General features: G+C 42.4%; 43 protein-coding genes, 1 long non-coding RNA gene and 5 pseudogenes across 51 annotated transcripts; 16 read left to right on the top strand and 33 right to left on the bottom strand.

The window, feature by feature from the left end:
- Window positions 1-28,259: 28,259 nt before the first annotated feature.
- On the bottom strand, window positions 28,260-30,963 carry LOC142216523 (gamma-crystallin-3-like). Its single transcript, XM_075284396.1, has 3 exons — window positions 30,944-30,963; window positions 29,509-29,751; window positions 28,260-28,535 (listed from the first exon to the last, which is right to left on the bottom strand). Exons 1-3 carry the CDS (start codon window positions 30,950-30,952, stop codon window positions 28,260-28,262), a joined length of 528 nt encoding a protein of 175 aa, XP_075140497.1. The 5' UTR covers window positions 30,953-30,963.
- A 6,036-nt stretch (window positions 30,964-36,999) lies between these two features.
- Window positions 37,000-39,532, bottom strand: LOC142216524 (gamma-crystallin-3-like). Its single transcript, XM_075284397.1, has 3 exons — window positions 39,505-39,532; window positions 38,182-38,424; window positions 37,000-37,275 (listed from the first exon to the last, which is right to left on the bottom strand). Exons 1-3 carry the CDS (start codon window positions 39,511-39,513, stop codon window positions 37,000-37,002), a joined length of 528 nt encoding a protein of 175 aa, XP_075140498.1. The 5' UTR covers window positions 39,514-39,532.
- A 9,974-nt stretch (window positions 39,533-49,506) lies between these two features.
- On the bottom strand, window positions 49,507-50,982 carry LOC142217234 (gamma-crystallin 1-like; annotated as a pseudogene).
- A 7,981-nt stretch (window positions 50,983-58,963) lies between these two features.
- Window positions 58,964-61,743, bottom strand: LOC142216521 (gamma-crystallin-3-like). The gene is made up of 3 exons (XM_075284393.1): window positions 61,724-61,743; window positions 60,397-60,639; window positions 58,964-59,239 (listed from the first exon to the last, which is right to left on the bottom strand). The coding sequence occupies exons 1-3, from the start codon at window positions 61,730-61,732 to the stop codon at window positions 58,964-58,966; spliced, it is 528 nt and encodes a 175-aa protein (XP_075140494.1). The 5' UTR covers window positions 61,733-61,743.
- Window positions 61,744-81,619: 19,876 nt separating this feature from the next.
- LOC142216822 (gamma-crystallin-3-like) lies at window positions 81,620-84,018 on the bottom strand. Its single transcript, XM_075284859.1, has 3 exons — window positions 83,934-84,018; window positions 82,554-82,796; window positions 81,620-81,895 (listed from the first exon to the last, which is right to left on the bottom strand). Exons 1-3 carry the CDS (start codon window positions 83,940-83,942, stop codon window positions 81,620-81,622), a joined length of 528 nt encoding a protein of 175 aa, XP_075140960.1. The 5' UTR covers window positions 83,943-84,018.
- Window positions 84,019-126,207: 42,189 nt separating this feature from the next.
- Window positions 126,208-138,713, bottom strand: LOC142216823 (uncharacterized). The gene is made up of 3 exons (XR_012717365.1): window positions 138,583-138,713; window positions 130,158-130,180; window positions 126,208-126,504 (listed from the first exon to the last, which is right to left on the bottom strand). It is a non-coding gene; the product is annotated as an uncharacterized LOC142216823 (long non-coding RNA).
- A 14,248-nt stretch (window positions 138,714-152,961) lies between these two features.
- PIKFYVE (phosphoinositide kinase, FYVE-type zinc finger containing) lies at window positions 152,962-276,557 on the bottom strand. The gene is made up of 42 exons (XM_075284849.1): window positions 276,494-276,557; window positions 268,878-269,059; window positions 264,725-264,895; window positions 262,659-262,774; window positions 262,360-262,531; window positions 260,923-261,130; window positions 259,183-259,272; window positions 257,817-257,955; window positions 257,045-257,202; window positions 256,147-256,258; window positions 255,542-255,689; window positions 254,724-254,891; window positions 247,888-247,950; window positions 246,974-247,103; window positions 246,713-246,890; window positions 246,235-246,309; window positions 246,053-246,160; window positions 245,033-245,173; window positions 243,640-243,766; window positions 239,286-240,454; window positions 237,234-237,334; window positions 235,211-235,282; window positions 234,336-234,507; window positions 232,236-232,414; window positions 231,745-231,858; window positions 227,440-227,548; window positions 224,795-224,949; window positions 219,277-219,367; window positions 216,787-216,844; window positions 211,758-211,895; window positions 208,235-208,355; window positions 207,777-207,872; window positions 205,195-205,278; window positions 203,513-203,613; window positions 185,701-185,868; window positions 179,466-179,525; window positions 171,267-171,443; window positions 164,998-165,101; window positions 162,998-163,126; window positions 162,653-162,914; window positions 158,283-158,357; window positions 152,962-154,020 (listed from the first exon to the last, which is right to left on the bottom strand). Exons 2-42 carry the CDS (start codon window positions 269,047-269,049, stop codon window positions 153,905-153,907), a joined length of 6,327 nt encoding a protein of 2,108 aa, XP_075140950.1. The 5' UTR covers window positions 269,050-269,059; window positions 276,494-276,557; the 3' UTR covers window positions 152,962-153,904.
- A 26,153-nt stretch (window positions 276,558-302,710) lies between these two features.
- On the top strand, window positions 302,711-317,845 carry IDH1 (isocitrate dehydrogenase (NADP(+)) 1). The gene is made up of 9 exons (XM_075284255.1): window positions 302,711-302,823; window positions 306,906-307,028; window positions 308,579-308,870; window positions 310,947-311,052; window positions 311,649-311,826; window positions 312,656-312,807; window positions 313,373-313,513; window positions 315,291-315,453; window positions 315,535-317,845. Exons 2-9 carry the CDS (start codon window positions 306,907-306,909, stop codon window positions 315,626-315,628), a joined length of 1,248 nt encoding a protein of 415 aa, XP_075140356.1. The 5' UTR covers window positions 302,711-302,823; window position 306,906; the 3' UTR covers window positions 315,629-317,845.
- A 3,402-nt stretch (window positions 317,846-321,247) lies between these two features.
- SGO2 (shugoshin 2) lies at window positions 321,248-336,962 on the bottom strand. Its single transcript, XM_075285427.1, has 8 exons — window positions 336,827-336,962; window positions 333,061-333,236; window positions 330,734-330,811; window positions 330,064-330,152; window positions 329,305-329,492; window positions 326,420-328,423; window positions 322,659-322,800; window positions 321,248-321,385 (listed from the first exon to the last, which is right to left on the bottom strand). Exons 1-8 carry the CDS (start codon window positions 336,960-336,962, stop codon window positions 321,292-321,294), a joined length of 2,907 nt encoding a protein of 968 aa, XP_075141528.1. The 3' UTR covers window positions 321,248-321,291.
- A 6,871-nt stretch (window positions 336,963-343,833) lies between these two features.
- C8H2orf80 (chromosome 8 C2orf80 homolog) lies at window positions 343,834-368,246 on the top strand. The gene is made up of 9 exons (XM_075284358.1): window positions 343,834-343,981; window positions 348,584-348,682; window positions 349,582-349,663; window positions 351,126-351,208; window positions 354,144-354,228; window positions 355,171-355,245; window positions 359,808-359,895; window positions 363,006-363,082; window positions 368,135-368,246. Exons 2-9 carry the CDS (start codon window positions 348,597-348,599, stop codon window positions 368,210-368,212), a joined length of 654 nt encoding a protein of 217 aa, XP_075140459.1. The 5' UTR covers window positions 343,834-343,981; window positions 348,584-348,596; the 3' UTR covers window positions 368,213-368,246.
- Window positions 356,156-703,697, bottom strand: LOC142216492 (gamma-crystallin-1-like). Of its 2 annotated transcripts, none has more exons than XM_075284363.1 (3): window positions 703,690-703,697; window positions 356,937-357,179; window positions 356,156-356,481 (listed from the first exon to the last, which is right to left on the bottom strand). In XM_075284363.1, the coding sequence occupies exons 1-3, from the start codon at window positions 703,690-703,692 to the stop codon at window positions 356,206-356,208; spliced, it is 522 nt and encodes a 173-aa protein (XP_075140464.1). In that variant the 5' UTR covers window positions 703,693-703,697; the 3' UTR covers window positions 356,156-356,205. The 2 variants fall into 2 exon arrangements, with proteins under 2 accessions (XP_075140464.1, XP_075140463.1); XM_075284362.1 differs by lacking the exon at window positions 703,690-703,697 and adding an exon at window positions 357,534-357,609.
- LOC142217656 (gamma-crystallin-1-like) lies at window positions 375,283-378,657 on the top strand. Its single transcript, XM_075285988.1, has 3 exons — window positions 375,283-375,409; window positions 375,831-376,073; window positions 378,304-378,657. Exons 1-3 carry the CDS (start codon window positions 375,401-375,403, stop codon window positions 378,574-378,576), a joined length of 525 nt encoding a protein of 174 aa, XP_075142089.1. The 5' UTR covers window positions 375,283-375,400; the 3' UTR covers window positions 378,577-378,657.
- Window positions 386,407-419,775, bottom strand: LOC142216203 (carboxypeptidase O-like). Its single transcript, XM_075283852.1, has 11 exons — window positions 419,696-419,775; window positions 414,685-414,760; window positions 411,922-412,046; window positions 410,033-410,147; window positions 408,035-408,136; window positions 406,569-406,673; window positions 406,059-406,169; window positions 397,001-397,091; window positions 394,610-394,812; window positions 392,579-392,663; window positions 386,407-386,711 (listed from the first exon to the last, which is right to left on the bottom strand). Exons 1-11 carry the CDS (start codon window positions 419,773-419,775, stop codon window positions 386,407-386,409), a joined length of 1,398 nt encoding a protein of 465 aa, XP_075139953.1.
- Window positions 445,790-492,289, bottom strand: LOC142216786 (carboxypeptidase O-like). Its single transcript, XM_075284817.1, has 11 exons — window positions 492,195-492,289; window positions 487,122-487,197; window positions 486,036-486,160; window positions 481,149-481,254; window positions 462,089-462,190; window positions 460,514-460,618; window positions 458,787-458,897; window positions 455,091-455,181; window positions 451,354-451,556; window positions 448,228-448,312; window positions 445,790-446,061 (listed from the first exon to the last, which is right to left on the bottom strand). Exons 1-11 carry the CDS (start codon window positions 492,287-492,289, stop codon window positions 445,790-445,792), a joined length of 1,371 nt encoding a protein of 456 aa, XP_075140918.1.
- LOC142217406 (carboxypeptidase O-like) lies at window positions 498,457-536,455 on the bottom strand. The gene is made up of 11 exons (XM_075285634.1): window positions 536,308-536,455; window positions 533,901-533,976; window positions 529,737-529,861; window positions 526,432-526,543; window positions 523,925-524,026; window positions 521,084-521,188; window positions 518,994-519,104; window positions 515,583-515,673; window positions 513,849-514,051; window positions 511,167-511,251; window positions 498,457-498,768 (listed from the first exon to the last, which is right to left on the bottom strand). The coding sequence occupies exons 1-11, from the start codon at window positions 536,400-536,402 to the stop codon at window positions 498,497-498,499; spliced, it is 1,377 nt and encodes a 458-aa protein (XP_075141735.1). The 5' UTR covers window positions 536,403-536,455; the 3' UTR covers window positions 498,457-498,496.
- On the top strand, window positions 569,654-573,006 carry LOC142217426 (gamma-crystallin B-like). Its single transcript, XM_075285666.1, has 3 exons — window positions 569,654-569,803; window positions 569,907-570,149; window positions 572,681-573,006. The coding sequence occupies exons 1-3, from the start codon at window positions 569,792-569,794 to the stop codon at window positions 572,954-572,956; spliced, it is 531 nt and encodes a 176-aa protein (XP_075141767.1). The 5' UTR covers window positions 569,654-569,791; the 3' UTR covers window positions 572,957-573,006.
- On the top strand, window positions 595,594-601,272 carry LOC142216260 (gamma-crystallin 2-like). The gene is made up of 3 exons (XM_075283954.1): window positions 595,594-595,713; window positions 596,373-596,621; window positions 600,972-601,272. Exons 2-3 carry the CDS (start codon window positions 596,373-596,375, stop codon window positions 601,245-601,247), a joined length of 525 nt encoding a protein of 174 aa, XP_075140055.1. The 5' UTR covers window positions 595,594-595,713; the 3' UTR covers window positions 601,248-601,272.
- Window positions 607,124-608,086, top strand: LOC142216785 (gamma-crystallin 2-like; the record flags this gene model as incomplete). Its single annotated transcript, XM_075284816.1, is given in 2 exon segments — window positions 607,124-607,384; window positions 607,734-608,086. Coding segments are annotated over 2 exon segments (537 nt in total), but the record flags the coding sequence as incomplete, so codon positions are not given.
- LOC142216784 (gamma-crystallin-3-like) lies at window positions 613,951-622,416 on the top strand. Its single transcript, XM_075284815.1, has 3 exons — window positions 613,951-613,959; window positions 616,832-617,074; window positions 622,090-622,416. Exons 1-3 carry the CDS (start codon window positions 613,951-613,953, stop codon window positions 622,363-622,365), a joined length of 528 nt encoding a protein of 175 aa, XP_075140916.1. The 3' UTR covers window positions 622,366-622,416.
- On the top strand, window positions 631,257-1,032,673 carry LOC142216490 (gamma-crystallin-3-like). Of its 2 annotated transcripts, none has more exons than XM_075284360.1 (3): window positions 631,257-631,315; window positions 632,711-632,953; window positions 1,032,375-1,032,673. In XM_075284360.1, exons 1-3 carry the CDS (start codon window positions 631,307-631,309, stop codon window positions 1,032,648-1,032,650), a joined length of 528 nt encoding a protein of 175 aa, XP_075140461.1. In that variant the 5' UTR covers window positions 631,257-631,306; the 3' UTR covers window positions 1,032,651-1,032,673. The 2 variants fall into 2 exon arrangements, with proteins under 2 accessions (XP_075140461.1, XP_075140460.1); XM_075284359.1 differs by lacking the exon at window positions 1,032,375-1,032,673 and adding an exon at window positions 633,122-633,464.
- On the bottom strand, window positions 638,697-640,115 carry LOC142216406 (gamma-crystallin-3-like; the record flags this gene model as incomplete). The annotated part of the gene is made up of 2 exons (XM_075284207.1): window positions 638,697-639,000; window positions 639,867-640,115. Coding segments are annotated over 2 exons (525 nt in total), but the record flags the coding sequence as incomplete, so codon positions are not given.
- On the bottom strand, window positions 648,134-651,333 carry LOC142216684 (gamma-crystallin 1-like). Its single transcript, XM_075284701.1, has 3 exons — window positions 651,301-651,333; window positions 650,928-651,170; window positions 648,134-648,444 (listed from the first exon to the last, which is right to left on the bottom strand). The coding sequence occupies exons 1-3, from the start codon at window positions 651,322-651,324 to the stop codon at window positions 648,175-648,177; spliced, it is 537 nt and encodes a 178-aa protein (XP_075140802.1). The 5' UTR covers window positions 651,325-651,333; the 3' UTR covers window positions 648,134-648,174.
- Window positions 654,494-657,952, bottom strand: LOC142216783 (gamma-crystallin 1-like; annotated as a pseudogene).
- On the bottom strand, window positions 662,112-664,777 carry LOC142216405 (gamma-crystallin-3-like). The gene is made up of 3 exons (XM_075284206.1): window positions 664,709-664,777; window positions 664,218-664,460; window positions 662,112-662,399 (listed from the first exon to the last, which is right to left on the bottom strand). Exons 1-3 carry the CDS (start codon window positions 664,715-664,717, stop codon window positions 662,124-662,126), a joined length of 528 nt encoding a protein of 175 aa, XP_075140307.1. The 5' UTR covers window positions 664,718-664,777; the 3' UTR covers window positions 662,112-662,123.
- On the bottom strand, window positions 676,433-727,308 carry LOC142216494 (gamma-crystallin-3-like). 3 transcript variants are annotated; one of them, XM_075284365.1, is made up of 3 exons: window positions 727,276-727,288; window positions 679,893-680,135; window positions 676,433-676,778 (listed from the first exon to the last, which is right to left on the bottom strand). In XM_075284365.1, the coding sequence occupies exons 1-3, from the start codon at window positions 727,282-727,284 to the stop codon at window positions 676,503-676,505; spliced, it is 528 nt and encodes a 175-aa protein (XP_075140466.1). In that variant the 5' UTR covers window positions 727,285-727,288; the 3' UTR covers window positions 676,433-676,502. The 3 variants fall into 3 exon arrangements, with proteins under 3 accessions (XP_075140466.1, XP_075140465.1, XP_075140467.1); XM_075284364.1 differs by lacking the exon at window positions 727,276-727,288 and adding an exon at window positions 680,351-680,392; XM_075284366.1 differs by lacking the exons at window positions 676,433-676,778; window positions 679,893-680,135 and adding exons at window positions 719,020-719,331; window positions 720,216-720,458 and having other exon boundaries at window positions 727,276-727,308.
- LOC142216491 (gamma-crystallin-3-like) lies at window positions 690,522-694,511 on the bottom strand. The gene is made up of 3 exons (XM_075284361.1): window positions 694,424-694,511; window positions 691,917-692,159; window positions 690,522-690,855 (listed from the first exon to the last, which is right to left on the bottom strand). The coding sequence occupies exons 1-3, from the start codon at window positions 694,430-694,432 to the stop codon at window positions 690,580-690,582; spliced, it is 528 nt and encodes a 175-aa protein (XP_075140462.1). The 5' UTR covers window positions 694,433-694,511; the 3' UTR covers window positions 690,522-690,579.
- On the bottom strand, window positions 735,492-741,062 carry LOC142216782 (gamma-crystallin-3-like). Its single transcript, XM_075284813.1, has 4 exons — window positions 740,955-741,062; window positions 739,933-739,965; window positions 736,468-736,785; window positions 735,492-735,812 (listed from the first exon to the last, which is right to left on the bottom strand). Exons 1-4 carry the CDS (start codon window positions 741,060-741,062, stop codon window positions 735,537-735,539), a joined length of 735 nt encoding a protein of 244 aa, XP_075140914.1. The 3' UTR covers window positions 735,492-735,536.
- Window positions 751,209-755,222, bottom strand: LOC142216496 (gamma-crystallin-3-like). The gene is made up of 3 exons (XM_075284370.1): window positions 755,177-755,222; window positions 751,906-752,148; window positions 751,209-751,521 (listed from the first exon to the last, which is right to left on the bottom strand). The coding sequence occupies exons 1-3, from the start codon at window positions 755,183-755,185 to the stop codon at window positions 751,246-751,248; spliced, it is 528 nt and encodes a 175-aa protein (XP_075140471.1). The 5' UTR covers window positions 755,186-755,222; the 3' UTR covers window positions 751,209-751,245.
- Window positions 765,375-770,329, bottom strand: LOC142216781 (gamma-crystallin-3-like). Its single transcript, XM_075284812.1, has 2 exons — window positions 770,066-770,329; window positions 765,375-765,702 (listed from the first exon to the last, which is right to left on the bottom strand). The coding sequence occupies exons 1-2, from the start codon at window positions 770,327-770,329 to the stop codon at window positions 765,427-765,429; spliced, it is 540 nt and encodes a 179-aa protein (XP_075140913.1). The 3' UTR covers window positions 765,375-765,426.
- On the bottom strand, window positions 782,261-794,295 carry LOC142216780 (gamma-crystallin-3-like). The gene is made up of 5 exons (XM_075284811.1): window positions 794,260-794,295; window positions 791,756-791,894; window positions 786,097-786,188; window positions 783,804-784,052; window positions 782,261-782,613 (listed from the first exon to the last, which is right to left on the bottom strand). Exons 1-5 carry the CDS (start codon window positions 794,293-794,295, stop codon window positions 782,338-782,340), a joined length of 792 nt encoding a protein of 263 aa, XP_075140912.1. The 3' UTR covers window positions 782,261-782,337.
- LOC142216779 (gamma-crystallin-3-like) lies at window positions 795,646-797,935 on the bottom strand. The gene is made up of 3 exons (XM_075284810.1): window positions 797,927-797,935; window positions 797,488-797,736; window positions 795,646-795,929 (listed from the first exon to the last, which is right to left on the bottom strand). The coding sequence occupies exons 1-3, from the start codon at window positions 797,933-797,935 to the stop codon at window positions 795,654-795,656; spliced, it is 534 nt and encodes a 177-aa protein (XP_075140911.1). The 3' UTR covers window positions 795,646-795,653.
- LOC142216778 (gamma-crystallin-3-like) lies at window positions 814,656-816,562 on the bottom strand (annotated as a pseudogene).
- LOC142216497 (gamma-crystallin-3-like) lies at window positions 835,746-838,017 on the bottom strand. Its single transcript, XM_075284371.1, has 3 exons — window positions 837,986-838,017; window positions 837,439-837,681; window positions 835,746-836,021 (listed from the first exon to the last, which is right to left on the bottom strand). Exons 1-3 carry the CDS (start codon window positions 837,992-837,994, stop codon window positions 835,746-835,748), a joined length of 528 nt encoding a protein of 175 aa, XP_075140472.1. The 5' UTR covers window positions 837,995-838,017.
- LOC142216498 (gamma-crystallin-3-like) lies at window positions 845,075-848,794 on the bottom strand. The gene is made up of 3 exons (XM_075284372.1): window positions 848,763-848,794; window positions 848,032-848,274; window positions 845,075-845,366 (listed from the first exon to the last, which is right to left on the bottom strand). Exons 1-3 carry the CDS (start codon window positions 848,769-848,771, stop codon window positions 845,091-845,093), a joined length of 528 nt encoding a protein of 175 aa, XP_075140473.1. The 5' UTR covers window positions 848,772-848,794; the 3' UTR covers window positions 845,075-845,090.
- Window positions 873,554-875,326, bottom strand: LOC142216499 (gamma-crystallin-3-like; annotated as a pseudogene).
- LOC142216495 (gamma-crystallin-3-like) lies at window positions 882,271-896,031 on the bottom strand. Of its 2 annotated transcripts, none has more exons than XM_075284369.1 (3): window positions 895,975-896,031; window positions 895,469-895,711; window positions 882,271-882,577 (listed from the first exon to the last, which is right to left on the bottom strand). In XM_075284369.1, exons 1-3 carry the CDS (start codon window positions 895,981-895,983, stop codon window positions 882,302-882,304), a joined length of 528 nt encoding a protein of 175 aa, XP_075140470.1. In that variant the 5' UTR covers window positions 895,984-896,031; the 3' UTR covers window positions 882,271-882,301. The 2 variants fall into 2 exon arrangements, with proteins under 2 accessions (XP_075140470.1, XP_075140468.1); XM_075284367.1 differs by lacking the exon at window positions 882,271-882,577 and adding an exon at window positions 893,758-894,055.
- On the bottom strand, window positions 885,244-886,520 carry LOC142216777 (gamma-crystallin-3-like). The gene is made up of 3 exons (XM_075284809.1): window positions 886,512-886,520; window positions 885,988-886,230; window positions 885,244-885,549 (listed from the first exon to the last, which is right to left on the bottom strand). The coding sequence occupies exons 1-3, from the start codon at window positions 886,518-886,520 to the stop codon at window positions 885,274-885,276; spliced, it is 528 nt and encodes a 175-aa protein (XP_075140910.1). The 3' UTR covers window positions 885,244-885,273.
- On the bottom strand, window positions 905,733-909,540 carry LOC142216776 (gamma-crystallin-3-like; annotated as a pseudogene).
- LOC142216774 (gamma-crystallin-3-like) lies at window positions 921,032-923,009 on the bottom strand. The gene is made up of 3 exons (XM_075284806.1): window positions 923,001-923,009; window positions 922,588-922,872; window positions 921,032-921,524 (listed from the first exon to the last, which is right to left on the bottom strand). The coding sequence occupies exons 1-3, from the start codon at window positions 923,007-923,009 to the stop codon at window positions 921,249-921,251; spliced, it is 570 nt and encodes a 189-aa protein (XP_075140907.1). The 3' UTR covers window positions 921,032-921,248.
- On the bottom strand, window positions 946,451-949,638 carry LOC142216377 (gamma-crystallin-4-like). Its single transcript, XM_075284161.1, has 3 exons — window positions 949,507-949,638; window positions 947,668-947,910; window positions 946,451-946,779 (listed from the first exon to the last, which is right to left on the bottom strand). The coding sequence occupies exons 1-3, from the start codon at window positions 949,513-949,515 to the stop codon at window positions 946,504-946,506; spliced, it is 528 nt and encodes a 175-aa protein (XP_075140262.1). The 5' UTR covers window positions 949,516-949,638; the 3' UTR covers window positions 946,451-946,503.
- On the bottom strand, window positions 993,838-997,142 carry LOC142216374 (gamma-crystallin-3-like). Its single transcript, XM_075284159.1, has 3 exons — window positions 997,027-997,142; window positions 995,851-996,093; window positions 993,838-994,217 (listed from the first exon to the last, which is right to left on the bottom strand). The coding sequence occupies exons 1-3, from the start codon at window positions 997,033-997,035 to the stop codon at window positions 993,942-993,944; spliced, it is 528 nt and encodes a 175-aa protein (XP_075140260.1). The 5' UTR covers window positions 997,036-997,142; the 3' UTR covers window positions 993,838-993,941.
- A 7,920-nt stretch (window positions 1,032,674-1,040,593) lies between the features above and the next one.
- LOC142217232 (gamma-crystallin-3-like) lies at window positions 1,040,594-1,043,834 on the top strand. The gene is made up of 3 exons (XM_075285426.1): window positions 1,040,594-1,040,602; window positions 1,041,338-1,041,634; window positions 1,043,536-1,043,834. Exons 1-3 carry the CDS (start codon window positions 1,040,594-1,040,596, stop codon window positions 1,043,809-1,043,811), a joined length of 582 nt encoding a protein of 193 aa, XP_075141527.1. The 3' UTR covers window positions 1,043,812-1,043,834.
- A 12,473-nt stretch (window positions 1,043,835-1,056,307) lies between these two features.
- LOC142216508 (gamma-crystallin 2-like) lies at window positions 1,056,308-1,061,386 on the top strand. Its single transcript, XM_075284380.1, has 3 exons — window positions 1,056,308-1,056,426; window positions 1,059,764-1,060,006; window positions 1,061,050-1,061,386. The coding sequence occupies exons 1-3, from the start codon at window positions 1,056,418-1,056,420 to the stop codon at window positions 1,061,323-1,061,325; spliced, it is 528 nt and encodes a 175-aa protein (XP_075140481.1). The 5' UTR covers window positions 1,056,308-1,056,417; the 3' UTR covers window positions 1,061,326-1,061,386.
- A 4,728-nt stretch (window positions 1,061,387-1,066,114) lies between these two features.
- LOC142216265 (gamma-crystallin 1-like) lies at window positions 1,066,115-1,068,181 on the top strand. The gene is made up of 3 exons (XM_075283959.1): window positions 1,066,115-1,066,151; window positions 1,066,224-1,066,466; window positions 1,067,816-1,068,181. Exons 1-3 carry the CDS (start codon window positions 1,066,149-1,066,151, stop codon window positions 1,068,113-1,068,115), a joined length of 546 nt encoding a protein of 181 aa, XP_075140060.1. The 5' UTR covers window positions 1,066,115-1,066,148; the 3' UTR covers window positions 1,068,116-1,068,181.
- Window positions 1,068,182-1,074,295: 6,114 nt separating this feature from the next.
- On the top strand, window positions 1,074,296-1,076,472 carry LOC142216315 (gamma-crystallin 1). Of its 2 annotated transcripts, none has more exons than XM_075284061.1 (3): window positions 1,074,296-1,074,382; window positions 1,074,820-1,075,062; window positions 1,076,118-1,076,472. In XM_075284061.1, the coding sequence occupies exons 1-3, from the start codon at window positions 1,074,374-1,074,376 to the stop codon at window positions 1,076,391-1,076,393; spliced, it is 528 nt and encodes a 175-aa protein (XP_075140162.1). In that variant the 5' UTR covers window positions 1,074,296-1,074,373; the 3' UTR covers window positions 1,076,394-1,076,472. The 2 variants fall into 2 exon arrangements, with proteins under 2 accessions (XP_075140162.1, XP_075140161.1); XM_075284060.1 differs by having other exon boundaries at window positions 1,074,820-1,075,065.
- Window positions 1,076,473-1,083,948: 7,476 nt separating this feature from the next.
- Window positions 1,083,949-1,088,096, top strand: LOC142216313 (gamma-crystallin M1-1). Its single transcript, XM_075284059.1, has 3 exons — window positions 1,083,949-1,084,094; window positions 1,084,299-1,084,541; window positions 1,087,770-1,088,096. Exons 1-3 carry the CDS (start codon window positions 1,084,086-1,084,088, stop codon window positions 1,088,049-1,088,051), a joined length of 534 nt encoding a protein of 177 aa, XP_075140160.1. The 5' UTR covers window positions 1,083,949-1,084,085; the 3' UTR covers window positions 1,088,052-1,088,096.
- Window positions 1,088,097-1,100,165: 12,069 nt separating this feature from the next.
- LOC142216311 (gamma-crystallin B-like) lies at window positions 1,100,166-1,103,557 on the top strand. Its single transcript, XM_075284057.1, has 3 exons — window positions 1,100,166-1,100,299; window positions 1,101,098-1,101,340; window positions 1,103,228-1,103,557. Exons 1-3 carry the CDS (start codon window positions 1,100,291-1,100,293, stop codon window positions 1,103,501-1,103,503), a joined length of 528 nt encoding a protein of 175 aa, XP_075140158.1. The 5' UTR covers window positions 1,100,166-1,100,290; the 3' UTR covers window positions 1,103,504-1,103,557.
- Window positions 1,103,558-1,110,158: 6,601 nt separating this feature from the next.
- LOC142216309 (gamma-crystallin 1-like) lies at window positions 1,110,159-1,114,893 on the top strand. Of its 2 annotated transcripts, XM_075284053.1 has the most exons (3): window positions 1,110,159-1,110,254; window positions 1,113,630-1,113,872; window positions 1,114,531-1,114,893. In XM_075284053.1, the coding sequence occupies exons 1-3, from the start codon at window positions 1,110,246-1,110,248 to the stop codon at window positions 1,114,804-1,114,806; spliced, it is 528 nt and encodes a 175-aa protein (XP_075140154.1). In that variant the 5' UTR covers window positions 1,110,159-1,110,245; the 3' UTR covers window positions 1,114,807-1,114,893. The 2 variants fall into 2 exon arrangements, with proteins under 2 accessions (XP_075140154.1, XP_075140153.1); XM_075284052.1 differs by lacking the exon at window positions 1,110,159-1,110,254 and having other exon boundaries at window positions 1,113,618-1,113,872.
- A 7,706-nt stretch (window positions 1,114,894-1,122,599) lies between these two features.
- Window positions 1,122,600-1,135,633, top strand: LOC142216520 (gamma-crystallin M2-like). The gene is made up of 3 exons (XM_075284391.1): window positions 1,122,600-1,122,718; window positions 1,134,384-1,134,626; window positions 1,135,317-1,135,633. Exons 1-3 carry the CDS (start codon window positions 1,122,710-1,122,712, stop codon window positions 1,135,590-1,135,592), a joined length of 528 nt encoding a protein of 175 aa, XP_075140492.1. The 5' UTR covers window positions 1,122,600-1,122,709; the 3' UTR covers window positions 1,135,593-1,135,633.
- Window positions 1,135,634-1,153,433: the final 17,800 nt, after the last annotated feature.

Here is a 1,153,433-nt window from a genome sequence, read left to right as displayed (position 1 = left end):
AGTTTTTCGGGGCTGGGTACGAACTGGAACATCTTGGGAGATTCCGGGTGTGGCCTGGCTTCGCCTAAGCTGCTGGCCTCTGCCTCTAGCTACCCTTTTTGGTGCTGCACCTGCCTCAACATCCACACTACTTTCCTCGCTTGACATCCCCCCTGTCCAGGTCGGGTCAGTTTCCTCATCATCCACCACTTCCTCTTCCAACTCCTGTCTCATCTCCTCCTCCCGCACAATGCGCCAGTCAACTGGATGCCCTGACGGCAACTGCGTCACATCATCGTCGATGGAGGAGACTCTAGTGTTTGAGCATCTGGACACAGATGCTCCTCTGTTAGGTTCGTGGAATCGTGACGTGGAGAGGCAGGTTGAGGGACAATGAAAGGAGCGGAGAACAGCTCTGGGGAGCAGGGACAGTTGGGGTTATTGTTCTGTGAAGCTTGGGAATTTTGGGAGGAAGGAGGACAAGACTGTTGGGTAATAGGAGGAGAGGAGGCAGAGTCTGACTGGCTGCTGGACAATGTGCTGTAAGCATTCTCTGACAGCCATTGCAAGACCTGTTCCTGGTTCTCGGGCCTACTAAGGTTTGTACCCTGCAGTTTAGTTAATGTGGCAAGCAACCCTGGCACTGTGGAGTGGCGCAATGCTTGCTGCCCCACAGGAGTAGGCACGGGACGCCCTGTGGCTTCACTGCTACCTTGCTCCCCAGAACCATTCCCCCGACCTCGCCCACGGCCTCGTCCACGTCCCTTTCCGGGAGCCTTGCGCATTTTGAATTCCCAGTTAGAAATTGGCACTATATACCAGTAGCAAAATTGTGGGTGCACGTAACCCCAATATATTCTTTGAATTCCCAGTCAGACAATGGCACTATATACCAGTAGCAAAAATTGTGGGTGCACGTAACCCCAATATATTCTTTGAATTCCCAGTCAGACAATGGCACTATATACCAGTAGCAAGAAATGAGGGTATTTATAACCCCAATATATTCTTTGAATTACCAGTCAGAAACTGGCACTATATGGCAGTAGCAAGAAATGAGGGTATTTGTAACCCCAATATATTCTTTGAATTCCCAGTCAGACAATGGCACTATATACCAGTAGCAAGAAAGGAGGGTATTTGTAACCCCAATATATTCTTTGAATTCCCAGTCAGACAATGGCACTATATACCAGTAGCAAAAATTGTGGGTGCACGTAACCCCAATATATTCTTTGAATTCCCAGTGAGACAATGGCACTATATACCAGTAGCAAGAAATGAGGGTATTTATAACCCCAATATATTCTTTGAATTCCCAGTCAGACAATGGCACTATATACCAGTAGCAAGAAATGAGGGTATTTATAACCCCAATATATTCTTTGAATTACCAGTCAGAAACTGGCACTATATGGCAGTAGCAAGAAATGAGGGTATTTGTAACCCCAATATATTCTTTGAATTCCCAGTCAGACAATGGCACTATATACCAGTAGCAAGAAAGGAGGGTATTTGTAACCCCAATATATTCTTTGAATTCCCAGTCAGACAATGGCACTATATACCAGTAGCAAAAATTGTGGGTGCACGTAACCCCAATATATTCTTTGAATTACCAGTCAGAAACTGGCACTATATGGCAGTAGCAAGAAATGAGGGTATTTGTAACCCCAATATATTCTTTGAATTCCCAGTCAGACAATGGCACTATATACCAGTAGCAAGAAATGAGGGTATTTGTAACCCCAATATATTCTTTGAATTCCCAGTCAGACAATGGCACTATATACCAGTAGCAAGAAATGAGGGTATTTGTAACCCCAATATATTCTTTGAATTCCCAGTCAGAAACTGGCACTATATGGCAGTAGCAAGAAATGAGGGTATTTGTAACCCCAATATATTCTTTGAATTCCCAGTCAGACAATGGCACTATATACCAGTAGCAAGAAAGGAGGGTATTTGTAACCCCAATATATTCTTTGAATTCCCAGTCAGACAATGGCACTATATACCAGTAGCAAAAATTGTGGGTGCACGTAACCCCAATATATTCTTTGAATTCCCAGTGAGACAATGGCACTATATACCAGTAGCAAAAATTGTGGGTGCACGTAACCCCAATATATTCTTTGAATTCCCAGTCAGACAATGGCACTATATACTAGTAGCAAGAAATGAGGGTATTTATAACCCCAATATATTCTTTGAATTCCCAGTGAGACAATGGCACTATATACCAGTAGCAAAAATTGTGGATGCACGTAACCCCAATATATTCTTTGAATTCCCAGTCAGACAATGGCACTATATACCAGTAGCAAGAAATGAGGGTATTTATAACCCCAATATATTCTTTGAATTCCCAGTCAGACAATGGCACTATATACCAGTAGCAAAAATTGTGGGTGCACGTAACCCCAATATATTATTTGAATTACCAGTCAGAAACTGGCACTATATGGCAGTAGCAAGAAATGAGGGTATTTGTAACCCCAATATATTCTTTGAATTCCCAGTCAGACAATGGCACTATATACCAGTAGCAAAAATTGTGGGTGCACGTAACCCCAATATATTCTTTGAATTCCCAGTGAGACAATGGCACTATATACCAGTAGCAAGAAATGAGGGTATTTATAACCCCAATATATTCTTTGAATTCCCAGTCAGACAATGGCACTATATACCAGTAGCAAAAATTGTGGGTGCACGTAACCCCAATATATTCTTTGAATTCCCAGTCAGACAATGGCACTATATACCAGTAGCAAAAATTGTGGGTGCACGTAACCCCAATATATTCTTTGAATTCCCAGTCAGACAATGGCACTATATACCAGTAGCAAGAAATGAGGGTATTTATAACCCCAATATATTCTTTGAATTCCCAGTCAGACAATGGCACTATATACCAGTAGCAAGAAATGAGGGTATTTGTAACCCCAATATATTCTTTGAATTCCCAGTCAGACAATGGCACTATATACCAGTAGCAAGAAATGAGGGTATTTGTAACCCCAATATATTCTTTGAATTCCCAGTCAGACAATGGCACTATATACCAGTAGCAAGAAATGAGGGTATTTGTAACCCCAATATATTCTTTGAATTCCCAGTCAGACAATGGCACTATATACCAGTAGCAAAAATTGTGGGTGCACGTAACCCCAATATATTCTTTGAATTCCCAGTGAGACAATGGCACTATATACCAGTAGCAAAAATTGTGGGTGCACGTAACCCCAATATATTCTTTGAATTCCCAGTCAGACAATGGCACTATATACCAGTAGGAAGAAATGAGGGTATTTATAACCCCAATATATTCTTTGAATTCCCAGTCAGACAATGGCACTATATACCGGTAGCAAAAATTGTGGGTGCACGTAACCCCAATATATTATTTGAATTACCAGTCAGAAACTGGCACTATATGGCAGTAGCAAGAAATGAGGGTATTTGTAACCCCAATATATTCTTTGAATTCCCAGTCAGACAATGGCACTATATACCAGTAGCAAAAATTGTGGGTGCACGTAACCCCAATATATTCTTTGAATTCCCAGTGAGACAATGGCACTATATACCAGTAGCAAGAAATGAGGGTATTTATAACCCCAATATATTCTTTGAATTCCCAGTCAGACAATGGCACTATATACCAGTAGCAAGAAATGAGGGTATTTGTAACCCCAATATATTCTTTGAATTCCCAGTCAGACAATGGCACTATATACGAGTAGCAAAAATTGTGGGTGCACGTAACCCCAATATATTCTTTGAATTCCCAATCAGACAATGGCACTATATACCAGTAGCAAAAATTGTGGGTGCACGTAACCCCAATATATTCTTTGAATTCCCAGTCAGACAATGGCACTATATACCAGTAGCAAGAAATGAGGGTATTTATAACCCCAATATATTCTTTGAATTCCCAGTCAGACAATGGCACTATATACCAGTAGCAAGAAATGAGGGTATTTGTAACCCCAATATATTCTTTGAATTCCCAGTCAGACAATGGCACTATATACCAGTAGCAAGAAATGAGGGTATTTGTAACCCCAATATATTCTTTGAATTCCCAGTCAGACAATGGAACTATATACTAGTAGCAAAAATTGTGGGTGCACGTAACCCCAATATATTCTTTGAATTCCCAGTGAGACAATGGCACTATATACCAGTAGCAAAAATTGTGGGTGCACGTAACCCCAATATATTTTTGAATTCCCAGTCAGACAATGGCACTATATACCAGTAGCAAGAAATGAGGGTATTTGTAACCCCAATATATTCTTTGAATTCCCAGTCAGACAATGGCACTATATACCAGTAGCAAAAATTGTGGGTGCACGTAACCCCAATATATTCTTTGAATTCCCAGTGAGACAATGGCACTATATACCAGTAGCAAAAATTGTGGATGCACGTAACCCCAATATATTCTTTGAATTACCAGTCAGAAACTGGCACTATATGGCAGTAGCAAGAAATGAGGCTATTTGTAACCCCAATATATTCTTTGAATTCCCAGTCAGACAATGGCACTATATACCAGTAGCAAAAATTGTGGGTGCACGTAACCCCAATATATTCTTTGAATTCCCAGTGAGACAATGGCACTATATACCAGTAGCAAAAATTGTGGGTGCACGTAACCCCAATATATTCTTTGAATTCCCAGTCAGACAATGGCACTATATACTAGTAGCAAGAAATGAGGGTATTTATAACCCCAATATATTCTTTGAATTCCCAGTGAGACAATGGCACTATATACCAGTAGCAAAAATTGTGGATGCACGTAACCCCAATATATTCTTTGAATTCCCAGTCAGACAATGGCACTATATACCAGTAGCAAGAAATGAGGGTATTTATAACCCCAATATATTCTTTGAATTCCCAGTCAGACAATGGCACTATATACCAGTAGCAAGAAATGAGGGTATTTGTAACCCCAATATATTCTTTGAATTCCCAGTCAGACAATGGCACTATATACGAGTAGCAAAAATTGTGGGTGCACGTAACCCCAATATATTCTTTGAATTCCCAATCAGACAATGGCACTATATACCAGTAGCAAAAATTGTGGGTGCACGTAACCCCAATATATTCTTTGAATTCCCAGTCAGACAATGGCACTATATACCAGTAGCAAGAAATGAGGGTATTTATAACCCCAATATATTCTTTGAATTCCCAGTCAGACAATGGCACTATATACCAGTAGCAAGAAATGAGGGTATTTGTAACCCCAATATATTCTTTGAATTCCCAGTCAGACAATGGCACTATATACCAGTAGCAAGAAATGAGGGTATTTGTAACCCCAATATATTCTTTGAATTCCCAGTCAGACAATGGAACTATATACTAATAGCAAAAATTGTGGGTGCACGTAACCCCAATATATTCTTTGAATTCCCAGTCAGACAATGGCACTATATACCAGTAGCAAGAAATGAGGGTATTTGTAACCCCAATATATTCTTTGAATTCCCAGTCAGACAATGGCACTATATACCAGTAGCAAAAATTGTGGGTGCACGTAACCCCAATATATTCTTTGAATTCCCAGTGAGACAATGGCACTATATACCAGTAGCAAAAATTGTGGATGCACGTAACCCCAATATATTCTTTGAATTACCAGTCAGAAACTGGCACTATATGGCAGTAGCAAGAAATGAGGGTATTTGTAACCCCAATATATTCTTTGAATTCCCAGTCAGACAATGGCACTATATACCAGTAGCAAAAATTGTGGGTGCACGTAACCCCAATATATTCTTTGAATTCCCAGTCAGACAATGGCACTATATACCAGTAGCAAAAATTGTGGGTGCACGTAACCCCAATATATTCTTTGAATTCCCAGTCAGACAATGGCACTATATAGTAGTAGCAAGAAATGAGGGTATTTATAACCCCAATATATTCTTTGAATTCCCAGTGAGACAATGGCACTATATACCAGTAGCAAAAATTGTGGATGCACGTAACCCCAATATATTCTTTGAATTCCCAGTCAGAAAATGGCACTATATACCAGTAGCAAGAAATGAGGGTATTTATAACCCCAATATATTCTTTGAATTCCCAGTCAGACAATGGCACTATATACCAGTAGCAAAAATTGTGGGTGCACGTAACCCCAATATATTATTTGAATTACCAGTCAGAAACTGGCATTATATGGCAGTAGCAAGAAATGAGGGTATTTGTAACCCCAATATATTCTTTGAATTCCCAGTCAGACAATGGCACTATATACCAGTAGCAAAAATTGTGGGTGCACGTAACCCCAATATATTCTTTGAATTCCCAGTGAGACAATGGCACTATATACCAGTAGCAAGAAATGAGGGTATTTATAACCCCAATATATTCTTTGAATTCCCAGTCAGACAATGGCACTATATACCAGTAGCAAAAATTGTGGGTGCACGTAACCCCAATATATTCTTTGAATTCCCAGTGAGACAATGGCACTATATACCAGTAGCAAAAATTGTGGGTGCACGTAACCCCAATATATTCTTTGAATTCCCAGTCAGACAATGGCACTATATACCAGTAGCAAGAAATGAGGGTATTTATAACCCCAATATATTCTTTGAATTCCCAGTCAGACAATGGCACTATATACCAGTAGCAAGAAATGAGGGTATTTGTAACCCCAATATATTCTTTGAATTCCCAGTCAGACAATGGCACTATATACCAGTAGCAAGAAATGAGGGTATTTGTAACCCCAATATATTCTTTGAATTCCCAGTCAGACAATGGCACTATATACCAGTAGCAAAAATTGTGGGTGCACCTAACCCCAATATATTCTTTGAATTCCCAGTGAGACAATGGCACTATAAACCAGTAGCAAAAATTGTGGGTGCACGTAACCCCAATATATTCTTTGAATTCCCAGTCAGACAATGGCACTATATACCAGTAGCAAGAAATGAGGGTATTTATAACCCCAATATATTCTTTGAATTCCCAGTCAGACAATGGCACTATATACCGGTAGCAAAAATTGTGGGTGCACGTAACCCCAATATATTATTTGAATTACCAGTCAGAAACTGGCACTATATGGCAGTAGCAAGAAATGAGGGTATTTGTAACCCCAATATATTCTTTGAATTCCCAGTCAGACAATGGCACTATATACCAGTAGCAAAAATTGTGGGTGCACGTAACCCCAATATATTCTTTCAATTCCCAGTGAGACAATGGCACTATATACCAGTAGCAAGAAATGAGGGTATTTATAACCCCAATATATTCTTTGAATTCCCAGTCAGACAATGGCACTATATACCAGTAGCAAGAAATGAGGGTATTTGTAACCCCAATATATTCTTTGAATTCCCAGTCAGACAATGGCACTATATACCAGTAGCAAAAATTGTGGGTGCACGTAACCCCAATATATTCTTTGAATTCCCAGTGAGACAATGGCACTATATACCAGTAGCAAAAATTGTGGGTGCACGTAACCCCAATATATTCTTTGAATTCCCAGTCAGACAATGGCACTATATACCAGTAGCAAGAAATGAGGGTATTTATAACCCCAATATATTCTTTGAATTCCCAGTCAGACAATGGCACTATATACCGGTAGCAAAAATTGTGGGTGCACGTAACCCCAATATATTATTTGAATTACCAGTCAGAAACTGGCACTATATGGCAGTTACAAGAAATGAGGGTGTTTGTAACCCCAATATATTCTTTGAATTCCCAGTCAGACAATGGCACTATATACCAGTAGCAAAAATTGTGGGTGCACGTAACCCCAATATATTCTTTGAATTCCCAGTGAGACAATGGCACTATATACCAGTAGCAAGAAATGAGGGTATTTATAACCCCAATATATTCTTTGAATTCCCAGTCAGACAATGGCACTATATACCAGTAGCAAGAAATGAGGGTATTTGTAACCCCAATATATTCTTTGAATTCCCAGTCAGACAATGGCACTATATACGAGTAGCAAAAATTGTGGGTGCACGTAACCCCAATATATTCTTTGAATTCCCAGTCAGACAATGGCACTATATACCAGTAGCAAAAATTGTGGGTGCACGTAACCCCAATATATTCTTTGAATTCCCAGTCAGACAATGGCACTATATACCAGTAGCAAGAAATGAGGGTATTTATAACCCCAATATATTCTTTGAATTCCCAGTCAGACAATGGCACTATATACCAGTAGCAAGAAATGAGGGTATTTGTAACCCCAATATATTCTTTGAATTCCCAGTCAGACAATGGCACTATATACCAGTAGCAAAAAATGAGGGTATTTGTAACCCCAATATATTCTTTGAATTCCCAGTCAGACAATGGCACTATATACCAGTAGCAAAAATTGTGGGTGCACGTAACCCCAATATATTCTTTGAATTCCCAGTGAGACAATGGCACTATATACCAGTAGCAAAAATTGTGGGTGCACGTAACCCCAATATATTCTTTGAATTACCAGTCAGACAATGGCACTATATACCAGTAGCAAGAAATGAGGGTATTTGTAACCCCAATATATTCTTTGAATTCCCAGTCAGACAATGGCACTATATACCAGTAGCAAAAATTGTGGGTGCACGTAACCCCAATATATTCTTTGAATTCCCAGTGAGACAATGGCACTATATACCAGTAGCAAAATTTGTGGGTGCACGTAACCCCAATATATTCTTTGAATTACCAGTCAGAAACTGGCACTATATGGCAGTAGCAAGAAATGAGGGTATTTGTAACCCCAATATATTCTTTGAATTCCCAGTCAGACAATGGCACTATATACCAGTAGCAAAAATTGTGGGTGCACGTAACCCCAATATATTCTTTGAATTCCCAGTGAGACAATGGCACTATATACCAGTAGCAAAAATTGTGGGTGCACGTAACCCCAATATATTCTTTGAATTCCCAGTCAGACAATGGCACTATATACTAGTAGCAAGAAATGAGGGTATTTATAACCCCAATATATTCTTTGAATTCCCAGTGAGACAATGGCACTATATACCAGTAGCAAAAATTGTGGATGCACGTAACCCCAATATATTCTTTGAATTCCCAGTCAGACAATGGCACTATATACCAGTAGCAAGAAATGAGGGTATTTATAACCCCAATATATTCTTTGAATTCCCAGTCAGACAATGGCACTATATACCAGTAGCAAAAATTGTGGGTGCACGTAACCCCAATATATTATTTGAATTACCAGTCAGAAACTGGCACTATATGGCAGTAGCAAGAAATGAGGGTATTTGTAACCCCAATATATTCTTTGAATTCCCAGTCAGACAATGGCACTATATACCAGTAGCAAAAATTGTGGGTGCACGTAACCCCAATATATTCTTTGAATTCCCAGTGAGACAATGGCACTATATACCAGTAGCAAGAAATGAGGGTATTTATAACCCCAATATATTCTTTGAATTCCCAGTCAGACAATGGCACTATATACCAGTAGCAAAAATTGCGGGTGCACGTAACCCCAATATATTCTTTGAATTCCCAGTCAGACAATGGCACTATATACCAGTAGCAAAAATTGTGGGTGCACGTAACCCCAATATATTCTTTGAATTCCCAGTCAGACAATGGCACTATATACCAGTAGCAAGAAATGAGGGTATTTATAACCCCAATATATTCTTTGAATTCCCAGTCAGACAATGGCACTATATACCAGTAGCAAGAAATGAGGGTATTTGTAACCCCAATATATTCTTTGAATTCCCAGTCAGACAATGGCACTATATACCAGTAGCAAGAAATGAGGGTATTTGTAACCCCAATATATTCTTTGAATTCCCAGTCAGACAATGGCACTATATACCAGTAGCAAAAATTGTGGGTGCACGTAACCCCAATATATTCTTTGAATTCCCAGTGAGACAATGGCACTATATACCAGTAGCAAAAATTGTGGGTGCACGTAACCCCAATATATTCTTTGAATTCCCAGAAAGACAATGGCACTATATACCAGTAGCAAGAAATGAGGGTATTTATAACCCCAATATATTCTTTGAATTCCCAGTCAGACAATGGCACTATATACCGGTAGCAAAAATTGTGGGTGCACGTAACCCCAATATATTATTTGAATTACCAGTCAGAAACTGGCACTATATGGCAGTAGCAAGAAATGAGGGTATTTGTAACCCCAATATATTCTTTGAATTCCCAGTCAGACAATGGCACTATATACCAGTAGCAAAAATTGTGGGTGCACGTAACCCCAATATATTCTTTGAATTCCCAGTGAGACAATGGCGCTATATACCAGTAGCAAGAAATGAGGGTATTTATAACCCCAATATATTCTTTGAATTCCCAGTCAGACAATGGCACTATATACCAGTAGCAAGAAATGAGGGTATTTGTAACCCCAATATATTCTTTGAATTCCCAGTCAGACAATGGCACTATATACCAGTAGCAAGAAATGAGGGTATTTGTAACCCCAATATATTCTTTGAATTCCCAGTCAGACAATGGCACTATATACCAGTAGCAAAAATTGTGGGTGCACGTAACCCCAATATATTCTTTGAATTCCCAGTGAGACAATGGCACTATATACCAGTAGCAAAAATTGTGGGTGCACGTAACCCCAATATATTCTTTGAATTCCCAGTCAGACAATGGCACTATATACCAGTAGCAAGAAATGAGGGTATTTATAACCCCAATATATTCTTTGAATTCCCAGTCAGACAATGGCACTATATACCGGTAGCAAAAATTGTGGGTGCACGTAACCCCAATATATTATTTGAATTACCAGTCAGAAACTGGCACTATATGGCAGTAGCAAGAAATGAGGGTGTTTGTAACCCCAATATATTCTTTGAATTCCCAGTCAGACAATGGCACTATATACCAGTAGCAAAAATTGTGGGTGCACGTAACCCCAATATATTCTTTGAATTCCCAGTGAGACAATGGCACTATATACCAGTAGCAAGAAATGAGGGTATTTATAACCCCAATATATTCTTTGAATTCCCAGTCAGACAATGGCACTATATACCAGTAGCAAGAAATGAGGGTATTTGTAACCCCAATATATTCTTTGAATTCCCAGTCAGACAATGGCACTATATACGATTAGCAAAAATTGTGGGTGCACGTAACCCCAATATATTCTTTGAATTCCCAGTCAGACAATGGCACTATATACGAGTAGCAAAAATTGTGGGTGCACGTAACCCCAATATATTCTTTGAATTCCCAGTCAGACAATGGCACTATATACCAGTAGCAAGAAATGAGGGTATTTATAACCCCAATATATTCTTTGAATTCCCAGTCAGACAATGGCACTATATACCAGTAGCAAGAAATGAGGGTATTTGTAACCCCAATATATTCTTTGAATTCCCAGTCAGACAATGGCACTATATACCAGTAGCAAAAAATGAGGGTATTTGTAACCCCAATATATTCTTTGAATTCCCAGTCAGACAATGGCACTATATACCGGTAGCAAAAATTGTGGGTGCACGTAATCCCAATATATTATTTGAATTACCAGTCAGAAACTGGCACTATATGGCAGTAGCAAGAAATGAGGGTATTTGTAACCCCAATATATTCTTTGAATTCCCAGTCAGACAATGGCACTATATACCAGTAGCAAAAATTGTGGGTGCACGTAACCCCAATATATTCTTTGAATTCCCAGTGAGACAATGGCACTATATACCAGTAGCAAGAAATGAGGGTATTTATAACCCCAATATATTCTTTGAATTCCCAGTCAGACAATGGCACTATATACCAGTAGCAAGAAATGAGGGTATTTGTAACCCCAATATATTCTTTGAATTCCCAGTCAGACAATGGCACTATATACCAGTAGCAAGAAATGAGGGTATTTGTAACCCCAATATATTCTTTGAATTCCCAGTCAGACAATGGCTCTATATACCAGTAGCAAAAATTGTGGGTGCACGTAACCCCAATATATTCTTTGAATTCCCAGTGAGACAATGGCACTATATACCAGTAGCAAAAATTGTGGGTGCACGTAACCCCAATATATTCTTTGAATTCCCAGTCAGACAATGGCACTATATACCAGTAGCAAAAATTGTGGATGCACGTAACCCCAATATATTCTTTGAATTCCCAGTCAGACAATGGCACTATATACCAGTAGCAAGAAATGAGGGTATTTATAACCCCAATATATTCTTTGAATTCCCAGTCAGACAATGGCACTATATACCAGTAGCAAAAATTGTGGGTGCACGTAACCCCAATATATTATTTGAATTACCAGTCAGAAACTGGCACTATATGGCAGTAGCAAGAAATGAGGGTATTTGTAACCCCAATATATTCTTTGAATTCCCAGTCAGACAATGGCACTATATACCAGTAGCAAAAATTGTGGGTGCACGTAACCCCAATATATTCTTTGAATTCCCAGTGAGACAATGGCACTATATACCAGTAGCAAGAAATGAGGGTATTTATAACCCCAATATATTCTTTGAATTCCCAGTCAGACAATGGCACTATATACCAGTAGCAAAAATTGCGGGTGCACGTAACCCCAATATATTCTTTGAATTCCCAGTCAGACAATGGCACTATATACCAGTAGCAAAAATTGTGGGTGCACGTAACCCCAATATATTCTTTGAATTCCCAGTCAGACAATGGCACTATATACCAGTAGCAAGAAATGAGGGTATTTATAACCCCAATATATTCTTTGAATTCCCAGTCAGACAATGGCACTATATACCAGTAGCAAGAAATGAGGGTATTTGTAACCCCAATATATTCTTTGAATTCCCAGTCAGACAATGGCACTATATACCAGTAGCAAGAAATGAGGGTATTTGTAACCCCAATATATTCTTTGAATTCCCAGTCAGACAATGGCACTATATACCAGTAGCAAAAATTGTGGGTGCACGTAACCCCAATATATTCTTTGAATTCCCAGTGAGACAATGGCACTATATACCAGTAGCAAAAATTGTGGGTGCACGTAACCCCAATATATTCTTTGAATTCCCAGAAAGACAATGGCACTATATACCAGTAGCAAGAAATGAGGGTATTTATAACCCCAATATATTCTTTGAATTCCCAGTCAGACAATGGCACTATATACCAGTAGCAAGAAATGAGGGTATTTGTAACCCCAATATATTCTTTGAATTCCCAGTCAGACAATGGCACTATATACGAGTAGCAAAAATTGTGGGTGCACGTAACCCCAATATATTCTTTGAATTCCCAATCAGACAATGGCACTATATACCAGTAGCAAAAATTGTGGGTGCACGTAACCCCAATATATTCTTTGAATTCCCAGTCAGACAATGGCACTATATACCAGTAGCAAGAAATGAGGGTATTTATAACCCCAATATATTCTTTGAATTCCCAGTCAGACAATGGCACTATATACCAGTAGCAAGAAATGAGGGTATTTGTAACCCCAATATATTCTTTGAATTCCCAGTCAGACAATGGCACTATATACCAGTAGCAAGAAATGAGGGTATTTGTAACCCCAATATATTCTTTGAATTCCCAGTCAGACAATGGAACTATATACTAATAGCAAAAATTGTGGGTGCACGTAACCCCAATATATTCTTTGAATTCCCAGTCAGACAATGGCACTATATACCAGTAGCAAGAAATGAGGGTATTTGTAACCCCAATATATTCTTTGAATTCCCAGTCAGACAATGGCACTATATACCAGTAGCAAAAATTGTGGGTGCACGTAACCCCAATATATTCTTTGAATTCCCAGTGAGACAATGGCACTATATACCAGTAGCAAAAATTGTGGATGCACGTAACCCCAATATATTCTTTGAATTACCAGTCAGAAACTGGCACTATATGGCAGTAGCAAGAAATGAGGGTATTTGTAACCCCAATATATTCTTTGAATTCCCAGTCAGACAATGGCACTATATACCAGTAGCAAAAATTGTGGGTGCACGTAACCCCAATATATTCTTTGAATTCCCAGTCAGACAATGGCACTATATACCAGTAGCAAAAATTGTGGGTGCACGTAACCCCAATATATTCTTTGAATTCCCAGTCAGACAATGGCACTATATACTAGTAGCAAGAAATGAGGGTATTTATAACCCCAATATATTCTTTGAATTCCCAGTGAGACAATGGCACTATATACCAGTAGCAAAAATTGTGGATGCACGTAACCCCAATATATTCTTTGAATTCCCAGTCAGAAAATGGCACTATATACCAGTAGCAAGAAATGAGGGTATTTATAACCCCAATATATTCTTTGAATTCCCAGTCAGACAATGGCACTATATACCAGTAGCAAAAATTGTGGGTGCACGTAACCCCAATATATTATTTGAATTACCAGTCAGAAACTGGCATTATATGGCAGTAGCAAGAAATGAGGGTATTTGTAACCCCAATATATTCTTTGAATTCCCAGTCAGACAATGGCACTATATACCAGTAGCAAAAATTGTGGGTGCACGTAACCCCAATATATTCTTTGAATTCCCAGTCAGACAATGGCACTATATACCAGTAGCAAGAAATGAGGGTATTTATAACCCCAATATATTCTTTGAATTCCCAGTCAGACAATGGCACTATATACCAGTAGCAAAAATTGTGGGTGCACGTAACCCCAATATATTCTTTGAATTCCCAGTGAGACAATGGCACTATATACCAGTAGCAAAAATTGTGGGTGCACGTAACCCCAATATATTCTTTGAATTCCCAGTCAGACAATGGCACTATATACCAGTAGCAAGAAATGAGGGTATTTATAACCCCAATATATTCTTTGAATTCCCAGTCAGACAATGGCACTATATACCAGTAGCAAGAAATGAGGGTATTTGTAACCCCAATATATTCTTTGAATTCCCAGTCAGACAATGGCACTATATACCAGTAGCAAGAAATGAGGGTATTTGTAACCCCAATATATTCTTTGAATTCCCAGTCAGACAATGGCACTATATACCAGTAGCAAAAATTGTGGGTGCACCTAACCCCAATATATTCTTTGAATTCCCAGTGAGACAATGGCACTATAAACCAGTAGCAAAAATTGTGGGTGCACGTAACCCCAATATATTCTTTGAATTCCCAGTCAGACAATGGCACTATATACCAGTAGCAAGAAATGAGGGTATTTATAACCCCAATATATTCTTTGAATTCCCAGTCAGACAATGGCACTATATACCGGTAGCAAAAATTGTGGGTGCACGTAACCCCAATATATTATTTGAATTACCAGTCAGAAACTGGCACTATATGGCAGTAGCAAGAAATGAGGGTATTTGTAACCCCAATATATTCTTTGAATTCCCAGTCAGACAATGGCACTATATACCAGTAGCAAAAATTGTGGGTGCACGTAACCCCAATATATTCTTTCAATTCCCAGTGAGACAATGGCACTATATACCAGTAGCAAGAAATGAGGGTATTTATAACCCCAATATATTCTTTGAATTCCCAGTCAGACAATGGCACTATATACCAGTAGCAAGAAATGAGGGTATTTGTAACCCCAATATATTCTTTGAATTCCCAGTCAGACAATGGCACTATATACCAGTAGCAAAAATTGTGGGTGCACGTAACCCCAATATATTCTTTGAATTCCCAGTGAGACAATGGCACTATATACCAGTAGCAAAAATTGTGGGTGCACGTAACCCCAATATATTCTTTGAATTCCCAGTCAGACAATGGCACTATATACCAGTAGCAAGAAATGAGGGTATTTATAACCCCAATATATTCTTTGAATTCCCAGTCAGACAATGGCACTATATACCGGTAGCAAAAATTGTGGGTGCACGTAACCCCAATATATTATTTGAATTACCAGTCAGAAACTGGCACTATATGGCAGTTACAAGAAATGAGGGTGTTTGTAACCCCAATATATTCTTTGAATTCCCAGTCAGACAATGGCACTATATACCAGTAGCAAAAATTGTGGGTGCACGTAACCCCAATATATTCTTTGAATTCCCAGTGAGACAATGGCACTATATACCAGTAGCAAGAAATGAGGGTATTTATAACCCCAATATATTCTTTGAATTCCCAGTCAGACAATGGCACTATATACCAGTAGCAAGAAATGAGGGTATTTGTAACCCCAATATATTCTTTGAATTCCCAGTCAGACAATGGCACTATATACGAGTAGCAAAAATTGTGGGTGCACGTAACCCCAATATATTCTTTGAATTCCCAGTCAGACAATGGCACTATATACCAGTAGCAAAAATTGTGGGTGCACGTAACCCCAATATATTCTTTGAATTCCCAGTCAGACAATGGCACTATATACCAGTAGCAAGAAATGAGGGTATTTATAACCCCAATATATTCTTTGAATTCCCAGTCAGACAATGGCACTATATACCAGTAGCAAGAAATGAGGGTATTTGTAACCCCAATATATTCTTTGAATTCCCAGTCAGACAATGGCACTATATACCAGTAGCAAAAAATGAGGGTATTTGTAACCCCAATATATTCTTTGAATTCCCAGTCAGACAATGGCACTATATACCAGTAGCAAAAATTGTGGGTGCACGTAACCCCAATATATTCTTTGAATTCCCAGTGAGACAATGGCACTATATACCAGTAGCAAAAATTGTGGGTGCACGTAACCCCAATATATTCTTTGAATTACCAGTCAGACAATGGCACTATATACCAGTAGCAAGAAATGAGGGTATTTGTAACCCCAATATATTCTTTGAATTCCCAGTCAGACAATGGCACTATATACCAGTAGCAAAAATTGTGGGTGCACGTAACCCCAATATATTCTTTGAATTCCCAGTGAGACAATGGCACTATATACCAGTAGCAAAATTTGTGGGTGCACGTAACCCCAATATATTCTTTGAATTACCAGTCAGAAACTGGCACTATATGGCAGTAGCAAGAAATGAGGGTATTTGTAACCCCAATATATTCTTTGAATTCCCAGTCAGACAATGGCACTATATACCAGTAGCAAAAATTGTGGGTGCACGTAACCCCAATATATTCTTTGAATTCCCAGTGAGACAATGGCACTATATACCAGTAGCAAAAATTGTGGGTGCACGTAACCCCAATATATTCTTTGAATTCCCAGTCAGACAATGGCACTATATACTAGTAGCAAGAAATGAGGGTATTTATAACCCCAATATATTCTTTGAATTCCCAGTGAGACAATGGCACTATATACCAGTAGCAAAAATTGTGGATGCACGTAACCCCAATATATTCTTTGAATTCCCAGTCAGACAATGGCACTATATACCAGTAGCAAGAAATGAGGGTATTTATAACCCCAATATATTCTTTGAATTCCCAGTCAGACAATGGCACTATATACCAGTAGCAAAAATTGTGGGTGCACGTAACCCCAATATATTATTTGAATTACCAGTCAGAAACTGGCACTATATGGCAGTAGCAAGAAATGAGGGTATTTGTAACCCCAATATATTCTTTGAATTCCCAGTCAGACAATGGCACTATATACCAGTAGCAAAAATTGTGGGTGCACGTAACCCCAATATATTCTTTGAATTCCCAGTGAGACAATGGCACTATATACCAGTAGCAAGAAATGAGGGTATTTATAACCCCAATATATTCTTTGAATTCCCAGTCAGACAATGGCACTATATACCAGTAGCAAAAATTGCGGGTGCACGTAACCCCAATATATTCTTTGAATTCCCAGTCAGACAATGGCACTATATACCAGTAGCAAAAATTGTGGGTGCACGTAACCCCAATATATTCTTTGAATTCCCAGTCAGACAATGGCACTATATACCAGTAGCAAGAAATGAGGGTATTTATAACCCCAATATATTCTTTGAATTCCCAGTCAGACAATGGCACTATATACCAGTAGCAAGAAATGAGGGTATTTGTAACCCCAATATATTCTTTGAATTCCCAGTCAGACAATGGCACTATATACCAGTAGCAAGAAATGAGGGTATTTGTAACCCCAATATATTCTTTGAATTCCCAGTCAGACAATGGCACTATATACCAGTAGCAAAAATTGTGGGTGCACGTAACCCCAATATATTCTTTGAATTCCCAGTGAGACAATGGCACTATATACCAGTAGCAAAAATTGTGGGTGCACGTAACCCCAATATATTCTTTGAATTCCCAGAAAGACAATGGCACTATATACCAGTAGCAAGAAATGAGGGTATTTATAACCCCAATATATTCTTTGAATTCCCAGTCAGACAATGGCACTATATACCGGTAGCAAAAATTGTGGGTGCACGTAACCCCAATATATTATTTGAATTACCAGTCAGAAACTGGCACTATATGGCAGTAGCAAGAAATGAGGGTATTTGTAACCCCAATATATTCTTTGAATTCCCAGTCAGACAATGGCACTATATACCAGTAGCAAAAATTGTGGGTGCACGTAACCCCAATATATTCTTTGAATTCCCAGTGAGACAATGGCGCTATATACCAGTAGCAAGAAATGAGGGTATTTATAACCCCAATATATTCTTTGAATTCCCAGTCAGACAATGGCACTATATACCAGTAGCAAGAAATGAGGGTATTTGTAACCCCAATATATTCTTTGAATTCCCAGTCAGACAATGGCACTATATACCAGTAGCAAGAAATGAGGGTATTTGTAACCCCAATATATTCTTTGAATTCCCAGTCAGACAATGGCACTATATACCAGTAGCAAAAATTGTGGGTGCACGTAACCCCAATATATTCTTTGAATTCCCAGTGAGACAATGGCACTATATACCAGTAGCAAAAATTGTGGGTGCACGTAACCCCAATATATTCTTTGAATTCCCAGTCAGACAATGGCACTATATACCAGTAGCAAGAAATGAGGGTATTTATAACCCCAATATATTCTTTGAATTCCCAGTCAGACAATGGCACTATATACCGGTAGCAAAAATTGTGGGTGCACGTAACCCCAATATATTATTTGAATTACCAGTCAGAAACTGGCACTATATGGCAGTAGCAAGAAATGAGGGTGTTTGTAACCCCAATATATTCTTTGAATTCCCAGTCAGACAATGGCACTATATACCAGTAGCAAAAATTGTGGGTGCACGTAACCCCAATATATTCTTTGAATTCCCAGTGAGACAATGGCACTATATACCAGTAGCAAGAAATGAGGGTATTTATAACCCCAATATATTCTTTGAATTCCCAGTCAGACAATGGCACTATATACCAGTAGCAAGAAATGAGGGTATTTGTAACCCCAATATATTCTTTGAATTCCCAGTCAGACAATGGCACTATATACGATTAGCAAAAATTGTGGGTGCACGTAACCCCAATATATTCTTTGAATTCCCAGTCAGACAATGGCACTATATACGAGTAGCAAAAATTGTGGGTGCACGTAACCCCAATATATTCTTTGAATTCCCAGTCAGACAATGGCACTATATACCAGTAGCAAGAAATGAGGGTATTTATAACCCCAATATATTCTTTGAATTCCCAGTCAGACAATGGCACTATATACCAGTAGCAAGAAATGAGGGTATTTGTAACCCCAATATATTCTTTGAATTCCCAGTCAGACAATGGCACTATATACCAGTAGCAAAAAATGAGGGTATTTGTAACCCCAATATATTCTTTGAATTCCCAGTCAGACAATGGCACTATATACCGGTAGCAAAAATTGTGGGTGCACGTAACCCCAATATATTATTTGAATTACCAGTCAGAAACTGGCACTATATGGCAGTAGCAAGAAATGAGGGTATTTGTAACCCCAATATATTCTTTGAATTCCCAGTCAGACAATGGCACTATATACCAGTAGCAAAAATTGTGGGTGCACGTAACCCCAATATATTCTTTGAATTCCCAGTGAGACAATGGCACTATATACCAGTAGCAAGAAATGAGGGTATTTATAACCCCAATATATTCTTTGAATTCCCAGTCAGACAATGGCACTATATACCAGTAGCAAGAAATGAGGGTATTTGTAACCCCAATATATTCTTTGAATTCCCAGTCAGACAATGGCACTATATACCAGTAGCAAGAAATGAGGGTATTTGTAACCCCAATATATTCTTTGAATTCCCAGTCAGACAATGGCTCTATATACCAGTAGCAAAAATTGTGGGTGCACGTAACCCCAATATATTCTTTGAATTCCCAGTGAGACAATGGCACTATATACCAGTAGCAAAAATTGTGGGTGCACGTAACCCCAATATATTCTTTGAATTCCCAGTCAGACAATGGCACTATATACCAGTAGCAAAAATTGTGGATGCACGTAACCCCAATATATTCTTTGAATTCCCAGTCAGACAATGGCACTATATACCAGTAGCAAGAAATGAGGGTATTTATAACCCCAATATATTCTTTGAATTCCCAGTCAGACAATGGCACTATATACCAGTAGCAAAAATTGTGGGTGCACGTAACCCCAATATATTATTTGAATTACCAGTCAGAAACTGGCACTATATGGCAGTAGCAAGAAATGAGGGTATTTGTAACCCCAATATATTCTTTGAATTCCCAGTCAGACAATGGCACTATATACCAGTAGCAAAAATTGTGGGTGCACGTAACCCCAATATATTCTTTGAATTCCCAGTGAGACAATGGCACTATATACCAGTAGCAAGAAATGAGGGTATTTATAACCCCAATATATTCTTTGAATTCCCAGTCAGACAATGGCACTATATACCAGTAGCAAAAATTGCGGGTGCACGTAACCCCAATATATTCTTTGAATTCCCAGTCAGACAATGGCACTATATACCAGTAGCAAAAATTGTGGGTGCACGTAACCCCAATATATTCTTTGAATTCCCAGTCAGACAATGGCACTATATACCAGTAGCAAGAAATGAGGGTATTTATAACCCCAATATATTCTTTGAATTCCCAGTCAGACAATGGCACTATATACCAGTAGCAAGAAATGAGGGTATTTGTAACCCCAATATATTCTTTGAATTCCCAGTCAGACAATGGCACTATATACCAGTAGCAAGAAATGAGGGTATTTGTAACCCCAATATATTCTTTGAATTCCCAGTCAGACAATGGCACTATATACCAGTAGCAAAAATTGTGGGTGCACGTAACCCCAATATATTCTTTGAATTCCCAGTGAGACAATGGCACTATATACCAGTAGCAAAAATTGTGGGTGCACGTAACCCCAATATATTCTTTGAATTCCCAGAAAGACAATGGCACTATATACCAGTAGCAAGAAATGAGGGTATTTATAACCCCAATATATTCTTTGAATTCCCAGTCAGACAATGGCACTATATACCGGTAGCAAAAATTGTGGGTGCACGTAACCCCAATATATTATTTGAATTACCAGTCAGAAACTGGCACTATATGGCAGTAGCAAGAAATGAGGGTATTTGTAACCCCAATATATTCTTTGAATTCCCAGTCAGACAATGGCACTATATACCAGTAGCAAAAATTGTGGGTGCACGTAACCCCAATATATTCTTTGAATTCCCAGTGAGACAATGGCGCTATATACCAGTAGCAAGAAATGAGGGTATTTATAACCCCAATATATTCTTTGAATTCCCAGTCAGACAATGGCACTATATACCAGTAGCAAGAAATGAGGGTATTTGTAACCCCAATATATTCTTTGAATTCCCAGTCAGACAATGGCACTATATACCAGTAGCAAGAAATGAGGGTATTTGTAACCCCAATATATTCTTTGAATTCCCAGTCAGACAATGGCACTATATACCAGTAGCAAAAATTGTGGGTGCACGTAACCCCAATATATTCTTTGAATTCCCAGTGAGACAATGGCACTATATACCAGTAGCAAAAATTGTGGGTGCACGTAACCCCAATATATTCTTTGAATTCCCAGTCAGACAATGGCACTATATACCAGTAGCAAGAAATGAGGGTATTTATAACCCCAATATATTCTTTGAATTCCCAGTCAGACAATGGCACTATATACCGGTAGCAAAAATTGTGGGTGCACGTAACCCCAATATATTATTTGAATTACCAGTCAGAAACTGGCACTATATGGCAGTAGCAAGAAATGAGGGTGTTTGTAACCCCAATATATTCTTTGAATTCCCAGTCAGACAATGGCACTATATACCAGTAGCAAAAATTGTGGGTGCACGTAACCCCAATATATTCTTTGAATTCCCAGTGAGACAATGGCACTATATACCAGTAGCAAGAAATGAGGGTATTTATAACCCCAATATATTCTTTGAATTCCCAGTCAGACAATGGCACTATATACCAGTAGCAAGAAATGAGGGTATTTGTAACCCCAATATATTCTTTGAATTCCCAGTCAGACAATGGCACTATATACGATTAGCAAAAATTGTGGGTGCACGTAACCCCAATATATTCTTTGAATTCCCAGTCAGACAATGGCACTATATACGAGTAGCAAAAATTGTGGGTGCACGTAACCCCAATATATTCTTTGAATTCCCAGTCAGACAATGGCACTATATACCAGTAGCAAGAAATGAGGGTATTTATAACCCCAATATATTCTTTGAATTCCCAGTCAGACAATGGCACTATATACCAGTAGCAAGAAATGAGGGTATTTGTAACCCCAATATATTCTTTGAATTCCCAGTCAGACAATGGCACTATATACCAGTAGCAAAAAATGAGGGTATTTGTAACCCCAATATATTCTTTGAATTCCCAGTCAGACAATGGCACTATATACCGGTAGCAAAAATTGTGGGTGCACGTAACCCCAATATATTATTTGAATTACCAGTCAGAAACTGGCACTATATGGCAGTAGCAAGAAATGAGGGTATTTGTAACCCCAATATATTCTTTGAATTCCCAGTCAGACAATGGCACTATATACCAGTAGCAAAAATTGTGGGTGCACGTAACCCCAATATATTCTTTGAATTCCCAGTGAGACAATGGCACTATATACCAGTAGCAAGAAATGAGGGTATTTATAACCCCAATATATTCTTTGAATTCCCAGTCAGACAATGGCACTATATACCAGTAGCAAGAAATGAGGGTATTTGTAACCCCAATATATTCTTTGAATTCCCAGTCAGACAATGGCACTATATACCAGTAGCAAGAAATGAGGGTGTTTGTAACCCCAATATATTCTTTGAATTCCCAGTCAGACAATGGCTCTATATACCAGTAGCAAAAATTGTGGGTGCACGTAACCCCAATATATTCTTTGAATTCCCAGTGAGACAATGGCACTATATACCAGTAGCAAAAATTGTGGGTGCACGTAACCCCAATATATTCTTTGAATTCCCAGTCAGACAATGGCACTATATACCAGTAGCAAGAAATGAGGGTATTTATAACCCCAATATATTCTTTGAATTCCCAGTCAGACAATGGCACTATATACCGGTAGCAAAAATTGTGGGTGCACGTAACCCCAATATATTATTTGAATTACCAGTCAGAAACTGGCACTATATGGCAGTAGCAAGAAATGAGGGTGTTTGTAACCCCAATATATTCTTTGAATTCCCATTCAGACAATGGCACTATATACCAGTAGCAAAAATTGTGGGTGCACGTAACCCCAATATATTCTTTGAATTCCCAGTGAGACAATGGCACTATATACCAGTAGCAAGAAATGAGGGTATTTATAACCCCAATATATTCTTTGAATTCCCAGTCAGACAATGGCACTATATACCAGTAGCAAGAAATGAGGGTATTTGTAACCCCAATATATTCTTTGAATTCCCAGTCAGACAATGGCACTATATACGATTAGCAAAAATTGTGGGTGCACGTAACCCCAATATATTCTTTGAATTCCCAGTCAGACAATGGCACTATATACGAGTAGCAAAAATTGTGGGTGCACGTAACCCCAATATATTCTTTGAATTCCCAGTCAGACAATGGCACTATATACCAGTAGCAAGAAATGAGGGTATTTATAACCCCAATATATTCTTTGAATTCCCAGTCAGACAATGGCACTATATACCAGTAGCAAGAAATGAGGGTATTTGTAACCCCAATATATTCTTTGAATTCCCAGTCAGACAATGGCACTATATACCAGTAGCAAAAAATGAGGGTATTTGTAACCCCAATATATTCTTTGAATTCCCAGTCAGACAATGGCACTATATACCAGTAGCAAAAATTGTGGGTGCACGTAACCCCAATATATTCTTTGAATTCCCAGTGAGACAATGGCACTATATACCAGTAGCAAAAATTGTGGGTGCACGTAACCCCAATATATTCTTTGAATTCCCAGTCAGACAATGGCACTATATACCAGTAGCAAGAAATGAGGGTGTTTGTAACCCCAATATATTCTTTGAATTCCCAGTCAGACAATGGCACTATATACCAGTAGCAAAAATTGTGGGTGCACGTAACCCCAATATATTCTTTGAATTCCCAGTGAGACAATGGCACTATATACCAGTAGCAAAAATTGTGGGTGCACGTAACCCCAATATATTCTTTGAATTACCAGTCAGAAACTGGCACTATATGGCAGTAGCAAGAAATGAGGGTATTTGTAACCCCAATATATTCTTTGAATTCCCAGTCAGACAATGGCACTATATACCAGTAGCAAAAATTGTGGGTGCACGTAACCCCAATATATTCTTTGAATTCCCAGTGAGACAATGGCACTATATACCAGTAGCAAAAATTGTGGGTGCACGTAACCCCAATATATTCTTTGAATTCCCAGTCAGACAATGGCACTATATACCAGTAGCAAGAAATGAGGTTATTTATAACCCCAATATATTCTTTGAATTCCCAGTCAGACAATGGCACTATATACCAGTAGCAAGAAATGAGGGTATTTGTAACCCCAATATATTCTTTGAATTCCCAGTCAGACAATGGCACTATATACCAGTAGCAAGAAATGAGGGTATTTGTAACCCCAATATATTCTTTGAATTCCCAGTCAGACAATGGCACTATATACGAGTAGCAAAAATTGTGGGTGCACGTAACCCCAATATATTCTTTGAATTCCCAGTGAGACAATGGCACTATATACCAGTAGCAAAAATTGTGGGTGCACGTAACCCCAATATATTCTTTGAATTCCCAGTCAGACAATGGCACTATATACCAGTAGCAAAAATAGTGGGTGTATATAGCCCCAATTCTATTGCTAGGGGACTTGCAGGGTATTTCTGACGTGAAGGTGGGGGGGCACACCGTTGGAACGGGGATTTGGGGTGTATATATGGGGTATACGGGAATACACTGTCAGTGTGTTCCATTCAGGATCCTGGGAAAGCTGGGTTGCGGCGATTGAGCCCGTCAGTGCCACGTTACACTGACAAGCTTCTCCCTGGAATTGAAGTTATATGTAAGCCCAATATATTCTTTGAATTCCCAGTGAGACAATGGCACTATATGGCAGTAGCAAAAATAGTGGGTGTATATAGCCCCAATTCTATTGCTAGGGGACTTGCAGGGTATTTCTGGGGTGAAGGTGGGGGGGGCACACCGTTGGAACGGGTATCGGGGGTATATATAGGGTATACGGGAATACACTGACAGTGTATTCCATTCAGGATCCTGGGAAAGCTGGGTTGCGGCGATTGAGCCCGTCAGTGCCACGTTACACTGACAAGCTTCTCCCTGGAATTTAGCTCTTACAAGAGCTGTTGTGGTTGTCTTCTCCTTCCTATCCTAGCCTGTCCCTGCCTACCCAGAATCTAAGCCCTAGCTAGCTGGACGGAAACCTCCGTCCTCGGTGAATTGCAAGCTCAGAATGACGCGAACCTGGGCGTCGCTGTTCTTTTAAATTAGAGGTCACATGTTTTCGGCAGCCAATGGGTTTTGCCTACTTTTTTCAACGTCACCGGTGTCGTAGTTCCTGTCCCACCTACCCTGCGCTGTTATTGGAGCAAAAAAGGCGCCAGGGAAGGTGGGAGGGGAATCGAGTAATGGCGCACTTTACCACGCGGTGTTCGATTCGATTCGAACATGCCGAACAGCCTAATATCCAATCGAACATGAGTTCGATAGAACACTGTTCGCTCATCTCTAATCTCTACAACAACTGATAAGAGGAGACTTTGTGCAGCAGACCTTCATGGTAAAATAGCTGCTAGAAAACCACTGCTAAGGACAGGCAGCAAGCAAAAGAGACTTATTTGGGCTAAAGAACACAAGGAATGGACATTAGATCAGTGGAAAATTGTGCTTTGATCTGATGAGTCCAAATTTGAGATTTTTGGTTCCAAGCACCGTGTCTTTGTGCAACGCAGAAAAGGTGAACGGATGGACGCTACATGCCTGGTTCCCACCATGAAGCATGGAGGAGGAGGTGTGATGGTGTGGGGGTGCTTTGCTGGTAACACTGTTGGGGATTTATTCAAAATTGAAGGCATACTGAACCAACATGGCTACCACAGCATATTGCAGCGGCATGCTACTCCATCCAGTTTACATTTAGTTGGACCATCATTTATTTTTCAACAGGACAATGACCCCAAATACACCTCCAGGCTGTGTAAGGGCTATTTGACCAAGAAGGAGAGTGATGGGGTGCTACACCAGATGACCTGGCCTCCACAGTCACCAGAACTGAACCCAATCAAGATGGTTTGGGCGGAGCTGAAAAAAAAACAAGTGCTAAGCATCTCTGGGAACTCCTTCAAGACTGTTGGAAGACCATTTCCGGTGACTACTTCTTGATGCTCATCAAGAGAATGCGAAGAGTGTGCAAAGCAGTAATCAAAGCAAAAGGTGGCTACTTTGAAGAACCTAGAATATAAGACAGATTTTCAGTTGTTTCACACTTTTTTGTTAAGTATATAATTCCACATGTGTTACTTCATAGTTTTGATGCCTTCAGTGTGAATCTACAATTTTCATATTCATGAAAATACAGAAAACTCTTTAATGAGAAGGTGTGTCCAAACTTTTGGTCTGTACTGTATATTTCTGGAGTAGTAACTATAGGGAAAAAGATTAACTGCAGTCAACCAGCTCCTATTAAACTTAATTGGAATAATTTATCACATGAAGTGTTTTTTAGGTTAAGGCCCCACGTAGCGACGCCATTCAATATGTGAATGGGATCAGCCAGTAGGGACTGTAAGATGCCAGTTTTTGCTGCGGCATTTCCACCACGGCAGAATCACGGCATTTACTTTAATTGGGCCCTGGCCTGAAAATCAGTTTTGCTGGAGGCAACGTTGCTGTACTTTGTGAAAAGACAAATATTATTTAGTATTAAATTTTATTAAAACTTGATAACAATTGAGGATGATTGTTCAGTCTTTATGCCTACTATCTACTGGAGTAAGACCATGCAAATATTTAGAGACCGTTTAAGGCTCCACGCAAATGAACATGTGCTTTAAAAAAACACAGAAACACATATTCTAATGGTCTTAATCACATAATCCAGGGGCTGTACACCATAGAGCACAACTATGGACAGGTCTTATCCCTGTCCTCTTTGCAGCCTGGGCCCAACAATGAAGGGGGGGGGTTCGCTATCAGTATGTCTTTGTAGTGTGGGAGGAAACCTACGCAAAATGGGGAGAACATACAAACTCCTTGCAAATGTTGCCCTTGGCAAGATTTGAAACCAGGACTCCAACACTGCTAGGCTGCAGTGCTAACCACTGAGCCCCCGTGCTAGCCAGCAATGAAATCTATAAGACAGCACACGGATATGATTCATATGCCACCCATACATTTTATCCAACAATATTTGTGTGCATGCAGCCTTGAAGTTGTAATCCATAAATGTGTGTCCTTCAGCTACTCACACTCACTTTTAGCTTTTACAAACTGATGTGCTTACCAAAAATAACTGTAATTTCTGGCACGAATTGTGAAGAACGTGTCACACAGTAGATTAGATACTATTTAGGAGTAAAATGCCCCAGGACAAGGCAGCAATGCTTTGATAAATGTGGGTCACTGCCTTGGACAGAGGTACGTATAGAGACTTACTGCTTCTTATCTGCCATTTCTTTCTAAACATAACTTTCCCCTTTAGATGCTATAATAGATTTCACATTTCTTTACTCTTAAAAGCAGATAATCACACAAAATGTCAATTCTCAATTAATAATTTAATTAGAATGTAATCATAAAGGTAATATTTCTTTTATTTAATACATATGTTGAACTCTTCTGAAAGAACCAATTCGGGCACTGGAAGCTCCCCAGTCGCTGTATCTCCTGTACTCTCCAGGTCTCAGGTAATACTGACGTCCTCTGTAGTTGGGCTCCTCATAGAACATCCAGTATCCATCTTGCACATGACAAGAGTTGATGTCGTTGTAGCGGAATTGCTCAAAGACATGAGGACAATCTTCAGTGAACTCCATCATCTGACCTCTGAAATCTTCTCTCTCATACACCCTCATCCTGAATGGTCCACGATGCTGTAAAAGAGAGTATTCATTAAAATGGAAAATGTACAAAATATTCAAGACAAGGATGTAAAGCTGAAGGAAACCACCTCAAAATCTGCCTCAAAAAACACCTCCCCACTCTCTCATTCATTTCAATAGGAGTCAGTAGCAGATTTCTTTTTACTCTAGCTGATGTTTCTTTAGTATTAGAAGTATATTGCACTAGTGATTGTTAAAGAGGACCTTTCCCCACCGCCACCCATTCAAGTTCTTAGAATCTCTGATGATTCCAGGATAGCTGGAATTTGTTTTCTAGCCTCTTTAGTACCCAAGCACCAAGCACACATACTTATGACCTCTGATGTGCTAAGTAAGCTCTGTAATGTCAGAAGGGCAGTGTCAGGCAGGGGGTGTAATTCAGAGCTCCGATCAGAGGCAGCCAGTGTCAGAGCTCAGCATCACATCCCTTGTCTGCTCCTTTCTGTCACCGCCCTCTTGACAGTACAGAGTCTAAATAGCATCAGGCACCAAAACTAACAGCATTATTTCTCATGAATAGTGAGGGCTACCTTTAAGCCTTAGAATAGGATCTTATGCTTCATCAGCTCCATTTTTATCTTGACTGTGCTTTGGAGATGAGTTTCCCCCCTTCTCTCTCTTCCCTCCCTTGTGGTCCCTGTCTTGTCTCCCCCTCCCCCCATTTCTCACTATTGTCTTTTTTCTTTGTGTTTTATCATTCATGTTTTGTGGCTCCCTTTTAGTGGTCCTGCTCAAAGAGCAGAACTCCATATAATATAAAATAGCATTAAAAATAGACCTGCATACGAGCGCTGCTAATATTTACCACTAATAGCAGTGTTCGCATGTAAGTCCATTTCTCATTGCTATTTTACACAGAACATGGATCGGACACGGATGGCACATTTATATAAACTAGGATTAACAACGTCCATTGTTTGCTAGTACAGTCATTTCTGGTTTCAGCCTCGGTCACAACATTTACCTGTGGGGTTAAACGGCAAGATCTGATGGAGTCATTGTAGCCCATCCATTGCTGGAAGTCAGGATACTCTCCTCTTCTCAGGAAGTACTGGTGTCCTCTGTAGTTGGAATGCTCATACAGGATCCAGTTTCCGTTCTCCACTCGAATGGAATTACAACGGTTAAAGTAGGAGGACAGGTCAGAAGAATCAGAGTCGCACTCATAGGAGCGACCTTGGAAGTTTTTGTCCTCGTAGAAGATAATCTAGGAATGCATGGATATTATTTTGTTTGGTTATTTAGAAAAACCTATCACATAAATGTAAATTTCATGACCCCTTCCAATGTACCCATTTTTCAATCAAACTAATGTATTGCATTATATTGTAAAAATCCATTGACTTCTTCTAAAAGCTACCTATGGCAGTATGTAATAAAAGCTCAGTTAATGACAGGTCTATGAGCCTTCAATGCAACCCACCATCTATCATAATAATGGATCACACGCTAAGGAACTACAAGGAGAACTACTTGTGCGGAGTCTGAACCCAGCCAGCCTGCTGCCTGAGACATATATCCCCCCCCCCCCCTCAAAAAAAAAAAATCTAATCCAGTGATCTTTGTTTCTGTGATGGGATCTCCTAAAAAACTTGTAGGCAATGCACCCCCCCCCCCCCCAAAAAAAAAAAAAAAAAAAAAATCCCCTTATTTGGCCCTCACACAGTATAACAACCCCTTTTCTGGTCCTCACAGTACATTATTCCTTTTACTGCCCCCACCAAGTATATTGTCTCCTTTACTGGTCCCCACACTGTATATTACCCCTTTATTTGCTTCCATACAGTATATTGCCTCATTTTAGACTCTCACACATAATAATATTGCCCTCTACATTTTGGCCCCAAAAACTATACAGACCCTTTTGAGGCTCCCACACATAATAGTGCCCTCATCTTTTTAGCCCCCATACAGTATACTGACCCTTTTTTGGGCACATTGAGATTTCCAAAACCACGCTACATGGGGCCTTAGCCTAAGTCAGTTCTATTGACAACCTCTGTGTACTAATATAAGGGCTCTATCGAGCCCCATGTTACAGAGATACAGCTTCCATAAATACAGCATGTCCATATTTTCTCTATACCTATACACTCTGTATAAAAAAATCTAAATCAAATACGACGCATGTGGAATGACAGAAAATGTATAATATATCTCTATAGCAGCCGCCATATTATGGCTCTATTCAAAATAATGTTATAATATGGCAGGATTGACAACGCAACTACTAACTTAGTTACTACAAACTAAGGGTAACTAAAGACATGTAAGTTTTCATCATAAAGGAAAATTAAGTATTAAATAAAGATTCTTCTTGTCCTCTATTTTGAATCCACTGCTGCATTAAAAATCTGACCATAACCTGAGCATGTACAGGCGGCTTAAAGGCACCTTACCTTAACCATGTTGTCTGGAGGTCGGTTGCAGCAGGTATATACTGTCCCATGCTGTGCACTGCTGCCTTTTATACATCTGGCACTGCTGATGTCTGCATACAGTACAATGCATGCTGACCGCTTTTCTGTCAACTATAGAAAACGTATAGACCTTTTGTTCTCTTTTGTGTATGTTACCAAGTTATTTAACTCTTTCTTTTGTACTAATGACTCTAAGCCATTGCATCCAATTTCTTTGGGCCATATGACCTTTGATCTCCCTCCATTCCTGAGCCCAAGCACTTGTGGCTGCTTCCGGTCACCAGGGAAGCCAACCACTACACTTGTATGCAGTGGAACGCTGCTGCAATGGCAAGGGGCCTGACAGTGACACACCATTGACAGGAGTGACAAAGATCTGTTTATGTGAACCCATCCAACATTGGCACTTGAGAACACTAACTGTTTTGGGTCTAAGAGGATCTGGTGAGTGAATTGTTGTTCATGGAGAAAAATAAGACATCCCCTGAAAATAAGCCCTAACCTATCTTTTAGAACAAATATTAATATAAGGCCCTGCCTTATTTTTGGTAAAACACGGTACATGCCAAATATGTACTAATATGGTTATTACTGTTATTGTACATACCCATGCAAAAAGTAATGTGACCAAAACATCCAACTTCTGTTGTACTAATTCAGTCATCTATGGCACTGTACTGACCTACAAGCCTGATTCTTTAGAATAGGAATAAGACACTTGAGATTTTGCAGCATATGAGAGCGCTGGGAATCACTTGTTTGAAGTGATTAATACAATATGTGTTTCACTAACACTTCTACATTCAATAGGATTACTGGAGATATTACTATTATGTAATTGTAGTTATACCATACTTACTAATATTTACGTTAATAACAGGAACACTTAAGACCGGCGTCCAGACTGCCCATAAAACTTCCCCCTAGTCACCGAAAACCAAGAGGACTCCCTGATTTTAAGGCACAGAAACTATATTGTACTAATTCAGAGGAAAACTATTTTAAAATTCTATGTAGGGGCATAAAGTGTCACAAGACACACATCCCATCCTCAGAATCAGTGGGGGGGGGGGGTCTTAGTGGACTGACAACCCCCGATCAGCAATCTTTTTTGTGACATAACTATTTTAGCATTGCTCTTTGTTTTTGTTTTTTGAGTTTATGATAAAGAAACACATTTTTAAAAAGTACATAAAGGTAAAAGTCTGTAATGTGCCAGTATGTAGCTATAACATATACATGCTTATCCAAGGGCTGAAAATACAAAAGGGAATGAAGGAGTAGAACAGGAATACGAAAGAAAAAGAAGTGACCATAGAGTTCAGTTTCCAGGGTCTATGAGGAAACAATAAAGCTAACAGCAAAACAGAATAGCAGAAGATGGTTGTAACTATCTATAACATTAAAATGTGCAGTATGTAATGAAAAAGCATAATATAGTGCAAGAGCAGTAATAGCACTCTGCAGCTCTGTGCCAAGAACAGATGAATTGGACAGTTCTGGAGCTGCTGCACCTTGTCCATCATGTGGAATTAAAGGAGTATTCCGATCTCAAGGATACTATCTATATTGGTAGCTTTTGAAAATTGAAGATTTTTCCTAAATATGTTGCTTTAGAAACACTACTTTGTTTTCCTGCCATGTGAACTTATTCCTCCCATTGTTTACACTTCGACCTGTGAGATAGGACAAGTGACGTCACTCACTGCTCTGATGGCAGGACAATCAGGTCAGATAATAGCAGTTTGCTGATAAAGCTGAGTCTGTTATTTCTCTATATAAACACACAGATAACACTGAGTCCTTCTCTAGAAGATGTGCATATTATCTGATCTGCATAAGTATTGTGATACTTCATAGTGTCCTATTCAACAAACTGGGAGGAGAGGGGAGAAATACAGAAAGAGACAGCAGGCAAACTACTGAAACAGGGAGATGGGAAAACCCCTTTAAGCTGAGCGGGCTTTTACAGTAACATTTACCTACTGTATTCCTCTACTAATACATATTCACTGGGCTTTGTTGACAACTTAGGTAAATACAACACAGGAAACACTTCTGCACAGGTGACATCTCTGTCTGTAAGGGCTAGTTCAGACTGTGCAAAATGGTCAGGATTTTGACGCGGAATCTGCGTCAAAATTCTGCCGCCACCCACTGAAATCAATGGGAGCTAGACATTTCTTTTTTCCGCGAGCAATTTGTTCCCGCTCATGGAAAAAAGAAGCAACATGCACTTTCTTCAGACGGATTCCGCAGCTGATTCCACCGTGGCGTCCGCCTCGCGACACCACCCTCTGCACTAGGCTCATTCATTTGGGCCTAATCCGGAGCGGAAATCTGTGACGGAATGTGTTTACGCGCAACCCCAAGTGAAATAGCCCTAACCATTCCCATTCTGTCTCTGAATGCCATGACCGCCATGGACCGCCAGGACTTCTTAGAGTTGCGACTTGTCTCTGTAAAGTTTGCAGCACAAACATCTTTGTTTCCTTTTCCAATTAAAAAAAAAATCACTGGGTTTATGACACCTGAGACTCCCGCTGCTCAGCTGTTTGAAGGGAACCAGAGCGCTTATGCAAACACCAAGAGCACATGCAATGTAACTACAGCCTCGCCTTTACCTTTCTATACATCCCGCGGTCACTATAAAACAGTACAATTGTGCAATATAAACAGAGAAGGGGTCATGGTGCCTGCCCATGCGATATGGCCACTTCATACAGCTGATCAATGGAGTCCAAAGTGTCATAACCCCTGATCTCTTAATGATGATCTATCCTGAGGACTAATCATCAATAAAAATTAATACTGCCCAATTGCCCCCTAGAATAAATACTGCTCCCCTAGTGCCTACTTATATTAATGCCCCAGTTATATTCCTAATACCCTATACTGACTCTTTATATTCTTAATGTCCCTAACAACTCCTTTTATAAAGAATCCACATAGAGCTCACAATGTACATTTTTCCCTATCAGTATGTCTTTGGAATATGGGATGGAAATCCATGCAAACACAGGGAGAACATACAAACTCCATGCAGATGGTTTTATGCCCTTGGCAGGATTTGAACACCAGGACTCCAGCACTGCAAGGCTGCAGTGCTAACCACTGAGCCATCGTGTGAGCCCTTCCAATTTATGTTAGAGGCCCATAAGCTGAGCTACCAGCAGAGATTGTGGCCTTTTAGGTGACTTCAGCCTCTTACCAGCAGAGTTTTTAACCCTTTAACTTAGTTCAGCCTTGCACCAGCAGTGTTTTTGGCCCTTGGAGTGAGTTGAGCCTCTAACCAGCAGAGTTTGGTGAAATCAGGGTGGAGAGGCAGGCATCGCTCTAGTCCTAAACTAATGAGCTATCTCTGGTGTAACAAGTATATAAAATACTTATATTTCTGCAGCACAAGGCAGTAACTATAGTGAAAAAGATGAACTGCAGTCAACCAACTCCTATTTAACTTAATTGGATAAATTTATCACAAGGTGAATTTTTTAAGCTAAGGCCCCAAGTAGCGAGCATTAACCAAAAAAAACCTTAGGGATAAACAGTAGCGGAAACGCATAACGGTTTTTCCATCAGCGCTTATCACAGAAAGTCTACAGAATTTTTTCCACGGTTTTCAAAACTGCAGCATGTCCGTTGTGGATATTCTACTGCAATATGTGAATGGAATTAGCCAGAATCTCGTCCACTTTTGCAGGGTTTGTAAAAAAAAACAGTTTTTGTTGCGGCGTTTCCACCATGGCAAAATTACAGCATTTAAGTTAAGCGGGCCCTGGCTTTAAAGTCAGTTTTACTAGAGGCAACGTTGCTGTACTTTGTGAAAAAAATATATTAAATTTATCAAAACTGTTAAGCTGCTGATAACAATTGAAGATGATTGTTCAGTTTTCATGTCACCTATCTACTGGAGTAAGACCGTGCAAATATTTAGAGACTGTTTAAGGCTCCACGCAAAGGAACATGTGCTTTAAAAAAACACAGCCAGCACACGGACACACATTCTGATGGTCTTAATTAGAGATGAGCGAATAGTATTCAAAACTCTAGTTTCAAATACCTCGCTCCATAGGAATGAATGGAAGCGGCTGAAGCCAGCGCTTAACCCCTTGGTATTCGGCCACTTACATTCATTCCTATGGGAGCGAGGTATTCAAAACTAGAGTTTTGAATACTATTCGCTCATCTCTAATCTTAATCATAAGGCCATGTATTTTCATAGTCCAGGGGCTGTAAACCATAGAGCGCAACTATGGAAAGGTCCGACTCCTGTCCTCTTTGCAGCCTGGGCCCAGGAATGATATATTTTTTTCTCCCCTATCAGTATGTCTTTAGAGTGCGCCAGGAAACCTACACAAACACAGGAAGAACATACAAACTCCTTGCAGATGTTTTGTCCTTGGCAGGATTTGCACCCAGGACTCCAGCACTGCAAGGTTACAGTGCTAACCACTGAGCTACCGTGTTGCCCAGCAATCCTACTAATATTATAAAGGTGAAAGTTTGTGTGTTTGGATGTTTGTGGGTTTGTGGATGTTTGTTCCTCAATCACATAAAAACCGCTCAACCAATTTGCGTGAAATTTTCCACAAACATAGTTCATAGGCAGGATTGAAAGATAGGCTACTTTTCGTCACAATCACGGACATACATTCTTGCCAGGAGCTGCAGAAATCCAGAACTCATAGCAGCAGCTCTGTAACCCCACACACTTCTTAGCATAGCAAGCCACAGTCTCCCTATTGCCGCCTCCGAGCTAGCCCCTAACCCCAGGCAATAACATTTACATATACTTTCACACTTGCCTGATCACGTTAAGGCTACTCCAGCGGCCTACATCTTCCACGCTCCGGACCCGGCATCTTCGCCGAACACCAATGCAATTGGGATCCACTACACCGCCCGGCCAGCCACAGAAACTACACTGTATTTGCAGGCGCATGCTCACATTACCGACGTACACAACATCTTCCAGGACGCCACCAATTTGCGGCTGTAGCCTAGGCGTCAGAAGTCCTCGGCAGCTTGCGACAGTCCCTGACACCGCACTCAAGTTATTGGTCTTGCGCCTTCCCGACCCTCCAGCTTAGCTCTGCTGAGTACACCGTGTCATTCGGCAGTGGGACACTGCATGTGTCGGCAGGGGAGTTAGGGGATTTTGCAGAGGGGGCCCTGCTAAAGGGAGGGGTGGGGGCCATGGGGGGTCTGCAGGAAAAGGGGGGTTGAGGCTGACCCGGGAGGGAGAGGGGGTCAGGGGCGATGCGGGGTGTGTGTGTGTGTGGGGGGGGGGGCGCGAAGAGGGGGGGCGCAGGGGGTGTGGCCAGGGCCATGGGAGAGAGAGGGGGACGCCGGGATGGGAAGGAGCATGAGCAAGGGGGACGAGGGTGGCTGTGGGGAGCCAGGAACAGTCGGTTGGTAAAGGGACAGGCGAGGAGCAAATGGGACAGGGGCGCGTAGGAGTGGATGTGGCGGCACACAGCGGATCATAACCAACAGCGAATGCCTATATATCAGCGGCTCATCGCCAACTCCAACCCGCAGACGAAGTCACGGGCAGATGCTAGTAAAGTCTATAAGTCACAGACAGCACATGGATATCATTCATATGCCACCCATACATTTTATCCAACATTTGTGTGCATGTAGCCTTGAAGTTGTAATCCATAAATGTGTGTCCTTCAGCTACCCACACTCACTTTTAGATCCCCTTTTACCAAAAATAACTGTAATTTCTGGCACAAATTGTGAAGAACGTGTCACACAGTATATTAGATACTATTTAGGAGTAAAATGCCCCAGGACAAGGCAGCAATGCTTTGATAAATGTGGGTCACTGCCTTGGACAGAGGTACGTATAGAGACTTACTGCTTCTTATCTGCCATTTCTTTCTAAACATCATTTTCCCCTTTAGATGCTATAATAGATTTCACATTTCTTTACTCTTAAAAGCAATAATCACACAAAATGTAAATTTTCAATTCATAATTTAATTAGAATGTAATCATAAAGGTAATATAAGTAATATTTTGTTTATTTAATACATATGTTGAACTCTTCTGAAAGAACCAATTCGGGCACTGGAAGCTCCCCAGTCAGTGTATCTCCTGTACTCTCCAGGTCTCAGGTAATACTGACGTCCTCTGTAGTTGGGCTCCTCATAGAACATCCAGTATCCATCTTGCACATGACAAGAGTGGATGTCGTTGTAGCGGAATTGCTCAAAGACATGTGGACAATCTTCAGTGAACTCCATCATCTGACCTCTGAAATCTTCTCTCTCATACACCTTCATCCTGAATGGTCCACGATGCTGTAAAAGAGATTATTCAGTAGAATGGAAAATTTACAAAATAATCAAGACAAGGATGTAAAGCTGAAGGAAACCTCCTCAAAAACGTCTCCCTACTCTCCCATTCATTTCAGAAGCAGACTTTTTACCTCCAGCTGATGTTTCCTTATTATCACAGGTATATTGCACTAGTGACCACTGAAGAGGACCTTTCCCAACCACCACCCATTCAAGTTCTTAGAATCTCTGATGATTCCAGGATAGCTGGAATTATTTTTCTCGCCTCTCTAGTTCCCAAGAACCAAGCACACATACTTGTGACCTCTGATGTGCTATGTAAGCTCTGTAATGTCAGAAGGGCAGTGTCAGGTAGGGGGTGTAATTCAGAGCTCCGATCAGAGGCAGCCAGTGTCAGAGCTCAGAATCACATCCATTGTCTGCTCCTTTCTGTCACCGCCCTGCTGACAGTACAAGTCAGGAGTCTAAACAGAATATCAGGCCCCAAAACTAACAGCATTATTTCTCAGGAATAGTGAGGGCTACCTTTAAGCCTTAGAATAGGGTCCTATGCTTCGTCAGCTCCATTTTTATCTTGACTGTGATTTGGAAACGAGTTTCCCCCCCTCCTCTCCCTTTCCTCCCTTGTGGTCCCTGTCTTGTCTCCCCCCTCCCCATTTCTCATTACTGTCTTTTTGTGGCTCCCCTTTAGTGGTCCTGCTCAAAGAGCAGAACTCCGTATAATATAAAATAGCATTAAAAAATGGACCTGCATGCGAGCGCTGCTAATATTTACCCCTAATGGCAGTGTTCGCATGTAGGTCCATTTTTTGTTGCTATTTTACACAGATGGCACAGGGATTAGATAAGGATGACAAATTGTTTTCTGGTACAGCCATTTTTGGTTTCAGCCTTGGCCACAATATTTACCTGTGGGGTTAAACGGCAAGATCTGATGGAGTCATTGTAACCCATCCATTGCTGGAAGTCAGGATACTCTCCTCTTCTCAGGAAGTACTGGTGTCCTCTGTAGTTGGAATGCTCATACAGGATCCAGTTTCCGTTCTCCACACGGATGGAATTACAACGGTTAAAGTAGGAGGACAGGTCAGAAGAATCAGAGTTGCACTCATAGGAGCGGCCTTGGAAGTTTTTGTCCTCGTAGAAGATAATCTAGGAATGGATGAATATTATTTAGTTTGGTTATTTAGAAAAACCTATCACATAAATGTAAATTTCATGACCCCTTCCAATGTACCCATTTTTCAATCAAACTAATGTATTGCAGTATATTGTAAAATCCATTGACTTCTTTTAAAAGCTACCTATGACTGCATGTAATAAAAGCTCAGTTAATGACAGGTCTGGGAGCCTTCAATGCAACCCACCATCTATCATAATAATGGATCACATGCTAAGGATCCACAAGGGGAACTACTTGTGCACAGTCTGAACTGAACCAGCCTGCTGCCTGAGACATATATCCCCCCACCCCCCACCCCCCCCACCCCCAAAAAAAAAAAATCTAATCCAGTGATCTTTGTTTCTGTGATGGGATCTCCTAAAAAAACTTGTAGGCAATGCACCCCAAAAAATATCCCCTTATTTGGTCCTCACACAGTATAACGACCCCTTTTCTGGTCCTCACAGAACATTATTCCCTTTACTGCCCCCAACCAAGTATAGTGTCTTCTTTACAGTATATTGCCTCTTTTTAGACTCTCACACATAATAACATTGCCCTCATCTTTTTAGCCCCCATACAGTATACTGACCCTTTTTTGGGCACATTGAGATTTCCAAAACCATGCTACATGAGGCCCTAGCCTAAGTCAGTTCTATTGACAACCACTGTATACTACCATAAGGGCTCTATCGAGCCCCATGTTACAGAGATACAGCTTACATAGGTACAGCATGCCCATATTTTCTCCATACCTACACTCTGTATAAAAAAATCTAAATGAATATGAAGCATGTGGAATGACAGAAAATGTATAATATATCTCTATAGCAGCCGCCATATTATGGCTCTGTACAAAATAATGTTATACAGTAATATGGCAAGATTGACAAAGCAACTACTAACTTAGTTACTACAAACAAAGGGTAACTAAAGACATGTAAGTTTTCATCATAAAGGAAAATTAAGTATAAAATAAAGATTCTTCTTGTCCTCTATTTAGAATCTACTGCTGCATTAAAAATCTGACCATAACCTGAGCATGTACAGGCAGCTTAAAGGCACCTTACCTTAACCATGTTGTCTGGAGGTCGGTTGCAGCAGGTATATACTGTCCCATGCTGTGCACTGCTGCCTTTTATACATCTGGCACTGCTGAGGTCTGCATACAGTACAATGCATGCTGACCACTCTTCTGTCAACTATAGAAAACGTATAGACCTTTTGTTATTTTTTGTGTATGTTACCAAGTTTTTTAACTTTCTTTTGTACTAATGACTTTAAGCCATTGCATCCAATTTCTTTGGGCCATATGACCTTTTCCGGTCACCAGGGGAGCCAACCACTACACTTGGCTGCAGTGGAATGCTGCTGCAATGGCAAGGGGCCTGACAGTGATTATCTGATCTGCATAAGTATTGTGCTACTTCATAGTGTCCTATTCAACAAACTGGGAGGAGAAGGGAGAAACTGGGAGATGGGAAAACCCCTTTAAGCTGAGCGGGCATTTACAGTAACATTTACCTACTGTATTCCTCTACTAATACATATTCACAGGGCTCTGTTGACAACTTAGGTAAATACAACACAGGAAACACTTCCGCACAGGTGACATCTCTGTCTGTAAGGGCTAGTTCCCACGGGGCAAAATGGTCAGGATTTTGACGTGGAATCTGCTTCAAAATTCTGCCGCCACCCACTGAAATCAATGGGAGCTGGTCATTTCTTTTATCCACGAGCAATTTGCTCCCGCTCGTGGAAAAAAGAAGCAACATGCCCTTTCTTCAGACGGATTCTGTAGCTGATTCCACCGTGGCGTCCACCTCGCGACATCACCAGAGCACTAGGCTCATTCATTTGGGCCAAATCCGGAGCAGAAAGCTGCAACAGAATGTGTTCACGCACAACCCCATTTTGTCTCTGTCTAGACTGAATTGCCATGATCACCAGGGACTGCCAGGACTTCTTACAGTTTCGACTTGTCTCTGTAAAGTTTGCAGCACAAACATCTTTGTTTCCTTTTCCAATTAAAAAAAAAAAAAATCACTGACTTTATGACACCTGAGACTCCCGCTGCTCAGCTGTTTGAAGGGGACCAGAGCACTTGTGCAAGCACCAAGAGCCCATGCAATGTAACTACAGCCTCGCCTATACCTTTCTATACATCCCGCGGTCACTATAAAACAGTACAATTGTGCAATATAAACAGAGAAGGGGTCATGGTGCCTGCCCATGCGATATGGCCACTTCATACAGCTGATCAACGGAGTCCAAAGTGTCACAACCCCTGATCTCTTATTGATGATATATCCTGAGGACTAATCATCAATGAAAATTAATACTGCCCAATTGCCCCCTTGTATTATGCCCCCTAGAATAAATTCTGCTCCCCTAGTGCCTACTTACATTAATGCCCCAGTTATATTCCTAATACCCTCTGCTGACCCTTTATATTCTTAATGTCCCTAACAACTCCTTTTATAAATAATGTCCCTTATATTCTTTAAGCCCCCTTATGTAAATAATCTCCCCAGTAGTAATAATGCCCCCTATAAGAGTTTATAAAAGGGGTCTTAAAAAATATAACAGTTTCAATATATATATAGTAGTGGATGCATTGATATGTCACTGGATTTATATATGAAGGTGTTATCTTCTACTGTAATCCTGTATGTCATGTAAATGAGGTGACCACTGAGGTGACATACAGATTTAGTGTTGGTCTATTATTAGGTTTAGTGGTTAGAGAAAAAATTGCAGAATATATTACTATTTTTTTAAATGTGGATAGTGACATAGAAAATGTAAAAAAAAAAAAATATTAAAAAGGTGTTTGTGGGTGTGGTTGTACCAGCTATTATATCTTTAGTGGTCCTAAATAGAGATGAGCGAACAGTGAAATGTTCGAAGTTCGATTCGAGTAGCCGCTCAATACTCAACTGTTCGATCGAACCTCATTATAGTCTATGGGGAAAAAATACTCATTTAGGGGGAAACCAATATTCGACTCAGGAGGGTCACCAAGTCCACTATGACACCTCAGCAAATGATGCCAATGTTGCACAGTATAGTCGCAGAAGAAAGCTTGAGAGTAGATTATATGGGTTAATCTTCAGTTTACTTCACAGAACATGAGGTTACATCATCAGCATGTCAATACAGCAATACACAAGGAACACACTGGAAAAGACCTAACCATGGATAGATGTAGCATGGTGAGATACAGACAAGTCTCTATAGCATACAATTATACTGTGTTCAGCATATAACAATAAGAACATCGCCATCTAATGTCCAGAAGCTGTAAGTTCCTCCAACACAGTATAACACAATAAATCTATATCTGTTGCATATATGTATATACCAACAGACAACACCTCTGGAATGCAACTGGGACAGCAGGGGAAGCATGCCTGGGGGCATCTAACAAGTCCAAGTCACAGTTTTACACCATCACAGTCTATCAACTACACACTTTCCACACTCAAAAAAAACCTCTATCAAAGTGGGAAAATACCTGGAAACCTTCTTTCTTCCCCAAATGAATGGACACAAACCCCAATTAAAGCTCAACAAACATTAACAAGCACCCCTTTAAATCACGTTGCCCATGACAACCACAGATGGAATAGGCAATGGGAAATCCAACAGTACCCACCCTTAACTGCCATTGTGCATGTGTGTGTGTGTGTGTGTGTGTGTGTGTGTGTGTGTGTGTGATGTGGTAAGACCTTCCAAAATTCACTTTTCTGGCCCTTAACATGAGCCCTTCCAAATTAAGTTTGAGGCCCTTAAGCTGAGCTACCAGCAGAGATTGAGGCCCTTTAGGTGACTTCAGCCTCTTACCAGCAGAGTTTTAGGCCCTTTAACTTAGTTCAGCCTTGCACCTGCAGTGTTTTTGGCCCTTGGGGTTAGTTGAGCCTTGCACCAGAAGTGTTTTTGGCCCTTGGAGTGAGTTGAGTCTCTAACCAGCAGAGTTTGGTGAAATCGGGGTGGATTCAGCCTCTAACCAGCAGAGTTTGGTGAAATCAGGGTGGATTCAGCCTCTAACCAGCAGAGTTTGGGGAAATCAGGGTGGATTCGGCCTCTAACCAGCAGAGTTTGGGGAAATCATGGTGGATTCGGCCTCTAACCAGCAGAGTTTGGGGAAATCAGGGTGGATTCAGCCTCTAACCAGCAGAGTTTGGGGAATTCAGGGTGGATTCAGCCTCTAACCAGCAGAGTTTGGGGAATTCAGGGTAGATTCCGCCTCTAACCAGCAGAGTTTGGGGAAATCAGGGTGGATTCAGCCTCTAACCAGCAGAGTTTGGGGAAATCAGGGTGGATTCAGCCTCTAACTAGCAGAGTTTGGGGAAATCAGGGTGGATTCAGCCTCTAACCAGCAGAGTTTGGGGAAATCAGGGTGGATTCAGCCTCTAACCAGCAGAGTTTGGGGAAATCAGGGTGGATTCAGCCTCTAACCAGCAGAGTTTGTGGAAATCAGGGTGGATTCAGCCTAGAAGGATCAGAATTGTGCAACGCAGATGGTGGAGGAATATGAGGAGGAATTGCAGAGGTTGAGCGCAGACATGACAATTCATGTTGGGGTGCTTGACACTGTTGGGCACGAAAATGATGGGTCTATCCAGTGGCTGTTCATTTTGATGAAAGTCAGCCGGTCAGCACTCTCAGCTGACAGGCGGCTGCGCTTATCCATGATGATACCACCGGCTGCACTGAAAACCCTTTTAGATAGTACGCTGGCAGCAGGACAGGACAGCACCTCCAAGGCGTATAGAGCAAGTTCAAGCCACAGGTCCAACTTCGACACCCAATAGTTGTAGGGCGCAGAGGGATCGGAAAGGACAGGGCTATGATCGGATAGATATTCCCGCAACATGCGCCTATACTTTTCGTGCCTGGTGACACTAGACCCCTCAGTGGCTGGAGTTTGGTGAGGGGGTGCCATTAACGTGTGCTAGAGCTTAGACAGTGTACCCCTTTTGGGTGTGGACCGGACGGCACTTGTTTGCCTCATGGAGGAACTGTCCTCTCTGCCGCCAACGACACTTGATGGAAACATCTCCATCATGTTCTGCACCAATTGTTTGTGGCAGTCATTAATGCGATTGGCCCTCCCCTCTACCGGAATAAAAGACGAGATGTTATTTTTATACCTGGGGTCAAGGATTGCAAATATCCAGTATTGGTTGCTCTCCATTATTTTGACTACGCGCTTGTCACTTGAAAAGCACCCCAACATGAATTCAGCCATATGTGCCAGAGTGTTACTTGGCATGACTTCATTGCCCCCACCGGAAAGGTCACTCTCCATTTCCTCCTCTTCCTCCTCCTCCCTTTCGCCCCATCCGCGCTGCAAGAATGGGACGCATTGAACTTCCCCGGTAGCCTCCTGTGTCACAATCATATCATCACCACGTCTTCATCCTTCTCCTCCTCCTCCGTCATTAAACACTGTGGAGCAGACAGGTGTGTGGAACTACTCTCCTGCTGTGACGGTTCTGCTGCTATCCCTGACTTCTCAGTGTGATCTGCGTTATCCCTGATGGCAATGAGGGATTCTCGCATCACACAGAAGAGCGGGATTGTTACACTCACTAGTGCGTCATCACAGCTGACCCTCTTGGTGGACTCCTCAAACACCCATAGGATTTCACATAGGTCTCCCATCCATGGCCACTCATGGTTGAGAAACTGATGGAGATTACTTTGTGGCACTCTAGGGTTTTGGAGATGGTACTCCATAAAAGGTCTCTGCTGCTCAACCACTCTGTTCAACATATGATATGTTGAGTTCCAGCGTGAGGGGACATCACACAACAGCCGGTGTTCGGGCAGATGTAGGCTTTGCTGGAGTTTTTTGAGGCTAGCAGCGGCTACTGTAGACTTGTGAAAGTGGGCGCTCAAGCGCCGCACTTTCACCCGTAGCTTGTGCACATTTGGGTATGTCTTTACAAAACATTGCACCACTAGGTTAAAGACGTGGGCCAGGCATGGAACATGTTGAGGGCTGCCAAGCTCCAGAGCTGCTACTAGGTTCCTGCCGTTATCAGACACGACCATGCCTGGGCCCAGGTGCAGTGGTTCAAACCATATTGCTGTCTCATCGAGGAGGGCATCCCTCACCTCGGAGGCAGTGTGCTGTCTGTCCCCCAAGCTGATGAGCTTCAGCACGGCCTACTGACGTCTACCCACGCCAGTGCTGCAATGTTTCCAGCTCGTAGCTGGAGTAAATTTAATGATGGTGGAGGAGGAGGATGTTGTTTCAGAGCCCCTGCCAGGAATGATAGGTGGGGAGACGAGGTACACCGGCCCAGTTTGTGACCCAGTCCCAGCCTCAACTACATTCACCTAGTGTGCCGTGAGTGAAATGTAACGTCCCTGTCCACATGCACCTGTTTGTGCAAAGCGTGGAACTTAGGGCCCGCCTGATGTTGAGTGACACGTGCTGGTGCAAGGTGGGGACGGCACACCGGGAGAAGTAGGGACGGCATAGTGAGGTGCCGCACTTGCCATCAGGTCCCAGAAGGCTGGAGTTTCCACAAGCCGGAACGGCAACATCTCCTGGGCCAGGAGTTTGGAGATGTGTGGGTTCAAGGCTTGTGCATGTGGGTGGTTAGTGCTGTATTTTTGTCTGCGCTGAAATGTCTGAGAGATGGTGGGTTGCTGGGAGGAGGTGCATGATGGTGCAGGAGAAGGGGCTTAGATAGGAACAGGGGAGGATGAGGGAGAAGTCCCCAAAGTGGCGGAGCCAGATGTTGCAGTGTCCTGGCTGGTGCTCTGGACTGCAGCGCCAGCACTGGCAACAGTGGGAGAGGCAGTGGCGGCAACGCCAGATGATGATTGTCCTGTGTTTGCTCTCTCCCACTGAGCCCAGTGCTTGGATTCCAAATGACAGCGCATGGAAGTGGTCGAAACATTGCTCTTTTCAGAGACCCTACTCAGTTTCGAGTGGCAAATTGTGCAAACCACACTATATTTGTCCTCTGTGCATTCCTTGAAAAATCTCCACACCATCGAGGAACGTGCCTTTTTCTGAGCTGGCTATGATAGAGAACATCTTAGGCCATTCTGGGTGTGGCCTGGCTTCGGCGAAGCAGCTGGCCTCTGCCTCTGGACATGCCTCTGCCTCTAACTACCCTCTTTGGTGCTGCACCTCCCTCAACATAGACACTGCTTTCCCCGCTTGACATCCCCCTGTCCAGGTCGGGTCAGTGTCCTCGTCATCCACTACCTCCTCTGCCAATTACTCTCTCGCCTCCTCCTCCTGCACACTGCACATGGCAACAGGCTGCCCTGATGGCAACTGTGTCTCGTCATCGTCACTGAGGGTGGGTCAACCACCACAAAATCAACAGGAGATGGAGGAGACTCCAGTGTTTATGCATCTGAACACAGAAAGTCGTCTGGTAGCTCCGTGGAATCGGGAAATGGAGGGACAGGGAGAGGGACAGTTAAAGGACCAGAAAATAGCTCCTGGGAGCAGGGAAAGTTGGGATTACTCTGCTGGGAAGATTGGGCACTTTGGGAGGAAGGCTAACCAGAATGTTGTGTAGGAGGAGGAGCTGAGGTAGAGGCTGACTAGCTGATGGATAATGTGATGGAAGCATTATCCGCCAGCCATTGTAACACATGTTCCTGGTGCTCTGGCCTACTTAGGTTTGTGCACCCTACTTAATGTAGCCAGCAAGCCGGGGACTGTGGAGAAGCGAAATGCTTGCTGCCCCTGATGAGTAGGCATGGAATGTACTGTGGCTTCACCATTACCTTGCTCCCCAGCAGCATTCCCACATCCCTGGCCTTGCCCACGGCCTCGTCCACGTCCCCTACCGGTTGCTTTGCACAGTTTTAGATGGTGTTGATGGTTTGGTGGGTATACACCGTGACAACCTGGATGAAGCGTATATAGCCTGAGAATTAGACTGTATATCCCACTGATTTTTTGGGAGTACACACCGTGTCAACCTGGATGAAGTTTATATAGCCTGAGAATTAGAATTTATATCCCACTGATTTTTTTTGGGTACACACCGTGACAACCTGGATGAAGCGTTTATAGCCTTAGAATTAGAATGTATATCCCACTGATTTTTTGGGAGTACACACCGTGACAACCTGGATGAAGCATCTATAGCCTGAGAATTAGAATGTTTATCCCACTGATTTTTGGGGGGTACACACCGTGACAACCTGGATGAAGCGTATATAGTCTGAGAATTAGAATGTATATCCCACTGATTTTTTGTGGGTACACACCGTTACAACCTGGATGAAGCGTATATAGCCTGAGAATTAGAATGTATATCCCACTGATTTATTGTGGGTACACACCGTGACAACCTGGATGAAGCGTATATAGTGTATATGGGCTGAGAATTTCAGTGTATACCCCTTAGTTTTGGTGGGGGGCACTGTTGAACCCTGGATTAAGTGTATATAGGTTATATGGGCATACAATTTCAGTGTATCCCACTTAGCTTAATCCCCGCCGCGGAAAGCTGGGTTGCGCAGATACAGCCTGGCTTAATTGCTGTGAGTCCCACTTTAGCGTTTGTGGGTAGACACTGTGCCAAGCTTGTTTCAGCTTCTCCCTTTAGTGTAGAGCTGTTGTGGTTCTTCTTCTTTGCTATTCCTGCCTAGCAAAATCTAAAACCTAACTAGCCCTCAGCAGATGTCTCTCTCTAACTAAGTGCAAGCCGCAAATGAATCGGAGATAATGCCACCTGTTCGTTTGAATCAGAGGTCACATGTCCTTGGCAGCCAATGGCTTTTTCCTAGTGTTTTCATGGCCTCCGTTGTCATAGTTCCTGTCGAACTATGACAGGAACTATTAAATCGAACTTTAATTGCATTTGCAACGTGGTGTTTGTATCGAATCGAATATTGCGAACAGCGTGATGTCTGATCGAACATGTACTCAATCCAACGCTGTTCGCTCATCTCTAGTCCTAAACTAATGAGCTATCTCTGGTGTAACAAGTATATAAAATACTTATATTTCTGCAGCACAAGGCAGTAACTATAGTGAAAAAGATGAACTGCAGTCAACCAACTCCTATTAAACTTAATTGGACAAATTTATCACAAGGTGAATTTTTTAAGCTAAGGCCCCAAGTAGCGAGCATTAGCCAAAAAAAGCTTTGGGATAAACAGTAGCGGAAACGCATAACGGTTTTTCCATCAGCGCTTATCACAGAAAGTCTACAGAATTTTTTCCACGGTTTTCAAAACTGCAGCATGTCCGTTGTGGATATTCTACTGCAATATGTGAATGGGATTAACCAGAATCTCGTTCACTTTTGCAGGGTTTGTAAAAAAACTATTTTTGTTGCGGCGTTTCCACCATGGCAAAATCACAGCATTTAAGTTAAGCGGGCCCTGGCTTTAAAGTCAGTTTTACTAGAGGCAACGTTGCTGTACTTTGTGAAAAAAATATATTAAATTTATCAAAACTGTTAAGCTGCTGATAACAATTGAAGATGATTGTCCAGTTTTCATGTCACCTATCTACTGGAGTAAGACCGTGCAAATATTTAGAGACTGTTTAAGGCTCCACACAAAGGAACATGTGCTTTAAAAAAACACAGCCAGCACACGAACACACATTCTGATGGTCTTAATTAGAGATGAGCGAATAGTATTCAAAACTCTAGTTTCAAATACCTCGCTCCATAGGAATGAATGGAAGCGGCTGAAGCCAGCGCTTAACCCCTTGGTATTCGGCCACTTCCATTCATTCCTTTGGGAGCGAGGTATTCAAAACTAGAGTTTTGAATACTATTCGCTCATCTATAGTCTTAATCATAAGGCCATGTATTTTCATAGTCCAGGGGCTGTAAACCATAGAGCGCAACTATGGAAAGGTCCGACTCCTGTCCTATTTGCAGCCTGGGCCCAGGAATGATTTTTTTTCCCCTATCAGTATGTCTTTAGAGTGCGGCAGGAAACCTACACAAACACAGGAAGAACATACAAACTCCTTGCAGATGTTTTGTCCTTGGCAGGATTTGCACCCAGGACTCCAGCACTGCAAGGTTACAGTGCTAACTACTGAACCACCGTGTTGCCCAGCAATCCTAATATTTGTTCCTCAATCACATAAAAACCGCTCAACCGATTTGCATGAAATTTTCCACAAACATAGTTCATAGGCAGGATTGAAAGATAAGCTACTTTTCGTCACAATGACAGACATACATTCTTGCCAGGAGCTGCAGAAAACCAGAACTCATAGCAGCAGCTCTGTAACCCCACAATCTCCCTATTGCCTGCCTAGTCCCTAACCCCAGGCAATAACATTTACATATACTTTCACACTTGCCCGCTCACGTTAAGGTTACTCCAGCGGCCTACATCTTCCACGGGAGAGAGAGGGAGACGCCAGGGCGGGAAGGGGCATTAGCAAGGGGGACGAGGGTGGCTGTGGGGAGCCAGGAGCAGCCGGTTGGTAAGGAGCCCACGGGGACAGGCGAGGAGCAAATGGGACAGGTGCTCCCAGGAGTGGACGTGGCGGCACACAGCGGATCATAACCAACGGCTGAATGCCTAAATATCAGCGGCTCAGCGCCAACTCCAACCCGCAGACGAAGTCACGGGAAGATGCTAGTAAAGTCTATAAGTCACAGACAACACATGGATATGATTCATATGCCACCCATACATTTTATCCAACAACATTTGTGTGCATGTAGCCTTGAAGTTGTAATCCATAAATGTGTGTCATTCAGCTACCGACACTCACATTTAGATCCACTTTTACAAAAAATAACTCTAATTTCTGGCACAAATTGTGAAGAGCGTGTCACACAGTATATTAGATACTATTTAGGAGTAAAATGCCCCAGGACAAGGCAGCAATGCTTTGATAAATGTGCGTCACTGCCTTGGACAGAGGTACGTATAGAGACTTACTGCTTCTTATCTGCCATTTCTTTCTAAACATCATTTTCCCCATTAGATACTATAATAGATTTCACATTTCTTTACTCTTAAAAGCAGATAATCACACAAAATGTCAATTTGCAATTAATAATTTAATTAGAATGTAATCATATAAGTAATATTTCTTTTATTTAATACATATGTTGAACTCTTCTGAAAGAACCAATTCGGGCACTGGAAGCTCCCCAGTCAGTGTATCTCCTGTACTCTCCAGGTCTCAGGTAATACTGACGTCCTCTGTAGTTGGGCTCCTCATAGAACATCCAGTATCCATCTTGCACATGACAAGAGTGGATGTCGTTGTAGCGGAATTGCTCAAAGACATGAGGACAATCTTCAGTGAACTCCATCATCTGACCTCTGAAATCTTCTCTCTCATACACCTTCATCCTGAATGGTCCACGATGCTGTAAAAGAGATTATTCAGTACAATGGAAAATTTACAGAATAATCAAGACAAGGATGTAAAGCTGAAGGAAACCACCTCAAAAACATCTCCCTACTCTCCCATTCATTTCAGTAGCAGAATTTTTACCTCTAGCTGATGTTTCCTTATTATCACAGGTATATTGCACTAGTGATCACTAAAGAGGACCTTTCCCCACCGCCACCCATTCAAGTTCTTAGAATCTCTGATGGTTCCAGGACAGCTGGAATTATTTCTCTCGCCTCTCTAGTTCCCAAGAACCCAGCACACATACTTGTGACCTCTGATGTGCTATGTAAGCTCTGTAATGTCAGAAGGGGGTGTTATTCAGGGCTCCGATTAGAGGCAGCCAGTGTCAGAGCTCAGCATCACATCCCTTGTCTGCTCCTTTCTGTCAGAGTCTAAACAGAATATCAGGCACCAAAACTAACAGCATTATTTCTCAGGAATAGTGAGGGCTACCTTTAAGCCTTAGAATAGGGTCCTATGCTTCGTCAGCTCCATTTTTATCTTGACTGTGATTTGGAGACGAGTTTCCCCCCTCCTCTCCCTTTCCTCCCTTGTGGTCCCTGTCTTGTGTCCCCCCTCACCATTTCTCATTACTGTCTTTTTGTGGTTCCCTTTTAGTGGTCCTGCTCAAAGAGCAGAACTCCGTATAATATAAAATAGCATTAAAAAATGGACCTGCATGCGAGCGCTGCTAATATTTACCCCTAATGGCAGTGTTCGCATGTAGGTCCATTTTTTGTTGCTATTTTACACAGATGGCACAGGGATTGGACAAGGATGACACTTTGTTTTCTGGTACAGCCATTTTTGGTTTCAGCCTTGGTCACAATATTTACCTGTGGGGTTAAACGGCAAGATCTGATGGAGTCATTGTAACCCATCCATTGCTGGAAGTCAGGATACTCTCCTCTTCTCAGGAAGTACTGGTGTCCTCTGTAGTTGGAATGCTCATACAGGATCCAGTTTCCATTTTCAACTCGAATGGAATTACAACGGTTAAAGTAGGAGGACAGGTCAGAAGAATCAGAGTTGCACTCATAGGAGTGGCCTTGGAAGTTTTTGTCCTCATAGAAGATAATCTAGGAATGGATGAATATTATTTTGTTTGGATATTTAGAAAAATCTAAATATACATAAATGTAAATTTCATAACCCCTTCCAACGCACCCATTTTTCATTCAAACTAATGTATTGCAGTATATTGTAAAATCCATTGATTTCTTTTAACCCCTTCCCGCCGATGGCACTTTTTGACTTCCTGACCAAGCTCGATTTTTCAAAACTGACATGTGTCACTTTATGTGGCAATAACTTTGGAACGCTTTAACTTATCAAAGTGATTTTAAGATTGTTTTTTCGTAACACATTGTACTTCATGTTAGTGGTAAATTTTGATTGATATGTTTTGTGTTTAATTATGAAAAAATTGAAATTTGGTGGAAATTTTGAAAAATATGCATTTTATAAAGTTTGAAATGATGTGCATTACATACAGATAGTCAGACCGCCAAAATTATATCATAAATCTCATGTCCCAGATCTCTGCTTTGTGTCTGCATCAAACTTTAGTCACCCTTTTAATTTTCACAGACATTATAAGATTTACAAGTGAAACAACAATATTCAAAATTTTCAAGAAATTTCCAAAACCCATTTTTTAAGGGCCTAATCCAGTTATGAAGGGGTTTTGAAAGACCGTTGTATTAAAGCCCCCCATAAATCACCCCATTTTCAAAACTGCACCCCTTAAATAAGCCAAAACAACATATACCTAGTAATTTAACCCTATAAGTGCTTAACAGGAATTAATACAAAATGGAGGTGAAATTTTCAAATTTGAATTTATTTTACTAATATTTTAGTTTAGCCCTAGAATTTGCACATTCACAAGGGGTTAAAGGAGAAAACGCATCCCACAATTTGTTAGGCAAGTTCTCCCAACTACCATAGTACCCCACTTGTGGGTGTAAACTAATATATGGACGCACAGCGAGACGCAGGAGGGAAGGCGCGCCAAAGAGCTTTTAGAGGGCAGATCTGGCTGTGATCAGTTTCAGGAACCATGTCGCATTTACAAAGCCCTTGAGGAGTCAAAACAGTGGAAACCTCTAGAAAGTGACCCCATTTTTAAAACCGCACCCCTCAAAGAATTTATCAAGTGATGTAGTGAGCATTAGTAACCCCGAAGTGAATGTGTAAGCTGTGCGGAGTAAATTGGGTACACCAAATCCCATTCTATTTTCCCACCAGCTCCTATGACGCGGACGGGGAAGAGGGGCATTCTGGGGGATCAGCGCTGGTGTATTCTCTCTCATAAGCTCTAAATATGGGGTGTCCCCTGAAAACGCTCGCACCGCTTACACATTTCCTTCTAGTCGCAGCCACTTATGTCCTAATGATATGGCGACTTTTGGGGTTTTTGTGTTCACATTGTACAAGGTAGATTTTCATTTTCTGGCAATGTGGCAATATGAGGGCTTGGTGTTTGCGGTATTAGATGTGCTTCTCAATGCCACCATTTCGGGGCCTGTAACTTATTGACTACATTTTATTAACTCTTTCTGGGTGGGATGTAAAAGGACACATCAATTCTGGCATTGCTTTTTAGCATTTTTTTTTTTTCCCATGCAGCGTACAGCATAATTAACATGCTACCTTTATTCTGCGGGTCGGTACGGTTATGGCGATACCTCATTTATATGATTTTTTAATGCGTTGCTATTTGTGCAGAATAGAATTCAATTCAGGGAAAAAAATCAATTATTTTTGCATCGCCATCTTCTGAAAGGCATAACGTTTTTATTTTCCGCTAGACAGAGCTGGTTGAGGGCTTATTTTTTGCGGGAAGACCTCTTCTTTTTATTGGTACCATTTTGGTTTTCATCTGACCATTTGATTACTTTTTATTGAACATTTTGTAAGGGAAAGGTGGTGAATAATCATTATTTTGTGCGGTTTTCTACGTTTTTTTTTTACGACATTCGCCGTTCGGGTTAAATAATGTTTTAATTTTATTGTTCAGGTTATTACGGACACGGCGATACCAAATATGTAATGTTTTTTTCTATTTTTCTTTATTTTGCATAATAAAACATTTTATATGGGGAAAATGGGATTTTTGGGGCTTTATTTATTTCTATTTTATTTTAAACTTATTTAAACTTTTTTATTTTTACTTTTTTCTAACTTTTTTTTTCTGTCCCCATGGGGGATTGAAGCAGTGATCGGCTGATCACTGCTTCAATAGAGATACGCTGCAATACACGTGTTAGGGTGCATGCACACTACGTAACGCTGGCGTGTATCAGAGCCGTACACGCCGGCGTTACAGCAGGGCTGTCGGACACTTCCCATTCATTTCGATGGGAGCCGGCATGCGAGCGCTCCCCATAGAAATGAATGGACTGCTTTTTCCATTCATTTCTATGGGGAGCGCTCGCATGCCGGCTCCCATAGAAATGAATGGGAAGTGTCCGACAGCCCTGCTGTAACGCCGGCGTGTACGGCTCTGATACACGCCGGCGTTATGTAGTGTGCATGCACCCTTACACGTGTATTGCATTGTATAGGAAGCTGTTAGCCTGTGTAGACGCACAGGCTGACAGCTTCATTTACGGCAGGATCAGCCAGGTGCGAGGACGGGGTAAGTGATGGGGCAGACCCGGGGTCACTGATCAGACCCCGGGCTGCCCCCTACGAACACCAGCACCCCCCGAAACCGGCGCGGGGGGTGCCGATTGGCACCATTTGTTAACCAAACCCCGGAGGTGCCGGCGGTCATGTTGATCGCCGGCATATCAGGGGTTAACACCCGCGATCGGACCCGGTTCCGACCGCAGGTGTTACGGGGCATTGTCAGCCGTGTATTACGGCTGACATCCACTGTGCATGGTGCGCACACAGTTTCTGTGTGCGCACCATGCATCCGCAGTAATAGTACGGCGGTTTGCGGGAAGCCCTTCCCAGCAGCGCCGTACTATTACGGCGAATGTCGGGAAGGGCTTAAAAGCTACCTATGGCTGTATGTAATAGATGCTACAGCTAACTGGTATTTCTTTCTATTACTGTGGACACGTGGGACACTGTTACAACCTGGGAACCTACCATCACCTACCTACCCCAGGAGTTATGGAAGCTTGGCAAGAGAGCAGCACCATGTATACCTGGATGGTCTCTGACTTCCTTGGGGCAGTAGAACACTGTGGTAAGGAGGAGGAGGAGGGCTTGTGATGAAGGACATTTGGGGCATTTTTTGTGGTTAAAAGGACAATAGTGCTGATGCAAGATACCGAATTATCAGCTGTGAGCAGGAGATCTCACCACCTACCAAAGGAACTACCACATGTTATCATGATAGCTGCATATGTCCCCCACCTCTGCAAAAATTTCTGCTTGTTATATCTACATGCTGTGACCCCCCTCCTCGTGTCCTACAATCAAGTCGGCTGTATTATTATTATTATTAACATCAATCTGCACAGAGAACTAAATGATCCTGCAGTGTGTCTGTGTTTCTTTCTTTTTTAGTTGCTATGATTCCTAGGATTTCTCTATCTGCCATGAGCTTGTATGTGTTTCTCTCTTGTTATATACTACTGTACCATCTATGAAACTGTATCACTGAAATTTCCCCATTGTGGGACTATTAAAGGAATATCTTATCTTATCTTATCTTATCTTAATATAAGCTCAGTTAATGACGGGTCTGGGAGCCTTCAATGCAACCCACCATCTATCATAATAATGGATCACACACTAAGGAACCACAAGGAGAACTACTTGTGCGCGGCCTGAACCGAGCCAGCCTGCTGCCTGAGACAACCTATCGAAAGGAGCCCCCCCCCCAAAAAAAAAAAAAAAAAATCTAATCCAGCGATCTTTGGTTCTGTGATGGGTTTCCTTAAAAAACTTTTAGGCAATGCACCCCCAATTGCAGATAAAAAAAATCCCCTTATTTGCCCCTCACACAGTATAACGCCCCCTTTTCTGGTCCTCACAGAGTATTATTCCCTTTACTGCCCCCCACCCAGTATATTGTCTCCTTTAATGGTCCCCACACTGTATATTACCCCTTTATTTGCTTCCATACAGTATATTGCCTCTTTTTAGACTCTCACTCATAATAATATTGCCCTCGACTTTTGGGCCCCAAAATAGTATACGGACCCTTTTGAGGCTCCCACATATAATAGTGCCCTCATCTTTTTAGCCCCTATACAGTACACTGACCCTTTTTTGGGCACATTGAGATTTCCAAAACCACGCTACGTGGGGCCTTATCCTAATTCAGTCCTATTGACAACCACTGTGTACTAATATAAGGGCTCTATCGAGCCCCATGTTACAGAGATACAGCTTCCTTAGATACAGCATGTCCATATTTTCACTATACCTACACACTCTGTATAAAAAAATCTAAATGAAATACGAAGCATATGGAATGACAGAAAATGTATAATATATCTCTATAGCAGCCGCCATATTATGGCTCTGTACAAAATAATGTTATAATATGGCAGGACTGAAAAAGCAACTACTAACTTAATTACTACAAACTAAGGGTAACTAAAGACATGTAAGTTTTCATCATAAAGGAAAATTAAGTATAAAATAAAGATTATTCTTGTCCTCTATTTAGAATCTACTGCTGCATTAAAAATCTGACCATAACCTGAGCATGTACAGGCGGCTTAAAGGCACCTTACCTTAACCATGTTGTCTGGAGGTCGGTTGCAGCAGGTATACACTGTCCCATGCTGTGCACTGCTGCCTTTTATACATCTGGCACTGCTGATGTCTGCATACAGTACAATGCATGCTGACCGCTTTTCTGTCAACTATAGAAAACGTATAGACCTTTTGTTATCTTTTGTGTATGTTACCAAGTTATTTAACTCTTTCTTTTGTACTAATGACTCTAAGCCATTGCTTTGGGAGGAAGGTGGACCAGACTCTTGACAAGGAAGAGGACTTGAGGTAGTGGCTGACTGGCTGGTGGATAAGGAGCTGTAAGCATTATCCGCTAGCCATTGTAACACCTGTTCCTGGTGCTCAGGCCTGGTTAGTGTGGTACGCTGCTTAACGTAGCTATCAAGTCAGGGATTGTGATGAGCACATGCTGATGTTTCTTTAGCTTAAAATTTGGGTGTCTGTCCATACTATTGGGGAGGAAAGAAAGTTTCCAGGTATTTTTGAACTTTCCATAGAGGTTGTATTGAGTGTATAAAGGGTGTAGTTGTTAGGCTGTGATAGTGGGGTAATACAGGGACTTTGGCGTGTTAGATGCCCCCAGACATGCTTCCCCTGCTGTCCCAGTTGCATTCCAGAGGTGTTGGCATCATTTCCTGAGGTGTCATAGTGGACTTGGTGACCCATCTGAGTCGAATAATGGTTTCCCCCTAAATGAGTATTTTTTCCCCATAGACTATAATGGGGTTCGATATTCATTCGAACTGTCGAGTTTTGAGGGGCTACTCGAATCGAATATCGAACTTCGAACATTTCACATTATCCTATGGGATGATTCTGGGACCTTTATTAGGAGGAGGGCTGGCTTCACTAGTTGCCGGTTTTTGTTGTTACCCACTGGAATTTGTGGCTCTGGGAGGAGGATTGTTCTGTGGAATTACAACTGACTAGGAAGTGGTGTGAGTGTTGCCTTGTGTGTGAGTCTGGCTTGTCCCTCCACACTTCTGCTCTACCCTGTCCTTCAGCTCTGTTTGCCTGGCATTATCTTGCTATTTGTGAGGTTTGGGTTCCAGTTTGTTTTGCACCAGTCCTGTGTTAACCCTTTCCTCACCTCTCCACTGTCCCTCTCCTCATTCTCTTGTTGCGTATTGTGTTGTGCTGCGTGTCTGTTGTCCAGCACATCCCATCCAGTTTGTTTTGTCTGCAGCTGCACCTTCATTTCTGTAGGGGTGACCACCTTAGTATCCCCAGTCCCTAACTCTCTTGTACCTCTCACCCTATCTGTCAGCTAGGCCTTCGTGTTAGAGAGCCAGGAGTTGTCGAGGCCAAGGCTAGCTTTGGAACAGCTGACCACCACCCGCAGGCAGGGCCTAGCTAGCTGCCGTAGCGTCAGGGATAGTCTCCTTCCCCTGTTTCCTTAGCGGTGCAGTCTGCAGTCCAGATTCTGGGTCTGGGCATAGACACGAACGTAACATACAAGCCTCAACTCACCCCAAAGGCCTAAGACTCTGCTGGTGCAAGGCTCAACTCTCACGGCACACTGGGTGAATGTAGTGGAGGCTGGGACCAGGTCAAGAGTGAACTGACTTAAAGGGCCTATTACTCTGCCGGTGTAAGGCTGAACGGACTTAAAGGGCCTGAAACTCTGCTGGTGTAAGGCTGAACTCACTTAAAGGGCCTGAAACTCTGCTGATGTAAGGCTGAACTCACTTAAAGGGCCTAATACTCTGCTAGTCCAAGGCTCAACTCACCCCAAGGGTCTGAAGCTAAGTTTGGGAGGGCTCACCCCAAGGGCCTGAAAAGTACATTTTTGTATGGGTCAGCTTAAGGGCCTCTAACTTAATTTTGAAGGGCTCACCTCAAGGTCCACAAAAGTAATTTTTGAAGGTCTCACCACATCACACACACATACACAATGACAGTTAAGGGTGGGGGCTGTTGGATTTCCCATTGCCTATGCCATTTGTGGTTGTCATGGGCAACATGATTTGAAGGGGTGCATGGTAATGTTTCTTTAGCTTAAAATTTGTGTTTCTGTCCATACTAATGTAGAGGAAAGAAGGTTTCCAAGTATTTTTCATAGAGGTTCTATTGAGTGTGGAAAGTGTCTAGTTGATAGGCTGTGATAGTGGGGTAATACTGGGACGGGTGTGTTAGATGCCCCCAGACATGCTTCCGCTGCTGTCCCAGTTGCATTCCAGAGGTGTTGGCATCATTTCCTGAGGTGTCATAGTGGACTTGGTGACTCCAATTGGTCGAATTTTGATTTCCCTGAAACGAGCATTTTTTCCCCATAGACTATAATGGGATTCAATACTCAGTCGAATAGTCGAATATTGAGGGTCTACTCTAAACGAATATCGAATATTTGACTATTCACTCATCTCTAGTGAATAGAATTAGCCAGAATCTCATCCACTTTGCAGGGATTGTAAAACCCCACAGTTTTTGCGCGTTGTTTCCACCATGGCAAAATCACAGCATTTACGTTAATTGGGCTCTGGCCTTAAAGTCAGTTTTGCTGGAGGCAATGTTGTTATACTTTGTGAAAATAAAAAATATTAAATTTATCAAAACTGTAATCTGCTGATAACAATTGAAGATGATTGTTCAGTTTTCATGTCACCTATCTACTGGAGTAAGACCGTGCAAATATTTAGAGACTGTTTAAGACTCCATGCAAAGGAACATGTGCTTTAAAAAAAATACAGCCAGCACACTGACACGTATTCTGATCATCTTAATCATAAGGCCATGTATTTTCATAGTTCTTGGGCTATAAACCATTCAGCACAACTATGGACAGGTCCTATCCCTGTTCTCTTTACAGCCTGGGCTGAGGAAGGATTTTTTTTCTCCCCTATCAGTATTTCTTTAGAGTGTTGCAGGAAACATAAAAACTCCTTGGAGATGTTTCCTTGGCAGGATTTGAACCCAAGACTCCAGCACTGCAAGGTTATAGTGCTAACCACTGAGTCATCTTGATGCCCAGCAATGAAATCACAGACAGCACACGGATATGATTCATATGCTACTAATACATTTTATCCAACAATATTTGTGTGCATGCAGCCTTGAAGTTGTAATCCATAAATGTGTGTCCTTCAGCTACTCACACTCACTTTTAGCTTTTACAAACTGATGTGCTTACCAAAAATAACTCTAATTTCTGGCACGAATTGTGAAGAACGTGTCACACAGTATATTAGATACTATTTAGGAGTAAAATGCCCCAGGACAAGGCAGCAATGCTTTGATAAATGTGGGTCACTGCCTTGGACAGAGGTACGTATAGAGACTTACTGCTTCTTATCTGCCATTTCTTTCTAAACATCATTTTCCCCTTTAGATGCTATAATAAATTTCACATTTCTTTACTCTTAAAAGCAGATAATCACACAAAATGTCAATTTGCAATTAATAATTTAATTAGAATGTAATCATAAAGGTAATATTTCTTTTATTTAATACATATGTTGAACTCTTCTGAAAGAACCAATTCGGGCACTGGAAGCTCCCCAGTCACTGTATCTCCTGTACTCTCCAGGTCTCAGGTAATACTGACGTCCTCTGTAGTTGGGCTCCTCATAGAACATCCAGTATCCATCTTGCACATGACAAGAGTGGATGTCGTTGTAGCGGAATTGCTCAAAGACATGAGGACAATCTTCAGTGAACTCCATCATCTGACCTCTGAAATCTTCTCTCTCATACACCCTTATCCTGAATGGTCCACGATGCTGTAAAAGAGATTATTCATTAAAATGGAAAATTTACAAGGATGTAAAGTTGAAGGAAACCACCTCAAAATCTGCCTCAAAAACACCTCCCTACTCTCCCATTAATTTCAATAGGAGTCAGTAGCAGATAGTTTACTCTAGCTGATGTTTCTTTAGTATCAGAGGTATATTGCACTAGTGAATGTTAAAGAGGACCTTTCCCCACCGCCACCCATTCAAATTCTTAGAATCTCTGATGATTCCAGGATAGCTGGAATTTCTTTTCTAGCCTCTTTAGTTCCCGAGCACCAAGCACACATACTTCTGACCTCTGATGTGCCATGTAAGCTCTGTAATGTCAGAAGAGCAGTGTCAGGCGGGGGGGGGGGGGGAGGCTCAGCATCACATCCCTTGTCTGCTCCTTTCTGTCACTGCCCTCTTGTCAGTACAGAGTCTAAATAGCATATCAGGCACCAAAGCTAACAGCATTATTTCTCAGGATTAGTGAGGCTACCTTTAAGCCTTAGAATAAGGTCGTATGCTTCCTCAACTCCATTTATATCTCGACTGTGATTTGGAGATGAGTCCCCCCTTCCATCCCTTATGGTCCCTGTCTTGTGTCTCCCCCCTCCCCATTTCTCATTATTGTCTTTTTCTTTGGCAGAGTAGAGATAAGGACATTTATTATATCTCCTTATTTCTACACTGTTTGCAATTGCTACTTTTAATTCCCTTATCTGTCCTGTAGGGGACCAACAGCTTTTGCTATCAGGTGTCAGTATACAATCAGTACGTGCATCAGTCTGTTTTTAGTCTCAAACTGAATTCAAACGGATGGATGGCATACTGGTGTGAACCAAGCATAACCTTGGTTAACACCTCCTGGGAAGCCCAGCTGTGTTTCTGTATTGGAATTGCAGCTCCTGGTCCACAGACAAGTGCAAAAAGCAGAACTCCGCATAATATAAAATAGCATTAAAAAATGGGCCTGCATGCGAGCGCTGCTAATATTTACCCCTAATGGCAGTGCTCACATGTTTGTCCATTTTTTATTGCTATTTTACACAGGTGGCACATGGATCGGACACGGGTGACACACGTATATAAACTAGGATTAACACCATCCATTGTTTTCTGGTACAGCCATTTTTGCTTTCAGCCTTGGTCGCAATATTTACCTGTGGGGTTAAACGGCAAGATCTGATGGAGTCATTGTAGCCCATCCATTTCTGGAAGTCAGGATACTCTCCTCTTCTCAGGAAGTACTGGTGTCCTCTGTAGTTGGCATGCTCATACAGGATCCAGTTTCCATTCTCCACACGGATGGAATTACAACGGTTAAAGTAGGAGGACAGGTCAGAAGTATCAGAGTCGCACTCATAGGAGCGACCTTGGAAGTTTTTGTCCTCGTAGAAGATAATCTAGAAATGCATGGATATTATTTTGTTTGGTTATTTAGAAAAACCTATCACATAAATGTAAATTTCATAACCCCTTCCAATGTACCCATTTTTCAATCAAACTAATGTATTGCAGTATATTGTAAAATACATTGACTTCTTTTAAAAGCTACCTATGGCTGTATGTAATAAAAGCTCAGTTATTGACAGGTCTGGGAACCTTCAATGCAACCCACCATCTATCAGCCTGCTGCCTGAGACAACCTATTGAAAGGAGCCCCCCTAAAAAATCTAATCCAGCAATCTTTGGTTCTGTGATGGGATCCCCTAAAAAACTTGCAGCCAATGCACCCCCCATTTGGCCATGTCACAGTATAACGCCCCCTTTTCTATCTTATATATATACAGTATATTAGCCACTTTACTGCCCCCCACCCAGTATATTGTCTTCTTTACTGGTCCCCACACAGTATATTAGACCCTTTATTGACTTCCATATAGTATATTGCCTATTTTTAGACTCTCACACATAATAATATTGCCTTCTACTTTTTGGCCCCCAAATAGTATCCGGACCCTTTTGAAGCCCCCCCCCCCATCGTTTTAGCCCACATACAGTACACTGACCCTTTTTTGGGCATGCTGAAATTTCCAAAACCATGCTACTTGGGGTCTTAGCCTAAGTCAGTTCTATAGACAACCACTGTGTACTACCGTAAGGGGGGGTCTATTGAACCCCATGTTACAGAGATACAGCTTACATAAATACAGCATGTCCATATTTTCTCTATACCTACACACTCTGTATAAGAAAATTTAAATGAAATACAAAGCATATGGAATGACAGAAAATGTATAATATATCTCTATAGCAGCCGCCATATTATGGCTCTGTACATAATAATGTTATAATATGGCAGGATTGACAACGCAACTACTAACTTAGTTACTACAAACTAAGGGTAACTAAAGACATGTAAGTTTTCATCACAAAGGAAAATTAAGTATAAATAAAGATTCTTCTTGTCCTCTATTTAGAATCTACTGCTGCATTAAAAATCTGACCATAACCTGAGCATGTACAGGCGGCTTAAAGGCACCTTACCTTAACCATGTTGTCTGGAGGTCGGTTGCAGCAGGTATATACTGTCCCATGCTGTGCACTGCTGCCTTTTATACATCTGGCACTGCTGATGTCTGCATACAGTACAATGTATGCTGACCGCTTTTCTGTCAACTATAGAAAACGTATAGACCTTTTGTTATCTTTTGTGTATGTTACCAAGTTATTTAACTATTTCTTTTGTACTAATGACTCTAAGCCATTGCATCCAATTTCTTTGGGCCATATGATCTTTGATCTCACTCCATTCCTGAGCCCAAGCACTATGGCTGCTTCCAGTCACCAGGGGAGCCAACCACTACACTTGTCTGCAGTGGAACGCTGCTGCAATGGCAAGGGGCCTGACAGTGACACACCATTGACAGGAGTGACAAAGATCTGTTTATGTGAACCCATCCAACACTGGCACTTGTCAACAGCATATGAGAATGCTGGGAATCACTTGTTTGAAATGATAAATACAATATGTGTTTCTACATTCTTTTACATTCTTCTACATTCAACAGGATTGCTGGAGATATTACTATTATGTAATTGTAGTTATACCATACTTACTAACATTTACATTAATAATAGAGATGAGCGAACACTAAAATGTTCGAGGTTCGAAATTCGATTCGAACAGCCGCTCACTGTTCGAGTGTTCGAACGGGTTTCGAACCCCATTATAGTCTATGGGGAACATATACTCGTTAAGGGGGAAACCCAAATCCGTGTCTGGAGGATCACCAAGTCCACTATGACACCCCAGGAAATGATACCAACACTCTGGAATGACACTGGGACAGCAGGGGAAGCATATCTGGGGGCATAAAAGTCACTTTATTTCATGGAAATCCCTGTCAGCTTGCGATTTTCGCAAGCTAACTTTTCCCCATAGGAATGCATTGGACAGCGCTGATTGGCCAGAGTACGGTATTCGACCAATCAGCGCTGGCTCTGCTGGAGGAGGCGGAGTCTAAGATCGCTCCACACCAGTCTCCATTCAGGTCCGACCTTAGACTCCGCCTCCTCCGGCAGAGCCAGCGCTGATTGTACTCTGGCCAATCAGCGCTGTCCAATGCATTCCTATTGGAAAAAGTTTATGTCACAAAAATCACAATTACACACCCGATAGAGCCCCAAAAAGTTATTTTTAATAACATTCCCACATAAATAAAGGTTATCCCTAGCTATCCCTGCCTGTACAGCTATCCCTGTCTCATAGTCACAAAGTTCACATTCTCATATGACCCGGATTTGAAATCCACTATTCGTCTAAAATGGAGGTCACCTGATTTCGGCAGCCAATGACTTTTTCCGATTTTTTTCGATGCCTCCGGTGTCGTAGTTCCTGTCCCACCTCCCCTGCGCTGTTATTGGTGCAAAAAAAGCGCCAGGGAAGGTGGGAGGGGAATCAAATTTTTTGGGAGTTTGCCACGTGATGTTCGATTCGAATCGAACACATCGAACAGCCTGATATCCGATCGAACATGTGTTCGATAGAACACTGTTCGCTCATCTCTAATTAATAACATAGGAACATTTAAGACCGGCGTCCAGACTGACCATAAAACTGCCCCCTAGTCACCCAAAACCAAGAGAGCTTCCTGTTTTGAGAGCACAAAAACTATATTGTACTAATTCAGAGGAAAACTATTTTAAAATTCTATGTAGGGGCATAAAGTGTCACATCCTCAGAATCGGGTGGGGGGTCTTAGTGGTCTGACAACCCCCGATCAGCAATATTTTTTGTGACATAACTATTTTAGCATTGCTCTTTGTTCTCTTGAACTTATGATAAAGCCAGAAAGAAACACATTTTTTAAAAAAAGTACATAAAGGCAAAAGTGTGTAATGTGACAATATGTAGCTATAACATATACATGCTTATCCAAGGGGATGTCATCGGCTGTCCCCATCCAATAGGCAGCTCTGTCCTCAAACTATATTCAACTTTGAAAAAAACGTACTGTATATCTACGTTTTTTCTAAAAAACAGAGAGGCTGTTCCCGTCAAAAAGGGGAACTTTCCAGTTACTCAACTAAATAAAATCTGCTTTTTAACTTAAAAGTTACTATTTTATTAAAAACCATGCCCCCCAAAACTAAAAAAGTAAGCTGCTTACCTCCAGCATTTCAAAACTACTGGCCTTGGAAATAGTCCCTTTCTGCTTTGTGGAATCAAAGGCTTTTTGCTCCCTCATGGCCCATGCTGTGCCCCAATATGTTGTACCCCGCCGCCATTACTTTTCACGAAAGGCGGTTCCTGACTTGCAGGAACATGTCAAGCAACAGATCAAGCGTGCCCTAAAGCAATCTGTTAGTGCATGTGTACATTTGACAACGGCAGTTTTTCATCTGTTCTTCCAACACGAAGGAGGGTCATTCAGAAGTCAATGGGGGTTCCAACTTCCCCTTCAACAAATTCGGAAACTTCATTTCCTGAGAGTTCTGGGGACGGAATGAGTTCCACACCAGAAGCTCCACTACTGAGTTATGGTTTCGTCAGCTAGACCTCAAAATAGGCAACGTGGTCTGCAACAATGGTAGAAATTTGGTGGCGGACCCGCATTTGTTCCCATTGTTGCATATACCTTGCCTTGCTCATGTATTCAATTTGGTGGTGCAAGCGTTCTTGAAACACTATCCCAATCTTGCACCCCTGATTGACAAAGTGCGAACATTGTGTGCCCATATATAATGGTCCAAGGTAGCTTCATCTCTCATGGCTCAGTTTCAGTGCAAACAACGCTTGCCCATTCACAGGTTCATATGTGATGTCCCCACCAGGTGGAATTTGACATTGCATATGTTGTAGAGGTTTGTCGAACAGAAGCTAGCAGTAATCGATCTTTTGATGACGAGAGGGGCCCGACGTACAAATATTGCCCCAGTAAACCTCCATCTTATGGCTATGGAGTGGGCACAGGTGCATGACGTCTGTTTACTTCTTCAGTGTCTGGAATACTCCACAAAAGTGGTCAGCGCAAACAACACCAGTGTCAGCATGACTATGCCACTTTTGTGCACATTGAAGGACAGTCTCATAACTTTGAGGGATCAGGTATGTGCAACAGAGGAGGAAGAGGAGACTGGGTCATAGACTTGAATAGCCTATGTCGGTACTTTATTCAGAGGAGGAGGATGAGGACGATTTGGATCAGGAGATTGATGTCACTGAGAAGGAGTCATTCCAGCAGTCCCAGTCAACAGGCATTGTACGTGGATGGGGGGATGCAGAAGAGACTATAGTCCGCTTAGATGAGTTGGACAGTCATGAATCGACACCAGGTACATTGGCACACGTGTCATTTCATGCTAAATTGTGTTCTGGAAGATAAACGCGTGAAAAATATGCTGTTATGTTTGCGTCTATGACCAGACACAGAATACGGACTGCAGAATGCACCGCTAAGGGAACAGGGGTGGGAGACTTTCCCTGACGCTACGGCGGCTGGCTAGGCCCTGCCTGCGGGTAGTGGTCAGCTGTTCCCAAGCTAGCCTTGGCCCCGACAACTCCTGGCTCTCTAACACAAAGACCTAGCCAAAAGATAGGGGGAAGAGCTAAAGATAGCTATGGCCTTGGGATGCTAAGGTGGTCACCCCTACAGAAACCAAGCTGCAGACAAAACAAACGGGATGGGATATGCTGGACAACAGACACACAGCACAACAGAATACGCAACAAGAGAATGAGGAGAGAGATAGTGGAAGGGTGAGGAAAGGGTTAACACAGGACTGGGGCAGAACTAACTGGAACCCAAACTTCCTCACAAACACCAAGATAGTGACAGGCAACCAGAACTGAAGGACAGGGTAGAGTATTATTATTATTATTATTTATTTATTTATATAGCACCATTAATTCCATGGTGCTTTACATTTGGGGGTTACATACAATTTGGGGGTTACATACAATACACAGAATATACAGGTAGATATAATACTAACAATGACCGACTGGCACAGTCACTGACAAGGCAGAGTAGAAGTGTGGAGGGGAAAACCAGACTCACACACAAGGCAACACTCACACCACTTCCAAGTAAGCTATAGTTTCCACAAACAATCCTCCTCCCAGAGCCACGAATTCTTGTTGGTTACAATGAAAACCGGCAACTAGAGAAGCCAGCCCTCCTCTTTATACAGGTCCCAGAAGCGTCCGATAGAACAATGGTAACGACCAACACCTAAGGCTCAATCCAAAGAACCTCAAGTATACTCCGAAGGCTGACACCAAACGCACAAACAGATGGCCTACTGGCAAGAAAACCACCAGAAGACCAAAGAACACTGGATCAAATCCCCACCAGAAACACACACAAATTTTATACAAGTATTCGGGTCATGACACATGCTTGCAGATCTTGAATACTGGGTGGCAACGCTACTTGATCCTCGCTTCAGGGATAAAGTTCTGGGCTTCATTTCCATCACACCACAAGCTTATAGGGCAGCCCAGGCGATTTTTTATTTTTCATTTTTTTCTTTGAACCAGTACAGGAGAGCTGCCACTCTCCTTGCACTAGTTCAGAGGTCTATGTATCAGCGTAGGTGGCGTGATACACAGATGTCTGCCAGGAGAAGAGGATGCGGGAGCAGCGCTCATGTCGGTAAGTATAATAACTTTTCTTTTGTTCTATAATAGACCGCTACCTGCTGGAGTAACAGGTAGTGGCCTATTTACCAACCTCCCCGGGCCTGCTCACTGCCGCCCCCGCTCTCTCTTCTACTATAGTCTGCGGAGGCCGGCAGTGAGTAGGCCCGGGCCAAGCTACGATCACACTACCACTATTATTATACTTAGGGCTCTGTTCAGACCCTGGAGTATAATAATCGGAGCCCCAGGGGAGGTGAGAGGACTTAATAAACACTGTTACTCACTTCTCCAGAATCCGATGTTACTGCTCAGAGGCTTCGGGCCTATGTGGTAATGCCGAGACGTCACATGGTCTGGGATATTACCATATAGGCCCAAAGCCTATGCTAGCAGTACCATATAGGCCTGAAGCCTGTGATAGTAGTAATAGGCTAGCCTGTTACTGCTGGGACAGGTTTTGGGCCTGTATGGTACTGCTAGCACAGGCTTTGGGCCTATATGATCATATCCCAGACCACGTGTCGTCTGGGCATTACCATATAGACCGAAGCCTGCTAAGATTAACATCGGATCTCGGACCTGTAACCTCTATTATTCCCCACAGCGGCCCCCTGCAAACTCTATTATGCCCCACAGTCTATTGTGCCACTGTGGGCCATAATATAGGCTGCAGGGGACGCTGTGGGATATACATATATCTCTTCTCTCTATCTTATAAAAATGAATTCTTGTCTGCCCGTCTGTCCGTCTGTCCGTCTGTCTGTCTGTTCTCTAATGCGAACCAAACGACTGGATCGATCTTCACCAAATTTGGTACAGAGATACTTCAGATATCTGGGAAGGTTTAAGACGAGACTCCAACTTGCTCGGACGTACCGTTGCTGAGATACAGCATTCCAAACACAGTGCCCCCCCCCCCCCCTTAGCCAATACAAACCTGCAAGATTTTCACTCATATTCCTACTGCAATACACACGGTCACTCCACATGCACAATACAACACTGATATCCAAACTGAGGTACACGCATCAGAGGATTAGATACACAGATCAGCACATAGTATCACACGCCACCGGATTAGATACACAGGTCTGCACACAGTCCCACACACCAGAGGATTAAATACGCACTTCTGCACACAGTTCCTCACACTGAAGGATTTGATACACGTGTCTGCACACGGTTCCACATGCCGAAGGATTAGATACAGGCGTCTACACACAGTTCCACACTCCAGAGGATTAGATACGCGCGTCTGCACACATTTATACACGCCATAGGATTAGATACACGCGTCTGCACACAGTACCACATGCAGTAGGATTAGATACGCGTGTCTACACATAGTTCCACACGCCGAAGGATTAGATATGCGCCTCTTCACACAATGCCACACAGGGGAGGATTAGATACGTGTGTGTGCACACAGTACCACACTTTGGAGGATTAGATACATGCCTCTGCTCACAGTACCTCAAGCCAGAGAGTTAGATACGCATCTCAGCACACAGTATCACACAGGAGAGGATTAGATATGCGCGTCTGCACACAGTACCACACGGGAGGATTAGATACGCACGTCTACACACAGAACCACATGCCATAGGATTAGATACGCGCGTCTGCACAAAGTACCACATGCCGTTGGATTGGATACGCGCGTCTACACACAGTTCTACACGCCGTAGGATTAGATACGCGTCTCTTCACAGAATACCACACAGGGGAGGATTAGATACACGTGTCTTCACACAGTTGTACATGCCATAGGATTAGATACACGCATCTGCACACAGTACCACATGCCGTAGGATTAGATACGCGCGTCTACACACAGTACCACATGCTGTAGAATTAGATACACGGGTCTGCACACAGTCCCACACACCAGAGGATTAAATACGCACTTCTGCACACAGTTCTACACACTGAAGGATTTGATACGTGCGTCTGCACATGGTTCCACATGCCGAAGGATTAGATACAGGCGTCTACACACAGTTGCACACATTTGTACACGCCATAGGATTAGATACACACGTCTGCACAGAGTACCACATGCCGTAGGATTAGATACGCGCGTCTACACACAGTACCACATGCCATAGGATTAGATACGCGTGTCTGCACACAGTTGTACACACCATAGGATTAGATACACGTGTCTGCACACAGTACCACATGCAGTAGGATTAGATACGCGCGTCTACACATAGTTCCACACGCCGAAGGATTAGATACACGCCTCTTCACACAATACCACACAGGGGAGGATTAGATATGTGTGTGTGCACAGAGTACCCCACTTTGGAGGATTAGATACATGCCTCTGCACACAGTACCACAAGCCAGAGAATTAGATACGCGTCTCCGCACACAGTATCACACGGGGGAGGATTAGATACGCGTGTCTGCACACAGTACCACATCCCGGGGGATTGGATACGCGCGTCTACACACAGTTCCACACGCCATAGGATTAGATACGCGCCTCTTCACACAATACCACACAGGGGAGGATTAGATACACGTGTCTTCATACAGTTGTACACGCCATAGGATTAGATACGCGCGTCTGCACACAGTACCACATGCCGTAGGATTAGATACGCGTGTCTACACACAGTATCACATGCCGTAGGATTAGATATGCGTGTCTGCATACAGTACCACTTGCCGTAGGATTAGATACACGTGTATACATACAGTTCCACACTCCAGAGGATTAGATACGTGCGTCTGCACACAGTTGTACAGCCATAGGATTAGATACACGTGTCTGCACACAGTACCACATGCAGTAGGATTAGATATGCGCGTCTACACATAGTTCCACACGCCGAAGGATTAGATACGCGCGTCTACACATAGTTCCACACGCCGAAGGATGAGATACGCGCCTCTTCACACAATACCACACAGGGGAGGATTAGATACGTGTGTGTGTGCACAGTACCACACTTTGGAGGATTAGATACATGCCTCTGCACACAGTACCACAAGCCAGAGAATTAGATACGCGCCTCTGCACACAGTATCACACAGGGGAGGATTAGATACGCGTGTCTGCACACAGTACCACTCGGGGGAGGATTAGATACATGCCTCTGCACACAGTACCTCACACCAGGGATTAGATACACCTGTCTGCACACAGTACCACACACCAGAGGATTAGATACACGCGTCTGCACATAGTACCACATGCCGTAAGATTAGATATGCACGTCTGCACACAGTTTCATTTACCGGAGGATTAGATACGTGCCTCTTCACACAATGCCACACGGGGGAGGATTAGATACACACATCTGCACACAGTACCACACCAACAAGGATTAGATATTTGCGTCTAAACACAGTACTACACGGGGAAGGATTAGATACAGCTTTACTCCAGGTATCCATAGCAACTGATCACAGGTTTTTCACTGATATCCAAAATGAGATACACATAATCACATGACACTTATGGGCATACACAGAAACCACATACAAAATACATCAGTGCAAAATTGGTCAATTCTTATGGGGCCACTACACAAACATAACATGTAATATACCTGTGCGAAGCCGGGTCCTCCCTCTAGTATATATATATTTAGGAGTTGGGTGTGTGGAGAAGTGAGGAGTCAAAGATGTCTGTGTTTCAAACTTTACAGAGTCAAGTCACAACTGGAAGAAGTGGTCATGGCAGTCCAAAGGGAAGAGACGGGAAATGTGGGAAGATGTCTCCTGTGAGTATTACTGCACAAAATATTACTGCATTGTATTTATTGTAATGTTACCAATAGTACCCCCAGCATTCCCCCCCTCCCCCCCCGCTGTCTGAGGTGGACGATCAAGAGATGAACAACACCCCCCCCCCCCCCGGACTGAATACATGTGGGGGGGTCTTTTGATCGTCCGCCTCAGACAGCAGAGGTGCTAGGTTCACCACTGCTATAGGGATATCGATATGTACCATCAAAAACTGTTAGACAACTTGATGGACACATTTCCTACAGAAAGCAGTGAGTCAAGATCATCTCCAACTCCTGCACAACTTTCACAACGCCATGGTGGTCCCAGAGACAGAAGCACAGCCTGTTGCAAAGGAAGTGTGGGCATAATGGCTAGTGCTTGGCTGTCTTTGTTGAGGCCTACTACACCAACACTAAATGTAGAGGTATCAGACCGGAGACAGCATTTTTTGTTGCAGGTGCAAGACTATATGAAAACGCACATAGACATCTTACCACAAGAGTCTTTCCTGCTGGACTACTGGGTGTTGCAGATGGAAATATGGCCTGAACTTGCCCAGTATGCCCTGGGGTTACATTACTGTCCAGCAGCTAGTGTCTTCTCAGAACAACTGTTCAGCACTGCTGGTGGTGTTGTCACAGAGTTTCGGACAAGACTCTCTTCTGACAATGTCGATCGCCTGAGTTTCATAAAGATGAATGAGGCCTGGATTGAGAAGGTCTATAACACACCATTGGCATTATAAAGAAATCGATATTGTTACAAAATGTCTCATCAATTTTCTGTAGCTCCTCCTGCACATATTTTTTATTTTTTTTGTAGGTTACAATTTTTCAGAGGCTCATGTGCTTCAATTTTTGGACTCCACGCTACTGAGAAAACTATATTTTACCGGCTATGCTTCCTTGGGGAGAGATCACTCATATGACTGAGGCTCATGTGCTTCAATTTTTGGACTCCATGCTATGTAGTGATTAAAAAATAATGTTTTATGGCCATTTAAGTGCTCCCTTGCTCTTTCTATGCATTCTAAGAACTTGTATGTATTTTTTGGTAACTTTTTATAGCTTTTAAAAAACGATCTTAGAAAAAAAAAATCCTATTGACTTGCATTAGGATCGGAATTGGGATCGAAATAGGGTTCGAATGGAAAATGATCGGAAATCGGATGTCAAAATCGATCCTGAAATCTCAAGATCGGCTCAACCCTAATAACAAGTAATATTTTTCATGTACTGTATGTATTATGTTGTGTAATACCATGAATCAGTATCAATTAGTGTTAAATTAATAAAATGGAAATCCCACGTGTTGTGTATATGGCTCCTTTATTTCCCTCAAACAGCACTTCCTTCTCTCTGCACTAATGATGCCTTATTGTGTTGAAAGAAACTAGGTGCATTCAACATTAAGGCGAAAGCCCAATGGAGCGAGCCGCATGAAAAAAAAGCTGCGGAAAAGGCTGCGGAGGTAACAGGATGCAAGTTTTTCTCTGCAGACTTTCTGCCTCTATTATACCTTTATGGAAAATATCAGCGGTTTCGAACACGGCTTCTCTGCCTTTTTCTCCCAGCCTACATGCTACATTTTCGCAACGTCGGGTCCTGGCCTGTAGGTTTTTTAACTACATTTTTTCTGACGACATATCTTTAGGATAATAGATCAGAAGGGGTTTGACACCCAGGATCCTCACTGATCAGCTGTTTGTAGGGGCCATGGTGCTTGTATGATCTCCAGGACCTCTTTATCGTTTACATTTCACAGTGTCTGTTGCATAGAGGACATGCAATGTTATTAGAGCTCTAATGACTTCTATGTATAAGGACCCTTTAAACAGCTGACGAGGGGGTCCTGAGTGTAGGAGTTGTTACCCCATCCTCAACACAGAACTGGTAGTGTCAGACCAGACCCCAAAATAAATAAAAAGGACACCACAGACTTCCAAACAAGGTACATACTCTGTATCTCAAAATACAGAAAATGTAGGAAAAGAGAAGTGATTCTGTGCCAAAGGCTTGTTTCACACCTGCACTTGCATTCCGTACGGGGATTCCGTTCCTTTCTCCACATGAAAAATGCAAGCAGCCACTTTTCTCTTCACATTTTTCGCCCTTTTCAGGCGGAAACAGAACGGAAGCCACGCGGACCTCATTATAGTCTATGGGGTCCGTGGATTTCCTAAGGTAACTGCTTTTTTATGCAGATTAGGCCTCCATTTTAGGGGTTCTGTTTGGGGACCCATGCACAGATGTGAACCTAGCCTCAGCCATACAGTGTTGGCCAAAAGTATTGGCACCCCTGCAATTCTGTCAGATAATACTCAGTTTCTTCCAGAAAATGATTGCAATCACAAACTCTTTTGTATTAATATCTTCATTTATTTTGCTTGCAATGAAAAAACAAAAAAGAGAATGAAGAAAAAGTCAAATCATTGATAATTTTACACAAAACAACCGCTTCCGGTAACCATCAATGAGTTTCTTACAATGCTCTGCTGGAATTTTAGACCATTCTTCTTTGGCAAACTGCTCCAGGTCCCTGAGATGTGAAAGGTGCCTTCTCCATTTTGAGATCTCTCCACTGGTGTTCTATGGGATTCAGGTCTGGACTCATTGCTGGCCACTTTACAAGTCTCCAGTGCTTTCTCTCAAACCATTTTCTAGTGCTTTTTGAAGTGTGTTTTGGGTCATTGTCCTGCTGGAAAACCCATGACTTCTGAGGAAGACCCAGCTTTCTCATACTGGGCCCTACATTATGCTGCAAAATTTGTTGGTAGCCTTCAGACTTCATAATGCCATGCACACGGTCAAACATTTCAGTGCCAGAGGCAGCAAAGCAACCCCAAAACATCAGGGAACCTCCGCCATGTTTGACTGTAGGGACCGTGTTCTTTTCTTTGAAGGCCTCTTTTTTTTCCTGTAAACTCTATGTTGATGTCTTTTCCCAAAAAGCTCTACTCTTGTCTCATCTGACCAGAGAACATTCTTCCAAAACGTTTTTGACTTTCTCAGGTAAGTTTTGGCAAACTCCAGCCTGGCTTTTTTTATGTCTCTGGGTAAGAAGTGGGGTCTTCCTGGGTCTCCTACCATACAGTCCCTTTTCATTCAGACGCCGACGGATAGTACAGGTTGACACTGTTGTACCCTCGGACTGCCGGGCAGCTTGAACTTGTTTGGATATTAGTCGAGGTTCTTTATCCACCATCCGCACAATCTTGCGTTGAAATCTCTCGTCAATTTTTCTTTTTCGTCCACATCTAGGGAGGTTAGCCACAGTGCCATGGGCTTTAAATTTCTTGATGACACTGCGCACGGTAGACACAGGAACATTCAGGTCTTTGGAGATGGTCTTGTAGCCTTGAGATTGCTCATGCTTCCTCACAATTTTGCTTCTCAAGTCCTCAGACAGTTCTTTGGTCTTCTTTCTTTTCTCCACGCTCAATGTGGTACACACAAGGACATAGAACAGAGGTTAAGTCAACTTTAATCCATTTCAACTGGCTGTAAGTGTGATTTAGTTATTGCCACCACCTGTTAGGTGCCTCAGGTAAGTAACAGGTGCTGTTAATTACACAAATTAGAGAAGCATCACATGATTTTTCACAGTGCCAATACTTTTGTCCACCCTCTTTTTTATGTTTGCTGTGGAATTATATCCAATTTGGCTTTTTGACAATTCTTTTTGTGGTTTTCCATTGAAGACAAATTAAATGAAGATAATAATACCAAAGAATTTGTGATTGCAATCATTTTCTGGAAGAAAATGAGTATTATCTGACAGAATTGCAGGGGTGCCAATACTTTTGGCCAACACTGTATACACCGAATAAAAGCAAATATTAGGTATTACAACTGCAACAGCTATTAATGTGTACACACTGTGTGCAGAATTATTACGCAAATGAGTATTTTGATCACATCATCCTTTTTATACAAGTCCTACTCCAAGCTGTATAGGCTTGAAAGCCAACTACCAATTATGTAAATCAGGTGATTTGCATCTCTGTAATGAGGAGGGGTGTGGTCTAATGACATCAACACCCTATATAAGGTGTGCTTAATTATTAGGCAACTTCCTTTCCTTTGGCAAAATGGGTCAGAAGAGAGATTTTATGGACTCTAAAAAGTCAAAAATTGTGAGATGTCTTGCAAAGGGATGCAAAATAGCCAACAAGGTAGCAAGAGGCATGTTGATAAAATAACTGCCCATGAATTGAGGAAAATCAAGCGTGAAGCTGCCACCAGTTTTGCCATATTTCAGAGCTGCAGCTGGAGCTGTTACTGGAGTATCAAAAAGCACAAGGTGTGCGATACTCAGGGACATGGCCAAGGTAAGAAAGGCTGAAAAACGACTACCTTTGAACAAGAAACCTAAGATAAAACGTCAAGACTGGGCCAAGAAATATCTTAAGCCTGATCTCCCTAAAGTTTTATGGACTGATGAAATGAGAGTGACTCTTGATGGGCCAGATGGATGGGCCCGAGGCTGGATCAGTAAAGGGCAGAGAGCTCCACTCCGACTCAGATGCCAGCAAGGTGGAGGTGAAGTACTGGTATGGGCTGGTATAATCAAAGATGAACTTGAGGGACCTTTTCAGGATGAGGATGGAAAGAAGCTCAACTCCCAGACCTACTGCCAGATTCTGGAAGACACCATGTTTAACCCTTTCCCGACATCCGCCGTACAAGTACGGCGCATGTCGAGTGTTTAACCCCCCTCCCCTCACACACCAAGACCCAACCCCCACCAAACTGTGGTCAACTGCAATCTGAATATCTGATCCTGCAGAAGTCTCTAGTGTGTAAGGAAATGAAGAAGATTAGAGAAGACAAAGCGGGAGGACCTGATGGTATAAGCGCAAGAGTTCTTAAAATGTGCAGTGACCAGCTGTGTGGCATTATTACGCACATGTACAATATGAGTCTAAAGCTGGGAGTGGTACCTCAACTGTGGAAAACATCTTGCGTGGTACCAGTCCCAAAGAAACCCAACCCGATGGGCTACAATGACTACCGACCAGTAGCACTGACATCCCACCTGATGAAGGTCCTAGAGAGACTGGTCCTGACACACCTACGCCCCCTAGTGAGCTCCGCTCTGGACCCCCTCCAGTTTTCCTATTGGCCGGGCATTGGGGTAGATGACGCCATCATTCACCTTCTTCATAGAGCTCTGTCTCAACTGGAGAAACCCGGGAACACTGTGAGAATAATGTTCTTTGATTTCTCCAGTGCGTTAAACACCATTCAGCCAGGGCTATTGAGGGAGAAGCTGAACCTTGGTGGTGTGGACCACCACCTGTCCTACTGGATCCTAGACTACCTGACAACCCGCACTCAGTATGTGAGAGCCCAGGACTGTGTGTCTGACACTGTGATCTGTAGTACGGGGGCACCACAAGGTACAGTTCTTGCCCCATTTCTCCTCACACTGTACACTGCTGACTTTAGGCACAACTCATCCAGCTGTTACTTACAGAAGTACTCCGATGACTCTGCTATAGTAGGCCTCATCACTGATGGCGACGATAGGGAATACAGAGACTTAAACCGGGATTTTGTTGAATGGTGCCAACAGAACCAGCTCAGGATTAATGCTGGGAAGACCAAGGAGATGGTGGTGGACTTTAGTAAACGGAGAGGTGCTCCGACCCCGGTGGAGATCCAAGGAACATGTATTGAGATAGTCAGGACCTATAAGTATCTGGGCGTGATCCTCAACAATAAACTAGACTGGGCTGATCACCTGGAGGCGCTGCACAGAAAGGGCCACAGCAGACTCTACCTGCTCAGGAGGCTGAGGGCCTTCGGAGTCCAGGGGACAGTTCTTAGGGCCTTCTTCAACTCTGTGGTTGCCTCAGCCATCTTTTTCGGTGTGGCCTGCTGGGGGAGCAGTATATCAACCAGGGACAGACATAGACTTGACAGGCTGATCAGGAGGGCCAGCTCTGTCCTGGGGAGCCCCCTGGACCCAGTACAGGTGGTGGGTGAAGGATACTGTCCGTGGTGACCTCCATGCGGGAGAACAAATCCCACCCCATGTATGGGACCCTGATGGGACTTGACAGCACTGTAAGTGACCGTCTGCTTCACCCCAAGTGTGAGAAGGAGAGCTATCGCAGGTCCTTCCTTCCAACTGCGACCAGGCTGTATAATCTACATCAGACCAAACGAAGATCACTCCACACAGAGAACTAATGATTATGAGGTCTTCCTCTTTCTCTTCCGTTTTTCCTTAGCTACTATGGACTCCTAGTATATCTTCTCCTCTCAGCTTATGTGTGTCTACGTCTGTAATATTACTGTGTATTATCCTGTATCTGTATTACTATGCTGCTGTAACATGCTGAAATTTCCCCAATGTGGGACTATTAAAGGATTATCTTATCTTATCTTATCTTTAACTATGGCGGCTGCCCGGGAGTCGGGCAGCCGCCATAGCCACCAGGTGTCTACTGTTTTACACAGTAGACACCCAACGCTAATGCCTCCGATCGATCCCCGGACCGATCGGAGGCATTAACCCCTCCGGCGCCTTGGATAAAGGCGCCGGAGGCACCATTTTCCCGGCGGCACATGGGTGCCGCCATTTGGCCGGTGATGAACGGCACCTGGAGCATGCTGCAGGGCCGACGTCACGTTTCCATGACAGCCAGGAGCCTTGTAAAGGCTCTCTGGCCAGTCTGCAGTCTCTTTCTTTTGCAGGCTGGCCTATGCAGCCTGCAAAAGAAATGATTTTTTTTGCAATGCATTAGCATTGCATTAGTGATCAGACCCCTAGGGGGTCTAATAAATGCAAAAAAAAAAAATGTTTTAAAAAGTTAAAAAAATTTAAATTTTTTAAAAAAAGTATTAAAAATTCAAATCACCCCCCTTTCCCGAGAAGACATATAAAAGTAGTTAAATACTGTGAAACACATGCATGTTAGGTATCCCCGTGTCCGAAATCGCCCGCTCTACAAATCTATAAAAATATTTTTCCTGTACGGTAAACACTGTAGCAGGAAAGATAGTCAAAAGTACCAAACCACCGTTTTTTCACTGTTTTGATTCTGATAAAATTTGAATAAAAAGTGATCAAAGCAATAGCATTTCCCGAAAATGGTAGAATTAAAAAGTACACCCGGCCCTGCAAAAAAAGACGCCCTATGCATCCCGTACACGCACGTATAAAAAAGTTACAGCTGTCAGAATATGGCGACTTTTAGAGAAAAAATTTTTTAAACACAGTTTTGGATTTTTTAAGGGGTTAAAATTAGAGATGAGCGAACACTAAAATGTTCGAGGTTCGAAATTCGATTCGAACAGCCGCTCACTGTTCGAGTGTTCGAATGGGTTTCGAACCCCATTATAGTCTATGGGGAACATAAACTCGTTAAGGGGGAAACCCAAATTCGTGTCTGGAGGGTCACCAAGTCCACTATGACACCCCAGGAAATGATACCAACACCCTGGAATGACACTGGGACAGCAGCGGAAGCATGTCTGGGGGCATAAAAGTCACTTTATTTCATGGAAATCCCTGTCAGTTTGCGATTTTCGCAAGCTAACTTTTCCCCATAGAAATGCATTGGCCAGTGCTGATTGGCCAGAGTACGGAACTCGACCAATCAGCGCTGGCTCTGCTGGAGGAGGCGGAGTCTAAGATAGCTCCACACCAGTCTCCATTCAGGTCCGACCTTAGACTCCGCCTCCTCCGGCAGAGCCAGCGCTGATTGGCCGAAGGCTGGCCAATGCATTCCTATGCGAATGCAGACTTAGCAGTGCTGAGTCAGTTTTGCTCAACTACACATCTGATGCACACTCGGCACTGCTACATCAGATGTAGCAATCTGATGTAGCAGAGCCGAGGGTGCACTAGAACCCCTGTGCAAACTCAGTTCACGCTAATAGAATGCATTGGCCAGCGCTGATTGGCCAATGCATTCTATTAGCCCGATGAAGTAGAGCTGAATGTGTGTGCTAAGCACACACATTCAGCACTGCTTCATCAAGCCAATACAATGCATTAGCCAGTGCTGATTGGCCAGAGTACGGAATTCGGCCAATCAGCGCTGGCCAATGCATTCTATTAGCCCGATGAAGTAGAGCTGAATGTGTGTGCTAAGCACACACATTCAGCACTGCTTCATCAAGCCAATACAATGCATTAGCCAGTGCTGATTGGCTAGAGTACGGAATTCGGCCAATCAGCGCTGGCCAATGCATTCTATTAGCCCGATGAAGTAGAGCTGAATGTGTGTGCTAAGCACACACATTCAGCACTGCTTCATCAAGCCAATACAATGCATTAGCCAGTGCTGATTGGCCAGAGTACGGAATTCGGCCAATCAGCGCTGGCTCTGCCGGAGGAGGCGGAGTCTAAGGTCGGACCTGAATGGAGACTGGTGTGGAGCGATCTTAGACTCCGCCTCCTCCAGCAGAGCCAGCGCTGATTGGTCGAGTTCCGTACTCTGGCCAATCAGCGCTGGCCAATGCATTCTATTAGCCCGATGAAGTAGAGCTGAATGTGTGTGCTTAGCACACACATTCAGCTCTACTTCATCAGGCTAATAGAATACATTGGCCAATCAGCGCTGGCCAATGCATTCTATTAGCTTGATGAAGCAGAGTGTGCACAAGGGTTCAAGCGCACCCTCGGCTCTGATGTAGCAGAGCTGAGGGTGCACAAGGGTTCAAGTGCACCCTCGGCTCTCCTACATCAGAGCCGAGGGTGCGCTTGAACCCTTGTGCAGCCTCGGCTCTGCTACATCAGAGCCGAGGGTGCGCTTGAACCCTTGTGCACACTCTGCTTCATCAAGCTAATAGAATGCATTGGCCAGCACTGATTGGCCAGAGTACGGAATTCGGCCAATCAGCGCTGGCCAATGCATCCCTATGGGAAAAAGTTTATCTCACAAAAATCACAATTACACACCCGATAGAGCCCCAAAAAGTTATTTTTAATAACATTCCCCCCTAAATAAAGGTTATCCCTAGCTATCCCTGCCTGTACAGCTATCCCTGTCTCATAGTCACAAAGTTCACATTCTCATATGACCCGGATTTGAAATCCACTATTCGTCTAAAATGGAGGTCACCTGATTTCGGCAGCCAATGACTTTTTCCAATTTTTTTCAATGCCCCCAGTGTCGTAGTTCCTGTCCCACCTCCCCTGCGCTGTTATTGGTGCAAAAAAGGCGCCAGGGAAGGTGGGAGGGGAATCGAATTTTGGCGCACTTTACCACGTGGTGTTCGATTCGATTCGAACATGGCGAACACCCTGATATCCGATCGAACATGTGTTCGATAGAACACTGTTCGCTCATCTCTAGTTAAAATGTAAATAAAACCATATAAATTTGGTATCCCCGGAATTGTACCGAAACACAGAATATAGGGGACATGTCATTTTGGCTGCACAGTGAACGCCATAAAACCGAAGCCCGTAAGAAGTCGCAGAAATGCATTTTTTTTTTCAAATCCACCCCATTCTGAATTTTTTTCCAGCTTCCTGGTACATTATACAGAATAATTAATGGTGAAATCATGAAGAAAAATTTGTCCCACAAAGATTAAGACCTCATATGGCTCTGGGAGCAGAGAAATAAAAATGTTATGGGGTTTAGAAGGAGGGGAGTGAAAAACGAAAAACGAAAATCAAAAAATGCCATTGGCGGGAAGGGGTTAAGCAGTGGTACAGGAAGAAGTCGGTATGGTTCAAGAAAAACATGATTTTCATGCAGGACAATGCTCCATCACATGCATCCAAATACTCCACAGCATGGCTGGTCAGTAAAGGGCTAAAAGAAGAAAAAATGACATGGCCTCCTTGTTCAACGAGCCTTCACCATAAATAGCTTCCTATTAAAATATTAAAGTATGACCGATTTGTGTTTATCAAATAGTGAAATATATCACTTTTTTCTAATCTGTACCTATTTTCTGATTGTAGATTTCGTTTATCCTGTTTCCCATACATGATTATGGGGGCTGCCATCTTGCCTGAGTTTCTTCCCCCTGCTCTGTTAACAGCATTTAGTGATATGCTTTACATCAGTCGCATAGGCAGCAATAGACTCATTGTGATCTTTGGGAGATTTTTCTATACGTGCCCTGTGCAGGGAGGAGAGTGGATAAGATTTGATACCACCTATTATCAGTAGTGGATGCATTGATATGTCGCTGGGTTTATCTATAGAGGTGTTATCTTCTATTGTAATCCTGTTTGTCATGAAAATGAGGTGACAGCTGAGGTAACCTACAGGTTTAATGTTGGTGTATTATTAGGTTTAGTGGTCAGAGGAAAAAATGCACGATATATTACTTTTTAAATATAGATAGTGACATGGAAAATGTAAAAAAAAAAAATTGTCAAAAATTCTTTAAAAATGTGTTTGTGGGTTGTGTTATACCAGCTATTATATCTTTAGTGGTTCTAAACTACTGTGCTATGTCTGGTGTAACATGTATATAAAATACTTATATATTTCTGGAGCAGTAACTATAGGGAAAAAGATGAACTGAAGTCAACCAGCTCCTATTAAACTTAATTGGACAAATTTATCACATGAAGTGTTTTTTAGGTTAAGGTCCCACGTAGCAAGGCCATTCAATATGTGAATGGGATTAGCCAGAATCACATCCACTTTGCAGGGACTGTAAGATGCCACAGTTTTTGCTGTGGCATTTCCACCACGGCAAAATCACAGCATTTACTTTAAGTGAGCCCTGGCCTTAAAATCAGTTTTGCTGGAGGAAACGTTGCTGCACTTTGTGAAAAAAAATATTTAGTATTAAATTTATTAAAACTTGATAACAATTGAAGATGATTGTTCAGTTTTCCTACCACCTATCTACTGGAGTAAGACTGTGCAAATATTTAGAGACTGATTAAGACTCCATGCAAATGAACATGTGCATAAAAAATACACAGCCAGCACAATGACACATATTCTGATGGTCTTAATCACATAATCCAGGGGCTGTGCACCATAGAGCACAACTATGGACAGGTTTTATCCCTGTCCTCTTTACAGCCTGGATCCAACAACCAGGTTTTTTTTCCCTATCAGTATGTCTTTGTAGTGTGAGAGGAAACCTACACAAACACGGGAAGAATATACAAACTCCTTGCAAATGTTGCCCTTGGCAAGATTTGAATCCAGGTAGGCTGAGCCCCCGTGCTGGCCAGCAATGAAATCTATAAGTCACAGACAGCACACGGATATGATTCATATGCTACCAATACATTACATCCAACAATATTTGTCTGCATGCAGCCTTGAAGTTGTAATCCATAAATGTGTGTCCTTCAGCTACCCACACTCACTTTTAGCTCCACTTTTACAACTGATGTGCTTACAAAAAATAACTCTAATTTCTGGCACAAATTGTGAAGAACGTGTCACACAGTAGATTAGATACTATTTAGGAGAAAAATGCTCCAGGACAAGGCAGCAATGCTTTGATAAATGTGGGTCACTGCCTTGGACAGAGGCACGTATAGAGACTTACTGCTTCTCAATTAATAATTTAATTAGAATGTAATCATAAAGGTAATATTTCTTTTATTTAATACATATGTTGAACTCTTCTGAAAGAACCAATTCGGGCACTGGAAGCTCCCCAGTCAGTGTATCTCCTGTACTCTCCAGGTCTCAGGTAATACTGACGTCCTCTGTAGTTGGGCTCCTCATAGAACATCCAGTATCCATCTTGCACATGACAAGAGTGGATGTCGTTGTAGCGGAATTGCTCAAAGACATGAGGACAATCTTCAGTGAACTCCATCATCTGACCTCTGAAATCTTCTTTCTCATAAACCCTCAATCTGAATGGTCCACGATGCTGTAAAAGAGATTATTCAGTAAAATTGAAAATTTACTAAATAATTAAGACAAAAATGTAAAGTTGAAGGAAACCACTTCAAAATCTGCCTCAAAAAACGTCTCCCTACTCTCTCATTCAATTTAAATTCCCTATTTCAATAGGGGTCAGTAGCAGATTTTTTCCCTCTAGCTGATGTTTGCTTAGCATTACATGCAGATGCCACTAGTGATCACTAAAGAGGACCTTTAAGCCTTAGAATAGGGACTATACTTCGTCAGCTCCATTTTTATCTTGACTGTGATTTGGAGATAAGTTTCCCCCCTCATCTTGCTTCCCTCCCTTGTGGTCCCTGTCTTGTCTCCCCCTCCCCATTTCTCATTATTGTATTTTTTCTTTATGTTTTATCATTCATGTTTTGTGGTTCCCTTTTAGTGGTCCTGGTCAAAGAGCAGAACTCCGTATAATATAAAATAGCATTAAAAAATGGACCTGCATGCGAGCGCTGCTAATATTTGCTAATGGCAGCGCTCGCATGTAGGTCCATTTTTTATTGCTATTTTACACAGATGGTATATGGATTGGACACGGATGGCACATGTATATACACTAGGATTAACACCGTCCATTGTTTTCTGGTACAGCCATTTTTGCTTTCAGCCTTGGTCACAATATTTACCTGTGGGGTTAAATGGCAAGATCTGATGGAGTCATTGTAGCCCATCCATTGCTGGAAGTCAGGATACTCTCCTCTTCTCAGGAAGTACTGGTGTCCTCTGTAGTTGGAATGCTCATACAGGATCCAGTTTCCGTTCTCCACACGGATGGAATTACAACGGTTAAAGTAGGAGGACAGGTCAGAAGAATCAGAGTTGCACTCATAGGAGCGACCTTGGAAGTTTTTGTCCTCGTAGAAGATAATCTAGGAATGGATGAATATTATTTTGTTTGGTTATTTAGAAAAACCTATCACATAAATGTAAATTTCATAACTCCTTCCAACGCACCCATTTTTCAATCATACTAATGTATTGCATTATATTGTAAAATCCATTGACTTCTTTTAAAAGCTACCTATGGCTGTATGTAATAAAAGCTCAGTTAATGACAGGTCTGGGAACCTTCAATGCAACCCACCATCTATCAGCCTGCTGCCTGAGACAACCTATTGAAAGGAGCCCCCCAAAAAAATGTAATCCAGCAATCTCTGGTTCTGTGATGGGATCCCCTAAAAGACTTGCAACCTATGGCTGTATGTAATAGAAGCACAGTTAATGACAGGTCTAGGATCCTTCAATGCAACCCATCTATTATGATAATGTCCCTGTCACAGTATAACGCCCCCTTTTCTATCTCTATCCCTTTACTGCCCCCCACCCAGTATATTGTCTCCTTTACTGGTCCCCACACAGTATATTACCCCTTTATTTGCTTCCATACAGTATATTGCCTCATTTTAGACTCTCACACATAATAATATTGCCCTCTACATTTTGGCCCCCAAATAGTATACAGACCCTTTTGAGGCTCCCACACATAATAGTGCCCTCAACTTTTTAGCCCCCATACAGTATACTGACCCTTTTTTGGGCACGCTGAGATTTCTAAAACCACGCTACATGGGGCCTTAGCCTAAGTCAATCCTATTGACAACCTCTGTGTACTAATATAAGGGCTCTATCGAACCCCATGTTACAGAGATACAGCTTCCTTAGATACAGCATGTCCATATTTTCACTATACCTACACACTCTGTATAAAAAAATCTAAATGAAATACGAAGCATATGGAATGACAGAAAATGTATAATATATCTCTATAGCAGCCGCCATATTATGGCTCTGTACAAAATAATGTTATAATATGGCAGGATTGACAACGCAACTACTAACTTAATTACTACAAACTAAGGGTAACTAGTAAAGACATGTAAGTTTTCATCGTAAAGGAAAATTAAGTATTAAATAAAGATTATTCTTGTCCTCTATTTTGAATCCACTGCTGCATTAAAAATCTGACCATAACCTGAGCATGTACAGGCGGCTTAAAGGCACCTTACCTTAACCATGTTGTCTGGAGGTCGGTTGCAGCAGGTATATACTGTCCCATGCTGTGCACTGCTGCCTTTTATACATCTGGCACTGCTGATGTCTGCATATAGTACAATGCATGCTGACCGCTTTTCTGTCAACTATAGAAAACGTATAGACCTTTTGTTCTCTTTTGTGTATGTTACCAAGTTATTTAACTCTTTCTTTTGTACTAATGACTGTAGCCATTGCATCTAATTTCTTTGGGAACATGACCTTTGATCTCTAGAAAACACAGCCCATGGATAAGAGTAATGCTGTTTCTAGTTTAAAAAAAAAACAAAAAAAACTGCATGTCCCTTTTTTCTGGTCTCGGTCAATCCCTTCAGCCTGTGACCAGTTCTATACAACTTTTGGAATCTGCTTGGCTAACAAAAGCATAACACGCTTGTACAATCAAGAACAATACCAATAAGCAGGGGTCACAAAGGCTCATTCACACAAGGATATTGCATTTTAATACAATGTTTACACAATCAATATTGCAAATGCTTTGTACCTGTAGAAATTAAGTGGATTTTAAAATATATATATATATGTGTGGTATGTTTTAATTCTGCTATGTTCCATATCACATTCTAATGTGCTCTAAATCTTTTTTTTTTTTTTTTTTTTTTTTTTTTTAGAAAACTGAATTTTTATTAAATTTATGCATAGAAACAAGACAAGTAGTTATTAGAGATGAGCAAACGCCGTTCAATCGAATTGGTATTCAATCGAATATCAGGCTGTTCGAGGTATTCGATTCCAATAGAATACCACGCGGAAAACGCAGTAAAAATTTGTATCCCCTCTCACCTTCCCTGGCGCATTGTTTGCACCAATAACTGTTCAGGGGAGGTAGGACAGGAACTACGACAACGTAGGCATTGAAAAAAAATTAAAAAAAACCATTAGCTGCTAAAAACATGTGACCTCGGATTTATAAGAATAGGGGCCGCCATCTTCGTTTCATTTTGTGGCTTGTAGACATAGGGACAGTCGTGTTGCTGAGGGCTAGATAGGGATTAGCTTCAGCTAGGCAGGGAAAAACTGAAGAACAACAACAGCTCTTCTCAGAGCTATATACTGCAGGGAGAGGAGTCGATGTATGCTCAATCCAGCTTTGCACGGTGTCTGTCCCCAAACACCAAAGTGGGATACACAGCAAGTCAGTCAGGCTATATACGCTCAATCCAGTTTTTTAAGGGTCTACCTCCCAAAACCTAAGTGGTATACAGAAAATCTGTGTGCAGTATATATACACTGAATCCAGCTTTCCTGGTTGTATTCCACTCCCAAATAAAAATATATATATTATATATATATATATATATATATATATATATATATATATATATATATATATATAATCGCATCTCTGTTTATGGGCTGAAGCTGAATGGTGGGCCTGACACTGTATACGCTACTGGGGCAAGTGACAACTACAAAAGAGGGGTAAAAGAATTAATCCTGGGGGTGGCACAGCTGAATTGGCACTAATGGGCACAAAATAACATCTCTGTTTATGGGGTGAAGCTGAAATGGGGCATAAACTTAAAATGCAGGAGCCCCAATCTTTCTCTAACTCAAGAGAGCATAGACACGCAGGTTCTATCATGCAGTTACAAGTAGAAGAGTGTCTCAGTAAGTTTTCAGCCTAGCAGAGGCTACTTTTCACTTACGAAAATGGCCGCACTTTCACCAGTATATCAGGCACAATGGTGTAGGTTTCAAAGAACTTCTACACCAACAATTTAAAAACGTGGGCCGTGTGTGGACCATGTTTGAGTCTGGCAAGCTCCAGATCTGCTACCAGGTTCTGGCCATTATCACATACGCAATCATGCCTGGGCCCAGGTACAGCGGGGAAAACCACATTGCCATCTCATCGACGATGGCATCCCTAACCTCGGGGGAAGTGTTTTTTCTTTCAGCCAAGCTGATGAGCTTCAGCATGACCTGCTGACGTCTCCACACCCCAGTGCTGAAGCACTTACAGGTCGCAGGTGTGGTCGAGGTTGCAGCGCAGGAGTAGGCTTTCAGAGAGGCTTTCCCCAAAAGTGTCAGAGACAGATGTGGAGGTGTCCAGGCTGGTGGTCTGGACTGCAGCACCAGCACTGTAAACAGTGGAAGAGGCAGTGTCGGCAACACCGGGCGACGATTGTCCTGCATTTGCTCTCTGCCACTGAGCCCAGGGCTTGCCTTCCAAATGACAGCGCACGCAAGAGGTGGTAAGGTTGCTCTTTTCAGAGCCCCTACACAGTTTAGATTTGCAAAGTGTGCAAACCGCACTAAATATGTCCTCCGTGTATACATTGAAAAATCTCAACACCATTAGGAACGTGACCTCGATGGGGATTTTCTCTTGGGTGGCTAGAAGAGGGAACATCTTGGGCCTTGCTGCCTCAGGCCTGGCTTCTGTGAAGCAGAAGTCCTGTGCCTCTGGACATGCCTCTGCCTCTAGCCAACTTTTTTTCTGCTTAGCTTTCGTCCATATCTACATATCATTTTTGCTATTTTTTCCTCTCCCCTACCAGAACAAAGGACAAGATTTTTTACTTATACCACCGGGGGTCGAGGATTGCAAAAATCCATTATAGTTTGCTCTCCATGATGTGAACTATGCCTTTATCTCTTGAAAAGCAACCCAACATGAAGTCAACCATGTGTGCCAGTGTATTACTTGGCATGACTTCTAATGAGCTTCTAACCAGCAGAGTTGCCTCCACATCTACACTGCTTTCCCCCCTAGACATCACCCCTGTCCATGTCGGGTCGGTGACCTCGTCATCCACCAACTCCTCTTCCAATTGCTCACTCTCCTCGTACTGCAAACTACACATAACCACAGATTGCCTTGATGGCAACAGTGTCTCGTCATCATCACTGAGGCCGAGAAACGCCGGTTGCGGGTCCACAACCACAAAATTGGTAGGAAATGGCGGATACTCCAGTATTTTGGCATCAGGACACACAAAGTCGTCTGGTAGCTCCTGCGTTTCGGGAAGTGGTTCAACAGAGTGAGAGACAGTAAAAGGACCAGAAAATAGATCCTGGGAGGGGGCAAAGGTGGGATGACTCTGTTGGGAAGATTGGGCATGTTGGGAGGGAGGAGGGGCAGACTCTTGGGTATGAACACGACTGCAGGTAATGGCTGACTGGCTGGTGGAAAAGGAGCTGGAAGTATTATCCGCTAGCCATTGTAACACCTGTTCCTGGTGCTCGGGCCTGGACTGCGTTGTACCCTGCACCCTGCTTAACGCAGCTGTCATATCAGGAATTGTGAAGAGCGCATGCTAATGTTTCTTTCGGTTTAAAGTTATGTTTCTGTCCATATTAATGTAGAGGAAAGAAGTTTTCAAATTATTTATCCACTTTCATAGAGGTTCTAGTGAGTTTGTAAAGTGTCCAGTGGAAAGGATGGGATAGGATTTCACATAAATCTGCCACCCATTGGCACTCATGGTACAGAAACTGAGGGAGCTGACTTTGATGAACCCTTGGGTTTTGGAGATGGAACTCCATCAAAGGTCTCTGCTGCTCACACACTCTGCTCAACATATAGTATCTAGTGTTTCATCGTGTGGTAACCTCGCACAACAGCTGGTGTTTCAGGCAGATGTAGGCATTGCTGGAGTGTATTGAGGCTAGCAGCAGCTACTGTAGACTTGCCAAAGTGGGTGCACAAACGCCGCACTTTATCCAGCAGTTCGTGTAAATTGGGGCACATTTTAAAAAAACGTTGCACCAATAAGTTGGAGTTATCAGTATCTAAGTGAGCATAAAATTGTAATTTTTATTAATTGTGTACATAATTCTGTTTTCAATTGTGTTTGTGTAAAAATAAAAAAGAATTTCCGGCACTCAAATGATATGATTCCAGTGTGCAAAATTTATTCCGACAAAAATACAACAGACGTTACAAGATACATAAATATAGTGAGATTCAGTACATAACAACTCATGCAAAGTGCAACATAACATTAAGTATATACACTAAATTGGTGTGCGACGCAGCACAGAAAATACTACACAAATGAAACAAATTACACAATGAATGAATAGTATTACTAGGTATAATAAGATAAGATAATCCTTTAATAGTCCCACAGTGGGGAAATTTCAGTATGTTACAGCAGCCTAGTAATACAGATATAGGATAATTCACAGTAATATATTACAGATGTAGACACACATATGCTGAGAAGAGAAGATATACTAGGAGTCCATAGCAGCTAAGGAACAGAAGAAGAAAGAAGGAAGACTTCATAATCATTAGTTTTCTGTACGAAGTGATCTTCGCTTGGTCTGATGTAGATTATACAGCCTGGTCGCGGTTGGAAAAAAATGGCTGAAGCAACCACAGAGTTGAAAAAGGCCCTAAGAAGGCCCTGGACTCCAAAGGCCCTCAGCCTCCTGAGCAGTTAGAGCCTGCTGTGACCCTTTCTGCGCAGTGCCTCCAGGTGATCAGCCCAGTCTAGTTTATTATTGAGGAGCAGACCCAGATACTTATAGGTCCTGACTATCTCAATGCATGTCCCTTGGATCTCCACCGGGGTTGGAGCACTTCTCCATTTACTAAAGTCCACCAACATCTCCTTGGTCTTCCCAGCATTAATCCTGAGGAGGTTCTGCTGGCACCATTCCACAAAGTCCTGGTTTAAGTCTCTGTATTTCCTATCGTCGCCATCAATGATAAGGCCTACTATAGCAGAGTCATCGGAGTACTTCTGTAAGTAATGGCTGGATGAGTTGTGCCTAAAGTCAGCACTGTACAGTGTGAAGAGAAATGGGGCAAGAACAGTACCTTGTGGTGCCCCCGTACTACAGATCACAGTGTCAAACACACAGTCCTGGGCTCTCACATACTGAGGGTGGTTTGTCAGGTAGTCTAGTATGCAGTTGGACAGGTGCTGGTCCACACCACCAAGGTTCAGCTTCTCCCTCAATAGCGCTGTCTGAATGGTGTTGAACGCACTGGAGAAATCAAAGAACATTATTCACGCAGTGTTTCCGGGTTTCTCCAGGTGAGAGAGAGCTCTGTGAAGAAGGTGGATGATGACGTCATCTACCCCAATGCCCGGTCGATAGGAAAACTGGAGGGGGTCCACAGCAGGGCACACTAGAGGGTGTAGGTGTGTCAGGACCAGTCTCTCTAGGACCTTCATCTGGTGGGATATCAGTGCTACAGGTCAGTAGTCATTGTAGTTCATCAGGTTGGGTTTCTTTAGGACTGGTACCACACAAGATGTTTTCCACAGTTGAGGTACCACTCCCAGCTTTAGATTCATATTGTACATGTGCGTAATAACACCGCACAGCTGGTCTCCGCACATTTTAAGAACTCTTGCGCTTATCCCATCAGGTCCTCTGGCCTTGTCTGCTTTAATCCTCTTGATTTCCCTACACACTTGAGACTCCTTGAGGATCAGATAGTCAGATTGCAGTTGACTGTAGGTCAGTGGGGGTTGGGTCTTGGTGTGTGAGGGGAGGGAGGTTGACTAACATGCTGGTGAAGGGAGAGATGACTTGGAATCAAATCTATTGAAGAATAGATTAAGCTCATTAAGCCACTTCCTGTCACCTTCTATCTGGTGACCAGCCTTTTGTTTATGTCCAGATATCACCTTCAGACTATCCCACACCTTCGAGACTCTACCTTCCCCCATCTGTAGTTCCATCTTCCGCCTGTAGTTGGCTTTCCCCTCTCTGATCAGTTGTCTCAACTGTTTTTGCACTTCCCCCAGGCCATTTTTTTCACCAGACCTAAAGATTCTCTTTTTCTGCTTAAGAAGAGCTTTAATCTCAGAGTTGATCCATGGTTTGTTATTGGAAAAACACCTCACCTTTCTAGTTGATACCGTGCTGTCTACACAGAAATTAGTGCAGTGTGTAAGTCCCTCAATTTCACCTGGAAATGAGTCTTGAAACACTTCCCATAATGTTATATTAAAACACTCCCTCAGAGTCTCGACACTTTCCTCTGACCAAATTTTCATTGTACGGGTAACAGCTGGGGGTCAGTAGCGCTCCGGGAGTCCGTAGGAGCTGAAAGGAGCTCACTTCCTGTTTCGGAGCGAGAAAACAGAAGTAGGTGCATTCCACTGTGGAACACATAGCGTTAGCAGTGTGCCGCTGCGTAGAGCTGACAGCCGGCACACAGGAAAAAAGGAGTGAAAAAAAAAACAGGCATAAAGAAAAAATAATACAGAATAAAGAGGGAAAAAAGAAATAATGAGGGTTGCGTTCCACCATGGAACGCAAACCGGAAGTGCCACAGAAGAAGATGAAGATGGGAAAATACATATAGAACAAGGAAAGATTGCATAGAAGGAGCTATAATAGAAAAGAAAAAAGGAGGTATGCGGCAAAGGTATAGAGAAGGAAAAGGAGAAAAAACAAAAGTAGTGAAAGAATAAAGCAAAATAAAAAATAAAATGCAACTAAAAATAAAAAATAATTATGATAAATGATAATGATAAGGAAAGGGAGAATATAACTAACGAGAGAAATAAGGGGTGGGGGGGGGAGAAAAAAGGGGGAGGAAAGAGAACCGGTCGAGAGATTGCCCGGGCACCACTATATTCCTCCTAGTTGATTATCAGTTCTGAAAAGAAAGAGGAAAATACATGAGTATAAACATGGTTACACTGTCGTCAACAAAAACTTTTAATGTCATAATCGCAGATTAACCCCCGAGGTTCTAAGGTCTGGAACCTGTGGATCCAGAAAGCTTCCCTATACTTTAAGGTCTTTATTCTGTCACCCCCTCTCCTTGCCCTAGGGATATGTTCAATTACCTGAAACCTTAACTGAGATACTGTATGTTTAGCATGATGAAAGTGATATGGTATGGGTAATAGAGATGAGCGAACAGTGTTCTATCGAACACATGTTCGATCGGATATCAGGGTGTTCGCCATGTTCGAATCGAATCGAACACCACGTGGTAAAGTGCGCCAAAATTCGATTCCCCTCCCACCTTCCCTGGCGCCTTTTTTGCACCAATAACAGCGCAGGGGAGGTGGGACAGGAACTACGACACTGGGGGCATTGAAAAAAATTGGAAAAAGTCATTGGCTGCCGAAATCAGGTGACCTCCATTTTAGACGAATAGTGGATTTCAAATCCGGGTCATATGAGAATGTGAACTTTGTGACTATGAGACAGGGATAGCTGTACAGGCAGGGATAGCTAGGGATAACCTTTATTTAGGGGGGAATGTTATTAAAAATAACTTTTTGGGGCTCTATCGGGTGTGTAATTGTGATTTTTGTGAGATAAACTTTTTCCCATAGGGATGCATTGGCCAGCGCTGATTGGCCGAATTCCGTACTCTGGCCAATCAGTGCTGGCCAATGCATTCTATTAGCTTGATGAAGCAGAGTGTGCACAAGGGTTCAAGCGCACCCTCGGCTCTGATGTAGCAGAGCCGAGGCTGCACAAGGGTTCAAGCGCACCCTCGGCTCTGATGTAGGAGAGCCGAGGGTGCACTTGAACCCTTGTGCACCCTCAGCTCTGCTACATCAGAGCCGAGGGTGCGCTTGAACCCTTGTGCACACTCTGCTTCATCAAGCTAATAGAATGCATTGGCCAGCGCTGATTGGCCAATGTATTCTATTAGCCTGATGAAGTAGAGCTGAATGTGTGTGCTAAGCACACACATTCAGCTCTACTTCATCGGGCTAATAGAATGCATTGGCCAGCGCTGATTGGCCAGAGTACGGAACTCGACCAATCAGCGCTGGCTCTGCTGGAGGAGGCGGAGTCTAAGATCGCTCCACACCAGTCTCCATTCAGGTCCGACCTTAGACTCCGCCTCCTCCGGCAGAGCCAGCGCTGATTGGCCGAAGGCTGGCCAATGCATTCCTATGCGAATGCAGAGACTTAGCAGTGCTGAGTCAGTTTTGCTCAACTACACATCTGATGCACACTCGGCACTGCTACATCAGATGTAGCAATCTGATGTAGCAGAGCCGAGGGTGCACTAGAACCCCTGTGCAAACTCAGTTCACGCTAATAGAATGCATTGGCCAGCGCTGATTGGCCAATGCATTCTATTAGCCCGATGAAGTAGAGCTGAATGTGTGTGCTAAGCACACACATTCAGCACTGCTTCATCAAGCCAATACAATGCATTAGCCAGTGCTGATTGGCCAGAGTACGGAATTCGGCCAATCAGCGCTGGCTCTGCTGGAGGAGGCGGAGTCTAAGGTCGCTCCACACCAGTCTCCATTCAGGTCCGACCTTAGACTCCGCCTCCTCCGGCAGAGCCAGCGCTGATTGGCCGAAGGCTGGCCAATGCATTCCTATGCGAATGCATACTTAGCAGTGCTGAGTCAGTTTTGCTCAACTACACATCTGATGCACACTCGGCACTGCTACATCAGATGTAGCAATCTGATGTAGCAGAGCCGAGGGTGCACTAGAACCCCTGTGCAAACTCAGTTCACGCTAATAGAATGCATTGGCCAGCGCTGATTGGCCAATGCATTCTATTAGCCCGATGAAGTAGAGCTGAATGTGTGTGCTAAGCACACACATTCAGCACTGCTTCATCAAGCCAATACAATGCATTAGCCAGTGCTGATTGGCCAGAGTACGGAATTCGGCCAATCAGCGCTGGCTCTGCTGGAGGAGGCGGAGTCTAAGGTCGGACCTGAATGGAGACTGGTGTGGAGCGATCTTAGACTCCGCCTCCTCCAGCAGAGCCAGCGCTGATTGGTCGAGTTCCGTACTCTGGCCAATCAGCGCTGGCCAATGCATTCTATTAGCCCGATGAAGTAGAGCTGAATGTGTGTGCTTAGCACACACATTCAGCTCTACTTCATCAGGCTAATAGAATACATTGGCCAATCAGCGCTGGCCAATGCATTCTATTAGCTTGATGAAGCAGAGTGTGCACAAGGGTTCAAGCGCACCCTCGGCTCTGATGTAGCAGAGCTGAGGGTGCACAAGGGTTCAAGTGCACCCTCGGCTCTCCTACATCAGAGCCGAGGGTGCGCTTGAACCCTTGTGCACACTCTGCTTCATCAAGCTAATAGAATGCATTGGCCAGCACTGATTGGCCAGAGTACGGAATTCGGCCAATCAGCGCTGGCCAATGCATTCTATTAGCCCGATGAAGTAGAGCTGAATGTGTGTGCTAAGCACACACATTCAGCACTGCTTCATCACGCCAATACAATGCATTAGCCAGTGCTGATTGGCCAGAGTACGGAATTCGGCCAATCAGCGCTGGCTCTGCTGGAGGAGGCGGAGTCTAAGATCGCTCCACACCAGTCTCCATTCAGGTCCGACCTTAGACTCCGCCTCCTCCAGCAGAGCCAGCGCTGATTGGTCGAGTTCCGTACTCTGGCCAATCAGCGCTGGCCAATGCATTCTATTAGCCCGATGAAGTAGAGCTGAATGTGTGTGCTTAGCACACACATTCAGCTCTACTTCATCGGGCTAATAGAATGCATTGGCCAGCGCTGATTGGCCGAATTCCGTACTCTGGCCAATCAGCACTGGCTAATGCATTGTATTGGCTTGATGAAGCAGTGCTGAATGTGTGTGCTTAGCACACACATTCAGCTCTACTTCATCGGGCTAATAGAATGCATTGGCCAATCAGCGCTGGCCAATGCATTCTATTAGCGTGAACTGAGTTTGCACAGGGGTTCTAGTGCACCCTCGGCTCTGCTACATCAGATTGCTACATCTGATGTAGCAGTGCCGAGTGTGCATCAGATGTGTAGTTGAGCAAAACTGACTCAGCACTGCTAAGTCTGCATTCGCATAGGAATGCATTGGCCAGCCTTCGGCCAATCAGCGCTGGCTCTGCCGGAGGAGGCGGAGTCTAAGGTCGGACCTGAATGGAGACTGGTGTGGAGCGACCTTAGACTCCGCCTCCTCCAGCAGAGCCAGCGCTGATTGGCCGAATTCCGTACTCTGGCCAATCAGCACTGGCTAATGCATTGTATTGGCTTGATGAAGCAGTGCTGAATGTGTGTGCTTAGCACACACATTCAGCTCTACTTCATCGGGCTAATAGAATGCATTGGCCAGCGCTGATTGGCCGAATTCCGTACTCTGGCCAATCAGCACTGGCTAATGCATTGTATTGGCTTGATGAAGCAGTGCTGAATGTGTGTGCTTAGCACACACATTCAGCTCTACTTCATCGGGCTAATAGAATGCATTGGCCAATCAGCGCTGGCCAATGCATTCTATTAGCGTGAACTGAGTTTGCACAGGGGTTCTAGTGCACCCTCGGCTCTGCTACATCAGATTGCTACATCTGATGTAGCAGTGCCGAGTGTGCATCAGATGTGTAGTTGAGCAAAACTGACTCAGCACTGCTAAGTCTGCATTCGCATAGGAATGCATTGGCCAGCCTTCGGCCAATCAGCGCTGGCTCTGCCGGAGGAGGCGGAGTCTAAGGTCGGACCTGAATGGAGACTGGTGTGGAGCTATCTTAGACTCCGCCTCCTCCAGCAGAGCCAGCGCTGATTGGTCGAGTTCCGTACTCTGGCCAATCAGCACTGGCCAATGCATTTCTATGGGGAAAAGTTAGCTTGCGAAAATCGCAAACTGACAGGGATTTCCATGAAATAAAGTGACTTTTATGCCCCCAGACATGCTTCCCCTGCTGTCCCAGTGTCATTCCAGGGTGTTGGTATCATTTCCTGGGGTGTCATAGTGGACTTGGTGACCCTCCAGACACGAATTTGGGTTTCCCCCTTAACGAGTTTATGTTCCCCATAGACTATAATGGGGTTCGAAACCCATTCGAACACTCGAACAGTGAGCGGCTGTTCGAATCGAATTTCGAACCTCGAACATTTTAGTGTTCGCTCATCTCTAATGGGTAATAATAAGTTCTTGGTTCGTATGGTGCTTTTATGTTGGGATATTCGATCACAGATGGCTTATGTCATCTCTCCAATATATGCCAGCCCACAAGGGCACTTGATCATATAAATTACAAAGTTGGTGTCACAGGTGAAGTATTCTTTGAGGGGGAATTTTTTGCCAGTATGTGGATGTATTAAATTGTCACCTTTTTGGATATTGTTGCATTGGGGACAGTGAAGACATGGAAACTTACCATATTTATGTGTATTAAGAAATTTTGTCTGGGTATTCTGCTATTAGAGCCTAAATCGGCTTTCACCAGTTTACTATGGAGGTTGTCAACCCTTCTAAAACAAGGGAGAAATGGCTGTGTGAATGATGGTATATCTGGATGTCCTTGTTGGATAGCCAGTGTTTCCTGATGATCCTGTGGATTTTATATGAAAAGAAATGGAAAGTATGGATGAGCGGGATACGGTAGGAATTGTCACGTGGTGGTCTGTGGAGATCTGTTCTATTTAGTGTAGTGACATTAGAAGGGTAACCTCTCTCTGTGAATTTGGTTTGTGTTTCCTGTAGTCTGAGACACCTACGGGAATCATCGGAGACAATCCGGTTGACCCTTTGGTATTGTGACCAGGGTAAGGCTCGTTTGGTAGAGGAGGGGTGGTAGCGCGAGTAATGTAGCAAACTATTGTGATCTGTTTTTTTTAATGAGAAGGTCTGTCTGGAGGGAGCCATCTTGTTGTTTAATGACGCTGGTGACCCTCACGGAGTATCTCAAGACACAAAGGATCACAAGGGGCCTAAGGTCTCACCTTTGCCCCACAATTTTCCGGGAGAACACAGAATATTGCACCTTATTTGAACAAATCCTGAATAAATGTTCACTAGATTTGATGACTCTAACAGTAGATTATCTACAGAAATCAATATCTGAACATCAGGAGAAGATTAAGAGAATCGAATCACAACTGCAGTCAACTGTTACTGAACCAGAATTTTCCACACTCAAAAATAAAGTGGACTCTTCCCTATCGAGCTTGGTTATTGCTACTCTTGTCAGATTCAAGTTATTTCTGTGACCATTGTGGGTTTTTCTTTCATTAAACGAGGGGTACCAACAATTTTGTCCGTGTGTGTATATGTATATATATATATATATATATATATATATATAATTTTTTTTTTTTTTTTACACATCTTATAGATAATAAACCGTCACTCGGCCATCAATAGCCAAACTACATGTTGACAAGCCACAAAGCTTCTATGAGAATGTCCTATGGACATCAGCTCCATCAAATCCCAGTCCTCCACAGGTTTTTCCCCATTTGAGTTGGTGTATGGTAGACACCCACATGGTCTCCTGGAGGTTGTCAACCCTTCTAAAACAAGGGAGAAATGGCTGTGTGAATGATGGTATATCTGGATGTCCTTGTTGTAATAATAGCCAGTGTTTCCGGATGATCCTTTGGATTTTATATGAAAAGGGATGGAAAGTATGGATGAATGGGATACGGTAGGAATTGTCACGTTGTGGTCTGTGGAGATCTGTTCTATTTAGTGTAGTGACATTAGAAGGGTAACCTCTCTCGGTGAATTTGGCTTGTGTTTCCTGTAGTCTGAGACACCTGAGACAACATAGTGTATGATACTGGCAGGACTCCTAGGACTATATATCTATAATACATAGTGTATGACACTGTCAGAACTCCTAGGACTATATATCTATACAACATAGTCCTAGGAACCTTGACAGTGTCATACACTATGTTTTATAGATATACAGTCCTAGGAGCCCTGACAGTATCATACACTATGTTTTATAGATATATAGTCCTAAGAGTCCTGACAGTGTCATACACTATGTATTATAGAAACTTGGGAAACTTGGGAACAAGAGTAAACTCCTTACCGGAGTGTAATTGAACACATCACCCTGATGCAGGACAGAATGGCAGCAGTAATGCCTATTGTAAAGGAATATATGGAGCAGGCCCAAATGGCTCAAAGCTGTGTCTTTAACAGAACAGCTAAACTTAGAACCTTTAATCCAGGTGATTGAGTGTTGGTATTGGTTCCTATGGTAGAAAGTAGAAAATTTCTGGCCAAGCAGCAAGGGCTATATGAAATTATTGAAAGAGCTGAGGAAGTAAACAATAAGGTGTACCAGCCGGGCAAGAGAAATCCCCAACAAATATACCATATAAATTTACTAAAACTCTAGAAAGACAAGGAAACATTGGCACCAGTAGACACCGCTAGCAAGGTTACTACTGAAGGGGTAAATACTCCTGGTAAGGCTTCACTTAAGGTGCAAATAGCAGAGTCTCTGTCTAAGACACAGAAACAGAAGACAAAAGAGTTGTCACAGTGAAATATTGATGTGTTTTCTGAATTACCTGGACATCCCCATTTGGTAGAACATGACATTGTCACCGAGCTGCAGGTACTTGTTAATCTAAAACCGTACCGGATACCCAAAGCTTGCAGAAAAGCCATATCTGAGGAGGTCAAAAATATGTTGGCACTTGGGGTAACTAAGGAGTCTAAGAGTGACTGGTCCAATCCCATTGTTTTGATTCCTAAGCCAGATGGTACCATAAGGTTCTGCAATGATTTCAAAAGTTTAAAAGTTTGATGCCTACCCAGTGCCCAGAGTTGAAGAGTTAATCGAGAAGTTGGGACATGCCAGGTATTTCTCATTCTTCGACTTAACCAAAGAGTACTGGCAGATACCACTAACTAAAGAGGCCTGAGAAAAAACTGCATTTGTCACCCCAGATGGTTTATTTCAGTATGTGACTATGCCATTTGGGTTACATGGGGCTCCAGCAACCTTCCAGAGATTGATGGACAGAGTCCTTAAGCCATCAAGGGTATGCATCAGCTTATCTAGATGACATTGTCATCTTTAGTATGGACTTGGAAAGTCACTTACCAAAAGCTGAAGTCATACCAAATTCCCTCCGGACAGCCGGTCTTGAAGAAGCCCGATACTTGGGGTATATAATAGGAAGAGGGGTAATAAAACTCCAGGTTAACAAAGTGGAGGCTATTCAAAATTGGCCCCGACCCTTAAATAAAAAGCAAGTAATAGCTTTCTTAGGAATTGTTGGCTATTATTGCAGGTTCATCCCAAATTTTGCAACTATTGACGCCCCACTGACAGACCTGAGTAAGGGAACGAGTTTCGTAATGGTCAAGTGGAATGAAGAGGCTGAGGGGGCATCCAGATGTTGAAGTCAATTCTCTGTAAACTGCTAGTTTTGGTCACACCTAACTTTAAGAAAGAATTTTTAGTTCAGACTGACGCCTCTGATGTAGGGCACAGTGCAGTCCCAAATGGTGGGTGGGGAAGAACACCCAGTCAACTACCTGAGTAGGACTTACACCACCTGAGAAAAATTACAGCACTGTGGAGAGGGAGTGCTTAGCCATTAAGTGGGGCCTAGAGTCCCTAAGGTATTACCTATTCGTCCGACACTTTAAGCTGATCACTGCCCTCTGACATGGATGTGCCACGTCAAAGGAGGTTCCTGACTCTGCAAAATTTTAAATTTACCGAGGAACACAGGGCAGGCAACAAGATGCAGGGGAATGCTGATGCCCTATCCAGGACCCATTGTATGATGGCTAAAAGTGTCCGCCTCTACAGGGGGAGGGGGTATGTGAGAAGGTGACAGGTAGAGTGCTGGAGTCCTGCTATATCAACCCCAGGTTTCTGATCTATGTTTGGAGTAGGCTTCAGCCCAGGTGTGGGCCAGGCTAAAGAGCCTGCACTTCAGGGTAGATCCATGGAGTGAGAGGAGGTGTCTGGTCTGTCCTGATACTCTGAGTATAGTGAGACTGCATCGTGCTAATGTGTTTGTTCGTGTGGCTGGTAGTAAGCCACACGTATAATTAGTTTATTGTTACTGTTTAGATAGCGTCAGCATGTATCTGTGTATTGTATGTAAATCATGCAAATTAAAGAAAGAGAAAAAAGTAATGTTAAGAAGAAAGTTATATGCAAGTGTTCAGCAAAAAGGGAAGGACACTTTAATACATTATTTAGCAGTCTTCTGCTGCAGCAAGGAAAGTTATGCTGGATTAATAACAATAACAAATAATGGCAGCCTGCCAACACAACCTAAGAATAAATCCAGACAAACATAAGCGGTATGTAGCTGAGAACTAGCGGAGACACATACTGTAGATGTAGAAAAGGTAACTTGACATAGCAAATGTTAACTTGACATTAAAAGGTGTTAAATACCATTTATTTAGTGAGTAAATAATGCAATAATGTCAAGGTAATGTTAGATACATCTGTGCACACACATTTTGTACACATACACTCAATGTTTGAATAAAATGAGAAATATGTATTTGAAGTAATATAAAAAGAATAAGATGTTTCCATATGAGTGTGTAGTGAATACTTACTGTCTTAGCGGTGTTTAAGGACCATTGGGCATGTATATTGCCAGCAAAATTCCCAGTGGGCCAACTGGGATATAGGCCATTGGGCTGGCAAGCTTCCTGTCCTATGAGTCCTTATCCTGGATATCGCTGCAGAGTACAGCCCGGTGGCCTGCGCTCTATACCTTCAGAGCCAAGACCACCGGGTGGCATTAAGATTATGTGTTGGACAAATCGTTTTTCCAGCGATTTCGTTTGGACCACAAAGGTTCCAACCGAAACTGCTATTATACTCTGCGGTCTCTGCACCTCCCTTGGTCCTCTGCTTATTATACTTTGGAGTCTGAAAGCTACCCCCCCCCCCCCTTGCAAGCAGGGCATTCACTGTTTCTGTTGTTCCTTCTAAATTAAAATATATACAGTACAGACCAAAAGTTTGGACACACCTTCTCATTCAGAGAGTTTTCTGTATTGTCATGACTATGAAAATTGTAGATTCACACTGAAGGCATCAAAACTATGAATTAACATATGTGGAATTATATACTTAACAAAAAAGTGTGAAACTACTGAAAATCTGTCTTATATTCTAGGTTCTTCAAAGTTGCCATCTTTTGCTTTGATTCCTGCTTTGCACACTCTTGGCATTCTCTTGATGAGCTTCAAGAGGTAGTCACCGGAAATTGTTTTCACTTCACAGGTGTGACCTGTCAGATTTAATAAGTGGGATTTCTTGCCTTGGGACCATCAAGTGGTGGGTGAACGGGCCCTTTTGGAAATGCCGACAAAGGGAGCCTTCACATGGTGTTACGCTCTGCGCATTCTGAACGTAAAACTCGTTCAGAATGAGCACGTAAAAACCAGATCCCATTGATTTCTATGGGTGCTGGCATACGCGCACTCCCTATTTAAATCAATGGGAGGCTTTTTTACCTAAAGCAATAGGTAAAAAAGCCTCCCATTGATTTCAATGGGGAGTGCGCATATGCCGGCACCCATAGAAATCAATGGGATCTGGTTTTACGCGCTTATTCTGAACGAGTTTTACGTTCAGAATGCGCGGAGCGTAACACCATGTGAAGGCTCCCAAATGGTGTTTTTTTCCAGGACTCTACAGATTCACAGCTGAAATTATCAGTCCTATACTCTTAAAATGTAACTACATGAGCTATTTTGTTATATGTTCTTTGAAATACATGGCAATGTTGCAGTTACAGTTGACAAAACTATACAAGTTGCAGCTAAAGAAGTCAATGAAACCTAGTTATGTATACCTGATACAGGCTATTAATTATAAGAGCAATGCATCTCCATGGTAATGGGTAGCCGTTCACTTTAGGTCTTATTCACGAGTCAGTGTTTTGGCCAATGTTTTGCATCAACATTTGTAAACCTAAAGCTGGAGTGGAGGCTGCACCCATATAATGGAAATATTTGCACCAATAGAGCATAGACTTCATGGCAGACTCAACCTGTGTGATATATTTCAGAATCAATCTGCAAGCCCTAAACCATTCAGCGTCACTAAAAGACTGAATCATTTCCATCTCCCATATACAAAAGAGGAAGAATTTAGCAATTGTGTGACACAAGAAAGTGTTTGATCTGCAAATATTGGAAATATTCAGTCTCAGATAAAGAAAATCATTTTTGCAGTAGTTTAAAGGGAATCTCATGAGCAAAAAGCTATTACGTGAGTAATATCCATCTGGTTCCAAATATCCATGTGCAGATTAGATATTGTCAATAGAGATGAGCGAACAGTGTTCTATCGAACTCATGTTCGATCGGATATTAGGCTGTTCGGCATGTTCGAATCGAATCGAACACCGCGTGGTAAAGTGCGCCATTACTCGATTCCCCTCCCACCTTCCCTGGCGCCTTTTTTGCTCCAATAACAGCGCTGGGTAGGTGGGACAGGAACTACGACACCGGTGACGTTGAAAAAAGTAGGCAAAACCCATTGGCTGCCGAAAACATGTGACCTCTAATTTAAAAGAACAGCGACGCCCAGCTTCGCGTCATTCTGAGCTTGCAATTCACCGAGGACGGAGGTTTCCGTCCAGCTAGCTAGGGCTTAGATTCTGGGTAGGCAGGGACAGGCTAGGATAGGAAGGAGAAGACAACCAACAGCTCTTGTAAGAGCTAAATTCCAGGGAGAAGCTTGTCAGTGTAACGTGGCACTGACGGGCTCAATCGCCGCAACCCAGCTTTCCCAGGATCCTGAATGGAATACACTGTCAGTGTATTCCCGTATACCCGATATATACCCCGATACCCGTTCCAACGGTGTGCCCCCCCACCTTCACCCCAGAAATACCCTGCAAGTCCCCTAGCAATAGAATTGGGGCTATATACACCCACAATTTTTACTACTGGTATACAGTGCCATTGTCTGACTGGGAATTCAAAGAATATATTGGGAATACAAATACCCTCATTTCTTGCTACTGCCATATAGTGCCAGTGTCTGACTGGGAATTCAAAGAATATATTGGGGTTACGTGCACCCACAATTTTTACTACTGGTATACAGTGCCATTGTCTGACTGGGAATTCAAAGAGTATATTGGGAATACAAATACCCTCATTTCTTGCTACTGCCATATAGTGCCAGTTTCTGACTGGGAATTCAAAGAATATATTGGGGTTACGTGCACCCACAATTTTTACTACTGGTATACAGTGCCATTGTCTGACTGGGAATTCAAAGAGTATATTGGGAATACAAATACCCTCATTTCTTGCTACTGCCATATAGTGCCAGTGTCTGACTGGGAATTCAAAGAATATATTGGGGTTACGTGCACCCACAATTTTTACTACTGGTATACAGTGCCATTGTCTGACTGGGAATTCAAAGAGTATATTGGGAATACAAATACCCTCATTTCTTGCTACTGCCATATAGTGCCAGTTTCTGACTGGGAATTCAAAGAATATATTGGGGTTACGTGCACCCACAATTTTTACTACTGGTATACAGTGCCATTGTCTGACTGGGAATTCAAAGAATATATTGGGGTTATAAATACCCTCATTTCTTGCTACTGCCATATAGTGCCAGTTTCTGACTGGGAATTCAAAGAATATATTGGGGTTACGTGCACCCACAATTTTTACTACTGGTATACAGTGCCATTGTCTGACTGGGAATTCAAAGAATATATTGGGGTTATAAATACCCTCATTTCTTGCTACTGCCATATAGTGCCAGTTTCTGACTGGTAATTCAAAGAATATATTGGGGTTACGTGCACCCACAATTTTTACTACTGGTATACAGTGCCATTGTCTGACTGGGAATTCAAAGAGTATATTGGGAATACAAATACCCTCATTTCTTGCTACTGCCATATAGTGCCAGTGTCTGACTGGGAATTCAAAGAATATATTGGGGTTACGTGCACCCACAATTTTTACTACTGGTATACAGTGCCATTGTCTGACTGGGAATTCAAAGAGTATATTGGGAATACAAATACCCTCATTTCTTGCTACTGCCATATAGTGCCAGTTTCTGACTGGGAATTCAAAGAATATATTGGGGTTACGTGCACCCACAATTTTTACTACTGGTATACAGTGCCATTGTCTGACTGGGAATTCAAAGAATATATTGGGGTTATAAATACCCTCATTTCTTGCTACTGCCATATAGTGCCAGTTTCTGACTGGTAATTCAAAGAATATATTGGGGTTACGTGCACCCACAATTTTTACTACTGGTATACAGTGCCATTGTCTGACTGGGAATTCAAAGAATATATTGGGGTTATAAATACCCTCATTTCTTGCTACTGCCATATAGTGCCAGTTTCTGACTGGTAATTCAAAGAATATATTGGGGTTACGTGCACCCACAATTTTTACTACTGGTATACAGTGCCATTGTCTGACTGGGAATTCAAAGAGTATATTGGGAATACAAATACCCTCATTTCTTGCTACTGCCATATAGTGCCAGTGTCTGACTGGGAATTCAAAGAATATATTGGGGTTACGTGCACCCACAATTTTTACTACTGGTATACAGTGCCATTGTCTGACTGGGAATTCAAAGAGTATATTGGGAATACAAATACCCTCATTTCTTGCTACTGCCATATAGTGCCAGTTTCTGACTGGGAATTCAAAGAATATATTGGGGTTACGTGCACCCACAATTTTTACTACTGGTATACAGTGCCATTGTCTGACTGGGAATTCAAAGAATATATTGGGGTTATAAATACCCTCATTTCTTGCTACTGCCATATAGTGCCAGTTTCTGACTGGGAATTCAAAGAATATATTGGGGTTACGTGCACCCACAATTTTTACTACTGGTATACAGTGCCATTGTCTGACTGGGAATTCAAAGAATATATTGGGGTTATAAATACCCTCATTTCTTGCTACTGCCATATAGTGCCAGTTTCTGACTGGGAATTCAAAGAATATATTGGGGTTACGTGCACCCACAATTTTTACTACTGGTATACAGTGCCATTGTCTGACTGGGAATTCAAAGAGTATATTGGGAATACAAATACCCTCATTTCTTGCTACTGCCATATAGTGCCAGTGTCTGACTGGGAATTCAAAGAATATATTGGGGTTACGTGCACCCACAATTTTTACTACTGGTATACAGTGCCATTGTCTGACTGGGAATTCAAAGAGTATATTGGGAATACAAATACCCTCATTTCTTGCTACTGCCATATAGTGCCAGTTTCTGACTGGGAATTCAAAGAATATATTGGGGTTACGTGCACCCACAATTTTTACTACTGGTATACAGTGCCATTGTCTGACTGGGAATTCAAAGAATATATTGGGGTTATAAATACCCTCATTTCTTGCTACTGCCATATAGTGCCAGTTTCTGACTGGGAATTCAAAGAATATATTGGGGTTACGTGCACCCACAATTTTTACTACTGGTATACAGTGCCATTGTCTGACTGGGAATTCAAAGAATATATTGGGGTTATAAATACCCTCATTTCTTGCTACTGCCATATAGTGCCAGTTTCTGACTGGTAATTCAAAGAATATATTGGGGTTACGTGCACCCACAATTTTTACTACTGGTATACAGTGCCATTGTCTGACTGGGAATTCAAATTGTATATTGGGAATACAAATACCCTCATTTCTTGCTACTGCCATATAGTGCCAGTGTCTGACTGGGAATTCAAAGAATATATTGGGGTTACGTGCACCCACAATTTTTACTACTGGTATACAGTGCCATTGTCTGACTGGGAATTCAAAGAGTATATTGGGAATACAAATACCCTCATTTCTTGCTACTGCCATATAGTGCCAGTGTCTGACTGGGAATTCAAAGAATATATTGGGGTTACGTGCACCCACAATTTTTACTACTGGTATACAGTGCCATTGTCTGACTGGGAATTCAAAGAGTATATTGGGAATACAAATACCCTCATTTCTTGCTACTGCCATATAGTGCCAGTTTCTGACTGGGAATTCAAAGAATATATTGGGGTTACGTGCACCCACAATTTTTACTACTGGTATACAGTGCCATTGTCTGACTGGGAATTCAAAGAGTATATTGGGAATACAAATACCCTCATTTCTTGCTACTGCCATATAGTGCCAGTGTCTGACTGGGAATTCAAAGAATATATTGGGGTTACGTGCACCCACAATTTTTACTACTGGTATACAGTGCCAATTTCTAACTAGGAATTCAAAATGCGCAAGGCTCCCGGAAAGGGACGTGGACGAGGCCGTGGGCGAGGTCGGGGGAATGGTTCTGGGGAGCAAGGTAGCAGTGAAGCCACAGGGCGTCCCGTGCCTACTCCTGTGGGGCAGCAAGCATTGCGCCACTCCACAGTGCCAGGGTTGCTTGCCACATTAACTAAACTGCAGGGTACAAACCTTAGTAGGCCCGAGAACCAGGAACAGGTCTTGCAATGGCTGTCAGAGAACGCTTACAGCACATTGTCCAGCAGCCAGTCAGACTCTGCCTCCTCTCCTCCTATTACCCAACAGTCTTGTCTTCCTTCCTCCCAAAATTCCGAAGCTTTACAGAACAATAACCCAAACTGTCCCTGCTCCCCAGAGCTGTTCTCCGCTCCTTTCATTGTCCCTCAACCTGCCTCTCCACGTCACGATTCCACGAACCTAACAGAGGAGCATCTGTATCCAGATGCTCAAACACTAGAGTCTCCTCCATCTCCGTTCGATTTGGTGGTGGATGACCAGCAACCCACCCTCATCGACGATGATGTGACGCAGTTGCCGTCAGGGCATCCAGTTGACCGGCGCATTGTGCGGGAGGAGGAGATGAGACAGGAGTTGGAAGAGGAAGTGGTGGATGATGAGGACACTGACCCGACCTGGACAGGGGGGATGTCAAGCGGGGAAAGTAGTGTGGATGTTGAGGCAGGTGCAGCACCAAAAAGGGTAGCTAGAGGCAGAGGCAGAGGTCAGCAGCTTAGGCGAAGCCAGGCCACACCTGGAATCTCCCAAGATGTTCCAGTTCGTACCCAGCCCCGAAAAACTCCCACCTCGAGGGCACGTTTCTCGAAGGTGTGGAGTTTTTTCAAGGAATGCGCCGAGGACAGATATAGTGTTGTCTGCACAATTTGCCTCTCGAAATTGATTAGGGGCTCTGAGAAGAGCAACCTGTCCACCACTTCAATGCGCCGTCATTTGGAATCCAAGCACTGGAATCAGTGGCAGGCAGCAACGGCAGGACAAAGGCCGACTGCCGTTCACGCCACTGCCACTGCCTCTGCCTCTGCCTCTGCCACTGCCACTGCTGACTGTGCTGGCGATGCACTCCAGAGGACGAGCCAGGACACCACTTCATCTGCCTCCGCCACTTTGTTGACTTCTACCTCATCCTCCCCTGGTCCTGTCTTATCTCCTTCTCCTGCACCATCAAAGGCACCATCAGGCGTTTCTTTACAACAACCCACCATCTCTCAGACATTGGAGCGGCGGCAGAAATACACTGCTAACCACCCACACGCGCAAGCCTTGAACGCCAACATCGCTAAACTGCTGGCCCAGGAGATGTTGGCGTTCCGGCTTGTTGAAACTCCCGCCTTCCTGGACCTGATGGCAACTGCGGCACCTCGCTATGCCGTCCCTAGCCGTCACTACTTCTCCCGGTGTGCCGTCCCCGCCTTGCACCAGCACGTGTCACTCAACATCAGGCGGGCCCTTAGTTCCGCGCTTTGCACAAAGGTCCACTTGACCACCGACGCGTGGACAAGTGCATGCGGACAGGGACGCTACATTTCACTGACGGCACACTGGGTGAATGTAGTTGAGGCTGGGACTGCTTCCCAAACTGGCCCGGTGTACCTCGTCTCCCCGCCTAACATTCCTGGCAGGGACACGAGAAGAACACCCCCCTCCTCCTCCTCCTCCTCTACCGCCTCCTCCTCCGCCACCCGCCTCCTCCTCCGCCACCGCCTCCTCCTCCGCTGTTAGATTGACCCCAGCTACGAGTTGGAAACGTTGCAGCACTGGCGTTGGTAGACGTCAGCAGGCTGTGCTGAAGCTGATCAGCTTGGGGGACAGACAGCACACTGCCTCCGAGGTGAGGGATGCCCTCCTCGATGAGACGGCAATATGGTTTGAGCCGCTGCACCTGGGCCCAGGCATGGTCGTTTGTGATAACGGCCGGAACCTGGTAGCAGCTCTGGAGCTTGCCGGACTCCAACATGTTCCATGCCTGGCCCACGTCTTCAACCTAGTGGTGCAACGTTTCCTAAAGAGCTACCCCAATGTTCCAGAGCTACTGGTGAAAGTGCGGCGCATGTGCGCCCACTTTCGCAAGTCGACAGTAGCCGCTGCTAGCTTAAAATCTCTCCAGCAACGCCTGCATGTGCCACAACACCGGCTTTTGTGCGACGTCCCCACACGCTGGAACTCAACGTTTCAGATGTTGAATAGAGTGGTTGAGCAGCAGAGACCTTTGATGGAATACCAGCTACAAAACCCTAGGGTGCCACAAAGTCAGCTGCCTCAGTTTCACATCCATGAGTGGCCATGGATGAGAGACCTTTGTGACATCCTACGGGTCTTTGAGGAGTCCACAAGGAGGGTGAGCTCTGAGGATGCGATGGTGAGCCTTACAATCCCGCTCTTGTGTGTTCTGAGAGAATCCCTGATTGACATCAGGGATAACTCAGATCACACAGAGGAGTTAGGGATAGCATCCGATCCGTCACAGCTGGAGAGTAGGTCCACACATCTGTCCGCTTCACTGCGTTTAATGGAGGAGGAGGAGGAGGAGGAGGAGGAAGAAGAGTTGTCCGATGATGTGATGGTGATACAGGAGGCTTCCGGGCAACTTCGAATCGTCCCATTGTTGCAGCGCGGATGGGTAGACATGGAGGATGAGGAGGAAATGGAGATTGAACTTTCCGGTGGGGCCAGAGGAGTCATGCCAACTAACACTGTGGCAGACATGGCTGAGTTCATGTTGGGGTGCTTTACAACCGACAAGCGTATTGTCAAAATCATGGAGGACAACCAGTACTGGATCTTTGCTATCCTTGACCCCCGGTATAAAAACAACATCTCGTCTTTTATTCCGGTAGAGGGGAGGGCCAATCGCATCAATGCTTGCCACAGGCAATTGGTGCAGAATATGATGGAGATGTTTCCAGCATGTGACGTTGGCGGCAGGGAGGGCAGTTCCTCCAGTAGGCAACCAAGTTCTCACCGGTCCACACAAACGAGGGGCACACTGTCTAAGGTCTGGGACACCTTGATGGCACCCCCTCGCCAAAGTGCCGCCACGGAGGGTCCTAGTGTCACCAGGCGTGAGAAGTATAGGCGCATGTTGCGGGAATACCTTTCCGACCACAGCCCTGTCCTCTCCGACCCCTCTGCGCCCTACACGTATTGGGTGTCGAAGTTGGACCTGTGGCTTGAACTTGCCCTATATGCCTTGGAGGTGCTGTCCTGTCCTGCCGCCAGCGTCCTATCTGAGAGGGTGTTCAGTGCAGCCGGTGGCATCATCACTGACAAGCGCACCCGTCTGTCAGCTGAGAGTGCCGACCGGCTCACTTTGATAAAAATGAACCACCACTGGGTAGAGCCGTCATTTTTGTGCCCACCTGTGTAAAGCACCCCAACATGAAACTCCATGTCTGTACTCAACCTCTCCAATTCCTCCGCATCCTCATACTCATCCACCATAAGCGTTGCACAATTCTGCTAATACTAGGCTCCCTCCACCCTGATTTCCCCCAACTCTGCTGGTTAGAGGCTCCCTCCACCATGAATTTGCCCAAACTGGGCTGTTTAGAGGCTCCCTCCACCATGAATTGGTCCAAACTGGGTTTTTTAGAGGCTCCCTCCACCATGAATTTGCCCAAACTGGGCTGTTTAGAGGCTCCCTCCACCATGAATTGGTCCAAACTGGGCTGGTTAGAGGCTCCCTCCACCATGAATTTCCCAAAACTTGGCTGTTTAGAGGCTCCCTCCACCATGAATTTGCCCAAACTGGGCTGTTTAGAGGCTCCCTCCACCATTAATTGGTCCAAACTGGGCTGGTTAGAGGCTCCCTCCACCATGAATTTGCCCAAACTGGGGTGGTTAGAGGCTCCCTCCACCATTAATTGGTCCAAACTGGGCTGGTTAGAGGCTCCCTCCACCATGAATTTCCCAAAACTTGGCTGTTTAGAGGCTCCCTCCACCATTAATTGGTCCAAACTGGGCTGGTTAGAGGCTCCCTCCACCATGAATTTGCCCAAACTGGGCTGTTTAGAGGCTCCCTCCACCATTAATTGGTCCAAACTGGGCTGGTTAGAGGCTCCCTCCACCATGAATTTGCCCAAACTGGGCTGTTTAGAGGCTCCCTCCACCATGAATTGGTCCAAACTGGGGTGGTTAGAGGCTCCCTCCACCATGAATTGGTCCAAACTGGGGTGGTTAGAGGCTCCCTCCACCATTAATTGGTCCAAACTGGGCTGGTTAGAGGCTCCCTCCACCATGAATTTGCCCAAACTGGGCTGTTTAGAGGCTCCCTCCACCATTAATTGGTCCAAACTGGGCTGGTTAGAGGCTCCCTCCACCATGAATTTGCCCAAACTGGGCTGTTTAGAGGCTCCCTCCACCATGAATTGGTCCAAACTGGGGTGGTTAGAGGCTCCCTCCACCATGAATTGGTCCAAACTGGGGTGGTTAGAGGCTCCCTCCACCATTAATTGGTCCAAACTGGGCTGGTTAGAGGCTCCCTCCACCATTAATTGGTCCAAACTGGGCTGGTTAGAGGCTCCCTCCACCATGAATTTGCCCAAACTGGGGTGGTTAGAGGCTCCCTCCACCATTAATTGGTCCAAACTGGGCTGGTTAGAGGCTCCCTCCACCATGAATTTCCCAAAACTTGGCTGTTTAGAGGCTCCCTCCACCATTAATTGGTCCAAACTGGGCTGGTTAGAGGCTCCCTCCACCATGAATTTGCCCAAACTGGGCTGTTTAGAGGCTCCCTCCACCATTAATTGGTCCAAACTGGGCTGGTTAGAGGCTCCCTCCACCATGAATTTGCCCAAACTGGGCTGTTTAGAGGCTCCCTCCACCATGAATTGGTCCAAACTGGGGTGGTTAGAGGCTCCCTCCACCATGAATTGGTCCAAACTGGGGTGGTTAGAGGCTCCCTCCACCATTAATTGGTCCAAACTGGGCTGGTTAGAGGCTCCCTCCACCATGAATTTGCCCAAACTGGGCTGTTTAGAGGCTCCCTCCACCATTAATTGGTCCAAACTGGGCTGGTTAGAGGCTCCCTCCACCATGAATTTGCCCAAACTGGGCTGTTTAGAGGCTCCCTCCACCATGAATTGGTCCAAACTGGGGTGGTTAGAGGCTCCCTCCACCATGAATTGGTCCAAACTGGGGTGGTTAGAGGCTCCCTCCACCATTAATTGGTCCAAACTGGGCTGGTTAGAGGCTCCCTCCACCATTAATTGGTCCAAACTGGGCTGGTTAGAGGCTCCCTCCACCATGAATTTGCCCAAACTGGGGTGGTTAGAGGCTCCCTCCACCATTAATTGGTCCAAACTGGGCTGGTTAGAGGCTCCCTCCACAATTAATTGGTCCAAACTGGGCTAATTAGAGGCTCCCTCCACCATGAATTGGTCCAAACTGGGTTTTTTAGAGGCTCCCTCCACCATGAATTTGCCCAAACTGGGCTGTTTAGAGGCTCCCTCCACCATGAATTGGTCCAAACTGGGCTGGTTAGAGGCTCCCTCCACCATGAATTGGTCCAAACTGGGGTGGTTAGAGGCTCCCTCCACCATTAATTGGTCCAAACTGGGCTGGTTAGAGGCTCCCTCCACCATTAATTGGTCCAAACTGGGCTGGTTAGAGGCTCCCTCCACCATGAATTTGCCCAAACTGGGGTGGTTAGAGGCTCCCTCCACCATTAATTGGTCCAAACTGGGCTGGTTAGAGGCTCCCTCCACAATTAATTGGTCCAAACTGGGCTAATTAGAGGCTCCCTCCACCATGAATTGGTCCAAACTGGGTTTTTTAGAGGCTCCCTCCACCATTAATTGGTCCAAACTGGGCTGGTTAGAGGCTCCCTCCACAATTAATTGGTCCAAACTGGGCTAATTAGAGGCTCCCTCCACCATGAATTGGTCCAAACTGGGTTTTTTAGAGGCTCCCTCCACCATGAATTTGCCCAAACTGGGCTGTTTAGAGGCTCCCTCCACCATTAATTGGTCCAAACTTGGCTGTTTAGAGGCTCCCTCCACCATGAATTTGCCCAAACTGGGCTGTTTAGAGGCTCCCTCCACCATTAATTGGTCCAAACTGGGCTGGTTAGAGGCTCCCTCCACCATGAATTTGCCCAAACTGGGGTGGTTAGAGGCTCCCTCCACCATTAATTGGTCCAAACTGGGCTGGTTAGAGGCTCCCTCCACCATTAATTGGTCCAAACTGGGCTGGTTAGAGGCTCCCTCCACCATGAATTTGCCCAAACTGGGCTGTTTAGAGGCTCCCTCCACCATGAATTGGTCCAAACTGGGCTGGTTAGAGGCTCCCTCCACCATGAATTTCCCAAAACTTGGCTGTTTAGAGGCTCCCTCCACCATTAATTGGTCCAAAGTGGGCTGGTTAGAGGCTCCCTCCACCATGAATTGGTCCAAACTGGGGTTTTTAGAGGCTCCCTCCACCATGAATTGGTCCAAACTGGGGTTTTTAGAGTCTCCCTCCACCATGAATTGGTCCAAACTGGGGTTTTTAGAGTCTCCCTCCACCATGAATTGGTCCAAACTGGGGTTTTTAGAGGCTCCCTCCACCATGAATTTGCCCAAACTCTGCTGGTTAGAGGCTCAATCCACCCTGATTTTCAAAACAAATGTTGGTGCCAACCTCAACTTACTACAAGGGCCAAATTCACTGCTGGTGACAAGCTCTCCTCACTGCAAGTGCCAAATACACATGTTTCAAGGTGTTTTCCTACTGTCAGAGAGGTGGTATTGAGTATGTAAAGTGTGTAGTTGTTAGGCTGTGATGTTGGGGTAATAGAGGGTCTTTGGTGTGTTAGATGCCCCCAGACATGCTTCCCCTGCTGTCCCAGTGTCATTCCAGAGGTGTTGGCATCATTTCCTGGGGTGTCATAGTGGACTTGGTGACCCTCCAGACACGGATTTGGGTTTCCCCCTTAACGAGTATCTGTTCCCCATAGACTATAATGGGGTTCGAAACCCGTTCGAACACACGAACATTGAGCGGCTGTTCGAATCGAATTTCGAACCTCGAACATTTTAGTGTTCGCTCATCTCTAATTGTCAACCCTAAGGCACCCAAATTCTTCTCTTGGTGCAATATTCTAGTGGACACTACTATAATTTTTATGTTGTTTTATATTGCTTGTGCCAATATCGGTATATACTGTATATAGTTTTGCAGTTTCCCAATCTGTTTTTGCCAAGTTTTGAGACATTCCACTGTGGTAATGGTACACCCTTCTTTTTTTAGTAGAACTTGGTACAGCTCAGTCTACAGTTGGCTGGTGTAATGGCAAGAGACACTGAGCTCACAGTTCTATGAGCAGGTGAACAGAGTAGACATCGCTGAGAGAGAGCGATTGCAGTCTCAGTTGAGGGTAGTATGGTGCAGCCTTAGCCCAGAAACATCTCTATTGTTACAGCCCTGAGACAGGGAAGAATGTGCAGTCAGTCTCCTAAGAGGATAGAAAGGTGAGGTTGGCCAGAGCCTAACAGACTGGACTCTGCAGTAAGCAAATGATCTTGCTGCAATAAATGCGCCGACCCAATATTAAGGGCAAAGGTGGATATGATGGTATACATAATATTGTTAATGGAGCATATAATAAGCACACTGCTTCTATCTGCATCAGCAAGCAAACCTCACTGGTTGAAAAGCAATGGTATTCTTAAAGGCAGCCAATTCACCTCTGCTTGTGGATTTGAATGGTGATTGATGTACATTTAGATATAAAAAGGTGTTTATTTTATAAAAGCATTCCTTTCTACGATGTGTTACCTGTGCACAAATACATCACAACAGAGACATTTAGCGTCCTTACAGTGTTGGCCAAAAGTTTTGGCACCCCTGCGATTCTGACAGATAATACTCATGTTCTTCCAGAAAATGATTGCAAGCACAAATTCTTTGGTATTAATATCTTCATTTATTTTGCTTGCAATGAAAAAACACAAAAGAGAATGAAAAAAGTCAAATCATTGATCATTTTACACAAAACTCCAAAAATGGGCCGGACAAAAGTATTGGCACCCTCAGCCTAATACTTGGTAGCACAACCTTTAGACAAAATAACTGCGAACAGCCGCTTTCGGTAACCATCAATGAGTTTCTTACAATGCTCTGCTAGAAATTTAGACCATTCTTCTTTGGCAAACTGCTCCAGGTCCCTGAGATTTAAAGGGGGCCTTCTCCAAACTGCCATTTTGAGATCTCTCCACAGGTGTTCTATGGGATTCAGGTCTGGACTCATTGCTGGCCACTTTAGAAGTCTCCAGTGCTTTCTCTCAAACCATTTTCTAGTGCTTGTTGAAGTGTGTTTTGGGTCATTGTCCTGCTGGAAGACCCATGACCTCTGAGGGAGACCCAGCTTTCTCACACTGGGCCCTACATTATGCTGCACAATGTGTTGGTAGTCTTCAGACTTCATAATGCCATGCACACGGTCAAGCAGTCCAGTGCCAGAGGCAGCAAAGCAACCCCAAAACATCAGGGAACCTCCGCCATGTTTGACTGTAGGGACCGTGTTCTTTTCTTTGAAGGCCTCTTTTTTTTCCCTGTAAACTTTATGTTGATGCCTTTTCCCAAAAAGCTCTACTTTTGTCTTATCTGACCAGAGAACATTTTTCCAAAATGTTTTTGGCTTTCTCAGGTAAGTTTTGGCAAACTCCAGCCTGGCTTTTTTATGTCTCTGGGTAAGAAGTGGGGTCTTCCTGGGTATCCTACCATACAGTCCCTTTTCATTCAGACGCTGACGGATAGTACGGGTTGACACTGTTGTACTGGTTATTATCGATGCCAGGATGTCAAGTTATAGACTGCCACATCTACAGTATATGTCAGCATTCCTGCTGCTGTGCGGAATTAAGGGGGTTTAATAAGTGTTACCAATTCAATAAGTTGTACAACCAGATCGACATCAGCGCTTCATTTCCCTCCACATTTGGAATACTTTTGGAGCTTCTTCACTTGTCAGTCACTGTCTATCCATTGACGGTATTTTGATCTCTCTCCAATGCTAGGATGCTAAGAAAAATAGAACTCCAGCAGCAATTTTTCCTCCTGGCTTTATCAGCGAGATTGGTCAACCTTGAAAGGATCTGCAGGGAAAACTTGCTACGTATGTATCTCCTCAAAGGCTTCTACATAGGAGAATGGGGACGTTTCCATTCTGGAGACACCTATGGATACAGAAAAAAAAAAAAAAAAACCTCCACCACTTATATCCACCAACGCCTCCAAACCTCCATATATACTACTCACGATATGTTCCAAAATATAACCTTGTCGTATACAAAGTTTATATTTCATTTTGTTTGCTTCTCTTAGGGCTCGCTCACATCAGCGTTGTGAACTCCGTTATGCAGGTTTCCGTTTCCTGCCTAAAACAGAGGCAAGAGACGGAAACCTGCAGGACTCTTTCTCACCCATTCATTTGAATGGGTGAGAGCGATGTCCGGCCGTGAGCGGCGGTGAGCGTTTTATGCTCTTCGCCGCGAAACCGGGTTTTATAATCCGGACACAGAGTCGGACATGCAGTACTCTGTGTCCGGATAAAAAAAATCCGGTTTTCGCGGCGGAGAGCATAAAACGCTCACCGCCGCTCACGGCCGGACCCGGTCTGTGCTTTCCATCTTCTGGCATGCAGAAGACGGAAAGCACAGAACGGAAAGAAGAACGCAGGTGTGAACCTAGCGTTACCTGTATATCTCCTCCATCTGGTCCATTTATGTTTGTTTACTCCTTTCTTTGGTCCTACCTTGCTTCATATCCCCTTCTTGCCATACAGTCCTTTTCCATACCCTATATATTCGATCGCTTTTTACTAATGGGGCTCATTTCATATATCTGATTAGTCCATGTTATATATCATTATATCATTCCCTGCTAGTACCATGTCTTCCTTGTGTCTCCTCTATATTGTTCTTTCAACACCGTGTCTTCCTTGGTTTTCATTTTTATATCATTTCTAATTTCACTATTAACCCTTTCCATTTATACCCATTTTCCCTTTATACCAAATCGACATCTTCATCCATGCGCCTCTATCTATACTGATTGCATTATTATATTTGACTTGGGTATTTTGCCCATATGCAGTATTATCCTTGACATATACATCAATCTGACCAGAATGTTGTATATTGATCTGCATTTCTAATGTTGTGCTGCTATTCATCATATGGCAAAGTGATGTGAAACCTTGAACGCTATTTATATATTGGAAGTCCCTGTTTGCTCCCATAACTTTTAAGATAACCTTAGCATTGCATAGGTTCAAAACAACTAGTAAAACTTGAAGCAATAGTTGATATTGTGGGTTGAAGATTTGGAGAAATTGCATTCACTATCCAGATATGTACTTGGCAGCTGCAAAAATTCCTTGACTAAAGTCTAGCATATAAAAGTCATCCCAAAATACTTGTAAAAAATGCATACAAGTCTCAATAAAGGTTGTGAGGGAGGCCTTAACAAGTATCATGTATCAAGGAAATAACTGTTTAAGTACAGGGAGACTCTAAGTTTACAATATAGACCATAAATCAGCTCATGTATATTTTGCGCATCATAGAAGATACTAATAAATACTAAATATGTTCATCTATAAATAATAAATATTAATCATTTATAAATATAAAACACAACATCAAAGCACTAACTTTGTAAATGTTAACTAAGCATTAAAAGAAAGTCCCATGAAAATTTAAGACCAATCCAAGGATTTGTAAGCAAATTCATTTGAAGCATACTATTTTATAAACACTGGAGAGAAAAGGATACGGGAAAGTCTAGAACGAATACAACCACAGCTATAGTTAGGAAGAAAGGAAATATTAATACGTTAAAGGGGCTCTATCAGCAAAATCATGCTGCTAGAGCCCCACATATGCGTGCATAGCCTTTAAAAAGGCTATTCAGGCACTGTAAAAGTTAAATTAAACTACCCCCCCCCCCCCCCGTTTTAAAATAATAACTTAAAAAAGAATGTTCTCTACTTACGGAACGTGCACCCTGGGAGGGCATTCAGGGTGTGCCATCTTCTTCTTCCCCGCCTCTTCTTCCTCTGACGTCTTCGGGTCCCGTCCTCCTCCGGCGCTTGCTCGCTGACACTGATAAAAAAAAATAGCCCGGGCGCATGCGCAGTAGCCGTAGTAGAAGCCGCGTGCTACTGCGCATGCGCCCGGGCTATTTTTTTTTTATCAAAGTCCGTTCGCGAGCGCCGGAGGAGGACGGGACCGGAGGACATCGGAGGAAGAAGAGGCGTGGATGAAGATGAAGACACACCCTGAATGCCCGTCCAGCGTGCACGTTTGGTAAGTAGATCACATTCTTTTTTAGGTTATTATTTTAAAACGGGGGGGTAGTTTAATATAACTTTTACGGTGCCTGAATAGCCTTTTTAAAGGCTATTCACGCATATGTGGGGCTCTATCAGCATGATTTTGCTGATAGAGCCCATTTAATAGAAATCTCAGGTTTCATCTCTTATTTTAATGGAATGTATGGAATAATAAACTTACAGGGCAACAAGAATTTTCTCTTCCATTGCTCTTTCAGAAGAATAGATGCCATTGAATGTATATCTCAGGCTTCAGTGGACAGAGGTGGTGTTAGGAACCTGATGCAACAAATAACTCAGTAAGTCCTGGGCAACTAGAATCCCCAAGCGCTGAGGCAAAAACAGTCTTGGGTGTGCTATGCTCTCCTAACCGGAGTGGAACCAGACCCCGAAGTTCTTCACCAGAGCTCCTGATGGTGGAGTTGGACTTGGTAAATGTTTGAGACTTGGATCCACAACTGCCCAGAGAGCGACACACACCCAGCGAACCCCAAGTAGGAGGACCCAGAAGAACCCAGGAGAAGTCCAGGAGAGAAGAATGGTCTGGAGTAGCAGATGAGCAGGAGGATAATCCAGGGAATACACGCAGATACCCGAGGAACTAATTTGTGGTCAGACATGCTGAGTCGATAACTGGAGGTCACGTGGTAGCAGAAGGCAGAGGCAGAAGCATAGTCAGGGAAGCTGGGTAAACGGAGTAGCCAAAACAGGATCCAAAAGGGAGGTCAGGTGGAAGCCAAAGGTCACAGGAGGTCAGGAGGGTGCCAAATCAGGATCACAGAGGAGAGGTAGAAAAGCAAAGTCGGGTCATACACATGCAGAGAATCCAGGGACAGGGTAAGGAGGCAGGAAAATACAGGCAGGGAACAGAGACAGGAGGCTCGTTGCTGGGGGAGCGGATACCGCAGGTACGCAAATAACCAACGACGGCCAGAAACCAAATTGAGGCCTAAATAGCCTCAGGCCCACCGCTGACCCCCCTGACCCTGGATGTGCCGGTCCCGGCACTAGAGGGAAACCTGAACCGCTGCACACTGTAGCGCAGGCCTTCGGCCTTCCCCAGAGCTGGAACAAGCCGGCATCCCGGCACTGGACAGAGATTGGGTCGAGCGCCTCCGTGCAGCACAGCAGAGGCCCCGACCCGACCTAACAGGTGGTGTTTAAGTCGGTCATTCATCAAAGTGACCAGTCATGGCCCTTATATTAAATACAAACAAGGCTATATAAAATATACTCCCTATGAGCCAAAACTAGAGAAAGTATTCGTATCAGAATGTTGACAGTTGTGTGGGTATCTGTGGCTTCAGCTCATGTAGATCAATTTAGCAGGTGATATTGAACTGCAAATCTATTTTGTGTGTTATTAATTTAAGAAGGTACCCTTCCAGTAGCCTAATTATGAAAATGGGCACCTATATGTAAAGAACAGAGCAGACTTGCAGTGGATATTCAAGGGATGACTAGAAGCACTGCCTTCTTCTAAAAACCATTTGGTTATCAGACTGAGCAGTGTGGGAAAGCTTGATAGACGCAGTGGTGCAGACCCAAACAGTCAAGACAGGGACACAAAATGTGCAACAAACTGGTTTATTTAGAAGAAAAACAGGAAATAAATGAACCTTAACTTCAGGCACAGAATGAGCAAAACAAAATACAGCCTTAACTTCAGGCAAAAAATAAAATAAAAACCTGTCCCAGTTGCATCTCCAGTGTAGCAGAGCTGTCCGCTCAACACTGCTATATCTGAGATCGGACCAGAATGGAGACTGCTGTGGACCGATCTTAGACTCCGCCTCCTCCGGCAGAACCAGTGTTGATTCGCCGAATGCTGTACTCTGTATGGCATTTGGCCAATCACTGCTGGTCAATGCATTCCTATAGGAAAAAGTCAGCTCCCGCATATCGCAAGCTGACAGGGATCCCGACGAGATAGTGGCCTAATACAGGTACTTGGGCATGTTAGATGCCCCCAGGCATGCTTCCCCTGCTGTCCCAGTTGCATTCCAGGGTGTTGGCATCATTTCCTGGGGTGTCATAGTGGACTTGGTGACCCTCCTGAGTCAAATGGTGGGATCCCCTGAAACGAAGCATTTTTCCCCATAGACTATAGTGGGGTTCGATATTCGTTCGAATAGTCGAATATTGAGGGGCTATTCAAAATGAATATCGAATATTTCACTGTTCGCTCATCGCTAATAATTACCCCTATCCCTGTAGCAGTTATGTGACTACCCCAGGGACACTTTCTGATAATCCAGTGATGTTCCATTTCACCAATTCCAAAACGAAACAACACTAGTACATTACTACTCAAGGTATATGGGTGTATTTTTAACTAGAGACGAGCAAGTACTATTCGAAACTCCCGTTTCGAATAGCACGCACCCATAGGAATGAATGGAAGCGGCTGACACACAGACTTTGCTGGCGGCCGGCCGCTTAACCCCCTGCGTGCCAGCTGCATCCATTCAGTCCTATGGGTGCGTGCTACTCGCTCATCTCTACTTTTAACCCATTAATAGCACTAACAGACCTTTAAACCCCTTTAATTTGAGCATAATAAGGGTGAACTACACTCTCCTATTCATTCATAGGCCACAGGTTCAAAGAGAGGAGGCTCTTTGTGGTCTATGGAAGAAATGATATGGCTGCAAAATACATTTACCCTTAATGCATAAGAGAGCAAGGCCCTAAGAGGGGTGAGTGATTTTAATAGAGGGACTCATCTAACAGAGGTCACCTTGTAATGACAGGTGGGCTTACTAATACAGTTTCATCAAAGTGTAAAATACAAGAACCTCTTCTTTATGTATTCTTATATATAGTAGGTATTTGCTAGCAGAGTACTATTGCAACTTTTTGACAGATTAAGAAGGGAATAGCCCAGGCAGCCCATTTATTTTTGTGTGTATGTGATAGCATAAAGCAAAGACTTCATGAGAGCAAACAAAGAGGGTTCACCACAAGGGGCAAACCATTAATCAGCCTCAAAAATAGAAAGGCCAGATTTAAGAAGCCAGCCCCGTTCTGGAGCAGAATTCTATGGACAGATGAATCGAAGATCAACCTGAACCAGAATGATGGCAAGAAGAGAGTATGGAGAAGGCTTAGATTGGCTCATGATACAAAGCACACCACATCCTCTACAAACATGGTGGAGGTGGTGTGATGGCATGACCATGCATGGCTTCCAATAGCACTGCGTCACCGGTGTTTATGTGACAGAACACAGAATCATCTGGATGAATTGTGAAGTGTAAAGGGATATTCTAAGGGCTCATTCACATCTGCGCTCGGTCTCCGTTTATACAGGTTTCCGTTTCCTGCCCGAAACTGGGCAGGAGACGGAAACTTGCCGTCATTTTTCAAACCCATTCAAATAAATGGGTTTAAAAAGTGTCCGGCCGTGAGCGCCGGTGAGCGTTTTATGCTCTTCACGGCAAAACCGTTTTTATTTAACCGGACACAGAGTCGGACATGCAGGACTTTGTGTCCGGGTTTAATAAAAAAGTTTTGCTGCAGAGCGCTCAAAACGCTCACCGGCGCTCACTGCCAGATCTGGTCTGACAGATTTCCGGATGCTGACCACTAGCGTCAGATTCAAGCAAGTGCAGCAATGATGATTGGATGGAGTTCACCGTACATATGGGCAATGACCCAAAACATACTGTGAAAGCAACCCAGGAGTTTAAGGCAAAGAAGTGGAATATTCTGCAGTGGCCGAGTCAATCACCAGATCTCAAGATCAAACATGACTTTCCTTTGCTTATGGCAAAACTTATGGCAGAAAGACCCACAATCAAGAAACAACTGAAGTTTTTTTTAATAAAAACTGTGGCAAAATACATGTTATGGGTTTCTTTTGCCTCTCATTCATTTCAATGGACTGTGCAATTTGCCTGAATATAGATCATGATTTCTATTTTCTAGTTGAAAAAAACAATTAGAGGAAAAAATCTGACTAACTCCCACTGAAATGAATGGGAGATTTGGGAGGCGTTTTTTGAGCAATCCATGTATGGTGTGGGGAAGTTAGCTCAGTAGAAGCAGTGGTGCGGACCCAAACAGTCAAGAGAGGGACACAAAATGTGCAGCAAACTGGTTTATTTAGAAAAAAAACAGGAGAATAAATAAAACTTGACTTCAGGCACAAAATGAGCAAAACAAAATACAGCCTTAACTTCAAGCAAAAACTAAATAAAAACCTGCTCGTCTGAGCAACTAAATAAACAGAACTGATAACCTAACTATACGTGTGGCTTACTTCCAGCAACACGAACAAAACAGGAGCAATATAGTCTCACCGGACTCAGGATTACAGGACAGAACCACACACCTCCTTTCACCTCATGGAACTGCCATGAATTGCAGGCTCTGCAGCCTTTTCTAGCCCAAGATCTACATTTGGGCTGAGGCCTACTCCAGATCCACCCTGGACTACACATATGTCAGAAACCTGGGGCTGATATATCTAGACTCCAGCACTCTGCCTGTCATCTTGTCATCACACAGGGTAGATTCCAATTCAAATTATAGGAAGACAGACTTCACTGTAAAATCCACATGAGGTTCCGTTGTGTGATCACAGGCTAATCTGAGAACTGCAGAGTGGCCGTCCATTGGCCTTCTTACAAGGCAGCCTAACATTGCTAAATAAAGGTAATAGAAAGAACAATCCACTAGTCGCTGCCCTGAGAACAACTGGCAGCTTCACATATTCCAGGCTATAAATATATTACAAAAAAAAAAGACATCTTATACGACGCGCACACCACCGAGCATATGAGTCATTTTACTAACTCCAGAGAATAATCTTCCTACACATAATATCAAGAATGCAGATGTAGGAAGCTCAGCAGTCAACCTTTGCCTAGATGTGTGTAAGCAAATATCCAACTGGCAGTGCACGCAGCTCATTACCAGCGAGATTATACTCCTTGTGGACCGCATCATGCTGACCTAAGGTCTCCATGCTCATTCTAATAAGCTACCTGCAGCACAGGCACATGTGAATTCTGCTCTGTCCTTTCCTATACCTGGACGTCAGACACAGATGACAAATGATCAGCACATAGTGTAGTAAAGGTAGTAGTGGTCTCCACTAGGATCACAATGAGCCAGATAGAATTATCTACCAGTAATTGTAATGCTTGGATGGCAATATTAATATAATTGAAAGGGCTCTGTTATTAAAGCCGTATCATTTATCACACGGAGAAACTGCTACACTATTATACATATTCAAGAGATAAAATGATATCTGTTGTGAGGTAGAACATGTATCACATACGTAGATTTATAGTCAGAAAGTAAATAACATGTACATGGCAGGTTACCTGCTGTACTGTAATAGTGAGACATATAGATTAGCAGCTCCATCTGCTGGTCACTGATGGTCAATGCAGTTATTTAGAATGAAGATAAATGTAAATCTCTCTCCAGGATCCCCAGTAAGGAGGGTCACTAATACTTCTGGCCATCTACCTGATCAGGTTTTACACGCCAGGGATTTAGCTTAGAAACACCCCTGAGAACATCTGAGCATGCATGTTTATTGCACAGGTAGAGGATACCATCAGCCATATGTCACTGCCTGTTTCCCAGGAGACATGGTATAGGGTGGTTTGGAAAAGGGAGCAGTCAGACTTTTCTTATATGTGTATATTTCTAGAATGACTAACATTCGTTACTTTCCTTTCAGATATGGACATCATTCATTTCTTATTATACTTGAGGCGAGCTGCAAGAGGATTGAAACTTAATGGAGTGTCTGCAATTCTCTCCAATCTGAGCTATGAACGGTTATGTTTTGCCCACCTTGGGTTAATATATGTAATATTATGCAATTATATGAATGTAAGGGTTGCTGAACATCTGCGTTGGTATTGCGTTCGGGGGAGTCCGCATGGAGACCCCCCCGAACGGAATACCAAACGCAAATGCAAGCGCTGTGCAGTAAAAGCACATGGATCCCCATAGACCAGGGGTGCCCAATAAGTCGATCGCGATCTACCGGTCGATCGCGGGATGCAGCCAGGGATCCCCGGTGTCTGCTTGTTCATAGTGCAGGCTGAGAGTCGACTCTCAGCCTGCGCTGTGAACAAGCACTCCGGACACTTGTAGGCCGGGCAGCAGCAGCTCCGGGGAATAACGCGCTCCCCACTCTTACGGATGGAGGGAGCCGGGGTGCTGCTTAACAGTGCAGGCTGAGAGTCATCTACGGACACTGGCAGGCGGGGCTGCCGCAGCCCCAGCCTGCCAGTGTCCAAAGATAACTCTCAGCCTGCGCTGTGAACAAGCAGGCACCGGGGATCCCTGGGCGGCCACAGAACACCGCTGTCTCCTGCTCTCACGCTCCGCCCAACCCCGCCTACATGTCCGGCCCCACCCAGACACACCCCACCCCCAGGCCCACCCTGACTCCGCCCACAAGAAGTGGCTACATGCTGAAAAGGTGTGAGCACCTCTGCCATAGACTATAATGGGGTCCGTGTGCTTCCTGCCAGATCTCCGCACAGAACATGCGGAGAGGAAAGTAGTTCACAATCTACTTTCCCATCCGCATGATTCGTGCGGGCAGTGCGCGACAAGCACAACGACCCCATTATAGTCTATGGATCCATGTGCTTTTACTGCACAGCGCTTGCAATTGAATTTGGTATTCTGTTCGGGGTGGCTCCATGCAGACTCCCCCCGAACGCAATACCAACATAGATGTGAACGAGGGGTAATATACACAAGTATTACTTACATTTCACTTGGGCCTGCTGGGTCACATAGGCTGCACACTAACAGAGCTCCTATAGTAAGCTGACATGGAGCTGTATGGCTATAAATAATAGAGCATTAGTGTGCCATGTGGCAGTAGTCAGAAAAAAGTGGGAATGAATGGTGCTCCACAATTAGAGCTTCTTCCATAGGTACAAGTAGTCACACTGCCCGACTTAAACAAGGTGGTGTTGTTCCCTCCTTTTATATTTTCTGCTCCGCATCACCTGAAGACTCTCCAGTGACGACTCCATCTTCTACAGCCGCGCCTCTCCGCTGCGTCCTTCATGTAGTCTTCTTCTGGCGAGCCTGCATCTGCATATGCAGTTGGCTCTGCCATCGGGCATGGCCAACTATGCATTTCTGTTCGGCCATTTTACTGTGGCCGTTTACACGAGCGTACTGTGCCTGTAAGTGGCCACAGTAAAATGGGCTAACAGACATACGCAGTCGGCTCTGCCCGAAGCCCAATGGCACAGCCAACTGAGCATGTGTCGAATTTAGATTTCCAATGCAGGCTCGCTGGAAGACTGCACAAAGGACGCGGTGGAGAGGTGCGGCTGTAGAAGACGGAGGCTTCGCTGATGTCTTCAGGCAGCACAGGGAACTATTCCAATGTTATATTACCTGAAAAAGGATTGTAAGGATAGAATCCCTAAAGATTGTATCATTAAAAACACTTATCCCATAGCCACAGGATAGAGAAAAAGTGCCACTCCGCTGGGGTCCCGACCACTATAAGGAGAATGGGGGGACTGAAATTGATATTGTAGAATTAGTCAGTTGCGCAGTTTGTTGTATATTTACCTTATAGATTACAGGAGTTTTCCAGCTTCAGCCTGACCAAGGCTGTCAGCCATTTATGATGCTGTCAGATGGTGAAAAATAGGAGTCGCAGTCCATGCTGTGGATTACTGACGCCACAGCCCCCGATAAAATCACAATAAAAACAAATCTATAGACAATTACGGTTTATGATCGCATTGAGACAGCTGGAATGCGCTCATATTATAGTTTATTGCAGGTGACTGCAGGTCTAATAACCTGGGGCTTCCAGCATTGTAGGTCCCTGTGATGCTGCTAGTCCAGGACGGAGCACAAACATTTCACTATAGAAAGTCTCTTATCAAGGCTTTGAGATTTACCTCAGAGAATCTGTCCCCAGTGATGTTTTACACCGTCATCTCTCATAGAGCAGATTATATATTCGCCATTTTCTTCTTTTCACGTATTAACGCCACAGCGCTCATTATTTTTATTTCCTCAGGACTTTCTTTTATAATCATTTTTATTTGATTTCTGATTATATTTTAAAAAGTAATTCTTTTCCAATTCTCAACTAAATGAAAGTGGATATTACATTTCCTGGAGTCTACATACATTGCAAAAACAAAACTGATGGGTTCAAAGGTTATGAAAAAACCTCAATACCCCTTGTGGACTGTCAGAAAGACTGAGTGTCCACAATGTAGTGACTTAGCCTGTCTGAGGTTTCTTTAGGACTTGTTTGGAAATCTATGGCCCATGTTATTATGACTGTAACGGGTCAGCAGTTCTCAGGCCATGGCAATAAATTTTACTTAAAATTCATCCAGCGTCTGTAGCTTGCGGGTATATTCTGGCTGCATTTCATTAGGTCAATGTTTATAAAGGGTCACAATACATTTCCATGATACCAGAATGGAGGGAAAAAAAAAGAAATCCGCCTAGATTGCCATTTTAGATGCATTAGACTCCTGCTGAGAGCATTACAATTCTCAAGCCTAGATCTCCATCAGGTTTTGTTGTAGTTTAATCGATTTACAAAAAAAAAAGTAAAGAGCAAATGCTGTAGGTGGAATAACCATCTAGCCAGCAAGAATCATGTGTTACATTAGTTCAGATGAAATGGCATTGTATAATTCCATCATTGGACCTCTGCTCCTTCAGCATGTGTTAAAGACGACCTTTCACCGTTTCCTCCAACTCTCATCTGTTTACATCCTTCAATAGGTGGCCCTTCTACTGGTTCGAGAACAATTGGCGCTGTTACTTTCAGCACAACTATGTTCCGTCAGGAGGGCAGGTCCTATCTGTATACTATCAGGTAGGAGTAGAAAGGGTCCGCCCACCTGACAGTAGACAGCAGAATTGTGCAGAAACTGACAAATGAATGCTTGCGAGCATTAGGGGATAGAGAAAAAAAAAATCGAAATTCAGAATCAGGGGAACACCACCTATCAAAGAATGCAAAGAGTTGGAGTAGGTAAAGACAATGATAGGTCCTCTTTAAGGCCGAGACCCCACGTTGTGGAAACACAGCTTTTTTGTGTTAGAAACTGTGCAGCTTTTTTTGAGCCAAAGCCGCCAAGAATGGCTACAAAAGGAATGGGAAACATATATGGAGAACTTACGCCAGGTTCACACTTGTGTTTGGGTGTCCTACACATTTAATGAAAACCTAATCCACACACACACAAAAAAAAGGCAGTTTCCAACCAAAAGGGCGAAAAACGAGGAGAGAAAAGCGCTCCTTGCAGCACTTCTCTCTCCTCATTTTCAAGCGGAAGGGGGAATGGAATCCACCAGCGGTGAGCAGACGCAGGTGTGAACCTAGCCTTATACCTCTACCTTCTGCTCAATTCGCTGCTGGCTTTGGCTCAAAACCCAAATGCAAAATCTGCAACAAAAAAAGCTGGTCAAAGGCTACAAGGTAAACCTGACATCAACAGAGATTTATATGCTGAAGTTCAGGTGTAAGTTCATGACATGTATTGTTCAGCATACAGTTACAAACAAATGTGACAATCACAACCTAAAATCCACAGATTTTTTTTTTGTTTTAACCCATTCAGAGAAGACAGAACAGCAAGCACAAATACATAGTAGAACATTGCACCCATTAAATTTGCGTTGGAGTCTCCATCTGGAAACTACATCACACTGTGCATCCAAAATTGACAGTTGAAAACGTCCTGCAAGTTTGACTTTTTTGTCTGGCAGTTTTAGTAATAAAGTAATGGACACCCATCTGACCCCATTATAGTTTATAGGGTCTATCAGGGTAATTATGGGACTCCTATTGTAGCCGTTCACCTATCCATTATTCTGGTATTTGAACAGATCAGAACAACAGACAGGCCAACGCTGATGTGACTCTAGCATCAAGCATTCCTCAAACTCTTTCTTGCATAACAAAATATACAAAAAAGTTTGAAGCTAAACAATGAAAAATAAGCTTTATTTATAAAAAGGGAATCTCTACAAGTCATAAGAAAAGCCCAACACGTGCCATGTACAACGTAATTAGCACAAGAGAGCAGAAAGCATATGATGGAAGCAGCTTGTGGAGGAATAGTCTGAGACCGTCGTAGAAGGTAGTGGGATGACAATTAGCTTCTATCCGTACAGGCGGCCTGACTGCAGCTCATTACTGGAACGGCCAACAGCAGCTGCTCCGTGCACTTTACTTGGACCGCTGCCTCATCTTTCTCCTTTTACGCTTAAGCCTGAGGAAATAATGTGATAAATTACATTCAAAGCAGAGCAAAAGCAAAACATACGGTCTCCCAAGACACACCGTACAATGTGCTAAAATCTACATTAGACAGGGAATCATCATTTACTGCAAATTCTAAAATGGTGGTACTGGGGACTGGATTACAAGGCTTAATGAGGTTAGATTATAAATTCAGCACATAACCAGGAATCTGTGTTGGGATTCACCTTATTCCCATGGCTCTGAACATAGCTGCTAACTATCCAGCATGGGTAATGTCTAGCAGATCGATTAATGGGCCTTGAAAAGATTATACAACTGTGAATGCAGGAACTGTCTATTGTCTGGCGTTAGTCAGAAACTCTGCTACGATTTCCTTATTATATCAGGGTTATCAAACTGAGACATTACATGCGAGAGAATAGAACCTGACCACGAGAAAGAAATCATCATTGGGTTTCTGAGAAAGGACCAGACCACAGAAAGTTCCGTCATTCATCATTATATCCATTTGCAACCAATGAAAACAGACTGCCATTAAAGAGCGCCTGTCACCCCGTGCACAATGCTATATTACATACATCATTGATCCTCGCTGTGCTTCGGCACAATTAAAATTGGTTGTTTTAAAATCTGCCACCAAATCAAGAAGTATGGCACCTGGAAAGTCATATGTGAATTAGCTCCAAGGAGGCAAAATCCTTTTGTATTTCTCTGAGACAATAAAAGGAGAATCAAAGCAAATTCACATAACTTTCCAGGGGCCGTATCTTTTAAACAGGTAGACAGATTTTAAAACAAAAATTTTTTAATTGTCGACAAGCACAGCAAGGATTAAATGATGTATGTAATTTAGCATTGTGCACTTAGTGAGAGGTCCTCATTATGATTGGAAAAAAAATAAATAAATAAACACTTTAAAACTCAATTTGAAGTTATTTATGTCTGCAAAAATGTTTCACTTTCAATAGTCTACAAATTTAGATATAATTAAGTTCCCCTTTACACTTAGGACCCATGTAGTAGGCCGCAACAAAAAAGCGTTCCGGGAAAAACACAGCTACAACAAACCTCTTTTTCTCCTGCAATGCTTTTATCTGTTATATCTATAGGGAAACCGCTGGCGTTTCCGTAGGTATAAGCAACATGCTGTGATCACCGCATGCCGCTGCAAATATTTTCCCACAATGTGTGGGTGGAATTGACTAGAATTCTATCCACTTTGCACGGACTGCATTTTTTTTCCCCATCAAGTGGGGCCCGTCCTCAAAGGAAATGTGTCACCAGAAATTACCTATTTTTTAAGAATATTTCATGATTTTATTTTTAATTCTTCATGTCACTATCTATAAGTATAATATCCTGTTATTTTCACTCTGTCCAAAGCCTGGATAGACTTTCACTTGCAGAACGAAAAAAATCTACAATCAAATATTAAAAACATTAGAAAAAATGATATATGTCATCATCTGCTTTTAATAAATACATTTTTAAAAGACTGGTGACTACAGATGAGCGAACACTGTTCAGATCAGCCGATCCAAACAGCACGCTCCCATAGAAATGAATGGAAGCACCTGTGATGCCGGCCGGGTCACAGGTGCTTCCATTCATTTCTATGGGAGCGTGCTGTTCGGATCGGCTGATCCGAACAGTGTTTGCTCATCTCTACTGGTGACCCTTTCCTTTTAAGTAAAGTGTCTTCACTAGAGCCAAGTAGCAATTATTTTGCGCAGTTTTATATTTTATGCAATATGTCCCCAATGCACACATAGCGTGTCACCGAAGTGGGGGCTCTCATAATTTGAACCCCCGGCAGGAATGAATGAAGCAAGAAAGGCACTAGGCCATCTGAATGAGCTCAGAGTGCTTTCGGTTACCAAAAAAAAAAAAATTGTCCCCTTCTTGGCTAGTACACTCAGTCATCTGCATAAGGTGTTACTGGGAATATACAGTAAAGACCAAAAGTTTGGACACACCTTCTCATTCAAAGAGTTTTCTGTATTTTCATGACTATTAAAATCATAGATTCACACTGAAGGTATCAAAATTATGAATTAACACATTAACACAGGTGGAATTATGTACTTAAATTGTGAAACAACTGAAAATCTGTCTTATATTCTCGGTTCTTCAAAGTAGCCATCTTTTGCTTTGATTCCTGCTTTGCACACTCTTGGCATTCTCTTGATGAGCTTTAAGAGGTAGTCACCGGAAATGGTTCTCACTTCACAGGTGTGCCCTGTCAGGTTTAATAAGTGGGATTTCTTGCCTTATAAATGAGGTTGAGACCATCAGTTGTGTTGTGCAGAAGTCAGGTGGATACACAGCTGATAGTCCTACTGAATAGACTGTTAGAATTTGTATTATGGCAAGAAAAAGGCAGCTAAGTAAAGAACAACGAGTGGCCATCATTATTTTAAGAAATGAAGGTCAGTCAGTCCGAAAATTGGGAAAACTTTGAAAGTGTCTCCAAGTGCAGTTGCAAAAACCATCAAGCGCTACAAAGAAACTGGCTTACATGAGGACCACCCCAGGAAAGGAAGACCAAGAGTCACCTCTGCTGCAGAGGATAAGTTCATCTGAGTCACCAGCCTCAGAAATCGCAGGTTAACAGCAGCTCAGATTAGAGACCAGGTCAATGCCACACAGAGTTCTAGCAGCAGACACATCTCTACAACAACTGTTAAGAGGAAACTTTGTGCAGCAGGCCTTCATGGTAAAATAGCTGCTAGAAAACCACTGCTAAGGACAGGCAGCAAGCAGAAGAGACTTATTTGGGCTAAAGAACACAAGGAATGGACATTAGGCCAGTGGAAATCTGTGCTTTGGTCTGATGAGTCCAAATTTGAGATCTTTGGTTCCAACCACCGTGTCTTTGTGCGACGCAGAAAAGGTGAACGGATGGACGCTACATGCCTGGTTCCCACCGTGAAGCATGGAGTAGGAGGTGTGATGGTGTGGGGGTGCTTTGCTGGTGACATTGTTGGGGATGTATTCAAAATTGAAGGCATACTGGTAGCATGGCTACCACAGCATCTTGCAGTGGCATGTTATTCCATCCGGTTTGCGTTTAGTTGGACCATCGTTTATTTTTTAACATGACAATGACTCCAAATACACCTCCAGGCTGTGTAAGGGCTATTTGACCAAGAAGGAGAGTGATGGAGTGCTATACCAAATGACCTGGCCTCCACAGTCACCAGACCTGAGCCCAATCGAGATGGTTTGGGGTGAAGTGGACCGCAGAGTGAAGGCAAAAGGGCCAACAAGTGCTAAGCATCTCTGGGAACTCCTTCAAGACTGTTAGAAGACCATTTCAGGTGGCTAACTCTAGAAGCTCATAAAGAGTGTGCAAAGCAGTAATCAAAGCAAAAGGTGGCTACTTTGAAGAACCTAGAATATAAGACAGATTTTCAGTAGTTTCTCACTTTTTTGTTACATATATAATTGCACATGTGTTACTTCATAGTTTTGATGCCTTCAGTGTGAATCTACAATTGTCATAGTCATGAAAATACAGAAAACTCTTTGAATGAGAAGGTGTGTCCAAACTTTTGGTCTGTACTGTATAACATACTGTGTAAAGGTGGCCACAGCATATGAACAAAGTTGAGCATTGGCTGAAACATTAAAATCATAACTATTCACATAAGTGCTCACCTGCGCATTCTCTTCTTTCTCCACTGCAAAATAAAAAATACAAATTAAATTCAACACAATTAAGACTTTCAAAAGACATCAGTGTCTAAATAATCAGCAAAAAAATAAAATAAATGTAAAACAATATCTGCACAAAGTTGTTAGAGCAGTTAGACCCTCAAGTGTCCAGGCAGCTATACATGTAAAAATGTAAATAGAATATAGCAGGATAGATACAATAAACTCTTCATCATGGAAAGCAGACAACCCCAAAAAGACATGCGAGAGCCCATCCATCATTGGCACTTGCCAACTAAAATTTTTTAGGATGTGTGTAGTGTTGTCCATGGATATATATATATATATATATATATATATATATATATATATATATATATATATATATATATATATATATATATATATATCCCCTAACATCTTTCGAAGCAAAAAAAAAAAATATAAGACCCCATATAAGACCCCTGAAAATAATTCAGGAAATCACGGGTGTCTACTTCCCTGCACATGGGATGTTAACTGTAGACTTTCACTGCTCCTTTAAAGTAGGGAAGGTGATCAAACATAAAGACAGTGTTGCAAACTTCTCCGGGGCTCCGGCACAACTCCCTGTTCTCTTCTGCATTGTTGGCTGTTGTCAGGGAACATTGGTCACTGGTCTAACCACAGTCCTCAGCTGCCCCTGACGTCAGTCAGAAGTGCTGATGAAAGCAGGGAACCCCGCTGGAGCCCAGGAGAGGTGAGAAACACTTTTTTTTTTAATGTTTGATCACCCAGCTTATTATACTCCAGCATCTGAAAAGACCCCAGAATATAAAAGCAGTTCCGGTTTGGCCATGTTCGCCCTATACTTGGTCATTCTGTAAAAGGGGTGTGACCTTAATCACCATTAATCGGAATATAGGTAAAACGCCAAATTAATTTTGATTTGGGTCATAATCACCCAGCCCTGTCCATGACACATATACAGCCTAACAGTTTTTCACAGCGTTTGCTAATGCCTAGTGAATGGCAGCAAACTAAGTATCTAGCCTAAAGATAGGTCATATATTTTTTTGTCTCTGATAACACCTTTAACAGGAGACTTGTTTGTCATTGCACTTTCACAATGCTAGCGCCACTTAAACTCTGTTCACATTTGCATTAAAGGTTTATTAACATGGTGGCTAATCATACTCACAGAAAGTAGAACAGCTAGAGGAAACAAATCTGCCTGATTCTCATGGAAATGAATAGGAGTGCTGGGAGACTTTGGAAGAAGATTCCACCTCAAAAATCCAACAGCAAAAAGCTCTGTTTGAACTCAGCCTAATACTGTTTCCATAGCTCAGATGTTACAGAAACATAGCTAAACTTACAACCATGTCTACATAACTAACTTTTACTTCCAATAGAGTTACAGGAAAAGAGCAGCATTGCTAGACTATTTCTTTAAAGGGGTTGGCCACTTTCAGACCAATATTGACAAACAAATGTACAATAAAAAGATATACAATTTCCCAATATACTTTCTGAATCAATTCCTCACGGTTTTCTAGATTTCGGCTTGCTGTCATTCATTCTGTTACTTCTAGAGGATAAAACTCTGACCATGGTCATGTGATTTATGGTCCATGGTCATGTGATGAGGACACAGGTGCTGCTCCTTACAGTCACAGCACAGTAATCAGACATCTGCCTGGTAATCAGCTGTGCACCTGTGCGCTCATCACATGACCATGGACCGTAAATCACATGACCATGGTCAGAGTTTTATCCTCTAGAAGTAACAGAATGAATGACAGCAAGCAGAGATCTAGAAAACCAGGAGGAATTGATACAGAAAGTATATTGGAAAATTGTAGATCTTTTTATTGTACATTTGTTTGTCAATTTTGGTCTGAAAGTGGCCAACCCTTTTGAGTTCCAGTACAGTGGTTGAGACTTGAATCCAGCTATTCTCATCTTGGCGATGACTGGATAAGATGGGAATAAATTCTGTCGCAGATTCTGTAACATTTAACAGTAAGAATAGCACTTCACACACAGGACTACTCCTCCTACCAAAACAGATAACACGTCAGAGCCCAATTTAAAGGAGCTGTGCCACTAACCCTAGGTCTAGGTTCATACTAGCGTTCGGGTAAATACGCCCAAGATTCTGCGTAAAAAAGTGTAGAGAAAATGCTGCAGTTTTAGTATAAAATTACCAGGTTTCCACCCTTCAGGTCTGGAAACAGTTTGAACCTAACCTAATGTATTCTTTATTCTCAGGACACAGAATAAGTGTCTAACATAACTATAGACTTCTAGTGATCAGGAGAGCAAGAGCCTGAAAATTTGCATGAATGCTCCATGTGAATGGCGCCCTGATACACAAATGGAACTTCGATGGGGCTACTGGGATGGTGATCTCTTCCTCCCCACTTACTTCCTCCAGGGTTTTTTAGATGTTGCACATGAGTCCTAGTTCTAACCCCAGGTCACTTGATCGCAAAACCAACCCCCAGTCACTCCGCCTCCTTCCTCCACAGTATCTATGTTATGGGGGATGGAGTTACTACAATCTGCAGGCCACCATAGCACAGATAACTTACCTGTAGAAATGGGAGAGGAAGGAGGAAGCGGATTGACCTAGGGTGCTGGCTCCAATCACATGACCCAGGGTTATAACTTGTACCCCTAAATAAACCCTCGGAGGAAGTCAGTAAAAAAAAAACTCCCTGGAGAACCTCTTCAGACTAAGGTCTCATGTAGAAAGCCTCAGCCAAAAATGCTGTGGAGAAGACTGTGGCGGAAACATGTCCCAGTTTTCCTGCAGCTTTTTCATGAGAAGTCGACAGGGTTTTCCTCTGCAGACGTTCCGCCCCTAGTAGACCTATACCAGTAACGTCAGCGTGTCCACAGGTATAATTGACATGCTGCCATTACAAAATCGCTTGCCTTTTCTGCTATAGATTTTTTTTCTGCAATGTGTGAATGGGATTAGCCAGAATCCCATCCAGTTTACAGGCAATGTAAAACGCATCTTTTTTTGCAAAGGAGTTATCGAGTTTCTAATATGACCTGTCCTTAGTAGAGAGCCCCACACACATCGGCTGATCAGGGGCAGCGCAGCTCCCTATAATATTTACAGCCAGGAATCGCTCTGCGCACTCGCACCAGGATCTGTAGAAGAGAGCAGCGCTGTCCAACTGAAGTCTATGTAACATGGGCCGTGGTGTCCCAGAACAGCTGATCTGTAGGGGTGCAGTGTGTTGGATCTCACAGATATAATATTAACCACATGAGGACCGCCGTACGTAAATTTACGGCCTCATGTGCTGGTACCTAAAGACCGGACTATTGTCAAAATACGTCCGGCCTTTAGGTACCTTTCTGGCGGGGGGAGGGGTGCGGGGGGGACAGGGGTTAGGTGTTACTAACACCTAACCCCTTCCTCCATAACGTCCAGTCGGAACTCAGTCCGACTGGACGTGTTAACCCTTTCGATCGCGCCGTGAAACATCACGGCGCGATCGAAAGGGATCCGCCGATAATTTAAAGTGATCGGCACCCCCCGCGGCGAGATCGAGGGGTGCCGATGTCAGTAACAGGTAGTCTGGGGTCTGGCCAGTGACCCCAGACTACCGGAGCCCCCACATACCTGGTGATCCTGCCAGGCGGTGGAGGAAGTGAGCGATGTGTCTCACTTCCTCTGCAGCTTACAGGACACGAGCAGGTTCATGTCCTGCTCGTGTCCTGTCTGCTACTGTGTAGAATCAGTTGATGCTTTCATCAAAGCATCAACTGATTCAAGTGTCCTAAAGGGACACATGAAAAAGTAAAAAAAAAGTTAAAAAAAAAATAATAAAGTGTATGAAAAAAGTAATAAAGTTCTAAAGTCCAAAAATCCCTTTTTTTCTATACAAAATGAATTATATAAAAAAAAGCACTAAAAATTAAAAAAAGCAATGCATATTTGGTATCGCCGCGTCCGTAACAACCTGTACAATAAAACTGAAATAATATTTAATGTACACGGTGAACGTCGGAAAAAAAAACGGAAAAAACTCGCCGGAAATAATGATTTTTTGCCATCTCATCCTACAAAATATGCTATAAAAAGTGATCAAAAAGTCATATTCACCCCACAACAGTGCCAATAAAAAGCGCACATTTTCCCGCAAAAAATAAGCCCTCAACCAACACTGTCAACCGAAAAATAAAAATGTTACGTCTCAGAAGATGGCGATGCAAAAATCACTGATTTATGTCCCCAAATGTGTTTTTGTTCTGCAGACTTAGTATCGCATAAAAAAATAACATAAATGAGGTATCGCCGTAACCGTACCGACCCGCAGAATAAAGGACACATGTTACTTATGCTGTACGCTGCATGGCGAAAAATTTAAAATGTAAAACTCAATGCAGGATTGATTTTTTTTTTTTTTAATCCAGCAAGAAAGAGTTAATAAAATGTAATCAGTAAGTTGTAGGCACCCAAAGATGGTGTCATTACAAAATGCATCTCATCCTGCAAACAACAAGCCCTTATATGGCCACGTCACCAGAAAAATAAAGAAAATATAGCATCTAGCAATGTCAAGGCAAAACCCCCCAAAAATCGCCAAATTATTAGAACACAACTGGCTGCGGCAGATAGGGAATATATAAGCTGTGCGAGCGAATATAAGGGGACACCCCAGATTTACAGCTTATGAGCGAAAAAACACCAGAAGTGACCCCCAAAGTGACTCCCCCAATCATAGGAGCTACTGGGACATAGTAGGGAATTTGGTGTCTGCAATGTTCTCCGCACAGCTTATATATTCCCTCTTCGCCATCCGCTGTGCAGTCACGTCTGGGATACTAATACTCACTACACCCCCTGATAAATTCTTTGAGGGGTGCAGTTTTCAAAATGGGGTCACTCCTTTGGGGAATCCACTTTTCTGGTACCTTACAGGCTCTACAAACATGACATGGCGTCCAGATACCAAACATCAAAATCTGTACTCCAAAAGCCGCATCGCGCTCCATCGCTTCTGCCCTGCTGTGCGCCCAAACTGCAGTTTATGACACATGTATGACACTGGTGTACCCAGGATAACGGACGTAATGTCATATGTGGGTATAAACTGATATTAGGGCACAGCTGGACGCAAAAGGGAAGAAGGGTTATTGGGTTTTTGGAGCGCAGACGGTTTGGTTTTTGGATGCCATGACACTTTTGTAGATCTGAAACGCCAGTAAAGTGGAATCCCCTGATATGTGACCTTATTTTGGAAACTACACCCCTGAAGGATTTCTCCAGGGGTACAGAGAGCATTTTTAACCCCCAAGTGTTGCTATAACTTATTATCCATAAATGAATACGAAGCTGATTGTGAGAGGTGAAAATGACAATTTTTCCAGGAATACGTCATTTCAGTGCGTAATATGTTGTGCCCGCCTTGTATCAGAGATGAACGCTCTAAAAGCTGTTGTGCCCGGGATACCCGCTTACCAGTTTTTGGAGTGTCTCTGCTGACATAAGTTGGGCACAACATATCGGGCACTAAAATGGCGAATCTCTGGAAATTTTTCATTTTTAACTTCTCATTATCAGCTGTGATTTCATTTCTGGAAACTAAATAAATGCAACACTCAAGGGTTAAAAACGCTCGTTACAACACTTCATAAATCCCATCAGTGGGCTAGTGTCCAAAATGGGGTGACATGTCTGCGGATTCCACTTTATTGGCAATTCAGGGGCTTTGCAAAAGTGGCATGGTGTCCTAAAACCAAACTGTGCTCCAAAAACCAAAATAGCGCTCCTTCCCTTCTGTGCCCAAACAGCCATTTATACCCACATATGGCATTAAGTCCGTTATCCGGGGTACACCAGTGTCATACATGTGGGCATACACCGCTATTTGGGTACCCAGCAGGGCGCAGATGTGAAGGAGCGATATGTGCTTTTGGAGTGCAGATTTAGATTCTTTGTTTTTGGACACCACGTCACATTTGCAGAGGCCCTAAAATTGTCCCTACAAAATGGGGTCACTTCTTGGTGAATTCCAGTTTACTGTCACCTGTGTAGTTTCTAAAATGGGGTCACAATGGGGGGTTTCCATTGTATTGATACTTTAGGGGCTCAGCTAATGCGACATGACACCTGAGAACTATTCCAGCCACTTCTGCTTTCTAAAAGCCAAATAGCGCTCTTTCCATTCTGAGCCCCACCGTATACCCATACAGCAGATTATGGCCACATATGGGGTATTGCCGTGTTAAGAAGAAATTGTGTAACAAACTCTGGGGGGCTTTTAATTCTTCAGCTACTTGCAAAATTAAAAATATGGCGCTAAATGGACGATTAATTGGAAAAAAAAAGTAATTTTTCATTTTTACGTCCCATTGTTAATAAAATCTGTGAATCAGCTGTGAGGCCAAAATGCTCACCAAACCCCTAGATAAATTCTATGAGGGGTGTAGTTTCCAAAATGGGGTCACTTTTAGGGGGTTTCCACTTTATTGGTACACTAGGGGCTCTGCAAATTCGACATGGCACCTGAAAAATATTCCAGCAAAATCTGCCCTTCAAAAGCCAAATAGCGCTCTTTCCATTCTGAGTCCCACCATGTTCCCATACAGTAGATTATGACCACATATGGGGCATTTCTGTGTTCAGGAGAAATTGTGTAACGAACTTTAGGGAGCTTTTTTTCCTTTATCCTCTTGTGAAAATGAAAAATTTGGGGCTAAATTGACAGTTTGTTGGAAAAAAAGTAAATTTTCATTTTCATGTCCCAATGTTAATAAAATCTGTGAAACAGCTGTAGGGTCAAAATGCTCACTCTACCCTTTGATATGTTTTGTGGGGGGTGTAGTTTCCAAAATGGGGTCACTTTTAGGGGGTTTCCACTGTATTGGTTCTCTAGGGGCTCTGCAAATCAGACATGGCACCTAAAATTATTCCAGCAAAATCTGCCATCCAAAAGCCAAATAGCGCTCCTTCCATTCTGAGCCCCGCCATGTTCCCATACAGCAGAATATGGCCACATATGGGGTATTGCCGTGTTCAGGATAAATTGTTTAACAAACTTTGGGGGGCTTTTACTCCTTTAACCCCTTGTGAAAATGAAAACTTTGGGGATAAAGTGACATTTTAGTAATTTTTCTTTTACACATTCCAATGTTAGTAAAATCTGTGGAACAACTGTAGGGTCAAAATGCTGACTATACCCCTTGATGAATTCTGTGAGGGGTGTAGATTCTAAAATGGGGTCACTTTTGGGGGGTTTCCATTGTTTTGGTACGCTAAGGGCTCTGCAAATGTGACATGGTGCCTGAAAATTATTCCAGCAAAATATGCTGTTCAAACACCCAGTGTCACTCCTTCCCTTTCGTGCACTGCCGTGTGCCCAAAAATCAGTTTACACCCACATGTGGGGTATTTCTGTGCACGGGAGAAATTGTATAACAAAATGTGAGATGCATTTTCTCCTTTAACCCTTTGTGAATGTGTTAATTTTAGGTCTAAATGAATGTATTAGTGAAAAAAAATGAAATGTCTAAATTTGACCTCCATATTATTTTTATTCTTATGAAATGCTTAAAGGGTTAACAAACATCCCAAATGCTGTTTTGAATAATTTGAGGGGTGTAGTTTTGAAAATGGGGTGATTTATGGGGGTTTCTATTATATAGGCCTTTATAATTCCTTTCAGAACTGAAGTGTTCCCTAAAAAATTAGTTTGAGGAATTTTCTTGTAAATCTGGAAAATCGCTGTTACACTTGTAAGCCTTGTAACGTCCAAAATGAATTAAAAGACGATCAAAAGATGATGCCGATATAAAGCAGAGATATGGGAGATAATATTTATTCATGTATTTGGATGGTATGACTATCTGCCTGAAAAGCAGAGAATTTCACATTTTGAAAATTGCAATTTTTTCCAAATTTCCATCAAATTTGCTAGTTTTTTTTATAAATAAATACAAAAATATTGATTAGTGTTTACCACTAACATGAAGTATAATGTGTTACGAAAAAACAATTTCAAAATCACTTGTGTAAGTTAAAGCGTCTCAAAGTTATTGCCATTTAAAGTGACACATGTCAGTTTTGAAAAAAGAGGCCCGGTCCTTAATGTACTTCTGGGCCTGGTCCTTAACCGGTTAATGACATGTCCAAAGGCTATCAAGATTAGAAACTGGATAACCCCTTTAAATGATATATGAGAAGGCACAAATGTCGCAAACGAAAAAAAAAAAAATCTGAAAAAAATATACTGTATACAAAGTGACGCTCATCTGTCAAGGCAGAACAAACAATTGGCAAAAGCTTCAGCAGCGAATTTACAGACAACCATAACCACATGGGCCAGGGCTCGGGGAGAGCAGAGATTGTGGTGTTGTTTTCTTCCTCCGCTCCTGCAGCCTGCCTCATACACAATAGAGCGGGCGGGCGGGCGCCTCTTACCTTAGCTCTCATGGCGACGGGACCTCCTGAAAAGAAAACAACACGTGAGTTACAGCAATGTACAGACAAGCCGCCCACGTGTAACCAACTCCCGCACAGCCGCCCCTCACCTGCAGCTCACACTCCGGAACTACCGACACTGACGTGCAGCCCTCTGGAGGCGGAAGCAGGGACGCGGCCGTGACGTCATAGCGTCATGGCCGTAGTGCGCAGGAGAGAGCCCTGATCGTAGTGATCGGATGTCACGTGATGGACTTCTTCCCTATAGGGATAACTGTGCTTTAGGTGGTCAGTGACTGGCACCAGAGCAGCTCTCACTTCTGTCTATTCCTACGGCTTGCTATACAATAACTTCCCCACTGTAAGCAATCCTTCTATGAACAGCTATATGCAGCTTTCTCTACACAGGGACTTTATGGATGCAGCATGTCAGGCTAGGTGACAGGACCCAGATCAGCTTTGTAGTTATGGGCAAAAGGGTGTATTCCTCCTGCAAATGTAGCTAAATGTGCCAGCCCCAGTTACAGGGGAAATCAGCCTCCCCCACCAAAAAAAAAAAAAAAGTTGTGGTCAGATGTCCCTAAAGGTCCATTATAACCTTATGGGACACAATGTAATAAATGAATAAATGAAATGAATAGAAAAGTAAAAAAAACATGCGTCAATAACACGCCCTTATCGCAGGTCCTAGTCCCATCCCCAACGACACTATACAAAATAAAAATTACCGTACCAAGGGGAAAAACTAGTTTAAAAAGTTTTTAGTGTCACTTTGTGCTATTAAATAAAAAAAAAAGAAAAACTTGGTTTTCCCTCCTCTTTTGTTTACATTTTCCTGGATATTTAAAAAAAAAAAAAAAAAAAAATTGTAAAAATAAAGCACTTTGGGTCACCAACCTCCCCCTTCCCCCACAGAAATTAGTTGAATAACGCAAATGATAAAAATTTTACACACCTCAAAACCGCTCATACAAAAATCCCAAAAACGTGACTGGACCTGGACCAGAAATTGGCCCGGTACTGAGATGGAATTAATATTGTAACAAAGTGAAAAAGAATCCTGTCCTAACAGATCATTAAAGTAACTTTTAATAGATAACTACAAAATAATATTTATATTAAATGTATAATAAAGTACTCTATACAATGAAGTGGATTATAATCTTAAATACCTGTCCTGTGGTATAAGGCATAGAAGTCACTGTATTGTGTTATGGAACTCAACAGCATAGACATTTATTTTTGCCACAGTGATAAATGCCTGCAGGGAGAAAACCTGGACTGATCTCTACTTAAGTCCTTGAGGAGTATTTTTTTTTTTTTTTTTTTAAACCCGGAATTGTAACTGTGGCGGTAACTCATTGATTCTTATTTGTTCTCATATATGGAAAGTCTTTTTGGATCAACAAACTTCACACTAACACCGCTTGGGTTGAATGAAATAGTAGACTACAAAGCAAAGATTTATTTATTTTTTTACACTAAATATATATACACTGTGTATATATATATATATATATATATATATATATATATATATATATGTATATATATATTTTTTTTAATTTTATTTTATTTTTGCTCTCCCTTGGACTGTTGCTCAGTGGTCAAAGGTGTTTTCAGATAAAAGTAAATTTTGCATTTCATTTGGAAATCGCGGTCCCAGAGTCTGGAGGAAAAGTGGAGAGGCCGCTCTACACAATCCAAACAGCTTGGTGTGAAGTTTCCACAATCAGTGATGGTTTGGGGAGCCATGTCATCTGCTGGTGTAGTGTAGTGTATGTCCACTGTGTTTTATCAAGACCAAAGTCAGCGCAGCCACCTACCAGGAAATTCTAGAGCACTTCAGGCTTCCCTCTACCCACAAAATTATTGGAGATGAAAATTTCATTTTCCAACAGGACTTGCCAAAATAGCTAGTTTGGTATGTTAATGCCAGAAGTGTTTATTTACAGCTGACCGATAGCAGACATTAGTTTCCCATAAGCAGATCAGTCATGCTAGATATTTTCGACCGGCTGTTAGCCAAAACTATTAATATTTAGCATGATAAACCAATTTTGGAACCTTATGGAAACTCACCTTTTCTACAATTTCATAGGGACCCCACCACTTTGTCAGAAACTTACTTTCAACAGTGGGAACTAGAACCAGGACCCTGTCCCCAGGACTGAAGGTCCTCACCCTGGCAGATTTGTTACAAATACTGCTCTTTCATGATGTTTGACATAAAGGGGGTACACTGGTCAGTAAGGTCAGTAGTACTGGTCAGTATTTCTTTGGGAATCCCTGTGCAAGAGAACATGTAAAATAATTCCCGAGCAATATTTTTGGAAGCCATGTTTCTTAAGGTGCCTCTGGGTACCGGGTGGCATTGTCCAACACAACAAGAATGTATTGATATCCCCTAGCGAATTTGACTAGGGGCCCCACCAGATCCATTGCGATTCTTTCAAATGGCACCTCAATGATGGGAAGTGGCACCAAGGGGCTACGGTAGTGAGGTGTTAGGGCACTTAACTGACATGTGGGGCATGACTCACAGTACCTCCTCACTTCTTCATATACCCCAGGCCAGAAAAACCTTTGGAGAACCCTCTCTTGCGTTTTGCTATTCTCCAAATGACCACCTAACACATGGTTATGGGCTAAATCTAGCACCATTCGGCGGTAAGGTTTTGGCACCAGAAGCTGTTCCACAATTTCATTCTTACCCTTGGTGACCCGGTACACAAGGTCACCATTCATGGCAAAGTGTGGAAATTTATGGTCAGCTTCAGGTTCTTGTGGTACATCATTTATTACTGTAACATTGGCCCGAGCAGTACTCAGAGTGGGGTCTCTCACTTGCTCAGTCCCAAAGTTACCCCGAGACACTTCTAAATCTAATACCTGTTGACCAGGTAGGGAAGTTTCTTCTTCTTCCCCGGCTAACACCTGCAAAGGGAAGACGTCATCAACATGTATGTTAGGCAGACTCACTGGTCCATCGTTTTCAACAAACTCCTCATTTGACCCTTTATTTATAGGGGAAGGTACAGATTCAGCTGAAGTTACTTCATTGGCAACAGAAGTTTTACCCCTTCTTCACAATTCACAGAACAACGGGAAATCGCAGCCTATTATAACTTCATACATAAGCCTTTTTACAACCCCAACTTCGTAGATTACAGTTCCAGATGGAGTCACCAATTTAACAGAGGCCACGGGGTAAGCTACGACATCCCCGTGGATGCATATCACTCTTATATGTTTGTCTGGCACATAGTCCTTAGCCACAAGGCTGGCCCGAACCAAAGACACCAGGCTACCAGAGTCCAAAAGGGCCTTCACAGAGCGGCCATTGACTTTTAACATGCAAACATGCGGTTTAGTCCCTGGTCCTGGAAGGAAGGCACAAACAGGCTCTGCAAACAGGAACTGTCGCTGACTAGCATCACACTCCATGGGCTCCGAGGTGAGTGAGCAATGGGCAAGCACGTGTCCACATTCATTGCACCTCCAGCAATGGAGGGCCCCTGGTCTCCTTGACAGGGAGTCCTTTCTAGGAGTAGAGGACCAGTCTTTTGCCTTCGCTCGAGCTCCAGGACCCCGCTACCTCTCAAAATTTTTGACACACCTCCCGCTGGAACCCTCTTACCTACAGATGTAACGGGTCTGGTACTCCTGGGAGGTGTTGGTGCTGCAGGGACATCATGGAGGTAGTCCTTGGTCGCAATATACCTCTCCACCAGGTTGACCAGCTGCTCAGCAGTTTTGAGGTCTCAGTGTCCAACCCAGCGTTGTAGCTCTGCTGGAAGCGCCCTGAAGAAATTATCTATGACCACCTTTTCCACGATCTGGGCTGGTGTACAGGTCTCTGGTTCCAGCCATTTTCGTACAAGATGGATGAGGTCATACATCTGAGACCTGGCAGGTTTGTCAAAGGTGTAGTTCCAACTTTGGACTCTTCTGGCACAGACAGCTAGTGTAACCTCCAAGCGAGCAAGGATCTCCATTTTCAGTTTAGCATAGTCCCAGACATACTGCTCCCTGAGGTCATAATAAGCCTTTTGCGGTTCACCTGACAGAAAGGGCGCAAATCACTTCTGCCCACTCTGCACCTGGCAGTCTCTCTCTTTCAGCCACTCTCTCAAATACTGTGAGGTAGGCTTCAATATCATCTGGTGTCATCTTTTGTAGGACACGCTGAACAGTCCTTTTCACATCAACAGTCTCAGGTGGGCTTGCCTTCACTTGATGGGGCTGAGCCACACCAGTCTCTCTAAGCGCAGCAATCTGCTCTTTTAACAGGCGGTTTGTCTCTTGTTGTTGTCCCATAGCTTGCTGTTGCTGTATATTGGCCTGTTGCTGGGCTTGCAGAGCCTCTGCATAAAACTTTTGCTGCTGTTCCATGGCCTACTCATGCCTCAGGTTAGCCTGTATCAGCTGCTTTATTATCTGTTCCATTGTGCTGGATCGGCTTTGCAAAGCAGTGGCAGCTTTCACCCAGGACATATGCTTCAGACTCTTTTAATGTCTGTAAAATGCAATTCTCCATCCTTCTCTCATGCCGTTCTGCCCGCATCCTCCACCACTTGTAGGGGATCCAGCTCACACGGCTTACTAACCTAGTGCGGGTCAAGACACACATCAGCAACTGTAGCAACAAAAAGTCACAAGCTGTCCCAGGAATGTTTTCCTCTCACACTCACTGCCAAACGGTCAGCCCTCCCTTTATCTAGTCTTCCTTCTCCAGTAACATATCAGGAAGCCTCGCCTGTGAGCACCTGGGACCAGGGAACAAACCCGTAGTGGACCAGGGGTGTGGACCGGAAGACTCCCACTACCAACCTGCCCTCCAGTCCAAAAAATCCAGCCCATGTAATCTTACAAAAAAGAGCCTTAGCAGACTATGTTCTGCTAAAGCAGTACACAACTTTCTGGATTTATTTTATCTCACCTGGCTGAGGAAACCAGGTGAGATTTACACCCCATCCAGTACTTTACCGAACACTTTACCACATTAACCACAAAATTACTTGCTAATTCTAAAGAGACGAATAATTCTGCCACACTCAGACATTGTCTTCTGTAAATAAATGAGCAATTGTAATATTTTTGAATCATTTGTTTAATTTGGTTTTTATTTTTATCTGCCTTGAAGACTGGTGAAAGTCTGATGTTTTAGGTCAGATTTATGCAGAAATATAGAAAATTCTAAAAGGATCACAAACTTTCAAGCACCACTTTTGAGGTAGCTTCTTGTATGAAGCTGTCTGACAGCTCGTTCTTTGACTCATCTTTGATCTCCTAACCGCTGATACTTATTGAAGCTGAAATTATATCATCTGCTACCTAGAGACAATGTTTGATGTGCTCATAGGTGGTTCCCCACATCACCTCCTCAAATGTGGATTTAAAAAAAAAAAAATAGGTTTGCTTATTGCAATTAGACTGAGGAAATATGTATTATAAATGTAAGTGTGATGCTCAGGGAAGGTTTATAATAAAGTGAGAACTGAATAATATCCCATATACTTGGAGAGTAAGCCTGTATACCCCAAATCAGAGCCAAAAGCATGTTTAAGAAATCTGATTTAAAAAGTGGGAAAGATACAAGGAAATATTTTAAAGGGATTCTACCATTAAAAAACTATTTTTTCTAGGTAACACGTCGGAATAGCCTTTAGAAAGGCTATTCGTCTCCTACCTTTGGAAGTACTCTCCGCCGCGCCGTTCGTTCGAAATACCGGTTTGTACCGGTATGCTAATTAGTTCTCTCGCAGCGATGGGGGCGTCCCCCAGCGCAGGAGATGCGATGGGGGCGTCCCCATTGCTGCTCGAAAACAGACTGCAGCGCCGCCTCTATGTTCTTCTGTATCCTCCCCATCCTTCTTCGGCTTGATGTCGGACGCCTGCGTAGTACGCTCTGTTTGGCGAAGACTTCGAGGAACGTACTGCGCATGCGCGAAATTGCGGTGCCGGCACTATGGCCGCGGGCATACGCAGTACGTTCGGCAAAGTTCGCCGAACAGAGCGTACTGCACAGGCGTCCGACATCAAGTTGAAGAAGGAAGGGGAGGATACAGAAGAACAGAGGCGGCGCTGCAGTCGGTTTTCAAGCAGCAATGGGGACACCCCCATCGCATCTCCTGCACTGGGGGACGCCCCCATCGCTGCGAGAGAACTAATTAGCATACCGGTACAAACCGGTATTTCAATCAAACGGCGCGGCGGAGAGCACTTCCAAAGGTAGGAGACTAATAGCCTTTCTAAAGGCTATTCCGACGTGTTACCTATAAAAAAAAATAAATTGTTTTTTAATGGTAGAATCCCTTTAAGGGTAGGAGACTATAATATTCCCATACAAGAACTTTGGACTTCGGGGGTGGGGTCTCCATGTACAGGCAAAATATTAGACATTTAATAAGGTATTATGAGTTACATGATATCACAATATGACTACCCCAATTAGATTTTTCTTACTTATACAGCACCAACATATTCTGCATCGCCTTTTATGCACTTTGTCATCACTCATTGTCCTGACGAGGACTCACAGTCTAAGTTCTCCTTTGCACGGTCACTGTGCTGCCTTTCCGTTTTTGCACAAATCTTATTCCAAGGTAGAATTTTTGTTGTTTATTTGCTGTATGAATATTATTCATTCATCAATATTAGACCACTATGGTGTCTATGGTGATAAAGGAGGCAAGAGTGAAGAGTGCTCCAAACCCTGCTTTACTTTATGTAGACTTAAGTGGATCCTGAATAAAAAAAGATTATTTAATTGAAAGACTGCATTTAAATTATGAGGCTGCATCAGGCAGCGTGGTGTTCACAAAAAGCCTTCACAAAAGGATTTTTTTTTTTTTTTTTTTTTTTTTTTAGAGAGAAATCGATTAGAGAAAGAGCTAAAAGAAAAACAAAACAATTAGAAGGAATTAGAAAATAAGCATGAGAAGAAATATTTGCCTACAAATTAAAACCCTTTTACTCAATGAAGATCGTTAGAATAGGAGACTCTTGAAGTTAAAGGAATATTCGATGGGAGACAGAATTAGTTCACAAGCAATGGACAGAAGAAAAAAAAAAAAAAGCGGGAAATTTCTTATATGATTAATGAGGAGGAGGAAATCTGTAAACCACAGAAAATAGACAACGTTGCTTCATGTTATCAGAAACATTACACTCTCAAAGCCTCCTAAATCTAACACAACCAACAACGGACAATATTGTGAGCTTTATGAGCGCTCTACACCTTCTGACCCTGGATGCGGAGCAGTTGGAGGCTCTTAATAGACCTATTACAGGAGGAGAAATATTGATTGCAATCAAAACGTGAGCGATGGTAAAGCTCCAGGGTCAAACAGATTTGTGGCTGAATATAAGCAATTTGGAGTTGATCTCTTACTTATTTTATTTGGACATACAATGCAGCTCTTCAGTGTGATCAATGGCTTTCTGAGATTTTACAATCAAGTATTGTCATGATACCCGAATCCAAGAATCAGGAGAATAAAACTATAAATCAAATTCACTGTTCAGTAATGGTTTGAAGTGTTTCCCTAAAGTTATTTTGCTGATGTTAGAACCATATTCCTAAAGCTTATTTGGAGTGGTACGGTAGGTTTTGTTTGATGTCTCTAAACTAGGAAGACAAGATACCTCCTTATCCTACAATATCAGCTGGAGGGAGAGCGAGTCCCCAGGGTGTTCTTGTCATTGGATTGCAGAAGTATTTTTTGACAGAACACAATATGAATTCCAGAAGGATTCTTTGGCTTGCCTTGGCTGTGTTGGGCCAACCTTTAGCACTATTTTATCCTTTTATAAAAGACCCAACAGGAAGTTCTAAATGTAAACTTGTTCTATGCTAATAGTTGTACAAGGCAGGCATACCCATATTTCCTCTAATCTTTAATTTAGTCATGGAGCCCCTGGTATCTAAATATCCTCCATGAACAACTTTTCCACGAGCGATTTGGGGATGAACAATGCTTTCTACAACATGATAGAGCACCAGGTCACAAAGCAAAAGTGATAACTAAGACACCTCCTGCCGCCTCCAACTCAAGAACATCCATCGAATCAGCTCCTTCCTCACTCCTGAAACTACAAAGATGCTAGTCCATGCCCTCATAAATCACCTCTTAGATTACTGTAACACCCTTCTCCATGGCCTCTCAGCAAACACTCTCGCTTACCCCTCCCCCTCCAGTCCAACCTAAACTGTGCTGCTCATTTAATGCACCTCCCCCATTCTTCATCAGTTGCTCCCCTCTGCCAAATCCTTCATTGGAAACTCATTGCCCAGCAAATAGAATTCAAAATGTGAATACTGACATACAAAGCCATCCACAACCTGTCCCATTAATGGTGCTATATAAATAAATAACTACTACTATGTGGCTTGGCGAACAAAGCATTGAAATTTCATTTACATGGTACAGACATTCCCCATACCTCAATCCCACTGAAAATCCCCAAAAAGTGGGTAGACAAACAAAAATACAGAAATTGTGATAAACTGATGAACAGATTTGCATATGTTTCCCCATAATTCCCCCAGTGGAGCGAAAAAGGCTTTTGTAAGTCTCCATACGCCTTGTGAAGGTGATCTCTCCTTAAGGGGTGATATTATCCCCAGAACCTGGTATAGAAGAGTCTCATCCCTGCCAAATTAGTTTTCCCTACGCTATGCTGAGGAGATCCAAACAGATCGAACTAGCGCTGTCCACAACTGGGATATTGATTTGGCTAAATCCCACATCATAGCATTAAGGCTTGTTGAAAAAGTCAGGCATGATTAAGGAAGCTGCCCCTAGAGGGCAGCAAGCAAGAGGCACTATTTTCCTATTTATATCTTGGGAAACCACAGATTTGCATATTTTCCCCATAATTCCCCCAGTGGAGCGAAAACGGCTTTTATAAGTCTCCTAGGTCCTGGGGATATTATCACTCCTTAAGGAGAGATAACCTTCACAGGCGTATGAAGTAGTGAAGGGGTTTTGAAGACAAAATGAAGTTACACCAAATATCGATGAGATTTAGATTTCACTTTTGTTCATTCATTTTATTTCTGTCAATTACCAAAATGCAAACTATTAAAGACACACAGATTCTTTGCTCCTGGGTAAGAAAAACCTAGCTATGGTGCTGGCTTATGGGGGCTGTATAGTCTTACAATAATCAATGATTTTGAAGTCTGTCAGTTGCCAGGTCCAGTGCTTACAATGGCCATGTGAGCATCAGAAGGAGGCGACCTTGTCTGATGAATCAGGTTTTCTTTAACATCATGTGGGTCATCTGGAACATGTATGTGTCCATTTAGTGGGGTAGAGATGGCCCCATGATGCACTTTAAGCAGATGTAAAAGGCAATGTTCTGGAAATGTGTATTTATATGTATGCTCCTTTGGCATAAACCACCTACAGTATCTAAATAGTGTGGCAGACTAAGTGCAATAATCCTTTATGCCCGTAGTATTTCCCCAACACAAGTGACCCCTTTCAGCAGAATAATGCAGCCTGCCAAAATTTGTTCATGAATGATGAGAGTGAGAGAGTGAGAGAGTGAGAGAGTGTGAGAGAGAGTGAGTGAGAGTGAGAGTGAGTGAGTGAGAGTGAGTGAGAGTGAGTGAGAGTGAGTGAGAGTGAGTGAGAGTGAGTGAGAGTGAGTGAGAGTGAGTGAGTGAGAGTGAGTGAGAGTGAGTGAGAGAGTGAGAGAGAGTGAGAGAGAGAGAGTGAGAGAGAGTGAGCGAGAGTGAGAGAGAGTGAGAGAGAGAGTGAGTGAGTGAGAGAGTGAGTGAGAGAGTGAGTGAGAGAGTGAGTGAGAGAGTGAGTGAGAGAGTGAGAGTGAGTGTGAGAGTGAGAGTGAGAGAGTGAGAGAAGACTCAAACCATCAAGGTTCAAACTCCATTTGGCTTGTCCTGGTTGGCTATCGTCGCGGTACGTTAAGGCGTATCATTTCACCATATATAACCAGATATGTGAAATAAAGTAAATCTGACCACCACAAACAGTTCATTCGCTAGTTTATTAATACTCCTAATAGAAACAGTACAGTCCTGTTAAATAGTAAGCAAGTCATATAAAACAGAATTAGAACAGCTTTGAACCAAATATATACATTAATAAACTGTACAAATGAGAAATTCACCTGTCTGACCACACAGTTTAAAATGGCTGGGCTAGAATTAAACAGAAAAATAATACATTTATTTTACATAAAACCGCTAAACTACATACATATTCAATGACCTTGCAAGCCCTGGCAGTACAACCCTCATAAATAAAATGTACTGCGGACAGGTTCGAATAAAGAGTCACACAATATCGCTAAATTAGGTCTTTCTATAGAAAAACAATGCTAATTTCTATTATATACAAGATAGCCAGGATAAAACCGCCTGGCTTTACTGGATTTGTTAAAAAGTGAGGGGAAACTTCTGTATACTGTAAGTTTGTGTGCTGTTATACAGTGTGAAACTTGATAGGAATACGCAAGATGGAATTGCCAGAGGAAAATGATGTCAAGATAAGCAGATACATTTGCATACAAGCGATCACCTAACAGTTTACGTAACACTTTCTAGTTGGAAGACATTAGAATCTCCAGACAGAACGGAGCCCTGCGTCAGTGAGCTGAAATAAACCCCCCGGGAAATACCTTGGCTCATACTTATTCAGCATGAACGCATCGCTAATTGCATCTCTCTTAATTAGATGGGAAACCATACTGCACATTCTAGCAAAGTACAAATCCACCACCTCCCAAATGTATAGTGAGGACAGAAATGACACCACACGGAGCACAGAGACATATGAGCAAGGATAAATTGTCTGACTCCATTGCTACAATGCCTTGAAACATTGCGTGAAAGTACGATAAGGGGGAAGAGAAGAAAAAAAAAAAAAAAAAAAAAAAAATTGTATACCTGACAAAATTCACATGGAACCACCGAAAATCATGTTATTGGTGCATTTATTACCATGAATTGTGCTAAATCCAAAAATGTGAAAGAAACCCTGAAAACTGAAATGTACCATAGATCTCTACCATGTGTCAAGTATTAGATTTGGGGTAGTCTTACGTGGGTAATCTGCTTGGAATTTGGTGAACATTTAAAAACTGAAGATACTACTAAAGTCTGGAATGTTAATGATAAAACGGCAAGTGCATAAAACACATATAACTGCATTTGTTCACCAAGACCAGATTCTGGAGTCCTTAGGTAAGGGAAGAAGGGAGCAGCACACAATCTATAAATAACCACAAAGCTGATCTGTATATGATAACAATTGTATCACACACCCGATGGACACAATAGCAGGGATCAGAGTATTGGCTATACTATATTTAAGTTATCAGTGCAATGTACAGCTACTCTACAAGGTGTGTCTATAGCCCTACTATACACTGCAATATACATAGCAAAGACAAGCATAAAGCTGATCTGTTACTAGTGGTTAACCCATTTCATCACCTTCAGTGCAAATATTACATATGCAAACTGCTGTCCCAAATGTATTCCAAGGGCTTGTTGTTCTGCTCCATATGACGGACACCAATTGCATCTGACACACTCCATCCATTCAATTACATTTTTGACAGAACCTGTGATGGAGGCTTCAATGGAGATGTGAATGACAGTTTCTGGATAAACGCTTTTACGTATGGAGTACATATGCCAGAATGGAGCTAAAAATAAAGCTTGGTTTAGCATTCTGTGACACTGATCGTGTATAGTACATAAGGATATCACTTTACTAGCTTTTCATTGTGTACAACCACTAAGATGAATACTTTATACCAGTTTAATGCCTAAGAACTTTAAGATCATGCGGATGCCATAAGGTTGGCAGAGCTCACTCGTGCCAGCGGCATGACCAAGGATATTCTCCGGGCTTCTGGCCGGGCTGTTTATTACCCAGCAAGAGAACAGACCAGATCTTTCAGGCATGTCACCTATCACATGAAGTACAGCAAATGTTCCAGGGTAACTGTGCGCAAATGTAATTTGATCCAATGCAATGAGGCTGAGAAATTCAGCTTTTTATTTTTTAATATGGAAATGAGTCCCCAAGTGCTACTTGGGTTGTTCCTTCAAATTCAATAGCACTTGGGGGACACATTTGCATAATTCTAAAAACCTGAATTTCTCCTTTCTCTCCAAATGCCCTGGAACATTCAGCGTTCCTTAAATGTCTGCTTTAAGAAATATTTTCCAATACAGTCATCTGCCTTTATTTATGAGCACATCAATGCCTTTCATTAAGGAACTGCTGTGAAAAAAAATTAAAAGGCCCGTCACCATAAAACACTAAACACCTATACATCATGTGACCGGCGCGGTGCCGCTGATCGATTTGCCAATTAGTCTTAAACCAACTACTCTTTCCCAAGATATTGTCCCTGAGGTTATATGTAAGTTAGAGTGAAAAGTTGGCGGTAACTTTTTTTTTTTTTTCCTTCAAATAAAAGTTACCACCCTTTTGGAGAATAAAAACTAACTTAAATATAACCTTCCAGGGATGATATATATTTCACAGGTGGACGCATAAAAAAAAAAAAAAAAATTCAAGGGTGCATAGTGCCAATCACATGATGTATGTCAGTTAGCATTTCTTATATTGTGGCAGGTCCTCTCTTGGCCATAATCAATAATGAGCCCTTCACTCATTACAACATAAAGTGCTACTATAATCCTACCGATCTTCTCTAGAAATCCATACATTTTACAATTATCTCATTTTTCATATAGATCATTGCCTGGGAGTGTATCATAGGCTAAAACTAGTAGATAGGCTAAAATATAAAAAAAACAAAAAACAAGGTCATCTAACAAGTGTGCATCAAATACTTTACATTTTAATAATGCACATTCATGAACATGTAAAAAGGTCAGTCATTTGTTTCTATACATTGCAACTGTGCAAATACCGCCCACTAGGTTTTGTTCTTGAGCTTTTCAAAATAAATTGTATGCCAAAAATAAAATACATTTTCTGCAAAAAAATATAAAACTTAAAAAAAAAAAAAAAAAATCCACAACCTATAGTTGCATTTCTGATGAATCTGCTGCATTTCTGATGAATCTGGCCAGAAATCCTGCAGTACATTAGCCAATGGATAGGGGTCGCTACTTCTAATTAAGACACGGCTACAAACACTTATAATCTTTTCTACTTAAACAGGTCCAACTAAACAAGGCGGTGGCTCAGTCTACAATAAACTAATAGCAAACCACTCCAAAATGCAAACATACAACCCTGTACCTTGTGCAAATCTGGAAAATTCAAGTATTATTTCTGGAGGTAAAATAAATCAAGGATTGGTCACAATTTGTATACTTTAGGCCATGCCCATACTGTTAAAATACTGTACGGTATTTCCAACCACTAGCAGCAATCTCGCTGCGACAGTTCTGAGGGTGCAGATTTACTGTCCAGAATCAAGTATTTAAACTAATCCTGGTTTACAGATGCAAAGGTGAATATTTGTGTCAAAAGAGTGCAACAATTGTCAAACTTGGGCTATATGTAGAATGCAGGGAAATCTCCGCTGCTGGTGAACTACTGTCCCCAACAATGGCACCAATTTTGCACTGTAATACTCTAAAGCATCATGCATACAGAAGAGTGTGCAACCCAAGGATCTTCTAACGCTCAGTACTGTTCCAATATTTTATAGAACACGCCTGGCGTGCATGAGGCCTAAGCCTGATGAAGGTAATTTCTCTGATAGGTTGCATGTTGTTAACTTTAACTAAGTATTCCCTTTGGGATCTGAAAATGCTGTTTTTACAATCTAGTATGTTGACCAAAACCACCACCATTTAAATACTTATGACCCATCTCTAAGGGATAATTAGAAAATCCTGACCCTAGCTGCAATGGTGACAAGGCATTTGTTACAAAGGTAACAAAGGACTACTCCTGTCCTCTAACATTGTAAGCTTTGTAGTGTTATATAACAGTCACAATGTGCCGAAATCAGGGCACTGTCAGTTTAGCTGGTATCTGCCCCGGATGCAGAGATATTTGTGCAGTGATTTTCAGTACCAATATCATTGCATGGTCAGAAGGGTTGGACTCCCAGCTCATTGTCATCGTTGTGAGTTGCGGACTTCCCCCACCACCACACAGTACAGGACTATAGAAGTGTTCAATCAGGGGACAGTCCCTAATTATCCTAGCAATGGCATTGAGTTGCGAGACCCTCCTCTCTGACAGTGCAGCAGTATTGGTACTGTAATAGTGCGGATTTCTCTGTTAGCTTTGCAGCAATATATAACCCTCACAGTCTTAGAGGATATGAAAAGTCCTCTTTAAACTCCATTATGATTTGGGCTAGATTCAATTGGGTTGTCCTATAGAAAGCATTTATCACCTATTCAACCCCACTCCCCCAGCAATCATGAGAAGCTGTACTAGAGTTACCTGTTGGAATAAAGTAGTAATCTGTATGCAGGACCACCACTCATTTCTAGGGGACGGACTGAGATGGCACATGGCTCTCTCCCTGGAGGAATCTGCAATGAGACGCTATCTCCCTGGAAGACCATGCAATCAGACTCCCTCCGATCCGATGAATGGGTGAGAAGTGCTTCTCATGGGATACCCCTTTAACCCAATAACAGACTTTGCTCTGCTATGTATTTGCAGGTGGCCTAGATTATCAATCATTACCCCCAAAGTTATGACCTGTACAGTTATCTCTATTATATGAGATTTATACTCCTAACAGGAGCACAAAACACAATGCCCTCAAGTTTTAATAGTGGTTCTTGCGTAAAGCCTTCAGAACGATGAGCTTAATGAGCATTATAGTGGTGTAGTGAGCTGTGTCTGCAATGTGCAAGCAATAAAAATATGTCTGATAGGACCCTTGAGCAGTGTTAAACGCAAGGCACACATGAGAATAGCGTCTGCTTTCAAAAAAAGAACATTGTAGAATATATTTTCCAAGTGGTTGAATTATGCAGCTTTGACACGCAAATAAAAGAAAGTCAAGAAGGCAGCTGAACACCTATCATGAGAAGGTTTCACGAAAACGACTCAAAAGTATGATTTATGAGGAGATCAATTTTTATCTGTACAAATAAGTCTGACGGTTCCAACTGCACAGCAGTCATCATACTACAAATTATCTGTTATGCCAAAGAACTCGCCTGTGAAAACAGATAACGGAAGCCATAGTAACACATTGTCCTCACATCTAATGGAGCTCATTTATAGAGCCCTACAAAAACACTCAAGACTCAAAAATTGTGTTATTAGTCAAGTCTTTTGTGCTGGAAGGACACACATTAATACACAAAGCTTTGTTGGTGAAGTCAGCAGTTGCCACCAAGACCTGTCCAGTGGTCAGGCACCATAAGGAAGTATTTATCCATTGCTTCGCAGAATCGAGTTCGATACAGTTCCGGAGATACTACGGTCGGCATTTTACCTAGGTAAGAAAAGAAAAGTGTATAAAGATTGAGTGTGAAAAAACAGAACTTTATTCACATAACATTAAAAGGAACACTAAACTCAGAATTGATATATAAAAAAAAAAAAAAAAAAAAATACATAAATCCTGTATAGTCGCCCTCACTGTAGTAATAGAAATACTGTAAAGAAGAATAAAAACATGCCACTGGGGGTCCTCTAGGAACTGGCCAAAAAAACCAAACAAAAAAAACATTGTATTGTCAGGAGGGATGTGTCAGGTAGGAGTAGACAAGGGGTGCGATTCTGAGCTCTGACACTGGCTGAATTTGAGATTCATCACTGAATAAGACTTTCATCCACAGTACACAATGGCCTTTCCTTAGCCCATTGTAACCTTGTTTTTTTTCTGTTTAGGTGTTAGTGATGGCTTTCTTTTAGCTTTTCTGTATGCAAATCCAATCTTTGAAGAGTCCTGTTTATCACTCGAAGTCAATGCCTCAGAAGCTGCAAGCAGTTATTAAAGCCAGGGGTGGTGCAACAAAGTACTAGTGATTAGAGATGAGCGAACACTGTTCGGATCAGCCATCCGAACAGCACGCTCCCATAGAAATGAATGGAAGCACCTGGCACGCAGACTTTGCCGGCGGCCGGCCGCTTCCATTAATTTCTATGGGAGCGTGCTGTTCGGAACAGTATTCCGAACAGTATTCGCTCATCTCTACTGATGTGTTAGTGTGCTATTTGGTTTGTTTTTCATGATTCCATAATTTTTTTCCTCAGAATTGGGCGATTCCATAGTTTAGTCCCTGTGCTTGTTCTAAAAGCCCAAGGATAAAACACACAGTCCTATGTGAATAAGGCCGGGTTCACATCTGCGTCCCGGCCTCCGTTATGCAGGTTTCCGTATCCTGCCCGGAACTGCCCTGAAAAAGTGTCCGGCCGTGAGCGTTTTGTGTGCTCCGCGGCGCAATTTTATTATTTTTTTAACCGGATACAAAGTCCGACTTTGTGTCCAGTTCAAAAAACAAAACAAAAAAAACAGTTTCGCCGTGGAGAGCACAAAATGCTCACTGGTGCTCATGGCCGGAGACTGCCTGTCAGGTTTTTGTCTTCTGTCTGTAGAAGACGGAAAACTGACAGACTGAGACCGGGCGCAGATGTGAACGAGTCGTTAGCTAGAATTTTCTTCATATTCTTACACTCAGTTTTTTCCCCCCACCCTCAGAGGTTAAAAGGTATTCTCTAAAGAACCCTTAATATTCTGTTGAGCCATGTCTGTAGTGATGAGACTGCACAGACTACACATTAGGTATGATAATACAAACAATACAACATGTCCTCATTTTGCTATTGTGTTGTGATCTGTTCTTTTCATTACTTTTTTTTTTTTTTTCCCATACAGCATTACTGTTTCTCTGACTGAACTCTGCAGGATATGCTGGAAACATGAATATAGAATAATATTTAAGGAGGTGAATTGCTCCTTCTCATGCAGTCAGTCCCCTATAGACATTCATGCATGCAGGTTTTACTATATCTATATTATGGTAATGAAATTAGCATTAGAAAATAATGGATGTAGTAATGGAGAAATTGGTTGCCGGGCTCATGTAATTTCCACGGTATTCTAATGTTTTCATAAATTAGTTTTTTGATGGCTTTCAAGGGCACAAACAATACATAATTCTTCTTTACCTATATTAAGCTTAACATGACATATCTAGATGGCAGAGCAAAAATCTGAATTCACTTTATCTTTGGCAAATATAGAAGACATTTCCAGCTTAACACAGAACATTTATGTTGCTCTCAAAGTTCAGCGGAAGTTTAATACAATGTTGCTGTGAAAGACATTTGTTCACTCTTGCCATCTTGCAGCTACATTATACACTATACCAAAAGTAGGTTTATTTTACTTCTATAGCACCAACATATTCTGAAGCAACGTACAGCTATTGTCACCACTCACTGTCCCACATAGGGCTTACACTATAAACTCCCTCAACCATTTGTCAACCACTGACATATCAAAAACCATGAATATTTATATGGAGTTGAGCTCCCTTTTGTGACTATATTAATCGCTACAATTTTAGAAAGACTTTTCAAATGACTTTGTAATGTGATTAAGCGTTTGTACTCATTCAACCAAAAGAGCCTTCGTAAGATCAGACCCTGATGTTGGATGGGGAGGTTTGGCTTGCAGTCAGTGTTTCATTTCATCCCAAAGGTGTTTATTGGATGAAAAGTTATGGAACTGCACAGGTTAGTCGAGTTCTTCCTCACAAACTTGATAAACCATGAATCTCTCTTTGTACACTGGGGCACACAATCTGGAGCATGAAAAAAAAATTAATACATCTTTCCATCCCCGCTTTTACTAAGCTGGAAGCATACAACTGTCAAATATATACTTGTATACTGTAGAATTAAAGATGTTGCCCAAGGCTCATCAAAGTTGGATACTGATGAGCTATTCAAGTGAATGGAAGCAACATTGCATATTCTAGCACCACTGCTACAGCGTATGGAGCTCTGTATACTGTATACAGCTTCCCGTCTGTACACTGTAGCAGTGGCACCTGGCTCTGGCAGTGGCTCTGCTTTCGTTCACTTGAATAGGAGCATAACTGCTTTCCAGCATATACCTTGTATGTAGCTGACGGTAGCTGGACCCCAACAGATTAGAAAACAAAACAAGATGAGGAATTTTACAAGCCACGCAGGGCAGTACTTGGCAGTTCCACTCCAAGATTCTGCATTATCCACAACTTCAAGGCTGAGCTGTTGTTGTTACTAGACAATGTCATGTACAATAACAGCACTTCTAGCTGATCAGCGTAGATTCAGATTAGAAATCGATTTGTGGCTAGCTAATATTTGCTACATCAGTCATAGGTTTGAACAGTAAATCTCTGTTTCTAACAACAGGACAGTTCGGTCCTCAGCAACGCACAAAGAGTTACCAGAAAGGATGGCTGTCACCTGTGGAACAATTCATTACCATCGATTGGAACAACTCATTATCATTTATCAGGGATTATGTAGGACGACATCTTCAGCCTATAAAAGTTATTAGACTAGGACGTACTTACTAAATAAAGGGTCTTCTTCAAGCCTGACATATTCAGACCAAAGCACTCTGATCTGATAGGAAGTCTGCCATCTCTTGACAGCTTGACCTTTAAATTTAGCGTAAAGTATAATGGACAAGAGCCTTGTATTCATACTTTACTTTTCAGAATTATAACTGAAGACTAGGAGTCAAGCTAAATGCATGCTCACCTACAGCTTGTGCGCTGCTACAACCTCATGAATTATTTACCTACAGCTGCATTTCACTGCTTGTATCTCAGAAACCATCTGTCACTGTGAAAGGCCTAAAGATTCTCGACATGCAAAGCATTCTAATACATTATAACAAGGAAGACCAAATTATATGTTCAGCAATTAAAGGGTACCTGGTCTTCCACCAAAAACATGGAGACATGAATATAAAGGTACCATAGAAACCCAAAAAACACCAAAAAGTAATGGCCCTGGGTCGTTTCTTAATAACCATATCTAGAAAAGTGCCGGCTTGCTGCTGGATTCTGCCAGGATCTTTATATTTGCTGACATGTCTACTCCTCAGTAGATACTACTGTACCCGCTGATGTCAGCTACATGAAGATTTTTTTTTTTCCAGGCACAAGGGTAGCTGGTTGTAAAGAGGGGAGAGACTGACAGTTACAAGATGCTTGTAGACGTATCTCCCGACCACATACTTCTGAAATATACACAAATTTAGTAGAAAGAGCCAACAGCAGAAAGCCTGGAAATAACGCTGGTTTGTAACTGGATTCTGCCAAAATCTCTATTTGCTAAAATGTTTACTCAGGTCTGATCTCTAAGGAGCAAACGTCCATATAATATACATTTGAATATTTTCTCACTTAAAAAAAAAATAAATAAATAAATTGTGGCATCAATACCCCCCATTTGTAGAAATACAAGCAGAGTCAGATAACAGGCTTAGAATTCTTATTGTAGATTTCGGTCTTTTCTACAAAACAATTTCTCCCTGTTTGACAAGTATTTAGGGATAGACCCGTACAGCACATGTAAAATAGTATCAAAGTCTGAAAAATTTGGTCATACTTCAGTAGGAACAAAACTTTTCCAGAATATTGTATTCGTACAAGTGAAAATTCTAGTGACTAATTCTGAGAAATTCCTTGGGAGGAAGTGCTGCAGATATAGCCTGTATATAATAATATTTAGATATATGCAACTTACCTTGGCCACCCAAAATGCCAGTAGATTTGACCACCATCTCAAGCTTTTTGTCCCATGTAAATGTTCGAATGTAATCTGTTTGAACATTAAAAAATAATAAATCATGAAACTATAACTATAGCAGAAATAACTATAGGAAAGCAAATTAAACATGAAATGCTGTAGTGCTGACCCATAACTGGTGGCCTGTTCAGATTAAGCCATTACTGGCCTGATCTGAAGAGCTGCTTTCACCACCTTCCTTCAATAACTGCTGCCCTGTCTGACATGGTTACATAGGGCAGTGAGAAGATTGGTAAGGAAAGTGGTGTGGGACTGGAGTCAGGCTGGAGGGGAGCCGATCTACAGTCACAACAGCTTCCAGTAGTGCCAGTCTGCTCAGTTGACTGATGTAAATGTTCCCACATCAATTATTTCAATGGCTTTGCATCCATGCCATTGGCTAAACGATCTGTCACTAACTGTACATGATCCAATCAGGATTGCTGGTATGTGAATAACCCAAACCAAAATTCAGTCATATGGCCTGGTATATAAATAGGAAATGTGGCATGTAGAAAGGAGAGTGTCCTAAAATTATTGATTCATTAGTTGCAATTGCAATGTTCAATTATTCAGGATTGCGATATGGGTCACCCAGCTCTACCACAGACACACAGCAATGACAGCAGGGTTATATCTGTAAATATATTGAGTATTTGTCTTTGAGGGTGATGGGTGGTTTGGGAGGTCATGGGCCCCTAGGAGCCTCGGACGACTACCATATAATAGTTTGCCAATACAGGCATCAGGACTGTAATGAAAGGCCCTAATTGTCTATACTTGTCAGTGAAATTGTATTGTTGATCTGTGGGTATATGTGGCGATTATGACATATCCAAGAGGAATATATTAATGTACAAAAAAAAAAAAATAATCTTGATTGTAATCATTTCCTGCGGGTGAAGATTTGTCCTGGTTGCCTGCCCAGCAACGAATTCAAAACCCATCTAGGTTAGGTTTCTGGTTTATTTCCTTGCATTCATTTTAAAGTATATCATTGAGGGGTGGATTAAGGGTACCATGGGCCTCAAGGACTGTTCAGAAAGCCTTGTCCTTTCCCTTGCTGAACATCCCTGTGACAGAATAATGTCCCATATCAGCCCAGCTCACAGTGTAATGTCCCATAATAGCATCTCCACACAGTATAATATCCCACAGTATCCTAAGAGTTCTTGTTACAAATTTTCCAAAACTTTCAGTTTTGGCGTTTTGCCACCCATGAACTACCATTATATCCTGGGCTCTCTTCATACCCCAGAATATAATAAGCAGAGACTTGGAGAAGATAAGCAAACATAAACAGTGTTACTCACCCTATCCCCTTGGCTCTGGCCATTCATTATACCAGTGTAACCTTGGGGTCAATTCAGGAGCCCTGCCACAGCAGTCAACTGTTTCGACAGATGACTACAGAGTTGATTAAAAGGTTGGATTTTAGTGTGACAAATGAGTTATTACTTGCTGCTGGTCTCCCCTACAGCTTCGGGCCCCAGGCATCCACCTACTCCACAAATATCAGCTCCTGATATAATTTGGTATCCTTTTTGTATGTTTAACCCCTTCCCGACATGTGCCGTAATAGTACGGCGCGTGTCGGGTCTGTAACTATGGCGACCGCCCGGGAGCCGGGCGGCCGCCATAGCCGCCGGGCGTCTACTGTTTTAAGCAGTAGACAACCGGCTCTCATGCCTCCGATCGGTCCCCGGACCGATCGGAGGCATTAACCCCTCCGGCGCTGCTGTCAAAGGCGCCGGAGGCGCCATTTTCCCGGCGGCGCATGGGCGCCGCAATTTTGCCCAGGATCGCCGGCTCCTGGAGCATGCTCCAGGGCCGACCCCCCGTTGCCATGACAGCCGGGAGCCTTGTTAAAGGCTCCCAGCCGGTCTGCAAATTCTCTCTTTTGCAGGCTGGTCTATGCAGCCTGCAAAAGAGATGATGATTTTTTGCAATGCATTAGCATTGTAATGCATTGCATTAGTGATCAGACCCCCTGGGGTTCAACACCCCTAGGGGGTCTAATAAATGCAAAAAAAAAATTAAAAAAAAAAAAAAAAAAAAGTAAAAAAAATATAAAAAGTATTAAAAGTTCAAATCACCCCCCTATCCCTAGAACACATATAAAAGTAGTTAAAAAACTGTGAAACATATACATGTTAGGTATCCCCACGTCCGAAATCGCCCGCTCTACAAATCTATAAAAATATTTTTCCTGTTCGGTAAACGCAGTAGCAGGAAAAATAGTCAAAAGTGCCAAACCGCCGTTTTTTCACTGTTTTGATTCTGATAAAAATTTGAATAAAAAGTGATCAAAGCAATAACATTTCCCGAAAATGGTAGAACTAAAAAGTACACCCGGTCCCGCAAAAAAAGACGCCCTATGCATCCCCGTACACCTATGTATAAAAAAGTTACGGCCGTCGGAATATGGCAACTTTTAGAAAAAAATTTTTTTTAACACCGTTTTGGAAATTTTTTTTAGGGGTCAAAATGTAAATAAAACCATATAAATTTGGTATCCCTGGAACCGTACCGAAACACAGAATATAGGGGACATGTCATTTTGGCTGCACAGTGAACGCCGTAAAACCAAAGCCCGTAAGAATGTCGCAGAAATGCATTTTTTCTTCAAATCCACCCCATTCTGAATTTTTTTCCTGCTTCCCAGTACATTATATAGAATAATTAATGGTAGCATCATGAAGAAAAATTTGTCCCGCAAAAATTAAGACCTCATATAGCTCTGGGAGCGGAGAAATAAAAAAGTTATGGGGTTTAGAAGGAGGGGAGTCAAAAACGAAAAACGAAAATCAAAAAATGCCATCGGCGGGAAGGGGTTAAGCACTGTGACCTTTTCATTATATTAAACTCCCTTTAATAAGTTTTGTCGTTTTGAAGAATTTCAAGTGATAAACTTGGTGCACATAATGCTACCTGTTCAATATATAGTTTGGGGAACAAAGTAGAAGTTAAATAACAGAATTTGGATTTATATGGAGATAGAAGGGAGTAACTGAATGCTTCCTGCAAGAGGCAAGCTCCATGATAACAAATCTTAGTGGTGGCAGTTGTAGGTTGTAAAAATTTATCTGGATATTATAGATTTTCTTTATGGATTATAATAGACACATAGTATGACTTATTTTGAGCTTTATGACACAATCCTCCGCATTACAGAGCTTATGCATTATAGTGCATTTCTTAGTAGACTAAGAATGTGGCGTATTGAAAGGACAAAGCACGCGGTATATCTTTCAATGTCATCCGTCTCTTTTCTTCTAATTAGAAGAGAACAGAGTACGTCGTCAGCTCTACTAAACAAAAAACATACTGAAAGGCGAGCCAACAAGTTTCTCAAAGTAAACTAATTTTCAAGCTCATCAATAAGAATTGTCAGTGACGCAGCTGAAGCGGTTTAGGCTTCCCAGGTGAGAGATAAGCTAGTGCTACATCTGTGAGCTCACACTTGACATCTGGCTCTATTGGACAGTTCTCAGCACTCACAACAGTCTCTTGGGATTCTGGTCAGGTATATGGCTCTTGTTCTCATTATTAATGTGAAGTGGAACATTATAAGCCAGACAAGTTTTTCATCAGAGCAGTCACGCAAACACTATTAGCTTCTGAATAATTCGGCATAATTAAACTCATTGTACGCCGCAAGGATTGCCAACCTTCACCACATACATATTTATCATTTTCATGACCAAGTTAGTTATTAAAATTTGCTGTTTATGCCATAAGTTGTTTTCTCCAGGAAATTCAATACATTTTGAAACCAAAAAAGACAAATGGCTTATTAAAATAGTTTATACAGTGACGTCACTAGACCGCAACAAGGCGATACCTGGGATTCACCAGTAGACATTCTTGAGATTAAAAAGCTAAAAGCTTTCATTTCTTCTATAAACCCATATAAATATATATAGAAATATAGATATAAAACAAAGATACAGGACTGTAGTCACATCGGGGCCCATGAGCGTGGGGGGCCCATAAATCACTGGCACCAGTATTGAGATTGCAGGTTCCATCTGGCCCAAAAGCCAAGGAGACCCACAGATTACCCCTAGCCACACTAAGGTGGATTAAACTCCTTAGCACCTGTAACCATCACCATCACGAATTTGCTGTAGGGATGAGGTAGGGAGCCCCAGACAAAAAATTGCATTGGGCTCAGAAGACTTTAGTTACGCCACTGCAAAGATATATTATATATCTAAGACTTTAAACCATACTACTATAATTTTAGATTATAAACACATATCAGACACTACTGTGCAAAGCTAGATATAATAGACATATATGGATATATGTAAGAACATGCTTACCAATTATTCCCACAACAAGCTCATCTGTGGTGTCATCACGTCCCACCAGTAGGGAATAGTCAATGATGAGATGACTGGAAAGAAAGTGTGAGTCGCTATGTATTGAGGCACGAAGGACAGATTTACAGTGAGATCGGATGTAGAGAGGGTTGTCCCGAACCATCTTTAACAAGTTTTCATCCAATAAGACAAGATCACAACTCTCCTTCCCTATGTCAGTTTTCACATTGCGATTTCTCAAAGACCCTTTCAGATCGAATACCTATTTACAAGCAGAGACATCAGTAAATATTTGGAATTTTCTCCCCCCCACCACTAATTCCACTTTCACATTCCATTTCTTACCTGCGCCATCTTTCGGCCATAAAACAGATTTTCCATGACTAAAAGATCCAATTTCTTCTCAGTGTTGTTTTGAGAATTTTTATATCCGATTCTATAGACTCCTAGTATTTTAGCCAATGCTGTTGGTCGCTGCAGGCAAAAGAAAGGAATCAGGATTGATCACAGAAAAAGAAAATCAATATTAACAAGTGGCAATAAACAGGGCCGTGCGGCAGGACCACAGACATTTATAGCCCTATGTGCGGTTAAAGAAAATACGCTGCTAAGAAAAAGATATTGACTTCCTTCAAAAGGGAAAAGGATTCACAACTACCATGTCTGAGAGGGAATGTACACATTTTATTGTATTCATATAGAGCCAATATCACAATAGTTTATGGACACTGTAGATCTAAAGACTTCGGCAGCTAGAATTTTGTGTGGTACCCCCTTCTAACATACTTGGCCTCATTAGAAAAACATGCTAGTAAAATTAAAATATCCATCCAATCTTTCCTTAGCCAATTAGACACCATCTTAGCTTTCATTTCATTACTCTTTCTTCTGCTAGAACTCTCATGATGCATAAGCCCACTATCACATGGGCAGCTAGAGACTGTACTATATTTACCTGCTGTTGGGCTGTGCAATGATCTCCTTTCTATATTCTCCTAGATAAAGTAAGGCTATGTTCACAGTGTATACATGAAAATCAGCAAAGGAAAAAGTCCTGCGTGGGGGTTTTGGTTTTAAAATGGTGTTTGACTTAATGTGTAATCATTTATTCATGTTCCACCTGTCTGTTTTGGCCTTCTGATGGACCAGAACAATGGTTAGGCAACAAGTGCGAACCTAGCATCAAAGACTATAGGTATATTAGTTAAGAAGGATAAGCCATGAGCTGCTTCACCATAGCGGTGCAGCAGGAACTGTCTGTTCATCAGTAGTCAGAGGTTTCTGTCTTCCACTGAGGAGAGCCTATGTGGTCCATCATACATGGACCTGTTCATTTTATCTGGTCTTAGTGGGATCACATTAAATTAATGTAGAGAAGGATTCAGATAGAAGCAATACCTAGATAACGCAATACTGGCTGAATATATACTGAAGGAACAGGTACATAATATGTGACAAATGGCTTCTTTAATGGAACCAATTCATATGTATTCACAGGTCCCTGATTTGGAAGTAATCTCAAGTTCACTTTTTGGAGATCATCATTATCCCTCTAGGTTACCTCTAGGCAAATTGAAAAAACAATTCTATATTTTAAGATGTAGTGTCCATGTCTATTAGGCAGTACCTACCCCGCTCAATACCTGATGCTCAGTACATAGTTATCGAGGCTGTTCTAGAGTTTGCAAAGGTCTGTACAGTTTGTTGAACATAAATTTACTATACACAAAAGAAACCAGTCCAACATAAAACCATGTGGCCTTTTGAAGGAAATCTAAATACTATTAGAATATAGCTGAGGAAAATATAGTCTTATCCTCTGAGACCTGTCTTTGCAAGAACATGGGTAGGGGGGAGCAGTCTGATTTTATGCTACAAAGATCAATGGTTCCTATGGGATCATTGCCCTTGGTCACCCTGTCAAAGAAGGGGATGGGAGGGGGGGGTGAAAATTTTAAGTGGCTACAAACCTGTGGATACATGTGGTTAATCAGGCAGGAGAGAATATCTTGACACCAAGTAGTATTACATTATATTATTTTCTCTCAGAACGGTAGTAAAGAGCTTTGGGGAACAAGTCGTGTACTGGAGTAGGCACCTCTTCTATATTCTGCCACCTAGGTTACACAGTTCATTGATTTCACTGCCTTTTCCTTACTATCTACAGGTACTAGAGACTGAAGACTCCGGGGTACAATTAGCTGAAGAGCCAGAAGCATGTACTAGTACTTTGCATACACTCCACGCGTTTCACACTAGACATCCATTATATGGAGATGACCTTGGACTTTCTTTGATCACTTTGAAAATGAAATTGTAACCTCTTAAAACTTTATTGGTTTTACCTTCATTTGCACTGCATTAGTAATATATGTGAAGTAGTGTGGAGCAAAGTCAAGGAAGGACTGAACTTCGAGGCGAGGCATCTGCTTCAGTATAAATCTGTCATCTGTGGGGAAACATTATTATTATTATTATTATTATTATTTATATAGTACCATTAATTCCATGGTGCTTTACATTTGGGGGTTACATACAATACACAGAATATACAGGTAGATACAATACTAACAGTGACCGACTGGCACAGTGGGGTAGAGACCCGCAAGGGCTTACAATCTATGAGGGAAGGGGGGTAGAGACAGAAGGAGAGGGGGGAGACTGTACAGATGGTGGTGTGTTGGTAGTGTTATTGGAGGTTGTAGGCCTTCCTGAATAGGCAAGTCTTCAGGGCCTTCTAGAATCCTGTGTTTGTGGGGGGTCAGTCTTATGTGTCTTGGTAAGGCGTTCCAGAGCATGGGGGAAGCACGGGAGAAATCTTGGAGATGGTTGTGTGAGGAATGGATGAGAGCAGAGCGGAGTAGGAGGTCATTGGAGGATCTGAGGTTACGTGTAGGCCGGTAGCAGGAGATTAGTTCGGAGCTATATGGAGGGGACAGGTTGTGGATCGATTTGTATGTTAACGTTAGTAGCTTGAACTCAATTTGCTGGGCTATGGGTAGCCAGTGGAGGGACTGGCAGAGGGGATCAGCCGACGAAGATTGGTTGCTGAGGTGAATTAAACGAGCAGCACAGTTTAAGGTGGACTGGAGGGGGGTGAGGGTGTTTGCTGGGAGTCCATGAAAAAGGGTGTTGCAGTAACTTAGGCTGGAGATCATGAGGGCCTGGACGAGCATCTTAGTAGTTTCAGGGTTGAGGAAGGAGTGGATTCGATGGATGTTCTTGAGTTGGAGGCGGCAGGAAGTGTTGAGGGTTTGAATGTGTGACTTGAAGGATAGGTCGGGGTCCAGTGTTATCCCAAGGCATTGGGCCCGTAGGACAGGGGTAAGTGTGGTTCCGTTAACTTTGATAGATGGGTCAGGTGGAGGGGCCATACAGGATGGGGCGAAGATGATGAACTCAGTTTTCTCCATGTTGAGTTTGAGAAAGCGGGAGGAGAGGAAGGAGGCTACGGCCGCTAAACATTCTGGAACTCTGTCCAACAGAGAGGTAATGTCTGGTCCAGAGATGTATATTTGGGTGTCATCGGCATAGCAATAGTATTGAAAACCATGAGTTGGCCCAGGCCAAGGGTGTAGATGGAGAACAGGAGGGGTCCTAGGACGGAGTCTTGGGGGGCACCTACAGAGAGGGCGTGATGAGGAGGTGGTGTGCGAGTGGGAGACACTGAATGTAGGGTTGGTGAAGTATGAGGAGATCCAGGAAAGGGCCAGGTTTGAGATACCAAGGGATGAGAGAATTTCTAACAATAGGGAGTGGTCGACTGTGTCAAAGGCAGAGGAGGACAGAGTAATGGTGCTTGGCTTTGGCGGTTAGGTGTAATCAATTTTTATTAAAGGTTTTAAATACAACAAAGTAATAAACATAAGCAGGAAGAACAAACAGATAAAGGGGACAACACATCCCAAACAACAACAAGCGGGCTGCAACGCAAAATGAGAAGAAAGGGATACAACCGAAACCTGAAAATCAAGGCCGCACAAGAGGCCGCAAAACAGAAAAACCAAGAGGTGAGGACAAAGGCAGGGCCAGAAGCGAGGGGAAGACGAAAGGAAAGGACAAGACAACAGACAAGTTAGAGGGGAAAGGAAGGGGGGGGGGGGGGGAGTACGAAAAGCAGGAAGTGGACACACCAAGGGAGTCAAGAGAACAGGGCTGAAAACTCTGAAGATTCTTGAAACACCACCCACGGCCGCCAGAGGGTCTTGAACTTAGAGGAGTCAGGCAAATCCGTTGCCACGAGGTACTCCATTCTACGTATAAGCAGGAATTCTTGTAGCCATTCCAGCAGAGACGAGGGAAATAGAGCTGCGCCAGTGGCGGGGGAAAACCGTTCTGGCGGCCGTGAGGAAGTGGCGCAAGAGATCGCCCTTAACACTGGAAAGCTTACCAAGGAGGAGGGAGAGGAGAGCAATCTGTGGGGTAGGGGTAAGGATGCGACCAGACACTTTCCCATACAGGGAGAACACAGAAGACCAGAAAGGCTGTATCTCCCTAGAGTCCCACCAAAGCCTTTTTCCATGGATTTTCCTACTGCGGAGTCAGCAGGCTAAGCCACTAAGACTCAATTTTTCCACAGACTGACCGATGACCGCCTGAGAAATTGACAGCCATGGTCAGTCAGAAACCTTAAAGATACTTTAATAGTTCCCAAACTGTGTAGCCCCCCCCCCCCCCCCCCCCAAGCCAATTACAGTACAATAATTCACAAAGACAAACCTGTGGAAAGCTGATCACAAAAAATATGTGGTCTGGGTAAAGGGTGTTTTTTGGAGGTTTGACTATATCGGTTTTACAATGTTACCATGGAAAGGCATATAGCTTTTAATGTTTACCTGTTAGCATTAGTTTTGGTTTTTATTTAAAAGACCCCCCCCCCCCCTCCCAAACTATGTGAAGTGTTTGTAGAGTTCGCGGGCTCTCCTGATCACAGCTGCCTCCGCAGAAGGGGAAGCACTGGCGGTCGTGAGCAGGAGCGAGGATCTAAAGTAAGTAAGGCCCGTTACCTGCTGGAGTTTCTATCTTAGAGGCCCGCCAGGCCCCTTAATGTTCCAGGCCCTGTGGCAGCTGCTACCCCGGTAGTTACACCCCAAGATACATGCACTGTGAATGCATCCTCAAAAGCTAGAACCATCCTATACTTCCCAATGAACACATACCAAGGACATGTCAAACTAATTTTTCACCATTTATGACCACATTAAATTTATCATCACAGTTCCCCACACAGTATGATGGCTCCTAGTTTCCCTCGGACAGTATCAAGCTCCCTAAATAGCCCACACACAGTTTAATGATCATTTAATGGCCCACACATAGTATAATTCCACCTAACAGGTGGTATACTGTGTAGAGGCAACTTAGTACCCTGGAGATGAGCTGAATGCAAGATGGGTATGTTTAGTGATGATGCCACAGTGCTCAGTAATAGAAGAAAACTCCCCCTGTGCTCCAAGATCCTCATTTCAATAAAGAAAAAAAAAGTGTGTTTTTTCTACGCATCCCTGAGGCTCTGAAACTAAGGTATTCCGCTATCATCATCTACAGCTCTATGGGAGTGGCATAAAGTAGCTTGGGGCAGTGATAGACTTGAAGATAGACTTCTAGCAGACTGATCTAATTGTCATGTGCCCTAACATTACATTGATCCTTTTGACTAATAGTTGTAATATATATAAAGGGATTCTACCATTAAAAATCTTTTTTCTGTGGCTAACACGTCGGAATAGCCTTTAGAAAGGCTATGCTTCTCTTACCTTTAGATGGGATCTCCGCCACACCGTTCCTTAGTAATACCAATTTTTACCGGTATGTAAATTAGTTCTCTGGCAGCGATGGGGGCGGGCCCCAGCACTGAAAATGCGATGAGGGCGTCCCCATTGCTGCCCGAGAACAGGATCCTGCGCCGCCTCTGTCTTCTGCTGGATCCTCCCCTTCTTTCTTAGTCTTTCTTCGTCGGCTTCACCTCTGTCGGCTCTGACACTAGTAGAGCCGAATGCGCATGCGCGGCCATAGTTCCGAGGCCACAATTGCGCGCATGCGCATTCGGCTCTACTAGTGTCAGAGCCGACAGAGGTGAAGCCGCCGAAGAAAGAAGGGGAGGATCTGGGAGGCCCGCCCCCATCGCTGCCAGAGAACTAATTTACATACCGGTAAAAACCCGGTATTATAAGGAACGGTGCAGCAGAGATCACATCTAAAGGTAAAAGACGAATAGCCTTTCTAAAGGCTATTGCGACGTGTTAGCCACAGAAAAAAAGATTTTTAATGGTAGAATCCCTTTAATATAAATATCATTGGTTAAACAAATTTATAGCATGTCACAGGGTGATCCAAACTTTTATAACAAATAAAAACCTAAAAAATCATGAACTATAGAGGCTTCAATGTATATAACGGTGTTCATTCCTATAACACAATGAGCAATTGCTAACCATAACCTTTTGTCTGTGGGATTCAAGTTTAAGTCCACCAAGGTTTTGGAATTACCCCACATTCTGCAGTAGATATGAAATACATAGAGTTTCCTATGCTCCCCAATGTTCAGTAAAGTCCAGGATTTAAACCAACAGGAAACCCATCGGCACTCAGGACTCGTTTGTACAAGGTCAAGCAGCACAGTTTTTCTTCTCCCGTTTGCAATGAGGAATTAATGCTCAACACACAGATTAGTTTGATATGGAGGCCTGGGTGCTATAGCCATAAATATAAATACTTGACTCTAGATTTCTATGTATAGCACAAATGACCATCACCCGAGATAAATGTACTGTATTATTCATCTTATTACCTTGATATTTATACTGCACTAGCATCTATTAAGAACGAAGTGTAACCTCTGTCTGTCCTTGAACCCCTGATAAAGTCACAGGTAATGACAATGAATTGTACAAACCCTAAGGGTACAGTCAAAATAGAAATGTTGAAGATGAACCTTATATTACACAAAGCAATGGGTTTCTTTTTAATAGAAAATAGTCTCATAATGAAACTGGGGTAATGGGGACTGATCTCAAGTTACTCATAAAACTTGTCATTGTTATCTCTACAGACAGCATCTTCTGAATCCTATTGTAAGCCAAGATAAAGCAGAACAAACATGTCGCGTTCTTCCACAGCCAATTCCTGTCCTGATCCCACCTTTTATACAGCTAAGCACACTAAGCGAATCTATCTAGAAACATAATAAAAGTTTAATCTAATAAAAATTCCATGTCAGGTACCACATACTGAATCTCACTTTATAATTTGGTTGCTTGCAGAATAAATCATTTTGGAAATAACACTGCCAGGATATGCATAAATTATATCAATACCAAGCATAAAACCATCAAGGGTCGGGTAGGAAGAATTAACCCCATGATGCCATGTCGTTCAGTAAAGCAATCCATACATAAGGTGGCTTGATAATCTTCTAGGTGAGCTATTTTATTTTTTAAAGATCTGGTTCCTAAAAGGTCCTGAGGCCAAGGATCTTTATCACCTTTACCTTCATATATAGATTTGTGTGCAAGCAACCTTGAGCAGTTGTATTTACAACATATCAATGATGAATATGATTGATTGATAGATAGAGAGGTATCAATGTATTTATTTAGCTACATCCTTGCCATTTGGGCCCCATGGTAGTGGGGGCCACTTTTGGACAGTGTGACAGTCCTGCATTAGCTGTCCTGCTTTCCAGGGCAGTGGGTCCTTGCTGCACCAACTCATCAGTGTCCAGAGGATGCCAATGAGTTGAAGCCAGTGATGAAGTGGGGAGCTGTCCATTCCCTGCTTCACCATCCGGGCAGTGTCTTTCCTCCAAGTGACCTGGGAGCAGGAGGAGTGATTTAGCAACCTTTGGAAATGGTGGAGGTATCCTGGAGGTAGGTGTGTGTGTGTGTGTGTGTGTGTGTGTGTGTGTGTGTGTGTGTGTGTGTGTGTGTGTGTGTGTGTGTGTGTGTGTGTGTGTGTGGTGGGGGGGGCGGGCTTTGCATGAAAATGTGGCAACCTGAAAGGGGACGTTATGAGGGGCATTATATTATATGGGCCACCAGGGAGGCATTATCCTGTGTGAGAGCCAGTAGGGGGCATTACAGTTAAAGCAGGTCAAGTATTTCTAAGTGGTGGTGATTGGGGGGGCCTCGCTTATGAAACCTTTTCACAGGGTCCACCAATGTGTTAACACGGTCCTAGTCCTAGAGGACCCAGATCAGCTCTGCAGTAATGGGCAGCAGGCTGTATTCCTCCTGTATCCGGGATTTTCAGTAGCAGCATGTGCAAAAAAACCCCAAAAAACACATTTTGCTTCTTATATTTTACCAGATAAGAAAAAAAATAAATAAATAAATAAAAACATGCAAACAAAAATAAAGCTCTGTGTGTCACCAAAAAAAAATAAAAAAATTGAATAATCCAAATGATAGAAATGTTATAGCCCTCATAACCACATACATGAAAAAAAGACCAAGTGTGTCTGGTCATGAACCAGAAAAATTTAGCCCAGTACTGAAGTACGGTAGTTAAAGAGAAGCCTATTACTTTCTTTTTATGGAACAACAGACATTAAATATAATATGATTTTTAAATTCCATTACATTCAGAAAGAATCATTATCTATTAAGATCCTCACCTTCAGTCGCATAAAATGCAGCACCAGACTTCCCACCTCGAGCTTGCCATGGTACACAGTGTGCTAGGGAGCGGATAAAATCTTCTTCGCTGCTCCCCAATATTACTTTCCGCATTCTGTGAAACTCTCCCGCATAATAAATCCGGCAGTAAAACTTTGCATTGGCATCTGAAAACTCTACATAAGTGAAGCAAACAGGGAACAATTGTAGTTACAGTCTCACATTTAGAAGTTTTCCGTGGAAACGCAAAGTATATTTTTCAAAGCCCCCATGACAGAAATCACAGGTCGCCAATGTCTCAGATACAAATGTAGACATGGCTAGAAAGGTTATAACAAAATGACATAGGAAAAAATAAGTAATATACAAACACATACAGCTCTACCATGTGACAACATGAAGGGGAGCACAATGGCAAAATCATTAAAAACGCAAAAAACCTCACTACTGTAAATTCAGAAATGAATGTACATTTTTATTAATTTTATAATACGAAGCCACATAATTTGTGTATTAATGCACAATGACTAATATATATATATATATATATATATATATATATATATATATATATATATAGGAAAAAAATAAAAATTAACAGGCGGTACAAAAGCATGTATTACGGCCATCACCGGGAGATGTATATGCCCCTATATAAGCTCCGCTACTTCTCATAACTAGGAGAACTTGGATTGTATTTGTATCTGGTACAAGACATTTCATTGCTAGAGAAGCACTGTAAATAACGGGGACCCAAAAGCCCCACTGGATACTATTGAGAACATCAAGACTAAATATTTGTAGTGTTAATGTACATGGATATAAGAAGGCAGTCTCCCAATACCAATCAGAATAAAGGATTAGATTAAATGCAAGGTAAAATGGCGCTGTGCTGTAGTTAAAACTTCTTAGAATTAATCAGTCATTTAATTGAAACCACAGTTGAAATGCACAGCAAAGACCGCTAGGCCAAACACTGCCCCATACATAAGGTTCAAGTCCACCATGATGCTGGCATTCAATACGTTTTGGTAAGATTGGGGGGTTCATTGCGACCGTTATGGGATTTATAGTAAAGGTCAGCAATTGCTTTGGGAAAGAAAGCTATGTGCTATTCATAACCAACTAAAGACTGCACAGTTCTTAAAGGGGAAGCTAAACTTTGATTTTCTGGCAGCCTTTGTTCCATTAATACATTTTGTAATAAACTTTATTAGAGACTTTGGTTCCTTTCTGTGAAATTCTGTGTTGAAACTCAATTTTGTTCCCCAGTTTCTTTACTGGCATTAGAAAACCTCCCTTCTCAATAAGGGGGGGGGGGGGGGGGGGGGGGGAGTCACACAGAGATATACATTATCATCATATCTATCGCTTTATCAAAGACAGGATATAGGAGCTGTATATATGTACTGTATATATAGCTGTTATTACTCAATTGTGGTTAAGCAGGTGATTTTCCCAGCAATAATACAGGTAGAACTGGCATAATCATTGCATATGAAAGCTGAGTATCTGCCCACACTCCATGGTTCTAAGTTTTAGAATGCCTGAGATGTAAGTGCTTGAAGTGACCCCCTTCTTAAAAGGGTTGTGCCTTTATGGACATGTATTCCCTATACACAGGACCAAAAGTCCCCCTAAAGCCTCCAGTATAACTGGCGCTCCATGCACTTTTATGGGGCTGTGGACACTGACTGCTACGGCGCTGCCAAGACTGTAATATTTGGCAATGAAATGCAGTCATACAAGTGCAATAGCATTTAATTCACAAAGTGGCTTTTAGGGGGACTTTAGATGACCTCTCCTCTTGATCACTGGGGGACTCAGGGATTGACACTTACTCCCTATCCACAAGACACAACACCTTTAAAACCTCAGCTTCTCTGTATTAAAGCAAGTTTGTATCAAAACTAACAACAGTTTCTACACTTTCCAAAGAGGACTCTCTTCAATCATTAAAATAAATAAAACCAATCAATCAGTATTTTATTTGCAAATTAGCTGACAAAGGCTTTAGGGGCCCTGCCAGGGATTTTCTCTCTCTCCAGATAGTTATTCCCCCTCCCCCCCCCCCCCCCCCCAACTACAAAGTGGGAGATGTAAATTAATGGCTGGGGACGGACCAGCTTGACAGTTTATCTAGAGAACGGCTGAAGTGAAATTCACTGGTGTTGCACTTATGGCTCAGGGACTGAACGCTACTATAGCCGCATCAAGTACATTGTGTAGCATCACCCTAAAAATAGTAGCCTTAGATGAATGACATCTGGCAATAGGCGTTTCCAGTTCAAGCAACAAATGGTTTGGAAACAGGTTAAATCATATTCAACAAGGTTTTTTTTTCCCTCAAAAGTTATTACTAACAAACAGCAACACCATTAAGTCGACTGCATCGCAGACACTGCACCATGTGGCTGTGCCCTTAGAGCAACTTAAAAAGGAGCATGCAGTTCTTCATTTGGCTGTGTTTACACAGTGCTTTTTGTAAATTATGGAGACCTTGCAGATTCTCAAGGATGATGGAATCAGATGGGGTCTGGAATGAACAGATGAGACAGGGTCAAACCTATTTCAAGTGTGAAATGAAAGGACATGAGGGAAAGGTTAGATAAGGAAGTATAATCTAGGAAATTAGTAATAAATCTGATGAAAACCATCTTAAAAGCAGTAAAGTACAATATAAGTCATACAAACCCCGAATGCATTTAGGCTGATAAAGGTTATATTTGGGAATTACTCACTTATGGAAGCTGTAATGGCCATAGATGTTACAGATTTCTAATGCAGTCTTAGATCATTTATGGCTACAGTAGATTTATTTCTCTTGTTTGTATTTGCTAACACATTCAGTAATGCTTTACACGGTCACTGACCCATATGGTCCAAATACCCAAAATATTCCATAAATGCCCAAATATGGACTTACTAGAAATACTTTTATAGGGTTCAAATAGATCAACCCTGCTATACTTTCTATTGTCTGTCCTTACAGGTCCACCAGGTTAGGGGCTGGGGCAGGAGGGGAATTTCGGTCCTACGGGCTGATGGCTGGTGAGGTAGGTGGCACACTCCCCACGGCCATGTCCTGGAGGCCGGTGTTGAGGTCTTATAGGGCAATATTTACCAATTTGACATATGTTCACTTATTGAAGGTTGAGGGCTTCACCCCTCACACTCCTTTGTAGTGTAACCCCCGACTAGTCAGTGATCTTCTGTTTATAGGGATTGACTCCATCATGCAACTTCATACTGCATGTTTAAGATATATCATCTTAGATATGATTGTTCTAACCAAAGAGAAGGTTTCTTTTAATATTTACAACTGGGAAACTCCTTTGACCATCTGGACATATACACTTACGGATCATATTGCAAAGCAGATTGTACCAGGAAAAGTTGGTATAATCGCTGGGAAGAGGGGATATAACCTCTATAGAGTCAAAGGGTTTATAATACTCTAAACATGTTATTTAACACAGGGGTAAGGATGGATTCTTGTTGCCCTAGTTTTGGAATGGAAGAGGCCTGACTTCGCATATGTAGTGAAAATGTCATTAAATTGAGCATTGCAGGAAGACGTTTCCACAGTTCCCATGCTATCAACTGGGACATCAGCATGGCCTTTACCAGGCCAGAAAAGAGATTACCTCTCACTGGATCCAAGACAGTCCCCTCTACTTTGAAGGAATATACTACTGAAATAAATGTCATGCGCCTGGAGTATATCAAACAAAACAGACCACGTTTTAGGCGATGTGGGATGAATACACCAGGACTGCTTTTCTTAGGCACTGCTTGATTTACACCTGAGTCTAGTATACATCTTAGCTGTGGGTATAGCAAGGTAAACAAAAGCATGGGAATATTTCTTATTGTGAATTTCATGATCTGAGGCTGCAGACTCTGCTAATACACAAAAAACCCACCCCCCTCCCCCAATAAATAAATTAAAAAAAATACAGAGTTGCGCATGCCTCCAAGTGCCATTGTACAGCCTTCTGCCCTTAGCTCTCCACAGTCCTTATACATGGATTTCAGGAACATAACTGTTTATTAAATGGCTTTTCTACGGCCTCTCAATCATAGGTCATACACTAGCTGGGAATCAAAACTTCTTAACAACCCACCATTGGCAACAACACTGGGTTTAAGAGGAGCATGAAGAATTTTCTCCATAAAGATTAATGGGATGGTTGAAAACAGATGAGAGTTTTTATTTGCCAAATCAATAGTTCTGATTCATCTCCACCTCTCTTGTTTCTTTTCATTTCCTGCTTTGCTTGCTTTTTCCTTCCTCTAACCTGACCTTTGACTATTGAGCAGTGCAATAAATTCAGCTTCCTATTTAGCACCATAACACTTCTAGTGATCTCTTTTCTTCCATGGCTTATAAAGCAGCTGTTATTTTCTGTAATGTACACCATTTTAATCCAGCATCATTGTAGTTTCCCCGTTTTCTAATATCGGTCATGGGATCTGACTTTGCTATCTGTGTCTAACATCAATGATTGATACTCCTGCACGGAAATATATAAGGGTCCAGGCCCAGTATACAGGATGGCCCTTAGGACTCAGTCTGCACTTTTGGAAACACATACGTGGTTCCTACAGTCCTCCATAACAAATAGTTTAGTGGGTGAAAGGCTGTGATGTGGAGCTGGGCCACCGAGGCAAACATTTACAGAGCTACGAAGTCCGCTATTGAGCAGACACTTCTAGTAAAGAGACAATGCCGAGGAAAGAGGATGACACTACTACATAGTTTCATAGTCTGCAATGAATCAGGTGAAATATACCGTATTTTTCGGACTATAAGACGCACTGGACTATAAGACTTTTTAGAAGGTTTTAGAGGAGGAAAATAGGGGAAAAAAATTTTGAAGCAAAAACTGGTAAAATATTTAATATATGGGAGTTGTAGTTTTGCAACAGCTGCAAGGCCACATTGACAGGTGACCCTGCAGCTGTACGGGGATGCATAGAGTGGTTTTTTTTGCGGGTCCAGAAGTACTTTTTAGTTATACCATTTTGGGGGATATCTATTGCTTAGATCACCTTGTATTGAAAAAAAAACAGGAGGTGATTTAGAACTTTTATTTATTTCATATTTTTAAAGCTTTTTTTTTTTACTATTTTATTCCCCCCCGGGGCTTGAACCTGCGGTCACTTGATCGCAAGTCCCATAGACGGCAATACAACTGTATTGCCGTCTATGGGACATTCTGTATATTAGTATTACGGCGGCTGGTCATAGAGACCAGCCGCAATACTAATACAGCAGTGACAGGCCGGGGAGCCTCATTAGGCTCCCGGCTGTCACCCGGACAGGTCGGCTCCTGCGAAATCGCCGCGCAGGAGCCGGCCTGCAACTTTACAGGTACGGGGCCGGTGGGGACCGGCCCCGGGGGAGAAGAGGCCACCGATACTGACCCGGCATCCGCTGTACTAGAGAGGCGGATGCCGGGGAGGGATAGACGCTGGGGCCTGAGACATCGCTACGATCCTCTGCCCTTCATGAAGCCAGCAGCGGGGGGACGGAGGAGCTGCTGCTGGCTTCATGCAGGGCAGAGGAGCGTAGCAATGTCTCAGGCCCCGGCACCTGTAATGGCGTCTATCACTTGCCGGCTTCCGCCTCTCTATTACAGCGGATGCCAGGCGCCACCTTCAGACTATAAGACGCACCCTTCTTTTCCCCAAAAATTTTGGGGAAAAAAAGTGCGTCTTATAGTCCGAAAAATAGGGTAGTTTGTGATGCTTGGGTATTAAAAAGGTTGTCTGTCACCAGGGTAAAGCATATGAAACTAGCAACACCATTAAACAGGACAGGCTCTCCCCATTGCTATTGTTGGTTAATATCAAGTAGCACCCCCTTTTGGCAAGTATTACAGCTTGTAAGTGCTTTTTGTAGTCAGCCAAGTGACTTATTCTTGTTTGAGGAATTTTCATCTAGTCTTTCTTGGAAAAGTCTTCCAGTTCTGTGAGATTCCTGGGTCGTCTTGCATGCACTGCTCTTTAGAGGTCTACCCAGAAATTTTCAATGATGTTCAGCTGCGCCTTTTTAAGTAGTCTATGGTGTATTTTGAGGTGTTTAGGATCATCCATTTGTAGAAGTCATCCTCTTTTCAATTTCAGTTTTTTTTTTTTTTTTTTTTTTTTTTTACAGATGGTGTGTTTGTTTCAAGAATTGCTGAGATTTCATTCAATCCATTCTTCCTTCTATCTGTGAAAAGTTTCCCATGCCATAGACTGCAACACAACTCCAAAGAGTGATTGATCCACCCCCATGCTTAATGGTTGAAGGGCTGTTTTTCTAAAATTCTGTGCCCTTTTTTCTCCAAACATACCTTTGATCATCGTGCCCAAAGTTCTATCTTAACCTCATCGGTCCGCAGAACTTGTTTCCAAAATGCATCAGGCCATTAAGGCCATATTGATGCAGATATTGCTGAACAGTATGTCAATGTACCACAACCTCAGAGTCTGCAGACTCCCCGAACAGATTACCAAACGCAGATGTGAACGAGGGGTAACTGGCTAATTTATCCTAACTTATCTGAGCACACAAATCCCCCTTTCACTCTAAAATTGTACTCAAACAAAATACACTGATATTGCTCTAGACTGCATATTTGCATTTAAATAAATTAATATCTTGGCAATGGAGGCACAAATTTTCATGGGGGGGGGGGGGGAGGGAGGCACTACAAATCAGGCGAGCCTAACCCATTTGTGTTGCTGCTGCTATATATTTCACCTGGTGATAGAATCCCTCTAATTAATGGTCACCTCTATCTAATTATATTACATTAATAAAATTATATATACAATACAGACCAAAAGTTTGGACACACCTTCTCATTCAAAGAGTTTTCTGTATTTTCATGACTATGAAAATTGTAGATTCATACTGAAGGCATCAAAACTATGAAGCAACATGTGGAATTATATACTTAAAAAAAGTGTGAAAACTGAGAATGTGTCTTATAGTCTAGGTTCTTCAAAGTAGCCACCTTTCGCTTTGATTCCTGCTTTGCACACTCTTGATTCATATATATATATATATATATATATATATATATATATATATATATATATACACACACACACACACGCACTATAACAAATACATAAATCACTATATATGAGACAACTACATTTATGGCACATAGCAAATAAACCAACTTTTGTTGAGTCTTCAATTACAGCGTCCACTAAGTGTCATAGTAGTAATTAATGGAGGCTGGCGATCCTTGCAGGCTGAAAACTCTTCAAAGCTGAAGTTGCTTACCTTCTCTTCCCCTGTATCATATATAATTGGTCACAAGCCTCCAGCGCTGCAGAATGTGTTTGCACATTATAAATAATTGACAAATATGTCCTAACTGCAAGAACATACCTGAAGAAAAGTCTCTTATCTAAAATGCTTCAGATCAATTTCGTATACTAAGCACCCTTCTTTAAATCTCATGAATGACAGAAAAAGTCACAGTGTGAATCTGGAATTGTCAAATGCCTGACTGTCTTAAGAATGAAAAATTGTCGGCAACACAGCAAAATCCTACACAGATCATGCCTTAGCCTGAATACAGCTGCAATTTGAGCTATGCATAAAAGCATCCAACTTTACTATATTACAATACAGAAATAAGAAAAAACATAATTTTATGACAAAGCTATAATGTTACCACATACGTACGAACACTCGCCACAACTTTCCTAGCAATTAAAAACATTTAGTTTTACATTTCCTGAATCTATTCTAAGTAGCTGAGTGTTCCTATTAAATAATGTAGCCAATATAGAAGAGCTGTCACAGTCAACATAATACAGGCATCGTGCATGGCACCTTAACATTTGGATATAGTGACAGGCTTCTCCTTTCTTCATCGATAAAATACAGATTCTGGTAAAGCTATCTGCTTCTTGCAAGAAATTCCCCTCTAATAAGAGTACTTTTAGTAATGTAAAAAAAGTAACATCCAATATGCATATCAATAAAATTCCGCATATTATATACATTTGGGTAATTTTTTGGACATTCACTTTTGCTCCAAGATCACAAAAAAAAAAATCATAATTAGAAAAACATAAAATAAATATATATATATTAATATATATTAGTACCCTCAGCATTAACAGTAATAAGATTGAAAAGGCATGGCTCGGTTCATATAACACACAGGTAATTTCAGACTTACGCAGCTCAACATGGGGATTCCCAGACTGTTTTTTCTGCTTATCTCCGCCATCAGTATCATCTGGAAGAAAAGTTATAAGGATACAGTGAAACTAAGGCAAGAAAACAGGCATCGGTCTTTAATCTCCAGTTATTTTATCAAACTAGTTCCACTGTGAGCTAAATGGACCGAACAGAGCTGAGTAATAAAGTAGGTGGCTAGTGCTGGCATATTGGACTTACCTGGCAACTAGAACTATTAACATCTGGGATGAGGACAACACTGTACAGTATGCAGTGAACCCATATTGTAGCATCAACTATTCAAGTGTGTATGATATTTTCCCTTTAAGCAGACGCATCTTTTATATGTATGCATGTATGGGTAATGCCTCTTGTCCATTTATCAATCACTCTCCCCTACATTTCTCCCCGTATATCTGGTTATTACACCGTATATTACACTCAGGATCTCTGTACTCACTGAAACCCAACTAGAAGACATGGGAATTCTAACTGGGAAACCACATTACACAGAGCAGTACAACCACCACTTCTGGAGCGGAGCTCGGGAAAACAAAGAGATGGAGTCTGAAGAAAGCAAAAAACATCTAAAAATAACTGCAGTCCATATTTTTATTACTCAATACCATACAAATAATGGCTTATGCTAACAATTCATCTGGAATAACAGGTATACGTTAGCCCTGCATTACAGTACAGTAGTAGAGAACGCCTTCATGAGTAACCTACATAAGATTAATGTGTAGCTACAGTTATAAGACACCTTTTAATAGATTAATAGTACAAGTGAACTCAAGAAACTCTGACAACTTATGAAATAGGTTTCTGTCTCCACTAATAAGGCAGAGTAACTTTTTTACATATCAGTCTATGGAGAGGGGAGTGGGTTGGAGGAGGTTGATGGCAACCACAAAATTACTGCTTCCTCTCCTTTTTTCACACTGCTGAATCTTAACAGCTTGATCACTCCACAGAATATGGCAATAAATCATTTAGAGCTCTGTGTGTGAGGTGAATAAGCAGGCTTTCAATTTGGTCTGAAAGATGCCAACCCCTTTAACTCCTCAAACAAATGTACAATAGGAAGATATACAATTTTCCAATCTATTTTCTGTATCAATTCCTCATGGTTTTCTAGATTTCAGCTTAATCTCATTCATTGTTAGTTCTAGACCAGTGGTTCTTAACCTTGTTTGAGGTACCGAGCCCACCAGTTTCATATGCACATTCACCGAATCCTTCTGTAGTGATAAATCAAATATGATTTTTTTTCCCAAATTCAAGACATAGGTATATGTTTTTTACTGGTACACAAAATGAACTGTGCATAGGACCTAGGGTTCGATCGAATCCCAGTTAAGAACCAGTGCTCTAGAGCAGGGGTCCTCAAACTTTTTAAACAGTGGGCCGGAGGCAGAGCAGGTCGCACAGACATCGGGAGCGGTGCCCTCCAATAGGTAAAGTGAAGTGCGCTCCATGGCCTGGCCCGAGCTCCCAAGGAGCTTCATTATAAATGCACGCCTGCCGGCGTTGTCAACGGGGCCAGACAGAAGTGCTTGGCGGGCCGCATGTGGCCCGCAGTTTGAGGACCCCTGCTCTAGAGGAGAAGACTGACCATGGTCATGTGATGAGCACACAGGTGTCGCTCGTTACAGTCACAGCACAGTAATCAGACAGCAGCCTGGTAATCAGCTGTGCACCTGTGCGCTCATCACATGACCATGGTCAGAGTTTTATCCACTAGAAGTAACAGAATGAATGACAGCAAGCAGAGATCTAGAAAACTGAGGAATTGATACAGAAAGTGTATTGGAAAATTGGATATCTTTCTATTGTACATTTGTTTGTCAATGTTGGTCTGAAAGTGGCCAACCCCTTTAAAGGATGAAGAGGAGAGAAGAATAAAAAAAAAAAAAATGAAGGGGGAAAAAAAAAAAAAGTTTTGTATTCACCTGTACTAATTTATAGAACGTGGTATTAACTCAAGAGATGCTTTAAGTAATTGGTTTCTAATATTCATGTGTCGTCTTTTATGTGTAAACTGTATTTTATTGAAAATTTTACAACAAAATAAAGGAACAAACATGCAAAACCACAAGGTATAGCAATAACGCAAAATGAGGACCAACCATGGGCAGGTCTAATAGCACAAAAACAACCACACAACGCCCAAAATGGGCCAAAAAAGACAAACATGCACCATGAGCATACAACACCAAACCACACAGAAGGCGCTACCACAAGCACAACACGGCCCCAAGGGCAGGACCAACAAAACACACAACCAAAGAGGGACAAAACACCACAAGGATGGAAACACAGGGGGAGAAAGAAAACAGCAAATGACATAGAAGCAAGAAGAGCAAGAAGACACCAAGAGAGACCCCAAGAAGGAACAAACCAGAAAAGTTAGGGGAAAAGAGAAGAAAACTCCGAAGAATCCTGAAATATGATCCACGGCCGCCAGAGGGACTCAAATTTAGAGGAGTCCACTAGGTCCTCCGCAACTATAGCCTCCATCCTCCTAATGAGGAGAAATTCGTGAAGCCACTCTGATAAGGAGGGAACTACTGCGCTGCGCCAGTGGCGTGGAATGACCGTTCTGGCAGCTGTAAGAAAGTGGCGCAGCAAGTCACCCTTTACCCTGGAAATCTTTCCAGGAATAAGAGAGCGGAGGGCCAATTGGGGGGAGGGGGACACACTGCGACCACTAACCTGAGAATACAGGGAGAAGATAGACGACCAAAACTCCTGAATCTTTCCGCAGTCCCACCAAATATGAAGGAGGGATCCCACCGCGGATCCACAGCGCCAACACTCCTCCGGCACAGAAGGAAAAATGCGGTGCAAAAGGGTTGGACAACGGTACCAGCGAGACAAGATCTTATAATTCTTCTCTTGCGCACTACAGGGCATAGGAAGTTTGTGGGTCAAGATAAAGGAGCGTTCCCAATCAGCAGCAGATAAACGGGAGCACAGGTCGGAGTCCCATGCCCTGGTAAATGGAGGGAGACCCGGGGCAGAGGCCGTTAGGAGAATATCATATAAGATGGAGAGAGCCCGAGTCAGTACCACGGGGCGAAGAAACTTTCTCCAGGGCGGTCGTGGGCAGTGGAGAGAATGGGCTGCAAAGAAAACCGGTGAAGGAACGCGACGAGCTGATTATACTCAAGCCATGAGAGAGAGAGGTCCGGATAAGAAGCCTGTAGTAGACTCAGAGGGGGTAGAGAAGAGGAGCTAACAATAGACCCCAGCCGGACATCATCGCCAACAGACCCATGTGTCGTCTTTTGTGCTAGTAGACTTGGACATCAGCATGCTCAACTTGTTAGGAGAACTTATTGTGGTCAAGTGCCCATGCATCGAATATCAAGAAATGATAGTCACAGCATTGTAGGATTCTCTTTCTGAAACCTGCAATTTATTAAGGAAGAAACATCCACAGAAACGTAGATTGAAACTTTTTGTTGCATGTCACCACTGTTTTTATGCAATGAAAAAGGTAACGAAATGCACTGACATGTTCCACTCTACACTGGATTTTTTAGTCTTAATAAATTGCAACGTTTACTAAAGAGAATCCATCGATGCTGTGATCTATTTTTGCCAAAGTTCTAAGCTGTACAGCGCAATCTTATTCTGGACTGCTTCCCAGCAGACTATATTATGTAACTATGATTTTCCAACGTGGTTACAAAATAAAAATAAAAGAAAAAAAAATATTGGGGCAGAAACCTATGCTATAATGTACACATATTATAACACAGGATGATAGAAATAAATAACATCAGACATCGCAAAAGCTGCGGAGAGCCAAGCTAGTAAGTGTAAGGATTAGATAGGGAAGCAAGAAAAAGACGAGAGGTTTCCATTTCCTAAGCCACAGTAATAAGACATTCTGTCTCAGTAAACTGTGAGATAAAATAGAACATTGTCAGGCAGACTGCAGTATCCAAATGTGAAATGTGTCTACAGGAAGCTTGGAAAGTGCCTCGCATTAGATTCATGAATATGCGCGAGATGACAATCTCTAACCATTTCCTTCTATTCGCCCACTGATAAAACCTTGCCCTGAGTGCTTGGTTTCATCCAGTTAATAAGCATTACAAGCACCAGCACCACAAGTAGAGATGTGAAATGAGCACAAAAATATATTTAAATACAGAACGCCATTAAAAAGGTTGGTATTTGTACAATATACAAATAACTAGCTTTACATTACTGTAAATCATGAACTCATGGATGGGTGCAGAGTAATGAGGAGCTAGGATACAGATTCTTATATTCTCCCTTACGAGAGAGCCTCTGTATAATTACAGATGACAAACTTTAAATGTTTTGGGACTATAGGTTTAAAATTATATAACATTCAAGACTTGAGAACATGGAAAAAATGGTCCCAAATTATTCTTTTCAGAATCTTTAGATATCAAAAAGTAACAAAAAGAAACAGACCATTCTGGCACAAACTTTTTTTCCGAGCTATGGGAGAGATTCATTGGAGAGTTTATTGAACTCTTTTCTGTCCTTATTTTTCGCATGTGTTAATGCTTTACATGGAGTGTGTAGACTTTCTTTTTTGCAACTGTTGCCATAACATATATAATGTTCATCACTTGGCTTGACTGGGAACGTGTGCGAGATTTATCTGGATTAAAATGCTAAAATTCATTCAAAAAGTGGTTTCTGCACTCCATTAAAGAGAAAACATTGAAAAATCCAAAAGGTTTGATTGCAGCAGAATCAAAATTTCATCGAGGTCAATTTTTACAAGAATTATTACACAGGGATTTATTTTTTAATAAATGAAGTGCAGAGAAAAACTTCAAAAAAAAAGTTGCAAATAATAAAACTTCCCAAATTCACTGCTTACATATAACAGATTTATGTTTTTAGTAGCCATATTAAGCCTGTGGATTTTACAGCATAGCGTACTTTAACAAATAAGCATACAAACATATTAAAGCACAGTTAATGGTCAACAGAAATTACCCAATTTCTGGTATTGGGGCAGATTGATTATTGCCCAAAGTGGCCCCACAGTCTATCAATTCAAGTGAATTTTCAGAACAAGCCATCATGTGCATATGAATGAGATCAGTATTACCAACCTTAAGGTCACCTGTATTAGTCACCAGTCAGTTTTACAGGAGCTCATCTCTTGAAGTGGAAGAAATTACATGCTATTTTTCCATGTTCCTCTAACTCTGTATCTTGTATAGTGCAGATTGAAGGATCTGAAGATGGTCATAGGTGGGCATCAGGGGTGATCCTTCCCCTTTCGCCGCCCGAGGCGAACTACAGAAAGCCCCCCCCCCCCCGCTAGGGGAGGGGCCTGAGCGGGGGCATGGCTTAGCAGAGGGGGCATGGTGAATCGAAGGGGCGGGGCTTAGCGCTGTTTGCTGGCAGAGAGCAGGCCCGGAGACTGCCTGCGCTCTGCCTGAGCGTGAGGGGAGGCTGCTGGAGCAGCGCTGCTCCAGTGGCCTCCCCAAACCACCGCTCGGTGCTAAGCCAGTCCAGGACAGCTTGTCCTGGACTGGCTTAGGTTAGCAAAAATGGCGCCCTCCCTGAGGCCCTGGCATAGCGCCGCCTGAAGCGCTCGCTTCAGGTCGCCTCATGGGAGGTGCGGCGCTAGTGGGCATCAAATGTTTTATCAGCTTCCATACTGTGATCAATCACCTGTTCCCCATGAGAGAAGAATTGACCAGACCCTTCAACCCATCCCACATACTCTGCAGAAGATCGTTGGAAATAAGATTTACGCTAAAAATAAGGAGCTGCTATGCTAGTTCATAGAAAAAAATATACATTAAGTGTTAAGTGATGCTCAGAAGCACCTAAAGTCAAGAGTTATTTCCAAATTGCTGCTGTGAGGGGAATAACTTCTCCAAAAGTTCTGACCCTGAGGGTGGAACTTACAGGAACAATTGAGCACTGCTGCTCCACCCATAGAGGAGAATGGGGGCTACAGAAACAGGAGAACAGCTGCACTATGCGGTTTCCATATGAGAACAGTGTACAGCTGCAATGGACAGCTAAGAGCTTCCCACCTAAAGGTTTGATGCTTAGCAAATTACTGTTGAGATGGGAATAACTTCTAACTTGGAGGAAACTCTTAAAGCTATAGGGATTGTAAAGGATTCCTGACAGTTTTCATCCAGGAACCCAAATCACTCCAAGCCTGTGCCTGCCTGATGCTCATTTACAGATATAAGAAAGATTGAAAGGTTTACCTTGACTTTCAGGTCCTTGGTTTTCTGCAGCTTCTTTGCCGCCCATCTGACCAACTTGATAATAGGCACTATCAGCACCTCGTAAGGTTTCCTTTCTCTGGGCTGACAAGTCTGGACTCTTTCCACCTGTTCCCCGAAAAAATGACAAGACCCCAGAAGGCTTTTTGCCTGAAACAGAAGTGAAACATTTCCATAAGAGACATAGATATTGTAAAATATACAGACATATTGTATTCTTTAATAGGTGCCCCTCCAATGATTCTGAGGCAGTTGGAATTGTTCTACAAACCCCCATGGGAAAAATCAGTACAGTTAGTTTTTGTGCCTTGCATGGAAAGTAAGGCTCTCCTCTTTCAAGTGGGTGGTCTTGGACCCAAGCGGACAAGGGAGAGTAATTCAGAATTCTGACAGTCCATCTCCGATTAAGTCAATGTCAATCAGTTCTGAAAAAAAAAAGCTTCCTTGCCTGCTTCTTGATGTGACCACCAACTTGACAGTAGAGAAACTAATCAGACTACAAAAACTGCCTGCATTGGTTGCTCAGGAATGGTGGCGGCTAGAGAAAACTTAAACACACACATACACACACACAAATCACCAGCTCCTATTAAAGAGGACCTTTCACCATTTTGCCCACAGGCAGTTCTATATACTGCCGGAAAGCTGACAGTGCGCTGAGTTCAGCGCACTGTCAGCTTTCCCGATGTGGGCCCGGTGTGAAGAGCCTACAGTCTCGGTACCGTAGCTCTTCTATGGTCAGAAGGGAGTTTCTGACTGTTAGCCAGAGACGTCCTTCTTCACAGCACAGCCCCCTCCATCTGCTCGCAGTACTCGTCCATAGACTAGCATTATCAGGGAGGGAGGGGAGAGTTCCTCCCGGCTCTCACAGCACCGCGCGATTGGCTGTGCTGTGAACGTCTCTGGCTAACTGTCAAACGCCCTTCTGACCATAGAAGAGCTACGGTACTGGACCGTAAGCTCTTCACACCGGGCCCAGATCGGGAAAGCCGACATTGCGCTGAATTCAGTGCACTGTCGGCTTTCAGGCAGTATATAGAACTGCCTATGGGCAAAATGGTGAAAGGTCCTCTTTAAAAGATGCAAAAAAAAAAAAAAAAAAAACTTGAGCCAGCGGAAATGGTGCAAGGTCACCCAATTAGTTTACACTTTGTCACTATACATAAATCATGAACAGTAAATGATGGAATCAGTCCAGTCCCCTTTATTCCCCAAATACTGCTTTCTGCATAACCGTAACCAAGACATTCTGAAACTTGCTTTAGGAAGACCTTTCACCATTTCCAACAAGTTCTTTGCATCATTTAATAGATACAGCCACTGAGTCTGGCACTGTTGGATTTTTTTTTTCATCTCAAGCACCACATCTAAAAGCATTGAGGGCCAAATATGCTATTTAAGGTCTGGCAGGAGGGCGGTGTCAAACAGGGGCAGACAAGGGATGAGATTCTGAGCTCTGACACAGGCTGCCTCTGATTGGAGCATGCAGACACGCCCCCTGCCTGACACCACCCTCCTGACATTACAGAGCTTAAATAGCACCTCTACTCCAAAACTAACTGGGCTTGTGGCTCAGGAATAGCGGGGGTTAGAGAGAAAATTGTAACTGTGCTGGAATCAGTGGAACAGCGACTATTAACAGATGCCAAGAACTAGAATTGATGGAGGTTACGAAAGGTCCACTTCAATATCTGCTATAAAGCAAACCTTCTAGCTGAAGATTGTTATCCCTAATCATGTATTTTTTTTATTGGAATTGGCACTGATAGAACAAGTGTTTAGTTCAGAAAGGAGGCGCTAAGGAGCTATGTGTGAACAAAGCCCAGGGAAAAAGCTTGAGAAGATACCAATGCTCATAGTCAGAGGCATTTAAACATGAATTATTTGGCCATGCAATCTTTATGACAATTAGTCAAGGAACGGAGATCGGGATGTACATCACTCCCCTGAAGATATGGTAGCCGAGTGACGTTCTGACCCCGTAAATCTTCATATAAACTCAGTACTCATATGCATATTGTGGATATGAAAGATTCATTAATAGAGAAATAGCAATCCAAACACAATAGACGTGTAACATTTTGGTCAAATATAACAGACTTTCATCACATCCAGATTGCACACAAAGTAATGCGGAGTAGGAGGGAGAGGACGCTAGTGAACGGCTTGTGGCGAGTGTATATGACCATCAAGATATCTCAGCAATGCCTTACCAGTCCACTACAGATATTGCATCAGAAGTTTTGATTACATAATGTAATTTAGTAATTAGGACAATAACTTTCCTTTAGCCTTTATATCCGTATTAGATTTAGTACCATATTATACACGGTTACTGTAGAAAATGAAGAGAACTTCTTTCTTGTTCACCAGGTTTGAGTCTACAACTTCAATATAATTTACTTAAAGGGAGTGTCGCCAGAAAACGAGAAGTAAACTCATTCACAATGCCTTGTATGAGCATAGAGTCAAGGAGATGCACAATTTTCTTGATAAAACCGATTTTAAAAATATGCAAATTAAGCTGAAGTGCAATGGGACACATCAGAGCTTCCAAGGGTTCCAATTGGGAAACACCAGTTGGATTTGCAGACTAGGAAGCTGCTGTCAGTCACGTGTATATGGCGTGGTTCAAAGACCTAGCCCCATAGCATTTGACTCATCTGCAATTTTATAAAATTGGATTTTTCAATAAAATAGAGTATATATTGGACTATAGAAAAGTATGATGTTGCTCAACATAATGTCCCTCACAGTAGACTGTCGCTGGGTTAGTATCAAGTTTCCAGGTGACAGACTCTCCTAGATGGAAGGAGAAAAAAAAAAAAAAAAAAAAAAAAAAAAAAACACACCACCACTCTGAACAATGGAAACTTCAGCTTACTAGCAGAGACATTTAAAGAGTTAATCTAAAGCCTTAAAAAAAAAACTGAGTCCATTTTAAAAAGCAAAGAGGTCAAGCCGAAAGCCTATGAAGTTATACTTCTCGTGTTCAAGAAAGATCTCTTTTACAGATATATCAATCAAAAAATGGTTACAGAAGTACAGAACAAGATCTTGCCAGTAACAAGCTACATTAAAGAACCATGAGAGAGAACAGGGGAACCTTCTTATGGTGTTCTGCACAGAGCAGGGTTAGTAAAAATGGATAAAGCGAATTCTTTATCACAAACAAAGCAGGCTTTTGGGTACTATGGAAGGAAAGGAGTCGGAAAGTCATCACTTTATAGTTCTTTCCATTTCCCTTCTTTTGTGGATCTCTAAGGAGTTAGAATTTATTATATCCTTTTGACTCCAGTGGCTTATCTTGCATCCACAGACAATGGTAATAAGATTATTTAACTTCTTTTTTAAATTTAAAAAAAAAAAAATAAAAAAAAAAAAATAAAAAATATTAAATACAGACCAGATCACTCATAATTCACGAACTTATAATGGCTGGCAACAGACAAAACATGAATGCAGGAATTTTCTGGATTTTTGGCACATGCCAGCTACAATCCTACTAATATTATAAATGTGAAAGTCTGGATGTTTGTTAGTCAATCATTAGAGATGAGCGAACAGTGTTCTATCGAACTCATGTTCGATCGGATATTAGGCTGTTCGGCATGTTCGAATCGAATCGAACACCGCGTGGTAAAGTGCGCCATTACTCGATTCCCCTCCCACCTTCCCTGGCGCCTTTTTTGCTCCAATAACAGCGCTGGGTAGGTGGGACAGGAACTACGACACCGGTGACGTTGAAAAAAGTAGGCAAAACCCATTGGCTGCCGAAAACATGTGACCTCTAATTTAAAAGAACAGCGACGCCCAGCTTCGCGTCATTCTGAGCTTGCAATTCACCGAGGACGGAGGTTTCCGTCCAGCTAGCTAGGGCTTAGATTCTGGGTAGGCAGGGACAGGCTAGGATAGGAAGGAGAAGACAACCAACAGCTCTTGTAAGAGCTAAATTCCAGGGAGAAGCTTGTCAGTGTAACGTGGCACTGACGGGCTCAATCGCCGCAACCCAGCTTTCCCAGGATCCTGAATGGAATACACTGTCAGTGTATTCCCGTATACCCGATATATACCCCGATACCCGTTCCAACGGTGTGCCCCCCCACCTTCACCCCAGAAATACCCTGCAAGTCCCCTAGCAATAGAATTGGGGCTATATACACCCACAATTTTTACTACTGGTATACAGTGCCATTGTCTGACTGGGAATTCAAAGAATATATTGGGAATACAAATACCCTCATTTCTTGCTACTGCCATATAGTGCCAGTGTCTGACTGGTAATTCAAAGAATATATTGGGGTTACGTGCACCCACAATTTTTACTACTGGTATACAGTGCCATTGTCTGACTGGGAATTCAAAGAATATATTGGGGTTATAAATACCCTCATTTCTTGCTACTGCCATATAGTGCCAGTTTCTGACTGGTAATTCAAAGAATATATTGGGGTTACGTGCACCCACAATTTTTACTACTGGTATACAGTGCCATTGTCTGACTGGGAATTCAAAGAGTATATTGGGAATACAAATACCCTCATTTCTTGCTACTGCCATATAGTGCCAGTTTCTGACTGGGAATTCAAAGAATATATTGGGGTTACGTGCACCCACAATTTTTACTACTGGTATACAGTGCCATTGTCTGACTGGGAATTCAAAGAGTATATTGGGAATACAAATACCCTCATTTCTTGCTACTGCCATATAGTGCCAGTTTCTGACTGGGAATTCAAAGAATATATTGGGGTTACGTGCACCCACAATTTTTACTACTGGTATACAGTGCCATTGTCTGACTGGGAATTCAAAGAATATATTGGGGTTATAAATACCCTCATTTCTTGCTACTGCCATATAGTGCCAGTTTCTGACTGGTAATTCAAAGAATATATTGGGGTTACGTGCACCCACAATTTTTACTACTGGTATACAGTGCCATTGTCTGACTGGGAATTCAAAGAGTATATTGGGAATACAAATACCCTCATTTCTTGCTACTGCCATATAGTGCCAGTTTCTGACTGGGAATTCAAAGAATATATTGGGGTTACGTGCACCCACAATTTTTACTACTGGTATACAGTGCCATTGTCTGACTGGGAATTCAAAGAATATATTGGGGTTATAAATACCCTCATTTCTTGCTACTGCCATATAGTGCCAGTTTCTGACTGGTAATTCAAAGAATATATTGGGGTTACGTGCACCCACAATTTTTACTACTGGTATACAGTGCCATTGTCTGACTGGGAATTCAAAGAATATATTGGGGTTATAAATACCCTCATTTCTTGCTACTGCCATATAGTGCCAGTTTCTGACTGGTAATTCAAAGAATATATTGGGGTTACGTGCACCCACAATTTTTACTACTGGTATACAGTGCCATTGTCTGACTGGGAATTCAAAGAGTATATTGGGAATACAAATACCCTCATTTCTTGCTACTGCCATATAGTGCCAGTTTCTGACTGGGAATTCAAAGAATATATTGGGGTTACGTGCACCCACAATTTTTACTACTGGTATACAGTGCCATTGTCTGACTGGGAATTCAAAGAGTATATTGGGAATACAAATACCCTCATTTCTTGCTACTGCCATATAGTGCCAGTTTCTGACTGGGAATTCAAAGAATATATTGGGGTTACGTGCACCCACAATTTTTACTACTGGTATACAGTGCCATTGTCTGACTGGGAATTCAAAGAATATATTGGGGTTATAAATACCCTCATTTCTTGCTACTGCCATATAGTGCCAGTTTCTGACTGGTAATTCAAAGAATATATTGGGGTTACGTGCACCCACAATTTTTACTACTGGTATACAGTGCCATTGTCTGACTGGGAATTCAAAGAGTATATTGGGAATACAAATACCCTCATTTCTTGCTACTGCCATATAGTGCCAGTTTCTGACTGGGAATTCAAAGAATATATTGGGGTTACGTGCACCCACAATTTTTACTACTGGTATACAGTGCAATTGTCTGACTGGGAATTCAAAGAATATATTGGGGTTATAAATACCCTCATTTCTTGCTACTGCCATATAGTGCCAGTTTCTGACTGGGAATTCAAAGAATATATTGGGGTTACGTGCACCCACAATTTTTACTACTGGTATACAGTGCCATTGTCTGACTGGGAATTCAAAGAGTATATTGGGAATACAAATACCCTCATTTCTTGCTACTGCCATATAGTGCCAGTTTCTGACTGGGAATTCAAAGAATATATTGGGGTTACGTGCACCCACAATTTTTACTACTGGTATACAGTGCCATTGTCTGACTGGGAATTCAAAGAATATATTGGGGTTATAAATACCCTCATTTCTTGCTACTGCCATATAGTGCCAGTTTCTGACTGGTAATTCAAAGAATATATTGGGGTTACGTGCACCCACAATTTTTACTACTGGTATACAGTGCCATTGTCTGACTGGGAATTCAAAGAGTATATTGGGAATACAAATACCCTCATTTCTTGCTACTGCCATATAGTGCCAGTTTCTGACTGGGAATTCAAAGAATATATTGGGGTTACGTGCACCCACAATTTTTACTACTGGTATACAGTGCCATTGTCTGACTGGGAATTCAAAGAATATATTGGGGTTATAAATACCCTCATTTCTTGCTACTGCCATATAGTGCCAGTTTCTGACTGGTAATTCAAAGAATATATTGGGGTTACGTGCACCCACAATTTTTACTACTGGTATACAGTGCCATTGTCTGACTGGGAATTCAAAGAGTATATTGGGAATACAAATACCCTCATTTCTTGCTACTGCCATATAGTGCCAGTTTCTGACTGGGAATTCAAAGAATATATTGGGGTTACGTGCACCCACAATTTTTACTACTGGTATACAGTGCCATTGTCTGACTGGGAATTCAAAGAGTATATTGGGAATACAAATACCCTCATTTCTTGCTACTGCCATATAGTGCCAGTTTCTGACTGGGAATTCAAAGAATATATTGGGGTTACGTGCACCCACAATTTTTACTACTGGTATACAGTGCCAATTTCTAACTAGGAATTCAAAATGCGCAAGGCTCCCGGAAAGGGACGTGGACGAGGCCGTGGGCGAGGTCGGGGGAATGGTTCTGGGGAGCAAGGTAGCAGTGAAGCCACAGGGCGTCCCGTGCCTACTCCTGTGGGGCAGCAAGCATTGCGCCACTCCACAGTGCCAGGGTTGCTTGCCACATTAACTAAACTGCAGGGTACAAACCTTAGTAGGCCCGAGAACCAGGAACAGGTCTTGCAATGGCTGTCAGAGAACGCTTACAGCACATTGTCCAGCAGCCAGTCAGACTCTGCCTCCTCTCCTCCTATTACCCAACAGTCTTGTCTTCCTTCCTCCCAAAATTCCGAAGCTTTACAGAACAATAACCCAAACTGTCCCTGCTCCCCAGAGCTGTTCTCCGCTCCTTTCATTGTCCCTCAACCTGCCTCTCCACGTCACGATTCCACGAACCTAACAGAGGAGCATCTGTATCCAGATGCTCAAACACTAGAGTCTCCTCCATCTCCGTTCGATTTGGTGGTGGATGACCAGCAACCCACCCTCATCGACGATGATGTGACGCAGTTGCCGTCAGGGCATCCAGTTGACCGGCGCATTGTGCGGGAGGAGGAGATGAGACAGGAGTTGGAAGAGGAAGTGGTGGATGATGAGGACACTGACCCGACCTGGACAGGGGGGATGTCAAGCGGGGAAAGTAGTGTGGATGTTGAGGCAGGTGCAGCACCAAAAAGGGTAGCTAGAGGCAGAGGCAGAGGTCAGCAGCTTAGGCGAAGCCAGGCCACACCCGGAATCTCCCAAGATGTTCCAGTTCGTACCCAGCCCCGAAAAACTCCCACCTCGAGGGCACGTTTCTCGAAGGTGTGGAGTTTTTTCAAGGAATGCGCCGAGGACAGATATAGTGTTGTCTGCACAATTTGCCTCTCGAAATTGATTAGGGGCTCTGAGAAGAGCAACCTGTCCACCACTTCAATGCGCCGTCATTTGGAATCCAAGCACTGGAATCAGTGGCAGGCAGCAACGGCAGGACAAAGGCCGACTGCCGTTCACGCCACTGCCACTGCCTCTGCCTCTGCCTCTGCCACTGCCACTGCTGACGATGCACTCCAGAGGACGAGCCAGGACACCACTTCATCTGCCTCCGCCACTTTGTTGACTTCTACCTCATCCTCCCCTGGTCCTGTCTTATCTCCTTCTCCTGCACCATCAAAGGCACCATCAGGCGTTTCTTTACAACAACCCACCATCTCTCAGACATTGGAGCGGCGGCAGAAATACACTGCTAACCACCCACACGCGCAAGCCTTGAACGCCAACATCGCTAAACTGCTGGCCCAGGAGATGTTGGCGTTCCGGCTTGTTGAAACTCCCGCCTTCCTGGACCTGATGGCAACTGCGGCACCTCGCTATGCCGTCCCTAGCCGTCACTACTTCTCCCGGTGTGCCGTCCCCGCCTTGCACCAGCACGTGTCACTCAACATCAGGCGGGCCCTTAGTTCCGCGCTTTGCACAAAGGTCCACTTGACCACCGACGCGTGGACAAGTGCATGCGGACAGGGACGCTACATTTCACTGACGGCACACTGGGTGAATGTAGTTGAGGCTGGGACTGCTTCCCAAACTGGCCCGGTGTACCTCGTCTCCCCGCCTAACATTCCTGGCAGGGACACGAGAAGAACACCCCCCTCCTCCTCCTCCTCTACCGCCTCCTCCTCCGCCACCGCCTCCTCCTCCGCCACCGCCTCCTCCTCCGCTGTTAGATTGACCCCAGCTACGAGTTGGAAACGTTGCAGCACTGGCGTTGGTAGACGTCAGCAGGCTGTGCTGAAGCTGATCAGCTTGGGGGACAGACAGCACACTGCCTCCGAGGTGAGGGATGCCCTCCTCGATGAGACGGCAATATGGTTTGAGCCGCTGCACCTGGGCCCAGGCATGGTCGTTTGTGATAACGGCCGGAACCTGGTAGCAGCTCTGGAGCTTGCCGGACTCCAACATGTTCCATGCCTGGCCCACGTCTTCAACCTAGTGGTGCAACGTTTCCTAAAGAGCTACCCCAATGTTCCAGAGCTACTGGTGAAAGTGCGGCGCATGTGCGCCCACTTTCGCAAGTCGACAGTAGCCGCTGCTAGCTTAAAATCTCTCCAGCAACGCCTGCATGTGCCACAACACCGGCTTTTGTGCGACGTCCCCACACGCTGGAACTCAACGTTTCAGATGTTGAATAGAGTGGTTGAGCAGCAGAGACCTTTGATGGAATACCAGCTACAAAACCCTAGGGTGCCACAAAGTCAGCTGCCTCAGTTTCACATCCATGAGTGGCCATGGATGAGAGACCTTTGTGACATCCTACGGGTCTTTGAGGAGTCCACAAGGAGGGTGAGCTCTGAGGATGCGATGGTGAGCCTTACAATCCCGCTCTTGTGTGTTCTGAGAGAATCCCTGATTGACATCAGGGATAACTCAGATCACACAGAGGAGTTAGGGATAGCATCCGATCCGTCACAGCTGGAGAGTAGGTCCACACATCTGTCCGCTTCACTGCGTTTAATGGAGGAGGAGGAGGAGGAGGAGGAGGAGGAGGAGGAGGAGGAGGAGGAGGAGGAGGAAGAAGAGTTGTCCGATGATGTGATGGTGATACAGGAGGCTTCCGGGCAACTTCGAATCGTCCCATTGTTGCAGCGCGGATGGGTAGACATGGAGGATGAGGAGGAAATGGAGATTGAACTTTCCGGTGGGGCCAGAGGAGTCATGCCAACTAACACTGTGGCAGACATGGCTGAGTTCATGTTGGGGTGCTTTACAACCGACAAGCGTATTGTCAAAATCATGGAGGACAACCAGTACTGGATCTTTGCTATCCTTGACCCCCGGTATAAAAACAACATCTCGTCTTTTATTCCGGTAGAGGGGAGGGCCAATCGCATCAATGCTTGCCACAGGCAATTGGTGCAGAATATGATGGAGATGTTTCCAGCATGTGACGTTGGCGGCAGGGAGGGCAGTTCCTCCAGTAGGCAACCAAGTTCTCACCGGTCCACACAAACGAGGGGCACACTGTCTAAGGTCTGGGACACCTTGATGGCACCCCCTCGCCAAAGTGCCGCCACGGAGGGTCCTAGTGTCACCAGGCGTGAGAAGTATAGGCGCATGTTGCGGGAATACCTTTCCGACCACAGCCCTGTCCTCTCCGACCCCTCTGCGCCCTACACGTATTGGGTGTCGAAGTTGGACCTGTGGCTTGAACTTGCCCTATATGCCTTGGAGGTGCTGTCCTGTCCTGCCGCCAGCGTCCTATCTGAGAGGGTGTTCAGTGCAGCCGGTGGCATCATCACTGACAAGCGCACCCGTCTGTCAGCTGAGAGTGCCGACCGGCTCACTTTGATAAAAATGAACCACCACTGGGTAGAGCCGTCATTTTTGTGCCCACCTGTGTAAAGCACCCCAACATGAAACTCCATGTCTGTACTCAACCTCTCCAATTCCTCCGCATCCTCATACTCATCCACCATAAGCGTTGCACAATTCTGCTAATACTAGGCTCCCTCCACCCTGATTTCCCCCAACTCTGCTGGTTAGAGGCTCCCTCCACCCTGATTTCCACCAACTCTGCTGGTTAGAGGCTCCCTCCACCATGAATTTGCCCAAACTGGGCTGTTTAGAGGCTCCCTCCACCATGAATTGGTCCAAACTGGGGTGGTTAGAGGCTCCCTCCACCATGAATTGGTCCAAACTGGGGTGGTTAGAGGCTCCCTCCACAATTAATTGGTCCAAACTGGGCTAATTAGAGGCTCCCTCCACCATGAATTGGTCCAAACTGGGTTTTTTAGAGGCTCCCTCCACCATTAATTGGTCCAAACTGGGCTGGTTAGAGGCTCCCTCCACAATTAATTGGTCCAAACTGGGCTAATTAGAGGCTCCCTCCACCATGAATTGGTCCAAACTGGGTTTTTTTAGAGGCTCCCTCCACCATGAATTTGCCCAAACTGGGCTGGTTAGAGGCTCCCTCCACCATGAATTTCACAAAACTTGGCTGTTTAGAGGCTCCCTCCACCATTAATTGGTCCAAACTGGGCTGGTTAGAGGCTCCCTCCACCATGAATTTGCCCAAACTGGGGTGGTTAGAGGCTCCCTCCACCATTAATTGGTCCAAACTGGGCTGGTTAGAGGCTCCCTCCACCATGAATTTGCCCAAACTGGGCTGTTTAGAGGCTCCCTCCACCATTAATTGGTCCAAACTGGGCTGGTTAGAGGCTCCCTCCACCATGAATTGGTCCAAACTGGGGTGGTTAGAGGCTCCCTCCACCATGAATTGGTCCAAACTGGGGTGGTTAGAGGCTCCCTCCACCATTAATTGGTCCAAACTGGGCTGGTTAGAGGCTCCCTCCACAATTAATTGGTCCAAACTGGGCTAATTAGAGGCTCCCTCCACCATGAATTGGTCCAAACTGGGTTTTTTAGAGGCTCCCTCCACCATTAATTGGTCCAAACTGGGCTGGTTAGAGTCTCCCTCCACAATTAATTGGTCCAAACTGGGCTAATTAGAGGCTCCCTCCACCATGAATTGGTCCAAACTGGGTTTTTTAGAGGCTCCCTCCACCATGAATTTGCCCAAACTGGGCTGTTTAGAGGCTCCCTCCACCATGAATTGGTCCAAACTGGGCTGGTTAGAGGCTCCCTCCACCATGAATTTCCCAAAACTTGGCTGTTTAGAGGCTCCCTCCACCATTAATTGGTCCAAACTGGGCTGGTTAGAGGCTCCCTCCACCATTAATTGGTCCAAACTGGGCTGGTTAGAGGCTCCCTCCACCATTAATTGGTCCAAACTGGGCTGGTTAGAGGCTCCCTCCACCATGAATTTCCCAAAACTTGGCTGTTTAGAGGCTCCCTCCACCATTAATTGGTCCAAACTGGGCTGGTTAGAGGCTCCCTCCACCATGAATTTGCCCAAACTGGGCTGTTTAGAGGCTCCCTCCACCATGAATTTGCCCAAACTGGGCTGTTTAGAGGCTCCCTCCACCATGAATTGGTCCAAACTGGGCTGGTTAGAGGCTCCCTCCACCATGAATTTCCCAAAACTTGGCTGTTTAGAGGCTCCCTCCACCATTAATTGGTCCAAACTGGGCTGGTTAGAGGCTCCCTCCACCATGAATTTGCCCAAACTGGGGTGGTTAGAGGCTCCCTCCACCATTAATTGGTCCAAACTGGGCTGGTTAGAGGCTCCCTCCACAATTAATTGGTCCAAACTGGGCTAATTAGAGGCTCCCTCCACCATGAATTGGTCCAAACTGGGTTTTTTAGAGGCTCCCTCCACCATGAATTTCCCAAAACTTGGCTGTTTAGAGGCTCCCTCCACCATGAATTGGTCCAAACTGGGCTGGTTAGAGGCTCCCTCCACCATGAATTTCCCAAAACTTGGCTGTTTAGAGGCTCCCTCCACCATTAATTGGTCCAAACTGGGCTGGTTAGAGGCTCCCTCCACCATGAATTTGCCCAAACTGGGCTGTTTAGAGGCTCCCTCCACCATGAATTGGTCCAAACTGGGCTGGTTAGAGGCTCCCTCCACCATGAATTTGCCCAAACTGGGCTGTTTAGAGGCTCCCTCCACCATGAATTGGTCCAAACTGGGCTGGTTAGAGGCTCCCTCCACCATGAATTTCCCAAAACTTGGCTGTTTAGAGGCTCCCTCCACCATTAATTGGTCCAAACTGGGCTGGTTAGAGGCTCCCTCCACCATTAATTGGTCCAAACTGGGCTGGTTAGAGGCTCCCTCCACCATGAATTTGCCCAAACTGGGCTGGTTAGAGGCTCCCTCCACCATGAATTTCCCAAAACTTGGCTGTTTAGAGGCTCCCTCCACCATTAATTGGTCCAAACTGGGCTGGTTAGAGGCTCCCTCCACCATGAATTTGCCCAAACTGGGGTGGTTAGAGGCTCCCTCCACCATTAATTGGTCCAAACTGGGCTGGTTAGAGGCTCCCTCCACAATTAATTGGTCCAAACTGGGCTAATTAGAGGCTCCCTCCACCATGAATTGGTCCAAACTGGGTTTTTTAGAGGCTCCCTCCACCATGAATTTGCCCAAACTGGGCTGTTTAGAGGCTCCCTCCACCATGAATTGGTCCAAACTGGGCTGGTTAGAGGCTCCCTCCACCATGAATTTCCCAAAACTTGGCTGTTTAGAGGCTCCCTCCACCATTAATTGGTCCAAACTGGGCTGGTTAGAGGCTCCCTCCACCATTAATTGGTCCAAACTGGGCTGGTTAGAGGCTCCCTCCACCATTAATTGGTCCAAACTTGGCTGTTTAGAGGCTCCCTCCACCATTAATTGGTCCAAACTGGGCTGTTTAGAGGCTCCCTCCACCATTAATTGGTCCAAACTGGGCTGGTTAGAGGCTCCCTCCACCATGAATTTGCCCAAACTGGGCTGTTTAGAGGCTCCCTCCACCATGAATTGGTCCAAACTGGGCTGGTTAGAGGCTCCCTCCACCATGAATTTCCCAAAACTTGGCTGTTTAGAGGCTCCCTCCACCATTAATTGGTCCAAACTGGGCTGGTTAGAGGCTCCCTCCACCATGAATTGGTCCAAACTGGGGTTTTTAGAGGCTCCCTCCACCATGAATTGGTCCAAACTGGGGTTTTTAGAGTCTCCCTCCACCATGAATTGGTCCAAACTGGGGTTTTTAGAGTCTCCCTCCACCATGAATTGGTCCAAACTGGGGTTTTTAGAGGCTCCCTCCACCATGAATTTGCCCAAACTCTGCTGGTTAGAGGCTCAATCCACCCTGATTTTCAAAACAAATGTTGGTGCCAACCTCAACTTACTACAAGGGCCAAATTCACTGCTGGTGACAAGCTCTCCTCACTGCAAGTGCCAAATACACATGTTTCAAGGTGTTTTCCTACTGTCAGAGAGGTGGTATTGAGTGTGTAAAGTGTGTAGTTGTTAGGCTGTGATGTTGGGGTAATAGAGGGTCTTTGGTGTGTTAGATGCCCCCAGACATGCTTCCCCTGCTGTCCCAGTGTCATTCCAGAGGTATTGGCATCATTTCCTGGGGTGTCATAGTGGACTTGGTGACCCTCCAGACACGGATTTGGGTTTCCCCCTTAACGAGTATCTGTTCCCCATAGACTATAATGGGGTTCGAAACCCGTTCGAACACACGAACATTGAGCGGCTGTTCGAATCGAATTTCGAACCTCGAACATTTTAGTGTTCGCTCATCTCTATCAATCATGCAAAAACGGCTGAACGGATTTGAATGAAGTTTGGCACAGATAGATTGTAACCTCGATTAACACAATGGCTAATTTGTATCCCGGTAAATGACATGGCTTCGCAACTGTTATGAATTTATTTTCACATAAAGACATAAACCCTCCTGGTCTTTGTTACCTATATGAATCAAAGCAGAGCTTTCATTTGTATTTTGTCTTTGAAAAATGAAAGCGATGTGGCGATTTATTATAATGTAATAATTAATAATAATTGACTATGACTAAAAGCACTACTCAGCTAAGCAATATATTGAGAGGCAATTTATTAAGTCTGGTGATATAGCACTTAAAACCGTAAGACCTCAGAAGTAGAAATAGCACTTATGACTCATGCAAAGAGTTGCCAGAAGTGAACCAGAAGTGAACAGAGGCTGACCTTACAAATATTTGTTGAATCGAATCTCGGAAGATTTGTCCATCCCTTGATATATTGATATCTACCACACTCCTGCTTCCACCAACCTCCCCCTTCACCCTCTCCTCCAGTTTCTCTGATCAGTTTGTCCTGGCCATTCCCCCTTCCCTTCATTGTTCATTGTAGAATATTACAGGGGGATCTAAGGAAGCTGGAAGCATGGGCGGAGACTGGCAAATGAAGTTTAATGTTGACAAATGTAAAGTAATGCACTTTGGGCGACGTAATAAAATGTATGACTATGTACTAAATAGTAAATTACTGGGTAAGACTGTCAATGAAAAAGACTTCGGGATTTTGGTGGACAGCAAGCTTACCTTTAATGACCAGTGTCAGGCAGCTGCTGCCAAGGAAAATAAAATTTTGGGATGCATCAAAAGAGGTCTAGATTCTCATGACAAGGACATAGTTATGCCTCTATACAAATCACTGGTACGGCCACACTTAGAATATTGTGCGCAATTTTGGGCCCCGATATACAAGAGACATAAGTGAACTTGAAAAAGTGCAAAGACGGGCAACCAAAATGATTAAGGGAATGGGTGGACTGGAGTACAACGATAGATTAACAAACTTGGAGTTATTCAGTTTAGAGAAAAGGCGTCTACGGGGAGATCTAATAACAATGTACAAATACATGAAGGGACAATACAAAGAACTTTCTAATGATCTTTTTACTCCTAGGCTAGTGACAGTGACAAGAGGACATCCTCTACGTCTGGAGGAGAGAAGGTTTCACCAGAAACATAGAAGGGGATTCTTCACAGTAAGAACAGCGAGGCTCTGGAACTCTCTGCCCCAGGAAGTGGTGATGGCGGATTCATTAAACAAGTTCAAAGAGGGCCTGGATGCCTTTCTTGAAGAGAAAAATATAACGGGTTATGGTCTCTAGATTTTAAGGACACGTTGATCCAGGGTTTTATACTGACTGCCAGATTTGGAGTCTGGAAGGAATTTTTTCCCCTGAAATAGGGCAATTGGCATGAGCCTCATGGGGTTTTTTGCCTTCCCCTGGATCAACACTGTAGGGGATTGTAGGGTTATAGGTTGGACTTGATGGACTAATGTCTTTATCCAACCTCATCTACTATGTAACTGTGGGATACGATGACAGGGTACATAGTTACAAACAGAACCTGGATTCATCACTATAGACAATATGGTTCCAGTCCATAGAAATCCAGGTTTCTCATTCATGATGAGGCAGTATGTCAATGGTAGGACATGTAATGTGCGCCATGACACCAAATTTACTTTAGTTAAGTGCCCGGCTCGGGTGGAGACTGGTGGGTATGAATGTGAACAAGTGCCTGGATGGTAGACAAGGAAACTGTGCTTCCTGGCTTCTACTGGTATAATGCTCTGCTTATTGGCCCCCCAAATGGTAGTACATTTGCTTTAGTGAATCCCCACATGATATAACACTCACTTTACTGATTCCCCACACAGTATGTTGCTCTCTTTACTGACACCCCACATGGTAAATTGCACCCACACAGAAGCACACAGAAGATACTGCCAACCCCTTTCTTTATGATGTCCTGTACCCAGATGAGCCTAGTCTCCAATTTCTACAACATCATCTGATACAGAGAAATTACAAATAGCAAGGACTAGAATATAGAACTAAGAGCAGGAACGACTTGGGTATAATTTGCCAATTACAAACTAACATGGGGGTGGATGGTAGAAAAATAAAGCTGTATGATTGTTGGACCACTGTATAAGCAATACCGCCTGCTACCTCTAGAGGAGTCACCCCTCTACCTCAGATTATATGCTCTTGTGAGCAGGGCCCACAGTCCCATTGTGTGAATTGACTAATACTTTAATGTCTAATTTGTAAAAAGCTGCGGAATATGTTGGTGCTCTATAAAAAATATGTATTTTTATAATTGAGAAACTAAGTCCTGGACAAGCTCGAGTCATACCCGATTGATCAAGAAGCTGGTGTCTCTTAGCAGGTGGCATGAGTTATATTAAGTATGTCACCCTAAGGAGTCACTACCCCGGGCCTGCATCAGTCATGATTATAGAAACTGGCAACAGAATTGCAGAACAGGGAACAAGTCACATGTTTAATGTAGGAAAGGGCCTTGCAACCAAGATTTGTCACATCACCACACGTACGCTAAAAAAAAGGTTGATAAATACCCATTGAATACAGTATTTCCGGTCCATCCCAATGCAAATGAAGCATTATCTCTGTGAACCTCGAGTGTCAAGAATAAAGCAAATGCCCCAATAACCTCAATAAGCCTCATTTAGTGAGTCCCTGGTATCTCCCATAAATAGGAGCCCCAATGAATGGACAGCTGCAGACAATGCATGAGGCAGAGGAAAGAAATGTCTGATAAGTGGTGAAGTACAACCAGTAAGCTTATGGTGCGGTGCATAAAATCAACCAAAACCATCTCCACTCAAAGAGTAAACCCTAAAACTGCTAATCCTTATTTTAGGAAAGTTGGTCATGCAAATAAATTATTTGGATCCAAGTGACAAACCATACAGTGAATGTGCATTTCCACCTGGAATACCATGCACAAAACAGTCATATATAATGCAACCGGAGCTCTCGGGTGCAGAGAGAATATTCTCTTTACATAATTATTTCTAGATTTTTCGTATAATTTTTCATGATTGCTCTTCTGGAACTGGTTCTTGTATACATTTAGATGGTAACAGGGATGATGCTATGATACACAGGTGAAAAGTGCTGGGAGTGAAAAACACACAAACACAGGATAAGTGTATGTTCATATGCATCAGATTTGTTGAATTTTCTAAGGCTGAAAAATCCATATCATGCATATCAATGGGGTTGTTCCTCCAAGACTCTCTTGGATGAATAGGCCAGTAACAGACACTCCTGCCACAAATCTGCATGTGAATACAACATAAAGCTTCTAGTGAATGGAACGTTTGACTGTTGGGTAAATAACGAATCAACATTATGGTAATCTGGTTCTTCACTATATGATGGTAGGAAAAAAAATAAGAACCCTTCAATAAGAAAGGATAAATGACAAAGCGGATCATCATTACCCTCTACTCACATACCTGCACTCGGAGGTTCTGCTTCTGATGTGCGGTTAGACTGAGTCAGGCTATTGTCTTGCACTCTGGATGGACTGCTGGTTTTCGGCCTGTTGTCCATCATACTACAAAGAAGAAAACCAAGTCTACAGTAAATACATGTATGCATTGTGTGCACATATACATATATTATTGCATGAACAAAAGAGAAATCTAAAATCAATGTTTGGTGTGAGCACCTTTAATTAAAACCACCAATTCTAGGTATCGATCTAGATAAATTACATACAGTTTCTGAAGGAATTTGTGGTTAGTTATCCAAGATGCGTCAAGCAACCTAAAGACAATGGATATAAACAAACATCTTCAACAAATTCAAGTCTAAATGGGATTGAAATCAGAGCTCTGCGGAGACCACCTCATCACTGCCAGGTCTCCTTCAAGAGGCAATAATAAATATTGATTTAATTGAGTTTTCTCTTTAGTTCATTCACGTAACACAAGAGTGGAGCGAACAAATAGATTGTACTATGTACCATATCTTGCAGACAGCTTGTATTTGGTGCCTTTACTGACATTAAAGCCTTATCACTGGGTTGCATTTTGATGCAGACTTGCATGCAAGCCATACATTCTTTCCAGACAACAAAAATCATTTCAGGAGTCAGAACCATTGTTAAAGGGGTGAATGGGTGTTATAAAAATAGTGTTCATGGTGCCATTTATTTTACTGCAATCATGGAAGTGTAGTATTGTAATTGCATAGATAAATGTATCTGACAGGGCAATACTGGCACTTTACTTTCCCACCATCTCCATCAACTCCGGTTCTCAGCATCTGTTAATAGAGGCAGACTCACTCTTTCCAAAAGTGGATGTTATCAGAGCTCTGAATCACAACTCCTTGCCTGCTTATACTAGAGAGCACCCACTTTACATTTGATAGCACATAATGCACCAAAACTAACTGCGATAATTGTTTGGGAACAGTAGGAGCTACAGAAGAGATACCAACTGCGCTGCAGTGAAGCAACCTACCGACCAGTGCAAAGGACTGGAGCTGATGGAGATGGTCAAAGTCTTCTACAACTTCTGCATTAGTACATCTTTCTAAAGGTGCAACTTTGTGTCTTGTATTCTACAGTCATTCAAGACAGTGTTGGAAACGGGAGAATACAAGTGTTGTAAAAATACAGATAAATTATTAGTTGACTTATCCCATTTAGTCAGCATAAAGTGCAATAATTAAAGTTGTCTAAGGTTTTTGTCTTTGTAAAATGCTTGTATACATAAGTGGATATGCTTGGCCACGTATAAATGGATTTTCCGGTGTACATTGTACTGCTCATATCTCTATTACACAGATGAAATATATTTACAAGCAATCTTCGTAAAAAGGAACAGAAGCAGGCCACAATTACAACAAACACTGATTTCGTCAATAGAATCCATCTTTCTATAGTTTCCATGCTTGTCCCTGTAATGGCATTTCGTAAGTGATATGTCAAATAAAAAGTGAGCAGCTCAGTTTATTTCACTAATGATAAGTCATAATTGGCTCCATTGGGAATGAAGATGTGACTATGTGCTGGTTCAGCAGTGACTGCACAGTTGTACAGCTCATCACATCCCCCTTTGATTTCTCTATTGCACTGAAGCATAGGACAGAATAATGTAGTATACAGTACCGTAGATGCTGAACATACTTGCTAGGCAGAGCGCCTTCTTCTGGGCAGATCTTCGGAGAAGCCTTAGACAAATCATCCAAGGCATTTCTATATTCTTTACAGCTATAAAGTGAGCAGAGATGGAGAAATATGTCACCAATTAATATCCCATTATATACAAATTGTTCTCATTCAGCAATGTATTATTCATTCATTTCCTTAAAGCCTCAAGTGCGCACACTTCAAAGTACAAATCTTTGTTCGAGAGATCATCATGATAAACGTAGGACAGACTCTCTCAGTTTACTATGAATAATTAAAAGAAGAACTTCTGAGTAGAAGCGGAACATTCCCTACATATTCTCATCAATACCACAATGCACTTCATTTGTTTTTCTACTGTCAGAAAGTTTTCAGTCTCAAGATAGAGAAAGGTTTATACAGGAATTTCCATTCATGCCTCTGACAATGGCTCCGACCCCAGGAACGCTACTTACAATGGGCCTGCTGCCCAGGATGTAGAGGAGAGGGATTGGACCTCAAACATTTTTTTTTTTGGATGCAGGGACTAAGGGAGGTTTTGGGGTGACACCCAGGAACTTTTAAGGGCCTATGGAATTCAGATGCCAGAGAAGCCAAATATGGGCGTTTTGTGTGGCTTTGGAGACGGAGAAGCAAATGAAGCATTTGTTGGCGACGAAACATTATATAGCATGTGCCAAAAGTTAAAGCGAGACACTGGCCAGAGGAAAAAAAAAACAAACACACACACACACACACCTCAAACTGGGAGAAGCCGCCATCTCTGATGCACCCAGTGAAGTGAATGGGAGCACTGCCCACCACTGCTCATACCCACACCCAGCCTCTCCACTCCTGCTGAATGTGCATTTGCGACATTAATATAGTAATATACAGTATATATCATTTGATTTTGGTTACTTTCCATGAAATCCTGTGCACTACTACTTCTACTTTTGTCCCCTTTGAATTTTTTGCCTTGTTTCTCTTACTGGTTTCTTAATGGAGCGAGTGTACAGTATCTAATAAATCAGTTATCTCCCCACCATTAGAAAACATAGAACAGTGCTTATATAAGAGATTCCATCATTAAAATCTCATTTTTCTCGATCACACGTAGGAATAACCTTAAAGGGGTTGGCCACTTTGAGACCAATATTGACAAACAAATGTACAATAAAAAGAGATACAATTTTCCAATATACTTTCTGTATCAATTCCTCCTGGTTTTCTAGATCTCTGCTTGCTGTCATTCATTCTGTTACTTGTAGTGGATAAAACTCTGACCATGGTCATGTGATTTACGGTCCATGGTCATGTGATGAGCACACAGGTGCACAGCTGATTACCAGGCAGAGGTCTGATTACTGTGCTGTGACTAACGAGCGACACCTGTGTGCTCATCACATGACCATGGACCGTAAATCACATGACCATGGTCAGAGTTTTATCCTCTAGATGTATCAGAACGAATGACAGCAAGCAGAGATCTAGAAAACTGAGGAATTGATACAGAAAGTATATTGGAAAAATGTATAACTTTTTATTGTACATTTGTTTGTCAATATTGGTCTGAAGGTGGCCAACCCCTTTAAGAAAGGCTAATCTTCTACCTTTAGATGTCTTCTCTGCGCCACCATTCGGTAGAAATCCAGGTTTTTGTCTGTATGCAAATGAGTTCTCTTGCAGCACTGGGGACGTCCCCATTGCTGCGAGAGACATCTCCTTCTGCAGGAACGGCCTCTCTGCAGGTCTTCTTCCAGAGCTGGGCTCAAACTTCTCTGCATGTGCAGTTGGCTCTGCCATCAGGACATGGGCAGAGCCGACTGTAAATGCCTGCGGCCATTTTTTTTTTTTGTGGAAGCTTAAACTCTGTACTACATTGAACTACAGGAGGGTACTGCGCGTGTGCAGTATGCTCATGTTAGCAGCCACAAAAAAAATGGTCGCGCACATGTGCAGTCAGCTCTGCCCAAGTCCCAATGGCAGAGCCGACTGCGCATGCGTAGAAGTTTAAACCCAGCTCCGAAAGAAGACGCGCAGAGAGGCCGTTCCTGAATAAAATGGAGGCAGCAATGGAGATTTCTCTCGCAGCACTGGGGACACTCCCAGTGCTACAAGATTACTCATTTGCATACAGACGAAAACCGGGATTGCTACCGAACGGCAGCGTGGAGAAGACATCTAAAGGTAGGAAAAGAAAAGCCTTTCTTAAGGCTATTCCTACGTGTGATCAAGAAAAAAAAAAAAAAAAAAAAAAAAAAAAAAAAAAGTGATTTTAATGATAGAATCCCTTTAAACACATGGATCTCATCAAGACAGCTGTTTCGGCATCTTTATAAGCAGCTTCACATAAAAGCGACAATCCCTAATGGTTTAAACAGCTTGCCAATACCCATCAGTTTACTATTACAACATTTACTAATGGCACCAATGCTGCCAGAGCCGTGTAGTTACATTTTAAAAGATGCCTAAAATAGAGCAATGTATTGCTAAAAATACATGGAACACAAAAAAATACAATACAATAAATGTGCAGTATTCAAACAGTTGTAAGAAATATAATTCATATGAATATGATAAAATTCAGCATATAATACCTTAGAGCAAATGCAATGATTGAACTCGGCTCCTTCTCACACACGGCTATAGGCACACGCTCGTGCTCATACATAAGGTAGTGCTTGTCTGGATCACTGCAGTAAGACAAGAAGTCAGGCATTTTAATGATTGTTAATTGGCAATAATTTACCAAAAAAGTAAAATTGCTACGTAAATCTATTTTATACAGTACTACAGCGACAGCAAACCTGGAACTATACACTAAAATATTCGATATTCTGATAAAATAAAAGGACTTGGATAATTTTTTCTTAACATGACTTTGGGAGTAACCATTTCTCCAGTACTGCCGTTATTTGACATTACCTTTACAACAGTTACCGGAGCATAATAACCGTATTAAGAGCAATATGGGAGGGTTGTTGGTACAATAAATACAGTCTCACCAATCTCACTAATTTTGTGGTGTTCTGATTTACCAAGTCTAGATACTTACAAAGGCAGCAGAATAGGGTTATAGCTGTTTCCAGGAAGCAGGTTTGCAAATATTGCTTTCATGGTGGATTTCTCCTTCACCTGACTGTCAGTGGAGCCCAACAAATGACCATCAAAAACATCTAAAATATGAAGAGGTTACAAATAAGTGTGCGACAAGGTCATCAATGTAAAATGCCAGTCATATACATACAGATCTCCTAAATCCCAGAAATTCATTGCTCATATCATCCACAACCATAAAAATGACAGCATTGGTGGCTTCCACACTCCTTGTCTCAACACTTAAGGGGTATCCAAACAAAGATATGTTATACACTAGTCCCAGGGTGTTATATCCACCAGCAGATATTTGATAAGTGTCCTTTTCTCTGCCATTACATCAAAATTCAAGATATACACTTCTATGCTCATCGATTCATTGATTTTTGACTGCACTGGAATTCATGAAACAGTGGGTGGGAATGTCTGTGTCTGACAGCTAGTGTCCGATGCTAAAATCTTCCGTGGAAATTAGCATTATACACTAGATGTGTCAGTTACAATTTGCATGATTTTAAATGGGACACCATGTAGTGTCCGTGGGTGTCCTTAAGTGTCCATTTACAAAGATGTCTGATTTTTCAAGCAGACAGTTAAATTCTACTCGTAGGACACTACATGTAGGATTTAGCTGTCCGCTTGAAAAATCGGACACTTAAGGACACTACATTATGTCCCATTTAAAATCATGCAAATTGTAATGTAAACAGCTATTGTCCGATGCTAAAATCTTCCGCGGACATTAGCATTAGACACTAGCTGTCGGAGACAGACGCTAGTGTGAATCCTGCTTAAAGGGGTATTCCCACCTCACATACTCATCAGTCTTTACTGCTGTAAAATCTTCTTTCTTCCTGGTTTCTTGCATCATTTGGTGGGCGGGGTTTCACATGCAACCTGCCATTTAGCTCCGCCCACCCATATGGACTATGAAGTACAGGCAGCAGCAACTCCATTCTGTGTTACATACAGAGACTGCCTGTCTCTGCCATAATGAACACAATTGAATTAGCTAGTCTGATAACTGGGAGAACAGAAGAAATGAAAGCAGCTCCTCTCCCCTATCTGAGTGCAGGACCTAGGTCACGTGGTGTAGACACAGGAATAGCTAGATACACAGGCTCGCTCCCGTGCACTTAGCCCCTCTTCCCTCCCCCCTGAGAGCAGCAGATACATCACTTGACTCATGAGCAGCTAAGTCAGGGCTGTGGCCACAAAGAATTGAATAAAGTAGATAGTGGACAAACAAAGCAGTTTTGCTGAAGCAGTGTATTTAGGAAAAGTCTTACATTCACATTAAGCAGCAGTATAGATAGGATCCTTGTGATGGGACAACCCCTTTAAGTGGGTGAGATCATGTGTCCACTAGCATTTTAGAAATGGGTAATTAGATATAGGTATATCTATCTACAAGGCTCAAAAAAATAAAGGGAACATTCAAATAACACATCCTAGATCTGAATTAATGAAATATTCTCATTGAATACTTTATGTTGTACAAAGTTGAATGTGATAACAAAAATCATACAAAAATCATCAATGGACATCATGGAAGTCCTGGAGAGCGATCTGCTGCCTGGAACATCCTTCATCATGACCGGTTTGGCAGTGGGTTAGTAATGGTTTGGGGAAGCATTTCTTTGGAGGGCCGCACAGCCCTCCATGTGCTCGCCAGAGGTAGCCTGACCGCTATTAGGTACAGAGATGAGATCCTCAGACCCCTTGTGAGACCATATGCTGGTGTGGTTGGCCCTGGCATGTAAATTTTTTGCCCAGTACAAGTGTGACGCTGGATTCACACCAGCACTCGTTCTACATTCGGAGATTCCATGGCCCTTCTCCGCATTTTACACCCTTTTCGGGAGGAAACCGAGCAGCAGCCACACGGACGCCATTATAGTCTATGGGGTCAGCGGGTTTCCTTAGGTCACCACTTTTTTATATGAATTAGGTTTCTGTTTGGGGGGGGGGGGGGGGTCCGCTTGGGACCTGAATACACATCAACCTAGCTTTATAGGGATTACCGGAAATACTACATACACACACATATGTTACAGGTTATGCTGAAATACCAGAAAGTCTATATGGGTTGAGTTCTTGACCGAATACAGTTCGGAAAACTCACATAGGATATTGAGAATTTAAAAAAAAAAAAAAAAAAAAAAAAAAAACTTTTTTTTTTTAACCTTCTGCTAATCGTGGCTGATCACACCATCTACGCTGTTCCACTCCTACTGCTATAAACATCTGTGTTGAATGGGATTTATTGTGGCTTTGTAGAGTGTTATTGGAAGTGCAAGTCCCCTGCTGTGAACTTACGGCTAAAATCTGGTTGAGTGCAGAGATATTTATCTTGGACATAGGAGAGAAGACCCAGCAAGAACCAGGAGATGCAGGAAATCTTCTATTTTTTAATTCACCCTTTCAAAAATGTTATCCCCCCCCCCGGGCAGCCTCTGTATTTAGAATTTCCCTAAAAACACATAAATCCTGCTGTTATCCAAGTACCAGCTACTGACAGAACCACAGAGGAATAATTTCTCTGACAACCAGAAGTATTTACGGGTAAGGCTGCAAGTCAAATAACAGCTCTGTTAGTATGGATAGGTCATGGCAGGAGATATATACTCATTACTTATTTACACGCTACCATTACCCCATAGCGCAAGTTATATCAAAGGCTAAAAAAAAATAAGCCCTGCAAGGCATTTTCATGCAAAGCGCTACCTATTACAGCAGATCTCAACGATTCCTCCAGCACAAGAAACTAAAACAAAAAAAAGTAGCTTTTTCTTGTATGTTATTTAGTATTCAGTAAGACATTTTAGTAGCGGATGGGTTTAGAGTCTGCCCCAAAAAGCGCTACTGACAAGAATGTGAATGTAAACTGAATGCAGAATAGATACATAAATGTCAATGTAGACTAGATATTTTTATATTCTTTTCTATGCCCAAACTATATTACTGCTACAGCAGTCAATAAATGTTCAGGAAATGTCTTATCTAGCAAATTGTATGAAGTGAGCATACCTCGGAGATTCAATCAGACTTTCTTCCCAAGGAGGAAATGTACAGGGCACTGGTTGATCATGTATAATAAAGAGAGGTACCCGAATTCAGATCAGAGCACATTTTTATACTAAAAGAGGAATGTAATATAAAATTTCCTTTAAAGAGTAAATACAATAGACAGAGACTACTGTACGGAGCCGGCAATAAACAGCTTCATACTGCAGGCTGGCTTGGTGACAGGCCACAGATGTATGTGTGACATCATTCCTATACTGCCGACCAAGTATTTCTCAAAAATAGATCAGACTAATAATAGGATTCCTCATAAGTCCCGCTATCCAGAATCCCATGTACATCCAGATGGTATAACAGTGCCACCAACACCAAAGGAGTAACCAATCACTTGTAACAAAGTACAACCCAAATACCAGGCCAGTACAGTAAAGCAAGGCAAATGACAATACATATACCTTCACAACTGCTGGCAGTATCCATTTCCGTAGTGACACTAGTAAAGACTTGATCGGAAACCAGCTCCGGAGGACTTGGGATCTGCAGGTGTGTGGAGCCAGTGGAACTCTGAGATAAAGTGGTCATGAATCGATCCTCTGCAAAAAGTGAATAAAGAATGATTTAAAGAATAGTTATTTAATGGGAGATGTAATTATTTAGTAAAACAGACATTATATAAAATTCAGCCAGTATTACCATATGTAGGTTTTTTTTTTTTTTTTTTTTTCACATATTGATTTCCATCTGAATCTTTCCATTTGCTACATCAACCAGATAAAATGTACAGGAGTTAAATAGGACCTGTCTCCATCTCCACCAACACCATTTATGTACACTCACCGGCCACTTTATTAGGTACACCTGTCCAACTGCTCGTTAACACTTAATTTCTAATCAGCCAATCACATGGCGGCAACTCAGTGCATTTAGGCATGTAGACATGGTCAAGACAATCTCCTGCAGTTCAAACCGAGCATCAGTATGGGGAAGAAAGGTGATTTGAGTGCCTTTGAACGTGGCATGGTTGTTGGTGCCAGAAGGGCTGGTCTGAGTATTTCAGAAACTGCTGATCTACTGGGATTTTCACACACAACCATCTCTAGGGTTTACAGAGAATGGTCCGAAAAAAGAAAAAACATCCAGTGAGCGGCAGTTCTGTGGGCGGAAATGCGTTGTTGATGCCAGAGGTCAGAGGAGAATGGCCAGACTGGTTCGAGCTGATAGAAAGGCAACAGTGACTCAAATAGCCACCCGTTACAACCAAGGTAGCCAGAAGAGCATCTCTGAACGCTCAGTACGTCGAACTTTGAGGCAGATGGGCTACAGCAGCAGAAGACCACACCGAGTGCCACTCCTTTCAGCTAAGAACAGGAAACTGAGGCTACAATTTGCACAAGCTCATCGAAATTGGACAATTGAAGATTGGAAAAACGTTGCCTGGTCTGATGAGTCTCGATTTCTGCTGCGACATTCGGATGGTAGGGTCAGAATTTGGCGTCAACAACATGAAAGCATGGATCCATCCTGCCTTGTATCAACGGTTCAGGCTGGTGGTGGTGGTGTCATGGTGTGGGGAATATTTTCTTGGCACTCTTTGGGCCCCTTGGTACCAATTGAGCATCGTTGCAACGCCAAAGCCTACCTGAGTATTGTTGCTGACCATGTCCATCCCTTTATGACCACAATGTACCCAACATCTGATGGCTACTTTCAGCAGGATAATGCGCCATGTCATAAAGCTGGAATCATCTCAGACTGGTTTCTTGAACATGACAATGAGTTCACTGTACTCCAATGGCCTCCACAGTCACCAGATCTCAATCCAATAGAGCATCTTTGGGATGTGGTGGAACGGGAGATTCGCATCATGGATGTGCAGCCGACAAATCTGTGGCAACTGTGTGATGCCATCATGTCAATATGGACCAAAATCTCTGAGGAATGCTTCCAGCACCTTGTTGAATCTATGCCACGAAGAATTGAGGCAGTTCTGAAGGCAAAAGGGGGTCCAACCCATTACTAGCATGGTGTACCTAATAATGTGGCCGGTGAGTGTACATCCTTATACAGATGCTGCCCTAGGGATTCTGACACAGTTAGAATTTTATTCTCCAGTCCTCATTCCTGCACTTGGTTTTGATGCCTAACAGGCAAATTAGACCCTCTAATGTGAAGTGGGTGGCCTTGGGCCAGTGCAAGAGACAAATTGGTATAATTCAGAGCTCTAAAGCTAAATGCACATGGTCAGTATCCAGATTCACACCCCTTGCCTTCTCATATCTGGGACCACCTTCTTGAGAGACTAAATAGTACTTCTGGCTCAAAAAGTAACTGTACCGATTGCTACAAAAATGCTGCAACTGTGCCGGAAACAGTAGAGGTGGTGAAAAGTCCTCAGAGTCAGTTTATGACTTCCTGAATAATGAACAGGTGAAGACAAGCGTCTGGCACTAGCTACTGATAAACACTTATATCACGTAGCAGGCCCAGCTCACACGACACCTAGTGCATCATTGAACATGGTCAAAATCATCGGGGAGGGCAACGGAGCCCAGGAGAGGTAAGTAACATTGTTTATGTTTGTTTCCTCCCCTGTGTCTCCGATCATTATACTTTGGGGTCTGAAAAGACCATAGAGTATAATAATTGTTTATGGGCAGGGGCCACTATGGGGCAGAATACTGTGGAGAGGGACCACTATAGGGCAGAATAGTGTATGCAAGGGCTCACTATGGAGCATAACAGTGTGTGCAGGAATGTGGTTTTTGTGCATGCAGGTGGGGGAGGGCCGGCATGTCAAATGTTCACCTTGGGGCCCATTCATTCGTAGTTACGCCACCCATAGCTCAGTCTCCCTAACTATATACTTAAGCTATTTAGGAGAATATAGACAGAAGGATAACTGTACTGAACATAGAGACAAGATATCTGATCAGCAGGGCAGTATACATGAAAGCAGCCTGGAAAGTGACAATCAAATGCAGAGTGTGGGGATGAGAAAATTAGTTTTTTTTCTGGATGACTTCTTTAAAGTTTACATTTTCCTTTATTATTATACTGGAAGCCAAAGACAAAGCCACTTGCCTTTCTTGTGAACTTAGCCTAAGGCAGGAATCAGACACTCAGATGCACTGGGAACATTTTGATAATGTCAATTGTTCATTATTGTATTTGCAGGTCTTTGCAGTTCAGGTTCAAGCATTCACAATGGCTTTAATGTGCAACCACTTCACTGGGAAAAAGAGACAGCTAACCAAGAAAATGTCAAGTGAGTGCAGTCTATAATCTACAGGACATAACTGACTCTTCAACAGAACAAGAATAGAAAATGGCCTTCAAGACAGAGGCGTCTATATGAACAAAACCCTGCTGAGTCAGACACAGATCCAGGCAGCGTTCTGACAAGATAAGCATCATTATAATCCTCTTACTTTAGGTTTATCAATACACCCCAGGATATTATTCTGATTTAAGATTTTATTCCAGTAACTAGAAGTGTCAGGATTATAGCACAAGGCAGATCAATAGTGACAGTCTCATAACACTAAATAAATTAAGAGTGCAGGCATTAATTCCTTCCCTGCCCAGGGCATGTGACACATAGCATGTATAGTCAATCCTCCTCCTTCAGGCTCAGAATTAGACTGCATTGAGATCCTAAGAACTAGAACGTTATCAAGTAGAACTAAATGCAAATGCTTTAATAAATATATTCAACAACCCTAAACAAAAACCAGATAAAAAAAACCCACACAGTATAACAACCTTCTATTTAGCGGTTCCATATTTTTCAGCTGCTTGTGGACAAAGATTCACAGCAATATAGTCCCCGTCCATTCCCAGAATCCTCTATAGAAGACAGTGGCACAGGGCGATGGTTATATTAGGGAGTGTTCACACTACCGTCGGTGTCCGACATGTAGTGTCCGCTCCTAGTGTCCGCTCAAAATCTGTCACGGACATTAGGAGCGGACACTAGATGTGTCCGTGACACCTGTTATTCACTTGAATGGCTTCTGTCCGCTTGAGAAGTCGGACATCTTCTCTTGCGGACAGGGAAGGATGGGCACGGAGTGCAAAAGAACGCCCATTCAAGTGAATGACAGGTGTCACGGACACAGCTAGTGTCCGCGACAGATTTTGAGCAGACACTACATGTCGGACACCGACGGTAGTGTGAACGCCCCCTTACAGAGTAGTTTGGCAGATGGCCATTATGATTATTACAGTTTCCAGAAGGCCCTATCAAAATTCTCTTTACTAACAATTAGGTCTAAAATATAGAACAATGTGAAGGGAAACAACCATGGCACATGGAAACAAAAGACTGAGCCCATACACTAACATGTCTCCAGCGTGTTCACACAATACCCACTACAAAGTGAATGGGATGATGGTTGACCAGGAAACCAACCATATATAAAAGGTCTCCCTTCACTTTAACCACTTAACTGTTTTTTTTTTCCATTCACAGCTATAGGAGGGTTTAAAATTGGCGGTACTTTGTAATGGTACCATTTATTATTCTGTATGATGTACTAGGAAACTGGAAAAAATTCAGAGCAGGGGTGGAAGAGGTGAAAAACTGCATTTGTGTGGCTTTCCAACAAGCTTTGTATCTACGGTGTTCAGTGTGCGGCTGAAATGACAAGTCACCTGCATTCTATGGTTTAGTATGATTCCAGGGATATCAAATTTTCAGATTTTTTTTTTAAGTTTTAACTCATTAAAAAAAGAAAAAATCCATAACTTTGGAAAATAAAATAAGATTCTTGGATTTGCCATATTGTGACATCCATCATTTTTTGTTAGCTTTCCACAGGGATGCTTTTTTTTTGTTTTTTTGAGGAGTCAAATGTACTTTTTAGTTATGCCATTTTGTATTTTGAGGAATGTCAAGTTTTAATTGCTCTTTATTCAAATTTTCACAGGAGGCGAAACTGGGGGGGGGGGGGGGAGGGAGAGTGGTTTGGCCCTTTTGATTTTCTTTAGCCCCCACTATGGGGGCTTTGAACCTGCAATCATTTAATTGTATGTCCCGTAGACTGTCCCACAGGCCTGGGGGCCTTCATAAGTAACAAGACAACTCCCGCAATCTTGCCACGTGGGAGCCATCCCGCACCGATAAAGGTATAAACCTGCTGATGACCGGCCCCAAGGTTTTTAACTTGGGGAAGGGGTTGGGAGGCACCGTGTAGTGAAATGCACAATACTGCAGACAGCAAGCAGCTATGGCAGCCACTCTGATGTTGCCATCTTTAAAGACCCGATATCCGCCGTTATACTTCTTTTGCCTGGTAGTTAGTTTAGATGAGATGGCAAAAGCACCACCAAAATCAACCAGTACCCTGCTCTGCCAGAACAAATAGCTGTCGGCAGGTAGAGAAAAGATTCGGCTTTGGCTAGTATAAGCAATTTCATCTTTCTTCTGAAGGATTGTGAATTTGTATAAATGCCACAGTAAATCTTTAAAAACAATTGACAAACCTCTGTCTCCATTCTGTGCAGGAGATGAGTTACGTGGCGAAGCATCCATACCACTTGCCTAGAAATCAAACACAGCAATGTTAGCGGCCTGCAGTCAACATTTAATAAAGGTAATAGTTTAACAGAGGATTTTTTACGATAAATGACCTGCACATCCTCGAAAATGTCGTCTGCTTTCACAAAACTTCAATCTGTGTGGAGCTAGAGAAAGAATAATTGGATTCTCGCAGTGTGTTACTCAATGTGTCTATGCCCCTTTTCTAAGCGCCAGTAAAGTGTGAATGTAAAACACAATGACACGATTGTTAGGACAGAATCACTAGAAAGATATATCCTCTGCTCTCCATTATAGAACATGCCATGCACAAGTATTACCACCATCTTTATTTTCTACACAAGCCTCTTTAAGCTCACATCAGATTAGAGCAATTATTTTCCTAGAATATTTCTGAATCTGAATTATTCACAATCCGGATTAAATCTGGTAAAGGCCATATGTCCATCAAGTTCAACCAACAGGAAAGGGCATGAGTGGAGGAAATAAGTATTCTATATATTTCTATAAGCATCAATGTTATTTAGCTGTAACAAGGTACCCAAGTTGTTTTTTAAGCTATCAGCAGCTCCTGGAGTAGGCTATTCAACAGATTCACAGTCTTTACAGTGAAGCAGCCTTGTCGCCTATAAACACCTCTTCTCAAAATTATAAAAACTTACCCTCATACCTAAGGTCCTCTATGCCCCCTACCAGTTTTGAGGCCCTGTGTTGAACATCCTTTCTATGAACTGCATATTCCAGATGGGGCCACACCAATGATTACGGAAGTGGTAACATCACATCCTTGTCCCATGAGTCTCGACCATTTTCAATACGTGACCATATTTTGCCGGCCTTAGAAGCAGCCACCAATTGACAATACATGTTATTAAAAGTGGCTGTCCCCTTATAGACACTTATCCGTTGTTCTACGGATAGGGGATGAGTGTCCAATTACTGGAGGCCTGATTGCTAAATTCCCCAGTGAGAAGGAGGACAAGGGACTGAAGTCCCCCCTCCCCCAAGGCCTTTTTGTAAATGGAGTAAGAGTGTGCTTGCGTAACCAGTGCTCCATTCCCTTCTATGACAATCAGACATTGACAAACGCATCAATAATTCAGAGGAGTAAGGGCCTTGTTCACAATAGACAACAGTCTATTTCTACACACATTTGAGAAATCCTAAATTTGTGTGCTTGGGCTCATCAAAAGGATAGTCAGAGGATAAGCCAGCCTGTCTCAGCAGTCCATCACTTGTCACATCTACCCATCACAAAGCTGATGACAAAGCCTAGCGGCAGGCACCAATCTGAGACTAGTGGCTGAACCGATAACCGGTCATTGTGGCATATCGCCTACCTGGGGACCCATTAAAATATATTTATCTCCCCAAATATGGGACTACAATGTAACTACACTCTCCCCATGAATTAACAGAAGATACAATCCAATACATCTCTTCATCCAATTGATGGCAGGGAATACAGCAACAACCAAAGGGCAGCAATGAGCACAATGGACACAAAGGAATAAAAAACGACTCCATCCTCTTCTGCACGGCGGGGAGCAGAAGTTTCAGGACATACTATTGGATTCTCCAGTCCAACGTTATAATATGCAGCATAAGAAGATGAGGATATAAATCTTCTCACATACACATACATAACTCATACATGGCTCATTTTATTGCCCAAGTGGTTGATAGAGCTCAAAAATGGAAAAACAATTATTAAACTACATATATTAAGGATATTATTATTATTTCCCATTAGGGTATGGGAACGTGCAATAACATTTATGAATGCTCCAAGAAGCGCTTACATAGCAGATCATCATCTATGGGTAATTATGCCCAGCCTGAATCCAAGTGTTCCTATTATTTTACTTTATTGCACCGCTGGCTCTGTGACATTGTAGCATGTTTTCTCAGAATAATGTGTTATTTTTGTTTGTAAGTGGTAGTCAGTAAAGAAGCATGACAGATACAGTTCTGCCAAGAAGCATCTGCAAAAATATAATGGGAAGGAGAAGCCGTGTTCAGGTTTTAATGGTTGAAGATGGAATTCATTACAGGCACTGGCCAATGCATAATATATCAAGTAAAAGATAATGATTTACAAGAGAAGACATCTCTGCATTGTGCAGAAGATACGGGAATTCGGGTTATGCAATGCCTACATGGCACAGCAGCCTGGTGGCGTCAACCGTCAATCAAGTAGAAAATACAACTGTCAAACCAATTCTACAAAGCAAGACAGATGAGAAACAATTGAGAAAGGGAACAAAATCACAAGGAGTGATGGGTCTCTGCTCCTCCAATAAGTGGGGCAGTCACTGGCAATGTTATGATGCTGGCACACCGCTCAAGATTCAACTCTATTCCCTGGACTGAAACAAGTCAGGCTCTGATCCGAATCCGATCAAAATATAAGCAAGCCACAGGCCTCGCCTTACCTTCGCCTCTTCTCCTTGTCTCATTCTCCCAGGACTTGCAGGCACAGACGGTCGCTTACGGCCCTTTTCTTGCTGAAATAGGTCTTGCAACCTTTCAATGAAAAACAATGGAAGCAATAAATTGTTAGAATCAAAGTTAATGGGGAAGAAAGAACACAAGTACGTTCTTCAGAATGATGAGATACAGGAGCCTAATGGTTTATGGTTTTATCTTTACTAAAACATATAGGTCATTTAAGCATAAACCTCTGAAGCAGCCTTCGGCGACACCCATGGTCCCCATCTTCCTCCCATGATGCACGGTATAAACATTGCTTGAAGATGCGCCATTTTGCTATTATGCAATGCATGGTCATAAATTGTTATGGCGGCTTTTAGCTACATGTACTATTTTGTTATCGTTGAGGTATCATATGTCTAATATGTGTTACATAGGTGCAGACAGAGTAAGCCTGTATCATGGTGGCAGTCTGAGTTCTCATTGTATGCACTTTAATGCTTTTAAATAGCTTTTAACAATTATGTGTCATTTCTCCCCCCCCCCCCCCCCATTTATGTGAACCCATTCACATATGTCAAGAAAACTGCTAAGCTCTTATTGTATGTGTACAGTAAATTGCAAAGTGAAAAAAGTATTCTGCCTACTTTTCCTCTTTCTAGGATTAGGAGGTCAGCCCATAAAAGACATGGACATGGTACAATTACATTATTCCATTGCTGGAAGCACAACTGCAGAGGCCGATAGATTTATCAGTCTGCTCCATTTCTGACAAACCGTATCAAAAGAAAAAAAACAAAAAAAAAACCTTCAGATAGCATAGGGGGTTAATCTCTTGCTGATCAGCTCCATCTTTAGCCAGAGGCCATCTTAAAGGGGTTGCCCAGAAATTGGAGTAATCCATGTGGAGGGATTGTTGTAAATAAAATAAATACAGTTTCCGATGCGTGGGGCCATAGCTTTATTCATATTCAAATAAGTGGAAAAGCTCTTTGCCGAATAAATATGGGTCTGAGATCAAGGTTCAGAACAGCATCCCTCCATTACATATGAATAGAATGGCTCCAGAGCCGAAACAGAGGTACATTCAGAAACCGTAGCATCGCCTCTACAAGGTGGTTAGGTATAGGCTTTACTGTTGACAGACTCCCTTTAGCCCCTAACAGTCACATTTAAATTGGAAAAACCTCTCTTTTCTTACCATAAATGTTTAGTTTATGCATCATACTTGGCACATCATTCAGGTGCCTTAGGTGCATTTTAACCCCTTAATGATATACCCAATTTTAGTTATTAGAATAAAAAGTGTTCCCCTCTGAGTTACAGCAGTTATAACTTTTTTATTGGTTTATCAGTGTAGCTGTATGCAGGACAAGTTGTATTTGTATTGGAACCTGTTATATGTCCATTTTGCACTTTTTTTTTTTAAACATTTTGTAAAGGGGATTTTTTTTTCACTTTTTAAAATATTATTTCTTTACACTATGACTTTTCCAATAATTTGACTTTTGAACATAACTCCTCAGATGCCATGGTCAATGTTGGCAATGGCAATTGCGTGGCTTTAAGGATCTTCCTAACTTCTTTTTGAGGATTCCTGATAACATGTATACTGTTCAAAGAGGAGGAAGGAAGAGGATGAAGACAGGTAAAAAAAAAAAAAAAAAAGTTAAAAATTTATTGCAGTTCATGAGGTGACAGAATGAGGAGGCTCAGAAATGCATGTGTGATTTAACCCTTACCCAAAGATCAGAAAACAGTGAAAAATACACACAATCCCCATGGACTTGGGCATAAGGAGGGTTAATCCTATTATACATGGTGAAGCGGCACAGGACCAACCCAGACTGAACATTTTATTACTCAGCAGAATGAGGTTTGTAGCAGCACTTTGAGCATGAGTGCAATGGCGGTCAAAGGACACTTCACTTTTGGACAAGGTATTACTGAGGAGAATTTGCTTTTTCCTTATGTATCTCCCATCCGCCTAGGCTACCCTGAGTTTCAGGGAAACATCTAATAATTAGCAGCTCTCCCTGTAATCTGATGGATGAGCTGGAGACATCCAATATTGTAATGACCTTTTCCAATAGAACGAACCCTGTAGGGGGTTAAATTAATAAAATTCAATTTCTACTTAATCCTGCTCTATAAACAAACTGTTCGTAAATTGGGTTACACTTCAATGTGACAGGCTCCCTTTAAAGGACTGGCAACAAGTTCCCTCACACTGCCCACCACCTGGCTGAAGTCTTCATCTATACAACAGTGTTTCCCCGAAAATAAGACAGTGTCATTAAATTGTCATCCTAAATATAGGACCCATCTTATTTTTTGGGGATGTCTTATGACAACCGGCAGTCATGCTGACACTTCCTTAGCGGAATCCCAGCATGACTGCCGGTTGTAGGTAGTGTAGGTGGGGGGAGGGGGAGGTATCCCACTTACCTTTCCCATCTTCGTAGCAGCGCTGGTGCTGCAGTTCGTCCCGGCACCGGAAGTGATGGGCGGGGCTTATCGAGGCTTCCGCAGGGCGCCAACAACACACTCATATGGTGTCTCAGCAAGCTGCTGCGATACCGGAATAATCACAGGATCACAGGCACAGCTCAAGGAATTAGTTCAGCGGCAGGCCAGCTGCCGAAATGCCGATGCAGGCGAATCAACGCCAACAACACGCTCATTATATGGCGTCCCAACGAGCAGCTGAGATGCCAGAACAATCTCAGGCATGGCGTGAGGAACAAGGTCAGCAGCAGGACATCTTGAGAGCTGCTGTAACGCCGGAGCAGGCAAACCATCGATGGCAGAAATTTGCTAAATACAGGTGGATCTTCAACGCAAACAACCCGCAGACGAAGTCGCGGGCAGAGGCTATGCTTGTAAAATGAATAGCTGCACAATTTTCCAATATACTTTCTGTATCAATTAGTTACAGTTTGGGGGGGGGGGGGTTTAGATCTCTGATTGCTGTCATACATTCTGCTTACTGTCAGTATATAAAAATCAGTCCATGGTCATGTGATGAACACAGGTGCACCGCTCGTTATAGACACAGTATACAGTCATCTGTCTGGTAATGAGCTGTGCACATGCGTGTCCATCACATGACTACAGACTACCGTATATCACATGACCACGGACTGATTCTTATCCACTGGAAGCAAACAGAATGAGCAAAAGCAGAGATCCAGGAAACGATAGAGTACATTGGAAAATTTTACAACTACAGAAACATTTACCCCTCAATATTCATCTGAAACTGGACAAGCCCTTTATCTATTTTGTGCAGTAAAATACCGTACATTATCACTGCCTATAACCAATGTGAATTCCTTTTTGCTCAGTAATACAGCAGCTTTCTTCCTTTATACATTTGACAATACTGTAGTGACCTGTATGCTCCTGCTCTACCAGGTTATCCCCCTACAAACAGATTTGAAACGCTATAACAATAGAAGGTGGGGAATGCCATCTTGCTAAGTAAGCGAAAGTTCATCTGGTCATGGCTATTTCTTTTTCATGTGAATAGCAACCAAGCATGAATGCTATTAAGAGCATAGATAAAAGGGGCAAATGCAAGAACTATAGAAGGTCGGTGACATCTGTTCTGCTAGACTCATTTATAAATGATGAAATGTGAAGAAATGGTCCTTAACCAGCTGCAGAAAGACAACAAAAGGAAGCAGCGCAAGCACCTGCTCTACGGTACCCTGCTGAAACAACATTACTTACAGGGAGCACGGAGGAGGTGCCATTGTTACTACTAACAGCAACAAGAAAACCTGGACTCTAACATCTGAAATCATCTAGATTTTATGCCTCCATCTCGCTCACTCTCAAATCAAATGTTCGCAAGCAATTTACAGCAAAAAAAAAACATCCAAAGCAATGTACTAGATGTAATGATACATAATAAAACTAACAACCTGCACTAGTGAGAGGCTACAAGAAATGGCCATCAGCACTAAATACAGGCATCACCGCCTTCTTCAGGAGTGAGGGCACTTAAGAAGAGACCACACTACTTATTTCTCTCTACAATCCTGAGACATATTCCTTTAACAGAAGCAACCGTATCTAGTGGCCAGAAGAAGTACATTTTTATGGAAGTAGTAAATTTCCCATATATTTTTTTTTTTTTTTTTTTTTTTTGGGGGGGGTCCCTGCTCTGGCTGCAAAGTATTTTCTTCATTGCAATATCCAAGATACACTGAAGTGCATATTAGGTTACACCATGGCACCATCTAGTGGTCAAGACTAAATCACCACAGAGAAATTTACAAAAATCTTTGCACCACAATAGCCTCCATTTCTTACGTAATCTAAAAATACCCTAGAAACACAAGCTAGAATATTCCCCCTTACTAAAGGCTTTGGTTAAGATATATATGGCTTGCCACAGAAAAAAGTTCAGATACACAGAAATGCATTGTCTTTAGGACCACTGCACTTACACACAACATGTCCACATCCACTATTATGCTGCATTCTGCCATCTCTGAACACAGGACATGTCAAAGGGAGATACAAGGTTATTTGTAAAGCAGCCATAAGAAAAAAGTTCTACGGACATGTGATTGGCTTAAAAGTAGCTAAAAATTGGGCTGTTTTCTGCTCCTGGACCTTTATGAATCGGTTGGAATAAAGGCCCATTATTGTGTTGGATTCTGCGTCTATCGAAAGACCATCCGGCACCAAGGGTGGCCCTGTACAGAAATCACAGATATCATAAAAGGGCAGATCACTGGCAGATTGGTGAACCCTAAAATCAGCTCTTGCTCTAGCAAACACAGACCCTTGAAGTATTACATTGCTAGTTGTTCTTCTAAATAGCTGGTCGGCATGTGATACCAAATCTTCAGAAACCGTAGGGCATCACAGATCCACCAGTGACAATATCTGGGCCTAAGTTTAGGAATGGGGCTATGCTCATGAGACAACTCTATGTCCGCATTATACCTCTAAAACCAGGACTATAAGGAGACAAATCTGGCGATCCTGTAAAGATACAACATTGAGCAGGTCGGACGCTAACTACAAAGGAAACACAGCAACACATCCACATCCAAGTTTAAAGTATCTGCAAGGCCAAAGGTGAATACAAGTCTTCCCTCACTACGACTGGACTTGTACAGGGACTGCTTCTCCTACATTTCTTGAAAGCATCAATGCAAAGTCAGAGAAACCAAAACAAGAAATAAAAATAAAGTCCACATTAAGGAGGTAAACAATTATTCCCTATTCAGAAAGCAGACAGGCCCAAAGCTTTATATTAATGGCCTGGATAGAGATGTGACTGACCTCTGTCTGTGCCTCTGATATCACACGCACATTACTACATTTTCCCTGAGGAAACACTATGGATTCAGGCTTTAGCTACCCTTCAGCAATAGAGAGAGATCACATATGTATTGATCAGCATATAAAGAGATTTAACCTCCATCTGCAGCGATACCAGCAGCAAGGGACCCTTAAGTGAAGGAAAGCCGACTGTTAGCGCAATCTGGTTGTATTAACCTGTTGTTCCAGGCTTGCAGCATCTCGCATAAGGATTGCTTCTTCACGATAATTGACTCAAACACAGACTGCAGCTGCTGTGGAGTGTCCATATTGGAGCTCAGCATCCTGGCCTGAAGCTTCTCGATCCAATTCCGAAACTCAACCTCCTCCATCTGCGGATAAAGAGGGGTAGAAAACACACTACTGATAAAAATTGTACAAGAGATCACAAAATCAACACAATAAGAATAGCTTAGGTGCATTTAGTAGCATTTATTATATTAACTTCTCAAAGGGGTTGTCAGGAAATTTCACCAAGAGCAGGGAATAGTATGGGATGAAAAATAACCATTACACACCCATTAAATGCCCCACCATCCAGCACTGTCATTCTAAATGGTACCCGCACGATCTGCAGCAGTAAATTCACAGATATCACTCATGTGACCAATGCAGCCAATCACTGGCCTCAGCCTTGACAATTGGAGGCACAGTAGGAGACTATGGAGGCAAATGATGTATGTGACACCATCACTACGAGACTGTAACAGCACAGGATTGAATAAGGAATAAGAATTTTCTCAAGTCATTTCCTACTTCACTCCTGAAAATCCCAGACAACCCCTTTAAGAGGGAACCCACATTAGGATGGATTGTTTTGTACACTGCCGTTTATTAAGAAAGTACATGGACACAATAAATAGATTTTCCTTCCCTGGGTCTCCAATCATTATACTATAGGTTCTGAAAAGACCCCAGAGTAAAATAATTGTTTATGGGTGGTCCAAAATGGGGCCTAATACTGTGTGCAGGGGCCACTATGGGGGGTATAAAACTGTGTGCAGGGGCACTGTGGCATAATACCTACTGCAGGGGCCACTATGTGGGTATAATACTGTGTGCAGGGGCCAAAATGGGGGCATAGTACTGTGTGCAGGGGCCACTATGTGGCATAATACCTACTGCAGGGGTCACTATGTGGGTATAATACTGTGTGCAGGGGCCACTATGGGGATATAATACTGTGTGCAGGGGCCATTATGGGGGCATAGTACTGTGTGCAGGGGCCATTATGGGGGCATAGTACTGTGTGCAGGGGCCAAAATGGGGGCATAGTACTGTGTGCAGGGGCCAAAATGGGGGCATAGTACTGTGTGCAGGGGCCACTATGTGGCATAATACCTACTGCAGGGGTCATTATGTGGGTATAATACTGTGTGCAGGGGCCACTATGGGGATATAATACTGTGTGCAGGGGCCATTATGGGGGCATAGTACTGTGTGCAGGGACCACTATGCAGCATATACCTACTGCAGGAGCCACTATGGGGGGTATAATATTGTGCGCAGGGGCCACTAAGTGGCATAATATAGTGGGTACAGATGTAGTTTATACAGGGGGTGGGTTGGTGGGGGTTGCCTTGGGGTCCTGCCATTCCTAGTTACGCCATTTATTGTACAGTATGTGGCGTTATTGTTGAATTTTAACATTCACAAAGACCCCAACTAAAAAGTGCAAATACTTATTTGGTGACGGGGAAAATTGACAGGCTCCAATTTGTAAGGGGGCGTTCACACTACCGTCGGTGTCCGACAGGTAGTGTCCGCTCAAAATCTGGCAGGGACGTTAGGAGCAGACACTAGCTGTGTCCGTGACACCTGTCATTCACCGACATGCAGGGTTCTTCTGTCCGCTTGAGAAGTCGGACATCTTCACTTGCGGAAAGGGAAGGACAGGCACGGAGTGGAAAAGAACGCACCCGATGCCCATTTAAGTGAATGACAGGTGTCACGGACACAGCTAGTGTCCGCTCCTAATGTCCTTGCCAGATTTTAAGCGGATACTAGGAGCGGACACTACTTGTCGGACACCGACGGTAGTGTGAACGCTCCCTATAAATCTGGGTCTGTCATCATTTCTAAAAGAAATGGTAACATTTACAATATAATGTAAGTTAGCCAAATGTGATTATAGGGCCATTTTCTATATATTTTATGTAGCATTACCTTTTCAAGCTTTAATACTTTTTGCACATATGGCAAGAAATGAGATTTTAGACACATTCAATAGAAATAATTACAATTGCATTAGGATAAGTTTGGACCTACAACTAAATCAGATAATGCAAAATGAATAATAAGCTCTTTTAAACTACTATGCATAAAGCATAATGGGTACATGCATTATGTATAACATGCACATGCATTATGCATAATATGTATACCATAATTTGAGTAAATGCTGCAAGTTATTCAATTCACAAGGAAAAGAAGTGGCGTCTTTTCTAGTTAATAAAAACGTATTTGAAGGGAGATGGAGCATTGTACGTGCCGCAGCACCACAGTATCACCGCACATGAGCAGTAAATATAATCCATTATCCTTAGCACTTGCCCAGTGACTGTATGGCCTCCTGCGTACCATACTCGTAGTGAGGTGACGGCTGCATACATCAGTACAAATGAAGAACTATTTCAGTCTGATCAAAGGACAGTTTCTATATTATGATCACTCAAAACTGCAGCAATACCGAAATAGGAAGGAAATTACAATCCTATTACAACAAAGTAAAAAAAAAAAAAAAAAAAAATGAAAAACTTTTTTTTTTTTTTTTTAAAAAAAAGCACCATCATATGAAGTCATCCTTCCGAGGTTATTATTACCTCTTTCTTTGCAAATAAATCCTCCATCTTTTCCTCTCTGGTTTTATTAAAGGTGTCTGTCTTTAGGGAGGTGAGACGTTCATCCACTGCAGAATATACCTGAGTCACTCTGGAAGGAATCGGAGAGAGGAAGCACAACATGAAGTACTCGAACATGAAGGAGCACATTAATGGCACAGATTTTAAAAGCCTTTCAAGGCTAGCAGTGTTTTAAAGGACATGCTGCATAATATGACCTTCTGCATCCTGATGATTTTTAGTAGTCATATTCTGGTTTAGGATTTTATTCTGGGATGCATGATATTTTTTTACATTTATTTATTTATTACTACTGGAGCTCAGGTTCACAGCACCTATGGCAATGTAAGCAAGTAAAGGGCGTACAGCAAATGCATAACGCAAGGCCATTTTTCTTCAAATGATTTAAAAAAAAAAAAAAAAAAAAAAAAGGATTAGAAATAAAATACAAACACCACACACATGAGAATTGCAGCAAGAGTGCCAAGCCTTCACGTCCCAAGCCCCTAGCAGTCCCAATTTGATTTCTGCTATGGCAGATCCTCCATAACAATGTGGTTAATGCAAAAAAGTTTGTAAAGTTAATGTTCGTCTCATCTTGATGCCCTACTAGGGGACAAGGACATCACAGAGGGGTGCCCTCAACTCCGAATCTCCCACTGAGACTCTAACAAGTCTTCATTTATAGCCATTCATTCTGGGGAGCTGGAAGCGCTCATACTAAAAAGAAATGTCGAAAGACATACAATCTGTAAAAAGGAGCAGTTTACGGAGGGTTACAAAAATAAATCTTGAAACAGGAGGTGTTGCTTAAAGCTCCTGGGTCCCGATATAGAATCTCTAAGGGGGCGCCTACTTACCTTGCTCCATTTAGCATAGTGGTACATTTTATGCGGCAGAAGGACCTTTGGGGTCCCCCTCAATCTGGGGCCTGGTACCTGTGCACTCCCAGTTGATCTGAATGATAAGCTTCCTGGGTCCTCTGCCACTGTCTACTTCTTGGTCTCCCTCGACACATATGAGAGATTCCACTAGGCCACTGTGGTGACCAGTCTCAGCCAGTGACAATTTATTGGCAGAGCGGCCATTTCTTGTGTGTCATGAGGGACCAGGTAGTAGAGACAGGCAGAGGCGCCAGCAAGAGTCAGACGCAAGTGCGACAGGAGACAAGTATGGCAAATATTACTTTTATATCTGTATGCCTTTTGACCCTCTGAACAAACCATTTAATACTATTTTATATGTTTGAGGTATACCCAGGAAAACAGGAGGAAAGTATAAAGTATTAAAATCCCCAGCTTAACCATTTAATGGAATGCAAAGAGCAAATTCCATGTATTACATTTAACTTGCACACACAAAAGAAAAAAGGTACTGCAACGCTGCTGGCACCACATGCAAACAATGAAGTGGCTGCAGTACTCGCTTGAGAACCACAGCCTCCTCAAACAGCCAATGACAGGGCACCAATTAAAAAATAAATATTGGATAATCCCTTTAAATGTTCTCATTACCATTGTAATGCTAGCGCTATACTGTTGGGATTATTTTCATTAGAGCAGTCAATCCATGTTATACACGGCCCTTATGTTTCTCCCTGGGGATTTCACATTGCCATAAGCAGTTGCTTGTACTGTGGAGTAATGGCTTCTATTGAACAAAATTAATGAAACAAGTTCACATGTCAGTATTTATAGATGGGATCAATGCGCTCCTGGAAAAGCCCGTCTCTTCTAGAGTTCGACAGCACTCCCGCAATGAATTACAAGCCAATAAAACAGCTGGATTTTTTTTCTGTTCCATGTAATGTTCCATTTTTCACTTTTTGGATAGTAATTAAAATGGGATACAATTTTTGAAATGCCCATATTTATATCTTCTCACCATATTTTTTGTACTATAAGACGCACTTTATTTCCCCCATAATTTTGGGGGAAAATTAGGGTGCGTCTTATAGTCCGAATGTGGGAGGGTGGGGGAGCAGAATTGCAGCATCACCACGCTGCTGGCTTCCTGCAGGACAGGAATGTAGCAATGCCGCAGGCCCCGGCACCTGTGTTGGCGTCTCAAACTCTCCCCGGCATCCATCATTCTATTATGGCGGCCGTTCTGCTGCAAAAACAGCACCTATATTAGGAATATGCATGGTGTCAGTCAACTCCTCCAGATGACCTAACAGACAAACCTTAGGGATGCATGGGAAGGGAATCATGAGGATCCTAAGACAGCATGGACGTGAAAACACAGTCGTGCAGGTGAAGGCCCTTATATACAGTACATTTTGAGATTGGGTATGCGGTGTCCAGAGCCTAGCTGTGTAGTGCATGGTGCAAATACAATTATCTATAGAATGAGGTGCATAGTAGGTGAATTTTTTATTTTTTTTTGCAATTGCATGAAGGATTTAAGGACGTTACCAGCATGAACGTTACCTAATACCACCACAATATGAGATTTAAAAGATAACTTCCTCCAGCTTACATTATGCTATAAGGGACCATATGGGTAAGTGCGCAGTACTGTGCCATACTCTTTACTCCATAGGTTGGTGATTAAGGTGTGGTGTTAAGGCATACAACATGGAGAAAGGTATCTCCAATAGGAATATGTTAACTTCCAGTTGAAAAGCCAGGGGACTTGATCTAGCAGTCATTAGATTGGTTATACTATATAGACTACAATACTACAGTATTGCATTCTAAGGTAAAATCCCACATTTGTCCATAGCATTATTTTGATCTACCATATATACTCGAGTATAAGCAGATCCGAATATAAGCCGAGGCACCTAATTTTACCACAAAAAAAAAAAAAACACTGGGAAAACTTATTGACTCGAGTATAAGCCGAGGGGGGGAAATGCAGCAGCTACTGGAAAATTTCAAAAATTAAAGTGGACGGAGTTTTTGGGTGCAGTAGTTGCTGGGTGCTAGGGAAGGGGAGGGGGTGTTTTGGTTGTCTGTCTGCCCCTTCCCTGAGCTTGAGGACTGCGTTTTGTTTTCCCCCACTTGGAATTCAGCCTGGCTGTATATAGGGTATCTGCAGTGCTCCTATTAACCCCTTCCTGACAGAACAGGAGCACTGCAGATCCCCTATATTCAGTAGACCGGGCACTTTTAGACACAGGGATACCTAATGTGTATGTTTCACAGTAATTTTCTACTTTTATATGTATTCTAGGGAAAGGAGGGATTTAGAGCTTTTTAAGAAAACCACAATGATCTACTTTTATGCTCATAGAGGAAGTCTAAGACTTGAAAATGCAAAAAATCTTCACTATCTGGAGTGTGCCTCTGTGGATAAGCCAGTAGGACCTGATTATCTCCGATTTTGTAAATAGTCTACGATCTTGCCCAAGGTAGTATTAATATGTAAAATTTTGCAACTGACTTCCTGTTTCCTATTGAAGGACTGTATGCTATAAACACAATGGTCCCTATTCATTTGGGATTCAGAGCAGACCCTATTCATTTGGGATTCACTCTGGGACAGTTTTCTAGGCATGTTCTGTGACCTAGGCAGAGGTCATTGTGTAGAGAGGGGAGTAGATAAGCTTAAAGGGGTTGTCCCATAGCAAGGATCCTATCTATACTGCTAGTTTATGTGGATTTAAGACTTTTTCTAAATACATTGTTTTATCAAAACTGCTTTGTTTGGCCGCTATCTTAATTTATTCACTTGTTTGTTAATTGTAACTTACATGTGTTTCTATGACCACGGGCTTATCTGCTCAGTCCCCTGGTGACGTAGCTGCTCCGGGGGCTGAGTACTGGGAGCAGCTCTGAGCTGTGTATGTCCCTGCCACAGACAAGCAACAGAGCTCCTCAGATTGGGGAAGGGGGAGGAAGAGAAGAGAGAAGGAAGAAGAAAAAAAAAAAAAAAAAAAAAAAAAAAAAAAAAAGGCCTTCTATTGGTTCTACTAGTGCTATTTTCTGGTCAGCTCCTACCCCTCCCAAACAACAGGGGAATAAAGAGGTTTTTTTTTTTTTTTTTTTAAAGTGGTTTATAATATAGTATTGAAGCAAAAAAAAAAAATATTAATACGTATACACACTTTTTTTTTTTAATTCATGATAAACCTTTCACGGCTTCATACAATGAAGCAAAAGTTATGGGAGTTGGAATATAGTAATACAAAGCAATAGGTTTGCAAACTATGCACCAAATAAAAAACTTGAGGAAAAACGAAAAATGAATAATGTAAACTCTATTCTCAAGCATATACAATTCACAATACTTTAAGATCCAACACAGTGAGATTAAATAAGGAACTGCAGATCAACTTACTTCTGAGAGAAATCTTTTAAATCTTGTAGGATTGACACTTTTGCTGGCGTGTGCTGCTTGATGTATATTTTTGGCATTGGGACGCACACTTCAAGCAGTCGAATGGAGGAATAACTAAAATAGAAAAGAATGGGTTAATATACAAGTTACCGTATATCTTCACATAGAAATCACAGAAATAAATCAACCTTTTAAACATCTCATTCTGCAAAAATGCACTTCTTTTGCAACATCAACAGAAAAAAAATAAATTAAGCTTGTACACAGAACACTTCAGGTGCTCTATATTCACTGCCATAAAATCTATATTCTAGATGCACTTCATATTGTTTTCTACAAGGTGGTCAATTCTGCGTTCTTCTTTTGTAAGAATAACAAAAGGAAAGGCTACATTAAGACACACACACTTGAGAAATCCATAGCTAGACCCAAAATAGACAATTCTGGACATTTCACCTGACTTTGTAAAGAAGATAGTCATTTTTTATTACCTGAACGATGCTACCATCTGGTTGTATGAGAAATACTGGTGGTAGTTGTGGTGAATGCTATGGCCACAGGGCTCAGCGTTGGCTCTTCGAGTATACTGACTGCCATAAAACCGAAGCTCTAAATATTTTGCAAAAGACATGGACCAGGATTCATTGGAGAGTGGTACAACAGGGGTTACCTGTAGGAAGAAAAGTTGTAGGTCAAGCTGGACTGCTAAAACCATCCCTGGGTAGAACAGACAAATTTAGGGAGGAGATAGGAAAAGGACGAGGGGCAACAAAGCATTCAGGTTTTCTTATGGTATTTCCTTTAACTGGTTAGTAACTTTTCAACAAACACTGCATGGACCAAATACAAACATTAAAAATAAGGAACCTTGTAATATACACTATCAGACAAAAATGTCTTTCTTCCCCCTCCCTCATAAACGGATACTCACTCTGAAATTACAATTGAATAAATCTTGGTCCCCAAGACAGATTGTCAATTCAATAAAGTAATCTACATATGACCATAGATATATATTTTTGGAGAGCAGAGAAGTAGTAATGAGGAGATGAAGGAGTGGTAAACAGAGACAGGCACAAACACCTTCCAGAAAGAGTTAAAGAGGACCTTTCACCATATGCGGGCACAGGCAGTGTTATATACTGCCAGAAAGCTGACAGTGCGCTGAATTCAGTGCACTGTCGGCTTTCCCGATCTGTGCCCGGTGTGAAGAGCTTACGGTCCGGTACCGTAGCTCTTCTATGGTCAGAAGGGCGTTTCTGACCATTAGCCAGAGACGTCCTTCTGCCTCGCGGCGCCTATCGCGCTGTGCTGTGGAGCGGAGAGGAACGCCCCCTCCCTCTCCTGATAATGCTAGTCTATGGACGAGCGCTGTGAGCAGAGGGAGGGGGCGTTCCTCCCCGCTCCACAGTACAGCGCGATAGGCGCCGCGAGGCAGAAGGACGTCTCTGGCTAATGGTCAGAAACGCCCTTCTGACCATAGAAGAGCTACGGTACCAGACCGTAAGCTCTTCACACCGGGCACAGATCGGGAAAGCCGATAGTGTGCTGAACTCAGCGCACTGTCAGCTTTCCAGCAGTATATAACACTGCATGTGCCCAGATATGGTGAAAGGTCCTCTTTAATAAAATTTAGTCAATATTTATAGGCACCCAAGATGGAGTCAACGAAACGATTCAGCACATACTTTAAAGAGATTCTATCATTGGGAAAACTAATTTTTAACTAAACATATTTGCATAGCCTTTAGAAAGGCTATTCCACACAACTTGTTAATCCTCTCGGCCGTTTTTGAATTAGCCTGCTTTTATTGATATGCTAATTAGCCAGCACAGAGCACCGGAAGTTCACTGAGCACTGTGTGTAAAGAGGGGGAGTTGAGAGCAGGGAGGCGGCTGCTGCTGCTGCTGCTGCCTCTGCCTTCCCTGCTCTCACCTCCCCCGGTTTACACAAATCAGGGGAACGCCCCCAGTGCTGTGAGAAAACTCATTTGCATAGCAAAGAAAACCAGGAATATCTACTGAATGGCGGTGCGGAGAAGGCTATTCCTACGTGTTAGTAGTAATCTTATGGGGTTCTAATGATAAAATCCCTATAATGTAGCCCTTAGTTGGCATGATATGTTACAAAGGGTGACATCTATTCACTGCAGCATGTAGTGTTAGGGTTAGAGTTGTCACCCACTGCTGATGGCACGGCTCAGGACCTAGCCCATGGCATCATTGTGCTGTAGAAGTACGCTGGTTCATGGAACCTATGTTTAAAGGTATTAAAGAGGCCGATTTTTATCACAACTAAGTAGATTAACTCCTTCCAGCACCGCTCATCTCTAGTGCTGGTGGTATAAAATTACTGGACATTGCCCAAATGTATGGTGATCCTATCCCATAGTAACATACAACTCAGATCTCAGCCAGTAACACCTCAGATTCTAAGTGTTTATACAGAGAGCTAGGTATGGGGGGCGATGCACCGACACCCCATCAGCACATATGCTGGAGCTTCAGTTGATTGTGGTCTGAACAATTAGAAGCCTATATGATGGAGTGCAGCCCATTGGATCCCACATGTAAGATCTGGCTATAGATACCTGTTGGCAAATCCTACACCAGGAATATGTAAGGATAGTGTGCTGGTAACCAGGAACAGGAGAGTCCAGCTCTTTTAGTATAATCTGAACACAGCCATTACCATGCACAAAACGTCGTATATGGTGCACCATTGGTGTGTCACAGAATACACTGGGGCACTGATATGAAGGCCTGTAAAAGAGCACAAATTTAATGATATTAAAGAAGATATACGTAACAGTACTCAGCAACCATTTACACAAAATCCAATGCAAATGAATTCTACGTATTTTTAATTCCAATATTTTCACACACAGGGAAACTATTAGAATATAGCTTTGTGTACATAAAGGAAATGAGAATCTGATCTAGCAATATACATGGAGCTGCACATGCTTGCAGATTATTGCTGGTCCATACAATAGGGCTTTCACCCACTGAATTATTAGTATAAAAAATAAAACGTTAAAAAAGGGTAGGTGAGAAAAGATAACAGTACAGTTGAAAGGTCACCAAAAAGCTACGAGTCAGGAGACAAAATACGTATCCTGTACCCTGATAAGTAATGACCGTGTAAAAACAATAGGTTTCATGGTGTCTGAGGTGAGACTATATCCCATGACTAGAACTTTTTATTTTATTTGCCCTTATATTCCTAGTGGCAGCCCATTTGTAGCCAGACCCATACCCATGGTGCTGTGACCCCCACCCCCCACAATGACACACACCGAGAAGTCCAGTGAATCTACACTTTAATGTGGAAAGAGTCTTCAGAAAATTACTTTGTATTAATAGTTTTATTTTATCCATTTTTCCCCCCTAAGAATTTTTACAATTTTCGTTCAAGTAACATCATTATCCATATACTAAGAATAATTGATAGTCAAGAGCTCACCTGAAGCAGTATCTTTCCAGAAAAACACCCAGAGTCAGGTCATTTTTACCATAAAACTCCATTGTAACAATCCTGTATAGAATGTGAGGCAGAGATCAGTAAATTCAAATAAATATTCGTATTATGCACCAACGTATTCCACAGTGCTTTACAGATAGTCAGTCACTGTCCCATCTATCTATCTATCTATCTATCTAAATTTCCCTATTAGTAGGTCTTTGGCACGTGGGAGAAAACCCAAGCAAAAACTTAAATGTGGGCCAGTGAGAGGTGTACTGGTTACACAGCGCAACTCTCGACATTTGGGAGGAACGCATTGGTTCACATGACGTTTAGCACTCAAATCGTTCATGCAACTGCTACACTTTTCTCCTGCCCTAACTTTTACCAGCCATTCAGGTTACAAAGAACCTTTGGTAAAGAGCTGAAAAACCTGTGATTTTTTTTTTTTTTTTTCAGCTCAAGAGTAGATTCAAAAGTAATGGGAAATATATGGCAAGAACTTTACATCTCCCTCCTACCAAATACAATCCTAGCTTTGGCTCAAATCAAAGCCGCAAAATCTGCAACAAAGGCAGTTTTCCTGCAATGCATGGCTTCTGGATTTCTGCAACATGTGACTTTAGCCTTATGCAGAGTTTCTGGTCACTCTAGAAACACAAGCAAAGACAATACATTTTACAGCCCTGCAAACTGTTGATCGACGGGGTGTCTCAGGTGTCAGACCCCCATGGATATTGAACTGATGACCTATTCTAAGAATAGTTCAATTAAAAAACCCAGGAAAATCACTTTAACATAAGTAAAAACAGCATGTGTAATAGCCCCCTATGTGACCAGAGACAGATTAAAGTAATGCAGATCTAGGCTGCTTTTAGAACATATACATAAATATGCAGACACTGAGTGGACTATTACTACAGGGACCTAGCTGATCCTCCAGCTCACTATAGAAATGTGAACACACACAATACAGAGTTAAAAATACAAGTTGCTCTTTATTTTTCTGATTTAGAACTCCATCACATCTATAAAATGCCCACCAGCTTCTCAGACTACATTACACACAGTGTGGACACTCCCCTAGACTTCTTGTTGGGCTAACCTCTGCCCATATCACAAGTTGTAATAATACCGCATGTGGAAACGCTAAAGGGCGACATCACACTACTGTTATTTAATGTCCGGTGCTCTAATCCATCACAGGGTCAGAGCAATAGACATTAAATGGCCAATGCAGACTGAACTCCCTGTCAGAGGGAAACTTTCCTCCATCATGTTTTTTACTTTTCTGACAGAAGAGAAGGTCTTGCATGCAGGGCGACTACTTAAAGAGGACCTTTCACCATTTTTCCCAAAGGCAGTGTTATATACTGCCGGAAAGCTGACAGTGCGCTGAATTCAGCACACTGTCGGCTTTCCCGATCTGTGCCCGGTGTGAAGAGCTTACGGTCTGGTACCGTAGCTCTTCTATGTTCAGTAGGGCGTTTCTGACAGTTAGCCAGGAACGTCCTTCTGCCTCGCGGCGCCAATCGCGCTGTACTGTGGAGCGGGGAGGAACGCCCCCTCCCGCTCCTGATAATACTCGTCTATGGACGACATAGACATTGTCTTCTAATATACCCCAGTAGCTTTTGTGGTCACCTACTGATATGTCCCAGGGATCTGTATACAACAGCTGTCTAATAAACCATATGTATAAAATGAACCGGTCATAACCTGCTTTTATAGAATTATTTAGTACTGAAGATACTGTCTTATTATGGATTATGTATCAAACTGAATTGGTTGTAACCATTAAGTTATACCTACATTTAACATTTAATTGTTTTTAATCGAGGGGTGTTTGGTGTCACACACATACCGAAAAGTCTGTCCAATAGAATCTCTCTGGCAACATGAATTGTCCTAAAGTGTTGCACGATTTTCTAGCACTGACTTTCATGGACATGTAGATACCAAATAATTAGGAGGTAGACCAACAGTATAACCCAAAAACAACAGCCAATAAGAACCAGCTTACCAGGGACTAACACAGGGACTAGGAGCGTTGCTGGATTGTGCACTAGAGCTGCTGAACAGCACACACAGCCTTTGGTGGTTCAATACGCTGAGACAGTCAATCTGGAAATAAGAAATACAATCATCAGATGGATCTTTGACCTTCTACATACAAATGTGTAGAATTCAGGACTCCTTTAGTACCTATAGCTGCACTCAGTTCTCTGGGTTTCTAAAGAGTCTGGATTTACTATTGTGAATGCAACCAGACACTGGAGTAATCCATGTGCAGCTTTGGTAGTGTGTGTTGCATCTCTGGCACATTTAGATTGGGCTATAATATTTCAACATTTGGCACAAATTAACCCAAATAAAGTGAGGTATAGATGCATGCTTGCTAGTCTAAAGATACAGAAAAAATTATCATCCAGCATCAGTCACTGATAAAATGAAGCGTATTTTCAGACTGTTTGCGCTAACAGTAAATGTCGGCATATGAGAAGAAAATACAGGCCAAGACTTCTCATTAAGTTTTCCATTGATATTAATCAAGGTAATAAATGAGGGAAGGCAAATAACAAGGGAAATGAGGACTCACAAACAGGACAGTCTCTCCTTTGGAACCCTGTTAATAAAATCTAAAATTTTTCAGAAACAGTTTTCAGGGAGCTTTTTCATTAAGAACTGCATGCTTTTTTGAATTGCAGTAAATCATAGCAAATTTTACTGTGGTTTTCAGCTTCGCTGCATCTTAGACTAAGGTCCCACAGGGTGGAAATGCAGCGATAAAGCGCTGCGGAAAGAGTCGAGGCATGAACGCATTGCAGTTCTTCCCGCAGCACTCTCAACAGAAAGTTCACTGAGTTTTCCTCTGTGGACTTTGTTATCTATAGGAAAGCCGCCATAATTTCCATAGATATAATCGACATGCTGAGATTTTCAAAACCGCAACGGTTTTGGAAATTGCAGCGTCCGCACTGATTTTTCCCACAAAGTGGGCATGGGATTCGCATGAATCCCATCCACTTTGCAAGTACTGTAAAACGCTGCGATTTTCACAAAATCATGGCGTTTCCGGCCAGTGGGGCCGCGGCCTTATAGTTTGTTATTTTCAGTGAATGGCAAATAGTTTACCGCTGAATTGCAGAGTAAAGTGTGCTGCTTATTACTACCCAAAACAAAACACATCTTAAAACACAGCCTTACAATATCCATGTACTGATTAGAACAAAGACCCATCAATGAAAAATGCTTTGATAATTTGCAATGGCCAGTTCAAAGTACACTGGAGAGGAACCATCACTGCTACAAATGCTCCCCCCCATTAAGTTGTATTGAATGTCGACAACACACCCAGTTTTACACAGGGTAATAAGCCGCCGATAATTTTGCATGTTTTATGCTGAATAAAAGATACCAGTTACCTGCCCATTGGCTGATAAGGAGCATTACAAGACAGGGCAATTAATGGGAATAAATATCCCTAAAAAAAAACTTCTTAATAACTGGTCTGATTACTGGCCCACCTAATATATCTTTAGCCACATGCCCATTGTCTGAATACATCTGGGTGGTGGGCTATTGACTCTGCAAGGACATATACACTCCCCCTTGCAGAGTTAGGCTGGGTTCACACGATGTATTATGGCACGTAATGTGGTACGTAGACCGCGCGGGAGCTTTTGCGGGCCATATACGCTCCCATTGTTTTCAATGGGAGCCGGTACCATATACGCGGCGCTATTTTGCGGCCGCCACAAAATCACGACCGCAAAATAGCGCCACGTATACGGTACCGGCTCCCAATGAAAACAATGGGAACGTATACGGCCCGCAAAAGCTCCCGCGCCGTCTACGTACCACATTACGTGCCACAATACATCGTGTGAACCCGGCCTTAAGCAACTACATGAGTGTGCAGCCAGAGAAGCTATAAAGCACTATGGTTAGGTTTGCTATTTAATAGATATGGTCAGACACAAAGTTTATACCGAAACGTCTGAATTTCAGAGTTCCTCTTTAAATACAATTTGAAATAATGGAAAATGTTAAAATGCTTGGGCATAAACCTCACCTTGGAGTTCCAGGACATCTCATTTTGACTCAGACCTTTGTCTTCATCGGAGTCATACTTCATGTCATGTTTACTTAGGACACCATTTGGAGTCTCCTTGGTTTGTACAAATGGATCAACATCTTTCTGTCGTATTCTGCCTCCTCTAGCCCGATAGTCTGCTAGAATGGTCGCCAAATTCTGGCTGTCTCCTAAGTGCTCTGCAATTTTGGTGCTCAAAAGCTCATGAGATGGAAGAACCTCAATAGTTTTCCCCTGATCACTGCCATGGTTTCCTTGCAAATTGGATAGTTCACGTAAAAGCTGTTTCTTCCTCCGGCTCTCCATTTCTTTCATTTCTTTGTTGAGTAATGGCGATATGTACACTTGTTCTGGAAAATAGTCCCTTGTGGGACACCGCATACCTTTTTCAATCAACAGAAAAGGTTCCTTGAAAGAAATGATAGGGGAAATACATAAAATGACATCTTTCAGCTCCTGTTTAAAAGCTATGGAGTGTACTTTAAGTCTGTCATCGGTGGATGTGACTTCTTCAGTTATATATAAACCAGTATCATCTTGCAGGGGATCACGAAAGAGCCGAAGTTCATTTTTGGGTTCCTCTTCCTCCTCAAATTTATGTGACATTTCATCATCTTTGGAAATACCAGGTATCAGACACATTTGAGTAAAAAGCTCAGGTTCTATGGAGACTGATGACAAAATAGAGGAATTTGATAATTTAGGAAGGTCCTGTTGTGCTGAAGATGATGCTTCTGACATTTTACTGTCCAATTCTCCGGTCTCCTCAAAGCAGGACCTTTGCTCTATGAACTCTAGGTCCTCAGAAGACTGGGACTCGGAAATAACATGCAAGCGATCTGAAGAGCGGTCAGATTCCCAGTTTATAACACGGCATTCCTCGCCATTAAACAGATCTTTCTGACTACCATCTCCTTCGTAGCCTTCAATAAGTGACCTAAAAGAGCTGCTTTTTGGTAGTGTTGGTGGCATAGCAAACTCATCCATAAGAAATGAGATTTCCAGCTGAGAATGATAGGCTGCATAGATCATGAAGATTATAATGTCTTTCACACGGGCCAGCTCATACTCTGATGCTCCACTTAGTTTTATGGTGCAACCCAAGTTCTGTGGACATCCTTCAAAGAACATCAAGGTTTTAGATTCATCTATTGCAAACACAAAAAAAAGATGTATTAAACATATGAAACAATTACTAAAAAGGTTTACTTTTACCAAACAATATTTAATATGGACACAAAATGCAATTTATTACAATATAAAAAAGGGAATAGCAATAGGAGCAGTTTCCATATTAATACATACCTATTACTATATACCTATTACTAATAATACACCCAGGCCACCCCCATTTAGAATCTCCCCCATCTTTCATCAAACAGACCTGGCAAAGAAACCATAGAAATAGGCAATGGAGCTGCCGCAGAGGCTTATTTGCAGATTCTTGATCAGCTGATTTTGTAGACTTGAGGGGAGTCCCTGCCTAATTTTATGGCTCAAACATGCTTTGTACTTACAGTAAAACCATCTGGATGCACAAAAAAAGGGTCTGTAAAAAGCTTATCTTGAGGTACAATCACAAGAGATTTTTTGTCCCTTAAGGCTAAGGCCCCATGTTGCGGAAATGTAGCTTTTTGTTGCAGATTCTGCAGTTTTTTTTTTAGCATAAGCCAGGAGTGGATTGAGCAGAAGGGAGAAGTATAACAACTTCTCATATAGACCCCATTCCTTTTGTAGACATTCTTGGCTTTGGCTCAAAAAAAAAAAAAAAAAAACCTGCAAAAAAAAAAAAAAAAGCTGCGTTTCCACAACATGAGGCCTTGGCCATAATCGCAGTGATAAAGCGCTGTGGGAAGAAGCGCTGTGTGATCGCATTGCGGTCCTTTCCGCAGCACTTTCAACAGAAAGGTCGCAGAGTTTTCCTCCGCAAACTCTGTTACACTTATATCTATGGGAAAGCCACCGGTGTTTCTATAGATATAATTGACATGCTGAGATTCACCGCGCTGTCCGCGACGCTTTTTTTTTTCCCCACAAAGTAGGCATGGGATTCGGCGTTCACGTCCCGTGGGGCCCTGGCCTAAAGCAGTTTTCTGGGAGTCAAGTTACGGTAAATATCCAGTGCCAGAACTGATGCCTCTTGTGCAAGACTGTATACCATTGAAAACTATGGGATCCATCAGTTTCCCTACAGCTTGTGTGCATCCTGCCAGGGGGAAACTGATTGTAAGAACATATACTGTATATGTGAATGCAACCTTAAAAAGTTGTGTGTTTTAATCCATTTTGAATTTAGAGTTCACCACCGCCTTCTCCAGCTCTCTATATCCTTTAATAAGTGCTGCTTCACTGGCCCCAATACAGCTGGTATTTTCTCCCACCATTCCTGAGAAATTGATACTGTTAGCCTAGCTTAGCATATTGAGAGCTCAGTTCAGCAGTCCCAGGCTGCTCCAGCCCTAGAATATAATGGGTTTTTGCTGCAGTGAGTGCATGCTGGATGTTGTAGTTTCACAAATGGACAACTATAGGTTGGAAACCACTGGTTTAGAGCACTTATTCTCTGTGGTATTTTGACAGTCCCTTTGCAGCCAGTAAAATTCCTAGCATACTCATGATGCCATTTCCTAATATATTTTGCAGCTAGAGCATTTTGGATATTTTGCACCTGGCAGTCAGGACAATTTTCACATTAAGAAAGCGCCTAAATTACGAAGAGAAAAAAAAGAAAAAAAACAAAACAAAAACGAACAACCCCCACACAAAAAAAAACAAAACAAACCTACACAAGACAGCTCAAGGATCTACTATAGTGAATGTAGCCTTCCCAAATTCTTTTTATCATTGTGTGTGTGTGTGGGGGGGGGGGGGGGAGAATATGATTACATGTATATCTTCTCTTTCCTCTACTTGTTGAGCCATGCAAGTCTATAAGTCCCTGAAGATAAAAGCAGATGTCATCTGTGTGCCATCCAGGTTTCAGTTTCACTCATTGCCAGACGATGCATAAGAGTTATCAAAAAACGGAAATATAGTACGATAAACATCCATTCTTTGTTTACTTGTATAAAAAATAAAAACAAATAAAATCTACTTGTAGTCTGGAAAGAAATATTAAAAAGCCTATAAACTAAAGGGATTACACAACTTCAAAAAATAAGCACACCCCACACCCTGTGTGTTTCCTGAACAGAAAAAAAAAAAAAAAAAAAAAATCTGATTATAGCAGCTGGAATGACAAGCTCAGGGGGTCGTTCACACTACCGTTGCTGACAGTCAATTGCCATTTTCCATTACAAGATTTTAGCAATGTACACTAGCAGAACAGTCACAAATCCGTTTTCCATTGATTTCAATGGGATTTTATCTTGTGACAGTTAGTGACCGTGTCGATTTACACCAAATCCATCATATGTCCGTTATTTTTTGAGGACAAAAAAAATTCTGCATGTAGGACTGTGGTTTAATGACGGACATCAAGCATCTGTTATTTTTTTTAATGTTAAAGGCTATGAGTAACGGATGGGTGTCAGTTATGCTGTCATTTGTCTGCATGCTCAGAAAGTGGCCACACCCCCCCCTTCCCCCCAAAAAAACCAACAGTATAAAATGGACCCTGACCAACCCCTTAACATCAGTTGGTGTCAGGCTGGGTTCACAGCAGGGCTTAAACTTCATTCAGGGGGTTCTTTCCCCAGTTTCAAAAAAATGTGGAGAGAAAAGCTTTTCTCTCCGTATTTTTTGCCTTTTTAAATTGGAAAACAGAACCCCATTTTAGTCTATGGGGTCCACTGGTAAAGGCTTTTTTAAGAGGATTAGGTTACCAAGCGGAGTGTCCATTATGATAATGTCTGTTTAATAAAAATTAAAAAAAAAAAAGCTACATCTTATACGAACGTATTACACATACATGTACAATATACATTAGTAAACTATTAGTATTAAAAGAGGCACTTTGGGGGGGGGGGGGGGGGGCTTAAAGTAACACACAATGCATACTCACCTGTCCGTTCAGCAACTGGAATACAAGCAAGGATTCTGCATTCAGGTGTCAGGTCTTTGGATACTTTCTGCCTATGCACGAGTGCCAGCCAATCGGTGGCTTTGCACTAATGCCCTGTTTGAACACAGCCTCACTGCTCAGCCTCTGATTGGCTGATGCAAAACCATTCAGACCAAAGGTTAGGGAGACCAGGGACCTGAGCAGAGACTCTCACTGTTTATTAGTTTAGTTTAATCTTTCCCAGGGTTTAAAAAATGAACCACAACATTAAACAGTTTACACGTTGCAAAATCCATTTGTGTATTATGAAGACTAAAGACATGGACCTACTATTAGGCAGTGGAAACACTTGCATATAGAACTTGTTACATGTTCCAAGACGAGGTTTTGTCAACAGCTGGTCCATAGACATTACCAGGTCTCCTTGTGTCATTCGACTCACTCGATCCAAAACTTGCTAGAGAAAAGAAAGGAAACATTAATTCCATACCAGACAGCGCTCTAGACAATCTCTGTATATTTAGACATTATTGAACGATCATTCATGACTGCTGACGACAGACTTTAGTCCAAAGATGAACATTGTTCAGTCTGCCTAAAATGTCATCATTTGGCAAGATAAGCCACAGATTTTGGTTTATATTTTGTGTTAAACAACTCAAAGTGGTTGCCTTTTTTTTTTTTTTTTTTTTTTTTAAATTATGGACTATATATTCAGGATAGGCCATAACTATCATCGATAGGGGTGCCCCAACACTCAGACTGATCATTTCCACAAAACTGCATTAAGGCACCAGTCTGCTAGCCAACGGATGGAGCCTTCTGCCCTGTATTGTGTGCTGGATGGGTGCCAGAAGCAGCTCCATAGAGATGACTAGCTTGAGTGCTGGCCCCTTAAACATATTTTTATCACCTAAGGGCCATAAAATATTAAGCCTGGACAACTTCTTTAACTGCCCCCCCCTCCCTTCCTCAACTCCCGATTCAGCGGTTAATGCTGGTGGTGGATTTTTTTTCTCCCCCTCATGATCCTTTGTTAAGCCTCACCCTAGTTGCAGACAAAACCGGAGGAGATCAGAAGGAAATTAATTCCTGTGTTCTCCATAAAATCTTCATCTTATCTTTCATTTCTGGGTTTGTGTTCCTTTAAGCAAGAGAACACCAACTAGAGAATCTATTATATGACTGTAAAGTCAGTGACGGCATAACAGTCTAAAGCATCAGCAATTTTATGTACAGATTGCAAAGACTTATGAGTCACAGCACGTAATATCACAAGTAGCCCAACAGACATGCTGTGACTTATTTCAGTTTCTGCTTTCTGTTACATGTACTTTGTGTATTAAAAATAATGGGAAGGATTTAGGTTAGTTGCGGAAGCAGGAAAATTTTTAAACTGCTTTTTAACCAGGATGTAAGATTTTTTTGGAAAACAAAGTAAAAAAAAATAAAAAAAAGTGGTCAATGATTTATAGAGGTAACTCTGCTGGAGGAGTCTCAATTCTCCCACAATGAATTTATCACTCCATATTGAAGACAGCAGGAAGGCTTCTATTACTCATAAATGAAATGCACATTTCATAAGTAGCTTTCCATTTTTAAATCCAATAGAATAAAGTCATATGTTATTTTCAGCAGCTGAGGCTGGTAACCAAATACATCACCTGCTATTGTCACAATCAGATCTTTATCAATCATTTTGGTTTATGTGTATATTACATACCGGTTTAACATTGATAACCAAAGTTATTCCGTGTTCTAACAGCATATCTTGTGCTATCCTGGACACGGTCTTTTCCACTAGAACTAAGGTTGGTCGAACATCAACTATCCTCTGAACATAGTTCTTCAAAAATTCCCTTTCCTAAGAGAGAAAAATCATGACAGCATCAAGACAGGAACTTATGAAATGTTATTTAAACATATACAGATAGAACGCCCCTTGATCATGTGAGAGGATTCCTACGTCCCTCATTTGAATGGAGCAGCAGTCAGGAAAGCTCAGTCCCACGCCATTCAAAGTCTCTAGCACTAGAAAAGAGCTGAGCACTGTACTTGGTCATCTCCAGCAGCCCCATAGACTAAAGATGGAGTGGCTGTGTGCTCTCTTCAAACACTGGAACGTCAGACTCCATTCTCATGATCAGACACAAAGCATATTTGAACTATTTAAGAGCATTTTCCTGTCAGCATTTGTGACATTACCAAGTGTTGTAATATACTTTACTAATTGATTTTGGGTCGTTTCCATCTGGGCTATGGAGTCAGAAGGCCAAACCACCAACTCCGACTCCTCTGCTTTTTCCACAACCCAACTCCTGCTCTGATGCAGACTCCTTCATAAAATGGCCAACAACCGTGGTAAAACTGAAGCAGAAAGGCTCTAATTCACGAAAAAAAAAAAAAGCTAGCGAATAAATTCCTATGAAAGAAAATATGCTACAAACCTCTGCATAAAATTATACACTATAATAATCACTTTGATGCTGGAGTCTAAGTTGGTAATTTTTTTCTGACCGACTCCACATCCTTGTTTTCCCGTAACATCCCAAGCTCTCAGAAGCTGAATACACAGTCCGGTTGGACCTATGTATATGTGACTGTATCGTCAGAAACACCCTAGCTGGCATTAACATCACATATCACTGTGACTAGAATTTGCACAACCAATGTTGTAGTTTAGCCTCAGCTTAGGTCCAAGGAAGGAAATTTGCAGATCTGGTTTTGACTTTCTATAACTAACCTGAAGGACGATTGGATCAATGCATGTAAACTTGGTCTCTTCTCGATACAAATATTCAATGGAGCATTTTAATAGCAGAATTTTGGGGCCTTTAATGCTGGCATTCATCTGCAACAAAGCAAACGGCGGTGAGAACAAGATAGATGACAACCGCACAGAGAGCAGCACAATAGTGGCATTACCTTTTTGTGGGCGATATTTTTAGTGCAGACAAAGCCATTAACCACCATGGAGTCAGCTTTCTTTCCACCTGGGATCTACAAAAGAAATAATGTGCTGCCCATAAGTAGAGTCAAATTTACACTGTAAAATACATTGTTAGTAATTATGTGCAAGGAACGTGTGAAGATATCTTGCAGGGGGGAGGGGGAGAAACGAAACAATATACTGTAGGGGGTTGAAAAGAAATTTGGGTGGGGGTAGCCTCCCTTTAGGAATATGTGCAGGCTTCGCTAAACAATATATTGGGAGGATTGATCAAATCATAGACACACAGAGTTCATTGGCTGACTGATAAGTCCGTAACAGCTTTAGCTAAAATGTATTGAGGAGTCCAACATATTCCTACTAAACATTTAGACAAACATCATTTCAAGCACAGAAACAGTGCGAACAGTTTAAGACTTTCAGACAATTTTGGAAATCTGCAAGTGTACATACTTTTTTGATGTGGACATACTGGCGAATGTCCATATCATCATCATTTTTGACATCAGGTCGGACAGTCTGCACCACCTGACACACGACTGGCACAATAACATCACGCCAAGAAAGAGATAGAGACTCATTATAGAGAAGCTGCTGTAAAAGGGACATCATGTGACTGTGGTTGGCCGATCTGAAGATAAAAGAAATAAAGCTAAAATAACTGAATGTTCTGTGATTTCAATCTACTGAAATGTAAACCACAGTATTCCGTACAAGAGTCTTTCCATTGCTTGCTTTTCTCCATTTTCCTCTCGCAGTTGATCCAGGGTGTTATGATGCCAGCCCAATGGAGTAAAAGGAAGGTCTTTCGATTTCTCCTCCACACGTCTATTAAACAGAGACTCTAGAAATAAAAGCAGAGTACGTAAAGTCACTTCTGCGAAAGGATGCCGATTCAACCAGCCAGCAGAAAGGAGTTCTTCTGCACTTGAGAAACACATTGTGTGTAAACCTTAATAAATCCGTTTGAATCTAATCTTGACGGGTAAAGCACAGCCCTGTGTTTTTGGTCCTTGACATTTAACAGACATTAAGGATGGCATACTAGATAACTTGTATGGGTTAGCTGTGCAGGCTTATCAGAAGGTAACATTGAGATACAATGCTACCAACCTAAGCAGCTTTGCCAGTATCTATACACATTAGATTATTGGTAGATCCTAGCAGTTTGTACCGCACAGCCAAGTAATGCATGGCAAAAAAAGCTAAAGTTTTCAAAAATCCTTCTCTGAAGTGGATAAACATCATTACTCATACAAGCAAGGGTCCCCACAGCACCCGATTATTAGATTTGTAGACCGCAGCAGGATGTCAGTTACAGCCACAACTTTGTTCTACTCCTGTTGCTTTTACATAAAGTAGAGCGGGGTCCACAGTGATGAAGAGTCAAACCCTCAAAATGCAGGGAGAGAAACAAGTCTTCTCTCCCCATCACATCCTGCTCATCACAGCCAATAATCGGGGTGCTGGGGGAGCCTCACCAACATGCGCAAAGATGGAATCTCATATTCTTGTCACTGTGCAATGCATTTACATATAGCATTGGTCTTCTCACATTGTAAGCCACCAATAAGGAATACACTTTAAACAAGACGGAAAGAAAAAAAAAAATCTTAACTTAGCTTTACCTTTAATGAAGGCGTCACTTATGGATATCATCTGCTGCGAACCATCTTCAGACAGAAGAAACTCTGTAAAAGTAAAATGAGAGCAGAGAAGACAGATGGCATTACTCAAGAATTCCAACTATATAAAGTACAGAGCACACCCTGTATGACTCAAACCACATAGAAACCCTTGCATTAATGCTTCCCTACAGAGCTGGTGTCATTGTACAGTACAGAGAACGAGAACCACAGCAGAAAGCTGAGATCTTCACAAATAACAGACAGCCCACAAAACAGAGCAATGGCTCATAGCAAAGTCTAAATCTAACCAGGGCCACGGAGTTTATCTACTCCCCGGAGTTGGCTCCTGGTGACCCGGCTTCCACCCACAGTGAAAATATTGTATGATTATTCAATTTGGCGATTGGTGAAATTAACCATGTGCAAGCACAAGACAAACATGAAAATTGTGTACGTGATATAGAAAGCATGCAAGATAGACAATACTATAATAAAAATCTGAACTATATACGTCATTGTGAGAAGATTTTACTAAATAAAACGACAGCACATACCTGTTATACGACCTATTAAATGCCTATCATCTGAGTGTATACATCCATATCATTACCTCTACATATTATAATAAATCTTGGTTTATCACCAGCCCAGCAAGCAGAAGTTCTATTACACACGTAGGACTTTTTAAAGGGATTGCACCATCACAAGGATCCTATCTATACTGCTAGTTTATGTGGATTTAAGGCTTTTCCTAAATACATTGCTTTATCAAAACAGCTTTGTTTGGCCATTTATTCACTTCATTGTTTACACTCAGTTTCTATGGCCACTGGGCTTATCTGCTCATTTCCCAAGTGACTAACTGCCTGCTCTCAGGGGGGAAAGGGAGGGGCCGAGTGCTGCTTATGTCTGACAAGTAATGGAGCTCCTCAGATAGGGGAGGGGGAGGTGAGAGCTCCGGGATTTCTGAACTCTATCTTCAGCTCTTTCACTTATCAGCCAGTTTAATTGAATTTGGCTGATAAGGGCTGAGATAAGGAGTTCGATACCTCTGTATGGAATGCAAGCTGACTCAAATCCAGCTGTTACATCAGATTCCACATCAGCTTCATACTGTGCTAATGCATTCACAACCAATCCCTCATTACTAACTGCAAACATAGCAGAAAGCAGAGCAAGGGAAATCCCGCCCACCAATATGCCCAGAAAACCAGGAAGTGAACAGAGCACACAGCCTGCAGGTTGGTGAACAAGAGTTATGGGAATACCCTTTTAATGTGTAGAAACACCGAATCACATAGAAAAAGACTAATGTGAAAGTGGAAAGAAAATTACTATAAAGAGGTTTCCATTCAACAAAATAACTGCTTGGAGAACATTTCTGCCTTGGTAATGGTAGGAACACACAGTCTGGATACTGCAGGCGGCAGCCAATTATGAAGCCATTACGTTGGCATTATCCACAAAGTCATGCGGTTATAGGCCATCGCAGCTGGGCAGGGTTTTATCCAAATGTCAGCTGGACCGCGTGGCCTTACCTCAGAGACAAGCCAAAACAGTGAGGGGACGACCTCTGCAAACTGCATGGGGGTGAGGGTGGGTTTTGGCTGTATGGCACACGCTCACCATGCCCTAACAGGCCTAAATCATCAGAGGGACAGACAATTTAGTAATAAAGTTTATCAAATGGGTATATTGTGTACATCAACTTCTGATTTATTTATTTATTTTCATTATACCAATTTTCAGAATACAAACCAATGAATTTTTACTGCATTTACAGTGCGGTATTTGACAGAGTACATGTATATCAAATACTGTAGTATCCGATCGAATACCTATACTCGCTCATCTCTGAGCATAAAAATAAATTTAAAAATACATTTTTAAAAAAAAGCACACATACACACCTCCTTGACAACATTATTGGAAAGTACCATATGTTTATATTATTTTGGTCACTTAGAAAGTCATCATATTTCACAGCACTTTACAAATATTGTCAATCTCTGTTCCATATGGAGGTCACAAGCTAAATTCCCTACCAGTATGTCTTTCACGTGTGTGAGGAAAGAGTACCAGGAGAAAACCCACACAAACTCCTTGCAGAGGTTGTCCCGAATTTGTACCTACGACTCCAGTACAAACTATAGTAGCAGTAAGTGTGTGGCTAGATCTATGGCATAGCTACTATGACATCTCAGAAACACGTCAAGTTGATCGGTACCATTTAACTATACAAGGGAAGGTTTAATATTTTGTGTTAGATTTTTAGGGTTTGTGAACTTTTAAACAGTTGCAGCTGCCATTTTTGCGCCGCCCACACCACTTTACCAAAAAGGGGGTGTAGCAGAGTGTCAGATAATGTAATTGGCTTATCGTGAAATTGAGCCATATGCCAGTGTCTAGAATAAGATTGTGAGTTATATCTGTAGAATATGCTGAACTATATGAACAACTGAAATAAGTAAAAATGCCACAAGACTTCTATCTGGAACCATCACAGATTCTGTTTTAGAGGAGCCATCAGGGATATGGCACATTTGTTTTAATCTATTCCATAACAGAATTTATAAGGAGTCCATCAGGTTTGCACATTTTTCACTGGGCAGAGTAGTGAAGCAGATTTTGATATCCCGTCCATCAATAAGCCGCATAAACTTGGTGTGAACCCAGCTAACATGGCTTATTACAGGTAATTTGATTTTAGATAACATAATTTGGAAGAAGAGGAGACGAAAGAGCTTCAAGACATAAAATGGTCTGTATTATGAGACTGTCACGCCATCTTGTGGTCAAAGCATAACATTTCCTCAATCCCTGATTCATTTGTATTGCTACTTACAAGAATAACTGCAGACCTGCAACAATGTTTAGGTATGGACACAAGGACTCAGCTTCTCAGAAGAGGATTGCTTAGAGAATGAAACTTTATGTAATAAGCGGTCATGCTCTTAGCACCTTTCTATACACCTTACATAGAGCTGTACTGAGCCAGAAGTTGGGGTTTTCCTTCTCATCACAAGAGCATATATGAACCTATAAATAGCAAGGCCTGGTCTGTACTTGCGCAAGGTCTGATATCTCAGTATTTAGGCAGCAACCAGGAAGGGACTAATTTTGTTCTGCATGTGTCAATGACAGGAAAAAAGCTATAGTGCCATATAAAACCTGTCACAGTTCAATCGAAGTTCCATATCTGTGTAGGAATCTATTTTCCCACCTCCTCACTTTGTTTCCCATGACCAGTATCACAGTACATAAGTTTTATGCTGTGGAACAGGAATCTGCAACCTTTAGCGCTCCAGCCATAATGAAACTCCCAGCAAGCAACCTTGCTCAGCTGTCTTCAGAACTGAATGAAGCATACTGGGGATTGTTGCTAGAGGCTTCAGAAGACTTTTGGCGGCGAGATTTTACACTTGGTACAGTGGTTGATTAAATCTGGAGAATATTGAAAAGCTATATGTACCGGATTTATATAAAGAACACTCTGTATAACTTCTTATGAAACCCAGTAGAAGAAACTGGTATTAAGTAAAGGGAATCTGTCAGTAGATTTGTTAGGAAATCCTGACAGGCTCCCTAGTTGCTAAGGGTTAGTTCACATCTGCATTTGGTTATCCGTTCAGGGAGACTGCATGAGGACTTCCCCGAACGGACTACCAAAGGCATTGGAAAGTGGTGTGCGGTGAAAGCACACGGACCCCATAGACTATAATGGGGTCCGTGTGCTCTCCGTGCTGTGTCCGTACGGAAAATGAGGACAGAAAAGTAGATCGTGATCTACTTTCATGTCCACATGATTCGTGCGGGCAGTGAGCAGAAAGCACATTAACAAACACAGATGTGAACCAGGCATTATAAATAAGTCTTACTGACGGGATTGTGCTCATCTGTGTGAAGGGAGGGGGCTGTCATTTAAGCCAAATGAGGGAAAGTTGGTGTGGATTAGAAATGGGACAGATCTCCCCTTTCCGGCCAAGTTTTCAAACTATGTTTTCTGTGCAGTCCAATGGCATTTCAGAATAACATATACAGTTCATATTATTTATTCAAAGAGAATCTGTCAGGAGTTCCTTAGCACCCAAACCACATGAAATCCTAACAGACTAAGTTACAATAACGTTCTACAGTCATGGCCAAAATTTGAGAATGATACAAATATTAATTTTTACAAAGTCTACTGCTTCAGTTTTTCTAATGGCAAATTGCATATACTCCAGATTGCAAGTAATTGCTGTTAAGCTGATCACTCTTTATAAACAAAGTCAATATTTGCCTCGAAAATGAACTTTATCTCCCAAAACACATTTCAACATCATTGCAGCCCTGCCTTAAAAGGACCAGCTAACAGTTTCAGTGATTGCTCCATTAACACAGGTGTGGGTGTTGATGAGGACAGGGCTGGAGAACAATCTGTCATGATTAAGTAAGAATGACACCACTGGACACTTTAAAAGGAGGCTGGTGCTTGGCATCATTGTTTCTCTTCTGTTAACCATGGTTATCTCTAAAGAAACACGTGCAGTCATCATTGCACTGCACAAAAATGGCCTAACAGGGAAGAGTATCGCAGCTAGAAAGATTGCACCTCAGTCAACAATCTATCGCATCATCAAGAACTTCAAAGAGAGAGGTTCCATTGTTGGCAAAAAGGCTCCAGGGCGCACAAGAAAGACCAGCAAGCGCCAGGACCGTCTCTTAAAAGTGTTTCAGCTGCGGGATCGGGCTACCAGCAGTGCAGAGCTTGCTCAGGAAAGGCAGCAGGCAGGTGTGAGTGCATCTGCACGCACTGTGAGGCGGAGACTCTTGGAGCAAGGCCTGGTCTCAAGGAGGGCAGCAAAGAAGCCACTTCTCTCCAGAAAAAACATCAGGGACAGACTGATATTCTGCAAAAGGTACAGGGAGTGGACTGCTGAGGACTGGGGTAAAGTCATTTTCTCTGATGAATCCCCTTTTCGATTGTTTGGGACATCTGGAAAACCGCTTATTCGGAGAAGACGAGATGAGCGCTACCACCAGTCTTGTCTCATGCCAACTGTAAAGCATCCTGAAACCATTCATGTGTGGGGTTGATTCTCAGCCAAGGGAATCGGCTCTCTCACATTCTTGCCTAAAAACACAGCCATGAATAAAGAATGGTACCAGAATGTCCTCCAAGATCAACTTCTCCCAACCGTCCAAGAGCAGTTTGGCGATCAACAATGCCTTTTCCAGCATGATGGAGCACCTTGCCATAGAGCAAAGGTGATAACTAAATGGCTCAGGGAACAAAACAGAGATTTTGGGTCCATGGCCTGGAAACTCCCCAAATCTTAATCCCATTGAGAACTTGTGGTCAATCATCAAGAGACGGGTGGACAAACAAAAACCTACAAATTCTGACAAAATGCAAGCATTGATTGTGCAAGAATGGACTGCTATCAGTCAGGATTTGGTCCAGAAGTTGATTGAGAGCATGCCAGGGAGAGTTGCAGAGGTCCTGAAGAAGAAGGGTCAAAACTGCAAACATTGACTTGCTGCATCAACTCATTCTGTCAATATAAGCTTGTTACTCATAATATGATTGCAATTATATTTCTGTATGTGATAAAAACATCTGACAAACACACAAAAACCAGAGGGCAGCAGATCATGTGAAAATATAAGATTGTGTCATTCTCAAAACTTTTGGCCATGACTGTAGAGGTAACCTAATATTCCTTCTATAAGTCTATAAAGTAAAGCTCCTGAAGAAATCTGTTTGTAACAATTTTCAATGTTGTTCTATAGTCATTAGTACAAGAAAAACTAAAAACCATCATGCACACAAAAAAAAAAACAAAAACAAAAAAAAAATAACGCATTCGTTAAAAGAAAACAAAATACTGCATGCAACCACAAGAGAAATCAATTCATAAGTGTGTGCTCATGCAGAAAAGAACACACTTACAGCAGCATAAATAGAAGCTACACACAAAGCAAGTATAAATAGAATACGTGCAGTTAAAACCAATTAAGTACTACGGTACATAAGCATAATTATTACAAATGTACTTAAAGGGGTTATCCAGATTCCAAAAAGTTTCTGCAAATACATCCAGAGCAGTGCTAAATTGTAACTGTTCCCTTGTGCTCCCTTTGCTTTGCTTTATTTTACTTGCTGCTCCTTGTTTCACTGTTTTTACATGCCATGAATCTGTGGATAAACTAAATTTCCCATGATTAATCTGCCTTCTCTCACTCTCTATGTACCCCTCCCTTCTAAACTCTCCCTTACAATGAAATCACAGGTAATAAATCACTCCCACACGAGGTCATGTGGTGCAGTGAGGGTTTTTTTTGCTGGCACAAGGAGGGATAGTGAGTTTGCAAACAAAACATCACTCTGAGGTCAACGACCTGAAAAGAAATCAGATAAATGGTGCTGAACTTAAAATAGGATATAGATTAGGAAGGGTTTTGCATTGAAGTGTCCAGTTATTTGGCTTTAAAAAGAATTGGATAACCCCTTTAAAATAATGTCTCCAGTTAAAAATGTTAAGAGAAAAACATAAAAGCTAATGTTCTGCTTGCACATACAATGCCTAGTATAACAAGAGTGAGACAGATGGGCCATATCCATATATACTGCCATTTTATATCACTTACCTATTTTATGAAGGAAAAAACCCATATGGGAATATATCAATTAGAAAATTGGCATAATTATGTTCTAATGAGACAGAATTGTGGATGGAGGTTTGGCTTTAAGAAACGATCAATTTACCAATAATTAGAAAGCAGAATTCGACGTATAAATAAAAGATTATGGCAGTCATCATGGTGGAGGCCATCAATGACCAATTGAATACCTTTCTGGTCAGCAGGGTGAGGGGGCACATGGGGATACTTGGAGTGCTTCTTGATGTGGAAGTTGACGTTGTCCATCTCTACATTGAGGCTGATAGAAGCCGCCGAATCACTGTCCATAGCAGACTGGAAGCTGCTGACTGATGTACGTTTGCTAGGACTTGCAGAATCTTTGCATGATACAGCAAGGGAAGAAAAGCAAGGGGAGGAAAGGAGGAGGGAAAACAAAGGGTAAATCAGGGCGGGGGGAGGGGGGGGGAAGCTACATTTAGTAAATGGAGGTCCCCAAGATCAGTCCTTAAAAACACAACCAACAACGCTGGTTCATACATGGGGACATGAGGAAAATGAAGTGAAACGCTGAATACATTTAGTTGAACCTCAGGACAGATTCTTGGGGACTTGGTATTAAAGAACCAATATTTCAGAAAATGTATATTCTACTACTAGAGAATGGTGAGCAAACAGAGGAACAGCTATTCAATGAGAGCCAGAACTAGCAGAAGAAGCAGGCCTACAGTTATCGAGCAGGACGCACCACAACATACGTATAGGTCATTGGAAAAACAAGATGTTAAAAAGGTACAAAACAATCATAAACCTCTAGCTGTAAATTGGATTAGTTTCACTCCAAAGTTCCTGCATTCAGATATAATATTTGCATGCTTTCATGCAGCCCTGAGTAAAACATGTTATAGTGATGTGTGAACTGGAGTCAATACTGTAAAATATCTGACCATTTAGATCTACAGACAATTGGGTGTGTGGTAACCGTCAATAAGGCCTCTAGTGGAGGTTTAATATATTGTCTTTAACTTACTGGTTAAGTTGTCTTCACCTTCGTCTGCAATTTGTTCTGTATCGCTGTCATCAAATTTGATGTCTTTAAACCAGGATGGCTCGGAATGTCCTTCTACAGAATTCACTGAATCGCTGTCAGGTGATGGGGTCTCCGAAAACTCAGTGCTCTAAAATGGCAGTACATGTACTTTATATAATGCTAATCCACTCCAGAACTACTAAAAGGCCAAACTCTCAATTTATTCAAAAAAAAAAAAAAAAAAAAAAAAAGGTGTTTTATTCAACCAGTGTGCTCAATACACTATATGGTCATGCTGGATGAATAAAACGTCACCAGTAGAGATGAGCGAACACTGTTTGGATCAGCCGATCCGAACAGCACGCACCCATAGAAAAGAATGGAAGCACCTGTGACGCTGACTTTGCCGGCGTCCGACTGGCGTCACAGGTGCTTGCATTCATTTCTATGGGTGCGTGCTGTTCGGATCGGCTGATCCAAACAGTGTTCGCTCATCTCTAGTCACCAGGAAATCGTGTATGTGTGTATCTATCTATCTCTATGTGTATTACATACACTATTGTATATAATTGCCATTAGATAAAGCAGAGATTTTAGGACGCTACCTGTAGAGGTCGGTACAATGCATATTCATCACGGAAAAGCTGGTCGTGGTGGGTGACACAGTCAAGCCATCTGCCATCCACAAGGGCTTGCCCAATAGCTATGGCTTGAGCTCTGAAAATAGAAGGAAACAAAAAGTACAACATCAATAGGAGGCATTTATAAAAATACAGGAGCAGACCCTGGTGCCAAAATACAGAACTAGTGGATTGCAGATATTGATCATCGCACCTCAACATTTTAAAACTAAAAGACTCAGTAAACCAGTTACTTTGCCTGTGTTCAGTGTGAAAATGGAACTAAATCTCTGAGAGAAACAGTTATCGATTAGCTATTTATTTTTCAATACGTTATAAAATAAGTTTTTTGGCTTTCTATTCTGTCTCATTTGTAAAATCAATATCTCCCATACATTTATGTGAATAGAGCAGAATGAAGTTTAAAGAGGACATTTCACTACCTCCAGTTTTATCATCTATTAATATGTACGATTCCACTAATTCCAACACAGTTGAAATATTTTCTCTAGCCCCAACCATCCCTGAGAAATCAATGCTGTTAGTTTTGGTGCCTGATATGCTATTTAGGTTCTCCATTGTTAGGAGAGCGGTGTCCGGCAGGAACAGACAAGGGATGAGATTCTGAGCTCTGAATCACACACCCCCTGCCTGATACTGCCTTTATGATGTTACAGAGCTTAAGTAACACACCAAGCAGCAAAAATAACTGAACTTGTTGCTCAGGAACCGCGAGGACTAGAGAGAAAATTTAAAATGACCTGGAATCGGTGGAGCGGTGCCTATTTACAGATGCTAATAACTTGAATTGCTGAAAGTGGTAAGAGGTTCTCTTTAATGTGATTTTAATTATAAAACCATAGCACAGCACACAGAACGTTACCGAGTGGTGACATGTCCATTTCGTATTAGCCAGTTAACCAGTTCCTTCCCCACAATGCAGTTAGGGTATGTGCGCAGCCAGTAGCGATGATCCTGAAATTCCATGCCACTATTGTGGTGACAGATCTTCTTCCACAACTCTTTCAGCTGCACAGAATCCTTAATGAATAAAATAAAGGCAGCTTTGTAAACAATTGTTACTTCAACCACCAGATCCCACAGACTAGAATATTAAAAAAAGGAAAGGATTCAGTTTGGAAGCAGAAAAGTTGCATTATTGGAGAGTGCTGCCTATTTTTAGGATATATATTTTACACACAAAAATCTATTATATTGTCATATAAGCACAAGCAAATGCAAAAGGTCTGATTTATCAAGGCTGGTGTTTTATAAACAAGTCTTCATAAAGGGCCCGAGAGACACAAGGCTTCAGTTTCTCAAAAAATGCTCACAAGTATAGATCTCCAATATAACTCATACCAGAATACTGGCTTGAAATACAAGCATGTCAGGGTGAAGTGTTCCTGGCCCATCCTGTTCCCTGCCTCAGAAAGTGGTGATCAGGGGGCAGAACAAGGAACGTGTCAGACATCTAATGCAAGAAAGGGACAAGTGCCAAATGTGCGCCAAAATATCACCCTTCTATGTCTGGCATAAATGGGATAATAAGTTTCCAGCAATAGGTGCACAATGCACAGGAAGAAATACAAGACAGAAGAAAAAAAAAAAAAAAAAAAGTAAATGCATGAATAATGTTAAGCTGAATTTTATACCAAAAGTATCTTCCTCTCCTCTTCATTAGTGTCGTTCTTCAGATAAGTGCGAGAGGCTTGAGGGCTGACAGAGGATTCATAGGATGGGACCATAGGAGAGCCAGAACGGTCTAGAGACAGGTTAGTAATACTGGCAGACCTGGACATAAAGAGAAAAAAAAAAAAAAAAAAAATTAAAGTACATGATCTTAGAAATTATACAGGAAATTTGGGTGCACTTCATTTTGCATGAAAAAGTTAGGTTTTTTTTTTTTGTTTTGTTTTTTTTTTTTTTTATTTCCAACATCATTTCATAGAAAACTGGACAGAACAGAACGGGGAGTGGGTGGAGCGGGGCCAGTTTATTTTCATTTACACCAAAGGCCTGTTGTACACTACAGCTGAAGTCTACATTAGCTCTTATGTGGCTTAGATTTCAGTTCTGGCACATGGTATGAACCAATTATTAAGAGCCATCAGCCTTAAAAACTATAATTCATCTGTTGCCTGGGTGGCATAAAAGACACTGGCATTCCAGTCCCAAGCAGTGGGGGGGGGGGGGGGGGACGGGACACATGGCAACAGAAAAACAGTTCAACAATTAATAGTTGCTCCAAAAAAAATAGATGCTGCAAACCCCCCCCCCCCCCCAAAAAAAAAAAAAAAAAAAAAAACCAAGCCATAGGTCACATCTGAAGCCAATATATTGATTAGTATAGAACAGATACAAGCTCAACATTAAAACTATGGTTTATAAGGTTAATATACTGGGACATTATTAACATAAGATTTTATGAGAGTCTTGGATGAAGTTCTGTTACTGTTTTTATCACAGTGAATCTATAGTTTATGCTTGACCTCTAATTTTGAAGCGAAGGCTACTTTATCACAAGCAGCATAAACCCCATTGTACACATAGTGACAATCATTCATGCCTTTAGTCTTAGGAGACAAAAGGTCCAAGTCTGAAGTACATGGTTCACTTTAAATAACATGAATTTCTAAGTGGGCAAATAGAAGGTTAAAGGTTTGGTAGTACACATCTGCTGAGAGTGGCCCACAGCTAGCCAGAGGTGACTAACTGGATATGGAGATTTAAAAATCCAATACCAAATTCAAAGATGGGGAGCATTTACATGCTGCAGATTTCTGCACCTGAAAATCAACTCCATTCATCTGAATGGCATGGTTTAGCTAGCAAGCACATGAATTGCATGGAAATCTGCAATATGTAGGCACCCTAAAGCAGTAAGCAAACAGTTTTTCAGCAAAAAGGGGGGGGGGGGGGGGGGGGGAGAAGGCATGCAATTGAAAATGAATCAATCGCGCTATTACTGATAGACTTTAGTGCACTATCTAGTAGAATTCTTTTCAGACATGGGTTTACCTGTTTCTAGCAGGAGACTTCCCCGCGTCTTCTTGCACAGAGGCTAGACGTGTTGACAGTGACGGCTTTGAGGATTCCTGATGAACAAGGCTGAAATACAGGAATAAATGAAACAAACAGTCTTTAAAAACATAAGATTTTTATAAGAGCTTTAAATCCTATTACCGTATATACTCGAGTATAAGGAGACCCGAATATAAGCGGAGACCCCTAATTTTACCTCAAAAAAACTGGGAAAACTTATTGACTCGAGTATAAGCCGAAGAGGGGGGAAATGCAGCAGCTACTGGAAAATTTAAAAAATTAAACTGGTCAGGAGTTTTTTGGGTGCAGTAGATGTTGGGTGCTGGGAAAGGGGAGGGGGTGTTTTGGTTGTCTGTCTGCCCCTTCCCTGAGCTTGAGAACTGTTTTTTTTTTTTTTTTTTCCTCCACTTGGAATTCAGCCTGGCTGAATATAGGGTATCTGCAGTGCTCCTATTAACCCCTTCCCAACAGAACAGGAGCACTGCAGATCCCCTATATTCAGTAGACCGGGCACTCTCAGACACAAGATACCTAATGTGTATGTATTTCAGAGTCATTTTCTACTTTTATATGTATTCTAGGGAAAGGAGGGATTTAGAACTTATTCATTTAATTTTCTTATTCTATTTTTCTAAAGCTTTTTTTTTCCCCCGCTACTTTATCCCATTCCCTGTTAACAGGAAAATGAGGGAGAAGGAGGGGGTAAAAAAAAATTAAAAAAAAAAATAAAATTACAACAGTCACGTGGTTAATATTGATAGATTGCCAGAACTCTGAAATATATAGTGGGAAGGAGGGGGGCCCAGGGGCAACAGGAGGGGAAGTGGGCCGACGGGGCACAAGGTCGGGGTCCATGGGCACACTGGTGTTGAACGGGCCCGCTTCGCCCACAAGGCAAAGGCGGGGGGGCTGGGGTGGCACACAAGGGGTGAGGGGGCCGTGGACGAAGTCACAGGTATAGCTAGTATAATCTATAGCAGGGGTCACCAACTTTTGGCACTCTAGCTGCTGTGGAACTCCAACTCCCAACATACTCCATTCAATTCCATGGGAGTTCCAAGAACAGCAGTTAGTATGCATGCTGGGAGTTGTAGTTTTACAACAGCAGTTTTACAACTGGAGTGCCGATGGTTACCTACCTTTGATCTATACAGTGTATTCTAAATGCCTAATAGATGCAGAACCCAGGGGAGGGCCCCACATCTATATGAAGTACAGGGTCCTGTTTTACGTTGAACTAGCCAGCTGCTATAAATTCCAAGATGACAATACCCCTTTCATACTGGGAGCTCTGCTCCCTTTCAGTTACTTTTTTTCCCAGCTTTCTGAATTCAGGAGTCAGCCGCTAAATGAGAAAGCGGCATCCAAAGTATTGTGGGCCCATGGGGGCAGGCAGAGCAGCGAGTCCGTGCAGTGTGCAGAACACCTTAGAAACTTAAAAACTGATATCCAGAGTGAATGAACTATTGGTTCTGGTTTGTTACATAACCCCAGAACATCCATTTTATTCGCAGTGAAATTAGTAGCAACAAAGTACTGTGTGTAGTTACAGCTTAGACAGTAAAAGTAATGCCTAGGCAAGAATTCCACCATAGGAAGCAAAACTGATAAGATGATATGCTAGTGACTCAAGAACAACAAGTAGAACAAGTGACACATTATTTCATATCTACCCTCTTATAATCACACCCAGACCAGGGTTGCAAATGACAATACCTTTGCCAAGCAAGATCTTCCTCTAAAAAAATGTTGCGACTAGACTTCCTTCCACCCACTGGAGTACGAGGTTCCCCAGGGTCCAAAAGAGACACTGAGCAAGAAGAGTCTGAGAGAGTATTCAAGTCTTCTCCAAATGTAGGGCCTTCAGTGGAATGTGCATAGTTTATAGCAATCTTGCAGCAATAGGTACAAGCCCGTAAATCACCTGGACACAAAGAAAAGCAGTATTTTACTTAAAAGGTTCACACTATTTTTTTGAGGTTTTGTATGACCTTTTCTGGATAGAACAACAAGGGAGTCCTGCTGATAAGCAAGCGCTGTGACCCCTTAACTGTTCACACAGCAGAGTCTTTCATGACAGTCGCACAATAGAATTACAGCCCGTCCTGCTCCATTTCTGAAATGAGGCTGGAATTACATGACTACTATGAATGCATGCAACGTAAACAGCGACGTGGCCCCCTGATATTAGACTCCCAATAACCCTACTGATAATCTATCCTGCTAATAGGTCTTCAACAAAAAGTGAACTGAAAAATCCTTTAAAGAGTAACTATCATGTCTATAAATGTATAATATAATACATATTAACAGAGGAAAATTCTCTCTTCTACCTGCTTACTGTTCAAGTCACTGGTCAGAACAGTCTATGAAGACAGGTTAGAGCGCGCGCACGCACACACACAGACCAGGTTACATAAAAATGTATGGAGAGCGGAGAGAAACCTATACAGATACATGCTACTGCAGACAATACCAGGTGTCTTGCAGTTTTAGGGTGCATTCACACTACGTAATCGCCAGCTTATTCTGAACGTAAAACACGTTCAGAATAAGCGGCGTATAAAGCAGTTCCATTCATTTCTATGGGAGCCGGCATACGAGCGCTCCCCATAGGAATGAATGGGCTGCTTTTTTCACTACGAGCACTCCCATTGAAGTGAATGGGATTTGCTGGCGTGTACGGCTAGCTCTGCTCATGCCGAGCCGTACACACAGCGCTTCCCATTCACTTCAATGGGAGTGCTCGTAGTGAAAAAAGCAGCCCATTCATTCCTATGGGGAGCGCTCGTATGCCGGCTCCCATAGAAATGAATGGAACTGCTTTATACGCCGCTTATTCTGAACGTGTTTTACGTTCAGAATAAGCAGGCGATAACGTAGTGTGAATGCACCCTTATAGCAGTTTTCCACCAGGATTTAGCTAAATTGAGTAGTAAAGGTGTGGCTCGCAGCAGGATACCAGGTTCTCTCAATACCTCAGCATCTCTTCCTCCTGACATTTATACCTATTCTGAGGAAAGGACAACCCATTTATTTTCTAACGCATACATTATTTAACACAATCATGTACTGGTAAATTAACCCCCTCAGTAGATATACCTGCCTACTCTATACAGTCTACCAGACATTTCTGCGGTGACTTATGCAAACCTGTATATCCCATGAATTTCCCAGGGATTTCTTGGTTGCAACAACGGCTGCAGAAAATCTGGCCACAAAGTCGACAATGATGCCTCCGTCGGAAAGTGGTGAATTTTTCATTGCAGTCATAGCACTCTTTACATTGGCTGTCAGGCATCCAATACTGCTTCAAGTCACTGTCCTGGTGAAGAAAGCAAGTAAGACACTTTGGTCATTTACCACGACTATTCAGCATAGTATTTTACTTGTGGAGTATCCATAGAGAGAGTCTATTATACCCCTTTAGTGGAGAATAAGCAGAAGGTTACCTGACTCTTTCCTTCCATAATCTCCCTTAGGCGCCTGACCACTGTGCTGAGACTGCGCAGCTGCACAGCCGTGCGAGGATCGTGACCCAGAGGTGGCTCTGGCTTTCTTCTGGTTTCTAAGACAAAGTCATGATTAAAAATAAGACTATTTGTTAATCATTTATTTTCTGCAATAAAGCTGGGTTTTCAGACAACTTCATCGATCCACTGTAATTACAAACAGTAGCAACCAAATTTAGAGATTTTCAGTGGGTACAAATATAGCGCAGTCTCAGACCCCAAGCCATACAACCTGAAGAAGAACCTTGAATGACAAGACTCCTTTCCATCACCCGTTTTGAAGAGTTGTATGATAAGTTATACATATTCTACAACATTTACAGCTAAGGGTGAATTCACAATGAGTAAACGCTAGCTTATTCTGAACGTAAAACACGTTCAGAATAAGCGGCGTCTAAAGCAGCTCCATTCATTTCTATGGGAGCGGGGATACAAGCGCTCCCCATAGAAATGAATGGTCTGCTTCTTTCACTCCGTGCAGTCCCATTGAAGTGAATGGGGAGTGCCGGCGTATACGGCAAGCTCTGCTCATGCCGGAGCGTACACGCCGGCACTCCCCATTCACTTCAATGGGACTGCACGGAGTGAAAGAAGCAGCCCATTCATTTCTATGGGGAGCGCTCGTATCCCCGCTCCCATAGAAATGAATGGAGCTGCTTTAGACGCCGCTTATTCTGAACGTGTTTTACGTTCAGAATAAGCTAGCGTTTACTCAGTGTGAATGCACCCTTCTCAAGGACTTGTACACACTATCATGGCATGTGAATGTCCCCAATGTAGTGGTCCAAAGCAAGGGGCCTAGCAATTGCTACCAAGACCCCAAGAAGGCCTCAAAGGTCCCTCTGCCACATAAAATATACTAAATGGCAAAAAGTAGGTAGGGGCTCAGTTAAAAAAAAATTTCATTAGGGTCCAGCAGCTTCAAGTTACACCATTGATCAAAAGATTAATACAGCAGACCTTGCAGAAAGCTCAGTTTGTGTGTCCCCTGAAGGTCTCATTTTTCATCATTAGAAGAACTTACGTTGTATCCCTCTCAGTCTCTAAATATGGTCAGAATAAGTTTTGGGGTCTCCATCTCCAATCTAGTAACCATAACTTGTAATAGGACTATCAACAAAGGCATACATTAATGAATATCTTCCTCTGGCAGAAAGAGCCATAGGTTCCCACACTAAACAAGCTCATCTATTAAGTTGTTTCCAGGAATATATTAACAATACATAAGGACGGCAAATTATAGCTATAGGTCAATAACAATAGCAGTTTGGCAACTAAGAGCTTTGAAAAGAATAGGTCACAGATACAGTTTATAAGTTTGGAGTGTTCATGGCTCACTCACCTCTTCATTACCCCTGCCCATTCTGACTATAGGTACTACAAAAACCTTTGCATACAATGCTGCCTGAAATCACTATCCTGAAGACTGAGGATATGCCCAGTAGCAATTTCTGTACCATAATGACTACTAGGAGTATGGTCGCTCTAGTATGCAACCTTTATGCACATTAAACTGACCTATGATTTAACCCCTTAATGGACTTGTGAACTACTAGGATTTAGGAAGGCAAAAAAAAAAAAATCTAAACCGCAAAATCACCATCTCATTAAGAGGTTACAGACTGCATATATCAACGAGCAAATGATACATTTGCCAAACTCATGGAGGCCAAAATTATCTTGGGATAAAGGTTGATCAGCTATGGTACTTTCCCCCCAGACAATCACTTACTAGTTGCATAGATATTACACACACTCATATCTGTAAGCAGCTCTCTATGGAAAAATGTGCTAAATGGAAAACTCAGCAGTCAGGGCCTTCCCCTTTAAGTCTGCTGGCTAGCTAAATAAACTTAGACCATTTCAGTTTTTAGCATACCTACTAGAAATGTGACTATGATAACAGTTTATCCATAAAGCATTCCTATGTGGTTTAATACTAATTAATATTAAACATATGAGAACTGGGAGGACATACTGGAGAGTCAATATGTATAGTTACCTACCTGAGCTAGTTGAGGACCTTCTTTCTCCAAGTAACTGCTTCTTGTATTGCACTGGAAACTTAACAGACTGTGATGTTGGGGAGTGATGTGGACTGGACCAGGTATTTCTTACAGCCTGGTCAACATGCCCAGGCTCTGACCTGTCGGCAGCAGATACCGTTCTGACCTCATCTGAAAAAATAGCAATAAAAAGTTATGGCACAACTATCATCCAAGTTAAAGAGAATCTCAGATAATGGCGGTCACCAATGGACTTGCTGAACTCCTAAGAGAAGAAGGACAGCGGGGAAACAGAGCTGTGGCAGAACTCTTCACAATTAATAGGGCAACTATACTTTATCAATACATGAAAGAGACCACAAGATTATCAAAAATGTTAACACCCAAAAAGAAGGAAAGGCAGCAAATAGCCTCCTCCTTTCCAAAAATATAAGGTGCAATACACACATTAATACCATGTCACACAAGGGGTGGAAAACAAATCAAAAGCCTAACATCAGTGACACCAAACACATAGTCTATGGGCACGATAACAGTTACCAGCCCTGACTCGCTCCACTCGTCTACATTTTTGGATTGCAAATTCTTATCATGGTGTCTATAGACTTTTTAATGTTTGACTTTCGGATGCCCGTTATCTCCCCACCCTTATGTGAAGTGGGATTACAGTGTGTGTATATGTTCAGATTGGAGGCTAGCTGCAACCTCATCCTTTCTTGTAAGGTTTTAGAACTGTGTGCTCCATTTCACAGGTTAATAAAGTTTACTTGCTAATCATGTCTTTTTGAGCTTTTGGTGCCCTTTAGTCGGTGCATAAACAAAAAAAACAAACAAAAAAAAATACTGTTGGGCAACAGGAAAAATGATCTCCCTATAGATAGTAAAATATTAGGAAGGTATTAAATGCCATGTCCCCCTTCACGACTACTTGTTATTGTCTTTATGTTCCAAGATCAGACTTTGCATTTCTGATAGTGTACTGGTATAAATCAGAAAATACAGAAAAAAAAAAAAAAAAAGTTTTAAAGAATTTATCCAAGGATACCAACAAAATGTATCTAAATGTATTTAATATCCTGACAAACTTTTTTTAAAACTTTTTTCCCCACACTCAAACTTGGCCGTTCTGAGTTCCAGTGATCAGGATTAATAGAATTACAGGTGTTTTTTTTTTTTTTTTCTTTATTATTAATTAAGAGGTAACCTTTCTGGTTTTATACTCTGTGAAAATCCTCCACCAATAGGTTTTTGTTTTTTTTTCCATTTAACCTTGATTGGAAACCTTATGGTTCATATGCATAATGAGTTGTTAGTGTACACACTACAAAATGAGTATTAAGCTAAAGGGGTATTTTATTTATTTATTTTTATGACAGTCCCCAGAATTAAAAATAAATAAATTTTATACTGCAGAGTTTAAAACTAGAGATTAGCAAGTAGTGAAATATTCGAGATTCGTTTCGAGTAGAGCCTCAATATTTGACTACTCAATCAAATATCAAATCCCATTATAGTCTACGGGGAAAAAATGCTCGTGTTTAGGAGGAGCACTGTGCAGTTAAAGTGCACGGACCCCATAGACGATAACGGGTCCGTATGCTTGCAGCGCACTGCCCAAATGAATTATTCGTGTGGGCAGTGCGCTGCAAGCACACAGACCCCATTATAGTCTATGGGGTCCGTGCATTTTAACTGCACAGAGCTTGCAGTTGCGCTGATATTTCCATTCCTGCGGACTCCTTCCGGATGTGAGGCAAGCGCTAATGTGAACCAGCCCCTACTCGTCCTACAGAACCAGCATTGATTGGCCGAATGCTATACACTGTAAAGGCTCGTCCTTGCTACTCGGGAGAGCTGGCAGTTATGTGGGAGCTGACTTTTTCTCATAGGAATGCATTGACCAGCGCTGATTGGCAGAATACTATACAGTGTACAGCCAATCAACACTGGTTCTGCCGGAGGTTCGTCTGTGACAAGGCGGAGTCTAAGATCGGACCATAATGGAGACTGCTGTGGTCCGATCTTAGACTCCACCTCCTCACAGATAAGCCTCCGGCAGAACCAGTGTTGATTAGCCAAATGTGGTACACTGTAAAGTATTCTGCCAATCAATGTTGGTCAATGCATTCCTATGAGAAAAGTCAGCTCCCGCATAACCGAAAGCTGCCAGCTCTCCTGACTAGCAAGGACAAACCTGCTGCAGAAACAGCGTTGACTTGCCGAATGCTATACACTGTATAGCATTCAACCAATCAACGCTGGTTCTGAATCAAATCTTTACTGCGAATAGCGAGTAGTATTTGAATGAGTACGAGTATTTCGAATACCATAGTATTCTATCGAATAACTACTCGCTCATCTCTATTTAAGACGCTTCCTGGTGAGGTTTTTGGAGCTGGTTAAGAATATTGGTCACATTTATAAAATAGGGAATTGAAACTTCTAGGAGGTTTTATAACAGAAATATAGATAGATTCATAGCAACGTAACACACGCCACCCAATGGCGTAATAACTCAGGGTTATAGGAAACACGCTAAGTAAACAAATATCACCTACCTAGAAACCAGTGCTAGATTCAATTATATTGTACAAAGAAAAAAACAAAAAGAAACCACTAGGAAAGGATATAAAGCGCACAAGAACACAACAGATGGGTGTGATGTTATGTAATTTTGTCCAAGAGAGAACATATACATGCAAACAGAACTGTGCATCAATACAATTGATGGGAGCCAGAGGACAAAGAGCCCATTGGGATTGGTGGGTGTGTTGGTAGCAAGCCCTGGGTGGTGTGTTCTACTGCATGTTAACATGTAACATACATGTTTAAAGTTTTCTTTGTATGGATACATGAATAAAATAAAAATAAAGCATAAGTGTTCAACATCTCATAATGAAATCTGCAAATTGGCACAGAGATCAGCAATATCAATTTGGATTAAGAAGCTCATTCATGCCCATTTCATGTCCTTCTGCATCGAATGTTAACTTGGTTAAACCAGTAAAACTTTTAATACCTTTATACAGTATAGCATGATGTATTCTTTCAGAGAAAAGGTTAGCAATGAAATCAACCACTGTGTACTGACATGTGAAGCTACAAAAGTGGACAATCTGTAGACACTGAAAGCCAGCAGCACTGCAGGATGCAACCAGGGAGGCAAATTGCAACTTCACCGCCAACTTGAGAGTTTTTGGACCCATGGTAGTCACTGGGTCCAGTGTTTACAGGTGACTCACGGGCAGCAGGGGAATTCAGTTTGTGACCCATGGTAAGGAGTATCCACATGCCAGTACATAGAAGTTAAAATCATTTCTAAAAGGTTATCACAATGAGGCCAACCCCTTGAAATAATAATTCAGGAGCTGAGGTTTCTCATACTTCACACTATTACTTTTTCCTAGTTTTTTTTTTTTGTTTGTTTGTTTTTAATTAATGCAGTAGACTTTCTTATTATCTCTTGATATAAGCAGCTTGGACAGTCTGCTGTGTTCTCTCATGACCAAAGTGGACACCTTTGTATGGTACATAATCTTCAGTGCACGTTACACCATTCATTTCACTTTGGCCATTTTTTTAACCCAAGAATTCTGCTATGAAGGAAATAAAAACGTATTACTTTCTTTATTAAAGAAATCATCCAGGATTGGGGGAATTTTATGACCTATCCAAATGATAGGTCTAAATACCGGACCAAATTGGGGAGGGGGGGGGGTCAACAGGTGGCTCTTGTACCAATAAGCTGAATGGGGCCACTTCCTCCACCTGTACTTTACGCAACATGGGGCAAAAAGCAGTTGGCTCTGTGCCCTATATAGTGGCCGGGCATAATTACCGCAATCCTTTGAAGTGGCCCATGCAGATGAGCAGTATGGGGTCCCCAACGATCAGATATTTATAGCCTATACCGAGAATAGACCATAAAAACCAAAATCCTAGACAAAACCTTCAAACAAAATCTGTCATGCTGAATCATGAGCTTAGTTTATGCATGCATAAACTATTTGCTTATATTCATGCTCATTGCAAGCTTTAGCAGTGTTCATCATAAGACAAAAATTACACTTTACAGTGTGGATGCAGTTTTTTCTGTCTTTTTTTAAAATCCCAAACATTTCACATACAGAGATAGGTATTAACCCCAAAATACCTTTGTTAAAACGAAAAAGATTCACAAATGAACTGTAGGCAGACTTAAAAGGCGGATCATCTTGATCTGGGGTCAAAGGTTTAAAATGAGTAAGATGGGACGGACTACTTGGAGACCTGGGCAGCTCGCTGGCAGATTCCAGTGTAGGAGAGGACTTGTCATCTGTGGCCATCTCATGAGACCTTAGAGGAAACAAGAAGAATCCAATAAATAGACATGCTATTGTTGCTGTAAATATATTTAACATGAGAGCATGGATTATTATTATTATTCACTTTCCCCAGCCTTCAGAGAAAACAGTTTTTCCTAGACAACCACTTTAGCCAGCCATATACATTGAGGCTATGGCAACTGGCATACCAATCGGCATTGTAATACAGAGAACTGATAGACATTGTCACCAGGAACCTGCCACAGCTAGAAAGGTGATGCGGTTTTTGGAGGGGGGGGGGGGGGGAACAAAACAACCACATTTTTCTATTTCTGGACATCACATTAAAGGGGCTCTATCACTGGGAAAAGTCATTTTTAACTAATCACATCCTTGCATAGCCTTTAGAAAGTCTATTCCACACTTACCTTTATTATGTAAATTGCCTCAGTGGTTTCTGAATAACTCAGTTTTTATTGATATGCTAATGAGCTTCCAGCCAGCACAGGAAGTTCCCAGAAGCACTCGTCTCTGCTATTATCTCCTATGTGTGTGCACAAACAGGAAGCCGAGTCAGCAGCAGCCTGTGCCGAGTGCACTCATAGGAAACAATAGCAAAGAGGGTGCACGATGCATCGTGCACCAGTCTAATTAGCATATGAATAAAAATGGACTTATTTAGAAGCCACTGAGGCAATCTACATACTAACGGTAGGTGTGGAATAGTATTTGTAAAGGCTATGCAAGGATGTGAGTAGTTAAAAATGAATTTTCCCAATGATAGAGCCCCTTTTGGAACCAGCTACCTTATAACTACATCTAGGAAAAAAAAACCACAATCATACTTTCCCTGTTCCAAAACGTCTCAGATGCCAAACAGAAAACCTTGTGCATAACGTTATGAATTATTCCTGTCCAAGAATGAACACTGGACATACTTTATCCTGCTTGTGTCCCACATGACAGTTACAAAACAAAAGGGAAACAGCAGAGCCCATACAAGGCCTCTAAGCTGTATCCCATGGAAGGGAAGCACGGCAGGAAGTTTGCTGTAAGGCAGTAAAGCATGTGATCAACTGATCTGATCAACTCCAACACATAACAGCTGACCATGAACTGGGCAGTCCCGACAGAGATAGACTGACTTGGCTATAAATCACGACAATGTAGTTGAATTGCCACAAAAACCTACAAACTTTAAAACTTAATATTAAATATTATTCATGCTTGTATAGTGTTAACATATTCTGTAGCACTTTACAGATGTTTTTATCACTCACAATCCCAGGTAGGGATTACAATGTAGATTCCCTATTAGTATTCTCTACTCCCCTTCACAGATGGTTCTAGCCATGTAAATGGATACGTCATCAGTAGAGATGAGCGAACAGTGTTCTATCGAACACATGTTCGATCGGATATCAGGGTGTTTGCCATGTTCGAATCGAACACCGCGTGGTAAAGTGCGCCAAAATTCGATTCCCCTCCCACCTTCCCTGGCGCCTTTTTTGCACCAATAACAGCGCAGGGGAGGTGGGACAGGAACTACGACACCGGGGGCATTGAAAAAAATTGGAAAAAGTCATTGGCTGCCGAAATCAGGTGACCTCCATTTTAGACGAATAGTGGATTTCAAATCCAGGTCATATGAGAATGTGAACTTTGTGACTATGAGACAGGGATAGCTGTACAGGCAGGGATAGCTAGGGATAACCTTTATTTAGGGGGGAATATTATTAAAAATAACTTTTTGGGGCTCTATCGGGTGTGTAATTGTGATTTTTGTGAGATACTTTTTCCCATAGGGATGCATTGGCCAGCGCTGATTGGCCGAATTCCGTACTCTGGCCAATCAGTGCTGGCCAATGCATTCTATTAGCTTGATGAAGCAGAGTGTGCACAAGGGTTCAAGCGCACCCTCGGCTCTGATGTAGCAGAGCCGAGGCTGCACAAGGGTTCAAGCGCACCCTCGGCTCTGATGTAGGAGAGCCGAGGGTGCACTTGAACCCTTGTGCAGCCTCGGCTCTGCTACATCAGAGCCGAGGGTGCGCTTGAACCCTTGTGCACACTCTGCTTCATCAAGCTAATAGAATGCATTGGCCAGCGCTGATTGGCCAATGCATTCTATTAGCCCGATGAAGTAGAGCTGAATGTGTGTGCTAAGCACACACATTCAGCTCTACTTCATCGGGCTAATAGAATGCATTGGCCAGCGCTGATTGGCCAGAGTACGGAATTCGGCCAATCAGCGCTGGCTCTGCTGGAGGAGGCGGAGTCTAAGATCGCTCCACACCAGTCTCCATTCAGGTCCGACCTTAGACTCCGCCTCCTCCAGCAGAGCCAGCGCTGATTGGCCGAATTCCGTACTCTGGCCAATCAGCACTGGCTAATGCATTGTATTGGCGTGATGAAGCAGTGCTGAATGTGTGTGCTTAGCACACACATTCAGCTCTACTTCATCGGGCTAATAGAATGCATTGGCCAATCAGCGCTGGCCAATGCATTCTATTAGCGTGAACGGAGTTTGCACAGGGGTTCTAGTGCACCCTCGGCTCTGCTACATCAGATTGCTACATCTGATGTAGCAGTGCCGAGTGTGCATCAGATGTGTAGTTGAGCAAAACTGACTCAGCACTGCTAAGTCTCTGCATTCGCATAGGAATGCATTGGCCAGCCTTCGGCCAATCAGCGCTGGCTCTGCCGGAGGAGGCGGAGTCTAAGGTCGGACCTGAATGGAGACTGGTGTGGAGCGATAGACTCCGCCTCCTCCAGCAGAGCCAGCGCTGATTGGTCGAGTTCCGTACTCTGGCCAATCAGCACTGGCCAATGCATTTCTATGGGGAAAGTTAGCTTGCGAAAATCGCAAACTGACAGGGATTTCCATGAAATAAAGTGACTTTTATGCCCCCAGACATGCTTCCCCTGCTGTCCCAGTGTCATTCCAGGGTGTTGGTATCATTTCCTGGGGTGTCATAGTGGACTTGGTGACCCTCCAGACACGAATTTGGGTTTCCCCCTTAACGAGTTTATGTTCCCCATAGACTATAATGGGGTTCGAAACCCATTCGAACACTCGAACAGTGAGCGGCTGTTCGAAACGAATTTCGAACCTCGAACATTTTAGTGTTCGCTCATCTCTAGTCATCAGTATTCAAATCTGCTGGGTCCTGGACAACCTCTGGATGTTTTCTAGCATAAATGCATCCAAGAACATGGTGGTCAAACTGAAATTCATAGATGTTTTCTATCACATGCTTGTGTGATCTAAAAAGCTGGCGTGGCTGCAGAGACTTTTTCCACTAACTTGATAATCCCCTCTAGATAATTTATTTTTTTTAATATAATCTATGTAGCCCACAAGGGAATTAAGCAACCTATTGAATAACTGACTTCAGTACTCTAGACCACCATGGATGATGGCATTAACCACTTCTCTACATTACACCAATAGACATATTGTAATCAAAGGGGACCCGAGTTTTCATGAAAAGTTGAACTATTGCTGAGCAGTCTGTTCTAGGACTGTAAAAGCCTTTACACATGGCTTCCTAGTAGTTTTCCTACTGCTAATAAAATTACTGCTAAGAATCAAACCAACACTAGGGTCACACCAGCGTTTAGGTTTCGGTCCTTTGGGCCTGCCTGAGAGAAGTTCAGCTTGTAGGACTTCTATCCTTGTAATTTGAATGGAATGGTGGATGGACATTTTGCATTTGTGTCTCAAGTATGGGGCATGTACAGTAAAGAGCAGTCTTACCCCCCCTCCCCAATCCATTGCTGATAATGTTCAAACAAATATAGCCCAAGTGACCATAATATAGGAGATCTAAGAACATTGGACTATAAATACAACCCTTATAACCTAAATAGACCATCTGACGCCTCCATGTAGAAGACTATTGGTGATATTTTTAAAGGGAGTCTGCCACCAGGAAACCAGCCACAGTGCATTGTAGTGAACACTATGTTGAGTACTATACTAGATAGTCAACTACAGGGTGGCCATAAAATAACCTCAGTGATTTCTGGTTGTGGAGACACTTGAAGGAGCGTGTTTATCGGGGGAATGTTGAAACCCTGCCTGACCTCAAAGACCGAATCACGTTGGAAGTGCGCAGCATCTCACCAGAGATGTTACACCCAAGCGTCGAGCACGTTCTGCATAGGATGACCATGCTTACCATGCATGATGGCGGCCACATTGAACAGTCATGCTAGTCGATGGTCCAAATGGGACATCCCCAAGTATCGACAGACGGGTTTTACGCCGCATTATCCCCTGGTGGGAAATTTTGGTATTAATTTTTTTTCTTTCCGTTTCCCCATGCCTTGATTAACACACACAAATTTTCAGGCAATTCTGTCCAGTGGGTCAGCCTGCACACAACTCCAAAGACCTGAGGTTATATTATGGCCACCCTGTAGTTCATCATTTACTTGAAAAATACATATGCAAATAAGTCTCCAAGAGCTCTGTATTCAAGTCTGAAAACATGAGTCTCCAACACACCCCATTGCAGCCTTATTTGGACATGTATAAAAAAAAAAAAAAACAATTTTCAAGGAAACGATGCATCTATTTACTAAACTGGCTATGCAGGAAGTTATATTTGGTTTGTAAAATACAGAATTGCTTAAAAGGTGTTGCCCAGATAGGATTTTATGGCCCATCTTTGAGCACTAAAAACTGGGACACGAAAGCTGAAAAACAGATGTATATTTGTAATCTATACAATCACCTCTACAAGGTATTAGATTTATAACCACCTTACACGTGACAGGCTCCCTTCAAAAGGGAGTGTGTCAGTGGACCGGAGGTTTAGTGTCCCAAACAGTCCAGTTGTAAAGTTTTCCATGCCAGTACTGGGTAAAAAAAAACAAAAAACAAAAAAAAAAAAAAAAACAACAACACATGTATGCTTACCCAGTGTCTTTACTCCTGCCAACTGTTCAATGAAGCTAGGGAAAGTATACATTGACTACACTGCACATGCGCTAGAATTCAGAACAACTGTGCAGGAACCAGAAGCACCAGAGAAGAGACAGATGAAACTAATCTGGCTTATGTCTAGGGAAGTATAAAGGGTTTTCTGTTTGTTGTTTTTTTTCCTATAAGGATCTGTGGTTGATTTACAGTCCCAAATCTCCTCGACAAGTTCCCTTTAAGTAGATTTTTGCATTGTTGATGTTAGACCACACTATACATTCAGTTTCTGTCTACACCATTGCATTAAAGGTTCCAGATTCAACCTCTCAGTCTATTATTGAAGCAAATACCTGAACTCCAGAATATTTGATCATAGTAGCAGACCTCAGCAGAGTAACCTCCGTAGCCACAGCAGTCTGGGGTTGATGTAAAGGCATGAGCTTGGACTTGGTTATGGTTAATCTAGAGAATGTTCCATAGTCCTGAATACTAGATATTCGAGTATCAGCCAAAAATGAAAATGTGTCATCCATACGGAGGGCATTCATTACTTCCAGTTCCCTTTAGGCCATAAATATCAGAGTGGTGGATGGCCGACAGCCGGGCCCCACACAGCGGCTTCCGATGCTTGTACTGTACACAGAAAGAAGTCAGAAACAGGCTCCTTCTTTCTGCATCACAGCTAATGAAAGTGATGGTGGTTGTATTGTGACCCACAAGTTACAGTGGCAAACACAAATTTCTGGTGACTGCGATGTCACAACTTGCTGGGGCTCAGAAGAGGTGATCGAATACAACAAACAGTGTTACTCACCTTCCCTGGACTCCAGTGCTGGTCCCCATTCAGTTTTGTTCTTATGCCTGACGTCACATGGGTTATATTGGTGTCATGACGCTGACGTGACCACTGATGCCCAATCAGACGTCTCCAAGACTGGCATTGGAGCCCAGGAGATGAGAGTTATGCTTATGTTGTTTGCTTACTTAACCTGGGGGTCTAAAGAGATCCCAGAGTGTAATAATATCTCATGAATGGCAAACCACTAAAACTTTGGGTTTGGCTGAACCAGAAACTTTGGGCAGATTCATAGGGACCACTATATATATCTCAAAACACACAACACAGTCAACTGTCACTGTCACTCTGATATCTGCCTCCACAGCACATGCAGTTGCACACCTTCCCCCTGAAGCCCTGCACCTCACATGACCACTTCAATCAGCATCCTCAACGTTTGATAGAGAGGGATCAGCTGTCACCAACCAAGAGGAAGATGAGACCCCACAGACTGTTATACCCCAAATCACCCACCCCACCACTCTCCCCCCCCCCAACCCCCACTTTACTAGCTTTGACAATGCCAAATATCTATTCAGACGTGCCAATAAAGCTTGTTTGATTCTTGATTGGTAATGTCACCAGTCCCAGTCCAGCAATCAATGGAATTGGATTCAGTGGTCACGTGAGGTGCAGGGCTTCCGGGGGACTGATGAATGGGGAGTGCCTGAATGGGCATTGGTGGCAGATGGTGGAGTGCTGGGGATAGGAGAGTAAGTTTTCTTTTGTTTTGTTCTTTTTTGTTACACCTGCCCAGGACCTCCCTCCCCATTGGAATCTGTTCAATTCCTGGACAACCCCTTTAAGTAGAGCACTGAGGCTGGATGTAGGTCTCTGGCTTATTTCAATCACTGTTGACTCGGCTGGGGACTCAGTGACAGATCTCATTCAGAAGACTTCAGTGCTACATGGTAGCAGAAAAGCTAGAATCAATATTGGCTACACTGTCAAGTGATGTACATGCCCCTGCCAATCATACCTCTCCATCTATACCCATACCATCAAGTGATGTTCATGCTCCTACCCGTCACCCCTCTCCATCTATACCCATAGTACCACATGATATTCATGCTCCTGCCAGTCACCCCTCTCCATCTATACCTATAGTATCACATGATATTCATGCCCCTGCCAGTCACCCCTCTCCATCTATACCTATAGTACCACATGATATTCATGCCCCTGCCAGTCACCCCTCTCCATCTATACCCATAGTACCACATGATGTTCATGCCCCTGCCAATCATACCTCTCCATCTATACCCATACCATCAAGTGATGTTCATGCTCCTACCCGTCACCCCTCTCCATCTATACCCATAGTACCACATGATATTCATACCCGTCACCCCTCTCCATCTATACCCATAGTATCACATGATGTTCATGCCCCTGCCAGTTACCCATCTCCATCTATACCCATAGTACCACATGATGCTCGTGCCCCTGTAAGCCACACTATAGCAGTATTAATGTATTACCAACAAGACCGTGCAGTATTACAGAGGGACAGTCACCAGACGTCAAATGTCTGGAAAAAGTTCACTTCCCCAGGCAAAACCTTCCATAACTGGCCTCATTCCACAAAACACAAGGCTCATGACCCTGCTAGAGCCGGTACCGAGCAGCCAAGTCTACTCGGCAACATGTCACTGTGTGTTTACAAGGGTAGAGTATGCGGGAGGCCCCAGCAAGGTTACCTGGTCTGTATAGTGAGAGGGCGCTTCGTGCTACATGCAGGTGCCCGGCACTACTAGTCAGCGGCGGGTGCTGAGGCTGCCCACTGCTCCTCCTGTATGGGCTGTGGAGAATGTGAAGGCAGCGGCTCTGCTACTCCTCGTTGCTTCCTGTTCCCTGCGAGCAGATCAGCTGAGCTCTGTCCCAGCCAGGCAGTAGTAATAGAAGCCGCAGCAGGAAATGCAATCTATGGCCGAACAATGGATCGGAGCGCTCTAAAAGACTTGCTTGAGGAGACGCGGCACATAAGAAGTGATGTGTCAGTCATTCCAGGATTTAGCTTGTAGCGGTGAGGTCAGCTGACACAGCTCACATGGACGAAATCACTTCTCTGGAAATTCAGCATTACCATATACAATGGCACTTCACATTACAAGCAGAGCAGTCTCTAGGGAATATTAGTGGTTGGCCAAACAGTACAATAGAAAGTATAAGACTCTATATACAGGTGAGCGGGAAAACCTACCAGGGGGTGAGGTAAAAGGAACAAAACTTATCAGCAAAAAGCAGTGTGTGAACCCAGCCCAAAAACTGCACTTGGCTTAGGTTGCAGTAATGAGTGACACATTAGTACTATGCCAATAAAGCAGAGATGTTCAATGAATAGCCGATACCCTGCAGGGGAAATGCATAGTAACCTATACTGTATTATTATTATTGTTTATATAGCACTATTAATTCCATGGTACTTCTCGGTACTATAATATGCACACAGGTCTTCAGTAAGACTGGCTTCACATGGTGCATTTTTGAAAAACGCCAGTTTTTCAGCAAAAACACTCTGTATGAATACAGTTTAAAAAGCTTTGTGTAAATTCTGCCTTATTAGCTGCACAGTTTTGCAAATCTACCTGTAGAAACTGTGTAGTTAGTAACAAGCTGAGCTGTCAGCCCAGATGGGTGTGTGGCCAGTGCTGATTCATGTCACAGCACCCACAGTGCTTTTTTACTCAGAGACAAATGTATACAATCACTACGCTATATAACCAGTCACAGCAACATTGACCTCACTCTATATACTGGTCAGATACCGGTTCTACACACACAGTCTGCACAGTATTATTTAAGTACCCCAAAGCAGACCCCCAAAGTTATTTAGACACCAGACCCATGCAGAGGTTTTCCCTGTAACATAACCATATTTAAATTTTGTTTAAATTTTGTAAAGATTTTCTCTAACCTTCTTAGGCCCAATTCACATTTGCATTCGGTATTCTGTTTGGGGAGTCCATTTGGGGATCCTCCGAACGGATGCTGAACGCTTTAAGGTTAAGGCCCCATGGGAAAGAACCGCTGTGTGATCGCATTGCGGTTCTTTCTGCAGCGCTTTGAAGAGAAAGTTCACGGAGTTTTCCTCTGCAGACTTTCTTTTCCCATTATATCTACAGTAAAGCCGCCGGCGTTTCCGTAGATATAATTGACATGCTGCGATTTGCAAAGCCGTAACGGCTTTGCAAATCGCAGCGTGTCTGCACTGCTTTTTTTTTCTCAATGTGGGCATGGGATTCGCATGAATCCCATCCCCTTTGCTTGCACTGTAAAACGCCGCGATTTTTCCCGCAGCATTCCTGCTGCGGGCAAATCATGCCGTTTACGTCCCGTGGGGCCCAGCCTAAAAAGCGGTTAGCTAAGAAACCACACAAACCCCATACACTATAATGGGGTCCGTGTGTTTTCCACACGGTGTCCGTACAAATCATACGGAGAGCTAAGTGTTGCTTGCAGATTTGCAGCATCCCAGAGTGCTCCTGCTTCATGTGTTTGTCTATTGTGCCCCTGGGTTCTGTTGGTCTGTCCCATCCTTTATGTTATATGTCATTGTGTGCATCTATTGCTCTTTGTTATTCCCCCCTTCACTGTTCAAACTCTTGGCTTGGTGCAGCCCTGGCCAATCACCGGCCGCTGGGCGGGGCTGTAGGAGACCTGTCCGACCCTTGTACCAGAGTTCCGTTAGTTCCAGTCTAGACTTTATACAGTTCAGAGTGCAGAGTATTCCTGTACCCCAGCAACTGGACTCTGGGCCAACAATCAGCTAGTACAGCCTTTCTGCCACAGGCTCGTCTAGAGACAGCCCTGTGTCAAGGGAACAGTTTTCCTGGACTTTTGCCATCCATGCAGGAGGAACAACGGAAGACTCTGACTAGTGGAACCTATTCGGGTCTAGTATACAGGTACGCAGATCCCTGTCAGAACTCCCTGTTCCATCACTGGCCTTAACATCCCTGGTTGGGAGTGGCATGAGAGGAGGAGGAGTTGCGGACTTATTTGTGGAGCCTATTGGGCCCAGTTCACATCTGCGTTGGGTAATCCATTTGGGTATTCTGCATGGGAACCCCCTAAACAGAATACCAAACGCATTGGCAAGCGGTGAGCAGTGAAAGCATATGGACCCCATAGGCTATAATGGGGTCCATGTGTTTTCCGCACAGTGTCTGCACAAGTCATGCAGACAGGAAAGTAGATCATGAAGTACTTCTCTCTCCGCATGTTCCATGGAGATACCGCACGGAAAGCACATGGACCCCATTATAGTCTATGGGTTTCGTGTGCTGTCATAAGTACACCACTTGCCAATGTGTTCGGGAATCCATTCGGGTGGACCCCATGCGGACACCCCGAACGGATTACGGAATACAGATGTGAACTAGTGTACTACTACCCCTACTACTGCTATCTTTCAACTGCTGTTGTGCTAGTTCCCGGCAAGTAAATAAACTGTTACCTGTTTTCACTGCATCACCATCAGGCCCCTTCTGAACACCACCACACTGGCTCAGAGAGGAGAGGTCCCCTCTCCAACTAGAAGTGCCCTGGGGGAATACTACTACAACCATCACCATCCAGTAGGGCTGCAGGACCCCCGACTGTGTCCGGCCCTGGAGTGGGATTGGGGTGCATGTGAAATGTCCTCGGCCTAGCAGGTGGCACAGCCTACTCCACTGCTACTCCCATCCTCGGCTCCTCCACTGGGCTTTGGCAGATGTGAACCATGTCTAAGTGGTGACAGTCTTTGGGGCACAATTATTAAGCTAATGGTGCCTTTTTCATGTAAATTGCACCTTTTTGTGGTCTTTTTCTGCCCTGTGCTTAATTTCTGAAGCATTTGTGCCAGTTTACAGATGTTTTGCTGCCCTTGACACTTTAGATTTTTTTACCTAAATGGAGTTCCTTTTTATGCTGTATTTATGACTTGTGTCTTTTTAAAAATGGGTAAAAATGGCATAAATGCACCGCAGTCCATGAGCCCATCAGGTCCGAAAGAATTAAAAAGGGACAAACGGCTCCCGGAAAAAAAGAACTGACCGGCCATCCCATTGATTTCAGTGGGAACCGTCTTTTGGTCAGGAGTTTGAGGTGGTTACGGCCTCAAAATCCTGACCAAAAAACCTGTGAACTTACCCTTACTGTTTTTCAGGACATAGCAGTGATGGTCTATTTCTCGTGTTACACCATAAACTCATATAGGTGTAGAATGAGTGTAGTGTTAATTCAAGCTACATTAAGTGTTCACATACAGCTCAGACACAAAAAAATTAAGATTTAAACAGTTTTATTTGGGAATGCATCAACTTTTTAACAATTACATTGTAAGTCAATCACAATCAAGGTACAACCCTTGTTGACTCATAGATAGACTAACCATTATTTATTTGAGCAACATATTTTGCAATATTGTACAGATTTTCATCATTCACATTACTCCCTGTCCCCATTAGGGCTCACAATCTAAACTTATAAATACAGTTCACCATGAGGTGCTAAAGCACAGAGTCCTCACCGGGTCTAGGGTAAGGGAAATCACCATTCCTCTAGACCAGACCTGGGCAAAGCCCGGCCCTCTGACTGATTCAGACCGGCCCGCACAGCTTGACTAGGGAGGCGTGTATAGGGGGCGTGTCTTAGTGTCGGCAGAAAATGGAGACATGTGGAGTGTGTCATAAGGTACTGAGAGATGTAAGATGCATGGTGGAGAGTGTGTGTGTGTCTATATGTGTCTGTCTGTATGTGTGTGTCTATGTGTGTGTGTGTCTATATGTGTCTCTGTGTGTGTCTATATGTGTCTGTCTGTATATGTGTCTGTTTGTATCTGTGTATGTGTGTGTCTATATGTGTCTGTCTGTATGTCTGTGTGTGTGTGTGTCTATATGTGTCTGTGTGTGTGTGTTTCAGTAACCTAGGGGCAGAGATGGAAGGGGAATGTTATACTAGGGCAGAGATGGCAGATGGAGGGGTGGGACATGAAACTGGGGGAGAGATGGAGGGGGGACATGAAATGAGAAAAATAAAGGGAGATATGAAACTGAGGGAGAAATAGAGAGGGTGGCATGAAACTGGGGGTAGATGAAGAGGGCACTTAAACTGGGGGGACATTAAACTGGGGACAACTGGAGGGGGCATTAAACCATGGAGGAAGCTGTAGGGGGACCTGTCTGCCTCTAGTTGCCCCCAGTTTAATGTCACCCTCCAGCTACCCCTACGGTTTAATGTCTGCTTCCAGCTTCCCGATGTTAATGTCCCCCTCTAGTTGCCCCCAGTTTCATGTCCCTCTCCAGCTGTCAATTTTTTGCCCCCCTCCAACTACCCCCACTGTTTAATGTCCCCCTCCAGATGCTCCAGTTTTGTGTCCCCTCTAGTTTCCACCAGTTTATACTGGGGCACCAGGAGAGGGACTTAATACTGTGGGGCAGTTGGAAGGGAACATTATAATGTGGGGGCATATAATGTACGGGTGACTGTAGGAGGCTTATACTTTGTGGGGGCATATGGAAAGATGATTGGGAATGGGCAGAGTCAACATAGAAGTGGGTGGAGCTAAATTTGCCGTGGCGCGGCCCTCTAGCATAGTTTCAATTTCTTATGCGGCCCCATGGGAAAATTAATTGCCCACCTCTGCTCTAGACCTTCAGGTCGTGGAAGACTTCAGACTGCATGTAGCACCTCAGGGGGCCCATTCTAATGAAGACAATGTCCTCTGCCCGATTTCAAAACATTGAGGGACCACTCAAAGAAAGGGGCAGTCAAGCCAAAGCCACAGACGGTTGTCTTTATCCTGCATTTTTATAATTTTCATATCATATTTGTATGTCTTTCCCCATAATTTTCACAATAGCTTTAACCCTTGGATAGGAAGCTGCCAGTACCATCTTAGTAACATGTAAGTTTTTTTTGGCAGGGTTTGCTAATAAGACGTATTGAAATTATTACAATCCATTCATGACATACTAATGCAGAGAGTCTAATATGCACCTCTGTACAGATTATCATCATTCATATTATTACCTGTCCTTGTGAGGGCTCACAATCTAAACTTATAAATACAATTCACCATGAGGTGCTAGTGCACAGAGTCCTCACCAGGTCTAGGGTCAGGGAAATCACCATTCCTCTAGACCTTCAGGTCGTGGAAGAGTTCATACTGCATATTCAGCAGCTCAGGGGCCCCATTCTAATGAAGATAATGTCCACCGCCCGATTCCAAAACATTGAGGGACCACTCAAAGAAAGGGGCAGTCGAGCCAAAGCCACAGACAGTCGTTTTCATCCTGTATTTTTATCTATTTACATTACAATTTTTGTGAATTTGTTTAACCTGTAAGAAAAAATACCTACCAGACAGCACACTTCTATTGTCACCTGTATTTTATATTGTAAACCTCCACCAGCCTTCTAGAGTGCTCTTTAATAGCTTCATATTCATGCTATTGTCAAAACCAAGTGACAAAGGGCTAGATGGCTTGAGATAAGCGAATATTAGTTCTGTACAGATTCACTTGATTCAGGTGTAAAATGAGTTTTGGACCTAATAAATTTGATCTGAAAAGTTTATAATGGTTATAAAGATCTGTTCAGACCCCAAATTATATTAAGCTGAGGGCACCAGTTCGAGGTCCCGCTGTAGCAGTCACCAAACTTCTGATTCCCTTCTTGGTTTCATCCACCATATTGCTGACATCACTGCTGAGGTCTGTGTTTGGTCTCATTGGTCACGTGGGGAAAATGCACATCATCATGCTCCGAAACTCCAGCACCTTTCTGTTACTGTTGATGTGATGATGCTGGAGTTTCGGAGCATGATGATGTGCATTTCCTCCCATGTGACCAATGAGACCAAACACAGACCTCAACAGTGATGTCATCAATATGTAGAACTGCAATGAGGCCCATCATTTTAAAGAATCCAAACTTTAGGAATAGTTAGGAATAGATGTGCTCATCTCTAGTCAGAGCTTTAACCGCACCCATTGTTGTTTGCTTGCCTTGGTGACAAAGATCTCACTAAAGAGGGACAGTGTCCGATACACAGTGAAGCCAGGTGTACTAGTGTGAGATTTCGGATGCTGTTCCTCTGAAGTGAGACCTTCTGTGCCATGTCAGTCACATAACGATAGATATGATTAATTCTCTGACACATGACTGTTTAATGCTGTGGACTCGCCCTAGTGGATGGACAGGTAATACCGTATATACTCAAGTATAAGCCGACCCGAATATAAGCTGAGGCCCCTAATTTTACCACAAAACCTAGGAAAACTTATTGACTCGAGTATAAGCCGAGGGGGAAAATGCAGCAGCTACTGGAAAATTTCAAAAATGGTTTTTGGGTGCAGTAGATGCTGGAGAATGGGAGGGGGTGTTTTGGTTGTCTGTCTGCCCCTTCCCTGAGCTTGAGGACTGTTTTTTTTTTCCCCACTTGCAATTCAGTCTGGCTGAATATAGGGTATCTGCAGTGCTCCTATTAACCCCTTCCCGACAGAACAGGAGCACTGCAGATCCCCTATATTCAGTAGACCGGGCACTATCAGACACAGGGATACCTAATGTGTATGTGTTTCACAGTAATTTTCTACTTTTATATGTATTCTAGGAAAATTAGTGATTTAGAACTTTGATTTATTTTATTTTTCTACTAGCATTTGCCTGCGACTTCGTCTGCGGGTTGGCATGGGCGCTGAGCCGCTGATATGTAGGTATCCAGCGTAGGTCATGACCCGTCCACTCCTGCGCGCCCCTGCCCCCTTTGCTCCTCGCCAGTCCCTGCGGTCTCTCTACCTCCTGGCTGCTCGTGGCGTCCCCCACCCTCGTCCCCTGGCGCTCATGCCCCTTCTCGCCGCAGCGCCCCCAGCCCCCCTCTCTTTCTTATGGCCTCGGCCACACTCCCGCGGCATCCCCTGTGCCCCTATCCCCTCCACGGCCCCTCCCGTGGCACCACTGACCCCCTCTCCCTCCCGCGGCCCCCAGGCCTACTTCCCCAGCCTCCCTTTTCCTGCAGATCCCCTCTCCCATGTCCCCCACTTGACCGGCACCCCCCTCACCCCAACGCCCCTCTCCTTAGCTGGGCCCCCTCCGCAAACTCCCCTAAGTCCCCTGCCATCACATGCACTGTGCAGCGGCCGAATGATACGGCGTACTCACCAGAGCTTGTTCCACGACACTGTGTGCGACCGCTACATCCATAGTGACATGCAGGCTCCCTAGGCCGCAGCGGGTGCAGGACAGCAGGCCGAACAGGCATTCCAGACAGTGGTACAGGTGATCCCCTCCACGGCCACGGCAGAGTACTTGGATCCCGGAGCGAGCGAACACAGGCGGGACAGCCAATGCACATCTTGCTGCTCCACAGTACGGCCGCTTGTTCTGTACGGGCCAGAACACACAGCGACGCCATTTTGTTCTGCTCGCTGGCAGTCCGTTAGCTCCGCCCACGCAGAAGCACCAGCCAACCGGGTGAGCAGCTAAAGGGCCTGGGATGACGTCATCGCAGGTCCTTCAGGGAATGCCGAAGTAAAGTTCACCGTTCGCGTTCATGAATTCCGGTTGTGTACGGGGATACCAAGTAGCCTATCTTTCAATCCGGGACCCAAGGTATGTATTTGTGAAATTTTAGGTAAATCTGTTTGGGCATTTAGGCGTGATTGAGGAACAAACATCCAAACACACAAACTCACAAACATCCAAACACACAAACTTTCACATTTATTAGTAGGATTATATTTTTTTATAGCTTCTTTTTTTTTTTCATTATTTTACGGGAGATTCTATACATTCCTATTTCAGCTGGTCATAGACCAACCCCCCTCCCCCCCCCCCCCCCCAAAAAAAATAATAATAATAAAAATAATTTTTTTGTTTGACTCAAGTATAAACCGAGGGGGTTTTTTCAGCACAAAAACTGCTGAAAAACAGCTTATACTCGAGTAAATGGGGTAATAAAATTTTGAATAAAAATGTTTTTAATGTGAATTATATTGATTTTGACAATATCATCACTAGGAAGCTGTTGTGGGGAAAGTGTCACCAAAATTATTTTATTAATATAAATTGCAATTTATTAATTTTTGTTTTGTTTTTTACATTTTTATTTGACAGATTTTTGGAAAATAAAATTGTGATTGAAAATCATAACATAAATTTGAATATTTCCCATTGTTGGCCAGTAGAGCAAGCATCATGTGTGTACTATGTCAATGCACCAGACAGTACACGGATGATTTCTAATTATAATATGACCTTGATTACAGCAAGAATCCTTATCTAGCAGACACATCACAACTATATGTATATTACACACACAGCTCAACTACATACAGTTCATGCATACATCTAGCTACACACAAAACTTCAGCATATCAGTCAACTACATGCACAACACAGTTTAACTACATTGTACATCACACACACAGCACAACTACATTCGCATCACATACACTACTTAAAGGGATTCTATCATTAAAATCCCTTTTTTTTTAACTAAATACACGTCGGAATAGCCTTAAAGGGGCTCTATCATTGGGAAAAGTAATTTTTAACTAATCACATCCTTGCATAGCCCTTAGAAAGGCTATTCCACACCTACCTTTAGTATGTAGATTGCCTCAGTGGTTTCTGAATAAGTCCGTTTTTATTCATATGCTAATTAGACTGGTACACGATGCATTGTGCACCCTCTTTGCTATTGTTTCCTATGGTGTATACAGCACAGGTTGCTGCTGCTGATGACTCAGCTTCCTGTTTGCACACACACATAGAAGATAATAGCAGAGACGAGTGCTGCTGGGAACTTCCTGTGCTGGCTGGAAGCTCATTAGCATATGAATAAAAACGGACTTATTCAGAAACCACTGAGGCAATTTACATGCTAAAGATAGGTGTGGAATAGCATTTCTAAAGGCTATGCAAGGATGTGATTAGTTAAAAATGACTTTTCCCAACGATAGAGCCCCTTTAAGAAAGACTATTCTTCTCTTACCTTTCTTTCTCTGATCCCTGCCGCCATTCCTGAGAAATTTCTTATTTCTTCCATATGTAAATGAGCTTTCAGACAGCACAGGGGTCATTCTCCTTTGCTCAAACAGCACAGGGGGTGTCCCCTGTGCTGTCCGAAAGCTCTCCAGCGATGCCTCTGTCTTCTTCTGATCTTCTCTTCGACACGTCATCAGCCACATCTTCAGCCAAAAGCAACGACAGCGCATGTCCGTCACTCATTTTCCTGTGGCCTCTTACATGAGTGTCCATTCGGCCTCAGGAAAATGGCCGACGGACATGCACAGTCGGCGCTTTTGGCTGAAGATATGGCCGATGACCCGGCAAAGAGGCAGTCGGGAAAAGAAGGCAGAAGCGTTGTCAGCTCATTTACATATGGAAGAAATAAGAAATTTCTCAGGAATGTCGGTGCGGATCAGAAAAAGAAAGATAAGAGGAGAATAGTCTTTCTTAAGGCTATTTCGACATGTACTTAGTTAAAAAACAGGGATTCTAATAATAGAATCCCTTTAACTGCATGCAAATCACACAGCCTAACTATGTGCATATCATACACACCTAGATGCACAATACATATACAGCACAACTGCATGCACATCATACAGCCAACTGCGTTCACAACACTCACACAGCTCAACTGCATGCAGATCAAACACACAGCTTAACTACATGCACAACACATACACAGCCAGTGGCGTAACTTGACGTAACTTGACTAATGTCCCAGGTCATGTGACGTCGCGGACGTCATTGAAGATGGCTGACACCACCAAGGACTGCAGCAGAGCCGGGGTTTGGTAAGTAACAGTGTTTTTTATGTGTGTCCCCCCCCCCCCCTTCGGTCTTCGATTATTATACTCAGGGGTCTGAAAAGACTCCAGAGTATAATAATTGTTCATGGGTGTCCACAGTGGGCATAATAGTGTGTGTAGGGGCCACTATGGGACATAATACTGTGTGTAGAGGTCACTATGGGACATAATACTGTGTGTAGGGGCCACTATGGGGGATAATACTGTGTGTAGGGGCCACTATGGGGGATAATACTGTGTGTAGGGGCCACTATGGGGGATAATACTGTGTGTAGGGGCCACTATGGGGGATAATACTGTGTGTAGGGGCCACTATGGGGCATATTACTGTGTGCAGGGGCCACTATGGGACATAATACTGTGTGTAGAGGTCACTATGGGACATAATACTGTGTGTAGGGGCCACTATGGGGGATAATACTGTGTGTAGGGGCCACTATGGGGGATAATACTGTGTGTAGGGGCCACTATGGGGGATAATACTGTGTGTAGGGGCCACTATGGGGGATAATACTGTGTGTAGGGGCCACTATGGGGGATAATACTGTGTGTAGGGGCCACTATGGGGCATATTACTGTGTGCAGGGGCCACTATGGGACATAATACTGTGTGTAGAGGTCACTATGGGACATAATACTGTGTGTAGGGGCCACTATGGGGGATAATACTGTGTGTAGGGGCCACTATGGGGGATAATACTGTGTGTAGGGGCCACTATGGGGGATAATACTGTGTGTAGGGGCCACTATGGGGGATAATACTGTGTGTAGGGGCCACTATGGGGGATAATACTGTGTGTAGGGGCCACTATGGGGCATAATAGAGAGCGCAGGAATGGGGGGGGTCAGTCGGGGTCTTTGGCGGGCGTCGGTCGCGGGAGGGGGGCATGTCAAAAGTTTGTCACAGGGCCCCGCCATCCCTAGTTACGCGACTGTACATAGCTCACTCATCTAATGCACGTCTGAGCATATAACTATGACACTGGGGAACTACAGCTCTGCTCCTATTCATTTGAATACTAGCAGAGATACTTTCATCTCTATACCATGTATACAACCTCAGGCAGGTAGGGGCTGCCAGATCACTGATCGGTCCAGGTGTCTTTCCCCCATCATCAGATACAGCATCAGCAGCATCCCATATTCATAGGATAACTCCTTCAATACATTACATAGGTGATGCTCCCTCTAGTGGCCAACAATGAGAAATATAAATATTATTGAATTACTTTAGTTTTAAACTTTTGTCATATCTGTAAAAAGAATGTAAATTACCAAACATTAATGAGCTGAAATTTCTAATAATAATAGTGGTGAGGATTTACAACATAAAATACAGGTGACAGGTATTACCAATTACTAGAAAACAGCTAGAAATGATGAAACGTCTTCTTCTGGTCCTTTGTCTGCTTGAGGCTGAAGGAGATGGAAGTCGTAGTAGATCACTGCTGAGGATCAGGGCTCTGGATTTGGTGAAATAGAGATCTTCTCAGTCTAATTGCATCAGGTCGACTTCTGCAGGTCTCTATGAGCAGCTCTCAATAGTACATTCGGGTCTCCCTAGTATATGCAGCTTTCTTCACCACAATCCAGGTATTGTTTCTCTCACACAGTGGCGTAACTACCGCCATAGCAGCAGAGGCAGCTACCACAGGGCCCGGGACATTAGGGGCCCGGTGACAGACGCTCCCGCTGCTATCATTATACTCGAGGGGTCTTTTCGGATCCTCGAGTATAATGATTGGCGGAGCGGGAGAGGTAAGAAACATAAAAAACACTGTTACTTACCTCTCCACGATCCGGCCAGGCCTCCTTCCTTGTTGTCTGACGTCTCTGACGTCACATGAACCCGGCCTGCGTCCCGGGTCATGTGACGTCCGACGTCATTGCAGAAGGACAGCAGTGGAGGCCGACAGTGGAGGAGCCGGGGGACAGGTAAGAAACAGTAGTTTTTTATGTTTTTATTCCCCCGGGTCTCCGATTATTATACTCTGGGGTCTGAAAAGACCCCAGAGTATAATAATTGTTTATGGGTGTCCACAGTGGGACATAATACTGTGTGCAGGGGCCACTATTGGGGATAATACTGTGTGCAGGGGCCACTATGGGGGATAATACTGTGTGCAGGGGCCACTATGGGGGATAATACTGTGTGCAGGGGCCACTATGGGGGATAATAGAATGCGCGTCACTCTCCGGTCAAAACCCACCTGCCACAACCATCGCGGTCGCGGCTTTCACCTCCGTAGCCGGCTCAAATGAATGAGCCGAAATCGAAGGGTGCTGTGCTAGGCCATGTCGCAATCTACATAGACCACTATTGTAAAGGGGCGGATTTTGAATCGAAATCCGCTGTCAAAATCCGCCCCTTTGTTCACGTGTGAACTAGCCCTAATAGTAGATCATAGCAGCCAATCAGATCACTGCTGTGAATTCTCATCCTGTGCTGCAATAATGAAAGCTGCAATCGGATTGGCTATAATACATACCATTAGTTTCATATGCAGAATGCAGCAGTGAATTTGGCATTTTTGGGGTCCTCCCTAATAAGTTTGTTTAGGTTATGCCCCTCTTAACCTCTGACAGTCACATTACACTCCTGAAATTGAATTTATGGCTGAATTAAATATTACTGTCACATAACTCCAGGACCGTATCTACATTTTAACCCTTTAGCGACACATTTAGCCATAAACCAGTAACATTTTATCTCTCTCTGCTTTCATAATTTTTTACATTTTATTTCAATGTATCTTTATGAGACCTTGTATCTAAATACAAGGTCTCATAAAGATACATTGAAATAAAATGTAAAAAATTATGAAAGCAGAGAGAGATAAAATGTTACTGGTTTATGCAGAAGATTTTTGATGAGTTTTTAATCAGTTTTTGTTCTTCACAGGTGAGATGATCAGAAAACATCAATTCTGGTATCTGGAGGATAAGGTATATGGCATTTATCATGTAGAATAAATAACGTACTAATTTCATCTTAGGCATTGTTACAGAAGTGGTGATACCAATTCTATGTTTTTTTGTTTGTTTTTTAATTAACAAGGGGGGAAAAGTCTCCTTTTAATTTTTTCTGTAATACAACTTAGGTGCTGCAATATGACTCTGGCATATAAGGGTTTAAATGGCAAGTATGCCTGATAAAGGGGAGGGGGGAATATCATGGAGAAAAGTCCATAGTGCCCTCTAGTGGGGTTATCTGAATGGACAGGAGAATCCTATCCTACTAATCCTACTAATATCCTATCCTACTAATTAGAGATGAGCGAACACTAAAGTGTCCGAGGTTCGAAATCCGATTCGAACAGCCGCACACTGTTCGACTGTTCGAACGGATTTCGAACCCCATTATAGTCTATGGGGGAAATGCTCATTTCAGGGGTAGGCAACATTCGATAAAATCATACTTACCAAGTCCACGAGTGACGGTCGGGCTGCATTCCCCTTGAAGTCTTCTCCCGGCGCAGGGTCCCCATGTCCTCTTCCGGGTGGAATTCACTCTGCCTAGGCATCCGGCCTAGACAGAGCCGACTGCGCACGCGCGTGCGGCTCTGCCCAGGCTGGATGCCTAGGCTGGATGCCTAGGCAGAGTGAATTCTACCCGGAAGAAGACGCGGGGACGCAGCGCGGAGAAGACTTCGGAAAGGTAAGAGAAGAACCAGCGTTGATTGGCAGAATGTATAGCATTCTGCCAATCAACGCTGGTTCTGCATCGAACATTAAACTTCGAACAGCTAGTAGTGTTCGATCGAGTACGAGTATTTTGAATACCTACTCGATCGAACACTACTCGCTCATCTCTACTACTAATATTTAAAGGGATTCTACCACTAAAACACATTTTTTTCTAGTTAACACGTCGGAATAGCCTTTAAAAAGGCTATTCGTCTCCTACCTGTGGAAGTGCTCTCCGCCGCGCCGTTCGTTCAAAATACCGGTTTGTACCGGTATGCTAATTAGTTCTCTCGCAGCGATGGGGGCGTCCCCATCGCAGGAGCAGCGATGGGGGCATCCCCATTGCAGCTCGAAAACCGACCGCAGCGCCGCCTCTCTGGCCTTCGGTGTCCTCCCCTTGCTTCTTCAGCGTCTGTCGGACGCCTGCGCAGTACGCTCTGTTCGGCGAAGATTGCCGAACGTACTGCGCATGCGCGAAATAGCGGTCCCAGCCATAGTGCGGGCACCGCAATTTCGCGCATGCGCAGTACGTTCGGCAATCTTCGCCGAACAGAGCGTACTGTGCAGGCGTCCGACAGACGCTGAAGAAGCAAGGGGAGGATACAGAAGACCATAGAGGCGGCGCTGCGGTTGGTTTTCGAGCTGCAATGGGGACGCCCCCATTGCTGCTCCTGCGATGGGGACGCCCCCATCGCTGCGAGAGAACTAATTAGCATACCGGTACAAACCGGTATTTTGAGCGAACGGCGCGGCGGAGAGCACTTCCACTGGTAGGAGACGAATAGCCTTTTCAAAGGCTATTCCGACGTGTTAACTAGAAAAAAAATGTGTTTTAGTGGTAGAATCCCTTTAAATGTGAAAGTTTGGATGTTTGTTACTCAATGACGCAAAAACGGCTGAATGGATCTGGATGAAATTTGGCAGTTTGTAACCTGGATTAACACATAGGATAATATCCCGGTAAATGACATGGCTTCACGACTGTTAGGAATTTATGGTAATATACTATATACTATATTAAACTGCTCTTGCCAGCAGGACAATTCAGCTAATTTCAATTTACTGATAAGGCCTGTTATATGTTATCTCTCTATGTAAACACACAGATGACACTACATTCTGTACAAGCATCTGCATATTATCTGATCTGCATAAGTGTTCTGTGTCCTGTTCAGCTAGAGGGATGAGGGGGGGAGACAAATACAGGCAATGAGAAGCAGACACTCCAGGCAGTGTGCTGAAACACTGAGATGGGAAAACCTCTTTAATCCAAATTTAATCCCCTGCCATTTTCTTGTGGACAGTGGAAGAAAGCGCACAAGAAAATGGTGCTCGGTCATGTGCAGTAGCGTTACTGTGCATGCCCGACATTTCAATGTGCAAAAGCGAGATTAGAGACGATGGAGGCGGTTACATGGACAGAGGAGGAGGAATTCTCGGAGCACAAGCTAAAGAGGGGGCGGTTTCAAGGTATGACGCAGGGGGATACACGTTGGCTTGGGAAAACACCCAGGGTGCATATCGGTTTTACTGGTATATGATAAAAACAGGGGGATCTTTTAAAAAATGAGTAGCAGCACCTGAATATCACAAATCACGTTATTCCAATGATAGAGCCCTTTTAATGTAATCACTGCACCTCTATATCATCACCAACACTACTACCTTCTATATAATGTATCCAATACATGAATGGCTCGCTTAGCTCCTTACTATCTATTTATTTATATATTCCAGTTATCTATATGTACCTTTCTATACATTTATGCATCCACCGTCCCATTTATGTATGTATACATTGTATTGTTAGATCTCAACAGAATACTGGCAACTGAGTAGACACCAGTATTTATTTATTAATTTGTTTTGTATTGTATTGTACACCATCTGACTTAACATGGTTTTTGTGTGGTTTTTTTTGAGTGTGTCTTTTTTATGTAGATCTGTTACAATATGCTTACATGTTTTTTTTATATTATTTTTATATAGTGGCCTGAAGAAGACACCTGATCGGCGTTGAAATGCGTAGCCTAACTTTGTCTCACTGTCCCTGGAACCTATCAATAAACATGGCTTTTTTAGCTTTTAGATTTTTGCATTTGCATTTTCTTGCCACAGCAGCGCTCTATATATTTTTCCCAGTTTTTCTTCATTTTTCATGTAAAACAGCATTTTGGATATTTGTTAACCTTTTAAGCATTTTATAATTAATATGGAGGTGAAATTTAGACATTTTTTTCACTAATACATTCATTTAGACCTAAAATTAACACACTCACAAAGAGTTAAGGGAGAAAATACATCTCACAGTTTGTTATGCTATTTCTCGCAAGCACAGAAATACCACACATGTGGGTGTAAACTGATTTTTGGGCACTTGGCATCACATGGAAGGGAAGGAGCGACACTGCATGTTTGAAAAGCAGATTTTGCTGGAATAATTTTCAGGTGCCATGTCTCATTTGCAGAGCCCCTAGAGTACCAAAACAATGGAAACCCCCTAAAAGTGACCCCATTTTGGAAACTACACCCGTCACATAATTCATCAAGGGGTATAGTGAGTATTTTGACCCAACAGCTGTTTCAAAAATTTTACTAACATTGGGATGTGTAAATGAAAAATAACTAAAACGTTTCTCAATCCCCAAAGTTTTCATTCTCACAATGGGTCAACGTAAAGACCCCCCCCCCCCCCCCGCCCACACAGTTTATTAAACAATTTCTCCTGAACACCCAATACCCTATATGTGGCCATAATCTGCTGTATGGGTACATGGTGGGGCTCAGAATGGAAAGAGCGCTATTTTGCTTTTGGATGGCAGATTTTGCTGGAATAGTTTTCAGGTGCCAGGTCGCATTTGTGGACCCCTAAAGCATAAATACAATGGAAACCCCTCAAAAGTGACCCCATTTTAATAACTACACCCATAAAGGAATGTATCAAGAGGTATTATCATTTTGAGCCTAAACATACTCCCCAAAAATTAATATACAAAATGAAAATTGAAATTTTTAAAGAAATATTCAATTTCAGTGACTAAAATGTTGCAGCTACTTTGTGGCATCAGAGACCTGCACTCCTAAAAATATTAAGTGGGCCATCCCAAGGCGTATATGTGGGTGTAAACTGCTGCTTGGGCACACAGCAGGGCTCAGAAGGGAAGATGTTCTGCGCTTTTTAGCTTTTGGGGTACAGATTTAGAGGGGCTTTCTGGATGCCATGTTGTTTTTGCAGAGCCCTGGAGGTGCCAGTAGACTGGAATTCGCCAAGAACTGACCCCATTTTGTAGGGGCAATTTAAAGGTCTCTGCAAATGTGACATGGTGTCCAAAATCCAACAATCTAAATCTGCACTCCAAAAGGACATAGTGCTCCTTCACATCTGCGCCCTGCTGTGTGCCCAAATGGCGGTGTATGCCGACATGTATGACACTGGTGTACCCAGGATAACGTACTTAATGCCATATGTGGGTAGAAATGGCTGTTTGGGCACAGCCAGACACAGAAGGGAAGCAGCACTATTTTGGTTTTTGGAGCACAGTTTGGTTTTTGGACATCATGCCACTTTTGCAAAACCCCTGAATTGCCAATAAAGTGGAATCCACAGACATGTCAACTCATTTTGGACATTACCCCACTGATGGGATTTATTAAGTGGGGTAGTGAGCATTTTTAACTCTTGAGTGTTGCATTTATTTAGTTTCCAGAAATGAATGCGCAGCTGATAATGAGAAGTTAAAAATGAAATTTCTCCAGAGATTCACCATTTCAGTGCCCAGTATGTTGTACCCAGCTTATGTCAGCAGAGATACACACCCCAAAAACTGTTAAGCGGGTATCCCGGGCACAACAGCTTTTGAAATGTTCATCTCTGATACAAAATCAGGCACATTATATTACGCACTGAAATGACGTATTCCTAGAGAAATTGTCATTCTCACCTCTCACAATCAGCTTCGTATTCATTTATGGATAATAAATTATAGCAACACTTAGGGGTTAAAAATGTTCTCTGTACCCCTGGATATATCCTTCAGGGGTGTAGTTTAAAAATAACATCACATATCGGGGGATTCCACTTTACTGGCGTTTCAGCTCTGCAAAAGTGTCATGGCATCCAAAAACCAAATCATCCAAGTCTGTGCTGCAAAAACCAAATAGTGCTTCTTCCCTTCTGTGCGCGGCTGTGCCCAAACAGCAGTTTATATCCACATATGACATTACGTACGTTATCCTGGGTACACCAGTGTCATACATGTGGGCATAAATTGCAGTTTGGGCACACAGCAGGGCGCAGAAGGGAAGGAGCGCTATGTGGCTTTTGGAGTACAGATTCAGATGTTTGGTATCTGGACGCGATGTCATGTTTGTAGAGCCTGTAAGGTACCAGAAAAGTGGATTCCCCAAAGTAGTGACCCCATTTTGAAAAGTGAACCCCTCAAGGAATTTATCAGGGGGTGTAGTGGGCCTTAGTATCCCAGCCATGAATGCAGAGCAGATGGTTAAGAGTGAATATGCAAGCTGTACGGAGTACGTTAAAAACATCAAATTCCCTACTACTTCCCCAGTAGTTCGTATTATATTTGGGGGGAGGGGGTAGCCCATACCTCCCAACCGTCCCGATTTCCGTGGGACATTCATGATTTGGGTGACATGTCCCGCGGTCCCGGTTGGAGGGAGGTATGTCCCGATTTCAACTCAGATCTGTGTCCAGAGGACGCAGATCTGAGTTGAACACATATGCGGCTGAAGCAAGGAGCTGACACAGGTCAGCTCCTCGCTTCGCCGCTGCGCGCCTCTCTCGCTGAAACATATGCGGCTGAATCGAGGAGCTGACCTGTGTCAGCTCCTCGCTTCGCCGCTGCCGTCGGCTACTGGCTTGTAGACGCGATGTGACATGGCCATATAAGAGCTTGTTGTTTGCGGGATGAGATGCATTTTGTAATTGCATGATTTTTGGGTGCCTACAACTTATTGAATACATTTTGTTAACTCTTTCTTGCTGGATTTAAAAAAAATAAAAATCAATTCTGGCATTGCGTTTTAAATTTTTCGCCATGCAGTGTACAACATAAGTATCATGTTACCTTTATTCTGCGGGTTGGTACAGTTACGGCAATACCTCATTTGTGCTATTTTTTTATGCATTAGTAATTCTGCAGAACAAAAACACATTTGGAGCATAAATCAATGATTTTGGCATCATCATCTTGTGAGAGGCATAACATTTTTATTTTTCAATTAACAGAGTGGATTGAGGGCTTATTTTTTGCAGAACAACCTGTGCTTTTTATAGGTATTATTTAGGGGAACATATGACTTTTTGATCACTTATTATAGCATATTTTGTAAGGTGAGATGGAGAAAAATTATTATTTCTGGCGTTTTTTCTCCGTTTTTTTTCCGACATTCACCGTGTACGTTAAATATTGTTTATGTTTATTGTACAGGGTCTTACGGACGTGACAATACCAAATATGCATTGTTTTTATTAATTTTTAGGGTTTTTTTTATATAATTCATTTCTATAGAAACGCTTTATTTTGATTGGCTATTTTTCACTTTTTTTTTTTTTTTTTTTACTTTTTCACATGTCCCTTTAGGACAGTGATGGCGAACCTATGGCACGCATGCTAGAGAGGGCATGCAGAGCCCTCTATACTGGCACTCGTGCGGTTGCCCAGATTGCTCACTAACAGGGAATCTGGTACAGGATTCCCCATTAGTGAGCGATCGCTGCCTTCAGCTGGTTGTGCAAATGCACATCCAGCTAAAAGCTGTCAGTGTAGCCTACTGCGCGGCCCACACTGACTACAGAGTTTGACCTCTGCACCTGTGCGGGCTTGATGACATAAGTCATCAGCACGCGCAGTGAACAGAAGAGAGGATGCCCAGTAGCTCTTCAGGTAAGTATATTTGTGTATGTATGTGTACTGTCTGGAGCAGTGCCACACCTCCCATGAGGCGACCTGAAGCGACCGCTTCAGGCGGCGCTATGCCAGGGCCACGGGGAGGGCAGCATTTTTGCTGACCTAAGCCAGTCCAGGACAAGCTGTCCTGGACTGGCTTAGGGTCACCGTCACTGAGCGGTGGATTGGGGAGGCCGCTGGAGCAGCGCTGCTCCAGCGGCTGCTCCTCATGCTCAGGCAGAGAGCAGGTCCTCTCCGTGCCTGCTCTCTGCCTGCTAAAGACGATTGCTCCGTTCGGCCCAGCTCCCTCCGCTCGGCCCGTCCCACCCCTCTGCTCCGCCCCCTCCTGGGGGGGGGGGCGGCTTTCTGATGTCCACTTCAGGCGGCAGAGAGCCATGGTTCACCCCTGGTCTGGGGAGGGGGCTACTGTGGACCTTACATGCTGTGTGAGAGGGGACTACTGTGGACCATTTCATGCTGTGTGGGGAGGGGGCTACTGTGGACCATTCCATGCTCTGTGGGGAGGGGGCTACTGTGGAGTATACAGGTATAATCCTGTGTGGGGGCCATTGTGGGGCAGATTGTACTGTGTGTGGGGATCACTGCGGGGCAGATTGTACTGTGTGTGGGGGCCACTGCGGGGCAGATTGTATTGTGTGTTGGAGCCACTGCGGGACAGATTGTACTGTGTGGGGTCCCTTCACTATTTATATCACACAGTATCTGTTTTATAGCAGGCATGATATTACTTCAGGCTGTAATAACATGGCACGGTCACTATAAAACAGATCCTGTGCAATGTAAATAGTGAACATTAATTGTTCAAAAGTACCAAATGCAGAGAGCTTTACCTTTCAGTACAAGCTCTGTAAAGCCCCATTCACATGACTGTAAATTGTGGGTCCATAATTGTCTGCAATTGTGGATCCACAGAGTTTTAAGGCTACATTGCCGTGTTGGCACTCCGCGATAATTTATTGGGTTTTGGGTTGCAGTTTGGGCACTCTGTCTCAAAAACGTTCGCCATCACTGCTTTAGGACAATTCTAGTCATGCAGTCTATACAGGAAGTCAGCCTATGCATACACATAGGTTGACTTCCACAGGTCCTGGCAGGATCAACCAGGTAACGGGAGGCTCAGGGCAGCCTGGGGTCACTGGCCAGACCCCGGCCTACACATTATACTGTATGTCAGAGAGCTGAGGTATACGTCCTTCCTCCGGAGGATATCTTGAATCAACAGGGACGCAAGAGGTCGGGAGACAACAGCAATTTATTGTAATCCACAAAGTTAGTAGCTGGCGGCGGTCACATCAACCGTAATAACAATAAGTCCACAGAAGTCACAATCCAATGATAGCTTTGGTTCCTTGGTCCTGTAACTAAATCCTGGCTCTCTGCAGAGCTGTGCACAGGCCGGCTAACACATACTAACTGCTAGCTATATCCTATATACTAAGACTGTTACATCCTATATCTGTGGGTGGGAAGGGCTGAGTCACAGATCCTTCCCCCCTCACCTATACCAAGGAGAGCAGACTCCCTGTCTACTATGGACAATGCACCGTCCAACATCTTCTTGGAGACACTGATCAGATTATCTCCACCCATTGTCCTCACTAGTTAGAGGTATTTGCATACAATGTGCTAACACACTAGACCCGAATCAGCCAACTACACATTGCTGTATATAACAGGTTAGAGAATACATTCCACATGAAATATATATTACACATTGCCTATAGTATAGACTCTAACCATCCCGTGACAACCCCTCCCCCTCTCAAAACATGTGCATGACACAATTGGCCTACACAGGTAAATTGGGGAATGCACATCAGTCTCTATAGCTCATATGTCCTCCTGCCGGGATAACCCATCCGCGTTCTGGTGTTGGCTCCCTCGGCGGTACTGAATGGTAAAGTTTTAGGGTTGAAGGGCTGGCATCTGGCAGAAAATCCGGTCGATCCATGTTGGCGTCTCTCTGAGCTTGGCTTCGGGTCACTGCTCCCACAAAGTGGCACTGTAGATTTCCAACATCGTTGCCTAACAGAACATCGGCCGGCAGCCCGCTCATCACACCAATTGTGCATCGTTTTGGTCCATAACCATAGTCGAGTTCCACGGTAGCTTTAGGAATACGTTTCCGAGTACCCCCTGCCAACTCGATAGAAAGGCCAGGGCCCTCCTCTAGGGCCTCGGGTCGAACCACTCGGGGGTCCGCTACCGTTAGGAAAGCTCCCGAGTCCCGGAATCCAACAACTGTTCGGCCATCCAGTAGGACCTCCTGCAAGTGCTTCCGCTGAAGGTTTGCGGGATGTGTGGCGGAAGGCTGAATCCCATAGACCCCTGGAGGTGGAACAGATGGGTCATTCATGGAGTCATCTGGAAATGGGGCCAAACTTTCTATCCTAGGGGTGGTTCCCAGGTAGTGAATAGGCCGGGATGCCACGGTGGCCCGTGCCCCCATGTTAACAGGGCAACTAGCTTGCAAATGTCCAGGCCGCCCGCACCCAAAACATCTGCGCTCTAGAGTTCTTCCAGCAGGTCGTTGTCTAGGGACAGGGTTGTTCATAGCTGGAGGCCGATGGGCTGGGGCAGGGGTAGAGGGGGAATTGTAATCCTGAGGCCGGACACGAAAGGTGGGTGGCTGGCTGAAGGGTGTCTGGCGGACTGTGGTAGTTTTCCGCTCCTCTGCAAACAACCTCTTCCACTGCGGCTTGATGGTCAGGCCCTCATCTGCAAGGGAAGCAGCTTGCTCCACTGTGGCTGGGTTCCGTTCCAGCACCCACTCACGGATCTCAGCGGGGCACTGGGAAAAGAACTGTTCCTTAAGTATGACTTGGAGGATCTTATCGACTGTGACAGCCTCCTCTCCTTCTAGCCAGCGCTTGCATGCTTGCTTCAACTTGTGGGCGAACATGTGGAAGGAGCTTCCCCCATTGTAAGACAAAGAGCGGAACTGAACTCGGTAGGTCTCTGGAGTGACTGCATAATACTTCTGCACCGCTCTTTTAATGGCCTCATAGTCCTGCTGATCACTAGGGTCCATGGCTCTGAGAGCTTCCGCAGCCCCATCTCGTAGGTGCCCCACCAGATACCGGACCCAATCCTTCTCTGGGACTTCCATCAGGCGGCACTGGTGTTCGAAGTCCTGAAAATATCCATCAACCTCCCCAGCCGCTTCCTCAAAGGTCTTGAAGTGTTTATGGGAGACATATTGTGGTTCTCTCACTGTTGGGCTAGGGTTAAGGTTTGATTATAATTCCTCGTAGTTATCTCAGCCATTCGCATTTCATGCGCCATTCTATCATTTTCATGCGCCATTCTCTGTTCCTCCTTCTCCGTTTCCTGAGCCCTCTGTAATGCTCTACTCCTTTGCTCTGCAGTTGCTTCTAGCCCCATCACTGCCAATTCCTCCTCATACAAAACAACCCATCTGCTCTTTTGGGTCTGTACCTGCCACTCCCGTATCTCTACTGTCTCCTGGGGGCAGCCCTCCTCATGGTCGCTTTGCAGGGTCATCTCCTCCAGTGCCTCGATCAGTTGATCTTTCGTTCTTCCCTGGTAACTCAGGTTTAGTTCCCGGGCCCTTACTTGTAGACTTGCCATAGTCCAGTTCCTGTATTCTGAGGTTGTGGCTCCATTAATCGCTGAGCTGCTGTAGTCCATCTCACTGTCTGCTGTTGATCCCACTGCTGCCACCAGTTGTCACAGAGCTGAGGTATACGTCCTTCCTCCGGAGGATATCTTGAATCAACAGGGACGCAAGAGGTCGGGAGACAACAGCAATTTATTGTAATCCACAAAGTTAGTAGCCGGCGGCGGTCACATCAACCGTAATAACAATAAGTCCACAGAAGTCACAATCCAATGATAGCTTTGGTTCCTTGGTCCTGTAACTAAATCCTGGCTCTCTGCAGAGCTGTGCACAGGCCGGCTAACACATACTAACTGCTAGCTATATCCTATATACTAAGACTGTTACATCCTATATCTGTGGGTGGGAAGGGCTGAGTCACAGATCCTTCCCCCCTCACCTATACCAAGGAGAGCAGACTCCCTGTCTACTATGGACAATGCACCGTCCAACATCTTCTTGGAGACACTGATCAGATTATCTCCACCCATTGTCCTCACTAGTTAGAGGTATTTGCATACAATGTGCTAACACACTAGACCCGAATCAGCCAACTACACATTGCTGTATATAACAGGTTAGAGAATACATTCCACATGAAATATATATTACACATTGCCTATAGTATAGACTCTAACCATCCCGTGACACTGTATATTACAGTGACAATCAAGAAGAGAACCAATTTATAAGATGTAAAGGAGGAAAGTGTCTGAGCTGACATGGAAGGTTCCCAGAAACACAATTAGCAGTGAGTGCTAATTCTTCATGACAGCACCTCATGAGAAGTACCATATGATAAGATAATCCTTTACTAGTCTCAACATGGGAAAATTCAGTATGTTACAGCAGCATGGATAATACAATAATATATTTTAATAAAGAAGATGTACAAGTTAACAGTAGATGGAAAAGATACTAGGAGTCATAGCAACTAAGAAGAAAGAGAAAGACTCAGGATCATTTAGTTCTCTGTGCAGAGTGATCTCCATTTAGCCTAATGATTATACAGCCTGACCACGATTGGGAGGAAGGATCTCCGATAACGCTCCTTCTCACACTTGGGTTGAAGCAGTTGGTCACTGACAATACTGCTCAGTGCTGTCACGGTCCCATACATGGGATGGGAGTTGTTCTCCAGCATGGCGCTCACCGCGGACAGTATCCTTCTGTCACCCTCCATCTGTACTGGGTCCAGGGGGCTCCCCAGGACAGAGCTGGCCCTTCTAATCAGCCTGTCAAGTCTATTTCTAACCCTGGCTGGTATGCTACTCCCCCAGCAGTCCACTCCGAAGAATATGGTTGATGCTACCACAGAGTTGAAAAAGGCCCTAAGAAGTGGCCCCTGGACTCCAAAGGCCCTCAGCCTCCTGAGCAGGTAGAGTCTGCTGCATTCCTTTCTGTGTAGCGCAACCAGGTGATCAGCCCAGTCCAGCTTATTATTGAGGAGCACACCCAGGTACTTATAGGTCTTGACTATCTCAATGCTCGTTCTCCTGAGGTGGCTCCGCTGGCACCATTGCACAAAAGCCCAGTTTAAGTCTCTGTATTCCCTGTCGTCTCTGTCTGTGGTGAGTCCTACTATTGCAGAGAGGGCAAGAACTGTACCTTGTGGTGCCCCGGTACTACAGATTACAGTTTTAGACACACAGCCCTGGGCTCTCACATACTGAGGTCAGTTTGTGAGGTAGTCTAGGACCCAATTGGACAGTACCATACATAAAAGTAGTTAAGGAGGGACAACACCATGCAAGAATTTTTAACTTTGTTAAATGCTAAGTCAAGCCTTTAATGTGTGCATAAATTATGAATGGAATTCCATGTAGCAGCTTTACAGATTTCTTCTGCAGATGCATTGCCATTCTCTGCCCAGGAGGCTGCCATTGCCCTAGTTCCGTGTTGGCAAACCTATGGCATGCGTGCCAGAGGGGGCACTCAGAGCCCTCTCTGTTGGTACACACGCCATCGCCCTCATCGCTCTTAAACGGGGAATCCGGTACAGAATTCCCCATTATTGATTGGCCGAATGCTATACAGTTCTGCAGGAGGGATGTTGCAATACTATCCTGCAGGTCTATCATTCTCCCCGCACCGTGTCCTACTCCTTCCACTTTGCTTTTAGGGCCAGTTCACATTAGCGCTTGCCTCCTGTCCGGAAGGAGTCCTTTGGAGGACCCCGCCTGAACGGAATATCAGCACAACTGCAAGCGCTGTGCAGTTAAAGCGCACGGACCCCATAGACTATAATGGGGTCCGTGTGCTTGCCGTGCACTGCCCGCACGAATCATTCGTGCGGGAAGTGCGCTGCAAGCACACGGACCCCGTTATAGTCTATGGGGTCCGGGTGCTTTAACTACACTTCGCTCCTCCTAAACACTCTCCTCCTGCTACTCGTGGACTTGGTGACTCTCCTTTAGTTGAATAGTGGTTTCCCCTGAAACGAGCATTTTTTCCCATAGACTATAATGGGATTTGATATTTGATCGAGTAGTTGAATATTGAGTCTCTACTTCGAAACGAATCTCGCATATTTCACTACTCGCTCATCTCTAAAAACTATATAAAAAGTCACTAACAATAAAGTTATTTTCTAATAGGACACAAAAACTGCTGCGGCGCCTTTAAGAAGATGCATCGCTGTCAACTTTCCCCTAGTTATTAGCCGCTAGGACACGCCCCCTTCAGAGTTCCGCCCTCTCCTTGGAAATAATTTGGTGTTGGAGAGTCTGCACACCCCAAGCCACGCCTTCTTCTGCTAGATCTCCGCCCCCATCTCTTGGTGCCAGATTTCGTGTGGAGCTCTGATTGGTCAGCTGTCTTACTCAGTGTAACAACTATTGGTTGTAGGTGGATCAGCTGGGGAAAGGGGCGTGATCAGAGGCGCGATCTGGGAAGCGGTTGCCTTGTACTACGGTTCGTGGCTCTTTTGCAAGTCTGCAGTGATCAGGCCTTTGTCTCAGCCGTTTACAAGCACCAACCGCCAGGTATGTGGCCCTGTGTGCCAGCCTGTGTGTGCTGCCTGTGTGTGCTGCCTGTGTGTGCAGCCTGTGTGTGCTGCCTGTATGTGCTGCCTGTATGTGTGCCAGCCTGTATGTGTGCCAGCCTGTGTGTGCCAGCCTGTGTGTGCTGCCTGTGTGTGCTGCCTGTGTGTGCTGCCTGTGTGTGCTGCCTGTATGTGTGCCAGCCTGTGTGTGCTGCCTGTGTGTGCTGCCTGTGTGTGCTGCCTGTGTGTGCTGCCTGTGTGTGCTGCCTGTGTGTGCAGCGCCGTCAGCAGGGAGGGGTTAGTTCCTACAGAATGGAGGGCACTTACATTACACTAGGGGTCATTCATAGGAGGGGGCTATTTTAGCACTGACGTATTGACCGAGCAGTAAAGGGTCGTGTGCAGACCCTCTCTCTATGTGCACCTGCAAAGACCGTGTATCAGCATAGATTAGTAATGCAGGCAGCCATGATTGTTTGTGCTCTGTCTGGGAGTGGCAGGGGCTGTTACCTTCAGTCAATGGGCTCCTCAGGCAGAACTTGCAATGTCATGCTCTATGTGCAGGAGCTCTTGGATATTTCAGGGTTAATGTGCCCAGCTTTGTGTGGTAAGGGGCACATTACAGGGAGAGCTTCTAGATCATTGTCATGGTGTTCTTGGCATATTTATGGAGCCTTTCCCTAGTAGATCTGTCAGCAGACCCTGCAGCATAGTCTCATGTATTCATGCCGATCGGATCTCTACATGTAGGTCTGTGTTCAGATACTGCTGGAAATTTTCCACCAGACATCTGCACTGAAAATCTTATAATGCGCATCAGAATTTCCCTGTGACCTGCACAAATGCATGAAATCTGCAAATATGATGATGGACTAAGCCTTAAAAAAAAAATCCCCAGAGCTGCCCCTACATATCTGAATGGATTTTACTGCTGCATAAATAGGATTTTAGAAATTCCATTCACATGCACTGTAATCTCTTCACTCCAAATGCTGCAAGGTGTGAACCCGGCCTTTATGACTAGAAGACATTCGTTGGTTAGGTGATTATTTGTATCTACTAAGGCCCAGTTCACATCTGTATTCGGTATTCCGTTCAGGGAGTCTGCTTGGGGACACCACCCCCTTCCCGAATGGAATATCGAACACATTGACAAGTGGTGAGTTTATGAAAGTACATGGACACCATAGACTATAATGCACGAGTCATGCAGAGAGGAAAGTAGGTCATGAAGTACTGGTACTTTTCTCTCTGCATAACTTGTGTCAACAGTGCACGGAAAATACACGGACCCCATTATAGTTTATGGTGTTCGTGTACTTTCATTGCTCACCGCTTTTTAATGCATTCGGTATTCCGTTATGGGGGTCCCCAAACAGAATACCGAACGCAGATGTGAACCAGGCCTAAATCTCTCTTCTGCAGCCCTCTGTTGTAAATACATTGTCTCCGATTTACTATTGTAGTTATGACAAGACTTTGGCATAAATTGGGCGCATCTTAGCGCATCAAATTTGAGCTACAATTTTTTCGACTTGCTAGACATGTGGTGTGGCTTCTCGGAAAGGAGGCCATAAACGTTGTAAAATTGTGATTCAAAGTGGGCCAATTAAAAAGTTGGTATAAATTTAGGCTAGACATAAGGATAGGCCAAATTTAGGCTAAGGCTCCACATTGCAGAAAGGCAGTTTTTTTCTTGCAGATTTTGTTACAGTTTTAGAGCAAAACCCAGGAGTGACTAAAAAATGAATGGGAAATATATAGGAAGCTTTTATACTTCTCCTGGCTTTGGCTCCAAAAACACAGCAAAATCTTCTACAAGAAAAGAAGCTTTTCCGCAGTGTGAGGCCTAAGGCCCTACGTAGCGGGCCGGAGCAAAAGAAGTGCTTTGTGAAAAACGTCACAGAACCGCATCAAGGTTTTTCCCACATTGCTTTTCACAGAAACCTCTGTAGACTTCCTTCTTATACTTATAGGGAAACCGCCAGCGTTTCCGTAGGTGTAATTGACGTGCTGAGATTTCTAAATCAAAAATGTTTTTGGAAATTGTAGTGTTTCCATTACGCTTATTTTTCTGCAGTGTGTGGATAATTTGCTAGAATCCTGTCCACATACAATAACTGTATATCGCTGCGGTTTTTGCGGGGTGTTTCCGCCACGAGGCAACAACCTTATAGCGGTTCTCTAGCGCCAAATGAATTTTTCCCACTGATGACCTATCTACAGAATAGGTCATCAGTGTGTGATCCGAGGGGATCAGATATCTGAAGCTGGCATAGAACATCTACTCTGGCAGCCTCCAGGCGCTGGTGCAGTAGATGGTGAGCGTGCAGACTGCCCTTATTCAGGTAATAGGAATGGTGCTGCAATTCCTTGGTGCTACCATTATACAGCAGTCAGGGCTGTAGCGCCGCTCCTTTAGGGGGAGTCCACACGGAGTAACGTGCCGCATGATGTGGCACGTATACGCCGTGTGAGATGTTGCGGGCCGTAAACGCTCCCATTGATTTCAATAGGAGCATGGATCGTAAACGCCGCGTTATTTTGCGTCCGTGATTTTGTTTACACTCAGTTTCTATGACCACTGTGCTTATCTGCTCAGTTCCCAAGTGAAGTAGCTGCCTGCTCTCAGGGGGGAGGGAGGGGCTGAGTGCTCAGCAGCAGCTGTGTATAGACCCCTTCACACGGAGTTTACACTCCGTGTATTCTGTACATTTTACAGGTGTAAAAATGCATGTGTAAAATGTAGTTAGCTATTGAGTTCAATAGCATGTTCATATAACGCGCGTTTTTTTGCGCGTGCACAAAAAAAAGTGCGTTATACGAAAAAGCCATTGAACTCAATGGCTATCTACATTTTACATGTGTATTTTTACACCTGTAAAATGTACAGAATACACGGAGCGTAAACTCCATGTGAAGGGGCCCATACACAGCCCCTTTAACCTCTAGCATCAGGCACTGAGATGAATCTGGCATATTTTCAGACCTGGTTTACACTGTTAGTAAATCTGGGCCATTGTATGTAATAGGTTTAATGGATATATTGTGGTGCACCAGCATGTAAAGTATTCATTTTTAATATTATAGTGTAGTGTTTGGTGTATCGTGCTGGGATATTTCCAAGTGATTGTAAGGATTCTAGTTATGTGTAGTGTAAATGTCTTTATCTATGTGTCCTGTATACATTACCAGGAATCCTTACTCTAATCTTATCTCTGCACTACTCCACTCATTTTTGAATACTGCAGAATAATGGTTTTTGCGTAATGGTGAATGTATAGGTTAAAGGTTACGTCCAAATGGATTAAAGGATAACTGACAAACCCGCAACAGGGAACATTATACAGAACACCATCTTGCGTTTAGATTCAGTATAACTTATCATGTATTCATCTGCTCATTCTGGGTTTTGTTGTCAAGTGGGCGGGCCTCCTTAGTGTGTTAGTCTTGCATGTGTGCATACAGAGCTGCCAGTCACTGATAGGACCACCCACTTGACAACTAATCCCAGAATGTGCAAAGATTTGAAGGAGTTTTCCAAGGAAAAAAAAAACTAGCCAGGGCTAGGGTATGGATTTAGCTGCAGCTGAAAACTGTGGATAAAATCTGCAGTAACAATTAAAGGGGTTGTCCCCTGCGCTCCATTGTCCATCGTTGATGTCCATTCTGGTTCACACTGAGTGAGTGAATGAAAAAGTCCTGCACCTCACGTGATCCTTGAGATCAGTAGAACGTCACTAGTCCCCGTTTAGTGACTGATGAGGCCACTGGTTGGTCTCAGGGGTTACATGAGGTACAGGACAGGTAGCAGCCATTGGTGGCGGGCAACAGGGCGCTGACAACAGGTTTGTTTCCTCTTTATTATTTTACACTTCCTATGGCCACCCTATTGGATGGTCCAATTCTTGGCCAACCCTTTTAATCTATAATTCTATAAACTGAATTTCACAGCACGTCATTATCAATGAGGCCTAGCTAGTACAGTCTCTACTGTATATTACATTCCCATTCAGAATGATAAGATACGTTGTAGCATTACATCATGCCGCATCATGCTTTATTTCTTTATTCCCCATCCAGCATGTCCAGGAAAATCAAAGGTGGCTCTGTGGTGGAGATGCAGGGAGATGAGATGACGCGTGTCATTTGGGATCTGATTAAGGACAAGCTCATTCTTCCTTATGTGGATTTGGATTTACACAGGTAGGTCATTGACAACGTTCATAAATGGTCACTTTGTTACCTTTACTATAGTCAGCCGGCCCTGATGGAAACCAGTAACTTACCTGTGAAAACAGGGGAAAGGGCTCAGAGTGACACAGGGAAAGGGCTAGGTTTCGATCTCATGACAAGGAGTTGGAACCAGCCCAGAGCCCCCTGAGCCAACTTCAATAAAAGCCTGAAGCAATAAGGTTAATTTAAAGCACCTGAATAACCCCTTTAGCGATAATATAATTACATTATAGACTGAGCTGCAAACAGGCCATGTAACCAATAGGCATGATATCACGTGGCCTGTGTAGTCTATGGAGGTGACATTGTCCTCAACCCTCCTTCTTATTGAATTCAGAATTTGCCAGGTAGGCCGGCTTCCTTACCTCTAAACACACTGTTTGCGGAGGGAGCCTTTGCTCTACTCTCCGATGTGTAATTGAACCTGTTTAGGTTATCGTGCAGAGACTTTGAACAGATGAAGGAACCAGCTTTTCTACTACAAGTATTGCATTAGCAAACAGCCAAATCTATAACTATCTTCTTACCTCTAGGGAAAAGTTCACAGGGTTGGGCATGGCGGTGCTGCTGGATTATCAGCGCATATTAATTCTTCATTATTTATGCTGAGACTTGTTTATGAAACACAATGTAGCCAAACATATTGCAATCTATATTTGTAGGCATATGGGGCTAATAGTAACACAGGTAGGAGGCCATATAATATGTCAGCATCTGATTTCTCTTCTGGGAAATCATTAGTGGATTTCTTAAATACCATCATGACAGAAAATGCCTAAAATTGAGTGGGTTTTATAGTTGTATTTATTGGGCGAACTCTGTGGGTATGCAGCTGCTATCACCTTCTGAATTGGCAAGGGTGAAAACCTTGGCAAAAATGGCCGCCGGCCGGCTCCTGTATTGAACTGCAAGAGCGGCTACCCAAAAGTGGCCGCCAGCCATTTTTGGGTAGCCGCTCTTGCAGTTTAATACAGGAGCCGGCGGCCATTTTGGGGTGGCCTCTTTATGCTCCTGTATAAAACTACAAGAGCAAGAGAAGCCAGAAGAGGCGGAGTTGCTGAAGAAGAAGGAGGCGGCGCAGGAAAGAGCTCTGGGCAGCAATGGGGACGCGCTCATCGGTGTTTCAGCGCTGGGGCGCACCCTCATTGCTGCGGAGAGCTCATTTGCATACCGGTTAAAACCGGTATTTCTACGGAACGGCGTCGTGGAGACCACGTCTAAAGGTAGGAGACGAATAGCCTTTCTTAAGGCTATTCCGATGTTCATTAGAAAAAAAGGTAGTTTAATGGTAGAATCCCTTTAAACTTCAAGATAAGGGGAAAATGGAAGCACAAAGCACTTGCTGCCATATACGCTATAATCTAGAAGTTGAGGAAAGTTTTGATTTGATATTTTTAGTATCACATAGGTTTATATAGCAAATAAGAGTTATTTCGTGATTTGTGGCATCTTGGACTCTTTATAATACAGTATAGGAAAAGCATTGCATCTGGATTAACAATCCGTTTCTGAATTTATAGCTATGATCTAGGGATGGAGAATCGAGATTTAACTGATGATAAAGTCACAGTCGAAGCTGCTGAAGCGATCAAGAAATACAATGTTGGAATCAAGTGTGCCACCATTACCCCCGATGAGAATAGGGTTGAAGAATTTAAGTTGAAGCAAATGTGGAAGTCCCCAAATGGAACCATCAGAAATATTCTAGGAGGAACTGTGTTTAGAGAGGCGATCATCTGCAAGAACATCCCTAGGCTTGTCTCTGGATGGGTCAAGCCCATCATCATTGGCCGTCATGCTTATGGGGATCAGGTAAAACTGCACGTTTTCTTCATTCAGAAGTAGAATCAACTGTCTATAATATTTTCTCACCATTCTCATTCAGCCATAAAATATGCAGGGTCATACTTAAAAGAAATCTCCGGGGGCTACCCTGATGCTAAAAGAAAAGTGCTAAGTTAATTAAATGTAGAAAGAAAAATACTACCCTATTAATCCCTCATCAATCTCTGGGGGTCCCCCTAGTTCACCCAAGCAGAGGGTAAATGACCTCTGGAGCTAATCCGTAGCCTCAGCAGCTACTTGTCATTATTTTTTTTTTTCTTTTTAGACAGTGGATAGCCCTTTTAAATGTGCCCATTAGTACATACCAAACTTTTTTATTTGGGTTGGGTCCTGATAGTAATTCTAACTATAAGGCTAGGGCTACACTCCAACTTTGGCTGCGACTCCTGTCACAAGATCAAAGATGGCTATGTCGCCCTGCAACTCCTTCACTCATGTTAAGTGGAGTCGCTTTGCGATCCCAAGGATGACATGACCACAACATTTAATTGCAAAAAAAGTCAGCCGTTGCTTGACTTCTTGGTAAAGGTCGCAGTGCGGCTCCATTCACTAACATGAGTGAAGGAGTAGTCAACAAGCCACCATTGCTATCTCTGGCCGCTCAACAGAAGCCTTAGGCTAAAAATGCATTCTGCTTTTCTGGAAGTTTCTGATGCTGTTTCTTGTACCAAAGCCAGGAAAGGATCAAGAAAAAAAAAACAATAAAGGAAAGGCGACAATAAGAAAGCTATTACACATGCGGTCTTTGCTTGGGTTACGACAAGTGATTCGGAAAGCACACAGGTGTTTTGCCTTTTTGATCAGCGTTAGTCAATTTTATTGGTGTAATAGCAGCCTAAGGTCATGAAAAATGGCCGTGTTGGTCACTACGATACAAACGGATGTCACATGGCCGTTTTTCACTGTCATCTGAATTCAGCCTAAGGCAGAGGTGACTTGTTTTGAGATGGTTCTATTTTTGAGCTAAAAGTGTCTTAAAAAGAAATGGTTAATATAAAAGAAGCTTTTCCAAAAAATACTGCTTTTCTGCAATGTGTGGCCTAAGCCTAAGGTGGTGTTGCACATCTATATTTCACCTTTGTGCTGAAAATCGGTCCACTGAAAGCGGTGGACCCCATTAAAGTCAATTGGGTCTGCTGGTGTCTGTGTATCCCCCCGCAGACCCCAATGACGGAGAACACAACGCTAGAGTGAACCTAGCATTTAAAAAACAAAAACCTTATTTTTTTTTGTTTGGTGTCATTTTCATTGGTGTAGAAAAAAAACAGCATATGAGTTAAAGTGAGTTAAAAGTTGCTGTGTAAAGTATAACACCTTTTGTATCCACACCTGTTTTTTTTTTTAAAAAAAAAAACTGCATGTGTGATTCCAGCGGACCTTTCACCTCCTGGGACACATGTGGTGTAATACACCGCTAGAAAGCCAACAGTGCGCTGAATTCAGCGCACTATCGGCTCTCCCGTTCCGGCACCGATGGCTCTTCACCGGGGGCACAGAACGTGAAAGCCGATAGAGTGCTGAATTCAGCACACTGCCGTCTTTCTAGCGGTGTATTACGCCACATGTGCCCCAGGAGGTATAAGGTCCTCTTTAAGCACCAGACAAGGGGTTTACGATAACTTTCTTGCTGATTTTCTGTAAATCCTACACAACCAAATGTTATCTGCTGTCCTGGACACATCCAGTGTGCTCATTCTAGAAGATCTCTTCATCTCTCAGCTCCACATATTTAACGATTAAGCCATTAAAGTGTAACTAATGCTGTGACCCTCCTCTGGATATATGACACAGCTTGTACCCTAACCTTCGCTCTGAAAGTCCAAACACCCTCTTTAATAAATATGCAGAAAGTCCTACTGAGATATAGTTTTATTGCTTGAAACACTCAACTCTTCTTTGTGAGCATTGTCTACTTTTTATGCATTATGTCACATATACTTTTAAGGTTTTTTTTCTTTGTTACTGTGTTCCACTTGTAAAGAAAAAAATGTTGATTTTTTTTTTTTGAGTAATTTTAGTGAACATTGTTTGTCTCAATTACAGTACAGAGCCACAGACTTTGTTGTTCCTGGGCCAGGCACAGTGGAAATATCATTCACTCCTAAAGCTGGCGGTGAACCTATTAAATATGTTGTACATAATTTTGAAGGTTAGTTTCAGTTAATGTGTGGCCAGAAAGGCTTTCTTTATCATACTGTATATGCAAAAAAGTGTGAACACCTCTAAAAGCATCTCTAGGGGTGTATTCACACCTGGGAGATTTGCTGCAAACAAAATCTGTTCTGTTAATCTGGCTGGAATTTCAGGGGATTTCTGCAAGCCAATTGAGATGCATGAGAGAATTGCAAAAATGTTTGCAACAATTCTGTCCTGAGAGTTAAAGTTGGACAATCCTGATTCCCAGATGTCAATGGTTGTTTGCAGCACTGTGTGGAACCTGTAAGGCTAAGCTCACATCCCTGCCGGAGACTCCATCACCAAAACTGCTGAAAATTGCTAGAGAGAAAAGTCCTGCATGGAGGACTTTTTTCTCCGCCACTCTACGGTGCACACCCTGCGGACCCTATTATGGTCAATGGGCTCTGCCTGTGTATGTGTGACCGCTGTTTCAGCAGTCAGTCTCTGGTATTTGGTTCCCTGGCAAGACCATGGTACATATGTGAAGTTAGCCTGAACTCTGTATTTACATGTAACCTTCAGCGCTGTTCTATTCTTTGAGATTAATCTCCTTTTTATGTTCCGCAGAGTGTGGTGGCGTTGCCCTTGGAATGTACAACACTGATCAATCCATTAGAGATTTTGCCCACAGCTCCTTCCAGATGGCATTGGTTAAAGCATGGCCTTTGTATATGAGCACCAAAAACACAATTCTCAAACGATACGATGGACGCTTCAAGGACATTTTCCAGGAGATATATGAGAAGTATATATGTATTTCCATTCATTATCTACCACTGAACAGTCATGTGATAGCCAGTACATATGTAAAGTGTACCTCTTAGCTATGTATGAAGACTCACATGCTCCAGTGCTGTGCCATGTAGATGATTCGCATATTCCTCCATTCTGAACTCGAAGACACTGTCCTGTTGTTGACCATAGAGTGCCTGCAGGAGACAGAGCTATGTAGCTATCTGTAACCTGCCCTGTGCTGCTTGTGTTTTATGCAATAGCAGCTTTGCAGCAGAGATTTCTTGTTGGCTATGGATACCTGGAAGTATATGACTATAACTACCGCTGGAGCTTTACTGTCAGTTGTAGTATAGAGAGTATTGAAGCACATGATTTTACACTTAGAAATGGCGACAAGGTAATAATCACTAGATAGTGAGGTTCACACTAGCATTGAGGTGTCCATTGTTCTTGTCCGTCAGAAGACCAGAACAACCGACAAACAGATCACTAAAATAGCAGATACCAATGGAGCCCAACTAGACCTATTGACTGTTATGGTGTTTGTCGGATAAAGGTATGCCTCAAAATTTGCAACAAAAAACACAGCTTTTTCACAATGTGTGGCCCCTTTCTAAAAGCATGTTCACATAGAGCCCTGTCATTCTGAAAAGAACAAGCATTCAGCTCCATGTGCTTTAAAAAAATGAAGCCGTTTGCCCATTGAAAATAATGGGTCTTTATTGTGGGTATTTTTTCACATGGTTTTGTCATGGGGATTTTCCACAATCCACATAAGTAAAATCTCTGTGTGAACATACCTTAATGTTGCATTTTTCATATATAATATTTTCCCACAGAGAGTACAAATCCCAGTTTGAAGAAAAGAAGATCTGGTATGAGCACAGGCTTATAGATGATATGGTGGCTCAAGCATTAAAATCTGAGGGTGGCTTCATCTGGGCCTGCAAGAACTATGATGGAGATGTACAGTCAGATTCGGTTGCTCAAGGTGAGAAACAAATGGATGAAGACTGCTATTTTATCTATTGGAAGCATTACCTAAATTATTATCTTTTTTTTTTGTAAGGGCTGATTTTTGAGACAACGTTGCTAATTTGATTGTAGAGTCCTTTCTCTTTTTACTTGAAGGAGATAACTCGTGTGTTGCTGGCAGTTTCAGCACAGGGCTCCTGGATTACTCCACGGACTGCTGGCCCCTAGTGGTGGAAAAGACGTCCTAAATAATAAGACTGCTGCTCTCTTCTTTATGCCTGATAACCCTTACTCTTCCTGGATTATTACATAGACATAGGGTATCAGGTCTACAGAGCAGAGCAACTTTCAGTCTTCCTATTATGCTGAAATGGAATAGCAGACAATAATGATGTAATGAACGCACGCTGTGTTGGGGCCACTAATAGGGGAATATACTGTGTGAAGCAGTCCTGTGTACTTTGAACTGTGAACTTTGCTGTTTTGCACATGCTAGTATTGCCTTTCTACCTGAAAATGGTTTACAAAGTTGGCAAGTATGGTTATGGGTGAAGAACTGAGATGTATCTGTCTTGGTGCAGGCTACGGATCCCTGGGAATGATGACCAGTGTTCTCATCTGTCCTGATGGCAAGACTGTAGAAGCTGAAGCAGCACATGGCACTGTAACCCGCCATTACAGGATGCATCAGAAAGGCCAGGAGACCTCTACTAATCCTATTGGTAAGTGAAATCGGAAAACTAACATTAAAGCTAGTTAATCGAAAAAAGTGTAACATTGTAAGTACATTGCCTTTCCATCTGTGTTATAGTGCTGCTAATGCTTAATATTGAGTGCTCAGAAGAATAACTAGTGTGTACATGCCCCTGTCTGAGAGTTGGTAGCACAGCTAGCCTCCCACCCCCTTTTTAACTCCATCCTGCCCAGAGGAATTTTTTGCTTTTCTTTTTTGACTCCCCACCTTCTAAACTCCTTAAAGGGGTTGGCCACTTTCAGACCAATATTGAGAAACAAATGTTATTCTTTGTACAATAAAAGGATATACCGGTACAATTTTCCAATATACTTTCTGTATCAATTCCTGACTTTTTTCTAGATCTCTGCTTGCTGTCATTCATTCTGTTACTTCTAGTGGATAAAACTCTGACCATAAAGGTCTCTGCTGAACTCCTGAATGGTCACCATATTTAAGTTAAGTTAGACAACTTTTTTCCCGCTACGGCATTTACTGTACAGGAAAAATATATTTATAGGTATGTAGGGCGGGCGTTTTTGGACACAGGGATACCTAACGTGTATGTGTTTCACAGTATTAGTTTTATATGTGTTCTAGGGAAAGGGGGAGGATTTGAATTTTTAATACTTTTTATTTACTAGTACTAATACTTTATTTTTTACTTTTTTTTTTTTTTTGCATTTATAAGACCCCCTAAGGGGTCTTGAACCCCAGGGGGTCTGATCACTGATGCAATACATTGCAAAAATTGTCATTTCTTTTGAAGGCTTCATAGAGCAGCCTGCAAAAGAGAATCACTGCCGGCAGGGAAGCCTTTACAGGAGCTCTGAGGAGAATTCCTGGCAAGAGCTCTGAGGGGAATCCCCAACTGGCTGGACCTGAAGGAGAACTGCAGCCGGCAGCACTGCTGAGGGGAATCCCCGGCAGAAGTGCTTCTGCCGGTGGCCGGCCGCAGTTCCTATCTAAAGGATCGTACTTGAGAGAGTGGTCGTGCCCGCTCCCTCCTCCCTCCAGCAGCATGGTGGCACCTGCCCCGACCCCTCGTACCGGGACATCGTAGAGCATCTCCGCTGAAACACTTACAGCGGAGATGTCCTAGCTCATGCCTGCAATCTCCGATTGCAGGCATGATTGCAGGGAGCACCGACATTACCGCTGTAAAAGAGCAGCGCCATTATAGTTACAAATCCGGCATCCGGACCAGGTATATAGACACCGGGCCGCAGCAACGCCACACTCATAGCAGGAGCGTAGCCATGCGGGGTGCGCGGGTCTGTATTCCGGGCCTGCTAGTAGAAGTACCGTAAGTACTTTTGCAGTTTGAAATGAGCAGCATTGCTACGCTCCTGCTATGAGTGTGGCTATGCTGCGGCCCGGCACCCGCCCCAGTGTCTGTATGCCAGGTCCGGATGCCGGGTCTGTAACTATGATATTGCTGAATTACCATAATGACCCAAGTATAAGCCGAGGCAGACTTTTTCAGCACAAAAACTGTGCTGAAAAACTCTGCTTATACTCAAGTATATACGGTAAACCTTGACTTAGGGCACAAAATAACAAAACAAAATCCTGCCTTAACTTCAGGCAAAACAATAAGAATCAAAATCCTGCTCGTTTGAGCAACTAAACAGTAGCCACACGAACAATCCAATAAGCATGATACAGTCTCACCGGACTCAAATTTTGCTTAAATCTGTTGTGTTAAACGCTCAAGTATTTTATCACTGAAAACAAACTTATTATGTTTTTTTTTTTTTTTCTAGCTTCCATCTTTGCCTGGACTCGAGGTCTGGAACATAGAGCTAAGCTGGATGATAACTGTGAACTGAAGAACTTTGCTAAAGCCTTGGAAGAAGTCTGCGTTGAGACAATAGAAGCTGGCTTCATGACTAAAGATCTTGCTGCTTGCATTAAGGGTCTTCCCAAGTAAGTATCTTGTACCTGAGCAGATCTTTCATTCAGACATATATTGCACATTGATAAGCTGACCGCCTGTTTTCCTTGTAGTGTGCAGCGAGCGGATTACCTGAATACTTTTGAATTCCTGGACAAACTGGCCGAGAATCTACAGCTGAAACTTGACGCTCAGTCCAAGCTGTGATGACCAACTTCTCATAAGGCAAATCTCAGGTTTATTTCTTCACTTCACTGGTAGTTTACAGCATTCTCCTGGACCTTTTTACTTTAATACAATGCAAAGCATCAGCCTACACCCATTTTAGTTTGTTTTTACAGTATGTCTTCTATATTTCCATAATTTGATCGTAACGTCTTTGGATCTCGGTGACGTATGTATTGAGTGAAAGTAAATCTCAAGCATTGCTATAATCTTTTATTGTTTTTTGCACTATGGGCATCAGACCACAAAGCATTACCCACAAGGTTGACATTTCCAGGGCATAAAGGTAATATTCCTTCCCAATCATCATCATCATAGTGATCATGTTGAGACTATGAACCCCAAACATTTGACTGCAATGATACGAGAGACTGCTAATAGTACATCACAGTAGAAATTAAGAACCACGGTGCTACGTAGATTTACCTTAAGCAGTAGTATACAGGTTTTATTATCCAACACGACAGCTGGAGAATTATTATATGTGGCATTTCATCAATGTACAGATAAGTATAGGCATTAACATTGTGTAATTGAAATTGGATCATGTCCAATCCAGCCGGAGTCATGAATGTATCCAGTTCTTGTAAAGCAAGGACACTGTGTGTATATCGATGTTATAAAGCCTTACATCACTGTGATATTATGGAAATAACAGAGACTGTTAATGTAAAGGAATCAGGAAAGCTGGAAGCCTATGCAAGATATACAATACAACCGCTGTTCAGTGCAAATTCTGCACTATAGCTTTTTAAAGGAAGTTATCCATTTTTAAAAACTGATGCCTTATCCATAAGAGAGGCTATGGATTGACTTTATCTGCTCACAGCTCTGTGTATTGTTGCCATGCAGTCCTCATGTGCTGTCTTATTGATCGCGGTGTGCCACACCGTTGAATAGGATACGGTTACAGTATAAATAACTGCCACTGAGTGTGAGCGTCGCTACACTACAGTTCCCTGCATGTAAACAATGCTTGGAGCCACAGACAGGTATAAACTGTTGGTTTGTGGGGATCTTGTTAGTTGGACTGCCACTGATCTGTAACGGCCTGTCTTAAGAAAGTTTAGAACGCCTTTAAGCTGTGAGAATCTCATGGTCTCCAGTATATGGTGCAAAACCATGAAGATACTAAAAGGTGGAAATACCTATAGTGGTACTGCAGAAGGGAATTGTTCTGCAAAAGATACCCATTATTCATAGAAAATTTTTATGTTGAACAGGCCTGTATTTTAATTATTTAATTTTCCATGTTAATTTTCTATATAGAAAAATGAGTCACTGGGCATCATAAATGGACCGTTTGGTAGAGATCACTTTTCAATTGCAATGAAATGTAAGATCTAGAATAAACCCAAGCACCAGAACACTAGTGACAATATAGTAAGTGTTTGCCACAGAAAAGACATTCTCTCCAAACTACATGTTCCCTTGCCCATGTGGCTGCTGTAAAGCTGCTAACATCAGTTCAGACAAGATGGCTGTCTCTATAATCATGGTCAGAAATTAGCAATATTAGGATATCCATTTTTTTTTTTTTTTTTAATGGACCAGCAGGCGAGACTTTAATATATTATGTACACAATATATTATTTGTAATTCCTCTTCTCCCGGTCCTTCCTGCATCATGGCTCCCTTCTGTCTGTATACAGAGGCTGCAGCCGGGTCACTGTCCTCAACACTGTAGCCTTTCTGTATATACAGATTGGCAGTGGTCATAGGAGTTGCAGAGCAGGAATGGCTGGGAGATGAGGTGCATGCGTGTATATGTGTGTGTGTGTGTGTGTGTGTGTGTGTGTGTATATATATATATATATATATACACACACACAGTTTTATTTTAAAGGCCTCCCCTGGTGCTCTAACTAAAAATAAAATCTCCCGATCCCAGACGTCCGTCTCTTGTATCAGTTCCTGTAAATGATCATAGTTTATCTTGCAGTATCATGTGAATTGTTTCTCATGACAATTGCTGACCAATCTGGTTTTTGGTACAGTATAACATGCAAATACAAGAAACTGAAGACAGGTTTTGGTATACTGATAGCAGTAGTCATGGTTTGTATTTGCCTATCTAAACCAAGCAATGCTTTGATTTCAATGTCCTAGCTCAAGTTGTGTATTACAAGCCTTATCCATGTGTCTGTTTTTACAGAAAATCATCTGGAATATTTTTAATAAAGCAGATTCATACTAAAATGTTGTCTTAGTCTACTTCATATCAGAAATGTGTACAGGAGCGGGGACACAATGTCTTCACACAGAAGAGCACAACATTGTGTTTTGTTTTAACGCATGTGCACATGTATGACCTTGCAACGTGTTTCAAGGGTGAGGGGGGTGGGGAATAAAACATCTCTACCAGCGGTATCAGTCCTGCGGGAACAAAGAAAATCTCTCTTCCTCCGACCTATACTACCCCCATATATCTACCATCAGGGACAGGACACCTAGTGGATTCTAGAACCTATTTTTTTTTTCTCCCCTCTCCTTAAATATCTATGGGGGGGAACCAATGAGGACCCCATTAAACTTCATATCTCCATTATCTTAAATCTATCTCGTACTACTCCAGTATAATTAATACAAAATATTGTATGTGCACATACACAATTAGAACACTTTTAGTGTAATATACAATGAGGGAGCCATCAAGATAAGGACAACGAATATCAGGTAAAAATAAGAAAGTACTAATGTTTAGAGGTATCCCCCATCTCAAGGATCCCATCAATACTGGTAGCTTATGTAAATTCAACACTTTTCCTAAATATTAATTTTGCAGTGTTTTGTTTTTCTGCTATGTGAAATTAGGCCATTATGTACAAGCTTGTGCATATTATCTGATCTGCATTTATAGTAGATTTCTAGTAATCATAAGTACTGTGATACTTCATAGTGTCCACCTCACTAGGTTTTCTGCTGCCATTAGCCCTATTATGACTGCAGCACATTTTGCCTTCCAATCTTAGGCAAAACAGTCTGCTTGCTCCCCTGATCTATTTGTTTTTTTTTTTTTTTTTCGGCATGTATTTCTACCTGTAAAATAGCAAATAACTTAAAGCCCAATGATCATAATATAGGACATTCAGGGACAATGGACTGCATATCCAGGTTATGATGCAGCTAAAAAGATCTGAACGCAAAAAGAAAAGCAGCTTGCATTTCATTAGCAATAACATAAGCAGCTACTCAGAAGTAGATACTTTATGAGAAGATGCAGACTCCTCTCTGTGCAGTGTATAGCCAGACAAAGCCTGAGTGTGGTTTTTTTTTTTAAATATGTAAATCTTCCTGTAACTGTATCAGGGTAGGGCCGGATTTGCCTACAGACAGAGGCTCAAATTGGAGACCTTGAGCACAGATTGCACAGAAAAGCTGAAACGTTTGGAACTGTTTGTTGGCAAATCACGCCCACCCCGATACACTTGCAGGCTGTTTTACATATCTGGAAAAGATTCTATTGGTATTGCTTAATCAGTTTGTAGCCACAAAAGTAAGTTTCTGGAACAGTTGATGGTTTGAGAGACATGGACTTTACAAACGTCCTTTAACCCATTTCACACTAGTTCATTACTGTATAGAATAGCCCCTGTATATTAGTACAGTATGGAAGGTTTCCAACTCATTAAGCCGTCAACAGCATCCCTGTTGAAGAGGTGGTTCACAATTATATGAGGTAGACAGATTAGTCGGCATAGGAGGAAAAAAAGTTATGTTCAGTTTTTCCTTTTCTACTCCGTCATTGACACCAACCGTACCTGGTGATACCAGCGGTAAAGCTGTGCACCAAACCATAAGGTCAGAATCATCTATTACAAGTTGTAGGGATTTGTTGAGTTTTTACAGTTAAGTGTGTGGACATTAAATGGTATGAACATAGAAAGACGGTACTTTCTGCATATCATCCTCTATGATGCCCAAGCAGAGGACGACAGACGTTAGAAGCCCCAAGCTCAGCATAGTCTTTCCTGTGTTTCAGGGTTCAGGTCAGACAGCAATATCTCTTCCTCCATTGGGGAAGAAAAAATATAAATAATTGTAGACCTACCTTAAGCGTTATGAACCTGCAATGATCGGGAGTCTTCTCCCCCATGACAATCAGTTTGTGGAGGTATCCCTTTCCCATTCTTTGCCTATTCCACCTACTGCTATTAGTTCGCTCAGTAGAGATGGTCCATAAGCTACAGTTGAGCATCTAAGAACAATCCTATTTTATATGGACAATATACTGCTGTCAGTACAGCATTTACAACATTGATATAGGGCACAGACATTATGAAACCAGTAAGAGCAGACTATTGAATATAATCTTTATTAAAGAGCACAAGTAAATTGTGGGAAACAAACCGTACACTAAATATAAAGTACAATATGTTAATATCAGACCCCGGGCCTGATTCTTCAACCAAACTGACTATAGTCCACATTATATAAACAAAATGCATATGTACATATTCCACAGACTGCTAAAGTGTCATATGGTAAGCAGATGACAAAAACATTACAACATGTGGTTCTGTGTAAGTTAATTGAGAATCCTATATTAAAACTAGTGGTATTAACCATCACGGAAGCGAGACGCAGAGGCTGAGATACGTTACAATGTGCCAAGTTAAGGCTCATTTTTGGCCACTAGCTGTGAGATGCACCAGCTTTAGTAAAGGTGGGCCAGGGTGTATCGTGTGCAGAATACATCCTGTGTATGGCCAGCATAAAGGCAGAAACGCTCCTTAGCCTGCCTCTGATGTCCCTGCACTGTATGCGCCCTGATAATAACCTAACTTATGTTACAGTGCCTGCACAGCAGTGTAGCAGTCAGTACAGCTCTAGCTCAGGTCTTTCTTCCCAGCACATCACCCTAGATGTTTATGATCATGCTGTAAAGAGAGATATAGGGCTGCACTGAGCACTAAAACAACGCTCAGAGTTATAATGAAGTAGGCAGGCAAGGACTGTAGAATGAAAGTTGGCGGCAATCACTATAATCAGAGTTAATTCAGTGCAGGGACAATTGGGGAAAGTAAAGGAACTTCCTGATGCCTGTATAATAGCCATATGAAGATTGTATAGAACAGACTACACACTGTCCATGGAATGGGCTCTCCTAAGCAATGCTCATTTAGAATGTTACTAAGGAGAGACTTCACAGCCTGAAGTCTTCACTACACAAATATATGGAAAACTGAGCTGAAAGCAGAGAACTCTTTTCTGTGTAGTGGCCATGTTGATGCAGATCAGCTTCTATTCACTTGTAATAGAATCTGAGCTACAGTAATAGAGCACAGCAGCTAAAGAAAACCAAAGCAATCTACTCCCAGCTCTTCTCTCATATAGCGGCTGATCAGCGCTGTTGGGCTTCTGCTGATCTTTGATGACCTATACTAAGAATTAAGAATATAATATTTGCCACAAAAACCTATTTAAAAGGCCAAAAAGGAATACAATTCTGTACATATTTAATATACATATAATGAATAAACCTAATGCACTTTCCATGTGGGCACTTCTAGAGGAACAATTTATAGTGACCTACTGTATATAACAAGAAGCAGTTAAACAAGTGACAATGATGAATTCTTCCAGTACGCCCACAATCCTGATTTCATGTATCTCGAGGTCCACGTTCTTCTGACTTTACCTTTTTATTTTGCTTCTCTCTTTTTTTTACTCTTTCCCTTTGTAACAGGCGAGGTTAGGAAGGCAGTATCTGTGTGACTGTCTCCACGTCTTAGTTTTCTGAAAGTAAATACATGGGGATAAATTTAGCTATTGATAAATGTGTCAGGGATCAAAAGCAGCTCCCCCGGCCACACAAGAATATGACCCTTAAAAGGTGGGCTCTGCTTCCACTCTGACACTAGACTACAAACAAGTGAAGCGACCCCAATATCTGCACAGCCATACAGATCGCTCCACAAGCCACCACTTATGGTAGAGGAGACAGACATATACCAAGAGCACTTACAGCTGTGCTGCTTTATGGCACTACAAAAGGTAACAAAGCTAAGCAGTATTATCCCTCTTCAGGGTGTGAATGAAAGCAAACAGTATACAAAATAAAAACGTTTCCAAGCCTGGCTGTGGAGATTAGCCAAGAAAGTGGACAGACCCCCAAAGCTTGGTTGTATCTCTGACAAAGGGAGTTCTGTCCATGACCTATATTTTAGAGATCCTAACACAGCCCCCCCCCTTAGGGTCCCTTCACATGGCGTAAGCGCTCGGCTCATTCCGAGCTGTACACGTGAGCACTTCTAAACACTTCCCATTCACTTCAATGGGAGCGCTCGTAAATCCGTCTTTACGCGCGCTCCCATTGAAGTGAATGGGAAGTGTTTAGAAGCGCTCGCGTGTATGGCTCGGAATGAGCCGAGCGCTTACGCCGTGTGAAGGGGCCCTAACACCTCTGACTAGGGATGGCTAACTACATTTACCAAATCCAAAGGATTATGACCAATTTTTGAAATATGCCCTAAATCTGTATGGGCACCTAGTATATACCCAGCCAGTGATACCAAATGTTGTAACAAGTCCAGACATACCAAACATGATGATAAAATCATAACCTCTCTCGCAAATATGTAATTTGAGAAGCTTAAGAGTGTTAAAGGTCCATGTGCTTGATGTCATAGAATCATCTGTATTCCACAACCATATTCCTATATGCAGATGGTTATACAACATGTGTTATGGTATGACGTCCATGCCTTTGAGGCCATATTTTCCCTTTACTTGATACATGGGTCAAACCCTGCAGATTTCAGGTATAAACCATACTGTAGCTTGCTGAAAGCCAACACAAAGGCCTTTGACCGCTTGGTTAAATAACTTCTAAATAGTTTGACTTTCTACAATTGAATGGTCTACATCCTGGACCAAAGGAATGATCTGCATCCTGGGACATGTATTGTGGATTGAAGGTGCATTCATACTTCATACCTGACACTATACAGAATTCATAACTAGACAATACGATCTAGACACAAAACTCATTGAATTTCTTTCAACTTACTTTCCCAAACTAGGCTCCTTGTAGTTAACAGGATTGCGTCTTCTCCTAGTGTAAGCAAGAGATTCATCTTCTGAGCAAGACGTCGGAGACTGTTTAGTGGTGCCAAGACTTTTGTTCGTCAGATCCCGAAACGGCTTAATAGCTGTAAAAACAAACAAACAAACAAAAAAAAACCATTATTATGTGTGCGTATGTGAACAGATTCTGACCAAAATATCTATCCCAACACATGGTAAGAAGCCCATAGTTCAGTTTTTCCCCCAATATTTTATGCAATACCTTATATATCAAATTGAACACAATGTTCTATTGAGGACTTCTATTAATCTGAAACATGGGCAGAGCAAAATTTAAACCAGACGTCCCTCATGTACTGGTCTGTAGAAATAGTCATCAAAAGTCACCTCTATTTAACCAGTTATAGCAACAAAAAAAAACACGTAATAATTACATCCAGAAGAAAGTAACAGTATAGGATGTATAAAGAAGTAGGCTAGGAGAGGACTGGACAGGCAAGTAGGATTCTTTTTTTCTAGTTACATTTCCCCCCGTACTTTGTTCAATTCTTGGACAATTCCTTTAAATGGGCTGACTCTGATAATGGGGAGGGGCCTCTTTCCAGGAATAGCACTACTCTTGTTCATAGGCCTTCAACTGTATGACAGATAATCCCAGTTCAAGTTAGCTGCATATTTTGTAGCGTTTTTTTTATAATAAAAAAATAAATAAAAAGTATCTTAAATCTGAGTTAATTTTCCATACTTTTGACATATCAGACGACTAGTTAATTTCAAGACTGTAATACAGGGGCCTGATCTGCAACACAACCCCCCCCCCTCCCAAAAAAAAAAAAAAATGGGTTACATAAAAAAAAAAAAGAAAAAAAAAGTATATTACACAGCTCAGATATGATATAAGATATCTCTCTATCTTATAAAAATGAATTTTTGTCTGTCTGTCTGTTCTTTATGCGCGACCAAACGACTGGACCAATCTTTAGCAAATTTGGTACAGAGATACTTCAGGTATCCAGGAAGGTTTAAGATGAGACTCCAACTTGCTCGGATGTACCGTTGCTGAGATACAGCATTCCCAACACAATGCCCCCCCTTAGCCAATACAAACCTGCAAGTCTTTCACAATCCAACACTGATATCCAAACTGAGATACACGCATCAGAAGATTAGATACACAGATCAGCACACAGTATCACACGCCAGAGGATTAGATACGTGCGTCTGCACACAGTTCCACATGCCGTAGTATTAGATACACGCGTCTGCACACAGTACCACACGCCGGGGGATTGGATACATGCATCTGCACATAGTACCACATGCCAGAGGATTGGATACGCGCATCTGCACACAGTTCAACACGCCAGAGGATTAGATACACACGTCTACACACAGTTCCACATGCCGTAGGATGAGATAAGCACCTCTTCACACAATACCACACAGGGAGGATTAGATACGTGCGTCTGCACACAGTACCACATGACTGAGGATTCGATATGTGCGTCTGCACACAGTTCCACACGCTGAAGGATTAGATACGCGTGTCTGCACAAAGTACCACACGGAGTAGGATTAGATACGCACCTCTTCACAAAATACCACACAGGGGAGGATCAGATACGCACATCTGCACACAGTTCAAAACGCCGGAGGATTAGATATGCATGTCTTCACACAGTACCACATGCCATAGTATTAGATACGCGCGTCTGCACACAGTACCACATGCCAGAGAACTAGATGAGCTTCTCAGCACACAGTACCACACAGGGAAGGATTAGATATACACGTTTGCACACAGTTCTACACGCCATAGGATAGGAAACACGCGTCTGCACACAGTACCACATGCCGTAGTATCAGAAACACGCGTCTGCACACAGTACCACATGACAGGGGATTGCATACGTGCGTCTGCACACAGTACCACATGCCAGAGGATTGGATACGCGCCTCTGCACACAGTTCCACACACCAGAGGACTAGATACGCATGTCTGCACACAGTTCCACATGCCGTAGGATTAGACACGCACCTCTTCACACAATACCACACAACCGAGGATTTGATATGTGCGTCTGCACACAGTTCCACGCGCTGAAGGATTAGATATATGTGTCTGTACAAAGTACCACATCGGGGAGGATTAGATACGCACCTCTTCACACAGTTCAACACGTCAGAAGTTTAGATACGCATGTCTTCACACAGTACCACATGCCGTAGGATTAGATACGCACGTCTGCACACAGTACCACATGCCGTAGGATTAGATACGCACGTCTGCACACAGTTGTACATGCCATAGGATTAGATACACGCGTCTGCACACAGTACCACATGCCGTAGGATTAGATGTTCGCATCTGCATACAGTTTCACATGGTGGAGGATTAGATACGCGCGTCTGTACACAGTACCACATGCAGAGGATTGGCTACGCGCATCTGCACACAGTTCCACACACCAGAGGATTAGATACGCATGTCTGCACACAGTACCACATGCCGTAGGATTAAATACACGCGTCTGCACACAGTTGTACACGCCAAAGGATGAAATACACGCGTCTGCACTCAGTACCACACGCCGTAGGATTAGATACGCGCTTCTTCACACAATACCACACAGGGGAGGATTAGATACGTGCGTCTGCACACAATACCACACGACCGAGGATTCGATATGTGCGTCTGCACACAGTTCCACATGCCGGAGGATTAAGATATGCACATCTGCACACAGTACCACATTCCGTAGGATTAGATACGTGCGTCTTCACACAGTTCCACATGCCGGATGATTAGATACACGCGTCTGCACACAGTTCCACACGCTGGAGGCTATAGATACGCACCACTCCACACATAACCACATGCCAGTGGAACAGATACGTGCGTATGCACACAGTACCACACGCTGGAGGATTAGATACATGGCTCTTAACAGAGTACCACATATTACAGTTTTACTCCAGGTTTCCATAGCAACCGAGCCATTTTTCTTCACTACTTTATGTCAGCCTTAAAGGGGCAGGGCGCTGTGAATGCCACTGTTACACAAGGTCACATACACACAGCTTTACTCCAGGGCTCCATAACAACAGATCGCAGGTTTTTCACTGATATTCGAAATGAGATACACATGATCACATGACGCTAATGGACACACACAAACGATATACAAAATACACCAGTGCAAAATTGGACAATTCTTATGGGGCCACTACACAAACAAAAAATTAAATATATCCGTGTGAAGCCAGGTCCTCCTGCTAGTAATATATATATGTAAAATTTGAGCCAAACACAAAAAATACAAATTAGCAGGAATAGTCTTTCGCTTAGGGATTTTATCATGGACCATACTAGACTACCATGTTGTTGTTTCTAATTTATGTGTGCTGTTTTTGGATCCATAAAATGTTGTATATTTTTATTATATGTAGGTTATGCCATATACTTTTTGCCCTGTCTTCTGTTTTATGTTGTGCTGTTCATTATTTTGGTCAAATTCTCATCACCCCCTTCTATTTGCCCACCGTATGTTTTGGTTTACAGGGTCTTGATCTGCATCCAATCATTTTAATGCAGAATACTTTTTGTTGGTTAACACTTTGTTGAACTTTGTCTGTTTTATATATTGGTATATTGTTTTCAAATACAAAATCCATATGCAACTATATAAAAGACATTAGGTTTGAAAGACTTTGGCAAAGATATACAGCAATGTTACTAGGTACCTGTTTCATGGATTTCCACACTTTGGTCTTCAACCTTACATGGCTGATTTTCCCCAGTCTCCGTTTCATATGGGTCTGTTCCATGGCCGTTGTCATTTTCATCTAGAACATTAATATTGCTTAAACCAGTCTCCTTATTACTACAATCCTCGGACCCCGGGAGTTCAGGAGCAGGAATACTTTTTAAGGACATGTCGGTTGTAAAAGTGCTGTCAGGGTTGGTGGCCGATGGGAACTCTGTAAAACTGGAGAACTCCATTGTATTATCAAGTATGGACTCACTAACCATCTCAAGCATAAAAGAGTCATTCTTATTTGTCCTGACATCAAGCAACTTGTTAGCTGCGTCTCTCATAAAGCTCTCCCGGGCAAGAGTAGTCTTTTCACTCCTAAAGTCATCTTGCTTATTGGGTAAAATATAGGTCTTTCTTTTGTCCAACTCTGGAAAGATGACTGATGGGGCTTTCTTCTCTGAACATCTGCTGTTCTGCTTCTTGTGGTCATGTGCACCGTCTGGGTCCGAGATGGGATTAAAATGTTCTTTTTCAGAATTGGCCTTTGTGGCATTTGGTTTATTAGCAATCTTGGCAGAGACGTCTGTAGGGACACGAGAGTTTGGGTAGTTTTGTGGTTGTACAAATGTGTCATTCCTTTCTTCTAAGACGGATGTTTTTAAGGTGACGGAGACCAAGGGATTTGGTTCAGGAACTACAAACGTTTCTCTCCTGTGATTAACTCTCTGAACTCTGGATTTTAGGTCATTTGCCACTGGGATTGGTTTTGTTGCACTTATAACATAGGTCTCTCTTTGTGGTTTTGGCTCATGAATTTCGGCCACAACAACTATTTTCTTGCCATAACTTATTTGTTCAGAAGGTTTATGGGAGAAGTCATTCTCTTCTGCTAGTTGTTCTTGATCCTTTGGATTCTTATGCGTTTTCCGTTTCTTTTTTCTGGAGTTTTCCACGTGTGATGCTTCTTTGAGGTTTCTTGACTTCCTCTTCTTAGGTGCCACATCAGCACTATTTCCTGCTTCTTTTTCTACGGTTATTGTCAATTCGCTCTTTCCACTATTTAATACTGTGGTGTTCTCTGGACACATTTTCCCTACAGCACAGGGATCTCGAGCTACTGACACTTCAAGGTGTGATTGTGTAATGCTTTCTAAGACATCAAGCCTTTCCTCTGCTACAGGCCCTGGTAATACATATGTTCTACGAAAATCATGTTTATCACTTGCCACATTTGCAATGGACTTCTCTTCGTCTCCCTTTTTGTTGCCATTGGACGAACTGTTGACTTGTTCACCTGACGATCCGGTTTTCTTGCGGATGGATTTCACTTTTCTTAATGTGCCGGACTGTTTGACAGGTATGCCAGACTTCTCTTTGGAAGCTTTTGTCTTATTTTTAGGCAACACTGCAATTATTGAAGCAGACTCGCTTGAAGTCATTTCCATATCCGCTTCATATATTGTTTTCTCTTGGCCTACATCCCCATCAACAGTATGATGACCAATTTCCTCATTTAGTACCAGCTCTGGTTTATTTGTACTTTGTACGCCTTGTTCTTTAGATAAACCTTTGCTGATGTCTTTGTCCGCACTTCTGTTTTGATCAGTGTCCAGCTGTTGAGGGAGTGAAGAGCAATGTGACACTGCTGATAGTCTGTCCTTTTGTAAGGCAGAATCAGTAGAAGAGGTTTCCGCCCTATCTAAGCCGGTGTGTCCCAAAGCCGGAAAGACGGTAACATCTGTGCTCAACTCCCAATGTGTGTTAGGAGAGCTCTCCAATCCCGTGCCTGCTGAGCTCCTGGTCTGGTTACTTTCAGATTTTTTAGACACTGTACTGGAATGAGACATTGTAGATCTTTTCTTCCTTTTGGTGACAAATCCCCCACTTTGTGAATTTCTGTTGCTATAGGAAAACACTTCACTCAAAGGTAGTATGCCATCGCTGACTTTCACACTGGAAAGAGAATCTCGGCTTCTGTTCTCACTGTATTCTGCAAATACATACACAATTTTATGTTAAAGCTGGCAGCACCTACAATGTCTAAAGGTAAAAGCGTTTCACCATTCCTATGGGAGAAGTTTTTGCGCTCGAATATGAGACGTTTTCATTATGTCTGATTTTTTTTTGTAGAACAAGTACATAAGAGAAATAATACATATGGGGTCAGGAAATACACAAGTAACAAGACACAATTTATGGCAATATTGAAATCAGACTAAACCATAATTTGAGCCCCCCCCCATGACTACCAGTCTTCACTCATGGGGATGCGCTGTCGTCCATTAACAATCCCTACGTAAAGGGGCTCTATCACTGGGAAAAGTCATTTTTAACTAATCACATCCTTGCATAGCCTTTAGAAAGCCTATCGCACACCTACCTTTAGTATGTAAATTGCCTCAGTGGTTTCTGAATAAGTCTGTTTTTATTCATATGCTAAATAGCTTCCAGCCAGCACAGGAAGTTCCCAGCAGCACTCGACTCTGCTATTCTCTCCTATGTGTGTGCAAGAAGGAAGTCATCATCAGTAGCAGCAGCCTGTGCTGTAAACACCCATAGGAAACAATAGCAAAGAGGGTGCATGATGTATCGTGCACCAGTCTAATTAGCATATGAATAAAAACGGACTTATTCAGAAACCACTGAGGCAATTTACATACTAAAGGTAGGTGTGGGACAGGCTTTCTAAAGACTATGCAAGGATGTGATTAGTTAAAAATGATTTTTCCCAATGATAGAGCCCCTTTAACTTCATAGACATAACATTTATCAATAACATAGTATGATTTATGGAAAAATCTTGGTATATTTATAAGGAATCTCTGTAGTCACTGAAAGCAGTGTTGCCATCCTCATACAACTAATGATTACCTTTGGAGGAAAATGTTAAGGTATTATGTTCTGGATTATCCAGTCTGTCATGGTTTTCTATGGCAATAGTAGTAAATGAGGAAGGTGGAATGATAATATGGTTTTCGTCATTCCTCTGAATGGTTTGGTCACCGTGTTTCTGTTGGCCCACAGAATGGGAAGGAACCCTTAATGCCATTCCTGTTAGCCTATGAATTAAAGAACAACAAGAAAACAATTACTTTACTAGTAAATTGTATAGAAGACCACAAAATAAATAATGAAATGTCAGTATAAAAGATCTTCAGTAATACAGTCTTGTAAAAAACAAAGTTACACCCTCTTTGAAATTTATGATTTTACATATTAGGACATAAAAAAAAAAAATCTAGTCCTCAGAAGAACCTACAATGCGGTAAACACAACCCCCGATTAACAACTCACAGATTCAATATTTCATTTTAATTCAACAAAAAGGAGACCAAAATAGAAAAGCCATGTGTGAAAAAATACACAAAGTACACCCCCCCCCCTTGAATCAATAGCTTCTCGGTCATTCAAGTCTATGGGATATTAATAATAACAGACTGAGCACCGACGTTATCCACGTATGGTCTGTTTTTACAACCATAATATCCAGCTTCCATTCCTTATTTTATTGTATTTCGATGTGATGGTTTTTCATTTAAGCCAAAAGCAGAGGACAGTAAAGCAATATCTTGAATTGAACTACCTAGCAGAAGCAACGAATGGAAGAAAGCTAAATATTTTATTCCTTACCTAAAGCCTTGATCCTCATCCAAAGACAGCGCACTCTTCTGGCTAAAACGTTCACTCTTGGTTTGATTTAGTGATAAGCGATCTGAGGACTAGAGAAGAAATATATTACAGTACAAAGCAGAAAAATATAGTTTCTTCACTTTCCCACCTTCAGTAACAATTGAACAAAAAGTTCTCCTCTGAACATCTCCACTCTGCAATCTTTTGTGTGTTCCCACCCAGTGGATTTACAAGTGGTTTTATAATTTATGCAGAATCGGAGCTAAAAAAAAGTAATGCTTCATAAAAACTTTGATACAGCTAAACCAAAACTGAATCCACATACATATCTATGGCAAAATACTAAAGTCAGCCGTATTAAAGGGGTCTTTCCTCAAAAGAAATTTATAGCATATCCATATTTAAAAGTATTCTCAGCAAGGTCACGGCTGGGCAAGTAGTGGGGTACAGAAGCTGGAGGGGCTCATTTTATAGACGACTGGGTCCCAGGGGTGTATCAGACATTTATGGGATATTGTGCAGATATCCCATAAATGTCTTTTGTGGCAAAATCCCTTTAACTCCATTAACGTGGCCCTATGGGCTGATCTCTCCCCTGCTCTGTCTAGTTACAACTGTGATTTTAATAGTTCATGGTATTAAATAAATAGAAGAAAAAATTAGAACATACCTCCATTGTGCCGCTGATTTCAATAGCTGCAGGCAAGTTTATATTCATATATACATCAATATCTTTAAGCATTTTGTTCTGCAAAAACAAAGCAGGAAATGCAGTTATTTTACAATTATAAGTTGACAAGTTTAATAGCAAACCAACATATATGAAGTAAGACCTTTCATGGTTTGGGGCACATGCAGTTTTATATACTGCTTTCCCGATCTGTGCCCCAGGTGAAGAGCTAGTTGTGTCGGTACTGTAGCTCTTCACAGTCAGAAGGGCGTTCCTGACAGTCTGTCAGGAACGTCCTTCTTCACAGCAGCACCTATAGCGCTGTACAGTGTGAGTGGGGAGGAACACCAGACAAGACAGAACATGGCAGAAGTATGACTTGCATCCCCTTGTCTGCTCTGGCCTGACAACACTCACTTGACAGTAGAGAGTCTACCATATCAGACACAGACTAACTACACTGATTTATTGGGTAGGGAATAGAGAAAAGATTCTGACTGTTCTGGAATGAATGTAGCTGAATTTATTAAAGGATGCAAAGAAGTGGAATTGGTAAAAGATCCTATTTAAGTAGGCATAAAAATAAAATAAAAATCAAACATCTCTTCTGTTCCCCTATTGTTCCTCTTCCACTTAAGAAAAAAAGAAGATAGTGAAGAGTGAAGTTACGAGCTGCGTCTGCCAAGATCATGCAATTACACGGTGCTGATGTCCAGTTAGAAGGCATCAACAAAGTGTACACAATGCCAGTCAGCAGCAATAATGTTATTAAACCTGCCCCAGTATCTTATAGTGCTCAGGGTCATGAGTACAATGCTATAATTTGTTAGTAGCATGGCTCTACAGACTTTCAGAGTATAATAAGCAGTGGTCCAAAAGCAGCGATTAAACATAAAAACCAGTCTTACTCACCTATCCTGGGCCCTGATGTGACTCATTGCGGACTTTGGGTCTTCTAACCGACATTGGTGACCGCAGAGGCTTGTGATTGGACCCGAAGACAGAAGGGTGTCATGCCGGAGACCAGGAAAGGTAACACAGTTGGGTTTTTTGATGTTGATCCCCATCACCAGGACTCTGTTTTTCATTCTCTGGGGTCTAAAGAGACCCCAGAGTATAATAATATCAGTTCCAATTTGGATATGTTCATCTGAACAAATTGTAGATAGAACTTTGCAAATATTGTAACAACAGAACCAGCACAACTGATGTGAACTAAATCACGTTGGTTATCCTGACTGATGTTCAGTTGCGTTACGATGCTCAGCGGCCCCAGAACACTTATTGAGCTCTCTTATCTTATTTGTACAGTAATAAACATTTTTTTTTTTTAAATCAAAATCAAGCAGCCATTCTACAAACAAATTGAGTATTATAAAGTACTGGAAGAAAAAAAAATATATAAGCGTGTCAGCTCACTCACGTGTCCTGGATAATAATCAGGTGTAGTATCCACAGTAATAATCCCGTGTTATAGTCCTCTTTAGTTGGTGCGAATTGCACGGAGACCAGCCTCTCAGCCCGAGGTAAATAGTAAAGAGATCGACGATGTATCCAGCAAACACCTTCTTATTTAAAAACGTAGCCTTTAATTTAAAGTATCCAGAATAAAACAGACTTAATAATTGTCGTTCTTTCCATCTGCCATCATGCACCATTTTTGAAATACAATTATTAAGTCTGTTTTATTCTGGATACTTTAAATTAAAGGCTATGTTTTAAACAAGAAGGTGTTTGCTGGATACATCGTCGATCTCTTTATAAAGTACTGGGCTGGTTAATAATGTTTTTGGTGCTGATAGACTCCTTTTAACCGCTGGATAAACATAACACTGACTCCTTCAGCACATATACATGTCCTACACTGACAGCTCAGTTCAAGTATCTACTAGAGATGAGCGAGTACTATTCGAAACGGTAGTTTCGAATAGCACGCTCTCATAGGAATAGACGCAGCCGGCGTTCTGCCGCTTAACCCCCTGCGCGCCAGCCGCTCCCATTCACTCCATTTGGGAGAGTGCTATTTGAAACTACCGTTTCGAATAGTTCTCGCTCATCTCTAGTATCTACTAAGCATGTGAGAAGCAGCCATGATAATTGCATTTCATCCTGTTTTTACAGACACTATAAAGAACAAAATCCTATTCACACCAGGAATTTCTGACACAGTGCCATGCATCTAAATGGGACTTGAAGAAATCCATGCACATGCTGCAGAAACAAAACACGCCATTTCCATCAGTGTATGAAACTACATCCACGCCAGCAACTTATCCCAGATGGATCGTATTTGTGGCCTACCATTGCTGAATTGGTTTAAGACTTACCACAATACTTAGGTTTTGCCTGAGCAAAGCATTCTGAAAATGCAGCATCTTCACTTCCTTCTGTAGAAACATTATATCATTTCCCAGTCTTCTTGACTTCTCTCTCTCGGTGGTTAAGGCACATGCCAAAGCTTTATTATTATGCTTTAGAGAAACCTTCAGAATGGAGGAGTTATCTACAAGACACAAACACAGCACTGGATAATGAAGAGGTAGTGGTTTTTATTAAATAAAAACATCATTACGATTAACAATTTTTCCATCAACAATCTGTTTAAAATTTAATCTTCCATCCCATCTGATATGTAAGTGCCCCGGGTAAAGAGCTATCAGTGCCGGTATCGTAGCTCTTTACAGTCAGAAGGGTATCCTGACAGTCTGTCAGTTACGTCCTTCTCCACAGCAGCGCCTATCGCGCTGTACAGTGTGAGTGGGGAGCAACGCCCCCCTCCCCTCCTGATAATACTTGTCTATGGACGAGCACTGTGAGCAGAGGAAGGGGGCGTTCCTCCCCGCTCACACTGTACCGATAGCTCTTTACCCGGGGCACAGATCGGGAAAGTCGACAGTGTGCTGAATTCAGCGCACTGTCGGCTTTCCAGCAGCATATAGAACTGCCTATGCCTAAATCGGTGAAAGGTCCTCTTTAAAGTTTTGGAGCGATTCACTGTTGAAATGCAGTCGGGAATTGAGATCTGCGGTTGGATCTCAATGCCAAATAGCGTTTTTAACAGTGAATCGCTCCAAAACTATATATTTTATCATCATGTGCTTGATATCATTTTGACGATGAGATTCTCATCTTTAAAATGAATTTCAAACCATCAAGATATGTTCAGGCAGTCCAGAGATATAGGCATTAGTAGGGAGGACATAGTAGCTATGTCTTCCGCTTCTGAATTGCCACCCTGGGAGGACGGAGAGCTGATGTCCTCGACAGGGAAAGGGTTAAAAAGCCAGTGATTGAATTCTTATGAAGGTAAATATGTAACAACTGTAGCAGCTAATTATACAATATAAATAATTGTATACTATAGTCAGGCTCAGTTCACATCTGTGTTTGGGATTCTGCTTGGGGACCCCCGAATAAAAACCTATATGCATAGAAAAGCAGTTACCTGGTAAAACACGTGGACCCATTAGACCATATTGGGGTCCGTGTGGTTTCCGCACAAAACATGAGGAGAGAAAAATGCTGCTTGAAGGACTTTTCTCTCCCCATTTTTCATGCGGAAACCGAGCAGAAACCACACGGACCCCATTATAGTCTATGGGGTCCGCGTGTTTACCCAGGTAACCGTTGTTCTATGCGTATTTGGTTTCATTTCGGGAAGGGGGGTCCCCAAGCGGAATCCCGAACGCAGATAGGAACCGGGCCTCAGAATCAATTTATCATTTTATTTTGAGGCTACAGCTGGAAATAGTAACTTTTTTCCCCATCTCCAGCCAAAATTGGTCATAACCCTGATTCCTCTGTCTTGATTTTCACAAGGGGTTAAAAAAAAAAAAAAATACTTGCCACAATTTGTTGCAAACTTTCTCCCAAATATGGAAATCGCCCACATGTGGATAAAACTGCTTTTTGGACACATGACATAGAATGGGAGGATAGTCAGGCATCTGGAGGGCACATTTAGTTGGAATCATTTTCAGGCACCATGGCAGATTTGCCAATTTTCTGAGGTGCTAGAGCAGTATTCTCATTTTGCAAATTGAACCCTTCAAAAAGAATTTATGAAGGGGTAAAGTAGGACTTATAGATAAATAAATATGGGAATTGGGGGTGTTTTAGTGTCCCAAATTGACCCGACAGGTTCCCTTCGAGTTACAGCTTTCTATGTCATAACATTACAGCAGGCCACAGCATGGGCTAGAGGACAACTGCAGATGTCCCTTAATTAAAGGGATTACCCGCCTTCTATAATTGATGGCCTATCCTCAGGATAGGTCATCAATATTAGATCTGCGGAGGTTCAACACCTGGAACTTCCAGTACTAGTGATGTGTGGGGGTCATGGGTGTCAGAACCATGTAGATCTAATATTGATGGCCTATACTAAGGTTAGACTATCAATTGTAGACAGTGGATAATCCTTCTAAGGGAATGTTGTTGGTTTTTTGTTTGTTTGTTTGTTTTTTTACAGAAGAGAAGGGTCTGGTAGCACAGTTATTTCTGTTATTTCACAATGCTATATACCAGGGGCGGCAACCCCTGGCACACGTGCCAAGAGTGGCACGGGAGGCATATTTTGCTGGCACAGCAGCCAGCCCGCAACCTTCATGCATTAAATTGAGATAGCATCCCTTCTGTGCTCTGCTAGAGCTGAGATGTAGGACACGCCCCCTTCTCTCCCTGCCCACCAATCAGAGGTGAGCCTCTCACTGTACAGAATAAGGGCTCCCTGGGTCTGCTGCTACACGTGAGGAGTTCCTGCCGTCTGCAGCCCTGAATTGGAGAGGAAGCTCTGCTGAGCAAAGTGAAAACAACACCAGGTACATGCTTGGGTTACTAACTATTCTTATTAATGTCAGGCATTTGGGGTTATTACTTTAGTTTTAGTAAGTCCATGGGCCTCACATTAATAGCAATTAACCCCATCATGTCCCTCACATTAACCCCAGTGTGCTTCACATAAGGGTTACTGATATGTGAGACATATGAAGGTACTAATAAAGGACCTATATAATGAAGATATTTACTTAATTATTACCTTCATATGTCTCACATATCTGTAATTCTTATATAAATCACACAGGGGTAAATGTTAGTGACATGATGGGGTTAATTGCTATTAATATGAGGCACATGGAGTTGATAACCTGTAATACACATGACCAGACTTATTATCCACAACTGTGTATAAAAGTACAGACCTATACATTTCTAAGGACCTGTATATACAGCCATTCTTTTTGTGGCTGTGTATTGAAGAGCTGAAAACTATAGAGCAGGTCCTTTGCAAATCGCAGCATGTCAATTATATCTACGGAAACGCTGGCGGCTTTTCTGTAGATATAATGTTAAGAGTAAGCCCGCAGAGGAAAACTCTGTGAACTTTCTCTTAAAAGCGCTGTGGAAAGAACCGCAATGCATTCACACAGCGGTTCTTTCCGCAGCGCTTTAGCGCTGCAATTACGGCCTGTGGGGCCTTAGCGTGATTCTATTGGGTGGTGACAATGTAACCAGATGCAATTATAGCCAAATCCATTTCCTGGGCACCAGTGCAGTCACTTTGGTGTAAGTATGACACCCATTAATTCCTGGCTGGGGTTTTGTTGTTACTGCACCACCAGGAATTAAAAGTGGCTGAAATTAATCTGCGTTACAGAATACTAAAGTTACTAACGGCCGGGGTCTGGATGCAGCATCCAGGTACATTGTGTGTCAGCGCTTTACAGGTGTTACATTACTCTGCTACCAGTCACATACATTACCACTAACTGTGGGTTACACGTGTAATTACATTGCTTCTAATGGAAAAGATCATGTATATCCAGGCAAATAGTGGTAAGCGCATGTGGCTTGGAGCGCAGTATGACAGCACCCCCATGTTGTGGTTTTTGCTATATGACTTTAGTATAGGTGTCATCAGCCTTACAATTATTGCCCGGCACTCCGAGGACCTCATCTTTGATTTTTTTAATTTAAATCGGCACACCAAACAAAAAAGTTTGCCTACCCCTGCTATATAGCATTATTAAACTACAGTGCACCCGTATGTTACCTTTCCCCTATTTATATCAAAAATACAAAATCTATACTTACTTAAAGTTTTTGTCTTGATTTTTGCAGCAAGAGAAGTTTGCAGTTTTACAGCCTTTAAAGACCCATTGAGTTTCTCTCGCATTCGTTCTTTTACAGATTGAAAAGTGGAAACGGATGAACTGGATGTAAATTCCATTTCGTAGAAGTTGCATCTATTCTGTGAATAAGGAGAAGAGAAAAAAAAAAAACAATCTATTAAAAGAGTATCTTATCAATAAGCAGAAATAACAGTTGGGATTTTCTATTGAGCCAGTGCTTTATTACATTTTTATTTTTTGGGAGTCAGGTTCCCCTTTTAATAGCCATAAAGGATAAATAGTGAAAAAGCATTCATTTCCGTTACATTCATTATTGTCTGTGTAGGAACAGGAAAACTATATAGCCAGTAAGTAAATGCAGCTGAAATGGATCAAGTCTGTCTAAGCAAAGTGAACTGGCGGCTGAAAATTAGATGGTGGCTGAAACTACATCCAGGTACTTCTTGTGTCCTGACTGTAGAATTTCAGAAGTCACAGCTCGGCTGCTTGTCTAATCCACATACTTCTATACAGTGATCGCTGTGTTATTCTGCTTCTTGCGGTTTTAAATTCTTCAGTGCACAGAATGAACATCAAAACCAAAACAAAAGATGGGTTCAGCCTTAGCTTGCCAGTTTCAGCACCAAAAACAGCAGCAGATAGCCAAGTACTAATGAGATATTTGCCAACTCTCCCAAATTTTCCAGGAGGCTCTTGGATGGTATGTCCCAATTTTAATTATAACTGCGTCCGCACAATGCCGATATACAGTGACACCTCTCTGAAAGACCACCCCATCTTTCCTGTGATGGATTTTCAGTTTTGCATCCTAGCCATCTTCTTTGAGAAAGCTACCTCTTTATTAGACCACTTTTTTCATACAATTTTTGGCGGACATCTCAAGGTTTCACTGTAGTGGATTAGGATGGTGTGATGGTGCGGACAGACACGATGACATCACCTCCAAAAGAACAAGGCTAGATGGGCATGTGTTTTTACTAGTAATTGTGTGTGTGGGGTCATTATACTATGTGCCACAAGGAAAGGCACCATTACAGTCTGGGGGCCACTAGGTGAAATATTATAATGGCTGTTCCAAGGAAGGGCACTATTACTGTGTGGGGCTCATAATCCTTTGTGCTAACAATAAGGAAACTATTACAGCGTGGGGGCCATAAAGTGAAATATTATTATGGCTGTTACCACGAAAGGCACTGTTATTGGATGGGGGTTATTATAATGTGTGCTACAATGATGGGCACTATTACAGTGTGGGGCCACTAAGTGAGATATTATAATGGTGGTTACAAGGAAAGGCAATATTATTGAGGGGGGTGGGGGTCATTATACTGTATACTACAAGTCAGAGCACATGGCCTGGGTTTGGGCCCAGAAGTAAAATCTGGAGAGTGTGCATAAGTCCGCATGTTAAATATGGAGGGGTGCAGTTTATGGGGAGCCTGGCACTATATAGATTAGAGCAGTGTAGTATGCTGCACCAGATCTTTTGACCTGTATGGAGGGGCAGATAAACAGTATGAGGTTAATCAGCATGCCAACTACGGCAGAAAGCTAAAGCACAGAGCCTGCTGCAGACTCCTCCATGACATCATAGCAGGTATACTAGAGCCACGTCCTGACAGCTGCAGAATGTATGCTGAAATATGACGTAGGAGCGAGACATATACGGATGATATCCATCACTACCGACATGAATAACAAACAGGAACATGAGCTGCTACACAGGGGCCGCTTATAAGCTGCACACTGACACCGCTACCGGGTAACGGAGGAAACGAGCAGCACTAGCCGGCATCCGACCTTACCTCTATATACAATCACAGCCGCCGTTACTTCCGCTTTCCCCAGAAAAAAAATTCAAATTTAGAGCCCAGTGAGTACGCATGCGCATTAATAGAGCTAGGGAAAGCGACCAATCCGGGCTCAGGTTGGGCGTGGTTTTCTCTACAACGTACCGAGCGTCTTTGTCTAAATCGGCCTTTTTGGATTCGGGCAGGAATAAGTCAACGCGCTAAGAATTTGATGACGTCATGCGGCGTGGTGTCTTGCGTGCTGTGAAGATATAGTACGATATAAAGGCGCTCGTAACATTCTGCAGAAGATTCCCGGAACATCCCCCACCACCCCGACCGTCTTCTTCACCCTATTATTGACCAGTCCTTTACCTGATACTGTTTAACCCTTTCCCACCAAAGCCCTTTTTCAGTTTCAGATTTTTTTTTACTCCGTCTTCTAAAATACATCACTTTTTTTATTTCCACTCATAGAGCTGTATGAATGTAATACTCAGTATGCTGAAAGCTACAAAAAAAACAACCCAGAATTTGGGGGATTTAGAAAAACTACTTGTGAAACATTTTCTTATGGGTTTTGCAGCAGCACCAACTTTTATATAGTTCTGTTTTATTGGGAAACAAAAATCAAATTAATGTACAGCAATATTAATCCTGGCGTGTATTCACATGACAGAGTTTCTGCCTTGAAACCTAGTCAATATTTTGGGTCCATTCACACGGAGGAAAATGGTGAGGAATTTGGTGTGGAATTTTCCACGTTAAAAAAAAAAACTCCCATTGATTTCATTGGGTTCTGCTGTTTTTGTTTTTTTCACTAGTGGAAAATTCTGCTAGTGGAAAAAAAAAAAAAAAGCTAGCGGAATCCATTGAAATCAATAGGAGGCTTTTTTTTCATCGTGGAAAATTCCTCACCATTTTCCTCCGTGTGAATGGACCCTTTGGCTGGATTTATTGGCCTGAGCAGTATGCCGAGAGAGGGATTCCTAGTATTATAGTTATCTATGCTGCTTCCCAGCGGCATACTGCCCCCTACTGATTATCTCTTAGGACCTTATGTCGCTGAGAGGCAGCATGGATAACCATAATACTAGCAGTCCCTCACTCAGCTTAAATAGGTTCAGGCTAAAAGTTTGATTTTTTAATTAGGCTAGGGGAGATGAAAAAAAACAAACCTCACCTGGCCTCAGTGCTCCAGTGTCCTCCCAGAGCGGTGCGGCAGCTCAGATGTCTTATTGCAGTGGATGTCCTCACTGGTTGTGACATCCCATGTCCCTTCTGCTGAAGCCGCTGATTGGCCTGAGCAGTCAGGCCTATGTGGACCCCCCCTGAACAGATGACCAATGCAGATGTGAACCAGGCCTAACATTTTCTGCTGAAGCACCAATTCACAAGGGGAGAATACCCTAAGGCTGAGTTCACAGGATTTTGAGGCCGAATCCGCCTCAAAATCCTGACTAAAAAGACTGCTGCCATTGAAATCAATGGGAGCCGGTCAGTTCTTTTTTCTGGCAGCCGGAACAGAAAAAAAAAAGCGACATGCTCATTCTTCAGGTGATTCACCTCGCGAATCTGCCTGAAGACACTCCCTCCTCTCGACTAGTCCCATTCATCTGGGCCTAATCCGGAACGGAGTGCGCGACTGGCATCCAGTCACAGCCACACGTGTTTTAGAGTCTGTTACTGATGGGTGAAGATGACAATGGCTGACTGGTATTTCTTTATTTTACTGCGGACACGTGGGACTCTGTTACAGCCTGGGAACCTACCATCACCCCCCCACATACACACATACACAAGTTTATGGAAGCCTGGCAAGAGAGGAGCGCCCTGTCTACCTGGATGGCTTCAGACTTCTTTGGGTGATAGAACACAGTGGTAAGAAGAAAGGAGGGGGGCTTGCGATGAAGGATGGGGGTACTCTTTTGGGACATTTCTTGTGGTTAAGGAACAATAGCGCTGATGTAAGATATCGAACTATCAGCTGTGAGCATGAGATCTCACTGCCTACCAAATGAACTACCACATGTTATCATGATAGCTGCATATGTCCCCACCTCTGCAAAAAACAGTTTTTGCCTGTTATATCTACATGCTGTGACCCCTCTTCGTGTCCTCCAACCACATTCAGCTGTATTATTAACATCACTCCGCACAGAGAACTAAATGATCCTGCAGTGTGTCTGTGTTTCTTTCTTTTTAGTTGCTATGATTCCTAGGATTTCTCTATCTGCCATGAGCTTGTATGTGTTTCTATCTTGTTATATACTACTGTACCATCCATGATACTGTATCACTGAAATTTCCTCATTGTGGGACTATTAAAGGATTATCTTATTTTGGACCGAAACCTGAGGCGGCCTCCGCGTCAAATTCCGGTCCAAAATACCCCGTGTGAACTCAGCCTTATAGATTGATTCAGGTAATCCTAACTTATCTCTGGAAATGGGTTCTGGCAACATACTCCCTTTAACCCCTTAATTACACAGCTTATCCTGTCCTTCGGTACAAGGCATACTTTTATGTAGGTGAGGAAGTGGGGGTATTGCAAGAAAAAAAAAAAATCAATACTTCAATTTTTGGGGTTGTGATTTGGTTTTTTTTACATCTTGAGACCATATGGTATAAACGGCATTTTACCTTTAGCCTGAGTCAGTAGAATTACAGCAATACCCGAATTTTTTTTTTTTTTGTCTTATTTCTTTTGACTGAAAAACTTTTTTTTTATACATAAATCTTTTGTTTTTGCATTTTGTTGTATATTAAAGAGGACCTTTTACCATTTGGGGCACATGCGGTTTAATACACCGCTAGAAAGCCGACAGTGTGCTGAATTCAGTGCACTTCAGCTTTCCCGTTCTGTGCCCCCAGTGAAGAGCTATCGGTGCCGATACCGTAGCTCTTCACTGTCAGAAGGGTGTTTCTGACAGTCAGTCAGGAACGTCCTATCTCACAGTAGCGTCTATTGCGCTGTACTGTGAGAAGGGGCGTTGCTTACTGCCCATCCATGACGCTGAGCAGTGAGGAAATCTATGGAGGACTATCAGGAGGGGAGGGAGGCGTTCCTCACCGCTTCTGCTACTCAGCCCAGCTTGATGTTGTAGTACACCTACATCTTTCCTTGGTAGGACCAGACTCTTCCTGAGCCTACTCACTATCTACTCAGTTCTCCCTATGACTGGTAACCATGGACAGTGGTTCAGATTTACTATTGTAGTTTAGAACTACACACTAGTGTAAACAAGGTGCATCTTTGGCATAATCAGTTTTGGCTGAAAATTTACGAAATGGTAGACGTGGATTTTCAAAGAAAGGGTGCATAGCTTAAATGTACTACAATGGGCTAACAATACACCAAGATTGTGTTGTAAAATTCTAAGTAAACCAACTAGAAGGTGGTATAAATACACCAGATTTACATACCTCAACAGCGCACCACAACCACCACACCAGGGATAGCGCACCACAACAAATTTAGCCACACCCACTTCTACTTTGACCCCGACCATTCTACAGTCACCCTAACATATATTGTTCCCCTCCAATTGCCTCCTCAGTATAAAGTCCCACTCCTGCTGCACCAGTTTAAACTGGGGACAACTAGAGGTTGACATTAAAGTATTGGGTAGCTAAAGGGTGACATTAAACAGGGGGCAACTAGAGTGGGACATTAATGTCACCCTCTAGCTTCCTCCAGTTTAATGTCCCCATCCAGATGCCCCCACGGTTTATTGTCCCCCTCCAACTACCCCTTCGGTTATAATGTCCCCTACCAGTTGCCCGCAGTTTCTTTGTTTGTTTTTTTAATGTAGATTGTGAGCTCCATATAGGAATCACAATATACATTTTTTTTCCTATCAGTATGTCTTTGTAGAATGTGAGGAAATCCACGCAAGCACGGGGAAAACATACAAGCTCCTTGCAGGATTCAAACCCAGGACTACAGAGCTGTAAGGCTGCAATGCTAACCACTGAGTCACCGTGTTGCCCCCAGTTTAATATCCCCCTCCAATTGCCCCCAGTTTAATGTCTCCCTGGATCTGCACCAAGTTTAATGTCCCTTTTCTTCTGCTCCCCCCCACTGGTTTAATGTCCCTCCTCATTTGTCCTCCCCCCCAGTTTAATGCCCCTCTTCATCTGCCCTTCCCAGTTTAATGACCCTCTTCATGTGCTCTAAAAGTTTAACATTAAAAACACTAATATTGTCCTCATTCCCCTGCTGCTTTGTAGAAGTCTCTGCTCCTGCTTCAGGTGCGATATGAGTGTAACATCATGTCTTCGTGCCTACAGCAGCTCTCCTGGGGCCAGAGCACACAGGCACATATAGGTGAAGCAGGGAGCAGACAGTTCATGCTTCATCATTGTATTCAACTCATCTGCTTCCTCCGGGTGCAGCTTAGTTGAAGTCAGGACATATCTCCCAATGACCAGGATAGGTCCTGGAATACGGGACTGTCTTCTGAATCCAGGATAGCTGGAAAGTATGGATTTATCATGCAACATCAGTCACTTTGATAAATCTGACATATTTTCAGACTACCTGGTGAAGTTTGCAATGTCTAACTATAAGTAAATCTGAGCCACTCTTTCCACTCCAACTAACCAATACAGGCACCACAAGGCTTTGCGACCCAAAAGTCAAAGAGCTTTCAATGCGACAACACATACAGTATATTACAAACATATGTGTATATATAATATTACACAATAATACAAAACCAAATGACTCCCTGGGTGACCTCTTAGCTAACCAGTTACTCCATTGAAAGGAGCAAAGAAACAATAACAGTTATAGTTGCAGTGTATTTACTTGTACAGTTCACCCTCTATGCAAGATATGCGTATTAAGAAGTTGATCCTCAGCTATTTGAAATGTATTGTCACAAGATATCTATGTAGTGTTTAGGTAAATCTGGTTTTGTCCTATATTGAATAACAGGATTACTTAATCTCTGGATACTAGATTAATGAAATCTATATTGATATAAATAAATTGCAAAACTTCCAAATAAAGCAACCCCTATGTCATGTAAAGGCATTCACATAACTCCTAGTCATCTTAGCGTAAATTTATGACACTCCTCTCTATTGTATTCTTTGTCGTGTCAGATTTCCTTTCGAATTAGAAACCTAATGCGCTTCCATATAAAGCAGGTAATCCAATGCAGACCGTACAGCTCACAGTCAGCTCAAGTGTTTTCTGCAATAAGCTATGTGGTTTCATAGCAACATAAGAAGAAAAAAAAAGCACGCTTGCATTATGCAAACCATTTTCTGCTGCTTTAAGCCACAGTAACACTGTCAAGAATAGGAACAGGATACAGGTAAGAGAATAATCTCTGATATAGTCGCAGAAAGAAAGGTTTTTATGTTCTGTAGGATTGATTCAACTCGCTGGGTGGTTGCCTTGGCTATATTTAGCTGTGACGGTTTTTATTTTCTATGTATCTCATCAATTCTCATCTGTCAGTCATTCATATGGGATGTGTAATGGTAACCACTAATCACACAGAAACACAGATGTAATGTCCAAAAACTGTACATGTAATGTAGGTTAATATATGTTGATAGTTAGCTTCTCAAATTATTAGATGTGATAGACTAGTTCTACTGTGATGAAAGTGTGGTATCATCAAAAAGTATGCCATTTGCAGAATTTTTAGTGTTATGGTCTTTACCATGATCAGGATGAGTATGGCCCTATGTTTCTGAACGTTATGTCGGTACATCCCAAATCCATTAATTTAGCAGGAAAGGTAGAAGTAGATTTGCTACTTGCACCCTTTAAAAGCCACCATAAAATGATCTTCAGTATGTTTACAAGGTAATAGACGCTCTAGATTTGCAAAAAAAAAAAAAAGAGCAAACCTTGAAATTCAGATTCTTCATGTTAAATGTTCATGACATATCCGCCACATCTGATCATGGACTAAGAATGTAAATACTGTATATACATAATGGTAGTAGTATATGGTCAACAATATGCAGACCGCCTTCAAATTATAAAGTTCAGGTGTATCAGCACAACATCATATACACAGGCTGGCACTCGCCATAGACAAACATTGGTAATAGTACAGGTTGTACCGAAGAGCTTAGTGACTTTCAGCATGGTATAGGATACCAGTTTCGATACAAACCAGTTTATAAAATGTCCGCTCCTCTATATCAGCTCTTGTCACATGTATAGCACTTACAATTCACAACAATTCAAAGTGGTAGTCCTTGCTTAGGCCACTTTCTGGTCAGTACTTTACTTCAGTATTTGTAAGCCAAAACCAGACATGTAACATGCACACCAAAACTGTAATAGTTATATCTGTACCTCTTTTATGTTTTGTACCCAAGGTGTAACGATCGTGGTCGCAGGGAGTGCGACCAGGCCCAGCAAGTTACGGGGCCTGCGGTCAGCTGGAGATGGCCGGGGCCCTGTACAACTATGACAGCGGTCGGGGAAAGCCTGGTTCCCCGACTTCTATACATACTAGCCCAGGGGAGGTGACTTAAAATAATAAATAGTTATACTCACCTCTCCTGGGCTCAGTGTCCTCTCCGGCGCTCTTCCGTCTTGTGACTGAGGCCTGTGATTAGGCTCCAGCTGTCACATGGGACACGACAGCATAATGACATAAGTGAGCCCCCACGTAACCACTGAGGACCAATCACAGACCTCAGCAGGGATGTCAAGAGGATGGTTGAAGATGCTGAAGACAGTCAGACTATAATAATATCCCAGAGTATAAGACCCCAGAGTATAATAATATTACCGGCGCAGAGGGGGGCTGTTGGGAGCATATAATACTGTGTGTGTGTGGGGGGGTAGACACTGATGGGCATGTAATACTGTGTGGGGGGGGGGGGCACTGCTGAGCGTGTAATATTGTGTGTGTGGGGATGCTGCTGGGCATATAATACAGCGTGGGGGGTGGCCACTGTTGGGAATACAATATCGTGTGTGTGGAGGGGGAAACAACACTGGTGGGAATGCAATACTGTCAGCAGGGGACAATTGGTGGACATATAATACTTAGTATCAAACAAAAAATATAGGGCAAATCTAGGTAGTGTTTATCAAAACCAACCACATTGACCCACAGGCCAACTACCACATAAGGACAAAATCAGTATAAAAAGTATAAATTTATTGAAAAAACATAAATAAACAATAAATATGAATTCAGAGGCAATTGGTGCAACCAACAATGGATGCAATGAAATACATACTAATAGGTTTCCATAAAGTAATATGCTTTATAATTAGTCAATGCAATATTTAATGACAAAAAGTACTCCATAGAATGGGTATCATTCACTGTGTATGAATAGGTATATGGAAGGATCTTAAATCACTAGCAATTGTTACTAAAAAACAACACATTAACCCACAATATTGCAGACATGAGAAGAGGCATATGAACTACATTTAACATTACCTGTATGTATATCATGCATCAGTACGCGCCCCGACGCGCGTTTCACCACATAAGTGGCTTCGTCAGGGGGAAAGCCAAAGTTTTTTCAATAAATTTATACTTTTTATACTGATTTTGTCCTTATGTGGTAGTTGGCCTGTGGGTCAATGTGGTTGGGCATATAATACTGTTGGCAGGCCACTGCTGGGCATATAATACTGTGTGAGGGCCACCGCTGTGGGGGTGGGACCTTGTTGTGGGAGAGGGGGCCTGGTTGAAGGTTTGCATCTATTCCCACAAAGCACGTGTTACTGTATGAAACTGTCCTAAAACAGAGTGCTGCAGCAGGTCTGCCATATGCTAAAGTACAGGGGCGTAACTTGAGGGGGTGCAGAGGGTCCAGTCGCACAGGAGCTTTAGGGAGCCCATAAGCACTGGCATCAGTATTGAGATTGCAGCTTCTACTACTACTGGACTCTGAAGCACTGGAAACTTTGTCTCCCTTTGGCAAAATGGGCACAATCTCCCACAGACAAATGCCAATGTCCTATGAAATGCCTTTGATGAAGAGTGGTCAGCCATAACATTAAAACCAAATGAAATAAACACTGACTTTCTCACAAGAATGTCAGTTTACAACTGGTGGGATATATTAGGTAGTAGGTAACGATTCTTGAATTGGGTGCATTGGAAGTCACAAAAATCAGCAGTCATGATCACTTGAGTGTAGTGCGCTATTGACTGTTCTTGTAGTTGAAGTACAGTGATCCTGAGTGCGGTGGCTTCTGCACACGTATATGCGCCACGTCGACGGCGCCTATGCAATTGGGAAAATTGGCCACAGACTGAAAGCCTGCTGCTACCTGCAACCAAATCTCCGGAGTCGGACTGGGCATCACTATGGGTTGTAAGTGCTGCCAGATCAGATGGCATGTGCTCCTCACAATTCCGGATATGGTGGATTTTCCAACCCAGAATTGGAGGTGCAGGGGTACGAAACTCTCCCCTGTTGCGAGAAACCTAGAAAAAAGGAAATTAGCATACAATAAAATCTGTACTCTACACTCTACTGCTATTCACTAGCACATCCTAGTGTGACATTCCTTTCTGCAAAATTGCTTCGGGACCCTACGTCTACACATCAGAATCCCTCTATCCTACTCTATACAGATTCCCTCTATACTACAATAAAAACTATAGTGACACATTTTATTTCATTTGGGCATACGACATTAAAAACAAAAAGGGAATTTGAATATAAGTACACATTTGATAACTTACCACAACGTGATGAGCAGCCTTTCCGTGGGACTGATGGCCTCCCTCATGGTGGTGTCCTGATGGAGAAGGTGTGAGGCCAAGATCCGGAGCATCCGGTCAAATGCTTGCGTCTGCATTTGTACAAGGTTGTAAAATTTGTCTGGGCATCTGTAAAAAAAAAAAAAAATATTAACCATACTGTACCAGTATATTATATTGTATAGTTGGCCCTCAAGGCAATTTAACATTACAAGGTTTAAAAAGACAACGACTACACGCTATGTTATGTACAATCTTGTCTACTTATAAACACGTATACAATATACTAGCCTATACATAGGGATATAATATACTAGACTATACATACATATATAATATACTAGACTATACATACATATAACTTACCTCATGTTGTTCTCGCCTTCGCCTGGCCATGCCCACCGCCACTGCGAATAGCAGATGTATCTGCGGTGGGCATAGCCAGAGCCTGCGCTGGCTGGATTCATTTTGAGTAGTTGAAGTAGTTGATTGCATTTTTTTCGGTCTCCGAGAGTCAGTCAGAGAGACAGAGACTCAGTTGTCAGTTTCCACTGAGGTGAAAATGGTACCTAATAAAAAAAAGGGTGGGTATTGGGTTTTGGCCATGCCCAGTGGGCTAGCTAGTTAAAAAAGGGGCTGGTAAAAAAAAAAAGCTTCTAAAAAAACCGCGACCAAAACCGTGGCAAAAAAATGAGGCAAACCGCGTCAAATGCACAAAAACGCGTCAAAAAACAACGCGTTTTTTTCTGTGCCAAAATAGGCTAGGCGGTTTTCATGTGTGAGCTAAAACTGAGGTACCCTCATGGAAAATAAATAAAAAAAGGAAAGGGAAAGGAGAGAGTTGAAAAAAGGGGTAAAAGTAGGGGTTCCTTTTCCCCCCTCTCTCCTTCCTTTTCTCTTTTTTCTATTTGTTTTCCATGAGCGCCATACTACCCACTCAATACCTTTAACATATTGGCTGACGTGATGGGCTGTGTCTACCCACCACCTTATCATCCATGTATGCCCACCATGTCATTGTTTCTTTCTATTAGGCACCCCGTTATTAATTGCATTGCTGTATGTATTTTCTATGGGGTGCTGCTACACCTAGGTGGGTGGTTGTTGTTCTTGATTTTGATTTGTTTGAAGACTGTTAATAAAAAAGCATTGAAATATAAATGATATTGGACAAACTTTGCTTGTTATAATACATGAATATTATTTCACCTGCAGAACTGCTAATTTGATGAACTGTGATTGTAATTCTGACATTGGGAAATATAAAGACTTAATGGAAAGAAAACTTCTAAGGAAGGAACTTGAAAAGCTGTTGTAAGTATGGCTGTGTTCTCTATTATGGTAACGGTATTCCCACAATCTCAATACTTACCTAAGGCCTGGTTCATATCTGTGTTCGGTATTCCGTTCAGGGAGTCCGCTTGGGGACCCTCCGAACAGAATACTGAACGCTTTAAAAAGTGGTGAGCAATGAAAGCACACAGACCCCATAGACTATAATAGGGTCTGTGCATTTTCTGCGTGGTGTCCGCACAAATCATGCAGAGAGGAAAGTAGTTCTTGCAGCACTTTTCTCTCCATATGATTCATGCGAACACCATGCGAGAAACACACGGACCACATTATAGTCTATGGGGTCTGTGTGCTTTCATTGCTCACCACTTTTTAATGCGTTCAGTATTCTGTTCGCAGGGTCCCCAAGCGGATTCCCAGAACTGAATACCTAACACAGATGTTAAAATAATTTTTGCCATTACAATTACAAATAAAAAATGTCAACCAGTACTTCTTTGTCTTTAAGCTTTGTGCAGTTTGCTGGTAGATTGCTCTGTCCTCACTGTGCAGGGCTTGCATGTATAGTCTGCAACATTGTGCTTTTCCCTTATCTCCAGTAACTGTCAGGAGGTCACACACTCACCAATCCTTGAGAATCTGTATTGTAAGAAAATAGTGACAGGACGCCCCTCAACTGCAGTGCCCTTATCATATCCGAACCAAACACAATGCCCTTGACAGCTATCTTTTCTGACTCCCCTATAATGGAGTATATACATGTTTACTTTAATGATGACATGGCAGAGAGGGGAATCATCTGTGGCAGGACTCGTAGCTGCAGTTTATCTCCCACAGATCTCCAACAAAGAACTGAGCAGGTTAAAATTCCACATATACTGTAAATATAAACGTTCTTTGTGTGCTTTTATTTTCTACAGAGGAGACTATGTTAGCATTACTCTTCGAGAAAAGGAATTTGACCCAAAAGGAAGAAAGAAGTCCTCTGCTTTAGATGACCTGGTAACAAATTTACATTTAACTTATACCATATGTCTAGCATTTAACAATACTTTTTCAGTCTTGTTTTATCTTGTCTTGTGTCTTTTTTCCGTGACACTAGATATATGTACAGTACATATGTTGTGAAATAAACCCACTTTCATTTTCCTGGTGACCAAGCTTCTACATACCTATGCCTCACCCCTATCCCTCCTTTTTTGTCTGTTTTCCTGTTTTACTATTGCCAGTTTGGATTTACCCAGGGTGCACTTCATATATGATCAATGTTTACAGCATTATTTGACTGTATTTTTGTTTCTGCATTGTGTAAACCTAATTTAAAGGGGCTCTATCACTGGGAAAAGTCATTTTTAACTAATCACATCCTTGCATAGCCTTTAGAAATGCTATTCCACACCTACCTTTAGCATGTAGATTGCCTCAGTGGTTTCTGAATAGGGGAGGGGCCAGAGCCGTGCTGCAGGTGGGTCGCGCAAGGAGGGAGGGGGTCGCGGTCGAAGTCGCGGGTATGGCTAGTAAATAATAACACAATAGCTGAGTTGGCACTATAGCTGCTGGGTCTCTGATGTTTACACAGCAGGGATTCGGAAGTAGGGTCATGATTGGAAACAGTGCCAGTCGTGGACCATTAACCCCTTAGATGCTCCCGACTATGAACTCCTCAGATGCTGTGGGAACGTCATCTGAGAGATTACTTTCACTTCTGTTCAGAGCAACAAAATTGTTCTCCCACAGAGAGATCACAGGAGCTGTTACTATGGCAGCCGGGAGCCGTCCTGTCATAGGAATATTGCTGTTGAGCTTTCCCTGTTGTAGGGATCAAAAGCAATGTAGTGTTTTCACCCCCTACTGCAGTACTGTAGTATTGTATTCTATAGTTTCAGTGTTCTAATGATTGTAGGTTCAAGCTCTGTTGGTGGGCTAAAAAAAACTGTCAAAAAAGTATTTTAAAAATCCCCAAATATAAAAATTAGAATTATTTCCCCCCTTTTCCCAATCCCATATAAAAATAAACATCAGTTTGAAAATGACTAAATATATATATTTAGAATAAAAATTATCTAACATGGTGACGCCTATAATGGGGAATAATGAAGGAGTGATGGAGTGAGGATAACTTGGTTACTCCAAAGTAACAAATATTATTTATATATTATATATAATTACAAACTAATAAATAAAATATTCAGTGTAAAGGTGATTTTTCCGGAGGCATCAATCGGGAAGCCGAAAAACGTTTCATTCCACTCTTGCCCATGGGTTGTTTATGGTATTGCAGCAAAACCACATTCATATATGTGTAGATCAGAGGAAATATGAAGTGTGGAATGGAAGTGAATATTTTATGTTATTTTGCCAAACACGTTTAATCTATCAATATGTTTATTGACACCGGTTTAGGGTTCATTGCTTGCTTAGTTGACACGTTTTCTTTATTATTTGCAATGTTGTTTTATTTTAGGCTCATTATGATCTGGCCATAGGTGTCGCATTGCAGTGGCTTAGTAGTTCTAGAGGAAATGAATCACTTAAAAAAGAAAGACTGTAAGTATTGAATAATATATAGTGAAGCTGGAGAAAGAAATGAGTGCTAACAACTGAGATGGAGTGTTACTCTGAACTGATGAATCAAATAGAACGCTTGTCCATAGAAATAATGTAAAAATTTAGAAAATTTTAATACCTGAAAAAAATCATTGGCCAAAATTGGTACCCCTGCAATTCTGTCAGATAATACTTATTTTCTTCCAGAAAATGATTGCAATCACAAACTCTTTGGTATTATTATCTTCATTTAATTTCTCTTCAATGGAAAACCACAAAAGGAATTGTTAAAAATAATTCCACACCAAACATACCTGTAAAAAAGGGGGTGGACAAAAGTATTAGCACTGTTTGAAAAATCATGTGATGCTTCTCTAATTTGTGTAATTAACAGCACCTGTTACTTACCTGAGGCACCTAACAGGTGGTGGTAATAACTAAATCACACTTGCAGCCAGTTGAAATGGATTAAAGTTGACTCAACCTCTGTCCTGTGTCCTTGTGTGCACCACATTGAGCATGGAGAAAAGAAAGAAGACCAAAGAACTGTCTGAGGACTTGAGAAGCAAAATTGTGAGGAAGCATGAGCAATCTCAAGGCTACAAGTCCATCTCCAAAGACCTGAATGTTCCTGTGTCTACCGTGCACAGTGTCATCAAGAAGTTTAAAGTCCATGGCACTGTGGCTAACCTCCCTAGATGTGGACGGAAAAGAAAAATTAACGAGAGATTTCAACGCAAGATTGTGCGGATGGTGGATAAAGAACCTCGACTAACATCCAAACAAGTTCAAGCTGCCATCCAGTCCAAGGGTACAACAGTGTCAACCCGTACTATCCGTCAGCATCTGAATGAAAAGGGACTGTATGGTAGGATACCCAGGAAGACCCCACTTCTTACCCAGAGACATAAAAAAGCCAGGCTGGAGTTTGCCAAAACTTACCTGAGAAAGCCAAAAATGTTTTGGAAGAATGTTCTCTGGTCAGATGAGACAATAGTAGAGCTTTATGGGAAAAGGCATCAACATAGAGTTTACAGGAAAAAAAGAGGCCTTCAAAGAAAAGAACACGGTCCCTACAGTCAGACATGGCGGAGGTTCCCTGATGTTTTGGGGTTGCTTTGCTGCCTCTGGCACTGGACTGCTTGACTGTGTGCATGGCATTATGAAGTCTGAAGACTACCAACAAAATTTGCAACATAATGTAGGGCCCAGTGTGAGAAAGCTGGGTCTCCCTCAGAGGTCATGGGTCTTCCAGCAGGACAATCACCCAAAACACACTTCAAAAAGCACTACAAAATGGTTTGAGAGAAAGCACTGGAGACTTCTAAAGTGGCCAGCAATGAGTTCAGACCTGAATCCCATAGAACACCTGTGGAGAGGTCTCAAAATGGCAGTTTGGAGAAGACCCCCTTCACATCTCAGGGACCTGGAGCAGTTTGCCAAAGAAGAATGGTCTAAAATTCCATCAGAGCCTTGTAAGAAACTCATTGATGGTTACCGGAAGCGGTTGTTCGCAGTTATTTTGTCTAAAGGTTGTGCTACCAAGTATTAGGCTGAGGGTGCCAATACTTTTGTCCGGCCCATTTTTGGAGTTTTGTGTAAAATGATCAATGATTTGACTTTTTTTTTCATTCTCTTTTGTGTTTTTTCATTGCAAGCAAAATAAATTAAGATATTAATACCAAAGACTTTGTGCTTGCAATCATTTTCTCGAAGAAAACGAGTATTATCTGACAGTATTGCAGGGGTGCCAATACTTTTGGTTAACGCTGTAAGTGTCCTGTAATTTATATGAAGGGACCAAAAAGGGACTTTTCCATGCCTAGAGAATATTTGTGGATTGGAGGGGATTGAGAATGGGCTAGAAAAAAAGGGGGTTTGGTTTTAAAAGATGCCCCTTTAAATGCCCCCTTATATTAACAATGTCCCCAAAGTGTGAAAAAAGATAACTTATTGTAGTCACCTATCCTTGATCCCCTGATGCAAGGCACTTGAACTGCCAATACCCCTTTTCTTGTAGGCTGCAAGTCACTTCAGGCCTGCACTGTGAAAGCACTATGACCAAGACACCTCTGTGTTCGAGTGCTGTGATGTTATCATGCCTGTCTGTACTGGTCTTCAGTAGGTGATACCTTTTTTAATGGCTAACTCATAATGATGACAGAATATGACGTTTCGAAGCTTTCCTCTGAGCTTCTTCTTCAGATATAACTAAAAAACACTCTGTAGAGGCTGCATATTTATGACTGGGCACAGGGTAGGATTACAGGAGGGAGGGGGGAAGAGGCTCCTGTAATCCTACCCTGTGCCCAGTCATAAATATGCAGCCTCTACAGAGTGTTTTTAGTTATATCTGAAGAAGAAGCTCAGAGGAAAGCTTCGAAACGTCATATTCTGTCATCATTATGAGTTAGCCATTAAAAAAGGTATCACCTACTGAAGACTTGCAAAGTTTTTTTTGTTTTTTTTTATATTTTATAACCACTGGCTAACACGGTACCAAAACAAACATTGTCTGTACTGGGACACAGATGTGTTGTGGCGATGGTGCCTTGTAAGCTGCTACTGAAGTGACATGCAGTCTACAGGTTAAGAATGATAGAGCAGGAAGCTGACAACTTCTTCTTCCTCTATGTATTTCAATTGTGTTGGCGTCCTGCAGTTGCCGATGCAATTAAAAATTATGATTTCCTATTGCTGTGTTTGCAGCGGCCCCAGGTTGAGCCTCCCATAGCCACCTTCCCCTCCCCCCAGCTTGCTATGTCTCTACATGAGTTCTATTGAACCCTTATCTTTGCTTGCTAGCCTTATTCATTAGTGATTATCCTAAATATACCGTACTTATGGTATCTTGAATATGAATGATATCTAAGTTGTTGGTTAATTTAAGAGATATTGATCACACCATCAAATGATGTAATTTTTTCTTGTTTAGTAAATTGGCATTAAACCATCATAAATACCCAAATCGGATGGAGAGAGAAGCTATGATTTTATCCTCCTTTGCTGGTGTGCTAATGGTAAGAACAATGTGTTTAATAGGAAATATCACCATTATGCATCAAACAGTGAGATTTGTATCCTACACCTGTGTTGTTGTTTCTGTTCTTCTGGTCTGTTGGAGGAACAGAAGAATGGAGTAATGGATCTGTTGTATGACAGACACAAATGAAGCACGAGGAACACTATTGACTATAGTGGGGTTTGCTGGGTGTCCATTGGATGTTTGTCCTTTTTATATAAAAAATTGAGAGTTTTCATTAGTTGATACCTTTTTTAATGGCTAACTAAAATGATGACAGATTGCAAGTTTTTGAGGCTTCTAGGCCTCTTCCTCAGGCATATTTTAAACATGCCTGAGGAAGAGGCCTAGAAGCCTCGAAAGCTTGCAATCTGTCATTTTAGTTCAACTACTGAATAGAGATGAGTGAGTACTGTTCGGATCAGCCAATCCGAACAGCACGCTCCATAGAAATGAATGCATGCACCTGGTACTTCCGCTTTGACGGCGGCCGGCCGTTTAACCCCCCCCCCCCCGCGTGCCGGCTACGTCCATTCATTTCTATGCGAGCGTGCTGTTCGGATCGGCTGATCCGAACAGTACTCGCTCATCTCTACTACTGAAGACTCTCAATTTTTTATATTTCTTATCCACTGGCTAACACGGTACAAAGATATTTTTCTTTGTCCACGGAGATTTTGACAACGATTGAACCCAGCCTTACCAGATTTAGTTACTAGTTATCTCCTGCATGTTGCAGGATGGAGTGGTGGAGTTTAATATGATCTTCTTCTGGAAATGATCAGTTAGGTAAATGGCTATGGAAAAATGCAAGTTAAGTTGATGCATCTACCTATTTTACTTGAAGATGCATCATTACTAGGTTAATTTTTCAGTTTTTTAGCATGTTTTTATAGGTTAATAAATTCACTATTGTATTATGTGACTAATTCTTTTACAGAATAACTTCCCAGTAGAAGAGGTCTTCGAAATATATGGAAATAAACCTACAACACGACTGCAGAACTCAGCCAAGGTAGGTTTTACAAAGCTCCCAAAATGCCATTTTTTTCTTCTATATATCTAAATAATTGATGTTTTTTCCCAAACAATGAGGGTTTATGAAAACTGTAAAGAAAAAATGATTTTGTCCAAAGCATCCAGTTAAAGGTGTTGTCCACTTTCAGACTAATATCGACAGACAAATGTTATTGTTTGTATAATAAAAAGTTGTACAATTTTCTAGTATACTTTCTGTATCAATTCCTCTTGGTTTGTAGATCTCTCCTTGTTTTCATTCATTCTGCTTATTCCCAGTGGATAAAAATCAGACAATGGTCATGTGATATACAGTCCATGGCTATGTGATAAATATACAGTTTTGCAAGATCAGTTATATATCATTTCTTGTCAGTACCTGACATATTAGTCAAACCCATTTGTCCTTAGATAAGCATGTAGCCCTGAATATTGTCAGTAGAGATGAGCGAGTGCTGTTCGGATCAGCCGATCCAAACAGCACGCTCGCATACAAATGAATGGACGTAGCCGGCACGCGGGGGGTTAAGCGGCCGACCGCCGTCAAAGCGGAAGTACCAGGTCCATCCATTTATCTCTATGGAGCGTGCTGTTCGGATCGGCTGATCCGAACAGTACTCGCTCATCTCTAATTGTCAGTATATTTGCCATCACTACTTTCAGCTTTTCTAGCACAGTAGAAGAAACAGGGATGTGTTTGTGGTTATAGCGATCTGTCATTCTCTGCAGCATTTTTCAGAAATGAGACCCTACGTTTTGCTGTCCTCTAATTTATTCCTGGTTATCTTCCCAAAGAGATTGTCGTAGCCCTGTGGCAGGTCTCCAAGGCACCCCTCCTATATAGTATATTTAGAATTTACCGTATACATGTATAAAACAATAAACCCCCCAAAATAAGACAAAATAAATTTTTTTCAATGATGATTTGTTTATTTAAGCCTTTGAATTATTAAGTAGTTTAATAATTTTCCCTAACGCGTCTGAAGGAGCCAACCCTGGCATTGACAGAGCCCCAGTCAGTGTATCTCCTGTACTCTCCAGGTCTCAGGTAATACTGACGTCCCCTGTAGTTGGGCTGCTCATAAAAGATCCAGTGGCCATCAAATACATTACAGGAGTAGATGTCATGGTAGTTAAAGCGCTCATGGACTGAGGAGCAGTCCTCTACAAACTCCATGCTCTCTCCTCTGAAGTCTTCTCTTTCATAGATTCTTATTCTGTAGGAACCACGTTGCTGGAATAGGAAGGAACACGTGTTATTTTAAATGCCCGATGAATCATAAAAAGCTTTTACAGTAATTATTTTTTCTGTATTTTTATAAAAGAAATGTGTTTAGTTTTTCTTACATTAACAAAGTAATGCACAGTTCATATAACACATGTTGTAACTGTTTTGTCTTGGTAAGTTAAACAGCTAACACATGGTCAGATAATATCAATATATTGAATTGGAATGATATTTTTATCAAACACAGGTATGTTAATAGGAATACATTTTTTTTAAAAAAGTGTATAGAAATAGCATTGACATTAGGCTCTGAGAGGTTATAAAATGACTCTATGCACCATGAACTGTGACATACATAATGAAGCGCAAAAATAACAATTTTAGATACAAATGCCTTGACTTGAGAATCCGTGTGGTTTTCCCTAATTTCCTGAAAATGGATTTAGCTGGACTAGATATACCTGAGGGATGATACGGCAGGACCTGATAGAGTCATTGAAGCCCAGCCACTGCTGGAAGTCGGGATACTCTCCCCTCCTCAGGAAGTACTGGTGTCCGGAGTAGTTGGGGTGCTCATACAGCATCCAGTTTCCATTCTCTACACGGATGGAGTTGCAGCGATTGAAAAAAGAATGAAGGTCAGAGCAGTCAGAGCTGCACTCATAGGAGCGGCCCTGGAAGTTTCTGTCCTCGTAGAAGATGATCTGAAATGAGATATCAGTAGTAATCTTGAGAAAACAGGTAATTCCAATAATTCTGGTAATATAATAGTGCAGAATGTCGCCTTGATTCTACTAGATATATTTAATATTCCTATAGTGTGTGTGCCCATATTATACCAGTCACATTCTCTCTCTAGCATCTTCAAAGGTCTAGCATAGCCATAATAGCATTACTTGTTCAATACTGGGAATCAATAGCTCATCCACATAAGAAGAGCTAGGTGAAAATTTGCTAGAGCTTTGCATTCGCTTTCAATCCTATATGTCCCTTTTCCATGATTAATATCTGCTAGGGAAGGGGAGATATGCGATATCTTAATAATGAATATACAATACCTTTCCCATCTTGGTTTTTCAGCTGTCAGTGGACGCTTTGAGTAAACACTGTTTTGACAGGGTTTGAGGCATCCCTTATATATTCCTGTGTAGGACCAGGGGAGGGACTCAGCTGGCTAGTTGTGTAAATCATAAATTAGTGTACTCAGCAAAAGAGACCTACACAATTCATTCACACAGGCTGTCACGCTTTATTGGAGAATTTTCTTTCTTTAGTTAACGCTTCGGCAAAATCCGCTTTGTTAAGTTTCGAAAACAAAGGGGAGATGTCAGGCGTCATATATGGGGTCAGCAGATTTCATAGGTTATTTTGTGAATGGCCAATGGTAACAGTCAGTTCATGTCAGTTCTAGAATGCTGAGGCAAAGGTCAAATTGTAGGTATCACTCACAGTAACTGGAGTCAACAATAAAAGGCCTACATGAAAGTGTTGTCAGTACTTGAATGTCTAGAGTATGGATTTTATATCAAATACTGTCATTAGCATTCAGCAGATAGGAAATATACACCAAAACTAATCACTGTAAATGGAGTCTGTCAGTTGTAAATTGGTAAGAAACCTCGTCACAATTCCTTGTAAGGTGATTCTACATTTTAGAAATATGCTTCTTTATCAGTTTTTGAGCCCCATTTTCATGGAAATCGCAGTTTTATTCATATGCATGTAAGGTGAGAATTGATTTGCCTGAGAATGTAGAACTGAGACCAAAGCCCAGGCGAACCCTCCAAAGCACTTTCCCCCTCATGTTCAGATGAATAAAATGGCAATTTATATGAAATTGGCTCAAAGCTTAATAAGTCTCCATTCAGATGGCAGAAAATGAAGAGGAATTAAGGAGGACTTCCACTTCAGGTTCTTCTCTGGCCCTCCAATTCCCCATAGTAGAAATCTATCTCAAAATCGGCCCTAAATTTCTATGTTTCAGCATACCTTAGCTTATAAGCATATTATGAAACTGCACAAACACCTCTACAAGGTCCTCTGATTAAAAGGAATACACATGCCGGTGAATACACAAGCCCAGTAGGTCAGTCTTACTAGCCGAATCTTATACTCTGGCAGCAGAGTATTTCCTGCTGTTCAACCTAGTCTGAGGCCAACTGTGTGAAAAACGGCAACAAATGCCTGCAAAGTACCTACATATTGCAGAAAAAAAGCAGTGGAAAAGCTGCATTTTCAAAAATGCTTTACTTTTTCAAAAATTGCAGCATGACAATTGTACTTAAGGAAATGCTGGAGTTTTCCATATAGGTATAATAGGGGCAGAAAGTCCGTAGAGGAAAACTCTATGTTCTTTCTGTGAAAAGTGTAGTGGAAAAAAAACACAATTTGTTTCCAACGCAGTCTTTTCTGCAGCAATTTTTTGCTGCGTCGCCCTACGTGGGGCACATAATCTATATATTAAAAGTGGCTTCTTATAACTGACTTATGACACAATAGAAACTTGCAAGTCTTCAATAGGTGATATCTTTTTTAATGGCTAACTCATAATGATGACAGAATATGACGTTTCCAAGCTTCCTCTGGCTTCTTCTTCAGATATATCTAAAAACACTTTCAGCAGGCTGCATATATATATATATATATATGTATATATAACTGGATACAGGGATAGGATTTCAGGAGGGAGGGGGGAAGAGGCTTATTACTATATACATAAAAAAACCAAATAACCAATCCCCAGTTCCCAGATTCTTTATCTTTATGGCTGTCTTAGTTCAGTGATTTGTATAGAAAGACATGAACCCAAGTGAAAGGTTTATTCCACTATCCAGACAAAAACAAACATTTTCCTCGTGACACATTAGGTGAACGTTCTTAGATAGGAAGGAATTAAAAGAACACCACGGGGCACCATGAAGTAGCAGCTATTGACTACATTGGGTAGCTATTATTCTTAGTTTTTTGTTCACAAATGTGGATGAGATTGTGCTGTTCCTATACTCAGGTGTACATTTTTAAGTCTTAATATATTACCATATTTTATTCATATAAGATATATTGTCAATTATCAAATGTAATTTCAAGCTGACTTTGACTATCTTTCCTGTACTCTCCTATACCACTATAGTTCTACTCGCGTCCAATTGCTATAAAATAAATATATGAAAACAACCAGGAGTAAAAATTATTACTAGAATCTTGTATGATGTCATATTGTTATTATAATTAGGATAATCATTTCATTTTCCACATTCTAAAATGTTTACATTTTAAGCTAGATTGTTTTGATATTCTTTTTGACTTTCACTCATTCATCAACATTTTTGCAGGGACACTTGACTCAGCCCTTCAACCTTTCACTACATCCATTTGCCATGCTTACTGCTCCTCAGGCAGCAAAACATGCTTTACAGCACTGTAAGTACATGAAACTATTACAGATGGCATGCGGAGAAGGATGGAAAGATGTAGAGTATAATATGTATTCAGATAATACAAATATTAAAAACACAAAACGCAAATTTATATGAGACCTTAAGGGTATATTCACATGGTGGAAAATGCAGAGAAATTCCTCTGTATTCCGCCACAGGATTTCCCTGCATTAGCGTTCTTTTGCGGCTCTTCTCTACTTATGAAGATGAATGGGCCTAATCGACAAGGACTCCCAAGACATGAAATCCATGTGAAAATGAAGCTGATTTTTCTCTGCACCCTGCTGCGATATTGAAAACAGTGGGAAGCAGATTTGGGGCAGAATCTGTCCTGGATTCAGGGGTAGAATCCGATCCCAAATCCGTGGCTCATTCTTCCGTATGAATGCAACGTCACCCCATTGAGGACCATCCTCTTTTAAGCTTTCAAGGCTAAGCATTTATTTTTCTTTTTTGATATGTGCAATATATGGAAATATCTATCTTCTTTATTTTACTGCCTGCCCACAGTCCTTTCTCCTCTCTGTTATGTAATGTTATTAAACACAAAACACTGAGATCTTGAGACATCTTGCAGATATTGGTAGATCTAGTTAGAGAAGGTTCATGCTGATTGTACAATACCAGAGCAATGTACTGTAGATGCAGGTCACATGTGACACTGCACACAACAGAAATGAATGGGGATAGCAAGACAATGGGAAACAATATGCATTGTGATTGAAGGAAATAAAGAAAATAATAATTATAAATAATAAGTTATATCATTTTTAACGGTAGGAGAATGATTGTTTCTATAAATTATACAGTCTTGGCTTTGTACTGCTGCCACCAGAGGGAGCTCTATTAATATGAATTTGTAAAGCTGTATAAAGACCTACAATCACGTGAATTCAGCACGCCCTTGTGGCAGATCCAGGAAGAAATGCAATAACAGCTAGATAATTGCTAGGTTAAAGTAGTTTTTAGGACTTATGTTGATAGCCTATTTTTAGGATAGTTCATCAAAATTAAGTTGGCGTAGATGCAGCTCTTGTTGCCCCTGACCAACTATTTGAAGGGGCTACGGCAATAGGCCAAGTGTTGTGGTTTCTTCATTGTATACCTGGCACAGTGCCATAAATTGTGTGTGGCATTGCAGTCTCAGTTCTGTTCACTTAATTAGAAGTGAACTGCTGAAAGTCCACGAGGCTGATGAACATGATGTCATAGCTCTACAAACAGTACAAAAAGCTGATCTGCAGGGGTGATAGGATTCAAAATTTCACCTGTTTAATATGAGGACATACACAATATAAAACTTTTAAAAGGGATCCTATCATTAAAATTCATTTTTTTCTGGGTACCACATAGGAATAGCCTTAAGAAAGGCTATTCGTCTCCTACCTTTCGTCGTCTTCTCCGTGCCCCCTACAATCCCGTTTCTTGACGGTATGCAAATGAGTTCTCTCGCAGCATTGGGGTCGGTCCTCAGTGCTCAGACAACAGACGCATATGCGCACAATCTTATCCACTATGCAGGTAATGTAAAAGACTGTGTTTTACAACATGGGGTCCCAGCCTCAAAGATTAAATAAAAAGTTATCAAAACATTAGATAGTTCCAAAAAATGGTATCAATTAAGGCTAAGGCCACACGTTGCAGAAACACAGCTTTTTTGTTGTTGCAGAGTTTGCTGCAGTTTTTTGAGCCAAAGCCAAGAGTGGATTGAGCAGAAGGTAGATGTATAAAAACTTCCTATGTTACTCATTCCTTTTGTAGACATTCTTGGCTTTGGTTCTAAAAACCGCCACAAAATCTGCAACAAACAAAGCTGCGTTTCCGCAACGTGGGGCCTCAGTCTGAGGGTAAGTTCACACAGAGTTTTTTGGTCAGGGTTTTGGCATTGTCAAAACCGGACCGTAAAACGCGTGAGACATTTCCTGAGGCATTTTTTGCCATTTGAAGCGTTTTCTGAAGCGTTTTTTTGAGGCGTTTTTCGAGGAGTTTCCTGATCTGTTTCCTCTTGGGATGTGGTCATGAATTATAATTTTAAAAAACGCCTGACGTTTCCTGATCAGGTTTTTGCAAAAATCGGCTCATGGCTTCAAAAAGAATGGATATTTTGCTTCTTTTTTGCTGCTAGCGGAAAAAAACGCTAGCGGAAAAGACTCAGAAACGTTTTGTATACTTTGAATAGTGAGGTGTTTTTTGGTTCAGGGTTTGGAGGCGGATTTCTGCCAAAACCCTGACCAAAAAACTCTGTGTGAACTTACCCTAAAAGTACAATTGACCTTACAAAAATATGCCTTATACAGCTCCTTACATGGACATAAAAAAGTTACTAATAGCAGAATATAATGACTCAAAGAATTAAAACATTTTTTCAAAGTTTTTGGTTTTATAACTTCTGTATCTGTAATGATAACAACCACCAGAATATAGGTAACATATCATTCTGTCTGCAGACTAAGGCTCCGTTCCCACAGAGTAACGCACCGCTCATTTAGACACGTATACACGTGTTAATGCGAGGTGCTTCAAAACAGATCTCATTGACTTCAATGGGTGCCGGCTTGCGCGCGCTACACATTGAAATCAATGGGAGGCTTTATAACCCATTGATTTCAATGTGTAGTGCGCGTAAGACAGGAACCCATTGAAGTCAATGGGATCTGTTTTGAAGTGCCTCGCTCTGACACGTGTATATGTGTCTAAATGAGCGGCGCGTTACTCCATGGGAACGGGGTCTTATGCATTTTTTTCTAATTCCATACCTTTCTAAGTTTTTTTTCTTCAGCTTCTCAGTACATTGTTGAGAATACTAAATGGTACCATTATAAAGTACAATTCATCCTGCAAAGAATAAACTCTCATACAGCTCCATTTCCAAAAAATTAAAGTTACGGTTTTTGAAAGATGAAGAGTAAAAAATAAAAATGAAAAACAAAATTGTATGCGAAGGGAAAGGATCACTACCTGGTCTGCTATACTATTTACCTAAAGTGCTACAGGGGTGGCTATTGTACTCATCTACAGGATGAAAAGATTATAAATGATAAAAAACAAAAAAAACATAAAATATTTAAAAATAGTTCTATAATTCTTTTCCAGGTGCCAGACTGTGGACTTCCTTTGGCAAAAATGAGACTATATCATCAGAGCGGGAGATGGATGTAGATGAGCAAGTGGTAAGTTACAGATCATAGTTCTTAAACAATGTGACATGTAAAACACTGGGAGCATGTTTCCTTAGGAAAATGGCACTGAATTTGGTGTGGAATCTGAGTCAGATTCAACGCTGAAAAAAACAAGCCTCCCATTGACTTCAATGGGTTCCTTTTTCTGCTAGCAGAAATGTAACATAACAATATAATTCAAAGAGAGCATTTTTTGGGTCTATGTTTGACTCAAGACTGTACACTGTATATTAAAAAAAAAATCTGCAATATACTATAGACATAATGCAAATTTTTGCAATTTGCAGCACATCCTATCTCGTCCTGAAATACAATAGACGGTCAGTGTAGATTTTATTAAAGGGGTGGCCCAGGGAGTAGTAATATACATACCTAGTCCCCAGATCGCTGATGATGGAATCGGGGGTTCAGCGACATCATGATGCCCGGGTCATGTGATCTGATGCAGTGTTCGGTCCTCCGGTTTGCTCCACCCCACTGAATCCCACAATCTCATAGGTAATTTATGACCTGTGTTGTGAAGGCTGGCTGACTATAGTAAAGCCAACCCCCGTAGGACAGGTAATTAATTACTTGTGTGATTGGAGGACGAGGCGAGGAGTGACCTGGGGGTCTGCAGGATACATTGGATCACTTGACCCAGGGGTTGTGACATCAAGTAGAAATTACTATATTATATTACTACTTTGAGGACAACCCTTTTAATTGCAATTCATTGATTTTGTCATTCATTTTAGTGCAGATTTCTAGACTTCTAGACTAGTTTTAACAGCCTGCATGTATTATGAACCAGACCTTAAAGAGGTGTTCTGGAACCTTAAGGCTAAGGCCCCACGTTGCGGAAATGCAGCTCTTTTTGTTGCAGACTTTGTTGCGTTTTTTGAGCCAAAGTCAAGAATGGCTACAAAAGGAATGGGGAATATCTAGCTCTGATATGTCTCCCTTCTGCTCTATCCACTCTTGGCTTTGGCTCAAGAAACCGCAACAAAATCTGCAACAAAAAAGCTGCATTTCCACAAAGTGGGGCCTTAGCCTACAGCTGATGGCCTAGCCATAGGAATGGCCATCAGGATCAGACAGGTTCTCAGCTTCCCATGATCAGTTATTTGAGGGATGAGTTGCTTGGATGAGTGCTGCATTTCTTTATTACCAGGCACAATGTAGTGACTGAGTGTAGTACCACGTACAGCCCCAAAAAAGTGGACGGCACTAGTGTCTGGTAAAATGATGAAGAGATGAATGAATTAGCACTGTGGCCCCTTCCACTGGCCGATCAAGCTCATAAGCATGTATATCATCAATTTTCAAAGTCTATGTCCTTGTAGTACCTCTTCTTGTCTTCACTGTAGGAAATTAACACTACGGTAAGTATCTGGTTCTACACCTGGTTATGGCTTACAGACCATAATACAACTATGTGAAAAAGCTCTTCCTCATTATACAGGACATGGAGTCACACCACATTTATGTGATTTGTCAAACATATAATGCAAGAAACAACAAGTAAAGATAGTGTTTAATAAAAGAGTCAAATATTAGACTTTTTTGGGTCATGAGGGGTACTCTGTCTCATTGAAGAGACCACGCTCTAGGAATTCTGGGAAAAAAGTATGCAAATATGTTTTCCTTGTGGAAAAAGGAAAATTTTTACTCTAGTTCCACCTATTGGAGGGTGCACAGCAATGTAATGCAAGGTACCGAGCAATTCAACCGTTATCTGCTCAGAAAGTCCTCCAGAGCAGGGGATAACTTGGATAAGGAAAAAGTGGAGTAGTGAACAGCAGCTGGGCCTTTACATCTCCAATGGATGATGAACAGCAGAAGAACGACCAGGAAAGGCACCGCACTTACTCCAACAAGAGTGAAAAATCACACTTAGCTTTATTTCGACCAACACATGACGCATATACAGCGTTTCGGGCTCCCCCCCTTTCTCAAGTGAGATACAGTACAGGCAAAGAACAGTTCCCTTCCAGATAGTTTTCATTCACCTCTGGAAGAGAAATCCTTGTGGACATCTGCGAGCGACTTGACTCATGCACTCGCAGCAGTCCACAAGGATATCTACACCTATTGAAGGGTAGATCCCTATACATCAATGTACAACTTTTAAAAGCATTGTTACATTATTTGGGATATAAGACAAACCAGAAACATCTCTTTAGTAAGGATTAGACAGTCATCAGCAGACAGTTGTTCCATGTTATTGTTCCTCTTCTGATCGGGGTACTGATTGCCTAGGTGGAAGGTTACTGACACGGGTCTGAGGGGTACTTTATCTCACTGAAGAGAACAGTGTATCAGCATTGGTAGACATTTAACCCCTTAAGGACCAGGCCATTTTTTGGTTTCGCATTTTCGTTTTTCCCTCCTCACATTTCAAGAGCCATAACTTTTTCATTTTTCAGTTCACAGAGTCACGATAGCTTATTGTTTGCGGGACAAATTGTACTTTGTAATGGCACCATTCAATATGCTGTGCAATGTACTGGGAAGCTGGAAAAAAATTCAGAATGAGGCGCAATTGGAGAAAAAATGCATTTGCGCCATTTTCTTATGGGTTTAATTTTTACAGCATTCACTGTTTGGTACAAATGACATGTTACCTGTGTTCTACGTGTCAGTATGAACGCGGTGATACCAAATTTATATAGTATTTGAAATTTTTTGATACTTTTAAAAAAATGATAAACTTTGCAAAATAGAAAAAAAAATTTGTGTCATCATGTTCTAACACCTGTAACTTTTTCATATTTCCATGTATGGAGCTGGTTGTGGTGTCTTTTTATGCGGGACAAGATGACGTTTCTATTGATACCATTTGGGGAAAGATCCGATGGTTTGATCACTTTTTATTCAATTTTTTATAGGAGGCAAAGTGTTGAAAAAAACGCTTTTTGGCTGTTTTTATTTTTTTTGCCGCTACGCCGTTCGCAGTACGGGATAAATGTTTTAATATTCTAATAGTTCAGGCATTTTGGAGCGCAGGGATACCTAATATGTTTATGTTTAATGTTCTTTAATTACTTTTATAGCTGATCTAGGGAAAGGGGGGTGATTTGAACTTTTATATATTTTTTATTTTTTTAATACTTTTAAAAACTTTTTTTTTTCTTCTGTTACATTTATGATCAGACCCCTTAGGTACCTTGAAACCTAGGGAGTCTGATCGCTCATACTATTCACTGCAATACTACAGTATTGCAGTGAATAGGAAAATCGCAGCACTTCTATTAGACGATGCCTCTGGCATTGTCTAATAGATCTAGTGCAGAGACAAGCCTGGAAGCCTTCAATAGGCTTCCGGCTGTCATAGCAACCGATCACCGCCCTCTTGTGACGTTCAGGAGGGCGGCGATTGGGGAAACATGGCGGCGCCCATGCCGCCGGCGCCGTTTACACACTGTGGTCACGTTTGACCGCAGTGTGTAAAGGGTTAACAGCAGCGATCGGCTCGGGCACCGACCGCTGCTGTTAGTGGCAGGTCCTGGCTGTATGATACAGCCGGCATCTGCCGTGTATGGAGCGAGCTCAGCGTGTGAGCTCGCTCCATACATCCCCATGCGACCCATGACGTACAGTTACGTCAAGGGTCGCTAAGGGGTTAAGCCATGCGTGACAGACATGTAAATAAAGGTCATATTTTCCTTCTCCAAATGGATTTTTCATACTAATGACCTATCCACGGGTGGTTTTGGGGAATTGCATCGCCTCTCCTATTACTAGTGTGAAAAATACATTTGGGCCTAGATATCCCCTGTAAAAGTCAGGCATTGACTTATAGGGTTGTACCTTCTGTGACAATTGAGGAAATTTAGCATCAATGGTAGCTGTTTTCCTGGATTCAGGTGTTGGTGGCGCTGGGTGCCAAATAAACAGCAGGTCCGGTGATTCAAACCAAAATAAGTGGCTTTATTCAGCTTATAACAGAACAAAAAAAATAACAAACAGCCTAGCCCACTCACAGGGCACTACCTCACTTCTTGAACCCCTGATCTACTGAGGGCAAGATGCTTCTCTGAGGTTTCTTCTCAGCAGTCTGGCTGACACTGAGCTTAACCAAGTCCTTTAGGGAATCCAGTCTTCTTGGGACAGACCACCTGTCTGACCCAACTGGTCCACGATCCACCTGCTCCTGCAGGTCAACAGCAGCACTCTCTTGCTGTGTGCATTCCCTCTGGAGTTGAGCCCCTTTCTCTGCTATGGGTGTGGTCAGGGTCTTTTTTAACCCTGTTTTTGGTTGCTCTACAGCGCCCTCTAGGTTTACACCCTCACACTTCCAATAGTGGATGCTAGAGGAACATTTTTCCCTTTTGCATCAAACAGGGTCATTTTAAATTTGGTAGGCCCAGTGAAAATTTTTCATAAGTGGGCCCCCCAACACCACCACTTAGAAATACCTGACCTGCATGAATTATAATGCCCTCTCCTTGACCCCACCTAGTATAATACCTCTTAGTGTCCCTCACACAGTATAATACTTCCTCAGTGACCCCATACAATATAATGCATCTCAGTGGCCCATCACACAAGTGTACTGTTATCCTAATGGTTAAAGTAGCCCTGGCATCAAGGAAAACTTATATGCATACCTTTTATTGGTTTGCATTTTCATAAAATACATAATGTGTGAACTTGCCCTATAATGAGCTAATGTTTTAATAAAAGTCATGGTAGAGTAACCCCTTTGCCTTATTCAGTGAATACACTGTCCTTGAGCCTAAATTGATACTATATACATGCATTCCCCCCCCCCCCGTATTATACCCCCCCCCCATATTATACCCCCCCTCCGTTCTGTTTTTGTTCATATGTATAAAAATTGAAAAATATCCAAGATGGGATGTGTTACACGCCCTCATCCCCGCCGTTATTTTATGGTCTCCTTTATTGCTATATTGTCACTGTATTCTGTAACTGCCATGTTTTAAAGAATTGATAAAAAAAAAGTCATGGTGGCACAACATGTGATGTATGCATTTATCTAGTTCAGTATATACTTTCATTCTACATGATAAGTTATTGTGTTTTACTTTATTATAGGGACAGGAAAGAGAAGAAATGTCATCTGAACTTGAATCTGAAGTAGATACTGATAAAGCTGATGATGATAACCTATGACCATGCAAAAATAAAAGCATTCATATTTGTGTCATTTCTTATTGTAAACCTATCAATGCATTTTAACATAATGGAACATATTTATTACTTAACCCCTTCCCCCTATAGGAATTTTTCTATTTTTCTTTTTTACTCCCCAGATCTACAGTACAGACTATATGAATCATAGGAATGAATCATATGACTTGAGAACTAAATGAACTATTGAATTAGTATATCGGGAGAAAAAAAATCACGAAAGTCTAGTTTAATCAGATGCATATGTCTGAATACAGCAGCCATACATATGGCAGTTTAATGATGCAGACTAGGGTTGAGCGATTGGGATCGGAAAAGATCGGATTCCGATCGGCAATCGAGTAAATTTCACGATCGTGATCGGAATTCCGATCCCGATCTTTTCCAGCGGTTGGAGGTTATCTCAAGATCGGCTCAACCCCAAGGCCTGGGCCCCATGGGACTTAAACACCGCGATTTGCCCGCAGCGGAGACGTTGCAGGAAAAATTGCAGCATTTTACAGTGCAAGTAAAGGGGATGGGATTCATGCAAATCCCACGCCCACTTTGCGGAAAAAAACACAGTGCGAACACGCTGCGATTTGCAAAACCGTTGCGGCTTTGCAAATTGCAGCATATCAATTATATCTACAGAAACGCCTGCGGCTTTCCCGTAGATATAATGTTAAGAGAAAGTCTGCAGAGGAAAACTCTGTGAACTTTCTCTTAAAAGCGCTGCGGAAAGAACCGCAATGCGTTCATGCAGCGCTTTAGCGCTGTGATTGCGGCGCGTGGGGCCTTAGACTAAAAGTGACTTTCCCCCCAGAGAAGCATTGACTGGGGTTAAGCGATCTGGATCGGAAAAGATCGGATTCCGGGATCGGCTGGAAAATGATCGGAAATCAGATTTTAAAATCGATACTGAAATCTCAAAATCAGCTCAGCCCTAGTGCAGACTCATGAAGAGTGTATATATGAGAAAACAAAAACAGGTGAGTTGCACAAAACTACACACACAGACTCTCTTTTACTCTCATGAGTTTTTGTTCTTTGGTTTTCTAGCATTAGGAGCTAAAAACAAGTATTAGTGTGCTAGTGAGTGAGCCTGCTGGAGCTGCTGTGCTGTATCACTCCTTCATCCCATCCGCTCCTCCCACTTGCTATAGATCCTGATAAACTACTCTTTGCCAGGAATGTGAACTAAATGTATATGGAGATCACTTCATTTGTAATGTTTATCTACCCATCACTATCATCAATACAACATGCAGGGCAAGTCATACCCTGTGATGTATGAAAATACAACATAACATGTGATATAGCCTAATGTGATATCATCATTAGCTCTGAGCATGCCATGCTGTAGCACCCTGTGCTGAGCCAGCACCCCTACCAAACCCCTGTGTGTACAACAGCTGAGCCACGTGGCTGCGCTTCTACGCATTTGTGCATGCAGACTGTGAGGAGAACATCCACCTGTTTAAGGTTGCATCAGCACCATCTTACATTGCTCCAGAAATAAAATTTGTTCTGGGAAAGCCTTACGTTTTGGTGGGATTATAGAGGAATGTAGAAGATGTTTAGCGATGTTGTTGGTCAGAAGTGTGTTAGTTGTGGGGGTTAATGTGTATATTACTTTAAAGTCTTGTAGAGCAGAGACTTGGAGAGTAAAATCGAGTTCTGACGGAATTTTCTTTTCTGCGTGACAAAGTTAAGGACATTTCACCTCACTCCAGTCTTAGATGCTGTACATAATAGAAGGGTTAGTATCCAAATGGGGCTGGTTATGACCTTCAAAATTTCCATAAGTTTTCCTTCATAACCTTCATAGTTTTCATGTCCTCACTATGAACCTACAATGTAGAAAATAAAAAAACCCATACCTTTCCCCGCTCCTGTTCATGTTCTCCTCTTCCCTCTTCAGTCCCCAGGGGGTCCTATCGCCTTGACTACTGTAAGTCCTTACTTATCGGTCTTCCACTTACTAAATTCTCTCCCCTCTACAATATATTCTGAATGCTGCGGCCAGGCTCATCTATCAGGCTAGATGCTACAGCGATGCCTCCGGTCTGTGCCAGTCACTACATTGACTGCCTATTCATTACAGAATACAATATAAACTTATCACCTTTGTCCACAAGGCTCTCCATAATGCTGCACCTCCATACATTTCCTCCCTCATCTCTGTCTACCACCCATCCCGTGTTCTTCGATCACTCAATGACCTAACACTTACATCCTCTATTATCAGAACCTCCCACGCTCGTATACAAGACTTCTTACGAGTTGCACCACTTCTCTGGAATGTTCTACCCCGGACAATCAGATTAACTCCCAATTTCTACAGCTTCAAGCGCAACCTAAAGACATATCTTTTCAGACAGGCCGATCACAATTCCTAATGTAAACCCTTCCTTAGCGTAATTAGAATCCCTAAAATTAACCCTCCTCTGTTCCAGCTCCTACATTACCCCACACGATATGATGCTATTTCAGGCTAACTTTATATGTCCAAGCTCCATCCACATGTTAAAGGACACGACTGGTGATGACTCATAAAGTTTTATGTTTGTGTAATGACAGTCACTTCTATTACAAAATTGTCTGACCACTGTATAAGCAATGCTACCTCTGATGCCGCCCCTGCTACCCTTTGTGTCACCCCCTCTACCTCATAGATTGTAAGCTCTTGTGAGCAGGGCCCTCAGTCCCATTGTGTGAAGTGACTATTTCTATGTAATTTATCTTTTTGTCTGTACTTGAACCCTACAAATTGTACAGCGCTGCGGAATACGTTGGCGCTATATAAATAAAATGTATTATTACCATCAGCAGAGTGGCTCTATCAGATCATGCTATAACCGCATGGCATACTTACAGATCACTGATTTATAAGTTTGCAATCTTGTTCAGAACACTTAAATTATCCTAAAATGACAATGAAGCAAAGTTGGTGCCCCCTTCAATTCTGACTGAATCAGGGGCACATATTCCCCTAGCTATGCCCTGGATATATCAGGTACTGCAAGAAACAGTTCATTTAACAGGTACTGCAAAAAATTGGAAACCACATGGATGATGGCTCATGTAGATGATGGTGTCTTTATGCCATATGAAGGGTGCAACCTTCACCTCCAGCCTTCAGCCCCAATGCACGTTTCACAGCATGGCTTCTTCTGGAGGCTGATTGATGAACATGGCAAGTCACCTTAAATACAAAATGCATTTTCATTAAGTAATTATCCAGCCTCAGCTATACTTTTTGGATTTAAAGTGACATCTTCATTCTTGAGTCCCTAGAAGAGGTCGTGGGGTGAAATGCGCATTGGGGTTGATGGCTGGTGATCAAGGTTCCCCTTCCTGCACCCTTCTTATGTGTTCATGTATGCCTGCTTGGTCAGTATTATATTATTTTGTTCTTGGGGAAGCTACTGTATATAATACTTATATTTATGAATTACCGTAATTATTTTATACCAGGGGTGTATGAGGGTGGTCTCCACAATACTCAATGTTTAACTTGAATTTTAATTGTTTTTAATCACACTAATCTTCATCTATTTTTTTGTTATAATAAACTGTTATATTTCTCTTGTATGGTTGTTTGGTGATTTATTCTAGTTAACTTTTTTCAGGAGATATTTGTAGTTTGATATTTATTCTACTGTGTATGCCCTGTCTTATAAGGATAACATTGGAAAGGAACTTTTATATGAGGATGAATGCAGATGGACACCAGACAGAAGGGGTCGATCAATAACTGTTGCTCTCACCCTGTGACAGATGAAAGGAACATACATTAAAGGGGTTGTCCCATCACAAGGATCCTATCTATACTGTTAGCTTATGTGGATTTAAGACTTTTCCAAAATGGATTGCTTTATCAAAACTGCTTTGTTTGGCCGCTATCTTAATTTATTCACTTCATTGTTTACACTCAGTTTCTATGGCGCTTGGGATTATCTGCTCATTTGTCAAGTGATGTAGCAGCCTGCTCTCAGGGGGGAGGGAGGGTTTGGGAGCAGCTCTGAGCTGTTTGTGTCTGATAAGTAGCGGAGCTTCTCAGATAGGGGAGGTGAGAGCTCTGGGATTTCTGAGCTCTTATCAGTCGGTTTAATTGAATTTGGCTGATAAGGGCTGAGATAGGGAATCCGTTACCTCTGTATGTAATAAAAGCTGACTCAAATCCAGCTCTGCTACATCAGCTTCACACTGTGGTAATTCATTTACAACCAATCCCGTGCAAATGAAACCCCGCCCACCTATGTGCCGAGAAAAGCAGGAAGTGAAGAGAGCACAACAGCCTGATGGTTAGTGAACAAGCGTCATAGGAATACCCCTTTAAATAATCGTAGTGTGAACCTCTCTAATTACACACTTTTTTTGGCTTGAACTACCAAACTTAAAGGGGTATTCCCATGAACATAATCATGTCTATATTTGTAGATAATTAAAGGGTAAAAAATGTTGTAGTCATAAGTAGTTAGAAATTCTGCAGACTTTTAAGGATTTTCTCTATCATCTTAGTGGTGACCGTCTGTTACCTTGATCGGTTGCTAATGGATATGACCACAAATGCAGACACTTTATATGGTCTGGGACTTGTCAGAAAGATTCTCACTTTGGAGCTATAAAAACTTGTATGATGTCAAAGTTAGGAGTGTGTGTCTATTCTACCAACACCACATCCGGTATAGATTATATGATGGATGCTTTGTGGAACAAATACATGTTACGAAATACAAGCAGGCTCACCAATGAAAATTCAACATTCAGGCCACATGAGGACCACAACTAAACAGAACAGTAAACGTCTAGTGTATAACCACAAAACATCCATGCATTTGCTCTTGTAAATTACTGAGGCATAGACTTGATCCATGCAAGTGCAATTTACAAAAACCTGGATTTACAAATTACACAAGGGGTTACGCTCAATCACTCCTTCTCAGAAATTAACTTCCTGGACGCAGTCATCAAGATACAGGATAACAGAATTGAGACATCACTGTATCGGAAGCCGATTGACCGACCAACCTACCTAGGATGGGATAGCTTTCATCCGAAACACATAAAGAACTCTATTGTATACAGCCAGGCCATCAGATGCCATCGCATATGTTCTTACCCTACAGATAGAGACGAACACCTTGGAGGCCTCAGAAACACATTCTTGAGGCAGGGTTACCATCCAAGAACAATTGATAACCAAATCACCAGAGCCACCAGAATACCAAGATCGGATTTATTAAGATACAATACCAAAAAGGAAAACAATCGGGTGCCCCTGGTTGTCACATATAACCCCCACCTGGAGACGCTGAGAGGAATCACACGCAAATTACATCCACTACTACAAAAAGACAACCGTCTAAAACCCATATTTCCAGACCCCCCTCTCCTGTGCTACAGACAGCCACCAAACCTCAGGAATATGGTTATCAGTAGCTCACTATCACCCCCAACGAACACAGGAACATTCCCATGCGGTCAGCAACATTGCAAAACCTGCCCGCACATACTAACCACTGACAGGATAAAGATACCAAACTCGAACAAGGAATATAGAATCCCAGGTACGTTCACATGCGGCACACCCAATGTAGTGTACTTAATAATATGCATCAAATGTTCCACTAATAATCTGTATGTTGGAGAGACCGGACAGTAACTTAGAACGCGGATGAATTCACATCGCCATACAATTAAAGAAAAAAGAATGGACCTTCCCGTATCAAAACATTTCTGCAATGAAGATCACAATATCACTGATCACATGAAAGTTTTAGTTTTGAGAGGGAATTTCAGATGAAAGAGAGAACGACGCATTCATGAGTGTAAATTTATGACCCTGCTTCAAACGCTGGAGTGTGGATTGAATGTGTCACAGGGTTTCCTGTCTCTTTACAGAAACGTGTGAACTGATAAGGACCTGGAAGTGTTTACATTGTCTCTACCAATTACTAACAACCCCCCCCCCTTCCTCCTGTAATTCTAACACCCTTTGTGCCTTCTCTGTATATATATATGCATCCTTCAGAAATGTTTTAAATTTACTTTGATAAAGGAGCCAAGCGTTCCGAAACGTCAGTAATTTGTCATTATTATGAGTTAGCCATTAAAAAGGTATCAACTACTAAAGACTATCAAGTTTTTTTGTTTTTTATATTTCCAACCCACTGGCTAACACGGTACAAGAACGAACATTTTCCTTATACTTATGGGAAATTTGGAACTATGCAAGAGATAATTTATACAGGTGTACATGATGTTACAGAGATAAAGATCCCCGTGTCTTCTATGTCCATAAAAAATAGAAATGGAAAGGTTCAGCTCTATGGATTAGAAGAGAGATACAGTGGCATCATTGCATAGAAGACATTAAACACCATTGTAGAAGAATCATAAGGGGAAGAATGTCATTTGGACAAATCTTTTGCTCCTAAAGTGATAAAAAAAATCTGTGATACCAGTGTATTTAAGGCAACATGGAAGGCTAGGGTGAAATGTCACTTTTTGGAATGCTGCATTCTATAGTTAATGTATTTATTTTTTGTTTTTACTTAGTAATTAATTTTTGTTGTTTCATGTTTTGCATGGCATATACTGTGAGGTTATTATTTACAACTGGAGCCAATATCAATTACTTTTATAGATCTTAGTTATAGAAAAATGGACAGAAAGGAGTTAAAAATTAGAGTTGGGGCCCCATAATATACTAGAGTGACCACCATTACCTTAGTTTATATTGTAATCTGGCTATAGATAATAATTTACTACTATGGTTTAACATAAATAAATCTTATTTTTTGATATATGCTTTGCACTCATACATATATTGATCTGATTTTGAGGCAATACATGACATCCTAAAGCCGTGATTCGTTTATGACATTGCGTAATTTGTCTGTGCTTCCTCACTGCAGCCATGCTCACGAACCCACCGCACGATATCTTTATTTAAAGACAATGAGATGAAAATCCCTTTAACAATAGATCAATCCCCACTAGAAGTTTGTACAAAGAATAGACCCTAAACCATGCAGAATACAAACTGATCTGATCCACCTCTACATCAGAAAGGGGCCTCATCAGCTTTTTGTGCACTTTTTAAGCCTATAGCTGTGCAGGGTATATATTGGACTGCTGCTAGAAAATCAGTATGATCTGCAGACCAGCAAACCAGCTACAATGGGGAAGGTAAGGGAATATTTGAGCATGTGCCTGTTATATGATATTCAACATATTAACTATGTATTATTTGTTAAAAAATAAATACCATATGTAGCTAATGCCAGATGTAAAATAGTACTTTATAACTATCCCAATCTCACTGGCTTTTATATATACTGTATGTTGCAAAGATTGAAACCATCAGTTAGCTGGCATGCTAATACATATGGATCAGTGCAATCCTTTCTCTGTACTCTTGTATATGCAGACCTTGGTGTATCTCTCCATTCTATGTATCAACATCTGAATAGTCAAATAATGATCCTATCTTCCTGCATGCTCTTAGTAACCTAGTACAGATATACATTGATGCTAACCATTAAGCAGGCTAGCTGTATATATAGAATTATACTATACAAAATGATAATTCACTTTATATTCTTGCCAGATAATCTTTTATGAAGACAGGAACTTCCAAGGCCGCTCTTATGAGTGTGACTCTGATAGCTCTGACTTGCTTTCTCTTTTCAACCGTTGTGGCTCAATCCGTGTTGAACATGGCAACTGGATGATCTACGAGTTTCCCAACTACCGAGGATGTCAGTTTTTCTTAAAGAGAGGAGAATATCCTGATTTCAACCAATGCATGGGCTTTGGAGATACCATCAGATCCTGCAGAATAATTCCCCAGGTACTTTCTTTGTGATTTCAAATTAGGAAAACCAAACCAAGAAAACTGTGACACAGCTAGAACCATCAAAGCCATCGAAAACCACATCATTTATTTCACATCATTTGACATATATGACATTCCCCTTAATGTATTTAGTGGTAACTACTAGAGATGAGTGAGTATATTTGATCGAGTGCCTCCGCCATGTAGTTCTTGGTGTGGAGGGGCGCTGGGGAAGGTGGGAGGGGAAGTAATAATTTGATGCCCCTCCCACCTTCCCCGGCGCTTTTTTGCACCGGGAACTGTGCGGCAGAGGTATTCAATCGAATATACTCACTCATCTCTTGTAACTACCTCCAATATGATTATATTTTTATATAAAAATTGTATCATAAATCGTTGACAAAAGTTCTTTGATATTGTCATTACTTTTACGTGTTCGCATGTTCAGGTTTTTATTGCAGTTTTTAAGGCTAAAACTAGAAGTGGATTGAAAAAAGTGAAGTACCCTTCTGTCCTTTATACATTCTCTTTATTTATGATTCACGCCTGGTTTTGGCTTCCAAAATTGCTTTAGAAAACCAGAATATAGAAGCACACCCTAGATATAGATACATGTAATGCTAGCATACATTGGTACTTATACATATGTGCCAGTTGTGTCACAGCTTATATGGTTTTGTTATTCAGCTATGGGGATTGAGAATATGCCTTAAAAAGTACTTTGTCGCAACCATAAATCATGATGATTTTTTTCCATCATTTTGTGAACCATTTATGGAACTCCGTACATTAATATAGCACACACTTTGGGGACCTTTACCAGCAGGATGTCTTAGACTGAGTTTTATAACTTTTATCCCACTGGAGATAAGCCTTGGATTTATCTCTAGTGGCTTTCATGTGAATGTGCTTTGTCTAGTTGAAGCAGAAGATCATATATACCTTACTTTACTGTGCATACACAATGAAGCAAAATGTGTGGACCTCGACCTTAGTGACTCAAGGCACATGTGTTGTATATCTTTAACAGCAAATGGGCTGCATTGGTTCATACTCCGCAGTGTCTGTAGACCATGACTTGCCATCCTGACTGCTGAATAAAACTGCACTTGTCTGTTCTGCTCCCAGATACTCCTGGCTGAACTCAACTGACCTGAATTGACTCTTGTGTGGTGGGAATCCCACTGTTATATCCTCTTCCTACCCATGCCTTTGTGTGTGACGTTGACATAAGCCCTGCATCTGCCACAAAATGCAGGCTTTTGCTAACTCCACGTTCAAGTCCAGCCTTATCATCCATCCATATCATAGCCTTGTAGCCAAACTATACCAATAAAATCTGCAGTATTAAACATGCATGACAAGTGCAAAACAAGTACAAAATATCTTAATGACACATCAATTATAGGTTATATGCTCTACTCTAATCCCTTACATTAATGCTACCTTTCACAATTATGATTATGAATATTTGCCCCTAAACTGTCTCCATGTCTTTATACCTTTGAATCCACCGAGTCTAGGACTCATCTCTAGCGGTTCCCTGTGCATGTGCTTTGCACAATGGAAACCAAGGAGTTTAGACCTTGCTGTACTGTACAGATGCAAAGAAACAAGGCGTACTGACACCAGTAGTGTAAGGCACATGTAGTGTAAGCTTCTGTAGTGTAAGGCACATGTGCTGGACTGATCTATGGCAGATTACTTGTTAAAAAAAAATCAGTAAGCCCTGCATACCCCAAAAATGCAGACTATTCCTTACTCCATTTCTGAGTGTGTCCATCTGTCCCACATGACAGCGGCAGGACCATCAATCTCAGACTAATCTGCTTCTAATACATTTTATCAATTACAGGTTGTGTTCTCCACTTTAACCCCTTACACTAAGCATAAATTGTTGCAAAAGTACTTGTGTCAGTCTACAGAAAAACACATCCATAGCAGATCTGCTTATGCTAGGTTCGCACTTCATTTATGTATTTTGGGAAATAGCATTTTTTTGTAGTTTTTCTAAAATCTTATTACTGAGTAGGTAACAAAACTAGGAAAAAACTGGTAATTGCTAATGCATTTAACTAGAATAATATAATCTAATACATACAGTACAAATTGTACAGTGCTACGGAATATGATGGCGCTATATAAATAAAATATATTATTATTATTATTATTATTTAATTAATGAAAGTAATTAAATTGTTTTTCTTTTGGGGAGTAATGAAACTTTTTTTTCATATTACTTTAGCAAACATCATGCAAGATTAGAGTCTATGAAAGAGAAGACTTCAAAGGCCAAATGATGGAATTCACAGAAGACTGCCCACAGGTGTTTGAGAAGTTCCGCTACCATGACATCCACTCCTGCAATGTCCTTGAAGGCCATTGGATATTTTATGATGAGCCTAACTATAGGGGCCGTCAGTATTACCTGAGACCAGGAGAGTACAGGAGATTCAGCGATTGGGGTGGAGTGAACAGTAGGGTCGGCTCTTTCAGAAGAGCTGCAGACTTTCAGTAACCCATTGAAGGAAAGCATTGCTGTAAATTCTGCAATAAAATATAATGCAATTAAAACCTGACTTTGTACCTCAAAATTCATGATCGTGTTTCAGTTTTTTGTGTAAGTCTATTTTTGACCAATTGTTTTGGATTAAGCAAGAACCCACTGACTGAAGTTACAGGTTTTTTTTTTTATTTCCTGATGCTAACGAAGTTCTAGTCCTTATCAACAATCAACTAATTTTATCTGCAATTTTCTTCAGATATATATCGAATTTCAATTCTCATTTCAACCCTTAACCAGGGGTTTATATGTTTGGACGGCCAAGGAGTGTTTGTGTGTCCTCTCCAATGCAGCAATTTGAGTTAGAACAAGATGTAGTTCTTTCTGTCTTTTCTTTTTGCGATCTGAGGCAATCTTAATAAAAGTGCCACGAATGGATGCTTTAAGCGCTTCCCGCACAATAGTGGGGCATATGTCAGGCGTTGCGTTCAGCTCAAAGTATTCAGATAAATTAGAATGCAGATCTTTAAGAAGTGCCTCATCTTCCAGTAAGGACTCGTTAAGCGTCCATGTCCATTGTCCGCGTGGGATGTTTTGGAGAGCAAGAGTGGCAATCAGTGGTCTGATATGGAAATCTGGCCGATAGAGGAAGAGATTACATTAGGTAATAAGTCTGAAGAGACAAAGACATAGTCAAGTCGGTGGTAGGAAGTTTTTGGGGGGAGTAGAAAGTGTAACTTAGCTTGTTTCTTGTTATTTGTTTGTCTGCTGATTCTGCCTTTGATGAACCTGCTTGGAAAAAAACCTTTGGAAACACTGGCCTCAAAGAATTAAAATATAATTCGCTGGAAGGAACTTTCCTAGTTGCCATCCCCAGAAATTTCAGGGGTTAACACCCGCGATTAGAGCTCAGCTCCGACCGCGGCTTATAGAGGGAAGTGTCAGCCGTATATAACACCTGGCACATGCAAAGCATGGTGCTCATACAGTTTCCGTGTGTTCACCATGCTTTTGCCATACGGGAAATCCTAGTATGGCGGTTGAATTGTACATCTAAATTAATCTGGAATCAATATACAGTGTTGGCCAAAAGTATTGGCACCCCTGCAATTCTGTCAGATAATACTTGTTTTCTTCCAGAAAATGATTGCAAGCGCAAACTCTTTGGTATTAATATCTTCATTTATTTTGCTTGCAATGAAAAAAACACAAAAGAGAATGAAAAAAAAGTCAAATCATTGATCATTTTACACAAAACTCCAAAAATGGGCCGGACAAAAGTATTGGCACCCTCAGCCTAATACTTGGTAGCACAACCTTTAGACAAAATAACTGCGAACAACCGCTTCCAGTAACCATCCATGAGTTTCTTACAATGCTCTGCTGGAATTTTAGACCATTCTTCTTTGGCAAACTGCTCCAGGTCCCTGAGATGTGAAGGGGGCCTTCTCCAAACTGCCATTTTGAGATCTCTCCACAGGTGTTCTATGGGATTCAGGTCTGGACTCATTGCTGGCCACTTTACAAGTCTCCAGTGCTTTCTCTCAAACCATTTTCTAGTGCTTTTTGAAGTGTGTTTTGGGTCATTGTCCTGCTGGAAGACCCATGACCTCTGAGGGAGACCCAGCTTTCTCACACTGGGCCCTACATTATGCTGCAAAATTTGTTGGTGGTCTTCAGACTTCATAATGCCATGCACAGGGTCAAGCAGTCCAGTGCCAGAGGAAGCAAAGCAACCCCAAAACATCAGGGAACCTCCACCATGTTTGACTGTAGGAACCGTGTTCTTTTCTTTGAAGGCCTCTATTTTATTCCTTGTAAACTCTATGTTGATGCCTTTTCCCAAAAAACTCTACTTTTGTCTCATCTGACCAGAGAACATTCTTCCAAAATGTTTTTGGCTTTCTCAGGTAAGTTTTGGCAAACTCCAGCCTGGCCTTTTTATGACTCTGGGTAAGAAGTGGGATCTTCCTGGGTATCCTACCATACAGTCCCTTTTCATTCAGACGCCGACGGATAGTACGGGTTGACACTGTTGTACCCTCGGACTGCAGGGCAGCTTGAACTTATTTGGATGTTAGTCGAGATTCTTTATCCACCATCCGCACAATCTTGCGTTGAAATCTCTCATCAATTTTTCTTTTCCATCCACATCTAGGGAGGTTAGCCACAGTGCCATGGGTTTTATACTTCTTGATGACACTGCGCATGGTAGACACAGGAACATTCAGGTCTTTGGAGATGGACTTGTAGCCTTGAGATTGCTCATGCTTCCTCACAATTTTGCTTCTCAAGTCCTAAGACAGTTCTTTGGTCTTCTTTCTTTTCTCCATGCTCAATGTGGTACACACAAGGACACAGGACAGAGGTTGAGTCAACTTTAATCCATAATCACATGCAAGTGTGATTTAGTTATTGCCACCACCTGTTAGGTGCTTGAGGTAAGTAACAGGTGCTGTTAATTACACAAATTAGAGAAGCATCACATGATTTTTCAAACAGTGCCAATACTTTTGTCCACCCCCTTTTTTATGTTTGTTGTGAAATTCTATCCAATTTGGCTTTTTGATAATTCTTTTTGTGGTTTTCCATTAAAGACAAATTAAATGAGTCTGCCCTAGAGTTGAACATTGGGCAGCTCCTCTCAATACCAAGAGATTTGTGTGTGTTTCTGTAACCCACTCCTATAAAGATACATCAGTGACTATCATGATTCATCATAAGCTAAAATATAGGCCCAGAGAAAAAGTCTTCCAGAATACTTGTGGAAAGTGGCATTCTCCACCAAGACCATATACTTACCAGGACAGTGTAAACGCCTGCCAGTTTTTCATGGAAAAGCGAGGTATGTGTTAAATATCTTGTATTTGCGGGTGAGACTTGTGCCACGTGTTGTAGGCCTTATCCACGATAGGAAGGAGTCAGCTTGTTATAAATCAGTAGAGTTTAATTAAACATCTTGAAGGAAAACACAGGAACAGGTAAAATGTCCAAATAACACAAATATCAGTCAATTGTCAATAGCTTATATCTTCAGATAAGTTAGGTTTCTTCATCTGGATATCTTGTAGTTACATCTTGGTTCATGCTTGATCATCTGGTCTGGTCATCTGGGATATTCACGACATCTTGTCCAGGATGACAGAGAGGGATAGCAGACAGACCTGCCATAGATTCCCCATGGATCCCCCTCATGGATGACAACGACGTGTGTGTGTGTCTGTCACTCATTTATGTTCATGAGAGTGGGTGTTACCCATTATTCTGTGCTTGTTTCTTCTATATTAGGATAACTCTAAAACAGTGCACCCTCATCACACCCATGTTCCCAGAATATAGCAGTATGTGATGTCAGTAGAGTGTTAACCCCATGTCTGCTAGAAAATATTGTACATTTAATATTTAACAGTATGAATGCTGAATCAGTGGTGAAACTCACAAAATTCATCCTCACCCACAATTACTTCTCTTTTGGTGACTGCATCTATCTACAGCAGACTGGCACCGCAATGGGGAGCAAAATGGCGCCACAGTACGCTAATCTCTTCATGGCCAAGCTTGAGAGTGACTTCCTATCCACCTGCACCACCAGACCTCTGGCTTACTACTGTTTCATTGACGATATCCTAATCATTTGGACTGGGTCCATGAACAATTCAACCAGTTCCATCCCACCATCAACCTGACGCTCAATCACTCCTTCTGGGAAATAAACTTCCTAGATACAGTCATCAAGATACAGGACAACAAAATTGAGACATCGCTGTATCGAAAGCCGATTGACTGACCAACCTACCTAAGATGGGATAGCTTTCATCTGAACCACATAAAGAACTCCATTGTATACAGCCAGGCCATCAGATACCATCGCATATGTTCGAACCCTGCAGAGACGAACACCATGGAGGCCTCAAAAACACATTTTTGAGGCAGGGTTACCATCCAAAAACAATTGATAACCAAATCACCAGGGCCACAAGAATACCAAGATCAGATTTATTAAAATACAATACCAAAAAAGAAAACAATCGGGTGCCCCTGGTTATCACATATAACCCACACCTGGAGACGCTAAGAGGAATCACACACAAATTACATCCACTACCACAAAAATACAACCATCTAAAATACATATTTCCAGACCCCCCTCTCCTGTGCTACAGACAGCCACCAAACCTCAGGAATATGATTATTAGCAACTCACTGTCACCTCCAACTACCACAGGAACATTTCCATGTGGACAGAAAAGGTGCAAAACCTGCACTCACATACTGACCACTGACAGGATAGAGATACCAAACTCTAACAGGGAATATAAAATCCCAGGTACGTTCACCTGCAGCACACAAAATGTAGTGTATTTGATAATGTGCACCAAATGTTCCACTGAAAATCTGTATGTTGGAGAGACCGGACAGCAGCTTAGAATGCGTATGAATTCACATCGCCATACAATTAGAGAACGAAGACTTGACCTTCCTGTATCAAAACATTTCTGCAATGAGGATCATAATATCACCGATCACATGAAAATTTTGGTTTTAAGAGGGAATTTCAAATCAAAGAAAGAACGACGCATTTATGAGTGTAAATTTATGACCCTGCTTCAAACACTGGAGAGGGGGTAAATTTGTCACATGGTTTTATGTCATTTTACAGAAATCACTGACCTGAGACCCTGAGAACTGATAAGGACCTGTAAGTGTTTACCAATTACTAACAACCCTCTACCCCCCCTTCCTCCTGGATTTCTATCCCTATGTGTCTCTTTTTGTATATAAATCTGGTCCTTCAGAAATGGTTTTAAATTTACTTCACAAAGGACCCTAGAGTTCCGAAACGTTGTAATCTGTCATCATTATGAGTTAGCCATTAAAAAGGTATCAACTACTGAAGACTATCAAGTTTTTTGTTTTTATATTCCTTAAACTTTTATTACAAAAAGAGACAGAGTGGATACATTGTCTTCATAGTCTTTCCTCTTTGGGTTTAACCCTTTCTGAACATCTGCTGGACTATTACCATGGATGTCGAGTATTTAAATATAGTGACCACTCAGGAGCTGAGAGAGCACCATAGCCAGCTCAGCTAGGATTTGTCAAGTAAATGCAACTGTGACAATGGGCCATATTACTTAGACAGCACACAGCCATCTGAATTTATCCTAGAAGCAAATGAGAGGTCACAGATATGTTTACTATAAGCTTCATGTTAATAAAGCAATCTGATAATGAACCAGATCACAAATTAGCAGGGCCATTAAGAGCACACTCTGTAACACTCAGGAGGACCAGAGATGATGTCACGGGTAGTATGTAAGCAGTGGCCAGCTTGTAGAATGACCCTTGATCCCAAATGTGCACAAAGCCTTTTTGATGTCCCCGACCCCATGTGGTACCTGACAATGACAACAGACAACCAGGTCTCGGGGGTAGTCGTTGCTCTTTTACTAGCAGGACGAGGTAATACAAATGTACAGATGATGGAGTAATTATTCACATACAATACTGTGATCCCTGCAGGCACTGTCCAGTTAAGCAGGTGATAGAGGTTGGAGCAAAAATACTTTGGGCTTGGTTAACCAGTAGTTGCTGGGGTAGTTTAACTTGTATATACTTGAAGGATGGCCTGTATCTAGGGGGGTTATTCCTCAACAAACTGGGTACACGTATGTAGAAGAGGAAACAGGTGGGAGACCCTCAAGTTCTGTCAGACTAGCTATGGGCTCCTTAAATATATATTTGTCCCAAAGACTTACTTGTAGAGAGATATCTGCGGAGTTCCCAGATGTATGGATAACAGGGCAGTATACTTTAGTATTTGCAGATTTGGAATTTCAGAGGAAAACACTCTCTGAGGAGAATTTTAAGCACAGAGGAAAAGACATCTCTGGTTGAAGTGCACTGATGCTTGACTAACATGTCTAACTCTTCACCACATGTGCAGATCTCAGCACATACACCGATCCACAGGGTTTCCAACCCTCTCCAGAAAGGGCTGTAACTTGACTTCTCCTCCAGGCCAATCAAGGGAGCCTGATTTGTTCTGGAGGTCACTTGATCATACTGGACACTCCTTTTCATTAACACAGTAGGATGATGCAATCACAGACATAAATTAAAATGAAAAGTGCTGGCTCTTGTGAAATAAATATATATATTAAATATATTGGAAGGAATGGGGAGATACCTCTTTACCTCATATGCAAATGTCTATACCATCTCGGTCTGCAAGGACTATTAAAAGGAAAGGGACGAGCAGTACCGGGACATTACAAGTCAAAGGAATTTTTCAAATTATTAATACTGGTGACTTAACCTAAACCATTAATATAGTTAGACGGGCTTAAGACTCGGTGTGCTTTTACTAAGCCTATGGCGGATGGGGGCGGAGGTACCAATAGCTTTGTCAACCCTGACAACTTCGTGGTTGGTCCATGCACATATTGAGTACGTAATGTTTCTGCAGTTTATGACCTATAGCCTCAGAGCGTGTCTTCCCCTATGGGTCCTCGACTGAACAAATCCAGATTGGTGTATCACAAGTTAAAAAGCTATACGAAATCAAGATTTTGTGATAAAGTAACACAGTGGGAGGAAGGGAAACGAAGCGTGGTGAATTGCAGCCTTTCAAGAATTTTGTTAGTACATTCTAGGCCTTTTTTTTTTTTTTTTTTTTAAATGGAATCCTTAACTACATTGAAGATCATGTAAATTTGGACACATTTGTATCTATATCTTACATTGGTAAGCGTGATCCAATGTAAGCATGTTCCATAAATATGGAATCAGTATTAGTCACAGCTACAAATAAGAGCTGCTCTGGCTTTGTACAATAAGTGTGTTTTCAGTGTGACTCAATAAAAATTTTATGTTTTGTATCTGTTAGTACAGGACAATATTGGTATTTGTTGAATACTGAGCATATCCTGAGGTCTTAGCAGTAGATCGTATTCCTACATCTGCTGTCAGAACACCACGGCACTATCATTTGTAGGGAGGAAGCGGTTCCTTCTTTCCTACTGCTATTTGGTATACATAGTCCTTGGTGTTTTTTAGAGTCCTTACTGAGGCCTAGGATTCTGAAGTAGTTTGGTCCAGTCACGAGTTGCCACATAAAGTAGACAATAATTCTTGTTTGCAATGCTTTTATTTTTTTAGAGAGTGAAATTGAACAATTACAGAAAACTACATTTTTTTTTACATAAATTTACATTCATTTAATGTCAGTGGAAAATAAAACAAAGCTGATTTCTGAGGAACATGATAAGTGTAATCCATATTTATTAAAGAGTTTTCAAATACAAAATAAAAGGGGAAAAAAAGAACAAAATATAAAGGAACAGAAGGCGCAGGCGCAGCAGGCCTCGCCATCTAGTGGAAAACCCGCCCAATATTCTGAGGTGCAATATACTAGCAAGGGGACGAGGGCCCAAGTAGGCAGAATCATAAAAACAACATCTTGAGATAGGTAAGAGACACAACTATACAGTGAGGGAAGTTTCTTAAGACTGGCGGCTCCTACTTCAGTCTTATTAAAGGCCCTGACTGGTCTGATCTGAGATGCATCCCTTGCACTCCCTGCTCTGGCCTCTCCCACCTTCCAGCCATTTGTGTAGAAAGTCATGAGTCAGCTCAGAATGAGAGACGGGACACATCTTTAGTGCAAGAAAGGAATTCCGACCAAGATGCGCCATGTTCTCACCCATCTACATGGGATAATTTCCCCCAATGAGTATACAGTGTCATTGTTACAGCCAAAATTAGTTTAAAGTGACATGGGATATATGTATATACATACATATATACACACACACATATGTTAGTGAGAGAAAACATGCAAAATTACAAAGACAGAGCATAAAATACGCAGACAGCAAATGAAAGAAGTGTATTTAGCCATAGAGCACCAATTGCAGCTGCTCCACCACCTAGATCATCATCATCATCATCATCAAGTGGCTCAAGATATTTTTCATCTAAGTATTCAAACAAAGTCAACATAGAGGTCATGGTTTCTTCACAAGTGGGTTTAATCTGGTCAGCTGGTAGTTCAAATCCAAATTCACCGTCGTCTCTTAGCTCATAGGTATATGCAAATTTTACACCAATGTCAGCTGCCCAGTCTGCTGAAGTTCCTGAAGTGTCATCTGAAAGGAAAGGGTAACACATTTAGGAGGCATATTAAGTTCCAATAAAAAGCACCCCCATTCCTGTCTGCTTTCTTGGGGAGTCAGTTGAGCAAGCAACTAGGAAGCATAGAATTGGATGCTTGGATTCACTGTAGATTCCTTCCCAGTAAATGCTCTCCATAGATCACTACCGTATTTTGCGGACTATAAGGCGCACCGGACTATAAGGCGCATTACCCATGAGCGCCTTATAGTCCTGCCTAGGTCCATATATAAGGCGCACCGGACTACAAGGCGCAGCGCTGTCCGGTGCGCCTTATATGATTGAAAGCGGCGGCCGGCAGACTTTGCCGGCGGCCGCTTAACCCCCCGCGTGCCAGCCGCTTCTATTCATTTCAATGGCACGCTTCCATTGAAATGAATGGAAGCGCTCGGCACACAAGGAGTTAAAGGGATTCTACCTTTAAAAGAACTTCATTCTTGATCACGTCGGAATAGCCTTAAAAGACTATTCGTCTCTTACCTTTTTACCATAGCCAGCGCCGCCTTCTTCCGCAGCTCCGTCTCTGTCTTTTTTGGGCCTCATGGATGACGCATGCGCAGTCGGCTCTAACAGGCTCTCGCAGCCAGCGCCGACTGCGCATGCGTCATCCATGAGGCCCAAAGAAGACGACACGGAAGGCGCGAACACAGCTCAGGGAGAAGGCTGCGCTGGCTATGGGAAAGGTAAGAGACGAATAGCCTTTTTAAGGCTATTCCGAAGTGGTCAGGGGGAAGAAGTTCTTTTAATGGTAGAATCTAGAGTTGAGCGAGTACTGTTCGGATCGGCTGATCCGAACAGTACTCGCTCATCTCTAGTAGAATCCCTTTAAGCAGCGGCCGCCGGCAAAGTCTGCATGCCGCTTCCATACATTACAATGAGAGCGCGCTATTCAAATAGTTAGAGATGAACGAATACTATTTGAATAGCGCGCTCCCATTGCAATGTATGGAAGCAGCATGGAGACTTTGCCGGCGGCCGCCGCTTAACTCCTCGCGTGCCGCCGCTTCAAGCCTTATATAAGGCGCACCGGACTATAAGGCGCACTTTCGATTTCTGAGGAAATCGAAGTATTTTATGTGCGCCTTATAGTCCGGAAAATACGGTATATCGGGACACACTGCCCCTCATTGAATTCAAGTGTTTCATTCATTCCTATTTCCACAGGTTTATATAATCCAGCACCTAGCCATGTAGTCTACCCTTAGGCTAAGACCTCACATTGTGGAAATGCAGTGTTTTTTTGTTGCAGATTTTGCAGCGTTTTTATAAACCAAAGCCAAAATGGCTACAAAAGGAATAGGAAATATAAAGGAATCCTCTATATGTCCCCCTGCTGCTCAATCCACTCCTGGCTTTGGTTAAAAAAAAAAAAACAAAACTGCAGCAAACTCTGCAACAAAAAAAGCTGTTTTTCTACAACGTGGGGCCTCAGTCTTACTAATGTGTGTGAAAGAGTGGCATGTTCTAAGAAGCTAAATTAATTCCAGCATGGTATTGTAATACTATGTCATCGAGTCAGTTGCATCAAGTCAGTTTGTGAATTTTCTTCCTTTGTAGATATTCAATAATCAAGGTTTAATGGGGCTATGCCACAAAAATTATTTGCTCTATCTATATTTGCCTTCAATTCTAAAAAGTTGTCATTAGGGGCAGGGAGGGGGGAAATATGATAAAATAATTAATACTCTCCATTAATTAATACTGCGTGGAGGCTCTCAGCCCGCTCTGTGTTCAGCGCCGGAATGGTGATTCCAGTCCCTCATGGAGGAGGACCGGATCCTCCGGTTGTCTCTGCAGGGGTTCCAGTCTCCCTCTAGTGATGGGTTTGGGGGGGGTCAGCGGCACTGTTTATTTGTTTTTCCCATGGAATTAGCTCCTCAGTGTTCTCCTGCCTCCTGTCCCTGAACTCCTGATTACCTTCTTGTATATGTATGACCCCGGCTTGCTTTACAGATAAACTCTTCTTGAAACTCCTGATTTGGCATTTACCTGACCTCCTGTGCATGACCTTTGGCTTTTCGTGACGTGACCTCTCCTGTCTGACTCCTGTTTTGGCTACTCCGTAACCTCCTAAGTATGACCAGGTGCTCCTGACTACGCTTCTGTCTCTCCCTCCTGCTACTACATGACCTCCTGTGAACTGACTCAGCTTGATTGACTACGCTTTGGCTTCCTCTGGAACCTACTTTGATCTCTGGATTACCTGCTTGTCCTGTACATCTGTTTCTCTGTGCTGACCTGCACTCCTGAACTTCATCCACTGAGGTTAGTGTCTGGGTTTTTCTGGGTCCCCTTTACTTGGGGTTTGCCGGGTGTGCGGCACTCTCTGGGCGGCTGCGGATCTGGGCTTGGATTTTACCAAGTCCTACTCCACCATCAGGAGCTCTGGCGATGAACTTCGGGGAATGGTTTCACTCCGGTTAGGAGAGTGTAGTACACTCAGGACTGTTTTTGCCTCGGTCCCTTGGGATTCTAGTTGCCCAAGACTTACAGTGATTATTGTTGCGTCAGGTTCCTAACATCCCCCACCTCCAATGGTCCCTGATTGTCTTTTTTCATTTTCATACGGCAGTGACTACTGTATACCTATACAGCTTCTACAGTCAATCGCTGGCTGGTCAGCGTTAGTGGTCACATGAGTTTAGGACATGTCACTGCAGCATGGAAATAAACAGTGAACAGAACGTCTACTGAAGCAGCGGGGCAGGAAAACAAGGGAATTTATCAGGTGGGTATTGGGTACATATTGATTTCCAATCTTCGAAAACCACTTTAAGGCTAAGGCCCCACGGAACGATACGCAGCACTAAAGCGCTGAGAGAAAAACTGCAGCGCTTTGAATAGAAAGTTCATGGAGTTTTCATCCGTGGACTGTTACAATTATATGTATGGGAAAGCCACCGGCATTTCAGTAGATATAATTCCCATGCTGCGATTTCCAAAACCGCGCTGGCACTCTCTGGGCACAAAGTGGGCATGGGATTCGCATGAATCCCATCCACTTTGCATTTACTGTATTACGCCACGATTTTTCCCTTAAAATATGTCACAGCATTTCCGGCCCATGGGGCCCTGGTCTAAGCCGAGGCCTCACTTTGCAAACACTTAGGGTTTTGGCCATGGTGGAAATGCCACGGCAAAGAACGCTGTGTTTTACAGTACTTGCAAAGTGACAGGATTCTGGCTAATCTAGAAAAGTGGAAAAGTGGGGATTTCAAAAGCACTTACTTTTTGGAAAATCACAGCATGTCAATTATATCTACAGAAACAACTGTGTTTTCCCTATAGGTATAATAGGCATAATAGGGGCAAAAAGTTTGCAGAGGAAAACTCTGTAGACTTTCTGTGAAATATGCTGCTGAAAAAAACATGATATGTGGAACCTTAGCCTCAGGCTATTGAAACGAATAGAATGAACAATGTGAGGGGAAGAATAGACATTGGTTCATTCAGCCATATTGGTCTGTATCGTCCATGTTTAACTTATTGTGAGCTTTCCTGGCCTTCTGAAGTTAGATTTCCGAAAATGTTGATTATTGCAAAGTTTGTTTACAGTACATTTTGTTGTCAAAAACCTCGAGAATGTTTCTATGTTCCCTGAGCTTCATTCTCCTGTAAGACTAGTGATAAGAAGTTATGTCTAATTAAGAATGTTTTATGACGTCTGCAAGGCCAAAGCATCCATCTTGGCAGACTGTGCTAACATGATTAGAGGCTAAGATGGCGGACTACACGGATATTCATGTGTTAACTTGTGGATGCATGTATTTATCATCTGTAAACGCCCATTATATATTCTGACTACAGATGAGCGAGTAGTGAAATATTTGAGATTCGATATTCATTTTGAGTAGAGCCTCAATATTCGACTACTCGATCAAATATCGAATCCCATTATAGTCTATGGGAAAAAATGCTCGTTTCAGGGGAAACCACTATTCAACTAAAGGAGAGTCACCAAGTCCACAAGTAGCAGGAGGAGAGTGTTTAGGAGGAGCGAAGTGCAGTTGAGGTGTGTTGAGGAGGAGCGCTGTGCAGTTAAAGCGCACGGACCGCTTAACCTATAACGGGTCCGTGTGCTTGCAGTGCACTGCCCGCACGAATGATTTGTGCGGGCAGTGCGCGGCAAGCACACGGACCCCATTATAGTCTATGGGGTCCGTGCGCTTTAACTGCACAGCGCTTGCAGTTGCGCTGATATTCCATTCGGGGGGTCCTCCTGCAGACTCCTTCCAGATGGGAGGCAAGCGCTAATGTGAACTGGCCCTAAAAGCAAAGTGGAAGGAGTAGGACACGGCGCAGGGAGAATTATGAATGAACGATGAAGACGAGCCTCCAGCAGAACCAGCATTCATTGGTCGAATGCTGTACACTGTATAGCATTTGGCCAATCAACGCTAGTCAATGCATTCCTATGAGAAAACGTCAGCTCCCAAATAAGGCAAGCTGCCAGCTCTCCCGACTAGCAAAGACGAGCCTGCTGCAGAACCAGCGTCGATTTGCCGAATACTATACAGTGTACAATACAACGCTGGTTCTGAATCAAATCTTTACTGTGAATAACGAGTAGTATTTGAATGAGTACGAGTATTTCGAATACAGTAGTATTCTATCGAATACCTACTCGATCGAATACTACGCGTTCATCTCTAATTCTGACCAATTATAATTCATATGTGATGCTTAAAGGGGTATTCCCATCGACATAATTATTTTTTAATTTGTAGATGATTAAAAGTTAAACATTTTTGCAAATGTAAGTAATTAAAAATTCTGCAGAGTTTTAAAGATTTTCTCTAACTTTCTTAGTGGTGACATCTGGTGTCTTGATCGGTTGCAATGGATACGACCACTAATGCAGAAACTTTCTAAGGTCAGAAAATCAGCCATGATTTCTTTATTGTGGCCGGGATATCTTCTGATACATGTGGTGTCCCTGCCTGATAACCCGGCTACAATAAGAAAATCATAGCTGGATTCCTGACAAGACCCAGACCATAGAAAGTTTCTGCATTAGTGGTTATAACCATTGGCAACCGATCAAGATAACAGACTGTCACCACTAAGAAAGTTAGAGAAAATCTTTAAAACTTTGCAGAATTTTTAATTACTTATATTTGCAAAAATGTTTAACTTTTAATTATCTACAAATATAGATATGATTATGTACATGGGAATACCCCTTTAAGCTAGCATAAAGCCATCATTTCTCTTTATAATCCAATGATAATTTGTAATACATTTCAGAACACTTTGTATACAGCATCTAAGTGTATGTCTGTGTCTGTGTTCTCCGAGCACTCGCACACATCTTTCCCAGATTCAGAAACCGACAGCATCTACCCTGAGGCATTTCCCCCGACAAGAAGCTGCTGAATTTTCCATCAGGGTATTTCAGCAGTGTTTGTTTTTGAGAATCTATGCAGCAACTTTAACCAAATCAGGTGCTTTTAGAAAATGTTGCCGGATTCTTCCCAGCTTTCAACCTTTCCATTACAGAGATTGAAACCTGCAGCTGAATCCCATAGGAATAATTATTATTTAGTCACTTTGCACACAGATGAGATATGAAGAAATCTTATCCACTGTACCAATGTACATTAACACTGAGTTCGCCATTGGCAGGTTTGTGGCTACTGCTGACGTGTTTCAAGTACTGCACATACATCCCCAATCTTAATATCTTCAATGTGGCAGGTGATCATTACATGACATAAGCTGTACCATCAAGATTGGAACACCTCCTTATGTATACAGACATATTGGTTGTTACAATGTTGGCTATATGAACTTAATCTAGGATCACTGTTCATTTTCAGTGCTATGTCATAAAAGTACTTACATAATACCACAGACGTAGATCCCACTATGTATTCAGTATCATGCTTTTCTTTCATTTTTGCAACAGCCCTATTGGCAGCTGTTTCCTGGTTAAAAAAAATGTAAATGGAAAAAATAACGTTAATGCCAGCATTTATAAGTCTAATTCCTTTTGAACAAATATGTGCTAAAAAAATTGTTCTTTTGGAATATGTTTCACATATTTATGCAGTTTTACCATCAATGTTAGGATACTTTTTCGTTGACTGTGTTGAAAAATAACGCCTGCTGAAGTTATTCAGTAGAACAAAAAGTTATGGTATATTGTATAGGATATATACTGTACCTTTTATTTATAAACAAATATATGTGCATTCAGGGGCATACATATTTATTTTTTCATGTTAAGTTCGCATTGTTTCTTGAACACTATTTAAAAAGAGTAGAGTTAAGCGAACAGTGTTCGATCGAGTACATCTTCAATCGGTATCAGGCTGTTCGAGATCAAACTCACTAAAAATTTGATTCCCCTCCCACCTTCCCTGGTGCTTTTTTTGCACCAATAACTGTGCAGGGGAGTTGGGACAGGAACTACAACAACGGATGCATTGAAAAAAAAATCGGAAAAAGTAATTGGCTGGCTAATTCAGGTGACCTCCAATTTATACGAACAGTGGATTTAATATCCGGTTCATATGAGACTGTGAACTATGTGACTGTGAGACAGGGATAGATGTACAGGCAGGGTTAGCTAGGAATTACCTTTATTTAGGTGGGAATGTCACTCACACAGCTCTTTGGGGCTCTATCTGGTCGGGATCCATGTCAGCTTGCAATATGCACGAGCTGACTTTTTCCCATAGGAATGCATTGACCAGCGTTGATTGGCCGAATGCCATACAGAGTACAACGCTGGTTCTGCCGGAGGCTCGTCTGTGAGGAGTCTGAGTCTAAGATCGGACCAGAATGGAGACTGCTGTGGACCAATCTTAGATTCCGCCTCCTCCGGCAGAACCAGCATTGATTGGCCGAATGCTGTACTCTGTATGGCATTCGGCCAATCAATGCTGGTCAATGAATTCCTACACCGGAGATGTAGCAGAGTTGAGTGTGCGCTGAACCCTGCTGCACACTCAGCTCTGCTGAGATGCAGCAGAGCTGAGTGTGCAGCAGGGTTCAGCACACACTCAGCTCTGCTACATTTCTGATGCAGCAAAGCTGAGTGTGCAGCAGGGTTCAGCACATTTCTGATGCAGCAGACCTGAGTGTGCAGCAGGATTCAGCGCATCTCTGATGCAGCAGAGTTGAGTGTGCAGCAGGGTTCAGTGCATCTCTGATGCAGCAGAGCTGAGTGTGCAGCAGGGTTCAGTGCATCTCTGATGCAGCAGAGCTGAGTGTGCAGCAGGGTTCAGTGCATCTCTGATGCAGCAGAGCTGAGTGTGCAGCAGGGTTCAGCGCACACTCAGCTCTGCTCGGCAGCATCAGCTCAGCTCCCCCCCATGTTCATGGCCTGTTATAGCATTCAGTATCTGTTTGCAAACTTCCAGGTTCTCTATAACCTTATCTGTACACTTGCTACAGTCCTTTAGCTTTGCTTTCCCTTACCATTCCTGTTCCCTGCCTGTTATCATGGGTTATCATGTAAATCTATATATCACGGAGCTCAGGTTTTGCTATTCTGCATGAAGCTATGGAGTAGAAATTGCCTGACAGGTTTGCTTTAGGTTAAAGCCCCACGTTGTGAAAACGTAGCATTTTTGCAATGACGAAAACACTGCAGTAAAAAAATGCTGCATTGTACAGTACCTGCAAAGAGAATGAGGCTATTCACACATTGCAGAAAAAATCTGCAACGGAAAAGCTGCGTATTCAATTATACCTATGGAACTCCTTATAGGTAGGTATAATAAGGGGAAAAAAATCTGCAGTGAAAATTTCTGTAAAAACGCAATAAAAGTGGACTGTGTTTTATATTTCCTGCAGCCTTTTTTTTTTGCTGTGTTTTTCTACGTTGGGCCTTAGCCTTAAGAGTATAAAAATTTTAATACTTTACCATTTCATCATGATTCTCAGATTTATTTTGTGTGTATCCATAGGGAAGAAGAATAAGTCTTCCGTAGTTGTGAACTGTTAGGTACATAAGTATATTGGGTTTGGCCTGATCAAAAAGTTTGACCACAGCTTTGGTTTCAAGCTCTGAAGCAGCACTTGGGCCACAGTAGGTTATATAGCCACAGTCAGTACCTGCTCCAACACCTAAAGGTAAAAAGTGGCAGAAACATGATATATTACAACAAAATCTGCATTATATTAATAAGCCCAGAATCACATAATATTGGTTGTTAGTTGCAATCATTTCGAATCAGAGTTTAATATCTGGATTTCTAGATGGAGGTTATTACGGCATTGTTAAAAAGTCGCATTTTACTTTGCTGCAAACAAGCTATAATATGTGAGAACACAAAACCGTACAATACATAACATACAGTATAAACAGGGTCAACAGATAGGGGCCAAAGATTTAGCACTGCTTGGGTATATGTCTCTATACCAGTAAGCACCAGTTATGATTGACACCACTATCATGAATCTCACTGTGGGTTCTCACCGGCGCCCAGTCTCCACTTTGCGGGTTTCCATCTTCTGCCCGAGAAACTGGACAGGAGATGGAAACCCGGCGGTCAGTTTTCAAACCCATTCACTTGAATGGGTTTGCAAAGTGACTGTCTGTGAACATCTTGTGCGAAACTGTTTTTTTTTAACTGGACACAAAGTCGGACATGCAGGACTTTGTGTCCGGTAAAAAATAAATGGTTTCGCCGTGGAAAGGCAGAATACGCTCACGGGTGGTCACTTTGCAAACCCATTCAAGAGAAAAACAGAAAAGGGAACCCATTGAAGTCAATGGGAGGCTTTTTTTCAGCGCTGAAATTCCACATCATTTTCTTTTGTGTGAATGGACCCTTATAATGTTTTCCTTTACTTGAAGGGGTTGCCAAGGCATTATTTTTTTTCCTTTTTTTTTTAAATATTTTTTATTTTTTTATGTAGATTGTGAGCGCCATATAGGGATCATAATGTACTTTTTTCCCTAACAGTATGTCTTGGGAGTGTGGGAGGAAATCCATGCAAACACGGGGAGAACATACAAACTCCTTGCAAATGGTTTGTTCTTGGCAGGATTCAAATCCAGGACTCCAGCGTGTCAATGCATTGGTTTTTTTAAATATTTTTTTTTCCAAATTATCAACTCAGGTAGTAGCCATTTGAAGTGTAAACTTGTGAATTGTGAAGCTGCTGCTCAGTGGCCATTTACATTATAGCATTGGATGGGGGATGGTATATTATTACTGCTATCCACTCACTGTGGCTACTAATATCAGACATTTTTCCACCTCTGCAGCTTTAAAAATTCATCCGAAATCGTGCCTGTATCTAATTAGAAAGTGGGATTTGTACCATATGCATATTAAAGAACGGAATAGCTTTACATATGGAGTAGCATGAGATTACAATTATTTTACCTGGAGAATATACATGTCTGAATAGCTATGACTGGTGGATTTTATTCTAGGTGTATCCACTTGCAGCTCATCCAATCCTCCAAAATATTAGCCCAGGCAGTAGCCATTTGAAGTGTGAAACATAGGATTGGTTCACACTAGTGTATGTATTCCGTCCGAAAGGAGTCCGCATGGACACCCCCCAGACGGAATACAATCACAATTGCAGGCAATGTGCTGTCAAAGCACACGGACCCCATAGACTATAATGGGATCCGTGTGCTTGCCGCGCACTGCCCACACAAATCATTATAGTTTATGGAGTCTGTGTGCTTTGACAGCACATTGCCTGCAATTGCGATTGTATTCTGTCCGGGGAGTCTCCATGCGGACACTTTTCGGAGGGAATACAATGTTAATGTGAACCAACCCTAACACTAAAAGATGGAACTGGGTTCTAATAAGTGCATTTATACATTATGCTGGTACTCATATATCATATTTCTAATGACTTATGGTGAAATGAGTGCATTTATGCATTAGGTTCGTACTCAGATATTATCCTCCTGATGAGCTATGGCAAAATGCATTGAGAAACATTAGAAGAACAATTATTTTGTTTCAGGTAGCGCACTTCTTTCATTTGAAGTGTGAACTGAGCTCTATTTTTATCTGAATATATTAGTAAAAGTTATGTTTTAGTGTATTACTCCTCTGAATTGCTAGATTATTTGAGTAATTGGTCCCACAATGAAAATATTTCACCATGTGGTTTTAATTAAAAAAAAAAAATGGTAAGACATTCCCTTTTTTGGATAAGTTCATGAAAAGTCGCTTTATCCTTAGTTGTACATTATAATGTATAATATAATAAATAACTTGAAATGCAGCTATAAAACAGGCATTTATCATTAGGCTACACATCTGTAAATAGAACATACTGCACCACTTTGCTTCAAAATTGCGGTTCAGGTCCACTCCAAAACACGTTCCGTTATATTGAGGTGAACGATTTTTTCTCCACAAACGCTCCTGATTTGGAGAATGGGATAAAGAAATGAAAACCACAAGTTCATTAGTTTATTTTTCTTTACTCCACAATACTACCTAGCTGAATGACATCGGCAAGAGATTACTCTTATATTATCTTTTCAATGTAACATCATATCGTTGATCCTTTTGTTTCTCAGCTGAATATCTTTAGCTGACATTTTGGGCTAAGTACAATAACATGAGGATAAAGTGCTGCCAACAAGAGTGGCTTTACATATATACTCACTGACAAAAAATATTGCACCAATATTGCCGCGTAATCCAGCGTAATCCAGCATAATCCAGCATGCAGTTATGTCTCTGGCAGATATGTAAATGATTACAGGAGGGAACTAATCCTACACATCGTAAAAGTGCATCCCCCACTGCCCTATAAAATGCCTCCCGGAAACTACTTTTGGGGACTGTACCTTTATATGAGATATTGTTGATGTGTAGACATGCCTCTACAATACACTTAGGGCTAGTTCACACCCCCCTAAATTGGCAGCGGATTTTGATGCGGAATTCTCCTCAAAATCCGCTGCCAAAAACGGCTAATAGCTGAAAAAAGAAGCGAGCTGCCTTATCTTGCTGCGTCCATGGCACAAGGCTCCGGCCTATTCATTTGGGATTAATCCATCACAGAATGCCACAACGGGATGCCAGTGTACACGTGGAGTTCATTTAACTCCGTGTGAACTAGCCCTAAGAGACATTTTGACCCATCGACAGACTTTGAAAGGGGAATCTTCATTGAACTGAGAGAAAAAGGACTGTTATTTTGACAAATTGTCCCCCATTTATGCTGTTTCTGACCTACATGAGATCACACACAGTGAACAGGCTCCAGACAGAACGACAGTAGAGAGGATAATTAAGTGTATCAGTGCGGGAGGGATTGTGGAGTAGAACTAGTATCTGACATGGTTATATTATTACTAGAGATGAGCGAACAGCGTTCGATCGAGTACATGTTCGATCGGATATCAGGCTGTTCGAGATGTTCGATTCGAGTCAAACACCAGGTGGCAAACTCACAAAAAATTTGATTCCCCTCCCACCTTCCCTGGTGCTTTTTTTGCACCAATAACTGCGCAGGGGAGGTGGGACAGGAACTCCAACAACGTAGGCATTTAAAAAAAATCAGAAAAAGTAATTGGCTGGCTAATTCAGGTGACCTCCAATTTATACGAACAGTGGATTTAATATCCGGTTCATATGAGACTGTGAACTATGTGACTGTGAGACAGGGACAGATCTACAGGCAGGGATAGCTAGGGATTACCTTTATTTAGGTGGGAATGTCACTCACACAGCTCTTTGGTGCTCTATCTCGTCGGGATCCCTGTCAGCTTGTGATATGCGCAAGCTGACTTTTTCCCATAGGAATGTATTGAACAGCGATGATTGGCTGAATGCCATACAGACTACAGCATTCGGCCAATCAATGCTGGTTCTGCCGGAGGTTCATCTGTGAGGAGGCGGAGTCTAAGATCGGACCAGAATTGAGACTGCTGTGGACCATTCTTAGACTCCGCCTCCTTCATTTGAATGGGTTTGAAAAGTGTCCAGCCATGAGCGCCGGTGAGCGTTTTATGCTCTCCACGAGTCGGACATGCAGTACTCTGTGTCCGGTTTAAAAAAATGGTTTCGCCGTGGAGAGCTCAAAACGCTCACCGGTGCTCACGGCCAGACTCGGCATGACGGTTTTCCATCTTCTGCCGGCAGAAGACGGAAACCTAATACAGTGTGCCGAACACTGGTGTGAAGCCAGCGTTAGAAAGTCCACAGAGCAAAACTCTGTGGACTTTCTATGAAAACCACATTGTCTTTTTGCCATTTTGAAGCTTTTTTTCTGGTTTTGGTTTCATATGTGGGGCCTTTGCCTAAAAGTTATATTTTAGTGTTCCTTATTTTTTGGTCAATTAGTTTCTATGAGAGGAGGACACACGTGTTTTTTTTATATGTCTTCTGTAGGTTTTTCATGGATATACAGAATTCTAAATTTTCTAAATTGCAGCATAAATGTGACCTGAAAACTACAACAGATGTTAATACATTTCCTAAAAGAGAAAGAAACCTAAAGCAAGCAAATGAATCAAAATGTTATTTATAATTTAATCTATATATAGAAAAAAAATCATATATATATATGTATATATATGTATATGTATACATATATATATGTGTGTGTGTGTGTGTGTGTGTGTGTGTGTGTGTGTGTGTGTGTGTGTGCGTGTGTGTGTGTCAGATATTTTCAATCAATGGGATGACAATCAAATTTTGGAATAGCTGAGTCAAATTCCTGACCTTAACGAAATAGGAATTTTGTGGAAGGACCTGAAACAACCCCTTCATGGGATGGAATCCAAGAACGTAACAGAGTTGAATCGGTTTTGTACAGAGGAATGGGTTACAATTCCTCTGAGCTGATGTGCAGAACTTATCAGCACTCACCGGAACTGCTTAGATGTGGTTATTGCTGCACAATGGGGAATGGGGTCACAGCACATGCTGAAAGCAAAAGTTCAGATAGATTTGCCACTCTCAGATATGTCATATTTAGGGTTGAGCCGATCTTGACTTTTCAGGATCGATTTTGAAATCCGATTGCCGACCATTTTTCATTCGAACCCGATCTCGATCCCAATTCCGATCCCAATGCAAGTCTATGGGATTTTTTTTTCTAACGATCGTTTTTTAAAAGTAAAAAACAGCTACCCAAAAACACATACAAGTTCTTGAATTCATAGAAACAGCAAGAGACTTAAATGGCCATAAAAACATTGTTTTCTAATCTAAAAATTGAAGCACATGAGCCTCTGAAAAATTGTAACTTAAAAAAAAAATAAAAAATATGTGCAGGAGGAGCTACAGAAAATCGATGATACGTTTTTTAAAAACATCAATTTCTTTATAATGCCAATGGTGTGTTATAGCCCTTCTCAATCCAATCTTTATGAAACTCAGGCGATCGACATTGTCAGCAGAGAGTCTTGTCCGAAGCTCCGTCACAACACCACCTGCAGTGCTGAACAGTCGTTCAGAAAAGACACTAGCTGATGGACAGGAATGTAACCCCAGGGCATACTGGGCAAGTTCAGGCCACATTTCCATCTTTGACACCCAGTAGTCCAGCAGGAAACACTCTTGTGGTAAGATGTCTATGTGTGTTTTCACATAGTCTTGCACCTGCAACAAAAAATGCTGTCTCCGGTCTGATACCTCTACATATAATGTTGGTGTAGTAGGCCTCAACAAAAACAGCCAAGCACTAGTCATTATGCCCACACTTCCCTTGCAACGGGCTGTGCTTCTGTCTCTGGGACCAACATGGTGTTGTGAAAGTTGTGCAGGAGTTGGAGATGATCTTGACTCACTCCTTTCTGTAGAAAATGTGTCCATTAAGTCATCCAACAGTGTTTGATGGTACATATCGATATCCCTATAAGCCTGTGGTGTGATGGAAATGAAGCCCGGAACTTTATCCCTGAAGCGAGGATCAAGTAGGGTTGCTACCCAGTATTCAGGATCTGCCAGGATGTTTTTTACACGTTTATCTTCCAGAAGACAATTAAGCATGAAATGACACGTGTGCCAATGTACCTGATGGCGATTCATCACTGTCCAATTCATCTAAGCTGACTATAGTCTCTTCTGCATCCACCCATCCACGCACAATGCTTGTTGACTGGGACTGCTGGTATGACTCCTCCACACTGACATCAATCTCCTGATCCAAATTGTCCTCATCATCCTCCTCCTCCTCCTCTGATTAAGTACCCACACAGGCTATTCGAGTCTGTGACCCAGTCTCCAACCATTGCCTGATCCGTTCAGCCCTGGGGTCATGGTGGCCATGTTGGTCTTCCAAGTCCTGGCTGTCTTCCAAGAAAATATCCTCTTCCTCCTCTGTTGGACATACCTGATCCCTCAAAGTTATGAGACTGTCCTTCAATGTGCACAAAAGTGGCACAGTCATGCTGACGCTGGTGTTGTTTGCGCTGACCACTTTTGTGCAGTATTCCAGACACTGAAGAACCAAACAGACGTCATGCAGCTGTGCCCGCTCCACAGCCATAAGATGGAGGTTTACTGGGGCAACATTTCTACGTCGGGCTCCTCTCATCATCAAAAGATCTATTACTTCTGGCTTCTATTCGACAAACCTCTGCAACATATTCAATGTCGAATTCCACCTGGTGGGCACATCACATATGAGCCTGTGAACGGGCAAGCGGTGTTTGTGCTGAAACTGAGCCATGAGAGATGAAGCTACCTTGGACCGCCGTATATCGGCACACAATGTTCGTACTTTGTCAATCAGGGGTGCAAGATCGGGATAGTGTTTCAAGAACGCTTGTACCACCAAATTGAATGCATGCGCAAGGCAAGGTATATGTGTCAATGGGAACAAATTCAGGGCCGCCACCAAATTTCTATCATTGTCGCAGACCACGTTGCCTATTTTGAGGTCTAGCAGACCAAACCATAACTCAGTTTCAGCAATTATTGCATCTTTGATGTTTTCAGCAGTGTGAGTCAGTTCCCCCAAACTAATTCATTTCAGTACTGCTTGCTGCCTTCGCCCGCTAGCACACCGATACAAATTAGGTGCATTTCCAGACCCATGATGTGATGGAGGTTCTGGTGTGGAAGTCATTCCGTCCCTGGAACTCTCAGGAAATGAAGTTTCCGAATGAGTTGAAGGGGAAGTTGGAACCCCCAATGAATTTGAAAGGACCCTCCTTCGGGTTGGAAGAACAGACGACAAACTGCTGTCCATATTCTGACAAGTATCAAAAATGTTGACCCAATGTGTGGTCAGAGATAGGTAATGGCCCTGCCCATGCTGGCTAGTCCACGTGTCTGTTGTCAAATGCACACATGCACTAACAGATTGATTTAGGGCACGCTTTATCTGTTGCTTGACATGTTCCTGCAAGTCGGGGACCGCCTTTCGTGAAAAGTAATGGCGGCTGGGTACAACATATTGAGGCACAGCATGGGCCATCAGGGAGTGAAAAGCCTTTGATTCCACAAAGCGGAAAGGGACCATTTCCAAGGCCAGTAGTTTTGAAATACTGGAGGTAAGCAGCTTAGCACGCTCATGTGTGGCTGGATAGGATTTTTTCCTTTCCAATAGTTGCTGGAGGGTGGGCTGAATATTAGAGCCAGAAAGAGAGGAACATGTTGGAGCAATTGGCATGCGGAATTCAGATGTGGCTCTTTGGCTAGTGGTTCCTGTAATTCTTTTATACAAATTGCTTGACTGTTGCCCAGCACTGCTGCCTGGCGCACATGAAGTTGGTGTGTACGTGGCACTGGCATTGGACAAGTAGGTTGAAGAACTAGCCAAAGCTCGTGGTGGGCCAACGTTCACAGGCACATCCCTCTCTTCACTTTCTTGTTGATTAAATATTTTAAAAAGTGATGGGTGTACAGATTTCAAATGCCTAGGCATAGCATTTGTATTGAGGTGCCTAGTGTCCTTTCCTCGGCTAAGTGACTGCTTGCAAGTCTTGCATATCACCCTCGTTGGGTCATTTTCATCTTTGGTGAAATATAACCACACAGTTTGTTTGGAGACTTTCTTTTTCAGGTTAGCAAGTTTAGGCACTTTGGGTCGCAGAGTGCCAGCAGGAGAAGCGTTTACTGGTGTTTGTGTTATAACTGGGATTTGTGCATTAATTGGAGGACGTTTTGGTGGCACTGGCAAACGAACTTGAACCTCATCATCAGAACTAGTTCCTTGATCCTCTTCATGTGGAGCCCAAGTTGTCAACATAGTCATCATCCACTGGCTCTTCTGAACGATCTTCCACACTAACACATGGACTGGCCTGGATGATGGTGAAGGAAGCCGCATCTGGAATTTGTGTTTCATCATCGTCAGATGACAGCAGTATTCTGTCAACTTGGACATTGAATGATCAAATAATGCAGCAGATCCCTCAGCTTCTGCCAAATTTGTTGGACAGGTTAATTTAGAAGGGGGTGAACTGGATCCCCATTGAACATTTGGCACAGCAGATGACCCAAAGCTTCGTTCAGTGGAATATGAGGAGGAAGTCCTTCCAGAAGAAGATGCTTCAATATATGAAGTAATTAGTTGTCTGTGGACTGGCTTATCAGCATTCAGAATACCGGATTTGCCACACACACGCAATGCTGACGTCTGTTTTTTGCCTTTCATGGCAGGTGGTTGAGCACTGGCCAGAGCACGACTGTTGGGTCCTTTTACTTTTTTTGATTTTGGTGGCATGTTTTTTGTCTATATATAAAAAATTGTCTATATATATATATATATATATATATATATATATATATATATATAGTTTATAAATGTATGTATATATATCTGTCTGAGGACAGGACTGCCTATGGGACTATAACAGCCACTGGTTGCAAGGAGTGGACGTATACCTTCTTGGCTAAGGTATGTATATATATCTGTCTGAGGACAGGACTGCCTATTGGACTATAACAGCCACTGGTTGTCTGGAGTGGATGTATACCTTCTTGGCTAAGGTATATATATATATATATATATATATATATATATATATATTTACTCACCGGCCACTTTATTAGGTACACCATGCTAGTAACGGGTTGGACCCCCTTTTGCCTTCAGAACTGCCTCAATTCTTCGTGGCATAGATTCAACAAGGTGCTGGAAGCATTCCTCAGAGATTTTGGTCCATATTGACATAATGGCATCACACAGTTGCTGCAGATTTGTCGGCTGCACATCCATGATGCGAATCTCCCGTTCCACCACATCCCAAAGATGCTCTATTGGATTGAGATCTGGTGACTGTGGAGGCCATTGGAGTACAGTGAACTCATTGTCATGTTCAAGAAACCAGTCTGAGATGATTCCAGCTTTATGACATGGCGCATTATCCTGCTGAAAGTAGCCATCAGATGTTGGGTACATTGTGGTCATAAAGGGATGGACATGGTCAGCAACAATACTCAGGTAGGCTTTGGCGTTGCAACGATGCTCAATTGGTACCAAGGGGCCCAAAGAGTGCCAAGAAAATATTCCCCACACCATGACACCACCACCACCAGCCTGAACCGTTGATACAAGGCAGGATGGATCCATGCTTTCATGTTGTTGACGCCAAATTCTGACCCTACCATCCGAATGTCGCAGCAGAAATCGAGACTCATCAGACCAGGCAACGTTTTTCCAATCTTCAATTGTCCAATTTCGATGAGCTTGTGCAAATTGTAGCCTCAGTTTCCTGTTCTTAGCTGAAAGGAGTGGCACCCGGTGTGGTCTTCTGCTGCTGTAGCCCATCTGTCTCAAAGTTGGACGTACTGTGCGTTCAGAGATGCTCTTCTGGCTACCTTGGTTGTAATGGGTGGCTATTTGAGTCACTGTTGCCTTTCTATCAGCTCGAACCAGTCTGGCCATTCTCCTCTGACCTCTGGCATCAACAACGCATTTCCGCCCACAGAACTGCCGCTCACTGGATGGTTTTTCTTTTTCGGACCATTCTCTGTAAACCCTAGAGATGGTTGTGCGTGAAAATCCCAGTAGATCAGCAGTTTCTGAAATACTCAGACCAGCCCTTCTGGCACCAACAACCATGCCACGTTCAAAGGCACTCAAATCACCTTTCTTCCCCATACTGATGCTCGGTTTGAACTGCAGGAGATTGTCTTGACCATGTCTACATGCCTAAATGCACTGAGTTGCCGCCATGTGATTGGCTGATTAGAATTTAAGTGTTAACGAGCAGTTGGACAGGTGTACCTAATAAAGTGGCCGGTGAGTGTATATATATATATATATATATATATATATATATATATATATATCTGTCTGAGGACAGGACTGCCTATTGGATTATAACAGCCACTGGTTGTCAGGAGTGGACGTATACCTTCTTGGCTAAGGTATGTATATATATATATATATATATATATATATATATATATATATATATCTGTCTGAGGACAGGACTGCCTATTGGATTATAACAGCCACTGGTTGTCAGGAATGGACGTATACCTTCTTGGCTAAGGTATGTATATATATGTATATATATATATATATATATATATATATATATATATATATATATATATATATATACAGTCCTATGAAAAAGTTTGGGCACCCCTATTAATCTTAATCATTTTTAGTTCTAAATATTTTGGTGTTTGCAGCAGCCATTTCAGTTTGATATATCTAATAACTGATGGACACAGTAATATTTCAGGATTGAAATGAGGTTTATTGTACTAACAGAAAATGTGCAATATGCATTAAACCAAAATTTGTGAATTTTTCTCGATCGCCGATCGGAATCCGATCTTTTCCGAACACGATCGCTCAACCCTAGTCATATTAGATGATTTTGTTCTATAATTAAATTACCATTTTTAATATCTTCAATTCATTTGTTTAATTCCATTTTCTGCATAATCTCATATAGTTGATGTGAAGTTTATACAGGAATACAGAAGATTCTGAAGGGTTCAAAAACTTTCAAGCATGACTGTTAGGGTAAGTTCACACGGGGTTTTCTGATCCACCTCAGGTTCCGGACTCAGGTTCCGGACTTAACAACGGGTAGCCGCGACTGAATGCCAGTGTACTGCACCGGTATCCAGTCGCGCACTCCACTCTGGATTAGGCCCAATGAATAGGCCTAGTCGGGAGGAGGGAGTGTCTTCAGTCCGAATTGCGAGGCGAATCGGCCTGAAGAATGAACATGCCGGAAGAAATGGCTCCCGGAAAAAAAGAACTGACCGGCTCCCATTGAATTCAAAATACGCCTCAAAATCCTGACCAAAAAACCCTCTGTGAACTTACCCTAAGAATGAGTCATATTCAGGTTTTCTGATATCTTTAAAAAATAATATATTGCATGTACGTCTCTGTGTTTACTATCAATTGTACTTTCAACAAAAATCATCATGTATCAAGAGTCATATACTTACAGTTGTCCACGAATAAATATATCCATCAATATTTAAGACGGGTATAACATAAAAATCAACTTGTTTGAGGAGTTTTTTAATTAAGGGATCACTCTTTTGTTTCTCTAGAATCTAAAGAAGAAAAAAATAAAGTGATCAAATTTAAAAAAGAATAGTCCATTTCAAATGTCTAAAACTAATTTTCTGTTATCAGGAGTATTCATCAGGAGTATCTGGAGTATTCCTATGTATATAAGTCTTCAATACAAACAACAATTTTTAAATTCCTATTAAAATCATAGGAGAATAGTAAATATGAAAGTCCTGCAAAAAGTGCTAAACATCGAATCACAGTCTTGGTATCTCGCTTTAGGATTAGATTTTTATACCCTGGAGCAAACTGTTTTTAATTTCTTTTTATTATTATTTTCAGTTTAGATTTTTGACATTTTTTTCCTAAAAAATATTTGCAATATAAGTTTACTTCTTAAGATCTCTAATGTTTTTGAATGGTGGATCCAAAGAATGTACCTCTCTTATAAACCACTGGCAGTAAGCTACAGCAATCCATTCTCGAGCATGAATTCCACAGTCCATAAATATAACTTTCTTTGTCTTTTCAGATGGCCATCCAATCTGTAAAATATTAAAATTTATAGTGTGCAAATATATATAAATATTCACAAAAAAAATGATTACTCTAAGTTTTGTTTTTTTCAGACTTTTTTTGTTAACAGATCTAAAACGGGAAATGTGGGATCACCTGAAGCACAACAATCTGTAACATAGGAGAGGCCTCATGAAATTGTACAGTATAAGTACATATACTGACTCCAGTGGCCACAGCTGGAGAATTGTATGTCCTCCTGCAATGATCCTCGGCAATACCAGTTTATCACAGGAGGTTTCAGCTCCGGAACCTAGAGAGATAATCTGATCATCAGACAGTTCTCATTCTGAGAAGAGGTTGTGCAAATTGAACAATCCCTTTAACTCCCTCTGTAAATAGACACCAGGTTCATCCAGTGCACTCTTTTTCCTCTTGTACAAACTAGATGCTAATTAATCCCTTGGGTTCATCCGCCATGGTCCTAAACCAACTCCATATGTCATAGGTAACACTTGTCACATGCCACTAACAGATGCTGTCAGTGGTACATCAGATTACAACAGTTTGATCACTTAGATGCATTGGACAATAGCAATCCTTCAACACCACGGGTACAGCAGTCTTCATTGTGGTCTGATCTTAGACTCCACCTCCTCACAGATGATGAGCCTCCGGCAGAACCAGCGTTGATTGGCCGAATGCTGTACACTGTATAGCATTCGGCCAATCAACGCTGGTCAATGCATTCCTATGAGAAAAAGTCAGCTCCCACATAAACGCAACCTGCCAGCTCCCCCGACTAGCAAGGATGAGCCTGCTGCAGAACCAGCGTTGATTTGCCGAATGCTATACAGTGTATAGCATTCAGCCATTCAATGCTGGTTCTGCAGGACGAGTAAGGGCCGGTTCACATTAGCGCTTGCCTCCCGTCCAGAAGGAGTTCGCAGGAGGACCCCCCTGAAAGGAATATCAGCGCAACTGCATCGCTGTGCAGTTAAAGCGTACAATCCACATGGACTATAATGGGGTCCGTGCGCTGTAACTGCATAGCCCTCCTCCTAAACACTCTCCTCCTGCTACTCATGGACTTGGTGACTCTCCTTTAGTCGAATAGTGGTTTCCCCTGAAATGAGCATTTTTTCCCATAGACTATAATGGGATGCGATATTCGATCGAGTAGTCGAATATTGAGGCTCTACTCGAAACGAATATCGAATCTCAAATATTTCACTACTCGCTCATCTCTACTAATAATCAGTCATCAATTATTGTGCCTGTAAAATTCCTATAACCTTTGTGTCACAGTGTGGCTAACCTGTTAAGTATTAGTTAAACTGTTGTTGTATCTGCATGTGTCATCTGAAGGTTTTCACTCCTTTTTACTTACCTTGAAGTAGTAAATAGGCCTTTCTTCATATGTGTGTCCCGCTAGATGTTGTGATACCACATCACTATATTTGTCTTTAATCAGGTCCATCCAGTTATAAATCTGATAAACATATTGGAGAAATTGGTAGTTATCACCCACTTTATGAATAAACAACATATGTAACATATGAAGTTCTCTGTATTATTTTCATGTTCTTTTTTAAAAACTTTTATGTGTTAAACATGAATATAAAGACAGAAGTAAAGATAGTATTGGACATCTGTTATAGAATACTAAGTCGCTCCAGGTCCTGATGACAACCCTTCTCAATTCCAACTTCTTCCATTCTCTGCATTGTCAAGGGAAACTTTACTGTGGATTCATTTTCAATGAGGAAATGGAAAAAATAAAGTTTTTTTTCTTGTCACCATTCATAGCTGCTGCCCATAGGTTTCACATGTTTTTCATATAAAAATATATACAGCTTATAAGTTTGTTGAAGGAGGACTAATAATTGAGGATGTGAGACATAATTTTGATTCAAAAGTGCCCAATAACATTGTACCTAAAGGAGCCAAAAATCTGAGTCTAAGGGTCTGTTGACACGGGCACAGAGGGGGCGGATTATGGCGCGTAATCCACGTCATAATCCGCCTCCTCACAATGATGGTCAATGTAGACCGCTAGGCTACTTTTTTTCGTGAGCGCCATTTTGTTGCTCATGGAAAAAAGAAGCAGGCTGCCCTTTCTTCAGGTGGATTCTGCGACTCATTGAGCCAGGGCTTCCGCCTCGCGGCAGCAACCTCCGGAGTCGGCCCATTCATTTGAGCCAACTCCAGAGGGGAAAGCCGTGACTGTCAGAAGTCGTGGCAGGCGGGTTTTGATGCGAGAGTGACGCGGCTCCCCGCGTCACTCTCGGTGCCAAAATCCTTGCTTCCGCTCCCCGTCTGAACTTACCCAAAGGCCTCACGTAGCTGGTCGCAGCGGAAAAGTGATTAAGATACCAACGCTTTTCACATTTCTGTTTCCATTACACTATATGGAAACTGCTGGCATTTCTGTTGGTATAATTGACATGCTGCGATTTACAAAAAAGGCCATGGTTTTGGAAAAAGGAGCATTCCCACTGAGCCTATTTTTCTGCAATGTGTGGATGGGATTTGCTGGATTGCAGAGCGCAGCATTGGCGCTGCTTTACGCCATGTGGAGCCCTGGCCTGAAGGTGTGTTCTAGATCAGTGCTCCAAATTATTTTTTGGCCGGAGGTCATGTTAGGCTGAGACAGCGCTGCACCTTCCATGAGGCGACCTGAAGCGACCTGAGAGACCAGACTATGGGGATAATGTCACTCCTTAAGTAGAGACCACCTTTTCAGCATAACAGCATAACAGAGGCACTGTCTCCCTGTTTACATCTTGGGAGACAGATTTGCATATTCTTCCCATGTTCCCTTGCAGTGGAGCAACTATGGCTGTATAAGTCTCCACACACCTGAAAAGGTGGTCTCTCCTTAAGGATAGACGTTATCCCCATATACAGATAGATAGTAATTGATTTGGTTATAACCCCGCATTATGCAGTAAAGACTTCTGGACAAGTCAGGCATGATGTTCAGGGTGCTTCCCATAGAGGGCGGCATAACAGAGGCACTGTCTCCCTGTTTACATCTTGGGAGACAGATTTGCATATTCTTCCCACATACAGATAGATAGGAATACAGCACTACATCATGCACTGCTGCCTCTTCATTTCTTTGGATTGGTTGGGCCCCCAAAGGTCACCCCACACCAATCACAAATTGATGGTATGTCCCAGCAATATGCCACAGTTATATAGGATGGGAATACCCCTTTAAAAGTAAATCTGTTACTGACAATCATTTATTTTTTAAGGAAATAGAGTTGAATTAAAATTTGCTGCAGTTCTACTGTAAAGTTATGCTTGTATACTGTATTACCATGAAGCGGTTTTATTATCACAGTGTGTCTCTTATGCATATTGGAATTTTCCCACTTACCTCATCCATTGGGTGATACTCTGTATATTCATATTGTTCCAGAGATATTGGCCCATTTCTTTGCATCCTCACACTTGAGCGATCTATCAGCTTCTGTATATCTTCTATTGTGATCCTGGTAAGTATAGATTTACATAACATTAAAGGGTTTTCCAGAAGTTTAATAACGATGACCTATCCTTAATCCCTTCCCGCTACAGGCATTGTTTTGATTTTCGCTTTTTGTTTTTGACTCCTGCCTTCCAAACCCCATACATTTTTCCATTCATTGAGCCATATGAGGACTTACTGTTTATGGAATGTACTAGGAAGTTGGAAAAAATTCAGGATCAGGTGAAATTAAAGAAAAATTGGATCAATGTGACCGACAGGTTTTGCTTTGAAGGCGTTCACTGGGCAGCCAAAATGACATGTCGCTTGTATTCTATGGGTTGGTACAATTCCAAATTTTATTATATAGTTGTTTTTTTGTATTGTTTTTTACATTTTAACCTCTTAAAAAAAAATCTAAAATCTAAGACTTTATAAAAATTTATTTTCTTGGAGTTGTCATATTCTCCCTTTTTTTTCACAGCCAGACGTACTTTTCAGCGATATCATTTTGTGGAAGGTCTGATGTTTTGTAGAGATGAGCAAACACTGTTCGGATCAGCCATTCCGAACAGCACGCTCCCATAGAAATTAATGGAAGCACCTGGCACGGCGACCGGCCGCCGGCAAAGTGTACGTGCCAGGTGCTTCCATTCATTTCTATGGGAGCGTACTGTTCGGAACGGCTGATCCGAACAGTGTTTGCTCATCTCTAATGTTTTGATCACACTTTATTCAAATTTTTATGGAAATTTATAGAAATTTTTATGAAAAAAACAGCAAAAAAAAAAAATGGCAATTTCGCGGTTTTGATTGTTTTTCCAACTACAGTGTTCACCGTATGGGAAAAATATTTTTATGTTTGAATAACGGGCATTTTCAGATATGGAGCTGTATAGGATTTTACTCAATTCATGGAAAACCTAAAATAAAATTACAGTTGTGTGTTATATTTTAATTTTTTTTATTTGTTAAACATTTTGTTTTAGGGGATTAATGTGTTAATGTGATTACACTGGCTGTCATCTTGTATCCTAAGGTTATACTGGGAAAACCAAGAGGGCCTTCATTAGACCCCTGGCTCCCATGTAATGGCATTAGACCCAGCAATTTCATTTGCAGGGATATGAATGCCGACAGTACGTAGCCCCTTCCCTCTATGACCTCTTAGAGGCTGCAATCCCTATTGACCGTGCCCTCTGAGGGGTTTGGGATTGAATGCCCTAAATTGGTGGATAGGACCAGGTGCCACCCTAACCTGGTGTTAAAAAGAAACAGCCTATCCTGTCCTATCCCAAGCAAAGTAGTATCCTACTGTACTGTGCCTCCTCTGAGCTAGGATAGGCTACTTTTTTTTACCCTGAATTAGAACAATTCCATTTTATTTTATTGGCATAATGTGTTGTTGCAATAAAATGCAGGTGATTTGAACAAGCAGAAAAAGACGGTTATCCCTGTGTTGCGTTGTGTTTGGGGGCCATAAAAGAATGTTTCTGATCCTATTTAAGGGTCCTGTAGAAATCTGTTATTGGTTTGGAAGGTATTTGGGACATGAAGTCAATTCTGACTAATACAAATGGAAAGTCTTCCTTATGTATCCATTACAAGAATAACCTATTTTTACTGTTGCTCCGATTTTCTGACCGATCAGAGGAATAAAAATGGTAACAGCAGTGTGAATGTATCTTAAAAAGGAATACACAAAAAGTTATACTGTGCTATCAAACATTCATGTTAGTAAAATATACTGTGCATAGAAGTTGTAAATTGTATAGCGCATAGTTATTTTATAAGCATACTTAAAAGGTATATTTCTTTGCACGAGGTTTTCTTTCATCTGCTGGATGTGGGAAGCTTGGACATGAACTTGTAGATCTGTTCCAGGATATATGTCATTTATGCTGTCAGGCTTCCACAGGTCAAGCTAGAAAAAGGAAGAATTTAGCATTTAACAAAATTGCTTTGTTAGCATAAATATATTATACTTGCATTATGTAACAATATTCACTAACATGTACATGAAATATTTCACGTGTATGACACCTTGTGTTAGATTGCTCCTCTCAGTGACACTAACTGTGTTTTACAGTACTAGCATAATGAATGACATTCTGGATAATCCCATCCACAAACTGCAGAAAAAAACAGCTGCGGAAATGCTGCTTTTTCAAAAATGTCAGCCTTAGGCTAAGTTCACACTACTGATACACTGCCTGATTCTGAACATTAAAACATGCGTATAAAGCAGATCCCATTCATTTCAATGGGAGCCGGCATACGAGCGTTCCCCATTGAAATGAATGGGCTGCTTTTTTCACTACGAGCGCTCCCATTGAAGTGAATGGGATGTGCTCGCGTGTACAGCTCGGCATGAGCAGAGCTAGCCGTACACAACAGTGCTTCCCATTCACTTCAATGGGAGCGCTCGTAGAGAAAAAAGCAGCCCATTCATTTCAATGGGGAGTGCTCGTATGCCGGCTCCCATTGAAATGAATGGGATCTGCTTTATACGCGCTGATTCTGAACGTATTTTAACGTTCAGAATCAGGCAGTGTATCAGTAGTGTGAACTTACCCTTAGCCCTGGAAATGCGTTTTTTTTTTTAATTTAGGTCCTGTGTTGTGGAAAAGTGTCATTTATTTTCTATGCTGTATATTTTGCTGTGTTTTTTTTGTACCAATGCCAATGGTGGATTGAGCAGAAGGGAGAAACATAAGAACTTTCTTATTCCTTTTGTAGCCACTTCTGGGTTTGATTAAAAAAAACACATCAAAATCTGCAGTAAATAATCTTTTCTGCAACGTGGGGCCTTATCTTAATGAAGGAAGAAAAAATGCAAAGAAAAATGCTGCAAAAATGCAATGATTAATGCGGTGGGAAATAAATGCTATGCATTTTCTTTGCATTATTTTCCCATAGCATTTTTTTTTTATTGTGGTCCACTATGTGCGACCTTATACTTCTCTGTCTCAGAAATGGGAGCCAGTAGAAGTAACCTGTATTTTGAGCTGTTTCCCAGCATTCATTTTATTTTGTACAAATAAACTATATTCAGCAAACTTGTCTATTTATAATAATGATGCCATATTAAAGTTAGAAATGGTTAGATGAATTTCTAAAAAGTATTAGGAATGTCTATGGACTTCTCAATGGGATCCTATCATTCAATCACAATTTTTTCTTATTAACACGTCGGAATAGCCTTAAGAAAAGCTATTCTTCTCCTACCTTTCGTTGTCTTCTCTGCGCCGCTGTTTGCTTGAAAATCTGTTTTTTTGTCAGTATGTAAATGAGTTCTCTTGCAGCACTGGGAGCGGGCCCCAGCACTCAAACAGCACTGGACGAGTCCCTAATGCTGCCAGAAAAACTCTCCAGTGCCGCCTCCATCTTCTTCTGGAACGAGGTCTTCACCGCGTCTTCTTTCGGCGCATGCCCGCCGGCCACAAGAAAATGGCCGCTTTCAATACTGTGTAAGCGGCCATTTTTCTTGTGGCCACTTTTTTGTGGCCCAAGGCCTAGAAGTTAGAAACCACCACCGGAAGACGCGGTGAAGACCTTGTTCCAGAAGAAGATGGAGGTGGCGCTGCAGAGTTCTCTGGCAGCATTGGGGATGCCCCCAGTGCTGTTTGAGCGCTGGGGCCCACCCCCAGTGCTGCAAGAGAACTCATTTACATACCAACAAAAACCGGATTTTCAAGCGAATGGCGGCGAGGAGAAGACAACAAAAGGTAGGAGAAGAATAGCCTTTCTTAAGGCTATTCCGACGTGTTGAGAAAAAATTGTGATTGAATGATAGGATTCCTTTAACAACATAACTGAGTTTGATAGTTAATAGCACTATATTTTTTTGCTTTTATCTCTATTTTGAAAGACACCATACAAATTTTTTTTGGTGTGGTATAAAACAGCAGCAAAAATATATATAATTTTTTTAAAACCTTTTTGGCACTTTTTAATTTTTTAAATTACCAAGGGTTAGCTGATGGTAAGTGGCCAACCAGCACAGTTTACTCTCCATGTGTTTCCAGCTTTAGTTTGGTTTCATGGAGTGTTTTGTTGCCAAAAGCACAGCAGCCAGATGTTACATACATTAAAGTTGACAATGAAATATAAAACACACTACATACAAAGTAAGGCATTATGCTTTGTGTTGTTTTTGTGTATTTTATGGGGGTCAGTGGTATCTTTTTCTTATTAGGCTTCTCTATGGGACTTAAAAAATACCAAAAAAGGTGTTTGACAAATATGATATCACCAAAAATACCGTGAAAGTCTCTTGAACTTTATTACTTTTTCTTTAATTGAAAAATGCTTGTGAAAAAATAATAAATCACTGACAATAAATGGAATTAGAAAGATTATTAGAGATGAGCGATCACTATTCGAAACAGCCATTTCGAATAGTACGCTCCCATAGAAATGAATGGAAGCGGCTGGCACGCAGACTTTGCCGCTTAACCCCCCGCGTGCCAGCTATGTCCATTCATTTCTATGGGAGCGTGCTATTTGAAACGGCTGTTTTGAATAGTGTTCGCTCATCTCTAAACATTATGTCTTCTTACCTGCCATTGTATTGACAATTCCTGTAGGTACTTTGCTTGCTGCGGTGTCTGTGGCGTGACTTTTAGGACTTGATCACTAAATAAATCAAAATGATCCATTATATAGTGACATAGCATTTGTAGTGACCATAGTACTTAATATAAATATTATGTTACCTAAAAATTGTATAATCCATTTAATCTCAGACCACAGCAGCCAGAGTATGACTTTTCTTTGCACTTTCTATATCCCCCCACATTGTGTATATATTGTGGATTGTGCTAACTAAACAGAAAAGCAAATGCCAAATTCTCTATATTGCACAGCTCATGTTGCCAAGGAGTTAAACACGTTAATATTGATATAGACAAAAACCAAGCAAAGTAAATTTTAATTTCAATAATTGTTGTGTTTAATACAAGAAAAAGGAATGTACAATAACAATGTAAGCTCATAAAAACATGTACCACACAAATATAGGAATGCATGTCTATGGGATGGGGTCCGACCAACAGTGGGACAGGCTCTAGGCTGATTGGGTTAATATACCCACTGATGGTGACAATAAAACCATTTACCTACGTGAGAGAGAAGATTAAGTCATTGGAGGTGGGAAGAGAAGGATCCTCTTCCCCCACAAAGTATGAAGCTGACTTAAGCCCTGGTGCTGACTGGAACAGATTTGTTCAAATTGGCCATTTGTAAGTATCATAGAGATCAGCTCAGAAAGAAGAGACAAGTTAGTTTTACATCTAGGAGCAATTGAGAGACATGTAGCATTGAGACCTGACATAGGAAGGTTCTGTCTTTAATCGGTACATTATGTGTGCCCAGTATAGGAGGGCCATCTCTGACATCTTAACAATATTTATGCAAAGTTGTATGTTCAATAAGAAAAACACAGATGCCCAAAATGGTTGACAATAGGGCAATGCCAAAATATATGTAATAGCGAACCTACGTTGCCGCATCCCTTCGAACAATTACTGGAAGTATTGGGATAGAATCTAGTATGGCACAAACACAAACTACCCAGGGGTCCGTCAGCCATGCCCATACACAAACAATTACAGCTGGCAGATGGTTGAAAAAATTCAATACAACCAATTTTGATTGTGATCAACCCGTCCTCTGTATGGCATGAAAGTTTGTAGGTATACATATATATACAATTGATTGTTTGCAAAATGTTCAAAATCTACCACTTCACTAGTCTAAAATCTAATGTGCATTGCCAGCTGACGATAGCTAATAGGAACATAAGTTGTTAATTGGATGTAGTTTTGAATAACTAAAGGGGGGTAAATATTGGTAAATTGATTTATTCTTTAATTCTATATTGAAAGTAAACAAGTATCATGTGCTTACATAGTCTTACTACTTTTATAACATTTTGTGGAACATGAGATTATTTGATTAAGCCCCAACTATCATGTACTGGCATAAATACCCTGCATTTATTGGATTGTTGTTGCCCAATATATGGAGCACAGCACCCTCCTTCTAAAACCAGTTAGATGTTGTGGTTGCTTTTGGCCGTGGTATCTAAAGGGTTAATGGCAACAGCTAGGGATGAGCGAGTAGTATTCGATCGAGTAGGTATTCGATCGGATACTACGGTATTCGAAATACTCGTACTCGATCAAGTACCACTCGCTATTCGAATGTAAAAGTTCGATGCAGAACCAGCATTGATTGGCCGAATGCTATACAGTCGGCCAATCAACGCTGGTTCTTCTCCTACCTTTAGAAGTCTTCTCCGTGCCGCTTTGACTGTAAGCAGCCATTTTCTTGTAGTGCGGGCATGCGCAGTCGGCTCTGCCCAGGCCCGATGCCTGGCAGAGTGAATTCAGAGCCGGAAGATGCCGCGGGGACGCTGCATGGAGAAGACTTCTCGGAGGATCCAGCCCGACCCTCACTCGTGGACTTGGTAAGTATAATTTGATCGAACGTTGCCTACCCCTGAAACGAGCATTCCCCCCCCCCCCCATAGACTATAATAGGATTCGATATTCAATTCGAGTAGTTGAATATTGAGCGGCTACTCAAAACGAATATCGAATATCAAACATTTTACTGTTCGCTCATCTCTAGCAACAGAATTTCCCTACTTACCACCCACCTCTGTGTCTCTCCTAATGGCAGTTAGTGAGTGGGAGACAAAGAAGACACCCCTGTACCGGAATGGGGAGTGAGGGGCTTAAAAACCTTATTATGCCCTAATGCTTGGCAATTAGGATGTAAAACGAGCAGAGCAGTGGAGGGAACGGGTTAATGATTGACGTTTCATTCGGTCACTTAGTTTAACTGTTGAAATGTTTGTTGGCTGAATGTGACTTTACGATTCTGTAATGTACCCAACTATAATTACCCCCATGTATAATTTACATCTACGACCAATACAGTTGTAAATAAGTCATAGATGACTCTGCATATCCGTCTTTATGGGGTTATAAAGGAAATAAATATTTTGGTAATTACTGTTCTTGCTTAAGTTATATATGGCTATAAAGACGTCTTTACATTACAGAAGTATATTTATAAGAAATGTATTCTGCTCGTCTAACATAGTCTGTCAGCATATTTCAGCGCATTATTGAGTTCTTATTGTGCTTAATATGACGTAAAGTCCATACGTGTGTGTTTTTATTACCATCAATTTGAAAGGTTGGACTTGAAAGTTAATATTCTCTGCTTGTCAGTGCGACATATTTCAGAACAGATTTAACCTACATTTCACAATGAAATAGTTCCTGGAATTTTTTATTTCCCTAAATTTATCAATAAAATTTGACAAAGTATGTATTAAAATAATGTAGAAAGTGTATTAACAAAAACATATGTAACATCAGTAACTATTTTCTACAAATGTTTAGAAAATACAATGCAATCTATCCTGATGTCGTAAGCAAGACCTAAAGAAATCTATAAGCCCATGTTGACTCCACATTTGATTTGAGACTGGCAAAGGTACCTCTGTACAAATCTGGGCAGAAAATACCTTTGCCGGTCTGATTTGAAAAATTGAACTTAGAGGTGAGAAAACAATGGCTGCATATACAATACATGCAACTAAGAATAAGACGACGTTCAAGCAATGTTTTACATCTGTATTGCAATACATACAATACTTGTGATCTTCTCTAAAATGCAAGTCAGATGCGCCCACCCACAGAATCCCATTGAGTTCAATATAATAAGATTACTCATGTCACTTCTCTGTAGTGTATTGTTTGCAGTAAACAATGCTGTCAAAAACTCTTCAGAATACCAGACACTTCTTAGATCCATTTGCTGCAACTCTTTCACGATCACTCCGCAAATGATGTTCCTAAATATGCCTTCTCCGGGATATAATCCTAAAAAAGATAGACTAGCCAACCACTTGCTGACCGCAGCGAGATTGATTATATCTTTGTACTGGCTGCAGAAAGTGTCTCCCCCATTCTCAGTTTGGGAAGAAAAAGTATCACAAATTGCTCAGTTTGAGGAACTCCTTGCTTGCGCTCAAAGGTCTACTGACGCCTACAAACGTACTTGGTCACCTTGGCTACTTAGACACCTAGCTTGACTGTATAGAGTGTGCTCACCATCGAAATATCCGGAGTCTGTGATTCTGTTTACCTCCTGTTCCCCTCTTTTTTCTTCTTTCTCTTCATTCCCTCTTTTCTACACCCTGGTTCGGTCTTTCCCTACTAGTATCTGTCTTTTTCACCTTTCCTCTCTTTCTCCTTCTCTCTATGTTCTACACGCCGTGTGTGTCCTGCCTCCCTCCCTCGTTGCCCCTCTGCCGAGTCCCCCCTTGCCACCGCCCTCCTCCTCTTCCTACCATCTCACTCTTCCACCCCTTCTTAATTGTGCTTACTTGTGCTTTATACCATTGATGTTTTTGATATTGGCTTAATGCTTACAAGATTTGCGGTTACATTTTCAGCTTCACTATTGTTAAGTTGACTATGCTCCTGTTTGTGTTATTACTCACTTTTATGTATGTTTGCAATATCACTCAATAAACGTTGGAATTAAAAAAAACCAAACAAACAAAAAAAAAAACTCTTCAGAATACATACCAAAACGGGAAAAAAACACTAAAATGAGATTTTGGAGTTTTCAGCCTGTACTATATTTGGTTAACAGTAAATTAAGTTGCAACACTCAATGTCAAATAGTAGCTACAAATGGAAATGAAAAGAAAGATAAAGTGGGAAAACAATATGTGTTTGAAGTATAATATTGTCCCCTATATGAACCCCTTGTATGTCGTCATCTTAGGTATGGGGTGTAGTGTTAGAGTACACAGATGGAAGAATGATATATATGGATAGATAGATAGATAGATAGATAGATAGATAGATAGATAGATAGATATAGGAATATTACTACTAGACCAATACTTATCGAACTAAAAATAAACACTATATGTTTTTGAAAATAAAATAAAATGTTTATTCTCTTTTCCTCCTAAAACAATGTGTTTTGTAAGGGTCAGAATACCACTTTAAGTGATTTCAGATATCATGGGTTTTTCTTTTGAGAAATGATCTCTCAGCTGTTTTGTGACCTGAAGGAGAATGCCAGACATACACTACAGGAGAAGCATGTTGTTAGTTCTCTATTGTGAGCATTAATGGTGTTCTATACTCTATGTAACATTGGTGGGATTTGCTGAAGACTTAGATAAAGTTTCTTAGATGACACATAGTCATCCTTAGTTCTAAATCCTTGACTTTTTTATAAACAGTAGATATCAAATAATACCAATTTTTATATGTAAAGTACATTATATCAGTATGTAGAGTACATAGTTGAAGATGTAGAGAAGGTCAGAATCTATATTTTTCCTATAAATTATAAAAATAAATGTACAGAGCCTTTCAGTAAGAATATTCCACATTTACTATGATTCTTTGTCTTCATTATTGTTAATTATCCTGAAATGTTTCAATATTTTAAGACAATTACTCAACAAAATACAAATGCTTTTCTGCAGATGAGTATAACAAATTCAATATAATATCTCTACACACTTACCCATCATATTTCACTCTAATACATGTCCCATTATGTAGCAGGAATCCCACCAGACAAATGGCCCAAGAAAAAGACTTCATTCTTTGTCTTTAGGACTTAGTATAATGGGTTAGATGACTAAACTCATCTCATCTGATTGTTATATGCACATTTTGTGGGGTATAAATGTGTAACCTGGTTGATCCATGTCATAAAGATAATGTTATCTATAATATCTCTGAGACAATTAGTCTTACAAGGGTGCCATAAACCTCTCTGCTTTCCACCTTAATGGTTTATCTTTAATATCTCTATCTCTATCTTTCTAGCTATCTGTCTCTCACTATCTCACAATTAAAAGATAAAACACTTTAGGATGTAGATATTACTAAACTGGAACTGGCTGTAAGAAACTGAGAGATTTGTAGTACTGGAAAATTAGAATTCAGTGACTATTAGAACTATTCTAATATTTCTAGCCTTGAAGCAAAACTGTAAATTCTATGGGGTCAGGATAGTTGTTACAGACAGTAGCCAAAATAACTTCATATATATGTGGTGGTGGGACAGAAAAAGGGGGTCATATTCTGTATGGAGAGCCCAAAAAAGGGGGTCATGTATCATGTGGTGGGCCAAAAAAGGGGAGTTGTATATCATGTGGAAGCCTAAAAAATGTGTGTTACATTATGTGGGAACCAAAAAGGGGATTATTTTGATCTTCCAATGGCAGAGTGTGTCCTAAGTATGGGGTCCTCCATCAAACAATCAAAAATATCCAGCGGGATATTTTTTTTGGGGGGTGGCCGCCTTTCTATAGTTCTATAACCCTGAGAACAATACTTAGGAGGTAGAAAAGAACCTGGATTATCCCTGTACTGATTATCCCTGTATAAAGGGAACATGCTACATCAAACTCATGGCGACTGAGTGACAATTTACAGAATTTCAAAATAAAAAAATTGGGGCACACTATCAGTTTGCTTACTGCCTAGCCTGGACTAAATTCCAAAAGTGATCATGAGGTAGAAGTTGTTCTTCTTGCAGACAGTTATCCACTCCTCTGTGTCTGTGGGTTGCTACATGCAGTAATCTTTTACCATATACTGCTGCTCAAACTGATGATCCAGCATGTGACACAGTGCAACTCTATATGTGCTCCACCTCACAAACATGAAATGAAGGACAGGAGTGTAAGTAATTGCTTCCCCTGGTGAAGCAAGGGACAGGAGATGGTCTGGTCTAGTGGAGGAACTGAAGGAGACCTTATCAACATTGCGTTAGCAGAGCGACAATTTACATTATTTCAAGAAAAATCTGGGGTGTGCAAGGCCTGACAACGGAAAAAGCTAGAACATCTTGTGAAATGGAAATGTTTTTTTTTTTTTATGACCATGAAAACAGGACTTGTGAGCCAGAAAAGATTCTGGATTATCCTGCTGGCTATCCCTGAATGGGACTAAATGTCAAATCAACATTGTGTTGTTGGAGTGACACTTTACAGAAGTTCAGGGAAAATTTGTGTAGAAATGTAGAAGCATTGCCAAAAGTGACCCCTTTATTGGTGCACATGTGACACCAAGTAGTGACAATTGACATCATTTCAAGAAAAAATTGGGGTACACTACAAGTGTGTGCACTGCCTAGTTTGCAGGCTGAAAAAGCTGGACTATCCTACAAAAGAGATCATGATGTAGAATTTCTTCTTCTTCTTTCTCTCAAAGTTAACCAGTTCCACTCCATTGTGCCTGTGGTTTGTTGCATAAAGTAATCATTCACCATATACTTCTGCTCAAACCAATACTCCCGCATGTGCAACAGCTCCACTCAATGTGCACGTCACCTTACAACCATGAAATGTGGGAGGGGAATGTAAGCAATGACTTGCTGAGGGTGGGAAATGGCCAAGTGTGGAATAACTGGTAGAACCGGATAAGTCCCACCTGGTGTTGAAATTGTGCTTGCCCTATACTTCTGAGGAAATGTCAGTACTAGAAAGCACCGGGACTGCCGCATTTCTAGAGAATGTGGCCTCTGAGGTTCAAAAAAACAGGAATAAAGTGGACTTGTTCTCTTGGTCCCACTAATTCTATTTTGCCAAATGAGTGATGTTATTTCACGTACTGACAGACCAAATTCCTACATGTGTACCTGCACGCCCACGGCTAATTATCTGCTTGCAGATCTTGCCCCTTACCATCATTTCATAATGTATAAAAAATGTGCCATATGGAGGAAATGTATCTGCCAGTTCCTCCCCCACCTGAGCAGGTCATTTGGATGTTGGGGCTGCACATCTGGTGGAATTTTTACTGTCACTACTCTCTTCTTTTGATGTCACCTTGTTACCCATACCTGGTTGCCATGTTTTATCTGTAATAGAATTATCATTGTATTCAGTATTGTCATCGTCTTCTCCACTTGTTTGTGACTCATCATGGCAATGGAATTCTTCTATGCCCTCACAATTCCTAACATATTCCCTCATAGTGCCCCTACTATTACTACTACTACTACTACTACTACTACTACTACTACTACTACTACTACGAAGAAAGCTCTGTGAGACTGTAAATTGGATAAACAACAAAAAATGCTTAAATGACATTTTTTTTAAGGTCAGCACAGGTAGAATCAATGTATTTCTATGTATTTAGTGAAAAAAAAATGTAAACGCTTGCCCAAAAAACCCTTAAAAAGAGAGATTTCATTAACTGACTGTTTCTATATTATTATGTTTAGATGCACTGCATACAGATGAAACTGCTCTATTGCCCAACAGACTTAGATAAAATAAGATTATTGACAATGAAAGGGTTAACTCCTTCACTCTTAATAATTATATTACTAATTTGCCTGTAAGTGATTAAATCTGACAAAACTGTCCTATTCCTAAGATTACCTAGCTTTATTGCTTGCAATTGCAAAATTTTCAGAACTGAGTGCCCTGTATGATGCAGTGAGATGAATCGCAAATTCTTTCCCACATTCACCATTACTACAAATGTCTTGTGTTTAGAGTTGAGCAATCGGGATCGGAAAAGATCGGATTCCAATCGGTGATTGAGCAAATTTCACGATCACGATCGGGATCGGCTGGAAAATGATGTGGGAATGTGGGAAGAAATCTAGCAAACCGAAGGAAGGACATACAAACTCCTTGCAGATTTTGCCCTTGCTCTCATTTGAACCTAGGACTCCAAGTTTTGAAAGGCAACAGTACTTCTCATTATCAGAAAAAGTTAAAGGGATTCTACCATTAAAACCCTTTTTTTTGTGGCTAAGACTGCGGAATAGCCTTTAGAAAGGCTATTCGTCTCTTACCTTTAGATGTGATCTCCACCGCGCCGTTCCTTAGAAATACCGTTTTTTACCAGTATGCAAATTAGTTCTCTTGCAGCGATGGGGGCAGGCCCCAGCGCTGGAAATGCGATGGGGGCGTTCCCACTGCTGCTTGAGAACACGATCCTGCGACGCCTCTATCTTCGTCTGGATCCTCCCCTTCTTTTGTCGTCTTTCTTCGGCACCTCCGACGCCTGCGCAGTTGGCTCTGCCAGTGAGACACTAGTAGAGCCGACTGCGCATGCCCGCACTACAAGAAAATGGCCGTTTACAGTCAAAGTGGCCATTTTCTTGTAGCTCGCAGGCTGCCCGATGCCTGGCAGAGTGAATTCAGAGCTGGAAGACGCTGCGGGGAAGCTGCAAGGAGAAGACTTCTAAAGGTAGGAGAAGAACCAGCGTTGATTGGCTGACTGTATAGCATTCGGCCAATCAATGCTGGTTCTGCATCGAACTTTTCCATTCGAATAGCGAGTGGTACTCGATCGAGTACAAGTGTTTCGAATACCGTAGTATTCGATCGAATACCTACTCGATCGAATACTACTCGCTCATCTCTACACCTTACTCTAGATTCACATTTGCGCTCTGGTTTCCATTCTTTGGGTCCGCTTGGGGACCTGAAAAAAAGAAACCCAATCCTCTTGCAAAATTTTTATCTGCGGAAACTAATGAGGCCCTCCAGGTTTTCGCCTGGTTTCTGCTGGAAGAATGCAGAGAGAAAAGTCCTGCTTTCCTCGAAAGCAGATATGAACCCAGCCTAACGCCTGCTATTGTAACAATATTTCACACCCATGGCCGCCTTCAAGAAAAGGTTCCTTTTCATTTGCGTGTGTCTTGCTTTATAAATGGGAGTACAAGCCAAGTATCTGTACTTTATTAAAAGAGTTAATGTGTTCCAGGATGATCAATTTGCAGAACTTTTTATATGATAATAATCATTGATGTTTAACTATTCAGTCAATAATTTTAGCTGTTGAAGTGTTGGCAGAATTTGGTTTTATGAGGCTGTATTGTACTCAGCCTGGAATCTTTTTGTAATGACCTCAGATGTATAACTTACATTTAAGAGCAGTACATTTGTAAATAAGTCATGGATGACTTTGCACATCCTTTTTATGAGGTCATAAAAGAAATAAACATTTTTGTAGTATGTAAGCACAGTATCTGAAGACTGAGTTAAATATGACTATTAAGTTATAGAAGTATATTTATAATAAAACTTATTATGGGTTGTTAGCATGCGTCTGCATTTTCCGAGCCTTTATGAGGCTTAAAATGACACAAGGTTCATACTTAAGGTTGGCTTGCAGGAACTTTCTATAATCTGAAACCCAGCTATGATTTCCTCATTGTGGCCGAAATGTCCCTGCCACAATAATGAAATCATGGCTGGGTTTCTGCAAAATGTCAGACCATAGAAAGTTCCTGCATCCACGGTCATATAAATTGTAAACTGATCAGGAGAGAAGATCATCACCACTAAAATGGCAATTAAAAAAAAAATTATATTTGCAAAATGTAAATTTTTTTTAAATTCTCTACAAATCTAAATTTGTTCATGGAAAAATGCTAAAGGTTGACTCTATTGTCTTTAAGAAAGTTTGTAACACTAAATAGGTCTTTAATAGATATAAAACTAAAGGTACATAGATAGAAATATTCGATATTCGTTATTCGTTGCAAATAGCCGCTCAATATTAGTCTATTCGAATGAATATCGAACACCATTATAGTCTATGGGAAAAAATACTTTGTTTCAGAGGAACCCACAATTTGACTCAGGAGGGTCACCGAGTCCATTATGACACCTCTGCACTACATACATGTGGTATGTTGAGTTCCAGCGTGTGGGGACATCGCGCAACAGCTGGTGTTCTGGCAGATGGAGGCGTTGCTGGAGGCTTCAGAGGCTAGCAGCGGCTACTGTAGACTTGCAAAAGTGGGTGCACAAGCGCCGCACTTTCATCAGTAGCTCTGGTAAATTGGGGTACGTTTTTAAAAACCATTGCACCACTAAATTGAAAACGTGGGCCAGAAATGGAACGTGTCGGAGGTTGGCAAGTTCCAGAGCCGCTACCAGGTTGCGGCCGTTATCACACATGACCATGCCTGGGCCCAGGTGCAGCGGCGAAAACCATGTTGATGTCTCATCGAAGAGGGCATCCCTCACCTCGGAGGCAGTGTGCTGTCTGTCCCCCAAGTTGATGAGCTTCAGCACGGCCTGCTGACGTCTTCCCATGCCAGTGCTGCAGCATTTCCAGCAGGTAGCTGGGGTCGATGTGATGGCGGAGCCGGAGGAGGAGGTGGAGGGTGGTGGTCCAGAGCCTCTGCCAGGAATGTTGGGTGGGGAAATGAGGTAGACTGCCCCAGTTTGTGACCGGGTCCCAGTCTCAACTACATTCACCCAGTGTGCCGTCAATGAAATGTAGCGATCCTGTCCACATGCACTTGTCCATGCATCGGTGGTCAAGTGGACCTTTTTGCAAAGCGTGGAACTTAGGGCCCGCTTGATGTTGCGTGACAAGTGCTGGTGCAAGGCGGGGATGGCACACCAGGAGAAGTAGTGACGGCTAGGGACGGCATAGCGAGGTGCTGCACTTGCCATCAGGTCATGGAAGGCCTGAGTTTCCACAAGACGGAATGGCAACTTCTCCTGGGCCAGGAGTTTGGAGATGTGCGCAGTTAAGGCTTGTGCATTGGGGTGGGTAGAGCTGTATTTTTGCCTGCGCTCAAACGTCTTGGAGATGGTGGGTTGCTGGGAAGAGGCGCATGATGGTGCAGGAGAAGGAGATGAGGCAGGAGAAGGAGCTGAGGCAGGAAAAGGGGAGAATGAGGGAGAAGTCTCCAAGGTGGTGGAGGAGGATGTGGAGGTGTCCTGGCTGCTGGTCTGGGCTGCAGAGCCAGCACTGGCAACAGTGGGAGAGGCAGTGGCGGCAACACCAGATGATGATTGTCCTGCATTTGCTCTCTCCCACTGAGCCCAGTACTTGCATTCCAAATGACAGTGCATGGCAGTGGTTGTAAGGTTGCTCTTTTCAGAGCCCCTACTCAGTTTTGAGTTGCAAAGTGTGCAAACTGCACTATATTTGTCCCTTGCACATACATTAAAAAATTTCCACACCATCGAAGACCATGATGTGGGAGTTTTTCTAGGCTGGCTGGAATAGGGAACATTTTGGGCTCTGCTGGCTATGGCCTGGCTTTGGTGAAGCAGCTGTCCTTTGCCTCTGGACATGCCTCTGCCTCTAGCCACCCTCTTTGGTGCTGCACTTCCCTCCAGATCTACACTGCTTTCCCCGCTTGACATCCCCCCTGTCCAGGTCGGGTCAGTGTCCTCGTCGTCTACCACCTCCTCTTCCAATTCCTCTCTCAGCTCCTCCTCCTCCTGTACACTGACCATAGCAACAGGCTGCCCTGATGGCAACTGTGTCTCATCATCGTCGTCACTGAGGGCTGATTGCTGGTCAACAACAACAGGAGATGGAGGATGCTCCAGTGTTTGGGCATCAGGACACAGAAGCTCATCTGGTACCTCCGGTGATTCGGGACTTGGTGGGACAAAGAGAGGGACAGTAAATGGACCCGAAAAAAGCTCCTGGGAGGTGGAAAAGGTGGGATTACTTTGCTGGCAAGATTGGGCATGTTGTGAGGAAGGAGAACCAGACTGTTGGGTAGGAGGAGGAGTTGATGTAGAGGTTGACTGGCTGGTGGAGAATGTGATGGAAGCATTATCCGCCAGCCATTGTAACACCTCTTCCTGGTGCTCGGGCCTGGTTAGTGTTGTACCCTGCACCCTACTTAATGTGGCCATCAAGCCGGTGACTGTGGGGAAGCGCACTGCTTGCTGCCGCAGAGCAGTAGCCACGGTAGACGGTGATGGTTGACCGCAACCTTGCTCCCCATCTGCATTTCCACGCCCCCGGCCTCGTCCCTGTCCCTTTGCGCTAGCCTTACACATTTTTATGGTCTATACACCGAGGAAAGCTGGGTTGAGCTTATATAGCCGGACTGAATGCTCTGTATCCCTGTTAGATATATGGGGAGGACACCACTTGCAGAGCTGGGTTGAGCGTATATAGCCGGACCTATTTGCTCTGTATCCCTGTTTTGGGGGACACCACTTGCAAAGCTGGGTTGAGCGTATATAGCCGGACCTATTTGCTCTGTATCCCTGTTTTGGGGGACACCGCCTGCAAAGCTGGGTTGAGCGTATATAGCCGGACTGAATGCTCTGTATCCCTGCTAGGTATATGGGGGGGACACCACTTGCAAAGCTGGGTTGAGCGTATATAGCTGGACCTATTTGCTCTGTATCCCTGTTTTGGGGGACACCGCCTGCAAAGCTGGGTTGAGCATATATAGCCGGACCTATTTGCTCTGTATCCCTGATTTGGGGGACACCGCCTGGAAAGCTGGGTTGAGCGTATATAGCCTGACCTATTTGCTCTGTATCCCTCTTTTGGGGGACACCGCCTGTAAAGCTGGGTTGAGCGTATATAGCTGGACCTATTTGCTCTGTATCCCTGTTTTGGGGGGACACTGCCTGCAATGCTGGGTTGAGCGTATATAACCGGACCTATTTGCTCTGTATCCCTGTTTTGGAGGGACACTGCTGCAAAGCTGGGTTGAGCGTATATAGCGGGACTGAATGCTCTGTATCCCTGTTAGGTGTTTGGGGGGACACTGCCTGGAAAACTGGGTTGAGCGTATATAGCCGGACCAATTTGCTCTGTATCTCTGTTTTGGGGGGACACCCCGTGGAAAGCTCGACTCCTCTCCCTGCAGTATATAGCTCTGAAAAGAGCTGTTGTTTTTATTCCGTTTTTCCCTGCCCACTAGAAGCTAATACCTATCTAGCCCTCAGCAGATCTCTTTCTCTTCCTATCTCTCACCGCAAATGTGACGAAAATGGTGCCGACTATGCTTATAAATGGGAGGTCACATGTTTTCGGCAGCCAATTGTTTTTTTCAATTTTTCTCAATGCCTCCGTTGCCGTAGTTCCTGTCCCACCTCACCTGCACAGTTATTGGTGCAAAAAAAGCGCATGGGAAGGTGGGATGGGATATGAATTGGAATCGAATACCTCGAATGGCCTGATATTCGATTGAATACTTCGATCGAATACCTATTCGATCGAACGGCGTTCGCTCATCTCTAATAGACATCCAAGATCTCAAAAATGATATGCTCTGCAATCTCATTCTCAAACAGGATCATGCTTAAAAGTAGATGATAGCACAGCCCGTCAGAGCAGATATACCGTTAGACAAAGCAAATTAGCTATAATTGTGTCAAATTTGCTTGTCAATACACAAACATTCCCTGTCGTCATACAGCAGCACAATGTGGGGTATTTCTGCCCCTGCGTGCTGGTAGGACAGATGGAATATTTTAATCAGCAATTAATTTAAATATGCATGACTAGGCACAGAGACCTCCCCCCACGTGTTTTTTTTTTTCTTCCTTCGGACGGTAGGACACGTGGGGAGGACTTTGTATCCTCCTTGACCGGGGTTTTGGGTTTTTTGTTACCTCTCCTCGGCCTGTGTATGAGGTCCTGGTCCTTTTCTTTTGTTCATCTTCTTTGTTTTCTGCCTAAGGCAGAAATGAGAAAAAAAAGTTCAGTTTGCGGGCTGCCTATCTGATCAGTTAGCTGCAGTGCGGCCTGTCTGGTTAGGCTCCGCCCGCTTGTGGTTAGACCGTGTTTGTGCGGCCTTGTTTTGGCCGCGCTGCGACCTGGGTTTGGCCGCGCTGCGGCTTGTTCTGGCCACACTTGCAGCCTATTTCTGGCCGCACTTGCAGCCTTGTCTGGCTTACTTGCCGCTTACCTTAGTGGCAGGATCTTGCGGCCTACTTCCAGTCGCTTGCTCTACTTCCAGCCTGCTGCTAGGCCGTCTGTCTGGTGAGGGGCGGGGCTTGGGTGGTGTTGGTTAGCTCCCCGCACCTTGCGGGCAGCTCCTTGCTTGTGGGGCAAGATCTTTATGTTTTATCCCTGCTTTTCTTACAGGGTTTCAAGGTTCTGAGCCCCTTTTTGTTCTCATTATGTTTTGGAGTGCGGGGCTCTGTTAGCAGCGGGTGACCACGCCCCTCCGGCCCCTTCCCTATTGGAGATCCCTCCTCTGGAGGCTCTGGGCCTTACTAGTTACTAGTGGGGCTTGCTGGCACTAGCCTGTATTTGTGTAGCAGTTGCTTAATTGCTTTGGAGCTTCTTATGCTATTCAGCTCAATTATTCAAGTCCTGGGTGGCCTCTTCCTTGAGTATGCAGGTCTTGCTATTATTTCCTATGGTCATACACTAACGTGTTTGTTCCTTCCATAGAGTGAGTGGCTTGTAGCCCAGTATGTCTTCTACTAACCCTCCTCCGGAAGACCATAGAAAACAGAAATCTCCTCTAAGAGGAGGCATTAGGCCTGCGCTGGATGCGGATTTCCCCTGCCTGATGGTAGGTTTTTTCTCACAACCCCCCCCCCCCCCCAAAACAGAGAGAAAATAAATATTTTTCTTTCCCCTTTGGCCCAGTCTATGTAGGGGCCCACTGTTGTTCTTGCAGAGCCGCTCCTCCCGAGAACTTTTCTACTTGAGATGTTATTGTCTGGGTAAGAGACTTCATGGTTTTTTCTTTTTTATGACCGTCCAGCCGTTGGACAGCCCTTTTTTATTTCTCTTTTCTAAGGACATCAGGGATTCCATTTCCCACATCGTCAAGAAACAGCACACTGATAGGCGCTCTTTGTCCTTGCCATCCCTGGTGCGATTAACCATGGACGACCAAACTGTTTCTTCGGATGAGGTTGTCAATTCCAGCAGACCCATACTCCCCATGGATAAGATGGGGAAAACTGCTGAAGTCCATCCTGTCAGGCGACCAGAATGTTGATGGGAAAGCCTCCTCATCCACTTCTGGGAGGTGAAGGGCCTTCCATGTGGACGCAGCCCTAGCCAGGTTGATTGAAACGGAATGGAAACATCCGGAAAGAGCTCATCTACCCTCCAGAGTATTTAGAACCCTGTATCCAATCTCCTCATCCCAGCTTCATCGATGGGGCCCTCCACTTAAGGTGGATATGGCTGTGGCGAAGCTCTTCCGCCGTACAATGGTACCTCTGGAGGACGGCTCTAATTTACAAGACCTGCTGGACTGACGTGTGGACGGGACGCCCAGGAAATGTTATTTGGCCTGCTTGCGCAAACTTTGGTGGCCATATCCTCCACCTTTGTGGCTGACAGTCATCGTTCCAGACTTCAACAACTGGAACGAGATATCGATTCTGGGGTCCCTAGGGATGATATTCTCTCTCATCAATGTCCTCCCTGTTCAATACTGCTGATTATCTGGGCATGGCCTCCCGTCAACAGTTAAAGGTAGCTTCTAAGGGCATGGCACTGCCGCCCAGAGGCTTAGACCCTGGCTTAGACCCTGGAGGGTGGACACAGCCTCAAAATTCACCTTGTGTACCCTTCCATTCGAGCCTGCGGGCTTTGGGCACGCCCTGGACGATTTGATGGAAGAAACCAAAGGCAAATCGTTACCCCAAGCTGCAAGAGGAAGACGAGAGCCCTCTGGTAGAGGTTGTGGCTCTTCCCGTCCCAAACCACAGCCAGGTAGGCGCGCAAGATTCCGCCAAGAGACTTTGGACATGGTCGTGATAGAGATGACCCCAGGAAGAAGCCTAACCTTGTGGCCGACATCCCTGTGGGAGGCCAACTGTCCCACTTTCTTCCTGCTTGGAAAACTTCCATTCAGGACCCCTGGGTAATTCAAGTCATCGAGAGAGGTTACGCCATCAAATTATCTCTGTCTCCTCTAGACCGCTTCATGTCAATTCACCCTCTCCCTCGCCCTCTCTCAATTTTGGAGAACTCCATCGGGAGTATATTGAGAAGGGTGCCTTGGAAAAGGTCCCTCCTTTGGGCAAGGAAAGGTGAGGGTCACACTTGACCAAAGGGTCTCTACTTGCATGTACCCATTGTTCAACCACACAGGAGGTTCCTCAGGATTGCCGTCCAGATCCCCGGTCACAGGGAGCATTACCAGTTTGCCGCTCTACCCTTCGGCATTTCATCTGCTCCTCACACCTTCACCAAGGTGGGAGCTCCATCCGCCGCCGCTCTCAGGCTTCAGGACCTTTTCATAGTTCCCTATCTGGATGACTGGCTTATAAAATCTCGGTCACTCCCAGTCCTCCAACGTCATCTTTTGTTAGCCACCTCCTTCCTGCAGAGGTTACAGTGACTAATCAATTGGGAGAAATCAGAGGTGACACCATCTACCTGGAGGAAGTTTCTAGGTTTCCTTCTGGACTCAGAGACTCTGCAGATCTCACTTTCCATCCCAAGGAGATTGAGAATTCAGGCTGCTGCTCATTTTCGCCACAAAACAAGGCGGGTATCTGTCAGAACTGCCAGGAGAGGCCTCCGCCTAATTTAATCCTCGACCAGAGCAGTACCTTGGGCTTTATGGCATATGGAATTCGATATTCGATCGAATAGTCGAATATTGAGGATCTATTCGAATCGAATATCGAATATTTCACTATTTGCTCATCTCTAGTGCTTAAATGGGACAATACGTTTGCAATTTGGCACTGGAATCCCCTTGAGGAGGCCACCAAATTTGTCAGTAGGGATAATTGCAGCATCAGTGATGTCATCTCTTTAATGTTACAGGGAACACACAGATGCAGCAAGGGAAGGAGGAAGAACAGCTTCCACCTCTTGACACTTTCATCGCCCTGGAGATGTTGGAGATCCATACAAATAGTGTTACATGCAAGAGGAATTGGAAGAGGGTGAAGAACTGGGTCTAGGTTTTGGTAGAGGACATGGGGCTAGTGGAGGAGGAAGACTGACTTGTGGAAGTAGACAGAGAATGGATATTTCAGCCAGAGATGAGGCTGACCCTTATTTGTTTCCAGAAGATGATAATGACTCTGCTGGCCAAGACCAACCATGACAAGCTCCTGGGTTTATGCACAAACTTGCAAGCATGGCAAACTGCGTGCTGCATTGCTTACATAGTGACAAATGTATTATTGGCAAGAAAAAAAGGGATGACTAATGAATCATGCTTGCTATAAAGTCAAAATTGGAAAAATCTGTTTTGCCTCCCAAAAAAGTAAAAAATGGCATATTATCAGCATAGGCTGTATATACAGCTTGCCACATCTTTTAGACAGAAGGCTTCTAGTATCAGCCACATGGCTGCCAGCACCATGGCTACATGTAGCAGAAGGAAAAACAGCAACACCAGCAGCAGCCAATGCAGTATCTGGAACATGGGGAGCCTGAAATTGTTTACTTCACAGCACCAACCAGGCTGAGATCCACTGCCTAGACAACAAGGTACAGTCATATATAGACTGTTATACTTCAGAATACTACTTTCACCCAATGAACTTCTGAGCCACTAGTGGCAGGGGATGACTCAGTTTGCCATGGGTGCTTGTATAGTCTGGCCTCAAGCTTAATGGTTGAGGGTGTTCAGTACTACAGATGGTATCATATCCCTACACAGACCATGCTGTCCATCACAAGTGTACAAAAAATACTATTGTGAAAATGAATCATGCAAGGATACATCAGGATATTCATAAATATTCTGACTTATGCCAATGAGTTGATCTTCCATGTGGATTTGACCCGTATCATGTTTAGTTTACTGTACTGTTGATACAACCTGCCATCTATACACAGTTGGACATCATATCCTACAGTCTTTTTTGTTACGATTAGTTACATACTGTGCTGCCAACTCACATTCTGTTTCATACTGTACCACCACTAATATTGCCATAACTACTACCATTGTCAAGACTGAGCAAGGCATCTCTTGCAGCCTGGTCCATCATTTTCTATTTCATTCTGCACTGTCACTGATATTGCCACAAATGGCTTCCACCACTGTCACCACTCAGTCAGACATCTTCTGGGGCCTGGTCCATCACATTCTGTGCCATACTGTACAAAGTATCTCATGATAGTAGAGTATATACAGTGGGTATGGAAAGTATTAAAACCCCTTTAAATGTTTCACTATTTGTTTCATTGCAGCCATTTGCTAAAATCAAAAAAGTTCATTTTATTTCTCATTAATGTACACTCAGCACTCCATCTTGACAGAAGAAAACAGAAATGTAGATATTTTTGCAAATTTATTAAAAAAAGAAAACTGAAATATCACATGGCCATAAGTATTCAGACCCTTTACTGTGATACTCATATTTAACTCACATGCTGTCCATTTTCTTCTGATCCTCCTTGAGATTGTTATATTCCTTTATTGGAAACAGCCCTTGTATCGTGCATCTACCTGTTTCTGTGAACAAGTTTACTATTTTTTCTAAAACTGACATTTTGTTGTTTGACCACAAGAGGCCACTGTTGCAAAGCTACAAGACAAGGGGAAAGACTGTATGTCCCTGGAGTAGTGACATGGAGACTGTGGTGAACCTAGCCTCTCTGTTGCTTGAGATGGATGATCAAAAGACACCCCCCCCCCCCCCCAGACTGAATACAGGGAGGGGGGGTTAATCTTTTGATCATCCGCTTCAGGCATTGGAAGGGGGTGAGGGTGCTAGTGGAAATTACAATAACTACAATGCAGTAGTATTTTGTGCAGTAATACTTACAGGAGACGTCGTCCCACATTTCCCGTCTCTTCCTTTTGGACTGCCGTGACCACTTTGACTTGACTCTGTAAAGTTTGCCACACAGACATCTTTGACTCTTCACTTCTCTATGCACCCAACCTATATATATATATATATATATATATATATATATATATATATATATACAATACAGACCAGTACAACCCAGCTTTGCAGGCAGTGTTCCCCCCCCCCCCCCCCAACACCTAACAGGGATACAGAGCAATTCAGTCCAGTTCTATAAGCTCAACCCAGCTTTGCAGGCGGTGTCCCCCCAAAACAGGGATACAAAGCAATTAGGTCCGGCTATGTATGCTCAATCCAGATATCCACGGTGTGTACCCCCAAAACCTAGGTGGGAGACACAGAAATTAGTCAGGCTATATACGCTCAATCCAATTTTTCACGGTGTGTACCCTCAAAACCTAGGTGAAAACAATGAAAAACAAGACAGCACCGATCTGTATATGGTGAAGTATTGTATGGATGAGGGAATAGTAACAATAGCTTGATATACTCTCACCTGGCAGAGTTGTGAAAAATTCACAACTACCGTATGCGCCTGGAAACCAATTTCAGGGGGTTCCACCCTAAATGTGACTAAGCAGCTGGATCCTATTCACCAATGGTGTAGATGATATACACATGGACCGGGATAAAGAACCGCGCTTCACCAGATTGCAAGACAACCACTTTATTAAAGTTCAGCACAATGCGTTTAGGGCACAACTCGCCCTTCTTCAAGTGCAAAGGAACTCCTCAATGGCTGCCACTGTGTTCCTGCACTGGGTCAGCCTGGTGGTGAAGTTTGAAGTGTCCTTTATCCATGTCCATGTATATTCCCAAAACCTAGGTGGGAGACTTAGAAAATCAGTTGGGCTATGTACGCTCAATCCAGATATCCACGGTGTGTACCCCCAAAATCTAGGTGGGAGACACAGTAATTCAGTCCGGCTATGTACGCTCAATACAATTTATAAGGGTCTACCCCCCAAAAGCTATGTGTGAAACACAGCAATTCAGTCACGCTATAAAAGCTCAATCCAGTTTTTTAATGCTGTTCCCCCCAAAGCTAAGTGGGAGACAGCCATTCATTCAGTCCATGTATGGTCAAACCTGTTTTTAATGCTGTACCCCCCAAAACTAAGTGGTATACACAGCAAATCAATCAGGCTATATCAGCTCAATCCAATTTTTAAGGGTCTACCCCCCAAAAGCTAAGTATGATACACAGCAATTCAGTCACGCTATATAAGCTCAATCCAATTTTTTTGTTCAATCCAGTATTGTTTGCTCTCCATGATGTGAACTATGCCTTTGTCTCTTGAAAAGCAAACCAACATGAAGTCAGCCATGTGTGCCAGTGTGTTACTTGGCATGACTTTGCTGCCCCCAACTGTAAGGGTCACTCTCCATTTCCTCCATTTTACACTCCCCTTTACATCATCCGTGCTGAAGCAATGGGATGCACTGAACTTCACCCTCAAGCCTCGTGTGGGACAGGGACATGAAATGCCACTTCATCCCCCTCGTCTTCCTCTGACAGCCAATGGTACGAAAATGACAGGAGTGTGCTCTGAATGTTTTCAGCCTAGCAGAGGCTATTTTTTACTTATGAAATGGCCGCACTTTGACCAGTATATCAGGCACAATGGTGTAGGTTTCAAAGAACCTTTGCACCAATAAGTTGAAAACGTGGGCCATGTGTGGACTGTGTTTGAGTCTGGCAAGCTCCAGATCTGCTACCAGGTTTCGGCCATTATCACAGATGCAACCATGCCTGGGCCCAGGTGCAGCGGGGACAACCATATTGCCATCTCAGCCAGGATGGCATCCCTCACCTCGGAGGCAGTGTGCTGTCTGTCCCCCAAGCTGATGTGCTTCAGCACGGCCTACTGACATCTCCCCACGCCAGTGTTACAGCGTTTCCTGCTCATAACTGGGGTCGATTTAACGGCGGAGGAAAAGGAGGCTGGTGTTTCAGCACTCCTGCCATGAATATTGGGCGGGGAGACAAGGCAGGCCGCCACAATTTGCAACTCAGTCCCAGCCTCAACTACATTTAGCCAGTGTGCCGTGATTGAGATGTAGCGTCTGTAGTGTTGTAGTGAGGATGCAGGTCTTCTGGAATAAGTCCACTATGAGATGGTTACTCTTGTAGATCAGAACACTTTATTCCATGCTCCATCATGGCTCCCTGTCTAACAACTCCTCCCCCTAAGCTCAGCTCCTCCTCCATTACTACCTCACTGTTGCTAGGCAGACAAAGCAGAATAAGTAAGCAGAACAGAACATACAGAACATACTTATAACAACATCACATCTCTCCCCTTCTTATAAAAAAATAAATAAAATGCAAACATTATAAATGAACAATAAATAAAAGGTCCGAACTGAAAAGAAAATTTTACTGCAGAACATAGTCCCTGAGGTGCGTTGGTGGCCTTCGACTTATCCTTGTCGGGTAGCGTTGAGACATCTCGTTATCAGAAACAGTCTGTGAATTTTCGGAGGTGTCTCTTGTTGGTGTTGCTGAACCAGTTGTACCTGGTGAAATTTCCTCATCATCTGTCTCCTCTGCACTTGCTCCTGGGTTGTAGTCACAAAGCTTTTTAAAATGGGAGACATTTCGTGTCACTTGATGACCCTGGCGTTGAGCAGTAACCATGGTACCTTTGACATGTGTGACTTGAAAGGGTTCTGGATGATAAGGGGATGATAACTTGTCACTGGGTCTCAGCCTTTTAACAAGGACCCAGTCTCCCACATCCAGCTGTTTGAAGCGACAACTTCTCTTATCTGCATATCTTTTCATCCTGCCTTTGGCAAGGGAATCATTGAGGACCAATGGAGTCTGGACGTGAACTACTGGGATGTTTGGAAGCTTAATGCGCAAAGGCCTGCCGAAAAGCGCAGTCGCTGGCGGAGTTCCTGTAGTAGAGTGCGGGGTGGCTCTGTACTGTCTAAGGAATCTGTACAATTCTTGCTGCAAATCCTTGTGTTCCATGGTAGCAATCCGAAGAGTTTTGTTGATTGATTGCATGAAGCGCTCCACTTCACCATTGGCTTGAGGCCAGTAAGGAGTTATTTTCCTGTGGTTAAAACCAAGATAAGTTGCAAAAGACTGAAAATCTGCACTATTGAAAGGTGGCCCATTGTCAGTCTTCACCGTTGCAGGTATGCCATATGCAGAGAAGATTTTGTCCAGTTTTGGTATGACAGCTCTTGCAGAGGTGGTGGAAACGGGTTCAATGACTGGAAACCTAGAAAAATCATCTATGACAACCAGTAAATAGGAATGATCTGGCAAAGTGCAGAAATCAACACTCACAGCAGTCCATGGATTGTCTGGCAGAGGTGTCATTTGTACTGGTGCTCGGCTATGGTCCACCGTAGTTGTTTGGCAAGGTATACATGTGGCAATAAGTGCTTCCACTTGTTTATCTAGTCCAGGAAACCATACTTTCTCCCTAAGTAATTGCTTTGTTTTAACTATACCTTGATGAGCCTCATGGGCCAGATCGATCACTCTACTCTGAAGTTTCTGAGGAATGACCAGGCGGTTGTCACGTAGTAGTATGTTTGAGTCAGATACAGAAAGAGAGTGTCTTGCATTAAAGAAGGCCTGCAAATATGCTGTTTGGCCCTGCGGTTGAATACGAGTCTCAGCTAGAAAAGAGTTCCAGTTCTTAGACCGAACAGTGTCAATTACCAACTGAAGTTGGGGATCAGAATCCACCGCATGTTTAATTTCTTCGAGGGTCATTGCTCTTGGCACAGAGTGAGTAACAATGAAATTTACATGCTCCTCAGCTAAGACAGTGGCAGGCAAGTCATCTTTGGTAGACTGTGGTGAAGGGTGTCTTGAAAAATAGTCTGCAGGGTTCCCAGCTCCTGCCTCATATCTCAAGTGAAAGCGATAGTTCTGCAGGCGTAGTAGCCAGCGTTCAAGTCGTGGGGGTGGCTTTGATGAATGTTTATTGAAGATTGGAATGAGTGGTTTATGATCACTGACCACTGTGAATGGACGACCAAAGAGGTAAAGATGAAAATGAAGGCATCCCCATACAACTGCGAGAGCTTCCCTCTCAGTTTGAGAATAGCGCTGTTCCGTTTCTGTTAAAGCCTTGCTCGCATAGGAGACTGTGGAGATACTGCCAGTTTTGGACACCTGAGTTAAAATTGCACCAAGGCCTACAGGACTGGCATCCACAATGAGCTCAGTAGACTTTAGTGGGTCAAAATAGGCCATGACCGCGTCACTAGAAAGACTGGACTTAAGTGTATCAAAAGCTGATTGATGTTCAACTGTCCATGACCAAGGAGTATCCTTTTTAGTGAGTTGTCGTAGGGGTTCAGAAACAGTAGCCAGATCAGGTATGAATCGTCCACAGTATGTGACCAGACCAAGAAAACTTCGAACATCTGAGACATTTTGTGGCTGGCTAGCAGAGGTTATGGCTGCTACTTTCTCAGGGTCTGCAGAAACACCATTTTCAGAAAAAATGTAGCCAAAAAAATTCAATGACGTCTTGTTGAACTCGCATTTTGATGGATTAACAGTTAAATTGCAGGTTTGCAGTCTCTGAAAGACTTGTTCTAGGTGATTGTCATGTTCCTCTTGGGTTGTGCCAAAGATAAGGATGTCATCACTAACATTGAGGACTCCAGGTATTCCTGAAAGAACCTGCCTGATAACATTCTGAAAGATTTCTGCAGCCGATGAAATGCCAAAGTTCAGCCTCTTGAACCTTCTTAGACCGACATGAGTGCTAAAAGTTGTGATATATCTGGAGTCTGGATGCAATTCAAGCTGATGATAACCAGATTTTAGATCAATTTTTGAGAATACTTTTGCACCATTTAGATCTGTGAGAATATCATCAATGGTAGGTGTAATGTGCCTTTCTCTTTGAATGGCTCGATTGGCATGTCGCATATCCACACATAACCTGATTTTACCAGGCTGCTTAGGTTTAGGCGCAACAACAATTGGTGAGACCCAGGGAGTTGGGCCCTCGACACGTTCAATAACATCATCTGTCTCAAGGTCTTGTAGCTCTTTCTCCACTAGCTTGCGGACATGGAATGGGATGCGCCTGTGAGGTTGAACTGACGGCTGGACTGACTGGTCAATGTGTAATTTCACTTGAAAGTCTTTCAGCTTTCCTATGCCTTGAAAGAGTTGAGGATATTTCTGCATAATAGTTTGGACAGAAGAGTGTGTTACGCTGTTTGCCAGTTTCACTAGGCCCAGAGATACCGCACTATTGCAGCTGAGAAGAGTGTCTGCAGAACACTCCACTACATAGAAAGTGTCCGTGATGGATTTCCCTTCAGCCGTTAGTAATGCCTGAAATTTGCCACATAGGGGTAATGCAGTAGCTGAACCATAAGGATATATCTTCAGGTTAGTACATTGCAAAGCAGGTTTGTTCTTTAGCTGGCTATAAGTGGCATGACTAATAACATTGACAGACGCCCCTGTATCTACCAGTGTCTCCACCGGATTGCCATGTATTAAGATGACTTGTTTGGGATTAGACATTGCATGCACATTGCGAGACCCCTCAGTCACTGAGAATAAGCAGGTGCTGCTGGGCTCATCCGCAGGGGACACTGACTGCACTGCCTGAACTTTCTGTGGCAAGGCTTGTTTAGCAGAGAGAGAAGATTGTGATTTTGATCTGCAGACTTTTGCAAAGTGATTTTGTTTCCCACAGTTATGACAAGTTACTCCCTTTGCTGGGCATGGTTTCTGATGAGGATAAGGACCTCCACAGTTGTAGCAGGTTGCAGCCTGTGTGTAAGGCACATGTGGCTTCTGAGTGAGCTTTGCTACAGAAGATGGCTGCTCTGGTATACAGTCTGTGTTCTCTATAAGTTTAGCTTGATTCTCTGCTGCATCATGAATACGTGCAATGTCCAGTAGCTTTGCTAAAGTCATGGTGGGATCTCTGAGTGCTTGTCTCCTTAACTTAGAGGACACACATCCTTGTATGATTTGCATCAGAATTTCCTTGTCTATATCAGAAAATTCACAGTAAGCTGCAAGTTGTCTTAAGCGGACATGATATTCATCAATGGTTTCTGTTGCTGACTGTTTTGACTGTCTAAACTTGAAAATTTCAAAAGCTGCATTTATGTATGGAGAGAAATGCTTAGTTAGTGCTGCTTTGCTTAGATCATAGTCACTGTCCTCCCCTGTATTGGGCAGAGTTGTGAAGATATCATAGACTTGCTCCCCTGCATAGTGCAATAACATGGCTTTCTTTCTTGCATTATCAGTAATGTTCATTGCTTGCAGGAATATCTCAAAGCGTTTCAGCCATTTATTCCAGCATGCTGCCAAGTTTGCTTGGGGCTGGTGCACATCAAATACAGCAAAGGAGGGTAAGCAGGCCATGGCTGGTGCTAGGATTGCAGTCTTGTACACAGTTTTCTGTAGCAGTGAAATACCTTTAGCTGATTATTCTTAATCCTCGTCGCCAATTGTAGTGTTGTAGTGAGGATGCAGGTCTTCTGGAATAAGTCCACTATGAGATGGTTACTCTTGTAGATCAGAACACTTTATTCCATGCTCCATCATGGCTCCCTGTCTAACCACTCCTCCCCCTAAGCTCAGCTCCTCCTCCATTACTACCTCACTGTTGCTAGGCAGACAAAGCAGAATAAGTAAGCAGAACAGAACATACAGAACATACTTATAACAACATCACAGCGTCTCTGGCCGCAAGCACTTGTCCACGCGTCGGTGGTCAAGTGGAACTTTGTGCAACTCAGCGCAGAACTTAGGGCCCGCTTGATGTTACGGAACACGTGCTGGTGCAAGGCTCAACTCACCCTAAGGGCCAAAAACACTGCTGGTGAATTTTGTTCAGTTCCAAAGGACTCTGTTTAGATTTGGCTCAGTGACAGCTCCAAAACATGCCTTGGAAGGCAAGGTTTCCTTTAGTGGCTCCATCTCAGCAGGATGATGATGATGATGATGATGATGATGAAGCTTGGTTAAATCTGGTGTTGGAATGGAAAGTCGTTTCTGATCTACATGTGAAGTACTGGAGCATGTTGTTTGGACTATTAACACCTGATCAGAACCCTGTAGAGGTAATGTAGCGTCCGATACTAGAGGACCATTATTGGTAGTAGTGGTTGCAGCCAATTCTCCACCTTTGCGGTCCTCTAAATAAAAGTTACCCCCAGGACTTGATGCCAAAATGTTATCAATTTCACAATCACAATCAAGGTCAATGTCTGGGTCCTCAGTCCAATACACTGCATCAATCCAACACATTGAGAGTGATGGTTCTGGAACCACCGTTCTAGGGGCTAACAATTTTAAAGGGTCTAACACTCTGCTGGTGCAAGACTCTCCTCACCCAAAGGGCAAAAAACTATGCTGGTGCAAGGCTGAACTAACTTAAAGGGCCTAAAACTCTGCTGGTAAAAGGCTGAAGTCACCTCAAGGGCCTCAATCCCTGCTGATAGCTCAGCTTAAGGGCCACATCACACACACACACACACACACATACACAATGACAGTTAAGGGTGGGTACTGTTGGATTTCCCATTACCTATTCCATCTGTGCTCGTCATGGGCAACGTGATTTAAAGGGTGCTTGTTAATGTTTCTTTAGCGTCAAATTTGGGTTTCTGCCCATCCTGGGGAAGAAAGAAGCTTTCCAGGTATTTTCCCACTTTGATAGAGGTTTTTTTGAGTGTAGAACGTGTGTAGTTGTTAGGCTGTGATGTTGGGGTAAAACCGTGACTTGGGCATGTTAGATACCCCCAGACATGCTTCCCTGCTGTCCCAGTTGCATTGCAGAGGTGTTGGCATCATTTCCTGAGGTGTCATAGTGGACTTGGTGACCCTCCTGAGTTGAATTGTGGGTTCCCCTGAAACGAAGCATTTTTACCCTTAGACTATAATGGGGTTCGATATTCGTTCGAATAGTTGAATATTGAGTGGCTATTCGAAACGAATAACGAATATCGAATATTTTACTGTTCGCTCATCTCTACTTATGACCATGTGATATTTCAGTTTTTCTTTTTTAATAAATTTGCAAGAATATCTACATTTTTGTTTTGTTTTTTTTCTCTTTTAAGATGGGGTGCTGAGTGTACATTAATGAGAAATAAAGCGAACTTTTTTGATTTTAGAAAATGGCCGCAATGAAACAAAGAGTGAAAAATTTTAAGGGGTCTGAACATTTTCCGTACCCACTGTGAATCTTTAATCATTTGAATGACCTGAACCAATATATTGAGGTTCATTCAATGTAGGAAATACTTTTTTTTACCAACTTAATTAAAAAACTTAAAAAATAAAGAAAAATAAAGACAAACATACACAAAATGCAAAAAAATGAAAAATAAATATGTGGTAGAAAATGCAGTTGATGAAACTAAACTAAACTAAGCAGTCTGTCTCGGCACTGAGGTAAAAACAGGGTCACAGTGTCTAGTAACACAAAAGTGAATAGGTCAAAGTCTGGCCTGGGTGTGGTATGTGTCCCACAGGGACCAAGTGTCCTCAGACTTAGGCTGTATTCACACAGAGTAACGCCAGGCGTTTTTTGTGTGTTTTTTGCACATAGCGCCGCGTTTACGCCGCGTAGCGCCGCGTTAACGCCGCGTATACGCCGCGTTAACGCCGCGCTATTTAGCGTTGGCGTTGCCCGGCGTTAACGCGGCGTATACGCGGCGTTAACGCGGCGCTACGCGGCGTAAACGCGGCGCTATGTGCAAAAAACACACAAAAAACGCCTGGCGTTACTCTGTGTGAATACAGCCTTATGCTTAGTGCTATGAAACAGCAGTTAAGTACTCCATTGTAGGAAGGTCCTGTATCCTAGAGTAGAGGACTGCTTGTGCAGGTGGTACAGGACGCTTCCAGAAAAGGGCGACAGGCATTTAGAGGCAGTAAGCACAAGAAGAAGCAGCCTGGAACCTTGTTAACTTCTAGGGGGAATAGGTAGAAATTTGACTTCTGCAGCTGCTTCAAGAGCATATCTCCATGATGACCTTGGCTTCAAGCCTACTTCCAGGTAAACAAGCAAAGACATAGTGGTTACTTATATTCATATTGGATTCATCCTGTCTATGATAATTTACAATCCTGCAATTACCCAGATTTCTCGCCACATACATATAAGATACACAACAATAATATATCTCTAGATATTCTGTTTATTGACATGATCAAACATTACAGAAATTGTACATAGACATTAAAAGATCATTTAAGGAAAACATATACAGGGGACTACCTGTATACAAACATATTCATTTTTCTTATTATGAGTAGAGTTGAGCGAGTACTGTTCGGATCAGCCGACCCGAACAGCACGCACGCATTGAAATCAATGCACACAGCCGACACGCGGCAGGTTAAGCGGCCGGCTGCCATCAAACCGGAAGCACCAGGTGCTTCCATTCATTTCAATGCGTGCGTGCTGTTCGGATTGGCTGATCCGAACAGTACTCGCTCAACTCTAATTATGAGTTTATTTGTTTATTGATTTGGATTCTGTCTTTATTTTTTAGTTTGGATGCCTTTGCATTTAGGACAGATGATTCTGATTCGTACAATTCTCATTAATTGAATACAGTTACTGCCTCTTTATTCCTTAGAGGCCATTTGCATCACATGCATTACTACCATTGTGCAAACACATTTTGACACTGAAAAACCATGTTTAAAATGTGTTGCTCAATATCCCCATAGACTTGTGTTGATAACATGGCAATGGAAGGGCCTCTTCATGGCTTTAAGGGCCCCTTCACACGGCGTATATGCTCACTGCTTTGGAGCGTGTAAACGTTCCGTAGCAGCGGCGTCTAAAGCACTTCCCATTGTTTTCTATGGGAGCCGGCAGACGCGCGCTCCCCATAGAAATGAATGGAAAAAGCAGCCAATTCATTTCTATGGCGAGCGCGCGTATGCCGGCTCCCATAGAAAACAATGCGATCTGCTTTTAGACGCCGCTGCTACGGAACGTTTACACGCTCCAAAGCAGTGAGCGTATACGCCAGTGGCGTAACTAGGAATGGCGGGGCCCCGTGGCGAACTTTTGACATGGGGCCCCCCCTCCCCAAACCGATGCCGAAGACCTCGACTGACCCCCTCCTCCGCACTCTATTATGTCCCTTAGTAAGCCCTGTACACAGTATTATCCCCAATAGTGTCCCCTGCACACACAGTATTAACCCCTATAGTGTCCCCTGCACACACAGTATTAACCCCTATAGTGTCCCCTGCACACACAGTATTAACCCCTATAGTGTCCCCTGCACACACAGTATTAACCCCTATAGTGTCCAATGCACACACAGTATTAACCCCTATAGTGTCCAATGCACACACAGTATTAACCCCTATAGTGTCCAATGCACACACAGTATTAACCCCTATAGTGTCCAATGCACACACAGTATTAACCCCTATAGTGTCCCCTGCACACACAGTATTAACCCCTATAGTGTCCCCTGCACACACAGTATTAACCCCTATAGTGTCCAATGCACACACAGTATTAACCCCTATAGTGTCCAATGCACACACAGTATTAACCCCTATAGTGTCCAATGCACACACAGTATTAACCCCTATAGTGTCCAATGCACACACAGTATTAACCCCTATAGTGTCCAATGCACACACAGTATTAACCCCTATAGTGTCCAATGCACACAGTATTAACCCCTATAGTGTCCCCTGCACACACAGTATTATTAACCCCTATAGTGTCCAATGCACACACAGTATTAACCCCTATAGTGCCCCTGCACACACAGTATTATCCCCCATAGTGTCCCACTGTGGACACCTATAAACATTTATTATACTCTGGGGTCTGAAAAGACCCCAGAGTATAATAATTGGAGACCCGGGGGATTAAAACCATTAAAAGAACAGAGACAGTTGCTTACCTGTTCCTGTCGGCTGTCCTGTCCGCTCTTGTCCAGCTTTAATGACGTCAGACGTCACATGACCCGGGAAGCTGGCCTGGGTCATGTGACGTCAGAGACGTCAGACACGAATGACGGAGGCCTGGCAGGATCGTGGAGAGGTAAGTAACACTGTTTTTTATGTTACCTTACCCCTCCCGGTGCGCCGATCATTATACTCGGGGGTCTGCAAAGACCCCCGAGTATAATGATAGCCTCTGTGGGCCCCGCGGTGTCACTTGCCGATCCCGGCCCAGCCAGGATCGGCAAGTGAATAGGGCCCGTAACGGACTTTTAAAAAAAAACCAAAAAAAAAAACCGCAGCGGTAGCGGCTGTCACCGGGCCCCCTAATGGCCCGGGCCCTGTGGCAGCTGCTACTGCTGCTACCACGGTAGTTACGCCCCTGGTATACGCCGTGTGAAGGGGCCCTTACGAGCGCTCCCATTGAAGTGAATAGGAAGTGTTTAGAAGCGCTCGCGTGTACGGCTCGGAATGAGCCGAGTGCTTACGCCATGTGAAGGGGCCTGAAGTGTTCCTTCCATTCTATTTTCTCCCTCCTTTCATAGGTGTAAACTGAAGTATTGCCATGTAGTCTTACAACTGAATAGCTTGGGTGAGAAAAGTCACACAATGGAGGAGTTGCTAATTTGTATTGAGCAGCAACCTCCCCACTGGATGTTTCCACCCAAAGTGCAAATAGGCAACATAGCGTGCAACAATGGCGCAAACACAGTGGCCGCACTGCAGTTGGGTAAAAGAACTCTTTGAGGCAGATTTATAAAGACTGGCATTACTCACGTCAGTCTTCATAGCCCCGGATCTGGAGTAGGGTGCGCTTCATATATGACAAGGTGCACGCCCATGGAGTGAGAGAGGGACTTCTGTGAACCGGGCTTAACACCACTCCTGATGCACATTTCAGCTGCACATTCATCAGGGGATTATAGAGTTCTCTCATTTGGGGATATGTAGTTGTGTAGTTGTGGGGATATGTAGGTGCAGAAGATGGAATTGCTTAAATTGTAGCCTTTCAAGACTCCTGTTAGCATGTCATGATATTGTGTTGAATTGGTTTCAAAACAAACTGGAATAATTAACCAAATTGGATATGAGATACGTTGATACCTCTAGTTCTTATCTATTAACAGCCTGCAAGTTCTGATCATTAACATCAATATAAGGAACAATATGTGCCAATGACAATTGAAAAGCTGAGATTAATCCACAAAGTGCCGGAGAAAATACTTGAAGCGCTGTTAAAATGTTTTTCATTTAGATAGTCAACAATGGATAATACCCCAGCGGTAGCCTCTTCACATGTCGGCTGAATTTGGTCTTCAGGAAGAACAAATCCATAAGTTCCATTATCTCTTAGCTCAAAGGTGTATGAAATAGAAATTCCTTGATCTGTAGCCCAGTCCATCGAATTACCAGCATTGCTATCTGTTTAAAACAATAAGAATAGTGTAAGCAGGACTCTCACTGTCTGTCATAGGAGTCCTGTCAGGAATTAGGGCTTATTCACCTATTTTTCAAATGCACTGTATTTTTTTCTGATGGAACATGGACTTATTGGTTTCAATGAAATCATTCACATGTCTGTTTGTATTCATGGACCGTGAGTTTGTAAAGATATCAATGGAAACATAGGCTTTTTTTTCATTCTTACATATAGCAAATTGAACAAACCGTATCTCTTGGGATGCTAAACTGACATGAGTGTGGACACTATGTACGACAACTTCGTCTTCCCCTCTCAGGATTTCTTAATTAAGGAGCTTAGCCTCCTTCACCTTACATCTTCCCCAGGATACTCTGCTGTCATACCAACAACAGCCTGCTCAACTCAATAATGGTACAATAATAAGCATCCTTCATCAAACCCATGTTACCCTAGCTGCTACCTCACTTCTATCCATGGGCTACCTTACCCAATGGAAACTAGGGTCCACTAATAGGGTCTCCAGTTAAATACTGCTTCTAAAGGTTCCCGGAGAGTGAGTAACTATTCTGATGTGTGGTTTTTACTTCACCTTCTACTCCCCCTCCCACACTTAGGATAACATGGGTCTGATGAAGGTTGCTTATTATTCACACCAGGATATCAGCAAGAGGAGTCTCTCTTCTCTTGTCTTAATCAAAAGTCCTGCTCCTGTCCTTCTCAAGACTTAGACTTCTTGATGGGCTTGGTGTTGCACACTCACTGGCTAATCCGGCATATAGGGCCAAATTAGTGCTGCTTAGATCCCTCCTTTAGTCCATCTCCATCCCTTCTTCTAGTGGAGGGCTTCTATGATTTGGAAACTCTCTTCTGAAGAATAATTCCTTCCTCCTAATCTGTGCCTGCTGCTTCGGTGAGATAGTTGTGCTAATAGCAGTGGATGTTGGCTCCTTGCTCATTCTTTGGTGTCATGTGATGTGCATTATATGGACAGACTGTATGGCTTCACCTAATGTTCATCCTGGTGGGCATTACTCTTGTCCTCATATCTATGACACTTACAGACTGGGTCTTCGACCTCTGGCTTCTCAGTTTCTGATTACCAGAATGAATTGGATCAACCAAATGGACTCACTACATCAACTGCATTGAAGAGGATCAAGGACCACTCTTATATGGTGTGCCTTTTCCCCAGTGTAACTCAAATGTCATCTCTGGCAAAAAGTTACAATTAAACTCAACATTGAACAAACACCTTTTCTCAGAGGTTGCTCATTTGTCTTAGATGAGAAAACTATGTCTGGCCATTTATGGTCCCCCACCTAGGATATCTTAATCGAGGAGATTAGTTTTCATCTCCTTACAAATATGTAAACAGCAGACATGTGAATAAGGTCTTACTCTGTTTTTTGTTTTTTTTTTATTTAACCCTTTAAATTTGATAAATATGTATCTCACCAAGATCAGCATCCAAAGATTACTTTTCAAAAAGTTTTTTCCTGTTTTTTTGTATATGCAAAAAGACTTAGAGAGGAATCTATGGCAGTAAATTGGTTCACAGTACCATGTAGAGCTGTTTCTACAGTACATCAAGTTCAACCTATAAACCTACCAGGTTGATTCAGAGAAAGTCAGAGGTGTTTCTACAGTTTCCAAATATGTTTTCATTTTTGGAGACCCATTTTCATATAAATCACAGTTTTATTCCTCTGCAAATGAGGGGGAAAGTGCTTTGCTCTGGAATCTAGAGTTGGGATTCCATGCAAGCTAAGACAAGCCCTCCAAGCACTTTCCCCCTCATTTTTATATCAAGAAAATTTTAATTAACTTTGGCCATATTTGGAGACTGTATACTCTATCAGCTGCTGTGATTAGATTTATAACCAATTTACTGCTGACAGACTCTCATTTAAGTCAATTATATAAACTTGTCATATACTATTAACATCGTTCCATCGTTCCACAACTAAATAATCTGCGCTTTGTATGTAGTATGGTAATGAAATCTGGCATATGTGCTGGCATAAATTTCAGTACAGACACATAGACATCCAGATAATGTCTCACAAACTAGAAATATGAAAGCAACGGACTTCATAAATGTCCCCCTATAAACCTAATGGGCAAAATCATGAACTTACATATAAGTGCAAGCCTGGTATACTTACATAGTACGTGTGATGCAGGACCAACTCGATATCGAGTACCATGAATTGATTCAATTTTAGAACCCGCCGTCTGCCCTACTGACATCTGTAGAAAGAATATTTCAATATGACTTTCTAAATTACTGTCCAGACACAAACACCATTTTTGAATTATTCCTCTAGTTTCAATATACTTGTTTCTGTTGGGTTTGGTAGGTGAATATATCTATTGGTAAACAATCACATTATGATTAATATTATCTTTCTATCATTTGTTATGATTTTTATTGTAAAAAGTGGAACTTAATTCAATTTACTTGCTATGAAATTTTTATAGAGGACTTTTCACCACATGTATGTGTTAATACGTGCTGCTCCACTGATTTCTCTAGCTCCCACCTTTGTCAAGAAACAAGCCAGTCAGTTTTGGGGCTGTAAGGCTATTTAGGGTCTGTATTTATGTGCTATTTAGACTCTGTAATGTCAGAAGGGCAGTGTCAGACAGGGGTTGTGATCCAGAGCAGCCAGCATCAGAGCTTAGAATCACATCCTTTGGCTACTCCTGACTGACACCATCCTACCGACAGTAAAGAGCCTAAATAGCATACCAGGCACAGCAACTAACAGCATTGATTGCTCTGGAAAGGTATGGGCTAGAGAAAAAAGTCCAACTGTGTCAGAATCCGTAGAGTAGCATTTAATAGATCTGGACTTGCTGAAGCTGTTGAAAGGTCCTCTTTAATATTAAAATGTACCCCCAGTTATAAACAGCTTTTCATAAATTTATAGTGTATTTGAATATAAGAAACTTTGTAATATATTAAGGAGATCTGTTTCCTTCTTCATTTATTAATCTGTTGTCCTGCTACTTTCTTTCAATCTGACTGCTTGTTTGCTTAAAGGGGCTCTATCAGCAAAATCCTGCAGATAGAGCCCCACATATGCGTGCATAGCCTTTAAAAAGGCTATTCAGGCACCGTAAATGTTAAATTAAACTACCCCCCGTTTTAAAATAATAACTTAAAAAAGAATGTGCTCTACTTACGGAACGTGCACCCTGGGCGGGCATTCTGGGTGTGTCTTCATCTTCTTCCCCGCCTCTTCTTCCTCTGACGTCTTCGGGTCCCGTCCTCCTCCGGCGCTTGCTCGCGGACACTGATAAAAAAAAAAAGCCCGGGCGCATGCGCAGTAGCCGTAGTAGAAGCCGCGTGCTACTGCGCATGCGCCCGGGTTATTTTTTTTTTATCAGTGTCCGCGAGCAAGCGCCGGAGGAGGACGGGACCCGAAGGCGTCAGAGGAAGAAGAGGCGGGGAAGAAGAAGACGGTGCACCCTGAATGCCCGCCCAGGGTGCACGTTCCGTAAGTAGAGAACATTCTTTTTTAAGTTATTATTTTAAAACGGGGGGGGTAGTTTGATTTAACTTTTACAGTGCCTGAATAGCCTTTTTAAAGGCTATGCACGCATATGTGGGGCTCTATCAGCATGATTTTGCTGATAGAGCCCCTTTAACATTCTCCTCTGTATTCAGCCTCACACAGACCTCTATGGAGAAGAATGGGGGGGGGGGGGGGTGAAGGAGGAGGCTGCTGCCAGCTGGTTTACTAGTGCACTGGTAGTCTCTTATGTACAAGCCTAGCAGTGTTAGCATTGCACAGAATAGGGGGCATGGCCTAACGATGACGCCAAACATATGCATGTACTTGAGGGCTCCAAGGCACCAAGTGCCACATTAACGGGATATAAAGACTGGTTGCTTCTTAATATGCCCAAAAAGAGGCGCACAAGCAACCAAAGGATTTCATAGACCCCTCAAACCCAAATTAACTACAACAGAACCATCACAGAGTTCCTCTCCAGCTTCCATTGTATATTATTGTTTTTGTCCCAATGCACTTGGGAATTGTTACAGACATCAGAATGTGCTATTGCCATAATGGGGATATTAACAGCAGAAAATTGATGGGACATCATGTGTGAAGGCTTATGCAGTCAGAGAACAGACTGCTCGGCAAGACCCTGCACTTTTTATAACTTTTCATGAAACCTCAGGCACCCTTTAATACATTATTGTATGAACCAGCTGTATAACTTTATATTTATCTACGTTATAACTCATCTATCATTTCTCTGCCCAAGCTTCCAGATTCCTTAAATATCTTTGTACTGTTACCCCATCCTCCTTCGTGTTGACTAATTTACAGAGCTTAGTAGCATCTGTAAATATTGAGATTCTTCTATGTAAACCCTGTACCGAGTCATTAACTGAAATAAGAATAACCCAATACTGACTGACTCCATGTGGCACCCCACTGGTGACTGTAACCGAATATGAGTATGTGCCATTGCCACAACTCAGATGGAGGGAACCGGAGGATGCAAGTAGTAGTGGCGGATGACATGCCACCAATTAGTCCGAGCCACGTACCCCAGACCTGGTCCTGGGCCGGACACCGCTGATGGGGTTCCTGCAGCACTACCTGATGATGCTGGTAGTAATTTTTCCCGGGGTGCTTCCAGTTGGAGAGGGGACCTCTCTACTCAGAGCCGATATAAAGCAGGAATGACTCCAAATACCAAAACTAAGGGCAATTTAGTGCAAAAATCTGTATACTATAAAATACGGACTACATCCCAACACTATCAAATTCATATACTGAGGAATAATGCAAACCTACCCAAGGACATGATGGTAGTGTGTATTGACTGACCCCCTCGTGCTGACAATATAAGATCATTAGTCTGACCTGTGCCTCATAACTATATTGCCTATATTGTGCTCCCTGATCTCTTGCCAGAATTCTGTGGTGAATGAACATTTCCTGCCTTGACTTTGGATTGTCTACTGACTAAATTTCATCATGTTCCTTTTATGTCACACACCAAGGTCTTCCTACTCATTAAAAGAAGGAATGCTCAGTCTCCCCTGAACTGAACCCTGTTTCTACAGGTGCCAAAGCAGCCATGTTATCTAATATTATTATGTCATGCTCTGCAATATTTCAGGCTTACTATCCTTTAACTATCTTAAGTTAAAACTTTCATTCATAAATTTAAGTAACATATTCTGCCTTCAACACAATTTCCAGCAATAGTTGAATGTATCTTAGCTCCTATTTTCTGGTGAATCATGAAAGAAATGTTTTTACCTGCTCATCATGGTTGGCAGATAGATCTTGAGTGTAGCCATAGGGAAGGAGAACATAGTTCCCATATGAGTGCATTGTCAGGTAGCACAAGATATCAGATTTAAGTCTGCTCACTAACTGTGACACAGCCCGGGTCTCTGGTTCTGATTCAGGCGTAGGTCCGCAGAATGTAAGGCTGCTGCAGTTTGTTGAGGCCCCAATTGCTAGATGGAAACATACAAAAATCAAGTAGACATCGTTGCACTCATATCATTTATACAAGTTTTCTGGTGTTACAGAGGAATTGTGTGAATACATTATTAATGTTGTGAATTTTTTGTTGAAACATAATTATTTTATGTTTGACCGTGAATACTGTTTGTAGACCTGTGGAGTTTCTATGGGGGCACGGTTCTCCCTTTCCCTCGCAAACCTTGTTATGGCTTGGTGGGAGAAGGGCTTTATATATGGAGAAAATAATTATTTATAATTATTATTATTATTTATATTATAATTTGTATACAACAAATTTTCAGTGGTATGGCCGCTACATCGACGACCTACTGATATTTTGGTCTGTTGATGCGGAGGCCAAACCATTTTTTTGTTGAATACATGAACATTAATCTCTGGTTTACATAGAATAGTGAGAACAGGTCAGGTATTTTTTTGGACATTACCTAAACAGGTGATGTTGAGAATAAAAGAGTGGAGACCATGCTTTATCGAAAAAAAGAATCTGGCAATATAATATTTCCTGCCACTAGTCTGCACCCTAAGCACACTATAAAATCAATACCTGTGGGGGAATTGATCAGAATAAGGGAGTGTTCACACTTGCGTCTGGTGTCTGCCCTGTGTGGAGTGAGCAAGGGGGTACACGCTGTGGTGGTAGTGCAGGGCTGATGGGGTAGTAGAGTCACAGTTGTGTCACAGACCTGAGTGGTACACAACCCTGTTCCCCTGTCACATACATGGACCTTTCCTTTCACTTTCACTGTTACTTTTCTACAGAGCACAGGCTGGAATGACTTCTGTGACAAAGAGTCCAGTAACAACGGTTTTAAAGAACTTTACTTGGAAAAATCCTTTGTGCAGGCAAAGTACAGATAACAGTCTCTTTGGTAGCAAATGGCAATACAGCTGTACAACTGCAATACAGTGCGGCTTTAGCTCTACCTTGGGAGATTCAACACAGCTTGGCTATACTGTGCAATGTGATGCAAGAGAATACTTATAGAGTAAGTGCTAGAGCAATGCTCTATTGCAGGGTGCTAAAGCGGTGAATCACGACGTGGTTAGATCCAGCTGGGGAACCCATGAGAAGCGTGGATCCGGGCAGAGGACTTCTTTATCCAAAAGGTTATTCCTCTGGCTTAGGCCCATAGAACAGGATTAGACTTTTTAGGGCTAATTCACACGGGGGGGCGGTGGGGCGGATTTTGGCACCGAGAGTGACGCGGGGAGCTGCATCACTCTCGTGTCAAAACCCGCCTGCCACAACTGTGAGATTGCAGATGACAGATTGCAAGCTTAGGCATGGTATGACACAATATCTGAAGGCATGCATATTTATACACTAAAAGAGGCACAGGAATCAAGTGTTCGGTGCGACAAGTGATGGAAAGCAGTATATACACAAATAAACAAGTTAAAATACTAAGTATCAGTTCAAAGGATGGCCCTCTGACGTTTTATGGTCCTTTTGATTGGTGATGCGATGCTTAATTTTTATAGAAGTCCATAAATTACTGCGACAGATTTAACCCCCTCTGGAATGTGTCAAAGATGGTCATGAGTCTATACTCCCATATTCTCCTGTCACATTTACATTTGAAATTCCCCCTTAACCCCTTCCCGCCGATGGCATTTTTTGATTTTCGTTTTTCGTTTTTGACTCCCCTCCTTCTAAACCCCATAACTTTTTTATTTCTCCGCTCCCAGAGCCATATGAGGTCTTAATTTTTGCGGGACAAATTTTTCTTCATGATACTACCATTAATTATTCTATATAATGTACTGGGAAGCAAGAAAAAAAATTCAGAATGGGGTGGATTTGAAGAAAAAATGCACTTCTGCGACTTTCTTACGGGCTTTGGTTTTACGGCGTTCACTGTGCAGCCAAAATGACATGTCCCCTATATTCTGTGTTTCGGTACGGTTCCAGGGATACCAAATTTATATGGTTTTATTTACATTTTGACCCCTAAAAAAAAATTTCAAAACTGTGTTAAAAAATTTTTTTTTCTAAAAGTCGCCATATTCCGACGGCCGTAACTTTTTTATACATAAGTGTACGGGGATGCATAGGGCGTCTTTTTTTGCGGGGTCTGGTGTACTTTTTAGTTCTACCATTTTCGGGAAATGTTATTGCTTTGATCACTTTTTATTCAAATTTTTATCAGAATCAAAACAGTGAAAAAACGGCAGTTTGGCACTTTCGACTATTTTTCCCGCTACGGCGTTTACAGAACAGGAAAAATATTTTTATAGATTTGTAGAGCGGGCGATTTCGGACGCGGGGATACCTAACATGTATATGTTTCACAGTTTTTAACTACTTTTATATGTGTTCTAGGGAAAGGGGGGTGATTTGAACTTTTAATTCTTTTTATATTTTTTTTTGCATTTATTATACCCCCTAGGGGTGTTGAACCCCAGGGGGTCTGATCACTAATGCAATGCATTACAATGCTAATGCATTGCAATGCATTGCAAAAAAGCATCCTTTCTTTTGCAGGCTGCATAGACCACCCTGCAAAAGAGAGGATTTGCAGACAAGCCTGGGAGCCTGTACAAGGCTCCCAGCTGTCATGGCAACGGGACGTCAGCCCTGGAGCATGCTCCAGGAGCCGGCGATCCCGGCCAAAATGGCGGCGCCCATGCGCCGCCGGGAAAATGGCGCCTCCTGCGCCTTTGACCGTGGCGCCGGAGGGGTTAATGCCTCCGATTGGTCCGGGGACCGATCGGAGGCATTAGAGCTGGTTGTCTACTGCTTAAAGCAGTAGACACCCGGCGGCTATGGCAGCCGCCCGGCTCCCGGGCGTTCGCCATAGTTACAGACCCGACATGCGCCGTACTATTACGGCGCATGTCGGGAAGGGGTTAAAATCAAAATCATCATGTCATTGATTTTATGATTTTGATTGCAGAAGTGTTTTGGCACAGGGAGGTCCATTCTCTGCTCTGTAATCGTGTGGCGGTGTGAGTTCATCCGCATTCTGAGTGTCTGTCCTGTCTCTCCTACATAAAGGCCTCCCGTAGGGCATTTGGTACATATTATTAAATACACCACATTAGGTATGCTGCAGGTAAAGGTACCTGGGATCTTGTAGTCCTGATTAGAATTGGGGATCTTTATTTTGTCAGTAGTCAGTATATGTTGGCATGTCATGCACTTTTTCTGTTTGCAGGGGAACGTTCCTGTTGTAGGAGGTGACAGAGAGCTCGTAATGATCATATTCCTGATTTGCGTGTTTGCGTGTGATTCCTCTCAGTATCTCCAGGTGTGGGGTGTATGTGATGACCAGAGGCACCCAATGATGCCTTTAAAAAGGTATCAACTACTGACGACTCTCAATCTTTATATTTCATATCCACTGGCTAATACAGTACAAAGACATATAAAATGTGAAAGTAATCTAAAGGTGGGCTGCTATCAAGACAGACCCTGGGAATAGTGATATACTTTCCAGTGAGTTTAAAATATCTTTGTCAATGTCCATGTACCAAGCTACTGTTTGTTATAATAAACTTACAGCACCAGCTTGAATCAAAATTTCTGTTGAGGTCTACACCATAACATCTTCCACCGTCATGTGGCGAGCGAGTTTTTCTCCAAAGGCGTTCCTATGTAAAAAATGATATATATATATATATATATATATATATATATATATATATATATATATATAGTTAAGACTTATGAAGAACCTTTCTCCACCCCCAACAAGTCCAGCTCTACATATTAATTAGTAGTTGCTTCTCCACTAACTCTGGCATTGAAATTTTTTTCCTGGGAAATCAATGTTTGTTATTTTGGTGCCTAATATGTTATTTACATTCTGATCTGTCAGAAGGGTGGAGTCAGGCAGGAGTAAACAAGGAGTGTGATTCTGAGCTCTGACATTGGCATTGTCTTTGATTGGAGCTCTGAATTATGCCCCATGTCTGACACTGCCGTTCTGACACTACAGAGCTTAAATAACACATCCGGCATCAAAACTAACTGTGCTTATCGGGAATAGTGGAGGCTAAAGAAAAAATTCCACATTTCCTGGAATCAGTGGAGAGGTACCTATGCCTAAGAACTAGAATTGATGGAGGTGGTTATAGGACCTCTAAAATTACATAAAAAATAGTAAGGTAAGACTAAGGCTAATTAAGGTAATTTAATGACATGCTTATTAAAAATAAATAGAACAAAACTAATACGTTTTCTCTTACACTATGTTGGGGCTTCCGTTCTTTGCGTTCACTTGGGGACCCGAAAAACAGAAACCCAAGCTGTTTAAAAAGCGGTTACCCATGGAGACCCACAGACCTCATAGATCATAATGGGGTTTGCCGGGTTTCCGCCTGAAGTCAACAGAGAGAGAAAAGTCCTGCTTGCTTTCTCTATGCATATTTCAAGCAGAATCAGGGACAGAGTCCCTGAACGGTCAGCCAATGCAGGTGTGACCGAAGCTTTATTTTTGCATGCATGATTTTATTTAATTATATAATTTTTAGTTATATAAGTGTTAAAGTATTACAAGTGACACTATACTGTTTCAGATAAGAAATAAAGCTCCACTTTTATTAATCATATTATTATAATTAAACACCACTCATCAATTCGTATCAATATGTATTAAAATAATGTATATTCATACATAGGTCTGGTAAGCCAAAAGGAGCATCATACCAACATCATGACTAGAGATGAGTGAGTAGTACTTGATCGAGTAGGTATTTGATCGAATACTACAGTATTCGAAATACTCGTACTCGATCGAGTACCACTCGCTATTCGAATGTAAAAGTTCGATGCAGAACCAGCATTGATTGGCCGAATGCTATACAGTAGGCCAATCAACGCTGGTTCTTCTCCTACCTTTAGAAGTCTTCTCCGTGCAGCTTCCCTGCGGCGTCTTCCGGCTCTTCATTCACTCTGCCAGGCATCGGGCTTGGGCAGAGCCAACTGCGCATGTCTGCTTGTAGTATGGGCATGCGCAGTCGGCTCTGCCCAGGCTGCAAGGAGAAGACTGCACGGAGGATCCAGGCCGACCCTCACTCGTGGACTTGGTAAATATAATTTGGTCGAACGTTGCCTACCCCTAAAACGAGCATTTTCCCCCCATAGGGTTCGATATTCGATTCGAGTAGTCAAATATTGAGGGGCTACTCGAAACGAATATCGAACCTCGAACATTTTACTGTTCGCTCATCTCTAATCATGACGCTTCAACCCTGGGGCATATGCCATTGAAAAAGAGGCCACAGGAGTCCATGGGTGATGACCAGATGCTGGGAAAGAACACTGGATGCCCAGGAGAGGTGAGTATAATTTTTTTTTTGTCCTTTCCTGGCTATCCACTTATTATTCTTTTTTTTAGCCCCCACCCCTCGTCTTGCGGGCTTAAAACTGTGATCATTAGATTGCATGTCCCAAAGCAACTGTATTGCAGTTTATGGAGAAATCAATACATATCTATTGCACATAATAGATGTCATATATATACGTATATCTACTGTGCAAAACAGTGGAGATCTGTCAGCTATGGCGCCTACTCTGCTTCTGTGAGGATGTCATATTTAAAGAACTGTTAATTTTATTACATGTTGTTCTAGTACTCTGTTACTTTGATCCAACCCACAATGTCATATAGATGGCTGAAGGTTAACCAATAGAGCATCTGCTGTAAGTGCTCTGTAGTTAATATGTCAATTGTCTATGTTGTCTATTATGAAAGAATGTGATGGTTATGAGGGCATAGGATTAGAGATGAGCGAACAGTAAAATGTTCGAGATTCGATATCTCTATGGGGGGAAAATGCTCATTTCAGGGGTAGGCAACGTTTGATCAAATTATACTTACCAAGTCCACGAGTGATGGTCGGGCTGGATCCTCCGAGCAGTCTTCTCCTTGCAGCGTCCCCGCGGCATCTTCCGGCGCTGAATTCACTCTGCCAGGCATCGGGCCTGGGCAGAGCCAACTGCGCATGTCCGCACTACAAGCGGGCATGCGCAGTCGGCTCTGCCCAGGCCCGATGCCTGGCAGAGTGAATTCAGAGCCGGAAGACGTCTTGCGGAAGCTGCACGGAGAAGACTTCTAAAGGTAGGAGAAGAACCAGCGTTGATTGGCCGACTGTATAGCATTCGGCCAATCAATGCTGGTTCTGCATCGAACTTTTACATTTGAATAGCGAGTGGTACTCGATCGAGTACGAGTATTTCGAATACTGTAGTATTCGATCAAATACCTACTCAATCGAATACTACTCGCTCATCTCTACTTAGGATACATTTGGTTGAGTGGCAGTAACGCATGGAATAATATGACGGACTTGGCCATAGGATATGTCTGGCTGAGTGGTGGTTGCTGTGGCAGAATGAGTGAGAGGCATTACAGTATGGATTAAATGATGGACCTGCCACAAGACATGTCTGGCAGAGTGGTGGTAGCTGTTTAGTAGTAGCGGGCAGCATCAGCAGTACAATAACTGGAACATGATACAGGGATACTGTGGCATCTATATTCAGAGGCCGGAAGTATGTGAAAATTCTCACGGATCTATGATTCATTTTGACAAAAGTAATTTTTGACCTCCTAGGTGTCACTGGATGCCCTGAAAACCCTCTCGGCCCTTTTCGCTTGAGGCAAGACAACATAAAACTCTCAAGACAAACTGTGCAAACTCCTTCCATTTCTCTAAACTATTGGCTAAAAAGTCCATGGGGTCACATCAGTTATCTGATGGAATGTAGGTATGCTATAGGTACAACTGTACCTCTGGTGCAGCCAATGGGTGTCAGTTGCCTGTTGTTGCTCCAGTTGATGCTGCAAGTTGAAAAATTCCTGGTTCATCAACTCAACAACTCAGGTCACAGACAACCCTACTGGGCACACACCAACAAGCAGCCCCCTTGGGAAGTCTATTAGTACTCAGCACATATCCCACCCCGAAAAGAAATAAAGTGATTTTTAGAACAACATAAGTAATAAAGTTAAGCAGCATAAGCTGCAGGCCTGAGAAAAAAAATGGGCTACAGGCGATGGCAGGTACATTAGGATTTTATGTTGAACCGTGTATATGTAATTGTCTCTACTAGATTTGTTGTAGTAAATTTAATGCATCTAAGAAACTAACCAGATGTTAGCAATCCTTCTTCAGTAGTCATATAGTTTTACAACTAGCAAAAAGAGGTAGATATGTTCTGATTCCTTACAATTATTTACATTGGTTCTTACCGTAGTCCAGGAATAAATAAATCCATCAATATTGAGGACGGGGACAATATAGAAGTCTATGTTTTCTAGAGCTTTATGTATCACTGGATTGTGGCTGTGATGCTGCAGTATCTAAAATGTATAAACAAGTCTAGATAAATACATTGAAAATTCATATAAAATTTGACAGAATCTTAAGGGAAGACTTATTATGATGAGAATCTTTCATCTTAATCCTGCCACAGGGGCGTAACTACCGTGGTAGCAGTGGTAGCGGCTGTCACAGGGCCCAGGACATTTTTTCTTTTTTCTTAATAGACCGTTACCGGCTGGAGTTATTCCAGCTGGTAACGGGCCCTATTTACTTACCGATCCTGGCTGGGCCAGGATCGGTAAGTAACACCGCTGGCCTCACAAAGACTATCATCATACTCAGGGTCTGCAGGGGCCACTGAGGGACATAATACTGTGTGCTGGGGCCACTAAGGGTCATAATACTGTGTGCAGGGGCCACTAGGGGCATGATAGAGCAGGCAGAAATGCGGACAAGGGGGTCGGTCGAGGTCGTCGGTATCGGTCGGGGGGCCCCATGTCAAAAGTTCGCCACGGGGCCCCGCCATTCCTAGTTGCGCCACTGTCCTGCCATGAAAGTTTACTCCACTTTCTACACCACTTGTCCCACCTCTCTCACTGGAGTGACCCTATGGGGATCTGTGTTCTTTCACTGCACACCGCTTGTTGATAAATTTGGTAGTCCGTTCGGGGACTACCAAATGCATTATCAAGCGTGGGAAGCAATTTCCCAGCTACTGGGAAATTTCTGCCCTAGCAATTCCCTTACATTCATGATATATTAACATAAATTGACATTCTATCGTTGTATACTATATGTATCCGTGGAGTGAATTACAGCCTTTCTATGGTTTTGCTAGCATGTCACAATATTGAATTCAATTGATTTTATAAGAAGTTGGAGTTCTTACCAAATTTGAGCTAAGTTAAAGTAGCACTTTCTCATTTTTTTACTCTCTAACCTATTAGGGCCCCTTCACACGGCGTATACGCTCACTGCTTTGGAGCGTGTAAACGTTCCGTAGCAGCGGCGTTTAAAAGCAGATCGCATTGATTTCTATGGGAGCCGGCATACGCGCGCTCGCCATAGAAATGAATGGGCTGCTTTTTCCATTCATTTCTATGGGGAGCGCGCGTCTGCCGGCTCCCATAGAAAACAATGGGAAGTGCTTTAGACGCCGCTGCTACGGAACGTTTACACGCTCCAAAGCAGTGAGCGTATATGCCGTGTGAAGGGGCCCTTAAAAGGCATGTGATGTAAATTGTAGTGAAGGTAATCTTCTAGCAGTTATCTGCTCTCTTTTGGATCCTATACACACGATTGAGTGTGCTTTCAATGTGAGGTGACGTGCAAGTATAATCTGAGTGTATTTTGTTATTCATTTCTATGGAGGCTTCCGAACTGTTCTGTTCCTATGAAATAGAAAACAATGGTATTGGCTCTATTCTCAATGGAACTGCCCATTGGACGACTTTGTATGGCGTCTAACTAATGAATACAATCACTAGCAAAAAGATTAACTTCAACATAATTCACCTTTGTATTGGGCAAGAGAAAAAATGTTTTTGTTGGACCGCTATTTTAAGGTTTTCTGTTCACACTGTTAGCCCAACCTGTACACCCTGAGAGTAAAATTAAACTAAGCAACAAAAACTTGAGATAAAAAATGACCTACTTCTCTAATGAACCACTGACAAAATGCTACTGAGATCCATTCACGAGCATGAATTGCACAGTCCATCCATATAATCTTCTTTTTTTTATTCGCTGGCAACCCAATCTAAAATATCATAAAATATAATAAAGGAAGTTACTTCATTTCTATGTATATAATGCATATATAACAACATTTGTATTCATTCACACTGTAGCCACTTTTTTTTATAGCCACCCAAGTATCAGGATGGGCCAAGAAAATATTTCATTACTTCAACCCCCAACAGGATGCTGCACCAAATCATGACCCTTTCATCCACATTGTCCAATAGAAATCTGGTATTGATTTGACTAGGTGATGTTTTTCCATTGCTGTCGTGATTTTTTTAAAACTATTTCACCCACTATAATCTTGCCTTACTGTTTCCTTTAGGCCGTTTTCACATGAAAGTGTGATGGCCATTTTTGGAACGGCCACCACACAGCCATGAGTCTGTTCAGATGTCTGGTTTTTAAAGGACCATTGTTTATGGCTGTCAAAAAACTGGCATGCTCTGTGTCCATTTTGACAAACAGAAATAGAGCCATGTGAATAGACCCTTAGACATTCGTGGGTTTAAAAGTAGATATGTGATGCCTGCCAAGCCAATAAGTTCTTTCAGTGGACTTCAACAGACTGACAATCATCTGTGAGAAACAACACTGTTGTGTAAATAAGGTCTTTTTCCCATTAAAATGTATTTTCTCCAGAAAAAATATACATTTGGATAAAACATACACAAATTAAGCAGCTGTAAAACCCATACTATGAAATAATGAAATACGGGCAGGTTATGGAAATCGCAGTGTGTCCGTGCTGCGGTTTTAACTGCAAAGTGGGAATGGGATTCACATGAATCCCATCCACCTTGCATGTACTGTATATCTCTGCAATTTTGCAAATTGTGGCGTTTCCATTGGCCTTTGGGTATGTTCACATGGCAGAAACCTTTTCCTCCGTGTGACTTCACCCCATGGCTAGCCACAACCGGATACCGTGGCGTCCCGCTCTTGATTAGGCCCAAATGAATGAGTCCAAACAGGAGGGAGTCTCAAGACGTAGAAGCCGCAGCTGACTCAGCTGTTGAATCCGTGGGAAGATAGAAGCAACATGCCCTTTTTCCCACTAGCTTAAAAAAAAAAAAAAAAACTAGCGGGAAAAAAAAGCAAGCGACTCCCATTGAAACTCAATGTGAACATACCCTTATGGTTACATCACACTCAAAAGTATTGGATACTAATAGAGATGAGCGAGTACTATTCGAAATGGTAGTTTCGAATAGCACGCTCCCATAGGAATGAATGGGAGCGGCCAGCACGCAGGGGGTTAAACGGCAGGACGACGGCCCCGGCTGCGTGCCAGCTGCGTCCATTGATTCGTATGGGAGCGTGCTATTCGAAACTACCATTTCGAATAGTATGTGCTCATCTCTAGATACTAACTAATCAGGAAATTACATATAATCTCAGATTTTTTTTTAAAAAAATAAAGCTTTCAGTTAGTGACAGTTTCAGTGTATTCTTTTTAATATTGTAAAATATAAAGACAACTTACTTTTAGATAGTAAATGGGTCTTGTCTCATAGGTTGATCCCAGATAGTGTATACTGACTAAATCTTTATGTGTTTCTTTAATTTGGTCCATCCATTCATAGACCTGTAAATCAGTAAGAAAGAGAAAAAAAAATAAATATTCCCAAAATCTGAATAGATGAAAATACAATGTTCTTCGTCGTTTTATCAATGGATATCTTTTGATTAGATAAAAGAAAAATAGTTGCACATATAGTATATAGTTTTATATTTTTTTATAACATCTCGCAGAGAGGAATGAACTTATACGAAATAAACCATAGTCGTCACAAATTTTCCAAATGTTTCAAGTTCTTTCTGAACCTGAAACTTCTGGGGTTATCCATGAACCATTGACACATTCTTCAGACCCCAGGCCAAGGGAGGTGTGGAAACACAATGAACACTTATACTCATGCATGGTTTTTCGCAGTCGGGTTCTGCCAGTGAGACACTAGTAGAGCCGACTGCGCACGCCGGCCGGCGGCCATAGTTCCGAGGCCGCAATTGCGCGCACGCACAGTATGCTCCTCAAAGTCTTCACCGAACAGAGCGTACTAGTGAGGTGACGTCGGAGGTGATGAAGAAGGAAGATGACGAAAGAAGGGGAGGATCCAACCGAAGATAGAGGTGTCGCTGGAACGTGTTCTCGGGCAGCAGTGGGGACGCCCCATCGCATTTTGAGTCCTGGGGCCCGCCCCCATCGCTGCGAGAGAACTCATTTGCATACTGGCAAAAAACGGTATTTCTAAGGAACAGCACAGCGGAGACCACGACTAAAGGTAAGAGACGAATATCCTTTCTAAAGGCTATTCCGACGTGTGATCGCCAAAATATTCATTTTAATGGTAGAATCCCTTTAAGCGCCGGCCGAATACTATTCGCTCATCTCTATTTGTTATGTTTCTGCACTTCCCTGTGCCTCCACTTATTATACTACTAATTAAACTACTAATAGTAGTTTATGTGTTGCAAGCCCTATAAATTTTGGGTTTGAGAAGAAAAACTAGAATATAATAATAGAGTTCTCAGTTTGGGATGATCAAAAGAGATGGAGGAACCTTGTGAATATCCACAAAAGGAGTATGTAACATCTCTGCCTGTTCAGGTCACTGCGCCGCCCTCTGCTCGCATGTGGTGGTGCAGGAGGTGTGTGCAGTTTAGTTCCTTGCTTAGAGTTTTTGGTTGCACTGTGTGAACACGGCTCTAGTTCTTTAATTGAATTTGCACCACACACCATCTTCTGCCCTTGTCTGCCTCTGTCCATGAAGTAGTTAAATTTGGTCTTGCCCTGTGATTGGCAGCCTGTCTTCCTGTCAGGTCCAGGGCGGGTTCATACTCTCCTATTTAGTCTTTGCTCACATTCACACTGGTGCCTGTTATTGCCTCGTGCTTGTTGGCTTTCTCTTGCTGTTAATTTTCTTGTATTCTTAATCCTGACCTTGGCTTTCCCTATTGACTATTCTTTTGGACTTCGATTTGGCACTGCACTGCTCGACTGTTACCGAACCCTGGCTAGCTGACCTCCCTTTGTTGTTGTTTGTCTTGTCTGCATTTTGTGTGTCACATATATAGGAAGGGATCGTCTCCGAGTTGCCGCCTATTACATAGGATAGGGCCTGGTAAGAGGAAGGGACAGTGGGGGGCTTCTCTTGTGCCCCTTCCTCCAGGGTTCAATTCCCCAGCAGCTACTGGGGAATTGTCATCTAAGCAATTCCCTAACAGAGTATCAAGAGGTTCTCCTATCTCTAATTTCAATAAATATAAATAAATATCAATAGAATCCTATAGATCCTATAGAATCATAAAATGCCTTAAAAGGGGTTATCCGGGATAAATGGATATTTCTTATCTAAGGTAAAGACTCCCCCACCTACATTCTAAGTTACTTAGTGTTCCAAAAATCTATATTACATACTGGTCATGTGACCGTCCCACCACCCCAGGCACATTTCCCCTATTTCCGGAGATTTTCCATTTCCCCTTCTACTACCCCCCCCATCCCATCATACTTAACTTTCTTACGGTCCGGACCTTCTGGGCACGGGACGTTACTTCTTCTGGGCGGCTTTATTGCATAGGTGTGGGCAGCTGGCAGACATCAAGAAGAGGAGGTGCCGGTTTCCCAGAAGTGAAGTCCCGTGCCCAGAAGGTCCGAATTTGAAGACATGTAAGTATGATGGCATGGAGTGTTTAAGTTAGTTAGGAAGAGCTAGTAGTGGGCGGCCTAGCTAGGGAAAAAGGGAGGGGGTGCGATTGAGAAAGGGAGGGGGAGGGAGTGAGAAAGGGAGAGGGAGGAAGTGACAGAGGGAGGTGCTGTGAGTCAGCTCTGATTGAAGCCCAAGGCATGATGGGAGTTGTAGGAAAACACAGAACAGGAAGATGCCCATGTAAGCAAATGCAGAGGATGCTAGAAACATAGAAATCACTCAAAAGGTATTCGGGGGCACTCATTAGACCTATGAATAGCACTAACAGACCTTTTATTAAAAATGATTTGTTGCCAGGAAAACCCCTTTAATCTCTTATAAGTACATTTTGTCAAATTGTCTATTCATGTACACTCTCATTTGTAAAGTGCTGTGGAATATGTTAGTGCTATAAATATAAATTATTCAGTAAATTAATTAATATATGATTATAATATCTTTGACTAAAAATTATTGTGCTAAACTTTTAGTTATGTCTAGTTATATCTAGATTTTCACAATTTATGTCTTAAAAAAAGATTCACAGCTTTTTGAATTTACAGAATTGCCAGACATCAGGCCTCTTATATACCTCTAATGGATCTGTAGATGAAAATTTCCCACAAAACACTCTACCTTCATGGTAGGTAAACTTTTGTTTTCTAAACAACTGATAATGTGGGATTGTGTCGCTGAATGATCAGGCGCGTTACTGATCATATAAATGTAATGAGCAGAAATACTGGTGAGATTGTATTCCACAGCCCTCGTTTTACTAGTGGTTTACTAGTGTGGCAGTCCGTTCACTTCACTATTACTGGTGCACGAAAAAACTGTAACCCTGCCGGCACAGGTGCTGATAAACCATCCCAAAGAAAATAGTAATTCAGCAACCAGTATAGTGTCAATTTAAAACATTTTCCTTTTATTCAAGCGTTTAAAAATTCCCCAACATGTCAAGAAACCAGTGAAAAATCAAAGTGAAAAACGGACACAGCACTTACATGTAGACGTTTCTTTGGATTACATGGAACAACGAATAGACACGAAAAAAGCCTACACCGCCTACGCGTTTCAGGGTCAAAGCCCCTTCCTCATGGCGAAGCAAAGGCTAAATGACCAATGTGCCTCTATATACCCTGCCTTGACTGGATGTTAATTAGTCTGTATTAGGCACAGCCGTGTTATGGCCTATTCACATTGGTCTTTATACATAACACACAACACAAACATATAAAATTTTCTTGTAGACTCTATACCCCTATATACTACAAAAATAAAACCTTTTAAAACAAATTTGCGTGTTCTGATGTTGTTTATTCCTTATTTGTTCCTGATTACGTGTTTACTTATTCGAACAGATATTTATATGGATGTATCCCAAGGGTTTAATTAATTGCCATCATGAATAATATTTCCTATTGAAGATAGTAAAATAATAGTTTTTTATTACTGTGGGATTCTTTATGGGAGTAATGCGCTCGTTAAATAGAGTTGAGATACCGTCCTCCGTTACATATCCTTACAGTCTCTATCTGGTTGCTATGGTAGTACGTATAACGTATACCACGTGATTTCCTATCACCTGACCTAATGCTTGGCTACCGTTGTTATAGACGCCTGTGTAACTTGCGTCACATGATACAAAGTATCGTGACTAGTCAACTGTTTGAATAGTGGCTGTTCCTCCTACCCTGTTTACGTGCATTGCCGGTGTTTTACACATGTCCACGGGGACCCTCTCCAGAGGTTGAACCACAACTCCACCATTGGTCCGTACAACTACATAATTAACTCCACATATCCGCGAACTCACTACAAGGGAAATATGACATATTTTTAATGATGTAACCACATGTACATTTCCTGAAAAAATTAATAAAAATACGACAGATCAGTTTTATAATTTAAACCGGCTGGGAATCGCGTTTCTAATTCTAGTATCCAAAAAAATTCTCTTTTTAATAGTTTCCTTTTCCAGTCCCCCCCTCTTTGTGGTTTTTCAACTCGTTCTATTGCCCAAAACTGAAGTGTTTGTACGGATCCTTGATGTTGTTGAGAAAAATGCTTGGATGCACCTGAGATGCTACCTGATGTCATTTTAGTTGCATCTGCTATATGCTCTGCAATTCTAATTTTTAGCATTCGAGTGGTGCATCCTACATAAAACATATCACATGTGTTGCACCAAATTACGTATACCACATGGTCCGACTTACAGTTGAGGAAACTTCGTATTGGGTATTTTTTATGAGAATTTTTATTTTCAAAAACACTAATTTTTTTGGCATATTTGCATGACTGGCATCGTGGTATTCCACATTTGCTGAAGCCACGATAATCCAGCCACGTAGTCTTGGTGTTTGTTGTTAATTTGGGGAGGTTGCTAGGGGAGAGCATGTCCGACAGACATCTTCCTTTTCTGGATACGAATTTGCAGCCTTCATTTAAAATTTCCGCAAGAATAGCATCTTGATAAAGTATAGGTAAGTATTTACGCACTATATTGGTTATTTGTTTATAGTTATTGCTATAATTTGTGCAGAAAAACATTCCTTTGTGATTTTTGTTGGTATTATTTTTGTTGCTATCTCTAAGTAATAGGGTTCTGTCTCTATTCTCAATTTTTCTTTGTGCCCTGTTAAGGGACCAAGTAGGGTACCCTCGTTTTTTCAATCTGCCTATTGTGTTACTCACTTCCTCTCTGTATTTCTCTTCATTCGAGCATGACCGCTTCACCCTAACTAATTCATCCATAGGGATTGCTTTCTTTGTGTGGGAAGGGTGGTTACTGGTGGCATGTAGAACCGTGTTACCATTTGTGCGGTCATTAACAGTATAATGACATTTTTTTGATACCAGTGAAAAATTGGATAATGATATACATGAAACTCAGGGTGTACCCAATATTGAAAATGAATATGTGAAATTGATGTTTAATGAACAACTAAGTGTGTTAAATTTACAACAACTAGAGAATAAGGAAAACACACGTCAAATACACACGATAGGAAAAGGTAAAAATCCTTATTTTTACCCAATCAAATCCAGGGTACCCAGTTTAGATTCTTTCCAGTACCTTGTAGAAAGGGATCTTAAACTTCTGTACAACCAGCAGACACAAATTCGCTACAAGGATAATTTATCTCTCAGGGAACGTGGAGCCTTAAAACATTTGGTCAATAACAAAGCCATTATAATTCGAATGGCGGACAAAGGCGGTATGGTGGTAGTTCTCAATAGGGAAGACTACATAATGGAAGTACAAAAAATTTTACATTACCCAATAACTTATAAAAAACTAGAGAAAGACCCCACTGATATCTTCAAACTAAAACTAATACATCTGGTAGAGGAAGGGGTCAATACAGGGGTAATACTGGAAAGACAGAGCAAACATCTAGTACCAGATAACCCCATAACACCTATATTTTACGGGGTTCCGAAAGTCCACAAAGGGGTTTCACCCCCACCCCTCCGCCCAATCATTTCAGGGGTAAACTCCTTGAATGAAAACATTTGCTCTTGGCTGGACGAATTGCTCCAGCCGATAGCAACAAGAGTACCAGGTTTCCTTAGGGACTCAAAAAGTGTCTTGAAACAATTTGCGAATTTTCACTGGCAAAATAATTACGTATGGTTAACATGTGATGTGTGTAGTTTATATTCTTGTATACCACATGGTCTGGCTATTACAGCATTATCCCATCATCTCTACAAATATTCAGAATATTCGGAAGAATTGTGCGAATACATCATCACTGTGACACAATACCTATTAACGCACAATTATTTTTCTTTTGATGACCAATTTTTTCTACAAATCTGCGGAGCCCCGATGGGGGCCCGCTTTTCCCCATCATTAGCAAACATCTATATGGCATGGTGGGAGGAGTTGTTCATATATACCGAGACAAATATGTTTTCATCTAACATAGGCTGGTACGGCCGCTATATAGATGATCTTCTCCTGGTGTGGACGGGGGACATAGCGGCCCTACCAGCTTTCATACAATATATGAACAATAACCAGTTTAATCTCAAATTTACATACAGTATCCATAAGAATACAGTAAATTATCTGGACATTAGTTTAAAGGGAGATGGTGAAAACAACAAAGTAGAAAGTAGTTTATACAGAAAACCAAATGATGGTAACACGGTTCTACATGCCACCAGTAACCACCCTTCCCACACAAAGAAAGCAATCCCTATGGGTGAATTAGTTAGGGTGAAGCGGTCATGCTCGAATGAAGAGAAATACAGAGAGGAAGTGAGTAACACAATAGGCAGATTGAAAAAACGAGGGTACCCTACTTGGTCCCTTAACAGGGCACAAAGAAAAATTGAGAATAGAGACAGAACCCTATTACTTAGAGATAGCAACAAAAACAATACCAACAAAAATCACAAAGGAATGTTTTTCTGCACAAATTATAGCAATAACTATAAACAAATAACCAATATAGTGCGTAAATACTTACCTATACTTTATCAAGATGCTATTCTTGCGGAAATTTTAAATGAAGGCTGCAAATTCGTATCCAGAAAAGGAAGATGTCTGTCGGACATGCTCTCCCCTAGCAACCTCCCCAAATTAACAACGAACACCAAGACTACGTGGCTGGATTATCGTGGCTTCCACAAATGTGGAATACCACGATGCCAGTCATGCAAATATGCCAAAAAAATTGGTGTTTTTGAAAATAAAAATTCTCATAAAAAATACCCAATACGAAGTTTCCTCAACTGTAAGTCGGACCATGTGGTATACGTAATTTGGTGCAACACATGTGATATGTTTTATGTAGGATGCACCACTCGAATGCTAAAAATTAGAATTGCAGAGCATATAGCAGATGCAACTAAAATGACATCAGGTAGCATCTCAGGTGCATCCAAGCATTTTTCTCAACAACATCAAGGATCCGTACAAACACTTCAGTTTTGGGCAATAGAACGAGTTGAAAAACCACAAAGAGGGGGGGACTGGAAAAGGAAACTATTAAAAAGAGAATTTTTTTGGATACTAGAATTAGAAACGCGATTCCCAGCCGGTTTAAATTATAAAACTGATCTGTCGTATTTTTATTAATTTTTTCATGAAATGTACATGTGGTTACATCATTAAAAATATGTCATATTTCCCTTGTAGTGAGTTCGCGGATATGTGGAGTTAATTATGTAGTTGTACGGACCAATGGTGGAGTTGTGGTTCAACCTCTGGAGAGGGTCCCCGTGGACATGTGTAAAACACCGGCAATGCACGTAAACAGGGTAGGAGGAACAGCCACTATTCAAACAGTTGACTAGTCACGATACTTTGTATCATGTGACGCAAGTTACACAGGCGTCTATAACAACGGTAGCCAAGCATTAGGTCAGGTGATAGGAAATCACGTGGTATACGTTATACGTACTACCATAGCAACCAGATAGAGACTGTAAGGATATGTAACGGAGGACGGTATCTCAACTCTATTTAACGAGCGCATTACTCCCATAAAGAATCCCACAGTAAGTAAAAACTATTATTTTACTATCTTCAATAGGAAATATTATTCATGATGGCAATTAATTAAACCCTTGGGATACATCCATATAAATATCTGTTCGAATAAGTAAACACGTAATCAGGAACAAATAAGGAATAAACAACATCAGAACACGCAAATTTGTTTTAAAAGGTTTTATTTTTGTAGTATATAGGGGTATAGAGTCTACAAGAAAATTTTATATGTTTGTGTTGTGTGTTATGTATAAAGACCAATGTGAATAGGCCATAACACGGCTGTGCCTAATACAGACTAATTAACATCCAGTCAAGGCAGGGTATATAGAGGCACATTGGTCATTTAGCCTTTGCTTCGCCATGAGGAAGGGGCTTTGACCCTGAAACGCATAGGCGGTGTAGGCTTTTTTCGTGTCTATTCGTTGTTCCATGTAATCCAAAGAAACGTCTACATGTAAGTGCTGTGTCCGTTTTTCACTTTGATTTTTCACTGGTTTCTTGACATGTTGGGGAATTTTTAAACGCTTGAATAAAAGAAAAATGTTTTAAATTGACACTATACTGGTTGCTGAATTACTATTTTCTTTTAAATGTAATGAGCGGTGAGCCTGATTCGGAGCATTTTATGGCATTTGGTTTTCTGCCTTCTTCTTGCACACCTTTTCTGTTTTGTTTTTTTTTGTAAACTGATTTAATGATTTTTTTTAGTTTTTATTTTAGATCTCATTTTTTATTCTAATACACTTGTTGCACACTAATAAGTTATTAACAGCAACTATAACCACTGGACATTCAAGTTTATGTTAACTGCATGGCCATTACACTGTCTTCTAAACCATCCAGTTAGCAGCACCCAATGTATCGGCTCTAATAGATTATTGCTGGTATGCCAAGTGTCGAAGCCCCACTGATATGATATTAATGAGCAGTCCTAATAATAAGTTATCGATATCATAGTTCCAGAAAAACAAATGTGGTGTAAAGGAAAGGGGTTTATAAATTGTAGCAAGATGTGTCCAATCTATCAAACAGTCTGCGCCACTCTGATAAATCATGTATTATTGTAAGGCCCCGTTCCCACGGAGTAACACGCCGCTCATTTAGACACGTAAACACGTGTCAAAGCAAGGCGCTTCAAAATAGATCCCATTGACTTCAATGGGTGCTGACTCACACGCGCTACACATTGAAATGAATGGGAGGCTTTATAACTAGAGATGAGCGAACAGTGTTCTATCGAACTCATGTTCGATCGGATATTAGGCTGTTCGGCATAATCGAATCGAACACCGCGTGGTAAAGTGCGCCATTACTCGATTCCCCTCCCACCTTCCCTGGCGCCTTTTTTGCTCCAATAACAGCGCAGGGTAGGTGGGACAGGAACTACGACACCGGTGACGTTGAAAAAAGTAGGCAAAACCCATTGGCTGCCGAAAACATGTGACCTCTAATTTAAAAGAACAGCGCCGCCCAGCTTCGCGTCATTCTGAGCTTGCAATTCACCGGGGACGGAGGTTTCCGTCCAGTTAGCTAGGGCTTAGATTCTGGGTAGGCAGGGACAGGCTAGATAGGAAGGAGAAGACAACCAACAGCTCTTATAAGAGCTAAATTCCAGGGAGAAGCTTGTCAGTGTAACATGGCACTGACAGGCTCAATCGCCGCAACCCAGCTTTCCCAGGATCCTGAATGGAATACACTGACAGTGTATTCCCGTATACCCCATATATACACCCCAAATCCCCGTTCCAACGGTGTGCCCCCCCACCTTCACCCCAGAAATACCCTGCAAGTCCCCTAGCAATAGAATTGGGGCTATATACACCCACTATTTTTGCTACTGCCATATAGTGCCATTGTCTGACTGGGAATTCAAAGAATATATTGGGGTTACAAATACCCTCATTTCTTGCTACTGGTATATAGTGCCATTGTCTGACTGGGAATTCAAAGAATATATTGGGGTTACAAATACCCTCATTTCTTGCTACTGGTATATAGTGCCATTGTCTGACTGGTAATTCAAAGAATATATTGGGGTTATAAATACCCTCATTTCTTGCTACTGGTATATAGTGCCATTGTCTGACTGGGAATTCAAAGAATATATTGGGGTTACAAATACCCTCATTTCTTGCTACTGGTATATAGTGCCAGTTTCTGACTGGGAATTCAAAGAATATATTGGGGTTATAAATACCCTCATTTCTTGCTACTGGTATATAGTGCCATTGTCTGACTGGGAATTCAAAGAATATATTGGGGTTACAAATACCCTCATTTCTTGCTACTGGTATATAGTGCCATTGTCTGACTGGGAATTCAAAGAATATATTGGGGTTACAAATACCCTCATTTCTTGCTACTGGTATATAGTGCCATTGTCTGACTGGTAATTCAAAGAATATATTGGGGTTACGTGCACCCACAATTTTTGCTACTGGTATATAGTGCCATTGTCTGACTGGGAATTCAAAGAATATATTGGGGTTACAAATACCCTCATTTCTTGCTACTGGTATATAGTGCCATTGTCTGACTGGGAATTCAAAGAATATATTGGGGTTATAAATACCCTCATTTCTTGCTACTGGTATATAGTGCCATTGTCTGACTGGGAATTCAAAGAATATATTGGGGTTACAAATACCCTCATTTCTTGCTACTGGTATATAGTGCCATTGTCTGACTGGGAATTCAAAGAATATATTGGGGTTACAAATACCCTCATTTCTTGCTACTGGTATATAGTGCCATTGTCTGACTGGGAATTCAAAGAATATATTGGGGTTACAAATACCCTCATTTCTTGCTACTGCCATATAGTGCCAGTTTCTGACTGGTAATTCAAAGAATATATTGGGGTTACGTGCACCCACAATTTTTGCTACTGGTATATAGTGCCATTGTCTGACTGGGAATTCAAAGAATATATTGGGGTTACAAATACCCTCATTTCTTGCTACTGGTATATAGTGCCAGTTTCTGACTGGTAATTCAAAGAATATATTGGGGTTACAAATACCCTCATTTCTTGCTACTGGTATATAGTGCCATTGTCTGACTGGGAATTCAAAGAATATATTGGGGTTACGTGCACCCACAATTTTTGCTACTGGTATATAGTGCCATTGTCTGACTGGGAATTCAAAGAATATATTGGGGTTACAAATACCCTCATTTCTTGCTACTGGTATATAGTGCCATTGTCTGACTGGGAATTCAAAGAATATATTGGGGTTACAAATACCCTCATTTCTTGCTACTGGTATATAGTGCCATTGTCTGACTGGGAATTCAAAGAATATATTGGGGTTACGTGCACCCACAATTTTTGCTACTGGTATATAGTGCCATTGTCTGACTGGGAATTCAAAGAATATATTGGGGTTACAAATACCCTCATTTCTTGCTACTGGTATATAGTGCCATTGTCTGACTGGGAATTCAAAGAATATATTGGGGTTACAAATACCCTCATTTCTTGCTACTGCCATATAGTGCCAGTTTCTGACTGGTAATTCAAAGAATATATTGGGGTTACGTGCACCCACAATTTTTGCTACTGGTATATAGTGCCAATTTCTAACTGGGAATTCAAAATGCGCAAGGCTCCCGGAAAGGGACGTGGACGAGGCCGTGGGCGAGGTCGGGGGAATGGTTCTGGGGAGCAAGGTAGCAGTGAAGCCACAGGGCGTCCCGTGCCTACTCCTGTGGGGCAGCAAGCATTGCGCCACTCCACAGTGCCAGGGTTGCTTGCCACATTAACTAAACTGCAGGGTACAAACCTTAGTAGGCCCGAGAACCAGGAACAGGTCTTGCAATGGCTGTCAGAGAACGCTTACAGCACATTGTCCAGCAGCCAGTCAGACTCTGCCTCCTCTCCTCCTATTACCCAACAGTCTTGTCCTCCTTCCTCCCAAAATTCCCAAGCTTCACAGAACAATAACCACAACTGTCCCTGCTCCCCAGAGCTGTTCTCCGCTGCTTTCATTGTCCCTCAACCTGCCCCTCCACGTCACGATTCCACGAACCTAACAGAGGAGCATCTGTGTCCAGATGCTCAAACACTAGAGTCTCCTCCATCTCCGTTCGATTTGGTGGTGGATGACCAGCAACCCACCCTCATCGACGATGATGTGACGCAGTTGCCGTCAGGGCATCCAGTTGACCGGCGCATTGTGCGGGAGGAGGAGATGAGACAGGAGTTGGAAGAGGAAGTGGTGGATGATGAGGACACTGACCCGACCTGGACAGGGGGGATGTCAAGCGGGGAAAGTAGTGTGGATGTTGAGGCAGGTGCAGCACCAAAAAGGGTAGCTAGAGGCAGAGGCAGAGGTCAGCAGCTTAGGCGAAGCCAGGCCACACCCGGAATCTCCCAAGATGTTCCAGTTCGTACCCAGCCCCGAAAAACTCCCACCTCGAGGGCACGTTTCTCGAAGGTGTGGAGTTTTTTCAAGGAATGCGCCGAGGACAGATATAGTGTTGTCTGCACAATTTGCCTCTCGAAATTGATTAGGGGCTCTGAGAAGAGCAACCTGTCCACCACTTCAATGCGCCGTCATTTGGAATCCAAGCAGTGGAATCAGTGGCAGGCAGCAACGGCAGGACAAAGGCCGCCTGCCGTTCACACGACTGCCACTGCCTCTGCCTCTGCCTCTGCCACTGCCACTGCTGACTGTGCTGGCGATGCACTCCAGAGGACGAGCCAGGACACCACTTCATCTGCCTCCGCCACTTTGTTGACTTCTTCCTCATCCTCCCCTGTTCCTGTCTTATCTCCTTCTCCTGCACCATCAAAGGCACCATCAGGCGCTTCTTTAAAACAACCCACCATCTCTCAGACATTGGAGCGGCGGCAGAAATACACTGCTAACCACCCACACGCGCAAGCCTTGAACGCCAACATCGCTAAACTGCTGGCCCAGGAGATGTTGGCGTTCCGGCTTGTTGAAACTCCCGCCTTCCTGGACCTGATGGCAACTGCGGCACCTCGCTATGCCGTCCCTAGCCGTCACTACTTCTCCCAGTGTGCCGTCCCCGCCTTGCACCAGCACGTGTCACTCAACATCAGGCGGGCCCTTAGTTCCGCGCTTTGCACAAAGGTCCACTTGACCACCGACGCGTGGACAAGTGCATGCGGACAGGGACGCTACATTTCACTGACGGCACACTGGGTGAATGTAGTTGAGGCTGGGACTGCTTCCCAAACTGGCCCGGTGTACCTCGTCTCCCCGCCTAACATTCCTGGCAGGGACACGAGAAGAACACCCCCCTCCTCCTCCTCCACCGCCTCCTCCTCCGCCACCGCCTCCTCCTCCGCCACCGCCTCCTCCTCCGCTGTTAGATTGACCCCAGCTACGAGTTGGAAACGTTGCAGCACTGGCGTTGGTAGACGTCAGCAGGCTGTGCTGAAGCTGATCAGCTTGGGGGACAGACAGCACACTGCCTCCGAGGTGAAGGATGCCCTCCTCGATCAGACGGCAATATGGTTTGAGCCGCTGCACCTGGGCCCAGGCATGGTCGTTTGTGATAACGGCCGGAACCTGGTAGCAGCTCTGGAGCTTGCCGGACTCCAACATGTTCCATGCCTGGCCCACATCTTCAACCTAGTGGTGCAACGTTTCCTAAAGAGCTACCCCAATGTTCCAGAGCTACTGGTGAAAGTGCGGCGCATGTGCGCCCACTTTCGCAAGTCGACAGTAGCCGCTGCTAGCTTAAAATCTCTCCAGCAACGCCTGCATGTGCCACAACACCGGCTTTTGTGCGACGTCCCCACACGCTGGAACTCAACGTTTCAGATGTTGAATAGAGTGGTTGAGCAGCAGAGACCTTTGATGGAATACCAGCTACAAAACCCTAGGGTGCCACAAAGTCAGCTGCCTCAGTTTCACATCCATGAGTGGCCATGGATGAGAGACCTTTGTGACATCCTACGGGTCTTTGAGGAGTCCACAAGGAGGGTGAGCTCTGAGGATGCGATGGTGAGCCTTAAAATCCCGCTCTTGTGTGTTCTGAGAGAATCCCTGATTGACATCAGGGATAACTCAGATCACACAGAGGAGTCAGGGATAGCATCCGATCCGTCACAGCTGGAGAGTAGGTCCACACATCTGTCCGCTTCATCGCGTTTAATGGAGGAGGAGGAGGAGGAAGAAGAGTTGTCCGATGATGTGATGGTGATACAGGAGGCTTCCGGGCAACTTCGAATCGTCCCATTGTTGCAGCGCGGATGGGTAGACATGGAGGATGAGGAGGAAATGGAGATTGAACTTTCCGGTGGGGCCAGAGGAGTCATGCCAACTAACACTGTGGCAGACATGGCTGAGTTCATGTTGGGGTGCTTTACAACCGACAAGCGTATTGTCAAAATCATGGAGGACAACCAGTACTGGATCTTTGCTATCCTTGACCCCCGGTATAAAAACAACATCTCGTCTTTTATTCCGGTAGAGGGGAGGGCCAATCGCATCAATGCTTGCCACAGGCAATTGGTGCAGAATATGATGGAGATGTTTCCAGCATGTGACGTTGGCGGCAGGGAGGGCAGTTCCTCCAGTAGGCAACCAAGTTCTCACCGGTCCACACAAACGAGGGGCACACTGTCTAAGGTCTGGGACACCTTGATGGCACCCCCTCGCCAAAGTGCCGCCACGGAGGGTCCTAGTGTCACCAAGCGTGAGAAGTATAGGCGCATGTTGCGGGAATACCTTTCCGACCACAGCCCTGTCCTCTCCGACCCCTCTGCGCCCTACACGTATTGGGTGTCGAAGTTGGACCTGTGGCTTGAACTTGCCCTATATGCCTTGGAGGTGCTGTCCTGTCCTGCCGCCAGCGTCCTATCTGAGAGGGTGTTCAGTGCAGCCGGTGGCATCATCACTGACAAGCGCACCCGTCTGTCAGCTGAGAGTGCCGACCGGCTCACTTTGATAAAAATGAACCACCACTGGATAGAGCCTTCATTTTTGTGCCCACCTGTGTAAAGCACCCCAACATGAAACTCCATGTCTGTACTCAACCTCTCCAATTCCTCCGCATCCTCATACTCATCCACCATAAGCGTTGCACAATTCTGCTAATACTAGGCTCCCTCCACCCTGATTTCCCCCAACTCTGCTGGTTAGAGGCTCCCTCCACCCTGATTTCCACCAACTCTGCTGGTTAGAGGCTCCCTCCACCCTGCTTTCCCACAACTCTGCTGGTTAGAGGCTCCCTCCACCATGAATTGGTCCAAACTGGGCTGTTTAGAGGCTCCCTCCACCATGAATTGGTCCAAACTGGGGTTTTTAGAGGCTCCCTCCACCATGAATTGGTCCAAACTGGGCTGTTTAGAGGCTCCCTCCACCATGAATTGGTCCAAACTGGGGTTTTTAGAGGCTCCCTCCACCATGAATTGGTCCAAACTGGGCTGGTTAGAGGCTCCCTCCACCATGAATTGGTCCAAACTGGGTTTTTTAGAGGCTCCCTCCACCATGAATTGGTCCAAACTGGGCTGGTTAGAGGCTCCCTCCACCATGAATTGGTCCAAACTGGGCTGGTTAGAGGCTCCCTCCATCATGAATTGGTCCAAACTGGGCTGGTTAGAGGCTCCCTCCACCATGAATTGGTCCAAACTGGGCTGGTTAGAGGCTCCCTCCATCATGAATTGGTCCAAACTGGGCTGGTTAGAGGCTCCCTCCACCATGAATTGGTCCAAACTGGGTTTTTTAGAGGCTCCCTCCACCATGAATTGGTCCAAACTGGGCTGGTTAGAGGCTCCCTCCACCATGAATTGGTCCAAACTGGGCTGGTTAGAGGCTCCCTCCACCATGAATTGGTCCAAACTGGGGTTTTTAGAGGCTCCCTCCACCATGAATTTGCCCAAACTGGGCTGGTTAGAGGCTCCCTCCACCATGAATTTGCCCAAACTGGGCTGTTTAGAGGTTCCCTCCACCATGAATTTGCCCAAACTGGGCTGTTTAGAGGCTCCCTCCACCATGAATTGGTCCAAACTGGGGTTTTTAGAGGCTCCCTCCACCATGAATTGGTCCAAACTGGGGTTTTTAGAGGCTCCCTCCACCATGAATTTGCCCAAACTGGGCTGTTTAGAGGCTCCCTCCATCATGAATTGGTCCAAACTGGGCTGGCTAGAGGCTCCCTCCACCATGAATTGGTCCAAACTGGGTTTTTTAGAGGCTCCCTCCACCATGAATTGGTCCAAACTGGGCTGGTTAGAGGCTCCCTCCACCATGAATTGGTCCAAACTGGGCTGGTTAGAGGCTCCCTCCATCATGAATTGGTCCAAACTGGGCTGGTTAGAGGCTCCCTCCACCATGAATTGGTCCAAACTGGGCTGGTTAGAGGCTCCCTCCATCATGAATTGGTCCAAACTGGGCTGGTTAGAGGCTCCCTCCACCATGAATTGGTCCAAACTGGGTTTTTTAGAGGCTCCCTCCACCATGAATTGGTCCAAACTGGGCTGGTTAGAGGCTCCCTCCACCATGAATTGGTCCAAACTGGGCTGGTTAGAGGCTCCCTCCACCATGAATTGGTCCAAACTGGGGTTTTTAGAAGCTCCCTCCACCATGAATTGGTCCAAACTGGGCTGGTTAGAGGCTCCCTCCACCATGAATTTGCCCAAACTGGGCTGTTTAGAGGCTCCCTCCACCATGAATTGGTCCAAACTGGGGTTTTTAGAGGCTCCCTCCACCATGAATTGGTCCAAACTGGGGTTTTTAGAGGCTCCCTCCAACATGAATTGGTCCAAACTGGGCTGTTTAGAGGCTCCCTCCATCATGAATTGGTCCAAACTGGGGTTTTTAGAGGCTCCCTCCACCATGAATTGGTCCAAACTGGGTTTTTTAGAGGCTCCCTCCACCATGAATTGGTCCAAACTGGGCTGGTTAGAGGCTCCCTCCACCATGAATTGGTCCAAACTGGGCTGGTTAGAGGCTCCCTCCACCATGAATTGGTCCAAACTGGGCTGGTTAGAGGCTCCCTCCACCATGAATTGGTCCAAACTGGGCTGGTTAGAGGCTCCCTCCACCATGAATTTGCCCAAACTGGGCTGGTTAGAGGCTCCCTCCACCATGAATTTGCCCAAACTGGGCTGTTTAGAGGCTCCCTCCACCATGAATTTGCCCAAACTGGGCTGTTTAGAGGCTCCCTCCACCATGAATTGGTCCAAACTGGGGTTTTTAGAGGCTCCCTCCACCATGAATTGGTCCAAACTGGGGTTTTTAGAGGCTCCCTCCACCATGAATTTGCCCAAACTGGGCTGTTTAGAGGCTCCTTCCATCATGAATTGGTCCAAACTGGGCTGGTTAGAGGCTCCCTCCACCATGAATTGGTTCAAACTGGGTTTTTTAGAGGCTCCCTCCACCATGAATTGGTCCAAACTGGGCTGGTTAGAGGCTCCCTCCACCATGAATTGGTCCAAACTGGGCTGGTTAGAGGCTCCCTCCACCATGAATTGGTCCAAACTGGGGTTTTTAGAGGCTCCCTCCACCATGAATTGGTCCAAACTGGGGTTTTTAGAGGCTCCCTCCACCATGAATTTGCCCAAACTCTGCTGGTTAGAGGCTCAATCCACCCTGATTTTCAAAACAAATGTTGGTGCCAACCTCAACTTACTACAAGGGCCAAATTCACTGCTGGTGACAAGCTCTCCTCACTGCAAGTGCCAAATACACATGTTTCAAGGTGTTTTCCTACTATCAGAGAGGTGGTATTGAGTGTGTAAAGTGTGTAGTTGTTAGGCTGTGATGTTGGGGTAATAGAGGGTCTTTGGTGTGTTAGATGCCCCCAGACATGCTTCCCCTGCTGTCCCAGTGTCATTCCAGAGGTGTTGCCATCATTTCCTGGGGTGTCATAGTGCAGTGATTTTCAACCTTTTTTGAGCCGCGGCACACTTTTTACACTTAAAAAATCCCGGGGCACACCACCGACCAAAATGGCACAAAATGACACTAAAACAGTACATATTATACATATAGTTAATAATATAGATTCTAAATGTATTTATACTCACTCAGTGTGAAACCTGGGCCTGTTTCGATGTACACAAAATGTCATTATCATTCATTATCTGTCCCCAGATTCATGTCCTCTCCATGTCTGCCCCCAGATTCATGTCCCCTCCATCTCTGTCCCCAGATTCATGTCCCCTCCATCTCTGTCCCCAGATTCATGTCCCCTCCATCTCTGCCCCAAGATTCATGTCCCCTCCATCTCTGCCCCCAAATTCATGTCCCCTCCATCTCTGCCCCCAGATTCATGTCCTCTCCATGTCTGTCCCCAGAATCATGTCCTCTCCATGTCTGCCCCCAGATTCATGTCCCCTCCATCTCTGCCCCCAGATTCATGTCCCCTCCATCTCTGCCCCCCGATTCATGTCCTCTCCATGTCTGTCCCCAGATTCATGTCCTCTCCATGTCTGCCCCCAGATTCATGTCCCCTCCATCTCTGTCCCCAGATTCATGTCCCCTCCATCTCTGCCCCCAGATTCATGTCCTCTCCATGTCTGTCCCCAGAATCATGTCCTCTCCATGTCTGCCCCAGATTCATGTCCTCTCCATGTCTGTCCCCAGATTCATGTCCTCTCCATGTCTGTCCCCAGATTCATGTCCCCTCCATCTCTGCCCCCAGATTCATGTCCTCTCCATGTCTGTCCCCAGATTCATGTCCTCTCCATGTCTGTCCCCAGATTCATGTCCTCTCCATGTCTGTCCCCAGATTCATGTCCCCTCCATCTGTGGAGACTTACCTTTCTCCTCTTTCCCTCGCTGGTCTCTCTCTCTCCGCGGTCTTGCTAACAGTTAGAGACGCGATGTGATGACGTAGCCAGACTACGGAGAGAGAGAGAGCGGCGAGAAGAATGAAGGGAACGAGGAGAAAGGTAAGTGTAATTGGGGAACTTTCCCCGCGGCACACCCGACCATGTGCGGCACACTGGTTGAAAATCACTGTCATAGTGGACTTGGTGACCCTCCAGACACGGATTTGGGTTTCCCCATTAACGAGTATCTGTTCCCCATAGACTATAATGGGGTTCGAAACCCGTTCGAACACACGAACATTGAGCGGCTGTTCGAATCGAATTTCGAACCTCGAACATTTTAGTGTTCGCTCATCTCTATTTATAACCCATTGATTTCAATGTGTAGCGCGCGTAAGCTGGCATTCATTGAAGTCAATGGGCTCTGTCTTGAAGTGCCTCGCTCTGACATGTGTTTACGTGTCTAAATGAGAGGTGTTTTACTCTGTGGGAATAGGGCCTTATACAAATTTACGTAAATTGATGGATATTAAAAACTGATGTCAACTAACTGATGGTTTTAGAGTAGAAATTTGTGAAAAATCCTTACCTCATTCATTGGGTGGTATTTTGTATAATCAAATGAAGACAGTGATTTCTTTTGTCTTGGTTCAAATTGCTTATCTACAAGGGTTTGTACATCATCTATCAGAACACTGAAAGAAAAGGCATCAATGAGAATTTGGTGTCTTAGGAAAAAATGTAAACTGAGAAGATTTTCTTTCTGCATAAAAAGGAAAACGGGAATAAGGAAAATGTTATTGCTCAAGAAGCAAGTGCAAAGGTGCAAAAGTGCAGCGCAAACGAAATGAACAAAATCATATTAAGATAGTGGATGGTAGGTGGATTGGTATCTGGTGTGTAACAAGTATTCATTGGGCCCCATAGCAAAACTTATAATACAAAGCCCACTCTACCATAACCACCTTAGGCTAAGGTTCCACATTTCGGAAATGCAGCATTTTTTGTTAAAGATATTTTTGAGCCAAATATAGGAGTAGATTGAACAAGATCGGAGAAGTATAAGTGTTCCCTTGTATTTAGCGGTCATTCTTTGTGTCAAAAAAGCAAAGTCTACAACAAAAAAAAATAACAGCTTTTTCGCAATGTGGGGCCTTAGCTTAAAGGTCTATTCCCATGGATATTATCATATTTAAAATTGTAGAAAATTAAAATGTAAACATTTTTGAAAACTTAAATTAAAAATTTTGCAGAGCTTTAAAGATTTTTGCTAACCATCTTAGTGGTGACAGACTTTCGTCTTGATAATAGATACCACCATGAATGCAGTGATTTCCTTATTGTGGCTGTATTATGTTCTTGCACATGGACTGTCCCTGTCTGATAACATGTCCACAATAAGAAAATTATGACTGACCATAGAAGGGTCTTGCATTTATGGTCATATCCATTGGCACCCAATAAAGACAACAGATGGTTACAGAATTTTTTTTTTATATTTGTAAAAAGTTAAACTTTTAATTGTCTACAAATCTAAATATTATTATTATTATTATTATTATTATTATTATTATTTATTTCTATAGCACCATTAATTCCATGGTGCTTTACATTTGGGGGTTAAATATAGTTCTGTTTCTTGGAATATCCCTTTAGGCTGAGTTCACATGCGGTATTTTGGTCAGGATTTTCAGGCGGAATCCGCCTGAAAATCCTGACCAAAAACACGGCTCCTGCTGGTTTGTTCCGGCTCCTGGAATAAAGAAGCAACATGCTCATTTTTCAGGTGGATGCTGCGGCCAGTTCAGCCGCGGACGTCCACCAGGAGACACTCTCTCCCGACTAGGCCCATGCATTTGGGCCTAATCCAGATAGGAGTGCCGCGACTGGACACAGTCGCGGCTACCCGTTCTTTGGACTAGAATCTGAGGAGGCCTCCGCGTCAAATTCCGGTCCAAAATACCCCGTGTGAACCCGACTTTAGGCTGAGGCCCTACATTGTATAAACGCAGCTTTTTTGTTGTAGATTTTGCTGTGTTTTTTTCAGTCAAAGCAAAAAATGGCTACAGAAGGAATGTGAAATATATAGAAGCACTTATATTTTACCTTCTGCTCAATCCACTCCTGGCTTTGTCTAAAAAAAATGCAGCAAAATCTGCAACAAAAATAGCTGTGTTTCCACAACATGGGGCCTCAGCCTTATGCAGCAAGTTCAGGACTTGTACAATCATTTTGGTCTCCTTTACTCAAAAGGATAACAGATACAGTGATTTTACATTGATAATAGTGAGTTTACACACAGCGATTTCATATAGTTAAGAACCACAGTACTATCACAGTGCAAGGATAATAAAAACTGTGATATCACAGTACTGGGATAATGTACACAGAGCAATCACACAAGGATAATAAAACAGTACCAGGATAATGCACGCAGTGCAATCACATATGGATAATAAACAGTGATATCATAGTACCAGGATAATGCACACAGTGCAATCACATCACAAGGATAATAAACGGTGATATTGCAGTACTAGAGAAATGCATATAGTGCAATCACAGTACAAGGATGTATGCTGGTCTTCATATCCCGTGTTATCTTGACAAGGCCTGCATGGCATAAATAACAGTGAATCTGAAGCAGGTAATCAGCGCACTCAGATTCCACCCATGTTAAAAAAAGTGGCAAAGGTGCCGGAAAAACAACATATAACACAACACGCAACACAAGTTATGAAAAAAGCAATTATAATGATGTTGCAGGCAGCATTCTAATGTCCTAGTAAAGACATTAGTAAAAATTTCCACATCCCCTTGCATTATCCATGGTTGCCACTAATTGCGCCCTAAGGCCGCCTGCAGACGATCGTGGCTGTGCTTAGTGTGTTATCCGTGTATTTCACAGATAGTACACTGACTCATTCATTTCTATGGGCTTGTACACATGACCGTGAATTACATGAATTACTATTCCTGTCCTATTTTGCATCCCTTGCTTCCGTGGTTCCTATTCATTTAATGAAAGGGGCCACAAAGCCACAACCAGTACACGGGTGGAACACGGGTGACATACATGTGTCCCCCATGTGCTGCCCGGGCCTTTAATTCATGGCCGGTCAGAAGCACTCGGTCGCGTGCCCGTCTTAGTGGAAATAGGCTCTGTAGTTTGTTTGACTGCTATGTCTGCTACCTTAGTAGTTATGCCCCTGACTGGTATAAGAGTAGATGTAAGTATACAGCTGATTGGAGGTTGATAAATAATAAAGCTACCTATCAATTATGCTTAGAATGGGGACCTCTGTACTACACCTGCAGTTATGGGACCATTTGTTTGTTATTTACCTGTAGAGGAACTAATGAAAATAAATCAACACTTAACATAAGTCTATTAGAGATGAGCAAACAGTGAAATATTCGATATTCATTTTGAATAGCCCCTCAATATTCGACTATTCGAATGAATATCAAACCCCATTATAGTCTATGGGGAAAAAAGCTTTGTTTCAGGGAAACCACTCTTCAACTCAGGAGATTAACTAAGTCCACTATGACACCTCAGCAAATGAGGACAACACCTCTGGAATGTAACTGGGACAGCAGGGGAAGCATGTCTGGGGGCATCTAACACGCCCAAGCCCCTGTATTATGCCACTAATAATGCGGGAGCTGACTTTTTCCCATAGGAATGCATTGACCAGCGTTGATTGGCCGAATGCCATACAGAGTACAGCATTCGGACAGTCAACGCTGGTTCTGCCGGAGGCTTGTCTGTGAGGAGGCGGAGTCTAAGATCGGTCCACAGCAGTCTCCATTGTGGTTGAGCTGACTCAACTCTACTATTCCTGAGATGCAGCAGAGCTGACCGTGCTCTGAGCTCTGCTGCACGTGAGATGCAGCAGAGCTGGCCGTACGCTGAGCTCTGCTAAACCTGAGATGCAGCAGAGCTGGCCGTGCGCTGAGCTCTGCTAAACCTGAGATGCAGCAGAGCTGGCCATGCGCTGAGCTCTGCTACACCTGAGATGCAGCAGAGCTGGCCATGCGCTGAGCTCTGCTACACCTGAGATGCAGCAGAGCTGGCCATGTGCTGAGCTCTGCTACACCTGAGATGCAGCAGAGCTGGCCATGCGCTGAGCTCTGCTACACCTGAGATGTAGCAGAGCTGGCCGTGCGCTGAGCTCTGCTACACGTGAGATGCAGCAGAGCTTACCATGCACTGAACTCTGCTACACCTGAGATGCAGCAGAGCTGGCCGTGTGCTGAGCTCTGCTACATGTGAGATGCCACAGAGCTGTCCGTGTGCTGAGCTCTGCTACACCTGAGATGCAGCAGAACTGGCCGTGCGCTGAACTCTGCTACACCTGAGATGTAGCAGTGCTGTGTGCTCAACGCTGCTACATCTGAGATGTAGCAGCGCTGTGTCAACTCTGCTATACCTGAGATGTAGCAGTGCTGTGCGCACAACACTGCTACATCTGAGATTGGACCACAATGGAGACTGCTGTGGACCGATCTTAGACTCTGCCTCCTCCAGCAGAACCAGCGTTGATTGGCCGAATGCTGTACACTGTATGGCATTTGACCAATCAACGCTGGTCAATGCATTCCTATGAGAAAAAGTCAGCTCCCGCATAATGCAAGCTGACAGGGATCCCGACTAGCATATAATGGGCTGCCATGAGATAGAGCCCCAAAGAGCTGTTTGAGTAACATTCCTACCCTAATAAAGCTAATCCCTAGCTAACCCTGTCAGTACATCTATCCCTGTCTCACAGTCACATAGTTCACAGTCTCATATGAACCGAATCTGAAATCCACCATTTGTATAAAGTGGAGGTCACCTGATTTAGCCAGCCAATTACTTTTTCCGATTTTTTTTTCTGATGCTTACATTGTCATAGTTCCTATCCCACCTCTCCTGCACAGTTATTGGAGCAAAAAAAGCACCGGGGAAGGTGGGAGGGGATACAAATTTTTTGTGCGTTTGCCACATTCTATTCGATTGGAATCAAATATCTCAAGCAGCCTGATATTTGAATGAATACCGATTCGATCGAACGCCGTTCGCTCATCTCTATAGTCTATCACTGCCCCCAGCTACTTTAAACTGATCCCATAGTGCTGTAGATGCTGACAGCAGAATAAAAACCAAACCTTTCTTATGTTTCAGAGCCCCAGGGATGCGTGAAAAAAAAGCACTTTTATTCTTTATTCAAATGAGGGGGAGTTTTCTTCTATTATTGAGCACTGCTTCATCAGCACTAAACATCCCGCATTCAGCTCCTCCCTCCGGGCAGTGTGAGGATCAACTGACACTTGGAGGATCAAATCACACTGCCCGGGGGACGAGCTTATTGCAGGTGGGTTGAGTAAAGTAATCTGCCTGCAGTTTGTTGTTGTGTTATTGAATGTAATGCCCTGTCTTGACAATTTCTACAATTTTTTCAATAGATCTCATTTTATAAAACAAACTTACTTAAATGACATCTTTTTTTGATGAAAATTTTGTTTAATATTGTGCAGGAGAGATGATGGGACCCGTAAATGTACTTCTCTGCCAGGGTAGATATCTTCTACATAGCTTGGTTTCCACAAGTCGAGCTGCAATAAAACAGAATACAATGACACCTCAACTTGCAGCATGTTAAACAGAGTTCCAGGGCAGCAGTTTTTTTTGTTGTTGCAGAAAATGTTGCGTTTTTTTGCGTCAAAGCTCAGAAGGAAGGAATTACTACAAAAGGAATGGGAAATATATTTATACTTTTTATACTTCTACCTTCTTCACAATACACTCCTGGCTTTAGCTAAAAAAAACACCGCAAAATCTGCAACAAAAAAGCAGTTTTTGGAACATGGGGTTTCAGTATAAATGTTTATAGGTCACATGGTACAGCTGTTCAGACCCATTCAAGTGAATGGGGCTGAACTGCAATATAAGCACAGCCCCTTTACAATGTACTGCACTGTGCTTGGCAATCAGTGAAGAGGCTGCAGTGCTCTCCTGAATGTTTTGGCCCTATTAACCAGTTGAATTCTACGTAACCCCTTAAGTGAGGAGAATACATATTATATTGTTAATTTTTATAGATTTTTTTTTTCTATTTTCTATAGGCAATGTTATTCAATGTTACTCTTTTTCTGTATGATATAATAATTAACCTTTCTGTTTAAGAAAAAAACAAGCATAAGGCTATGGCCCCACGTACCGAAACAGCAAAAAAACGGTGTGGAAAAAATGCAGTGCAAAAGCATCATTGTGAGAGTTTTCTTCTGCAGAATTTCTGCTCTTTTTACACCTATAGGAAAATGCCAGCGTATCTGCAGGTATAAATGACATGCTGTGATTTTCAAAACATTTTTTGAAAAGGTAGCTTTTCTGCTACAGAATATGTTTCTGCAATGTGTGGAAGGAGTTAGCCAGAATCCCATTCACTTTGCAGGTAATGTAAAATCACAATTGTGGGGCAACAGCCTTAGGCCAGGGGCCCCATATGGCATATACTGCAGCTTTGCAATGATATTCAAAAAGTACATAAACCCATCAAGTATAATTGTAACCTACCTGTTCATTATGGCATATTTCTTTGATGTACGCAACATGGTTTGGTGTCTCTGGGATGATATTTAAAACTTGGTGTCTAATATTAAAGAATTAAAAGATAACAGATTAACAAGTCATGTATTTGGATTGTGCTTGATACTATTGTAGCTAAGCAATGTTGGTTCTCCCACAGAAAATCCATTTCACTATAAGAAACTTCTTAATATATCTTATTACAGAAAAAATGTTTCTTGCTCCACTTACTTGGCTTTTTAGGGGGCGTTCACACTACCGTCAGTGTCCGACAGGTAGTGTCCGTTCAAAATCTCGCACGGACATTAGCAGCGGACATTAGCTGTGTCCATGCCACTTTCCATCCATTTAAATGGTGATCGGGTGCGTTCTTTTGCACTCCGTGCCTGTCCTTAACTGTCCGTTTGTAAAGATGTCCGACTTTTCAAGCGGACAGCAAAACCCGACATGTAGATTTTTTCTGTCCGCTTGAAAAGTCAGACATCTTTACATGTGGACAGTGAAGGAAGGGCACGGAGTGCAAAAGAATGCACCCGATCGCCATTTAAATGAATGAAAAATGTCACGGACACAGCTAGTGTCCGCTCCTAATGTCCGTGAGAGATTTTGAACGGACACTAGGAGCGGACACTACCTGTCGGACAATGACGGTAGTGTGAACGCCCCCTAACTCAGTCCCAAACTTATATTTACTCTGAACTCCCTGCTAAGTTATTACATTAAATAGAAGGGGGGATGAATAAACAGGAGTTGACTGAGAGAGGGGAGATACAGAGTCACTGACAGAGGCTGCTAAAGCTAAATATCAAGCTTCTACAGGGCCGGCTCCAGGTTTGTGTGGGCCCTTGAGCAGCAGAGCTCCAATGGACCCCTTTTGGAGAAACTCATACATACTGCACAAAAAAAACAAACAAAAAAAAAACAACTATTGAAATTAGTGTTTTTTTCTGAGGGAGACCTACTGGATTGGACTGTAACACAGTCCAGTCCCTACAAACATATACAACCTGTTAGACTTCAGAAATTAAAGAGGAATTTGAGGCGGACATCTGCCTTTGATTAGTCTTTATTTTCTACCCCCAGCTCATGATGCAGAACATCAGTATTCTGTTGCTGCTTTCCACCTTTGATGAGGCCTAAATGAATGAGTCTAACTAGTGGGGAGTCTCAAGCCGTGGCCTCTGAATCACCTGCAGAATCTGCACAAGAACCAGCAGGACACTTTTTTTCCCCAGCTTCCTGCTCCAATTAGTTTCAGTAGGAGACAGAATGAGGGAGGAATCTGCTGCTGATTTAGGTATGAAATCTGCTGCAAATTCAGTGCCAGATTTCACTGTGTGACACTCCACAGTGGCCCCCACACAGTATTATATGCTCCACAGTGGCCCCACGCAGTATTATATGCTCTGCAGTGGCCCCACTCAGTATTATATGCTCTGCAGTGGCCCCACTCAGTATTATATGCTCCACAGTGCTCCCACACAGTATTGTATGTTCTGAAGAGTATTATATGCAGTATTATATGCTGTATATTGTCCCACACAAAATATTATGTGTTCCCAAGAGCCTCCCCCTCCACCTAGAGCTAGTGCTATTCTCATTATTCTCTAAGGACACCAAAGACCCCAGATTATATAAGAGGCCCTCAGGAAGTGATTAAAAAATAACAAACACTTATACTCACCTTACTTCTCCTGGGTATACTCGATTCATCCTGGGTCCTCTTCTGCCTTGTGACCAAGGTGCTTCTCCCCAGATGTCACTGCTGGGTTCTGTGATTTGGCCTCGGTGGTCACATAGGCACAATCAAGTCATTATGCTGGCAATGCCCCACATGACTGCTGGGGCCTAATTACAGGCCCCAGCAGTGAGGCCTGGGGAGCAGGACCTCAGTCACTGGTCGGAAGAAATCTGGAGCACAAAAGGGGCCCATTGGGGCTCTGTTGTCCAAGGACCCAAACAAACCTGGAGCAGGCCCTGTAGAAACTTCATATTTACCTAGAGTGTTTTTTTTGTTGTTTTTTTTAATCACCTCCCTTGGGCTGGCATCTATTGGAAGGGGGCCTGGCAATCACTAGGCCCCATTCCATTAGCAGTATATATAGCGGTCGGGGAACAATATCATGGTGAGCCAGTGGTCCTCATACTCTATGCCCTTCCAAGTGGGCCCCCTCAGGAGTTTGGGGCCCCAGCACTTGCCTGGATAATCCGGGTGCTGACGCTAGCCCCGAGTTTCTATCTCACCTAAATGCTATATTAACATCAATACTGGTCAGTGTTTCTCTAGAATTTCTCTGTTATTGCTTCTGAGCGAGAAGCAGAGACTTAAAAGAGCATACACTGGGCTATAAGCTATATTGGGCTATAACCCTCCCCAAGCCTCAGTCAGAATCTCAGGACATCATGGACAAACTGCACAGAGAATGAAAATATATCATTATTTGTGCATAAATTGTGACTGATCCAAGGGGGAGGGATAACATTGACTTCTGCTATCAATCGAAGAGCATACTTTAGTTTTGCTCTTTGTCACAAAGAGGGGTAATGTAAAAACCCATTGGGGCTAATCAGATGGGTATTCGGACAAGCGGGAAAAGTTTACCACTGACTGTAAAAAATCAGATGGGCATATTAGTGTCAATGACATTGTGTAATCTGTTTTCTAATAGTAGGTGGTTTTATTTTTACAACTATAGTGCTGACACAACACCTACATTTTTAGCAGGTCATCAAACCCAGAGTTATAGCTCTCTACAGGAATGATGAACTGTGGGAAATTCAAGGCTGTGTCAGTAATATGTGATGAATTAAGCATCCATATTACACCAGTCTGAAATCCTAGTTATCACTACACTAGAGATTACAACGATTGACTAGATTTTGTATAGGTGGATGGGAGATTATTTTCTTACCTTGGTTGACACATTTCTAAGATTTTGGCATTTTCTTTAGCACCTTTGTGGTATGTATGAGTTCCTCACATATTATAGTTGTTTGGAAAGTACATTTTGTGTGCAGAAAGGGTTTGTTTGAGCACAGACTATTGCAAATGAAATATTTTTGTGCAATTTATGTTTGTAATCTCGATTTGCTGCAAAGTTGCATGAAGGTGGTGGTATATATTAAATAAAGATGTATTTTATATATGGTATGCTGTGCAGTCTCCACTCTCAAAAAATAGGTTTTGGTTTGCCAAGTGCAGTATATGTTTTTAACAAATTAGTGGATGGTGGAAAAATACTCCTTGGCTTCTGTTTCAGTGTTTTTGAAGGTGTGCAATCCTGCGTTTTATAGGTGGATGCTTTTTAAAATTTCGAGCCTAAAGCTGAGGCCTCACATTGCAGAAACTCGGCTTTTTTTGTTGGAGATTTTGCTGTGTTTTTTTTTTCAGCCAAAGCCAAGAATGGCTACAAAATGAATAAGACATATATACTTCTACTTATATTTATGCATTTCCACAATGTGGGCCTCCGCCAAAAAGCAGACTTTTGTTTCTTCTAGTTTTGGTGATTTTCTGAAAATATGTGCTATTTAAATGATGTTCATGAACTCTGCAAATGTAGAATTCTTATTTTTAGGAGAAGTGGTGCAAAACTTTTTGTTTGGGTTATACCTTTAACAACTAATATAAATTTTATATATAAACTTTAATTCAAAATTGCAGGAAGGCGCCTGTTCATATACGGTGCAGAGTGGCATTTTGACAGTGTAGCCAGTATCTACTTTCAATATATAGATATAAGTGACTACTACAATTTTGGGACTGCTTTTTCAATGTTGTAATTTAGGTTTTATTTGTACACATAAGTTTGAAAACTGGCCTGACTACCGGTGGTGCAAAATTTCCAAAAAAAACCCCACCAGCTGCGAAAGGTTAATGTCACACTACTAAACTACTTTTTGTGAAATATGATCTTTGTACTCTGGCATCTTGTACTGTTTAACTTGGATAACTTGAAGTTTTGTTCTATTGGGTTTGAACCTGACTTTGGACTTAGTTCAAATCTGAGACACATAGTTTGCTGTACACAAATACAATGTCTTTTCAACAATGAGAAGCCATCTTTAAAATATTTTAATTTTAATTTATTTTTAATGAATGGCAAGATAACTGTCCAACAATAAGGCTAAGGAATTTTTTTAAAAAAATCTCAGAAAGTAAAAAAAAGAGTAGAAATGGGGAAGATAAACTGATGTTGTCTAAGTTCTAGAAATGTAAATTTAGTCTTCAATTCATAGATTTTGTAGTCTAACTTTACAATAATTGATTTAGTGTCCCAGAAAGAGAAAACGCTCCAAAATATTGGTACATTTTGGCGCATTTTATTGGCGCACAGTGTTGAATTTTTGGAGCAAATTTTACCAAAATTCTGCCACATTTTTATTAACTTATGTACTGTAGTATTTCTACTTATAGATCTGTTATAAAGTCTGTCATAAGTAAAAAATAAATTGTAATACTTTACTTTTAATTGCCGGTTGATGTCATAAAATTGGCCTGACTTATGATGGAGAATGATGGAGTGGGGTCATCATCCTTGATGGTATCAGTTTCAAAAGCTTAGGCAAATAGGGTTCTATTGTCTTAAATTTTGAAATCTGATAGCCCCATCAGGCACATTTCTAGATAAGTTTGCAAAACAATTTGATATTTTAAAAGTTTTTTTTTTTTTTTTTTTTCACCTGATATGCAATGACTAAATCACTGAGTCAGAGTCATAGCTATAGGGGTGCAGAGGTAGCAATAGTTTTTGGCCATGGAACCTTAGGGGGTCCAAAGGCCTCTCTAAAGTCTAAGAAGACACTAGTATTATAGATAGTACATGGTAAGTGGAGGCCCCATAACAGATTTTGCATTGGAGCCCAGGAGCTTTAGGTTACTCATCTGCACAGAGCTATACATTATTTCTCTATCACATTATTAAAAATACAAAAATCAATTGTTATTTCTTTGAAGTTCCACTACATTAATGAGACAAAAAAAATCTATTACACCCATAAACAAGAGTAAAATAAACAATAGTATTTAGAGCTATAATTGTCATATTGCTCCTAACTTACCCTCGGTACTGGACTTGTATAGCCAATGCCTTGACTGTTAGGGAGACTAGAATAATCGTGAAATAGTGGACAACCTTCATCCTGAGAGCAGTCATTTTCTTTGCCTTGGTTAAAAGAATACTCTGGGAAATATCTGTATTCTCTTACAAGAATCTAACCTAAAAGCATTAAAATACTTCAGATAACACAATCTAAGCCCATCCCTTCAGATTCTTATAATAAATAACTCAGAAATAGACTCTAGAACAGATAACGTGTATCATTGCTATAGTTTCTGCCATATATGTACTGCTATTAACATTTATATACTGTGAACCATTTCTTCATGAGTGCCTGAAAAAATTATACAGATAACAAATGAAACCATTTTTTATGAGAATAGTGACTAAATAATATTTTTCTGTCCTTTTTTGTAATACCTCTATGTACGTACTACAATGGTGAAATGCAGAAAATAATCTGAAAACGTAATATTTTTTTTTTGGTACTGTAGCTTAGTTAAGTAGAATTTGTATCATTTTGCTGCCAGATTTATTAAATATGCAAAACAATTACCTAAAAGACTGTAGGAGTGATATATATTACGCGGCGTATATGCTCGTAACTCCCATTGAGATCAATGGGATCTTTTTGAGCGCGCAAACTGCTGACACAGATTGCGCTCCACTTTACTATGTGTAAATTCCCCCGAAGGTCACCAAGTCCACGAGTAGCAGGAGGAAAGTGTTTAGGAGTGCTGTGCAGTTAAAGTACATGGACCCCATAGACTATAATGGGTCTGTGCGCTTCAACTGCAAAGCGCTTGCAGTTGCGCTGATATTCTGTTCGGGGGGGTCCTTACGGATGGGAGGCAAGCGCTAATGTGAACTTACTCGTCCTGCAGAACCAGCATTGATTGACCGAATGCTATACAGTGTATTAAGTATCTACATAATCGTATGGATCCGCAAAATAAAGGTACCGTATATACTCGAGTATAAGCTGACCCAAATGTAAGCTGAGGCCCCTAACTTTACCACAAAAAAACTAAAAAAACTTATTCGGGGAAATGTACCATTTCCGGTAAAAAGTCTGGTTATGTGCATTACAGCTTAGTAACTTCACGTGCCTCATAGTAATAGCAGTTAACCCCATCATGTCCCTCACATTAACCCCCTGTGTGCCTTACATAAGAGTTACTGATATGTGGGACATATGGAGGTAATAATTAGGTATCTTCATAATTAAGGTCCTTTATTAGTACCCTCATGTGTCTCACATATTAGTAACCCTTATATGGGTGACTGTGCTGTGCTGGCGAAACGCGTAGAGATGGGCTCCTGGTGTCCCTGGGCTGATTTGTCTACAATCATGTCACTAGGTATTTATTTTTGAAATTCTGTTATTTATCTACTTGTTTCTTCCATTGTGGACTTAGTGATATTCCATAGGCATAGTATACTAGTATATATGGCTTGGCTTTGTACAAGCATTTATGTGCATCCATGTGCAGGTTTTGATGACTGATTATAAAAATGTGTGATCTTTCATTGTATTTCATGTATTTTATGCGCTGGTCATAAATTTATTTGTAATTCAGCCCTAGGACAGTTTGTCTTGTGTTTTTGTGTCTGTTCCAGCATTTCCATCTTGCCCTGCTGTAGTCTCTTGTTTTTGATATCTACTTTGTAATTTATTTCAATAAATTTATATTTTACTTTTTTGGAGTGACTTATAATTACTATAATAGGTTGGTTTTGTGTTTTGGTTCTTGATTATTGTGCTGTGACTATGAGCGGCACCTGTGTGCTCATCACATGACCATGGACCGTAAATCACATGACCACAGTCAGACTTTTAGCCACTAGAGGTAACAGAATGAGTAACAGAAGGCAGAGATCTAGAAAACTGTGAGGAATAGATACAGAAAGTATATTGGAAAATTGTACAACTTTATATTATACAAACCATATGTTAGGATGGGTTCCCGCAGGTTTGCCTTCAGGCGCACAGCGCCACCTGCGGGCCAACCCAACTCTCGCCCTCGACGTCGAACGGTGAGACGACTGGAGTATAAGTCCAGATCTTGCCCTACTGAGCATGCTCAGGCATTTCAAAGTCGCTCAGAAACTAAGTCCCATCGTGGCCCTACTGAGCATGCTCAGGCATTTCAAAGTCGCTCAGAAACTAAGTCACATCGTGGCCCTACTGAGCATGACCGAAGAGGTCATGGCCACCGCCCCTGATGGGCGGGGACTTTCCTTTATAAAGTGTGAGGCGACGCCCGCCCGGTGCTCACACTTTATCTAAGAAACACTATAGACAGGAAGGTATGACAGTAGCTCCAGGCTGCTTCAGTAGTTGGGCAGGTAGCTAGGTTAGGCCGCTGTGTGGGGTTAACATAGCTTCCAACCAGTGCTGTTAGCAAGACCTATAAGTCCTGAATGTACTGGCAGCTCCACACTACAGTGGACTCTGTACCAGCCGGTGGACTGGCGGCAGGCTTGGTCTCTTTAGCTAGGCTTTCTGTCATTGTCTGTGTGTTATAGCTCCAAGCTGTGCGGAGCCATTTGTGTTGCTGTTAGGGGTGACGTTAACCCCTGGCAGTCTTGTTGCAGCTGGTCCACCTGAAGCTGCACCAAAACTATTTACACAGTGCAGTGAACTGGTGTAAAACTTGATTGCAGTCTGGTAAACACTGAGGCTGCAAAAAGCTATTTACCCAGTGAGGTTAACTGGAGTAAATCTCCATTGTGTAACACAGTTGCCCAGTGAAGTTAACTGGTGCAACTGGTACAACCTTGTCGCAGCCCGTTCACACTGCTGCAGCCCTGACGCATTCACCCAGTGAAGTGAACTGGTGCATTTGCGTTACTCCCTGTTCAGACACACTGCTGCCTGGTACTGGCACACGGCCGCCCATCTGGGTCTGTGGACCTCCCTGCAGTGTCCTGCAGTCCGGCGGTTCTGTAGTCGTAAAGAAAAACATAATTTTTTATATAAACACACAGAACCGTAACACCATAACATTTGTCTCTCAATATTAGTCTGAAAGTGGTCAACCCCTTAAAGCTCTCATATGTTATAGTTAAATAGTTATAGGGTTTGGAAGCTGGAGAGTCAAAAATGAAAATTGAAAAATGCGTCAGGAGAGGTTAAGTTACAGAAATAACCTTTAGTTTAGTTTTATACAAGTAGGGCCAATAGTAATAAAAGTTAATGGGTGGTAATTACCGTTGGTAATCCTATGGATAAAGCGGCTTGTCAACATTTATTAACTAAAGTATCTATACAAAGTTTATATACTCATTGACAAAAAATATTGCTAGCAATATCAGATTGTTGGAAAATTCAGCATGCACTTATGTCTCCGGAAGATGTGTAAATTATTACAGGTGCTCTGATTAGACACTTGGTCTTGGCACAAGAAGGGGTAAAAAAGTTCTGCCCCCTGATGCAAAGGCTCTCAGAGGCTTCTTTTGTGGTGAGAGGTCATTGGCTATCAGTAGAGAGAATCCAGCCATTCAGACAGAGAGCAAGGGTTTCCCAGGAATAACTCTGTCAAATTGTAGTACAATGGCCTACTGAGTTGCCAGATTTATCAGAAAATTAGCCTTTATAGAATCAGCTTGTATGTCATCCTTAGTAACCTATACAAGATCTACAAGCCCAGCTGCAACATCTGTAAGCAAATGTGCCACAGGATATCATATAGAACTGGTATTCCCCCCAATGCCTGCATCCCATGTTGTATCCAGATTAGAGTCCGCTCAACAGGAGACTACTGCCTTCTTTCAATTGTACAGTTTTCCTCAATATTATCCCTTCCCTGTAATATTGTAAATACAGTCCTATGAAAAAGTTTGTGCACCCCTACTAATCTTAATCATTTTTAGTTCTAAATATTTTGGTGTTTGCAACAGCCATTTCAGTTTGCTATATCTAATAACTGATGGACACAGTAATATTTCAGGATTGAAATGAGGTTTATTGTACTAACAGAAAATGTGCAATATGCATTAAGCCAAAATGTGACCGGTGCAAAAGTATGGGCACCTCAACAGAAAAGTGACATTAATATTTAGTAGTTCCTCCTTTTGCAAAGATTACAGCCTCTAGTCGCTTCCTGTAGATTTAATCAGTTCCTGGATCCTGGATGAAGGTATTTTGGACCATTCCTCTTTACAAAACAATTCAAGTTCAGTTAAGTTTGATGGTTGACTGTATTACTTACATTTCTTATCATTATATTCACATACACAAAGGTTCATTCTCTTCCTGCGATTCTTTCTTGTTGCGTTATTTATTTTTTCAATCAACATGCAAACAAAATGTAGTATTGCTCTCAAGGACAGAAACAAAATAGCAGTCCTACAGTTTTGATACGTGGTTTGATAAATGGTTAAATGAAAAAATAAAAGTTGCTACAAGACAAGCTTTCGAGTCTACTCAGGTCTCACTCTCTTCATCAAGCATGGTATAAGAAGAAACACAGTGTTATACACAGAGAGGTGGTGTAAGGGTCAGTTCAAATGGAGTTTTTTTGTAGGTGGATTTTGAATCCTTCTCAAAATCTGCCTCCCATTCATTTCAAAGGGTCCATTCACATGGAGGAAAATGGTAAGGAATTTGGTGTGGAATTTCAGCGCTGAAAAAAAAGCCTCCCATTGACTTCAAAAGTAAGTCAACGGGTGGCTTTTTTTCAGCGCTGAAATTCCACACCAAATTCCTCACCTTTATCCTCCGTGTGGACCCATAGGGAGTCACAAGCAGATATTTTCCGCTGGCACTTTTTTTCAGCTAGCAGAAAAAAAAGTAACATGACCTATCTTCAGATGGATTCTCTCTGGAAAAGCCCGCAAAATCTGTGTCAAAATCCTGTCCAAAAACTGTGAGCAGTTTGTTCTTGCTCGCGGAAAAAAGAAGCGACCTGCTCTTTCTTCATGTACAGCACCAGCATCCAGATGCGGCTACCTGTTTTTTTGGTCCGGAATTTGAGGCGGTCTCCAGATCAAATTCTGGACCAAAAAACCCCGTCTGAACCCGGCCTTATAGTATGCATAAGCACATTAAAATGATCTTGAAGGATGAGTCCTTTATTAGTTTCCAGTAGTGTAAAAGCTTTCATGTGTCTAAAGTGATGTTAGTTCAGAAATCTGGTAGCTCCTCTATGAAATGTTTCATTTTTTCCTTAAAGGGAATCTATTGCCATCATCACAAATCGGTTAGGCTCACCTGAATGTAGTGCCTTTTTTCCTATGAAACTTTGTGCCTCCTTTAGAGATACAATGTGAGACCATATGTTGGTGCGGTTGGCCCTGGGTTCCTCCTAATGCAGGACAATGCCAGACCTCATGTGGCTGGAGTGTCAGCAGTTCCTGCAAAATGAAGACATTTAAGCTATGAACTGGCCCGCCCATTCCCCAGACCTGAATCCGATTGAGCACATCTGGGACATCATGTCTTGCTCCATCCACCAACGTAACATACCACCACAGACTGTCCAGGAGTTGGCAGATGCTTTAGTCCAGGTCTGGGAGGAGATCCTTCAGGAGACCATTCGCAACCTCATCTGGAGCATGCCCAGGCATCGTAGGGAGGTCATACAGGCACGTGGAGGCCACACACACTACTGAGCCTCATTTTGACATGTTTTAAGGACATTACTTCAAAGTTGGAACAGCCTGTAGTGGGATTTTCCACTTTAATTTTGGGGGTGATTCCAAATCCAGGCCTCCATTGGTTAATAACTTTTATTTCTATTGATGATTTTTTTGTGATTTTGTTGTCATCACATTCAACGTTGTACAGAACAAAGTATTCAATGAGAATATTTCATTCATTCAGATCAGAGGTGTTATTTAAGTGTAACCTTTATATTTTTGAGCAGTGTATATTATTGATTATAAATATATTTTTGATAAGATATAATACAAAATTTCTTATATTCTCTTGTACCTTGATTTTATGCAAAGTTTATTAAAAAGTTAGTGAAGATACACTCCTTCCTTTATATAAATTGTTGACACCATCAACAGAAAGAAAAGACACAATAGCTTTTGTTTTCATTTCAGGCTGGATTCACACCAGCGCTCACTTTCTATTCAGGGTTTCCATGCCCCATTCCACTTGAAAAATGCACATTTTTCTCCACATTTTTTTGGGGTGGAAACCCGGCGGACCCCATTATAGCCTTTCCATGGGTAGCTGCTTTTTTTAAGCAAATTGGGTTTCCATTTTAGGCAAGGAACCAAACAAAAACAATAGCTTAATTTAACTCTGCTTACTGTTTATTGGCAGATTGCAAGTTATATTCAATAACATCAATATAAGGAACAATATGTGCCAATGACAATGGAAAAGCTGAGATTAATCCACAAAGTGCCGGAGAAAATACTTGAAGCGCTGTTAAAATGTTTTTCATTTAGATAGTCAACAATGGATAATATCCCAGCGGTAGCCTCTTCACATGTCGGCTGAATTTGGTTCTCAGGAAGAACAAATCCATAAGTTCCATTATCTCTTAGCTCAAAGGTGTATGAAAAAGGAATTCCTTGATCTGTAGCCCAGTCCCTTGAAGAACCAGAATTACTATCTGTTTAAAATAAAAATAAGATAAGAACATTATATCCCATCCCAATGGTAGTACAACACATTTTTAAAGAGTTTTACCCACAAAATTACTATATTGTCAAAAGTACAGGTTGGTGTCAGAAAACTTTTGGCACGTTCGTTAAGGGCTCGTTCACATCTCCGCCCGGGGTCTCCTCTTCAAGATTTCCGTTTCCTGCCCGAAACTAGGCAGGAGGCAGAATCCTGCAGGCATTTTTCAAACCCATTCAAATGAATGGGTTTGAAAAGTGTCCGGCCGTGAGCTCCAGTGAGCGTTTTGTGCTCTCCGCGTTTTGTTTTTTTTTTCAACCAGACACAAAGTCAGACATGCAGTACTGTGTCCTGTTTAAAAAAACAGGTTTCGTCGCAGAAAGCATAAAACGTTCACCGGCGCTCACGGCCGGACACAGTCTGACAGGTTTCCGTCTTCTGCCTGCAGAAGATGGAAACCTCAGAATGGAGACCGGGCGCTGGTGTGAACCCAGCGTAACTCATATTCAAAATGGTATAGAATTGATAGCACAATAAAATGGAGCAGAACTTCTTACTATACGATCCGTAAGCTTCAGTTGCATGTGCGCCAGCATTTGTAATATATGTACCATAGCTTGGAAAATATTCCAAGTACAACAACAAAAGTCAATGTTATTAACTCTTAGTAGTTTGTATGTTAATGCTTGGGGACTTTTCTCATATTCTCTTCCAAAATTCATAACTTTTTATTCTTTAAGGGGTGAGTTGTACTTTCATTTGCCAACATTTTGGGGTACATTTAATTATTGATTAGCTTTTATTTATGTTTTTTGAGGTCCATATATGGTGACCAAGACTTTAGACACAATGTAAGATCAAAACAGCCCCTTGCTGTCTGTTTGTCCACAGCTGATATCTGTCTATACCATGTTCAATAAAATGAGTTTTGGTATCCGGATTGTGTGCCGCTCCTCCAGTCTCTTCATTTGTACTTATACTTGTACTTATTTATACTGATTCCAGCGTGTCCCTGGATCCTCTCCTGAATATCAGCAGTACAGCTAAATACTCCTAACACCATATATAGATTTTTCTACTTACACATGTTTATTATAGAATAAATTTATGCACCTGGAGTTCATAGAATCAAAGTATATACCATAATGAATCCCAAAAGGGAGTCTGTCAGCAAGAAAATCGGTATCAAACTAATGACAGTATCTTGTAGAGTGGCTTCTACACTTTGCAAAGATTCTGAATAATGCAATAATTCTTATTGCAGGTCTATTTTCATACCAATCAGTGTTTTATTCTGATGCAAAGTAGTTAGAAAGGGCTTTAGGGGCGTTTCTACTGTTTCCAGGGCTTCATTATCTCAGATAATCACCCTTGACTGCACTGGACTATGTCACTTAATCTATTAGTGATGGAGCAGAGAATGAAGCCCTGGCAGGAGAAGCAATAATAATAGCGCCAACATATTCTGCAGCACTGTACAATTTGTAGGGTTCAAATGCAGACAGAAAGATACAAACGATGCCCCAAAAAGCCATTTTCAGCTAATTTGCATAAAAATATAATCATGAAAAAGTGTTGCTGTAACTTTTTTGTTTTCGCAACATGCATCTGCATTTCTTGTTTATATTGTTTGGCAGTTCTGACCAATTTTATGGTGTTTGTTGCATTGTGCTTTTAGGGGGTGCAGGTGAAGTCCATTTCGGTTTGTGCACAACACCCGTCTGTACAAGGCTGATTTTAATTAGAATATAATCAGAGGCCACAGGTCTACAGTGAGGAGGCTATTTGTGGTGTATGCAGGACATTGTATGGCTGAAAAAAAAACACATTGCCCTTAATACATGGGAGTCTGAGTCATTTTAGTGTGGAGAGGCCGCCTTGACAGGGCAGGTAGGCTTATAATTATCGGTTTATCAAAATGTAAAATAGCAAGATCCTTATATTCATGTATCCTTAGTATGATCTTGGTGCTAGACGAGTGCTGTTACAACTAGAGATGAGCGAACAGTGTTCTATCGAACTCATGTTCGATCGGATATTAGGCTGTTCGGCATGTTCGAATCGAATCGAACACCGCGTGGTAAAGTGCGCCATTACTCGATTCCCCTCCCACCTTCCCTGGCGCCTTTTTTGCTCCAATAACAGCGCAGGGTAGGTGGGACAGGAACTACGACACCGGTGACGTTGAGAAAAGTAGGCAAAACCCATTGGCTGCCGAAAACATGTGACCTCTAATTTAAAAGAACAGCGCCGCCCAGGTTCGCGTCATTCTGAGCTTGCAATTCACCGAGGACGGAGGTTTCCGTCCAGCTAGCTAGGGCTTAGATTCTGGGTAGGCAGGGACAGGCTAGGATAGGAAGGAGAAGACAACCACAACAGCTCTTGTAAGAGCTAAATTCCAGGGAGAAGCTTGTCAGTGTAACGTGGCACTGACGGGCTCAATCGCCGCAACCCAGCTTTCCCAGGATCCTGAATGGAATACACTGTCAGTGTATTCCCGTATACCCGATATATACCCCGATACCCGTTCCAACGGTGTGCCCCCCCACCTTCACCCCAGAAATACCCTGCAAGTCCCCTAGCAATAGATTTGGGGCTATATACACCCACAATTTTTACTACTGGTATACAGTGCCATTGTCTGACTGGGAATTCAAAGAATATATTGGGAATACAAATACCCTCATTTCTTGCTACTGCCATATAGTGCCAGTGTCTGACTGGGAATTCAAAGAATATATTGGGGTTACGTGCACCCACAATTTTTACTACTGGTATACAGTGCCATTGTCTGACTGGGAATTCAAAGAATATATTGGGAATACAAATACCCTCATTTCTTGCTACTGCCATATAGTGCCAGTGTCTGACTGGGAATTCAAAGAATATATTGGGGTTACGTGCACCCACAATTTTTACTACTGGTATACAGTGCCATTGTCTGACTGGGAATTCAAAGAATATATTGGGAATACAAATACCCTCATTTCTTGCTACTGCCATATAGTGCCAGTGTCTGACTGGGAATTCAAAGAATATATTGGGGTTACGTGCACCCACAATTTTTACTACTGGTATACAGTGCCATTGTCTGACTGGGAATTCAAAGAATATATTGGGAATACAAATGCCCTCATTTCTTGCTACTGCCATATAGTGCCAGTGTCTGACTGGGAATTCAAAGAATATATTGGGGTTACGTGCACCCACAATTTTTACTACTGGTATACAGTGCCATTGTCTGACTGGGAATTCAAAGAATATATTGGGAATACAAATACCCTCATTTCTTGCTACTGCCATATAGTGCCAGTGTCTGACTGGGAATTCAAAGAATATATTGGGGTTACGTGCACCCACAATTTTTACTACTGGTATACAGTGCCATTGTCTGACTGGGAATTCAAAGAATATATTGGGAATACAAATACCCTCATTTCTTGCTACTGCCATATAGTGCCAGTGTCTGAGTGGGAATTCAAAGAATATATTGGGGTTACGTGCACCCACAATTTTTACTACTGGTATACAGTGCCATTGTCTGACTGGGAATTCAAAGAATATATTGGGAATACAAATACCCTCATTTCTTGCTACTGCCATATAGTGCCAGTGTCTGACTGGGAATTCAAAGAATATATTGGGGTTACGTGCACCCACAATTTTTACTACTGGTATACAGTGCCATTGTCTGACTGGGAATTCAAAGAATATATTGGGAATACAAATACCCTCATTTCTTGCTACTGCCATATAGTGCCAGTGTCTGACTGGGAATTCAAAGAATATATTGGGGTTACGTGCACCCACAATTTTTACTACTGGTATACAGTGCCATTGTCTGACTGGGAATTCAAAGAATATATTGGGAATACAAATACCCTCATTTCTTGCTACTGCCATATAGTGCCAGTTTCTGACTGGTAATTCAAAGAATATATTGGTTACGTGCACCCACAATTTTTACTACTGGTATACAGTGCCATTGTCTGACTGGGAATTCAAAGAATATATTGGGGTTATAAATACCCTCATTTCTTGCTACTGCCATATAGTGCCAGTTTCTGACTGGTAATTCAAAGAATATATTGGGGTTACGTGCACCCACAATTTTTACTACTGGTATACAGTGCCATTGTCTGACTGGGAATTCAAAGAGTATATTGGGAATACAAATACCCTCATTTCTTGCTACTGCCATATAGTGCCAGTGTCTGACTGGGAATTCAAAGAATATATTGGGGTTACGTGCACCCACAATTTTTACTACTGGTATACAGTGCCATTGTCTGACTGGGAATTCAAAGAATATATTGGGGTTATAAATACCCTCATTTCTTGCTACTGCCATATAGTGCCAGTTTCTGACTGGTAATTCAAAGAATATATTGGGGTTACGTGCACCCACAATTTTTACTACTGGTATACAGTGCCATTGTCTGACTGGGAATTCAAAGAATATATTGGGAATACAAATACCCTCATTTCTTGCTACTGCCATATAGTGCCAGTGTCTGACTGGGAATTCAAAGAATATATTGGGGTTACGTGCACCCACAATTTTTACTACTGGTATACAGTGCCATTGTCTGACTGGGAATTCAAAGAATATATTGGGAATACAAATACCCTCATTTCTTGCTACTGCCATATAGTGCCAGTTTCTGACTGGTAATTCAAAGAATATATTGTGGTTACGTGCACCCACAATTTTTACTACTGGTATACAGTGCCATTGTCTGACTGGGAATTCAAAGAATATATTGGGAATACAAATACCCTCATTTCTTGCTACTGCCATATAGTGCCAGTGTCTGACTGGGAATTCAAAGAATATAATGGGAATACAAATACCCTCATTTCTTGCTACTGCCATATAGTGCCAGTTTCTGACTGGTAATTCAAAGAATATATTGGGGTTACGTGCACCCACAATTTTTACTACTGGTATACAGTGCCAATTTCTAACTAGGAATTCAAAATGCGCAAGGCTCCCGGAAAGGGACGTGGACGAGGCCGTGGGCGAGGTCGGGGGAATGGTTCTGGGGAGCAAGGTAGCAGTGAAGCCACAGGGCGTCCCGTGCCTACTCCTGTGGGGCAGCAAGCATTGCGCCAGTCCACAGTGCCAGGGTTGCTTGCCACATTAACTAAACTGCAGGGTACAAACCTTAGTAGGCCCGAGAACCAGGAACAGGTCTTGCAATGGCTGTCAGAGAACGCTTACAGCACATTGTCCAGCAGCCAGTCAGACTCTGCCTCCTCTCCTCCTATTACCCAACAGTCTTGTCTTCCTTCCTCCCAAAATTCCGAAGCTTTACAGAACAATAACCCAAACTGTCCCTGCTCCCCAGAGCTGTTCTCCGCTCCTTTCATTGTCCCTCAACCTGCCTCTCCACGTCACGATTCCACGAACCTAACAGAGGAGCATCTGTGTCCAGATGCTCAAACACTAGAGTCTCCTCCATCTCCGTTCGATTTGGTGGTGGATGACCAGCAACCCACCCTCATCGACGATGATGTGACGCAGTTGCCGTCAGGGCATCCAGTTGACCGGCGCATTGTGCGGGAGGAGGAGATGAGACAGGAGTTGGAAGAGGAAGTGGTGGATGATGAGGACACTGACCCGACCTGGACAGGGGGGATGTCAAGCGGGGAAAGTAGTGTGGATGTTGAGGCAGGTGCAGCACCAAAAAGGGTAGCTAGAGGCAGAGGCAGAGGTCAGCAGCTTAGGCGAAGCCAGGCCACACCCGGAATCTCCCAAGATGTTCCAGTTCGTACCCAGCCCCGAAAAACTCCCACCTCGAGGGCACGTTTCTCGAAGGTGTGGAGTTTTTTCAAGGAATGCGCCGAGGACAGATATAGTGTTGTCTGCACAATTTGCCTCTCGAAATTGATTAGGGGCTCTGAGAAGAGCAACCTGTCCACCACTTCAATGCGCCGTCATTTGGAATCCAAGCACTGGAATCAGTGGCAGGCAGCAACAGCAGGACAAAGGCCGCCTGCCGTTCACGCCACTGCCACTGCCTCTGCCACTGCCTCTGCCACTGCCACTGCTGACTGTGCTGGCGATGCACTCCAGAGGACGAGCCAGGACACCACTTCATCTGCCTCCGCCACTTTGTTGACTTCTACCTCATCCTCCCCTGGTCCTGTCTTATCTCCTTCTCCTGCACCATCAAAGGCACCATCAGGCGTTTCTTTACAACAACCCACCATCTCTCAGACATTGGAGCGGCGGCAGAAATACACTGCTAACCACCCACACGCGCAAGCCTTGAACGCCAACATCGCTAAACTGCTGGCCCAGGAGATGTTGGCGTTCCGGCTTGTTGAAACTCCCGCCTTCCTGGACCTGATGGCAACTGCGGCACCTCGCTATGCCGTCCCTAGCCGCCACTACTTCTCCCGGTGTGCCGTCCCCGCCTTGCACCAGCACGTGTCACTCAACATCAGGCGGGCCCTTAGTTCCGCGCTTTGCACAAAGGTCCACTTGACCACCGACGCGTGGACAAGTGCATGCGGACAGGGACGCTACATTTCACTGACGGCACACTGGGTGAATGTAGTTGAGGCTGGGACTGCTTCCCAAACTGGCCCGGTGTACCTCGTCTCCCCGCCTAACATTCCTGGCAGGGACACGAGAAGAACACCCCCCTCCTCCTCCTCCTCTACCGCCTCCTCCTCCGCCACCGCCTCCTCCTCCGCCACCGCCTCCTCCTCCGCTGTTAGATTGACCCCAGCTACGAGTTGGAAACGTTGCAGCACTGGCGTTGGTAGACGTCAGCAGGCTGTGCTGAAGCTGATCAGCTTGGGGGACAGACAGCACACTGCCTCCGAGGTGAGGGATGCCCTCCTCGATGAGACGGCAATATGGTTTGAGCCGCTGCACCTGGGCCCAGGCATGGTCGTTTGTGATAACGGCCGGAACCTGGTAGCAGCTCTGGAGCTTGCCGGACTCCAACATGTTCCATGCCTGGCTCACGTCTTCAACCTAGTGGTGCAACGTTTCCTAAAGAGCTACCCCAATGTTCCAGAGCTACTGGTGAAAGTGCGGCGCATGTGCGCCCACTTTCGCAAGTCGACAGTAGCCGCTGCTAGCTTAAAATCTCTCCAGCAACGCCTGCATGTGCCACAACACCGGCTTTTGTGCGACGTCCCCACACGCTGGAACTCAACGTTTCAGATGTTGAATAGAGTGGTTGAGCAGCAGAGACCTTTGATGGAATACCAGCTACAAAACCCTAGGGTGCCACAAAGTCAGCTGCCTCAGTTTCACATCCATGAGTGGCCATGGATGAGAGACCTTTGTGACATCCTACGGGTCTTTGAGGAGTCCACAAGGAGGGTGAGCTCTGAGGATGCGATGGTGAGCCTTACAATCCCGCTCTTGTGTGTTCTGAGAGAATCCCTGATTGACATCAGGGATAACTCAGATCACACAGAGGAGTTAGGGATAGCATCCGATCCGTCACAGCTGGAGAGTAGGTCCACACATCTGTCCGCTTCACTGCGTTTAATGGAGGAGGAGGAGGAGGAGGAGGAGGAGGAAGAAGAGTTGTCCGATGATGTGATGGTGATACAGGAGGCTTCCGGGCAACTTCGAATCGTCCCATTGTTGCAGCGCGGATGGGTAGACATGGAGGATGAGGAGGAAATGGAGATTGAACTTTCCGGTGGGGCCAGAGGAGTCATGCCAACTAACACTGTGGCAGACATGGCTGAGTTCATGTTGGGGTGCTTTACAACCGACAAGCGTATTGTCAAAATCATGGAGGACAACCAGTACTGGATCTTTGCTATCCTTGACCCCCGGTATAAAAACAACATCTCGTCTTTTATTCCGGTAGAGGGGAGGGCCAATCGCATCAATGCTTGCCACAGGCAATTGGTGCAGAATATGATGGAGATGTTTCCAGCATGTGACGTTGGCGGCAGGGAGGGCAGTTCCTCCAGTAGGCAACCAAGTTCTCACCGGTCCACACAAACGAGGGGCACACTGTCTAAGGTCTGGGACACCTTGATGGCACCCCCTCGCCAAAGTGCCGCCACGGAGGGTCCTAGTGTCACCAGGCGTGAGAAGTATAGGCGCATGTTACGGGAATACCTTTCCGACCACAGCCCTGTCCTCTCCGACCCCTCTGCGCCCTACACGTATTGGGTGTCGAAGTTGGACCTGTGGCTTGAACTTGCCCTATATGCCTTGGAGGTGCTGTCCTGTCCTGCCGCCAGCGTCCTATCTGAGAGGGTGTTCAGTGCAGCCGGTGGCATCATCACTGACAAGCGCACCCGTCTGTCAGCTGAGAGTGCCGACCGGCTCACTTTGATAAAAATGAACCACCACTGGGTAGAGCCGTCATTTTTGTGCCCACCTGTGTAAAGCACCCCAACATGAAACTCCATGTCTGTACTCAACCTCTCCAATTCCTCCGCATCCTCATACTCATCCACCATAAGCGTTGCACAATTCTGCTAATACTAGGCTTCCTCCACCCTGATTTCCCCCAACTCTGCTGGTTAGAGGCTCCCTCCACCCTGATTTCCACCAACTCTGCTGGTTAGAGGCTCCCTCCACCATGAATTGGTCCAAACTGGGCTGTTTAGCGGCTCCCTCCACCATGAATTGGTCCAAACTGGGGTTTTTAGAGGCTCCCTCCACCATGAATTGGTCCAAACTGGGGTTTTTAGAGGCTCCCTCCACCATGAATTGGTCCAAACTGGGGGTTTTTAGAGGCTCCCTCCACCATGAATTTGCCCAAACTGGGCTGTTTAGAGGCTCCCTCCACCATGAATTGGTCCAAACTGGGCTGGTTAGAGGCTCCCTCCACCATGAATTGGTCCAAACTGGGTTTTTTAGAGGCTCCCTCCACCATGAATTGGTCCAAACTTGGCTGTTTAGAGGCTCCCTCCACCATTAATTGGTCCAAACTGGGCTGGTTAGAGGCTCTCTCCACCATGAATTGGTCCAAACTGGGTTTTTTAGAGGCTCCCTCCACCATGAATTTGCCCAAACTGGGCTGGTTAGAGGCTCCCTCCACCATGAATTGGTCCAAACTGGGGTTTTTAGAGGCTCCCTCCACCATGAATTGGTCCAAACTTGGCTGTTTAGAGGCTCCCTCCACCATGAATTTGCCCAAACTGGGCTGGTTAGAGGCTCCCTCCACCATGAATTGGTCCAAACTGGGTTTTTTAGAGGCTCCCTCCACCATGAATTTGCCCAAACTGGGCTGTTTAGAGGCTCCCTCCACCATGAATTGGTCCAAACTGGGCTGTTTAGAGGCTCCCTCCACCATGAATTGGTCCAAACTGGGCTGTTTAGAGGCTCCCTCCACCATTAATTGGTCCAAACTGGGCTGGTTAGAGGCTCCCTCCACCATGAATTTCCCAAAACTTGGCTGTTTAGAGGCTCCCTCCACCATTAATTGGTCCAAACTGGGCTGGTTAGAGGCTCCCTCCACCATGAATTTGCCCAAACTGGGTTTTTTAGAGGCTCCCTCCACCATGAATTGGTCCAAACTGGGCTGTTTAGAGGCTCCCTCCACCATGAATTTGCCCAAACTGGGCTGTTTAGCGGCTCCCTCCACCATTAATTGGTCCAAACTGGGCTGGTTAGAGGCTCCCTCCACCATGAATTTGCCCAAACTGGGCTGTTTAGAGGCTCCCTCCACCATGAATTGGTCCAAACTGGGCTGGTTAGAGGCTCCCTCCACCATGAATTGGTCCAAACTGGGTTTTTTAGAGGCTCCCTCCACCATGAATTTGCCCAAACTGGGCTGTTTAGAGGCTCCCTCCACCATGAATTGGTCCAAACTGGGCTGTTTAGAGGCTCCCTCCACCATTAATTGGTCCAAACTGGGCTGGTTAGAGGCTCCCTCCACCATGAATTTCCCAAAACTTGGCTGTTTAGAGGCTCCCTCCACCATTAATTGGTCCAAACTGGGCTGGTTAGAGGCTCCCTCCACCATGAATTTGCCCAAACTGGGCTGTTTAGAGGCTCCCTCCACCATGAATTGGTCCAAACTGGGTTTTTTAGAGGCTCCCTCCACCATGAATTGGTCCAAACTGGGCTGTTTAGAGGCTCCCTCCACCATGAATTTGCCCAAACTGGGCTGTTTAGCGGCTCCCTCCACCATTAATTGGTCCAAACTGGGCTGGTTAGAGGCTCCCTCCACCATGAATTTGCCCAAACTGGGCTGTTTAGAGGCTCCCTCCACCATGAATTTGCCCAAACTGGGCTGGTTAGAGGCTCCCTCCACCATGAATTGGTCCAAACTGGGGTTTTTAGAGGCTCCCTCCACCATGAATTGGTCCAAACTTGGCTGTTTAGAGGCTCCCTCCACCATGAATTGGTCCAAACTGGGGTGGTTAGAGGCTCCCTCCACTATTAATTGGTCCAAACTGGGCTGGTTAGAGGCTCCCTCCACCATTAATTGGTCCAAACTGGGCTGGTTAGAGGCTCCCTCCACCATTAATTGGTCCAAACTGGGCTGGTTAGAGGCTCCCTCCACCATGAATTTGCCCAAACTGGGCTGTTTAGAGGCTCCCTCCACCATGAATTGGTCCAAACTGGGTTTTTTAGAGGCTCCCTCCACCATGAATTGGTCCAAACTGGGGTGGTTAGAGGCTCCCTCCACCATTAATTGGTCCAAACTGGGCTGGTTAGAGGCTCCCTCCACCATTAATTGGTCCAAACTGGGCTGGTTAGAGGCTCCCTCCACCATTAATTGGTCCAAACTGGGCTGGTTAGAGGCTCCCTCCACCATGAATTGGTCCAAACTGGGGTTTTTAGAGGCTCCCTCCACCATGAATTGGTCCAAACTTGGCTGTTTAGAGGCTCCCTCCACCATTAATTGGTCCAAACTGGGCTGGTTAGAGGCTCCCTCCACCATGAATTGGTCCAAACTGGGTTTTTTAGAGGCTCCCTCCACCATGAATTGGTCCAAACTGGGGTTTTTAGAGGCTCCCTCCACCATGAATTGGTCCAAACTGGGCTGTTTAGCGGCTCCCTCCACCATTAATTGGTCCAAACTGGGCTGGTTAGAGGCTCCCTCCACCATGAATTTGCCCAAACTGGGCTGTTTAGAGGCTCCCTCCACCATGAATTTGCCCAAACTGGGCTGGTTAGAGGCTCCCTCCACCATGAATTGGTCCAAACTGGGGTTTTTAGAGGCTCCCTCCACCATGAATTGGTCCAAACTGGGCTGGTTAGAGGCTCCCTCCACCATGAATTGGTCCAAACTGGGTTTTTTAGAGGCTCCCTCCACCATGAATTTGCCCAAACTGGGCTGTTTAGAGGCTCCCTCCACCATGAATTGGTCCAAACTGGGCTGGTTAGAGGCTCCCTCCACCATGAATTTCCCAAAACTTGGCTGTTTAGAGGCTCCCTCCACCATTAATTGGTCCAAACTGGGCTGGTTAGAGGCTCCCTCCACCATGAATTTGCCCAAACTGGGCTGTTTAGAGGCTCCCTCCACCATGAATTGGTCCAAACTGGGTTTTTTAGAGGCTCCCTCCACCATGAATTTGCCCACACTGGGCTGGTTAGAGGCTCCCTCCACCATGAATTGGTCCAAACTGGGGTTTTTAGAGGCTCCCTCCACCATGAATTTGCCCAAACTGGGGTGTTTAGAGGCTCCCTCCACCATGAATTTGCCCAAACTCTGCTGGTTAGAGGCTCAATCCACCCTGATTTTCAAAACAAATGTTGGTGCCAACCTCAACTTACTACAAGGGCCAAATTCACTGCTGGTGACAAGCTCTCCTCACTGCAAGTGCCAAATACACATGTTTCAAGGTGTTTTCCTACTGTCAGAGATGTGGTATTGAGTGTGTAAAGTGTGTAGTTGTTAGGCTGTGATGTTGGGGTAATAGAGGGTCTTTGGTGTGTTAGATGCCCCCAGACATGCTTCCCCTGCTGTCCCAGTGTCATTCCAGAGGTGTTGGCATCATTTCCTGGGGTGTCATAGTGGACTTGGTGACCCTCCAGACACGGATTTGGGTTTCCCCCTTAACGAGTATCTGTTCCCCATAGACTATAATGGGGTTCGAAACCCATTCGAACACACGAACATTGAGCGGCTGTTCGAATCGAATTTCGAACCTCGAACATTTTAGTGTTCGCTCATCTCTAGTTACAACGTTCTGTTTTTGCATGGTATTGCAGCCATATATACATGTCACATACATAGACAAAGTTCCAGGTGTAGAAACTGTCTTTTTATGTATGGTTATAGTTTTGTATTTGAAATGTTTATATAGCTCTGGGTTACGTAAATGAACCTTCTTCCCCTGAAGCTTTGTGGACACCACTGCTGTGTGAGTACACGTACCATTTGCAATGCCTAATAAATGAAATCTGGACTTTGTTTGAAAGTGCAAACCTTCTCTACTTACATAATATGTGAGAGGCAGATCCAACTCTATAATGAGTACCATGACGTTCTGCAATTTTAGAAGCTGCTGTCTGTCCGACTGTCAACTGCAGAAACAAAATTTGATAAGTAAAATTCTAACTTATTGTTCGAAATACCATATCAGTTTATTTACAACATTTATGTCAATACATTTTACAATCATTTTGATTTCAACAGATCAAAAAATATTGTGAGCCCCCAACCCTGGTACTGTAAGCTCTGCTATGCATTTGTTTCCCAATTCTTCTTCTCTCCTTTGACAGTGATTATGTATGGCCTGTCAGGATACGGAGTCGCCGCGGTCTCCTTGCTGCGCGGCGTCTCCCTGGGAGACGTGTTAGGAGTTCTATTGGGTGTGCTTAGGTCATTAAGGGTTAATCTTTTCCTTGCCTTCAGTCTCCATGTCATTAGCCATCAGGTGTGTTCTCTGCTGCTATTTAAACCCCACCCAGGCATGGATCCTTGCCAGCCATTCACTTTGTGTTTCCTGGTCCCCCTGCTCAGTCTGATTCCCTGTCTGTTAATATTCGGTCTGTTTTCTTGGTTAATCTGCCCGGCTTGTATTTTTGACTATCCCTTGTCTTTTGATTCGGTACCTTTTATTATATCTCCTGGCTCGACCTCTTGCTCGTCTGACCTCGCCTTCTCTTCTGTGTCTTGCTGGGACTTGTGGTCCTCCCTGGTTCCATGCTGTTTTAGTCTTTTGTTTTGCATTGTATTTACACTGTGCTTTCTGTTTAGGTGTGACCCCGTGACTCCAGTCCCTAGCACTTTCAGGGCCTCCTCTCCCCTTATCCTAGCCGCCGGATAGAAGCGTAAGGAGTCGTGGTAGGCGCACTTCAATTAGGAAGTGCATGGGTCTGCCTCATCTCAGATATTACAGCATAGTCATAGCCGCAGGGCCTACGACCCCTTTTGTCATTAGTTGCACAGTGTTGCTTTCCCATCTGTGTCACTTTGCACTGCCTGCCCCTGACTCCAATCCTTACATGGCCATTGGACAAGATCTGACAATCTTAAAGGGAATGTGTGTTACTTGTTAGAACCTTATATTGAAACATCCTCTTTTTCCTCATATGGATGATTATCTTGTTGTGTATCCTTTTTTCTGTTATCTGTATATGATTATGCAAAGTTATGCTTTGTAGCAGCTGAATTTGTATATGACACTAGAAATTTATTTCAATGTTATATGGCTGTATCTGTCACTTATTACAAATAGGGAATATATAATGTTGCTATTCCTGCTGTTAAATTATTTTTCATTGTAATCCTATCTGTGATACTGGGGTAGCATCAGTAGCGTATACAATTTAAAAAAAGTTAAAAACATATGTTAAACCAATAGGCACCTTCCTTCATGATTGAGAATCATAAAGGATCAACATATAAACAAGAATTCGATACATTTACATAAAACTTTGTTAACCTGGTATAAGAGGTCATCTAAGGCTAGGTTGATATCTTCAGAGAATCCGCCGCATATTCCATCTAAAATTGGCGGAGAGAAGGGCATGGTGGATCTTTCTGTCCACTGCTTTTAGGACCCCTTCACACGGCGTAAAGCCGGCTTTACGCATGCTCCCATTGAAGTGAATGGGAAGTGTTTAGAAGCGCTCACGTGTATGGCTCGGAATGAGCCGAGCGCTTACACCGTGTGAAGGGGCCCTCATACTTTGCAGATCCAAATGAAGGAGAGCCAAATGCTAGTGTGAACCTAGCGTAAACCTTTCTTGAATTCATTAACTTTTGATGTGATTGATTTTGTGATATGATTGATTTGGAAATTTTACTTATTCATACATTAATAAAGTCTTTTCATATTTTGGTGTCCTATATGCTTGTAGGGCTATAGCTATGACATTTTGGAGTTATTATGGAGTTATTGACCCTAACAATCTTTCTCTACAGTAAGACCTTTAAGTAGAAATGCAGTTACTGAAATAGATCACTCCATAGAGATCTTACTGTCATTAACCCATTCATGCTACATGACGGACATATCTGTTATTAGGGGAAGTTTATACTTAGTGATGGATACATCAGTTAAGGATATTGTGCGCCACTGTCAACTGAACAATGAGTGGCAGAGCCCAGGTGTTATACATTGATTCCTGGTTTCTGCCACAAACAACTCCAATCCTCACCAGTTTAAATCTTTGGATGTCAAATGACAATGATAAATACTATAGCCTGTCCTGCAAAATATATGCTATTATCTATCTTCAGCAATGGAAAAGATAGCAAGTTGTGTCTCTCAGAATATGTCAATTATATCTTTAAAGTCTTTTTACTTTGCAAAATTATTAAAAATCTTCATAAATTTGGCATCATTGTAACTGCACTGGCACGCAGAACAATGCTCACCTGTCATTTGTCCTGCTAAGTATACACTAAAAATTAAACACTCTCCAACCAAAATCGCTGAATTACTATTTATTTCTTATTTCTCCCACCTCCCAAAATACTAAATGTTTATATGTAGCCCTAAATGGTTTGTTTAAAAAACAATAACTTGTATAAAAAAGCAAAGTATTGTATGGCTATTTTGACAGAACAAATGAAAAAGTTTGAATGCAAAGATGGAAAAATGAAAATTTTTCCATAGCTTTAAGAGCTGTTCTAATGCCACTTAATGGGTTACATATGCATGAATTCTTACCTGCTCATTATGATTGACAGATGGATCCTGGGTATACCCATAAGGAAGGAGAATGAGCTGTCCATATGAGTGCATTGTCAGGAAGCACAAGATATCAGATTTAAGACTGCTCACTAACTGTGACACAGCCCGGGCTTCTGGTTCTGATGCAGGTCCGGTTCCACAGAATGTAAGGCTGCTGCAGTTTCTTGAGGCACCAATTGCTAGATGGAAACATATACAAAAATGAGGGCCTGAAGAAGGGTACAGTACAATATTTCCAATATCTTTGGAGACAGTTGCTCTTAAATTTAAGGAAAGTAATAGAAATATAAAATTACATATAACATGGAGAACACTAACGGTTCCCGGGAAGTAACAAACATAAAAAATAATGTTACTTATCTCTCCTAGGCTCCGATGCACTCCATGCTGCTTTCAGTCATCTTCAATGTTGGTACAGAAGTCACATGAGCCAGGCCGGTGTTGTGATGTATAATGACACCGGAGAATGCTGGATCGCATGAGAGGTGAGTAAGGGCTCATTCACATCTGTGCCCGGGACTCCGTTCTGCAGGTTTCTGTTTCCTGCACAAAACAGGGCAGGAGACGGAAACCTGCAGTCATTTTTCAAACCCATTCATTTGAATGGATTTGAAAAGTTTCCGGCCATGAGTGCCAGTGAGCGTTTTATGCTCTCCGTGGCAAAACCATTTTTTTTTTTTTAACCGGACACAGTGTCGGACATGCAGTACTCTGTGTCCGGTTTTAAAAAAATGGTTTCGCTGCGGAGAGCTCAAAACGCTCACCGGCGCTCACAGCCGGACTCGGCATGACAGGTTTCTATCTTCTGCCAGCAGAAGACGGAAATCTAATACGGAGTGCCGAACGCTGGTGTGAACCCAGTGTCATACTGTTTTTTATGTTCCCTCACCTCATCTGGGCCTCCGATAATTATGCTCTGGGGCCTGAAAAGACACCAGAGTATAATGATAGCAATATTTGTTGGGGTTTGTGGGCTCACAGCCTCACTTACTGATCCGCGCTCCTGCTCACAGGCACCTGTTCATATCCTTCTGCCCTCCAGGGGGCCCCAGTGACATGATATGGTGTGCAGAAAGGAAAGTGGAGGCGGCCATGAGCAGGAGCAGGTATCGGTAAGTAAATAGGGCCCATTACTTGCTGGTTAAAAAAAAATAAAAAAATCATGGGCCTATTGGGGGTCCTGAGCACTATGGCAGAAGCTACCCTGGTATTTACACCACGGAGTACAGAAAATATATCAAAATGACATTAACATTTAGTCTGGTTACAGAGAATATATTGTTGATTAAACTAAAACAGTGTCAAAAGGTTTCACAGTATTTACTACCTCAACTTGTAGCAATCGAATATTCCTTTGTCATATATCCAATGGACACATTGCAGCGATAAAGCCCCTGGCTAATGCAGGGAATGAATGATTTATGAAGAAAATCAGCCCTCTACATAAATCACCAGCCACCCTAGCGCTAGAATGGAAATTACGATGGTTAGAAATTGGTGTAGATTTCCTTTATAACATGACAGAAAATTGTAATGAATTATAAAGAATATGTTGGACTGAGGTGTCCCCACCGACATTCACACAATAAGGCAAGTATGGCGTGGAATGGGGATTGTGCTGCACATTTGATGCAAGAAAACTGGTGAAGAGAAGTAGATAAATATCTGCCACTAGGAGTACCAAGACACTATTAGTTATAGTAAACTTACAGCACCATCGTGAATCAAAATTTCTGTTGAGGTCCACACCATAGCAGGTTCCATTTTCATGAGGTGAGCGAGATTTTCTCCAAAGACGGTCCTATAAAAGACAAAACGTAAATATAAAACTAAGGTGTCAACATTAGGGTTGAGCGATCGTGTTCGGAAAAGATCGGATTCCGATCGGCGATCGAGAAAATTTCACGATCGCCATCGGAATTCTGAACACGATCTTTTTATGTGGGATCGAGATCGGTGATTTTTCCCACAATGCATTGCTTCGCCTTCACACTGAGTATATGATGTATATTCAGTGTGAAGGCTCTGCTGCAGTTCCATAGGAATGAATGGAAGCAGCTGACACACAGCCTTAACCCCCTGCGCGCTGGCTGCCTCCATTCATTCGAATGGAAGGCTAAACTAAATCTTTAGCAGCTACTTACCTCTAGAGATGGCTGCTCCAGTGCCCTCCTTCTTCTTGCCTCGCTGCCCCGCCTCCCAGGTTAGTGTTTAAAACGCTAGGTAGGCGGGGCTTGTGGCTTAGTGTGGGCGGGTACAGGGCGGGGAGACGTGACATATCCCCTCCCAGGACCCGCCCACACTCTCCTAACCCGCCTACACTCTCCTAACCTGGCAGGGAGAGGGCAGCGAAGGAAGAAAAGCAGCGTGGAGCAGCAGCGAGGCGAAGAATGAAGGCACGGGGCACAGGACCAGCCATCTCTGGAGGTAAGTGGACACCAGGGGGTAGGATTGCTTTTAAAATCCGATTAAAAAAAAAATCCCATTGACTTGCATTGGGATCGAGATCGGGTTCGAATGAAAAATGATCGGAAATCGGATTTTAAAATCGATCCTGAAAAGTCAAGATCGGCTCAACCCTAGTCAACATACATAATACATTAAATCGAAAACCATTTAGTGTGACTTAATGATATGTTTGTTTTAGAAAACAATTAGGACACTTATTTAATGAATACCGTATTTTTCGGACTATAAGACGCACTTTTTTCCCCCCAAATTTGGGGGGAAAAGAAGGGTGCGTCTTATAGGCCGAATGTGGCGCCTGGCATCCGCTGTAATAGAGAGGCGGAAGCCGGCAAGTGATAGACGCCATTACAGGTGCCGGGGCCTGCGACATCGCTGCGCTCCTCTGCCCTACATGAAGCCAGCAGCGGGAGCTGGCTTCATGCAGGGCAGGGCAGCGATGTCTCAGGCCCCGGCGTCTATCCCTCACCGGCATCCGCTTCTCTAGTACAGCGGATGCCGGGTCAGTATCAGCGGCCCCTTCTCCCCCGTACCTGTAAAGATGCAGGCCGGCTCCTGCGCGGCGATATCGCAGGAGCCGACCTGTTCGGGTGACAGCCGGGAGCCTAATGAGGCTCCCAGGCCTGTCACTGCTGTATTAGTATTGCAGCTGGTCTCTATGACCAGCCGTAATACTAATAGACAGAATGTCCCATAGACGGCAATACAGTTGTATTGCCGTCTATGGGACTTGCAATCAAGCGACCGCAGGCTCAAGCCCCGGGGGGGGGGGAATAAAATAGTAAAAAAAAAAAAGCTTTAAAAATATATAATAAAAATATGAAATAAATAAAAGTTCTAAATCACCTCCTGTCCCTAGAATATATATATATATATATATAAAAGTAGAAGATCATATGTTATAAACCACCGTTTTTTTTTCAATAAAAGGTGATCTAAGCAATAGACATTCCCCAAAATGGTAAACTAAAAAGTACTTCTGGCCCCGCAAAAAAAAAACACTCTATGCGTCCCCGTACAGCTGCAGGGTCACCTGTCAATGTGGCCTTGCAGCTGTTGCAAAACTACAACTCCCATATATTAAATATTTTACCAGTTTTTGCTTCAAAATTTTTTTTCCCTATTTTCCTCCTCTAAAACCTAGGTGCGTCTTATAGTCCGAAAAATACGGTTATTTTAGCATATCTGAATTTATTGCATTGTAAATTTACAGCAGCTGGACCTAAATGAATTCTGTCTCTAAAGAGCATTACATGCTACTCTTAGCCATTAAAACAAAGCAAAAAGGCTAACATCTCCTCTTATAGCTGGGCTTAAGTATAGGATCTGCCAGTTCTCTAATAGGTCAATCCAACGTCTTCCCTCAGTACTTTTGTGTAACAGACAGTGGTGTTCTTAGGAAGGTTCCTTTAAAGGGCTCTATCATTGGTAAAAGTCATTTTTAGCTAAGCACATACCTTTTGTATGTAAATTGCCTCAGTGGTTTTTGAATGAGCCTGTTTTTATTCATATGCTAATTAGCCTTTTTGTGCACCCCAGAAGTCTCATCGCGCACCTTCTGTGCTATTCTTTCCTATGTATTTGTACAGCACGGGATGCTGCTGCTGATGAATCAGCTTTGTTTGCACACACATAGAAGATAATAGCAGAGACAAGTGCTACTGGGAACTTCCTGTGCTGGCTGGAGGCTAATTAGCATATGAATAAGAACCGACTTATTCTAAATCACTGAGGAAATTTACATACAAAAGGTAGGAGTGGAATAGCCTTTCTAAAGGCTATGCAAGGACCTGATTAGTTAAAAATGACTTTTCCCAATGATAGAACCCCTTTAATGCACACTCTCCTCCAAGTATTTTGCACACTACCCTGGGTCTCCTTGTGATTAGAGATGAGCAAACTTGTTTGGATAAAAGTGGATTCAATCCAAATTTGTCACTCATGAAACACTGTTCTGACCGTAGAATATAATAAGCGGGGCCCAGGGGATTTGTGGAAACATAATAAACACTTATACTCAACTAGCTTCACCTCTCTTTAGCTCTGTCTGATTCCTGTTCTGGCCTTCTGAGTAACATCAAGGGTCATCAAGTGAGTGCTGAGGCCAGTGATTGGGCCTCACCAGACATGTGAGGCATGATAACGTCAAAACACTTGTGTCAAAGTTCCATGATATTGGCGCACATCATGTGAGACACATCCACAGGTTTCAGTGGTCACCAGACAACCAGTGTTGTCACTTGAAGACCACAGAAGAGGACACTGAGGGAATACTGGATGCCCTGAACGAGCCCTGGAGAGGTGAGGGAAGGTGACTTTTTGATTTTTCTCCACATCTCTGCTTATTATACTCTGGGGTCAGTAGAGATAATATGTAAAACATCAGCCCTTCTGACATGTGCCAACGTTCAGCCTGAAATGAAACAGGTGGATGAACCTGCAAATATTTGACTAAATGAATATTGCAAATTTTGCCCATCTCTTCTTATGATCGCCACAAACCCCCATCTATGGCACCAAAAGTATTTGCCTGATTCCTGTTTTCTACTAGTTTATTACTAAATCAAAGTCACATTAAGAAGCAAACTACATGTCAGTAATTCTTCTACATAAGATATTGTATAACTATGTTATTAAATTTACACAAACACTTACCGTAGTCCAGGAATAAATAAAACCATCAATATTGAGGACAGGAACAATATAGAAGTCTATGTTCAACAGAGCTTTATGTATCACTGGATTGTGGTTGTAATTATGAAGTAGCTGGAAAATAAAAAGAAGTCTAATGAAACAGATACATTTTCTGGAACATTATAATGTATGGAATTTAATAGGTCCGGTCCTTCCTACAACATGAAGGCCTAATATACCTACATGTGGGCCTTTCTAGCCAATCTCAAGAAGTCCCGATCTATTCATATTTGCTTAGTGCTCACTACAGTGCCTAAGTAATATTAGATTTTGGTGTTCTAGATTTCTAAGAGAGTTTTTGACATTGTGTTACTGTTGGATCCTAATTCCAACGGAAATGGCAACAATTTAAAACTAATTCTTTATTGATATATGTTAAAATGAAAAAACCAGGGTATAAATATGTATAATGAAATAAAAAATATACCTCCCAATGTGTGAATTGTGATTAATTATAGGCCTATCCTAAATGCAGGGATAAGTCTAAACCATGGCTGCAACACTAGGACCCTGAATTAAACTAGTCCATAGGATATCAGGGAGACTATCCCTCACCATATCAGAGATAACTGTGTGCAACCCAAAAAATCGCATCAACTGCAAGGTATATATAACAATGCTCAAAATATAATTTTATAGAGCAAGAGGAAACAGCCTCTTACAAGATGTATCAGAGGGGGTTTAAAAATGTTAGTAGCTATAACCTCAGATGACAGGTCTTAGACATATACTGTAGGTGATACCAGCCAACCAAATAGTTAACTGCTCTTGTACGGGGCTATAGAAATGGAAACCATAATCTTATAGTGTCCAGAAAAAAACAATGGACATTGTGAGGTCAATGTAATCAAGCCTGAGCCCTCAGCATTGGTAAAACAAATACCAAGAGACACAGGCAATATACAAATGCTCCAGGCTTCAATGTGAGGGGCCAAATGATTTCAAAATCGGCTACCTCAATGTGTTATTTTTATATCAAAGTGTTGTTTTTTGTCTCTACATGTTTCCTCCCATTGCAGGGAATCCTCAGGGGACTAATACTGGTAGAGAAGCAGCCTTATATGTAGCAATTAACAAAATACACTGTTTAGCCTGCCTACACTCAGAGATATTCATGCAGCCGCAAAGCATCTAGCTCAGACGATTCCTATTATAGCTGTCTTATAGTAGAGTGTATAGCTAGCCTGTATAAAAGTTCTTCGGTGTGGTAATGATAACTACCCTAACCAAGTGATGGTAGGCGCAGGTACACTGAGATTCTCGGCTGTTGGCTTTCCTGGTAAGTGCTCGAGGCTGGAGATATCTGTGCTGTTAATTCCAGAACCGATATCTCCCCACTGTCAGAAGGGCGTTCCTCATAGATCAGGGTCACCCATAGACTCATCCATAGACGTACTGGAGGGGTGTTCCTCAAAGCTCAGCATCATTGGTGGGCAGTAAGGAATGCCCCCACTGATAGTACAGGGCAATGAACAAGTCAGCGCCGCACCTCCCATGAGGCGACCTGAAGCGAGCGCTTCAGCCGGCGCTATGTCAGGGCCCCAGGGAAGGCGGCATTTTTGCTTGCCTAAGCCAGTCCAGGACAAGCTGTCCTGGACTGGCTTAGCATCGAGCGGTGGTTTGGGGAGGCCACTGGAGCAGTGCTGCTCCAGCAGCCTCCCCTCACGCTCAGGCAGAGAGCAGGTCATCTACGTGCCTGCTCTCTGCCTGCGAACGGCGCTAAGCCCTGCCCCTCCGCTTGGCTACGCCCCTCCGCTCGGCCACGCCCCCTCATCTGGGGGGGGGGGCTTTCTGTAGTTCGCCTCGGGCGGCAAAAGGGGAAGGTTCACCCCTGGAACAAGTACTGTCAGGGAGGGTGCGTTCCTCACAGCCCAGCAATAACGCTGAGCTTTCAGGAACGCCCTTCTGACAAAAAAAAATTAAAATAAAAATAAGCCTTGGCCCATAAAGCAAAAAATAAGTCTGGCCCATAAGAGTTTAAAATACATTGACAATTGAATCATGGTCAGACTGAGCAATAAGGTGTTCTGATGAATAATTACTATACATACTTCTCTAATGAACCACTGACAAAATGCCACTGAGATCCATTCACGAGCATGAATTCCACAGTCCATCCATATGATTTTCTTTTTACTATTAGATGGCAACCCAATCTGAAACATCATAAAATATGATTGTTATTAAACCCTTTCTGATTCCTTATTTACATGTGATTAACAGAAGTTTGTCACATTTAAAATCTCTCTGAAGCAAATGACACAAATGTTAAAGCTATATATATATATATATATATATATATATATATATATATATATACAGTCCTATGAAAAAGTTTGGGCACCCCTATTAATCTTAATCATTTTTTGTTCTAAATATTTTGGTGTTTGCAACAGCCATTTCAGTTTGATATATCTAATAACTGATGGACACAGTAATATTTCAGGATTGAAATGAGGTTTATTGTACTAACAGAAAATGTGCAATATGCATTAAACCAAAATTTGACCGGTGCAAAAGTATGGGCACCCTTATCATTTTATTGATTTGAATTCCCCTAACTACTTTTTACTGACTTACTGAAGCACAAAATTGGTTTTGTAACCTCAGTGAGCTTTGAACTTCATAGCCAGATGTATCCAATCATAAGAAAAGGTATTTAAGGTGGCCAATTGCAAGTTGATCTCCTATTTGAATCTCCTCTGAAGAGTGGCATCATGGGCTACTCAAAACAACTCTCCAATGATCTGAAAACAAAGATTGTTCAACATAGTTGTTCAGGGGAAGGATACAAAAAGTTGTCTCAGAGATTTAACCTGTCAGTTTCCACTGTGAGGAACATAGTAAGGAAATGGAAGACCACAGGGACAGTTCTTGTTAAGCCCAGAAGTGGCAGGCCAAGAAAAATATCAGAAAGGCAGAGAAGAAGAATGGTGAGAACAGTCAAGGACAATCCACAGACCACCTCCAAAGAGCTGCAGCATCATCTTGCTGCAGATGGTGTCACTGTGCATCGGTCAACTATACAGCGCACTTTGCACAAATAGAAGCTGTATGGGAGAGTGATGAGAAAGAAGCCGTTTCTGCACGTACGCCACAAATAGAGTTGCCTGAGGTATGAAAAAGCACATTTGGACAAGGCAGCTTCATTTTGGAAACAAAAATTGAGTTGTTTGGTTATAAAAAAAGGCGTTATGCATGGCGTCCAAAAAGAAACAGCATTCCAAGAAAAACACATGCTACCCACTGTAAAATTTGGTGGAGGTTCCATCATGCTTTGGGGCTGTGTGGCCAATGCCGGCATCGGGAATCTTGTTAAAGTTGAGAGTCGCATGGATTCCACTCAGTATCAGCAGATTCTTGAGAATAATGTTCAAGAATCAGTGACGAAGTTGAAGTTACGCCGGGGATGGATATTTCAGCAAGACAATGATCCAAAACACCGCTCCAAATCCTGAGGCATTCATGCAGAGGAACAATTACAATGTTCTGGAATGGCCATCCCAGTCCCCAGACCTGAATATCATTGAACATCTGTGGGATGATTTGAAGCGGGCTGTCCATGCTCGGCCACCATCTAACTTAACTGAACTTGAATTGTTTGTCCAAAATACCTTCATCCAGGAACTGATTAAAAGCTACAGGAAGCGACTAGAGGCTGTTATCTTTGCAAAAGGAGGATCTACTAAATATTAATGTCACTTTTCTGTTGAGGTGCCCATACTTTTGCACCGGTCAAATTTTGGTTTAATGCATATTGCACATTTTCTGTTAGTACAATAAACCTCATTTCAATCCTGAAATATTACTGTGTCCATCAGTTATTAGATATATCAAACTGAAATGGCTGTTGCAAACACCAAAATATTTAGAACTAAAAATGATTAAGATTAATAGGGGTGCCCAAACTTTTTCATAGGACTGTATAACTCAAAATCTGTAGTAGCTCGCTCTATACAAAGCCACAGTTCTTGCCCGATTTGGGTGACATTTGGCAGGTCCCCTCTCCACGCACAGGAGCAGAATACGTTACATCTCATTAGCGTGTCCCTGTCATGAGACTGGGGCCCCCAAAGTTAGGCACTATATATATAAGGGCAAAAGTGAGAGTGCTGAGGGGAAAACAACAGTTGTGACTAAAGCAGGGTTCACACTACTGTTGGTGTCCGACAGCTAGTGTCCGATGCTAATGTCCGCGGAATATTTTAGCATCGGACACTAGCTGTGTCCGTTTGCAATTTGCATGATTTTGAATGGGACATCATGTAGTGTCCTTTAGTGTCTGTGTCTGTCCTTAAGTGTCCGTTTATAAAGATGTCCGATTTTTCAAGCAGACAGCTAAATCCTACATGTTGTAATAGTTATATAAAATCAATAAATAAAAGTTGTTCACATCAATGTTATGACAAATTAGTAAAATGTCAAAATTGTCAATTCCAGCGTGACACTGAAAATTTTAATTTAGCTAGCATAACCAACAATTTAACATATTTCACACGAGCGAAGCCGCGGGTATTCTACTAGTACATAATATCCCTGCCATCACTTACAGTATAACAATTGAGATCCTCACAATGAAGGGTTTGCTGCACCAATTTAGTGATCTTTCCCTAAACAGTAATGAATAGTAATCTTAGTCACCTACTGAAAGCAGCGGTATTGCACTAATCTAGACAACGGGGTGGTGGGAGGCACTACTGCAAAGGAAAAAATCCAAAGGGGCTTCTATCTAGATCCCATTAATGTTAATGTAATTGCATATTCTAGTTAGAAGAATCCTTTTCATTATTATAAGAATTGCAGCTCACTGTAACTGTAGAATTTATATGTATATTCAACTCAAGTATAATTTACTCTCATAATACTGTAAAGCATGAGGGCAACTTACTTACCTTAAAATAGTTAATGGGTCTCATCTCATAGGTTAACCCTAGGTAATGTAATGTCACTAACTCTTTGTGTGCTTCTTTGATTTGATCCATCCAGTCATAGATCTGTAAACCAGAAAACATCAGAAAAAAATGTGAACATAACTCCAAAGTTTAATATTTTCGCCTTGGAAAGCAAATAGAAGTGGATGAAAATTCATAGAGATGAGCGAGTACTGTTCGGATCAGCCGATCCGAACAGCACGCTCGCATAGAAATAAATGGACGTAGCCGGCACGCGGGGGGTTAAGCGGCCGGCCGCCATCAAAGCGGAAGTACCAGGTGCTTCCATTCATTTCTATGGAGCATGCTGTTCGGACAAGGACAAGTAGCCACACATTTATTCCTATGACAGGTCTGATACAGTTGTAATTTCAAAAAATGCATAAAACTGCCAATAACCATTTCTCTCACTGCACCATAGAGCTACCTTACAGCTAGCTATGTCACATGGGATCAGGCAGTGTACTTATCAATCATAGTAGAGAGGAAGTAATGGAGGGACAGGGCACTGAAAAGCATAGATTTTTGGTGCAATCAGAGCAATGGTGAAACCATTGTTGCACCAAACAGCGCATTCGTACATTAGGAAAAAAGCTAATTTCCCAGCAGTGGACGCACCAATTGGGAAGCAGAATACGTATTTTGCTGGCGTGAGCCTTGACTATCTGACTCATGCTTACACTCCAATAAGGACTGTTCTGATGTAAAATTCCTCTTTAAGCAGCTTGTTAAAAAACAACATGGTCTCCCCATAGGCTCACACAATATACTACGATATTTGTTTCTGTGTGTGACCATTCTCTGGAAAAGGATGGAGGATGAATGAGTGAATTGCTGCAATTCAATTATATTAGTGGCATATTGTGATCTTGCTTTCATAAAAAAACAAAAAACAAAATGCATTTGTTAACCAATCTGAAGAACAATTAAGTCCAGTTACATTTGTGATGACAAAATTTAAAGAATTCACAGAATTCAGACATTCTTCATATACCTTTATATTTGTAGGTAAAATGCACTAAAGAAGTCTCCAACTTAAGCAGACTACATTATATTGGATATGTCCAGATATGTGGAGCACAAGTCAATCTGCTGTTCTAACACAACATGGTTTTGTAACAAGTTATTGCAAAGTGATATATTAACTACCCTATTTGTGTCTGTGTGACAACTCTGTGGGGGAAGACGAAATGCAGTACTTCAAGCTTTTGCTGTCATGTTGTCACATTGCTTTCAAGAACTATTGGAATCCTTAACCAAACTTAAGATCAGATAAGTGCGGACACAAACATACTTACCAAAAATAAGCAGCACTCCCACCTGTTCAGTTATAAAATGCCTGCTACTGTAGGATTTATGATACCAGTATCTCCCATATGGTCATAAGACAAATTGTTACTGCTAATTCTTTGGCTGGTGGTGGGATTATATAGGGCTCTATACCACTTTTGTAACATAAACAATTCCTGAAATCTATGCAAGCAAGGCGTTGGTGTAGATTTCAGTACTGGCACAGGCCCCGGTGGAGAATGCAACTGTCTTTTTAAGGGAGAATTGCCTCATCATAAATCAGTGCATCCTCCATTGGAGCAGAGATTAACAAGACCAGAGTGTAAACCTCCAGTCCTTAATAGAGATGAGCGAGTAGTACTCGATCGAGTAGGTATTCGATCGGATACTACGGTATTCGAAATACTCGTACTCGATCGAGTACCACTCACTATTCGAATGTAAAAGTACGATGCAGAATCAGCATTGATTGGCCGACTGCTATACAGTCGGCCAATCAACGTGGTTCTTCTCCTACCTTTAGAAGTCTTCCCCGTGCAGCTTCCCCGCAGCATCTTCCGGCTCTGAATTCACTCTGCCAGGCATCGGGCCTGGGCAGAGCCGACTCCGCATGTCCGCTTGTAGTGCAGGCAGGCACAGTCGGCTCTGCCTAGGCCTGATGCCTGGCAGAGTGAATTCAGAGCTGGAAGATGCCGCGGGGACGCTGCACAGAGAAGACTTCTCGGAGGATCCAGCCCGACCCTCACTCGTGGACTTGGTAAGTATAATTTGATCGAATGTTGCCTACCCCTGAAACGAGCATTTTCCCCCCATAGACTATAATAGGTTTCAATATTCGATTCGAGTAGTCCAATATTGAGGGGCTACTCGAAACGAATATTGAATATCGAACATTTTACTGTTCACTCATCTCTAGTCCTTAATTACTATATATAATCCTCAAAGAATCTCCTTATCCTGAACTCCTTTTGTTCTTCCTTGTGTCCTTAACAAGTTTTGATTCACATTGATTAAACATTTTAATGAAAACATATTTTGCTATGTACTTTATGCAGAAATGTTCAATGTTTTACTTTTTGCAGTTTGTCCTTTTTTTTTTTTTTTTTTTTTTTTAAAAAAAATCTGATAAAACAAGTCCCATGATATATTTTAGCTATAACAGAAACACTCCTTCTTACCTCATTCATCGGATGGTATTTTGTATAATCAAACTCCGATAATGATCTCTTATGTTTGCGTCCAACAGCAAATTGTTCTTCTATAAGTTTTTGTAGATCATCTATCAGAATACTGAAACGAAACAGTTTTTTTTCCTGTTTTACTACACAATCTACATTAGATCAATGGATATTAGGAATAACAATGATGTTTGGAAACATAGTTTAAGCTTGTACTTATTGTAGCTGGTATTATTCTCTTAGTCAGTAAATATTCCTTTAATGTTACATTATGACCTTTCTGCTGAGAAAGGATTAGTACTCACAAGGGAAGACATGTACTTATCAGGATATTATTCAGATAGAAATGCAGAACATAATCGGGGTAAAACATGAGGTCAGCATGGGTGTCAGTAGAAAGAAAAGAGAATTGCGAAATGATTGAAACATACACTCACCGGCCACTTTATTAGGTACACCTGTCCAACTGCTCGTTAACACTTAATTTCTAATCAGCCAATCACATGGCGGCAACTCAGTGCATTTAGGCATGTAGACATGGTCAAGACAATCTCCTGCAGTTCAAACCGAGCATCAGTATGGGAAGAAAGGTGATTTGAGTGCCTTTGAACGTGGCATGGTTGTTGGTGCCAGAAGGGCTGGTCTGAGTATTTCAGAAACTGCTGATCTACTGGGATTTTCACGCACAACCATCTCTAGGGTTTACAGAGAATGGTCCGAAAAAGAAAAAACATCCAGTGAGCGGCAGTTCTGTGGGCGGAAATGCGTTGTTGATGCCAGAGGTCAGAGGAGAATGGCCAGACTGGTTCGAGCTGATAGAAAGGCAACAGTGACTCAAATAGCCACCCGTTACAACCAAGTTAGCCAGAAGAGCATCTCTGAACGCACAGTACGTCGAACTTTGAGGCAGATGGGCTACAGCAGCAGAAGACCACACCGGGTGCCACTCCTTTCAGCTAAGAACAGGAAACTGAGGCTACAATTTGCACAAGCTCATCGAAATTGGACAATTGAAGATTGGAAAAACGTTGCCTGGTCTGATGAGTCTCGATTTCTGCTGCGACATTCGGATGGTAGGGTCAGAATTTGGCGTCAACAACATGAAAGCATGGATCCATCCTGCCTTGTATCAACAGTTCAGGCTGGTGGTGGTGGTGGTGTGGGGAATATTTTCTTGGCACTCTTTGGGCCCCTTGGTACCAATTGAGCATCGTTGCAACGCCAAAGCCTACCTGAGTATTGTTGCTGACCATGTCCATCCCTTTATGACCACAATGTACCCAACATCTGATGGCTACTTTCAGCAGGATAATGCGCCATGTCATAAAGCAGGAATCATCTCAGACTGGTTTCTTGAACATGACAATGAGTTCACTGTACTCCAATGGCCTCCACAGTCACCAGATCTCAATCCAATAGAGCATCTTTGGGATGTGGTGGAACGGGAGATTCGCATCATGGATGTGCAGCCGACAAATCTGTGGCAAATGTGTGATGCCATCATGTCAATATGGACCAAAATCTCTGAGGAATGCTTCCAGCACCTTGTTGAATCTATGCCACGAAGAATTGAGGCAGTTCTGAAGGCAAAAGGGGGTCCAACCCGTTACTAGCATGGTGTACCTAATAAAGTGGCCGGTGAGTGTAAGTATGTGTTGACCAGTGGGCTGAATAGTGGGTACATAGGAAATAACAGTGAGACACTGACACAGCTGAGGTACAACCAGTAGGAAAAAATAGAGAAATTATGTATATATCCATGTCTGTCTGTCTGTCTATCTATCTATCTATCGATCTTCGTCTAGTCACTACACATTGATCAGAGCTTTCTTTCTTCATTCTCTGTGTATTAACTGGTGAGAACAGCATCAGTGGGGATGCCATGATTGGACCCCACCAATTTGATATTGGTGACTAGAGATGGGTGAATCCTTAAAAAATTATTTTATTTTGGGTTTGGGTGGTTCGAGTCCAAGATTCATTTTGAGTTGAGCAAATTTGGTACAAACCACACCTTAAAATGGCTTGAAACCTAGTGTTGAACACTCAGGGTTACCAGAAACCTATGCTTCCAATGTCTAGCTCTTTAAGGCAAGCACAGCTGAAGTTATGTCAAAGTGAAAGTGACATTATTATTACGATAATGGGATAGATCATAAATATCTTTGAAAACCCCTTTAACTGTCCGTAAGTAGCTTTACTAAAATTTAGAGATGAGCGAGTAGTACTCAATCGAGTAGGTATTCGATCGAATACTACGGTATTCGAAATACTCGTACTCGATTGAGTACCACTCGCTATTCGAATGTAAAAGTTTGATGCAGAACTAGCATTGATTGGCCGAATGCTATACAGTAGGCCAATCAACGCTGGTTCTTCTCCTACCTTTAGAAGTCTTCTCCGTGCAGCTTCCCCGCGGCGTCTTCCGGCTCTGAATTCACTCTGCCAGGCATCGGGCCTGGGCAAAGCCGACTGCGCATGCCCGCTTGTAGTGCAGGCATGCACAGTTGGCTCTGCCCAGGCCTGATGCCTGGAAGAGTGAATTCAGAGCCGGAAGATGCCGCGGGGAAGCTGCAAGGAGAAGACTTCTCGGGAGGATCCAGCCCGACCCTCACTCGTGGACTTGGTAAGTATAATTTGATCGAACGTTGCCTACCCCTGAAACGAGCGTTTTTCCCCAATAGACTATAATATGGTTCGATATTTGATTCGAGTAGTCGAATATTGAGGGGCTACTCGAAACGAATATCGAACCTCAAACATTTTACTGTTCGCTCATATCTACTAAAATTCTTTTGCTTTCATGTCAGATTCTCTGTCATGCCCTGGTCTTGCTATAGATGTAGCCATTTTTAAGTTGAATCAAATAACTCGCTGCCCCCTGATATATAAACTCGCTGCCCCCTGATATATGTATATATATATATATATATATATATATATATATATATATATATATATAAACAATCCAGTCTGTCAGCAACTTGTATGGATGGAAAATGTCCTTTTATTGGAAAAAGCAGTACACTGTTTTGTTTTTTTTATTGCAAACCCTTTTGCCTGGAGAGGGGTTTTAGCCGTGCAATTTGTGGAATAATCCCCAGATTTGCTGGTGCTGCTGCAACAATTTTTCTTTGAAATAGATAGATAGATAGATAGATAGATAGATAGATAGATAGATAGATGTTGAATATAAGTAATTTGCAATTGTTTACTTAACAGGTTAAAAATCCTGCTAAATTTGGCTCCATAAGTAAGTGATCCAACATTTCTGCTAGTAGTTTTCTTTTTAAAAACACACATACTTAAATGAAATCTCTTTTTGGTGAAGACTTTGCTTCGTATCATACAGGAGCGAAGATGGGACGCGTAGATGTACTTCTATGCCAGGATAGATATCCTTTAAACCGCTTGGTTTCCATAAATCGTACTGCAGTGAAACAGAATGCACATGTTAATTTGTGGCATGTTAACTACAGAAAAGAAGAAGAAGGCATGCTATACCCTTGACCTTCAAATAAAACATAAAGATATATTCACAAGCAAAAGGGTAACAGTGTTTTGAACTTGTGACTTTCAGGCTCCATATCTCACCATCCACTACAGCTTTGAATGTGAGACTACCATCATTTTATAGACAATCATCTTGGCTATCTCACATATAAATTTGACTTGCAACTATTTAGCATATTATTAGTTATGCAGATTCTAGTCATATAACTGTATTGTTACTGTTTTGCTCCTGGTGGTGGAAAAATCTTTTTCTTCTTGTATACTACAAAGTACATCCTGTTCTCGTATTCCCTAATAGCTCAGTGTGTTATTATGTTGTTTCCCAAGCAAAAGGTCACTGGTTCAAATTGAGGATCAGCTATTTAAACTCAAATGAGTCAAGCAGTATGCACCAACATTGGGAAAGACCTAGGATTAGGTTTTGGTCAAGACATGCTTGAATCTGATCAAGAGCATGCCCTGGATTCAGGCAGTGCTGAAAACCAAAGGTGTATTAATAAAAATTAAATTTAGATTTTTAGAACCAAAACAGTAACAATGCAGTTACATGACAAGAATCTGAATAACTAAATATTTGCAAGTCAAAGTTATGTATAACACAGCCAAGAAGATTGTCTATATAATGATGGTAGTCTCACGTTTAAAGCTATAACAGATGGTGAGATATGGAGCCTGAAAGCTAAAAGTACAAAACATTGCTCGTCATTGTACCTATACATAGTATGGCATCTCAGGGTCATTTCAGCTCTTGGGATCGTGGGGTCTTGGTCAAGATGTTTAGCACATCAGAAATTTACAATAAATTCTCACCCCAAACAGTGTATTCACTTCAAAACTAGCCATAGCCAGTTTTATTCTTCTTTTTCCATAGCAAACAGATCACTGATCACTGCACAAAATCAGATCTTTTACCATCTGGCTACTAATTAGACATACAATATGAGGCCTCGGGCCTACTACTCGAGGTCCCTGTCTGAGGAACAAATTGCTTCTTCCTCAGACACGGAGCAGTATGGGAAGGGTTAATAAATTACTTATAGAGCCCTCATTGGCTGCTAATTATTAATAGCCATTAACATGAACCAGCAAACTTTTCCAGGCTGTTGTTTTCCACCCTGCTTTCCTAAGGTGAATGCCCATGTCAGTGGGAGAGGTAGGCATATCATTAAAATTCCTGAATGATACTGGGAGTTACAGGAGTTGTCTGTCTACACGGGTGTTTCAATATGAGAATTCACTGCCGTGACCCTTGAAATGTCAGTATGAGCTCTAACATATAATAGAAATGGTTCCAGTGTCATCACAAACACAAGATAGGAAAGGGAACATCTATGGCCAGTTCCATTACAAGTTTGAAACTTGCTAGAGGAAACACTGTTCACTATAATTAGTATTTATTGCAACATATTGTTGCCAAGGCTCAAACCAGGATACATTTCCTCCAGGAGGAATCAGTTTACACCATTGAAGGCCTTTTCTCCATCCATAGATAGGAGCATTATGAGCCTCTGACCACACTGACCAATGTAGATAAAGTACTTCTCTGCCCACCAGAAATCCTGATGATGCAGGTGAACAACGTTTAGCAAAACTAGGGCATATCTCAAGACCAAAGTGTTTACCAGCAACTCAGTGTACTCATTGATTAGATGAAATGTCCTGTAGCCAGTGCACTGGGAAGGGTCTTTACCTGGCTTGTGTATTCTTAACACATCTATGGGCTTAGAGGAGGAAGTTACATTGTTACATAGTAGATGAGGTTGGATGAAGACATCAGTCCATCAAGTCCAACCAATAACCCTACAATCCCCTATAGTGTTGATCCAGGGGAAGGCAAAAAACCCCATGAGGCTCATGCCAATTATCCCATTTCAGGGGAAAAAATTCCTTCCCGACTCCAATCTGCCAGTCAGTATAAAAACCCTGGATCAAGTTAAGATAAGATAATCCTTTAATAGTCCCACAGTGGTGACATTTCAGTTGAGAGGTTGCTGAACCTAGAGATCATGTGAGGTGAGGGAATGTCACAGTACTGAAAGTGTAAAGCAAGGATTAGAGGCCTTCCCAGACTGGGTATAATTTATGATCAAATGCAGTCCCTCTTTGGAGATTGGGGCCTCTAGACGTAATAAATTCTGTGGAATCAGATGGAAAGTCTAAATCCTGTATATACTACCTGACTTGACTTAAACACAAAGACTGTACATTGAGTTGCCAGGTTGTCCAAGGTTGGACAAGGTTGGACAATGACAATGTTACCTCACACGCTCATTGCCGATTCAGGGATTCCGTCCCCTATTCTGCGTGAAAAATGTGAGTTGCCATGGGTAACCGCTTTTTAAGCATATTAGGTTTCTTTTTTCAGGTCCCCAAGTGGACTCAAAGAACAGAAACCCGAAGGCAAGTGTGAACCTAGCATTAGAAGTGTGTGCGTGTATGAGTATGTAATGCTGATGCTTTCTGCTTGTCACTATACTATCTTTCCCAATATACCTAGCAGATGGTCTACTTCTGTGCATGGCCATGTTTCTTCAAGAACTAATCTGCTTATCTGCTAAATTTCATCCTGCCTACATGTGTGTATATAAACCTTCTTCTCTAGCTATACCTTGACTTTCCAGTGTCTCAGTTATCTGTTTTATGATCTATTGTTTGGATGCATACTATCCTACTATTTGTATGTCTGATTTATTTTTCTGTCTGATGCCGGAGTCTTGCTTGTAATCTTGTGGATTCTGTCTGTGTGGACGCATTTGTCCTTCTGCCTGAATTGATTTTCAGATGCATATGGTCTTCGGTTATGTATGAATGACCTTTCGCCTTCAGCCATGTATGCATCTCCGCTACCATTCCTTCTGTACTGTACTGTTAAAGGGGTTGTCCCATCACAAGGATCCTATCTATACTGCTTGTTAATGTGGATGTAAGACTTTTCCTAAATACACTGCTTCAGCAAAACTGCTTTGTTTGTCCACTACCTTATTTTATTCAATTCATTGTTGACACAGCCCTTGACTTATCTGGTCAAGTCATGTGTCTGCCTGCTCTCAGGGGGGAGGGAGGAGGGGCTAAGTGCAGGGAGCAAGCCTGTGTATCTAGCTATTCCTGTGTCTACACCACGTGACCTAGCTTCCTGCTTTCAGATAAAGGAGGGGGGAAATGAGTGCTGGAGCTATTATATATTTTTAAAGCTTTTTTTTTTTTTTTTTTTAAACTATTTTATTAGTCCCCCCCTCCCCATACAACTGTATTGCCGTCTATGGGACTTTCTGTATATTACTATTGCAGCTGGGGAAAAGGGGCCGCCAATACAGACCCAGCATCCTCTGTAATAGAGAGGCAGATGCCGGGGAGGGTTAGATGACAGCACAAGTGTCGGGGCCTGCGACATCGCTACGCTCCTGCCCTGCATGAAGCCAGCAGCGGCAGGAGCGATGCTGCTATTCCGGAGGGGGGGGCAGAGGAGCGGAATAGCAGCATCGCTGACGCACTTTATTTAAGAACACAGGGGTTAAATAGTAGCAGAGAAAGGAAGTGATATAACAACAATGTAAGTTTTCATATTCATTCCTGATTGGTATGGTACATTTCAATCAAACAGAAAACGTTTAAGCACTGCCATATATAGCTAGCTACTCCCGCTCCTGTGTGTTGACCTTGGGGGGCTGTCTTGTGGCAGCAAGCCAAGCATGCTTTTTTTGCATCCGTCGTGAATGCAGGCACCATCTTATCATATAACATTATAGCAGTTTCAAGCATAAGCAACTATATCTAGCATTCAACTTTTAAGGATAACAATGTTTTTTTTTATGCATTACATGATTATAAACTTCACACGTATGTCCTTTCATATGCTATGTTTGAAGTCAAAAGAAGGAAGCTTTTGAAAAAATTGTATACATCTGTTTTGGATCCGCTTGTTAAGACAAATTTCACCAAGTATGTTTGTAACCTACCTGCACATCATTGCAAATTTCTCTTATGTACTTAGCTTGGCTTGGTGTTACAGGGATAATGCTTAAAACTTGGTCTCTAAATATGAAAAAATATAAAAGAAACAATATTTAATAGAGTATTCCCATCTGAACACGTATGGCTATATCCATTCAGCTTCCTGATCAGTGCATCTGCTGCTGAGATAATATCTAGAGATGAGCGAGTACTGTTCGGATCAGCCGATCCGAACAGCACGCTCGCATAGAAATGAATGGACGTAGCTGGCATGCGAGGAGTTAAGCGGCCGGCCGCCGTCAAAGCGGAAGTACCAGGTGCATCCATTCATTTCTATGGAGCGTGCTGTTCGGATCGGCTGATCCGAACAGTACTCGCTCATCTCTAATAATATCTTTTCCCTTATATGCTAATGAAGTATTTGGTACAAAAAAAAGTGCGTCACCATTTCTCACATGACATCAAAGTTCCACTTTTCTGCTGTGATTGACAGTGCCAGGCAGTGTACATATCAAGAATAGCAAGGAGGAAGGGATAGAGGGACTAGAAACCATGATGCCCTCATCAAACCAAACAACACATGAGCGTAGGAGGAGAAAAAGCTAATGTCTCAGCAATGGAGGATACTGTTTGCAAGACAGAAAAAATATTTTATTCTGGTGAATTTTAGCTTTGTGAGTATGTCTATAGTTCTTTATGGCCATAAATTCAACATAATGGAAGCACAGTGATATCTAGTTTATTACTAGGATGATGTTTCCTGCTTTGTTCCATGCACATGACTACTTTTTTATCCACAATTACAGAAAAATGTATGGACCCTTATATTTCTATGGCTCCATACATCTATCCATAGTTTTTGCGGATGTGTGTTTTGGCCGTAGAAAATAGTCACAAATAATGAAGCAAGTCCTATACCTGTCCAGATTCAAGGCTTGTTCAATTCATTTGAATATATAGGTTGGTTAAAATCAAGGACACAATCTGTGTGCCAATGTAGCAGTGTCCGATGTAGCAGTCCGATGCAGCAGAGCTGAGTGTGCAGCAGGTTCAGCTGAACCCTGCTGCACATTCAGCTCTGCTACATCAGCCAGCACTGCTACATCGGGCCATGCGCTCTACTTGGCTACTCTGGAGTAGCCGAGCTCAGCCAATGGCCAGCTCTACTTCATCTCCGATGCAGCAGTGCTGGGCGTGCACTCTGCTCGGCTGCATCTCCGGAGTAGCCCAGCTGAGCGCACGGCCCAATGTAACAGTGCTGGCCGATGTAGCAGTGTCTGATGTAGCAGTCTGATGCAGCAGAGCTGAGTGTGCAGTAGGGTTCAGCGCACACTCAGCCTTGCTAAATCTCCGGTGTAGCAGTACCAGCACTGCTACATCTCGGCATAGGAATGCATTGACCAGCGTTGATTGGCCGAATGCTATAGCATTCAGCCAATCAACGCTGGCTCTGCCAGTGGAGGCGGAGTCTAAGAGCAGTCCACAGCAGTCTCCATTCTGGTCCGATTTTAGACTCCGCCTCCTCACAGACAAGCCTCTGGCAGAACCAGCGTTGATTGGCCGAATGCTGTACTCTGTATGGCATTCGGCCAATCAACGCTGGTCAATGCATTCCTATGGGAAAAAGTCAGCTCGCGCATATCGCAAGCTGACAGGGATCCCAACATAATACAGGGACTTGGGCATGTTAGATGTCATGCTTCCCCTGCTGTCCTAGTTGCATTCCAGGATGTTGGCATCATTTCCTGGGGTGTCATAGTGGACTTGGTGACTCTCCTGAGTCGAATGGTGGGATCCCCTGAAACGAAGCATTTTTCCCCATAGACTATAATGGGGTTCGATATTCGTTCGAATAGTCGAATATTGAGCGGCTATTTGAAACGAATATCGAATATTTTCCTGTTCGCTCATCTCTACTAATAAGAAGTAAGCAAAACAGAATGTAATACATTCTCTATATTTGTTGCAGATGTAATAAAAAGTCTGGATTTGCCTGATTATGGTATACAGCAAATACTGCGAATTAAGAAGGAAACAACATTTTTATTGATCCTTTTTTTTTTATAGAGGCTAGGGCATATAAAATGTGTTGTATAAATATTATTTTAGCTGACATACTTCTAAATCAGTTTGCAAAACCATTTGATATTTTATGATGCTTCTTATTGTTTTGTCAACTGACATCTGGCAATGAATTAACACAATTATAAATTAAAGTTATTAGACTGTTCCTAATTAATAATGCATATTATAAATGCCAATACAGAATATACACAAATCAGTGGTTGTTTCTACTTTCTCTATTACACCACACTTATAGAATTACACTAGATCGAACCTATTCCACCAATAAGCATAAGCAAACTATACAATGGCATTATAACCAATGAAGTCATATTGTTCACAACTTACCCGTTATATTGGACCTGTATAGCCAATGCCTCAAATGTTATAGAGTATAGAATAATCATGAAATAGTGGAGATCCTTCATCTTGAAAGCTGTCATTCTCTTTGCTCAAAAGGATAATCTGGGTAGTAATGCTTTGCTGTTACAAGAATCCTAACCTAAAAGCAAAGGAAAGATAACACAATCTAATCCTATTCCACTTTACTGACATCATAAATATCTCAGAAATAAACTCTAGAATGATCAGCATGTGTTATTGCTGCAATTTAGCTTTGTCATACATTAACCTTTATCAAGAGTACCAGCAAACTATGATAAAAAAGTAACAAATGTAAGTAAACAGATGACATGACTGATTTAATGATCATTTTATATCCTTTGTAATATCCCTAGAATGCAAGTGTAAAAATGCAGCAAATAATTAGAAAACTTGATTTTATTTTGTTGCTGTATTTGTAAATTGTTCTGCTGGCTTACAATACAGTACCCCAAACCCCAAAACATGTCATGTTAACTAATACAAATACTCCAGAATTTTGGTGTAAATTGTGGCAAAACATTTTGCTACATTTTTACCAAAACCTAAGACAACTATTAGGTTACATAAACTTGGACTGAAAGATGCGATAGGTTTAACATTCAACTTTAGTCGCTTTGATAAATCTGGCGCAGTTCAATATTATCCAGTCGAAATTTGCACTTGTCTTAGTTTTAGAAAGTAAAGCAAATCTGCCCCATTAACTGAAAGCGTGAAAGGCAAAATAACTTCCTATTTACTTATGTACAATACATTACTATAGTGTTTACAAGATTGCAGTGGGGAGTGTCCACATCCAACTCTAGTGTCCACTTCTTTGGAGTGTGGTGATGCTTAGTCAGTGACATCTATTTCAGAATATAATATTGCTAAATTTGCTTTTCATTTGGGGCCACATGGTGGCTCAATGGTTAGCACTGCAGCCTTGCAGCGCTGGAGTTCTGGTGTTCAAATCCTGCCAAGGGCATAAAACTATCTGCAAGGAGTTTGTATGTTCTCCCTGTGTTTGCATGGATTTCCATCCCACATTCCAAAGACATACTAATAGGGAAAAATGTACATTATGAGCTCTATCTGGGGCTCACTATCTACATAAAAAAAAATAAAAAATTTGCCTTTCATTTGTTTCCCTAGCTTAGCATAACATTAGCATAAGCTCAAAAAGTCAGTTGCCATTTAGCCTGCCCTACCATGCCACTGTGGGTCTCTGAGGGGCTACACAGCCTGCCAGAAGACTGCTTCACTTATATGAAACTAATAAGAGTTTGTCAGTCATTTTGCAGGGAATTTCTGTGCACCTCCTGGTCCTCTTGGCTGCTATGCCACTAGCATTTGTGGCCCCCCAGGCCCGGGGGGGGGGGGGGGATGGGCGGGGGTGGCAGCCTGGGCGATTTTTTTTTTTCTTTTCCCTCAGAACCAGCACAAGGAGAGCTGCCCATCTCCTTGCGCTGGTTCAGACATCTACGTATTAGCGTAGGCGGCATCATCACGCCGCCTACGCCGATACACAGACGTCCTGTGAGAGAAGAGAATGCGGCAACGGCAGCGGGAGCAGCAGAGCGCATTCAGTCGGTAAGTATAATAACTCTATTTTTGTTTTATAATAGGCCGCTGCCTGCTGGAGTATCTACAGGCAGGCAGCGGCCTATTTACCAACCCGGATCTGCTTACTGCCGCCCCCGCTTCCCCATGTACTTTAGGCCGTGGCGGGCGGTAGTGAATAGACCCGGGTCAGGCCGCGATCCCCTTTTCAGACCCCTGAGTATAATAATTGGAGCCCCAGGGAGGCAAGAGAACATAATAAACAATGTTACTACTTACCTCTCCGGGATCCGGTGTTAATCCAAGCAGGCTTCGGGGCTATATGGTAATGCCCAGACATCACGTGGTCTGGGATACTATATGGTAATGCCCAGACATCACCTGGTCTGCGATATTACCATATAGGCCCGAAGTCTGTGCTAGCAGTACTATATAGGCCCGAAGCCTGTGCTAGTAGTAATAGCCTGTTACTGCTAGCACAGGCTTTGGGCCTATATGGTGCTACTAGCACAGGCTTTGGGCCTATATGGTAATATCCCAGACCACGTGATGTCTGACACATTACCATATAGGCCTGAAGCCTGCTAGGAGTAACATTAGATCCCGGAGAGGTGAGTAACACTGTTTATTATGTTCCCTCACCTCCACTGGGGCTCCGATTATTATACTCGGGGTCTGAAAAGACCCCTGAGTATAATAATAGTTCATGGGTGTGCTACTGTGGGGCATAATAGAGCTTGAAGGGTCCATTGTGGCCCCTGTAACCTCTATTATGCCCCACAGCAGCCCCCCTGCAACCTCTTTTAAGTCCCACAGTCTATTGTTCCACTGTGAGGCACAATATAGGTTGCAGGGGCTGCTGTGATATATATATATCTATAGGGGTTGGATGTGTGAAGTGAGGAGTCAAAGATGTCTGTGTTTCAAACTTTACAAGTCAAGTCACTGCTGGAAAAAGTGATCATGGCGGTCCAAAGGGAAGAGACAGGAAATGTGGGAAGACGTCTCCTGTGAGTATTACTGCACAAAATATCACATTACATTGTATTTATTGTAATGTTGTAATGGTACTGCTAGCACCCCCAATCCCCCCGCTGTCTGAGGCGGACGATCAAAAGATGAACAAACCCCCCCAGACTCAATACGGGAGGGGGGAGGGGCGTCTTTTGATCATCCGCCTCAGGCAGCAGAGAGGCTAGGTTCACCACTGCATACAAGTTATAATCCAAGTCCACACAAATAGTGGTACTGAAGAAAACACAGGAACTCACTTAGATTGCAGGCTACCCTGAGTATTATTTGTAACAGTAGAGCGTTACCAAATTAAAAATTGTCGTTTTTGCACACAAGTTGGTTCTAGACTGTCTGCTGGAGGAGTGTTTAACCTTTTATCGCAAAATCCCATACATTTACATTGGGAAAAGTGTTTGCATCTGCATGATTACCACAAGACCCTTGCTGTAAGTTTGGGCACCTGCTGCAACAGGTAGGATGGTAATAACACTGATCCCCATTGTTTAACTCCTTAGATGCCATAGTCAATAGCTACAGTGACAGAGGTATTTGTCAGAGTAACTGACATTCCATTTGCCCCTTGCATTGTGATTATGGGGTGGCGAAGGACTGTTATGGCAACTAGGCAAGGGCATAAGGTGGTACAGAGATGGCAACCACTACCAGGCCATGGAGTCTCCGAGGGAGGGCCAAAGGCCTCTCTAGAATATAAGGAAGACACCAGTAATATATGGTAAGTTGGGACCCCATTACATATTTTGCACTGCGGCCTGGGAGCTTCTAGTTATGCCTCTACTGTGGCCTAACAATGTCTTTCATCTTTGTACTTAGCTTAGATCCTGCTAAAGCCAAGTCCTAATACAATGCCTGTCACTGGTTTGCTAACAGGCAAGATTCACTGCAATGCATAGGTATTGAAGTGCATTCTACTGGCAATTATTCCCCCTGCTGGTGAAGTACCCTAGGGGATTTTACAAGAAAATGTTTTAAAATATATTTAATATTTCAAATGCCCACCAACAAAATACAAATATACTACTTGCATCACTGCTTTTTAATTATTTAAACTATAAAATTATCAAATTTTTTTTTAATCCTGGTCTACATCACTACTAACAAAATTTAGAACAGTTCACAGAGTATCATATAAATACATATAGACCAATCATAGTAACTAATTGTTACAGGAAATTAGCATTATAAAGATTAACTAAACTTTTTTTTTATGTGAATTTTTTTTAGGGTTGTGTGTTACAAATGGGAAGGTTCATTCCGGTGTCTAAAGATAGCAATCCTTCTGATCAAGTGAAGTTGTGACATTGTAAAATCCACTCAAATCAGCAAGTTAGAATGGACTTTAGATACAATTTCCACTTTTGTTAATGCAGCACTTTCAGAACTTTAACCTTATTATGTTGTTTTACTTAATCTTCAGCTTTGTATAAATATCAAAAAAAAAAAAAAAAAAAATCAGGGCACTCACCACAGCGGCTTTTAAAATGAACAAATCTTTATTCCATCTTCGTTAAAAAATATGTACACAGGAGAGGATGGTAGCACTTTAACAAAGCAACTTTCACTCTTCCTCAGGCTTGCTACAAACATCCTGAAATGCCCCAGATCTTTCAAGCTCATGCTGACCAATAATCATCCAAGCAGCACATATCAACAGCTAAAATCAATAATTACCTAATACAACAACTTCTTTTAACTACTTCATGGCATTATCTTTAAAAACATAGCTCACACATTGTGTTCAAAAATAGACAAATCAACAGAATACATGCGAAACAATTCACATATGAATAAATAATTTCATAAACATAAAGAATATTCTTTCTCATTTATCCATTTATTTCAGCAAGCAGTATCATGATTCTCATGGGACTGTTGTTTTAAACTTTCGTTTATCCAGGAGCCGGACCTTAAAAAAACACAACTTAGAGTGTACATATATCAGATTAGATTTAATCAATAGAGATGAGCGAACACTGTTCAATCGAGTAGATATTCGATCGAATATCAGGCCGTTCAGGATTTTCAATTGCAATCGAATACCACGAGGCAAACGCAGTAAAAATTTGTATCCCCTCCCGCCTTCCCTGGCACGTTTTTTGCACCAATAACTGCGCAGGGGAGGTGGGACAGGAACTACAACAACGGAGGCATCGAAAAAAAAAATCTGAAAAAGGAAATGGCGGCTGAAATCAGGTGACCTCCAATTTAGACGAATGGTCGCTTTAACATTTGATTAATTTGGGACTGTGAACTACGTGACTGTGAGACAGGGACAGATGTACAGGCAGGGTTAGCTAGGGAGTACCTTTATTAGGGGGGGAATGTCACTCACCGAGCTCTTTGGGGCTTTACCTGGTCGGGATCCCTGTCAGCTTGCGATGTTACCGAGCTGACTTTTTCCCATAGGAATGTATTGATCAGCATTGATTGGCCAGTGTACAGCATTCGGCCAATCAACGTTGGTTCTGCTGGAGGAGGCGGAGTCTAAGATGTTTCCATTGTGGTCCTATCTCAGATGTAGCAATGCTGATACACCACTGCTACACAGAGCTCAGCACACACAGAGATGCAGCAGAGCTGAGTGTGCAGCATAGTTCAGTGCACACTCAGCACTGCTACATCAGATGCAGTTGAGCTGAGTGTGCAGCATGGTTCAGCACACACTCAGCACTGCTACATCAGATGCAGTTGAGCTGAGTGTTCAGCATGGTTCAAAGCACACTCAGAACTGCTACATCAGATGCAGTTGAGCTGAGTGTGCAGCATGGTTCAGCACACACTCAGCACTGCTACATCAGATGCAGTTGAGCTGAGTGTGCAGCATGGTTCAAAGCATACTCAGCACTGCTACATCAGATGCAGTTGAGCTGAGTGTGCAGCATGGTTCAGCACACACTCAGCACTGCTACATCAGATGCAGTTGAGGTGAGTGAAGCATGGTTCAGCGCACACTTTGCACTGCTACATCAGATGCAGTTGAGCTGAGTTTGCAGCATGGTTCAACGCACACTCAGCACTGCGGAGATGTAGTAGTGCTGGCTGTGCGCTCAGCTCGTCTGCATCTTCGGAGTAGTCGAGCTGAGCGCACGGCCAGCACTGCTTCATCTCCGATGTAGCATCTTCGGAGTAGTCGAGCTGAGCGCACGGCCAGCTCTGCTACATCTCGTCATAGGAATGCATTGACCAGCGTTGATTGGCCAGTGTACAGCATTCGGCCAATCGAACAATCTACAATAAACCTCTCAGCTAGTCTTTTTGAGATAACACATTTCTCCACATACCCCCGTAAAAAACTTATGATTTTATTTTTGACACTCTGTATAGGATTTTTCACAACTTTCAAATAAGTCGACATATCTGAGAGCTGTCTCAATACCTCGTTCTTATAATAACTTTTTGACATCACAACCATGTTGCCACCCTTATCAGCTTTTTTGTAAACTAATTGTTTTTGATTTTTAAGCCACTTTTGGGCTCTTAGCTCCTTATCTGACAGGTTAGGGGCATGGTTACTATATATTAAAGCTTTAGGCACCAGTGTTACCAAATGAAATAATAGGTGGTATAATCTTACACAAGACAGACTAAAATTCAATGTAATAAATGTGATAAATAATAAAAAGTACAGGAAATACATTAATAATTTATCTGTAAAAATTTTACAGTTCTACAAACCTGGGATTTTTTCAGTTCACAGAGTCACATATTGGCTTATGGTTTGCAGGACAAATTGTATTTTGTAATGGCATCATTCAGTATCCTGTGCAATGTACTGGGAAGCTGCAAAAAAATTCTGAATGAGCTGGAATTGGAAAAAAAAATGCATTTGTACCAATTTCTTATGGGTTTAATTTTTACCGCATTTACTATGTGGTGAAAATGACGTTACCTGTATTCTGTGGGTAAGTATGGTCATGGCTTCACCCAATTTATATAGTATTTGCAATGTTTTGATACACTTTAAAAATTTTAAAAACTTAGCAAAATAGAGAGAAAATTTTGTGTTGCCATGTTTTGACACCTGCAACTTTTTTATATTTATGCATATAGAGCTGGCTGAGGGGTCCTCTTATGCAGACAAGATGGCTTCTGATGGTTTGATCTCTTTTTATTCCATTTTTATAGGAGGAAAAGTGTTGAAAAAAAAATCACCATTTGGCCATTTTGATTTTTTTCCCCGCTATGTAGTTCACTGTATGGGATAAATATTTTTATATTTTAGTAGTTCAGACATTTTGGTGTGGTGTGGTGTGGTGATACCTAAACAGTTTATGAGTATTGTTCTTTATTTATTTTTATTGAAATGTTTTTCATGTTAACAGGACAATGAGAGATTAAGCTTAGAAAAATTGAAATAAGCATATGAAACATGAGAACATTGTGTTAAACATAGCATCGTGGGAACAAATCAAATTAAATGTTATACATCTGAAGCAATAATGAGGTTATAGAGACAACCTTAGAAGTATAACAACAAGGAATTACTTAAAATGTTAATGGCTAACTAGCGTATCAGGGGGGAGGGGGGGGGGGGAGAGGTGATGAAGTGCAAGCTTCAAAGGGAGGAGAGGGAAAAAACGCTGTGTAGCCGGAGGGTGAGGAATAAGTCTCGTGAAAAAAATGGCTCGTAAGGAAGGCCCTACAGGAAGGAGCAGAACGCCTGTAGGGGTTCAAAAAAAAGGGGGGAGTAAATCTTTCAACGATGGACTTCGTCAACCGTACCAATATTCTGAGGGAAAGGGAGGGGGGGGGAGGGGGAGAGGGGGGAGGAGAAGAGGAAGAAGGTGAGAAAAAGCGGGGCGAGGGGGCAAGGATAGAAACTATGAGAGAAATGAAAAGAAGAGAGGGAAGGGTAAATCAAGAGAGCGGCGAAGAGGGTAGGGTAGGTCGCGACCTATGGCCATAGCAGGCGCCAGGGGGACCACAACTTCTCAAATTTATGGTGGGATCTATTTTTCCAGGATGTCAGTTCTTCAAATCTAGAGATCTGATTGACTTTTTCTAGCCAGTCAGATGAGGTGGGGGGAGCAGGGGACAGCCAGTTTAATGGGATAAGAGAATTTGCCGCCAAGATCAGGAATGAAAGGAGGTTTGATCTGGAAGGTTTGTATGTTGAGGATGGAAGGGCTAAAAGAACCATAGTATCAGTCAATTCCAAGGAGGGTGAGGTGAGTTTGCGTACCACATCTTGAATCTCTAGCCAGAAGGTTCGTATCTTAGGGCATGACCACCAGATATGGAGGAGGGTGCCATCCTGGGATCCGCATCTCCAGCAAGTCGAGTTATTCGCAAGGTTATGTCTGAGGAGCCAATCAGGTGTCCGGTACCACCTAGTTAACAACTTATAATGGGATTCTTGGAGGCGAACACAGGGAGAGAAGCCATGGGAATGTGACAGGATTTGTTGTACCTGCTCATCTGAGAGAGTGATGTGGAGTTCCGACTCCCAGGCTTGTAAGAAGGCGGGTTTTCGAATCTCCAGCGGGTCTACATGAGCTGAGAGAACAAATGACGTTTTGTTGAGAAGTTTCTGTTTTGCCATGACTGAACGCTCAAAAGTAGTTAGAGAAGTCCTAAGGCAGCCTAAGCTAGAGGCTTGTTTGATAATACCCTCAATATGTAGCGTGTGCAAGAAAGAGGGACTGGGGGAATCAGCTAGAAGAGAATAGAGAGGGATGTTGGTTGTACTTGATTTACCAAGGAATTCTGGAAGTACTCCTAGGGAAAGAAGAGGGGAGGGAGATGGGGCCAGAGTATCCCTCATGTCTCGCCATGTTTCACAGGCTCCCAGTAGGAGGGGGTGGATGTTTTTAGTTTTGTGGCCCGAGCTGCCATAGAGCCACAGATCTGAGAGAAAGCGTGATAAGTCTGCTATCAAGGAGTTAGGGGAGTTGTACGTGAGGTCAAGCCAACGTTTTAGTTGAACTGCCCTGTAATAGTTTGAGACGTTTGGAAGGCCAATCCCTCCCGCTTGTTTCTTTTTCAGTAGAAGGGCCATGGAAAGTCTCGTGCGCTTTTCTCTCAAAAGAAAGGAAGAGAAGAGAGATTTCAGGGATTTGAAAAATTGGGGGGGTAAGTGAGTTGGGAGCATATGGAGCCTGTAGAGGATTTTTGGGAGGGCATAAGTTTGGAGGAGATTGCGTCTGCCAAACCAGGAGAATGGCATGCCTTGGTAGGACATTAACATTTTCTTTATATCTGAGAGGAGGGGGAGGAAGTTCGCCTCGTATATGTCTTTAGTGTCTGCTGTAAGATAGATGCCCAGGTATTTGATTTTGCTAGACGTCCATTTTAGGGGAGTGGTAGCAGCTAGTGCAGTTAATCGGTGTCGAGGGATAGTAATGTTTAGTACTTCAGATTTATCCAGATTGGCTTTGTAGCCAGACACAGTACTGTAGGAGTTGATTATATCCGAAATTGTCGGGAGGGCAAGTTCTGGGTTTGAGGCCAGGATGAGGACGTCGTCCGTGAAGGCTGCCGTATGAAGGGTGTGTTTACCTATTCTGTATCCTTGTATATCAGGGTTAGATCTGATCATCTGCAGGAAGGGCTCTAAGGACAGAATAAATAGCGAGGGAGATAAGGGGCATCCCTGCCTCGTGCCGTTAGTGATGTGGAAGGGGGTTGACAGAGTGCCGTTTATCTTTAGCTTCGCATAGGGAGTGTCGTAAAGGGAGAAGAAAGCTCTGATGAAGTCTAGGGGAAAACCAAATTTTGCAAGGGTAGCTTTCATGTATAGCCAGTCTACTCGGTCGAAAGCCTTTTCGGCATCCAACCCCAGTAGGATCAGGTCTGAGTGAGTTTTTTTTGCATGGGAAATGGCGTGAAGAAGGCGATGCGAGTTGTCTTTCCCCTCTCTCCCCAGAACGAAACCTGCTTAATCTGGATGGAGGAGTTTGGGGATAAGGGATCTGATTCTGTATGCCAAAATTTTTGCCCACAATTTTAGGTCAACATTTAATAAGGAGATAGGTCGGTAGCTACCGCAGGCGGTGGGATCTTTACCTTCTTTGGGGAGAATGGTGATGTGAGCCTCTTGGGCATGTTTTGGGAGTGCCTTGCCCGAGAGTAGGGCGTTGCAAGAGAGAGCGAAATGTGGCATGAGTGTGGGGAGGAAGGTTTTATAATATTGAAGAGGGAATCCATCAGGGCCTGGGCTTTTACCTTTGGGGAAACTATAATACTTTAATACTTTAAATTTAATTTCTTCATGAGATATGGGGTCGGTAAGGGAGGAGACGTCGTCTTCCGACAAAGAGGGGAGGTTCACGGAAGACAGAAAATTGATTATTTTGTTTTTGTGGAGAGTTGTGTCTGCGTCAGAACGGGAGGAATTGAGGTTATAAAGGTCTGTGTAGTATTGATGAAACGCCTGGGAGATATCTTTGGTGGAGCGCTTAGTTTTGCCTGAGTGGTCTTTTATCTCAGTGATAAAACAGTTAGATTGCCGCTTTCTGATCATGGACGTCATAAGCTTTCCCCCCTTGTCGCCATGTGCATATATCCTATGTTGGTAATGAAGGAATTGTTTTGAGGTGCGTGAGTTAATCATATTTTTTAATTTTTCTCTAAGGGAACACAGCTCTGAGTCTAGATTAGATCTGAGGGAGGCTTTACGAAGTCTCTCAATTTTTGAAATATTGGAGAGGAGGGAATCTAATTCAAGTTGAGATTCTTTTTTAAGTTTAGAGGCCACAGAGATGAAGGCTCCTCTTATTACGGTTTTATGAGCCTCCCAAGTTATCGTGGGGCACGTGTCAGAGTTTGCATTTATGTCAAAGTAAGTTTCCAGTTGTGTTTTAATGGAGTCAAGCACATCTGACCTGTCTAGGAGTGATTCATTCAACCTCCAGTTCCAATCTTTCCTCGGGAGCTGGGCAAAATTGAGCTGGATCCATACCGGGGCGTGATCCGATATGGATATCACGTCAATTTGAGCTTTAGAAATATGAGGGATCAAACTGGAGGAGAGGAAGAAGTAATCTAAACGCTGGTAAGAGTTTCTGGGGTTGGAATAGAAAGAATAATCCTTGGTGGTGGGATTAAAAGTCCTCCAAATATCAACTAGGCCCAAATCGGAAAGATCTTGTTGAAGCCTACCCCTAGCCTTTTGTGACGTAGAAGAAGAACCTGTGGAGGTGTCAACAGAGGGGTCTAGTGCGAGATTAATATCTCCTGCCCGAATAATTGGGCCCATGGCAAACAGTTCTAAGCTTTTAAGAACCTCCAGTAACCAAGGGACTTGGTCTTTGTTAGGGGCGTACACGTTTGCGAACGTGTACATCTGAGAGGCAATCGTGCCCTTCAAGAACAGAAATCTGCCTTCTGAGTGCATATGTTTGTGTGGGTTGAAAAGGCACAGAGTGATGGAAGAATATAGAGACTCCTTTCGTGGCTGCCGTGGGATTCGAAGAGTGGAAAGAGAGTGGAAAGTGCTTGGTCGAGAAGTGTGGTATCTTCCCAGTTTTAAAGTGCGTTTCTTGTAGAAATGCAATTTTAGTGCGGAGTTTCTTGAGAATAGTGTATACTTGTGACCGTTTATTGGGTGAGTTTAGCCCATGGACGTTAAAGGAAGTGAGAATCTGGTCCGACATGACGAGGGCCTGGCCACAGGCCACGACCCGCAGTAAAGGGGAGGGGGAAGTGGGGAAGGGGGGGGAGGAAGGAGAAGAGGGAGAGAGAAAGAAGTAGGAGGAAAAAGAGGAGAGAAGAGCAAAAAAAAGGGGGGAAAGAAAAGGGAAGGGGGGTGGGGGAAGGAGAGGGGTAGGTGGGACGTGGATGTGGGTTAAAAAGGGGGGAGGGGGGTGGGAAGGGGAAGAGACTAGTGAAGGCCTAGTACTGGGGGGGGGGGGGGGGAGCTGACTACGTCCACCGGGAAGAAGTAACAAGGCGAGGATGCCTGTGCCTCGCCACAAAACAATGTGAAGTAAGAAAAAATCTATCCGTACGCGGATAGTGTGTGGTGGGTAACGAAGTAAAAATCCTATTCGTTACAGCCCACCGGACGACCCTAGTGAGAATGGAGAGGATGAAAATAGATTGAGAAGTATATAAGGTAATGTGAGGTGGAGGAGGGGGAAAGTGGGAGAGGGATAGGGAGGAGATGGTAAATAGCGAGTAACAATGAGCAGTGGGGGGGGGGGGATATGATCCTGACGAGAGAAACCGTGATTCTGAAAAACCTGTAGGTAATGAGGGGCAAGGCCGTGAAGGGAGGTCCAACAGTGGATAAACATTACATCAGAGGGACGGGAAGCGAGGGGGGGAATCTGTCGCCCACGACCGCGGGACCCAACACTAATAGGGGACCCGGGGGCAGGGGCGATGAGAAAGCCCTCAAAGTATACAAAAGGAGGTCCTCTAGGGAGATAAATATGAGATTCAACATAGAAGGCAAACCTCTGTTGAGGATAGTAGAGGCATATAAAACATTGAAGACGTGCGCGACAACGATCACATACCATATATATTGAACATTTTGCCATATATTTCGGGACGGGGTGGGAGTGGGGGGGGGGAGGGGTAGAGGGGCGGGAAGTGAGGGGGAAATCTGTCGCCCATGACCGCGGGACCCGACAATAGGGGACCCGGGGGCAGGGGCGAGGAGAAAGCCCTCAGAGTATACAAAAGGGGGTGGTCCTCTGGGTAGATAAATATGAGATTCAATATAGAAAGCAAACCTCCCTTCTGTCATCTGTTCAAAAGAAAAGCGTCCCTTATACTATAGGTTTATAGTAGGTTTGAGACATGCAAAAAACCAAGTTGGTATTAGGTAACAGGCGACTGTCTGTCACAGGGGAGAAACATGAAGGAGTGTGGTTTCAGAGAGTCCAGAAGCTGGCTGCTGTACATACAGGCGTGTATGGCTTGTAGAAGCGAAGCGTCAAATGAAGTAATAAGACCAAATCGTATAGCAGTTAGTCACCAATAATGCCTCTGGCGACCGATTTCTTCTGTTTTGGAGATTTAGATCTGCAGGAGAGTGTCTGCTTCTCCAAGGTAGGCAGAGACGGCCAAGCATGTATATCTTCTGGGAGCATCGACCATGAGGGTATAGGGATTGGTTCAATACCCAGCTGGGGCCACGCTGCGGCCAGGTCCTCGGGTGATCTGATGTAAATTCTGCGGCCTTGATTTGTAACCGATAATCCGAACGGAAAAAGCCACGCATAGGCTAAGCCCTTGTCCCTTAAAGTAGCTAATAAAGGCTTCAAAAGTCTCCTTTTGGCAAGCGTGGAGGGGGCCAGGTCTTGGTAGAGCTGGATCTCATGGCCCTCGTGGTGCAGGGGTCTTTTATCTCTGGACGCCATAAGTATCTCTGTGGTATCAACAGAAGTGAGAAGGCCACATATAACATCCCTGGGGGGTTCAGTGACTGCTGGCTTAGACCTGAAAGAGCGGTGCACCCTCTCAATCTGAATAGAGGAGGTCCTCTCAGGGCCCAGGAGCTCTGTAAATATGGCGGACATAATGTCTCTTAGGGAGTCTGGGGGGAAGGATTCAGGAAGACCCTTCAGCCTTAGATTTCTTCTCCTGTTCCTGTTCTCCAGATCCTCAATTGTGTCATATAACCGGTTCAGATGGTTGTGGTGGTTAGAAATGTGTAGCGCTGCAGTAGTAGCATGCTGTATAATATCAGTGTGGGTAGTTTCTAGTCTCTCCACACGGCCGCCCATATGCTGGAGTTCAGCTCTCATTTCGGCCAGCTCGGCCATTACAGGGGCTATAGTTTGCGAAAGAGCCTTCATAAGGAAGGCTTGTGTGACGGGGAGAGTATTGGTACCTTGGGAGTCTGCTCCGGACAGGCTTTCAGCATTCGACTCTTCCGCCGCATCTCCAGACTGAGCGTCCTCCGGCGCCATCTTGCGCGCCAAGGCCGGGGAGTGAGGAGGCTTTTTCCGAAAGAATTTATGGAGCTCCGCCGAGCTGGACCTGCGATTTGGAGTGTCCGGGACATCCCCACCACGTTCCCGGTTCTGCTTGCCCATTTTCAGGTGAGTAAGAGCTGTAGGGTCGGGGTAAGGCTGATAAGTGGACGGAGCTGCAGGCTCAGACCTCCATCCATGCCAACGGTTAGGCTCCGCCCCCCTGTTCTTTATTTATTTTTATATGTCTAGGGAAAGGGAGTGATTTGAACTTTTATATTTTTTGTGTTTTTTTTAAATACTTTTAAAAACTTTTTTGGTATTTTTCTTTTACTTTTATTTTCAGACCCCTTAGGTTGAGTTCACACAGAGTTTTTTGGTCAGGAATCAGGGTCAGAGTTCTATTGGCTTTTTTTGGAGGCTGATTTTAAGGGCAGATTCCTGACCAAATTCCTGACCAAAAAACTCCATGTAAACTCAGCCTTAGGGACCTTGAACCCCTGTGAGTCTAATTGTTCATATTATTCATGGCAAAACTAATATATTGCAGTGAATTGTAAAATACAATGCCTTCTATTACACACCGTGTATAGATGGGATATAATGACAAGCCTGAGAGCCTTCAATGGGCTCCCAGCTGTCATGGCAGCTGATTGCTGCCCTTCGATGACTAGAGGGTGGTGATCGTTTAAAGATGGTGGCCGCGCACTTTAGATGCCGCGGTCACGTTTGACCACATCTAAAGTGTTAACAGCTGCGACTGATGTCAGCACCAATTGCAGCTGTTGGTCCTGGCTGTCCATAGGGTGATTCAGATAGAGATGTAAGGATAAGGCCCTATATATTGAAAATGCAATTTAGCACTGGGATGACAGGAAAAAAATATATGACTGCTTACCTTGGAAGAGACAAGTTTACAAGCCATCAACACTCTGAAAGAGAAGCAAAAAGAGATGTATAGTAAGGGTAAGTTCACACGGAGTCACGTGCCGCGTGATGTGGCACGTATACGCTGTGTGAGATTTTGCGGGCCGTATACGCTCCCATTGATTTCAATGGAAGCGTGGATCGTATGCGCCACGTTATTTTGCGGCCGTGATTTTCTTTAAGGAATCTCTGTGCAAAATGCTTGCTAAATAAGATGTCAACAGAGATGAGCAAATCAATTTGGCACAAATGAAACTTATTCTGAAATTCCCAAAAGTTTTGTATTCCAAAAGTGCTGAACATTAGGAATTTCTTACGAATTAATTTGGGAAATTAATTTGTGGTCGATCTATGGAGGCAGAGAGAAGAAGACTCATATGTCCTCAGGCCCACAATCTGTATGACATTTGGCGTATTCAGCTGAATATGAACATGACTTCACCTTCTATTCCCACCCGCACTAGATTTACACCAGAATTATTTTTTGGTTTGGAGATTTGGTTTGGAGATTTTGCATTCCAAAAATTGACTATCCATACTATTCTATGGTCTGAGACATCTCCATATCTATTTTCTGCAGAACCATGAAAATGTACCTAAGACCCGGGGATATGTAATAGTTTTTTTCATTGTGTTTGATAAAAACTATTACATACCCCCGGGTCTTAGGTACATTTTCATGGTTCTGCAGAAAATAGTGATTATAAAGCCTTCTCACTAACATAGATATGAGGGTACTAGCTTTACATTTTGGTGCAACCTTAAGGCCATTATGAGATGACACATAGACACGTTTGGACAGGATAGCATACACATGGAGTAGTATTTCTGCTACTCTGCTACTCTCACTTGATACTTAGAGGAGCTCTAGCTAAATTACCCCTGAAGGATAACATATATGAGCTGTTATAACAGCGATCCATCAGAGTCAGAGACAGCTGAGATTTAGCTATCAGTAGGCAGTAGGGGGCAATAGTGAGAGATCAATAAATGCTGTTATCACAGCGCTCCATTAACCTCACCACCTGCCAGCTGATTTATGGACTATGGCACACTAATACAGACAGTCATTACAGCACTTTGACCTAGATCTATGTAGCTACCCAGAGGCAGGTTTAAAAGGCTCGACAAATCAAATCTTGTAGAGTATCTCCAGAATTCTGGATCCACATGGTATTGCTGATTATGTTGCTATCTAGCATAGTCTTTACAATTTGCAGTCAGACGTCTCTACAGTATAACCTTGCCTATCTAACATTATTCCCTGAATACATGTTGGGAAGAACGGTATCTGCCTCACTTAGTCAACATATGATTATTACTTTAAAACAAGCACTCTCCCTATACTGCTAGGCCTCGTGTATCAGGTAGGACATGTTTCAGTAACATATTTCATTATGACGTCCTTTTCTAATCTAAATCATTTTTGAGAACTTTGTGTTTTACACTTGTACATATGGTCAATGGCTTTCTACATGGAAAACACAACAGGCAGAACCAGCAGTAGAGAAAGTGGCACAGAGCGAACACCTTTGTTTCTAGCAATCTACAGGGGACGCAGTGTTCAGACCCCCCCCCCAACAGACGTCAATCTATGTAAAGTTATGACGAGTCTTTGATGTATTTAGTTCATTCAAGACCCCAACTTTGTCTTAGAAAATTGAAATTTAAACAGTGATCTTGTTAGAATAAAACCATAGCGCCACCTTGTGTTCAGTGTATGGAATTATCAGAAGTACTGTACACTTAGCAAGATATTTTACAGCGTGATCATTTTTTAGGTTCACAGTATTGTCACCTCTCTGTTCAGATCAATCGGAGGGATGGAAAGTCGTACTTCTAAAACAGTAGTAACACACAGAATCCGATGGACTATAATGGGGTCCATCCGGTGTCTTTTGCTTTTAGACTTGGGTTTCTGGGGGTCATTGTCATTTTAATGGGAACATGGGGGTTGGGTTATGGGGCATTGTGGCTGGCATAGGTGGTAGCTATCATGGGGCATTGAGGCTGGCATACAATGGTAGTTTTTCGCAAAAGGATGAATCCAGCATAAGGATGAATAAAATTTAACTTTTATTAAATCTTCATAAAATATAGTAACGTGCTTTTAGCAAGATCCAAATTGCATGGCTACGCGTTTCGGAGCTGTATTGCGTGCTCCTTCTTCATGCCTTGAAGAAGGAGCACGCAATACAGCTCCGAAACGCGTAGCCATGCAATTTGGATCTTGCTAAAAGCACGTTACTATATTTTATGAAGATTTAATAAAAGTTAAATTTTATTCATCCTTATGCTGGATTCATCCTTTTGCGAAAAATTTGTATTCCTGCTGGTTGAAGTCCACCTGCGTTTCCGTGCATTCGGCTGGATGAGAGGGTGAGCTGGAAAAACACATTATCATATATTTGATACAATGGTAGTACTTTAGTTATAATAGCAGCACTTTTGGGCTGTTATTTTGACATTATGGCTGATATGGGGGCAGGGCCGCCATCAGGAATTTTGGGGCCCCATACAGCCTAAGTGTCTGGGCCCCCCCCCCCATTTTAAGACTACTTCATTTTGCGACAATTAAACCAGTGATTTTCAACCTTTTTTGAGCCGCGGCACACTTTTTACACTTCAAAAATCCTGGGGCACACCACCAACCAAAATGGCACAAAATGACACTAAAACAGTACATATTATACATATAGTTAATAATATAGATTCTAAATGGTTGAATCTTTGGTTGAAATAAACTGCAGCAAAATCTGCAACAAAAACGCTGCGTTTATGCAACGTGGGGCCTCAGCCTTACGCCTCCTGCATACAAGTGGCACGCATGTGGTTTTCACTGATATAAACATTAAAAATTAATTGACAGGGCCACAAATGCAGACAGATATAGGGTATATATAGGACAGATACAGGGTATGTATAGGACAGATATAGGTGATGTATAGGACAGATATAGGGGATGTATAGGACAGATATAGGGGATGTATAGGACAGATATAGGGAATATATAGGACAGATATAGGACCTGCTCTATAATTTTCAGCTCTTCAATTTGGCCCAGATACACAGCCACAAAAAGAATGGCTGTATATATGGGTCCTTAGAAATGTATAGGTCTGTACTTATATCCACAGTTGTGTATAAAAAGTTTGGTCATGTATATTACAGGTTACAACTCAATGTGCCTCATATTAATAGCAGTGAACCCCATCATGTCCCTCACATTAACCCCCTGTGTGCTTTACATAAGGGACACTGATATGTGAGACATATGGAGGTAATAATTAAGTAAATATCTTCATTATATAGTACCCCCATATGTCACACATGTTATTAACTCTTATGTGAGCCACAGGGGTTAATATGAGGGACATGATGGGGTTAATTGCTATTAATGTGAGGCACATGGAGTTACTAAAACTAAATTAATAACCCCAAATGCCTGACATTAATAAGAATAGTTACTAACCTGGTGTTTTCTTTTACTTTCACTTTGTTCAGCTTCCTCTCCTCCTCTCCTATTCTGGGCTGCAGACGGCAGGAGCTCCTCACGTGTAGCAGCAGGTCCCTTATCCTGTGCAGTGAGAGGCTCATCTCTGATTGGTGGGCAGGGAGAGAAGGGGGCGTGTCCTACACCTGAGCTCTAGCAGAGCAGTGTAAGGACGCTCCGTCTACATTTACAAGCAGGGACTGGCTGCTGTGCCTGCAATGTACAGTAGGTCTCCCGTGCCAATCTTGGCACGCGTTTGGGGAACTTTCCCCACGGCACACCCGGCACACTGGCTTAAACAACCTCCTCTGACCTGGGGCCTGGGCAGTGGGCACTGCAGGGGGCCCGATCGAAATGTCAGGGCCCCGATCGGTCCCCGTCCCCCAATCCAGCCCTTGGACTGCTGGCGCCAGGGGCCGGGCCCCCCCAATTTTTCAATTTGGCCGGGCCCCTGACGCCAGTAGCGGTAGTACTGCCCTATCGGCGGCCCTGTATGGGGGTATTGTCTACATCGCTTCTGTCCAAAGGGTATTGAGATTAACATGGGGAGATTGCGGCTAGTATAGAGGCATTTGACCACATAGTGGGTCATGGCTTGACTTCGGCCTGTATAAGGGACATTTCTGTACCATGGCACATTGGTTCGTGACTGACATTGGCTGTATTTTTGTTGGTGAAGGGGAATTTAGAGCGTTTCAGCTGCATCATAGGAATCAATATAGAAGTCAATATTAATCTATGGCATTTACCAATAACTTATCATCACACCTCGATTTTCATTGTCTTTTCCAGGTGTATATTTCGTAGTGGACAGATACAAGACGATGAGAGCTCTAACCAGCAATACTGAAGGAAAATGAGAGGACAGGTAATTGATGTTAATTATATGGGCCATCTCCAGCTCTCTCCAGTTGTCATAATACCTTTCTGCATACCTCCCAACTTTTGAAGAAGTGAAAGAGGGACAAAATGTGCGGCGCGTGTAGCGCGCCACGGCAAATTTAGCCCCACCCACTTTTGTGTTGACTCCGCCCACTCGTTAATTTTTCATGTGCCCGCACACAGTATAATCCTCCTACAGTCACCCGTAAATTATATGTCCCCCCTCTATCTCTCCCCCAGTTTCATATACACCCTTCATCTGCCCGCAGTTTCATGTCCCTCTTCCATCTCTGCCCCCAGATTCATGTCCCTCCATCTCTGCCCCCAGATTCATGTCCCTCTTCCATCTCTGCCCCCAGATTCATGTCCCTCCATCTCTGCCCCCAGATTCATGTCCTCTCCATCTCTGCCCCCAGATTCATGTCCCCACATCTCTGCCCCCAGATTCATGTCCCCCTTCTCTGCCCCCAGATTCATGTCCCCACATCTCTGCCCCCAGATTCATGTCCCCACATCTCTGCCCCCAGATTCATGTCCCTCCATCTCTGCCCCCAGATTCATGTCCTCTCCATCTCTGCCCCCAGATTCATGTCCCCATCTCTTCCCCCAGATTCATGTCCCCACATCTCTGCCCTCAGTTTCATGTCCTCTCCATCTCTTCCCCCAGATTCATGTCCCCCCATCTCTGCCCCTAGATTCATGTCCCCACATCTCTGCCCCCAGTTTCATGTCCACTCCATCTCTGCCCCCAGATTCATGTCCTCTCCATCTCTGCCCCAGATTCATGTCCCCACATCTCTGCCCCCAGTTTCATGTCCACTCCATCTCTGCCCCCAGATTCATGTCCCCACATCTCTGCCCCCAGATTCATGTCCCACATCTCTGCCCCCAGATTCATGTCCCTCCATCTCTGCCCCAGATTCATGTCCCTCCATCTCTGCCCCCAGATTCATGTCCTCTCCATCTCTGCCCCCAGATTCATGTCCCCACATCTCTGCCCCCAGTGTCATGCCGTCCTCTCCATCTCTGCCCCCAGTGTCATGCCGTCCTCTCCTTCATCTGCCCCCAGATTCACGTTTCACCACCACATTAAACTTACCTTCTCCTCCGCTCCCTCGCCGCTCTCTGCCCGCCTCTCTCGCTGACACATGCGGCTGAAGGAAGGAGCTGACACAGGTCAGCTCCTCGCTTCGTCGCTACCCGCCTCTCTCCCTGACACATGCGGCTGAAGCTGCTCGCGTGCTCGCTTCGCCGCTGCGTCTCTCTCTCGCTGACACATGCGGCTGAAGCGAGGAGCTGACCTGTGTCAGCTCCTCGCTTCGCCGCTGCCGCCGGCTCCTGGCTTGTACATCGCGTCTACAAGCCAGGAGCCGGCGCCATATATTCATCCCAAAATCACTTCCCAAATCAATGGCACATTTATAGAGAATTCATCCACACATTTATTTCTTGCCATGCCAGTTAGTTATATGCCAGTTATATAGGGCACATTTACTAGCAATTTTTTACAGGAGGAAACCTAGGGGGACGGATCGCTCAGACTATTCACTGCAATACTGCTGTATTGCAGTGAATAGCAAAATGCCATCACTTCTATTAGACGCTGCCTCTGCCAGAACTAATGCAATGACAAGCATGAAAGCTTTCAATAGGCTTCTGGCTGTCATAGCAACCAATCGCTAATTGGCCCGTGCCGCTTGTGCAAGTTAGACGTTGCGGTCCCATTTGACCGCAGCATCTAATGGGTTAACAGGAGCGATCGGTGTGAAATGGTTCTGTGTTCTGGTGGTATTTTCAACAATGGCAGAACTGGGGAGAACTACAGTCTCCTATAGTGATGCTCCATTCTCGCTGTACAAGGACACAGCAACATTCTCTTTGCAAAATGTCACATGATGCACCCTTTATTGGAGGGACTATACACCCACAACTTACCCTACACCTGGCTCTTCCTCTTTGGCCTCTCAATAATGAAAAATGGTCAAAGAATCCCCATTGGTGCTTGGGATATTCTTGGTCTTGATCCCGTTGTTGTTCCCTCCTGGATGCCTATTACAGATGACTCGTCTTTACCTCCTCTGCCTCGGTATCAGGGTCGGACTGGGATGTCTAGGGCCCACCAGTGGAATTGTTTCTAGGGGCCCACCGCCAGGACCCTGAAGATCAGCGGTACCGAGACAGGGCGGTTAAAGGTAATAAAATGTTGGGAGCCATGCTACTCACCCACTATACCATGTGCAGTACATATATCTACTGCTACACCCTGTATGGCAAGTGAACAGCATGGCTCCTAGAAATGTTACCATTACCCGTAGCTGAAGTGTCCTGGAAAAGCTGATCTGCAGAGGTCCAGGCTGTTGTATCATCACAGATGTAATATTGATGGCCTATCCTAAGGACAGACCATCAATATTAGAAAGATGGATAAATCCTTTAAAGTGGTTGTCCAGGAATTGGAGCAACTCATGTGCCGGGCGGGAGGTGTAAAATAAAAAACAAATAAAAAAAGAATACTCATCTGTCCTTGGCGCTCTGTTGTCCGCCGGTAGTGTCCATTTGGTCTCGTGCGGGCGCCTCCTTGCTGGGAGTCCTGCACCTCATGTGATTGCTGAGACCTATTAGGTACAGGATTTCCAGAAATGAGGCCATGAGACCAAAAAGACACTACCGGCGGACAACGAGGGCTGAGGACAGGTGAGAAGGCTTTTTTTTTTTTTTTAAAAAAACACATTATTTTTACACCTCCCTGGCGGCCACCACAGCGATCACTCCAGTTTATAGACAACCTGTTATAAGGGTTGTCTGGGCCAAATATTTTATGGCCACTTCACTGGTCCCCCATAATGTATGGGATACAATGATGGGGCCATTATATTGTGTGGAGCAGTGATGGGGTAACATCCTGTGCGGAAGGGGATGTTACACTGTGTGGGGCATATTAAAGGGGTTGTCCAGGGTTAAACTTTTTTTTATGGCCTATACTCAGGATAAGCCATAAATACCTGAGACCTCACATTGCAGAAACACAACGTCTTTGGCTACTACAGAAAAAAAAATGTGTTTTACGAAACCAGCAAAGTGAATGAAATGTAATCAGATTTCCCTCATCTGCACACTGCAGGAAAAGAAGATGTGGAACAGCCGCAAACTCTAAAATGTGTGTGCTTCTAAAAACATGGCCGGTTACTTTCAGCTGCGCAATTGGGAGAAAGTGCGGGGAAAAAAACGCTGTGGAAAAAATACATTGAGATTCGCCGCTATTTTTTTCCACAGCTATTTTCTTTAGCTGCGTCTCGTTGTTGGGCCTCATCCTTATTATCTCAATATACTGAGCATCACACTATAAGGCTGAGATCACACAGAGTTTTCTGGTCAGGAATTTGGTTCTATTCGGAGGCTTCTTTGGAGGATGATTTTGAGGTGGATTCCTGACCAAATAACTCCGTGTGAACTCAGCCTTAGGCTAAGGCCCCATGTAGCAAGCAGTAACAAGAAGCGCTGTGGGAAAAACCCCGGCAGCAACACATCAGTTTTTCCTGCAGCGTTTATTGCAGAAACTCCGCAGAGGTTTCCTCTGAGGACTTTGTTTCCTTTAGGGTAAGTTCACGCAGGTTTTTTTGGTCAGGAGGCCGTATCCGCCTAAAAATCCTGACCAAAAAGACGGCTCCCATTGAAATCAATGGGATCCGGTCAGTTCTTTTTTCCGGGAGCTGGTTTGTTCCAGCTCCCGGAAAAAGAAGCGACATGCTCATTCTTCAGGTCATTTCGCCTTGCGATTCAGCCTGAAGCGACTCCCTCATCCCGACTAGGCCCATTCATTGGGCCTAATCTGGAGCAGAACGCGTAACTGGATGCCGGTGCAGGATGCAGTCACGGCCAGGGCCGCCATCAAGAATTTTGGGGCCCCATACAGCCTACGTGTCTGCCCTCCCCCCCCCCCCCGCGACAAATTTATCCCCGCCCACTTTTCTGCTGACTCGGCCCATTCATTTTTTCATGTGCTCCCACACAGTATAATCCTCCTACAGTCACCTGTAAATTATATACCCCCCTCCATCTCTCCCCCAGTTTCATATACACCCTTCCTCTGCCCCCAGTTTCATGTCCCCCCTCCATCTCTGTCCCCAGTTTCATGCTGTTCTCCCCCTTTCAACTGCCCACAGTTTCATGTCCCCCCGTCTGCCCCATTGTCATGCCGTTCCCCCCTCATCTGCCCGTGTCATGCCATTCTCCCCCCCTTCATCTGCCCCAGTGTCATGCCATTCTCCCCCCACTTCATCTGCCCCATTGTCATGCCGTTCTCCCCCCCCACTTCATCTGCCCCAGTGTCATGCCGTTCTCTACCCACCCCCTTCATCTGCACCAGTGTTATGCCGTTCTCTCCCCACCCCCTTCATCTGCACCAGTGTTATGCCATTCTCTCTCCACCCCCTTCATCTGCCCCAGTGTCATGCCATTCTCTCCCCCTTCATCTGCCCCAGTGTCATGCCATTCTCCCCCCTTCATCTGCCCCAGTGTCATGCCATTCTCCCCCCCTTCATCTGCCCCAGTGTCATGCCATTCCCCCCCTTCATCTGCCCCAGTGTCATGCCATTCCCCCCCCCTTCATCCCAGTGTCATGCCATTCTCTCCCCACCCCCTTCATCTGCCCCAGTGTCATGCCATTTCCCCCCCCCGTCATCCCAGTGTCATGCCATTCTCCCCCCTACATCTGCCCCAGTGTCATGCCATTCTCTCCCCACCCCTTCATCTGCCCCAGTGTCATGCCATTCCCCCCCCCTTCATCCCAGTGTCATGCCATTCTCCCCCCCTTCATATGCCCCAGTATCATGCCATGCTCTCCCCACCCCCTTCATCTTCCACAGTGCCGTGCCATGCCGTTCCCCCCCTCCCCTCCATTTGCCCCCCTGTTTCATGGGCCCCTTCACTTACCTCTTCCATCGCTTCGTGTCACCCGCCGCTCCGCTCTCACGCCACTGAAATAATTTAGGCGCGATGTGATGACGTCATCACATCGCGCCTACAGACGCCGAAGCCGGACAGCAGCGTTTAAACCAGGAGCTGAACTGTCACAGCTCCTGCTTTAATCGCGTAAGTATTCAGCTCATCGGCGTCCGTCGGACGCCGATCAGCTGAAATCGGGACCGGCAAGTGCTGGGGCGGGCAAGTGCCGGGGGCCCCAAGAGGCTCTGTGGGCCCCGGCACTTGCCCGACTATGCCCTGCGCTGACGCCGTCCCTGAATGACTGGTACAGGCGCCAGGGGGCCGGCACACGGTGGCGGGCCAAAGCCGGGCCCCCACCAGTTTTCAATTTGGCCGGGCCCCTGACGCCAGTACCAGTAATACTGGCCTGTCGGCGGCCCTGGTCACGGCTACGCGTTTTTTAGTCCGGAACCTGACGAGGCCTCCGCCTCCGGTTCCAGAGCATAAAACCCCATGTGAACTTAGCCTTATACCATATATACACACACATATACAATACTATAGCACATATGCATTTATATACATTCATATACCATATATAAGTCATATATATACTTGTATGAATACTATATATACATACACATTATAGCATACTGTATAAACTCACACATACCTGTATACAATCATACAGTACTCACACAGTATACAAGACACATACTTTACACAAATGTACACATATATACATATTAAACATACATAATTTATCAAAAGAGTTTACTCACATGTTCCAGCAGTAGTAAACTCAGCAGTCGGCTCCTGTCTTCCCCACACGCTGCGATGTAAGAGGACTCCGTGTGAGGGGGAGGGTGAGGGGGGAGAGAGGGAGGAAGTGCGTGCGGGCAGCAGGGGAGACCTCACAGGAGAGCAGGAGAGCAGCTTCAGGTAAGTGAAGGAAGCGGCCATTAGCTGATGTTGAAGCTGCACATGGTGTCCTCCGATATGTACAGCTTCAGCATCAGCTAATGGGGGCCCCTGTGTGTGGAGGCAGATGCATTGGCCAGGTGCCCGGTTGGGGCCCCTGGCCATCCCGATCGGGCCCCGACCAATGCATCTGCATTGGTAAAATGAAAACTTTTAAGTCAGGGCCGGGGCCCACTGGGGGATTCCCCGGTTACCCGGCGGGCCAGTCCAACCCTGCTCGGTACCCACCGATATCTCTCCAGTATAACAGTCTTAGTTTGACCCTGCCCCAAATGGCATGATCCAAAGAGAGGGGTGACCCTATCCTCTCTGCTGCCTGAGGCGAACCATAGAAAGACACCCCCAAAAAAATATAAAAAAGAAATAGCCAACCGGCTATCTTTAGTATTGTGATGGAGCCCCCCCCTAGGACCTATCCCCCCACTGGCAGATCATCAAATCCCCTTATTTGGCCCCCACGTAGTATAACACCTCCTTTATTTGGCCCACACACAATATACAACCCCTTTTTTTTTTTTAACCACAACGTGATACCTGACCCCTATTTCTTGCCCCCCCCCCCTTTTATGGCTCCCAACCATCAGAGTGTTCAGGGGATTTTATAAAAGGCGACACCACACAATAAAGAAGCCACAGACACAATGAATAAATTAAATTAATCTAAGTTTTATTACTATAATAAATCTAAAATAATTAGAAACCATCCAGTATAATTTATAGGATTTACTGCATAAAATAGTGTGAACCAGAGGAAGGCGAAAAGAACCCCCATATAAGGGGGAAAAAAATTCCTTCCTGCTCCCAAGTCCTGGTGATCGGCTACTCCCTGGTTCACTGCAGTGATGACACTGGATGGGGCCCTGTCACACTTATATATTATGTATATGGAATAAGTATATAATATCTGACATATACTATATTGTGTACCTATAACTATGCACTCTATAGAAGTCTATATTATACTAAGCTTACACATTTTTTGCATTTTTATTTCAATACTATTTGTCCTTATTATACCTATGCTAATCCTATTCCTGCGATATATAATCCTATTCTATATATAATCTCTATCATTCTATTTTTTTTTTCAATTTTTATACTATTTTTCATTACTATTCCTATATATAAAGTCTAACATTTTATATTATACACCTAGAGTTTTATTTTTTTTTCAATTATTTTTTCAAACTACCCTTACACTAAACTATCATTCTATATATCATCTTATAATACACATATATTTTTTTGTTTTTTATATTTTGTTAAAATGTTTATACTATATTGTATTATTATACTTAAACTAATCTTATTCCTATAGTATATATCTTATCTAATATATAATCTCAGTTATTCTAATCTATATATTTTATATTTATTTATTTTCGTATATATATATATATATATATATATATATATATATATATTACTGTTTTCTACTATTAGCCTACCTATAATATTTTTTTTAATCTTATTTATGTCTCAGCCTAAAATTTATAACTTGTATACTTATATCATACTTATGATATTTTATGTCTATTTCTATGTTATCTTTTTTTTTACTATTTTTATTATTTTACTGTTATCTTAAAGGGGTTGTCTAGGAATTGGACCAACTCTTGTAAAGGCCAGGGGAAATGAAAAAGAAAAGCCCCCACACCTATCCCTGGCACACTGCCACTCCCTCACCCACCGCCCGTGTCTGTTCAGTCTTTGCTGGTACCTGGATACTGTAAGTCCTGCGTCCCACGTGACCGCTGAGATCAATCAGTAGCCGCAACAGTCGCTGGTCCCAGTGATGGTGACATCCTGGTGATGTCACCAGTCACGTGGGACGCAGGACTTACAGCATCCAGGTACCAGCACAAGCCTGAACACACACGGGCGGTGGATAACAGAGCGCTGGGCATTCAAAGTGCTGGGCATTGAGGTTGTTCCAATTCCTGGACAACCCCTTTAACTTACATTTTGAAATAATATTCTATATTATAATTGTGTTGTTTTTTTTTTCTGATTTTTTAACTATAACTTTATATTTATAATTATTCCTACCTTGTCTAATTTATATCATGTATGACCACTATCACCCTATATTATAATTATGTTCTATCTGACTTTTTTAAAACTTTTTTTAATTTTTTTTTTTTTATTGTGACTATATTTACCTATACTTACCTAAATTCTGCGCATGAAGGAGGAGATCCTGGCCCTGACTCTGCGGAGGAGCTGTCTTATTGGAAGCAGGACCAGGAGCAGCAAGATGTTGTCTCCTCCTCCACCTCCTCCTCTTCTTCTGAGGCCTCTTCTTCCTCTGTATATTCCGTTGACTGTGAGGCCTCTTCTTCCTCTGTATATTCTGTTGACTCTGAGGTTTCTTCTTCTTGTGATGTCTCTGGTTCCTATAAATAAGATGAAGTCACAAATGAATATAAATCCTTTAATTTCAGATGAATGTAAGGAAAAGATATGGATCTCTATGATATAATAACTATGTGGTGACATCACTTACATAGTCCTCGGGGGTCCTCAGGCCGTTGTCCTCATTCACGTAGATCCACTGCAATAGATCAGGTAATGGTTAGTTTTCTTTGTTATGTAATACTAGCTGCTACCTGCGACTTCGTCTGCGGTGATTGTAGAAGTGTGTAAATAGAGTTGTGGGTGGAATTTTAGTAATGTGTAAAAGGTATGGGATATGAATGTTGGGTAATTGAGAGAATACGTGAGGCTTTTTTGTTTAACGCAATTTTCATTTGAGCTGCTATACGTTGTTTTCCAAAAGTGTACATAGGGTGTTTGGGTCTTGAGGTCTTTCAAGTTAATATACTTCGGTAATGTGTGTGTTTCACATTTTTTTATTTTTATTTTAATGGTAATGAGTTTTGCAGGCTGCATCCAGCAGCTTGCAAAACAATACGGTTGTACAACAGCAGGGGGTGTCCTAAAGAATGCGATGCATTGCAATCCTAATGTATTGCATAATAGTGCCAGTGCTTTTGCAGGCTACGTAGCATAGCCTGCAGCAGCCTGGACACAGTCAGCTGAGTGGGAGGCGTGGGAGAGGTAGCGGCTGCTATAGTAACCTGTGGCAGCCTAGCTCAGTGTAGGCGGCGCAGATGAGCAGGAGGGTGCCTACGCGCAGCGAGGGACAGACGGGAGCCGCGGGACAGGTAAGAGAAGGCGGCGGAATAGATAAGGCAGGGAGCAGAGGCAGTGAAAGTGAAGTGACCGGTGGTATGCAAATAAGCGGCAGCCATGGCGGGCGGTTGGCATATGAACATCAGTGGCATGGGCCGCAGCAAGGGGGGTGAAGTGAGGTGCAAGTGACTGGGAGGTGTGTTTGGGGAGGAGAAGTGGAAGGATAGGGCATTGAGGGAGAGGGGTAAGGTCATTATGGAGCGTAAGGTGTTGGTACAGCGGAGTAGAGAGAGCAGAGGTCCTGGCAGTGGAAGAATGGTACGTGAACTTACCAGTGTCAGGCTGGTGGATGGATCCTGCAGAGGAAAAAGCAGGGAGGTGATAGCGGCGTCGGGTAGTGTAGCGGCCTGGAGCCAGTCTTTTGGGTGCCGTGGCCTAAGGTGGAGTGGCAAAATGGTGGCGTGCTGGTAACACGTTGTTTATGTGTACAAAGTGCGCATGCTCCTGTCAAGATAGTGGAGTAGTGTGGTGAGCGGTGCCGCGGATCCTCCCAGCGGTGGGGGGTTGGCAAAGATGGCTGGTCCGGAGAGTGAAAGAGGTAGGCTCCTGCAGGATGGTGAAGGTGAGGGTGAAAGTGGGAAAGAATATGTGAATGTGTGGGGTTAGGGGCTAGGCTGTAGGGGGTAATGTGAAGTTTAGGGGCTTGCTATGGTCCAAAGTGTGTGAGATTGCAGAGATGGTGATGTCAGTTTGTTTTTTGTGGGGGTCGTGTGGAAAACGTATGTGGGTTATTGTGTTGAAAAGTAGCCTAGTGCGCAATCGTGTGTATTAACTATGTTTGTGGAAAATTTGAGCCAAATCGGTGGAGCGGGTTTTGTGTGATTGAGGAACAAACATCCAAACCCACAAACTCACAAACATTTCACATTTATAATATTAATAGGAGAGAGAGAGAGAGAGAGAGACATCCTAGTGTCAGACACTAAGAGGCAGTCAAGGTCTCATCTAGACAGTCAATGATGTTGCGAGAGAGGAATAACAGCATCCAAATCAAATCAAAAAAAGCTTTATTGGCACGTCCGAATAGATATTTGGCGTTGCCAAAGCTAGTAAAGTGTGTGTGTGTGTGTGGGGGGGTGGTTTGGGGTATAACGGTCCATGGAGTCTCGTCTTCCTCTTAGTTGGTGACCGCTATATGGGGAGGTGGGGTGGGGCGGGGTGGTTGGTTTGGGGTATAACATCCACGAATAATCATGGTATCAAGCCCTTTATTTATAAGCTTGCAATAGGGTGTAAAGGTGTGACTTCTCACAATACAAAAAATACCATTTATTTGGTTAGCACGCTTCCAGATTCTTATTCTAATTGCTTACATTTCAGTACACGGCTCATAATGGTTTGTCTAACTATGGGTTATGCTTATCTTACTTTAACGTAAAGCTTCTAACTTCATATTGGCATGTGTGCATTACCATCTCTTAGTGGTTTATGCAAAGTCATGATCCTCTTATATTGCCATTGTTAGATTAGTTATTGTGCACTTAGAAATTTCATTCACAATATTAATTCTTAATTCTGCAACTCAGTCCATAATTAAAGGGTTTTCCTCCACACAATGTCCAGTCACTGGATCAATCAAAGAAAAACAAGTTGAGAGACAACGAGATCTCCACTTCCCAGTCACCAATAGCTCAGTAGATAACAACACACGTCCCACCAATGATCCATATTTAAGTGGGTAGACATAAAGCCCAAGGAATAGTTGGGACAGAGGAGCATTAGATAATGTTAAGGGAGTTTTCTGTGCAAAAAATGTTTGTTTTTTTTTGTTTTTTTTAAAAAGGTCTGTTAGTGCTATTAATGGGTTAATAAATGCACCCATATACCTTTAGCCACGTTTTGAGTGATTTCTGGGTGTCTCTGGGAGCTCCTGGCATCTTCTGCATTGTTTACTTGGTTCAGCTTCCTGCTGTGTAACTTCCACACTAACCCCTCTCACCTCACACCCCCCTTCCTTTCTCCCTTCCTCCTCTCTCCCACTCACCCATACACCCCCTCCCTGTCTCTCTAACTATTGCGACCACTACTAGCCCTTCCCTACCTACTCAGCCTAACCCCAGACCCCATTATATACTTACCTCTCTTCCTTCTTTTCCCACACTTTTTTCCCAACACTGCTCTGTTCTCTGCAGCGACGATCCACCTCTACTGCGCAGGCAGTATTGTCAGCAGAGCAGCGCTGGAACAAGTCCCGGCAGTCAGAAAAGAACAAAGAGCCGTCCCACAGGAAGATGCCTGGAATGTAAGTTTGATGCAGTGGATGGGGAGGGAAGTAGTAGTTCGTTCCATTTCTGGAAACAGGAAAATGGATCGTCACTGGGTAACCAACAGATGTTCCTGGGGAGGTCCCATGACCAACCCAGGGATATGGGTAAATATAAATTTTTTTTAATTATGTTATTTAGAAAGTAGGAGGGGGAGAGTGCTTAAATTAGTGTAGGGATTTCCATTTATCCCGGACAACCCCTTTAATGCTAGTCAGTTTAAAAATTAGTTGGAATACTTCCTTTGTTGCATTTTGGCTACCTAAGCTTCTATCGTAGATTGTAAGGACAAAACAATTGGGAGGTGAAGGCTGGTTTAATAATGTAGGCTAAAAAGAGAGTGTAGCTGTCTGTTTCCATGAAAATTAAGTTCTATTGTTGGCCAGCTAGAACTAGAGCAATTAATGCACCAGACTCTTATGCCATTATGTTTGATATTAAGCTTTTATTGTACATGAAAAGGTTAGGAAGGCCTGATACCTTTTCCTTGAGTCTGTATAGGATAGAGGCCTTTACTCTAAGTTTCTTCCTATTCCAAACAAAGGCAAGCATCTGTCATTGGAATTTGGATAGGATGGCATCTCATATAGATAAAGGTAAGGTGTGAATGTAATATAATACTTTCAGCAAAATCCTCATCTTTTACTGGACAACACAGTTTAATTTGTTTAGTTTACATTGATTAATCTATTACCAGCATTAGTGGCACCTATATAAACTACTGTTCTACTGTATATAGACAACTGAAAAACCCACGGTCAGAATCCTGATGTATTTTGCTAATCTATCACCAGTGGCCGCTGTTTCTCTTCCTCTGAACTATTGTGTTGCACTTCCAATCCTCACCACTGGAGGCTGCTGTGTTTATCTTAGGAATTGCCTTTAACAAAGATGACCGATCTGTGCCAATGTGAATCCATCTTGTTTCCTGTTTGGGTCTATTTATAACCATGAGGCAGTTCAGTCATTCTTCAAGTATTGTGACTTGCTCCAGTCTCCTGCTCCAGAGAACTGTCTTTTGCAGACTGCTCTACTCTTCACTATATAATCACCTTGCAATCCACACTTCAAGCTGCACCCCAAACTATAATTTTGCTATTCCTAACTGCACCTGGTTTATTCCATCCGGCTACCAGATTCCAGACATGACTACCAGAATCGTAACACTCTGTTTTTTCTTGGTCCCTGGTGACCAACTCTCTACCTTATTTATTTTGCATTTATAAATCTAAATAATATTTTTTGGGGTTAGTTTGCTTTCCTTAGCTACCTGCCTTATGTTATGTATTTTAGTTTTATGTTATTTCCCTTTCATGAATTTTATTAAAGGGTTTTTCCAAGACTAAGAAAACATGACTAAAGACAGGATATGTCTCGTGAATAAACATAATGTATGTGCATTTGAATCATTTTTTTACCATTCCTCATATTTTCAGACATATGTAATACTAGCATTACCTGCGACTTCGTCCGCGCCGCCCTTAGTCCCTACCTAAGATGTATGTGTTTCACAGTATGTAATGAGTTTTTAATTTGTTCTAGGGAAAGTGGCGTTTTATGGGGGGTTTTTTGAGGTTTTTATTTTTGGTCACTTTTTTGTAAATTTTGTTTGTGCATTTATTGCACGTTCTAGGGGTCTTGAACCCCAGGGTGTGTGATTAGTAATGCAATGCATTACAATGGTAATGCATTGTAATGCATTGCATAATACCGGCGCTTTGATTGCAGGCCACGTAGCACAGCCTGCAATAGAAGTGCCGGTTTTATGCCATGCATTGCTGAATAGTGGTGCTTCAATTGCAGGCTACGTAGCATAGGGTGCAATCGAAGCGTCTGTTTTATGCAATGCGTTGCATAATAACGGCGCTGCTATTGCAAGTGACGTAGCATAGGGTGCAATAGAAGCGGTGGTGTTATGCAATGCATTGCATAATACCAGCGCCTCGATTGCAGGCTACGTAGCATAGACTGCAATAGACGCACTGGTTTTCTGCAATGCATAGGCTGCAATAGAACCGTGGGTTTCATGCTATGCTTTGCATAATACCGGTCGGTGGCCGCAATAATCGTCCACAATATCCCTTCCAGCACCTCAGTCACAGCTGATCGAGGCGCCATGTCCTCCGCCGGCACATGGGCGCTGCTATGTTCCTTCTCCGCGCCGGCACCCGGACCAAGCGTTGGGGCCGGCATCACGTTGCTATGGCAGCCGGGAGCCTTGTGCAGGGTCCCCGGCCTGTCGGTCTTTCGCTCCTACTGTAGCCTATGCTACGTAGCCTGCAGTAGAAGCGTCGGTTTTATGCTATGCTATACCAGCACTTCTATTGCAGGCTACGTAGCATAGACTGCAGTAGGAGCAAAAGACCGACAGGCCAGGGATCCTGCACAAGGCTCCCGTCTGTCATAGCAACGTGACGTCGGCCCCAGCGCTTGGTCTGGGTGCTGGCGCGGAGAAGGAACATTGCAGCGCCAACGCGCCAGCGGAGGACAAGGCGCCTTGGTCAACTGTGACTGAGGCGCTATCAGGGTTAATGGGGACGATCATTGTGGACACCGGCCACCCCCCCTCCCCCACCCCGCTGGACTTACCTTGTGGATGCTGTGTAGGCCGCAACATCTGCCGGCATGAGCGGTCCTGTCTAGCCGGCCAGCATGCCGGCAGTGTGTAGGCGGCCTGGGATGGCAGCGGCGGGCGGAACATGCGGGCTGCCGTCATGTTGACTACCGTCTCCCCGGTCAATCGCCCTGAAGACAGCTGTGTGCACAGGCCTCAGGATCTGTAGGCGCGATATCCAGCTCCCTTATCAGTCGGTGACAAGAGACTGCACAGAGCGGCAGGGGAGACAGCAAAGGTGAGTATCTATGTTTTATTAGGTTAAACTGGGGGCAAATGAAGGGGGGACTTTAAATTGCAGGTGGATGAAGGGGTGGGGGGCAACTATAGCTGTTTCCCTTTAGGTGTAACTGAAACAGAAAGATCGCAGAGGAAACCTCTGTAATAAGAAAAAAGGTGACTCCTTGTTTAAGTATGATTTTAATAATAAGTAAATCTGTCAAACATAATGAACATTGTCACCATGCCAGATTGTTCTCTCTTTCTCTTCAGATTGCATGTGACATTATAAAGGTTTTGCTGATTTAAACAGTTCTATAAACCCTACATGAAAAGCAACCAATTAAAGTACAGTCATACTGTATCACACAAAAAGGATCACATATAATGCACCTTTATTGTGAGGAAAGTGCACTTGTATGGAGAATGCAGATCAGCTACATAAGCTATCATATATATAAAGTTTCAGAGCCACTCCATTGAAGCTGTGAACACTTAGATCGCCTGACTCTTCATGATGGGAAAGGTAAAAAGAAGACACTAGTACATAGTTAATACGGTTATATTTAATATTCAAAATTGTAAATATTATTACATTCGACTTCCTTTTTTCTATTCTTTCTCAACAGATAATTTTTTACGAGGACCGAGACTTTCAAGGAAAGTCCTATGAATGTTCAGGAGACAATGCAGATCTGCATGCTTTCTTTGCTCGTTGCAATTCTATCCGGGTAGAAAATGGATGCTGGGTAATCTATGAACGGTCTAATTATATGGGACATCAATACTATCTTAAAAGCGGAGAATATCCTGACTACCAGAGCTGGCTGGGTTTGAATGATTCCATCAGATCTTGCCATTCCATTCCACATGTAAGTTGTCATTTTATGGTGAATATGTCAATTTATGTATTTTTTTGCTGGATATATACAGCACTGACCTTCCAAAACATAAGCACAGACAAGTTTTATATCATAATTTTTTAAAAATCTTTATAATTTTTTAAAAAATCTAATATCCATTTGTGGTTCCTCAAAGTATGAATCTACAGTATATATCGTACAAGGATGATTAGGCGTATTTACAGCACACTAATAGTTGTGTTAGTGGTCAGAAATTTCACCCTAAATTTCTAGAATAAATAGTGGCAGCAAATTTGCTTGATTTTTTCACACACATGCCATGACCATGCTTAAAGTTTGAGGATAGATATTAAAGTAAATTTTTCAGATAAATTCAGCTCCCAACACATGAACATAACACTCGTCAGTCACAGGCAAGACAAAAACACTCAGCTTTTTTGGTATGCATCTAACCAAACTTGTTACCGACTCCAAAATGATTACTATTCCAGGCCTCATCCAGATAGTGCTTGATTTTGCTACATGAAGTGTTTCTAAATATATATACATATATATACACAGTGAATCCCATTTAATCTTTTAATCTATGATGGACATCAAATTCTACCTATCATCTTTTCTAGAGGATGAAGATTTCATTTCAAGTTCTGACTGTTCAGCCCAAAGATTCATTTTGGGTCGAACTTCTTTAGATAGAATTGTAAGTGAAATTTTTATACTCTTGGGTTTCATCAGACCCCAGAATATAATAGATGGAGGCCAAGGGGCAGTGTAAAAGAATAGCAAACAGTTGCACTTAGCTTCCCTTAACTTGTCTGGGCCTCCTTGTGGCATCTGGTTCGCTTTCTGTGATCTCTTCTGGCCACTTGGGTGATGTCATGCACCAGGGATATGCCCAGGGGCATAACCTGAAGGGTTGCAGAGGGTGCAGTTGCCTCGGGGCCCAGAAGTCTTAGGGGGACCCATAAGCACTGGCATCAGTAATGAGATTGCAGCTTCCATCTGGCCCATAAGCTAAGGAGACCTACAGATTACCCCTAACCACAGTAAGGTGGATTAAACTCCTTAGCACCTGTAACAATCACTATCAAGAATTTGATGTAGGGATGAGGTAGGAGGCCCAGGACAAAAGATTGCACTGGGCCCAGAAGACTTTAGTTACACCACTGGTTGTTCCTGTGATTGAACATATGGGGTAGGCCCAAAAACTTTTTGGAAAATTCAGTGTGAATCTGATTCTATCCAAACTAGTTCACTCATCTCTAGTCTTTTCCAGTAAATTGTTTCAAGCAATGTTTGCTGTCCAGAAATATTAGATTTCTCACTTTTCCGTTGTCCTCCCTGTTTTTTTTTTTTTAGACAAACATGGTGGTTATATTGCAAGTTTTTGTACAAAAAAACTACCACAGAAAGTGTGCTATAGTGGAATGTGACCACAGGATATGTCTAGTGAGTGGAGGTAATTGTGGCAATGTAAGTGGCAGTATGACATGGAATGATATCATGGACCAGGGTGAAGGACAAGTTTGGCTAAGTGGTAAACTCGGCCAACTTCTTCCCTGCTGTAACCTATTGGCCCAGAATTCCTTGAGGTCACAGATATCTACTGGAATATAGGTACGCTGTAGGTACGACTATAGTTTTTGGTGCAGTCAGTGGGTGCAATTGCCTGTTTTGGCTTCATTTGGTGCTACAAGCTGAAAAAATATATGGTTCATTATGTTCAAGATACTGTTTTGACTGCTGATGCCAGTGTCTTGTAACTGTGAAACTGGAAGAGGAGGTGAAGTGCTGACTGAGTGAAGTGGATAGAGAATGTGAAGAATGCAACTGGCACTTGGAGTGGACTCCCAAAATTCTGCAGAATATATATGGTTATACAGTCTATCCTGATAATATTCCAAAATTTCCCCATTTTGGCTTTATAGTGAGGGTCTAAAAGCACTGCCACCCAGTACTCATCCCTCTGCATGATGTTAATAAGTAGAGATGAGCAAATTGGTTAAGCAGATTTACTTAAATGTCTGTAGACGATAACGGAATCAGTGGTGGTCCCATGGTGGTCCCGCTATCACAGAAGAGACACTGTTGCTCACTATTGCATTCAATAGTGGCAGTGGCTCTTTCTTGATAGTGAGACCACCACTGATAATAGTGGTGGTGGTCTCGCTATGTTCTATCCCTATACTGTGACCTCATAAGAGATAGTAAATAAAATTTAAATTTAGTGAACACATTGTCCCTGTGGTCTCCTGCATGCAGTAATTGTTCACCACCTTCTACTGCTCATACAGACGCTACACAATGATTAAGATGGCGTTCCGCTGAGTTGGTGCTCAACCAGCACTGGGGGCATCACCAATGCTGTGTGAGAACTCTCTCCAGCGCCGCCTCCATCTTCGTCAGCAACGTCCTCTTCATCCTCTTTGTTCAGGTGTAGGATTCAAAAAATATTCAGTTCCAGAACAACCCCTTTAAATCACCTGACTTGTGTTTAAAATTTGCTAAATAAAATCTTATGCTCTGTTTCCTCCTAACAGCATCGTGGATCCTACAGAATCAGGCTCTATGAGAAAGAAGACTTCCGTGGTCAGATGAAGGAATATGTGAACGACTGTTCAAATGTTAATGAAAGCTTCCATGCAAATGCTGTATTGTCCTGCAATGTTCTTGATGGTTACTGGATTTTTTTCGAAGAGCCTGGCTTTAAGGGAAATCAATATTTCCTTAGACCTGGTGAATATAGAAGATCAGCCAGTTGGGGATCTCCAAATTCCAAAGTTGGGTCTCTGAAGAAAATTATGGACTTTTATTAAATATACTACAAATAACATTTAAGGCAAATAAAAAAAATATTTGACTTTAATTACTCTAATTTTCTATTATATGATATAATGATACATTGAGAGAAGTTTTTAAAAGGGTGACCTGGCGTCCGTCTGGTGGAAATAGTAGACTCCAGTCAGGAGCCCACCAGGCCAATTGCAGCTCTTACTCGGACACCGTCCCACACAGTGGATGGTGAAAAAGTGGAAAGGATATATAGAAAAACCGGGAACTGGCAGAGCGCTAAAGGCAGCAAAATCCGTAATAGACTTGAAAAATAAAAATGACGATATGCAAGGTTAAGATGAATTGGTTCTGTTTTATTGCTCCAAGGACATGAACAATAGCTTAAAACGGCTACGCGTTTCGACACCGGGCGGGTGTCTTCTTCAGGCCAAGCAGGAAGTGTCCAGCAATAGCCTTAGAACCATAGCCTTTGGTGGGGTGGAGGTGGAGTATTAGTGACGTTCCATTTTGGAAACAGGGAAACGGCACGTCACTGTATTATCAGAAAGTTTGACCACCCCAGGGATATGGGTAATTATAGATTTTTTTTTAATGTACGTAAATAAGTAAGTATAATTGTATCAACCTATAGGACATAAAGCCATATAATAAATACAATCATGATAAACATAATATATATAAATAAATTGAATACAATTCAAATAAGCAATAAATATGCATACACACATAAAAATAGAAAAATAAATTCATCATTAATATACCATAGATAAAGTGCAAGTTATTATAAACATACAATGACATAAAATGTCACAATAAATATGTCAACTGTAAATAGGGATGTAAGCCACAGAGTCTAAAGTATTCTTTGATAGTGAAGATCTGGGTCAAAACATCAGCCTGACATCATATATGAATCCATTGGTCATACCCATAGACGAGAAGAATACTTAGTGTTTATGTGAAACATCAAGGCTAAATATACTAAAAAAATAGAGAAGAAAAACAGTACAAATCAAAATTGATAAAACCAATATACCGCACCACATACAACACAAAAATAAATACAACACTAAATGGCAGGTCAGAGAAACCTAATAAGATGCGCAATCCAATGACTTACTAAAGGAAGGAGGCAAAACTCAAATTGCCATTAAGGCCATGAGGCATAATGGTATTCAATGTATATATCCACTAAAATTCCTGTGACAGAGTTTTCTCCAATCACCAGATCAAGGTCCAATATATATCCTATCAATAGCATGAATGCATAACAATGAAGGATCTAAATTATGGACCAGTCTCAAGGGTTTGAGAATGGTCTGAAGAATTTCAATATCCATGGCATTCTGGTGTTTATTGATGCCCAGAACTCACTTATGTACTCGACGTCTAAATTCCCTAGTGGTGAGGCCGACATAAATGAATGAATTTTCATGGGCCTATGGCAAACTTAATTACACATGTAAGATTGACAGTTCAACAAGTGTAAGATATTGTATTCCCGACTATGGTCGGAATTTCAGAAGATAAAGGTCTACATTTTTACTGAAGTTTTTATTATGCATTTTGCACATTGTTAAAGCTAGTGCAGCTGTAATAGTAAAGGAAAGTCATATACTGTAATAGTCACCTTAAAGCAACTTTTCATAAACGAATACTACATATGAATATAATAAGGTTTTTAACATAGCTTATCAATAAATTGTTTCCTTGTCCAGTGATTAATTCACTCTCTTTCTCATGAAGAGAGGAGATATGGAAAACAGGATACAACACATGAAGTGGGTTAGTTAACCCTTATCTTGCCTTCTGCATAGGGCAGATAAATTAGCCTCACATAGAAGCCTGAGATAAAGGGTTAAAGGGATTCTACCATTAAAATCACATTTTTTGTCGATCACACGTAGGAATAGCCTTAAGAAAGGCTATTGTTCTCCTACCTTTAGATATCTTCTCCACTCCACCATTTGGTAGAAATCCCGGTTTTTGTCTGTATGCAAATGAGTTCTCTCGCAGCACTGGGGGCATCCCCAATGCTGTGAGAGAAATTTCCCACGCCTCCTCCATCTTCTTCAGGAACGTCCTCTCTGCGCTTCTTCTTCCAGAGGTGGGTTCAAACTTCTAGGCCTTGGGCCTTGGGCAGAGCTGACTGCACATGCCCACAGGCCACAAGAAAATGGCCACTTACACTGCTGTGTAAGCAGCCATTTTAAGTTGTGTAAGTTCTAATGGGCAACTTGCAGGAGGGGTAATGTGGCTGTGCAGCTGCTTTGTGATGGCTGACCAGGCAAGTAATCAAGTGGGATGCTGAAGAGGGGAGAGGAGGGGACCAGGTGACCATCATATCACTTTGGGTGTTTGGGCCGAGCCTGCAGCACATCTTCACCCTCCTTCTAGTAGTTTGGAATATACTTCTTCTACATGTATTAGCATTACTACTTTTCTATCTTCAAATACTCCATCATAATCTCTGCCTTCTTCTTTGGGCTATCCTGCTTTATCAAGACAATAACAATACCTCTGGAGCTCCACTGTGTAGTCACATCAAACAACAGCCATCTAAATCACTTCTTTAGCTAAAGGACCAGGACCAGGAGGCCATTTTCATAACTGAGAAGATGCATTGTATTCTGTACACCTATAAAACATTTTGTATTGTTAGATGTTAGTGCACCGCTAAACAAATGTCTTCACCAGGGGGCAAAACAGAAAGCCTATGTTGCTTTTTGAGAAACTCAGACTGTACAGTTCAACCAAAGCATTTACTTAAGTTTTTTACTTGTTTGTTGCACAATAAGTGTAGTGTTTACATAAGCATGGCAGTTACAGTTTACACTAGGTGGCACAATTAGAATTGGCAGTTGTTGGTCACACATGGTGATACAGACACATAAACAATCTGGAAACTGGCTCAAACAATCTTTCATACAAACAGCTGTGACCTAGCACAAGTCACTATTAGAGATGAGCGAACACTGTTCGATCGAATAGATATTCAGTCGAATATCAGGCCGTTCGAGGTATTTGATTCCAATCGAATACCACGAGGCAAACGCACTAAAAATTTGTATCCCCTCCCACCTTCCCTGGCACTTTTTTTGCACCAATAACTGCGCAGGGGAGGTGGGACAGGAACCACGACAACGGAGGCATCGAAAAAAAAATCGGAAAAAGTAATTTGAGACTGTGAACTAGACAGGAATAGATGTACAGGCAGGGTTAGCTAGGGATTACCTTTATTTAGGTGGGAATGCAGGGTGCAGCAGGGTTCAGCGCACACTCAGCTCTGCTACATCTGTGATGCTGCAGAGCTGAGTGTGCAGCAGGGTTCAGCACACAGCGCACGGCCAGCACTGCTACATCTCGACATAGGAATGCATTGACCAGCATTGATTGGCCGAATGCCATACAGAGTACAGCATTCGGTCAATCAACGCTGGTTCTGCCGGAGGAGGTGGAGTCTAAGATCAGTCCACAGCAGTCTCCATTCTGGTCCGATCTTAGACTCCTCCTCCTCACAGTCATGCCTCCGGCAGAAGCAGCGTTGATTGGCCGAATGCTATACTCTGTATGGCATTCGACCAATCAACGCTGGTCAATGCATTCCTATGGGAAAAAGTCAGCTGCCGCATATCGCAAGCTGACAGGGATCCCGACGTAATACAGTGACTTGGGCATGTTAGATGCCCCCAGATATGCTTCCCCTGCTGTCCCAGTTGCATTCCAGGGTGTTGGCATCATTTCCTGGGGTGACATAGTGGACTTGATGACTCTCCTTAGTCGAAGCGTGGGATCCCCTGAAACAAACATTTTTTCCCCCATAGACTATAATGGGGTTCGATATTCGTTCGAATAGTCGAATATTGAGGGGCTATTCGAAACGAATATCGAATATTTTACTGTTCGCTCATCTCTAGTCACTATTATCATCAGACTTACACAAATATCAAAGCTCAACATTACTCACTAAACTGAAATGCATGCAGCTCCAAACCCCGCACATCAACTTCACTTTGACCCACACTTGCACAGGTTAATCCACCAAGTACCTACAGGTTTCAGGGCACCTCCCTACAGTACTAATTGTTAGGTGATAAACAGCATGACTCTGGATAATACACTATGTACATACTGTAATACAAAATATACAGCATATATGCAGTCACCTTCAATCTTATACGTAAGGGAGAACATATGTGGTTTACCCCATTACATGAGAGTGCCTGATGACATTATACATGACAGCAATTTGCTTGCCATTCAGCGACAAAGTGACACAATATTCCTATGTATGTAGGAAAGAATGTTGAAAACCCAAAAACAAAGAAGATGCATTAGTATCCTGGTAAAACGTAAGAGGTATACTACTAGCTAAGATAGTAGAAGACATATAACATCCCTGCTCATGGATATGCCTTCCTGCATTGGTGGCATTGTGGTCTTCAGCAAAGATGGACAAATCCAGTTAACATGTCAAGTAGAATATCTAGCACCCTACCCAAATCTTTTGTTGGCACCTGACCTATCACGTACTTACACACAGACTTTCTTCTCCCTCATGCTGCTCTGCATCCGTATACATGGGGTGGACACTGTCTATGTGTGAGGCCACACGAAAAAGGAGCTTCAGGGCCCCTTCACACGGCGTAAACGTGCGCGTTTTTTGTGTGTTTTACACGTGTAAAATGTCTTCCCATAGGGTTGAATGGGGTTTTTGCGGAGTTGCGTAATACGCGCGTCTTTTTACGGCCGTACAAAGACGCGCGTCTTTTCCCATGCATTTCAATGGCTGCGTGTTTCGAAAACGTGGCGTATACGTGGCGCGTGTACGTCGCGTATCTTGGCGTATACGCGCCGCGTATACGCCGCGTATTTAGAATGCGTAAACCAAACCCATATTCATGGCCACAGCCCAAAAAGGCAGGGCCGTGGGTGTCAACCAAAACCAGCATCCATTTTAAGGACACACAGGATCTTCTGCATGTCAAACTGCATCACATCCTGAAGTGGAAAGAAGCTACCAGTGTCTTGTCATGTAAGTAGTGGCTAATTTTTCATGGAAATATGTTAAAAGTGATTGTTTTGCATACTTGAAAACATGTTTTCTTACCTCTTTCTTTTTATTTCATTCCAAAAATACAGACTTACATTATCGCCCACTTTGAACATTTTTTACATCAGCGCCCCACAGATAGTCCATCTCACAGACATCTTTGCTGTAAGTACTTTATCAAGTGTGCGATATTGTTTATGTCTTAACCCCTTCTTGGCCATGTATTTTTTTTCATTTTTTCACTCCCTACTCCAATCCCCCTTTGTTTTTTTGACATTTGCTGATGTTTTTTTTTCATTTTTCTCCCTTCAATAGAACGCAATTTATTCTGCGCCATTTTGGGCCCTACAACCCCAACAGCGCCCACAAATAGTGTGCAGCACTGCCAGCGGCTCCCCATTAGGCCATCTCACACACATCTTTGCTGTAAGTACTTTATCAAGTGTGCGATATTGTTTATGTCTTAACCCCTTCTTGGCCATGTATTTTTTTTTTCATTTTTTCACTCCCTACTCCAATCCCCCTTTGTTTTTTGACATTTGCTGATGTTTTTTTTTCATTTTTCTCCCTTCAATAGAACGCAATTTATTCTGCGCCATTTTGGGCCCTCCAACCCCAACAGCGCCCACAAATAGTGTGCAGCACTGCCAGCGGCTCCCCATTAGGACATCTCACACACATCTTTGCTGTAAGTACTTTTTTTTATAATTTTTTTGGGTTGTAGTGTTTAACCCCTTTAGCACAATGTTAGTGAGCCATTTTGCTACTTCCTTTTTCATTCCCCTACTCCTAAAGGCCATAACTTATTTATTTTGCGGCTCACAGATGCATAGGAGGGGGTCATCTTTGCCGCACAAATGTTTCTTCATGATGCCACCATTAATTTCTCTGTGGAATGAACTTGGAAGCTGGACTGAGTAATGGGAATGGTTTGATTTTGATAAACAAACAAGATGTCTGCAACCTTCATATGGCCTTTGGTTTTAGCACATACATTGTGCCAACTAAATTACATGTCCCCTGTATTCTGTGTTTGGTTCTGCTTGCTGCCCAAACATATTTTTTGTTTTGTTTTTTTGCCCTATTGCTGTTATTTTAGATGTTGAGAAGATGAATTGTGCTTTCACCACAACCACTAGGGTTCTCCAAAAAAAAGGGGGGTGAGCACTAATGCAATGCATGACAAAGGTAATGCATTTGTTTGGCCAAAAAAAGGCCAGGCTGCATACACCAGGGTGCTAAAGTAAATGACTGCATAGAAGCTTTGAGGCTTTCCAAGGCTTACACCAGTCATGGCAACGTGTCGTGGGGCCAGGAGGTTGGTGGATCCAGCAGCCAGCATTGGCCTAATTTCCATGCCCATGCGGCAAGGTGAACATGGCGCTACATGCGCCTTTCCACATCGTCCTACAGGGGTTAAGTAATAAAATAGGTCCAGGGACCAATTGTAGGCATGGCCGCTGTGTCTATACTGGGTTCACTTTTCAAACCACATGTGGCATACTATTACCGCACATGTGGGGAAGGGGTTAACATGCTACTATCCTTTTTAATTTTTTTTTTTTTGCTAAACCTAAAAATCGTAAGCCCATGCACACACGTGCTGTGGGTTAATATTTTCGTTTTCATGTCAAATATACGGTACCATTTATTGAATTTTCATACTTTTGTTTGCTTTTTAGACAACAACAATTCACATTGGAGATGTCGACCCCAAAAAAACCAACTAAAACCCAGTACCACCGCATGGATCTTGATGTGAAGCGCCTTGTAGAATTAGTAAGTTCATGCTACACATGCATGCTGCTTCATTCCATTGTTTAAACATGACATTTTTGGTGTAGCCATAATTTTCTATGTTTTTAGCCCCAATGCAATGTTTTTACATAATGAACTGTTTGAAGGCTTTAACATTCATCCGCTTTGAAACGTAAGGCAGCCCATGTTTGGCCGTTTGGACAGTTAAACCTTGCCTCATGTAGCTGCTAGTGTTTCAAACATAGTAGGCTGTAGTCTTGTCAAAACACCACCACACGCAATATGCTTGTAATTTTTTGCAGTTTGGACAGGAATTGGGCACACAATTAAGTTTTATTTTGCTTCCAGGTTCACACAAAACCCAACTTGTGGGACAAGGCACACGCCCTTTACTCGGACCGCAATGCACGAGATGCAGGGTGGATCCATATCTGCTCCCAGATGTTCCCGGACTGGTCCACCTTTTCCCGAAGCCGAAAACAGACAATTGGTGAGTAGCAAATATGTATATATTTAGCATGTTCGAATTTGCACACACAATATTTCACCTTAAATGGCTAGTGACATGCACATAATGCGAACTAGCTTTACACATAGTTCAGAATGTGAGATTTGTGCTCATCTTAGTTTGCCCTTATTCTTGTGATTGAAGTCGATTTTCAGGGCCAGTTTTTACATGCTGACAGTCAGTTGTCTTGATCGGTTGCCAATGGTTACCACCCTGAAATCTGACAACCTTCCATCACATGGGTGTTATCATGAACCGAGCTGCGATTGTAGTACAGTAGCTGCCTTATCAGACAGGGACACTCCATGTATGCCAACATCTCTGGCACACATGTAACTAACTAGTTGTGGTGGACCTGAAATTCATAATTTGCCACATTTATGCTGCCTGACATTGGCAACCAATGAAGACAAGACACAGTGACCACAAGATATTTAGCACACAACTGACAAAGTGCCATGAAACTTTTGCTTCAAGATAAGCATGTAAACACATGTTAGACACTTTTCATTCTCTTTGAAAGCAACACCAATTATGTCATTGGCAATAGGCCTATAACGTTTCCCCTCTCTCTTGTTTTGTCTTTCATATTGGTAGAAAACGATGTGCGCACACGGTGGAAAAGCGTGCGGGACCGCTTCATCAGACACAGCAGGCCACAAGAGCGCAGTGGGGCCTCTCCCTCCCAGTGACCCAAAATACCCCTGCAAGATGAGCTGCAGTTCCTGTTGACTGGCAGTGTTTCCCGGGAGTAAGTTTATTTAAGACTAGAGATGAGCGAACACTAAAATGTTCGAGGTTCGAAATTCGATTCGAACAGCCGCTCAATGTTCGTGTGTTCGAACGGGTTTCGAACCCCATTATAGTCTATGGGGAACAGATACTCGTTAAGGGGGAAACCCAAATCCGTGTCTGGAGGGTCACCAAGTCCACTATGACACCCCAGGAAATGATGCCAACACCTCTGGAATGACACTGGGACAGCAGGGGAAGCATGTCTGGGGGCATCTAACACACCAAAGACCCTCTATTACCCCAACATCACAGCCTAACAACTACACACTTTACACACTCAATACCACCTCTCTGACAGTAGGAAAACACCTTGAAACATGTGTATTTGGCACTTGCAGTGAGGAGAGCTTGTCACCAGCAGTGAATTTGGCCCTTGTAGTAAGTTGAGGTTGGCACCAACATTTGTTTTGAAAATCAGGGTGGATTGAGCCTCTAACCAGCAGAGTTTGGGCAAATTCATGGTGGAGGGAGCCTCTAAAAACCCCAGTTTGGACCAATTCATGGTGGAGGGAGACTCTAAAAACCCCAGTTTGGACCAATTCATGGTGGAGGGAGACTCTAAAAACCCCAGTTTGGACCAATTCATGGTGGAGGGAGCCTCTAAAAACCCCAGTTTGGACCAATTCATGGTGGAGGGAGCCTCTAACCAGCCCAGTTTGGACCAATTAATGGTGGAGGGAGCCTCTAAACAGCCAAGTTTTGGGAAATTCATGGTGGAGGGAGCCTCTAACCAGCCCAGTTTGGACCAATTCATGGTGGAGGGAGCCTCTAAACAGCCCAGTTTGGGCAAATTCATGGTGGAGGGAGCCTCTAACCAGCCCAGTTTGGACCAATTAATGGTGGAGGGAGCCTCTAAACAGCCCAGTTTGGACCAATTAATGGTGGAGGGAGCCTCTAACCAGCCCAGTTTGGACCAATTAATGGTGGAGGGAGCCTCTAACCAGCCCAGTTTGGACCAATTAATGGTGGAGGGAGCCTCTAACCAGCCCAGTTTGGACCAATTAATGGTGGAGGGAGCCTCTAAACAGCCAAGTTTTGGGAAATTCATGGTGGAGGGAGCCTCTAACCAGCCCAGTTTGGACCAATTCATGGTGGAGGGAGCCTCTAAACAGCCCAGTTTGGGCAAATTCATGGTGGAGGGAGCCTCTAAAAAACCCAGTTTGGACCAATTCATGGTGGAGGGAGCCTCTAATTAGCCCAGTTTGGACCAATTAATTGTGGAGGGAGCCTCTAACCAGCCCAGTTTGGACCAATTAATGGTGGAGGGAGCCTCTAACCACCCCAGTTTGGGCAAATTCATGGTGGAGGGAGCCTCTAACCAGCCCAGTTTGGACCAATTAATGGTGGAGGGAGCCTCTAAACAGCCAAGTTTTGGGAAATTCATGGTGGAGGGAGCCTCTAACCAGCCCAGTTTGGGCAAATTCATGGTGGAGGGAGCCTCTAACCAGCCCAGTTTGGACCAATTAATGGTGGAGGGAGCCTCTAACCAGCCCAGTTTGGACCAATTAATGGTGGAGGGAGCCTCTAAACAGCCAAGTTTTGGGAAATTCATGGTGGAGGGAGCCTCTAACCAGCCCAGTTTGGACCAATTCATGGTGGAGGGAGCCTCTAAACAGCCCAGTTTGGGCAAATTCATGGTGGAGGGAGCCTCTAAAAAACCCAGTTTGGACCAATTCATGGTGGAGGGAGCCTCTAATTAGCCCAGTTTGGACCAATTAATTGTGGAGGGAGCCTCTAACCAGCCCAGTTTGGACCAATTAATGGTGGAGGGAGCCTCTAACCACCCCAGTTTGGACCAATTCATGGTGGAGGGAGCCTCTAACCAGCCCAGTTTGGACCAATTAATGGTGGAGGGAGCCTCTAAACAGCCAAGTTTTGGGAAATTCATGGTGGAGGGAGCCTCTAACCAGCCCAGTTTGGACCAATTCATGGTGGAGGGAGCCTCTAAACAGCCCAGTTTGGGCAAATTCATGGTGGAGGGAGCCTCTAACCAGCCCAGTTTGGACCAATTAATGGTGGAGGGAGCCTCTAAACAGCCAAGTTTTGGGAAATTCATGGTGGAGGGAGCCTCTAACCAGCCCAGTTTGGACCAATTCATGGTGGAGGGAGCCTCTAAACAGCCAAGTTTTGGGAAATTCATGGTGGAGGGAGCCTCTAAAAAACCCAGTTTGGACCAATTCATGGTGGAGGGAGCCTCTAATTAGCCCAGTTTGGACCAATTAATTGTGGAGGGAGCCTCTAACCAGCCCAGTTTGGACCAATTAATGGTGGAGGGAGCCTCTAACCACCCCAGTTTGGGCAAATTCATGGTGGAGGGAGCCTCTAACCAGCCCAGTTTGGACCAATTAATGGTGGAGGGAGCCTCTAAACAGCCAAGTTTTGGGAAATTCATGGTGGAGGGAGCCTCTAACCAGCCCAGTTTGGACCAATTCATGGTGGAGGGAGCCTCTAAACAGCCCAGTTTGGGCAAATTCATGGTGGAGGGAGCCTCTAAACAGCCCAGTTTGGGCAAATTCATGGTGGAGGGAGCCTCTAACCAGCCCAGTTTGGACCAATTAATGGTGGAGGGAGCCTCTAAACAGCCAAGTTTTGGGAAATTCATGGTGGAGGGAGCCTCTAACCAGCCCAGTTTGGACCAATTAATGGTGGAGGGAGCCTCTAACCAGCCCAGTTTGGACCAATTAATGGTGGAGGGAGCCTCTAACCAGCCCAGTTTGGACCAATTAATGGTGGAGGGAGCCTCTAACCACCCCAGTTTGGACCAATTCATGGTGGAGGGAGCCTCTAACCAGCCCAGTTTGGACCAATTAATGGTGGAGGGAGCCTCTAAACAGCCAAGTTTTGGGAAATTCATGGTGGAGGGAGCCTCTAACCAGCCCAGTTTGGACCAATTCATGGTGGAGGGAGCCTCTAAACAGCCCAGTTTGGGCAAATTCATGGTGGAGGGAGCCTCTAACCAGCCCAGTTTGGACCAATTAATGGTGGAGGGAGCCTCTAAACAGCCAAGTTTTGGGAAATTCATGGTGGAGGGAGCCTCTAACCAGCCCAGTTTGGACCAATTCATGGTGGAGGGAGCCTCTAAACAGCCAAGTTTTGGGAAATTCATGGTGGAGGGAGCCTCTAAAAAACCCAGTTTGGACCAATTCATGGTGGAGGGAGCCTCTAATTAGCCCAGTTTGGACCAATTAATTGTGGAGGGAGCCTCTAACCAGCCCAGTTTGGACCAATTAATGGTGGAGGGAGCCTCTAACCACCCCAGTTTGGGCAAATTCATGGTGGAGGGAGCCTCTAACCAGCCCAGTTTGGACCAATTAATGGTGGAGGGAGCCTCTAAACAGCCAAGTTTTGGGAAATTCATGGTGGAGGGAGCCTCTAACCAGCCCAGTTTGGACCAATTCATGGTGGAGGGAGCCTCTAAACAGCCCAGTTTGGGCAAATTCATGGTGGAGGGAGCCTCTAAACAGCCCAGTTTGGGCAAATTCATGGTGGAGGGAGCCTCTAACCAGCCCAGTTTGGACCAATTAATGGTGGAGGGAGCCTCTAAACAGCCAAGTTTTGGGAAATTCATGGTGGAGGGAGCCTCTAACCAGCCCAGTTTGGACCAATTAATGGTGGAGGGAGCCTCTAACCAGCCCAGTTTGGACCAATTAATGGTGGAGGGAGCCTCTAACCAGCCCAGTTTGGACCAATTAATGGTGGAGGGAGCCTCTAAACAGCCAAGTTTTGGGAAATTCATGGTGGAGGGAGCCTCTAACCAGCCCAGTTTGGACCAATTCATGGTGGAGGGAGCCTCTAAACAGCCCAGTTTGGGCAAATTCATGGTGGAGGGAGCCTCTAAAAAACCCAGTTTGGACCAATTCATGGTGGAGGGAGCCTCTAATTAGCCCAGTTTGGACCAATTAATTGTGGAGGGAGCCTCTAACCAGCCCAGTTTGGACCAATTAATGGTGGAGGGAGCCTCTAAAAAACCCAGTTTGGACCAATTCATGGTGGAGGGAGCCTCTAATTAGCCCAGTTTGGACCAATTAATTGTGGAGGGAGCCTCTAACCAGCCCAGTTTGGACCAATTAATGGTGGAGGGAGCCTCTAACCACCCCAGTTTGGACCAATTCATGGTGGAGGGAGCCTCTAACCACCCCAGTTTGGACCAATTCATGGTGGAGGGAGCCTCTAAACAGCCCAGTTTGGGCAAATTCATGGTGGAGGGAGCCTCTAACCAGCCCAGTTTGGACCAATTAATGGTGGAGGGAGCCTCTAAACAGCCCAGTTTGGGCAAATTCATGGTGGAGGGAGCCTCTAACCAGCCCAGTTTGGACCAATTAATGGTGGAGGGAGCCTCTAAACAGCCAAGTTTTGGGAAATTCATGGTGGAGGGAGCCTCTAACCAGCCCAGTTTGGACCAATTAATGGTGGAGGGAGCCTCTAACCACCCCAGTTTGGGCAAATTCATGGTGGAGGGAGCCTCTAACCAGCCCAGTTTGGACCAATTAATGGTGGAGGGAGCCTCTAAACAGCCCAGTTTGGGCAAATTCATGGTGGAGGGAGCCTCTAAACAGCCAAGTTTTGGGAAATTCATGGTGGAGGGAGCCTCTAACCAGCCCAGTTTGGACCAATTCATGGTGGAGGGAGCCTCTAAACAGCCCAGTTTGGGCAAATTCATGGTGGAGGGAGCCTCTAAAAAACCCAGTTTGGACCAATTCATGGTGGAGGGAGCCTCTAATTAGCCCAGTTTGGACCAATTAATTGTGGAGGGAGCCTCTAACCAGCCCAGTTTGGACCAATTAATGGTGGAGGGAGCCTCTAAAAAACCCAGTTTGGACCAATTCATGGTGGAGGGAGCCTCTAATTAGCCCAGTTTGGACCAATTAATTGTGGAGGGAGCCTCTAACCAGCCCAGTTTGGACCAATTAATGGTGGAGGGAGCCTCTAACCACCCCAGTTTGGACCAATTCATGGTGGAGGGAGCCTCTAACCACCCCAGTTTGGACCAATTCATGGTGGAGGGAGCCTCTAAACAGCCCAGTTTGGGCAAATTCATGGTGGAGGGAGCCTCTAACCAGCAGAGTTGGGGGAAATCAGGGTGGAGGGAGCCTAGTATTAGCAGAATTGTGCAACGCTTATGGTGGATGAGTATGAGGATGCGGAGGAATTGGAGAGGTTGAGTACAGACATGGAGTTTCATGTTGGGGTGCTTTACACAGGTGGGCACAAAAATGACGGCTCTACCCAGTGGTGGTTCATTTTTATCAAAGTGAGCCGGTCGGCACTCTCAGCTGACAGACGGGTGCGCTTGTCAGTGATGATGCCACCGGCTGCACTGAACACCCTCTCAGATAGGACGCTGGCGGCAGGACAGGACAGCACCTCCAAGGCATATAGGGCAAGTTCAAGCCACAGGTCCAACTTCGACACCCAATACGTGTAGGGCGCAGAGGGGTCGGAGAGGACAGGGCTGTGGTCGGAAAGGTATTCCCGCAACATGCGCCTATACTTCTCACGCCTGGTGACACTAGGACCCTCCGTGGCGGCACTTTGGCGAGGGGGTGCCATCAAGGTGTCCCAGACCTTAGACAGTGTGCCCCTCGTTTGTGTGGACCGGTGAGAACTTGGTTGCCTACTGGAGGAACTGCCCTCCCTGCCGCCAACGTCACATGCTGGAAACATCTCCATCATATTCTGCACCAATTGCCTGTGGCAAGCATTGATGCGATTGGCCCTCCCCTCTACCGGAATAAAAGACGAGATGTTGTTTTTATACCGGGGGTCAAGGATAGCAAAGATCCAGTACTGGTTGTCCTCCATGATTTTGACAATACGCTTGTCGGTTGTAAAGCACCCCAACATGAACTCAGCCATGTCTGCCACAGTGTTAGTTGGCATGACTCCTCTGGCCCCACCGGAAAGTTCAATCTCCATTTCCTCCTCATCCTCCATGTCTACCCATCCGCGCTGCAACAATGGGACGATTCGAAGTTGCCCGGAAGCCTCCTGTATCACCATCACATCATCGGACAACTCTTCTTCCTCCTCCTCCTCCTCCTCCTCCTCCTCCATTAAACGCAGTGAAGCGGACAGATGTGTGGACCTACTCTCCAGCTGTGACGGATCGGATGCTATCCCTAACTCCTCTGTGTGATCTGAGTTATCCCTGATGTCAATCAGGGATTCTCTCAGAACACACAAGAGCGGGATTGTAAGGCTCACCATCGCATCCTCAGAGCTCACCCTCCTTGTGGACTCCTCAAAGACCCGTAGGATGTCACAAAGGTCTCTCATCCATGGCCACTCATGGATGTGAAACTGAGGCAGCTGACTTTGTGGCACCCTAGGGTTTTGTAGCTGGTATTCCATCAAAGGTCTCTGCTGCTCAACCACTCTATTCAACATCTGAAACGTTGAGTTCCAGCGTGTGGGGACGTCGCACAAAAGCCGGTGTTGTGGCACATGCAGGCGTTGCTGGAGAGATTTTAAGCTAGCAGCGGCTACTGTCGACTTGCGAAAGTGGGCGCACATGCGCCGCACTTTCACCAGTAGCTCTGGAACATTGGGGTAGCTCTTTAGGAAACGTTGCACCACTAGGTTGAAGACGTGGGCCAGGCATGGAACATGTTGGAGTCCGGCAAGCTCCAGAGCTGCTACCAGGTTCCGGCCGTTATCACAAACGACCATGCCTGGGCCCAGGTGCAGCGGCTCAAACCATATTGCCGTCTCATCGAGGAGGGCATCCCTCACCTCGGAGGCAGTGTGCTGTCTGTCCCCCAAGCTGATCAGCTTCAGCACAGCCTGCTGACGTCTACCAACGCCAGTGCTGCAACGTTTCCAACTCGTAGCTGGGGTCAATCTAACAGCGGAGGAGGAGGCGGTGGCGGAGGAGGAGGCGGTGGCGGAGGAGGAGGCGGTAGAGGAGGAGGAGGAGGGGGGTGTTCTTCTCGTGTCCCTGCCAGGAATGTTAGGCGGGGAGACGAGGTACACCGGGCCAGTTTGGGAAGCAGTCCCAGCCTCAACTACATTCACCCAGTGTGCCGTCAGTGAAATGTAGCGTCCCTGTCCGCATGCACTTGTCCACGCGTCGGTGGTCAAGTGGACCTTTGTGCAAAGCGCGGAACTAAGGGCCCGCCTGATGTTGAGTGACACGTGCTGGTGCAAGGCGGGGACGGCACACCGGGAGAAGTAGTGACGGCTAGGGACGGCATAGCGAGGTGCCGCAGTTGCCATCAGGTCCAGGAAGGCGGGAGTTTCAACAAGCCGGAACGCCAACATCTCCTGGGCCAGCAGTTTAGCGATGTTGGCGTTCAAGGCTTGCGCGTGTGGGTGGTTAGCAGTGTATTTCTGCCGCCGCTCCAATGTCTGAGAGATGGTGGGTTGTTGTAAAGAAACGCCTGATGGTGCCTTTGATGGTGCAGGAGAAGGAGATAAGACAGGACCAGGGGAGGATGAGGTAGAAGTCAACAAAGTGGCGGAGGCAGATGAAGTGGTGTCCTGGCTCGTCCTCTGGAGTGCATCGCCAGCACAGTCAGCAGTGGCAGTGGCAGAGGCAGAGGCAGAGGCAGTGGCAGTGGCGTGAACGGCAGTCGGCCTTTGTCCTGCCGTTGCTGCCTGCCACTGATTCCAGTGCTTGGATTCCAAATGACGGCGCATTGAAGTGGTGGACAGGTTGCTCTTCTCAGAGCCCCTAATCAATTTCGAGAGGCAAATTGTGCAGACAACACTATATCTGTCCTCGGCGCATTCCTTGAAAAAACTCCACACCTTCGAGAAACGTGCCCTCGAGGTGGGAGTTTTTCGGGGCTGGGTACGAACTGGAACATCTTGGGAGATTCCGGGTGTGGCCTGGCTTCGCCTAAGCTGCTGACCTCTGCCTCTGCCTCTAGCTACCCTTTTTGGTGCTGCACCTGCCTCAACATCCACACTACTTTCCCCGCTTGACATCCCCCCTGTCCAGGTCGGGTCAGTGTCCTCATCATCCACCACTTCCTCTTCCAACTCCTGTCTCATCTCCTCCTCCCGCACAATGCGCCGGTCAACTGGATGCCCTGACGGCAACTGCGTCACATCATCGTCGATGAGGGTGGGTTGCTGGTCATCCACCACCAAATCGAACGGAGATGGAGGAGACTCTAGTGTTTGAGCATCTGGATACAGATGCTCCTCTGTTAGGTTCGTGGAATCGTGACGTGGAGAGGCAGGTTGAGGGACAATGAAAGGAGCGGAGAACAGCTCTGGGGAGCAGGGACAGTTTGGGTTATTGTTCTGTAAAGCTTCGGAATTTTGGGAGGAAGGAAGACAAGACTGTTGGGTAATAGGAGGAGAGGAGGCAGAGTCTGACTGGCTGCTGGACAATGTGCTGTAAGCGTTCTCTGACAGCCATTGCAAGACCTGTTCCTGGTTCTCGGGCCTACTAAGGTTTGTACCCTGCAGTTTAGTTAATGTGGCAAGCAACCCTGGCACTGTGGAGTGGCGCAATGCTTGCTGCCCCACAGGAGTAGGCACGGGACGCCCTGTGGCTTCACTGCTACCTTGCTCCCCAGAACCATTCCCCCGACCTCGCCCACGGCCTCGTCCACGTCCCTTTCCGGGAGCCTTGCGCATTTTGAATTCCTAGTTAGAAATTGGCACTGTATACCAGTAGTAAAAATTGTGGGTGCACGTAACCCCAATATATTCTTTGAATTCCCAGTCAGAAACTGGCACTATATGGCAGTAGCAAGAAATGAGGGTATTTATAACCCCAATATATTCTTTGAATTCCCAGTCAGACAATGGCACTGTATACCAGTAGTAAAAATTGTGGGTGCACGTAACCCCAATATATTCTTTGAATTCCCAGTCAGAAACTGGCACTATATGGCAGTAGCAAGAAATGAGGGTATTTGTATTCCCAATATACTCTTTGAATTCCCAGTCAGACAATGGCACTGTATACCAGTAGTAAAAATTGTGGGTGCACGTAACCCCAATATATTCTTTGAATTCCCAGTCAGAAACTGGCACTATATGGCAGTAGCAAGAAATGAGGGTATTTGTATTCCCAATATACTCTTTGAATTCCCAGTCAGACAATGGCACTGTATACCAGTAGTAAAAATTGTGGGTGCACGTAACCCCAATATATTCTTTGAATTCCCAGTCAGAAACTGGCACTATATGGCAGTAGCAAGAAATGAGGGTATTTGTATTCCCAATATACTCTTTGAATTCCCAGTCAGACAATGGCACTGTATACCAGTAGTAAAAATTGTGGGTGCACGTAACCCCAATATATTCTTTGAATTCCCAGTCAGACACTGGCACTATATGGCAGTAGCAAGAAATGAGGGTATTTGTATTCCCAATATATTCTTTGAATTCCCAGTCAGACAATGGCACTGTATACCAGTAGTAAAAATTGTGGGTGCACGTAACCCCAATATATTCTTTGAATTACCAGTCAGAAACTGGCACTATATGGCAGTAGCAAGAAATGAGGGTATTTGTATTCCCAATATATTCTTTGAATTCCCAGTCAGACAATGGCACTGTATACCAGTAGTAAAAATTGTGGGTGTATATAGCCCCAATTCTATTGCTAGGGGACTTGCAGGGTATTTCTGGGGTGAAGGTGGGGGGGCACACCGTTGGAACGGGTATCGGGGTATATATCGGGTATACGGGAATACACTGACAGTGTATTCCATTCAGGATCCTGGGAAAGCTGGGTTGCGGCGATTGAGCCCGTCAGTGCCACGTTACACTGACAAGCTTCTCCCTGGAATTTAGCTCTTACAAGAGCTGTTGGTTGTCTTCTCCTTCCTATCCTAGCCTGTCCCTGCCTACCCAGAATCTAAGCCCTAGCTAGCTGGACGGAAACCTCCGTCCTCGGTGAATTGCAAGCTCAGAATGACGCGAAGCTGGGCGTCGCTGTTCTTTTAAATTAGAGGTCACATGTTTTCGGCAGCCAATGGGTTTTGCCTACTTTTTTCAACGTCACCGGTGTCGTAGTTCCTGTCCCACCTACCCAGCGCTGTTATTGGAGCAAAAAAGGCGCCAGGGAAGGTGGGAGGGGAATCGAGTAATGGCGCACTTTACCACGCGGTGTTCGATTCGATTCGAACATGCCGAACAGCCTAATATCCGATCGAACATGAGTTCGATAGAACACTGTTCGCTCATCTCTATTTAAGACCAATATTTGTGTGTGTTTTGCCTTTTAATCTTGAACTAAATATTGATTTCTTGGTTTTCCTTTAATTCACAGTGCTTCTGGCAATACCCGTGCCACAGTGTCCGTGGAACCAGCAGCACCCACACCTGAAGAGGAGTCGCAGCAGAGGGAGACAGGCACTTCTATATAGTTTCGGAATGCCAACACTGCACACAATTGTGCCAACTGTTATGTGTGCTGCAGTATATGGAAATGTCTGTTTGCAAAGACATGAAAGCTCCTCATTTTGTGTTTTTATTGGTATTTTGGACAAACACCATGGGCTACACTCAAGATGTCTTGTTCTCTTGAAAGCCAGATGTCCTCATTTGTGTGTAGCAAAGTTTGAGGAGGTTTTTTAAGGCTGCATTCACACTACCCTCAGTGTCCAACAGGTAGTGTCCTCTCCTACTGTCCATTCAAAAACAGGCACGGACATTAGGAGCAGACAGTAGCTGAGTCCGTGACAACTGTCATTTCTTTACATGTGGATTGGGTGCGTTCTTTGCCACTCTGTGCCCTTCATTTGCACATGTGAAAAATACACAGACACAAGAAGAATGAGACATTTGCAAATGGGCTTTTCTAACAGACCTTTCTTGTGTCAAGGACATTATGAAAAGGAATAAAGAAAAAGACACAAACACTAAAGTCTAACATTCCATTAGCCATGACTTTATTTGGCTGGCACTTGTTTAAACTGATTCCTTTGTGGCCAACATCTGGGCAGATGTTTTGTTAAGCATCTGTGCTTGTCATTTTCAAGAGAGAGCAAGGTTACAAATCCTCTGGAGGTATGTGGACAGCATAGGCGCTGTGTATGTCCGCCATAATCATATACATATACAATACAATATATCTATTTGTTTTAACAATATAAAAAAAAGGCCAAAAAAAAAAGGGACACCGCGATGAGGAAGGTCTTCAGTCCGGGTCAGGCTGGTCAGAACTGAGGCGAGAAAAATGCCTGGGCACGGCACCTTCGGACCTCATGAAATAATCCGCAAAGGCAGCTCTCACCTGTACAGCTGCGTTGTCTGCCCGACCTGAGGACCTAGATGGTATGAGTGGGTGACCCAAAGCTGCCTGTGGCTCCACTCCAATGTTCGGCCTGTCATAGTCCAAAACAAAGTTGTGAAGCACACAGGCAGCTTTGATCACCATGTCCACAGTATCGGGAGACAACTGCAGCGCACAGGTGAAGACCCTCCACTTACTACTCATGATCCCGAAGGCGCACTCCACGAAGCGTCGTGCCCGGCTCAGCCTCATGTTGAAGACCCTCTTCCGGGCATCTAGTCTCGACCGTGGGAAAGGGCGCAGCAGGTTTTCCAAGAGGGGAAATGCCTCATCCCCTACCATGACGAACGGGACTGGATGCGTAGTACCCGGAAGCGGTCTTGGTGGAGGTAGAGTCACCTGATCTAGCAGTACTGTGCGACCCAAAACCGATGACAGTAGCGCACGGGAGTCCCCAGTACTACCATAGGCACCGACTTCAATAGCAATAAAACGGTACGTGGCATCAGCGACCGCCATCAGGACCACTGAAAAGTACTTCTTGTAGTTGAAGTACAGTGATCCTGAGTGCGGTGGCTTCTGCACACGTACATGCTTACCGTCGACGGCACCTATGCAGTTTGGGAAATTGGCCACAGACTGAAAGCCTGCTGCTGCCTGCAACCAAATCTCCTGTGTCGGACTGGACATCGCTATGGGTTGCAAGTGCTGCCATATCAGATGGCATGTGCTCATCACAATTCCGGATATTGTGGATTGGCCCACCCGGAATTGGAGGTGCAGGGATGCAAAACTCTCCCCTGTTGCCAGAAATCTGTGAAAAGAAAAAAAAAAATATATATTACAACACTGCACAATATGAACTTCAGTTACATTAGGCAAACACTAGATAAAGTTGAGGTACACATTGAACACAATATTATAAACTATATAGGGACACATTTGCAGCACTATGCAAAGTATATCACAACATTTACCTGCCACTATAGTTTATGTATATAGAGACACAGTTGGACAACTATTGGTAACTACAGAGAACAACAATTAGAAACAGAGTATTAACGAGTTATGTACACTATTTACATTTCTTCGATAATGGAAAGCACAGGGACACATTTATATGATGTCTTCCTCTTGAAAATGTTATGTGCTATCCACATTTGAGAAGCAAACATTTTAGACATCTACATCTGTAATTGTAAACACGACTAAGAAGTTGTAAATAACAAATAAATACCGCAACGTGATGACCAGCCTTTCCGTTGGACTGAGGGCCTTCCTCATGTTGGTGTCTTGGTGCAGAAGATGTGGCCCCATGTGTTCAACTAACACATCAAATGCCTCTGGAGGCATCCGAACAAACTCGGCAAATTTAGCCGGATCACTTTAAAAACAAAATATATTAAAAAAAACATTACAATAATGCACACACTGGAATGTTGAGCACTTGGAACCCCCACACCATGAAATATCCAAAATGGAACCAGCAGACACTAAAAACTATGACACTGGCCCACAAAGTTACTGTTACGCTACATGAAACAATTGTAACAATACAGACATGCACATGAATGAACGAAATTCCCAATAATAAAATAAACTTACTGCCTCAACTCATGGTATAGTTCTGCAAAGAAGCCCCGCCATGGCCGTACATAGTTTATGGGGTGCACCCAGTATTGTCGGCGCTTTTGCCTTGGGGACTCAGCTTGCAGCTCCTCAGAGTCGTCCGTCTCCTCCGGCTGCAATGAAACAAATAAATTACATTAGCCACAGCATTTGCTACATTATGAATATACTTTTAAAAAATGTATTTGTGAACGTACCTGCTGTTGAAGTCTGCGTCGCTTAACCTGGTTAACCAGCACAGAAACTAATAGTGCCGTGTCAGGCCTTTCACCTGTTATCTGCCAGTTTCCTGCATTAGCATTTGTGGCCATTTTAGACTTGCAAAGTGACCTTGGAAGCCAAATTTGCCAGACAGCATACTCAGATGTTTCATGATTAAATAATGGGCTGTCCTTTTTTGGCCTGCCCAGTGGGCTGGTCTTTTTTTTAATGAGGTGGCCTGATTTTACGCGTGTAAATACACGCGAGCGTAAACGCGGCGTTTACGTGGTCAAAATACGCATAGAAAGCGCCGCGTATACGCGGCGTCTAGTAAAACGCCGCGTTTACGCGACATTCACAATTTTGCGCGCGTAAAATAACGCAACAAAAAACGTGCGCGTTTCCGCCGTGTGAAGGGGCCCTTAAGCATCAGAGCAGAGAGAAGATCCCATCCAGAACCAGTGACTTGAGTGTATGTAATGTACTTTTTAGAGTTTCAAATGTTATAATGGGTGGCAGGCATGGGGACCAGTTCCACAGTCAGCGCCATCGCCCTTCAGAAGAGCACACTTCACTGGAACTAACTATGGCACTTGTCTCCTGTTCCTCTGCCCCGGCGGTCATTAAGCTGACCCTGGGGATGGGGGAAGGGGAACCAGTGCCACAGTCAGTGCCAGTGAAGTGTGTTCTTCTGAAGGGCGATGGCGCTGACTGTGGAACTGACCTCCCTCCCTCTGCCTGAGTAGTCTAATTTTCTAACTTCAGAGGGGAATGTAAGAGTGTGATCATGGATGACCATGGCCTTAAAGAGGAGCAACCTTAGGGAAGGATGGGGTGGGTGTAAAAGTAAAAATAAAAAAATAGAGGCATACCCGCCCCGGCCCTCTGCCTCCATTGTGTGTTCCCAGTCCCCTTTCTGTTTTGTGCCAGGCTTTGCAGCACCAGAAGCTGGGAGACTCACATGACTACTGAGTCTGATTAATTGCCTTATCAGTCATTGGTAAGGATCAATGACATCGATCACATATTCCCAGTTTCCTTACCAGCAACTGCTGAGGTCACTGCTTATTCTTATCAGTCATGTGAGACTCACAGTTTCTGGTGCTGCAAGCCCTGGCATGAGACAGAAAGGGCACTGAGAATGAACAACTGTTACATTTTACTGTTCGCTCATCTCTAATTCTGAGTAAAAAATATACAAAATAAAAAAAAAATCAGGAATTTATTAATATAACATTTATATAAAAACATGTATTGTTACTCTGTTCATATGGCAAATCATTGTCATTTATTAGCGTATGACTTCGAGGCAGTGCATGGATAGCCTAAGGTATGTCCTTAGAACTAGATCTTTCTATTTGTTCTGTTATTTTTTAATCTAGTATACCATAACATAGATTCTCTCTCTATAAAGCTTTAGAATTTGTCAGTGCAATTGTACCATATTGAAAAGAATGTTGTAGAGGTAAGGTATATAATGGAGACAAAACAGAACTGTCCATGCTTGTCATTAGGTTAAACGTTTCCATTGTGTTACTAGTAAAATGTATATAAAGGACACAAACTCTGTTTTTGGTAACAAAGGCTAAACAGTGTTACATCTTGTATGACACGTCGGTGACGGTAAAATTGTTAAGTGAGTATTTTATGAATTAGAATTTTGATGTTTTATTGTGTATTAAGAAAAATGCAATTGAAGCCTGGTTTATATACCATTAAATATCAATAATTATATGTGAAGATGACTGTAATAGTACTATGCTTGGTTTATAGCAAATTCTGTGATACATAATGGAGACCACCACCATTACACTTACTAAGAGGTGTTCAAGTAGGCATGCCTTAAAGAGAATCTTTCATGTCCTCTAAGATATGCTATGTTACATATTGCTGTAAAATTGAATTGAGGGCATCATCAGTTTTTTTTAGGTATGTGCCCTGGTGCCAGAGATATCAGTGCTGTTGATTTTGGTACCAATCTCACTGCACTGACCTCGCAGCTCAGGACCATCACTGATAATACTTTTCCATAGACCTGTACTATGAAGGGGGACATTCTTAACCACCACTTTGCAGCAGTATGTAACATGGCACATCTTATGGGTTATGAAAGATGAAAATGTCACCGATGTATCCTAAATTAATAATACATCCACTAGAAGACTATGACTCCTAATGAGAAGAGGAATTTTCATTAAAAAAAATCTTCATTAGGATAGGAGACTGTCAAAATAATAAATTTAGTATCTCAGAGTTTATCAGTGCACTAAATCTTTGGCCACCTTTGTGTTTTAGATGCAGATAATCTTGTATGAAGAGAAGAATCTCCAGGGCCGTTACTATGAATGTGGTAGCGATTGCCCTAATCTAAATTCTTATATCAGGCGATGCAACTCTGTTCGAGTCATAAAAGGATGCTGGATGATATATGAACGTCCCAACTATAAGGGATATCAATATTTTCTAAAACGAGGAGCGTATCGAAATTTTCAAGAATGGATGGGATTTAATGATTCAGTCAGATCTTGTTTAGCTATTCCACAGGTAAGTGTCTCTTCGGACTTTATGTAATTAAGACTGGAGTACCTACAGTCCTATGAAAAAGTTTGGGCACCCCTATTAATCTTAATCATTTTTAGTTCTAAATATTTTGGTGTTTGCAACAGCCATTTCAGTTTGATATATCTAATAACTGATGGACACAGTAATATTTCAGGATTGAAATGAGGTTTATTGTACTAACAGAAAATGCGCAATATGCATTAAACCAAAATTTGACCGATGCAAAAATATGGGCACCTCAACAGAAAAGTGACATTTATATTTAGTACATCCTCCTTTTGCAAAGATAACAGCCTCTAGTCGCTTCCTGTAGCTTTTAATCAGTTCCTGGATCCTGGATGAAGGTATTTTGGACCATTTCTTTCTACAAAACAATTCAAGTTCAGTTAAGTTTGATGGTCGCCGAACATGGACAGCCCGCTCTCAAATGATCTGAAAACAAAGATTGTTCAACATAGTTGTTCAGGGGAAGGATACAAAACGTTGTCTCAGAGATTTAACCTGTCAGTTTCCACTGTGAGGAACATAGTAAGGAAATGGAAGACCACAGGGACAGTTCTTGTTAAGCCCAGAAGTGGCAGGCCAAGAAAAATATCAGAAAGGCAGAGAAGAAGAATGGTGAGAACAGTCAAGGACAATCCACAGACCACCTCCAAAGAGCTGCAGCATCATCTTGCTGCAGATGGTGTCACTGTGCATCGGTCAACTATACAGCGCACTTTGCACAAATAGAAGCTGTATGGGAGAGTGATGAGAAAGAAGCCGTTTCTGCACGTACGCCACAAATAGAGTTGCCTGAGGTATGAAAAAGCACATTTGGACAAGGCAGCTTCATTTTGGAAACAAAAATTGAGTTGTTTGGTTATAAAAAAAGGCGTTATGCATGGCGTCCAAAAAGAAACAGCATTCCAAGAAAAACACATGCTACCCACTGTAAAATTTGGTGGAGGTTCCATCATGCTTTGGGGCTGTGTGGCCAATGCCGGCATCGGGAATCTTGTTGAAGTTGAGGGTCGCATGGATTCCACTCAGTATCAGCAGATTCTTGAGAATAATGTTCAAGAATCAGTGACGAAGTTGAAGTTACACCGGGGATGGATATTTCAGCAAGACAATGATCCAAAACACCGCTCCAAATCCTCAGGCATTCATGCAGAGGAACAATTACAATGTTCTGGAATGGCCATCCCAGTCCCCAGACCTGAATATCATTGAACATCTGTGGGATGATTTGAAGCGGGCTGTCCATGCTCGGCGACCATCAAACTTAACTGAACTTGAATTGTTTGTCCAAAATACCTTTATCCAGGATCCAGGAACTGATTAAAAGCTACAGGAAGCGACTAGAGGCTGTTATCTTTGCAAAAGGAGGATGTACTAAATATTAATGTCACTTTTCTGTTGAGGTGCCCATACTTTTGCACCGGTCAAATTTTGGTTTAATGCATATTGCGCATTTTCTGTTAGTACAATAAACCTCATTTCAATCCTGAAATATTACTGTGTCCATCAGTTATTAGATATATCAAACTGAAATGGCTGTTGCAAATACCAAAATATTTAGAACTAAAAATGATTAAGATTAATAGGGGTGCCCAAACTTTTTCATAGGACTGTATGTGTGTACTAACCCTCTTATGGATTGTAGTGTGTCCTATAACTACAGGAAAAGGGAAGCACTGTTATCAGTGAATTTTTGTGCCATTGGTCTTGGCAAGCAAGAGTTGGTCTCTTTTATTATCCCCAGGGGTGGATTTGGCCATAATGCAGACTACACATTCGTGTAGGGCCCAGAGATCAGGGGAACCCTACGATGGATGGTTGCATGGGCTGCCTCATGGCTTTTTTTAAATAGGCTATTACTTAGTAGATTATTAATGATTCCAATAGATGACAACCTCTACTAACTGATCCCTGCCCCTACACAAGTCCAACTCGGTTACAGCTCTATGACAATGAGGTATATTACATCCCAGTGCTGAACAATGTCCAGTCATCATATCCTGATATTGTTCAGTGTCTGGGCATCAGTATGCAGGAGCTGGAACTGGAGAGGAGGCCTAGACAGAAATGTCATCGGTGACTAGAGGCCTTATGGAATGATCTTAGTAGCTCCTATTGTTTTACTGCCTGAGGGCTAGTAAAGAGACCATTATACTGTGTGATGGCTAGTAAGGAGGGCATTATACTGTGTGATGGCTAGTAAGGAGGGCATTATACTGTGGATAGATGGTAATTATTTTTTGTGACATATCCCCTTTAATTTAAGATTGGTGGGGGCCTCACTAGAACACACTGGATCAAGGGTTACCAATTTTACAATAATTCCAAAAAGGGGGCACCCCCACTAAATAGGATAAAACGTAACCTTTATTTATAATGTTTTTTTAAAAATTAAAATACCCCAACACAGTATTCGGCCCCTATAATTCTTGCAAAGGGCATATGTGTAAGTGTGTCTATCCACTCTACAGATTGAATAAGAGTGAATTAAATTCCTCCCAGACTCACAGGGTGTGTTTCTAACAAATGCTTCACACGTCTCCTTGTGACTGAGAATACACTTGCTGCACACTATATACTATATACCTCTCATCCAGCAAACCAGAGGACAGTCTATAGAGTGTTAACACTGATTACAATGTGTCGTTTGTATTAACCCCAGAATATTATTTGAAGCTGGTGAATAAGGATTTGAGTGTGATAGCTGCAGCTTGATATTTAATAAACTAGACTTCCCTATTGTCTGTAGATATTTACATTAGAGTAAATCCCATTAACACACAAACACAGCCCACAATCTAGCAGTTCATTTAAACTGATAGGTAGTCACTAATCCGTGATCCCTAATCTCAGGCTGAAGCTAAAGCTCATTGATAACCCAGAGCCTCAGTGTTTACTGCTGACTAGTATTCAGGATCACAGCAAGTTTTTCACACCTATAGTGAGTCTAATCTACATTGTCTCATTGTCTTGGTGGGGGCCTCACACCAGGAACCAGAACTGATCAGCTATTTTTAACAAAGAGCCCGAAGCAGACCGCTCTTGCAGTGGCCAGGAGCTACTGTTACAGCTCAGCTCTCATTTTAATGCACATATACTGTAACTGAGGGAACACAATGTGATCAGTGGTTCATCTGCATCTCCACCATTCGTGGTGGTTTTTGACACTTTTTCTGTAAAAAATATGTTTTTATTTATACACAACTTGATGAAACAAGGACCATTTAAATTGACTGCACAACAATAGACAATAAAAAGTTAAGCAAATCTGATTTTTATATTTTAATTTTTACCTGTGCTTTTTTTTAAAGTCAATACCAGGAATGAACTATAAAAAAACTCAATATTTTTTCTGCCTTCATGATCTACACCCAGATTTTGACAACAGCAAAACACATGGAAACACGGTGTCAAAGTTGCTGCAATGTGTTAAAAGGAGTCTATTATCAGTAAATTCCTTATAACTCTATTCGTGGTACCTTGTATTGGTGTTTCTTCAGTTTCCAACTATGCCTTTTTAAATTCAGCTTTGGAGGCACATCTGTAGTTAATAAATTGCAATCTTTGATTTTGCATCAGCATAGAGAAGTTCCAATGGTAGATACTAGAGATGAGCGAGTAGTTAAATACTCGATATTTGTTATTCGTTTCGAGTAGCCCCTCAATATTCGACTACTCGAATCAAATATCAAATCCTATTGTACTCTATGGGGGGAAAAATGCTCATTTCAGGGGTAGGCAACATTCGATCAAATTGAACTTACCAAGTCCATGAGTGAGGGTCGGGCTGGATTCTCCAAGAAGTCTTCGTGCAGCGTCCCCGCGGCGCCTTCCAGCTCTGAATTCACTCTGCCAGGCATCGGGCCTGGGCAGAGCCGACTGCGCATGCCCGCGCTACAAGAAAATGGCTGCTTTGCCTGGCAGAGTGAATTCAGAGCCAGAAGATGCTGCGGGGACGCTGCGCGTAGAAGACTTCTAAAGGAGAAGAACCAGCATTGATTGGCCGACTGTATAGCATTCGGCCAATCAACGCTGGTTCTGCATCAAATTTTTCCATTCGAATAGCGAGTGGTACTTGATAGAGTACGAGTATTTAGAATACCGTAGTATTTGATTGAATACCTACTCGATCAAATACTACTCACTCATCTCTAGTAAATACATTTCTGTCAATATCAATGAATTTGCTAATCTATATATTAAGAGCATACATGGATATTGTTTTAATTTACAAAACTGTCACTCTTGATTTATTTTACTTGGCTCTAGCTTCTCTGTCATAATTTTTTTTTGTCTGTCACATTTTTTAATCTCATTCCTCCATTATAGTATAAAGGATCTTACAGGCTGAGGCTCTATGAAAGAAATAACTTTGGGGGCAAAATGTTGGAAGCAATGGATGACTGCCCTTCGGTTTTTGATCGCTTTAGCAACCACGACATTCAGTCTTGCAATGTATTTGATGGGTACTGGATTTTCTATGAACTTCCAAATTATAGGGGTCGTCAGTATTGTCTGAGACCTGGAGAGTACAGAAGATTTACTGACTGGGGTGCTCTAAATGCCAGGGTTGGCTCCTTCAAGCAAATTACTGAATTTTCTTAAAACTATTTAATAAAATAATATACAACCCTATCTGCTTTTTCTTTATTTTTCACCATATTTTGTATTCCATAATTCTTATTGTAGTTTTCTAAGGATGATAAAAAATAATAAAAGATAAGATAATAAAATATGGTAAAAAGGTAAGATAATAAAAGATGATAAAAGGGGCTGTTCATTGAGTTCAGTATATTCAGTAAAATAGTACTGAAATATTTATTCAGAATCAGGCAAAAGCCCTGAGGTAGAAGTCAATTTTCCTCATCTTAGGGGAAAAATTTCCTTCCCAACTCCAACGACTCATCTACAGAAATCTAGTACCAACCTTGATTGAAAAAAATGAATGCTTCCCGATAGAAATGGTGTTTGAAGAGACCCCAGAGTATAACCCATAATTTCTGGAAAATTCATAATGAGGTTCCACTATGGGACATTATACTGTGTGGATAAGCCACTATGGGATACTATATTGCGTGGAGAGGCTACTGTGAGACATTATACCATGTGGAGGGACCACAATGAGACATTATCCTGTGTACTATGGGACATTATAATGTATGGAGGTCACTATGAGACTTTAAACAATGTGAAGGGGCACTATGGGATATTATTCTTAAAGGGGATTGGACAAACTACACAGGGAAAGAGTGTAACGAGTGTAACTGGTAACGGGTGTTGGCCACCACAGGCTGTTTGGTTGTGCACCATGCCTTTATCCCCAGAAGCACTGTGCCCCAGGTGACTGCTAAGGTCAATCAGCGGCCTCAGCGGTCACTGGAGAAGATCAGTGACATCACTAAAACTCAGCGGAGACAGGTGAGCACGTTTATATTACATCTGCCACGATTTATCCAAATCCTGGACAGCCCCATGAAGCTAAGAATTGAAGCTATGTGTATGTCTATGGCTTCTCTTTTTTCAATCACTGCGAATGTGCTGGGGTCTCAGTGACGTATCTCAGGTGGTTTCAGTGCTGAGTGGTGCACATGTGCAGTGATAATCAAGAGTAATATTCTAACTTAGAGGGAGGGGCAACATTTCAATTTTTGCCTCAAGCAGCAGAAAAGCTAGAATTAGCCTTTTTTTTTCTGCAACCTGAAATCTATATCTGATGATTCTATCTTAATTCCCAGAAATAAAAGAGGTCTCGTAGTGGGGCTCGAGGTTTTCTTGTCAGACAGGGTAACCCAAAAGTGCAATGCAATAAAGTGGAACATGTACATACAAAGTGGTGAATCACCTGGGCCAACAAAGAGAAAATCATCAACGTAATGGATAAGAGAAATAATCCATCTCAATCTGCACTGATCATTCCAGAAAGGAAGGCCTTAAAGTGGAAACAAGAAATTGGCAGGCATATGTCATGGTAAAATTTTTCTGTCTATTTGACAACTAAGGTGAATGAATAAGAAGCCAGAAAGAAAAATCAATATTTGGGCCCCTTCACACGGAGTAAACGCGCGTGTATTTTGGCAAAATACACGTGTAAAAATACACGTGTAATCCATTGACTTCAATGGCATTTTCTTTTACACGTGTAAAAAACACATCAAAATACACGTCAAAATACACATCAAAATACACGTCAAAATACACATCAAAATACACGTCAAAATACATGTGTAAAATGTCATTGAAGTCAATGGGAGTCTTATTTTTACACGTGTATTTTTACACGTGTATTTTGCCAAAATACACGCGCGTTTACTCCATGTGAAGGGGCCCTTTGACTTTGGCAAAATAGCATCCCAGCCTGCCTTGCAAACCAACTGCACCGTGCAATTGTAAGAAATAAAAGAAACCAATTAGACACCCCTGCCAAGTCCATTGTTAATGGAAGACTTCTTTGGATGAGACAGGTAGTTCAAGCAAAATTTGAATATAGTAATTTTTAGTAAGGGATTGTGGATAGCCTCAAAGGGGCCAGTCATACAGCACAATTCCTCCATCCTGGCTAACTTTTCGCATGCAGACTTGGAACTCATTAACTGATATTAGGCTTCTAGATAAAAGCAGGGAAAGATGAGCAAACAAATGGAGTATGAAAAGTAAAATATAAGCTTGACCTAAGTGGGGTGATTTTCCCTCTTCTGAGGTACAGATAAAGCCATGGGAGAATCTCTCTGACCCTAACATTATCTGACCTACTAGCACTATAAACTCAGGGTATCCCTGTAAAATCATTTAAGCACTGGAGGGTGCAATAAGTGCTCCTGTTATGATAGTGTCTCTGGAGCAAATATCAGAAACTGCAGAATGACTGATAACAGAGATTAGTAGAAGTAGCGGTTTAATTATTATTCAGCAGAAATACATTCCAGACACCCTAATACCTTCAACAGTGCCAGCCACGAAGCCAGATGAAACTGGTACAAGAAATAAATGCCAAAATCAGGGGACAAATGGATTTCCATGAACTAGCCAAAGGTTAATATAGAGCAGTCCAGCACAAACAATTTGGATATGGAAGCCAGACTAGGTACAACCAAATCGCAGGCACCTGGCTGAGGAGGAAGAGGGTTCAAATATGTCTCCTCAGCTGCTAATTGGATAAGCCTAGTAGAACCATGTACACTGCAGAATTTTCACTGGTCAGCATTGTAGCCTTGACATCAGCTACATTGTACATTGTAACCAACATCAGCTAAACTGAGATTCCTGACAGCCCTGTTCTGTAAACTCTTCAGTGTCCTTCATTGAAGCCAAGAGGTGCCAGTGATTCCCAATAGATAAGGATCAGGGATGGGACATCATTAACCTCTTCCACACATCGGCGACCTTAGTGTTCTATTCTATTTCAGGGCACATTGTCAGATGCCTCCTAAACTTTTCCTTATACCTCCAGCTTGCAGTAACCCCATAAACACAATAAGTGGTAGCCACTAAAAAGCACTCAATACAATTACAGCATACTCATTGTCAGCATATGTATCGCTGAGAGACAAAGAGGAATGACAGACCTCAGGAATACACATACTAGATAAAATCGCATGTCAGACATACCTCAGAGATACACATCATGACTATCCTACATGTATTCCTTATCCTATTTGTCTTATTTTGTGAATTGCAGCCTGTCAAGAATTATGCTAACGTTGTCATTTTGAATAATATTTTTTTTCATGAGAATTGGTGGTCTTTAACAAAATTTAAGTTAAGGTAAGGGTGGCCACAATTGTAGATATTGTATAAAACAGACAGCTGTTGTTCTGTGTATACAGTATACTAGCCAAGAGGAATGATAAGCTTGAGAAACTAAGGATAGGCCAGGCTATAAATATTTGATTGTGTGGGGCTGAGAGGTGGCCTCCACACTGATCATCTATATGGGGCTCTTTTTGACATCCTAGGATACAACTCTAGAAGTCATGAAAATTCCTAGACAATCCTTCAAAGGGAGACAGTATCCCTTCCCTATTATCTCCTCAATGTTCCATTTTATAGGTTTAAAGGGAGTCTACTACTTTCCCAAGCATATGCAACTGCGTTAATCTTCTCACTGTCATCCTAACTAAGCAACGTGTGCAGTTATTTTTCTTTATATCTACAAAAGTCACAAACATAACAAAGCTATGTGGTTTATTACTGTAATGCGCCCTGTAACATGCGGGTGTCCATTGAATATGCTTGGCAGAGGTGGTAGACTCCCTTTAATTTCATCCATATGTTCAGCGCTCACAAGGCGTTGCACTGTATTGTGCATTGTTATGCCAAAACTGGGCATTTGGATACAATGAAGTCTATAAAATAGAACTTTGAAGAACCACTGCCTTGAAGGAGGAAAAAAAATAAAAATAAAATAATAATAATAATACGACTACCAATTATCACTTTTGTTATTAAATATGGAGAAATAAGTAGATTGGATTCATTTACAAAAATCATTTTTCTCAAATAATTGATTTGAGGATGCAATATTGATTCACCATTTCTTTCTCTATAGATATTGCATATTTTAACAACCAATGGCTTTACTAGATGAGAATACTGACGGTCTAACAGATGAACTCATTTGATCTAGCATTTACATTTGAAATAGTTTTATTTCAATTATCTTTGTATTCAATGCTTTTCATTCAACTGAAAAAAAGCAATGCCAGCCGTGCTAGTATAACAGTACAGCCTATTGTTGCTTTATGTACAGTATAATGATAATGAACACGTTTAATCAAGAGAGATTACACTGCCAGAGCTTTCTTTCCTATTAACGAAAGGATATTGCTGCCAACCTGCAATTTACAGAAGCAGTAACTCTTATGTCTACAGAACAAATACATTATGTACAATATTGAATATATTTTGATTAAAAGAAATATTAAAGTGAAAAAACTAAACAAATAGGTGAACACTGCCATATTTAGTGTATTATGCTTCTATATAGAAGAATATTCAATATTGTAATTATTTTCCAACACTTATTTTTCATTGTATTGCTTTGACTAAACTGTCCTGTTGGCAGGGTATGCCAAGATACATGTATCACAAGTTAAAGGGGTTGTCCAAGATATTTAATTTTTATTTTAGGAAGGGAAAGGTTAAAAAACCCCAAAAACATACTCACCCGTCGAAGTTGCTCCAGTGCCTACCAGTGGTCCTGCTGCTCCGTTCCATGACTGCTGATGTGAAACAGTGACCTAAGTATAGGGGGACGGGATGTCACATCTAGCGAGGACTTCCAGCAAAAGAAGACAGCTGAGCAGCAGGACCAGACCACGCTGGAAGCATCCGGGGTCAGTTGAGTATGGTTTTTTTTCACCTTCCCCAGCCTAATTGAAAAAAATAATTTTTATCCTGGACAATCTATTTAAAATACCGTAGACATATTGTAGTCGATCACTAAATTGGAAATCAGTTAAGTTTGGACACATTCATAAGTTATTGGGTTTTGGGGCTTATATATTTAACCACTTCTGCGGATGAATTCCATACTTAGTATAACAAAATAGAAACATTTCCTTTCTGATGTTTTCACTCTCATCAACATATATAGCAGCACTGTCCATAGATTTTCATCACACCAATAGTCCTTTTCCATAGCGAGGCTCAAGGGTTTGGTTCTCTAGTTGTGAAGACAGAGATAGCATTGAGTGGGGTCAATATCACGCAAGCCCTGCAATATGGTGGGAGACAAAGTATTGCAAAAAGCAACAATAGCAACAGCAGTATTTTTAATGTTCGATAGAAACTTTATGAAGGAACCAAGTCAATGAGATCTGTCAGGAATTGATATCATTTTTCTGAAACTGTACCAATCATAGAAGGAATGGTTTATAGTTCAGCCCTGGAGCCCTGAAGTCTAATTATTCATGAAAATATAGTCTAATTGTTCCTGAACATATCATCTTAGAATGTACCTGGATATATTGTACAACGGTTCTGCAATAAAAACAATTAAATAAATAAATTAAATAAAAAACGGAATATCTCAAAAGTATATTTCATATCAATTGTTCCACCTATCAGCGGAGATAGAGCAGCAAGGGAAAATTTCCCTGACTGCACAGAAAATGTTTCCCTTTGTTAAAATTCTGCAGATCGAGCATGGATAGTGATGTATATAAGAGCTACAAGGCAGTGCACTAGATACAGAGAATTGCATCCACAGTCCATCAAAAATGGGAAAGGTAAAAATATAGGCAAATTGTTTAAATATGTAAGTGAATGATAACTTAATTGGGTTATGGAAATATAGCTGCATATATATATATATATATATATATATATATATATTTATTTATTTATATATATTTATCTTTTTGTCAAAATGATACATGATACAACAACGTGATTAGGACTTAAATCCATCTAAAAACTTTGTAGGATTTTGTTTAATAGACATCATTTTTTATTAGTGTTGAACTTTTTTAATACACTCATATACTTTGTCTTTACTTTAGATCATCTTCTACGAGGACAGGAATTTCCAGGGCCGCTGTTATGAATGCAGCGGTGACTGTGCTGATCTTCATTCCTACTTCAGCCGCTGTAATTCCATCCGAGTAGATAGTGGCTGCTGGATGCTGTATGAGCGTCCTAACTATCTTGGTCATCAGTATTTTCTTAAGAAGGGCGAATATCCTGAATATCAGCAATGGATGGGATTCAGTGACTCCATCAGGTCTTGCCGAGTTATACCACAGGTAGGTTTTTATGTAATTGGGTAACTGTTTCAAATTAAATGGGTTTTCTGGCCTGAAACTGATTTTTTATACTGGCGACCTATCCTGTGGTTATGTCATCAGTATGTGATTTGAGGGGGGCCAGAAGTTACAGCAGTGGGTGGGGTGTTCATGCATAGGGTTGGTCCGGGGAATAGGATAGGTCATCAATATGAAAAATCCTTTTGGGACCAGACTACCCCTTTAAAGCTATCTGTTTTGAAGTTAAATCTGTTTTGTGGTAAATCTATGTCGAAAACATCTGTAAAGCAAAATTTAACTTAATCTCTTATCTGAAAGTATTATCTCTATTCACATTCTTCTATTATAGCAAAGAGGACCACACAAACTGAAGATATATGAGAAAGAAGATTTTAGAGGTCAAATGCTAGAAGTTTTAGAAGATTGCCCTTCCGTCTTTGAGCTCTTTAAGAACCATGATATCAACTCTTGTAATGTGCTTGAAGGTCACTGGATCTTTTATGAGCAGCCCAACTACCGTGGAAGGCAATATTTTCTGAAGCCTGGAGAATACAGACGTTTCAGTGACTGGGGATCCCTCAATGCAAGAGTGAGTTCCTTCAGAAGAGTACTGGATAGCTGCTAAATTGCCTGATACTGATAAAGAGATGATATTTCCTCTTCAAATATAATAAAGGCAAAAGATTCTGAAACTGATAAGAATGTATTGCTTATTTATACCGCTAGCATGTAGACTGTAAGGATGTGACTAAACTTAACTGATCTCCAATGTGGTTATCTACTACAATTTGTCTTGTCACCAATTCAGCATAATGGCATGCTGATAAAAGTCTTGAAAGGCTGAAATTACCCCACTGAGTAGTCTCCCAAATGCACAAATAGGTTAGTAAGTGCATCACTTTGTTAAAATTTTTTACAATATAATGTTCGTTAACAGTAGCCTTTTAACTTGTGAAAACATATCTGGATACGTCCAGCCAAGACAGGAAACGAAAGGCAAGCCAAGACATGAAAGTGAGGACATGTCTTTATTAGAGATGAGCGAGTAGCATTCGATTGAGTAGGTATTCGAACAAATACTACGGTATTCAAAATACTTTTACTCGTTCGAATACTATTGCTATTTGCAGTAAAGATTCGATTCAGAACCAGTGATGATTTACCGAATGTTGTATAGCATTTGGCAAATCAACACTGGTCTTGCAGCAGGCTCGTCCTTGCTAGTCGGGAGAGCTGGCAGCTTGCATTTATGCAGGAGCTGACTTTTTCTCATAGGAATGCGTTGACCAGCATTGATTGGCCAGTGTACAGCATTCGGCCAATCAGCGCTGGTTCTGCCGGAGGCTCATCTGTGAGGAGGCAGTCTCCATTGTGGTCCGATCTTAGACTCCACCTCCTGACAGACGAGCCTCCGGCAGAACCAGCATTGATTGGCTGAATGCTGTACACTGTATAGCATTTGGCCAATCAACGCAGGTCAATGCATTCCTATGAGAAAAAGTAAGCTCCCTCATAACCGCAAGCTGCCAGCTCTCCTGACTAGCAAAGATGAGCCTGCTGCAGAACCAGTGTTGATTTGCCGAATGCTATACACTGTATAGCATTCGGCAAATCAACGCTGGTTCTGCAGCAAGATCTATGGAATGGGGTAGGAAAGCTGTCCCTAGCGCTACGACGGCTAACTAGGCCCTGCCTGCGGGTGTTGGACAGCTGTACCCAAGATAAGTTTGGCCCCGACAACTACTGGCTCTCTGAACACGAAGACTTGACAGACAGGTGGGGAGAGAGCTGAAAGAGGCTAGGGACTGGGATACTAAAAGTGGTCACCCCTAATGAAAGAGCAGGTGCAGCTGCAAACAGAAACAACCAGGAAGGGATGTGCTGGTGAACAAACAAACGCAGCACAACCATAAACATACAACAGGATTTGAGGAGAGGACAAGTGGAGTAGTGAGGAAAGGGTATCACAGGACAAGGGTAAAATAAACCTGAAACCTTTAAACAAAAACTCACTAATACCAAAACAGCGACAGGCAACCAGAAATGCAGGACAGGGGTTGAGAAGAAATGCTGAGGTAAAAACAGACTCTCACACAGAACAAACTCACACCACTTCCAATCAAGCTCCTGAGAACGTACAATTCCACAAACCACTCCTCCTAAACTGGGGCCAGGAAGCCTGGTTGGTAACAACGAAAACCAGCTAAGAATGAAGCCAGCTTTGAGCCTTATACAGACCCTGGAACAACTTGATAGGTTGATGACAATGTCAAACACCTGAGGCTCGCATATACAGAGACACCAAGCCAGCTCAAGTATACACTGAGGCAGATGCTCAACATCCAAATGAACAGCTCAGTGGTAAACAAAACAACCATTGAGCCACAGGACACTGGCTCAAATACCCAGAAAAAACACCACAAGAAAATACACAATAATTTTACAAACAACTCAGGTCCTGACATATATAGAGTACAAACCATGTGCCATTATGATCTAAGAAGAAGAGAGAACTCCACCTAGAGAACGTAGGACAAGGCTATACCCTACTTAACACTAACATTCTAATGGTCCTGTAGAAGACAGACAAATTTGAGAGGTAGTAGGGTCTATTTTTATGGGTTAGTGGTGGCTTGGCCACCAGAATAATTTTGTCTCTTGGGCCTATAGAATCTTATTTTCCAGGGATAATTTGTCAACGAGCTTACTATAAGTCAGTAGTCATACAAATTGTACTGTAAAATCAATGCAAACTATCCCCCTAAGAAGGGGTAAAGATAGTTTTGGTCTATCATTGAACCTAGCCTCTCTGCTGCTTGAGACAACCTGTAGCAAAGTGCCCACTTCTCTCCCGAGACCTGACATAGTGATCTGAATGCTGCAAAAACGAAGAAAACAAAGAAAGTCACACAAATTGATTTCTTCAAATCCACCCCATTCTGAATTTTTTTTTACAGTTTACCAGAACATTGTACAAAATAATATATATGGTAGCATCATGAAGAACACCACTTGGGGCACATGCGATCCTCTTTAAGCCTGCATATGTCTCTGAGAATGAAAAAATATGAGAGTTATGGGATTTGGAAGGAAGGGAGTCATAAACAAATTCAAAAAATGTCACCAGCGAGAAGGGGTTCTTTTTTACTGACAAGACAATCCTGTCAGTGAGAAATGTTTTGTTAAGGACTAGAGATGAGCGAACAGTAAAATGTTTGAGATTCGATATTCGTTTCGAGTAGCCCCTCAATATTCGACTACTCGAATCGAATATCGAATCCTATTATACTCTATGGGGGGAAAATGCTCGTTTCAGGGGTAGGCAACATTCGATCAAATTATACTTACCAAGTCCACGAGTGAGGGTCGGGCTGGATCCTCCGAGAAGTCTTCTCCATGCAGTGTCCTCGCGGCATCTTCTGGCTCTGAATTCACTCTGCCAGGCATCGGGCCTGGGCAAAGCCGACTGCGCATGCCCTTACTACAAGCGGGCATGCACAGTTGGCTCTGCCCAAGCCCGATGCCTGGCAGAGTGAATTCAGAGCCGGAAGACGCCGCGGGGAAGCTGCATGGAGAAGACTTCTAAAGGTAGGAGAAGAACCAGTGTTGATTGGCTGACTGTATAGCATTCGGCCAATCAATGCTGGTTCTGCATCGAACTTTTACATTCGAAAAGCGAATACTACTCGCTCATCTCTATTAAGGACTTTTTGAGCAAAAGTTAACAATTTTTTCTTACATACATACTGCTGTTTTAACAGCAAAGTGCTGCTGATTTTGCTTGTGAATTAAAAAAATTACTTTGTTATATACAAGTAGGTTCTTGCTGTGCAAGTCTGGGTGACATATCCCAGGGTGTTACACACGCTACGTGATATATTATGATATATCTATGTTGGGCTAACTTCACGTAAATTAAAAATCTAGTTACGTGAACATGTGCGCGATATCCTTGCAACCTCCGATTTAGAGGGCACTGGTGACAGATCTAAACCGATAGCTAGGCACTTTGCATTATTTCATGATAGCAACCCAGCACTGTTATATATGCCTGGCATTGATTGTATTCCAGCTAACATCCGTGGAGTGATCTCAAGAAATGATTGGCCCAATGTGCGGCTAGGTGGATTTGTACTCTGAGGAATCTATCTCCGATGGAATTGAACAAATCTCTTAATTTTGGAGTTTTTCTTTGATCTGGACATTGCTCGGTCAGTAACCCTAATGTCTTGTGGGGGTAGGAGGGTTACTTTTTAATGGTTTTAATATTTTTGTGTTCGTATTATGTGGTACTTATTTTGTTGTCATTGTCTTCTTAGTGTGCAATTTGGATGGTTCTCCGGGGATCATATCAACCGATATACCTGTGTTTGGAACTACTGGGATTTTGGATCCTACTTCTCTTATGCGGACTCAACCAAAAAAAAAAAAAAAGTTTAATTTCTTTTTCCTTTATGCATCTTTTCACGCACTTGCATCATCAGTTATGCTCACATTTTCTCACATATTTTAGTACAGATTACCTTTACTCACTGTTTACTAGAGATGAGCGAACACTAAAATGTTCGAGGTTCGAAATCCGATTCGAACAGCCGCACACTGTTCGACTGTTTGAACGGGTTTCGAACCCCATTATAGTCTATGGGGGGAAATGTTCATTTCAGGGGTATGCAACATTCGATCAAATTCTACTTACCAAGTCCATGAGTGAGGGTCGGGCTGAATTCTTCTCCCTGCGCAGCATCCCCGCGTCCTCTTCCGGCCTTGAATTCATTCTGCTAGGCATCGGGCCTAGGCAGAGCCGACTGCGCATGCCCGCGCCCGTGCGGACATGCGCAGTCGGCTCTGCCCAGGCCCGATGCCTAAGCAGAGTGAATGCAGAGCCGGAAGAGGACGCGGGGATGCTGCGCAGGGAGAAGACTTCTAAAGGTAAGAGAAGAACCAGCGTTGAGTGGCATTGTATAGCATTCTGCCAATCAATGCTGGTTCTGCATCGAATCTTAACTTTGAACAGCGAATAGTACTCGATCGAGTACGAGTATTTCGAATACCGTAGTATTCGATCGAACACCTACTCGATTGAGTACTACTCGCTCATGTCTACTGTTTACCTTTACCTTTAAAACACCATTATATGTAAAAAATATATATTGTATCTTGATCCCAATGGAACTTGATTGATCACTATTTTGTGTTCTTATGTGTTTTTGAAAATGTTATAAACCTTTTTAAAAATTTTTTAGTTTCACTAGACTACTTAACCATCTGATAATCTAATTATTGGTCTAATACACAACTATATTTTTATACTGCAGTATATCATGCTTTTCAGTATAATAATGAATAAATGTGCCATGATGTCAAACCTTGGAACACTCCATGCAAAGTCAAGTCATATGCACCCCATAATATAGTTGCAGAGGGCTAATAAGTTTACAGAGGGAGCCCTTCTTCCTATCTTCTTAAATTAGTCAGCTACTGTTGACTACATTAGGGTTATACATGGGATCAATCTTATATTGCAGTACAGTTTTAGTGTCATAAATGTATAATAGATTGTGCTAAGCTTTTGCAGAAGTGCTGTGTATATGTATATATATATATATATATATATATATATATATATATAGCAGATATTGCCAAAAGTTTTAAAAATTATCTCCAGTACCTAAAAAGGGCCGTGTAAAATTGCAACTTTTCATACCTTGTTCACCAGAAAACTAGCATATAAGGTATAATACATTTGCCCCATTGTAGGCAATACATGCACTATATCAAAAACATCTGAAACAGCTAAATAATAGAGATGAGCGAGTAGTACTCGATCGACTAGGTATTCGATCGAATACTACGGTATTTGAAATACTCGTACTCGATCGAGTACCACTCGCTGTTCGAATGGAAAAGTCGGCCAATCAACGCTGGTTCTTCTACCTTTAGAAGTCTTCTCCGTGCAGCTTCCCCGCGTCCCCTTGTAGTGCGGGCATGCACAGTCGGCTCTGCCCAGGCCCGATGCCTGGCAGAGTGAATGAAGAGCCGGAAGACGCCGCGGGGATGCTGCAAGGAGAAGACTTCTCACAGGATCCAGCCCGACCCTCACTCGTGGACTTGGTAAGTATAATTTGATCGAATGTTGCCTACCCCTGAAACGAGCATTTTCCTCCCATAGACTATAATAGGGTTCGATATTTGATTCGAGTAGTCGAATATTCAGGGGCTACTCAAAACGAATATCGAACCTCGAACATTTTACTGTTCGCTCATCTCTACTAAATAACTAAATAATTTTACATTGAGTCTGGTATTTCTTGTATGTTCATACTCTTCTTACTATCTTTCAAGTTAAATTGGCATTGCTGTCTGACTCAGTGCATTCAGCGCAGAGAATAAACTTTGTCAGCACAAGTCTAAGTCCTGCATTAGCAGACCATACAGTTTCTTTATTGAACCAAACAGCAGCATTCACATTCTAATTCTGTAGGTTCAAAAAGAAATAAAGAAGCCCTATATATAAAGGAACGTGTGGCCAGGGATTTGTAGCAGTTTGGTTGAGAACCTCATCTATCATGGGAAAGGTAAGTGATTTAAATTTCCAAAAAAATTCCACTATATGTATTTCAGCTAATTTCTGGCCAGCTATATGGCAGATTTATTTGTTCAAACCTCTCGATATACATGTACACACACACACACACACACACACACACACACACACACACACACACACACACACACACACACACACACATATATCTATATCTCTATCTCTATCTATCTATCTATCTATCTATCTATCTATCTATCTATCTATCTATCTATCTATCTATCTTCCTACATACATACAAACATACAGTACATATGTGTTCATATTTTACTAATCTCCCATTTGGAAGTATATCTAACCCCTTCCTACAACAGTGAATTTTCAATATTTTGTTTTTCCTCCCCACATTCCAAAAGCCATACCTTTAGTTCTTGAGCCCTCTTCATATCCCCCACCCCACATTTTCACATATATGTACATCAACTGTCTGGGAGTGGTTATTAAACCATTTTTATAAATGTCTTGAAAGACTGTAATTCACACATTCCACTGACCTTCACAGGATGGCCACACATAGACGCAAATAGGATACCCAACCTTTGTGTTAAAGGAATATTCTGGTCAAAATAAGTTATTCCCTATCTACAGATAAGGTGTAATTTGTTGAACAGTGGAGGTCCATTATGGGGGTGTAATGAACCCCAGTTGGAATGGAGCAGCAGGTTGGAAAAAGCATGCTGTCACTTCATTTTGATGAGATCCACTAGAGATACCCCAATTGCATACTTTAAGTATCACCCTTAGTTTCCATTGAAATTAATGGAATGGCAGCCTAGATTATGATGACGGCGATGGAGTTATACCTATTGCTAGCCTGCATTTCTAACCTGTCATTGCATTATACTACACCCCCCACCCCCACTTTGTAATTTGTTGTAACCAGAGTATCATTTTACAAATGTGTAGGGCTAAAATGCTTCTTCCAACTATGTCCTATGCCACATTGCATTTCACCCTTATGTTCAGAGCATAAAGCAGGAAATTTCACCCATGTATTGTTTCTACCAAGTGTAAAGTGTCGGCGTATACAGTAAATTACATTGGATTACATTAATATTTATTGGTAATGATTACATCATATGATAACAGATTCATCCTGCAGTATCTATTTTATATAAAGATAAATTATGTAAATATATTAAAAAAATACAATAATTATTTTAAATTCACTTACATTGAAAAATTCAAAATCACATCTATTGTGTATGTGTAAGTGGCATTATATTGTGTTTTTTCAGTCTTTAAATCTATATTATTAAATTTACCACATGTGTACATCTATCTATCTATCTATCTATCTATCTACATTAGGGTTGAGCCGATCTTGACTTTTCAGGATCAATTTTGAAATCCGATTTCCGATCATTTTTCATTCGAACCGGTTCTCGATCCCAATTCCGATCCCAATGCAAGTCAATGGGATTTTTTTAATAATCGATCCAATTCACTACACAGCATGGAATTTAACAATTGAAAGCTTTAATTGTTAGAATCCATGCTGTGTAGTGATTAAAAAATCCCCCGGCTACCTAAGTCCCCCCTGTTGTCTACTTACCAGCTGCCGCTACCGATCCACGCTGTTCTCGCTCCTCTTCTTTCTACTGCGCATGTCTTCAGAGCACCTTATGTGCCCCCACCTCCCAGGCTAGTGTTACTGATGCTGGGAGTGGGCGGGGCTTGTTGTGGCTTAGGAGAGTGTGGGTGGATACAGTACCCACCCACACTCACCTAAGCCACAAGTCCCGCCTTCTTCCTAGATCTGTAACAGTAACCTGGGAGCTAGGGGCGTGCACGGACCGAGAAGAGGCAAGAAGAGAACAGACGGGGAATGGCAGCGGTAAGTGGACTTGTCTATCGACTCTTTATTGTATACTCATCTCTGCTACATCTGAGATGCAAAGCATGGTAGGAAATAACCTCCGACCTGGATCCTGTCTAAAACGATCGGGACCGGAATTCCGATCGCGATCGTGAAATTTAATCTGATCTTTTCCAATCCCAATCGCTCAACCCTAATCTACATATCTATCTATCTATCTATCTATCTATCTATCTATCTATCTATCTATCTATCTCCTATCTATCTATCTATCTATCTATCTATCTATCTATCTATCTATCTGTCTGTCTATCTATCATAGCACAGTATTGAACTGTAACACATTTGTTTTGTGTTTTTTTCCCCTCGTGTAGTGGTTCTACAGTGGTTATTAATCGGGGTTCGATCGAACCCTAGGTCCTATGCACGGTTCATTTTGTGTACCAGTAAAAAACATATACCTATGTCTTGAATTTGGAAAAAAAATCATATTTGATTTATCACTAAAGAAGGGTTCGGTGAATGTACATATGAAACTGGTGGGTTCGGTACCTCAAACAAGGTTAAGAACCCCTGTCCTGGACAATGCTTATAAGAGCTAGGGCAGTTTTTGTTTTTTTATGAAAATCTCCATATTCGATAATTCTTGTTTTTCTAAGTTGTACTATCTGTTCATAACATTACAAAGAACATATCATGTATTTTACAACTTTAAAACATGCAGGGATAGGGTAAATAGTGATAAACACAACAATTCAGAATTTAAGAAAAAATATTTTACTATTTTTAGTCATCCTTACTGTTTGGTGTAAATGATATGCTAACTTCATTCTGAATGCTATTATTATTATTATTATTATTATTATTATTATTATTATTATTATTATTATTATTATTGAAATTTATATATTTTATTCAATGTTTTTCAGATTCTGTGCAATAAAACAATGTTTAAAACTTTATATTTATACCTAAATATTTAAAGATTACTAAAAACAATATTGTGTTGCCGTTTTCAATCTAGATCATCTTCTATGAGGACAGGAACTTCCAGGGTCGCTCCTATGAGTGCAGTGCTGACTGTTCTGAACTTAATTCTTACTTCAGTCGCTGCAACTCCATTCGTGTAGAGAATGGAAGCTGGATGCTGTATGAGCACCCCAACTACAGGGGTAATCAGTATTTCCTGAAAAGAGGAGAGTACCCTGACTTTTCTCAATGGACAAGTCGCAATGACTCTATTAGGTCTTGTCGCATAATCCCACAAGTAAGTTCTTTACATACATATAGCTATCCAAGAATTTCACAATTTTTTTCTGATTCATTAGTATAATGTACAGTGTTGGCCAAAAGTATTGGCACCCCTGCAATTCTGTCAGATAATACTCATTTTCTTTCAGAAAATGATTGCAATCACAAATTCTTTGGTATTATTATCTTCATTTAATTTGTCTTCAATGGAAAAACCACAAAAAGAATTGTCAAAAAGCCAAATTGGATATAATTCCACAGCAAACATAAAAAAGGGGGTGGACAAAAGTATTGGCACTGTTTGAAAAATGATGTGATGCTTCTCTAATTTGTGTAATTAACAGCACCTGTTACTTACTTGAGGCACCTAACAGGTGGTGGCAATAACTAAATCACACTTGCAGCCAGTTGAAATGGATTAAAGTTGACGCAACCTCTGTCCTGTGTCCTTGTGTGTACCACATTGAGCATGGAGAAAAGAAAGAAGATCAAAGAACTGTCTGAGGACTTGAGAAGCAAAATTGTGAGGAAGCATGAGCAATCTCAAGGCTACAAGTCCATCTCCAAAGACCTGAATGTTCCTGTGTCTACCGTGCGCAGTGTCATCAAGAAGTTTAAAGCCCATGGCACTGTGGCTAACCTCCCTAGATGTGGACAGAAAAGAAAAATTGACGAGAGATTTCAACGCAAGGTTGTGCGGATGGTGGATAAAGGACCTCGACTAACATCCAAACAAGTTCAAGCTGCCCTGCAGTCCGAGGGTGCAACAGTGTCAACCCGTACTATCCATCGGCATCTGAATGAAAAGGGACTGTATGGTAAGATACCCAGGAAGACCCCACTTCTTAAACAGAGACATAAAAAAGCCAGGCTGGAGTTTGCCAAAATTTACCTGAGAAAGCCAAAAACATTCTGGAAGAATGTTCTCTGGTCAGATGAGACAAAAGTAGAGCTTTTTGGGAAAAGGCATCAACATAGAGTTTACAGGAAAAAAAAGAGGCCTTCAAAGAAAAGAACACGGTCCCTACAGTCAAACATGGCGGAGGTTCCCTGATGTTTTGGGGTTGCTTTGCCGCCTCTGGCACTGGACTGCTTGATCGTGTGCATGGCATTATGAAGTTTGAAGACTAACAACACATTGTGCAGCATAATGTAGGGCCCAGTGTGAGAAAGCTGGGTCTCCCTCAGAGGTCATGGGTCTTCCAGCAGGACAATGACCCAAAACACACTTCAAAAAGCACTAGAAAATGGTTTGAGAGAAAGCACTGGAGACTTCAAAAGTGGCCAGCAATGAGTTCAGACCTGAATCCCATAGAACACCTGTGGGGGAGAGATCTCAAAATGGCAGTTTGGAGAAGGCACCCTTCAAATCTCAGGGACCTGGAGCAGTTTGCCAAAGAAGAATGGTCTAAAATTCTAGCAGAGCCTTGTAAGAAACTCATTGATGGTTACCGGAAGCGGTTGTTCGCAGTTATTTTGTCTAAAGGTTGTGTTACCAAGTATTAGGCTGAGGGTGCCAATACTTTTGTCCAGCCCATTTTTGGAGTTTTGTGTACAATGTTCAATGATTTTACTTTTTTTCATTCTCTTTTGTGTTTTTTCATTGCAAGCAAAATAAATGAAGATATTAATACCAAAGAGTTTATGCTTGCAAGCATTTTCTGGAAGAACATGAGTATTATCTGACAGAATTGCAGGAGGGCCAATACTTTTGGCCAACACTGTAATTATGGTACAAATTAGTTCTACAATACTTTATGGAAAATAGTCTATAATATAGAAAATAATATTGTACCAGAACAAAAGCATTATCAGTAGAGATGAGCGAATAGCGATTCATGTCGAGTCGAGTTGAACACCAGGTGGCAAACTCACAAAAAATTTGATTCCCCTCCCACCTTCCCATGTGCTTTTTTTGCACCAATAACTGCGCAGGGGAGGTGGGACAGGAACTGCGACAACGGAGGCAACTAAATAAAATTGGAAAAAGTAATTGGCTGGCTAATTCAGGTGACCTCCAATTTATACGAACAGTGGATTTAATATCCGGTTCATATGAGACTGTGAACTATGTGCCTGTGAGACAGGGATAGATGTACAGGCAGGGTTAGCTAGGGATTACCTTTATTTAGGTGGGAATGTTACTCACACAGCTCTTTGGGGCTCTATCTGGTCGGGATCCCTGTCAGCTTGCGATATGCGTGAGATGAAGATGAAGCAGAGCTGGCCGTGTGCTCAGCTCGGCTACATTGGAGATGCAGCCGAGCTCAGCACATGGCCAGCACTGCTACACCGGAGATGAAGCAGAGTTGGCCATGTGATCAGCTCGGCTACACTGGAGATGCAGCCGAGCTGAGCTCACGGTCAGCACTGCTACACCAGAGATGAAGCAGAGCTGGCCGTGCGCTCAGCTTGGCTACACCAGAGATGCAGCCGAGCTGAGAGTACGGCCAGCACTGATACACTGAAGATGAAGCAGAGCTGGCTGTGCACTCAGCTCGACTACACCGGAGATACAGCTGGAATTAATCTCAGACAAACTAAAATCACCGCAGTTGGTAAATCATTACACTCTGGGGTGTCTTTAGTATATTAGAAGGAGATCAAGGGGAGCTGACAAAATGAATAAAACATTTATACTCACGTTTAGTTACCTCTTCTGATATCATGATGCTTGGCTTGCCCATGTCATTGCTGAGGCCCAATCACAGGCCTCAACAATGACCCTGAGCAAATGATGGACCAAACAGAACAAGGGAAACAAATCTTTTGATCTTCGCCTATTTTTATTCATAGGTTACATTGAGTAATAAAGATGTGTTTTTGTTCGACAGTTTTGATAAATTAACCTCAGTATCTATTAAATAAGTATAATACAATTTAATTTTCAAATATTACATCTAGAGATGAGCGAACACTAAAATGTTCGAGGTTCGAAATTCGATTCGAACAGCCGCTCACTGTTCGAGTGTTCGAATGGGTTTCGAACCCCATTATAGTCTATGGGGAACATAAACTCGTTAAGGGGGAAACCCAAATTCGTGTCTGGAGGGTCACCAAGTCCACTATGACACCCCAGGAAATGATACCAACACCCTGGAATGACACTGGGACAGCAGGGGAAGCATGTCTGGGGGCATAAAAGTCACTTTATTTCATGGAAATCCCTGTCAGTTTGCGATTTTCGCAAGCTAACTTTTCCCCATAGAAATGCATTGGCCAGTGCTGATTGGCCAGAGTACGGAACTCGACCAATCAGCGCTGGCTCTGCTGGAGGAGGCGGAGTCTAAGATCGCTCCACACCAGTCTCCATTCAGGTCCGACCTTAGACTCCGCCTCCTCCGGCAGAGCCAGCGCTGATTGGCCGAAGGCTGGCCAATGCATTCCTATGCGAATGCAGAGACTTAGCAGTGCTGAGTCAGTTTTGCTCAACTACACATCTGATGCACACTCGGCACTGCTACATCAGATGTAGCAATCTGATGTAGCAGAGCCGAGGGTGCACTAGAACCCCTGTGCAAACTCAGTTCACGCTAATAGAATGCATTGGCCAGCGCTGATTGGCCAATGCATTCTATTAGCCCGATGAAGTAGAGCTGAATGTGTGTGCTAAGCACACACATTCAGCACTGCTTCATCACGCCAATACAATGCATTAGCCAGTGCTGATTGGCCAGAGTACGGAATTCGGCCAATCAGCGCTGGCTCTGCTGGAGGAGGCGGAGTCTAAGGTCGGACCTGAATGGAGACTGGTGTGGAGCGATCTTAGACTCCGCCTCCTCCAGCAGAGCCAGCGCTGATTGGCCGAATTCCGTACTCTGGCCAATCAGCGCTGGCCAATGCATTCTATTAGCCCGATGAAGTAGAGCTGAATGTGTGTGCTAAGCACACACATTCAGCACTGCTTCATCACGCCAATACAATGCATTAGCCAGTGCTGATTGGCCAGAGTACGGAATTCGGCCAATCAGCGCTGGCTCTGCTGGAGGAGGCGGAGTCTAAGGTTGGACCTGAATGGAGACTGGTGTGGAGCGATCTTAGACTCCGCCTCCTCCAGCAGAGCCAGCGCTGATTGGCCGAATTCCGTACTCTGGCCAATCAGCGCTGGCCAATGCATTCTATTAGCCCGATGAAGTAGAGCTGAATGTGTGTGCTTAGCACACACATTCAGCTCTACTTCATCGGGCTAATAGAATGCATTGGCCAATCAGCGCTGGCCAATGCATTCTATTAGCTTGATGAAGCAGAGTGTGCACAAGGGTTCAAGCGCACCCTCGGCTCTGATGTAGCAGAGCCGAGGGTGCACAAGGGTTCAAGTGCACCCTCGGCTCTCCTACATCAGAGCCGAGGGTGCGCTTGAACCCTTGTGCAGCCTCAGCTCTGCTACATCAGAGCCGAGGGTGCGCTTGAACCCTTGTGCACACTCTGCTTCATCAAGCTAATAGAATGCATTGGCCAGCACTGATTGGCCAGAGTACGGAATTCGGCCAATCAGCGCTGGCCAATGCATCCCTATGGGAAAAAGTTTATCTCACAAAAATCACAATTACACACCCGATAGAGCCCCAAAAAGTTATTTTTAATAACATTCCCCCCTAAATAAAGGTTATCCCTAGCTATCCCTGCCTGTACAGCTATCCCTGTCTCATAGTCACAAAGTTCACATTCTCATATGACCCGGATTTGAAATCCACTATTCGTCTAAAATGGAGGTCACCTGATTTCGGCAGCCAATGACTTTTTCCAATTTTTTTCAATGCCCCCAGTGTCGTAGTTCCTGTCCCACCTCCCCTGCGCTGTTATTGGTGCAAAAAAGGCGCCAGGGAAGGTGGGAGGGGAATCGAATTTTGGCGCACTTTACCACGCGGTGTTCGATTCGATTCGAACATGGCGAACACCCTGATATCCGATCGAACATGTGTTCGATAGAACACTGTTCGCTCATCTCTAATTACATCATTTATGTTGTGGTTTCTGAGGGTAAATTAGTAAATTATTAGTAATAATTGAATTTATTCTTATTTGTTCAAGCACCGTGGTACATTCAGAATTAGAATTTATGAGAAAGAAGACTTCAATGGTGCATTATTGGAGTTTACTGAAGATTGTCCACATGTACATGAAGAATTTAGATATCCTGATATATATTCCTGCAATGTTCTAGAAGGTCATTGGATCTTTTATGATGAACCAAACTACAGAGGACGTCAGTATTATCTGAGACCTGGAGAGTACAGGAGATACAGCGACTGGGGAGCAACTAACTCTAGGGTTGGATCCTTTAGGCGTGTTCAAGAATTATTTTGAATTTCAGGCTTTACACTTGCTCTTTAGCAATGAATAAACAATATAACAACATATCTGTTTTTCCATTTTTCTTTAACACTAAATGTCTAAATAACATGTCAGGCACCAAAACTGACTGCATTGATTTCTCAGGAACAGTGGGGGCTACAGAAAGGAAAACTTTATAATAATCCACAAAACATATATTCATATCATATATAGTGCTTACCTCTTTATTATCACAGATGTTAGGGCGCGTTCACACCTGCGCCCAGTCTCTGCTTTGAGGGTTTCCGTCGTCTGCCGACAGGAGACTGAAACCTGGCAGTCAGTGTCTGCCAATGAGCGCCCGTGAGTGTCTTCTGGTCTCCACGACAAAACCTTTTTTTTAAACTGGACACAAAGTCCTGCATGTCCGACTTTGTGTGTGGTTAAAAATATGGTTTCGCCGCGGAGAGGCAGAAGAGAGTGATGGGCACTCACTGGAGGACACTTTGCAAACCCATTCAAATGAACGGGTTTGAAAACTGACTGCTGGTTTCCGTCTCCTCTCCAGGTTCTCGGGTACAAGACGGAAACCTATAAGCGGAGACCGGGCGCTGGTGTGAACCCACTCTTATTGCTACATCATGAAAAGGTTCTTGTTGACACAATATAAATTCTTAAACTATGATGCCGTATGTTTACTATTCATTATACTATTTTTATTGTAATGCCAGCCTATTTACTAAAGGACTCTCATATATGGTGACACTATGTGTAAATCTGAAACTTCACTCAAAAACAACATGGCACAGCATATAAAGAATTTTTTTTTCTATCCAATCAACTGAAAAGACTCAAATGAATGGATTATATTTTATTTAGCAGCCAAAACATCAATAATTTAAATAAACAAAAGTAGAGGAATAGGTCAACCCAGGATGAGGAGAAGACATATGATCACCCAAAACTACCCTATGTAAGGGAATTGCTGAATGTGCAATTCCCCAGTAGCTTCTGGTGAAACCTGGGAGGAAGGGAATGACAAGACAGTGAAACCTAAGACTGAACCCGTGCAGCCTATTTGTCTCACCTGTTCTAGGTGGTAGGTGACAACTGGTTGACAGTCCCTTCTTATCATCAAAGTGATAACACAGAATGCAGACAAGACAAACAACAAGAAATAGGAGGTTAGCTAGCCAAGGGGTTGGAACCAGTCGGTAAGTAAGATACAGAGTCTGAATCCTAGAGAGTAGTCAGAAGAAAAGCCAGTGGTCAGAAATATAAGTACAAACAGCAAGATTATACAGCTAGCACACACAAGGCAGTGGAAAGCAATATGCAGTGGTATGGGAAGATATTCAAAAGAATTTGCCCTAGACTTGATTGGCCAGGGAGAATATCAATCAAAAGCACTAGGTTATCTCCAGCGCAGCCAAAGGAACAAAAGCACAGGCTGGACTGACACACAGCAACAGATCCTCAGCTGTACCGCAACAACAGATGCAAAGGATCACAAGTGAACATGCCTCATGCTCCGAAGCGAGTGACCTGAAGATGGAGCAGAGGCCCAAACAGGCAAATACGCTACACCCTTTGGAATTTGAATATAAAAACTTTATAAGTTAATAACTTAACCTTGGTTGTGAATAAATTGAAGGATTTCTAAAAGATGATATCCTAAAGCAACTCAAGGAAAATAAATGTATAACTCTATATAATCATCTTCTATGAGTAGATATGTTCTATACTAAACTTGGGGGGAGAAGGAAAAGGTCTATAAGAGGATAAATAATTGGTTCAGTGATAGAAAACAAATGCAGGTTATCAACGTCACACACTCAGGCTAGGTCATTGTTATTAGTGGGATACCACAGGGGTCAGTATTGGGGCCAATCCCTTTTAGTATGATTCCCCACATCATTGATTATACTAAATTGATATCTTTATTTTATTTATCCTAATGCATGCATTAATTGTTAGTGATAAACTGTTTTGCAGTCATTATTTCATTTACATACTGTACTTCAGAGGCAATCTGTTATTCTCAATTGTCCCTGAAGTAATGGGTAAATACAAGCTAGTAGTCTCCCATAGGGAATACATACATTTTATCTCTCACTCAGAAATTTTAGAGGAATACTGAATAGTGTCGATGATGTCAATAAATTCATATGAGCTGCAACAGCATGTTATTGTCATATTTCTACTTCTGTCTCACTTGGCTTCTCATCCCTCCTCTCCATAGACTTCTATAGGTATCTGTAATTTGATACTTCAGCATGCTAACAGTCTGTTTGTAGGTCAAGATGAATTCAGCAGTGATTTTTGAGTGAGTAAAGTATTACGTCAATAAAGGAAAGTGGAAATAGAAGCATCTTTCTCTGATAAGATATAATACAAGGTTTCTTATATAACTTGTACCATTGATTAATGTTTGTAGATAATTTTGTGACAATTTTGATGCAATTCTTGAAAAAATGGTATCATATAACTCTCTGCTATGGAAATAAACCTCAAAGATTCTTATAATTACTGCATAGATACAATATCATACCTCCCAACTTTTGAAGAACCGAAAGAGGGACCAAATGTTGCCCCGCCCACTTTTGTGTTGACTCCGCCCACTCGTTAATTTTTCATGTGCCCGCACACAGTATAATCCTCCTACAGTCACCCGTAAATTATATGTCCCCCCTCTATCTCTCCCCCAGTTTCATATACACCCTTCATCTGCCCCCAGTTTCATGTCCCTCTTCCATCTCTGCCCCCAGATTCATGTCCCTCCATCTCTGCCCCCAGATTCATGTCCCCCCATCTCTGCCCCCAGATTCATGTCCCCACATCTCTGCCCTCAGATTCATGTCCCTCCATCTCTGCCCCCAGATTCATGTCCCTCCATCTCTGCCCCCAGATTCATGTCCCCCATCTCTGCCCCCAGATTCATGTCCCACATCTCTGCCCCCAGATTCATGTCCCTCCATCTCTGCCCCCAGATTCATGTCCCTCCATCTCTGCCCCCAGATTCATGTCCCACATCTCTGCCCCCAGATTCATGTCCCACATCTCTGCCCCCAGATTCATGTCCCTCCATATCTGCCCCCAGATTCATGTCCCTCCATATCTGCCCCCAGATTCATGTCCCTCCATATCTGCCCCCAGATTCATGTCCCCCATCTCTGCCCCCAGATTCATGTCCCACATCTCTGCCCCCAGATTCATGTCCCTCCATCTCTGCCCCCAGATTCATGTCCCACATCTCTGCCCCCAGATTCATGTCCCTCCATATCTGCCCCCAGATTCATGTCCCTCCATATCTGCCCCCAGATTCATGTCCTCTCCATCTCTGCCCCCAGTGTCATGCCGTCCTCTCCATCTCTGCCCCCAGTGTCATGCCGTCCTCTCCTTCATCTGCCCCCAGATTCACGTTCCACCTCCACATTAAACTTACCTTCTCCTCCGCTCCCTCGCCACTCTCTGCCCGCCTCTCTCACTGACACATGCGGCTGAAGGAAGGAGCTGACACAGGTCAGCTCGTCGCTTCGCCGCTGCCCGCCTCTCTCCCTGACATATGCGGCTGAAGCTGCTCGCGTGCTCGCTTCGCCGCTGCGTCTCTCTCTCGCTGACACATGCGGCTGAAGCGAGGAGCTGACCTGTGTCAGCTCCTCGCTTCGCTGCTGCCGCCGGCTCCTGCTGACACATGCGGCTGAAGCGAGGAGCTGACCTGTGTCAGCTCCTCGCTTCGCTGCTGCCGCCGGCTCCTGCTGACACATGCGGCTGAAGCGAGGAGCTGACCTGTGTCAGCTCCTTGCTTCGCTGCTGCCGCCGGCTCCTGGCTTGTGTCTACAAGCCAGGAGCCGGCGGCAGCAGCGAAGCGAGGAGCTGACACAGGTCAGCTCCTCGCTTCAGCCGCATGTGTCAGCGAGAGAGAGACGCAGCGGCGAAGCGAGCACGCGAGCAGCTTCAGCCGCATGTGTCAGGGAGAGAGGCGGGCAGCGGCGAAGCGAGGAGCTGACCTGTGTCAGCTCCTTGCTTCAGCCGCATATGTGCTCAACTCAGATCTGCGTCCTCTGGACGCAGATCTGAGTTGAAATCGGGACATACCTCCATCCAACTGGGACCGCGGGACATGTCACCCAAATCGTGACTGTCCCGCGGAAATCGGGACGGTTGGGAGGTATGCAATATGTCCATGCTCAACTGATCTCCGATGTGGTAACATTTCCAATTTAGCTTAAAACTAATTCAACATAATATCATAACAGTGACCCAGCTTAGCAAGTGTCTTATCTCAGCCTGTGTTTGGCCCAGTGGTATTTCCTGCAGGAAGGACCAGAAAGTAGATTACACTTGGAAAGGCGAAAAATAATAGCGACAAGGGTTCAGTAATGCTTGTTTTATTTATTAATCTTTTAATGTTATCTGCTAGACTGTCTGAGAATAGTTTAAATTGTGGTGGGAGAAAGTCCACTGTAAAGTTTTTGATGCAAAGTTTAGGTGTCTTGTAACCTTATCCATCTGCTCATCTGTAGCAGAATCCTGTCACCCAGTATTTAAAGTCATAGCTCTGTAAATTTAGAGCCTCAAGCTAACTTTGGCTACATGTTAAGAAGTCAAGGAACTTAAAACAGGCGAATATACCTTTTTAATATTATATTTTTTTCTTTATATCACTACAGAAAATTCTTTAGTAGAAACACATAGAAACTTGTAATGTACTTTTCCGATTGGACTTTTCCAATTTTTATTTAGAGTTATTCAATGACAAAAAAAGTTAACTATAAAACAGTAGCAAATATTAAAAGGCAACATTATTAAAAAATGATACTGAATATTACGAGTTTATAATTAATGCATGATAAATAGAGATGAGCAAATACCGTCCGATCGAGTAGGTATTTGATAGAATATTAAGGTATTCACATCCTCTCCCACCTTCCCTGGCACTTTTTTTGCACCAATCACTGTGCTGGGGAGGTGGGACAGGAAGGAGGAAAACGTAGGCATCGAAAAAAAAAATAGGAAAAAGTCATTGGCTGGCTAAATCAGGTGACCTCGGATTTATAAGAATAGTGTCAGCCATATTCGTATCAGATGCGGTTTGGAGTTAGATAGGGAGAGGCATTGTACTGAGAGCTAGAGAAGATTTAGGTTTGGTTAGGCAGGAAAAATAAAAACCAACAGCTCTTTTCAGAGCTAAACTACTTCAAGAGTATATATACACCTCCAGTATATACAGTACACTAATCATCCAGAAATTTCACAAAAGCCCTTTTTAGGGCTCAAATTTTCCACCACTGGTATACATTCTAACTGTACCATAAGGGTGAGAAGAAAGCTGTATACTGACATCCAGTACAATATATAGGGCAGTATATACACTCAATATATCTACCCTCTGTGTATACAAAAAAAAAATTGTATACAATCCATCAGTTTGTGAACTCACTCACTCATTCCTGTATACTGTCATCCGGTATATACGACAGTATATATGCTCAATATATCTAGCCTCTATGTATACAAAAAAAGATTGTATACAATCCATCAGTTTGTGAACTTACTCATTCCTGTATACTGTCATCCGGTATATAAGGGAGTATATACGCTCAATATTTCTACCCTCTGTGTATACAAATAAAAATAGCATTTGTATACATCTCAAAATGCCTAAGCTAGCGCAAAGGGATGTGGACGAGGACGGGGATGGGGACGAGGCCGGGGGTGTGGAAATGCAGCTTGGGAGCAATGTTGCGGTCAAGCTACAGCTCATCCAAAGGCTACTGGTGAGGGGCAGCCAGCATCGCGCTTCTCCACAAACAGGTGGGTCAGCTGTGACAACGCACTAGTGAGTGTAACCATCCCACTCCTGTGTGTGATGCGACAATCCCTCAACACCATCAGGGATAACGCATTGCACGCTGAGGAGTCGGGGAAAGGAGCAGACCCATCCCAGCAGGATAGTCACTGCACACTCCTGTCAGCTTCTCAGCCTGTAATTATGGAGGAAGAGGATGAAGTGGCAGATGAGATCATTGTCACACACGAGGCTAGCGGGGAAGTTCAGTGCGTCCCATTGCTTCAGCGCGGATGGGGCGAAGGGGAGGAGGAAGAGGAGGAAATGGAGAGTGACCCTTCCGGTGGGGGCAGCGAAGTCATGCCAAGTAACACTCTGGCACACATGGCTGACTTCATGTTGGGCTACTTTTCCAGTGACAAATGCATTGTCAAAATCCTGGAGAGCAACCAATACTGTATTTTTGCAATCCTCGACCCCCGGTATAAAAATAATATATCGTCTTTCATTCCGGTACAGGGGAGGGCTAATCACGTTCCATGATTGCCACAAGTAACTTGTGCAAAATATGATGGAATTGTTTCCATCAACTCTCGTTGGCGGCAGAGAGGACAGTTCCTCCAATAGGCTAACAACTGCCATTCGATCCACACCGAGCAGGGGCACACTCTCAAAGGTCTGGGACACCTTAATAGCACCCCCTCGCCAAACTATTACCATTGAGGGGCCTAGTGTCACCAGGAGGGACAAGTATAGGCACATGTTGCGTGAATACCTGGCCGACCACAGCCCTGTCGTCTCCGATCCCTCTGTGCCCTACAGTTATTGGGAGTCAAAGTTGAACTTGTGGCTGGAACTTGCACTTTACGCCTTGGAGGTGTTGTCCTGCCCTGCCGCCAGTGTTCTATCAGAAAGGGTTTTCAGCAAAGCCGTTGGCATCATCACTGATAAGCGCAGCCGTCTAAATTTTAAAATCACTCCATTAAGGGTCACCTCAAGGGCCTAATATTATGCTCCGACAATGCTCTATTCATCCATAGAGCATAATATTAGGCTCCTACAAGGCTCAATTTATACCAGGAGCATAATATTATGCTCATAAAAGGCTCAATTCATCACATAGGAGCATGATATTATGCTCCTACAATCCTCAATTCATCCCAAGAACCTAAAACTAAAACTCGGCTGTTAAAAGGCTCAATTCACCCAAAGGGCCAATAACTAAAACTCTGCTTCTACAAGGCTCAACTCACTCAAAGGGCCAAAACACTGCTGGTTAAAGGCTCAACTCACCCAAAGGGCCAACAATTAAAACACTGCTGGTTAAAGGCTCAACTCACCTCAAGGACCAAAAACACTGCTGGTTAAAGGCTCAATTCACCCAAAGCCAATAACTAAAACTCTGATGGTTAAAGGCTCTGTTCATCCAAAGGGCCTAATATTCTGCTGGTTTAAGGCTCAACTCACCCAAAGGGCCAATAACTAAAACTCTGCTGCTACAAGGCTCAGTTCATCCAAAGGGCCAATAACTAAAACTCTGCTGCTACAAGGCTCAGTTCATCCAAAGGGCCAATAACTAAAACTCTGCTGCTACAAGGCTCAACTCACCCGAAGGGCCAAAAACACTGTTAGTTAAAGGCTCAAATCATCTTAAGGGCCTAAAACTTTGCTGGTTAAAGGCTCAATTCACCCATAGGACCTAAACCTCTGCTGGTACAAGGCTCACCTCACTTTAAGGGCCTAAAACTCTGCTGGTACAAGGCTCAACTTACTTCAAGGACCTAAAACTCTGCTGGTACAAGGCTCAACTCACCCCAAGGGCCTGAAGCTAAGTTTGGGAGGGTTCACCCCAAGGGCCTGAAAAGTAAATTTTTGTATGGCTCAGCTTAAGGGCCTCTAACTTAATTTGGAAGGGCTCACGTGAAGGGCCAGAAAAGTAATTTTCTCACCACAGGGCCAGAAAAGTAGAGGTCTCACCACATCACACACACATAAACAATGACAGTTAAGGGTGGGGGATGTTGGATTTCTCATTGCCTATGCCATCGGTGGTTGTCATGGGCAACGTGATTTAAAGGGGTGCATGCTAATGTTTCTTTAGCATAAAGTTTGTGTTTCTGTCCATACTAATGTAGAGGAAAGAAGGTTTCCAAGTTTTGTTTTTTTTAAAATGTAGATTGTGAGCCCCACATTGAGATCACAATGTACATTTTTCCCTATCAGTATGTCTTTGGAATATGGGATGGAAATCCATGCAAACACGTGGAGAACATACAAACTCTTTGCAGATGTTGTTTTGCCCTTGGCAGGATTTGAACAGTGCTAACCACATTTGCAGTGCTAACCACTGAGCCACCGTGTGGCACCCGTTTCTAAGTATTTTTCCACTTTCCATATTGAGTTTGGAGTGTCTAGTTGATAGGCTGAGATAGTGGTGTAATCCTGGGACTTGGGCATGTTAGATACCCCCAGGCATGCTTCCCCTGCAGTCCCAGTTGCATTCCAGAGGTGTTGGCATAATTTCCTGGGGTGTCATTATGGACTTTGTGACTCTCCTTACTCGAATAGTGGTTTCCCCTGAAACAAGCATTTTTTTCCCCATAGACTATAATGAGATTCAATATTTGGTCGAATAGTGGAATATTGAGGGTCTTCTCGAAACGAATATTGAATATCGAATATTTCCCTACTCGCTCATCTCTAACGATGAACAATTAATGGGTTACCACTCTCTAAGCTACATGCCATTTTCTAGCTAAAACTTGCTGATAAATAGAAGCCTGATGTGACCCGAACGTCCTTGTTTTTTTTTTACAGAGCAGGCATTTTCTGTCTAGCACAAAAGAGACGCTTCTATAGAACACTGGGCAATTAATACAGATCATTGTAATGTTAGAAAATACCACAATCCAGTTGATAGTAAATGTGCTTACATTCTCTACTTTTTTCTAGGCAAAGGGTCAAAGCAGATTTCATAGTCCAATTAAACCATTAGTGTCTGGTGCTGCTGTCACAAGCACATTCACACAGTAACACAAAAAGCTACATATAAACTGCATATACTAATCCAGAAGACAAAAAATGGTTAATTTATGCAAATCTTGGTCTGGTGGATGTCCAGTTAAATAGACGTTGAGAGTGTGCCACAGATGTAGCCTGGACAGTCTGTGAAATCCATCCAAAATGGGGAAGGTGAGTAAAATAAATGTATTTTTTCGATCTGGTTATTTTTTTTATTAAAAATGACTGTAAGTACAGTATAGTTACTATACTGAAACCTGAACAGTATACATTTATTGAGGTTGAACACCCAGCTTGCCTGTCCTGTACACTGTATAGTAGCTTGCAGGGCACTGCCTCTCTACAGCCATTCCAATAAATGGTAGCTAACTTGCAATAGTGTGTACACAGCACAATGTGCAGATCAGCTAACTGATAGGAATGCGAGAGCTGCAGAAAACTGATATTGATTACCTATCCTGAAGATAGGCCATCAATATCTAGATGACCCTTTTACCCCTTTCAGGACCAAGTGTTATTGATACCCCAATGCCCAGGCCAAATGTAACACTTTGTATGCATTGCAATATCTTTTTAATGGCTTTGCATATCTCAAATATTTTACAATGTTTTTTTCAGGACACATGAGACTTGAAACAACTAGCTTTATTTGTTAAATAAGTTGAATATTTTTTTCGCTAGAAGTAGAAGAATGGTATAAATTTATATAATTTTTCTGGACTCTAGTCCATGTGTAATTTAACCATCAGTTTAGTATAGTAGAGGGCTGTAAACTGCTTGTGTTATCTCTAGCTAGGCTTCCTGCTGAGACAGAGCAAAAATCCAGGAAGTAGGTGAAGGAGGGGCTGGCAGGGGAGCAAGTTCTGCTCGCAGTGTGAATGCAAAGACAGTTTCACTTTACAATGATCACTTTAAATCTTCTAGATAAATTTTAAATTTATCTAGAAGTTAAATTTTCTAGATAAAAGTGATGATAAAAGTACTAAAAGCTTCCCTTGTCACAGGGTAAATCCCTGAAAGTAACTTCAGCATGGAGACGCTGGCACTTATCACTTGTAGAGGAGCAGCTATAAATCACAGGGGTTTGACTTTAATATGACTGCAGCATCGGGTATCAGATAAGGCAACATAACAAGGCAGATAAGGGCTCGTTCACATCTGCACCCAGGGTCTCCGCTTTCAGGTTTCCGTTTCCTGCCCGAAACTGTGCAGGAGACGGAAACCTGCAGGAATTTTCAAACCCATTCAAATGAATGGGTTTGAAAAGTGTCCGGTTGTGAGCGCCGGTGAGCGTTTTGTGCTCTCCGTGGCAAAACCGTTTTTATTTAACCAGACACAAAATCGGACATGCAGGACATTGTGTCCGGTTTAAAAAAAAACAGTTTCGCCGCAGAGAGCACAAAACGCTCACCAGTGCAGAATGACTAAATAAGTCTGGTTTTCCTCTTTTCAGGGCCCCATAGAAGCCACACATTCTAACTTTAGTCTTAACAGGTTTTTCACAACAATGTGCATGTATATTCTCTGCACAAACAACAACTAAAATATAATTTTGCATCCTTACAGATCATATTTTATGAAGACAAGAATTTCCAGGGCCGCTCTTATGAGTGCAACTGTGACTCTGCTGATCTCCACAGCTTCTTTAGCCGCTGCAATTCTATCCGTGTAGAGAATGGAAACTGGATGATCTATGAACATCCCAACTACAAGGGACATCAGTACTTTCTAAAGAAAGGAGAATATCCTGATTACCAACAGTGGCTGGGTTTTAATGACTCAGTGAGGTCCTGTCGATTGGCCCCACAAGTAGGATCTTTGTCTGCTATATCAGATGTTTAAAAAATAGTAGATACATGTAAAGTGTTCATATAGTTAATACATGTAAACATTTCAATGGGCTTTATATAAAACTTATATACACAGGTTAATGTGGATTCATCTGTACTACATACAGACAATTATTTTGTCTTCTAGCACCGTGGCACCTTCAAAATTAGGGTTTACGAAAAGGAAGATTTTGGAGGTCACATGATGGAATTCACAGAAGACTGCCCACATGTCCAAGAACAGTTCCGTTACAATGATATCTACTCCTGCAGCATCCCTGAAGGCCAGTGGATCTTCTATGAAGAACCCAACTATAGAGGACGTCAATACTACCTGAGACCTGGCGAGTACAGAAGATATTCTGAATGGGGTGCAAACAGTCCCAGAGTTGGCTCCTTTAGGAGGGTTCAGGATCTCTATTGATGCCTTCAAGTGAAACATGAAACAAAATTATAATTGCAATTAATAAAATCTACATTGTCATCTTTAATATATCCAATTTGATTTCCTTACCAAAATCATGCCTGGGTGTCTCAATAATGTTAGCAGGTTTACAGTCTACAAAGTAAATATTCATACTAACCTGAATCCTTGTCTATTCCTACTAAGAAAGTCTGTACTAGGCTAAATACATCCAAAATTATATAGAACTGCTATGAACCCCATCTTCTTCAGACACACTGTCATGAAAGGCTGCAATTCACCCTTCCCTACTAGGTGGTGACATAAATCAGATACTTATCACATCAACTTGTGATAACTTGTCACAAAACCATGTTGCATTGAGAAAAGCAGCTTCATTTGTGACACACATATCTGGACACGTCCAACCATTAAGGAACTAAGGAAGGACACATCTGTATATCATTAAAGGGGCTCTATCACTGGGAAAAGTCATTTTTAACTAATCACATGCTTGCTTACGCTTTAGAAAGTCTATTCCACACCTACCTATAGTATGTAAATTGCCTCAGTGGTTTCTGAATAAGTCTGCTTTTTATTCATATGCTAATGAGCCTCCAGCCAGCACAGGAAGTTCCCAGCAGCCTCCTCTCTCCTATTATCTCCTATGTGTGAAAGGCAAACAGGAAGCTGAGTCATCATCATCATCAGCCTCAGATAGGAAACAACAGGAGAGGTGTGCACGATCTATGGTGCACCAGTCTAATTAGCATATGAATAAAAACGGACTTATTCAGAAACCACTGAGGCAATCTACATACTAAAGGTAGGTGTGGAATAGCCTTTCTAAAGGCTATGCAAAGATGTGATTAGTTAAAAATGACTTTTCCTAGTGATAGAGCCCCTTTAATAAGTAAGTTGTATGATAACAGTTACAGCAAGAGACAATTCAGAGTCAGAATTAGAGATGGGTCCTCGCAGACTTCTCTCTGAAGAGGTGTATCCTTTTACTGCTCACTGTTAACCAGGACTCTTTGCTGTTGTTGCCTTCTGTTGTCCTTAGGTCTTGCTCTTTTTCCTGTACTCTTGCAGATCATCGCTAGAGTGACCTATCTCATTCCACTTACTTTTCTGTTTGATGCTCTCTGCCCTGGTGGAAGCCTCTGCGGACTCTGGTCTGTGGCGGCCTCAGTTAGTGAATCCTATCCCCCATGCTGCTGTGGTGAAGCCGTGTGGCTTTCCCGCCCGTTAAGGCACTATTGCGCATATTTTTTTGGCTCCTCCTGAATAACTCCTTCTCCCTGCATTCATTGACATAATGAATCTCCTCCCCTTGGCCACCACGCAGGGGTGAACCTGCCCTTTTCGCCGCCCAAGGCGGACTACAGAAAGCCCCCCCCCCCCGGAAGAGGGGGCGGAGCGGAGGGGCGTGGCAGAGCGGGGGTGGGGCAAAGTGAGGGCGGGCCTTAGCGGCGTTCGCCAGCAGAGAGCAGGCAGGGAGAGGACCTTACTATATTCTGTAAAATAGGCCCCTTCTAGTGGTGCCTGTGGCTCACGCAATGTTAGGCTCCCTCTAGTTAAATTTTGTTTTTAGCCTAACTAGGGGCGTTGAACCTGTGATAATTAGAGTGCTTGTCTTAAAGACTGCATTAATGTCAAAGACAATTTTTTTACATAATTAGTGAGGCATGCCACAGACAAGCCTCTATAGTAATATAACTTTGACAGGCCACTGAGCCATGAGAATTCTCTTGACTTTACTCCTCCTTTAATGAGGATTTTTCTACATTGAAAAGGTGTAGGTATGTGACCGAATATAAGTAATACAAGTAATAGCAAATATTTTGAAATAAATGTATTTATAATACAAAGAACCCCTATTTCTCACATATAAAGTGGAATGGTCACTACATAGATGACTTCCTTTTAATATGTGAAATATCTGATATTTTTAGGTATATTAATAACAGCAATTTAAATTTATGTTTTAATGAGTGTTATAGCATTAATTGTTGTCAACACCATATTACATGCAGTATCTTGCCATCCTTTTCACTTGATAAAAATCAAGTGAAATTTTTGTATCACTGATAAATTACAAAAATTACAAAAAATGTTGAATTTGAGGGTGTGAAATGCAGTTTGGGCATAAAGCAGGGCTCAGAAGGGAAGGAGGGCAACAATTTTTGTCTTGGAGTGTAGGTTTGGAAGCATTGGCTTTTGAAGACCTTACTGGCACCTTTTTTGCAAGGTGCCAGTAAGGTGCCAGTAAAATGGAATTCCTGAAGAAGTTGGTCCATTTTGTGAACTAAACTCCTCAAAGGAAGTTATTCAGGGGTGTAACTAGCATTTTGTCCTCTTAAGTCTTGAATAATTTTAATTTCCAGAAATGACCCCTTCAATATTAGAAGGGGAGATAAACAGATAAACCCTTTAACTTGATTGTTTGGGAATTTGAGCAACCCACGTGACAGTCAGGGGAGGTATACAGTACAATAAAAAAAACAACAAAAAAAAACATACCTTTCCCTGGAACTTCATTGTCCACTGCCAGTGTCCATTCAATCTCACGCTGGCCACTTCTTGGTCTGAGTCCTGTGCCTCATATGACTGCTGAGCTACCAGTGCTGGTATGGCACTGGTGATCTATGTGATTGATGTCAATCTTGAGGCCACTGATTGCTTTCAGTGGTGACATGAGGCAAAGGACTTCTAGAAATGAGGAAATGGCATGAGACTGAACAGAAAATGTTAGCAGACAATGGGGCATTGAGGACGGGTGAGTATGCTTTTTGTTTTTTCTAATTTTACTCCTCACCGGGTGCCACAGTGGTCACTTCAATTCATGGACAACCTCATTAATATTCTCACCTACATTAATATCTCCCACAGAGGATATTGACCCCCATCATAGTCCTCATACAGTGGCCCCATCACTGGTCCCCTTTTAGTATGGGGAGACCAGTGAAGGGTTTATTGTATGGAGCCACCAGTGAAAGGGCCACTGTATCAGGGGACCAGTGCAGAGACTTCTGGGGTCTTTTCATGGAAGATGTGGAAACTTAATAAACCATCCTACTCACCCTCTTTCTCCTTTCCTGGGCTCCCTTGGGACACCCGAAGAGACCCCAAAGATTAATAATGATTTGTGAATGGAAAGCCCCAAACTTCTGATCAAACCCAAGATTTTGGAAAATTCATAATGAACCCAGCTCATTACAAATGTTCGTTTGCTTATCACTTCCTCTTAGGTCTGTACAAAAGAAGAAAGTTTAGGCTGGACATCAGGAGATGAAAACTATGTAACTATGTAAATGTAGAAAACCCAAACACCTGTTACAATTCTGATGATACACAACTGGAATCTGAGAGCTGGGAGGAGCAGCAGGAAACAACACGATAGAAGGCTTGGTCAGTGGATAGCCGGGGTTGGTACACGGAGGCGGGTAGTCATACGGAGCCAGGGTCGATACACAAGGTGGGTAGTCAGACAGAGCCAAGGTAGATGCACAAGCGGGTAAGCAGACAGAGCCGAGGTCTATGCACAATTGGGTGGGTAAGCAGATAGAGCTGAGGTCGATGCACATGCGGGTAAGCAGTAGGGAGAAGCAATCCGGAAAGGATATACCTCTGAGCTAGAGACTGGAGTTAACACAATACTCAAGCGTGGGACTGAATGTGCTCTGGGTTTAAATAGGTGTGAAGTTACCAAAGAGGGGGCAGGGCTAAGGTTCCTTTAAAAATTGGACATTATAAGACAATGTTGTCAGATACCTAGAGCTGCAAATGAAATTGTAGTGTCATCAAATTTTCTGCTGGTCTCCACAGCTGGACCCTTCATCAAACTAAATAATAAGAGGTCTGTTTTCTTTATCTTTCACACTTATATACATATATTTTTCTTTGGCCAATGTACTCTCTTTTTGTAGATTTTCCTGTGAATCCCAGAATCCCAAAGAGGTGAATACTGCTTAGCTTTGTTACTTTTTGTACACCAGTGTGCTAGAATTTCATTGTGGGATACTAAAGGATGCAGGTTTGGGTAATCTTGATATATCATGCCTTGTCTGTTATAGGTGGTAAGTGGTAGCAACTATTTGTATGGACATTGGGGGCTCTTCACTCTTAAATAACCTTGTGCAATAGCTGAGTGTAGAAATGGAATCCCTCTTTTACAGTTACATGTAGGCTCAGGCTTGTGTGGCTTGGGGTTGTCCAATCACTAACAATTTGGTATTTGGAATGGAGAAGCGCAATAAATAACTCCAAGAAACTCACCGTGTACCAGTCATTGCAAAGAGACTACACCATGGCCACCTACCTGGAGAGAATACGCCACCCCAAACACAGACAGACCCTGAGCCGGTATAGACTGAGCACCCACAACCTGGAGATGGAGACGGGGCGACACAGGCAGACATACAAGCCACGGGAGAACAGACTGTGCCAGCACTGTGACCAGGGGGCCCTAGAAGACGAGACCCACTTCCTGCTACACTGCACCAAATACTCAGCTGTGAGGGCTGTCTACTACCAAAGACTCTCTGCCCACATCCCAGACTTCATATCTGCAGATGAGAAGAGGAAACTCTACATCCTACTGGAAGAAGAAGAGGCCACTGTGGAGATCGCTGCCCAATACGTGTCCAGCTGCCACCAAACAAGAGGAAGATGAGACCCTAAGGACTGTTATACCCCAAACCACCCACCCCACCCCATCTCCCCATATAGCGGCCACCAACTAAGAGGAAGATGAGACTCCATGGACTGTTATACCCCAAATCAACCCCCCATCCCCCCATACCCACCACTCCCCCCCCCCCCCCGACTCGAACTCCCTCCCCCCACACACACTTTACTAGCTTTGGCAATGCTAAATATCTATTCGGACGTGCCATTAAAGCCTGTTTGATTTGATTTGATATTGCTGTGATTGTACTGATCTGCAGAATAAAGACACTTTTATCACATAGTAAATGCTGTAAAAGCAAAACCTATGTGAAAGTGGTGTAACTGCGTTTTTCCCAATTCTATCCCATTCAGAATTTTTTTCTGGCATCCCAGTACATTTTATGTAAAAATATAATTTACTCTGCAGAAAATAAGCTCTCATACAACTACATGAATAAAAAAGTATAAAAGCTGTGGATTCTGGAACGTGGATGGGAAAAAGTAAAAATTCTAAATTTACTATGGTGGGAAGAGGGTAAAGAGTAGAGTATACAGAATTCAGCTACCATAAATGTACCTTACAATATTGATAGTCAGGGCTGGGCATATACAAAATTTACATTAAAACAGAAACACAAAAACATAAAAATTATTGGCACTTTTTTATTGTATCACCTTTAATATACATGTTGCACCCTTTTGAAGGAGCCAACTCTGGAGTTTGAGGCTCCCCAGTCACTGTATCTCCTGTACTCTCCAGGTTTAAGATAATATTGACGTCCTCTAAAGTTGGGTTCTTCATAGAACACCCACTGACCATCCAAGACATTGCAGGAATGAATGTCATGATAGTGGAATTGCTCAAATACATGGGGACAATCTTCAGTAAACTCCATCATTTGGCCTTTGAAGTCTTCTCTTTCATACACTCTAATTATGAAAGGACCACGATGCTATAAGAAACAAAAATATGTTTAAATATTTTTTTTTTCAATGTACCATTCATGTTAATCAATTATATTGTATTAACATGAAAATCAATATTGTAAATCAATTCAATACCTAATTTTAAAATATAGATAATTCAAAGTTTTTAGTAAACATTTAGAAAAGTTGTTCCATTATTGACAGGGGATCCACATTTAGGGGATCCACAGTTGTCCCATCCACAGGACAGGGGATAAGTGTCTGTTACTGGAGGTTCGATTGCTGGGTCCCCCAACAATCAACCTAAAGCCTTTATGTGAATGGAGCGCCACTGTATTTGTTTGGCTGGCTCTCATTCACTTATATGGCACTGAGGACAATGCCAGAGATCATAATCCGTGCAGCTCCATAGAAGTGAATGACATGCCAGTCACACAAGTCTGGAAAACTCCTTTAACCCTTTCCTGACGTCCAACATAATAGTATGGCTAAAATATTATTTAAATATGGTGACAGAACGAGATCCAGGGGTGTCTATCCACTCACATGACAGCCAAAAGCCTATTGAAGGCTCTCAGACTTGTGTCTATAGTTATTCTATTACAGGATGTTCTATGCTTTTTTTTTTTTTTTCAAAGGTTTGGAATTTTTAAGGGGTAAATGAAACTATATATATAAGTCTAAATAAATTATAAAAACTATATAAGTTTTGTATTTCTAGAATCATACATATGCAATTTTTTTCAAATTTCAATGTTTTCAATGGGAGGCAGAAATCGAAGCGGTATGCTGAAAATATAAGCATCCTGCTCGATCTTGGCAGCCAAGTTTGTGCATAACACAATATTACTGGATATTTGTTACAATTTATATATATGATCACAATATTTACCTGAGGAGTTAAATGGCAAGATCTGATAGAGTCGTTGAATCCCATCCATTGCTGGAAGTCAGGATACTCTCCTCTTCTTAAATAATACTGATGACCTTTATAATTTGGATATTCATAGAGCACCCAATTCCCATTTTCTACCCGGATGGAGTTGCAACGGCTGAAATATGAGGAGAGGTCCGTGCAATCAGCACTGCACTCATAAGAGCGGCCCTGAAAGCCTTTATCCTCGTAGAAGATTATCTGCAATTACAAAAGTATAACATAAAAGTTGAATATTATTTGTATCCTGTAGAAAAGTATCAGACTGAGGATAAGGCCACAAGATATGGAAACATAGCTAAGAACCACTGCCGAAAAAACATATCAGAAAAAAATGCACATGCGTGTTTGACATGCTGTACTTTTTGTAAATGCACACTACTGTACAGAAAAAGTAATCGTACACATCAGGGAGAGTGTGTGCCTACATAGGCAGTATGGAGACTTACAAGTCATTCCTGCTCCGCTGTTCCTTTTGGAATGGAAATACTAATTTGGCAATTAAATCCGCATCATGATTAAATAGACTTTTTAACTGAGTCATGCATGATGTTAAGGATGCTGCCCTCTAGAGGGTGGCGTACAGAGTGCACTGTTCTCCTAATTACATCCTGGAGAATAGATTTGCATATTTTTTACCCAGAAAAAGTAACTAAAAATAACTAAAAGAGTAGTGCAAGGCTCGATTAGTTCATGAATGATAGTATCTTCATGTGTCTACATTAATATGTTTCCGTGTCCTACATAAAACAAGAAGCCGTTCTTAAGTCCTTGTTTCTGTGTTTACTTATTCTTATTGCTTAAATATCGGGAAAGTTCCCTGAAGCACCCTGTTGAATTTGTCATCGCTCATAGCAAAGGTTAAAAGTCTAGATCCTCTTTCTCATACACACATATGCATATCAGGGTCCCTTTTATAGGATGCAAATTAAGCGTGTTAGGAAACAAGAAAATCTATTCATTATAGAAAGATAGGCGATAGGATTTCAATAAGGAATAAGAATAAGGAAAGGAACACAAGTCATATTTAAATAGGCTTTAAATATGAGGATATTTACAGTATATACTGTATGGCCTCACCAACTCTAAGGACTTACATAAAAGATTACACTTGATTCTATTGAAGGGCACCTGTTATTAGGAAAATGCAGCACGATAAGTAGGCATCATGTTATAGAGCAGGAGGGAATGAGCAGATTAATTTGTAGTTTTATGGGAAAAGATTTTATATAATGTGTCATACATTCATTGAAAATTCTGCTCTTTCTTTGAAATCAAGGAGGAAGTCCTGTTAGTGATTGACAGACTCCCCTCTATCACTGTGCATACAGAGACAGTCGCTGATAGGACCATGTCCTTGACACCATAGCAAAGAATGAGAGGCGTTTAATGAATAAAATATAACTTTTCCAACAAATCTATATTCTGCCCAGCTCTTGCTCTATGACATGTTGCCTCCTACTTGCACTACATTTTCCTGCTGGCAGGTGCCCCTTAAAGTACAACATAGGTTTGGACTGAAATTTGGCCTCCAGTACAAAACATTGGAGACGGCAACTGCATGTACCACACGTATGAAAGCTTCCATGTGGTTCTGTTCACCCATTTATTGTATATTGACCTACATATTATAAACAACATACAACGTACATTGCAAATGTTCCTTTTTAACAAATTGCATAGAGAAACTCTTTAGAAGGAGTCTGTCAGTATATCTGCATATGAATGGTGATTTACATGGAGATGGGGCTCACTAACAGAGGCATATTTGGAAACTTTAGAACCTCATCTACAAGGTGCTGGGCGTAGCTTTATAACCAAATTACTGCTGACAAACTCCCTTTAAGTACAGAATCCATCTTGACTTTAAGATATCTACAAATCATTCATAATTTAGTTGTTGAAATATTAAGTTCAGACAATGAAATAAGAATAAAAAGACTGGTGGAGATTATTGTTTCCAACAGTCTCCTGGTCCATTCCCTCCATAACTGTTCCCATGTATGAACAATTCTGTCTTTGCGAGAAGTCCAGTGACAATGTATTTCTATGATGTTACATTACGACATGTGACAATATGTAACTGTAACCGAAAGTCTATAGTTGTTGGATTTTGGTTACAGGTGATGAGGCACATTCATCTTTTGCACAGCTGACTTCAGTGGGAAATGCGACTCACATACTACATATTTGACTTGAATGTGTTTTTACTATCTCAGCTCTAAAAAAAAAGTTGCTCAATTGTTTCAGTAGGGTGGTTTCTGTGAAATAGCGCAGCAGATGTTCCCATATAGGCCTATACTACATCAGCTAGCAGGTTTGGGTTAATCCTCCCTTCAAGCCCTGCCACTCCATTGATCCCATCTGGTTTACTAGGCTGAAACCATCATTGCTCTCCCTGGTACACCGATGGATTAGAACAACAGAGCTAAAGCAGCTGGATTTTTACAGTTAAGTACTAATCCTTCTACCTTCTTAACCTTTTCCTTCCTGCTTAAGCACATTTTACCTGATTTTAGAAAACACATTTAACTCTTTTTAGTCCAGACAGAGGTTACAACACCTTATAAGCACCTAATTTGCCTTCACTTACCTTTCCCATGTTGTCTGGAGTTTAGTACAGGCAGATGGTCGCACTACCTCTGCCATGTACACAGGAGTTTTTATACTGAGCGTTTGCTGGAATGTGCATACATTGAGATTGGCCCTAACATTGTTTTTTGTCCAGTAAGTTAAATGTTTAGAATGACTTACTGGCAGTCCTTTTTATTGTATATTCCAAGGCTTTTGTTGAGCTCTGCTTACTAAACAGTATACATTGCACTCCCTTTATCCAGAGAACACAGGAGAGGATTTGATGAATGAATTAGTAAATGTCCAGAGGCTACAACAAACGGCTTTTGTTCCGCATATGACAACGTGTGATTTGACAGACCTAAATTCTCCCTGTGAAATTTTGTAGCAGAGTGCTTACATTTAAAGAGTACTATTTGTGGCATTTCACGAATATGTAAATGTACTTAAACAAACCAATTATTTTACTCCTTATTAACTTTAAATAATTGATCAAAATGGAAATAAACATAGGTAAAAATTATAGATGACAGTCATTTTTTTTCCCACAGGTATTCAAAGCACAAGGAACATAGCTGGATGGTTGGATGGCTGCCATATAGGCGCTCATCATCAATGGTCAATTTACCTATCAGTATTTTCTCAGCTTATAGAAGGAAACCCACACAAACACCATGCAGATTTTGCACTTGGACAGATTCAAACCCTGAACCCAAGTACTGTAAAGCAACAGTGAGAGTTACTGAACCAGCATGCCATGTGTTACCCAAGATGAGTGAACTTTTCAAGATTTGATTCAACATCAGGTTCACCAGTTCTGGCCAAAAATTGAATTGGGCCCAAGCTGGTTCATTCAGAATCTCAACTGCAAATTGCCTGAAAAAAAATGTGTGTGGTCCACTAGGACTTAAAGGGGTATTCCCTTGTACATAACCACTTTTACATTTGTAAATAATAAAAAGTTAAACATTTTTGCAATTATAAGTAATTAAACATTTTGCAGAGTTTTAAAGATTTTCTCTAAATAGCTTGTGGTCACAGTTGTGTTGTCTTGATCAGTTGATCGGAACTTTCTAAGATCAGAGAATCAGCCATGATTTCCTTATTGTGGCCGGGAAATCTTCTGATACATGTAGAGTCCCTGCCTGATAACACAGCTACAATAAGATGATCATGGCTGGATATTTGACAAGTCCAAGACCCTAGAGAGTTTCTGCATTTGTGGTCATATCCGTTGGCAACCAATCAAGACAACAGACTCTCACCACTTAGAAAGTTAAAGAAAATAAAATCTTTATATATATATATATATATATATATATATATATATATATATATATATATAGCGAGAAGGTGACAGGCGTATTTATATATAAGCACCAGATTCCTGACTTATGTGTGGTCCAATGGAATAGGTTTCAGCCCCAGGTGAGGGTCCTAAGGCTTGTTACTGGGTCATTAAAGGGTACAGAGTCTGCACTTCAGAGCAGATCCTGAGAGAAGAGGAAGTGCCTGGGTCTGTCCTGACACTGAGAACCTTGTGATACAGTATGTTGGTTTTTTTGGTTGATTCCTGTGGCTGGTAGTAAGCCACACATACGTTTAGTATTTTTCTGTTTAGTTAGTGCTCAAATAAGCAGGATCTTGTTTGACGTTATTTTGCCTGATGTTAAGACTGTATTTTATTTTGCTAATTTTTGTGCCTGCCGTAAAGGTTTATTTATTTATTTTGCTGTTGCTGTAAATAAACTGCTTTGCTACAAGATTTGTGTCCCAGTCTCTGACTGGTTGGGTCCACACCACTGCTTCTACCGAGCTACACCACTGCTTTTACCTTCCTGACATCAGACTCTCCTCCTTCACTTATTATTGTATGTGTATTCTTAGTGGCTAGTATCTAGTAGTTTCACTATTATTCAAAAAGTCATGGAGCTAATTGTTTAAACATATAAATTACTCTTTATTTCAGTGGATAGTTGCAGTCTACCTACTAAACCCTGAGAAGGTGATGTACTGTCAATCATTAAAAAATTCACACTGGGCCCACTGACAAGCTTTGCCAAGAGTTACTAGCTAAGGGGCTAGTCCAGGGAGCCCTGGGGATGCCATTCTATGGGGAAACAGAATGGGTTCTTTTATATATCAGATGCTAAGAATATACATATCTTTAGTAATAAGTGAAAAAGATGAGTCTAGTGTTTGTGTTTTTGGTGTCTTGCCTTAGAAGCAAATTGAACTTTATTAGGTGATAATTCTTTTCCTTTTCTTGAATTTGGTAAACATATTTTCTTATCTGTGCTATGAACTAGATTTTCAATAAATGGTTTAGATTCACAATTTTATATTCAGCAAAATGCAAAACATTACTAATTCTAAATCTCTCATAAAATATATATTTCTTAGACTACCAAACACTTCCTTGGTGTAGTCCTTGTTGTTTCTCTTTCAATCAACTTTAAGGATTCCATGGGCAGCCAAAACCAACTTATATACTAATTATTAGAGATGAGCGAACACTAAAATGTTCGAGGTTCGAAATTCGATTCGAACAGCCGCTCACTGTTCGAGTGTTCGAATGGGTTTCGAACCCCATTATAGTCTATGGGGAACATAAACTCGTTAAGGGGGAAACCCAAATTCGTGTCTGGAGGGTCACCAAGTCCACTATGACACCCCAGGAAATGATACCAACACCCTGGAATGACACTGGGACAGCAGGGGAAGCATGTCTGGGGGCATAAAAGTCACTTTATTTCATGGAAATCCCTGTCAGTTTGCGATTTTCGCAAGCTAACTTTTCCCCATAGAAATGCATTGGCCAGTGCTGATTGGCCAGAGTACGGAACTCGACCAATCAGCGCTGGCTCTGCTGGAGGAGGCGGAGTCTAAGATAGCTCCACACCAGTCTCCATTCAGGTCCGACCTTAGACTCCGCCTCCTCCGGCAGAGCCAGCGCTGATTGGCCGAAGGCTGGCCAATGCATTCCTATGCGAATGCAGACTTAGCAGTGCTGAGTCAGTTTTGCTCAACTACACATCTGATGCACACTCGGCACTGCTACATCAGATGTAGCAATCTGATGTAGCAGAGCCGAGGGTGCACTAGAACCCCTGTGCAAACTCAGTTCACGCTAATAGAATGCATTGGCCAGCGCTGATTGGCCAATGCATTCTATTAGCCCGATGAAGTAGAGCTGAATGTGTGTGCTAAGCACACACATTCAGCACTGCTTCATCAAGCCAATACAATGCATTAGCCAGTGCTGATTGGCCAGAGTACGGAATTCGGCCAATCAGCGCTGGCCAATGCATTCTATTAGCCCGATGAAGTAGAGCTGAATGTGTGTGCTAAGCACACACATTCAGCACTGCTTCATCAAGCCAATACAATGCATTAGCCAGTGCTGATTGGCCAGAGTACGGAATTCGGCCAATCAGCGCTGGCTCTGCTGGAGGAGGCGGAGTCTAAGGTCGGACCTGAATGGAGACTGGTGTGGAGCGATCTTAGACTCCACCTCCTCCAGCAGAGCCAGCGCTGATTGGCCGAATTCCGTACTCTGGCCAATCAGCACTGGCTAATGCATTGTATTGGCGTGATGAAGCAGTGCTGAATGTGTGTGCTTAGCACACACATTCAGCTCTACTTCATCGGGCTAATAGAATGCATTGGCCAATCAGCGCTGGCCAATGCATTCTATTAGCGTGAACTGAGTTTGCACAGGGGTTCTAGTGCACCCTCGGCTCTGCTACATCAGATTGCTACATCTGATGTAGCAGTGCCGAGTGTGCATCAGATGTGTAGTTGAGCAAAACTGACTCAGCACTGCTAAGTCTCTGCATTCGCATAGGAATGCATTGGCCAGCCTTCGGCCAATCAGCGCTGGCTCTGCCGGAGGAGGCGGAGTCTAAGGTCGGACCTGAATGGAGACTGGTGTGGAGCGATCTTAGACTCCGCCTCCTCCAGCAGAGCCAGCGCTGATTGGTCGAGTTCCGTACTCTGGCCAATCAGCGCTGGCCAATGCATTCTATTAGCCCGATGAAGTAGAGCTGAATGTGTGTGCTTAGCACACACATTCAGCTCTACTTCATCAGGCTAATAGAATACATTGGCCAATCAGCGCTGGCCAATGCATTCTATTAGCTTGATGAAGCAGAGTGTGCACAAGGGTTCAAGCGCACCCTCGGCTCTGATGTAGCAGAGCCGAGGCTGCACAAGGGTTCAAGTGCACCCTCGGCTCTCCTACATCAGAGCCGAGGGTGCGCTTGAACCCTTGTGCAGCCTCGGCTCTGCTACATCAGAGCCGAGGGTGCGCTTGAACCCTTGTGCACACTCTGCTTCATCAAGCTAATAGAATGCATTGGCCAGCACTGATTGGCCAGAGTACGGAATTCGGCCAATCAGCGCTGGCCAATGCATCCCTATGGGAAAAAGTTTATCTCACAAAAATCACAATTACACACCCGATAGAGCCCCAAAAAGTTATTTTTAATAACATTCCCCCCTAAATAAAGGTTATCCCTAGCTATCCCTGCCTGTACAGCTATCCCTGTCTCATAGTCACAAAGTTCACATTCTCATATGACCCGGATTTGAAATCCACTATTCGTCTAAAATGGAGGTCACCTGATTTCGGCAGCCAATGACTTTTTCCAATTTTTTTCAATGCCCCCGGTGTCGTAGTTCCTGTCCCACCTCCCCTGCGCTGTTATTGGTGCAAAAAAGGCGCCAGGGAAGGTGGGAGGGGAATCGAATTTTGGCGCACTTTACCACGTGGTGTTCGATTCGATTCGAACATGGCGAACACCCTGATATCCGATCGAACATGTGTTCGATAGAACACTGTTCGCTCATCTCTACTAATTATTTCTTTGAGCTATTACAAACTCACAGATGGAAAAAATACTTGTTGGATAAAAGTCAAATAATAGACATAAGATTACAAGAAAATCTATCTAATATGAATTCTGTGGCACAGTGGCAAGGAATGCTGATGAGCAAACTAGTTTGTAATGAACCTGGTTTATAATACATTTTTCAAGCATCTTAGGTTCAGATGGGTCCTCATGGGCTCCCTTATGGCTTAAGGTGGACATTACCTGGCATCTTTTGTCCTCTTTGGGCTTCTTCTGTGAGGTCACCCCTGATGCTTACAAATCATGTGGGCATGCTCATATCATGGCATTGGAATGAAAATTGTTGCGTCCCATGTAACAGCTGAGATCCAATGATGGACCTCTCTGGTGACCCTGGTGCCTGAGACATCCACAGAGAGGAAAAAACAGCCTGGATGTTGCAGGGTAGTCCAGGAGAGGTGAGTAAAGGTGATTAGATATATTTATTATTTTAACGCACCTTACTTTGGCCTCCACTTATTATATTCTGGGGTCTGAAGAGACCAAGGAGTATGATAAAAGCGCTTTTGGTTCAGATCAAATAAAATTGGCCTGAAACTGGGAAATATTTGGGAAATGAATCTCGTGAGCTTCACCCATCTCTAGCAATGAATACCATGACTGACTTTTATAGGATAGTTTTTTATGACCTATGTATCTATTTGGTACTCAGCAGATGATGATGTCAGTGAAAAAGTATTTTATTCTTCTAGTATACATATAACTCTTAAGGGAAAAAGTAAATATACATTTTATTGTTTGTCATGTTGAAGATAACATTTCATTCAATTTCAATAGTCCTAATAAGTTAACCTTTTAAATGAGCCAATTCTGGGATACATGGCGCCCCACTCGGTATATCTTTTATATTGTCCAGGTTTTAGGTAATACTGATGGCCTCTAAAGTTAGGCTCTTCATAAAATATCCAATGACCAGCTAAAACATTACAGAAGTGAATTTCATGGAAGCGAAACTGCTCATACAAATGAGGACAGTCTTCAGTGAACTCCATCGTCCGACCACTGAAGTTTTCTTTCTCATAAATTCTCAAATGGAAAGCTCCATGGTGCTTTTGGGGAAATAAAATAATATTCAGTAAAATCATTGACTCTATAGAAATTAATTTTGCTTTAAACAGAAGATATACAATAGAATTTGTTTTGGTCCACCATAACTTATGAAAATGTACTGTCTTCATTTGGTTTTAGCAGATATAGAGAGTCAGTGAACATTAAAGGGGTTCTCCCATCTCAGCCTTTCAGCCAGGCTGTGTGCAGTGTCTGCTTCTAACTTCCTGTATTTCTCTCCCTCCTCAACACTTTTGCAGATCAGATAATATGCAGATGCTTATACAGAATGGGCTCAGTGTTATCTATGTGTTTATATAGAGAGATAACAGACAGGGCTTTATCAGCAAGCTGAAATTAGCTGAAGTCGGCAAAACAGTGAATGAGTGATGTCACTTGTCCTATAGGTCCGTGGTTATAGAAACGCTGTGTAAACAATTGGAGGAATAAATTCACATAAAAGGCAAACAAAGCAGAATTTCTAAACCAATATATTTAGAAAAAGGCTTCGATTTACATACGCTACCAGTATAGATAGAATCCTTGAGATGGGACAACCCCTCTAAACATTTTAGGAACAGGCCATTTTCCTGGTTCTGAACCAGAAACATTTTACAGTTTTTTCATATATCTGGCTTTGAGGTCTATAACATTTGTTTAATTTCAAATAATGTTTGCATCTTTTTTTTTTAGTTGATACAAAGGGCTTTATTTTTGTATTGTTTTTATTATTCCATGTTTTTTCTTAGTTTTTCTTAGTACTACTAAAAAAAAATGAAATAGTTTTCCTGCTTCATTAGGATAGTTTTTATGTAGATGACAATTATTGTTGTGTTGCCCATGATGGGACTAGAATCTGTGCCCTGGATGTGGTATTTTTTTTACTCTATTTTTTTTTTTTTTTAATTGAGCCCATAAAGTCATAGTAGAATTTTTTTTTGGGGAAGGTGGGGGTGGGGTATTTTAACTTCCCTTTTTTGTTGTTCATAACTTTAACTGGGGCTGATACATTAACTTCTATCACATGATAGCAGCCTCCTATCACTTTTTGCAAAGCTGGAAACCTTTGCACCTATGAGTAAATATACAGAAACACATAGGCTGCTGTGGATTCTGCTTTCATTTGTGACTATTTTTGTTACATAAATATTAGTAAATATGGCATCAATGGTAGCCCAATGGTGGCTCAACCCGTGACTCCTCCCACTTTCAGAAAAGTGGCGAGACTAGTAAAGAAACTCCATTATTTTAATAGTAAATCAAAGATTTGTGACAGGCTGATCAGGAGGGCCAGCTCTGTCCTGGGGAGCCCCTTGGACCCAGTACAGGTGGTGGGTGACAGAAGGATACTGTCTGTGGTGACCTCCATGCGGAAGAACAAATCCCACCCCATGTATGGGACCTTGATGGCACTTGGCAGCACTGTAAGTGACCGTCTGCTTCACCCCAAGTGTGAGAAGGAGCTATCGCAGGTCCTTCCTTCCAACCGCGACCAGGCTGTATAATCTACATCAAACCAAGCGAAGATCACTCTGCACAGAGAACTAATGATTATGACGATGACCATGAGATCTTCCTCTTTCTCTTCCGTTTTTTCTTAGCTGCTATGGACTCCTAGTATATCTTCTCTTCTCAGCATATGCGTGCCTACGTCTGTATTATATTACTGTGTATTATCCTGTATCTGTATTACTATGCCGCTGTAACATACTGAAATTTCCCCAATGTGGGACTATTAAAGGAAAAAAGGATTAATAAAAGGAAAGGAAAGGATTATTTTGCATGACAATGTATTTTATGTATCCCCACTATTAACTAATATGCCCGCCCTTACTTTACCTTGAATTTGGTTAATGACTTATATTTCTCATTAAATCAATTTAATACCATATTAAAACATACTAGAAAACTAGGTTGCAGTTCACATCGCAACCACTGGTGACCAAACATAGATACAGAACAGAGATATTGTGACAGAATATCACAGCATTATGTTGGTTTGTAAAGGTGGTCATCTTGTGATACTATTATATGAAATTTATACTGAAATTTCCCTACTGTGGGACTGTTAAAGGATTATCTTATCATATCTTTATCTTATGGATGTATCCAGCTTAGTAATAAGAAATAAGCAAACATCCATTTAACTTTGTACGTCCAAATATAAAGAAAATTTCATAAATGAATAGTACAGGTGCATATTAGAAACTTTGTAACATATCTTATTAAAGCAATACTAGTGAGATCAATCTTTTCAATAGGATATATTGCAAAATTTCTTATTTCCACATGTACGAAAGAGGTTTTAGAATTTAAGAAATGCTTAACAACAATCTTCTTGTATTGGTATTTTGCATGATGGATGCCAGTTTAATATTTTGTGATGACTGGAGTTTCTTCCTAATATTTTACATTGTGTACTGCAAATGTTCTGTATTGTTGGTATAGACAAATATCTTTTCTTATGTTTATTAATTTCTCTCACTTGTGGAGTTATCTGACAAGATCTTATTGAGTCATTGATGCCCATCTTCTGATCAAGTTCAGGATATTCTCCTCTTCTAACAAAATATTGACGTCCTCTGTAGTTTGGCTCTTCATAAAATATCCAATTTCCATCTTCTACTCGAATCGAATTACAGCGAATAAAATGGGAAGATAAGTCAGAGGAATCTGTGCCGCACTCATAGGAACAACCTTGAAAATTTTTGTTCTCATAGAAGATGACCTAAAATAATCAAAAACATATTCATACCTACATTTGCCTTTATAGCAATTTCTATTGGAAAATCATGCAAATTGTCAAACACAAATTTTAGAAAACTTTCACTGCATAAATCTATTTCACTACTTCTTACTTTCACCATTTTGACTGTTGGCATCCACTGGTAAGTCAGTGCTGGCAAAAAAAAAGAAAAAAAAGAGGATTTTTTTTAATACTCAACTGGTTGCTGATGCTTGCTCAAACTTATTTGTTCAAACCATGACCTTTATGTCAGCTATGGATAATGAGATCTTTTGTTGCTCTAATTGTTGAGATTGTTCTCGGCCTGTTTTGTGCGTGCACAGAAATGAAATGAGTTGTTAATTTTGTAACAGAATCTATACGTTATGGTACTCTTGTGGTTTTCATCAGGCCGGAAGCCACAAGGATATCTAAAATGTCAGTGAAAGTAATGACAACCTTTGACTAATATAGAATAGGTATTGATATGTTGAATAGACGTATGTCATTCTACATCACATAAAGGGGTTTTCTCAGAAAAAAATTTTGATCCTCACAGATCCTCCTCTTCTTATTCTTCGCCTGTGGCCTAGAATACAGAACATGCTCAGGATTTTCATGTGCTGTACTGGGGATTGCTGCTGATGCAGTGAAGAATAATAAGAGGAGGTTGTCTTTACATGAATGGGAGAGTAGCAGTAGGAGAAGGTAGAACACTGGGGATAATGGTGAAAGCCCCCTGTTTTCCATGCACAGAATTTGCACATATGAATAAACAGTGTGCTATAGTGAAATGTGATGGACCAGACTGCAGGACATCTCTGGCTGAATGTTGATAGCTGTGGCCAGGGTCGGCATCAGTCACCGGTGTTCCCGGGCAAGTGACAGGGCCCCAAGCTCCTGAGGGGGCCAACTCGGCAGTGGCGTAGGGTATGGGGCTGGTGGCCAGCTAGAAATGGCCTGGAGGGACTGCAAATGGGGAGGGACCTAGCGATCGCCGGGCCTCTTTCCATTAGATGACAGCCCAGGGAAGGTGGTTAAAAATAAAAAAAAATACTTATACTCACCTGACCTGTGCTCAGCAAAACTCCAGAGCTCTTCCAACTGATGAATGAGGTCCTTCTCCCCAAGCCTCCCTGATGGAGCCTGTGATTGGGCCCCAGCGGTCAAGTAAAGCACGCCAGCGTAATGGCGGCTTCGCGTCCCACGTGACCGCTGAGACCCAATGACAGGCCCCAGCAGTGATGTCTGGGCTTCTGATTATTATACTGTGTGGTCTGAGGAGCCCACATAATAGCACCAGCTCTGGGATGGGGGGTTCTTAGGAGCATAAAATACTGTGTGGGGTCCATTGTGGGCATATAATACTGTGTGAGGACCACTGTGAGCATATAATTCTGTATGGGAACAACTGTGGGCATATAATACTGTGTGGAGGCCACTATGGGCATATAATACTGTGTGGGGGCTATTGTGGGCATATAATACTGTGTGGGGACTAGTCTGGGCATATAATACTATGTGGGAGCCACTGTGAGCATATAATTTTGTGTAGAAACCACTGTGGGCATATAATTCTGTGTGGGGGCCACTGTGGGCATATAATTCTGTGTGGGAACCACTGTGGGCATATAATACTGTGTGTGGGAGACCACTATGGGCATATAATACTGTGTGGGGACTATTCTGGGCATATAATACTATGTGGGGGCCACTGTAGGTATATAATGCTGTGTGGGAGACACTCTGGGTATATAATACTATGTGCGAACCACTGTGGGTATATAATACTGTATGGAGGCCACTGTGGGCATATAATACCATATGTGTGTCACTGTGGAGCATATAGTGCTGTGTAGGGGCCACTGCACCACTGCGGAGCATATAATGCTTTTGTGAGGGCCACTACGGAGCATATAATGCTGGATCAGGGCCACTGTGGAGCATATAATGCTGTCTGCCACTGTGGTGGATGTAATGCTGTGTGGGCCCACTGTGGGCATATATTGCTTTGAGGAGGCCATTGTAGAGCCATTTCTTGGACTGGATTCTGAGCCGGCTTCCGCCTCAAAGTCTGGTCCAAAAAACCCTGCGTGAACCCAGCCTACGGTGTCCACAACCAACTGTCTAATGGCTGACATCAGATGATGTTGGGTAGTGCTGGAACTCTGGTGGGACATTTTAACTTTCTCTCTTTTTATCTTTTTTTTAATTTTTTTAAATGATTTTTCCTGTAACTGGGGCTCATATATACAAATCCAGTTACAGGACTAATACAGCCTCCTATACTGTACTCTTGAGCTGATATATATACTCTAGGACCCAGCAGCTCTCAGAGTCCTAGTACATTGAGTACATTGAGCGCTGTGTTCACAACTATTGGGAAGGCAGTGCTGGCAATAAAAAGTCTCGATGGGATGTCTGGTTACATGACTTCAATACCTTGAGACACGTTTTTTGGTTTTACTGAATTTTTTTTAAAAAAAGTTCAATTGGTGGTTTGGAGAATGAATTGTGCTCCTGGTAAGTCAGTATAAAATCAGTATAAAAATCAGTTTGAGAAATACTATACTTTCTAGATATATCCAAGAATATGAACAATGAACAATCTGAGTGTTGATAATGTCTGATAATGTCTGATATTTTCCTAAACCAATTCCCATTCATATATTGAGATCAAGGTTCAATATCAAGTGTTGAAGTATATTTAAACTGAGATCAGAGATCTGAAGGGGGAATAAAGCTTTAGAGACCATTATAGTTTTTAAGAACCAGGACTCGATTTGAATGTGATAAATGGAAATTGAGCAATGGTTAATTTAAGTGCAATTGACTACAAAAGATAATCCAGATGACTGGGAAAGACCCAAGCTTTTAGTATGGCCATCCCTGCTTCTCCTTCAGTCTTCTAGGAGGCTCTGTGCATCCAGTATCACGGCACTGACACTGAACAGCGTATGGACCTACGCGGACAGGGAAGTGGTATGAAATGCACAGGGATTGGTAAGTATGGCTGTGGTACTTAAATAAAGGTTTCACCGCGGAGACCACAAAACACTCACGGGTGCTCATGGGCAGACACTGTCTACCGGGTTTCCGTCTCCTGTCGGCTGAAGACGGAAACCTGAAAGCGGAGACTGGGGCGCAGATGTGAACCTGCCCTTAGAGATACAACTAATAATTCTGTAATATGTGTTTCATAAAGTATGTAAAAATATAGTTCTATAGTCTCTTTCTGAATATCATTTTCTCGTTTAGATGAAACATTTAACATTTGTTTACATTCAAAAATGCATAACCACACAAAGTATCCGTTGTGAGCTAATAATTTATTTAGTCGTTAAATACAAAGGTAATATATATTTTAATACATATGTTGAACTCTTCTGAAGGATCCAATTCTGGGATTAGAGGCTCCCCAGTCGCTGTATCTCCTGTACTCTCCAGGTCTCAGGTAATACTGACGTCCTCTGTAGTTGGGCTCCTCATAGAACATCCAGTATCCATCATGTACATGACAAGATTGGATGTCGTTGTAGCGGAATTGCTCAAAGACATGAGGACAATCTTCAGTGAACTCCATCATCTGACCTTTAAAATCTTCTCTCTCATAAACCCTCAATCTGAATGGTCCACGATGCTGTATTTAGGCAAAAGAGATTATTCAGTAAAATGCAATAACTGCAAAATATTGTAAAAAGAACAAAGGAATATATACTGTATTTCTATAGAACTTGTCATTTGGGTGTACTTGTCACAATATCTACCTGTGGAGTTAAACGGCAAGATCTGATGGAGTCATTGTAACCCATCCATTGCTGGAAGTCAGGATACTCTCCTCTTCTCAGGAAGTACTGGTGTCCTCTGTAGTTGGAATGCTCATACAGGATCCAGTTTCCATTCTCCACACGGATGGAATTACAACGGTTAAAGTAGGAGGACAGGTCGGAACAATCAGAGTTACACTCATGAAAGCGACCCTGGAAGTTTTTGTCCTCGTAGAAGATAATCTAGGAATAGATAGATATTTTTCTGTTTGGTGATTCTGAAAAAGTTTCAAACTCAATAATAATACTCTAAAGTTTTTCACTTCATATTTAGTATATTAATCTTTAGCACTACATTTTCTATAGACAATCATGCTGTCATCTGTTTTATTTCTGGCTGTCATAGACATCTGGGCAGGCAAGAAACAAGAAAAAAAACAAAAAAACCTGTAGATAGATGGCACTTAATGGGACTGTTGTATATAACACTATATGATGTTGTTCTTTGTGTGCCATAGAAAAATCTAGGAGGATCAGTGGCAAATAAAACTATACAGAAATTATTTGTATCCATCTGCAACAATGTGTCAGTTTCTTTGGTAAGTGTGACTGCTAAAGCTGAGTGTATGTGACTCCCTTCTATTAAAAAGAAAGAAACAACGTTTAGTTAAAGAACAAAACAAAAACTAATGGCACCTTACCTTAACCATGTTGTCTGGAGGTCGGTTGCAGCAGGTATACACTGTCCCATGCTGTGTGCTGCTGCCTTTTATACATCTGGCACTGCTGATGTCTGCATACAGTACAATGTATGCTGATCGCTTTTCTGTCAACTATAGAAAATGTATAGATCATTTGTTTCCTTTTGTGTGTTAACAATGTTACAAAGCTGTTTTAAATTCCTTTTTTGTACTGACGTGTGTAACTCGTTCAGGGAAAAATAAACATAGAAAGCTCCAGTCTACATTGTAAAAGTAAAAAAAAAAAATTGTGGACTGACAATTTTGTGCTGAAAATTGGAACTGTTTGATGTTTTGCGCCCCAAACGGCACTTTTATCTAAGGTGGATATGTCCTCATAGATTGTAAGCTCTTTTGAGCAGGGCCCTCAGTCCCATTGTGTGAAATGACGTTCTTTGTTATATATGTCTGTATCTGAACCCTATAAATTGTACAGTGCTGCGGAATATGTTGGCGCTATATAAATAAAATGTATTATTATATTATTATATTATTATATGATATGTCTGTAGTGGTCTGGCAGATTCATAATAATTTATGACAGAAACTTGTATTAAGAGGCTCTGGAACTTTAACTATTAACTTTAACTATTTTTCGCAATAGACTTCTCAACAAGACTTAACCATCCAGTAAAAATGCTAAATATTAATAAAAATTGGATTGTGTGGCATTCTTTACAAGCAAAAAAATAAAATAAAACGAAAAAAAAAAAAAAAAATTATGTGTGAGGGATACTTCTCCGTGTGGTTACCTACCCGTTCCTTTAGGCCGGAGCCCCACTTTGTGAATACACAGCATTTAAAAACACTACACATTATAGTACCTGCACAGTGGATGGGATTCTGGCTAATTCCCCACACACACATTACAGAAAAAAAATCCGCAACAGAAATGCTGAGATTTCAAAAACTGTTACGTTTTTGTAAATCACCTACAAAAACGCTTCCATTTTCCATATTGGCCATACACAGTGAATTGCTGCCAAAAAAAGCCACAGAAAAGTGTGAAACAACTGGAAATCTGACTTATATTCTAGTTTTTTTCAAGTAGCCACTTTTTGCTTTGATTACTGCTTTACACACTCTTGGCATTCCCTGTTGGAGCAACCCATGCGCACCGCAGTAACAAAAAATAATCAAAATTGGGTGTTTTTCTCCTGAGGCAGACCTACTGGAGTACATTATAAAACACTACATTCTATATAAGTAAATAGAACCTGTTCAGACATCTGAAATTAAAGAGGAATTTGAGGCGGACATCTGCCTCGGATTTGTCTTTATTTTCTGTCATTGGCTCATGGTGGTGGATGCAGAGCATACAGAGCATCAGCAGGCCCTTGTGGCCTTACACCACTGACTAGGCCCAAATGACTGGGTATAATCAGTGAGGAGTCGCAAGCGGAGGCCTACGTGTCTAAATTCGCTGCAGAATCCGAGGCAAGATTCAGCAGGACGCTTATTTTTTCAATATCCTGCTCCAATCACAGCCTCACATTAAAAACAAAGAGTCTATTGATACTTTCTGTATCAATTCCTCACGGTTTTCTAGATCTCTGCTTGCTGTCATTCATTCTGTTACTTCTAGTGGATATAACTCTGATCATGGTCATGTGATTTACGATCCATGGTCATGTGATGAGCACACAGGTGCCGCTCGTTACAGTCACAGCACAGTAATCAGACCTCTGCCTGGTAATCAGTTGTACTCCTGTGTGTGTATCACATGACCATGGACCGTAAATCACATGACCATGGTCAGACTTTTATCCACTAGAAGTAACAGAATGAATGACAGCAAGCAGAGATCTAGAAAACCGTGAGGAATTGATACAGATATTGGAAAATTGTATATCTTTTCATTGTACATTTGTTTGTCAATATTGGTCTGAAAGTGGCCAACCCCTTTAAATGTTAAAGAGCTAAACTTGCCCTATTACGAAATATTCACTTTGAGGATAATGAAGAGGAGTTCCTCTTTATTTTTTGCTGCCATATTCGGTCACAGGCTAGCTGTGACAGGATGCTAATACAGGCCATTGACTTCTTGGACTTAACCTTATGAAACCTTCTAGGTGACTAACCTTAATTTAACCTCTTGAAGAAAAATGTATACACACTGATTTTGTGGAATATGTGGAGTAGGCCACAGCTTTATTTATTACAAATTGTTAACTCCAAATATTTTCATGCCTGTCTAACCATTCTTCTTCTTCCTCTTCTTCCTGAATGACCCGCTGCAAGTCACATGGAAGCAGCTTTCACCGTACTTCATGGTCATGCTATCCTGCCATGCTGTGACTACAAAACTGCAAAAGAAAGAAAAAACAGACCATCACCAAAAAAGCTAGTCCAAAAAATCAAACCCAAGGGGCGGGGTGGGAAGGCGTTCCTCTCACCAGCTCTCGATAGAAGGTAAGGCCCCACCTACGTGCCCCTTCCTTTAAGGACTCCTACTAAACTCCTCCCTTGAAGTAGCTACGTCACCTAGCCTTCAAAAGATAACAAGCTCCCAGCCAATAAGTCCAGAGCCCTTTCCTTAATCAGATCAGGGCTCTCCAGGAATTCCGTTGCTTCTCTCCACAGCTGATTAGACCCAGATGAATGGGCCTAATCAGCAGGAAGTCTCGAGTCATGGAATTGGCGACAAGATCGAGCATGACATTAATAATTTCTGCATCCTGCAGTGAACTCTGCCTCCCATTGAAAACTATAGGAAGCAGGTTCTGGGTGGAATCTACCGCCGATTCAGAGGCAGAATTAGCCCCCAAATCCATGGCTAATTCCTCCATGTGAACATACCTGAAAAAAAAAGTCTACTGTGAAAGGTGGCTGAAAAACATAGTTGTGATATTTCTGTGCATTCACAAAACTATGGGATTAAAAACAGAAATTAAATATGTCCGTTTTTTTTTTACCTGACAATTAAAAACTAAAGCAAAATTAATGATACTCAGCCATCAAAAATGTATGTCCATTTATAGTGGCCATTGGATCCATCAAAAATGTCATGTGAATAAGACCTTACTGTAATCTGGAACAAATTCAGTCAAAATTGACTTATATTTAGGGGCTCTTTATTTGCAATATTAGTATATATTTCCATTATCTTTGGTGGAACCTTAGATTTTTCACTTGTATATATAATGGGACCTGATCACATTTTTACATTTTTCATTTGTCACTTTTGTTCATGTCCGCAGTCACTTTAATTTTTGCTGATGTCTAGCAACGTCTATGCTGAGATCCTAGATTAAAAACAGTATGTAAGTTTGATCATTATCATCTTTATTTAAATGTCACTTTTACCTTAACATTTACATAATTAATTATTTTTATTTTATTTTTAAATATCATTCCACTACTTAGTGTTTTAGGAGTTTAGTACTAGAGATGAGCGAACACTAAAATGTTCGAGGTTCGAAATTTGATTCGAACAGCCGCTCACTGTTCGAGTGTTCGAACGGGTTTCGAACCCCATTATAGTCTATGGGGAACATATACTCGTTAAGGGGGAAACCCAAATCCGTGTCTGGAGGGTCACCAAGTCCACTATGACACCCCAGGAAATGATACCAACACCCTGGAATGACACTGGGACAGCAGGGGAAGCATGTCTGGGGGCATAAAAGTCACTTTATTTCATGGAAATCCCTGTCAGCTTGCGATTTTCGCAAGCTAACTTTTCCCCATAGGAATGCTTTGGCCAGCGCTGATTGGCCAGAGTACGGACTTTGACCAATCAGCGCTGGCTCTGCTGGAGGAGGCGGAGTCTAAGATCGCTCCACACCAGTCTCCATTCAGGTCCGACCTTAGACTCCGCCTCCTCCGGCAGAGCCAGCGCTGATTGGCCGAAGGCTGGCCAATGCATTCCTATGGGAATGCAGAGACTTAGCAGTGCTGAGCCAGTTCTTCTCAACTACACCATGTGCTGAGTGGAATGCATTGGCCAGCCTTCGGCCAATCAGCGCTGGCTCTGCCGGAGGAGGCGGAGTCTAAGGTCGGACCTGAATGGAGACTGGTGTGGAGCGATCTTAGACTCTGCCTCCTCCAGCAGAGTCAGCGCTGATTGGTCAAGTTCTGTACTCTGGCCAATCAGCGCTGTCCAATGCATTCCTATGGGAAAAAGTTTATGTCACAAAAATCACAATTACACACCCGATAGAGCCCCAAAAAGTTATTTTTAATAACATTCCTACCTAAATAAAGATTATCCCTAGCTATCCCTGCCTGTACAGCTATCCCTATCTCTTAGTCACAAAGTTCACAATCTCATATGACCCGGATTTGAAATCCACTATTCGTCTAAAATGGAGGTCACCTGATTTCGGCAGCCAATGATTTTTTTCCGATTTTTTTCGATGCCTCCGGTGTCGTAGTTCCTGTTCCACCTCCCCTGCGCTGTTATTGGTGCAAAAAAAGCGCCAGGGAAGGTGGGAGGGAATCAAATTTTTTTGGAGTTTGCCACGTGATGTTCGATTCAATTCGAACACATCGAACAGCCTGATATCCGATCGATAGAACACTGTTCGCTCATCTCTATTTAGTACATGTGTTGCTGTGAAATAGTTTTTTTGTTATGTATTTTTAATTATGTTATAATGATCTTCTTTTAAGAAGGGAGCAATGTATTTTTTATTTTGTCATATGTTTATAAAACTGCTATATATGTAGGAACTCTGCAGGGAGTCTGTTCCAAATACACAGTCCATTCATATTAATGTGACCATCGCCTACTTTTGATGTCAATGTTAAATAACCAATAACAGAAGGCACGTGTCATCAGCCATCTGGGTGCACTCATCATTGTGGAAGGTACGATGGATCAACACAAGTATGTATCTATCCTTGCGAACCATGTTCATCCCTACATGCAAATTGTTTTTCCTCAGGATGATGACATCTACCAGCAGGACAATGTGACGTTTCATAAATCTCACAATGTATGTGGGTGGTTTGAGGAGCACCAGGATGAATTTACCATACTCCCTTGGCCAGCAAATTCCCCAGACTTGAACCCAATTGAGAATCTGTGGGACCACCTCGATGGAGTTGTTTGCGCCATGGATGTTCAACCTAGCGAAGCTGGACACGGCACTGGAGTCGGCATGGCTCAACATCCTAGTGAACATCATCACAACATCCCCTCTCTTCCTGCATGTCTTGCAGTGGTCCACTCTGCGAAAGGTGGTTATTCTGGATTTTGACAGGTGGTCACATTAATGTGACTGGACTTTGTATCTTGGAGAACTACAGTGGCTTCAAAAAGTATTCAGAACCCTTGAAAACTTTCACATTTTGTCTCCTTACAAACACAAACTTAAATGTATTTTATTGAGATTTTAAGTGATGGACCAGCACATGGAATGAAAATGATGCATGGTTTTCAAAATTTTAATCAAGCAAAAATCTGAAAAATGTGACGTGCCAAAGTATTCATCCCCCTGCCATCAGAAGTCAATTAATTAGAGTCCAGCTGTGTGTAATTTAGTCTCAGTATAAATACACCAGTTCTCTGAAGGCCTCAGTGGTTTTTAAGAGAACACTAGTGAACAAATAACATCATGAAGATCAAGGAACTCACCAGACAGGTCAGAAATAAAGTTGTGGAGAAACGTAAAGCAGGGTTAGGTTCTAAAACATATCCCAAGCTTTGAGCATCCCAAGGAGCACTGTTCAGTCCATCATCCAGAAATGGAAATAGTGTTCTACAACTGCAAACCTACCAAGACATGTCCCTCCACCTAAATGGTGGCAGACAGGTCGAGTAAGGAGAGCATTGGTCCGAAAAACAGCCAAGAGGACCACTGACACTCTGAAGGAGCTGCAGAAATCCACAGCTCAAGTGGGAGACTCTGTCCACAGGACAACTATAGTCATGTTCTCCACAAATCTGGCATTTATGGAAGAAAACCATTGTTGAAAGAATGACATAAGAAGCGTTGTTTGCAATTTTCCACAAGCCATATAAGAGACACAGCAAACATGTGAAAGAAGGTGCTCTGGTCAGATGAGAGCAAAGTTGAACTTTTTGACCCAAATGCAAAGTGCTATGTGTGGCAGAAAAGTAACTGATCATCAAAGATCTTTGATATAACCTACTAAGCCATTTTAGACCTACGTAGATATTATTGGAAATATTAAGTCCCAAATTAGCATTTCTAAAAATGTGCATCTATATAGTGTATGTTAAAAATAGGTAAGTATACATGTGCCTATTTGCCGCCTCGATTATTATGACCAGCAAATTTAGAAATGATATTCTAAAAATTCTGTATGTCACCTATAAACAGGAGAACTTAAGTAAATAAGAAGAGAGAACTTGTATTTCTTATTAATTGAATGTTGTTTTCTCATTGTATATTATATTTGAAATGAAGCATAAAACAGAAATTATTAGAATTATTTTAATGAAGATTTCAAGATTTTAATATGTCTAATTACATTTTTAATCAATGAAAGTGGTGAACCCTTCTAAAAGATCCAATTCTAGGAGTATTTGCTCCCCATTCAGTGAATCTTCTGTACTCTCCTGGTCTCAGGTAATACTGACGTCCTCTGTAGTTGGGCTCCTCATAAAACATCCAGAATCCATCTTGCACATCGACAGAATTAATTTCATTGTAGCGGAATCTCTCAAACACATGAGGACAATCTTCAGTGAACTCCATCATTTGACCTTTGAAGTCTTCTCTCTCATAGATCCTGATTCTGAATGATCCCTGGTGCTATGAAAACAAAAATAACATTTATAACTGTAAATGTTAGGATCAATCTGGTTGTCCGGAGTAGTGCATTCCAGAGAACTGCAGAAGTTTAAGGAGGATGATAGGTCATTTGGCATAACATAGAGCTGCTGATAGACAGACATAAAGGAAGAGATGTCGGGAACTACAGCGCTGTATCTAACTATTTATCACATCCGTCGCCTTACAGCACTGAGCTCAAATTGATCCAAAAACTGCATTTACATAGATGTCTTCATTTAGGCTTCCATACTCTGGTTTACCTACCTAACACTGCAAAAAAAAAACCTTATAGATTTATTGGTTCCTTATAACATTAGTCTTGGTGTTAGAGATAAGGAAATTATATGGTAAGCCCCACTCTGGACAGTAAGTGATGATCTACACTCACCGGCCACTTTATTAGGTATACCTGTCCAACTGCTCGTTAACACTTAATTTCTAATCAGCCAATCACATGGCTGCAACTCAGTGCATTTAGGCATGTAGACATGGTCAAAACAATCTCCTGCAGTTCAAACCGAGCATCAGTATGGGGAAGAAAGGTGATTTGAGTGCCTTTGAACGTGGCATGGTTGTTGGTGCCAGAAGGGCTGGTCTGAGTATTTCAGAAACTGCTGATCTACTGGGATTTTCACGCACAACCATCTCTAGGGTTTACAGAGAATGGTCCGAAAAAGAAAAAACATCCAGTGAGCGGCAGTTCTGTGGGCGGAAATGCGTTGTTGATGCCAGAGGTCAGAGGAGAATGGCCAGACTGGTTCGAGCTGATAGAAAGGCAACAGTGACTCAAATAGCCACCCGTTACAACCAAGGTAGCCAGAAGAGGCTATGTTGAACTTTGAGGCAGATGGGCTACAGCAGCAGAAGACCACACCGGGTGCCACTCCTTTCAGCTAAGAACAGGAAACTGAGGCTACAATTTGCACAAGCTCATCGAAATTGGACAATTGAAGATTGGAAAAACGTTGCCTGGTCTGATGAGTCTCGATTTCTGCTGCGACATTCAGATGGTAGGGTCAGAATTTGGCGTCAACAACATGAAAGCATGGATCCATCCTGCCTTGTATCAACAGTTCAGGCTGGTGGTGGTGGTGTCATGGTGTGGGGAATATTTTCTTGGCACTCTTTGGGCCCCTTGGTACCAATTGAGCATCGTTGCAACGCCAAAGCCTACCTGAGTATTGTTGCTGACCATGTCCATCCCTTTATGACCACAATGTACCCAACATCTGATGGCTACTTTCAGCAGGATAATGCGCCATGTCATAAAGCTGGAATCATCTTAGACTGGTTTCTTGAACATGACAATGAGTTCACTGTACTCCAATGGCCTCCACAGTCACCAGATGTCAATCCAATAGCGCATCTTTGGGATGTGGTGGAACGGGAGATTCGCATCATGGATGTGCAGCCGACAAATCTGCGGCAACTGTGTGATGCCATCATGTCAATATGGACTAAAATCTCTGAGGAATGCTTCCAGCACCTTGTTGAATCTATGCCACGAAGAATTGAAGCAGTTCTGAAGGCAAAAGGGGGTCCAACCCGTTACTAGCATGGAGTACCTAATAAAGTGGCCGGTGAGTGTATGTACAGAACTACAGAATCTTTATGCTATTTAAACATCTAGAAAATAATATACGTCATCTTTATAAACTCAATATTTCAATAAATACATTGTAGTTTGCTACATGAAGACTAGTAAAGCAATTTATGAATTTATTTGTGGTAAATTACACTATAAATTGTAAAAATTAATGGATGTTAATTACTACAACCTATGAAAAAGATTTGTACCTGAGGGCTCAAGCGGCAAGAACGAATTGAGTCATTGTAACCAGACCACTGTTGGAAGTTGGGATATTCTCCTCTGTGAAGAAAGTACTGGTGTCCTCTGTAGTTGGGATGTTCATACAAAATCCAGTTTCCACTTTCTACACGGATGGAGTTGCAACGGTTGAAGTAGGAGGACAAGTCTGGACATTCAGAGTTGCACTCATAAGAGCGACCCTGGAAGTTTCTGTCTTCATAGAAGATAATCTGTGGATTTAATAAGCATCATTAAGCAAAAGATAAATACATAACAAATATTCACATTTTCTGAATCTTGAAAATCTAGTATGCTTTCATTTGCACTTTTTGTATAATAATTTAATTGGTTCATTTTCAGCTATCGAGGTACAAATATTGTTTCTGGGCAAGGAAACATAAAAATCACTGCTTGCGCTCCAGGTTCAGCTGTACATACAGGTTTACAATTGGCTAGTTTTAACTAATCATCTACTGACCTTTCCCATTTTGCTCTGCTTAACCTCTCAATCCACCGAGAATGGTTCAGTGAGAAGCTAGTGTGAAAATTGTCTTTATATACATCCTCTGTTGTATACATTTCACGTATTGCTGACTTGTTTTTTTCAGTAAGCAGAATCTAAAACGATTTCTGTTTTTTGTGTGACAGCCTCATTGTTTTGTCTATTGTATTTGTGTCTTTGCTTACACCTATTATTTTAATGGTACCTAAACAGCTATGTAGAGATCTGAACAAAACCTTTTTACTACTGGCACACTGCATCAGTAGGATCTATTGTTTTTACAGAAAGCAAACGAAATTCAGGATTTTACAATACAAGAATATAACATGTTTAACATTCAAAATGAAGACACGATTGGTAAAACTATGTTTGATTATAAAATTAATTGCATTAAAAATCTAAATATTTATAACTTTTTATTAAGCCCTTGCATGGCCAGGTTACGTTTGTAGATTTTTTCTCTATGCAGTCTGACAATGATACATTTTATATTTCAAAATTGGCATAGCTATGGTGAATTCAAAAATGCATCAGATTTATTACTGGCTACTACTAATGGAAATGGAAGTGTGTCTCTTATTTCATTTAATATCACATCCGCTTCCATAAAGGGATAATTTTGTTACCTTTATTTGTTTTTGTAAATACAATTCTTCAGCACTTTTCCACTAGGAATACAGCCACAAATTAGAACAAGCCTGTAGCACTTACAATTCATCAAAAGGGACTATATAAACCATTGCTTTTTGCAATGGTATATTACCTGTTGGATTTTGTACTAGCTATTAGAGCTGCAGGTTTCTGCCTTCATATTTATATCTAAGTACTTAACGTCCCCCATAATATTTGCTCCATTATGTTGTTCAGTCTCATCTATTTGTCTTAGTAGAATTTCTGCATCTTGTATTATACTTGGGGACTTTGTACCCATCAGCATTTTATACATTTTATCCTTTCCCATAATTCCACCCATAGAAATATCACATATTCATTTTTAGAGATGGACGAATCGGTTCATACCGAGCCAGGTTCGACTAGAAAATTCCAAATTGTTCTGTTTTTGATGACACTGGACAAATAGAGAGTTGACAAATTCAAATATCTGCTGAATTATACTCTGGGGTCTCTTCATAGATACATATTCAATGCAAGCCACCTGTTATATTCTCAGTGTTTTTTTTCCTGCAGGCTTCCTGCAAGTTTACACAGTTTTTATTGCTGCTCAGTCACGTAAGACTTTCTTGATTCCTTTATTATATTTCTGTATATGTCTGGATTCTCTGTATCTTCCCGTAAATTCTTCTTTTCTCACAGGCCTATCAGAACTGCTCTGGTTTTGGAAGCCCTTTATGTACCAACTTGCTGTGGTTGTATAATGCTATTTTTCTACCCCTTCTCATGGCAGTCAATGTTTTGTCCATTAATGTGAGGAAGATGAGACTCCACAGACTGTTATATCCCAAACCACCCACCCCACCTCCCCATATAGCGGTCACCAACTAAGAGGAAGATGAGACTCCACAAACTGTTATACCCCAAATCAACCACCCCACCCCCCATACCCACCACTCACCCCCTGACTCCAACTCCCCCCCCAACACACACACACACTTTATTAGCTTTGGCAATGCCAAATATCTATTCGGACGTGCCAATAAAGCTTGTTTGATTTGATTTGTGAGGGGATTCAATAGTCCATTTAAACAATAACTTCTCTGGAGGGAGGCTCTCAGGTCTGCCGTGGACATTCTAAGTGTACTGGAAACTCAATTCTGCAACCCTAACCCTCCGAGAATGTTTCATAAATAGTTTCAACATTGTTAGACTCTGGGCCGGAGCCACGGATAGACATGGTCAGCAACAATACTCAGGTAGGCTTTGGCGTTGCAACGATGCTCAATTGGTACCAAGGGGCCCAAAGAGTGCCAAGAAAATATTCCCCACACCATGACACCACCACCACCAGCCTGAACCGTTGATACAAGGCAGGATGGATCCATGCTTTCATGTTGTTGACGCCAAATTCTGACCCTACCATCCGAATGTCGCAGCAGAAATCGAGACTCATCAGACCAGGCAACATTTTTCCAATCTTCAATTGTCCAATTTCGATGAGCTTGTGCAAATTGTAGCCTCAGTTTCCTGTTCTTAGCTGAAAGGAGTGGCACCCGGTGTGGTCTTCTGCTGCTATAGCCCATCTGCCTCAAAGTTCGACGTACTGTGCGTTCAGAGATGCTCTTCTGGCTACCTTGGTTGTAACGGGTGGCTATTTGAGTCACTGTTGCCTTTCTATCAGCTCGAACCAGTCTGGCCATTCTCCTCTGACCTCTGGCATCAACAACGCATTTCCGCCCACAGAACTGCCGCTCACTGGATGTTTTTTCTTTTTCGGACCATTCTCTGTAAACCCTAGAGATGGTTGTGCGTGAAAATTCCAGTAGATCAGCAGTTTCTGAAATACTCAGACCAGCCCTTCTGGCACCAACAACCATGCCACGTTCAAAGGCACTCAAATCACCTTTCTTCCCCATACTGATGCTCGGTTTGAACTGCAGGAGATTGTCTTGACCATGTCTACATGTCTAAATGCACTGAGTTGCCGCCATGTGATTGGCTGATTAGAAATTAAGTGTTAACGAGCAGTTGGACAGGTGTACCTAATAAAGTGTTGAAGCATTTATGCAAGGAAAAAGAATGTCTGGAAAGAGCAGAAGCTCCTGTGTGTCTCTAATTGAGGTCAGAATAATCCACAATGAATGTCAGGCCCCTTCCCCACCTCCTATTGTCCTCAGTATATCCACAGCAGAGGTATATAGTATATACAGGTTTGGTAGAAGTCAGCAAGAAGGGGAAGGGGGAGAGGAAGGGGAGACAGCAGGTGGCTAAGTTGTCAGCTATAAGTGAGATTGTAACAATGTAACACCATTGGTATAATGTATGGACAATTATGAATATATGGTTTAATAATTTGTAACTGTATAGGGTAAGCTGTTTGGAAATATTTAAAAACTGCACAGAAATATTAATATGTAATGTTGGTATCAGTATTGGCTGTTTAAATCATATTTAATGTCTTTAGAATTGGATTAATGGCATAAATTTTAGATAATCATTATTATGTTTATTTTTCAGTGATACACACATTGATAAGAAGACGAAGCCATCTACTGACATGTTTTGTTTATTTTTCCTCAATATTCAGCTGTGCAGGAATTATAACTAACTCTGTGATTATTTGTAGGAAAAGAGACAATACGTGAGATCACTGTACAAAATATATGAAAATTGACAAGTTCTTTATGATTTAATGGATGTGTGTGGTCTGGAGCTCCAGTGTGAAGTTTGCATGTATGTATGGAAGTGAATGGGACCATATGTGTTACATGTGTCACATCTTCTGGTGAATATGAGATGTACTTGATATAACATGTACATGTACTAGGTAATCAGTGTTTATTGGTGCTTGTGTGTATCAAGTATATCACATGGGTTTTATACTGGTAATATAAATATTGGTTATAGGTTTATACTATAAATCTATGAATGTTAACAATCAGGAATTATTTTGAGAAAAAAGTTGAATCTAATACTTGTACAATTTTATTGGTCATTGTTATTCAGATGATCCTTCTGGTATGGGATCAGGCAATACATGTGAACTTTCTTACCACAAGGGGCACAGAACACCCCTAACATGTACACGCAGGTAAAGATAAATTGAAGTTCTGCAAAACTAAAGTGGTGTTTCTGGAACATTGTTTGTGATAAGGTGCTAGATAGCTGTTTAAGTAAATCAGAAGTCACTCACATATCTGCTCTGTAATGTTCTTTGTGTGTACTTCTGTTATGTGATCTGGAGACTGATGTGATCCTTTGTTTAGTGTTTCTGCCTTCTCTGCTAATGAGATTATATGAATGTGTCTCTGTTCCTTTAAGAAGTGTGCCCTGGAGCTTGCTGAATCCTGTAGTCCTATGCACACACAGAAGTCAGAGGGAGGGGGGCCACAGCCATGTGGGCTGTAAAAGCTGCTTGCAGGAGAGGCTGCTGTTAACACAGGGGGTCGTATATCTTGCATTGCAGACAGAGATAACAGTGGCTGCTGTGTGTTTTCTCTATGGTTCCTCATGTAACCTTACCACCCTGCTCTACAAGTCACTTCTAACTGGTTAACTATTAGGCCCTGAGTTGTTTGTGTAAACTTATTTGTTTTCTAGCACACCCCATCCTGTTTATTACTGTTTGTAGCTGTTAACAATAGGTTCAAGGGGGGAGTAACTGAAATATACAAGTATTTTCTGCTGACAATATAGAATAGAACAACATGATTGTATGTTACAAAAGATTGTTAGTTATTTGAATGATGAACCTATTGTTAACTTTGACTTTTTGAGTTCTTTTATTTTAGATGATTCTCGATTTGGGAATGATGGTGGATTCTGCACCAGATATGTCATGGTCACTGAATATGAGGTAAACCAAGGGTAAAACCAAGCACAAGTAGAACCATTATAGAACTGTATGGGTCTCAGCTCATGAAGCTGAACTAGAAGCCATCACTGAGACAGGGTACAAGGCCTGAGGGTAGGTGTTTGATATAGTGGGACTATGGTCCAATCTGGAGAGCGAGAGCTTTCTGTAGGGTTAATGTTAAGCCTAAAAGGATTTCCAGGCTGTTCAGATAGTGATGGACCCTGCTGCTGCCCCCACACAGGTGGGTATAGTCAGAAGTTAAGGCACACACCAAGGCTGATATCAAAGAGAGTAGAGGTAACATGTGGGCAGACACTGCCACTAACCCAGCTGCAGAGGCCTAGGGGATATGCTTTACTGATAATTGGTCATTATACTAGGCCCAAACCCGTTTTAGCTCTCTTTTCAAGTTTTACAACACTGAGGCACCAAAATGGTTCAGGAGGAAAGAAGCTTTGGAAATAGCAAGGATCAAAAGAGGATGAATAACTCCTGGTGTCTGGTGGTAAGAGAGTATGTACTGAGAGCATCGTCCCCACTGATGGCATAAGCAGATTATTATTAAGTGCACTGTTTAGTAGTAGCCATGTGTGACCTGGTGAGCAGAGGATGGGCGGCTGCAGGATTTAGCATCACTATAGTAAGATATGTGTGAGCCTGCATGACGTGTTAAACACAATATAGACCAAAAAGTGAAAAGTTTCTGTGAGCCATGCCCGGAGCCCTTGTACCTGTTCCAGAGATTGCAGGTTAACTATATGATATAACTATAACTTTAGTAACTACTAAAGGTGAGACGGTATAAGTACGTGCTTGTGTGTATAGTTATTTCTCTTCAGGATGGCCCGGGGAATATCTGGTGAAGAAAGCTATCATAAACAGGGCTGCAGATAGACGACTACTAAAGAAGTAGTGTGTCACTTGCATTTGTATTTTCTGTAAGGTACCCTCTTGATAGAAGAATTGGTTTTAGCCCATAACAAACTTACTTTGGGTCAGCCCCTAGGTTAGAGTTGTATTATGGTGTACTGACTGACTATGTGATGTCTTGGCAAAAACATTTGACTAATGTATAGCTTTGAGTTTTCTCCTCCCTCTCAGATTTTAAGTTAGTGGACGGGACCTATTCGTTTGAGACAAGAGTTGATGGTCCTTCCAAGTGCTGCTGATAACCAGTATTTGGATGAAACTTGAAGGAAAACCTAACTGTATCCATGCTTCACATTGCAAGGAAGAATCTACACAAAAAGCGATGAAGATTCTCCTTATGTCACTGTTACAGATGGTCCTGGCGATAAGCCTGCATAGAACATTTGACAATGAGTGGCACAATAAGTTTCTTAAACATCATACGATCTTGAAGGAAGATTTGAATGTGTCAGATTGTAGGATATGTACTCATAGCCCCATATTAGCCTCAGTCATGTTATATATAACTGTTTTCATGACACAACAGGAAATGTTTGAAGTATGTAGTTAAGAAGATACCACCTTATATTTTAGGAATGATACATAGTATCAGCAAGTCGCAGTAATAATCTTATGTTTCTTTTGTTTGTTTAAACTATTACAATACTTATGCAACCGGATGAAAAATACAAGACTTGAGAGGCCAGACCCCTAAGAAGGATTTTTTGAGATAAAGGTTGAAATGCAGAAAAACACATGTAGGGAATCTGGGAAATCCGGCAGTGGACATTAGGTCACTGAAGTACTTACATGTTAATTTCTGTATTCAACCATCTCAAAATGGGGGAAATGTTAGAGTTAAGTCCTCCATCTTTGTATTTTGGCAGCCATCTTGTACTCTTTCACATATAAGTTGTATAAGTATGTATTTTTTCTGCTTAAGTCAAGGAGGCCCTTTGTTAGACTTTAAGGAATGTGATAATGAACGTTAATGCATAGGTTGCTAATCCTTATCTCTCAAGGGCCTCATTTTGAGAAGATGCAGCTGACTTTGTATATCTCATATCTCCTTTACATGATGTATGGACACATAACCAACAAAAGTATTAATCTTATGGTATCTGGGCACTCTGTCATATTTTATGGTATATGAAGGTCACTTAGAGTGTGTATAGACATAGAGTCTATGGAACGTGTCATCTTATCTCTTTTGCCATGATATATACATATAGACATAGTCTGGGATGTTAGCTCACACATAAGTATTTTGAATCCTTCTTTGTTTCATGGGAAAGTCCATCCCAGTGTGGAAAGCTATAATGAGATGCAGATTATAATGAGCCTCAGCCAATAGCCATGTGCCAGGCTTGTCTTATATCTCTATAACCAATCATGTTGTATTGATTAGAATAGCCAAGCCAGCTCTTTGTCTGTAATGTATTTAAACTACCTTTTTCTTACAATAAAATCAGAACTCTTTTGATACACCATCATCTTGTGTCTTAATCAGTTCTCCAAGCCTAAAAGAAAGATGGCTGCAGTCCATCTAGGCCTGTTAATTAATTATCTAATTAGGACCTCTGCAACATACGGAGGGATCCATATGTCCCTATCACCGTTGAGTGTATATCACACTAGATTCTTAACAATCATGTTTTTTGGTCTAATGCCCAGAACAGTTGATAACTGGTTGATAACTGTACTTTAACCATTTTAAACCTTTATTGTCCTTTCAAATTTCCTTTCTAAATTCGGTAATGAGGAAGATTACGAAATGCGCTCAGGGTCAGCTAATGTAGTCCATGATACTTCTTGTGACTCTATGTATCGCAGTAGACACCATTGCAGTTGGGTCCCTGGCTGCATCATGAGTAACTTTATGACATATGGCGATATCTTCACACATGTGAGCGTGATTACACATTCTTTTCAATCAGTCATCAATCCTATTCTATGATAGATATGTTCCTTGCCCAGAAAGACTTGCTGTGTTGTATTAGTAAATGTACTAAATGGAACATTATGTGGTCGGACCACACGCATATCACTCTCACTGTTCACCTTTCTGCTCCACTTGGTCCAGCAACTCTATGGCGCAATAACACTTATGTTATGTCCTTACAGTCAGTGGCAGAGAAACTACATGCTGATATTGTGGAAATTTTGCTAATAAACACCTTCTGTGTCTGTCAAATTTAGTCTATGAAACTCGCATAAGTTTCCCAGCCCGACACTGGTAAGCTCATGTACCATTCTTCCACTGCCAGGACCTCTGCCCTCTCTACTCCGCTGTACCAACACCTTACGCTCCATAATAACCTTACCCCTCTCCCTCAATGCCCTATTCTTCCACTTCTCCCCAAACACACCTCCCAGTCACTTGCACCTCACTTCTCCCCCCTTGCTACGGCCCATGCCATTGATGTTCGTATGCCAACCGCCCGCCATAGCCGCCGCGTATTTGCATACCACCGGTCACTTCACTTACACTGCCTCTGCTCCCTGCCGGCATACCCCCTTGTACTAAAAACAAACCCTTCCCTTCCACAATCGCGCACACACTGCGCTACCCCCGTCATGTCTCCAGTTCGTGTACATTAGGATTGCAATGAATTGCATTCTTTAGGACACCCCCTGCTGTTGTACAACCATATTGTTTTGCAAGCTGCGGGATGCAGCCTGCAAAACTCATTACCATCCCTTCACTTAAACTCGAACTCAAAATTGGCGTCCCTGTTCTACTCATTTCCTCCCTCATCTCCCTACATTTCCTCCCTCATCTCTGTCTACCGCCCAACCCGTGTTCTCCGTTCACTCAATGACCTAACACTTACATCCTCTATTATCAGAACCTCCTGCGCTCGTATACAAGACTTCTCCCGAGTTGCACGACTTCTCTGGAATGCTCTACCCCGAACAATCAGATTAACTCCCAATTTCTACAGGTTCAAATGCAAACTAAAGACGCATCTTTTCAGACAAGCCTATTACAATTTCTAACGTAAACCCTTAACCCTCCTCTGTCCCCGCTCCCACATTTCCCCACATGATATTATGTCATCTCATGCTAACTTTATAGATCCAAGCTCCATCCACATGTTAAAGGACACGACTGTCGACGGCTCATAAAGTCTTATGTTTATGTAATGACAGTCACCTCTATTACAAAAGTGTCTGACCTCTGCATAAGCAATACTGCCCCTGCTACCTCTTGTGTCATCCCCTCTACCTCATAGATTGTAAGCTCTTGTGAGCAGGGCCCTCAGTCCCATTGTGTGAAATGACTTTCTTTGCAATGTATCTTTCTGTATGTATTTGAACCCTACAAATTGTACAGCGCTGCGGAATATGTTGGCGCTATATAAATAAAATGTATTATTATTATGTTAAGGGTCCTCTTATTTCACACACGGCTCGCTTTAAACGTAAATAATTGTAGGCTATACCGGGGCATTTGAGTTCTATTGATAGTTTAGAATGTCAGCACAATTCTTCTCCTGACCTCCTGACCACTCGACTCACTTTATTTCACAAAGGCAAGAAATGATCTAGCCAATTATCTATTAATAGATTTTGAAAAACATTCTAAATGACTTAAGGCATCCTACTACCACTCGTTTAATAAAGCGAGCAAACTGATGGCTCGGAGAGTCAAAGCAACGAGAATTAAAGGGGTTGTCCCATAATAGGGATCCTATCTATACTGCTAGTTTATGTGGATTTAAGACTTTTTCTAAATACAGTACATTGCTTTATCAAAACTGCTTTGTTTGGCTGCTATCTTAATTAATTCACTTCATTCTTGACCACGGGCCCCATACCACTGGGTTATCTGCTCAGTCTCTCAGTGACATAGATGTCTGCTCTCAGGGGGGAGGGAGGGGCTGAGTGCTGGAAGCAGCTCTGAGCTGTGTATGTCTCAACAGAGCTCCTCAGATAGGGGAGGGGGGAGGTGAGAGGTCCTAGATTTTTGAACTTTTTATCTCCTTCTCTTCCACTTATCTCCCGATTTAATTGAATTTGGCTGATACCAATCCCTCATTACTGACTGCAAACATAGCAGATAGCAAGTGAAACCCCGCCCACCAATGTGCCGAGAAAACCAGGAAGTGAACAGAGCACAGAGATTGAAGGTTGGTGAACAAGGGTTATGGGAATACTCCTTTAAATCCAAGATCCCTTTTCTGATTGATAAAACCTCTAACTCAAAACTTTGCCATCCGAAACGCATTGTGGACAAACTTAGTAGGTTCTATCAGGAAGTATAGAACTTGAAAGACAAGACGGGAAACCCCCAGCCTTCTAGCTCCCAAATCAGTACTTTTTGAACTCACTGTCTCTGCAGAGGTTTCCAGGACGAATAGAGATATTTTGGGCATAAGAATGGGCACTAGCGATCACAAAATTAGTTTATTTGCAGATGATGTGATCCTCTCCCTTAGTTACACAAGTACTATTCTTGCTTTTGTGTCACAAATACTGTCTGCTTTTGAGGCTGTGTCATACTATAACGTGAATAAGGCTAAGTCCCAGCTATTGGGGCTGAATATCTTGGGAACAGGTCTTCAACGTATCAAAACCAACTCCACCAACCAATCAATGGTGCCCACATTCTATACCATACTTAGATATCAAACTTATTGCTGATCCTAGGGATTTGGTCAAAGCAAACTTTCTTGGGCTTATGACCTCTATGCAGAAAAACCTTAGTGTCTCGGCCAGGCTTGTGAATAGCTGGAAGGGATGAATAGTGCTTTACAAAATGTTACAAATGGCTCACTTCCATTTAACACAGGTGGCGAACTGGAAGGCCCTCTCGCTTTCAGTAAAAAGTTCAGATAGAATGGAGGGGGGGGGGGGGGGCAGCCACATGGTGGCTCAGTGGTTAGCACTGCAGCCTTGCAGTGCTGGAGTCCTGGTGTTCAAGGGCAAAAAACCATCTGCAAGGAGTTTGTATGTTCTCCCCGTGTTTGCATGGATTTCCATCCCATGTTCAAAAGACATACTGATAGGGAAAAATGTACAATGTGAGCTCTATGTAGGACTCACAATCTACATTTACAAGAAAAAAAAAGTTCAGATAGAGTATCCACCGCTTCCCCACCCCAGCAGTCACCCTGTGCCGTTAATGATATTTCTAGGGTAACTCTAAGCCTTCCGATAGCTGTTCTTTCGCATACAATACCTCACCTATCTCTTGAAGAATGACACAGGTATGGAATCCAGTCTATATTCAATCTATATTTAAACACTGCTATGGCACCAGTGCTTAGAGAAAAAGTTGTCCTTCCTACCACTGAAGAATTATAATAGGTTAGCCTCCAATTTGTCCAAACATTACCTGCAACAGATTCTTTTGCCGCAGACAGTGGTTGATCTTTTAAATATGTCTTCTAAATTGATTTTCAAGATGAAAATATTATATAGAACCTTAGCTCTGGATTGTACTTTCAAGAAAACTGCTTGCTCCTCCCACTGGATACAATTTAGTAAACTACTCTAGCTACCCCCCCCCATCATATTCTCTACCCTTCCCCTGAGATGGCCCTGCTTTTGATCTGCATCCACATGGTTACGCAAAAAAATAGGACAGTTCTTTGGCAAGTTTTTGGAGCTGCACGGCTGTGGAAAGCCCGCAGATGGAATACTGATACATATCCATCCCTGTCAGAATTGATAACTATATTTAACACCAATTGCCAATTTCAGCAAATGTATGCTAGTAGGAATAGTGTTTGGGATAAATTTCAGGTTAATTGGGAGAGGTGGATGGCAGCTTACCCTCCCTTGGTGCCCTAAACTTGCAATAGTTTCATCGTTTCCAGGGTTCTTTCATTGAGGTTTCAGTTATAACCGTATTTTGTATTCTCACAGTTATGACTGGTTGATACTAGAAACCGGCTATGGACTCACTAAAATATGCCCTGTCATTTCATTACTACCTTTGAGCTTTGACCCCATGGTTCGATACCTCTAACTGAGTGGATGGCTAGGCCTTTGTTTGTTCTCCCTACCCAGGTTATGTAAATCCTCTGTATCTTCCCTTTGTTTTGTTTTTTGTTACTGTTTTTTTTTTTTTTAATATACATTGTATGTCCAACCATTGTTTGTGATTCTATTTGAGTAGCTATGCTGTAGCTATGCTGACACTGGGATTCCTTTTGAAAATTCAATAAAAATCTATTGAAATTAAAAAAAAAAATTCCCTGTGTGAACATTCCCTTAGAGTGCTAGAAATTAGATGGGTTCCTAGGAGCCATAAGAGTATTCTACACCATGTTTTAAGCCAATTTTTCATATATTATAGGTGAAACAAAATGTAAAACAGAAATTTAGAATTATTTTAATGAAGATTTCAAAATCTTAACAGAATTCTAATGACATTTTTAATCAATGAAAGTGGTGAACCCTTCTAAAAGATCCGATTCTAGGAGTATTCGCTCCCCATTCAGTGAATCTTCTGTACTCTCCTGGTCTCAGGTAATACTGACGTCCTCTGTAGTTGGGCTCCTCATAAAACATCCAGAATCCATCTTGTACATTGACAGAATTAATTTCATTGTAGCGGAATCTCTCAAACACATGAGGACAATCTTCAGTGAACTCCATCATTTGACCTCTGAAGTCTTCTCTCTCATAGATCCTGATTCTGAATGATCCCTGGTGCTATGAAAACAAAAATAACATTTATAACTGTAAATGTTAGGCTCAATATGGTTGTCCGGAGTAGTTCTTTCCAAAGAACTGCAGAAGTTTAAGGAGATTGATATTCTTAGGTAATTTGGCATAACATAGAGCGAGGGTCAGGTAGTAAAGGAATAGATGTTGGTAGCTACAGTTATTTGTCACAGCTCTGTGGCCTTACAGCACTGGGTTCAAATTAGACCAAAGATCACATCTACAGTACATATATGTCTTTAGGTAGGTTTTCAGAATCTGGTTTACCCAGTGCCGCACCTCCCATGAGGCGACCTGAAGCGAGCGCTTCAGGCGGCACTGTGCCAGGGCCTCAGGGAGGGCGGCATTTTTGCTAACCTAAGCCAGTCCAGGACAAGCTGTCCTGGACTGGCTTATCACCGAGCGGTGGTTTGGGGAGGCCACTGGAGCAGCACTGCTCCAGCAGCCTCCCCTCACGCTCAGGCAGAGAGCAGGCAGTCTCCGGGCCTACTCTCTGCCGGCGAACGGGGCTAAGCCCCGCCCCTTCACTCGGTCACGCCCCGATCCCCGGCCACGCCCCCGATCCGCCCGGCCATGCCCCCGATCCGCCCCCTCCTCCCTAGTGTTTGAAATAGGCAATTTACATGATAAAGCTGGGTTCACATGTACGTTCGGTTTCTATCCTTCAGATTGCTTAAAAAAGCGGTTAACCACGGAAACCCGTGGACTCCATAGACTATAATCAGGTCTGCAAGGTTTCCGATGATTTTATACTGATACTGCTTGCGGGACTTTTTTCTCCGCTGATTTAAACAGAATCTCGGGCGCATTTGCCCAAACACTAATGGGAAACTAGTGTACCCCTCTCTCTGAACGTAAAGTGATGATCTATGTACAGAACTGCAGAATCTGTTGGTGCTATGTAAGCATCTAGAAAACATACACATCATCTTTATAAACTCAATAATTGAGTAGTTTAGTATATAAAGACTATTATGGCAGTTGCTCGTTATGCACATTTTTCCCATGAATTTATTTACTCCCATTGTCTATAAACAGTGGGGCAGATTTACTATGTAAAAGTCAGATTGGGTAAACTTAGACTAGACAGTCTTACACTGCATGGGATCAATGTGTCCGATACTATTTGAAATCTATTACATTATTACAATATCTAACAATATCAAACCTCTAATCTCTAAAAATCTGACACATTTTTTGCTACACTGTTGTATAAGACCATGCCCTCATGAAGACATACCTTCTCTCTCATATATGCCATATACAGTCCTATGAAAAAGTTTGGGCACCCCTATTAATCTTAATCATTTTTAGTTCTAAATATTTTGGTGTTTGCAGCAGCCATTTCAGTTTGATATATCTAATAACTGATGGAGACAGTAATATTTCAGGATTGAAATGAGGTTTATTGTACTAACAGAAAATGTGCAATATGCATTAAACCAAAATTTGACTGGTGCAAAAGTATGGGCACCTCAACAGAAAAGTGACATTAATATTTAGTAGATCCTCCTTTTGCAAAGATAACAGCCTCTAGTCGCTTCCTGTAGCTTTTAATCAGTTCCTGGATCCTGGATAAAGGTATTTTGGACAAACAATTCAAGTTCAGTTAAGTTAGATGGTCGCCGAGCATGGACAGCCCGCTTCAAATCATCCCACAGATGTTCAATGATATTCAGGTCTGGGGACTGGGATGGCCATTCCAGAACATTGTAATTGTTCCTCTGCATGAATGCCTGAGTTGATTTGGAGCAGTGTTTTGGATCATTGTCTTGCTGAAATATCCATCCCCGGCGTAACTTCAACTTCGTCACTGATTCTTGAACATTATTCTCAAGAATCTGCTGATACTGAGTGGAATCCATGCGACCCTCAACTTTAACAAGATTCCCGGTGCCGGCATTGGCCACACAGCCCCAAAGCATGATGGAACCTCCACCAAATTTTACAGTGGGTAGCAAGTGTTTTTCTTGGAATGCTGTTTCTTTTTGGACGCCATGCATAACGCCTTTTTTTATAACCAAACAACTCAATCTTTGTTTCTAAAATGAAGTTGGCTTCTCCAAATGTGCTTTTTCATACCTCAGGCAACTCTATTTGTGGCGTACGTGCAGAAACGGCTTCTTTCTCATCACTCTCCCATACAGCTTCTCCTTGTGCAAAGTGCGCTGTATTGCTGACTGATGCACAGTGACACCATCTGCAGCAAGACGATGCTGCAGCTCTTTGGAGGTGGTCTGTGGATTGTCCTTGACTGTTCTCACCATTCTTCTTCTCTGCCTTTCTGATATTTTCTTGGCCTGCCACTTCTGGGCTTAACAAGAACTGTCCCTGTGGTCTTCCATTTCCTTACTATGTTCCTCACAGTGGAAACTGACAGGTTAAATCTCTGAGACAACGTTTTGTATCCTTCCCCTGAACAACTATGTTGAACAATCTTTGTTTTCAGATCATTTGAGAGCGGGCTGTCCATGTTCGGCGACCATCTAACTTAACTGAACTTGAATTGTTTTGTAGAAAGAAATGGTCCAAAATACCTTTATCCAGGATCCAGGAACTGATTAAAAGCTACAGGAAGCGACTAGAGGCTGTTATCTTTGCAAAAGGAGGATGTACTAAATATTAATGTCACTTTTCTGTTGAGGTGCCCATATTTTTGCACCGGTCAAATTTTGGTTTAATGCATATTGCGCATTTTCTGTTAGTACAATAAACCTCATTTCAATCCTGAAATATTACTGTGTCCATCAGTTATTAGATATATCAAACTGAAATGGCTGTTGCAAACACCAAAATATTTAGAACTAAAAATGATTAAGATTAATAGGGGTGCCCAAACTTTTTCATAGGACTGTAATTGTCTATAAAGTACCTAAGACAGTTGATAAAAGGGAGACATGGCTTGTTAGACTTATTTGATGAAAATTGTACCAAAATTGTTATACATTTTGCTCAATAAATCTTCCTTATTATTTTAAATAACAGGAGTCATGATCTCATGTCATTTACTATACAACCATAGCAATATTACTTCTACCAAATTGTATAAATTAATCGATCTTACAATAATTTTAAAATTTTATCTATACAAAAGATATTTACCTGGGGGCTTATGCGGCAAGAACGAATTGAGTCATTGTAACCCATCCACTGTTGGAAGTTGGGATATTCTCCTCTATGGAGAAAGTACTGGTGGCCTCTGTAGTTTGGGTGTTCATATAAGATCCAGTTTCCACTTTCTACACGGATGGAGTTGCAACGGCTGAAGTATGAAGATAAATCTGGACATTCAGAGTTGCACTCATAAGAGCGACCCTGAAAGTTTCTGTCTTCATAGAAGATAATCTGTGGATTTAATAATTTTAGTTAAATATTGAAATAAATACTCATATATTCGGAGACTTGGAGGATGTCGTATGCTTCCGTTTCCCTTTTTTGCATAATTATCGGGACATAAATATTGTTTCTGGCCAAGAAAACATAAAAATCACTTCTTGCCCTCCAAGATCAGCTGCATATACAGGTTTACATTTGACTAGTTTTGATTAGCATTTACTGACCTTTCCCATTTTGCTCTGCTTAACCTCTCAGTCCACCGAGAATGGTTCAGTGAGAAGCTAGTGTGAAAATTGTCTTTATATACATCCTCTGTTGTATACATTTCATGGATTGCTGATTTGTTTTTCCAGTAAGCAGAATGTAAAACAATTTCTGTTAATGTGTGACAGCCTCATTGTTCACTTTTATGTGTCTATTGTATTTGTGTCTTTGCTTACACCTATTATTTTAATGGTACCTAAACAGCTATGTAGAGATCTGAACAAAACCTTTTTACTACTGGCACACTGCATCAGTGGGATCTATTGTGTCCCTAGAAAAAAAAAGAAGGTCAGGATTTTACAATACAACAATGCGACATGTTTAACATTCAAAACGAAGACACAATTTGTAACTTTGATCATAAATTAAATTACATTAAAAATCTATAACTTTTTATCAATCCTTTGAAGGGCCACGTTACTTTTTGACTTTATTCGAAGATTTTTTTTTTTTTTTTTTTTTGCTCCGTGTAGTCTGATAATAGTAAGTTACACATTTTTACACATTTTCTTTGTTATAGTCATTCAAATAGTTTTTGCATCTTGTTCTGCTGACATATGGGCTTTATTTTTAGGTTATTTTTTATTTTTTCATGTTTTTCTTTTTCATATATATCTGGGAAAATGTAAACAAAAAAGGAGGGGAAGAGCCATGTTGTAGAAACACAGAAAAGATACAAAGGGAATGGGAAATGTATAGGAAGCTCGTATACTGCTACCTTTTGCTCAATCCACTCCTAACTTTGTACTTTCTTACGGGCTTCATTTTTATGACATTCACTGTGCAGCCAAAATAACATGTCACCTGTATTCTATGTTTCGGTACAATTCCAGGAATACAACATTTATATGGTTTTATTTACATTTTAACCCCTTAATCCAAAACTGTGCTATTTTTTTTTTCTAAAAGTCGCCATATTCTGACACCCATAACTTTTTCATACTTCTGTGTATGGGGATGCTTATGGCTCCTTTTTTTTCGTAACCAGGTGTACTTTTTAATTATATCATTTTGGGGAATTGCTTTTGCTTTGATCATTTTTTATTCAATTTTTTATCAGAGGCAAAACTGTGAAAAAATAGCGGTTTGGCACTTTTGATTTTATTTTTCTCCCATTATGACGTTTACAGTACGGGACAAATATTTTTATATTTTATATTTGTAGAGCAGGCATTTTCAGACACAGGGATACCTAATGTGTATGTGTTTCACAGTATTTAAGTACTTTTATATGTGTTCTAGGGAAAGGAGGGTGATTTGAACTTTTCTTATTTTTAATTTTTTAAACATTTTTTTTTAAATATTTTTATGCATTTATCAAGACCCCCTAGGGGTCTCGAACTCTAGGGGGACTGATCACTAATGTAATGCATTACAATTCTGTTGCAGGCTATATAGAGTAGCTTCCAATAGAATCCAATGAATGACAGGCCGGAGAGCCTTCACAAGACTCCCCGCTGTCATGCCAACAGGACCCTGGCCGGTGATCCCCAGGAAAATAGTGGCACCTTGCTCAAAGGTTAATGCCTGTGATCAGTAAAATACAGCAGACACCCAATGGCTATGGTGGCTGCCCAGCTCCTGAGTGGCCACCATCTTTCATGTCAGAAAAGGGTTAAAGGAATGACATCAGGTGTCCTGACTGTACAGGAGATCACATATTTCCTTGAAGATCTCTAATGTCAAGATAACACATTTGGAGGATTTATCAAATGTGCCTTTATCATGCAGTGAGTTCTAGTATAATACTCGCTGACCAGGTTTCAGTGTTTTATAGAGTTTTTTGTCAAAGAAAATACACACAGTGTATTGATTATAATTTTGCAGTGGAACTGGTTTGCTACCAGAAAACTGCTTGTCTGCTAATTCTGACATAGTTACATAGTAGATGAGGTGGGATAAAGACATTAGTCCATCAAGTTCAACCTATAACCCTACAATCCCTACAGCGTTGATCCAGGGGAAGGCAAAAAACCCCATGAGGCTCATGCCAATTGTCCTATTTCAGGGGAAAAATTCCTTCCCGACTCCAAATCTGGCAGTCAGTATAAAAACCCTGGATCAACGTGTCCTTAAAATCTAGAGTCCATAACCTGTTATACTTTTCTCTTCAAGAAAGGCATCCAGGCCCACTTTGAACTTGTTCAGTGAATCCGCCATCACCACTTCCTGGGGCAGAGAGTTCCAGAGCCTCGCTGTTCTTACTGTGAAGAATCCCCTTCTATGTTTCTGGTGAAACCTTCTCTCCTCCAGACGTAGAGGATGTCCTCTTGTCACTGTCACTGGCCTAGGAGTAAAAATATCCTTAGAAAGTTCTTTGTATTGTCCCTTCATGTATTTCTACATTGTTATTAGATCTCCCCGTAGACATCTTTTCTCTACACTGAATAACTCCAAGTTTGTTAATCTATCATTGTACTCCAGTCCACCCATTCCCCTAATCATTTTGGTTGCCCGTCTTTGCACTTTTTCAAGTTCACTTATGTCTTTCTTGTATATCGGGGTCCAAAATTGCACACAATATTCTAAGTGTGGCCGTACCAGTGATTTGTATAGAGGCATAACTATGTCCTTGTCATGAGAATCTAGACCTCTTTTGATGCATCCCATAATTTTATTTGCCTTGGCAGCAGCTGCCTGACACTGGTCATTAAAGGTAAGCTTGCTGTCCACCAAAATCCCTAAGTCTTTTTCATTGACAGTCTTACCCAGTAATTTACTATTTAGTACATAGTCAGACATTTTATTACGTTGACCAAAGTGCATTACCTTATATTTGTCAACATTAAACTTCATTTTCCAAGTCTCCGCCCATGCTTCCAGTTTCCTTAGATCCCCCTGTAATATTCTACTATCCTCCTCATTATTAATTACCATACAAAGTTTAGTATCATCTGAAAATATAGACACCCTGCTTTGTAAACCCTCTACCAGGTCATTAATAAAGATATTAAACAAGAGAGGACCTAATACTGACCCTTGTGGCAGCCCACTGGTGACTGTGGCCCAGTCTGAATATTTACCATTAGCAAATACCCTCTGTTTCCTATCAGTGAGCCAGTTGCTAACCGAAATGCATATGTGTTCCCCCAGTCCCAACATTCTCATTTTGCATACCAACTGTTTATGTGGAACAGTATCAAAATCAACTTTGTCCCAATTTATGGTGCTAAGCTCCTCTGTCAGCTGGTTAAAATTGTCCTTCATGAAGTTTAGTGTTTTTGTACCCCCTCTAATGAACATCTTCTTAATGTGTACAAGAAAACTTATTATGTTATGGTCACTATTACCCAGATGTCCCCCAACCTCCACTTTTGATAGTGTGTCAGGTTAATTTGTTAAAATTAGGTCTAAAAGTACCTCGCCTCTTGTTGGGTCCTGCACTAGTTGCGATAGGTAATTGTCTTTTATTACTGACAAGAACCTGTTCCCTTTGTTGGATCTGCAGGTTTCTGCCTCCCAGTTGATATCTGGATAGTTGAAATCCCCCATAATAATGACTTTATTATGCTTTGCGGCCTCATCTATTTGTTTTATTAGTACATTTTCAGCTTCTTCCGTTATATTTGGAGATTTATAACAAACCCCTATCAGTATTTTATTATTTTTTGTTCCTCCCATAATTTCCACCCATAAGGACTCCACATATTCATTTTCCTCCCAGATGTCCTCACGCAGGACTGGCTTAAGGCTGGATTTTCCGTATAAGCAAACCCCTCCCCCTTTCTTATTTGTACGCTACTTTCTAAACATACTGTACCCTTGTATATTTACAGCCCAGTCATAGCTAGAGTCCAGCCATGTCTCACTTACCCCCACCATGTCCTAATTTTCTTCCAACATCATCACTTCTAGTTCCTCCATCTTGTTAGTAAGGCTTTGGGCATTTGTATACATACATTTTATAGATTTATCTTCCCTACTCTTCCACTGCCTACTGACTGCTCTAACCCGACCCCCTGCTCCACTCCCAGTTTCAGTATCTAGCCCTCTTTCCATTTGTACACTATCTTTCCCTCTACATCTGTTACCCTCCCCCCCAGTACCTAGTTTAAACACTCCTCCAACCGTCTAGCCATCTTCTCCCCCAGCACAGCTGCACCCTCCCCATTGAGATGTAGCCCGTCCCTAGCATAGAACCTGTAGCCCACAGCAAAGTCAGCCCAGTTCTCCAGGAACCCAAACCCCTCCTTCCTACACCAACTTTTGAGCCACTTGTTTACCTCCCTAATCTCCCGCTGCCTTTCCTGTGTGGCTCGTGGAACAGGCAGTATTTCTGAGAATACTACCCTGGAGGTCCTTGCCTTCAACTTGCTCCCTAAATCCCTGAAATCATTTTTAAGGATCTTCCACCTACCACTAACTTTGTCATTTGTGCTAACATGCACCATGACCGCTGGATCCACACCAGCCCCACCCAGTAATCTGTCAACCTGATCCGCAATGTGTCGAACTGAAGCGCCAGGAAGGAAACACACCGTGCGACGATCCCGGTCTTTGTGACAAATTGCCCTATCTGTTCCCCTAGTAATTGAATCTCCCACTACCAGCACCTGTCTAGTCTTCTCTGTGCTCCTATCCCCCTTCTTACTGGAGCAGACATTCCCCTGGCTTTCAGAGGAAGTGTCATGCTGCAGCAGTGTTACCGCTGTACTAACATCCCCCTCATCTTGCAATTTAGCAAACTTGTTGGGGTGTGCCAGTTCAGGACTAACCTCCCTGGCACTCTTCCCTCTACCCCGCTTCTTTCTGTCACCCACCTAGCTGCCTCAAGTTCCTGCACGTCCATGCTACCATCGCCCTCTGCACTTGCCCCAACGAGCAGCTGCTCTGTGAGCATCAAACTCCTTTCCAAGTTATCAATGGATCTCAGTGTTACAATTTGCCGATTTAGATCCATGATCTAGGCTTCCAAATGTGCAATGTGCTTGCATCTTTCACAAGAGTATGTTCTCTTAAGCGGCTGCTCAAGCAGAGCATACATGTTGCACAATGCACACTGGACAGCATTGGTAAATATGGAGCTCATCTTACCTGATGGGGAATATTACAGCAAAACAAACAAATTCAAATAAAGAGTGAAAGGATTTTTCTTGTAAAGTCCCTGAATCTAAAGTCACTTAATCTTAAGTCACACTTAGACCAAACCACACTTGCATGCTCCCACACTCGCTTTATACTTAGCTTTTTTAAAGCTGCTCCAAGCAGGACAGAAAGCGGCAACTGTTTCCACTGACTTCTCTGGTTGCAAAGGGAATGCATACAGCAAACAGCAGCAATGTATCCCCTCTTATGTTTCCTCCTGAACTGACTACTGGGCTTGGAATTTACTCTCCTGATTTTAGTTCCTGTTTCTGATCGGCCTTGTAAATTTATTATGGGTTTTAGGTTTGATTTCTAATTGTGTAAGTTTTATTTCTCGTACAGTTTCTGCGGTAGGAACTGGGACCCTAAATTCAGCAAAATCCACCTGACGCTAGGTTCACACCTGCGTTCTACTCTCCCTTCTGTGCTTTCCGTCTTCTGCATGCCAGAAGACGGAAAGCACAGACCGGGTCCGGCGGTGAGCGTTTTATGCTCTCCGCCGCAAAACCGGATTTTTTAATCCGGACACAGAGTACTGCATGTCCGACTCTGTGTCCGGATTAAAAAACCCGGTTTCGTGGCGGAGAGCGCAAAACGCTCACCGCCGCTTACGGCCGGACAGCTTTCTCACCCATTCAAATGAATGGCTGAGAAAGACTCCTGCAGGTTTCCGTCTCCTGCTCTGTTTTATGCAGGAAACAGAAACCTGCAGTACAGAGAGCACAACACAGATGTGAACGAGCCCTGACTTCATGGCTGCAAGTGGTGCTATTTTCTGATATTTGCTCCAGTGATTCTACCATAACAATTATAAGCAGTGCAGTAAAATGTCTGGGAAAAACAGGACAGGGACAGGCTGGTAACACTATGAATATGAAGCTTTTGATTACTTAGTTTGCTCATCTCAGTGACAGGAGGGCAGTGATGTGATCTGAGTCAGATTTCTGTTTATTCATTCTACTGTAATGTTTTAAAGGGATTCTACCATTAAAAAACTATTTTTTCTAGGTAACACGTCGGAATAGCCTTTAGAAAGGCTATTCGTCTCCTACCTTTGGAAGTGCTCTCCACCGCGCCGTTCGTTCGAAATACCGGTTTGTACCGGTATGCTAATTAGTTCTCTCGCAGCGATGGGGGCGTCCCCCAACACAGTTCGAAAACCAACTGCAGCGCTGCCTCTATGTTTTTCTGTATCCTCCCCTTCCTTCTTCAGCTTGATGTCGGACGCCTGCGCAGTACACTCTGTTCAGCGAAGACTCGCAAAGTTCGCCGAACAGAGCGTACTGCGCAGGTGTCCGACATCAAGCTGAAGAAGGAAGGGGAGGATACAGAAGAACATAGAGGCAGTGTTGCAGTCAGTTTTCGAGCAGCAATGGGGACGCCCCCATCGCATCTCCTGCGCTGGGGGACGCCCCCATCGCTGCGAGAGAACTAATTAGCATACCGGTACAAACCGGTATTTCGAATGAATGGCGTGGTGGAGAGCACTTCCAAAATTAGGAGACGAATAGCCTTTCTAAAGGCTATTCTGACGTGTTACCTAGAAAAAATAGTTTTTTAAAGGGGCTCTATCAGCAAAATCATGCTGATAGAGCCCCACATATGCGTGAATAGCCTTTAAAAAGGCTATTCAGGCACCGTAAAAGTTATATTAAACTATCCCCCAGTTTTAAAATAAAACCCTAAAAAAGAATATGATCTACTTACGGATCGTGCACGCTGGGCGGGCATTCAGGGTGCGCCATCTTCTTCATCCACGCCTCCTCTTCCTCCGATGTCCTCGGGTCCCGTCCTCCTCCGGCGCTCGCGAACTGACATTGATATAAAAAAATGGCCTGGGCGCATGCGCAGTAGCCGTAGTAGAAGCCGCATGCTACTGCGCATGCGCCCAGGCCATTTTTTTATATCAATGTCAGTTCGCAAGCGCCGGAGGAGGACGGGACCCAAGGACATCGGAGGAAGAGGAGGCGTGGATGAAGATGAAGACACACCCTGAATGCCCGCCCAGTGTGCACGATCCATAAGTAGATCACATTCTTTTTTAGGGTATTATTTTAAAACTGGAGGGTAGTTTAATATAACATTTACGGTGCCTGAATAGCCTTTTTAAAGGCTATTCACGCATATGTGGGGCTCTATCAGCATGATTTTGCTGATAGAGCCCCTTTAATGGTAGAATCCCTTTAACAGATGATATAGCACAGGGTCATTTTGGACTGTCAACCATGTCTTGTTCATTTCCACTGACACAGATCCCTATGACAGTGATGTGGCACCCTAGGTTTCACCATTTTGCCCACAGGCAGTTCTATATACTGCCGGAAAGCTGAGTTCAGCGCACTGTCAGCTTTCCTGATCTAGGCCCAGTGTGAAAAGCTTACGGTCCCGGTACCGTAGCTCTTCTATGGTCAGAAGGGCGTTTCTGACACTAAGTCAGAGACGTCCTTCTTCACAACACAGCCAATCGCGCTGTGCTGTGAGAGCCGGGAGGAACGCCCCCTCCCTCTGCTCGCAGTACTCGTCCATAGACGAGCATTATCAGGGAGAGAGGGGGGAGTTCCTCCTGGCTCTCACAGTACAGCGCAATTGGCTGTGCTGTGAAGAAGGACGTCTCTGACTGAGTGTCAGAAACGCCCTTCTGACCATAGAAGAGCTACGGTACCGGACCGTAAGCTCTTCACACTGGGCCCAGATCGGGAAAGCCGACAGTGTGCTGAATTCAGCACATTGTCAGCTTTCCGGCAGTATATAGAACTGCCTGTGGGCAAAATGGTGAAAGGTCCTCTTTAAATGTACTTTATTGTGATTTTAAGTGACAGACCAATACCAAGTAGCACATAATTGTAAAGTGGAATGAAAAGGATACATGGTTTTCAAGACTGTAATCAAATAAAAATCTGAAAGTGTGAAGTACAAAAGTATTCATCCCCCTATATCAATACTTTGTAGAGCCACCTTTCACTGCAATTACAGCTACAAGTCTTTTGGGTATGTCTACACCAGATCTGCGCATCTAGAGATTTTTGCCCATTCTTATTTGCAAAATAGCTCAAGCTCAGCCAGATTGGATGGAGAACATTTGTGAGCAGAATGTAATAATGTAAGCTCTCTCAAAGAATGTAAGCTCTTGCGAGCAGGGCCTTCACTCCTACTATTTGATATGTTTATCTCTTTGTCACATTGTAGTGTCTCACATTGTCTTTTCATGTGTCCTCTGATTTGTAAAGTACTACGGAATATGTGATATGCTATATCGCTATATAAATAAAGTTCTAATTATTAACAGCAGTTTTCATGTCTTGTCACATATGTTCAATAGGATTTAAGTCTGGACTTTGACTGGGCCATTATAACACATGAATATTCTTTTATCTAAACCATTCCACTGTAGCTCCGGGCGTATGTTTAGGGTCATTGTCTTGCTGGAAGGTAAATGTCCATTCTAGTCTCAAGTCTTTTGCAGCCTCCAACAGGTTTTCTTTCAGGATTGTCCTGTATTTAGGGCCATCCATTTTCCCATCAACTCTGACCAGCTTCCCTGTCCCTGCTGAAGAAAAGCCTCCCCACAGCATGATGCTGCCACCACCATGTGTCACAGTGGAGATAGTGTGTTCAGGATGATGATCAGTTACTTTTCCACCACACATAGTACTTTGCACCTAGGCCAAAAAGTTCAACTTTGGCCTCATCTGACAAGAGTACCTTCTTCCACATATTTTCTTTGTTTTATACGGCTTGTGGCAAATTGCAAACAACACTTCTTATGTCTTTCTTTTAACAATGGTTTCCTTCTTGCCACTCTTCCATAAAGGCCAGATTTGTGGAGTGTACAACTTCTTGTTGTTCTGTGGACAGATTCTCCCACCTGAGCTTTGGATTTCTGCAGCTCCTTCAGAGTGACCATGGGCCTCTTGGCTGCTTTTCTGGCCAGTACTCTCCTTGCTCAATCTGTTAGTTTAGGTGGACAGACATGTCTTGGTAGGTTTGCAATTGTAGAATACTTTTTTCATTTTTGGATAATGGATTGAACAGTGCTCATTGGGATACTCAAAGCTTTGGGTATGTTTTTATAACCTAACCCTACTTTAAACTTTTCTACAACTTTATCTCTGACCTGTCTGGTGAGTTCCTTGGTCTACATGATGCTGTTTTTTACTAGTGTTTTCTAAAAAACAACTGAGGCCTTCATAGAACAGACATATTTGTACTGAGACTAAATTACACACAGCTAGTCTCTATTAACTAATTAAGTGACTTCTGAAGTCAATTGTTTGCACTGGATTTTATTTAGGGGTATCAGAGTACAGGGAACTGAAGATGTAAGGTGACAAAATGTGAAAAAGTTCAAGGGGTATGAATACTTTTGCAAGCAACTGTATATAACAAGATTTACCACTATGAGTTATGTCTGACTTGATGGACCACTTTTATATGACGTTATAGATGGATAGGTAGATAGTATTTTAAATTTTTTTTTAAATGTGTTTGTCCTTGTACTAAATAAATATATTAACTATATACAATTAAGGGCTCGTTCACATCTGCGCCGGGTCTCCGTTCATACAGGTTTCCGTTTACTGCATAAAACAGAGCAGGAGACGGAAACCTGCAGGACTCCCTCACCCATTCATTTGAACGGGTTTGAAAGGTGTCTGGCCGTGAGCGCCGGTGAGCGTTTTATGCTCTCTGCCGCGAAACCATTTTTTTACAAACCGGACACAGAGTCGAACATGCAGTACTCTGTGTCTGGTTTTAAAAAAATGGTTTCGCGGCGGAGAGCATAAAACGCTCACCAGCGCTCATGGCCAGACCCGGTCTGACAGGTTTCCGTCTTCTGCATGCAGAAGACGGAAAGCTCAGAACGGACTCCAGGCGCTAGTGTGAACCTAGCGTAACTCTCTTATTCACATGTACATTTTTCACACAGAAGTAATGTTTGTTTTCTTCTCAACCCTAAACCATTGCAGAAACAAGCCCTCAGCTGTGAAATAACTATTGTTTTTGGGTTGGAACCTGTCTTATAAATTAGTGACATAAAACAAAAAGTAATGTTTTAATACTTTATTTGGTGTTATAGTAAGTGGAAAAAAATTCAATTTTTTTTTTAATGGAAGTGATGGACACGCTTGAAGGAGCCAATCCTGGAGTTTGTAGCACCCCAGTCACTGTATCTCCTGTACTCTCCAGGTCTCAGGTAATACTGACGTCCTCTGTAGTTGGGCTCCTCATAGAACATCCAGTATCCATCATGTACATGGGCAGAGTGAATTTCATTGAAGCGGAATCTCTCAAAAACATGAGGACAATCTTCAGTGAACTCCATCATTTGTCCTCTGAAATCTTCTCTCTCATAAATATTGATTCTAAATGAACCTTCATGCTTTTGAAAGAAAACATTGTGTTAATAATCATACAATAAGTGACAATGTAAAATCATTAGTTCTATATCATTATATAGAAAATAAAATATATGAATATAAATTTAAATGCAGAAATGTAGAATAAGTAAATTACCCATTATATACATTGCTTTCTAGTTTGCATTTTTTATAAGTTATATTTGAAAAATTTAAAGAAATGTTGACAAATCATGGAGTAATTCAATTATATAGATGCAAATGGAGTTCCACTACTGTTCCCCCAATATATCTCTGTTGCAATCTCTAGAAACCTCCCAAAAGCAACTGAAGGGTAAAGCTACATTCACACATACATAAATATACATGATATATACCCATTTGTCATGGCCATCGTGCACCCTAGGCACACCTGTTTTCACAGATCCACCATGACCTATAGTTGGATGGTCTATTACAATGGACTGTTCAATTAATGGTCAGGTGAAAAGCCCCCATTCACTTCAATTGAATATAATGCTGCTGATGGACGTCCATTAAAACAATTATTTTAAAAATTCACTGCTGAATCTTACCGGAAGGAATATATACGCTAGTTTGAACCAACCCTTAGCCTTACATGCTTTTTGTTGCTCTAGTAACTTTAAGGGTCAGTTCACACGTGAACTGCCCGCGCGGGTTTTGACACTGAGAGAGACGCGGCGAGCCGCGTCTCTCTCTTGTCAAAACCAGCCTGCCGCGACCATCGCGGTCGCGGCTTTCCCCTCCGCTGTCGGCTCAAATGAATGAGCCGACATAGGAGGGAGCTGCCGGGGGCGGAAGCTGAGCCTGCGCGGCTTCCGCCTGAAGATAGGGCAGGTCGTTTCTTTTCTCCGCTAGCGGCAGCCCGCCGCTAGCGGAAAAAAAAAGCCCGGCGGTCTACATAGACCACCATTGTAAAGCGAAATCCGCTGTCAAAATCCGCCCCTTTGCCCACGTGTGAACTAGCCCTTACTTGTTAAGCAATAACAAAGTGAAGAGGCAAATAATTTAATTTATATATCTCTTTTTTAATGTATATTATTTGGGTAATTGAATATACTACCTGAGGACTGAGACGACAAGACCTAATGGAATCATTGTAACCCATCCATTGCTGAAAATCAGGATATTCTCCTCTGTGAAGGAAATACTGGTGTCCTCTGTAGTTGGGATGTTCATACAAGATCCAGTTTCCACTTTCTACACGGATGGAATTGCAACGTCTAAAAAATGAAGACAAGTCTGGACACTCAGAGTGACACTCATAAGAGCGACCCTGGAAATGTTTATCTTCATAAAAGATTATCTGTTCAAGTGAAAACAAAATGAATGTATTAGATCAGTTTAAATCTGCTCCAAATTCTAACTTTTTTAGTCATCTAAGGCTACATGCAGAAATCCATATTTCACAGCCATCTTGCACCCAAAGTTCACCCGTTTTCATGGATCTTCCATAAAGTACATTGATCAGAAAGATCCATGAAAACGGACAAAAATAGGACATGACCTATATTATGATGATCTATTGCAACTGACCATCAAAATAATAGTCATGTGAATAGCCCCATTCACAGACATTGAATTTAATGCTGCCAAGTAACATACATTTAAAAAAAAACAACCATTATGCACTGTCGTGTCAATATAGCTTTAGTGTCATTCAAGAGAACATGTGATGTGGTTTTTTTGGTAATCACAAGGGTATTCAATTAGAGATGAGCAAACTAGATCATAAATTGGTTTTGTGATGAATTTTCTAATAATTTTGGGTTTATCGAAACCTATAATCATTATACCCTGGGGTCTCTTCCGACCCCAGGTTATAATAATTGGAGCCCCCGGGAGAGGTGTGGTTATACTCACTTTCCATCACCCAGGAGGCTGGAAGAGGCCACTGACTCCACAAGAAGGGGCAGGAGAGGTGAGAGAAGGTGAGTATGACTGGTTATTGTTTTTATGCACCTCTCATAGAATATAATAGTAATTCTGGGTTGGACTGAAATTAAACTGAGAGGAAAAATCTTGCTATATTCACATATATCTAGGTGTGATAATACTTAAAGAAACCCTTTTTTCTTTCCCTGCAATCCTCACTTGTTTATTTGTCTATCTCCTGTTTTCTTTCATATATACTGCCCTTGTATCCCTGCAATCCAGCATCCCCCCAGCTTATGATCAGACATCATCTTGGCTTGTATTTTCTCATTTCTCTTTGCTCTGTTATCAGTCCCTTGATGCATGAGCACAGCATCACATGGGTAACTCTAGATTTTACTATATCCCCTTGCTTGGAGCAGTGCAGTTATCCTTCTACTTATATTCTCCTAGAAAATTAGAGAGATTATAAGTATATAGTTAGGAATGCTCAGCCATGAGCCCCTTGTGTGACAGGAAGTTTTTGTCTCCCCACTGTGGAGAATATGTGTGAGACAATCCTTTGTACAGAATGTCATTAAACCTAAATTAGAAGTCATTAAATCTATTTTGATGATTTTTTAAATATTGACTCTATGTAAACAAATGAAGTATCCATTTGCATCTGTATTTAGAATCCATATTTGTTAGTTGCAACACAAATGCAATCACAATAGAAATATTAGGTAGGTAACCCAAAGAAAGTGCATGAATATTCTTACAGTATATATGAAGATCCTTATTTAAAAACTCTGCGTGTAATTACATTTTATTCAAGTCGCCTTGAACTGAAGTACTCAAGTCTTTCGTTAAAGGCAACTTGGACATAAACCTGAGCTAAACTCATTCAATTTTTGTACATGAGATGAACAAGACATTGAGCAAGTCCCTAGCCATTGGGAGAGTAAGAGTACTTTGACTGGTGGCTGTATCACTTTGTGCAGCCATCTCTCTTCTTAAAGCCAAGGCCCCATGTTGCCAAAACGCAGCTTTTTTTGTTGCAGATTTTGCTGCAATTTTTTGAGCCAAAGTCAAGGAATATGAAATATATAGAAAGTTCTTATACTTCTCCCTTCTGCTCCATCCCCTCCTAGCTTTGGCTAAAAAATGCAGCAAAATCTTCAAGAAAAAAGATGCATTTCTGCAATGTAGGGCCTTAGCCTAAAGCTTATGCAAAAAGCACTTGAGGTGGCTGGTTTTGCACTGGAAAAATGGGGTCTTGTGTATATGACATAATATGACAAATGGTTAAAGTCCCTTTAGTTTTCACTTGACTGTCACATTGAATGTCTTTTGTGCTCGGATACATGTAAAGTTTATGTGACTATATTTAATTATTAATGTAATTCACAAACATGGCAGAACCTATGAGAAGTATTAGTCCCATGTGCTTTCGGACAGGTTATTTTGATTGTCTGATCTATGGTAACATTTCTCAAGGCAAAAAATTATATTGGCGTACAAAGGTATAAAGGCATAAAACCATATTTATGCATTGAACTTTGCAACAAAGATTTCAGAACGTCGCTGCAAACACAGTGAATCCTTGTAATGCTAACAGAAGTGAGATGGATTTAAAATAAAGATGTAACAATTTGAAAAACTAAAGCAGTCAATAAATCAAATTAAAACAGATATAAATCTCTAATGCCTTACCTTTCCCATGGTTTTGGTCTTGTCTCCTTTAATCGACAGTAGTAAATGACAGCTGCCAAAGGCTTTTATATACCTTTACAGCTGTATGTAGTATTTGCTGACTTGGCCTCCGCCGGACTGAATTGCTATGTTAAATTTCTCTGACAACAGTTTGGTGTGTGCGTAGCTTTTGTCACAGTGTTTTGTTTGCATTATCATACAGAAGCTTCACCCAGCACACCATAAGCAAGACCAAACAAAAAGTTCTACGTTATTCTAGCACATGAGTACATTAAAATGTGCATGCAGTGCATGTAAGGATCTATACCATAAAACACAATATGGGGCAAAGCACAAACATTGTACATTGTGCTATGGATAACAAATGGATAGCACATTTAGTATAGCTTGTCTGATAAAGCTTTGCAGCATCTACTGTTTTGTTTTTTAAAAGATACAAAACTCAGTTTAATTAGCAAACTTTCACTCTCTGCGTATAATTATTGTTTTTAATACTTTGTTCTAAAGTAGTTTGCTAAGTTTTTTTCTAACTTTTTCTAACTTCAATAATCACACATACTCACTCATACACAAATACACAACTGTAGTAGCCACCAGATGATCAGTGAGGATGTCACATTTACAAATCTACCAACCAAGAATATTGGGCACAATAATAAATTAGCTGCAACCATTTAAAAAGTTGCAATAACACGAGAATTTGGGCGCAAAAGCAATGATAAATGCCCCACTTCTATGTGTTCAATCAAAAGAGTAAAACATATAACAGACAATATTAAATATAAAAATCAATGTCTAATACATATAACTAGAAATGGACATCTGCCCAGATTCCTCTTTATTTTCTGCCCCCCGGCTCACAATGGTGGACACAGAGCATCAGCAGGTCCTTGCGGCTTTCCACCGCTGATTAGGCCCAAATAAAGGGATCTAACCAGTGGGAAGTCTCAAGCCGCAGCATCCGAATCAGCTGCAGAATCCGCGGCAAGAGCCAGCAGGATGCTTTTTTTTTTTCAACATCCAGCACTAATTGTTTTTAATGGGAGGCAGAATGAGGGAAGAATCAGTTGAGTGAATGAACCGTGGTACCTGTGTAAGCGCCGTGCCACCTTCTCTGTTTGCATAGTAAGAATATGCAAATCTGTCTCCCAAGATGTAAATAGGGAGACAGTGCCTCTGTTATGCTGCCCTCTATAGCAAGCACCCTGAACAACATGCCCGACTTCCCAGAAGTCTTTACTGCATGATGCGAGGTTATAACCAAATCAATTTCTCAGCTACGGATGGCACCGTTTCTGTCTCTTTGGACTTCATCAGCGCAGCCTAGAGAGAATTGATTTGGTTTAAGTGAGAGGCTGAGAGACCAGATTGTGGGGATAACTTCTATCCTTAGGGAGAGACCACCTTCTCAGGTGTGTGGAGACTTATACAGCCATAGTTGCTCCACTGCAAGGGAACATGGGAAGAATATGCAAATCTGTCTCCCAAGATGTAAATATATATATAGAGGGCAGCATAACAGAGGCACTGTCTTCCTATTTACATCTTGGGAGACAGATTTGCATATTCTTCCCATGTTCCCTTCCAGTGGAGCAACTATGGCTGTATACAGTACGTCTCCACACACCTGAGAAGGTGGTCTCTCCCTAAGGATGGACGTTATCCCCACAATCTGTTTACATAGTGTCATTCATCTCATAGCGGCCATGTCATGTGACTACATCCTCATCCTATACACATCTATGTGACAAGACTGGAATGACATTACACGGTCACTATAAACAGACAGTATGTGCAGTGGCGTAACTAGGAATGGTGGAGCCCCCCCCCCTCCGACCGACGCCAAAGACTCCATAGTTGCCTCTGCACACAGTATTATGTCCCTTAGTGGCCCCTGCACACAGTATTACCCCCCATAGTGGCCCCTGCACACACTATTATCCCCTATAGTGGCCATTGCACACAGTATTATCCCCCATAGTGGCCCCTGCACACAGTATTATACCCCATAGTGGCCCCTACATTTCATTCAGTTTGCTGGTTCTGTAAAACACTTTTTTTCTGCAGTAGACAAAAACACTGTGTTTCTGCAATGTAGGGTTCTGCTTTAAAAAAAAACAAAAAAAAAAACAAAAACTTTTCTTTGTTGCAGATTTTGCTGAGGTTTTCTAAGCCAAAGCCAGGAGTGGATTGAGGAGGAGGTAGAAGTATAAGAGATCCCTATATATTTCCCATTTCTATTGTCACCACTCTTGGGATTGTCTCAAAAAAAAACAAACAAAAAAACCTGCAGCAAAATCTGCAACAAAAAAAGCTGCGTTTCTGCAATGTGGAGCCTCAACCTTTTATGTCCTCAGAGATGGGTGGTAAGAAAGACGACAGTGCACTGAATTGCACTGCTCCTATTAACCACTTCCTGACATCGACGGTGGATGTTGGGAAGTGGTTAATAGAACCGCAGATGCCGGGTGTCAAACTATGGACAATCAAAAGACGACACCCCCTCTCCCTTCAGTATTCTGTCCCGGGGAAGGGGGGGGAGGAATGATACCAAGATCTTCATATTAGCCCTTGCAGATTTTTAGCGAATTGCTGTTAAAAACGCTGTCGGGAATTGAGATCTTCAATGACATCTCAATCCCCAATAGCGTTTTCAACAGTGAATCGCTTTGGCACAGTAAGGGTTAACATGAAGAACTTGGTATCATTCTCATCTTTAAAAAGAATCTAAAATTATTTTCATAGCCCAAACGAGATCAGAGATATGGGCATTAGAAGTAAGGACATAGCAACTATGTCCTCGGCTAGGCAAGTGACACCCTGGGAGGACGTAGAGCTATGACTTTGGCAGTGAAAGGGTTAAACTCCCTAAAGTGAGAGATGAGCTAATATGTCACCTGGAAAGGTCGGGACATGAATTTTTCTATCACCACCTTGTCAAGTTGTGTCCATGCGGGCCTACGAGGTGAACTCTGGTTACACCCCCCTCCCTTCTCTTAGGACTTAAAGGGGGCCATACCTTCAAACCTTCAAACAGCCCCCTCTTTTGCTTGAGGTCCGAAAATTCCTCCTCCTCTCTCTCTGTAACCTCCTCCAGCATCTCTCCTATCGCTCCTGTACATTGAAATGTCAGGCATCCGCAGTAACGCTCCCTCACATGGGGCACGTAATGATGTCAGTACGCTCCCATGTGACTGCTGAGGACCAATCACAGGCCTCAGCAGGGACATCTGAAGATGGCCGAAGACAGCCTGACTGAGCGAGGATGCCCAGAGAAGGTGAAGCAAGGTGAGTATTAGTGTTTGTTATATTTATTCACCTTCCTTAGGCCTCTGAGTATTATACTCTGGGGTATGAGGTGGCCCCAGAATATAATAATAGCACCAGAGCGGAGGGGGGCTGTTGGGAGCATATAATACTGTATGAAGGCCACTGCTGGGCAAATAATACTGTGTGGGGGCCACTGCTGGGCATATAATACTGTGTGGGAGCCACTGTGTAGTATATAATATTGTTTGGGGGCCACTGTGGAGCGTATAATACTGTGTGGGGGCCACTGTAGAGAGTATAACACTATGTGGGTTCCACTGTGGAACAAATAATACTGTGTGGGGGCTACTGTGGAGAGTATAATACTGTGTGGGGGCTACTGTGGAGAGTATAATACTGTGTGGGCCACTGTGGAACATATAATATTGTGTGGGGGCCACTGTTGAGCATATGATACTGTGTGGGGAACACTCTGGAGCATATAATACTTTGTGGGTCTCCTTCAGTATTTATATCACTCGCCATCTGTTTTATTGCTGTAGGGAGGGGGTATTGGGCCCCGGACAAAAGTTTACACCCAGGTCCACAAGACTTTTGTTACGCCTTTGGCTCTTGTGCAGCAGTATTCACAGTACTTCTTCATCCACAGTACCTCTCTAATCCTCTGAAGTATATATAAAATACAAGGCCTTGGTGTAACATGCTCAGTACTACTTCTTGCACAGTACTACTGTTTCTGTAAATATGTGATGCAGTGGTAGTGTGTATAAAGCAATAATAGGCATATTCCACCAAAACCTTGCATTTTACATATACCTCCTACAAAGAATAAGATAGGTACTGTATGTGAAGTAATTCTGTACATACTTCTAAAGAACTGATAGTCACAGCAACCCCTTCTTCAGAAGAGCAGTCAGCAGATGTTACACTGTGCCTGCCCTGATCTGCTGTTTGCCTACTACCAGAGTGCTGACTTACTCACTGTATGGGGCTCATGTTTCTGTTCTGCTGCTATGATGAAAAAGCACATAAGGGCATGTCCACTACTCTAGTAGCTGATTGGCAGGGCGGTGCTTCACACAGAATAGGGTGCTCCAGGGCCTTGTGCGTGCTGCAGTGTTGCATAGACCGAGCTAGCAAGGGACACTGCCATTGGGCCTGATGTAGATGCACTGTTCGCCCTATGGTTAAAGCAGCCCTGCTCTGCACCCCTGCAGATCAGATGTTTGCAGAAGCAACAGTGCACCAGAAATGACTGAAAAGACTAAATTGTCTGATCTTGAACACTGTACACACAAAAGGAGATTGTCTGTCTCATTACAAGTAAACTCAATCGCTTTCACTCAGTCTCCTATTTTTCTCTATCAAACAACTAGTTAAACCTAAGTTTTCTTCTCCACTTCTAAGTACACCAATCCCCAAAACGCCACACAGTTATCTGTGTATTACCCTATTTATCTTAGTTTGACTGTCTGAGACACTGTCTTTCTAATCTCTACCCACAGAAAGGACATCTTCTCCATCAGCCTGGTCTTTTTGTACTGCCTATCATCAGTAGCCTTAGCTGTATAGTATCCTTTGTCCTATAGGCTGTTTGCAAAGCATTGAATCCACCTGATCTCTGATGTCATTTGATCCCTTTAAGCTTTCCCAGCAGACATAGCCATCTGGTTACCCCTCTTCACACTCCAGTTGCTTTAAAGGGGTATTCCCATGTCGCATACTCACCAGTCTTCACTGCTGAAAAATCTTCTTTCTTCCTGGTTTCTTGCATCATTTGATGGGCGGGGTTTCACATGCAACCTGCCGTTTAGCTCCACCCCCAAATTAGTGTGTAGCTCTGCCCACCGCATAGCGTGATCCTATGGGGCGGCTGAAAGGCCTGTGATGTCATCAAAGGTCCTTAAACAATACTATATGCACAATATTGGACTATGAAGTACAGGCAGGAGCAACTCCATTTTGTGTTACATACAGAAACTGCCTGTCTCTGCCATAATGAACACAATTGAATTAGCTAGCCTGTTAACTGGGAGAACAGAAGACGAGTTCAGAAATGAAAGCAGCTCCTCCCCTATCTGAGAGCAGGACCTAGGTCACGTGGTGTAGACACAGGAATATCTAGAAACACAGGCTGGCTCCCTGCACTTAGCCCCCCCCTCCCCCCTGAGAGCAGCAGATACATCACTTGACTTTTGAGCAGATAAGTCAAGGGCTGTGTCAACAATGAATTGAATAAAGTAAGATAGTGGACAAACAAAGCAGTTTTGCTGAAGCAGTGTATTTAGGAAAAGTCTTACATCCACATTAACAAGCAGTATAGATAGGATCCTTGTGATGGGACAACCCCTTTAAGTGTGCCCATCTGCTGTCTATCATTGCCTGTCTGTGTATATAAGTCTGTTTCACTTTATATGCTTTGAGCAACACAGCAGTTTTTGCTATACAATTCTGTGTCATGATTTCATGTTTGGACACTTTCCTTCTATCTGTACAGTATGTCTTTGCAGTGCCGTAGCTTTTTTTCCCCATGTATTCAAATTTGGACATATGTCATTCTGTCTGTATGTGACAGTAATATTTCTTTGTATTATGTAAAGTTGTTGGTATCATGAACACACTTTGTGTTTTTCTTTGGTCTGTAAGGCTAAGCCTGTATATGAAACACCATGATTCCTTGAGTTTGACCTGAATTTCATCCCCTGAATTTCACGAGACAGGCATCACGTTTTCTGAATATGAACCGTTTATATTGTCTGAGTTTGGCCTGTATCTTAAACCACTTTATTCCTCTTACTCTTGTCTTGACTTTCATACTTATTTTACTTGTACAGGTCTCCTGGTCTCCCCCATGTGTACATCTCCTCTATACGTTTTTGGCTCAGCGTTGTCTGCAATGTATATTTAGCCTCCAGTTTTCCACTATGTATGCATCTGTTATCTCTCATAGCCTCCAGGTGTTCTGACATGTATGTTTGGTCTTCAGGACTTCCTTCATGTAGGCACCTGTTATTTGTCCTGGCCTCCTGATTATGTTTGTACCTCTGCTACCTGTCCTGTCCTGTTATATGCATACCTCTGTTCTGTTCTTCTTGGACTCTCGTTGGGAGATTATTCATACAGCCCAGTGCATATAGTAGCCTTAACAGCCCTCCCCATCACACACACATGTGCATAAACACACACGCGTGCACACACACACACACACACACACACATACACACACACACACACACACACACACACACACACACACACACATACATACTCAGAAGCAAAAAAAAAAAAAAGTGGCTAACTGATTTCCCTTATATTCTAGAATATTCTTCATTGTCTAGATCTGCTACAATGTACTGTACAGTCTTATAAATTCTTTGATCCCTACTGAGATTAAAAATAGTTATCCTATGGTTTTCTTCAAATTGTAGCTTTGCATATATTCAGTATGCCATATACTTTTTATCAATTTTTTGTGTATTTTTCCCTTCTTATATGTAATGCATAATTATTAGAGATGAGCGAACACTGTTCGATCGAATAGATATTCGATCAAATATCAGGCCGTTCGAGGTATTCGATTCCAATCAAATACCACGAGGCAAACACACTAAAAATTCGTATCCCCTCCCACCTTCCCTGGCGCTTTTTTTGCACCAATAACTGCGCAGGAGAGATGGGACAGGAACTACGACAACGGAGGCATAGAAAAAAAATCGGAAAAAGTAATTGGCTGCCGAAATCAGGCGACCTCCAATTTATACGAATGGTGGATTTAACATTTGGTTAATTTGAGACTGTGAACTAGACAGGGATAGATGTACAGGAAGGGTTAGATAGGAATTGCCTTTATTTAGGTGGGAATGTTACTCACACAGCTCTTTGGGGCTCTATCTGGTCGGGATCCATGTCAGCTTGCAATATGCTCGAGCTGACTTTTTCCCATAGGAATGCATTGACCAGCGTTGATTGGCTGAATGCCATACAGAGTATAGCATTCGGCCAATCAATGCTGGTTCTGCCGGTGGCTCATTTGTGAGGAGGCGGAGTCTAAGATTGGCTGTGGACCGATCTTAGACTCCGCCTCCTCCGGCAGAACCAGCGTTGATTGGCTGAATGCTGTACTCTGTATGGCATTCGGCCAATCAACGATGGCCAATGCATTCCTATGCCGAGATGTAGCAGTACTGGCCATGTGCTCAGCTCGTCTACACCAGAGATGTGAACCCTGCTGCATACTCAGCTCTGTTGCATCAGAGATGTAGCAGGGCTGAGTGTGCGCTGAACCCTGCTGCACACTCAGCTCTGCTGCATCAGAGATGTAGAAGGCCTGAGTGTGCGCTGATCCCTGCTGCACACTCAGCTCTGCTGCATCAGAGATGCGCTGAATGCTGCTGCAGAGCTGAGTGTGCAGCAGGGTTCAGCGCACACTCAGTTCCTGCTACATCTCTGGTGCAGCAGTGCTGAGTGTGCAGCAGGGTTCAGCACATCTCTGATGCAGCAGAGCTCAGTGTGCAGCAGGGTTTACATCTCTGGTGTAGCAGTGCTGGCCGTGCGCTCAGCTCGGCTGCATTTCTGGTGTAGACAAGCTGAGCGCACGGCCAGCACTGCTACATCTCGGCATATGAATGCATTGACCAGTGTTGGTTGGTGAATGCCATACAGAGTACAGCATTTGGCTGATCAACGCTGGTTCTGCCGGAGGAGGCGGAGTCTAAGATCGGTCCACAGCAGTCTCCATTCTGGTCTGATATTAGACTCCGCCTCCTCACAGACGAGCCTCCGGCAGAACCAGCGTTGATTGGCCGAATGCTATACTCTGTATGGCATTCAGCCAATCAACACTGGTCAATGCATTCCTATGGGAAAAAGTTAGCTCCCACATATTGCAAGCTGACAGGGATCCCGACGTAATACAGTGACTTGGGCTTGTTAGATACCCACAGACATTCTTCCCCTGCTGTCCAAGTTGCATTCCAGGGTGTTGGCATCATTTCCTGGGGTGTCATAGTGGACTTGGTGATCCTCCTGAATCGAAGAGTGGGATCCCCTGAAACGAGCATTTTATCCCCATAGACTATAATGGGGTTCAATAATATTCGTTCGAATAGTCGAATATTGAGGGGCTATTCGAAACTAATATCGAGTATTGAATATTGTACTGTTCACTCATCTCTAATAATTATCTTAATTATCTTAAAATCTGGATATATAAGTACATTCTTACTTTATTAGTCATATATAAAAACATATAATACTAAGTCAATTATACTTTACCCTATGTATAATCTATAAACCTTTATTGTTTAGGAAATCATATCAACTAATTCTAATCAAATCTAATAAAGCAGAAAAACTAATGATTTTTTTCTTTTTTTTTTTTTTGCTCAGTTGCATTTCTTGCATTTTATGTAAATTAAATGTCCACAAAACATCATTATTTTGTTCAGAACTTTATTTTCTTGTAAATAATTTTTTAGAAGATTTATTCTATAGGAAACATGTTTTGCTTAATATAAATGATGAACACGCCTAAAGGAACCAATTCTGGGATTAGAGGCTCCCCAGTCAGAGTATCTCATGTACTGTCCAGGTCTCAGGTAATACTGACGTCCTCTGTAGTTGGGCTCCTCATAGAACATTCAGTATCCATCTTGCACATGACAAGAGTTGATGTCGTTGTAGCGGAATTGCTCAAAGACATGAGGACAATCTTCATTAAACTCCATCATATGACCCCTGAAATCTTCTTTCTCGTAGATCCTGATCCTAAATGATCCATGGTGCTATAAATAGGAATTGTGATAAGAAAATCTGAAGGTTAAAAACATTCTTCAAAGTTTCTCATAAAAAAATGGTTTTAAAGTATTACAAATTAAAAAAAAAAAACTATGTCGGGCTATAAGAATACATAGCATGCAGGGAACTACGGTATATAACTGAACGTAATTACTCTTTGGAAAAGTGTTAAAAGTGGGACACCCCCTTTAAGTGCCCACCATGCCCATTGTGATAATGCCATACCCATTATTCTGGTAGTATTTGTATTTAAACTGGTGTAGATTTGCATTTTCATAACCCTATGGCTGCTATTACACATCTGCATTTTTACTCTTGTAAATATGTTTTTTTTAAAATTACACACATATTTATAATTTTTGATTAGTTTTAATAGTTTTCAATAGTGTAGAAAAAAAAATCACATATATTAATGCTAATAACACAGCATGTGTAATAGCACCTTGAAGGTTTATAATCTTTGTGTGTTCCATTTATTAAAATGAATAAGTAAATACATCTGTTACTGTTGACTTTTGCACAGTAAATTGCCATAATTTGGATATTCTAATAAATAAGATTATATAATAATCTAAAGGAGTATAACTCTTCATAGTAGTGTAAATGTGTTACCTGAGGACTCAATCGGCAAGATCTAATGGAGTCATTATAACCCATCCATTTCTGGAAGTCAGAATATTCTCCTCTATGAAGAATGGAAGATTATGTAGATAATCTGTTTTCCCTTAGCCCAAACAGCAGCACAAGATGGGGTATTCCTGCCCCTGTGTACTGTTAGGACAGGTGGAACTTTTAATAAACTAACTAGTTACCCTCCCATAAAAGGTCCAGGAGACCTCCCCCTCCCTGTGTTAGTCTCCAAGTACCATACCGACTATAATAATTTATCCTTTAACAAGAAAGGGAGGGAGCTTTGTGCTGCTGTTTGGGCTAAGGGAAAACAGATTATCTACATAATCTTCCATTCCCCCTACGCCCAAACAGCAGCACAAGATGGGGATTTAACAAGTAATACCCCTTCTAGGGAGGGCGATCCTGACAAGCAGAGGTCAGGATAGAATAACCAAAAGATTTTGCCTTGGAAACATGCCAGTCTAACCTATAGTGTCTGGCGAACGTCAAGTGGGAAGACCAAGATGCAGCCGCACAGATTTGGTCTACTGAGAGGGACTGCCTCTCTGCCCATGATGCAGCCACCGACCTGGTAGCGTGGGCTCGCAAAAATTCCGGAACCTGCAGCCCTTGTGTCTGCAAGGCCACTGAGATGGCTTCTCTGATCCACCTTGACAGAGTAGGTTTGGACGCCTTAACCCCTCTGTTGTGACCAAAAAAATTGATGAGCAGGTTTTCTGACTTACGGAATGGGCCTGTTCAGTCCAGGTATATTTGCAATGTTTGCACAAGATCCAGACTGTGCATCTTCTCCTCCCACTCCGAGGAAGGAGAGGGGAAAAAGGTGGGCAAGGTTATAGTCTGGTTTATATTTTCCACTGACGGAACCTTGGGCAGAAAACCTTGAACAAACCTAAGCTGGACTCTGTCTGGAAAAAAGACTGTGTATGGCTCTGATGCCGCCAAGGCCTGGAGCTCACCCACTCGCTTGGCAGATGTGATTGCCAGCAAAAAGGTCACCTTCCAAGAGAGGTACTTGAAGTCCACTTCAGCTAAAGGTTCAAATGGAGGGCCACATAGCCCTTGCAGGACCGCAGCTAAGTCCCATTGGGGAGCCGGGGGCCGAACCGGGGGTCGGAGCCTGGAGGCCCCTTTCTGGAATTGCCTTATAAGAGGATTCTGAGACAGTCTAGTCCCCAATAGAGCGGATAACGCCGAGACATGTACTCTCAAGGTGGCTGGGGACAATCCCTTGTCCAACCCTTCTTGTAAAAACTCCAGGACTGATTCGATGGATGTTGTATCGCACTGCCTCCTGGCTCCCCAATCGTTAAATACTTGGGCGATCCTCTGGTAACTACGATTGGTTGAGTCCGCTCTAGAGTGGGCCAGTGTTCTTAAAACGGCCTGGGACAATCCTCTGTCTCCACGTACGGTGCGGTCAACCTCCAGGCAGTGAGGTTGAACCTGTCCAGATCCTGGCAGAGCTGACTGTTTAGAGTTACCAGGTTTTGGACACACGGAAGCCTCCAGTAGGTCCCTCGACTCATTAACATGAGGTGGGTAAACCATGCCCTTTTTGGCCAGAACGGCATGATGACAATGGCCGATGTCTGGTCCTGCCTGAGTTTTGCCAACACCCTGGGAATCATTGGAATGGGAGGAAAAACGTATACTAGTTTGAAGCTCCAGGGTATTGACAGGGCATCGATCGCCAAGGGATTGCCGTCCCGGTACAGGGAGCAAAACCGTCCCACCTTGGCGTTGTGTTGGGTGGCCATCAGATCCACCTCGGGGAGACCCCATATCCTGGTAAGCTGTTGGAAAATTTCCGGGGACAGGGACCATTCGGCTGTTGTCACTAGTCCCCTGCTTAGTTGATCTGCCAGGACGTTGAGGTGGCCTTTGATATGTACCGCTGACAGCCGGGACAAATTCTTCTCCGCCCATGAAAATATCAGGTCGGTCACCCGCATCAAGGAGGGGGACCTGGTGCCCCCTTGTTTGTTGATATATTGGACGGCTGTAGAATTGTCTGTTCTTACTCTGACAGCCTTCCTTTGGAGATGGGGAGTCAGAGTCCGTAGTGCCAGAAAAACTGCCGTAAGTTCTCGCCAATTGGAGGAGCGAGTTCTCTCCTGCGGGTTCCATGTTCCCCGTATTAGGGTCTCCCCCAGATGCGCTCCCCAGCCTGTTAGGGAGGCATCTGTGGTCAACAGGATCCAGGAGGTCTGGACCGTGGACCTCCCGTCTTTGAGTTGGGACCACCATTGTAGTGATCGACGGGCACTGATGGAAAGCTGGATAGGCTTCTGAAGTCCCATGGGACTGTGGTTCCATACTCTCAGGATCTCGAGTTGTAACGGGCGCATATGCCATAGAGCCCAGGGAACTGCCTCGATGGTCGCGGACATGAGACCTAGGACCTTCATCGCTGTCCTGATTGTAACCTTCCTGGTTCGGGATAGGTAGTGAACCGCTCGACCAATCTTCTCCTTTCGAGGAGAGGGCAGGGAGATCATCATACTGAGAGAATCCAGGTTGAACCCTAGGAATTGAATCCGGGTAGATGGAACCACTACTGACTTTTGCCAGTTTACTAGCCAGCCCAGTTCGCTTATAAATGCCACTGTGATGCTCAACTGCGTGGCGAGGAGCTCCCTTGACTGAGCTTTTATTAGCCAATCGTCTAGATATGGGACAATAAATATCCCCTGGAGGCGCAGGGCGGCTATGACCGGGGCCACTACCTTTGTAAAGGTGTGGGGGGCTGAAGTTATACCGAACGGGAGAGCTGTAAACTGGAAGTGATGTAATCTTCCATTTAGATATGTGGCAATCCGTAAATATTTTCTGTGTGGAGGATAGATAGGAATATGGAGGTATGCGTCCCTCAAATCCAAGGTGACGAATAGATCTCCTGGCTGCAGGAAAGGGAGAACCGACCTTATGGTCTCCATCCGGAACCGGACCTTGCGGATAAATTGATTTACATACCTTAGGTCGATAATCATGCGCCACCCTCCGGTCGATTTTGGCACTAGAAACACAGGTGAGTAAACGCCTTGCCCTTGTTCGTTTAGAGGGACGGGTTCCAATGCAGCCTTGTCGATATACTCCAACACAGATCTTTGCAGATGAAGTTGTCTGGTGCCCTGAAGAGGGCGGGTCCTCCTGCATCTGTCTGGAGGAAGGGAAAGGAAGCTTATCTTGTAGCCTTCCCGTATAAGTTGGAGAACCCAAGAATCCTGGATATGATGGTGCCAGGCGGTTAAATGTAAGGAGAGACGACCCCCCACCTTGGCCCTGCAGGCAAGGGGATCGTGACAGTCAGAAGGTGGATCTCTTCTCACCACCACGGGAGGAACCTCGACCGCCTCTTGGGCCCGAGGGGCGCCTACGGAACTGGCCTCTAGACATGCCTCTGGAGGGGGCGTAGCCCCGAAAGGATCGTTGCCTGGATCCTGTGGACTGGGGCAGGTTCTTACCCTTTGAATCGGCCAGACCCTCCATTATCCGGTCGAGTTCACTGCCAAATAGCCTGCCGGGCTCGAATGGTAAGGCGCATAGATTAAACTTGGAGGCATTATCTGCCCTCCAGGGCTTAAGCCAAAGGGGGCGCCTTGCGGCGGTGGACAATGCCATGGATCTTGCGGCCAGCTTGACCTGGTAGAAGGCCGCCTCCGAGAGATAGTCAGACATGAGGGAAATATTTGTCATGGCCGACAGCAAGTCGTCCCGATGGACCCCGGAGTCAATATCTCTCTCCAGCTTAGAGATGTCTGACCGCAGTTTAGCGACTACCTCGCTAGCCGCAATGCCCACTGAGGCCTGTGCCGAGGAAGAGGCGTATATACGCCTCAGGGACCCCTCCGCCCTGCGATCCATCACATCTTGGAGGTTAGAGCCATCCTCCGCTGGTACTACCGTGCGCTTTGACAGTTTGGAGACGGCTATGTCAACCTTGGGCGGAGGGCCCCAGGAGCTGGATTGTGCCTCGGATAGGGGAAAAAGAGACCTAAAGCGTCTAGACGCAATGAATGGGCGTTCAGGGAACCGCCATTCAGCCTCCAGCCTTCTTACCAAGTCTGGGTCCGCCCTGAAGGCTCTGAGAGAGGTAGATGGAGCCTCCTCAGCCGCCTCCTCCAACTCCTTAGCCCGAACCACTCTTAGCAGTTTGGGCATCCTATCCACCGAGAATACCGGCTTAGATGGGTCCAGGTTGTCCTCTTCCGAGGATACCTCGTCCAAGATCTGGAGACCCTCCATCGGTGGGAGAGAAGGAGGCGAATCCAGGCGTGGTCTCTTGGACAATTGAGAGATTGAGAGTTTCATCTCTTTCATCGACTCCTCGACGAATTCCCTTACCCAACCGACCACGTCACGGACCGAAGTGTCTTCTGAGGGGGGACCCCGACACCCGCGACAACATTGATAAGCGTAGCCATCAGGTAAGGGGACTTCGCATTTGGCGCAGGCAAGGTGGCGACGCTTACTGGAAGCCTTCCTTTTAGGGTTATCCGCCACTGAAGAGGAGGATGACATCTAAGGAAAAACATATTACTCATTATTTTCCTTACTTTTGCAGCCTCTACCCTCAGGGCCCACCAGGGGGCATACATCACCTTTGAAGGAATTCAGAGCACCTGTAGCGTCAGGAAAATTTCTTCTACCTTCTGGTTGCCCAGGGAGAGTAGGAACCTGCAAGCTAAGCAGACAGGCAACCTACTCTGGGCAGACCAGGATTAAATAGGGAAAAAACGGGGGCGGGGCGGACCTTAGCTCCGCCCCTTCCATCCCCTCGGCCAGAGCCAGGATAGGGGGCACCATTCTACTCCTAGCCTAAGCTGGCTAGGAGGAAGGAGAGAAGGGGGAACACTATCCCCTTAAATTTAGCCCAAAAGCGGGGTGGGAACGCTGCTCAAGCGCTCCCAAAGTCCGGCCGAGCGGGGAGGACGGTCCGCGCATGCGCGAACCGGATTCCCGCGCATGCGCGGGAAGAGCGGAAGTCCGCGGAGCACCGCTAGTAGTGCCCGCGGCGAAACAAGGAACTGCACATACAGTTCCTCCCCCGGCCGCCGGAAAAAACCTCCTCAGGCAGCGGGGAGCCGGGAGCGTGTGGCGCCGCAGCGCCGAGAACAGAGATGCTGCCTCTCACCACCTCCCCCCCCCCCCGGGGGCCGCGCCAGACCAGGGAAGGGAGGAGGCGCCGTCTGGAAAACAAAGAAAGCCCCAAACCCCAGGTAAGACCCGACAGCAGCAGCACAAGATGGGGGGAGGGGGGGGGGCTAGAAAAGGGAGATTTCCTCCACAAAAAAGAAAGGAATGTGTGGGAGAGGAGGAGACCTCTCCCTCCACCTGTCCTGGTAACAGGACAGAAAAAAACACAGGGAGGGGGAGGTCTCCTGGACCTTTTATGGGAGGGTAACTAGTTAGTTTATTAAAAGTTCCACCTGTCCTAACAGTACACAGGGGCAGGAATACCCCATCTTGTGCTGCTGTTTGGGCGTAGGGGGAAAGTACTGGTGTCCTCTGTAGTTGGCGTGCTCATATAGAATCCAGTTTCCACTTTCTACACGGATAGAGTTGCAACGTCTGAAGTAGGATGAGAGGTCGGAACATTCAGCTTGACACTCATAAGAGCGACCTTGGAAGTTCTTGTCTTCATAAAAAATGATCTGTGTAATAAAGTGAGAAATCACAAGCATTATAGGAAGAAAAATAATTTTAATAGAGACTTTTGGGAGGGGGTCCATCAGGTGATTTGTAAAATATTTAAAGTCCTTGCACGACGGCTTTTTTTCTGCTCCACCTCTCGGACCACTCCCTCCATGCCTATCGCAAATCCTCCTTGTGACACATAATTTATGCCACCAGAGCCTGTATCCCCGCGCTCTAGAAGTCATCTACATCCCCCTCCCTTCTTTTCCTCTTCTCCACCCCACTTTTTTTCTCTATCCTTTTCTTCTCTTTTCTATTATTTTCCTTTGTTTGTTAAATATGGCCTTTCCTCCAAAGTGGTTATTATTGATACGCTGTACTATGCTTCATTGCATTAGGCTTGAAACCTATGTATATCATGTATAGTTGAGGATAAGAAATAGTAACTACAGACACTATGCTGAATTGTTGAGAATTTATGGTGCAGATTTAGTACCATATATAAATAGCAATATGCAGTCCAAAAGTGTAAATGAGGTTTTCAAAGCTCATTCTATGCAAATTGGGAAAAAGCCATATCCTGTACCGAGAGGTCTATACTCACATATCCACATATCACATTGAATACAAAGCCATGAAGATATTACTAAAAACAACATTCAATTTTATTTTGTATCTATATTGAAAATGCTTACAAGAATCCACGATTAAAAATGGTGAATCGCACAATAAATGGAATAGTCTCAGTTTCAACCCAATAATTTATATAACTGTACTAGTGTAAATATAAGAATATATGTAGTCCAATACACCCCAGCCTGCCCTTTATGGAAATAATAAAGCTGAACTAATGCTATTGGACATGCTTAAAGAATACAAAGGACACCTAGTTTATGAGTCCAATGTATTCATAAGGAAAGTGTTCCCCCACCTCTCTCTATTCGAAGGATGGTGACTCATAGGCTGCTGCACATATATGCATACACAACAGTCTGTCAATTGCCACTATGAGAGAAAGGACGACACCATATTTATAAATATGAGCTCACTAAGACCTTAGTAAACATCTGTTTAGACTTTTGGCTACAAGAAGTGCAGACATGTAGGTCTAATATGGTGCTACTTAAGTTTCTTGTGATTGTAAATTTCTATTAACCCCTTCCCGCCGATGGCATTTTTTGATTTTCGTTTTTCGTTTTTGACTCCCCTCCTTCTAAACCCCATAACTTTTTTATTTCTCCGCTCCCAGAGCCATATGAGGTCTTAATTTTTGCGGGACAAATTTTTCTTGATGATTCTACCATTAATTATTCTATATAATGTACTGGGAAGCAGGAAAAAAATTCAGAATGGGGTGGATTTGAAGAAAAAATGCATTTCTGCGACTTTCTTACGGGCTTTGGTTTTACGGCGTTCACTATGCAGCCAAAATGACATGTCCCCTATATTCTGTATTTCGGTACGGTTCCAGGGATACCAAATTTATATGGTTTTATTTACATTTTGACCCCTATAAAAAATTCCAAAACGGTGTTAAAAAATTTTTTTTCTAAAAGTTGCCATATTCCGACGGCCGTAACTTTTTTATACATAGGTGTACGGGGATGCATAGGGCGTCTTTTTTTGCGGGGCCGGGTGTACTTTTTAGTTCTACCATTTTCGGGAAATGTTATTGCTTTGATCACTTTTTATTCAAATTTTTATCAGAATCAAAACAGTGAAAAAACGGCGGTTTGGCACTTTTGACTATTTTTCCCGCTACGGCGTTTACCGAACAGGAAAAATATTTTTATAGATTTGTAGAGCAGGCAATTTCGGACGCGGGGATACCTAACATGTATATGTTTCACAGTTTTTAATTACTTTTATATTTGTTCTAGGGAAAGGGGGGTGATTTGAACTTTTAATACTTTTTATATTTTTTTATATTTTTTTTTACTTTTTTTTATTTTATTTTTTGCATTTATTAGACCCCCTAGGGGTGTTGAACCCCAGGGGGTCTGATCACTAATGCAATGCATTACAATGCTAATGCATTGCAATGCATTGCAAAACATCATCATCTCTTTTGCAGGCTGCATAGACCAGCCTGCAAAAGAGAGAATTTGCAGACCAGCTGGGAGCCTTTAACAAGGCTCCCGGCTGTCATGGCAACATGACGTCAGCCCTGGAGTATGCTCCAGGAGCCGACGATCCCTGCCAAAATGGCGGCGCCCATGCGCCGCCGGGAAAATGGCGCCTCCGGCGCCTTTGACAGCAGCGCCGGAGGGGTTAATGCCTCCGATCAGTCCCGGGACCAATCGGAGGCATTAGAGCCGGTTGTCTACTGCTTAAAGCAGTAGACACCCGGCGGCTATGACGGCCGCCCGGCTCCCGGGCGGTCGCCATAGTTACAGACCCGACGCGCCGTACTATTACGGCGCATGTCGGGAAGGGGTTAATGCACATATGTACTAAGAGCAATAGATTGTGCGTCAGAATGTTTTCAAATGCAATGTGGGTCAGAAGGGGTAATGTTATTCATTAGGGGAAAATCAGGAATTGGGACTTATTCAACCATGCATGCACTGCTAAGAATTTTGGGTAAGGAACCTGCTAATAAGACCTCACCCTACTCTGCACTGACGAGAAGCATAAACCTCAAAACAGCTGTCAATGAAACTCATCCTTTTGGAGGAGTTATACTGGCCTGGCCATTATTTCCAGATTATGCCTGAAGCAATACAAATAAATTCCTTTTTTTCCACCAATGAGATCTAATAAGCCCCTGTACCAGTCTCTCTCTAATGACAAACTTTAGCCCTTCTGACCCATATTAAGACCTCTCACACAGCCAAACAGTACCCTACTCTGCTCTGAGGAAAGGCAAAAACCAGTGGCATAACTAGGAATGGCGGGGCCCCGTGGCGAACTTTTGACATGGGACCGCCCCACCCGGCCAATGCCGAAGACGCCGACTGACCGACCCCCCCTCCCCCCACACGCCATATTCCTGCACACTCTATGCCCCATAGTGGTCCCTGCACACAGCATTATGCCCCATAGTGGCCCCAGTACACAGTATTATGTCCCATAGTGGCCCCTGCACACAGTAATGCTCCACTGTGGCCCCTGCACACAGTATTATGCCCCATAGTGGCCCCTGTGCACAGTATTATGCCCACTGTGGACACCCATGAACAATCATTATACTCTGGGGTCTTTTCAGACCCCAGAGTATAATAATCGAAGACCCAAGGGGGGATAAAAACATAAAAAAACACTGTCACTTACCTATCCGCAGCTCCGCTGCAGTCCTCGGTAGTGTCGGCCATCTTCCTTGACGTTCGGACAATACATGACCCGGGACGCAGGCCCCGGTCATGTGATGTCAGAGACATCACACAACTAGGCCCAAAGCCTGCTAGGAGCGTGGAAAGGTAAGTAACACAGTTTTTTTATGTTCCCTTACCTCTCCCGGGCCTACGATCATTATACTTGGGTGTCTGAATAAACCTCCAAGTATAATAATAGTGTTGGTGGGGCCCGTGGCGTCACTTACCAATCCCGGCCCCTGCCAGGAGTAATTCCAGTTGGTAACGGCCTATTAAGGGGGAAAAATTAGCGGTAGCAGCTGTCACCAGGCCCCTAATGTCCCGGGCCCTGTGGCAGCTGCTACCCCTGCTACCCCGGTAGTTACGCCACTGGCAAAAACCTTGTAACAGCTGTCTATGGATGGGATCCTGTTCCTTTTGGAGGAGTTATACTAGCTTTGCTATTATTTCCAATTGATGCCCTTATTTGAAAACCAGGTATTAATCTGTAAAGAGCTGCTTTCCAATAGGTTGTGCTAGGAGTAAATCCCTCTTTTTCTCCAATGAGATATTATTTGCATATTGCTTACCAAAAATTCAATGTGCAATCAAATCGAATCATTTTTGGGAAAAATATAAATTGAACTGTGGTTACGCATTGCATTACATTGGCTACCATAGTTAAGGTGTATGCCTATCTCACAAAGTGATGGCATACTGCTAGGACATATCATTATCTATGATTGGTGAGGATCCCACCTTTGGGGACTCACTAATTCTGAGAATGAGGGGTCTATAGTGCTGACACTACCCAAGTTTCAGCACAACTCCATTCAAATAAATGACTATACAAGGTATCACTTCAGAATTGATTTAGTTGCTGATTCTTGGAATAAACTATAAAAAAAATAAAATATAAAATATAAAAATATTACATTAACCTATAAATTACGTTTTCAACTATTGTCCTTATCATTCTAGTTACATACAGTAGGCAGATATTTAAGATTACTGTTTGTATTTCCATAAGGCTGTTTGTCAGTGATGGAAGGTTGCTGATGGAAGTGACCACTTCAGAGACTTGTACACCAGCCCTAAATCTTGCAAAACATAAAAAGGAATAAAATAGCAATGTATTTGAATAATGTTCTTACCTTTCCCATTTTACTCAATAGTATGGTAGTTTGATGCAGTAAATGGAAGTAGATAAGATGCCTATATATACCCAAGCTAGTTTTTGCTGACCATGCTGAGTTTTTTGTCCACTAACCAAAATAAAATAAATAGTATTCTTTCTCTTCGCTGAAGATTATTCGGGGTTTTGAGTGGCTTTTGTAATAGTCTTTTTGCATGCACTACTATTCAGAAGCTAACTTCAGAAGTCCAGAACATTTTGCAACACAACCAAACAATACCTTTGTCTTCAAAAGTTTGTTTTCAAGCATCAGCTGGTTTCACGAATGGCTTATCCAAAGGGAGCTAAGAATAAAAATGCTGTGCCAATAGTTCCTAAGAAACTATAATTTGTTCCATTCAAATTTTGGTTCACAAAAATTATAAAACAAGTCATCAAACAAGTACTTAAAGGGGCTTTATCAGCAAAATCATGCTAATAGAGCTCCACATATGCGTGAATAGCCTTTAAAAAGGCTATTCAGGCACCGTAAATCTTATATTAACCCCCAGTCCCGTTTTTAAATAAAAGGATAAAAACATATATGCAAAACTTACCTGAACGTGCACCCTGGGCGGGGATAAACGATGCGACGTCAGCTTCGGGCACGCCTGCCTCTTCTGTCTTCTTGGAGTATCGTCCTCTTGCTCCATGTCTTCTTCCGGCTTCTTCTCGTGAAATCCTGCGCCTGTGTAGTAGCGCTTCCCTCCAAATCGCTACTGCACATGCTCAGTCCCCGTAGACGTACGCAACAGTACTGCGCATGCGCAGTACAATCGCGAACTGCCATTAAGTGAAATGGCAAGTGAGCCTGTGCAGTAGCGATTCAGAGGGAAGCGCTACTACGCAGGCGCGGGATTTCACGAGAAGAAGCCGGAAGAAGACATGGAGCAAGAGGGTGTTACTCCAAGAAGACAGAAGAGGCAGGCGTGCCCGAAGCTGACGTCGCATCGTGCACCCCCGCCCATGGTGCATGTTCAGGTAAGTTTTGCATATATGTTTTTATTTAAAAACGGGACCGGGGGTTAATATAAGATTTACGGTGCCTGAATAGCCTTTTTAAAGGCTATTCACGCATATGTGGGGCTCTATTAGCATGGTTTTGCTGATAGAACCCCTTTAAACTCAACAGAAGTGAACAAATGACATGGCAAATAGTCTTTATATATTAAACATTTTGAGTATTCCAGTTCTGTGCATTGACAATATTTTTGTATGTATAAAGGGACGTTGACGCTACCATTGTTAGTGTCCATTGTTAGCATGCATCAGAAAATTTTTAACGGACCCTATTATAACAGACTTCCAATGGTAGTGTGAATACCCCCTAAGCCATTCAAATGTTATAAAAATGCTGAACTGGATCAATATATAATTAATACTTCAGTCAATATAAAACTCAAATGTTACATATTGTTGCATTTGTAAAGTAAATGTCTACCACACATTTGATTCAAGCGCTTTCCACTTTGACACTTTGAACTGTATTGTATTTTGCAGAGATGAGCGAACACTGTTCGGATCAGCCGATCCGAACAGCACGCTCCCATAGAAATGAATGGAAGCACCTGTGACGCCGGCCGCCCGCCGGCAAAGTCAGCGTCACAGGTGCTTCCATTCATTTCTATGGGAGCGTGCTGTTCGGATCGGCTGATCCGAACAGTGTTCGCTCATCTCTAGTATTGTGTGTCTAAGGTTTATTTAATGCTCTAATAAAACACCTCTTCCCTACTGTATGAATAGCTTTGAGCACCTCTAATAATAAACCATATACGGTTTCTGTGCAAGTCTTTGATTGCCCCTAGAGGAAAGCTAATGGAAGCAAAATATTTTCTTCAAATGCACTTTTTAAAAAAAGTGGATATTTGTAAAAGTAGACTTCAATGTGAATCTTTCTCAAATGTTTGCCTACTCAAGGGTGTTACTTCTACTGGTCAAACAGGTCTAAGCCCTTATCCGTGCATCTGTATTTTGTCATTCGTGTGTGTTCTTCTTTTTATGGACCGAAAGACCCTGTAAAGTATATTAAATAAAAAAATCTGTTATTCATGTACATGATTATTGGATAAACCACCGACAGCCCACCAAATGAGCAGGGTGGGGTGCTATCTCAGACCCCAGAGTATAATAAGTAAAGGCCCAGAGGAAATGAAAATGCTAATGTTAATCACCTCGGGGTCTTAATGGTCACATGGGATCTTAGCGTCATAGCTTCAGCATTCCCCACGTGACCCTGGGCATGTGACATCAGCCTGAGGTCTGAAGAGGACACTGGGGGACCACCGGATGCTGCAAGGATGCAAGGATGCAAGTTAAGTACAACTTTTTTTTATTTTACTAACCTCCCCTGGGCCTCTACATATTATACTTTGGGGTATAAGAAATTATAGTTAGATATAAGGCTATTACAATGCATTACAATTACGATCCGAACAGCACGCTCCATAGAAATGAATGGATGCACCTGGTACTTCCGCTTTGACGGTGGCCGGCCGCTTAACCCCCCGCGTGCCGGCTACATCCATTCATTTCTATGCGAGCGTGCTGTTCGGATCGGCTGATCCGAACAGTACTCGCTCATCTCTAATAGTCATCTTGTGTTTCTTTCATTTTCTAATAATTGCACCAACAGTTGTTGCCTTCTCTCCAATCTGCTTGCCTATTGTCCTCTAACCCACCCAAGCCTTGTGTAGCTTTTCAATTTTGTCCGTGGTGTCCTTAGATAGCTCTTTGGTCTTGGTCATGGTGGAGAGGTTGGAGTATGATTGAGTTTGTGGACAAGTATCTCTTATGCAGGTAACAAGTTCAAACAGGTGTGCTTAACACAGAGGAGGAGGAACACTTTGTGCTTCACTTCTTTCAAAAACTTCATCTTTTTTTTTTTTTTAAATCTAGTTGAATAAAATTAGAAAATTAAATTAAATTTAACTTTGAAATGGACACCATGGCCAGCATTAGACTATAACTGCATTATTCATATTTTTTGTTTTGTTTTTGTTTTTTACTGAACGTTGTATGTATTGGTTAGCCAAAAAGACCCTTAAAGGGAGTGTAGCACCAGGAAATTCCTAGAGAAGGACCATCCATGATCCATAGACACAATGATCTGGAGAAGATACTACTCACTTATATGGGAGTTTTCTAGATATGCTCTGTGACCAGGACTACAGCCATTGTTTGGGGAAGGGAGTAGATAACCTGTACAATTCTCTGTTGTGACTGGTGGAGTCTTATCTTCATATACATGTTATCTGGGATCATCAGTGTGCTGTTAAGCGAGGTTCCTATTGCAAAGAAATATCCTACAGAAAAGTCTAACCGTATTGTATTACCTAGTAAACAAAGTTAGAACTGCAGTATTTTGAATAATTTTTTAAATATACATAATAACAGAAAAAATTTAAAAACCTCACCAAAAATTCTTTAAAATATGTTTAAAATAAAAGTTAATAAATAGGTATTTTTCTACAGACACATTCCCTTTAACATAGATTGCTCAGACTACCACAGGCTGTCTACGTCTTTTTACCATTACACTGCATTTCAAATTATTAGGCAAATTAGATTTGGACCAGAAAGATTTAATTTTTTTGTTTTTCAATTAAATGTATATATGGTATTGTGTGTAAGGGCTCTTTGGATCACTGAAATAATCGCCTGTGATAAAATTAAAGGAAGCCTACTTATTCAAGAAAGACCTTCAACAATGTTTAACATTTCACGAAAACTTAAACGTGATGATCGTACATTGAAGAGATTTGTGGCTGATTCAGAGTACAGATGGGTTCATGCAGATAAAGGCATATTGAGGAGGTTTCTGCCAAACAAATTCATCTGATTTACAGAGCAGTGGCTAAAATACCATAACAAAGAATTAAACAGATATTTAAAGCTTCTGGTACCTCTGGAGTCCCAGGAACTTCAAGGTGTTGGATTGCAGTTGTACACAAACCTTCTAACTCTGCCACCCCTAAACAGTTCTCACAAACAGTTACAGGGAGTCCAGACAAGCATGAAGACTTATTTTGAAACTGTCTTGTTTATTGTGCTGTGGAAGCCTGGATAGTCTAGATAGATGGAGTAGTGGGTGGCCACCATGTCCCAACAAGGCTGCGACGTTAGCAAGTAGTTGACAGAGTGATATTTTGGGCCAGAATAATGTGGATAGAGCTGAAGATCCCCTGATGGTGTGGAAATGACTTCTGCGAAGTTCATAGAGTTTCTGACTGACCACTTTCTTCCATGGTAAAAAAAAAGAAGAACCGTGCTTTCCATAGCAAAATCATCTTCACGCATGGCAATGCACCATCTCATGCACCAAAGAATACCTCTGAGTCATTGGCTGCTATGGGCCTAAAATGATAGAAACTCATGGCATTTCCACCATTCTTCCCTGGCCTCAACCCTATTGAGAACCTTTTTTTGAGTAGGGTGGGAAGAATTTCATATGAAAACAGCTCTGGGTGGGTAGTCTGACATACTGCAAAGAAATTCAAGCAAAAACTCACAAGTTCAATGGATGCAAGAATTGTAAAGGTGATATCAAAGTTAAATATTAAAGAAGAATGTGGAACTTGACCTGTTAAGATGTTTTTGATTGAAATAGCTATTTATTTCAGTAAATGTGATCTCTTAATGCTGCAAAGTAAAAATAATTTGAGACACTCGATAGCCAATCATAAATCAATCTGAGACTGTATTACAAAAAACTACTCTATATAGTATGTAAAATAAAAGCCCATATAATTTATTTTTCTCTTTTGAAGAACTTTATTTTTTTTTATTATTTTTTAGAAGATTCATTCCATAAAAAACATTTCTTTTTCTTAATAGAAATGATGGACACGTCTGAAGGATCCAATTCTGGGATTAGAGGCTCCCCAGTCATTGTATCTCATGTACTCTCCAGGTCTCAGGTAATACTGACGTCCTCTGTAGTTGGGCTCCTCATAGAACATCCAATATCCATCATTCACTTGACAAGAGTGAATGTCATTGTAGCGGAACCTCTCATAGACTTGAGGACAATCTTCATTGAACTCCATCATATGACCTCTGAAGTCTTCTTTCTCATAGATCCTGATTTTATATGATCCATGATGCTATTAATGGAAATTTTCATAAGAAAATCTGAATGTTAGAAAAAGGTGAAACACGTTTCAAACTCTCATTAAAAAAAAAGTCATAAAGTATAATAAATAAAGTTAAAAAGAAACACTAATCCAGATTACAAGGATGCCTAATATGTACACACCTAGGGTATTTAAGTAAAAAATTATTACCAGGTAGAAACGTGCTAAAAGTCATTTGTGTGACAACCCCTTTAAGTGCTGAATTTGCTACTTATGATTGTGATTATACCTATTAGTCTGGCAAGTTCAAAGAGGGCCTGGATGCCTTTCTCGAAGAGAGCAATATAACGGGTTATGGATTCTAGATTTTAAGGTCACCTTGATCCAGGGTCAAGCTGACCCAGATTGATCCAGGGCCAAGGTGACCCAGAGTGGAGTCAGGGAGGAATTGTTCCCCCTGAAATGGGGCAATTGGCATAAGCCCATAAGCCTCATGTTTTTTGGGGTTTTTTTTGCCTTCCCCTGGATCAACACTGTAGGGATTATAGGGTTATAGGTTGGACTTGATGGACTGATGTCTTCATCCAACCTCATCTACTATGTAACTATATAATTTGCACACTATTCAGTTTGTCTGAGAAGATCCAGAGGAAGATGCCAGTGGAAATAACTGTTGGACCTTTACTACTGTGCATTATGACTAATATTATATAGTCTCTGGGTTTGGTGTTTGGTGACATTAATAAAGCCCTCATATTTTTATTTTTCCACTAACATTTGGATGAAGTTACAAAATCCTCATCCTTATTTATTGGACTCTAAACTGATAGAAATACTTTGTTTAATGTCATAACAAACCAGAATGCTATAGTCAATTGAGGGATATATAATTCATAACTGTGTACATTTATTACCTGAGGACTTAATCGACAAGATCTAATTGAGTCATTAAAGCCCATCCATTGCTGGAAATCAGAATATTCTCCTTTATGAAGGAAATACTGGTGTCCTTTATAGTTAGAATGCTCATACAGAATCCAGTTTCCACTTTGGACACGGATAGAGTTGCAGCGTTTGAAGAATGGTGAGAGGTCGGAACATTCAGATTGACACTCATAAGAGTGACCTTGGAAGTTCCTGTCTTCGTAAAAAATGATCTGCGTAATGGAAAAGGAAACCACAACCATTATTGGAAAGGAAAATATTTTTTAAAAATCAGAAAATTTTTATTAGAAACTCCATCAACAGGCATTTTCCTCTTTTAGTATGCTAAATAGCCAATCTTTGGTAATCTGTGGGGAGTATTCTGTCTGGCAGGAGTATGCTAAAGGGGAGGCCTGGGGACATCCAGTCATGCCCCCATATTGTTTCATACTTATGGGAAACTTTACTCTTTAAATAGATGCCATCCTAGTTCACCCTGGCAGCATGCACCAAATGGATGGAAATTTTAAAAAAATCTGGGTTGCTTCGACTAACTGTAACTCTTTCTTCTCGAACAGCCCACAATTACTGCACACTGTTGAGTCCCATGATGTTCACATATAACATATAACATAGTTAATAAATCTTGGTTGGAGCTACTAAGATAGATATTGATACAAATGCTACTTACTATTATTTGCATATAACAATGTGTTCTCCTTCTCAGTTCAAAATGGTGACTTTTTTTCATAGAAAAGTAAGTTACCCTAACCCACTTTAAATGAAGTGGCGGGCACTAGGGTTAGTTGATATAATTATTAACTTAGAGGACTTGATCAAGCTCTGTACCAAAATGAATATATTTTATTTTTTTATTTTTTTTTATTTATTCTTTATTTGTATTTATACACAAGAAAGTACAGTGACATTAGGTGTAATCAGTCAAAGATACAAACACCAATGATTTCTTTGAAAATTCAAATAAAACAAGTAAACGAAATCCAACAAATAAGTTGAGTAGAATAAAACACATTATGTCAAAAGAACATACAGTTGTGTAGGTCATCCTGTATAAGTATTAAGTAACTACCTGAAAAACTTCAGATGCGAGCATAAGAAGGCAAGCGGCGGCGGGGGGGGGCAACAAAGAAAGGAGTGAAGAAGCAAGAAAAGAGGACCTGATTCCCAAAAGGAAGAAATCCCAGAAGGAATCACGATACCAAGTTCCACCACTTCTTCCAAACCTTGACATATCGATCGTGAGATCTATCTTTCCAACTCACTAACTCCTCGAAACGAGCAATTTGGTGTGATTTCTCCAGCCATGCCTGAAAGGTTGGGGGGGAAGAACTTAACCAGTGTAAGGGAATCAGCGACTTTGCTGCGCCAATCAAGTGGAACCACAGCTCTCGTTTATGTGGGCTCAAAGAACCTGCAGGGCCCGTGAGAAAGACTTGATCCGGGAAAAGCACCTGTGATGTTTTGAAAAGTCTGTTAATAAAGTCTGATATCTCTCTCCAAAATGGTTCAATTAGATCACACGACCACCAGATGTGTAACATCGTGCCTACTTCAGAATTACAGCGCCAACACTTATTAGAATCTTTAAGACCATGTCTAAAGAGCCAGTCCGGCGTGCGATACCACCTAGTTAAAACTTTATAGTGGAGTTCCTGTAAGCGCACACACCTAGATTGTCCAAAACTACGTTTCAAGATAAAATCTACGTCTTCCTCAGAAAAGGTCAAGGCCAATTCTTTCTCCCAAGCAGAAACATAAGGGGGTTTGTCAATGTCAGCATAATCCGCAAGCATTCGCTTACAGCATGAGACTTTTCGTTGGGACGGTAATTTCGCAAGTAGACCCTTCTCAAAAGCTGTAAGCTTACGACATGGGTTGGCAATTGATAGCAGTTTCTTAATAACACTATAAAATTGCGCGTAATGGAGGAAGTGAGGCTTGACAGAAGGAGCTAATGCATGAAGCTGTGTTTGAGAAATAGGTAAGCCATCCTCAATTAAATCCTTAAGTCTAACTTCTTTCAAAACATTCCAGATGGAACCACCGAGTAACAGCGCGTTATGGATTAACAGCGGAAGGAACGGGATGAGGTCTGCAGGTAAAATTGGGGAGGGCGTTGGAGCCAAATGTTCTTTATGTTTAAGCCAAACCTCGCACGGGCCCTTTAATAACAAATTTAGGTCTCCATGACAGTAAGAAGGTGTGGGGAACCAAAGAGGTTTGAAATAAAATTCATCAAAGAGGCTTTGTGCCAAGACCGTGACTAGAGAAATCTTATGAGGGAGAGCATAGTACATCCAGCGGGAGAGCTGAATAGCCTCATAACAGGCTTGCAGGTCTGGTAGAGCAATTCCACCGTTTTGTCTTCGTTTAACAAGAAGTGTATATGGTAACCTATGAGGTCTCTGGTTCCAGAGAAAGGCCGAGAAAAGTCGTCGAGTTTGGTGAAAATAAGATCGAGGTACAAAAATGGGTAACATCTGCAATACATATAACATTTTTGGGACAATATAAACTTGCAAGAGATTTTTCCTGCCTAACCAGGACAAATATGGAAGATTATAATCCTTCAGCAGTGACTTGAGTTCAGAGAGCAAGGGAACATAGTTTAGCGAGAAAAACATCCTCAATATCAGAGGGCAAATGTACACCAAGATATTTCAAGGACTTAGTTTTCCACTGGTAGGGTGTTGAGCTTTGCAAAACTTTAATCTGGGAAGGTGGTATAGACACATTGAGAATTTCCGATTTCGTGTCATTAATTTTATAATTGGAAAGGGAGCCATAAGTAGCTATAAGGGATTGGAGTTCCGGCAGAGACGTTACGGGGTCAGACAGCAGGAACAACACGTCGTCTGCATAAGCCATCGTGTGTATTGATTTATCCGCAAATTGGAAACCTGAAATATTTGGATTTTGTCTCACTGCCTGGAGGAAAGTCTCCAGGGAGAGGACAAATAGGGTAGGGGAGAGAGGGCACCCCTGTCTGGTCCCGTTGGATATATCAAAGCAGCCTGAAAAGGAACCATTAATCTTAATCCGAGCATGAGGTTGGGCATAGAGAGAGAGAACAGCTCTAACGAAAGGAGGTGGAAGACCAAAAGCTAGTAAAGTTTCCGACATATAGTTCCAACTTACACGGTCGAATGCCTTCTCGGCGTCTACACTAAATAGAAGTAACGGGTTATTCAATTTTTTTGCCAATGCAATAACATGTAGCAATTTATGCGTGTTTTCTTTACCCTCTCTGCCTTTCACAAAACCGACCTGCTCTTCATGTACTAAAGAGGGAACTATATCTCTCAGTCTCATAGCGAGAACCTTAGCCCAGACTTTCAAATCACAATTCAGCAATGATATAGGTCTATAATTGCAGCATTGCGTCGGGTCTTTGCCCTCTTTGTGAATCAAAGTAATATGTGCCTCCTGCGACTGCCGCACCATAGATGAGCCTTTCAACAAAGAATCACAAAAAGAGGTAAGATGAGGAACTAGCTGAGACTGAAAAATTTTATAGTTAAGGGAGGGCAGCCCGTCAGGGCCAGGGCTCTTACCACTAGGAAAACTAGATAAAACCTCTTTTATTTCAGATTCTGTGATTGGTCGAAGCAATGAGTCACTCATCTCTTCTGTAACAGAAGGCAATTTAAGAGAGTGAAGGAACTCTCGAATTCGCAACGTATCCTCCGTAGTCCTAACTGGACCATGAGGGTTAGTATCCTGTTGCTTTAGGTTATAGAGTGAGGAGTAATAATCTCTAAACTCTTTTGCAATTTCAGAAGTGTCATAAGTCAGGGAGCCATCTGTTTTCTTAATTGCTGCTATATGTGCTCTTGCTCTCTCCTTTCTCAGCATTGCGGTCATAATTTTACCCCCCTTATTTCCATGAGCGTAAATACGGGCTCTAGAGTGTAAGAAAGCCTTAGCTGAGGAAGCGTTCAACAAATTTTTCAACTTTTCTCTAAGTAGCAACAGATCCGAGTGGGCAGATAAAAGGGCATTACGTTTCTGCAGTCACTCAAGGGTGGCAATCTGAGCCATCAGGGAGTCAATCATTTTTTGTTTCTCCTTCTTCAGGGCTGAAGCTTTTGAAATAAAGAGGCCTCGTATAACAGGCTTGTGAGCCTCCCAAACTAATGCCGGAGATACTTCCGGTGACACATTCAACAGGAAATAAGCAGACAATTCCTTACCTATATGCTCTCTAAACTCAAGACTATCAAGTAATTGTTCATTAAGGCGCCAGGTCCACTCTCTAGGGGTCAGGTCTGGAAGTGCAAAGGTGGTAGAGACTAGCGCATGGTCCGAAACACTAATAACGCCAATTTGGGACTTGGTAATATTATTAGCCAACGACTTGGAGCATAAAATATAATCCAAGCGTTGGTGTGAATTATGTGGCATTGAAAAGAAAGTATAATCTTTCACCGTTGGGTTTACCAGTCTCCAGGAGTCTATTAGATTCAATTCCTGCAAAGCAAGGTGTAGTCTTCTAATAGCCTTCTGGGAAAGCGCAAATTTTTGTGAGGAGGAGTCTAAGAGGGGATCTAATAAGACATTAAGATCCCCGCCGATCAAAATTTCGCCCTCTGCAAACTGAGCCAGAGATTTTAGGATCTGTATTAACCAAGAGAGCTGACCATGGTTAGGGGCATAAAGTGAGGCTATAGTTAGTGGTCGGTTAGAAATGCGACCTTTAACAAAAATGGCTCTCCCTTCTACATCAGCATACTGTTGGGTGATAATAAACGGGAGCGTCCTTTTAATGGCGATGGCAACGCCTTTGGAAGAGGACGTCGGGTGAGTTGAGTAGTACCATCGATCATATATAGTTTTATAAGGCTTAGGAATCCTGTCTGTTCTAAAATGGGTTTCTTGGAGTAACAAAATATCCGCATTAAACTTTTTCGAAAGGGACATTACCCAATGGCGCTTATTTGGAGAGTTTAACCCCTTTACATTAAAGGATGAGAGCGTAAGAGAGGGGGGGGGGTCACAGAAGCCATGATGGCAAGGTAGGCTAGATGTAAGAGGATATCTATAAAGAGTATAAACAAGACACGTACCAAATAGGGTGTGGATGCCTTCTACACAAAGAACCCTAGAGGGTATCTCGTAACTATCAGGTAGTAAAAGGATATAAGAGTATGCAGTACCTACACAACTAGAACTAGTCAAGAAGTAACCAAATACTAAACTAGTAGACTGATGGAACGGGGTTTTTCCTGATCGGAATGGGACCCTAAGGGTCGTCCTATAAAGAAAAAAATTAGCAAGTAAAATACCTGTGGGAGGAACATAGACAGTTAACAACTGAACGAAGCTCGGGAAATCTAAAGAGCACTGGCAGAGTATTGTTGTACCGGTCACACTAAACATCATGGTGTGATAAAGGATGAGTCCAAAGCCAACGCGAGGTAATTATGGTACAAAAGGAAATGTCCCAGCGTCCAACGAAAAAGATATACAACTAGATAAGGCTAAAAGAGAAGAAACGAAACAGGGGCCAGACTCTTGTTCAAGAGATAGGCAGTGAGCACAATGTAAAGTTACCGGTAGGTCCATGAACAGATAACAACCAGGGAAGTCCAGGGCATATTCAGGTAAATTCTTTAGTCTCTGAGAAGGCTCTTCCGAGATTTGGGTGACTTGAATTTATTAGCACCAGGCCCATGCGAGAGAGGTGGAAGTAGTGGTATCGGATCCAAATTCTGAGAGGGTAGCCAAGAGGGGATTTCCAGGGGTGATATATCCAAATATGACCATACTGCTGGTAAGTCCCGTGGAGTATGGACAACAATACGTCTTCCGCCACATAAAATAGCCAGTCCAAAAGGGTATAACCATGCATACTGTATATTCCTTGCTCTGAGTTCATCTAGTAAAGGCTTGAGCAATCTCCTCTTTGCCAATATGGAGGGGGCAATGTCTTGGTACAGAAAAATTTCAACACCCTCAAGCAAAATTTGGTCTTTAGCTTTAGCCGCAGTAAGGATGGCGTGTGTGTCTCTAAAGGAGAGGAGACCGCATATTATGTCACGGGGAGGGTCCCCTTGTCTGGGCTTAGGCCGAAGCGATCTATGTATGCGTTCTATGGTCACCTGAGCTGCACGTTCCTGGCCCAACAGATCTGTGAAAATGCTGTTCGCCATTTTGGGCAAGTCCTCTGGGGAGTAAGATTCAGGGACCCCTTTCAAACGGAGATTGCGCCTGCGGCTTCTATTCTCCTGATCTTCTATTAGTAGCAAGGAGCGATCAAGTAGCTCTTCCTGTTGTTGGAGATGGTCTGACACCGCCCCAGCATGCTCTCTAATGGACGAGTAAGACTCCTCAAGAGCCTGAACTCTATGAGAAGTAGCTTTAATCTCAGAGGTAATATCCGCCAGTTCAGCTAAAACTGGTGACATCGCATTAGTAATTGCTTTTTCCAAAGTTTTAAGAAAAAATTTCCGTGTGAGTTGCGTGGTATTTGCATCAGAAAGCTCACCTCCCGTTATGCTTCCAACTTCAGAGTCGTCCTCTGAGTCCACTTCCGGTTTAGACTCCGGCGCCATCTTATGGAGAGTGTGAGGAGAAGTCCCGGCCTTCTTTCTAATAAAACGCTGCAAGTCCACCTGATGTTTGGGCATCCTAGGGGTGCTCGGAGCTTCCCCCTGCTTATCACTGCCAGATTTGCCCATGTTCACCTCCAGGTAAGGCAAGACGACCGCTCAAAGTCCCCGGTATCACGGAGCTCTAGTGACTCGCGTCTACCATGCTGCGCGGTCAGGCCCCGCCCCCCAAAATGAATATATTAAAATCTTTATGTCTGGTGTTTTTTTGGTTTATAGGTCAAAATATTGAAATCCATAAATGATTGAAATTATTGACCCATATCATTCTAGTTACCTATAGTAGGCAGTAGTTAGAATTAGTTTTTTTCTATTGCCATAAAGTCGTTTGTAAGGATTTTGTTGCGACATTTTTCTTTTGTAGTAATACATAATAAAATAATAATAATATATATTTAGATTTGTATATTTTCCTTACCTTTCCCATTTTGCTCAGTAGTCTGATCACTTCCAGTCTGCTTCAGTAAATGGTAGCAGGAAAAATGCCTGTATATATTCAATCTAGTTTATGTTGACCATGCTGAGTTTTTGTCCACCAACCAAAATACATAGCATTATTTCTCTTTACTGAAGATTGTTCAGGGTTTTGAGTGACTATTGTAATAGTCTTTTTGCATGCTCTACTATTCAAAAGCTAACCCCAGAAAGCCAGAACATTGTGTAGCACACCCGAACAATACCTTTGTCTTTAAAGGTTTATGTTAAGCATCAGCTGGTTTCACGAATGGCTTATCCAAAGTGAGAGCCCATGTTTTAAGAATAAAAATGCTGTGCAAATAGTTCCTTAGAAACAACAATATATTCCATTCAAATTTTGGTTCACAAGTTTAAAAGTCACAAAACATGTCCTTATCAAAAGGATCATGTTCCAACATAAGCTAACATTGCAAATAATCTATACGCTTTTAAGATTTTGAGTATGCCAGTTCTGTGCATTAATGATATTTATGTATGTAAAAGCCATTCAAAAGTTATACAGTCATGGCCGCAAGTGTAGACACCCCTGAAATTTTTCCAGAAAATTAAGTTTTTCTCCCTGAAAATGATTACAATTACACATGCTTTGTTATATACATGTTTATTTCCCGTGTGTATTGGGACAAAAAAAAAAGTGAAAAAAAGACAAATTTGACATAATTTCACACAAAAATACAAATGGACTAGCCAAAATTGTTGGAACTTTTTTCAAAATTGTGGGTAAATAAACTTGTTTCAAACATGTGCTACTTGGTGAAACTCACCGGTGGTAAGTAGCTCGTGTGGTCAATATAAAAATCACACCATAAACTAGAAAAAAAGCAGAAACGTTGACTTAATCTTTACATTTTGTTTGTGTACCATACCAAACATGGAGAACAAAAAAAGGATAAGGGAACTGTCTGAGGACTATGGAGGACTCTGGATGCATCGGTGTCAGTGCAAAGCAACTCATCAACATTTGAACGAAAAGACATGCTACGGAAGGAGTCCTAGAAGGACCCCATTAATGACACAGACATAAAAAAGCTAAACTGGAGTTTGCAAAAATGTACGTGAGTGACCCAAAATCTTTCTTGGAAAACATCTTGAGAATAGATGAGACCAAGATAAATCTTTTTAGTAAAGCACATCATTCTACTGTTTACCGCAACTGAAATTAGGCCTACAAAGAAACGAACACAGTACCAACAGTCAAATATGGTGGAGGTTCAAAGAAGTTTTGGGGTTGTTTCGCTTCCTCTGACATTTAATACCATAACTGTGTGCAAGGCATCATGAAATCTAAAGATTACCAAAGGATTGTAGGGGGGACGCAATGTAGGGCCCAGTGTCAGTAGGCTGGGTTTGCATCCTAAGTTATGGGTCTTCCAGCAGTTCAATGACACCAAACATACTTCTAAAAAGCACCCAACAATGCATGGAAACAAGGCACGGCAGAATTCTGAAGTGGCCAGCAATGAGTCCAGATCTAAATTCCATTGAACACCTGTGGAGAGATCTTAAAATTGATGTTGGAAGGAGAAGCCCTTCAAATATGAGAAACCCGAAGCACTTTGCAAAATAACAGTGGTCAAAAATTGCAGTTGAAAGGTGTAAGAAGCTTGTTCATGGGTATAGGAAGCAATTGATTTCAGTTGTTTTTGCAAAGGGTGTGCAAGATAATATTAAGATGAGAGTGCCAGTGAATTTTCCATATGAAAATATTCCATATTCCCATATGAAATTTATAGCTCTTTTTGTCATAAAATAAATATACTTTCAATTTAGAAGAATAATTCTTTTTTCACAGAATAGTGATAGCGCTATATGTACTTTATATCCTTTGCCCTTGAGTAGGCAAACTTTTGTGTAAGAATCACATTGGAGTCTATTCTTACAATTAAAAAACATGTAAAAAAACATTTTTTACAAACATTTTATGACATTTTTTTTTTTTTTGCTTCCTTGAACATTCCTCTAGATGGAATCAAAGATAAAGTTACTTAGTTTGGTTGAAAAAAGACATATTTCCATCAAGTTAAATCCAGAAATGGGCATGACTGAAGTGTCTTCCTACCCTGAATGAAACCATGGCACTATTGAACCACCTGCTATACCTTAGATGGTGCAGGTCTTTATTCACAAACCCACACTACTATTGCGATACTTTGAGTTTTGAACAGATGTGAACAATGGACATGCATCAGACTCAAGTCAGCAACATTCCACCCAGGGCCGGCGTTAGTGGGAGAAATTGGGTAATTGCCCAGGGCCCCAACACACAGTAGCCCCCTGCCAGTGGCATACCTTCCCTGTTATGGGGAATAAATATTGGGCGGACACCATTGGCACCTGCAGCATCTGCTATTTGCTTCTTGTAAACCTTCAGGCACTTAACAGTAGCATCTATCCATGCCATCATATAAATGTGTCTGTGCTGCTTAAACTTCAACCTCCCCCTCCTCCATACAAGCAGTGACTCATCCATCAGATCATAGAGTGTAGGGACAGGGAGAAGTCTGCTGTGATGTTACAGCTTTACTTTTGACAAATGCGAGTGTAATTTTTGGTAAAATATGTATATATGTGTACATTTGTTTACAGTATGTGTCTGTGTAAGTACTGTATTTTTGAATACAGGTATATATGAGTATATATTCTGTAAGAATGTATGTATGTGATTATATATAATATTCATACAGTTATATAAGTATAAAAGTGACTTATATATAAGGCTGCTTTCATATGGCAGTGTTTGGTCAGTGATTTTGTTCTGTGATTGTGACTCAAAATTAAGAGTGGAGACTACACAGAGATCAGGTATAGTAGAAATATTTGTACCTGTTCTATGTTTTTAGCCCCCTCCTAATTTTGGCACGCAATCACTGATGAAAATCACTGATTAAACACTGATCGTGTGAAAGCAGCCAAACACTGATCGTGTGAAAGCAGCCTAACGAGGAGGCCCTGCGTTGCTGAAAAGCATGTTTTTTTTGTTACAGATTTTGCTGCAGTTTTCTGAGCCAAACCCAGGAGTGCATTGAACAGAAGGGAGAAATATAAGAAACTTCCGAGATATTTCCCATTCCTTTTGTAGCCACATAGTAAAGTCTGCAACAGCAAAAAAGCTGTGTTTACGCAACATGGGGCCTCAGTCTAAAGGTTTGTTTTTCAAAAATCAAAATTTATAACCTGAAATAAGTGTGTACTGTGTTCTCCCATTTGAATAGTTTGGTGGGTGTGTGAGCACACTGCTCATCTGAGCAACGTGTATGGAACTGATGACGCTAGTCAATGTCAGAGGTCAGCTGTTGTTATCTGTCCTATAATTTTTGAATGGAATGGCAATACGCATGAACCATGATCCAATGATAAAGGAGAACATGGGACTTTTTGTGTTTGTAATTGGTATTGTGCACTACATATCTGGTGATCTGACGAAGGGGTGCATTCTTATTACGCCAAACCCTGAAACGCATTATCCAATAAATTGTTTTGCATCCTTCATCTGTGTTTGTGCCATTGAGGAGAGCGCCACCCCGGTTTTTTCATCACTGTGCCCCAGTGTACTCTTCAGCTTTGCACCACCGACTACCCATGACCTCAGTCTGCCTGGGATGTTTGCGACCCTCATTTCAGACTAATACATCTCTTCATTGGACTGTGGACTCCCCAGATTTGGGACGACGGCTATCTTCCAGTCCAACTTGAAGGGTTGGACGGACCTACTGTTTGAACAATTTACTAGTGACCCAACAGGAGCGCAAACATATGTGCGTTTTTTCTCTCCGATCCGCTCACTTCTGTGGAAAGATAGATATGGTTATAGGAAAGTCACTTTTAGAGTAAGACTAGGTTCACACGAAAGAGGTGCAAGACGGCCTTGAAAAAAGTCAATTGTTCACAGCCATCTTGTTTCCGATGGGCAACAGTTTTGTATGTTATACCTTTTGTATGTAAATCGCCTCAGTGGTTTGTGAATGAGCCCGTTTTTTATTAATATGTAATTAGCCTCTTGGTTCCCCCCTGGAAGTCCTATCGTGCACCCTCTGCTATTCTTTCCTATGTATGTGTACAGCACAAGCTGCTGCTGCTGCTGACTTCCTGCCTCCTGTTTGCACACACAGATAGGAAAGAATAGCAGAGACGAGTGCTTCTGGGAACTTCCTGTGCTGACTGGGAGCTAATTAGCATATGAATAAAAACGGGCTCATTCAAAAACCACTGAGACAATCTACATACAAAAGGTAGGTGTTAAATGGCTTTTCTAAAAGCTATGCATGTATGTGATGAGTTAAAAATGACTTTTCCCAATGATAGAGCCCCTTTAAGTCTGCATGACACATACATGCAGCAGAATAATCTGTGCAGACTTGTCAGTGGCTTATTTACTGTATTGTACAGTAGCAGCAAAATGGATGAGATTTAAATAAATCCTATCTAAGCTCTGATTAAAGATTCCACAGAATAATCGGAACTGAGATGCAGAATCTCTTGCAAAGGGATATCAGTAGCAGATACTTATTGCGCATGCGCAGTACGCTCCTCACATCTTCTTCGAACAGAGTGTACTGCGCATGCCCAGTAAGGTCCATACAGCCCTCCGATGCCTGGATGAGTTCACTCGCGCGTCGGAGGGCTGTACGGACCTTACTGAGCATGCGAAGTACACTCTGTTTGGTGAAGACATGAGGAGCGTACTGCGTATGCGTGCAATTGCAGCCTTGGAAATATGGCCGCCGGCCAGCATGCGCAGTTGGCTCTAACAGGGTCTTGCTGTCAGAGCCGACTGCACAGGCATCAGACATGACGAAGAAAGAAGACGACAGACAAGGGGAGGAGGCAGATGAAGAAGAAGGATGCCCCCATTGCTGCCGAGACCTATTAGCATACCGGTAAGTACCGGTATTTCTAAGGAACGGCGCAGCGGAGACCACATCTAAAGGTAGGAGACGAATAGCCTTTCTTACGTGGTGATTAGAAAAAAAGTTGCTTTAATGGTAGAATCCCTTTAAGGTGCGGGCCAGAGCCTCTGTTGCAATGCACGGAGGCCAGGGCCGCCGATAGGCCAGTACTACTGCTACTGGCGTCAGGGGCCCGGCCAAATTTTAAAATGGGGGGGCCCGGGCCCCCTGGCGCCGGCAGCAGTCATTGTACGTCCTGTTTCAACTCAGATCTGCGTCCAGAGGACGCAGATCTGAGTTGAGCACATACGCGGCTGAAGCGAGGAGCTGACACAGGTCAGCTCCTCGCTTCGCCGCTGCCGCCTGTCTCGCTGACACATATGCGGCTGAAGCGAGGAGCTGACCTGTGTCAGCTCCTCACTTCGCCGCTGCCGCCTCTCTCGGTGACACATATGAGGCTGAAGCGAGGAGCTGACACAGGTCAGCTCCTCGCTTCGCCGCTGCCGCCTGTCTCGCTGACACATATGCGGCTGAAGCGAGGAGCTGACCTGTGTCAGCTCCTCACTTCGCCGCTGCCGCCTCTCTCGGTGACACATATGAGGCTGAAGCGAGGAGCTGACACAGGTCAGCTCCTCGCTTCGCCGCTGCCGCCTGTCTCGCTGACACATATGCGGCTGAAGCGAGGAGCTGACCTGTGTCAGCTCCTCACTTCGCCGCTGCCGCCTCTCTCGGTGACACATATGAGGCTGAGCCGGAACCCGGCTCAGCCGCATATGTGTCAGCGAGAGAGGCGGCAGCGGTGAAGTGAGGAGCTGACACAGGTCAGCTCCTCGCTTCAGCCGCATACATGTCAGCATCAGCGAGAGAGGCGGAAGCGGCGAAGCGAGGAGCTGACACAGGTCAGCTCCTCGCTTCAGCCGCATATGTGTCAGCGAGAGAGACACCCAGCGGCGAAGCGTGGAGCTGACCCGTGTCAGCTCCTTCCTTCAGCCACATGTGTTAGCGAGAGAGACGTGCAGAGAGCGGCGAGGGAGCGGAGGAGAAGGTAACTTTAATGTGGAGGTGGAACGTGAATCTGGGGGCAGATGAAAGAGAGGACGGCATGACACTGTGGGGACATGAATCTGGGGGCAGATGAAAGAGAGGACGGAATGACACTGGGGCAGATGAAGGAGGGGACGGCATGACACTGTGGGGACATGAATCTGGGGGCAGAGATGGAGAGGACATGAATCTGGGGGCAGAGATGGAGGGACATGAATCTGGGGGAAGAGATGGAGGGACATGAATCTGGGGGCAGAGATGGAGGGACATGAATCTGGGGGCAGAGATGGAGAGAACATGAATCTGGGGGCAGAGATGGAGGGACATGAATCTGGGGGAAGAGATGGGGGACATGAATCTGGGGGCAGAGATGGAGGGGGGACATGAATCTGGGGGCAGAGATGTGGGGACATGAATCTAGGGGCAGAGATGGAAGGGGGACATGAAACTGGGGGCAGATGAAGGGTGTATATGAAACTGGGGGAGAGATAGAGGGGGGACATATAATTTACGGGTGACTGTAGGAGGATTATACAGTGTGCGGGCAAATGGAAAATTAATGAGTGGGCGGAGTCAACATAACAGTGGGTGGGGCTAAATTTCCCGCGGCGCACAAAGCAAAAATGGCAGGGGAGGGGCCCAGACACTTAGGCTGTATGGGGCCCCAAAATTCCTGATGGCGGCCCTGACGGAGGCTACTGGCCCCGTGTGCTTCAGGTACCATGTCCGGTGCTTTTGGTCCCTGGAGGAGGAGGGCTGTAACCTCCGCAATAGTCTGCAGGGGATTCCGGTCTCCTCCTGATTCATGGGGGTTCAGTGGCAGGCCGGAGCCTATTTAGGCCTCGTTCTGGCTATGGCCCATGACTGGTTATTCAGTTTCCACTCGGATCGTCTCACCCTGCAGCTCTGTCCATTCCTGTCTTCCTTCTCCTGCCTCCTACTGTGTTCCTGTATTTTGGCCTCTATGTATGATGAACTCCAGTGGATAACCGTGACTTGCCTGAAGACTACCTCTCCTTGACCTGTGACGGATGCCTCATGTCCTCCAGTGTATGACCTGGCTCTTATGTTTACTCTTTTGCTGCACCTTCTGTTACCTCATGACCTCTTGTGTACAGATTTGGCTTGTTTGACTACGTCATCACTACCCCTGGATTCTGTGTGACCTCCTGTTTACCGACCCGGCCTGTACAACTTTCCTGCGGTGCTTCTGCCATCCCCTGGCGATTATCCATACTGCACTCAACCCTGCTGACCAGCTTTTCCTGTTTCTTCACATACCTAGGAGAGTGGTTTTCGGGTTTTCTGGCTCCACTGCAACTTATGGTATGCTGTGTGTGTGAGACGCTCTCTGGGCGGTTCTGGGTCCCAGAATTTACCAATTCAAACTTCTCAATCAGGAGCTATGGTGAAGACCTTTGGGGACTGGTTCCGCTCCAGTTTGGACAGCATTGGATACTCATTGCTGTTTTGCCTAAGTGTGCGGGGGACTTCTTTTTTTTTTTTATTATTATGCAGATTGTGAGCCCCACATAGGGCTCACAATGTACATTTTTCCCTATCAGTATGTCTTTTTTGGAATATGGGATGGAAATCCATGCAAACACGGGGAGAGCATACAAACTCCTTGCAGATGTTTTTTTTCCCTTGGTGGGATTTGAACACCAGGACCCAGTGCTGCAAGGCTGCATTGCTGACCACTGAGCCACCGTGTGGCCCCTGTGTGCGGGGGACTTCTATCCCTTGGAAACAGTAGTTTCTATCAATTAATGTAAAGAGTGCAGTAGAAAAAAAAAGTCTTGAAATTATAAAACAGAGATCCACTATGGATTGGTTGCTCTAAGTGCACATGCTTCCCATCAAGGACACCGAGGCAGTTGGGAAAATTTGTTTTATGGAGAAATCTCTCTGCAATATCAGTCCATATTTGATGCGTTGGTTCTGGTATCACTGTATCTTATAATTTCTGCCATGTTATGTTTCCCTCACAATGATGTGCATGGTTGATTAATAAAAAAGCTGGATTTTGCAAATAAAAATAATACTTTCAAAAATAGAGGTGTTAATAGTTTATTTTACCAATTAACAAAACTACATGAATGCACAAATGATAGAACTACATCAAATCATTATTTGGAACCCTTTGTCTTCAAATTAGTATCAGGTACACTTGCACAGTTTTTGAAGGAACTCTGTAGGGAACTTGCTCCAAACATCTTGGAGAACCAACAATTTTATTGAATGGCAATTAAACAGTGATGTTTTTGGCATCTTAATTGAAATAATGGACACGCCTGAAGGAACCAATTCTGGGATTAGAGGCTCCCCAGTCACTGTATCTCCTGTACTCTCCAGGTCTCAGGTAATACTGACGTCCTCTGTAGTTGGGTTCTTCATAAAACATCCAGTATCCATCTTGTACTTGACAGGAATGAATGTCATGGAAGCGGAATCTCTCATAGACATGAGAACAATCTTCATGGAAGTCCATCATTTGTCCTCTAAAATCTTCTTTCTCATAAATCCTAACTCTGAATGAACCTTGGTGCTGTTGAAAGAAATATAATGTTAATAAAATAAAAATAGGCAGACATTGCATGTGAGCAAGTGAGAGTATGGGCATACCCAGAAAACACAGAGCCCCCCAATGTCAGAAGACAGAATTGCACTCAATATTAAAAAGCAATATAGACTGTAGTACAATGAATATTATGCATTTCCTCTCACAATGACTTATTGTCATAATAGGCCATCAGTATCGGATTGATGGGGGAATGAGATCAAAACTCTGTACTCATCAGCTTGTCTGATTGCCAGAAACTATATACATGGTGTATAGCCAGATTCAGTTGTGCTCCTATTCAAAGGAATGGGAGCAGATCTGCAAGTCCTCGAGAAATTGGAGGTTTTATATAGAAACCCAGAGGAGAAACAAATTTCTGCATATTGTAGTCAACCATTTGTATATGATTTATTACTGTTTTTCTTTCAAGGTTGGGGATGGATTAAACTTCTGAATGAACAGAAAAATTCCTCTTAAAGCATAGCTTTAGTATAAGCATAACCTGCAATATGGAAAATGGCTGCTCATATTACCTTGGTTTTGTTCCATTATAGCTGACAGATATTACGTTTTTGTTTTACTCACTTTTGATTATTTAAAATAAATAAATAAATCAAATAAATAAATAATAGCAACTTACTTGAGGGCTTACACGACAAGACCTAATGGAGTCATTATACCCCATCCACTGTTGGAAATTTGGGTAGTCTCCTCTATGGAGAAAATACTGATGGCCTCTGTAATTGGGATGTTCATATAAGATCCAATTTCCACTTTCTACACGGATGGAGTTGCAATGTCTGAAGTATGAAGTCAAATCTGAGCATTCAGAGTGACACTCATAAGAGCGACCCTGGAAGTTTCTGTCTTCATAAAAAATTATCTGAAAAATTAAAATGTGAATATTAACATAATTACAATAATAATAATAATAATAATAATAATAATAATAATAATACTATAAAACATAATTATTAAAATAAACACTTCAAATTAATAAGTACATTCATTTGCCAAATTAAAAACTATAGCAAAAACCTGCATCAAAATTCTTTTTTTTTTTTTTTTTTAAATGTAGATTGTGAGCCCCACATAGAGCTCACAATGTACATTTTTCCCTATCATTATGTCTTTTTTGGAATATGGGATGGAAATCCATGCAAACACGGGGAGAGCATACAAACTCCTTGCAGATGGTTTTATGCCCTTGGTGGGATTTGCAAAGATAGAAAAAATTGCATGTGCAATTCTTCTTATTAATAAAATCTATTGGACCTGTGAGCGCCGTCCTGCCCTTTTCCTTGGTGGGATTTGAACACCAGGACTCCAGCGCTGCAAGGCTGCAGTGCTAACCACTGAGCCACCATGTGGCCCCCCTGCATCAAAATTCTATACCATAGCAGGAAAATATTCATAGTAGATTCACGATTTTGTTGTTTTACTACTCTATGGCTTTAGATAGCAGTTTGGATCACAGTTGATGCGGTAGTTATCTTCAATGAGGACTGCAGATTTGCATGATACTGATGGCATCAGATATATTATACCTAGTATGCCAGTTTTCTTAGGCCGGGTTCACAGGGTTTTTTTGGTCCAGAGGCAGCCTCAGTTTCTGGACCAAAAAACGGGTAGCTGCGAGTGAATGTCGGTGCAGTGGACCATCATCCAGCCGTGCACTCTTCTCCGGATTAGGCTCAAATGAATGGGCCTAGTCAGGAGGAGGAAATGTCTTCTGGCGGATTAGCCAAGAATGAGCATGTCGCTTCTTTTTTTCCGGGAGCCGGGACAAGCGACTTCCAGAAAACAGAACTGACCAGCTCCCAATGATTTCAATGAGAGCAATCTTTTTGGCCAGGATTTTGAGGTGGATCCTGACCAAAATATCCAGTGTGAACTCAGCCTAAGGCTGAGTTCACACAGAGTTTTTTGGTCCAGATTTTGACACGGAATCTGCCTCAAAATCAGACTCCAAAAAATGCCTCCCAATTGACTTCTACAGGATCAGCTTTTTTTCCCGCTAGCAACTTTTTTTTCCGCTTGCATAAAAAAGAAGTGAGCTGAACTTTATTCAAGCGGATTTATCCTGAAAAAAACAATGCAAGTCAAAGGGAGGGCCTCGAGCAGAGCTGACTGCCTGCGGCCATTTTTTTGTGGCCGCTTATGCAGAGCGACTGTGCATGTGTGAAAGTTTGACCCCCAGCACTGGAAGAAGATGCAGGGAGAGGCCGTTCCAGATGAAGATGGAGGCGGCATTGCAGATTTCTCTCGCAGCATTGGGGACGTTCCTAGTTCTGTTTGAGAGCTGGTGACCGCCCCAGTGCTGCGAGAGAACTCATTTGCATTCTGAAGAAAACCTGGATTTCTACTGAACGGCGGTACGGAGAATACATCTAAAGGTAGGAGAAGAGTAGCCTTTCTTAAGGCTATTCCTACGTGCTAGGGACAAAAAATGTAATTTTAATGATAGAATCCCTTTAATTATAGTGCAGGAAAACATAGACTGCTAAGATAAGTCACAATTTGGAATACAGTCGCATATATCAGATGTATTGTAGAGGTAAATTATACATCAGAAGTATTTTGAATATACAAAAGCCGAAGTGATATCATAAATAAAATGGGGCAAATTAACTAGTACTATCCAATAATAAATATAAACTTAGATAAGGAAGTCTTATACTAATTCAGATCTATCACAGTGATACAACCTCAATGATACATCTGGTGCCTCTTGTAACTATCTGGTCTTCACACTACCTGGCGATAACTCCACTCAATGTCATATTTAAGTCACGTCTGATAATCCACACATGCTTGACATGTGGGGTGTAAAAAGTGTCTAAAATGATTAATAATCATGGTGTAAGGCAATAACTTAAGTTTTTGTTGAATTTCCATGAGTACATTTTCTCTAAAGTGATTATCTATTGAGTAATATTTCACAAAGTTCCGTGTGAATTTCTGCATTATAGAACATTTAACTTGTTACAAGAAAACTGTTGTAACTTTGCCTGTAATACTGTGTAATAGCCTCCTGTTTTACATATAATATTTAGTCATTAATAATTTCTTACCTTTCCCATTTTGCTTAGTAATGTTTGTTAGCTGATTCGTTTCAGTCTCCACTGGTAAATGGCAGGTACATTATATACTATACCTCCTCTATTGTATGGAGAACTTGCTGACGTGCCAGCTCATTAGAATAAATAGTTGTTACCTTTATTGAAGTTTTGTGTATTGTGACTATTGTAGAATTGTGCTTGCTCTTATATTTTAGAAGTTTCTCCTAGACTATAGGTAAAAAGGAAAAATAGACCTTATTCGCACACCACTGTTTTGATCAGTAGTTTGCATCAGTGTTTGTAAGTCAATACTGTGAATTGAGGCTACACATAGATTTGTATAATGGAAAGATATTCACCAGTTTTGTGCTTTTCACCCTGTTTTTGAGGTACAAACAATGATACACAGCTCTGACTAAAGCTGGTTGCACATGATCGTGTGCTACCCAGCAGCCGTCAATGAACAGCATGGGCGACACATGGGAGACAAACGGATGTCACCTTTGTGCCACCCATGCAATGGCCGTGTTTCCACAGCTCCTTTCATTCAGTGATTAGAAGCCACAGGAGCAGGGCTGCAAAATCGGACATTCACGTGTATGGGTGTATAGAAATGAATGGGTCAGTGAGATATCCAGGAAAAACCCGGATAGCATACTTACTATTTTTATGGTTGTGTACAAGGGGGTTCAGGCTAAGGTCCCATGTTACAGTAAGCCTAAGGCCCCACATAGTGAGCCACAGCAAAAAAATAAATAAAAAAAGCTGCAGATAAAACATGACAGAAATGCATTGTGGTTTTTTTAAAAAAACATAACATTTAATAATTACACAAACTTAAAACAACTCCAGTTGGCTAAAAAGCAGTATTAAATATCGACAGTAGCAAATGGTACATCTACAAAAAGTTGGAAGTTATACAACCCCAATTACATCAAAAGATACCAGGTACCAGTCCCAAAGACAACAGAACAACATAAACAGGTAAAGAAAGATCTTACCAGGTCTGTTATATAAGGGTGGCAGGGAGAGTATGAACATACCTCAGAGTCAACAGGACAATGACTATGCTGCTCCTAACAAGGGCAGCACCAAGTTAAACCATAGAAATATATCCCTGACAATCCCTATGTGTTTCTTGGTGTGTCCTTTATGCCCATTGTGATGGGACACTCAGAAGCCCAAACACAGTAGTGGATGGGTTGAAAATTTCAACAAACTGGGGGCGTGGCCTGGCCATGACTCTGTGAAGTAGCACTGTGCAGCAGCTCCCAGACCCCTGGCGGTTAAAGACTATTTTGAGTGGTCTAGACCCCCTGCAGACCCTCTTACCTGACATGGTCCGCCACATAGGACGCAAGGGCACATCTTCTGTGAGGCTGGAACCTCAAATCGTCCCTGGTTTTTGATGTCTTCAACTTCTCCTCTGGCACCCGCTGGCGAATCCAAAATGGCGCCAGTGCGCGCCGACGCTGCAAGGAAAGGCCTGCCTCTCCTGCTTCCAGCGGTATCTCAGCTCTCCCACCCGGCCTCTGCAGCATCCCCAGGCCTCCATATTGCTCCGGAGCTGCTCTCTGAGGGAGGACCGGTGTCTCAGATACAGGTACCGGTCCCCCTCCTCACTGATACCCAAGATGGCGGCCGCCATGCGAGGAAGTGTCTCCACACTCCTCTCTCCCTGTGTCTCAGCCACTGACTTTGCCTCTGGCTCTCTCTTCCTCTCCACTATGCCCTCCTGTAAATGCTGCTGCTGGCTCCCTGTTACAGGCTCCTGGGACCCTCTCCTGCACTCCTGCCTTGCTGTATCCTCCTGAAGCTGTGTCTGCTCCCTCCCCCAGCTCCTGCTGCAGGGCTTTGCACACATCACTGGGGCTACATCTGCAAATCCTGCCACCTGTGCTGCCTGGCTCCCCACTACTGCCCTCCCCTCTATGGTTACAGGAGGGTCTGACTCAATTCAACATGCTATGGACCCACAGCCTCCTCATGGTCTATCCCCCCTCACCTTTCACCCAGAAGTGCCCAGTCAAATGACTGCCCCTGCCAACTCGGACCAGGACTTTACCTTAACCCCAGGGGTCCTGCGCTCTCCTCCTTCCTCTGACTCTGACGCCTCACTTCCAGATGTTACCTCGTCCTCTGATCGTCCTAAACATCCTAAATTGTCGGACATATGGGATCTTCTCCGTACTATGCCTACCAAGTCAGATCTGGAGTTGATTGTCCGTAGAGTTGAAGAAAAGCAGGAGAGGCTAATGTCGGAGTTTAAATCGAATCTCCAGTCTCTGTAGCCCAAGTCACCACCCAGCAGTAGCAGACAGCGTCCATTGATCAACATCTCATGGCTGTGGAACAGTCCCTGTCTGCTCAACGCACTCTCAACAGGCATATTCTGCTTCAAGTGGATGACCAGGAGAACAGGGGCCGGCAGAACAATATCAAGCTGCGAGGTATCCCCGACTCCGTCCCGCCAGCTGAGCTACGGTCAGTTGCTGTCTCGATCTTTAACAGGGTCCTCTCCCGCCCTATAGACATGGAAATCATCCTTGATCGGGTCCACCGTGTGCTGGGTTCTCGTTGGGCTACTGCTACTGAGCCACGGGACGTGCTCTGCCGAATGCATTTCTTTAGGGAGAAGGAGGATATCCTTCAGACTGCTTGGAGACACGGTCCTGTGACTTTCATGGACAATCCTGTGCAACTGCTCCCGGACGTCTCCAGCCACACTTTGGCCATGAGGAGGCTTTTGAAACCTGTCCTGGATTCTGGGGCTACTTACCAGTGCTGTAATATTCAATGGTATATAATCTGCTATTGAACCCACCTCTGCTTTGCTGTCTGAATTCTCCCTTTGATCATCTGCTGTAATATTCAATGGTATATAATCTGCTATTGAATCCACCTCTGCTTTGCTGTCTGAATTCTCCCTTCGATCATCTGCTGTAATATTCAATGGTATAGAATCTGCTATTGAACCCACCTCTGCTTTGCTGTCTGAATTCTCCCTTTGATCATCTGCTGTAATATTCAATGGTATATAATCTGCTATTGAACCCACCTCTGCTTTGCTGTCTGAATTCTCCCTTCGATCATCTGCTGTAATATTCAATGGTATATAATCTGCTATTGAACCCACCTCTGCTTTGCTGTCTGAATTCTCCCTTCGATCATCTGCTGTAATATTCAATGGTATATAATCCTGTATTTCACCTCTGCATGATTACTGAACTATATCCTAGCATTTCATCCAGGCTGTATATTTTTTGCACTTCCATGTCTTCTTATCTGCACTAGTGTCAGTCTTTTGATCCTCAATGATTTTATTGCTGTTTCTGGCCAAGTGTTTACTTTGATCCACACTGCCAGTCTCCTCATGTGTCACAGTTTGTAGATTAATTAGTTAACGACTTAAATTAGTGCTAGTCTGAAGCTGTGCTTTCCTATATAAGTAGATATAGCTTATGGGGTGCATCTCATATGCGGGGGCATCTCATGTGCAGCATGCATCTTAACCGAAGTGCAGATTAACCAAAGTGCACTTATACATGGCACTTAAACAGGGCACGAAACAGGCTAACCATGGCAGAACACCAGGTAAATTTCAACCTAAAACAACAAGTTTTACCACATGGTATCCTGTAGCTGCACTGTCTCTTACTATCTTAGCTATTGGCTTCCTGCAGATCTCTCCTCCACCTCTACCACCAGTACACTCCATCCATATCAGTCCCTCTCTTCTTCCCTCTCCCATGTACAGCTCTCACACACTTTTCACACTCTGTAATCACCCCTTTACTTCTTTTAGCAGTGACACCAAACATAAGCGCCCACATAAATCCCTGAACCACCTTCTGTCTCTGTCCATTCTGCTCCTCCTAGCTGCTGGGGACATCTCTCCTAACCCCGGCCCTCCTTCCTTCACTAACTCTTCTCCCTGCACACATAGAAGGCCTACAAACCTCATCAATATTTACCGTGTTCCTTCCCCTCATCTCTCCCCTGTCTCTTTTAACTGCTCTCTCTGGAACGCCCACTCAGTGTGTAACAAACTAGAATACATTAATGACTTATTCCTTAGCAAATCCCTTGGCCTGCTCGCCCTTACTGAGACTTGGATCCAGCAGTCAGACACGGCCTCCCCTGCTGCTCTGTCTCATGGTGGCCTACAATTCGCTCACACCTCTAGGCCTGATAATAGGCAGGGTGGTGGGGTAGGATTGCTTCTGTCACCGCAGTGCATTTTTCAGTCCATTCCCCCGGTCCCCTCACTCACATTCTCCTCATTTGAAGTCCATGCTATCAGACTTTTCCGCCCACTCTCCTTACGTGTAGCCGTGATCTACCGCCCACCTGGCTCACCCTACCAATTTTTGGACCACTTTGCTTCTTGGCTTCCCCACTTTTTATCCAGTGACATTCCTACCCTCATCATGGGTGACTTTAACATCCCTATTGCCCCCCCTCACTCCTCGGCTGCCTCACAGTTTCTCTCATTAACCACTTCTCTTGGTCTCTCACAATGTTCTTCTTCCGCCACACATCTAGATGGTAACACGATTGATCTAGTCTTCCATCGACTCCTCACAGTCTCTAAATTTTCTAACTCTTCTCTGCCGCTCTCTGACCACAACCTTCTATCTCTCACCATCAGTGCTCTCTCCCCTTCACAAGACGCCCCTACCCATCACACATATAGGAACTTTGACACCCAGCACCTCTCAGATACTCTACAGTCCTCCCTGTCCCCCATCTCTTCAATCTCCTGTCCCAATCTGGCCACCAGTCACTATAATGAAACCCTCAAAAATGCATTGGATGAGGTTGCTCCCCCCTCCACTCGTAAAGTCCCACATAGGAGGCAGCAACCTTGGCACACGCCACAGACACGTTTTCTCCAGCGATGCTCTAGGTGTGCCGAACGTCTCTGGCGAAAATCACGCTCACCTGCAGATTTCCTCCACTTCAAGTTTATGCTTAAAACATATAGCTCTGCCCTTTACCTCGCCAAACAAGACTATTTCACCGCCCTCATCTCTTCTCTCTCCAGCAACCCTAAAAGGCTTTTTGAAACCTTTCACTCCTTACTCACACCCAAGGAACAGACGCCATTCACAGACCTTAGTGCTGATGACCTGGCCATGTATTTCCATGATAAAATTGATAAGATCCGTCAGGAAATTACTGCCCAAGCCCCAGGTGGCATTGACTCCCACACCTACAATAGTACTGATCCCCTCACCAGCCGCACTTCAGACTGTCCATTCTCATCTTTTGAACCTGTTACAGAAGAGGAAGTCTCCCAGCTACTTTCTTCATCTCGCCCCACAAACTGCAGTAGTGACCCCTTCCCCTCACACCTTCTCCAATCTCTGTCCCCTGCTGTCACTACTTACCTTACTAAAATATTTAACCTCTCTCTCTCTCTTCTGGAATCTTCCCATCCTCCTTCAAGCATGCTGTTATAACCCCGCTACTGAAAAAACCCTCCCTGGACCCATCCTGTGCTGCTAACTATCGACCCATCTCTAACCTCCCCTTCATCTCTAAACTTTTGGAACGCCTGGTTTATTCTCAGTTAATTCGTTATCTCTCTGCTAACTCTCTGCTTGACCCCTTACAATCTGGTTTCCGCGCTCTGCACTCTACTGAAACAGCTCTCACAAAAGTCTCTAATGATCTACTAAAGGCTAAATCCAATGGTGACTTCTCTCTTCTTATTCTTCTGGACCTCTCTGCAGCTTTTGACACTGTTGACCATCAACTTCTCCTCACTATGCTCCGCTCAGTCGGCCTCAATGACACTGCGCTCTCCTGGTTCTCCTCTTATCTCTCAGACCGCACTTTCAGTGTATCATTCGCGGGCTCTGTTTCCTCCCCTCTTTCCCTTGCTGTTGGGGTTCCTCAGGGCTCGGTCCTCGGCCCCCTGCTCTTTTCTCTCTACACAGCCCCCATTGGACAAATCATCACCAGATTTGGCTTCAGGTACCATCTTTATGCTGATGACACCCAATTATACACATCTTCCCGTGAAATCACCCCTGCACTCATACAGAACACCAGTGACTGTCTCTCTGCTGTCTCTAATATCATGTCCTCGCTCTATCTGAAACTAAATCTCTCTAAGACTGAACTACTACTGTTTCCACCATCTAACAGATCTGTCCCTGATATATCCATTGCAGTCTCAGGCCTTACTATAACTCCTAGGCAGCATGCCCGCTGCCTCGGGGTCATATTTGACGCAGACCTTTCCTTCACCCCTCACATTGAATCACTCGCACGTTCATGTCACCTCCACCTCAAAAACATCTCCAGAATACGCCCTTTCCTTACCAGAGATACACTAAAGACACTTACTGTCTCTCTGATTCATTCTCGCCTTGACTACTGTAACTCCTTACTAATCGGTCTTCCCCTCACTAAACTCTCCCCTCTACAATCTATTCTGAATGCAGCGGCCAGGCTCATCTATCAGGCTAGACGCTACAGCGATGCCTCTGGTCTGTGCCAGTCACTACACTGGCTGCCTATTCATTACAGAATAAAATATAAAGTTATTACTCTCATCCACAAGGCTCTCCATAAAGCCGCACCTCCCTACATTTCTTCCCTCATCTCTGTCTACCGCCCAACCCGTGTTCTCCGCTCACTCAATGATCTAACACTTACATCCTCTATTATCAGAACCTCCCACGCTTGTATACAAGACTTCTCCCGAGCTGCACCACTTCTCTGGAATGCTCTACCCCGGACAATAAGATTAACTCCCAACTTCTACCATTTCAAACGCAAACTAAAGACGCATCTTTTCAGACTAGCCTATCACAATTCCTAATGCACAAAATTGTCTGAACACTGTATAAGCAATGCCGCCCCTGCTACCTCTTGTGTCACCCCCTCTACCTCATAGATTGTAAGCTCTTTTGAGCAGGGCCCTCAGTCCCATTGTGTGAAATGACGTTCTTTGTTATGTATGTCTGTATCTGAACCCTATAAATTGTACAGTGCTGCGGAATATGTTGGCGCTATATAAATAAAATGTATTATTATTATTATTATTATTATTATTATTAGTGGGGCCACCCTTTTCATCTCCAAATACGTCACAATGGGGCCTTGTTTACCCTTCATTCTCCAGATCAAGTGTCCTCCCTGGCTCAGTTCCTGGATCTTCCTGACATTACCCTACCGGACTGGCTGGACTACCCTCTTCCCTCTGCCCTGCCGCTGGAGAGCTCCTCTTCCTCCCCACTGGCCCGCCAACCATTACGCTCCGGGAAGTTACCTTCTCCATTGTCCTGAGGAAGATATCCTTTTGCCTGTGGTTCCCTGGCTGGGACTTTGATATACTGTTGGACTATATTGTGCCTTAGCTAATGTTTTCTTCTTCTTTTTGCATTCTCTCTTCTTTTCCCTGTCTCGAAAGGTTATTTTGCCCTGGTGGTGGCCATTCTGGGCCTCGGCTCGTGAAGGCCCTCACCGGTGATTCCTGCCTGCCCTCTGGCTCTCTGATGTGCGGCCCTTCTGTCCTAGTTTTTTGAGCCTTGTTGGCTCCATTACGTGGTTTTACATCTTTGGTTCTAGACCCCTTCTCATTTCTTGCCTTCGGGCACTCAGTTATACCGCTGGGGGAATGGGTGGCACTTTATTGTCGTTCTACCTCTCCCCCACTAATTAGCTTCAACTAGTTAGATTTGGCAGCTCTTTGAGGGTGTACTGCGGTGTGCCCTCGAGACCTGCATTAGTGGGTAGTTTCCCACTGTTTTTTTCTGGCCCGACCCAGGCTAGCTGGGTTTGGTCCGGCTATTTGTTTAGCTTTTGGTATCTTGTGTGTGTTCCTTTTATTTGCTGTTCATCTTGCCTCCTTTCCCCCTTGCGTTTTCTGTCCTGATTCTTCCCCTCTTACCCCCCGTTTCCTACTTTCTCTCCCCCCCTGCTCCTGCTGCCATCCATGGACTACGTAGCCTTTCATCCACCCTTATGGTCTTAATACCCCGGGGTAATGTCCCTTTTTGCCTCATCTACTTTGGGGTGTGTGAATCTATGTAACCTTTGCTCGTGTACCGCGTTTTAGGGGAGGTTCGGCCCCGGTCCTATCGTCCTCTAGATCTCCTGATTCGTATTGTAGTTGTTGCCCTGACTCTCAGTTCGGGGGGTAGAAGTACTGCTTACTTGCTCCGTTACCTGGTAGCTTACTGCGGCTTCCATGCATGCTTCGTGTAGGTTCCTCTTTGTCAATGTCGCACTTCCTCATCTCCATCCTGAGCCCCCCTAGTATTGTTAAACAACTGCTCGAGAGGCTTATGTGGAGGCTTGGACTCCATGGACTTTCTTTAAAGGTACCCATAGGTACATAGACCTGGCTGGTTGTTGTAACTTATGTGTTTGCTGGTTGCCTGGCCGGTGCTCGGAGCTGTACCCCATTCCCTCTTCCCCCTTTTTTCCTTTCTCCCTCTCCACTCGCTCTATACTTCTTCCTGTCTTTGTCTGCGTTGTCTGCCCCTGTGAGCTCTCTTTTGTGTGCTAGGTGTTTGTTCTGTTCGCATGGAACTGTTCATTTGTATATTTTGCTGTTATGGGCCGGGGTGCCTCGGCCTTTCTGTATATCTGTTTTGTTTGAATTACTTCTTGCATGTTTATAAATAAAGAATTTATAAAAAAAAAAAAAAAAAAAATTCAACAAACTTTGTTGTGCCAAAAGACTGATAAAGGCATCCTAAATATTTACAGTGGCGGCCAAAAAAACCGCACCATTTCACAAAATGTAATGATTGTAGCAAAAATTATTTCTTGTCTTTTTCCATTTCTATCCTCTTCTCTCCTGGATGACGAGCATTTGGCAATTTTGTACATGTCATGTGATTTTTTTCAGTAGATTTCGTAGTAGGAGGTATACATATTATCTTCCGGGGCTCAATTTATACGCATCTCATACATTTGACAAAATCCACTGATGGTGCATTATTGTTGGCCACCACTGTGTATATGTATATATATATATATATATATATATATATATATATATATATATCTGTTTATATTTAGAGAGAGAGAGAGGGGGGGGCATTTGGGATCAGTATCTACATCTTAATCTGGGCAAAAGACTTCTGAATAAACCATCACTAGGTCCATTCCTCATCCGCTGTGGAACTGCTGTAAGATCTGCATCTCCATATCTGATATGGAAGCTGTTGGTTGCTGTTTGGTCCGATTACGGTAAAGTTCTCACCTGTTTCCCACTGTGTCTTCTGAATCATTATCTACTCACTATCAAGTATCAGGGCCCTGGAAAGGAAGGTTGAAGACTGCTTAGAAGTGCTCCCGGAGAAAACTACCACCACCATCAGGTACCATACAGGCCTCCTCAGCTCTGCACCAGCCCAGGAGTTGAAATATAGGAGATGGTTGAGTCTAAAGCCCACAGATCCCATCACTACTTCTACTACTGAGGAGTTAATCAGCCATTGATAAGCTGCAGTTTAAAGTGGAGTGGCTCCTGTTAGGAAGCCTCAACATTTAGCCAGTGTTTGTTTTTTCTATTTGAAGTTGTAGCTAGCTGCAACAGTTGTTAGAAAGCACCTTCAGCTTTGTAGGTTAGTGTTAGTTAAGTCACAGGTTGCCAATGGACCTCATAGCCCTCATAAAAAGCCTTATTTATAACGGAACATTTCCACTGCTTAATTTGCAAGGTAAGTTAATTCATCAACTATATTAGCTAATAAAACAATTTACAACTGGAGTGTGCTTGCAGACTTTTCTCTCTGGATTTTTCAAGCAGAGTGGGGAACAGAATCCCCGAGCACTCACAAAGCGTAGATTTGAACCTAGCCATAGAGGGTGAAATGTGAACTTGATGTGTCGGGCCTGAGAAGAGAACTCAGTATCATAGTCCCAGAAAACCTGTTTATCTGTGCTGTATCACAGCCCAGTGTATGGGATATTCCTGTGTGTAAAGGATATCGTTGATATGTTGCGCTTTAGGAGGGTTTTGTGCACTTTAGGAGTATTTTGTATTTTTCAGGTGTGAGTATTATGGTCAGTGTTTACTGATACATTTAATACTTTTTCATAGCTATGCTAGGACAAATTGTGATTTTTTTAATGACATGTACTGTTTCAATCTTCTGCTGGGGAAATGCTGTAGGATAAGTGGGTGAAGCTGTATCAAAGTGTACCACATGAAAGCAAAAGCTTCTTCTCTTAATAGCATATTATATTTTGGTCCAGGAATTAGCCTTAGTAGCTCCTAGTAGGCTATAACTAAGGGCCAATAAGGCATGAAATGCATAAGAGATGGTATCTTATATGTTCCTTTGATTTTATTAAATCACTTCCATGGTGCTATACACTTTATTACTCATTTTTTATCTACCCGTTATCGCCTGTATTTCGTTTGCCTATTGGTAAGCAGCATACCTTTGGAGGCCTGTGAGGCCCTTTGGAGTATTCAAATGTCTAATAGTCTCTTCCCTGTTATAGATTGAATTGGCTGATCTGAATTGATATATAAAATCCAACCGCCGGCAGATATCCATGTTACCAATCCTAAAAACATATAGCTAATTGTAATAAAGTCAAAGGTCACATATATCTATATAGTTTCAGTAAGATAATGTCATATATATAATATTCACCAAGACACACACTTGTCCTGTCCCATGTAGTGTTCCCCACTAAAGATATATTTAAACCATTATGACAATCAATTTCATATGGTATCAAAGATAGGGGGTCTTTGAGAAGAGCTTCGTGTCTAGGTTTACTATTTCCTACAGCCTATGCTGCCACAATTGCCTTCATACTTGTGGAATACTGTGCACTTTTCCAGGTTATTGAGGATTTGGTTCTGCCAGACATTTTATTGATTGTTACCCTTGATGTTCAATCATTTATATTCTAACATTTCTCATTGTGATGTAGTGTTGAAATTCAGGGATGCATTTTTGGCTTAATCTAATACATGCAGAAAGGGCGACACTTTTCTAATTGATTTGCTTAATTTTGTGTTACACATTGATCATTTATTTTTTTGACAATTATCAGGGACACAATATGTACATTGTGTGCATCCACCTATGCCAAGCACCTATACCTAGGCGTATCTGTTCCCATCAACATGTGTTGAAATGATATTGCTATACTGAATAAATTATTTCTTCTGGATGTGGACACAAGAGGAATAGTCTTAAATTTAACAGGCTCAGTGTTTAGAGGATCTGTGAAATCGGCCATTTAGGTTCATGCCAGCATACAAAGAAAAGTTCACATAGTGAAATACTGCAACCTCCCTCAGCCATGCAAATCGGATAGCCACCTCAGATTTATCACCCAATTGGACAACCAATGGACAGAGGTGTGTAATATTTTAAAATCTCATTGGACCATTCTGCAAATTGACTCCAGGTTCAAAACAATGATACCCCCTACTCATTTTCTCACTGCATTTCTCTCTAATAGGCCCCCACCTCATGTGATGCTTCTCTTCAATAGTTCTTCCTCAGTTTCCCCTTCCCATATAGCTCCATTTTCTTATATTGATCCCTTATATGCTTCTTCTCTTTCATAGTTTCCCTTTTCTATAATAGTGCCCCATGTGCTCCTTCACTTTAATAGTGCCACTTCATGTGCCACTTTGCTTTAAATGTGCACTTCACACGCCTCGTGACTTTAACATTGCCTCCTATGTGCTTCATTATTTTAATAGTGCCCCATATGGAAAAGAAGGAGAAGTCCTCATCTTCTCTGCCTGGTGCAGGCTGCAGTACACAGTGACTTGAGCATTCCCCCCATGCTGCCCATGCTGGGACACTAAGGTCATGTCATCAGCATTACACCAGAATGTCACATGTCAGAGGCATAAACCAGGCTGTGGCCAGTCAGTGGAAATGGCAATTCAGGGAATTAATGGCTCTCTCTTCCATAGTTTTTAAGCCATGCGTCCTGGTATTGGTTTGGTTTGGTCATGCGTCCTGGTATTGGTTTGGTTTGGTCATGCGGCCTGGTATTGGTTTGTCTGAGCTATCTGCTTAGACAGCTATTATATGTCTGAGCTATCTGCTTAAGACAGTAGTGTAGGACCACCGAAAATGAATCTTCTTGTGCTCTGATCAGGGACATCCAGATCCTCCCCTTTTTTGCACCATTGGTGTCCACCCTTCCTTTGTGCATTGCTATTACTGTAATTCAACACTGTGCATGCTATGTGAAGTCTGAGAGTGAATAGCAAGAATAATCAAGCTTCAAGTTTTATAGCAGTAATTCAATATATCAGGTTTAGATATTATTTTAAAAACAAAAAAGTAGTGATATGGTTTGTATTTTAACACATTTATTGAAAGCCAAGTGTTTTCATCATTTTAGTTGAAGTGATGGACACGTCTAAAGGAACCAATTTTGGGACTTGTGGCTCCCCAGTCACTGTATCTCCTGTACTCTCCAGGTCTCAGATAATACTGACGTCCTCTGTAATTGGGTTCTTCATAGAACATCCAATATCCATCTTGTACTTGGCAAGAATGAATGTCATGGAAGCGGAATCTGTCATAGACATGAGGACAATCTTCATGGAAGTCCATCATCTGTCCTCTAAAATCTTCTTTCTCGTAGATCCTGATTCTGTATGATCCCTGATGCTGTTAAAAACATTATAACAAGCATTATTATATTAACAAATATGAAAATAAAATAAGATATCTCAAAAATTTGCATATGTGCAGCTAAGTATGTACCCAACAATGGAAATCAGATATGCACTTTACTACATAGGTTGTAATGCATGTAACCCTATGTTATGCAAACTTTTTATAGTGAGCTTTTAAATACAGTTCAGCAGTTTTCCTGAATGCATGTTCATCACCAGAGCTCATAACATATTCCATATTCAAGTAGGACCCTCATATATTGACCTAGCCTGTGACAAAGGATTGTTCAAAATGAATTATCCTTTCAGGCAATAAATTCAGTTGTATTACAATGAACCTGAAAAAAACAAAAAACCAAAAAACCAAACAACTGACCTGAGGGCTTACACGACAAGACCTAATGGAGTCATTGTACCCCATCCAATGCTGGAAGTTTGCATACTCTCCTCTATGGAGAAAGTACTGGTGTCCTCTGTAGTTGGGATGTTCATACAAGATCCAGTTGCCGCTTTCTACACGGATAGAGTTGCAACGTCTGAAGTATGAAGATAAATCTGAGCACTCAGACTGACACTCATAAGAGCGACCCTGGAAATTCCTGTCCTCGTAAAAAATTATCTAAAAAATTAAAATGTGATCATTAATATGACATAAAATACTAATAAAAACATAATAATAAAAGAAACATCAAACAATTTTCCATATCATTATTTGCAGTAAAACTTCATAGTGGTAAATATTTATTGTAAACACATAACTTTGGTCAATTTTGCCAAGTTATGTATAAGGGGCCCAATATTTCCTCCCCAAAATGCATAATCTAACTCTGTGGTTTTTTTGTTTGTTTGTTTTTTTATTTTGTATCATGGATCCCTATTACTTGTATTTTTATCCATTTGATATGAAGTAAAAGTTATATTTTATGGCATGCTGGAATTTTTTTTCTATAATTTTGCTACATAATTTTGGTGTTCCTCCAGTCAGTGAGGCAAAGTTATTAAACTGTCTATAAGAAAAGGTCTTACTTGTCTATATCAGCATTCATTTTTCAGGATCAGAATGCAAACTGAATTCTGAACTGTGTTTGGTTGCTATGGGTTACTAAAAGTTTTTCTTTTAGTTTAATAAATCAGCGACACAATTAGGTGGTCTGTGTTAAACAGTAAACTATATGGTGTTTAGATAACTAGATAAAATCCAAAGTTTATTGAATAATATTAAAAACACATATATAGTGATAACACACACGTGCTGAATGTCTCCAACACCTTCCTCTCTGCCCTACAAAATAGTATCAGAACTGATGTTGGTCCTTATTTAAAGGGGCATGAAAGTAGAACAGACACAAAAATGTTCACTGCCCGTAACAACAGTGTAACAAAATGAAGACACTCAGGGTTAAAAAACTAGTATAGGGTGTTGGAAAAACACACTAGCCAAAGATATCTACATAGAAAATAAGGAATAGAGATTATAAAGGCAGTCACAAGATGTATTATAGTATCTACTTGACTCCTATTCCTTTATGACTATGTGTTAAGTGCAGGTCATGCCCTAGAGCAGGGGTCTCAAACTCGCGGCCCGCGGGCCGCATGCGGCCCCCCAAACAATTTTGTGCGGCCCGCACAAGCCTAGGGACGCCGGATCCAAGTTGAATCCGGACGTTTCACCATTTTGCCCACAGGCAGTTCTATATACTGCCGGAAAGCTGACAGTGCGCTGAGTTCAGCACACTGTCGGCTTTCCCGATGTGGGCCCAGTGTGAAGAGCTTACGGTCCGGTACCGTAGCTCTTCTATTGTCAGAAGAGCGTCTCTGACACTCAGTCAGAGACGTCCTTCTTCACAGCACAGCCAATCGCGTTCCTCCCGGCTCTCACAGCACAGCGCGATTGGCTGTGCTGTGAAGAAGGACGTCTCTGACTGAGTGTCAGAGACGCTCTTCTGACAATAGAAGAGCTACGGTACCGGACCGTAAGCTCTTCACACTGGGCCCACATCGGGAAAGCCGACAGTGTGCTGAACTCAGCGCACTGTCAGCTTTCCGGCAGTATATAGAACTGCCTGTGGGCAAAATGGTGGAAGGTCCTCTTTAAACATTGAGGTGGAATGAAGGGGCTCATGACACTGGGGGCAGACGAAGGGAGGGGGGAGAACGGCATGACACTGGGGCAGAAATGGAGGGACATGAATCTGGGGGCAGAGATGGGGGGGACATGAAACTGGGGGCAGAAATGGAGGGACATGAATCTGGGGGCAGAGATGGGGGGACATGAATCTGGGGCAGAGATGGGGGGACATGAATCTGAGGGCAGAGATGGGGGGACATGAATCTGGGGGCAGATGAAGGGTGTATATGTAACTGGGGGAAAGATGGAGGGGGACATATAGTTTACGGGTGACTGTAGAAGGATTATACAGTGTGGGGGCACATGAAAAATGAATGGGCGGAGTCAACATAAAAGTGGGTGGAGCTAAATTTGCCGCGGTGCGGCCCGCCGACTGGCTGGGATCTTGCTCTGCGGCCCACATGCTGAGTTGAGTTTGAGACCCCTGCCCTAGAGCATGCTGGCTAAATATAGCTAGATTTTGGTCAGTGATGTATCGCTGTGTAAATAAAGTTATATACAATTATTACATATCCACCCATATACACAATACTAACGTGGGGTGAAAGAAGAGAGGTCCTAGATACATATAAAACTTAGTCTTCTAGAAATTATTAGTTTGGGACAAAACAGACTGGATATAGATAGTGTAGCATGTGGCAAGTCATAAGATGGCCAGCATAGTACAATTGCACAATCCCGCATTAAATATAAAGTCCCCTAGGAAAAATAGGCTCTAGATGTATATAGCACTACATTTTCCAGGCACCAATCTATAATGATATGCAGCCTGGACAGCCTGCACACTAATATAAAAAACAAAAAACTTGCGAGTCTTCAGTAGGTGATACCTTTTTTAATGGCTAACTCATAATGATGACAGAATATAACGTTTTGAAGCTCTCGGCTTCTTCTTCAGATAATATAAAGCACCTGACTAATAGTGACTAGCCAGTGTGCTAGATTTCTCAAGCCAATTCTGAACTACACAAATTATCCCTCGACGTGTTTCCTCCAGCAATATTATCTAACGCTGGGTTCATCAGGAGAGTCAGATGAATAAAAGTCGATAGATGACTCCAGAAAAGGTATCAAAGCGCGGTGAAAACTGCAGTTCTCTGCGCCCTGATAGTGGACGCCGATACTTATGATGTTGGTGCATTTGCCCCAAAGCACAAATACTGTAAATGCAGACCACCGCACAATTCACTGATCTTAATAAATTGGCCGTCTGGTCTAACACCACATCACGCTAGTTGGCTTAGTTTCTGGTACAAATTTGCCAAAATTTTGAGCATTTTTGGCATACAATGTCATATTTAAAGCATAGCACTTTTCTAATAAACCATCCATACTTGTCATAATAGGCATAAAACATGTCTATAATGGTTAATACATGTAGTGCAAGGCAGTCAGTTTTTTTCCAATGTTCTGTGTGACTTTGTACACTGTAGAACATTTAACTTGTTACAAGAAATAAACATTGCTTATTAAGAAGTTCTGCTTTATATATAATATTTAATCATTAATAATTTCTTACCTTTCCCATGTTGCTTAGTAATGTTTGTTAGCTGATTCGGTTCAGTCTCCACTGGTAAATGGCAGGTACATTATATACTATACCTCCTCTATTGTATGGAGAACTTGCTGAATTGCCAACTCATTAGAATAAATAGCTGTTACCTTCATTGAAGTTTTGTTCATTGTGACTATTGTAAATTGTGCTTTCTCTTATATTTTAGAAGGTTCTCCTAGACTAGCCTATAGATACAAAAGAATAACAAATAAGAAAGTGAAAATGAGCAATGCTAATTTGTTGTTCTTTGTAGAAATGTATTGCAACAATATGCTTTTGTTAGATTTTGTTTACATTTTTTCTTAGTATATTTTATTAAACTTTATACTTTCAAAGAACATACCTCGGCACTATGGACATCTGGAATCCTTTCTGTAAATCCCCTAAAATGCATTGTAGGATGGTGGAATCCACCCCCTTCCACAGTAGAGCCTTTAAGGGGAATCTACCAGCTTCCCCAAGCATGTTAAACAGTCACCATCATCTTACATAGCACATTAAGGTAATAGACATAATACCTTTTTATGTCACTCTTGTAGATTTGGAGAAAAACAACTTTGAAGTCTTATGTAAATGTGGTAGTTGGTGCACTGGGGACAGGCCTTCAGCTCCCTGGAGCATTGGACTTCCTATTAAGATCCTCCTGCCTCTGCCACTCAGGCTATAGATGGTCAAATCACTTCATACCGAGCCAGTTTGAGCCCAATATTCCAAATTCTTTATTTAGTTTTGGGTGAACTAAATTGGTTGCCACATTATACTCTGGGGTTTCATTGCGGTGTCCAGTGCTCTCCTGGTGATGTCCAGTACACTTCTGTGATATTGTGAAGGTTATAATTATGGTCAGGGGATAATCGTACACATCAGGGAGATAGGCAGATAGTGCCTACATAGGCAGTACGGAGACTTACAATCATTACTGCTCCACTAGGGATTCTGGGTAAAAAATATGCAAATCTATTATCCAGGATGTAATTAGAAGAACGGTGCACTGTGTACGCTGTGTACGATTATCACCTGACCCTGGTCTATAGTCTCTCACTCTGTCAAATCAGTATCCCTACGCTATGCTGACGAGGCCCAATAGGCCAAAACAGTGCTATCCATAGCTGGGAATCTGTTCCTTTTGGAATAGAAATACTGATTTGGCAATTAAATCCGCATCATGATATTAGACTTTTTAACTGATTCATGCATGATGTTAAGGATGCTGCCCTCTAGAGGGCGGCGTACAGAGTGCACTGTTCTCCTAATTACATCCTGGAGAATAGATTTGCATGGTTATAATTATGTAATGTATGAAAAAACTTTGTTATCCTTTAAATCTGAATGCTAGATATAGTTGCTTATGCTTGAAACTGGTATAATGTTAAATAATAAGATGGTGCCTGTATCCAAGATGTGTGCAAGAAAAACAAATGCATGGCTTGCTGCCACAAGACAGCACCCCAAGGTCACCACGCAGGACCGGGAGTAGCTAGCTATATTTGGCACTGCCTAAACTTTTTCTGTTTGATTGAGATGTATCATACCAATCAGGAATGAATATGAAAATGTACGTTGTCATTATATCACTTCCTTTCTCTGATACTATTTAACCCCTGCGTTCTCAATAAAAAGTGCTTCAGCACAAATTCTTTGGTTGAGAGAAGAATGAATAACAACACATAGAGTGGTGTGATTTCTTGACCGCCAGCCCTCAGCCTTATCAATTAGGATAACGACAGTGACCCAGGATTATTGGTCAATTAGTCATAAACGCGACTATGACCTTATCAATATCATTGGCCCCAGCTCAGTGCTGAGGCCTGTGATTTGGACTCAGCAGTGACCTGGGCATGTCAAGCGTCATGACACTTAGCATGCCCATGTGACAGCTGGTGTCCCAATCATAGCCCTCCACGTTGGGGCTGAAGGTGCACCCCTGTGTATCAACTGCCTCATTTGCACCAGACTTCAAAGTAGTTTTTCTCCAAATCTACACAAGTGACTTACAAAACAAAGGTATATTATTTATCACTGTAATGTACCCTGTACCTCGATGGTGACCGGTGTCTATGTTTGGGGGAGATGATAGACTCCTTTTAAGTAGGACTTGTAGTTTGTGACCAGAAGTCCCCACTTAAGGGGATCTGGCTGATAATGGAGAGCAGTAGAACAAGATACCTTAATCTTAAACAGCACGCTTACATAAAGTCTAAGGATGCTCAGATGGCTTCACCAGAGCCCGTTGCAAGACTGGTTGGTCTTTGCAAGATCTGAGGCCCAGGTTGTCACCCCAGAAACTTAGTTCCATAGAATCCACACCAATTCTTTCAATGCTGGTCAAACCATTAGAGCGAAATGAAAAGAGTGAACATATCCATGCTGAGTTCAATCCGAGAGGTCACAATAAATGCCAAAATCAGAAGACAAGGGAATATCCGGTAAACAAACCAAGGTCAGTATAACAGCAAACAACAGGTATGAACAGAACACAAGAGCCTTACTAACAAGTATTAAACTAATATGCAACAGTCCTAATGTAGGCAGTGAATTACTTTGTTCTACTAAGATGCCTTGTGAGCTCAACTTTACTCAATTAAATATATGTATGCATTATGTACTATGGCCATTTTATTTGGAAGTGATGTCACAAAGGCACCATTCCCTTTGATAAAAACCTAGTGTGAGTAGTAAGGCCTGCTAATATAAAATAATCAGATTGCAGGGAGGTCACTCAGAAGGCTTTACACATGTCATAGAGTCTTGTGTTATTGTCTTTCTCTATCAAAAATCAATCTTCGGGGCAACACGGTGGCTCAGTGATTAGCACTGCAGCGCTGGAGTCCTGGGTTTGAATTATGCCTGCCAGGAACAACATCTGAAAGGAGTTTCTATGTTCTCCCCGTGTTTGCGTGGATTTCTTCCCATTCTACAAAGACATACTCATAGGAAAATAAATAGACATTGTGGTCCCTATATGGGGCTCACAATCTACATTTGCAAAAAAAAAAAATCAATCTTCTAATCTTCCCCTATAGGGTACTAATGAATTGGAAGCTCACAAATAGTAAAGTAGGGATGCCTAGTTTAGAGGTCATAACTGAATTCTTTCTTTTTTTTTAACTTGTATTTTATTAAAAGGTTTTTCAAGTATACAAAATGCAATAGAAAAATGTTATCTAAATCACAGTATAGCAATGATAATGAGGAGGGGTAAAGGAGGGGGAAGGTAAGAAAAGGGAGGAGTGGTGGGTGGGTTTGTGGAAGGATTGAGAGAGAGAGAAGGAGAAAAGTGAAAGGGGGTAGGTCAGGAGGGATCAGGGTGGGAGGGACACAGGAAATAGAATGTGATACATAATCAACAATCAAAATCAATAAACAGTGTTCCAGTAGTCATTGTAGGCACAACTCAAAAGTAAGATAAGAAGGGTTCCATTGAGTAATATTCTAGTTTTATTGTGGTCTCCAGCGCTCTCCTGGTGATGTCCAGCACACTTCTGTGATATCATTGTGATATCTGGTGATTTCAGGTATGCAAGGAAGATCACAACTTTTCCATAGTTGAGCTATCTTAGATCTGGTGACAGTCGGTACGTGGAAAGTGATATGTTTATCGTCTAGGGGTAGTGTATCAATGCCTAGTGAAAGCAACATGGGAAGAATATGCAAATTTGTTTTCCATTATGTAATTGGGAAGACAGTGCCTCAGTCATGCAGCCCAATAGAGGGCGTTCCCTTTAACATCATGACCGACCTTCCCAGAGGCCTTTGCTGCAATGCAATGATGTGGGATTTTACCAAGTACAGTCTCTCAGCTGGATTATGCTGCACAGTAAGTTATAAATTTAGGTCCAGAGTTGTGGAAGTGGAGAGCATGACCACCATATTTGCAGAAGAGAACCAGTTTATGTATTACATCTCCAGCAGGTTTTGGAAACTAAATTCTACCTTAATACTACTTATACAAACACAAAACTGGAACAGGCCAGATGGTTATCGACACTCAACATATCCAACTACAGGTTCAAGTAAAAAATATATACCTTTATTAACACAATGTTAAAAATTATATACATCAATATAGAGAAATACACATATACTGGACAGATGCAAAACACCGTATAAAACAGTACACATAGATGAATCTTAGTGAAATAGTATTGCACATATATATATATATATATATATATATATATAGTAAGATGAACTACACCTGATGCAACCTCCACAAACAATTTATTAAATAATCACACTACCCGAATGCAGCTAAACTACTCTCCTAGTATTGACTAAGCATGTATATAGTCATAATATCCTGATTGCAGAAAGAACACTCTCCTTAATTCCACATAAAGTCAGAAAATGACCAATAATATGTATTTCTGAAGCAGGAACAGGGATAAACCCATGTTTACAACATATTGTCATCAGGGAGGCAGAGCCGCAGGTATAATGCACACATAATGTAAAATACAATAAGGATAGGTCTACATCAAGAAGAAATATGCCATCTTACCCATATAGAATCACTGTGATGTAAAGCAAGAACACCTAGTGTCTGTTTGTCAGTTTGAAGGGCTTAATGAGGGAGGGAGGTAGGATTGAATTATGATGGGTTATACCTATTCCTCCAATAGACGTGCTATACTTTTGGTATACTTAATACTACTTAGTAGACATTTTTGCATTGTTTCTGGTGTACAGCAGTGGCAGTAGTATGATAATTACTAATGAATATTTTTGCACTTGTAGATCTACTATGGCAATATTACAATGAAAATAGTAATAGAAGGCCATTTATAGGTAGCTCCATGACAACTAGAGGACTGATAAGCCACAGGAATGAGGGGCCCATCATTATCCAGGTCCATCCACACATACATGTAGTATACTGTACTTGGAAATACCAAAAAGAGAAAGCTGCAGCATCCATCAAGTATAGATTTGAGACTTTATTTTACGTGTGATAGAGTCAATAAAAAAGATGCTTTAAATCTACACATGTTTAATGCTGCCATTTCTTCTCCTGTTTGGGAACTATAGCCCTTTTGGAAAACATTGCTTTGTGGCATGCACGTGAAGACAAGAAGGCAAGCTGTGTGGCAAAGATTCACATTTTGCAAAGAGGTTGATTATGCTGTGGATTTTTTTGCATGTTACAAAGTTTGATACGAGTACGCTGGGAATGAGGAGGAAACCCGTTATAGACACTTTTTACCTGCCCACAGGCATTGTCATAATGCTAGAGTGAGTTAAACTGGCACAAACTGGTGTGATAAATACAACACTTATTAAAGCGACACTCCAGTAACTTTAATTTTCATCCATAATGTAACCATTCCTCATATCTGAAAAAAACTCCACTTGAATCTACTATCTGAAAATGCTATACTCCAAACCAAAGAACAGCGTAAAATTTAACTTTTATTAAATAATGTTAAAACAATAACTCCGGGTATATAGAAGATAAAGTGTCAAATTAACTGCATAACCTTCCTAATAAAGCCTTTGCATGAAAATGACTCAATTAGTGTCTAGCTCTCAACTCTCTAGTTCAGAAGCCAAGGGTATGCTTATTGATCCAGAAATAACTTCTCTCCTGGATCAATAACAGATAGACAAATGTCTCATTAATATTTAGAAGACAGAACATTGGCATGCCGTCTATAAAGTAGCAAAATGGGCTAAGGTATTCCTATATTAGGATATAAGCTACCTCCCACTCTGCCCAATGTTAGCTATCCGGCATCAAGCCGATATAGCAGCTGATGGTAATTTGCTGAGGATCTATTCAAAGGTTTTAAGTCCCCATTCACATATAGTATAGTTCCGTCTCAACGCGTTTCCCTCCCGTATCTAGGAGTTCATCAGGAGACTAAATAACTGAAAAAGTCTGTTGCTTCAATCTTACTGCTAATCATTTAGGTATCCTATGCTTTCCATATATCCTAATAGCCAGGAACCCTACCGGAGCCTATCTACCTCCTTTTTTGGCGGCTCACATTTACTTTGGACTCAATAGTCCACTTTCTGTCTATAGAAGATGGGCGGTTAAAACCACCGTTCCCCGTGCCTTGATGGTAGGCACAGGTACCAGGATGAAAGCTGAGGGCATAACGGCATACCACCTACCTTTATACCCAGTCCATAATGTGTGTTATCGCCGGCCTTCCCTGCGCATCGCTCCGAAAAAGGGGCGTGTCCACCGGAACTAACCGTAGGGCACGCCTCCCTCCTCCCATTGGAGCGTGTACACGGAGCTCGGTCGTTATGGTAACGGTGACGCTACTAGCACACCGCTTCATGATCGGAAGCATGTTATTATCTTAGGGCTTCTGAGAGGAACACAAGTAAGTATATATTAGGATATCAACCCAGACTATACATAAAGCCCTGGCCTCATACAATCCCGATCTCAAAAGTATATAAGTAGTCAAAGGTAGATATTGCTGGCAATAGGACAATTACTATTTTTGAAATCATGCGTTTTCTAGGAAAACCGCAACAAAAACGCAACATGTGAATGTACCCTAATGTCACCTATTGTTTAATATATCTGTCAAACAGGACATTTCCATAAATATATGATATACCCTTTCACAAAACGAGGTAACGTAACCCCAATTCCCAAGAGCTAATGTCACTTACTAAACCAATACATCATTAATAAAATAAATAAAAAATAAGATGCATTGTTCAAAACCAGCTACCTATAAAACCACTCCAACATATACATAGTATTGGGGTGTATAACTGGGGGATAAACCTGTTTCGTTATCAATGCGTCTCACCCCATTTTTTTGCTTCCTCTCAAGATAAACCCTAAGACACCCAATCCAATGTTCTTATACCTCAAACAGAAAATTCTTATTTAGTCATGTAAATCTGAGATGTAACATTCCCAACCCTAACAAAAGAGGTGACCCCAAGATGATGGCGCAATATCGGTACACGATCTAATCACCCCATAAAACGAGGAGCCACACTCCAAATATATCTCTTCATAACTACACGTCATGTGGATCTCAATAGAACCCTTAAATGAACGATGCAAAAGAGATAATTTCATTTAGACCATCCGGTTTAACACTTTTCAGCCTATAGGTCCATTTAGCTTCCTGTTGCAGAAGCTTTCTATCCAGATCACCCCTTCGTATGGAGGATGTAACTAACTCAATTCCCTGAAACGTTAGGAATTTCAGATCTCCATTATGCTCCTCCCATAGATGTCTGCTGATGGGTTGATCTTCTTTGCGGTTCACATACCCAATATGTTCTAGAAACCTTCGTCTCAATTCCCTAGAGGTCTTTCCTACATAATTTTTCCCACAACGACAAGTGATCAAATAGATCACACCACAACTTTTACAGTTGATGTAATCCCTTATCTTATAAGAGATGCCAGTTTTCGCACTCCGGAAGGTATCTCCTTTTTGGACATATTGGCATGCTTTGCATCCCCCGCATTTAAACATTCCCTTAGGAACCGACCTATCTAACCAGGTATTGTTCTTCCTTATTGGTTCAAGATGACTATGTACTAAATGGTCCTTTAAATTTCTTCCTCTCCTAAAAGTTATGGAGGGTTTGGGGGTAATGTTACTCCCAATGTCCACATCCAACTGTAAAATCTTCCAATGATTATTAATGATGTCTCTAACACTTTTATGTTTGTTATCATATGTTCCAATCAACCTTATAGCATTCCCCCCCTCCTCCTGTCTCTTCTTAGGCACTAGTAGTTCACCCCGATCACTTTTTGCGGCAAACTCATATGCCGTTTTGATCGTTTCCTCAGGATAACCCCTACATTTAAACCGTTCACATAGGTCTATTGCTTTTGAATTAAACTCCCCCCATTCAGAGCAGTTTCTCCGCATCCTGAGAAATTGCCCCTTCGGGATACCTTTTTTCAGGGGCATTGTGCCTACCATCAAGGCACGGGGAACGGTGGTTTTAACCGCCCATCTTCTATAGACAGAAAGTGGACTATTGAGTCCAAAGTAAATGTGAGCCGCCAAAAAAGGAGGTAGATAGGCTCCAGTAGGGTTCCTGGCTATTAGGATATATGGAAAGCATAGGATACCTAAATGATTAGCAGTAAGATTGAAGCAACAGACTTTTTCAGTTATTTAGTCTCCTGATGAACTCCTAGATACGGGAGGGAAACGCGTTGAGACGGGACTATACTATATGTGAATGGGGACTTAAAACCTTTGAATAGATCCTCAGCAAATTACCATCAGCTGCTATATCGGCTTGATGCCGGATAGCTAACATTGGGCAGAGTGGGAGGTAGCTTATATCCTAATATAGGAATACCTTAGCCCATTTTGCTACTTTATAGACGGCATGCCAATGTTCTGTCTTCTAAATATTAATGAGACATTTGTCTATCTGTTATTGATCCAGGAGAGAAGTTATTTCTGGATCAATAAGCATACCCTTGGCTTCTGAACTAGAGAGTTGAGAGCTAGACACTAATTGAGTCATTTTCATGCAAAGGCTTTATTAGGAAGGTTATGCAGTTAATTTGACACTTTATCTTCTATATACCCGGAGTTATTGTTTTAACATTATTTAATAAAAGTTAAATTTTACGCTGTTCTTTGGTTTGGAGTATAGCATTCCTCATATCTGCCCTGATTTAATTTCATAGGATGATGTGCGGTATGTCGATTTCATGTCGAGTCCCATCTGAAGGAGTTAGCGCAAGGCTTCACTGCTGGCCACTTTATTACTATATCATTTCATGAATATTAGACAAGGAAATGCCTTGTCTTCCCCTTAATTCTGCTTTTGATGAGTTGGATGGGAGCAGTCAGTGTTTTTTTGGAGGCAATTGACAGTGAAGGTAGTAGTAGCCTTGGACTGGCATTTGTACTGTACACTAAGGGGAAATCTCAACATTGGAATTATAGGGGTGTGCAAGAATCCCATGCACATGATAACTCACAAAAAATTGGCGGGGAAGTTGATGCCATTGCCCATAATGATTGACCTTTGGATATGACCTGGCAATTCTAGCCAATGTACAGCCCCAACATAAAAAATACTGATCAGGGCAGACTTAAGACAAGCTCTACATTCGAGAAATTTAAGAAGCTCTACCTTTGAGAATTCCAGTATTTGAAAACTCCAAAGTAGAGGTTTGTGACTTTTTCAAGCTTATTTGCACAAAAATACTGTTTTGAATTTTTTCCACCTTCCACTCTTAACTCTTGGGTTGCCCGCCTGTCTAGCTATGTAACAAATTTATCAAATAAGACTTAAAAAGTCACAAAAATTATCACAATCTTTCTCTGCTAAAGGCTTAATAAGTCTCCACACACCTATATGGTGGCCTCTCCGCAAGCCTCTCACCTCTACCAGGTTATAGTCTTCTCTACATCGGGCTGACGAGATGCAATAACATCGAAACGGCCACCCTCGATTGAGACTCGAGACTATACCTGGTAATAATCCCAGCGTCATTGCAAAACAAAGGCCTCTTGGAAGGTCGAGCATGATGCTAAAGGGAGCAGCCTTTATTGGGTTATTTCACTGAAATTCTGTCTTCCTAATTACATCAGGGAAGACAGGCTTGCACATTCCAGTGAGCGCCCTCTCTTGGTTTGCAACACTGAGGCAGCAGCTGACTTCCTAATTACATCATGGAAGGCAGATTTGCATATTCTTCCCATGGAATCTTTCTCTAGTGAAGCAATGATGTACATAACTGGAGTAACATCTTAGGACAGAAAAGTTAGGCCTTTTTCACACAATGATTTTAAATCTATGACTGTCTATGGGTCTATTCAGGTATTTGTTTTTCCCAGCGTCAAAAAGATTTACATACTCTATCTGTGTCCATTTTGATGTTTGTTCATGGATCTTAAAGTGGCAATCACACTGCCATTATTCACTATTCATATGTTTAAGTTTCTTCAACGACCTTCAAAGGACCGACACAGCATTGCCACATTCTCATGTTACAGATGCTCAAAATTTATCAAACATTCTGTAACTGTTGATAAATTTGTAGCAATTTACATCAATGAAGGGCGACTGCAGGAAAATCGACTTTTAAGATTCTCCGCAAGATAAATCTCCCCTAATAAATACTAAATACTGTATATAATTTTAAAATATATATATAAAAGGTAACCTTATACAAAGAAAATAGGTAGCTGTATGCTTATTTTGTTATCAGTTTTATTGAATAACAAACCATCAATGTTTTTATCACTTTAATTGAAATGATGGACACGTCTGAAGGATCCAATTCTGGGGTTAGAGGCTCCCCAGTCGCTGTATCTCCTGTACTCTCCAGGTCTCAGGTAATACTGACGTCCTCTGTAGTTGGGCTCCTCATAGAACATCCAGTATCCATCATTTACTTGGCAAGAATGAATGTCATTGTAGCGGAATCTCTCATAGACATGAGGACAATCTTCACTGAACTCCATCATCTGACCTCTGAAATCTTCTTTCTCATAGATCTTAATTCCGAATGAACCTTGGTGCTGTAAAAAGAAATGTAATGTTAACAAATGTGAAAATAAAACAAGGACTCTACAACATTACATATGTTATGTTAGTTTAACATATGTTTGGCGTCCAGGGGACACTTCTTAGGGTCTTTTTCAACTCTGTGGTAGCATCTTCTGTGGTCATCTTCTTCGGAGTGGTCTGCTTGGGGAGTAGCATACCAGCCAGGGATAGAAATAGACTCGACAGGCTGATTAGAAGGGCCAGCTCTGTCCTGGGGAGTCCACTGGAACCAGTGCAGGTTGTGGATGACAGAAGGATACTGTCTGTGGTGACCTCCATGCGGGAGAACAAATCCCACCCCATGTATGAGACCGTGACAGCACTGGGCAGTACTGTCAGTGACCGACTGCTTCACCCCAAGTATGACAAAGAGTAGTATCAGAAGTCTTTCCTCCCCACTTTAGTTAGGCTGTACAATCAATACCGAGCTAAGCAGAGAACATTCCATACACAGAACTGAAAGACCCTTAAGTTTTTCAATCCCTTCCACTATTTTCTTTACTTTTATTTTTTTATCTGTACCTACTCTCACTGCAATGCCTCTACTGTGGAACTTTTTATATTTGTATTTATACAGTATTATTATTGTATTATCTATGCTGCTGTAACACAATGAATTACCCACGGAGGCAATATTAAAGGATTATCTTATCTTATTATCTTAGTTTAGATGTACCCTTATGAACTATGTGCACTGTGCCCCTTTTTGTTAAAAAAAGACGTAATTGTCCCTTTATAATACAGAGTGACCTGATTTTTTTTATGCTTTGCACTTTTTTTTACCCACTTTTTTAAAAAGGTAGAAGTCATAAATGCAGTGTGAAAAGGATTTTCATTTAAGCCATGCCCGACAAAAAACAAAAGTGGCAAAGGCAGCATAACATCTGGAAAAAAAATCTATATCTAAAGAATCTATAGACAACTGATGGTACTTCTCTTTTTACAATGTAATCCTGCTTTTGGAGCAAAACCAAAAATGTAGTAGGTAATATGTGTACCAAAATCAGAATTAGTCAGAACAAAACATAATAAAGTACACTAAAAACTAACTTTTATAAGTGGGGATGACGTCCATCCTTAGGGAGAGACCACCTTCTCAGGTGTGTGGTGACTTATACAGCCATAGTTGCTCCATTGCAAGGGAACATGGGAGTAATATGCAAATCTGTCTCCCAAGATCATACCTCCCAACCGTCCCGATTTCCGCGGGACAGTCACGATTTGGGTGACATGTCCCGCGGTCCCGATTGGAGGGAGGTATGTCCCGATTTCAACTCAGATCTGCGTCCAGAGCATGCAGATCTGAGTTGAACACATATGCGGCTGAAGCAAGGAGCTGACACAGGTCAGCTACTCGCTTCGCCGCTGCCCGCCTCTCTCCCTGACACATGCGGCTGAAGCTGCTCGCGTGCTCGCTTCGCCGCTGCGTCTCTCTCTCTCTCGCTGACACATGCGGCTGAAGCGAGGAGCTGACCTGTGTCAGCTCCTCGCTTCGCCGCTGCCGCCGGCTCCTGGCTTGTAGACGCGATGTACAAGCCAGGAGCCGGCGGCAGCAGCGAAGCGAGGAGCTGACACAGGTCAGCTCCTCGCTTCAGCCGCATGTGTCAGCGAGAGATAGGCGAAGCGAGCACGCGAGCCGCTTCAGCCGCGTGTGTCAGCGAGAGAGGCGGGCAGAGAGCGGCGAGGGAGCGGAGGAGAAGGTAAGTTTAATGTGGAGGTGGAACGTGAATCTGGGGGCAGATGAAGGAGAGGACGGCATGACACTGGGGGCAGAGATGGAGGGACAGGAATCTGGGGGCAGAGATGTGGGACATGAATCTGGGGGCAGAGATGGAGGGGACATGAATCTGGGGGCAGAGATGGAGGGACATGAATCTGGGGGCAGAGATGGAGTGGACATGAAACTGGGGGCAGAGATGTGGGGACATGAATCTGGGGGCAGAAATGGAGGGACATGAATCTGGGGGCAGAGATGGAGTGGACATGAAACTGGGGGCAGAGATGTGGGGACATGAATCTGGGGGCAGAGATGGAGGGACATGAATCTGGGGGCAGAGATGGAGTGGACATGAAACTGGGGCAGAGATGGGGGACATGAATCTGGGGGCAGAGATGGAGAGGACATGAATCTGAGGGCAGAGATGGGGGACATGAATCTGGGGGCAGAGATGGAGAGGACATGAATCTGGGGGCAGAGATGGAGAGGACATGAATCTGGGGGCAGAGATGGAGGGACATGAATCTGGGGGCAGAGATGGAGGGACATGAATCTGGGGGCAGAGATGGAGGGACATGAATCTGGGGGCAGAGATGTGGGACATGAATCTGGGGGCAGAGATGTGGGGACATGAATCTAGGGGCAGAGATGGAGAGGACATGAATCTGGGGGCAGAGATGGAGGGACATGAATCTGGGGGCAGAGATGGAAGAGGGACATGAAACTGGAGGCAGATGAAGGGTGTATATGAAACTGGGGGAGAGATAGAGGGGGGACATATAATTTACGGGTGACTGTAGGAGGATTATACTGTGTGCAGGCACATGAAAAATTAACGAGTGGGCGGGGTCAACACAAAAGTGGGCGGGGCTAAATTTGCCACGGCGCGCTATGCGCGCCGCACATTTTGTCCCTCTTTCGGTTCTTCAAAAGTTGGGAGGTATGCCCAAGATGTAAACAGGGAGACAGTGCCTCTGTTATGCCGCCCTCTATGGGAAGCACCCTGAACAACATGCCCGACTTTCCCAGAAGTCTTTACTGCATAATGCGGGGTTATAACCAAATCAATTTCTCAGCTACGGACGGCACCGTTTCTCTCTGGTTGGACTTCATCAGCGCAGCCTAGAGAGAATTGATTTGGTAGAAGTGAGAAGCTAAGAGGCCAGATTATGGGGATAACATCCATCCTTAGGGAGGGACCATCTTTTCAGGTGTGTGGAGACTTATACAGCCATAGTTGCTCCACTGCAAGGGAACATGGGAAGAATATGCAAATCTGTCTCCCAAGATGTAAACAGGGAGACAGTGCCTCTGTTATATCACCCTCTATGGGAAGCACCCTGAACATCATGCCCGACTTTCCCAGAAGTGTTTACTGCATAATGCGGGGTTATAGGCGGGGGTCTAGTCTGCGCTGATGTAGTTCAACCAGACAGAAACGGTGCCGTCCGTAGCTGAGAAATAGATTTGGTTATAACCTCGCATTATGCAGTAAACACTTCTGGGAAAGTCGGGCATGATGTTCAGGGTGCTTCCCATAGAGGGCAGCATAACAGAGGCACTGTCTCCCTGTTTACATCTTGGGAGAAGTTTTGCATATTCTTCCCATGTTAACTTTTATAAGTTCATTTCTGCTCCTGCTTTTGGCTTCAAAACTGGATCCACAATACCTAAGCATACGTCTTTATACTCAAGGTTGCAGATTGAATAAAAGAAACTTTTCAATGAACAGAAAAACTCTCTTAGGCTAAGGCCCCACGTAGCGAAACGCGGCAAAAGCCAATGTGGATAAAAGACGTGTTTCCCGCAGCATTTTCCATTGCATATTGCTAAGTTTTTATCTGCACATTTTTGAAAAACCCGGGTGTTTTTGAAAACGCAGCTTTTCTGCCACATGTTTTTTTTCTGGAACATGTGAATAGGATTAGCCAGAATCTCATTCACTTTGTAAGTATTGTAAAATACATATATTTTTGCCACAGCATTTCCACAGCCCGAGGTCTGGGCCCCACATTGCAAAAACGCTGCATTTTACAGAACTTGCAAAGTAAATGGGGATCTGCCTAATCCCATCCACACATTGCAGTAAAATACCTGCAGTGGAAATCACAGCATGGCAATTATGCTTATGGAAATGCTGATGGTATCCTTATAGGTATAATGGAGTAAGCAGATGAAAACTGGAGTTTCTGTAAAAAAGCGCTAGGTAAAAAATTGCAATGTGTTTCCGATATAGTCTTTTCTCAATTTTTTTACTGTGGCTTGCTACGTGGGGCCTTAGTCTCAGCATTTTTTCTTGTGACTTTTTGAGCCAAAGCCAAGAGTGGCTGACAGAAATTAGTTTTTTTTTTTTAACATTAAGAATTTTATTAAGGGTTGGCTTAAGAACAGGAAATAAATCAAACAAATTGCCCACAGAGGAGGCACATAAGGGGGAATAGGGGAGCGGAGGTGAGGGTTGGTGAGAAGAAGGAACATCAAGCAGGCGGCAGGGGGAATCAAAAGAAGCTCAGCTCTGTCGCAGCAGAGTCAAATTCTAAAACCAAAATCAGAAATTAACTTTTTGTTCTAATCAATTTTGATGTTTAAAAAAAAAGAAATACATGAAATCAACTGACCTGAGGGCTTATACGACAAGATCTAATGGAGTCATTGTAACCCATCCATTGCTGGAAATTTGGGTATTCTCCTCTATGGAGAAAATATTGATGGCCTCTGTAATTGGGATGTTCATACAAGATCCAGTTTCCACTTTCGACACGGATAGAGTTGCAACGTTTGAAGTATGAAGACAAATCTGGGCATTCAGAGTGACACTCATATGAGCGACCCTGGAAGTTTCTGTCTTCATAAAAAATTATCTGAAAAATTAAAATGCACATGTTAGCATAGCAATAATTACATGAAAAATAATAAGAATAAGGCCTTAGAGATGAGCAAACACTGTTCGGATCAGACGATCCGAACAGCACGCTCCCATAGAAATGAATAGAAGCACCTGGCATGCAGACTTTGCCGGTGGCCGGCCGCTTAACCCCCTGCATGCCGGCCGCTTCCATTCATTTCTATGGGAGCGTGCTGTGAGCGTGTTGTTCAGAACGGCTGTTCCGAACAGTGTTTGCTCATCTCTATTAATTACACATCTGCCGGCACAGCTATTCAGAAGTCCATTCTTTGCCATTGACCGTGGGTCCGTAAGAACAAAAGAGCAGCAAGTTTTCTTTATGCATCATGTATGCATCATCACATCAATATAAGTCTATGCATTCATAAAAAAATGAATGTCATTCATTTCATTCATGTATCTTTTTTTTTTTCTTCGATAAAACTGCCAACTAGTCTTCAATACTAGATGAGGAAAATGTACTTAATAAATTTAATTAACATAGATTTGGGTAGTTTCAAATGGATGGACTATTCCAGGTAGGTTAACATAAGTATAGCATTTTTCTTTTTCTTTTTGCTATATACTGTTAGAAAACAAAGTCTACTGTTCTGTCCCAGACCCATTTTACAATTACTGTATACGGGTACAGTAAGCAACAATATAGAATACAGCTGCATACATCAGAGGCATCTACTGGATGCACTGTATACAAAAGCATCAGAAATCCAAACAGATGTCTGAACCAGAATGTGGAGGATCAACTAATATGTTCACCGGACAAAGGATTGTTACCAGAAAGAAATAAACAGTCAAATATTGTGTAACAGCCTCCTGTCTTAAATATAATAATTAGTCAATAATTTCTTACCTTCCCCATGTTGCTTAGTAATGTTTGTTCGCTGATTCAGTTCAGTCTCCACTGGTAAACGACCAGGACATTTATATACTATACCTCCTCTATTGTATGGAGAACTTGCTGATATGCCAAAATAAATAGTTGTGTTACCTTCACTGAAGTTTTGTTCATTGTGACTATTGTGGAATTGCTTTCAGAATGTTCTCTCGGACTAGCATATAGATAGAAAAGAATAGCAATTAAGAAAGCTAAACAAAACAATGCTATTTGAAAGTTTTGTAACACTCTTTACACACACACGCGCACAAACACACGCGCGCGCACACACACATATATATATTTGACTTGTAGTTGTATGCTTTTGCTATTTCATCACATTTCCTCATAGTCTTTGTAAACATGTCATAAAATAACTTTCCTAGCTTTGAACCTTATATTTTTGAAAGAGTACACTGGAGTTGATTTACTAGGGGGGGGGGGGGGGCATTTAATTTTTATTATCAATGGCATTTTTTTATTTTCGTTTTTGACTCCCCTCCTTCTAAACCACATAACTTTTTTTATTTCTCCGCTCCCAGAGCCATATGAGGTCTTCATCTTTGCGGGACAAATTTTTCTTCATGATGTCAGCATTAATTATTCTGTATAATATACTGGGAAGCTGGAAAATAAAATCAGAATAGGGTGGATTTGAAGAAAAAATGCATTTATGCAACATTCTTACGGGCTTCGGTTTTACGGCGTTCATTGTGCAGCCAAAATGACATGTCCCCTGTATTTTGTGTTTTTGTACAATTCCGGGGATACCAAATTTCTATGGTTTTATTTACATTTTGACCCCTTAAAAAAAATCCAAAACTTTTTTTTTCTAAAAGTCGCCATATTCTGACAGCCGTAACTTTTTTATACATAAGTGTACGGGGATGCATAGGGCGTCTTTTTTTGCGGGGCCGGGTGTACTTTTTAGTTCTACCATTTTCGGGAAATGCTATTGCTTTGATCACTTTTTATTCAAATTTTTATCAGAATCAAAACAGTGAGAAAACGGCGGTTTGGCACTTTTGACTATTTTTCCCGCTACGGAGTTTACCAAACAGAAACAATATTTTAATAGATTTGTAGAGCGGGCAATTTCAGACACAGGGATACCTAACATGTATGTGTTTCACAGTATTTAACTACTTTTATATGTGTTCTAGGGAAAGGGGGGTGATTTGAATTTTTAATACTTCTAAAGAATTTTAATTTTTTTTTTTTTTTTTACTTTTTTTTTTTTGCATTTATTAGACCCCCTAGGGGTGCTGAACCCCAGGGGGTCTGATCACTAATGCAATACATTACAATGCTAATGCTTTGCAATGCATTGCAAAAGATCATAATTTCTTTTGCAAGCTGCATAAACCAGCCTGCAAAAGAAAGAGATTGCAGACTGGCCGGGAGCCTTTAACAAGGCTCCTGGCTGTCATGGCAACGTGACGTCAGCCCTGGAGCTTGGCAAAATGACGTCGGCAAAATGGCGGCGCCCATGCACCACCGGGAAAATGACACCTCCGCCTTTGACCGCCTTTGACCGTGGCGCCGGAGGGGTTAATCGGGGACCGGGGACCGATCGGAGACATTAGCGCCGGTTGTCTACTGCGTAAAGCTCCCAAGCGGTCGCCGTAGTTACACCCCCGGCATGCACCGTACTATTACGGCGGATGTCGGGAAGGGGTTAAAGGGGCTCTATCAGCAAAATTATGCTGATAGAGCCCCACATATGCATGAATAGCCTTTATAAAGGCCATTCAGGCATTGCTAATGTTATATTAAACTACCCCCTCACCCCATTTAATAATAATACCCTAAAAAAGAATATAATAATCATACCTTATTGTGCATGCGGGGCGGGCATGCACAGTCTGACGTCATCTTTAGCCATGCCTACATCTTCTTTCTTCTTGCAGTGATGTCCTCGGGTCCCGGGGTGAAAGCCGGTGCTGCCTCTTAATGCCCTATAATTTATTCTCATGCTGCTTTTATGATGGGTAAGCTTTACTCTTCAATATGTACAGTATATGACGTGTTATACACCTTGTGACTAAACCTTACTATTGTAGAGCAAGCTCCATGTACATTTTATATTATCCTTTTTCCTTGCAGAGTATAATAATCAGAGACTCAGAGAATCGGGGGAATAAAAACATAAAAAACTACTGTTTCTTACCTGTCCCCCGGCTCCTACGCTGTCGGACGTCACATGACCTGGGACGTAGGCCGGGTTCATGTGACGTCAGAGACGTCAGACAACTAGGAAGGAGGCCTGGCCAGGATCATGGAGAGATCACACTATGTCCAAAATGACCCCCAAGTATAATGATAGCAGCGGTAGCGGCTGTCACCGGGCCCCTAATGTCCCGGGCCCTGTGGCAGCTGCCTCTGCTGCTATGGCGGTAGTTACGCCACTGACTACAACTCTACGTAATTTTGTTGTCTGCATACACAATTTACTATACTACAACTCTACCTAATCCTGTTGGTATCAAATGTGCATATGAACCTCACTGGATAGCTGACCCATTCGGTCTATGTGCTATAGGCTTATAAATGTACATCTCTTTACTATCTACTATCTATATTTACTATCTGTACTTTATTGTTAGTTAGGGCACCATTGGACATTTTTGCTGTGCTCATTTTTGTATATTTACTGTTGCCATTTGCATCATATATTTTGTATAATTTTTTTAATGTGGTAATATTAAAGTTTGTATATTTTATTCATTATGAATCTTGGTCTTTTATGACCTCATTATACTGAGTGTCTGTTTACCTTTTTTTGGTTTCTCTATATTTGTTTTTGGTATAGACACGTTATCTTTGATATAGGACCTCTATTTGGGATCACACTATGTGTATAAAAAAACACGTTTTTTTCTGAAGTTTTTTGTTATCTGGTACTGTAAAACGCAGCATTTTTTTCCGCCTTAAAACCATGGATGTTTGTGGATTTTTTTCATGTAGTTATATCTATGTCCTTCAAAATGTAAAAATGCTGTATAGGTCATGTATTTTTTTTTTTTTTTAAGGCCATGCAAAACATGTATAGTAGTAGCAATAGTATGATTATTTCTGATGTATTTCTTGCAATTTTTTTTGCCATTTCATTGACACTAAGATAATAGTAGACGTAGAAGCAGCCCATTTATTAATAGCTAAGTTAGAAGTTGAGTAGTACTACAAGAGTAATGTCATCTGTGTAGTCACTATGAATGTTATTTCACAGTACTCTATAGTAAACGTAATGTGACTGGGGAGATTTTCATAGATTAGCACACATTGCCTCACTTAGGGCGGGTTCACACCTGCATCAGGTCTCCGCTTTGTGGGTTTCCATCTTCTGCCTGAGAAACTGGACAGGAGACGGAAACCCGGCAGGGAAGTCAGTGTCTGCCCACGAGCATTTTCTGGTCTCTGCGGCAAAACCGTTTTTTTTTTTTAATCGGACGGTTAAAAAAAAATGGTTTCGCCGCGGAAAGGCAGAAGATGCTCATGGGCGGACACTTTGCAAACCCATTCAAATGAATGGGTTTCAAAACTGACTGCCGGTTTCCATCTCCTGTCCAGTTTCTCGGGCAGAAAGACGGAAACCTGCAAAGCGGAGAGTGGGCGAAGGTGTGAAGTGGGATTTTTTTCGCAAACAAGATAGTCACAGCTCTCCCCTGTTTGTGCTGTCACATGGCTAGAGAGATTGACCTACATGATTTTATGTTTCATTGTACACTAGGGTACATTGAGTATTTGCACTTCTGAGGTTGTTAAAGCAAGTTGAGTGAAGTGCCTCTATAAGGACGGAGCCTTATTTTATATATATACAGTGGGGCAAAAAAGTATTTAGTCAGTCACCAATAGTGCAAGTTCCACCACTTAAAAAGATGAGAGGCATCTGTAATTTACATCATAGGTAGACCTCAACTATGAGAGACAAAATGAGAAAACAAATCCAGAAAATCACATTGTCTGATTTTGTAAGAATTTATTTGCAAATTATGGTGGAAAATAAGTATTTGGTCACCTACAAACAATCCAGATTTCTGGCTCTCACAGACCTGTAACTTCTTCTTTAAGAGTCTCCTCTTTCCTCCACTCATTACCTGTAGTAATGGCACCTGTTTAAACTTGTTATCAGTATAAAAAGACACCTGTGCACACCCTCAAACAGTCAGACTCCAAACTCCACTATGGTGAAGACCAAAGAGCTGTCAAAGGACACCAGAAACAAAATTGTAGCCCTGCACCAGGCTGGGAAGACTGAATGTGCAATAGGCAACCAGCTTGGATTGAAGAAATCAACTGTGGGAGCAATAATTAGAAAATGGAAGACATACAAGACCACTGATAATCTCCCTCGCTCTGGGGCTCCACGCAAAATCTCACCCCGTGGGGTCAAAATGATCACAAGAACGGTGAGCAAAAATCCCAGAACCACGCGGGGGAACCTAGTGAATGAACTGCAGAGAGCTGGGACCAATGTAACAAAGCCTACCATCAGTAACACACTACGCCGCCAGGGACTCAGATCCTGCAGTGCCAGACGTGTCCCACTGCTTAAGCCAGTACATGTCCGGGCCCGTCTGAAGTTTGCTAGAGAGCATTTGGATGATCCAGAAGAGTATTGGGAGAATGTCCTATGGTCTGATGAAACCAAACTGGAACTGTTTGGTAGAAACACAACTTTTCGTGTTTGGAGGAAAAAGAATACTGAGTTGCATCCATCAAACACCATACCTACTGTAAAGCATGGGGGTGGAAACATCATGCTTTGGGGCTGTTTCTCTGCAAAGGGGCCAGGACGACTGATCCGGGTACATGAAAGAATGAATGGGGCCATGTATCGTGAGATTTTGAGTGCAAACCTCCTTCCATCAGCAAGGGCATTGAAGATGAAACATGGCTGGGTCTTTCAACATGACAATGATCCAAAGCACACTGCCAGGGCAACGAAGGAGTGGCTTTGTAAGAAGCATTTCAAGGTCCTGGAGTGGCCTAGCCAGTCTCCAGATCTCAACTCTATAGAAAACCTTTGGAGGGAGTTGAAAGTCCGTGTTGCCAAGCGACAGCCCCAAAACATCACTGCTCTAGAGGAGATCTGCATGGAGGAATGGGCCAACATACCAGCAACAGTGTGTGCCAACCTTGTGAAGACTTACAGAAAACGTTTGACCTCTGTCATTGCCAACAAAGGAGCGAGAACAAAGTATTGAGATGAAATTTTGTTACTGACCAAATACTTATTTTCCACCATAATTTGCAAATAAATTCTTACAAAATCAGACAATGTGATTTTCTGGATTTGTTTTCTCATTTTGTCTCTCATAGTTGAGGTCTACCTATGATGTAAATTACAGACGCCTCTCATCTTTTTAAGTGGTGGAACTTGCACTATTGGTGACTGACTAAATACTTTTTTGCCCCACTGTACATATATATATATATATATATATATATATATATATATATATATATATATTCTTTTTTTCCCACTTTTTTAAAAGAAATTCTATCACATTTATTAGATTAATTATTAATTCAATGCATTGCAAAGCATAGCATAATAATGGTACTTTTATTACAGGCTGCTTAATAATAATAGATGATATTGGGAGAGAGGCCTGGAAGCCTTTAAAAGGGTCCAAGCTGTCATAGTAACAGGACATCAGTCCGTCAGTGGATGGCCGGCCATGAGTCGTATTGTGGGGAAGGTAGCTCGTAGTAGCAGTGGTGCGGACCCAACCAGTCAGAGACAGGGACACAAATCTTGTATCAAAGTGGTTTATTTAAGAAAAACAGCAAAATAAATAAACCTTTGCATCATGCACAAAAATTAGCAAAATAAAATACAGCCTTAATGTCAGGCAAAACAACGTGAAACAATATCCTGCTTGTCTGAGCGCTAACTAAACAGAAAATACTAACTGTACGCGTGGCTTACTATCAGGCATATCAACCAAAAACAACACTGTACCATATCACAAGGATCTCAGTGTCAGGACATACTCAGGCTCTTTCTCTTGCTCCTAGGATCTGCCTGAACTGCAGGCTCTACAGGCTTTTATGGCCCAGTAACGAGCCTGTGACCCACACCTGGGCCGAGGCCTATTCCAGATCCGCACTGGACCACACGTATGTCAGAAACCTGGGATTGATATAGCGGTACTCTAGAACTCTGCCTGTCACCTTCTCACAGTAGGCTTTAGCACTGGATGTCTCCCAGTGGCTATGATGGCCGCTCAGCTCCGGTGTGGCCGCCATACTTAAATACGCAACATCCACTGTACTATTACGGTGGATGTCGGGAAAGTGTTAATTATGTATAAATATTTTTAAGAAAAGCTAGGCAGATTTATCAAAGTTATCTAAAAGCAAAACTGACTTAGGTGCCCATAGCAACCAATCACAGTGTGACTTACATTTTGTATTCTCCTGAAATATGGTGGTGAAGCAAATAGCACCACTGCGACCCAGTAATATACAGTCCTATGAAAAAGTTTGGGCACCCCTATTAATCTTAATCATTTTTAGTTCTAAATATTTTGGTGTTTGCAGCAGCCATTTCAGTTTGATATCTCTAATAACTGATGGACACAGTAATATTTCAGGATTGAAATGAGGTTTATTGTACTAACAGAAAATGTGCAATATGCATTAAACCAAAATTTGACCGATGCAAAAGTATGGGCACCTCAACAGAAAAGTGACATTAATATTTAGTAGATCCTCGTTTTGCCTCTAGTCGCTTCCTGTAGCTTTTAATCAGTTCCTGGATCCTGGATGAAGGTATTTTGGACCATTCCTCTTTACAAAACAATTCAAGTTCAGTTAAGTTTGATGGTCGCCAAGCATGGACAGCCCGCTCTCAAATGATCTGAAAACAAAGATTGTTCAACCTAGTTGTTCAGGGGAAGGATACAAAAAGTTGTCTCAGAGATTTAACCTGTCAGTTTCCACTGTGAGGAACATAGTAAGGAAATGGAAGACCACAGGGACAGTTCTTGTTAAGCCCAGAAGTGGTAGGCCAAGAAAAATATCAGAAAGGAAGAGAAGAAGAATGGTGAGAACAGTCAAGGACAATCCACAGACCACCTCCAAAGAGCTGCAGCATCATCTTGCTGCAGATGGTGTCACTGTGCATCGCTCAACAATACAGCGCACTTTGCACAAGGAGAAGCGGTATGGGAGAGTGATGAGAAAGAAGCCGTTTCTGCACGTACGCCACAAATAGAGTTAAGTTTTAGATTTAGTCACCATTTCTGTGAATGGTTATTATCTTGGATGGTGTAATTACCCGCTGTGACACTATATTGTACTTGGGTTTGATATGTTTAGAATCAATAAAGTAGGTAACATAGATGAGTGAGTAGTATTCGATTGAATACTTCCCCTGCATAGTCACTGGTGTACTCGGTCAAATACCATGCGTTAAACACAGTAAAAATTTGATGCGCCTCCCACCTTCCCTGGTGTCTTTTTACACCAATAATATGCAGGGGAGGTATTCGATCGAATACTACTCGCTCATCTCTAGTAGGTAACAAACAAGGAAATAATGGTAATTTTTTTTTTCAAGTTGATGTAGTTGAAGTCTTTTAAGAAAGGGATTGAAACTGGTCTAATCTTTAAAGGTCGCCTCCAACAGAAGGAACCAATGAGTAGGCCTAATGAAGGTGACCGTTATCTCTGAAATGTGTCTGATTAGATTGACTAGTAGAGCCTCAGGCTGGCCAGGAGAGAGTTTCTATAATGATTTCACTGGGGTTCCCCAAGAACTGCTGCTTTGGGTTATTTCCAGTTCTAAATTTCAATATTTCAGACCAGGTTTTAGCTATTTCAGGCCTTATCCACATGTCTAAAATGATGTAGTGTAGCATCCATATACCTCACTAATGACATATGTACCTATTAATTTCAATGTGTTTATTCAAAGTGATTCAGATGCATTATGGATAGAGATGGGTGAACCCCTCAGAATTAGTTTTGTTCCTGGTTTGACTGGTTCAGATCTCTGATTTGTTTGAGTCAAACAAGTTTGGTATGATCAACACCATAAATCAGCTTAAAACATAGTGTAGAACACTCTCAGGGATACTAAAAACCTGGTCCTCCCTTTTGAATTCAACTCACTCCTCTATGACAGAAGGACCACTGCTGATAATAGAGGCGGTGGTCCCACTATCATCTATCCCTTTGTTGTGACACTATCTCACAGTACAGCATTATTTAAAAAAAAATTATGGCAGTGGGTAAAAAAAAATAAATCATAGTTCTTGGTGGTGCTATGGTGCTATATTCAAATGGACCAATTGGCTCTCCTGTGGTTGAAATATTTGAATTTTGGGCTAGAATAGGTGATTTAGCATTAAATTCAAGTGGCTGAAGTGTCTATATATAGCGGGGCCACCACAGGCAGTAAAAATGAGAGTTGTTAGCCTATCTAACTGTCTGCACACAGAATGATCAAATGTGACTGTAAAAAATTTCACAAAATTATTGTACTCTTAAACCAGTGAAGTAGTGATGTAGAAAGGTTGAGTAAAATCTCAGGACAGAAGTGTTGCACTTACAATACTATATTTGGAGCAATTAATGGCAACTACAACCTGCTGACTTTGAAAAGTCCTCTCATGATAAAGATCCTTCAATAAGTTTAATAGCAGTATTTAATACTATATACACTTTTATTAAAATACAGTAATTTTTTTTTTTTTTTTTAAATATGAGGTAGTATATTTATTTTGGCAAAATTTTTATTGAATAATAATTAAACCGTCAATGTTTTTGTAATCTTAATTAAAATAGTGGACTCGTCTGAAGGAACCAATTCGGGCACTGGAAGCTCCCCAGTTACTGTATCTCCTGTACTCTCCAGGTCTCAGGTAATACTGACGTCCTCTGTAGTTGGGCTCCTCATAGAACATCCAGTATCCATCATGTACGTGACAAGAATGAATGTCATTGTAGCGGAATCTGCCTCATAGGAATGAAGAGAACTTGGATAAAGAAAGCGGATGAGCACAGTTCACACAAAAGCAGTTTCTAGCTCTCCATCTTGTAAAGCAAATAAAAAAAGTTTAACAATAGGTTTCCCTTGTAGTCTTCGGCCACCTGACCACGTGAGGAGTAACTCCCTTTCTCTCACCTAGAGCTTGCTGTTGTGCTTTGTCTGACTCTCCTCTTGTTACCACTGACGTGCGCCTGCAGAGACCCTAACCCTGCTTATGTAAAGCCCTCGTGGCTAAAAACGCCATTCTGGGTTATTCAGAGCTCTATAGTACAGTGTCCTGTACTATCTCTGCCATCCCTTTAAAAATCAATGGAGTGGTGCGCTTGTTGTCTGACAAGTGTCAATTTATGTGGAAATAACTTTGGGACGTTTTAGCTTACCCAAGTGATTTTGTGACATATTAGTATACTTTGGTGGATATCTTTTAGACACCCAGTCTACAAATTTCTAAAAATATTTTTCCCAAAAAGCGAATGCCATTGCAGGAAAAAAATCTAAAGTTCCAAACCACCATTTTTTTTTTGCTGTTTTAATTCTGATAAAAATGGTATAACTAAAAAAGATGCCCTATGCCTCACTATACCTGGAAATATAAAAAAGTTAAGATGGAATAATATGGGAACTTTAAGAATATTTTTTTTTTGCCAAAGTTTTGCATTTTTGTGATGTTAAAATGTAAATAAAACCATATAAATTTTGTATCCAAGAAATTGTACCGTTGCGGCTTTGGAAATCCCAGTATGTCAACTATACCTATGGAAGGGCCAGCAGTTTCCTTATAGGTATAATTGAAGCGGAAAGTCCAAAGAGGAAACCTCTGTGGACTTTCTGTGAAAAGTGTGAAAATGCATTTCTACTTTGTGTTTTACTGCAGCGTTTTTTCACTGCAGCTGCTATGTGGGGCCTTAGTCTTAGGCCTGGTTCACATCTGCATCGGAAATCCATACACGGGAGTCCGCATGGGGACCCACCCAAACTACCAAATGCATTGGCAAGTGGTGTGTAGTGAAAGCACACGGACCTCATTATAGTCTATGGGGTCTGTGTGCTTTCACTGCACACCGCTTGTCAATGCGTTTGGTTGTTCGTTTTGGGGGGGTCCCAAGCAGACTCCCCCGAATGGATTACCAACGTGGGTGTGAACCAGGCCTAAGTCACAAAAATGTAATTCACTGCAGCATCTGAGCCGTTGGCACCTGCCATAACAGCTGACACCTGTTCTGCAAGGTTCCCGTTCAGCTACAGAGCAAAAGCAAGGTTCCCATCATAACACAACAGCATTTTATGGCACAAGTTGCAAAAAGGCTACAGATAATCAGCTACATAGAACTTTTATTATTTTATTATGTTTGAGTCAAACCCTATTCAAACTATGCTATATTGATGTGGAAATTTTATGAGTCAAACCATGTTTAGGCTAAGGCTTCACGTAGCAGCAGTGGAAACATATTGCGTTCTTTTCCTACAGCCCTTTTCACAGAAAGACTTTCTGCTTCAATTACACCTATAGAGAAACCACCGACATTTCCGTAGCTATAATTGACATGCTGTGATTTCCAAAAACACAACGGTTTTTGAAATCGCAGCATTTCCGCTGTGCATTTTTTCTCTAATGTGTGGATGGTTTTTGCATTTCCTCTCAGTTTGGCCATGAGAAGCCCCTGCATAAATGACGAAAAACTTGCAAAGTGCCTTAAAGCCTTGGTGACTAAAAACTACAATTTGTTTTAAGGACTGCTGAAGTTACTTTTTAATGGAAAAAATGCAACAGACAATAGTTCTGTCAAATTCGGTTGCAAAAGAAAAAAAAAAATCTACATTTAGACCTGCACAGCACACTCAATTGTTAGTAATGTTGCCTGGATTCAGCCCTAGTCTGAATATCTGTCTATACAATAAGTATAGTAATACCAGAAGAAAATAAAAAGCTCAGGCCAAATATACACAAAAGGGTCTTTTTGAATAATCTTTACTGTTTCCTCATTTACCAGTGATGGACATGCACAAAGAAAGTTATTTTCATCTTTATTGAAATAAGTGTTTAGAGTATTTCAAAGTATATACTGTCTGAGGTAACACAATATCATGGTTCCTCTTTTTGTCTAGGTTAGTAGAAATGATGAACACGTCTGAAGGATCCAATTCTGGGATTAGAGGCTCCCCAGTCAGTGAATCTCCTGTACTCTCCAGGTCTCAGGTAATACTGACGTCCTCTGTAGTTGGGCTCCTCATAGAACATCCAGTATCCATCATCTACGTGGCAGGAATGAATATCATGGTAGTGGAATCTCTCATAGACATGAGGACAATCTTCGGTAAACTCCATCATCTGACCTCTAAAATCCTCTTTTTCATAGATCCTGATTCTGAATGACCCTTGATGCTGGTAAAATAAATTTTTTATTGGTAACCCAAAGAGATGTCCTTATAGGAAAGATTACATATGGCCTCCATACTACATGTCTAGTTTTATAATCAAGGGCTGAAGGTCTGAATTTTCTGAATTTAGAGCAATTCCTCACCTCTCAGTTTTCAACCAACTCAGTAGCCCTGAGAAGACGAATCATTCATAGGTTCTTGGTATCTAATAACTAAGGGGATGGGGGTGAGTCAAGACTGGGCCACTATTCTCCAACACCCCATCAAAACTACAATGGTTGCCTCTAAAGTAGTTATGCTATCTCAGGGAACAGTATACTATAAGATTTATAATGTATTGATATCAAGTATTCTATTATATATGAAAAATATATTCAGTGTAGGATTGACTTGGTCCTCAAACTGTTGTCTAAACAAACTGAATAAAATACCCTTACTCTTTGTACAAGAACATTAATAATACTACTACATCAGAACAGTATATAAGAATGAATCATAATCCATACAGATCACCTTAACATTATAACTTTTTTTTCACCCGTTGTAGACATTACCACAGAGCTAGAGAAAATATACAGGATCAGCTTTTGTACCTGAACACCGTGATGTAGATTTCACTAAATTCCCAACATATACTTAATACTCAAGTATAAGCCGAATTTTTCAGCACAGTTTTTGTGCTAAAAAAAAAGCCCCCCTCGGCTTATAGTCGAGTCAAGTAAAAAACACAAAAAACATTTATTTATTTATTTATTTATTTATTTATTTTTGGGAGGGGGGTCTATGACCAGCTGCAATAGTAATGTATAGAATCTCCCATAAAATAGTGGGGAAAAAAAGCTTTAAAAAAATATAATAAAAAAATGAAGTAAATACAGTAAAAGTTGTAAATCCCTCCTTTCCCTAGAATACATATAAAAGTAGAAAATTACTGTGAAACACATACACATTAGGTATCCCTGTGTCTGAAAGTGACTACTGCACCCAAAAACTCCGACCATTTTAATTTTTGAAATTTTCCAGTAGCTTCTGCATTTCCCCTCCTCGGCTTATACTTGAGTCAATAAGTTTTCCCAGTTTTTTGTGGTAAAATTAGGGGCCTCGGCTTATATTCAGGTCGGCTTATACTCGAGTATATACGGTAGGTCTAACAGTAAGATGTGGTTAGATAAAAAAATTATCTTAACAACTGACCTGGGGGCTTATGCGGCAAGATCTAATGGAGTCATTGTAACCCATCCATTGCTGAAAGTCAGGATACTCTCCTCTATGGAGAAAGTACTGGTGTCCTCTGTAGTTCAGCTGTTCATATAGAATCCAGTTTCCACTTTCTACACGGATGGAGTTGCAACGTCTAAAGTATGAAGACAAATCTGGGCATTCAGAGTGACACTCATATGAGCGACCCTGGAAGTTTTTGTCCTCGTAGAAAATAATCTGTAAAATTCAAGCGTGAAAATAAGCGTAACAGTAACAATATAGACTCACAAATTTCCAAATCTATAATAAAATATTTCACTAAGGTATTCAAAAACATCCTAGATGATTCTAGAAGTTTTATAATGTAAAATGAAGTGCATATTAATGCCTATGAAGCAACACAACATATTGTGCAAGTTTCTTTACATGCCATTTTGTTTGCGTCTTATATTCTGTTGCTTCAAGAATTTTGTTAGAGAACGTTGTAGTATTTTCTTACCTTGCCCATGATGTTTTCTTTATCAGTCTGACCTCTCAATATCTGCTAAGTGATTGGCCGTAGAAAGCCCTTATATACACCCTGTACTGCACGGGCTACATGTAGAATTGTGTGTCAGCTAGTTAGAATGAATAGCTTTTTACCTGTGCTAAACTGTGTTCATTGTTCTCTATGACTTTTGTTGTAGTTTTTTTTTTTTTTTTTTGCTTTCACCAAATTTCAAAAGCTGAATGCAGACAAGCACACACAATGTAGCTTTACACATCTGACCACATTCTCTCCCACTTGTTCAGTCACATGTATGACATCTTAGCCTACGTTCGCATAAACATCAAATAAAAAATGGGAGGGGCTTTTCCAAGCGGTATGGCATTTCAAAAAAGTGAAAAGCTTCATCTATTCAGACTATTCACCCCATTTAGTGTACATGCTAAATAGTGAGAGGAGACCAGAAGATTTCAGATAAAAAAAATACCTGTTACTAACCTAGGAGTACCAGTGGCTCAGTCAGCAGGGTGACGTGTGTGTGTCTTTTTTTTAATGGTTGTGCCATGGCTGCATTAAAATCCATTCAAGTAAATGGGGGCTCTTCCCATGACTGATTTAAAAAAAAAAAATAGGTTATGTTCTATGTTGGTCTGTTTTACCAGTAAACTCAAATTTATGAGGAACTGGAGTACAGCTATTTTTTATTTTAGTTTCTTACTCCCTGTCTTCCAAAGGCCATACTTTGTTTATTTTGCAGTTCATCGAGCCATATGAAGACTTAATTTTTGTGGAACAAATTGTATTTCATATTAGTACCATTTAATATTCCATATGATGTACTGGGAAGCTGGAAAAAATTCAGAATGGAGAGGAAAAACTGTACTTGTTCAAGTTTCTTACAGACTTTATTATTAGAGCATTCACTGTGCAGTCCAAATTACATGTCACCTGTATTCTGTGGGTCGGTACAGTCATTTATCATTTTTTTTTTTTTTTTTATGGTGTAACCCCCTGTTCTACAAATTTAACTTTCATGAGGTCAAGTTAGTGGTGGTGCAGTTGCTGCCATGACACTTAGTTGAATTTACTTTGTTTCACCAACTGATGGCTGTGCATAGTCTCCATGAAGAATATATATTTGCTATTATTTCTCAAGGAAAGTTGTTCCTGCTTCATGGCCATGTGAGCCTCTCCTTGTAATTGTCCATGTGGGTAAAGGTACACGTCACCTTCACTACATGGATCAGCAATACATTAGCTGTCTTGTCAAAGTTTTGAGCATCAGAGGCCAAAGTCTAGAAATACAGCACGGCCTGATACTTTCTAGTACTAATATCATTTCACAGGTGCAGGGCATATAGTTTCAACCAGAAGGGACCCGTCCACTTCCTCCAGTTCCTACTTACCCCTCATTCACATCTGTGTTCGGTATTCCGTTCGAGGAGTCCACATGGGAACCCCCCGAATGGAATACCGAACGCAACTGGAAGCGGTGTGCAGTAAAAGCACACAGACCCCATAGACTATAATGGGGTCCGTGTGCTAGCTGTGCGCTGCTCACACGAATCATGCGGGCAGGAAAGTAGATTGCGAACTATTTTCCTGTCTGCATGATCCCTGTGGAGATCTGGCGGCAAGCACACGGACCCCATTATAGTCTATGAGGTCTGTGTGCTTTTACTGGCACACTTGCAGTTGCATTCGGTATTCCATTCGGAGGAGGTCCTCATGCGGACTCCCCCAGATGCAATACCAACGCTGATGTGAACGAGTCTTTACTGGACCATTTTTCACCCTCACCTTCACCCGGGCAAACCATTGCTTCCACTCCCTCTTTCCCTTTTGCACATACTGGGGCATCAGTTTGAGCAGCAGTATATTATTACTGCATGCTGCAAACCACAGACAAAATGATCATTACTGGAAGATACTCCATGAGTCCAACTTTTTCAGTTGCCAAGCTAGGAATTAGGTACACTGATAGTGTGACCGAAAGTGTTCTTGAAATTTATGTCAATTGTTACTCATTGACTCGCTACACTGCTAACCTGGAATGTGAAGCACACACTGAGTGGCAATGTTGCACACAGTGAAGGGTCAATTTGAGCAGTAGTATTCACATATTACTGCTCAAATTGACCCTTCAAATTGCCACATGCAGCTAACAAGGTCTGTCCCTGCATTTTTTTTGGTTTTGCCTTGGTACCAGCACTCTTCCCATTTGGTCCAGGTTTTTTTTTAATGTTCAGGAGACTGTAAAAGGCACCCACCTGCAATCTCTCGGTCCTCAGAAGCAATATGGTAAGGTGGATTTTTTTTTAGATCTGTTCATACGGTGCATGGTGTCTGACACTCCTGTGGTGCTGTACCTTTGGGATTGGGTGGTCCAGAGCCTGGGAGCATTGCCTGGTGTCAAGGGTGTTGGTGGTCACTGTGCAGCACCGCACCCAGTATTGTAGGGATCCACTATACAGAGGTCGCTGTGAAGTGGCTTGTGGGCTTATGCACCTTGATCAATATGTATACTAAGAACCTCATGTTTATTCTTGTAGATTTTGCTAAAAAAACATTAGATCAATGTAAAAGATTGGGATGTGTGGTCCATGTCTTTTTTTCTCCATAATGTAGCATGCAGCTAACCACAGAAACAATGATTACTTTTGAAGATAGTCCAGTTTTTTTCAGGCAGTAGGTATATTAATAGCGTGCCCCACATTTTTCTTTAAATTATGTCAATCGTCACTCATCACCACACCAAGTTGGTGCTGCACAGGCACCTGTTGCAGCAACAAACCACAGACAAAATGATCACTTTTAGAAGATAGTTTGGCTTTTTCAGCTGGCAGCCAGGAGCCAGGCAGGCATGCACCAAATTCTTCTAACAGGGATACACAGCGTGGATAGCTGGATTGAGCATGTATAGCCGGACAATTGTTGTGTATCCCTGTTAGGTTTTGGGGGTACACAGCGTGGATAGCTGGAATGAGCGTGTATAGCCGGACAATTGCTGTATACAGTGTTGGCCAAAAGTATTGGCACCCCTGCAATTCTGTCAGATACTGTTCATTTTCTTCCAGAAAATGATTGCAAGCACAAACTCTTTGGTATTAATATCTTCATTTATTTTGCTTGCAATGAAAAAACACAAAAGAGAATGAAAAAAAAGTCAAATCATTGATCATTTTACACAAAACTCCAAAAATGGGCCGGACAAAACTATTGGCACCCTCAGCCTAATACTTGGTAGCACAACCTTTAGACAAAATAACTGCGAACAACCGCTTCCGGTAACCATCAATGAGTTTCTTATAATGCTCTGCTGGAATTTTAGACCATTCTTCTTTGGCAAACTGCTCCAGGTCTCTGAGATTTGAAGGGTGCCTTATCCAGACTGCCATTTTGAGATCTCTCCACAGGTGTCCTATGGGATTCAGGTCTGGACTCATTGCTGGCCACTTTACAAGTCTCCAGTGCTTTCTCTCAAACCATTTTCTAGTGCTTTTTGAAGTGTGTTTTGGGTCATTGTCCTGCTGGAAGACCCATGACCTCTGAGGGAGACCCAGCTTCCTCACACTGGGCCCTACATTATGACTTCAGACTTCATAATGTCATGCACACGGTCAAGCAATCCAGTGCCAGAGTCAGCAAAGCAGCCCCAAAACATCAGGGAACCTCCGCCATGTCTGACTGTAGGGACCGTGTTCTTTTCTTTGAAGGCCTCTTTTTTTCCTGTAAACTCTATGTTGATGCCTTTTCCCAAAAAGCTCTACTTTTGTCTCATCTGACCAGAGAACATTCTTCCAAAACGTTTTTGGCTTTCTCAGGTAAGTTTTGGCAAACTCCAGTCTGGCTTTTTTATGTCTTTGGTTAAGAAGTGGGGTCTTCCTGGGTCTCCTACCATACAGTCCCTTTTCATTCAGATGCTTACGGATAGTACGGGTTGACACTGTTGTACCCTCGGACTGCAGGGCAGCTTGAACTTGTTTGGATGTTAGTCGAGATTCTTTATCCACCATCTGCACAATCTTGCTTTGAAATCTCTCATCAATTTTTCTTTTCCGTCCATATCTAGGGAGGTTAGCCACAGTGCCATGGGCTTTAAACTTCTTGATGACACTGCGCAGAGTAGACACAGGAACATTCAGGTCTTTGGAGATGGTCTTGTAGCCTTGAGATTGCTCATGCTTCCTCACAAGTTTGCTTCTCAAGTCCTCCGACAGTTCTTTGGTCTTCTTTCTTTTCTCCATGCTCAATGTGGTGCACACAAGGACATAGAACAGAGGTTGAGTCAACTTTAATCCATTTCAACTGGCTGCAAGTGTGATTTAGTTATTGCCACCACCTGATAGGTGCCTCAGGTAAGTAATAGGTGCTGTTAATTACACAAATTAGAGAAGCATCACATGATTTTTCAAACAGTGCTGATACTTTTGTCCACCCCTTTTTATGTTTGCTGTGGAATTATATCCAATTTGGCTTTTTGACAATTCTTTTGGTGGTTTTCCATTGAAGACAAATTAAATTAAGATAATAATACCAAAGAATTTGTGATTGCAATCATTTTCTAGAAGAAAATGAGTATTATCTGACAGAATTGCAGGGGTGCCAATACTTTTGGCCAACACTGTAGATGTTTATCAAAACTCACACAGTGGTTGAACAGGAATAGACAAACTATACCTTTCACAGTGCCAATGGTCTGGAGAGAGCCAAATGACCATACTATCAATTGATACTTCTTCACGATGATGAGTTTCACTGTTTGCGGCAGGGCATGTCTTTAAAGATTCATTTCTTGCTCTGTCATCTAGACTTCTCTGCACCAAACTGTGGAGTGGTGAGTGATGAACATAGTGAGCGATTTGTGGTTGAGACTATGGAAAAAAGATACCAGGGTAAACAGAACCCATCAATGCTTGCAGTCTACTGCTGAACAGTTACCAGAGACAAACCTATGTGATCCGATGAATACAAGAGATGTGTAGCCAATGAATGCAGACCTACATTGCACAGTTCAATAACATAGTAGCCTAAATATAATTCTAATTTGTAAAAGTGCTTTGACATGTCTGTAAATCATAGTTGATTTATAAGTTTGCTCAGAATATATTTCAAAATTTTCTGAACAATAAACTACAGTATATGATTGCAGAAGTCACAATTATAAATTTATACAATTTACATAACAGTAAAACGAAAATACTTCGATATCATAGAAACTAGAAACAATTCACAGTTTTCCTTATGATATTTGAATTCAACACATGAAAATCATTAAGAAATTGCTCATTTTATTTTTGAACCAAACAACTTTTGAGAATCTGTAGACTTGTGTAATCCTTTCAATACCTGTTGTTGACCTTTGCTATACTTCTGTTACTGCATGTTGTTGCCTGCCATGAACCTTTAGCTTCAGCTTGATTTTACCGGGCCCTTTGGTACTATGCATCAGTAACTCTCGGCTCGTGCCAGCTGTCAATTAAACTGGGACCACTCCTAATAATCCTCCCATGGAGTCCAGGGGTTAAAGATAGGATGGTTGTTAGTACAACTAAAACAAAAATATTATACAAAATGTAGAGAATATGGAACTGTTTCCAAAAAGGAATGTCTTTTGCAAACGTACAATAATTAAAAAAAAAGACTTGGACTGGACCACAGGTGAACAAGAGAAACGTCTGGTAGATTCTTGAGACAGTTAAGTCCCCATCTCACCATAGCATGGGACAGTTCAATGTAAGGCTGGTCTTACACGGCCATAATGTAAGTCCGCAGGGTTGAGGGTTTTCAATTGTGGACCATTTGCGGACAAATTATATTCAATGCGGCCTCTTAGACCAATGGATATTTTATCCGTGGTGTGGTTGGGCCTGCAATTTATAGAACATGTCCGTAATGGCCGTGAATTGCGGCACTGCACAGACTCGCCCATAGAACTCTGGACAGGACACGGACGTCTGTGGAGTCTATGTTGCCAATCAGCAACTAGTGTTGCTGATCAGCAACTTGTGGACCGTACATTCAATATGAAACAAAAGAGACACCGAGCACACTATATAGTGTAGAATGTCTGATAAATTTTGGTGGAAATAACCAGAAGATTTAAAAGGACCAAATGGCCTCTCACCTGATGAGGTTGTGACAATCGCTCACAACTACGTTTGGGGTTTACCGTCAGGTGGAGGAGGCAGCACGTCTGATGGACACCGGCCAAGGCCAGGGAAGATAGAGTTTTCAATGAAATGGAAAGACGGCGCTCTCAGGTCACAACAGGATTTTATTCAAAAAGACAATGATGCACAACGCTAAAAAATCGCCGCGTTTCGGGCACACCTGCCCTTTCTCAAGTGCGTAACTAATTAGAAAATAGATAAAACAAGTATTCACTTCAACGTTTTTTTGGCCAGAGAAGCACTTAGGCCTAAGTTAAAATATACAATGAATTCAAAAAATAATAATACATGATTTATAAAACAATAGTAAAACAAATCTCATATACCAACCTTATCATTTAAAATATAAAAAAATCTATATATACATAATAACAAGTAAATGTGCCAAATCATCTCAATCTCATGATAGAAAGCCATTGCATATCAAACACTGATCGTTAGCATGCATCATTGTGTTGTTATTTATATCAATGTGGCTACCAATAATCCCTAGTTTACAACTACAGCAAAAAAAGGGGGAGCATAGAGAGTCTTACCTTCACACAAAGCTCGGTCAGTCTGGAAGATGTATACAAATTGTATGCCGTGTGCTCCTAGGTTTAAATATAGTGGAGCTCGTTTGGCTCCCTACATTCCTTGGAGTGTTGCCAGATGGTGCGATTCAGGTTGGAGAACATATATGTCCGCGCAAAATATTAAAGCTACACAACAATGTGCTCTAAGTTGTAGCGCATATGTGACTCACGCGTGCGTGGTATATTTAGCATTACTAAGCGCATAGCTAAGTGCTCATACGTGATATGCATATTCGTGGTATGATTACCATTACGGAGCACGTGACTGAGTGCTCATACATAATTCGCGCATGCGTGGTGTATTTAACATCGCGGGACACATGACTAAGCGCTCATATGGTAAATAAAAGGTATTGATGTTTTTTCGGATTTCTCCCTAATATTACAAATGAATTGGAGCAACTCATAATGAAAACAATTGTTCCAAAAAACAACAGATATAGTAAGAAAAAATATATATACATACATATAAACACATATATACACATATATACATACACACACACACACATATATATATATATATATATATATATATATATATATATATATATATATATATATATATATATATATACACACACATACATACATACACACATACATACACATACATACACACACATACACACATGCTACAGACTGGGACTTATATATTTTCAGCACATATATAATGATTAAACAATGTAGACCTTATTACTATGTGATTACATTTGGGTAAGAAGTATTGATGGTCTTTAAAAGTGCAAAAGTAATAAAGAGCTAAACCTCCAACTATATTTTTGAATACATATTTGGGATAGGAGTAGATAAACTCTTTAGGTATTTGGAGGGAAAATACATTAAATACCTAAAATCAAACACATAGGGACAAAAAGTAAGATATGGAGTTAGATTAAAGATTGGATTACATACATTTATTTATTAACGTCTTCTGAAGCTATATTAAGACCAAAAGGATGTAATGTATTAAAATTAAATAACCAAAACATTTTTCTCTTATTTAATGTACCATGCCTATCTGTAATTCCAGGAGGGATCCAATCGATGGGTGTTACAGTGAAACCACTAAAGCTTTTGTTATGATGTTCAGCTGCGTGTCGTGAAACGCTATGTTTAGTATATCCGTTTAGAACATTCGAGCGATGTTTATTGAGACGTTCACTCAATTGTCGAGTAGTTCTACCAATATACTGGAGGCCACAAGGGCACTACATTCAATATGGTCGTGTAAGACCAGCCTAAGGCAGAGTTAAGTGGGCCCTAGCACAAAGCAACAGCCGGACAGCTGGCTACTCATAGGTCCCTAGTAGAGATGAGCAAACAGTGAAATATTCGATATTTATTATTCGTTTCAAATAGCCCCTCAATATTCAGCTATTCAAATGAATATCGAACCCCATTATAGTCTATGCGGAAAAAACGTTCGTTTCAGGGGAAACCCAAATTCGACTCAGAAGGGTCACCAAGTCCACTATGACACCTCAGCAAATGATGACAACACCTCTGCAATGCAACTGAGACAGCAGGGGAAGCATGTCTGGGGGCATCTAACAAGCCCAAGTCCCAGTTTTACCCCACCATCACAGCCTATCAACTACACACTTTCCACACTCAAAAAACCCACTATGAAAGTGGAAAAATACCTGGAAACCTTTTTTCCTCCCCAATTGGATGGTCAGAAACCCAAATTTTAAGATAAAGAAACATTACCAAGCACCCCTTTAAATCACGTTGCCCATGACAACCACAGATGGAATAGGCAATGGGAAATCAAACAGTACCCACCCTTAACTGTCATTGTGTATGTGTGTGTGTGTGTGTGCATGTGTGTGTGATGTGATAACACCTTCAAAAATTCACTTTTCTGGCCCTTAACGTGAGTCCTTCCAAATTAAGTTAGAAGCCCTTAAGCTGAGTTACCAGCAGAGATTGAGGCCCTTGAGGTGACTTCAGCCTTTTACCAGCAGAGTTTTAGGCCCTTTAACTTAGATCAGCCTTCCATCCAGCAGAGTTTTTTGCCCTTTGGGTGAATTGAGCCTTGCACCAGCAGAGTATTAGCCCTTTTAAAATTGTTAGCCCCTAAAATGGTGGTTCCAGAACCATCACTCTCATTGTCTGGGACTGATGCAGTGGATTGGACTGAGGACCCAGACATTGACCTTGATTTTGATTGGGAAATTGATAACATTTTGGAATCAAGTCCTGGGGTAACTTTTATTTAGAGGACCACAAAGGTGGAGAATTGGCTGCAACCACTACTACCGGTAATGGTCCTCTAATATGGAACTCTACATTACCTCTACAAGGTTCTGAGGTGTTAATAGTCCAGACAACATGCCCCAGTACATCAGATATAGATCAGAAACCACTTTGCATTCCGACACCAGATTAAACCAAGCTTCATCATCATCATCATCATCATCATCATCATCGTGCTGAGATGGAGCCACTAAACCACTTTGCCTTCCAAGGCATGTTCTGGAGTTTCGACTAAGCCAAATCCAAATACAGAGTCCTTTGGAACTGAACAAAATTCACCAGCAGTGTTTTTGGCCTTTGAGGTTAGCTGAGCCTTGCACCAGCAGTGTTTTTTCCCTTGGAGTGAGTAGAGTATTGCACCAGCAGTGTTTTTGACCTTCAGGTGTGTTGAGCTATGCACCAGCAGTGTTTTATTTTTTGGCCCTTGGGGTGACTAGAACCATGCAGCAGCAGTATTTTATTTTTTGGCCCTTGGGGTGACTAGAGCCATGCAGCAGCAGTGTTTTATTTTTTGGCCCTTGGGGTGATTAGAGCCATGCAGCAGCAGTGGGGTTTTTTTTTGGCCCTTGGGGTAACCCCTAAAAAATTAGATTTCAGGCCCTTGGTGGTGAGCCCTAAAAACATTACTTTTCAGGCCCTTGGGGGAGCCCTAAAAAATTATTTTGCAGGCCCGTGGCCTGGAGCCCTAAAAAATTGCTTTGCAGGCCCTTGGGGGGTATCCATGGAAAAATAATTAAAATAAAAAAAAAGTTTTTTAACAATTACATTAGGGTGAAGGGGCTGGGGTTGGAGGAGGAGGAGGATGATGATGATGAGTGAATTCAGTGCTGGCAGCCTCTCTCCAGTACCTGGACTGTGGACTGGATACCAAGCTGGATATCCATGTCAACGTCCTCACCCACGTCCCCTGCTGCTACGGACGAGGGGCACTGCTAGCAGCCCCTCTCCAGTACCTGGACTGTGGACTGGATATCCAGCTGGATCAACATTCTCGCCCACGTCCCCTGCTGCTACCGACGAGGGGCATTGCTAGCAGCCCCTCTCCAGTACCTGGACTGTGGACTGGATACCCAGCCAGATATCCACATCCACGTCCTCACCCACATCGCCTGCTGCTACTGACAAGGGGCACTGCTGGCAGCCCCTCTCCAGTACCTGGACTATGGACTGGATACCCAGCTGGATATCCACGTCCACGTCCTCGCCCACGTCGCCTGCTGCTACTGTCAAGGGGCACTGCTGGCAGCCCCTCTCCAGTACTTGGATTGTGGACTGGATACCCAGCTGGATATCCACATCCACGTCCTCGCCCACGTCCCCTGCTGTTTCTCACACTGAAAACAAGCTGTCCCTATCACTCCAAAACGAAAATGAGACGAAGATGGCCGGCACTATTCTTATGTATCAGAAGTCACATGTTTTCGGCAGCCAATGGTTTTTTCCAATTTTTTTCAATGCCTACGTAGTTGTAGTTTCTGTCCCAACTCCCCTGCACAGTTATTGGGGGAAAAAACGCATCAGGGAAGGTGGGAGGGGATATTAATTTTTACTGCGTTTGCCGCGTGTTATTCGATTGGAATCGAATATATCGAACAGCCTGATATTCGATCGAATACCAATTCAATCAAACGCCGTTCGCTCATCTTTAGTCCCTAGGAAAAAACACAATTAGAGGCAAGGGCTGGTTAGCCAACTACTACTAAAAATTATATTTATGTTGGTTACATTTTATGAACTTGTGCATGAGTGTCAGGTAATATTTGCATGCTCTTGTATGATAGACCCCTAGACCCCAGTATGATACTGTTAAAATTTAGTATTAAGAAAGAGTCTCATATTTTAAAAACCATTATAAATGATGAAAGGCTTGGGAAAAGGGTTTGGAAACTGCCAAAGTCTTGGTATCTAATAACTACAATTTGCCACAAAAGACAAAAAAAAAAAAAAATGATCAGACTTCAGTTCTGCAAGCACAGTGGCTCAGTTGCTAGTAACGTTACATGGATTTAAATCTAAGATTATATCTAGACAGAGTTCAAAGGTGTTTCCTTCAGGAAGTCTGGATACCCCGTAAAACCCGCTGTGGCTAGTGTTGTAATCAGCCCTAGTCTATATATGTGTTTACACTATCACACAAAAAATAGGCACAAATAATTTTTTTAAATAGATTTTATTGTTTAGATGGTATTATATATTTTATTTGTATTATATTGTTTATCTTATTTTAATACAAGTGATGGGCATGCTCAAATGAGATTATTTGAGCTTAATACAATTGGGAATTTAGAATATTTTAACATATGTTCTGACTAATGTTATACAATATTATAGATCTTTTTTTTCTAGGTTAGTAGAAATGATGAACACGCCTGAAGGATCCAATTCTGGGATTAGAGGCTCCCCAGTCACTGTATCTCCTGTACTCTCCAGGTCTCAGGTAATACTGACGTCCCCTGTAGTTGGGCTCCTCATAGAACATCCAGTATCCATCATGTACGTGACAAGAATGAATGTCATTGTAGCGGAATCTCTCATAGACATGAGGACAATCTTCGGTAAACTCCATCATCTGACCACTAAAGTCCTCTTTTTCATAGATCCTGATTCTGAATGAGCCTTGGTGCTGGTAAAACACAATATATATTATATATTACAATCAAACTTTATAGAATGTTGCACATGTTTTAGCATAGCTACAGTATTTCATTGGTCACCAAAAATGAAAGAGGTCATCACAGGAACAATTATATTTGGTTTACATCACTAGTGGATATACAAGCTATTATTCTTTTACAATAGGGAATATGAGGTAGGGGAGTTTTGGACAGCAAATTAGTTATTCTGAGAACTCTTGTAATAGTGGGATGGCGGAATTTGAAATTTCATTTGTAACTCATTGAAGGAAAGTAGGCGGCCAGCTGAATCGTACAAAAGGGATAGGAACATAATTCCAGAGGCTTCCCATGAGGACAAGTTCAGATCAGGCATCATCCAAGATAACAAAGAAGTGGGCATATTGGACGCGGTCCAATACATTTGGGGAGAAGTCTCAGCATGCATTTGGGACCAGGCAGACAGAGAAGCCATCATAGTCGGAGATATTGTGGTAGGGTGGGTAGTACGCCAAAATGTATATAACAACAAATCTTTCAGTGTCCCCTGAGGAATATGGGATTGTTCAATGTGAACCCAAGGGATAGATAAATCTGCGTTCCACCATCCGGCACATTGGGCTACTAACGTGGCCAAATAATAGTTGCGGAGTATTGGAACGCCGATACCCCCCGCTAGTTTATGTTTACATAAGGGTCCCCTGTTAATTCTGGGTCGTTTTCCATTCCATATGTAGCGGGAAATTAGTCTCTGTAGAGATTCAAAGTAAGATGAAGGGATAGAAATTGGTAATGTACGAAACAGGTAGAGAAGTTTGGGCAAGAGAAGCATTTTGAAGTCGGCCACATGGCCTATCCAAGAAACCTCGACACGCGACATCTGGTCACAATCATCCTGCAAGCTTTTTTTAGTAAAGGGAGATAGTTACTGCTAAAGAGCGATCTGGGAGAAGAGGTTATTTGCACACCCAAATATTGGAGTGAATCCTGCCGCCAATCAAAACCATATTTGAGTTGTAGGGTTTTAAGAGGGGCAGGAGAAATATTAAAAAAGAGAGCCTGAGATTTCGAAAGATTCAATTTATAATAGGATAAGAGACCAAAATCCTCAATCAGGTGCATAAGGCAAGGGAGGGAAGAACGTGGATCAGTCAATGTAAGAATGATATCGTCCGTGTAAAGTGATATCAGGTGGGAGCGTCCTCCCACTTCAACACCATGCAAAGCTGGGTCCTCTCTAAGTGCGTCAGCCAGGGGTTCCATCGATAAAACAAATATTAATGGCGACAGTGGAAAAGTTGTGATATATATATATATATATATATATATATATATATATATATATAGGAAATTTTTAAAGTATCAAGGAACTAGTTCAAGCCTGTGTAGTTTTGCTGGCACAAATTATAAATTAAAGATTTTTAATCCCATCTTTGTTCTGATAAATAATGACGACAATGACAAATAGGCTTTGAGTTTCTTCTCTTTAAAATTTGCAGTTGAACCAAAATCCCGTCATAAGTTGAACACTAAGATGTGGTTTAATGGAAAATAATTTTTACAACTCACCTGGGGGCTTATGCGGCAAGATCTAATGGAGTCATTATATCCCATCCATTGTTGAAAGTCAGGATACTCTCCTCTATGAAGGAAATACTGGTGTCCTCTGTAGTTGGGGTGTTCGTACAGGATCCAGTTTCCACTTTCTACACGGATAGAGTTGCAACGTCTAAAGTATGAAGATAAATCTGGGCATTCAGAGTGACACTCATATGAGCGACCCTGGAAGTTTCTGTCCTCGTAGAAAATAATCTGTAAAATTAAAGTGTGAATATAAGTGTAACAGCAACAATATAACCACACAAAAATAAATTATTTTTTCCAAATATATAAAATTATATTTCACTGAAATAAAAAAAACATCATAGATGATTCTTAGACGTTCATTCATATTTATTTATTTTTAAATATTATATGGAAAAAAAATTGTAGTACAACAGTTTCTTACCTTGCCCATGATATTTGGTGCACCAGTATGGCCTCTCAGTAACTGCTCCCTGACTGGATGGAGAAAGCCCTTATATACATCCTGTACTGCACAGGCTACACGTAGAACTGTGTGTCAGCTAGTTACAATGAATAGCTTTATACCTGTGCTAAAGCGTGTTCATTGTTTACTGCGACTTTTGTTGTAGTTTTTTGCTTTCACTAGAATTCAAAAGCTGAATGCAGACAACCTCATAGAAGTAACCTAATAGTAGAGATGGGTGATGCTCTGAAGATTTTATTTGAAATTGGAAGGTTCTGTCCAAATATTTTTTTTTTTGGCTTGTATAAATTCATCACACATCAGAGTTTAAATTGGTTTAAAACATATTGTATGATACTGTCAGGATTCCTAGAGCTATATCTAGGCCATTTTAGCTCTATAAAAAAGCAGATGCAAAGTAATGGCACAGTGATAGTAACATGTATGTCTATGAGAAAACAGATGGTAGGCAATGCATAGGAAACTGTCCAAACATACACTGCGCTGCTACATTCCTTTTTGGCTTTTTTTTTTATTATTTATTTTTTTTTATGTAGATTGTGAGTCCCACATAGAGCTCACAATGTACATTTTTTTCCCTATCAGTATGTCTTTTTTTGGAATATGGGATGGAAATCCATGCAAACATGGGGAGAACATACAAACTCCTTGCAGATGGTTTTTTGCCCATGGTGGGATTTGAACACCAGGACTCCAGCGCTGCAAGGCTGCAGTGCTAACCACTGAGCCACCGTGTGGCCCCTTCCCTTTTTGGCTTTTAACATTAAAAATGTTCCAAAAATTAGCCTAATTTAGAGAAAGATGCGTTTCTGTGTTTATTTCACACACACATGGTGTTTACATTGGAAAAAGCAATGTTTTTATTTAACATTTAATTTGGAGGGCTTGTATATACAACAGGTTTGTATTTTGAAGTTAAATTTGTGGCAGTGTTCCTGGTTGAAAGCAAAGAAAAAGAATAGAGATGAGCGAGTAGTATTCAATCGAGTAGGTATTCAATCGAATACTACGGTATTCGAAATACTCGTACTCGATCGAGTACCACTCGCTATTCGAATGGAAAAGTTTGATGCAGAACCAGCGTTGATTGGCCGAATGCTATACAGTCGGCCAATCAACGCTGGTTCTTCTCCTACCTTTAGAAGTCTTCTCCGTGCAGCTTCCCCGCAGTGTCTTCCAGCTCTGAATTCACTCTGCCAGGCATCGGGCCTGGGCAGAGCCGACTGCACATGTACACTTGTAGTGCGGGCATGCGCAGTCGGCTCTGCCCAGGCCCGCAGAGTGAATTCAGAGCCGGAAGATGCCGCAGGGACGCTGCACGGAGAAGACTTCTTGGAGGATCTAGCCCGACCCTCACTCGTGGACTTAGTAAGTATAATTTGATCGAATGTTGCCTACCCCTGAAACGAGCATTTTCCCCCCATATAGTATAATAGGGTTCGATATACGATTCGAGTAGTCGAATATTGAGGGGCTACTCGAAACGAATCTCGAACATTTTACTGTTCGCTCATCTCTAAAAAAAGAAGTTGTTTTTTTTTTAAAGTGATTTACTTGTGCCAGCTGAATGCAGTGACAATATTGTGTTTGTCTTGGAAGCTGCAAAGGTGTTATTTTTATTTTTGTTGAGATTATGTCACTATTGTGACAGTGGCAAGTGGCAACTAAATAATTTGAAGAAAAAGTTGTGTCAGACTGTTACTGTGCTTGGATTGGTTGCCAATTGAAAAGAGAAGAACTGGCTTAAAAAAAAATAAAAAATCTACCAAAAATGATCCCTTCATGGTAGCAAATGCCACAGCAACATTGTGTTGGAAATGGAGGAGTGACAATTACAGAATAAAAAAAAAAATGGCCTGCCAGTTGAAAGCCCTATAATATCTTCTACAATGGAAAAGATTCTCTAATGAGAAAAACACGGGATTATAGATATTATACTGTCCTGTCTGTTATGCCTTTGTGGGAAATGATCCCTTGAACAGGAACTGGAGAAGGAAGATGGTCCCACCTGGGGTTGGAACTGATCCTACACCAATGGGGTGGTATCCGTACTAGTACCTGGCCTTGTTCCATTTCTGTACTGTGCCTGCTGATGATCAAAACATTGAACCATTGGGCAGCTAAATACAATTACTTTCATTGCTGCTCACTGTGTTAATATTGGCATGGACCTTTCCCCACACAAATATATCCAAGTAGAAGCCCTCATTCTTCAACACATGTCAATATCAAGCAGGAGCTACTTTCCTAGACCAATAATCGCAGATGTCTATCCTCCATTAAGGCTGAGCACTCACATCAGTTAACAGAATTTCTTAATTTCATGATTCCCATTTTAGTTCTCACTAATCATGGCAATGTTATTCTTGGATTTTATCATAATTGCCATCTCCATATTTATCCTTAGTGCTCCTACCACCATGATTACCAGTTTCGTACCCCTTTCCACTACTACGTCCACTACCCTCAACAATCATGTCGCCTACTTCTACCTTCTCTGCATACAAAACACTATCTGTTCTCATCAAAATAATTAAGAATCGGAAGAGCAAAGACTTGAGCTGGAAATAATGTCTTTCCCTACATGCCAAATCACAGTCATCTTCGGCTTCTAAAGTGACATTGGCATTATTTCTGTATTTTTTAAAACAACAAAACAATATTAGAAAAAACATTAAAGAAGAAAATGAGAATCAGCACTGAAAGGGTCTGATTCTGAAACATGTGTATTTGGCACTTGGAGTGAGGAGAGCTTGTCACCAGCAGTGAATTTGGCCCTTGTAGTAAGTTGAGGTTGGCACCAACATTTGTTTTGAAAATCAGGGTGGATTGAGCCTCTAACCAGCAGAGTTTGGGCAAATTCATGGTGGAGGGAGCCTCTAAACACCCCAGTTTGGGAAAATTCATGGTGGAGGGAGCCTCTAAAAACCCCAGTTTGGACCAATTCATGGTGGAGGGAGCCTCTAAAAACCCCAGTTTGGACCAATTCATGGTGGAGGGAGCCTCTAAACAGCCCAGTTTGGGCAAATTCATGGTGGAGGGAGCCTCTAAAAACCCCAGTTTGGACCAATTCATGGTGGAGGGAGCCTCTAAAAACCCCAGTTTGGACCAATTCATGGTGGAGGGAGCCTCTAAACAGCCCAGTTTGGGCAAATTCATGGTGGAGGGAGCCTCTAACCAGCCCAGTTTGGGCAAATTCATGGTGGAGGGAGCCTCTAAAAACCCCAGTTTGGACCAATTCATGGTGGAGGGAGCCTCTAAACAGCCCAGTTTGGGCAAATTCATGGTGGAGGGAGCCTCTAACCAGCCCAGTTTGGGCAAATTCATGGTGGAGGGAGCCTCTAAAAACCCCAGTTTGGACCAATTCATGGTGGAGGGAGCCTCTAAACAGCCCAGTTTGGACCAATTCATGGTGGAGGGAGCCTCTAAACAGCCCAGTTTGGGCAAATTCATGGTGGAGGGAGCCTCTAAAAACCCCAGTTTGGACCAATTCATGGTGGAGGGAGCCTCTAAACAGCCCAGTTTGGACCAATTCATGGTGGAGGGAGCCTCTAAACAGCCCAGTTTGGGCAAATTCATGGTGGAGGGAGCCTCTAAAAACCCCAGTTTGGACCAATTCATGGTGGAGGGAGCCTCTAAACAGCCGAGTTTGGGCAAATTCATGGTGGAGGGAGCCTCTAACCAGCCCAGTTTGGGCAAATTCATGGTGGAGGGAGCCTCTAAAAACCCCAGTTTGGACCAATTCATGGTGGAGGGAGCCTCTAAAAACCCCAGTTTGGACCAATTCATGGTGGAGGGAGCCTCTAAACAGCCCAGTTTGGGCAAATTCATGGTGGAGGGAGCCTCTAACCAGCCCAGTTTGGGCAAATTCATGGTGGAGGGAGCCTCTAAAAACCCCAGTTTGGACCAATTCATGGTGGAGGGAGCCTCTAAACAGCCCAGTTTGGACCAATTCATGGTGGAGGGAGCCTCTAAACAGCCCAGTTTGGGCAAATTCATGGTGGAGGGAGCCTCTAAAAACCCCAGTTTGGACCAATTCATGGTGGAGGGAGCCTCTAAACAGCCCAGTTTGGACCAATTCATGGTGGAGGGAGCCTCTAACCAGCCCAGTTTGGGCAAATTCATGGTGGAGGGAGCCTCTAACCAGCAGAGTTGTGGGAAATCATGGTGGAGGGAGCCTCTAACCAGCAGAGTTGTGGGAAATCAGGGTGGAGGGAGCCTCTAACCAGCAGAGTTGTGGGAAATCAGGGTGGAGGGAGCCTCTAACCAGCAGAGTTGTGGGAAATCAGGGTGGAGGGAGCCTCTAACCAGCAGAGTTGGGGGAAATCAGGGTGGAGGGAGCCTAGTATTAGCAGAATTGTGCAACGCTTATGGTGGATGAGTATGAGGATGCGGAGGAATTGGAGAGGTTGAGCACAGACATGGAGTTTCATGTTGGGGTGCTTTACACAGGTGGGCACAAAAATGAAGGCTCTATCCAGTGGTGGTTCATTTTTATCAAAGTGAGCCGGTCGGCACTCTCAGCTGACAGACGGGTGCACTTGTCAGTGATGATGCCACCGGCTGCACTGAACACCCTCTCAGATAGGACGCTGGCGGCAGGACAGGACAGCACCTCCAAGGCATATAGGGCAAGTTCAAGCCACAGGTCCAACTTCGACACCCAATACGTGTAGGGCGCAGAGGGGTCGGAGAGGACAGGGCTGTGGTCGGAAAGGTATTCCCGCAACATGCGCCTATACTTCTCACGCCTGGTGACACTAGGACCCTCCGTGGCGGCACTTTGGCGAGGGGGTGCCATCAAGGTGTCCCAGACCTTAGACAGTGTGCCCCTCGTTTGTGTGGACCGGTGAGAACTTGGTCGCCTACTGGAGGAACTGCCCTCCCTGCCGCCAACGTCACATGCTGGAAACATCTCCATCATATTCTGCACCAATTGCTTGTGGCAAGCATTGATGTGATTGGCCCTCCCCTCTACCGGAATAAAAGAGGAGATGTTGTTTTTATACCGGGGGTCAAGGATAGCAAAGATCCAGTACTGGTTGTCCTCCATGATTTTGACAATACGCTTGTCGGTTGTAAAGCACCCCAACATGAACTCAGCAATGTCTGCCACAGTGTTAGTTGGCATGACTCCTCTGGCCCCACCGGAAAGTTCAATCTCCATTTCCTCCTCATCCTCCATGTCTACCCATCCGCGCTGCAACAATGGGACGATTCGAAGTTGCCCGGAAGCTTCCTGTATCACCATCACATCATCGGACAACTCTTCTTCCTCCTCCTCCTCCTCCTCCTCCTCCATTAAACGCGATGAAGCGGACAGATGTGTGGACCTACTCTCCAGCTGTGACGGATCGGATGCTATCCCTGACTCCTCTGCGTGATCTGAGTTATCCCTGATGTCAATCAGGGATTCTCTCAGAACACACAAGAGCGGGATTGTAAGGCTCACCATCGCATCCTCAGAGCTCACCCTCCTTGTGGACTCCTCAAACACCCGTAGGATGTCACAAAGGTCTCTCATCCATGGCCACTCATGGATGAGAAACTGAGGCAGCTGACTTTGTGGCACCCTAGGGTTTTGTAGCTGGTATTCCATCAAAGGTCTCTGCTGCTCAACCACTCTATTCAACATCTGAAACGTTGAGTTCCAGTGGTGGGGACGTCGCACAAAAGCCGGTGTTGTGGCACATGTAGGCATTGCTGGAGAGATTTTAAGCTAGCAGCGTCTACTGTCGACTTGCGAAAGTGGGCGCACATGCGCCGCACTTTCACCAGTAGCTCTGGAACATTGGGGTAGCTCTTTAGGAAACGTTGCACCACTAGGTTGAAGACATGGGCCAGGCATGGAACATGTTGGAGTCCGGCAAGCTCCAGAGCTGCTACCAGGTTCCGGCCGTTATCACAAACGACCATGCCTGGGCCCAGGTGCAGCGGCTCAAACCATATTGCCGTCTCATCGAGGAGGGCATCCCTCACCTCGGAGGCAGTGTGCTGTCTGTCCCCCAAGCTGATCAGCTTCAGCACGGCCTGCTGACGTCTACCAACGCCAGTGTTGCAACGTTTCCAACTCGTAGCTGGGGTCAATCTAACAGCGGAGGAGGAGGCGGTGGCGGAGGAGGAGGCGGTGGCGGAGGAGGAGGCGGTGGAGGAGGAGGAGGAGGGGGTGTTCTTCTCGTGTCCCTGCCAGGAATGTTAGGCGGGGAGACGAGGTACACCGGGCCAGTTTGGGAAGCAGTCCCAGCCTCAACTACATTCACCCAGTGTGCCATCAGTGAAATGTAGCGTCCCTGTCCGCATGCACTTGTCCACGCGTCGGTGGTCAAGTGGACCTTTGTGCAAAGCGCGGAACTAAGGGCCCGCCTGATGTTGAGTGACACGTGCTGGTGCAAGGCGGGGACGGCATAGCGAGGTGCCGCAGTTGCCATCCAGGAAGGCGGGAGTTTCAACAAGCCGGAACGCCAACATCTCCTGGGCCAGTCTGAGAGATGGTGGGTTGTTGTAAAGAAGTGCCTGATGGTGCCTTTGATGGTGCAGGAGAAGGAGATAAGACAGGAACAGGGGAGGATGATGAAGAAGTCAACAAAGTGGCGGAGGCAGATGAAGTGGTGTCCTGGCTCGTCCTCTGGAGTGCATCGCCAGCACAGTCAGCAGTGGCAGTGGCAGTGGCAGAGGCAGAGGCAGAGGCGTGAACGGCAGGCGGCCTTTGTCCTGCCGTTGCTGCCTGCCACTGATTCCAGTGCTTGGATTCCAAATGACGGCACATTGAAGTGGTGGACAGGTTGCTCTTCTCAGAGCCCCTAATCAATTTCAAGAGTCAAATTTTGCAAACAACACTATATCTGTCCTTGGCGCATTCCTTGAAAAAACTCCACACCTTCGAGAAACGTGCCCTCGAGGTGGGAGTTTTTCGGGGCTGGGTACGAACTGGAACATCTTGGGAGATTCCGGGTGTGGCCTGGCTTCGCCTAAGCTGCTGACCTCTGCCTCTAGCTACCCTTTTTGGTGCTGCACCTGCCTCAACATCCACACTACTTTCCCCGCTTGACATCCCCCCTGTCCAGGTCGGGTCAGTGTCCTCATCATCCACCACTTCCTCTTCCAACTCCTGTCTCAACTCCTCCTCCCGCACAATGCACAGGTCAACTGGATGCCCTGACGGCAACTGCGTCACATCGTCGTCGATGAGGGTGGGTTGCTGGTCATCCACCACCAAATCGAACGGAGATGGAGGAGACTCTAGTGTTTGAGCATCTGGACACAGATGCTCCTCTGTTAGGTTCGTGGAATCGCGACATGGAGGGGCAGGTTGAGAGACAATGAAAGGAGCGGAGAACAGCTCTGGGGAGCAGGGACAGTTGGGGTTATTGTTCTGTGAAGCTTGGGAATTTTGGGAGGAAGGAGGACAAGACTGTTGGGTAATAGGAGGAGAGGAGGCAGAGTCTGACTGGCTGCTGGACAATGTGCTGTAAGCGTTATCCGACAGCCATTGCAAGACCTGTTCCTGGTTCTCGGGCCTACTAAGGTTTGTACCCTGCAGTTTAGTTAATGTGGCAAGCAACCCTGGCACTGTGGAGTGGCGCAATGCTTGGTGCCCCACAGGAGTAGGCACGGGACGCCCTGTGGCTTCACTGCTACCTTGCTCCCCAGAACCATTCCCCCGACCTCGCCCACGGCCTCGTCCACGTCCATTTCCGGGAGCATTGCGCATTTTGAATTCCCAGTCAGAAACTGGCACTATATAGCAGTAGCAAGAAATGAGGGAATTTGTAAACCCAATATATTATTGGAATTCCCAGTCAGACAAAGGCACTATATAGCAGTAGCAAGAAATGAGGGTATTTGTAAACCCAATATATTCTTTGAATTCCCAGTCAGACAAAGGCACTATATAGCAGTAGCAAGAAATGAGGGTATTTGTAAACCCAATATATTATTGGAATTCCCAGTCAGACAAAGGCACTATATAGCAGTAGCAAGAAATGAGGGTATTTGTAACCCCAATATATTCTTTGAATTCCCAGTCAGACAAAGGCACTATATAGCAGTAGCAAGAAATGAGGGTATTTGTAAACCCAATATATTCTTTGAATTCCCAGTCAGAAACTGGCACTATATGGCAGTAGCAAGAAATGAGGGTATTTGTAAACCCAATATATTCTTTGAATTCCCAGTCAGACAAAGGCACTATATAGCAGTAGCAAGAAATGAGGGTATTTGTAAACCCAATATATTCTTTGAATTCCCAGTCAGACAAAGGCACTATATAGCAGTAGCAAGAAATGAGGGTATTTGTAAACCCAATATATTCCTGGAATTCCCAGTCAGACAATGGCACTATATGGCAGTAGCAAGAAATGAGGGTATTTGTAACCCCAATATATTCTTTGAATTCCCAGTCAGACAATGGCACTATATGGCAGTAGCAAGAAATGAGGGTATTTGTAACCCCAATATATTCTTTGAATTCCCAGTCAGACAAAGGCACTATATAGCAGTAGCAAGAAATGAGGGTATTTGTAACCCCAATATATTCTTTGAATTCCCAGTCAGACAATGGCACTATATGGCAGTAGCAAGAAATGAGGGTATTTGTAACCCCAATATATTCTTTGAATTCCCAGTCAGACAAAGGCACTATATAGCAGTAGCAAGAAATGAGGGTATTTGTAAACCCAACATATTCTTTGAATTCCCAGTCAGACAAAGGCACTATATAGCAGTAGCAAGAAATGAGGGTATTTGTAAACCCAATATATTCTTTGAATTCCCAGTCAGACAATGGCACTATATGGCAGTAGCAAGAAATGAGGGTATTTGTAAACCCAATATATTCTTTGAATTCCCAGTCAGACAATGGCACTATATGGCAGTAGCAAGAAATGAGGGCATTTGTAACCCCAATATATTCTTTGAATTCCCAGTCAGACAAAGGCACTATATAGCAGTAGCAAGAAATGAGGGTATTTGTAAACCCAATATATTCTTTGAATTCCCAGTCAGAAACTGGCACTATATGGCAGTAGCAAGAAATGAGGGTATTTGTAAACCCAACATATTCCTTGAATTCCCAGTCAGACAATGGCACTATATGGCAGTAGCAAGAAATGAGGGTATTTGTAACCCCAATATATTCTTTGAATTCCCAGTCAGACAATGGCACTATATGGCAGTAGCAAGAAATGAGGGTATTTGTAACCCCAATATATTCTTTGAATTCCCAGTCAGACAAAGGCACTATATAGCAGTAGCAAGAAATGAGGGTATTTGTAAACCCAATATATTCTTTGAATTCCCAGTCAGACAAAGGCACTATATAGCAGTAGCAAGAAATGAGGGTATTTGTAAACCCAATATATTCTTTGAATTCCCAGTCAGACAATGGCACTATATGGCAGTAGCAAGAAATGAGGGTATTTGTAAACCCAATATATTCTTTGAATTCCCAGTCAGACAATGGCACTATATGGCAGTAGCAAGAAATGAGGGCATTTGTAACCCCAATATATTCTTTGAATTCCCAGTCAGACAAAGGCACTATATAGCAGTAGCAAGAAATGAGGGTATTTGTAAACCCAATATATTCTTTGAATTCCCAGTCAGAAACTGGCACTATATGGCAGTAGCAAGAAATGAGGGTATTTGTAAACCCAATATATTCTTTGAATTCCCAGTCAGACAAAGGCACTATATAGCAGTAGCAAGAAATGAGGGTATTTGTAAACCCAATATATTCTTTGAATTCCCAGTCAGAAACTGGCACTATATGGCAGTAGCAAGAAATGAGGGTATTTGTAAACCCAATATATTATTGGAATTCCCAGTCAGACAATGGCACTATATAGCAGTAGCAAGAAATGAGGGTATTTGTAAACCCAATATATTATTGGAATTCCCAGTCAGACAAAGGCACTATATAGCAGTAGCAAGAAATGAGGGTATTTGTAAACCCAATATATTCTTGGAATTCCCAGTCAGACAATGGCACTATATGGCAGTAGCAAGAAATGAGGGTATTTGTAAACCCAATATATTCCTTGATTTCCCAGTCAGACAATGGCACTATATGGCAGTAGCAAGAAATGAGGGTATTTGTAACCCCAATATATTCTTTGAATTCCCAGTCAGACAATGGCACTATATGGCAGTAGCAAGAAATGAGGGTATTTGTAACCCCAATATATTCTTTGAATTCCCAGTCAGACAATGGCACTATATAGCAGTAGCAAGAAATGAGGGTATTTGTAACCCCAATATATTCTTTGAATTCCCAGTCAGACAAAGGCACTATATAGCAGTAGCAAGAAATGAGAGTATTTGTAAACCCAATATATTCTTTGAATTCCCAGTCAGAAACTGGCACTATATGGCAGTAGCAAGAAATGAGGGTATTTGTAAACCCAACATATTCCTTGAATTCCCAGTCAGACAATGGCACTATATGGCAGTAGCAAGAAATGAGGGTATTTGTAACCCCAATATATTCTTTGAATTCCCAGTCAGACAGTGGCACTATATGGCAGTAGCAAGAAATGAGGGTATTTGTAACCCCAATATATTCTTTGAATTCCCAGTCAGACAAAGGCACTATATAGCAGTAGCAAGAAATGAGGGTATTTGTAAACCCAATATATTCTTTGAATTCCCAGTCAGACAATGGCACTATATGGCAGTAGCAAGAAATGAGGGTATTTGTAAACCCAATATATTCTTTGAATTCCCAGTCAGACAATGGCACTATATGGCAGTAGCAAGAAATGAGGGCATTTGTAACCCCAATATATTCTTTGAATTCCCAGTCAGACAAAGGCACTATATAGCAGTAGCAAGAAATGAGGGTATTTGTAAACCCAATATATTCTTTGAATTCCCAGTCAGAAACTGGCACTATATGGCAGTAGCAAGAAATGAGGGTATTTGTAAACCCAATATATTCTTTGAATTCCCAGTCAGAAACTGGCACTATATGGCAGTAGCAAGAAATGAGGGTATTTGTAAACCCAATATATTCTTTGAATTCCCAGTCAGACAAAGGCACTATATAGCAGTAGCAAGAAATGAGGGTATTTGTAAACCCAATATATTCTTTGAATTCCCAGTCAGAAACTGGCACTATATGGCAGTAGCAAGAAATGAGGGTATTTGTAAACCCAATATATTATTGGAATTCCCAGTCAGACAATGGCACTATATAGCAGTAGCAAGAAATGAGGGTATTTGTAAACCCAATATATTATTGGAATTCCCAGTCAGACAAAGGCACTATATAGCAGTAGCAAGAAATTAGGGTATTTGTAAACCCAATATATTCTTGGAATTCCCAGTCAGACAATGGCACTATATGGCAGTAGCAAGAAATGAGGGTATTTGTAAACCCAATATATTCCTTGAATTCCCAGTCAGACAATGGCACTATATGGCAGTAGCAAGAAATGAGGGTATTTGTAACCCCAATATATTCTTTGAATTCCCAGTCAGACAATGGCACTATATGGCAGTAGCAAGAAATGAGGGTATTTGTAACCCCAATATATTCTTTGAATTCCCAGTCAGACAATGGCACTATATAGCAGTAGCAAGAAATGAGGGTATTTGTAACCCCAATATATTCTTTGAATTCCCAGTCAGACAATGGCACTATATAGCAGTAGCAAGAAATGATGGTGTTTGTAACCCCAATATATTCTTGGAATTCCCAGTCAGACAATGGCACTATATGGCAGTAGCAAGAAATGAGGGTATTTGTAACCCCAATATATTCTTTGAATTCCCAGTCAGACAATGGCACTATATGGCAGTAGCAAGAAATGAGGGTATTTGTAAACCCAATATATTCTTGGAATTCCCAGTCAGACAATGGCACTATATGGCAGTAGCAAGAAATGAGGGTATTTGTAACCCCAATATATTCTTTTGAATTCCCAGTCAGAAACTGGCACTATATGGCAGTAGCAAGAAATGAGGGTATTTGTAAACCCAATATATTATTGGAATTCCCAGTCAGACAATGGCACTATATAGCAGTAGCAAGAAATGAGGGTATTTGTAAACCCAATATATTATTGGAATTCCCAGTCAGACAATGGCACTATATAGCAGTAGCAAGAAATGAGGGTATTTGTAACCCCAATATATTCTTTGAATTCCCAGTCAGAAACTGGCACTATATAGCAGTAGCAAGAAATGAGGGTATTTGTAAACCCAATATATTATTGGAATTCCCAGTCAGACAATGGCACTATATGGCAGTAGCAAGAAATGTGGGTATTTGTAAACCCAATATATTCTTGGAATTCCCAGTCAGACAATGGCACTATATGGCAGTAGCAAAAATAGTGGGTGTATATAGCCCCAATTCTATTGCTAGGGGACTTGCAGGGTATTTCTGGGGTGAAGGTGGGGGGGCACACCATTGGAACGGGGATTTGGGGTGTGTATATATAGGGTATACGGGAATACACTGTCAGTGTATTCCATTCAGGATGCTGGGAAAGCTGGGTTGCGGCGATTGAGCCTGTCAGTGCCACGTTACACTGACAAGATTCTCCCTGGAATTTAGCTCTTATAAGAGCTGTTGGTTGTCTTCTCCTTCCTATCCTAGCCTGTCCCTGCCTACCCAGATTCTAAGCCCTAGCTAACTGGACGGAAACCTCCGTCCCCGGTGAATTGCAAGCTCAGAATGACGCGAACCTGGGCGGCGCTGTTCTTTTAAATTAGAGGTCACATGTTTTCGGCAGCCAATGGGTTTTGCCTACTTTTTTCAAAGTCACCGGTGTCGTAGTTCCTGTCCCATTGGAGCAAAAAAGGCGCCAGGGAAGGTGGGAGGGGAATCGAGTAATGGCGCACTTTACCACGCGGTGTTCGATTCGATTCGAACATGCCGAACAGCCTAATATCCGATCGAACATGAGTTCGATAGAACACTGTTCGCTCATCTCTAATGCTGACCCCTTGATGAATTCTGTGAGGGTTGTAGTTTCAAAAATGGGTCATTTTTGGGGTTTAGATTGTACTGGTACTTTAGTGGTTCTGCATATATTACATGTCACCCAAGAACTATTCTAGTAAAATCTGCCCTCCAAAAGCCAGATAGCCCTCTTTCCATTTTGAGCCCTGGCACGTACCCATACAACAGATCATGGTCAAATATAATGTATTGCTCTGTCCATGATGAATGGTTTAACAAACTGTGGGGTGATTTACTCCTTTAAATACTTTTGAAAATGAAAACGTTGGGGAGAAAGTTACATTTTAGTAATTTTTCATTTACAATGTCATTAAAACCAGTGAAACACCTGTGGGATGAAAATGCTCACTATACCCCTTGCTAAATTTTTTGAGGTGTTTAGTTTCCAAAATGTGGGTATCCATTGTATTGGTACTTTAAGGGCTCTGCAAATGAGACATCTCGCCTGAAAACTATTCCATCAAAATCTGCTCTTCAGATGCTCAGTGGTGCGCTTCCCTTTGTTGCACTGTCGTGTACCCAAACATCAGTTTACATCAATATGGGGAGTATTTTAGTCCTTGGGAGAAATTGCATAACAAACTGGGAGACACATTTTCTCCTTTAACGCCTTGAGAATATATTACTTTTAGATATTAATGAATGTATTATTGAAAAGAAAATAGGAAATGTCTAAGTTTCACCTCCATATTGGTTTCATTCCTTTGAAATGCTTAAAGAGTTTACAAACTTCTCAAATGCTGTTTTGAATTATTTGAGAGCTACAGTTTTAAAAAAGGAATAATGGGGGGGGGGGGGATTAAAATCACCTGCAGAATTAAAATAGACCCTAACAAATGAGATTGGAAAATTTAATTGTAAATATAAAAAAAATGCATGTACATTTGTAAGGCTGCTAATGATTAAAATAAATTAAAGGATAATTAAATGTTGATGCTAATATAAAGCAAAGTTATGATAGATAATATTTATTAATGTATTTGGGTTGCATGACTATCCCTCTGAAAAGCAGGGCATTTCACAATTTGAATACTGCTATTTTTTTTTTTACAAATTTCCTTTTTTTTTTTTTTTTTATAAATCAGTACAAAAAATATTGATCAATGTTTACCATTAACATGAATTACAATGTGTCATAAAAAAAAACCACTTGGTAAAGTTAAAGCATCTCACAGTTATTGCTATGTCTCCTATTTTTAAAAATGAGGTTGTGTCCTCTAGGTGTTTTTTGGGCATGTTCTTAAAGGGGCTCTATCAGCAAAATCATGCTGCTAGAGCCCCACATATGCGTGAATAGCCTTTGGCTATTCAGGCACCGGTAAAGTTATATTACACTAACCCCACGTTTTAAAATAATAACCTAAAAAAGAATGTGCTCTACTTACTGAACGTGCACCCTGGGCGGGCATTCAGGGTGTGACTTCATCTTCTTCCCCGCCTCTTCTTCCTCCGATGTCTTAGGGTCCCGTCCTCCTCCGGCGCTTGCTCGCGGACACTGAGAAAAAAAAATAGCTTGGGCGCATGCTCAGTAGCATGCGGCTTCTACTACGCCTACTGCGCATGCGCCCAGGTTATTTTTTTTTATCAGTGTCCGCGAGCAAGCGCCGGAGGAGGACGGGACCGGAGGACATCGGAGGAAGAAGAGGCGGGGAAGAAGATGAAGACACACCCTGAATGCCCGCCCAGCATGCACGATCCGTAAGTAGAGCACATTCTTTTTTAGGTTATTATTTTAAAACGGGGGGGTAGTTTAATATAACTTTACTGGTGCCTGAATAGCCTTTTTAAAGGGGCTATGTGGGGCTCTAGCAGCATGATTTTGCTGATAGAGCCCCTTTAAGAAGATGAGATTTAACAATTGGAGATTGGCACAGTGCCACAGTGGCAACATACCCAGCTGTCTGTGATACAATACATATTCTATATATACAGAACTACAAGAAAATGGTTACACAAAATGTACACAATATTAAAACATAAAACATATCTATTTTGGCAACTTGGTATCTAATTCGAAAAGCTTCTCAATAAATCATAATCAACTTTATAAAACTAAATCCGAAAGCATTGTTGACTAAAAACTACTACAATTTATTTTAGGATTTTTGCCACTTATAGGCAATGTCCCCACGTACTTGATACAGAAGGAATAGGAAATGTCTAGGCTTAATTTATACTTTGCTCGTCTGCTCAATCCACTTTTGGTTTTGTTATAGAAACTGAAGCTAAATCTGCAATGTAAAAAGCAACTTTTCTGCAACATGGGACCTTAAAACATTAAAATTCACAAGCAGTGGAGGAGATGTAAGTGATCAGCACATTCACTAAAAAAAACCCTATTAAAACTTAACTTTCATTAAACATTATTGTATTTAATAGGCGTTAATAGGCATTATCCTCCTGAGTACCGGAGTCCACCACACCTGGACTCCTGGACTCCGGGATTCAGGATTATCCTGAGTCCCAGACTCCACCACAAGGACTCCGGGAAGTGCAGTTATCACTGCAGTACTATTAGCTTTATTTATATATCACTCTTGAGAAACCGTAATGGTGAAACGCTTTGAGCAAGTTATAGTTAGCTGGGGGTTCATCAGAAGCTTGTTAGGGCTACTCCCAAGCATGAATAATAGCAGGGTTCAATCAATATTAGTATGCAATATTAGTATGGAACCAATTTAGTACTGCTGGTTACCAATTGTTATGTAAGTGTGCAATAATCTCAATTAGCACAATTTTTTCAGAGGAAGCTTGACTAGTTTTTGAGCGTTGGTCTTCAGCTATACCTTTGTAATTCATAAATTGAGTACCTGGGGTTCCAACCTATAGACTTTGGTAGGGGTATTGTCTACCCATAGGTATGAGCATATTGTGGTGGTCATCTCCTTGACTCATACCCTTTAGTCCATAATTATATTCCTTTGGACAGGGGTTATATTAATGTTCATTTAGTCTGCATTTGTAACTGACAGGCTGAGCTATAACCTGATTTTTTTGTTTGCCCTCTAACTGATTTGATCCCCTGAGCCTTCATTTCACTAGAATATCAATTATTGAAGGAGGTCTGGTGCTTGTATTCACATTGCAATTGATGTAGACTTCATACACCAGGCTTATTTAGACAGGGGTGCGTGATCAATGGCTGGCTAGTGGGTGAGCTCACTATATTGGTTTTACAAGCATTCACTAGGACTTTGGGTCCTTTTTTTAGGTACTTTTGGCTGTACACCTATCTATTGTATTTAATAAAAGTTAAGTTGGAATAGTGGTTGCTTAGCATTAAATGGTAAAGAATGATGGACAATAATTCTGTCAAATCCAAAAAAAAAAAATTAAAAAAAATCTGCTGGCTCATTTACTGGTAATATTATCTGGATTCAAATCTAAGGTTACATCTGAACAAAGTTTGAATGTGTTTCCTTGAAGAACTTTTTATTTACTCTTTTTTAGGATAATTTACTTATTTTGGAATTAGCCCTAGTCTATGTGTTTATACAATAGATATATTAGTTAACCTCACAAGCCATTTTCAAAAGAGAGAGATTTTATTATTTTAATTTGGGAATCAAAAAAGCATAAAATAATCCTCTAAAATGAAACACTGTTAAGGTCAGGAATTTTCATACAGTGAATAATCTTTATTGTTTTTTTCATTTTAATACAAGAGTATTTCAACATATGTACTGACTGAGGTTACATAATACTATAATTCCACTTTTTTTCTACGTTAGTGGAAGTGATGGACACGTCTGAAGGAACCAATTCTGGGATTAGAAGCTCCCCAGTCACTGTATCTCCTGTACTCTCCAGGTCTCAGGTAATACTGACGTCCTCTGTAGTTGGGCTCCTCATAGAACATCCAGTATCCATCATTTACATGGCAGGAATGAATGTCATTGTAGCGGAATCTCTCATAGACATGAGGACAATCTTCGGTGAACTCCATCATCTGACCTCTAAAGTCCTCTTTTTCATAGATTCTGATTCTGAATGAACCTTGGTGCTGGTAAACAAAATAGTATATATTTCAATATTAATAGAATCCAAATTTGTATAGTTACAGTATTTTTTGCTAACCAAAAGAAGAAAGGGTTCTTGACAGGAAAGATTACATTTAGTCTCCATTACTGCATTTTGCATTCTCTGAACCTTAGTGCAATTCCTCACCCCTCAGTTTTCAACCACTTAAGTTCCTCTGAGGTGATAAATCCTGGACAAGGTCTTGGTATGTAACAACCATGGGGTCAGTGTGGACTGGGCCACCTCTCTCCAATAGCTTACATATCCATTGTAAAGAGATTTGTTGGAAACATTTGTTTAACTGTCTTTGGCCAGCTGATTCTCTGCTAGTTTTGACCCTAGGCCGCATGATTGAAACTGGCCCTTGTCCAATGGGTTGCTTTTCCTTCTTCCTCCCCTTCCATTTTCACAAGGAGTTTTCTGTGCTGTGGGGCCTAAATGACTATAATAAAGTCAGCCCCCATAGCACAGGCAAATACCCCCAGTAAGTTAATAAAAGTCTCCAGACAACTTTTCCATAAAAACTCAAACTTTTAGTCATTTTCTTCTAGATATTGCTTTCATATGGAGCCAGTTTCCTGGCACCTCCATTACCCCACCTATAATATTTTCAATATTGACTATGAGCTGATCTTTTGATCTTTATTTGTTTAGGTTGTTTGATACCATTGTTTTGTCCATGGGAATTTGGGTTTATTCTGTTTAGGACCATCTTGGTTCACAAGCTGATACTCCCAAAAAAATTATAAAAAAATATTCACTCTGCATGGAATAATGTTATTAAAACTGTGTCCTACTGAATATTGGTAGAATATAAGAGGATGATTTATACTGACTTTTGAACTTGAATTGCTAACTTTAATTTCAGTTTAATAATGATGTACACACTTAGATATGTCTAAATTTACACTGTATACAAAATATACAGATTAGTAAATCTGCCAATATGGATTACATTTGGACATAGAATCCATTTTTCTATTAATTCCCATGAGATTCCCATCCAGTTTCTTGTCATTAAAATTTGTGGCCCTTTGATATAAATTGCAATGGGCACAATATTTTAAATCATAGTGATGCAGTGATACTAAAAATCCTGTCGTAAAGTAAAATGTGATTTAATGATAAATTGCTTTATCAACTGACCTGGGGGCTTATGCGGCAAGATCTAATGGAGTCATTGTAACCCATCCATTGCTGAAAGTCAGGATACTCTCCTCTATGGAGAAAGTACTGGTGTCCTCTGTAGTTGGTGTGTTCGTATAGGATCCAGTTTCCACTTTCTACACGGATAGAGTTGCAACGTCTGAAGTATGACGACAAATCTGGGCATTCAGAGTGACACTCATATGAGCGACCCTGGAAGTTTCTGTCCTCGTAGAAAATAATCTATAAAATTCAAGTGTGAAAATAAGTGTAACAGCAACAATATAACTACACAAAAATAAATGTATTATTTTACTATTGTAATATATTTTATGAAAGTATGAAAAAACATCATAGATGATTGTTACAAGTTCTATCATTTAAAAAGAAAAACATTCAAATGAAAATTACTAGAAGAACCCTGTAGTTCAAGACTTATAGTATTTTCTTACCTTGCTCATGATGATTACGTTACCACCTTGTTCTCCCAATAACTGCTACCTGACTGGGTGGAGAAAGCCCTTATATACATCCTGTACTGCACCAGCTACACACAGAATTATGTGTCAGCTAGTTAGAATGAATAGCTTTTTACCTGTACTACAGTGTTCATTGTTCTCTATGACTTGTGTTGCAGTTTTTTCCTTTCACCAAATTTTAAAAGCTAAATGCAGACAACTTTTAGCTTTATAGTTACAGCTGACCACATTCTCTGTCACTTTATCAATCACCATTCTGCCATCTGAGAGTGTTGAGAAAAATGTATAGCTTTGAATACTTGCTGTATGGTCCTATAAAAGAAAAACTTAACTTCAACATGTTCAATAAAAAGTTTCTTTTTTTTTTTCAGTTAAAAAATATATCACAGCTTGCCTTGGATTTTTCATTTGATAATGTACCAAAAAATTATCATATAATAAGTAATGATAATAACTTCATTTATATTCTGCCAACATATTCGCAATACTTCAGAGGATCAGTGAATCCCGGTCTCCACTTTAGCCAATCCGGTGGGTTTCCATCTTCTTCCCTAAGAAACTGGACAGAGGACAGAAACGGTTATGCCATGGACAGGCAGAAGATGCACACGGGTAGTCACTTTGCAAACCCATTCAAGTGAATGGGTTTGAAAACTGACCGCTGGGTTTCCGTCCCCTGTCCAGTTTCTTGGTGCAGAAGACAGAAACCCATTGGCTAAAGTGGAGACCAGGTGCAAATGTGAACCCGCCCTCGGTGTAAATTTAATATCTGGACCCCGCCTCCACATACTGCCCTCACACTGACCACTGACAGGATAGAGATACCAAACTCTAACAGGGAATATAAAATCCCAGGTACGTTCACCTGTAACACACCTAATGTAGTGTATTTAATAATGCGCACCAAATGTTCCACTGAAAATCTGTATGTTGGAGAGACCAGTCAGAAGCTCAGAATGAGAATGAACGCACATCGCCATACAATTAGAGAACAGAGAATGGACCTTCCTGTGCCTAAACATTTCTGCAATGAACATCATAATATCACTGTACGTCATGGGTCGCATGGGGATGTATGGAGCGAGCTCACACGCTGAGCTCGCTCCATACACGGCAGATGCCGGCTGTATAATACAGCCAGGACCTGCCACTAACAGCAGCGGTCGGTGCCCGAGCCGATCGCTGCTGTTAACCCTTTACACACTGCGGTCAAACGTGACCGCAGTGTGTAAACGGCGCCGGCGGCATGGGCGCCGCCATGTTTTGCCGATCGCCGCCCTCCTGAACGTCACAAGAGGGCGGTGATCGGTTGCTATGACAGCCGGAAGCCTATTGAAGGCTTCCAGGCTTGTCTCTGCACTAGATCTATTAGACGATGCCAGAGGCATCGTCTAATAGAAGTGCTGGGATTTTCCTATTCACTGCAATACTGTAGTATTGCAGTGAATAGTATGAGCGATCAGACTCCCTAGGTTTCAAGGTACCTAAGGGGTCTGATCATAAATGTAACAGAAGAAAAAAGTTTTTAAAAGTATTAAAAAAATAAAAAAAATATAAAAGTTCAAATCACCCCCCTTTCCCTAGATCAGCTATAAAAGTAATTAAAGAACATTAAACATAAACATATTAGGTATCCCTGCGCTCCAAAATGCCTGAACTATTAGAATATTAAAACATTTATCCCGTACTGCGAACGGCGTAGCGGCAAAAAAAATAAAAACAGCCAAAAAGCGTTTTTTTCAACACTTTGCCTCCTATAAAAAATTGAATAAAAAGTGATCAAACCATCGGATCTTTCCCCAAATGGTATCAATAGAAACATCATCTTGTCCTGCATAAAAAGACACCACAACCAGCTCCATACATGGAAATATGAAAAAGTTACAGGTGTTAGAACATAATGACACAATTTTTTTTTTCTATTTTGCAAAGTTTATCATTTTTTTAAAAGTATCAAAACATTTCAAATACTATATAAATTTGGTATCACCGCGTTTGTACTGACACGTAGAACACAGGTAACATGTCATTTGTACCAAACAGTGAATGCTGTAAAAATTAAACCCATAAGAAAATGGCGCAAATGCATTTTTTCTCCAATTGCGCCTCATTCTGAATTTTTTTCCAGCTTCCCAGTACATTGCACAGCATATTGAATGGTGCCATTACAAAGTACAATTTGTCCCGCAAACAATAAGCCATCATGTGACTCTGTGAACTGAAAAATGAAAAAGTTATGGCTCTTGAAATGTGAGGAGGGAAAAACGAAAATGCGAAACCAAAAAATGGCCTGGTCCTTAAGGGGTTAACCACATGAGGACCGCCGTACGTAAATTTACGGCCTCATGTGCTGGTACCTAAAGACCGGACTATTGCCGAAATACGTCCGGCCTTTAGGTACCTTTCTGGCGGGGGGAGGGGTGCGGGGGGGACAGGGGTTAGGTGTTACTAACACCTAACCCCTTCCTCCATAACGTCCAGTCGGAACTGAGTCCGACTGGACGTGTTAACCCTTTCGATCGCGCCGTCAAACATCGCGGCGCGATCGAAAGGGATCCGCCGACAAGTTAACCAGATCGGCACCCCCCGCGGCGAGATCGGGGGGTGCCGATGTCAGTACAAGGTAGTCTGGGGTCTGGCCAGTGACCCCAGACTACCGGAGCCCCCACATACCTGGTGATCCTGCCAGGCGGTGGAGGAAGTGAGCGATGCAGCTCACTTCCTCTGCAGCTTACAGGACACGAGCAGGCTCATGTCCTGCTCGTGTCCTGTCTGCTACTGTGTAGAATCAGCTGATGCTTTCATCAAAGCATCAACTGATTCAAGTGTCCTAAAGGGACACATGAAAAAGTTAAAAAAAAGTTATAAAAAAATAAATAAAGTGTATGAAAAAAGTAATAAAGTTCTAAAGTCCAAAAATCCCTTTTTTCTATACAAAATGAATTATATAAAAAAAAAGCACTAAAAATTAAAAAAAGCAATGCATATTTGGTACCGCCGCGTCCGTAACAACCTGTACAATAAAACTGAAATAATATTTAATGTACACGGTGAACGTCGGGAAAAAAAAACGGAAAAAACTCGCCGGAAATAATGATTTTTTGCCATCTCATCCTACAAAATATGCTATAAAAAGTGATCAAAAAGTCATATTCACCCCACAACAGTGCCAATAAAAAGCGCACATTTTCCCGCAAAAAATAAGCCCTCAACCAACACTGTCAACCGAAAAATAAAAATGTTACGCCTCTCAGAAGATGGCGATGCAAAAATCACTGATTTATGTCCCCAAATGTGTTTTTGTTCTGCAGACTTAGTATCGCATAAAAAAATAACATAAATGAGGTATCGCTGTAACCGTACCGACCCGCAGAATAAAGGACACATGTTACTTATGCTGTACGCTGCATGGCGAAAAATTTAAAATGTAAAACTCAATGCAGGATTGATTTTTTTTTTTTTTAATCCAGCAAGAAAGAGTTAATAAAATGTAATCAGTAAGTTGTAGGCACCCAAAGATGGTGCCATTACAAAATGCATCTCATCCTGCAAACAACAAGCCCTTATATGGCCATGTCACCAGAAAAATAAAGAAAATATAGCATCTAGCAATGTCAAGGCAAAACCCCCCAAAAATCGCCAAATTATTAGAACACAACTGGCTGCGGCAGATAGGGAATATATAAGCTGTGCGAGCGAATATCAGGGGACACCCCAGATTTACAGCTTATGAGCGAAAAAACACCAGAAGTGACCCCCAAAGTGACCCCCAGAGTGACTCCCCCAATCATAGGAGCTACTGGGACATAGTAGGGAATTTGGTGTCTGCAATGTTCTCCGCACAGCTTATATATTCCCTCTTCGCCATCCGCTGTGCAGTCACGTCCGGATACTAATACTCACTACACCCCCTGATAAATTCTTTGAGGGGTGCAGTTTTCAAAATGGGGTCACTCCTTTGGGGAATCCACTTTTCTGGTACCTTACAGGCTCTACAAACATGACATGGCGTCCAGATACCAAACATCAAAATCTGTACTCCAAAAGCCGCATCGCGCTCCTTCGCTTCTGCGCCCTGCTGTGCGCCCAAACTGCAGTTTATGACACATGTATGACACTGGTGTACCCGTTATATCGGACGTAATGTCATATGTGAGTATAAACTGATATTAGGGCACAGCTGGACGCAAAAGGGAAGAAGGGTTATTGGGTTTTTGGAGCACAGACGGTTTGGTTTTTGGATGCCATGACACTTTTGTAGATCTGAAACGCCAGTAAAGTGGAATCCCCTGATATGAGACCTTATTTTGGAAACTACACCCCTGAAGGATTTCTCCAGGGGTACAGAGAGCATTTTTAACCCCCAAGTGTTGCTATAACTTATTATCCATAAATGAATACGAAGCTGATTGTGAAAGGTGAAAATGACCATTTTTCCAGGAATACGTCATTTCAGTGCGTAATATGTTGTGCCCGCCTTGTATCAGAGATGAACGCTCTAAAAGCTGTTGTGCCCGGGATACCCGCTTACCAGTTTTTGGAGTGTCTCTGCTGACATAAGTTGGGCACAACATATCGGGCACTAAAATGGCGAATCTCTGGAAATTTTTCATTTTTAACTTCTCATTATCAGCTGTGATTTCATTTCTGGAAACTAAATAAATGCAACACTCAGGGGTTAAAAATGCTCGCTACACCACTTGATAAATCCCATGAGTGGGCTAGTGTCCAAAATGGGGTGACATGTCTGCGGATTCCACTTTATTGGCAATTCAGGGGCTTTGCAAAAGTGGCATGGTGTCCTAAAACCAAACTGTGCTCCAAAAACCAAAATAGCGCTCCTTCCCTTCTGTGCCCGGCTGTGCCCAAACAGCCATTTATACCCACATATGGCATTAAGTCCGTTATCCGGGGTACACCAGTGTCATACATGTGGGCATACACCGCTATTTGGGTACCCAGCAGGGCGCAGATGTGAAGGAGCAATATGTGCTTTTGGAGTGCAGATTTATATTCTTTGTTTTTGGACACCACATCACATTTGCAGAGGCCCTAAAATTGTCCCTACAAAATGGGGTCACTTCTTGGTGAATTCCAGTTTACTGTCACCTGTGTAGTTTCTAAAATGGGGTCACAATGGGGGGTTTCCATTGTATTGATACTTTAGGGGCTCAGCTAATGCGACATGGCACCTGAGAACTATTCCAGCCACATCTGCTTTCTAAAAGCCAAATAACGCTCTTTCCATTCTGAGCCCCACCGTATACCCATACAGCAGATTATGGCCACATATGGGGTATTGCCGTGTTAAGAAGAAATTGTGTAACAAACTCTGGGGGGCTTTTAATTCTTCAGCTACTTGCAAAATTAAAAATATGGCGCTAAATGGACGATTAATTGGAAAAAAAAGTAATTTTTCATTTTTACGTCCCATTGTTAATAAAATCTGTGAATCAGCTGTGAGGCCAAAATGCTCACCAAACCCCTAGATAAATTCTATGAGGGGTGTAGTTTCCAAAATGGGGTCACTTTTAGGGGGTTTCCACTTTATTGGTACACTAGGGGCTCTGCAAATGCGACATGGCACCTGAAAAATATTCCAGCAGAATCTGCCCTTCAAAAGCCAAATAGCGCTCTTTCCATTCTGAGCCCCGCCATGTTCCCATACAGTAGATTATTACCACATATGGGGCATTTCTGTGTTCAGGAGAAATTGTGTAACGAACTTTAGGGAGCTTTTTTTCCTTTATCCTCTTGTGAAAATGAAAAATTTGGGGCTAAATTGACAGTTTGTTGGAAAAAAAGTAAATTTTCATTTTCATGTCCCAATGTTAATAAAATCTGTGAAACAGCTGTAGGGTCAAAATGCTCACTCTACCCTTTGATATGTTTTGTGGGGGGTGTAGTTTCCAAAATGGGGTCACTTTTAGGGGGTTTCCACTGTATTGGTACTCTAGGGGCTCTGCTAATGCGACATGGCACCTAAAAATTATTCCAGCAAAATCTGCCATCCAAAAGCAAAATAGCGCTCCTTCCATTCTGAGCCCCACCATGTTCCCATACAGCAGAATATGGCCACATATGGGGTATTGCCGTGTTCAGGATAAATTGTTTAACAAACTTTGGGGGGCTTTTACTCCTTTAACCCCTTGTGAAAATGAAAACTTTGGGGATAAAGTGACATTTTAGTAATTTTTCTTTTACACATTCCAATGTTAGTAAAATCTGTGAAACAACTGTACGGTCTAAATGCTCACTATACCCCTTGATGAATTCCGTGAGGGGTGTAGATTCTAAAATGGGGTCACTTTTGGGGGGTTTCCATTGTTTTGGTACGCTAAGGGCTCTGCAAATGTGACATGGTGCCTGAAAATTATTCCAGCAAAATATGCTGTTCAAACACCCAGTGTCACTCCTTCCCTTTCGTGCACTGCCGTGTGCCCAAAAATCAGTTTACACCCACATGTGGGGTATTTCTGTGCACGGGAGAAATTGCATAACAAAATGTGAGATGCATTTTCTCCTTTAACCCTTTGTGAATGTGTTAATTTTAGGTCTAAATGAATGTATTAGTGAAAAAAAATGAAATGTCTAAATTTGACCTCCATATTATTTTTATTCTTATGAAATGCTTAAAGGGTTAACAAACATCCCAAATGCTGTTTTGAATAATTTGAGGGGTGTAGTTTTGAAAATGGGGTGATTTATGGGGGTTTCTATTATATAGGCCTTTATAATTCCTTTCAGAACTGAAGTGGTCCCTAAAAAATTAGTTTGAGGAATTTTCTTGTAAATCTGGAAAATTGCTGTTACACTTGTAAGCCTTGTAACATCCAAAATGAATTAAAAGACGATCAAAAGATGATGCCGATATAAAGCAGAGATATGGGAGATAATATTTATTCATGTATTTGGATGGTATGACTATCTGCCTGAAAAGCAGAGAATTTCACATTTTGAAAATTGCAATTTTTTCCAAATTTCCATCAAATTTGCTAGTTTTTTTTATAAATAAATACAAAAATATTGATTAGTGTTTACCACTAACATGAAGTATAATGTGTTACGAAAAAACAATTTCAAAATCACTTGTGTAAGTTAAAGCGTCTCAAAGTTATTGCCATTTAAAGTGACACATGTCAGTTTTGAAAAAAGAGGCCCGGTCCTTAATGTACTTCTGGGCCTGGTCCTTAACCGGTTAATAATCCTCTTCTCCTCATCCCCCTCTCTCCTGAAATCCTATCCCTATGTGTCCTGTTGTACATAAATATGCAGCCTTCAGAAATTGTTCTTAGTTATATCTGAAGAAGAAGCCAAAGAGCTTTGAAACGTTATATTCTGTCATCATTAAGAGTTAGCCATTAAAAAAGGTATCACCTACTGAAGACTCTCAAGTTTTTTGGTTTTTATATTTCATACCCACTTGCTAACACGGTACAAAAACAAACATTTTCTTTTTTATACTTTTTTATGACATGGAAATTATTTAACTGGTCCACATCTTCTTGTCATAGGAGGAAGATGTTGTTTATGTTTCTATGAGCTATTGATATATAGAGCAAAACTATGTCAAAAGATGCCAATATAAATCCGATATGAATGGGATGGTGAGGAATGTGGCATCGCTTTGTGTTCAAGGATCCTGGCCTCCTCTGCATCAGAATAATTATCGACCATGTCCCTCTCCTGAGGTGGGTGATCAAATTCAATTACTAAAAAAAGCAAGAACTGGATTGGATATTTCAGTTAAACACCTTAAAAACCACACATACTAAACGTAGACTTTAAGGTGGTAGTGGTGATGTAGGGATGTGACTTGCTTTGGGGGGAGTCTGATGTGATGCCTTATTCTCAGAAGCCTTAGGATAATTTTGTGTGATTTTTATGTTTTGATACATCACATACTAATTTGTGTTTCTATTGTTTCATAGATGCGAACCATCTGACACAGACCTATCAATAACCAGTTTTTTTGAGTTGTGGAATAATTTTTTTGTTATATATATCTCAATAAACATACTTTTTTAAAGTTTTCTTGCCATGTCATACCATTTGTTGATCAAGTACAAAATAATCCTTTGTTCCTAAAGATTCAGATTGGGTTTCCACCCATGTTGGGTTGGGTTTCCACCCATGTCCACCTATGTTATTAATCTGGTCCTTTCTTTTGGCATCTTTTAGCCATATACAAATCTGTGACCTTTATATACCAGTATTGACTGCACTGAGACATTGCTTTATAAAGTTTCATTGGAGCTGAAATGTTGCACTGTGGAATACACCACTAAGAGATACAAAAAACAAAAAGTGCTTGTACTGATTCTTTAAGGGTCCATTCACATGGAGGAAAATGGTGAGGAATTTGGTGTGGAATTTTCCACACTGAAAAAAAGGTCTCCCATTGATTTCAATGGGTTCTGCTAGCTTCTTTTCCTGTAGCAGAAAATCCTAGCCATCCAGGCACTACATAGAATACAGATTCCTACTGACAGAGAGCAGGGCTTACTGCACAGCTTCCCAGACACAACACAAAGTAATTTTACTCACAGGGGCGGAGTCTGACCGCGCGACTGAATGGCTGTGTTCCCTTAGGGCTCTGCAGTTCATAGCCTGTTTCACCGCTTCTCTCCAGCATTATACACCCGAACATGGTCAAGTATGGCAAAGAAAAGGGTCAGGATCTCCTGAGCACCCCAAAAACCGCTAAACCACAAGGTATGTTGCAAACTTACCTCAAGAAGAAGCCCGCGTTGTCTCCTGCGAGAACCTCTAAGATGGCGCCGTCTCTTTCTCAAAGCACGGAAGGTGTGGAGGACTCCGATATGGAAGACCCGGCTGCAACGGCTAAGGCTGATGAAGGTACTGTGGTTATGACACAAGCTTTTTTCCAACGTGCACTAACTACGGCATTGGGTCCAGTAATGGAACAGTTGGCGGACATTAGAGGAGTGATGGAGTCATTGGGCCTCAGAGTTTCGGGCCTAGAGTCAGCCTGCAATACCATCTCGGCGCACACTGAGATTGCTGCATCACAGCTAGCTGTTCATAAGGAATACATTGATAGATCTCTTCTACTAATAGAAGATCAAGAGAATAGAGGTAGAAGGAGGAATATACGTATCAAAGGGGTGCCGGAGTCTTGGGCTCCAGATGAACTAACTAAAATGGCATCACAGCTTTTCACCGACTTGCTGGGGGCGGAAAGAGCTGCACCAATTATCATTGAGCGTATACATAGGGCTCTTAGGCCGAAACCTCAAGTTGGAGACCCTCCCAGGGACATTATATGTGGCTTTTTTATCTTATCTTGATACAACAGCTATCCTGTCCGCAGCCAAGCAAAAACAAAAGATTTTAGTAGGTGAAGACGAAATTCTGATTTATCAAGACATAGCTCCTTCCATATTGGCCAAGCGCCGAATATTGCGACCTCTATTGGAAGTTCTGAGATCACGGGGAATACAGTACGCATGGCTCTATCCCTTCGGTCTTTCATTCTCCTGTAATGGGAAGAGACTAGTTGTTTCTACGCCACATGACCTACCGGCATTGTGGAGAGCTCTAAATATAGACTCTATTGATATTCCTTCTTGGATGCCGACCCCTGATTTACAAGATTTTCCGACATTACCGGATGATTTTGAGCCGCAGACGCAATTGAGGCAAAAGTCTCCAAGGCATAGGAGACTTTTTCACAAAAGCCGTATGTCTCTTTCTCAATGAGTATTGGAATTTGTGGACATGCACACGTTCAGATTGTTTATTGATCATGTTAATGCTCCGACCTCCTATAGTGTGACGTCGGGAATTCCTATTGAATACTCTGCTACTTAATCCAGGTCCACCTGATGTTACAACTGGACCTTTATTTTTGCCTTAATTATTTGCATACTTACCTGCTTTCACTTTGCCAGTGTTCGGTTGTATTCTTCAGTTTACTTGTTATTTCTTCACTTCCATTGATATCCCAGCAATTATCTGTTTTGTATTTTATAGAGAGGCGGTGATAGGCGATACCCGATCAGATATTGTATACCCGCTAACCGTATTGTATCCATAGGTGCATTTATGGTCCTATTCATACTATAAACGGACGTGTGATCTGATTTATAGTATTACTTGTTTTCATTACTGTTGTACACAGTTCCTGGTCTACTCTGTTCTATCTCTCTGATACTTGCTCTTCTTTTCTCTTTCCTTGCTCTCTTCTCGCTATCCCCCCCTCCTCTCCTCCCCCCCCCCTTCTTTTTTGATCCTCTTGCCTCCCCTACTTCCCCTGTACTAGTACTGTAGTACTATAGTACGAGATTTGCATTTAGTGGCAGAAATGACGGACATCAGGGTGACCTCCTTAAATGTTAACGGGATGCTGTCCCCACAAAAACGGCATTCTGTCTTACAAATAGCAAGGAAATTGGGTTCCCAAATTCTTATGTTACAAGAGACGCATTGGAAGCGAGATAGGACACCCTCACTACCTAAAAAAGCATTTCCTCTATGGTTTTGCAGCTCTCATCCCACTTCTTCAACTAAAGGAGTGGTTATTGCTATTCATCATTCGGTTCCATTCACCTTGACTCAGCAAATGTGTGACACAGAGGGTAGATATGTCTTTTTGAGAGGGAAAATTGCTTCTAGAGAGGTTACCTTAGCTAACTTATATGCACCCAACCATTCACAAATACCTTGGTTAAAATCTACTCTCTCAACACTAGGCGCTTTTGCAGTGGGTGAGGTGATATTAGGAGGAGACCTGAATCTCCCCTTAAATCCCCTGTTAGATTCTTCTACAGGCCGCTCTGTACACTCTCAGAAGGCATTAAGATCAGTCCATACCTCTTTACAATCTCTGAAATTGATAGACGCATGGCGTCAACTCAACCCGTCTGTGAAAGACTTCACCCATTTTGCCCCGAAGAATAACAGCTACTACAGAATAGATTACATTATGTGTTCCTCGAGCCTTTCGTCTAGTGTAGTTAGAGCAGACATTGGATGTAGTGTGGTTTCTGACCACTCACCGGTCACGGTCTCGTTTGAGTTTCGTGACATGTCGCCCAAACAGTGGACGTGGCGCTTAAATGAGCACTTATTAGAAGATTCAAATTTTGTGACAGATTCTGAAAGAGCAGTTGAAACACTTTTTCTCTATCAATATTTCGCCGGATGTTGCATTAGGTTCAGTTTGGGAAGCCCATAAGGCTTATGTAAGAGGCCTATTTGTAAACAAGGCCACTGCAGTCAAGAAACACACTAGGAAAGAGATAGATAGTATTATGCAACAGATAGCATTTATAGAAAAGACTCATAAGCAAAATAGACTTAAATCTTTATTACCAGAACTTACGTCCCTTAGGGAACAATTGAATAGGATTCTGCATAGACGGGCGACTAGAAGCCAATTCTTTTTTAAGTACAAACTTTATGCTCATGGAGACAAAAGTGGCAAGTTTATGACACATCTTATCAAGAAAGCTAAAGAGAAGTCATATATAAATAAGATTATGGATCCTGCTGGTGTCCCTCGCCACTTCTCTGAGGAAATAGCAGAAACATTCAAGATGTATTATAGTGAGCTTTATAATTTGAGATCACAGGAAACACCGTTAGACATGGAGAAACGCTCTTCTATGATTCAGAAGTTTCTTAGTGAATTGTCTCTTCCAACTTTAGATGAACATTTAGCGCAGTCCTTATTAGATCCTATTTCGCATGAAGAGGTTAGGCTTGCCCTCGCGACGTTCCCTAAGGGCAAAAGTCCTGGACCTGATGGTCTTCCTATCTCTTATTATAGATGTTTCGCAGATGTTTTAGTTCCGCATTTCTCCACGCTCTGCAATGACTTGCTCACTGGAGGCTCCCTAGCTAGACAGACCTTAGAGGCTCAAATCACGTTAATCCCAAAAGAGGGCAAGGATGTTACGCTCTGCAGTAATTATCGTCCTATATCATTGCTTAATGTTGATCTAAAGATTTGGGCGAAGATCCTGGCTCTGAGACTACGACCCTTGGTACCTAAACTTACCCACAATGAGCAATCAGGCTTTGTCAAAGGACGGGAAGGGAGAGATAATTCTAGGAGACTACTCCATGCAACACAACTAGCGAAAAGTAAACGTATACCTCTCCTTTTCCTCAGCATCGATGCTGAAAAAGCTTTCGATCGTGTTGATTGGAGTTTTATGCAGTTAGCTTTGCAGAGATTTGGCATTCCCGAACAATTTGTCACGGCTATTCTGTCTTTATATTCGCAACCACATGCACGAGTCAGGGTGAATGGACTTCTTTCCAATTATTTTGAAATCTCCAACGGAACTCGCCAGGGGTGTCCTCTCTCGCCCACCTTATTTGTATTGTCTCTAGAGTCATTGTTATGTGCCATTCGTCAATCGGCAGACATAAAGGGTCTCCCAGTAGGTGATAAGGAACTTCAATTGGTAGCATTTGCAGATGACGTATTGTTCTTGATCACTAACCAGTCGGATGGCTTATTAGCCTTGACGTCTCTCTTACAGAGATATAGTGAGTTGTCGAATTATAAGGTAAATTTTACTAAGTCTGAGATACTTAATATTACACTATCTAATGACCAAGTCCAGAAGGCAAAGACTGGCTCTCCTTATAAATGGTCTTCTAAATCGCTCAAATATTTAGGTATTTATCTGACGCCTAATGTCAATGATCTCTATACTGTAAATTTTATTCCCCTGGCGCGAGAACTTCTGAAAATGCTATCTCAGTATGATCTTCCTTACATCTCTTGGTTTGGCAGGAAACATGTTTTGCAGACTTATGTTATTCCAAAATTGACTTATGTTTTGAGAATGTTACCCATAGAGCTACCCACACGCTTCCTCCAGAATTTGATTACTGCTTTCAGGTCATTTGTTTGGAAGCAGAAGTCTCCAAGAGTAGCGTATAAGACTCTTATCTTGAAAAAGGAGGAGGGGGGGATCCAGTTCCCAGATGTACTTACATTGTACAAGGCAAACTTGCTCAGCAACTGGATTGATCTGGTGTCACCACCTAAAGATTCTGCTTTATGGCATTTGGTCCTAGAAACTTATGGTGTAGACGTGAAACGTAAATTATGGCTTCCACACCTTCTTGTCTCCTCTCCTGATGATGTAAATTTGACGCTTAGAGGCCCCTGCCTTATTTGGAGAGAGATATCCAAAAAATTGAACCTCCTTCCGTCTAAAGCAATCCCAGCAGATGATGTCCCATATTTACTTCCGGACCCTAAACAAACTTACCTGGACCTTTGGAGTGCGTTAGGTGAAAGGAGATTGGGCGATCTCTTCTCTCTATCCTCCCCGATTTCTAGAGATGATCTTCAGGACATGATCCCCAACGCGAAGCTTACCTTCTTGCATTATATGCACTTTGTCAAAACTCTCACTGATATTCCTAACCGTTCTAATCTATTTAGAGACTCGTCACCACTAGAGAAAGCCCTCCTGACGACCTCAAAATCTATGCGGACACTAAAAGTTTGCAAACGATATGTTGAATCAGCGAAATCGGTGGAACCACCTGACTTCTTATTGTCCTGGGATAGGGAGCTTCGAACTTCTTTGTCTGAGGAGGACAAGTCGTTCATACTGAAACATTCACATGGATTTTCTTCATGTACAAGGTTGCAAGAGCTGCATTATAAAGTCCTAAGTAGATGGTACAGAACGCCAGATTGGCTGCACAGACGAGGTTTAACAGACTCAAACTTATGCTGGAGATGTGGAGTAGAAATTGGCACCTCTGCCCATATCTGGTTTGATTGCGCATTCATTGCACCCTACTGGGATAAGATTCGGGACATAATGTCAGAAGTCAATGACCAACCTGTTCTATTGACACCTGAGCTAGTCTGCCTGTCCTGTCCGTCGCCAAATTGGAAACCCTCCAAGTCCAATCTAAACACGCACTTAATAGAAATAGCCAAATCTCTCATACCACTTTATTGGCTACAACCTAACGCACCGCCCATTCAACAGTTTCAGAACAAAGTTGACTTAGTGGTGCGATTTGAAGAATTATCCAGTTGGTCTACCTTCACTCATCATAAATTTCTCAAACTATGGTCGCCCTGGTTATCCTACCGGAAAACGACAATTCACGCGGATACACTCTGAAATAGCTACAATCTTCTTTGTCCCCTGAAAGGTCCAGATCTCCGTTGACATTATGTGTGAGGCCTCCTACTTTCTAGTAAATACACCATATCTCCCCCTCCACCTCCCCCCTTTCCCCCCCCTCCCAATCCCTCCCACCCTTCTTCTTTCTTCTGTACCTCTTACCTCTTCTTATCTTTTTGCTACTCTCTTCCATTTTCTTCTTTGTTTCCTTTCTCTTCCTTGTTTCAGTCTAGATAGATAATACTTACCTCTATGGAAACAGTAATAGAGATAGACAGTAGAGACTTGTTTTCTATTTGTTTGCACTCATTTCGTTGTATTTGATATGTAATTTGCTTACCCTGTGGATCACAGTTTCTGCATTTACTCTACCTCATTTTGCTATTGTAAAATTATGTAAAATGTCAATAAAAATTGAATATAAAAAAAAAAAAAAAAAAAAAGTGCTTTACCCAGGAGCAGAGAGATGGCAAGGCATTAACCCCACTCATCCCAAATACCTGAAGTGGCTGAATGGAGTAAAGACACACCAAACTCTCCCTACTGCAGTAGCCAGACCTTTAAAGCTGAGTTCACACAGGGTTTTTAGGCTGGATTTTTTGTGGAATCCGCGTTAGAATCCAGCTCAAAAAACCGCCTCCCATTGAAATCAATGGGTTCCTTTTTCCGCGAGTGGTTTGTTACTGTTCCTAGAAAAAAGAAGCGACATACTCTTTCTTCAGGCACATTCCACGGCCGGACGTCCACCTGAAGACACTCCCTCCCGACTAGGCCCATTAATTTTGGGCCTAATCCAGAGCGGAGTGCAGCGACTGGATGCCAGTGCACTGCATCGGCATCCAGTCATGGCTACCCATTTTTTGGTCTGAAATCTGAGGCAACCTCCACGTCAAATTCCAGACCAAAAAACCCTGTCTCAACTCAGCCTAAGGGAGGGTTCACATGGTGTAACGTGCCGTGTGATGTGGCACGTCTATGCCACAGGAGCTTTCGCGGGCCGTACACGCTCCCATTGATTTCAATGGGAGCAGGGATCGTATGCGCTGTGCTATTTTGCAGCCGTGATGTTGCGGCCGCAACATCACGGCCGCAAAATAGCGTGGCGCATATGATCCCCGCTCCCATTGAAATCAATGGGAGCGTGTCCGGCCCGTAAAGGCTCCCGCGGCGTAGACGTGCCACATCACGCGGCACGTTACACCGTGTGAACCCTCCCTTACTTGGGTTTCGGTAAAACCCTACAGCAAGGAACATAGCCTTTCTTGCTACAAGCTTTTCCTGCTGCTTTTAGAATGTATATGACAGGAACCTGGGAGAAATGTATACTCCTTCTAACACTTTTCCTGTTCTATATATACTCTGTTGTATTGATTTTACCTAAAATTTAACACTATATATAGAAGGATAGAGAGGATAGAGAGGAAGATGGCTTGAGGCAAACACAGGTGGATTCATGGAGTAGCAAGCAAGTCTCAGGAGGAGGTAGTACCATTACCCTGATATTTGGTAATGATATAGCACTAATCACTGCCGGATGCCGATTCATCTACCAGCACAGATAATTGGATTTGTGCCAGAAAGCTGCTATTGGCTGATCAGATTTGATTGACCAGTATCAGTAATCAGCAATGTGCCAAATTGTCAGCGTATGCAGATGTGAACCCAGCATTAGTCTAAGTATTTATACTAGGGATATATTGGTTAACTGAGAAACAGAAACTACACCCAGATAACAGGCAAAAATCCAATTTTCAAAATATTTTTGTTTCAATTATGAATTAAAAAAGCATAATGTAATCGTCCAATATAAAATTTTGTTAAGATCAGGCATTTAAAGAAATCAGAATAAATAAAAAATCTCTCAATTTAGTATACACTAAATAGCCTTTAAGGCTAAGACCTCACGTATAGGTCCACAGCAAAAAAGTTTTGTGGAAAAAACAGCAGAGCATTGCAGTTTTTCCTGCAGTACTTTCACAAAAAGATGTTTTCTTTTGTGAACTTTTTGATTCCATTATACCTATATGTAAACCGTAGGATTGAGCTGATCTTGAGATTTCAAGATCGATTTTAAAATCCGATTTCCAATCATTTTCTAGCCGATCTCGATCCCGATCTCGATCGTGAAATTTGCTCGATCACCGATCAGAATCCGATCTTTTCCGATCCCGATCCTCAACCCTAGTCAATGCTTCTCTATGGGAAAAGTCACTTTTAGGGTTGAGCCGATTTTGAGATAACCTCCGATCTCGATCCCGCTGGAAAAGATCGGGTCGGAATTCTGATTCTGAAATTTACTCGATCGCTGATCGGAATACGATCTTTTCCGATCCCGATCGCTCAACCCTAGTAAACCGTTATCATTTACGTAGGTATAATTGACACTCTGCAATTTCCAAACTAACAATGCTTTTGGAAATCGCAGCGTTTCCATTGCAAATATTTTTCTGCAATCTTAGGATGGGATTCTACTTCGCAGTGACTGTAAAATTCCCCCGGCCCCTTAACTTACTACAAGTGATGGACATGCACAAAGAAGACTATTTTGAGCCTTATACAAATGAGAGTTAAAGAGGACCTTTCACCTCCTGGGGCACATGCGGTGTAATACACCGCTAGAAAGCTGACAGTGCGGTGAATTCAGCTTTCACATTCTGTGCCCCCGATGAAGAGGTATCGGTGCCGGTATCGTAGCTCTTCTCTGTCAGAAGGGTGTTTCTGACAGTCAGTCAGGAATGCCCTTCCTCACAGTAGCATCTATAGCATTGTACTGTGAGAGGGGCCATTGCTTACAACTCAGCGATGACACTGAGCGGTGAGGAATGCCCCCCCAGTACTCTATGGAAGAGTACTATTAGGAGGTGAGGGTGCGTACAGCACAATAGACGCTACTGTGAGGAAAGACATTACTGACTGACAGTCAGAAACGCCATTCTGACAGTGAAGAGCTACGGTACTGGCACCGATAGCTCTTCACGGGGGGCACAGAATTTGAAAGCCGATAGTGCACTGAATTCAGCGCACTGTCGGCTTTCTAGTGGTATATAAAACCGCATGCGCCCCGGGAGGTGAAAGGTCCTCTTTAACAAGATTTCAATGTACTGACTGAAGTGATGCAATATTATAGTTCCACTTTTTTTCTAGGTTAGTAGATGATGGAATGATGGACAAGCCTAAAGTATCCATTTCTTTCTTTATTCTACTTGTATCACTGTTATCTACATGCAGTGAACCTGAGAAGGAACTACATTTCCCATGATGCATTTATCTGCTCTTACTCCATGTGTTTGCTGCTTACAGGATTGAGGGGGAGTGAGCATCCAAAAGAAATATCACAGTATCATGTGACCTCAGATGTGGGTAATGATTTATTACCTATGATTTCATTAAAGGGGAGAGCAGGCAGATGCATCAGGAGAAGTGTAGTTTGTTCACAGATTCACTGCAGAGAAACAAGGAGTCTCAAGTAAAATAAAGCCAAGAAAAGGCTGCACAGGTGAGTATTTAACACTGCGGTGGATGTATCTGCAGATCATTTTTGGAAACTGGTATCATAGAGAATTACTCTAACACTGGGTAACCCTTTTATTTACCACGTTGTTCTCTTAATAACTGTTACTTGATTGAATAGAGGAAGCCCTTATATACATCCTGTACTGCACAGACTACACACATAACTGGATGTCAGCTAGTTACAATGAATAGCTTTTTACCTGCACTAAAGAGTGCTCATTGTTCTCTATGACTTTTGTTATAGTTTTTTGCTTTCACCAAATTTGAAAAGCTAAATACAGACAAGCACAGACAATGTAGCTTAGTACTTACAACTGACCATGTTCTCCTCACTTCACCAATCATGGGTCTCCCATCTCAGAGTAAAGGTAAAAAATTGCTGGTTGGCATAAAACAGTGTACGGTATTATAAAGGAATAGCTTACCTTACAGCAATATCTTTAATGGAAATTGTCTTTATTTATATTCTGTTAAAACATAGATAATAGCTTGATAACATGAACATACTATCATAGGTCATGGTGTGCTTAACGGGATTATCCGGTTTTCAACATTGATGGCCTATCCTTAGTTTTGTGCGGTCTGACACCTAGGAACCCATGCAGCATGGTTTGCAGTGTTTTTTACATACTTTGACCCGTGCTGCTCACTCACTGTAAAAACTGTAGCAACGAGTGTAGGTACTGCAGTGCTGCCACATAGATTTCAATGGGACAGCGCTGCAGTACTTACACTTGCCACTACAGTTTCTATGGCGAATAAGCAGCCTGGCTTACGGTAAGTAAACAATACTGCGAACGTCATTGTCTGGTACTAGTGACTGGATAACCCCTTTAAAGAAGTGAAGTACAGTAAGGAAGTTTTTTTTCTATTGGTTCATTGGAAAGGTATATGATATAAACTATAGGCAATGGATTCTTATTACCGGTGAATGTGTTTGACAGTTATTTGTTATCTTCTGGTCCTCAGCTTTGACATATTACCAGTGCATTGACTCTTCTGACGCAGTGGAAAAACGTTCCGTTTATAATGTGGAATAAAATGCACAAAAATGTGGATTTTGTTGCACTTTGGAACATTTCCTTCAATTTGAGAAAATTTTGGCAACTCGTAAAACGCTGGCTACCCCTAAAACACACCATTGGGATAACGGGCTTCTTTTGAAATCAGCTTGTCTATATTATATTGATGGACCTCACAAAGAAAAAAGGCAAAAATAGTATTTTAAAAAGATTTTCTTTTTTAAATTGGGATCATAGAATCATATGATATTTCCTAAAAGAAGAAATTCTGCTAAGATCAGGCATTCATAGAGACCTCCCAGAAGCAAATAAAAAGCTATTACATTAATAAACACTACAGGAGCTTTTTAAAGTTTCTTTATTGTCTTCTCATTTTAATACAATGGATGGACATGCACAAAGAGGATTATTCTGAGCTCTATACAAATGAGAGTTACCAATATTTCAATGTACTGGCTGAGTTAATGCAATATTATGTTATGCACTTTGTCTAGGTCAGTAGAAATGATGGACACGTCTGAAGGATCCAATTCTGGGATTAGAAGCTCCCCAGTCAGTGTATCTCCTGTACTCTCCAGGTCTCAGGTAATACTGACGTCCTCTGTAGTTGGGCTCCTCATAGAACATCCAGTATCCATCATGTACATGACAAGAATGAATATCATGGTAGCGGAATCTCTCATAGACATGAGGACAATCTTCAGTGAACTCCATCATCTGTCCTCTAAAATCCTCTTTTTCATAGATCCTGATTCTGAATGAGCCTTGGTGCTGGTAAAACAAAATAATATATATTTCAGTATTAATACAATCCAACGTTATAGTTTTCAGTATAGCTACAGTATTTTATTGATAACCACAAAACCACAAAAGAAAGAGAGGTCTTCACAGGATAGATTATATTTGGTCTCTATTACTGCATTTTGGGATTCATGGTTAAGGACTAAAGTGCCCAATGTGTGTTTTCTGAACCTTAGTTCAATTCCTCATCCATCGGTTTTTAACCAATTTGAGGTGATAATTGTTGCACATGTTCTTTCCATCAAACTCCAAGATGATGGGTTTGGTTTGCACCTCTCTCCTCAATGGCTGACTTTAGCCTTTTTAAAGTGGTTGGCTGGAGACTTCTATTTTATACTTTCTTTGGCTCGCGGTTTCTTCATGAAGGATCTGGGTATTCTGGACTTGTTTGTGGACCCCAAGTCACATATATATCCCTGGGCCACTCTATCATTTCTTTCCTCTGTTGTTTGTACAGGTAGTTACCTAGGTTATGATGGCTGGCTGACTATAGTAAAGCAAGCCTCCACATAGCATAGGAAAATACCTGTGCAAATGGGAGAGGAGGCAAAGCAACTCGGGCTATTTGGTCAATTACGATCATGTTAAGCTCAGTATGAATCCAGAATCCTCAGGCCCTACAAAAAAAAGGCAGCCAGAATAAGTTAATAGAAGTCTTTTGAACAACCCCTTTAAACCAAAGAAAAACACAACTTATTAGCTTGATTTCCCTATAAATTACCTTCATATAGGACCGCTTTCTTGGCACATCCCATTACCCCACCTATCATTGTTTAAAAATTAACTATACGCTGAAGATCTTTATTTCCCTTTTCGAAGCAATGCTACTGTAGGCGAATACTACTGTAATATGTCTGTATGCCTCTGTGTAAAATTTTAGCAGTATAAAAGTAAAATAAAAGGACTTAATGTCATTACATATACAAAGTGCAATGTATGTTGCAGATATTGCAGTCTTCTACATTAGGGTGGTTGTGTTGAAGCATTAATGCTTTTTACAATATTTGATTTGTTGAGATGGTCCTGCCCCATTAGCAGCTTGTATAAGCCAATGTATACAATAATTATAAATAGAGAAGACCCCGGATCCTTGTCAGCGCTCTCATCAATAATCGTGAAACAAAGCTGTGAAATATTACTTTGTAGTCAAAATTAAAATGCATTTCTGACTTGAACTGGGGCCTTATTTAAAGAGACAAGACCAAGATTCTTTTTTTCCTGGTTCACATTCATGGTTAATGCTGACAACATTGCCAAATAATGTCAGATTTCTCTACTTTAAAATTTACGACACCTAGATGTACATTTAGAGTCCATAGAAAGCAATGAGCAGTATATTTGGGATTATTGTGATGCAGATGAAATGAAAATTGTTTAATCAACTCACCTGGGGGCTTATGCGGCAAGATCTAATGGAGTCATTATATCCCATCCATTGCTGAAAGTCAGGATACTCTCCTTTATGGAGAAAGTACTGGTGTCCTCTGTAGTTGGGGTGTTCATATAGGATCCAGTTTCCACTTTCTACACGAATAGAGTTGCAACGTCTAAAGTATGAAGTCAAATCTGGGCATTCAGAGTGACACTCATATGAGCGACCCTGGAAGTTTCTGTCTTCGTAGAAAATAATCTATAAAATTCAAGAGTGAAAATAAGAATAATGGTAACAATATAGATACACATTACAGATAATTCTTACAAGTTCTATCATTTTAAATGAAATGCACATTAATGCCTATGAAATAACACATTGCTAGAAGAATGTTATAGTACAAGGGCTAGGTCTCATGCACATGACCATAATGGGTTTGCTGGTTTACAAAGAAAGTGGTCTTGTGTCTGGGGCCATCAAAATGCCTGTGGAACAATCGTGGATCTGTAATTGCAGATCAAAAGTATGGTCATTTGCAGGAGGCCTTACACTATTTTCTTACCTTGCCCATGATGCTTAATTTACCACCTTCTTCTCTCAATAACTGCTACCTGACTGGATAGAGGAAGCCCTTATATACATCCTGTACTGCACGGGCTACACACAGAACTGTATGTCAGCTAGTTACAATGAATAGCTTTTTACATGTAGTAAAGAGTATTCATTGTTCTCTATGACTTTTGTTATAGTTTTTTGCTTTCAACAAATTTGGAAAGCCGAATGCAGACAAGCACAGACAATGGAGTTTAATACTTACAGCTGACCACGTTCTCCCCACTACACCAATCATGGGTCTGCCACCTCAGAGTAGAGTTAAAAAGTTGCTAAAGTCTTACCTTACAACAGCATTTTCAATGAAAAGATTTTTCTATGGCTCATTGGAAAGGTTTATGATTTAGGCCCCTTGCAGATAACCTTGAGCAAGATCCGTGTGCTATCCGTGTTTTTCGCACATAGCACACTGACCCATTCATTTGTATGGGCACATGCACACAACCATGTTTTTCACTGATCAGTATGCAAATCGTGATTTCTGAGTTGAATCAGATAGAACAAGTCCTATTCTGTTCAGTTTTTGCGGAACAGACGCGCCCATAGAAGCCTATGGGAGACTAAAAACCTCATAGTTGCATCAGTGTGCTGTCTAGTTTTACAGACAAGCAATGGATATCATTAGATGTCTCTTGTGGGTTTTTTTATGGTGGATCTGCAAACTAGGATCACACACTGAAGACACTGTCCATTTTCGAAGACATACTGCACTGATGCTGAAGAAACACTGAACATACACTGAAGACACACTGTCCACAAAAATGAACTTATGGATATTATGCACTTTACAAGAGCCTGGGTGGCCAGTAAGTTCCTGATCTTTTTAAATATTATGTTGCAGTCAGATTATCGCAAGTATGCTCCATACATACTGTAATAAAATAGACTTCTAACTGTGTTTTATTAAAATCAACTGTGGTACAAACTAATTCATTATTTTGGTTTGCCCAGTTGTCTATGCCACTGCTGCCACCTAGAACTAGGGTCACTGGATATACTGTATGTTACAATTGTCGCAAAAGACAAGATTTCAGTATGAACTGCTCTGTCCTATTTCACCCCTTATACAGTTCTTTCATAATCCTTTATTCCTCCTGGACTATACTCGGAAGATTTTTTCTAGTGAAAACACACCAGATTTAGGGTTCTCAATGACATTCTCCTTACCAACTAAGTGATCACAAAAGCTTATTTCTAACATAACCGCACCCCACCTCCATCTAATGTCTTTAAAACTCATCAAATGTTTTACTTTTTGTAAGTCTTAGGGCCCCTTCACATGGAGTTTACGCTCCGTATATTCTGTCTACTCTCAGTGTATTCTGTCCGTTTTACATGTGTAAAAATACACGTGTAAAATGTAGTTAGTCATTGAGTTCAATGGCTTGTTCGTATAACGCGCGTCCTTTTGCGTGTGCGTCTACGCGCTTGCAAAAAGACAAGCGCTAGAAGACGCGCATTATACGAACATGCCATTGAACTCAATGGCTAACTACATTTTACACGTGTATTTTTACATGTGTAAAATGGACAGAATACACCGAGCGTAGACAGAATACACAGAGAGTAAACTCCGTGTAAAGGGGCCCTTAGTGCCCATTATGACTATTCTGCTTTGCCAATGGTGAATTAAATGCAGCCCCTTCAGGCCACTAAGCTGGACTTCATGGTCAGTTGGAAGTCTGACCTGTGAAACAATGTGACATTAAATCAATGACAAGATTGTTGTGTTATCATTAGTAAATTGAGGAGGTTAGCCACACTCATGGAAACCTCAGCACGGTGGTTCAGTGGTTAGCACTTTTGCCTTAAAGTGCTGGAGTCCTAGGTTCGAATCCGATCCAAGTCAACATCTACACAGAGTTTGTATGTTCTCCTCATGTTTGCGTGGATTTTCTCTGTGTACACCATTTTCCTCCCTCACTCCAAAGACATGCTAATAGGGAATGTAGACTGTGAGCCCTATATGTGCCAGTGATTGACAATGTCTGTAAAAGCGGGAATATGATCACGTTATATAGGTAAGCAAAATAAATAAATTAAAAATACTGCACTGAACCTATATAGTCTCAGCTAAATTACATTTTATATACCCTGTAGTTTCCCCTTTTTTTGTTACAGGGACTGCCAGACTATTGGAGATATTCTCCTTATATTGTGGACTTGCTCAATTGTTAATCATTTTTAGTTATCCCTACACCAGTTGCTGCAGCAGTTATTGGACAATACCATTATGGTATGGTATTACTATACCATTATCTTTTAGCTATCAGGAGTACGATATGCCTCTAAGAAGTTGTTACAATACATTATAAGGTCTTCTAGCATTCATATAGCAACTAGATGATGGACATCGGTTCTTCTGATGTTTGAGGTTCTTAAACAAGTTGATATTGTTACCATATGTAATGCTACTTTAGCTGACACGTGGATACACATAGATAGGGTTTGAACACTTAGAATAATTGATCAAACCCCCAGTCCATCACATTGCTTGTAGTTGTGATATCTGGGATGAGTAGTCTTGGCCCCACATTGGTCCCTTGGGATATGTTATCTAGTGTTGGAAGCAGCTCTTTATTACTTGATGTTTTTTTTTTAACGGGGGAGGTTTTTTCAATTAAACAGCATCTCACTTGAGAGACAGATTATGTTGTGTACCTTATTGATTGCATTTGCGGTCTATAATATGTTGGGTAAACTACCTTACCATTTCACATCAGAATTAATGGCCACAGGTTTAATGTGTCTAAAGGCTACCTCAAACATAGCCTATCCAAACACGCTTTTGAAACAGACAATTGCGACTTTAAATACTTTCATGTTAGGCGGATTGAACAGATCATCCTCTAGCTTCGAAAAGGTTTGAGAAGCTTAGGAGGAGGGAAATGTTCTGGGCATATAAACTGAAAACTTTTTGTCCCAGAGGGCTTAATGGTGCCAAAGAACTGGTCACCAGTGAGTGACCACTTCCTTAATACACTGCATGAGTTACCCTTTCCACCTTCCACCACGAGTTGGCTGGAAAGAAGTGACCCCTGGGATCCATCGGCAACCTCTTCTTTCCACTTGTACCTGTACTCCCACGTGCATATCTTCCCCACTTCCCTTTGTTTATCTTCCATCCGCTGCCCACAATTGTCTTCCAATAGTTGTTCCCAGTCCAATTCCATATTAGTTTTAGGGCCATTCATTTTCATTTGTACTGGCCCCCACAACCCCTGCAGCACCCATTCCATGTTCGCCAACCTAGCCGTCAGCATTTTCAATTTGAATGGTTTAGGATTCCCTATTCATTTATTTATACAGTCAGTAGAGATGAGCGAACAGTAAAATATTTGATATTAGTTTTGAATAACCCCTCAATATTCGACTATTCAAATGAATATCGAACCCCATTACGGCCATTATCACACATGACAACATGCCTGGGCCCAGGTGCAGTGGCAAAAACCACATTGCCGTGTCATTGAGGATGGCATGACTCACTTTGTAGGCAGTGTGCTGTCTGGCCCCAAAGCTGATGAGCTTCTGCAGGGCCTTCTGACGTCTTCCCACGTCAGTGTTGCAGCGTTTCCAGCTCGTAGCTGGGGTCCACTTAACAGCGGAGGAGGAGGGTGGTGTTTCAGCCCTCCTCCCAGGAATGTTGTGTGGGGAGACAAGCTTGTAATGAGACAAGCTGATAAGATCTTCCTTTGTGCAGTGCTATTTGAAAGTTAATAGCTGCCTTCATTTTACTTAAGAACAAGGTGCAGACAGATTAGAACATGTCGTTATTTTAGTAATTAGCACTCAGAACCTGGCACTATATGCCAATAGCAACAAATGAGAGTGGTATGAAGGCCCCAATATATTTTAGGAATTCACACTCAGAATCTGGCACTATATGCCAATAGCAACAATTGAGGGTGGTATGAAGGCCCCAATATATTTTAGGAATTCACACTTAGAACCTGGCACTATATGCCAATAGCAACAAATGAGGGTGGTATGAAGGCCCCAATTTCTTTAGGGAATTGACAATGACAACCTGGGTGAATATGGCAGGAGCCTGAGATTTAGGGTGTATGTATCTCCAAAGTATTTGGGGAATTAACAGTCAGCACCTGGCACTATATGCCAATAGCAACAATTGAGGGTGGTATGAAGGCCCCAATATATTTTAGGAATTAGCACTCAGAACCTGGCACTATATGCCAATAGCAACAAATGAGGGTGGTATGAAGGCCCCAATATATTTTAGGAATTCACACTCAGAACCTGGCACTATATGCCAATAGCAACAATTGAGGGTGGTATGAAGGCCCCAATATATTTTAGGAATTCACACTCAGAACCTGGCACTATATGCCAATAGAAACAATTGAGGGTGGTATGAAGGCCCCAATATATTTTAGGAATTCACACTCAGAACCTGGCACTATATGCCAATAGCAACAATTGAGGGTGGTATGAAGGCCCCAATATATTTTAGGAATTCACACTCAGAACCTGGCACTATATGCCAATAGCAACAATTGAGGGTGGTATGAAGGCCCCAATATATTTTAGGAATTCACACTCAGAACCTGGCACTATATGCCAATAGAAACAATTGAGGGTGGTATGAAGGCCGCAATATATTTTAGGAATTCACACTCAGAACCTGGCACTATATGCCAATAGCAACATATGAGGGTGGTATGAAGGCCCCGATTTCTTTAGGGAATTGACAATGACAACCTGGGTGAATATGGCAGGAGCCTGAGATGTAGGGTGTATGTATCCCCAAATTATTTGGGGAATTAACAGTCAGCACCTGGCACTATATGCCAATAGCAACAATTGAGGGTGGTATGAAGGCCCCAATATATTTTAGGAATTCACACTCAGAACCTGGCACTATATGCCAATAGAAACAATTGAGGGTGGTATGAAGGCCCCAATATATTTTAGGAATTCACACTCAGAACCTGGCACTATATGCCAATAGCAACAATTGAGGGTGGTATGAAGGCCCCAATATATTTTAGGAATTCACACTCAGAACCTGGCACTATATGCCAATAGCAACAATTGAGGGTGGTATGAAGGCCCCAATATATTTTAGGAATTCACACTCAGAACCTGGCACTATATGCCAATAGAAACAATTGAGGGTGGTATGAAGGCCCCAATATATTTTAGGAATTCACACTCAGAACCTGGCACTATATGCCAATAGCAACAATTGAGGGTGGTATGAAGGCCCCAATATATTTTAGGAATTCACACTCAGAACCTGGCACTATATGCCAATAGCAACAATTGAGGGTGGTATGAAGGCCCCAATATATTTTAGGAATTCACACTCAGAACCTGGCACTATATGCCAATAGAAACAATTGAGGGTGGTATGAAGGCCGCAATATATTTTAGGAATTCACACTCAGAACCTGGCACTATATGCCAATAGCAACATATGAGGGTGGTATGAAGGCCCCGATTTCTTTAGGGAATTGACAATGACAACCTGGGTGAATATGGCAGGAGCCTGAGATGTAGGGTGTATGTATCCCCAAATTATTTGGGGAATTAACAGTCAGCACCTGGCACTATATGCCAATAGCAACAATTGAGGGTGGTATGAAGGCCCCAATATATTTTAGGAATTCACACTCAGAACCTGGCACTATATGCCAATAGCAACAATTGAGGGTGGTATGAAGGCCCCAATATATTTTAGGAATTCACACTCAGAACCTGGCACTATATGCCAATAGCAACAATTGAGGGTGGTATGAAGGCCCCAATATATTTTAGGAATTCACACTCAGAACCTGGCACTATATGCCAATAGCAACAATTGAGGGTGGTATGAAGGCCCCAATATATTTTAGGAATTCACACTCAGAACCTGGCACTATATGCCAATAGAAACAATTGAGGGTGGTATGAAGGCCCCAATATATTTTAGGAATTCACACTCAGAACCTGGCACTATATGCCAATAGCAACAATTGAGGGTGGTATGAAGGCCCCCATATATTTTAGGAATTCACACTCAGAACCTGGCACTATATGCCAATAGCAACAAATGAGGGTGGTATGAAGGCCCCAATTTCTTTAGGGAATTGACAATGACAACCTGGGTGAATATGGCAGGAGCCTGAGATGTAGGGTGTATGTATCCCTAAATTATTTGGGGAATTAACAGTCAGCACCTGGCACTATATGCCAATAGAAACAATTGAGCGTGGAATGAAGGCCCCAATATATTTTAGGAATTCACACTCAGAACCCGGCACTATATGCCAATAGCAAGAATTGAGGGTGGTATGAAGGCCCCAAATAATTTGGGGATTTAAGACTGACAACCCAGGTGAATATTCCAGTGTATACAAGTTAGGTGCGGGGGGGGGGGGGGAACACTGTCATACCCTATATAACCTTAATCCACATTTCAGTGTATACCAGTTAGCTACGGGGGGGGGGGGGGGGGTTGCAAACTGTTAGAACGTGGATTGAGGGTATATGGGCTCAGCATTTCAGTGTATGCCAGTTAGTGCCGGGGGGTACACTGTTAGGACGTGGATTAAGGGTATATAGAGTATGTGGGAATACACTTTCAGTGTGCTTTGTGCTATGATGTGCCTCATTACTGTTGTAAATTTTGTGTTTCTTACCTATTTCATTCAGTAAATAACTTTGAAACTAAAAATCTCTTTTGGCAACTTGGCATCTAAATATAATATGCAGAAAATTCAGAAAGCTTCCCATTAATCAATAATAAAGAACTAAAGCCGAAAGCCTTGGTGAATAAAATTTACACTTAAAATTTAAAAAAAAACAAAAAAAACATGAGATTTATAGGCAGTTATAGAGACCTAATGAAAGGAAATAAAAATGTTCTCAGGTTAGTATACACTACAGGACGTCTTTAAAGTTTCTTCTCATACAGTGAATATATTTATTGTTTTCTCATTTTGATGAACAATCAGAAACATGATTATTCTGAGCTTTATACAAATGAGAGTTGACAATATTTCAATGTACTGACTGAGTAAATGCAATATTATAGTTGCACTTTATCTAGGTTAGTAGAAATGAAGGACACGTCTGAAGGATCCAATTCTGGGATTAGAGGCTCCCCAGTCACTGTATCTCCTGTACTCTCCAGGTCTCAGGTAATACTGACGTCCTCTGTAGTTGGGCTCCTCATAGAACATCCAGTATCCATCATTTACTTGGCAAGAATGAATGTCATTGTAGCGGAATCTGTCATAGACATGAGGACAATCTTCACTGAACTCCATCATCTGACCTCTAAAGTCCTCTTTTTCATAGATCCTGATTCTGAATGATCCTTGGTGCTGGGGAAACATAATAGGATGTAGTTTCATTACTAATACAATCCAACGTTATAGTGTTCTGTATAGCTACAGTAATAATAAATTTTATTTATATAGCGCCAACATATTCCACAGCGCTGTACAATTTGTAGCGTTCAAATACAGACAGAAAGATACATTACAAAGAAAGTCAATTCATACAATGGGACTGGGGGCCCTGTTCGCAAGAGCTTACAATCTGTGAGGTATTAATGGTAACCACAAAACTGGAAAAAAAGAGAGGTCTTCACAGGAAAGATAACATTTGGTCTCTATTACTGCAAATTTGGGTTTCATAGTTAAAGACTAAAAGACCCAATGTGTGTTTTCTGAACATTAGTGGAATTCTTCATCCATCGGTTTTCAGCCAATTCAGTACCTTTGAGGTGATTTCTGCACAAATAATCTTAACCAATATGATGTAGTTAATGACTAACTTTAACCTTTCTAAAGTGGTTGACTGGAGACTTCTCTATTACTTTCTTTGACCAGCGGTTTCTTCATGCAGGTTCTGGGTGTTCTGGGTTTGTTCTGACCCTAGGTCACATACTTGGAACCAGCCTCCATCCCCTGGGTCATTCTGCCTCCTCCTTCCTCTTTCTTTTTCACAGGTAATTACCTGGGCTATGAGGGTTGACTGACTATAGTAATGCAAGCCTTCCGAGCATAGGTAAATACTGTAAGGAAATTGTAATAGGAGCAATTCCCCAGTACCTGCTGATGAACCCTGGGGGAAAGGGCATAGTGACAGTGAGCCCTAAGCTGAAACCCCCTGCTGTCCCCTCCCGCTTGCCAGTCCTATCCTAAGCAATAGATGGCAACTGGTGAAGGGCCCCTTTCTATATGTGACAACACAAAACACAGTCAAGACAAGCAACAACAAATGGAGGTCAGGTAGCCAAGGGTCCAGTAACAATCAAGCAATGCAATACAGAATCAAAATCCAAAAGAATAGTCACAAGTAGTGTTGAGCCGATCTTGAGATATCAGGATCGTTTGTAAAATCAGATATCCGATCATTTTCCATTCGAACTTCAGCGAGGCGAGAAGAGGAGCGAGAACAGTGGGGACCGGACCAGCGGCAGCGCTTCTGTGCAGGTAAGTGTTAGCTACTAGAGATAGAGTCTCCCATTAGAATGAATGGATGCAGCCAGCGTGCAGGGGATTAAGCGGCCGGACGCCGGGACACGCTGTGTGTCGGCTGCATCCATTCATTCCTATGGGACCTAGCTAACATTGTTAGCTTTTCCCACAATGCTTGGCCAGTAGCATTGTGGGAAATAACCTCTGACCTCTATCGCGCCTAAAAAGATTGGGATCGGAATTCCGATCGTGATCGTGAAATTTACTCGATCGCTGATCGGAATATGATCTTTTCCGATCTTTTCGCTCACCCCTAGTCACAAGGGAAGCCAAGTGTCAGAGGTCACTAATATAATAGTAGAAGAAAGAGGAGATTAGCAGGGACAAAGTCTAAGGACAGAGACATAAAAGCCAGCAAGCCTATGTGGGCTGATGACCTGTATATAGGAAGCCAAAGACCCGCCCTAGGCTTGATTGGAAGACAGGCTGTCAATCTCACAGGCAAGGCTAGAATTAACTATTTGATGAAAATAGGGAAACAAGGTGCTGGAGATATATTTGGTGAAAATTCAATTACAGATATAGGTAAGAGAGCAATGTTCACACAGTGCAATGAAAAACTCTAAGCAAAGAATCAAACTGTGCATGCCTCCTGTGCCATAGCATGCAAGCAGAAGGTGGTACAGAGAGCCAAACAGCCAGAGATGTTACAAATACCTATTCAAATGGGAGAGGAGGAAGGATGCAAAGCAATATGGGTGAATGGGGCTAGTTAGAATCATGTGACCCACAATAGGATCCAGTCCAGGACCCCCAAGCCCTGCAGGAAGATTCAACCAGCCAGTGTAAGTTAACAAGAAGTCTTTTCACAACCCCTTTTTAACCAAGAGAAGCACAACTTTTTTAGCTTTATTTTCCTAGATATTACCTTCATGAAGGGCCACTTTTCTGGTACATCCCATTACCCCACCTATCATTGTTTCAATTTAGACTATAAGCTGAAGATCTTTATTGATTTTTCTTTTAAAAGCAATGCTACTGTAGGGGAATACTTCTGTAATATGTCTGTATGCCAAAAAGTAAAATAAAAGTAAAATAAAAGGATTTAATGAGATTGCATATACCAAGTGCAATGTATGTTGCAGATATTGCAGTCTTCTACATAAGTTGGTTGTGCTGAAGGATTAATGCTTTTCAGAATATTTAATTTGCTTAGATTGTTACAGATGATCCTGACCATTAGCAGCTTGTATAAGCCAGTTTATAGAATAATTGTAAATAGAGAAGACCCCAGATCCTTATCAGCACCCTCATCAATGATCGTGAAACAAAGCTGTGGTTTAAGGTATTTTTGTCAAAGTTAAACTGCTTTTTTGACTTGGAATATGGAATATGGAACTAGGTCCATATTTAAAGAGACAAGTCCAAGATTGGCAAATAGGGTCCAGTTTCTCCTATTTCTTCTAAAATCTGTGGCACCTAGATGTCCAGTTAGAATGCAATGAGCAGTATATTTGGGACTATTGTGATGCAGATGAAATTAAAAATTGTTTAATCAACTGACCTGGGGGCTTATGCGGCAAGATCTTATGGAGTCATTGTAACCCATCCATTGCTGGAAGTCAGGATACTCTCCTCTATGGAGAAAGTACTGGTGTCCTCTGTAGTTGGGATGTTCATACAGGATCCAATTTCCACTTTCTACACGGATAGAGTTGCAACGTCTAAAGTATGAAGATAAATCTGAGCATTCAGAGTGACACTCATATGAGCGACCCTGGAAGTTTCTGTCTTCATAGAAGATTATCTATAAAATTCAAGTGTGAAAATAAGAATAATGGTAACAATATAGATGTATATCATAGATAATTCTAACAATTTCTATCATTTAAAATAAAATACATATTAATGCCCATGAAATAACACAATAAATAGAGCAATACTGTTTTAAATGCCATTTTGTTTGCTACACTTAGGTCTAGTTACATCTCCTGCACATGAACATAATAAATTTTCTGTCCACTAATATTGATCCGCAGTCTGCAAAAATACTCCTCCACATTACATCAGTTTATCTTTTCAAATCACTGATCTTGTATGATTCCCTACACTGGTTTGTACTGCAAATACGGGCAAAAATAGGACGTTTCACAATTTACAGTCCTTGTATATTACACGGACAGACAGCCACATAAAAATGTGGTTGTGTGTCTGGAGCCATAAAAATGTCTGTGGATCTGTAATTGCGGATCAAAAGTACAGACATGTGCAGGAGGCCTTATACTATGTTCTTACCTTGCCCATGATGCTTAATTTACCACCTTGTTCTCTCAGTAACTGCTACCTGACTGGATAGAGGAAGCCCTTATATACATCCTGTACTGCACGGGCTACACACAGAACTGTATGTCAGCTAGTTACAATGAATAGCTTTTTACATGTAGTAAAGAGTATTCATTGTTCTCTATGACTTTTGTTATAGTTTTTTTGCTTTCACCAAATTTGAAAAGCTGAATGCAGACAAGCACAGACAATGTAGCTTAGTACTTGCAGCTGACCACGTTCTCCCCACTACACCAATCAAGAGTCTCCCATCTCAGAGTAGAGGTAAGCATTACTGGTTTGCATACCAGGTCTATGGTACTTAAAAAGAAAATCTTACCTTACTAAAGCATCTTCAATGAAAAGATTTTTTTTCTATGGCTCATTGAAAATGCATATGGTTTAAACTATAGTCCATCAGCTTCACCTAGACCAGCGGTTCTCAACCTGTGGGTCGCGACCCTGGCGGGGGTCGAACGACCAAAACACAGGGGTTGCCTGAAGCATACCTCCCAACCGTCCCATTCAGTGGGAGGTATGTCCCGGTTTCAACAGAGTTGAACACATAGACGATTAAAGCAGGAGCTGTCACAGCCAGCTCCTGCTTTAATGCTGTGCCGCGGCTTCTGTATGTGTAGCCGCGATGTGATGACGTCACATCGCGCCTACAACTATATGAGTAAGCGAGACTGTGGAGAGAGCGGCGGTGGAGCGTTGTAAGGTGAGTATAAGAGGTTTTATTTGTTTTAAACATTAAGGTGGAACATAATGAAGGGGCAGATGAAGGGGGGGGGGCGGCATGACACTGGGGGCAGAGATGGAGGGACATAAAACTGTGGGCAGATGAAGGGGGGATGGCATGACACTGGGGGCAGAGATGGGAGGACATGAAACTGGGGCAGAGATGGAGGGGGGGACATGAATCTGGGGGCAGATGAAGGGGTTATATGAAATTGGGGGAGAGGATGGCGAGGGGACATATAATGTACGGGTGACTGTAGGAGGATTATACTGTGTGGGAGCACATGAAAAATGAATGAGAATGGGCGGAGTCAACATAAAAGTGCCGCATGTTTTGTCCCTCTTTCTAATCTTCAAACGTTGGGAGGTATGCCTAAAGCCATCAGAAAATACATATTTCCGATGGCTTTAGTCACTCAGAAGCCGCGCTACTGTCTGCAGCAACACTATTCAGCTGGAACGCACCCCGTTATGGACGCACATTCCAAACTAAATTGGGTCACCGTAACATTAGGAACTGTATTGCGGGGTCACGGCATTAGAAAGGTTGAGAACCACTGATCTAGACTGTGGAATAAAATATGTCAAAATCTACATTTTGATGCATTTTGGCACATTTCAGCACTATTTGAGATTTAAGTGTACATGGCTTATCAGAAAAATAGCTTAAGATGGTATACAAATCTGGCTTAAACTAAGAAAACTAATAGTGTAAACTTAGACTAGACATAACCACTGTCTAGTTTATCATCCAGCATCACCACCAGTGCTATTTTAATAAATCTTTGGATTTTCCCACAGTCTGTCTAAATCTACACTGTCTACAATCTAAACACCATTAAATCTGCCCAATCTTTTGTTTTTGGATCAGAAGCCAGTTTCTCTATTCATTTCTATGATATATATCAAAAGTCTTATAGGAATAGAGATAGCAGGATAGATTAATAAAACTGTCTAAAAGCAAAACAGTTTAGGTTGCCTCTGGCAAATAGAAAAATGCCTATTAAACGCTGTCTCTGTAATAGATCTATTGCAATGACAAGCCTGGGAGCCTTCAATAGGCTCCCGGCTATCATAGCAACCGATCGCCACCCTCTGGTGACGTTCTGGAGGGCAGTGATCATTGAAAAATGGAGGCGCCCATGGCGCCTATGCAAATTTAGCCAACGTCCCGTTTGACCGCGGCGTCTGAAGGGTTAACAACGGGCATTAATCGCTGCTGTTAGCAGTGGGTCCTGGCTGTATTATACAGCTGATATCCTCCCTGTATGGAGTAAGTTCCATACAACCCCATGTGACCCAGGACGTACTAATACACGCTGGGTCACTAAGGGGTTAATGTCATCTTGACTACATGTTACAAAAAAAGAGAAGGTGGAGCAAACAGAACCCTGACTTAACATTTGTGTTTCACTGCTTTCAAAACTTCATCTTTATTCTCAAAAAGTGCAACAACCCTTGGTGACTGGTGGGGCTGCAAACACCAGAAGCAGTATTCAGCAATAGAGATGAGCGAACACTAAAATGTTCGAGGTTCGAAATTCGATTCGAACAGCCGCTCAATGTTCGTGTGTTCGAACGGGTTTCGAACCCCATTATAGTCTATGGGGAACAGATACTCGTTAAGGGGGAAACCCAAATCCGTGTCTGGAGGGTCACCAAGTCCACTATGACACCCCAGGAAATGATGCCAACACCTCTGGAATGACACTGGGACAGCAGGGGAAGCATGTCTGGGGGCATCTAACACACCAAAGACCCTCTATTACCCCAACATCACAGCCTAACAACTACACACTTTACACACTCAATACCACCTCTCTGACAGTAGGAAAACACCTTGAAACATGTGTATTTGGCACTTGCAGTGAGGAGAGCTTGTCACCAGCAGTGAATTTGGCCCTTGTAGTAAGTTGAGGTTGGCACCAACATTTGTTTTGAAAATCAGGGTGGATTGAGCCTCTAACCAGCAGAGTTTGGGCAAATTCATGGTGGAGGGAGCCTCTAAAAACCCCAGTTTGGACCAATTCATGGTGGAGGGAGACTCTAAAACCCCCAGTTTGGACCAATTCATGGTGGAGGGAGACTCTAAAAACCCCAGTTTGGACCAATTCATGGTGGAGGGAGCCTCTAAAAACCCCAGTTTGGACCAATTCATGGTGGAGGGAGCCTCTAACCAGCCCAGTTTGGACCAATTAATGGTGGAGGGAGCCTCTAAACAGCCAAGTTTTGGGAAATTCATGGTGGAGGGAGCCTCTAACCAGCCCAGTTTGGACCAATTCATGGTGGAGGGAGCCTCTAAACAGCCCAGTTTGGGCAAATTCATGGTGGAGGGAGCCTCTAACCAGCCCAGTTTGGACCAATTAATGGTGGAGGGAGCCTCTAAACAGCCCAGTTTGGACCAATTAATGGTGGAGGGAGCCTCTAACCAGCCCAGTTTGGACCAATTAATGGTGGAGGGAGCCTCTAACCAGCCCAGTTTGGACCAATTAATGGTGGAGGGAGCCTCTAACCAGCCCAGTTTGGACCAATTAATGGTGGAGGGAGCCTCTAAACAGCCAAGTTTTGGGAAATTCATGGTGGAGGGAGCCTCTAACCAGCCCAGTTTGGACCAATTCATGGTGGAGGGAGCCTCTAAACAGCCCAGTTTGGGCAAATTCATGGTGGAGGGAGCCTCTAAAAAACCCAGTTTGGACCAATTCATGGTGGAGGGAGCCTCTAATTAGCCCAGTTTGGACCAATTAATTGTGGAGGGAGCCTCTAACCAGCCCAGTTTGGACCAATTAATGGTGGAGGGAGCCTCTAACCACCCCAGTTTGGGCAAATTCATGGTGGAGGGAGCCTCTAACCAGCCCAGTTTGGACCAATTAATGGTGGAGGGAGCCTCTAAACAGCCAAGTTTTGGGAAATTCATGGTGGAGGGAGCCTCTAACCAGCCCAGTTTGGGCAAATTCATGGTGGAGGGAGCCTCTAACCAGCCCAGTTTGGACCAATTAATGGTGGAGGGAGCCTCTAACCAGCCCAGTTTGGACCAATTAATGGTGGAGGGAGCCTCTAAACAGCCAAGTTTTGGGAAATTCATGGTGGAGGGAGCCTCTAATCAGCCCAGTTTGGACCAATTCATGGTGGAGGGAGCCTCTAAACAGCCCAGTTTGGGCAAATTCATGGTGGAGGGAGCCTCTAAAAAACCCAGTTTGGACCAATTCATGGTGGAGGGAGCCTCTAATTAGCCCAGTTTGGACCAATTAATTGTGGAGGGAGCCTCTAACCAGCCCAGTTTGGACCAATTAATGGTGGAGGGAGCCTCTAACCACCCCAGTTTGGACCAATTCATGGTGGAGGGAGCCTCTAACCAGCCCAGTTTGGACCAATTAATGGTGGAGGGAGCCTCTAAACAGCCAAGTTTTGGGAAATTCATGGTGGAGGGAGCCTCTAACCAGCCCAGTTTGGACCAATTCATGGTGGAGGGAGCCTCTAAACAGCCCAGTTTGGGCAAATTCATGGTGGAGGGAGCCTCTAACCAGCCCAGTTTGGACCAATTAATGGTGGAGGGAGCCTCTAAACAGCCAAGTTTTGGGAAATTCATGGTGGAGGGAGCCTCTAACCAGCCCAGTTTGGACCAATTCATGGTGGAGGGAGCCTCTAAACAGCCCAGTTTGGGCAAATTCATGGTGGAGGGAGCCTCTAACCAGCCCAGTTTGGACCAATTAATGGTGGAGGGAGCCTCTAAACAGCCCAGTTTGGACCAATTAATGGTGGAGGGAGCCTCTAACCAGCCCAGTTTGGACCAATTAATGGTGGAGGGAGCCTCTAACCAGCCCAGTTTGGACCAATTAATGGTGGAGGGAGCCTCTAACCAGCCCAGTTTGGACCAATTAATGGTGGAGGGAGCCTCTAAACAGCCAAGTTTTGGGAAATTCATGGTGGAGGGAGCCTCTAACCAGCCCAGTTTGGACCAATTCATGGTGGAGGGAGCCTCTAAACAGCCCAGTTTGGGCAAATTCATGGTGGAGGGAGCCTCTAAACAGCCCAGTTTGGGCAAATTCATGGTGGAGGGAGCCTCTAACCAGCCCAGTTTGGACCAATTAATGGTGGAGGGAGCCTCTAAACAGCCAAGTTTTGGGAAATTCATGGTGGAGGGAGCCTCTAACCAGCCCAGTTTGGACCAATTAATGGTGGAGGGAGCCTCTAACCAGCCCAGTTTGGACCAATTAATGGTGGAGGGAGCCTCTAACCAGCCCAGTTTGGACCAATTAATGGTGGAGGGAGCCTCTAAACAGCCAAGTTTTGGGAAATTCATGGTGGAGGGAGCCTCTAACCAGCCCAGTTTGGACCAATTCATGGTGGAGGGAGCCTCTAAACAGCCCAGTTTGGGCAAATTCATGGTGGAGGGAGCCTCTAAAAAACCCAGTTTGGACCAATTCATGGTGGAGGGAGCCTCTAATTAGCCCAGTTTGGACCAATTAATTGTGGAGGGAGCCTCTAACCAGCCCAGTTTGGACCAATTAATGGTGGAGGGAGCCTCTAAAAAACCCAGTTTGGACCAATTCATGGTGGAGGGAGCCTCTAATTAGCCCAGTTTGGACCAATTAATTGTGGAGGGAGCCTCTAACCAGCCCAGTTTGGACCAATTAATGGTGGAGGGAGCCTCTAACCACCCCAGTTTGGACCAATTCATGGTGGAGGGAGCCTCTAACCACCCCAGTTTGGACCAATTCATGGTGGAGGGAGCCTCTAAACAGCCCAGTTTGGGCAAATTCATGGTGGAGGGAGCCTCTAACCAGCCCAGTTTGGACCAATTAATGGTGGAGGGAGCCTCTAAACAGCCCAGTTTGGGCAAATTCATGGTGGAGGGAGCCTCTAACCAGCCCAGTTTGGACCAATTAATGGTGGAGGGAGCCTCTAAACAGCCAAGTTTTGGGAAATTCATGGTGGAGGGAGCCTCTAACCAGCCCAGTTTGGACCAATTAATGGTGGAGGGAGCCTCTAACCACCCCAGTTTGGGCAAATTCATGGTGGAGGGAGCCTCTAACCAGCCCAGTTTGGACCAATTAATGGTGGAGGGAGCCTCTAAACAGCCCAGTTTGGGCAAATTCATGGTGGAGGGAGCCTCTAAACAGCCAAGTTTTGGGAAATTCATGGTGGAGGGAGCCTCTAACCAGCCCAGTTTGGACCAATTCATGGTGGAGGGAGCCTCTAAACAGCCCAGTTTGGGCAAATTCATGGTGGAGGGAGCCTCTAAAAAACCCAGTTTGGACCAATTCATGGTGGAGGGAGCCTCTAATTAGCCCAGTTTGGACCAATTAATTGTGGAGGGAGCCTCTAACCAGCCCAGTTTGGACCAATTAATGGTGGAGGGAGCCTCTAAAAAACCCAGTTTGGACCAATTCATGGTGGAGGGAGCCTCTAATTAGCCCAGTTTGGACCAATTAATTGTGGAGGGAGCCTCTAACCAGCCCAGTTTGGACCAATTAATGGTGGAGGGAGCCTCTAACCACCCCAGTTTGGACCAATTCATGGTGGAGGGAGCCTCTAACCACCCCAGTTTGGACCAATTCATGGTGGAGGGAGCCTCTAAACAGCCCAGTTTGGGCAAATTCATGGTGGAGGGAGCCTCTAACCAGCAGAGTTGGTGGAAATCAGGGTGGAGGGAGCCTCTAACCAGCAGAGTTGGGGGAAATCAGGGTGGAGGGAGCCTAGTATTAGCAGAATTGTGCAACGCTTATGGTGGATGAGTATGAGGATGCGGAGGAATTGGAGAGGTTGAGTACAGACATGGAGTTTCATGTTGGGGTGCTTTACACAGGTGGGCACAAAAATGACGGCTCTACCCAGTGGTGGTTCATTTTTATCAAAGTGAGCCGGTCGGCACTCTCAGCTGACAGACGGGTGCGCTTGTCAGTGATGATGCCACCGGCTGCACTGAACACCCTCTCAGATAGGACGCTGGCGGCAGGACAGGACAGCACCTCCAAGGCATATAGGGCAAGTTCAAGCCACAGGTCCAACTTCGACACCCAATACGTGTAGGGCGCAGAGGGGTCGGAGAGGACAGGGCTGTGGTCGGAAAGGTATTCCCGCAACATGCGCCTATACTTCTCACGCCTGGTGACACTAGGACCCTCCGTGGCGGCACTTTGGCGAGGGGGTGCCATCAAGGTGTCCCAGACCTTAGACAGTGTGCCCCTCGTTTGTGTGGACCGGTGAGAACTTGGTTGCCTACTGGAGGAACTGCCCTCCCTGCCGCCAACGTCACATGCTGGAAACATCTCCATCATATTCTGCACCAATTGCCTGTGGCAAGCATTGATGCGATTGGCCCTCCCCTCTACCGGAATAAAAGACGAGATGTTGTTTTTATACCGGGGGTCAAGGATAGCAAAGATCCAGTACTGGTTGTCCTCCATGATTTTGACAATACGCTTGTCGGTTGTAAAGCACCCCAACATGAACTCAGCCATGTCTGCCACAGTGTTAGTTGGCATGACTCCTCTGGCCCCACCGGAAAGTTCAATCTCCATTTCCTCCTCATCCTCCATGTCTACCCATCCGCGCTGCAACAATGGGACGATTCGAAGTTGCCCGGAAGCCTCCTGTATCACCATCACATCATCGGACAACTCTTCTTCCTCCTCCTCCTCCTCCTCCTCCTCCATTAAACGCAGTGAAGCGGACAGATGTGTGGACCTACTCTCCAGCTGTGACGGATCGGATGCTATCCCTAACTCCTCTGTGTGATCTGAGTTATCCCTGATGTCAATCAGGGATTCTCTCAGAACACACAAGAGCGGGATTGTAAGGCTCACCATCGCATCCTCAGAGCTCACCCTCCTTGTGGACTCCTCAAAGACCCGTAGGATGTCACAAAGGTCTCTCATCCATGGCCACTCATGGATGTGAAACTGAGGCAGCTGACTTTGTGGCACCCTAGGGTTTTGTAGCTGGTATTCCATCAAAGGTCTCTGCTGCTCAACCACTCTATTCAACATCTGAAACGTTGAGTTCCAGCGTGTGGGGACGTCGCACAAAAGCCGGTGTTGTGGCACATGCAGGCGTTGCTGGAGAGATTTTAAGCTAGCAGCGGCTACTGTCGACTTGCGAAAGTGGGCGCACATGCGCCGCACTTTCACCAGTAGCTCTGGAACATTGGGGTAGCTCTTTAGGAAACGTTGCACCACTAGGTTGAAGACGTGGGCCAGGCATGGAACATGTTGGAGTCCGGCAAGCTCCAGAGCTGCTACCAGGTTCCGGCCGTTATCACAAACGACCATGCCTGGGCCCAGGTGCAGCGGCTCAAACCATATTGCCGTCTCATCGAGGAGGGCATCCCTCACCTCGGAGGCAGTGTGCTGTCTGTCCCCCAAGCTGATCAGCTTCAGCACAGCCTGCTGACGTCTACCAACGCCAGTGCTGCAACGTTTCCAACTCGTAGCTGGGGTCAATCTAACAGCGGAGGAGGAGGCGGTGGCGGAGGAGGAGGCGGTGGCGGAGGAGGAGGCGGTAGAGGAGGAGGAGGAGGGGGGTGTTCTTCTCGTGTCCCTGCCAGGAATGTTAGGCGGGGAGACGAGGTACACCGGGCCAGTTTGGGAAGCAGTCCCAGCCTCAACTACATTCACCCAGTGTGCCGTCAGTGAAATGTAGCGTCCCTGTCCGCATGCACTTGTCCACGCGTCGGTGGTCAAGTGGACCTTTGTGCAAAGCGCGGAACTAAGGACCCGCCTGATGTTGAGTGACACGTGCTGGTGCAAGGCGGGGACGGCACACCGGGAGAAGTAGTGATGGCTAGGGACGGCATAGCGAGGTGCCGCAGTTGCCATCAGGTCCAGGAAGGCGGGAGTTTCAACAAGCCGGAACGCCAACATCTCCTGGGCCAGCAGTTTAGCGATGTTGGCGTTCAAGGCTTGCGCGTGTGGGTGGTTAGCAGTGTATTTCTGCCGCCGCTCCAATGTCTGAGAGATGGTGGGTTGTTGTAAAGAAACGCCTGATGGTGCCTTTGATGGTGCAGGAGAAGGAGATAAGACAGGACCAGGGGAGGATGAGGTAGAAGTCAACAAAGTGGCGGAGGCAGATGAAGTGGTGTCCTGGCTCGTCCTCTGGAGTGCATCGCCAGCACAGTCAGCAGTGGCAGTGGCAGAGGCAGTGGCAGTGGCGTGAACGGCAGTCGGCCTTTGTCCTGCCGTTGCTGCCTGCCACTGATTCCAGTGCTTGGATTCCAAATGACGGCGCATTGAAGTGGTGGACAGGTTGCTCTTCTCAGAGCCCCTAATCAATTTCGAGAGGCAAATTGTGCAGACAACACTATATCTGTCCTCGGCGCATTCCTTGAAAAAACTCCACACCTTCGAGAAACGTGCCCTCGAGGTGGGAGTTTTTCGGGGCTGGGTACGAACTGGAACATCTTGGGAGATTCCGGGTGTGGCCTGGCTTCGCCTAAGCTGCTGACCTCTGCCTCTGCCTCTAGCTACCCTTTTTGGTGCTGCACCTGCCTCAACATCCACACTACTTTCCCCGCTTGACATCCCCCCTGTCCAGGTCGGGTCAGTGTCCTCATCATCCACCACTTCCTCTTCCAACTCCTGTCTCATCTCCTCCTCCCGCACAATGCGCCGGTCAACTGGATGCCCTGACGGCAACTGCGTCACATCATCGTCGATGAGGGTGGGTTGCTGGTCATCCACCACCAAATCGAACGGAGATGGAGGAGACTCTAGTGTTTGAGCATCTGGATACAGATGCTCCTCTGTTAGGTTCGTGGAATCGTGACGTGGAGAGGCAGGTTGAGGGACAATGAAAGGAGCGGAGAACAGCTCTGGGGAGCAGGGACAGTTTGGGTTATTGTTCTGTAAAGCTTCGGAATTTTGGGAGGAAGGAAGACAAGACTGTTGGGTAATAGGAGGAGAGGAGGCAGAGTCTGACTGGCTGCTGGACAATGTGCTGTAAGCGTTCTCTGACAGCCATTGCAAGACCTGTTCCTGGTTCTCGGGCCTACTAAGGTTTGTACCCTGCAGTTTAGTTAATGTGGCAAGCAACCCTGGCACTGTGGAGTGGCGCAATGCTTGCTGCCCCACAGGAGTAGGCACGGGACGCCCTGTGGCTTCACTGCTACCTTGCTCCCCAGAACCATTCCCCCGACCTCGCCCACGGCCTCGTCCACGTCCCTTTCCGGGAGCCTTGCGCATTTTGAATTCCTAGTTAGAAATTGGCACTGTATACCAGTAGTAAAAATTGTGGGTGCACGTAACCCCAATATATTCTTTGAATTCCCAGTCAGAAACTGGCACTATATGGCAGTAGCAAGAAATGAGGGTATTTGTATTCCCAATATACTCTTTGAATTCCCAGTCAGACAATGGCACTGTATACCAGTAGTAAAAATTGTGGGTGCACGTAACCCCAATATATTCTTTGAATTCCCAGTCAGAAACTGGCACTATATGGCAGTAGCAAGAAATGAGGGTATTTGTATTCCCAATATACTCTTTGAATTCCCAGTCAGACAATGGCACTGTATACCAGTAGTAAAAATTGTGGGTGCACGTAACCCCAATATATTCTTTGAATTACCAGTCAGAAACTGGCACTATATGGCAGTAGCAAGAAATGAGGGTATTTATAACCCCAATATATTCTTTGAATTCCCAGTCAGACAATGGCACTGTATACCAGTAGTAAAAATTGTGGGTGCACGTAACCCCAATATATTCTTTGAATTCCCAGTCAGAAACTGGCACTATATGGCAGTAGCAAGAAATGAGGGTATTTGTATTCCCAATATACTCTTTGAATTCCCAGTCAGACAATGGCACTGTATACCAGTAGTAAAAATTGTGGGTGCACGTAACCCCAATATATTCTTTGAATTCCCAGTCAGACACTGGCACTATATGGCAGTAGCAAGAAATGAGGGTATTTGTATTCCCAATATATTCTTTGAATTCCCAGTCAGACAATGGCACTGTATACCAGTAGTAAAAATTGTGGGTGCACGTAACCCCAATATATTCTTTGAATTCCCAGTCAGAAACTGGCACTATATGGCAGTAGCAAGAAATGAGGGTATTTATAACCCCAATATATTCTTTGAATTCCCAGTCAGACAATGGCACTGTATACCAGTAGTAAAAATTGTGGGTGCACGTAACCCCAATATATTCTTTGAATTACCAGTCAGAAACTGGCACTATATGGCAGTAGCAAGAAATGAGGGTATTTATAACCCCAATATATTCTTTGAATTCCCAGTCAGACAATGGCACTGTATACCAGTAGTAAAAATTGTGGGTGCACGTAACCCCAATATATTCTTTGAATTACCAGTCAGAAACTGGCACTATATGGCAGTAGCAAGAAATGAGGGTATTTATAACCCCAATATATTCTTTGAATTCCCAGTCAGACAATGGCACTGTATACCAGTAGTAAAAATTGTGGGTGCACGTAACCCCAATATATGCTTTGAATTCCCAGTCAGAAACTGGCACTATATGGCAGTAGCAAGAAATGAGGGTATTTGTATTCCCAATATACTCTTTGAATTCCCAGTCAGACAATGGCACTGTATACCAGTAGTAAAAATTGTGGGTGCACGTAACCCCAATATATTCTTTGAATTACCAGTCAGAAACTGGCACTATATGGCAGTAGCAAGAAATGAGGGTATTTATAACCCCAATATATTCTTTGAATTCCCAGTCAGACAATGGCACTGTATACCAGTAGTAAAAATTGTGGGTGCACGTAACCCCAATATATTCTTTGAATTCCCAGTCAGAAACTGGCACTATATGGCAGTAGCAAGAAATGAGGGTATTTGTATTCCCAATATACTCTTTGAATTCCCAGTCAGACAATGGCACTGTATACCAGTAGTAAAAATTGTGGGTGCACGTAACCCCAATATATTCTTTGAATTCCCAGTCAGAAACTGGCACTATATGGCAGTAGCAAGAAATGAGGGTATTTATAACCCCAATATATTCTTTGAATTCCCAGTCAGACAATGGCACTGTATACCAGTAGTAAAAATTGTGGGTGCACGTAACCCCAATATATTCTTTGAATTCCCAGTCAGAAACTGGCACTATATGGCAGTAGCAAGAAATGAGGGTATTTGTATTCCCAATATACTCTTTGAATTCCCAGTCAGACAATGGCACTGTATACCAGTAGTAAAAATTGTGGGTGCACGTAACCCCAATATATTCTTTGAATTCCCAGTCAGAAACAGGAACTATATGGCAGTAGCAAGAAATGAGGGTATTTATAACCCCAATATATTCTTTGAATTCCCAGTCAGACAATGGCACTGTATACCAGTAGTAAAAATTGTGGGTGCACGTAACCCCAATATATTCTTTGAATTCCCAGTCAGAAACTGGCACTATATGGCAGTAGCAGGAAATGAGGGTATTTGTATTCCCAATATACTCTTTGAATTCCCAGTCAGACAATGGCACTGTATACCAGTAGTAAAAATTGTGGGTGCACGTAACCCCAATATATTCTTTGAATTACCAGTCAGAAACTGGCACTATATGGCAGTAGCAAGAAATGAGGGTATTTATAACCCCAATATATTCTTTGAATTCCCAGTCAGACAATGGCACTGTATACCAGTAGTAAAAATTGTGGGTGCACGTAACCCCAATATATTCTTTGAATTCCCAGTCAGAAACTGGCACTATATGGCAGTAGCAAGAAATGAGGGTATTTGTATTCCCAATATACTCTTTGAATTCCCAGTCAGACAATGGCACTGTATACCAGTAGTAAAAATTGTGGGTGCACGTAACCCCAATATATTCTTTGAATTCCCAGTCAGAAACTGGCACTATATGGCAGTAGCAAGAAATGAGGGTATTTGTATTCCCAATATACTCTTTGAATTCCCAGTCAGACAATGGCACTGTATACCAGTAGTAAAAATTGTGGGTGCACGTAACCCCAATATATTCTTTGAATTACCAGTCAGAAACTGGCACTATATGGCAGTAGCAAGAAATGAGGGTATTTATAACCCCAATATATTCTTTGAATTCCCAGTCAGACAATGGCACTGTATACCAGTAGTAAAAATTGTGGGTGCACGTAACCCCAATATATTCTTTGAATTCCCAGTCAGAAACTGGCACTATATGGCAGTAGCAAGAAATGAGGGTATTTGTATTCCCAATATACTCTTTGAATTCCCAGTCAGACAATGGCACTGTATACCAGTAGTAAAAATTGTGGGTGCACGTAACCCCAATATATTCTTTGAATTCCCAGTCAGAAACTGGCACTATATGGCAGTAGCAAGAAATGAGGGTATTTGTATTCCCAATATACTCTTTGAATTCCCAGTCAGACAATGGCACTGTATACCAGTAGTAAAAATTGTGGGTGCACGTAACCCCAATATATTCTTTGAATTACCAGTCAGAAACTGGCACTATATGGCAGTAGCAAGAAATGAGGGTATTTATAACCCCAATATATTCTTTGAATTCCCAGTCAGACAATGGCACTGTATACCAGTAGTAAAAATTGTGGGTGCACGTAACCCCAATATATTCTTTGAATTACCAGTCAGAAACTGGCACTATATGGCAGTAGCAAGAAATGAGGGTATTTATAACCCCAATATATTCTTTGAATTCCCAGTCAGACAATGGCACTGTATACCAGTAGTAAAAATTGTGGGTGCACGTAACCCCAATATATTCTTTGAATTCCCAGTCAGAAACTGGCACTATATGGCAGTAGCAAGAAATGAGGGTATTTGTATTCCCAATATACTCTTTGAATTCCCAGTCAGACAATGGCACTGTATACCAGTAGTAAAAATTGTGGGTGCACGTAACCCCAATATATTCTTTGAATTCCCAGTCAGACACTGGCACTATATGGCAGTAGCAAGAAATGAGGGTATTTGTATTCCCAATATATTCTTTGAATTCCCAGTCAGACAATGGCACTGTATACCAGTAGTAAAAATTGTGGGTGCACGTAACCCCAATATATTCTTTGAATTACCAGTCAGAAACTGGCACTATATGGCAGTAGCAAGAAATGAGGGTATTTGTATTCCCAATATATTCTTTGAATTCCCAGTCAGACAATGGCACTGTATACCAGTAGTAAAAATTGTGGGTGTATATAGCCCCAATTCTATTGCTAGGGGACTTGCAGGGTATTTCTGGGGTGAAGGTGGGGGGGCACACCGTTGGAACGGGTATCAGGGTATATATCGGGTATACGGGAATACACTGACAGTGTATTCCATTCAGGATCCTGGGAAAGCTGGGTTGCGGCGATTGAGCCCGTCAGTGCCACGTTACACTGACAAGCTTCTCCCTGGAATTTAGCTCTTACAAGAGCTGTTGTGGTTGTCTTCTCCTTCCTATCCTAGCCTGTCCCTGCCTACCCAGAATCTAAGCCCTAGCTAGCTGGACGGAAACCTCCGTCCTCGGTGAATTGCAAGCTCAGAATGACGCGAAGCTGGGCGTCGCTGTTCTTTTAAATTAGAGGTCACATGTTTTCGGCAGCCAATGGGTTTTGCCTACTTTTTTCAACGTCACCGGTGTCGTAGTTCCTGTCCCACCTACCCAGCGCTGTTATTGGAGCAAAAAAGGCGCCAGGGAAGGTGGGAGGGGAATCGAGTAATGGCGCACTTTACCACGCGGTGTTCGATTCGATTCGAACATGCCGAACAGCCTAATATCCGATCGAACATGAGTTCGATAGAACACTGTTCGCTCATCTCTATTCAGCAACACTGTTGCCTGAAATTGTCACCAACACTTCTATTGTTAGAATTAGTATTTGTGCTGATAGATGGTGTGACAGTAGCAAAAGTGTTTCCTTCTGCTACTTTAGCCTTTCAGCTCTTCTGGGGTTGTTTTTACTCATTTTATTTTACTGATTGTATAATAGTGATTGGCAATAATTCTGAGACTGTGTGTATTTATTTTTTGTCATTTTTTATTGCTTTTTTAAATAAAAATAAAACTTTTTTGAAGAAAATTAGGAAATATTATTATTATTATTATTATTATTACTAGCTGGTACCCGCGACTTCGTCTGCGGTGATTGTAGTGTAATGGAGAGCAGGTGATGATATACGCAGTAACTGCACAGAGCCACAGAATAACAATATATAACAGTTTAATAAAGAAAGGAGGGGAAGGGAATGGGAACGGGAGAGAAGGTAAGAAATAAGTATACAGTAGCTAAGCAAAACATATAACTTCAATATGACAGTGCGCACAACAAATAGTGGTAGTTACCCCTCTAGTGTCTTTAGTTAGAACTTGCATGCATTGACTAGGAGAGGCCTCTCTTAAAGTAAGTCAGTAACAAGGTGCACCTTATTAATCTTCCAGGCAGGGCCTGTTTTGTCTTCCAGCACACAAAGCTGCTTTAATGCTTGACCGAGCTGTATGGCCCCTCACTCTACTCACACTCCAACATACCTCTGTTTACAAGCTGACACAAGGCAGGAATAGTGAAGTCTCTCAGGGTCCTTGTTCAGCAAAGGAAAGTCCTTAATGGGCAAAGCAGCCTGCAGCATGTCCTCTTAGCATGACATGTGTCCCCCTTCTGCCTGCAGCTTCCTGTATGCACACGCTTTTCCTCTCTGGAACATACCATCTTTCTCTGAGCTGTAGGGGGGGTTCTTTTGTGAATAGATTTGCCCTGCAATTTAGTCTTTCAGCAGTAGATGGCAGCAGAAGATCAGACAAATGACACAGTTATTCCATAAGCCCCTTACATGCCCCCCCTCTTTGACATCGGCCGTCCCGGTCGATACTTTCCTTGGACGCCTTACATAGGGTCATGCGAAAGCACCTTCTGCTCGGCCTCGCCAACCTGGTGTTTGGGGGTCAATACTTTATAATCAACCCTATTATCAGTATACACAAACTCATCTGCCAAATACCTTTCAGGGGGAATACCAGCATTGGCCCTCTCAGTTCTACGTGGAGCCATGGCCACTTCTCTCGTGGTCTGAGCCATATCAGGGGTCACAGCATTCTCATTGCTGGCTCTGGCAAAGGTCAGATCATCTTCTGCAGGGGTGGCACCTGCATCTGGATTAGATGGAGGAAGGAGGCTGTCTTCAAGGTTTACATCTTCTGGATCTCTGTCAGGTGATGCTTCCCAGTCGACTGGGTTGGTTGGAGGCTGCCACCATTCTTCGTCTTCGTCTTCAAAGCCCCCCTCAGTGGGGACACATACAGATGCAGGCGTGCTCTCAGCTTCGCTTTCAGTCGGTCTTGTCTCAGAATAACAGGGCCTTAGCATATTTCGGTGGAGAATGCGAGTACGGTCCCCTCGCTCATTTTTCACTTCATAAACTGGTCCATGGGGGAAGGTTCTTCTGACTACAATGTAGGGCTCTACTTCCCAGCGCTCACTCAATTTATGTTGTGGACGCTTCTCAGCGACTAGAACCTTGTCACCCGGTTGGAACGGAACCTCTTGTGCAGGTTTTTGTGGCGGGTGTTTCTTTTCCTGTAGTCGCTTGGTGACAATGCGATGTACAGTCTCCAGTCGTCTGCGATGGCAGTCTATCCAGGAGCCCACACTCTGACTTTCACTATCCCCAGGGGGAGTCAGGTTCAATTCCTCGATGCCCCTCCCAGTTCTTCCAAACAACAAAACATATGGGGCATAGCCGGTGGTAGAGTGAACACGATTATTGTAAGTCCACACTAATTCTGCTACATAATTGGGCCAGTGGCTCTTGCGATCATCTTCTAATGTGCGTAGCATCTGTAATAGAGTCCGATTGAACCTCTCACAGGCTCCGTTTCCTTGGGGATGTTACGGAGTGGTTTTTGACCTTTGCATGCCATAGATTCTCTGCAGCTCCCTCATGACACTGCCCTGAAAGCAGGCCCCTTGATCAGAGTGTATTCGTTTGGGACAGCCATACACTTGGATAAAGTTTTCACTGATGGCTTGCGCAGCTGATGCAGCCGTTTGATCTTTGGTGGGCGTCACCACTGCAAACTTGGTGAAATGATCCGTCATCACAAGACAGTACTGATAGCCCCGATGTGAATGTCCAATCTTCAGATAGTCAATCATAAGCACTTCCAATGGCTCCTTGGTAACAATGGTTTGCGTTGGCGCTCTCTGTGTCAGGGACTTGCTTAGCTCACAGGCACGGCACAACTTGCAGGCTTTTTCTACTGTCCGGAGAAGTTTGGGACAGTATATTATCCTTTGCAGCCATTGGTACGTCTTATCCGGTCCAAAGTGGGCCCCCTTCTCATGAGCTTCCTGAGCCAGGGGTAATGCCATTTTCTGCGGTATCACCACCTGCCATCGCTCCTCTAGCTCAGCCGCCAAGTACACTCTGCGATACAGCAGCCCCTCTTGCATAGACAACTTCTCCCACTGGCTCAAAATCTGGAGGGTCTCGTGTGATAATTCTTCCCGTACCTTCTTGCTTGGTTTCCTCTGTTGAGTCACCCATTCCCTCACCCTGACTAACTCTGGGTCAGAAGACTGCACTTTGATCCATTCTTCCCTGGATTGGCCCAGTAGCCGTGAAGATGTTCCTGTTGTTATTTCCAAAATCCGAGCCTCTACAACCTTTGAGGTGAACTTGCGGAAATCTGGAATTTCATCTTCTTCCAATTGTTCATCTATTTCTCCCACAGGAACTTCTGAGGTGACTCGAGAGAGCGCATCAGCATTTTGGTTCTCATGTTTTGAGCGGTACTGTACATGGTAGTCATACTTGGATAAACGTGCTATCCACCTTTGCTCCATGGCTCCCAACTTGGCAGTGGTGATGTGTGCCAGGGGGTTGTTGTCCGTGTATACTTCAATCCGGGCTCCAGCGAGGTACTCGGCAAACCTTTCAGTGATTGCCCACACTAACGCCAGCAGTTCCAAGCGAAAAGAGCTGTAATTCACAGGATTATGTTCTGTTTCTCGTAACGTACGGCTGCCGTAAGCAATTACACGTTCAACGCCCTCTTGTACTTGTGACAGTACTGCGCCTAGTCCGTAAAGGCTTGCGTCGGTATATAACCGGAAGGGAAGATTGTAGTCTGCATATGCGAGGATAGGGGCGCTGGTCAAGGCTTCTTTTATTTTGTCCATAGCTTCCGCTTGTCGAGGTCCCCAGTTGATCCTTTGTGTTTTCGGCCCTCTTGCAGTCCCTCTGAGTAATTCGTGCAAGAGTTCTGCCAACTTCGCAAAGTGCTTGATAAAGCGGCGGTAATGACCCGCTAGCCCAAGGAATGCACGAACTTCCCTCAATGTGGTCGGTGTGGGCCACTGTTGCACTGCTCTCACTTTGTCATCTGAAGGTTGTATTCCAGCTTCGGACACTTTGTGCCCCAGATATTCGATTTCTCTCTGAAAGATTCGACACTTCTTAGGCTTGAGTTTAAGCCCATGTCCCCGCAGGCGTCGGAACACTTGGCCTAACTGGTCTAGATGTTGTGTAAAGCTTGCAGAATATACCACGATATCATCCAGGTATATCAGGGTAGCTTCAAAGTTCATGTCTCCTAGACAGCTTTCCATAAGGCGCTGAAAGGTTCCCGGGGCATTACTCAGTCCAAACGGCATTCGGTTGAATTCAAAGAGCCCCATGGGCACAATGAATGCAGTCTTGGATTTGTCTTTCTCTGCCACAGGGACCTGCCAATACCCACTGGCCAAGTCCAGAGAGGAGAAGTAACGGGCTTTTCCCAAGGCGGTCAATGACTCCTCTATACGGGGCAGCGGGTAAGAATCTCGGATTGTACAACTGTTCAGTTTGCGGTAATCAACACAAAACCGAGTGGACCCATCCTTTTTCTTAACCAGCACAATCGGGGCAGCCCAAGGGCTCTGACTTTCTCGTATCACCCCGCTCTTCAGCATCTGCGCAAGCAATTCCTTTACTTCTTGATAGTACTTTGGGGGTATCTGTCGATATCTCTCTCTGCTGGGGGGAGCCTCCCCAGTGGGTATCTCATGTTGAATTTTGTCGGTACAACCGAAGTCCTCCTCGTGTCGAGAGAACGTGGCCTGATTTTCCCAGATAAAATTTTCTATAGTTTTGGCCTCTACAGGAGTAAAGGGTGTGAGGTCTGCTCCTATCTGTCCTAGGATAATGCGGCTGTTCCACTGTTCAGTGGGATCCTCTCTTTCTTCAAAGGATACGGACAAGGCCCAGGCTTCTCCCTCTATTGGTTTCAGCTCAATTGTCTCAGTACTTGCTACTTCTTCAGGCGCCAAATAAACATGTCCCAAGACGACACCCGGTGTGAGCGTGAGGGCTTGATCACTTGTATTCACACACCGCAAAGGGACTCTTCCATCTCTCACCGTGGCTAAAGTTCGTGCCACCAATGGATCAACTCTATCCTCTTCGAGGAATATGGGCTCCACCAAAACTTCTATACCATCTAGCTTCCGGTGCACCCCAACAGGTAACGTGAGGACAGTCTCTCGATTTGGTGGTAAAGTTATCTTGGTCCGCCTTGGTACGCGGATCTTTCCTACTGGATATCGATTCCCGCCATTCCTCCTCAAACCGCTGGTGCGGATAAGGTGCTGGAAAACTTTCTGCGTGGGTCTGTCATTAGCGGTCTGCTTCCAGTAATCAGGTCCTTCTTTGTTGAAAAGCAGCTGATCCAGCTTCTTCAAAATATTCATGCCCATGATGGCTGGCACCACCCTGTTGTACTGTCCTTCCGTTAATATAATCCCCTTCTGGCCTAAGTCTTGGCCACAAGCACGCACCGCCATCCACACGACTCCCACTACTGGAATAGGTAGATTGTTAGCGGCCATCAGCTTGATATGGGCTTTCTTGTCAATGGACATGGTCCGTCCAAAGTGTTGATAGAAGAATTGTTCTGGCATCGTGGTCACCTGAGACCCCGTATCTAGCAGGCATCTCACTTTCTTCCCTTCAAATTCAGCCGTAATCGTTGGAGTGTTTGCAACTATATCTTCAGGGCATTTATCTCCCATACTGTCCGTTTGTCCTCCCGCCATACGCCCAACTATGGAGGGAGGTTCTAGTTTAACGTCGGAGTCCCCTGGGGTCCCCTCTTCTCAGGGCAGCGACTTGCCATGTGGCCCCACCTTCTACAGTCCCAACACTGATATTCTCTAGCGGGTCTCTGTCGCCTTTGATCAAACCGGTCTCTCTTTTCTTGCTCTGATGCTATGCGAGTGTTTGGCTGCGCGGCCGCTGGTCTTGTTGCTACCACTTCAGTTATTGGCGTTCTGGCTTGTAATTGCATAAGCTTCAGATGCTCTTGAAGGGCTAATACAGTCTCTTGCAGAAGATCTACTTGTTTTTCCAGCCGACTTGGCTCTCTGGGCCCCTCACTCGGGACTACCCTATGCGTCCGGACCTCACTCCATCTATTCGGTGGGTCATGGTCTTCAGCCTGCGTGCGTGAGACTGCCTCTTCTAATATCTCTTGGAAAGTCAGTTTTTTCTCTACTCTGATTCGTTCCCGGAGGGCACTTTTAATCAGTGGATTGTATAGTCCTCTAAGAAATTGATCTCGCAGGGTGCGATCGGCATATCCGGGAGTTTGTGCTAGCTCTGGCTCTGCGGCAAGAATTCGCCTCATAATTCTCTGAAGTGCATTGGCATACTGTGGCAACCCTTCCTCCTCACATTGTAATCTATGAAACAATTGTGCCTGCAAATCACCTGTTTCAGGTCTCCCACCATACACTCTCTCAAGAATCTTCACCACCTGCTCCAGTGTCCTCCTTTCACTCTCAGGACGCAGCAATACAGTATCTTGAGCATGCCCCTCTAGGGCCATCAGCAATATTTCACCTTGATTTTCTGTAGTTACTCCTGCCACCCTTAACATGCCTTTCATACGCTGTGCCCAGTCATGCAGCGGTATATTATCTCCTTTAAATTTTGGTATATGGGTCAACATTGCACCCAGGGATAAAGGTCTCACTGGTATTCCCCCATCTGGTTGCCTTGGTGCATCCCCTTCTGGTTGCACTAGTGCATTCCCATCTACAGCATTCCCCTGTCCTTCCATGCCTCAATACAGACCGCGTATCCTGCCGACTACGCCAGAAATGTAATGGGGAGCAGGTGATGATATACGCAGTAACTGCGCAGAGCCACAGAATAACAATATATAACAGTTTAATAAAGAAAGGAGGGGAAGGGAATGGGAACGGGAGAGAAGGTAAGAAATAAGTATACAGTAGCTAAGCAAAACATATAACTTCAATATGACAGTGCGCACAACAAATAGTGGTAGTTACCCCTCTAGTGTCTTTAGTTAGAACCTGCATGCATTGACTAGGAGAGGCCTCTCTTAAAGTAAGTCAGTAACAAGGTGCACCTTATTAATCTTCCAGGCAGGGGCCTGCTTTATCTTCCAGGCAGGGCCTGTTTTGTCTTCCAGCACACAAAGCTGCTTTAATGCTTGACCGAGCTGTATGGCCCCTCACTCTACTCACACTCCAACATACCTCTGTTTACAAGCTGACACAAGGCAGGAATAGTGAAGTCTCTCAGGGTCCTTGTTCAGCAAAGGAAAGTCCTTAATGGGCAAAGCAGCCTGCAGCATGTCCTCTTAGCACGACATGTGTCCCCCTTCTGCCTGCAGCTTCCTGTATGCACACGCTTTTCCTCTCTGGAACATACCATCTTTCTCTGAGCTGTAGGGGGGGTTCTTTTGTGAATAGATTTGCCCTGCAATTTAGTCTTTCAGCAGTAGATGGCAGCAGAAGATCAGACAAATGACACAGTTATTCCATAAGCCCCTTACAGTAGCAGTGGGTATATACAGGCGCGGGTAAGGTTTTCGTACTGTGTATAAGGGATGGGATATGAAATGTAAGTTTGTATCTTGTTTTTGCTTTAATTCAGAGAATACGTGAGACTTTTGTGTTGAAGTTAACTTGTATTTGAGCTGCTATACGGTGTCGTGAGAAACTTTACATAGTGACTTTGGGACAGAAGTATTTTAAGTTAACCCTTTCCCGCCGATGGCATTTTTTGATTTGACTCCCCTCCTTCCAAACCCCATAACTTTTTTATTTCTCCGCTCCCAGAGCCATATGAGGTCTTAATTTTTCCTGGGACAAATTTTTCTTCATGATGCCACCATTATTTATTCTATATCATGTACTGGGAAGCAGGGAAAAAATTCAGAATGGGGTGGATTTGAAGAAAAAATGCATTTCTGCGACTTTCTTACGGGCTTTGGTTTTACGGCGTTCACTGTGCAACCAAAATGACATGTCCCCTGTATTCTGTGTTTCATTACGATGCTGGGGATACCACATTTATATGGTTTCATTTACATTTTGACCCCTTAAAAAAAATCCAAAACTGTGTTAAAATTTTTTTTTTTTGAAAAGTCGCCATAGTCCGACAGCCGTAACTTTTTTATACGTGCGTGTACGGGGATGTATAGGGCGTCTTTTTTTGCGGGGTCGGGTGTACTTTTTAGTTCTACCATTTTCGGGAAATGTTATTGCTTTGATCACTTTTTATTCAAATTTTTATCAGAATCAAAACAGTGAAAAAATGGCGGTTTGGCACTTTTGACCATTTTTCCCGCTACGGCGTTTACTGAACAGGAAAAATATTTGTATAGCTTTGTAGGGCGGGCAATTTCAGACATGGGGATACCTAACATGTATGTGTTTCACGGTATTTAACTACTTTTATATGTGTTCTAGGGAAAGGGGGGTGATCTGAATTTTTAATCCTTTTTAATTTTTTTTTATATCTTTTTTTACTTTTTTTAAACTTTTTTTTTTTTGCATGTATTAGACCTCCTAGGGGTATTGACATGGGTGGGCGGTGTCGCGGATTGTCAGAGCGGTGGGGGTCAGCAAACATGGCTGCTCCGGAGCGTTAAAGAGAGCCTCCTGGAGTATCGTTAAGGTGAGGGGTAAAGTGGTAAAGTATATGTATATGTGATTGTGTGGGGTTAGGGGCGAGGCTGTAGAGGGTAATAGGAATTTTGGGGCTTGCTATGGTCCAAAGTGTGTGAGATTGCAGAGATGGTGGTGTGAGTTTGGGTTTTGTGGGGGTCCTGGCACAAACGTATGTGCGCTATTGTGACGAAAAGTAGCCTATTGTTTAATCGGGTGTATTAGCTATGTTTGTGGAAAATTTCAGCCAAATCGGTGGAGCTGGTTTTGCGTGATTGAGGAACAAACATCCGAACATCCAAAACTCACAAACCCACAAACTTTCACATTTATAATATTAATAGGATTATTGTTATTTATTTATATAGCACCATCAATTCCATGGTGCTTTACATTTGGGGGTTTACATACAATACACAAAGTATACAGGTAGATATAATACTAACAGTGACCGACTGGCACAGTGGGATAGAGGGCCCTGCCCACGAGGGAGGGTACAGACAGAAGGAGAGGGGGGAGACAGTTCAGATGGTGGTGTGGTGATAGTGGAGGTTGTAGGCCTTCCTAAATAGGTGAGTCTTCAGGGCCTTCTTGAAGCCTGTGATTGTGGGGATCAGTCTTATGTGTCTTGTTAGGGAGTTCCAGAGTATGGGGGATGCACGGGAGAAATCTTGGAGGCGGTTGTGTGAGGAGCGGATGAGAGCAGAGCAGAGTAGGAGGTCATTGGAGGATCTGAGGTTACGTGTGGGCAGGTAGTGGGAGTTTAGTTCAGAGATATATGGAGGGGACAGGTTGTGGATGGCTTTGAATGTTAACATTAATAGCTTGAACTCAATTCGCTGGGCTATAGGTAGCCAGTAAAGGGACTGGCAGAAGGGAGCAGCCGATGAAGATCGAGGGGTGAGGTGAATTAAGCGGGCAGCGCAGTTTAAGGTGGACTGGAGGGGGGCGAGGGTGTTTGCTGGGAGTCCGTGAAGAAGGGTGTTGCAGTAGTCTAAATGGGAGATTATGAAGGCATGGACGAGCATCTTGATAGTTTCAGGGGTGAGGAAGGAGCGGATTCGATGGATGTTCTTGAGCTGGAGGCGGCAGGAGGTGTTGAGGGTTTGAACATGTGACTTGAAGGATAGGTTGGAGTACAGGGTAACCCCAAGACATCATGCCTGTGGGACTAGGGAAAGTGGGGTTCTGTTAACTTTGATAGATGAATCAGGTGGAGGGGCCATACAGGGTGGGGTGAAAATGATGAACTCCATTTTCTCCATGTTCAGTTTGAGAAAGCGGGAGGAGAGGAGACTATAATAGGGTTCGATATTCGATTCGAGTAGTCGAATATTGAGGGGCTACTCAAAACGAATATTGAATCTCGAACATTTTACTGTTCGCTCATCTCTAGCTACCATAGCTGACATGTAAATACACTTTGATAAGTTTTTATCCTCTGCATTAATCGATCAAACCCCGGGTCGTCACATTGCAATGCACTTGCGATCCCTGGAATGAGTAGTCTTGACTCCACTTTGGTCCCTTGGGATATTATCTAATGTTAGAAGCAGCGTTTATTACTGAATATTTTTACAATTTGTTTTAGGGATTGTTGAAATCACTATTTATTGGAAAAGCATGCCAGGCAACAATTCTGTGAAACTATAGAAAAAATTAAAAATCAGCCTATAATTCTATAAGCACAGTGGTGCAATTTCTAGTAATGTTGACTGGACTCACTTAAATCTAAGGTTACATCTGGACAGAGTTTAAATACGCATCCTTAAAGAACTCTGGTTACCCTCAAAAACACACTGTTAAGATGTCTGGAAATCGTCTTGTCTTTGTATAGTCTGTAATTGTGTATTTGTAGATATATATGCTTATGTGTATAATATAATATTTCCACAAATATTAAATTTTATTAAGATCAGGCATTTATAGAGACCAACCAGAAGGAAATAAAAATGTATTAAGTAAGTAAACACTACAGGAACTTTTTAAAGTTTCTTCTCATCCAGTGAATGATCTTTATTGCTTTCTCATGTGAATACAAGTGATGGACATGCACAAAGAAGATTATTTTGAGCTTTAAACAAATGAGAGTTAACAATATTTCAATGTACTGGTGGAGATAATGCAATATTATGTACTTTGTCTAGGTTAGTAGAAATGATGGACACGTCTGATGGATCCAATTCTGGGATTAGAGGCTCCCCAGTCACTGTATCTCCTGTACTCTCCAGGTCTCAGGTAATACTGACGTCCCCTGTAGTTGGGCTCCTCATAGAACATCCAGTATCCATCATGTACATGGACAGAGTGAATTTCATTGAAGCGGAATCTCTCATAGACATGAGGACAATCTTCGGTGAATTCCATCATCTGACCTCTGAAATCCTCTTTTTCATAGATCTTGATCTTGAATGAGCCTTGGTGCTGGTAAAACAAAGTAGTATGTATTTCAGAATTAATGCAATCCAACTTTATAGTCTTCTATATAACTACAGAATTTTATTAATAACCTCAAAACTGCAAAAGAGAGAGGAAAGAGAGGTCTTCATAGGAAAGATTCCATTTGGTCTCTATCACTGCATTTTGGGTTTTAAGAACTAAAGGGCCCAGAAGCAAAGCAAAAGCAAAGGGACGAAATATACGTAGGGGCCCAGGGTGAATGTTCCTATCCGTTCTTGGTATTGTATTTATATTCTGAATATTTTTTTCCTACTTGTCATTAATGGGCATGCTATTTACTTATATAACACCAATACTAATTATCATAAAAATTTACTTTTATTACCATTAAAATCGACCTGAATCCTCACTGAATAAATGAAATACAAAATTCAAACAGCACAGTCTTGTGAGTGGATTCGAACTCTCATAGGTACTGGAATAGAAAAGTTCAAACCACAATTCCTACTGCACAGCTTGTCTATTTGTCCACTAAGCCAACTATACTTCAAGAAAAGCCTGATGATAGACAGGTAATAATAAAAGTTAATTTTTATGCTAATTAGTATTGGTATTTAATTGTAGCATTTCACATCCGCAATTGTTACTTATATAACACTTCCCAAATATAATGTAATGAGCAGTATATTTGGGAATATTGTGATGCAGATGAAATGGAAAAATGTTTAATCAACTGACCTGGGGGCTTATACGGCAAGATCTAATGGAGTCATTGTAACCCATCCATTGCTGAAAGTCAGGATACTCTCCTCTATGGAGAAAGTACTGGTGTCCTCTGTAGTTCAGCTGTTCATATAGAATCCAGTTTCCACTTTCTACACGAATAGAGTTGCAACGTCTAAAGTATGAAGACAAATCTGGGCATTCAGAGTGACACATATGAGCGACCCTGGAAGTTTCTGTCCTCGTAGAAAATAATCTGTAATATTCAAGTGTGAAAATAAGTGTAATAGTAGATGCACAAAAACAGAAAGTGTTTCAGTTTTTTCTATAAATATATTTCATGAAACATCGCAGATAATTCTTACAAGTTCTAGAATTTAAAATAAAATGCATATTAATAAAGTATCACAATAAATAGAGCAAATACGTTTTTTTTTTATTCATGTGCAAATTACTAAAATTTTGTAGTACAAGAGTTAGGTCTCCTGCATACGACCATAATGGATTTACTGTCTGCAGATATTGATTCACATTCCGCAAAAAAAACCTGTCCACGTTACATCAGTATGTCTTCCAAAATCACAGATCTTGAATGATTCCCTACACTGGTCTGTGATGCAAATGCAGACAAATAATTTGAAGTCCTTGTATATGGCAGGGACAGGTTCCTGGGGCTTGTGCGTCTGAGGTCATAAAAATGCATGTGGATCAATTCTGCAAATCAAAAATACAGTCATTTACAGGAGCCAAACACTATGTTCTTACCTTGCCCATGATGCTTAATTTACCACCTTGTTCTCTCAGTAACTGCTATCTAACGGGACAGAGCAAGCCCTTATATACATCCTGTACTGCACGGGCTACACACAGAACTGTATGTCAGCTAGTTAGAATGAATAGCTTTTTACATGTACGTGTTCATTGTTCTCTATGACTTTTGTTATAGTTTTTTGCTTTCACCAAATTTGAAAAGCTAAATTCAGACACACAATGTAGCTTAGTACTTGCAGCTGACCATGTTCTCCTCACTTCACCAACCTTAATTTCTATGGCTCATTGGAAAGCTATATTATCTAAACTGTATTTAGCGTATTCTTCTTACAAGTTATCCATTTTTTTCTGGTCCTCAACTTTATCATGTTACCAGTATGTTGAGTTCTATCTACATTGTGGAATAAAATGTGCCAAAATGTTCATTTTGCTGCATCTTGGCACTTTTCAGCACAATTTGAGATACAATTTTGACAACTTTTCGGACAAGTGAATGTGGCTTATCAGAAAAGGAGGTGATAACTAGTGTTGAGCGAATAGTACTCATCGAATACCTTGCTCCCATTGGAATGTGTGTTAGCGGCCGAACACCAAGGGGTTAAGCGCAGTGAATATTTGATGGCTGCTTTCCTATGGAAGCAAGGTATTCGACGAACACTATTCACTCAACACTAGTGATAACTTAAGATTAGAGATGAGCGAACAGTGAAATATTCGATATTCAATATTCGTTTTGAATAGCCCCTCAATATTCGACTATTCGAACGAATATCGAACCCCATTATAGTCTATGGGGAAAAAAGCTTTGTTTCAGGGGAAACCAAGTCCACTGTGACACCTCAGCAAATGAGGACAACTCCTCTGGAATGCAACTGGGACAGCAAAGGAAGCATGTCTGGGGGCATTTAAAGAGGACCTTTCACCACTTTTGGGCACATGCAGTGTTATATACTGCCGGAAATCTGACAGTGCGCTGAGTTCAGCGCACTGTCGGCTTTCCCGATCCGTGCCCGGTGTAAAGAGCTTACGGTGCCGGTACCGTAGTGCTCTATGGTTAGAAGGGCGTTTCTGACCATTAGCCAGGAACGTCCTTCTGCCTCGCGGCGCCTATCGCGCTGTGCTGTGGAGCAGGGAGGAACGCCCCCTCCCCTCCCTGATAATACTCATCTATGGACGAGCTGTGTGAGCAGAGGGAGGGGGCGTTCCTCCCCGCTCCACAGCACAGCGCGATAGGTGCCGCGAGGCAGAAGGATGTTCCTGGCTAATGGTCAGAAATGCCCTTCTAACCATAGAGCACTACAGTACCGGCACCGTAAGCTCTTTACACCGGGCACGGATCGGGAAAGCCGACAGTGCGCTGAACTCAGCGCACTGTCAGCTTTCCGGCAGTATATAACACTGCATGAGCCCAAAAGTGGTGAAAGGTCCTCTTTAAGATACCCCCACACCTGAGATGCAGCAGAGCTGGCCGTGCGCTGAACTCTGCTACACCTGAGATGCAGCATGGCTGGCTGTGCGCTGAACTCTGCTACACCTGAGATGCAGCAGAGCTGGCTGTGTGCTGAACTCTGCTACACCTGAGATGTAGCAGTACTGTGCGCTCAATGCTGCTACATCTCATATGTAGCAGCACTGTGTCAACTCTGCTATACCTGAGATATAGCGGTGTAGCAGTCTCATATGAACCGAATCTGAAATCCACTCTTCGTATAAAGTGGAGGTCACCTGATTTAGCCAGCCAATTACTTTTTCCGATTTTTTTTTTTTTATGCCTACGTTGTCGTAGTTCCTGTACCACCTCCCCTGCACAGTTATTGGTGCAAAAAAAGCACCAGGGAAGGTGGGAGGGGATATGAATTTTTAGTGCGTTTGTCGCATGGTATTCGATTGGAATCCAATATCTCGAGCAGCCTGATATTCGATCGAATACCAATTCGATCGATCGCCATTCGTTCATCTCTACTTAAGATGGTATAAAATTCTGGCTTGACCTAAGCAAACTAATAGGTAGAATAAAGTTACACTAGACAGATTCACTATCATCCAGCATCAGCCATTTTAATAAATCTTGTGGATTTTCCAACAGTCTGTCTACATTTACAATGTCTACAATTTAGATAATATTAGTAATCTTCCCAATCTTTTATTTTTGGATTATTCATTCCCATGAGATTCATAACAAAGGTCTCATAGATATAAAGATACTGGGGTAGATCAGTATAACTGTCTGAAAGCCAAGCAGTGTAGGCTGCCCCTGGCAAACAATCCCAGAGCAGTAAAAGTAATCAAATTCATGATCTTTATTGTCAGGAAGCGCAGCTAATGACAGTGCAGTCAAAATTAGAAGCAGTGTTGCCATTACCACCCACATTATTATTGTTTCTACTTACAGTGGTGTTTGGGGAGAAAGTATCATGAGTTTACTTTCTCCTTCTAATTTACTGCCCCCTAGCCTCTTTTTTGATTAATGTACTTTTGAGCCTGTTTTACTGAACTGCTTATATGATAGTGTTTAACAACCACTCTGACAATGTGGTGAGCGCATTGATGTTTGACAGTGGCATGCACTTTTCCCCACATGGAAGTTTCCAAGGAGAGGCACACATGGCAATTTCAAGTAGAACTACGGGTGGCTATGTATTCTTCAAATAGACTGTGCACATGCCATCAATTGGCAATATCTACTAAGTGATACGGCAGCAATGGCACATTCAGTAAATTGGCCAAACCAGCAGCAGTGGAAACATGTCTGTCAGTGCCACCAGTGCCAGCACCACACATGCTTGCCTCAGGTCTACCACAGGCAGGTTTTTGGATGTTGGGGCTGCACATACAATAGAATTCATACGACTTCTGCTCCCATCATATTCTTCCTCTGATGTCACCTGGTCATCTTGACTCAGTTGTCAGGTAAGTTACATGTTAAACAAAGAGGAGGAAGAGGATCACACAGAACCCTAACTTAACATTAATCTTTCATTGCTTACAAAAACTTCATCTTTATTCTCAAGAAGTGCAACAACTCTTGGCTACTGGCTACAAATTCCAGAAGCAGTATTGCTGTTGCTGCCCACAATTCTACTGCCCTCATATTGAATCACTCGCACGTTCATGTCACCTCCACCTCAAAAATATCTCCAGAATACGTCCTTTCCTTACCAGAGATACACTAAAGACACTTATTGTCTCTCTGAGTCATTCTCGCCTTGACTACTGTAACTCCTTACTAATCGGTCTTCCCCTCACTAAACTCTCCCCTCTACAATCTATTCTGAATGCAGCGTCCAGGCTCATCTATCAGGCTAGACGCTACAGCGATGCCTCTGGTCTGTGCCAGTCGCTACATTGGTTGCCTATTTATTATAGAATAAAATATAAAGTTATCACCCTCATCCACAAGGCTCTCCATAATGCCGCACCTCCCTACATTTCCTCCCTCATCTCTGTCTACCGCCCAACCCGTGTTCTCCGCTCACTCAATGACCTAACACTTACATCCTCTATTATCAGAACCTCCCACGCTCGTATACAAGACTTCTCCCGAGCTGCACCACTTCTCTGGAATGCTCTACCCCGGACAATCAGATTAACTCCCAATTTCTACAGTTTCAAACGCAAACTAAAGACGCATTTTATCAGACAGGCCTATCACAATTCCTAATGTAAACCCTTCTTGATGCCTTTTCAGCCTAACATATTTGTCCATGCTCTATCCACATGTTAAAGGACACTACTAGTGATGGCTCATAAAGCTTTGTTTGTGTAATGGCTGCAACCTCTATTACAAAATTGTCTGAACACTGTATAAGCAATGCCGCCCCTGCTACCTCTTGTGTCATCCCCTCTACCTCATAGATTGTAAGCTCTTGTGAGCAGGGCCCTCAGTCCCATTGTGTGAAATGACGTTCTTTGTTTTGTATCTGTCTGTATCTGAACCCTACAAATTGTACAGCGCTGCGGAATATGTTGGCGCTATATAAATACAATTTATTATTATTATTATTATTATTATTATTATTATTATTATTATTGTTAGAATTAGTACTTGCACTGGTGAATGGCATGGCACTTGCAGAAGTGTTTCCTCCTGCTACTTTAGCCTGATTTTTTCTTTAGTCATTTTTTTAAACTGATTATATAATAGTGATTGGCAATAATTCTGAGAGTGCGTGTATTTCTTTTTTTGTTTTTTTATTGCTTTTTTTAACAAAAAACTTTTTGAAGAAAATTAGAAAATAAAATTAGATTTAGCTTTGAAAGAGTAATATGATCAGTCTTAGACTATAAAATATTCCGTGAGTCAGCTTGTTATTTTCTGCTGTGATAACATTAATTTGTATGTATTTGTTAACAAATTAAAAGAATATTGCCAAAAGATCCTTAACAAAACTAGATTTTGCATTAAAAGAACTGGCTTTGTCACTAAAAACAATGTAATGAACACCAGTCGGATATTAGTGTAGCAAGCTTACACTAAGTAAAAGCATACAAACTTAGATTATTGGCAATTAAATGGTGAACTGTCCAGTTTATGTGAAAATCACATTCACACAGACATCACAGCACAATGCAGGATTTCTGCCTACCCCATGCTTAAGGTTTTTCCATCTATTTGTATTAAATTGATTTCTAATTGTTCTATGCTCCACTAATCCTAATCCTAATATTCAGTAGTTCTTTTGTAATGTTGGTGGTGTTTTCTTGGTAACATGTTGTTTAAATTGATTTGGAATTTGCAGTGATGACATTAAAACATCTTTCCCTAAGCTAGCAACATTGCAAAATGTTTCTTCTGCTTGCTGCCTACAGCATATTGTATATGTGACATCAGCACTGTAAGCTCTCGTCCTACCACTCCTTATTGGCTGAGGGCTGTAATATTACGTTTTTCCAAAAAATCATAGTATCTTATTGATGTGATATGACATAGTTAATGTCTTATTGATCAATCATTATGTATTTCTTGTACATCTGTAGGAGGGTCACTTTGTAGCTTTTGATTGTATTTCTGTATACTATCTGCTCACTAGATAAGAATTTCCTCAAATTCCTGTACTATAAATGATCATGTTACAAATTGACCAAGTCAGCCCCTCACCCACCCCAAGGGTACCATTAAGCTGTAGAAAGCTATTGTTCATGACCTTCAGCATGGACCACAAATAAATGCGCTCCATGCAACTCTGGAAGTCATCGAAGAATGGGTATATATATATATATATACAGTGGGGCTTCCCATCCAGTGAGCTATTACATCATTTGTAACCACAGCTAATGCTAGGTTCACACCTGCATTCAGGGTTTCCGTTCTGTGGTTTCCGTGAGCGGCGGTGAGCGACATGCAGCGAGTACTGCATGTCCGTCTCCTGCTCTGTTTTATGCAGGAAACGGAAACCTGCAGTACGGAGAGGAAAACGCAGATGTGAACGAGCCCAAACTATGATGTAACACTTCTTACTTTATTATATTCTGGTATGATTATAGTCATTCTTTAACCGTCTTTGAGTTAACTTCAAAAACCTGTTCACCTAGCAGGTGATGTAAGAAGCCAGCCTACATCATAGAGTCCATGTGATCTTCCTTCTCCTCTGTATTTTAACATTTCAGCCGTTTTATGCTTAATCAAAATTTATTAAGGTTTTCTACAAAATATTAAACAGAGACACAAAAGATCTGGAAACATGGACCTACCCCATTCTCTCCCCCTACATGCTTGTGCAACCTATTCCCTTGCAGGGTTACAAAGAGAGGGACTCTGCATACAAAGGCATATTATGCAGGTTCATAAGAGACTGGGTGGTCAGGTCTGTTCTTCATATTTTTAAATATTGTGTTGTCAAACAAGTATGCTCCGTACATAGTGAGATAGACCTCTCACAGTGAGTTTCATTAGAATTGACCTTGGTATGCATTACATTGGCCTCCCCAGTTGCCTATGCCATCATTACCATCTACAGCTAGGATCACTGGCTATATCTTACAATTGTTGCTAGAGACAAGATTTCCGTATGACCTGCTCAGGCCTATTTCACCCCTATAAAGTTCTTTCATAATTCATTATTTCTCCTGGACTATACTGGGAGGATATCGCCAGATTTAGGCTACTCAATGATATCTTCCTTAGCAAATGAATGACCACAAAAACCTATTTCTTACATAACCACACCCCACATCCATCTGAAGTCTTTAAAACCCATCAGATATTTCAGTTTTTGCTAATCTTTGTGCCCATTATGACTATTATTCAGGCAACTAATTTTGAGAGACTGAGCAGGGCTTCAGACAGAAGATCACTCTCCTTTCCCTACAGTGAATTGGGAAACAATCTGATAATAAAACAATGAGGAACCTCATTGAAGATACTGCACAGAACTAAATGCTAAATTACACTGTATATACCCTACACTCTCCCCATTATGTTACAGGGGCTGCCAGACAATTGGGAATATAGTCCTTATTTTATGCCCAATTGTTATACATATTTAGTTATTCCTGCACCAGTCACTGCAGCAGTTTTTGGACCAGACTATACTATATCTTTTAGGCATCAGATCTCCAGGACTGACATATGATTCTTATAAGTTGTTACAATACATTCTAATTATATTTGTTTTTTGGTTTTTTTGTAATAAAAAACATATATATATAGAATGACTGGCCTTACCCAGAAAATAAGCAAAAATCCTATTTTCAAAAGATTGTATTTTTTAAATTGGGTTCATAGAATTGTAAAATATTTCCTACAAGATTAAATTCTGTTAAGTTCAAGCATTTATAGAGACCTACAAGAAGGAAATAAAAATGATCTCAAATTAGTAAACACGACAAGACCTTTTTAAAGTTTCTTCTCAGACAGTGAATAATCTTTATTGTTTTCTCATTTTAATACAAGTGATGGACATGCACAAAGAAGATTATTCTGAGCTCTATACAAATGAGAGTTAACAATATTTCAATGTACTGATGAGATAATACAATATTATAGTTGCACTTTGTCTAGGTTAGTAGAAATGATGGACACGTCTGAAGGATCCAATTCTGGGATTAGAGGCTCCCCAGTCACTGAATCTCCTGTACTCTCCAGGTCTCAGGTAATACTGACGTCCTCTGTAGTTGGGCTCCTCATAGAACATCCAGTATCCATCATTTACTTGGCAAGAATGAATGTCATTGTAGCGGAATCTCTCAAAGACGTGAGGACAATCTTCACTGAACTCCATCATCTGTCCTCTAAAATCCTCTTTTTCATAGATCCTGATTCTGAAGGATCCTTGGTGCTGATGAAACAAAAAGTAAGTTGCTTTAGGCAACCCTTGTGTTTTGGTCGTTCGACCCCTGCCAGGGTCGCGACCCACAGGTTGAGAACTGCTGACTAGACTGTAGAGTAAAATGTGCCAAAGTATGCATTTTGGCACATGTCATTACAATTTGAGAACATTTTGGCAGCTTGTTAAATAATTGAACATGGCTTATCAGAAAAAGAGATCATAAATTAAGATGGCATAAAACTCTGGTTTAAACTAATAGGTAGTATGAACATAGACTAGACAGATTCACTATGTTCATCATCCAGCATGAGCCTATTTAATAAATCTTGTGGATCTGTATAATAAACCTTTGGGGTTTTTTTTTTTGTAGATTGTGAGCCCCATATAGGGCTCACAATGTACATTTTTTTTGCTATCAGTATGTCTTTGTAGAATGGGAGGAAATCCACGCAAACATGGGGAGAACATACAAACTCCTTTGTAGATGTCGTTCCTGGCGGGATTGGAACCCAGGACTCCAGTGCTACCGTGCTAACCACTGAGCCACTGTGTTGCCCCTCCAACCAGATCTAAACAGTGCTTTCCACAGCTGGGATTCTGTTCCTTTTGGAATAGAATAAATTGGTTTGGCATATACTCACATCATAGCAATAGACTTGAAAAAGCCATGCATGATGTTTAAGAGGGCTACCTCTAGAGGGCAGCAAACAGAGGCACTAGTTTCCTATTTACATCTTGGAAAACAGATTTGCATATTTGGCTTACATGAAATGTCATACTACACTTTGAGGACACATCTCAATGCATGTATGGTGTGCTCAGGATATTCTACCTGGGTGGTTTGCAGAAGCCATTCATAAAACAATGAGATGAAAAAAAGGTCCCTGAGGAACCCCTGCTGGACACTAAACTGACCACAAGAGAATCACCACATGGAGAGACTAGGAGAACATTAGGATTTATATAAATGCCGATGTTATTACTACTGGATACAATCTTCAAATACAAAGACCACCTAGAACGAATCTGCTAGCTCACTCTACCCCTTCCCTGTCCCACTGAACCCATGCCACAGCTATTAGTATTAGATCCCATTTTGAGAGAAGTGCTGAGGCCCCATATGCTGGATACAAGAGTAGTCCACTATGGGAGTTGTTTCTTCTGTAGAAGTGGATTATGTAAAAGATATGGTGCGTTTGCATGTGGCATTTCATTTGTTTGTGTTACTGGAGAAAGTCATGACATTCCCATCTTATAGGTGGTGTACTGATGGGGTTTCACCCCAATAACTGTACTAGTATAGATCAGTCACTCAAATTCATTATATAGAAGGAATTCATTTTATTTGTAGAACATGCAGTCCATAAAACACGGGTGAAATGTTTTTCAGTCCCCAAAATGGACCTTCAACCCAGATTGCGTTGTGAAAAAGTAAGATGATGCAGGAAAATAAGGACAGAGCATCAGAGGAAAAGAATAGTTGGTGTATTGCCAGGATCAATGGTAATGTGCCCAGGTAAGTATGCTGCTTGTTTGTTTTACTGTCACTCAACACAAATGAACTGTATGTACTGAACAGCTCTGGTGGGCTGAAATTGATTTATTTTGCTTTTTTATGAACATTGTCAACTATTAAAGTTTGAGGGATATTGAGGGACAAATTGTATTGTTTGTGTAGTATAAGGATTAGAGATGAGCGAGTACTGTTCGGATCAGCCGATCTGAACAACACGCTCGCATAGAAATGAATGGACGTAGCCGGCACACGGGGGGTTAAGCGGCCGGCCGGCGTCAAAGCGGAAGTACCAGCTGCATCCATTCATTTCTATGGAGCGTGCTGTTCGGATCGGCTGATCTGAACAGTACTCGCTCATCTCTAATAAGGATATACAATTTTCTAATATACTTTCTATATTTCTGTATCTAGATCTCGGCTTGCTGTCATTCATTCTGTTACTTCTAGAGGATAAAACTCTGACCATGGTCATGTGAGGAACAGATGTCTGATTATTGTGCTGTGTCTATAACGAGCTGAAGCACCTGTGTGTTCATCACATGACCTTGGACTTTATATCACATGACCATGGACTGTATATCACATGACCATGGACTGTATATCACATGACCATGGACTGTATATCACATGACCATGGACTGTATATCACATGACCATGGACTGTATATCACATGATCATGGACTGTATATCACATGACCATGGACTGTATATCACATGACCATGGACTGTATATCACATGACCATGGACTGTATATCACATGACCATGGACTGTATATCACATGACCATGGACTGTATATCACATGACCATGGACTGTATATCACATGACCATGGACTGTATATCACATGACCATGGACTGTATATCACATGACCATGCACTGTATATCACATGACCATGGACTGTATATCACATGACCATGGACTGTATATCACATGACCATGGGCTGTATATCACATGACCATGGTTAGAATTAATGGCTAACATCACACAGAGAATGAACAAAAAAAAATTTTAAAATAGGCTTTATTGTGTAAGTTGGGTATCTATTGCTTTCCTCATTAGAAAACAAGTGATGGGAAAGCTTAAAGAAGCATAGTTTGATCTTTATACATATGAGGGTTAAGAATATTTCATTGTATATACTGACTGAGAAAATGCATTAGTATAGGTTCATATTTTTTCTAGGTTAGTGGAAATGATGGACACGTCTGAACGATCCAATTCTGGGACTTGTGGCTCCCCAGTCACTGTATCTCCTGTACTCTCCAGGTCTCAGGTAATACTGACGTCCCCTGTAGTTGGGCTCCTCATAGAACATCCAGTATCCATCATTTACTTGGCAAGAATGAATGTCATTGTAGCGGAATCTCTCATAGACATGAGGACAATCTTCAGTGAACTCCATCATCTGACCTCTAAAATCCTCTTTTTCATAGATCCTGATTCTGAAGGATCCTTGGTGCTGATGAAACAAAAAGTAAGTATTTTCAATATTAATATAATATGAATTTGTAGAGCATTGCATAATTTTCTGCATAGCTACAGTATTTTATTGGAAAAAAGAGAGGTTTCATAGGAAAGATTATATTTGGTCTACAGGTAGCTATCAAGGACTAAAGGACTAATATAATCAAGGTCCAATATTTCAATCCCCCCCATCCCCTCCTATTTTCAGCATCTTATTAATCTTGCTCACGTTTTTTTTATATAATAGTTGAGAGGATGGGGTCAGCCAGGACTGGGCAACCTATCTCCAATGGCCCCATGGTAAACACAATGGCTGCTTCTAAAGTAAATATTTTCAATGAACATTTCAATGGGATCATTATGATTGACAAAACTGCCATCACAAGTCCAACAATAAGATGTGATTTAATGAAAAATTACATTATAAACTCACCTGGGGGCTTATGCGGCAAGATCTAATGGAGTCATTATAACCCATCCATTGCTGAAAGTCAGGATACTCTCCTCTATGGAGAAAGTACTGGTGTCCTCTGTAGTTTGTGTGTTCGTATAGAATCCAGTTTCCACTTTCTACACGGATAGAGTTGCAACGTCTAAAGTATGAAGATAAATCTGAGCATTCAGAGTGACACTCATATGAGCGACCCTGGAAGTTTTTGTCTTCATAGAAGATTATCTATAAAATTAAAGTGTGAATATAAGTGTAACAGTAACAATATAACTACACAAAAATAAATTGCTTCACTTTCTTCCAAAGCTTTAAAAATACATTTCTTTACTATGTAAAAAAATATCATAGCTGATTCTCAGAAATTCTACAACTTAAAATGAAGTGCTTATTAATCGACATGAAGTAACACAATATATAGCACAAGTTTGCTTTAAATTAGATTTTGTTTGCTCTATGAAGATTACAAGAGGAATTGTGTACAATAATTATAGATAGCATTTTCTTACCTTGCCCATGATGGGTTTTTGCACCAGTCTGACTTCTCAACAACTGCTACCTATCTGGATGGAGAAAGCCCTTATATACATCCTGTACTGCACGAGCTGCACACAGAACTGTATGTCAGCTAGTTACACTGAATAGCCTTTTACCTGCACTAAAGAGTGTTCATTGTTCTCTATGACTTTTGTTATAGTTTTTTGCTTTCACCAAATTTGAAAAGCTGAATGCAGACAAGCACACACAATGTCGCTTAGTAATTGCAGCTGACCATGGTCCTTTATCTGTCATAGTGTTACCTCTGAGACTGCACTGGAAATCTTGCTGGTTTGCAAGTTAAATCCATACACTGTACAGTAAAGTACAAACAGAACTTGCTCCAACATCTTTATTTCTCTTCAATTAAAATATGTCACCGAATGAGAACATGACCAAACTTATGTGTGTCGTAGCGTGCTCAACTTACTATCATTGTGTCTATCATAATGATATGTGTATGGTAGTGGTGTGTGATAGACACCATGATAGTACTTAAGGGTTAAAGGGATTCTATCATTAAAATTCCCTTTTTTAACTAAGGGCACGTACAGTGGCGTAACTAGAAGGGGGGCCCATGGCAAACTTTTGACATGGGGCTCCCCGACTGACGCCAAAGACCAACCAACCCCCCCATTCCTGCGCGCACTATTATGCCCCATAGTGACCCCTGCACACAGTATTATGCCCCATTGTGACCCCTGCACACAGTATTATACTCCATTGTGGACCACCCATGAACAATTATTATACTATTATACAGAGTATAATAATTGAACACCCAGGGGGGAAGAAAACATTAAAAAACCTTGTTACTTACCTATCACCGGCTACACTACACTTTCCGCCACTGTCGGTCATCTTCAATGACATCCGAGACGTCATGTGACCAGTGGTCCAACGCATATGGATGCAGGTCTCAGTCATGTGGTGTCAGGAACATCACGCAAGTAGGCCCAAAGCCTGCCTGGAGAGGTAAGTAACAGTGCTTTTTATGTTCCCTTACCTCTCCCAGGCCTCCGATCATTTTTCAGACCCCCGTGTATAATAGTGCTTGTGGGGCCCTGGGAATAGCTTCAAGAAAGGCCATTCTTCTTTTACCTTGTGCAATGAGCTGCCTAAACCAAAATTTTGCTGAAAAAGCAGTTGTCCCACATCTGTGTGCACCTCCTTTCTGTTATCCCACTTGACTACAAAAAGATGTTCATTAGATAGGAGAAGATGCCCTTTGCTCCCAACGCTTGGACACCAACTGTGGTGGAGCTTACATTCTTTTTTTTGTGTACAGTCCCGCAGTCCCCTTTATTTGCAGTGTGTAGGTATGTATTGTATGTGTATAGGCAAATATGATAATTTTTATGGACATGGTTTTTGAAGGAATAGCACCAAGCGCTCCCAAACAACTTTTCCACTAGTGTTAATATTCTCTAGGCACCCTGGAGGATTAAATCTAAAAATGTTGTAATAAAAATACATTTTACAAGAGAAAGTTGAAAAAAATAAAAAAAATAAAAAAAATTAGCTACACTTTGAAAATGGCAAGAATCCTGACTAATAAAACTTAATAAAAATTAATTTGTGAGTGGTCAGGTCCTGAAGAGTGAGTCCTAATATTATGTAATAAAAATACATTACCAGTCCCAGATTGATTGTTCAACAATTCTCTAATAATAAAAAAATTTATTTGCAATTGATCAGTAAAATTTATGAATAAACAAAAAAGCAAAGGCACCAATCTATTGAAGAAACTCAAGTTGCAGGTCTCAAGGAGTTATCTCTGGGTGGGGGAGATTTTTGCAGTGATGGTCAGATGTAATATAGCAGTAGCAGCCTACACTACCCACATGGGGATGAGTGTAAAATAGTACGTCCCGAATGACCACAGTGAGCCCTTCAGGGGTGGATAGGGTTTCCCAATAAGGCACTGTGCTAAATGGCAACACGCGTTTCACCATTATGGCTTTGTCAGGGGGTAGCCATAGTGACGAAGCCATAATGGCGAAATGTGCGTGGGGGTGTGTTTGTTCATGGTAAGGAGATGTCTTTGATTCTCTTGGATTTATCTTGTGCACCCTTCTTTCCTTGTGTCTTTTAGTATAGTCATGCAGCTTTTCACTTTACCCCTTTGCTTTTATATGACTATGTAGTCTTGGGAAGAATATGCAAATCTGACTTCCATGATGTAATTAGGATGCCAGTGCCTCAAGTATGCACACCAATAGAGGGCGCTGACTGAGAATGTGCAAGTCTATCTTGCATGATGTAATTAGGAAGACAGAGTCTACTTCCTTCCATGTATTATGTAATTTGCCATCATTGGCTCCCTTCTTTGTCTTTTCCTTTCTAAATTATGTAATTTGATGATTATATGTTTTTTATGTATTTTCTTATAAAACTTTTTCATATCTTTTATACATTTGGTGTTTCTGCTTCGTCAACATTTTCCTTATATACTTAGAATTCACCATGGTATGTAAAAGGCCCTAGTTTATATGCGGGATAAAAAGTATCCTATGTGTTAATCGAGGTTACAATCTATGTGCCAAATTTCATCCAAATCCATTCAGCTGTTTTTGCGTGAAGGAGTAACAAACACACAAACTTTCACATTTATAATATTAGTAGGTTTCTTATTTTTACATAATGGGAATATGACACACAAATATATAAATATGTAATACAAAACAATGTTTGTAATATAAAAAAGGAGCGAATGTTTGCCCCAACTCACATGATTTTGAACCAGCCAAACCTTTCAAAAATACAATCCTATAATACACAAATGTAACACAGGTCATCCAATTTTGTCCATTCACATACAAATGACAAATTAAAAAAATCCCACAAAATTGATTTTGATTGAACATTTATAATCTGCCACTTCAGCAGCCTAAAATCTAGTTTTCGAGCATAAATGGTTGTCATTGAGGAATATCTTTGGTGCATGGCCCTGTCTCGTGCAGAAGTTGCACCACATTCGTTCTTTGACTCGCCCACCACTTTTTGTAAAAATAGAGGAGAGCAGGGCTGAGAGCAAAATGGGATGTCTCTTTCTGACGTCTTTATTAAAAAGCTGTGCTAGAGAACAGTTGTTAGTTAAACTGGAAATATACAGTATGTTAGGGGGCATTCACATGGCGTAAAGTGGCGCTGATTCTGCCACGATAACTCACAGTGAAATCAATGGATTAAAAAGCTTCCATTGATTTCAATGTGTTAAGCACGTTAAAACGAACCCATTGAAGTCAATGGGAGTCTTTATATCAGCACTGATTCTGCCGCGAGTTATTGTGGCAGAATCAGCGCCACTTTACTTCGTGTGAATGCCCCCTTAGTTTCTTACTAGCACAGATTTCCAGTCTGGTGCCTGGTTTTTCAAGAAGCTGAGGCCTTATTATTTTACTCTAATGCGTATGGGCAACTTTACATAAACAGTCTGAAAATCCGCCAGATTTATCAAAGTAGCTGATCTTGGATGATAAATTTGGTGAAAGAAGATTACTTTCTCTACAATTGGCATCATATACTATTCTATGGGGCAAAAAATGTTTTTCCAGAAAATCACATCTTTTACTTATTACTTATTTTTCTGCTAATAGACATGCATGTCAGTATATACAGTCCTATGAAAAAGTTTGGGCACCCCTATTAATCTTAATCATTTTTAGTTCTAAATATTTTGGTTTGATATATCTAATAACTGATGGACACAGTAATATTTCAGGATTGAAATGAGGTTTATTGTACTAACAGAAAATGTGCAATATGCATTAAACCAAAATTTGACCGGTGCAAAAGTATGGGCATTAATATTTAGTACATCCTCCTTTTGCAAAGATAACAGCCTCTAGTCGCTTCCTGTAGCTTTTAATCAGTTCCTGGATCCTGGATAAAGGTATTTTGGACAAACAATTCAAGTTCAGTTAAGTTAGATGGTCGCCGAGCATGGACAGCCCACTTCAAATCATCCCACAGATGTTCAATGATATTCAGGTCTGGGGACTGGGATGGCCATTCCAGAACATTGTAATTGTTCCTCTGCATGAATGCCTGAGGATTTGGGGCGGTGTTTTGGATCATTGTCTTGCTGAAATATCCATCCCCGGCGTAACTTCAACTTCGTCACTGATTCTTGAACATTATTCTCAAGAATCTGCTGATACTGAGTGGAATCCATGCGACCCTCAACTTTAACAAGATTCCCGATGCCGGCATTGGCCACACAGCCCCAAAGCATGATGGAACCTCCACCAAATTTTACAGTGGGTAGCATGTGTTTTTCTTGGAATGCTGTTTCTTTTTGGACGCCATGCATAACGCCTTTTTTTATAACCAAACAACTCAATTTTTGTTTCCAAAATGAGGCTGCCTTGTCCAAATATGCTTTTTCATACCTCAGGCAACTCTATTTGTGGCGTACGTGCAGAAACGGCTTCTTTCTCATCACTCTCCCATACAGCTTCTATTTGTGCAAAGTGCGCTGTATAGTTGACCGATGCACAGTGACACCATCTGCAGCAAGATGATGCTGCAGCTCTTTGGAGGTGGTCTGTGGATTGTCCTTGACTGTTCTCACCATTCTTCTTCTCTGCCTTTCTGATATTTTCTTGGCCTGCCACTTCTGGGCTTAACAAGAACTGTCCCTGTGGTCTTCCATTTCCTTACTATGTTCCTCACAGTGGAAACTGACAGGTTAAATCTCTGAGACAACGTTTTGTATCCTTCCCCTGAACAACTATGTTGAACAATCTTTGTTTTCAGATCATTTGAGAGCGGGCTGTCCATGTTCGGCGACCATCAAACTTAACTGAACTTGAATTGTTTTGTAGAAAGAAATGGTCCAAAATACCTTCATCCAGGATCCAGGAACTGATTAAAAGCTACAGGAAGTGACTAGAGGCTGTTATCTTTGCAAAAGGAGGATGTACTAAATATTAATGTCACTTTTCTGTTGAGGTGCCCATATTTTTGCACCGGTCAAATTTTGGTTTAATGCATATTGCGCATTTTCTGTTAGTACAATAAACCTCATTTCAATCCTGAAATATTACTGTGTCCATCAGTTATTAGATATATCAAACTGAAATGGCTGCTGCAAACACCAAAATATTTAGAACTAAAAATGATTAAGATTAATAGGGGTGCCCAAACTTTTTCATAGGACTGTATATATATATATATATATATATATATATATATATATATACATTATGTAACCGCAGTGTCTCATAGCGGTGTCTCATAGCAGCCAGCCTACTTACTCTATTTGTCGGGGTGTTCTTCTCTTTCCCACTCCTAGCTCCTCTGGTTATTTAGTTCTACTCAGCCCCATCACTGGAACCTGAGCAATTAGGTTCCATTTACTGCTACTTGTCCCTTGGTATTTCACTTGTGCTGCTTCATGTATTCCTATGCATGTACTGTATGTATTGACTCTTGTTTCCGGTTTTATTTTCCTTTGAATTCGTTTCACTGATCTTGGCTATATGTCGACTACCGCACCTTTCCACCAGCTCTGACTCTTAGGCTTAGTTTAGATGGAGTTTTTTGGTCCGGAATTTGAGGTGGATCCACCTCAGATTCTGGACCAAAAAAACGGTAGCCACAACTAGCAGTGCATCGGCATCCAGTCACGGCACTCCACTCCAGATTAGGCCCAAAGGAATGGGCCTAGTCGGGAGGGAGGTGTCTTCAGGCAGATGTCCGGCCATGGCATCAGCCTGAAGAATGAGCATGTTGCTTCTTTTTTCCGGGAGACGAAACAATCCGCTCCTGGAAAAAAGAACTGACAGATTCTGCCTCAAAATCCTGACCTTCGGATTCTCCCTCACTGTGACTTTCCATGACCTTTTGGTTCAACACACTGGTTTCTTTCCGGCTCTCATCAGCTGCCAATTATACTCAGACCACTCCAAGAGTTAGTAACCTGGTAATCCTTCCAAAGCTAAGTCCAGATCTTCATCATTTGAAAACTGGAGGGTTTCTTAGATAATTCCCTTTGAAGTGGCTTAAAGTCATAGATGCTTGGAACAGTGGCTCCACATTCAGCTGTTTGTGACATAGTTCATGTATATAAAAGATGCAACCAAAAGTAATTTTTTTTTTTTAATGTAGATTGTGAGCCCCACATAGACCTCACAATGTACATTTTTTCCTATCAGTATGTCTTTTTTGGAACATGGGATGGAAATTCATGCAAACACGGGGAGAACATACAAGCTCCTTGCAGATGGTTTTATGCCCTTGGCGGGATTTGAACACCAGGATTCCAGCGCTGCAAGACTGCAGTGCTAACCACTGAGCCTCCATGTGGCCGCAACCAAAAGTAAATTGTTGTACAAAATGTACAGAATATGAAATCATTTCTCTAACTGATCTGGTTTGGAAATTTGCTATCTAAGGGTGCATGCACACTGAGTAACGCCAGGCGTGTATGAGAGCCGTACACGCCGGCGTTACAGCAGACTGCCGAACACTTCCCATTCACTTCAATGGGAGCGCTCGTAACAGCGGCGTTTATGAGCGCTCCCATTGAAGTGAATGGGAAGTGCTCGGCAGCCCTGCTGTAACGCCGGCGTGTACGGCTCTCATACACGCCCGGCGTTACTCAGTGTGCATGCACCCTTAATGTAATATCCAGAAATCACTATAAACAATGTAATACTTGTAAATGGATTGAGAGGCTTGGAGACTGAAAACTACAATTTGTTTTAGTGGGCAGTAGAGTAGCTCAATTGATAATATTGCTGTCTGGATTCAGATATAAGGTTATATCCCGACAGAGATGAATGCATTTCCTTCAAGAACTCCAGTTTTGCTAGGTTCACACTAGCATTCTGGTTTCTGTTCTTCGCGTCTTCTTAGGGACCCGAAAAAAATTAAACCCTATTCGCTTAAAAAGTGGTTACCTGCGGAAACCCAGGTTCATAGTCCCTGAACACTAGTGTGGATCCTGACCCACTAAAACACAATGTTAAGTTAATTGGCTTATTTTGAAATCAGCCCTAGTCTGTATATGTGTTTATATTATAGATATATGTATTACTGACCACACAGAAAATAGCTCAGATGTAAAATTTCAAAATATACTCCATTGTTTAAGTTGGGATCTTTATTGTAACAAAATGATGGGTATGTTCAAAAGACGACAATATTTTTAGCTTTATTTAATTGAGGTTTAAGAATATTTCATTGTATGTACTAAGAAAATGCATTATTATATGCTCGAGTTTCTTCTAGGTTAGTAGAAATGATGGACACGCCTGAAGGATCCAATTCTGGGACTTGTGGCTCCCCAGTCACTGTATCTCCTGTACTCTCCAGGTCTCAGGTAATACTGACGTCCTCTGTAGTTGGGCTCCTCATAGAACATCCAGTATCCATCATTTACATGGCAGGAATGAATGTCATGGTAGCGGAATCTCTCATAGACATGAGGACAATCTTCAGTGAACTCCATCATCTGACCTCTGAAATCCTCTTTTTCATAGATCTTGATTCTGAATGATCCTTGATGCTGGTAAAACAAAATAGCAAATATTGTGGTATTAATACAAGCTGACTTTGTAGAACATTGCCTAGTTTTCAGCTACAGTATTTTATTGAAGATATGTCTTAATAAGTAAGATTACATTACATTGCATTCCAGGTAATAAAATTAAGGACTTAAAGAGTCTGAGGTTTTTTTTATGAACCTTAGAGAAGTTCCTTGCTTCTCAATTTACAATCAGTACCTCTGACAAATCCTGCACAAGTTCTTGGTATCTAATAACCAAGAGGATGGGGTCAGCCAAGATAAAGCCATTTCTCCAATGCCCTATTGCAACCACAATGGCTGCCTCTAAAGAACCAATACTATTTCAGGGGACAGTATGTACTATCAGATTTATAATGTCTTCATATCATGTAAAAATAGTTATCACATATTAAGCTGCTGATAGTTAAGATATTGAACCTAACAAAAGCTCAACATTTTAGATTTATTCCCACAGACCATTCCTCCTTATAGGACCACATTCCTGGCACCTCCTGTTACCCCACCTATGATGGTTTCTATATTGACTATAAATTAAGGATTTTTTTTGTATTTGTTTGGATTGTATAATAATGTTGTTTTGGCCATTTCAATTTATTTTTATTCTGTTTACGAGCATCTTGGTCCTCAAGCTGTTGGCATAACATAAATGGTTCAATTGGAGAATACTTCTGTAATTTTGATGCGTAGAAACCTCTGTATGCCTCTGTATAACATTTTAATAAATGTAATAAAGTAAAATCAATGCACTTCATGGGATTGTAGTAGATGCTGCAGACTTTGCACTCACCTATAGTACCATGACTTTTCAGAATATTTAATTTATTAAGTTTGCTTCTGGTGGTTCTTCCCCACTTTCCATTTGCTTGAATCCTTCTTTAGAATAATTGGAATAGAGGAGACACTGGATGCACAGTATGCTCATGTAAGCAGCCACAAGAAAATGGCCGCAGACATGCGCAGTCGGCTCTACCTGAAGCCTGATGGCACAGCTGACTGCTCATGCCTGGGATTTAGATCCCGAAGACACCAGTTGTCAACAGAGGACAGAGGTGGAGAAGTGTGCCATTAGAAGATGGAGGCGGCACTGGAGAATTTTAAGCAGCACAGGGGACGCCCTTAGTTCTGTTTGAGCACAGGGGAATGCCCCAGTGGTGTGAGAAAATTCATTAGCACAACAATAAAAAATGGAAATATCTACTGAACGACAGCGTAGAGAAGAATTCTAAAGAAGAAGAATAGTCTTTCTAAAGGTATTTGCGAAATATGGGATTCTAATAAGTTTATGGCACCTAGATGCGCTGTTAGTGCCCATAGATTTCAATGAGCAGTATATTTGGGATCATTGTGATACAGTAAAATTCAATTTGCTGAAAAAATATTTTATCAACTGACCTGTGGGCTTACACGGCAAGATCTAATGGAGTCATTATAACCCATCCATTGCTGAAAGTCAGGATACTCTCCTCTATGGAGAAAGTACTGGTGTCCTCTGTAGTTGGTGTGTTCGTATAGGATCCAGTTTCCACTTTCTACTCGGATAGAGTTGCAACGTCTAAAGTATGAAGACAAATCTGGACATTCAGAGTGACACTCATATGAGCGACCCTGGAAGTTTTTGTCCTCGTAGAAAATAATCTGTAAAATCAAAGGATGCTTAGAAGCATAATAATAACAATCTACACAAGAAGAAATTATTTCACTTTAATATAGTTCACAAAATTATGCAAAAATATTACAATAGATCGTTATTAAAAGTTCTGAGATGAAGTGCAAATTAATGCCCATGAAGTAACAGTATATAATGTGCAAGTTTTTTCTAAAATGTTTGATACTGACAAATATTCAAGTGGAAGTTTCAAGAAGAATTTTGTAGTACAAGAGTTATAGTATTTTCTTACCTTGCCCATGATGTTTTCTTTACCAGTTTGACCTCTCAATAACTGCTAAGTGACTGGCAGTAGAAAGCCCTTATATACATCCTGTACTGCACGGGCTATATGTAGAATTTGGTGTCAGCTAATTGGAATGAATAGGTTTTACCTGTACTAAAAAGTGTTCATTGTTCTCTATTACTTTTGTAGTTTTTTTTTTTTGCTTTCGCCAAAATTCAAAGGCTGAATCCAGAGAAGCGCACAAAATGTAGCTCAATAGTTACAGCTGACCACATTCTCTCCCAATTCATCAGTCACGGGTCTTTCATCTCAGAGTGTAGTGAAAGCACTGCTGGTCATTATACTGTGCAAGTCATTTTCCAACAACACTTCAATAAAAACTGTCTTTATTTCTCTAAATGAAACTATCACAGCAGGAATATACTTAGGTGTGTTATACCATGTCTAAAGAAGTACTCCCATTAAATGTTTTATACTCTGGCCCATTTTAGATATATATGTTATAAAATGTAGTATTTGTGCATAAAATGTTCTAAAATGATTAGAGATGAGCGAACACTAAAATGTCCAAGGTTCAAAATCCGATTCGAACAGCCGCACACTGTTGGGCTGTTCAAACGGATTTCGAACCCCTTATAGTCTATGGGGGGAAATGCTTGTTTCAGGGGTAGGCAAAATTCAATACAATTATACTTACCAAGTCCACGAGTGACGGTCAGGCTGCATTCCCCTTGAAGTCTTCTCCCAGCGCAGCGCCCCCGCGGCGTCTTCTGGCTGGAATTCACTCTGCGTAGGCATTGGGGCCTAGGCAGAGCCGACTGCGCATGCGCGGTCGGCTCTGCCCGGTCCAACACCTGAGCAGAGCCGACTGCACATGCGAGGGCATGCCAGCGCATGCGCAGTTGGCTCTGCCTAGGCCGGATGCCTAGGCAGAGTGAATTCCAGCCAGAAGACGCCGCGGGGACGCTGCACGGAGAAGACTTCGGAAAGGTAAGAGAAGAACCAGTGTTGATTGGCAGAATGTATAGCATTCTGCCAATCAATGCTAGTTCTGCATCGAACCTTAAACTTCGAACATCTAGTAGTGTTTGATCGAGTACGAGTATTTCAAATACAGTAGTATTCGATCGAACACCTACTCGATCGAACACTACTCGCTCATCTCTAAAAATGATGCATTTTGGTATATTTCATAATTTTTTTCTTGCATTTAATTTACGATTCATTTTTTACAACTTCCTGAATAAGTTGGAACGGTTTAACTGGAAAACTTTTTTACTCAGATTGTTCATCTCTATAGAACCTCTGGCCATGTTTGTTGTGCCAAAACTGATAGACCTTGTGATGAGCCAACTTGTTGACTCCGATATTTTGGCTGAATGTTCACCTCTTGGCTTTTTGAATGAATGGAAGACCTTGATTTTATATCCTTCCAACTGTCATGGCACTGACAGATCACTATTGATGAGCTGGATGATGCTGTTTCACTTTTCTTGGGAAATCTTCACGACTGATCCTTTCTATGAACCATTGACATTTCCTGTAATAACACACTAAGCTATTAGGGAATGTGAGAACAGGTTGTAATTTGCAGTGTTTGTAAGATGAAAAAGATTTTTCCACCACCAGGAGCAAAACTGTAACAATGCAGTTACATGACAAGAATCTGCATAACTTATCATATTATAAATAGTTGTAAGTCAAATTTATGTATAAGATAGCCAAGATGATTGTCTATAAAATGATGGTAGTCTCACATTCAAAGCTGTAGTGGATGGTGAGATATGGAGCCTGAAAGTCACACGTTCTAAACACTGTTACCCTTTTGCTCATTAGTGTATATTTTATTATTATGTCAACACTGTGGCACCAACAGGATAGAATAATAGAACATCATGGAGCAGGACACAGGAACTTTGATTGTGTGGTTGCAGTGGTGGTAGCTGTGGCAACAAGTGAAGCAGTACAGTCAGGAATAGAGTGTGATGGAGCAGGTTTAGTCTGGCTGAGTTATGGCGATAGCTGTGCAAACTTCAGTGGTAGTACAGTCAGGAATAGAAAATGGCAGAGCAGATCACAGGAATTGTCTACTTGGATCATGGCATTGGTGGTAGCTGTGGTAGTACAGTATGAAATAGAATGCAGAAGATGATGTTCTGCTGTGTAGGGATAACAGTCAGCATCACAATAAATAGAATATGATAGAGACAGATGCAGTGCCTCTCCCCAGACCTTCCACCCGCACAAATCACACTCAAGCACACACTATTATGCCCTACAGTGGCCCCTACACACACTACTATGAATCATAGTGGCCCCTGCACACACTATTATGCCCCATAGTGGCCCCTGCAAACAGTATTATGCCCCACTGTGGACTACCTATGATCAATTATTATACTCTGGGGTCTCTTCCGATCCCAGAGTATAATGATCAGAGACCCAGGGCAGGATGCAAAAATAAAAACAAAGTTACTTCTTACTTCTTACTCTACTTACCTCTCCCTGGCTCTAGTACTCCCTACTACTGTTGGCCATCTTCAATGTTGGACCAGACTTCACCTGAGCCAGGCTGGAGTCGCGATGCATAATGATGCTGGCCTGGCCCACGTGACTCCTGCTCACAGTATCATGCCTCACTGTGGCACCTGCACACAATATTATGCCCCAAAGTGGCTCTTGCACACAGTATTATGTCCCACTGTAATCCCCGCACATAGTATTATGTCCTGCAGTGGCCCCTACACACAGTATTATGCCCCACAGTGGCCCCTGTATTCATGGGTGGTCCACTATGGGGCATAAGACTGTGTGAAGGGGCCACTATGGGGCATACCCCATAGTGGCCCCTTCACACAGTATTATGCCCCATAGTGGACCACCCATGAACAATTATTATAATCTGGGGCCTTTTTGGACCCTAGAGTACAATGGTTGGAGGCCCAGTGGAGGTGACAAACAATGCTACTTATCTCTCCCTGCTCCGACACACTCCCTGCTGCTTTCGGTCTTCTTCAATGTTGGTACAAATGTCATGTGAGCCAGGCCAGCATTACAACGCATAATGATGCCAGCCTGGCCCACATGACGTCTGTGACATCACCAAATATGGCAGAAGATGTGTGGAGGATGCCAGAGCACAGGAGAGTTAAGTAACAGTGTTTTTTATGTACCCTCACATCCCTTGAGCCTCCGATCATTATTCTCTGGGGTCTAAAAAGATCCCAGAGTATAATAGCAGTGTTAGTTGGGGTTCACGAGCCTTTGGCCTCACTTACTGATTCCCACTCCTGATAACATCCACCTCCACTTCCCCTTCTACCCTTCAGAGGGCCCCAGCGACATGATATGGGAAAGAGAGGTGGAAGTGCAGGCGTGTGTGATCAGGAGCAAGGATCGGTAAGTAAAAAGGAAAAAGTTACCTGTTGGGCTTACTCCAGCAGGTAATGGCCTATTAAGAGGCTCTGTGGCAGTCACTACCACTGCTCCCCTGGTATTTATGGCATTGTCCACACTGTTGGTGCCAAAGTGTTGGCATAAAAAAAATATAAATTATATTAAAAAAGCTTCCACATACAAAAAATATCAATGCCATTATGCTTTTAATACTAGCACCACTTTGGTGTCACATATGTTCACATAAAGGGGTCATTTTTAAGGTTTGTCCATCTCTAACTGTGGTCTCCTTGGTAGATGAGCTGTAGTGGGGGTCTATTAAGTAGCCGAATGTTTCCAAACATGCAGGCATTTGGGCAGCATCACTATCGTGACAAGATTAATCCTACCCACCAGGTGCAGAAACACAGACCAAGACAGTAGTCCATAAATGAAGATCTGCTTCACTGAGTAAGCAGCACTAGGATGCAGATGCAAAATGTCCCTGGACCACCATGAAATCCTGGTTCCCTGACTGTTATACATATTGTTAATGAAAAGGGGCCTGGTATGTCGCTGGGCCCCTTTCCCATAGATGTCTTCCTTGGTGAGGGATTAAAAATAATAAATACTTATACTCACTCCTGGACTTCCAACAGCATCCACACTAAGGCTTTTCTAGCATGTCAATGATGTGACATACCCCAGACATCAAGGCTGAGGCCCGTGATTGAACCTCACTGGTCACATGGGCTGTGTCACCTAAGCCGCATGAAGAAGAAGACCGAAGAAGATACTGAAGAGAGCCAGATGGAGTGAGAATGCCCAGAAGAGGTTGAGGCAAGGTGAGTATAAGCGTTTGTTATTTTTAATCACTTCCCCTGGGCCTCTACTTATTATAACCTGGGGTCTGAGGAGACCCCAGAGTATAATAATAGCACCAAAGTGGAGGGCCAAACCTCACAAATTTTCATTACATTTTGTGGGGTTCACCTGAAGCTGCCACTGTGACACCACTATGGGGAGTTTATTATACTGTGTGGTGCCCTTTCACTATTCACAGTTGAAATCCCTATAGCATCTACTGTCTGTCTTACTGTAGGTACTATAACAGTAAATTTGCATGCTGTGAGGAAGTTTGCTTGGTAGAAGCAGTGGTGTGGACCCAAACAGTCAAGACAGTGACACAAAACATGCGGCAAACTGGTTTATTTAGAAAAAACAGAAGAATAAATAAAACTTGACTTCAGGCATAAAATAACAAAACAAAATACAGCCTTAACTTCAGGCAAAAACAAAATAAAATAACCTGCTTTTTGAACCACTAACTAAACAGAACGGATAACCTAACTATACGTGTGGCTTACTTCCACCCACACAAACAAAACAAGTGCAATATAGTCTCACCGGACTCAGGGTTACAGGGCAGAATCATACACCTCCTTTCACCTCATGGAGCTGCCCTACAATGCAGGATCTTCAGTCTTTTTCTGGCCCGGTATTGAACCAAGGATCTACACCTGAGCTGAGGCCTACTCCAGATCCACCCTGATCCACACATATGTCAAAAACCTGGGGCTGACATGTCTGGACTGCAGCCCTCTGCCTGTCACATTCTCACAATGCATTTACATATACTTAGTATGTAGTATTGTACTTCTATAGGGTTATTGTTAGTTTAGCTAAATTAGTGAAGATGTGGACATTATTATTTGTGCCATATTGCTTATTATAAAGGACTTGCTGTAGTGTAATACTTTAACATGAAAGGGGCTCTATAATTGGGAAAAGTCATGTTTAGCTAAGCACATCCTTGCATAGCCTTTAGAAAGCCTATCCTACACCTACCTTTTATATGTAAATTGCCTCAGTGGTTTTTATATGAGCCTGTTTTTATTCATATGCTAATTAGCCTCTTGGTGCACCCCAGAAGTCTCATCGTGCACCCGCTGCCTATTCTTTCCTATAGGTGTATACAGCACAGGCTGCTGCTGATGACTTCCTGCTTCCTGTTTGCACACACAGATAAGGAGAGAATGGAACAGAGCAGTGTTGCTGGGAACTTCCTGTGCTGGCTGGAAGCTCATTAGCATATGAATAAAAACGGGGTCATTCAAAAACCTCTGAGACAATCTACATACAAAAGGTAGGTGTTAAATAGCCTTTCTAAAGGCTATGCAAGTATGTGATTAGTTAAAAATGACTTTTCCCAATAATAGAGCCCCTTTAAATACACTTTAATTCTGCAGTAGGTGTCCATCTATATAGAACGTTTATTGTATTCAAGTCAAATTCATTGAGGGGAATTCATCATTTCCTCTATGTCAAGTTCTCTAACAACACAAATCCACACATTTTCAAAAATGATTTGGTTCAGAAATACAATGAGTCATTTCTTAAAGGGGTTCTCCCATCTCAGCCTTTCAGCCAGGCTCTGTTAGGAGTATTTAGGTTCTTTACTTTCTATTTTTCTTACCTGGGGAGTTTTTGGCTGCGCAGTGTCTGGGGTGGCATCCTGGCGCTGCGGGGTTGTCCTGTCGTGAGTATTGGTGCACACCTTCTGACTTGAACGTGCGCACTGATGGTAGGCAGCTTTATCTCCTGGTTGATTAGTCTGTCCTCCCATTTTCACCTGGGAGGAGTGGTCTCTACTCTGTATTTAAACCCATGCCTCCCATGGTTCTGTGCTGAGTGTCGCTTTTACAGAGCTAGGCCTTAGCAGGAGGAGTAGGTGGTTATCTTGGATAGAGGAAGTTCCGTGGTTGGTTTTTGGGAGGTTTGGGTGAACGAGTTGGTTTGTGTGTTTTCCCTTCTGTGTTCACCAATCCTCCCTCTGTGTATAATTGACTGTGTGAGTGAATTGCCTTATCCTTTGATTTCTACTCAGTTTCCCTGTGTTTGTTTCCTAGTGTAAGGTTCCTTCCCATATTGGTTTGGGGGAATCCTTTCCCACATTTTTCCTGTGTGCTGCTTGTGTTGTTAGTCAGCGCACACCCTTGTCAGTCCCTGTCAGTAGCAGCTTCACTTGTTCGTTAGGGGTGACCCCCTTTAGTCTCTAGTCCCTAGAGGTCTTATAGGGCATTCCTTCTCCCACTTCCCTCTAGGCCTACGGAATCAGTGAGAGAGGAGCTGTCGGGGTCAGGCTTAGCCTGAGTACAGCCGACCCACACCCGTGAGGCAGGGACCGGGATAGCTAGTGGGAGTAGTGCAGGGCGAGATTCCCTACTGCTACTCCTTAGCCCCGTTGCAGCTACCTGGACTGACATAACAGGCTCCCTGCAGTGTCTCTTCTCACTTCCTGTATTTTTCTCCCTTCCCCTCCCTCCTGCTGAAAGGGACAAACAACACTTCTGCAGGTCAGATAATCTGCAGATTCTTGTACAGAATGGACTCCATGTTATCTGTGTGTTTACATAAGCAAAGTGCAATTAACTGAAGGAACTGTCCTGCCATCACTGAGTAAATGATGTTACTTATCCTATCTCCCAGATGCATGGTTATAGCAATGCAGTGTAAACAATGGAAGGAATAAGGTCACTTTGAAGGCAAAAACTTAGCTGTATTTAATATCAACTATAATTTACAGACATGTGGAAACACTTTTACAAATTAGAATTATATTTTGGCTAATATGTTATTGAAGTTGGCGACGTAGTTCCTCATTCATTGGCTACTCAACTCTTTTCCACACGTCTCTTGTATTCAGGCATCAGATTGTCTATGGTATCTGTCCAGCGGTAGTCTGCAAGCATTGATGGGTTCCATTTACCCTGAGATCTTTTTTCCATAGTCACAATTTCCTGGTGAAATTGCTCACCGTGTTCATCGCTCACTGCTCCACAGTTTGGTGCAAAGAAGTCTAGATGAGAGTATAAGAAATGAATCTTTAAAGGGATTCTACCATTAAACTACTTTTTTTTCTAATGAACACATCGGAATAGCCTTAAGAAAGGCTATTTGTCTCCTACCTTTAGACGTGGTCTCCGCCGTGCCGTTCCGTATGCAAATGAGCTCTCCCCAGGCCCCAGCGCTGAAAGGCCGATGAGCGCGTCCCCATTGCTGCCCAGAGCTCTTTCCTGCGCCGCCTCCTTCTTCTGCAGCAACTCCGCCTCTTCTGACTTCTCTTGCTCTTGTAGTTCTATAGAGGAGCATAGAGAGGGCACCCCAAAATGGCCACCGGCCAGCTCCTGTATTGAACTGCAAGAGCGGCTACCCAAAAATGGCCAGCCGGCGGCCATTTTTGGGTAGCCACTCTTGCAGTTCAATACAGGAGCTGGCCGGCGGCCATTTTGGGGTGGCCTCTCTATGCTTCTGTATCGAACTACAAGAGCGAGAGAAGCCAGAAGAGGCAGAGTTGCTGCAGAAGAAGGAGCCGGCACAGGAAAGAGCTCTGGGCAGCAATGGGGACACGCATTCCTGCGCGGTCAATTATGTTGTTCCCAGTTTAATGTCCTCCAGTTTCATGTCCCCCCTTTCATCTGCCCCATTTCATGTCCCCGCCTCCATCTTTGCCCCCAGTTTAATCTCCCCCCCTCCATTTCTCCATCAGTTTCATATCCCCTTTCATCTGTCCCCAGTTTCATGTATCCCCTCCATCTCTGCCCCCAGTATAATGACAAACACACACCCTCTCTCCCCCCTGCATCACACACACACACCCTCAGTACCTTACAAGCATCTCTTCACTGCACGGGGCACTGACATGCCCACCTAGTCACATGATCGTGTGATATCACACAAGGTCCTTTACCCATAGTGAAACGGCCTGTTAAGAAAAAAAAAACAGCAGGGGTAACGGCTGTCGCATGGACATGGACGGTCACCACCACACAAGCGCCCTTTACAAGCACTCAGCTCACCCTCCTGTCCTGCCTGCCAGTGCCAGCGCTCACCTGTGCGGCTGTGCCAGAGCCGTCACAAGTGCTCTGCAACGTCCGCGCTTAAAGCAATGGACTCCCCCAGCTGGGCCCTGCTTCTTCTTACAAAATAAGTCTCCGCCCCCAGCGTCAGGGTGCACGCTGAGGGAGGAGACACTGCGGAAGGTCCTGTTCAGGCCTGTGCAGGGTGGAAAGCGAACACCCCACAAAGGCTAAAATAGGGCACACCACGGTACCGGAGGTAAGACCGGACCCCCCTTCCTCCACCCACCGGAGAGGAGGGGGGGGAGACGAGCTTTCAGATGTAAAAAAAAAAAAAAAAATTTAGTTTTTTTCAAATTCACAGGTCGGGTCCCGGGCCCCCTAATGGCCCGGGCCCTGTGGCGGCTGCTACCGCTGCTACCACGGTAGTTACGCCACTGGACGTGAGTTACAATGGAAATCTATGTCAGGTCTACCCTTGTATAGATTTCCGTTCTGCCGCAGGGATGTTTTACAGATTTATGTAGAGGCTGCATTGTGTTTATTCAGGAATTTTAGGAGTCAAACCATAATCAGAGATGAAAAACGGTAAAGGCATCAAGTTTAGAGATGAGCAAACAGTAAAATGTTCGAGGTTCGATATTCGTTTCGAGTAGCCCCTCAATATTCAACTACTCAAATCGAATATCGAACCCCATTATAGTCTATGGGGGGAAAATGCTCGTTTCAGGGGTAGGCAACGTTCGATCAAATTATACTTACCAAGTCCACGAGTGAGGGTCGGGCTGGATTCTCCGAGAAGTCTTCTCCGTGCAGCGTCCCCGCGGCATCTTCCGGCTCTGAATTCACAGGCATCGGGCCTGGGCAGAGCCGACTGCGCATGCCCGCACTACAAAGCGGACATGCGCAGTCGGCTCTGCCCAGGCCCGCTGCATGGCAGAGTGAATGAAGAGCCGGAAGACGCCGCGGGGAAGCTGCACGGAGAAGACTTCTCAAGGTAGGAAAAGAACCAGCGTTGATTAGGCCAATCAATGCTGGTTCTACATCAAACTTTTACATTCGAACTGCGAGTGGTAGTCGATCGAGTATGAGTATTTCGAATACCGTAGTATTCGATCGAATACCTACTCGATCGAGTACTACTCGCTCATCTTTAATCAAGATCACCAGAAGCTTTGGCAAGGAAAAACTACACCGAAGATTACATCAAAACAAAGTTTGAATGTGTTTCCTTCAAGAACTCTAGTTACCTCCTAAAACACATAGGAATATTGAAATATTGCCAAGTTTTCAAATCATCCCTAATCTGTATAGATGTTTATGTTATAGTTATATAGGTTAAAGCAGATCACACAAAAAAAATAGTTGAAAGTTACATTTTTGAAATAGTTTTTTATTGTTTCAGTTGCAGATTAAAGACACATACCATAATCTGTCAACTAATAAAAGCTCTCATGTTGCTTATATACACTCAAGGGCTTTTTAAAATTTTCTTCTTGTACAATGGACTTTCTTTACTTTTTCTTCTCATCTAATACAAGTGATAGGTATGCTCTAGGAAGTTTATGGAAATTTATGCAAAGAAAAGTTAAGAATATTTCAGTGAATATACTGACTGAGAAATTGTTGTTGTTATGTACTTTTTTTTTCTAGGTTAGTGGAAGTGATGGACACGCCTAAAGGATCCAATTCTGGGACTTGTGGCTCCCCAGTCACTGAATCTCCTGTACTCTCCAGGTCTCAGGTAATACTGACGTCCTCTGTAGTTGGGCTCCTCATAGAACATCCAGTATCCATCATGTACTTGGCAAGAATGAATGTCATTGTAGCGGAATCTCTCATAGACATGAGGACAATCTTCGGTGAACTCCATCATCTGACCTCTAAAGTCCTCTTTTTCATAGATTCTGATTCTAAATGATCCTTCGTGCTGGTAAAACAAAATAGAGTATATATTATTACAATCTTACACACTCTAGAACATAAAATTTTTTGGCATAAACAACAGTATTTTATTGTTAAATGCAAAAGAGACACGTTACATTTCAGGCTTGCCCAGGTCACCACTGAGACCCAATCACAGGCCTCAGCAATGTATTCTATTTTTTTTACCTCCCCTAGGTCTCCACCTATTATCTATTATTAAAAAGAAAGAAATTGGAATATTCAGGTTGGACCAAACTGAGGTCATCAGTGTTCCTCATTAGAAAAAAATCCTTCTTTTATACTTTATATTTCAATTAAAATGAGTTTAGAACTTTAATTTTGTCCTTACTTGAAGACATATACAGTAATGTGTAATTTTAACTGATAAAGGACCCAATGAGAGTTCAAGATACATTTAAAGAGGACGTTTCACCTCCTGGGGCTTATGTGGTGTAATACACCGCTAGAAATCTGACAGGACACTGAATTCAGCGCACTATCGGCTTTCACGTTCTGTGCCCCCGGTGAAGAGCTATTGGTGCCAGTACCGTACTGCCAGTCAGGAATGCCCTACCTCACAGTAGCATCTATAGCGTTGTACTGTGAGAGGGGGCGCTCCTTACCACCCAGTGATGATGCTGAGTGGTGAAAAACGCTCCCCCAGTACTCGTCTATGGAAGAATACTATCAGGAGGGGAGGTGGTGTTCCTCACTGCTCTCACAGTACAGTGCAATAGGCGCTACTGCAAGGAAGGACATTCCTGACTGACTGTCAGAAACACCCTTCTGACAGTGAAGGGCTATGGTATTGGTACCGATAACTCTTCACCGGGGGCACAGAACATGAAAGCCGTCCTGTTTAAAAATTTCCTTATTTCCATTTGCTGAAGTTGTCATCAAGATATGAAGATATCAGCCAAACTATTTTTCTATCTCTGCACAGCAATCAAAACCTTGTGGCACTCCAATGGAAATCTGTTTCTCCTCTGTCAGTATTGGCTTCCTTGCCCATGTCAAGGATGTTTGAACCCTGGAATACCTGAAAGTTAGTTTGAGCAACACAGTGGAAGCCTTTGACTCAATTTGGTCCCCATGGGATACTTACTGTACACTGGAGGGTCTCTAACCCCCCCCCCCCCTCTGCCCTCGCTCTCTTCCTGTTTTCTTTTTCATTGATCCCTTTCTTCTTGTCTCATTTGCTATGCACTTTTTCTTATTGTTTTATTACTGCACTGATTTTCTTATTGTGCTAATATGTACTTTTATTTTTTGTGACCTTGAAAATTTCAATCAAAATTATCGTTGAAAAACAAGATATTTTAACTAGGAGTCTAGGATGCTGAATTAGATCCAGTTTTTTCTCTGTTTTCATTGTTTGTGTAAAATTTGTGACATCTTGAATAGAGATGAGCGAACACCATTCGATCGAATAGATATTCGATCGAATATCAGGCCGTTCGAGGTATTCGATTCCAATCGAATACCACGAGGCAAACACAGTAAAAATTTGTATCCCCTCCCACCTTCCCTGGCGTGTTTTTTGCACCAATAACTGCACAGGGGAGGTGGGACAGGAACTACGACAACAGAGGCATCGAAAAAAAAATGAGAAAAAGGAATTAGTGACCTCCACTTTAGACAGATGGTGGATTCGATTAATTTGAGACTGTGAACTATGTGACTGTGAGACAGGGATAGATCTACTGGCAGGGTTAGCTAGGGATTACCTTTATTTAGGGGGGAATGTTACTCACCCAGCTCTTTGGGGCTCTATCTGGTCAGGATCCCTCCGGCAGAACCAGCGTTGATTGGCTGAATGCTGTTCTCTGTATGGCATTCGGCCAATAAACGCTGGTCAATGCATTCCTATGGGAAAAAATCAGCTTGCGCATATTGCAAGCTGACAGGGATCACGACATAATACAGTGACTTGGGCATGTTAGATGCCCCCAGACATTCTTCCCCTGCTGTCCCAATTGCATTCCATGGTGTTGGCATCATTTCCTGGGGTGTCATAGTGGACTTGGTGACTCTCCTGAGTCGAATGGTGGGATCCCCTGAAACGAAGCATTTTTCCCCATAGATTATAATAGGGTTTGATATTCGTTCGAATAGTCGAATATTGAGCAGCTATTCGAAACGAATATCAAATATTTTACTGTTCGCTCATCTCTAATCTTGTACACTTCAAGTCTATATATTTCAATGGACATTAAATTTGCCCATCATTGTAATGTAGATTTGACAAACATTCTATTACAAGTCCAATGTAGTATGTGGGTTAATAAGAAATCAACTGACCTGGGGGCTTACACGGCAAGATCTAATGGAGTCATTATAACCCATCCATTGCTGAAAGTCAGGATACTCTCCTCTATGGAGAAAGTACTGGTGTCCTCTGTAGTTGGGATGTTCGTAAAGAATCCAGTTTCCACTTTCTACACGGATAGAGTTGCAACGTCTGAAGTATGAAGACAAATCTGGGCATTCAGAGTGACACTCATATGAGCGACCCTGGAAGTTTTTGTCTTCGTAGAAAATGATCTATGAAATTAGAATGTGAATATAAACACAATAGAAACAATATAGCTACAAACAAATACATTACTTCATTTTAAAACATAAGACTAATCAAAGAAGTGTAAATCATTGAAATTGACTAATATTGTTCTTTAAAAAGTTTCTTCATTGTTAATAATTCAATGTCCTATTTTTTACTTTTCAAGTAAAGGTCAAAAATGCATTTTTGAGTATTACTAGGGATCGGAAAAGATCGGATCCCAATTAGTGATCGAGCAAATTTCATGATCGGGATCAGCTGGAAAATGATCGAAAATCGGATTTTAAAAAACGATCCTGAAATCTCAAGATCTAGAATACATAAACTCCCAAATAGAGTTGAGCGATCGGGAAAGATCGGATCCCGATCATCGATCGAGCAAATGTCATAGTCGCAATCGGGATCGGCGAAAAAAAGATCGAAAATCAGATTTTAAAAACGATCCTGAAATCTCAAGATCAGCTCAACCCTAGAATACATAAACTCCTAAATAGAGTTGAGCGATCAGGATCGGGAAAGATCGGATTCCGATCGGCAATCGAGCAAATTTTACGATCACGATCGGGATCGGCTGGAAAATTATCGAAAATCGGATTTTAAAAACTGTCCTGAAATCTCAAGATCGGCTCAACCCTAAGTATTACAAAAGAGCATTTCCTGAAAAATGCACCTGCCAACTATCTTCATTTAGAGTCAGTACCCCCTAAATTGCATGTGGTGCAGCCAACCCTCCTCTATGCTAAAAAAGACAATAACCCTTAAATCAGCTGTCTACAGAAGGATTGCTTTATCTTTCTGACATGAGTTAATCTGTATAGTATAAATATAGTATAATTGTCTTACCTTGCCCATGATGCTTTATGAACAGGTTTCACTGCACAGTCTCAGCTACAATTTGACTGGATGAAGAAGGGCCTTATATACATCCTCTATTGGATAAGGTACATACAAAATTTGTGCCGACTAATCAGAATGAATAGCTTTTTTAAACCAACACTAAAGAGTGTTCAGTGTTGCTTTGACTTTTGTTGTATTTTTTTTTAGCTTTCAATAGAATTGAAAAGCTGAAAGTCACAAACTATACAAAATGCTTACACTAAAAAAAAAAATCTCTAGTGGTCTAGAACATGATTAAATTGTATAACATAAGTTATTCATTTTTTTAAATATCAGTAACTATAACATACAAAATCAAAGGGAAATATATAAAGAATAATAAAACTGAAATAGAAAAGTCATTAATGTGTACAAAAACTAACCTTACGGCATGTTGTATTTTGTTATCTGCATTAGCAAATTCTACTCCTGGAAATTCACTGGGAAAAAAAAACACACCAAATGGGATTTACTTAAAAATTATTGGTAAAAAATATGCAAATCTATTCTCCAGGATGTAATTAGGAGAACAGTGCCTCTGTATGCCGCCCTCTAGAGGGTAGCCTCCTTAACATCATGCATGACTCAGTTAATAAGTCTACTATTATGATGCGGATTTAATTGCCAAATTAGTATTTCTATTCCAAAAGGAACAGATTCCCAGCTATGGACAGCGCTGATTCGGTCTTTAAAAATTATTGCAATTTATGGTTGACATTTAGGGCTGGGGCCCCACATTACAGAAACGCAGCTTTTTTTGTTGCAGAATTTGCTGTGTTTTTTCTTTGAGCCAAGAATGACTTCAAAAGGAATTGGAAATATATAGAAAGTACTTAAACTTCTACTTTCTACATTAGTATCCATTTTTGAACTAATACCATGTAGGATTAGCCTTAAGGGTCAATTCAGATGGCGGAAAATGGCGCTGTATTCGGCCCTGAATTTTCCGTGCTGAAAAAAATCCTCCCATTGACCTCAATGGATTCTGCTAGCTTTTTTTCCACTTGCGGAATTTTCTGCTAGCAGATTCCGAAGACAGGATCGCCAGAAGAAGACAACGCAGAGGATGCGGCGGAGAGGCTCAGCTGTAGAAGATGTAGGTGGTGCTGGAGAGTTGTCACGCAGCATATGGGACGTCCCCAGTGCTGTTTTTGCATGGGGGAATGCCCCCTGTGATATCTGGGAACTCATTAGCATACAAAAAAAAACGGGATATCTACGGAATGGCAGCATGGAGAAGAATTCTAAAGATAGGGGAAGAATAGCCTTTCTTAAGGCTATTCTTACGTGGTATTAGTTAAAAAAGAGATTCTAATGATAGAATCACTTTAAACTACTCCTGGCTTTGGCTCAAAAAACTGCAGCAAAATCTGCAATAAAAAAAGCTGTGTTTCCACTACATAGGGCCATAGGTCATTTTCCTTTTGTATTTGACTGCTACTGTAAGTAGCACACAAAGGAATTTGACACTGGTTTTGAAGCAGATTCAAACTCAAAATCAGTGAAAATGTTATGCCTTGGTCGTTAGAGTCTCAGCCTGTTAGGTCCATGCATGAAGTGTCTGGACGACATTCTGTGCGTGAATTTTCTGACGCTGTCAACACGACCACCAAGGGGGACAGGACGCTCCCTTGGGGATCTTACCATGGGTCGGTGAATCGCTCGAAGGTCTCTGGTGTCGTGCCCTGGGGGTTGAGTGGCCCCCAGGGTGCCTTAAGTCACTGAGCGTGGGAAACTCACTGATTTAGGCACTATTGCGTGGCACTGGACTACACCCTTTTGAGCACACCACTCCTTAATGCCTGGTTTACCAGCATTGGAGTAATTTTTATAGATCCGGCGGTAAACCGGGCTCTGACTGGGCACTTTACCACTTTATTAGATGTTTTTCTCACTTTTTTATTTTCACTCTGTCACCTTTTTGTGTGTCGACGAAGGGATGCTGTAGCCTTTTGGGACGCTTCCTGACGGTGTCTGGTGGATGAGACCTGTAATGGGTCTCTCCCCTCTTTCAGCTGACCTGTCCTGGGGAACCAGGGCAGGCGCAGACTTCTTGCCTGAGCCAAGGAGTATCTCTGGTGGTGGCAGCCCGGAGAGAAACTTGGCGACTGGTAATCCTGAGTACCCTTGGTGGTGGCAGCCCGAGGGGAAAACGGATGTTGGTAGGGCCATCCTGCTCCAGCAGATGGCCCTTTCGGATACTCGACCCCACTCGGTCACCTTTTGGTCCTTGTGGGGAAGAGTTTAAGTCAGGAACCTCTCTCCCCTTTAGGGGAAGGGTGCGTTTTTTGGCGAGCATCCTGGGCACGTTTTTTTTAGTATGGCACCCACACTTTTTTCGTGCACTTGGTGTTGTTTGATTGGCACATTCGGAGACCTTCAAAAAAAAAAAAAAGGACCAAACTGTTGCAAGTAACCTATAAATTGTATTGTGCTTTACATATCTACGTATTTTGTTATGGTTTTTTTTATATTTCTGCGTTGAGGATTTCAAGTGACTTAATTTGCACCCTCTGATGGGTCACTCCATCTCAAAACAGCAGCATTGTGTAAGCTTCAATGTAGTGTTATTAGTAAATCTAGTCAAGATGATATTTATGCCACAGATCCTTTACATCCTACATAATTCCCCAGTTTGGCTCATGCTACATATATTTCATAAAAAATTTTTTAAGGACTATTAATGCTATTAATGGGTTAATAAGTGCACCCAAATACATTTAGAAGTGTTTTAGTGATTTCAGGGTCTATCTGGGAGCTCCTGGTATCCTCTGCAATTGTTTACATGGGTTGCTTCCTGCTCTTTTAGCAACTACCATGATGTATTGCTCTTCTCTCAGATCCCCCTCTCACTCCCTTCTTCTTCCTCTCTCCCACGGCCTCCCTGTTTCCCTAGCTAGTCCACAGACTATTAGCCCTACCTATCTAACTAATTCAACCCCCCACCCACCCTCCCATAATACTTACTTGTCTTACTGTCCTAGACATGTCGACATGTGTGCCGTCTCCTCTTATCTTGACTTCTGCCTGTTGTTAGGGGGTAACTGCCCCTGGATATGTTGTCGTAGTCCAAATTGATGACATAATCATGAGTACTCATAGAAAAGACAGATAGACACTCAAGTATCGTAATCAAAATGTTCCAAAGTTTATTACATATTACTTAGCTTTTATAGAGAAATAATGTCTGTCTGCTAATTTAGGCATAACAAACTACATCATATAGAAATATGAATTATCATTGGTCAAAGTACAAAATGGGCGTTCATAAACTATGAATACGTGTATAAACAATACATGAGTTAACACATGGTTGTCCGTGTCATCCATTTTAGTGTGTAATTATGTTAGCACAGTCTGATGAAATGGATGCCATGACCTTCCAGGTTTCATGCTAATGGATGACAGACAAAACAAGAGTTTAGAACTGACTTCATATCTTGTGAACTTTATGCATCTTGTTATGGCCATCACTTATTGTGATGTACAAATATGGTAACTTACATCCGCCAGCATGTAGTACAGAGGGGCAGCGAAAAACTGGTTTTAACTAGATATATTTTAATACGCACAGAGACACAAAGATCAGCACATTTAGTTAAAACATAAGTCTCAGGGTTACTGGGGAAGCATCTTATCTGTTACTTCTGGCTATACGCTCAGGGTTAGTGGTTAACTGATTTTTCTCTATTTTTCTAAGTTACAGTTTAGGAACTGGAATTAACCTCTCACACTGCGTTTTCGCAAAAGAGCGGGAATTCGAGCACTCCAGCTCTATTGCACATGCGAGGGAGCTCCAATCTTTCTTCTATTCATGTCTACTGCTGTTTACACAATAGAGCCAGAGTGCACTTCAGCTGTATTGTGCAGGCGCTGGCCCCCCTGATAGAAGTGGAACTTCAGAAGAAGAGGACATGAAGACAGGTAAGTATGATGGGATGGGGGATGTAGTATTGGTGACATTTAGAAAATGTGCATGAGGCGGTCACATAACCGCCCCGGCGATTGAGATAATTATACATTTTAAAAAAAAGTTTTTGAATGCTGGAATATTTCTGGCCTTCTCACTATGCCTCAACTGTTTAAAAAATTGCAAGTAAAATTCCAGCAGGTACTGGCTATAACCAATCACAGGTTCTATAAGTGTTTGCAACTGAGACACACACTTGAGGTGGAGCAGCGTGTAGCCCCACTCATACATACCAAAAATAAGGTTTTACTAGATCTGGAGGCCAAGCAGGGTGTAATTGGAGCGGTGATAGCTACACATTACTTGTATCTGTTTGAAGTCACAACTAAATCCTGGCCTTTGTCATTGTTGGCCTGCTGGGTGAGACATGTTGGCCATTTAGAGGATGGAGTATAGACAGATATTTTAGAGGCTGTTCTTAAACTGTCACTTAGTGAAATGCATAGGCTCTCTTGGCTATATCTCCTCCACAGTGTCTAAAACACACCATCCTTGCTATATTTAATGGGCTATAAAGGTGATTCCAAAAGTTATCGGTGTATGGGAGAGGAAGCAAATCTTATTCATGCGATGTGAAACTGTCCAAGTCTGAGAGGCTTCTGGAGGATAATCATTAGATGTATAGTGAGTGTGTACCACTGTGATATCTCTTTGAATCTGACTGGATGTCTGCTAGGATATGTGACTACACTTACTGTACTGGAGAGTCAGCATTTGGCAGACCGAAGATCCCTGTATCAGGCTCATAGACTTGTAGCCTCTCATTGGAAGTATTCTGATCCCCCTACTTTAAAGGGATCCTATCATTGGATACACTTTTTTTCTGACTAACACGTAGGAATAGCCTTAAGAAAGACTATTCTTCTCCTACCTTTAGAAGTCTTCTCTGTGCCGCCGTTCGGTAGAAATCCGGGCTTTCTTCGGTATGCAAATGAGTTCTCTTGCAGCACTGGGGGCGGGCCCCAAGAGTTCAAACAGAACTGGGGGCGTCTCCAATGCTGCGAGACAACAGTGACGCCTCCATCTTCTTCTGGATTGCCCTCTCCCTGCGTCTTCTTCTTTCATGGATTTCAATCTTCTAGGCCTCGGGCAGAGCTGACTGCGCATGTCAGCGGCCACAAGAAAATGGCCACTTACTCAGTAAGCTCTGCTCGAGGCCCAAGGCCTAGAAGATTGAAACCCACAACGGAAGAAGACGCAGGGAGAGGGTGTTCCAGAAGAAGATGGAAGCATCTCTGGAGATTTCTCTCGCAGCATTGGGGACACCCCCAGTGCTGTTTGAGCGCTGGGGACCGCCCCCAGTGTTTCAAGAGAACTCATTTACATACCGAAGAAAAACGGGATTTCTACCAAACGGCGGCGTGGAGAAGACATCTAAAGGTAGGAGAAGAATAGCCTTTCTTAAGGCTATTCCTACCTGTTAGTCAGAAAAAAGGGTATCCAATGATAGGATCCTTTAATCAAATTTAAATCTAGATTGAATATGATGTTACACATGGGGAAATACATATCTCAAAAGATAGGGATTCTTAAGAAGTTGAAGGAGCTTTGGGTTGAACACTTTAGTGATGACCCCTAGGACATTGCTAGTAGATACAACATATACACTATGTTAATACCCTTTCTGGTAGGTGGACAGACCTAGATGCTGGTTGTCCTGACTAATACCATGTTGTTGTGCCACATGATACTGCTGCAGAAATGCCTTGCTTTTGTCTACTTGTCTGGTGGGATGGAAAAGGAAGGGTGTGGAAGATTATTCCAGTGGACCTGATATGTACCTTTATTTATAAGTTTCTGGACTGATGGTTTCAGTGAACTTATAGACCTCCATGTTTCACTTCTGGACTTACGCCTCTGGGTCTACTCCAATGACTGGATTGACTGGACAAAACAGTGAAGGGTAGAGGGAGGAAGATAATAACGTAAAATTTAGGACTAAAAGAGTGACCTGACCACAGTGAGTACTAGAGTATAATACACTGCATGAGTCAGCATGGATTTTTTTCAGTTACAATTACAGTTTTTTTGCATTGTGTAACAGAAACAACTATTGTGGAAGAAAAACCTTAACAAAATGTGATTTTGCATTGAAAGGACTGACTTTGTCAGTTAAAACAATGTAAGACGCTCTGTAAACAGTCACAAATCACACTAGAGCAACACTAATCATAGGTCTGAAATTAAAAATAACTCTATTACAAGACTTGAGATGAGAGATTTTTTTGACCTGGACAGAATGTGTGTACCATAAGGGCCCGTGCACACGATGTAACGCGGCTCTCATTCTGACACGTAAACTCGTGTCAGAGCCAGCGCTTCAAAACAGAATCCCATTGACTTCAATGGGTTCTGTCTTACACGTGCTACACATTGAAATCAATGGGAGGCTTTTTAACCCATTAATTTCAATGTGTTACGCGCGTTAAATGGAACCCATTGAAGTCAATGGGATTCTGTTTTGAAGAGTTGACTCTGACACAAGTTTACGTGTCAGAATGAGTGCCGCGTTACATCATGTGCATGGGCCCTAAGAGATACTGCAGTTGATTTCTCAGAACATTTCAATACATTAACATTGCATAAATTTCCTCCAGAAAATGATTGCAAGCACAATCTTTTTGGTATTAATATCTTCATTTATTTTGCTTGCAATGAAAAAACAATGAAAAAAAAAGTCAAATCATTGATTATTTATTTTACACAAAACTCCAAAAATGGGCCGGACAAAAGTATTGGCACCCTCAGTCTAATACTTGGTAGCACAACCTTTAGACAAAATAACTGCAAACAACCGCTTCCGGTAACCATCAATGAGTTTCTTACAATGCTCTGCTGGAATTTTAGACCATTCTTCTTTGGCAAACTGCTCCAGGTCCCCCCTGAGATGTGAAGGGGGCCTTCTCTAAACTGCCATTTTGAGATCTCTCCACAGGTGTTCTATGGGATTCAGGTCTGGACTCATTGCTGGCCACTTTAGAAGTCTCCAGTGCTTTCTCTTAAACCATTTTCTAGTGCTTTTTGAAGTGTGTTTTGGGTCATTGTCCTGCTGGAAGACCCATGACCTCTGAGGGAGACCCAGCTTTCTCACACTGGGCCCTACATTATGCTGCAAAATTTGTTGGTAGTCTTCAGACTTCATAATGCCATGCACCTGGTCAAGCAGTCCAGTGCCAGAGGCAGCAAAGCAACCCCAAAACATCATGGAACCTCTGCCATGTTTTACTGTAGGGACCATGTTCTTTTCTTTGAAGGCCTCTTTTTTTTCCTGTAAACTCTATGTTGATGCCTTTTCCCAGAAAGCTCTACTTTTGTCTCATATGACCAGAGAACATTCTTCCAAAACGTTTTTGGCTTTCTCAGGTAAGTTTTGGTAAACTCCAGCCTGGCTTTTTTATGTCTCTGGGTAAGAAGTGGGGTCTTCCTGGGTCTCCTACCATACAGTCCCTTTTCATTCAGACGCTGACAGATAGTATGGGTTGACACTGTTGAACCCTCGGACTTCAGGGCAGCTTGAACTTGTTTGGATGTTAGACAAGGTTCTTTATCCACCATCTGCACAATCTTGCGTTGAAATCTCTCGCCAATTTTTATTTTCCATCCACATCTAGGGAGGTTAGCCACAGTGCCGTGGGCTTTAAACTTCTTAATGACACTGCACAAGGTAGACACAGGAACATTCAGGTCTTTGGAGATGGACTTGTAGCCTTGAGATTGCTCATGCTTCCTCACAATTTTGCTTCTCAAGTCCTCAGAAAGTTCTTTGGTCTTCTTTCTTTTCTCCATGCTCAATGTGGTACACACAAGGACACAGGACAGAGGTTGAGTCAACTTTAATCCATTTCAACTGGCTGCAAGTGTGATTTAGTTATTGCCACCACCTGTTAGGTGCCTCAGGTAAGTAACAGGTGCTGTTAATTACACAAAATAGAGAAGCATCACATGATTTTTCAAACAGTGCCAATACTTTTGTCCACCCTCTTTTTTACGTTTGTTGTGGAATTATATCCAATTTGGCTTTTTGACAACTCTTTTTGTGGTTTTCCATTGAAGACAAATTAAATGAAGATAATAATACCAAAGAATCTGTGATTGCAATCATTTTCTGGAAGAAAATGAGTATTATCTTACAGAATTGCAGGGGTGCCAATACTTTTTGCCAACACTGTATATGAGTTGATATATGTTGAATTATAAATATGATCGCAAATTAGAGAAGGAGTATGTCATTAACCCCTTTACGCTAAATCACGTACAGGCATGTCAGGGAATGTGGTTCATTCCTGCATTCCCACATGCCTGTACGAGATGGAGATCGCACGGGCTCAGAAGCTGAGCCCATGTGATCACTATGGGAGCCCAGCTGTATCTGACAGCCAGGCTCCCGCTTTAACAGCGGGGACAGTGATAACACCTATCCCTGTTGTTTAACCCTTAAGGTGCTGCCAGTCAATAGGGACCACCCCATCTTAAGTGTTTCAAAGTGAAAGTTAAACTCCAGGCGACATCGGGAGCCAGAGTTAGCTGTAACATACAGCTAACATCCTGCTCCTTAACCCCCTTTGGATACGGCGGGCAAACATATCCAATGGGCTCTGCCGGGTTAAAGGGCCCGTGGGTACCCCGCGGGGGTGCCCATATTAAGTATCTGCAGCCCGGGGTCTGGCCAGTGACCCCAGGCTGCCTGCAGACCTCACATACCTGGTTGATCCTGCCAGGAAGGGAGGAAGTTAGTCTATGCGTCTGCATAGGCTAACTTCCTCTATAGACTGCAATAAAGCTGTATTGCACGTCTATAATGTTGAATCAGTGATCCAGTGGATCACTGGTTCAGGTCCCCTAGTGGGACATTAATGAAAAGCAAAAAAAAAATTTTAAAAAAATAAGTCTATGAAAAATGAATAAATTAATCAAACAAAGAAATGATGATTTTTTTGCCATCTCCCCTTATTAAAATGCTATAAAAAGTGATCAAAAATTCACACATACCCCAAACCAATAAAAAGCACAGATCGTCCCGCAAAAAATAAGCCCTCAACCAACTCTGTCAACCGAAAAAAAAATGCTACACATCTCAGAAGATGGCGATGCAAAAATAATTGATTTCTTTCCCCAAATAGTTTTTGTTCTGCAAAACTAGTGACGCATAAAAAACAATATAAATGAGGTATCGCCGTAATCGTACCGACCCACAGAATAAAGGTCACATGTTACTTATAAGATATGCTGGGTGGAAAAAAAAATAAACGTTAAAAAGCAATACCAGAATTGCTGGGGAGGTTTTTAATCCACTAAGAAAGAGTTAAGAAAATTTATTCTATATTTTATAGGTCCCCAGAAATGTTGTCACTACAAAATGCATCTCATCCCGCAAACAATAAACCCTTATATGACCCGTCACCAGAAAAATTAAAAAAAAAATATAGCTTGTACAATGTGAAGACAAAAATCCCCCCAAAAATCTTCAAATCATTAGAAAACAACTGGCTGCGGCAGGAGGGGAATGTATAAACTGTACGAGCGTATATCAGGGGACACCCCAGATTTAGAGCTTATGAGGGAAAATATACCAGAACTTATCCCCTGAGTGACCCCCAAATCTTAGGAGCTACTGGGATATAGTGGGGAATTTGGTGTTCCCAATGCACTCTGCACAGCTGATATATTCACGTTCCACCATCCGCTGTGCTATCATGTCTGGGATAATGCTCATTAGACTCCTGATACATTTTTTGAGGGGTGCAGTTTTTCAAAATGGGGTCACTTTTGGGTGTTTCCAGTGTTTTGGTACGCTAGGGGCCCTGCAAATGCGATGTGGCACCTGTAAACTATTCTAGCAAAATTTGATCTCCAAAAACCAAATAGCGCTCCTTCCATTCCAAGCGCCATCATGTACCCATACAGCAGATTACGACCACATATGTGGTATTGCCGTATTAAGGAGAAATTGTGTAATAATCTGGGGGGGGGGGGCTTTTTCTCTTTTAACCCCTTGTGAAAATGAAAACTTTGGGAATAAAGTGACATTTTAGTAATTTTTCATTTACACATCCCAATGTTAATAAAATCTATGAAAAGACTGTGGGGGCTAAATGCTCAGTATAACCCTTAATGAATTCTGTGAGGGGTGTAGTTTCCAAAATGGGTTCCTTTTGGGGGGGTTCCTTTGTTTTAGAACTCTAGGGGCTCTGCAAATTTGATACAGTGCCTGAAAATGATTCCAGCAAAATCTGCTGTTCAAACTCTCAGTGTCGCTCTTTCCATTCGATGCGCTGCCGTGTGGCCAAAAATCAGTTTACACTCACATGTGGGGTCTTTCTGTGCTCCAGAGAAATTGCATAACAAAATGTGAGATACATTTTTTCCTTTAACCCTTTGTGTATGTGTTAATTTTAGGGCTATATGAATGTATTATAGAAAAAAAATGAAATGTCTAAATTTCGCCTCCGTATTGTTTTATTTTCCGTGAAATACTTAAAGGGTTAACAAACTTCCTAAATGCTGTTTTTAATTATTTGAGGGGTGCAGTTTTGAAAAGGGGGTAATTTATGGGGGTTTCTATTATATAGGCCATTATAATTCCTTTCAAAACTGAAGTGGTCCCTAAAAAATTAGTTTGGGAAATTTTCTTTTAAATTTGGAAAATCGCTGTTACACTTCAAAGCCTACATCCTAAATAAATTAAAATACAATCAAAAGATGATGCCAATATAAAACAGATATATGGTAGATAATATTTATTCATATATTTGTGTGATATAACTATCTGTTTGAAAAGCAGAGCAGTTCACATTTTGAAAACTGCGAATTTTTGCAAATTTTCATCTATTTTTTTTCATAATAAATACACAAATATTGATTCGCTTGGGGGCCACATGATGGCTCAATGGTTAGCACTGCAGCCTTGCAGTGCTGGAGTCCTGGTGTTCAAATCCCGTCAAGGGCAAAAGACCATCTGCAAGGAGTTTGTATGTTCTCCCCGTGTTTGCGTGGATTTCCATCACATATTCCAAAAAAAAAGACATAGTGATAGGGAAAAATATACATTGTGAGGCTCACAATCTACATAAAAAAAATATGTATATATATACATATATTGATTCGATTTTCACACTAACATGAAGTACAGTGTGTCACGAGAAAACGAGCTCAAAATGACTTGCGTAAGTTAAAGCGTCTCAAAGTTCTTGCCATATAAAGTGACAAATGTACGTTTTGAAAAACGAGGCCTGGTCCTTAAGGCACTTTTGTGCTGTGTCCTTAAGGGGTTAAAAGCAAACATGATATTGTGCATTAAATGAGAAATAGCCAATAATAGAAGTTTAAAAATATATTTTATTATTTTCAATTAGGAATCAAATAAATAGAACAATAATCCATCAATTGCCAATGCTTTTATAAGGAAGCATTAAAAAAGGCCTATTACCCCTTATGTACTATCATATTGTCTATCATACACCACTATCATACACATAGCATTATGATAGACACCATGATGGTACTTAAGGGCTAAATGGGAATTGAATGAACTCTCAAATTTATAACGCACATGTGCATTTTTAATTCCTCTTCATAGATCTCCTTTAATGTGTCTATCCTTTTAGAGGAAATTACGGATATGCTTAAAGCAGCCAATTTTGGGATGTGATGCTCATGGACATTCATGGCACTTGTGGATTGAAATAATGCATTACGTGGATGGTAATTTATATTGTCAGTAGAAATGATGGACACGCCTGAAGGATCCAATTCTGGGATTAGAAGCTCCCCAGTCACTGTATCTCCTGTACTCTCCAGGTCTCAGGTAATACTGACGTCCTCTGTAGTTGGGCTCCTCATAGAACATCCAGTATCCATCATGTACATGACAAGAATGAATGTCATTGTAGCGGAATCTCTCAAAGACATGAGGACAATCTTCATCGAACTCCATCTTCTGACCTCTGAAATCTTCTTTTTCATAGATTGTAATTCTGAATGAACCTTGGTGCTGTAAACACATAGTATATAGTAAAATGTTAGGCTGTCAGGTGTTGGGGAGCATTGTATCATTTTCTACAGTACATAAGAATTTTCATGACACGCACAGAATATATGGCTTATGGCATCTGCCTCTATTATAGTACCAGGATTTATCACCTAGAATAGGGGTCTGTTTTTGCTTCCCCACACCTCTATTTAACTGTAGAGAGGGTATAACGCTACTGTAAAATAATTACAATAACTGACTTATTTTTTGCAATTATATAAAATCAGTTTCAAGGAAACAAATATAATAGCATATGTATCTGCTATCATACCTTATCATTCTAAGTGAGGTATTCTGTCTATAGTAGAGGTGGTTAGTCTGATCACTGGGCTCCATGTCCCCTGGATCCTCACCAATCATAACAAGGGGGTCTGGTATACCCATTTTGAATGGTCACATGTGTGTGCTACTGCTTTATATAAAGTCTAATAAACTGATGAAGGAATGGCAGAACACAAGCACATCCCTCACTCCCTTCAAACTGGATTGTGGGGATAACGTCACTCCTTAGGGAGAGACCACCTTCTCAGGTGTGTGGAGACTTATAGCCATAGTTGCTCCACTGCAAAGGAACATGGGAAGAATATGCAAATCTGTCTCCCAAGATGTAAACAGGGAGACAGTGCCTCTGTTTGCTGCCCTCGCATTATGCAGCAAAGGCTTCTGGGAAGTCGGGCATGTTGTTCAGGGTTGCTTGCTATAGAGGGCAGCAAACAGAGGCACTGTCTCCCTGTTTACATCTTGGGAGACAGATTTGCATATTCTTCCCATGTCCCTTCAAACTGGGGACACTAGACCCCTGCTCTAGGAATTGGTGGCGATCTCTGAGATAGGGGTCAGACACTGAAGATACGTGTTAAGTTATGATTGTGGGCTGAACCCTTTAAAATCAAGAAAAAGAAAATATCACTTTAATATGGCATGCATGAAACCAACAATTTATGATAAAACTGATTCTTGAAAAATTGTTAGGGAAGCCCAATAATAAAGTCATGGTTTATGGAAAATAATCTACTCAACTGACCTGGGGGCTTATGCGACAAGACCTAATGGAGTCATTATAGCCCATCCATTTTTGGAAGTCAGGATACTCTCCTCTATGGAGAAAGTACTGGTGTCCACGGTAATTGGGATGTTCATATAAGATCCAATTTCCACTTTCTATATGGATGGAGTTGCAACGTCTAAAGTATGAAGACAAATCTGGGCATTCAGAGTGACACTCATATGAGCGACCCTGGAAGTTTCTGTCCTCGTAGAAAATAATCTGTGAAATCAGAGCATAAATATAAGTATAACAATAATATAACTGTACACAAATAATATTTACTGCTCAATATGTTGGAAACGACGCTTAGGGTCACTAATGTAGTCAATTCAAGTGAACAATAGTAGAAATCCCTTTATAATACTGTAAGTATTGTGGCATTTTCCTACCTTGCCCATGATTCTCTAGGTATAGCTTCGCACAATCTTAGCTGTTAAGTGACTAGATTGAGAAGGCCCTTATATACACCCCTATTGCATGAGGTACATACACTAATGTTGTGCCAACTCATCAGAATGAATAGCTTTTTTTACCTACACTGAAGAGAGTTCAGTGTTTGCTATGACTATTGTTGTGGGTTCTGCTTTCACTAGAACTCAAAAGCTTAATGTAGGCAACTATACAGAACGCTTACACTACAAACATTTCTCCTCTAGTCTAGTAAATTGTATGACATATGTTGTACAATTTGTGGGATATACAGTAAGCAATGTATAATAACTTACCAGTTACCAGAACTTACCAGTGCTATATGTATAGACACTTGGCAGTGTTAAGTCAGAAGGTAACTAAAGTCTCAATTATCGTCAATGTAGCTCAATTTAGTAATAGTATTAATCCTTTCCCTGCCAATGGAAAATTTAACATTTTACATAGCCCCTATCCTATCTATACCTGATCTTCTCTAGCAATATCCATTACATGCTAAAATAATAGTGATAATGATCATCTCTAGAGATGAGCGAGTAGTATTCGATCGAGTAGCAGGCTAGCAACGCTAGTTCTGCAGCAGGCTTGTCCTTGCTAGTCAGGAGAGCTGGCAGCTTGCTGTTAAGAGGAGCTTACTTTTTCTCATAGGAATGCATTGACCAACATTGATTGGCCAGTGTACAGCATTCGGCCAATCAACACAGGTTAAGCCGGAGGCTCTTCTGTGAGGAGGCTGAGTCTGAGAAGGGACCACAGCAGTCTTCATTTTGGTCCGATTTTAGACTCCGCCTCCTCACAGCCGAGCCTCCGGTAGAACCAGCATTGATTGGCCAAATGCTGTACACTGGCCAATCAACACTGGTCAATTCATTCCTATGAGAAAAAGTAACCTCCCTCGTAACTGCAAGCTGCCAGCTCTCCTGACTAGCAAGGATGAGCCTGCTGCAGAATCAGCGTTGATTTGCCTCAGGCTCGTCTTTGCTAGCCGGGAGAGCTGGCAGCTTGCTGTTATGAGGGAGCTGACACTTTCTCATAGGAATGAATTGACCAGTGTACAGCATTCGGCCAATAAACGCTGGTTCTGACGGAGACTCGTCTGTGAGGAGGCAGAGTCTAAGATCTTGCCACAGAAGTCTCCATTGTGGTCCGATTTTAGACTCCGCCTCCTCACAGACGAGCCTCCAGCAGAACCAGCGTTGATTGGCCGAATGCTGTACACTGGCCAATCAACGCTGATCAATTCAAAGTAAGCTCCCTTCTAACAGCAAGCTGCCAGCTCTCCTGACTAACAAGGACGAGCCTGCAGCAAATCAATGCTGGTTCTGCAGCAGACTTGTCCTTGCTACTCAGGAGAGCTGGCAGCTTGCTGTTAGAAGGGAGTTTACCTTTTATCTATAATGGGGTCCGTGCACTTTAACTGCACAGCACTCCTCCTAAACACTCTCCTCCTGCTATTCATGGACTTGGTGATTCTCCTTTAGTTGAATAGTAGTTTCCCCTGAAATGAGCATTTTTTCCCATAGACTATTGAGGCTCAACTCAAAACGAATATCGAATCTCGAATATTTCACTGTTCGCTCATCTCTAATCATCTCTAGACAGAAATGTCTAATATATTTTTTGACAGATGGAAAAAATCTGTCAAGCAGAAGAATAAATATTTACTGAATTTCACATAAATGATAATTTTCATAAACAAAATTGTATGTATGTAGAATAAATATGTCAGTTAAATATGTCAATTTAATCTATGTTATTTCATTGTATCTTGCCAGTAAAGTAAACCATTAAACATAAATGCTTGTCTTTTTGCATGTCTATTAGTTACATCTTGGCATAGTCAGCCTAATAATAATCTGTGGGAAGAATATGCAAATCCGCCTTCCATGATGTAATTAGGAAGACAGTTGCTGCCTCATTGTTGCAAACCAATAGAGGGCGCTCACTGGAATGTGCAAGCCTGTCTTAAGACAGGATTCCAGTGAAATAACCCAATAATGGCTGCTCCCTTTAGCCTCATGCCCGACCTTCCAAGAGGCCTTTGTTTAGCAATGACGCTGAGATTATTACCAGGTTATAGTCTCTCAAGCGAGGACAGCTGTTTCGATCTGGTTGGATCTCATCAGCCCGATGTAGAGAGGACTATAACCTGGTAGAGGTGAGAGGCTTAGACAGGGTTCGGGGGATATTGTCACTCCTTAGGGAGAGACCACCATATAGGTGTGTGGAGACTTGTTAAGCCTTTAGCACTCCACTTTGCAAGGAACTATGGGAAGAATATGCAAATCCGCCTTCCATGATGTAATTAGTGATGTAACCCTGTCTAAGCCTCTCACCTCTACCAGGTTATAGTCCTCTCTACATCGGGCTGATGAGATCCAACCAGATCGAAACAGCTGTCCTCGATTGAGAGACTATAACCTGGTAATAATCCCAGCGTCATTACTAAACAAAGGCCTCTTGGAAGGTCGGGCATGAGGCTAAAGGGAGCAGCCATTATTGGGTTATTTCACTGGAATCCTGTCTTAAGACAGGCTTGCACATTCCAGTGAGCGCCCTCTATTGGTTTGCAACAATGAGGCAGCAACTGTCTTCCTAATTACATCATGGAAGGCGGATTTGCATATTCTTCCCATAGTTCCTTGCAAAGTGGAGTGCTAAAGGCTTAACAAGTCTCCACACACCTATATGGTGGTCTCTCCCTAAGGAGTGACAATATCCCCCGAACCCTAATAATAATCTGGTGAAAGGTGGAATGTTTGCTGCCTTAAATGCAAACCCATGCTAGATGCTGATGTGGTGGCAAAATGCCACCTCCTAGATCATCAACAGAAGCATAACGAAACCAATATTCCCCTGGAGGACTTGAGAGAGAGCATGTAATGTGCTAAGCGGTTATATAATGTTATATAATGACCCCCACTTGAAGGCCAAACTGTAATTGAGTAGGTTGGTAGGGAAGTCAAGGACGACTGTAATGTTGCAGCCTGTTACTTGCAGGAGTATAGTCGATCAGATATTGATAGCTCTAGTAGAACTCTATTAGGATGTATCCACCCAGGGTGCACAGGGGAGAAGATGGAAGGGGTAAGCATGGAAATGAATGGGAGAGGAAGAGCAAAAGGGCAGTGTTGGGGGGAAGAAATGGTGGGGAGGAGTCAGGACGGGTATATAGAACGGGGTTGGCAAGATATGGGTAAATAAGGCAGGATCCAATATAGAAAATAATTGCCATCATGATATATACATGGTACAATCAAGTCAGGAAATTTGGGGTTATAACTAAATATAACAGAACATAGGCTCAATGGGCAATGAATTAGAGAAAGGGAGGATAAATGGGCATGTGGAATCATTACTATCTAATTAAACAAAGACTGCCTTCATCACACTAGTGGAGCTATATGAGATCCTGCAGATGCCATTTGGCCTGGACAATGTACTGGCCATGCTTCAGAGATTCATACAGTTATGCTTGGGAAAACTGAACCACAAATACAATATGAATATTGATTTACCTAGGTGATACTGTACATCATCATCTGTGCTACATTTGAAGACCACATGGAAAGGTTGGACAAGGTGCTCTCCTGGCTGGAGAAGCATGGATTGAAAGTGAAACCTCAGAAATAACACAAACGCTTTCAATATTAGGGTCCAAAGAGGCCATGTGGCTGGTGAATACACAGGTCTAGGCTGTTCAACAGTGGCTCATACCCTTTTGGAACGCCTGGTTTATTCTCGGTTAATCCGTTATCTCTCTGCTAACTCTCTGCTTGACCCCTTACAATCTGGTTTCCGCGCTCTGCACTCTACTGAAACAGCTCTCACAAAAGTCTCTAATGATCTACTAAAGGCTAAATCCAATGGTGACTTCTCTCTTCTTATTCTTCTGGACCTCTCTGCAGCTTTTGACACTGTTGACCATCAACTTCTCCTCACTATGCTCCGCTCAGTTGGCCTCAATGACACTGCGCTCTCCTGGTTCTCCTCTTATCTCTCAGGCCGCACTTTCAGTGTATCATTTGCGGGCTCTGTTTCCTCCCCTCTTTCCCTTGCTGTTGGGGTTCCTCAGGGCTCGGTCCTCGGCCCCCTGCTCTTTTCTCTCTACACAGCCCCCATTGGACAAACCATCGCCAGATTTGGCTTCAGGTACCATCTTTATGCTGATGACACCCAATTATACACATCTTCCCGTGACATCACCCCTGCACTCATTCAGAACACCAGTGACTGTCTCTCTGCTGTCTCTAATATCATGTCCTCGCTCTATCTGAAACTAAATCTCTCTAAGACTGAACTACTACTGTTTCCACCATCTAACAGATCTGTCCCTGATATATCCATTGCAGTCTCAGGCCTTACTATAACTCCTAGGCAGCATGCCCGCTGCCTTGGGGTCATATTTGACGCAGACCTTTCCTTCACCCCTCATATTGAATCACTCGCACGTTCATGTCACCTCCACCTCAAAAACATCTCCAGAATACGCCCTTTCCTTACCAGAGATACACTAAAGACACTTATTGTCTCTCTGATTCATTCTCGCCTTGACTACTGTAATTCCTTACTAATCGGTCTTCCCCTCACTAAACTCTCTCCTCTACAATCTATTCTGAATGCAGCGGCCAGGCTCATCTATCAGGCTAGACGCTACAGCGATGCCTCCGGTCTGTGCCAGTCGCTACATTGGCTGCCTATTCATTATAGAATAAAATATAAAGTTATTACTCTCATCCACAAGGCTCTCCATAATGCCGCACCTCCCTACATTTCTTCCCTCATCTCTGTCTACCGCCCAACCCGTGCTCTCCGCTCACTCAATGACCTAACACTTACATCCTCTATTATCAGAACCTCCCATGCTCGTATACAAGACTTCTCCCGAGCTGCACCACTTCTCTGGAATGCTCTACCCCGGACAATCAGATTAACTCCCAACTTCTACAGTTTCAAACGCAAACTAAAGACGCATCTTTTCAGACAAGCCTATCACAATTCCTAATGCACAAAATTGTCTGAACACTGTATAAGCAATGCCGCCCCTGCTACCTCTTGTGTCACCCTCTCTACCTCATAGATTGTAAGCTCTTTTGAGCAGGGCCCTCAGTCCCATTGTGTGAAATGACGTTCTTTGTTATGTATGTCTGTATCTGAACCCTATAAATTGTACAGCGCTGCGGAATATGTTGGCGCTATATAAATAAAATGTATTATTATTATTATTATTAGAAGTGCTGGCATTATACAATGCATTGTAATGCATTAGTATTGTAATGCTTTGCATTAGTGATCAGAGCCTACTAGATCCTAACTACGAGAAATAGTCTTTAAAGCTTAACTAAACTTTTGGACAACTTTTGATTTTATGCAGCATTTGTGATTTGAAGTAGGGGGCTGTAAAGAAAGTTAGGGTGCCTTCACACAGCGTAGTGCGCTGCTCCTTTAGACACGTATACACTTGTCCAAGTCCGGCGCTTCAAAACAGAGCCCATTGAATTCAATGGGTGCTGATATACGCACGCTACCCATTGAAATCAATAGGTAAAAAAGCCTCCGATTGATTTCAATGGGTAGTGCGACACCCATTGAAATCAATGGGCTCTGTTTTGAAGCGCCGCGCTCAGACACGTGTATACATGTCTAAAGGAGCAGCGTGCTACGCCGTGTGAAGGCACCCTTAAGGTAGGAGAGGGTCATTTCAAACAATTATATCTCAAAGATAATAAAATGTACAAATTTGGACTGGCATTGTTTTTGGCACTTGTATTTCCATGGCAGATAAAATCCTGCTTTTCTGCAAATGTGGCAAAAACTTACCTTTAGCCAGTCTTATATATATCTGGTTACCCACACATCAGATTATATATGCATATCTAGGGCAGCAGGGTTACGATCATATCCTCATTTCTAATTAATAGCAGTAATTCCCCCTACGCCCAAACAGCAGCACAAGATGGGGTATTCCTGCCCCTGTGTACTGTTAGGACAGGTGGAACTTTTAATAAACTAACAAGTTGCCCTCCCATAAAAGGCCCAGGAGACCTCCCCCTTCCTGTGTTTTTTTCTGTCCTGTTACCAGGACAGGTGGAGGGAGAGGTCTCCTCTCCCATCTGAATGAGGATGGCCTCCGCTCCCTTTTTGGACTTACCTGGGGTAGTGGAGGTCGCCTTCTGGGGGAGTGCAGGGTCGGTCCCGCGCTGTCGGCTCCATCCTGTACTCTCCGGCGCCGCACCCAGCCACCTAGGAACATATCTTCCTTCTGGCGGAGTGGGGAACCTTGCGGCACCACTGTGTTGTCGGCCGCGGACACTGTGTGTGCGCCGCGGCCTTCCGATACCTGCCGCGCATGCGCACCAGAGTTACAGCGCGCCGGACGGGGATTTTAAAAGCCCACGGAGATGGGGCTCGTTAGGGGGATGTTTTCCCCAGCTAAAGAGGCCAAGAAGGCTCTCTTTCTTAAGTAGGGGAGCCCAGAGTGCCCCCTTTTTTTGTGGCTTAGGCGGAAGTGGCAGGGGGTGTGGTTAAGACTAGCCCCGCTCCCTCTCCGCCCTATTTAGTGCTGGCTTGCCCATTGCAGTTTGCCTGTCAGCTCGTACTTACAGGTTGCTACTGCTCTTGGGCAACCAGAAAAGCAGTCAGAACCCTTGACAAGACATTCCTGAAGGAATAAGGTGATGTATTCCCCCTAGTGGGGCCTGAGGGTAAAGCAGAAGGTAAGAGAATAATTGATGGTATGTCTCTCCTTAGATGTCATCTTCCTCCTCTATGCCAGAAAATCCTAGGAGGAAAGCTCCCGCCAAACGCCGCCACCTAGCCTGCATCAAGTGAGAGGTGCCTCTTCCGGACGGCTATGCGTATCAGTGCTGCCGTGGGTGCTGTGGCCCCCCGTCAGAGGACACGTCCGTCCGAGATGTAGTTGGCTGGGTGAGAGAGTTTGTGGAGGAGTCAATGAGGGAGATGAAAGTTTCGATCTCCCAACTATCTAAAAAGCCTCGCTTGGAGTCATCACCTCCTTCTCTCCCCCCTATGGAGGCTCTACAGATCCTAGAAGAGGTTTCCTCAGAAGCGGACATCTTGGAACCCGTTAAACCTGTCTTTTCAGTAGACAGAATGCCCAAACTACTGAAAGTTGTACGGGCCAAAGAAGTGGGGGAAGCTACTGAGGAGGCTCCATCTACCTCCCTCAAGTCTTTTAAGGCCAATGCGGAGATGGTCAAAAGGATGGAAGCTGAATGGAGGTTTCCTGAACGTCCATTCAACGCTTCCAGGCATTTTAGGGTGCTGTTTCCCTTAGCTGAAACCCAGTCCAGCTCATGGGGCCCTCCTCCCAAAGTTGATATAGCGGTCTCTAAACTAAGCGCACCGTGGTACCAGCGGAGGATGGTTCGAACCTCCAGGATGTGATGGACCGCAGGGCGGAGGGGTCCCTTAGGCGCATCTATGCCTCCTCTGCAGCGCAGGCCTCGGTGGGCATTGCGGCTAGCGAGGTAGTCACCAGGCTGCGGACGGAGGTCTCGAATCTTGAAAGAGACATCGACTCAGGTGTCCATAGAGACGATCTGCTGACAGCCATGACGAGCATCAGTCTAATGTCCGACTACCTCTCTGAGGCAGCTTTCTACCAGGTCAAGCTGGCAGCAAGGGCTATGGCTTTGTCTACTGCCGCGAGGCGTCCCCTCTGGCTCAAGCCCTGGAGGGCAGACAATGCCTCAAAGTTTAATTTGTGCGCCTTACCATTTGAGCCGGGCAGATTATTCGGAAGTGAACTCGACCGCATAATTGAGGGGCTGGCCGACTCGAAGGGCAAGAGCCTCCCCCAGTCTTCAGGGTCCAGGCAATGGTCCTTTCGGGGCTATGCGCCCTTCAGAGGCATTTCAAGAGGCCAATTTCGGAGGCGCCCTGGTGGCCAACCAAGAGGCGGTCGAGGTTCCTCCCGTGGAGGTGAAAAAAGATCCACCTTCTGACTATTACGATCCCCTCGCCTGTAGGGCCGCATTGGGGGTCGTCTTTCATTACATCTAGCCGCCTGGCATCAATATATCCAAGATCCATGGGTTCTCCAGCTTATACAGGATGGCTACAAAATAAGCTTTCTTTCCCCCCCTCCAGACAGATACAGGAGGACCCGCCCTCTTCAAGGGCACCAAGCAGCTTCATCTTCAAAGATCCGTGCAGGAGTATGTGGACAAGGCTGCATTGGAACCAGTCCCTCTAGACGAGCAGGGTCAAGGCGTCTATTTGCCCGTATTTCTTGTGCCAAAGTCGACCGGAGGGTGGCGCATGATTATGGACCTAAGGTATGTGAATCAATTCATCTGCAAGGTCCGGTTCTGGATGGAGACCATAAGGTCGGTTCTCCCCTTTTTGCAGCCAGGAGATCTATTCGTCACCTTGGATCTGAGGGACGCATACCTCCACATTCCCATTTATGCTCCGCACAGGAAGTATCTAAGAATTGCCATACATCTAAACGGAAGATTACATCACTTCCAGTTTACGGCTCTCCCGTTCGGTATATCTTCGGCCCCCCACACCTTTACAAAGGTAGTGGCCCCGGTCGTAGCCGCCCTGCGCCTCCAGAGGATATTTATTGTCCCGTATCTAGACGACTGGCTATTAAAGGCCCAGTCAAGGGAGGCTCTCGCCACATAGTTGGGTACCACAGTGGCATTCATAAGCGAGCTGGGCTGGCTGGTAAACTGGCAGAAGTCAGTAGTGGTTCCATCAACCCGGGTTCAATTCCTGGGGTTCAATTTGGATTCTCTCAGTATGATGATCTCCCTGCCCTCTTCTCGGAAGGAGAAGATTGGTTGAGCGGTCCACCACCTATCCTGAACCAGGAAGGTTACAATCAGGACAGCTATGAAGGTCCTAGGACTTATGTCCGCGGCCATCGAGGCAGTTCCCTGGGCACTATGGCATATGCGCCCTTTACAGCTTGAGATCCTGAGAGAATGGAACCACAGTCCTTCTGGACTTCAGAAGCCTATCCAGTTATCCATCAGTACCCGTCGATCACTGGAATGGTGGTCCCAACTCAAGGACGGGAGGTCCACGTTCCAGACCTCCTGGACCTTGTTGACCACAGATGCCTCCCTCACAGTTTGGGGAGCACATCTGGGGGAGACCCTGATACGAGGAACCTGGAGCCAAGAGGAGAGAACTCGCTCCTCCAACTGGCGAGAGCTTACCGCAATATATCTGGCACTTCGGAATCTGACTCCCCATGTGCAGGGGAAGGCGGTCAGAGTGAGAACAGACAACATAACGACCGTGCGGTATGTCAACAAGCAGGGAGGCACCAGGTCTCCCTCCCTGATGCGGGTGACCAACCAAATTTTTTCCTGGGCAGAAAGGAACTTATCCCGGTTGTCAGCGGTGCATATCAAGGGCCACCTCAATGTCCTGGCGGATCAGCTAAGCAGGCGCCTAGTAACAACAGCCGAGTGGTCCCTGAGCCAGAAGATCTTCCAACAACTCACCAAGATGTGGGGTCTCCCCAAGGTGGATCTGATGGCCACCCAACACAACGCCAAGGTGGGACTCTTTTGCTCCCTATATCGGGACAGCAATCCCTTGGCGATCGATGCCCTGTCAATACCCTGGAGCTTCAAACTAGCATACATTTTCCCTCCGATTCCGATGATTCCCAGGGTATTGGCGAAACTCAGGCAGGACCAGACGTCGGCCATTGTCATCATGCCGTTCTGGCCGAAAAGGGCATGGTTTACCCACCTCATGTTAATGAGTTGAGGGACCTACTGGAGGCTTCCACGTGTCCAAAACCTGGTAACTCTAAACAGTCAGCTCTGCCAGGATCTGGACAGGTTCAACCTCACTGCCTGGAGGTTGACCTCACCGTACGTGGAGACAGAGGATTGTCCCAGGCCGTTGGCCCACTCTAGAGCGGATTCAACCAATCGCAGTTACCAGAGGATTGCTCAGGTATTTAAGGACTGGGGGGCCAGGAGACAGTGTGACACATCATCCATTGAAGCAGTCCTGGAGTTCTTACAGGAAGGATTGGACAAGGGATTGTCCCCAGCCACCTTAAGGGTGCATGTTTCGGCACTATCCGCTCTATCAGGAACCAGGTTATCTCAGAATCCTCTCATAAGGCAATTCCAGAAAGGGGCCTCTAGGCTCCAACCCCCGGTACGGCCCCCGGCTCCCCAATGGGACCTAGCTGCGGTCCTACAAGGGCTATGTGCCCCGCCATTTGAGCCAGAGGTAGAGTTCAAATACCTCTCGTGGAAGGTAACCTTTTTGCTGGCAATCACATCGGCCAAGCGAGTAGGGGAGCTTCAGGCCCTGGCGGCCTCAGAACCATATACAACCTTTTTCCCAGACAGAGTCCAGCTCAGATTTATCCAAGGATTTCTGCCGAAGGTTCCCACGATGGAAAATATTAACCAAACAATAACCTTACCAGCGTTCTTCCCCTCTCCCTCCTCCGAGTGGGAGGAGAGAATGCACAGCCTGGACCTTGTGCGAACACTGCGGATATACTTAGATCGGACGAGCCCATTCCGCAGAGCAGATAATTTGCTCATCAATTTCTTTGGTCACAACAGGGGAAGGAAAGCATCTAAAACCACACTATCGAGGTGGATTAAAGAAGCCATTTCAGGTGCCCTGCAGACACAGGGTCTGCCGGTCCCGGAGTTTTTGCGTGCCCATGCTACCAGGGCAGTAGCCGCGTCTTGGGCAGAGAGACAATCCCTCTCGGTAGACCAAATCTGTGCGGCTGCATCTTGGTCTTCACACTTAACTTTTGCAAGGCATTACAGACTGGACTTTCACACCACCAAAGTGAAATCCTTTGGGTACTCGATCCTGTCCTCTGCTTGCCAGGATCGCCCTCCCTAGAAGGGGTATTACTCGTTAAATCCCCATCTTGTGCTGCTGTTTGGGCGTAGGGGGAATGGAAGATTATGTAGATAATCTGTTTTCCCTTAGCCCAAACAGCAGCACAAAGCTCCCTCCCTTCTGACTTATGTTGATTATACACGGTTATATTCTGTATGATGCTTGGAGACTAACACAGGGAGGGGGAGGTCTCCTGGGCCTTTTATGGGAGGGCAACTTGTTAGTTTATTAAAAGTTCCACCTGTCCTAACAATACACAGGGGCAGGAATACCCCATCTTGTGCTGCTGTTTGGGCTAAGGGAAAACAGATTATCTACATAATCTTCCAGTTTTGACACCATTTTTATCTAACAGCACTTGGAGACCCATCCATCTGTTTAACTCTTTTTTATTTTATTTTTTTAAGTTTTTAATTTTTAGGCTAAGGCCCCACATTGCAGAAACGCAGATTTTTTTTTTTGTTGCAGATTTTGTAGCAACAAATCAAATGTAACCAAGAATGGCTACAAAAGAAATGGGGAGTATATAGAAAGCTCTTATTCTTCTCCCTTCTGCTCAATCCACTCCTGGCTTTGGCTAAAAAAAAAAAAACACAGCAAAATCTGCAACAAATAAAGCTGCATTTCTGCAACGTGGGGCCTTAGGCTGGGTTCGCACGATGTCTTTTGGCACATAATGTGGCACATAGATGCCGCGGGAGCTTTTGCGGGCTGTATACGCTCCCATTGATTTCAATGGGAGCCGGGACCGTATACACAGCGCTATTTTGCGGCTGCGCCGCATATACGATCCACGCTCCCATTGAAATCAATGGGACCGTATACGGTCCGCAAAAGCTCCCATGGCATCTACGTGCCACATTATGTGCCAAAAGACATCGTGTGAACCCAGCCTTGGTCTCTAGTACATATTGAAATTTGGAAACATCTTTCCACAAAATATTTTTTGGTAGATAAAGGGGAAGAGGGGGCTTTATAATGTGTGGGATACAGTAAAGAGGGCAAGGGGGCATTATTCTATTTGGGGGCCAGTAAAGCCCCAGTTATCTACAACTTCTAATTTCTTGAGGGTAAAACAAGTAGGTTAATGTCGTCAAAAGTTTGCTATGAGGCCCAGTCTTAACTAGCTAAGACCCTGTAAAGACTGCTACACCTGTAGTATTAAAGAGTTGTAGGAAATTTCTACTAAAACTCTATACTTTAGTTCCTGTTCTACCTTTTTTTTATGCAGATTGTGAGCCCCAAATAGGGATTACAATGTACATTCTTTTTTTTCCTTTCAGTATGTCTTTTGTAGAATGGGAGTAAATCCACATGAACACGGGGAGAACATACACACTTCTTGCAGATGTTGTTCTTGGCTGGATTTGAACTCAGGACTACCAGTGCTGCAAGGCTGCAGTGCTAACCACCGAGCCACCATGTTGCCCAGTTCTAGTTTTGATAAATCCTCAGATTTGGGAGGCAGAATAGAATTTTGGTGCAATGGTTGATGACCTATTGCTGAGACTTCAGATCCTTGTGGATTCAGGCAAAGAAGATGGTAACAATGGATCCTTGCCTAGTTTTAGGGTCAATATGATTAAATATGTATAGAAACAGGGAGTGAGCTCCCTGAGAATATTTTATTTAAGGCTAAGGCCCCACATAACCTAAAAGCACTGCAGGAAAAATCATGGCAGAAACGTGTCAGGTTTTTTTTCCCACAGTACTTTTCACAGAAAGTCCGCAGACTTTTTCTCTGCAGGCTCTCTGCTTCAATTATACCTATGAGAACTCAAAGAAACAACACAAAAAACAACACCGAGCACCCCGTTGTGTAGTATTTCTGAATTCCAGTGATTATGATTTAACAAGACAGGCTCTCACCTGATAAGGTTGTGTGTTCACCACCGTTTGAAAGCGTTGGAACCCATTAGCAGAGGGTTCCTCTCTGTGTGGGGAGAGTTGAGCTGCAAAAATTCCAGAACACCCTAGGGTGTAAACTGACAATCAAGAAAAGATAACAGCACTGTCTACCGACTGTTGTCTTGTTCTCTCTGTTATCAGTCGTTATCCCAGGCTATATATATATATATATATATATATATATATATATATATATATATTGTTAGAGTCAAATCCTCCATCTTTGTATTTCGTCAGTCATCTTGTAACCTTTCACACATAAACTGTATAAGTAAGTCGCAGCTGGCTATTTGTATATCTCTTATCTTCATGGTATATGGAGGTCACTGAGACTCATTTAGCACCAACATGACATCTTATCTCTGTTTCCATGATATATACATATAGACATAATGAGAGCTGTTAGTTCACACATAAGTATTTTTGAAACTTTCTTTGTTTAAGGACAAAGTACAAAGTCCATTAAGCAATAATGAGATGCAAAATACATGAGGCCTCAGCCAATAGTCATGTGCCAGGTTTATCTTATAACCAATCATTTTATGCCAACCATGTTAGAATAGTCCAACCTGCTCTTGTCTGTATTGTATTTAAACCACCTTTGTGCACCATTAAATTAGAATCCACCTTGATACACCAAACACCATGTGTCTTCGTGATTCTCCAGGTCAAAGATCGGCTGTAGCCAATCTTGGCCTGTTAATTAATTTTCCTTTACAGACAGCATATCTCTGGGGAATTATGATTCCCCCGACAGAACCTGATGCCCATCGTGGGGCATCGATAATCGTTTAATGTGCAGCCGATAGTGTACTGATCCACTCACCAACCGATTTGGAGACGGGCCCGGAGGACCTCAGATGAATAAAACGGCGCTGTAACGGTAAGTCCTTTTCTTGCCAAATAACTAATCTGAGTTCCTACGTGTTCCGGATCCTGTGTGTCGGTGAGTGAGGATTAGTGCTGCATATGTTATAACAATCGATGCAATATTATATAGTGTGCAAGAACCTGAATAGTATGTTGTCTGTAGTGGGGTGGGAAATGTTATACCTCATTCTTTGTCTACTGTCCATGCTGTCATTTGGTTGCTACATCTGTTATAGAGTGTAAAAAGCGGCGCAGAAGAGAGAGTTATTCTTCATCCTTAATCCCTAGAGTAGAAGTACTGAGTGATTGAAAAGTCCTTGTTTTGGACACTAAGGACTGAGTAGAATCTGAGTAAGTACATGCAATGATTCAGGGGTGTTCGATAGAGGGACACAGACAAAGTGGAGTCTGTGGAAACCAAATGAGGGTTTTGCCCTGAGCACTACGCCAGAACATGCACATTAGAGATTAGTTCAATGAAAACAGAGTGACTGTTTGGGAGGTCCCACTAGGTGAGTCAAAAGTGACCCTCTATTGTCTTAATTGCCCTAGAGGAGTGGGATGCTCACGGCTGACTGGCCATCAGCTATTATGGCGGAGGGACCCTCTGAGGTAGGGTACCCCCATATGAACTAATAGGAATGGGAGAGAGAGAAGAAGATGCCGCTCAAGAAAAAAAAAAAAAAAAAAAAAGAGCAGGAGTTACCAATGGAGATTAGACAGGACAGATACAGGGATAGAGGGTAACCAGGAAGTCTTTTAATTGTGGAAACCAGGGACACTTGGCTAGAGATTGCTGGTGTCCTAAGCGAAGGACAAAGGCTTTGAGTGTAAGGAAATGTATAGTGAGCATCCATTGACAGTCCAGCTAAAGGGTTAATGTGCTTGGCACTTAGCATTGTGTTGTTAGTTTGTTGGTTAGTGGAAAGTGGAAACATGATATGTTTTGTGGTGAGGATACTGCAGGTTAAGTGTAGGTATGTGTATACACATATGTGTGTATATAGGCTTGGGGGTGGACATTAAGTTATTTCTAGAATGTCTATAGTGTCCTTTTATTCAGGAAAGGTTTCCCATTTTGAGAATGCTCCTCTCATGGTAATGTTTTTAAAATTGGATAAATGGCATAAATATGAGATCAACATTATTATGTTTATTTTATAGTAATATGCAAATTGGTAAGAAGATGAAGGCAACTATTTACATGTTTTGGTTTGTTTTCTCCTCAATATTTAGCTGTGCGGGAATTATAACTAACTCTGTGCCTATTTGTAGGAATAAGATTTGGCCGTCCCAAGAGAATAAGTGATATCACGGTACAAAATATATGAAAATTTTTATTTTAGTTCAGACAAGTTCTTTTTGATTTAATTGACATTTGTTTTGTTTTGTCTGGAGCTCCAGTGTGACGTTGCATGTTTGTATGGAAGGTTCAGAAAAGTGAATGGGCCCATATATGTGTGTCAGTTATATGTACATGTTACATGTGTCTGCTATGTGTACATGTTCTGTTTGTCCATGTCTGTATTGTTACATTTTCAGTCTCCACAGCAAGCAGATATTGAATGCTGATAACCCCACAGAGGGTGGTGACAAGTAGATATGAAAGGGAGGCATAAAAGTTCTTTCCATTGTTGAATACATATATGTGTGTTCTGGTGTAAATGAGATGTACTTGATATACCATGTACATGTATTATGTACTCAGTGTGTATTGGTGCGTATGTGTATCAATTATATCAGATGGGCTTTACACTTGTAACATAAATATTTGTTATGGGTTTATACTATAAATCCATGAATGTTAACAATCGGGATTTATTGTGTGAAAAAGTTATTCAGATGTTCCTTCTGATATGGGATTAGGCCCCATAGGGGTAGGCAATACATGTGAACTATCTTGCCACAAGGGGCACAGAACGCCCCTAATATGTACACGCAGGTAAAGATAAATTGCAATTCTACAAAGTTAAAGTGGTGTTTCTGGGTCATTGTTTGCTACAAGGTGTTAGATAGCTGTGTAAGTAGATCAGAAGTCACTCACATATCTGCTCTGTAATTTAAGGCTTCCACCTTCTCTGCTGATATATTTTGAGTATTTACTTACCTCAATGAATTTTTGGAGTGTTTAGAAGTTTTAGAGAACTGAATTTACTTGGGATTGTATAAATAAGTCTACTGGGATATGTAGTACTACAGCTATGACAAGTGTGGGGAGAGTCAGCGCAGCTGCTTCCATGATAAGACACGGTTTACAAGGGGTGATAAATCTTGCATTGGAAACAAAGATGACAATGGCTGGATATCTCAGGCTGCAGTGTGTCTTATCTATGTCTTCTAAATGTAAGCTTTGCATTCTGTGCTGCACTACAAGTCCCTTCTAACCTGTTAACAATAGTTTCAGGGGAGGAGTAAGGAGAGTCAGATAACTTAAAATTAATTTTATTTTTGCTGATTTGGTTAATAAATGATGAATCTATTGTTAACACTGATGAGAGTTCTTTTATTTTAGATGATTCTCGATTTGGGAATGATGGTGGATTCTGCACCAGATATGTCATGGTCACTGAATATGAGGTAAACCAAGGGTAAAACCAAGCACAAGTAGAACCATTATAGAACTGTATGGGTCTCAGCTCATGAAGTTGAACTAGAAGCCATCACTGAGACAGGGTACAATGTCTGAGGGTAGGTGTTTGATATAGTGGGACTATGGTCCAATCTGGAGAGCGAGAGCTTTCTGTAGGGTTAATGTTAAGCCTAAAAGGATTTCCAGGCTGTTCAGATAGTGATGGACCCTGCTGCTGCCCCCACACAGGTGGGTATAGTCAGAAGTGAAGGCACACATCAAGGCTGATATGAAAGAAAGTAGAGGTAACTGGGCAGACACTGCCGCTAACCCAGCTGCAGAGGCCTAGGGGATATGCCTTACTGAGAAGTGGTCACTATACTCGACCCAAACCCCCCTTTTAGCTCTCTTTTCAGGTTTTATAACACTGAGGCACCAAAAATGGTCCAGGACTACAGTAAAAGAGGATGTACAAGTCCTGATCTCCAGTGGTAAGAGAATATATTTACTGAGTGCATTGTCCCCACTGATGGCATAAAGCAGTGTTTAGAAGTAGCCATGTGTGACCTGGTGAGCAGAGGATGGGCGGCTGCAGGATTTAACATCACTACAGACACTGCATGGCATGTGTTAAATGCAAAGTAGGCCAAAAAGTGAAAAGTTTCTCAGAGCCAGGCCCAGAGCCCTTGTACCTGTTCCAGAGATTGCAGGTTAACTATATGCAATTACTAAAGGTGAGATGGTATAAGTACGTGCTTGTGTGTATAGTTATCTATCTTCAGAAAAGTCTGAGGCATATCTGGTGAAGAAAGCCATCACAAACGGGGCTGCAGATAGACGGCTACTGAAGAAGTAGTGTGTCACTTGTATTGGTATTTTCTGTAAGGTACCCTCCTAAGAGAAGAATTGGCTTTAACCCATGTCAAACTTTCTTTGGGGGTTGTATTCTTGGCAATTCCTCCAGATGTGGTATGGTGTACTGGCTGACTATGTGATGTCTTGGCAAAAACATTTGACTAATGTATGGTTTTGAGTTTTCTCTCCTTCTCAGATTTTAAGTTAGTGGGCGGGACCTATTCATTTGAGCCAAGAGATTGATGTTGATAAAGAGACACGTGAGAAAAACCTTGGAGACAAGATTTGATGGTCCTTCCAAATGCTGCTGATAACCAGTCCTTCTGTGATATTTGAAGGAGAGCCTAATTGTATCCATGCTTCATATTGCAAGAAAGTATCTACACACAAAGCGATGAAGATTCTCCTGATAATGCTGTTACAGATGGTCCTGACGATAAGCCTGCATAGAACATTTAACAATGAAGTGGGACAATAAGTTTCTTAAACATCATATGATTTTGATCGAAGATCTGAATGTGTCAGATTGTAGGATATGTCCTCATAACCCCATATTAGCCTAAGTCATGTCATATATAGCTGTTTCTTTGACGCAACAGGAAATGTTTGAGGTATATAGTTAAGAAGATACCACCTCATATTTTAGGAACAATACATAGTATAAACAAGTAAATATCAGCAAGTTGTAGTAAAAATCTTATCTTCATTTTGTTTGTTTAATACAAAATATATACAAAAGGATGAGCAGACCAAGATATAAAAGGCCAGAACTATGATTGAGATTAGGTTAGAATACAGGAACATATGAGGGGAATCTGGTAAAGTCCGGCAGTAGACATTAGGTCACTGAAGTACCTAAATATGAATTCCTGTATTCAACCATCTCAAAATGGGGGAATGTTAGAGTCAAATCCTCCATCTTTGTATTTCGTCAGTCATCTTGTAACCTTTCACACATAAACTGTATAAGTAAGTCGCAGCTGGCTATTTGTATATCTCTTATCTTCATGGTATATGGAGGTCACTGAGACTCATTTAGCACCAACATGACATCTTATCTCTGTTTCCATGATATATACATATAGACATAATGAGAGCTGTTAGTTCACACATAAGTATTTTTGAAACTTTCTTTGTTTAAGGACAAAGTACAAAGTCCATTAAGCAATAATGAGATGCAAAATACATGAGGCCTCAGCCAATAGTCATGTGCCAGGTTTATCTTATAACCAATCATTTTATGCCAACCATGTTAGAATAGTCCAACCTGCTCTTGTCTGTATTGTATTTAAACCACCTTTGTGCACCATTAAATTAGAATCCACCTTGATACACCAAACACCATGTGTCTTCGTGATTCTCCAGGTCAAAGATCGGCTGTAGCCAATCTTGGCCTGTTAATTAATTTTCCTTTACAGACAGCATATCTCTGGGGAATTATGATTCCCCCGACAATATATATATATATATATATATATATATATATATATATATATATATATATATATCCTATTAATATTATAAATGTGAAAGTTTGTGGGTTTGTGAGTTTGGATGTTCGGATGTTTGTTCCTCAATCACGCAAAACCCGCTCGACCGATTTGGCTGAAAGTTTCCACAAACATAGTTAATACACCCGATTGCGCAATAGGCTACTTTTTGTCACAATAGCGCACATACGTTTGTGCCAGGACCCTCACAAAACCCGAACTCACACCACCATCTCTGCAGTCTCACACACTTTGGACCATAGCAAGCCACAAAATTCATATTGCCCTCTACAGCCTCGCCCCTAACCCCACACAATCACATATACATATACTTTACCACTTTACCCCTCACCTTAACGATACTCCAGGAGGCGCTCTATAATGCTCCGGAGCAACCATGTTTGCCGACCCCCACCACTCTGACAATCCGCAACACCGCCCACCCATGTCAATACCCCTAGGGGGTCTAATAAATGCAAAACAAAAAGTTTAAAAAAAAGTAAAAAAAAAATAAAAACAAATAAAAAGGATTACAAATTCAAATCACCCCCCTTTCCCTAGAACACATATAAAAGTAGTTAAAAACTGTGAAACACATATATGTTAGATATCCCCGCGTCCAAAATCGCCTGCTCTACAAAGCTATACAAATATTTTTCCTGTTCGGTAAACGCCGTAGCGGGAAAAATGGTCAAAAGTGCCAAACCGCCGTTTTTTCACTGTTTTGATTCTGATAAAAATTTGAATAAAAAGTGATCAAAGCAATAACATTTCCCGAAAATGGTAGAACTAAAAAGTACACCCGGTCCCGCAAAAAAAGACGCCCTATGCATCCCCGTACACTTACGTATAAAAAAGTTACGGCTGTCGGAATATGGCGACTTTTCAAAAATAAATTTTTAACACAGTTTTGGATTTTTTTACGGGGTCAAAATGTAAATAAAACCATATAAATTTGGTCTCCCCGGAATCATAACGAAACACAGAATACAGGGGACAGGTCATTTTGGTTGCACAGTGAACGCCGTAAAACCAAAGCCCGTAAGAAAGTCGCAGAAATGCATTTTTTCTTCAAATCCACCCCGTTCTGAATTTTTACCCTGCTTCCCAGTACATTATATAGAATAAATAATGGTGGCATCATGAAGAAAAATTTGTCCCGGAAAAATTAAGACCTCATATGGCTCTGGGAGCGGAGAAATAAAAAAGTTATGGGGTTTAGAGGGAGGGGAGTCAAAAACGAAAATCAAAACATGCCATCGGCGGGAAAGGGTTAACTTCAAATACTTCTGTCCCAAAGTCACTATGTACAGTTTATACCAACACCGTATAGCAGCTCAAATACAAAGTAACTTCAACACAAAAGTCTCACGTATTCTCTGAATTACAGCAAAAACAAGATACAAAGTTACATTTCATATCCCATACCTTATACACACTACGAAAACCATACCCACGCCTGTATATACCCACTGCTACAATCACCGCAGCTATACTCAATATAACCTGGAGAATTTGCTATCCACTCCACTTTTTCAAGTACGCAAACATTTAACAAATCTGTATCCACCCAATTCTCGAATCACCGCTGACGAAGTCGCGGGTAACAGCTAGTATATATATATATATATATATATATTTATACTGTATATACAGCAGTGGCTGCTCTTCTCTCTCTCTCTTAGGACATGATGGAGGATCAGTGAGCTCTCACATCCCCGGCTTGTCACACTTGATAAAGGGCAGTGTAAATCCCGAAGCGCATAGTGTATGTTGTCTTACTAAATAAAGCCGTTTTGATTGATCCTGTGGTGGAAGCGCAATTCCTGAAACTTGGCTCTCCCAGTGAGTTCACGACTGGTCCTTTTCTCAATTATACCTATAGCCTCATTATATGTTCATTGCAGTGATCTCCTCAGTGGGACTTTAAGGCCTCGTTCACATCTTCGTTGGTAATCCATTCGAAAGAGTCCACATGAGGACCTCCCCGAACGGATTACCAAATACATTGGCAAGTGGTATGCAGTGAAAGCACACGAACCCCATAGACTATAATGGGGTCTGTGATGAATTGGTGAATTGCCATTGCTTTGATCAATTTTTATTCAAATTTTTATCAGATGCAAAACAGTGAAAAAACGCTGGTTTGGAACTTTAGATTATTTTTTTTAAAGATTTGTAGAGCAGGCATTTTCGGACACAGGGATACCTGAAGTGTATGTGTTTTGTAATATTTAAGTACTTTTATATGTTTTCTAGTAAAAGGGGGGTGATTTGAATGTTTAATAATTTTAATTTTTTTCATATCTTTTTTTTTTTAAATGGTGCACATGGTAAAATGGTGCCTCAGTCAGCTTTGATCAAGGCACCAGAGGGGTTAATGCCCACACTCAGTGCCCGCATGCACTGATTGCGAGTATTAGCACTGGGTGTCTGGTGTATAAAATAGCAGACACCTTGCGGCTATGGCCCCCACCATCTTTAAACACCCGGCATCTAGTAGTGCTCCTATTAACCCCCAAGTGCAAGAATTGCAAGTGGGTGCCTATCTCAGCCCAAGGAAGGTCCAGATAGACATCCAAAAGCCCCTCTCTCCCTTCCCCAGCACTCCAACCACCCCAGCATTCCAACCCTTCCCCAGCACCCCAACACAATAATGGTGTCTGCTGTTTTAGCATTATCCCCCCAGCTTTGACTGAGGTGCCATTTTACTGGTAATCGCAGGCACCCGGAGCAAGCTTCGGGGCCTGCGTCCGTTTTTACGGCAGCTGGGAGCTTTGTGAAGCCTCTCCAGCCTGTCATTTATACTTTCTATTGCAAGCTGTTTTATGTAGCCTGCAATAGAAATGCCGGATTTTTGCAATGCCTTGTATTAGTGATCAGACCCCTAGGGGGTCTAATAAGTACAAAAATAAAATAAATAAAAAAATAAAAAATAAAAAAAAAATTAAAAAGTATTAAATATTCAAATCACCCCTCTGTCCTTAGAACACATATAAAAGTATGTAAATACTGTGAAACACTGTGAAACACATACACATTAGGTATCCCTATCTATAACAATATTTTTCCCCTACGGTACACACTGTAGCAGGAAAAAAGTCAAAAGTGTCAAACTGACTTTTTTTTATACTGTTTTGCCTCTAATAAAAATTTGAATAAAAAGTGATCAAAGCAATAAACAGTAAACCAGAAGAGAAAGAGAAGGATGGCACTGCTGCTTCCCAATAAATGTAAAGAGGGGTATATGAACTCGCCTCTATGCTTTAACTTGGATCGAGAAACCAATTAACAAAAAGACAGTAGCGGTGCTCCACAGGCCCAGAAAAAAACAGTGATTTGCAAGGAAAGAAACAAGAAAAAAGAAATAACATGGGTGGGCACTCCAGTCGGTAGTCAGTAAGTCTTCATAAAATCAGTTCCTTTATTAGGTATTTTTTAAAACATCCTTGGGAGGGAGAAGAGGCATTTTTAGGCGGAGGCGGAGTCTAAGATCGGTCCACAGCAGCCTCCATTGTGGTCCGATCTCAGATGTAGCAGTGTTGAGCACTAGAGATAAGCGAACACCCAAATGTTCGAAGTTCGAAATCCGATTCGAACAGCCGCTCACTGTTCGAACGGGTTTCGAACCCCATTATAGTCTATGGGGAACATATACTCGTTAAGGGGGAAACCCAAATCCGTCTCAGGAGGGATAATTTCAAAATTTCACCTCCAGATTGTTTTATTTCTTGTGAAACAATTAAAGGATTAGCACAGTTAATTAAACAGTTTTTTAAATAGGGTGATGATAGGGAAAGGAAGGGGGGGATGATGATATATCAGCTTTAGAAGCCCCTTCAGAACTGAATTTGTCTCTAACAAAATATCTTATTTTCTTGATCATTGGAATATTACTGTTATACTTCTATGCCTTCTAGTGTACTAAAAAAAAAAGGTGCTTTATGCATGATACCGACATAAAGAAGAGTTTGTGAACTTTTCCGAGTTGTGGCCAAACTTCTGATTTATCAAAAAATAACCACAAACTATAAAAGTCAAAATTTACTAAAAACAATCTCAAAATCACTTGGGTACGTTAAAGCGTTCCAGAGTTATCAAAGAACGGCACACATATCAGATTTGAAACCCAAGGCTTGGTTCTTCAGGGGGGTTTTCCCATCTCACTGTTTCAGCTTTGCCTGCAGTCTCTTCTTCTCACTTCCTGTATCCCCCCCCAGCTTGCTGAACAACACTATGAGGAATATACAGATGCTCGTAGAGAATAGACTCTGTGTTATCTGTGTATTTACATATAACAGACTCAGCTTTATCAGCAAACTGTAATTAGTTGAACAGATTGTCCTGTGGGTAGAGCAGTGAGTAAGTGATGTCATTTATCCTATCTCACAGGTCTGTTTTTATAGCAACGCTGTATAAACAATGGAAGGAATAAGTTCACATAGCAAGCAAACAAAGCAGCATTTCTAAAGCAATATCTTAGGAAAAGTCTTCAATTCACATAAACTACTAGTATAGATAGAATCCTTGAGATGGGACAATCCCTTTAAGGTTATTTTAGGTTGTGTCCTTAAAGGGTAATTAATGTATGAATTTAGCTTATCAGTTGGATGATAAATAGACCAATATTTTACTGAATTCCACCCCGTCTCTTGTTTGTTTTGTTTGTAGTGTAATTCCTCTATATTTGTCTATAGGTGAACTCACAGTGGGTGAAAGTGAAATCATAGTCTTTCAAGGCTATTGTTAACATGTCATAATATTGTGTTTTTCATATGTACATTTGATGGTAATTTATCATTGGCATTTTTTATTTTCTATTATTTAAAAAAACAAGCTCACACAGTTTATGATCATTATTTGTAATTTAATAGTTTGCCAACTCAGTGGTACATAATTTTAATATAGATGATGAACTCTTCTGAAAGATCCAATTTTAGAATTCAGTGCACCCCATTCGGAAAACCTCTTATACTCTCCAGGTCTCAGGTAATACTGACGTCCCTTATAGTTGGGCTCTTCATAGAACATCCAGTGACCATCATGCACATGGCAGGAGTTAATGTCATGGTAACGGAATCTCTCATAGACATGAGGACAATCTTCAGAAAATTCCATCATTTGTCCTTTGAAATCTCCTCTCTCATAGATCTTTAGTTTATAAGGACCATGATGCTTGAGGAAACAATATTAAAAAAAAGTCATTAAAATTTTGCAATAAAACTTGAAATTGAACACAACTTAAGTGTATATGTAGTCATAGCTATCATTATAATGTCAATGAACCTTTTCCTATTAGTCCAATAATAAGGATTACTCATGTCAACCTCACACCACAAAGCAAGGGGCACTGCTGCATAGATTTATTTCTTCTAAAATGCTAAATTTTCTACCATTCCAATTGGTCTTCAATTAAAAGGAAAGAAATAAAAACACTACTGGAAAGTTTCTGGGGAAAAGCGCACCTATACCAGAGTCCAAAGGGAAGGGGGAATCTCAAAGGGAGCAAAAAATCCTACAAAAGCTATATCAGTGTCTGTAGAAGGTAAAGCAGTACAGGAATTAAGTAGGTTTCTAGACCTAGGGAACATGTGGCCATCGTATATTATTGGGAGGGGGAATTCAAACTACACTGTTCCCCCCACCCTACCCTGCGATTGAGGGGGTAGATAGTGAAAATGAAGCAATGTTGATGTCCACCTGAAAGTAAGTGTAGCTTTTTTTATATACTATTCTTTTCTATAGATAACTCTAACCTCTAAATACAGTATGTAAGATGAAAGTACACGACATTTAAAAATAACTTAACTCTGGGCTAAAAACACAAAGGTAAAAGCAAATTGTCTCAGTTTCTTTTCTAGCATAATCAGCAATTAAAACCATGGTGAGGAAGAAGTTACAGGCATCTTAATAAGGTATGGTTATCTCTATAATGCACAATAAATAGGTTATTATGATACCACTAATGCAAAAAAATCTGCACATTTTCCCTCTAAATAATGAACTAAAATATGCAGTAGAAACCAAATGTATTAAAAAAAACATCCTGTAAGTAATACATACTTGTGGGGTCAGCCGACAAGACCTGATGGAATCATTGTAGCCCATCCACTGGTGGAAATCAGGATATTCCCCTTTCCATAAGTAATACTGGTATCCTTTATAGTTAGGGTGTTCATAGAGAATCCAGTTGCCACTTTCTACCCGAATGGAGTTGCAGTGGTTGAAATAAGAAGACATGTCAGTACAGTCCGAGCTGCATTCATAGCAGCGGCCTTGAAAGTTCCTGTCCTCGTAGAAGAAGATCTGACAAAAAATAAAGTCAGAACATTAAAGATGTTGTATGTTATTGGGAAATATTTCTTGTTTTCTTTCAACTATAGCATGCCACCAGGCTGTGTGTGGAATTAAGGCTCAGCTGAATTTACTATAATATCACTGCACAGATGTGTCCACTATTGCCTATCCGTATAGCTGGATATGGCAAGATGTGTCACCACTAAAACAACTTCTCTAAACTCAAAATGACCAGCTATCACAAAGTTACATGTTAGGGCTCGTTCACATCTGCGCCCGGTCTCCGTTCTGCAGGTTTTCGTTTCCTGCATAAAACAGAGGCAGGAGACGGAAACCTGCAGGACTCTTTCATACCTATTCATTTGAATGGGTTTGAAAGATGTCCAGCCGTGAGTGGCGGTGAGCATTTTATGCTCTCTGTCGCAAAACCAGTTTTTTAAAATTGGACACAGAGTTGGACATGCAGTACTCTGTGTCCGGTTTTAAAAAAACGGTTTCGCGGCGGAGAGCATAAAACGCTCACCGCCGCTCATGGCCGGACCCGGTCTGATAGCTTTGCTTTGCATGCAGAAGATGGAAAGCTGAGAACGGAGACCCAAACGCTAGTGTGAACCTAGCGTTAACTGTAATATTTGTGTCTATGTTTTACCTCCAAGTACATAAAGGTAAATTACTGCTTTTTTGGTTGTTAAAATATTGTGTATACTTGTTTACGTGATAATTTTGACTTCTTAACCAAACTGGAGATGTTAGAGAAGACCTCTCATCACCTTCACCAACTCCAACTTTTCGCATCCTTTTAAAGGGATACACACTGATTCCTTCACCATTAGAATTTTTTTTCTAGTTTCCACTGTTACTAAGTCATCATTTATGTTAGATTCAGTACCCAATATGTTAATTAGATAATCTACTGTTAGATGGATGGTCCTAACAGTAGATAGTCCTGGAGCACAAACACACAATTGATCGCTCTAGAATGGGACTACAGAAGGGCTACAGAAAACAAATCAGTGGAGCAGCAGCTATTAAAGGTTGCAAGCAGTTGGAGGTGGTGCAAGGTTACATACGTGGACAAATCCATACTATGTCAAAGAGCAATACCTGGCACCAACCATGTACAATTGGCACTGTTAATAGGAGAAAGCGGCTGCGAGAATGAGCTGTAAAATTCTGTATGCATGTGTGTGGAAACACTAGCTGGAAATCAGATTGTCAGACTTTGACCTCACTTATATGTGTGTCCCCTAGTCCACTAGTTAGTTTTTATACAGGTCACTCCGGAATGTTTACTTTTTATCTTATTTTATGAATACCATATTAATTACTATAATATAAATACTATATTAACAAAAATACAAATCAACAGAAAATTATCTGTATAAATACTTGGTTGTTAGAATATCTGAATTAAGCACCAAAATACTAAAGTTTTAAACAGGGTGATAACGGAAAACGTAGTATAACTGTATTTCAGGATTTCTTAAGCAGAATAAATATATGTAAAAGTTATTCTACATGATAAAACTAGATATATAGATCTATAGTTCCTTAGAGATATATCCATCAAAAAATATAACAGAATGATAACCAAAATTCTCGTACCTTGCCCATTTTGAACGAGCGCTGAAAGTGAAAAGTTCAATGCTATGAGCATGAGGAGAGGACTTTATATAGTGCTGTAGTGCTGAGGCTTGCATACTCTGCATTTAAAGAGATAATTCCTGTTTTGTCTACTAAGGAAAATGTATAGCTATTGTTTTTCCCTCTTGTATATACTGTTTTAACCCCACTGGAAGCTACTGTTCATTATCACATACAGCACATGGAAACGAGAAGTCTGAACTGTCCAGAAGACAAGATTGTACTTCTAGCACTGTCCAATGTCAACAAATCTAAAGCAATTGAATTTCTTTAATGCTGGAAATAATCTACGGAAACAAGATTTTTTTCAAGATTTTGTTACAAGAAATTCACAAGGGACGTTTGCCATGCTGAAAATTTGTTGTGACCTGCGCTCAATCTGTGAATAGTGAATAGTATGGTGGGATAAATCAATGGCTAAATAAAAAAAAAAAAAGGTATGGTTCTCAGAATATGGTAAATAGCGTCAAATAAAGTTGGCATGTCTTTATATAAATGGATCATTAGTTCTCTACAAAATATGGAATTGCTGGGTTTGTTCATTTCCTCCCAGAAACAGTTAACAATAAAATGTATTCTATCAGGTTCATACACAGATATCATAGGGCCACATAGTGCAATGCACTGGCATCCAGTCGCGCACTCTGCTCTGGATTAGGCCCAATGAATGGGCCTAGTTGGGAGACGGGAGTGTCTTCAGGCCGAATCGCTTCTTTTTCTGAGAGCCGGAACAAACTGGCTCCCGGAATAAAGACCTGACCGTCTCCCATTGATTTCAATGGGAGTCATCTTTTTGGTCAGGATTTTGAGACGGATACGGCCTCAAAATCCTGACCAAAAAACCCTGTGTGAACTTACCCTAAGAGTAAAGTGCATCAAATTAATTAACAGCCATATACCTATTAACTAGAGATGAGCGAACACTGTTCGGAACAGCCGTTCCGAACAGCACGCTCACAGCACGCTCCCATAGAAATGAATGGAAGCGGCCAGCACGCGGGGGGGTTAAGTGTCCGGCCACCGGCAAAGTCTGCGTGCCAGGTGCTTCCATTAATTTCTATGGGAGCGTGCTGTTCGGATCGGCTGATCCGAACAGTGTTCGCTCATCTCTACTATTAACCATAAATTGAAATCTACGCCAGCTAAAAAGCTATTATCTATTCTATTCACAAGTAAATTTGTTATGGTTTAAGCCTACTTTTAAGAAAACAGAGGAAAAGTCACAATCGTATGGCTATGCAATAAAAATGACTATTCCTGAATGGTTTGTACAAATCTGCCCCCGTTTTTTTCAATGTATTTCCAAAAGGTAACTGTGATAAATAGGCTCATTAACAAGAAAAATGAAGGAGTTGTTAGAATTCATTTAAAATTTCTATGTATTTATGTATTTATGTGTATGAAGGTAGTGTTATATGTAAGCGATTATAATTTTAGAGTGAAAGGATAAGTTGATTGTGCAAAACTTTACAATTGGAGACTCTAATATCTAATGGACTGTACACACTGATGAGCAAAAGGGTAACAATGGTTTGAACTTGTAACTTTCAGGCTCCTTATCTCACCATCCAATACAGCTTTGAGACTACCATCATTTTATAGACAGTCATTTTGGCTATCTCATACATAAATTTGACTTGCAACTATTTAGCATATTATTAGTTATGCAGATTCTGGTTATGTAACTGTGTTGTTACTATTTTGCTCCTGGTGGTGGAAAATCTTTTTCTTCTTGTATTACTACTAGAGATGAGCGAGTAGTATTCGATCGAGTAGGTATTCGATCGAATACTACGGTATTCGAAATACTCGTACTCGATCGAGTACCACTTGCTATTCGAATGGAAAAGTTCGATGCAGAACCAGCATTGATTGGCCAAATGCTATACAGTCGGCCAATCAACGCTGGTTCTTCTCCTATCTTTAGAAGTCTTCTCCGTGCAGCTACCCCGTGGCGTCTTCCGGCTTTGAATTCACTCTGCCAGGCATCGGGCCTGGACAGAGCCAACTGCGCATGCCCGCGCTACAAGAAAATGGCCGCTTTGACTGTAAGCGGCCATTTACTTGTAGTGCGGGCATGCGCGCTGTCGGCTCTGCCCAGGCCCGATGCCTGGCAGAGTGAATTCAGAGCCGGAAGATGCCACGGGGACGCTGCACGGAGAAGACTGCTCGGAGGATCCAGCCCGACCCTCACTCGTGGACTTGGTAAGTATAATTTGATCGAACGTTGCTTACCCCTGAAACGAGCATTTTCCCCCCATAGACTATAATAGGATTCGATATTCGATTCAAGTGGTCGAATATTGAGGGGCTACTTGAAACAAATATCAAATATCGAACATTTTACTGTTCGCTCATCTCTGATTACTACAACTTACAACCTGCCCTCACATTCCCTATTAGCTCAGTGTGTTTTTAGGTTGATTCCCAACCATAAGGTCACTGGATCAAATTGAGGGTGAAAAGAGAAACAGCATCATCCAGCTCATTGATAGCAGTCTCTTGTTCAAGAAAATCGCCAAACTGCATCATGTGAGTGCCATGACAGTTGGAAGCATACAAAATGAAGTCCAGGCAAAATATCGTAGTCAACAAGTTGTCTCATCACAAGGTCTATTAGTTCTGGCGTGACAAACACAGCAGTGGAGGTGGTTCGTATGCTCTCTAATAGTGAAATCACAGGCGTCCATTCAAGCACTCGCAACGTACATTAAACAAGTCTGAAATGGTGGCCCAAAAAGGTAAAGGAGCCTAAACTTCAACTTGAGTTTGCATAAAAAGTATAAAAAGTGGACAATAGAATATTGGAAACAGGTGATTTGGAGCAATGGAATGAAACTCAATAGACTGGGCTCTGATGGGTGCAAATGGGTAAAAAATAAACTAAGGAAAAAGGGGCTAATGGATCAAGAAATTAAAGGAACTGCCAAGTTTGGTGAAGGAAGCCTGATGATATGGGGTTTTTTTTATCGAAGAAATGTTTCAATGGCAATAAAGTATAAGTGCTGGGTTGGCTCCTACAGTCCCCAGACCTCAACTCAATTGAACACTTTTGGGTAGAATTGAAGAAAAAGCTGTATTTTTACCTAAGTGAGTTGACCATTATTGCGAACCAACATTGTGAATATGTAGAAGAGACCTGTGATCTAATTTCAGTCAAGACATGCTTGAATCTGATCAAGAGCATGCTCAGAAGGATTCAGGCAGTGTTGAAAGCCAAAGGTGGATTAATAAAATAATAAAATTTAGATTTTTAGGAGCAAAACAGTAACAATGCAGTTACATGACAAGAATCTGCATAACTAATTATATGCTAAATAGTTATAAGTCAAATTTACATATGAGATAGCCAAGATGATTGTCTTTAAAATGATGGTAGACTCATGTTCAAAGCTGTAATTGATGGTAAGATATGGAGATTGAAAGTCACAAGTTCAAAACATTGTTACTAGAGATGAGCGAACACTAAAATGTTCGAGGTTCGAAATTCGATTCGAACAGCCGCTCAATGTTCGTGTGTTCGAACGGGTTTCGAACCCCATTATAGTCTATGGGGAACAGATACTCGTTAAGGGGGAAACCCAAATCCGTGTCTGGAGGGTCACCAAGTCCACTATGACACCCCAGGAAATGATGCCAACACCTCTGGAATCACACTGGGACAGCAGGGGAAGCATGTCTGGGGGCATCTAACACACCAAAGACCCTCTATTACCCCAACATCACAGCCTAACAACTACACACTTTACACACTCAATACCACCTCTCTGACAGTAGGAAAACACCTTGAAACATGTGTATTTGGCACTTGCAGTGAGGAGAGCTTGTCACCAGCAGTGAATTTGGCCCTTGTAGTAAGTTGAGGTTGGCACCAACATTTGTTTTGAAAATCAGGGTGGATTGAGCCTCTAACCAGCAGAGTTTGGGCAAATTCATGGTGGAGGGAGCCTCTAAAAACCCCAGTTTGGACCAATTCATGGTGGAGGGAGACTCTAAAAACCCCAGTTTGGACCAATTCATGGTGGAGGGAGCCTCTAAAAACCCCAGTTTGGACCAATTCATGGTGGAGGGAGCCTCTAACCAGCCCAGTTTGGGCAAATTCATGGTGGAGGGAGCCTCTAACCAGCCCAGTTTGGACCAATTAATGGTGGAGGGAGCCTCTAACCAGCCCAGTTTGGACCAATTAATGGTGGAGGGAGCCTCTAACCACCCCAGTTTGGACCAATTCATGGTGGAGGGAGCCTCTAACCAGCCCAGTTTGGACCAATTCATGGTGGAGGGAGCCTCTAAAAAACCCAGTTTGGACCAATTCATGGTGGAGGGAGCCTCTAAACAGCCCAGTTTGGGCAAATTCATGGTGGAGGGAGCCTCTAACCACCCCAGTTTGGACCAATTCATGGTGGAGGGAGCCTCTAAACAGCCAAGTTTGGACCAATTCATGGTGAAGGGAGCCTCTAAAAACCCGTTTGGACCAATTCATGGTGGAGGGAGCCTCTAACCAGCCCAGTTTGGGCAAATTCATGGTGGAGGGAGCCTCTAAACAGCCCAGTTTGGGCAAATTCATGGTGGAGGGAGCCTCTAACCAGCCCAGTTTGGACCAATTCATGGTGGAGGGAGCCTCTAACCAGCCCAGTTTGGGCAAATTCATGGTGGAGGGAGCCTCTAAACAGCCCAGTTTGGGCAAATTCATGGTGGAGGGAGCCTCTAACCAGCCCAGTTTGGACCAATTCATGGTGGAGGGAGCCTCTAACCAGCCCAGTTTGGGCAAATTCATGGTGGAGGGAGCCTCTAAACAGCCCAGTTTGGGCAAATTCATGGTGGAGGGAGCCTCTAACCAGCCCAGTTTGGACCAATTAATGGTGGAGGGAGCCTCTAAACAGCCAAGTTTTGGGAAATTCATGGTGGAGGGAGCCTCTAACCAGCCCAGTTTGGACCAATTCATGGTGGAGGGAGCCTCTAACCAGCCCAGTTTGGACCAATTCATGGTGGAGGGAGCCTCTAAACAGCCCAGTTTGGGCAAATTCATGGTGGAGGGAGCCTCTAAAAAACCCAGTTTGGACCAATTCATGGTGGAGGGAGCCTCTAATTAGCCCAGTTTGGACCAATTAATTGTGGAGGGAGCCTCTAACCAGCCCAGTTTGGACCAATTAATGGTGGAGGGAGCCTCTAACCACCCCAGTTTGGGCAAATTCATGGTGGAGGGAGCCTCTAACCAGCCCAGTTTGGACCAATTAATGGTGGAGGGAGCCTCTAAACAGCCAAGTTTTGGGAAATTCATGGTGGAGGGAGCCTCTAACCAGCCCAGTTTGGACCAATTCATGGTGGAGGGAGCCTCTAAACAGCCCAGTTTGGGCAAATTCATGGTGGAGGGAGCCTCTAACCAGCCAAGTTTGGACCAATTCATGGTGAAGGGAGCCTCTAAAAACCCGTTTGGACCAATTCATGGTGGAGGGAGCCTCTAACCAGCCCAGTTTGGGCAAATTCATGGTGGAGGGAGCCTCTAAACAGCCCAGTTTGGGCAAATTCATGGTGGAGGGAGCCTCTAACCAGCCCAGTTTGGACCAATTCATGGTGGAGGGAGCCTCTAACCAGCCCAGTTTGGGCAAATTCATGGTGGAGGGAGCCTCTAAACAGCCCAGTTTGGGCAAATTCATGGTGGAGGGAGCCTCTAACCAGCCCAGTTTGGACCAATTAATGGTGGAGGGAGCCTCTAACCAGCCCAGTTTGGGCAAATTCATGGTGGAGGGAGCCTCTAAACAGCCCAGTTTGGGCAAATTCATGGTGGAGGGAGCCTCTAACCAGCCCAGTTTGGACCAATTCATGGTGGAGGGAGCCTCTAACCAGCCCAGTTTGGGCAAATTCATGGTGGAGGGAGCCTCTAAACAGCCCAGTTTGGGCAAATTCATGGTGGAGGGAGCCTCTAACCAGCCCAGTTTGGACCAATTAATGGTGGAGGGAGCCTCTAAACAGCCAAGTTTTGGGAAATTCATGGTGGAGGGAGCCTCTAACCAGCCCAGTTTGGACCAATTCATGGTGGAGGGAGCCTCTAAACAGCCCAGTTTGGGCAAATTCATGGTGGAGGGAGCCTCTAAACAGCCAAGTTTGGACCAATTCATGGTGAAGGGAGCCTCTAAAAACCCGTTTGGACCAATTCATGGTGGAGGGAGCCTCTAACCAGCCCAGTTTGGGCAAATTCATGGTGGAGGGAGCCTCTAAACAGCCCAGTTTGGGCAAATTCATGGTGGAGGGAGCCTCTAACCAGCCCAGTTTGGACCAATTCATGGTGGAGGGAGCCTCTAACCAGCCCAGTTTGGGCAAATTCATGGTGGAGGGAGCCTCTAAACAGCCCAGTTTGGGCAAATTCATGGTGGAGGGAGCCTCTAACCAGCCCAGTTTGGACCAATTAATGGTGGAGGGAGCCTCTAAACAGCCAAGTTTTGGGAAATTCATGGTGGAGGGAGCCTCTAACCAGCCCAGTTTGGACCAATTCATGGTGGAGGGAGCCTCTAACCAGCCCAGTTTGGACCAATTCATGGTGGAGGGAGCCTCTAAACAGCCCAGTTTGGGCAAATTCATGGTGGAGGGAGCCTCTAAAAAACCCAGTTTGGACCAATTCATGGTGGAGGGAGCCTCTAATTAGCCCAGTTTGGACCAATTAATTGTGGAGGGAGCCTCTAACCAGCCCAGTTTGGACCAATTAATGGTGGAGGGAGCCTCTAACCACCCCAGTTTGGGCAAATTCATGGTGGAGGGAGCCTCTAACCAGCCCAGTTTGGACCAATTAATGGTGGAGGGAGCCTCTAAACAGCCAAGTTTTGGGAAATTCATGGTGGAGGGAGCCTCTAACCAGCCCAGTTTGGACCAATTCATGGTGGAGGGAGCCTCTAAACAGCCCAGTTTGGGCAAATTCATGGTGGAGGGAGCCTCTAAAAAACCCAGTTTGGACCAATTCATGGTGGAGGGAGCCTCTAATTAGCCCAGTTTGGACCAATTAATTGTGGAGGGAGCCTCTAACCAGCCCAGTTTGGACCAATTCATGGTGGAGGGAGCCTCTAACCAGCCCAGTTTGGGCAAATTCATGGTGGAGGGAGCCTCTAAACAGCCCAGTTTGGGCAAATTCATGGTGGAGGGAGCCTCTAACCAGCCCAGTTTGGACCAATTAATGGTGGAGGGAGCCTCTAAACAGCCAAGTTTTGGGAAATTCATGGTGGAGGGAGCCTCTAACCAGCCCAGTTTGGACCAATTCATGGTGGAGGGAGCCTCTAAACAGCCCAGTTTGGGCAAATTCATGGTGGAGGGAGCCTCTAAACAGCCCAGTTTGGACCAATTCATGGTGGAGGGAGCCTCTAAACAGCCCAGTTTGGGCAAATTCATGGTGGAGGGAGCCTCTAAACAGCCAAGTTTGGACCAATTCATGGTGAAGGGAGCCTCTAAAAACCCGTTTGGACCAATTCATGGTGGAGGGAGCCTCTAACCAGCCCAGTTTGGGCAAATTCATGGTGGAGGGAGCCTCTAAACAGCCCAGTTTGGGCAAATTCATGGTGGAGGGAGCCTCTAACCAGCCCAGTTTGGACCAATTCATGGTGGAGGGAGCCTCTAACCAGCCCAGTTTGGGCAAATTCATGGTGGAGGGAGCCTCTAAACAGCCCAGTTTGGGCAAATTCATGGTGGAGGGAGCCTCTAACCAGCCCAGTTTGGACCAATTAATGGTGGAGGGAGCCTCTAAACAGCCAAGTTTTGGGAAATTCATGGTGGAGGGAGCCTCTAACCAGCCCAGTTTGGACCAATTCATGGTGGAGGGAGCCTCTAACCAGCCCAGTTTGGACCAATTCATGGTGGAGGGAGCCTCTAAACAGCCCAGTTTGGGCAAATTCATGGTGGAGGGAGCCTCTAAAAAACCCAGTTTGGACCAATTCATGGTGGAGGGAGCCTCTAATTAGCCCAGTTTGGACCAATTAATTGTGGAGGGAGCCTCTAACCAGCCCAGTTTGGACCAATTAATGGTGGAGGGAGCCTCTAACCACCCCAGTTTGGGCAAATTCATGGTGGAGGGAGCCTCTAACCAGCCCAGTTTGGACCAATTAATGGTGGAGGGAGCCTCTAAACAGCCAAGTTTTGGGAAATTCATGGTGGAGGGAGCCTCTAACCAGCCCAGTTTGGACCAATTCATGGTGGAGGGAGCCTCTAAACAGCCCAGTTTGGGCAAATTCATGGTGGAGGGAGCCTCTAAAAAACCCAGTTTGGACCAATTCATGGTGGAGGGAGCCTCTAATTAGCCCAGTTTGGACCAATTAATTGTGGAGGGAGCCTCTAACCAGCCCAGTTTGGGCAAATTCATGGTGGAGGGAGCCTCTAACCAGCCCAGTTTGGACCAATTCATGGTGGAGGGAGCCTCTAACCAGCCCAGTTTGGACCAATTCATGGTGGAGGGAGCCTCTAAAAAACCCAGTTTGGACCAATTCATGGTGGAGGGAGCCTCTAAACAGCCCAGTTTGGGCAAATTCATGGTGGAAGGAGCCTCTAACCAGCAGAGTTGTGGGAAAGCAGGGTGGAGGGAGCCTCTAACCAGCAGAGTTGGTGGAAATCAGGGTGGAGGGAGCCTCTAACCAGCAGAGTTGGGGGAAATCATGTTGGAGGGAGCCTAGTATTAGCAGAATTGTGCAACGCTTATGGTGGATGAGTATGAGGATGCGGAGGAATTGGAGAGGTTGAGTACAGACATGGAGTTTCATGTTGGGGTGCTTTACACAGGTGGGCACAAAAATGAAGGCTCTATCCAGTGGTGGTTCATTTTTATCAAAGTGAGCCGGTCGGCACTCTCAGCTGACAGACGGGTGCGCTTGTCAGTGATGATGCCACCGGCTGCACTGAACACCCTCTCAGATAGGACGCTGGCGGCAGGACAGGACAGCACCTCCAAGGCATATAGGGCAAGTTCAAGCCACAGGTCCAACTTCGACACCCAATACGTGTAGGGCGCAGAGGGGTCGGAGAGGACAGGGCTGTGGTCGGAAAGGTATTCCCGCAACATGCGCCTATACTTCTCACGCCTGGTGACACTAGGACCCTCCGTGGCGGCACTTTGGCGAGGGGGTGCCATCAAGGTGTCCCAGACCTTAGACAGTGTGCCCCTCGTTTGTGTGGACCGGTGAGAACTTGGTTGCCTACTGGAGGAACTGCCCTCCCTGCCGCCAACGTCACATGCTGGAAACATCTCCATCATATTCTGCACCAATTGCCTGTGGCAAGCATTGATGCGATTGGCCCTCCCCTCTACCGGAATAAAAGACGAGATGTTGTTTTTATACCGGGGGTCAAGGATAGCAAAGATCCAGTACTGGTTGTCCTCCATGATTTTGACAATACGCTTGTCGGTTGTAAAGCACCCCAACATGAACTCAGCCATGTCTGCCACAGTGTTAGTTGGCATGACTCCTCTGGCCCCACCGGAAAGTTCAATCTCCATTTCCTCCTCATCCTCCATGTCTACCCATCCGCGCTGCAACAATGGGACGATTCGAAGTTGCCCGGAAGCCTCCTGTATCACCATCACATCATCGGACAACTCTTCTTCCTCCTCCTCCTCCTCCTCCTCCTCCATTAAACGCAGTGAAGCGGACAGATGTGTGGACCTACTCTCCAGCTGTGACGGATCGGATGCTATCCCTAACTCCTCTGTGTGATCTGAGTTATCCCTGATGTCAATCAGGGATTCTCTCAGAACACACAAGAGCGGGATTGTAAGGCTCACCATCGCATCCTCAGAGCTCACCCTCCTTGTGGACTCCTCAAAGACCCGTAGGATGTCACAAAGGTCTCTCATCCATGGCCACTCATGGATGTGAAACTGAGGCAGCTGACTTTGTGGCACCCTAGGGTTTTGTAGCTGGTATTCCATCAAAGGTCTCTGCTGCTCAACCACTCTATTCAACATCTGAAACGTTGAGTTCCAGCGTGTGGGGACGTCGCACAAAAGCCGGTGTTGTGGCACATGCAGGCGTTGCTGGAGAGATTTTAAGCTAGCAGCGGCTACTGTCGACTTGCGAAAGTGGGCGCACATGCGCCGCACTTTCACCAGTAGCTCTGGAACATTGGGGTAGCTCTTTAGGAAACGTTGCACCACTAGGTTGAAGACGTGGGCCAGGCATGGAACATGTTGGAGTCCGGCAAGCTCCAGAGCTGCTACCAGGTTCCGGCCGTTATCACAAACGACCATGCCTGGGCCCAGGTGCAGCGGCTCAAACCATATTGCCGTCTCATCGAGGAGGGCATCCCTCACCTCGGAGGCAGTGTGCTGTCTGTCCCCCAAGCTGATCAGCTTCAGCACAGCCTGCTGACGTCTACCAACGCCAGTGCTGCAACGTTTCCAACTCGTAGCTGGGGTCAATCTAACAGCGGAGGAGGAGGCGGTGGCGGAGGAGGAGGCGGTGGCGGAGGAGGAGGCGGTAGAGGAGGAGGAGGAGGGGGGTGTTCTTCTCGTGTCCCTGCCAGGAATGTTAGGCGGGGAGACGAGGTACACCGGGCCAGTTTGGGAAGCAGTCCCAGCCTCAACTACATTCACCCAGTGTGCCGTCAGTGAAATGTAGCGTCCCTGTCCGCATGCACTTGTCCACGCGTCGGTGGTCAAGTGGACCTTTGTGCAAAGCGCGGAACTAAGGGCCCGCCTGATGTTGAGTGACACGTGCTGGTGCAAGGCGGGGACGGCACACCGGGAGAAGTAGTGACGGCTAGGGACGGCATAGCGAGGTGCCGCAGTTGCCATCAGGTCCAGGAAGGCGGGAGTTTCAACAAGCCGGAACGCCAACATCTCCTGGGCCAGCAGTTTAGCGATGTTGGCGTTCAAGGCTTGCGCGTGTGGGTGGTTAGCAGTGTATTTCTGCCGCCGCTCCAATGTCTGAGAGATGGTGGGTTGTTGTAAAGAAACGCCTGATGGTGCCTTTGATGGTGCAGGAGAAGGAGATAAGACAGGACCAGGGGAGGATGAGGTAGAAGTCAACAAAGTGGCGGAGGCAGATGAAGTGGTGTCCTGGCTCGTCCTCTGGAGTGCATCGCCAGCACAGTCAGCAGTGGCAGTGGCAGAGGCAGAGGCAGTGGCAGTGGCGTGAACGGCAGGCGGCCTTTGTCCTGCCGTTGCTGCCTGCCACTGATTCCAGTGCTTGGATTCCAAATGACGGCGCATTGAAGTGGTGGACAGGTTGCTCTTCTCAGAGCCCCTAATCAATTTCGAGAGGCAAATTGTGCAGACAACACTATATCTGTCCTCGGCGCATTCCTTGAAAAAACTCCACACCTTCGAGAAACGTGCCCTCGAGGTGGGAGTTTTTCGGGGCTGGGTACGAACTGGAACATCTTGGGAGATTCCGGGTGTGGCCTGGCTTCGCCTAAGCTGCTGACCTCTGCCTCTGCCTCTAGCTACCCTTTTTGGTGCTGCACCTGCCTCAACATCCACACTACTTTCCCCGCTTGACATCCCCCCTGTCCAGGTCGGGTCAGTGTCCTCATCATCCACCACTTCCTCTTCCAACTCCTGTCTCATCTCCTCCTCCCGCACAATGCGCCGGTCAACTGGATGCCCTGACGGCAACTGCGTCACATCATCGTCGATGAGGGTGGGTTGCTGGTCATCCACCACCAAATCGAACGGAGATGGAGGAGACTCTAGTGTTTGAGCATCTGGACACAGATGCTCCTCTGTTAGGTTCGTGGAATCGTGACGTGGAGAGGCAGGTTGAGGGACAATGAAAGGAGCGGAGAACAGCTCTGGGGAGCAGGGACAGTTTGGGTTATTGTTCTGTAAAGCTTCGGAATTTTGGGAGGAAGGAAGACAAGACTGTTGGGTAATAGGAGGAGAGGAGGCAGAGTCTGACTGGCTGCTGGACAATGTGCTGTAAGCGTTCTCTGACAGCCATTGCAAGACCTGTTCCTGGTTCTCGGGCCTACTAAGGTTTGTACCCTGCAGTTTAGTTAATGTGGCAAGCAACCCTGGCACTGTGGAGTGGCGCAATGCTTGCTGCCCCACAGGAGTAGGCACGGGACGCCCTGTGGCTTCACTGCTACCTTGCTCCCCAGAACCATTCCCCCGACCTCGCCCACGGCCTCGTCCACGTCCCTTTCCGGGAGCCTTGCGCATTTTGAATTCCTAGTTAGAAATTGGCACTGTATACCAGTAGTAAAAATTGTGGGTGCACGTAACCCCAATATATTCTTTGAATTCCCAGTCAGAAACTGGCACTATATGGCAGTAGCAAGAAATGAGGGTATTTGTATTCCCAATATACTCTTTGAATTCCCAGTCAGACAATGGCACTGTATACCAGTAGTAAAAATTGTGGGTGCACGTAACCCCAATATATTCTTTGAATTCCCAGTCAGAAACTGGCACTATATGGCAGTAGCAAGAAATGAGGGTATTTGTATTCCCAATATACTCTTTGAATTCCCAGTCAGACAATGGCACTGTATACCAGTAGTAAAAATTGTGGGTGCACGTAACCCCAATATATTCTTTGAATTCCCAGTCAGAAACTGGCACTATATGGCAGTAGCAAGAAATGAGGGTATTTGTATTCCCAATATACTCTTTGAATTCCCAGTCAGACAATGGCACTGTATACCAGTAGTAAAAATTGTGGGTGCACGTAACCCCAATATATTCTTTGAATTCCCAGTCAGAAACTGGCACTATATGGCAGTAGCAAGAAATGAGGGTATTTGTATTCCCAATATACTCTTTGAATTCCCAGTCAGACAATGGCACTGTATACCAGTAGTAAAAATTGTGGGTGCACGTAACCCCAATATATTCTTTGAATTCCCAGTCAGAAACTGGCACTATATGGCAGTAGCAAGAAATGAGGGTATTTGTATTCCCAATATACTCTTTGAATTCCCAGTCAGACAATGGCACTGTATACCAGTAGTAAAAATTGTGGGTGCACGTAACCCCAATATATTCTTTGAATTCCCAGTCAGAAACTGGCACTATATGGCAGTAGCAAGAAATGAGGGTATTTGTATTCCCAATATACTCTTTGAATTCCCAGTCAGACAATGGCACTGTATACCAGTAGTAAAAATTGTGGGTGCACGTAACCCCAATATATTCTTTGAATTCCCAGTCAGAAACTGGCACTATATGGCAGTAGCAAGAAATGAGGGTATTTGTATTCCCAATATACTCTTTGAATTCCCAGTCAGACAATGGCACTGTATACCAGTAGTAAAAATTGTGGGTGCACGTAACCCCAATATATTCTTTGAATTACCAGTCAGAAACTGGCACTATATGGCAGTAGCAAGAAATGAGGGTATTTGTATTCCCAATATACTCTTTGAATTCCCAGTCAGACAATGGCACTGTATACCAGTAGTAAAAATTGTGGGTGCACGTAACCCCAATATATTCTTTGAATTCCCAGTCAGAAACTGGCACTATATGGCAGTAGCAAGAAATGAGGGTATTTGTATTCCCAATATACTCTTTGAATTCCCAGTCAGACAATGGCACTGTATACCAGTAGTAAAAATTGTGGGTGCACGTAACCCCAATATATTCTTTGAATTCCCAGTCAGAAACTGGCACTATATGGCAGTAGCAAGAAATGAGGGTATTTGTATTCCCAATATACTCTTTGAATTCCCAGTCAGACAATGGCACTGTATACCAGTAGTAAAAATTGTGGGTGCACGTAACCCCAATATATTCTTTGAATTCCCAGTCAGAAACTGGCACTATATGGCAGTAGCAAGAAATGAGGGTATTTGTATTCCCAATATACTCTTTGAATTCCCAGTCAGACAATGGCACTGTATACCAGTAGTAAAAATTGTGGGTGCACGTAACCCCAATATATTCTTTGAATTCCCAGTCAGAAACTGGCACTATATGGCAGTAGCAAGAAATGAGGGTATTTGTATTCCCAATATACTCTTTGAATTCCCAGTCAGACAATGGCACTGTATACCAGTAGTAAAAATTGTGGGTGCACGTAACCCCAATATATTCTTTGAATTCCCAGTCAGAAACTGGCACTATATGGCAGTAGCAAGAAATGAGGGTATTTGTATTCCCAATATACTCTTTGAATTCCCAGTCAGACAATGGCACTGTATACCAGTAGTAAAAATTGTGGGTGCACGTAACCCCAATATATTCTTTGAATTACCAGTCAGAAACTGGCACTATATGGCAGTAGCAAGAAATGAGGGTATTTATAACCCCAATATATTCTTTGAATTCCCAGTCAGACAATGGCACTGTATACCAGTAGTAAAAATTGTGGGTGCACGTAACCCCAATATATTCTTTGAATTCCCAGTCAGAAACTGGCACTATATGGCAGTAGCAAGAAATGAGGGTATTTGTATTCCCAATATACTCTTTGAATTCCCAGTCAGACAATGGCACTGTATACCAGTAGTAAAAATTGTGGGTGCACGTAACCCCAATATATTCTTTGAATTCCCAGTCAGAAACTGGCACTATATGGCAGTAGCAAGAAATGAGGGTATTTGTATTCCCAATATACTCTTTGAATTCCCAGTCAGACAATGGCACTGTATACCAGTAGTAAAAATTGTGGGTGCACGTAACCCCAATATATTCTTTGAATTCCCAGTCAGAAACTGGCACTATATGGCAGTAGCAAGAAATGAGGGTATTTGTATTCCCAATATACTCTTTGAATTCCCAGTCAGACAATGGCACTGTATACCAGTAGTAAAAATTGTGGGTGCACGTAACCCCAATATATTCTTTGAATTCCCAGTCAGAAACTGGCACTATATGGCAGTAGCAAGAAATGAGGGTATTTGTATTCCCAATATACTCTTTGAATTCCCAGTCAGACAATGGCACTGTATACCAGTAGTAAAAATTGTGGGTGCACGTAACCCCAATATATTCTTTGAATTACCAGTCAGAAACTGGCACTATATGGCAGTAGCAAGAAATGAGGGTATTTATAACCCCAATATATTCTTTGAATTCCCAGTCAGACAATGGCACTGTATACCAGTAGTAAAAATTGTGGGTGCACGTAACCCCAATATATTCTTTGAATTCCCAGTCAGAAACTGGCACTATATGGCAGTAGCAAGAAATGAGGGTATTTGTATTCCCAATATACTCTTTGAATTCCCAGTCAGACAATGGCACTGTATACCAGTAGTAAAAATTGTGGGTGCACGTAACCCCAATATATTCTTTGAATTCCCAGTCAGAAACTGGCACTATATGGCAGTAGCAAGAAATGAGGGTATTTGTATTCCCAATATACTCTTTGAATTCCCAGTCAGACAATGGCACTGTATACCAGTAGTAAAAATTGTGGGTGCACGTAACCCCAATATATTCTTTGAATTACCAGTCAGAAACTGGCACTATATGGCAGTAGCAAGAAATGAGGGTATTTGTATTCCCAATATACTCTTTGAATTCCCAGTCAGACAATGGCACTGTATACCAGTAGTAAAAATTGTGGGTGCACGTAACCCCAATATATTCTTTGAATTCCCAGTCAGAAACTGGCACTATATGGCAGTAGCAAGAAATGAGGGTATTTGTATTCCCAATATACTCTTTGAATTCCCAGTCAGACAATGGCACTGTATACCAGTAGTAAAAATTGTGGGTGCACGTAACCCCAATATATTCTTTGAATTCCCAGTCAGAAACTGGCACTATATGGCAGTAGCAAGAAATGAGGGTATTTGTATTCCCAATATACTCTTTGAATTCCCAGTCAGACAATGGCACTGTATACCAGTAGTAAAAATTGTGGGTGCACGTAACCCCAATATATTCTTTGAATTCCCAGTCAGAAACTGGCACTATATGGCAGTAGCAAGAAATGAGGGTATTTGTATTCCCAATATACTCTTTGAATTCCCAGTCAGACAATGGCACTGTATACCAGTAGTAAAAATTGTGGGTGCACGTAACCCCAATATATTCTTTGAATTACCAGTCAGAAACTGGCACTATATGGCAGTAGCAAGAAATGAGGGTATTTATAACCCCAATATATTCTTTGAATTCCCAGTCAGACAATGGCACTGTATACCAGTAGTAAAAATTGTGGGTGCACGTAACCCCAATATATTCTTTGAATTCCCAGTCAGAAACTGGCACTATATGGCAGTAGCAAGAAATGAGGGTATTTGTATTCCCAATATACTCTTTGAATTCCCAGTCAGACAATGGCACTGTATACCAGTAGTAAAAATTGTGGGTGCACGTAACCCCAATATATTCTTTGAATTCCCAGTCAGACACTGGCACTATATGGCAGTAGCAAGAAATGAGGGTATTTGTATTCCCAATATATTCTTTGAATTCCCAGTCAGACAATGGCACTGTATACCAGTAGTAAAAATTGTGGGTGCACGTAACCCCAATATATTCTTTGAATTACCAGTCAGAAACTGGCACTATATGGCAGTAGCAAGAAATGAGGGTATTTGTATTCCCAATATATTCTTTGAATTCCCAGTCAGACAATGGCACTGTATACCAGTAGTAAAAATTGTGGGTGTATATAGCCCCAATTCTATTGCTAGGGGACTTGCAGGGTATTTCTGGGGTGAAGGTGGGGGGGCACACCGTTGGAACGGGTATCGGGGTATATATCGGGTATACGGGAATACACTGACAGTGTATTCCATTCAGGATCCTGGGAAAGCTGGGTTGCGGCGATTGAGCCCGTCAGTGCCACGTTACACTGACAAGCTTCTCCCTGGAATTTAGCTCTTACAAGAGCTGTTGGTTGTCTTCTCCTTCCTATCCTAGCCTGTCCCTGCCTACCCAGAATCTAAGCCCTAGCTAGCTGGACGGAAACCTCCGTCCTCGGTGAATTGCAAGCTCAGAATGACGCAAACCTGGGCGTCGCTGTTCTTTTAAATTAGAGGTCACATGTTTTCGGCAGCCAATGGGTTTTGCCTACTTTTTTCAACGTCACCGGTGTCGTAGTTCCTGTCCCACCTACCCTGCGCTGTTATTGGAGCAAAAAAGGCGCCAGGGAAGGTGGGAGGGGAATCGAGTAATGGCGCACTTTACCACGCGGTGTTCGATTCGATTCGAACATGCCGAACAGCCTAATATCCGATCGAACATGAGTTCGATAGAACACTGTTCGCTCATCTCTAATTGTTACAATTTTGCTTGCCAGTGTATAAAATAACATATATATTTTGGCTTGGAGGCATACAGGTCCTGTATGGTATCTTGTGTCACATTTGCCCACATATGTTACATTCTCATGGGTTGCTGCAGCTAGCATCCTGGCTAATCCCATAAATGTTTTTTGATGATAAATTTGGAAACACAGTAGAGAGGGTACATCACTGGACTGAGAGAAGCGGGAAGGTTGTTTCAATGAAGTGACAACTTTTTAAGCCGTTGAGCACTAGCTGTAGGAAGGTGTTACATAAGGGCATGCATGGTGAACAGACTTAAGAAGGATCAGTTAAGGTCCATTCACACGGAGGAAAATGGTGAGGAATTTGGTGTGGAATTTCAGCGCTGAAAAAAAAGCCTCCCATAGATTTCAATGGGTTCCTTTTTCTGCTAGCAGCCCCACTTAAGTTCCAAAGAAAATCAAGCTGTCCTGCAAGCTCAGGGTGTGTCAGGGCAAACAGGGCCACTAAGGCCCAGTTCACACGGAGTTAACAGGCACACATTCTGGCACGTATACATGTGTCAGAATGTGAGCACTCAAAACAGAATCACATTAATTTCAATGGGTCGTTACGGGCGTATAACGCACGTAATTTTTCGCAAGATATACGCCCGTAACGACCCATTGAAATGAATGGGATCTGTTTTGAGCGCTCACATTCTGACACGTGTATACGTGCCAGAATGCAAGCGCATTAACTCCGTGTGAACTGGCTCTAATGAGGCGAAGTGAGGTGGCGGCCTCAGAGGGCACTCTGGAGGGGGCAGCAGCTTCGGCAATTAGATTTTTTTTTTACCTTTTTTTTCTAAAATAGCGCAGGAGAGGGCCGCTCTGAAAACAATCCGAGCAGCCCTCTTCTACACTGGTTTAGACCTCTGCATCTCAGCACTGAGATACAGACATCTCGTTGCCATGTGAAGTGAAGAGGCGGTGGCAGCAGGAGCAGCGGCGAGATCGGTAAGTAAGGATACTTTTTTTTGTTTTATAATAGGCCACTGCCTGCTGGAGTATCCCCAGCAGGTAGCGGCCTATTTACCTACCACCCTGGGCCTGCTCACTGCCGTCCCCGCTTCCCCTTCTACTATTGGCCACGGAGGGTGGCTGTGAGCAGGCCCGCGCCCAGGCTGCCTGTTACTGTTGACGTAGGCTTCGAGCCTGTATGGTAATGTCCCAGACATGACAGACCCGAAACCTGCTAGGATTAACATCGGATCCCCGGAGAGGTGAGTAAAACTGTTCATTATGTTCTCTCACCTCCCTTGGGTCTCTGATTATTATACTCAGGGGTCTGAAAAGTATAATATAGTTCATGGGTGGGCCACTGTACCCACAGCAGCCACCCTGCAACCTCTATTATGCCCCACAGTGGTCCCCCTGTACCCTCTATTATGCCCCACAGCAGTCCCCCTGCAACCTCTATTATGTCCCACAGTCTATTGTGCCCCTGTGGGACATATATATATATATATATATATATATATATATAGTGTGAAGAAGTGAGGAGTCAAGGATGTCTGTGTTGCAAACTTTGCAGAGTCAAGTCACAGCTGTAAGAAATGGTCATGGCGATCCAAAGGGAAGAGATGGGAAATGTGGAGAGACATCTCCTGTAAGTATTACTGCACAACGTATTACATTGCATTGTTTTCACTGTAATGTTACCACTAGCATCCCCTCCCCCCACCTGAGCTGCCTGAGGCGGACGATCAAAAGATGGGCACCCCCTTACCCCCGGTATTCAGTCCCGGGGGTTGGGGGATTTGTCTTTTGATCATCCGCCTCAGGCAGCAAAGAGGCTAGGTTCACCCCTGAGTGCAAACTATCCCTTGACATTTGAATGAAATGAAACGCTATGTCAGGAGACCCAGGAGGACCCCACTGCTGACACAGAGGCATAAAAAAGCATGACTGGAGTTTGCCAAAATGTACATAAATAAGCCAATGAAATGTCTTGTGGACATTATACTGTTCGGCGAAAATGGACTGAGGCCTACAAACAAAAGAGCAAAGTGCTGTCAGTCAAATGTAATGGAGGTTCAACAATGTTGTAATCTTGATTTGACTGGTTTGACTTTGATTTGCAAGGTATTATGAAATCTGAAGATTACCAAAGGATTTCAGATATAGGACCCAGTGTCAGAAAGTTGGGTTTGCATTCTAGATCATTAGTCTTCCAGCAGGACAATGACCACATACTTACTTCAGAAACCACCCAGAAATGGATGGAAACCATCTGGAGAGTTCTGAAGTGGCCAGCAATGAGTCCAGATCTAAATCCCATTGAACACCTGTGCAGAGATCTTACAATTGATATTAGGAGAAGGCACCCTTCAAAGATGAGACACCTGGAGCAGTTTGCAAAAGTGGCCCAAAATTCCAAATGAGAGGTGTAAGAAACTTGATGATGGTTGATGATGGTTATAGGAAGTGATTGATTTCAGTAATTTTTTCCAAAAAATGTACAACCAAATATTAAGTTGAAGGTGCCAGTAATTTTATCCAGTCCATTTTTGGAGGTTTGCATGAAATTATATAATTTTGGGCTTGTCCCAATACATGCAAAGATACTGTAATAAGCATATGTATAACAAAACATGTGTAATTGCAATAATAATAATTGCTTCAAGTCTATCTCCAAAGACCTGAATGTTCCTGTGTCTATCGTGTGCAGTGTCATCAAGAAGTTTAAAGCCCATGACACTGTGGCTAACCTCCCTAGATGTGGACGGAAAAGAAAAATTGACGAGAGATTTCAATGCAAGATTGTGCGGATGGTGGATAAAGAACCTCAACTAACAGCCAAACAAGTTCAAGCTGCCCTGCAGTCCGAGGGTACAACAGTGTCAACCCCTACTATCCATCGGCGTCTGAATGAAAAGGGACTGTATAGTAGGATACCCAGGAAGACCCCACTTCTTATCCAGAGTCTGGGTTGCCCAGAGGCTGGAGTTTGCCAAAACTTACCTGAGAAAGCCAAAAACATTTTAGAAGAATGTTCTCTGGTCAGATGAGACAAAAGTAGACTTTTTTGGGAAAAGGCATCAACATAGAGTTTACAGGAAAAAAAAGAGGCCTTCAAAGAAAAGAACACGGTCCCTACAATCAAACATGGCGGAGGTTCCCTGATGTTTTGGGGTTGCTTTGCTGCCTCTGGCACTGGACTGCTTGACCATGTGCATGGCATTATGAAGTCTGAAGACTACCAACAAATTTTGCAGCCTAATTTAGGGCCCAGTGTGAGAAAGCTGTGTCTCCCTCAGAGGTCATGGGTCTTCCAGCAGGACAATGACCCAAAACACACTTCAAAAAGTACTAGAAAATGGTTTGAGAGAAAGCACTGGAGACTTGTAAAGTGGCCAGCAATGAGTTCAGACCTGAATCCCATAGAACACCTGTGGAGAGATCTCAAAATGGTGGTTTGGAGAAGGCACCCTTCACATCTCAGGGACCTGGAGCAGTTTGCCAAAGAAGAATGGTCTAAGATTCCAGCAGAGCATTGTAAGAAACTCATTGATGGTTACCGGAAGCGGTTGTTCGCAGTTATTTTGTCTCAAAGTTCTGCTACCAAGTATTAGGCTAAGGGTGCCAATACTTTTGTCTGGCCCATTTTTGGAGTTTTATGTAAAATGATCAATGATTTGACTTTTTTTTTCATTCTCTTTTGTGTTTTTTCATTGCAAGCAAAATAAATGTAGATATTAATACCAAAGAGTTTGTGCTTGCAATCATTTTCTGGAAGAAAATGAGTATTACCTCATAGAATTGCAGGGGTGCCAATACTTTTGGCTAACACTGTAGCTTGTACAATGCGACAACAAAAATCCCAAAAATTGGCACATCTTTAGGGCAAAGCTGGCTTCAGCAGGAAGGGAATGTATAAGTTGTGTGAGTGTTCACCCCAAATTTGTAGCTTATGAGGGAAAAGACTCTGGAGGCAACCTTTAGAGTTACCCCCTATTATTATACCCCTTGATAAAACCTTTGCATGGTGCTGTTTTCAAAATAGGGTCACACCCTAATGGATTACAATTTATTGCCACCTCAGGGGCTTTGCAAACATGATATGACTACCAAATTCTAAACATTCTGCATTCCAATAGCCACACAGCGCTCTTTCACATCTGCACCCTGCTGTGTATCCAAACTGCAGTTTATGCCCACACATATAACACTGTTGTACCCAGGATAACTTATTTAAAGGGTTTGTCTAGGAAGTAAAGAATTCTGGAAGGAGGCTGGGGAAAATGAAAAAAACAACAAACACAGTGTTTCGATTTGCTCCACTGTGGCCCTTTGCAGTCATGTGCATAAATGACTACTACTGGAACGCATGTAGCGTTGCTGGACAGGTGATTATGTTTTGTTTTCCCAGCCTCCTTTAACAAATTTGTAATTCCTAAACAATCCTTTTATGTCAGCACTGTGACCAGGGGGCCCTAGAAGACGAGACCCACATCCTGCTACACTGCACCAAATACTCAGCTGTGAGGGCCGTCTACTACCAAAGACTCTCTGCCCACAACCCAGATTTCATATCTGCAGACGAGAGGAGGAAACTCTACATCCTACTGGGAGAAGAAGAGGCCACTGTGGAGATCGCTGCCCAATGCGTGTCCAGCTGTCACCTATGAGACTCCAGACTGTTATACCCCACACCACCCACCCCACCTCCCCATATAGCGGTCACCAACTAAGAGGAAGATGAGACTCCACGGACTGTTATACCCCAAACCACCCGCCCCCCCCCCCATACTCTCCCCCACGACTCCAACTCACACACACACACACACACACACACACACACACACTTTACTAGCTTTGGCAATGCCAAATATCTATTCGGATGTGCCAATAAAGCCTATTTGATTTGATTTGGAAATAGTACGAGAAATCATCCAGCAATGAAACGAAAGTTCCTCCAATAAAAAGCTTTGCTTTATTTCATGTCCACAGGATAAAATATAAACACGCAGTCACAGGAAAAGACAAAAAAGGCTAGCGTCAGACGACGCGTTTCGGATCTTATATCCTTCTTCAAGGTCTGATCAAGACTGACAAAAAGCCTCCCCATTTATACCAGCATAAACAGATATAACACCTGCAATCAATATAAATCCATCTAAGCCGCTAGTGCTAGGTACAAATGGAGAGGTATTGCCAGCCTTTGTGTATACAAAACAAAAACAAAACACATAGACAACATGACATTTAAAAACATATGAAAAAATATATATACATATAAATGAGTTAATGAATAAAGGTATAAGAATGACATGGTCAATGTTTAATGGTATTTACAATTACTGTCGATTCTCGATACTTTGAAAGAAACAAAACGCAACATTAGAGCATGTCTGCATACCAGTATATGTTAGTATATATGCTGGTGTATACTAGTATATAAGCTGGTGAAAAAAAAAGCCCATTCTGAAAAGAAACGATATATGCTGTTAAGTATGACAAGTTATACATATTACATATTAATACTTAGATTTACTGTTGATGTTCTTTTCAGAAGAAAAAGTTTGTCCCGTATTCAAATGATATTTAGTCACGTATTATTTGTTGTTTTTATTAGCTGGTCTACTATATGGGCATTTACCAGTAATAAAAATGGGTGCCTGACCTACATCTATCCATGCGCACATATTCAAATCAAGAATGAATGATCCTTCTAATATTGTTATCCACTCTTCAGTATGGCACAACAATTCAAACGCATCCATATTTGGATATTTCGATGCGTTGCCGATGTCCCTTTTCAGGAAAGAAAGATCTCCCATATTCACTAGGTGTTTGATCACGTGATGTTACTATCATACGTTCATTGGTCGAGATGGATGACTGTGTGGGCATTTGCCAATAGTAAAGATGGATGCCCGACCTGCATTCATCCATGTGCGCATGCTCCTATCGTGACCAAATTTCCTTCTCCATATGAAGTTGCTAGAATATCGTTGTTGATGCTCTACTATAAGGTAAGTGAAATACAATGAATTAATGACCCAAAAGAAAGAAAAAAGGAGAAAACAAACAAGAAAAAAGATGAAAGATAATTACATGGTCCATCAGTAAATACTGAACAACGATATACATCGTTGTTCAAAGCTTATGCTGACTCCAAGTACCAGATAAAGGTATAAAATACTGTACAAAACCACTGTTAGACCATATTTATAGGAAAACTATACCAGATATAAATTTGCTTCTAAGATTTGTTTTAGACTGGGTAAATATAAGACACATCGTTCCTTTGATTGAGTCCTTTTGGATGACGAGTGCCTATTTTCCATATCCAAAAAACCTCTCTTATTCTTAAATGGTGTTCCCAATTTCCTCCTCTATGGGATTTACTAACTGCTTCAATGCCTTTAAAACTAAAGCTAGATGTATTACCGGCATGTATACTTTTAAAATGACGTGAAACACCAGTGTTTCTGACATTATTCTCACTGTTGATGTCTTGTAGGTGTTCAGAAATTCGAGTTTTTAATGGTCTGACAGTACTTCCTATGTAATGTAAATTACATATGTCACAAGTGATCATATAAATCACATGGCTGCTCATACAATTTATAAAGGATTTGATATTATATTTACACGTTGAATCCACATTCTCAAATTGTTTACTTTTTTTGGCCCATTTACAAGCACCACATCTATTTTGCCCACATTTATGAAAACCAACCATATGTTCTCTTGATTCCAATCTTTTTATATTGTTGTGCGTGTTGACAATACTGCTAGGTGATATATAATTGCCTATTGTTTTGCCTCGTGCAGAGGCAAATGAACAGCCTTCTTTTAGAATACCCCTTAGCAATGGATCCTGGTTTAGAATAGGCAAATTATTTTTTATTATATTTACAATTTTTTCATATTCCAAACTATAGCGAGTGGTAAAATGTATATTTCTATTATTGTTTTGCTCTCTGGACTTGGTTTCATATAGCAACGCATCTCTCTTTGTTTTGTTAGCTATATTTTTCGCTCTTGTGATGGACCAATTTGGATAGTTTCTCTGCTTTAATCTTTTTATCATTATTGCTTCCTCTTTATTATATGCATCACAGGTAGTGCTGTTTCTTTTGATTCGTAGAAATTCACCGACCGGCAATGCCTTTTTTGTGTGTTTGGAATGCATGCTGTTTGCATGTAATAAGGCATTACCAGCCTGTGGCTTTCTATAATTCTCGCAAACTACTTTCCCACTATTCTTATCCCCTATCAGGGTAATGTCCAAAAAATTAATTTTTTCTTTTCCGATCTCATACGTAAATTTTAGGTTATAACTATTGTTATTTATGTAATCAATAAACTTTACAACATCTGTAGTTTCTCCTACCCATATCAGAAGACAGTCATCAATATATCGACCGTAATAGTGAATTCTGTCCCTGAATGGATTCTCAATACTGTATAGGTGTTTCTCCTCCCACCATGCCATGGTGATATTGGCTAATGATGGGGAGAAACAAGCCCCCATAGGTGCCCCTTTGATTTGTAAGAAATATTTGTCTAGGAACATGAAATAATTGTGGCACAGTAAATACTGTACCACTGAAATTACATATTCATTGAAATCAGGGCTATAGTCAGAATAGGTATACAGAAAGTAGCCTAATGCATTAAGTGCCACATCATGGGGGATAGATGAATAAAGGGCTGCTACATCACAGCTAACCCAAGAGAAGGTTTCCCTCCACTGAAACCCATCGAAATTTTTGAGTACCTCTTTGGTGTCCTTGAGGTAACTGGGTGTATTGACCACCATAGGTTGCAATAACTGATCAACCCAATTACAGAGTCTTTCATTCAACGAATTGACCCCCGAAATAATGGGCCTCAGTGGAGGGGGAACCACCCCCTTGTGCACTTTCGGCAGTCCATAAAAAACGGGAGTTACAGGATGTTGCACTAAAAGATATTTGTATTCTTTCTCTGAAAAAATACCTTGATTGACCCCTTCCATAAGAATATTATCCAACTTTCTATGAAAAACAATAGTGGGATCTTCTTTTAACGGTCTGTATGTTTCCTGATCATTGAGAATGGATAAGACAGAATCTACATAGTCTTTTCTATTCAAAACCACCACACTCCCACCTTTATCCGCTGATTTTATTATTAGATTTTCATTATTTTTTAATTCCTTTAATATGACTCTTTCTTGTTTACTTAAATTATCCTGAATTGGTCCATTATTATGTGTTTGATGCAATTCTACTATGTCATTTTCCACTGCTGTTTGGAAGACATCCAATATGGGAATTCTAGCTTTAAGAGGGTAAAATAATGGATTTTTTATATCTATCGTTGACTTTAAACCTTCTAATCTAAACTCATCCTCCTCATTTAAACTGGCAAGTTCTAAAAGACTGCACTGTTCCCTGAATAAAAAGTCTTTAAACCTATTGGGTCTCCCCAGTAAGTCTTCATTACCTTTTGTTTTGATTTGTGTATCTGATTCTGCAAAATGGCGTTTCAAAGTTAATAAACGTACAAATTTATTTATATCAAGCAATGTATCAAACACATTAAAATGCTCCACCGGGACAAAATTTAACCCCTTGGATAACAACTCAAGACAAGCACTGGATAGTGGATGGGAGGACAAATTGATGACACTAGTGGTGTTGCTCTTTTCATTCATCAATGAGTCTGAATTAAGACTATGATCTAAGTCAAATTCTGTCGTGACTGGAATCTTGTTTTTCGTTTTTCTGTGTTTACGTCCTGCTCTCCGGATTTTTTTCTTTGTGGTATGTTCCTGTTTCTCTCTCTTTGTTTGTTCTCCTTTGATCCTCCTAAAAAATTATTATGTGAGGACGAAAAATCCCATTCTGAGCCATCTGAGTCTCTCTCTGAGGAGCTGAAAGACACCTTCCTCTTTAAATTTCTGTAAGCTTTGTATTTGGTGTCTTTCCTCAAAATAGACTTTGGTGTAGATTGTCTATTCGGCTGCCATCTATAAACTGTGTTTTCTTCATAATCAGTTTTGTCCCTTTGAAACTTTTTCTTTTTTAGATTTGCAATGTTTTCCTCCAATTTTTCCAAACGTGATTTCATATTATGGAAAAAATCTTCTTGTTCTTGATTCAGAGTAAATTTCTTAATTTCATCTTTTGTTTTTACGATATCTGTAGCTAATGTTACTAATTTTTTCTCTTCATTTTTTATTATTAGTTTCATTAGTTTAAACGAACAGTCTGATAAGATATCCTCCCATTCTTTCTTAAAATTGTCATCATATACATAAGTTGGAAATTTGTTTAATCGTAAACCTCGGGGGATCATTTGTTTCTCAATGTATGTGTTCAGAGTTTTATGATCCCACCAGGTCTTCATCTCTAAAGTCCTCAGTCTATGGAATTTGGACAATATGGATTCACAGTCACTACTGTTATGATTATTAGCCGCACCTTCACCAAATATCTCTAATAGTTTTTTCTTGCGGTTTGTTTCAAAATCGACATCTAAATCCATTATATTAGTGTTTTTTTGTAAAAAAGTATACAAAAATGCCTTTTTGTTATATGGTTTCTATATTCCTGTATATATGACTTGCGTGTAATAATGTATATCGGAAATGACACTATTTCATAAATTCCTGCCTTTTATAAAGGTTTTACGGCCTAAATCGGTCAAAAACTGCAGTTCAAAAAGAGCACGAGTATGCCAACAAAATATCACAGACTGGAAAAGGGAAAAAGGGAAGGATTATACTCAGCTCTCCTGCAGAAATCTTCAAGTGTATGTTATCCGATTTGAATGCATATCCTTGGACTTGCCCGGATGCCTGTCTCCCTTGGCTGGGAGTGAAGTCCAGAAATAGTACGAGAAATCATCCAGCAATGAAACGAAAGTTCCTCCAATAAAAAGCTTTGCTTTATTTCATGTCCACAGGATAAAATATAAACACGCAGTCACAGGAAAAGACAAAAAAGGCTAGCGTCAGACGACGCGTTTCGGATCTTATATCCTTCTTCAAGGTCTGATCAAGACTGACAAAAAGCCTCCCCATTTATACCAGCATAAACAGATATAACACCTGCAATCAATATAAATCCATCTAAGCCGCTAGTGCTAGGTACAAATGGAGAGGTATTGCCAGCCTTTGTGTATACAAAACAAAAACAAAACACATAGACAACATGACATTTAAAAACATATGAAAAAATATATATACATATAAATGAGTTAATGAATAAAGGTATAAGAATGACATGGTCAATGTTTAATGGTATTTACAATTACTGTCGATTCTCGATACTTTGAAAGAAACAAAACGCAACATTAGAGCATGTCTGCATACCAGTATATGTTAGTATATATGCTGGTGTATACTAGTATATAAGCTGGTGAAAAAAAAGCCCATTCTGAAAAGAAACGATATATGCTGTTAAGTATGACAAGTTATACATATTACATATTAATACTTAGATTTACTGTTGATGTTCTTTTCAGAAGAAAAAGTTTGTCCCGTATTCAAATGATATTTAGTCACGTATTATTTGTTGTTTTTATTAGCTGGTCTACTATATGGGCATTTACCAGTAATAAAAATGGGTGCCTGACCTACATCTATCCATGCGCACATATTCAAATCAAGAATGAATGATCCTTCTAATATTGTTATCCACTCTTCAGTATGGCACAACAATTCAAACGCATCCATATTTGGATATTTCGATGCGTTGCCGATGTCCCTTTTCAGGAAAGAAAGATCTCCCATATTCACTAGGTGTTTGATCACGTGATGTTACTATCATACGTTCATTGGTCGAGATGGATGACTGTGTGGGCATTTGCCAATAGTAAAGATGGATGCCCGACCTGCATTCATCCATGTGCGCATGCTCCTATCGTGACCAAATTTCCTTCTCCATATGAAGTTGCTAGAATATCGTTGTTGATGCTCTACTATAAGGTAAGTGAAATACAATGAATTAATGACCCAAAAGAAAGAAAAAAGGAGAAAACAAACAAGAAAAAAGATGAAAGATAATTACATGGTCCATCAGTAAATACTGAACAACGATATACATCGTTGTTCAAAGCTTATGCTGACTCCAAGTACCAGATAAAGGTATAAAATACTGTACAAAACCACTGTTAGACCATATTTATAGGAAAACTATACCAGATATAAATTTGCTTCTAAGATTTGTTTTAGACTGGGTAAATATAAGACACATCGTTCCTTTGATTGAGTCCTTTTGGATGACGAGTGCCTATTTTCCATATCCAAAAAACCTCTCTTATTCTTAAATGGTGTTCCCAATTTCCTCCTCTATGGGATTTACTAACTGCTTCAATGCCTTTAAAACTAAAGCTAGATGTATTACCGGCATGTATACTTTTAAAATGACGTGAAACACCAGTGTTTCTGACATTATTCTCACTGTTGATGTCTTGTAGGTGTTCAGAAATTCGAGTTTTTAATGGTCTGACAGTACTTCCTATGTAATGTAAATTACATATGTCACAAGTGATCATATAAATCACATGGCTGCTCATACAATTTATAAAGGATTTGATATTATATTTACACGTTGAATCCACATTCTCAAATTGTTTACTTTTTTTGGCCCATTTACAAGCACCACATCTATTTTGCCCACATTTATGAAAACCAACCATATGTTCTCTTGATTCCAATCTTTTTATATTGTTGTGCGTGTTGACAATACTGCTAGGTGATATATAATTGCCTATTGTTTTGCCTCGTGCAGAGGCAAATGAACAGCCTTCTTTTAGAATACCCCTTAGCAATGGATCCTGGTTTAGAATAGGCAAATTATTTTTTATTATATTTACAATTTTTTCATATTCCAAACTATAGCGAGTGGTAAAATGTATATTTCTATTATTTTTTTGCTCTCTGGACTTGGTTTCATATAGCAACGCATCTCTCTTTGTTTTGTTAGCTATATTTTTCGCTCTTGTGATGGACCAATTTGGATAGTTTCTCTGCTTTAATCTTTTTATCATTATTGCTTCCTCTTTATTATATGCATCACAGGTAGTGCTGTTTCTTTTGATTCGTAGAAATTCACCGACCGGCAATGCCTTTTTTGTGTGTTTGGAATGCATGCTGTTTGCATGTAATAAGGCATTACCAGCCTGTGGCTTTCTATAATTCTCGCAAACTACTTTCCCACTATTCTTATCCCCTATCAATTGGAAATTTGGAAAAATTGGAGGAAAACATTGCAAATCTAAAAAAGAAAAAGTTTCAAAGGGACAAAACTGATTATGAAGAAAACACAGTTTATAGATGGCAGCCGAATAGACAATCTACACCAAAGTCTATTTTGAGGAAAGACACCAAATACAAAGCTTACAGAAATTTAAAGAGGAAGGTGTCTTTCAGCTCCTCAGAGAGAGACTCAGATGGCTCAGAATGGGATTTTTCGTCCTCACATAATAATTTTTTAGGAGGATCAAAGGAGAACAAACAAAGAGAGAGAAACAGGAACATACCACAAAGAAAAAAATCCGGAGAGCAGGACGTAAACACAGAAAAACGAAAAACAAGATTCCAGTCACGACAGAATTTGACTTAGATCATAGTCTTAATTCAGACTCATTGATGAATGAAAAGAGCAACACCACTAGTGTCATCAATTTGTCCTCCCATCCACTATCCAGTGCTTGTCTTGAGTTGTTATCCAAGGGGTTAAATTTTGTCCCGGTGGAGCATTTTAATGTGTTTGATACATTGCTTGATATAAATAAATTTGTACGTTTATTAACTTTGAAACGCCATTTTGCAGAATCAGATACACAAATCAAAACAAAAGGTAATGAAGACTTACTGGGGAGACCCAATAGGTTTAAAGACTTTTTATTCAGGGAACAGTGCAGTCTTTTAGAACTTGCCAGTTTAAATGAGGAGGATGAGTTTAGATTAGAAGGTTTAAAGTCAACGATAGATATAAAAAATCCATTATTTTACCCTCTTAAAGCTAGAATTCCCATATTGGATGTCTTCCAAACAGCAGTGGAAAATGACATAGTAGAATTGCATCAAACACATAATAATGGACCAATTCAGGATAATTTAAGTAAACAAGAAAGAGTCATATTAAAGGAATTAAAAAATAATGAAAATCTAATAATAAAATCAGCGGATAAAGGTGGGAGTGTGGTGGTTTTGAATAGAAAAGACTATGTAGATTCTGTCTTATCCATTCTCAATGATCAGGAAACATACAGACCGTTAAAAGAAGATCCCACTATTGTTTTTCATAGAAAGTTGGATAATATTCTTATGGAAGGGGTCAATCAAGGTATTTTTTCAGAGAAAGAATACAAATATCTTTTAGTGCAACATCCTGTAACTCCCGTTTTTTATGGACTGCCGAAAGTGCACAAGGGGGTGGTTCCCCCTCCACTGAGGCCCATTATTTCGGGGGTCAATTCGTTGAATGAAAGACTCTGTAATTGGGTTGATCAGTTATTGCAACCTATGGTGGTCAATACACCCAGTTACCTCAAGGACACCAAAGAGGTACTCAAAAATTTCGATGGGTTTCAGTGGAGGGAAACCTTCTCTTGGGTTAGCTGTGATGTAGCAGCCCTTTATTCATCTATCCCCCATGATGTGGCACTTAATGCATTAGGCTACTTTCTGTATACCTATTCTGACTATAGCCCTGATTTCAATGAATATGTAATTTCAGTGGTACAGTATTTACTGTGCCACAATTATTTCATGTTCCTAGACAAATATTTCTTACAAATCAAAGGGGCACCTATGGGGGCTTGTTTCTCCCCATCATTAGCCAATATCACCATGGCATGGTGGGAGGAGAAACACCTATACAGTATTGAGAATCCATTCAGGGACAGAATTCACTATTACGGTCGATATATTGATGACTGTCTTCTGATATGGGTAGGAGAAACTACAGATGTTGTAAAGTTTATTGATTACATAAATAACAATAGTTATAACCTAAAATTTACGTATGAGATCGGAAAAGAAAAAATTAATTTTTTGGACATTACCCTGATAGGGGATAAGAATAGTGGGAAAGTAGTTTGCGAGAATTATAGAAAGCCACAGGCTGGTAATGCCTTATTACATGCAAACAGCATGCATTCCAAACACACAAAAAAGGCATTGCCGGTCGGTGAATTTCTACGAATCAAAAGAAACAGCACTACCTGTGATGCATATAATAAAGAGGAAGCAATAATGATAAAAAGATTAAAGCAGAGAAACTATCCAAATTGGTCCATCACAAGAGCGAAAAATATAGCTAACAAAACAAAGAGAGATGCGTTGCTATATGAAACCAAGTCCAGAGAGCAAAACAATAATAGAAATATACATTTTACCACTCGCTATAGTTTGGAATATGAAAAAATTGTAAATATAATAAAAAATAATTTGCCTATTCTAAACCAGGATCCATTGCTAAGGGGTATTCTAAAAGAAGGCTGTTCATTTGCCTCTGCACGAGGCAAAACAATAGGCAATTATATATCACCTAGCAGTATTGTCAACACGCACAACAATATAAAAAGATTGGAATCAAGAGAACATATGGTTGGTTTTCATAAATGTGGGCAAAATAGATGTGGTGCTTGTAAATGGGCCAAAAAAAGTAAACAATTTGAGAATGTGGATTCAACGTGTAAATATAATATCAAATCCTTTATAAATTGTATGAGCAGCCATGTGATTTATATGATCACTTGTGACATATGTAATTTACATTACATAGGAAGTACTGTCAGACCATTAAAAACTCGAATTTCTGAACACCTACAAGACATCAACAGTGAGAATAATGTCAGAAACACTGGTGTTTCACGTCATTTTAAAAGTATACATGCCGGTAATACATCTAGCTTTAGTTTTAAAGGCATTGAAGCAGTTAGTAAATCCCATAGAGGAGGAAATTGGGAACACCATTTAAGAATAAGAGAGGTTTTTTGGATATGGAAAATAGGCACTCGTCATCCAAAAGGACTCAATCAAAGGAACGATGTGTCTTATATTTACCCAGTCTAAAACAAATCTTAGAAGCAAATTTATATCTGGTATAGTTTTCCTATAAATATGGTCTAACAGTGGTTTTGTACAGTATTTTATACCTTTATCTGGTACTTGGAGTCAGCATAAGCTTTGAACAACGATGTATATCGTTGTTCAGTATTTACTGATGGACCATGTAATTATCTTTCATCTTTTTTCTTGTTTGTTTTCTCCTTTTTTCTTTCTTTTGGGTCATTAATTCATTGTATTTCACTTACCTTATAGTAGAGCATCAACAACGATATTCTAGCAACTTCATATGGAGAAGGAAATTTGGTCACGATAGGAGCATGCGCACATGGATGAATGCAGGTCGGGCATCCATCTTTACTATTGGCAAATGCCCACACAGTCATCCATCTCGACCAATGAACGTATGATAGTAACATCACGTGATCAAACACCTAGTGAATATGGGAGATCTTTCTTTCCTGAAAAGGGACATCGGCAACGCATCGAAATATCCAAATATGGATGCGTTTGAATTGTTGTGCCATACTGAAGAGTGGATAACAATATTAGAAGGATCATTCATTCTTGATTTGAATATGTGCGCATGGATAGATGTAGGTCAGGCACCCATTTTTATTACTGGTAAATGCCCATATAGTAGACCAGCTAATAAAAACAACAAATAATACGTGACTAAATATCATTTGAATACGGGACAAACTTTTTCTTCTGAAAAGAACATCAACAGTAAATCTAAGTATTAATATGTAATATGTATAACTTGTCATACTTAACAGCATATATCGTTTCTTTTCAGAATGGGCTTTTTTTTCACCAGCTTATATACTAGTATACACCAGCATATATACTAACATATACTGGTATGCAGACATGCTCTAATGTTGCGTTTTGTTTCTTTCAAAGTATCGAGAATCGACAGTAATTGTAAATACCATTAAACATTGACCATGTCATTCTTATACCTTTATTCATTAACTCATTTATATGTATATATATTTTTTCATATGTTTTTAAATGTCATGTTGTCTATGTGTTTTGTTTTTGTTTTGTATACACAAAGGCTGGCAATACCTCTCCATTTGTACCTAGCACTAGCGGCTTAGATGGATTTATATTGATTGCAGGTGTTATATCTGTTTATGCTGGTATAAATGGGGAGGCTTTTTGTCAGTCTTGATCAGACCTTGAAGAAGGATATAAGATCCGAAACGCGTCGTCTGACGCTAGCCTTTTTTGTCTTTTCCTGTGACTGCGTGTTTATATTTTATCCTGTGGACATGAAATAAAGCAAAGCTTTTTATTGGAGGAACTTTCGTTTCATTGCTGGATGATTTCTCGTACTATTTCTGGACTTCACTCCCAGCCAAGGGAGACAGGCATCCGGGCAAGTCCAAGGATATGCATTCAAATCGGATAACATACACTTGAAGATTTCTGCAGGAGAGCTGAGTATAATCCTTCCCTTTTTCCCTTTTCCAGTCTGTGATTGATTTGATTTGATTTGATGTCATATGTGGTATAAACTGCTGATTGGGCTCAATCGGTTTCCATTCCGATTTTTACCACATCACTTTTTCGCTGTGGCTTGTAATGAGTGGCCTTAGCCTTAAAGGGGCTCTATCATTGGGATAAAATGGCCTCATGCAATAACCACTGAGGCCAGTGGCGGATCCAGGGTTTGCGGGGCCCTGGGCAATTGACTTTGGCGGGGCCCTACGCGCAGCAGCAAATTAGGCCCCGCCCACTTTTATGTTGACTCCGCCCATTCTCATTAATTTTTCATGTGATTCCACACAGTATAATCCTCCTACAGTCACCCGTAAATTATATGTCCATCTCTTCCCATTTTCATATACACCCTTCATCTACCCCTAGTTTCATGTCCCCCCCCTCTATCTCTGTCCCCAGTTTCATGCCGTTCTCCCCCTTTATCTGCCCACAGTTTCATGTCCCCCCCGTCTCTGCCCCAGTGTCATGCCATTCTCCCCCCCTTCATCTGCTCCAATGTCATGCCATCCCCCCCTTCATCTGCCTCAGTGTCATGCCGTTCTTCCCCCCCCCTTCATTTACCACAGTGTCATGCTGTTCTCTCCCCCTTCATCTGCCCCAGTGTCATGCTGTTCTCCCCCCCTCCATCTGCCCCAGTGTCATGCCGTTCTCCCCCCTTCATCTGCCCCAGTGTCATGCCATTCTCCCCCCCCCTCCATCTGCCCCAGTGTCATGGCGTTCTCCCCCCTCCATCTGCCCCAGTGTCATGCTGTTCTCTCCCCCTCTATCTGTCCCAATGCCATGCCGTTCTCCCCCTCCATTTGCCCCAGTGTCATGCTGTTCTCCCCCCCTCCATCTGCCCCAGTGTCATGCTGTTCTCCCCCCCTCCATCTGCCCCAGTGTCATGCTGTTCTCCCCCCCTCCATCTGCCCCAGTGTCATGCTGTTCCCCCCTCCCCTTCATTTGCCCCCCAGTTTCTTTGGGCCCCCTCCATCTTTGTCCCCAGTTTCATGCCGTTCTCTCCCCACCCCCTTCATCTTCCCCAGTGTCATGCCGTTCCCCCCCTCCCCTTCATTTGCCCCCCAGTTTCATGGGCCCCCTTCATTATGTTCCACCTTAATATTTAATACAAACAAACATTTACACTCACCTTCTATCACTCACCTTCCATCGTTCCCCCGACGCTCCTCTCTCCAGTCACATACGCGATGCAGGAGCTGTGACCTCAGCTCCTGCTTAGCTGCGGCCCGGCTTGCGTGTGTAAGCGTGATGTGATGACGTCATCGCGCCTACACACGCAAGCCGGGCCGGAGCTTTAAAGCAGGAGCTGATCTCACAGCTCCTGCATCGCGTATGTATTCCAGCTCATCAGCGGACAGACGCCAATGAGCTGAAATCGTGACAGGCAAGTGCCGGGGGGCCCCCAGAGGCTCTGTGGGCCCCGGCACTTGCCCGACTGCCGAGCTGACCGGGACCATTTTGTTAGGGCCGGGCCGCGGGGCCCCGCTAAGCGCGGGGCCCCGGGCGGTTGCCCGGCTCGCCCGGCCCTGGATCCGCCCCTGACTGAGGCAATTTACATAAAGAGGGCAGGTGTGAAATAGCATTTCTAAAGGCTATGCAAGGATGTGATTAGTTAAAAATGACTTTTCACAGAGGGTGCCCATATCCCCCAGTCTATGCTTCACTAACATATTACTTTGGTCCCCAAACCTCACAAGGATCATCAGGAGTGCTCTAACTTTCACCTAATTGCCTTACTGAATACTGATTTGAAGCTTTTTACTAAAATTTTGGCCAATAGGCTTAATATCTGGCTTCCGTCTCTGATCCACAAGGACCAAGTGGGTTTTGTCCCCTGTCGTCAGGGAGCGGACAACACTAGAAGGACTGTGGACTTCATAGATGTGGCTAACCAGTCTGCTACCCCTGCATTCCTTTTGAGCCTTGATGCGGAGAAAGCTTTTGACCACCTAGACTTGCCATTTATGCTAGCAGCCCTTCAAGATTTGGATTCTCGGGGGCTTTCCTTACTGCAGTTAGGGCCATATACTCCTTTCCCTCAGCGGTGGTTAAGCTTCCTAATTCTGGTTCCTCCCCATTCCCCATTTGTGATGGAACGCAACAGGGCTTCCCACTCTCCCCATTAATTTCTGCATTGTGTATAGAGCCTCTTGCCTCCCGGATCCATTCTAATCCTGACATTGCTGGGGTGAAGGTCAGAGACCGAGAGTTTAAAATTAGCTTATTCGCAGATGACGTTCTTTTGACCCTCACACGTCCCTTTCCATTCTCCTCTGCGAACTGAAGTCATATGGTGCTCTTTCTGGCTACAAGGTCAACCCCACCAAAACAGAAACCCTACCTCTCAATATCCCTGACACAGCCTTACGACTTTTAAAGTCTAACTTTGACTTTCAGTGGCATACTCACTCTCTTCGTTACCTGGGGATTAACTTATCTCCTTCCTACTCCACCCTATACTCTGTTAACTACCCTCGTTTGTTTGGGGAACTACATTCCATGTTGAATAAATGGTGCCCTCACTGTATATCACTCATTGGTCATATTAATGCTGTCAAGATGACCCTCCTCCCGAAACTCTTGTATTTTTTAAAAAAAATACTTCCAATAGCAGTCCCGGGGTCGGAGTTGCGTGCTCTCCAGAAGAAGATTTTTCAATTTATATGGAATGCCAAGCGCCACCGTATCCCCCGCTCTGTTATGCTTTCCGGCAGGGAAGAAGGGGGTTTGGCGGTCTCACATATCCTGCATTAGTATTGGGCCTCTCACTTACGCTGCATTTCATTTTGGGCTGCACCGCGAGCATACACGAAATGGGCGGAGATTGAAAAATTATGGCTGGCTCCGGTCCATCCCAACACTTTCCTGTGGTCTCGCACACCCCTTCCTGCCACGGTCCCTCTTCTAGGTCCCATTCGTTTCACATGTGCTCTGTGTGGCTTTCGTGTTCTAAACTTTTTCCATTGGCTTCCCCGCACTTTTCCATGATCTCCTTCCTTTATATTCCGTTCCTCCCTGGGGGACTTGAAGCGGCTATGGTGCGACCTTGGAGTGCACGTGGCCTCTTTCACTTAGCGGATTTGATTGTTCCGTTGAGCCTAGAGCTCAGGCCCTTTGATTACTTTACTTCTTCTTTACAGATGCCAGCCTTGGAGTGGTTCGATTACCAGCAGATCGCTCATTTTGTTTTCTCCCAATTTAACTCTTATCGGGTATCTACACCCATTGCCTTTGAGAAGGTCTGCAGAGCAAGAACATCCACTGTTGGCTTGATTTCAACTATCTATAGGCTTCTCTCCTCTCCTGAAGGGGGATCTCCTATTTCCCACAAATATATGGCCAAATGGTCGGAGGCATTACACAGGCAGTTCTTCCCCAGTCAGTGGCAGATAATTAGGTGTCGCGCTGCTAAATCCTTCACTTTTATATCCTTCCGTGAGACCCAGTTTAAGTTAATTATGCATTGGTATCACACCCCTGCCCTGCTCCATTCCCTTAACCCTAGCATTTCCCCCCTCTGCTGGTGCTGTCACTCGAGTATTGGTACATTATGCCACATTTTTTGGGACTGTACCTGTATCCGCCCCTTTTGGTTAGAAGTCCAGTCCCTCACCAATGCTTTATTTATCCAAGGTGTCCCGCTAGACCCGCTTATTTATCTACTTAATCTCCCCCCTTCACACCTAGGTAGGCAGACCTCTAAGTTGTTTTTATATATTTGCACTGTGGCTAAGATGCTTATAGCCCTTCACTGGAAGAGGTCTTCTCCGCCTTCGGGAGCGAACCTTGTGGCTAGGGTGAAAGATGTCCGGAGTATGGAATATTTAACGGTATCTCTTAATCACACTACGGATGCCTTTCAGGCCATTTGGTCGTCCTGGGACTCTTACTGTATTTTGCGTGGTCTCTGACTCCCTCCCACCTCCCCCCCCTTTCCCTTTCCCCCCTCTCCCTTTGTCTCACTTTTTTGGCAATTCCCTTTATTGATGGCTTGTTCATTTACTGTTGTGCTACATGTCCGATTTTTTTTTGTATGTTTACATTACTTGTAAAATTTTCAATAAAAATTAGTTTAAAAAAAAAGACTTTCCCAATGATAGAGCCCCTTTAAAGTTTTAGAATTGCATGTATCTATTAACCCAAAGTGGGTACAACATATTGGGCACTGGAATGGCATATTTACTTAAAGGGGCTCTATCACTGGGAAAAGTCATTTTTAACTAATCACATGCTTGCATAGCCTTTAGAAATGCTATTCCACACCTACCTTTAGTATATAGATTGCCTCAGTGGTTTCTGAATAAGTCAGTTTTTATTCATATGCTAATGAGCTTCCAGCCAGCACAGGACGTTCCCAGCAGCCTCCTCTCTCCTATTATCTCCTATGTGTGTGAGGCAAACAGGAAGCTGAGTCATCAGCAGCAGCAGCCTCCCATAGGAAACAACAGGAGAGGTGTGCACGATGTATCGTGCACCAGTCTAATTAGCATATGAATAAAAACGGACTTATTCAGAAACCACTGAGGCAATCTACATAATAAAGGTAAGTGTGAAATAGCCTTTCTAAAGGCTATGCAAAGATGTGATTAGTTAAAAATGACTTTTCCTAGTTATAGAGCCCTTTTAAAATTTTAAATTTTCAATTTGCAAATAATTTTTTTGTGAGGCACTCCTGGGCTAAAAATGACAATAATACACCTTGAGAAATTCCTTGAGGGGTGTAGTTTTTCAAATGCAGTCATATTTTAGGGATGAATTATGTATTTATTTCGGGGCCTCTGCATATACCCACCAAATTAGGCCTCAAATGCACATTGGTTTTCCTTCAATTCTTAGCCCTGTATTTTCATACAAAAGATTCAGGCTAAATGTAGGGTGAAGCAAAGCATAATAACTAGAGATGAGCCAGTACTATTCGAAATGGACGTTTCCAATAGCACACGCCCATAAGAATGATTGGAAGCGGCCGGCACGCAGACTTTGCCGGCAGCTGGCTGCTTAACCCCCTGCGTGCCTGCTGAGTCCATTCATTCCAATGGGTGCGTGCTATTCGAAACAGGAGTTTCGAATAGTACTCGCTCATCTCTAACAATAACTGGAAAGCTATCCTTTCACAGTGCCACAAGCTGAGCATGAGATATTCATACATTATATTGGGTCTCTAGGGGCTCTGCAATTTGGACATGGCACCCAAAAACTATTTCAGCAAAATCTGCCCTCCAAAATCTGAATAGGAATATTTCCATTTGATTTCAATCATATACCAATACAGCAGTTTGTGACCACATATGGGGTATTGCCGTGTTTATGAGCAATTGTTTAACAAATTTTGGGGTGCTTTTTCCCCTTTAACCTCTTGTGAACGTTGAAGTGTTAGTAATTTATACTTCACTTACATGTTACAATGTTGTTATATTCTGTGAAACACCTGTGGGATGAAATTGCTCACTATACTCTTGATAAATCTCCCAAGAGCTATAGTTTAAGAAATGTAATTACTTTTGAAGGTTTTCTGCTGTACTGCTTTTTTAGGGGCTCTGCAAATGAGGCATGACACCTGAAAACTATTCCAGCAAAATCTGCTTTTCAAACACCTAGCGTTGCTCCATACCTTTGGTGTGCTTTATTACCATATACTGTATAGTGACAGGTCAGTTTTAAAAAAAGCGGCCGTATCTCTCAGGCCGGGGCCCCACGGGCTGGAAACGCCGCGATTTGGCCGCAACAGAAATGGCGTGGTAAAAATCGTGGCGATTTACAGTATTTGCAAAGTGGATGGGATTCATGTGAATCCCATGCCCAATTTGCAGAAAAAATTACAGCACGGACACGTTGCAATTTCCAAAACCATTGCGGTTTTGAAAATCGCAGCATATCAATTATATCTACAGAAACACCTGCAACTTTCTCATAGATATAATTGTAACAGAAAGTCCGCAGAAGAAAACTCTGTGAACTTTCTGTTCAAGCGCTGCGGGAAGAACCGCGATGCGGTTGACTCTTTAGAGCATCGTGGGTTGCATCAAGGAGTGCTGTGCCAGCCAAAGTAGCGATTTCCCTAATATATCTTTCGCACTTGAGACGAGTGCACTTAAATACACTCAAGCAATAACATTTGTTGACTCCTTATGCCTTCCTCAAGCTATTTGTCAGTCTCTTATCGGCAACTCTTAAAGTTGAGAAGAAGAGACATTGGACTGAACACACCAATTCACTGTAAGGCTAAGGCCACCCATACCAAAACACAGCTAAAAGCTATGCAGAAAAATAAAATTTTTCATGTTTTTGTCAGTGTGCTTTTCATATTTGCCTTCTACCCCATAGAAGCTTTTCCTCTGTATTTTTTCCGCAAAGTATGCATGAGATTAAACAAAATCTTATCCACTTTGCTAGAAGTGTAAAATCCAGAGTGTTTTTAAGCTGGATTTCTGCAGCAGCCAAAAATGTTGTGTTTCAATTCCCCATTCATCCAGTCTGCTTTACAATTTTCATAACATGAAGCATGGCAGCAGAAAAGCTATTTTATTCTTCACTGGTGCCACCATACAGATGTTTACGTATTTAATGTTTAAGCACTATCAGGATTCTTTTAGGAATTATTTTACCAAATTTCTTGCAGATCTTGGTGCTTTTTGCTTGCTTCAACTATTTCCCATGGTGTTGGAGGAGTAATTGAAGGAAGACAAGTCAAGTTCTGGAAAAAGTCAAGTCTTGGAAGACAAGTGATTCAGGAAATGAAAGGACAGGCTGGTCAAGAGTGGGCAGGGTATCTGGTATATTATGATGCTGCTGCATGGTGAACCCCCTGCCATCCATTTGAAAGGAAATTCCAGATGAGAAAAGTCATCTGTAAAGAGTCTTCTGACCTCTTAAGGCATCTGTCAAAGATTTTATTGTGCATCTCTTAGATGTAATATTGGAGAGATCTTGGAAAAAGAGAAGATGGGAGTCTCCAAAGGAGTTAGGGTCCTCTCTCTCGCTTTCCTAAGGACATTATTTCGGATCCTGGAGTAGAAAAGTCAGCAGATAATATCACATGGTAGCTTAGAAGATTTGGGCTTATCCCTATGAGCTCATTGAATAAGGATTGTCACCCAGGAGCTCTGTAAACATTTGGTTTGTGGAGAGAGCAGGGTCTCAGGAGCGTACAATTCATGGAGAGACATTTAATACGTATATTGCTATACCTTCCCCTGTTTTCTTTATTGTCTATCCAGTCAACAACTTCATTGAGGTGCTTTTGGTAGATTTGGAAAGATGCAATAGGCTTGAATGGTGTCAAGACGGTCATCTCTACCAACAATTTACCCTCATAGATTGTAAACTCTTGCGGGCAGGGCCCTCTATCCCATTGTGTGAGTTGGTCACTGTTAGTATTGTATTTCTATTGTGTGTTTTGTGTACCGTACGTAAACCCTCGAATGGATAGCACCATGGCTATAATGGTACTCTATAAATAAACATACAAATAATAATTTGCTTTATATGACTTTAGATATCCTACACATACAACTGCAGAAAGTTCTGGTAATTGATATACCCTTGTTGATCAGACGTGTTAGCTTGGAGGTTTGGGGGGGGGGCATGTGGGAAGTAGTGGCTTGTTTCAAGGACAATTTTGTAGAATCCTTATGCTTTTTGGAGATAAGTATAGAGGCATTTATTCTGAGCACTGCTATTAGAATTGACCTGACCTATCTTAATAAGATTTTAGTGGCTCTTGACTTGTGGCTCAGTTGGTATACTAGACTCAGCTGGCTAAGAGATATCCATCTACATAATCTATATGTTATAATTAAAATGACTAAGGTATAAATTGAAACTCAAGCTCTTTCTATGGGCCATTGCACATGACCGAATGTGGGCAGTAGTAACCAGACTGAACTTGGCCGTGTGCATAGAAGTTATTGCATCATAGTCAGTTACTATGCAGTGAGCTTGTGAATGTCCCAATCGCTACACTAATGTGTTATACCCGTTCATTACTATAGTGATCTGGCGTTCAAAGCTCACAGCATCATATGATGCAGTGACTTCTATGGACACTGCTGAGCTCAGTCTGGGTACTACAGCCCCCACACAGACTGTTTTCCACAGATGAGACTCAACACAGACGAGACGGAACACAACTGATAGGTTTGAGAAGTGTAACATCTTTGCCTGTTGGGGTCTCTGCACCACCCTTGCATGCTGCGGCACAGGAGGCATGTTCAGTTATAATTCCCTGCTTTAGGTTCTTGTTGCTCTGTCTGAACATTGCTCTATTCCCTCACCTCTGTTATTTACTTTCCACCACACCCATCTATTACACCTTTGTTTCTCTCTGCTCCTCTAATGGTTAACCTTAGCCTGGGATGAGTTTTGGACTTCCTATCAACAGGTCATCAGCCCACACGTTTCCTAGCTTTTATGACTCTGGCCTTGCTAAGCGGTTCTCTTTCCCATTGTATTTACTGATTTCTGACCTTGCTTTTTGGTACTGCTTTGTCTCTCTGGTGTTGACCCTTGGCTTGCTGTCTCCTCTTCTATGTTGTCTTGTCCATGTTTTGTGTTTATACTTATCTAGAGAAAGGACTGTCACCCAGTTGTCCCTGTCATAGGTCAGTGAGACAAGTAGGTAGGGACAGGAGCTGGGGCAAGTTTACGACTCACTGTCTACATCTTTCCTAGGTTTCAGCAGCAGCACTGGGGAAATATTCAACTGGCAATTACCTTATAAAAAGTTGTACAAAGGGGCCAAAGCTGAGCTTTTGCACCAGTGTCCATGAATCTTTACTTAAGCCCTAGTGTTTGAAGCATGAGCAAGAACCTCTACATTCATAGTCGGCACCTACTTCCAAAGATAAAAAATATTATTACCAAACTGTAAAAAAGAAGCAGGGTGTGCGAAACACATGTCGGGGCTGTGAGTGAAGGTTGCATTGGTAAGCACATACGGTAGATCTACAATTGGTTTTTGTACTATTTTTGTATATGGTGTCACTTTTATAGGTACTTTATCTCACACAGAAATGAGTCCATTTTGAGGTGTTTATAGGTGGTAACTTGATGCAATATATTCACTTCTTATAGTCCTACTACATCTATTTACTAATAATGACATTTTAGTAGTTTGGAGGACTCTATATTTATATTATACCTCCCTTTTAAGGAGTATGTCAGAGGGTTCCAGCTACTTTGGATTGATATGATACTACCTTACTAAGGACTATATTCTGAGCATTTGAAATACACTGCAACCATGTATTAACCCCTTGGATACCTAATCTATTTAATGTGAGACAACCTCAATTCACACCATAAGCTTTGGTACTGATGGCATCTACATATATGCATTTAATGCATACAGTTGTGTACTTCTTATCATCTAAACACTGTTGTTGTACTTGATTATCTATACATGTGTGTGATTACTATATATTATGCTGCAGTGAAACCTTCACTCATATCGATGCGATTTTAATTGTTTTTACTGTCTCATTTTTTTCTTTGATAATTCTAATAAAATTCATCTATTTATTGAAAATACTATTTTTTTGTTATATTCATTACTTGATACAGATACCAAATAGGTCCAATATGTACAAATTTTGTATCAATGTAATTGTGTCGAGCCAGTGAATACATGTATTAGGTTAAGATTAGAGATGAGCGAGTAGTACTCGATCGAGTAGGTTTCGATCGAATACTACGGTATTCGAAATACTTGTACTCGATCGAGTACCACTCACTATTCGAATGGAAAAGTTCGATGCAGAACCAGCATTGATTGACCGAATGCTATACAGTCGGCCAATCAACGCTGGTTCTTCTCCTACCTTTAGAAGTCTTCTCCGTGCAGTTTCCCCGCGGTGTCTTCCGGCTCTGAATTCACTCTGCCAGGTATCGGGCCTGGGCAGAGCCTACTGCGCATGTCCGCTTGTAGTGCGGGCATGCGCAGTCGGCTCTGCCCAGGCCCGATGCCTGGCAGAGTGAATTCAGAGCCGGAAGATGCCGCGGGGACGCTGCAAGGAGAAGACTTCTCAGAGGATCCAGCCCGACCCTCACGCGTGGACTTGGTAAGTATAATTTGATTGAACATTGCCTACCCCTGAAACAAGCATTTTCCCCCCATAGACTATAATAGGGTTCGATATTCGATTCGAGTAGTCAAATATTGAGGGGCTACTCGAAACGACATTTTACTGTTCGCTCATCTCTACTTAAGATGCATAAAATGTGAAATGTATAACATAAAAAGTCTTAAGAAGAATTAATAAAAGTTAAACAATGAGATGTATCTACACTAAAATAGTGCCAATATAACCTACAACTCCAGAAAAACACAAGCCCTCATGCAGCTGCATTGATGGAAAAATATAAAGGTATAGTTGTTGGTATGTTATGACAGAAAAAGGGAAAAAATGGTTTGATCCTTAAGGTCTAAAACAGGCCGGTCACTAAAGGGTTAATATCTTTTGGTAAAGTACGTTGTAGGGAACCGTAAATGCCAGAGTGCTTCCATCATAAGATGTGTTAATGTTAAATAATGTTTGGAGTTTACAACATAACGGAAAGGATTGAAATAAAGTTCAACAATGCTTTGAATTATTTTCTTTTTATATAGGTTTCTCATCCGCAAAGAAAAAATAAAATATTTGAGTATGTTCCATAAACAGAAGTGAAGTTTCGCAGCGTTAACTTCATCAGTATAAATCTGTGGCTCTCCTAAAAGAGCCGACACGGCTACTCATGGCTCCCCAGTCAGAGTGTCTCCTGTACTCTCCAGGTCTCAGGTAATACTGACGTCCTCTGTAGTTGGGCTCCTCATAGAAGATCCAATAACCTTCAAGGACATGGCAGGAGTGGATGTCATGATAATTGAATTGTTCATGCAGATATGGACAGTCTTCAGTGAATTCCATCATTTGTCCCCTGAAGTCCTCTCTCTCATAGATCCTCACTTTGAAGGAGCCTTGATGCTATCAATTGTGTATAAATGAGAATATTATTATATATTATAATATTATATAGTTATTAAGAACTAAAACAGCAACATTTCAACATGCATGGTATGTTATTAATAAAACAGAACACATTGGGGCAGATTTATGAAGACTGACATTATTAACCCCTGAAAGTGCTACTTATTTATGTCGATGCACACCCTATGCCAGACTGCCATACATTTCCCACATCATTTACAACACATATCTTTACCACTCCCCTTTTTCAGGAAAGTGTCAGGAATAGCGCAGAAATTAAAAAGTCACAATTTTTGCACAAAAAAATAAATTTGAGCAAAAAAGTTGGACTTTTTATGACTAGTATGCCAGAAAACTGGTGTACAAGGCATAATAAATCTGCTTGTGGGGATAACGTCACTCCTTAGGGAGAGACCACCTTCTCAGGTGTGTGGAGACTTATAGCCATAGTTGCTCCACTGCAAAGGAACATGGGAAGAATATGCAAATCTGTCTCCCAAGATGTAAACAGGGAGACAGTGTCTCTGTTTGCTGCCCTCTATAGCAAGCACCCTGAACAACATGCCCGACTATAAGTCTCCACACACCTGAGAAGGTGGTCTCCCCCTAAGGAGTGACGTTATCCCCATAATCTGGTCTCTCAGCCTCTCACTTAAACCAAATCAGTTCTCTCTATGCAGCGCTGATGATGTCCAAAGAGACAGAAACGGTGCCGTCCGTAGCTGAGAAACTGATTTGGTTATAACCTCGCATCATACAGCTTCTGGGAAGTCGGGCATGTTGTTCAGGGTTGCTTGCTATAGAGGGCAGCAAACAGAGGCACTGTCTCCCTGTTTACATCTTGGGAGACAGATTTGCATATTCTTCCCATAATAAATCTGTCTCATGGTTCAGCATTGTAAGGGCAGGTTCACATCTGCGCCCGTTCCCCGGCTTAGCCAATCTGGCTGGTTTTCGTCTTCTGCCCCGCGAAACTGAACAGGAGGCGGAAACCCGGCGGTAAGCTTTCAAACCCATTCATTTGAATGGGTTTACAAAGGTGACTGCCCGTATGCGTCTTCTGCCTCTCCGCGGTAATACAGCTACTGATAGCTCTTTACCCGGGACACAGATCAGGAAAGCCGACAGTGCGCTGAATTCAGTAAACTTTCCAGCAGTATATGGAACTGCCTGTGCCCCAAACCATGAAAGGTCCTCTTTAAAGTGGATTATGAGATTAGAAATAAGGTCTGCTTTTATTGCAGAAACAGCATGACTCTTGTCTGATGACTATCGCTAGGTTCACCCTAGCAGGTCTCCCAGAAAACATGAACAACAAACCACTAAAACAATGGCTCTCCATTGACTATAATGGGGTCCACAGTTGTCTGCCATTTCAAAACTGGAAACAGTCAAGGGAATAGTCTTCCATGCCGTTTCTGCAACAGAATCTGGCTCTGGCACAGATCTATGGCTGGTTTTGTAGCTCAATACTACTTACTGAAAGAGAGTTGCAATACCAAACACAGTCTATGGACAAAAGTGGTGATAATTCTGGGGAAAAGTAGACCATTTTTTTTATCTTGTATAACCTTTTTAGGGGTAAACATGAATTTAAATGATGCAATAATTAAAATAGATATTTACTTACCTGAGGGGTTAAACGACAAGATCTGATAGAGTCATTGAAACCCAGCCATTGCTGAAAATCAGGATATTCTCCCCTTTTCAGAAAATATTGGTGCCCCTTATAGTTAGGGAATTCATATAATACCCAGTTTCCATTCTCCACTCTAATTGAATTGCAGCGGCTGAAGTATGAGTGCAAGTCAGAACAGTCAGAGCTACACTCATAAGAGCGGCCCTGGAAGTTCTTGTCTTCATAGAAGATGATCTGAAATAACAAAGTATACATTTTATTAATATAAAAATACATATATGAAAAAACAACAAGGAAACATACAATTTACATATACAGGGGAACAGATAAACCCAAAAAGGTACGATACTAAGGAGGTAAGTATGTATCAGTGTATATTGTTAGTAGGGTCACTTATGCTATATAGGAAAACAATACATGTGCAGGAGTTAATATCCAGATAGCAATTGTACGGAGAATAGGCATCACCAAAACTCACATCAATACCCTGCACATAGGAACCAACATGTAGATAGCTCACAAAGACCCCCAACAACTTTACCTATACCGCCATGTAGGACTGTACCACGACCCGACGTGCGTTTCGCCCAAACAGGGCTTTGGCAAGGGAACCGTCGTGGTTTTGAAAACCACAACATGTCAATTATATCTACGGATACGCCGGTAGCTTTCCCATAGATATAATTGTAACAGAAAGTCCGCGGAGGAAAACTCTGTGAACTTCCTGTTTAAAGCGGTGCAGGAAGAACCGCAATGCGTTAACGCCTTGGTTGTTCCCACAGCGCTTTAGCGCGGTGTTTCCAGCCCGTGGGGCCTTAGCCTTAAGGGGGTTTGCAGGATTAGAAGACATGGGTGCTTTTTCTTCTCAGGAAGAAACCTCACACTTATTGGTCATATGTCAGATCACTCCCATAAGGTAATGTGATAAAAATGCAATAATAAAAATAACAACATTTAAATCTATGTATTACTGGAAAAGGCATATTTTAACAACCAAAACAAAAAAATAAGTTGTAGTTTTTAAAAGTGCATGAAATGAAAAATCTAATAAAATGTGACAGGAATGGTCAGACTCAGGAATAAATGGCTTGCTCATTAAGAGGTTAATTAAATAATACATTTTAGAGACATTTTCTATAGTATATTGAAAATGAACAGAGCCTTTACCTTTCCCATTTTGGCTTCAGCGCAGTACACTCTGGAAATGTATGATTTGTATACTGTCCCTGCATTGTGTAGATTGCCTTATATACTGTAACTATAGTGCTGCTTTTTTTTTTTTTTTTTGCAATGGTTAACTGTAATTCAGGTTTTGTCAACAAAAACAATGAAACAATGGTTGGATCTTTTCACAGTGGTTTCTCATTGTCCCTGTTACAAAGACCATTGCTTTAAAGAAAAAAATGCTACACTATGACCTTTTTTCATGACCTGCATCAGCACATCTTCTTCGGAAAGGCATGCTTCATTCCCCACCATCTTGCAAAAATTATAGTAGGATAATATTTATACAATAAAATAGTTTAAACATAAAATAATGCAATCACATATAGTACATACTGCCTAAATTGAGGTGAATTTCCTATATTATAATCATTTATTTTAAAATACTCTGGGGTCCAAAGGCATAACTAGCAAAGACTGAGACCCATAGCAAACTTTTGACTTGGGTTAGTCCACCAGCACCGCATCTCTAGTGAGGCAAGGTGAGGCGCTCGCCTCGGGCGGCGGAACGGAGGGGGGTGGCAGCCCGGGCGATTTTTAAATTTTTTTAAACTTTTTTTCTTTGAACCAGCGCAGGAGAGCTGCCTCTCTCCTTGCGTTGGTTCAGACGTCTATGTATCAGCCTAGGCGGCGTCATCACATCGCCTACGCTGATATGCAGACGTCTGCCAGAAGAAGTGGGTGCAGCAGCATCAGCATCGAGGTCGGTATGAGCACTTTATGTTTCTTTGTTTTATAATAGGCCGCTGCCTGCTGGAGTATCCCCAGCAGGTAGCGGCCTATTTACCAACCTCCCCGGACCTGTTCACTTCCCCTTGTACTATAGGTGGCCAGGCCGCTATCCCACTACCGCTATTATTATACTCAGGGTCTTTTCAGATCCCCGAGTATAATAACCGAAGCCCCAGGGGAGGTGAGGGAACATGATAAACAGTGTTACTCATCGCTCCGGGATCTGATGTTACTCCTAGGAGGCTTCAGGCCTATATGGTAATGTCCCATACGTCATTTTCCATAGCGGACCCTCCAAACATTATAATGTTCGACAGGAGCCTCCATACAGTATAATTTCCAACAGTGGCCTCTCCACACAGTACTATGTCCTATAGTGGCCTCTCCACACAGTATTATGTCCCATCATGGCCCCTCTGCACAGTATGATGTCCCATAGTGGCCCCAACAATATTCATTGCAAATATTACAAAAGTTGCAAAAATTTGAGGTTCAGTAGAACCAAAAATTGGGGGGGTATACCACCCACTTTTCAGACCCCAGAGTATAGTGATTGGAGGCCTATGGGAGGTGAAAAACAAAAACTAGTGGAACTTACCTCTCCTGGGCTCTACCTCGACTCCTTGTTGTTTTTGGCTCACTACAATGACATGAGTTGCACAGAAATCATTATGATTCACTACACTGGCCGATCCAAGGGGCGTCTGTAACATCATTATGGGGCCAAAGATAGTATCGGAGAGGTGAGTAATACTATACATATAAATTTATTTATTTTTATTTTTATTTTTTTTGCCGTGAGTCTGTTGCTTTAGTTACCGTTCCCAGTTCTTGCTCACCTTCCTTTTCCTCTTCAAGGGACCTCAGCAACGTGACGCACGGAGAAGTGAAGGTGCCGATGTGCAGGAACAAGGATCAGTAAGTAAATAGGGCCTGTTACCTGCTGGGATTACTCCAGAAGGTAATGGCCTTTTAAAAAAATAATGCAGCAGGGGCACATCAGACCCTTAAGGATACCACCCCTGCGACAGCCGCTATGGCTGCTATCGCGATACTTACGCCACTGTCTGGAAAGTTGTTGCTTGTGCTCCTGGTAAGAGTCATAGGTATTAAGGAAGATGGGAGGTGGTCCCTGCACTCCATAGCAGGTTAAAATTTGTCTTTTTCTTACTACAAGTCATTTAATCATGTGAGGCATGTACAGGCTGAGCCAGGAGTTATAGGGCCAGATGCAAAATCTGACATGTGTGAACTTAGTCTTAAAGGGGTTGTACCAAGATTTGATCCCTGTCTGTGCTCCGGCAGTAGTAGGCATGATGAAGTGATGTCACTTACATCACACTTACAGTTCCCTGATGCCTCCAGACCAGAGACAGAAGATAAGAACAGCAGGGGAGCGACAAGAGTTGAGTATTGGTGTTTTTTATGTTTGATACCTGAAGAGGGACATTACATTGTGGGGGCATCTGCAGGGCGACATTAAACTGTGTGGGAAGGTAGGGGGGACATTAAACTGTGGGAGAAGCTGGAAGGGGACATTAAACTGGGGCAATGGGAGGGTGACATTAAACTGTGGGGGAAACACAGTCATAGAACAAACTGTCCTGCAAAACCATGCACATATTTAAACTTTTCATAAAAACTGAGGTAAACTTTAAGTTTTTGTATAAAAAACAAAAAACATACACAAAGGTGTGTGAGAAAAAAAGCATTAAAGGGGCAGTGCCATGATAATTTATCCCTTATCTATAGGATACAGTTTACATGAAGAGGCAGATGTTAAGACTAAGGGAAAATAGATTAACATCATAATTAGAGATGAGTGAACAGTGAAATATTCGAGATTCGATATTAGTTTCGAGTAGAGCCTCAATATTCGACTACTCGATCGAATATCGAATCCCATTATAGTCTATGGGAAAAAATGCTCATTTCAGGGGAAACCACTATTCGACTAAAGGAGAGTCACCAAGTCCATGAATAGCAGGAGGAGAGTGTTTAGGAGGAGCGCTGTGCAGTTAAAGCGCACTGACCCCATTATAGTCTAAGGGGTCCATGCACTTTAACTGCACAGTGCTTCAGTTGCGCTGATAAAAAGTAAGCTCCCTCGTAACATCAAGCTGCCAGCTCTCCTGACTAGCAAGGACGAGCCTGCAGCAAATCAATGCTGGTTCTGCAGCAGGCTCGTCCTTGCTAGTCAGGAGAGGTGGCAGCTTGATGTTACGAGCAAGCTTACTTTTTCTCATAGGAATGAATTGGCCAGCGTTGATCGGCTTGTGTACAGCATTCGGCCAATCAACGCTGGTCCTGCCGGAGGCTCGTCTGTGAGGAGGCGGAGTCTAAGATCGGACCACAGCAGTCTCCATTGCGGTCAAATTTTAGACTCCGCCTCCTCACAGACGAGCCTCCGGCAGGACCAGCGTTGATTGGCCGAATGCTGTACACTAGCCAATCAATGCTGGTCAATTCAATCCTATGAGAAAAAGTAAGCTCGCTCGTAACAGCAAGCTGCCACCTCTCCTGACTAGCAAGGACGAGCCTGCTGCAGAACCAGCGTTGATTTGCCCAATGCTATACACTGTATAGCATTTGGCCAATTAACGCTGGCTCTGAATCGAATATTTACTGCGAATAGCAGCAGTAGTATTCGATCGAATACGAATATTTCGAATACCGTAGTATTCGATCGAATACCTACTCGATCGAATACTACTCGCTCATTTCTAATCATAATCAAAAATTCTCTAATGTCCTACTAGCAGCACAATATGGGGATGTAGCAAGCACATCCCCTAAGGAGGATTTCCTCACTCTACAGCACTGACTGAATGTCAAAAGGTAGCAGCCTCTGAACTCTGGACATCTAAATGATAGTGCTTTACAAAAGTCAGCTGGGATGATCAAGCAGCAGCTGCACAAATCTATTCCAGAAGCAATGAATGACTCTCAGCCCAGGAGGTCGATACAGTCGTAGATGAATAAGCTCTGATGAACTCGGGAGGTGTTAACCCCGAGAGCAAAATGCAATTTTAATTGCTTCCCTATTCCACCTTGATAAGGGGGGTTTGGAAGCTTTGAGACCTTTGCCTCTATCATACATATCAACCAGGAGGTTCTCCAATCTTCTGAAGGGTCATGTACGTAGAGGATTGATCTGGAGATACCTTACTACTTTCAGTGTGTGAAGCCTTTCCTCCTCAGATGATGATGAAGTTGGGGGAAAAAAACCTGGTAATAAAACCACCCAGTTGATATTGGCCAAGGAGAGTACCGTGGGGTTGAACCCAGGAAGAAATCTGAGCTGGACCATATCTGAAAAGGACAACATATATGTGAGCCTGCAGCTCACCCACTCTGTTTGCTGAGGTGATGGCTAGCAAAAAAGTGGTTTTATAGACCAGAAACTTAAGATCCACATCCTCCAATGGTTCAAAAAGCAGAGACCCCAGGCTAGATCTCACTGTGGAACAGGAGCTGAAACCACCGGCCTAAGTCTCATAGCACCCTTAATGAATCTAGAAACTAAGGGATTCTGAGACAGTTGTCTGCCTAAGCAAGCAGATAGGGCTGAGACTTGTACCTTCAGTGTGGCAGGAGAAAGACCCGTATCCAAGCCGTCCTGAAGAAAGTTTTAAATCACTCCTGTAGAAGGATTCAAACTATCAGCTTCTCGTCTGGAGCACCACTCCCTGAAGACATTACCTATCCTTAGGTAGCTTTTATTAATGAATTCTGCTCTGGTGCAGGAAAGGGTCTTCAGGATGGCCTCTGACAGTCCTCTAGATCTCTATAGGGACTGACCAACCTCCAGGCTGTCAGGTTGAATCTCAGATCCTGGCATTTTTGAGTTCCTTGAGAAACCAGGTTCTGGAGTAGGGGAAGCCAATAGATTCCTCAATTCAGCAACATGATTTGGGAAACCAAGCTCTTTTTGGCCACAGTGGTAGAATGGCTATTACAGAGGCTTAGTCCTGTTTGAATTTCATCAATACCTTTGGTATCATGGAAAGAGAAGGGAAGATATACACCAGCCTGAACTTCCGAGGGATGGACAGGATTATCCACTGCCAAGGAATAATCCTCCTCATACAGTGAGCAGAACGTCTCTATCCTGGCATGGAATCTGTTCGCTATATGGTCTACTTCTGGAAGACCAGGGTAATTTTGGTGGAAGCCCTCTTGATTGAGAGACCCCAAATCAACTGATATGCTACTATGCTCAGGGAGGTCCTGATGTAAACTGTGGCTAGATGGGTCAGATTTTTCTGTGCACAGGTGAGGAGTAACAATCTGATGCCTTCCTGTTTGTTTAGGTCAGTGGTTCTTAACCAGGGTTCAATAGAACCCTAGGCCATATGCATGGTTCATTTTGTGTACCAGTAAAAAAAAACAAAAAACATATACCTATGTCTTGAATTTGGAAAATAATCATATTTGATTTATCACTAAAGAAGGGTTCGGTGAATATGCATACGAAACTGGTGGGTTCGGTACCTCAAACAAGGTTAAGAACCACTGCTTTAGGTATATTATGGTTGTCAAATTGTTGGACTAAATCTTGACCAATCTTCCTCTAAGAGGAAAGAGGAGTACAGAAATGTCCATGCGGTCTGAGTCCAAAAGACAAACCCGAAGAACTTTCTTTCAGTTGAGGGGATCACCACTGACTTCTCTCAATTTATTAACCAGCTTAGGTGCTAGAAAAAGGACATGGCTATGAGCAGATGCTGGAGCAGGCTGGTTTCTGACTGGGCCTTTATTAGCAAGTCATCCAGATATGGCACTATGAACAGACGTTGAAGTCTGAGTGCGGCTGCTACTGAAGCCATCACCTTGGTGAAGATGTGGGGAGGTGAGGAGATGTTGAATGAAAGAGCCGCAAATTGGAAATGCCTCCTGTGGCCGGCAATTGAAACAGCGATTCTCAGATGCCTTCTCTGAGGAGGATAAACCAAAAGATATAAATAGGCATCCTTTAGGTCTAGGGTAACAAGGATGTTGCCTTGCTAAAGAAAGGATGTGACTGACTTCATGGTCTCCATTCAGAAATGCTTTTTCTTTATGAAAAGAGTCAAGTATCTCAGATCTATAATCATCCTCCAGTCGCTGGATGGTTTTAGCATCTGGGAAAACTGGGAAGCAATCTTCTTCTGAGGGAGGAACCTTCTCCAAGGCTCACTGCCCAGATAATCCCGAATGGACCTTTCCAGTATAACCTGTCTTGGTGCAAGAAGAGAACGGGTTGAGATGAACCAGTCTTCTAGCGGGCAAAGCAAATCAACCGCATAACGCCACTATATCACATGTAGGACCCAAGGGTCTTGGATCTTTTCCTGCCAAACCGTTAAAAAATGAGAGCGTCGTCTCCTGATAGGAGTATTTGCTGCTATAGGAGGAGAGAAACTGGCGTCAAAAATCAGGCTTATTCTTTTCCCCTTCCTTGAGGAACTTAAGACCAGAACTCTGGACTGGTGTCTAGTATGCCTCTGGGATTGAGGCTGAGATGAGGCGGATGATAACTCCTGTTCTTACCGGGAGATCCAGATCTTCCTCTGAATGATTGGGGCTGGCTTTTAACTTTTTTTGTAGGCCAGAACCTCCATGATGTCATCTAGACCCTTGCTGAAAAGTTTACCCAGCTGAAATAGAGAGCACAGGTTTTAGTTGAAGGTGTTATCAGCTGTCCAGGGCTTCAACCATAACAGCCTTCTAGATGCTGTAGAGAGGGTCATAGATTTTGCCAGCCTAACCTGATGCAAGGAGGCTTCTGGTAATCTGCTGCCAAGGAGATTGACCTCATAAAAGATAATAGATTGTCTCTGGAGACTCTGGAGTTGATATCCCTCTCCAGACGAGCCAGGTCAGCGCACAACTTATTTGCGACCTCATTAGAGACATGCCCACAGAGGCTTGAGAAAAAACCAAAGAATAGGCCCTTCTGAGCATGCACTCCATACGCCTATTCATAATGTCTTGGAGATTAGAATAGTCATCATCTAGAACCACTGTACAGCAAGATAATTTGGCTATTGTTTTATCTATCTTAGGCGGGGGGCCCCAAAGGTTCTGCTCAGATTCCACTATGAAAAATAAGGTCTTAAATCTTCTAGATAGTATAAGAGCCTTTTCAATATGTTTCCTCTCCACAACCACTTCCAATCCAGAGACTTGTCCACATGGAAAGCCCTAGGACACCTACTGGTGGAACTGGAGGATTCCCCAGTTTCAACATCATGGTCCCTTGATCAGATGGACTTAAGCAGCCTATTCATCTTCTCCAAGGGAAAGAGTGGAAATCTCTGAGGCTTCTTCTTTGGATGAGTGAGGATCAGTATGTGTTCATAGAGGTACGAGACCCGGACCACGCATCAATCAGCTGACCTGGCATCCTCTGGGTGCCAGATGCTGCATACATGGTATACAGCTGGAAGTATCTCTGCTACTATTCACGTGCATGGGAGAAAAGCTGCAATGGGAGCTATGTATGTGAAGTGCATGTAGTTTGGCTGTGTTGTGCATGTAGTTTGTTATTTGATGTGCATTCAGTTGAGCTGTGTATGTGATGTGCATTTAGTTGAACTGTGTATATGATATGCATATAGTTGACCTTGTGTATGTGATGTGCATGCAGTGGAGCTGTGCATGTCAAGTGCATGTTATTGAGCTATGGTTCTAATGTGTATGTACTTGGCTGTTTGATGTGCATGCAGTTGAGTTGCGTGTGTGATATGCATGCAATTGAGCTGTGTGTGATGTGCATGTAGTTGACTTGTGTGTGTGATATGAAGGTAGTTGGCTGTGTCTGCTAGTCAAGGATTCTTGCTGTCATCAAGGTCATATTCTAATAAGAAATTATCTGTGTTCTCTATTGATACAGTACACACATGATCTTTCTTCAGCTGTCCAACAATGGAAAATATTGCAATTTATTTTATGTTTTTTAAAAATAATTTCTTACATTTCAATTCCCTGAAATATGAAAAATAAAAATGCAAAAACATCTTAAAATTAATAAACTGTAATTTGGATTAATTAAATAATTTTGGTGACACTTTCCCTATAAGAGCTTCCCAGTGATGTTATTGTCAAAATCAATTGATAATTCACATTAAAAACATTTTTATTCAATATGCTAATAATTACCCATCTAATTACTAGGGCAGGTTCACAGCGTCAAACAGTCAGTGTGTCAGACATAATCACATCCATCGTTGTATGACTGACATGGCACAGAAGGTCTCACCTTAGAGGAACAGCATCCGAAATCTCACACTAGTACACGTGGCTTCACTGTGTATGGTCCTGGAAGCAGGAAGGAGTTTGCAATATGCAAGATTTCAGACTCTGTCCCTCTGAAGTGATTTTTGTTGCCATGCCAATCAAGCAACAATGGGTGCGCTTAAAGCTCGACTAGAGATGATCACATCTATTCCTAAAAGACAGAATTTGTTATAAATCTCCCCAAAATTTTGTATTCTAAAAGAATGAAGGGTATCATTGCAGTCCAACACTCTAGCATCCTGATGTCAACATTGATGTGATGATGCTGGAATTTCGGAACACACTGATGTGCATTTCCCTTCATGTGACCAGTGAGGACAAGCACAGACCTCAGCAGTGATGTCAGCAATATGGCAGATGAAACCAAGAAGAGAATCAGAAGATTGGTGATTGTTATAATGGTACCTAGGACAGATGAATGAACTCTTCTCTGACCTAGGTTTATTATCATTTAGGGCCTGAAGAGACTTCATAGTGTAATAAACTTTATAGAGAACATTAGATACAGATCAAATGAATTTTCACAAATTTAATATTGTCACATCCCAGATGGAGGGGACCTCAGGATGGGAGTAGTAGTGGAGGATGCTGTGCTACTGGATAGACTGAGTACCCTCAATCATTCTCACCAGCCTAGCATCTAGGCCAGACACCAGTGAGGAGTGCCTGCTGTGCTACTCGATCTTGGTGGTAGTAGTTCCCCCAGGGTGCTTTCAGTTGGAGATGGTTCCTCTTACTCTGAACTGGTGTGATGGTGTTTGGCACCATCGTTTTAATGGAAGGTTCTGGACAACATCTCCTTGCAGAGGACTCCTTCTCTCCTCTTGGCACAGTATCCAAATGTAAGACAGCAGAACTTCCCTGTGTCAAAGCGGTCTCTAGATGAGCATTGGGTCCATGCCTATGCGACCACTTCGGGAGAACTTTGCAGGAAGATAGACTGTCATGGTAGCAAAACTCCCAAGAGAGGTGCACGAGGTAATAGGTAAAGTCAGTTACATTCTTGAAGAGAGAAATATAACAGGTTATGGACTCTACATTTTAAGGACACGTTGATCCAGGGTTTTTATACTGACTGCCAGATTTGCCAGCCTCATGTGGTTTTTTAGCCTTCCCCTGGATCAACACTGTAGGGATTGTTGGGTTATAGGTTGGACTTGATGGACTAATGTCTTTATCCAATCTCATCTACTATGTAACTATGTGATGCCAGTTGGAGTAAGGAGACATCCTCAGGTCCCTGGGCTGAGATGGTGAGTGGGTGTCAGTGCTCCCCTCCAACTGTGAGCTGAAGCACAGGGTTTATCCACAAGGAAGGCAATGTCCAGGCCAGAATCAGTTGAAGTACTCAATGCTTTATAGTAACAGGCATCTGCTGGTTGACTTGTTTTGTAGCGGTGAGTTGTGGCAAATCAGCTTGTAGCTGGCTGAAACCTTCTCATGAATTAGCAGAGTGCTTATGCATGGACACTGCATCCAGTTAACCTCCAGACTTAAAAAAAGATAGACATCTTAAGATCCAGATGCTACCATCCAGGATCTGGTTCATTAACTCCCCCCACTGGCCAGGATTCTTACAGATAGCCATGCCTCTTCAACATCCCATTAGGTCTGAGATGCTTCGGGTCTCCTGTATATGTAATAGGTAGCTGCAGTCTTTAGGCCTACTATTCGAAATTTTACAACCTCCTACCCCCCCCCCCCATCGAGCATTGTCCCCCTCGGATAACCACCACTGCTTAGCGATGTATCTCCAAGACTGACACTTACTCCAGAGACCCAATCCTCCCCCAATGCTCCAGTTACGGATGACAAACTTAAAGGACCTCCTCAATGGCAGGGCACCTGGGCCTGATGGTAAATAGGTTTTCAAATTTTTAATCAAATAAAAATCTGAAAATTTTGACATGCAAAAGTATTCAACCCCCTGTACTCTGATACCCCTAAATAAAATCCATTGCAATGAACCCTGAACACATCATCCCCATTGTGACACATGGTGGTAGCAGTATCATACTGTGGGGATGCTTTTCTTCAGCAGGGACAGGGAGACATCAGAGTTGATGGAAAGATGGAGCTAAATACAGGACAATCCTGGAAGAAAACGTGTTAGAGGCTGCAAAATAGTTGAGACTGGGAAGAAGATTCACCTTCCAGCAAGACAATGACTCTAAATATACTGCCAGAGCTACAGTGGAATGATTTATATAAAAAATATTCATGTGTTAGAATGGAGCAGGCAAAGTCCAGAGCTAAATCCCATTGAGTATCTGTAGTCACAAAAATTACTGTTCATAGACGGTCTCCTTCTTATCTGGCTGAGCTTGGGCTATTTTGCAAAGAAGAATCTCAGTCTCTAGATCTGCAAAGCTGGAAGAGACCCCAAAAGATTTGCAGCTGTAATTGTAGTGAAAGGTGGCTCTACAAAGTATTGATATAGGGGGGTTGAATATACTTTTCAAATTTTTATTTGATTACAATTTTGAAAACCATGTATCATTTTCCTTCCATTTAACAATTATCTGCTACGTTGAGTTAGTCTATTACATTTGTGGTTGTAAGGTAACAAAATGTGAAAAAGTTCAAGGGTTATGAATACTTTTAAAAGCCACTGTATATCTGGACTTACCATTGTCATTTAAAGGGAATTTATCATTTGCAGTAGGCATTTTAAACTAAACTTATCTTTGCATAGCCTTTAGAAAGGCTATTAGAGGGATACCTTTTATTGTGATATTTGGTATATACAACACCCTACAGTACATGATTTTACACTCTACTCACACCTTCACGGAGTGTATACTAGAATAGATTATTTTCTGGTAGACAAATCCTTCTTAAAGAGGACCTTTCACCACTTTTGGGCACATGCAGTGTTATATACTGCTGGAAAGCTGACAGTGCGCTGAATTCAGCGCACTGTCGGCTTTCCCGATCTGTGCCCGCTGTAAAGAGCTTACGGTGCCAGCACCGTAGTCCTCTATGGTCAGAAGGGCGTTTCTGACAGTTAGCCAGAGACGTCCTTCTGCCTCGCGGCGCCTATCGCGCTGTACTGTGGACCTTGGAGGAACTCCCCCCTCCCGCTCCTGATAATACTCGTCTATGGACGAGCTCTGTGAGCAGAGGGAGGGGGCGTTCCTCCCGGCTCCACAGTACAGCGCGATTGGCGCCGCGAGGCAGAAGGACGTCTCTGGCTAATGGTCAGAAACACCCTGCTGACCATAGAAGAGCTACGGTACCGGCACCGTAAGCTCTTTACACCGGGCACAGATCTGGAAAGCCGACAGTGCGCTGAATTCAGCGCACTGTCAGCTTTCCGGCAGTATATAACACTGCATGTGCCCAAAAGTGGTGAAAGGTCCTCTTTAAATAGGTGTCATAAGTCTCAGATTCATTGCATAGTTTGGTTGGATCATGCGCTTATCTCTCTAGTAATCAGAAAACAATATAATTGTCCCCCTACTTCACCATGAGGACTCAACAACTATGTATTATCGCATCCTGAATATGCTCCCAAAACTTTGCAAAAGCTCAATGAATACCTCTGTACTGAAGATAATGGAAAGATGTTTGATGTTACACTATGGGGTTCTTTTAACTCTTTCCTGTTCTGCACTATACCATTACATTGCACTGAGCGTATACTTAATGCTCAGGACCATAATAATACTGCACTGTAATGCCACTGGCACAGGAGCAGTGCATGCAGCATAACTTCAGCATAAGTCCAGAACCAGCTGCCAGAGTCTGAAAATACTCAAACTCCAGCAGATAGTGATCATGGTATCCAGGGGGTCTGAGGGCAAGATCGCCCCACCCTGCCAACTCTCGTATGCCCTGTGATAATATTGCAGGGTCTGAGGGGTTGCCAAGCAATGGCCTCCTAACTGAACCTTTGCGTGATGCACGTTTCACTGTGGATAAGACATGTAAAAAGTCTAAAAAACAAAAATTCTAAATGTTTAAAATAAAGAATAAAAAAATAAACAATAAAAAGTTTAAAAAATCCCATCATATTTATTCCCTTAGCGACAGTACATAATCCTAGATTGTTTACGCATCTCGATGTTCAATTACGTCCTGTAACTTACAGCTAGCACCATTAATTCTGGGGTTCCAGGACCCCATATAACAGCTTGATCCTGCAGATATGGGAAGGAATCAGCCTATGCAGACGTGTATTGCAGTGTATAGTATTGAACCAGCGATCAGAGCATCATTGATTCGGGTCCCCTAGTGAGACAGCACAAAAAAGTTAAAAAAAAAAAAAAAATTAAAAACTAAAACGTCATTAAAAAAATAAAACAGAAGTGATTTTTTTTTCTATAAAAAGTTATCAAAAAACAGTAGCAATAAAAAGTTTAGCTCACCATGCAAAAAAATAAGCCCTTCACCTCGATTAACTGAAAAATAAAAATGTTACATATCATATCTCATAATATGGTGATACAAAAATAATTGATTTATGTCGACAAATGTCTGCTAAAATTAGTAATAGATAAACAATATAAATGAGGTATTGCTGTAGCTGTAAAAAATGTTAAAAAATTTATGTAAAAAGCAATGCCAGATGTAAAAAGCAATGCTAGATTTGTTGTTTTTTTGTTTTGTTTTGTTTTGTTTTTTAATCCACTAAGAAAGAGTTAATAAAATATAGACAATAAGTTCTAGGTATATGTGATCATAAACTGGCAGGGCTCAAAATGGAAAGAACACTATTTGGCTTTTAGAGGGCAAAATTTGCAGGAATAGCTTTTAGGTGCCATGTCTCATTTGCAGAGCCCCTAAAGTACCAGAACTATGGAAACCCCAAAACATGACCCCATTTTGTAAACTACTCCCCTCAAGGAAAGTTTCAAGTTGTATTCTGAGCATTCAGATCCAACAGCTCTTTCATAGATTTATTAACATTGGGCAGTGAAAATAAAACATTATATTTTTGCAATAAAATGTTTCTTTAGTCGCAATTTTTTCATTTTTACAATGATTGAAAGAAGAAAATGTATCCAACAATTTGTTACACAAGTTCTACTGACTACGGAAATGCCCCACATGTTGAGGAAAGCTGCTGTATTGGCACACAGCAGGGCAAAGAAAGCCATTAGGCAGAATCATTTCAGTTGCCATGACACATTAGCCCCTAAGGTGCTAGTGTAGTAGAGTACCAAAAAGTGACTTAATTCGGGAAACTGCAACCCTTAGGGGGCATTCACACTACGTATACTGAAGCTTATTCTGAACGTAAAACACGTTCAGAATAAGCGGCATATAAAGCAGCTCCATTCATTTCTATGGGAGCCGGCATACGAGTGCTCCCCATAGAAATGAATGGGCTGGGGCCACACGGTGGCTCAGTGGTTAGCACTGCAGCCTTGCAGCGCTGGAGTCCTGGTGTTCAAATCCAACCAAGGGTATAAAACCATCTGCAAGGAGTTTGTATGTTCTCCCCATGTTTGCATGGATTTCCATCCCATATTACAAAAAAAGATATACTGATAGGGAAGAATGTACATTGTGAGCTCTATGTGGGGCTCACAATCTACATTTAAAAAAAAAAAAAAAGAAATGAATGGGCTGCTTCTTTCACTGTGAGCAGTCCCATTGAAGTGAATGGGAAGTGCCGGCGTGTACGGCTCGGCATGAGCAGAGCTTGCCGTACACGCCGGCACTTCCCATTCACTTCAATGGGACTGCTCGCAGTGAAAGAAGCAGCCCGTTCATTTCTATGGGGAGCGCTCGTATGCCGGCTCCCATAGAAATGAATGGGTAGTGTTTGGCAGCCCTGCTGTAACGCTGGCGTGTACAGCTGTGATACACACTGGCGTTACGTAGTGTGAATGCCCCCTTAAAGAGTATAGTGATTCTTTTGACCCCAAAATGCTTTCCAAAAATAAATACGCAGCAGATGGTGAAAATTGACATTTTCCCAGATAGGCCATTTCAGTGGCCAACAGATTCTGCCCATATCACGGCAGTCTGAAATGTCAGCTGTCTAGTTATTATGCTCTGTCCCAGGATTTTGGAAACCTTTGCCTACAAATATGATAAGGCTCAGAAATTAAGAAGCGCCATGCTTACTTGAGGCCTAATATGGTTATTTACACTGCACTGTCGAGTGCAAGGGACTGAAGCAAAATGGCTGAAGCAAAATAAAAAATTAACCCCCTATTTTAAAAACTACTTCTCTCAAGGAATGTATTAAAGGGGTTGTCCATGTTAAAAAAAAAAATAAACATTTTAACAATAAACTAAACATTCCCCCTCCCACATAAAGTTTCTGAGATAGAAGCATTTTTGTCATTTCTGCATTTTCGATGTATATGGTTTTTCCTATGTTATTCCCATTTCTTTGCTTGTCTTTACAGGGACATCATGTTTGACCATGGCATCTCAGTGATTAACACCCGTAGTCAGAGCAGTTTCTGTGTTCCCACCATGTTTCCAAAGTAATAGTACTAGTATGGTTTGTGGGAAGTCCTTCCCGGCAGCGGCGTACCATTTTGGCGGATGTCAGGAAGGGGTTAAAGGCCGCCAGTCTTTTGAACTTTCTGTATGCAGTGCGCTCCCATTGGATGCCTTCTCTGCTTGTTTCTTTGGATGTGGAAAAGGTGTTTGACCATGCCCATTGGGGATACTTAAGAAAAGTTCTTTTGATGTTTGGATTTCCCCCTTCTCTGGTAAAGGCTATTATGGCTTTTCCCTCTGCCAGGGTGTTCACCTCTGGATCTCTGTCTGAGATATTTAACATAACCAATGGCACCTAACAAGGCTGCCCATTATCCCTGATCATTTTTGCTATGCCACCTGAAGTAAAGGTGCAACATCCCAGAGTGCTCCTGCTCATATTGTGTGTCTTTGTGCCTCTGGGTTATGTTTGTATGATCTGTCTATATGTGATTTGTTTTGCAGCTTTACCCTGTAGTTCTCCCTTTATTCAAAACCCTTCACTTTGTACAACACTGCGCTAACACAGGCCAAAGCGCGGGTTTGGGAGATTTAGGTCTCCAGGGAAGCCATTACAGCCTCAGTTGCAGTGTATGTAGTTAGAAACAGTGCATGCTAGCACTGTGCACTGAGGCATAGCGTTTCTCGATACAACCCGGATGAGGAAGATTCAAGCCCAATGCTCATCTTAAGACAGCACTGAGACAGGGAATGTCAGCTATCAGCACTTTGGACATTGTGCTAGGAGTAATGACCATTGACAGGATGTGTTATCACAGCACCTTCTACAAGATAACCAGACCCCTGTCAGGACTACCCTGGAGCATAGCCCCCAGTATATGCTGCTAGAGGAGACTGAGAACTGATGTTAGTTTTGCAGTGGAGTATGGCGCTAGAGCTTGAATATCACTGGGAATCCTCCCAAGACCAAGGCTTGGGGAGGTGAATACTGGGAGACTACAATGCCCATTTGGAAGATGATTGCTTTCACTGTTCAGTTGCTGAGTAAAGTTAAAACCTTTTTCAACTGTTTTCCTGAATCATCCCTTCATTACCAGCAGGGCCCTTCCAATCACCATTACACTGGTTCAGAGTAGAGAAGCCCCCTCTCCCCGTGGGAGCTAGTACCACCAGCATCAGATAGCACAGCAGGACACCCTCATTGTGTCCGGCCTAGGAGCAGAGTTGGGAGGAGAGATTGAGTAGATTGCCAATCTGGTGGCACATCATCCATCACTACTACTCCCATCCTCCATTTCTCTCCATCAGGGCTGTGTCATACTGTTTATTGGCGTAGTCGGCAGGATCATGACCCCCGTGTGCTTAACATCTACATAAATCAGTGGTGCTTGTTGCTAGCCTGCCTGTAAGTTTGCATTCATTTTGTGTGACTGTTGCATCTATTATGCCAAGTTTGAACCACTTTTGCAATCCAGACACTGTCAGCCATTGTTGGATTGTGTAATTACTACTGCGACATCTACTGTTCCCAGCCCCAAGGGGTTAACTCAAGTCTATGAATTACAAGTGCAACATTCAAAAAGTTTACAGCTCAAGGCAACCAATCAACAGTCATCAACATCAGTGGCACAGCCCCTCCTACAGGACAGGGTCAGCAGAGCCCCGTGGGCACCGCAGTTTTGGGTGAGCCCAGATTATCTACTATGCTATGCGCAGCTAGCACCTCCACCAGTAGTTATCAAAAGTACCCCCTGGAAAGTTCCAGAGAGAGATAGGCTTATAGAGTTTGGGGAAGTTTATATACTGCAAGCAGATGCTAATTCCTGAATACTACTGTGCAACATGTCAAGACCCCCACCAGTCAAGGGATTTAGCCTGGTTGTGGCGTGAAGACCATGAGGTTATGGAAATGATGAAGGAAATTTTGGTGGCTGCACAAGCTTTTCCCAGGACTCCGGTCGGAGCCCCCATTAGGCTTGCTAGCGCCTGAAAACCAGATATTATTCTAGCCAGGCGCCAACAGTTAAAAGTGGAGGAGGAGAAGGCTTGTTCCCGTCGATGAGAGCCTCCTATTGAGGGCAAGGTGCCTGACCAAAGGAGAGGTATAGCCATAAACTTTTAGCAGATAACTGGCTGTGGCTTTATAGCGGAGGATGCTGAACTCATCAATGTGTTTGTTATCTGGCGGTCAGTGAAAAAAACTGGGCTGCTGGGATATCTACACTCACCGGCCACTTTATTAGGTATACCATGCTAGTAACGGGTTGGACCCCCTTTTGCCTTCAGAACTGCCTCAATTCTTCGTGGCATAGATTCAACAAGGTGCTGGAAGCATTCCTCAGAGATTTTGGTCCATATTGACATGATGGCATCACACAGTTGCCGCAGATTTGTCGGCTGCACATCCATGATGCGAATCTCCCGTTCCACCACATCCCAAAGATGCTCTATTGGATTGAGATCTGGTGACTGTGGAGGCCATTGGAGTACAGTGAACTCATTGTCATGTTCAAGAAACCAGTCTGAGATGATTCCAGCTTTATGACATGGCGCATTATCCTGCTGAAAGTAGCCATCAGATGTTGGGTACATTGTGGTCATAAAGGGATGGACATGGTCAGCAACAATACTCAGGTAGGCTTTGGTGTTGCAACAATGCTCAATTGGTACCAAGGGGCCCAAAGAGTGCCAAGAAAATATTCCCCACACCATTGTAAGTCCGGGCCAGCAGGTAACGAGGATCCGCGACTAGGAGACAGACGCACACTGGCAGGTATATAACACAATTTACTTATGGAAAATGGGAAGGAATCAACAAAATAAAACTAAGTTACATATAACAGTATGAGGATAACGCACGCTATAAACTGGCCCTAGCTGTCCCTGAGATACTTGTACGGTACCGGGTTTATACAGTCTCTCAGCTCTCTGTGGTGCTCCCTCGATGCAGGCCTGTCCAGGAACTCAGCAGACTCTGTCTTGCTTCTGTCTTGGGTGAAGGTCTGAACAAAGTCCAAGGCACAGTCCGGCTTTAGTCTCCAGAACAATCTCCACAACACTGCCGCTTTCTCCAGTCAGTCTCTGCAGTGTTTCAGGCCTTCTACTATGGCCTACAGCAGCAATGGCCTCTCACAGGTCCTCACAGCACACACTCTGGATCCACACCACGCTGCTCTGTGCTTCCTGCTCACGTCACTTCCTCTGGACCGCACCATTTACCAAACAGAACAGGGTGATTATTGTCTCACAGTAGTACAGTCCCAGGCTATATTTCTTCACACCAGTAGATGGCAGCAAAACACCACTGTTAAGACAATAGGGGCTACTACTGACTGCTACATACCCCCCCAGTCGAATGTTGGCAGTCCCTGACAACAATAGCCCCATCAACACATTTCTGTAATCGCAATGTTGTGATGTAACGATGGACCGCTGGCCAAACAAACTCATTCTGGGCATAACGCACTGGCGGTACACCCGCTGTGGAGCGACTAGTCCGCCGCAAGCTTGTCATATCATCAGCAAGTGTAGAGGTCGGTCTCTCATTAGGACGGTCAGATATGGCAGTCGGGGGTGTCACTACTGTTGCAGGCCCAGTTACTGTCGGGGTGGTCACAGCTTCCACAACACCCCCGTTATCATCATCGTCATCCCACAACCAGGGCTCACTTGTGGAGGGGTGTGTCATAGTCACTTCCTCTCTGTCATTCTGAACTGGTCCCTGAGACTGACATGGGCGTAACATGTCACGGTGTAGCGTCCGCGTCTGCTTGGTCAGGGTATTTTGGACTTGGTAAACAGGACTATCAACATGAGGGTGGGCCACAATGCAGTAAGGGTCAGGTTCCCACCTACTGTCCAATTTCCCTAGTGGCTTCTTTACTCGTACCAAGACTAAGTCGCCCACTTTAAGAGGGGTGTCCTGCACCGGCCGATGATTAGGGTGAACTTGTTCTTGTAGTCTCTCACGTACTATCCGGTGGACAGTCTCTAATCTCTGACGGTGAGCCTGAATCCAAGTGGGCAGGCCTCGATAAGGAAATTCATCGGTGTCTTCGAGGTTGAGGTCTCCCACACCTTTTCCGGGTCGCCCAAAGAAGAGAACATATGGGGCGTACCCTGTGACAGAGTGGACTTGATTATTATAGGCCCATAGCAATTCAGGCAGGTACTGCGGCCATTGTCGCTTCTTGTCGGCTTCCAAGGTACGGATCATCTGAAGTAATGTGCGGTTAAATCGTTCACATGCCCCGTTCCCCTGTGGATGGTATGGGGTGGTGCGTGACTTTTTCATTCCATAAATACGTTGCACTTCTTGCATGACTCGCCCCTCAAAGCAGGCGCCTTGGTCAGAGTGAATGCGTTGAGGGCAGCCGTACACTCGTATGAAGTGGTGACACAGGGCCTCAGCAGCCGACTCAGCAGTCTGGTCCTTTGTTGCAACGGCTACAGCAAATTTGGTAAAGTGATCTACCATAACTAAGCAATACTGATGCCCACTTGCAGAATATCCCACGGCGAGATAGTCAATCATCAATACTTCAAGTGGCTCTTTCGTCACTATGGTCTGTGTTGGAGCCCTCTGTTCAACTGCTTTGTTGATTTCGCATGCTCTGCAATCACGACATACTTCTTCAACAATGAAGCGGAGACTCGGACAGAAGATCAATCGTTGGAGCCACCTAAAGGTCTTCTCAGCTCCAAAGTGACCATTCCTACGATGTACCTCGGCGGCTAGTGGACGGGCCAGATCAGTAGTCACTACAATTTGATAACAGGCGTCAATTTCAGTTGGCAAGTATACACGCCGTCGTAGGATCCCGTCCCTCATCTCCAATCGGTTCCACTGCCCCAGTACCGCTAATACTTCGGGTGACAGCTGGTCTCTTTCATCAGTAGTAGGCTTGCACCCCTTTTTAACACAACGGCATAGCAGTGCCAGGCTTGGATCACGTTGCTGGAGCCCAATCCATTCTTGGTGGGATGGGCCCAGGAAGGGAGCTACTTGAGTTCCCAGTATTTCGCTCTGTCGAGCAGTCACCACCTTCTGGGAAAACTGGGTGAAATCAGGTACCTCTGTTGATTCTAATTCTTGATCTATGTCCCCGACCGGTGGTTGGGTGGTGACTCGGGACAATGCATCGGCATTCTGATTCTCATTTTTGGAGCGATATTTCACACTGTAGCGGTACTTAGAAAGTCGGGCCATCCACCGTTGCTCCAGGGCACCTAGCTTTGCATTATCCAAATGTGCCAGTGGATTGTTGTCTGTCAACACTTGTACTTCTGCCCCGGTGAGGTACCCCGCAAACTTCTCAGTCATTGCCCACACAAGGGCTAATAACTCCAAGCGGAAGGAGCTGTAATTAGCAGGGTTTCTTTCAGAGTCTCGTAATGACCGGCTGCCATATGCGATCACTCTTTCTTCTCCATTCTGGATTTGGGAGAGTACTGCCCCAAGACCATATTGGCTGGCGTCTGTATAAAGCTGAAAGGGTAGATGGTAATCAGCATATGCCAGAATTGGAGGGTTGGTCAAAGCATCTTTCAGAGTTTGAAATGCTCTCTCTTGTTCGATACCCCAAGGCACGCATTGAGCCTTCGGACCCCTAGCGGTATTCCTCAATAGCGCATTCAGTGGTTCAGCTTTGTGTGCAAAGTCTTTCACAAACCGCCTGTAATATCCAGCAAGCCCTAAGAAGGCACGGACCTCTCGTAGGGTGGTAGGAGTGGGCCAGTCTCGCACAGCCGCAATCTTCTCACTGGATGGCTGCACTCCACGTCCTGATATTCGATGTCCCAAATATTCAATTTCTTCCTGTAACAGGCGACACTTACTGGGCTTCAACTTCAAACCGTGCTCTCTTAGTCTCCTAAAAACCTGCCCCAGCTTCTGAAGATGATCTTCGAATGTAGCGGAATAGACAATGATGTCATCAAGGTAAATCAGAGTGAATTCGAAATTGAAATCGCCCAGACATTTCTCCATGAGCCGTTGGAATGTACCCGGGGCATTGGTCAGACCAAAAGGCATACGGTTGAACTCATATAGACCCATTGGGAGGATGAAAGCCGTCTTCCCTTTGTCTTTCTCACTCATGGGGACCTGCCAGTAGCCACTTGCTAAATCCAGGGACGAGAAGTAACGGGCCTTGCCTAAGGCCGTAAGCGATTCTTCAATACGGGGGAGCGGGTAAGAGTCACGTACAGTGCAGGAGTTCAGTCTACGATAATCCACGCAGAACCTTAAAGATCCGTCCTTCTTTTTGACTAACACCACTGGTGCAGCCCAAGGGCTTTGACTCTCTCTAACAACTCCATTCTCCAGCATTGAATTCAGCAGATCTTTCACTTCTTGGTACTGTTGGGGTGGTATCTGCCGATATCTCTCTCGGATGGGAGCCGCATCTCCAGTGGGTATTTCGTGATAGATTCCCTGTGCGCAGCCAAAGTCATTCTCATGTCGTGCAAATGAGGCCTTGTGTTCTCCTAGCAACTGGTCTATCTTTCTGACTTGATCAGTGGTGAATCGGGAAACATTTAACTTCATCCGTTCCCGCAGCAACCGCCCTTCTTCATGGGAGACAATGAGCCCTTCTGCTTCTGTGGACACGGTCACTGACCATTCCCCCTTCCCGGACGGGGTCAGTTCTAAAGGTGTCGCCTTTCGTATTTCAGCTGGGACAGCATAGACCTTGGCAAGGAGGCTACCTGGAGTCAGATCTAAACTCTGGTTATAGGTATTGACACACCGCACCAACACTCTCCCCTGGGTTACCACAGACAAGGAGCGAGCCACAAGCACATTAGTGCACCCGCTCTGGTTAGATAATGGGTCAATCATGACAGAGAGGCCTTCTAATTTCCGGGTGGTGCCCAGTGGGAGCGATATAATAGTCTCTCTTTCAGCTGGTAGTGTTATCTTGGTGTGATGAGGAACAGTAATACAGCCCACGGGCTGTTCTCCACCGGTGGCTCTCTGTAGTCCACACATCCTTATTAATCGCTGTAAGGCAGCCCGAGTGGGTTGGTGAGCAGTAGCTTCTCTCCAATAATTATGCCCATCTCTAGCAAACAGCAGGTGGTCCATGTCCTTCAGAATATTCATCCCTAAAATTACGGGGATCTGTTTATCATAGCCCTCCTGGACTACGATAATACCTCTTCTGCCTAAGTCTCGGCCGCATATGTTCACGTCCATCCAGACTACTCCGCATACCGGGACAGGTAGGTTATTGGCTGCCACCACACTCACAAACATCTCAGGGTCATACTGGGCAGACTGTTGGAAGTACCGTTCATAACATTCTCTTCCCATAGTGGTAACCTGTGATCCCGTATCTATCATTCCAGTAACAAGAACATCATTCATCTTGACCTGCAATACTGGGCTTGCTGCAATCAGTGTATCATCAGGGCTCTTAACTTCCTTCACTCTTTTATTCCCTTCCAACGCATGCCCCGCTGCGCTGGAACCTTCTAGTTTAAAGGCGGCTGTCTTGGGAACTTGTCTGGGCATTTTGCAGCGACATGTCCCAGTCTTCCACACACCCAGCACTGGATCTCTCGCCAAGGTGGTCGTCTCTCTGGGCCCCCTCGGTAGGCCCCTGACACTCCTCTCTCAGGTACTTTATTCACTCTTCCTCCTTCATAGCCTCTCTTGGCCTGCTGTGCATAATCTTCGCAGCGCTTTGTTAGGTATTCTACTTCTACCTGTAGTTTCTGAATAATGGACTCCAGGTCTCTGGCTTTTCCTATAGCTGCTGCTTCGCCTTGACTTAGTGTGACACTCTCTCTCACCTGTGGCTCTGTCACTTTACTATTCGCACGGTAAATTGCCTCCACCCGTATGTCACTGAAGGTAGATTGTGGCCGTCTCCTTATCTCATCTTGCATTGCCTCTGCTATGATCTTGTCACGTATTCCTATGACAAACTGGTCTCGGAGAGTACGGTCATAGTCGGCTATAGCGTTGGTTCCCCCTTTTTCCCTAACGTCATTGAGTAGTTCTTGTAGGGCATTGGCATACTGAGGGAGAGTTTCAGTTTCTGACTGGGTTCGCTGAAAGAACCTGACCTTTAGGGAACCTAATGATGCTGTCTCTCCATAAATGGTCTCTAACAAAGTCACTACTTCATCAAATGTCTTTTTCTCATTAGCTGGTTGTAGCCTGACAGTCGTCTTGGCGTCCCCTGTCAGCGTCAGTGTGGCTAACTGTACTATCACATCTGGTGCAATGTCATATATCTGCTGTAAGCCTCGTATCTGATCTGCCCATTCAGCTACCGTCATATTACATCCGTCAAATTTTGTCACTTGGCTCATCACTGAGCCCGGCGGCACCATTCTCCTTCCTGGTAAAACAGCTACATTGGGACTATCAGCTGGGGCGCCTGAGCTTGACCCGGCAGAGGTTCCCTCTTCCCTGTCCGACATGTCTCCTGAGCTACGGATCCTGCCGACTACGCCAAAATGTAAGTCCGGGCCAGCAGGTAACGAGGATCCGCGACTAGGAGACAGACGCACACTGGCAGGTATATAACACAATTTACTTATGGAAAATGGGAAGGAATCAACAAAATAAAACTAAGTTACATATAACAGTATGAGGATAACGCACGCTATAAACTGGCCCTAGCTGTCCCTGAGATACTTGTACGGTACCGGGTTTATACAGTCTCTCAGCTCTCTGTGGTGCTCCCTCGATGCAGGCCTGTCCAGGAACTCAGCAGACTCTGTCTTGCTTCTGTCTTGGGTGAAGGTCTGAACAAAGTCCAAGGCACAGTCCGGCTTTAGTCTCCAGAACAATCTCCACAACACTGCCGCTTTCTCCAGTCAGTCTCTGCAGTGTTTCAGGCCTTCTACTATGGCCTACAGCAGCAATGGCCTCTCACAGGTCCTCACAGCACACACTCTGGATCCACACCACGCTGCTCTGTGCTTCCTGCTCACGTCACTTCCTCTGGACCGCACCATTTACCAAACAGAACAGGGTGATTATTGTCTCACAGTAGTACAGTCCCAGGCTATATTTCTTCACACCAGTAGATGGCAGCAAAACACCACTGTTAAGACAATAGGGGCTACTACTGACTGCTACACCATGACACCACCACCACCAGCCTGAACCGTTGATACAAGGCAGGATGGATCCATGCTTTCATGTTGTTGACGCCAAATTCTGACCCTACCATCCGAATGTCGCAGCAGAAATCGAGACTCATCAGACCAGGCAACGTTTTTCCAATCTTCAATTGTCCAATTTCGATGAGCTTGTGCAAATTGTAGCCTCAGTTTCCTGTTCTTAGCTGAAAGGAGTGGCACCCGGTGTGGTCTTCTGCTGCTGTAGCCCATCTGCCTCAAAGTTCGACGTACTGTGCGTTCAGAGATGCTCTTCTGGCTACCTTGGTTGTAACGGGTGGCTATTTGAGTCACTGTTGCCTTTCTATCAGCTCGAACCAGTCTGGCCATTCTCCTCTGACCTCTGGCATCAACAACGCATTTCCGCCCACAGAACTGCCGCTCACTGGATGTTTTTTTCTTTTTCGGACCATTCTCTGTAAACCCTAGAGATGGTTGTGCGTGAAAATCCCAGTAGATCAGCAGTTTCTGAAATACTCAGACCAGCCCTTCTGGCACCAACAACCATGCCACGTTCAAAGGCACTCAAATCACCTTTCTTCCCCATACTGATGCTCGGTTTGAACTGCAGGAGATTGTCTTGACCATGTCTACATGCCTAAATGCACTGAGTTGCCGCCATGTGATTGGCTGATTAGAAATTAAGTGTTAACGAGCAGTTGGACAGGTGTACCTAATAAAGTGGCCGGTGAGTGTATATTTGCACCCATGGGAGAAAACCAAGTTCCTTCTAAAGACTGGCCCTAAGGGTTTCTGTGAAAAGCTCTGGGGGAAAAACCATGATGTGTTGCTGCCACAATTTTTCGTGGGGCCCTAGCCTCAAGAAGGACGTTCCACATTATTAAGCAGGACACAGGTTTCAATATCCTCCTGTGACTGAGGTAAGTGAGCTAGGTAATCAAAAAATTAATCTTCATCTTCATTCTGAGGAGGTACAACAATCATGCAGCTACTAGCGATACCATGAAACCAGAAGTAGCGATGCTATTGCCAATTACATTCCTTTTGTTACTTCTTGTATAAGTGTTTCCTCCTCCCTCTCCTTTTGCCTGTCCCCTTCCCTGATTTTTTTTCCAGTTATTTTTTAGCACACACTGGTTAATTATTATAGTGATTGGGAACAATGGGTATGTCTTTTTTTTGTTTAGTTTTTTACAAACTACTATTTCAAGAAAATTAGCAAAATACTAAAGGCACTAAAATAGTTTTTTTTTTAGATCAGCGCAGACAGAGAGACTATATATATATATATATATATGATTTTTTTTAGATTAGAGCAGGCTTCAAGACCATACAATATCAACAAAAAAATCGCTTAAAAAACAACATATTTCTTTGCACACTCCATCATGCTGTGTACTGGGTGAGCAAAGCAGAAAAAAAAAAAAAACCTTAATTAAGTGTTTTTTTCTCAGCTTAGCGTAAACTGAGAGACTGTATATTGGGAAAATAAAAAATAATGGAGATTTTTTTCAGTTTAGATGCAGGCATAATCAGAGATTCTCTGCTAAAACAGCAGTTTCTATTTGTTTAATAAAAAAAATAATAATCTCTTGCCCAAAAAAACCCTGAACACAACATTTTTCACTAACAGAACTGTGAGTAAAATTATGTTTAAATAATAATACATTTTATTTATATAGCGCCAACATATTCCGCAGCACTGTACAATTTGTAGGGTTCAAGTATAGACAAAAATATACATTACAAAGAAATAGTCACTTCACACAACGGGACTGAGGGCCCTGCTCACAAGAGCTTACAATCTATGAGGTAGAGGGGGTGACACAAGAGGTAGCAGGGGCGGCATCAGAGGTAGCATTGCTTATACAGTGGTCAGACAATTTTGTAATAGAGGTAACTGTCATTACACAAACATAAAACTGTATGAGCCGTCACCAGTCACGTCCTTTAACATGCAGATGATGTCTGGACATATAACGTTAGCCTGAAACGGCATCATATCATGTGGGGAAATGTGGGAGCGTGAACAAAGAAGGGATTCTAATTACGTTAAGGAAGGTTTTACATTAGGAAGTGTGATAGGCCTGTCTGAAAAGATGTGTCTTTAGGGTGCATGCACACTACGTAACGCCGGGCGTGTATGAGAGCCGTACACGCCGGCGTTACAGCAGGGCTGCCGAACACTTCCCATTCACTTCAATGGGAGCGCTCGTAACAGCGGCGTTTACGAGCGCTCCCATTGAAGTGAATGGGAAGTGTTCGGCAGCCCTGCTGTAAGGCCGGCGTGTACGGCTCTCATACACGCCCGGCGTTACGTAGTGTGCATGCACCCTTAGTTCGCGATTGAAGCTGTAGAAATTGGGAGTTAATCTGATTGCCCGGATACAGCATTCCAGAGAAGTGGTGCAACACGGGAGAAGTCTTGTATATGAGCGTGGGAGGTTCTGATAATAGAGGATGTAAGTGTTAGGTCATTGAGTGAGCGGAGAACACGGGTTGGGCGGTACACAGAGATGAGGGAGGAAATGTATGGAGGTGCGGCATTATGGAGAGCCTTGTGGGTGAGGGTGATAACTTTATATTTTATTCTGTAATGAATAGGCAGCCAATGTAGCGACTGGCACAGACCGGAGGCATCGCTGTAGCGTCTAGCTTGATAGATGAGCCTGGCCGCTGCATTCAGAATAGATTGTAGAGGGGAGAGATTAGTAAGGGGAAGACCGATTAGTAAGGAGTTACAGTAGTCAAGGCGAGAATGAATCAGAGAGACAATAAGTGTTTTTAATGTATCTCTGGTAAGGAAAGGGCGTATTCTGGAGATGTTTTTGAGGTGGAGATGAAAAGCGCATTCAAGTGATTGGATATACGGGATGAAAGAAAGGTCTGAGTCAAACACAACCCCGAGGCAGCGGGCATACTGCCTAGGAGGTATAGTAAGGCCTGAGACTGAAATGGATATGGATATCAGGGACAGATCTATTAGATGGTGGAAACCAGTGGCGTAACTACCGGGGTAGCAGGGGTAGCGGCTGCCACAGGGCCCGGGACATTAGGAGCCCAGCGACAGCCGCTACCCTGCAGGTTTTTTTTTTTCCTTAATAGACCCAAGTGCCGGCATTAGGGGAGGGGGGGGGCAAACTGGGCAATTGCCCAGGGGCCCCATACTTTCCTTACCATAAGGACAAGATCGGCAGCAGAGAAATCATTGCCATATGCAGGGACTGCTGATTGCTTTTTGCAAGATTTCCCTGCACTGAGCAGCTTCCTGTGTCGCCCCTCCCCCTCCTCAGCATTGGAGTGTGAAGGGAGAAGTTGATGTAGCTGCTTTCTTTACTGCCAGACAGCTGTACAGAAGTTTCCTCCATGTCCTGGGCACCCAGCCATTCTGCCAAATGTAAGTATATTTTTGGATAAAATATGTATAGATGTGTATATGTGTTTACATTATGTATCTTATATACTGTGTGAGTCCTGTATGTGTGTAGATAGGTGTGTGTATAAGTTGTATATGAATGTATGTGTGTGAATAGATGTGTATATGTGTAAGTATATACAGCATATCAACGTCTGTCTATCTATCTATCTATTTATCTGTATTTGCTTCTATACATGTCTACCATTATACATACAAAAATTATATTTTATAATGTGATGTTTAGGCCCTGTTCACATCTGCATTCAGGTTTCCGTTCGGGGAGCCTGCTTGGGACCCCCTGAACAGAAACCTATACGCATTAAAAAGTGGTAACCTTCAGGAGACCCATGGGCCACACAAAAACACTATTATTATATCGGATCGGAGGCCCAGGAGAGGTAAGCGAACATAACAAACAGTGTTACTTACCTCTCCACACTCCGTACAGACATCGGGCCTAGTTGTCTGACGACCCTGACATCACTTGCGTCCCGGGTCATGTGACGTCCGTACGTCATTAAAGATGGCTGACACCACCGAAGACTTCAGCGGAGCCGGAGATAGGTAAGTAACAGTGTTTTTTATGTTTGCATCCTCCTCTGGGTCTCCGATTATTTTACTGTGGGGTCTGAAAAGAGCCCAGATTATAATTGTTCATGGGTGTTCAATATGGGGCATAATACTGTGTGTGCAGGGGCACTATGGGACATAATACTGTGTGTGCAGGGGCACTATGGGACATAATAATGTGTACTGGGGCCAATATGGGGCATAATACTGTGTGCAGGGGCACTATGGGGGATAATACTATGTGCAGGGGCAACTATGGGGCATAATACTGTGTACTGGGGCCAATATGGGGCATAATACTGTGTGCAGGGGCCACTATGGAGCATAATACTGTGAGCAGGGGCTGCTATGGGGCATAATAGAGCTCGCAGGAATGCGGTGGGGAGTCGGTCAGTCAAGGTCTTCGGTGTCGGTCAGGAGGGGGGGGCATGTCAAAAGCTCGACACGGGGGCCCTGCCATTCCTAGTTACGTTACTGGTGGAAACAGTAGTAGTTCAGTCTTGGAGAGATTTAGTTTCAGATGGAGTGAAGACATATTTGAGACAGCAGAAAGACAGTCACTGGTGTTTTGGGACCACTAAAGGATTATCTTATCTTATATTATCTTATCTTAAATAGTCCACATATAAAGAAATTTCAATACAGAATGTTCCTAATTCAAATGCACCTGCACTCAAAGACCAGTCACACTTGAGAATCAGCAGTGCAAAAAATAGGAGTAAGCAGAATGTATCAATATAAAACCAGTTATGCAACACCACACAGCAATAATAATAAAAAAAAAAATGCATTACACATCTTTATTGAAAATCCATATAAACATAAAAATCCACGCATAACATATTGCCATTTCCCCACTACCCTTGGGTACATACCCTGTTTCCCCGAAAATAAGACAGTGTCTTATATTAAATTCTCTTCCGAAATATATGACCTGTCTTATTTTCAGGGGATGTCTTATGGAGCGGCTGGAGCGGGGGACAATTGGCAGTCATGCCGGTGCTTCCTTAACGGAGTGCCGGCATGACTGCCGGTTGTAGGTGGTTCAAGAGGTGGTGGTGGTGGGGGGAGGTATGCTAGTTACCTTCCCCATCTTCATAGCAGCGCTGGTGCTGCTGTTGATCACGGTGGTGGAAGTGGTTGGCGGGGCTTAGCAGAGATTAGCGAGGCTTCCGGCGGTTGTGCCGGAGAGCCTCACTTAGTGGGCATTGCAGCCGGCTGAACGCTGTGCTCCGTGTGCACAGGAAAGCTGGCTGCCTCCTCTGCTGTGATACCACTGTTCCGGCTGCTGTGGGATGAGCTGGGAGAGTGGACTCCCCACAGCATACGATGCTTTCCCAGCTCATCTTACAGCAGCAGGAACAGTGGTATCACAGCAGAGGCAGCAGCCGGCATACCTGTGCACACGGAACATCGTGCACAGTGTTCTGCCGGCTGCAGTGTTTTTGGGGATGTCTTATTTTCGGGGGGGGTGCCTTATATTAGGCAATTTAACAAAACCTCCCCCATGCCTTACTTTTGGGGGATGTCTTATTTTCGGGGAAGCAGGGTATTATCAAAACAGGTTGTATGGGGCAACTAGAATCAATTGCAAACCAATCTTCAAAATAGAGTCAATGTCATTAGACAGTGCAGGGGACAAACAAATAAGCTGCTATACAGACCAAACAGGATGTGCTTCAACAGGGAAAAAATCAATCCCAGACTATGCCATGGGTTTTATGTGTTTTTATTGATTTTTAATAAAGATATACTGTATATTGCATTTCTTTTATTATTCTAGTGAGGTGTTGCATTGTTGGTGTTGGATTTGTATACAGTATTACACACGATATATATATATATATATATATATATATATATATATATATTCTCAAAAATAGGTCCCTGTATAGATAGGATTGAGAATGGATAAATATCTTTAACACTTTAACAGTGACGTAATTAGGAATGGCGGGAGCCCCGTGGTGAACTTTTGCACGCCCCCCCCCCCCCCCCCGACCGACACCGATGACCTCGACCGACCCCCTCCTACGCATTCCTGCGCACTCTATTATGCACCATAGTGGCCCCTGCACACAGTATTATGTCCTTTAGTGGCCCCTCCTCACAGTATTATCCCCCATAGTGTCCCCTCCATACAGTATTATCCCCCATAGTGGCCCCTCCATAAAATATTATCCCCCATAGTGGCCCCTGCACACAGTATTATCCCCCATAGTGGCTCCTCCACACAGTATTATCCCCCATAGTGGCCCCTGCACACAGTATTGTACCCCATAGTGGCCCCTGCACACAGTATTATCCCCCATATTGGCCCCTACGTACAGTATTATGTCCCATAGTGGCCCTGCACACAGTATTATGTCCCACTGTGGACACCCATAAACAATTATTATACTCTGGGGTGTTTTCAGACCCCAGAGTATAATAATCGGAGACCCAGGGGGAGAAAAACATAAAAAAAACTCTGTTACTCACCATATCTCCCAGCTCCTATGCCTCCAAAGTAGTCCATCTTCAATGACGTCAGACGTCACATGACCAGGCCGGGGTCATGAGATGTCAGACGACTAGGCCGGAGCCTGCCCGGATCGTGGAGAGGTAAGTAACAGTGTTTTTTATGCTTCTTACCTCTCCCGGGCCGCCGATCATTATACTCGGGGGTCTGAAAAGACCCCCTGAGTACAATGATAGCAGCGGTAGCAGCTGTCACCGGGCCCCCTAATGTCCCGGGCCCTGTGGCAGCTGCCTCTGCTGCTACTGCGGTAGTTACGCCACTGATCTTAACCTCTTATGTGATTTCTCTAGATATATAATAATTTCAGTAGCTTCAGTGACTGACCCAAATGCAAGAGCTTTAGCCCATTAGTTTAAACAGCCTAAGGGTTGAATTGTTGGTCTGTGACCGCCAATAGCGGCATGTTTTTGCTATATATATATATTTTTTTTTTTACCACTGACCACCAATGTAATTATTATTTCTTTACTGTGACTGTGTCAAAATACAGAGATGAATCACAGCAGAGCTGCTATGAATTTATTTCTTAAGCATCTGGAAAGTACTGAAAAACCTTGCCATGTGTACTGTAACCAACAAGCATTGTGCCTCCAGTTTGAGTAAAGATAAATTTCAAGTTATGCCTGGGTTACATCTGCGTTTGGGTTTCCATTCGGGGAGTGTGCTTGGGGTATAAGCATTATACACATAAAAAATGGTTACTAAGGTTGAGTAGATCTTGAGATTCCAGGATCATTTTTAAAATCTGATTTTCGATCATTTTCCAGCCGATCCCGTTCCTGATCGGGAAATTTGCTTGATCGCCAATCAGGATCCGATCTTTCCCGATCCCGATCGCTCAACCCTAGAGCTGATTTTTCAGGATTTGGTACATTTTGAGCAATATTTGAGTTTAGGAGTTTATGTATTCCTGTTTTTCTGTGTGTACCCCCATTCCAAGCCCCCATGACTCATGAATGCTCTATGACCACTCTCCGGCATTATGTCATGGGCTGGGATCGCACCCACACACAGACTGCAGGCCGGGCCAGGTGTAAATGGAGCGCTTGTTGCCTAGAATGTTACTGCCCCCTGTCTTTTGTGATGGCCCCCGGGCTGAATGCTGTTCCCCTGCCCCGGTGCTGGCTGCAGCTGTACGTCTTGCTCCAGGACCTCTAGTAGAAGCGCTGAATGCTGTGTTATTGATCGGCGCCTGGTAATGTCTCCGGGAAGCAGCTGCTATAAAGAGTGCCACATCTGCCATCAGTGATATTGGTGCGCACCGCGGCCCCCTCCTCTTACTTATTAACCCAGCATTTAGCAGCGCGCCCTCTCCCCAGAGCAATTACACTCCAGCCCTGGAATAAATCATGCACTGTGATAATCCTGTTAATAAAACGCAACTTGTTCCTGAGTTGCCCATAGCTAACATGGTGCCTGAGTTTCAGGCATCATGTAGCTTTTCTCACAATGATTGGCCAGCAGTCAAGCATTGTGGGAACTAATGTCAGACCTTGATCCCGCCTAAAAAGATCGGGATCGAAATTATTATTGCGATCATGAAATTTGCTCAATCGCCGATTGGGATCCGATCTTTCCCGATCCCGATCGCTCAATCCTAATGGTTACCTAATGAAACCTATGGACCCCATAGACTATACCCATGTGGTCCATGTGGTTTCCACTCAGTTTCCGCATGAAACATGCGGAGGGAAAAGTGCTGCTTGCAGGACTATTCTCTCTGCATGTTTCATGCGGAAACCACACAATTCCCATTATATTCTATGGGGTCCACAGGTGTCCTTAGATAACCACTTTTTTATGCATATAGGTTCCCCAAGCAGACTCCCCGAATGGAAACCCAAACACAGATGTGAACCGGGCCTTACAGATATAGTCTCATTATTGAAAGAGTAAGAACCTAAAATAAGGGTCAAGTCTACACACAGAACTGACCCCCTTACAAGTACATCCCTAAATTATCCAGTTTCATATTTCATTATTTAATATGCCATACGTTTCCCAGGGATTTATGTAAGGTGATATAAGCAAAGTGCATTGGCTGCATTTTATATTATAGGATAAGTGAACAAAGTGTTGTCAAATAAAGTCAGTAGAAAAAAAAACTGTAAAGCTCTAGCAACTGCTTCTAGTAAGCATACATTAACAAAGGCAACAACACAAAGAAGCACAATAAAGCTATACTGTACATTTAACTTAGTAAACAGAAATGGTGGTTCCTTTAAAGATCTGCTGAATGCAGCAATGGCCAATATATATAAAAGGACAAGAAGATCCATTCCATTAGTGACTAGCTCTCATAGCAACTCTACATCCACCATGGGAAAGGTAAGAGGTGTCTGCAATGTTAGCAAGCATATATCATGCCATGTATTTTGGCAATTTGTAATATAGTACTTTTAAGATTACAATTGTATATCCCACATATTGTGCAATTGTAATATAAATCTGTATACTGCATTTGTATATTAACACCTGCACAATTGTAACTGTAGCTAGAATAATACTGCACTAAAATGATAAAAAGCCATACAATTATACAAAATCTAACATTAGAATTGAGGTAAGGGCAATGAAAAACAATTATTAAGCAACGTGTGCTCTATGTTTGCCGCTACATATCACCATTTTTAAGTACTCTTTTAATTTACATAGAAATACGTGTTTGCCAGAAATTTGAAAGAATGAGATGTGAATCTTTATAAAATAAGCATCTAGTTCCTGCATGTTGTAGTGTTTCATGTCACTTCTCTCTGTCTGTCTGAAGTGTACCACTACTTACAATACATACAATTATACTGCAGATGTGTGCACAATAATTGTTTCTCTAAATACATGCTGAGGACTGCGTATAACGCTGCACTAGGCTCGTATACCCAGTAGGTGAACCGGTGCTGCAGACCCACAGTACATTATACACGTGCTCAGTTAGCAGCTCACCCGATGAATATACAAGTACATAGAGTGACTATCAGCTCTATTAGACAGGATGGTTGTCAGGAACACGCGCTTATACAAGCTTTCCTTGCCAATAATTGCCTGCTAAATGGCTTTGTTCAATAGAGTCTCAAACAATATGTCCAAGATAACCATCAATGTTTAATTATTGCATTTCAGATCATCTTCTACGAGGACAAGAACTTCCAGGGCCGCTCCTATGAGTGCAGCTCTGACTGCTCTGACCTGTCCTCATATTTTAATCGTTGTAACTCAATCCGAGTGGAGAGTGGAAATTGGATCCTCTATGAACAACCCAACTACAAAGGATATCAGTATTACCTGAGGAGAGGAGAATATCCTGATTTCCAGCAATGGATGGGCTTTAATGACTCAATTAGATCCTGTCACCTAACTACGCAGGTATGCAAGCATTTATATTTATTTAAGATTTATATTTATATATATTATATATAATATAATATTATATTTATATTTATATATATTATATTACATTATATTACAATATTACATTCATGCACTCCCTATTTTGCCATAAAGAAGGGTACCAATATTACAATGCCGTATGGTAGGTGGAGGTCCATAAATATATTATTGTCTAATATCTTGTTAAAAATATAAGTTTTGTTTACAAATGATAGACAAAGCCCTATCCTTACCAAGGAAAGTAGTACTGTACAGTATCCATGCATATAGTACAAGGAAAATGGTACTGTAAAATGCTGATATATACAGAACATGAGAGTATGTACTTTGGAAGAACCGTATATACAGAATAAGAGATGATACTAAGGGTTAAACCCAACATACACGATAAGAGAGCTGGCAATGTGCTCTGTCTATATATACAAAAAAGTATATACTAAAATTTTACCCAGTACATAGTACAAAAGAAGTTGTGTGTTCATATACAGGACGAGAGAAATGGAACTTTCCAGTGTCTGTATGTAAAGGCAATAAAAGCTGTACAGTGCCGTGTCTAGGTGTATAGGAAAGTAGAAGTATTTCACTGTATACAGTATATACAAAGTAATAGAAGTAAACTATGTTGTATCTACTGTGTATATGATACAGGCCAAGGGCAGATACTGAGCATTACACCCTGCAGCATACATATTTAAGAGGACTTTTTATGTCCTCCTGCACATGTGATTTTATATACTGCTAGAAAGCCAACACTGCACTGATTTCAGCGCACTGTTGGCATTCTCGTTATGTGCCCCGGGGCAAGAGATATCGGTGCCCTTACCAATTTCTCTTCACCGTCAGAAGGGCGTTCCTGACAGTCTAGCTGGGCTGTGAGGAACGCGCCTTCTGACAGTACTGTCCATAGCTCTGTACTACCAGAGGGGGCATTCCTTACCACCCAGCCATGACACTGAACGGTGAGGCGGTGAGGAACGCTTACCTCCCCCCTCCCCAGTACTAATCTATGGATGAGTACAGTCAGTCCAGAGTCATGGCTGGGTAGTAAGGAACACCTCTTCTGACAGTACAGCGCTATAGACACTACTGTCAGGAGGGGTGTTTCTCACAGCCCAGCTAGACTGTCAGGAAAACCCTTCTGACGGTTAAGAGCTATGGGTAAGGGCACCGCTATCTCTTGCCCTTGAATTCAGCGCACTGTTGGCTTTCTAGCAGTATATAAAACCACGTGTGCCCGAGGACATGAAAGGCCCTCTTTAAATTACATGGAGGACACTCACAGTGACAAAACACACATAGACACACAAATTAACATAATCAGGTTTCTTTTTTTCCAACTGTCTGGACCTTATTGGTCATGTGATACCAAGGACCTTCTGGACCATAAGATATCACTGGGATATGAGTGCTACAAAGATACTCCAGTCATAGGAAGAAGACTAGAGATTGAAAGCTCCTACATACATTTGTGTACAATATGTGGAGATTACAGAACATCATAGCCTTGTGTCCACATAAACTGAGGTATCCAGGCTTGTGAACCAATGTAGGGCTTAAGGCTAAATTGCTATCCCCTGAAGTCCTGGGAGAGTCTATAGCTAAGGTCACCTTTATGGTACTTGAGTCCCTGATTAACCCCCCACGCCCCACCCCACCCCCAACCATGAAGTGGCACCCAAAGCAGTGGCCTATCTCTTACTACTCCAAGTCCTAGCTTCAAGATAATGAGCTATTTCAGTATTTAATACCACTAATAAATTGATTACTGCGTTATATATTACACAATTATATATTATTATTATTATTTTTATTATTATTATTATTATATATTGCACCATTTCAGCCAGATTTACTTACCTAACTTGCTTTCTTCCATAGCACCGAGGGCCTTTCATCATTAAGGTTTACGAGAAGGAAGATTTCAGGGGACAAATGATGGAGTTTACCGAAGATTGTCAGTGTGTCTATGAGAAGTTCCGTTACCATGACATCCATTCCTGTAATGTTCTTGATGGTCACTGGATGTTTTATGAGGAGCCTAATTACAAGGGGCGTCAGTATTACCTGAGACCTGGAGAGTACAGGAGATATACCAACTGGGGAGCCAATAGCTCAAGAGTAGGATCATTCAGACGTCTCCAGCATCTGCATTAATTAATGGAAATGTTCATTTTGAAAATTCCTCATTAAATAATATTCATTAAAATGTTGTTTCATGTCTTTGAATCTTGATATATTAAATTAAAATTCAGAATTACATGTTTGAGTTCAGTCTTCAGATATCCCGGGGATTTGTAAGGAATTGAAGATATAACAAGTCACATTCATTAAAGTATAAGCCAGTGGTTCTCAACCTTTCTAATGCCGTGACCCCACAATACAGTTCCTCATGTTGCGGTGACCCCATTCAGTTTGGAACACACGTCTACAACAGCGTGTTCCAGCTGAATAGCATTGCTGCAGACAGTAGCGTAGCTTCTGAGTGGCTAAAGCCATCGGAAATATGTATTTTCTGATGGCTTTAGGCATACCTCCCAACTTTTGAAGATTAGAAAGAGGGACAAAATATGCGGCGCGTGCCGCGGTGAACAAAGCTCCGCCCACTTTTATGTTGACTCTGCCCATTCTCATTAATTTTTCATGTGTTCCCACACAGTATAATCCTCCTACAGTCACCCGGACATTATATGTCCCCTCGCCATCTCTCCCCCAGTTTCATATAACCCCTTCATCTGCCCCCAGTTTCATGTCCCCCCCCTCCATCTCTGTCTCCAGTTTCATGTCCCCCCCATCTCTGCCCACAGTTTCATGTCCCCCCATCTCTGCCCCCAGTTTCAAGTCCCCCATGTCTTCCCCAGTTTCATGTCCCCCCATCTCTGCCCCCAGTGTCATGCTGTACCCCCCTTCATCTGCCCCCCAGTTTCATGTTCCCCATCTCTTCCCCCAGTTTCATGTCCCCATCTGTTCCCCAGTTTCATGTTCCCCCACCTCTGCCAAGAGCTTCAGGTCTCTCCATCTCTGCCCCCAGTGTCATGCCGTCCCCCCCTTCATCTGCCCAGAGTTTCATGTCCCTCCATCTCTGCCCCCAGTGTCATGCCGTCCCCCCTTTCATCTGCCCCTTCATTATATTCCACCTTAATGTTTAAAACGAAAAAAAACCTCTTATACTCACCTTCCAACGCTCCCCCGCCACCCGCTCAGTCTCGCTTACTCATATAGTTGTAGCTGCGATGTGACTTTGCTGCAGAAGTTGCAGCGAAGCGTTTAAAGCAGGAGCTGGCTGTGACAGCTCCTGCTTTAATCGCTTGTGTGTTCAACTCATCGGCGTCCTCCGGGTGCCGATAAGTTGAAACCGGGACATACCTCCCACCAACCGGGATGGTTGGGAGGTATGCTTTAGGCGACCCCTTTGTTTTGGTCGTTCGACCCCCGTAGGGGTCGCGACCCACAGGTTGAGAACCGCTGGTATAAGCTAAAGTGATTTTTTAAAGGCTTATGATCAGGAAATGTTTGCGTTTTTGTTTTTTACTCCATAGTTTCCAAAGTAACAATTCTTTTATTTTTCAATATAAAAGCTTGTTTTTTGTGAGACAAACTTGACTTCCTAATGGCAACATTCAGTATTCCATACAATGTATGAAGATGCAGTGAAGCTGTAAAAAAAGCATAGCTGCACTATCTTCTTATGTTTTTTTTTTCTATGGTATATGTTATAAGTATAAATGGCACATTACCTATAGTATATTCTGCGGGTCAGTAGGATCATATATCATGTGTCATGTGTTAATAGTATGTAACTGTGCAAGGGGGCATTTTTTGCAAGAAGAGGCCCCACATTGTGGAAAAGCAGCTTTTTTTGTTTCAGATTTTGCTAAGGTTTTGTAGCCAAAGCCAAGAATGGATACAAAAGGAATGGGAAATATATAGGAAGTTCTTATACTTCTCCCTTATGCTCAATATACTCTTGACTTTGTTTCAAAAAAACAAATAAAAATCTTCAACTCAAAAAGCTGCATTTGCGTAACATGTAGCCTTAGCCTATCACCTTGTGGTGATACTTTTTTCTGATACAGCATTATGGGATACATATTGGGATAAATATTTTTGTATTTTAATGGCATTAGGGAATGTGTTTATTTTTGCTTATCTTTATATTCAGTTTAAGTAAAGGAAGATGGTTTCAATTTTTACATTTTTTATTCTTGTTTATATTTTTTTAAACCTTTTTAATGTTTTCTAGCCCCCCCCCCGAGGGGCTTCAACCTACAGTCATTATACTATTTATACCACAGTCTGCAATACGAAAGTATTTCAGCCTATGGGAGAATAACTACATTACTTTTAAGCCTTATCAAAGTGGTTCCCCGCATCTTACTACATGATAACAGCTGTCAAACGGAAAGTGAAGTAACGCTGGGTTCACACCAGCGTTCGGTACTCCATATTAGGTTTCCATCTTCTGCCGGCAGAAGACGGAAACCTGTCATGCCGAGTGCAGCCATCAGCGCTGGTGAACGTTTTGAGCTCTCTGCGGCAAAACCGGTTTTTTTTAAACCGGACACAGAGTACTGCATGTCCGACTCTGTGTCCGGTTAAAAAAAAAACTGTTTTAATGCTCACCGGCGCTCACGGCCGGACACTTTTCAAACCCATTCAAATGAATGGGTATGAAAGAGTCCTGCAGGTTTCTGTCTCCTGCCCTGTTTTGTGCAGGAAACGGAAACCTGCATAACGGAGGCCTGGGAGCAGATGTGAACGAGCAGTAAGTAACCTCTCATATACCGGTGGTCACATCCGACCATGGCATCTGAGAGGTTTAGTTTTCGCAGTCAGAGAAGTTTCTTATCACAAACATTACCTCTGGGTCCCTGCTATGTATAGCTGAGACCCAGTAGCGATGGCCCTGTCAGCTACTGAGTGGCCACCATATTTAAAGAACAGCGTTTTCTTAAGCATTAAAATTAAATTGAGTTAAATTGAATACAAATTTATATAATCTTTGTTAGGATAATATGACTTGGAATTCCTGTGATTTTATACTATTGAGTACTAGCTACTCTGTATGTCGCTTCTGTACAATTCACATAGTATTATGGCATCTGATGATGGAAAACCTATTCATACCTACATATAATATTAAAGGCTTATGGAACTATAATACAGTCTGTAATACAGTCATATGCATGAGTGCTTAGTGCTGAATACATAAAGGTTTTGCAAAAATGAAACACTATGATAACTAGAAAACACTTATATAGGGAGAGCAATCACAATTCTAAGATAAAATCCTGCCTTTGAATGATACATTATGTTTCTTCACAGTTTAATAGAACTTACTGGGCAGGTGAGTGTTAAGACAAATTAGCGTACAATTTGTGGCAAAAAATGGAGGAGCAGAGACTGGACCATCAGCAGTGCAGTGTAACATACAATAGACATCCTGCTACAACAGAAACAGATGGTGATAACATGTACTATACAATACTATGTGCAGGGGCAACTATGGGGCATAATACTGTGTACTGGGGCCAATATGGGGCATAATACTGTGTGCAGGGGCCACTATGGAGCATAATACTGTGAGCAGGGGCTGCTATGGGGCATAATAGAGCTCGCAGGAATGCGGTGGGGAGTCGGTCAGTCAAGGTCTTCGGTGTCGGTCAGGAGGGGGGGGCATGTCAAAAGCTCGACACGGGGGCCCTGCCATTCCTAGTTACGTTACTGGTGGAAACAGTAGTAGTTCAGTCTTGGAGAGATTTAGTTTCAGATGGAGTGAAGACATATTTGAGACAGCAGAAAGACAGTCACTGGTGTTTTGGGACCACTAAAGGATTATCTTATCTTATATTATCTTATCTTAAATAGTCCACATATAAAGAAATTTCAATACAGAATGTTCCTAATTCAAATGCACCTGCACTCAAAGACCAGTCACACTTGAGAATCAGCAGTGCAAAAAATAGGAGTAAGCAGAATGTATCAATATAAAACCAGTTATGCAACACCACACAGCAATAATAATAAAAAAAAAAATGCATTACACATCTTTATTGAAAATCCATATAAACATAAAAATCCACGCATAACATATTGCCATTTCCCCACTACCCTTGGGTACATACCCTGTTTCCCCGAAAATAAGACAGTGTCTTATATTAAATTCTCTTCCGAAATATATGACCTGTCTTATTTTCAGGGGATGTCTTATGGAGCGGCTGGAGCGGGGGACAATTGGCAGTCATGCCGGTGCTTCCTTAACGGAGTGCCGGCATGACTGCCGGTTGTAGGTGGTTCAAGAGGTGGTGGTGGTGGGGGGAGGTATGCTAGTTACCTTCCCCATCTTCATAGCAGCGCTGGTGCTGCTGTTGATCACGGTGGTGGAAGTGGTTGGCGGGGCTTAGCAGAGATTAGCGAGGCTTCCGGCGGTTGTGCCGGAGAGCCTCACTTAGTGGGCATTGCAGCCGGCTGAACGCTGTGCTCCGTGTGCACAGGAAAGCTGGCTGCCTCCTCTGCTGTGATACCACTGTTCCGGCTGCTGTGGGATGAGCTGGGAGAGTGGACTCCCCACAGCATACGATGCTTTCCCAGCTCATCTTACAGCAGCAGGAACAGTGGTATCACAGCAGAGGCAGCAGCCGGCATACCTGTGCACACGGAACATCGTGCACAGTGTTCTGCCGGCTGCAGTGTTTTTGGGGATGTCTTATTTTCGGGGGGGGTGCCTTATATTAGGCAATTTAACAAAACCTCCCCCATGCCTTACTTTTGGGGGATGTCTTATTTTCGGGGAAGCAGGGTATTATCAAAACAGGTTGTATGGGGCAACTAGAATCAATTGCAAACCAATCTTCAAAATAGAGTCAATGTCATTAGACAGTGCAGGGGACAAACAAATAAGCTGCTATACAGACCAAACAGGATGTGCTTCAACAGGGAAAAAATCAATCCCAGACTATGCCATGGGTTTTATGTGTTTTTATTGATTTTTAATAAAGATATACTGTATATTGCATTTCTTTTATTATTCTAGTGAGGTGTTGCATTGTTGGTGTTGGATTTGTATACAGTATTACACACGATATATATATATATATATATATATATATATATATATATATATATATATTCTCAAAAATAGGTCCCTGTATAGATAGGATTGAGAATGGATAAATATCTTTAACACTTTAACAGTGACGTAATTAGGAATGGCGGGAGCCCCGTGGTGAACTTTTGCACGCCCCCCCCCCCCCCCCCCCGACCGACACCGATGACCTCGACCGACCCCCTCCTACGCATTCCTGCGCACTCTATTATGCACCATAGTGGCCCCTGCACACAGTATTATGTCCTTTAGTGGCCCCTCCTCACAGTATTATCCCCCATAGTGTCCCCTCCATACAGTATTATCCCCCATAGTGGCCCCTCCATAAAATATTATCCCCCATAGTGGCCCCTGCACACAGTATTATCCCCCATAGTGGCTCCTCCACACAGTATTATCCCCCATAGTGGCCCCTGCACACAGTATTGTACCCCATAGTGGCCCCTGCACACAGTATTATCCCCCATATTGGCCCCTACGTACAGTATTATGTCCCATAGTGGCCCTGCACACAGTATTATGTCCCACTGTGGACACCCATAAACAATTATTATACTCTGGGGTGTTTTCAGACCCCAGAGTATAATAATCGGAGACCCAGGGGGAGAAAAACATAAAAAAAACTCTGTTACTCACCATATCTCCCAGCTCCTATGCCTCCAAAGTAGTCCATCTTCAATGACGTCAGACGTCACATGACCAGGCCGGGGTCATGAGATGTCAGACGACTAGGCCGGAGCCTGCCCGGATCGTGGAGAGGTAAGTAACAGTGTTTTTTATGCTTCTTACCTCTCCCGGGCCGCCGATCATTATACTCGGGGGTCTGAAAAGACCCCCTGAGTACAATGATAGCAGCGGTAGCAGCTGTCACCGGGCCCCCTAATGTCCCGGGCCCTGTGGCAGCTGCCTCTGCTGCTACTGCGGTAGTTACGCCACTGATCTTAACCTCTTATGTGATTTCTCTAGATATATAATAATTTCAGTAGCTTCAGTGACTGACCCAAATGCAAGAGCTTTAGCCCATTAGTTTAAACAGCCTAAGGGTTGAATTGTTGGTCTGTGACCGCCAATAGCGGCATGTTTTTGCTATATATATATATTTTTTTTTTTACCACTGACCACCAATGTAATTATTATTTCTTTACTGTGACTGTGTCAAAATACAGAGATGAATCACAGCAGAGCTGCTATGAATTTATTTCTTAAGCATCTGGAAAGTACTGAAAAACCTTGCCATGTGTACTGTAACCAACAAGCATTGTGCCTCCAGTTTGAGTAAAGATAAATTTCAAGTTATGCCTGGGTTACATCTGCGTTTGGGTTTCCATTCGGGGAGTGTGCTTGGGGTATAAGCATTATACACATAAAAAATGGTTACTAAGGTTGAGTAGATCTTGAGATTCCAGGATCATTTTTAAAATCTGATTTTCGATCATTTTCCAGCCGATCCCGTTCCTGATCGGGAAATTTGCTTGATCGCCAATCAGGATCCGATCTTTCCCGATCCCGATCGCTCAACCCTAGAGCTGATTTTTCAGGATTTGGTACATTTTGAGCAATATTTGAGTTTAGGAGTTTATGTATTCCTGTTTTTCTGTGTGTACCCCCATTCCAAGCCCCCATGACTCATGAATGCTCTATGACCACTCTCCGGCATTATGTCATGGGCTGGGATCGCACCCACACACAGACTGCAGGCCGGGCCAGGTGTAAATGGAGCGCTTGTTGCCTAGAATGTTACTGCCCCCTGTCTTTTGTGATGGCCCCCGGGCTGAATGCTGTTCCCCTGCCCCGGTGCTGGCTGCAGCTGTACGTCTTGCTCCAGGACCTCTAGTAGAAGCGCTGAATGCTGTGTTATTGATCGGCGCCTGGTAATGTCTCCGGGAAGCAGCTGCTATAAAGAGTGCCACATCTGCCATCAGTGATATTGGTGCGCACCGCGGCCCCCTCCTCTTACTTATTAACCCAGCATTTAGCAGCGCGCCCTCTCCCCAGAGCAATTACACTCCAGCCCTGGAATAAATCATGCACTGTGATAATCCTGTTAATAAAACGCAACTTGTTCCTGAGTTGCCCATAGCTAACATGGTGCCTGAGTTTCAGGCATCATGTAGCTTTTCTCACAATGATTGGCCAGCAGTCAAGCATTGTGGGAACTAATGTCAGACCTTGATCCCGCCTAAAAAGATCGGGATCGAAATTATTATTGCGATCATGAAATTTGCTCAATCGCCGATTGGGATCCGATCTTTCCCGATCCCGATCGCTCAATCCTAATGGTTACCTAATGAAACCTATGGACCCCATAGACTATACCCATGTGGTCCATGTGGTTTCCACTCAGTTTCCGCATGAAACATGCGGAGGGAAAAGTGCTGCTTGCAGGACTATTCTCTCTGCATGTTTCATGCGGAAACCACACAATTCCCATTATATTCTATGGGGTCCACAGGTGTCCTTAGATAACCACTTTTTTATGCATATAGGTTCCCCAAGCAGACTCCCCGAATGGAAACCCAAACACAGATGTGAACCGGGCCTTACAGATATAGTCTCATTATTGAAAGAGTAAGAACCTAAAATAAGGGTCAAGTCTACACACAGAACTGACCCCCTTACAAGTACATCCCTAAATTATCCAGTTTCATATTTCATTATTTAATATGCCATACGTTTCCCAGGGATTTATGTAAGGTGATATAAGCAAAGTGCATTGGCTGCATTTTATATTATAGGATAAGTGAACAAAGTGTTGTCAAATAAAGTCAGTAGAAAAAAAAACTGTAAAGCTCTAGCAACTGCTTCTAGTAAGCATACATTAACAAAGGCAACAACACAAAGAAGCACAATAAAGCTATACTGTACATTTAACTTAGTAAACAGAAATGGTGGTTCCTTTAAAGATCTGCTGAATGCAGCAATGGCCAATATATATAAAAGGACAAGAAGATCCATTCCATTAGTGACTAGCTCTCATAGCAACTCTACATCCACCATGGGAAAGGTAAGAGGTGTCTGCAATGTTAGCAAGCATATATCATGCCATGTATTTTGGCAATTTGTAATATAGTACTTTTAAGATTACAATTGTATATCCCACATATTGTGCAATTGTAATATAAATCTGTATACTGCATTTGTATATTAACACCTGCACAATTGTAACTGTAGCTAGAATAATACTGCACTAAAATGATAAAAAGCCATACAATTATACAAAATCTAACATTAGAATTGAGGTAAGGGCAATGAAAAACAATTATTAAGCAACGTGTGCTCTATGTTTGCCGCTACATATCACCATTTTTAAGTACTCTTTTAATTTACATAGAAATACGTGTTTGCCAGAAATTTGAAAGAATGAGATGTGAATCTTTATAAAATAAGCATCTAGTTCCTGCATGTTGTAGTGTTTCATGTCACTTCTCTCTGTCTGTCTGAAGTGTACCACTACTTACAATACATACAATTATACTGCAGATGTGTGCACAATAATTGTTTCTCTAAATACATGCTGAGGACTGCGTATAACGCTGCACTAGGCTCGTATACCCAGTAGGTGAACCGGTGCTGCAGACCCACAGTACATTATACACGTGCTCAGTTAGCAGCTCACCCGATGAATATACAAGTACATAGAGTGACTATCAGCTCTATTAGACAGGATGGTTGTCAGGAACACGCGCTTATACAAGCTTTCCTTGCCAATAATTGCCTGCTAAATGGCTTTGTTCAATAGAGTCTCAAACAATATGTCCAAGATAACCATCAATGTTTAATTATTGCATTTCAGATCATCTTCTACGAGGACAAGAACTTCCAGGGCCGCTCCTATGAGTGCAGCTCTGACTGCTCTGACCTGTCCTCATATTTTAATCGTTGTAACTCAATCCGAGTGGAGAGTGGAAATTGGATCCTCTATGAACAACCCAACTACAAAGGATATCAGTATTACCTGAGGAGAGGAGAATATCCTGATTTCCAGCAATGGATGGGCTTTAATGACTCAATTAGATCCTGTCACCTAACTACGCAGGTATGCAAGCATTTATATTTATTTAAGATTTATATTTATATATATTATATATAATATAATATTATATTTATATTTATATATATTATATTACATTATATTACAATATTACATTCATGCACTCCCTATTTTGCCATAAAGAAGGGTACCAATATTACAATGCCGTATGGTAGGTGGAGGTCCATAAATATATTATTGTCTAATATCTTGTTAAAAATATAAGTTTTGTTTACAAATGATAGACAAAGCCCTATCCTTACCAAGGAAAGTAGTACTGTACAGTATCCATGCATATAGTACAAGGAAAATGGTACTGTAAAATGCTGATATATACAGAACATGAGAGTATGTACTTTGGAAGAACCGTATATACAGAATAAGAGATGATACTAAGGGTTAAACCCAACATACACGATAAGAGAGCTGGCAATGTGCTCTGTCTATATATACAAAAAAGTATATACTAAAATTTTACCCAGTACATAGTACAAAAGAAGTTGTGTGTTCATATACAGGACGAGAGAAATGGAACTTTCCAGTGTCTGTATGTAAAGGCAATAAAAGCTGTACAGTGCCGTGTCTAGGTGTATAGGAAAGTAGAAGTATTTCACTGTATACAGTATATACAAAGTAATAGAAGTAAACTATGTTGTATCTACTGTGTATATGATACAGGCCAAGGGCAGATACTGAGCATTACACCCTGCAGCATACATATTTAAGAGGACTTTTTATGTCCTCCTGCACATGTGATTTTATATACTGCTAGAAAGCCAACACTGCACTGATTTCAGCGCACTGTTGGCATTCTCGTTATGTGCCCCGGGGCAAGAGATATCGGTGCCCTTACCAATTTCTCTTCACCGTCAGAAGGGCGTTCCTGACAGTCTAGCTGGGCTGTGAGGAACGCGCCTTCTGACAGTACTGTCCATAGCTCTGTACTACCAGAGGGGGCATTCCTTACCACCCAGCCATGACACTGAACGGTGAGGCGGTGAGGAACGCTTACCTCCCCCCTCCCCAGTACTAATCTATGGATGAGTACAGTCAGTCCAGAGTCATGGCTGGGTAGTAAGGAACACCTCTTCTGACAGTACAGCGCTATAGACACTACTGTCAGGAGGGGTGTTTCTCACAGCCCAGCTAGACTGTCAGGAAAACCCTTCTGACGGTTAAGAGCTATGGGTAAGGGCACCGCTATCTCTTGCCCTTGAATTCAGCGCACTGTTGGCTTTCTAGCGGTATATAAAACCACGTGTGCCCGAGGACATGAAAGGCCCTCTTTAAATTACATGGAGGACACTCACAGTGACAAAACACACATAGACACACAAATTAACATAATCAGGTTTCTTTTTTTCCAACTGTCTGGACCTTATTGGTCATGTGATACCAAGGACCTTCTGGCCATAAGATATCACTGGGATATGAGTGCTACAAAGATACTCCAGTCATAGGAAGAAGACTAGAGATTGAAAGCTCCTACATACATTTGTGTACAATATGTGGAGATTACAGAACATCATAGCCTTGTGTCCACATAAACTGAGGTATCCAGGCTTGTGAACCAATGTAGGGCTTAAGGCTAAATTGCTATCCCCTGAAGTCCTGGGAGAGTCTATAGCTAAGGTCACCTTTATGGTACTTGAGTCCCTGATTAACCCCCCACGCCCCACCCCACCCCCAACCATGAAGTGGCACCCAAAGCAGTGGCCTATCTCTTACTACTCCAAGTCCTAGCTTCAAGATAATGAGCTATTTCAGTATTTAATACCACTAATAAATTGATTACTGCGTTATATATTACACAATTATATATTATTATTATTATTTTTATTATTATTATTATTATATATTGCACCATTTCAGCCAGATTTACTTACCTAACTTGCTTTCTTCCATAGCACCGAGGGCCTTTCATCATTAAGGTTTACGAGAAGGAAGATTTCAGGGGACAAATGATGGAGTTTACCGAAGATTGTCAGTGTGTCTATGAGAAGTTCCGTTACCATGACATCCATTCCTGTAATGTTCTTGATGGTCACTGGATGTTTTATGAGGAGCCTAATTACAAGGGGCGTCAGTATTACCTGAGACCTGGAGAGTACAGGAGATATACCAACTGGGGAGCCAATAGCTCAAGAGTAGGATCATTCAGACGTCTCCAGCATCTGCATTAATTAATGGAAATGTTCATTTTGAAAATTCCTCATTAAATAATATTCATTAAAATGTTGTTTCATGTCTTTGAATCTTGATATATTAAATTAAAATTCAGAATTACATGTTTGAGTTCAGTCTTCAGATATCCCGGGGATTTGTAAGAAATTGAAGATATAACAAGTCACATTCATTACAGTATAAGCCAGTGGTTCTCAACCTTTCTAATGCCGTGACCCCACAATACAGTTCCTCATGTTGCGGTGACCCCATTCAGTTTGGAACACACGTCTACAACAGCGTGTTCCAGCTGAATAGCATTGCTGCAGACAGTAGCGTAGCTTCTGAGTGGCTAAAGCCATCGGAAATATGTATTTTCTGATGGCTTTAGGCATACCTCCCAACTTTTGAAGATTAGAAAGAGGGACAAAATATGCGGCGCGTGCCGCGGTGAACAAAGCTCCGCCCACTTTTATGTTGACTCTGCCCATTCTCATTAATTTTTCATGTGTTCCCACACAGTATAATCCTCCTACAGTCACCCGGACATTATATGTCCCCTCGCCATCTCTCCCCCAGTTTCATATAACCCCTTCATCTGCCCCCAGTTTCATGTCCCCCCCCTCCATCTCTGTCTCCAGTTTCATGTCCCCCCCATCTCTGCCCACAGTTTCATGTCCCCCCATCTCTGCCCCCAGTTTCAAGTCCCCCATGTCTTCCCCAGTTTCATGTCCCCCCATCTCTGCCCCCAGTGTCATGCTGTACCCCCCTTCATCTGCCCCCCAGTTTCATGTTCCCCATCTCTTCCCCCAGTTTCATGTCCCCATCTGTTCCCCAGTTTCATGTTCCCCCACCTCTGCCAAGAGCTTCAGGTCTCTCCATCTCTGCCCCCAGTGTCATGCCGTCCCCCCCTTCATCTGCCCAGAGTTTCATGTCCCTCCATCTCTGCCCCCAGTGTCATGCCGTCCCCCCTTTCATCTGCCCCTTCATTATATTCCACCTTAATGTTTAAAACGAAAAAAAACCTCTTATACTCACCTTCCAACGCTCCCCCGCCACCCGCTCAGTCTCGCTTACTCATATAGTTGTAGCTGCGATGTGACTTTGCTGCAGAAGTTGCAGCGAAGCGTTTAAAGCAGGAGCTGGCTGTGACAGCTCCTGCTTTAATCGCTTGTGTGTTCAACTCATCGGCGTCCTCCGGGTGCCGATAAGTTGAAACCGGGACATACCTCCCACCAACCGGGATGGTTGGGAGGTATGCTTTAGGCGACCCCTTTGTTTTGGTCGTTCGACCCCCGTAGGGGTCGCGACCCACAGGTTGAGAACCGCTGGTATAAGCTAAAGTGATTTTTTAAAGGCTTATGATCAGGAAATGTTTGCGTTTTTGTTTTTTACTCCATAGTTTCCAAAGTAACAATTCTTTTATTTTTCAATATAAAAGCTTGTTTTTTGTGAGACAAACTTGACTTCCTAATGGCAACATTCAGTATTCCATACAATGTATGAAGATGCAGTGAAGCTGTAAAAAAAGCATAGCTGCACTATCTTCTTATGTTTTTTTTTTCTATGGTATATGTTATAAGTATAAATGGCACATTACCTATAGTATATTCTGCGGGTCAGTAGGATCATATATCATGTGTCATGTGTTAATAGTATGTAACTGTGCAAGGGGGCATTTTTTGCAAGAAGAGGCCCCACATTGTGGAAAAGCAGCTTTTTTTGTTTCAGATTTTGCTAAGGTTTTGTAGCCAAAGCCAAGAATGGATACAAAAGGAATGGGAAATATATAGGAAGTTCTTATACTTCTCCCTTATGCTCAATATACTCTTGACTTTGTTTCAAAAAAACAAATAAAAATCTGCAACTCAAAAAGCTGCATTTGCGTAACATGTAGCCTTAGCCTATCACCTTGTGGTGATACTTTTTTCTGATACAGCATTATGGGATACATATTGGGATAAATATTTTTGTATTTTAATGGCATTAGGGAATGTGTTTATTTTTGCTTATCTTTATATTCAGTTTAAGTAAAGGAAGATGGTTTCAATTTTTACATTTTTTATTCTTGTTTATATTTTTTTAAACCTTTTTAATGTTTTCTAGCCCCCCCCCCCCCCCGAGGGGCTTCAACCTACAGTCATTATACTATTTATACCACAGTCTGCAATACGAAAGTATTTCAGCCTATGGGAGAATAACTACATTACTTTTAAGCCTTATCAAAGTGGTTCCCCGCATCTTACTACATGATAACAGCTGTCAAACGGAAAGTGAAGTAACGCTGGGTTCACACCAGCGTTCGGTACTCCATATTAGGTTTCCATCTTCTGCCGGCAGAAGACGGAAACCTGTCATGCCGAGTGCAGCCATCAGCGCTGGTGAACGTTTTGAGCTCTCTGCGGCAAAACCGGTTTTTTTTAAACCGGACACAGAGTACTGCATGTCCGACTCTGTGTCCGGTTAAAAAAAAAACTGTTTTAATGCTCACCGGCGCTCACGGCCGGACACTTTTCAAACCCATTCAAATGAATGGGTATGAAAGAGTCCTGCAGGTTTCTGTCTCCTGCCCTGTTTTGTGCAGGAAACGGAAACCTGCATAACGGAGGCCTGGGAGCAGATGTGAACGAGCAGTAAGTAACCTCTCATATACCGGTGGTCACATCCGACCATGGCATCTGAGAGGTTTAGTTTTCGCAGTCAGAGAAGTTTCTTATCACAAACATTACCTCTGGGTCCCTGCTATGTATAGCTGAGACCCAGTAGCGATGGCCCTGTCAGCTACTGAGTGGCCACCATATTTAAAGAACAGCGTTTTCTTAAGCATTAAAATTAAATTGAGTTAAATTGAATACAAATTTATATAATCTTTGTTAGGATAATATGACTTGGAATTCCTGTGATTTTATACTATTGAGTACTAGCTACTCTGTATGTCGCTTCTGTACAATTCACATAGTATTATGGCATCTGATGATGGAAAACCTATTCATACCTACATATAATATTAAAGGCTTATGGAACTATAATACAGTCTGTAATACAGTCATATGCATGAGTGCTTAGTGCTGAATACATAAAGGTTTTGCAAAAATGAAACACTATGATAACTAGAAAACACTTATATAGGGAGAGCAATCACAATTCTAAGATAAAATCCTGCCTTTGAATGATACATTATGTTTCTTCACAGTTTAATAGAACTTACTGGGCAGGTGAGTGTTAAGACAAATTAGCGTACAATTTGTGGCAAAAAATGGAGGAGCAGAGACTGGACCATCAGCAGTGCAGTGTAACATACAATAGACATCCTGCTACAACAGAAACAGATGGTGATAACATGATCACAACTGCTTAACCCCTTATATGTCGCAATTAATTGGGACTGAGACATCCAAGGGGGTCGTCATTGTGACTAACTGAGCAAAGCAAACTATATTTTTAAAATAATTTATGTTATTAAGTAAAAGTAGTAAAACATAAAAAGTGTATACATTTGGTATCTCCATAATTGTACTGACTTGCAGAATAAAGATAGTATGTTATTTATACTATAAAGTACACATTACAAAATGTATAACATAAAAAGGCAAAATTGCTAGAAAAAGATAAAAGTTAGTCAATAATTGACATTTTTCTAAAAATGGTGCCTTTGAGAACTTATCATGTAGAAAAAAAAAACCTTTATGGATTTATCAACAAAAAATTAATAAAATAAATTTGATATATCACACATTCAAAACAACATGACTTTAAATTAACTTTTATATATATATATATATATATATATATATATATATATATATATATACCAATCAAGAAAATTGAAATTTTGCACGTCCAGTATAAAATCAATGTACAAACTAGAACCCTGTACACACTGCACTGCTAATAATGCTCACGCACATGACTATAACAGTCTAATTAAGTGATGGAGAACCTTTTAGAGACCCAAACTGCAACCCAAAACCCACTATATTATCTCAAAGTGCCAACACGGCAATTTAACCTTAATACTGTGCAGATCCATAATTGCGGAAAGTTACAGACCAAAATACAGTCGTGTGAATGGGGCTTTACCGAGCTTTCAATGATACAAACAACTTTGTACTGAAAGGTAAAGGTCACTGCATTTGTTACATTTGAACAATTAATATTCACTATTTACATTGCACAGGATCTGTTTTATAGTGACCGTGCCATGTTATTACAGCCCGTACTAATATCACATGTCTGCTATGAAACAGATACTGTGTGATATAAGTAGTGAAGGGGCCCCACACAGTACAATCTGCCCCACAGTGGCCCCCACGCAGTACAACCTGCCCCACAGTGGCCCCCACACACAGTACAATCTGCTCCATAGTCATCCCCAGGCTGTACAATGTGCTTCATAGTGGCCCCCACTAGTTCACATATCTGTCAGATGAATGGAGCTAAACCGCTGTTACCCTGTATCAAATGATACAAGGACAGTTAGGCAATAGAGATGAGCGAACAGTGTTCTATCGAACACATGTTCGATCGGATATCAGGGTGTTCGCCATGTTGGAATCGAATCGAACACCACGTGGTAAAGTGCGCCAAAATTCGATTCCCCTCCCACCTTCCCTGGCGCCTTTTTTGCACCAATAACAGCGCAGGGGAGGTGGGACAGGAACTACGACACCGGGGGCATTGAAAAAAATTGGAAAAAGTCATTGGCTGCCGAAATCAGGTGACCTCCATTTTAGACGAATAGTGGATTTCAAATCCGGGTCATATGAGAATGTGAACTTTGTGACTATGAGACAGGGATAGCTGTACAGGCAGGGATAGCTAGGGATAACCTTTATTTAGGGGGGAATGTTATTAAAAATAACTTTTTGGGGCTCTATCGGGTGTGTAATTGTGATTTTTGTGAGATAAACTTTTTCCCATAGGGATGCATTGGCCAGCGCTGATTGGCCGAATTCCGTACTCTGGCCAATCAGTGCTGGCCAATGCATTCTATTAGCTTGATGAAGCAGAGTGTGCACAAGGGTTCAAGCGCACCCTCGGCTCTGATGTAGCAGAGCCGAGGCTGCACAAGGGTTCAAGCGCACCCTCGGCTCTGATGTAGGAGAGCCGAGGGTGCACTTGAACCCTTGTGCACCCTCAGCTCTGCTACATCAGAGCCGAGGGTGCGCTTGAATCCTTGTGCACACTCTGCTTCATCAAGCTAATAGAATGCATTGGCCAGCGCTGATTGGCCAATGTATTCTATTAGCCTGATGAAGTAGAGCTGAATGTGTGTGCTAAGCACACACATTCAGCTCTACTTCATCGGGCTAATAGAATGCATTGGCCAGCGCTGATTGGCCAGAGTACGGAACTCGACAAATCAGCGCTGGCTCTGCTGGAGGAGGCGGAGTCTAAGATCGCTCCACACCAGTCTCCATTCAGGTCCGACCTTAGACTCCGCCTCCTCCGGCAGAGCCAGCGCTGATTGGCCGAAGGCTGGCCAATGCATTCCTATGCGAATGCAGAGACTTAGCAGTGCTGAGTCAGTTTTGCTCAACTACACATCTGATGCACACTCGGCACTGCTACATCAGATGTAGCAATCTGATGTAGCAGAGCCGAGGGTGCACTAGAACCCCTGTGCAAACTCAGTTCACGCTAATAGAATGCATTGGCCAGCGCTGATTGGCCAATGCATTCTATTAGCCCGATGAAGTAGAGCTGAATGTGTGTGCTAAGCACACACATTCAGCACTGCTTCATCACGCCAATACAATGCATTAGCCAGTGCTGATTGGCCAGAGTACGGAATTCGGCCAATCAGCGCTGGCCAATGCATTCTATTAGCCCGATGAAGTAGAGCTGAATGTGTGTGCTAAGCACACACATTCAGCACTGCTTCATCACGCCAATACAATGCATTAGCCAGTGCTGATTGGCCAGAGTACGGAATTCGGCCAATCAGCGCTGGCTCTGCTGGAGGAGGCGGAGTCTAAGATCGCTCCACACCAGTCTCCATTCAGGTCCGACCTTAGACTCCGCCTCCTCCAGCAGAGCCAGCGCTGATTGGCCGAATTCCGTACTCTGGCCAATCAGCACTGGCTAATGCATTGTATTGGCGTGATGAAGCAGTGCTGAATGTGTGTGCTTAGCACACACATTCAGCTCTACTTCATCGGGCTAATAGAATGCATTGGCCAGCGCTGATTGGCCGAATTCCGTACTCTGGCCAATCAGCACTGGCTAATGCATTGTATTGGCGTGATGAAGCAGTGCTGAATGAGTGTGCTTAGCACACACATTCAGCTCTACTTCATCGGGCTAATAGAATGCATTGGCCAATCAGCGCTGGCCAATGCATTCTATTAGCGTGAACTGAGTTTGCACAGGGGTTCTAGTGCACCCTCGGCTCTGCTACATCAGATTGCTACATCTGATGTAGCAGTGCCGAGTGTGCATCAGATGTGTAGTTGAGCAAAACTGACTCAGCACTGCTAAGTCTGCATTCGCATAGGAATGCATTGGCCAGCCTTCGGCCAATCAGCGCTGGCTCTGCCGGAGGAGGCGGAGTCTAAGGTCAGACCTGAATGGAGACTGGTGTGGAGCGATCTTAGACTCCGCCTCCTCCAGCAGAGCCAGCGCTGATTGGCCGAATTCCGTACTCTGGCCAATCAGCACTGGCTAATGCATTGTATTGGCGTGATGAAGCAGTGCTGAATGTGTGTGCTTAGCACACACATTCAGCTCTACTTCATCGGGCTAATAGAATGCATTGGCCAGCGCTGATTGGCCGAATTCCGTACTCTGGCCAATCAGCACTGGCTAATGCATTGTATTGGCGTGATGAAGCAGTGCTGAATGAGTGTGCTTAGCACACACATTCAGCTCTACTTCATCGGGCTAATAGAATGCATTGGCCAATCAGCGCTGGCCAATGCATTCTATTAGCGTGAACTGAGTTTGCACAGGGGTTCTAGTGCACCCTCGACTCTGCTACATCAGATTGCTACATCTGATGTAGCAGTGCCGAGTGTGCATCAGATGTGTAGTTGAGCAAAACTGACTCAGCACTGCTAAGTCTGCATTCGCATAGGAATGCATTGGCCAGCCTTCGGCCAATCAGCGCTGGCTCTGCCGGAGGAGGCGGAGTCTAAGGTCGGACCTGAATGGAGACTGGTGTGGAGCGATCTTAGACTCCGCCTCCTCCAGCAGAGCCAGCGCTGATTGGCCGAATTCCGTACTCTGGCCAATCAGCACTGGCTAATGCATTGTATTGGCGTGATGAAGCAGTGCTGAATGTGTGTGCTTAGCACACACATTCAGCTCTACTTCATCGGGCTAATAGAATGCATTGGCCAGCGCTGATTGGCCGAATTCCGTACTCTGGCCAATCAGCACTGGCTAATGCATTGTATTGGCGTGATGAAGCAGTGCTGAATGAGTGTGCTTAGCACACACATTCAGCTCTACTTCATCGGGCTAATAGAATGCATTGGCCAATCAGCGCTGGCCAATGCATTCTATTAGCGTGAACTGAGTTTGCACAGGGGTTCTAGTGCACCCTCGGCTCTGCTACATCAGATTGCTACATCTGATGTAGCAGTGCCGAGTGTGCATCAGATGTGTAGTTGAGCAAAACTGACTCAGCACTGCTAAGTCTGCATTCGCATAGGAATGCATTGGCCAGCCTTCGGCCAATCAGCGCTGGCTCTGCCGGAGGAGGCGGAGTCTAAGGTCGGACCTGAATGGAGACTGGTGTGGTGCGATCTTAGACTCTGCCTCCTCCAGCAGAGCCAGCGCTGATTGGCCGAATTCCGTACTCTGGCCAATCAGCACTGGCTAATGCATTGTATTGGCGTGATGAAGCAGTGCTGAATGTGTGTGCTTAGCACACACATTCAGCTCTACTTCATCGGGCTAATAGAATGCATTGGCCAGCGCTGATTGGCCAGAGTACGGAATTCGGCCAATCAGCGCTGGCTCTGCTGGAGGAGGCGGAGTCTAAGATCGCTCCACACCAGTCTCCATTCAGGTCCGACCTTAGACTCCGCCTCCTCCAGCAGAGCCAGCGCTGATTGGCCGAATTCCGTACTCTGGCCAATCAGCACTGGCTAATGCATTGTATTGGCGTGATGAAGCAGTGCTGAATGTGTGTGCTTAGCACACACATTCAGCTCTACTTCATCGGGCTAATAGAATGCATTGGCCAATCAGCGCTGGCCAATGCATTCTATTAGCGTGAACTGAGTTTGCACAGGGGTTCTAGTGCACCCTCGGCTCTGCTACATCAGATTGCTACATCTGATGTAGCAGTGCCGAGTGTGCATCAGATGTGTAGTTGAGCAAAACTGACTCAGCACTGCTAAGTCTGCATTCGCATAGGAATGCATTGGCCAGCCTTCGGCCAATCAGCGCTGGCTCTGCCGGAGGAGGCGGAGTCTAAGGTCGGACCTGAATGGAGACTGGTGTGGAGCGATCTTAGACTCCGCCTCCTCCAGCAGAGCCAGCGCTGATTGGTCGAGTTCCGTACTCTGGCCAATCAGCACTGGCCAATGCATTTCTATGGGGAAAAGTTAGCTTGCGAAAATCGCAAACTGACAGGGATTTCCATGAAATAAAGTGACTTTTATGCCCCCAGACATGCTTCCCCTGCTGTCCCAGTGTCATTCCAGGGTGTTGGTATCATTTCCTGGGGTGTCATAGTGGACTTGGTGACCCTCCAGACACGAATTTGGGTTTCCCCCTTAACGAGTTTATGTTCCCCATAGACTATAATGGGGTTCGAAACCCATTCGAACACTCGAACAGTGAGTGGCTGTTCGAATCGAATTTCGAACCTCGAACATTTTAGTGTTCGCTCATCTCTATTAGGCAACAGTTACAAAACTTTACATTTATATTTAAAGTAAGTCAAAAATTGAATTTCACATTGAAGTTCTATTGTTAGTTTTTTTGGGGAGAATTTCAAGCATTATGGCATTTATCAAAGTTATTACTTCATGTGCAAGCAGTACCCTCTAAGTTCTGAGACCCTCACCAGTCACGAGGTAGCATGACACTTTCATATCCTTGGATTTCATAAAATATTTTAATTTATATGTGATACTAGCTTCTGCCCGCAACTTTGTCTGCATGTTGTTGATCTGCTTATATTTGGCAAATTTCTGCCATCGATGGTTCACCTGCTGTGGTGTTTCGGCAGCTCTTAAGCTGTCCTGCTGCTGAACTTGTTCCTCACACTGTGCTTGTGATTCTTCCAGCTTCTCAGCAGCTCGCTGGGAAGCCATATAATGAGCATGTTGTTGGCGTTGATGATCCTCGAGCTTCGGCGTTTCAGCAACTGTAAAGCTGGCCTGTCGCTGATCTTGTTCCTCACGCTGTGCCTGTGATTATTCCAGCATCTCAGCAGCTCACTGGAAAGCCATATAATGAGTGTGTTGTTGGCGTCGATGATCCCCTTGAGCTCTGCTTGAGGAGAACTCTCATGACTTCTGGCTACCTTCATAGCAGTCGTTGTTTTACAATTTTGTGAAAAATTACATTTTCTTTTTCCCAGCATGTTTAAAAGTAGTAAACTGTCAATTTGGATTAAAGGTGTTTTCCGATCCAGTGCGTCAGCACTGCCTGGAGCAGATCAGATAATATACAAATGCATGTACAGCAATCTCCAATTAACTGAGATAAGCTGCGTCAAGAGCAGTATAATATAGTATGTGAACATAAATTCATAACAGTTGTGAAACCATGTCATTTACCAAGATAAAAAGAAGCCTATGTGTTAATTGAGGTTACAACCTATCTATGTGCCAAATTTTATTCAAATCCATTCAGCCATTTTTGCGTGATTGAGGAACAAACACACAAACTTTCACAATTATAATATTAGTAAGATAAGGGTTTGGTGTAAACATAAAGGATATTCCTGTCTTACACATGGATAGAAAGTCCACAAGCAGGGGCGTAGATGCAGTCACTACTGGGTTGTGCATTCTGAGGAAGCCATAAAATATACCATATACAGTATACTCAATTATAAGCCGACCCGAGTATAAGCCGACCCCTCTAATTTTACCACAAAAAACTGGGAAAACTTATTGACTCGAGTATAAGCCTAGGAGGGAAATGCAGCAGCTACTGGAAAATTTTAAAAATTAAAATGGTTTTTGGGTGCAGTAGTTGCTGGGGAAGGGGAGGGGGTGTTTTGGCTGTCTGTCTGCCCCTTCCCCGAGCTTGAGGACTGGGTTTTTTTTCCCCCATGTGGAATTCAGCCTGGCTGAATATAGGGTATCTGCAGTGCTCCTATTAACCCCTTGCTGACGGAAGAGGAGCACTGCAGATACCCTATATTCAGTAGACCGGGCACTTTCAGACACAGGACACCTAATGTGTATGTATGTCACAGTAATTTTCTACTTTTATATGTATTCTAGGGAAAGGAGGGATTTAGAACTTTTATTTTTTATTTTTTTATTATATTTTTAAAGCTTCTTTTGTTTCACTATTTCATGGGAGATTCTATACATTACTATTGCGGCTGGTCATAGACCCCCCTTCCCCCCCAAAAAAAAAAAATTTATTTTTTTTTTTTTGCTTGACTCGAGTATAAGTCGAGGGGGGCTTTTTCAGCACAAAAACTGTGCTTAAAAATTCGACTTATACTCGAGTATATACAGTAATAATATTTTAAATGGCACACAGTAACTAGGGCTCCATTAAAGATTTTGTACTGGGGTCAAGGGGTTATGCCTTTGCTAACGAGTTATGCCATAAATATATGAAAGGTCCAACTTCTTGGACTGCCACCAGTCAGGCGTGTCAGAGTTCTGTTTGGTGATTGTAATCCACTGCACAAATTCGACGAATATGGTTACACATGAACATTTCTGCGTACACCGGTGATGGGGGAGGACGAGACACAAATATCTCTCAAACAAATATTAGGCATTTTGTCACATAGTTGCAGTTTAATGAAGAAGATGGTTCACCATCCTGACTCTACGTGCACAATCTTTTAGAATATTTAGGTAAATTTGTGCTTCCCAGAAACTGAGTTTTACTGGATCTACCGGCTCAAGTGCTATTGCTCTATGGCATCATGAGAATGATAGCATAACACAGAGGAAGTGGAAGCAGGGTAAAATTCAATTTGCTGTCCAAGCAAAAGCAGACAAGTGGTTGAATTGCAGGGTGAGTACTTAAAGGGGTTGTCCCATCACAAGGATCTTATCTATACTGCTTGGTAATGTGGATGTAAGACTTTTCCTAAATACACTGCTTCAGCAAAACTGCTTTGTTTGTCCACTATCTTACTTTATTCAATTCATTGTTGACACAGCCCTTGACTTATCTGCTCAAAAGTCAAGTGATGTATCTGTCTGCTCTCAGGGGGGAGGGAGGAGGGGCTAAGTGCACGGGAGCGAGCCTGTGTTCCTAGCTATTCCTGTGTCTACACCACGCGACCTAGCTTCCTGCTATCAGATAGAGGAGAGGAGCTGTTTGCATTTCTGAACTCGTCGCCGCCCCATAGGATCACGTTATGCAGTGGGCGGAGCTACACGCTAATTTGGGGACGGAGCTAAACGGCAGGTTGCATATGAAACCCCGCCCACCAAATGACGCAAGAAACCAGGAAGAAAGAAGATTTTACAGCAGTGAAGACTGGTGAGTATGCGAAGTGGGAATACCCCTTCAAAAAGTACAAAGTGGGGCCATCATTTAAGGGGTAAAGTGATAAAATGTTAAGTTTCTGATGGAGGTTTTCAGTAAATGAGAAATTCTCCCACCCACTGTGAGCCTTGTAGAACCACAGTACTTGGTGCTGTTTGCCAGTTGAAGTGACAATTTTTTTTAAACCAAAAAAAAAAACTATCCGTTGCTATTCACCAGTCCTATTGGCAAGTTACATAAAAGGGCCAGGACTTTATCCATCAGACAAGGTTATGGTCATATGTCAAAATAAAATGTTATTAAAAATGAAAGGTGTTCCGAATATATATATTACTAATATTCTTTTCTGTTCTGCTTATCAATTATAAAGTTAAATATTAGTTAAAAACCTTGCATGAGATCAGAAAAAAAATATAGATTTTTTTTTTCATTATCAGTACCACTGTTCACACTTGAAGGAACCTGAGAAATAAAACTGATAAGTCTGTGGATAAGGATAAGAATGAACAGTTAAACTACATCTTTATATGAGAATGTGTTTTAGAATTATACCCCTGAAAGTTTGACCTCCTATTTCATGCATATTTGATCTATCGGATCCTACTCAGTATTACAAATTTCCTCGTCATATATTATTCATCTATCAACTTGTCCTTTTCGATAATTCATTTATAATAATAATCAAAATCTCAAAAGTTTGATATATTCACTTACTTGTCAACATTATCATTCCCACTGTGCAGTACCGAACACTCATGTGAGTCAGTATCACTGCCAGGAATATCCGAACAAAAGGTTTGTCCACCACTGAAAAAATAATGAACTGGATAAAAAGATTAAATTAAACTGAATGGTACTTTTTTTTCCAGACACAAAAAATGCTTTTGTTTAGAACTTGCTGACACAGCAATGGGCCTGTTTATATAGAAGCCCATAACTCTCTTATCACAGATCACTGAGCCTTTCATAAAGTCAAAATGGGAAAGGTAAGAAATAATACATTTTAGAAGCCGCTGTCATTTACATGTAATTGTAAGAAACGTAGATGCTGTATATTATGTATAAGTGTTATAGAATAATCATTGGAAAAGTGTTCACATATTAGAGGAAAGGCAGAAATGTCACTATTATAACATTGAAACTCAATTTCTTGCAATAGTATTTGGATATAAATTTTTCTAAGATTTACTCATACATATAACTATAATATTATTGCATGCATGTATAAGTCCTCATAAATGTGTATTTTATAAATGATCATCATACTAGTAAAGAAGTTCAGTGTGCAAATGCAAGATTCTAATGAAGAACCAAACATCAGTTTGATTAGATAGATAGATAGATAGATAGATAGATAGATAGATAGATAGATAGATAGATAAATAGATAGAGTTTCGTATTTAGTAAAATGTAGTTTAATATTTCAGAGCAGTGCTCATTGTGACAGTATCTCTTTGCAATAACAAATGTATTTGAAACTATAGGTTTTCAGCTATATCATCCTGTGAGAGCCTCTGTGGGTTTGAAAGAGTCCTGCAGATTTCCATCTCCTGCTCTGTTTTATGCAGGAAAAGGAAACCTGCATAATGGGCGCAGATGTGAACGAGCCCTAACTCACCACTCCCCACAGCTCACCATACCACCACCACTAACTCATCACTCCCTACAACTCACCATACAACCACCACTAACTCACCACTCCCCACAACTTACCATACAACTACCACTAACTCAACACCCCCCACAGCCCACCATACCACCACCACTAACTCACTACCTCCCACAACTCACCATACAACCACTACTAACTCACTACCTCCCACAACTCACCATACCTCCATCACTAGCTCACCACTCCTCACAGCTCACCATTCAGCACAGCTTGCCATCCCTCTCACGGTTCACTACCGCATCTCCATGACTCGCCACCTCCTAAAGCTTACCATGGTGAGAAAACTGGCATAATAAAGGCACAATAAATTGCCCCAAAATATCTAAATTTTACCAAGATGTCCTCATGACTTGAGATTATTCATGACCGTTTCGTAGTTTCCTCCTCCACAGATGATAAAGTAATGGAGCAAATTAGTTAATACTGTCTAAAAGTAGTATAGTGTTTCTTTGATCATATATAACAAATATTAACATAAATGTCTTAAAAAAAAAATAAATATATATATATATATATATATATATATATATATATATATATATATATATCATATTGTACTATTTTTGCCATGTATTTTCTTGGAAGTGGTTACCCCAAATGCTATATGAGAATGTAAAGATTAGAGATGAGCGAGTAGTATTCGATCAAATACTAAGGTAATTGAAATACTCGTACTTGATCGAATACTACTCACTATTTGAAGTAAAGATTTGATTCAGAACCAGCGTTGATTGGCCGAATGCTATACAGTGTATAGCATTCGGCCAATCAATGCTGGTTCTGCAGCAGGCTCGTCTTTGCTAGTCGGGAGAGCTGGCAGCTTGCGTTATGCGGGAGCTGACTTTTTCGCATAGGAATGCATTAATGAGGGCAGTGCGCGGCAAGCACACGGTGTCCATTATATGCTTTTTTTTTTTTTTTTTTTTTTTCTTTTTTTTTAAATGTAGATTGTGAGCCCCACATAGAGCTCACAATGTACATTTTTCCCTATCAGTATGTTTTTGAAATATGGGATGGAAATCCATGCAGACACGGGGAGAACATACAAACTCCTTGCAGATGGTTTTATGCCCTTGGCGGGATTTGAACACCAGGACTCCAGCGCTGCAAGGCTGCAGTGCTAACCACTGAGCCACCGTGTGGCCCCTCCATTATATGCTATGGGGTCTGTGTGCTTAACTGTCCAGCGCTTGCAGTTGCGCTGATATTCTGTTCGGGGGGAGTTCTCCTGCAGACTCCTTCTGGGCGGGAGGCAAGCGCTAATGTGAACCGGCGTTAAAAGCAAAGTGGAAGGAATAGGACACGGTGCGGGGAGAATGATAGACCTGCAGGATAGTATTGCAGCATCCCTCCTGCAGAACCAGCGTTGATTGGCTGAATCCTATCCAGTGTATAGCATTCAGCCAATCAACGCTGGTTCTGCAGGAGGCTCGTCTTTGACGAGGCGGAGTCTAAGATCGGACCACAATGTAGATTGCATATTTAACATTAGAGCAGTCTACATTGTGGTCCGATCTTAGACTTAGACTCCGCCTCATCAAAGATGAGCCTCCTGCAGAACCAGCGTTGATTGGCTGAATGCTATACACTGTATAAGATTCAGCCAATCAACTCTGGTTCTGCAGGAGGGATGCTGCAATACTATCCTGCGACTCTATCATTTTCTTTGCGCCGTGTCCTACTCCTTCCACTTTGCTTTTAGGGTCTATTCACATTAGCGCTTGCCTCCCGTCCGGAAGGAGTCTGCAGGAGGACCCTCCCGAACAGAATATCAGTGCAACTGCAAGCGCTGTGCAGTTAAAGCGCACGGATCCCATAGACCATAATTTGGTCGTGTGCTTGCCGCGCACTTCCCGCACAAATCATTATAGTCTATGAGGTCTGTGCCCTTTAACTGCACAGCGCTCCTCCTCAACTGCACTTCGCTCCCCCTAAACACTCTCCTCCTGCTACTCATGGACTTGGTGACTCTCCTTTAGTCGAATAGTGGTTTCCCCTGAAACAAGCATTTTTCCCCATAGACTATAATGGGATTCGATATTTGATCGAGTAGTCGAATATTGAGGCTCTAATCGAAACGAATATCGAATATCGAATATTTCACTACTCGATCATCTCTAGTCAGAATATTAATGAGAAAAACTAAATACGAAAGAAAATGAAATCTAATAAATGAAATATGTAAATTCATAAAAATCACAGTAAAAAAATTCTGTATATGGAAAATGGTAAAATGAGATGCATCCATTCCACAGAGACAGACTTACTTATATACAACCTCAAATTAAAACAAACTTAAACTTTCCAATAACTTTGATTTTCTGGCAGCATTTATGACATTAATAAATATTGTAATATACTTTATTGTCAGATCACAGAATAGCAGAGTATTCCCGCGGAAAACACACAGACACCATTATAGTCTATGGAATCTGTTTGCTTTCATAAGCTCACTGCTTGTCAATAAGTTCGGTATTCCATTCGCAGGGGTCCCCAAGCAGACTCCCCGAGCAGAATACTGAACCCAGATATGAACCAGGCCTTAGCTATTTTAGTGTGCAAAGCCAAAACATTTATTACATACAAATGATGTTATTATTATTATTATTATTATTATTATTAATATTATTATTTTACATGTTCTTATACAGATCACCTTCTTCGAAGACAAGAACTTCAAGGGACGCTTCTATGAGTGCAACAGTGATAACAATGACCTGCACTCTCATGTCACTCGCTGTAACTCTATCAAAGTTGATAACGGTTCTTGGATGATTTATGAGCAGGCTAACAATAAGGGTCACCAATATTTTCTTAAAAAAGGAGACTATCCCGACTACCAGCATTGGATGGGATTTAACGACACGATCAGTTCTTGCCACATGATTCCTCTGGTCAGTTCCGAAATATTTTCATAATTAATCCATAGTTGTTCATTGTCAAGCACATGTAGCCAAAATTAACTTAAAAGGTTATCCACTTTCTAATATTGATGCTCTTTGGGTATATTGGCTATGTTTATATGGTCGGAACTGTTCATTCACCATTCAAAGTGTAACAGCAGCTTTAGGTACAGCAGTGTTGTGCCATTGACTTCAATGGTATGTACACATTACTGAGAGCCAAGCTATCCCCAAACTGCTGATCTTCAGAGATCCCAGATGTTGGACTCCAGCTGATTAACCTAAGAATATGCCATCAATGTTAGAAACTGGATAGTCCCTTTAAGTTAACTTTATGTTTAGAGATGAGCAAGTAGTACTCGATCGAGTAGGTGTTCGATCGAATACTATGGTATTCGAAATACTCGTACTCGATCGAGTACTACTAGCTGTTCGAAGTTAAGATTCGATGCAGAACCAGCATTGATTGGCAGAATGCTATACATTGCCAATCAACGGTGGTTCTTCTCTTACCTTTAGAAGTCTTCTCCCTGCGCAGTGTCCCCGCATCCTCTTCCGGCTCTGCATTCACTCTGCCAGGCATCAGGCCTGGGCAGAGCCGACTGCGCATGTCCGCTTGAAGTGAGGGCATGCGCAGTCAGCTCTGCCCAGGCCCGATGCCTAGCAGAGTGAATTCAAGGCCGGAAGAGGACGCGAGGACGCTACGCAGGGAGAAGAATCCAGCCCGACCCTCACTCATGGACTTGGTAAGTAGAATTTGATCGAATGTTGCCTACCCCTGAAACGAGCATTTCCCCCCCATAAACTATAATGGGGTTCAAAACCCGTTCGAACAGTCAAACAGTGTGCGGCTGTTTGAATCGGATTTCGAACCCTGAACATTTTAGTGTTCGCTCATCTCTATTTATGTTACAATATGAAAAACAGATTTCATTGACAAGTTTCAGTATCTAGTTTCAGTTACATATAACATCTTGTTTGTCTGTTCTGTCTAATTGAATATCGATTTATAACATGTCATTTAAACCCTACAGCACACGGGATCTTTTTTGATCAAACTGTATGAAAAAGAAAACTTCAGAGGCCAGATGGCTGATTTCACAGAAGATAGCCCCCATATCTATAAAGATTTCAAATACCACGAAATCAACTCCTGCAATGTTGTTGACGGCCATTGGATTCTCTATGAGGAACCAAACTACAAAGGACGCCAATATTACCTGAGGCCCGGAGAATACAGAAATTTTAATGATTGGGGTGCATCAAATGCAAGAGTTGGTTCCATTAGAAGAGTTCAAGATTTTTTTTAGATGTTGATAATGTCTTTATGTATTTGGCTGTAAAGCGCTGATAAAACTTTGCTGCATAACACTTCCCTAATGTTTCCTTATTTACAATGTGTTTGTTCTTTTTCTCTGAAATATTTCATAGTCCCCCTCCTGAATTGAATACATTCTAATAGGCGTATTATCCATTATATGGAACACATTCCAAACCATATAGTATGTGAACATGTTATAAGAGGAGGTAATTTCACATGAAATATATGAACAGCAGAAAGAGAAAAGAGATCTAATGGAGATTACACACCTACACCATACTACAGGGTGGGCCATAAGTATGGAAACAGCCAGATAAAATGGAAGGGGTTGCTGATATCACCTTACCATTTGTAGTATATTGGTACATGAGAGGGAGGAAACATTTGAGGCCAGGTGACGCACTTGGTGACCATCTGCAAAGCCGCCATTTTTTATTCAACTTCACTTTTTTCAATGGAAAGGAGTCATGTGACACATCAAACACATGAGGAATTGCACAAGAAAAACAATGGTGTGCTCATTTTTAAAGTAGATTTATTCATTATCGACTTATTGACACTCTTGTTACATGGAGCAACGACAGTAAGCAACTAAAGGATGTTTCAGGTGCCCCACATCCTGGATCTTCATAGAGTACACCATAACCTTCAAATGGCCCCAGAGATAGAAGTCCAAGGGTGTGATATCCGAAGACCTTGGGTGTATCCATAACTGGGTGTATCCATACTTATGGCCAACCTGGGTGTATCCATACTTAAGGCCCACCCTGTATATACTATATCTACTACTATATACTGTGCTTAGAAATTATAAAACTTATCATTCTTAGAAAATATATATATATATATATATATATATATATATATATATATATATATATAATCTCACACATTTACAGCCCTACGTGTAAATAGACACATATTCATGGTACTCATATTAACATAGTAGTGGTCCAATCTATAAATAGACAGAAATATATATTACATACATACACATATACCAATCAGTAATAAATGATGCAGATGTGTTCTCTGTCATCTGTCCATTTGTATGGACATGTTGAGCTATGTGCATCACACTTTAGGCAACTTTTCTAAACACAACATGATCTCCTTATAAGTTAGCACACGGTGATATGCTAAATATCCTATCTGTGCCTATGTGTTTAAACTAATGCATACCAAAGTGCTAAATTGGGCATGAGCATCAGGGCATCAATGATACTTGGTCCTGAAAGGGTTAATGATCTTTATAGATGAACTATAGTTAATAGTTGGAATAGCAAGTTACTTGGTGTTGTTCTACAATCCAATTCAAGCAATTTAACAAGAATGACCAAGATACTGGCAAAGTACTGTGGGTAGCCACTGTGTGGGTTGTTTGCAAAAATAGTGTTGTACCTGACTCCAGTGTGGGGAATACTTATCAAGAATTACATCTCCTAGGCAATTCTTGACCTCCCCTGTACCAAAGTAAAATATGTCAAATTTATTGAGACTCAGTTCCAAATTTTGATGCAAATGTGCCATGTACCAAAATTTGTGATTTTTAGTATACACTTTTCACAAGATACTACAGAAACTGGTATAAAAAGCATGATAAATTCCTCCCACGTCTACAGCCATAACAAGAGCTAAGCATGCACTAGGTACAAAGTCGGCCAGGTTGTTGACTATTGGTTTTTTTTTTCTAGGTGTCATAGTGCTTTCAGTAGAGACCAGCCGCCTCCAGGACCTATGCCACAAACTTGAAAGGTGGTAAGCTCTGGATAACTGGTGCAACTGCAGCCCATGGCTAAAATAGACTGTGGAGTGAAGTCTGTGAAGGGCTGCTTTTTGACCTGCAAAGACAAAATAGTTTCAATTGCTATGTTGCTCAGGCATGGGTAAACTCTGATAGGCACTCTTGGGCCTCAGAGCAAAACTTCACCTTCCTGCCTCAGTTCATCAATCTTGCACCTGGCCACAGATATGCCTTTAACATAGTACAGCTGAAAAAGGGGGTGCAAGAAAATACCGGAGAAACAGAGAATCAGGGGGTAGACTTCCTTCCTTCCTGATCTCAATGGCAAAGTAAACTGGATTAGCATTTAAACAAGAATTCTACATATTTACTTATTCATTGATATTATTTTGTTCAGCTTACAGCTATCTTAGGGTGCATTCACACAATGTCTTTTGGCTTGTAATCTGGCACGTAGACGCCGCTGGAGCTTTTACGGGCTCAAAATAGCGCCGCGTATACGTTCCACGCTCCCATTGAAATCAATGGGAGCATATACGGCCCGCAAAAGCTCCCGCGGCGTCTAGGTGCCAGATTACGAGCTAAAAGACATTGTGTGAATGCACCCTTAGGCTGTGTTCACATCTGCATCTTTTTATCCTTTCTTCTAGTCCATAATAGATTTAAACAGTAAAGCTGGACCATCTAAGGATGGATAACAACTGATCCTGAGGGATCCCATTGACTATAATAGGGCCCATTGGTCATCCATTTCTTTCTCTCTGCTTGCAGGCCTTTTCAGCCTTATTTATGGATGTTAACATAGCCTTACTCAATATCCTATGCACATGCATGCTCAGCACAGCAAGCAATACGTGTGTAAGGGTTGGTTCACATCTGCGTTTGTATTCTGTTCGTGGGAGTCCGTATGGGGACCCCCCACCCCAAACGGAATACCAAACGCAATTGCAGGCGCTGTGTAGAATAAGCACACAGATCCCCATAGACTATAATGGGGTCAGTGTGCTTGCCGCCAAATCTCCGCACAGAACAATGTGGCCAGGAAAGTAGTTCACAATCTACTTTCCTGTCCTCATTTTTCGTGTGGGCAGCGCGCGGCAAGCACATGGACCCCATTATAGTCTATGGGGTCTGTGTGCTTTTACTGTACAGCGCTTGCAATTGCGTTTTGTATTCCATTCGGGGGGTTCCCATGTGGACTCCACCAGATGGAATACCAACACAGATGTGAATGAGGGGTAAGGGAATAAAGGAAAATTTCTTAATATGGCCACCTTGGGTGGATTGGTGTGTAGATAACCATACGCAGAGTCCATGTTAGAGATATGCAAACCGGTTTGAAAAGAAGTGGATTCAACTCAGATTTTATGGAACTTGATTTGCACAAACTGGTTTAAGTGATGAGCACCTGTAAAAAAAAAATAATGAAAACAGAAGAATCACATGACTCAGGGATCAGGTAGTTTTATACATAATGCCTTGCACGCAGTGCTCATAGGATACAGCTAATAATGAGAGACTATAGGTCACAGATGTCTCATAGGAAGTAAAAAAAAAAAAAAAAAGGAACAAAGAAAAGGTGTAAATTTTGTGGGGAGAGATTAGACAGATAAGGTCTCAGACAGACTGAGAGACATAGGATATAAAACACAGACAATACAATGTGAGGGTTTTAGCAAACCGTTAAAGCTGGAGATGAAGACTCTAATTTAATGAGATAGCTAGAGAGGTCCTCCTGTCATGGCAGTAGTTTGACTTTCCAAGCTTTATTGAATACTCTTTTTCTTGTATGTGGGGTTAAAAACTTAATTTGCTATTGATGTGAAACAAATATGTTATAAAATATCTGTCTTGTTATAGAAACCCCTTCTAACACAAAAATTGTTGGGTTGTTATGGAAAACTGGTGTAAAACTGTGTAAAGGTCAGTGCATTCCACGTGTGAACACTTCCGCAAGGCTAGCCGCGACGGGATGCCGATGCAGTGCAGAATGGGCCTAATCGGGAGGGAGCCTCACACCCGGATGTCGCAGATGAGTCAGCCGCGGAGTCCACGGCAAGATAGGGCAGCTCACTTCTTAGCTAGAGGAAAAAAGAAGCGAGTGGCTCCCATTGATGTCAATGGGAGCTGTTTTTGGAGGCGGATTATGAGGCGGATTCCGCCTCAAAATCCGCTCCAAAAATCTCTGTGGGAACATACTCTAAGAGTGAAGCGCAGGTCTTGTGATATCAGATGGAGGAAGGACCTGCATGTGGAAGCCACTGATGCCATTTTTGCTTTTGTGTATCTTGTGTAAAACAAAAATGGCTGAATTGTTTTACGGAAACCTGGTTTAAAACTGTGTGTATATCAGTGAAGCTAAAAATGAAGCATCTCTGATCTTCTATTAGCTATTACAGGTCATCTGATGTGATATGAAAGAATGCCCTTGATAAGAAAGCCATTGGTGCTCTATTTGTTTTATGTGAATATGTCAAGAATGGTGGATCCTAGAGAGCTAATGGAGATCTTAAGACTGGTTTATCTATATGCTAAATTTGGTGAAGTTTGTTCCAATCGTTTGGACATGCGTGTAAAAACAGACACCAGAAAATATTGGAAAATATTGGACTACACTGGAATTATTTGAGAATTGTTATGTACAAATATGTATAGATGGACATGTGGTGATGTACAGCATATTATATTTAACTGATATTGCTAAAACATTACAGAGTTTTTTGCAAACTGAAAAAATATATTTCGAGAATTAGGAAACATTTTTTGAAGTGTTTTTTTTTTTATTCCAGCACATTGAAACTGCATCAAAAACCACTTCAAAAACCGTATTGTGTTTTTTCCAAAAATCCATTAGAAATCCATTGAATGGGTCAAGTTAAAGATTACTTTCCAAACATATTAAATTTCCCTCTCAATGTTCCTTAATAGATAGACATGCCTGCCTTTTCTTGAATATACCACAGCATTTGTTTAGTCAGCACTGCCAGTGTATAAAAAGGCTTTTCCATCTATTATTGCGTAGCTTTGCAGTACCAGTTGCTGAACTCTCCTACTGCTGGAAACCAGCAATGGTAAGATATACACTGAATAGAATATAGGTGACTGAATATTATAAACAAGTCTATTTTCTTGTTGCCGAACAGATAATCTTTTATGAAGACAAGAATTTTCAGGGCCAGTCTTTTCAGCGCACCTCAGACTCTTCTGATCTTCATTATTACTTCAATCATTGCAACTCTGTTCATGTTAAGAATGGAAATTGGATTTTATATGAACACCCCAACTATCAAGGTCATCAGTATTTTCTACAGAAAGGAGAATACCCCGACTTTCAGCATTGGTTTGGATACAATGATATTGTCTGCTCTTGCCGGTTAATCTCGCAGGTAGTCTGCTTTCAAGCTTTATGAAAACAAAACCTTAAAGGGGTTTCCAGTTTCTATATTGATGGCAGGGGTGTATCGTCCATGAGGCAACCTGAGATGATGGCGTCTCAGGGAACAAACTGGAGGGCGGCGTTTTGTTTTTTTTAATTGGCAGCTACTTGTTGTATTTTTGCAATAAGCAGCTACTGATAACGTTTACTCACCTGCCTGCTCTCCTGTCCTGGCTACCTTCCGCTGCCGCCTCTAGGCGGCACTACACTTACATCATGACACTGAAGACCACTGGGACACTATGTACAGCATCCCAGTGTTCTTCAGTATCAACTACAGCACACCTTGGAGGTGGAAGTGGAGAGCGGCCTGGACAGGAGCGTAGAGAGATAACTAAAAATCTGACACTACTCTGTGTGGGGGTGTGAGGAAAAAGGGGTTCACATACTGCAGATTGGTTTTAAAATAGGGGTCATATACTGTGTGGGGGTATAAAAGTTGGTCATAAATTGTTGGGATCATATACTGTGTGAGGGGGGGCTAAAAAAGTGGAATCATATACCGTGTGGGGGACAAAAACAGGTGGTCCTACACCGTGTGGGGAACCAGAAAAAGGGGGTGATTTACCATGTGGTGGGGCAGATAAAGGGAGTCATATACCATGAAGGGAGCCAGAAGAAGAGGTCATGTGGTCTGGCAGAAAAAGGGGTTATGTACCATGTGGTGGGGTGAAAAAAGAGGGTTATATATCATGTTGGGGGACAGAAAAAGAGGGTTATATACATGTAGGGAGCCAGAAAAGGGGATCATATACCATGTGGGGGGCCAAGAATAGATGTCATACACCACGTGAGGTGCAAAAAAAAGGAGGTGATATATTATGTAATGGGCTAGAAAAAGGGCATTATATACTGTACTGTGTGGTGGACCATAAAAAGAGGGATGACATACCAAATTTAATATAAACTAAAGGTAACTTTTCAGGATAAGCTGCATGTCCTTGCAGATAGGTTTTTGCCCTTGGCGGGATTCGAACCGAGGACTCCAGTACTGCAATGCTAACCACTGAGCCACCGTGTGGCCCCCAGAGCATGGGATATTTCTGAAGACCCTTATGGACCCTCCATAATGTACCAGAATGGAGATTTACACCAGTTTTCGGATAGGACAGTGATTTTCAGAATAAAAGTAAAGTATTTAGCAAAGGGAGGGGGAGCAGAGAAACAGCCCGAAAATAACAGAAATAGGCATTTATCTCTGATAGGATACAAAGTTTTTTATTATCAACTGAACTATTCAGTCATGCAAAGTTTGTTGAAATGACAATGCTTATGTAAATGTTATGTTTTATTTTATAGTATCAAGAAACGTTCAAGATCAGACTCTATGCAAAGGAAAATTTCAGCGGTGAAATGATAGAATTTACCCAAGATTGTTCAAGTACATTGTCAGAATGCGGCTTTTGTGACATATTTTCTTGCAACATAATTGAAGGAAATTGGATATTCTATGAAAAAGAAAATTTCCGGGGACAACAATTCTATTTAAAGCCAGCAGAATATAAGAGATGCACTGAATGGGGAGCATTATCACCAAGGGTTGGATCATTTAGAAGGGCACCAGAATTTCATCAAAAAGATGTTTATAGCACCGGGTAATATGATGATGTTGTAATTCAATCAATAATATCAGCTTGATAATGGAATATATGGAAAATAAATAGCAATTGGCTCTGACCATTATGAGGTCCAAGTATAATGGAAATGTTTGTGCTGGTTTGCTCATCTCATGCCATAAAGCTGCTGTACTTTCAGCCCATTCCATTTATTGTGTTTAAACAGTTTCTATTAAGGTATTATGACACAATAAAGTTATACAAGTTAAAGGAACATAAAACAACGTCCCACTTTTACTTTTGTGGCTACAACTAAGCACTGGAGTCAACTTTGCGCATCTTTGGCGCAAAATTACACATAGTTTGGGCTAAAATTTTTGACATATTAGACATGTGGATTCTCAGAAAAGGGAACAATGTGCCAAAACACTTCCAAAAAATTCTGGTTCTAAGTAAACCAACTAAAAGGTGGTATAAACAGGATAGAGAGTCTAAAGATATGCTAAACTTATCATCCAGCATCACTCACTGTGATACATCTGGTGCATTTATAGACTGCCAGTCTGTTAGGGGGTGTTCACACTACCGTCAGTGTCCGACAGCTAGTGTCCGCTGCTAATGTCTGTTCAAAATTTTGTGCGGACATTAGCATCGGACACTAGCTGTGTCCGTGACATTTTGCATTGACTTAAATGGACACCGGGTGTGTTCTTTTACAGTCCGTGTCTGTCCTTAACTGTCCGTTCCCAAAGATGTCCAACTTTTCAAGCGGACAGGCAAAAAACCTACAGCGGACACTAGCTGTCGGACACCGACGGTAGTGTCAACGCACCCTTAGACTTAGGCGACCAATGGGATCAGATAATAAAACACACAAAGGGGTCAGTAGGATTTGCAGGCATTGTACTACAGTTTTGTGCAATTGTTTGTACAAGCAAAACTTTGTAATGATAAGGCACCCTTTGAAATAAATGGACTGGCTTTGCTTCTTAGCATCCCAGTAGTCCTACAATGTAAGAGTAAATTTGTTTTAAGAATGCAATACAGGTAGTTCATATGCATTTGTGTACATATGCAATAATATGAGAACGATAAACTTTTACAATAAATTGCAATATCACATTATCAAAAATTGTCTTTTGTTTTAAAAAGTAAAAAAAAAAATTAAACAGGTACTGTACTGTATATTAAGATCCTCATTTACATATTCTAGTGAAATGATGTTTAAGGTATTTATACTAAATATGCATTGTTCACATGGAGAAAATAACACCATTCCCTGATGAGAGTGCTCCCTGTCATACCCACCAGAGCATAGATCTTTTTTTGTCACACAATCATGTCTATCTTCCCAGCGCTTTAAAGGGGCTCTATCATTGGGAGAAGTTATTGTTAGATAAGCACATTCTTGCATAGGCAGAATAGAAAAACAGACTTATTCAAAGATTACTGAGGAAATTTACATACAAAAGGTATGTGTGGAATAGCCATTCTAAAGTCTATGCCAGAATTTGCTTATCTAAAAATAACTTTTCCCAATGATAGAGCCCCTTTTAGTGTTTACATTGCTGTTCTCCAGCAAAAACTTCTTTCTATTCTTAATAAAAAAAAATGTAATCAACTAATATACTTTATTTATCACAAGTTCTCTGATTGTCTATTTCTGACCATCTCTACTGGTCACATCATCTCCACTCCCACATTTGTGACAATACACACTGTGTCAGGGAATTAGGGTCTGGCTCCTTCTCTATCTCTGATTTTGCATTAGTTTTGATGAGAAAGGAGGTTGACTCAGCTAAACCTAAAACATTCTTGCTGCCCTCATTGGGATTAGTTAGGGCCTCTTAGTTTGCAGGAAAATATTCTTTCTCTTTAGCCATTCATTGCCTGCAAAAATGGTTTTTTGAACTAAAGTCCTTTCACACAGAGTAATGCGGCACTGATTCTGGCACGATAACTCGCGGCAGAATCAGCGCTGATAAAAAAGACTCCCATTGACTTCAATGGGTTTCATTTACCACCTGGAATACATTGAAATCAATGGGAGGCTTAAACACTAAATGAGAACAAGACAACACAACACTGAAGAAGAGTCAGCAAGTCAAGGAACGAAAGCCAGAGAGACAAAGCAGTACCACATTGCAATCCAAACGAGTAGTCACAAGAAAGGCCAAAGGTCAGAAGTCAGTTAGTACAATACAATAAAAGCAAGTAGAAAGCTTAGCAATAGCCACAAAGCTTATAATAGCCTGAGAACCTTTGTGGGATGATGACCTGTTTATACGAAGTCCAGAGCCTGCCCCAAACTCAATTGGCAGATCAGCTGTCAATCACACAGGTAAAGCTAAGATTAACTATTAGAGGAGCAGAGGGAAACCAAGGAGATGGAGATGGGTGTGGTGGAAAATCAGACAGTGTTCAGACTGAGTATGACAATAACCTAAAGCAAGGAATGATAGAAGGGCACGCCTCCTGTGCCATGGCCTGCAACTAGAGGATGTTACAGAGGTCTACCTGATGGAAACAACACTTAATAAAGTGGGAAGGTAACAGCTCTGCTTTATGGGTCCATTCACACGGAGTAACAACTGACTCCTCTTCAGTTTTGTGTTGTCTTGTTTGCATTTAGTGTTTACACTTACTCAGAGAAGGGACTGTTGCCCAGTTAGGGGTGGGTTGAGTTTAGGACTCACCGTCTCTGTATTTCCCTTTCTCCCTGGTTTCAGCAGAAGCACTGGGGAATTGCTCAACTAGCAATTCCCTTACAGACCTCCATGCTTTACATGTAGCACAAAACCAGGGGCAGACTGGGAGCTCAAAGGGGCCCTGGAAAATATCTAAAAGCAGGGCCTTGTTGTGGGAGAACAAACCATTAAAGGGGTTGGCTACTTTCAGACCAATATTGTCAACAAATGTACAATAAAAAGATATACAATTTTCCAATATACTTTCTGTATCAATTCCTCACAGTTTTCTAGATTTCGGCTTGCTGTCATTAATTCTGTTACTTCTAGTGGATAAAACTCTGACCATGGTCATGTGATTTACGGTCCATAGTCATGTGATTTACGGTCCATGGTCATGTGATGAGCACACAGGTGCAGAGCTGATTACCAGGCAGATGTCTGATTAATGTGCTGTGACTATAATGAGCTGTGCACCTGTGTGCTCATCACATGACCATGGACCGTAAATCACATGACCATGGACCGTAAATCACATGACCATGGATGAGAAGACAGTTAAGTTTGATGCAGTAGGGAGGGGGTTGGGGGACTGAATTCGTTAGATAGGTAGATACATGGGGCTAGTAGTCCAAAAGCTAACTAGTAAAACAGGGGTGTTGTGAGGAGGGAACTGAGTGAACTGCAATGCATCATGGTAGTTGTAGGCTAAGACAGTAGGAAGTTACCCATGTAAACAAATGCAGAGGATACCAGGAGCTCCCAGAGATAGCCAGAAATCACTCAAAACACTGCTAAAGGTATTTGGGTGCAATTATTAACCCATTGATAGTACTAACAGACCTTTTTTAAAAATATTATTTTGCCCGGAAAACCCCTTTACCCACTTCAGTACCAGGCCAATTTGTGGTCCAGGACCAGACACATTTTAGTTTTTTTTTTTGTATGTGCGGTTTTGAGGTCTGTAACATTTTTCTCGTATGTCTCAGTCAACTAATTTTTGCGTCTTTTTTTGGGGACACATAGGGCTTTATGAGTACAAGGCCATGACCCTATTCCAGACGCTGGACAATAGAATGAACGTTTCACGTGGGTTTATGTCTTTTTATACAAATCATTAAGACAGCCATTAAGATAAGAACCTGGGATCTGGCAATTGATTGTTTGTTTTTATAAGTATATAGTAATAAGCCTCTTCCCCCCTTCCTCCTGTAATCCTACCCCTGTGTCCAGTTATAAATATGCAGCCTCTAGAAGGTGTTTTTAGATATATCTGAAGAAGGAGCTCAGAGGAAGCTTCAAAACGTCATATTCTGTCATCATTATGAGTTAGCCATTAAAAAAGGTATCACCTACTGAAGACTTGCAAAGTTTTTTTGTTTTTTTTATATTATTTTATTTACATTTTTAAAAAACTTTTTTATTATATTTTTATTTTATTTTTTTCCAGATTGTGTCCCCATAAGGTGATAAGAGACCTTTGGGGACATCTGATCACTTTTTTTGTACTTGAGGCTGATTTCTCCTATAACTGGGGCTGATACATTTAGCCTCAGTTGCAGGAGAAATCCAGCCTCCTGCACGCTGTATATACAGCTTACTGAGCTGATCTGGGGTCCTGTAGGACCCAGCAGCTTTTGCAAGACTCTGCTCCCAGCGGATCACGTGACCACCGGGTCAGAGGGCGGCTGAATTATGGCAGCGTCCATAGCTGTGTATACAGTGCTCAGTGAGCAAGGCGATCGAGAAGGCAGGGGAGGTAATAAATCTTCCCTGTCTTCTCTCTGGGATCTCCGGCTGAAGTTACAGCCGGCTCCCATTGAAAGGAGCTGCACGATCTCCGTGCAGCTGCTGTGTTCTGACTGCACGTACGGTACCGGTACGTCCTGTCAGAACTAAGCAACCACTATCTGGACGTATACAGTCTATGGGCGGTCCGGAAGTGGTTAAGCAAATTGCCACTCAATGAGCTGGATTCATCCTGAATAAAAGTGATTTGCCTCGGCAAATTAAAATGGCTGCTGCAACATGATTTGCAGTAAATTATTATTTCTGGAGTCTCCTCTCCAGGAGGAGGCCCAAAAAAGATGAAGGAAGATGAGTATATAGATATTTTTTATTCTTTTACACCTCCCTTGAGCATACTCCTATTACTTTCTGGGGTCTGAAGAGAACCCAGAGTAAAATAATTTCACATCCGATTCTATCTGAACAAGTTCGGACCGAACCAGAGTATCACTTCATCTGGACATCAGATGAATCTCATCTTCAGAGGTTTTTACTATTATGACCTATAATGCACCCTCAGTGTGACTACATAGTATAATGCCACTTACTACTCGAAACAGAGCTGTCCACAGCTGGGATACTGACTTGGCTAAATCCTGACTTGGCTTATTGAAAAGTCGGGCATGATGTTCAACAGAGGTATTGTTTTCCTATTTACATCTTGGGAAACAGATTTGCATATTTTTCCCATAATTCCCCCAGTGGGCGAAAATGGCTTTTTGTAAGTCACCATACAACTGTGAAGGTGATCTCTCCTTTAGGAGTGATAATATCCCCAGAACCTACTCCCACATAGTATCCTGTAAGATCCTATAATATCCTGTAAGAGTCCCCACACAATGTAATTCTCCATTAGTCTCTCCCACACGGTATAATGCACCCCTGTGACCTGAACACAGTATTCATTCTCATGATTGTTGGGGATCCAGGAGGTTGGATTTCCCCAGATCACACATTGATGGCCTGTCCCAACCTTATGCTTGGTTCACATCTGCTTTTGGTAATCCGTTCAGGGAGTCCGCATGGGGACCCTCCAAATGGACTACCGAATGCATCTGCAAGCGGTGTGCAGTGAAAGCAAACTAATCCCTTAGATTATAATGGGGTCTGTGCGCTTGTCACGTGCTGCTATCACGAATCAAGTAGATTGTGAACTACTTTCCTGTCTTCATGTTCCCTGCGGAGATCTGGCAGCCAGCACACGGACCCCATTATAGTTTACGGGATCCATTTGCTTTCACGACTTGCAAATGCGTTCGGTAGTCCGTTCGGGGGGCATCCCCATGCAAACTCCCTCGAACAGAATACCAATGCAGATGTGAACGAGGAGTAATAGAGGATATTGCTGTTTTAGATTTTTTAAAAAGAATAAAATAAAGTGAATGAAGCCTAATTGATATATTGAAGTGTACAAGTTTGAATAAAATAATTTCTATGAAAAACAACCGTAAGTAAAGAAAGCTAATTTTTCTTATAACTTCTTATAATTCATCTTTAAAATAAACACTAATTTTCATTTACATATTCTATGCTGTGATATTAACGAAAGGTCCATTAACATGTGCACTTACTGTGCTGATTCTTTAGTTACTGACAGCGGCAAATAAATGTGGACCCATGATAACTAAAAGCTGACAATAGAGGTATACAAAGAGTGAACGTTCTCGGCTTTAATATAGAGTGAAAAGAGAAATACTATACATTGTTTGTACTAAGCGAGATGTCTATTGTGTTAGTAATGCAGATCCAGCAACGGACATGGTATATAAGGGCTGCTGTGTGTCATTCCACATCACTGAGGCCTCATCACAGATTCTCTAGGCAAAATGGGCAAGGTAAACTTACGGTTCTTTTTTCACATAAAACTGATTAATTTTCGTTATATTGGTATATACTGTTATAATACAAGCTAGTATAGCAACCATCTTACATCTTTAGCATTTATACCACCAGTTAAAGTAAACTAAGCCTCATATTGTATACATTTAATAGAAACTTTGTCTAAATACTGAATGACTGTTAGTTATTGGATCAAGATAGTAAGTTGTGTTAATTGAGATTATAGGACATTTGTTATAAAACCGGACACATAACCAAAATCAATAAATCAGTCAATGCTGTTTAAGATATATTAAATAATTATATTATTATTTTTTTCGTTATTTTCCTGGTTGTAATATCATATTGATCTTGTTTCATTTTTGTTATATTTTTCTTTTTCTTTAATATCCAAGTTTAGTACATTTAGTTTTTGTTTTTTGTTTTTTTTTAGATTATCTTCTACGAGGACAGGAACTTTCAGGGCCGCTCTTATGAGTGCAGCTCTGACTGCTCTGACCTGAACTCATACTTCAGTCGCTGCAATTCCATCCGTGTAGAGAATGGAAACTGGATGCTGTATGAACGTCCCAACTACTCCGGACACCAGTACTTCCTGAGGAGGGGAGAGTATCCCGACTTCCAGCAGTGGATGGGATTAAATGATTCCATAAGGTCTTGCCGCATTATTCCTCAGGTAGTGTATATACTGTATATATACTGTATATCAGAAAACTGGCATGAGTTATAATAAATATGTTATATTAAGATATATACTAAATATTAGAAATATAATTATAGTAAATATGTAATAAATATTTCAGGCCAAGGTGCCTCCTCCCTGGCCTGCCCCCATCTCCAACTCGTTCCATCCACTATGTATTAACAGTGGCTGGTTTGAAGAGGACCTGTCTCCATGTCTGAAAAACCCGAATGGCATACAATACTGTGTGAAAGTTGTATGCATGTTTAGAAAAAAATGCTGCAAAAACATTCATTTTCACTATTATGTGCATGGGGACTTAGATTCTTACTTTGCAACATTTTTTCCACACCTGTTTAAAACTTTTGCACAGTACTGAAGGTGACATGTGTGACACATTGTCTAGAGTTTTATCTGTTGTAAAGGTGACTGAAATGATAAGTTAAGAAATGAGACAGATAAGACAAATTAGCAGAAAGTTATGAAACCGTTTTTCAGTTTACTACACGCTTTAAAAACGTAAATATAAATATATAAGATAAGATAAGATAATCCTTTAATAGTCTCACAATGGGGAAATATATAATAATTATACATATGTGTAAATGATAAAATGCATTAAGTATTACTACTAGAGATGAGCGAGTAGTACTCGATCGAGTAGGTATTCAATCGAATACTACGGTATTCAAAATACTCGTACTCGATTGAGTATAACTCGCTATTCGAATGTAAAAGTTCGATGCAGAACCAGCATTGATTGGCCAAATGCTGATGAGAATTCAATGTTCAAGTCCTGGATAAACCTTTGAGGTCTGGATACTTGTCTCGCATACTCCTGAAATGGATTGATATGTTTTATTACTTTGTAAAACCAAGGAGAACAAAAATTAGTTCCATATATACTATAGTCATTGAGGTGTTTGCCATTAATATGCTTTGCTGTATAACATACATTTCTTCATTTCATCTGAAATTTTTTAGCAGTGGAAATAAAAAATGTAAATGTAAAAGAATATATTCTAAATAACGTACTTTTTCCCTATCAGCATCGTGGATCCTTTAGAATGAGAATCTATGAAAGGGAAGAATTCAGGGGCCAGATGATGGAGTTCACTGAAGATTGTCCTCAAGTCCATGAAGAATTTAATTATCATGACATCCACTCCTGCAATGTTCTTGAAGGACACTGGATCTTCTATGAGCAGCCAAACTACAGGGGGCGCCAGTATTATCTGAGACCTGGAGAGTACAGGAGATACACTGAATGGGGAGCCGTAACCCCTAGAGTTGGTTCTTTTAGGAGAGTCCAGGAATTATTTTAAACATACTTCATTAAAGGTACATCTACCGTGTTAAAATAAAATGACATCAGAATAAAAATGTTTCAAAAAAACTATAAAAGATATTCTGTCATTAATATAATAAATGGAGATGTATAAATATCAGATGAAAAAAATAAATGTCTACTATTAACTATTGTTAAAGGGAATCTGTCAGCATCTTAATAGTCAGCAGCATTAGGTAATGACAGATACACTGGGGCAGGTTTATGAAGACCACTGTTTCATAGACAAGTCTTAACCAAGGCTCCTAACTAGAATAAGGTAGCCCTGATTTATGAAGAGGCTCACAAAAGCTACACCATAGATTTATAGTATAACTCATGCCAGAAAATATGTCAGACCGAAAGTGCCCCCTCCCTGGCCACCCCGCTCTCCACACCGCTCTATCCACTTTCATAGAAAGTAGCAAGCAACACTTAGAAAAGGGGATGTGACATATTTTTACTTCTCTACACCAGAAAACTGGCATAGAGGGAATGATAAATTTCTCCCTGTACACATACACACATACACACACATACACACACACTGATTCCAGTGTTTTTGTTTTTTTTAAGAAATACACATTTCATTACTTGTAGTGATCAAGTCCATTCAGTGTTATACACAACCATCAAATCCTTGATGTTCATGGGATGTGGTCTATCCAGCCCCTGACTAACAGCTTTTTCACTATTATAATTCAAAGCTAAAAACTTGTCAGTCAGTGGCTGGAGAGCACCCTTAGCCCACAATTCATGAATAAAAATGAAAGGTAAAGGATGACTTATCTCTATGTACACCATGATAGCTAGGTGTAGTTACTGTTATAAAATCCAACAATGTATACTTTCTCAATATAACTTGATTTTAAAAATAATTAAAAAAATATTATTAGAATAGAAAGGTTAAGTGCTGCCAAATCTGCTAAGATGTCCAACATTGAAATTTAGCTCCATTGAATTCGCCATCTATAATGACACACACCAGGGTTGCCCCCTCTCTCCCCAAATCTTTAACTAATAATATGTATTGAACCAATATGACAAGCCATAGAATCATATGAGTGGATTAAAAGCACCAAAATTGGCCAATTTGGTAAGCAGGGTGAAGTTATGAAGGGTACAAATAAATATCGGATATAAATATTAATAAATAAAGAGAGACAGTTCTGGAATCATTAAGATACATTTACATCAAGATTTGAAAATATTTTCAGAATTTTCCCATACAAAATATGTGTTTCATCTCTCATTACTAATATTCCCTATGTAAGACTTTTTATGAATATTCATAGTTTAAGTAGGAAGATTAATCCTGATGTCTGCAGTAGTCTCAGTCCATTTGTACATTGGCCCAAAATGTTGCAGAGTGATTAAGAGGCCCTTGCCTCTTGAGAATTGTGATGCACCTGAAGGAGGTGGTGTTCGCTAGGAGGCAATAGTGTGGGTTTTCTGACTCGGTGTAATAAATCTAACGGGCGAAGTGTGTCACCATACTTCACCAAGATTCCTGCCCCTTTCCGCGTACTCTTTTGAGAAGTGTCGAATGGGACATAAAATATGAAAATACAAAGCAATTTTTGCACAAAAAACTGTTGGGAAGGCATCACTCATACTTAAACTGAGGTAGGAGTAGATGAGTATAATTTATTTTTTTAATTTTATCCCACCTATAATTTCAATTCGCTTGGAAAGTCCCTTTAATTATTGATTAATTATTGAATAAGTTACAGTTCTTTTATACAGCATATATGGATACATATTAAATATTGTGCTTACACATTGCGGAGGTGTGGTTATTATCCTCTGCTATCATTACCCAGATTATAATGCCCTGGCTGGTATACAGATTGTATTGTCAACACTCTCTGCTAATGTAATGCAGACTATCACATGTTCCATAGAGTGGGGGTTGGGTTCATCTTCATTTTCTATTACTAAGTAGAAAAAAACTACATCATACAGGTTATGAATAATGACTATGGCTGTCTGAAACATGTACTTGTGTATTTGGATACATCTCATCTGCTGCTTTTAACTGAAGACGTTGTGCTGGCCAGCCACATATACCTAATAGCAAGCTATTATTTATTATCATTAAAATGGCCTCTCCCAATCTAAAAATATTAGCATATGGCTGCCTCAGCACTTGATCATCACTTCATACAGATGGGTTCCGGTGTTACCTGGCTTTTCAAGGTACCACTGGTGGCGGTGGGACCCAGGTAGTAGTAAGGGAGTGAGTGGTAGCCTTTTTACTTGCTAACTGTGAACCTCAACCTTAGTGATAGACAGCTGTCAATCAGTCAGTTACATTAATATGGCAACAGTAATGTATTAAAAAAATACTGACACAAAGTAAAAACGTACTTTATTTAAATAACTCCTCAATATGACCCTCTCTGACCATTTATTTATTACAGCTAAACATAACCATCAAGACTGTTTTTTTATTGGCTAACAATAAGTCCCAACCTTAGTAAAGGACAGATGTCAATCAGATAGTTCCATTACTATGGCAGTAATACAGTATTAAAAAGCACTGACACAAAGTAAAAAACACAACCCTATCTGATCATTTTATTTACTAAATCTAACATAACCACCAAGATTTATCATCAGGTATGCCTCACTATTAAAATGGTTATCAACAAAGATTAAGAGTGATATACAGGATATTGAGGATATAGCATTCAACAGATATAAATATGAATACTTGGTCCACTGACTAGTATCTGTGATTCCATGTTCATAGGTACCTACCAATGATATGGAGATAGGATTTATTATAGTCTGCCAGTCCACATAGCACAGGTAAACTACTTGGAACACGGCATGAGAGTGGACGTGTGACGTCTGGGTGGGTGGGTGCTGGTTCCAAGTCCTTAGGTACAGCACTTAAAGTCCTGGATAAAGTGTAAACAGACTCCATGAAGAACTCCTATAAAACAAAATAGAATTGTGAACTTTACAACTGAATACATAACTATTTAATTGTAAATTACTACCGTGTTTCCCCGAAAGTAGGACACCCCCGAAAGTAAGGCATGTGGGAGGGGGTTCTGTTGAATTGCCTAATATAAGGCCCCCCCCCCCGAAAATAAGGTATGCCCAGCAGTGGTGGACTGGGCTTAGCGGGGCTTTGGGGGGCGGGGCTTAGCTGAGCTTTCGTGTTTTTAGCGATTCCCACTTTACTGCCGCTTCACTGCCTCTACAGTTGTGTCCACTGTCCCTGCTGTAGGATGAGCTCTTCCAGCTCATCCCAGAGGCAGAGGCAGCAGCCGGCATACAGAAGAGGCAGCAGCCGGCTTTCCTGTGCACACGGAGCACAGAGCACGGCTACTGTGTCATTGAAGTGGGGATCGCTAAGCCCCGCCCACAAAATCTCGGCTAAGCCCTGCCCCCGAAGCCTTGCTAAGCCCTGCCCACCACGTCCGGGATGAACAGCAGCACCAGCGCTGCTAGGAAGATGGGAAGGTAAGTATGATACCTTCCCGCCCTCCCCTACACTACCTACAACCGGCAGTTATGCTGACACTCCGCTAAGGAAGTGCTGGCATGACTGCCGGTTGTAATAAGACATCCCCCGAAAATAAGACAGGTTCTATATTTAGGGCGACAATTTAATATAAGACACTGTCTTATTTTCGGAGAAACACAGTATGTGAGCAAAAAACTATGCTCTTAAGAAAAAGCGAACTATTTGTTTTTTGGAGGATAGATTTTGCTGGAATAGTTTTCTGATGTCAAAGCTTATTTCTAGAGAACAATAGAAAGTATATTGCTCAAGAAATTTACCAAGAGCTATCGTGAACATTTTATCCTAACATATTTCATAGAATAAATTAAAATTGAGCCATGAGAATAAAAATATTTTTTGCAATAGTCTTGCTTTAATGACACTTTCAAAAGGAGCAGTAGGAGCAAATGCATCCCCCAATTTTCATATTTTGTTACACGTTTTCTCCTAAGTATGGAAATTCCCCGTATGTGGATGAATACTGCAGTTTGGGCAGATGGCAAAAGGTGAGGCGTTTTATTAGGCTTTTAAGGAACTTTGTGAAATCATTTGCAAGTACCATGATGCATCTGCAGAGCTACTAATGGGACATAGCAGAAGAGAGTACCAAGAAGTCACCTCATTTTAGAAACTTTACACCTCTGGTGGTTTTAGGCAATGAACCCAGGGGTTGCTGGCTGGTTCAGACCTTGGTGATAGCATTGAAACCAGCACCTGGCCCCAATCTTTCTGCCGCCTCCATATTTTTTAGTTGTCAAAATATTGCATGGTATGATACAAGATCAAGAAATCACGTAGGCAGAAAAGCAACAAACATAGGGTGACAACATAAGACCATACAAATAAATTAAAATAATTACTGATTTACAGATATTATATAACTGATTTAACCATTACTGTGGAATACATAAGTAAGAGAAATAAATTATACTATAGTATTATGGAGTATTGCTTAAAGGGGCTCTATCATTGGGAAAAGTCTTTTTTAACTAATCACATCCTTGCATAGCCTTTAGAAAGGCTATTCCACACCTACCTTTATTATATAGATAGCCTCAGTGGTTTCTGAATAAGTCCGTTTTTATTCATATGCTAATTAGACTGGTGCAGGATGCATTGTGCACCCTCTTTGCTATTGTTTCCTATGGGGGTATACAGCACAGGCTGATGATGATGATGACTCAGCTTCCTGTTTGCACACACACATAGGAGATAATAGCAGAGATGAGTGCTGCTGGGAACTTCCTGTGCTGGCTGGAAGCTCATTAGCATCTGAATAAAAACAGACTTATTCAGAAACCACTGATGCAATCTATATACTAAAGGTAGGTGTGGAATAGCATTTCCAAAGGCTACGCAAGGATGTGATTAGTTAAAAATGACTTTTCCCAATGATAGAGCCCCTTTAACATTAGTAATAATGTGTGAAGCACAATATAAGATCTAGTTCAGGAAGAGGAATGTGGCTTTAAGTTATTCTTTCTAAAAGTAGAATTGGTTACTGACAATGCTGTTAGAGTATATAACACACATTTAGCCATAGCACTATAAATAGTTATGTCCTGCCCCTGGGTATCACTGACACATGCGCTTCCACAATGATGTTGTCTGGCTGCTGTGTAATGTTAGAATGCTTTTGTCTGCTGTACCCTGGATGTATTCAGTAAAGAGCTTTTGTTAACTTGCTTTGTTACAGAATCCTGTGCATCGTGTGACTGTTATCATGTGGCACCTCCTGTTATTATTTAGCTAAAAGCATTCAAAGGCAACTTTTGTGCTGAAATCATTTCTAGAACAGTTTATAGAAAAATATTTGCTGGTGAATAAAAAGAAAATACCATAAAAATAGTTATTTTACTTTTAAAAAAATATACTATATTTTGTTGTATAAAGTAAGGTAATGAGAAGCTCTTTTCCTAAGAGTTATACCAATAATAAACAGCACGGTAGAATTATTAACACCTTTGTACCAGTTTTCTGGTGTAAAAAAATAGAACATTTTGGTGAATGTATCCTTAAAAATGTTCTTCTCTGAATAATTCTGTTGAAATGTGTCTCAGGCTAAGGCCCCACGGGATGACCCACAGCTATAAAGCGCCGTGGGGAAAAAAGCAGCAGTAACGCATTGCGATTCTTCCCACAGTGCTTTAAACAGAAAGTTTGTAGAGTTTTCCTCCGCGAAGTCTCTGCTTCAATTATATCTACAGGGAAACTGCCAGCTTTTTCGTAGATATAATTGACATTTCCAAAAATGCACCGCAGTATTTGCAGTAACTGTAAACTGCCGCGATTTTTCCCCTGCCACAGGCATTTGTGATGTTTCCAACCTGTGGGGGCCCTGGCCTTAAATGGACTTTTAATACTGTCATATGAAAGGAAAGACTTAATAAATCTGCTCCATGTGTGCACATATTGGGCTATCTTTAAGCCAAAAAAATATATCCATGGCTACTATAAGCAGGCATAGATTTGCCCTGATTTTTGAGACACCTTTTACAGCTTATCACTTTTGTGGGACTTTGTTGGTTCCTCCGAAACCTCAACAACTTTACTTATCACTTTCTTACTTTTAAAGGTAGCAAAAGGACTGAAAAGTTAAAGACTATTGTAAAAATAAGATGTATAAAATAATGTGTTACTTTCTACCACCAAAAAAATGGCGTAAATCACTTTATGAAACTAGTGTGTGTACTGTATGTACAGGGTTAGGCAGGGAGGTATGAATGATTTGAAATAACAGATAGGGTGCATTCACACTTCGGATACGCTGACTGATTCTAAACGTTAAAAAATGTTCAGAATCAGCGCGTATACAGCAGATCCCATTCATTTCAATGGGAGCCGGCATATGAGCACTCCCCATTGAAATGAATGGGCTGCTTTTTTCTCTATGGGCCCCTTCACATGGCGTAAGCGCTCAGCTCATTCCGAGACATACACGCGAGCACTTCTAAACACTTCCCATTCACTTCAATGGGAGTGCTCGTAGAGACAAAAGCAGCCCAGTCATTTCAATGGGGAGCACTTGTATGCTGGCTCCCATTGAAATGAATGGGATCTGCTTTATACGCGCTGATTCTGAACATGTTTTAACGTTCAGAATCAGTTGGCATATCCGAAGTGTGAATGCACCCATACACACTCATTTTTCACCAAACTGAAATTTTATTTTTTTCAATGTGTAACTTGAATGTTGCCATTACAAAAATCAAAGAAAAACAAAAAAAAAAAGAAATTAAAACATTGATTACGGCCGAACGTTGAGGGCTGGCTTCAACTGTTTGACACACCCTTTTGATGTTTTACAAGGTCCGTACCGTTTGGTCACCTCCTCGTGCAGTTCCGGGCCTCAAAGAACCTGTTTATTGAAAGTGATTCACCCACTTCATTATCTTGTCAAACTTCGGAACACGACCATGACGGCCAACGTTGATTCCGGAAACATCTCTGTGTTTGAATGACAGAACCGCCCGTTTCAATAAAGGTGTTTACACGAACACACGATGCTTTATCAACAACATCTCCCTTGCTACTGAAATGGCAGCTCCTGATGAGCAGATACCCCCACTCTTTATCCACCAAGGTTATCTCCACCTTGCGTGGCACCCCGTTCTAATCATCCATGCCTCCCTGCCTAACCCTGTACATACTGTACTCATACATACAAACTTGGCTGTTGGGCTCCCAACTTCCAAAAACACTGCAAAGTCTCTTTGTTTAACAGACAACAACTCTATACAATCCTTTATTGTTGTTCAGAGATTCAGTCACTGGCCCCAAAGGCCTCAAAGGTTAATATTACTCCCCCCTCCCCCCCTGACTCGTGAGCCACCAATTCCATTTCGGAAAAGGGGACATTCAACCTCCGTTGGCTGATTTCAGTGCAGAATGAAGTCTAGGGAAGAATCCCTGTTACACTTTTAATAGAGTTTCTGCCAATGTTTCTGGTAGCTCGTTGCCAAATGTTATCAAGTTAACTAAATGTTAAGTGAATGTGACAGTCCAGTGACAGCAGCATTAGAGAGAAATACAGAAGACTAAAGCATTTACTAAACAGAAACAAACTGCCTTTTGTTCACTTTTCTGCAGATACAGCACAGGAGCTAACAAATATAAAGGCTTCCTTTCTAGCCACACATCTGAGGAGTTATACCAAGCAACGGCTGCACAATGGGAAAGGTAATCGCACCCTGACATGACTGATATACAATGTATTTGTACAATTATATACATCAAAGAATTCTACCAAATATCTGCATGTTACTTCTAGATAACCTCCATGCTTACTGTAGCTAAATAATGGAAGATATTAACGACAATTAGATTACACAGATCACTCTGTAATACTTTGTTAATATTAATGATGAATATTTTTAATATTAGATCATATTTTACGAGGACAGGAACTTCCAGGGTCGTTCCTATGAGTGCAGCAGTGACAGTCCCGACCTGCAACCTCACTTCAATGCTTGTAACTCTGTCCGAGTGGAGAATGGCTGCTGGATGCTGTATGAGCGCCCAAATTACATGGGGCATCAGTATTTCCTAAAGAGGGGAGAATATCCAGATTACCAGCAGTGGCAAGGACTCAACGACTCCATCAAATCATGCAGATTAATCTCAGAAGTGAGTGACATACAAAGAATGTATTCTTAACATAACTATTGTCATAGTCGTGCAGTGTAGGGTCTCACGTATATAAAATAGATAGATTGTTTTATTAATTATGTAAATTTTAACTTGACCTTGAACTTTTCAGATTATGCTTGACTTCTGCCATGCACTTTTATTACAACCACACATATGATCAATTGTACCTGTGATTTAGTTACAGGAGTCAGACTGTCCAACTGGCATAGTTCAACTGGAAGCTGACAATAGGCGCTCCATATACCACCCTCAAAATGTCTGTAGTAATATGCAATAAGAGCCTGAATATATTAGAGAACGCTCCTATAATTATATATGTACATGCTAATAAATATAGCAGATGCCTGATTGTATACTACTATACGATATGTACTTGACTCTGCCTACTTGTATGCTACTATAATATGTTTTACAGGGTGTATATGTCAGTATAGAGGTGTTTGCTTGCCTAGTTTCAGATTCCATTTTATCCACATCAAACTAAATCACATGACAAAATTGACCAATCATGTGGCTGAAACAGAGATGCATGCAGAAGTCAAGGGGAATATGAAATTATGCATGAGGATAAACCACCGGCTCAGTAACTATGACTTCATCCACCTTGTAAATTTTCAGTCTATAACAAGTGGGTAGTCCCATGTGGACATTTGCTTCACTAGTGAAAACTACATTTCCCAGGTGCACCTTGCTCTGTGTCTTCCTAACAGTCACACAGGCCATTGCTCTTATCAGAAATGTTTCATCTATTGTGCAAACTCCACCTGTTATACACATGCATAATGTAGGCAACAGCTATAGAGCAGTAAAAGATAAACTGAGCATGCTCGTCCTGGATGAAGAAGAATTGCAGGATGTAGCCAGTCACATGGTGCTTAGATAGTGGTAGAGAAAGGGGATTTTGTTGCCTTTTATCTGGTGATATATACAACTTACCTAACTAATTTTTTATAGGTGACAATAATATATTGCAAAGTACTTTTATATCAAATGTGATTGCCATTGTGGAAATATCTTCCTAATGTGCCCTTTGTATAAGGTGTCATGCACACAGCAAAGCTATTTGTGTGAGTCTTGATAGAATACACATAGAGTCCCCGTGTCACTGTTTTCTGGAGCTGTAAACTTTCCATGTGTCGCTTTTTAAAATAAAACATTATTGCATGCAATGAAACATGCCATCATTTTTTTTCAGTTGCATGCAAACAAAAAAAAGACAGATTCAGATGTATGCTACACCTGCTCTCGAGTGTCCGTTCTTCAGGTCCACTTAGAGACCTGAAAAATGGGAACCAAATCTGCTTAAAAAGCGGTTACCCACGGAAACTCACAGACCCCATTAGACTATAAAGGGATCCAGTGGGTTTCCGTATGAAAAATGTTGAGAGAAAAGTCCTGTTAACAGAACTTTTCTCTCCATATTTTTCAAGCAGAATGGGGGACGGAATCCCAGCGGACCCCATTATAGTCTACAGGCAACAAGAGCACGTGTCAATCCAGGCTTAGGGTCCATTCACATGGAGGAAGTTGGCGCTGATTCTGGCATGTAATCTGGATCAAAATCAGCACTGAAAAAAGCCTCCCATTGACTTCAATGGGTTCTGATTTCCACGCGGAACCCATTGAAAACAATGGGAGGCTTTTTTCCTATTGATTTCAATGGGTTCTGCGTGGAAAATGGAACCCATTGAAGTCAATGGGAGGATTATTTTTCAGCGCTGATTCTGATGCAGATTCTGCGCCAGAATCAGCGCCAACTTCCTCCGTGTGAATGGACCCTTAGAGCTATATTAGCCATATAGGTATAATCTAATCAAATTGCACTATTGACATACATTTAAAGACTATGGAAGTCTTTTAATGCATTTTTTATTATTTATTTGCAATTGTTTCAGCTTAAAAACATTTTTTCAGTAGGTACTTTGCTGTTTTGCTGTGTTTAGAATGAAGTCTGAAGAGCTCATCAAATGGTTGGGCTTGTAGTCCTTATCTCAGCTCTCCTGAAAGCTAATGAAATGTTCATGTACCGTCAGTGCACACTGAGTTTTTTGGAGCTGATTTTGACTCTGAATCCACCTCAAAATCAGCCTCCAAAAAAAGCCTCCCAATAGAAATTAGGAGGCTTTTTTTTTTTTGGAGTCTGATTTTGAGGCGGATTCAATGTCAAAATCTTTGCCAAAGAACTCTGTGTGAGCTGACCCTAAGGGTCCATTCACATAGAGGTTTTTTTGGCACTGATGACCCTTCAGCTGAAGCCCCACGTTGCAGAAATGCAGCTTTTTTTGTTGCAGATTTTGCTGTGGGTTTTTTTTTTTGAGCCGAAGACAGCTGCATTTCCGCAACATGAGGCCTCAGCCTTAAACTGAATTTGGGACAATTTGCTAAGAATCCAGCTTAATTCAATGTTTAAGAGAAATGTGAATCTACCAAACTTTAACTTTGTAACACTGTAACTAAACAGGTTGTCCAGTTCATATTTTTATGATTTAATAACGCTGTTAGTGGGGATATAACATAAAAAACAGGGGCCACACGGTGGCTCAGTGGTTAGCACTGCAGCCTTGCAGCACTGGAGTCCTGGTGTTCAAATCCTGCCATGGGCAAAAAACATCTGCAAGGAGTTTGCATGTTCTCTCCGTGTTTGCATGGATTTCCATCCCATATTCCAAAGTCATGCTGATAGGAAAAAAATGTACATTGTGAGCTCTATGTGGGACTCACAATCTACATTAAAAAAAAACCAAAAAAAAAACAGTACTCGCCTCATTCTATTAAATCATAAAATTCTGATCTTTAAATTAATAGTTTCAACAAACTTTTATGGCTTTTGTTGTGAGATTCTTGCCATCATTTAGGGCCACAAAGTAGCATGAATGATAACATATCTGACATTTCCGATGGTCCATCCCACTTTCTAAACAGCGGCAATGCAGATGTAAAAATCTCTCTCGTGACTATTATAGTCATAGGTGGAATTACATATTCGCTAATTGCCAATTTGCAATTATTTTGCTATAAAAAAAACTGTCATAAAGAGATTATAGATTAAAGAATTCCCCCTATAGCCTTTTAGCACAAATTTTTGGAAGTTGATCCAATATTGGTAATTTATACAACTGTAAATAACATGATATTTTTGTTAATTATGATTGTTATATAAATGATGTACAAAACTAATCTGAATATTGATGTTCATCTTCACAGCATTTGGGATCTGGCAGTCATAAAATTAGAGTTTATGAAAAAGGTGATTGCAAAGGAGAAATGATGGAATTCAAGGAAGATTGTCCAAATGTTTATGACCGTTTCTGCTCCCATGAAATCCATTCTTGCAATGTATTGGATGGCCATTGGATTTTCTATGAACTGCCTAACTACAGAGGCAAGCAGTACTTGCTAAGACCTGGTGAATATAAAAGGTTCACTGACTGGGGCTCCTCAACTGCCAAAGTTGGCTCTTTCCGACGTGTGTTGGAACTTTATTAATTTCCACATATGTCTGTAACATAATAAAAGCATGACAAACTGCTATGAGTGTGATGTATTATTTTATACTAATAAGAAATTAATCTGAAGTACTATATAAATATCTTGAGTCTCCAAATCTTCACTTACATTTCTTCTGAAAACTACATTTCCCAGGTGCACCTTGTTCAGTGCAATTCCTAAGTGCCCTATTACTGATCCTCGCCCTACTTACCAATCCTTGTTCCTGGCCACTGCCACCTTCGCTTACACTTCAGCCTTCAGGGAACTCTGTGCGTCCCATATCACATCGCTGTCACAAAGGCGGATGTGGCCAGGACCAGGAATGGTAAGTAGGACCGTGTGCCTGTGGTAAGATTATTTGTTGGCAAACCTAGAGAGATTTGTCTCATGAGGATCACCTAGTGTTTCGTTAAGACCAAATACATCAGAAACTGCTATCATTATACTCAGGTGTCTCTTCAGAACCCCAATTATAATAATTGGAGGCCCAAGAGGGTGAACAAACATAAAAACCAGTGTTATTACAATCCCCATGCCTCTTTATTGGCGTAACACATGCCACGTGGCTCAGGTCAGCGTCATGACGCATAATGACGCTGGGGTAACCCATGTCTGTGATGTCACTGAAGAGGGCCAAAATCTGATTGGGGATTCATGCTGGAGCCCAAGAGAAGTAAGTAACACTGGTAACACTGGTTTTTATGTTTGATCCCCTAGGCCTTTGCTCATTATACTCTGAAAAGCCCCCAGTTCTTGCATGATGAGGCCCTAAAATTTGAGGTTCCCAAATTCTTTGCAAAATTTGCAAGGCATATCATAGGGCCTACTATGGTATATCATACTGTATGCAGGGACCACTGTAGGACATTATACTGTGTAAAGTGGATGCTCTGCGACATTATACTTAGTGGAGGGGCCACTATGGGACATTATACCATGTGCAGGGTGCCCTATAGAACATTTTACTGCGTAGAGAGACTGCTATGGGACATAATACTGGGTGCAGGGTCGCTATGGGACATTATATTGTGTGAAATGGCTGCTATAGGACATTATACTGTGTGAAGTGACTGCAATGGAACATTATCATGCGTGTAGAGGCCGCTATGGGACATTATATGGTGTGGAGGGGCCGCTATGGGACATTTTACTGTGTGGAAGGGCTTCTATATAACATTATACTGACCAAGAGGAGGTGAGAAGTATGCTCCATGCCTACACGGAAAGAGAATCTGTGCTTTTTAATCTATCCCTTTGTTGGAGTATAACAGGTAAGCTGCTGGGTATTTCTATATCTCTGACTATCAGTAGCCATAGGAACATTGTTAGGAGAGTTCTGAACCTGCCAGCTAAACAGTTGTAGATTTCACTTGCAATACTTCACTTTGTATGGTCAGTGGTGGAGAGTTCCCATGTTAGCAGATTAGTGGTACATTAATATGACACACAAACCCTTCCCTTTAACTTGGAAATAAATCAAAAGAAGATCTCTTTAAGAGTAGTGTCTCCATACTGAGTGGAGGTGGGCTTGCCCTCTAGCTTAACTGCTGTAAATACCGGAAAGGTCCCTCCCATCTGGGTTCCACAAATTTAGAAAGATGTCATCTGACCTCCACCCAATCACCAGCATGGAGATAGTGTTGCAGATGCAGTTTCCAGGGCAAGTAGAGAACTGAAGACCTGCTAATGCAAATCAGTATCTGATGTAATTGCACAATATAACGAAACGTTCCATGTGCTGAAGACAAGTTAGAACCATGAAGAAAATAATCCAGTCTTAGGGACTGAAGAGTATCTCAACAGGGCACAACGTAAGAGGTTTGCAGGGTGTGTGTCTCATAGACATTAGTCCCAGGATTAATCCTTCAGTCCATTTTACATATTACTAAGAAAGGGCACAATATACAAAAAACATCCGCAAACTACCCAATACCAGATGATGCATGGTTGTACAGAGTGCAAGCAGGCCGTATTGTAGAATCATATACTCAAATAAAACTTATACAAGTGCTGTCACATGATACTGTGAGGGGCACAGAACCAAGGAACAACCTGTCAATCAAACTCAACATTATAGGTGAGGCAGGCTGCCCAGCACCTAATTACATATACCTCAACAGTAAGAGCACCCTGTAGAAATAACAAGGCCTGGCTGCATTAGTCAATATTTTGGCCAAAATACACAAGCTTGCAAACCAATGTCAAGGTTCCTCATGCACTGTGAATCCCTAACCAAGAAAAACTAAAAAAAATTCACAGAAAAAAGGTTCCACTTACCCAATACCACATGATATATGGCTGTGCAGGATGCAAGAAGGCTAATTGCAGTAATATTTTTGTTAATATTTTTTTTATGGTCTCTCCATTGGTGTGAACAGAACTCTCTTTTCTACCTCATCATCAAACACATTCCCTTTTATTCAAAACCTAAATCAGTGTAAGGCAGGGGCCCCATGGGATGTAAAGGCTGCGATTTGCCCACAGCAGGGATGCTGCGGGAAAAATCGCAGCATTTTACAGTGCAAGCATAGGGGATGGGATTCATGCGAATCCCATGCCCACTTTGCAGAAAAAAACGCAGTGTGGACACACGTCAATTAGATCTAAGGAAACGCCGGCGGCTTTCCCATAGATATAATTGTAACAGAAAGTCCGCGGAGGAAATCTCCGCAAACTTTCTCTTGAAAACGCTGCGGAAAGATCGCTGCGATTACGATCCGTGGGACCTTAGCCTAAAAGTTCAAAAACTACTGAATGGCAGCTAGCCTTCATTACTGTCTGATCATTTACATCTAAAAAACTATAAACTGTGTGAAGGGTACCCTGCTCATCATAGAGTGTAGAACAGGGGTAAGAAATTTTTTTGTTTGGCATGCCAATTTAAATTAAAAAATCAAAGATAAGGTAAAAAAATGTGGCTCAAAAGTTGCAGCAAAATCTACAACAAATATGTTGTGTTTCCACAACATGGGGCATCAGCCTTAGGGGAGCAGCACACGACCAGCGACATACTATCCCATACTATAATTGATACAGGACAGAAAATCACTGGGAGGCAGGGAATCCTAGCATCATAGATGACTATACGGCTAGGAGACCCGCTCTCAGCAAAAAGTTCAAGCCAGTAAATCTGGCTGGTATATGGACCGTACTTCATAGGTGAAATACGGTTGTGTGCTGCTCCCCTAATGCCTCCTGTACACAAATGGCACAGATATGGCTTTAACTGACCTATACATGAAAAATGAATTGACGGCTGCAAATGCAGACACATATTGATCCTGCTCCATAATTTGCAGCTGTTCAATTTTGGCCCCAACACGCAGCCGTAAAAACAACGGTCATGTGTACGGGACCATTGAAATATAATAGTCCACAATATTATCCACAATTGTGATGTGAGGAGTTAATTTCAGTTTCTAAACTGTAACTTAGAAAAATAGAGAAAAATAAGCTAACCACTAACCCTGAGCGTATAGCCAGAAGTAACAGATAAGATGCTTCCCCAGTAACCCTGAGGCGTATATTTTGACTAAATGTGTTAATGTTTGTGTCTATGTGCATATTAGAATATATCTAGTTAAAACCAGTTCTTCGTTGCCCCTCCGTACTACATGCTGGCGGATGTAAGTTACCATATTTGTACATCGCAATATGTGATGGCCATAACAAGACGCATAAAGTTCACAAGATATGAAGTCAGTTCTAATCTCTTGTTTTGTCTGTCATCCATTAGCATGAAACCTGGAAGGTCATGGCATCCATTTCATCAGACTGTGCTAACATAATTACACACTAAAATGGATGACACGGACAACCATGTATTGTACTCATGTACTCATGTATTGTTTATACACGTATTCATAGTCTGTAAACGCCCATTTTGTACTTTGACCAATGATAATTCATATTTCTATATGATGTAGTTTGTTATGCCTAAATTAGCATACAGCCATTATTTCTCTATAAAAGCTAAGTCATATGTAATAAACTTTGGAACATTCTGATTACGATACTTGAGTGTCTGTTCTACGAGTACTCGTGATTACGTCATCAATTTGGACTACGACAACATATTCGGAGGCAGTTGCCCCCTAACAGTGGATAAAAGGTATGGTCATGTGCATTACAGCTTAGTAACTCCATATGCCTCATATTAATAGCGTGTTAACCCCATCATGTCCCTCACATTAACCCCCTGTGTGCTTTACATAAGGATTACTGATATGAGAGACATAGAGGTAATAATTAAGTATCTTCATTATTGAGGTCCTTTATTAGGACCCCCACATATCTCACATATTAGTAACCCTTATGTGAAGCACATAGGGGTTAATGTGAGGGACATGATGGGGTTAATTGCTATTAATGTGAGATACATGGAGTTACTAAAGCTAAATTAATAACCTCAAATGCCTGACAATACTAGGAATAGTAACTCCAGCATGTAGCTGTGGTTTTTTTTGTACTTTCACTTTGCTCAGAGCTCTTCTCTCCTTCTCTTCTGTGCAGGATGCAGATGGCAGAAGCTCTCACTACAGGTGGGGCCCTTGACTGTATAGGGATAAGCTCCACCTCCTGGGCTCTCCTCACTCCTCTCATTGGTGGGCAGAGAGGGCAGCCAGAGAAGGGGAAGCAACCTGAGAGCACTGAAGGGATGCTCCCTCTTGTTTCAATACCTGCAGGTCCTGTGCTAGTTGCCATGCCAACAAGCTATGCCATGCGTGCCAGGGGTTGCTGACCCCTGGTGTAGAAACATCCATAAGGATTCAGCATCTGGTCTAAGATCATCTGAGCATTACAGGAAAGGAAAGAACAGTTCAATAATCTTGTGGATGTCAATTTAATATAAGAATAGTAAGTAAGATAAAATAAACATTGCCCATGTCTCACACAATTTATATGCTCATAGTGTTTACTTGCCTCACCTAAAACTTCAAAATCAAAGGACACAGTCCTGTAAAAGAGAAACTCGCACAGCTGCATGGTCCCTCCCTTTTCTCCCACTTTCTTATCACTAACTGTAAAGCTACAGGGTTAGGCAAGGAGGTAAGGATGATTTGAACGGGGGGCCACGCAAGGTGGGGATAACCTTGGTGGATAAAGAGTGGGGGTATCTGCTTGTCAGGAGCCGCCATTTCAGTAGCAAGGGAGACGTGGTCGATAGAGTATCGTGTGTTCGTGTAAACACCTTTGTTGAAACGGGACATTCTGTCATTCAAACACAGAGACGTTTCCGGAATCATTTCAACGCTGGCCATCATGGTCGTGTTCCGAAGTTTGACACGATAATGAAGTGGGTGAATCACTTTCAACGAACAGATTCTTTGAGACCTGGAACTGCACGAGGAGGTGACCGAACGATACGGACCCCGGAAAACATTGAAAGGGTGTGGCAAGCAGTTGAAGCCAGCCCTCCACATTCGGCCGTAATCAATGTTTTAATTTCTTTTTTCTTTTGATTTTCTTTGATTTTTGTAATGGCAACATCCAAGCTACACATTGAAAAAATAAAATTTGAGTTTCGTTGAAAAATGAGCATGTAACTGTTATTTGAAATCATCCATACCTCCCTACCTAACCCTGTACATGTCCCACAAGGCCAAATTAACCACGACTTTACTTTCTGGAAAAAACTGATGCAGCTTTTCTTATGACATGCCACAAACCCATATTCAATATACAGTCCTATGAAAAAGTTTGGGCACCCCTATTAATCTTAATCATTTTTAGTTCTAAATATTTTGGTGTTTGCAACAGCCATTTCAGTTTGATCTATCTAATAACTGATGGACACAGTAATATTTCAGGATTGAAATGAGGTTTATTGTACTAACAGAAAATGCGCAATATGCATTAAACCAAAATTTGACCGGTGCAAAAATATGGGCACCTCAACAGAAAAGTGACATTAATATTTAGTACATCCTCCTTTTGCAAAGATAACAGCCTCTAGTCGCTTCCTGTAGCTTTTAATCAGTTCCTGCATCCTGGATGAAGGTATTTTGGACCATTTCTTTCTACAAAACAATTCAAGTTCAGTTAAGTTTGATGGTCGCCGAACATGGACAGCCCGCTCTCAAATGATCTGAAAACAAAGATTGTTCAACATAGTTGTTCAGGGGAAGGATACAAAACGTTGTCTCAGAGATTTAACCTGTCAGTTTCCACTGTGAGGAACATAGTAAGGAAATGGAAGACCACAGGGACAGTTCTTGTTAAGCCCAGAAGTGGCAGGCCAAGAAAAATATCAGAAAGGCAGAGAAGAAGAATGGTGAGAACAGTCAAGGACAATCCACAGACCACCTCCAAAGAGCTGCAGCATCATCTTGCTGCAGATGGTGTCACTGTGCATCGGTCAACTATACAGCGCACTTTGCACAAATAGAAGCTGTATGGGAGAGTGATGAGAAAGAAGCCGTTTCTGCACGTACGCCACAAATAGAGTTGCCTGAGGTATGAAAAAGCACATTTGGACAAGGCAGCTTCATTTTGGAAACAAAAATTGAGTTGTTTGGTTATTAAAAAAGGCGTTATGCATGGCGTCCAAAAAGAAACAGCATTCCAAGAAAAACACTTGCTACCCACTGTAAAATTTGGTGGAGGTTCCATCATGCTTTGGGGCTGTGTGGCCAATGCCGGCATCGGGAATCTTGTTAAAGTTGAGGGTCGCATGGATTCCACTCAGTAACAGCAGATTCTTGAGAATAATGTTCAAGAATCAGTGACGAAGTTGAAGTTACGCCGGGGATGGATATTTCAGCAAGACAATGATCCAAAACACTGCTCCAAATCAACTCAGGCATTCATGCAGAGGAACAATTACAATGTTCTGGAATGACCATCCCAGTCCCCAGACCTGAATATCATTGAACATCTGTGGGATGATTTGAAGCGGGCTGTCCATGCTCGGCGACCATCTAACTTAACTGAACTTGAATTGTTTGTCCAAAATACCTTTATCCAGGATCCAGGAACTGATTAAAAGCTACAGGAAGCGACTAGAGGCTGTTATCTTTGCAAAAGGAGGATCTACTAAATATTAATGTCACTTTTCTGTTGAGGTGCCCATACTTTTGCACCGGTCAAATTTTGGTTTAATGCATATTGCACATTTTCTGTTAGTACAATAAACCTCATTTCAATCCTGAAATATTACTGTGTCCATCAGTTATTAGATATATCAAACTGAAATGGCTGTTGCAAATACCAAAATATTTAGAACTAAAAATGATTAAGATTAATAGGGGTGCCCAAACTTTTTCATAGGACTGTATCTAGTTTACTTTCTATGAAGTCCATGATTCAGTGATACATTCTATTACATTTGCAAAAAAAACCTCAGTTACAAGCCATTACTGTACCATTAACTTCAGCACTCTATGGCTCTTTCAAGATCCAAGTAGGTACAACAGTTCAATGATTCATGGTTCAAGGTTCACTGTTATCCTGCATTTTATAAGTAACTAAAATGTAGTCATATATTAATGTAACATCTTTGCCTGTTTGGACTTCGGAGACATTTTCCGGCTGCATACTACGGCACAGGAAGCGTGTTCGGCTATGATCCTTTGCTTTAGGTTCTTGTGGTACTCTCTGAACACTCTCCTACTCTTTCACCTCTGTAATTGATTTTCCACCATACCCATCTCTTACACATTTGTTTCCCTCTGCCCCTCAAATAGTTAGGGTGCTTTCACATGGAGTTAACACTCCACTCATTCTGTCACGTAAACACATTCAGAGTGAGCGGCGTAAAACAGAATCCCATTGACTTCAATGGGTTCTTTCTTATGTACGCTACCCATTCAAGTCAATGGGAGGCTTTTTTACCTATTGCTTTCAATGTGATACCACCCCCGTGTGAACTTAGCCTGAATACCATGGTATCTTAAGCCATATTTCTGCCAACCAGCCATCAGAACTTCAATTACAATTAACATCACCAGACCCAGACCATGGAGTATAATAATTTAATTTCAGGTTCTATCTGATTTTGTTTGACACAAAGTGAATCTGGGACCTGAGCCACCCAAATCCAAGACAATACAAATCTTGAGAGCAGGGGTGAACCTACCTTTTTCGCTGCCCGAGGCGGATTACAGAAAGCTGGGGCGGAGCGAAGGGGGCGTGGCGGAGCGGCGTTAGCAGGCAGAGAGCAGGCAGGGAGAGGACCTGCTCTCAATCCACCGCTTGGTGACGGTGACACTAAGCCAGTCCAGGACAGCTTGTCCTGGACTTTCTTAGGTAAGCAAAAATTCCGCCCTCCCCGGGGCCCTGGCATAGCGCCGCCTGAAGCGGTATATATGTCGCAGGGAAATGATGAAACTAGGGATTTGATCAAATCCCACAAGATGTAAAATAACAACTCTGTTGGGTCATTTCACTAAAGAAAGTCAGTGATTTGATCAAATCCCTGAACTGTTTTATTGAAATGATGAAATAATATTGTTTTAGATATGAAAAGTATTTATTTAGTAAATTTTGCATTATTAAAATGTAGAGCAGGTAATACAACAATAGTCCTTGAAACACAAATTATTTATTCAAAACTAATTAACAAAAGAAATTGGTACTTAAGGTGATATTTTTTTAGTACCTACTTCCATAACATCGTAATTTTTTCCCATAATAGTCCTGTGTATGTGTCCATTATATAACAAGCATAAAACTCTTCTATAAAACAGGAATATGTACATTTAATTAATTAATTAATTAATATATAATAAATCCATACTGTAATTAATACATCTAGAAAAATGACTGTCAAAATTTATGATCCAAAAATTCATGATCCAATCCATGTGAGAAGCGCTCGATTCCAATCTCCACCTTTTGTTGACCCTGCAATCCTCTCACTAGCCATGATGCAGAAACTTTCATTGTTACCATAGTGATTATACAAAAAATGGAGGCTGCTGACAGTTTCATAGAACCTGGGTTACCAATTCCACTAATACGTTTTTGAAGCCGTGAACTAGAGCTTTTAGTGCTACTTGTGTTTCTTAACTTTTTCAAGTGAAGCAATCCCTAGAGAAAAATTTTCAACCACATAACCCCAAAGAAACAAACAGTTGTAAGTGTTAACAAAAAAACCCTTTGTTCTGCGCATTTCTCAGCAGTTATGTCAGATTTGACTGGAAGTATTTTGATAATTATGACTGTCAGGATCTTTAGTGGATACATAAGGAAGGAATACTGTAATGCCAGTGGCCTGTCCCTGCCCATGAGCTACACCTCCCAGCGGGGATCACAAACAAGTTACCATTTGCTACCTGCTGTCTGTTTCCTACTGATGCAATGTATCATGCACATACATGTCTATCTGCTGCTTCTGCTCCTGGCCCTGTCCATATGGTGGATGTGCAGTGGCGTAACTACCGTGGTAGCAGCAGTAGCAGCTGCCACAGGGCCCGGGCCATTAGGGGGCCCGGTGACAGCGGCTACCGCTGTGTTTTTTTTTCAATAGGCAGTTACGGGCCCTATTCACTTGCCGATCCTGGCTGGGCCGGGATCGGCAAGTGACACTGCGGGCCCCACAAAGGCTATCATTATACTCGGGGGTCTTTGCAGACCCCCGAGTATAATGATCGGCGGACCGGAGAGGTAAGGGAACATAAAAAACTGTTACTTACCTCTCCGCGATCCTGCCAGGCCTCCGTCCTACTGCTGTCTGACGTCACATGAACCCGGCATGCTTCCCGGGTCATGTGACGTCCGACGTCATTAACGAAGGACGCGAGAGGAGGACAGCACAGCACAGGAGCCGGGGAACAGGTAAGAAGCAACAGTGTTTTTTTTTTAATGTTTTTATTTCCCGGGTCTCCGATTATTATACTCTGGGGTCTGAAAAGACCCCAGAGTATAATAATTGTTTATGGGTGTCCACAGAGGAACATAATACTGTGTACAGGGGACACTATTGGGGTTAATACTGTGTGTGCAGGGGACACTATTGGGGTTAATACTGTGTGTGCAGGGGACACTATTGGGGTTAATACTGTGTGTGCAGGGGACACTATTGGGGTTAATACTGTGTGTGCAGGGGACACTATTGGGGTTAATACTGTGTGTGCAGGGGACACTATTGGGGTTAATACTGTGTGCAGGGGCAAGTAAGGGACATAATAGAGTGTGGAGGAGGGGGTCGGTCGAGGTCTTCGGCGTCAGTTGGGATGGGGGGGGGGGCCATGTCAAAAGTTCGCCACGGGGCCCCGCCATTCCTAGTTACGCCACTGTGGATGTGCCATTCCTCCCTGCATCTTGAAGGTCTGACATGCACACCTATGGGCCTTTCTCAGCTAATCCCTGGTAGTTTCCATCTATTTCTGTATATTCTGTCCTCAGCATGATTCTAGAGCAATTTATAGGTCCATAGCATTGTTAGTTCCTGTGAGCACTATGTCTCGCTTGTCCTGCTAGCTGTCATTTCATTCTGATCTTTCTGATACTTGTTATCGATCTTGACTTGTCTTGACTCTGCTTCACTCTATTCATCCAAAATCCACCTGATCCCTGTAAATGAGATCTTAGCCAGCATCATTTTTTGTTGTGCCTGTTTTTTCTGGTCCCTAACCAGCTTCCACCTACATTTGTACCACTCTGAAAGGTAGTAATATGGTAGTCTCCCTACAGGTCACATGCCCATATGTGGGTTAAAGGGTGAAAACTACAATGCTTCTTAGATAAGGGATTTTGGAGTGGACCAACACCAAATCAGATAGGTGGCACAGTAGACCCTTGATCCATTGTCCATGACACATACTGGATCTTCAGAAGCAATTACTAGTTTTACATAGAGTTATGATCCCAAGGACCCCTGTAATAAGCTTATTAACCGCAGTGGCGGATCCAGGGTTTGTGGGGCCCTGGGCAATTGACTCTAGCGGGGCCCTACTTACTGGGGGGTTTTGCACTTCTAACCTGTACTTCCCAACTGTTGAAGACTAGAAAGAGGGAATAAAATGTGCGGCGCGCGCAGCGCACCGCAGCAAATTAGGCCCCGCCCACTTTTATGTTGACTCCGCCCATTCTCATTCAATTTTCATGTGATTCCACACAGTATAATCCTCCTACAGTCACCCGTAAATTATGTGTCTCACCTCCATCACTCCCCCATTTTCATATACACCCTTCATCTACCCCTAGTTTCATGTCCCCCCCCCTCTATCTCTGTCCCCAGTTTCATGCCATTCTCCCCCTTTATCTGCCCACAGTTTCATGTCCCCCCCGTCTCTGCCCCAGTGTCATGCCGTTCTCCCCCCTTCATCTGCCCCAGTGTCATGCCATTCTCCCCCCTTCATCTGCCCCAGTGTCATGCTGTTCTCTCCCCCTTCATTTGCCCCAGTGTCATGTCGTTCTCCCCCCCTTCATTTGCCCCAGTGTCATGCCATTCTCCCCCCCTTCATCTGCCCCAGTGTCATGCTGTTCTCCCCCCTCCATCTGCCCCAGACCCAGTGTCATGCTGTTCTCCCCCCCCTCCATCTGTCCCAGTGTCATGCCGTTCTCCCCCCCTCCATCTGCCCCAGTGTCATGCTGTTCTCCCCCTCTCCATCTGCCCCAGTGTCATGCTGTTCTCCCCCCCTCCATCTGCCCCAGTGTCATGCTGGTCTCACACTCACTCACACACACACTCACCTTCCCTCGCAGCTCTCTCCCTCATACACATTTTGTAGCCGCGATGTGACGTCATCACATTGCGGCTACAAATGCTGGAGGCCCGGAGCTCAGCGTTAAAGCAGGAGCTGAGCTGTGACAGCTCCTGCTTTAAACGGCTATATATTTAGCTCATCGGCGTCCTATGGACGCCGATGAGTTGAAATCGGGACATGCCAAGCAGCCGACCGGGACCATTTTGTTAGGTCCGGGCTGCGCCCGGCCCTGGATCCGCCACTGGGTAACCGTACAGGAGACTAATAACACTTGTTCCTAAAGCTACAGTATGCTGTAAATTACTAGTCCTTTCTCTGCCTATGCTGACACATAGATTACACAGGAGTTTCATTTGTCTCAGTGATAAATAAAATCCTCATGCTTACAAAAAGCAACCACAGTGATAAAACACAAAGAATTTTCGATCACAATCAAAATAAAACAGATAGACAAAAGACATTGGATTAATTGGAGCAAATCAAAAAATGCTGTTTTTTTTAGTTCTACAAATGCAGCAGTAGAATGATATATAAGGGATGTTGAAGTTTCAAGGCTGTTGAGGTATTACATCCAAAACAGACACGATGGGAAAGGTAAGACAAGAACGTTTGTTATTATGTCTCCTTGATTTCCTATTAATGCATGTAGACATCATAGTTACAAGTCTCCTGCTTGGCTTGTATGACTTGTATGAATCAAGATAAAGAAGCACTGAAGAAGAAAATCTGCTACTTAGAAGGTTGGTCTGTAATACCACCTAATGGCCACCAAGGTGGAAATGTATGGATAGACTTTGTTACATCAAGAGCAGGGCATTGCACACATCTTAAAACTGTGTGAGGGATTTTATTACTCCTATTTTGGGCTACATATACCTTTTTCACCAATCTTCATCCATTTTCTTGTTGCTTCTTTACTCCATATGCAAGATAAATATGATATTTTTATATTGTAGCTTTTTTGTATGTCATGATACTAATTCTATTCATTTTTCTGTTTTGAGTTTTTAATTTGGAAAGACTTAGAAACTTTTCAATCCTTGTCTCTCAGTTTCCCTGAAGGTCCGTGTCCTAATTCCTGGCACAGTACATTATTACATATGAAGGTCTGGGAGACTTTATAAGTTAACTTGCTGCCATGACATCCAATTGGCACCCATTATGGAGTAAAAGAGGGAGTTCTCACCTTTTAATCCCTCTAATGCTACAGTTGCAGTTTCAGCCCTTGAATCTGTACAATAACGCACTATATACAATAACGCACTATATACACGGACACCAGATGTCATGAAGACGTGAAAATAAGAGCATAATAGTGATATATGAACAAAATAATTATGACAGTTGAATGTAAGCTTACCAAAAATAACCGTAGACTATTTTTTTTTACAGATCATCTTTTTTGAAGACAAGAACTTCCAGGGCCGCTCCTACGAGTGCAGCTCGGATTGTTCTGATCTCCATTCTTTCTTTAATCGATGCAACTCCATCCGTGTAGAGAATGGAAACTGGATGCTCTATGAGCGCCCCAACTACTCCGGACACCAGTACTTCCTGAGAAAAGGAGAATATCCTGACTTCCAGCAGTGGCTGGGCTTCAATGACTCTATCAGGTCCTGTCGACTCATCTCCTCAGTAAGTTACCTTTAAAGAAGCAAAGGAAGCATCTTCATTATTCTTCATACCTTACTTAAAGGCATAAGCTTAGCCTAACTGCTTAAAGGGGTTTTATCACCTCAGTGTATCAGCCAGGCTGCCTGCAGTATGCGCTTCTCACTTCCTGTATTTCCCCCCCCCCCCCCCCCGCTGAACAGGACACACAATCCTTCTGCAGATCAGATAATATGCAGATGCTTGTGCAGAATGGACTCAGTGTTATCTGTGAGTTTACATAAAGAGATAATAACTGATTGTCCTGCCAGCACTGAGTAAGTGACTTCACTTGTCCTATCTCCCAGGTCTGTGGTTATAGCAACGATGTGTAAACAATGGGAGGAATAAGGCAAACAAAAGCGGCAAACACATAGCAGGCAAACAAAGGAGAATTTCTAAAGCAGTATATTTAGGAAATGTCTTCAATTTATATAAGCTATCAGTATAGATAGGATCCTTGAGATTGGACTACCCCTTTAACCCTCGCAAGGTCACAAGTACAGAAATGAAATGCATTCCACTTGACCTTAGAAGTATTTGGGAAGGTACAACATAGATATTATAGGGTCACTTCACACTGCAGATACCATTGCTGGTATTACATATTTCTAGGGGTAAAAGTGGCTAGAAGTTATGATAGAAGAATGGCTCTCATTTCTCTTGACAATGGGTTACAGATATTTTCCAACGAACCTGATGTCATTGCCTAAGATGCAGAAGCTCTTTCTGTAACGGAAGAAAAAGTTCTACATGCAAAACAGTTTCTTCCTTCATAATTTTTTTTTAAAAAAGCTAAATGCAGACAGATACCAGATGGAGGGGCTTCATCTGCATTGATAACTTATGATGGATGATAGCAATAGACATTAATAGCAGTAGTGAGTGTGAACCTACCTTTACCTGTTTATTGACCCACTGGGATGACGCAACCAACTGGCTGCAGTGGCCACTCAGGGTTTATTGGTGTTATCACTGGAGCGCTGGAACAAGAGTTTGATAGAGAGAACTGGGGCAGCGCCGCACCTCCCATGAGGCAACCTGAAGCGACCACTTCAGGCGGCACTATGCCAGGGCCACAGGGAGGGCGGCATTTTTGCTGACCTAAGCCAGTCCAGGACAAGCTGTCCTGGACTGGCTTAGGGTCACAGTCACTGAGCGGTGGATTGGGGAGGCCACTGGGCAGCTTTCTGACGTCTGCTTCGGGCGGCAGAAAGCCATGGTTCACCCCTGAACTGGGGCCTCACCACCTTTCCTTGCCTTGACTATTTTTATTTACAAAGTTTTATACTTGCAAAGGCTACAGTGGACATTTATGGGAACTCTTTTGTTACACTTATTGATGGATGTCTCTTATGGAAGTACTGTGACTGTTATTGAGCACTGCAAGAAAAAAGATATATGAAAATCTAGATATTGGGGAAAAGTTATCAATCCATCTATGCCCGTTGTCTGGCGGAGAGGAATGATATTGTAGTGCACATTTATCAAAAGGCCCTTTTTTGCACCAATGTGGGTGGGGCAGGGCATACTGAAATGGGGCAGGGAGAGAACTGGGGCAGGGGCCTGAGATATTTGTTATGACCGGTTTTCTGGTATGAGGTATAATGGCTAATACACGAGTTGCTACCTGCAGTATATTCCATTCAGGCACACAGTTTGTGAAAAAATTGTGACTTTTATGTCTTGTACACAAGAAAACTGTTATGCAAGACGTAATAAATCTGACCCAATATATTTTTAAAAATGTTTCACCTGAAAAAACATAATTTATAAAGTATGTCATTTTCTATATGAGAATGTCTTTCGATTAATAATCTGCAGCTCATGGCAACACATTTCTTAATTATTTTTTTTCTACAATTCTTACAGTACAGAGGAACCCATAAGATCCGGGTCTATGAAAGAGAAGACTTCCGAGGTGAAATGATGGAGCTTACTGAAGATAGCCCAATTCTATTTGAGAAATTCAACTATCACGAGGTTCACTCTTGCAATGTTCTTGAGGGATCTTGGATTTTCTACGAGTTGCCCAATTACAGAGGAAGGCAGTATTACCTGAAGGCAGGAGAGTACCGAAGATTTACTGAATGGGGAGCCCTAAACAGTAAAGTCGGCTCTCTGAGACGTATCCTGGACAGTTATTGAATTGTCTGTCTAGAAAACAAAAGTCACAGATAATAAAAAAAAATAAAAATAAAACAGATTGTTGGTATCTTAATTATTTTTCACTAATCACTTCTAACAATTCATCAGTAAATATTACAAATAAATTAATAGGCTAAATAGATATCAAAGCAATCCAGAATTCTTTTTATGAAATATTGGTGCAAATTTATAGTAGACTAATATAGACTAATATAGACTAATATCCACAAAAATAGAAAAGTACACAGAACAGATAAATATCTGAGATCTTACTGTATATGGGGAGGGGATTCAAGTACAGTTCTTTTACCATCTTCCTCTATTCACAAGGATCAAACCAGCCAAATCCCTACCATTGAGAGAATGTAGGTGCACAACCACAATAGTGAAGCATTGCAAAATGTTGGGTCACCAAATATTTCTACTTACAAGGAAATCCATCCAGTTCATGTCATCTACCAAAAGTGACTCAAGTTCTGCTATAACAGAACACTTCTGGGGAATAATACATAAAGGTAACCTGTATGTTTCACATTCTAAGGCTGGGTTCACACTGAATTCTGTTCGGGGACTCTGCACTTTTCGCCCTTTTCAGACGGAAATCGAATGGAAACCCACCAGACCCTACTATAGTCTATGGGGTCCACAAGTTTCCACAGCTAAAAACTTTTTTGAGCAGATTAGGTTTCCGTTTGGAAACCTGAACGCAAATGTGAACCTAGCCTAAGGCTGGCCAAAGTCTGCTGTCAACTATCGGATTGGCTATTTCGGCTGATGGAAATGAATGTGTATGGCCAATTTAAGGGTCAGTGGGACCGTACATATTGATTTGAATGCCAGAACAATGTTTACATACAGTGGAGGGAGGATGCTGATATTCCTGAAATATGATTGTGTTTTATGGAGAATATTGATCATTGCTCTATCATGAATTTCAGTCTTCCATCAAAAATCACATCTGAAAACTTGAACATATAAACACGTCCTTAGTGTCCTGTAATACTGTCCCCTCTCCACATAGAAGACATATGCATCATATCAATCCATGGCAAGAGAGGACTGAGTCCTTAAACCTCACAAGAAGGAGCAACAGTAAAACAAGATAAAAAAAGATCTGAAGGACCTCTAGAGCACATGTGACCAGTCACAACTATGTGTGCTGTGCAGGAGAACTGTGTATGTCCTATGAGCTGCATAGTGCAGGACTGTGTGTATAATGTGTGTACAACAGAGCTGTGTGATTGCATAATCTCAGAGGATAAAAATGGTGACTTGGTCAAACTATAAGAATATGCTAAGGCCTCGTTTACATCTGTATCGGTAATCCTTTCGGGGTAGTCCACATGGGGACCCTCCAATCGGACTAACGAACGCATTGGCAAGTGGTGTGCAGTGAAAGCACATGAACCCCATGGACTGTAATGGGGTCTGTCTGCAATCCGCATGGTCTACGTATGAGTCATGCGAACAGGAAAGCAGATTGTGAACTACTTTCCTGTCCGCATGTTCCATGCGGAGATCATGCGGAAAGCACACGGACCCCATTATAGTCTATGGGGTCCGTGTGCTTTCACTGTACACCGCTTACCAATGCGTTCGGTAGTCCATTCAGGGGGGTCCCCATGTGGACTCCCTCCAACAGATTACCGATGCAGATGTGAACGAGACCTAAGTTTAACAAGAGTTGACTTTTAGCTACTAACCGCATAACCTACCCTGAAATACCAAGAAAGGAAGAACTAGACCTCCAAACTTACTTACATTGACCCTTCCACTTCCTTTGACCATCATGGAAGTTTCAATCAATATAATTTTTTTTCCTATTTTTTTGTTCTCTATATCTGGGGTGCTTCTTGTAGTCAGGTATGTCCTGTAGCCCATACCCTATGGTCTGTATATGACTTATATTTAGCAGTGTGAAGCTGAAGCCCCACATTGCAACAATGCAGCATCTGACTTCAGCGGAAATGCTGTAGCAAAAAAAATAAATAAAAAATGCTGTGTTTTACAGTACCTGAAAAGGATTCTGGGATTCTGGCTAATCTTATCCACACATTGCAGAAGAAATTCACATTGTATAAATTTTATAAAATTATTTGCATTTTGCATAGAGAATCAAATCAAATCAAAAAAGCTTTATTGGCACGTCCGAATAGATATTTGGCATTGCCAAAGCTAGTAAAGTGGGGGGGGGAGTTGGATTCGGGTGGGTGAGTGGTGGGTATGGGGGGTGGGGTATAACAGTCCATGGAGTCTCGTCTTCCTCTTAGTTGGAGACCGCTATATGGGGAGGTGGGGTGGGGCGGTTGGTTTGGGGTATAACAATAAGAATAAGTATTTGATCCCTCTGGCCAAACAAGGCTTAATACTTGGTGGCAAAACCCTTGTTGGCAAGCACAGCAGTCAGTTTTTGTAGTTGATGAGATTTGCGCATGTCAGGAGGAATTTTGGTCCACTCCTCTTTACAGATAAGAAGGGCCCTGATGGTGAAGCGGGTACAACTCAGGAGTCCAGGTGTGCAGTGAAACCCAGGTAACTGTTTATTAACTTTAAATAAATGACAAACCAGCAGTTTGCAGATGGGGGTAGTATTACACAGTCCAATCCCTCTGTCTTGGTCATAGGAAGTTGCCCAGAGGTGTTACAAGTTCGGTGATAAAAGTCCACAACTACTCCTCCTTTCATGCCACTCCCCACCTGGGATGTTGGGGGTGGTAGTGGAGCAAGAAGTCCTGGCAGGGATCTGGTTACCTGGATACTAGGCCCGAATGAGTTTCTCCTGTCTGGATATGCAGGATGACTACTCTCACAAGACTTTCAACGGTCGCCAGGGAGTCTATAGTCTTCCTTCAACCCCGCACAGTGGCCTGAGATTGGCCATGGTTGAACCAAGGCAGAGGTTTTGAACTTTAAGCGGGAAAAAGGAACAGGGAAAAACTGCAAACAAATACATGTAACACAGAACATAGAAAATGGGACATACCAACATAACCTGGAGGCATAACAGACAAACACCTAAAATAGCAGCACTCCAGGATGTTTTGTCTGATCTCAGTGTCTTGAAAGATAAGATAAGATCAATTACGATAAGATAATCATTTAATAGTCCCACCATGGGGAAATTCATTGTGTTACAGCAGCATGGATAATACGGTAAAATATTACAAGAAAAAGAACACATACAAGCTCAGAATAGCAGATGGAAAAGGATACTAGGAGTCATAGAAATAAAAAGAAAAAGACTTCAGGATAACTTAGTTCTCTGTGCGGAGTGCTGTTTGCTTAGCCTGATGTTTATTACACATCCTGACCACAATTGGAAGGAAGAACCTCCAATAACGCTCCTTCTCAGACTTGGGGTGAAGCAGTTGATCACTGACAATACTGCCCAGTGCTGTCACGGTGTCATACAATGGATGGGAGTTATTCTCCATCATGAAGCTCACCTTATACTGGGTCCAGGGGGATTCCCAGGATAGAGCTGGCCCTTCTAACCAGCCTGTCAAGTCTATTTCTGTCCCTGGCTGCTATGTTACTCCCCCAACAGGCCACTCTGAAGAATATCCTCCGTGTGAAGGGGCCCTAATACTGAGGTGGTTCCGCTGACACTATTCCACAAAATCCCGGTTTAAGTTTCTGTACTCCCTGTCATCTCTGTCTGTGATGAGGCCTACTATTGCAGAGTCATCGGAGTACTTTAGCAAGTAACAGCTAGAAGAGTTGCGCCTAAAGTCAGCAGTGTACAGAGTGAAGAGGAAGGGATAAGAAATGTACCTTGTGGTGCCCTTGTACTACAAATCACAGTGTAAGACACACAGTCCCAGGCTCTCACATACTGATGTTGGTTTGTGAGGTAGTCTAGGATCCAGGTAGACAGGTGATGGTCCACTCTAACAAGGTCCAGATTGTCTCTCAGTAGCCCTGGCTGAATGGTGTTAAGGCCTGAAGTGGCTTGTGGTTTATAAGGCAAGGATAGGTTTTAATTAGATTTGTGTCTTCATATACTGATCTGGTTAATAGGAAATCATAAATGGCAGTCCCAGGGTGGGCCATTATAGAGTCAGTGGGTCTGGGGCATCCACCTTCTCTGCCCTCCCACTTGCTACGCCTCTGCCTCTTGGGTATGGAGATCACTAGATTGCCACTGAAATCCTCTTCCACTCCTCTATGATGACATCACAGAGCTGGTGGATGTTAGAGTCCTTGCACTCCTCCACCTTCTGTTTGAGGATGCCCCACAGATACTTAATAGGGTTTAGGTCTGGAGACATGCTTGTCCAGTTCAACATCTTTACCCTCATTTTCTTGAGTGTTGAGTGATTTTCAAAGCACAACAAACTTACACTCTTATACAAACTGTACACCGACTACTTTAGATTGTATCAAAGTGTCATATATTTAGTGTTGTCCCATGAAAATATATAATGAAATTATTACAAAAATGTGACGGGTGTACTCACTTTTGTGAGATACTGTATGGAATATCTGGTTTCAAACAATCATTGTTTTATTTAGTCATCCATTATATACTCCATTCACATTATAAAGGAACCCATCATACAGAAATATTTGTTATTATTATAATATTTCAATGAATATTCAAAGAGGACAGTGTTAAATATGCATATCATATGAAAATACTGTACTATAAACCAGACACTTTAACATACAGTTCACACACAATGCTCTCTATTTTCCTCAGAAAAAAAAGATCAATGTTTCTGCTCTAAGGGTTCCTAGCCAACTCACACCAACCTGCAATTACACTGCTTTTGTAGAACGCTGAGCAATACTCATCAGCAGAACATTTGGCATGCCACATGATGTGGAGTTGAGATTCCACAAGCCCAATGTGGTCTGGCTCAGGATAGATAGAGTCCAAGGACTTAAACATTTTTTTAAAAGTCAGACCATTTCTCAGCCCCAGGGGAGAGTTTAAGGGCCCAAGCTTGTGAATCCCCCTGTAGGAGAGTTATAACTACTCCCACCACTTGGGCCTGGGATGCATGTGGATTAATGTGGAAATAAAGGTGACAAGACTCCCGGTAAGTCTCAAATTTTTCTCAGTCCCCCGAGAAACAATCCAGGAACAACATCTTAACCCTGGGAATGGAAATAACCGCAGGGAATCATGCAGCAGCCTCAGTTTGATTCTGTATAAGGGTATGAACCTGTTTAGCTAGTTCAGCTACCAGACCTGCTATACCCTCCATCCTGGCTGCAAGACCCTGAATAGGATTCATTCTAATATGGAGGGAAACAGTGGCAGAAGGTTATTTGGGCTGGCTATTCTGTAAGTGAATTGTCAGTTGAGCAATTCCCCAGTGATGCTGCTGAAACCTGGAAGGAAGAGAAAGACAGAGACAGTGAGTCCTAAACTCAAGCCATCCATTGTCCCTACCTACTTGCCTCACTGTCCTATTGACAGGGACAACGGATGACAGTCCCTTCTCTAGATAAATGTAAACACAAAATGAGGACAAGACAACACAGAAGAGGAGACAGCAAGCCAAGGAACAAAGTCAGAGAGACAAAGCAGTACCAAAACGCAATCCAAAAGAGTAGTAACAAGAAAAGCCAAAGGTTAGAAGTCAGTAAATACAATACAATACAATAGCAAAGAGAAGCATTTAGCAAGGACAGAGTCACATTATCCAGCCAACATGCGCAGGCTGATGACCTGTTTATAGGTAGTTCAGAACCTACTGGCAGAAAAGCTGTCAATCACACAGATAAGGCTAAGATTAACTATTTTAGGAGCAGAGGGAAACAAGGTGTAAGAGATGGGTATGGTGGAAAATAGAGATGAGCGAACACTATTCGAAACAGCTGTTTCGAATAGCACGATCCCATAGAAATGAATGGAAGTGGCGGCCGGCCGCTTAGCCCTCCGTGTGCCGGCTATGTCCATTCATTTCTATGGGAGCGTGCTATTCAAAATGGCTGTTTCAAATAGTATTCGCTCATCTCTATTTTCCCCCACACCCATCTTATCTCTAGTGGAAAATCAGTTCCAGAAATGAGAGAATAGAGCAGAATTCAGACAAAGCAAAAAGAACCTAAAGCAAGAAATCATAACTGGACTCACCTCTTGCATGGCAGAGTGTGAGCGGAGGGTGGCACAAAGACCGAACAGGCAAAGATGTTACACAAACCTTAAAATTCACTCTCTTTACATATAGTAACATTCTTGTGGTATATACTATTCATATTTCTTCTTTAAAACACCATTAGTGAGTTTATGTGCCTACATCGCAAAGGAACTGTTATTAGAAAACATCAGATTCTTCGATTAAAAATTCTGAATAATCCAATATGTTACAATATACTATATTTGCAATTGCTTGTTTGGTAGCAGACTATAGCAAAGGAACAGTTAACAAGATCACCTACACCTTTAAATAACATATTTTTATACTTCCACAGATACAGCAAGACAACCTTGTAAAAAGGATGAAGCAAAATAAGCAGCTTCTCAGGTGGCCTTTGGCCATTCTGTACCGAACAATAACTAAACAAGCTTTACCGCTGCTTTTATTCTGGGTAAGTGATAAAACAGAGAAAAATAAAACAACTTGCTTGAGTTTGTGATTTTGTTGTGTTACAATCCCATGACTAAAGCAGTGCTGACATTGTCAGTCTGATGTACATTTACTCAGTGTTATGCAAGGTACATTGTGAGCAGATTGTATAAATTGGAAAGTTTCATTAGTCTATCCAAAGAACTTCATTAACATTCAGGATGGGAAAGGTAATGTAAAAACTACATTGAATTGTACATATTAATAGAATAGTATTTGAGTACTACATTGTGATAATATTAATCATTTAGCTATGATAAAATGACTATCCCATTGCATTGCATATGGCAGTATAACAGAATAATATTCATTATTTAGGTATAACACAGTAGACTTAACCTGATTGCACATAAAAGTATTTGGAATAATATTAGGTATAACATGATGGGCAATGTCATAGAATTACTAAATTAAATTGTAAATAGAAGTAGAAAGCATGTTAATTATACTGTGTAATTATATTATTTCAGTATAAATGTTAATAAATATTAATAAAAATATTCTAAATATTAATCGAACTAATCTGTCAAATCTAAATTTGACATTTCTTTGTAATTGCTAGGCATAGATTTCAAGTGAGAAACAGTATATACAGGAGAGCAACTGGAAGCTTGTGAGTCACAATGAAAATCTACAAGAGAGCCTCCATCTATGATGTGGCTCCTTAAACACTAGGGCCATGGTGCAACTGCTATACCAGCTATATACCCCTATATACTGGACAGTTTGTTTGTTGTCATCAGATATTCTGGTCATTCCTAGTTTTACGATCTTGTGAAAAGTATAGCAATCTTCTGAAATTTGGCCATTTCCTAGGCCAGAAGCTTTTACCTACCCAGGTTGCAGAAAGCCAATGATCGGTGGAGAGGTTAGTAATGACTAAAGGGGAGGTAAAATGAGCGTGTAGGTAACATAACTGTGGGTAAAGCATTTAAAGGACAAAGAACAGATGGAAAAATACAATATACTATGCACATCCAGAAAATACAATCCCAAAACTAGGCCCATGGCAGAGTGGGGCCTTATTTTCCATTTTACTATGGGGCTCATAGTTATTTGTTACACCATTGCCTAGATGAATTATATTCTCATAAATCACTTGACAAGGACAATGACAGCTACTGTAACCTTGTTACCTAATTTTTGAGCTTTCGGTATAATTTCTAATGGTATAACTGACTTCAATGACCCACTGACCTACACCTATCTCTACAACTGACCCTCCAAGCCCTATCCCAGCTTCCCACGATCCTGCTGACAACTAAATCCAGGCTGTCAGCTGTGACTGAGTTTATGGAAACAGTCGATACATTGAGCTTAAGCTGTCTCCATAGAAGAGAATGGGTGTGGCAGGAACAGCGTGGCAAGTTGAGCTATACTGTTTCCACAACTCAGAAGTTACCTTTCGGTGCCAGTCCCATCTTCCAGCAAGCTCTAATTCTGCATTTGTTCTGACACAGATAGGGAGTCTCCTTCTGCCTTCTGGGATGTTGACATGCTGGAAAGGTGCTGTCTGGCTGTCTCAATTCATCCCTCAGCCATGCTCCTTCTCCATCACCACTGATGCAGGAAAAGAAAGGGGTTGGCTTAGCTGATGAATTCCGTCAAAAAGCAGTACCTCACCAACACAGAAAAGGGAGGAGGGTCCGCCTACGTCAGAAGTGGAACTTCCCTTACTGTGGGACCAGCATTGAAATCTGGAGATCGACGTAGCTTTCATGATTCAAGTTATTTTTAAATATAATTCATTTTCCATTTCAAACACATTGAAATGACTTTTTTATGTGGATGAAGGACCCCTTTAGCCCTTTTCCACTGCAGACATTTTTTGACATTTTTTGTAGGATGGCTTATTCTTTTCCGTAACTGTACTTTGTAATGGTCCCATTTTATATTCCATATTATGTACTGGAAAGCTGTAAAAAAAAAACAAAAAAAAAACTCAGAATATGGAAGTGGATGTTGAGAAAAACTGCATTTGTTTCACTTTCTTATTGGTTTTTGTTCTCTTGGAATCTCTGTATATGTGACTGAAGAAGACATCTCTCTTTTGTGGTCATTTTTATTTATACCATTTTAGGGAGTGTATGATGTTTAAAATATATATATATATATATATATATATATATATATATATATATATATATATTTTTTATTATTATTATTATTATTATTTATTTATTTATTTAACTACTATGGTGTTCGCCATGTGGGAAAAGTATTTTTTACAAGTATATAGTTTGGGCAATGTAATGACAAGACTGGGGACTTTCAATGGGCTCCAGGTTGTCATAGGAATGGATCTCTGCCCCAGCATCTCAATTAATAAACCTCAAAATGGTGGCACCTATGTGCCACCAGGAAAAGGTCGCCCTGGCTATCTTTCAGGTCATCATTAGAGATGAGCGAGTAGTGTTCGATCAAGTAGGTGTTCGATCGAATACTACGGTATTCGAAATACTCGTACTCGATCGAACAATACTAGCTTAAGGTTCGATGCAGAACCAGCGTTGATTGGCAGAATGCTATACATTCTGCCAATCAATGCTGGTTCTTCTCTTACCTTTAGAAGTCTTCTCCGTGCAGCGTCCCTGCGGCGTCTTCCGGCTGGTCTTCTGCCTAGGAATCCGGCCTAGGCAGAGCCGACTGCGCATGCGTGGGCATGCCCTCGCATGTGCAGTCGGTTCTGCTCAGGTGTCGGGCCGGGCAAAGCTGACCACGCATGCGCAGTTGGCTCTGCCTAGGCCCCGATGCCTAGGCAGAGTGAATTCCAGCCGGAAGACGACACAGGGGCGCTGCGCCGGGAGAAGACTTCAAGGAGAATCCAGCCCGACCATCACTCGTGGACTTGGTAAGTATAATTTTATCGAATTTTACGTACCCCTGAAATGAGCATTTCCCCCCATAGACTATAATGGGGTTCGAAATCCATTCGAACAGTCGAACAGTGTGCGGCTGTTCGAATCGGATTTCGAACCTCGGACATTTTAGTGTTCGCTCATCTCTAGTCATCATCTAAAAGGATTAATGCCCATGATCAGAGTGAGCATTGATCACGGGCATTGCCACTAGGTATCTGCTGAATTATACAGCAGCCACCATATTTAAAGACCACACATCCACCATAGTATTAGGAAGTATGTCATGAAGGGGTTAAGGGGTTATATCTGAAGAAGCCAAAGAGCTTTGAAACGTTATATTCTGTCATCATTGAGTTAGCCATTAAAAAAGGTATCATCTACTAAAGACTCATGAAGGGGTTAAGTAATTAGCCTTTGCTATTTTCTATGGACAATAATGACAATTTTTCTATTGGAGTGTTTTTATAAAAATCCATGTGTGTATTCTGTGTAGCTTTTTCATTTTTGCTCCATAGCACAGCATACTCACAATAAAATAAATGCACTGATCTGAAATTTCATATATACACATTTATTTTTTATATGCTTATATAAAGTTGCTAATAACATTTAACAAGGCATATAACATTTGTTTCCAGCAATATCTGCAATCGATTAGTAATTAGCAATTTAATGATTTTTCAGATTATCTTCTACGAGGACAGGAACTTTCAGGGTCGATCCCATGAAAGTAGCAGTGACTGTTCAGAACTCAATTCTTATTTCAGTCGCTGTAACTCTATCCGCGTAGAGAATGGAAACTGGATAATCTATGAGCGTCCCAATTACACTGGTCAACAGTACTTTGTAAAGAGGGGAGAATATCCAGATTGTCAGCATTGGTTTGGTCTGAGCGACTCCATCAGGTCCTGCCGTTTAATCCCTCAGGTAAGAAGGCCTCCCTGAACGAATTTATGGGACTCACAAACATACAAACGTACAAGATACGAAGAAAAGAAATATTTATGTGTTTAGATATATGTATGAAAATGGCCTATTATAAATTCAATTTTTCCTTTCCTGGGTAAGGTCATATTACATTCACATCTGTGCCTGGAAGTCTATTCTTCTGGTCCAGAGAACAGAAAAACAGACAATAATGAACCCTCAAAAAAGGGGACGTTAATGGGCCCCCAGAAACCCTATTGACTATACTGGAGGTTGGCCATTTTTTTTTTATTAACTAAAATCGGCAACCAAAAAATTGAGCTTGCAGCACCATTACATCTGATTTTTGATGGACACCCAGCACAGATGTGAACGTAGACTTAATCTGTTTTATTAGTAGATATGCAATCTTTATTAGTAATAATAATCATTATTATGATAACAAAGTTGTACGCCCATTTGTTTGAAATCTCAATTATTCAGATTCACAGACCATAGAGTACTTTACAGCTATAGACATTAGATTTACCCTGGCACATCCAGTGCATTATGGCAATTTAATTTTTATGGGCATCTACAGGTAGATATTATTTTGGCCAACAGATTTGTCTCCAACTTTTGAAATTGATATGTGTGCTATTCTGGGTTTACTGTGCAGCACCATGGCTCCTTCCGAATCAGGATCTATGAGAGGGAAGACTTCAGAGGCCAAATGATGGAGTTTACCGAAGATTGTCCTCATGTCAATGAAGAATTCAATTATCATGACATCCACTCTTGCAATGTCTTAGAAGGACACTGGATCTTCTTTGAACAACCCAATTACAGAGGACGTCAGTATTACCTGAAGCCTGGAGAATACAGAAGATTTACAGATTGGGGGGCCATGAATGCCAGGGTTGGCTCTTTTAGACGCATAAGTGATATGTACTAAAATGCTGAATGTTTTCCATGTGCTCAGATTAATTACAAATTACCTTATACATTCATTTTCTTTGAAGATTAAAACCCTGCATTCAGATTGTCTGCATTTCATTTGATTGGATGAATATTTATTGTTCACCAAATCACCAAAATATAGGAAATTATTAATATCCATTTTATTTAATTACTAATTAAAAAGAACTAGAAATGTTAACTGTAGATATGAATCATTTAAATAATAACTATTTAGTGGTACTGTGCATAAGAAATGAATATACTGCACGATAGAGCAGTAGAAGTCGCAGAAGGGTCCACAGGTATCTTCCTTCATGTGGGGCATAATAGTATTCAATCGAATACCTCACTTCCATAGGAATGCGTGTAAGCGGTCGAACACCAAGGGGTTAAGTGCATCAAATATTCACTGCGCTTAACCCCTTGGTGTTCGGCCACTTACACGCATTCCTATGGGAGTGAGGTATTCAATCGAATACTACTTGCTCATCTCTACCCACTACCTTATACCCCAATCACGGTTCAGTGTAGCAAAAGGAGGTTCTAGATCAGCAAAGATGCCTGACATAAAAACATCCTGTGTATTTGAATTTATGTCCTGAGGCTGGCAGAAAAGTTAAGTAAACACTCCAGGGGTTTTTGTGTCTGATCTGGGGTCTGATAAAAATTAAGTTTCCAGCATAGGGTCTGACTTATAAGTAAGAATATTATTTTATCTTACATTAAACTGCATTTATACATTCTTATGTATTACTTACATAGATAAAAGGTTCATAAGTTAAAAAAAAAAAAAAAATACATATTCTTACAGCATTGACCAGAGGAAGGCAAAAACCCAATTATCATATGCTAGTGGAAAAGATCCTTCCCAACTCCAACTATGACAACTAGAATAAATTTCCTCTCGAAATATAGGGGTGACATGTTATCTTCTATTACTACCTACATCCTGGGGTACGGCATGACATGGTAACTGTGAACAACCCTTTCACATAGAGATACCTAAACTGCCTTTCCTCCACCCATAAAGAATCTCCCCTTTGTGCACTTCTTGGCAGAATAAAAAATGATGTGCCAGTTCTTTTCATTGACCTCCCATACTTGAGTGAGGAGCACAACACCAAAAACCATATTCGAAATGTGGTCTTATACTGCAGTTGTAAGACAGGGGTCTCTTACCCCATTCTCAAGGAAGATGGGAGGTGGAACCATAGATGTGGAAGGGTTGTGGTTGGTACTGTATGCATTGAGGAACAAAAAAGTCCTGAGTAGGAAGGGCTCTAGGCTTGCTCATTATAGCTTCTATCCCTGGACCCTGTTTACTCTGTCCATATTAATTTTGTGGGTCGCTCCCTTACAGTCTGGTTAATTCGGATTTGTGAACCTTGAGTTTTCATGAATAGTTGAAATATGTGCAGGGTCTTACAGGGCAGATAATTCTATGACTGTATAAAGCTTCGTGGATGATGTCCTATCAGTTTTCTGATGCTGGCACATAATAGTTTACATTTCTCTCTCAGGCAGGGAGACATGTACAATGAGGAGGTTGCAAATAATGGGCAAATGCATGTTAGCAAGCAATGAAAAACAGAGAGAAAAAGAAATTTGAGCCCAATCATTGAAGCTACTTGCTATTTGTGAACATGATCCTATCTGTAATGACACAAGTAGCCAGATGTAACTACAGGCACAAAGAAGACTTTTTTCTTATTTTATAAGCTGTAAGATTTGCAGAATTTTCAGTCTTTTACAGAGAGTAACAGATCAAATCAAATCAAAAAAATCTTTATCGGCACGTCCGAATATACATTTGGCATTGCCAAAGCAAAGAGAGTGGTTGGTATGGTGGGGGAGGGGGTTGGATTTGGGCGTATGGAGGTGGATGGGTGATTAGAAGGGGGTTGGGCTTTGATATACGGGGGTGGTTGGGTGATTAGAGGGGGCAGTCCATGGGGTTTCATCTTCTCCTCAGTTGGTGGCAGGTGGACACATTTTGGGCAGCGATTTCCACAGTGGACTCCTCTTCTCCCAGAAGGATGTAGAGTTTTCTCATGTCATCTACAGAGTTTACAGTTTGCAGACATGTATGTGCAGGCTGTAAGGAGAGTCCACCTCCCTCACATGCATTCACTATGTGAAAAAAAAGAACATCTGCCTTCACTCACTGTGATTTTATCTTGTTTATCTAATGTATCTATGGACAAATCTTGCCTAGCAATAGAGAGTGAACTGTAAATTAGCTAGAAGGGAGACACCTAGTGGCAGGAGCTTTACAGAGGATTTTCAGTCAGAAGACAGCCATATTTCATTCAAGTGCATTACAGTTTGGTCTAGAACAGGGGTGGGCAATTAATTTTCCCATGGGGCTGCATAAGAAAATTGAAACTATGCTAGAGGGCCGCGCCATGGCAAATTTAGCTCCACCCACTTCTATGTTGACTCCGCCCATTCCCAATCATCTTTCCATGTGCCCCCACACAGTGCAATCCTCCTACAGTCACCCGTACACTATATGTCCCCACATTATAATGTTCCCTTCCAACTGCCCCACAGTATTAGGTCCCTCTCCTGGTGCCCCTGATGTAAACTAGAGGGGACATGAAACTGGAGCAGCTGGAGGGGGACATTAAATTGGGTGTAGTTGGAGGGGGGGCAATAAATTAATGACATCTGGAGCGGAACATGAAACTGGGGGCAACTAGAGGGGGACATTAAAATCGGGCAGCTGGAAGCAGACATTAAACCATAGGGGTAGCTGGAGGGTGACATTAAACTGGGGGCAACTAGAGGCAGACAGGTCCCCCTCCAGCTACCTCCACAGTTTATTGCCCCCTCCAGTTGTCCCCAGTTTAATGTCCCCCCAATTTAAGTGCCCCCTTCATCGACCCCCAGTTTCATGTCCCCCCTCCATTTCTCCCTCAGTTTCATATCCCCCTTCATCTGCCCTATTTCATGCCCCCCCCCCTCCATCTGCCACCAGTTTCATGTCCCCCCTCCATTTCTCCCTCAGTTTCATATCCCCCTTCATCTGCCCTATTTCATGCCCCCCCCCTCCATCTGCCACCAGTTTCATGTCCCCCCTCCATCTGCCATCTCTGCCCCAGTATAACATTCCCCTTCCATCTCTGCCCCTAGGTTACTGAGACACACACAGACAGACACACACATATAGACACACACACACACACACACACAAACACTCCACCCTGCATCTCACATTCCCCTCTCAGTACCTTAGGCCACACACCACGTCTCCTTCTTGCACTGTCCTGCCGGCACTAAGACACGCCTCCCTGGACACGCCTCCCTAGACACACCTTCCTAGTCAAGCTATGCGGGCCGGAACGAATCAGTCAGAGGGCCGGATATGGCCCGCGGGCTGTGCTTTGCCCAGGTCTGGTCTAGAACCACATGCTCCATGCACTGATCCTAAATTGTCTGGAAAGTTAGTGCTGCAAGAGATTTGCTTTTTTAGATAATGAAATTGTTACATTTTCTGTTGATAAGAATGGAATGCTTTGTCTGAACCATTGGCCTTATTTTTAGGCTTTTTTTGTCTTTGTAAAAAAGTAATTGATAGGGGATATCTTTTCCAGTTTCTCTAATGTCAAAAAGATAAGAAAACATTGCTGTAATCTATTACAGTGAATATCATCCAAATTTTAAAAAATTAAAATTAACAATGTAATGTACTGGTAGAAAAATACCAAATCCTCGTGAAAACGCGGATATACAGAGGTGTAAACTGACCCTTCCTGACGCTGGCTGACAATCACTGTCCTAAATAATGATGATAATCATTAGGAGAGCAACACTATACTGCAGGGACGTAACTAGCAAAAACTGGGCCCCATAGCAAACTTTTGACTTGGGCCCCCCACAGCATAGCACCCCCTTTCCTGGCCCCCAAACAGCATAACCCCATTCACACACACTATAATGTCCTGAAGTAACACCAGACAGTATCATTTCCTATAGTGGCCTCCATAGAGTATAATATTCCATAGTGGCCCTTCCACACAGTTTAATGCCCCATAGCAGCCCCTGTACACAGTATAATGTTCCATAGCAGGCTCTCCACACAATATATTTTCCTATAACGGGCCCTCCACACAGTATAATGTCACATAGTGAACCCCTATTCAGTTTATGGAGGAAGGGCCAGTTACCAGCTGGGACTACTCCCGTAGGTAACAATCTGTTAATAAAAAGAAAAAACAGAAAGGGGTTCACCGGATCCCCTAGGGTCGCGGCCCCCTTTAGAAGTTGCTACAGCTGCTTCGGTGGTACTTACACAACTGCCTTACTGGTCACCAGATACCGCCAGTAACAAATGAACACTTCTAATAGTAGCAACAACAAAAAATGGTGTGTTAGGGAGCCTTCACACGGGGTAAACGTGCATGTATTTTTGCAAAATACACTTGTAAAAATACACATGTAAAAATAAGACTCCCATTGACTTCAATGACATTTTACAGGCGTATTTTTACATGTGTAAAAAATATCATTGAAGTCAATGGGAGTCTTATTTTTACACGCGTAAATATATTTTGCAAAAATACACGCACGTTTACTCCGTGTGAAGGCTCCCTTAGATGGCGAAAAAATACTAAAAAAATAATCAAAATCTATAATATAGATACAAAGTTTACTCAGTGAAAAAGGGGGGTGGTGAGAAGTTGTCCAGCAAGGTGGCAGCCCCATAGCAATGAATGGATCGCCGGTTATGTAAGTGCACTGGTGATCTATTCACAAAGATGGACTTTTGGTTCCCGATTCACCTGATCGCTGGGGGACCTGGGGGTGGGAACCCCATCAATCTGATACATCAAAGTACCCTGTCCTACCATCTAGGACAGGAGAACTGTGATTGTTAGCACAAATCCTGCGGACATTAATCCATTTGAAACTCCTCCTGATGAACAGCCCATAATAGGGCTAGGGAAACATGTTGAGGGGATAAAAGGATGTAGGGCAAATTCTCTATAACCATTTTATTAAGAATAGAGAATGAGTCTAGGTGCACACAATATGAATGAGCCTAGTCCTGTTTGCCTTTAAGTCAGGGTTCTCATTTAATCTACTGTATGGGACTCTGATTAGATGTCTTGTTATTGAAGGAGCCTTGGAGTTTTTGTATTGAGGCTTCTATTTGATGTGAGGTTGGACAGAGACCTGTGGGAGGATTTAAAGTGGTATATATTTAGACCACACACAATATTGAAAGGTCAAACCACCCACATTTTGGTGTTTTTAGGACTTAGTTTATCCTTGAAATAATTGTTTTAATGGATCAAATAAAAGTTAAATTTTAGTTACTCCTTCAGTGAACTATTTATTCCCTATCCTGTGGAGAATCCTTAAAGGGACATGTCTTACAGTAGGGGTGCCCAATAAGTCGATCGCGATCTACCGGTCGATCGTGAAGGACATATGGGTCAATTGTGGGATGCAGCCAGGGATCCCGGTGTCTGCTTGTTCACAGCGCAGGCTGAGAATCATCTCTGGACACTAGTAGGCTGGGGCCTTGCACTCGTTCGCAGTCAGGGCTTCGGCGGCCCCGCCTGCAAGTGTCCATAGATGACTCTCAGCCTGCGCTGTGAACAAGCACTCCGGACACTTGCAGGCCAGGCAGCAGCAGCAGCTCTGGATGATGACGTGCTCCCCGCTCTTAGGGATGAAGGGAGCCCGGGTGCTGCTTGTTCACAGCGCAGGCTGAGAGTCATCTCAGTTCTGACTGTGAACGAGTGCAAGGCCCCAGCCTGCCAGTGTCCAGAGATGATTCTCAGCCTGCGCTGTGAACAAGCAGACACCGGACAGTTGTCTCCTGCTCTCACTCTCCGCCCCACCCACAGGCCCCGCCCACAAGAAGTGGGTAGTAGATCTTATCCCTTGGTCACTTTATAAAGTAGCTCACATGCTGAAAAAGTGTGAGCACCCCTGTCTTACAGGATAAACAGGTTTTCTTCTTATGAGCTTAGACACCCAGAAGAAGTGGCATGGTTGAGGGAAAAGCATGTTAATTGCTTTAATATTTTACACAAACTAAATATAAGAAAATATAGAAAATGTCTAGGAAATACCGCTATTTGCCCAACTGGACTAGTTAGAATTTAGCACCACTCAATGGAAACAAGATTTAAGAAAATATTGGAAATTTCTTTAAATCCATTTCAGACGGTGGGGATCCAATGGAAATAGCCATGTTTTTTATTAGATCCATAGTACCTGCTCTTAAAGCTGCCCTTAAAACTGACCTCAGACTTTGGATTTTGGATGATCGTTATATGTTATTACTCTATATGCGTCATACAAATCAGGTCAACATCAACATTACCAACTGAACTTCCCAATCTGGGGGTCATTTGTTTGTAAAAAGCACCATAAATCTGCCGATGAACAAACATTGGCGCCATTTATATAGCCAATTGTTGGTCATAATGGCTTAAATAGGCCATTTTGACCAACAATGGTCTAATGTGTATGACTAGCTTAGGCTGGGTTCACAATACCACTGCTGTCCGCCCCTGGGTTTCCATTATAAACCCCAAGGTTTATAAAAGGGCATGGCTTGCAGTCCTACATGCAGGACTTTGGGTCCATGCAAAAAAAACGGTTTCCAGGCAGAGAGGCTACATATGGACACCAGCAGTCACCTTTAAAAACCCATTCAAATGAATGGGTATTAAAGCTGACTGCGGGCAAGCCGTCCCCTGTCCAGTTTCTCTGAGGTTTAGAATGGAAACCCCAGGGCGGACAGCGACGGTAGTGTGAATCCAGCCTTACTGATGACTATCAGTTACTGTCTGTTTTAACTCATTGAAGTCAATGGAAGGCTTTTTTTCCATGTGGATTCGGACATGGATTCAGCGTCAAAATCAGCGCCAAAAAACTCAGTGTGAACGGACCTTTAGAAGAGGTTTACAGGTCTTCCTATATACATACTCATGTGAAAAAAAGCTGCCAATCAATGTGTGTAAGCATGGGGATAAAGGGTCAGGGCTCATAGACTTTCTCTATGTGTTCTGGCAAAATTTAAGCCACTATGTGAATACTCTAGAAAATCATATAAAACTATATGCTCGAGTATAAGTCGACCTGAATATAAGCCGAGGCCCCTAATTTTACCACAAAAAACTGGGAAAACTTATTGACTCGAGTATAAGCTGGGGGGGGGGATGCAGCAGCTACTGGAAAATTTCAAAAATTAAAATGGTCGGAGTTTTTGGGTGCAGTAGTTGCTGGGTGCTGGGAAAGGAGAGGGGGTGTTTTGTTTGTCTGTCTGCCCCTTCCCTGAGCTTGAGGACTGATTTTTCTTCCCCCCACTTGGAATTCAGTCTGGCTGAATATAGGGTATCTGCAGTGCTCCTATTAACCCCTTCCCGATGGAACAGGAGCACTGCAGATCCCCTATATTCAGATACCCTAAATTACATATATTTTCTTCATTTGTTAGTTATAGTAAATGCCCAGTACATGTAACTCAGTAAAAGCTAATAAAGTCCTTTTTTCGATTTCTAAAACATTGTCACACATTTTGTGCTTTCTAACTTTCCTGCTTTTTATCATTTCCACTGTCTATCAGATGTGATCAATGTCGACCTCAGCAGAGAATGTGCTGACAGATTTCATTCCACCGGCCAGATTCAGTCCTCGATAATAGAAAAGCAAAATCAGCAAATAACACATCCTAAGTAAAGCGATTAAAGAAATGATGTAAATGTGAACAAAACCTGTCTACTCCATTAATCTGTGGCCCAAATAAAAATAAAAAGTTCATGAATAAATAACAATGTTATATGCAGAGCGTTGGCTTTCTAAATAGACTATTTAAAGAGTAGAAAATCATTTTGCCAGTGGTTCCTGCAGTGGTCATTGTTCAGTCGGGTTTCAGGATGGGAAAGGTAATTCTCAATATTATATATTTAATGTTACTCATTTTAATTCATTATATTTTAATATGTTTAGGCTTTACAAATTATATTCAGAACAAATTGTAAAGAGGCATTCCTATTAAAGTTATAAAAATAGCAACATAGTATAACTGGTGCAAATAAAATAACATTAGCACCAAGCAGAAATGCAGTAATTTCTAGCCACAATCCAAAGATGGAGTCTGATAAATGTGGTGTTCTGATTCTAGAACTTAAATTACATGATTGTACAAAACAAAAACATAGTTACATAGGAAGAAAGTTTCACTAAAAATGACATATATCCAACTTGTAAAGTATCACCAGAGGAAAAAAAAACTCATTAAATAAAAGTTGTTTTTCCTCATCCAATTATGGAAATTAAAATAAATCTCAACAACCATTCTCCAGAAATATAGAACTATAACCTGTAATATTGTTATACAGAAGAATGGCATCCAGGCCCCTTTGGGTGAATTCCCCATAACAACTCATCCCGGCAGATTGTTCCATAACCTCAATCTTGTTACAGTAAAGAAACCTTTCCTCCAAATGCAGAAGATGCCTTCTTGTTACAATTACAATCCCAGGTATTAAAGAGGACCTTTCGAGTCTTCTGGTACTTGTGGTATTATATATCGCTAGAGAGATAACAGTGTACTGAATTCAGTGCACTTCTGGCTTCCTCGATGTGCGTCTGGGTGCAGGAGATATTGGTGCTGTTAGTTTCAGCACCAATATCTCTTCACTGTCAGAAGGACAGGCATTAAAGGGGTTGTCCCGTCACAAGGATCCTATCTACACTGCTTGTTAATGTGGATGTAAGACTTTTCCTAAATACACTGCTTCAGCAAAACTGCTTTGTTTGTCCACTATCTTACTTTATTCAATTCATTGTTGACACAGCCCTTGACTTATCTGCTCAAAAGTCAAGTGATGTATCTGCTGCTCTCAGGGGGGAGGGAGGAGGGGCTAAGTGCACGGGAGCGAGCCTGTGTTTCTAGCTATTCCTGTGTCTACACCACGTGACCTAGCTTCCTGCTATCAGATAGGGGAGAGGAGCTGCTTTCATTTCTGAACTCGTCTTCTGTTCTCCCAGTTATCAGGCTAGCTAATTCAATTGTGTTCAATATGGCAGAGACAGGCAGACTCTGTATGTAACACAGAATGGAGTTGCTCCTCCCTGTACTTCATAGTCCAATATTGTGCATATAGTGTTATTTGAGGACCTTTGATGACATCACAGGCCCTTCAGCCGCCCCATAGGATCATGCTATGTGGTGGGCGGAGCTACACATTAATTTGGGGGTGGAGCTAAATGGCAGGTTGCATATTAAACCCCCACCCACCAAATGATGCAAAAAACCAGGAAGAAACAAGATTTTACAGCAGTGAAGACTGGAGAGTATGCGACGTGGGAATACCCCTTTAATGCTCAGCATCATCATTGGGCGGTAAGGAATGTGCCCGCAGACAGTATTCTTCCATAGCATTGTAGTGTCAGAGGGGGCATTCCTTACTGCCTAGAGATGACACTAAGCTTTAAGGCCCGCCCTTCTGACAATGAAGGGATATCAGTTCTGAACCTAACAGCATCACTATCTGTAGCTACCAGGCACATACCTTATAGCTTAATTTTCCAGCTTTCCAGCAGTACATAAAACTACAGGTGCCAGAGGACACGGAAGGTCTTCTGAAAAAGATCATAAAAAAAAAATTCTCTGTGTGGACCGTTGATATATTTAGCTATAAATTCATCCCTCAACCACATATTTTTAACTAAATAGCAAGAATTGTATTCCCTTGTTAACTTTTGAATACATCTCCACTGTCTTTATGTTTAAGTAGTTTAATTGCTTTATTTATTGCTGCCTTTTCCTTTCTATTTATCTGCTTTGGTTTTCTTCTGTTTCTAACCCATTTACTCTCATATAACTTTGTACTGTTTAGTGCATGCACCATATAAAGCAGCATCATATAGATAGTGGTTTTCTTCAGATGACTACAAATAGTTCTCAAAAATGGTGCACATTCTATATAAATGAGCTGTATTATATGTTATAATTTTGTATGTACCAGTTTGGCTGCATTCATTATATCTGTTTTAACAGAGACATTTAGGAAGTGCTATGAATGGCATAATAATATATAATGAAATATTATGGGGCACATAGGGACACAGTAGCCATGGCGGAATTGTACTTGTGCTTGACTGAGGGCATTGTTATTTTTGAGCTTTTTGGGGTGCATTATATGCAGAGGTGAACCTGCCCTTTTCGCTGCCCAAGGCGGCCCGACAGAAAGCCGCCCCCACACCCCCGGGAGGAGGGGGCAGAGAAGAGGGGGCGTGGTGGAACGAAGGGGATGGGGCAAAGCGAAGGGGCAGGGCTTAGCGGTGTTCGCAGGCAGAGAGAGGACCTGCTTTCTGCCTGAGCGTGAGGGGAGGCCGCTGGAGCAGCGCTGCTCCAGCGACCTCCCCAATCCACCGCTCGGTGCGAAGCCAGACCAGGACAGCTTGTCCTGGACTGGCTTAGGTAAGCAAAAATGCCGCCCTCCCTGGAGCCCTGGCATAGCTCCGCCGGAAGCGGTCGCTTCAGGTCGCCTCATGGGAGGTGCGGCGCAAATGATGTGATTTATTAGGGAGCACTATTGGTAGGGTACTGCTTACAGTGCGGACTGTGTGTTTGGTACTGTTTACTGTCTTTTACTATAGAACAATATTCTGGGTCACTTAAACCAAAAATATTTGTGGCAAACTTAACATTTCCTAATTGTTAAAAAATGTCATAGTAATCTGGAACACGTGAAAACATTTATGACTGTGAGTGACTACATTAATAGAAGATCTTACCTGTGAGCCATTAGATTTATTCATCATGCATACTGCCTATCACTGGTGCAGAGTAGTACTTCATTTTTTCAGTCTGCAGTGTATGAGCTCTACATGGTAACTATATTATATCACAGTATGGTGGTAATATTCATAGACAATACGGTTGTGATAGTGGTGCTGTTTTTATTTATAAATAGTATGATTGTACATTACTTAGTTACAGTATGTTAGTCACTGTAAATAGTACAACCATATTGTTACTAAATATCATCAGTCACTGTATGCTGCTTTTATTTAGTCACCATATGGTTTTAGGAAGAGTTAAGATGTGGTATTTAAACCTTGCAGGTACTATAGTCATGTAGTACAGACTGGTTAACCCACTTATCTTCCTTTTTGGGTTTTGTTGTGACTTCTTGGATTTGACTTTGGCTTGGACTCTGACTCTCCTCTTATACTCGTTTTGGCTTCTCCTTACACTCCTGGTATGACCTCAGCTTGTTTTTAATCACTCCCTTAATCCTCCTTATAGTAACTTATTTTGTGGTTTATCTCTGCACTTGTCTTACATGTGTCTTGGCTTTATCACCCGAGCGGTCAAGTCCATACTGCCTTGCAGTGTACGATGATGAAAACATTGTAGGTGTCTTAGAGTATGTTCACATACTTGCACATTCCACGCAAGTGCATCGGCATCCAGTCGTGGCATTCTGCTCTGGATTAAGCCCAAAGAATGGGCCTAATTGGGAGAGAGCCTCACACCGCAGACGCCGCAGCTAAGTCAGCCACGGAATCCACAGCAAGATAGGGCATCTCGCTTCTTGTTTCCACTACTAGCTAGCGGAAAAAAGAAGTGAGCAGCTCCCATTTACTTCAATAGGCTTCAATTGAAGTAAATGGGAGCCATTTTTGGAGCAGGATTTTGAGGCGGATTCCGCTTCAAAATCTGCTCCAAAAAACTCAGTGTGAACATACCCTTAGACTCCACATTTCAAGATAGTGTTGGCAGCAGTTAACCTGCAGAATTCAGACCTAACCTGTTCCTATGGCATTTTAGGGAATAGCTCTACCTGGGAGTTGCATACATTGCAAATCCATAATGCCATGGTTTAAATCTGACTTTTAGATCTCTACTTGCTGTTTTTCAGTAGGAAGCTTTATAGTTTACGCACAGTGGAAAAAAATCTGTCATTGTCATGCAATACACACACAGGTGTACAATTCATGAACAGACAAATCTTTGACTGGCCTGTAGGGCCACGTTTAGATAAGACAAATCTGTTGCAGAACTTCCTTGTAAATTCCACCCTAAAGGCTAAGACCCCATGTTGCAGAAACACAACTTTTTGGTTGCAGATTTTGTTATGTTTTTTTTTTTAGCCAAAGCCAAAAATGGCTACAATAGGAATGGAAAATATCTAGGAATCTCTTATACTTCTCCAGATTGCCCAATCCACTTGTTACTTGAAAAAAGGTAACAAAATCTGCAACAAAAAAGCTGTGTTTCTGCAACATGGGGCTTTAGGCTGAAAATTCATTAAATATTAAAGGGGCTCTATCAGCAAAATTATGCTGTATGAGTCCCACATATGCGTGAATAGCCTTTAAAAAGGCTATTCAGGCACCGCTAATCTTATTTTATTGGTTCAAATCCGGCGCGTGCGCAGTATCGCTTGCCTCAAGGACATGAGCGTACTGCCATTGAGAAAAATGGTGCCGGATTTGAACCAATCCCACCGGAAGAAGAGGACGATGAAGTCGGGGAATAGCCAGGACAGGAGGGCGTCACTGAAAGAAGAAGAAAGAAGAGGAAGGTGAGCCAGAAGATGTCGGACAGTGCAGACCGCCCACCGTGCACGATAAGTATAATTTACATATACGTTTTTATGGTTTTATGTTAAAACGCGGGGGGGTTAAAATAACATTAGCGGCGCCTGAATAGCCTTTTTAAAGGCTACTCACGCATATGTGGGGCTTATACAGCATACTTTTGCTGATAGAGCCCCTTTAAAGCAATACATTTCTAAAATATAACTACTAGAGATTAGAGATGAGCGAACAGTGTTCTATCGAACACATGTTCAATCGGATATCAGGGTGTTCGCCATGTTCGAACCGAATCGAACACCGCGTGGTAAAGTGCGCCAAAATTCGATTCCCCTCCCACCTTCCCTGGCGCCTTTTTTGCACCAATAACAGCGCAGGGGAGGTGGGACAGGAACTACGACACCGGGGGCATTGAAAAAAATTGGAAAAAGTCATTGGCTGCCGAAATCAGGTGACCTCCATTTTAGACGAATAGTGGATTTCAAATCCGGGTCATATGAGAATGTGAACTTTGTGACTATGAGACAGGGATAGCTGTACAGGCAGGGATAGCTAGGGATAACCTTTATTTAGGGGGGAATGTTATTAAAAATAACTTTTTGGGGCTCTATCGGGTGTGTAATTGTGATTTTTGTGAGATAAACTTTTTCCCATAGGGATGCATTGGCCAGCGCTGATTGGCCGAATTCCGTACTTTGGCCAATCAGCGCTGGCTTTGCTGGAGGAGGCGGAGTCTAAGATCGCTCCACACCAGTCTCCATTCTGGTCCGACCTTAGACTCCGCCTCCTCCAGCAGAGCCAGCGCTGATTGGCCGAATTCCGTACTCTGGCCAATCAGTGCTGGCCAATGCATTCTATTGGCGTGATGAAGCAGTGCTGAATGTGTGTGTTTAGCTCAACTACACCGGTAGAGTAGTTGAGCTAAGCACACAGATTCAGCTCTGCTTCAATCAGCGCTGGCCAATGCATTCTATTAGCTTGATGAAGCAGAGTGTGCACAAGGGTTCAAGCACACCCTCGGCTCTGATGTAGCAGAGCCGAGGCTGCACAAGGGTTCAAGCGCACCCTCGGCTCTGATGTAGCAGAGCCGAGGGTGCGCTTGAACCCTTGTGCAGCCTCGGCTCTGCTACATCAGAGCCGAGGGTGCGCTTGAACCCTTGTGCACCCTCGGCTCTGCTACATCAGAGCCGAGGGTGCGCTTGAACCCTTGTGCACACTCTGCTTCATCAAACTAATAGATTCAGCTCTGCTTTTATCAGCGCTGGCCAATGCATTCTATTAGCTTGATGAAGCAGAGTGTGCACAAGGGTTCAAGCGCACCCTCGGCTCTGCTACATCAGAGCCGAGGGTGCGCTTGAACCCTTGTGCAGCCTCGGCTCTGCTACATCAGAGCCGAGGGTGCGCTTGAACCCTTGTGCACACTCTGCTTCATCAAGCTAATAGAATGCATTGGCCAGCGCTGATTGAAGCAGAGCTGAATCTGTGTGCTTAGCTCAACTACTCCACCGGTGTAGTTGAGCCAAACACACACATTCAGCACTACTTCATCATGCCAATAGAATGCATTGGCCAGTGCTGATTGAAGCAGAGCTGAATCTGTGTGCTTAGCTCAACTACTGCACCGGCGTAGTTGAGCTAAACACACACATTCAGCACTGCTTCATCACGCCAATAGAATGCACTGGCCAGCGCTGATTGGCCAGAGTACGGAATTCGACCAATAAGCGCTGGCTCTGCTGGAGGAGGCGGAGTCTAAGATTGCTCCACACCAGTCTCCATCTGGTCCGACCTTAGACTCCGCCTCCTCCAGCCGAGCCAGCGCTGATTGGCCGAATTCCGTACTCTGGCCAATCAGCACTGGCTAATGCATTGTATTGGCGTGATGAAGCAGTGCTGAATGTGTGTGTTTAGCTCAACTACACCGGTGGAGTAGTTGAGCTAAGCACACAGATTCAGCTCTGCTTTAATCAGCGCTGGCCAATGCATTCTATTAGCTTGATGAAGCAGAGTGTGCACAAGGGTTCAAGCGCACCCTCGGCTCTGATGTAGCAGAGCCGAGGCTGCACAAGGGTTCAAGCGCACCCTCGGCTCTGATGTAGCAGAGCCGAGGGTGCACAAGGGTTCAAGTGCACCCTCGGCTCTGCTACATCAGAGCCGAGGGTGCGCTTGAACCCTTGTGCAGCCTCGGCTCTGCTACATCAGAGCCGAGGGTGCGCTTGAACCCTTGTGCACACTCTGCTTCATCAAGCTAATAGAATGCATTGGCCAGCGCTGATTGAAGCAGAGCTGAATCTGTGTGCTTAGCTCAACTACTCCACCGGTGTAGTTGAGCCAACACACACATTCAGCACTGCTTCATCACGCCAATAGAATGCATTGGCCAGAGTACGGAATTCGGCCAATCAGCGCTGGCTCTGCTGGAGGAGGCGGAGTCTAAGGTCGGACCAGAATGGAGACTGGTGTGGAGCGATCTTAGACTCCGCCTCCTCCAGCAGAGCCAGCGCTGATTGGTCGAGTTCCGTACTCTGGCCAATCAGCGCTGGCCAATGCATTCTATTAGCCCGATGAAGTAGAGCTGAATGTGCGTGCTTAGCACACACATTCAGCTCTACTTCATCGGGCTAATAGAATGCATTGGCCAATCAGCGCTGGCCAATGCATTCTATTAGCGTGAACTGAGTTTGCACAGGGGTTCTAGTGCACCCTCGGCTCTGCTACATCAGATTGCTACATCTGATGTAGCAGTGCCGAGTGTGCATCAGATGTGTAGTTGAGCAGAACTGGCTCAGCACTGCTAAGTCTCTGTATTCGCATAGGAATGCATTGGCCAGCCTTCAGCCAATCAGCGCTGGCTCTGCCGGAGGAGGCGGAGTCTAAGGTCGGACCTGAATGGAGACTGGTGTGGAGCGATCTTAGACTCCGCCTCCTCCAGCAGAGCCAGCGCTGATTGGTCGAGTTCCGTACTCTGGCCAATCAGCGCTGGCCAATGCATTCTATTAGCCCGATGAAGTAGAGCTGAATGTGCGTGCTTAGCACACACATTCAGCTCTACTTCATCGGGCTAATAGAATGCATTGGCCAATCAGCGCTGGCCAATGCATTCTATTAGCGTGAACTGAGTTTGCACAGGGGTTCTAGTGCACCCTCGGCTCTGCTACATCAGATTGCTACATCTGATGTAGCAGTGCCGAGTGTGCATCAGATGTGTAGTTGAGCAGAACTGGCTCAGCACTGCTAAGTCTCTGTATTCGCATAGGAATGCATTGGCCAGCCTTCAGCCAATCAGCGCTGGCTCTGCCGGAGGAGGCGGAGTCTAAGGTCGGACCTGAATGGAGACTGGTGTGGAGCGATCTTAGACTCCGCCTCCTCCAGCAGAGCCAGCGCTGATTGGTCGAGTTCCGTACTCTGGCCAATCAGCACTGGCCAATGCATTTCTATGGGGAAAAGTTAGCTTGCGAAAATCGCAAACTGACAGGGATTTCCATGAAATAAAGTGACTTTTATGCCCCCAGACATGCTTCCCCTGCTGTCCCAGTGTCATTCCAGGGTGTTGGTATCATTTCCTGGGGTGTCATAGTGGACTTGGTGACCCTCCAGACACGGATTTGGGTTTCCCCCTTAACGAGTATATGTTCCCCATAGACTATAATGGGGTTCGAAACCCATTCGAACACTCGAACAGTGAGCGGCTGTTCGAATCGAATTTCGAACCTCGAACATTTTAGTGTTCGCTCATCTGTACTAGAGATGAGAGAACAATAAAATGTTTGAGTTTTGATATTCGTTTCGAGTAGCCCCTCAATATTCGGCTACTCGAATCGAATATCGAACTCTATTATAGTCTATGGGGAAAAAATGCTCGTTTCAGGGGTAGGCAACGTTCAATCAAATTATACTTACCAAGTCCACGAGTGAGGGTCGGGCTGGATCCTCTGAGAAGTCTTCTCCGTACAGCGTCCCCGCGGTATCTTCCGGCTTTGAATTCACTCTGCCAGGCATCGGGCCTGGGCAGAGCCGACAGCGCATGCCCGCACTACAAGTGGACATGCGCAGTCGGCTCTGCCCAGGCCCTATGCCTGGCAGAGTGAATGAAGAGCCGGAAGACGCCGTGGGGAAGTTGCACGGAGAAGACTTCTAAAGGTAGGAGAAGAACCAGCGTTGATTGGCCGACAGTATAGCATTCAGCCAATCAATGCTGGTTCTGCATCAAACTTTTCCATTTGAATAGCGAGTGGTACTTGATCGAGTACGAGTATTTCGAATACCGTAGTATTCGATCGAATACCTACTCGATCGAGTACTACTCGCTCATCTCTAATAACTACCTGTAGAAGAAAATATCTGCACAGGTTTTCCAGCTTACATGGGTCCTGTCAAGACTGTTTGTTTAGCATTATGTACAAAAAAATATCTTATGAAACAGGGCACACCGTAAGTTACCCGAGAACAGTTATATGGGCAATTCCCTTCTCCTGGAATTTTTTATTTTTTTACAGTTACAGATTATGAAAACAGTTATATATTCCTTACACATCACACAAATAGACTAAGCAGAAACAGGGTGGAAATATTAGCAATACAAAAAATTTAAAAAAATTATATATGAAATATTATGTAGTTAAATCTTTTAAAATGATTCATTCACTATGTGGCCTTTCTAAAATATGTTAAGCATACTTAGGATGGAAATATATAGTGTGCTATATCTTCACAGTAAAGGAGCAAGTTTCAACTTTTTAAGTTGTTGGCTTTTACTGCTAATATTTTTTTTTCACATACAACTGCGGTATTATCATAAGAAATTATTTCTGATATCAAGGTGGTCTTATAGTTGTCTTTCAGTATGTTGTTCATTTTTTACCCCATGAATAATTGCTACATTTCTTATTTGGGCAGAATGGGTCCTCAGCAATAAAATACCAAAACACACTTCTGCCACGTCCTGCAACAGCCTTAAAGGTCTCTATAGCCCCAAGGTAGTGATATCTAGTCGTATATTACAGCTACCCAGTAGGAGAGACCAAGTGACCATACCTTTTTGAGATATTTCCAGGCTCAGGAACAAACATGCTCCAAAAACACACATATCAGTCAAAATTCTGTTTTCTTCAGATAGCAAGGATACATTAATGTTATTTGTAATATTATTCGTAAGCAAGTGGATCAAATGAAAATATTCAATAAAGAGAAAACCTAAGCAATCAACCAGGTCAACAACTATAATCAAAGTCCTAGAGATCTGTAAGGGAATAGCTAGAGGAGTAATTCCCCAGTAACTGCTGGAAAACCCTGGAGAGAGAGGCACAACAAGACAGTGAGCCCTAAGCTGAACCCACTGCTGCCCCTACCTGCTTGCCTCACTGGACTAGGCGGCAGAGGAAAACTGGTCAACAAAGCCCTTTCTGTATAGATGACAACACAGAATGCAGACAAGACAAACAACACAAAAGGGAGGTCAGTTAGCCAAGGGTACAGTAACGGTCGAGGAATGCAGTATAGAATCAAATCCAAGAGAATAGTCAATAGGGAAAGCCAGAGGTCAGAGGTCAGTAATACAATGGTAGCAGAAGAGGAGCTTAGCAGGGACAAAGTCTAAGGACAGAGTCAATAGCCAGCAAGTCTATGTGGGCTGATGGCCTGAATATAGGAAGCCAAAGACCCACCCTAGGCTTGATTGGTAGACAGGCTGTCCATTACACAGGCAAGGCTAGAATTAACCATTTGAGGAACAGAGAGAAACAAGGTGCAGGAGATGGGTGTGATGGAAATACAATTACAGAGATAGGCAATAGAGCAGTGTTCACACAGTGCAATGAAAAACTCTAAGCAAGGAATCAAACTGCGCTTGCCTCGTGTACCGCAGCATGAGAGAGGAGGGTGGCACAGAGATCCGAACAGGCGGAGACTTAACACCCCAGAGGAAAGGCAGGATTGACAAAAAGGTATGACATGGGGAAATAAAGGCATGCCTCTATAGCAAACTATGCCCAAGGGCCAAGGACAAGACTGGGAGAGTATGGGTCATACCCCATTATCACACCAGAAAACATAATCTAAGTCTTGATAGGCATCTCAATACAAACCCAGTGCAGCCGAGAACTACATTCACAAATGGCAGATAGCTGGGCCATTGGCACTGCCTGAAACTACTTAAGAATGTAAGAAACCCCCAACCCACCCCACAGTCCAAGGGGCATTAGCAGATTTACTTGCCTTATAAGGTTCTGGGGATAATATCACTCCTTAAGGGTAAGGGGCCACATTGTGGCTCAGTGGTAAGCACTGCAGCCTTGCAGCGCTGGAGTCCTGGTGCTCAAATCCCACCAAGGGCAAGAAACCATCGGCAAGGAGTTTGTATGTTCTCCCCGTGTTTGCATGGATTTCCATCCCATATTCCAAAAACATACTGATAGGGAAAAATGTACATTGTGAGCTCTATGTGGGGCTCCCAATCTACATTAAAAAAATATATATATATCACTCCTTAAGGAGAGACCATCTTCACAGGCGTATGGAGACTTACAAAGCCATTTTTGCTCCACTGGGGGATTATGGGAAATATGCAAATCTGTTATTCAGAATGTAATTAGGAAATCAGTGCCTGTGTTTATAAGTAAATTGGTGAAATGCCATACATTGGCATATGAATCACCTCCGAGTTTACCTTAGTTCTTTCATAATGCTATTGGTACCAAAGTAACTAAGCTGCATGTCCCTAGCATCTTCAAGATGGTATTTGTGTCTTCTATTGACAGTGCAAGCTTAGACATAGGATGTTCATAGCTCCCATATATTTTCTCTATCTTTGCTGAAGGCTTTTTAGAACCTGTAGAGGACACAGACAACAAGGATAAGGTAAGCCCTAAAGTACTTCATAGACTTCTTAGACCAATATATAGCAGTGTACATAATTTATCCAATTTGTTTAGGAAGTGGACATCTCTCTTAATATATTGGTTTGACCTAAAGTGAATATATTTGTACTTTTTGCCGCAGATTGTTTTCTTTGAGGACAGAGACTTCCAGGGTCGATCCTATGAATGCAGCTCAGACTCCTCAGATTTACATGCCCATGTAGATCAGTGCAACTCCATTCGGGTAGAGAATGGCTGCTGGATGATCTATGAGTGTCCCAACTATATGGGATATCAGTATTATTTGAAGAAGGGAGAATACCCTGATTATCAGAGGTGGATGGGTGTCAACAACTGTGTCAGGTCATGCCGCATGATTCTGCCAGTAAGTGATTTTTTTTTATATTCCTCTAAATATAATTATAAGTAGTCAGTAAAATGGGCTTTGGGTTATAAACAGAGTAAGGTCCCGTTCACATCTGCATTTGATATTCTGTTTGGGAAGTCTGCTTGGGGATGCCCCAAATGGAATATCGAACGCATTAAAAAGCAGTGAGCAGTGAAAGTACATGGACCCCATAGACTATAATGGGGTCCGTGTGTGTTCCACGCTGTGTCCGCACAAGTCATGCAGAAAGAAAAGTACTTCAAGAACTACTTTCCTCTCTGCATGACTCATGTGAACACCACACAGAAAACACACAGACCCCATTATAGTCTATGGGTCCATGTGCTTTCACTGTTGACCATTGTTTAATGCTTTCGGCATTCCGTTTGGGGGTTCCCAAGCGGACACCCTAAACGGAATACCAAAGATGTGAACCAGGCCTAAATGATTTTCCATTTAATGTTGGAAGCCAGATTTGTAGGTTACTGAATCGCATTACTCATCATGTGATCACACATAAAAAATTCAGAAAAAGTCCTGACTAAACTTTGCTAGATATATTGATAGATCAATATCATATTTGTATGTTTGAGCTAGATGGAGTCTATTCATGGGCTTGGCTGTAGACAAGGGGTCACTGCTGTTTTCAGATTGTACATTGACATTTATATCCTTTGTTTTTTAAAGCACCAAGGATCCCAGCAGATAAAGATCTATGAAAAAGAAGACTTTAAGGGTCAAACGATGGAAATATCAAATGACTGTCCCAATGTCCACGAACGGTTCCAGTATAAAAATATCCATTCTTGCAATGTCATTCAGGGAAACTGGATCTTTTATGAGGAACCCAATTTCAAAGGAAGGCAATATCTGCTCAGGCCTGGAGAATACAGGAGGTTCAGTGACTGGGGGGCTGTCAGTGACAGAGTTGGCTCTTTCAGGCCCATCCTGGATAGCTATTAATTCAATCAGGATTTCTGAAATAAATGTAAAATTGTAACCACGAGTAATATATATGATTGGAATTCTTTTTTTCTGATAACATCTTACTGTAAATTCAGCATGTAGCCTAGCAGTTAAAAACTCACTGAAGGCCAAGTATTCACTTTTTAGTACTCCACTCTGCTTATAAGAAATGATCATTGATGTCCATGACCAGAGATAACTCAGATGACAGACTCCTGAGATAGTGGCGGTAGCAGCTCAGGAACCTGTTATAGAAAGGGGCTCACACTGACCCCCATCTGCTCCCCACCTCTATGAACAGATCATGGGTTGCCAATCAATTGTCATGAAAGCCGTGAGCCTTGACTTAATAAAAGAATTACACAAGCTTTGCAGAATATTGCATAAATAAGCCATCAACATTAATGTCTCCCAGATTGATTAAAATATTTAAAAATATATATATATATATATATATATATATATATATATATATATATATATACAGAAAAAATCAGAGTGCCCAAAACACTATTTTTTGGTCATCCCCTTAAAAAAATTGAAAAAGAGTGACAAAAAAGTTCTATACATCCCATAATATTAGTACATAAACTAGGGCTCAACTTGCAAGAAAGAATCCTATTAATATAGCCTTACATATTGTAACATTATTCAGTGGTCTATCAGAATGGTTAAAGTCATAAAAGGATACTAGTCATTTTTTCAGTTTAATTTTATACATTTTTCACATTTAATGACATGTCCAGTTAATTATGAATTTATATTTATATTTATCATAGTGACCTGTACATTTGTTTTATATATTGAGCAATTTGTCCATTTTATCTTTTATTCACTTTTATATGACTTCTTTTACCCTTTGTGAGTTACACTATATTTTACTATACATTTATCTCCCCTGTGGTTTTAATCTTTTGCCCATTACATTATCGCAGGCGCACAATGGTCCTTATCTCCATATCTATGGTTTTGGCGATGCATCATCAGAACATGTGCTGTTGGCCCTGATGGCGCACACGCTGTCTGTTCTACATGACGGCTAGAACAAGTTGTAGTGACTGTCCATTACGCAGCCACAGTCACATATTTTCGTGCAAGTGCAGTGGGAATTCTAGGACGCCAAGCATCTTCCATCTCGGAGATGGCGCCTTAAAAGTTTTTAATTGATTTAATACATTTCTTTTTGGCCTGACACTCCTAAGCTATCAGCTTTTAAACCTATATGTGTATTTTCACCACTCCAACCCATGGAATATCTAATACGATCCTAGACCCATCCATGAAGGAGAATGGTTACAATCAGTTATGTGTATATATTGCCAAGGTTTTATCTATGATTCACTTGTTAAAGGGGATTTGAACCCTGAAACACATTGTGTATTTGGACACAATGGTTTGGACTAACAGGTGAGAATGGACTGCTTTTCATCTTAATGGGCATTGCCTGACCTGATACAATGTATCTAGGGAAGTGTTCACACTGACTTATGCAATGCCTAGTGTAGCATTGTCAGCATTTTCCAAATATCTCGTATATGTCGAAAAATAACTTCTAAAAGTAGAGATACAGGCAGCTCTCTAGTCATGATCCTTTAGTCACCCAATGCAATATTTTAGTTCACACTATAAGCCTCTTCCAAGCATTGTACTGATTTGAAAAATAGGTTCTCATTTTTTTTTATTTAAAGAATTTAATCTAAAAACAAAAAAAATTCCTTGTAGTTGACACAATAATGTTGGTTATTCTTGATTTTTACCACTAGATGGTGATATTACACTGGCTTAGGTAAATGCTGCCCTTCAGTTCAGATTGGGCCTCACATACAGTATACAGTACACGATACAGTTCTATGACACATACTCTTTTACATTAGAGCATATGGCATGCAATGGAACATATTGTGGCTTATTAATATTTTTTTATTAAAAACACTATTAATACCGGGATGCTGTCAATATGAAATTAACCAGTAAGGAAGAAACATGGTATAGCAGATATGAAAACCACATAATTCAGGCTCACTGTGCTCCAAAATACTTGCACCACATTTATCAATCATTTTAGGCACTTGTCCAACAAGCAAGTAGGACTTTCAAAAATGAGTGGTTGCAACATCATTTGTCACAATTTTGCTGAATTTGTTCAGCATAAACTAAGCCAACAAATAGGCAAAGTAAAGTAAGGCCTCGTTCACATCTTCATCGGTAATCCTTTCAGGGTAGTCCGCATGGGGACTCCCCCAAATAGACTAGCAAACGCATTGGCAAGCGGTGTACAGTGAAAGCACACGGACCCCATTATAGTCTATAGCTTTCCGCTCGGTCTCCGCACAAGTCATGCGGACAAGAAAGTAGAACCATACTGAGACCATGTGGAAAGCACATGTTCCCCATTATAGTCTATGGGGTCCGTGTGCTTTCACTGCACACCGCTTGCCAGTGCTTCTAGTAGTCCGCATGGGAACCCCCCTAAACGAATTACCAACACAGATGTGAACAAGGCCTTAGAATAGACAGTCTAAAAATATTCCAAACTAATCATCTAGCTTCGGCCACTGTGATGAGAGTATTATAATAAACTTAAAGCATCCTTCTGCTTTCTCTTTTTTCCCTTTGCAGAAATCAAATTGCAAAATACTGTAGCTGCAACAATAATGGAATATTGATTACGTTACCATTACTGATACACAAGGCATCATGACAAAACACTCTAGATTTATTAATAGATACTCAATAAAATGCATTCTGCTTCCTGTCACTTACCAAAACCTGAGGGTAAATGGTCAATAGACTAGAGCACAGAGGCTGGTGATAATTTTAGATAAAAAGTCAGTCCTGTGTCAACAAATGAATTGTTTCCAACATAAAATAATGACAATAATTGTTTCAATAATGAAGTTACAGACTAAAACCAAGGACACACATTGTGTACTCTGAGCAGGTTAGCCATTGCAAAATCAGAAAAAAATGTAGCAAAAGTATCTTGCGCTGTGAGTTTCAAGTATACAATGTGTCAATTATCGCCGCTTGTTCACCAACTATTTTCAACCTTTGCAATGTTCGAAAGCTGTCCAGAAGTCAGGGCTGAAAAACCAGACCCAAAGCAGACCCCACATCATTACTTATCTCCTAGCTGCAAGATAGATGATAAGTGTCTGCTCAATGGGAGGTTTCACAAATGAGACCCTCACCTATCACTAGAGTAGGGGTTCCATGTACCTTGTTTATATAGAGCAAGTACCATGCATGTGCTATGTTCTGTTACAAATCTATGGGACTGACAAAGATAGCTGGGTTGTCTCAAGTAATAATTCTGATTAACTGAGCAGTCCAATATCCATCTGGCATATGAGATGTAGGGTACAGACAGCACAGTGATGTGAGGTGTGAAGGACATAAGTCAGTGAGCGGGGAGCAATCCAGAAGGCTGGGTACAACAAGTAACCAATGAGCCCCATAGCAAATGGTGCCACGAGCACCTTAAGTAGCAAGTTCAGAACGTGAAAAATATATGATTATTTTGGTCTCTTTACATACAGGGATTATACAGTACAAAGATAATGTACACCATGAATCACAGTACAAGAGTGATGTACACAGTGATGTCACACAGTGGCGTAACTACCGGGGAAGCAGCGAAGGCAACTGCCACAGGGCCCGGGACATTAGGGGGCCCGGTGACAGCCGCTACCGCTGCGTTTTTTTTTTTGGTTTTTTTTTTAATAGGCCGTTACCGGCTTGAGTTACTCCAGCTGGTAACGGGCCCTACTTACTTATCGATCATTGCAGGGGCCGGGATCGGTAAGTGATACAAACACAAACATCATTATTATACTCAGGAGTCTTTTCAGACCCTCGAGTATAATGATCGGAGGCCCGGGAAAGGTAAGCAAACATAACAAACAGTGTTACTTACCTCTCCACGCTCCGCGAAGGCTTCGGGCCTACTTGTGTGACATCTCAGATGTCACATGACCGGGGCCTGCGTCCTTATGTCAAAGGTTCGCCACGGGGCCCCACCATTCCTAGTTACGCCACTGATGTCACAATATTGGGATAATGCACACAGTGATGTCACAGTCCAGAAATAATTTCCACATTGATGTCACAGTACAGGAATAATGTACAATGATGTCACAGTACAAGAATAATGCACAATGATGACATAGTACAGGAGCAATGCACATAGTGATGTCACAGTACAGGAATAATGTCATGGTACAGAGATAATGCAAACGGGGATGTCACGGTACTAGAATAATACACAGCGATGTCACAGTACAAAGATAACAAACACAATATCACTGTACAGGGATTTTGTACAAACGAAAAGATCACTGTGTACATTGTGACATCACAGTATATGAATGAAGTCATTATAATGATGTTACATGCAGGCATTATGATGTTCCAGTAAAGTAATGAAGGCGCAGTCACTTTTCCACATCCTCTTCTGTCATCCATATTTACTAATTGCACCCTAGGTCTCAGAGGACATAGGCCCCCCTAGTTAATGGGCCCCATATTACCTGCTGTGTCTGCTCTCCTTGTAGTTATGTCCATGAGAGATGAGCAGGGAGCAGTCACAGAGTAGGGGGTTAGCCAAGGCTTCCATAGTCACAGGTGGATTCTGGCTCTTGAGTTTACATTACATTTTCTTACAAGTGAAGAAATGCAAGCATTTTTTATTTCAGTGATTATATACATTTTTGAAAAAGCAAAATTTCCACTTTTAGGCCGGGTCCCCACAGGTCAGAAACGCCACGATTTGCCTGTGGTGGAAATGCCGCAGGAAAAATCACGGCATTTTACAGTAATTGCAAAGTGGATGGGATTCATGCAAATCTCCTTGCCCACTTTGCGGTACAAACCGCATGGTTTTGGAAATCGCCGCAAGTCCGCTATGAATATTTTTCATATTATGTGTGGTTGGGATTAGCCAGAATCCCATCCACTTTGCAAGTACTGTAAAACGCAGTGTTTTTTGCTGCCGCAGTGTTTTCGCAAGGTTGCCCTTCAGCCTTAAAGGGGAAGTCTAGTCATCACCTCTACTAGAGTTCTAAACATAGCCAAGCAAGCGTATTTGGGGTTTGGTATCTCTTATACTGTTTCTATAATCTCTTTGCATTGAAGATGACTTGCAATCATGTCTCTGCTGAAAATGGTGCTCAAGATTAGAAAAGTTGGTAGTTATATAAATAGATGATTAGACAGATCATAGTTTAGCTATAGTGAGACATATATTAAGACAAGTCATAAGCTCTTGTGGTATTAAATAACGTTTCAATAGTCTGGCATCTCTCAGTAAAGCTGAACATTGTATGCTCTCATAAAAAAAAAAATCGGAAAAGAGAAGGAAACTGTAAAAAGTAATACAAACATTTCTACAGCTATAGATTAAAGGAAATGTTCAGTGTCAATAGAGGCTGTGATTTACGGAAGGCTTTGTGATGCTGATATGTAAAAATGGCAGTGTGCTGAAAAAAGCGCATATGAAAGGAAAGACTCATTAAATCAAACACTAATTTAGTAATCAGTAGAATAAAGGTAGTCATGAAAGCGATGAGATGTGAAAATGTAACAAAGAGCAACACAAGATTGCAGGCTTCCAGGTGTCATTTTCAGCTTCTCTAAATGTATTTCTGCCTCCTCAGCCCGGCTTTTAGAGTCCTTTCTTCTTTGGCATCTCGTTGTTATGCTGTAATCTTAACAAATGCATCTGCTAAAATAATGCATCTCCGCACAAAAAAGCAAACAAAGTCTATGGGTGCTGTCAATTAGAAATCAAAAAGTACTTTGTAATAGAACTAGTAAATTGTAGCACATTTAGAAGATTAACATGAGATATTGATATTATGCTTACAAATAAATGGCCGCACCTATAGTATAAACTGCAATCGACAGGGTTTAATGCCAGCAATGGCAGGGAAATAAACCCTTTTAGGTTAAGGCCCTACGGCGCTTTAAGCAGGAAGTTCGCAGAGTTTTCCTGCATGGACTTTCTGTTATAATTATATCTACGGGAAAACCGCCAGCATTTCCGTAGATATAATTGACATGCTGCGATTTCCAAAACCGCGCTGTTTTTGGAAATCGTAACATGTTTGCGCTGTGGATTTTACCACAAAGTGGGCATGGGACTTGCATGAATCCCATCCACTTTGCTGTTAGTGTATAACGCCACGATTATTCCTGCAGTGTTTCTGCTGTGGGCAAATCGTGGTGTTTCCGGCCCGTAGGGCCCCGGCCTTATGCTGATATGATACTGGTCCACATTTATTTTTATACTAGCTGGTACCCGCGACTTCGTCTGCGGTGATTGTAGAAGTGGGTATATACAGGCGCGGGTAAGGTTTTTGTACAGTGTATAAGGTATGGGATATAAAATGTAACTGTGTATCTTGTTTTTGCTGTAATTCTGAGAGCACATGAGACTTTTGTGTTGAATGTAATTTGTATTTCAGCCGCTATACGGTGTTGGTATAAACTGTACATAGTGTCTTTGGGACAGAAGTATTTCAGGTTAATATACTTCGATATACGACATTGTATGAGTTGTTATTTTGCGCCAGTACATGTAAGTTTTGGGCACAGGATACTCTTGATCAAGCAACATAAAGTCTGGCCCTGTGCATGACAGTTTAGTAACTCCATGCGCCTCTTATTAATAGCAATTAACCCCATCATGTCCCTCACATTAACCCAGTGTAAGAGTTACTGATAGAGATGAGCGAGTACTGTTGGGATCAGCCGATCCGAACAGCACGCTCGCATAGAAATGAATGGACGTAGCCGGCATGCGGGGGGTTAAGCGTGCTAGCTACGTCCAAGCGGAAGTACCAGGTGCATCCATTCATTTCTATGGAGCGTGCTGTTCGGATCGGCTGATCCCAACAGTACTCGCTCATCTCTAGTTACTGATATGTGAGAGACTTGGAGGTAATAATTAAGTATCTTCATTACTGAGGTCTTTTATTAGTCCCTCCATATGTCTCACATATTAGTAACCTTTATATGGGGCACACAGGGGTTAATATGAGGGACATGATGGGGATTATTCCTATTAATGTGAGGCACATGGAGTTACTAACACTAAACTAATAACCCCAAATGCCTGACATTAATGAGAATAGGAAGTAAAGGAAGGGAACTGTGTGTTTCTTACTTTCAGTTTGCTAGCAGCTTCGGCAGGAGCTATCACTATAGCAAGCAGAGACTTGAGCGATTAAGCTCCACCCCCTGGGTTTCCTGCACCCCTCTCAAAGGGGAGTGTCCTTATGCTTGAGCTCTAGCAGAGACTTCATTTAACTCTTGCAGGTCCTGTGCTGCTGGCATGCCAGTGAAATCTGGCAGGAGTGCCACTCTTGGCATGTGTGCCAGGGGTTGCTGACCTCTGCTGTAGAGGGTAATATGAATTTTGTGGCTTGCTATGGTCCAAAGTGTGTGAGATTGCAGAGATAGTGATGTGAGTTTGGGTTTTGTGGGGGTCCTGGGAAAAACGTATGTGCGCTATTGTGACAAAAAGTAGCCTATTGCGCAATCGAGTGTAGGGACTATGTTTGTGGAAAATTTCAGCCAAATCGGTGGAGCGGTTTTTGCGTGATTGACGGCCAAACATCCGAACATCCAAAGGGTCCTGGGAAAAGCGTATGTGTGCTATTGTGACGAAAAGTAGCCTATTGCGCAATCGAGTGTAGGGACTATGTTTGTGGAAAATTTCAGCCAAATCGGTGGAGCGGTTTTTGCGTGATTGACCGCCAAACATCCAAACATCCAAAGGGTCCTGGGAAAAATGTATGTGTGTTATTGTGACGAAAAGTAGCCTATTGCGCAATCGAGTGTAGGGACTATGTTTGTGGAAAATTTCAGCCAAATCGGGGTCCAAAGTGTGTGAGATTGCAGAGATAGTGATGTGAGTTTGGATTTTGTGGGGGTCCTGGGAAAACGTATGTGCGCTATTGTGACAAAAAGTAGCCTATTGCACAATCGAGGACTCTGTTTGTGGAAAATTTCAGCCAAATTGGTGGAGCGGTTTTTGCGTGATTGACCGCCAAACATCCGAACATCCAAAGTCACAAACTCACAAACATTTCACATTTATAATATTAATAGGATGCACCAATGAGTTTTATCAATTATCCAAATCAATTCTAGAATTATAATGTCTGAAAATGGTCAATGTTCTACCCAAACTTAGCAACTTAGCAAGCGTAAATTTATAATTCTTGACTAAACTAGGTGAATACCGTAACTAATGTATCCTGAGACAGTGTGCGGACCCATCAGGGGTGAATGGCTCTCCGGAATCCAAAATGACTACTGTGCATTTATCTGCGCTTCTAGTAATGTAGATATGACCCTCACACTGCCCACCAGTAAGGATCAGGAGATGAGTGGTGAAGTTACCTTCAGTTAGTGCAATGATAGTCTGCCAAATTGAGTGTATTTTGGATGGACTGGCCGTGATTAACAGGGTGGGGGTGTATGTGGGGCAGGTGTTTGATAAGGTTAAAGGATATATGAGTATTCATAAAAAGTTCAAATATGTGCAGGGTCTCATCGGGCAAACTGTTCTCTGGCTGTTGAAGCTGTTATACATGGTTTACTATCAGTTTTTATGCTGCTAATATCTCTATTTTGTCTGCAGAACATTTTGCAGGGGATGTGTACAATATAGGGCAGTCTGCCCCATTCCATATCCATTGCCGCTAATAATAGTTTATTTGTATGTGATTCTGCCAGGAGTAACTGTAAAATAGCAACCAAATAGCTTAAAAAAATCCAAAAAGACCATAACATAGGAGATTCAGAGGTAATGGACTGCAAACACAGAATATGATGCAGCTAAACAGATCACTGACACAAAAAAGAGAAATCTGAGCAGATTAAGCAAAGCTGCTTAGAATTTTTGACTAATATCCTATCAGCAATAACAGAAACAGCCAGAAGTAGTTACAAGTACATACAGACGTGGACAAAATTGTTGGTACCCCTTGTTTATTGAAAGAAAAACTCACAATAGTCACAGAAATAACTTTAATCTGACAAAAGTAATAATAACAAAACTACATGTTGACAAGCCACAAAACTTTCGGGAGTATGTCCTATGGACAGATCAGACAACAATCAAACTTTTGGCAAGGCACATCAGCTCTATATTCACAGATGGAAAAATGAAGCATATCTTGAAAAGAACACTGTCCCTACTGTGAAACATGGAGGAGGCTCTGTTATGTCCTAGAGCTGCTTTGCTGCATCTGGCACAGGGTGTCTTGAATTTGTGCAGGATACAATGAAATACCAAGACTATCAAGGGATTCTAGAGAGAAATGTGCTGCCTAGTGTCAGAAAGCTTGGTCTCAGTCGCAGGTCATGGGTCTTGCAACAGGATAATGACCCAAAACACACACCTAAAAACACCCAAGAACGGCTAAGAGGAAAAAATTGGACTATTCTGAAGTGGCCTTCTATGAGCCCTGACCTAAATCCTATAGAGCATCTTTGGAAGGAGCTGAAACATGGAGTCTGGAAAAGGCACCGTGCAAACCCGAAACAACTAGGGCAGTTTGCTCATGAGGAGTGGGCCAAAATACCTGTTGAATGGTGCAGAATTCTCATTGACAGTTACAGGAATCGTTTGATTGCAGCGATTGCCTCAAAAGGTTGTGAAACAAAATATTAAGTTACGTGAACCATCACTTCTGTCCAGGCCTGTTTCATGAGTTGTTTTTGTTTGTTTTTTTTAATTCTGTTGAAGCAAAAAGCAATGTCTGACTTTCATTTGTTCATTTTCATAGAATTTTTATTTATTACTTTTGTCATATTCAAGTTATTTCTGTGACCATTGTGGGTTTTTCTTTCATTAAACGAGGGGTACCAACAATTTTGTCCAGGTGTGTAGTAGACTTCTTACATAGTATGATGTTAAAGTGCAGAATGTTTTCAGTCCAGTCTGCAGAGAAAGCAGTTTGCAGATGTGTGGAGGCACTGAGGAAAACAGCCCCTCCGTTTTCTAGTCACTGTGTGTGGAGACCAGTTCCTCCTGGTGAATCCATTTCAGTCAAGTAACTAAGGACAAAACTTCTCTTGTAGCTCCCTGTTACCAGAAAAGTTCTGTCCTTAGTTACTTGACTGAAATGGAGTCACCAGGAGGGACAGGTCTCCACACAAATTACCAGAGAACACAAATAGCAAATTAGCAAGAAGGGAGACAGCCAGTGACAGGAACTTTAGGTTTTTCAGGCAAAAAAAACAGCAACATTTTTAAATAAAGTACAATACATCCTGGTCCAGTATTCTGTGCTCTACTAAATGAGACTAAGATGTGTGAAAAGTTAATAACTATTTAATAGTGAAGTTCTATATATGACTTCTTGTACTGGTGTGGGTGTTCAAATTAAAATAAAGGTCTGTTATTTATTGATTTTAGGGTCTGAAATCTGAATAAATTTAGCTGTATGGAGTATAAATTAATTTTGGGCACTGAGGTCTTATTTAATTTTGTTTTGTCTTGGGCGTTACTTGCTTTAGTCTTTTTTCTCCCTAAAACCCAAAAATACATAATTAGTAGAGATGAACAAACAGTGAAATATTCGATATTCGTTACGAATAGCCCCTCAATATTCGACTATTCGAAAGAATAACAAATCCCATTATAGTCTATGGGAGAAAATGCTTCGATTCAGGGGAAACCACTATTCGACTCAGGAGGGTCACCAAGTCCACTATGACACCTCAGCAAATGATGACAACACCTCTGGAATGCAACTGGGACAGCAGAAGAAGCATGTCTGGGGGCATCTAACAAGCAACCAAAGATGTCTGACACAGCTCCCCCCCCCCCCCCAATTTATGATATACACAGATTTTGCCAAACCAAGTATATATGTTTTTGTGGGAGTAAAGAGAGTTAGTAGATTTGACTGACAGCTATCTAAAGTGTATAGGTAGTTTCAGGATTATGTCCTCCCATACTCTATATAGTTTTCACTTTTTCAGGTCTTCCCTTAAGTGTTCTTCATTCTGAACTACATTTCAAATCTGGCTAAAAACAATTGCTAAGAAATGAAATGTGTAGCTACAAAGCCCCCAGGAGCCCCAACTTTTCCTATACAAGGAATCAAAGCAATAGCTAGCAAGGGAGCAGGCGACGGAAGCCTCAGGCTCGCTGACTTTTTACGTTCCATCCTATGGCCACTGCAAACACAAGCTGCACTTTCAACTGTATTGCCATTTGCAGGATACCGTTGAAATACTTGGTAGAGGAGGAAGTCACTGAATTCCACCTCTACCATTCTGTAACCTATAAACAGCAAGCCACTTCAGGCCTGCAGCCTATAAGGTTCCTTAGCCACAGTTAAGATGTCTACAACCTGGTGCCGGTAGGTGCGATGACATAACTACATTACACCTCCTTCTCTTTACGCCTACTCTGGGGGACATTTTAATAGAGGGGGCAATATTTATATGAGTGACAATATGAATAATGGGGCAATAACAATATAAGCAGGCATTGAGACAGTATTAATACGAAGGCATCATAAGCAGGCATTATTAATACAAGGGGAAAAATAATGGGTCATTATTTATTATATTTATGTAAGGTGAATCTTTATGTAAGGTGCATGTTAAGGGAGATCTTTATAGGGATAAGTTTCAGATGGGAGAAGTGACCATGGTGGTCTGGATGGAAGAGATGTGAAATGTGCTCAATTGCAGTCAGAGACATCACCGGTAAGTCACTAAATTTTCTGTACTTTAGTCAAGTAAAAGGTCTGAGTCCTGTGCAGAACCAGGACTTACAACTATACCATCACTCTATAGTGATAATATTCATATACTTGGGCTGGATCTGTTTTCCCTCTCCTTGTGTGTGAACCCCTGTCTACACTTCTGCATGGCATGGACACTTTTGGAATTCCAATGGCTCCTAGAAAAAACAAGAAAAGAAAGAATAATGATTATTCAAAACTTTTTAACATTATAATCTTCACCTTCTGGTGCAAACAGGTAAGAGTTGTGAAATCTTTTATCAGATCCATTTTCCCACAAAGCATGCCTCCAAGTGTTTTTTTTTTGTTTTGTTTTTTTTTTTACAATCACTTTTGTAAAAATTTGTGTTTTTAGAAGAAGGAGAAGAGGAAGAAGAGGAAAAATATTGTATATAAGGTACATTGAAAAATAAAATTTACAGGCAATGAAATTCTGATCATATAGATTTCATTAATTCTACCCTCAAAAAATAAGCGAAAGGTTGCACAAAGTCTCAATACAATCATTTCTGGCTCTGCTGTCAATTCCCAGAAATCCACTCCATCAGTAAAAAGTCTTGTTTACTGCCATTAGTGTACCTCATCTCCCACAGACCCCATTAGCTGGACTTATTAAACCCATGAAGACAATGAGAAAGATGGTCTTGTCCCTGATAATTACTCTGCTCACCCGCCTTTTTGGGGACCCTGAATAGACGATGAATAATGTTTCTTTTGCTGAGGTTGCAGACAATGGTATAGCAAACCTCTTTCAGCAGTGCCAATCCTATTAGCAGAAGAAAAGCACAGTTTTGGATGTATGTGCTTGCTTTTCCATGTTTATTAATGTATTGTATGCAGGGGGCAGATATCGGAAACTCTACATGTTTGTATGGTCACCATTGTTTGTGTGTTCCCTTTTGCCTGTATAAACTCTTATTTTACCTTCCCATGAATGGAATGTTCCTTAATTATCAATCTATTTATCCACAACTGGCACCGAAATGTCCAAACTCCTGACATTCTCTTCAGGTCTACAGAACTTGATTCCAAGATCTACTGTAGTCTATCGAAATTGTTACATTACTCATGTGTAAGGAGTCTGTTTGTAGTAAGAAAACTCATTTTTATTTGTGCCCATATACTGCAGATTAAATATAAAATGCAATAATAAAACAACATTCCTTTTGTTACGAGTGATATTATGTGCCCAATGTGTCAGCTTATAAAAAAAAGACAAAAAAATTACTCAAAAATGATTGTGCAAACACAATCTTACCACAGCACTCAAAAAAACAATAACATGATCAATAATTCCAACAAATTACATATGTATAAAATATAGAAACGTTTTGAAAATATTAAAGGTTTTCAGCAGTGGACAAATAGTACAAAAGACAATAAATAGCAAGTTATGGAGGGGCTCAGCACAGTATATCTTGTCAGGGTCTGGGGTTGCTAGGTGTCCAGTTTCTTTAGTCCAAAACAGAGGTAGAGCTTATTTTCACTCAAAAAGGTAGTGCAGCAACAAAAGGAAACAATACAAAAATAAATCCCTGCCCGGCTAGGCTCTAACTAAACAAAGAATAGGTTACCTCACCTAGAATAACAGAAATCCAAAAGCCAGTTGAATCACTCAGGACACAGCTCCAAAAATAGGACCTCTTTCTTTGGCTCTCCAGCCAAGCTCTCCCAAAGTCTGCTGCTGGAGCTGGCTTCTTAAGCCTCCTTGACGAGGAGACTCTCAACAGCTGAATCGCTGCCAGAACACCCCCAAAGTGTGGACTGGAGTGGGGTGGAATGACAGGTTCCACTACCAACCTACCTGCCATTCCTAAAAATCCAGCCCAGTATCTGCTGAGAAACATTCTTTCTAGAGTTTTCTCATCTCACCCACCTTAGTAGTCTGGGTGAGATGTACACCCCCTCCATTACCTGGCCAGCCATCGACTTATAAATATATATATATATATATATATATATATACACACCACTGGTAGAGATACAGGATATATAGCCAGATATAAATTGTAATACAGTATGTACACTGAGCATCTACTCCAAAAGTATAAGAGCCATAATAAAAAACAGCAATGTGGGGCAACACGCTGGCTCAGTGGTTAGCACTGCAACCTTGCAGCACTGGAATTCTGGGTTTAAATCCCTCCAGGAACAACATCTGCAAGGAATTTGTATGCTCTCGCCGTGTTTGCATGGATTTACTCCCATACTCTTAAAGGGATCCTATCATTGGATGCCCTTTTTTTTCTGACTAACACATAGGTATAGCCTTAAGAATAGGCAATTCTTCTCCTACCTTTAAATGTCTTCTCCACGCCGCCGTTCGGAAGAAATCCATGTTTTCTTCGGTATGCAAATGAGTTCTCTAAAATGCAATAATAAAACAGAATTCCTTTTGTTACAAGTTATGTGCCTAATGTGTTAGTTTATGACTAATAAATAAACATATCTCACTTCAAAATATAGAAATCTAGGGTTATTAACCCTTTGCAACTATAACGTAAATGACAGCAAAAAAATACGGAAAAAAATGCGGCAGAAATGCATCATATTTATTTTCTGCAGCGTTCATTGCGATTTTTAAGAGTTTTCCTCTATGGACTTTCTGCTTCCATTATACTTATTTGAAAACTGCCAGCATTTCCGTAGGTATAATTGACATACTGCGATTTCAAAAATCGTGGCAGTTTTGGAAATTACTGCATGTCCAGTGTACGCATTTTTCCACAATGTGTGGATGGGATTTTCTAGAACGCTGCGAGGAGATGTGGCCTTAGTTGTAGAACTATGCCAAGAGTGAGAACAGAATTACAATAGTGACAAGGTCAGAGCCTCTGAATAATATCTCACACTAGTGGGTGAATGGATGAAGACTGGCAGGGCAAGGGCTAGTCTTAATAAATCACCCACCCCATTGTCATTGTTCAACTGTTTGATGTTTGTGTAAGTCTCTATCATGTTCTGACATTTCCAACAGTTGTACCCAAACAGTTAGGCTAGGACTATAGAACGACTTGGCCGCAACTCCTGTTGGAGTTTTACTGCGACCTGAGGTTGCTGCCACTGCGACTCAAAAAAATACAACACTGCCCAATTTCTTTGCCAAATAGAAGTCACTGTCGTGACATTCCCTAGGTAGAAATGCAACTCCATTCACCTTCATTGGTACATGTGAAAGAGGACCAAGATCTGGGCCCACAGGTTCAGCAGGTACACGATGCCACACAGACACACACAGTGTTTTAATTCCCAGGACAAAGTTTACTGAATAAGTCACAGAATAGAGATCTGGGAAAATATGTAACACGGTATAAACAGAGAAGAAATACAAACTAATATGGAACAGAATATTGCAGCAAACTAACACTAAACTCCTAGTTCCCACAGTTACTTAACAGGTAACAGATACAAGTCCTTTAAGAACACAATTTAAGAACACTATTCTCCTGGATCGGTCCCTCGTTGGATCGGTCCCTCGTTGGGGTGCACCCTAAGTATTGCGTAATACTATTTGTAATCCACAGAGAAATGGTGTCTTCACTTACAAGTACAGTTATATCCTTTGCTCCAGCTCTCCACTTAACAAACCGGCCAATTTCTCAGATGATAAGGTGTCAGCGTAAGAGTCCCTTATATATCACCACGTGGAACACGTGGACGCAGCCAAGCCGTACTTACAAGTCCTTGAGGCCTTTCTCTCATATAGTCTCCTTTACCTTCTGAGCTTCAGAGGTTTCCAGACTCAGTTTCCAGACTCAGACTAAAAGTAGCACCACAAACACTGTGTCTCCAGACTCAGCCCACAGCCAGCATGGCAGTTCTTCCATCCAGCACAGCACAGGCTGTCATCCAGCTTGTCAGGTCTCCATCCAGCATGTCAGGTCTCCATCCAGCATGTCAGGTCTCCACTGTCCTCTTAGCACGTGTCTTGCTCAAACAGCACAGGACCCTTCTCCACACACCAATCTCACTTCCGGTTGATGGTGATGCAGATGACTATCTCCAGTTCGAGGCATCGAAATTAAAATCTAAGCACACTGCCAGGCTTGTAGGAGTCCAAAATGTCCCAGTAATTACCTCTAATCAGACTTTGCATCCTAAAACAATATTTACATTCAGAATAATTAATTGCGTTAATTCTCTATGGGCATTTATCAATTGGCTGCCACCACTGACCAAAGTTAGTTACTGACTGTTTACTACATCACACCCTTACACATGTACTGATCAGGCTACAAAAGTCACAAAGTTGTAGTGTAGCCCTAGTCTAAAAAGGCACCTAGAACAAAGGAAGGAAAAATGTCCTACTATGGACAGAGGATAAGTGTCCGATCGCTGCGGAGGGGGAACTGGCGTAGACAATGTATACTGTGGAGAACTGGAAACTGTGGGCACATCTGGATGAGGTCAATATATACTGAGAGGGGAATGAAACTGTGAAGGAAACTGGAGAGTGACATGAAAAAGAGGAGGAGATGTCTGTAAAGCAAGCCGGGTCAAACCAAAGAACACTCCTTGTGTTCTTTAGCCCAAACAAGTCTCTTCTGCTTGTTGCCTGTCCTTAGCAGTGGTTTTCTAGCAGCTATTTTACCATGAAGGCCGGCTGCTGCACAAAGCCTCCTCTTAACAATTGTTGTAGAGATGTGTCTGCTGCTAGAACTCTGTGTGGCATTGACCTGGTCTCTAATCTGAACTGCTGTTAACCTGCGATTTCTGAGGCTGATGACTCGGATGAACTTATCCTCCGCAGCAGAGGTGACTCTTGGTCTTCCTTTCCTGGGGCGGTCCTCATGTGAGACAGTTTCTTTATAGCGCTTGATGGTTTTTGCAACTGCACTTGGGGACACTTTCAAAGTTTTTGGACTGACTGACCATCATTTCTTAAAGTAATGATGGCCATTCGTTTTTTTTTTACTTTGCTGCCATAATACAAATTCTAACAGTCTCTTCAGTAGGAATATCAGCTGTGTATCCACCTGACTTCTGCACAACACAACTGATGGTACCAACCCCAGTTATAAGGCAAGAAATCCCACTTATTAAACGTGACAAGGCACACCTGTGAAGTGAAAACCATTTCTGGTGACTGCCTCTTGAAGCTCATCAAGAGAATGCCAAGAGTGTGCAAAGCAGTAATCAAAGCAAAAGGTGGCTACTTTGAAGAACCTAGAATATAAGACATATTTTCAGTTGTTTCACATTCTTTTTGTTAAATATATAATTCCACATGTGTCAATTCATAGTTTTGATGCCTTCAGTGTGAATCTACAATTTTCATAGTCATGAAAATACAGAAAACTCTTTGAATGAGAAGATGCGTCCAAACTTTTGGTCTGTACTGTACATATGATAATGCTGGCTGTTTCCAGGAAGCAGAAGGTCTGCAAAGGAAAATTCTGCGGACTTTCTGCAAAAAGCGTTGTGGGAAAATCACAAAACCTTTTCCGCCATGGTTTTTCCCACAGCGCTTTTTAGCAGCGGCCAGTTATGAGGTGCCTTAGCCTTACTGTTGGTGGAGTTTGTCGAGATTATTTTTATGATATTACAAGGATTATACTGATAATGTAATCATATTAGGGTACATTTATAGTGGGTACAGAAAGTATTCAGACCCCTTTAAATTTTCACTCTTTGTTTCATTGCAGCCATATGCTAAAATCATATGGCTGCAATGAAAAAAGCAATCTTTCATTTAAGGATTATGGAGGCCACTGTGCTCTTAGGAACCTAGAGTGCTGCAGATATTCTTTGTTGCCTTGCCACAATTTCTGCCTCTGAGCTCCTTGGGCAGTTCCTTTGACCTCTTGATTGACCTCTGTCAAGATGGGGTGCTGAGTGTACATTAATGAGAAATAAAATTAACGTTTTTGATTTTTAGCAAATGTCTGTAATGAAACAAAGAGTGAAAAATGTAAAGGGGTCTGGATATTTTCCGTACTCACTGTACATGTTGTATTGTAAATGCTGTAAAATACAAGGAATATTTTAAGAGAAATGAGTGTCTAATCTTTGGTGATTTTTTCATTTTCTCATGTGTATTCTATTTCTGACATGTTTTTGACACTTC

The sequence above is a fragment of the Leptodactylus fuscus genome, chromosome 8 (genome assembly GCF_031893055.1).
Source record: "Leptodactylus fuscus isolate aLepFus1 chromosome 8, aLepFus1.hap2, whole genome shotgun sequence".
Taxonomy (NCBI): domain Eukaryota; kingdom Metazoa; phylum Chordata; class Amphibia; order Anura; family Leptodactylidae; genus Leptodactylus; species Leptodactylus fuscus.
Note: the sequence above shows the minus strand (reverse complement) of the source record. Positions and strands in the feature narration are given on the sequence as shown.

What these genes read in the sequence shown, in the direction of transcription:
- LOC142216524 (XM_075284397.1), bottom strand. An exon ending in CTTGCCGTTTAACCCCACAG is followed by an intron (nt 37,276 to 38,181) that starts GTAAATATTGTG and finishes TCTCTTTTACAG; the next exon opens with CATCGTGGACCATTCAGGAT.
- LOC142216781 (XM_075284812.1), bottom strand. Translation starts at nt 770,329, where the DNA reads ATGTGCATTTTAATTTTTCAGATAATTTTTTATGAAGACAGAAACTTC. An exon ending in CTTGTCGTATAAGCCCTCAG is followed by an intron (nt 765,703 to 770,065) that starts GTCAGTTGATTT and finishes TTCTTTTTACAG; the next exon opens with CACCAAGGTTCATTCGGAAT.
- LOC142216495 (XM_075284369.1), bottom strand. An exon ending in CTTGCCGTGTAAGCCCACAG is followed by an intron (nt 882,578 to 895,468) that starts GTCAGTTGATAA and finishes TTGTTTCATCAG; the next exon opens with CACCAAGGATCCTTCAGAAT.
- LOC142216521 (XM_075284393.1), bottom strand. An exon ending in CTTGCCGTTTAACCCCACAG is followed by an intron (nt 59,240 to 60,396) that starts GTAAATATTGCG and finishes TCTCTTTTACAG; the next exon opens with CATCGTGGACCATTCAGGAT.
- LOC142216496 (XM_075284370.1), bottom strand. An exon ending in CTTGTCGTGTAAGCCCTCAG is followed by an intron (nt 751,522 to 751,905) that starts GTCAGTTGTTTG and finishes TGTTTTTAACAG; the next exon opens with CATCAGGGATCATACAGAAT.
- LOC142216508 (XM_075284380.1), top strand. An exon ending in CTTGCCACATGATTCCTCTG is followed by an intron (nt 1,060,007 to 1,061,049) that starts GTCAGTTCCGAA and finishes TAAACCCTACAG; the next exon opens with CACACGGGATCTTTTTTGAT.
- LOC142217406 (XM_075285634.1), bottom strand. Translation starts at nt 536,402, where the DNA reads ATGACAGCTTTCAAGATGAAGGATCTCCACTATTTCATGATTATTCTA. An exon ending in CAAAAAGAGATTTCATTTAA is followed by an intron (nt 526,544 to 529,736) that starts GTATGTGTGTTT and finishes GTTTCGTTTCAG; the next exon opens with TATTCTGATAGATGATCTAC. An exon ending in TTATTTATTCCTGGACTACG is followed by an intron (nt 515,674 to 518,993) that starts GTAAGTGTTTGT and finishes TGTCTTTTATAG; the next exon opens with GACCGTCTTTGGAGAAAATC.
- LOC142216822 (XM_075284859.1), bottom strand. An exon ending in CTTGCCATTTAACCCCACAG is followed by an intron (nt 81,896 to 82,553) that starts GTAAATATTGTG and finishes TCTCTTTTACAG; the next exon opens with CATCGTGGACCATTCAGATT.
- LOC142217232 (XM_075285426.1), top strand. An exon ending in CCTGTCACCTAACTACGCAG is followed by an intron (nt 1,041,635 to 1,043,535) that starts GTATGCAAGCAT and finishes TTTCTTCCATAG; the next exon opens with CACCGAGGGCCTTTCATCAT.
- LOC142216786 (XM_075284817.1), bottom strand. Translation starts at nt 492,289, where the DNA reads ATGACTGCTCTCAGGATGAAGGTTGTCCACTATTTCACGATTATTCTA. An exon ending in GTCAGTGGTTCATTAGAGAA is followed by an intron (nt 458,898 to 460,513) that starts GTAGGTCATTTT and finishes TATACATTTTAG; the next exon opens with ATACTGCAGCATCACAGCCA. An exon ending in TTATTTATTCCTGGACTACG is followed by an intron (nt 455,182 to 458,786) that starts GTAAGAACCAAT and finishes TTTTTTACATAG; the next exon opens with GAACGCCTTTGGAGAAAAAC.
- LOC142216498 (XM_075284372.1), bottom strand. An exon ending in CTTGCCGCATAAGCCCCCAG is followed by an intron (nt 845,367 to 848,031) that starts GTCAGTTGATTA and finishes ATGTTTCCCCAG; the next exon opens with CACCAAGGATCATTCAGAAT.
- LOC142216203 (XM_075283852.1), bottom strand. Translation starts at nt 419,775, where the DNA reads ATGAAGTCTTTTTCTTGGGCCATTTGTCTGGTGGGATTCCTGCTACAT. An exon ending in CAAAGAAATATACCTTTTAA is followed by an intron (nt 410,148 to 411,921) that starts GTATGCTTATAA and finishes TATACTTACCAG; the next exon opens with GATCACAATAGAAGATATAC. An exon ending in ATCTACGTCTGTGGTATTAT is followed by an intron (nt 386,712 to 392,578) that starts GTAAGTACTTTT and finishes CTTTCCTTTCAG; the next exon opens with ATGACACTTCAGGAACTTCA.
- LOC142216313 (XM_075284059.1), top strand. An exon ending in CATGCAGATTAATCTCAGAA is followed by an intron (nt 1,084,542 to 1,087,769) that starts GTGAGTGACATA and finishes TCATCTTCACAG; the next exon opens with CATTTGGGATCTGGCAGTCA.
- LOC142216497 (XM_075284371.1), bottom strand. An exon ending in CTTGCCGCATAAGCCCCCAG is followed by an intron (nt 836,022 to 837,438) that starts GTGAGTTGATTA and finishes TTGTTTTACCAG; the next exon opens with CACCAAGGCTCATTCAGAAT.
- PIKFYVE (XM_075284849.1), bottom strand. Translation starts at nt 269,049, where the DNA reads ATGGCCACAGATGACAAGTCCTCTCCTACACTGGAATCTGCCAGCGAG. An exon ending in AAGGTCCTCAACTAGCTCAG is followed by an intron (nt 262,775 to 264,724) that starts GTAGGTAACTAT and finishes ACTTTGTCTTAG; the next exon opens with AAACCAGAAGAAAGCCAGAG. An exon ending in TTGATCCAATCGTCCTTCAG is followed by an intron (nt 245,174 to 246,052) that starts GTTAGTTATAGA and finishes TTTCTCTCTTAG; the next exon opens with GAAAGGGAATTTTTGAAGAA.
- LOC142217426 (XM_075285666.1), top strand. An exon ending in CTTGCCATTCCATTCCACAT is followed by an intron (nt 570,150 to 572,680) that starts GTAAGTTGTCAT and finishes TCCTCCTAACAG; the next exon opens with CATCGTGGATCCTACAGAAT.
- LOC142216779 (XM_075284810.1), bottom strand. An exon ending in CTTGCCGCATAAGCCCCCAG is followed by an intron (nt 795,930 to 797,487) that starts GTGAGTTGTAAA and finishes GTGTTTTACCAG; the next exon opens with CACCAAGGCTCATTCAGAAT.
- LOC142217656 (XM_075285988.1), top strand. An exon ending in CCTGCAGAATAATTCCCCAG is followed by an intron (nt 376,074 to 378,303) that starts GTACTTTCTTTG and finishes ATATTACTTTAG; the next exon opens with CAAACATCATGCAAGATTAG.
- LOC142216523 (XM_075284396.1), bottom strand. An exon ending in CTTGCCGTTTAACCCCACAG is followed by an intron (nt 28,536 to 29,508) that starts GTAAATGTTGTG and finishes TCTCTTTTACAG; the next exon opens with CATCGTGGACCATTCAGGAT.
- LOC142216315 (XM_075284060.1), top strand. An exon ending in GCCGCATTATTCCTCAGGTA is followed by an intron (nt 1,075,066 to 1,076,117) that starts GTGTATATACTG and finishes TTTCCCTATCAG; the next exon opens with CATCGTGGATCCTTTAGAAT.
- LOC142216520 (XM_075284391.1), top strand. An exon ending in CATGCCGCATGATTCTGCCA is followed by an intron (nt 1,134,627 to 1,135,316) that starts GTAAGTGATTTT and finishes TGTTTTTTAAAG; the next exon opens with CACCAAGGATCCCAGCAGAT.
- LOC142216684 (XM_075284701.1), bottom strand. Translation starts at nt 651,324, where the DNA reads ATGCCAACAGTCAAAATGGTGAAA. An exon ending in CAACAGTCAAAATGGTGAAA is followed by an intron (nt 651,171 to 651,300) that starts GTAAGAAGTAGT and finishes TGATTATTTTAG; the next exon opens with GTCATCTTCTATGAGAACAA. An exon ending in CTTGTCAGATAACTCCACAA is followed by an intron (nt 648,445 to 650,927) that starts GTGAGAGAAATT and finishes TTTCCCCAAAAG; the next exon opens with CACCATGGAGCTTTCCATTT.
- LOC142216374 (XM_075284159.1), bottom strand. An exon ending in CTTGTCGTTTAACCCCTCAG is followed by an intron (nt 994,218 to 995,850) that starts GTAAGTAAATAT and finishes CACAATTGATAG; the next exon opens with CATCAAGGCTCCTTCAAAGT.
- LOC142216774 (XM_075284806.1), bottom strand. An exon ending in CTTGTCGCATAAGCCCCCAG is followed by an intron (nt 921,525 to 922,587) that starts GTCAGTTGAGTA and finishes ATGTGTTTACAG; the next exon opens with CACCAAGGTTCATTCAGAAT.
- LOC142216265 (XM_075283959.1), top strand. An exon ending in CTTGCCGGTTAATCTCGCAG is followed by an intron (nt 1,066,467 to 1,067,815) that starts GTAGTCTGCTTT and finishes TTTATTTTATAG; the next exon opens with TATCAAGAAACGTTCAAGAT.
- LOC142216490 (XM_075284360.1), top strand. An exon ending in CCTGTCGATTGGCCCCACAA is followed by an intron (nt 632,954 to 1,032,374) that starts GTAGGATCTTTG and finishes TTTCTTCCATAG; the next exon opens with CACCGAGGGCCTTTCATCAT.
- IDH1 (XM_075284255.1), top strand. Translation starts at nt 306,907, where the DNA reads ATGTCCAGGAAAATCAAAGGTGGCTCTGTGGTGGAGATGCAGGGAGAT. An exon ending in GTCATGCTTATGGGGATCAG is followed by an intron (nt 308,871 to 310,946) that starts GTAAAACTGCAC and finishes TCTCAATTACAG; the next exon opens with TACAGAGCCACAGACTTTGT. An exon ending in GTCAGATTCGGTTGCTCAAG is followed by an intron (nt 312,808 to 313,372) that starts GTGAGAAACAAA and finishes GTCTTGGTGCAG; the next exon opens with GCTACGGATCCCTGGGAATG.
- LOC142216494 (XM_075284366.1), bottom strand. An exon ending in CTTGTCGATTAAGTCCTCAG is followed by an intron (nt 719,332 to 720,215) that starts GTAATAAATGTA and finishes TTCCATTAATAG; the next exon opens with CATCATGGATCATATAAAAT.
- LOC142216260 (XM_075283954.1), top strand. Translation starts at nt 596,373, where the DNA reads ATGCAGATAATCTTGTATGAAGAGAAGAATCTCCAGGGCCGTTACTAT. An exon ending in CTTGTTTAGCTATTCCACAG is followed by an intron (nt 596,622 to 600,971) that starts GTAAGTGTCTCT and finishes CCTCCATTATAG; the next exon opens with TATAAAGGATCTTACAGGCT.
- LOC142216405 (XM_075284206.1), bottom strand. An exon ending in CTTGCCGCTTGAGCCCTCAG is followed by an intron (nt 662,400 to 664,217) that starts GTACAAATCTTT and finishes TTGTTTTCATAG; the next exon opens with CACCAGGGATCATTCAGAAT.
- C8H2orf80 (XM_075284358.1), top strand. Translation starts at nt 348,597, where the DNA reads ATGAACTGTGATTGTAATTCTGACATTGGGAAATATAAAGACTTAATG. An exon ending in AAGGAACTTGAAAAGCTGTT is followed by an intron (nt 348,683 to 349,581) that starts GTAAGTATGGCT and finishes TATTTTCTACAG; the next exon opens with AGGAGACTATGTTAGCATTA. An exon ending in TGGATGTAGATGAGCAAGTG is followed by an intron (nt 363,083 to 368,134) that starts GTAAGTTACAGA and finishes ACTTTATTATAG; the next exon opens with GGACAGGAAAGAGAAGAAAT.
- LOC142216491 (XM_075284361.1), bottom strand. An exon ending in CTTGTCGTCTCAGTCCTCAG is followed by an intron (nt 690,856 to 691,916) that starts GTAGTATATTCA and finishes TTCTTTCAAAAG; the next exon opens with CATGAAGGTTCATTTAGAAT.
- LOC142216780 (XM_075284811.1), bottom strand. Translation starts at nt 794,295, where the DNA reads ATGTTGATCCAGCTGGATATCCAGTCCACAGTCCAG. An exon ending in ATATCCAGTCCACAGTCCAG is followed by an intron (nt 791,895 to 794,259) that starts GTACTGGAGAGG and finishes GTTTGATTTTAG; the next exon opens with GTATTTAATGTATTTTCCCT. An exon ending in CTTGCCGCATAAGCCCCCAG is followed by an intron (nt 782,614 to 783,803) that starts GTCAGTTGTTAA and finishes TTATTTTACCAG; the next exon opens with CATCAAGGGTCATTCAGAAT.
- LOC142216492 (XM_075284362.1), bottom strand. An exon ending in CCTGCCGTATCATCCCTCAG is followed by an intron (nt 356,482 to 356,936) that starts GTATATCTAGTC and finishes TTCCTATTCCAG; the next exon opens with CAACGTGGTTCCTACAGAAT.
- LOC142216377 (XM_075284161.1), bottom strand. An exon ending in CTTGTCGGCTGACCCCACAA is followed by an intron (nt 946,780 to 947,667) that starts GTATGTATTACT and finishes TGTTTCCTCAAG; the next exon opens with CATCATGGTCCTTATAAACT.
- LOC142216784 (XM_075284815.1), top strand. An exon ending in CTTGTCGCATAATCCCACAA is followed by an intron (nt 617,075 to 622,089) that starts GTAAGTTCTTTA and finishes TATTTGTTCAAG; the next exon opens with CACCGTGGTACATTCAGAAT.
- SGO2 (XM_075285427.1), bottom strand. Translation starts at nt 336,962, where the DNA reads ATGGAATTTACATCCAGTTCATCCGTTTCCACTTTTCAATCTGTAAAA. An exon ending in GGCAAAACCTAAGTATTGTG is followed by an intron (nt 330,812 to 333,060) that starts GTAAGTCTTAAA and finishes TTGTTTTTGCAG; the next exon opens with AACAAAATGCTTAAAGATAT. An exon ending in CTTAACATTTTCCTCCAAAG is followed by an intron (nt 328,424 to 329,304) that starts GTAATCATTAGT and finishes ATGTATTTGCAG; the next exon opens with AATACAGTGAGAACAGAAGC.
- LOC142216309 (XM_075284052.1), top strand. Translation starts at nt 1,113,618, where the DNA reads ATGATTTTTCAGATTATCTTCTACGAGGACAGGAACTTTCAGGGTCGA. An exon ending in CCTGCCGTTTAATCCCTCAG is followed by an intron (nt 1,113,873 to 1,114,530) that starts GTAAGAAGGCCT and finishes TTTACTGTGCAG; the next exon opens with CACCATGGCTCCTTCCGAAT.
- LOC142216782 (XM_075284813.1), bottom strand. Translation starts at nt 741,062, where the DNA reads ATGTCCGACAATTTAGGATGTTTAGGACGATCAGAGGACGAGGTAACA. An exon ending in ATTGTCCTGTTGACTCTGAG is followed by an intron (nt 736,786 to 739,932) that starts GTATGTTCATAC and finishes TATGTTTTATAG; the next exon opens with TATTATTATTATTATTATTA. An exon ending in CTTGTCGTGTAAGCCCTCAA is followed by an intron (nt 735,813 to 736,467) that starts GTAAGTTGCTAT and finishes TTCTTTCAACAG; the next exon opens with CACCAAGGTTCATTCAGAGT.
- LOC142216777 (XM_075284809.1), bottom strand. An exon ending in CTTGCCGCATAAGCCCCCAG is followed by an intron (nt 885,550 to 885,987) that starts GTGAGTTTATAA and finishes TTGTTTCATCAG; the next exon opens with CACCAAGGATCCTTCAGAAT.
- LOC142216311 (XM_075284057.1), top strand. An exon ending in CCTGTCGACTCATCTCCTCA is followed by an intron (nt 1,101,341 to 1,103,227) that starts GTAAGTTACCTT and finishes CAATTCTTACAG; the next exon opens with TACAGAGGAACCCATAAGAT.